The sequence below is a fragment of the Giraffa tippelskirchi genome, chromosome 8 (genome assembly GCF_054371585.1).
Source record: "Giraffa tippelskirchi isolate mGirTip1 chromosome 8, T2T-mGirTip1v1.2.pri, whole genome shotgun sequence".
Classification (NCBI taxonomy): domain Eukaryota; kingdom Metazoa; phylum Chordata; class Mammalia; order Artiodactyla; family Giraffidae; genus Giraffa; species Giraffa tippelskirchi.
In genome coordinates, this window is record NC_137282.1 from 84,962,460 (window position 1) to 85,941,472 (window position 979,013).

Below are 979,013 nucleotides of genomic sequence, written 5' to 3' on the forward strand. Positions count from 1 at the left end.
ACAATAAAATCACCAGAAGCTAAGAGCATGGAACTGATTATCTTTCAGCCTTCAGAAGGATCTAACCCTCCTGACATCTTGATCTTTGACTTCCAGACTCCAGAACTGTGAGAAATTAGGTCCCCATTAAGTCATTTGGTTTGTTGTACTTTGTTATGGCAGTCCTGGCAAACAAATAACACCTTATCTAACATCGGCTCTTTTCTTTTCTCTTTCTTACATGGTTCTCTACAGCCTTGAGGAATTTTTTAATCTTCAAGAGAACATCAGAGCTTGTTTTTACATGATACTCAAGCTTCTGGTGAAATGCTCTGGGGGACAGGCCACTTCTAAGGCCAGCCTGATGTCAGCTTTCCTAGGAAACTGGAGAAAAATGTACAGCTCTGGAAGTCAGACTAGGCAGCCTGGAAATGATTAGCTTGGATAAACTGAGTCAGAGAGGCAATAGCTTATCTCTTCTTTCTTATCTTTTTTTGGACTTAGATTTCTCTTTTGTTTGTGATGAAATAGTCACATCCAAATGGCTGAGACCCTGATTTGAGCCAAAAGAAAAGGACCAAGGAGGCAGCTCAATCTGTCCTTATTACCTGAGGGTCCTTGCAGCTCCATATTGCCCATGGAACTACCTCGAATTTATAGGTGAAGTTGGGAAGAACTGACATCTTAACAATATTGATATTCCAACAATAAATACCCTTCTATCTCTCCATGTATTTACATCTTTCGTTTCTTTCTTCAGAGTTCTGTAGCTTTCTACATGTAGATCCTGTACATATTTTGTTGAATTGGTAACAAAGTATTTTTTTGGTGCTTTTGTAAATAGTGTCATGCTTCTAATATCAAATTTCACTCCTTCATTGCTGGGATTCAGGATAGCAAAAATAGCTTTTATATCTCAACTTTTTGCCCTGGAAACTCATTATATTTGCTTATTAGCTCCAGGAAATTTTTTGTAGGTTCTTTGGAATTTTCTGCATAGGCAATCATGTCATCTGTGAACAAGGATAGTTTTGTCTCTTATTACAATTTGTATATGTTATATTTAATTTTATCATCTTATTGCACTAGCTATGACTTCCAGAATGGCATTAATAAGTGTGGTGAGAGAGGACACGTCTTGATCATGATGTTAGGGAGAGAGCGTCCAGTTTTTCACCATTAAGTATAATGATAGTTGTAGTCTTTTTTTAATACATTTTCATCAGGTTGATAAATTTTCCCTCTATTCCCACTTTTCTGAGAGTCTGTATTATTTATAGCTGTTAGATTTTGTCAATGGCTTTTTTTTGGCATCAATTTATACAATCATATAATTTTTCTTCCTTAGCCTAGTGATGTGATTTTTTTTTTTTTTTTGAATATTCAACCAGACTTGCATACCTGGTATAAGTCTCACTTGGTAAGACATACTATTCTTTTCATTCAGTTGGATTTAACCTGTTAATATTTTTGTTGACGATTTTGTATCTATATTCATAAAAAGCTATTAGTCTGTAGTTTCCTTTTTTGTAATGTTTTTACCTTGCTTTGGTATAAACACAATCCTGCTTTCATAGAATGAGTTAGGAAGCATTTACTCTGCTTTGATCTCCTGAAAGAGACTGCAGAGAGTTGCTGTAAGAACCATTACATTATAAAAGTGTGACAAAACTCAGCAGTGAGTCAATCTGAGTATGGTTCTTTCAGCTAGGTTGTTAATTATTGATCTAATATCTTCAGTAGATATAAGCCTATTCAGATTATCTGTATCTCCCTGTATGAACTTTGAGTGGATTGTATTTTGCAAGTAATTATTTCATTTTATCTAGAAATTTATAAGATTTGTCATAATATTCTCATTATCCTTTGAAAGTGATCAGTAGTAGTAGTCCATTTTAAAATTTCTGATATTAGTACTTTATGTCTTCTCTTGTTTTTCCTTAATTTGGCTAGAGATTTCTCAGTTTTATTGATCTTTTAACAGAATCAACGTGATTTCTAGGTGGCTCAGTGGTAAAGAACCTGCCTGCCAAAATAGGAAACACCGGCGATGCCAGTTTGATCCAGGGTCTGGAAGATTCCCTGAAGTAGGAAATGGAAACCCATTCCAATATTCTTGCCCGGACAACTCACTGGAGAGAGGGGCCTGGTGGGTTACAGTCCATGGGATTGCCAAGTGTCAGACTTGACCAAGCGTGGCATGGCAACAGAATCAACTTTTGATTTTGTTGACTTCATTATTATATCATCTTGTTTTCACTCTATTGATTTTTGTTCTAATTTTTACCACTTTCTTCTGCTTTCATTAGACTTATATTCATCCTTTGTCTCTTCTTTCACACAATGGACACTTTTGTTGTTGTTGTTCAGTTGCTCAGTTCAGTTAAGTTGCTCAGTTGTATCTGACTGTTTGGGACCCCATGGACTGCAACATGCCAGGCCTCCCTGTCCATCACCAACTCCCAGAGCCTACTCAAACTCATGTCCACCATATTGGTGATGCCATCCAATAATCTCATTCTCTGTCGTCCCCTTCTCCTCCAACCTTCAATCTTTCCCAGCATCAGGGTCTTTTCCAATGAGTTGGTTCTTCATATCAGGTGGCCAAAGTATTGGGGTTTCAGCCTCAAAATCAGTTCTGCCAATGAATGTTCAGAACTGATTTCCTTTAGGATTGATTGGTTGGATCTCCTTGCAGTCCAAGGGACTCTCAGGAGTCTTCTCCAACACCACAGTTCAAAAGCATCAATTCTTTGGCGCTCAACTTTCTTTATAGTCCAACTCTCACATCCATACATGATTACTAGAAAAAGCTTAGCTTTGACTAGATGGACCTTTGATGGCAAAGTAATGTCTCTGCTTTTTAATAAGCTGTCTAGGTTGGTCATAGTTTTTCTTCCAAGGAGCAAGTGTCTTTTAATTTCATGGCTGCAATCACCATCTGCAGTGATTCTGGAACCCCCAAAATAGTCTCTCACTGTTTCCATTGTTTCCTTATCTACTTCCCATGAAATGATGGCACTGGATGCCATGATCTTAGTTTTCAGAATGTTGAGCTTTAAGCCAACTTTTTCACTCTCCTTTTTCACTTTCATCAAGAAGCTCTTTAGTTCTTCTCCATTTTCTGTCATAAGGGTGGTATCATCTGCATATCTGAGGTTATTGATATTTTCCCAGCAATCTTGATTCCAGCTTGTGCTTCATCCAGCCAAGCATTTCTCATGATGTACTCTGCATATAAGTTAAATAAGCAGGGTGACAATATACAGACTTAACATACCCCTTTCCCATTTTTGAACCAGTCTGCTGTTCCACATCCAATTCTAACTGTTGCTTTTTGACCTGCATACAGATTTCTCAGAAGGTGGGTCAGGTTGTCTGGTATTCCCATCTCTTTAAGAATTTTCCACAGTTTATTGTGATCCACACAGTCAAAGGCTTTGGCATAGTCAATAAAGCAGAAGTAGATGTTTCTCTGGAACTCTCTTGCTTTTTCGATGATCCAACAGATGTTGGCAATTTGATCTCTGGTTCCTCTGCCTTTCCTAAATCCCGCTTGAACATCTGGAAGTTCATAGTTCACATATTGGTGAAGCCTGTCTTGGAGAATTTTGAGCATTATTTTTCTAGCGTGTAAGATGAGTGCAGTTGTGCGGTAGTTTGAACATTCTTTGGCATTGCCTTTCTTTGGGATTGGAATGAAAACTGACCTTTTCCAGTCCTGGGACCACTGCTGAGTTTTCCAGATTTGCTGGCATATTGAGTGCAGCACTTTCATAGCATTATCTTTTAGGATTTGAAATAGCTCAACTGGAATTCCATCACCTCCACTAGCTTTGTTCGTTGTGATGCTTCCTAAGGCCCACTTGACTTCACATTCCAGGATGTCTGGCTCTAGGTGAGTGATCACACCATCGTGGTTTTCTAGGTCATGAAGATATTTTTTGTATAGTTCTTCTGTGTATTCTTGCCACCTCTTCTTAATATCTTCTGCTTCTGTTAGGTCCATACCATTTCTGTATGAAAAGATATTTTCTTTTCTTTTTATAAACTTGGATATTCTTCATAGAGACATCTCTCATCATATATATAGTATCTAACTGTGTAATAAGTCAAATGGCCATATTATTTTGTCTACAATATGTCCCAGTTCCTTTATAACCTTAGCTTTTACTATTCCTTTTACTAAAACATCTATTAAATTATTTCTGTGAGCCAGAATTTTACATTAAGTCCCCCCACTTAATCCTCTCAGCAATTTTATAAAATTAGGGATTATCACGGTCCTTATTTTATACATAATAAGACAGGCTGAGATTTCTTAAGGAACAGAAGTGGACTCTGAGCCCAGGTCTATCTGGCCTCAGAGTTATCTCTCCTAACTATCACCATCATGTGACCTTTCAACCTAAATTCTCAGCCTGCCTGGTCTACTGAGTCTTCCACATTTCAATTCTCCTACTATTTGGTACCTATACAACTTACTTGACTGATAATAATTCTTTAGTTGTTTTCACCTAAATATTCATGAACCTTTCTCTTCCTCAGTATGGTATTAGTCTCATCAGGGGGTAAAAAGTGTCGTTCGTCATGCTCCACATACGGTGTTATGGAAAAATTGTGTGCAGTGTATACTCCTTAAATCATGAAAATATTATTTTTCAAATCTTGAAAGTTTTTTTCTAAACAAATGTGCCAATCATAATTCAATGGAACAAAATAGAAAGCCCAGAGATAAACCCACGGACCTATGGACACCTTATCTTCGACAAAGGAGGTAAGAATATACAATAGAGAAAAGACAATCTCTTTAACAAGTGGTGCTGGGAAAACTGGTCAACCACTTGTAAAAGAATGAAACTAGAACACTTCCTAACACCGTACACAAAAATAAACTCAAAATGGATTAAAGATCTAAACGTAAGACCAGAAACTATAAAACTCCTAGAGGAAAACATAGGCAAAACACTCTCTGACATAAATCACAGCAGGATCCTCCATGACCCACCTCCCAGAATATTGGAAATAAAACCAAAAATAAAAAAATGGGACCTAATTAAAATTAAAAGCTTTTGCACAACAAAGGAAACTATAAGGAAGGTGAAAAGACAGCCTTCAGAATGGGAGAAAATAATAGCAAACAAAGCAACGGACAAAGAATTAATCTCAAAAATATACAAGCAACTGCTGCAGCTCAATTCCAGAAAAATAAACGACCCAGTCAAAGAGTGGGCTAAAGAACTAAACAGACACTTCTCCAAAGAAGACATACAGATGGCTAACAAACACATGAAAAGATGCTCAACATCACTCATTATTAGAGAAATGCAAATCAAAACCACAATGAGGTATCATTTCACACCAGTCAGAATGGCTGCTATCCAAAAGTCTACAAGCAATAAATGCTGGAGAGGGTGTGGAGAAAAGGGAACCCTCTTACACTGTTGGTGGGAATGCAAACCAGTACAGCCACTATGGAGAACAGTGTGGAGATTCCTTAAAAAACTGGGAATACAACTGCCATATGACCCAGCAATCCCACTGCTGGGCATACACACCGAGGAAACCAGAATTGAAAGAGACGCGTGTACCCCAATGTTCATCGCAGCACTGTTTACAATAGCCAGGACATGGAAGCAACCTAGATGTCCATCAGCAGACGAATGGATAAGGAAGCTGTGGTACATATACACAATGGAATATTACTCAGCCATTAAAAAAAATACATTTGAATCGGTTCTATTGAGATGGATGAAACTGGAGCCCATTATACAGAGTGAAGTAAGCCAGAAAGAAAAACAACAATACAGTATACTAATGCATATATATGGAATTTGAAAGATGGTAACGATAACCCTATATGCGAGACAGAATAAGAGACACAGATGCATAGAACAATCTTATGGACTCTGAGGGAGAAGGCGAGGGTGGGACGTTCTGGGAGAATAGCATTGAAACATGTATATTATCATATGTGAAACAGAACACCATTCCATGTTCGATGCATGAGACAAATGCTCAGGGCTGGGGCAATGGGATGACCCAGAGGGATGGGATGGGGAGGGAGGTGGGTGGGGGGTCCAGGAAGGGGAACACATGTAAACCCATGGCTGATTCATGTCAATGTATGGCAAAAACTATTACAATATTGTAAAGTAATTAGCCCCCAACTAAAATAAATAAATTTATAAAAAAAAAACTGGAAAAAAATACTATAATAATTATACTTTATTAAAATGCATGTATATAATAATTTGGGCTTCCCTGGTGGCTCAGTGGTAAAGAACCCATCTGCCAATGCAGGAGACACACGTTCAATCCCTGGGTTAGGAAGATCCCCTGGAGAAGGAAATGTCAACCCACTCTAGTATTCTTGCCTGGAGAATCCCATGGACAGAGGAACCTGGCAGGCTATAGTCCCTGGAGTCACAAAAGAGTTGGACATGACCTAGCAACTAAACAGCAACAAATACAACAATTAACCAAAAGTAAAAGAAAATCTATGGCCACTAAAGTGTGTGTGTTTGCTAAGTCACTTCAGTTGTGTCCGACTCTTTGTGACCCTATGGGCTGTAGCCCACCAGGCTCCTCTGTCCACGGGATTCTTCAGGCAAGAATACTGGAGTAGATTGCCGTGCCCTCCTCCAGGAGATCTTCCCAACCCAGGGATCAAACCCAAGTCTCTTAGGCATTGGCAGACAATGCCCGCCCCTGCCCCTCCCACCACCGGCCACTAAGTGATAAAGGGAAGAGTGATGTTTGGGCTCATAATGTGTCACTAAAATCATTAAAATGACTGTGGTCTATTTTGTTCCTTGTTAACATATGTGAATACATTGGAGTTATACTCTTCATTTCTGAATTTGTGTTTTAACTGAAGTAATTTGTCAATTTTTAAACATACCCAAAGTTTCCACATTTCTCCAGGGCACACTGAATGATAATTTTAAAAGCAGGCATCAGAAATTAGCCTGTGACCAAAGCCACAGTCAATGTGGACAAAAATGTGCTACTACCATTACAGTAATAGACTGAATACCTTGACATCAACAAGATGCTTTCCTTACCGCAGTGTGTTCCACTATATTGTTTCATCATTATGAGTATTTGTTTAAAATCCACTTACAAAGCTGACTGCCAAGTACTGTATTGTCTAGAACCACTGCAAGAGATGTAGGTGCATGAAGTTCACACGTGGTTATTAGACCTTTAACTACTTTTTGCTTGCCAAGCACAGTTAATACACAAAAACAAAATAATAAAGATGATGAAAGTTAAAGTTCCCCATGGTTGCCTGCCCTTCTCCGCATCCACCTTTGATTTTCTTTCCAGAAAATTTACTGCCTCCTAAAAGATTCTTCTGTTCTTGGAATCAGTTCCAGTAAGGCTAGTTATGTGGTGGTCTAATTCCTTCTTGCTGTGCTCCAAGTTGGCTTTTGATGGTTATTTCAAATAAAATCATTTTTACTGCCTCTCTAACATGTCCATGTAGTAAAAGTCTCAGAATAATCTTGACGCCTCTTTTCGAGATGAGTGAATGCAGCTCTGGGGAAACTGCGGGCAAATTCGGGTGGTTATTGATATCATGCAGAAGAACTCATGACGAGCCTGTAATTCAGAAACAGCTACGCATGCAAGCATGTCTGCACACACAGTTACCAGCCCTGTGACCAGAGGCGCTGGCAAGAATGGGTGGCAGTCTGGCGACAGTGAAGGAGGGATTTGGGGAACATGGCCAGAGGGCTGCTGGCCTGTGGGGTCCCTGGAGTCCTCAACCACTTGCAACCACTGTGACGCAAATGTGCTGTCAAACTAAACTCAGGAACACAAAAGAATGGACGGAATGACAGACAAATGTAGGGAGGAAGGCACATTAAGGGAAAATGGAAAAGAACAAAGGAAATAAGAGATCAGTGTGGGGAAGACAGAATTTCTCAACATTATCAGCACTCCAGGCGTGCAAAACAAGATTCCCAAGAACCATTTGTCTTGACATTACAAAACAAGACAGCCAATCTCTTACTCACAGTGAGAATCATTTCATTTTTGTCATTCATTAGAGGTGCCAAGAAAACTATTGATTTGTTCTTATTGAACACAGATTAGCTTGTGGACTGAGACCTGTGACATGTTCTATGTACATTAAAAGCTGAGTTTAATTAGGCTCCTCAGGAAATTGATCCGTGAGGCAATGCAGAGCAGCTGTGTTGTGCAAATGGGTTTCTCACTTCTCATCCAGACCATTTGGATGACAACCGCTTTGAAAGCATTTGGAGGTAGAAATAATTACATGTTGCTTTTGTCCCTCAAGCCCAGAAAAATCTGCTTATTTCTAGATATGAGTACATCTGTGGTATTTTAAAAATCATTTAATTTTTGGTTATTTTCTGGGATAGTGAGACTTAGAAATTGATATGGAAGTAAACACAATCTTCACTATAATTTTTGAATTGTTTATAGACTTTTGGTGGCTATGAAACAGTTTAATTGGAATTGTTTGGACTTTCTTAAGGTAAGATTAAAAAAAAAAATTGAACTAGAAACCCAGGGACATAACTCTAACTCTGATCTTGGACAAGTCACTATCAACTAGAGATCTTAATGTGAGAAAAGCTAGTTTTCTTTCATTTCATATGCATATATATTATATATTTCTTAAATATATATGTATATATATATTGCAAAGTTTAGGGTATTTTCCCCAAATTTTTTAGGGTAAAAACAATCTTATGATACTTGCTTCATGTAGTAAAATTTAAAGTAAATAGCTACAATGGATATTTGTGGAACTCTTTTTGAAGGTTATCACCTTAGCGTAATGTACTTAACCTTTTCCTGCCACTGGTTTGCAAAATTTGCAAAATTATAGAGTAGGATAAAATAATTAACTCAAAATTAAATTAAAAACACAGTTAATTTTAAATTATTGATTTAAAATGTGATATTCTACAAATATTTTTACTGATAATCTTAATAATAATTTTGTTTCAGAAAAACTTTAATAAACATATAAAAATAATTTCAATGATCTGCTTTTACTTTCACTATAGTTTACACTTTCAATGAAACTATGTTCAAAGTTTGTATGTTCTACATATATTCACAGGGTATTTTTAACCCTCTAGATAGCCAGTGATGACAGAATAGAAATTCTATGAAATTTTATATTGTAACAATGTATAGTGATTCAAATTCTTCTAAATATCACTGGAACATCAATAGAATGACAGATGAACTAAAATGACTTCATATACTGTCTTTGATATTTCATTGACAGTGAAACCTTACACATATTTTTAATGTTATTGTTTTGAATGTGTATTAATGTCAGAGGATGGGGCATCTTTTATTAAATAGTTTGTGGCTTGATTTATAGCTTTTAAACATATAGATATATGGTACACAGGCCTTCATTTGTACCCTTGCCCCAAGTCGTGCAAATGTAGAGACAATCTAAGTTTGACAGCCTAGATATAGCACAAATCTTACCTTTGCCAGGTGTGTGGAAAGGGTTGTTTCTTTATGTTGCTTTCATTCAATGTAAGAATCCTGAAAAAAATGCTTTGTAATTTATTTTGAATAGAAATCAATTCATGCAATTTTCTAAAATTGTAAAATAAATTATTTAATAGTTGTTTTAAGTGCTTTTAAAATTTTATGTATTTATTTATTGGCTGGTTGGGTCTTCATTGCTGCACACAGGCTTCTCTAGTTGTGGCAGGCGGGGGCTACTATCTAGTTGCAATGCATGAGCTTCTCATTTTGGCGGCTTCCCTTGTTGCAGAGCACACCAGGCCCCAGGGCATTCAGGCCTCAGTAGTTGTAGCATGTGAGCTCAGTGGTTGTGGCTCACAGGCTCCAGAGCATGGTGTCAGTAGTTGTGGTGCACAGGCTTAGTTGCCCTGTGACATGTGGAATCTGCCCGGACCAGGGATCCAACTCATGACCTCTGCATTGGCAGGTGGATTCTTAATCACTGCACCACTTGGAAAGTTCCATGAAGTGCTTTTTTTTAAAATGTGAGAACTGATTTATAATTTCAGTGAATATCCTGGGAATTAAGTTTGGAATTATCTAGTTGGACAATAGAGAAAGCAAGAGAATTCCAGAAAAACATCTCCTTCTGCTTCATTGATTACACTAAAGCCTTTGACTGTGTGGAGCACAACAAACTGTACAAAATTCTGAAAGAGATGGGAATGCCAGACCACTGTACCTGCCTCCTGAGAAACCTGTATGCGTGTCAAGAAGCAACAGTTAGAAACTTACATGGAAAACTGACTGGTTCCAAATTGGGAAAGGAGTACGTCAAGGCTGTATATTGTCACCATGCTTATTTAACTTATATGCAGAGTACATCAGGTGAAATGCCAGGCTGGATGAATCACAAACTGTGATCAAGATTGCTGGGAGAAGTATCAACAACCTCAGATATGTAGATGATAGTAATCTAATGGCAGAAAGTGAAGAGGAACTAAAGAGCCTCTTGATGAGTGTAAAAGAGGAGAGTCAAAAAGCTGGCTTAAAACTCAGCATTCAAAAAATGAAGATCATGGCATCCAGTTCCACCACTTCATGGCAAATAGAAGGGGAAAAAGTCGAAGCAGGGACAGATTTTACTTTCTTGGGCTCCAAAATCACTGCGGATGGTGACTTCAGCCATGAAATTAAAAGACACTTGCTCCTTGAAGAAAAGCTATGACAAATCTAGACAGCATATTATAAAGCAGAGACATCATTTTGCGACAAGTTCCACCTAGTCAAAGCTATGATTTTTCTAGTAATCATGTATGGATGTGAGAATTGGATTATAAAGAAGGCTTAGCACTAATGAATTTATACTTTCAAATTGTGGTCTGGAGAAGACTCAAGAGTTCCATGAACTGCAAGGAGATACAACCAGTCAATCCTAAAGGAAAATAACCCTGAATATGCACTGGAAGGACTGATGCTGAAGCTGAAGCTCCAATACTTTGGCTACCTGATGCAAAAAACTGACTCATTGGAAAAGACCCTGATGATGGGAAAGATTGAAAGCAAAAGGGAAAGAGGGTGGGAGAGGATGAGATGGAGATAGGTTCACTGACTCAATGGTAAAGAATTTGAGCAAATTCCAGGAGATAGTGGAGAACCTAGAAGCCTGGCTTGCAGCAGTCCATGGAGTCGCTAAGAACAACAGTAATATACCACCAATAAAACAGAGATCATGAACAATCATTATTTAACTGATTATTCACTGTTTTTTTTTTTTGATTATACACTGTCTTTTTTTATGAGGGAGTTCCATGTGACATACTATTTCCATCTGAAGAATGAAGACATGGCTCTTCACAGTGGGCCTCACTGGTGAATCTATCTCATCAGTCATCATTTCTCCCTCTCACCAAACTGATGGTCTCCTTGACTCAGTGTCCATGATTCAAGATGTGAGTGTGTCTGATGCTTCCAGAGATGCTTGGTGGGGCTGCCATGTTTCAGTGGACTTCTTTGATATCTGACTCAATTGGAAACTCCCTCTTTTTTATACTAATCTCTTAGGGTATATTGAAATTTTCTATAGTTTTCTTTTCTCTTTTTTATATATACCCTAAACTTGTCTGTTTGTGAATTGTTCATCTTTACTTTCCTAGAAATCATAATCTGTAACCTTTTACCTACCCTCCAAACTTAAGCAGCCTCACCAGGCATGAAGCCAGGGCAAAGATCTATCAGTGATCTTTATTCTATTGAGATGTTACTCATCTCCAATATGCTGCAGGTTTCTTTGTTTTTTTTTTACTTATAAGAACTTTACTGAGATGTAATTCACATATTATAAAATTCACACATTTAAAGTGTACAGTTAAACAGTATATTATTAGTATGACCAAAGATATGTTACATCACATAATCAATGTGAGATTAAATCATAGTTTTATATAGGGATAACTGATGGAAAAAATCAGAAGCATACTTTCTATTTTACTTATAAATGTTTTGATATAACATCCCCCACCTCTGCAACACACTCACACACACACACCCTTTTTTAATTGGATTGGAGACGACAGCAAGAAGGAAATGGAAGCATGATATGTTATAGTCATGTATTGTTTTTATATGTTTGAGAAAATAACATTGTACTACATCTCATGTGACATAAAATATAAATCAGGTTGAGTATGGGTAGAATCCGTTGAGCAATTAAAAAATAGAAGAGATCTCCCGGGTGTTAAAGTATCCAGGTTTTAGTTGCAATGATCAACGGAAACTTTGTATCCCCAGCTCTGCACCACGTTTGTATCTTTAAGAACATACATACGTACACGCAGCATACACGCTGCCATTTCTATATAATATATTTTATTCATTCTCTTCCAGATGTCAAGTAGTATTTTTAGGGACTTTTATCCTACTCTAAATATTCATTAATCTTTCCAGAGAGTTTCAAAAACAGCATTCTTTAAACTAGGGTACATATATCCCAAGGGTATGTATATAAAGACTTTCCATGTGGTAAGAAGGCAGAAGTAATAATTTTAATGGGATTATTTTAATATAATCAATTACTGGATCTTCAAAATTTACTCCTAAATTTAATCTCCTAGAATATATCTCCCTGAGAACTCATCTGTGGTCCAAATATCCCCTTCAAAATCACTCTTCCCTCATTTCTACACAACAAAGGCACACCCTTCATCAATATTCAGTCTTACCTTACCCAGGAGCATGTATCAAAACTTTTATAGCATCAAATAAAGAGAGATAATTTGAAATAATGGTGAGAGTGGTGTGTAAAAATGAGTAACTATAATGAATAGGTAAGAAGTCCTTTTTTCAAGTCTGGTGGTTTGTAATTCTTTACTTTCAAGAGTGTTCGAGGAAAATTAATAAAAATGTGAGCCAATTCTTCATTAAAAACATTTTTGATGAAAGATTGCAAAGTGGTTTTTGGCACAAAACTTGGATTATATGTAAAGAATTGATTGATAGTGCACAAGGAAAACTCCTTTGTGTTTTTATTTACTTAGTATGTGAACACCATTTCCCAGCCCTTAAATCTATAAAAGCAAAAAATAGGAATAGAATTTATGGTGTCTAATCTAGCAAAGACTAATATTATTGATAAACATATTAACTCATTAGTGAATAAACCAACATAAATCAGAACAGATGCACTTCTAAAAATACTCTTTATGATTAGTATTGTGTTTCAAGTTTATATTTATATCATTTTGATCAATTATGAGCTAACAGTTGAAATGACTTTTTAATACAAAAAACTTTCTTTTTAACACTTAGAGATTTGTAGGTCACAAAGTTTAAAAAATTTAATTTCAGTATGTACATATTTTTCTTAAATAAATGTAGGAGTAATGAGTAAAAGATCTGTAACCACGAAATTATATGACATTAAGATAAAACACTACGTGGGAACTAGGATGAAAACTGAAGCTCAAGAAAAAAAAAAGAGATAAAGCTGAAGACTGTTGAAGACATTGTTTATGCTTTTGTAAATATAATAGTGAGTATTAAAAATAATAGTATTGAATCATCATGGTACTTAAACTACAGGAGATACACTAAGAGTATTACGGGGACTTTATTTTAAAAGTTAATATTCACAATATGCTGGAATTCGTGTCTTTCACAACTAATTAAACTTTCTCTGAAAAATTATTGATATCAACTTGCAAAAGTGTGTAGGATGTTGTTTTCAATATTCTTTTAGGAGTAAAAAGGCAAAAAAGCTTTGGAGACCCTAATCTATGGACTAAACCATCACATATCCTTCAGCCTCTTTTAAAAATAAGAAGTGAATGAGCCTGGGTAGCTAAACTACCCAGATATCCTCTAGACATCATGATTTTGTAAAATTATTAAAATTTTCTTTTATGTAGTAAAGATATCAGGTCATTTCCTTTAAATGAGATATTTCATATTTGATTGAAAATTAACTTTATTATTATTTTGGACTTACTGAGCAAAGTTGTGCTTTAAGATATATCTGTAGTACCCTTCACACTGAATTAATGGTGCTCTCTGTCTCCAGCAACAGCCATAAATTCTAGGTCATGTTTCTTTCGTGATGCTTCTCTGGTACTCCAGAACTCCAAATTCATCTTAGTCTTGTTGGGCAGAGTTCTATACTTCTACACTTTATATTCTACTAAAACTTATTATTTGATAAACATTGCATAGAAAAGGATATTCTAACTTGCTTAAGGGTCCTGGAAAGATGATATTAAAAGTAGTGATCATTATAACAATGTGAAAGTGTGTTAGTAGCTCAGTCATGCTCGACTCTTTGCAACCCTGTGGACTGTAGCCCACTAGGCTCCTCTGTCCATGGAATTCTCCAGGCAGGAATACTGGAGTGAGTTGTCATTTCCTTCTCCAGAGTATCTTCCTGAGCCAGGGATTGAACCCAAGTCTCCTGCACTCTGGGCAGATTCCTTACCATCTGAGCCACCTGGGAAGCCCAATTATAATAACAACCTCATAAACAACAGATAGAAAACTGCACCCAAGTCTACATGACAGCTAAGTAGCAGGGTAATTTGATACCAAAATCTAAACTGTTTGTTGTTTTTTTTTTTAGTTTTTATTGGATTTACTACAATATTGCTTTTTTTTTTAATGCTTTGGATTTTTGGCCAGAAAGCATGTGGGATGTTAGCTCCCTGAGCAGGGATTGAAACTGTAACCCTTGCACTGGAAGGTGAAGTCTTAACCACTGGACCACCAGGGAATTCCCCAAAACCTAAATTCTTAACTGTTATACTAAAGTAGTAGCTAAAATTATTACTAAGATCTGCATATAATAGTATACAAAACTGCCCTTTAAACTTTCTAATCTTTTAAAAACTAAATTTATTAATTCAAGTTTTAAGTGATTAGGTCATAAAATAGTATAATTAGGAAAAAATGGGCAAATCTCATCTATCCTTGATGGAGGATCACAGATCTCTCCATTGATGTGGTCCATTTGTCTTCAAAATGGTACTATTGGTTATATCACAGACCAGTGTGGCCAGAACTGGGCAAAGGATCATGTTCTAAAAAGCTTAGAGTTTAAATTCTACAAAATGACACTATATTATATGAGAAAGTCATCTTTATTAATAAACTATATTACTGGAAAGACAGAGAAATTAAATACTTTTTCCTGCTGAAAAGTGTCTTTTTTCCTCTTTGCAAGCCTAGTTCCCAAATCAATCTGAAGTCAGATTTTGCTGTTAACAGTAGTCTTAAATTTAAAATGTCATAGTATGTTTTTTTAAAGTTGATTTATGCCAGCACCAACCATGCCAAGGGAAAAAAAGAGATGGCAATCAAATTTTGCACTTAAAGTCCATCATGCCTTTTATTACAACCAGTCTAAAATAGTCATAGGAACTGCAAATACCACTTTATCCTCTGAAACTAATATGACAGAATCAAATAAAATGATTTTTGGTAGCTTTTCACCTCTAATGCTGCTGCTGCTAAGTCGCTTCAGTCGTGCCCGACTCTGTGCGACCTCTAATGAGACAGTATTTAATCAAGTTGTCCATCCATTGCATAACACGGAATGTTCTCCAGAAATATCCTTCTTAAAAATATCATTAATTAGTATTCTGAAATCATCACTATAGAAAAATAATTCTATAGGTATGACAACCATAAAACAATATGATTTAGGAAGAAGGTTTCAGGACTAGAATGAAATAAAAGAAAATCAGCCTACATAGGCCAAAATTGGAAGAAGAGAAAAACTAGAAGCTGACTAATTCAAGATAAGTGTCAGAAATAGAAAAATAAAAGTTATATTTTTTACTAAGATAAGACAAAAAACAATGGACAAATAGTTTTGAAATTGAATGCTTCTTTCCAGGGTCTTAAGAAATGGGTGAACATTGATGATTCTATACAAAATAGAAGACCAAAAAAACAACCTTTTGTGAAATTTTTGCTGAAAATATGTTTAACTCTAGTGCTGACTGTTCTTCATTGTTCAGTTCAGCACAGTTCACTCGCTCAGTTGTGTCTGACTCTTTGTGACCCCATGGACTGCAGCACGCCAGGCCTCCCTGTCCATCACCAACTCCCAGAGCCTATTCACTGATGTCCATCACGTCGGTGATGCCATCCAACCATCTCATCCTCTGTTGTCCCCTTCTCCTCCAGCCTTCAATCTTTCCCAGCATCAGGGTCTTTTCTAATGAATCAGCTCATTAGAATTTTTTGGCCAACCCAATACCTAGTCGGAGAGTTGCTCAGGAGCAGCAAATGAAAAGAGCTTGAGATAGCGGTGTGCCTGGCATCAGGTCAGGTACCAGAGGTGTATTGTTATTGTTCAGCCACCCAGTTGAGTCTGATTCTTTGAGACCCAATGGACTGCAACTCGCCAGGCCTCCCTGTTTCTCACCATCTCCCAGAGTTTGCCCAAGTTCATGTCCATTGCATCAGTGATGCCATCCAACCATCTCACCCTCTGACCATCATCTTTTCCTTCTCCTCTCAATCTTTCCAGCATCAGGAAAATTTCCAGTGAGTTGGCTGTTCACATCAGGTGACCAAAATACTAGAGCTTCAGCTTTAGCATCAATCCTTCCAATGAGTATTCAGGGTTGATTTCCTTTAAGATTGACTAGTTTCATCTCCTTGCTGTCCAAGGAACTTTCAGGAGTCTTCTCTAGCACCACAGTTCGAAGGCGTCAATTCTTTGTCACTCTGCCTTCTTTACAGAACAGCTGTCACAATCTTACATGTCCACTGGGAAGACCATAGCATTGACTATACAGACCTTTGTCGTCAATGTGACGTCTCTGCTTTTCAACACACTGTCTAGTTTTGTCATGGCTTTCCTGCCAAGAAGCAATCATCTTCTGATTTCATGGCTGCAGTCACTGTCCACAGTGATTTTAGAGCCCAAGAAGAGGAAATCTGTCACTGCTTCCACCTTTTCCCCTTCTATTTGCCATGAAGTAATGGGGCCAGATGCCATGATCTTAGTTTTTTGTTTGTTTGTTTGTTTTTTAATATTTAGTTGTAAGCCAAATTTTCACTCTCCTCCTTCACTCTCATCAAGAGATTCTTTAGAGGTATGCTGCTGCTGCTAAGTCGCTTCAGTCGTGTCTGACTCTGTGTGACCCCATAGACGGCAGCCCACCATGCTCTGCCATCCCTGGGATTCTCCAGGCAAGAACACTGGAGTGGGTTGCCATCTCCTTCTCCAATGCATGAAAGTGAAAAGTGAAAGTGAAGTTGCTCAGTCATGTCTGACTCTTCGTGACCCCATGGATTGCAGCCTACCAGGATCTTCCATCCATGGGATTTTCCAGGCAAGAGTACTGGAGTGGGTTGCCATTGCCTTCTCCGCTTTAGAGGTATAGAATTTGCCAAAAGGCCCACACTGGGCAGATAAACTATTAAAAGATGTCCTATTATATGGACTGATACAGGATTCCAGTCAGGAGCACCCCTAGGTTGTAAGACGTCCTAGGCAAATCATTTCTGTGGGCTCTGTCTTTATAAAGAATTTGATTAATTGGTATTACATTTTAATGATCCATGAAAGAAGATTTAGAGTAATGAGTAGATTTATTTAAGTGAAAGTCACTCAGTCATGTCTGACTCTTCGCGACCCCAAGGACTATACAGTCCATGAAATTCTCCAGGCCAGAATACTGGAGTGGAGAGCCTTTCCCTTCTCCAGAGGATCTTCCCAACCTGGGGATCGAACACAAGTCTCCTGCATTGCAAGCAGATTCTTTACCAGCTGAGCAACGAGGGAAGCCCAATGAGTAGATATGATGCACTTACTTGTTTATTGGGAGCAGTCATCCTGGCTGCAGAAGGGCAGGGATTACTATTCAGCCTTTCTGTTCCCAGCTCCTGGTACTCAGACCTTTACGAGAGGTACTTTCTACCAGTATGTTAATTCCATTGCCTGTTTCATTAGCCTGCTGCCTAATCATCAATTCAATCTCTAGCCCTTGGCAAGATTCTGTCCAATTACTGTGCAATTTTGTTAGACCAACTGGTGTACTTAAAATAGAGACTTCAGTAAGAAGACTATTGTAATAATCCAGGAAATGAATGATAGTGATGAGGTGTGTCAAATACTGCTGAGACATCAAAAAACTTGAGGTCTGATGAATGATCATTGGATCATCAGTCTTCCCTGGTTGTTCATCTGGATTAATGAGTGAACACCACCAGAAATAGAAAATTCCTTGCTAAAGTACTCATTCTGTATTTCCACAGCTCTGCATGTTGCATTGCTGCTTAAGGTAAGCAATGTCTAAAATTTAATATTTAATTCCCTAATAAGTCCATGCACTGATTTAATTTTTATCTTCTGAGAGCACCACAAAGAACATATCAACTTGGAAAACTTTCCTCCATTGAACCTGTTATTAATAGTAAAGGAAAGATTCAACTAAGAATTTGGTGCAAGTAAAACTTAAATTCTCATCCACATTCATAATTCCCTAAGAAACTGATCCATTGTATTTTTGCCAAGGAACACAGACTGAATTGGTGATTTAGGCATTGTGCATGCATGCTCAGTTGCTCAGCGTGTCCAACTCTTTGTGACCCCATGGATTATAGCCTGCCAGGCTCCTCTGTCCGTGGGATTCTCCAGCCAAAAGTATTGGAGAGGGTTGACATTTTCTTCTCCAGGGGCTCTTCTCAACCCAGGGAATGAACCTGTGTCTCCTGAGTCTCCTGCACTGGCCAGCAGATTCTTTACCACTGCGCCACCTGGGAAGCCCCAATTTAGGCATCAGAGCAAATTAGAGAATCCACCTGCAATGCAGGAGACGCAAAAGATATAGGTATGATCGCTGGATTGAGAACATCCTCTGGAGGAGGAAATGGCAACCCACTCCAGTATTCTTGCCAGAAAAAGATCGCATGAACAGAGGAGCCTGGCAGACTACAGTCCAAAGGGTCACAAAGAGTCAGACATGACTAAGCAACTAAGTATGCAATTAAATAAGCAAGGGAATTAGCAGGATAGTAAAAAGTGGCTCAAATAAGGATCCGGTTACCAGGGACTAGAAATGAGGGTGCTCTTATAATAGTTCCTGTCCCCCATCTATAACCAGGTTGATTGTTGACACTCAACCATGCACCTGGTTAGGCAAGTGTCACCTTCATGCTTTTTGCTTTGGGTCACAGTTGATTTCAGAATGTGGGTCAATTCAAACTCATAGATAGAGGTAAATGGGCACTTTTATCAGGACATTTCTGAACATTAGAATATGGTTAGAGACACTCTAACTGTGGAATGATTCCCGAGAATAGAAACTTAGAGCTAGGCCTTCCTTATGATAGCAGAAGTATATTCTACATATAAAACAGGGTCATTAAATGGTTTAGATGAACTAATATATGTGAATATTTTACTATTTAAAGTGGTATTATGATAGTTCAAAGAGAATTTTCTTTTATATCTGATATATATATGTACATATACATGTATATATGTACATGTATACATGTACCTATGTGTATATATATATATATATATATATGGCATTTCTAGATTCATTTGATATATTTCTGGTAAATGAGGTACAGAAATCAAAATATCAAAACTACAGACAGTATATTTTTCTCTTTATGTTTTATTTTCTTAAAAAATGCTTTAAGAAATTACTTGAGAATTTGGTTCAGGTTATAAATAAGAAGCATCCAGGGATAAGACCCATCTATGAGTCAGCATGAGTCAGTAATTCAGTAAGCCTGGGAACTGGAAATGAGTTGGAATGTAATAACTTTCTAGTGCTTAAATGTGAATAAAGCTGTTTGAACGCCTGGAATTGCAAATGTCTGTGGTTGTCTGTTTGAAGACGATTTTGTAACACAAAGAAATTCAGGGAAAGAACTTTCAGACAGGACAAAGAGTGGCTGCCCTGTCACATGAAGAGAAATTTTGACTTGAGTAACTCAAACATGATGAAGTAAGAAGTTCTATTGTGTGAAATCCAGAGCATCCATAACTAGTGAAAGCTTGGATTGCTGGAAATGAAATTTGAAACAAGCCATTTCAAGGATGATGCCAAAAAGCTAACATTATAAAACAACTAGAATTTTCAAGTTTTTTAACACTGTAAGATAAAGAGGGATCCCTATTTATTGAAGGAAGTAGCTAAATTTTATTTCATCTGTGTCTTCAGATCTATAGATGGTAGGTTCTGTGGTGATAATGGTAAGATCTCTAAGTAAGTGGCTTGTGAATTCCTGTTATAGGAAAGCAAACAAACAGCAAACAATTACTCACTGCCAACAACTGAGCTAATTAACTTAGAGATGGAAACAAGGATATTGAGAAGTTATACATTATAAGCAGTAATGACACTCTAAGTGATTAAAAAAACAGAATAGCATAGTCAGAGACCAATCATAATGGGCTATAGCATCATCTGGAAAGGATACTTCCTGCAGCCAACCAGTAGAGCCTTAGTATCTAGTGAAAGTCCCTCAGTCTTGTCTATACAGTCCATGGAATTCTCCAGGCCAGAATACTGGAGTGGGTAGCCATTCACTTCTCCAGGGGATCTTCCCAACCCAGGGATTGAATCCAGGTCTCCTGCATTGCAGGTGGATTCTTTACCAGCTGAGCCACAACGGAAGCCCCAAGTAGAGCCCTACTTGTAAGTAATTGATGAATATCAGTCCTGATTACAAGTAAATTCATCAAACAAGTTAATGATATGAGTGAGACCTTAGTTTCAACCTAGTTAACTGAGTAACTTTCCCTGTCACATATACAACTTTAGTTCATTTTTTTTTCATGTTGGAATTTGATCATTACTATCTAACCAACTATTTGGAAAAGAATACAAATTGCTGAGATTGTTGAGAAGCAATCTTAAAAATTTTCAAGCCATGCTGTTGTTCAGTCCCTAAGTCCTATCTGACTCTTTGTGATCCCATGGACTGCAGCATGCCAGCCTCCCCTGTCCTTCACTAACTCCTGGAGTTTGCTCAAATTCATGTCCATTGAGTTGGTGATGCTTCTCCTTTTGCCTTCAATCTTTCCCAGAGATAAGCAAATTAATTTCAGTAAGGGCTTCTCAGGCGGCTCAGTGGTGAAGAATCTGCCGGCCAAAGCAGGAGACATGGGTTCGATCCCTGGGTCAGGAAGATCCCCTGAACAAGGAAATGGCAAACCACTCCAGTATTCTTGCCTGGGATATTCCATGGAGAGGGGAGCCTGGTGGGCTCGAGTCCACGGGGTCGCCTGAGAGTGAGATATGACTTAACATCTAAACAACAACAAAGGGTAGATGATAATTGACTAGGTCAATTATTTCTCAAGAGCTTTGTAAGAGTATGATTGCCACTTATTTGATTTTAGTAAAAAAACAAAAAGTGGCTAAGTTTGTAGGATATATTAAGGAACCTCACCTAGTATATACGCTTTCCTATGACTTTGAGTAGTATTCTGTGGCTTGCACTTTGTGCTTGGTTAGAGTGATACAGTCAGCATTGCTGATTTCTTATTTATGGTGCTATAATTTTAAAAGCAGCAAATTGGAATTACTGATGTGGCAGCTGACATTTTACCACACTTCTAAATCATACGGTTGGCTGTAAATTAGAGTTAGATGATCCTGGATGCATTCCCGAGTGCCTTCAGACCTACTTGGGTGGTAGGCCAGTGCTAGGTTAACAAAAGCTTCACAATAAATAAACTATATACCTGAATACATAGTTGAAAGTAAATGCTATAGAGAAAAATTTATAAGTAGGAGACCTTTTTTAAACTATTATTTTCAATCAGATTTATCATATTAGATAACATGAAAGGCTTTTGATTTTCATACAATTCACATACAAATTATCCAAGATCTATTTCTTTAAACATTTTTTTCATTCTTATAGAGTATATAGAAATAAAATGGATTCAAAACAGGCAAAATTCTGTTTTGCAAGATGAAGAGTTCTGGAGATTGGTTGTGCAACCATGAGAATGTACTGACTACTGAAATGCCCATTTAAAAATGATTAAGATGGTAAATTCCTGTTATGCATATTTTACCAAAAAGTTTTAAAATGCTGGAAGAAAATGGGCCAAAGACAAGCAAAAAACTATGATATATGCTTGGGAACTCCTAACTCACTTCACTCATGAAAGGTCTAGCAAACTTCAAATATCTTTAGTCATGTAACTTCTTAATCAGCTGTCTTTGAAGCACCCCCAGTAACTTATTTCCTGTAGATTGGATATATGAGGGCAGAGGCTTTTGTTTATTTTGTTCAGGGCTATATCTCCATTGCCTGGAACAGTGTATGACATGGAGCACACAACAAATATGAGATCACATTTCTTATTTTCTATGTTAACTTATCTTCTAAGAGCTAAAGAAAAAAGTCAATCCATGAGGATAAATTTTTTATGACCCTCAATTCTAGAAGCAATGTATTCTAAAGCTCTGGTTTTGAATATAATATACAGTCCATTTCACAATATTGTTTATGCAACCTTATTTTACAATCCCACAACACTTTCTCCTGAACATACCTCACACGTTTTACTGCTCTCTGGAAATTTAGCAGATGTATTGAGCACAGAATTTTGGATTCCATCAAGATTGAGAATGCCTAAGTTATACCTTCCAGCTTTTCTTTTTAGCAAGAATCCTCATAATGTTTATAAACCAATGACTATCAGGAACCCTCAAGAGGGAAATTATAACATACTGTGCTTCCCAAACACTTTTAATCAAGAACACTGTGAGTGTGTGCATGTGTAAAGTAGCTGTTAAATATTTCCTGGAAAAAATGTTCTCCAGCCCAGCATTCATTCCAAAGAATAGGGTTTGGAAATTAATTCTCAAAGAGGGTTGATTCTGGTTTATTCTAAGTCAGTGGCACTATCTGTTGGGTGGAACCATATGAAGTTTCCACTTAGTTAATGTGGCCCAGGTGTCCTGTTGCATGAGCTAATCAGTTTTAATATTTACATAATCTCCAAGAAATCCATAAATCCCCTTTATTAATTTAGCCTCTGACACTGAGATATGTGTAAAGAAGTAGTGTTCTCAGTACCATTCATTTTCAGGCCACACTTAGCCTCTTAGCAGATTCTTCCTTTCTGCTACTTTGTATCAAAGCTCTCCACTATTCAGCTCTAAAGATCGATAGTTTGTTTTTCTAATATAAAGCAATTCATTTTATTTTTTCTTAACAGTTCTTTAGTTCATTTGCAGCATAATATTTTTGCAAGCACCTAACTCATCCAATAAGACAAGACAAAATAAAGTATATGAAATATCAATTATGTATACAATATGTTCTTTAAACTATTGTCATATTTTGCAGATGTAAGGTTTTAGTAACATTTTAAAATTAAAATTGTAAAGCAATTCACTTTAGTTTTTCCAACATGAGACAATGTTTTTCATTTCAGGAACAGGTAGAAAAGCATTTTATTTTTGGAGTCATGTTTTTGTGTTATATTTAAAATCCATCTCACAAAAATTTAGGTATATATATACATTCTTTTTTTCTAGTTGACATATATTCATAAACTGTTTAAATTGATGTTTTATTATGAGATATTACTGAAATATATGATGAACACAATTTATATGGAGCAACCAACCCCAAAGCAATTCTTTTTATAAATATAAGAATCCTTCCTGTCTTATTTTAAAACAATAAATATATTTGGTTATTTGCATAAACTAGGATGCAGCTGCAATTGTGATATTTTAGTTATGGTGGTGTTGGTAAAAAACATTATTGATAATTTGAAATCACCAAAGAGACTTTGTCTATTTATTCTCATCTAATATTTGCAATTTTTCTGCATGGTAGATATTTTTATAAAATGCAAAATGATACTGAGAATCAAAGACGTTAAGTCACTTGCTTATGTTTCTATAGTTAGTAAGATGAGCTAAAACTTAAATCTAAATTTACCACATCCAGTTTTGAGTCCTCTTTCATTAGATGACAAGTACTTGTGTTCTTGCTAAAAAATATGATATAATTCAAACAATTCAGCAAGTATTTGAATGATAAATTCTTAGGAAAGGAATTGATGAATCAAAAGACACATACATTAAGTATATTAGTGTACGTTATCAAAATCTTTCCAAAGGCTGAGCCAATTACATTTTTACACAGGAGTTTCTGTTTACTCATGCTGTAGACAAATGCATGTATTATTAATACTAAAAAATTAATACATTCTTTTTTCCAGTAGTTTTGATTTCTTAAGTATGAATTACTCTGAGGACTTTCTAATGTTCTTATAGATATGCATAGTTTTTTTTTTTTTTAATAAAATACTTTTATTTTACTCTTCTTTAGAAAAACTGTTAGTTTTTTCTTAGGTACCTAAATAAAATTATCCGTAATTTGCTGGCATGTAAATGAGTGTGGAACCAAATTTATCCTTATGACAGCACTCTTCTCACACTTGCATTCCAATATATTTCCTTTAGTGGTAGAAAAGGAGTGGCGTGCTGGCTAACATACTGGGAATTCAACACAACCCATGGTCTATTTTTTTCCATGCCTTACTCTGTCTGTCGCTTATTTGCTTTATTTCCCATCAGATTTTCTTTTATGTCAAAATATGGATATGCTCATGGGAGAGTGTCACACAGGCAAAACTCATCTGTTGTGAAAGTCATAGAAGAAAGTTAGAGAAATATTTATCTAGCATATCATCCCATTTCTAATGAGTAGAGTGGTGGAAGTAAATAGGTAGGAGGGGGAGTAAACCCATGTGCAGGGACAGGGGTGACTCACTAAGAGTCATGGGATTAATGAATGTCAAGGCCAAAGGCTAAGACCCTCTTAGAACCCTTACTTTTCTACTCCTATTCTCTTTCGATGCATAAATTCTACTGCCCTGGCATTCCATTTCTTCTTCAGATCCAAGCAAGGAAAAACAGCCTCCTAAGAAGCTCTGCAACATTCTTGATATGGTTTCCCATAAAACCCCCTTGACAATTAGCTAATATGAAGCATTCACATGAGTTTATTTGGGAATTGGCCGCTGCTGTGTTTTCACTGTTGTTGCTGCTGCTGAAATAGTTTGAGTCTGAAATCATTATGGCTGTGGTTACATTTCTTTGGCCAAAGGATATTGTGAAAGACTCCATCACCACAGAAACAGATGACTATTCCTCTGCTCATACTGGAAAAAAAGTGAATTGGTGACAGCAGCTCCAGCTACTTCATGGGAGGCCTCTAGCCATGACTCAGGCTCGTGAGTTGATGTCCCCAAATAAGATGATCCATTTCCTCTCCTGTCGCTCCACGTGGCTGCTTGCAGGATCCTTGTACACTGACCAGTTTCTTTGATTTGAAAAGTTATTTTTCCACCAACTATTTACCAGGTTTCTGTTAGCTTTTGTAAAGGAAAGATGGCCCTGTTATCCTGTCTGGAAAGAGAAGTGAAGTGAAGTTGCTCAGTCATGTTCGACTCTTTGCGACCCCGTGGACTGTAGCCTACCAGGCTCCTCCGTCCATGGGATTCTCCAGGCAAAAATACTGGAGTGAGTTGTCATTTACTTCTCCAGGGGATCTTCCCGACCCAGGGATCCAACCCGGGTCTCCCACATTGCAGGCAGACGCTTTAACCTCTGAGTCACCAGGGGCTACTCTCTTAAAGCTAATAATTCGTTTCTGACTTTTGAGTCATAATGTTTTCCTTTAATGTTTCAAAATAATAAATCTAAGTATAGGAAATTTGAAAAATACAAACAAAATCCAAAGAAATCACCTTCTATGCCAGCATCCCAATATTAAATCTGTCGACACTGTAGTGAGTAGTTTCTTTCCTATGAATTTATGTCTCATGGCCTTTTAAGGATTTGATTTAACTAAAGGAAAGCATACAAGAATACAATATCAATTAATTTTATATATTCAGATGATACAGTATTTTCATTTGATGAAACATTCATCTCTACAGTGTGAAAAACTCAGAAATACGTAATGTAGGAGTGTGGCTAACAGGCTGATTTCAGAAAGCATGTCATAAAACTGGCTTCTCAATTAACTTGGTGAATTTTTCTGTAAAAAAGAAATCACTAAGCACTTTAGCTTTACTTTGTCCATCTCCAAAATGGGGTTTCATGATCCCTAAATTATTTTTAAAATTTACACTTTTATGATTCTGCTCAAAGGCAGACATAGGGAAATCCTTCAACCCAGTTAAGTGTGTGAGAAACATCAGAACTAGTTATAAAGTCTTAATTTACCATCTCAGAAACAGGAACAGCATCAGACTGGTAGTTATTTTTAGTTACAGATGTATTTTGGTGTTTGGAGAAACCAAGAAAATGACTCCTCCTTTGTAAGAATTCTATGTGTTGCGTAGTTTAACAATTTCCTTTTAAATTTGATCACAGGCTTCTGGCATTTATCAAGATGGTATCTTTCTTTTTCTTGTAAATAATGGTCTCATTATTTTAATTAATGAACATGAGTTCCTTATGGAAATCCAAACAAATCCAAAAAAGTACAAAGCAGGCGTAATAATGTCTCCAAATCCCATCACCACAAAATAACTAGTATTAGCACTTGGTCAACATCATTACAAATACCATCTGGACATGTATATAGAGAAAACTATGAACAAAAAAGCTAACAAAAAGGTGGAAAGGAAGCATGATAAATTTCCATAGTATGTAATCCCAGCACTCTATATAGGATTACTTTTGTAGTATCATGATCATTCTATATGTACAATTTTAATACAATTTAAAGTTTAATCTTACTTGAAGCCAATCATGACTAAGCACACGCAACAGAATACAAAGGTTACAGTTAAAGGAATATATCCAGTATGGAGTCAGGTTTGTTTTTCTCTGCTACAATTTCATTTCCTTTTCTAGCTGTTTGTTTGTTTGTTTGTTTTTGTAGTTCACTGAATTTCATTAAGATGAATATTCTGAATTCTTTGTCAGGCAGTTCTCAGATATTCATTTCTTCAGGATCAGTTATTGAAGCTTTGTTAGTTTCCTTTGGTGGTGTCAGGTCTGCCTGATTCCTTAAGATTTTGCATTAGTTTCTGTGCATTTGCAGATGGGTCTTCTCCTCTCGCCTCTATCAGCAGTTGAGTGGAACTGCTGACTTGCTCCCTGCCCCAGTGGGCTGTAGGGTGTGCTCCACAGCTGCCTGGCGCCTCTAGCCAGGTCTCCTGATTTGATGGGGCTGGAGGCTATGCTCAGCATCTGGGTGGTACTGAGAACTTGCTTCTTTGTCCAGCTGGCTCTAGAATTGGCTCTGCACGCATGAGGGCCACTGGACAGGGATCCAAACTGAGCAGAACTACCTATCAAACTCCCTGTGTTTGCAAACACAGGGATACAAGTGTAAATTCTCTATTTACTGAAAATTTTCTCTTTTTAAGTGTCAATTCTAAGAAAATTTAGCAACAGAATTATACTGTTCAGAATCTTGGGTACTTTTCCTCAATAAACATTTCTCAAGCAGCATTAAGTCCTACCTGTTTATCCAGTGAATGTTTATTGAGATTTTTACAATTTCTATTTCACTTAGATCTTGGGAGGGTCCAATTCTGCAATCTGGCTTTACTCTGACATCTGTACTCAGAAAAGCAAATGAGCTAATTCTTCTTTTCTTTTTTCTTTCTTTATCCTTTCATTACCTTCCTCTGTCACTTTATTATGCTTTTTTAAAAATTAACTTCTTTGTAAATGTAATACATTAACATGATTAAAAAACTAACAAGCTTATTTAAAAAGATATGTCTTATTTCCATTCCCATTCTTTAAGTTTCCATGCACCTCCCATAAATCAAAGCTTCCATTACTCTCACACTATACTTCCCAAGGTTTCTTATGTATATAAAAATACAAATGAATATAGCATCTAATTTTTCCCATTTTACACAAAACATGCCATATTATATTCTTTCTTATGCATATATTTTTCCAGTGTTCTGGAGATTTTTTCAAATTAGAACATAGAAAACTCACTCATTTTTTACAGCAGCCTAAAATTCCTTTACACAGCACATCAAAACTTCATTTAAGCAGTTTACTATTGGTAGATATCTGGGTTAGTTTCAAATTTTGATGTTAGAAATAATGCTAAAATCTGCTACATGCAATTTAAAATTTTACGTTCCAAGGTTTTAAAAGCTTATGTTGTTGTTTAGTTGCTAAGTTGTATCTGACTCTTGGTCACCCCATGAACTGCAGCACACCGGGCTTCCCTGTCTTTCACTGTCTCCAGGGGTTTGCTCAAACTCATGTCCATTGAACTGATGATGCCATCCAACCATCTAATCCTCTGTCACCCCCTTCTCCTTCTGCCCTCAATCTTTCATAACAATAGGGTCTTTCCAATGAGTTGGCTCTTCCCATCAGATGGCCAAAGTATTGGAGCTTCAGCTTCAGCATCAATCCTTCTAATGAATATTCAAGGTTGATTTCCCTTAGGCTTGACTGGTTTGATCTTCTTGCTGTCCAACAGACTCTCAAGAGTCTTCTTCAGCACCACAGTTTGAAAGCATCTGTTCTATGCTGCACAGCCTTCTTTATCGTCCAACTCTCACATCCGTACATGATGACTGGAAAAACCATAGCTTTGACTAAATGGACTTTTGTCAGCTTTTTAATATGTTGTCTAGGTCTGCCATAGCTTTTCTTCCAAGGAGCAAGTGTCTTTCAATTTCAAGGCTGCAGTCACCATCCAGGGTGATTTTGGAGTCCAAGGAAACAAAGTCTCTCACTGTTTCCATTCTTTCCCCATCTATTTGTGTGAAGTGATGGGACCAGATGCCATGATTTTAGTTTTTTGAATGTTGAGTTTAAGCCAGCTTTTTCATTCTCCTCTTTCACTTTCATCAAGAGGCTCTTTAGTTCCTCTTCAATTTCTGCCAGCAGGATGGTGTCATCTGCATATCTGAGGTTATTGATATTTCTCCTGGAAATCTTGATTCCAGCTTGTGCTTCATCCAGTCTGGCATTTCACCTGATGTACTCTGCATATAAGTTAAATAAGCAGGGTGACAATATACGGCCTTGATGTACTTCTTTCCCAACTTTGCACCAGTCCATTGTTCCATGTCCTGTTCTGTTGCTTCTTGACCTGCATACATGTTTTGCAGGAGGCAGGTAAGGTGGTCTGGCATTCCTACGTTTTTCAGAATTTCCCACAGTTTGTTGTGATCCACACAATCAAAGGCTTTAGCGTAGTAAATGAAGCAGATGTTTTTCTGGAATTCTCTTTCTTTTTCTATGATCCAACAGATGTTGGCAATTTGATCTCTGGTTCCTCTGCCTTTTCTAAATCCAGCTCGTACATCCTTTTACAAGTTCTGGAAGTTCTGGGTTCACAAAGTTTTAAAAGTTTGTGTCCCTCATTAACTACATATGTTATTTCCCAGAGCTTCATCAACAGTCTGTTATGAGACTTCCGTATTTTTGCTCATATGATCAGTGAAAAGTAATACATCTATAAGTGAAAATGAAACTTGCTCAGTAGTGTGTGACTCTTTGCAAACCCATGGACTGTAGCCCACCAGGTTCCTCTGCCCATGGGATCTTTCAGGCCAAAATACTGGAGTGGGTTGCCATTTCCTTCTCCAGGAGATCTTCCTGATCCAGGGATTGAACATGGGTTTCCTCCGTTGCAGGCAGACTATTTACCATCTGAGCCACCAAGGAAGTCCAGATACATCTTTAGTATAGTTTTAATTAATAAACATCTTGTTTTGGGTGTATTTGTGAAACATCATGTTTTCATGTATGTTTGTAGGCCATTTATATTTTCTTTTTCTTTGTTTACTTACCTATTGGGTTCTTTGTATTATATTTCAATTTCAAAAAGCTCTTTATATATTATGGAGATTCCTATAGCACATTCTCAACTCACTGCTGAAATGTTCTATTACTGAGGCAGATCCATATCTACAGGGGGCATTAAGTTTAAGAACCACTGAGTTAGTCTTCATCCGTGTATCTCTACTATATGTGTATGTGAGCATGAGTTTAATGTACATACTAATATAACTACCATATGTGATGCTGATCTTTCCATCATGAGAATGCAAATATGAGCATAGTTTCTTTTTATCTCCTGTCATAACGTGACTCCTTCCTTGTCTCATTGTGGAGTTTTCTCCCTGTGCTACATGGTCCACTGTGGGAGTGCTGACTCCCATGTGCTAGATAATTACCTTGCCAAAGGGTATATATATTTACTACACGGTCCTGGTAGTACAAAAGCAAGTTCTTCCCAAAGTAATTTCACTCATTATCCTAAAAGGTAGAAATTGACCTCAATCTCATAAACAACATGATTTCTATTATTAAAAAATTATTTGTATTTACAAGGGGAAATATGATGCTCACACAAACACAAATATGAATGCACACACACATATGATAGCTAGAAATTGTATGTGCAGTTCTCTATTACCTATAATCTATTTTTACATTTATATATCCACTCAAAAAATGGAGATCATGGCATCCAGTCTCATCACTTGTGGTAAATAAGTGAGGAAACAATGGAAACAGTGACAGGCTTTATTTTCTTGGGCTTCAAAATCACTGCAGATGGGGACTGCAGCCATGAAATTAAAAGATGTTCATTCCTTGGAAGAAAAGTTATGACAAACCTAGACAGCATATTAAAAAGCAGAGACATTACTTTACTGACAAAGGTCCGTATAGTCAAAGCTATGGTTTCTCTAGTAGTCATGTACGGATGTGATAGTTGGACTATAAAGAAAGCTGAGTGTTGAAGAATTGATGCTTTTGAACTGTGGTGTTGGGGAAGACTCTTGAGAGTCCCTTGGACTGCAAGAAGATCAAACCAGTCAATCCTAAAGGAAATAAGTCCTGAATATTCATTGGAAGGACTGATGTTGAAGCAGAAGCTCCAATACTTTAGCCACAGGATAAGAAGTGCTGACTCTTTAGAAGAGACCCTGATGGTGGGAAAGATTGAAGACAGGAGGAGAAGGGGACGACAGAGGATGAGATGGTTGGATGGCATCTCTGACTCGAAGGACATGAGTTTGAGCAAGCTCCGTGAGTTGGTGATGAAAAGGGAAGCCTGGCATGCTGCAGTCCATGGGTCTTAAAGTGTCAGACACAACTGAGTGACTGAATTGAAAATGACAACAGAGTTAAATAGGAGCTAACAAAGGTTAAAGTAAAAAAAAAAAAAATCTACTTTTCCTCCTTACTTTGTTTTAAAATCATGAACTTATCCATGATACAGACTCACAGATATACAGAATAGATTCGTCATTGCCAAGGGGAAGGGGGATGCAAGAGGGATGGACTGGGAGTTTAGGATTAGCAGATGAAAACTATTATATACAGGCTGGAGAAACACAAGGTCCTACTGTATAGCAGAGAAAACTATATTCAATATCTGGTAACAAACCATAATGGAAAAGAATATGAAAAAAATATATAAATGGGGCTTCCCAGGTGGTTCAGTGGTAAAGAATCGGCATGCCAATGCAGGAGACATGGGTTCAATCACTGGGTCGGGAAGATCCCCCGGAAAAGGAAATAGCAACCCACTCCAGTATTATTGCCTGGGAAGTCCCATGGAAAGAGAAGCCTGGCAGGCTACAGTCCATGGGGCTACAAAAGAGTCACACGATTTAGTGACTAAACAAAAACAACAACATAACTGAATCATTTTCCTGTATAGCAGAAAATGAACACAAAATTGTAAATTAATTATACTTCAATAAAATAAATTTTTGAAAATATGCAGTAGGAGGAATCTTCTTTGGCTGGTACTCTGAACCCTAGAGCTGATGCTTTTATGTATATATAATATATACATAAACAGAAAAATTGGCATTTCTAAGTATTAAATAAACACTAGATTATTAAAGAAATAACCCTGAGAAATCTGGTTAACAATTTAGAAAAAAAAAAGGGGGGGGACCCTTACTTCACAACATGCTACAAAATAAAATTACAAATTGAGAAAGGAAATGTAATAAACCAAAAATAAATAAATAAAACCACTTAAAAGGACTGGGAGAAGTTATGTAAATATTTACCTTACTCAAGCCTGAGAAAGGTCATTCTCTGGGAAAAACAAAGTACAAAAAGACAGGTCATTAAATTTACTACATGAAAATTAATATATTCTACATTCCAAAAGGCCATAAAATTGATAACCTATCTGAGAAAATGTATTTGCAAAGAGATAGACAGATATCTTTCTGGAAAATAATTTTAAAAATAGCAATCTCAAGAAAAATTGCACTTTCAATCATGTTTAGAAAATGCCTAATGATACAGGAAAATGCTAATGATACATTATCAATTAAAACTGCATAGAGAACCGATTGACAGAAACACCTTATGAAATGTGCATGGTCATTAGCTTTGCGTGATGGGATTATACAAGCTTTTTATGTGTTCGTACTTTTCTGAATTGTCTCAATTTTCTTTTATACAAAAAATGTTACATTTTTAAAAATGCAAAAGTCTGGAAAAAATAAGCACAATTATTTATCTTCACTAAATCCATTTCAGAGAATGGTGTGGGGAGCTATTTGAATAATGTATGTGATCCGCTTTTGTAGAAAGATTATTGTTAGAAATGTTCATGTTTGGCCTATTGAAAATGTGATGGAGATGACTCATTTTATTTCAAAAAGGCTGTATTTGAAACACCCCCAAAAGTTATCCTTTTCATTATAGGGGATTGGAATGCAAAAGTAGGAAGTCAAGAAACACCTGGAGTAACAGGCAAATTTGGCCTTGGAGTACAGAATGAAGCAGGACAAAGGCTAATAGAGTGTTGCTAAGAGAACACACTGGTCATAGCAAACACCCTCTTCCAACAACACAAGAGAAGACTCTACACATGGACATCACCAGATGGTCAATATTGAAATCAGATTGATTATATTCTTTGCAGCCAAAGATGGAGAAGCTCTATACAATCAGCAAAAAGAAGACTGGGAGCTGACTGGCTCAGAACATGAACTCCTTATTGCCAAATTCAGACTTAAACTGAAGAAAGTAGGGAAAACAATTAGACCACCCAGGTATGACCTAAATCAAATCCCTTACTATTATACAGTGGAAGTGAGAAATAGATTCAACGGATTAGATCTGATAGACAGAGCGCCTGAAGAACTATGGACGGAGGTTCGTGACATTGTACAGGAGACAGGGATCAAGACCATCCCCAAGAAAAAGAAATGCAAAAAAGCAAAATGGTTGTCTGAGGAGACCTTACAAATAGCTGTGAAAAGAAGGGAAGTGAAAAGCCAATGAGAAAAAGAAAGATATACCCATTTGAGTCCAGAGTTCCAAAGAATAGCAAGGAGAGATAAGAAAGCCTTCCTCAGCGATCAGTGCAAAGAAATAGAGGAAAACAATAAAATGGGAAAGACTAGAGATCTCTTCAAGAAAATTAGAGATACCAACCGAACATTTTATGCAAAGATGAGCACAATAAAGGAAAGAAATGGTATGGACCTAACAGAAGCAGAAGATATTAAGAAGAGGTGGCAAGAATACACAGAAGAACTATAAAAAAACAGATTTTCAAGGCCCAGATAATCACGATGGTGGGTGTGATCACTCACCTAGAGCCAGACATCCTGGTATGTGAAGTCAAGTGGGCCTTAGGAAGCATCACTATGAACAAAGCTGGTGGAGGTTATGGAATTCCAGTTGAACTATTTCAAATTCTAAAAATGATGCTGTGAAAACTAAGATCATGGCATCTGATCCCATCACTTCATGGCAAATAGATGGGGTAACAGTGGAAACAGTGACAGACTTTATTTTGGGGGGCTCCAAAATCACTGCAGATGGTGACTGCAGCCATGAAATTCAAAGATGTTGATTCCTTGGAAGAAAAGTTATGACAAACCTAGACAGCATGTTAAAAAGTAGAGACATTACTTTGCAACAAAGGTTCATCTAGTCAAAGCTATGGTTCTTCCAGTAGTCTTGTATGGATATGAGAGTTGGACTGTAAAGAAATCTGAGCACTGAAGAATTGATGCTTTTGAACTGTGACGTTGGAGAAGACTCTTGAGAGTCCCTTGGACTGCAAGGAGATCCAACCAGTCCATCCTAAAAGAAATCAGTCTTAAGTATTCATTGGAAGGACTGATGTTAAAGCTGAAACTCCAATACTTTAGCCACCTGATGTGAAGAACTCACTCATTGGAAAAGACCCTGGTGCTGGGAAAGTTTGAAGGTGGGAGGAGAAGGGGACGACAGAGGATGAGATGGTTGAGTGGCATCACCAACTCGATGGATATGAGTCTGAGCAAGCTCCAGGAGTTGGTGATGGCCAGAGAGGCCTGGCATGCTGCAGTCCATGGGGTCACAAAGAGTCGGATGCGACTGAGCCACTGAACTCCACTGTATTTGATAAGTTTGCTTGCACGCTTAACACTGTATATCCTATTATCATTTTGTGAGTGTACAAAAATGTCTCAAGTGGGATGAACAACACAGTAGGTTACGATTGCCTAAAGTCCATCACTGGCTGTGTATCTTTGGGTGCATCATTTACCTTTCTGCCTTTTAGCTTATTTCCCAGGTGGAGCTAATGGTAAAGAACCCTCCTGCCAATGCAGGAGATGGAGTAGACATAGGTTCCATCCCTGGGTCAGGAAGATGCCCTGGAGGAGGGCATGTAAAACCAGTCCAGTATTCTTATTGCCTGGAGAATCCCATGGACAGAGGAGCCTAGCTGGCAACAGTCCATGGGGTTGCAAAGAGTCAGACATGACTGAAGCAGCTTAGCATGCATGCATTCTACACCTGAGGTTTAAGTTTTAAGCTTAAGTAACGTCTAGGCATGTCAGGGAGACTCTTGCTTGGAAATGCACGAATGCATGCTAAGTTGCTTCAGTTGTGTCCTACTCTTTGTGACCCCATGGACTGTAGCCCACCAGGCTCCTCTGTCCATGGAGATTCTCCAGGCAAGAATACTGGAGTGGGTTGCCACACCCTCCTCCAGGGGATCTTCCCAACCCAGGGATCGAACCTGTGTCTCCTCCGTCTCCCGCATTGTCAGGAGAGTTCTTTACCAGTAGTGCCACCTGGGAAGCCCTTGACTTGGGAAGCTAGCAGTCTATTTGCATGGAACAAAGGGAACCATTTAGGCCATAATATCCTAACGTTGGGCTTCCCAGGTGGCGCCAGGGGTAAAGAAACCACCTGCCAATGCAAGAGACAATAAGACACACAGGCTCAATCCCTTGTTGGAGGAGGGGAAGGTACAGCAACCCACTCCAGTATTCTTACCTGGAGAATCCCATGGACAGAGGAGCCTAGTGGGCTACAGTCCATGCTGTTGCAAAAAGTTGGATACGACTGACTTAGCATGCATGCACATCCTAATATTATTAGCAGGGAGTCACGTGGAGCAGGAGTGCCTTTTAATCAAGTTTTAACCATACACATAGACAGTGAGTCTAAAAGCACATAATTTCTCATATTTGAATTTGTTTCTGGCTTATTCCTATGATCTAAGAAAATAGCAATCAAGTAAAAACCATGAAAACAATTTTAGTAAAACCTCCATCAAGTAAGAGTATAAACTACCTTACTAAGGAACCCAATAGTTTACCCCATCACTTGAGGCTTCTGTGGAGCTCTATAAAATCAGGATGAGTGACGATGCCTGACAGGGGAGAACAGAGTGGCAGCGATGCCCAAAGACATGCATTGATTAGACTCCGTGGGTCCTCCCAGAAAAACTTTAAAAGGAAGGACTTTTGCATAAGGTTAGAAAAATGCACCATCCTTGGGGCAAAAAAAAGTAACAACGAGTCATAATTTTGAGGTACAAATGAGATAAAGTGGGAGACCTGTGGAAAATACAAACTCTTATACTGTGTATTTGCTCAGTTCAGACACAATGTGACCAACCAAAAAGAAGGAGAACAAAGCTCTATCTTTGGACTGGCCCTTCATTTTCTGTTTTCTCTCGCAGGGGCCATAACTCTTCACCTTTAATGCTCTGTGAGGGAGTGTCTCACATAAGTATTTGTGAAAAGATTAAAAAAAAAACAACAGGAAAGAATTTAAAAAATTAAAACAGGACCAAATTTAAAATCTGTGTTCAATTCATGATATTTCCATATGTGTAAACAAACTCATATTTAATTGATGTATATTGGGCTATATTAAACATATTATTCGGCAGCTTCATTTTTGCACTCAGTTCTATTCATTGACAATTTCCCGGAAGACATACCCCACTCAATGTAGAGGTTGCATAGTATCTTTCACTGCATGGAAAGATCATGTTTATTTAACCAGTCATGTACTGATGGAGATTCATCATTCTATAAGTTTTTATTGAGTATCTGCTATGTAATAGACAACTGTGCTGAACATCGTGGCTCTGCAGTGAGCAGGGTGGAGATTTTTTCTGTGTAAAGAGCATAGAGCCTGGTGCAGAGCTTTCAAACAGATGTGCAGGGACATGAAATGATGAGCCAGGAGATGCTGATCTGGTCTGCCCTTGCAGTAGTTGGGCAGTGCCCAAGAGAGCGGGGAAGAATTTGATTCTGTTGCCTCTCCCTGTTTGATGCTCCTCTGAGCAGGGCAGTGATTGATGAGGCAGTCTGTGGTCTTTGCAGGCTGAGAGCAGAATGAGTGACCTGAGCACGTGCTGTCCCATTGCATCATGGTGAAAATGTCAAGGAGGTGCTCTCAGCTGTCACCTGCTGAGTTCACCACGGTCACCCATTGTGACCCTGAGCTCGTGAGACCTGTAGAAGGAGTTTGTATTCCAGGTGCCCAGGAACATGCGGCAAGATGCAATCAAACGGAAGGGAGGCAATGTGAGTTAACCTGGCAATGGCAGCTCCAGGTACCATCCTTTATTTCTGGTTCCACATATCAGGAAATTCTGTCCATTTCCTCTTGATGAGACTTTTGAGTGTTGGGTGCAGGGAACTGCAGCACTACTGCTCTAACAATGCCTGCTCATTCTGTGAATTCGCACATCCTCAATATTTTGAAATGTTTGGTATGAAAACAGTCTAATTGTGTTAAAAATCCATTAGCATTCTTAAGCAAGAAATTTCCAAGTTTCACTTGTTGAGGGATTGAAAGGAAAATGTGTTTGACTTCTTAAATATAAATTCATCTCTCATTTTCTGCGCAAAGAATCACCTTCACAGGGATAAGTTTAAATTCAAATTTCTCACTTAAAAAAATTAGAAAGTATTTTATTTGGCTCAACAATTAATACCTTCCTTGTTTTGAATTATGCTTTTATTATTATAAATATGTGGTATAAAAGTAATAATATTTTCACCCAATCCCAGCCAGAAAGCAATTAATTACCCTTGATTTTACTCCAGTGTCCCATGCAAACATTATCAGTCTTTGTTTCATCTGTGCTGTGAAATGATACAGGCTAGGAAGCATTGGTTAATCACTACTTCTTAAACTAATTGTGGAGAAGGATAATTTTTCAAAGAATTTCCACTCTGCAATGCATTTTTACTTCTGTGACAAATTAAAATGAACATCAATATAAATCACAGAAACATCTTTTTTAATCCATCTCCCAGAATAATGGAAATGAAAGCAAAAATAAATGGGACCTACTTAAACTCAAAAACTTTAGTACAGCAAAGGAGACAATAAACAAAAGACAACTTACAGATTGCGAGAAAATATTTGCAAATTGTGTGGCAGATAAGGGATTAGTCTCCAAAATTTACAAACAGTTTATGACACTTAATAGCATTAAAATAAATAAAACCCGTTCAAAAATGGGCAGAAGACCTGAACAGACATTTCTCTAAAGAGAACATATAGATGGCCAATAAGCACATGAAAAGATGTTCAACATCGATAGCTATTAGAGAAATGGAAATCAAAACTACAAGGAGATAAAAGCTCACACTGGTCAGAATGGCTATTATTTTTTTTTTTTTTTTTTTTATTTTTATAAATTTATTTATTTTAGTTGGGGGCTAATTACTTTACAATATTGTAATAGTTTTTGCCATACATTGACATGAATCAGCTATGGGTTTACATGTGTTCCCCTTCCTGGACCCCCCACCCACCTCCCTCCCCATCCCATCCTTCTGGATCATCCCATTGCCCCGGCCCTGAGCCCTTGTCACATGCATCGAACATGGAATGGTGTTCTATTATAAAAAAACCCCACAAACAACAAATGATGGAGAGGGTATGGAGAGAAGGGAACCCTCCTTCCCTGTTGGTAGGAATGGAAATTGGTACAGCCACTATAGAGAAAGGTATGGAGATTCCTTAAAAAACTAAAAATAGAGCTACCATATGACCCTGCAATCCCACTCCTGGGCATATATCCAGAGAAAAACATAGCCTGAAAATACACATGCACCCCAATGTTCATTGCAGCACTATTTACAATAGCCAAGACATGGAAACAACCTAAATGTCCATTAACAGAGGAATGGATAAAGAAGATGTGGATATATATGTGTATATATATAAATATATATACACATATATAAAGGAATATTTCTCAGCCATTAAAAAGGATGAGATAATGCCATCTGCAGCAACATGGATGGATCTAGAGAGTGTCATACTGAGTAAGTCAGAGAAGGAGAAATATCATATGACATCCTTTATAGGTGGAATCCAAAAAGAAATGATACAAAGGAACTTACTTACAAAACAGAAAGACTCACAGACTTAGAAAATGAACTCATGGTTGCAAGGGGGAAGGGATAGTTAAGGACTTTGGGAAGGTCATGTACACACTGCTATATTTAAAATGGAAAATTGACAAAAATCTATTATATAGCACATGGAACTCTGCTCATGTTATGTGCCAGCCTGGATGGAAAGGGCATTTGGGGGAAAATGGATACATGTATATGTATGACTGAGTCCCTTCACTATTCACCTGAAACTATCACAACATTGTGAATTGGCTATACCTCAATACAAAATATTTTTGGTGTTAAAAATTAAATTAAAAATATAAAAAGGAAAAAAAATGAATGTCAAAAATAAATGACTAAAAAAGAAAAGGAACAAAGCCATGAAATACAAGCTTCTTTTTTAAAATCATTAAGTTCAACAGATACAACATTGTCTTGGCAAACTGCTACGAAAGTTTAACATGTGTTGGTCACTCAGCCATGTCTGACTCTTTGAGATTCTATGGGCTGTAGCCAGGCTCCTCTGTCCATGGAATTTTCCAGGCAAGAATACTGGGGTGGGTAGCCAGTCCCTTTTCCAGAGGATCTTCCTGGCTCAGGGATTGAACCTGGGTCTCCTGCATTGCAGGCAGATTCTTTACCATCTGAGTCAGCAGAGAAACCTTGTAAGTTTAATGCTTACTCTCAATTCCTTATCATATCAGACTCACTGAAAACCAAGTTGCATACTAACATTAGAAAGCAGACCATATTTTTTTCCTAAGTTTTTAAAAAATTTATTTTTAATTGGAGGATAATTGCTTTACAATCTTGTGTTCATTTCTGCTATAAATCAACATGAGTCAGCCATAGGTATACATGTGTCACCTCTCTCTCGAGCTTTCCTCCCACCTGCCATCCCACCCACTCCTCTAGGTTGTCACAGAGTACTTGGTTTGTGCTCTGTGAGTCATACAGCAAACTCCCACTGACTATTATTTTACGTCCAAGAGCTGCTTGGATTTCAGAGTAAGACAGAGTTTTAAGCTTGACTCTGCCACTTACTTAACCTCTTTGTCAGTTTTCTTATCTGTCACATGGGGTTGTCAGGCTAATGTATGTAGTAAGCACTCAGGAAAGATTAGCTATTGGTATTTGAGAAAAATTATAGGAGAGCACATGAGGTACAAATACTTTCCATTTGCCCTGGACTTTACAGGTATGCTATGGTTACTGTTTAGGAGTTGGTTAATTAACCAACTATTGCCATAATCTTTTGGCAACATGTCAAATCATGTATCAGATGGTCAGCTATACACTTAAAACTTACACACTGTTACATCTCAGCAGAGATATAAAATGTTACATCTCAATAGAGTTAAAAAAAAGCTTGTTAATCAGATGAATCCAGAGATGAAGCCACACCCTAGTAATTAAGGGGAAGAAGTATCTCACTGGAGGAAGAAATCATTTGGTGTCAGTAATCAGTAAGAGTGGTGTATCTTCAGATCAGAATCCAGAGCTGAAAGGACAGGTTCAAGGTTGACTGGTAAGGTTTATCCATTCACTTATCTCTTAAGTAGTTTTTGAGCCCTCTTCTGCTACGCATGGCATGAGAGTGTTTCTCTTTGACCATGGAGGTGAAAGTGGGACTGAGAGGAGACACCCTCCTGGGGGAGTTGACTTGAGACCTAAAGAGCAAAGAGCCCGTGACATGGTGCTTACAAGGCTCCAGGGCTGGAATTTGCTATCTGAGCCAAGGGTTGGCTGAAGTGGGATCAGAATTCCTGTGTTGGGTCAGCTGAACTATTTTTGTAATTTTTTTCACTTATATTTATATCCCAGTTGCCCTCCCTTGGTGTTTAACTAAGTCTTTTAAAAGTGCTGTGCAAAGGAAAATGAGGAACGCGTTTGTGGCCATCTAGCACACCCATAGTGGCTACTGCAGCCTGGACATTTGAGGTGACTCCCCTAGTGTAGTGGGTTTCAGTCATCCCCTGGAGGGCATTTTGGAAACGTATCTTTAGTGGAGACCATGATTAGGAACAATTGGTTTTTCTAGTACTCATGTACAAATGTGAAGCTTGGACCATAAGAAAGGCTAAGTGCGGAAGAACTGATGCTTTCAAATTGTGGTGCTGGAGAAGACTCTTGAGAGTCCCTTGGACTTCAAGGAGATCAAACCAGTCAATCCCAAAGGAAATCAACCCTGAATATTCATTGAAAGGACTGATGCTGAAGCTCTAATACTTTGAGCACCTGATGTGAAGAGCTGATTCATTGGAAAAGACCCTGATGCTGGAAAAGATTGAGGGCAGGATGAGAAGGGGACGACAGAGGATGAGATGATTGGATAGCAGCACCAACTCAATGGATATAAATTTGAGCAAATTCTGGAAGATAGTGAAGGATGGGGAAGCTTGGCGTGCTGCAGTCCATGGGGTCACAAAGAGTCGGACTCAACTGAGCAAATGAACAACAACAATGAAGAATTTGGAATAATGATAGTAAATGTGATCCAAAACCTCGAAAATAGAATGGAGAAAATGAAAGAATCAACTAATACATTTAACAAGGACCTAGAAGAAACAAAAAATAAACAGAGATGAACAACACAATTACTGAAATTGAAAGTGGACCATACTTCGAATAACTCTGATCTGTTAGCATTTGGTTCAAAATGTGGGCTATTACAAGTACTACTGTAATTTAAATTGTTAGGTGTACAATTTAGACAATTTTCTGATTATTTGCTTACCATAAATTCTTAGAATTGGAATAATAGTCTTTTAAAATTTTTTTCTTAGATTACATAGATCAATTTTTTAAACTGAAAGTGTGATATTTCTTGTTACTGTACATATGACTACAAGTCAGCATTTCTGTCATTAGTTTATGCAGAAGTGTATACATGAAAGTTAATAGAAGCTTTTTTTCCTCTTAATGACCAAGAACTGGGAAACCCTCAGATGGTCCTTCAGTGGGTACATTTAAATCAAGGATCATTGCTGTTGTTGTTCAGTGATTCAGTCGTGTCCAACTTTTTGTCACCCCATGGCCTGCAGCACACTAGGCTCCTCTGTCCTCCACCATCTCTCAGAGTTTGCTCAAAGTTTGCTCAGAGTTTGTCCATTGAGTTGATGATGCCATCTAACCATCTCATCCACTTCCCACCCCCCTTCTCTTCCTGCCCTCAATCTTTCCCAGCATCAGGATCTTTTCCAGTGAGTCAAGTCTTTGCATCAGGTTGCCAAAGCATTGGAGCTTCACCAACATTTCTTCCAAAGAATATTCAGGGTTGATTTCTTTAAGGAATATTATTCAAAAGTAAGAAAAAAAAAGAGCTACTGATACAGACAACAACTTGGAGGAGCCTCAAAAAAATTATGTTAAGTGTAAAAACCCAATTTCAAAAGAATACATACTTTTGATCCATTCATGAAACCACTTACATAATATTTATGAAGTGACATTCATATGGAAATATAGAAATTAGTGGTTGCTAGGGGTTAGGCAGGGGTGTTAGGGTGGCCTGAAAGTGGCTATAAAGGAGGAGGACAAAGGAATCTTGTGGCAATGATATAGTTAAGTATCTACATTGTATTGATGGTTACATAGAGCTGTACATATTATAAAACAGCAGAAAAATACAGGTACACACACTAACATATACAGAAGTACATTTATGACTGGTAATGTAAGAGTAAGGTTTTTGGATTGTATCTGTCAATTTCTGATGTTGATGTTGTATTATAGTTAGGCAAGACATTAACAATAGGGTAGACATTGAAAGCTATATATATATAATCATTTTTACAATTTACCATTCTATTTTAATGACTCATTAAAGCATTTGGAGAAACGCATCATATAATAACCTGAGAAGAGGTTGGGAGGATTTTTAAAACAGAAGAGAAAGAACTCAGCATTTACCAATATAAACTATATGTACATTGACATCTCAGTTTTATATCTTTATTTTACGGTAAAGAAAAATAAAAGAAAATAAATAGGGGCCTGGTTTCAGAAATTCCAGGCAGACTGGTGATTTGGCACCCAGCTAGTGAAAGTATCCAGCATTCTTTGGTATAAGGGCACTGTCCAAGTTCATGGCATTATTATGTCTATGACTCCAAAAGCCTTATTGGGTAAAGGCAAGAAGACTTTCTATAAACATCCTGTTTTACCCAAATGGTTTCCTAGAATTATAATGAAAAATGATAGTGAAATATTAAAAGGATAAGCACCAAGTAAGGAGATGCTTTTGAAATGATGCCTGGGAATATTTATCCTTTACTCACTAAGATTTGAAAGAATTCTCACAGCCCAACGGTGATAAAAGTATTGTTATGATGGAATCACCAGCCCACCAAATAGTTCCTCCTTTCTGGTATATTCTTCCTGGAGTTGGTTAAAAGTCTAGGACCTTCCCTGTCGGATGTGTATTGAGACTAATTAGAAAAGTGATTCCAAAGGATACTTGGGAGAAAAAAAGAAAAGGGATTGAAGGTGAGGGGAAAGGGAATGGTTCAAGTGAAAAAAACAAATAACAAGGAAACCCGTGCCCTCATGTGAGTTTGTCAGATAGAACATAACCCATGGCTACAATTTCTCATCCTGCATATTCTCAAAGACAGAAGACAGAGAATAGGAGGCAGGTCCTGCTATAAGAAAATCCATTTGGAAGATCTCCATTTCAGGCATCCTGAGTGTGCAACCCACCCGTAACATCAGGGATGGAATGGCATGTGTAGGTTGTAGGGCAGGAGATGGGGGATGGGGATCTATCAGTGTTTTCCTTGGATCCTGAATTAAGTCTAACAGTAGAATTTTTGCTAATTAACTTATATAATGACAATAGATATTTAGAGTCATAACTTTTACTAAATAGAGTTGATTTGTCATAATTTTAAATTAAACTCTTTGGAGGTATTATATTCTATTGGAATTAGGTATCACACTGATGGGCTTCCCAGGTGGTGGTAGTGATAAAGAACCCACCTGCCAAAGAAGGAGGCTTAAGAGAACCAGATTCAGTCCCTGTGTCAGTTAGATCCCCTGGAGGAGGGCATGGCAACCCACCCCAGTATTTCTGCCTGGAGAACCCCATGGACAGAGGAGCCTGGTGGGCTACAGTCCATAGGGTCTCACAGAGTCGGACACGACTGAAGTGACTTAGCACAGCATGGTATTACTCTGAAGTCAATTGTGATGTCAGAAATGCAAACCACTAGAATATAATTCAAAAACTGTAGCTAAAACAGTTTGCTGAGGAGAAAGTTGATACTCTGAAATATTTTTAACACACAAAAAAAGGCAGTAAGGAATAAGGAATATTAAAGACATGAGACAGAAACAAAGAGTAAACTGACAGGCATTAATCCAACTATGTTGATAAGTGAAGCACATGTAAATAAATACTCCAATATGACAAACCCACAACAAACATTATCATAAATGGTGAAAAATTGAAAGCATTTCCCCTAAAGTCAGGAACAAGACAGGGTGCCCACTCTCACCACTACTATTCAACATAGTTTTGGAAGTTTTGGCCACAGCAATCAGAGCAGAAAAAGAAATAAAAGGAATCCAGATTGGAAAAGAAAAAGTAAAACTCTCACTGTTTGCAGATGACATGATCCTTTGCATAGAAAACCCTAAAGACTCCACCAGAAAATTACTAGAGCTAATCAATGAATATAGTAAATTTGCAGGACATAAAATCAACACACAGAAATCCCTTGTACTCCTATACACTAACAATGAAATTAAGGAAACAATTCCATTCACCATTGCAACGAAAAGAATAAAATATGTAGGAATATACCTACCTAAAGAAACAAAAGACCTATATACAGAAAACTATAAAACACTGGTGAAAGAAATCAAAGAGGACACAAATAGATGGAGAAATATAACATGTTCATGGATTGGAAGAATCAATATAGTGAAAATGAGTATACTACCCAAAGCAATCTATAGATTCAATGCAATCCCTATCAAGCCACCAATGGTATTTTTCAGAGAACTACAACAAATAATTGCACAATTTGTATGGAAATACAAAAAATCTCGAATAGCCAAAGCAATCTTGAGAAAGAAGAATGGAACTGGAGGAATCAACCTGCCTGACTTCAGACTATACTACAAAGTCACAGTCATCAAGAGAGTATGGTACTGGCACAAAGACAGAAATATAGATCAATGGAACAAAATAGAAAGCCCAGAGATAAATCCACGCACCTATGGACACCTTATCTTTGACAAAGGAGGCAAGAATATACAGTGGAGAAAAGACAATCTCTTTAACAAGTCGTGCTGGGAAAACTGGTCAACCCCTTGTACAGGAATGAAACTAGAACACTTTCTAACACCATACACAAAAATAAACTCAAAATGGATTAAAGAGCTAAACGTAAGACCAGAAACTATAAAACTCCTAGAGGAAAACATAGGCAAAACACTCTCTGACATAAATCACAGCAGGATCCTCTATGACTCACCTCCCAGAATATTGGAAATAAAACCAAAAATAAACAAATGGGACCTAATTAAAATGAAAAGCTTCTGCACAACAAAGGAAACTATAAGCAAGGTGAAAAGACAGCCTTCAGAATGGGAGAAAATAATAGCAAACAAAGCAACGGACAAAGAATTAATCTCAAAAATATACAAGCAACTGCTGCAGCTGAATTCCAGAAAAATAAACGACCCAGTCAAAGAGTGGGCTAAAGAACTAAACAGACACTTCTCCAAAGAAGACATACAGATGGCTAACAAACACATGAAAAGATGCTCAACATCACTCATTATTAGAGAAATGCAAATCAAAACCACAATGAGGAACCATTTCACGTCAGTCAGAATGACTGCTATCCAAAAGTCTACAAGAAATAAATGCTGGAGAGGGTGTGGAGAAAAGGGAACCCTCTTACACTGTTGGTGGGAATGCAAACTAGTACAGCTACTATGGAGAACAGTGTGGAGATTCCTCAAAAAACTGGAAATAGAACTGCCATATGACCCAGCAATCCCACTGCTGGGCATACACACTGAGGAAACCAGAATTGAAAGAGACACATGTACCCCAATGTTCATCACAGCACTGTTTATAATAGCCAGGACATGGAAGCAACCTAGATGTCCATCAGCAGACGAATGGATAAGGAGGCTGTGGTACATATACACAGTGGAATATTACTCAGCCATTAAAAAGAATACATTCGAATCAGTTCTAATCAGGTGGGTGAAACTGGAGGCTATTATACAGAGTGAAGTAAGCCAGAAAGAAAAACACCAATACAGTATACTAACGCATATATATGGAATTTAGTAAGTTGGTAGAGATAACCTGTATGCAAGACAGCAAAAGAGACATAGATGTATAGAACAGTCTTTTGGACTCTTGGGAGAGGGCGAAGGTGGGATGATATGGGAGAATGGCACTGAAGCATGTAAATTATCATATGTGAAACAAATTGCCAGTCCAGGTTCAATGCATGATACAGGGTGCTTGGGGCTGGTGCACTGGGATGACCCAGAGGTATAGGATGGGGAGGGAGGTGGGTGAGGGGTTCTGGAAGGGGAACACATGTACACCCATGGCTGATTCATGTCAATGTATGGCAAAACCAATACAATATTGTAAAGTTAAAAAAAAAAGAGAGATGCAGTTACTGCTGTCTATGAGAGACATATTTAAGTTCAAAGATACAGACTGGCTGAAGCAAAAGGATGGAAAAACATATATCATGCAGCAATACCCATAAAAGAGCCAGAATAGGCACATTAATATCAGTCAAAATAGACTTTAAGACAAGAAATATTTCTAGATAAAAAGAGATCCATGTTTTAGTACTAAAAGGATCAAGTTACCAGGAAGACATAACAATTGTAACAGTTATAAAGGTATACATACAAAGTCCCAGCAGGGCTGAGAAGGCAATGTTTTGGGCTTCCCAGGTAGCACAGTAGTAAAGAATCCACGCGCCAATGCAGGAGATACAAGAGACTCAACTTCCACCCCTGAGTCTGGAAGATCCCCAGGAATGGGAAATGGCAACCCACTCCAGCATTCTTGCCTGGAAAATTCTCGTGGGGTTGGAAAATTCTCATGGGGTAGCAAAGAGTCTAACACGATTGAGCACACATACACACACAAACACACACACTTCAAAAGAGAGCCATGATATACATGAAGCAAAACCTGAACATTCGAAGAAGAAATGGACAAAAATGTATAGATTGAGATTTCAGTACTTCTATTTAATAATTAGCACAATGAAAAGCAAAGTTAGGCTATAGACCTGTGAACCCTAGAAACATATATAGAACACATCACGAAATGACTGAAGAATACACACTCCTGTTAAGAACATGTGAAGAGATCCTGCAGGGTAGACTATATGTTAATCCATAAGCAAAAGGAATGAAATCCTGCAAAATATGCCCTATGAAACCCAGAAATTAAATTACTAATAAAGAAAAGATATCTGACAGATTCCTAAATATATATACATTAAAACACAAAATTCTGAATAACTCATGACTCAAAGAAGATATAAAAAAAGTAAATTAAAAATATCTTAAAATGAACACTAAAAAGGTATGTAATGCTACTAATACAGTGTTTAGAGGAAAGTTTTAAACTATAACTGCTTATATCAGAAAGAAATATGTAAAATCAAAATCTAATCTTTCACTTCAAGAATTTAGAAAAAGTAGAGTAACTCAAACACATACTAAGAAGGGAAGGAAATAATAAAAAATAGAGCAGAAATTAATTACACAGAGGAAAATAGAGAAAAAATCAATTAACCAAAATCAAATATTTATAAAACTCAACATAATTGATATTCTAGCTAGACTGATTAATAAAAAAAAAGGTGAGAAGATATGAACTATCAAAATCAGGAATGAAAGGGGAATCTATCATATCCTACAGAAGGTATTATAAGAGCATAGTATAACTTTATGCCAACAAAATCAGTTCAGTTCAGTCGCTCAGCCATGTCTGACTCTTTGTGACCCCATGAATCACAGCACGCCAGGCCTCCCTGTCCATCACCAACTCCCTGAGTCCATCCAAACCCATGTGCATCGAGTCGATGATGCCATCCAGCCATCTCATCCTCTGTCATCCCCTTCTCCTCCTGCCCTCAATCTTCCCCAGCATCAGGGTCTTTTCAAATGAGTCAACTCTTCTCATGAGGTGGCCAAAGTATTGGAGTTTCAGCTTCACCATCAGTCCTTCCAATGAACACCCAGGACTGATCTCCGTTAGGATGGACTGGTTGGACCTCCTTGCAGTCCAGGGGACTCTCAAGAGTCTTCTCCAACACCACAGTTCAAAAGCATCAATTCTTCAGCACTCAGCTTTCTTCATAGTCCAACTCTCACATCCATACATGACCACTGGAAAAACCATAGCCTTGACTAGACAGACCTTTGTTGGCAAAGTAATGTCTCTCCTCTTCAATATGCTGTCTAGGTTGGTCATAACTTTCCTTCCAAGGAGTAAGTGTCTTTTAATTTCATGGCTGCAATCACCATCTGCAGTTATTTTGGAGCCCAGAAAAATAAAGTCTGACACTGTTTCCACTGTTTCCCCATCTATCTGCCATGAAGTGATGGGACCAGATGCCATGATCTTAGTTTTCTGAATGTTGAGCTTTAAGCCAACTTTTTCACTCTCCTCTTTCACTTTCATCAAGAGGCTCTTTAGTTCTTCTTCACTTTCTTTCATAAGGGTGGTGTCATCTGCATATCTGAGGTTGCTGATATTTCTCCTGGCAATCTTGATTCCAGCTTGTGCTTCATCCAGCCCAGCCTTTCTCATGATGTACTCTGCATATAAGTTAAATAAGCAGGGTGACAATATACAGCCTTGACATACTCCTTTTCCTATTTGGAACCAGTCTGTTGTTCCACGTCCAGTTCTAACTGTTGCTTCCTGACCTGCATACAGGTTTCTCAAGAGGCAGGTCAGGTGGTCTGGTATTCCCATCTCTTTCAGAATTTTCCACAGTTTATTGTGATCCACACAGTCAAAGGCTGACAACAAAATTGACAATTTAAATAAAATAGAAAATCTGTTGTCATGCACAGATATATAAACTTACTTTATTAATTGTGGATACTGCTACAAATTTTCCAAATGTCAGAATGATGCACGTCCTGCTATAGACAGTGATAACATGGTTTGTCATATTCCTCTTCAGTATTCTGTGTATTTTAAATACATAGCCAGAATCTCTGTTCAATGAATGTGTCTAAACCACCATTCTTATTAAGTCATGGTGTCACGTTCAGTAGGTTACATTGTCAACCACAAGTAGCTCTTTAACGTGGCTGATCCCAAATCCAGTTTGGCTGATGTTCCACTGGTGAAAAGGTTCTAGTTCTTGCTCCCTGTAAGTTGGGAAAGATCAGTCAATTCTATCTCCTTAACTTTTTCTTCTCCTTTTTCACCTCAAATTTAGAGGCAGGAATATGGAGTAAGAGGATCTGATATGCTTCACAAACCTGCTGAGATTCACCCTGAGTAAGAGCTGGTTCAAAGCCCATTATGTGGGCATAACGGGAGAATACATTATAATTTTCAGTGTCATAGAGTCTGCTCCAATGATGGCAGGTAACAGATTTGAAAGGTTTTTAGTAAATTTTCATAGGCTGCCCAAAGGAAAAGCCCTGGACTTAACACTAGATATATTAGGTTTAATCCTGCTGCTCATTAGCTGCCTATCTGAATAAGTTATGACACCTCTCTGAACTTCTTTTTTAAATATGTAAAATGAGAATTTTATGTAATTAGTAGTCTCTGAGATGGGGCTTCTCAGTGGTAAAGAATCCACTTGCCAATGCAGGAGATGCAGGAAATGTGGGTTCTATCCTTGAGTTGAGAAGATCCCCTGGAAATGGGAACCCACTTCAGTATTCTTGCTTGGAAAATCCCATGGACAGAGGAGTCTGGCGGGCTACAATCCATGGGGTCGCAAAGAGTCAGACATGACTGAGTGATGAGCACACACAACCTCTGAGATGCCTTCCAGATCCTACATTCCACAACTTTTATGACTTTAAGCTTGGCAGTGGTTCCGTACACTATTCCCTCCTCATACTAAGCACAACGGGATAATTCTGCGATGTATCAGGGACTTAGGAAGTCCAATACTCAGGGTTACTTATTTATTTAATTATTTGTAAAGAGATCAAATGTCCTATTCTTCATGTATTCCCACTTGTTTCTCAGTCTCTTTATATGTTTTATTTACAGCTCACTGGTGCTTTATCTTTGGGATCAAAGGTAGAACACAAGGAACAATGGAAAGAGAACAAAAAACATGTAGTTACTCAAGTCTGTTGCTGGCTTCAGCACAGTAGTAAAAACTTGATGTGCATCCCACCAGAGATAAACAGATCCCTCAATCACTGTCTCTATGCAAGAACAGATGGTCTTAGGAAACATGCCCATTGCTTTGAGTTAGGCTGGTCCTAGATAAGAAATGTATCCACATCTTTTCTTAACCAATCACAACATCCTGTCTCCGAACAGTATCAAAGACTGATACTCTTTTTTCTTACGATACATATGACCAACTTACAAGAAAACATTTATCTATATCACTGTGTAAAATCTATATTTACTTAGACTGTTTAGGCCAACATTTAGTAAATGGATCCTGAGTTGAAAAGCATAACAGTTTGTATGTCTTGGCAAAAAGCAAGTCCTACATTTTTCAAGAAATGAAGGTCAAAGGAGACAGGCAGAGATCACTAGAAAAACAAGTTGTAAAAACAGATTCACATAATACTTTCACCAGATTTTCCTTATACATGTTCCATTTCTTGTTTGAAGTCTTTGGAATGTAGTGCTATGTTTTCAGTAACTACAAAAGAATGATAATGCGTTTTCTCACATTGGGAATTATCTTTGGAACCGATAATATGCTGAGTTTGCTATGTCCTAAAAAACTAGGCATTATGATAAAATGATTGAAGACTTTTGTCTGGGAACTTTAGTCTGGTAGAATGTGTCCATGGAGGGAAAACTGCTTCTGCCTTCCAAGTAAGTCCAATTTTCTCAATATTCCAAGTCAGTAAGACTCTTCCTTTCAGGGAAGTAGTTGGATTCCGTGTGAGCATGTGGGGGCAACACTCTCAGAAGTCGAGGGGCCTTTGCAGCTGCCTCCACCAAACCAAGTGCTTCTCTCCTGAACCCTGAAGTCAGCCCTGGAGTACTTCCTGTTATTTTCTGCCTCCTTTATACAGATCTTGAATTGGGTGAAATCTTTGCTCAGAAATATGTAGCCTTGAATTTAAGTTGGTGATGCTCATCAGTAGATGAATGTGAATATCATTTGGCCATGTTTTACCTTAGCCAGACTGTTGAACTTCAGCTAAACTTAGAAACTCATAAAAAATGGCTCCAAACATTTCCATATGCATTCTGTAATTGTTTTTCCCTGGATCTGTTTAGGGGAAGTATTTTAACAGATGTCCTATCCATATGCAACTGTCCTGGCAATTAATTTTCATAACTCTTGGGTTAAGAACATGTGAAATGAAAATATGCCTGCAGGATGTATATGTGTTGTTGACATTCATATAGAAACAGCTAGAGGTATACCGTGGCAAACACATCTTGTTCATGGGAAGTTTGTTCTCCTCTGGAGCCCTTCTCAGATATTCTTTTCCCATTAAACTGCCATGAAATTCATCAAAATGTTAGACATGCTTTTCTTGGAGCAATTTAGTCTTCTTTCCAGAGTTTCCGACACTTTCTTTTTTCTATCTGAAAAGATAGACAAGTACATGTTTTCTTTTTTCTGTCCAGCAACTCTGCCCACTTCATTAAGCATTTTAAGTCTTATCCTTTATCTTCCCACACTCGTCCCAACAGTTGACCATGGATTGGAGATTTTGAAACCCTCAATTTATTATCTCCAGTGAAGCTCCACACTGATGGGCTTACTTCCTTTGATGTGCTATTTCCTCTCTTGGCAAGTACCCCTTCAGTGATTGTAGGGAAGTTATCTTTTCTTTACTTATTTATTTACCTAGTCACATGATTTATTCTTGAGGACAAAAGGTCACTCACCATGCACTCACTTAGTATTTATATTTGCACCTTGAGTGGAGGTTTATTTTTTAATTAGAAAAAATCGTGGTTTTATAACTCAAGCAAACACTGCCAATCCTACGAGGCTCAAGCTCTCTCACAGTGGCCTTTTCAATGCTTCAATCCCCTTCCTAGAGGGCTTTGAAGTGAATAAACCATCTCTCTGGAGCCAAAGCCACCACCCCTGGGCTGCCAAGGGTGGTTGGGGTTCCTGCGGTTCCTACCAGCTGCCTGAAACCGCCTTCGCCAAGATACCAAACCAGAAGTTGTCTTTTAGACTTCTATCAGCGTCCTGATAAAAATTTACAAGACAAAGAATAATGAGAAGACCAGAGTATTGTTGTATATGCTATCTGTTGGCTTCTTACAAATATAGGTTGGCTATAAACGAATTCATATTTAATTAATTGTATTTAATAGATTTGCATTGTTTGATTATAACTATTTTAATCTGTGTGTCCTGCTTATTCTGTTGGCGCATGTAGGAATACACGACTCTGCATCAGAGCGGGGCTGACAGTGAAGTCTGTTGTGTACATTGAGAGGATCCAGAAACACATTTTTTATCACCACATAAATGTGTCCATCCTCCTATTTAAACTGTTCCAGATCCCATATCCTCCCCTTGTTTACTCCTTCAACTAGTTTTCCTGCGAAGCGTCTAAGTTTTGTTGTTGTTTTCAATCAGCTTCTATCACTTTAAAACACCCCGAGGAAAGGAGAGACCTAAGAAGGAGGAGGAAAGCTCAGAGCAACAGTGTTTTCGGAGCTGGGAGCGGAAGGACTGAATCCCTGTGTTCATGGGACCACAGCCCGTGCAAGGTGATCGTTGAGAAGTCGTCTTTCACTTACTAACAAGGAGGTCATTTTAATAGAGTGACAATGGCAACATGGTTGTTATGGATTTAAGGAAAAAGAAAGAAAAACTGCAGGCAGGGAGCACAGATAAAAATCGTCTAAGAAATTCTGTAATGAGAAGAAGTGGAGAAACGGAGCAGTGAATTCAGGGGGAAAACCAGGCCGAGGTTTTTGGTTCTGATCTTCCCTTTAACATAAAATATTACTTTTTTTTTTTTTTAATCTGATTGTAAAGTAATGATTCAAGAGAAAGAGGGAAAGTCATGCGGCCACATCTGCAAGGAGGTAGGAGGGGACAGGCAGCAAGGGTGGGGCTTGGCCTTTACTGGAGCAGAGACCATTCATCCACATGAGTGATGGAGGGCAAGGTATGTGGTCACATTTATGCTTGAGTGCTAAGTCACTTGAGTCCTGTCTGACTCTTTGCGACTCTATGGACTGTAGCCTGCCAGGCTCCTCTGTCTATGGGATACTCTAGACAAGAGTACTGGAGTGGGTTGCCTTGCCCTCCTCCAGGGAATCTTCCCAATTCAAGGATCAAACCTGCATCTCTTACATCTCCTGCATTGGCAAGCAGGTATGCTTTACCACTAGTGCCACACACGTATGTAAATAGGTAGATTGTTGGTGCAAGAAGGATTTCAAAGGAATCTTCTGGTTGTTTCTATTTTTTTCCATAAAATAAGAAGCAATGATTTTAATTAATTTATGTAGAGCCTCTGCAGAGAATATAAAGCCCTTAATTCCATTCCAGTACAATTACTGAAGGAACATTTACCCAGACACGTTTCATGTATTTATGTATTTCATTTTCTGTTTACAAAACTTCTCATTCAACTCATTCCTTCCTCTTCTTTATAATTATAGCTTCAAGCTCAATCCTGTACTTCCAAAATAAGGAAAAACTTGCCAAATATACATGAAAGTGATGAGTCTGTGTGTGTGTGTAGGTATGTATGTCTACAATTTTCTTCTCAGTTGAGAAAAAAGACTTTTTCAAAAGATTCTGAGAAGTGTTGTAGCAAAAGGCACACACTTAATATGACTGAGGGTCGTATGTCTCTGGGGCCCTTTATCTGTTCCCCTGGCCCACCGCTGAGTTAAGCCTCAGAAGTAGTGAAGATTCAGAATAATCTGGCACTCTTAGCATCCTGTGTCAAAGCTTTCCACTCAAAGGTCTCCTCCGAAACCTCATCCAGAACAAGAATAACTGAGGAGTCTCCATCAGTGCGGGACAGAAGCAGGGGAATAATCTAGGTGATTATATGGGATTTGTTTCACTGTATTAAAGGAGCTATTCTCATCCTCCAGGGAGCACGCTGTAAGCTCATGAGGATGTGAATAAACTGAGTCCCATGACCCCCATGGTGATGTTGTGAATGCCCTCTACTCCCCCTCCTCTTCTCTTGTCTCCTCCCTCGCTGCTCCTTCCTGGAATGTCTTCCCTAAAAAACAGCCTGAGCCCAAAGGCTCAACTCGGGCTCTGTTTTGTCATCAATTAAATCGAAAGAAAACATTTAAAGCCATGCTGTGTGTGTGCTTAGTTGCTCAGTCGTGTCCAAATCTTTGTGACTCCATGGACCGTAGCCTGCCAGGCTCCTCTGTCCATAGGGATTCTCCAGGCAAGAATATTGGAATGAGTTGCCGTGCCCTCCTCCAGGGGAACTTCCCATCCTAGGTATCGAACTGGGGTCTCCTGCATTGCAGGCAGATTCTTTACCAACTGAGCTATTGGGGAAGCCCATTTAAAGCCACAGAAGAACCACAAAATAATAAAACAAATTTGAGCTAATATACTGTATTTGGAAGCAATATTTTATTCTGAAGCTTTTTGGTAGTCAAAGCTCAAAGAAGAAATGATGGGCAAATAATGACTATTGTCTTACAAAAAGAAGCATACTGATTGATTTGAAAAAAACTTATTTTTCTCTTTCAAAAAAATATAAAGAAGAAAAACCATATGGTTACCTCAATAGATGCAGAAAAAGCCTTTGACAAAATTCAGCATCCATTTATGATAAAAACCCTCCAAAAAGCAGGAATAGAAGGAACATATCTCAACATAATAAAAGCTATATATGACAAACCCACAGCAAACATTATCCTCAATGGTGAAAAATTGAAAGCATTTCCCCTAAAGTCAGAAACAAGGCAAGGATGCCCACTTTCACCACTACTATTCAACATAGTTTTGGAAGTTTTGGCCACAGCAATCAGAGCAGAAAAAGAAATAAAAGGAATCCAGATTGGAAAAGAAAAAGTAAAACTCTCACTGTTTGCAGATGACATGATCCTCTACATAGAAAACCCTAAAGACTCTACTAGAAAATTACTAGAGTTAATCAATGAATATAGTAAAGTTGCAGGATATAAAATTAACACACAGAAATCCCTTGCATTCCTATACTCCAATAATGAGAAAACAGAAAGAGAAATTAAGGAAACAATACCATTCACCATTGCAACAAAAAGAATAAAATACTTAGGAATATATCTACCTAAAGAAACAAAAGACATATATAGAAAACTATAAAACACTGATGAAAGAAATCAAAGAGGACACAAACAGATGGAGAAATATACCGTGTTCATGGATTGGAAGAATTAATATAGTGAAAATGAGGATACTACCCAAAGCAATCTATAGATTCAATGCAATCCCTATCAAGCTACCAATGGTATTTTTCACAGAACTAGAACAAATCATCTCACAATTTGTATGGAAATATAAGAAACCTCGAATAGCCAAAGCAATCTTGAGGAAGAAGAATGGAACTGGAGGAATCAACCTGCCTGACTTCAGGCTCTACTACAAAGCCACAGTCATCAAGACAGTATGGTACTGGCACAAAGATAGAAATATAGATCAATGGAACAAAATAGAAAGCCCAGAGATAAACCCACGCACATATGGACACCTTATCTTCGACAAAGGAGGCAAGAATATACAATGGAGAAAAGACAATCTCTTTAACAAGTAGTGCTGGGAAAACTGGTCAACCACTTGTAAAAGAATGAAACTAGAACACTTTCTAACACCATACACAAAAATAAACTCAAAATGGATTAAAGATCTAAATGTAAGACCAGAAACTATAAAACTCCTAGAGGAAAACATAGGCAAAACACTCTCCGACATAAATCACAGCAGGATCCTCCATGACCCACCTCCCAGAATATTGGAAATAAAACCAAAAATAAACAAATGGGACCTAATTAAAATTAAAAGCTTTTGCACAACAAAGGAAACTCTAAGCAAGGTGAAAAGACAGCCTTCAGAATGGGAGAAAATAATAGCAAACGAAGCAACAGACAAACAATTAATCTCAAAAATATACAAGCAACTTCTGCAGCTGAATTCCAGAAAAATAAATGACCCAGTCAAAAAATGGGCCAAAGAACTAAACAGACATTTCTCCAAAGAAGAAATACAGATGGCTAACAAACACATGAAAAGATGCTCAACATCACTCATTATTAGAGAAATGCAAATCAAAACCACAATGAGGTATCATTTCACACCAGTCAGAATGGCTGCTATCCAAAAGTCTACAAGCAATAAATGCTGGAGAGGGTGTGGAGAAAAGGGAACCCTCTTACACTGTTGGTGGGAATGCAAACTAGTACAGCCACTATGGAGAACAGTGTGGAGATTCCTTAAAAAACTGGGAATAGAACTGCCATATGACACAGCAATCCCACTGCTGGGCATATACACCGAGGAAACCAGAATTGAAAGAGACGCGTGTACACCAATGTTCATCGCAGCACTGTTTACAATAGCCAGGACATGGAAGCAACCTAGATGTCCATCAGCAGACGAATGGATAAGGAAGCTGTGGTACATATACACAGTGGAATATTACTCAGCCATTAAAAAAAATACATTTGAGTCGGTTCTACTGAGATGGATGAAACTGGAGCCCATTATACAGAGTGAAGTAAGCCAGAAAGAAAAATACCAATACAGTATACTAATGCATATATATGGAATTTGAAAGATGGTAACGATAACCCTATATGCGAGACAGAATAAGAGACACAGATGCATAGAACAATCTTATGGACTCTGAGGGAGAAGGTGAGGGTGGGACGTTCTGGGAGAATAGCATTGAAACATGTATATTATCATATGTGAAACAGAACACCATTCCATGTTCGATGCATGAGACAAGGGCTCAGGGCCGGGGCAATGGGATGACCCAGAGGGATGGGATGGGGAGGGAGGTGGGTGGGGGGTCCAGGAAGGGGAACACATGTAAACCCATGGCTGATTCATGTCAATGTATGGCAAAAACTATTACAATATTGTAAAGTAATTAGCCCCCAACTAAAATAAATAAATTTATAAAAACAAAAAAGAGAAAAAAAATAAAAAAAATAATAATAATAAAAAAAAAAAGAAAAGAAAAGTCAATCTTGGATAAGATATAGTAGAATCTTAAAATGAAACCTTGCAGTGTAGCAGCCATATTCTTCATGTATTGCCATCAGGAAAGCTGAAGTCTTAACTCAGTGATTGGGGCAGGGTAATGAAGCACATAGAATGCATCTCAAGTTGATCAATCTGCATATTTTAGGTCACCCCCAAATCAAAATTATGATGCTCTACCATGATACCGCTATCTAAAATCTTAATAGCTTTTAAAAACAGAATACAAAAACCTAATGAAATAATTTCTCCTGTTGTACAGACTCTAAAATAAGCTAATGATGCTTTGATTCACTTTGTAATCAAGCTGGCACATCCTCTCCCCTTGGGGAAGGGTACATACTTCTGATTTGTAAAGCTAAGAAAAGGCAAAACTATGTCACACCTGAAACAGCACTGTCTTTCCAGTTTAAATGAAGATGTTTGCTGAGATAAGAATCCCTGTTGTTTAGTCACTCAGTTATGTCCAACTCTCTGCAACCCCATGAACTGCAGCCTGCCAGGCTCCTCTATCCATGGGATTTCCCAGGCAAGAGTATTGGAGTGGGTTGTCATTTCCTTCTCCAAGAATCCCTAGATTAGTTCAAAAACATTGTCCTTGTCCTATTGTTTGGGGCCACCCTTACACAGCCAGAAGCGAGGAAGCTAATGCCTGTTTTCATGGATATGTTCAGTCTATAAACAGTAGTTTTGTGAACCATTACTAGCAGAAACTTCTAATAATGCAGCACTCTCAGTAGGTAGAGTGAGTTTTTTCCTGAGTAGTCTAAGATGTATACCAAATACGGGTTCAGAGGTTCCTGGATATGTTACCCCTTGTGTCAGCTGGAGTTCAACCAGAGAAACAGAACCAATAGGAGATATAGGTTTAGAAATTCACTGTGGGACTGACTGTGTATGTGCTCAGTCATGTCCTACTCTTTTGTGACCTCATGGACTGTAGTCTTTCAGGCTTTTCTTTCCATGGGATTTTCCATGCAAGAATACTGGAGGGCATTGCCATTTCCTTCTCCAGGGGATCTTTCCAACACAGGGATCAAACCCACATCTCTTGCATCTCCTGCATTGGTAGGTGACTTCTTTACCACTAGCACCACCTGGGACCGAACAGGCAAGTCCAAAGTTTGAAAGAAAGGCTGGAATATTCAGGCATTGAGCAAAGCTGCTGCCCACAGTGGAAATTCCTTCTTCAGGGAGGCCTCAGCTCCTCTCTTAAGGCTCCTGAGTGGATTGGATCAGGTCCACCAAGATTATCTAGGATAATCTCCTTTACTAAAGTCAACTGATCACACTTAAGTCATATGTACAGAATACTTTCATAGCAACACCTATATTTATGTTTGTTTGAATCACTGGGGATTGTAGCTTAGCCCACTTGACACATCACACTGACCATCACACCCCTAAAGAAAAATTGTAAACTTTTGTAGGCTTTAACAAAACAGAAGCAGTCTGGCAAAGCTTGTCTGGAGAAAAGTAAACAAGAAAAAAGAAATTTGTGAAAATCTCTCTTCTTGGCAGTATCTCTCTGTTGAAGTACTTTATAGTTAATACCGTCAGTTCTTCAAGTGCTGCTCTGATCCATCTTAAGTATTTGAATGCCTGTAATTGAAATGTCTCAAGGTTTCCAGGAATTAATGACTGAACCAGACATATTCCACAGAGAATCCCCAGTGACAACATTCTGATCTTCCAGGACATCTTTGATGAATTGACTAAGATCTTTTGAGCAGCTAACATCAGAAAGATCCAAAAAAAATCCCTATGGGAGTAATCCCAGTGATATTATCATGGTCCCAGAAGATGTTTGTACTAGTCATATTTCTAGAGCATGGACTAGACACACCTCTCATGCCATATGGTACCTGCACTAATAATATCAGGACACCTAAGACGAAGACTGGTAACTTAACATGTGACACTAGCCCTTGTAAATTCATTGTGGGTATGACAATTCTGAAGTGAAGAAAATATAAGGGTAATAAGAATTACAGACTGCCTGTGAGTAATGTGAGCCAAGAATACAGTCTACTGTCTTTTTACAAACTCGTAATTTACCTTTAGCTAGTCTTCCTGTTGGCCAGATGAAGGTACTTACAGATCCCCATGTTCAGCTACTTGGTCTTTTTATCATCTGCTCTGGAGAAGGAAATGGCAACCCAGTCCAGTATGCTTGCCTGGAAAATCCCATGGACAGAGGAACCTGGTAGGCTACAGTCTATGGGGTCGCAAAGAGTCGGACACGACTGAGTGACTTCAGTCTTCCTGTATTAGAAAATCTCCATTGGTAATTGCATGAAGTAGTTAACTATTATCATTTGGTTTCCCTCCATGTCATATTTTTGTGTGAATGATGAGGATTGTGCCTTTCAAAATTCTCATATTTCATCCCTGGCTTTTCTTATAGCTTTGTTTTTATTACAGATGTTAGCAGAATGAGAAACTGCCATCCATGCAGAATAAAAGAATATGTTGTGCCAATCAGCTTGGCTTATTATCAATCCCTATTCACAGCTGAGTTCTAAGTGGGATTTAAGGTTTTACTGATTTTCCATATACCTCCCTGCACTAGCATGTTAAATAAGTATAGTTATGAAGTTAAGGCAATAACAAAAATTCTAAATACAAAGTTGGAACAAACATTGTACTTTCAAATGTACTATTCCTTCAAAAAGGCATTACAGGCAACCAGCTAGACATTCCATGATCAAGTTGTTAATATATTTTTAGAAATTTACTTGTTTAAATTTTCCTCAGAGCCTGCATTAAGTACTTTTGCATATTTTTGAATAAATAACGTATACATGCATATAAATAAAGGATTGAAGTCAACCCTAAAGCATAGACAAATTATCAAGTGAATAATTTTTTCTTTGATCAATGAGTTATAAAGTTACAGTCATGTATGGGTATGCATCACTTAACTGAATCTGAAAATAATTTTCAAGAAGGATTTCCCCCAAACTATCTTGAAGTATAATCTATATATATTTTCTTGCAGGAGTACAATACTGATTTGGACAGATATTACTGGATATGTTTGCTTTAGATAGTGATTTCATACGGGTAACACTTTACTTAGGTGCATTAAAATTATTTACATCAATTTAAAATTGTTGCTGTTGTTCAGTTGCTAAGTTATGTCTGGCTCCTTGCAACCCCATGGACTGTAGCATGCCAGGCTCCTCTGTCTTCCATTATCTCCCAGAGCTTGCTCAGAGTTATGCCCATTGAGTCAGTGATGCTATCTAACCATCTCATCCTCTGTCACCTCCTTCTCCTTTTGCCTTTAATCTTTCCCAGCATCAGGGTCTTTTCCAATGAGTCAGCTCTTTGCATCAGGTGGCCAAAGTATTGGAGCTTCAGCTTCCACAATAGTCTCTTTCACTAACTGATATCAATTATTGGGTGATCACTGGCAGATAACAGAAATTTTGGGGTGAGTATTCAAAGGAACCTAGTTATTATTATGGATAGGTGGTAGAAGACAGACTTAAAAGATCCATAACAGAAAAAAGAGTAAAATTTAAAACTCTTCATTTTATTAGGTTGATGTAGAGTCAGATTACGCTTTAAAATTTCTAATTAGGAATTGGTTTTCTAAGATGCTCATCACTGCTAATTACTAGGGAAATGCAAAGCAAAACTACAGTGAGGTACAACCTCACTTCAGTCAGAATGACCACCCTTAAAAAGTCTACAAATAATCAAAGTTGGAGAGGGCGTAGAGGAAAGGGAACCGTCCCACACTGTTCATGGGAATGTAAATTTGAGCAGCCACATGGAAAGTAGTTTGGCGGTTCTTCAAAAAACTAAAAATAGAGTTGACATAAGATCCACCAATCCCACTCCTGGGCATACATCTAGACAGAACTATAATTCTAAAAGATACACGCACTCCTATATTTATAGAAGCACTATTCACAATAGTCAACACATGAAAACAATCTAAATGTCCATCGATGGATGGGTAAAGAAGATGTGGTATATTGTTGTTGTTTAGTTGCTAAGTTGTGTCTGATTCTTTGTGACCTCCTGGACTGTTACCCACCAGGCTCCTTGGTCCATGGAATTTCCCAGGTAAGAATACTGGAGTAGGTTGCCATTCCCTTCTCCAGGAAATCTTTTGACCCAGGGATCAAACGCACATCTCCTGCATTGGCAGGCGGATTTTTTTTACCACTGGATCACAGCATTGACATGGTGAAGGGGCTTGGATAACTCAGTGAAGCTAGGAGCCATGCCATGCAGTTCTACCCAAGATAGACAGGTCATAGTGAAGAGTTGTGACAAAATGTGATTCACCAGAGGGAGAAATGGCAAACCGCTCCAATATTCTTGCCAGGAAAACCCCATGAACAGTATGAAAAGGCAAAAAGATATGACACCAGAAGATGCACCTGTGGGTTGAAAGGTGTCCAGTATGCTACTGGGGAAGAGCAGAGGACAATTACTAAAAGCTCCAGAAAGCATGAATTTGTGGAAATGACAAAGTGGAAATGACACTCAGTGGTGGATGTGCCTGGTAGTGAAAGTAAAGTCTGAGGCCATAAAGAAAAACATTGCATAGGAACCTGGAATGTTAGGTCCATGAGTCAAGCTAAATTAGATGTTATCAAGCAGGAGATGGCAAGAGTAAATGTCGACATCTTAGCAATCAGTGAGCTGAAATAGATGGGAATGGGAGAATTTAACTCAGATGACCATTATATCTACTACTGTGGGCAAGAATCCCTTAGAAGAAATGGAGTAACCCTCATAGTCAACAAAAGAGTTCAAAAATGCAGTACTTGAGTGCAATCTCAAAAATGACAGAGTGATCTCAGTTTGTTTCCAAAGCAAACGACTCAACATCACAGTAATCCAAGTCTATGCCCCAATCACTGTTGCTGAAGAAGCTGAAGTCAAACGGTTTTATGAAGACCTACAAGATGTTTTAGCTGCTGCTAAGTGGCTTCAGTCATGTCTGACTCTGTGCGACCCCATAGACAGCAGCCCACCAGGCTCCGCCATCCCTGGGATTCTCCAGGCAAGAAGACTGGAGCGGGTTGCCATTTCCTTCTGCAATGCATGAAAGTGAAAAGTGAAAGTGAAGTCGCTCAGTCGTGTCCAACTCTTAGCGACCCCATGGACTGCAGCCTACCAGGCTATTCCGTCCAGGGGATTTTCCAGGCAAGAGTACTGGAGTGGGTTGCCATTGCCTTCTCCACAAGATGTTTTAGAGCTAATACTAAAAAAGATGTCTTTTTCATCATAGGGGACTGGAATGCAAAAGTAGAAAGTCAAGAGATACCTGGAATAACAGGCAAGTTTGGCCTTGGAGAACAAAATGAAGTAGGGCAGAGGCTAATAGAGTTATGTCAAAAGAGCACACTGCTCAGAACAAACACCCTCTTCCAACAACACAAGAGAAGACTTCACACATGGACTTCACCGGGTAGATAATACTGAAATCAGATTGATTATGTTCTTTGCAGCCTAAGATGAAGAACCTCTACACAGTCAGCAAAAACAAGGCCTGGAGCTGACTGTGGCTCAGATCATGAACTCCTTATTGCAAAATTCAGGCTTAAATTGAAGAAAACCTAGGGAAAACCATTAGGCCATTCAGATTTGACCTAAATAAAATCCCTCATGAAGTCAAGTGGGCCTTAGGAAGTATTACTATGAGCAAAGCTAGTGAAGGTGACAGAATCTCAGCTCAGCTATTTAAAATCCTAAAAGCTGACACTGTTAAAGTGCTGCACTCAATATGCCAGCAAATTTGGAAAACTCAGCAGTGGCCATAGGACTGGAAAAGTCAGATTTCATTTCAATCCCAAAGAAGGGCAATGCCAAATAATGTTCAAACTGTGTTACAATTGTGCTCACTTCACATGCTAGCAAGGTTATGCTCACGATCTTTCAAGCAAGCCTACAGCAGTACATGAACTGAGAAATTCCAGATGTAAAAACTGGGTTTTGAAGAGACAAGGGAACTAGAGTTCAAATTGCCAACATTTATTGGATCAAGGAGAAAGCAAGGGAATTTCAGAAAAATAGAAATTTCCACTTCATTGACTACACAACCTTTGACTGTGTGGATCACAACAAACTGTGGAAAATTCTTAGAGATGGGAGTAGCAGACCACCTTACCTGTCTCCTAAGAAACCTGTATGTGGGTCAAGAAGCGACAGTTTGAACTGGACATGAAGCAACTTACTGGTTTGATGTTATATTACTCAGCCATAAAAAAGAATGAAGTTGTACCATTTTCAGCAACGTGGATGGACCTAGAAACTATCATACGAAGTGAAGGAAGTCAGAAAAAGAAAGAAAAATAGCATATGATATCACTTATATGGAAAATTTGAAATACGACACAAATGAACATGTCTATGAAACAAACTATGAACTGTGGTATTGGAGAAGACTCTTGAGAGTCCCTTGGACTGCAAGGAGATCCAACAAGTCCATCCTAAATGAAATCAGTCCTCAATATTTTTTGGAAGGACTAATGATGAAGCTGAAACTCCAATACTTTGGCCACCTGATGCGAAGAACTGATTCATTTGAAAAGATCCTGATGCTGGGAAAGATTGAAGGCGGGAGGAGAAGGGGACGACAGAGGATGAGATGGTTGGATGGCATCACCAACTTGATGGACATGAGTTTGAGTAAGCTCCGGGAGTTTGTGATGGACAGGGAAGCCTGGTGTGCTGCAGTCCATGGGGTCACAAAGAGTTGGACATGACTGAGCAACTGAATTGAGCTGCACTGATGAAACAAACAGATTCACAGACATAGAGAACAGTCTTGTATTTGCCAAGTCGGAGGGGTTAGGGGGAGTGAAAGATTGAGAGTTTGGGATTAGCAGATACAAACTCTCAAATATAGGATAGATAAGCATCAAGGTCCTAATGTATAGCACAGGGAGCTATATTCAATACTCTGATAAATCATAAGGGAAAAATATGAAAAAGAATTATATATATATATAATGGCTTCCCTGATAGCTCAGTTGGTAAAGAATCCATCTGCAATGCAAGAGACCCCAGTTTGTTTCCTGGCTCAGGAAGGTCCACTGGAGAAGGGATAGGCTACATCCCATAAAATTATGTATATATAATTGAATCACTGTTGTACAGCAGAAACTAATACAACATTGTAAATCAACTATATCTCAATAAAATGTAAGAATTGAATTGGTTTTGCAAATTTCAATGTAATTTGTGGGCAATATTCTGATTTGTAGAAGATAATGCCAAAACTGAAGCCACTTTTCACTAATGTGTTGAAAAAATGAATGAATATTTCCACACTGAGAGAAGAACCTGGGTAACAAATAGAGATAATATGTAATGAGAGGCATCCTTTAGGATATCTAAGGTCCAGTATATACTCCAGTCTTGTTCCAGGGTGCCCTCCTGTATGGAAGCTGACAACGGACCCATTGCCAACAAGAAGTGAGAGAGGAAGGAAAGGGATCAAACTGAAGAATCAAGAGAGGAAGTGGGATGGAGTCCATGTGAGCCTATTTTATAATTTTTGGGACTGAGCCTACTGCCCATACTGACTTGTATTCTATTTTTCTGGTTTTCTTTATCTCCAGCCTCTATGAAGTTCCTCTGTGAAGGTCCCTATGAAGCATTCTTTTTTTTTCATTTTCTTTTTTTGACCACAATGTGTCTTTGTTGCTGCCCACAGGCTCTTAGTTCTGGTACATGGGCAGAACTTTCTAGTTGCAAGTGGGCAGGCTTCTGTTGGGGAATACCAGCTCTAGAGCATACAAACTCAGTAGTTGCACCTTGTAGGCCCTAGAGCTCCAGTTGTGGTGCTGGACCTAGTTGCCCCGTGGCCAGTGGGATCTTTAGTTCTCTGAGTGAACCCACATCCCCTGCATTGGAAGGCAGATTTTTAACCACTGGACCACTAGGGATGTTTCCTGAAGCATTCTTAAGAAACACTTAATCCACTTTACTTCCCTAAGGATGCTAATGAAGATTCAACCACACAAACAAGTAACTATAGCCACCCTTTCAAATCCTGTTTTGTAGATTTTGCTCTTCAAACTGCCTCTTGAGAGCCACAGTTTTCAAATAGGCAGATTAGGAACACCTTGACTCTTTGTGAATATTTTCCATTAGTTCATCAGTGGTATGCTAACCCTCTCTTTCTAGCTGGACAAAGATATTAGATTTCATAAGACAGTCTTATTTAAATAACTTTAAAAATCAAATTGTAAGTATTCACTACATACTGATCTAACCAAAAGAAGCTACAGATATTGAAACTGCATCAGAAAATACACTCATAAGATAGTTAGGAAAAGTACTGCTTCTATTTTTGGAAAGATACTCTTTGAGCTAATGTGAAAATGTTATTGTCTCAGGGATACTATTTTTATTTTAACAGAAATAATCATCATGCATTTACAACCATTAGTTATATAAATGGAGCAATTAAAGCACATACCAAAGCATCAAAGTTAAAATAATTAGTTATGATCACAGTCAGTGAGAATGTGCCAAAAATTTCAGCAAAAGTCACATACCTCATGACAGATAAGTTTGTTCAAATAAAAAGTGAATTCCTGGATATTGTAGAGACTTGAGTATCATTATTGGGAAATTGGGACCGACCTATAATACCTTTGCTTGTCTAAACATAACAAGAGAACAGCATTCCCAACTCAACTGTGCCAGAAACAAAGTGAGACAGAAAATAACACAATTTCCAGTACTGTTATTTTTAGCCTTGGTTTCAAGGCTATCTTTTTGAAATCTGTAGTCCTATGTAAGAGAAGACTATGTAGTGTTCATGGGTAATCAATTCAAAATCTCTTTGAAAGGTTCTAATTTGTTTCAAAGTCCCAGAAAGTCATTGTCAAACTCAAGGTTATAATCTAATTAAGAAATGATGAGATAGTCTCCTCTTGCATTAACAAAATATCACAGACTGGGTGGCTTAAACAACAGATTATTTTCTCACATTTTTGGAGGCTGGAATTCCAAGATCAAGGTGTTGGAAGCTCTGGTTTCTCTTGAGGTCATTCTCCATGGTCTGCAGATGACCACCTTCTTATGTGTCTTCACATGGTTTTGCTTTCTCTGTGCACTCACCTCGGTGTCCCTCTTTGGATAAGGTCATTGGTCATACCTTATTGGATTAGGTCCCACCCACATGACCTCATTTAACCTTAATTACTCTCTGAAGCCTGAGTCTCCAAATCTAGTTCTTTGGGGTTTACGGCTTCAACAGATGAATTTGGTGTGGGACACAATTTCATCCATAATACCCTTCAAATAAAATATTAAGAAATCTTCACTGACCTTCAAAATCAGGAAAGATGTAAAAACAAATTCCACTTCTCCATACTTTTTAATGTACTTCACAAATCCATCAGTTTCCTTTCAATTAAAGGAAGAAGGAAACATACCATCCTAAGAACGATGCATACAAATACTGGGTACTTTAAATATAGTGGTTATAGTTGCAATGATACAGGGGCAAGGCTGTTTTGAAGAACAGTCTAAATCCCCAGGAAAATTTTTCCTGTGTGTGGGAGGCCACTACTGTGCATAGCAGGTGCTGAGTTCTGGCTGTAACCACTGGATCTTCCTTTATGCTCAAGTGGACCTTCAATTGCCAGTATCTGTACACGTATTCCTGGGGGCTTTTTACAGGAACTGTGGAAAGTGACTATCCAAGCAGATAAGAAATTATGGGAAACTAACTGTCTGATTCCACCTCCTCAGCATTTCTCATGTGGGGTCTCTGGAACTGGAACAATTCTTAGATGTGTGTTTAGCAGCTTCCAGAGTTCCATATGGGATTAAGCCTCAGCTGTCCTCTGTCCTCTGTGGTAGATGGCTTAATACCGTACCCTTTATTGGCTGGCATCCCTTTCCTATATCTCGTTCCATTGTTCCTTGTATTCCATAGGTAAAGTTCTTGCACTTGGATCCTTGTAGAAATCTGCTTCTGGGGAAACCCAATACAAAATCTTATAGTCAATGTTTATTGAAGCATTGTTCGCAATAGCCAAGACATAGAAACAAGCCTGCCAAGGGATGAATGGATAAAGAATATGTGGTATATACAGTATATATACAATGGAGTGTTAGTTACCAATGAGAAAGAGGGAAATCCTGCCATTTGCAGCAACATGGATGGCACTACAGTTAGCGAGATAACACAGACAAGGAAGACAAATACTGTATGATATAACTTACGTGGAATCAAAAAAACCAGAATTCTAAGAAACAGAGAGTAGAATACTGATTATCAGGGGCTGGATGGGGTGGTGGAGAAATTGAGATGTTGTTAAAGGGTACAAACTGGCACGTAAAAGATGAATAAGTTCTGGAGATCTAATGCTCAGCATAGTAATTATGGTTAACAATACTGTGTTATATGCTTCAAAGTTTCCAAGAGATTAGATCTTGTATGTTCTCCCCACACAAAAATAAGTGATAGTTATGTGATATGACAAAAGTTGTTAGGAATATTGTTACCAAGCCCATGTCTGGTGGGGTATCAGTATCTATAAGATGGCTTACAAGATATGGCTCAGAATAGTAACTATCGCCCTTGAGAAGGAGTTAAAGGTCCTTGACTATGCTTAATGAGTACATTATTATCATCTGGCCTCCTTTGACTATTTTTCTTTGTTTCTGCATTTCTCATTTCTCTGATTAAACTTACGCTTTGACTAAAATTCTCCACACAGAAAAGACAGGCAGAGGACATGGAGGAGCAAGGACCATAGGGTCCTGCTCCATTTCAGTATCAGTGTGATACATATCAGATCAACACATTGTACACCTTAAGCTTATATAATGTTATACATCAATTATGTATCCTTAAAATATATATAATTAAATTTTTTAAAATGAAGAAAAAAGATCTTATGGTCAGCTGAGAGCTCAATAGTTCTCCAGCTGAACAGGTACACCTCTTACATAGGATATTCTTGCTTATGGATCTTCTCTTGTAGGCTTGGAGATCATTTCTTATTTTCTTGAAAATGATGGCATGTGAGCATAAGGTGAAAATTTTCTAATCAGAGTGGATAGAATTTCCATTTCTTCAGAGGTTCTGGATGAATTGATTATTTGCCAGATTTAGGTTTCCATGAATTGTTAAACTAGGAGGGCCAAAGACATTGCAGGAGAGTTGCCTGTGAAGATCAAGAAAACATAAAGGGGAGGATCCAAGGTAGGAACAGCTTTTAAAGAGAACTGAGTAAGAACATATAAGCCAGAGAGGGAGGATTTAAAAAGGTCATAAACAATAATATGCTGGAATGGGCTCATTCCAGCTGGCAAGAGCCAATTGTAAAATTATCAAGAATTTTAAAGTTGTTTGTTTTAAACAGCCAAAATAAAAATTATGTGAAGTGGTAATTAAATAGCATAATAAAAACAAAGCTATATGGAGAACAGTGTGGAGATTCCTTAAAAAACTGGGAATAGAACTGCCATATGACCCAGGAATCCCACTGCTGGGCATATACACCGAGGAAACCAGAATTGAAAGAGACGCATGTACCCCAATGTTCATCGCAGCACTGTTTACAATAGCCAGGACATGGAAGCAACCTAGATGTCCATCAGCAGACGAATGGATAAGGAAGCTGTGGTACATATACACAATGGAATATTACTCAGCCATTAAAAAAATACATTTAAATCGGTTCTACTGAGACAGATGAAACTGGAGCCCATTATACAGAGTGAAGTAAGCCAGAAAGAAAAACACCAATACAGTATACTAATGCATATATACGGAATTTGAAAGATGGTAACGATAACCCTATATGCGAGACAGAATAAGAGACACAGATGCATAGAACAATTTTATGGACTCTGAGGGAGAAGGTGAGGGTGGGACGTTCTGGGAGAATAGCATTGAAACATGTATATTATCATATGTGAAACAGAACACCGTTCCTTGTTCGATGCATGAGACAAGGGCTCAGGGCCGGGGCAATGGGATGACCCAGAGGGAGGGGATGGGGAGGGAGGTGGGTGGGGGGTCCAGGAAGGGGAACACATGTAAACCCATGGCTGATTCATGTCAATGTATGGCAAAAACTATTACAATATTGTAAAGTAATTAGCCCCCAACTAAAATAAATAAATTTATAAAAAAAAAACAACAAAAAAAAACAAAGCTAATAATCATTACTGCACTATTGTTTTACTGCGTTTTACTATTTTCCATGCTCTTGATGTTCTATGTGTATTGTATTTACATGGTGGAAATATTGATACTATGGTGTGTTTTACTGAATTTCACTGCATCCCTTTCAACTTTGCATTTCGTGATATCTTGTTGGTAGCCTGGACTAGGAAATGGTGAGATATTGTTATAAGTCAGCATTTTTTCCCCCTGGAGATCTGGTTACTAAACACTTACCAGAACCACTGAGGGACAAGGCAAAACATTTGTGATAATGGGGTATTCTGAATAGGGAAGAGGTAAATTTGAAAGAGAAAGCCCCTCATCTTTTAATCATTCTAGAAACTTTGCACTGTGGAGAAATTGAAGCTGTCATTATTAAAAAACACATCAAAACTTACCCACAATGTGTTTCATAAGACAATTCTAATCATAAACAGCAGAGCTTAGTAGTAAATACCATGAACTTAGGATGGAAACCTAGTTCTTCAATGTACCTAACCTTATACATATTATTTAATCTCTCTTGACCTCAATTTTCTCTTCTGTAATGAAGAATAATGTTTGTTTCTTGAAGACATTGGGAAGAATAAATAATTTAATTCCTGTAAAGTGCCTAGCAAAGTACCTGGCACATAGGAAATGCTCACTGTGATCACCTTCACCTGGAAGAAAGTGATACCTCTAAAAATCCACCTTTATAAGATTTATGACCTAGGAACTCTTTGTCTTTGGATGTAGAAGGCATGGGTGACAAAAGGAAGCTAAACAGTTAATACAGCCATAGAACTTTGTAAAGCACTCCCATTAACCCAGTTGTCTGGAAATAATCATTATTTCCCTTTAAGAAAGTGTATTCCTCTCTAGCCAATACCCTACCTATATTCCTACAGGTGTAAGAAGCCTACAGATATACTTTATTTTATTGTGTTTCACAGATATTGCATTTTTTATGAATTGAAGATTGGTGGAGATGCTGCATCAGAAGCAAGTCTATTGGTATCATTTTTCAACAGCATTTGGGTCTCTGTATCCTATTCTGGTAGTTCTCTCAATATTTCAAACTTTTTGCCTTTGTATTCCTCACCAGCAAAAGTTCTCCATAAATGTCTCCAGATAATCACCTACATTCCTTTTCTCCACTTGCTGACATCACATTATTCGTTACAGCACTCCAACCTGAGTTTTACTCACTCCCATTCACCAACCACTTCAATGAATCTGCTTCAGTCGAGATAACTAAATTGTTCTGGGACCCATTCAAAGCTGGTGAACTTGAACTTGGAAATGGAGTTTTGACAATGCAATTCATCTTTGTTGTCTCTGTATATCCATTTATGGCTTGTACCCGCAGATGAGATCAGTCTGTTCCAGTCCTTAGGCTCAGGTAAAGCCTAAGCTTTAGTCAGGCTTAGGCTTGCAGTTAAAGAATATTTCATGCTCGTGTAAGTATCATAAATGCTTGGTGTTTTTTTTTTGTTTTTTTTTAGTTCATCTAAGAAGCAGATACTGAGATGGGATTAAATGGGCAAACATGATATTACACAGGAAACGCCTGAGTAAGAGAAAAAGATCCCTCACGTGTCTCTCCTTCTCTAGCCACCTTGTGCTGCACAAAAATGCACGTACACTCCACGGGCACGTTTTCTTCAGTCCTTTAATTGCTCATGTCTCTCTATAATCTCCCACCCGCCTTGAAATTAACCAGATTGTGGGAAGAGTGGGAGAGATGACCTTAAGCATTCCCTCTGAGAAGCAGAATTCCCACCCGACTGTGACAATTTCTGAGCATTCTTATCCTGCCATGCAGCCTAGCACATGGCACAGGGCTTGGCATAAGGTGGGAGTCAGGGATTGCCGGAAGGATCTGGCAGTTGAGTTCCTATTCACCTCAAAACTGCAGTCACATAAGGATCACCAGAGACCATTGAGGAAGAGGCCTAGGGAATGAACTATGTGCCCAGCACAAAATCCTTCACAGCTTTGCGCCAGGAACTCAAGCCTCAGTTTGTGGGCTCATTTAGCTGGGCCAGTTCCAGGTGTGTTTCAGAAGCTGGACCGTTACAACAGTTGTGTGCAAATGTGTGTTTCTTCTTTCATTGGCTTTCATAGCTTGGAGTTCCCTTCATTTAGTAGAAGACACTTGGTTTATGTTCATTTTTTGGCAATTATCAAAAAGATGTTATAAACATTCACAAACAGGTTTTGTGTGGACCTGTTTTCATTTATTTTGGACAAATGCCTAGGAGTGGGACTAAAGGATCATACGGAGTAAGTGTATGTTTAAATTTTTGTTTTTTTAACAAGGATTTTCAAGTAAACAGTGTGGATTGGAAGCTGCTGTAAATACTACCCAAAATAATCTCAGTCCATGCTTTTTAAAAGATTGCAGACTAGTCTCCTTAATATTTTAAATGCAAAGAAACTTCAGTTCTTTTTGTGTGTGTGTGTGCACTTCCTTTTATTCTTTTTATCTGTTGAAGGCTCTCACCTCCTAACCCTCACCTCTGGCAACCACCAATCTGTTTTCTATATCTATGAACTTGGTATTTATTTTGTGTGGAATTTTTGCTTGTTTTGTTTTTAGATTTATCATATAAGAGAAATGATAGGAGTCTTTTTTCTGATTGACTTATTTCACTTAGCATAATACCTTCAAGGTCCATCTATGCAGCTGCAAATAACAAACTTTTATTCTTTTTTATAGCTTAATCATTTTCCACTGTATGTCAATTTCTTTATCCATTCATGCATCTCTTATTGTAGAAGAGAAATGATAGGAGTCTTTTTTCTGATTGACTCATTTCATTTAGCATAATGCCCTCAAGGTCCATCTATGTTGCTGAAAATAACAAATTTTATTCTTTTTTATAGGTTAATCAATTTCCACTGTGTGTGTGTGTGTGTGTGTGTGTGTATACCATAATTTCTTTATTCATTCATGCATCAATAGATTGTATCTGTATCTTGGCTATTGTAAATAGTGCTGCAATGAATGTGGGGTGCAGGGGCCTCCCATGTGGCACTAATGGTAAATAACCCACCTGCCAGTGCAAGAGATGTGAGTTCAATCCATGGATTGGAAAGATCTCTTGGAGGAGGAAATGGCAACCCACTCTAGAAATCTTGCCTGGAAAATTCCAAGAACAGAGGAGCCTGGTAGGCTACAGTCCATGGTGTCACAAAGAGTTGGACATGACTTAGTGACTAAACAAGGCAAACAGAATAGTTTTTTTAAAAAATAAATATCAGTTCCTTTAATTAACTCAAAATATTAAAATAATTGAAATACTAACCAATAATGTTTCCAGAATTTCCTTTTGGAGTGCCTGTAGACATTAATCTGAATGGAAGGTTGGAGGCAGAAACTTCTGGAAAGTCACCTGTCAGGTGCATGTGGTTGTTTCATATTGTTTTGTTTATTTGGGTTATCTTTGGATGGCTGAATGGCTAGAGAGAAAGTGTTAAAGCAACGCTAAGTTTTCAAGCCTCCCTTTGGCATTTCTGTTGGCGCTAAAGTTTGTTGCTTGGTGAAATTGACGGTAACTCACCGTTTTTATAGACCTCAGCTGGTAGTAAATAAGTGTACCAGCCAAAGGTCATGGCTATAGTTACGTGGCAGGCTTGCTGGGAGCCCAAGGTGGTGACAACTATTAAATCATCCGGTAGACAAAGATTCCAAGAGGGAAAATGAAAGGTCAGAAGCATTGCTTATTAAATTCCTGAAATCATGGCTTCCTGTCTCACTGTGTTCATAAGTCTCAATGACTATAGCTGATGGGCCTGAATTTTCTCAACAAATCTTTCTAGAAGGCATTCAGGAGAATGGCTGAGCAACTTCTGACTGTGGACTCTGACTATTTTTATAAGCAGACTGTGGGCTGCTGTAAATGAACTCATAAAGTAAGAAATTCTCCTGTGAAAGAAAAGCGAAGCCACTAAAGTATACAGTCAGAGCTTAACTCTGAAACGAGATTAAAAACTCATTTGAGTTTGAGAAAGTCAGACATTAGGATAAAATCTCAGTATCAGAACCAACTACCAGTCCTGCCCCAGGAAGAAAACAATTGTAATAATATAGAATCTGAATTTTATCACGTATCTACAAGGTTAGCTTTTAAATAAGCATTGCACAACAATAGAAAAAGGAAGTAATTCCATAGATTTATGCAATTTAAAGCCTTACACTAAGGGCATCACAGGGTAATTAAGCAGAACCTCTAGAGATTTTATGCCTAACATCTAGTTGCCTATAGCAACTAAAACACAACGCTGAATGGTACAGGGATTTTGCTCTGTTTTGCTGCCTGGGGGCAAACTGATCAACTCTGTTGTTGTTTAGTTGCTAAGTTGTGTCAGACTCTTTGCAACCCCATGGACTATAGCTCACCAGGATCCTCTGTCCATAGGATTCTCTAGGCAAGAATACTGGAGTTGGTGGCCATTTCCTTCTCCAGGGGATCTTCCTGACTCAGGGATCAAACCTGAGTCTCCTGCATTGGCAGCCAGATTCTTTATCACTGAGCCATCAGGAAAGTCCTACTCTGATGTTTACATAAATAGATTATAAAAGGTATTGGCCTTCTTCATCTTTTCCTCATTATTTCTGGTACAAAAAGTCTTCTTTATGATACTACTATGGTATTTTCAGTTTTCCCAAGCAGCATTTAAGAAATCCTCAGAATGAATTTGAGTATTAACTAAATGTGAGTCTGAAATTTGTCATTGTTATGTTTGCCAGACTGTCCGCCCTTATTTAACAGGCTAAGCAGATGTTTACTTTCTCCCTCACTGTTTTATAAATCTTCCCTGAAAGTGAGCTTAGTTGTAATGATGCATAATCCCAGGTGAAGGAGTATGGTCAGATGTATACAATGAGTGCCAAAGGAACACTTAAAATTCATTTTATGCATTTGTACTCCTATTTACATTAGTAATAGCCAGGCTCTCTGAGTAATTTTTCCTAACTTGAGAATATATGTTCTTTCTCTGCTTGTTGATAGTGTTACACTTGTTCTAATTTCCCATTTTCATTTATTACATCATATTTTTACAGAACACAATATACTTTTTGTTTTCTCTCCCACAACTAAATTTTTAATTTCTTCATTGTAGCCCCAAGATCTCACTTAGCTTTTAATCCAACGAAATAAGTTCCTAACCCCAACAAATACTCAACTGATTTTTGATTAGTAATTAAGTGAATTAACAAAATAATTAGATATTTTACTCAAATAAATTAAAATTTCAAGGTAATAACTTTTCAATGTTTCATTCAAAGCAATGTCTAATTATATTTTGGTCAGTTAACTTTTAATTAAGTTGAGACACTGAATCTTGTTAATCAATGATGACAGCTCACTGAGAGGAAAGTGTTTGATGTTGAGAGGAAAGGATTGCACTAGGGGGATATAGAATATCAGCTTTTGCATACTGTAGTGATGAGCAGTTAATGAAGAAAAGAGTTATTTTCAGGAGTAAAATCAGAAATGACTCATGTACTTGCCAATGTATATGAGTACATGTATTTTCTTTTTGCTGGGCCTGACACCAACATGATGCTCAAGGCATACTATCAACCTCACAGTTGCTACGTGTTGGTGTTACTGTTATTTTTTAGTAGTAGTAACAATGGATTAAAACCAGTTCAACTATAGCACTCCCACAGTATTGCTTGTGACCAGGGAAGATGGACATGGTATCTGAGATTAACAATATAGACTTTGCTTATAGATAGAGCAAATCTAAGTGTTCAAAAGAGCATTTAAGTAGTGACTTCACTATCATCTTGTTATAAAACCTAGACAATGGCTTTAACAATATATCAATTCTCTTCAAAAATAATGTCCAAAACACTATGGCTTTAGAAGAAAATAAGTAAATGAATGATAAATTTGAGTACATAAAAGTGGTACAGTTCTTTAAAATGCCATAAGAAACACCAAGGATGTGATCTACCAGGAAAGTATTTGAAATACACATATAGGCAATATGTATTTGAAAACATAGAGTTTTTTGTGAATTGTTTGAATTCACAGACTGCAAGGAGATCAAACCAGTCAATCCTAAAGGAAATCAGTCCTGAATATTCATTGAAAGGACTGATGCTGAAGCTGAAGCTCCAATACTTTGGCCATCTTATGTGAACAGCTGACTCACTGGAGAAGACCCTGATGCTGGAGAAGATTGAAGGCAGGAGGAGAAGGGGATGACAGAAGACTAGATGGTTGGATGGCATCACCGGCTCAGTGGACATGAGTTTGAGCAAGCTCCAGGAGATGGTGAAGGACAGGGAAGCCTGGCGTGCTGCAGTCCATGAAGTCGCAGAGTCGGACATGACTGAGTGACTGAACAACAGAGTTTTTTACATCAGTAAGAAAACAAACCTAGTGTAAGTATCATATAGAGAAAACTGCAATGAAAGTGAAAAATCATGGAAAGATATGAATAAAAAATCTCAAAAAATATACAAATGGACAAAAAAATGAATAATTGCTAAATTTTACTTAAAACTGATGGAATATAAAACAAACCAAAAAAGTGATTTTTTAAAAAAATCTATAAATATACCAGCAAAAATAATATGTTTGATATTGTTTCTTATAGAAAATACTGAGCAATAAGAGCACTCACACTTTGTTGGTAAGAGAGTAAATGGAGTCATATATTTGCTGTGTAATTTGATATTTCTGCATATGTGTGCTCAGTCATGTCTGACTCTTCGCAACCCTGTGGACTGTAGCTCACCAGACTCCTCTGCCCATGGAATTTTCCAAGCAAGAGTAGTGGAGTGGTTACCATTTCCTCCTCCAGGGGCTCTTCTCGATTCAGGGATGGAACCTGCATCTCTTGTGTCTCCTGCAGTGGCAGGTGGATTCTTTACCACTGGTATCAGCTGGAAAGTCTTTTAACAAAACCAAAAATCCACACAGATTTTGACATATTTTTAGTGATTCGTTCTGTAGTCATTCTTACAAAAGAACACCAAGATACATTATGTTATGTCAGCATTTTTAGTTATCAGAAAAAACCTGAAAATATCTTCATTTTTCACTAATTAACATAGTTAAGTCCTGATTTTTACCTGCTCCCTCCATAGTTTTCTGTGAGTTTACCATTTTTCACTCTCAAAAAAAATCTTGGTTTATGTGATAAACTTTATGGTCGCCTTTCCAATATGGAAATGGTTAAATAAATTATGAAGGACAATCAGCACACATGAATCTACTTTTTCATTTTATAGTTTTCCATACTATTTGAATTTCTGGTATATGTAAGTACTACTTGTATTCTTAAATATTTCTTGTAAAATATATGAAACTTACTTATTCTCTGAAATTAAATTAATGGGAATGATCTTTCATATATTCCTATATTAACTATTGGAAATCACTGGTTTCATGGTTACTGTCAATGGAGGTAATAATTCCTGCTGAACTCTAAGGTTCTAAACCTCTGATTCTGATGCCAACAGAATTCTAGTGAATTAAGCTTTAATTATTTTCTTGAGGAACTTTGATTATTATTCTTTGAATATCCAAATCTCCTAGGTTGTTTCTAATGTTCATTTCAGTTGCTCAGTTGCGTTCAACTCTTTGCGAACCCATGGATTGCAGCACACCAGGCTTCCCTGTCCATCACCAATTCCCAGAGTTTACTCAAACTCATGTCCATCAAGTCGGTGATGCTATCCAACCATCTCATCCTCTGCGGTCTCCATCTCCTCCTGCCTTCAATCTTTCCCAACATCAGGGTCTTTTCAAATGAGTCTCCTGGTTGGATCTCCTTGCAGTTCAAGGGACGCTCAAGAGTCTTCTCCAACACCACAGTTCAAAAGCATCAATTTTTTCGGCACTCTGCTTTCTTTATAGTCCAACTCTCACATCCATACATGACAAGTAGAAAAATCATAGCCTTGACTAGACGTATCTTTGTCAGCAAAGTAATGTCGCTTCTTTTTAGTATGTTGTTTAGGTTGGTCAAAGCTTTTCTTCCAAGGAGTAAACATCTTTCAACTCCATGGCTACAGTCACCATCTGCAGTCATTTTGGAGCCCCCAAAAATAAAGTCTCTCACTGTTTCCATTGTTTCCCCATCTATTTGGCATGAAGTGATGGGACCAGATGCCGTGATCTTAGTTTTCTGAATGCTGAGTTTTAAGCCAACTTTTTCACTCTCCTCTTTCACTTTCATCAACAGGCTCTTTAGATCTTCACTTTATGCCATAACAGGTGGTGTCATCTGCATATCTGAGGTTATTGATATTTCTGCTGGCAGTCTTGATTCCAGCTTATGCTTCATCCAATCCAGCATTTCACATGATGTACTCTGCATGTAAGTTAAAAAAGCAGGGTGACAATATACAGCCTTGACATACTCCTTTCCCAATTTGGAACCAGTCTGTCGTTTCATGTTCAGTCCTAACTGTTGCTTCTTGACCTGCATACAGATTTCTCAGGAGACAGGTATGGTGGTAATACCTTCCCATCTCTTTAAGAATTTTCCACTCTTTGCTATGATCCACACAGTCAAAGCCTTTGGTGTATTCAGTAAAGCAGAAATAGATGTTTTTCAGGAACTCTCTTGCTTTTTCGATGATCCAGAGGATGTTGGCAATTTGATCTATGGTTCTTCTGCTTTTTTTAAATCCCGCTTGAACATCTGGAAGTTCAAGGTTCAAGTACTGTTGAAGCCTGGCTTGGAGAATTTTAAGCATTACTTTGCTAGCATGTGAGATGAGTGCAATTGTGCAGTAGTTTGAACATTCTTTGGCATTGCCCTTCTTTGGGATTGGAATGAAAAACTGACCTTTTCCAGTCCTGTGGCCACTGCTGAGTTTTCCAGATTTGCTGGCATATTAAGTGTAGCACTTTCACAGCATCATCTTTCAGAATTTTAAATAGCTCAACCGGAATTCTATCACCTCTAATAGCTTTGTTCATAGGGATGCTTCCTAAGGCCCACTTGACTTCACATTCCAGAATGTCTGGCTCTAGGTGAGTGATCACATCATCGTGATTATCTGGGTTGTGAAGATTTTTTTTGTACAGTTTTTCTGTGTATTCTTGCCACCTCTTCTTAATATCTTCTGCTTCTGTTAGGTCCATACCACTTCTGTCCTTTATCGAGCCCATCTTTGCATGAAATGTTCCCTTGGTATCTCTAATTTTCTTGAAGAGATCTCTAGTCTTTCCCATTCTGTTTTTTTCCTCTATTTCCTTGCATTGATTAAATCATAAGCATTTCTTTGCATTGATTAAATCATAAGCATTCTCCTAACTAATGCAAAGTTATTATTTTTTCAATAATAAAGATGAGAACTCCCCTGAAACCACAAATGAAAACTCTTAAGATCACCATCAGCCTCTCAGTGAAAAAATCTAATCATTTACTATGGCTTCATGTCTTTTTAACATCTCTAGAGTATTTAATAATACTAGTTACCTTTTATTCTCTCTTCTGACTTGACTTTTACCCTTTTCTGGTTTAGCTTACTATAAAAATCTATCTTTTTGTCCTCTCATGATTCTAGAAGCTCTTTTTCTTCCTGGTCTTACTTTTCCCTTTTATACAGACATCTAAATGACTGATTTATCTCTTTCAAATTACCACTTTGGCATCAGATAAAACTTTCGGCACGTTAAATTGCCTTGGGAGATAAATCGTAGTTCCCAGGCTACTTTAAACCAAAAATGTAATTAGACATTTTTGGGTTGGAACACAGCATTGTTTTTGTTTGTTCATTTGTGTTTGTTTTTTAATTTACAAGTGATATAGTTACTATGCAAAGCACAGTCATTAGACCAATAACTTGAGCATCACCTAGAAGCTTATCAGATGTACAGAATCTCAAGACCCATCTCAGAATTTTGAGACAAAAAATGCATTTTTGAAATCCCAGATGATTCATATTCACATTAAAATTGAAAAGTACTGATGTAGATTACTAAGTTTAGCACTTGTCCTAACTTATCTCCTATACTCTGTCCTTATATTTCCATTCTCATTTGCTTGTGGAATATCTTCAATACATTCCAGTAAGGGTCTCAAACTCTCAACTTAAGCTCACAATTGAACTAACATTTCTTTGTCTTCTCAATCATGAGAAAACATTTTTCTTTGAGTCTTTATCCACTAACAGTATCTCTGTTCACTTTATACCTTATAAAATTTTGTCTTTAAAAAAATTTCCTTCACCACTGTCTCAATGTCCTTTTGTATTATCCTCTTCCATATGTCTCAAGCAGTATTCCTTTCCATTTGCGATGCCAATTCAGACATAATTACCTCTCAGCTGAACTTTCGAGATGGCTTCCCAACTGATCTTACTGCCTTCAAGAATCCCTTATTTCAATGTGTTGTGCATGGTTACATTGGATTAATTTTCCTAACACAGCAGGATCAGCTGCAAAGAGGTGAGACTAATGTTAAAGATCTCTAAAAGAAACTTTACATGAGAAACTCACTCATAAACTTCACTTTACTGGAAATAGAGCTCCCTTGCTGGCTCAGACAGTAAAGAATCTGCCTGCATTGTAAGAGACAGGGGTTCTATTCCTCGGTCAGGAAGATTCCCTGGAGAAGGGAATGGCTACCCACTCCAGTATGCTTGCCTGGAGAATTTCATGGACAGAGGAGCCTAGAGGGCTACAGTTCATGGGGTCACAAAGAGTCACACATACTGAGTGACTAATACACCGTGTACCATTTTAACAACCAGATTAAAGTCATTTTCACATTTTCTGATTTCTTTGGAGATGAAAATATTGGTGTTTATGAATTGTGGAAGAGTGCAGACTAGCAAAGCGTAAAACAGTGAAACCAAGAAAGTCACAATGCCCTTCAAGAGCTAATATAACAGTAATAAATTATTTTCATTTTTTTAAAAATTAATTTAGAAAGAGTCCTGTATGTTTGCCATTTGATTTAGTTCTTTCCATCATTTATAATTCAAATAAAAAAGAAATTAACATTTCTAATTACAGCTGAAAGTACTTCATGTATTTCCTCAGCAACATATTGTAATATAATTAGTTGTTCAGGTTATGTCATTTTAATAAATTTGAAATTTTTCTTCAACCAGTAATCATGCCATGCAAGAATAATTAAATTATATTTGAATTTGGATGTTAGTGATTATGCAGTTTTCTACTTATCTGAGCTTTTACCTTTTAAAAATAAAAGAATAAACTCAACTGCAAAAAGATGATATTTTACTTCTTTATAATGTTTAAGCTCAATTTAAAAATTGAAGCAAGGCAGTCTTAACAAAAAAGAGTCTTTACACTTTTTACATGGGAAATTTAAAAGGAGATTAATTTTTAAAGGTTTTGAAGGAAAGTGCTTGCAGAATTCCAGAAACTCAATTTGTAGGTATGTTTCCCTACACATGCTCAAGCATACAGATACTTACAACCATCAGTTCCCTGAGGGCTCAGTGGTAATGAATCCACCTGCCATGCAGGTGACACTGGTTCAATCCTTTGGTCAGGAAGATCCCCTGGAGAAGGAAATGGCAACCCTCTCCAGTATTCTTGCCTGGGAAATCTCATTGACAGAAAAGTCTGGCAGGCTATAGTCCATAACTATAGTCCACAGGCATCACAAAAGAGTCAGACATGACTGAGCAACTAAACAAAGAAGAAATTGTTTCTCTATTCCCTGATTAAGCTCAAAACACTCAGATTTACACATTCTTTACAGTTAACAGTTCTCTATCCCTACCTTCTTCCTGTACTATACATATTGAGATGACTCAGTTGCTCTTCCCCTCCAAGGCCACCATCTTCCATATCTTGTGTTTCAGAACTCTGACCAAGTGCTTGCAGTTTATCTGAGGAGAGTGGATGATGTGACATTTTTCAAATTTAATTGAAATCACTTTTCTTTGACATGTACTGCCTTGACAAAGATAGATTGAAAAGAAAACATTTCTTCCAACTATCAGCTTGATTGGAATTGCCACCTTTCCAAAGGGAAAATTCAGAGGCATTGTACCTCTCTCCTTGACATAAACATCTATTCATTCAGCATATCCTTTACTCTGCTGCTGCTGCTGCTTGGTCACTAAGTCATGTCCAACTCTTTCGACCCCATGGACTGTAGCCCATCAGGCTCTTCTGTCCATGGCATTCTCCAGGCAAGAATTCAGAGTGGGTTGTCATTTCCTTTTCCAGGGGATATTCCCAACCCAAGGATTGAGCCCAAGTCTCCTGGTTGGCAGGCATATAATTTACCACTGAGCCACCTGAGAAGCTCAGCCTTTACTTCCTAAGTGATATTTGATTGTGCCCCTTCTGTATACCCACTGTAACTACCTCAACGCAGGCCCTTAAATTCTCTTGTCTTGATTATTCCATTGGTTTTCTAATTGGGCACCATGTTTTCAGTTTTTATTCCCTATAAATGATATATTTTATCTTATAAAAACTCCAAATGAATTTTTCTCTGGTTAAACTGAAACCAAAACCATACTAAAACAAATGCAAACTTTCCAAAGTGTCATAATGCCTGGAAAATAAAACCTAAAGCTGTCATTTAGACTAAAGGCGTCTCACAATCAGCATTTTGTTCTTGCTGCTCCCAGGTTTAGAGTTTGAAACATAATAACATTTTGTAATTACTCACTGTATTTATGCTGCTAAGTCACTTCAGTCGTGTCCGACTCTGTGGGACCCCACAGACGGCAGCCCACCAGGCTCCCCCGTGCCTGGGATTCTCCAGGCAAGAACACTGGAGTGGGTTGCCATTTCCTTCTCCAATGCGTGAAAGTGAAGTCGCTCAGTCGTGTCCGACCCTTAGCGAACCCATGGACTGCAGCCTACCAGGCTCCTCTGTCCATAGGATTTTCCAGGCAAGAGTACTGCAGTGGGTTGCCATTTCCTTCTCCACACTGTATTTATAAATGAACTCAAAAGAGCTGGTGTTCTATAAACTCTCCCTTAATATTTCTTAACACTTCTACTTAATATTTCTGTTACGTACTTCTCTTTATCCACACTGCAAGTGTCTTCATTCCATATGAAGCCCTGTGACTTAGGTATCTTTTCTTATAGAATAGTTACTATAGAGTTTAAAAAGAATGATGTTCCAACATGGAAAGAACTAAGTAGAGATTATTAAATCATTAATAGTACAGTGTCCCTTGGTATCTGGGGGAGGGGGTATTCGTTCCAGGAACTATCATGGTTACTAAAATCTGCAGATGCTTTAGTCCCATGATGGGTCCTCCATATCTGTGGTTTCACATTCACAGATTCAACCTACTGCACATCGTATAAGTGCTGTTTTCATTTATTGAACAAAAAAAAATCCACTTATAAGTGGCCCTGCACAGTTCAAACTCATGTAGTTCAAGAGTTAACTGTATATTCTGTTGTATTCATAAGTATCAGCAGATAGATAGGTAGGTAAATAGATTGACAGACAGATGAATATTGAAAGGAGAAATGAAGTGAGAAAGAAGGAACAAGGAAAAAAACTGGGGTTACCATCTAATTCTTCCTACTTCCAAGTCGAGTGGATTGAATTGCTGGGCCCTGTTATGGAATCCTATGTTTATCTGTCATTTTGTCAAACATACCAGGAAAATGTGAAAATAGATTTGTGATGCTTTGCTAGAATAATCACTTCTAAAGTTAGAAAAAAATATCTGATGTAAGTGACAAATTTAGATAGCAAGTTCAGGGGAAGAAGCACTAGCTTCAAAGCTGGAAAACATAGATTTCAGTCACGTCTTTGATGCTTATTTATTCTAAGAACTTAACAAATTACTGCATCAGTTCAGTTCAGCTGCTCAGTCATGTCCAACTGTTTGTGACCCCATGGACTGCAGCATGCCAGGCTTCCCTGTTCATCACCAACTGCCAGAGCTTGCTCAAACTCATGTCCATCAAGGTGATGATGCCATCCAGCATCACCAATGAATATTCAGGACTGATTTCCTTTAGGATGGACTGGTTGGATCTCCTTGCAGTCCAAGGGACTCTCAAAAGTCTTCTCCTACACCACAGTTCAAAAGCATCAATTCTTCAGCCCTCAGCTTTCTTCATGGTCCAACTCTCACATCCATACATGACTACTGGAAAAACCATAGCTTTGACTAGGTAGACCTTTGTCAGCAAAGTAATGTCTCTGCTTTTCAATATGCTGTCTAGACTTGTCATAAAATTTCTTCCAAGGAGTAAACGTCTTTTAATTTCAAGGCTGCAGTCACCATCTGCAGTGATTTTGGAGCCCACAAGAAAATAAAGTCTGTCACTGTTTCCATTGTTTCCCCGTCTATTTGCCATGAAGTGATGGGACTAGATTCCATGACCTTTGTTTTTGAATGTTGAGTTTTAAGCCAGCTTTTTCACTCTCCTCTTTCGGTTTCATCAGAAGGCTCTTTAGTACCACTTCGTTTACTGCCATAAGGGCCGTGTCATCTGCATATCTGAGGTTATTGATATTTCTCCTGGCAATCTTGATTCCAGCTTGTGCTTCATCCAGCCCAGCATTTCACATGATGTACTCTGCATACAAGTTAAATAAGCAGGGTGACAATATACAGCCTTGTACTCCTTTCCCAATTTGGAACCAGTCTGTTTTTCCATGTCCGGTTCTAACTGTTGCTTCTTGACCTGCATACAGATTTCTCAGGAGGCAGGTAAGGTGCTCTGTTAATTACTATATACATTTTTATTATTTAGCTTTGTTAATAATAAGCTGCCATTTATGAGACTATTATTTGAGCTTCGATTGCTTACTAGATGAAATAAGGATATTAATACCTGCTCTATCTTTTGATGGGGGTTCCCAGGTGGCTCAGGGTTAAGAATCCGCCAGCCAATGCAGAAGGCGAAGGTTCGATCCCAGCGTCAGGAAGATCGCCTGGAGGAGAAAATGGCAGCCCATTCCAGTATTCTTGCTGGGAAAATCCCATGGACAGAGGAGCCTGGCAGGCTACGGTCCATAAGGTTGCAAAGAGTTGGACACACCTAAGTAGGCATGCTATCTTTTGATATTCCATAGTTTCATATCATGAAGATGAAATCAGATAAAGAAAACACTCTGAAAATTTTTAAATATTATGGAAATGTGTCTTTTCCCCCACTCATTTAGCTGTTTAATAGATAAATTTAAAAGCACTTATTTAATACATCAATGAATAGTATTCTACAGTGCTCAGAAGTTTCAGATGTATCTATGGCAATCTGGAAATTTACTTTTTATAATGCACTTCTGGGAATTTTATTGTAAGGAAATTAATTTTCAAGCATTTCCTTCTCGGCTTTTTCTCTAGGGGCAAGATATGATAAAGGTTATGTTGGTATATGTTGAAATTTAGCATTTAAAAAGTGGAATGTTTTAAATCCACATGAAATAAAAGTCAAAAGCTTTTTTTGTGTGAAATACTTTATTGCTAGGTTCTTACTTAGCACACAATACCTCTCTTCAGATTTAATGTTTTACTTTGATCATATTTATGCATTCGATTACATTTGCTTTATTCTGAATATCTTTGAAGAGTGTGTATAAAACTAAAACTTGTAAATTCTCCTTCACTTGGAAAATTTAACACATGGTGAAGAGTGGTGAACATTTTATCTTTCTAAGTGTGTTGAGCTATTTCAAATCCTAAAAGTTGATGCTGTGAAAGTGCTACACTCAATATGCCAGCAAATTTGGAAAACTCAGCAGTGGCCACAGGACTGGAAAAGGTCAGTTTTCATTCCAATCCCAAAGAAAGGCAATGCTAAAGAATGTTCAAACTACCGCACAATTACACTCATCTTACAGGCTAGTAAAGTAATGCTCAAAATTCTCCAAGCCAGGCTTCAACAGTACTTGAACCTTGAACCTCCAGATGTTCAAGCGGGATTTAAAAAAGGCAGAGGAGCCAGAGATCAAATTGCCAACATTCATTGGGTCATCGAAAAAGCAAGAGAGTTCCTGAAAAACATCTATTTCTCCTTTACTGAATACACCAAAGGCTTTGACTGTGTGGATCACAACAAACTGGAAAATTCTGAAGGAGAGTGGAATACCAGACCATCTGACCTGACTTGTAAGAAACCTGTATGCAGGTCAGGAAGCATACAGAACTGGACGTGGAACAACAGACAGGTTCCAAATAGGAAAAGGAGTATGTCGAGGCTCTATATTGTCACCCTGCTTATTTAACTTATATGCAGAGTATATCATGAGAAACGCTGGGCTAGATGAAGCACAAGCTAGAATCAAGATTGCCAGGCAAAATATCAATAACCTCAGATATGCAGATGACACCACCCTTATGGCAGAAAATGAAGAAGAACTAAAGAGCCTGTTGATGAAAGTGAAAGAGGAGAGTGAAAAAGTTGGCTTAAAGCTTAACATTCAGAAAACTAAGATCATGGCATCTGGTCCCATCACTTCATGGGAAATAGATGGGGAAACAGTGGAAACAGTGACAGACTTTATTTTTGGGGGCTCCAAAATCACTGCAGATGGTGACTGCAGTCATGAAATTAAAAGATGCTTGATCCTTGGAAGAAAAGCTATGACCAACATAGATAGCATATTGAAAAGTAGAGACATTACTTTGCCAACAAAGGTCCGTCTAGTCAAAGCTATGGTTTTTCCAGTAGTCATGTATGGATGTGAGAGTTGGACTATAAAGAAAGCTGAGTGCCAAAGAATTGATGCTTTTGAACTGTGGTGTTGGATAAAACTCTTGAGAGTCCCTTGGACTGCAAGGAGATCCAACCAGTCCATCGTAAAGGAGATCAGTCCTGAGTGTTCATTGGAAAGACTAAAGTTGAAATTGAAACTCCAATACTTTGGCCACCTGATGTGAAGAACTGACTCATTGGAAAAGACCCTGCTGCTGGGAAAGATTGAAGGTGGGAGAAGGGGACAACAGAGGATGAAATGGTTGGATGGCATTACTGACTCAATGGACAAGAGTTTGGGTAAACTCCAGGAGTTGGTGATGGACAGGGAGGCCTGGGGTGCTGCAGTCCATGGGATCGCAAAGAGTCAAACATGACTGAGCAACTGAACTGAACTGAACTGAAGTGTGTTCTAGCCCCTACTTGCTCTACTTTAATATGTATTTTCTCTCTCATAGTCATTGGATTATTGCATCCTGACCAATGCATATTTTATGAGAAATAATGGGCTAAATTACAGCTGGTAACTGAGTGCCCTTTTGGAATTCACTGATACGTATCTCCTTGATTTATTACACACAAATTGAAAACAAGTGGTTTTTCAGTTTCTCAGTTTTATGAACAATCCAAAGTGTACTGGTATTTCCTGTATGGTCCTAATAGCAGAACAGCAGTTATTATTCCCATTTCACAGATGGCTGTTCAGATAGTTTAAGTTGCTTGTCTTATTCTCACAATAGCAGAAGAAATCTTTAAAGGGAAATGAATCAGAATTCCCAAAGTTTTTTTTGGTAAACAATGCTGGTATTTACTAGCTGCTTGACCTTGAGTAAACCTCCTGTCCCTGTGGACCTCAGTTTTCATATCTTTAAAGCTAGAGGATTAGAAGATGATTGCTAAGGTGTATTCCGACTTTAAATTTTTATTAACTTAATTTAAGTGTAAACGCTAATTTATATATAGTAAATCAAATATGCTTGCATGGTTAAAAATGTTTTACTGAAAATTTTGGGTAAAGAATCACTCCATTTCATGGCAGTCAATATTTTTATAGCAGTTTAAAACGCTTCCTTCTTTCATTGCTTTTTTCTACTTGCCATTTAATAAATCATTTTCTAACAGTACAGACCATATATTGAGTAAGAGAATTTCAAATTAGAAGGTCATTTACTGCAGCCACTTTTATTTATTTATTTTTTCTACATGCTTCTGGCGGCATGTGACCAGGGCTCAAACTAGCACTCCTTATCATAGACCACTAGGGAAGCCCAATCAGCATTAAATTTTAAAATCAACTTTCATATTTATTTGTCACTTTTATTTCACATTTTATTACGAAAAATTTCAAAGATATAAGAAATTTGATTTAAACACAACCTAGAGTCTAAAATAACCATTTTGCTCTATTAGTCTTATCACATATCTATCCAACCATCATTCCTCTCTCCATCCATCAATCTATCTCATTTTTGACACATTTTAAAGTAAGTTACAGATATCTGTACTCTTCACCCCTGAACACTTAAGAATGCATATGTTAAATTAGAGTCAATATTAGTTTATAGGTTTTTTTAGTTTAAATTTACATACAGTAAATTGCCCAATCTTAAGCAAACAACATGATGAACTTTGGTAAATATATAAATATCTATGAAACCCCAAACTTTGTCAAGATAAAGAATAGTTCCATCTCCCTAATAAGTTTTCTTGTGCTTCTTCCCATTCAGTCCCTGTATTTCCCTCTAGAGGCAACTACTGTTTTGATTTTTTTTCCCATCAGAGTTTAATTTTAGCTATTATAGAATTTCATACAAATAGGATCATACACCATAAATAACATTTCTTTTCCTCATCAAAAATTTTCAGAATCGTCCATGCTGTGTTTATTCCATTCTATCACTGAATAGTATTCCATTGTCTGAATATATCATACATTCTTATGAGACAAAAGACCAATGATCTTGAGAAAGCTTCATAATATGAATAGTTTGGATATACTCTAAAGCCAAACCTGCAAAGCAGTAAATATCTCATTGTACAAATGGCACAGCAACTTTATGTATGGTTAGTAAGAAGAAGGAGGAGTAAAACACATTTTCTACAGACTAATTCTAATCTTATCCTAAAAAAATTTAAAAAATCAAATGCTAAGATTTTGCATATAATTAGGCTTCTGTTTGGAAGTCAATATGATTATCTCATAACTACAGCGATTATGGCAAAACCAGATCTATCGCTGGCTTGACTGATGAGAAATCATGGAGGGTCAGCCAAGGTTCTGAGCTGGATTCCCTTCCTGATGTTTCTGTTCCTCACAACATACTAAGTCATGAGGATATATAGAGTTGTCAATATTATATATCAGTTGAAAAATTTATCAGCTCTATAACCTTGGTAATAATAGTTTACTAAGGCAACTCTATAAAGAAAATAAAGGTTTCAGATTAACTTTAAGGGGAATTCTGAAGTTGGGATAAGTGAGCTAGTATTTATACCCTGACATAGACTAGTCATTAGGTGTGGTCACCCTGGCAAGGCAATATGTCCTTGAGTGGCTCTCTCTTCAGCTGAGTCAATCTTGGATAGACTGCCACTTGAAGGTTTTCTTTCAGCAGTGGGGGAATAAATCTTTCATTCTTAAAAGGGATACACAGGGTACATCAGAGTGGCCACCATGCTTTCCTGGAGGGTTCACAATTTACCTTTTTTTTCTCCCTCATATCACAGTTATCTACTTATTTATGTGCTCAGATGCTTAGTCGTGTCCGACTCTTTGTGACCACATAGACTGTAGCCCACTAGGCTCCTCTGTTCATGGGATTATCCCAACAAGTATACTGGTGTGGGGTGCCATTTCCTCCTCCAGGGGATCTTCCCAACCCAGGGATCGAACCCACATCTCTTGCATCTCCTGCAATGGCAAGGGGATTCTTTACCACTAGTGCCACTTGGGAAGCCCATCATCTTGCTCACTAGATGGAAGACACCTTGAAGATAGGATGGTGACTTTTTCAACTTTGATCTACCTGGTAATGTCAGCTACTCAACTTTATATTTGCTTTATTATGCTTCATGAATTCATGTCCTTTTTTCTTTCATAAAATTCCTATGCTAAACCAAGTATTTTTGCTTATGTAAAGTCAAACCTGCTTAATCATTGTTCCATGTGACCTTTTCTTTCTTCTCCTTTTGCTGTACATTTTACTTTGTCTTAAGGGTGCAATTATGCTGTTAAGTTCTTTTCCATCCTAATTACATAGCTCTAGCTTTGTTGGCTTCCCTGGTGTCTCAGCGGTAAAGATTCTGCCTGCAATGCAGGAGCTGCAGGAGACATGGGTATGATCCCTGGGTTGGGAAGATCCCCCTGGAGAAGGTTATTCAGAATTTCTCCCTTGTCTTCTATATTGCTACCAAATTTTCTGTACTGAGTATGTCACAAGAAACTTGTTTTGCTCTTCACCACATTATTCAAAAGGTTATACATAGCATAGAGTCTTCCAAATGGGACCTAGTTAATAAACATGTTGAATTTGAATGAATCTTATCAGAGGCAGTTTATAAGTTCTTAAATATTTAATTTTTAAGAGATGTTCAAAATTTCTGTTAACTCATTTTATTATGACCTTGTGTGTCTGTGTGTGTGTGTGTGTGTTGAGATGATGGGAAAGATAAAATCTAAATGATACAAGATCATTGGAATTTATCTTTACTTATGCCTTCATTCAGCATAAAACTTCGTGCATATCGGATTTTTAGATTTTTCTTCTCTTTATTGACTTCACGTATCAGAATGTCCAGTGCATTGGAGACTCTATCCAACACCGATGGTTAAAGTAATCAGGTCACTAGATGATCAGCTTTCTAGCAATGAAGAGTACAAACTGACCTCATACATACCTATAGTTCCCTCAGGACAATGTGCTCAAAATATGAGAACAATGGAAGGAAGGGTAAGCGTGTGCAATGTCAAGCTTATATTTATAAACATGAATCAATTCTAGTTGGATCAGAGCTAACTGCACATTTGCCTAAGACTTCAAGGAGAAGAAAGTTGAAAAGAAAACTCTGCATACAGACATGCCATAAGGAGTTGTAGCACCTTTTAGTTGTGTGAAAGTAGTAGACAGTGTTCCCATAAAAATTTCCTTTTCTGTTCATGCAGAGATGTTGCTTACTCTCCACTTTCAAACTGTATCCTTTTGCATTCATGTAGTCTTCTAGAGGTTATCAGTCATAGCTTGGTAAAATGACAGGTCCTTAGCAATTTGTTTGGTCTCCCTCTAGAAGCCAGCTAATATTTGATGGGATTATACTCTTAGTGAGCTGGAGGCTGACAATATTTCATTATGACATAACAGCAACATTTACAAAAATAAAGCTTAAGCAAGCTTGGGAAATGATTTCACCCCAGGGAAACTGAGAATATGTATTATTTTTCTGCATGGAATCAATAACCAAGAATATTTAATACTACACTATGACAGAATATCTATATGCATGAGCTCCTTAGTTAATAAACAACCTAATAATATTCTTCAAAGTTTATAAAGTTATGGAACTAAAGAGGGAGAAGTGAATCTAATTTGATTGCTGAAATGAATAAAGACGTAGAAATGGTTGGTGGCATCTGTTCTCTATTTAGCTGTTCAGTTTCCTATGCAAATGGTCATTTCTAACAGAGTTGTTATTGCTTTAATATCACATATTTAAAGAAGAAATTGAAGTAATACAGAAAAAAAAAAAAAAGATTAGAAATTTCTCCACTTAGAATTAATCAGGGTAGATATGGGTGTTGTTGTTGTTTAGTTGCTAGGTTGTGATGGACTCTTTGCCACCTCTGGACTGCAGGATGCTAGGCTTCCCTCTCCTTCACTATCTCCTGGAGTTTGTAAAACTCATGTCCATTGAGTCACTGATGCTATCCAACCATCAGATACTAAGTGTACCATATTCTAAACATCTATATACTTATGGAGAGAGAGAGACATAAGGCAGCACTTCTGTAAAAAATAAAATTACATCTTGCATGCTGTTTTTAGCAAAATGTTTAAAATTTGTTTTTGTATTATATTTAACAGAGAGAGAAAAGGAAACTGAACTTGAAATGAAGGAATGGTGAAGCTCCAATTCATGTTTTTTAATTGGAGATAGTAGTTATTAAAATATCCCTAAAATAAGAAAAAAAAATAAAAAATTTGAAACACTATTTTTATTTCTTTTGTCTGTTTGCTAAGTTTTGTAAATTAACATTATTATGTGACTATAGATCCCATGGTTATTTATTCTTAATTATGTATTCAAACGTTCAGCATTGGCATTTTAGCAAGATCATCTGTTATTAGTTAATTTATTTTTTATTTATCCCTGTTGTCCAGATTTGGTCATCAAGTAGTTTTTGTGTTTTTTTTTAATAAAAAAGGATCCTGGATGCTATATTTCCTCAATCCTTTCATGCTTGATAAAAACTGTGACTTTAATAAGTTTGAGATTTAATAAAGAATAATGTGACTAGTATAAATTTCTTGCTATACTTTCTATTTCTTAGACTTTTATAAATGTATATATTGCACTGTTGTCCTCTGGCATGGTATAATGGTCAAAAGATATTTAAGGCCACCCTGACATTCCTTTATATAAATAACTCAATTTTTCGTCAATGTACTTAGCATCAACATGTATTTATATCTTTTCTTATAACTATGTGTGCCGTATGACCTATTGATGCATTTCAGGAAAAATTTCAGCTATTATATCTTTGAACAGTTTTAAAAGACACCAGTTATACTTGTGTTGGATGGTCTTTGTCCTTTATTTTTATACTTTTCTGTCAGTTGCTTTCACTTGTTTCTATTTGCTACTTCTCTACATCTTTTCTCCCAAGCCAAGTAATTAAAATTGAGCTCTGCTAGTCCTTTAAAAGATATTTTTATTCAATTTATTGGTTTGTAATAACGACATTTTGTTCTTTTTTCTGTAATATTTCTTTTAATGTTACAAATAACAAATTTTTAATAATCTCATTTTTTAGTACTTTTTCCTAAAATTCGAGTGTTCACAGAATTCTCCTTTAATATGAAGCAGTCATGAAGGCTTTCTTATGGTGTTTAATTTCTTTATCTGTCTTTGTACACCTTTGGTGTAAAATGTTTTCATGTTTGCAGTAACAATTTTTCACTCATCCAGACATTCTATTCCCAGGTGGTGCTAGTAGTAAAGAATTTGCCTGCCAATGCAGGAGACTTAAGAAATGTCGGCTTGATCCCTGGGTCAGGAAGATCCTTTGGAAGAGGAGATGGCAACCCACTCCAATATTCTTGCCTGGGAAATCCCATGGACAGGGAGGAGCCTGCCAGGCGACAGTCTTTCATGTTGCAAAAAGTCGGCCACAAATGTCTCAGTCTGACACTGAGACATTTTATTTTTATTTAGCTGTGATGATCTCTCCTTTACTCTTTTACTCCCTTTTTAAGATCCTGAACATGGAATTAGTGGAATAAATATAGGTATGCATGCATGCTCAGTCGCTGGAATAAATGTTGCCTTCTAAACACTCCACTCAAGTCTGAAGGCACAGGATAGGGAGGAGATTATTTGGAAGTTTCTGCAGTTGGAGGATTGAACTTTATTTGTTCCTTTGAACAAGTAAAGGATCTTATTAAAATCCTCCAGTTATGTTCAGTATATATAATGTTATGGGTTGAATTATGTCTTTCAGGTGGAAGCCCTAACCCCTAGTGAATGTGACCTTATTTGGAAAAAGAGCATTTCCACATGATCAAGTTAAGATAACATTATTAGGGTGGACCCTAACCTAATCTGACTATATCTTTAAAAAAGAGAAATTTGAGCATGGTGACAGGCACAAACAAAGGGATAATGGCATGCAATGCTGAAGGCTGAGACTGGGGTAATACATCTATAAGTAAAGAAATATCAAAGATTTCCACAAAAACCACAAGAAACTAGGTGAGAAGTATGGAGCAGATTCCCCCTCACAACTCTCATAAGGAACCAAGTCTGCTAACATTTTGCCTTCAGAACTACGAGACATTTCTATTGTTTAAGGCAGCCAGTCTGTGGAACTTTGTTATGGCAATCCTAGGGAACTAATCCCACTCCAGTACTCTCTCCTGGAAAATTCCATGGATGGAGCCTGGTAGGCTGCAGTCCATGGGGTTGCAAAGAGTCGGACACGACTGAGTGACTTCACTTTCACTTTTCCTTTTATGCATTGGAGAAGGAAATGGCAACCCACTCCAGTGTTCTTGCCTGGAGAATCCCAGGGACGGGGGAGCCTGGTGGGCTGCAGTCTAAGGGGTTGCACAGAGTCAGACACAACTGAAGTGACTTAGCAGCAGCAGCAGCAGCAGCAGGGAACTAATACTTAGGAATGTTTCTTTTTCTTCTGGGTAAAAAGGAAATTCAGCTTTGACTCATTCTTCCAATTCAACCTAGAGGTCTGAATGTTCAGAAAAACATTATTTTTAAAAAACTGAAAAAAAAAAAGGTAAGAAAAATAATGCCTCTGTGGTTTTGTCATTGTTAATTCTTCTCAGATGGAGATAGGGAACTTCACCTGGAGCTTTCTCTTTGTATCGTATCTTATTCTTGAGTTTCAAAATAGTGAAAGTGAAAGTCACTCAGTCATGTCTGAGTGGGCTTTCGCCTGTCAGGTTTCTCTGTCCATGGGATTCTCCAGGCAAGAATACTGGAGCGGGCAAGCATTCATCTTCCTAACTGAGATATCGAATCTGGGTCTTCTGCATTGCAGGCAGATTCTTTAGTCTGAGTCTTAACTTTACTATTCTTTTATTCTCAACAGCTCATTAAATTTAGAGATAGAAACTTTTTCAATGTAGATTTTACCTATATCCTTTATCTGGAATCATGGTTTGATTTAGATTGCTCTTCAAAGAAAAAAGTTGTCCATGTGGTGCTGAATATAGTAAATCTTATGCCAAGGATCCTCTGAGCCCTGGAGTGGGTCCTTAGCATGGATGGGTCCTATGCAGATGGACTTTCTTAATTTCCCTGGTCTCTAGGTTAGTATTAATTAAAGGGCAGGATGAGTAGACAGAGCATTCAATACATTTTTCCTACCTGGTCTTTTGATGATGTGCTTTATTACTTGATCACACTATCACCCATCTGTTAGATCTATGAGCAATCTCTCATCTAGTTTAATAAAAGGAAACATTATAGAAAAACAGTCAAACATGTTACTTTAATTAGATAAATAATGGTATTTCTAGAATATTATATGCTTGTTTGGATATTAATAATTGAATTTTTAAATTCTCTTACATCTCCCTTGCCTACCAAAGTAATTGTGACCAATAATAACCGCTTGAAAAGTGAAAACAAAGTGCTAGTCACTCAGTCAAGTCTGACTCTTTTTGACCCATGACTATGTAGCCCACCAGGCTCCTCTGTCCATGGAATTCTCCAGGCAAGAATACTAGAGTAGACAGCCATTCCCTTCTCCAGGGGATCTTCCTGATCCAGGGATCGAATCCTTGTCTCCTACATTACAGGCAGATTCTTCACCATCTGAGCCACCAGGGAAGCCCATAACCATTTACCTCTATATAAAAATTATTTTCCTGAGTACTGTGAATGGTGATATTGTGAACATAAGGGTGCATGTACCTTTTTGAATTACAGTTTTTTCTAGGTGTATTCCCAGGAAGTGGATGGCTGGATCACACAGTAGTTCTATTTTTAGTTTCTGTGGAACATTTACACTATTTACCATAGTAGCGGCACCAACTTGCAATCCCACCAACTGTGTAGGAAGATTCCCTTTTCTCCACATCCTCTCCATTGTTGGTTATTTGTAGACTTTTTAATGAGGGCCACTGTGACCAGACTGAGGTTTTACCTCACTGTAGTTTTGATTTGCAGTTCTCTAATAATTAATTGCGTGCTTGCGCTCAATCGCTCAGTCGTGTCCAACTCTTTTGTGACCCCATGGACTGTAGCCCACCAGGCTCCTCTGTCCATGGAATTTCCCAGGCAAGAATACTGGAGCAGGTTGCCATTGCCTTATCCAGGGGATCTTCCTCATCCAGGGATCAAATCTGCATCTCCGGTGTCTCCTGCATTGGTAAATGGATTCTTTATCCCTAAGCCATCAATGATGCTGAGCATCTTTTCTTGTGCCTACTGACAATCTGTGTGTCTTCTTTGGAGAATGTCTATTAAGATCTTCTGCTCATTTTTTTGATTGAGTTGTATAGGCGCCCTTGCCTGTTGCATCATTTGCAAATGTTTTCTCCCATTTCATAGGTTGTGTTTTTTGTTTGTTTTTTATGGTTTCTCTGCACCAGAAAGATCCCCTGGAGAAGCAAATGGCAATCCACTCCAGTATTCTTGACTGGAGAATTTCATGGATAGAGGCTGCAGTCCATGGAGTTGTAAAGAGTCAGACACAACTGAGCGACTAACACTCTGTTGTGGAAAAGCCTGTAAGTTTGATTAGGTCCCATTTGTTTATTTGTGTTTTTATTTTTATTACCTTGGGAGACTGACCTAGAAAAACATTTGTACAATTTATGTTGGAGAATAGTTTGCCTATGCTCTCTTATAGGAGTTTTATGGTGCCAATCAACAGATGAGTGGATAAAGAAGATGTGGTACATATATACAATGGAATACTCAGTCATTAAAAAGAATGAAATAAAGCCATTTGCAACAACATGGATGCAACTAGAGACTGTTATACTAAGAGAAGTAAGTCAGAAAGAAAGGAAAAAATATCATGATATCAATTATATATGTAACTCTAAAATGTGGCACAAATAAACTTGTCTACAAAATAGCTACGGACTCAGATATAGACAACAGATTTGTGGCTGTCAAGGGGGAGTGAGGGAGGGAGAGGTATATACTGGGAGTTTGGAGTTACCATCTACAAACATTTAGAAAGGATAAACAAGGTCCTACTGTATAGCACAGGGAACTATATCCAATCTCCTGGGATAAACCATAATGGAAAAGAATAAAAAAATGTATATATGTGTATAACTGAGTCACCTTGCTGTACAGCAGAAATTATCACAATTTTGTAAATTAGCTGTATTTCAATGAAAAAGGAAAAAAGTTATTTTCCTGCATGAAATCCAAGCTAAAAGGGATCAAGCTAACTCTCACTTCACTTCTATCCAAATTTGGGAAAGGAGAGAAATTGATTATGACATTGGAATAGCATAAGAACTGAAATTCCCAAGCTTCTCACTTGATTTAGATTTAGTGCCTTGATTTAGATTTACAATGTAATATCTTTTCTGTTAACTGCCAGCATAATTAAGGATAATTATTTTTCTTAGCATTTCCCAATAATCAAAGAAGACTATCACTCAAACTTAGGAGAACTGCATTGTAGCAAACAAACAAAAGGTAGGCTTAATCATTGGTAAAATGTCTGTGCTATTTCATCATAATTAATACACAGCTAATTAACACCATCTGAATAAAGTAACATTCACTCACTACAGAATACTTTGTTAGGAGGTGATTTCTATCCCATTGTTAGGCACAGTTGTTGTTGTCTATAGCTTCCTTTTACATGTTGGTCTGTGGCAGACAATGATCCTTAGTGGCTAACATTGGTCCTGGCTGCATGTATATTGAATATGAAGGTGTAGCAATTTGGATGTGCACCCAGTAAATGAAACCCAACTGATACTGGATTAGGCAAACAGAACTTAATTTTTCTCCTTAATTACAGAATCTTTAATGAAGGCAGATTTCATTATATTGTTGGTGGGTTGAAGGATAGAGTGGTGGTGCCAACCAAGATGGTCTCTTTTATTAAAAAAGCAAAGGAGACGGAGAAACAAGTATTTGGCTAATTATATAAAGAGAAGCAGGAAGACAGGATTTGAGAATGCTTATTGAATCAACTATTCATCAGGAAATAATATGAAAATAACATGTTCTACATGCTCTTTGTTTTCCTTTTAGCATATTTCCCACATTTGTCAGTAAGTTCCTATTGAGTAATGAATGTTCATTTGTTTGATTAGATTTTTTGGATTTAAAGTATTCAAAGATCTGAAATCTTCTATTTAGAAAATAATTAAAACTGACTCACCAGTCAACTCACTTTAGATTCTTCTGATATTTCCATTTGTAAAATATTGCTGACTGTAAATTGGGGTTTTACTTGTTTCAGTCAAAATACACTTAGCAATCAAATGAAAAATATGATGGTCATAAATACTCAAATTTCTATACTGAGCCATTTCACTTACATGTTTGTGAGGTCAAAACAACAAAAAATCAGGATTAGTGAGCCAAATAAACAGAGAGTCTAAGAAATAATTCCAGAACTCTGAACTGATTTTAAAACTGAACAGTGCTCATGAGGATTTGCCTCCGGGGAGTCAAGTTATTGGGCTCTGTGGGTTAAAATAACAATGGAATTAAAGTTAATATTTATGTGAGCTTTGAACTGTTGGGGCCCCTTAGGTTAACTAGCTACAAAATATTAACGGGAAAAGTTGGTTCTATCACTGTTTCCCATAGCATGCGAATATATTAAATTTGCTAATAAATGTTTAGCAAAAATATTTCAAAATATCTGATTTACCTTGGAAAAAGCACAATGTGGGGGAAACATTTTCAAAAGTAATAAGAAAAACATAGAAACATTTTTGAACAATATCAAAAAAGCAATTAAATTACCTTGAAAGGCACAAGTGAGCCTCTTAAAATTTCAAGACCTCCTTGAGTACAATAGAGCATTCTCTTAACAGTAAATCAGAATCTATGGCTTATGGGTGGCTGGGATAGGAAAATACACAAAGTGCTGACTTCTTAACAGATTATTGGCCAGGGGATTTTTGCAGAAACTAATGCCTATGGTATTAATATGGTTTCAGTCAATAATGTGTTAAGATGTTTTTAGAAGCCTTAGAGCTTGGAAGTAAAGTGTTTGCTAAAAAGAACAGAATGAATGGCACAAACAGTTTGGGTGATTATGTATATATGTGTGTAAAAAAATAAAAATCTTTTTTTTCCAGTAAGTAGGAGCAGGAAGTAGAGGAAAGAATAGTCATATGAATGAAACAAAAAAGCAAAGACTTTTATAAAAGAAGGAAAACAACACATTCTCCAAGATAGGATATATTATTATGACCTAGACCTGCCCTTGCTACCCACCCCAACCTAATTCATTTTTCCCTTTAAGGTACACCAATCAAAGAAAACATAACAGGCTGATTTGTAAGTCTGAACAACTAGCTCCCTGCCGTTACCGTGTTTGCCACCCTACCAGTACCCTGTTTCCTTATCTACAAAGTTCCCTGGAGCACTCTTGAACTATGATTCTATTGAGGCTAAGTAGGGCATGGCAGAGAACTAAAGTTCTCTGGTCTATCAGCCTAGGTTTATCCTTTTCTATGAGTAAAACAGGCTGTGTTTTGCTATGATGACCTCAATAATTCATGTTCTGTTGTCTGTATCAAAATGGCAGCCTTTGCTGTTGATTACCATGTAAGGAAAGGTTTTAGTTATTTGTGAAACTATTAAGGTATGTTTAAATTGTAAAAAAGCCATGTGCTTTTGACCAGTAGCAAGCTGAACAAAGGGAAGAAGCATCAGAGTGCCAGCTGTTACAAGTTTCACATCTTGTGCTGACTCGGGGCAACATTGAGTAGCGTATAAAGATAGTGTTCAGCATCATATCACCTCTCTTCTCAGTATTTCCCTTAGCGATCCATCCTGTAGTCCTCAAGATATCACCTGGTTAAAGAACTCCATCTTCCCTGTACTTTGTTTGGGTTACTTGGCTCTTGTCTGACCAACCCAGCCCCAGTTTCTCATCCCAATAACCATCTCAAAAGGTATTTATTTCTGTAACAGTGGCTAGTGTTTGTAATGGTGATATGTTGAAGTGTGAATTTCTTGCACGACAAAGGTGCATATAGTCAAAGCTATGCTTTTTCCAGTAGTCACGTATGGATGTGAGAGTTGGACCATAAAGTAAAGCTGAGCACTGAAGAATTGATGCTTTTGAACTGTGGTGTTGAAGAAGACTCTTGAGAGTCTCTTGGACTGCAAAATCAAACCAGTCAATCCTAAAGGAAATCAGTCCTGAATATTCATTGGAAGGACTGATGCTGAAGTTGAAACTCCAATACTTTGGCCATCTGATGCAAAGAACTGACTCATTGGAAAACACTCTGATTCTGGGAAAGATTGAAGGCAAGAGGGGAAGGGAACAACAGAGGATGAGATGGTTGGATGGCATCACTGACTCAATGGACACGAGTTTGAGGAAGCTCCGGGGAGTTGGTGATGGAAAGGGAAGCCTGGAATGCTGCAGTCTGTGGGGTCGCAAAGAGGCAGACATGACTGAGGGACTGAATTGAACTGAACTGAATACTATTTTGGGTTACAGACCTTTTTGAGTACTCTTGGCATCTTGCCATTTGAGTAATTCTTGCTTTGTTTTAATAGATGTTTTAGTTTTGGCTTCCTTTTCCCTACAAAAGAGCTTGAGACAAAGATCTGTTTGTGGGAAGGAGAGGAATAAGCCAGAAAATGGAAGAAACAAGCAAAAAAGCCAGTACAAGAATGTGTTACCTAATTATCCATGGTAGGTGACTATGGCTTGATTCAATGTGACTTTAAGAACAAACATATGAAATATGCCTCAGAGCTATTCACCAGAGGACAAAGGAGAAAACATTTATCCGTCAGCCCCTGGTCCCATTGGTCAAGAATGGGCTCCTGGGCATTAACTCCCCAACCTTCCTTGTGTTCCTGGATGAGTATCCAGAATATCCCTGCAGCATATGAGAAGACCCATGGCAGAAGCAGAGCCCTGAAATGAGTCTGAGATGAGGATGAGTGTTGTCAGGATGTGCATAAGTGACACTTAAGCAAAGGTTCAGTGAACTTGTTTTGTAGCAGTGGCTGGAGGAAGAGGTGGGACTGATATAATCTAAAGAAGTACTTAAGAGGTTTCTGATACACTTGGGAAGGCCAGTTTTGATAATCCTAGCCTCCGGCATAGTCTTGTCTCAAGAGCCACAATGTGGGGCTGGGTAAAATACTTTCCCTAAGCGGGGGTGGTGTTAATCAAATAACAAAGTCAGACATCTTTTTTTCTCCCATTTGGCTTCACTGACAGGAGAGCCCTAGATGACGAATAGACCTCCTTGGCTATGAGTAATTCTCAGATGTAGGCATCTTCTGAAATGTCACCAACTTTTTAATAAAATGAATAGAGGTAAAAACATTACATGATCTCTAATAAAATCTAAAATTTTGAGAGGGATTACAGAGCAAAACATTCTGACTTTTTCATTTCTCATGATTTCCTTCCCCCCTCCAAAGGAAGGCATGTTCTAAGAAACATTAAGAAAAGATGCTTGGAAATAAAACCAAGGCATTATGTAAGTGAGCAGAGGATTCAGAAATCTAATTCTGTAGAGAACTATGTCTAAAAATCAGGAAGTTAGGATTTCTTAGGGCCCCCATGAAGCTATATAATTCCAGGTTTCCTGCCTCTGCAGCTTTGCATGGTTAACTCATCACTTTTCTTAATCCTTCCATGCCAACTCAGTTCCACATTGCTTTCAAGACTTAACTCAAGCCCTTTCTTCTACATTAACCTGCCACTGTATCTGTCAGTCTGTGTAAGCCTATAGTTTTCTCCAGCATTTTTAATAGCTAGTGTTTCCAAACTCTGCTTCACACACCGAGCAAAGAGAATATTTAACAACATTCTTCCGTTAGCCTCATTTCCGCTTCACTGATATTGAATTCATTGCCCAATTCTTCTTATCTCTGTTTCACTATCTGATTTATATTTATATGAAGCATTGTATAGTTTGGAAAATATCAGGCTGCCTTTGAAAAAGTGAGTGTGCATTTATTCAGCCACTCATTCAACCTATGTATTAAGCACTAACTCCAAGGCAGGCTCTTGTGCTGCGAAACGATATGGAGAAGACAAACAGGGCTCCTGCTTCAAAAATCTTAGGTGGTGCAAGGAATGGAGTAGAGGCAAAGCATGCAGTTTGGTTTTAAACATTCAAAATCGGAAAGCTGAATAATGTCCTAAAGTGCTGAAGTGGAGAGTGACAGAGGTGGACTTCAAACTCAGTGTTCAAGGAAGGGCTCTCTGGGAAGGTGATACTTAGGCTGATTCCTAAGTGATGGGGAGGATATAGCTCCAAGGAGGGCTTGGAAGGAGAGTATATTAGGACAAAGGGTAGCATAGGAAAAGCCCCAGAGCTGAGTGGGCATATGAAGGAGGACAGTGCCCAAGAGAAGGTTGGAGGGATGGGCAGTACTATCTCCTGCTGGACCTTGTGGCATGGTGAGGATCATGGCTTTTTTTAATATATGTAATGGCAATCCCTTGAAGGATCTTATGAAGAAGAATGGCATAATTGGATGTGCTTCAAAATGTTTAGTTTACCAAGTGGTGATCTGTTTGGGGAGGGCAAAGACAGAAATGCAGGAACCAGATGAAGGAGGTATTTCAGACAAAAGATGATTGGTGACCTCCACTAAGAAAGAAAATGACAGAATCAACATGTGTTTTAGAAAAGAAATTGTCAAGTATTGAAAAAGAGGAAGGAAAAATCCTTTTCTTATTAAGTACTGCCTTGGGTGTAATTAAATTTTTTTGTATGCTTATTTTTTCTCATCCATCAAATAAATGACTTTTCAGAATAAGGACAGTTTTTAAATAGGCACTCTATACTTTTCTTAAATTTCTGAGAACAAGACAGATACTCAATAAATACATTTTCCTTGTCCATTTTATATTAACTAAGCTACAAAATACTTTGTTGAAATCATATCAGATGCCAAAATAAAATATCTTGCGTGCTTTCAAGTCCTTCCAATGTTGTTTTTATTACTCTGTTACTTGGTGAATGGATGCTAAAAACCACAATGTTGACTTTTTGTGGGTGTTTCATAAAAATGGGAAATCTCTCTGTTGGGTTAGTATTGATACTGCCAAACTATTAAGTATGGTTTTCAACAGAACACAAACTTGGCACCTAAAACAGGGCATGGTGTGTCCTTGAAGTCGAAACAGATCAAAAGATTCTTAATCTGTGTAGACTCTGGATAACTTTCATAAAACAAAGTCAAAATCTACTCAAGATGGCTGCAAGCAGAGCCCTCTTGAAGCAGGAACACTTTCTCCAGTCATGTCCTAAAGGGAAATCTCATCTGCACACTTCCCTGGAACACACCTTCACTCTTAGTGACATCCCTTTTCTTCCCAGGTACCAACAATTATTCTCAAGTAAAAGTCCAATAAATTTATTCGCAGTTCTTGAAGGGTTTTATTTCCCAGAAATATTTGATGCCAAAATTATTTCCACAGATTAATTTTCAGATGTGAAAGAGCTAAAGGGACAGTGTTCTTCCTAAGGAAAGACCAAGGGCAAAGATGACTCTGCTGCTCTGACTTACATAAGTTTGGCAGTGTCTGAATCCAAAATTCCCTAAGTGGATCTGACTGAGGACAATTGGGGAGGTTCTTGGCAGCTCTCAGATCTAGGAAATTTCCCTCAAATTGAGAGATGCCCTTTTCTCTCTCTGGCTTCCCTCTACCTATAGCTTTCAAAGAATTCCAGAAAAACGACACCACCTTCAACTATGGAGCCCCTCAGCCCCCTCTCCTAAGACCTGGAAGATTTAGATGCAGATGGAGGTTTGTCTCTTTTGTGTTGGTAAGTTTTATCATTTATGCTGTCTAATGTTTGAAGAGACTGTCAAATATTTTGAAGGATCAGATGATAGCCGATATACACTTGAGATTTAAAAGCTCAATTGGGAATTAGAGTCCTCACATTTATTAATGGTCCCTCAAGAGCATTACTCTGTCTGCTGGATCCAGCTTGACCTGCATGATTCTCTCCTTATTGAGTAACATGCTGCTACTGTGTCTTGTGGTTCCCTGATTCTGGTCCTAACGTTGACTCTGACATAGTTTTCATGTTATACTCTTGATGCCATCTTTATGGAACAATAGTACAAGACTCTAGCGACAGCCCTTCATAAGTGAACACTGATCTTCTATCCTGAGCCTTTCCTATACCTTCTAATGCAGCAGTCCCCAACCTTTTTGGCACCAGGGATTGATTTCATTGAAGACAATTTTCCACAGGTGGTGGTGGTGGGATGGTTTTTGTTTCACCTGCCACTTGCATGCTGTGCAGCCCAGTTCCTAACAGGCTACAGATTAGTAGCAATCCATGGCCCAGGGGACTGGAGATCCCTGCTCTAATGTTTGAACCTTTGGTAGTCCTCTATTCTATGCTTCTATAATTTTAGTGACATGGTAATGACCTCTAAAATCTCTGTGCAAAACTCTAGCCAAATTCAGACTTAAATTGAATAAAGTAGGGAAAACCACTACTCCATTCAGATATAACCTAGATAAAATCCCTTATGAGTATACAGTAGAAGTGACAAATAGATTTAAGGGACTAGATCTTATAGATAGAGTGCCTGATGAACTATGGACAGAGGTTCATGACATTGTACAGGAGACAGGGATCAAGACCATTCCCATGGAAAAGAAACGCAAAAAAGCAAAATGGCCATCTGAGGAGGCCTTACAGATAGCTGGGAAGAGAAGAGAAGGAGAAAGCAAAGGAGAAAGGGAAAGATATTTTCATCTGAATGCAGAGTTCCAAAGAATAGCAAGGAGAGATAAGAAAGCCTTCCTCAGCGATCAATGCAAAGAAATAGAGGAAAACAACAGATTGGGAAAGACTAGAGATCTCTTCAAGAAAATTAGAGATACCAAGGGAAAATTTCATGCAAAGATGGACTCGATCAAGGACAGAAATGGTATGGACCTAACAGAAGCAGAAGATATTAAGAAGAGGTGGCAAGAATACACAGAAGAACTGTACAAAAAAGATCTTCATGACCCAGATAACCACGATGGTGTGATCATTCACCTAGAGCCAGACATCCTGGAATGTGAAGTCAAGTGGGCCTCAGAAAGCATCACTACAAACAAAGCTAGGGGAGGTGATGGAATTCCAGTTGAGCTATTTCAAATCCTCAAAGGTGATGCTGTGAAAGTGCTACACTCGATATGCCAGCAAATCTGGAAAACTCAGCAGTGGCCACAGGACTGGAAAAGGTCAGTTTTCGTTCCAATCCCAAAGAAAGGCAACACCAAAGAATGCTCAAACTACCGCACAATTGCACTCATCTCACATGCTAGTAAAGTAATGCTCAAAATTCTCCAAGCCAGGCTTCAGCAATACGTGAACCGTGAACTTCCAGATATTCAAGCTGGTTTTAGAAAAGGCAGAGGAACCAGAGATCAAATTGCCAATATCCGCTGGATCATTGAAAAAGCAAGAGAGTTCCAGAAAAACATCTATTTCTGCTTTATTGACTATGCCAAAGCCTTTGACTGTGTGGATCACAATAAACTGTGGAAAATTCTGAAAGAGATAGGAATACAAGACCACCGGACCTGCCTCTTGAGAAACCTGTATGCAGGTCAGGAAGCAACAGTTAGAACTGGACATGGAACAACAGACTGGTTCCAAATAGGAAAAGGAGTACGTCAAGGCTGTATATTGTCACCCTGCTTATTTAACTTCTATGCAGGGTACATCATGAGAAACGCTGGGCTGGAAGAAACACAAGCTGGAATCAAGATTGCTGGGAGAAATATCAATAACCTCAGATATGCAGATGACACCACCCTTATGGCAGAAACTGAAGAAGAACTAAAGAGCCTCTTGATGAAAGTGAAAGAGGAGAGTGAAAAGTTGGCTTAAAGCGCAACGTTCAGAAAACTAAGATCATGGCATCTGGTCCCATCACTTCATGGGAAATAGATGGGGAAACAGTGGAAACAGTTTCAGACTTTATTTTTCTGGGCTCCAAAATCACTGCTGATGGTGATTGCAGCCATGAAACTAAAAGACGCTTACTCCTTGGAAGGAAGGTTATGGCCAACCTAGACAGCATATTTAAGAGCAGAGACATTACTTTGCCAACAAAAGTCCTACTCAAGGCTATGGTTTTTCCAGTGCTCATGTATGGATGTGAGAGTTGGACAGTGTAGAAAGCTGAGCGCTGCAGATTGATGCTTTTGAACTGTGGTGTTGGAGAAGACTCTTGAGAGTCCCTTGGACTGCAAAGTGATCCAACCAGTCCATCCTAAAGGAGATCAGTCCTGGGTGTTCATTGGAAGGACTGATGTTGAAGCTGAAACTCCAATACTTTGGCCACCTCATGCAAAGAGTTGACTCACTGGAAAAGACTCTAATGCTGGGTAGGATAGGGGGCAGTAGGAGAAGGGGACGACAGAGGATGAGATGGTTGGATGGCATCACTGACTCGATGGACATGGGTTTGGGTAAACTCTGGGAGTTGGTGATGGACATGGAGGCCTGGCGTGCTGCAATTCATGGGGTCACAAAGAGTCAGACATGACTGAGCGACTGAAGTGAACTGAGGTCATATGAAATTTCTCTCTCTGATTAGAAATATTTCATCTCCATGTAGACCCATTCATACTAATTTTAAACTCAGTGATATGAGGCGAATATCCTTTTCTCTTATGAGAGCTTTTCAAAAATTTGAGTCAGTCAGTCTTAAACTATTTGTCTTCTCTACACTCAGTTCAGTACAGTCGCTCAGTCGTGTCCGACTCTTTGCGACCCCATGAATCGCAGCACGCCAGGCCTCTCTGTCCATCACCAACTCCAGGAGTCCACCCAAACCCATGTCCATCGAGTCGGTGATGCCATCCAACCATCTCATCCTCTGTCGTCCCCTTCTCCTCCCACCCCCAATCCTACCCAGCATTAGGGTCTTCTCCAATGAGTCAACCCTTCGCATGAGGTGGCCAAAGTATTGGAGTTTCAGCTTCAACATCAGACCTTCCAATGAACACCCAGGATTGATCTCTTTTAGGATGGATTGATTGGATCTCCTTGCAGTCCAAGGGACTCTCAAGAGTCTTCTCCAACACCACAGTTCAAAAGCATCAATTCTGCGGTGCTCAGCTTTCTTCACCATCCAACTCTCACATCCATACATGACCACTGGAAAAACCATAGCCTTGACTAGATGTACTTTTGTTGGCAAAGTAATGTCTCTGCTTCTAAATATGCTGTCTAGGTTGGCCATAACCTTCCTTCCAAGGAGTAAGCGTCTTTTAATTTCATGGCTGCAATCACCATCAGCAGAGATTTTGGAGCCCAAGAAAATAAAGTCTGACACTGTTTCCACTGTTTCCCCATCTATTTCCCATGAAGTGATGGGACCAGATGCCATGATCTTAGTTTTCTGAATGTTGAGCTTTAAGCCGACTTCTTCACTCTCCTCTTTCACCTTCATCAAGAGGCTCTTTAGTTCTTCAGTTTCTGCCATAAGGGTGGTGTCATCTGCATATCTGAGGTTATTGATATTTCTCCCGGCAATCTTGATTCCAGCTTGTGCTTCTTCCAGCCCAGCGTTTCTCATGATGTACCCTGCATAGAAGTTAAATAAGCAGGGTGACAATATACAGCCTTGACGTACTCCTTTTCCTATTTGGAACCAGTCTGTTGTTCCATGTCCAGTTCTAACTGTTGCTTCCTGACCTGCATACAGGTTTTCAAGAGACAGGTCAGATGGTCTGGCATTCCCATCTCTTTCAGAATTTTCCACAGTTTATTGTGATCCACACAGTCAAAGGCTTTGGCATAGTCAATAAAGCAGAAATAGACGTTTTTCTGGAACTCTCTTGCTTTTTCAATGATCCAGCGGATATTGGCAATTTGATCTCTGGTTCCTCTGCCTTTTCTAAAACCAGCTTGAATATCTGGAAGTTCATGGTTCACGTATTGCTGAAGCCTGGCTTGGAGAATTCTGAGCATTACTTTACTAGCATGTGAGATGAGTGCAACTGTGCGGTAGTTTGAGCATTCTTTGGCATTGCCTTTCTTTGGGATTGGAATGAAGACTGACCTCTTCCAGTCCTGTGGCCACTGCTGAGTTTTCCAGATTTGCTGGCATATCGAGTGTAGCACTTTCACAGCATCACCTTTGAGGATTTGAAATAGCTCAACTGGAATTCCATCACCTCCACTAGCTTTGTTCGTAGTGATGCTTTCTAAGGCCCACTTGACTTCACATTCTCTACACTAATTGGCCCTAATTATTTCAACCATTCCTGTTTGGAAAGGTTTTAAGACATTTTACTGTCCTGTGTGCTCTCTTAATCACTACAGATTTCCCAATGTTTCTTTCATTGGGTGAAGCATAACCTAGAACACCATAACTCAAATAAGGAACAGGGAAAAGACAAACCTTCCCCCTCCTTCATACTAGGTCCTTTCAAATCAAGGTGACAGTTTCTTGAACCTGATTACTTCTCAGATGTTGATATTTATTTGGCCACAACTCCAATTAAAAACTCTGCACAGTCTTCAAGATATTCTTGCCGTGTTCTTCTCATTCTCTCAAATTATTGTTATTTGTTCATGACTGTATAACTTTAATTTTATTTATCTTTATTTGATAAATATTCCTGTTTTATATTTACTTTTTTCTTACAAAAATTGTTTTGGAGTATCTGCTATATGATAGTCACTGTGGTACTCAGTGGTAATATAACTTTGAACTAGATACCATACCACACCACTTTTTGGAGTTTATAATCTAAGGCCAACAACAAATGACTGTGAGTGCTCTAACTAAAGGAGTAACTAAGGGTGCTATTGGATTATATAAGAGGCAGATCAGGGAGGTATTTCTGGAATAAGTGGCACCTGAGTTTAAAAGTTAGCAATATGAAGCCTGGAAGGAGAAACAGTTCAAGCAGAGAAATTTCTCATCAAATATCCAGACATGAAGGTGAGCATGGTGTTACTAAGACTGATAGATCAGTGGGTAGAGTTTATAGGTAGGCTAGGAGGAAGATATTACTAGGAGATGAATCTAGGAATATAGTTTAGTTCAGTTCAGTTGCTCAGTCATGTCCAACTCATTGTGACCCCATAGACTGCAGCACGCCAGACCTCCCTGTCCATCCCCAACTCCTGGAGCTTGTTCAAACTCATGTCCATCAAGTCGGGGATGCTATCCAACCATAGGTTCTAAATTCTGAACAACTTTGCTATAAAAGGGTTTGATGGAAGGAAGTGATATGACCATTCTCATATTTTAGAAAGATTACTTTGGCTACTGTGCTAAAAATGAACTCAAATCAATGGAATAAGATAGGAAATTATTGCAGCTATCTAGGCAGAAGATACCGGGGGCCTAAACTAGGGAACTGGCAGAGGGTAGGCTTAAAGGACATTAGAGATATAAGGACATAGGTTATCAGGGTGTATTTTATATATTGGATGACATTTGGCTGATAGAATTGATAGTTTTAGATACCTGTGTATTGATAGATTGACAGAGTACAGGTAAATTCAGGACTAACAGCAAGCTCTCTGGCTTGGAGAAGTGTGTTGTTTGTATTATCTATTGAAAGAAGAACCAGTTTAGAAATCAATAAGAACAAGGGATTAGTTAGGACATGTTGTATTTGGATTCCTATGGGTCATTCAAATGTGGATGTTCAATAAGCACATACATCTTTGGGTTTAGAGCGTAATTACCTAACCTGGGATATTAAAAAAAAAAAATCTGTGAGTCAGTTCAGTTCAGTTCAGATCAGTCACTGAGTCGTGTCCGACTCTTTGCAACTCCATGAATTGCAGCACGCCAGGCCTCCCTGTCCATCACCAGCTCCCAGAGCCTACTCACCAATGTCCATCACATTGGTGATGCCATCCAACTATCTCATCCTCTGTCATCCCCTTCTCCTCCAGCCTTCAATCTTTCTGGCCATCATGGTCTTTTCAAATGAGTCAGCTCTTCGCAGGAGGTGGCCAAAGTATTGGAGTTTCAGCTTCAACATCAGCCCGTCCAATGAACACCCAGGACTGATCTCCTTTAGGATGGACTGGTTGGATCTTCTTGCAGTCCAAGGGACTCTCAAGAGTCTTCTCCAATACCACACAGTTCAAAAGCATCAATTCTTTGGCCCTCCGCTTTCTTTATAGTCCAACTCTCACATCCATACATGTCCACTGGAAAACCATAGCCTTGACTAGACGGACCTTTGTTGGCAAAGTAATGTCTCTGCTTTTTAATATGCTGTCTAGGTTGGTCATAATTTTCCTTCCAAGGAGTAAGTGTCTTTTAATTTCATGGCTGCAATCACCATCTGCAGTGATTTTGGAGCCCAAAATAATAAAGTCTGACACTGTTTCCACTCTTTCCCCACTAATTTCCCATGAAGTGATGGGACCAGCTGCCATGATCTTAGTTTTCAGAATGTTGAGTTGTAAGCCAACTTTTTCACTCTCCTCTTTCACTTTCATCAAGAAGCTCTTTAGTTCTTAGTTTTCTGCCATAAGGGTGGTGTCATCTGCATATCTGAGGTTATTGATATTTCTCCCGGCAATCTTGATTCCAGCTTGTGTTTCTTCCAGTCCAGCATTTCTCATGATGTAATTTGCAAATAACTTAAATAAGCAGGGTGACAATATACAGCCTTGACGTACTTCTTTTCCTATTTGGAACCAGTCTGTTGTTCCATGTCCACTTCTAACTGTTGCTTCCTGACCTGCATACAGGTTTCTCAAGAGACAGGTCAGGTGGTTTTGTATTCCCATCTCTTTCAGAACTTTCCACAGTTTATTGTGATCCACACAGTATACATGCACAAATTGGAATACGAGACTGACTCATGAGGGAGAACTCATGTAGAATGAGAAAAAAGCAAGCTCTGGATGAAATGCAGATAAAGTCTACCACCATGAAAAGATGTGGGAAAGAATGGGAAACCCCAAAGGATGATGAAAAGCATGGTCATAGAGAAAGTGTTTAGAAAAAGAAAAGCAAAATGTGTTATCATGGAAGCCAAAGGAAGAGAGTGCTTCAAAAGAAGTCAAGACTGTCAAATGGGGCAGACCACTAGTGTCCATTACATTTAAAAAGAGGAATTTGTTAGACCTCGTGACGACAGTAGCTTCAGTGGAGTGGCGAGGAAATAAGCACTGGGTTAAAGAGTAGAGGGAGTGATGAAGAAGAATAATAGGGTAATATGATACAATGATATGATAGTGGTATTATAGGCAACAGGCTGCAAAAAGAAGGCGAGATATAGGATAGTAGCAAAAATAGGATTTGTTTCAGGGTAGAAAAGATGAGAGCAAATTTAAATGACAATGAGGGAAAGCCTCTAGTAGATAAGGAGTTAGAATTTAAAACAAGTTGCCTATGAAAGCAAGGATTTTCTTCTCTGAAGCTTCTGAAAATAGTGATGTAGATTTTGCTTAAATCATTCCAGTGACTACATTATCATCACTTCCATTTTTTTGGACAAGTTTTTTTGTTTTGTTTTGAGTTTTTTTTTTTTTAACTTTAAAATAGTTTTATTCTGGTTCAATGTTGCAGATATGTGGGACCAATAAATCTAGTGACCTAATGTACAGTCAAGGTGGTATTAATACTGGAAGTGTGCCAAAAGGTAGGTCAGGTACTCTCACCACCCACACATGAAAGGTAAGGTGAAGAGATGAATATGTCAAAAAAAAAGAAGAGATGAATATGTCAATCACTTTGACTGTAATGATCATTTCACTGTGTATACATACATCAAATCATCATGTTGTACACTTATATAAGTATAATTTTTAAAAATATTAAACGTGACAAAATACTCCTTTTAGGATCAAAATATTCCAGTGAATGGTTTTGTTTAAAAAAATAATGCTTATATTAGGAAACTGCATCTTTCCCTACTCATTTATTCCTTCCACCAATATTCACAAATGTTGACTAAACATTACAGACACTGGGCCAAGTGCTAGAAATTGAAGAATAAGGCATAATCCAAGCATTCACAGAGAGAAAAGCATATATTGAAAAGAAACATGAATAATATCTCTATTTGGTGCTCATTTAGCCTTCTGGTACCTCATTGAATGAAGTTAATTCACTTTAAAAATGGAAGTTCTTCAACATTTGAAGACATTTATTAATATTATGCTACCATTTGATTCCTCTGGCAATTATGCAAAAGTTTAAGATATTCAATGTGGAAACCAAACCTTTCATCATCTAAGTAGTGTTTTGTATAGTGAACTGTTAAAAATGTGAACAACAAAAATGGAAAGTAATACTCCTAGTCATAATGAAATATGAACAGACAGTTAATCTAGACACAATTGATCCTGTATCGTTAAAATGGCATTAGTTTTTTGGCAACTGATTCTTGATCTTGGCAAATAATGAGATTTTAGTCACCTATTTTTGGATTTAATGCACAATTTTGAAGCCAATACTCTCCAATTTTGTTTATACTCAGTTGATACTGACAGTGACGATACATGATTTCTCACCTATTTTTAATATATTTCATTTTAGTTTATATCATTGTTACAAACTATGTTAATCTCAAATATTTTCATTCTATTTTCAAATGCACTGCTAACCACTCCTTTCTTCAGAAAATTTAACTTATTTTGATATCAATTAAAGTGACCTATTAAGACATCAAATAACACAGAACTAAATATAAGTTTGAAAACTATTTAGCCTGATGTCAATAGATAATTTAACGTTCTTTAGGTTCTTTGGGCTTAATTATTCAGAAAGTAGTCTAAATGAACTTATCTAAAGTTGCATTTTTCACCAATTATACTAATGACTACTATGAGAAAGTTTTAAAATTTATCTGATAGAAATTCCAGAAATCTGAGTCTTAGAGGAAATATGTCAACCACAGGGAAAAAAATCCATCATTTTTTAGTCAAAGGTTAATTTAATGGTATAAGGAGGTCAGTGGGCCATAGAACTTCAATTACCTTAACCAAAGAAACCAAAACCAAAACTAAAGCAACAGAAACAAAAACATAAAATCCAACAACATAGCAAAACAAAATATAAACAATTTTCTCCAGGCATAGCAAGACTTGTCCTACGCAAACAGTGATTTTCCTGTCTTTGCTTTGTGGTTTTAAATGTCAGCCAACAACCTTCTTGGCTTCTTTGTCTGGTACCAATTCTCCTTGGCTATTTCTAAAACCTCATGGAGACTCTTTGCTTCTCCATACTACATATAATTAGGAGTTGTATAGCTAAAAATATTGTTTCTGATTACATTTTCAAAGTTCTAAGCCATGTCTATCTCTACATTTTAGTCTTATTTCTAATATAATAGATAATATTGTTTATCTAGGTATCTAATTTTGAATAACTATGGCAGAATTCTTTTAAAATCACATACTAGTTTTTATTAAGGAAGTAGATGTATTTAATATTGTAGAAAATATGAAAACAGTGAAAATGCAAAGATGAAAATAATGTAATTTTTAATAATTGTTAACATTTTGGTAAAACACTAATGACGTTTTAAATACAATTTACAAGGTGTGCTTACAAAATATTGGTAATATATTACAAATTTAATTTTTCCACTTAAAGTATATCTTGGATTTTTTTTATGGTTGCTTAAATTTTTTCCTACAGAATGATATTGAGGATAATAGAATTTAATCAAGTGGATATACTATATTTAATCCACATGCTTATCTATAGATTTTGCTTATCTTTTTACTAAACATTATCTTTCTCTAAACATTATGTAATAGATCTTTTTATGTATCTCTGATTATTCCACAAGACATCTTTCTAGACATAAAATAACTAGGTCAAAAAAATCTGTATTTGTAATGCTTTTGATACATGTTTCCAAACAGCTCTACAAAGCTACCATAAACTATAAGGCTTTTTTACAATATTATTGATATTTACTTTGCTTATTTTCTCATGTATCTATTCATCCCTCTATCTTTCCATTGAATCCATTTTATTTTTTAAGTATTTCAAAGTAACTTGCAGATATCAGCACACAGTCCCCTAAATAAATCAGCATACAGAATTAGTGTTCAATGTCTGTATACAGTTTTTTCTTTTAATATAAAAATGCACATATCATAGGATGTTTTTGGTGTGTTTTGACCAATACATATGCCTATGTAGAGAACATTAAAATGTTCTGCCCTCCTATGTTTTGATTGATCTTTTTTCACTTGTTCTTTTTCTCATCTCCACATGTGACAAGTCTGACCAAGTCTATCTCAAATTGGCTTTCACTTTTTCTACATTTCTTTCTCAAATTAGTGTTCATTTCTTCTGCACTTGCCAGACTTCTACAAAAGCATTCCAAATAACTTCTTTACTTCTGAACACGCTCCCCTTCAGTCCATTTTTCATATGGCAGGTTGAAAGATCTTTCACAACCATAAACTGAGTTTTATCACTCTCTTACTTTCTTACTGTGGTTTCCATTCCCCTCATGACCTATTCACAGCTTCCTCTCCACCTGCATCCTTAATCTAGCTCCCACTTGGTCCCTGCACTTTAGCCGCACTGGTCTAAAGTGCTTCCAGTACTTTCTCTTTTATGGACTTTTTACACCTGTTTATTTGCAGCCATGAAATTAAAAGACACTTAACTCCTTGGAAGGAAGGTTATGGCCAACCTAGATAGCATATTTAAAAGCAGAGACATTACTTTGCCAACAAAAGTCCGTCTAGTCAAGGCTATGGTTTTTCCAGTGGTCATGTATGGATGTGAGAGTTGGACGGTGAAGAAAGCTGAGCGCCGCAGAATTGATGCTTTTGAACTGTGGTGTTGGAGAAGACTCTTGAGAGTCCCTTGGACTGCAAGGAGATCCAATCAATCCATCCTAAAAGAGATCAATCCTGGGTGTTCATTGGAAGGTCTGATGTTGAAGCTGAAACTCCAATACTTTGGCCACCTCATGCGAAGGGTTGACTCATTGGAGAAGACCCTAATGCTGGGTAGGATTGGGGGCGGGAGGAGAAGGGGACGACAGAGGATGAGATGGTCGGATGGCATCACCAACTCGGTGAACATGGGTTTGGGTAGACTCCGGGAGTTGGTGATGGACAGGGAGGCCTGGCGTGCTGCAATTCATGGGGTCGCAAAGAGTCGGACACGACTGAGAGACTGAACTGAACTGAACTGATTATCTCCTCCTCCTAGAACACTGTAGCTCCCTTTCCTTGTTAAACTGACTGTTGTCTTTATCCATCTCTTTTCAATGATGTCATCCCTGACAAATTACTACATCCTCCCCACTCCTCCCCCTCCATCACTGATCCCTGTGTTCTGTCCTTCAAGCACTTATTGTCATGCACAATTAGAGAATGAACGTTCTTATTTCCTGTATTTTTCATTCACTAGGCTGTACACTCTACAAAAGGGAATGCAGGTTTGTGTACCACTTTCTCATACTCTTCTCACACCTTGTGGGTGCTTAATGCACTCACAGCAAATTGTGTAACAAATGAACAAACCAACAAATGCTGAAGTTTTGCCTTCTCAGCAAAGGACATGCTAAGGAAATCTCTAGTGAAGTTTCTTTCACATTTATACATATGTATATATATTTTCACACACACACATATATATATGTGTATATATATATATATATGAAAAATGAAAGTGTTAGCCACTCAGTCATGTCTGACTCTTTGCAACCCCATGGACTATAGCTGTCCATGGAATTCTCCAGGCAAGAATACTGAAGAGGGTTGCAATTTCCTTCTCCAGGGGATCTTCCCAACCCAGGGATTGAAGCCAGATCTCCCACACTGCAGGCAGATTCTTTACATCTGAGGAAGACAGTGCATTCTAAATATGACTGAAAATGTACAAATGCTTCATAAGATATATGATAAAGGAAAATAATAATCTAATTTGGAGCTTATGGAAGGAGTAGTCAGTCATGATTTACTCTTAGTAATGTGATTTTTTTCCCAATTACACTTTTAAGAATCTTTCTGAATTAGTCTGTTTTTTTCCTTGTATCTGAAATCTATAGCTTTAACAAACCCTAGCACACAAAACTAACACCCCAATATTACTTAATCAACACTTTACAAGTTAAAAGAAAGCAACAGGATACATGATTATGAAAAATTCATCATGAAACAGAAGCTGTTTATGGGGAAGGTGTTAAGCTTTCTTCCTGCTTCATATCAACAGGTCAAAAATCATACCACAGCTTGAGAATCTCATTAATTTTTTGTGACATGTGGATAAAAATATTAGTAATTACCCATGAAGTTGTAACTATTTTCACACAAAAAGTTCTTTCTGATAACCTTTCTTGTAAACTCTGACCATATGATTGTCAAAGTGAATGTGTTGAGATTTCAAACATGTCATTGTGAATTACATCCCCGTGCCTAATATTCAGGCTTCCCAGGTGGTGCTAGTGGTAAAGAACCTGCCTGCCAGTGCTGGAGACATAAAAGACACAGGTTCGATCCCTGGGTCGGGAAGATCCCCTGGAAGAGGGCATGGCAACCCACTCCAGTATTCTTGCTTGGAGAATCCCATGGACAGAGGATCCTGGTGGGCTACAGTCCAAAGGGCTGCAAAGAGTCAGACATAACTGAAGCGATTTAGCACACATGCATGCATATATAATATTCTGGCCACTGGAAAAGAAGGTGCAAGAAATGCTGAATTGCTGTGTGGCAGAGATCAGTAAAGAAGAAATATCCCTTTGCCTGTTCTATTATGCTACAAATAGAGGAAGAAACAGTGGGTTCTGATTTGTTTCCTTATATTTTATTCTCTAATGTGAACTTCAAAGTATTCTCATTTTCTAGCAACACAGCATGATGGCAGGGGAATGGATGCAAACCCAACATTTAACAGCTTTGTCATGATTCTATTTCTTGAGTTTCATTCAATTTGTGAAGAAATCCCATTTATCCTTCAGAGGAACTCACAATCAGTTTTAATGCCCTCACAGGATGATAAAATTAAGAAGATTTCAGATAAGAAAAACTCAGAATATAGTTCCAACTCCACTACTAAGACCTTTCTGACTTGGAAAATTATAGATTTGCTAAATCTCAGCTTTTCTCATTTATAACAGAGTAAAATTAGTACTTAACTCTCAGATGCGGGTTCTGAATATTAAAAGATATGATGTGTGTACACTGCTTTCCAATTTACCTAAATGTTAGTTACTTGAGTTTGGGTGAACTCTGGGAGTTGGTGATGGACAGGAAGGCCTGGTGTGCTGCAGTTTATGGGATCGCAAAGAGTCTGACATGACTGAGTGACTGAACTGACTGACAGTAGTTACTATTATTTTTGGTGATATTGTTTTTATCCCCGTTGCCTTGGACTCGGTGAGTTATAGAAACAAACTTTATATTCTTGCTAGAATCATAACAAACGTATAAAATTTCCTTCAATTAAAAAGAGAAAAGAGTAGTTTGTATTTTTATGAAATTATTTTGCTCCTTGGTTAGACAGAATATTAAATAGCCATATAATATAGTAGCAAGTAATGCCATCTTAAGTTGTTATATGGTGAACAGCAGAAGATTTAAAAAAATAGAAGTTTTGATTGGCTAAAGATACTGAGTTTTCTAAATCTTGCTCAGCATTATGATGTTCAGTACTAATTTGACAACTAAAGAAAATTCTTAAAAACAAAATTTTCAATGCTTCAGAGATCACTCAATCCAGTTGTCTCATTTTACAGATGAGAAAACTGGTGGGTTAAGAAGTACAGACAACTTGGTATAAAATACACAAACTACAAGGATATATTGTACACAACATGGAATACAGCCAATATTTCATAGTAACTATAAATGGATTATAACCTTTAAAAGTTTTGAATCATTATGTTAAACAACTGAAGCTTATATAAAACTGTAAGTGAACTATATCATAATGAAAAAAACCTGATTGTTTATTAACCAAATAGATAAAGTTACTTGAGGAAGTCATATACTTGGTTAGTCAGAAAGACAAGACTTCAACTTGATGTCTTTATCTCACAATTAAGCACTAGTAATCTTCACACCACTTGCTCTTTGGAATAAAAGCCACGACAAACCTAGACAACATATTAAAAGCAGAGACATCACTTTGCCATCAAAAGTCTGTAGAGTCAAAACTATGATTTTTCCAGTAGTCATGTATGGATGTGACAGTTGGGCCATGAAGAAGGTTGAGCAACAAAGAATTGATGTTTTCGAATTGTGGTGCTGGAGATGACTCTTAAGAGGCCCTTGGACAGCAAGGAGATCAAACCAGTCAATCCTAAAGGAAATCAACCCTGAGTATTCATTAGAAGGACTGATGCTGAAGCTCCAATACTTTGGCCACTCGATGAGAAGAGCCAACTCACTGGAAAAAACCCTGATAGGAAAGATTGAGCGCAAGAGGAGAATTGGGTAATAATGGATGAGATGGTAGATGGCATCACCAACTCAATGGACATGAGATTGGGCAAACTCCAGGAGATAATGAAGGACAGGGAAGCCTGGCGTGCTGCAGATCATGGGGTCACAAAGAGTTGGATATGATTAGTAACTGAAAAACAAAACCTTCAAGCCAACCACTGCTGTAGTCTTTCAATTTGGAAGCCATCTTTAAACTTTCTGCTATTTCTTATACATAACTGAGCACCAGCCCTGTTGGTTATATCTTTGAAATGTCTATCAGGTTGGTCTGTCCCTCTCTGTTCACACCTGAATTGCTACAAAAGCCTCCTTGCTGGCTTATTTTCTGTTGTTTCCTTCCACCTCAAATTTATACTAACTGTAGTTACCAATATCTCTATACCATAACTTCCACCATGTATCTCCAGTGTTCAAGAATTTCCAAAACCTTTATACCAGTTATCTTAACAAGCGTAAAGTTCTCTGCCCAAATTTGCATGTCTTTAGAACATGGTACTTCCCAGCCAGTCTTATTTCTGGCATTGTTCATACAGACAGAATTGTTGCATTCAGACATGTTGGTTTCCTTGCTGTTGTCTACATATGCCATCTACATTTTTGTTCCTGAGTCTATTTGCACCGTTACCATAAACTGTACCTCTACCCCCATCCCATTCAATTTATCTAAATCTTTCTCATCCTTCAAGTCTCAGCTACATTTTTTTCAACCGATGATATTTCTGACTGTAACACACAGGTTTCTTAATTCTCTGAATGATTATTTCTTGCATATTGACTGCATACATCTAAGTTCTTTGTCTTTCTATTATTCTATGATTAGTATTATGCCCATTAACAGTGAAAATGAAGGTTTGATATAGCCCATTTTCAAACAACTTTATGGTTAGATAGTAAAATCTAATTCAGAAAATGTTCAAGACCTTTCCCTCCTTCATATGTCCCAATTCAGAGAGAGAAATGGAGGCTTCCTCTAGATAACACATCTCTGGGTGTGAATTATTCAAACTGGGATTTGGTGTCATCTTCATGATCAATACTCGGTGGTCATTAACAACCATCTGCCTTTGAGATTCTCCATCTTTTCCCTTTTCTCTTTTCCCTTCATGGTTTTTGAGTAACTTGAATCTCTCTGTTTGACTTGAAGAGTGCCACTTCTCAGCCTCTGGGACAGTTGTGAATTAGTTACTTCCATCTTGCTTCTCCTGAGACAGGTCTGAGATTGGAGGTATGAAGGCACCTGGATTTTGTGCATAGAGAATATAAGAAAACTGGAAATAGAACTGCCATATGACCCAGCAATCCCACTGCTAGGCATACACACTGAGGAAACCAGACTTGAAAGAGACACGTGTACCCCAATGTTCATCGCAGCACTGTTTATAATAGCCAGGACATGGAAGCAGCCTAGATGCCCATCAGCAGATGAATGGATAAGGAAGCTGTGGTACATATACACAATGGAATATTACTCAGCCATTAAAAAAATACATTCGAATCAGTTCTAATGAGGTGGATGAAACTGGAACCCATTATACAGAGTGAAGCAAGACAGAAAGAAAAACACCAATGCAGTATACTAACACATATATATAGTATTTAGTCAATCGGTAAAGATAACCCTGTATGCGAGACATCAAAAGAGACACAGATAAATAGAACAGTATTATAGACTCTATGGGAGAGGGCGAGGGCGGGATGATATGGGAGAATGGCATGGAAGCATGTAAATTATCATGTGTGGGGCGAATCGCCAGTCCAGGTTTGATGTATGGTGCAGGGTGCTTGGGGCTGGTGCACTAGGACGGCTCGGAGGGATGGGGTTGGGGGGGTGGAGGGGAGGTTCTGGGGGGGAGGACATGTACACCTATGATGTATTCATGTCGATGTATGGAAGAACAAATATAATATTGTAAAGTTGAAAAATAGAAAATAAACTAATTAAAAAAAAGAGAGATTATAGACAGAGCAAAAAAAAAAAAAGAAAAACAAACCTTCATTCTACTACTCTTTATGTGTCTCCTGGCTCTTATTCTAAAATAGTATCTTTTCCTCCCTTTATCTGAAATACCACTGTCTCATATTCCCAAGTGTATGTCTCAACTCAGAGCAAGGGGATGAGCATGTGTCAGACTGAAAGAAGGAAAGGAAGAGAGGAGAAAAACCATCAGACTCCTCACATGCTATAGTGCTTTCTCTTTTCATCTTGACTGTAACCTCCTTGAATGCAAACACTTTCCTCTGAATTCTTTTGCCTAAGGTACTGCATTATGTGGTAGAATTTCAATGAACACTTTGTGACTGAAAACTGTTATCATGACTCTTTCTTAAAAAACGAACAATGATATATCATCCATAAGACATTGATTTTTTTCATCGAAAATTCATGATTAAACACGCACAGACACAAAGTCCACATAAAATAATAGATCATGCGAGCCCTGGCCCGAATAGTAGAAAGAAAAGTTTTAAGAACTCTTTCAGGGCTTAAAACGCCTTACCAATATTTCTTTTCTTTTTGTACTCTCACTTCCCACATTTATGGCTCTGATTTTATTGTGGATTAAGATAATGGAAAAAATCTTGAGCATTTCATTAAGTATTACATCTTGGAGAGAAAAACATTTCCACATATGCACAGAAACTATATAGTTCAAAAATAACATCTAGTTGTCACTACAATGGTCATGTTTATAGCCTGGCAAATACTATGGAACTAGTTAGAGCTGAGGTGGTGCCTGGAACATGCTAAATTAACTTAGCCCCTTTCTTAATTGAAATGTTGTCTCTGTTTATGGGTTGCAACCTCTTACTTGCTTTTGTGATTCAGATTCTCCAGTTGCTAAGAGATTTTTCTAAATGTTTCATTTATCCCTGAGTTAGAGCATTTTGCTGTGGATGCAAAGTACCCAGAGTATCTAGAATATCCATCTTTGACATTTTATTTAATTATATCTCTGGAACTAAGCAGCAATAAATTGAGATATATCCCACCTTAGAGCCAGTGCTAAGTTCAGGGGATCAGCATAAATGCAGCTTAGAAGATAGTCTAAACACAGTCCTGCCAACTGCTCATGGTCTGCCTTGTTCTTGCAAGTCTAAGCTGGGCTGCAATGATGACTTGATGGTCAGCAGCAGAGACACTCTGAGTAGAAAATGCTTGTGAATCTTAGTAATAATTTTAAAAACTTTCAAAGTACCACTGAGAGTTTAATATTCACTTCAGTTAATCCTCACAATAATCATTGAGGCAAGTGCTATTATTATGCCCACTTTACAGGTAAGGAAATGAGGCTTTGCCCAAAGTCATACAGCCATTAAGCACTGGTGATAGAACTTGATTTCTGAAGTGTCTGGCTCCAGAATTCCTGCTACTCATCCTTCTTCTCTGCTCTCTCCATCTGCATGGGAAGGGGATCTGGCTCATTGCTCCCAGTGTCTCTGCTTTTCCAGAAGAGGGGAAGGAGAGACACCTGGCATTGCCTGAGCTTGGCTGCGTTAGCTTTTGTTGTTGCTGTTGTTTAGGCACTGAGTCATGCCTGACTCTCTGCGGCCTCATGGGCTGTAGCCTGCCAGGCTCCTCTGTCCATGGGATTCTCCAGGCAAGAATGCTGGATTGGGTTGCCATTTCCTCCTCCAGGGGATCTTCTTTTTAACCCAGGCATCAAACCTGCGTCTCCTGCATTGACAGGTGAATTCTTCTTCACTGAGCCACCAGGGAAGCCCTTCACTGTGCATTGTTTTTTCTCTAAAAGGAAATATTTGAAGATAAAAGATATTTCCCTTTGTCATGTTGCATTCTGAACATAACTTTTAAAACATTAATCACCTTTATGAATACTTTCTTGGATAATGATCAGAATCCTTATTATTTTTATTGTTATTTTTAATAATATCACACTTCTGATTCCCCAAACTTGAGTTTAATCTTGTTTCTCACTATTAGTACTGCTAAGGGATCCTCATGTTGTAGTACAGTACAAACCTAAAATAATTTTTTTGTCTCTAAGTATGGAACCATCTGAATTTGAGAAAAACAAAAGGAAATAAACATCTTAAGAGGAATTTAAGTTTACCTAAGCCTTATTTTCCAAGGAACTTACATGTATATTATATCTAAGGTTTAATTAGATTTCATTAGTTTTTAGATTTGTTTTTCATTTTGTCACTAAATGTGAAAGAAAAGCTGAAGATGTAATTAATTTTCATTATCTCAGTGATATAATCCATAACTTGAGGGTTAATAGTTGACAATAAAAAAAGGAAACCAAATCTCATTACATACACAAATGAATAAAAGGAATGTTTTCATCACTGCAAAAAGGTGCATTAATTCAGAGGGAAAACCCTTAATTAAATTTCACTTTAATTTTTTCCAAATGTCCAAATCTGAGAAAACAGAATATTAGGCTTTGACCCTACTATGGCATACCCAGACGACCTCAACCTATACAGCTCTTTGTCACTTTTTATTTTTGTATACTCTTTGTGACTCTCCTTTACAAGTCCTAGCAAACTTCTTAGGATTAGCCAGAGAGCAGGGAACAGCCTTGAAGTGGTAGGTAAGTCTCTTATTTCATAAATTCTTGGCAAATAGATATGTATATTCGTATGGTGACCAGTTTCCATTAGGCTGAAATGGCAACCTCTGCAAGACTGAGATAGATGGAGTGGTTTGCTGAGATAGATGGAGTGATTTGAAGAGGTATGCTGATACTTTCTGGAAGTTTTTGACTTACTTCTGTCCAGAGAATACACGTTTATCATTTCTGTACTTTTCCCACACCCTATTTTATCCTGCCTCTCCCTTTCAACTGTCTGGCCTACCACATACCAGCTTCTCTGATAAAAGGACCTATGGAGAAGGTGAGACTTTCAGCTATGAGCTTGCATAACTACAGATTGCACTAAAGAGGTCTCCAAGGACAGTTGAGACTTCAATAAGGCACCATTACAGAAAATCAATCTACATCTACTGGCTGCTTCATTCTATTGTTGACCCTCACTGCCCGGCTGATTTCTTTCCTTATAAGAGCTCAGGTTCTGGCTCAGGCCTTAGTCATGGCTCTGGAATTCATGGTTAAAAACTGAGTTAAATGTTAGAGTTAGAAGAAATTCAATTCCTTTCAAAGTTCTACTGTAGTCTATATCTAAAACCTCCACTATTATGGTAAGATCTATGGTCGCAAACATTCAGAAAGCTAAGATCATGGCATCCGGTCCCATCACTTCATGGCAAATAGATGGGGAAACAATGGAAACAGTGAGAGACTATTTTTGGGGGCTCCAAAATCACTGCAGATGGTTACTGCAGTCATAAAATTAAAAGACACTTGCTTCTTAGACGAAAAGCTATGATCAACCCAGACAGCATATTAAAAAGCAGAGACATTACTTTGCCAACAAAGATCCACCTAGTCAAAGCTACGGTTTTTCCAGTAGTCAAGTGCAGATGTGACAGCCGGACAATAAAGAAAGCTGAGAGCCAAAGAATTGATGCTTTTGAACTGTGGTGTTGGAGAAGACTCTCGAGAGTCCCTTGAACTGCAAGGAGATCCAACCAGTCAATCCTAAAGGAAATCAGTCCTGAATATTCACTGGAAGGACTGATGCTGAAGCTGAAACTCCAATACTTTGGCCACCTGTTGTGAAGAACTGACACTAGAAAAGACTCTGATGCTGGGAAAGATTGAAGGCAGGAGGAGAAGGGGATGACAGAGAATGAGATGGTTGGATGGTATCACCAACTCAATGGACATGAGTTTGAGTAAGCTTTGGGAGTTGGTGATGGACAGGGAAGCCTGGCGTGCTGCAGTCCATGGGGTCGCAGAGTTGGACACGACTGAGCAACTGAACTGAACTGAACTGATAGTTGCAAATCACTAGGTCAGTTTCTAAAGGTAGAAAAATATGTTGTCTGCTTGCACTTTTTTTTTTCTTTTCTGGAACATCTTTCTTCATTGGTCATCAACCTTAAACATTTAGTTGGCCAAAACGTTCATTTGAGTTTTTGCATAAAATCCTATGGGAAACTTGAAGGAATATTTTGGCTAATTTAATACTTCATGTAACTTTAAGACCTAACTCAACCACATAATTATAAGGAACAAGATATGAAACCTCTGCAAATATCAAAATGTAGGCCAAATTTTATTTCAAAATAGCACTTTAGGACTGATTTTTAAATACTTTGTCATCTTGCCGAAACTATACATGAGGGAGGGATTTAAAAGTTTTATTTTTTTTATGGGACTTGATATTTTTCACTAAACCCTTTTCTATAGTGTAGCACTTATTTTCTAATTTATCATTTTTAATGTTGTACATATACCAACAGACTAAATAGGAGATGAGTGACTTTTATTTAAAGCTATTATTTTTCCAGCTGCCCTTCTTTAGTATGAGATTTATCATGTAGTGATATAATAGGTAAGTCTTACCTGCATGTACCACCCCAAAGCATAGTGTAGTAGATAAAAATTTATATAAAGTGTTTCTCTCCTCCAGGGTAAGTATGCTTGTGGCTAGTTCTATAATAAAACAATTTATTAATTACTGAAGATCAAGATATCATCCAAAGGAGTTAAGCTAAAGAAATTTCCTTTTTTAGACTTAATAGTTTATTTATAGAAATGAAAGTGCTTCACTAAAATTAATTATTGTGTTTTTGAGTGTGTGTGTGCATACAAAATTTTGCATATAATTTATATCTTCTATCTGTTAACCTGACAAAACAGTCACAACTAGAATTTGAGAGTTACATTTTATTTGGTGATCTTGTTTAGGACTTCAGGCCTGGGAAAGAGCATCTCAAGTAACTCTGAGAACTTTTTTGAGGAGGTTGGCAGGGGAGGAGTCAGGTTATACAGAAGTTTGCAGCAAGGGGCAGGTATACTGAACATCAAAAGATGATTGTTAATTAATTCAAGAAAACCAGATATCTCAAGGAATTTAGTGCTCTTCTATGTATGGGAGGATGCAAGTGTCTGGGCTCGCTGAAATTATTCCTTTTATATGCGTCTCAGCTATCAGGGGCCAGCATCCTGGTTCTTGATTATTCACACCCTTAGTTCCTTGCTCAGAGTGGCAGCCAGCAGCTGAGAATTCATGGCTTGCAGGCATTTTTCTCCCTTTTGGGTGCCCCTGGGGCTCAGAAGTTCACATGGAGGACCAAAATCACTGATTATAACATCCCTGTTTACTGATATGGCAGGAAATACTCCATTTCACATATCTCTTAGATGGCTAATTAAACACTTCTAAATATTTCCATTAAATATATAAATACAGAAATTTAATATTAAAATCCATTCATAAATACTTATATCAAATCCAATCTACTTGAATGTCTACTACTTTGAGCTAGCACAATATCCTTAGCACTAGAAATTTATCTATGAAGAAAATTACAGGACTTCTGCCCCATGGAAATTATATTTTGGTGGACAGAAAGTATCAATCAGAAATAAACATAATAAATATTTGAGTCAGTTCTAATGAGGTGGATGAAATTGGAGCCTATTATACAGAGTGAAATCAGAAAGAAAAACACCAATACAGTATATTAATGCATATATATGGAATTTAGAAAGATGGTAATGATGACCCTATATGTGAGACAGCAAAAGAGACACAGATATAAAGAACAGACTTTTAGACTCTGTGGGAGAAGGTGAGGGTGGGATGATTTGAGAGAACAGCATTGAAACACGTATGTTACCATATATGAATTAGATGACCTGTCCAAGTTCAATACATGGAACAGGGAAACAGGGCAGTCAAAGCCAGTGCCTGGGACAACCCAGAGGGATGAGATGGGGAGGGAGGTAGGAGGAGGGTTTGGGTCAGGGGGACACATGTACACCCGTGGCCGATTCATGTCAATGTATGGCAAAAACCATCAGAATATTGTAAAGTAATTAGCATCCAGTTCAAATAAATTAATTAAAAAAGAGAAACATAATAAATAGATTAAACAGTGTGTTAGAATATAATGTGTGCCATAAAGCTTGAGCAAGCTAATATACTATGAATGCTAAGGGAAAAGGATATGTTGTAATTGGAACAAGGTAGTCAAGGAATGCCTTACTGAGAAAAGGACATTTGTAAGAGACTTGAAGAAGGTAAGAGAATGAGCCATGTGGATACTGGCAGAACTTGGAGCCGTTGTGGTTGGGTTCCAGACCCCTGCAATAGAGTGACCATTACACTACAGTAAGTCACATAGTGCTTTTTGTTTCCCAGTGCACATAAAAGTTATGTTCATATTATACCGTAGTCTATTAAGTATGCAATAGCATTAAGTCTAAAATAAACAATGTACATACTCTAATTTTATAAAACATTATTACTAAAAATGCTATCACCTGAGTTTTCAGCAAGTCATAATCTTTCTGCAACAGTAACATCAAAGATCACTGATCACACATCATCATAACAAATGTAATAATAATGAAAAAAATGAAATATTTTCAGAATAACCAAAATGCGACCCAGAAACACAAAGTGAACAAATGCTGTCAGAAAAATGCTGCTGATAGACTCATGGTAGGGTTTCCACCTACCTTAATTTGTAAAAAAAAGTTAAAAAAAAAACACCACGGTTATTGCACTGCAAAGTGCAATAAAACAAAGCATAATAAAACAAGGTCTGCCCATACATGAAGGAAGATTGGTCTGGGCAGGCAAAGAGGAAAAAGCAAATGCAAAATCCTAACATTAGAGTGTTCCTAGGGTGTCCAAGGGACAAAAAGAAGGAAAGAGGGCTGGAGAGGAGTGAACAAAGTGGAAAGATAATTGGACAGATACAATTATCTAGGGTGACAGATAATTGGAGTTCAGCACATATGATGGTCCATAGGCCTTTATCATGTTGTTGGCTTTACTCTAAGTAAAATGGGGGGCCGCTGATAAGATCTGAGCAGCAGGATTCTATGATCTGACTTTTGTATTGAAGAAATCACTTTGCAGTGAGACTAGATCAGGTGGCAGGCAAGAGTAGAAAGCAGGGAGATCAGCTTGGTTAGGCTGGAATCCAAACAATGATGATGGCTCGGACAATGGTGGCAGCAATAAAGATGATCAGAAATGGGTTTAGATGGGCTTATGGATAGTTAATCAACGGGCAAGCTGAGTCTGTAGGTATGGATGGCAATTAGAGGGTGAATGAAATTTATCTGATTGTTTCAATTTACTCAAGTAAGAAGTAAGATCAGCTGAGTGAGAATCAGGGGTGAGGTCTCGGGAGTTTCTAGAGAAATGAGAAGACATGAAATAGTCATCAAACAGAATATGAGACTGAATGGGGAATGTGAAAATGATTTCCTGAGAAACTTAAGGGCCCACTGCGACTTTCATGCTCATAAACATGAAGTAAAACAAGCTCATCATGACTGTGTATTTCTCCACAAGATGAAGCTAAACAGGGGCTGGAAAAAAGGGAAGTGAGTTGGATTTAATCAGGCCTGTGGTTTGGCCATACATGTAAGGTAAAGGGAAAGAGTTATAAGCAAGAGACTAATCATGATTGACCATGGAACTTAAGCTTGCTAAAGAGAGCTAGAGAACACCAACTGGATGGAGAATGCTGAAAAAGTGATCATATCGATGGAGCATGTTGAGGGGTTGATAAGTTTGAGGGGATGAGTTGAAAATTTAGGAGGTGATCATGAGAGTGTGAGTGCATGAAACTGGAATTACGATGTGTTGCTCTTACTGGCAATGACTAGGCTTAGAATGGGGCCGCCCAGGTGGAGCTAGTGGTAAAGAACACGCCTGCCAATGTAGGAGACATAAGAGACCTGGGTTCGATCCCTGGGTCAGAAAGATCCCCTGGAGGAGGGCATGGTAACCCATTCCAGAATTCTTGGCTGGAGAATTCCGTGGACAGAAGAGACTGGCTGGCTACAGTCCACAGGGTCGCACAGAGTCAGACATCACTCAGTGACTAAAATAACAACAACAGTAAGACCCACAGAAACATTAAAGAAGGAATAGAGTGTTGATTCATTTTCCTATTAGGAAAGGAAGGAAACAGCTTGCTTAAATGGCTTTTGCAAAAGGTGAACTTTCTTTTTCAAGCAGAATTGTGATAACTTGAACTGAATTAGGAAGTGGAGTCTCAAAATAGCTATTTAGCATGCAGGAGACAGATGTTTCCTTTTTTTAATACATAAACTAAAATACTTGGGCATCAGGAGACATTTTTTCTCCTAGAGGAATTAGAATATTTCAGTTTTTACCAGTGAACTATTTCTATTTTAGCTTAGTTAAATTCTAAAATTCATCATTTTAGGATTAATCACAGTTAAGGCATAGCACTGTGAGTAAAAGTTTTTTTTTCACTTCTAGGTTATAAATTGTGTTTTAATACATCACTTGAGCCAGTACCTACATAGATACACACACACACACACACACACACACACACACACACACTCCTTCTACTTTCAAGAAAAACAAAAAAAAACTTCCTAAGTTTTAGTGCAGTAGTTGGGACTAAAGGGTAAATGAAGAATTAATAGCAAGAGAGAGAAATAGGAAGAGAAAAAAGAAATCAGATACAGTAGTAAGTGTAGTTTGCCCACAGATTTTATAGGTACAATGTTTCATCATTTTATTATTAGAAATCAGGTGAAAATAAAAGTCACTAAAGAAAAAGACAAGGTTGGAACTAGGGAGAATAAATATAGCACAACCTATTTTTCTTTTTAAATTCTAATTCTTTCACCATATTCTACCTTCCCACCAACACATGAGACCACCAAACATTCCCCTAATTAATCCGTTTCTTGGGAAAGCATTTGCAAATTATTAAAATAGAATTTCTCTTATATTTTAAAAATTTATTATTTCTAATAATATATATTTTCTCCAATATTGTACAATTCAATTGTATATTTTTTGATTTATGATCTAATTTACATATTATGTAAATAACTTATGTAAACAAATATTATTTAAATAAAACCAGTATAAGAACACTTTAAAAAATAGGAAAGTCCATATTAGGCAGCTAATAATTTTAATAGATACTTCAATGACTTCACTAGACTTGAGCAGCCAGAAATTTGGATGAAGAGGGATCATAGTGTTATATTTAATCCCTTGGATTGAAGAAGAAAAACATGTGCTCAACTAATTTACTATGTTATTCAAGTAATAAGTAATTATAGTGCTTACCAATAGCAGGCATTGTTTTAGAAACAATTAGATTAACTTAACTTTTATAATGACCCTATAAGATAAGGTCTAGTACGTTCACCTCATTTAAAAGAAAAAAATCCTGAGGCACCTAAGGGTTAAGAAACTTACTTAAGATCATGAAGATGGCATGTTGGACATCCTTACTCCAGAAGCTATGATCTTGATCAGTGTGCTATGCTTTCTTGAGATAAGTTTAAAATAGGGTTTCAAGTGTTTTGAAAAATCTTGAAATCTCTTACCTTTTTACAAAGAATTTTGTACAACTACATCTATAAATATTTGATGGAGATGAGATTAAGATTTTCTAGTACTAAGTCATAATCTGATCAGTTTTATAGAAAAATCTAAGACAATAATATGTATAATCTCTAGTAAGAAAGATCTCACTTCAAGCAAGGAAAAAATAATCAATCCAGTTTTGTATTCCACCATAGTAAATAGAAGCCTAAACTATTTTGCAAGTGCTGTTTTCTCAATTTTAACTTATTATTTAACTTATTTTAACTCAGAGAATGGGCAACTTTTAGACTGACCACACACATGCAAGTTTAGCAATTATATGCAGCAAGTCATTGACCAAAAGAGTTGTCATGCAAGAAATAGTTGAGAAATCAGGCTTGACCACATAAAGGCCCAGGGAAATATTCCAAAATCTCTGGCCAGAGGCAATCATTGAACATTTATAAGTTCTGCATGGGAAAGAATTGTAAGGTCTTAAGGAAACGCTTTTACTATAATCTGACTTATTGGAGTGGATGAATTGATATCAGATACACAATATAAAGTAGCATAAGAAGCATGAGAGGCATGAGAGTTTGAAGAGTTTGGAGAAGACTGATCCCTGTATAAGGTGAGAAAATGGTAGGAAGAAAAAGAGAAGGAAGGACAACTCTGTTGGAGCTACAAGATAAACATGAAAGTCTTGCAATTGAGGAGTCCAGGTTTCTGAATTTAAAGAAAGCAAAAATCTAATATTCTATGAGATAATACTTGGGAGAAAGATGAAAATTAAAAATAGAGTCACATTGTACCATACATTAATGAATATGTCATACAAAAGGGATGCATATAATCCACATGTCCAGAACCACCCCATGTATATGAATCTCTTCATTCATATGAGAAGAGTACAGAATTCCCAGTGAAGAAACATGGAGAACTAAGAAAGATCCTGATAGTGACAGAGGCTGTGGAGAGGAAGGTATGGAGAGAATGGAGAGATAACAGAGCCAGCCAAGAAGTGTACTGGGGTTGAGATGGTTAGGAGACCCACCCAGGTTCATGCGTTCTCTTCCACATAGTATAGAGTTGTCACTGGCAAGCAGTTGTCCATCCACGAACTGTGTTTCCCAGTCTTTTTTCTGTGACCATAGACTAGTGTATACCAATAAAAATCAAGTGGAAATTATGTGTATTACTCCTAGGCATTTCATAAAATCTCCTGGGCATTATATCCCTAGTTTTCCCATCAAGAAGCGCCAATGTAGAAGGAATCTGAGTCCCTGAATTACCACATAGAGAAGTTACTTGCCAATCAGACACGATCACATTGGACTATTTGCCAGTGAGGTATAAAATTCTCATATAATATGTTGAGACATTAAAAATTTGAGGGTTGTTTATTACAGAAGCTAGTATTACCCTGCCACACACACAGACACAAATCCACCAGGAATGAAAAAAATAGAATGTGAGTGTAAGCAAATTGTTAGTTAACTAAAACTTCTGTCTGCTACTGTCTACTTCTTGTCTATAGATTTATGATTGACACTTACCAAAAATAAGTGATTAAGGCTATAAAGGTTTTTAAGAGTTTCTGAACTTTTGAAAAGAAACAGAACAATGGCAAGGAATGATGAAAATGTCATTTTTATTTTTCACTAAATGTTAGTACTTTAACATAAAAGGAGAATGTAAGACATGAGGAACACATGGGTGGCCAATGAAAGACTGAAGCCCAAGGTCTTTCTTAAAACTTCAATCTCTGGAAGTAAGTCATTGGCCCAAAGGAAGTTTTAAAATAAATGCAAAGAGGAGAGAAGATGCTCAAATAAAATTCAGGAGCTAGTGACTATAGGGAAAATGTCATGACAGGAACAAACGGCTAACAGTAAAAGAGGTGCCTGGAATTTGCAACAAAAACGTTTTTAGGAAAAAACAAGTAAGCAAAGAAACAAAAAGAAATTAATACTAGTATGGTGTGTAGAATAAGTGTCTCCCAAAAGTGTCCATGTTCTAATCCCCAGAACCTGTGAATATGTTAATTATATAGAAAGAAAAATTAAAGTTGCTGATGGAATTAAAATTGCTATCAACTGACCTTAAAACAGATTATCCTGGAGTAGCCAGGGGGCCCAATATAATCAAGAGTCCTTTAAATGTATATAAAGGAGGCAGAGGAGTAGAGTCAAAGAGAGATGTGAAGATGCCACCCTGCTGGCTGCAAAGAATGCAGTTAAAGTGTTACTCACTCAGTTGTGTCCAACTTTTTGTGACACATGAACTGTAGCCCATCAGGCTCATCTGTCCATGGAATTTTCCAGGCAAGAATACTGGAATGGGTTGCTATTTCCTTTTCCAGGGTATCTTCCCATCCCAGGGATCAAACCCATGTCTCCTGCATTGCAGACAGATTCTTTACCATTTGAGCCATCAGGGAAGCCAAAGATAGTACAAGAGACTATATTTCTTGGTTCAGGAACCAAGAAATATAGGTGGTTGTAGAAGCTGGAAAAACAGGGATGGATGGATTCTCCTCTAAAGACTGCAGAAGGAATGCAGGCCTGATAAAACTTTGATTTTAGCCCAATGAGACCAATTTCAGACTTTTAATCTCTAGAACTAAAATATTATAACTTTGTACTGCTTTAAGCCACTAAATTTGTGGTAATTTATCACAACAGTGATAGGAAACTAATACAACTGATTTCTTCCATATCTTCATGCTAATAAACAGAGTATAAATAATAAACTGTGAATTTGAGATTAGGATACACTTTGCAAACCTGGAAAGATAAGACTGAAAAATGGGAATAAGTTGATGGAAGAGAATCCTAGACCTAAGAAGGAAACATGTCAAGAGAAAGTTATGCAATATTTCATGAAGTTATACACTTTTGTGGACAAAGACATTGAACATAAAGTGTTTTTGAAGAGCACTGAGAAAAGTTTCAAAGAAAAAAAAAAGTATGTGTTATCATCACTGATACTATACCTTTACCATGTCTTACTTTTGTTTAGATTTTAAGGAAGTGTGTCACTGTATTTTTTTCTCCTATGATCTTGTGAAATAGTCAGGAACTCAAATTAGGAAACCAGGGTTTTGAAAACCATCATCCAAGAGACAGAGATGGGACTAGAACGAATGTCTTTTGCCCAGTTCACTTTCCACAATATTAATTGCAGTGAGAAAAACAAAAACAGTATGTTCACAAAACTATAAAAACAACAAATACTAGTAATGAAGGATTTAAATCACCATTTCGTTGTTGTTCAGTCACATAGTCGTGTATGACTCTTTGTGAACCCATGGAATGCAGCATGACAGGCTTCCTATCCTTTGCTATCAACTGGAGTTTGCTCAAACTCATGTTCATTGAGTTGGTGATGATATCCAGCCATCTCATTCTGTCACTTTCTTCTCCTCCTGCGCTCAATCTTTCCCAGCATCAGGGTCTTTTCCAGTGAGTTGGCTCTTCTCATCACATGGCCAAAATTATTGGAGCTTCAGCATCAGTCCTTCCAATGAATATTCAGGGTTGATTTCCTTTAGGATTGACTGCTTTGATCTCCTTGCTGTCCAAGGGACTCTCGAGAGTCTTCTTCAACTCCAGTTTGAAAGCATGAATTCTTCAGTGCTGAGCTTTCTTTAAGGTCCAACTCTCACATCCATACATGACTACTGGAAAAACCATAACTGAAATGATAGACCTGTTGTTATTCCTTTGACCAGACTACCTCTGGAATATTGTAATCAAGTTTTTCAAGTATTCCTTGCTTTCTTAAACAAAAAAAGGACACAAAAAAGTCTCATTCAGATAACTAAACAAATCATGGCAAGAAACATGAAAAAAATTTAGTATTTCCTAAAAGAAGTTTTCTGCAAAAAGACATTGTTGTTTTTTCTCTCTTTAAACTAATTTGAAAGTCCTGTTGTGGGTCTAAAAATTACTTACAGAGAATTTGGAATAATTGCCTGACAAAATGTTCTGATATTGTCAAATATTACACATCTAAGTGTGTGTGTGGGTGCGTGCATGTGTGTGTGTGTGCGTGTGTGTGTGTGTAAGGAAAAAATCTAAAGGCATAAACCCAAATGCTAATTCCAGTGAAATTCCATAGAATTTCAGTGAAATTAATCATATCAAAACATATGCTTTATTTCCAAAGCCAATTCCATTCTGTTTGTAAGCTAATTAGGGTTAAAAAATGGTGAAAGGCTTTACAAAGCACAACCACAAACAGAAGCTTAAAAAGATGAGGATATTTTTCTTCATGCCAGTTTTATATGTAAAATGCACACCTTTACACAGATGTCAGCAGCCTCTCTACTGTGTCCACAGGAATTGACCTAGCAAGTCTTTTCTAACAGAAATAGTAAATGTATGGCTTAGGAAATTTCTTTTACACAGCTGTCCCACTGGTCCCAGTCGTATGTGAAAATCTTGAAGAATTTATGTCCTATATTTCTGCTGTTGCTGATATGAGTATTCCAACTACTAGCATTCTTGTGCATATTATTTTGGTGAATGTATGTATCATTTCTTTTGCATATATATCTAGGACTGGGACTGAGAAGGGAGACAGAATACTAAAAAATCCTCTATGATTTCAGGCCCTAGTGAAAGGGGGATTATCCACATGGGTTTTATGCTAGGGAGATACCCAGGTAGGGCTAATCTAATCACATCAGTTGCTTTAAAAGCAGAGTTTTCTCCAGGAGCAAAAGAGGAAGTCAGGGAGATTTGAAGCCTATGAAATACTTGCTGCATCACTGCTGGTTTGATGATACAGGTCTCCTCATACAAGGAGGACTGGAGCCACACTGTGTTGGACTTCTGATCTGCAGAACCATGAGCTGATAATGGTTGTATGTAAAGCGACAGTTTGTGGTAATTTGGTACACAGAAAGAAAAAACTAATATCTAGAGTTTGTATGCATTTCATAGATGCTGCCAACGGTTTTTCAAAGTATCACTTTTCAAAGTACACTTCTCACCAGAAGTGTATGAGGGCTCCAATTACTCCATAAAATTTACATGTTGTCCTTATTGTAGTCACAGAATATAAAGCATCTAGTAGAAACTTGCCTGTTTAATGTAAAAGTATCAATCATTAATGAGATAAAACTAAAAATAAAATGTAGCACTCAATTTCCCATGTAAAACAAAGAAAATTTTAATAAATTATAATATTCGCTTCTCAAATTGAGCCCAACACACACCAAATTTTTTGCTGTTGTTCAGTGACGAAGTTGTATCTGCTCTTTGCAACCCTATGGACTGCAGCATGCCAGGCCTCGTTGTCCTTCAGTATCTCCCAGAGTTTGCTCAAACTCATGTTCATTGAGCTTGTGATGCCATCCAGCCATCTCAGCCTGTCGCCCCCTTCTCCTACCCTCAGTCTCCTCCTTTTTCAGCTGATTATTCAAAGGAAATAGTAATGAGTATTTAGTATTATTTAATGTGACTAGTTAATGTTGAAATGATATCATTTGCCTTTTTCATAAATCAAATAGCTGTAATAATAGGAACATTTAAAAAATCCTATAGCTATTTCATTCAACTTGTTTCACTGGTCTTTGGTGAACTTACCCCTAAAGAGATATTGGATAATGTCTTTTAAATATCAAGGATATATTATGTATAACTTCCACAGGGACTCTGAAGAAAGATTTTAAATTTTTTCTAAATTTAATGTCATTTGGCAATTGATGATTTCATCTTTTCTGTTGATATTTTGCTGGTTAACTGTTCAAAATATCACTCTTGTAATCATTTTGACTATATACACTTGTATAGCTTTTTAGAGCTTACTCTAGGAATTAAAGAATTCGTACTTATTATTTACAGTCCAGTAATATTTGGAATTAATATATAATCACCTAGTTGGAATGCAGAAACTATAAATTCCCTTTAACTTCTGTCAGTTATTAACATAGTACATTTTTCCCCCTTTCTTTCTTTTTTTCTTTTTTTTTTTTTTTGAGACACAGAAAGTCTTTATTGCCCCAGGAAGCAAGTGCATTCATCCCACTTCACCAACTTTACGAGTCACAGAAACGCAGATTTCTGTAATACAGTGCAGCAACCAACCGACCCTGTTCAGTGAAAATACCTCTAACACAATGAAAACGATAAACTAGCTATAACATCCAATTCATATATATATAATTCAAATATAAATATGTTATATCCTTCAATGTATAGCAAGTTTAATACATTGGTGTTTACAAAATAAAAACTGTATATTATGCTTCAGCTGTCTAACATAGTACCTCTACAAACACTGAAAACTTCCATCTGAGAATGTTATATTTTAAACTCTCAACCATCAAACATACTTTTCAAAATTCAAGAGGAGAAAAATAGGTACTATATATACCCAGATACTTTCCCTTTGTGTTTCTCTGTCTTCGTTCCTGATGTTCCAAGTTTCCTTCTGCTATCATATCCCTTCTGTCTGAAGAACTTCCTTTAGCAATTTTTTTTTTAAAGCAGGTCTGCGGCCAACAACTACTCATAGTTTGCGTTCATCTGAGAATGTCTTTATTTCATCTTAAGTCCTGAGGGACATTTTCACTGATACAGAGTTCTGAGTCATCAGTTCTTTCCTTTCAACATTTTAAAGATGTCACGCCACATCCTTCTGATACAACACACAGAGGGAATGAGCCCAGGACTTCACAAACTTGGCAGAGTGACCATCCCAAGCTTTTCTGTTTTATTATCTCCCAGGCATGCTCCCATTCCTCAGGCTGCTCTTTCCAGACTTCAACCAGAAACTGCCCCCTTTCCACCCTGCTCAGGGTTATGCAGAGTAAGACAGAGGAAGAAGAAAAAAATAATCACAATATGTCTGGTGACACTGTCTCGGAGCCACACTTCAACTGAAGGAGAGGAAACATCCTCTTCCTTTAAGTTTTGGCTCCTACTGGTTTCTCACTTGCCAGTTGTACTTAGTGGAGGTTATTTTATGATTTAAACATTGCACTGTACATAGGAGGCATGTTGCCTTCTCCTTATTTGTCTGTTTACCATATACTTCAATATTTGAAATGTTATGTCTTGGAAACTCAAGTGGGCCTTAGGAAGCATTGCTATGAACAAAGCTAGTGGAGGTGATGGAATTTCAGTTGAGCTATTTCAAATCCTAAAAGATGATGCTGTTGCATTCAATATGCCAGCAAATTTGGAAAACTCAGCAGTGGCCATAGGACTGGAAAAGGTCAGTTTTCATTCCAATCCCAAAGAAGCGCAATGCCAAAAAATGTTCAAACTACCGCACAATTGCACTCATCTCACACGCTAGCAAGGTAATGCTCAAAATTCTCCAACTGAAGTTTCAACAGTATGTGAACTGAGAACTTCCAGATGTTCAAGCTGGATTTAGAAAAGGCAGAGGAATCAGAGATCAAATTCCCAACATCCACTGGATCATAAAAAAAGCAAGAGAATTCCAGAAAAACATCTACTTCTGCTTCATTGACTATGCTAAAGCCTTTGACTGTGGGGTCACAACAAACTGGAAAATTCTTAAACAGATGGGAATACCAGACCACCTTACCTGCCTCCTGAGAAATCTGTATGCAGGTCAAGAAGCAACAGTCAAAACTGGACAAGGAACAATGAACTGGTACAAAATTGAGAAAGGAGAATGTCAAGGCTATATATTGTCACCCTGCTTATTTAACTTATATGCAGAGTACATCATGCGAAATGCTGAGCTGGATGAAGCTCAAGCTGGAATCAAGATTGTTGGGGGAAATATAAATAACCTCAGGTATGCAGATAACACCACCCTTATGGCAGAAAGAAAAGAGGAACTAAAGAGCTAAAGAGCGTCTTGATGAAAGTCGAAGAGGAGAGTGAAAAAGCTGGCTTAAAACTCAACACTCAAAAACAAAGACCATGGAATCCAGTCCCATCACTTCATGGCAAATAGATGGGGAAAAAATTGAAACAATGACAGATTTTATTTTCTTTGGCTCCAAAATCACTGTGGATGGTGACTGCAGCCACGCAATTAAAAGATGCTTGCTCCTTGGAAGAAAAGCTGTGACAAACCTAGACAGTGTATTAAAAAGCAGAGACGTCACTTCCCTCACAAAGGTCTGTCTAGTCAAAGCTATGGTTTTCACAGTAGTCATGTATGGATCTGAGAGTTGGACCACAAAGAAGGATGAGAGCTGAAGAAGTGATGCTTTTGAACTGTGGTGCTGGAGAAGACTCATGAGAGTACCTTGGACTGCAAGGAAAACAAATCAGTCAATCCTAAAGAAAATCAACCCTGAATATTCATTGGAAGAACTGATGCTGAAGCTGAAGCTCCAATACTTCAGCCACCTGAAGGGAAGAGCCAACTCATTGGAAAAGGAAAAGACCCTGATGATGGGAAGGATTGAGGGCAGGAGCAGAAGGGGGTGACAGAGGATGGCACCATTGATTCAACGGGCATGAATTTGAGCAAAGTCTGGGAGATAGTGAAGGACAGGGAAACCTAGTGTGCTGTAGTCCACGGGGCTGCAAAGAGTCAGACATGACTGAGTGATTGAACAACAACAACGTCTTGGAAAAGTCATTGATATTTCTAGAACAATGTGATTTTTATGCCACATTTTCTCCTTCAAGGAAATAACTTTTTTTCTTCAAGGAATAATTAATACCAATAATATAAATGATAAATAATTTTAAAATCTCATATTACTACCATTTTCCCTAAATAATGGAGATAAGGAAGGGGAAAAAAAAATCCAGGAAATCTCCTCTCTCCCTACAGCTGTATCTGAGTGTTAAGAGTTTTCCCGCTTGTTCCTTGAACTAGAACTAGAAGGTTTCTCCTAGATTTGTCTTCTTCAGAGTACTCGTTTCTGGGTTTGAAATGTGCAGAGTTCTGGCCAGGGCATACCAGAGGAGGAAAACAATGACAAACTCACAGCTGTCTCAGGAGTACTCTGAATTCTGTTTTTCTTCCCCAACTGCCTTCTTATATTTATTTCTTAGAGCTCTCAAATAGCTGGTCACACATTCTGCCCAAGTTTTATAACTGAGTTCAACAGAAGATAAAGGAGTGTTTACTTCATCTTATCCAGAAACAATAATGTATAACTTGCATTTTAACTTAAGTATCTTTCCCTATATGAAATGTCTTCTGTCTTTAACTTTCAAGCAAGTAAATCTAACTTCTCCTTCATGTCTTCTGAATATGGTATCAGTGTATGTTTCTCATCACAATTTTTAAACATCTTCTTCATTTTCTACCAATTCATTCATGGATTAATATATATACACACACAGATACATATATATTCCACAAGATGTTACAGAAAAACCCAAACAAACTTTTTGCCAACCAAATACATATATATGTATTGTTATCTTTCTAGACTCTTTTATGTTAATGGTTTTACATAATTTTTTACAAAATATTTTATATTAATTTTTTTTCTTTGATACCATAAAGTAGTAAGTTGCAGCAATAGATTTTCTATTGTTTAAAATGCTTGTATTTTTTCAGATAGACCCTGTCCATGGTAAATTGTTCATTCACTATATCATCGCTTAATGATTTTTTGTGTGCTTAATTGTTACTTAAAATTTTTGTTTATTTATGAGTGAGTTTAGAGTATCCTTTTTGTTTATGCTGTTCTTATTCTGTTCTTGTATCAAAATTCTTCTAGACTGACAGAAAGGCTTGGAAAATTGATCATTTTTTTGTCTTTTAAGAATTCTGAACAGTTTAAACATTATGTACTTTTTATTCTTTTTTTTTTCCCTAACATAAAATGTGAAGTCTGGCATATAAAATATATTCAAGAAATATGTTTCCACTGATAAAAGGATGAGTAAGTGAATAATGAATTCATTTTTTAAAAATTATATTGGCAGGTATAGTCATTGAAAATGCAGCCATTCTACCAGGTTCATATAATCTATCAAGTACTATATTTGGAATTCAGTTCAGTTCAGTTCAGTCGCTCAGTCGTGTCCGACTCTCTGCGACCCCATGAATTGCAGCACGCCAGGCCTCTCTGTCCATCACCAACTCCCGGAGTCTACCCAAACCCATGTTCATCGAGTCGGTGATGCCATCCAACCATCTCATCCTCTGTCGTCCCCTTCTCCTCCCGCCCCCAATCCTACCCAGCATTAGGGTCTTTTCCAATGAGTCAACCCTTCGCATGAGGTGGCCAAAGTGTTGGAGTTTCAGCTTCCACATCAGACCTTCCAATGAACACCCAGGATTGATCTCTTTTAGGATGGATTGATTGGATCTCCTTGCAGTCCAAGAAACTGAATTAGATTCAGTGAAATAAAAGGCATTCTTAGCCTTCAGAGTTTCAGTATACTGTTAAAAAACCTAAACATATGTCCCTTCCCAAGTCCTTATGTGCTCCTATAGAACAATAAACTAATTAATTCAACAGACACATAACTAAATAAAAATATATTTGCAGATCACAAGTGTATTTCTTACATGTATTTTCCATAAATTTTATTTTTTATTAAATTTCATCTAACCATTGACTTTTATTATGTAAGTAGCACTGTGTTATTTTAAGAAAATAAACTTGGTCTCCAAATATGCTAATATAAATATTAGAATTAAAGACAACTCTCTTAATATAACAGTACTCCAGTATTCTTGCCTGGGAAATCTCATGTACAGAGTCTGAGCCTGGTGGGCTATAGTCTGTGGGGTTGCAAAGAGTCAGACACAACTTAGCAACTGAGTACACAATGTTTTATTAAAATATAAATTATATGTTTTAATTATCATCAAATATGAATATGTTTTTTTTTAATAAATTTATTTATTTTAGTTGGGGGCTAATTACTTTACAATATTGTAATAGTTTTTGCCATATATTGACATGAATCAGCCATGGGTCTAAATGTATTCCCCTTCCTGGACCCCCGACCCACCTCCCTCCCCATCCCCTCCCTCTGGGTCATCCCATTGCCCCGGCCCTGAGCCCTTGTCTCATGCATCGAACATGGAATGGTGCTCTGTCTCACATATGATAATATACATGTTTCAATGCTATTCTCCCAGAACGTCCCACCCTCACCTTCTCCCTCAGAGTCCATAAAATTGTTCTATGCATCTGTGTCTCTTATTCTGTCTCGCATATAGGGTTATCGTTACCATCTTTCAAATTCCATATATATGCATTAGTATACTGTATTGGTGTTTTTCTTTCTGGCTTACTTCACTCTGTATAATGGGCTCCAGTTTCATCCATCTCAGTAGAACCGATTCAGATGTATTTTTTTAATGGCTGAGTAATATTCCATTGTGTATATGTACCACTGCTTCCTTATCCATTCGTCTGCTGATGGACATCTAGGTTGCTTCCATGTCCTGGCTATTGTAAACAGTGCTAAGATGAACATTGGGGTACACGCATCTCTTTCAATTCTGGTTTCTTCAGTGTGTATGCCTAGCAGTGGGATTGCTGGGTCATATGGCAGTTCTATTCCCAGTTTTTTAAGGAATCTCCACACTGTTCTCCATAGTGGCTGTACTAGTTTGCATTCCCACCAACAGTGTAAGAGGGTTCCCTTTTCTCCACACCCTCTCCAGCATTTATTGCTTGTAGACTTTTGGATAGCAGCCATTCTGACTGGTGTGAAATGGTACCTCATTGTGGTTTTGATTTGCATTTCTCTAATAATGAGTCATGTTGAGCATCTTTTCATGTGTTTGTTAGCCATCTGTATGTCTTCTTTGGAGAAATGTCTGTTTAGTTCTTTGGCCCATTTTTTGATTGGGTCGTTTATTTTTCTGGAATTCAGCTGCAGGAGTTGCTTGTATATTTTTGAGATTAATTGTTTGTCTGTTGCTTCGCTTGCTATTATTTTCTCCCATTCTGAAGGCTGTCTTTTCACCTTGCTTATAGTTTCCTTTGTTGTGCAAAAGCTTTTAATTTTAATTAGGTCCCATTTGTTTATTTTTGCTTTTATTTCCAATATTCTGGGAGGTGGGTCATGGAGGATCCTGCTGTGATTTATGTCGGAGAGTGTTTGGCCTATGTTTTCCTCTAGGAGTTTTATAGTTTCTGGTCTTACATTTAGATCTTTAATCCATTTTGCGTTTATTTTTGTGTATGGTGTTAGGAAGATAGAAAACTATAAAACACTGATGAAAGAAATCAAAGAGGACACAAACAGATGGAGAAATATACCATGTTCATGGATTGGAAGAATTAATATAGTGAAAATGAGTATACTACCCACAGCAATCTATAGATTCAATGCAATCCCTATCAAGCTACCAATGGTATTTTTCACAGAACTAGAACAAATCATCTCACAATTTGTATGGAAATATAAGAAACCTCGAATAGCCAAAGCAATCTTGAGGAAGAAGAATGGAACTGGAGGAATCAACCTGCCTGACTTCAGGCTCTACTACAAAGCTACAGTCATCAAGACAGTATGGTACTGGCACAAAGATAGAAATATAGACCAATGGAACAAAATAGAAAGCCCAGAGATAAACCCACGCACCTATGGACACCTTATCTTCGACAAAGGAGGCAAGAATATACAATGGAGAAAAGACAATCTCTTTAACAAGAGGTGCTGGGAAAACTGGTCAACCACTTATAAAAAAAATATGAATATGTTTTAGCCTAATTTTTTTCTTTAGGCTTTTAAGTCATGTTACCAAGCAGAAAATAAATAAAAATGTCAAGAAAATAGTTTGAGAACTAGAAATTGATGAGTTTCTCATGTGAGGACAATTTTAAAGTTATGATTAAACAAAAAATACCAAGTAAAATCATTATAAGCATTCCTCAAAATTCATAGTGGTGCGCAGAAATCTAGGATAGTACAAAGATTACCACCCTGTGGTATACATGTGGCTTCCCAGGTGGTGCTAGTAAAGAACCCGCCAGCCAGTGCAGGAGACACAAGAGACAGGGGTTCGATCCCTGGGTCGGGAAGATCCCTGGAGAAGGAAGTGGCAACCCACTCCAGATTCTTCCTGCCTGGAGAATCCCATGGACAGAGGAGCCTGGAGGGCTACAGTACATGGGGTCGCAAAGAGTTGGACACAACTGAAGTGACTTAGCACACAGCACACTGTGTACATGCCTTGTGCAATTCCTTTACCTTGAGTATAGGCAGAAGATGTGAATATGGTGGACTGTCACATCCATGGTTAGGCTACTAAATCAGTTGCCTTGGAGTTATCATAAAGGAAGAGTATCTGGGTGGGGCCTGACCTAATCAGGTGAGGCCCTAAGTGGATCTGAGCCATTCCAGAAGTGGGATTCCAAGCATGAGAAGAAATAAAGGAAAGGCTACATAGCAAGAAGCAGCAGGAAGGCCCTGGAAAGGTGAGAATGGTCCCCAGTCAGCCTGGGAAATGGGAGAGCCATCCTAGAGTCACAAGGAACTCGTTCCGCCAACTCCTGATTGAACTGGGAAGAAGACATTGAAAGTTCAGAGGAGACCACAGCCCCGCTGGCACCTTGGGTTCAGACTGGTGAGACCTGAGCAGAAGACCCAGTTGTGCTGTGCTGGAACTTCTGACCTGTGAGATGACAAAGGGGTGTGGTTTTCACTTTATTATTTTAATTAAATTTTTTCTTTTGAGATAATTATAAATTCATGCTGTAAGAAACAATAAAAAAAACTATATGAAAAATTTCTGGGAGCTTAATAAAATCAATAGTATTTTTACAAAATCTAGCTTAATATTTTTCTCCTCTGTGTTCTTTTTATGTACCCACTTGATTTCCTCCTAAAAATAATGAATTTCTCAAGTGGAGAAGAATACAGCACTTTATTTATATCTGAACAAACAGAAATGAATTAAATAAATTGAGTCAGTGACACAGACATTAGCGTTAAACTATAAGGCCCTGTAATAGCTATCAAAAGTAACAAAAATGCATAAAAGCACTGTTCCTTTTCTAATCTTCAAATTTTCTTTTGAAAGAGAAATGCTCAGGTGTGGCAGAAGCATATTGCCTTAAAGCAGTTTTCAGCACAACTTTTTTTTAGAGCTATGTCTTAAAGAGAATGGTGTACAACTAAGTATAAAACAAGCTACGAAGATATATTGTATAGCACAGGGAATTTAGCCAATATTTTATCAGTTTAAATGGACTATAACCTATAAAATATTGAATCACTACATTGTACACCTGAAACTAACATAACATTATAAATTGATCATACTTCAAAAAAAAAAAATATGGTATGCCATCAATGCTGCTGAAATTAAATCAAACAAATCCTCTAATAATAACTGTTAATTCATTTGTTTTTGAAGTATGATCTTCTCAGGGTATATGCCCAGTAGTGGGATTGCTAGGTCATATCTATTATTGTTTTTTGTAAGGAACCTCCATGCTGTTTTCCACAGTGGCTGTATCAATTTACATTCCCACCAGCTGTGCAAGAGGGTTCCCTTTTCTTCATGCCCACCCCAGCATTTACTGTTTGTAGATTTTTTGATGATGACCATTCTGACTAGTCTGAGGTGATACCTTATTGTAGTTTCATCTGCTTTTTCTCTAATAATTAATCACGTTGCAGCATTATTTACAATAGCCAGGACTTGGAAGCAACCTGCTGCTGCTGCTGCTAAGTCGCTTCAGTTGTGTCCGACTCTGTGCGACCCCATAGATGGCAGCCCACCAGGCTCCCCCATCCCTGGGATTCTCCAGGCAAGAACACTGGAGTGGGTTGCCATTTCCTTCTCCAATGCATGAAAGTGAAAAGGGAAAGTGAAGTCGTTCAGTCGTGTCCGACTCTTCGCTACCGCATGGACTGCAGCCTACCAGGCTCCTCTGTCCATGGGATTTTCCAGGCAAGAGTACTGGAGTGGGGTGCCATTGCCTTCTCCGTGGAAGCAACCTAAATGTCTATTAATAGATGAATGGATAGAGAATATGTGGTATGTATATATAAGGCAATATTACTCACCATAAAAAAGAATGACATTGGGTCTTTTGTAGAGACATAGGTCTGTGGGCCTGTCATACAGAGTAAAGTAAGTCAGAAAGAGAAAAACAAATATCATATATGGACACATATGTATGGGAGCCAGAAAAATGATACAGATGAGCTTATTTGCAGGACAAGAATAGAGATGAAGACATAGGGAATGAACATGTGGACCCTGGGGACAGTGGAGGGATGAACTGGGAGATTGTGGTTGGCGTATGTGCACTGTCCATGCAAAAGAAACAGCTCTTGAGAAGCTGCTGCATAGTGCAGGGAGCTCAGCTGGGTGCTCTGTGATGACCTCGATGAATGGGATGGGGTGGAGGAGGGAGGTCCAACAGAAAGGGATTTATGTATACATATAGCTGATTCACTTCATTGTACAACAGAAACTGACAACACTGTAAAGCAACTATATTCATGGCAATGTATGGCAAAACTAATATAATATTGTAAACTAAAAAATAGATAAATAAATAAATTTAAAAAAGAAGAGAAAGAATCACACAGCTATCCAGCTGCCAAGGCCACACGGTCCTCAGGGAGAAATTAATACCAGAAACTTCAGAGAGGGAATGCTGGAAATGATCATTCATGAGCCTCCCTTGGGAGTAGCAGGTAGTAAATTGTCTCGCTAAAGAGACACTATTGCTTACAATACTCCTGCTTTCTCTGATTTAGGAGAATGAATCATCTTTGACATCTTAGACAAAGATACAGATTATAGATATTCCTTCTCCTCTCCATTGAAATAAATATTTCCCAGGAGGAAATGGGTAAGGTTAGAGGGCTGCTGTCTATGGTGTCGCACAGAGTTGGACACAACTGAAGCGACTTAGCAGCAGCAGCAGCAGAGATACAACTCTGGACGCAACTAAAGTTTAGAGATGATTCCTTTAAATCTGTTCTCATAGTTCTAGTAGATGATACCCCTCTTTCCCACCAAGGAGAATTACAGGAGTATCTGAAGTTGTTCAATCTCATACCACACAGCTGGTCCTGAGAGGTTCATTTTACACCTTCCTTTCTTTAGTGCTTCTTATGATATTTCTAGAAAAATTTAGCTGAAAGTGCTACTGAGCAACTTGGCAAAACTGTGCTTAATTTTAAATGTAATCCCAGGTATAGCATCTGCTAGAGATGATACTGGCTCTAACAAGAATACTATGACTGCTACATACTTGATTCTTAATTTGCACAGTGCCTTGTGATCATTCTTATATTTTCATCTTAAATTAAATTTATGAAAAAGCCATTTTGGAAAATGTAGCCTTTGACATAAGTAAAGATTTAATTAAATAAATATTAATAATTAAAATAATATATTTTTAAATTAAAAACCTTTCAATTAAATTCACACCTAGAGGATTCTTTAAACCTCTTACTGATAACTGAGGTCATAGTTATACCCATACATTTCTAGATGCTGCTCTAAAATATTGATTCTGCATGGCCTATGGGAAGCTGCAGGAGTGTTTTGTATGTGATTCTTGCTAGCATTTAAATCGAATTATTCTGCTTATTGTCTGATTGTTAAGTAACCTACTTTTACTCCTTAATATTCTTAAAGTTCTTACACATAAATGTTCTCCACTTTCTAACTGGTTACTTTTAATCTGCTAAGGGCTGGAAGAAGATATGATCAAACTTACTGAGTATATACAAGCTAAGAACAACTAGGTTCTGAGTGAAAACCTGGGGAGGTATCCAGGAACAAAATATGTGTGTTTAAGTACTTACTATTTGGCATCTAATTTGGCTACTTTTTTTTCTTGTTTATTCTTAGCAAACCAGCAATTTTATCTACCCAGATAAGAAAAGTCCCAGGAACTGTGAAGTATTACTGAATTGGATTATTCTATTTGTATTTGACTTTTCATGTATATTTTTCTAATTCACCTATTATATTTCAGTTCCTTACAGATAGAAAATTTCCTGGCATCTTTGACAGTTTATTCCTAATAGTTCAACTTCTAATAGACTCTGTAAGATCAGTGAATATGTGAAAAAAAAAAAAAAGATGAGTTCCATCTCTAGAAAATAAAGCTTTTCTTCAAGCATTCACAATGCAGAATGACTATTTAAATGTCATCAGTGATTAATCAGCAATGTGTTCATATGCAAACTCATCTGCGTTTCACTCTTGTCTCAAGGCAAAAGTGAAAATATCTTGCACCGATGGTGAGTCATCCTGACGTATCCCTCTTCCTTCTATTAGCAAACATGAGCTCACATACTCCACATACTCAACGCAGGAGCAGGTGCTGATTAATTCATCCTCTAAAGTTTCGGAAGAATAAAATCAGTTACTAATTTCATAAATTGGAGATAATAAATTGTAAATCAATTTTATAAGTCCTTTGCTAGCTGCCCACTTAAAATTTTACTTCAAGCCATTTTTAAGAGTTTCGTCACTCCACTAAAAGACTAATTTCAGATGTACTCTTCTTGAAATAATGAAGCTCCACAGCTCTAAAATTCAGTGTAAAATCTCTGAGTTGTCTCCTGTTTAAACCCAATTCATTTTTTTTCTTTTCCTTCTAAGACAAACCAGTTTTCTTAGGCCACATCTTTTTAGGCTGCACTTGCCTCCTACCCTAAATAGTCAGGAGCAGAGTAAGAAGTTCAGTTCACCTTGTGAGTTAGAGTGAAAGATAGAAATTTTTACATATGAAATCAAATCATAACTTACATGTTTTTCAAAGCAGGCATTATCTTTTGACCTGTTACTGTGAGTTTTCAGAAAAACAAGGTGGTAGCCAGAACTTATCACTTCTCTGCCTAGATGACACAGGCCCAAAAAACTGGCCCCAGATAGTTCTTCATTTTCATCATCTTGGGAATTCTAGAACTGGAAGTAAACCTCAAGACTGAAATTTTAGGATGGAGAAACCCATAAAATTTCAAATGACTGACAATTGAATTACCCTTAGGACACCTATACTTGAAGCTATATGGGTATACACAGGGACAATAAATATTAAGGTAATATGCTTACTCAGCATTGCTCTAAAAAGCTCTTTTGGGGACTCTCTTCACATTGAACTATGTTTACTACATGTGCAGATGTAGTACTGGACAAGCTAGAGGAATCAGAGAAACTCAAAAGCAAAGGACATATAGCCACCAGGGAAGAATAAAAAAGATTTGGGAGGTGGGAAAAGGACAGGCGGGGAAAATATAAAAAACATTCATCTGGTGTTTAGGGGAAGAAAGAAAGAAAAATAGTAAGAATAAGCAGATTGACAAGCCACTTTTATCCTGTGTGACATTTTTCTTTCAGAGTAAGATGGTAAGGGAGAGAATAGACATTCTGTTTTGTGTTTTAAATATAATCCTTATTTGCCTTTTCAAGAGACTCTACCCTCTACTCAAGGACTTTACTCAAATTGGTTGGGAAAGGCAGAATAGTGGGATATTCATAAACACAGAATCTGAGGCCAGACTGCGGGATATAAGCCCTGGCTTTTCTACCCTAAGTATTTAATCTTGAACAAGTAATTTAAGCTCTCTTCCTAGTTGGTTCATCTGTAAAATAAAAATAACAATTGCATTGACCCTATAGTATTTGGGAAATAATAGTATGTTTCATGAATTAATACATGAAACATATTTAGAACAGTCCTTGGCATATGTTAGGGAATCAAAACATATTAGTAATTTGCATTTATATATATTTATATATAGGAATCTGATACAATGTGATGTTAATAGTTACAGAGAATCAAGTCTTACCTATGTTACAAATAATTAATGTCAAAATTTATTTGGAGTATTTAGAAACTGCTGAAATAGTAATTTATTAAAATACTTTTTAAGAAAAAGACTACCCTAGAAGTACTTTCTAAAGCCAACCTTACAATTAAAATAACAAAAAAACAAAAAGATGGTTTAAATTCCAGTTATTCCCTTACCAACACTCATTTATTTACAAATACTATAACCATGGCCCCATCTGGTGAATTTGTGTATAAGATCTTCACAACCCAGATAATCACAATGGTGTGATCACTCACCTAGAGCCAGACATCCTGGAATGTGAAGTCAAGTGGGCCTTAGAAAGTACCACTACAAACAAAGCTAGTGGAGGTGATGGAATTCCAGTTGAGCTATTTCAAGTCCTGAAAGATGATGCTGTGAAAGTGCTGCACTCAATATGCCAGCAAATCTGGAAAACTCAGCAGTGGCCACAGGACTGGAAAAGGTCAGTTTTCATTCCAATCACAGAGAAAGGCAATGCCAAAGAATGCTCAAACTACTGCACAATTGCACTCATCTCACATGCTAGTAAAGTAATGCTCACAATTCTCCAAGCCAGGCTTCAGCAATACGTGAACCGTGAACTTCCAGATGTTCAAGCTGGTTTTAGAAAAGGCAGAGGAACCAGAGATCCAATTGCCAACATCTGCTGGATCATCGAAAAAGCAAGAGAGTTCCAGAAAAACATCTATTTCTGCTTTATGGACTATGCCAAAGCCTTTGACTGTGTGGATCACAATAAACTGTGGAAAATTCTGAAAGAGATGGGAATACCAGACCATCTGACCTTTCTCTTGAGAAACCTGTATGCAGATCAGGAAGCAACAGTTAGAACTGGACATGGAACAACTGACTTGTTCCAAATAGGAAAAGGAGTACGTCAAGGCTGTATATTGTCACCCTGCTTATTTAACTTATATGCAGAGTACATCGTGAGAAACGCTGGACTGGAAGAAACACAAGCTGGAATCAAGATTGCCTGGAGAAATATCAATAACCTCAGATATGCAGATGACACCACCCTTATGGCAGAAAATGAAGAAGAACTAAAGAGTCTCTTGATGAAAGTGAAAGAGGAGAGTGAGAAAGTTGGCTTAAAGCTCAATGTTCAGAAAACTAAGATCATGGCATCTGGTCCCATCACTTCATGGGAAATAGATGGGGAAACAGTGGAAACAGTGTCAGACTTTATTTTTTTGGGCTCCAAAATAACTGCTGATGGTGATTGCAGCCATGAAATTAAAAGACTCTTACTCCTTGGAAGGAAAGTTATGACCAACCTAGATAGCATATTTAAAGGCAGAGACATTACTTTGCCAAAAAAGGTCAGTCTAGTCAAGACTATGGTTTTTCCAGTAGTCATGTACGGATGTGAGAGTTGGACGGTGAAGAAAGCTGAGGGCTAAAGAATTGATGCTTTTGGACTGTGGTGTTGGAGAAGACTCTTGAGAGTCCCTTGGACTGCAAGGAGATCCAACCAGTGCATCCTAAAGGAGATCAGTCCTGATTGTTCATTGGAAGGACTGATGTTGAAGCTGAAACTCCAATACTTTGGCCACCTCATGCGAAGAGTTGACTCATCGGAATAGACCCTAATACTGGGAAGGATTAGGGGCAGGAGGAGAAGGGGATGACAGAGGATGAGATGGTTGGATGGCATCACCGACTCGATGGACATGGGTTTGGGTAAACTCCAGGGTTGGTGATGGACAGGGAGGCCTGGCGTGCTGCGATTCATGGGATCTCCAAGAGTCGGACACTACTGAGCGACTGAACTGAACTGAACTGTTGCCAATTCAGTTCTACCGACACATCAAAATGAAAGGCTCTGAGAACCACTGAGCTTCTCATTTCTTTGTGAGAAAATTGAGACCAAAGAGATTAAGAGAACCTTCTTCAAGTCTGGTAGGATGGGTGACAGAGTAACTGAGTGATAACCTAAAACTAGATATTTGTCTGAAAATTCTTGGTGATAAATTAATATTTGCAAATTTCGGAGAAATTTGCATGAAAATTACTCCTCACAACTGATCTAATTGCTTCCCTTATCCACATAAGAGTGGATGCACAACAAATGTGAATACACCCAAGGTTTTCAGGGACAATAATTTCCATCTAATAGAGGTCCATGTGAGAAGAGAAATGTCAACTCGAATATAATATATTAGAATTAGGAGGTTGAAATTTCTCTCTTTACATCATCTTTCCAGAAAGGATCAGAAATTAGAAGACTTAAAAGACGTAACCAGAATGTCTAACAGCTCTGTTTAGCTGTTATGTGGTGTCCAACTCTTTTGCGACCTCATGGACTGTAGTCCACGAGACTCCTCTGTTCATGGGATCTCCAAGCAAGAATACTGGAGTGGGTTGCTATTTCCTTCTCCAGGGGATCTTCCTGACCCAGGGATTGAATCCATGTCTTCTGCATTGGCAGGCAAATTCTTTACCACTGAGCCACCTGGCAAACCAGTTCTACGGCATGCTCAAATAAGAAAATTTTTCTTCATTGGGTCTTTTAGAGATGATGAACTCTTGAACTCTCAGTATTTGTTTTTGGCAGGAACTTTTAACTGATGCTCAGATCACCCTAGAGTGCAATGGAAAAGAGAAAAACCACAGAACTTTCTTTCTTCATAAGGCACATGACATATACTACAAGCTACTGCAGGGCAGTAGCTTAAGATTTGGGTAAGAATTGTACTCTCCTAAGCTTTTCCAATTTTAGTGAAGTTTAATGGCCTATTTGTACAATAATTTACAGCCCATAAAGTTCTAGTTAAAACCCATCCTTTAGTGCCTGGGAATTATGACTGCTTTTTAGCTATAATCTGCTGAAAGGGAAGAATGTAAAAGACATTGCTGCAGATTCATTGCAAGTGTAGCTATTTAGACCTGAAAGATATACAGAAAGAGAGTTCTTCAGATCTCAATTAAAAAACTGTTGGCCAAAAGCACTGAGGACATGTTCTCTGAGTGTTAGGTTGAATATTAGATTAAAATAGTTAATGCAATGAATTACCCTTAATTTTTTGTTATAGTTTTCTGAGAGTCTGTAATGAATGTGTCTAATTTCTTAAAATTATAACTATAACAGTAATAATCGCAGTTTTCCTATCCATGAGGAGAAACAGTCTTTGTGACTCCATTTGCAGGGTGGTGAGTTTGAATATTCCCTACTCTTGCATGACCAGCATGACTCAAGGTCCCTATTCCTATATTCTTCACCTAGCACTTCCTAGGCCAAGACCTAGGGTCATTTAGATTCTCCTGAAAGGATTAGCCCTTTAAATTGCTTATCCCTATAAAAAAGAGTCAGAATCTGCAGATTGAAAAGTGTCAGAATCAACAGACATGAAAACAAATGCAAAAACTGGCAAAGAAACGTTCTTTCTTTCTGCACTTGAAGACTGTGTTCTCTGTACATAAAGAAGAGGCGAGTATGGAATGGTACCACTAAATATATTTCGCTTTAGCATCTTGGAATTATGGAAGCCAATCCATTAAATTGTTGCTAAATTGGAGGCTTACTGGGCCCTTTTATTTTTATTAAACTATTTAATGTAGTAAGTATCTGTCTTAATAGGACTTCCCAGGTGGTGCTGTGGTAAAGAATCCACCTGCCAAGCAGGAGACACAAGAGACACAGGTTTGATCCCTGGGCTGGGAAGATCTCCTGGAGGATGAAATCGCAACCTGCTCCACTATTCTTGCCTGGAGAATCCCATGGACAGTGGAGCCTGGCGGGCTATAATCCATGGGGTAGCAAAGCGTCAGACATGACTGAGGAGGAAGGCAGAAGTCTTGATAAGACCAGCATTATAAAAATTATGTCAAAATTGCCATACTATGCATTACAGGCAAAATAGATCACATCTGTCTTTTTGACCTCAGTATCCCCAATGTTTAGCAGAGTATCTAGAACACAATCAAAACTCAGTGTATATACCTACTTCCTTATTGAAGAATGAAAGTTATAGCTGTCTTATTTATTTACAACATTCAAAATAGATAATTGGCATAGTATTTTATATTTTACAACATGCTTTTTACTTACTACATGCTCATTTTCTTTGCTTCATTGGAAAATGGTTATAGGCCATGCCTGTTCCCAGCAACCTCAACTGACTCAATGGCACAGTAAGAAATAGAATTTGGACATATAATTGTGGTTTAGCAAGAATTTTTTTTTACTGGAAATAGAGTGGAGCTGGGAGACCTGGGTTCAAACCTGTGTTGGGAAGATCCCCTGGAGAAGAGAAAGGCTACCCACCTCAGTATTCTGGCCTGGAGAATTCCATGGACTGTATAGTCCATGGGGTTGCAAAGAGTCGGATACAACTGAGTGACTTTCACTTTCACTTTGAATCCTGAGGTTCCATACCTCCATCATCCTCATCCATGTCCACCATCTTCAGTTTCAAAGAATGTAAATAAGCTACGTTCAGTTGGGAATCCTCTTAATTGATAGGTTTTCAGTCTCCTACCAAGCCCACCATATCCAACCTATGGACATGCTTTTGGGAAGGAGAAAGGGAGGTGACAGAAAGCCATGTCCACTCATTTGTAGCCTTGATCAGTTGTATCCTTTTGATTGTATGTTTCTGGTTTGGTTGTAAAGCAAAGAGGAACTGAGCTTGTATCCCAGTAATATTCCATCTAGTCCCCAAACCTAAATTAGCTTTTGTGGTCTGGCCTGGTTCAAATGCCCAGAATATTCCAATGTGGATGGTTTCTGTTTTGACTTAACTTAGAATGTTATTTCTTGATTTGATTTTCAGGACAAAACAAAAGTTTTACTTCATATATTTGATGCCAAAAAGGTCTTGAACTATCAGATATACACGGGGGGAAGGCAATGTTAAGACATATGGAGAAATCAACCATCTGCAAGTCAAGAAGAGAAGTCTAGAACAGATCCTCTCCTCATGACCCTTAGAAGAAAGCAGACCTACCAACACCTTGATCTTGGATTTCCAGCTTTCAGAACTGTGAGAAAAAAATATTCTGTTGTTTAAGTTACCCAATCTGGTGGAATGCTTTGTTATGGCAGCCCCAGCAAACTAACACTGCTTCATTTTATGATTCTTGTTCACGAGAATCTTATACTTATTTGTATGTCCATGGATATGAGATAAAAATGAGTAAAATTTAGGCTATTTAGCATTTAAATACACTTATAATGAAATAGCATATTTCAAATAGCAGTCTTATGATAGCCTAAGAGGATTATTTTTTCTGTTACCAATTAGAAGAGGATTTACAAAATGACCGTTTCTTATGTGCAAAAAGTACTAACACAATTTCTAGAGCATATAAATTCAATAAGTGTTAGTTCCTTTCTGCTCTGTTTCTCTACTACAGTATGCAGGTAGAACTGGAAAAAAAATCAAGTAGTTAATATAATTTATCTTGAAGCACTTGGTAATTTTTTCTTTCAGTAACCCTGTCCTTAATTTTGGTAAGCGCTTTCCAAATAACTAATACTGTTAGATTTAGTAATCAAACCATAGCTCTACCCACTGAGATGCTATCAACTCCAAGTCACATTATTCTTAACTTTTCACTTCTCTACCAAAAGTAACAGATCTTAGTGTCCATGTATTCAGAGCTGTGTTCTGCTATCTTATTTGATAAATATTCTACTCTATATACGATATGTTTGCTCCTGCATGTTTATTCTTCATTCTCCAGATAATTATAACTTAATGAAGATTGTAATTTCCATGTCATGCCAAAAACAATGACTTACTCTATAGTTATATCTAGAGTGGTAAAAAAAAGATATTTAAGATTTGCATTGAACTAATCTTTTGTTATTTATAAAATCGCATTCATATTCAGTTAACCTTGTTTTGAATATCCATTCTGCACAGGACATAGAATTTTAATATGTCATCATGTATGTATCACAGTCTCTATTTCACAAGGGAAGAAAAGATTTAAAGAGGTGTAGTAATCTGTTCTACACCATATAGTTGGTAAATAGTGAAATTGAAATTCAAACCTAAATTCTGTCCTAGGTTTTTTTTATTGTTATATTATTATGCTCTATTGTTTCCCATTTTGATGTCCCAATATGTTTATAAATATTAGTAGAAATCAGGCAAAAAAAAAAGAGAAAATATTGAAACCAAGTATTTGTTTTTCTTTCTACCTCCCTGTTCCATATTTGCATCCCCAGGGAGAAACACAAAAATTGTCTGGAAGCCTAAGAATGTTGTAAGAAATAGCAGGCATCAGAGTGGCTTTTGTAAACAAGAGGTCCTGTGTGCTCCCCTAGGATAAATGCTGTTTAAAACACACATTCATGCAATATCTGGAAAGTATTCTAAAAGCACAGACACCTATTCAAATCCCCGCAGTTAAACAATTTGCATAGATACTTCACATCTCAACACTATGCTTACTTGGAAGAATAGGCTATGTGTTCTGAAAAATAAAATAAAACTTGTCCATAGAATTTTCCTTGGGGCAAAACATTACTGATTTTTGCAGAAGTCATCCTGAAGGAAGTAAAAAATTATTGCAACTCAAGAGTAAAAGCATAATTGACAAGCATAAGCTTCTGGTTTTAGGGTGGGGAAACTATCTTACTATGTCTGAGCTGCATAAAAATCAAGTAAGCACAAGCTTAACCCTGCAGTTACTTGTTTTTGTAATTTCTAAAAAAATACCTCTAGGGAAAAAAATGACTATTCAGAAATTCTCTGAAAGAATTTTGATTTTTATAACTTAAAGTTTGAAACACAATTCTAAAGAGAAGGTTATATCCAAAAGGTAAAAAAGAGCATCTTTGTCATTCCCTTCCTTTAATGAACAGCCCAGTCAGCATAGTAGCAAATAAACTAAGAATACCACAGCATACATCAGGCAAGAAAAATACATTTAATTTTTAGTGCTAATTCTGTTACTAGTTACTAAATGATATCATTAAATTAAGAACAATGAGAGTGTTGTGACTGATTTGTTGAATTCTGCTAAGCATCTACAAGTTGGAGTTTCTACATCTGGTCACGTATCTGTGATCTTCAACATAGTCACTTGCATGTATTATATGCAAATGCTCTCATAATAGAAAATGTGATGACAATAATATTCCAAAATTATAACTGGATATTTTTCTATTATGTTCCATTAGTAGGAGTGTAACTGTGAAAACTCATGACCTTGGATGGTTAAGTTCAAATTGTTCTAGTTTTTCCTGGAAGGAGAAAACAGCTCTGCTTAAAGAAAATTGATTAAATGGTAAGAGAAAGAAATCCAATTTAAGAAACCAAAGGGATGTAGCTGAGAGAGAGAGAGAGAGAAAGGAGGAGTCTAGAGCATCAACTGAGTAACTCAGTCCTGTTCCCTGGATATTTCTCTGAGTAACTCAGTCCTGGTCCCTGGATATTTCTCTGAGTAACTCAGTCCTGGTCCCTGGATATTTCTCTGAGTAACTCAGTCCTGGTCCCTGGATATTTTTCTGATGAATCTACCTCTCACAGCATGAGAATATTTTCAGTGATATCCCTTGAAAAAGACAACAAATCATTATAGAAAGAGGACACACTTTGGGATTAAATTCTCATTGTGAAATACTAAGTTGTTTACTAGAAAAGTCATCTGATCCTCAATTACTTCATAATAAAATAGTGAGCATATCAAATATTCAGTTAAGTTGTTGAGAGTATTAACAATAATGCAAGAACAATGCTTGCCACATGGTAGATGAGTGGCAGTTAATATCATTGGCCTTTCTTTATGAAATCTCAGAAAATGTTAAGCACAAATTTATTTCAATTGAGAAATGAAAAATTTAAAGATGAGCATGAAAGTATGTATCTTCAGATGAAAAAAGGCATGGTTATTATTCGCAAGGATGTAAACATATTCTGGTAGCTCAGCTGGTAAAGAATCCGCCTGCAATGCAGGAGACCCTGGTTTGATTCCTGGGTTGGGAAGATCCCCTGGAGAAGAGAATGGCTATCCATTTCAGTATTCTGGCCTGGAGAATTCCATGGACAGAAGAGCCTGGCAGACTACAGTCCATGGGGTTGGAAAGAGTTGGACATGGCCAAGCAACTTTCACTTTCAAACATATTCTATGTAATATTCACAGTAACCTTATCCCATTCCTTATGTTAGCATCTAATCCTGTGTCTCTCCCCTGATATCTGTTGCTGATCTAAATTTCCCCATCCCCAGACATGAAAACTTTCTGGAAAAAAGAGGATTTAGTAAACAAAACAGAGTTGCTTTTTTTTTTTTTAATTAAGCCAAGCCCTGTGAATTAAACTGCTAAGAAAAACAGATCTTATGCTCCTCCACCCCCTTTCTTACCCGCTACTCTAGAAAGTGATAAATTATTTATTGGAAAATTCATTTCTTGGCTTGAATAGAGTGACCTCTACCCTCAGTGTGCATAAATTTAGATTGGGAACTAGATGTGAAATCTTGAATCCTCTGGTGAAATAATTCATCATGACACTTTGATAATTAAAAGGCTACCTCAGGTCACTGGGAGGAAAAAATAGGCAACATAATCCTTGTCTTCAGTTTTCAGTGTTACCACAGTCCTTTATCTGCCCCAAATGTAGGTAATTGATTTGAATTCAACTTCTTAGATGTGTAATTTAGAGCCATTCCTGGAATCTCATATGTAGTGAAAGGAGGGTGATAAATGGACATTTAAGAACAAAATAAAATTGAAAATAGGCTTTAACTGATTGTCTTGAACAGAGCTGAGAAATGCAATACACACTAAGACTTATAGAATAATGCTTTTTCCCTAAAGAAGCACTCTACTCCCCCAGGATATTTCCCCACAGAAGTCCTAGAGCTCACTTCACACATCACAAGATCCAACAGAAGGCGGGCACAATGAGGGCCTTTTCAGGTGTCCATATCTCTCCCTTGTTGTTTAGAAGCATTCCTCTAATTCCTTACTCTGGTGATCACACTCTCTCCCCCATAAATTCTACCATTCTGGTCGAAATCTTCAGTGGAAAATCAGGAAGAGTCCCGTTGGAATATATGAATACATAGTCTAGAACTATCCTTTCACATGGGGTTTTCATGCCTGTGCCATTGCCCTTGGAGTATATGAATAAGCACTACTTGCAGCTGTCAGTTTGCCAGCATGTCCCAGAGCGTGTGTGTTCAGCCACTGCTGGAAGATCCTATGGCTGCTTACTACTCCACCCTCATTTCATACACAGCATGAACACATTTCCAATTGCTTAGAAGAGACTGTTATCATCACTCATTACCACCCACTTGTTTGCTACTTAACCTGTAAGTTCATAGAAATTCTCCTAAAAGAAAACAACAAAAAAACACACACACGCTGCAAAATTATTCTCAGGTAAAAGTTTTCCATTGTCCATCTAGGAACTGAGTGTTTTCGTCAGCTCTTCTAAGGGTCCCACTGCCTCTGATTTTGAAAAACTCTTTCCTAAGAAGAAGGCTGTTGGGAAAGAATGCAAATTTACCTACTGATTTTAAAGCTTGGGGTTTATCTATTGCTCTTAACATCTCCTGTGCAAAGTCTGATTGTGACTACTTCAGTCCTTCCCAGGGTATGTCAGGAGTATGGTAGGCAGGATAATGATACCTCCTCACCCGTCATCCCACCAAATGGCCACATCCTAATCCTTGAACCCTCTGAACATGTCATCTTCCAAACAGGAGACTTTGTCGATGGGATTAAGTTAAGGACGTGGGGATGACGAGATATCCCCACGTCCTTGTGGCTGAGCCTTGTGAGTCCCATGTAATCATAAGGACCCTATAAGTAAAAGAGTGGGGGGGGGCAGGGAGGGAGGGTGGTCAGAGAAGCAGAAGTCTTGGAGTGACGTGATGAATGGATTTGCAGATGGAAGGGGCTTACAAGCCAAGGTGTGCAGCCAGCTTCTAGAAGATGGTATGGACAAGGAACTGATTCTCTCCTAAAACTTACAGAAGGAGTACAGCCTTACCTGTTTCTTATATGCTTCATCTTGCCTAATGCCTCATCCTAGTGCCTGGCAAAGATCCTGGCACTTGGTTAGAGTCTATAATCATCCGTAAATGAATAAATAAAGAAGTGACATCTCCACGCTTTGTCAAATTAGAGGCCCTGACACGCCTCTCTAGTATCTTCATTTTACAAGTTGCATATTTTAGGCCATTTATGAATGCAGAGCCCTGATATAGATGTCACACTACGTGCCTTCCATACTTACTATCTCCACTACCCGCAACCTAGCTTTATCCCTCATAACATCTACTTCACTGAGCACTGTGCCCTGCAGACAGCAACACACATATTTCACTATCAATGATGGTGTCAGTAACCGAGGTCTTGTGATAAGTAAGAAGACGGAGTGATTTTACCAACTGTCAGATGAAGACAGAGGAAATGGAGTGAACCAGTCAGGATCGAACCAGGAAAAGATAATCATTTCAAGTATTTAAAATAGAAGTAGCATTGGTTTAATAGATAGAGCTGAGACTTTAAGCAAGAGGAAAGGGCGGTAACTCTGAGATTAGAGAGAGCAGAAGCTGCTACCACCCACAAGCTGGGACAAAGGGACTAGATGGGGTTACTGGAATGAATAAGCTTGGCTCCACGGGAGAGAGCTAGGTGGACGTGCTGGGTGGGAGCTGGTGTCAGGGAGAGCACAGATATGGATGAGCATGTTGTTTGAGACAAAGGGAGAAAGGAAAATGCCTTGAGCTGTCCTATCACCTGCCAGTCTCCCAACAGTGCCTGTCACTAGCTGAACCCATCCAGAAGCTATCTGACACACAGAGAAGGAAGGTCAATCCTGACCCTTTGGAGCAGAGCAGGGGATGCAAAGGGGAGTAAGATAAGGAATGATCTGAGTACAACACACCAAGGAACAAAATGAAGAGGGAAGGGAATTCAACTTCTTCTTGTGTGAAAGTGTATGGTAAATATATAAAAGCTATTTGCCTCCTAACTGGTTTGCAATTTACTTTTAGTACAATGATTAAATAATCTTAATTACTACCAGCTATAACAGAGTCTGGAAAAACTGTAAAAAGTGAAACATAAAAACCTGAGCCCCAAGGCATACCTCTTAAACTGTTCCAAGCAATAAAAATAATGTTATTTTAAAATATCAAATGGAAACTCTTTTAGAACTCTCCATACTTCTAATTTGCATTCTGTGCTAGGACATATGTCTCCTAAGATAAACATGAAAGAAATGTAAACCATGAAAAGTAAAAAAAAAAAAAAGAAAGAAATGCAGCCAATGTCAACTGATAGATAGTATTTTCCAAGAGGTCTACTTAAAGTGTGGCTTGATTTTTCTGTTGAAGACAATATAAACTGTCATCCAGGCCATGAAGAGTTGGAAACAACACCTAGAGCTAAAAAGATAAGGAAAAACTTAAGTAATGCCATGGAATGCGTATATGAGAAAGAGACAAAGTACTTACCAATTGTCAGTTTTAAGCTAATGGGAAATTTCCTATAAGCCTAGAATAGTAGATTCCTGACATCAAGATATCCTAAGTATTGTTCCACAGTTACTATTTTTCTTCCCTACTTATTATCTGAGGAGAAAAAAAAAAAATTAACACATAATGATTCATAACCTAAATCTCAGAATGTTAACTCCAGTGCCAGCTAGACAAAGGATAAGTCATTTTGTTATGACTGATTAGCTACTTATCCATTGAAAACATTGAGTTTATGCTGGGTACACAATTTATGTTATCGTTGAAATGTTTATGACGGTTCATTTTTCAGATCTGAAAGAACATTTTTTAAAAGGCAATGTTAGTCAATAGGATAATGGCAAGTTTTTTGCTGTGAAAGCTATGTGGGTTTTTCTTTTTCAAATGTCTCCTGATAACTTCACCATCACTGATTTCCACATCTTGGAACCAACCACTTCAAGTGTCCTGCTTATCCCCTTTATTCTTCTTTTTTAAGATTTGTTTTGGGTGTGGACCATTTTAAAAGTCTTTATTGAATTTGTTACAATGTTGCTTCTGTTTTATGTTTTGTTTTATGTTATACTTTGGTTATCATGCCATGGCTGCGAGGCATATGGGATCCTAGTTTCACAGCCAGGGATCGAACCTGAACCACTTCCTTTGGAAGGCAAAGTCTTGATCACTGGACCACCATGGAAGTTCCTAGCCCTTTCATTCTTAAAGATGCAATTCTAACCTAGGGTCCTTGGTGAACTCATGACTTTTTGTCACCAAAAACAGACAATTTTTAAAACCATAGCGTAATCATTGTGGCACTTGCAACTACCTTCCCATCAATTCATACTTTGTCCATATTTTGTTCCTACGGGTTCCTAAACATTTGAACATATTTGTTCCTAAGTTAGTTATGAGCTCTTTGAAGGTACAATGTGGCTTATTTTATCTGACATAGAAACCAATGTATATTAAATTAACCTCTCCTAAGCCACAGGACTGGAAAAGGTCAGTTTTCATTTCAACCCCAAAGAAAAGCAATGCCAAAGAATGCTCAAACTACTGTGCAAATTCACTAATCTCACAGGTTAGAAAAGTAATGCTCAAAATTCTCTAAGCCAGGCTTTAGCAATATGTGAACTGTGAACTTCCAGATGTTCAAGCTGGATTTAGAAAAGGCAGAGGGATCAGAGATCAAATTGCCAACATCCTCTGGATCATCGAAAAAGCAAGAGAGTTTCAGAAAAACATCTATTTCTGCTTTATTGACTATGCCAAAGCCTTTGACTGTGTGGATCAGAATAAACTGTGGAAAATTCTGGAGGAGATGGGAATACCAGACCAAGACCTGCCTCTTGAGAAACCTGTATGCAGGTCAAGAAGCAACAGTTAGAACTGGATACGAAACAACAGACTGGTTACAAATAGGAAAAGAAGTACATCAAGGCTGTATATCATCACCCTGCTTACTTAACTTATATGCAGAGTACATCATGAGAAATGCTGGTCTGGATGAAGCACAAACTGTAATCAAGTTTGCTGGGAGAAATATCACTAACCTCAGATATGCAGATGACACCACCCTTATGGCAGAAAGTGAAGAAGAACTAAAGAGCCTCTTAATGAAAGTGAAAGAGGAGAGTGAAAAAGTTGGCTTAAAGCTCAACGTTCAGAAAACTAAGATCATAGCATCCAGTCTCATCACTTCATGGGAAATGGATGGGGAAACAGTGGAAACAGTAGCTGACTTTATATTTTTGGGCTCCAAAATCACTGCAGATGGTGATTGCAGCCATGAAATTAAAAGACGCTTACTCCTTGGAAGGGAAGTTATGACCAAACTAGACAGCTTATTAAAAAGCAGAGACATTACTTTGTCCATAAAGGTCCATCTAGTCAAGGCTATGGTTTTTCCAGTAGTCATGTATGGATGTGACAGTTGGACTTTAAAGAAAGCTGAGCACCGAAGAATTGATGCTTTTGAACTGTGGTGTTGGAGAAGACTCTTGAGAGTCCCTTGGACTGCGAGGAGATCCAACCAGTCCATCCTAAAGGAGATCAGTCCTGAATATTCACTGGAAGGACTGAGGTTGAAGCTGAAACTCCAATACTTTGGCCAACTCATACGAAGTGTTGACTCATTTGAAAAGACCCTGATGCTGGGAAGGATTAGGGGCAGGAGGAGAAGGGGACGACAGAGGATGAGATGGCTGGATGGCATTGCCAACTCGATGGACGAGTTTGGGTAAACTGCAGGAGCTGGTGATAGACAGGGAGGCCTGGTGTGCTACGATTCATGGGGTCTCAAAGAGTCGGACACGACTGAGCGACTGAACTGAACTGAAGTTAAAATACCATCTGGTGACTCAGATGGTAAAGAATCTGCCTGCAATGAGGGAAGACCAGGGTTTGATCTCTGGGTCAGGGAGATCCCCTAGAGAAGGGAATGGCAATCCCCTGCAGTATTCTTGCCTGGAAAATTCCATGGACAGAGGAGCCTGGAGGGCTACATTCCCTGGGATCATAAAGAGTTGGATACGAGTGAGGGATTAACACCTCATTTCACTGTCAAATTAAAATGAGGTTGTTAGGGTGGACCTTGATCCAACCTGATTAGTGCTGTTATAAGAGAAAATTTTGATATAAAAAGAGACACTAGGGATGCAAGAGCACAGACAAGGATCCAGGTGAAGAAAACAAAGAAAAGATGGCCATCTGTAAGTTGAGAGAAGCCTCAGTAGAAACCTGAACTGCCCACACATTGATCTTGATCTTCTAGAACTATGAGTACATAAATTTCTGTTGTTTAAGCACCTGTTCTATGGCATTTTGTTATGGCAGCCCTAGGAAGCTAATACTTACCTCTCACTGTAAGTTCCACAGTGGGTGTAGGCATGCAATCCTGTAAGAGCAAATAAAAGGAGACCATAACATAGTTTGCATTTCATTACAAAAGCTGTGGAAAAAACTTCTTCTACATTGTACTCTGTGTTATCTGGGCACTCCCTGAGGAGTATTACTGGATTTCAGTGGACATTTATCTCTATGGGTATGTGTACATATACAGAAAAATACTATAATTCAAACTGGTGATTTCCAAGATAATGAGCTAAAGCAAGCCAGGAGGCGGAAAGCCCAAATAACTATTAGGTTTGGCTAATGGCATTCAGAATCTGAATGTATGACCAGGACTGCGCAAATGGAAATTTAAAGAACAGATTTGTAATTGTAAGGTCTTACGTACAGTTATACCAAAAATACATGAAAAAATCATTGTAGAATTCTGTTGATTAGCTTTGCAACAAACAGGGCTACCTATTTAAACAGCTACCATGCTGTGCTTAGTCGCTCAATCATGTCTGACTGTTTGTGACCCCATGGGCTGTAGCCCACCAGGCTCCTCTGTCCAAGGGGATTCTCCAGGCAAGAATACTGGAGTGGGTTGCCATGCCCTTCTCCAGGGGAACAGCTATCATAGAAAAGTATTTTTCTGGCTGCTGCCTGATTTGCATCATAATGTCTTTAATACTTAACACTCAATTTACCCCCACTGACACAAGGGGGGCAGCCCTAATGGTGCAGAAGGAAAAGGAGGAATTCATTCAAGCTCAAGGTAGTCTTGCCTTAGCCCTAAGACTGAAGTTTAGAGAGACCCTAAGCCCACAGACAACTGTACCCTCATGAGACAGGGTCAGGGAGAGGATAGGCTTGATGCTATCCAGTAATGGGGCAAAAGCTTTAAAGTGAGTGTCCAGCACAATCAGAAAGAAAATCAAATGTACCATCAGCACTCTCAATCCTCCCACTGTCTGGCTCCCTGACTCGCTTAGACTTCTCCTCCGCAGGTTTTCATGGCCTCTTTGCTGCTAACTTTGCAGAACTCCTACAAATTCGCCCTATTCAATCCCCAGAGTGCTCAAAAATATGTTTGCTGAAAAGCACTTTTCTTTGCCAGAAAACACTTAATCTGATAAAAGCAGTGTGTAATTGTTGTTGCTGTTATTCAGTCACTAAGTCATGTCTGACTCTGAGACCCCATGGACTGCAGCAAGCCAGGCTTTCCTGTCCTTCACTATCTCCCAGAATTTGCTCAGACTCATGTCCATTGAGTCGGTGATGCCCTCCAACCATCTCATCCTCTGTCACTCCCTTTTCCTCCTGCCTCAATCTTTCTTAGCATCAGGGTCTTTTCCTATGAGTCAGCTCTTTGCATAAGAGAGCCAATTTCTTTGCATCAGGTGGCCAAAGAACTGGAGCTTCAGCTTTAGCATCAGTCTTTCCAATGAATATTCAGGGTTGATTTCCTTTAGGATCGAGTGGTTTGATCTTGCTGTGCAAGGGGCTCTTGAGAGCATTCTCCAATACCACAGTTCCAGAGCATCAATTCTTCAGCACTCAGACTTTTTTATGGTCCAACTTTCAAAACTGTACAGACTACTGGAAAAACCATACCTTTGACTATACAGACTTTTGTCAGCAAAGTGATGTCTCTGGTTTTTAATGCGCTGTCTAGGTTTGTCATAGCTTTTATCCCAAGGAGCAAGCATCTAATTTTATGGCTGCAGTCACTGTCTGCAGTGTTTTGGAGACCAAGAAAATAAAATCAGATGTATGAAGAGATAATTAATAAACAAGGTATTACTGAAGGCAATGCACAGAAATAAAAATGTGCTTAACTATTGAGAGTAGAGTTAAGATACATGAAAACCAGAGTGAGAAGTGCCCACATATGAATAAAAGGGGGTCTAGATTTTCACAAAAAGGAGTATATAAGAAGGCCATATTAAAAGGAACATTTATTTAGTGTTTTTCAAATTTTTTAAAAAATGTTTCCTCAGATAGAAAGTGAATGTCAAATGACAAGAATCATAAATAAAATAAATCTACATCTAAATACACTGCAGTAAAATTTCAAAAAATCAAAGAGAAGAAAAAAATACTAAAAGTTATCTCTCAAATAACATTTCCTAACAAAGAAATTTTATCTGTATGAAAAGGGCAATTATATTGACAGCAGACTTCTCCATAGCAAAAAATTGTTGAGAGGAAATAGCAGTCAACCTGGAATTCCATATGCAGTTCAGATTTCTCATGACAAAATCAAGACACTTCAGACATAGAGGGAATAACAGATTTTAATATCCACAGAACATCACTAAAAAGAATCAGCGGAGAAGTACTTCATTGAGAACAATGTTCACAAACAAATGTACAGAGCAAAAGGAAATGAAATTATCAGCTTTAAAAAATAGTTACTATGGACAGCAATATAGAGATATAGATTTTATAAAATTAGAATTAAAATTCTAGACGTGGAAGATGGCATGGAGGAGAGTTCAGATGGTAGTTGCTAAGTTCCATGTCTATGTCTGGCAGACAGAGGATAGGGATACCGAAAATTTTAGACCTAGAAATGTAACATTGAAAGCATAAAAAAACTTTTTTTTTGTATTATGTTAAACTGGATCATCGAAAAAGCAAGAAAGTTCCAGAAAAACATCTAATTTTGCTTTATTGACTATGCCAAGGCCTTTGACTGTGTGGATCACAACAAACTGTGGAAAATCCTTCAAGAGATGGGAATACCAGACCACCTGACCTGCCATCTAAGAAATCTGTATGCAGGTTAAGAAGCCACAGTTAGAACTGGACATGGAACAGACTGGCTCCAAATTGGGAAAGGAGTATGTCAAAGCTATATATTGTCACCCTGCTTACTTAACTTATATGCAGAGTACATAACGTGAAATGCTGGGTTGGATGAAGCACAAGCTGGAATCAAGATTGCTGGGAGAAATAATCATTAACCTCAGATATGCAGATGACACCACCCTTATGGCAGAAAGCGAAGAACGAACGAGCCTCTTGATGAAAGTGAGAGAGGAGAGTCAAAAAGTTGGCTTAAAACTCAACATTCAGAAAACTAAGATCATGGCATCTGGTCCCATCGCTTCATGGCAAATAGATAGGGAAACAATGGAAACAGTGAGAGACTTTATTTTGGGGGGCTTCAAAATCACTGTAGATGATGATTGTAGCCATGGAATTAAAAGATGGTTGCTCCTTGGAAGAAAAGCTATGATCAACCTAGACAACATATTAAAAAACAGAGACATTACTTTACTAACAAAGGTCTGCCTAGTCAAAGGTTTGGTTTTTCCAGTAGTCATGTATGGATGTGAGAGTTGGGCCATAAAGAAAGCTGAGTGCTAAAGCACTGATGCCTTTGAACTGTAGTGTTGGAGAAGACTCTTGAGAGTCCCTTGGATTGCAAGGAGATCCAACCAGTCCATCATAAGGGAAATCAGTCCTGAATATTCATCGGAAGGACTGATGCTGAAGTTGAAACTCCAATACTTTGGCCACTTGATGCAAAGAACTGACTCATTTGAAAATACCCTGATGCTGGGAAAGGTTGAAGGCAGAAAGAGAAGGGGGCGACAGAGGATGAGATGGTTGGATGGCATCACCAACGCAATGGACATGAGCTTGAGTAGGCTCCGGGAATTGATAATGGACAGGGAGGCCTGTCATGCTGTAGTCCATGGGGTCGCAAAGAGTTGGACACAACTAAGCGACTGAACTGAACTGAAACTATTTTTAAAGATTCTTCTAAATTCAATTTTTATGTATCTGTAAATAGACACACTTTAACATGCTTCATTTTAATTATAAATTTTTCACAAAAAGAAGCCAATGATGTAATTGAAAGTGATATTTTATTATATCAATAGTAGGGTGTCTCAGATGATAAAGAATCTGCCTACAATGTGGGAGACCTGGGTTCAATCCCTGGGTCAGGAAGATCCCCTGGAGAAGGGCACAGCTACCCACTCCACTATTCTTGCCTGGAGAATTCCATGGACAGAGGATTCCGATAGGTAAGTCCATGGGGTTGCAAAGAGTCAGGCAAAACTGAGTGACTTTCACTTTCAAAAGTTCCATAAGGACATGAACATTATTAGAAAAAGATACTTCTATCATCTACTCAGATAATATTCAAGAACAAATAGGCTTTGTATGTAGACAAAACTGTGTTCCCCCAAACCAAAACTGTGGCCCTCCAAACTTGGGTGACCACCGGCAGATGTCTTAATCTTTCTGATCCTTAGTTAACTTAGCTGTTATAAGGAGTAATAGCATTCACCCTGCAGATTTGTGGGGTGAAGATTTGACTTAAGGTTTGTAAAGAGCTTGGTACTTAGTAAGCATTCAAGAAAGGAAGCATGTCAATGCTATGTAGCAGCCTGGATGGGGGTGGAGTTTGGGAGAAAATGGATATATGTATATGTATGCTGAGTCCCTTTGTTGTTCACCTGAAATTGTCACAACATTATTAAGCAGCTATACTTCAACACAAAATAAAAAGTTTACAATTAAAAAAAAAAAAAGCAAGTTTTTTTTTTTTTTTAATTTATTTGGCTGCACTGCATATGGGATCTTCAATCTTTAATTGTGGCATGTGGGATCTTTAATTGTGGCATGTGAGATCCAGTTCCCTGACCAGGGATGAAACTCTTGTACCCCTATATTGGGAGCATGGAGGCTTAGCCTGAGGATGACCAGGGAAGTATCAAATACTAATTTTTTTAATTAACAACAGTTTAGTCAGTCAGTCAGTTCAGTTGCTCATTCATGTCTGACTCTTTGAGACCCCATGGACTGCAGCATGCCAGGCCTCCCTGTCCATCACCAACTCCCAGAGTTTACTAAAACTCACGTCCATTGAGTCAGTGATGCCATCCAACCATCTCATCCTCTGTTGCCTCCTTCTCCTTCGGCCTTTAATCTGTCCCAGCATCAGGGTCTTTTCAAATGAGTCAGTTTTTCTCATCAGGTGGCCAAAGTATTAGAGTTTCAGCTTCAGCATATGTCCTTCCAATGAACACCCAGGACTGATCTCCTATAGGATGGACTGGTTGGATCTCCAAGCTGTCCAAGGGACTCTCAAGAGTCTTCTCCAACACCACAGTTCAAAAGCATCAATTCTTCAGCGCTCAGCTTTCTTTATAGTTCAACTCTCATATCCACACATGACTACTGGAAAAACCATAGCTTAGGAATCAAACAACACTAGTGAATACACGGGACATGAGTGTAACCTCAACATTCATGTACATAGTAGACAGCAGAGAGGAAAAAATAAAAATTAAATGTAAAGTGAACCAACAATATAGAAATAACTTGTAATTTGTATCTCAAGTATAGAGTGAGCATATAATTTACAGAAAAAGTAATTAATGTAGAAAGAGTAAATATGCTCCAGAGTGAAATACTTTTTACTTTTGTTCTTTTTCTTAAGTCCTCAGCCCAGATGGACTGGCAAATGTGATTTCAGATCACTAGTTTTTTAAAAGTTAGATTGGGATGCATGGGAACTGAATCAGCAGAGCTGAAAACCTTAGAAATGGGTTTTTAAATGAAATTTTTGACAGACTTTTGCTTACAGTCATAAAAGCAGATGTCCTTGCAACTGGATCTCAGACATTTTTCTACCTCATAAATAATCTTTAGTTCCTGTCACAGTGACTTTTTTTTCTCAATTATTTCTTGCTGATATTTTTTGTCTCCCAAAGGATTATTGAGAGAATTTTAGCAAAGTCTCTGAAGCAGTATTTGGAAGGCAGGCATTTCTCACTAACTTCATTATGGACAAAAGATATAAATTAACTTGATAAAAATACTCTCTTGGGTAAAGATGAGTGTCAGTGGAAGGGTTAAAACAAGTTGAATCTATAATGAAGAGAAGAATTTTACAGTGCAGAGCTGTTAATATTTTAAGATAAACCATGTGTTCACTATTTGATGTTTGTATCAGAACTTTGAAATGTGTCTTTATCTCTATAATTTATTATGCTTTCAAAATTACTAGTTTTAGATTTCATGGTTTCAAAAGTAATTAATACCAGAGCTTTGCTTTTTCATTAATCTGATATATTTTGTATTTCAATGTGTCATGTAAATATAGAGAATCTTGTTGAGAATTCAACAGAATGAAAGTTAATTACAGGAAGCCTCAGATGACACAGATATTTCTATGAGAGCACTGAAACTCTTTTCTTCATAGAATACTCACAGAATAGTGTGGATGTTCTGGTCAGGAACATAGTAATAAGACTCCAATTACAACCAGATTTTTTTATGTTAGCAAAATATGGTTCATGATAAGACTGAAAACACTCAAATATTGAAAGTAATGTTTAGATGAAATGATACAGTGATTGGAGCTCAGGGAAGTAGAAATAGTTTCAGATGAAATACTAGCCACTTTAATGGTATGTAATAAGTACATAGGGTTCACTATACTATTTTACTTGTGTCTGTTTGAAGTGGTCTTTACTACCAAAGTTTTTAATAGGATGTTTAGAATGTTTTCAGATTATAATGTTTATAATAGAACATGTAAAAAAATACAAAGCAGTTCACAGAATGGTAAGTGCAATATAAACTTGATGTAGAAACTACAGGGAGGAAAGGATTAAAACAGTTCCAGATACAAATAATAACTGATTCGTGAATGTGAAATAATGTAATTTCTCTGTATCATTATTTTTAAATTTCAAAAAATTAATCTTAAGCACAATAGATAATTGGAAGCACTGAAAAAATTTAGTTTGTCTATTACTCATAAGAAAGAACTAGAAGAAAGTACTCACGTATTGATACAAAAGTCAATATTAAAAAAAAAAAAAACAAAGCAGAAACTTCCTTAATCAAGTTACTACCATACGGGAAAGTGTAAAAGACAATCTTTGTTCAAAAGAGAGCTGTGGGGATCTAGATTTAACCTTGTGGTTTAGCCTTTGAACCCTGAATTGAGTTCAGCCATTTTTAATCTCTGTGACTTTGGGAAATTTACTTAATCCAAGCTTTCATTTCCTCACAATTGTAAACATACAATAGTACAATTATGCAATTGTACAAACAATAATAGAACATACCTCACTGGACTCTTTGAAGAAGAAATGAGATAATCTGGCAAAGCACTTATTCCAGGGTCTCAAAAAAGGTTAGCTAACAGTCACAGCATGGCCCTGGAAGTGGCTCCTTAGTATTTCATTCATAGAATTTAATGTTTTTGATTTTATTAACACTTTCTTCTGATGTAAAGTTAATCAAGTTTAACTGTTGCTAGGGGCTTCCCAGATGGCACAGTGGTAAAGAATCTTCCTGCCAATGCAGGACACTCAGGTTCAGTCCGTGGGTCAGGAAGATCCCCTGGAGAAGGAAACGGCAACCCCCTCCAGTATTATTGCCTGGGAAATCCTATGGACCGAGGAGCCTGGTGGGCTAAGTTCCCCAGGGTCTCAAAGAGTCAGACATGACTGAGCACACACACACATGCAAGATTATTTAGTGCTTATGGCATCTGATGGGTGAAGAGAAATACTAACCATTGTTTCCAATGTAATTAACGATCAATCTGTTAAAGTTTGCAATGTAAAACGGGCTTGATGTAGAAAAATAATTTATTAATATACTTAGAACATTTTAGAAAGAATCTCTGGGGAAAAATTCTCATGTGGTTAATGTGATAGATTGAAGATGTTTGCAAATCCCTTGCCACTTCTTCCATTGAGATGTGGAGTCTGATCTCTTTCTCCTTGACTCTCAACTGGCCTTTGTGTCTTGATGACCAGTGATGCTCTGGATCTTTGAAGACTGGATGATATGAAGCCTTGACATTTCTGTCCAAGTCTCGGAATATTCACTCTTGGAACTCAGACACCTTGCAGTGAAAAACCTAAGCTATAAGGAGAGGCCACAAATATGTGCTCCAGTTTCAGTACCAACTCCAGTTGAGCTCTCAGCTACCACTACTTCTAGTCATGTGAATAAGCTTGCTTAGATGTCCAAACCAGTTGAGGTTTCAGAAGACTCTAACTTCTGCATCTGTTTGATGGTCATAAAAGAGATCCCATGGCAGAACTAACCAGCCTAAGACAACCCACAGAACTACAAGAGATAACAAGAAATTTTTGTTCTGCCACTAAACTTGGGGGTTGTTTTGTCATGCAAAAATAAAATACTTATTTAATTAAATTCCATTATATTTTTAAGGATAAAAGTAAAAGTGCTAAAACAAAGAGATGTGAAAATGCAATGACTAAAATTAAGACACGTGTGTATTTTTTTCTTATATAAAATTCCACAGATTCCAGCTAGCAGGGCTGCTCTACCACAAGGTCATTCAAGAATAGAAGTTCCTCCTAGGAACTTCAATGTTCTAGGCCTAGAATATTGCCCGTTGCTCTATAATAGAACTTGGGGCATTGCACATCTGTTTTCTCACTTGCATGGAGAAAGAGGAAGCCCATAGTAATCAACTTGTCTTTAAGCTGAACATAATCCATAAATTACCAACATAAATCTGTTCATATGCTTTGACTCAAATTTAATCCCATGGCCCCACTTAACTGCAAGGAAGACTGAAAGTGTATTTATTTTATAGCTGGATAACCATGTGCCAGGCTTTCCTGGTAGCTCAGCTGGTAAAGAATCTGCCTGCTATACAGGAGACCCCAGTTTGATTCCTGGGTTGGGAAGATCCCCTGGAGAAGGGATGGGTTACCCATTCCAATATTCTTGAGTTTTCTTGGTGGCTCAGATGGTAAAGAATCCACCCACAAAGTGGAGGACCTGAGTTTGATCCCTAGGTTGGGAAGATCCCCTGAAGGAGTGCATGGCAACCCAATCCAGATTCTCATCTGGAAAATCCCCATGAACAGAGCAGCCTGGTGGGCCTACAGTCCATGAGGTTGCAAAGACTTGGACAGGACTGAGTGACCAAGCACACCACAGCCATGTGCCAGCTTAAAATCTGAAGACTCTATTATTTAAAAGAAGAAAAAAAGATAGATAATGAAGAGGGCTAAAAGTTTCCACTATGTCCAAGAAAAAGCAGAAATTTAACACGACCAGTTCTCTTAAACATTTAAAAGAGCAGGCAAAACATATGCAAATATGAAAATCACAAAATGCACTACTGTATAAAACTATCAGTGCTGTGAGTTTTCTCTTCATTATTTCTACTCTTGTGTTAATAAATTCTCAGGCTATTTACAATAATAAATATTTCAATACTGTTCTGGATTATAACAATCTTACAAGATCTCTCCCAGTCCCCAATACGTATGCAATTATATTGTCTCAAACCAACTAAGGGAATGTGACTTGTGTTACCAATAGTCAATTCATAGTCACCACATAGGATCACAGTGATGCAAACCTGGGTGATTAATGATGAGTCTGAGTCCTGGTGCCTTTCTTTGAAATTATGTTTTTCAAGTCTCATTGGGCAAATGTTACAAAACCCACCCTCTCGCTCTTTCTTATATTGCCTCAATGCACTAACAACACAAGAAATATTTGTGTCTAATAGGATAGAAACATAAAACTGTGTTGACCCAAAGGCAACAGATTTCAGATATCAAAATGAGGTGGGAAACAGACAGCCATTCAGATTTTTCAAAAAGGATGGTCAAAGGAGGACAAGTGAGAGACCTTGCCCAGACCGAGAACATAAAAATTGTTCAGAGACTGAGGACAGGAAAGAGCTGTGAGCTGTATGAGGTGGAGTTCCTGAGAGACACAGCAAAGAGGGGGGCTTGAGTGTACTTCCTCTGTCACCACAAGGCAAGAAAGAAAGGTTTCAGTGGGATTTCTCAGAGAAGTTGCTGTCTGCTCTCTGAAGTTGGGGGGTGTTGCAGTTTACTGTTAAACCTACCAGAAAAGGTACAAGGGAGCAACTGGAGGTTAGAAGATCTAGAAGCAGAAGCAAAGGAAAACAGCAAAGGTGGCTGTGGTAGGCAGTCCTGACTCCCAAAGTCTTTAAGGCAAGGATGGATAACTACATCCCATAAAGCAGATATAAACAGTGACAGATTTACATTCTTGGGCTCCAAAATCACTGTAGACAGTGACTGCAGCCACAAAATTAAAAGATGCTTGCCTCTTGGAAGAAAAGCTATGAAAAACCTAGACATTGTATTACAAATCAGAGACATTACTTTGCCAACAAAGGTCCGTATAATCAAAGCTATGGTTTTTTGAGTGGTCATGTCTGGATGTGAGAGTTGAACCATAAAGAAGGCTGAGTGCTGAAGAATTGATGCTTTCGAACTGTGGTGCTGAAGAAGACCCTTGAGAGCCCCTTGGACAGAAAGGAGATCAAACTAGTCCATCCTAAAGGAAATCAACCCTGAATATTCTTTGGAAGGACTGATGCTGAAGCTGAAGCTCCAATACTTTGGCCACCTAATGCGAAGAACTGACTCATTGGAAGAGACCCTGATGCTGGGAAAGATTGAAGGCAGGAGGAGAAGGGGGCAACAGAGAATGAGATGGTTGGATAGAATCACCAACTCAACGGGCATGAGTTTGAGCAAATTCCGGGAGATGGTGAAAGTCAGGGAAGTCTGGCATGCTGCAGCCCATGGGGTGGCAGAAAGTCGGACATGACTGAGTGACTGAAAAACGAAATGAAGCAGATATGGAACCACACAGGTAAGGATAAACACATCTGGAGCCATTGTAAGTGCAGCCTAAGAGGGCACCTAGAGTGACAATGGGATCCCCAAGGAGGTAGTCTCTATTTACTGGGCCACCAGAGAAGAAGGGCTAAGGGTTGAGGGAATAGCTAGCTGGAACAAGATGGGTAACCAGCATCATGAACACAAAAATAGCTTAATGTTCTCAGCTCAGGCCTTGGGGGAACTTAGAAAAGCACCAATGAGGCAGAAAAAGAAAACACAACTTGCTTTAAATATCTGACATGTCTAGGAATTTTATAGCCATTTTATATAGTACCTGCAAATAATACCTTTGACAAACCCATTTATACAGCTAGAAATTCAATCTACATTTTATAAATTAAAGATAAAATTTTTTAAATTTATTTTGTCAATAAAAGATATAAAATAGCCATATATGTTAAAACTCTTCTCACTAAAAACAAGTTTTAGATTAAGAATATCCTAATATGGTCACTAGGGTTTCCCAGGTGGCTCAATCAGTAAATAATCCACATACAATGCAGGAGTCCTGGGTTCAATCCCTGGATCAGTAAGATCCCCTGGAGAAGAAAATGGCAACTCACTCTGGTATTCTTGCCTGGGAAATCCCATGGACAAAGGAGCCCGGCTGGCTATAATCCATGGGGTCACAAAGTGTCAGACACAACTTAGTGACTAAACCACCACCACCAATACGATCACTCTTCTTTTCCAGTACAGCAATCCTGCAACATTAAAATTTTAATTGTCAGATATTAATTTTTATCTTTTAGGCATCACTGATTTATGTCATAACCTTGATTTTCCATTTAACTATGATTATGATTGTATTTGAGGTGTTTGGTGATCACATATTGATCTAGGTTTAAGCTGACTGTATTACCTATTTGTAGTCTCTGAGATTTTTTGAAAGTACATTTGACTTATAGAAAAACCATGGTTTTCAAACCCACATTGACTTTTTCTTGCCCCAAGACAAGAAAAGCTTTGGAGTTACTCTCCAAAGACACTTAATGCCTATAAACGGAGAATAGTATTAGAGGTCAAATATTTGGACCAAATAATCCATGTGTACTTGTTCTCCACAAACACTAGTGATGGTCTGGATGATACTATTAGTGGACCATATGGGTTACAACACTGAAGAGAGATTGTCTAAAATCATGAATTAAAACTAACAGATGCAATTAATACTAGCATTATTATATCCTTTTCAATTTTTTTCCAACATACAAACTTCAAATTGATTTTCTTTAAAACATACTGATATTACGTCATGTTTAAGTCTAGCCCTCAAAATGCATTTCTCAGTTATAATCCATTTATGTTTCATTGATCATCATTATGTGATCATTTTATTGACACATTTATGTGGGATTGTTGTAACTGCGATATTGCAATCCAATTCTCAAAATTTGGAGCCTGACTTCTGATGTTATACCTGGTAGAGATTAAAGTCTTCCACCACAAGGAGCTTGGGCTTCCCAGATGGCTCAGCGGTAAAGAACCCATCTGCCAATGCAGGAGACTGGGTGCAATCCCTGATCCAACAAGATCCCCTGGAGGAGGAAATGGCAACCCACTCCAGAATTCTTGCCTAGATGACCCAATAGACAGAGTAGCCTGGATTCACAAAGAGTCAGACACGACTTAGCAACTGAAAAACAACATCAAGGAGCTTAAAATGAATGAGGGAAACAAGACCGCTATTTCAAAATAAATCATCCAGAAACAAAATGCTAAAAATATGTGGTGTGATGTAACGCAATAGAAGAGTTGGCTCTCCCTACTGCTGAGCACAAATGTATCACATTCCCAGCAGGCCCACAAACTCAATCTTTTTTTTTTTTTTGCTCCCAACTAGGAGCAGAGTCCTTTCAGCTGTGTTCTGAGAATCCTCTCTTCCAAGTTCTTTCTTTTCGCCGTTTAGCAGAACTTTATATATGTGATCAGAATTGTTGCCTAAAGTTCATCTATCTACTGCTCTTAGGATCTTCTGTTGGGAAAGCAGACAAGGAATTCGATAGACATAATGAAATAACAAGGAGAGTCACAAAATATTCTGGGTGCTGACAGGAGAGTCAGCCAAGACATTTACAGATTACTGGTTAAGGTTTCTTGCCAGAAGGTAGGACTCTGAAACTGCATCTACAGAACAAGTGGAGATTATCCCAGAGAACAGGGATAGAAGGTGTATTATAAGCAAGGGAAAGTATGGACAAAGATCTGAAGGAAGTAGTAGGGAAGAACAAGATGGATGGTCGCTTTGATAGGAAGAAGGAGTCTGGAGCGAGGGAAGCGGTAAGTCTGATAAATGGGAAGAGGAACATTTGAGAAGGACTCTGAGTAGGCCCTTCAGAAGCATCACTCTGGATATAGTGTGGAAACCCATTTGAAGAGTGACAAGATCCAAGGCAGGGAGATTAGAGTTAGAGAGCTGTTCTAAAATCAGAAAAAAATAGAGGCAAAACTAAGGTGGTGGTATGGGAACTGCAAAAAAGCAGAGCAGTTTGAGAGCTTATTAAGAAGCACAATGAACAGAATCTGATGGAATGATTAAGGGACAGAATTTAGGACAGCTTTCAGGTTGTTGTTTTGGCCAAGTGGGCATTTGTATTCTACCATTTACTAAAATAGAAAAACTCAGAGGAGGAACACATTGCGATTTAATATGGGTGTGCATACCACATCTGTGTGCAACAGATGATAGATCTAAGAGGAGGGTTCTGAGCTACAGATATGGACCAGGTAATCAGAAGCACAGAGCTTATGAGAGCAGAATTGCCAAAAGATAGTATACAGAGTGAGGAAATCAGAGGCATGAGGAAAGGAGAGAAGAGTCTAACACAAAATTCTGAGCAAAATTCTCATTTAAGGGAAGATCATACAGAAAATAAACTCCCAAATTTAACCAAGGAAGTCAAAGAAAAACCAGTACTATGAAGTAACTGGAGACTTCCTTGGCTCAAACCGCAAAGAATCTGCCTGCTAATGCAGGAGACTTGGGTTCCATCTCTGGCTCAGGAAAATCCCCTGGAGAAGGGCATGGAAACCCACTCCAGTATTCTTGCCTGGAGAATTCCATGGACAGAGGATCCTGGCTGGCTACAGTTCGTGGCATCACAAAGTCAGACACAACTGAAGTACTAACACACACACACACACAACTGGAGACAACAAAGGGAAAAAATGCCTTTCCTGAAGGAAGACATGACCAAAAATGTCTAATAGTTTTACAAATGAATTCCAGAAAGGCACTACCATAAATCAGGTGTCAAACTGGTTATCTTGTCAGAAGAGACCCTAGAAGTCTTTAAAGTCAGTACAGATGAGAGAAAGTGTGAAGGTGTGGATAAATATTCTAAATGTAACCTCATGCAATGTCTAGGAACAATTACCACATTTTTTGTTGTTGAGGGAGGTAAGGTTTTCAACAGAAGTGGCTTAAAATGCAACGATGTGTTTTGCAATCACTGGCAATTATACCGTTTGGCATGTTCGGTGGTTAGTGATGCAGTGCATCCCAAAGGAAGACGGAGTTAATTTTACTGGCAGGACTTTCCACAGTGTCTTAATCCATTTAATTGAGCAGGAATGAGGTTTCCTCAACCGTGTTTAAGGTTAACCACCATTTTAAACCCTTATAAATTCTCAAAAACCCACCAGCCCACATCGCTCCTGTAAATATGAAATTGAAATGAAAAGATTCCTTTTGAGTTAAAATTTTCCCTGTTTAAATACATTCTTTCCTAATTTCTGTGAAAATGACACATTTGAACCACATTGCTCACCTGTGTATAGATAGCGTTTTGGGTGGTGGCAGTTGATATCGATATTAAAAATGAATGAAATAAGGGCCTCAGATACAACAAGAACAGGGAAGTATCAAATGCATCCACCATATTTTTATACTACCTCATCTCCTGACTGATCTTCTCAGTAATAATATTTGCTATGTATGAATGATTATAACAGAATCAATTGCACATGCATATACATATATATGGATCCCCAGTGGCTCAGTGATAAAGAAATACCTGCCTGCAGTGTAGGAGATATGAGAAGTATGAGTTTGATCCCTGGGTTGGGAAGAACTCCTGGAGAAGGAAATGGCAATCTACTCCATTATTTTTCCCTGGAAAATCCCATAGACAGAGGAGCCTAGCAGTTTACAGTCCATAGGGTTGCAGAATTGAACATAACTGAGTGACTGAGCATGCATGCAGTGTGTATATATATATATTTAATGGTTAAATATATATATGTGTGTGTGTATGTATACATATATATATTCAGAGCTATACTTAGAAGTGGATATACTCATTTATCTTTCATTTTGATACCATTTTTTTGTACTTCATGATAGTTGATAATTTTCAAAGGATAGCTACAGTGATGCTTTCATTACTCTCAAGTTTAGGGAGTCCAAAAGGAGAATCAATTCAATAACTGTTCTTTGAAGTTGTTTAATTACATAGTATGATTCCTGCTTGGGGTTTCCCAAGTGGCAAAGCGGTTAAGAATCCGCCTGCCAACGTAGAAGAGTCAGGAGATGCAGGTTCAATCCCTGGGTCAGGAAGATCCCTTGGAGGAGGAAATGGCAACCCACTCCAGAATTCTTGCTTGAAAACTCCCAAGGAGAGAGGAGCCTGGCAGGCTACAGTCCACAGGGTCACAAAGAGTCAGACATGACTGAGTGACTGAGCACACGATTCCTGCTTATTAAAAGTATCACTTGGGATTCCTTTTGAGATTTGCATCAAGAAATAATTCAAAAGCTTACTGCTTTCCCTATGAAATCACATATTTCTTCCCAAATAGGAAAAAATGGTCCAGGTTCGATGCATGATACAGGGTGCTCGGGGCTGGTGCACCAGGATGACCCAGAGGGCTGGGATGGGGAGGGAGGTGGGAGGGGGGTTCAGGATGGGGAACACATGTACACCCATGGCAGATTCATGTCAATGTATGGCAAAACAAATACAATATCGTAAAGTAAAAAAATAAATTAATTTAAAAAAAAAAAAAAAAGCTTACTGCTTTCCCTATGAAATCACATATTTCTTCCCAAATAGGAAAAAATGGTAGTCATGAAACCGAATCTTCTAATATATACACATTAAAACACAGCTTTCTTAACAGCACAAGAGTATATCTATTCTGTGTGTGTTAGTCACTCAGTTGTGTCTGACTCTTTGTGACTCCATGATGGCAGCCCACTAGGCTCTTCTGTCCATGGAATTCTCCAGGCAAGAATACTAAAATTGGTTGCCATTCCTTTCTTCAGGGGGTCTTCCCAACCCAGGTATTGAACCTGGGTTTCCTGGATTGCAGGCAGATTCTTTACCTTCTGAGCCACCAGGGAAGTCTCTGTCTGTTCTGCCATTGATCAAATAAGGTTAAGGACTATAGCAAATAATGATGTCTAAAAAAAGTTTGAACAATGTCTATATTTAACCATTTCACTTAAAATCAATTATTTGCTATGCCAGGTAAACTTTTAACTTAAATTCTGAAATTTGACTCATTAAATTGTAGCATCCAAGTTTCAACTGCAAGCAAAAACTCTGCCTTTCAAGTGTCTCTAGTTATACCCCATATAGTACCAAAATACGAATTAGTTGAAATTCTTTTCTTAATCACAAATTTTTAGCTCATATGACCAAATATTTAATTTACTTAAATAATTTTTTAATGAGAACCACATGAGAGCTATAAAGATTACAAAATTCCTTCTTAGTTTTGAGTTCATGATTCTTCCCATGAACTAATCTTAGACCTCAAGTGCTCTCAGGCACTTATTATATAATGGGGTAGACATGTCTAATAACATTAAACATTCAGTCATAAAGGGTAATATTAAAGTTCCAGATCTGATATAACTGTCAGATTACAAAGGATAGTCAACAAATCTTCTGTAGATAAAAATGATTAATATTTTATTGACTATGTGCTATATTCATATGTTAAATAATTTAAACCTTACAAGTACCTAATTACAAAGTTAGTGTCATTTTCCCATTGTTCAATGAGGAAAGTTGAGTTCTAGAAGAGTGACTTGTCCAAGGCTGCTTGACTACTATGTACAGTGGGCTGCAAAACAAGGATGTGGTGTGTGTGTCTGTGTGTGTGTGTGTCTGTGTATATATATGTATATATGGTGTGAGAGCATTTAGCATATATGAGTGATGGGGAGACAATGACAAGTATATTAAATATCATAAAAATCTCATGCAGATGGCAATGTACATGTCTTCTTTCTATTCAATATTACCCTAATAATTCTATCTCATTTTGAAGCTTTTGGGTATATCTCTTTAACTCACATTAATTTCAAAATTTTACCCTAGAGGGATGAGTTAGAGATAGCTGTAGGACTTGCTGATTTAAAAGAAGAATCTGGGAACAGTCAAGTAAAAGTTAAAGTACAACTTTTAAGTCCAACTGAGCTTAACACTAATAATATTTTAAAAGACAGCATCAGGCACCTATCAAACACCATCACTGATTTCTGGGCTCCAAAATCTCTGCAGATGGTGATTGCAGCCATGAAATTAAAAGACGCTTACTCCTTGGAAGGAAAGTTATGACCAACCTAGACAGCATATTAAAAAGCAGAGACATTACTTTGCTAACAAAGGTCCGTCTAGTCAAGGCTATGGTTTTTCCAGTGGTCATGTATGGATGTGAGAAGCTGAGCAGCGAAGAATTGATGCTTTTGAATTGTGGTGTTGGAGAAGACTCTTGAGAGTCCCTTGGACTGTGAGGAGATCCAACCAGTCCATCCTAAAGGAGATCAGTCCTGGGTGTTCATTGGAAGAACTGATGTTGAAGCTGAGACTCCAATACTTTGGCCACCTGATGCGAAGAGCTGACTCATTGGAAAAGACCCTGATGCTGGGAAAGACTGGGGGCAGGAGGAGAAGGGGACAACAGAGGATGAGATGGTTGGATGGCATCACCGACTCAATGGACATGGGTTTGGGTGGACTCCGGAAGTTGGTGATAGACAGGCAGGCCTGGCGTACTGTGGTTCATGGGGTCGCAAAGAGTCGGACACGACTGACTGACTGAACTGAACTAAACTGGACTGTAGGATTCAGGACAAGTATAGTGAAACACAAAAAGGCCATATTGAAAAAATGAAAATGTTTACAACTCTTGACCAGGCGGGATTATAAAAATCAAACTACATTTTCACATTTACTATTGCAACCTTTAATGACATACCATCATTTCTTGAGACTGGGAAAATGTTAATGAAAAAAGGGAATTTTATTAATATAAAAATAGAAAATGAAATAACTTCTGAGTGAATTTCTGCCATGTTCCTGTAAGATCACTTCCTGTTTTCAGCCAATTTCCTCATTGGAGAAATCTTACATGCAAAGTCAAGTAGAAATATAGTTTAACATTCATGAAGTGATGCAAACCTTCTTGTATTATCACAAGAAGCTTATTTGGGAATGAAAATGATGCCTTGGAAAGTTGAAGACAGACTAAGTCATTATAGACTCGTACACGGGGCCACTATATTGCAAACCCCAGAAGTGCCATTTACTTTGTTTTCTCTGCTTGCACAGGAAATATCTATTATATACTAAGATCAGACAAGTTTCTTAACTTCTCTTTTAATTTGCTGTTATTTGAGTTGAATGGTAACTATCTTTTGGGGTTGTCTAAGATGTAGATGAAGTAACATATAAAGTAGTTATCGTAGTACTGATACAGAGAAGAGAAGGGTACCTCAAATCTTGCTCCTTTATTCTCCACTCATTCCTACAGGATGCTTGCATCCTCAGAGCAAATCTTAGTATTTTTGTCACCAGATGCCATGAAAATAGCTTGGAAGTTGGGGGTTGTTACAGTCACTAGAGTTCAGCCAGTCACTGGTCTATTTTGGGCTAAAATTAATAAGAAATTCTATTCACTCATAGTAGAGGAAGACAACAAAAGTTGTCTTTCCACTACAAAGATAATATGCTTTTAGGTAATCATCTCACTCCTACTTAAACAGCATATCTCCTCAAACATCCTTTATTTTCTTTACTTTATTGCATTAGAGTTCTGCTTTATCTTCAGGTAATTGTGTTAGACAAAGGAACACTGTCTAGATTGGAGTGCCTTTGTTACTTCTGACATAAATAAATATTGGACTGACTGGAATATGTGCTAATATCAGAATACCAAATACTTCCTTAAGCACCAACAAAACTATATTATGAAACTTAGTGGTTTTATGTGCATATTTTTCTACTGAAATTACATAATGAATAAGCACAGTTAGTAAAAGAAGCATTCTTAGGAATATTACCTGCCTTAGAAAAATACCTTTTGTGTCATATGAGTGAATAACTCTGAACATTTTACTACTGAAAGAATACAAGTTGATAATGGCAAATAACAGATGATTTTAGTCAGTTCAGTGGGGAGGAAAGTCATGTGTTCATTAAAATCATATTTACTAGTTCCGGGCTAGGTTTTTTTTTTCATTTTTTTAAAAACTTGTAAAAATTTACTTATTTTTAGAGGATAATTGCTTTATAATATTGTGTTGGTTTCTGCCACACAACAACATGAATCAGCCATAGGTATAAATCTGTCTCTTCCCTCTTGAATCTCTCTCTCACCTCCCACCCATCCCACCCATCTAGGTTGTCACAGAACACCCGTTTGAGCTCCCTGTGTCTTACAGCAAATACCCACTGCAATCTATTATATATATGGTAATGTATATGTTTCCATGATACTCTTTCAATTCATCCCACCCTCTCCTTTCCCCACTGTGTCCACAAGTGTGTCCTCTACATCTGTGTCTCTATTGCTGCTCTGTAAATAGGTTCATCAGTACCATCTTTCTAGATTCCATACATATGCTTTAGTATGTGATATTTGTTTTTCTCTGACTTTCTGCACTCTGTATAATAGTCTCTAGGTTCATCCACCTCATTAGAACTGACTCAAATGTGTTTCTTTTTATACCTAAGTAATATTCCACTGTAAATATATATATATACCACAAATTCTATATCAATTCATTTGTCAATGGACATCTTGGTTGCTCCCATGTCTTAGCTATTGTAAATAGTGCTGCAATGAACCTTGGGGTTCAAGGGTACATGTGTCTTTTTCAATTATGGTTTCATCAGGGTATATGTCCAGGATTGGACTTATTGAGTCATATGGTAGTTTTATTCCTGGTTTTTTTAAGAAGTTGCCATACTGTTTTCCATAGTGACTGTATCAATACTCATTTCCCACCAACAGTGCAAGAGGTTTCCCTTTCTCGACATACTCTCCAACATTTATTGTTTGTAGATTTTTTTGATGATAGCCATTCTGACTGGTGTGAGGTGATACTTCATGTAGTTTTGATTTGCATTTGTCTAATTGAGCAATGTTGAGTATCTTTTCATGTGTTCACTAGCCATCTGTATGTCTTCTTGGGCGAAAAGTCTGTTTGGTTCTGCTGTCCACTTTGTAATTGGACTGTTTCTTTTTCTGGTATGAGCTGAATGAGCTGCTTGTATAATTGGAGAATAATTCTTCATCAGTTGTTTCATATGCTATTATTTTCTCCCATTCTGAGGGTTTTCTTTTAACTTTGTTTATAGTTTCCTTCATCAGGCAAAAGCTTTTAGGTTTAATTAGGCCTAATTTGTTTATTTTTGCTTTTATTCCCATTACTCTAGGAGGTGGTCATAAAGGATCTTGCTCTGATTTATGTCAAAGAGTGTTCTGCCTATGTTTTCCTTTAAGAGTTTTACAGTTTCTGTGTTGCATTTAGGTCTTTAATCAATTTTGTGATTATTGTTTTGTATGGTGTTAAGAAGTGTTCTGATTTCATTCTTTTACAAGCAGCTGTCCAGTTTTCCCAGCACCATTTATTGAAGAGACTATCTTTTCTCCATTGTATATTCTTCCCTCATTTGTCAAAGGTAGGTGCCCATAGGGAGTTTATCTCTGGACTTTCAGTCTTGCTCCACTGGTGTACATTTCTGTTTTTGTGCCAGGACTGTACTGTTAATGACTGTAGCTTTGTAGTATAGTTTAAAATCAGGAACGTTGTTTCCTCCACCTACATTCTTCTTTCAGAAGGTTGTTTTGGCTATTCAGTGTCTTTTGTTTTTCCCTACAAATTGTGAATTTTTTTGATCCAGTTCTTTGAAAAATGCCACTGGTAGTTTGCTAGGGATTCCACTGAATCTGCAGATTGTTTTAGGTAGTATAGCCGTTTTTCATAATATTGATTTTTTCCAATCCAAGAACATGGACTACCTCTCCATTTGCATCATCTTTGATTCCTTTCATCATTGTCTTATAGTTTTCTGCATACAATTTTTTGTCTCTCTAGGTAAGTTTATTCCTGAGTATTTTATTCTTTTTGTTGCAATGATGAATGGGATTGTTTCCTTAATTTCTCTTTCTGATTTTTCATTGTTAGTGTATAAGAGTACAAGGTATTTCTGTGCATTGGGCTAGGTTTTTTACTTTCAATATATTGTTGCTTGCAATACAATATAAATATGGGGTCTCAGCTGAACAGAGGGCAAGGAACTGGGTTCATGGCATAGGCTAAATGGGAGGTCATAAGGACATTTGTATAGGATGAACCCTTTTATCCTTAATCAATAGGAAGCAGTCATTGTGAGTCAAGAGGAAATGCAAAGATTTTTCTCCAGTAAAGCCAATGACTAGGGGTATGTGTGTGTGTGTGTGTGTGTCTGTCTGTCTGTCTGTCTGCGCTCAGTCACTCAGCTATGTCCAACTCTTTGCGACCTCTTGGACTGTAGCCTGCCAGGCTCCTCTGTCCATGGGATTTTCTATAAAGAACACTGGAGTGGGCTGGCACTTCCTTCTCCAGAGGATCTTTGTGACCCAGGGATTGAACCCACTTCTCTTGTGTCTCTTGCATTGGCAGGTGGATTTCTTACCACTGTGCCAACTGAGAAAACCCAAGTAAACATCAGACAAACTCAAATTGACAGTTTTCAAAGTAATAGGATTGTAATCTTTGAAGATATCAGAGATTAAAGAAACATGAAAAGAAAACATAGCACCTGGTTCTGAACTGGAAACTTTGCTGTTAAGACAATACTGAAAGTGGCAAAACTGGAACTATGTCTAAGGTTTAAATGGTAGAAATGTATTGGCACTAACTTCCTAATGATGATGGTTGTACTATGATTATGTAGGAGTAGTTCTTTGTAAGAATTACACAGTGGAATATTTGGAAGTGATGGGACATCAGGTTGGCTATTTTCCTCAAATAGTTCAGGGAAAGAAGTTTTAGGGATTTCCCTGGTAATCTTGTGGTTAAGAATCTACTTGTCAATGCAGGGGACATGGGCTTGAACCCTGGTCTGTGAAGATCCCACATGCTGCAGGGCAACGAAGCCCACATGCCACAACTACTGAGCCTGCATTCTAGAGCCCACAAGCCACAAACTACAAAGCTTGCATGCTTTCTCCACACAAGAGAAGCCACCACAATGAGAAGCTCGTGCACCACAACTATAGAGCAGCCCCGCTCACCACAACCAAGAAAGTCCGAGCACATTAACAAAGACCCAGTGTACCCAAAAACAAATAAAACTTAAAAAAAATTAAAATTCTTAAAATGCATGTGTATCTCCTCTGTAACCTTGATATTGCTTCAAAATTAGCACTTATTTTTAAAGAGCAAAAATCTACTAACCTAATTTATAAAGTGAAGGTCTCAGAATATAGTGACATAGGTGTAGTACAACAGTAAATCAATTAGCATTTATCTATTACGTTTTCAAGTGGGTTTCAGCAGTTTACATGGTAAAATATGGCTACTACATAATCAAAATTAAGAAAGATTTATATAGGAATAGTGGATCACTGGCTACGTGTGAACTGGCATTAAATGTAATCAGCAGTCAAGAAGAAAGTGACCTGTGTGACCTGGAAAGGGCTCCAGGTGAGAATATAAATACAAGCAGGATTTCAGGGTGGAGAATAAGCTCAGGTTCAGCAAAGGATGGTCAGGACACCAATTTGACAAAGAGTAGTAGTTTGCAATGGAAAGTACTATAAGATAAAGCAAAGGCAAACACAACATGGATATCCCTGAAAGTGATATTAAGGTGAGATGGTGAAATAAGTAACTTACTAGTCCAAGCAAAAGGCTCACCTTAGCAGGTGAAATCAATTAGGACAAAAATCTATAATCATCTTCCTCCTGATGAGCTGGCAACTAAGGCAATGGTTTTCAAGTGTAATTATTTCTTTCCTTAAAGGCAATCCTATATAGAAGCCCAATGTATATAGCAGATAAAAGTAAAGCTGCTCTCACTGAATACAGAGTGGGGAGCCCAGAGCCTGACCTCTTGAACTGTCTTTGCCACTATAACCACTGATACTCTGCTGAGGAAGACCTAGGACTCAAGCATCTCAGATGGAAGATCACCACTAAAAAGCAGTCAGAAGAGGATCTCAGAGGTATTTACGCTCTGAAATGTGCATCTTCAAGTGGAAAGGTTCACAATAACTAGCATATATGCTATTTCTCTTTATCTTTAAGCACTAATGTATCAATCTGCATTCAAAACCACCCATTCTTACTTCTGCCTGAAATTTCTAGGCCTAATGGAGTTATTTTCATCAAGAAATATTAAAAACTTCTTTATTCATATAAGGATCATTTGGCACTTCTCTGTAGAAATATATATGGAGATAATACATTTAGCATTCATTTAAATACTTTTTAATCTAATCAAAATTTATCAAATTATTTTCTCAATCAGGCAGACACAGTTTGTGAAAATCTGATTATATAGTCATTACCTTCAGGGATCTTCTTGAAAATATATGAGATTGTGATCCTGGAAAAGAGACCTCTTAACTGATTTCAGATTTCAGCACCCCAGAGTAATTACAAATTATAGACTAAGGTTTCTTCAAATTCAATATAATTAAAATAATTTCAGAGTATTAAAATAATAGAACACTAGGAAAATATACTCAGAAGTAATATTTAACTATAATTTCCTTTGAGTAACATAATTTTCATTTTTAATAGGTATTGATAAAAACGTAATAGAGTTGTCAAATATAGACTATTATGTTTAGATTTTCACTTATTTGATAAGATCTTAAAGTTGAGCCAGAACTTTTAATTTATCTAAGCCATAACTGGGAAATGTAAAAATACCTGTAACTTCAGCTGGAGTTTTTAGTTGAAACAATGAAAATTAGTGCCAAATATTAGTATTCTTGAGTTATCTTGAAGTTTAAGTATGCCTCTGCTAATACTTCCAAAATGACCACGATTAATAATTATGGTGACCACTGTGTTTCTCGTCAATCCATGTTAGCTAGATTTTACAATTTCTTTGGAGTATAATTCTATTTCTTCCCTATTAGACCCAACACTTTCCTTGACAAATCATCCAGAGATTTAATCCTAGTTATGGACCTTGGTAGTCAAGAAAATGTATAAAGGCAGGTGCTGAAGAAGGAAAGCATTGTCATGTAAGGCACTTACCTCACTGGAGGTAAGCAAGAAAGGTCTTACCTTCCTAAAAGGTAAGGTGTGTGCGCTGCTGCTTCCATTTTGTCCAACTCTATGAACTGCAGCTTGCCAGGCTCCTCTGTCCATGGGATTCTCCAGGCAAGAATACTGGAGTGGATTGTCATTTCTTCTCCAGGGGATCTTCCCGACCCAGAGATGGAACCCACATCTCCTACACCTACTTACACTGGTAGGTGGTCCTTTCCCATTAGCATCACCTTGGAAACAAGGGGAGTGGGACACTTTTGCAGACCCAGAGCATTCAGGAACTGAAGGCATGGAAGGATTTTAAGTGCCTGTAGCCTAATATTCCCCATTGTAAATATCAGGATCATACTTTCTCCCTTATCAAAGCCAATACTGGTGAAGGATACTTTCCTCCACTGAGAAGAGTTTTGTCTCTTTTATAGTCAAGTGCCATGTCTGGTTTCCAGCTCTGTCTTCTCTCTGGCTTAAGAGATGGGAGCCTCTTTAAATACTGTTTAGTAGACTCTCTAGCTTTCATACTTTGTTTTAAATTCATAAAGAATAGATCTGAGCTGGATATTTTCTCTTCAACACACAAATGGTGTTTAGCAATAGCTACCCAATTCCAGTAATGCTTATAGTTATGGGTTTCCTCAACCCACTCCAGTATTCTTGCCTGGGAAATCCCATGAACAGAGGAGCCTAGCAGGGTACAGTCCATGGTGTTACAAAGAATCGGACATGACTGAAGTGACTAAGCATGCATAGTACTTAGACATGGATATTGATCATTTAATCTGTGTTTTTCCACCTGCATCTTATTTATGTTCACCATTGGTGAAAGACGTAGAAATCACAAAACCAAAGCTAGCCACAGAACATCAACCCTTCACCTACTGAGTGGATGGGCTCTCACTGCCATACAGCTAGTGAGTTATCTAATTCTATGGTGCCATCTTTAAAGTCTGTTTCCTGGCACCAATTTTAGCCTTATCTCTGTTACATTCTTCTGTAAGTAATTGATTGATTAAGGATTCTCAGGAGAAAGGGAGTAAGTAAAATAGTATAAAGTAGAAAACCATTCAAAATAACAAACAAAAACAAAACAAGCAAGAATGTGGTCTCAGCTAGAGATTAGCTTTAGTCTGATTCCATGGGGAGTTTGGAGTACAAGTTGCATCTTAAGAGTTGGTCCTACCATGTGCAAGGGAATCAACCTGGTCTGTTAGTCAGTTTTCAGCCTCTGGCTGCTGGGGGTTTGAGGGTAGTAAAGTGGTGCCACAACCTCCTATGTAATGTTGTATCTGATTCAGCGGAGGCCAACTGTCCTGGGAAGGACTAGCTGTGAGTTTTCAGCAACCAGTCCTTGTGACTACTGTGAGAAAGTTGCTCCAGACTGATGAAGGAGATCTGGGCCACTGCATCAATCAAACCAGGATACTCTTGAGGATAAAAGGGACACCCAGTGATAAGTATGCAAAGAAAAATCAAATGTAAAGGAAACCAAGACCATCCCAGGGAAACGAGAATGTATGCTCATACTACCCTCATCCCATTACTCCCTTGCTATATGGAACACGTACACAGAGACCAGGTTTCTCTGCATGACATGCAGCCTTCTCTACTGAGGTCTAGGAATGAAAGACCCCACATCTCCTCTATAAATCTCCCCTGCACCTCTGTGGGCTTGGGTTTGATATGAGGGTGGAGATGAGAGAAACCTGAGACTAATTTTCTTTCTTTTACACCTCCTTATTACAGCCCCTCAAAACCAAGGAGAGAACTGTTTTCTTTATCCTAAACTACTGAAAAATTTAATCAGAGACATAAGGATTATTCTTCCCTTAAACATAAAATAAATTCGAGCCCATAGTGCAAAATACATTTTGCCAATTGCATGATTGCAATGATATGTCTAAAACCAAATGATTTTGATTTTCAAAATCAAATTTTTGCAATGAATCGTCCAAAATCAAAATTTGAAAAAGTGCAATAAATCTTTTTAAAATGGTATTAGAAGTGCTAAGTTTACAAAAATGTTAAAAATCAAGAAAACTGAGAAGGAATATATTTTAAAAACACTATAGTCGAGAAACCGAAGGAGTTGAAAGAATTGTGAAATGTTAAAACATGTTTCAGAAGTTGCAGCTATGAGGTCATTTTTTAGGGTTTCCAATATATAATTTTAAGACATCTGCTTCTGGGAAAATTTTATGAGAAAACAAGACATAGTAAGAAGAAAATCGATTTTCCAAATCTATGAAAAACAGATCCTTGCAAAGAAAAAGAAAAAAAAAATGTCTAATACTGTTTTCTGGAAATATATTTAGAAAATAAGGAGAAGCATTTTTTGTTGAAAGGTAGTGATTCCAGCTTAGTGTGTGAAAGGTTAAGGCACAAGGGTACATATTTTGCAACTTGTCACCACAGTTTCAGGCTGTATAGCTAATTCTCAGAGTCCTCTCATTCTGGGCAATAAATTAATGGACAAATCCATGAAACTAGTGCTGTTTTGATTTTGAATGAATTATCTGATCAAATCATGATAATAAACAGTAGCTGTTTTTGTCTTGCTGGGCTGTTCTTTAGGTTTTTTTAGTTGAATTGGTATATACGGATATTGGAGCGTGGGTATAATATTTAGCAGATTCATTGAGATTTCATTTGGCAGACAATAAGCTGCATATGTACAATTTTTGACCTATAAGTACACTCATGAAAACATCACTGCAATCAAATTAATAAACATATTAAATCATCCCCCCAAATTTCCTCCTGCCTCTTTGAAATCACCCTCCCTGTCCCTCTCTGACCCTACTCTATGTCCCCAAAACCTCTCATCTTTTTTCTGTTACTACAGGTTAGTTTGCATTTTACAGAATTTTATATAAATGACAACAGACAATGTACTCTCACTTTTCATCTGGCTTCTTTCACTCCATATAATTATTTTAATATTCATCCAGTTGGAATATATGTCAACAATATGTTTCTCTTTATTGGTGGGTACTATTCCAATGTATGGGCTTCCCTGCCTGCGATGCAGGAGACCTTGTTTAGATCCCTGGGTCCTATCCCTGGGTCAGGAAGATCCCCTGGAGGAGGGCATGGCAACCCACTCCAGTATTCTTGCCTGGGAAATCCCACGGACAGGGGAGCCTGTCAGGCTACAGTCCATAGTGTTGTAGAGTCAGACATGACTGGAGCAACTTAGCAGGCACACAAGCATTCCATTGTATGGATATGCCACAATTTCTTTGTCCATTCAACTATGGATGAATATTTGGACTATTTCCATTTGGAGGGCTATTACAAACAAAATTGCTATGAATATTTATGTGCAAGTCATTGTGTGCACACATGCTTTCATTTCTCTTAGGGAAACACCTAGGAGTAGAATGACTGCTTCAGATGGTAGATGGGTGTTTACATTTTAAAGACATTGCCAAACTGGTTTCCAAAAAGATCGCATAGTTAACGTTATCACAAACAAATTAGGCAAATTTTCTTAGCTATAACAGGAAAACCATGATCTATAAAGTTTTAAAAAATAACAAATTGTATTTCATTGAAAGGTAAAACTGCTCCTCAAAAGACATTGCTCAGTGAATAAAAAGCTAGTCCACAGATTGAAAGAAGACATTTTTAAATTACATATCTTACAAACGGTTTATATACTGAATATGTAAAGAACTCTCAAAATTTAATAATAAAAAATAAACTACCCAATAAAACTGGTGAAATATTTAAACAGACCCTTTACCAAAGAAGATATGTGGAAAGTAAAGAGGCATGTGAAAAGACAGCCAATATTATTAGTTACTAGGGAAAGGAAAATTAAAACCACAGAGAGATACTACTACACATTAGTAGAATGGCTTAAATTAAAAAGACTGACCATATCAAGTTAACAAGAAAGAAGTAGAACATACACTGCTGGTAGAAAAAATATTTTAAATGTCTATTGAGTGGGTAATGTGTTAGGTTGTAAGAACTCTTGCTATACTCTGATGTGGAATAGTGTTATTCTCACTTTGTTAGCAATGCTTTCTCCCTAAGGAAGAGAAAGAGAACTGAGGTATTTCATGGAATACTTTTAGATGTTATTTTATTACAATATACGGTATTATCCATGCCTTCACTTCTGAGACAATTTATTCCTTCTTTTCACTGTGACTTTTGGCACTGCCTTCTTGAGTGACCAATCCCCAATTATCTTTAGTTTACTGTTTCTCCTTTTTTCATCTACTGAATATTGATGTCCCTTAGGGTACTGATCTAAACTTTGTTTCTCTCTTACTCCACAAGCTCCATCAGGCACCTCACATCATCCAGTCTCTATACGGCATGGCCTGTGCACTGATTATCTGTGAATGAACGTTCTTAATACTGAGATGTCTCTGGAGATTCAGCTCCACTAAAGTGTCCCACTAGCAACTAAAATATTACCAAGTTTGTGTTTAAATATTTATATGCCCTACCAGTATGCTTCCTCATTGTTCTCATGACAGTTACTACAGTTTCCATTCATTCAATTTCCTGAGACAAAAATCCAACTGTTATCTTTGACTTCTACCTCTTGCTAGTGCATTTGTGTTGCCAATGCTACTCCTTAAATATTTAAATATTACCTCTACTGTCTTCTTCTCTCCCTTTTCAGTGGCCTAACTTCAGACTCCCTCATTTTTTGCCTGGACCCTTCTGATGATCTGATCACCTTAATTCTAGTAAAGGGACCTGTAATCACTTTATACACTTGCCAGATCATTATTTCTAAAAATCAAATAACTTTTATCAGTCTACTGCTTCAAATATTTCAATGACTTATCCTAGTGTTTAGAATATAGTCACTTTAAAATGATAAACTCTTTATAAATGGTAAAAAAAAAAAAAATGAAATAAGTAAACTAACCTTAGGACCAGCTTTACCCCACATATTTTTTATTAACATCTTCCCTCATGCAATTTATTCTCAGTCTTACCAAATTTCTTCCTCAAACTTTCTATATTCTCTTTTTATTTCACAGCCTTCCCATAAGTTGTTCCAACTATTTGGAACATTTTCTTACTCTTTCATGACCCCCTTACCTGTGAACTTTTATATAAATTTTACTTATCTTTCTACATAATTATATTGCTGGTCAATACCAACAGGAAGCTTTTATAGATCTTACAATATTTGGCTAGGTTAGATGCCCATCCTTTTGTGCATTTGCATCACTTCAGACATAATATCTAAAAAATATAGTTATATTGAGCCATGTAAATCAGAAAGTACAGTGGGGACAAGGGCCATCTCTGCCTTTCCCACAACAATATCCTTTGCTTAGAACATAATATGCATTTAATTAATGTTATTTTCTCTAATGAATGAATACATTAATAAATGAATACAGAAATTAGAATCCCTGGGCTCACAGAAGGGAGGCTCACAGAAAAGTGGAAAGACAAAAAGAAGTTGAAGTGTAGGAGTGAACGCAAATAGAAACAAAGATGAGTAAGTGTTTGCTAGATGGGAAAAGGTCTGCCTAATCAACTCTCACAAATAAATATAAAAGCCTTTGCTACCCCTACTTCAAGGCAGTCCAATATAACTCTGTTCACATTTCAGGATGTACACTAAGCTTTAGGAGTAACAAATTAAATGCAATCAGGAAGCAAAAAATAGGTAAACAAATTCTAAATAATTGCTTCTAATGGCATTGGTACACACCATAGAAAGAATAGCATATGGCTGGAGATAAGAGAAAGAGGAAAGGTGTCTGACTGGAGTATGGCAATCCTAAGCCAACCAAAGCATAGCATGTGTATCTGAGCTAAAAGAAGTTCACCAACACTAAGTATATGTACCTTCTTGAAGACTGTATTTTAAAAAAGAATAAAAACACACAAGATACCATTTTCAGAGCTAAAGAAAAAACTTACTATTATCTTATTGAAATTTGACTCAGGATATAAAACTATTTGTTTCACAGATGGCCAGTGCAGGAGATGTAAGAGACGTGGGTTTGATACCTGGGTCAGGAAGATCCCCTGGAGGAGGAAATGGCAATCCACTCCAGTATTCTTGCCTGAGAACTCCCATGAACAGAGGAGCCTGGCGGGCTATAGTCCTTGGGGTCATAAAGAGTCAGACACGACTAAGAGACTGAGCCTGCGCACACATGCACATCAAACTACTCAGGGTATTATTGTCCTTTCCCAAATCTTTTTTTTTTTAATTTTACTCAATCTTTTTATTCCTATTGAACTTAGTTTTGCCAGTATTTTTGAAGATTTCAGTGGACCATGATAAGTTTTAGAGACAAACTTGTGACACTCAGTTTTATTAAACATTATTTTGTACATGAAATTATATATCTGGTATCTGAGTTTTATTGTTTATTGGGGATAATTTAAAACTGCATTACCTGTAGGGTAATTCATAATGGTATGAAGAATTCTACAGAGCTGTAAAACAGGAAATGGAGGATTGATGACATTTCCTGGGAAATGATCAAGAATGAGTGAATGATTTCAAAGATTATGTGGCAAAGGGGCAGACTCCAAGGGCATAACAGGAAAAAGACCTATCTATTAATACTAACCTTTGTTCAGTTGAATTGGTAAATACTGTTGAATTTCCTTCAGGGAAAGAGTAAGTCCTAGAAATGTTTACCTACAGATATTGGCAAAGCTAATCCAAAACTCTGCTCTTTTTTCTATACAGACACAGATTCCTGACTAGACTTGATTTCAGGCTGATACAAACATTTCTTAAAACACTTGTTTGTTCAATACATAACTATGAACATCATTATTTCTTCCAAATCTACTTTGCTCGTTGACATAATTTTCCTTTGATAGGGTAACCTAAACCCAACATATAGAGAAATTTTTCTTAGTATCCATATGTATTATCCATAATATATACATATATATATATCTGTATTATAATATATGTTATGTTGAGTTTGTCTATGAAAAAACCAACAGTGATTCAGTTGAATTAACAAGTCAATCAATTTTATAGAGATTTGTATATAAAGAATAGTCATCTGATTCAGTGTTTTATGTTTTGTTGGCATTGTAGAATATTGAGGGTGAAGGGAAGGAAAGGAAGATGAGGTCTCTGTGCAAATTAAATATTCAGCCTGGAGTCCATCACCAATAAAACCATTGAAACCATATTCATAAGCTAATGACAAGATATCCTTTTTTTTTTAAATAAATTTATTTATTTTAGTTGGGGGCTAATTACTTTACAATATTGTAGTGGTTTTTGCCATACATTGACATGAATCTGCCATGGGTTTACATGTGTTCCCCATCCTGAACCCCCTCCCACCTCCCTCCCCATCCCATCCCTCTGGGTCATCCCATTGCCCCAGCCCTGAGCATTTGTCTCATGCATCGAACATGGAATGGTGTTCTGTTTCACATATGATAATATACATGTTTCAATGCTATTCTCCCAGAACGTCCCACCCTCACCTTCTCCCTCAGAGTCCGTAAGACTGTTCTATGCATCTGTGTCTCTTATTCTGTCTCGCATATAGGGTTATCGTTACCCTCTTTCAAATTCCATATATATGCATTAGTATACTGTATTTATGTTTTTCTTTCTGGCTTACTTCACTCTGTATTATGGGCTCCAGTTTCATCCATCTCAATAGAACCGATTCAAATGTATTTTTTTTTAATGGCTGAGTAATATTCCATTGTGTATATGTACCACAGCTTCCTTATCCATTTGTCTGCAGAGTATATAAGATGAAACCTATTTCTAAGCACATTTCTGAGAATCTTAAAATACTAAGGACATGCAAATTCTAAAAATAGCAAAAGAGAAAGAAAAAATGAAAAACAGATATATTTGTCAATTTGTTATAAAATTAAAGCTGGAAAAGGGTAGAATAATATCTCTATGCTAGCAGAAAATAACTGATTAACTAGAACTACAGACTCTTTGAAATTATTTTTTAAGGAATAAGAATAAAATGAACTTTTCAACCAACAAAAAGTAGCCTTGAAGGAGAAGAGAACGAAAGCTAGAAGAAAGGACTAAGATACAAAAATAAAGGATGAGCAACATAATTTGTAAAATCATGGGAAATACAGAAAAACAACTTTTTTATAAAATAATGATAGTAATAAATAGTAATCATTAATCATGGATGATAAAATACAAGATTAAACTATAGTGTGCTCCCTTCTTAACATTTATGAAAGGAGTATTCTAGTAAGCTTATAATTAGTAGGAGGGGAGAAATGAGTTAAATTTAGACTTTGTAAACTATGCTAAATGTCTAGATAGTCAAGAAAACAATAATAATTTTATATCTTCACATCAACAGAAAGGGAAATCGAATTTTTAAAACTTAGTCTTTCTAAAAGAAGTCAGGAAAAGATAAAAAAGAAAACATGGGAAAAGTTGGAAAGAAGAAAATTACCAAATGTGATATAAAAATAAAACTGAATGAAAAATCACAATAACTATAAATGGACTGTATCTGCCAGTATCAGAAATTACTATATAGGAATAACACATAGATTATGAAAACTTAGTAGAATTGTTGCTCTGTAGGTATATATAACTGGCTCGGAAGAAGGACAAATAATATTAAGTGGACAAAAGAAGACTATTTAAAGAAGGTGATACATGAACTGAGTATCTGAGAATGTGTGGGAGTTTGCCAAGGACACAAAATGGACAAGAACATTCCAGAAATAAAATCGGCATTTGTGAAGAATCATTGTGGTGTATTTTTAACATTTTCCTTCAGTCAATGGAAAATGACAGAGTGGGAGAACAAAGGAAAAAAATATTAAAAGTTAGAATCCTTTAACCTTTATCAAAGATTTACCTGTTCTAGAAAATTTTCCCTGATAATCTTTTAAAATAAAAGATATTTTCATCATCTGAGTTAGTTCTATAGAACTTTAGATAAGTGATTATAAACATTGGCAGTAGCATTCATAATAAAGTTTGCATGCATGCATGCTCAGTTGTGTCTGACACTTCGCAACTCTATGGACTACGGCCCACCAGGCTCCTCTGTCCATGAGATTTCCCAGGCAAGAATACTGGAGTGGGTTGGATTTCCTTCTCCAAGGATTCTTCGCGACCCAGGGACTGGGTCTGTTTTTCCTGCATCTTCTGTGTTTCCTGCATCTCCTGCATTGGCAGGTGGATTCTTTACCACCGCACCACCTGGGAAGCCCCAAAGTTTGCAAAGGGTGAGGGAAATAAAGATATAACATTAAATGTTTCAAATGTGCAATACTCTTGAATTTTTGGTATTAAGAAGATCTTTACATTATGATTAAGGGGATAATGTGCAATAGATTTTTGTTTGCTTTTTGTTTGCTAGTTTTTATTTTTTCTTATTTTTTTAGAAAAACGAGGAGTTTGTAACAAAATCAAAACCCTTTTTCTCTTGTACTAAATTGCATTCTATTGTCCACAAAATCCAAAAGTCTGGAAACCACTAGATTAAATGACTCTCAAAACTGTTTTGTAAAGAACTATGCAGCTTGAAAAATAATGCTTTCCAAAGACTGCACATGAAATTTAAACACTTGGCTTTAAGTAGAACCAATATGAAAACTATATAAAGTATTTTTCTCCAATTTGATAAATATATTTCTTCAGTAATGCATATTTGTCTCTTGTTGTCAGAACATAAACTAAAAATTAGGGATGCAAACTTCATATCTGTTGTTCTCCTCCAGAGGGAAAATCTCTCATTTAATAATTTAGTTCCTACACACATATGTATGCTTTTAATATTTGCATATAAGCTAATCAAATAAAAGACCATAATGATCAGCTAGTTTCCTGAAATGGTTAAATTATTTAACATTATGTACTCACTGACTCTTGGCAAATACACCATGCTTGTCAAAGAATTAAATATGGTATCAGACAATGGAAACTTACCTTACTCTATTCAATATGGAGTTCATATTTCATTTCCAAAACCAAAGAGTTAAAAAGCAAAATTCAACTATGTCCATCCTGGCTTAAAACTCAGTATTCCAAAACCTAAGATCATGGCATCTCGTCCCATCACTTCACAGCAAATAGATAGGGAAAATATGGAAGGAGTAACAGATTTTATTTTCTTGGGCTCCAAAATCACTGCAGACAATGACAGCAGCCATGAAATTAAAAGACACTCGCTTCCTGGAAGAAAAGCTATGACAAACCTAGACAGCATATTAAAAAGCGGAGACAACGGCTTTGCTGACAAAGCTAGTTGCAGCTGTGCTTTTTCCAGTAGTCACGCACGGATGTGCAAGCTGGACCATAAAGAAGGCTGAGCACCAAACAACTGATGCTTTCGAACTGAGGTGCTAGAGAAGACTCTTGAGAGTCCCTTGGACAGTAAGAAGAACAAAACAGTTAATCCAAAAGGAAATCAACACTGAATATTTCATTGGAAGGACTGATGCTGAAGCTGAAGTTCCAATACTTTGGCCACCTGATGTGAAGAACAGGTTTATTGGAAAAGACCTTGATTCTGGGAAAGATTGAGGGTAGGAAGAGAAAAGTGGGAGACAGAGGATGAGATGGTTGGATGGCATCATTGACTCAATGGACATGAGTTTGAGCAGGAGATAGTGAAGGACAGGGAAGCCTGCTGTGCTGCAGTCCATGGGGTCACAGAGTCAGACTTGACTGAGTGACTGAACAACAGTAACAAATACCCATTGTATCTAAGTTATCTTACAGATTAAAGCACTGAAAGATTTAACAGAGCCATAATTTTCTGTATTTCCTACATCCTTCAAGAAAAGCATACTCTTACACAGTAGATCTCTCATACATTATGGCTAGAATACTTAAATAATAATATCTACTAGGCTTGCCATGATGAAATGAGAGTGTATATAATCAATGTCTCTTTCAGGAAAGAACCGTGAAGTGTTTGATCATGAGGAATGGGATGTAATACAGGTGTACATATGTAACTTTCATATACATCTTTCTATGAGGTCTATGACCTTTCTATGATCCCTAAACCTATTATCACCTATTATTTTCATTTTATTAGTAAATTCAAAAAACCAAAAGAACACAGATGAGCTAAAGATAAAACTTTGCCAACAATTTCATTTTCTTTTAAGAGGAAGCCAATTTTCATAGAATATTAATTCTCAAAGTGTGGTCAAACCCTTAGGGGTCTCCAAATCCTTACAGGGGTTCTCCTATCTTGATCAAGATGTTGTTTGCCTTTTTTGTACACACTCTCACACAAGTGTACGGTGCAGTTTTCCAGAAGCTATGTTAGGTACTATTCAGTTTTTAATGGCAATTATCAATGTCTTCTGTCTCTGTTCTCTCCTTTAAACACGGCATCAATGAGGCATCTATCTCATGCAGATAACTCGTGTGCAACTCAAATTCTACATGTCTAAGGCCAAACGTGTACTCATGTTCCCCTCCGTTCTTCACCCTCTGTTCTTCCCTTTGTTAATGGTTAATCAAACCAGAAATCCTAGTGTCTGCTCTACCGTTTTTCAAAAGCAAGCAATTGAACAAATCTATTAATTTGATTTTCAAAAAATGTCTACTCTTCATTTCCTCCTTCCTTTATATTCCCCTACTCTGCTCTACGTCTCATCTTAATAATCACTATTTGGCTATTGAAAGAGCCAGCTTCCCATCCTGCCACCTTCAAACATACCTCTCCATGTCACATCTGGGTTGCTCTATTTAAAATGCAAATCTAGCTGAATTACTCACAGTTTGCTTAAAACCTTTACTTGCAATGGAATAATTCCAAGATACTTAGCGTGGAATGTGACATGATTACTATCTTTTCAGTCATATTTCCTCTATTCCCTATCTCACGATTAGTGCTTTCAACATAAAAATGCCTGTAATATCCCCTCACCTTCACACTTTCTATATCTTTTTGCCTTTGGCCATGATATTCCCGCTTTCCAGAGTTTGTTCTTTACCTTTATTTATCTTCATCTTTATTAAGTACATTTTCGAGCACTTGATACCTACACCGTTATCTTACCTGGTGCACGCACTGCCCCTAAAGCTTATCAAGACTCTTCAGGACTGGACTTGTACCTGGATGGAAAACTGTATTCTTTATTTCAAGTGAATTTACAATTCTAAAATTTTAAACTGTGATTTCCCCTACTACTCATACCCACCCCAATCCTTTTAAATCTGGTTCCTCCTCTTTTTTCAATATTTATATAAGTCTTTGCCAACTCAGAAAGAAAATGAATTCAAAGAAAACATGTTTATCCGTTATCTGGATTCTGATAACTCATGTATCAGGTGCCAAACTTAGATAAGCATCTACATAAACAAGATCTCCTTCCTTCTTGAAACTTCCTTGCAACAGACTTGGCTGATATTCATTATTCTGCCAATTCCAAAAATTTCCCAGTCTTTCTTCCAAAACACTTTTATGTACAAGTAAAACTGGCTGAGTATACAGACTCACAGAAGTTTAGGTCTATAAGATAAATTCTATTTAAGTAACCTAAACTTTTTTATATACAGAAAAGTGAATAAGCCCAAAGATGTGCTGAAGGACACACTGCTCATGAGTTTATATGTTCCTGCCACACATGTGTGTGTGTGTATCACCATGGTGTGTGTGTGTGTGCTCAGTCATGTCCGACTCTTTGCGACCTCGTGGGCTGCAGCCCAACAAGCTCCTCTGTCCACGAAATTTTCTAGGCAAGAATACTGGAGTGGGTAGCCATTTCCTTCTCCAGGGGCTCTTCCTGACCCAGGGATTGAACCTGCATCTCTTGTATATCCTGCATTGGCAGGCAGATTCTTTACCACGGAGCTAACTGGGAAGCCCATGTATCACCATACTCTCATATAGATTTACATACACTATACTACATAGTGTGTGAATACATCCCTTTCCTATCCCGGGTTTTAAAAGGGTGGAAATAATGGCATTTCCTTATTCACCCCTTCCTTTAAAAAAAACCCAACAGTCTGATTTTGTTTTTACTCTAAGGAAAAGAAAAAGGTTGACTGACTGAGTGATTGACTTCCCTACCACAACTCTCCTAACTGGTGTTAAGGCATCTCCTTGACCCTAACCTTGTTTCTACTGGCACGAATCACAATCACTCACGTCAAAGGCAGCCATATCCAGGGACTTGTGGTCGGGATGGAGTCTAGTGTGCTGTTTTTCTCTAATGATTCTACTTGACATTGTTCTGGCTTTTCCCCTCCAGTGTGTGACTGGAAGTTTTAATAGATGAAACAGTGGCTGTGTAGGCACATTGGACAGATGGACAGTATTCAGTGTGATCTGTCATTTGTAGACCACTGTGAGTAACTAACCTTTGCTCTCTCCTTTCCAATCTTCAATAGATGTTTCACAATCAATGTTAACTTCTGTGATGGCTCTAAAGACAATAAAAGTTAGCACTTTCCTCAAGAGGGGGCGGGGCCAAAATGGATTCTCCTTCTTCATAATCTTTAATAGAAGGTGTCTGAGTTATATGTGATTTGCCTCTGTAATAAGTAAAAGGACCAACATCTTATCAACTGTCCCCTGTAAGAAACTAGGGTCAAGAAGCCTTGCCACAGCTTCCTTGAAAGGAAATCAGGGAGATTCAGAAAGAATGGATTCCAGGTATAGGTATCAGGTTACGGCTGCTTTGGGCTGAAACCTACGGTTTGAGTAACTAGTTCCTTTCATGCAACCTCCATACTGGTCCAATGCCCAGACCACTTCTGATTGAGCAAGTAGGCAAGTATCACTTTATGCTGTAATAGACTTATCTCAACCTGTTTCAGCTCCTCAGTCTGGTCTGCTCTTTGTCCACATGCAGTAAATAAATTATGGCAATGCATGTGAAGAAATAGAATTTTTTCCAATAGAAGTATTTCCAAACCGTATGTTCAAATTAAGTAGTACAAGTATTTAATGTAAATACAATAATAATTTTAAAATATCCAATATCCCTATAAAAAGTGGGTATTTAAACTTTATCATTATACTTTTTGTATTCAAATACTTCATTTTAATTTTATTTGTTTAGAAAGTTGCATTTCCATATAACACACTTTTAAATTAAAATTATGCTACACATCTTTCTGTGTGTTAGTCGTTCAGCCGTGTCTGACTCTTTGCAATCCATGGAATGTAGCCCACCAGGCTCCTGTGTCCATGGAATTTTCCAGGCAAGAATACTTGAGTAGGTTGCCATTCCCTTCCCCATGGGATCTTCCTGACCCAGGGATCAAACCCGGGTCTCCCTCACTGCAGGTACTTTCTTTACCACCTGAGCCACCAGGGAAATTCTTGTTTATGTATAGTCAACTATAATCAAGATCATGTGGTAAACTGAATTATATCTCGCAATTAAAACACTCTTGGTTCCTTTGATACTATAATTTAGGCTTAGAAGGATAAGTTAAATACCCACGATAGAATTAAACACTTACTTTACAGCAGGACAATTTTTTCAACTTTTTTTCCACAGACGAATCTTGAGTCGTATGCCTAGTGACCAGCAGAGGGCACTACATACACAGATGAGGATCTTGAAGCCCTCAGTGACCAGTCCTTTACACTCCCACTCCCTCCACAGGCACCTACAGCCCCACCACCACTGGAAGGGACAACTCAGACCCACTCAAGTGAAAAGAACGATATCTGCGCTTACGTGTTTGTTCCAGCACACCAAAGTTAACCTTTATCTGGAGAATAAACTACGTCCATATAATTGCCCCGATGTAAATATAGCTTTAAGCTGGAACTTCTTATATATTCAGGGAAAATAGGTGGGTTACTCCGTACTTTGCTTCTACTATCAACTGTAATTAAAAACTCAAATTGCATTTTGCTAAAACCATTTCTTCTTATTATACATAAACTCTCAAATACATAAAGTAAAATTTAATTGATAGTTCTGATACTATGTCACTTAAAATGTATCTTTTTATAACTCTTTTGCTTCTAGATAAACTTGGAAGGCTTTTTATAGCTGATGGCCAAGATGGCAAAGTAGAAGGACTTTGAGCTCACCTCTTCTCATGGGTCCATCAAAATTACAACATTTTACAGAGTAACTATGTAAGAAAAGACCTAAAGACGAGCAGAAAATATTTTCAATACCTAAAATATAAAGAAGGAACCGCAACAAGATTGGTAGGATGGGTGGAGTTGTAGTATGGAAAGAGTAACATGGAAACTTACATTACCATATGCAAAATAGATAGCCAACGGGAATGTATGGCTCAGGAAACTCTAACAGGGGCTCTGTATTATCCTAGAGGGGTGGGATGGGGAAGGAGATGGGAGGGAGGTTCAAAAGGGAGGGTATATATGTGTACTTGTGGCTGATTTATGCTGAGGTTTGACGGAAAACAAGAAAATTCTGTAAAGCCATTATCCTTCAATAAAAAATTAATTAATTAAAAAATAAATAAATCATAAAAAAAAGCTCAAACACAAACACCTAGAAGCTAAATAATATGCTACTAAAAGTCAAGGAGCATTGCAGAACTCAAAGAGGAAACAAAAGATACCTGAGACAAATGAAAATGAAAACACAATCTCAAATGTGTGGGACTTAGCAAAAGCAGTTCTAAGATAGCAGTTACAACAATATAAGCCTACCACAGGAAACAAATCTTAAATAAACCATCTAAGCTTCAACCTGACAGAATTAGAAAAAGAACAAACAAAATCCAAAGTTAGTAGAAGGAAAGAAATGATAAAAAGCAAAGCAGAAATAAATGAAATAGAGACTAATAAAACAATTAAAAATATCAAATAAATTAAGAGCTCATTCTTTGAAGAGATAAACAAAATTGATAAATCTTTTGCCAGATTCATCAAGGAAAAAAATACCTTTACTCAGAAAACAATTAGACACGATGAACAAAATTTAAGATGAAACAGATATACCATGCTCATGAATTGGAAGAATTAATGTTGTTGAAATGACCACACTTGCCAAAGAAATCTATAGGTTCAATGCAAGCCCTATCAAAATACCAATGGCATTTTTCACAGAACTAGAACAAATGATTCTAAGATTTGTATATGCATACTATAGACTCCAAATATCCAAAGCGATGTTGAAAAATAACAAAGCCAAAGGGATCATGCTCGCTGATTGCAAGCTATATTACAAGCTATATTAATCAAAACAGTGTGGTACTGGCATGAAAACAGGAAAACAGAAGAGAATGAGAGCCCAGAAATAAACCCATATTTATATGCTCAGTTAATCTACAACATGGAGAAGGAAATGGCAATACACTCCAGTATTCTTGCCTGGAAAATTCCATGGACAGAGGAGCCTGTTGGGCCACTGTCCATAGGGTCACAAAGGGTTGGATACAACTGAGTAACTAAGCACAATCTACAGCAAGGAGGCCAGAATATACAATGGTGAAAAGACAGCCTTTTCAAATGGTATTGAGAATACTGGACAGCTACATGCTACACGCAAAAGAATCAGACTGGAACACTTTCTCACATTATTTGCAAAAATAAACTCAAAATGGATGAAAGACTTAAAAGTAAGACATAACATCCCTAGAAGAAAATATAGGCATTATGCTTTTTTGACATTGGTCTTGGCACCTTTTTTTTCACTGTGTCTCCTTTGGCAGATGAAGCAAGAGCAAAAATAATCATATGGAACTGCATCACACCAAAAACTTTTGGACAGTGAGAGAGACTATCAACAGAACAAAAAGGCCACCTACTGAATGAAAAAAGATATTTACAAAGGATATGTCAATAAGGTGTTAATATGCAAAATTGCAAATAAATCATACAACTAAGCATCAGAAAAACAAACAATCCAATTAAAAAATGGGCAGAGGATCTGAATAGTTATTTCCAAGTAAGTCATGTGGATGGCCAACAGTTATATGAAAAGATGCTCAAAATCATTAATCTTCAGAGAAATGCAATTTAAAGCCACAATGAGATACCTGTTAGAACGGCCATCATTAAAAAGACTAAAAATAACAAATGTTGGTGAGGATGTAAAGAAAAGAGAACCACTGATAGGAATGTAAAATCATGTAGACACTATGCAAAACAGCATGGAGTGTTCTTTAAAAATTAAAGTAGAACTACAATACAATTTAGCAATGTCATATCTGGGTATGAAGAAAGCTAAAATACTAATTCAAAAAAGTTATTGCACCCCTATATTCACTGCAGTATCATTTGCAGTAGCTGAGATATGGAGGCTACTTAAGTGTTCTAAGTGATAGATGAATGGATAAAAAAGATTATATATATATATGTATATATATATTGAGTTGGCCAAAAAGTTTGTTCAGATTTTCCTGGGCAATATTATGGAAAAACTTGAATGAAATTATTGACTAACCACCTTTCTCTCTCTCTAACTATAGATAGGTATAGATATATCTCTCTCTATATAGATAGATAGATGGACAGATGAATGAGTGTGCATATGTTATGTGTGTGTGTGAGTGAGCCATGCCGTGCAGGTCCACCCAAGACTGACTGATGGGTAATATTGAAGACTGCTGACAAAGCGTGGCCCACTGGAGGAGAGAATGGGGACTCACTCCAGTATTCCTGCCTAGAGAATCTCATGGACAGTATGAAAGGCAAAAGATATGACACAGGAAGACAAACAACCCCAGGCTGGAAAGTGTCCCATATGCTATTGGGGAAGAGCAGAGAACAATCACTCATTGCTCTAGAAAGAATGAGGTGGCTTCCCCAGTGGGTCAGAGAGTAAAGAATCTGCCTGCTATGCAGGAGACCTGAGTTCAATTTCTTGGTTGGGAAGATCTCCTGGAGAAGGAAATGGCAACCCACTCCAGTATTCTTGCCTGGAAAATCCCGTGGACAGAGGAGCCTGGCGGGCTACAGTCCATGGGGTCGCAAAGAGTTGGACATGACTGAGCAACTAACACACACACACGCTAGAAAGAATGATGCAGCTGGGCAAAAGTGAAAATGATGCCCAGCTGTGGATGTGTCTAGTGGTGAAAGTAAAGTCTGATGCTGTAAAGAACAATATTGTAGAGTAATCTGGAATATTAGGCCCTGAATCAAGGTAAAGTGCATGTGGTCAAACAGGAGATGGCAATAGTGAACATCAATATTTTAGGAATCAGTGAACTAAAATGGGCAGGAAGGGGTGAATTTAATTTGGATGACCATTATATCTACTTACTGTGGGCAAGAATCCCTTAGAAGAAATCGAGTAGCCCTCATAATCAACAAAAAAGTCTGAAATGCAGTACTTAAGTGCAACTTCAAAAACGACAGAATGATCTCTGTTCATTTCCAAGACAAAACATTCAACATCACAGTAATCCAAGTGTATGCCCCAATCACTGATGCTGAAGAAACTGAAGTTGACTGGTTCTATGAAGACTTCCAAGACCTTCTAGAACTAACACCAAAAAAAAAAAGAAGATGAATCATATGGGATTGGAATGTAAAAGTAGGAAGTCAAGAGATACCTAGAGTAATAGGTAATTTGGCCTTGGAGTACAAAATGAAGCAGGGCAGAGGCTAACAGAGTTTTGTCAAGAGAACACACTGGTCACAACAAACAACTTTTTCCAATGACAAAAGAGATGACTCTACCCGTGGACAACACTTAGTTGCTCATGTGATTCCCTGATTTAGAATCTTTGCCTCCTAATACCTTTCATGAACAAGAAGTCAAGCCCAAAGGGTGAAGTTCATACTCATAAACAAGGCTACACAATACCTTAGGTTTTGGCCTCCACTTCAACTCTCCAGGTTCTCCAAACACTCATACCTTCCTTCCCCAACTTTTTCTACCCTCTTTCCCTTCATTTTAGCCAAATATGGGGGTCTTGGACAAAGGGAAGTGGTAGCAATTAGATAAAGATAATAAGACATGCACCTGCTTTCAAAGAACACCAATCTCACTGGAATGGTTAAAAATACACATATTCATATAATACAAGTGAAAACTAACAAATGAAAGAAATGATATGTCACTGGGGCATTGTATCAAAGTTTTTAAAGTGGAGCCTGATGAGTCTAAGAAATATTTTTATAGATATATTTTAGTCTGAGTCAGACTTAGGAGCAGATAGGGTAAAACAATAATGCAATTATTAGGAATTTCACCAAAGGGATGAGAATAATAATGATATTTTTTAAACAGTTAGGAAAAGGAAAGATAGCTATGTAGTATGTATACATGTTACACACATATATGTTTTATAATTTATATAATATTATAAATTTATAATTTATATGATAATTATATGATATTATAGATAGTGTAGAAAATAATAAATTACAGGAAAAGATTGGGGGGTGATAAAAGTTAGAATTATATGGAGAAAATTCAAAATTTTTCCTTTAGTTTTAAATAGCAAAAAACTTTTAAATTTGCAAGAGAAGGAGAGAGCAAAGCTAAGAGAAAAAAAGAGAAGAGGAAGAATGTTTCTCAAACTTATTGATTTGATTGTTATATATTGCTAGTATGGAGCTTATGGCTCATCTTCAAGAAGACGATACTTTTATCCTGATTTTTGGAGGGTTGTATTATTGATGAAACACAGCTTCAACTGGCATAGTATTAGATAAACTAATTATGAAATGGAGCAACTTTTCTTTGAGTAAATGAATATACCTACTGTTGGCAATTAGATTAAGTCATAATTGCATATTCTGGATGAGTCCAAATACATTCTCCTGCCATAGGTTATTATAAGATCACTGCAAATTTTAGCATCACATCAGTGGGCTCAGCAAAAGTTCAAATGATTTTGCTTTTGATACACAGACTGTGAGAGACAAAAAGAAGAGTGAAGCTCATTCAGTCAAATTTCTCAATTCACAGATGAAAAGCTGAGGCCAACCATGATTTGGAAATTTTCTTAGTGAGACATATTTTATTGTAATAGCTAAGGATAGAACATACAGTTCTTGAATTCTCATCAAGTGTTTACCTGTTTTCCTGTGTTTCCTATCTAAATACAATTAGAATTTCTAACAAAAAAACACAAATTTTTAGATCTAGCAATGTCTAAACTTAGTTTTCTGGAAATATTTAATTCAGTTCTACTTTATTTAAATGACTATGTGAGCAACCATGAAAGAAAGACTAGAGCGCTCTTCAAGAAAATTGGAGATACCAAGGGAATATCTCATGCAAAGATGGGCACAACAAAGGACAGAAATGGTATGGACCTAACAGAAGCACAGGAGTTTAAGAAGAGGTGGTAAGAATACACAGAATTATACAAAAAAGGTCTTAATGACCCGGATAACCAAGATGGTGTTGTCATTCACCTCATGCCAGACATCCTGGAGTGTGAAGTCAAGTGGGCCTTAGGAAGCATTACTACAAACAAGCTAGTGGAGGTGATGGAATTTCAGCTGAGCTATTTTAAATCCTAAAAAATGATGCGGTGAAAGTGCTGTGCTCAATATGTCAGCAAATTTGGAAAACTCGGCAATGGCCATAGCACTGGAAAACATCAGTTTTCATTCCAATTCCAGAAAAAGGCATTGTCAAAAAATGTTCAAACTACTGCACAATTGTACTCATTTCACATGCTAGCAAGGTAATGCTCAAAATCCTTCAAGCTAGGCTTCAATAGCATAGGAACCAAGAACTTCCAGATGTACAAGCTGGATTTAGAAAAGGCAGAGGAACCAGAGATCAAATTGCCAACTTCTGGTGGATCATAGAAAAAGCAAGGGAATTAAAAAAAAAAAAATCTAGTTCTGCTTCATTTACTCTGCTAAAGCCTTTGACTGTGTGAATCACAACAAACTGTGGAAAATTCTTTAATCCATGGGAATACCAGATCACCTTACCTGTCTCCAGAGAAACCTGTATGCAGATCAAGAAGCAACAGTTAGAACCAGACATGGAACAACAGACTGGTTCAAAACTGGGAAAGGAGTACATCAAAACCGTATATTGTCACCCTGCTTATCTAACTATCTCTGGGAGATAGTGAAAGACAAGGAAGCCTGGTGTGCTGTAGTCCATGGGGTCTCAAAGAGTCAGACAGGACTCAAAAACTGAACAACAACAACAAACAACCATGAATAAGTTAACTTTTCCTCTTCAAAACTAACTTATTTTGATACAGAAAAAATAATGCTAAGTGATGATTTAAGATTTACCATATTTCTAGTCCAAAATGAATCTCCATATAAAAATCTTTACATGTTTAGCAATGGCGGTTATATTTTAGAAAGTTAACATATTTTTAGAAGGGGTTATATTTTAAAACAGGATATGAATTATTCCCGAATTCAAATTGCTTCTTAAAAAGTTACTATAATTAAATTTATTGCAAAGATGTTTTTATACTGAGAAGAGACTGTTGCAAGGCAAAATGGAACCAGAGTTTATTTGTATTCAATTACAGGGCTTTAGTGAGAATATATAGACTTGGGATTGGGCCAGGAATAAGTACATAAAAGTTCAAGATAATAACTATCATGGACAAAAACAGTTTACTATTTGCAATATATTTTGAAAATATAGTTTGGTACAATATTATCTGGTTTTAAGTGATGATATTCAACTCAGGTATATAACAAAACTGTTTTATTATTTCCAAGAGGGCTTTCTATGGACTGAATTAACATTATTCCAAAAGGAAGGCGATCAAAAGACATGGAGGAAAACAACAAAATAATTATTTCCCACCATAACATTTACTTGTTTCTACTTGGGCCTGGGAAATATGTGAAGATCTCAGTCATGTCAACTATCTGGCTACAGTTATTTCCTATATCCTCCATGCCACTGATAGGTTGATATAAATATTTATTTCTATTTGTCCCCGATTTTAATCTAGCACAACCCAATTTGTGTTGAATGGGCTCCTAATTTGTCTCCCTGCTGCTCTCCTACTCCTACAATCCATTGTTCACAGTGAACCAGAATAATCTTTTAAAAACAACAACAAAAAAATTGAATACATATTTGTGTATACTCCACGACAAGTCAACCTCTATTCTAAATGTTCTCCAAATATGAAACTGACTTGATTCTCACAAAAATCCTATGAGGTTGATGCCAAAGACATCTATATTTTATAGTGAGGAAACTGAGACACAGAGAAGTGAAATAACTCACCCATAACACACAGCTGGGAAATAGCAGCAGTGGGATCCGCTCCCAGGCAGGCTGGCTCCAGAGGCCATGCCTTTTATACCAGCTCTATGCTACCACATTCCTAGTGAAAGTCCTCAATTGTTTCCTGTCAGGCTCAGAATGAATTCCTTACTGTGACCCCACATAGTCAGATCCCCACTGATCTTTTCAAGCTCCTTTATTCTGCATCCCCCTTGCCTACAGTGTTGTAATCACATAGGTCTTTCTTTTCCTGTGACAAGCCAAGTATCCAATATCAGGGTCTTTGCATGACTGTTTCCTCTATTATACTATCCATTCTCTTGATCGTTAAGTGGCTGGCTTCTTCTTGGTCTTCAGACCCCACCTTCAATGTGACCTCCTAACAGAGATCTTTATGACCACAAATTGAAGGAAGCCACCCCGTTTTATAAAATGTTCCTCACTGTAAAATGTAGATGTCAGTAGCATCAACCTTATCGGGTTGTTGTGAGAATCAAATGAGTCAGTATTTGTAGAGCAAAACAGAGGCTGGCTTGTATGGGGTTACACACAAGTATGTATTCAGTCGTTGCTCAGTCAGTAAGCTGTGACTGGGTCTGTGTGGAGCGCAGCCCGCCAGGCTGCTCTATCCTTCACTGTTACTGGAGTTTCCTCAAATTCATGTCCGTTGAGTCAGTGATGCTATCTAACCATCACATCCTCTGTCATCCCTTTCTCTTCCTGCCTTCATTCAGTCTTTCTCAGCATTGGAGTCTTTTCCAATGAGTTGGCTCTTCACATCAGGTAGCCAAAGTATTGGAGTTTCAGCTTCAGCATCAGTCCTTCCAATGAATATTCAGGGTTTACTTCCTTTAGGATTGATTGGTTTGATCTCCTTGCATTCCAAAGACTCTCAAGAGTCTTCTCCAGCACCACAACTCAAAAGCATCAGTTCTTCGGTGCTCAGCCTTCTTTATGGTCCAACTCGCATATCCTTACATGACTGTTGGAAAAATTATAGCTTTGACTACACACACTTTTGTTGGCAAAGTGATGTCTCTGCTTTTTAATATGCTGTCTAGGTTGTCTAAGATGTATTCAATTAGGGAAACATAAAGTCTGATTTTTGTTTTTAAACCTATTTTACGTTTCTCTCTATTGAGTACAGCTCTGATATTTTTCTTACTTAGAAAAATAGTCATTTGCTATTATTTTCCTTTCTTCCCATAAGAATGAGAACTTCATGAGAATGGTGACTTTTCATTCTGATTCACTGCTATCATCCTCAAAACACTGCTTTTCAGCCTTTTGACATTATAGGACAGTTAGAAATGATAAAATTTGCTTGCTACGTTTGAGTAAATTAGAGGTGATTTGGTATATCTCCATGAGGCCAAATTAAAAAATATTATATTTTATATAATTATGATAAGACCCACAGAATACAAATCCTAGGAATCACATTAAATATTCAGCATGTATAAAGTTTTCAAATAAAACCTTTATAAAAATTTTATATGGAATATGAGCTGGCTTTCATGAATATACTATCATATAGTAGGCTTTGTAACAGCAAAACTGATGACTTTTAGAGACAGTATCTTCAAATTCTTGACAGTATCAATGAAAAAATTTTTCACAAAAATAGGTGATAAAAATTTTCAACAGAAGAAATATATTTATAACAACTAGCATATCTTTATCATTTTCAATAACAGACATGGTGTTAGAGTCTTATTATAATGCAAATATTCAAACTTTTTCATATCTAGTATTTCATAATAACAAAGAAGCTCTGATTTGCAGAATGTATATTCTTCATCAGAAGAGGCAGCCTTCAACTAACCAGGCTGCTATTGCAAGAACACATCTGCCACAAGTGAGATTAAGTGTCTGCCATATGGGAGGACAATATTCAATAATGCCACTTGGTAGTCTATGCATTTGGAAGCTTCACCTGGTTTATTTCCCCTTAGGTGATGGGATGCAGGCTGAGCTGCACATTTAATCGATCGGTATCAGGAACACATATTCTTCCTCAGCTCAACAGGTCCCATGTTCATGATAAGTAGAGAAGAGCTCTTAGCTAATTGCCCACATAGTAGATATTCTCTTTGGTCAGACTCAGTCAGTTGGTGCAAATTTATGTGCACTGGAAGTGTCTTATGAAAACTGCATGAAAGGACCACAGGGTGCTCCTCTGAGGATCTCTTGATGAGGGCACTCAGGTAGTAAGTATTGGAGCCAGTGAGCTCTGACCTCTCAAAGAGCCAAGACAAGTAATACTTTGAGCCATAGCAATGTCGACTTACTTAGACCCTTGCTTCTCAAAACATGGCTTATACCAGCTTCATTGACATCACTTTAGAGTTTGTTAGAAATGCAGAATCTTCATCCCCACTCCATTGTATATTCAGTTCAGTTCAGTCGCTCAGTCGTGTCTGACTCTTTGTGACCCCATGAACTGCAGCATGCCAGGCCCCCCTGTCCATCACCAATTCCTGGAGTCCACCCAAACCCATGTCCATTGAGTTGGTGATGCCATCCAACCATCTCATCCTCTGTCATCCCCTTCTCCTCCTGCCCTCAATCTTTCCCAGCATCAGGGTCTTTTCAAATGAGTCAGCTCTTCGCATCATGTGGCCAAAGTATTGGAGTTTCAGCTTCAACACCAGTCCTTCCAATGAACACCCAGGACTGATCTCCTTTAGGATGGACTGGTTGGATCTCCTTGCAGTCCAAGGGACTCTCAAGAGTCTTCCCCAACACCACAGTTCAAAAGCATCAATTCTTCGGTGCTCAGCTTTCTTTATAGTCCAACTCTCACATCCATACATGACCACTGGAAAAACCATAGCCTTGACTAGACGGACCTTTGTTGGCAAAGTAATGTCTCTGCTTTTAAATATGCTGTCTAGGTTGGTCATAACTTTCCTTCCAAGAGTAAGCATCGCCACCCTCTTAATCCACCCTCCTACCTCCCTTTCCATCCCACCCCTCTAGTTTGTCACAGAGTACCAGTTTTGGATTCCCTACATCATACAGCAAATTCCCACTATCTACTTTACATATGGTAATGTATATGTTTCAATACAACTCTCTTAAGTCATCCCACCCTATCACTCCCACACTGTGACCACAAGTCCATTCTTTATGTCTGTATATCCTCTGCTGCTTTGCAAATAGGATTTATCAGTACCATCTTCTAGATTCCATGTGTGCTAATTCGCTTTAGTCATGTCAGACTCTTTGAGACCCTATGGAGTGTAGCCTACCAGATTCTTCTGTCCATGGGATTCTCCAGGCAGGAATACTGGAATGTGTTGCCATTTCCTTCTCCATCTAGATTCTATATATATATATGCATTAATATAAGGTATTTGTCGTTCTCTTTCTGACTTACTTCACTCTGTAAAATAGGCTCTAGTTTCTTCCACCTCATTAGAACTGACTCAAATGTGATCCTTTTTATAGCTGGGTAATATTCCATCACATATATATACCACCATTTTCATCCATTCATTTGTCAGTGGACATCTAGGTTGCTTCCATGTCCTAGCAATTGTAAATAATGTTGCAGTGAACATTGGGGTACATGTGTCTTTTTAAATTATGGTTTCCTGAGGGTATATTCCCAGTAGTGGGATTGTAGGTCATATGATAGTTTTATTCCTAGTTTTTTTAAGGAATCTTCATACTGTTCTCCATAGTGCCTATATCAATTTGCATTCCCACCAACAGTGCAAGAGGGTTCCCTTTTCTCCACACCCTCTCCAGCACTTACTTAATTGTTTATAGACTTGGTGATAATGGCCGTTCTGACCAGTGTGAGATGATACCTCTTTGTAATTTTGATTTGCATTTCTCTACTAATGAGCAATGTTGAACATCTTTTCATCTGTTGATTAGCCACTTTTATGTCTTCTTTGGAGAAATGTCTGTTTAGCTCTGCCTACTTTTTGATTGCCCTGTTTGTTTTTCTGATATTGAGCTGCATGATGCTTGTATATTTCAGAGATTAATCTTTTGTCGGTTGTTTCATTTGCTATTTTTTTCTCCCATTCTGAGGGTTGTCTTTTCACCTGACTTATAGTTTTGATCATTGTGAAAAATCTTTTAAGTTGAATTAGGTCCCATTTGTTTATTTTTGGTTTTATTTCCATTAATCTAGGAGGTTGGGTCATAGAATCTTGCTGTGATTTATGTCAAAGAGTGTTCTGCCTATGTTTTCCTCCAAGAGTTTTATAGTTTCTGGTCTTAAATTTAGGTCTTTAATCCATTTTGAGTTTATTTTTGTGTATGGAGCTAGGAAATATTCTAATTTCATTCCTTTACATGTAGCTACCCAATTTTCCCACACCACTTATTGAAGAAATGGTCATTACTTTTTGTCCAGTCATCTTTCTGAAAGCACTTATTTTCATAAAAGACATCAACCTGCCTCCTTCATTTTTTTGGTTGTGTTTCTGTATGTATGTATATATATATATGTGGGTGTGTGTTTTAAATGAATAAATACATATAAATATAATGTATTTGGTTGGCCAAAAAGTTCACTGTGGTTTTTCATAAGATGTTACGAAATTTTTTTGTCAACCCAGTATAAGCACATTTCAGACTGTCTCAAAGTATGATTAATAATTTTTTTCAAATCATGATTTAACTTGCTCAGTCACACAACTTACTCTCTAAAACATCCAGCTTTCCAGTTTTTCCTTTCTTACCTCCTCCCCATTTCCTAACTGTCCTTTGAAATGAATATTCCAGGAATTGAGACACCACGTATTTGCAACTCCAGGCTGTTCCAAACTCTTTCAGTATTTCTAAGGTCAATCAGAGTTAAGGGACATTATTAAGCTTTATCTTGCATGTCAGCATAAAAATCATCTTTGTTTTTTCTGTTTTTTCTTTCTCACTGATATCCCTGATTATACTTGCTAGTTATAACTGGGACTTTTCCAAAATGAATTATAAGTTGTAATTTCTAGCTAATTTTTTAAATTCTTCACTCCAAATATTTACTGAGTGTTCACTATAGGTATGACACTTATCTTGGTTGTTTAATTAGATAGACTATCATAGGTTATGCTGCAGAAACCAAGAATGCCCAAATCTTAGAAGCATATGAAAGGAACTATTTATTTCTCACTCAAGAGTACATATCCATCACAGTTCAAATGTAAGCTCTAACACTAACAATTCAAGGATCCAAGCTGATGGAGATTCTGTCTTCATATCTGTTTCCATGGTATCATGGCAGGGAATGGGAATGAGGTAAACCACACACTGGCTCTTAAAGTGTATGCCTAAAGTGACATATATCACTTATCTCACATTTCACTGCCCAAAGCAAGTCATAACGCTATACTTAACTTTAAAGGGATTTAAAAACTACAATCTGACCATGTGTGCAAAAGGAGAAGAACCATGGGTGAATAGTCCTGACACCACACACCTATCTTTGGAAAAACCAATGATACATAAGCACCAGCCTATTTTCAAAGACCCAAGAAACTAGTTGTATTGATAGAATAAGATACATACAGATTATGTAAACAGAGTTAAGTATCAGGAACAAGTATCAGGTTATCTTTCTATAAGACAGAGTGCAGTGCTGAAAAAAAACAAAAATGTGTTCAAGAATTTCAAAGATAGAAGAAATAAATGTGGATGAGTGAGTCAGGAAGTGTATAGACAAGGTAAGACCATGGATAAACTGTTGGATTCCAAGTGTGAATAGAAACAGCAAGGACATTCATGGCTGTAACCATATTGAATTAAGCCGGGGGCGGTGGGGAGGAGGGGGGAGCAGGCTACTGGAAAGTGGATATGAATTAACCTTAAAATGAATTTAAAATATGTTTCAATAGAAGCAGAAAGTTTCTTATATCTGATATAAGGTAAACTGGATAGGCCAAGTAGAAAAAAAGAGTTATTAAGAGCTTTGAATGCCAAAAGATTTGATGTTTGCACATCACTTTTTATGGTCTCCTTTGGAGTTGCTTACCTTTCTTCCTCTTTAGCATACTGATGATGGACCACCACATTACAGACTGATGGAGAAAATAAAGACCAGGGAAACATGTGGAGCATTATTAGAGAACAGGGTTACATCGACACGTGTCACTCTTCATGGAATGTAGGTACATTAAGAGAGAAATAGCCATGAAGCCAATCTGCCCCTGAGTACTTCCGGGTCACCAGAAACAATGCAAAGGCCAAAAAAGCAAAAGCTCTAGTTTCAAAGCAACATAGCTGGTAATGTTTCATCAGAGCTGCAAGAAACAGACTTCTTGCATCAAATGAAGGGCAAGAACAGGAAGGAAGTGGGAAAAGCAGAGATCTGGGCTTCTATAGCCCTCTTACTAGCAGTAGAATTTTGGATCTGTCATGTTTCTGGATATGCTTCCCCATTTGTGAAAATAATGGTATTGAATTTATAATCCTCAAGACTACAAGTTTAAATATTTTCTTTCTTGGTTCATCAATAAGTAAATATTAAGGACAAAACATAAGACATTGAATCAACAGAGATACTGTAAAAGACTGACATCTTTTTGACTGGGAAACATTTAGCAGATGAGAAAATATGTAAAATGATAACAATTTATGAAGCATAGTTAACAATGTCAAACGCTTACCAGTCGATTTTCAAAGAAGTATTAATGATAGTTTAGTGGCAATGATAGTTTAGTGGGTAGAACCTTATTGTGGGACTTAGAATAATCTGTTCCCCTTAGCACCACAATCTTGCCTTATGACTTATGCAAGCTGCCACAGGCAAACCACGCATCTCATATTAAACTGGATGGGAGTTAGCTTTTAATCAGCTGTCCAACAGAAAGATAACTTAAGTGTACATTTAAAGGAAAATTTGAATTTTCTCTTCTGCTATGTTATCTTTGCCAACTTCACTTTATTGTCACATATATCCTATGACTTTATCTTAAGCTCCTTGTTAGATTTTTGTATAACTCTTACACTTCCAGGGCTTCCCCAGTGGCTCAGTGGTAAAGAATCTGTCTGCAATGCAGGAGACAAGGGTTCGATCCCTGGGTTGGGAAGAAATCTTGGAGGAGGGCATGGCAACCCATTCCAGTATTCTTGCCTGGAGAATCCCATGGATGGAGGAGCCTGGTGGGCTATACTCCTTAGGGTCATGAAGAGTCGGACATGAGTAAACCCACTGAGCATGCTCACACTTCTGATAAATTCTGACTAGAGCATAGTGTTTTGTAAATTTTGGTGGAGAACAGGATACTAATGTCCATTTTGGAGACAAAAACAGACTCAACAAGATAAAAAATATGGGAGGCTTCCTCTCTCATTTAAAAATAAATTGAGTGATATTTCATTCGCCCTGCTGCTTTGATAAATATAAAGAGGAAGAATTTTACCAAGTGATAGATTAAAATCTGCCCAGAATAGATCAAAAAATTCCCTAGCAAGATGTACTGATTATAGATCGTCTGTCAGTTGTTGCTAATTCAAATTTTGGCCCTTTATTATCTCAGGGAAAACTGAAGTCTCCTTTGTGAAGGTCCTTATGTTATGTTATTCTTTATACCTGGAGTTCTAGGTAAGCCCAGATAGAAAAGTTTTGCTAAGGATTTTAATGCTACGCAAATCATTTGGTCAATGTATTTTTTGGCAGTAGAAATTCTGATCTTCAAAGTAAGGAAAGATATTCTTCCACTTGACTTTTCATAATTAGCCAAAGATGATTTTTAAAGCAATTTAGTTATGTCCTTTACTTAGCTTTGTTATCATCATGCTCTGAATATGATTCATCTTCCTGGGACTTGTATAAACAGATACAAAATTGGATCAGTTTACAGAATTGAATTAGTTTAATTCATCTTAATTAGGACTTTATAAGGAACCAGAAGACATCACAAAGCTCAACATTCTTGGATCCATTATTGGAAGCCGTGATGCATAAATCAGATGGATTTTGGAATCGTGTTCTGTATGGCACTCTGAGAGAGACCTTGCTTCTCTCTAGTCTGCTTGTCAACTTCCCCACTCCGTGCCCCAGTCACCAAGGACTTCCCAACAGAAAAGTCTTTTCCATTCTCTTTACCCATTCAGTCCCCATTCAATTCTCTCCTTCATTATTGCAGGAACATCCTAACTATTCTCTCTCTCCCTCAATTTGCTTCTCTCCCCACTCATACATCTTCCACCACCATCCCTCCCAGCTTGCTTGAGGTAATTCTCACTTCCTCTAAAATGTCTTTGTTGCTTCCCCTAGTCTGAATTATGTGTGAACTCCTGGGTATAACCCCTGGTGACCCTGTGCTATCTGCAGTTCTGGCTCTTTTCACATGGTACAGTAACCGTGAATGCCTCTGCTCCCCACCAGACTAGAAGCTCTTAGATCTCAAGGATGTTATCTTCCTTGAAGGCCTAGCACAATATTGGTACAAAACAGTCCCTAAATATGTTGGGTGCCTATGTGACTAAACTAGTTACTAATAAGTTAATCATCAAACAAGTAAGAGAAATAGAAATACAATAAATTAGTTATACAAGTTCCAAATCAATGAACTTTGATTTTTGTCTACTGCTTACCAAAGTTCCCAATAATTTAAGATGCAACTCGAAGTCATGGATGAATAACAGTAAATATACTATTATGAAGCTAAGCAATTAATCTCAGTTATTTTGTATAATAGTTGTCAACAGTACATTAATCAATACAAAAACTTTGCAATAGGCATTGCTTGGAATTTGTTTCAGCTGTGCAGAAGTTGGGAAATGGGAGCCATAAAGCTCCTGTACTCTATTATCAAACTATAAATCACTTCTGAGAATAGAAAAAAATCATATAAATTTCCTTCTTTTCTGCACCAAAATAGCAAGCTTCACACTGTTTGTTCTTTTAGTTAACCATGACATTTTGATTGATCTGACAATGCTGAAATAGATTACCCAGGAATTTGATACAACTTTCCTATGATGACCAGTCAGGTGAAATTTTTCTTCGGTTTTTCTCTTGGAAACAAAAGAAAAAAATCTTTTTCTTAAGTTGCAAATGCCTGATTCCAACTTCACCATTAGCAGATCTGTTTAATACACATGCATATTTACAAGGCATAATAAATCATGTTTGTTACCCTCAAGTTTGGTACCTCAAACGTACCATAATAATTATGTGTATGACCTTGCATGTGAAAAAGGATGACATCGCTTACTGATATCATCATTGCAATATGTAAAACACCTTTATATTTTCCTTATTTATGCTTGAATAGTACTCAGAATATATCTTAGCCCATTCAGGCTGCAATAACAGATCACCATAGACTGGGAGACTTATAAATAACATAAATTTATTTCTTGCAGTTGTGGAGTCTGGGAAGTCCAAAATCAAGATGCTGGCAGATCCCACATTTAGTGAGAAACCACTTTCTGGTTCATAGACGGCTATCTTCTAGCTGGGTCTTCACATGAAGAAGGGGCAAAATTGCTTTCTGGGGTCTGTTTCATAAGGGCACTGATCCCATTCATAAGCTCTCTGCCCTTATGATCAAATTACCTCCCCAAAGCCCCACTTCCCCAAACCATCACATTGCAGGATAAGAAGATTTCAACATACAAATTTTATGTTGATGTGTTCAATCCATAAAAGACTACTTTAGGAAAAAGGGTTTATACATAGTATGATTTATGTACAAGATGATTCCTTTCTCACCTATTTTGAGGGGTTTTGTTTGGCGGGTTTTTGTTTTGTTTCATTTTCTGATGTGTTAGATATTGGTGCAATGTATTGTTCAGCTCCATTTAAGACATTCTCATGGTTCCTCTTAGATTTTGTATTTTGTAGATGGATTAGCTTAATGACCAAATCAGCATCCCCTTATTCATCCCTAGGATATGTGCATCTACACTGAGTAACTCAACTTTATTCCTTGAAAGTCACATCAATATTACAGTGAAAAAATCAGAATATACCAAAAGATGCACACACCCCTACTATATTAAATGAATATTTGAGTCCTAGTGTATCTTTCTTGAAACTATTATTCCTGAACATAATGGCTGATTCAAATGATACTTCCTATGAATAACAAAGAAGGATTTTTGCAAAATCACATTATGATCAGTTCATTTTGAAAAAATGAGTAGCAGGCAGGCTTCCCATGTGTTTGTATGAGTTCAAGTTTTCTTTCATATTAAGGACAACCACCTGGGTCCTTAGTGATAAGTACCATAAATGTACAAATTCAGACAGTCAGTTACTCTGTGATGCCAAGGGAAACAAGATATCAACTCTCCAGTGTGATATTTCTACCCTGCTATTTGAGCATTAGGCTTGGAGTGGATCACTTCCGTGAGACAGTTCAGAAAAATACACCAGTAAAATGATTTTTAAACAAATTGAGTTATACTAAGTGATGGATTCAGTTCAGTTCAGTCACTCAATCGTGTCTGACGCTTTGTGACCCCATGGACTGCAGCACGCCAGGCTTCCCTGTCCATCACCAACTCCCAGAGCTTCCTCAAACTCATGTGCATTGAGTCAGTGATGCCATCCAACCATCTCATTTTCTGTCATCCCCTTCTCCTCCCACCTTCAATCTTTCCTAGCATCAGAGTCTTTTCCAATGAGTCAGTTCTTTGCATCAGGTGGGCAAAGTATTGGAGTTTCAACTTCAGCATCAGTTCTTCTAATGAATATTCAGGGCTGATTTCCTTTAGGGTGGACTGGTTTGATCTCCTTGCAGTCCAAGAGACTCTCAAGAGTCTTTTCCAACACCACAGTTCAAAAGCATCAATTCTTCGGCGCTCAGCTTTCTTTATAGTCCAACTCTAACATCCATACATGACTACTGGAAAAACCATAGCTTTCATGAGATGGGCCTTTGTTGGCAAAGTAATGTCTCTGCTTTTTAATATGCTGTCTAGGTTGGTCATAACTTTTCTTCCAAGGAGCAAGCATCTTTCAGTCACCATCTGCAGTGATTTTGGAGCCCAAAAAAATAAAATCTGTCACTGTTTCCATTGTGTCCCCATGTATTTGCCATGAAGTGATGGGACTGGATGCCATGACCTTAGTTTCCTGAATGCTGAGTTTTAAGCCAACTTTTTCACTCTCCTCTTTCACTTTCATCAAAGGCTCTTTAGTTCTTCTTCTCTTTCTGCCATAAGGGTGGTGTCATCTGCATGTCTGAGGTAATTGATATTTCTCCCGGCAATCTTAATCCCAGCTTGAGCTTCATCCAGCCTGGCATTTTTCACGATGTACTCTGCATATAAGTTAAATAAATAGAGTGACAATATACAGCCTTGATGTATTCCTTTTCCAACTTGGAATCAGTCTGTTTTTCCATGTCCAGTTCTAACTGTTGCTTCTTGATCTGCATACAGCTTTCTCAGGAGGCAGGTAAGGTGGTCTGGTATTCCCATTTCTTTTAGAATTTTTCACAGTTTGTTGTGATCCACACAGTCAAAGGCTTTGGCGTAGTCAGTAAAGCAGAAGTAGATGTTTTTCTGGAATTCTCTTGCTTTTTTGATGATCCAGCAGATGTTAGCAATTTGATCGCTGGTTCCTCTGCCTTTTCTAAAACCAGCTTGAACATCTGGAAGTTCATGGTTCACATAGTGCTGAAATCTGGCTTGGAGGATTTTGAGCATTACTTTGCTAGCATGTGAGATGAGTGCAATTGTGTGGTAGTCTGAACATTCTTTGGCATTTCCTTTCTTGGGACTGGAATGAAAACTGACTTTTCCAGTCCTGGGACCACTGCTGAGTTTTCCAGATTTGCTGACATATTGAGTGTAGCACTTTCACAGCATCATCTTTGAGGATTTGAAATAGCTCAACTGGAATTCCATCACCTCCACTAGCTTTGTTTGTGGTGATGCTTCTTAAGGCCCACTTGACTTCACATTCCAGGATGTCTGGCTCTAGGTGAGTGACCACACCATCGTGGTTATCTGGGTCATGAAGATCTTTTTTGTATTGTTCTTCTGTGTATTCTTGCCACCTCTTCTAAATATCTTCTGCTTATGCTAGGTCCATACAAGCTCTGCCCTTTATTGTGCCCATCTTTGTATAAATATTCCCTTGGTATCCCTAATTTTCTTGAAGAGATCTCCAGTTTTCCCATTCTGTTGTTTTCCTCTATTTCTTTTCATTGATCACTGAGAAAGGCTTTCTTATCTCTCCTTGCTATTCTTTGGAACTCTGCATTCAAATGGGTATATCTTTCCTTTTCTCCTTTGAGACCAAGAACATATTGATTCTATTTCCACATGTTATCACTCATTGCAACAGCTGCTTCATTACCATATACGTCTCACCTATGAGGACCCTAAGCCAATGGCGAATGAGTCTGCCAGTAATTTCCAATTCACCACTTACACATATACTTCACTTTACAGAGCAGAGTGTCATCTGAAAGCTGTGTTCTGGGAAATGTTAACAGATGTAACTCAACCAAAAAAGAAAAACTGTGTGTTTGTTGGATTAAAAAAAATAAATGTGAAGAAGCTCTTCAATATTTCGTGAATATGAAAAAGAACATATATAGAACATGTACTGTGACTCACACTTACTTGATCACAGATCATTGTCTTTGAGGAAAACTTAAATACATTTCAGATAACACTGGAATGGGAATGAATTAGAAAACACAGAAACACATGGAGCCATGAATTAAGAATAAGGAGCCATGTTTTTCTTCCTGCCTCTGAAACCAATTTATCAAGCTGTCACAAGCTGGGCTCTGATGTCTCTTTGTATTAACTTGAGATCTTAAAATTTTCTCACTTTTTTACCAGAAGGAAAAAGAAAACACTGAGTAAAGCTGTTCAGTTCGGTTCAGTCGCTCAGTCGCATCCGACTCTTTGCGATCCCATGAATCACAGCACGCTAGGCCTCCCTTTCTATCACCAGCTCCCGGAGTTTACCCAAACTCATGTCCATCAAGTTGGTGATGCCATCCAGCCATCTCATCCTCTGTCGTCCCCTTCTCCTCCTGCCCCCAATCCTTCCCAGCATCAGGGTCTTTTCAAATGAGTCAAATCTTTGCATGAGGTGGCCAAAGTACTGGAATTTCACCTTCAATATCAGTCCTTCCAATGAACACCCAGGACTGATCTCCTTTAGGATGGACTGGTTGGATCTCCTTGCAGTCCAAGGGACTCTCAAGAGTCTTCTCCAACATCACAGTTCAAAAGCATCATTCTTCAGTGCTCAGCTTTCTTCACAGTCCAACTCTCACATCCATACATGACCACTGGAAAAACCATAGCCTTGACTAGATGGACCTTTGTTGGCAAAGTAATGTCTCTGGTTTTAAATATGCTATCTAGGTTGGTCATAACCTTCCTTCTAAGGCGTAAGCATCTTTTAATTTCATGGCTGCAGTCACCATCTGCAGTGATTTTGGAGCCCCCAAAAATAAAGTCTGACACTGTTTCCACTGTTTCCCCATCTATTTCCCATGAAGTGATGGGACCGGATGCCATGATCTTAGTTTTCTGAATGTTGAGGTTTAAGCCAACTTTTTCACTCTCCTCTCTCACTTTCATCAAGAGGCTCTTTAGTTCTTTACTTTCTACCATAAGGGTGGTGTCATCCGCATATCTGAGGTTATTGATATTTCTCCCGGCAATCTTGATTCCAGCTTGTGCTTCATCCAGCCCAGCGTTTCTCATGATGTACTCTGCATAGAAGTTAAATAAGCAGGGTGACAATATACAGCCTTGATGTACTCTTTTTCCTATTTGGAACCAGTCTGTTGCTCCATGTCCAGTTCTAACTGTTGCTTCCTGACCTGTATACAGGTTTCTCAAGAGACAGGTCAGGTGGTCTGGTATTCCCATCTCTTTCTGAATTTTCCACAGTTTATTGTGATCCACACAGTCAAAGGCTTTGGTGTAGTCAATAAAGCAGAAATAGATGTTTTTTCTGGAACTCTCTTGCTTTTTCAAAGATCCAGCGGATGTTGGGAATTTGATCTCTGGCTCCTTTGCCTTTTCTAAAACCAGCTTTAACATCTGGAAGTTTATAATAATTAAGATGGGCAATATAATCATAGTTTGTTTTTTTTTTTAAGAGAATTCTTCTCTTTAGGAGAGTATCATGTTAAATCTGTATGTCTGTTCCAATTTTAGATTGCTGGTAATACACACAGAAGACCTTTCACTGGCGTGTTCCTCAGTTTCCCACATAATTTGAAGTGGGTTATGAAAAATCACTTAGTTCGGGAAAGATGGCATACACACAATTGTTAGTACCACTATTGCCTACAGTATTAGTCTGTTTTTCTGCTAAGAATAGTTAGTTGACCTGTTACAGTGAAGACAGTAAGTTGACAATAAATTAAAGCTAATGCTGTCCCAACTCCCTCTTTTATTTTGAAATACTGCTGCTATCAATAGACAAATTCCTTTGAATTAAAACTAATGTAGGGCTAAGAAGTGAAGGCAATGGCACCCCACTCCAGTACTCTTGCCTGGAAAATCCCATGGACAGAGGGGCCTGATAGGCTACAGTCCATGGGGTTGCTAAGAGTTGGACACAACTGAGCGACTTCACTTTCACTTTTCCCTTTCATGCACTGGAGAAGGAAATGGCAACCCACTCCAGTATTCTTGCCTGGAGAATCCCAGGGACGGCGGCCTAGTGGGCTGCTGTCTATGGGGTCACACAGAGTCGGACATGACTGAAGCGACTTAGCAGCAGCAGCAGCAAGAAGTGAAAATAAGATTTATCTAAGTCTTTGACAACCGCTACATTAATCTACATCATGCTTTGAAACTTGGTACATTGTGCTGTTATTGACCAATATATTAATCAGTAGGATGTGGGTGAAACTTAAACACAATGACTGCACCTGCTGAAGCTCCCAAAATGGTTACATTTTAACATGCAGGGAGTTAAATTTGTTTTATTTAAAATTAGTTTTGGTAACTACAGAGCCCTGCTCCTCAAATATCTATAAAAGTAAACTTCTGAATATATTATAAATTATAAGAGAGATGGCCATTAGTCAGCAATGTATTTTGAAAAATACATCACAAATTTGTAAGAAGTTGTCTCTATTTGTATTAGCCTTTCACAGCATACTACAAATGAGAATTAACAAGGTCACCTACATTTGAAAGAACACTAAGATTTTCCTGTTGATGGATTAGATATACTTGGCACATACTTCATATTTTATCATGTAACAATATACAAATTAAACACACAAACTATAACCAGTAAACATAACCTGAATAAAAAGCAAATGATGTAGAACTGATTAAAATGTTGGCAGATTTATTAATCCAATCAATTTTAGGTAAAGAAATAACCAAGGAGATTATTAATTACACTATTTTTACTTCTCTGACCATCCGACATAGATGAAATAATTTAGAAGGGCTTCAGAGACATTTATGATTCATTGGTTGCCAAATTTTATAGTTACTGTTCCATGTATGTAAACAATATCAGCAATCAGTCTCAAAAATGAAGGCTTCAGATCGATTTGTGTGCTCAATTTGAGAGATTTTAAATTTCTTACAAAAGGTCCTGTGGCAGAGACATTTATTTACTCTTCAACGAATATCCATGTGCTTTCCCACACTCTTATCCTTGAATGGTTAGGGAGTATGTGTGACAAGAAAAGTGTCATGGGTAATGTCATTCTAAAATATTCAAGAGGGACTTTCGGTTCAACCTCGATGACTCAGGTTGATATGTCAGGGCATCTGTCAGCTTGGATTTTGAGTGGTGGCATGTGGCAAAGAGATTAACCAACTTGCATTGTCTACATAATAGGAGCAAAAAAAATCTTTTACTGTAATAGGCCATTGAGATTGGAAGTTACATAGTTACTTCAGCCTACCTAGACCAGTATTCCTTTGTTGTACATTCTCTAAGCATATAAGGATACAAGGCAAGATGACCCCATTAACTTTTTTTTTTAATTTCACTTGTTATAGTGAGCAGTCAGTAGTTTTCAGGCTATATGCTAGGTGCTACTGATGTAAACATTTAATAAACAATCTCTAATGCCTGGAAGTTCATAAGCTAGTATAAATGGCAGAGACTAAAACAGACCCCATATTTTAAGATCAGTAGAAGTACACAGTGGATGTAAGTGAAGGAAAGGTATCTATCTAAACCGGACTAGAGAAAATCAGTAAAGATACCAGGTAGGGGTACTACTTGATTTGAGCCTTGAAGAAAGAGAAGGTGCTGGTCAAGTTAAGCATATGTGAAATAGAATAAGAAGCATGGTCTGAGATGAATGGATAAAGAGGATGTGGTGTATATCTATACAATAGAATGCTATTCAGCCATAAAAAAATGAATGAAATAATGTCATTTGCAGCAACATGGATGGACTAAGAGATTATCATACTAGAGACTAGAGATTATCATACTAGAGATTATCATACTAAGCGCAGTAAGAAAGCAAAAGACAAATACCATATGATATTACTTATATGTGGAATATAAAATATGACACAAATGAACCTATCCACAAAATAGAAACAAATTCATAAAAAGTGGACTTGTGGTTTGCCAATGGGGAGGGAAGTATAAAAGGTAAGGGAGTTTGGGATTAGAAGATGCAAAATATTATATATGGAATGGATAAACAATAATGTCTTACTCTGTGGTATACCACAGGGAACTATACTCAGTATGCTGTGAAAAACCATTCTGGAAAAGAACATATATGTGTATATAACTGAATCACTTCGCTGTACAGCAAAATCTAACACAACACTGCAAATCAACTATGCTTCAATAAAAAAAAAGAAGAAGAAGTGTGGTCTGTATTGGGAAACTAGGGTGAATTATGGGCAAGGGTTGGAGAACAGATAGATTTGAACCTCACTGTAAGAAGATAGTTTTTATTCTGAATGCAATGAATTAAGTCACAAGCATCAAACAAGTGATCTAGAAATAAAGTTCTAGTTGCTCTAGACAAGGAATTTTTCAGTTTTTCACAAAGAATGGGTCAAAATTAACTGGGAAGCTTCTTAAAAAATGAGCATGCCAACAGATTTCCAAATCACATTCAAAATAAACTGAATCACAGCCTAACTTGTACATGGAGCACAGAAATCCATGTTTTTAAAAAGCATACTACGTGTTATTTGTACATAGTAAAGTGTGAAAATTATTAGAACAGAAGGGAATTGAGACTAGAATCCTAGAATTCAACCAAGTATTAAGAAAAATGAGGGCCTACATGAAAGGAAGGTCAGCAAAAATGAGAGGAAGGCATTGTGTTCTGGGGGGTTAGGAGAGAATGTTTAGATGGATAAAAAGGGAATGTGAGCTAAGTTTTCTGATATGAAACCAGATGTTGGTATGCTGGAGAACAGTGAATAGGAATGTTTTGAAGGAGGAAGTTGAGAATGATTTGACTACGTTAGGTTTGAGCAAAGGTCATTTATCAGTGTTAGTCTTACTTCTGGAAAACATATCCTACAATATAATAAAAAGTCTAAAATGTACTCATTTCACATCAAACATTGTTCACATAAAATGACGTATTTAGCTTCTGGCTCTCAAAATAATTGAATATAATGGTATAAATGGTTTTTATATTGAAGTTCCTTTTTTGTACCTTGGTGACATCCTTTTTTTTTTTTTTTTTTCACCAATCTCAAACCTTCCCAAGATTAAGGCAGAGCTCTAAATTTCTAGCCTTATTCCTAATGGATAACAGTGTGTATTATACATTCAAGTGAAAATGTGTAAGTGAATAGAACAAATAGTGCAGAACAAGGATGGCAGGCAGGCTAGATATCCAAAGTTGACAGTTCTCAGTATGCAGACAATGAAAGGAGTCAGGAAAGGTTGAACTTGCCCCAAATGTGAGTGCTCTCATTTTTGTTGCTATCAAGTCTCTCTGCACAATAAAAAGTGCCCTAAATTTATGTAACATTAGATCTTTCTTTTTAATTGGTCAATAGTCTTACATAAATTTATCTACATTATTCTCACACTAGAATAAAGCTAATGTTTTTATATGGGAGTAACTAATAAACAGACTAAAAACTCAATATCTCATTACATTAATGTTTCTAATTCTGTAGAAAAATGGTTAACCACAATGTAAGTGCAGTTTTCCCTAATCATTCATACTTCTGTCTACCACTTATATATTCTTTGCAGGTACATTTTAATTCATGTCTATGCACAATTAATATCAGTAGTCATTTCTAATGGCTAATTAAGGCTTTATAAAGTAACAAAATGAAGGGAGCTTAAGTAAGTGACCTGTAAAAATTAACCAAGCACTTTTCATACCCTCAACCAGATTTGGAATAAATGAGATAATTCTTTAAATTATTTCTCTGCATTTTTCACAATAGCAAAGCTTAAATTGCTAATTCTGGGAGTATAATTTAATGAAGACTTTCTGCCTTCTAATTTAAATTTTAGCCTTGGAGAGAGAGCCTATGAACTCATATAACCACTATCAAGATAGCAAAATGTTTTTCATGATGTTTCTAATTTGATTTTAACAATCAATTAGACAGGTTAGAACCTGAGAGCAAAACAAAAGGTGGGAAAATGTCAAATGACAATTTACAACTCCTGCCTAACTGAGCCATTTTTAGCTATATATATATATATATATATAATTGAGAAAGCCTTTATCATTAGATGAATTCAAAATTAGTGGTTAAAACATTAAAACATTCAGTTGATTAGACAAATTGTATTGAATATGATACAATAGAAAGATACAAAGAATCTGTAAAAGAATTTTCTATGCCCAATCATACACAAAAATAAAAGCTGAAACCTGTACTGCTATTTTAAAAAGCATTTAAATACAAGTGGAAAATATGGTACAGAAAATAGACAGTGGGATTCAGCCCTATCTGGGTATAGCATTAAAAAGAAAATAACAGATAAATTAGTCTACATGTGTGATCAGTCCTGGTTGTTCATTGGAAGGACTGATATTGAAGCTGAAACTCCAATACTTTGGCCACCTCATGTGAAGAGTTGACTCATTGGAAAAGACCCTGATGCTGGGAAGGATTGGGGGCGGGAGGAGAAGGGGACGACAGAGGATGAGATGGTTGGATGGCATCACCGACTCGATGGACATGGGTTTGGGTAAACTCTGGGAGTTGGTGATGGACAGGGAGGCCTGGCGTGCTGCGATTCAAGAGGTCGCAAAGAGTCGGACACGACTGAGCGACTGAACTGAACTGAACTGATGTGAATTAGATGAAACAAGAGTATCTCTGATGTAGAAAGAATGGGCTAAAAAGAAAGAGGGTTCAATGAGAAAACAAAATGATTCTTTTCCAATATAAAAAAAAAATAACTCAGATTTAATGACTTTTCACAATTTGTTTTTTCTTTTTCTCAAGGAAAAAAAAGAAGATACACAGTTATGTTGGCTTTTACTCAATTGGCTTTTAGCCTACTTAGATTTCGGCCAGATTTATTCATTTAATCAATGCAATAATAAGTAACCACTAATTTTAGTAACAAACAGCATATTTTATTTAAAAAAAAAAAAAAGCTAAATAGCTAAAAAGAGGGGAAAACCTGTGTTGGTTTTTTCCATGGAAAAGAAATGATTTGTACTTATTTTGATCCAAAGAGAGAGGGAGTACAGTTCCTTCAGATTGTCAAGATAATTTCTCCTCAATTTAAATCAAAATCAAAATCAGAAAAGGATGTGGAAGGAGTGTTTTGTTTTCGTGACATGCCAGGATTTTTTAAAATGCTGGAACATTCAGATTATATGATAAAAAAGTTCACCTGTGGAGATCTTTCTTTTTCTGGGTTATAGTTAAGAATTTAGAAGTCCATTGGCCACAAAAGGTAAACTGCAATTCAAAAAGAGCACTATTGCCTTGGAAAGTAAAACGGGGCTCTATATCCTGTTGTTATCTTCAAGAAAACATATGCAACAAGATATGCATTCTGAGTACGGTCATCATTGGGGAGGTCATATACACTCTGCTATATTTAAAATGGATAACCAACAAAAACCTACTGTATACCACATGGAACTCTGCTCAATGTTATGTGCCAGCCTGGATGGGAGGGGTGTTGGGGGGTAGAATGGATACATGTATATGTATGGCTGAGTTCCTTCTCTGTTCACCTGAAACTATCAAGACACTGTTAATTAGCTATACCCCAATACAAAATGTTTTTGGTGTTAAAAAATATAAATAAATAAAATTTAAAAAAATTAACGCATAGGGTCTGATTTGAGAGAACATTTCCCTCCTTGAGTTTTGGTGAATGAATAAATTAAAGTGGCTCTGTCATGTCTGACTCTTTGCAACCCATTGTGTGTCCATGTAATTCTGGAGATGCAAGTATACTGGAGCGGGTTGCCATTCCCTTCTCCAGGGGATCTCCCCAACCAAGGTATCAAACCTGGGTCTCCTGCACTGCAGGCAGATTCTTTACCATCTGAACTACAGGGGATTTTGATGAGTTCTGATCAGTTCAGTTCAGTTCAGTCGCTCAGTCGTGTCCAACTCTGATTCGACCTAAATTTTCTGATGATTTTACATGTTTACTTTCAAAAACATTTCTTCTATCTTTTGATAAATCCAGAATATTCCAAACATATAGACAGGCAAGTTAGTTGATGCCAAATATTTCATTTCTCTGGCTTCAGCCGCATACTTTTCGTGCTCATTTGGTTACATGGTATTATTTTTCTTACTTCAGAAAGAATGCATGTGACCATGACCATAAAAGAAGTAACTTATCTAGAATATTCCCCTCCAGGTAATGCCTTCTAATAGAGCAGATACTTTTGTTCCTAACCTTAAAATATTAACACTCAAAGTGACTATCAGAATTTCTTCATTCTTTCACTGCTGACATACTCTTCAGGGATCCTTAGATTCCTTATCAATTTGTCCCAAATTTCATGTCCTGCCCTCAAAATAAAAAGTTAAATATTTTCTATCCTCTTTCTCTTCCTGTTTCAGGTACTTCCTGTATTTCCCAAACAAGTACTGAATCTTTTCATAAAACAACACTGCTTATGTTTCCCTTCAAGTGTGTGCTGCTTGATTTGCCTTTTCTTCTCATACTTTCCAAGTTCTGTATGTTTTTAAAGACCAAGTTCAAATATAATCACCTCTCTGCAACCTTCCTTGGTCATCCCCAGCAAGAATTAACTCACACTGGTAGCACAGAACTAAGAGTCTTGGGGGTAGGAGATGGGGCGGATGGAAGACGTGCAGTATTTTACTTTTTATGCTATTTAGCTCATGTCCAAAAATTTGAACTGTGATATCACAGTTTACTATGCTCAGAAACTAAAGTGACAGATCTTTCTTGTTGGCTTTTTAGTTTGGGTTTGCTCAAGTTTATAGGAACAATGTAACCATTATGGAAGGTTTTAATGGTCTCAGTGGCTGTTCCTCATTGATTTAAAGTATACAATAAGGTTCTTCTTATTTAACTGTACTTCTACTTCCTGACACGTCTTGCCACTGATCCCAGTTGTGCTATTTTTTATCCATTGGTCCTCACTACATGTCACTATTTTTACAGTTCTGACTTTTAGGGCTTAAGTGTTTACAAATACAATGTTTGGGAATTCAGAAGCATTTGTGTTCAGAAATCCCTCATCTTTAAAGATTCTCATGAACTTGAATAGAATTCCAGAACATCTTTACTAATCATCTCTTTGGAGATATGTTGTCATGCATGCTATTTTTAGATGGTTCTGTGAAAAGAGTCGAGAAGTAGGTTCCAGCTTCAGTAACTCCCATGCTTTTTATGCTTTCCCAAAACTTGCCCACGAATAGCATTTTGTCATGATTTCCCCTATTATCACTTACCCTGCAGAAATAGAAAGATATGTGAAATTTTTTAAGGTTAGAAAACAGTAGAGGAAATGAAAATCACACTCAAGGATTAGTTTTAGATCTTGCCCCTCCCTTTGTGTGTAAGACCCCTACTAGATATAGTAGGAAGGGGTTTGGTGCCTACAAACTTAAGTGGAATTAGATTTTAAAAATAATCTAGAGTAGAGAGCCCTAGAACGGATTATTCAAAAATAGGGACAATCATTTATTAATTTCATTCTTGACTGTCAGTGTCTCCTCAAGACATCATTGATTCTTATCTTGAAATAATGCATTTTTATGGTCAAATTTTGAAATCTGCTTTTCAATGCCCAATTCATTATAATGACCAGACTTTAGCTTCACAAAATGATATTATTAAGCCTAGAGATCTAGCTTAGGAAGAGTTTAAAAGCCTTCTAATCATTTTAATCACCATTATATTCAAAACTTCTGTTTCATGGAATTGAAAATAAGCATTCTGTGAAAGGTATTTCTTTGAATTTTTAAAAAATTCAACCTCATACTGTAAGAATTAACACCAACCTTACATCAAATATTTGGCTGCCATTTGTTTTGGGAGATACAGACATAGTGTATATGGCATCTTATTTCCTAGAAATTCATGATATTTGGAGTAAAGAGATACTAAGAAGGACACATCCACAAAGCACACTCCAGTTTCTAGTTTTTTTTTTACACCCAAATCCCTATTCTCACTTGCAGGCAGATGCCCTCACTTTTCAGACCCAGGCAAAGTGGTGCTGCAAGAGCCTCAGCCCAACTGGGACAGAAAATGTCAGTGACATTGTCTGAGCCTGGTTAAGGAAAAGGAAAACGCACCAAGTACTTCTGTTAGGAAGTTAGACATGAGCAACTGAGGAGTGACCTAGCGGGAAAAGGATGCAAGCTGATCTCTAAACCTCACCCCAGACACACTCACAATCTCCTGTGAGGCCCAGGAGAGGTCACAGATATGCTACAAAATAATCACAGAGATTCATCCAACTACTGCCCATGTGCCCTAGGCACACAGTGGATACAACTAACCACAGGGGCTTCTCCAACTGGGCACTTGTGCCCTTGATGCACAGCTGTGTCTTCAAGTGACCTTAGGCAGCCAGGAGCCCATTAAGGGCTCATAAATATTCTATACATACATACATCTGATTATAACAGACTACATTATGGGAAAGACATGCACAATAGAGCCTGTTGTTATGAAACTTGCAACTGTCAATCAAAACTGTTAGTACACGCCCACCTACATATGAATATGTAAAAGCCCTGTGTTTAAAACCCCCTTACCTCCTACCTCATCATCCCTGGGCCAGTGCCTCTCTTGTCTGGGTCCACTTCTCCCTTGAAGTGCTCTTTCTGTTTTTTCTGCTCTTTCTGATCTTTTTCAATAAACTTGTTTTTGCCACAGGTAAGACCTCAGATTCTTCTTTGCGGCCATACCAAGAGCCAAGGTCCACAAAGGAGAGTCCTCTTCGACCCTCTCCCTACCCGGTAACAGTTTCAAAACATGAATTTAACACAAGGAATTGGCTACATAGGTTTTGGAAGAGTAGGAACAAAAAGAAGGAGGTGGGATCAATTCATAAATTTTCCTTTGAATGTCATTAGAGATTTCATGGGTTTGATCTTCATGATTCGAAGTGTTTGCTAACTTTCCCACCAAATAATCATCAACAGTAACTCTTGGAGATGTCTTTCTAATAAATACTGTTCATAAATTCCAATAGAAGCTGCACGTAAAATTGGGCTAACCAATTCATATGAAAAGGGCGAAGAGTTGACTCATTGGAAAAGACCCCAATGTTGGGAAGGATTGGGGGCAGGAGGAGAAGGGGACGACAGAGGATGAGATGGTTGGATGGCAACACCGACTCGATGGACATGGGTTTGGGTAAACTCTGGGAGTTGGTGATGGACAGGGAGGCCTGGCGTGCTGCGATTCAAGAGGTCGCAAAGAGTCGGACACAACTGAGCGACTGAACTGAACTGAACTGAATATGAATTGAGTTTTCACAGGAGGCTGGTAAATGCCATCTGCAGATTCCTGTTCCACAAAAATACAAAGCAGAGTCCAGAGGGAAATGGGACCTGAGAATATCCAGATACTTGTCCAGCACAGGAGGCAATCTGCTACTCCACCCACAATGAGTTGTTTTTCTATTAATAGTATTAGAAGTAGCTGCCTGCACATCCTCCACACTTTTCCAACTGGTGCTTTTTGTTTCCTGGAGCACATAGCAATGGGTCCAGTGAACAATCTAACCCATTAAACTGACCTGATCTGGTTGGCCCACAGGGAAGAGAAAGACATTTGGGGACTTATCACTTCAATCCTATTGTCAACTTGTGTAATGGAAAGGAAAAGCAAAGGATAATACTAGGGAGTAAGCTTGTGCTATTGGACAGCTCTTTGAAATCTATTAATAGAACACTGCATCAGGGAACTAGTCATCTCGATGGAAGACAATCCAATCCCTGTTCTCTTGATCTCTGATTGATGTTCCTGCAATAACTGAACATCCACCTAGAGGACAGAAAACCAGAAAGTATAGGAGATCAAATCATGCAGTAGGGAAATGTTTACTTATCCTTGAGAATATTTAGCTCAGATTGGAAACCTAAATGGAGAAACTTGCTTAATTTATTTTTCTTAAACACAAAATGTGCTGGGCTGTGTACTAAGTTACTTCATTTATGTCTGACTCTTTGTGACCCCATGGACTGCAGCCCTCCAGGCTCCTCTGTCCAAGGGATTCTCCAGGCACGAATACTGAAGTGAGTTGCTGTGCCCTTCTCCAGGTATTGAACCTGTGTCTCTTACATCTCCTGCATTGGCAGGTGAGTTCTTTACCATCAGCACCACCTGGGAAACCCAAAATACAAAATAGCTACAAAGTAATATTTACAAATTATATAAGGGTATAAAGTAAAAACACAATAGACACCTGAATATTTTGTTTCACTCTCCCTCCCTTCTTCCACTGTTTTCAATTCTGCATTTATTTTCCTTTTTCTTATTGTTAGAATATTACCATGTATGTTTGTATCCCCAAATAAGGTACTTCTTTATTTTGCATATTTTAATATTCCTGTAAATGAATTATAATCTATATAATCTTGTAAAATAAACACATTTACTCTAAAATATGTTCTGTTACTAAATTTTAATCTTGCATGTAGCTACGTTTTATTCATATTCACTGCTGAGTAATATTTCTATTTCAATTTTAAATATAATGAGTCAAAATTTCATGCTTCATTTATTCTTTCAACTCTTTGTGGATTTTGTTTTTTGTTTCATTTTCTTTTAATATTCAGCCAGTTCTGCTACAAAATCTTTGTCATTAAATCTTAATGCAAATAAGCAGTTGTGAGTGTATCCTCAGATACAGAATTTCTGAATAACAAGAAATACTGCATGCATTTAATTTTGTTTAAGAATTAAAAACTGTTTTCCAAAGTGGATGAACACACTTAAAATCCTTCCAGCTGCTTCTCCTTCTCATTAATACTTAAATTTTTCCCACTTAAAAATTTTTTTTCCAATGTGGTTCAGTTATTTTCAGAACTGTAAAACATTTATCAGAATATTGGCCAGTATAGATTTATGACCAAATGACCTATTGAAAAATTAATGCTATGACTGACTGCATTAGTTTGCAACTGGAATATATGTCTTTCTGAAAGTGCTTTGGCATTCTGATAGAATCAATACATACAAAATAAAATTTACAATCTGTCTCAAAGAGAAATTTTTTTAAATTATAAATTATTGAAACAAATATTTTCATTCATTAAACATCTTCCAAGGCTGGATTTTTGTGCAAGGGTATTTTTACTTATAAAAGATGACAACATGGTGATGTTTAATTTGTTTTTAAAGGTTGATCTCAGATGTTGTGTACAGTTATCTGGTCAAGAAAGTAAACTGTCAAACAGAGTACATGCAAAGAATAGGTCACAAGCTCCACAGACGCTACCATCAGCTTTCAGTTTGCTAAGAGAAGCTGCATTTGTTGCTAGGTTTACGCCTTTTAGGATTATTAAAAAATCCATCAAACACACTAAAAGGGCCCATTTTATCTGTGGATTGACAGACAGAGTTCTGAATTATATGTTAAAGTACACTGAAATAAAATATTACTTTGATAAGCTAATTATGAGGTATACTTTTATACTAAGCTTCTTGAGGAATTATAATACCAAAAATACTCATAAGTACATTAGCATTTATGCTACTAGATAGAGGATGAACTAGTTATTCTTGTTCAAAAAATAATTCATAAATTTCTAAATCCACAGTTAGGGAATATGTTGAAAAATACAGATAGATATGGGCCCGAACATATCTGGGTATGAATCTGCGCTATTATTTTCAGAAATATAGAGAAACAAATGCAGATAAATTCTGTTCACTTTGTTTATGGTCTTATTTCCTTCAAGTATCACAGTATAATAACAAATAGAATAAAATTTCAAGTAAATCAAGGCATTAAATGTGAATCCTTCCTAATTTTTATTTAATTCTTTGTCAAGTTCAATTTAAGATCACAGAGCTTCTGTCACACTATGAGATAAACACTTTTTTCATTAACACTTTCAATACATTTAGAATATGAAGGAATAATCCTTTGGGGTGAGAATGTACACTAGTACAATTTTTATGGAGGGTATAAAGGCATTTTTTTCCTGAGTCACATCTTTTTTTTTTTTAACTTATTTATTTTTTAATTGAAGGATAATTGCTTTACAGAATTTTGTTGTTTTCTGTCAAACCTCAACATGAATCAGCCATAGGTATACATATGTCCCCTTCCTCTTGAACCTCCCTCCAATTTCCCTCCTCATCCCACCCCTCTAGGTTGACACAGAGTCTTTGTTTGAGTTCCCTGAGACAGCAAATTCCCGTTGGCTTTCTATTTTACATATGGTGATATAAGTTTTCATGTTACTCTCGCCATACATCTCACCCTCTCCTCAACTCAAGGCTAATATTTTTATTTTTATTTTATTATTATTATTATTTTAAATTAGTTTATTTATCTATTTTTTAACTTTACAATATTGTATTCGTTTTGCCATACATTGACATGAATCCGCCATGGGTGTACATGTTTTCCCCTTCCAGAACCCCCCTCCCACCTCCCTCCCCATCCCATCCCTCCGGGTCATCCCGGTGCACCAGCCCTGAGTGCCCTGTATCATGCATCAAACCTGAGTCACATCTTTATTTGGCAAAGTTCCTTCCTGATAATGCACCCACGTGAATGGAGAAACCACAGGACATCACCCAGCCTCCCAAAGCACCCTTTTCAGTAAACAAGGAACCAAAAATCCTCCTCCTCCTCTTCATCCACTGTCATTTCAAGTCATGATGCAGACAGCATGGATGACAGGTCAGTGTCAAGCCCCTCCAAAATGCTCCCTCCTCCCTAATCACAGAGCAGAGTGAGAACTTGACTCAGGGGCTGAGAACCTCATACTGATGTGTCACTGGGTTGTAGGGAGCTGGGTGGGAAGGAAGGACTGTCTTCAAAATTCAAAGCTTATTAAAAGTTTAACATTTATATAAGTGTACATAAGACTTAAATGTTTATATAAGACCCAGTCATTTCACTTCCAAATTGAAGCCGTGCTGGGAGGAATGGAAGTAGAAAAATACAAAAGCTTCTGAAGATGACTCATCCACGATGTTTTCTGTTAAGGGCTGCATAGAAATTAGCTTTAGGTGGAGACTGTGGGAGAACAAGAAAGAAGAAATTATTCACAGCTATTTGCCCATATGACTGATTTAGCAGAAAAGGAGAAAGTGACTGTGCAGAAGACACTGGGGTGACTGGGAGACAACGGCCAGAACGATGCCAATGAGCAGGTGAGAGGGGTTAAGATCAGCGGATTAACTGAGTTGACAATGAGTGGATTGTTCATCACATACATCTAAGTGCAGAAGCAGTATGCATGCAAGTGGAGACTAGATTTTGTGGAAGGAAGGGGAATAGTTTTCATCTGTGTGTCACAATAGGTTTATGACCAAATGACCTACTGAAAAATTCATGCTATGACTGACTGTCATTAGTTTGCAACTGGAATGTATGTCTTTATGAGAGTGCTTTGGCATTCTGATAGAGTCAATACATACAAAATAAAATTTAAAATGTGTCTCAAAGAGAAATTTTTAAAAATTATAAATTATTGAAACAAATATTTTCATTTATTAAACATCTTCCAAGACTGAATGAGAAGAAAAAAGATACTGAAGATTTAAGATAGACAAAAGGATAAAAATAATGATGTAGGTAGGTGAGAAAAATATACTTGCTGTAAGTTTCCCAGAAATTGCTGAATGGCCACCCAATATTTAAGGTCATGTGTTTAAAGAAGGGTCACTCAGCACACTAGTGAGATTATCTCCAGAAATGGCAGCTGCTCAGGTGAAGAGCTCAGGCATGGAACAGATGACTGTTGGATTGAACTAAGGTCAACATTTTGTTTTGATAGGTATCATAGAAGCAGGAGGGCAAGGGAGTAAAGATAATTTGAGAGGAGGAGAGTTGGGGCTGTCCCATGAAATCTAGTTTGGACAGTCAAGGGCATGAGGAGACAAGGTTCAGCTCAGTTCAGTTCAGTTGCTCAGTCGTGTATGACTCTTTATGATCCCATGGACTGCAACACGCCAGGCTTCCCTGTCCATCACCAACTCTCGGAGCTTACTCAAACTCATGTCCATTGAGTCAGTGATGCCATCCAACCATCTCATCCTCTGTTATCCCCTTCTCCTCCTGCCTTCAATCTTTCCCAGCATCAGGGTCTTTTCCAATGAGTCAGTTCTTCACATCAGGTGGCCAAGGTATTGGTGTTTCAGCTTCACCATCGGTCCTTTTCAAAATGGAAGTATCAGTGGACAGGAGATGCCTATGTGGTGGGAGAATCATTTCCAAAGTGGTTTCATAAGTGAACTCAGGGATGGAAACCACTCTTATTTATGCTAATGAAACAAGGGATATACAGCAAATTATTGAGTGACAAAAGATGGTAAACACACAGTGAATTGTGGACTGTTTTAAAAAAACTCCTTGCTAAGATGCAAAGAATTCAAAGTGACTTGATAGTAGAGTTGGTGAAGGAAGGTGTTTTCCAAAAGAGTGTTGCTCATATGGTTAACTAGGAAAAACTAAGACAAACTGTCTCCATTCAGGCAAATAGAGGAACAGGGAATATCTGATGTTGTGTATCAGTGTACATCTGCTGTGGTAGCTGGAAACATTTAGTTCTGAATTTAAGCAGTACTACATATATTTCTCTTACACTGAGTAACTCCAGAAATAAGAAGGTCAACATTCAGCATGGCTCATTTTTCATCTTGTTCTGAACTTGGCAAAACTTTGCAAAATTCAGAGCTCCTGTTGAATTCTCAAGGGCACTGGAGCCTTGGCTCAGATGCATGAGCAAAATGGGAAATGGCCCCTTTGTCCTTTGATCGCGTAAATTCAAACCAAATAAGGGCCAAGCTGGAACAAACTGGATGTGCAAACTTCCACAGAGAGACCGCAACATGCATAGAGCCACACCACTTCAGCATTTCCCCATTCCTCAAAAGTAGGAAGCCTGATGAATCAGTGGTGATTCTACTCAGTTCAAGACTTGTTCTTTCCATGCAACCATAATTACGTTCTAATTAAAAAGGAAAGTTTTGGGAGTTTAGCTTTTGGAGTAAAAGCCTTTAGGAATGGTGAGGTCTTTATAAAGTATTAAATCAAAAAGGCAAGACTTTTTTTTTGTAATGAATTCTTTTTCTTAATCTTTTTATTTTGTTTTTAATTAATTTACTTATTTTAATTGGAGGCTAATTACTTTACAGTATTGTAGTGGTTAATATGGAACTATTTATCTCAGGGTGATGACAGTTGAAACTCACCTATATTTATCTAAAGTTGTATGAAATCACATCTAAGTAATTATTCCTCCTTCTAATGGTCACTACCTCAACTTCCAACCATGTGTTTAATATGCTGTTAGCTTTCTATTCCTTGATTCTTATTTCACTACCACCACAATCTACCTCTCCTCATAGTTAAAATCTTTCAGTAGCTCTCATTGCTATAGAAAATAATACAAAATCTTTTTAGCCTGGTATTAAAGGATAACCCATTGACTCAAAATCTATAACAATATTTACAGTGTGTATGCAACTATGATGAATGAGATAGGTAAAGTCTCTGTGTTTACATTATAAGAGGAACGGGAAGAATGGAGGAGAACATTTCAATAACATTAAAGTCTTATTTGTTGTTGTTTAATCGCTAAGTCATGTCTGACTCTTTTGTGACCCCATGGACTGTATAGCCCACCAGGCTCCTCTGTCCATGGAATTTCCCAGGCAAGAATACTGGAAGAGATTGCCATTTCCTTCTCCAGGGGATCTTCCTGACCCAGGGATTGAACGTGCATCTCCTGCACTGGCAGGTGGATTCTTTACCACTTGTACCACCAGGAAAGCCCTAGAGTTCTATAGCACCATTAGAAAGGGGTAATTCATGTCATCTCATTTAATCTTTATAACAATCTCATAACAAAGAGGCAATCTTATCTCCATTTTATAGTTAAGAAAATTGACGCTCAAATTACATAACGTGCCAATTTTCACTCTACCAGCAAGAGATGTGGCCAGTGTGAATATATCGCAACTTGGCTTCACCGGCCTTAACCACTAAGTCTATTCCTTCCAGTACAAGTCTTCTAAGTCTGTTCCTTCCTGAATACTGATTGTATCCAGGTATGTGCAAAATTTCACCTTTACTATTTGCAACACCAAACACAAATGTGCCCAGAATAAAGAAATGTTAATGTTTTAAATGGCTTATTTTTGGATAACTGGATATAAAGAATCTCTGAGAAACATTATCTTTTTCTTTTTCTTGGTGATTTTCATATTCTTGAATAGATTGTGTATTCTTCAAGTGATTTTTCTTGCTTGTTTGTTTTGTTGATTCAGTGAGTGTTCTAAATCCTGGGAATCCTGAGAAACCAAGTACATTTTCCATTTTAAAATAAAAACCACAATATGTTAAACTTACTAAAATGGTAGAAATCTTATACTAAATATAACTTTTGAAATTCATAAATAATTCTGTCACTGTATTTGTTTATGACATTTATTCAAGAGTTAAATATCACATCAAAGTTGCAACTAACTTTAGATTTACAGAGATGAAAACTGTAGTCTACCAGAGAAATAACCAAATAAGAACTTGATATGGGTTGTTTAAAACTGGTTCAATTTTGAAAACTCCCAAGTTGGAAAATGATTCATAGCTCTATGCTTTGGAGAAAAAAAATAAATGCACATCGTCATTTTGTTATGCAGTAATGAAAACACAAGTGTAGATGCAGGGCATATTTTTAAATTTCTCCATCTTCTCTTCATAAAAACCATCTCAAAGTTCTCTAGCATTTCATTCTCAAAGCTATCTCTCCAATCTGACAGTTACAAACTATATTTGTAACTAAAATAATGATGCATAAGGACAGATTAATTAAGTCAGAAAACAAAATGTAAAAGCACCTTTCAATATCTTTATTTACCCATGAGCACACTTCTGGCCCACCCTATATCTTCACCAGTGTAACCTGCCACAAGTATTTCTGAGTCCTTTTGTTAGAGATGTTATTAAGATAACATGCAGATTAAAGAGGAGAAACGCACTCTTCTCTGGTTGGTAAGGAAAGAACTGTTTGGTTTGGTTAAGTTAGGTTTTCATTTAGATACATGAAATAGATTTTACCTTAAGATGGTAAGTTAAAAAAAGAGGCACATTAAGCAACTGGCAGAGACACCAGTACTTAGGCTAACCTGACAGTACTCTTTGTATTAAAATTTATTGTATTAAATCAAGATGATAATGAGGAAGAAATAAAGATGGTGAAGTAGGAAGATGCTGAACGCACCTCCTGCCATGAACAGTTCAAAAATACATCTATATATGGAGCAATTCTCACTGAAAGCAAACTGTAGTCTGGTAGAAAAACTCTTGGACAACCAAGGCTATAACAAAGATTCACACAGTCAGGTCAGAAGGGAAGGGAAGCAATTGGGTTAGGACCCATGCCCCCAGGAGGGACACAGAGCAGCACTGGGCTGGGAGATCCTCCCTGGGGAGCGAGCAGTTCCAACCAGCCTTGGGATTGGAAACGAGGAGGATGAGTCCCTTTAGCTGGTTTGCAAACCAGTGGGACCGACTGATAGCAGGGCTATAAGAAATCTAGACTCTTCTTGTGAAGAGTACATGCATGCTTGCTTACTCCAGAAACAAAGTGGAGGAAGCAAACAGAAACTGCTTATGACTCTGACTGATTTCTCATGAGAGCCTCAGCACATGCCCCCAGACCATGCCCACTGCCCACCCTGGCCCCAGCTCCAGCACTCTCCTCCTAGGGCAGAGGTGCTAATGCTGGAAGTAGCGAGGACACACACTAACAGATGATAGAACCAGCTTGGACTCAACCCTCAGGGCTTTTGCTCCAGCAACTTGGCACTTGAACACCTCTCCGCCTCCCCAGTAACGTGGTATTGGCCACTGAGCAGAGGAGAAACCTTGGCTGTGGCTTTAGTCCCTCCATATCCATTTCCATCTCCTAGCCACGTGATAGCTGAAAGCAGACCTGTGGGAAGACAGACTAGTGCTCACGTAAGATCCAGCTCTCCCGCCAAAGCCACTGGGCACGTGCAGACTGTAGAGGGGCACTGCCACACAAGGACACCCCTTCAAGACTAAGATAGGTAACTGTGTCACCCAACATCACAGAAGCAGAGAAAGTTAAGCAAAATGAGAAGGCAGAGGAATTCGTTTCAAACTAAAGAACAAAGGAAAAAGACAACTAATGAAACAGAGGTAAACGACTTACCAGGTAAAGAGTTCAAAACATGAATAATATTGGGTTGCCAAAAAGTTCTTTGAATTTTTCTGTCTCACTTTATGGAATAACCTGAATGAACTTCATACCAAATTCAATAAGAATGCTAGCTGAACCAGGGAAAAGAATAGATGAACACAGCAAGAATTTTAACAAGGAACTAGAAAATTCAAAAAAGAACCAGTCAGAACTGAAGAATACAATAATTTAAATGAAAGACATGCTAGAAGGTCTTAAGAGCAGATAAGGTGATATAGAAGAAAGCACAAGCGACCTGAAAGATAGAATAATGGAAATCATCCAATCAGAACAGCCCAAAGAAATACAAATTTAAAAATGAGAACAGTTCAAGGGACCTTGAGACATCAAGTGTACCAACATCAAAGTTATAGGGCTCCCAGAAGGAAAAGAGAGAGAGAGAGAGTCAACAAAATATTTGCTGAAATTACAGCTGAAAATGTCCCAAACCTAAAGAAGGAAACGTATATGCAAGTACAGGAGTCACAGACTCCCAAACAAAAAGACCCACACCAAGACATATCATAATTAAAATGGCCAAAGTTAAAGAGAGAATTCTAAAGGCAGCAAAAGAAAAACAAAAAACCATATCAAGGGAACTCTCATTAGGCCATTAGCCAATTTTTATGGAGAAACTTGGCCGACCAGAAGGGAGTGGCATTTTAATACATGAGCTGAACGGAATGAATCTGTAACAGAGGATACCCAGCAAGATTATCATTTAAAATTGAAAGAGAGATAAGAAACTTTTCAGGCAAGCAAAAGCTAAGAGTTCACCAAGACTAAACCTACCTTAAAGAAAAAGTGAAATAGAGAAAGGCCACAGCAAGAGGTCAGAATCTATAGGAAAAGAAAATTCCAGTAATAAATGCAAATGTACAGTGAAGATAATAACAACAATTGACATGGTAATTATAGTAATGACATGACAGGAATAAGACCACAGTTTCTTCTACTCATTCTCTGACTCTCTTCTATTCCTTGACTTCTTCTTCTTCATATACATATTCTACTTAGCACAGATTGTTAGGAAGACTTTCATAGACCATGTAACTCTGAGGCTTTTATTTCGAGATTCATAAACAGATGTAAAGAAAGATCTAGAGTCCTCTCTGAAATTGAATGGTATTTGTTCATATATAGGTATGTTCGTTTTTCTGGAAATGGAAGCCCGTTCTCTATGTTCCAATAATTAAGAACAAAATTCTAAAGCAACATATACTTATTCTATAAATGAGGCAAGTGAAGTCCAGAGAAATGGACTTCAGGTCCAGAAATGAGATTCAGGTCAGGTATTATACTGTGTTGATCTGAAAGCTTTTACCTACATCCTTAAACTTAGGTTAAGTATTTTAAAAAATGCGTTTTTGCCTCAAACATCACACTTGGTTTAAGTATATCTTATGTAAAAAGAATAATGAAATTGAATTTTAATGTAGAGTGAAGAGGTACTAATGTACCTGAGAGTGGATGGTGAAATAAGATGTTACTCAGATTTCTGAAACTGACACCTAATATTTTCTCAGAAGTTGCTTTAAGATATAATGTTTTCTTAAAGCTTTAGGAGATGATAGAAGAAAACAGAAAAATATTCTTGAAGGATGTTAAGGAACAGGCTGCGCTATTCTGTGCCCTGAGTTACCCAGCCCGGAAATGTGTGAGTCACCTTCTATCCTGTACTCTTCCTCACATGCCAGTTGGTTCCACCACTTGAATCTCTCTCTCCTGGGTTTGTCTTCCCTTTGTCTGTCACTACCTTAATGCATGGCATCCTTATTTTCACCTGGACTACAGAAACAACATCCTGATTGAGTCTGTTTTGTTTTGTTGCTTTAAATCTGCCCATGCTCCCCCATCTCTCCATTTGTTCACTCTTATATTGTCAAAGGTCTGCTTTTAAGACTGAACTCACATCCTTTTACATAGCTCTTTCCTGGACAGTCCATTCTCTTACCACATTTCCAAAACAATCCATCCTACAAGGCATTCAGACACCTACTGATGTTGATAAACTTGCCATACTTTTTCAGGTCTCTGCATCTTGTTTTATCCTATTTCTTTGCTAGAAATCATCACCCCAGTCCTCTCTCCCACAGAGACTCAGTTCAGGCATTTTCAAATTTAAGAAGTCTTTCTGGACACTTATCTCCTACTTTTGCCTCATGGTGCTGCTGATTCAGACTTAGGTGTCTCTTCTTCGAAATTCAATGACCTCTCCATCAGAGCATCACTTGTACAATGAAGACTCTGATTCTCACGCCGTGTCCCCAGGCACACTAAATTTCTTCATACAGTTATCATACGCTGCTTATCTTCATAACCCTGAAGCACAGAATTAAAACAGATGAACAAAATTGAAAAATGTTCAATTTAAATATGCATCAATTCTCTTTATATTTGCACCAAAGCCATAAAGCTAATTGTATATTTTATTCAGCTGGCCCCAATCAGTGTTTTTTGAAAGTTTAAGGGAACATAGTCTTTTAAATAATAGCCAGTGTTAATAGTTAGTATTTATAGTGTGCTTCCTATGGACCCAGGAACAATACCAACTATTTTACAAGCATTATGTCTTTTTAACCTTGAAACATAGCCCTACTTTATGGATATGAAGACTGAGGCCCAGGGTATTCAAATGAATTAATTTCTCAAGGTTACCCAATCACAAAATGCAAAATCAGAACTTAACCACACCTTAGTTGATGTCCTCAAATGCTATACCGCATATGGAATATCTAGTATACCATTTTATGAAGAAGACTTTAACTACAAATATCTGATCTCTTTCCCTATGCAGTAAAATTCCACTCTAAATGTCTATTCAATTCTTTTCACATATTAAAGACAAGCCCAGAGAATGCACCTATTTAGTTCAATGACGAGCTCATATATTATTTCACCTTGGCAACAATTTAAAATAAAAAGGTAACAATATAAATAACACATTTAAAATCATACATAACAATGGAAGCAAATAGATATGTATAGAGAATACCATGGCATCATAAGCTTTTCAGAGAACCATCAGAGTGATAAAATCTTTGGTATTATCTCAGTTTAATCCTTAAGATTTTTGGACTATATGTAGATTAGGAAAATGTAGGTACTCATTTTGCATATGGGAACAAACACTAAGGCCCAGAAAGGCTGAATGCCTTTGTAAGGGTGATTGCATAATTTGTAAGAGTGAAGTCTACAATTAATGTCTCCTGGATTACAGTCCACTATTACTTAGCTTTGAGAGAATAGGAAGATAAGCCCTCCTCAGCCTTTAAAATAACAGCCTTAAAAAAAAAAAGAGAAAAGAAAAGAAACAAGAAAACACTCTGCATCCCATCACCTTTGACTTGGAGAAACCAGGTCCATTCCTGTCAAACCACACCCCTCCAAAACCTGCCCCCAGCTCTCACTCCCCTCTCCCCACCCCAGAATCTCAGGAATTCATTCCTTGAATCACATGTGTGAAGCTTTGGAAAGTTAAATGGTTAGAACACCGAGTGTCCAGTGTGGCACATTAAAATTTTCAAGTTCAACCAGATGTATTTGAAATGTTTATAAATCCAGCTGGCATCTGGCATTTGTTAGGAAAGTAACTCAGCTTTTAAAATGCCTGCTAGCCCTGTGGCAAGTCAAGTTGCCCCCAATGAATGAGAAATGTAGCCGTTAGCTTCTCTCCAAGCTAGCCAGATGCCGCTTGCTGCTGCGTATCTACCAAAAGAATATTAACAAAGTGCTGACACTTCCATGATTTGCATTCGAATTCAGATCACAAAATAGAGCTGTGATACCAGAAAGCTGATTGATGACCCTTAAGTCAAAAACAGCTGTTTAGGTGGGTCCCCTGACATCTTGAGGAACTTTTTTTTTTCTGTATTATATCCCATGCTTGTATTTTTATGATGCACATAGGATCATAGGATCCTGTTTCAATGCCCCATGGAGAACTGACTTGTAGGTCACACTATATGGGCTCCAAAATAAATCTCTACGTGCTTGAATGTTAAAGCATAAGGCAAGAAACAAAATAGAGATGTAAATGAAAATTACATACGTTTTCTTCCTGCCACCATTGCTTTCTATGCTTTCAATTGTTTGGGATTGTTGTTCAGTTGCTAAGTCGTGTTGGATTCTTTGTGACTCCATGGACTGCAGCACACCAGGCTTCCTTGTCCTTCACCATCTCCTGGAGTTTGCTCAAATTCACCTCCATTGAGTCGGTTATGCCATTCAACCCTTTCATCCTCTGTCCCCCCTTCTCCTCCTGTCTTAAACTTTCCCAGCATCAGGGTCTTTTCCAATGAGTTGGCTCTTTGAGTCATGTGGCCAAAGTAATGGAGCTTCAGCTTAAGCATCAGTCCTTCCAATGAATATTTCCTTTAGGATTGTCTGCTTATTTATTTATTGAAAGATAATTGCTTTACAGAATTTTGTTGTTTTCTGTCAAACCTCAACATGAATCAGCCACAGGTATACATATGTCCCCTCCCTTTTGAACCCCCCTCCCATCTCCCTCCCCATCCCACCCCTCTAGGTTGATACAGAGCCCATGTTTGAGTTTCCTAAGCCATACAGCAAAATTCCTGTTGGCTAACTATTTTACATATGGTAGTATAAGTTTCCGTGGTACTCTTTCCATAGATCTCACCCTCTCCTCCCCTCTGACCATGTCCGTAAGTCTATTCTCTATGTTTGTTTCTCCATTGCCGCCCTGTAAATAAATCCTTCAGTACCATTTTTCTAGTTTGATCTCCTTGCAGTCCAAGGGACTCTCAAGAGTCTTCTCCAGCATCACAGTTCAAAAGCATCAATTCTTTGCTGCTCAGCCTTCTTTATGGTCCAACTCTCACATCTGTACATGACTACTGGAAAAACCATGGCTTTGACTAGACAGACCTTTGTCAGCAAAGGAATGTCTCTGCCTTTTAATATGCTGTCTAGGTTTGTCATCATTTTCCTTCCAAGGAGCAAGCGTCTTTTAATTTCACGGCTGCAGTCACTGTCCACAGTGACTTTGAAGCCCCCCCAAATAAAATATGTCACTGTTTCCACCTTTTTCCCCATCTGTTTGCCATTATTTGGGGGTACAAAATGAATATTCAAAAAAACTAGTCCAGATTGGCAGAGAACGTATGTGTGCTACAGTTTTTCCCAATAATGGGATCTCAGTACATTCGGTGTCTGCTTATTTTAAGATCTCAAACTCTTACCAAGGTGTTTTCAGAACTGGCAAGTATCTTCATATCTCTTACTATCCCCAGAAGACATGAACTCTCCAGCAGTTGGCAGCCGTAAATTTTCCTCAGAAGAAGCATGATTTGTTTTTGGGGTTGTACGTATGATGAAATAGTCAAGAATTTTTATAGCAGGGATAAGAAGCTAACAAAACACAAAGTCACTTTCTCATTTTCAATTATGTTTTTGACACAGCAGAAGCTTCCCAAGGGACAGAAGTTTAATCTTAATCTGACATGTTTTGACTAATAGCATGAAGTTTGGAGGAAAAACAAAGAAACGAATGTTGAAACTAAGGAAATTCTCTCTCTAGGATTGTATTTGATTTGCTCTCTTCTCTATAGAGATGTCTTAATTATGTGATATTTTGTAAATATCTTGTTCCCAAATTGGGTAAGATCAAGAAAATTTAAAATTAAGCAAAAATTTACATTCTCAGAGAATTTTTTTAAAGTCTTTGAAAATGAATATGCCCTCTTCCAAAGTACCCAGTATTTACTTAAAACAGTATTTTGTCTTATTCTAGTTATAAGTATGGTACACAGATGAGACTAGACATTAGCCTAGTGCAGAGACAATATAAATAGGTTGCATGAAAATGGCCTCTCTCATTCTTATGCAAAATCAGTAGGTTTTCCAAAAAGACTGCCTTTGTCTGGTAGTCGCAATTCTCTTAACTGCAACGTAGTAGGTAGGATCTGTTCTCATCCTTCCTCACCTGGCCACAGAAATTATTTTTGTACTATAAGATGATTGTCTATATTTAATTCAGCATTTTGTCATTTACCTGCGGCTCTTATGTTAAGTACATAAATTTTGAACCCCACAAACTACTATTAAATAACCACATACATACTGATTTGCTTCCCCCAAAAGGGAAACCCAAGGGAATGTTAGAGATTGTGACATTTAATGAATTATGGTTAAATCAAAATTTCCCTTCAAGTTCGCAGAGTATAAATGGTTCTTTTAAGCACAGAAGGGTCACTTCTTTCTCCAGTAGGCAGGGAAAGAGGAGAGGAGAGGGAGGAAGAAAGGGAAAAAAGCAGCAAAGGAAGACGCGATGGAGAAAAGGAAAGATCATATGTGAAGCCGCAAGGCCGGGAACTTACTAATTTACTTATCTTAACAAATCTCATTATTAGTATCTGTGCTTTAGAGATGAGGCAACTGAGCTTTTAAGAGGTTAAATAACCAGCTGAGCCAGAATTTTATTTCAAAGGCCATAAATGCTCTTGTGAGAACATAAGAGTCTGACCTTTCCTGAAATACCTGAAATCAAAAAAGTAACAATATTGCTTTGCCTTTTCATATTGGCAAAGAGTTCATGTAAAGAGCAGAAAAATTTTGGTATGAAAAATGGATATATATATATATTTTTTAGATCTCACATATAAATGATACCATATATTTGTCTTTGTTTAGTTTATTTCATTTAGTATGATAATCTCTGGGTCCATCATGTTGCTGCAAATGGCATTATTTCCTTTTTTATGGCTAGTGATATTCCACTATATAAATATACCATTGTATAAACATTCAATTGTATAAATATACATCTTCTTTATTCATTCATCTGTCAATGAACACTTAGGTTGCTTCCATGTCTTGGCTATTGTAAATAGTGATGCAATGCACATTGGGGTGCCTGTATCTTTTCAAATTACAGTTTTCTCCAGATATATGCCCAGAAGTGGGATTTCAGGATCATATGGTGGCTCTATTTTTAGCTTTTTAAGGAACCTCCATATTATTCACCGTAGTGGCTGTATCAATTTACACTTCCACCAGCAATATAAGAGGGCTCCCTTTTCTCCACAGTCTCTCCAGCATTTGTTGTTTGTAGACTTTTTGATGCTGGACATTCTGACCAGTGTGAGGTGATACCTCTGAACTTATATATAAAACAGAAATAGACCCACAGACACAGAAAGCAAACTTGGTTGTCAAAAGTGGAAAGGGCATGGGAGGGATAAATTAGGAGTTGGGGATTTACACATACATGATACTATGTATAAAATAACCAACAAGGACATACTGTATAGCACAGAAAACTATATTTAATATTTTGTAATAGCCTATAAGAGAAGAGAACCTGATAAAGAATAGACATATGTATATATAACTGAATCTCTTGGCTGAACAACTGAAACTAATACCACATTGCAAATCAACTATATTTCACAGGGAGCTCAGCTTGGTGCTCTGTGATGACCTAGAGGTGTGGGATGGAGGTTGGTGGGAGGGTGGTCCCCAAGGGAGGGGATATATGTATGCACATAGCTGATGCACTTCACTGTATAGAAGAAATTAACACAACTCTAGGAAAAAATGATACTTCAATTAAAAAAAATAGAAAAGGATAAAAAAGTTTTGATAAAAATGGGGGAAACTCTTCCTTTTTAGGATTTGCCCATGTGCCTCTCTAGGTCTTTTTTATATTGTTTGTCCTTATGCTTTCTTTGTTTAAACACCTTGGCTCAGAAATAAATCTCCTGTAATTTTTCTTATTGCTGACCGATTTTAATATTCAGTCCCCATATATTCTACCTTCTCTAGCACTCCAGGATTCTTTGTTATCTGAGTTTAATAGAGTAAAGCTTTGCTCCTTTTCTCTACAAAACTTTAATTCTCATCGTTCCATTTCTCTCCCCTCTCCATTTACCACCTGCCTGGACAAAAACAAAGGAAACCCCAAGGAAGATTTTTTTCCTACATATCTCATGGTATCATTTCTAAAACTGTTGACACACAATACATTTTAATCTATCAACCATGCCCTTTCCAAGTATACATAAGTGATTTTTAGTAGTAGTAACTTGTTTGGGTTCCCCTTACAAAAGCCAGACTTTGTTTATTCAGCAATATCTACCTATTATATGCTAGGTAGTATTTTAAGTACTGTAGATTTAACAGTAAAGGAACTGAGAGAGATCCTCCTCTATTAAACAAAGAGAACAACAACAAAAGCTCTAAATATTGCAACAAGTCATAGTAATGGAATCTCCTATAGTTTACCAAGATGACATGATTTTGCTATACTCATGAATCCTGAGGAATGAAAGTTTATGCCTACAACTGAAAAATCACATATGTCCCTTGCACTTCATTCCTCTTGTAGCTGCAAGTGAAAAACTAGAAGCAGAGAAAGACATATTTAACCACAGTAAAAATGATAGATCTTTCACTTACTTTTAACATAAACAGAGGCACTTGGTGTAGGGGATAGAATGCACAGTCTAGAGTGGAGAGTATTCAGAAGGCTTAGTAGGATGCTTCTGAAATATTACACTAAAACTGTCTACTTATGAGAGTTATTTGTTTGAACTTGGATGAACAATAAACCAAGAGTTTGCTTTCCTCATCTGTAAAAGGACAACTATGGAGCAGATTATAATAACTTAAAATTATAAATTGTTTCACTAATTACAGAGCATCTTCACATTCATTCAGTTCAGTTCAGTCGCTCAGTCGTGTCTGACTCTTTGAGACCCCATGGACTGCAGTGCGCCAGGCCTCCCTATCCATCACAAACTCCTGGAGTTTACACCAACTCATGTCCACTGAGTTGGTGATGCCAACCAACCATCTCATCCTCTGTCATCCCTTTCTCCTCCCACCTTCAATCTTTCCCAGCATCAGGGTCTTTTCAAATGAGTCAGTTCTTCACATCAAGTGGCCATTGGAGTTTCAGCTTTAACATCAGTCCTTCCAATGAATATTCAGGACTGATTTCCTTGAGGATGGACTGGTTGGATCTCCTTGTAGTCCAAGGGATTCTCAAGAGTCTTCTCCAACACCACAGATCAAAAGCATCAATTCTTTAGTGCTCAGCTTTCTTTATAGTCCAAATCTCACATCCGTGCATGACTACTGGAAAAACCATAGCCTTGACTAGACGGACCTTTGTGGGTAAAGTAATATCTCTGCTTTTTAATATGCTGTCTAGGTTCGTCATAACTTTTCTTCCAAGGAGTAAGCATGACATTCATTACCTGCTCGCATTCCCACAATAAAGTGTGATGTTAGAAAAACATTAACTGAATTTCCATTGTGTATATGTAGAAAATGAAACTCAGAAAATACACTAAAGGTCACATTGGTAGGAACTGGTGAAACCAGAACCCAAATCCAGATTTTCTGACTCCTCATTCACTATTTCACTTTTCACTACTAAATTATCTAGAAGCTACAAAACATGTGAATTTTTAGGGTTTACACCTTCAACATATTCTAGAAACATACTTTTTTTAAACTTAAAAATCAAGCAAAGATTTATCAAACAAAAGACTCTTAGATAATCATCCTAATTGTCACATTTTTTCACACTTGTATGAGGACCATCGAAGATTACAGTTGGAGGAACCTCAATCTAGAAAGACTTTGAGGAGTACTTCGGGGAGTAATTTATGTGAAGCGGTGAAGGGACGGGGAATGATGGAGGTCAAAAGGGACCTTTCCTACTCACAAACATTGCAGATAACACAGTGAAAGAAATGGAATTCATCAAATACATGTCAAAATTTGGACCTCATTCTATAAAAAATTTCCTAATGGCTTTGAAACCTAAACTATTGATGTAGTTTTCCCTTTTATAATAGAGCATTTAATTGCCCACTTGCAATCGCTAATTCTACTCCTGATAGCTCAGTTGGTAAAGAATCCACCTGCAATGCAGGATTCATTCCTGGGTCGGGAAGATCCCTGGAGAAGAGATAGGCTACCCACTCCAGTATTCTTGGGCTTCTCTGGTGGCTCAGATGGTAAAGAATCTACCTGCAATGTGGGAGACCCAGGTTCGAACCCTGGGTTGGGAATATCTCCTAGAAAAGGAATAGGCTACCCATGCCATATTTCTTGCCTGGAGAATTCCATGGACAGAGGTGCCTGAAGGGCTACAGTCCATGGGGGTCACAAAGAGTCAGACATGACTGAGTGATTTTCACCTCATTACACTACTGTTTTAGCAAGGTAGCAAGGTAGATATAGGAGTTAGAAGCTTTAGGGAAAATATTATCTAGGGCATTCCTTTGGGAATTCTACAGTTGTTTAGTTAGCTCTTTTTGCTGTCTGACAAGATCTTTCAAAACCAAGAAAGGAGCATCTCAAAATAGTAACAAATAGTAACTCTCTGTTGGTTAGCAGACTAAGCTTCCTTGGAGGTTAAGTTCTGGACTGAGTATCTCCTGCCTATACCATATATTCCTTTTACCAATAAGAAAAAAAAAAGTAATATTTCCAACTACCTGTCACTTGAACCACAGAAGTTTTCCTACTTTCAAAGGAAGTGATACCTATTTTAATAGGAAACTCTATGCATCACCAAAACTGGATCTCAGTTTATAGAGTTCTGGGCAAACTGGCTCACCTTGCAACACCCTACCATTCACCACTGCCACTGTTGATGGTCACACATTAATTCTTGGACTTGCATTCATGGGATATATAATCTCTTATTTTGGTGGCATCAAAGATTTCTTTTATTGTTTTATCATTTCTGTAAAACTGTAAGATTTTCACTCAAAATGAACATTGATCACTTACTCATTGGTCAGTCCAACTACATGGAGCAATTCTGGCTGCTATCCTCTTCATATTGATCCAAGCCCACATAGCCCATCTAAACAAATGACTGCTGTTCCATCACACTCAGAGAGTGTGGGATGGAATATTTTCTAAGGTCGGCAATGAGATTAAGTTTCAAAGTCTCCAGGTGAACTTCAAAGTTGAAGACCTTATAATCAGTATCTCTCTTTCAACCCTTGCCAGCCTCCAAACAATTCCGCCCTCTAAAACCCTATCACTCTCTTCAACTACATGCTTAGGCTTTCACAAAACATAAGGAAGTAGTATGATTTCCAACGTCTATTGCTTTCTGCCCTGAAATATTCCTGAGAATATTTATTTTGTTTATTTCAGAAAATAAAAACCAGAGGATGGAGAAAGAAATTAGAGACAACAGGACAAATACAACTGCATAACGTTATGCAATATCCTACCACACAAGCAAAGAGAAGACAATGAAATCAATCACCAATTATATTTTTTATTTTGATCACTTCCTCTTTACCCCATTAGTGAGGGAAGGGGTTCCTGCTCTAGGGTTATGAAAGGACTAAACGCACAACATCTGACATGAGAACGATGGGACAGACAGTAGTTCATATACTCAAAGCACAAGAGAAGACATAATGTTCCAAGCGGGATGACATGGAGGGTTACGCTCAGGAACTGAGTGAACAAGCAAGATCTGTGGGAGGCAAACTTTTTAGTAACAAAAGAATGGAGTAAACTCTGCTCATCAGGGAAAGATGTGATTGGCTTGTTTGAATAATTTGACACCCTGGCAGGGTGAGGCTTAATGCAATAGAACTGGTGTCTTACAAGGAGAGGAAGAGAAAATGGAGCACTCTCTCTCCCTCACCATCTCTTTTCCTTTCTCCTAGCTTTCCCCCCAAACATTTGCACAAAGGAAAGGCCATTGTGAGGATATAGTAGGAAGCTAACTATCTGCAAACCCTGAAGAGAGATAACTTATTTACGAAATAGAAACAGATTTACAGACTTAGAGAACATGAACTATGGATACCAGCGGGGAAAGGTGGGGAGGATCGATTGGGAATTTGGGATTGACATGTATACATTGTTACATTTAAAACAGATAACCAGCAAGGTCCAACAAGGAGATGCTGCTCATATTCCATAATAACCTAAATGGGAAAAGAATTTGAAAAAGCACAGATATATGTATATGCATAACTGAATCACTTTGCTGTACACCTAAAATTAATGCAACATTGTTAATCAACTGTACTCAAGATAAAATAATTTAAAAAAAAACTTTCCATTAGGTTTAGAAGAGGAGTCTGTTTATAAGGAGATATGACCATTGGAGACAAAGCTTTTATCTCTTTCAGATATAGTGCAATGTAGGAGAGACAACAAAGCTATTTGCTTCAATAAGAAGCCTCTTGGCTACACCATCACTTTGCCTAATCTACCCAGGAGGTACTATTTTTAAAGTATTACTCAGTCAAAAAAAAAACAAAAAAAAAAACAGTGGCTCCTCTTCCTGCTTCTATGTTATGTGAAGAAACAAGGCTCTGTCAGGAAGTTCAAACACTACCTTAAAAAGGGTCAAAACCATAGGCTTCTGTTATACCTTGGACATGATCCAAGGACATGTAGGACATGATCCACTAAAGCTTATCTAAGTGTGGTAACCATTTGGACTCAAAGTAGGGAGTCAGAAAGATTTATCAATTTTACCTAGTTATAAGTCTGAAGCTGATCAGTTCTATGAAGACCTAGAAGACCTCCTAGAAATAACACCAGAAAAAAGATATTCTATTCATCATTGGGGATTGGAAAGTGAAAGTAGGAAGACAAGAGATACTTGGAGTAACAGGCAAGTTTGGCCTTGGAGAACAAAATGAAGCAGGGCAAAGGCTAACTGAATTCTGCCAAGAGAATGCACTGGTCATAGCTAATACCCTTTTTCAACAACACAAGTGACGACTTTACACATGGACGTCACCAGATGGACAATACCGAAATCCAAAGGATTACAGTCTTTTCAGCCAAAGATGGAGAGGCTGTATGCTGTCAGTAAAAACAAGACCTGGAGCTGACTGTGGCTCAGATCATCAGCTTCTCATAGCCAAAGTCAGGCTTAAACTAAGAAAGCAGAAAAAACCACCAGGTCAGCCAGGTATGACTTACATCAAATCCCCTATGAACATGCAGTGGAAGTAACAAATAGATTCAAGAGATTAGATCTAGTAAACAGTGTGCCTGAAGAACTATGGATGTAGGTTCATAATATTGTAAAGGAGGTAACAAACAAAACCATCTCAAAGAAAAAGAAAAGCAAGAAGGCAAAGTGGTTATCTGAGGAGGCTTTACAAATAGCTAAAGAAAGAAGAGAAATGAAAAGCAAGGGAGAAAGGGAAAGGTACATCCAACTAAGTGCAGATTTCCAAAAAACAGCACAGAGAGACAAAAAGGCCTTCTTCAATGAACAGTGCATAAAACTAGAAGAAAACAACAGAAGGGGAAAGACTAGAGATCTCTTCATGAAAATTGGAAATATCAAGGGAATATTTTGCCCAAAGATAGGCACAACAAAGGACAGAAATGGTTGAGACCTAGTAAACACTGAAGAGATCAAGGAGAGATGGAAAGAATACATGGAAGAACCGTACAAAAAAGATCTTAATGAACCAGATTTCTACCATGGTGTGGTCAGTCACCCAGAGTCAGACTTTCTGGAGTATAAAGTCAAGTGGGCCTTAGGAAGCACTGCTTTTAATAAAGCTAGTGATGTGATGGAATTCCAGTAGAGCTATTCAAAACCCTAAAGAATGATGCCATCAAGGTGTTTCAGTCAATATGTCAGCAAATATGGAAGACCCAGTGGCCATAGGACTGGGAAAGGTCAATCCTCATCCCAATTCCCAAGAAAGATAGTACTAAAGAATGTTCTAACCATCGAACAATTGCATTAATCTCCCAAGCTAGTAAGGTCACGCTTAAAATCTTGCATGCCAGGCTTCAGCATTATGCAATCCAAGAACTTCCAGATGTCCAAGCCAGGCTTAGAAAAGGCAGAGGAACCAGAGATCAAATTGCCAACATTTGCTGGATCATAGAGAAAGCAAGGGAATTCCAGAAAGTCATCAAACTCTGTTTCATCAACTATGCTAAATCCTTTGATTGTGTGGCTCATAACAAACTGTAGAAAGCTCTCAAAGTGATGGGAATAACAGAACCTGACAAACCTTTATGCGTGTCAAGAAGCAACAGAACCCGTATAGAACGACTGACTGGTTCAAGATAGAAAAAAGAGTATGACAAGGCTGTCTGCTGTCACTGTTTGTTTAACCTATATGCTGAGCACATCATGAGAAATGTAGGGCTGGATGAGTTACGAGCTGGAAACAAGATAGGTGGGAGAAATATCAACAACCTCAGATATGCCGATGAAACCACTCTAATGGAAGTGAGTGAAGAGGAACTAAAGAGCCTCTTGATGAGGGTGAAGGAGGAGAGTGAAAGTGTCAGCTTAAAACTATTAAAAAAAAACTAAGATCATGGCATCTGGCCCCATTACTTCATGGCAAATAGAGGGGGAAAAGGTGGAAGTAGTGACAGATTTCCTCTTCTTGGGCTCTAAAATCACTGCAGATGGTGACTGCAGCCATGAAATTAGAATATGATTGCTTCTTGGCAGGAAAGCTATGACAAACCTAGATAGTGTGTTGAAAAGCAGAGACATTACTCTGCCAACAAAGGTCCATGTAGTCAAAGAAGGCTATGGTCTTCCTAGTGGTCACATAAGATTGTGAGAGCTAGATTGTAAAGAAGGCAGAGTGCCAAAGAATTGATGCCTTCAAACTGTGGTGCTGGAGAAGACTCCTGAAAGTCCTTTGGACAGCAAGGAGAGCAAACCAATCAATCTCAAGGGAAATCAACTCTGAATACCCATTGAAAAGACTGATGCTAAAGCTGAAACTCCAGTATTTTGGTCATCTGATGTGAACAGCTGACTCATTGGAAAAGTCCCTGATGATGGCAAAGGTTGAGGGCAGAAGAAGAAGAGTGTGTCAGAGGATAAATGGCTGAATGGCATCATCAGTGCAATGGACATGAACTTGGGAAAACTTTAGGAGATGGTGAGGGACAGGGAGGCCTGGCATGCTGCAGTCCATGGGGTTGCAAGGAGTTGGATATGACTGGGCACCTGAACTACAACAACAATGAATCCCTGGAGAAGAGAATGACTACCCACTCCAATATTCTTGCCTGGAGAATTCCATGGACAGAGGAGCCTGGCGGGCTACAGTCCATGGGGTCCCAAAGAGTTGGACAGGACTGAGAGACTAACACACATGAATTACAGGGATGTATGCCCTCATTGAAGACTAGAAATTCATTGCTACATCTTGACTAGAGAAGAGGTAAATATAAGGCATATCCTGGGCAGGATTTAGAATCAGGCAGACAACAAATATTTATTAAGTGCTTATTAGATTCTAGGTAACCCATGGGCAGTATTTATCCTTGGCGTCCTTCCGTTTTTTAAAAATGTTCTCATTCTCTATAATGTAACTTGAAATGCCCAGTGCTCCCTTGCTGACCCAAGGATCCCCTGAGTTTCCTATTATTTCACTTCTTTGATGATTATTTTAATTGTAACAAAGAATTTCATAAAATCAGCATATTGAAACATGACCCTCTTTAACAACAAACTGAGGGAAATGGATTTGCAAAAAAATTAATAAAGTAAAAGTCGAAAGAATTGATACATGTAAAACACAATTGGTTAAAAAATACTGAGTCTTAGTAGTCAAAATAAATAAAGTTTGTACACAAACCCATGTGTGTACACAAATACACATACACATACATACCATGTTAAAAGTCTAGACTATTTGAATAGATACAAAAATAAGTTAAAAAAAAAAAGGCAAAAATATGATGCTGGTATTTCATTTTTCACCATATTAGCAAAGTTTTATTTTCTTGCTTTTGTCTGTTTTATGGGAGTATTCAATGTAGAAATTATGATAAACATGAATCCTGACACATTGCTTGAGAATGTACATATTGACATAATTCTTCTGAGAAATAGAAGCCACAGTTGGCTTAAAACAAACGTAATTGTTGCAATAATAACATTTTGAGACTGTACTTTAGGTAATAATCAGAAATTTAAAGATTATATACAAAAAATATTTCAGATTACACTGATTAAAAAAAATAATAGCAAATTGAAATGAATAACATCATCCAAAAGTGAGGAAATGGCATGTGTAAGTAAGACTATTCTGCACATATTTTAATAACTATTAATTTAAAAGTTTATTAACAGATTAAAAACTGTACTTAAAATACTATCTCAACTCTTAAAATAATATCTCAAGATCTTGAATAGCCTAAAAAAATATACTTTAAAATCTTGGTATCAGTTGCCCTCTAGGGTTATGGGGATTTTTTCTGCTTCTTAATACTTTTTAAATCTCCCAAGTCGACAATTCCCTCCAAAAAAACTGTTCTTTTTACCAACTCCCATTTTTCTACTTGGCAGTACCTTCCTCCAAGGCAACAGACAATAATTTATAGTCAACATTGCCAGCACCACCTCTTATGGGCAATAAATTAACTGCCCAACTTAAATTTTTGGAAAACATTTGGTTGAAGCTTTTAGTGTCTCTTCTTTTCTCTTTTACATTTCACAACCTTTTCTTATAGACTAATGCAAAAACTTGCTAAATTATCTCAACACCCAGTTTTACTTTTTCTTTCAGCTAACTTCAAAATGACTTTCTTATTAGTACTCTTCAGTTATAGATACTGTCATTGTGGTTATTATAAAATTAAGAAATATACATACACATACATACACTTTATATATACATATATATATGTATATACATACACACACATATATATAAAGAGCTCTTAAAATATAAAAATATAAACAGAGATATAAGAAGATGGGCAAAGAATTTTATAAGAAATTTATAATTAAACAAATACACATATATACAGATATATCCATATATCCATACAGAGGTCCTGAAACGTTTATAAAGTTTTTCCTTATAAGTTCTACAAGAAATCCAGGTTACAGCAATATGTTATTTTTCCCACTCACTGACAAAACTGGAAGAAAAAATAACTAATAATAAAATAAGTTGTGATCATGAAATCAGTGTTTCCCCATCAGACTTGAGTAAATTCCTCTATTTAGATTGGGTCATCCGTGGCCTCACCTGGACTCAGGGAAGAGATCAGATGATCTTGGTAAAAGGGAAAATATAGAAAAAATTCAATTTTCTGAAATAATGGAGTTGTTTTTCATGGAAAAATTATGGTTGAAAAGAAAAGTTTGTTGACACTAAACAAAAATATGTAACATCTCAGCATTAACTTTTAGGTCTTTCTACTCAAGAATTAGTATTAAAGTTCACACAGTTTGGAAACAATAGAAATTGAAAACTCTAAGTTGGTGTCTTTAAAGACTGAATAAGTATTTCTTGATGAAAATTTTCTCCCAGTTTTAAGTATTTATGTGAGTATATGCTTATATTCGGAGATGATACAAAATACACTTTTTACACTGCTTTAAAAAAGTGCAAAACGTACTGTATAAGAGAAATCCATGCACATGAACATTGAGAGACAAAATAAAACAGCAACTCAATTGTAATAAAGGAAAACAATTTCAATGTTAATCAAAACATTAACATCGATTAATGTTAATCAATGATGGCTCAGATGGTAAAGACTCTGCCTGCAGTGTAGGAGACCTGGGTTCAACCCCTGAATTAGGAAGATCCCCTAGAGAAGAGAATGGCAACGCACTCCAGTATTCTTGCCTGGAGAATTCCATGGACAGGCACAACAGAGAGTATGTCAGGTGTTTCCCAAAGAACTTTATTTTCATTCTGGGCAAATAAAAATACTATATTTTTCTGTCTTTATGCCATTTAGGAAGGACATGTCATTAAGTTCCATCTAAAATGTGGGAAAAATTGTGTACCTTTGTTTCAGTAATGGTCCTGAAAGCTTCTATTTTGTTCTTGCAGTCATCTTCTCTTTCCCCCTCTCTTTGTCTCTCTCCCTCTTCTCTGTCTTTGACTTTCTATTTTCTTTCTCTGGCTCTCTCTCAAGCACATGCACATACATTTACAATGGTGCCTACTGTTCAGTGGTAGCAATGGAATAAGATAGGATGCCAAAGCATAAATTTTGATTTAATAAAAATTTTTTTTAAAAAATGGGTAGTGGATATGTGGGCATTTTTGTCTCTCTCATCTTATCTTATATACATTTTATTTAAAAAATATATTTACTTAGTATTTCATACTTTTAGAGAAGAATAATTGAAAAACCATCCAATTATTGCAAAATGGGAAAAAAAGAGTTTCCAGTTAGTAATTTCTCCAGAAGAATTTGGCAGTAAAAAAGATCACCAGGCAGACATTCTGAAGAACTCTACTATGAAGCCAATAGAAATTGCAACAGAGTTATTTTGGAAAAACAAAAACATATTAATCAAAAGTCAATTGAAATAATTAATTTTGTTTATAATTTGTCCCAAATTGAGGAATCTACAATCATCTGCTTAACTGAGATACAGTTCTCAAATGGAGAAATGTAAGCAGGAGTTCACTGAGTTTGAAGTTTCTTATAAAACTTATTTGTTAGAAGATGATTGGAGTATACTTTTCCTTAGAAGTTTTAAGAATAAAAGAATGATAAAATAGTAGCAGATAGAATAATAAAATGAGCCCTTAGAATCTCTAGATGAATTGTCTACATACTGGAATCACCTAGGCAGTTGTATAAAAAATTCCAATACTCAAGCTGTATCAAAGACAAATTAAATCAGAACACCTAGGGGTGGGACCTAGGCATTAGTGCTTTTAAAGATCACCAGATGATTCCACTGTTTGACACACATTAACTCCATCTATTCGCAGCTAAAGAGTCTGAGGTTGCAAGAAACGAACTGCACTGTGTGAGATCACATTTCTTACTTGTTCTCTGTCTCATTCAGAATTCTCACTTCGTTTTTTAAAGAATGTTGTTGCTTTCCCTATGTTTTAAACAGTTATTTATACCACTTCAGGTTCTCTTGGACTCACCTGTCTCTTATTCTGGCCACCTGGCATCATGCCAGAACAATCTGATGCTACCCCACCACAGATCATTGACCTTCTGCCTAAGGGCATGTTAATAACACAGTAGAAAACACCTTACAAAAGCTCTTGATGTTCAAATATATGCAGTCTTAAAATGCTGAAAAGTTATTATCCCATGGGATAAACCTATGACTACTGGGGAATGCAAACTGATGGATTTGCTTTCCATTTTTCTTCCCTTGAGATAATCTTGAGATGCATTTCAACTGTGACTTTGCTTTCCATTTTTATTCCCTTGAGATAATCTTGAGATGCATTTCAAATGTGACCTTAAGCAAATGTGGGAGTTCCAACAACTAGTCACCTGTGGCAGTGGTCAACTTCATAATGAACCTTTGCTCTGCTCTTCCTCCTTCCCTGGTGACCCAGCCTTCTCTTCATCTCCTTGAGTCTCACTCCTTAATAAAACATTAGGTCTTCAGGCTTTGGTTGAAGTTCTACTTTCTAAAGAATCTAAGTGAAAACATTACTTTTCTTCTGTTATCTAATCTTAATTTCATGGTCAATGCCCAATTTTCATGGTCTAGAGGCTTTAATGCTTTAATGGTCTCATCACTGTTATCATTAAAACATCAGTATCACCACATCATCAATCTATGCTCTTCATGTATTTGTTCTTCTCAAAAGTCTCAGAAGAGCCAGTGAGTGCAATGTATTTGGTGCTCTGACATCCTTCCATACTCCTTCTCTCAAGAAGGCAGAGAGAGTACCCAGAAAAAAATAGGAGATCACAGAGAAAAATGAAATAGGAGATCACAGAGAAAAATGAACTGATTAAAAGATGAAAAGAGACTGAGATGGAGAACAGGATGAAGAAAAACTTGGAATGAAAGAAAGAGCAGTTCTTTCACTATCCAAACTACTCTCAAAACATTTATTTTCCCCATGTTAGTTCTACTGTCATCAGTGTATCAAGTCATCATCTTTATCTCTCTTTCTAGTAACTATATTGACATACAAGGTACTTACTCATTCTATACCGGTCCAGCATTAATTAGATACATATGATATTCTAAAAACCCACAAAGTCACTATATTGATGAGATTAGAAATAAGTAATTATTAAATTTCTACCTGATTCTCAAGACAACAAGAGTCTGGAAACTATGATTAACTACATCTGACTGATAAGTGGATAAAAATGAGGCTTCTCTGGCAGTCTAGGGACTTCCCTGGTGGTCAAGTGGTTAAAACTTTGCCTTCCAACACAGGAGGTATGGTCGGAGAGCTAAGAGCCCACATACCTCACCACCAAAAAAAAAAAAAAGAATGCAACCAAACAACAGATGCAATATTGTGACAAACTCAATAAAGATTTTAAAAATGATCTTAATTAAAAAAAAATCTTTAAAAAGGGATAGAGTGGTCTTCTCTTCCAGAGTGTCATAACAATATCTGGGCACTATATCCTTACAGGCTCCTACTCCTGAATATATCCACACCTCCACCTGACTCACTGGTCATCATGAAACACACCATCTTTTTCACTGACTTTTTTCTAGAACTTGACAGAGCCTCTATTTTCTCAATCATCTGTCCCCAGATTCCTATTTTTTTTTTTTTTTCATTTTGACTGATTTAGAAAACCAGTCTGGTATTTATTTATTTATTTATTTATTTATTTATTTTTTATAAATTTATTTATTTTAGTTGGGGGCTAATTACTTTACAATATTGTAATAGTTTTTGCCATACATTGACATGAATCAGCCATGGGTTTACATGTGTTCCCCTTCCCGGACCCCCCACCCACCTCCCTCCCCATCCCATCCTTCTGGATCATCCCATTGCCCCGGCCCTGAGCCCTTGTCACATGCATCGAACATGGAATGGTGCTCTGTTTCACATATGACAATACACATGTCTCAATGCCATTCTCCCAGAACGTCCCACCCTCACCTTCTCCCTCAGAGTCCATAAAATTGTTCCATGCATCTGTGTCTCTTATTCTGTCTCGCTTCCTATTTCATGTATACAGCATATTAAAAGTAAGTCTTGAATTCCAAAAAAAAAAAGGACACATATATAAGTACTCCGAAGTGCAGAAATTAATTTCAAATAATGCAGATGCAAAACTGGCCCATAACCACAGGGAAATAATCAACTGCATTTATATGAATAAGATAATTTTTATTACGATCAGTTTTCTGCAATTTAAAAAACTTGTAAAATAAATAGCTCAAAGACTATAAAAGTCACAGATAACCAGAAAAATTAAATTACTCTCAAAAGACATCTGGTTTTTTTTTTTTTTTTTTGCTTTTGTTCATTTCTAAGTATTTCACAATTTTTCCCGTCAGGAGCTTGGACAAGGACAGTGATAGTAAGTAGAGAAAACTGTGCTAAATTATAGAGATGTTTTGAAATCTTAACTGATTGGACTTGATGGTGGATCAAGGGTGTGCATGTGTGGATTAGTACAGGTGTGGGTGTGCATGTGTGTGTGCTTGTGAGTGTGAAAGGGTGCACGTGAAGTTAGCAGATGAGATAAAGAGAGGAATCAAGGATGACTCCAGGTTTGTTCATTAAACTTTGTTCTTGTGGAATAGTCTCACTTGATGCGTGATCCCAGCTAAATTCCTTCACTGGAATAGGGCATATAGAGACCCAGCTAGAAGCTAAGATAATATTTATGGAAGAGAAACAGGAGAAAATAGGTAGATTCTCAAATAGGAGTAAAATGTGTTCATAAACAAGTTATACATTTAAGGCTAAAGCAGAAAGAGAAAGGCAGGGGGTGGGAGGGGTGGCGATGGGAACCTCTCGGAAGCACTAATACGTGAACATTTTCTAATCAGCCCTTATGTAGCTTCAACTAAGGGCTCTAAGTACAACATGGTTGGGATATGGGGACCTTTCATTCCACCTCAGTCATCAGTAGATCACACATACAAGTTTTGTCATCAATGGGTTCTGGGTATTTGAGAAATCCCTATTTGAATATGTACATGTTACTGAATTTGGCACAGGAGTACAGGATGGGGATGAATGAATAGCTATAAGAGAAGACAGAGGGGTGCAGTAGCTGATGAGATGAAATGGGGCGGTTGGTCTGAGGCAATCCCAAGTAAGGCACTTGGAGTGGACAAGTGGGCAAAGCTGAAAATATTAGAGACAGCAGACACAAGTTTGGTCTATTGAAAACATTGCTGAGAATCAGTGCTGGATTATTACAGCCCTCTTTAATAAGAGGAAATAAGAATCATGCCTGGTTTTTAAATTAAAAAAAATATTTTGCTAATAATATGATTTACAGAGCCAAGGAAAACAACCACAGAAAAGTGTTTCCAAATGCTAATAGTGATGGCCTCTGCTAGTGAAACTATTGGTAATATTTTATATTATGTTCTGTACTTTTCAAGAGCTCAATTATTTGTTTTTACAAGAAAATCAAATAATTACAAAATATGATTATGGATAACATGGCAAAATAATTCAAGAATATGTCTACTCGGTTTACTTTTGTGTCTCTTTACCAAGACTGAACATATAAACCAAATCCTTGGTTTGTCCTTGAAATAATGGTTAGTCCCCAAGCAGTCTTCCCAGGTTAAAATCTTATATTGTTCCTTGGTATAATGAAGATAAAGAGATGACAGAAAAATAATATTATGCATATTTTCACTCTCCTTGTAGTTTTCAATGAAGGGAGTTTAGCCAGTAGATATGACCTAATCCAGCATTTATGAAGACACAACACAACATGAGTTCAAGGAACTCATGACATCTTACTATAGAGAAATGCAGTGTATCTCCAAGATGTCTGTTCTAAGCAATTTAGTATACAGTAAGTCCTCTACATATGGACCTTCAAGTTGCCAACTTTCAAAGATGCGAACGTGCATTCACATGTTCAATCACGTAAGTTAGTTCATCTGTCTGGTGTACATTGTCACATGTGCATCCACTATAAGTACTTGTGCTTTTGTGTACTTTATTGTCCAGTACTCTATAGAGTGGGGCTTCCCTCTAGCTCAGCTGGTAAAAAATCCACTTGCAATGCAGGAGACCCCTGTTCAATTCTTGGGTCGGGAAGATCCCCTGGAGAAGAGATAAGCCACCTACTCCAGTATTCATGGGTTTCTCTTGTGGCTCAGATGGTAAAGAATCTGCCTGCAATGTGGGAGACCTGGGTTCAATGCCTGAGATGGGAAGATACCTTGGAGGAGGGCATGGCAACCCACTCCAGTGCTCTTGCTTGGAGAATCCCCACGGACAGAGGAGCCTGGTGGGGCTACAGTCCATAGGGTCGCAAAGAGTCAGACACGACTGAGCGGCTAGGCACAGCACAGCACTGTATAGAGTACGGTAGCACAGTATTTTTCTTTCAAGCCCAGGATGTCCAAAAGCAAATATAAAAGCAATGGTAATGTAGCCGGTACCTATACTTTCCAAGGTACTGTACTGTAAGATTAAAAATGTTTTCTTTATTATTTCATTTTTTTATGTATCACTTGTGCAAGAAGTATTATAAACCCATTACAGTACAGTGCTAGTTGCTCAGTCATGGCTGACTCTTTGTGACCTCATGGACTGTAGCCCGCCAGGCTCCTCTGTCTATGGAATTTTCTAGGAAAGAATTCTGGAGTGGGTAGCCATTTCCTACTCCAGGGAATCTTCCCAACCCAGGGACTGAACCTGGGTATCCTGAAATGAAGGCAAATTCTTTGCTGTCTGAGCCCCTTGATTGTGTTAGTTGGGTACTGAGGATAACATTGTTGGACTTACAGACAAATTGAACTTAAGAATGCACTCTTGGAACAGAACTTGTTCATATGTAGGGGACTTACTGTATAAGATCAGCTTCCACTGAGAGCTCCTTTCTTGGAGTCCTTAACTGAAAAAGAATATAATTCTGATAGTATCTTCATCCTCTTGGCCCTACCAGCCTTCTGGACTTAGCCCACCAGCAAGTAAGGCAATCTGTCTCTGGACAGGGTCTTCAGATTCCCAGGCTTCACATGACCTAACTTTTACACATTCTTGCAAGGACAAGATTGTGCCTCCCAATTTCTCACCACATACCCTGGCCCCAGAAACTTTCCAGGCAGGACAGAGAAGCCATCATTGTCCAGCTCATCTCTGCATCACAGCTTTTGCACACCCTACATTTTCCACACCCTCTCAACTCCATCCCCTTATTCATATTGACAAGCTGTTGCTGTGCTTAGTCCGTCAGTCCTGTCTGACTTTTTGTGACCCCATGGACTGTAGCCCGCAAGGCTCCTCTGTCCATGAAGATCCTCCCGGCAAGTATACTGGAGTGGGTTGCCATGCCCTCCTCCAGAGGATCTTCCCAACCCAGGGATCGAACCCAGGTCTCCCACATTTCTGGTGGACTCTTTACCATTGAGCCAGGGACAAGCTGTGCACTGATACCATTTAGTGACCTATTGTAAGAGATACCCCCAAATTCTCCATATTTGAATAAAACTTCATCTTCATGTTTTGAAAGCTTCCAAAACTTTGGACCAATCTGCTAGTAATTTAGAGACAAGAAACATGTGCTTATGACAAGAAGCAAATCTGTGGGTTCTTACAGAAGGCATTAAAGTTGTTTTCATCACACATTATCGAAACTCAAGCAGACTTGGAGACAACCCAACAAGATCACCTCCCATTGAAAATGAGGAAATACAAGCCCAGTTATGATGCCTCTATTAAAGGGCAGTCAGGTGTGAAAGCATGTGGTTTTTATTTTCTGTTTTCTTGCATCAGGGAGAGCCATGCTATAGAGAAGATCACAGCAAATCTGAAAAGTCTCACGAAGCCTAGTGTTCTGAACACTCCAATTCTGCTTATCAAGGATGCCTGAAAAGAGATGCTGGAGAGAACAGCAATGAGAAGAGAAAGAGAAGAAAAAGCAACTTGGCCGCTAAGATCAAAATCATCTTAGTTTGGATGTAGCCACCATAAACTAGGTGGAAAAAAAGGCATTTAATCAACATGAGAGCAATGTTTAAGGAATTAAGTGAGATCAGTCCTTCAAGAGCACAGGGGGTTGGTCTTTTTCCCTCTTGGTATCGGCTTTCTGGGATGGGGTAGCGAGACCCATAGAACTGTTTTCTCAGACTTGACAAGTCAGTCCGTCCTGAGTCCTGTGACACAGTCCTGGCTGTGTCAGTGAGGTCAGGTTGGACTCTTCGTGGGCCATCAGATCCTGAGTGCTGAATGAGGTGACAGCGAGAGGGCTGTTCAGCTGTGCTTCCCCAGAGCCAAAGAGCTGAATGAAATACACGTGGGCCTTCAGGGTTCCAAATCCTTCAAGGCTTGAAGTTTTTCTTTTAGGCCACAGTTCACACGGACTACTAAGTAAAAGCAGCCTGCAGAGCTGTCCTTTGCTGACATCTTGGCACTAATTTCTTCCAAATGTGCTTAACTAACTTTGGAGTCTAGACTGTGACATATTGGTACTCTCCAATCTGCTGCATCTCCTTTCAAGATGCCGAAAAGCACTTACAGAAAACAATAGTCATTTCTTGAATAGACGAGTGATAAGGTTCCAGGAATTTTCTGTTAACTGCTATTCTCTACAATGTTTATTTTTTTCACTAGTCCCCACCCACAGGCACTTTTTCCCCTATAAAATCTCTATATATTCTCTTATTCTTTCTTATTCACTCTCTACGCAACTCTTCCTGATTGTCATCACTGACTCTTACTTTCTTCATTCTGAGACCATGTATGTGAAAACACTCTGTAAAATCTAAGATTCTATAACAATGTCAGATATCAATGTTATTGTTATCATTCAACCTTTTCCAATTGTGAGTAGGTATGGGTGTGCAGTGTGGGTGAGTTTATGTGCCCATGAGAGCAAGGGTTAGCTCCCATGAATGGTTCTCCATCCTGAACATTACCCCTTCCTGCCCAGAGACAGCCTGAACCCACATAGACAGCAAGATATTTCTGCTGCTACTGCTGCTGCTAAGCCACTTCAGTCGTGTCCAACTCTGTGCAACCCCATAGACGGCAGCCCACCAGGCTCCGCCGTCCCTGGGATTCTCCAGGCAAGAACACTGGAGTGGGTTGCCATTTCCTTCTCCAGTGCATGAAAGGGAAAAGTGAAAGTGAAGTCGCTCAGTCATCCGACTCTTAGCGACCCCATGGACTGTCCAGGCTCTAACTCATGACAAATTCAGATGTGAGATTTTTTTGAAATCTGCAACAGCAGCTGGTCTGTCCCAGTTAAGCTAAGAAGCAGAGAAAATGTGTCGGGGCTCTCCCATCTTGCCTGTCTCCTAACATTTCTTTTTCTACACTCAAGTATCCCACTGTTCCCTTTGTTCTCCAACAAGTCCAAATTTTCCCTATTACTTAATGCCTCCAGCATCACTGGAGGTGTTAGGTTTCCAAATTACCCTCCTTTCAAACCCCAATTACCATGCCTTTAGGCTACAGAAGAAAATTGTTTTGTTAATCTAGTCCACAGGGGAGTGTGACAAAGAATAAGAAAATCCACATGGGAAATATTATGTTTAATAATTTGTTTAGTTATAGAAATAGAGATAGTTTTAAAAGATCACTAGAAAACACTTTGGAAAAGAAAACTTTCAAGAGATCCCTTTATTTTAGAGGAGGCTATCTGCTCTGACATGCATGAGGCAATCTTTAACCTGGACAATGAAAAACAGTGAAATGAAGTGATAGATATTCTTTAACAAAAAGCTGGAGTACTGGTCAAACACTGCATGGTGGCAGAGGTGATACAAGGCTGCTGTCAGAGCGGCTTGAAGGCATCCATTAAAGCTTGGAATCAATTACTTTTAATATTGATTAGACTATTTCTCCAGGCTATTTACCTACAGAAAACATTAATCTGGGCCCATTCAACTTTTCTTTTAAAGTTTGTTTATTTTTTCTAGAAGGAAGTCCAAATTGCCTTGTGGTCTATTTGAACATAAAAATATCTTCACTAAATGGACTAAAAAATTGCTAAAAGAAATTTAGTCTCTTGGGCATAAAATAGGAAGAGAATGAAGGAGACAGGCAAGAGACTGAGTGATAAGGACATAGGAAGAGAAAGACAGAAAGTCAGAGAAAGAAATGGGCCCAAAAGAAACAGCAACAGAGATACCCTAATGAGACAAATGCAAATGTGTTCAACACCTGCACAAAGAGAAGAGAAAGACAAGAGAGGATATACCTATATACTTGATGACACGATGCACAGAGGATGGATCATAAGCATTGTTTAAAAGGCACAAATGAAGAGACACTGCAGTGGCTTTATATTGTATCCACTTGGCTACGATGATTTCCTATCCCTTTATGTATCCACAGGTGGTGAGCCACAGACAAACTCAGGTTTGGAGGATGGAAGTAAAGCAGCAATGATTTTCCAGGTCATACAAATCATCCCTTATCCTCTGGCTCATCTTGTTGTGAAATGGGCTGAGTCTGAAACAACTACTTCTTCCATTGATTTCTCTGCTTTTCCAAAGTGTGTGTGTGTGTGTGTGTGTGTGCGCACGCACGCGCGCGCATGTGTAGCTCCAGGATGAAAAAGGGCCCCAGTTTCTCCAGGAAACCCAGGCCATGGAGGTGAAAGAATAAGAATAGATGCTTATGGCTTCAAGCTTCTCCCTGCTCACCTCCACTTTCCACACATCTCCCTCATCCTTGTGGACTTCCAGCTTTATGATCAGACACAAGACAACAGCCTCACTGTGCCTGCTCATCAACTCCCACAACTGTGGAAGGTCAAAGCCCTGCAATAAAACCCTTAATATAAATATGTGAATGAATGAATGAATATAGCTCCTAATGGTTCTGCTTTTCTGAATATATTTTGTCTAATGTGGACATATAAATCAACTTTATTGGGACCTAGACAGAGTTGAAATTTATATTCCCACATGGCTTAAGCCCATAGAAACTGCTACAGTCTGTCCAATGGAAATATGACTCTCATATGTAATTTTAAATTTCCTAGTAACTGCATTTAAGAAAAACAAATGAAATTAATTTTAACAATGCATTTTATTTAATTCAATATTGCCAAAATACTTTGACATCATCAATATAAAAATTATTTAGTGATATTTAGTTTTTTTCATATTAAGCATATCTTTTGAGACTTGGTGTGCATTTAAAATATCAGTACATCTCCATTAAGATTAGCCACATTTAAAGATCTCAGTAGCCACAAGTAGTCCAATACCATATTGGTCAGTGCAGTTCTAGGGAGTGTGTTGGGTGAAGGTGACAGGTTTGAATATGCTTACTACACTCAGGCAGCAAAAACATAAGGTAATCTCCACCCACCAGAGACTGTGAGGTCATACAGGCCAGGAAACCTTCAGGGAGAATTTTGGGATCTTCACTGAGGATGGCAGTTCCATGAGCAACCAAGATGAAACCCATTCTACTGCCTTGGAGTAGGGTATGCCTTAGGGAGTAGGCAAGACAGAGTATGTTTGGAGCTACATAGGGGTTTGTTAGCCCTTATGTAGGCTTAATAACCTCAGATATGTGGATGACACCACCCTTATGGCAGAAAGTGAAGAAGAACTAAAGAGCCTCTTGATGAAGGTGAAAGAGGAGAGTGAAAAAGTTGGCTTAAAGCTCAGCATTCAGAAAACTAAGATCATGGCATCTGGTCCCATCACTTCATGGGAAATAGATGGGGAAACAGTGGAAATAGTGTCAGACTTTATTTTTTTGGGCTCCAGAATCACTGCTGATGGTGACTGCAGCCATGAAATTCAAAGACGCTTACTCCTTGGAAGGAAGGTTATGGCCAACCTAGATAGCATGTTTAAAAGCAGAGACATTACTTTGCCAACAAAAGTCTGTCTAGTCAAGGCTATGGTTTTTCCAGTGGTCATGTATGGATGTGAGAGTTGGACAGTGAAGAAAGCTGAGCGCCAAAGAATTGATGCTTTTGAACTGTGGTGTTGGAGAAGACTCTTGAGTGTCCCTTGGACTGCAAGGAGTTCCAATCAATCCATCCTAAAAGAGATCAATCCTGGGTGTTCATTGGAAGGTCTAATGTTGAGGCTGAAACTCCAATACTTTGGCCACCTCATGCGAAGGGTTGACTCATTGGAAAAGACCCTAATGCTGGGTAGGATTGGGGGCGGGAGGAGAAGGGGACGACAGAGGATGAGATGGTTGGATGGCATCACTGACTCGATGGGCATGGGTTTGGGTAGACTCCGGGAGTTGGTGATGGACAGAGAGGCCTGGCATGCTGCAATTCATGGGGTCGCAAAGAGTCGGACAGGACTGAGCGACTGAACTGAACTGATGTAGGCTTATTGTAAAGCTGTCCTCAGGCCTGCTTTGTGATGTCTCAGACCACAGAACTCTATGGGGTGGTCAGAGGCTGACTAAGCTGAGCTCTTAGGGCTCTGCAGGAATAGATCTTCTTTCATGAACAATCTCAAATGAATACTTGGTGGAGAATTATATGGCTTTTACTGTGCATCTCTAGTACCACTAGAGGCTGCCGGGTCGGGGGTGGGGGTAGAGTGGGGAGAAGGGAGGAACAACACTGGTAGAAATCAGGCTGTGAGAACAAGTGAGGGTCCAAGGAGGTTCCAGTTGACCAAATCCAATATGGCAGGGGTTCCCAAACTCCAAGATGTAATGTCTGATGATTTAAGATAGAACTAATATAATAATAAAGTACACAAATGTAATGTGCTTGAATCATCCTGAAACCATCCCACCCTGTCCACAGAAGAATTGTCTTCCACGAAAGTGGTCCCTGGTGTCAAAAAGGTTGGGGACTGATGCAATATGGGACACAGCATATGTGCTTGGACCACACCAGGGCATGGTGTGAGGAGCATTCATGTAGAGGTGTGAGAAAGTATAAGTTCCTTCTGAGGATCTTATTCAAGTGGAAATCTAGATCTCAAGTTCATTTCACACATAACAACAGCCTGAATAGTACCTACAGATCAATGCTGATCCCCTGCCATTATGATACAGAACCTCATGGTGACTACAATCGCAACATGATATGCCGACTAGATGCTCAGCATGTGCCAGCCAGTGTTTCAAGTACTTAAACAAATATCTCATTATATTTTATAACTCTCCAAGATGAGTATTTTAGTTCTCATTTTAAAGATAAGGCAACTGACACTCCAGAGTATCTTGTCTGATGTCACTCTGGCTAGAAAGTGGAGCATGTCACTGACTTAGTTATAACCATATGACATAATAACAGTATTCTATCTGATGGCAGAGTTATATCTTAGAATAAACTTGATTACACCAGTAACCATGAGGATCAGAATCGTTGTCCCTTCCAGGATGAGTCACTTTAAAACTATTACTTCTATTAAACTACGAGACAGAAATAAGCATCTCTGTTCTTTCATCTTCTTTTCTGGGGCTTTTTTTTTTTTTTTGTACTTCAGCCTATCTCAGCCCTACATATGCAGAGAAAGCTGAAGCTGTCAAGTTAAGGCTATGCATGTAAACACTGCAGAAGATGGAGAGCTCCCCCCATCACCTTATCCCCATATTTCAACAACATAATTAAACCAATACTCTAGATCTCTTCCAATGAAGAGAGACCTCAAGGACTTGGAGCTGTCAGAATTTTCTGAGAATGTTTTATTATCTAATGTCAGCAGATGTGGCTCAAGAGGAGGGCTATGCCTGTTAGAAGTAAATTTCATAAATGCTATCACAGAGATAAGGGATATATAAACAAGTCTATTTGTATTCCATATTTTAAAATAAATACAATGAAATATACAGCAAGCTTTATGAACAATATACAAAATTATGTTAAGATACCAGATTTAATGCTAAAAGATATTTTGCTTCTTAATCCATAAATTTCCATAAATGTACAGAGAGAATATCATATTCATGACCTTACAGACATGTTAAGAGATTAAATGGTAAATCATCTGAACAGCTTTGGAAAAAAATCAATTCTGCATTCAAGATAATTGAGTGGGACCATGTAGTAGTCAACTAGTGCTAAAATAGTGCTAGGTAACACACAACTCTAAAGTTCCTACTAACCAACAACAAGAAGTATTCATTTATCACTTCTTGGTCTAAAGATAAACTGTGGATCATCCACTTCACTCCAATTAGCAGCCTGAGCTCATTTACTCTATATGCCTCCTCATTTTTTTTGAAAGGACAGACTAACTTGGAAATGTTCTCCTCAGGCCAATGCAAAAGTGAAAGGGAGAGAGCGGGAACATATGCTGCCTTTCATAGCCTTTACACTTCCACTAACACTCCATTGGTCAAACCAATTCCCATGGCCAAACCTAACATCAAGCAGAAAGGAAATCTATTCCAGCCATAGCAGGAAACACTTCCAAGTCACCTGACAAACCAATAATAACCCAATTTTTCACTGGCCAAGTGTAAGTTTATGTCTATCTGATTATAATACTCACCTTGCCCTGAGTCATGCTGCCCTGAAATATTATTATTTTTACATATGTGTCCTCAGTTAATCTTAACAATATTCTTATGAATCTATTTTAGAGATGAACAGTTCATTGAGGTTGAATAATTCAGCCAATGATGACCAGTTAAGCAACGACAGAAATGAAGTTCAAATCAGTCTCCTTGAATGAGTATTCTTTAAAATGTGAAGGAACTGAATGATTTTTGCAGCACTTTGCCATGTGTACCCAAAAGGCATTCACTGCATGAACTACTCAGAATGCCTTTACCAGCACTTACTGCGTGAGGGCACCACACACAGCACTAAGACTGCTTTAAGGCATTAGGATAAACAAATCAGTGAACACATAAGCTTTAACTTGAGCTCTGAGTACAGGTCAAGTAAATAACATCCTCAGTCAAACCAAATCCCTCATCTTGTGTGATGAACAGTGAGCTATTTTACAGTTTATAATAATTATTAGTCACACACAGCCGGCCTCCTTTTAGTCACTGGTGTTTGTTTTGCCTTTACTTTCATGGCCACTTTAAGACATATTCTTTCTCCAAGAATCAAGTATTCATTTCTTTATGCCCATAAGGATACACACATATAATGTCAGAAGAGTATACTTGTTACAAATATGTACAAGTTAGCTTGCCCTTTAAGCCACATTTTCTCTCTTTTGGTGATTTTGAATTCTAGATCTGACCTAGCAGATTCTATTTGATCATAATTTTGATTTAAAAAACCAGCCACAATCTCTGTTGTGTATATTTTAAAGAAATGATAAATGAATTTATACAATTCATGCAATGTAACTTGGATAAACAGAACTGAATATTTCCTGCAAATAGCTATCATAATCCCGGTGAAGGAAGAAAAGAGTAGAGACTTTGTTATGAATAAAAATGTTGGACAGATGAGACATTTTGGATAAGATAGATAAAGAAGCTGGGTTGAGACTTACTTGAATTAAGGGAAAAATATTAGAAATCAATGGACTGTAGCCCACCAGGTTCCTCTGTCCATAGGATTTCCCAGGCAAGAATACTGGAGTGGGTTACCATTTCCTTCTCCAGGGGATCGTCCCGACCCAGGGATCAATCCCAAGTCTCTTGCATATCTTGCATTGGCAGGAAAGTTCTTTACCAGCTGAGCCACCTGGGAAGCCTTAGAAATTAAAGAACGTATTTTTTTGACAAGCCTGAGATTGATCTGAACCATTTTTAATCATCTCCAAATGGAATACAAGGTAGAAAATTCCCATGTATTTTGTGAATGTAGAGCATCTCAAATCTCATTTTGTGTGTCTTATCAATAAAATGGATGCCACCAGTTGATATAACTCATTTTGTTTATCCCAAACTAGTTTTCCATTATTTGTTAAATTTTGTTTTAAAGGAATCCCTACAGTATGTTTCTCACTAAAAACAACTTACAGAGAATCCACTCTGTACCAGCTACTCTGCCAGGTCCACTCTATCATTAGAGTCACACAAATCTAGTCAATGGTTCCCATTTTAATAAAGTAACTGCCTTTGAGTGCTCATAAATTTCTATTGATATAACAATACACAGCTAAGAAAAATTGATTCTCTTATGTATAACTCAATATTTCAAGCTCCTAAGAGGTTAAGACTAAGAGTACAAATAATAACATCAGAAGGAAGAAACGTGTTAATTGTTCAGTCATGTCTGCCTCTTTGCGACCCCATGGACTATAGCCCGACAGGCTCCTCTGTCCATGGGATTCCCTAAGCAAGAATACTGGAGTGGGTTGCCACTTCCTTCCCCAGGGGATCTTCCTGACCCAAGGATCAAACCTGGGTCTCCCTCACTGCAGGCAGATTCTTTACTGTCTGAGCCACCAGAGAAGCCTCAATAACATCAGAAAGGTAACTTCAAATCAGACATTTCATATTCAGTTTTCTTTTGCCTGCCTGGCACATCTATCACATCTATCAAAATAACTTATATTAACTTCTTTAGAGAAATTTAATTTTAAATGCTACCTGCACTTGCAGGATTCTATTTGCTTGCTTTTTTCCCCTTCTTTCTCTTTCTTCCTTCTTTCTTCATTTATTTTGCGGGTAATTTATTTAGTTATTTGCTTCCCAGGTGGTGCTAGTGGTAAAGAACCCAGCTGCCAATGCAGGAGACATAAGAGACTCGGGTTCAGTCCCTGGGTCTGAAAGATCCTCTAGAGAAGGGAATGGCTACCCACTCCAGTACTCTTGCCTGGACAATCCCATGGACAGAGGAGCCTAGTGGGCTTCAGTCCGTGGGGTCACAAAGAGTCAGACAGGACTGAAGCATCTTTAGCATGCAGGCATTTAGTTATTTACTTATTTAATTGGGCTTCCCAGATGGCTCTAGTGGTAAAGAACCCACCTGCCACTTAGCATACACATGCACACTTAATTAGTTTTGTTATTATTGTTCAGTAGCTCAGTTGTGTCCGACTCTTTGCAACCCCATGGACTTACTTCCCTGTCCTTCACCATCTCCAGAAGCTTGCTCAAATTCATGTCCATTGAGTCAGTGATGCTATACAACCACCTCATCCTCTGTCATCCCCTTCTCTTCCTTAATTAGTTCATTTACACAATAAATATAATTTGTCTAGTTACTGACATCTTTGATTGACAACAAATAAATGTATATATTTTAACAGCAGTAGCTGCTTTATCAAAAATCCAAGTAACTTTATTTGCCTGTGAATATCATCCATTTGGTTATTTTCCTACTAAATAAGATTAAAGTATGATATTTTGCTACCTAAAGAAAATGGTCTGTAGAATGTTACCACTTAATAAGTCAGCAAAAATATATAGTTTTGCTAAAATTTGGTAAGTGAAAGCCAATTATTTGTGAGTGATAATACCCTCCAAATGAAACAAACATATTCCCCATTTCAGCATTACAGAGCTGTATGGATATGATACCTTTACAACAGAAGCTGATCCTAATTCTTGCTTTTTGTCAGCACCATTGGCCCTTAGCAACTGTTAAACAAATTCTAAGGACAATCTAACAAAAGATCTCTGTCATAGCAGGAAAGGAAAAAAAAAAAAAACTGGTTTCTGGGATGAGTCACTGAAAACATAGAGTTGAGAGGGAGGCTTTCATAAAGGCACTTCTTTCCCTTTCATTCTTTAGGTTGAGTTCTGTTGATAAGGAAGTTGACTCAAACAGCTTTTGGCTTTAAAAATCACCACAGACATGCTTACCTTGGGCAATGTGGCACCATCACTAAAAGGGAATATGTTAATAGAAAAAAAAAATAACTTAAAAGCTATACAGTTATGTGCCATTTGAGCAGCAGAGCCTAATTAGAGAGTTACTGTCAGCTTCAATTCCTCTCTTTTAAGAAGAGTATAGGAAAACTGAAGAGGGTTCAAAGAAGAGCCCCAGAAATGATCAAGGAAGGGCAATGAACTTAAGGATAAATCTTAAAAGGATTTGAGTTTATATTGAAAATGAAAGTCACTCAGTAGTGTCCGACTCTTTGTGACCCCATGGACTATAAAGTCCATGGAATTCTCCAGTCTGGAATACTGGAGTGGGTAGCCTTTCCCTTCTCCAGGGGATCTTCCCAACCCAGGGAACTCTCATTGCAGGCAGATTCTTTACCAGCTGAGCCACAAGGGAAGCCCAAGAATACTGGAGTTGGTAGCCTAGTCTAGAGAAAATTAAACACAAAATAATTTACAACTGCATTCAATAAGTAATGAAATATTCTATTTGTACTTTATCTCAAGATAGAACCAAAGAGATAGGGTACAATAAAAACAAAACAATTTAGACATGCAAAAGAACTCTTGGAGAATGAAAACGATTAATTTCAAATACAAGTATTTGCAGAATCCTCATCTGGTAAGTTAAAGAGGCAAAACTATCCCCTTTAGAGAAAATTTAAGTGGATGAAGACTTCACAGGGGACAGAGGTATATACAATTGAACGTGAGGCAACGTCTAGATCCAGAGCTCCAAATCCAAATATTTGGATTTGACATCTATTAAATGTATATATTTGGATTTATAACCAAAAATACAAACTTCACTGAATGCTTGTGAGAATGTCTCATCTGAACAACTTGGCATGAGGGGGTGACACTAAGTGAACCCTTGTGGTGGACGTCTCCCACTCCCCTCAGGGTTGATTAGAACCAAGGCTCTGCCAGAACACTGAGAGCTTCTAGGTTTGCTCCAGCTGTACCAGGAAACCTCCTTTGACTATGGCATCCAGCCCTCGTTGATTGTCATCCAAGCTTCTAAAAATCTTAGAAGTCTACAAATCAAAATGCACACCTGGAAACAATTCTTGCCAACTCCCGCCTGTTCTAACCCTTTCCTCTGTTGCCGAGGTACTTTTCCTGTTTTCCAAAAACTGGCTATAAAATTCATTCCTGGGTTCAGGATCCAATTATATATCTTTCAAGAATTATTACTATTCTGATCTCTAAAAACCAGATGCCTTCCTTATCTTTTTCTAACATGCGTTTTGGCTACTCTTCTGAGATTTTTCTGACCTTGCCTTCTGTGAGACTTGCCCTTCAATGTGATAACTGGATTGCTGGAATTGCTTGTCTCCTTAGTTTACTGTACATAGCTAGAGCCACTGACTAATATGTCATATGGGTCCTTTGCTTTCACGTCTATGGATATATTTATAAACCATAACATTCATAATTTTAAATCATTAAAATTGCTGAAAGCTTGCTAAGCCATATACAGAATTTTTTAGAGTAGAATTAGGAAACCAACCCTGAATATTCATTTGAAGGACTGATGCTGAAGCTGAAGCTCTAATACTTTGGCCACCTGATGTGAAGAGCTGACTCATTGGAAAAGACCCTGATGCTGGGAAAGATTGAGGGCAGGAGGAGAAGGGGATGACAGAGGATGAGATGGTTGGATGGCATCATCAACTCAATAGACATGAGTTTGAACAAACTCCAGGAGATGATGAAGGACAGGGAAGCCTGGTGTGCTAGAGTCCATGGGGTCGCAAAGAGTCAGCCACAACTTAGTAACTGAACAATAATAAAAACCTCATGTGAATGTCATGCTTCACAATTCCCAGTATGTTGAGAGAGGGGGAAATTACAAATAAAATATGGATTAGTTCTCAGATTGGCTTGCAACAAGGTGAAGTTTCAAACATCATCAGCCTTCTGGTTTCATAGACCCAGTCTAGGGTCTATGTTTTTGTGGTCAGCAGTTTTTCATCTGGATCAGTTTGCTTCCTATAAGAACAACTTCGGAACATGTCTCAGGCCTTTATCTATATCTTTTAGGGAACTAGGAGTTTGGTGATTACATCATGCAGTGGAATTGTAGTCTAAATTTTTACCAATTCCCTAACCCAACAGCTATTCTTTGTCTCTACATCTTCATATTTCCCAATCATTCACTCTTCAGTCAGCATTTTACTTCAAAAGACAAGGACACAGGAGCTTGTACATGGTTTTAATTATGGGTAGAATTTTTCCATTTTTCTCCTTTTTCCTTTTTACAACTTTAATGATTTTAATCATTCCATATATTTTCAAAATTTTCAGTTAAAACACAAAGCAAATTAAGAAAATATAATTAAGTAATTACCTAATTATTCTAAAATAAGTAAAACAAGCAGAATTCATTTATGAAATTAAAATTACTTTTTGTTAAGCTATCAATATTTGTGCATGTGTGCATGTAACTGTACACATATATTAGGGAAACCTCAACATAATATAATATCATTTGAAAGCTGATGCAAGATATTATCTATTTTATAACCATTTTTGATAAAGTGACGTAGAAACAAAAAGAATAATCAGACCTTCTTCAGCTGTGTTGAGGAGCCAGCAAGTTTAGAATTAAGTGAGGCCAAGTAAATTTATTTCTAGTTTGTCTCATATTTGCACAATCCAAAATTCCAATACAGAATTCTCTTGAAAAATGCAAAAATGTAACTAGTGTTTAGAATTCTGACCTCAAAGTATGTGTATGGCCTATTTTTAAAACCAAAGCATAGTCTCGATATGTGCTTCAGTGGTTGGAATTAATTTCCAAAGCACAAGCTACAAAGTGACAATAATTACCTCCATTTTGATTGTTGTTGATGATGTTCTATAGTGTTCCAGTGGGAACTGGCTATAATTGGTATTGTTTTTTAGAATAGAATTGTTTATCTAATATGTAATTTTGAAATTGACTATATTTCTGGCCCAAAAGAGATGTTTTTGCTATAGACTGTCAATAAGCATATATTTTGCTTCAAAAGACAAAGATCTAAGAATAAGATAGGAAAATATTACTGAAAAACGTCATTATACAAGAGAGTATAGAACTGGATGCTAAAATTGTTTCATAATTTATTTGTTAAGGTGCTTCAAAGAGTTAAATATTTATGAACTGGAAAAATCAGGTAAGGCTTCATGAAGAAGGACTTGTTCGATCCTGAAAAGATGACAATGGCTTTGTTATTGATGCTGGTGATGATGGTAATAGTAGTATTAATTGAGCACACAGTTATGCCAAGCATTGTGCTTTACATAATTATTTCATTTAGTCTTCATAGTACCTTATAAAGTAGAAATATGATTATCTTTATTTTACAGATGAGGAAACTGAGGTATAAAATAGTGTTACTTGCCAAGTGAGGATAGAATTCCAACTCTGCCAGCCTGTTTTCAGATTTTTATTCTGATTTCCTGTCCTGGTTAAATAATCAGAGAAGTTTGACAAGTACCATCCAAGATCATGGTCACGTGCAAGCTTGCCTAGATTTCTCTGAATTCCCTTTCCTGCTGGCCTCCGCTATTCTGTCTTCTTTTTGGGACCTGGCTAGTTGACCTTGGGCACTCTAATACTAAATTTGCGTTGAGTCATTAGTAAGACTGCCCAGAGCTTGAGAACTGCCAAAGAAAAATCCGACTGCACATTAGAATAACCTAGGTAGCTTGTTAAAATTACAGATTCACAGATCCCCATTTCTTGAAATCTGTACTTTAAAAAACAGTTCTCATATTAATCTAGGCTTGTAAAAGAGCATTTGAGATCAACAGTTTGTGGCTTATCCATGGATCAGTTGTCCCAAGACTTCACTGCCTCTGGTGACAAAATCTTTCTCAGGTCACTGCGTCTCTGAGGCTATTCTATTCTTCATTTAACAAACAAACATTTAATCAAAATTAACTGAGTCAGCCACTGTGTCAAGTTCTGAAATAAATAAGAAGGAAAAAAAAAGACAGTGTCTTCCTTTAAGAAGTTCGCCATTGACATAGAGAGATAAGCCAAATGCAGACTCTGCTAAGTAAGTTTCAGAATCAATTTTTGTATGGGGTTCAGTGAGAGCACATAAAAAGGGCATTATAATCTCCTGGCTTCTTACAATCTTGCTTTCTCTGCCTCTTCCTTTTGGTGGCCCTTCCCACACAGTCCACCGAAGATTTTACTCACGTCATTTCATTTAAAATCTCCACAACAACCCTAAGAAGACAGACATTAGTGATTTCAAAGATAAGGAAATTGGGACTCAGAGGGATTTGCCAAATTGTCTAAGGATATACACCTAAGCAACAGAAGGAGAATTCAAAACCACAGCTATGCATCCCCAAATCCGAAAGTACACTGTTCACATATTGCAAATTGCCAACAATTTTAAGGATGTTTATCTCAGAAAATGAATAGTACAGTCAATCCTTTGCACAAGGAAATAGCTAAGATTTTAAGCCCTTTGCCTAGTTCCAATAAGTAACACATCCAGTCCATTTGAACAGTTTACATCTTGCTTGGTGAACAATGAGTTATGTTACAGTGACTGTAACAACAATTCAAAACCGGAAGCAGCCCTCTTCATTCTGTGGGCTCCTATTTGCTTTGGCCCCTGATGGGAGTCAAGCCACAACTGAAGTTCCGTTCCCAGGGAGCCATTTTCTTTTCTCTCAGCAGAACCTGTGCCCATATTTTTTTCACAAGCTGCTATTTATAAAGCATTTTGTGGTAGCTCAAGAAAATAAGACTGTAGATTAAAAAGACTAGACTGAAATTATCTCATATTCAAACTAATCCTTCCTCTAGAAGGTAACATTTCATGAGGTACTACTGAATGTTACTAATCAATATTTAGGTTAGAGTTATGATGATCATTTTAATCTTTCATCAGGGGCTAGTTTGAAGGAAATTAGGAATTCAATGGACAAAATAGATGAACACATTTTAATAAAGCATGAGAGTGTAATTATACGCTTTATCAGGTGGTTGTGGTGGTGGTTTAGTCACTAAGTGGTGTCCAACCCTTACGACCACATGAACTGGACTGTAGTCCACCAGGCGCCTCTGTCTATGGGATTCTCCAGGCAAGAATACTGGAGTGGGTTGTCATTTCCTTTTCCAGGGGATCTTCCTGACCCAGGAATTGAACCCAGGTCTCCTGCATTACAGACAAATTCTTCACTAACTGAGTTACAAGGGAAGCCTGCTTTATCAGAGTACATTTAAAATAAACTACCACCTAGAACTATCATTTCATCAATAGGATTTGAGTGAAGTTTATAAAAAGAGGGAGATGATTTTGAGGATTTGAGGAATTTGGAATTCAAACATTTGCCCACTCAATGAGGAATAGAGGGTAGATGATTATAAGAGTTGAAATATAAGTAACATATCAGTAAACAAGGATGTCACAGTCATCAGCGATTCCAGCTTTCCAATGTAAGCTGGGGAGCCCTAAAGGAATTCAAAAGGAGACAAATACCTGTGATCTAACAGCTGTCAGACTGCAGCCACTTCCTATGGTAAGTGAACTCAGAATGTGAAAAACATAGGATACTGGCCCCAGATAGTTGAGATGCATATGAAAAGGATGATTTCAGTGAGTACAAATTCTTTTTATCTTCTCATACTAGAAAAGAGCTAAATTTCTTAACTTGGATTATCTGGTTTTCTTTAATTAACCATAATCTTTTGAGGGCTTCCCTGGTAGTTTAGTTGGCAAAGAATCCACCTGCAATGCAGGAGACCTTGGTTCAATTCCTGGGTCAGGAAGATCCACTGGAGAAGGGATAGGCTACCCACTTCAGTATTCTTGGGCTTCTCTGGTGGCTCACTGGTAAAGAATCTGTCTGAAATGCAGAACACTTGGGTTCTGTCCCTGGATTGGGAAGATGGAGACCTGGGTTCGATCCCTGGTTTGAGAAGATCCCCTGGAGACAGGAACGGCTACCCTCTCCAGTATTCTAGCCTGGTAAATTCTATGGACTGTATAGTCCATGGGGTCACAAAGAGTCAGACACGACTGAATGACTTTCACTTCAGTTTTAATGTTAAGACTACTTGCCCTTTGTGGAAAAAACTTCTATATAATTTGGTTTTTCTTCTTGCTGTCTCAGAGCAGTTCTCTCAGGGTTACTTGAGATGCTATCTGCCAGGCTTGACATCCTAAAAATTCCCACCAAATAAAACGTAACTTTCAACTTTTAGGTTGTGACTATTTTTTTAAGTTGACATCAGTGTTGAATTACACAGAAATAACGGATTTTGTGTGCATATATGTGCCTTTGAGTTCTCCACCTGTCACCTTTCATATTTGTTTCCTTATATTAATATTTTCCCTTCTTATCATATTTCTCTTAAAAATTCAGGAGTAAACATATACATTATTAGCATTTTGTAACCGAAACATGTAATAAGAAACAAATATAACATGTAAATAATTAGAAAATATTTAAATTTAAAAAATTTTTGCTACAATGTATGCCTTTTTTGAAGAAAAACTCGAGTCTCAACATTTTGAAGCATTTTGAAGTCTCACCCAATATTCCAAAAGACATTCTAAAATACTTTTAAAAATTCTAAAGGTACCTAAAATACTTTTACTTAGTTAGTTCTAACAAACTATTTCTCAGGATAAATGTAATGGGTCATATTAAGAGTTTTACTAATACAAATAGCAAACAATGAGGTTTTTTTTCATTTTTCTGGTAGATGAATTCTGTCTGACTTCACTACTAAGAAATTCGGCTTCAAATAGCTTTTGTTTTCCTTTGTTCCAGAAGCTTAGGCATGAATTTTCTCCACTAGCTGTATTCAATTTCTCCAATAGTTTTATTCACCTTATCTGCTGATAAAGTAATGAAATCCATTTCTTATCTTGAACAACCACACCAAAAATTTATTTCAAGGATTTTCAAAGAAAAACAATGACTTTTGGGTATGAAATATCGAGGTTAGAGCTGTTAGGGATTAAAATATTATCAAAATAGATTGAAAACCTCTTCTGAAGACCCTAAGGTTTGGGGTGGAAGTAAGCCAAAATCACGATAAACTATAAGATATAAAATAATTCACATAAAATGTCTGAAGTGCTATGGTAAGGTTTCTATCAGGTTGTAACGATAACCCTATATGCGAGACAAAATAAGAGACACAGATGCATAGACCAGTCTTATGGACTCTGAGGGAGAAGGTGAGGGTGGGACGTTCTGGGAGAATAGCATTGAAACATGTATATTATCATATGTGAAACAGAACACCATTCCAGGTTCGATGCATGAGACAAATGCTCAGGGCCGGGGCAATGGGATGACCCAGAGGGATGGGATGGGGCGGGAAGTAGGAGGGGGGTTCAGGATGGGGAACACATGTAAACCCATGGCTGATTCATGTCGATGTATGGCAAAAACCACTACAATATTGTAAAGTAATTAGCCCCCAACTAAAATAAATAAATTTATTTAAAAAAAAAAGAAATCAAGAAGGCTTCTTGGAGAAACTGGTATTTAACAAAAAATTATTTAATAGAAGGATAGGATTTAGAAGAACAGATTAGAGGTGGGGATTGTGGTTATGTAGGAAATAACATCAACAAACCATCAGAGGAAGAAAAAAAGTACATTTAGGGGAATCAAGGCATTCATTTCCTCCATGGTGTTCTGTACCTACTACAACTTGGTATTTGTCATAGTATGTGACGGTCTCTTTTTAATGTGTGTTTGTCCCCATGAAAATTTACATGTGTTGCTCAAAAAGAGAGACTTGATTTTATTATCTTTTATCTCTATAATCTAGCATAATTCTTTGTATACCAAAAGTTACTGGCTTTCATAATTTTTTTATTCATTTGAGAAATGTTCCTATAGCATTTGCTAATAAGAAGGGTATCAAAAAAAAATAAGTGGGCCACTCTTATCTCTGACATTTAGATTTCAGTTGGAAAGAGGTGTGTATAGCTTGGGATACTATGCAATCGAGATAAGAGAAGTAAAATTTGCTAAATGCTTTTCATTGCCAGCCTAGAAACAATCTTTTCACCCACCCTGCAAAGTAAGGTATAATTCTACAGATGAAGGAATCTTAAATATGTGAAACAACCTCTAATTCCCATAAAAATCTCACATCTAGGCAAGGGAATAGAAAATGGACTTTCTTTCTCTGTTCCTATGAACTTAAATTTCTGGTATTTGACTCCCTACCATAGATTTAGTCTGTTTTGGTTTCCATCTGCCCATCTATCCTGAATCTCTTGACCCTGATGTTCCCCACTCACTTGCTATTTCCACCTTCCAAATTCAACACAAATCTAAGAAATGTCATGCCCTTCATGACAGATGGTGTTGACACATCCCTTTCCAGACCACCTCCTTCTTGTGACTTCTTGTCTGAGTGCCACATGCTCCATTTTGCTCCTTTAGTAAAGTCAAACCTCAAACCCGTTATCTTGGTTTCTCTTATTCTACCCTGCACACGACCTACACATGACTCAGTGTCCATGTGGATAACTCAGCTTTCATTGTGACATTTATGATTCCTATCTTCTGAATCAGGCTCATCCAAGATTTCCTGACTTTAGCAGAGGAGCTCTCTCCTAGAATCCCTAGTCATTCCCAGTATCCTATAACAGATTATTCTGAAAATCTAATGCAAAATATACACATTCTTTGCATTGCATAATCTTCTAATATCTTCAACTTTCCCTCCCTCAAGCATTAAAGACTTCTTTTGGTTCAGAAATCACCAAAACCATCTCTGTTTGGCTATCCACTAGGTCACAGGTTTTGGCAAAGTAGTAATAACAAGAGAGGTTCCTCTTGGAATTGGAATAAAAAGGTGTGTGTGGTCAGTTAAAATAAACTCTTTGGATAATTTATATTCATAAGATCACCTAATCATCATGCTATACTGTTTAATGAGCTTGACTAAAAGACAATGGAGTGAGCACAGGGCTTAAAATCATGTAATGTTTTATAATTTGTTGAAAAGAGACAGAGACATTTACCTTGAAGTGTTTATATGAAGTGTATTAGTTTCCTAAAGTAGAAGGAAAGAAATTACCACAAACTAGTGACTTGAAAAGCTAAAATGTATTTTCTCACAGTCATGGAGACCAGAAGTCTAAAATCACAGTACTAACACGGTCAGTTCTTTTAAAGACTATGAGGGAGAAACCATCCTATGCCTCTGAGAAATGGAACATTTCCTTCCATGTCAGTAAACAAAGGATGTCATAGTCATCAGCAATTGCAGCCACTATGGATGGTGGAAATAAGTCCTGAGGGAACTCTGGAAGGAAATACCTACCATCTAGTAGCCATCAGACTGCAGCCACTCCCTACAGTGAGCCCCAAGGAAACTCCGGATGTGAAAACATGGGATAGTGGCCCCAGATAGCTGAGGTGCATATCAAAGGAATGATTCCAGTGAGCCCAGACTCTTGAATCTCCCCATATATACAAAAGCATTAAATTCCTTACCTTGACATATCTGATTTCTTTAATTAACAATAACATTTTGATGTCCCAACTACTTGACCTTTGTTACAAACTCCTATTTGTTACAAACTCTCTATATCCTAGCTCCTCCCCTTGACTTCTTGGAACAGTTTTTCAGAGCTATCTGAAATGCCATCTTCCTGGATGCAGTCCTCATTCCTGGCTGCAGTCCTCATTTTGCCCCAAATAAAACTTAACTTGCAACTTTCACATTGTGCACATTTTTTTTTTCAACACTTTCCTTCTAGCTTCTGGAGATTATTTGTTCACAATCCTTGCGGTACCTTGGCTTGTAGATGTCATCACTCCAATTTCTGACTCTGCTGCCACTAGCCATTCTTCTCTGTGCCTGTTTTCTCTTCATAAAGACACCAAATGTTGGATTAGGGTCCATCCTAATTCAGTATGATCTCGTTTTAACTAATTACATCTGCAAAGATGTTACTTCAAATAAGGTTATGTTCTGAGGTTCTGGGCCGACATGAATTTTAGGGGGACACTATTCAAGCTGATGTATGAGTAATAGTAGAAAGGATTGTAAAGCACCTAGCATAACGCCTGGCACATAATTATGGCTCAATAAAGAGTAATTATAGGCATTTTCAGTTCATTAAATTGGCTCATCAGTCTTGAGTGATGTTTGAGAGTGCTGAGCATGAAGCAGAAGCCCATAGCAACTTACCACAACCATGTCACTTTATCTTTTCCAGTGTTTCTTTTTTTCTCCCAAATCCAGACAATTTAAGCTCAGTGCAAAAGGCAAGTAAATTCAATCCTAAATCAATCAGTTTGCTCTAGTTTCTTGAAAGCCACATTAGTATGCCTGAAATATAAGCAGGGAATTAGCAAAGACCTCTAATGCTTTGAATTAAATTTTGTGCCAAAGTGCTCTGGGCATTACTAACAGATTGTCCATTGTTCATTAGTAAAGAGAGGGTCCATAAGTGCTTCAAATTAAGCCGTGGGGTTTTTATTTTTTGTTTTAATTGTATGTTTTTCTTTGCTAGTCTTTGTGGAGCCAATGGCAGCAACTTCTCTGTCCCTTTCATAATTTTTTTCTGGGTGCTAAAATTAAAACTGTGGCATTCTTAGATACAGGGATTTTAAGGAAAAAATACATTTTTCCACCAGAAGGTTAACTGTGATTATACCATGAATTAAGGCAGGCTGTGAGAAAATTGCACATTGTTTTACCATCCTATACAATCTTTTTGCTGAATTATTCTCTGATCCAATGCCTTTAATCCACTTTGAGGGGTATTAAAAAATAGGTTACCAAAACACACTTTTGCGTTTATTAAAAGAATGTTGTGGATAGCATTGTTTAACATATCACACCATAGTTGTGGTTTTTTTGTTTGTTTTGCTTTGCGAATGTAATTCAAAAATATTTCTCCAGATTCAATTTAGAGAATTGCTTTGTCCTTCTGGGTAAGTGTCCCCGTGTTCCCTGGTGGCTCAGACAGTAAAGAATTCACCTGCGCTGCAGGAGACCTCGGTTTGATCCCTGGGGTTGGGATAGTCCCCTGGAGAAGGAAATGGCACCCCACTCCAGTATTCTTGCCTGTAGAATTCCATGGACAGAGGAGCCTGATGGCTACAGCCCACGGGGTCACAAAGTGTCAGACACGACTGAGAGATTAACACTCTAGGTAAGTGTATTGTTCTTATTGAATAGATACTTTGAGATAGTTAACCAACCATGACTCTGTGTTTTCATGATCTGCCAGAAAATTTTAAGATGTATCTGTTCCCTATTACTAGAAAATGTCCTCTCAGCATATATTTTGTTTCTAATCACATCCTTGCTGTTATTGTTTAGTTGCTGAGTCATGTCTAACTCTTTTGTGACCCCCATGGACTGGAGCCCACCGGTCTCCTCTGTCTATGGGATTTCCCAGGCAAGAATACTGGAGTGAGTTGCCACTTCTTACTTTAGGGGATCTTCCTGACCCAGGGATTGAATCCACATCTCCTGCATTGGCAGGCAGATTCTTCACCACTGAATCACCAGGGAAGACCCAATCACACCTTTAGTTTCATCTTATTTTTCTCACCTTCATTCTTCCAGATTTGTTAGTCTACTTTTTAATTTCCTCCTTCCCCCATTTTGAAGTCTTATTTTTATGCATTTTGATAATTGCCTTGAATTATTCTACAACAAGGCAAACTAAAAGAAAAAATATTTAAATTAATGAAATTTAATTTACATATGTATTAGTTTCAAGAAAATCCAGTTGAGTTAGGCCTAGTTGAGTTTAAAATACCCATTATTTCCAGGATGGCCACCACAAGGAGAGTTTAACTATGTACTTTCCCAATATACTTGTGAGATTCTACTCAACGTGTAGTAAAAACATCACACAGTTCAAGAAAAAAATGAGACTGCAAATACAAATTATTACCATTAAAAAAGTTATTAGGATCTCATTTTGCAAGGCCTTGCAGGAATTTTCTAGGAAGAACAGACCTAGCATCTGTCCCCTGGAATTTAGTATGAATCATGGATACACCATATGCAAATCTAGAAATTTGGGATCCAAAATTATTCAAGCTATATTTATATCAGTCTAAGAACATGAAGGGTATATTCAGTCTGGTTGAAAGTAGCTGCTGCAAAACATTTTCATAAATGGGCTTGTCTTGAGGTAAACAAAAATGGTTTCCATGAGCTACTAGGATTTAAACAACTTCTGAATTAATTCAAATGACATAAGTGGAATATTTTAAGAATTATCTTACAAAACAGTTTTCTATTTGCCTATTAATTTTCTTCAGACATCAGTTCACTAAGAGAAAGTAATAACCTCTAAAAGGTAATGCAAAATCTGTAATAAGTATGCAGTTTTAATTTAAATATCTTAAATAAACATCCAAATTGTAAAAGCATTAGAATATTTCCAGTGCTGGTTTATTAGAAATGAAATTTCCCTGGCTAAAGTCCAGTGGGAGAGGAATTATTGCTCCATAATTCATCTTTTCCCCATTCTGAATGCCAAAGATCCTTCTCTCTTTTATAATAAAAATATAGTAATCAGCTCAAATGGTCAGCATATGTAATGCCACATAATTGCCATGACATGCCAAAAATGGAGGCATGTCTTTGGATTATTATTTTCCAGCTGCCAGGCCCATCACAACTTGACCACACAAGCTTTTGTACCATATTGCCATTCTGGCTGTTATGTGATTATAACTAATCATGGCAAAGCCAAGAGGCTTTGCTCACAGTCACCATCATTTTCTGAAGATGTTACAGCAGGACCAAGATAAAAAGAGATAATTTTGTGTAAAATTAACTATGACAGATATTATAATCAACTTCAAACTTAGAAATTCTGGAGAAAATCTGGTTACATGTTAAGACATAAGTGATTCTACAAAGAAGGCAATTAAACACTGAAACAGTGCAGATGCAATTTGGCTTACAAACATAATGAGTAAAATCCATTAAATCTCATTTCCATTAACTTTTATATGATTTTAGGGTCCAGCAGATCTATTTGAAAATGGTTACCTCCCACTTTCAAGAGATTTCAATTATTGAAATAACTCAATAATATTCTTGCAAAAATGAATTTGACATCCAAATATTCAATAATTCACACAACTATTAAAATAGCATTTGTCCTTAATTTGGAGAAATTGAATTTCCTGCTTGGATGAGAATTCCCACTTTAAAATATATTTTAACTGGTAAATATTTAAAATGTGATACCTTTGTTTCTATATAAGATGCTCTCTCCTCAAAGTAAATTAAAAATATCTCCTAAGCCATAAACTTCAAGTAGAGATGAAACTCAACCAGAATATTATACTGAGGAAAAAAGATTTAATTCAAATGTCCAATTACACTTCCATAAGATATAACTCTAAGCTAACGTTGCTTGCACTTGAAGCCTCTTGAAAGTTTTCATATTGGAAAATTGTAATTAAAATGTATTCTTGGTTGATTTGCTTTTATTTAATGAGAGATGCCTAGCACTAAAGCTAACAATTATATATTATATATGGACTTCCCCAGTGGCACATTGGTAAAGAACCCACCTGCAATTCAGGAGACCTGGGTTCAATCCCTGGGTCAGGAAGATCCCCTGGAGGAGGGCATGGCAATCCACTCCAGTATTCTTGCCTGGAGAATCCTGTGAACAGAGGAGTCTGGCAAGCTACAGTCCATGGGGTTGCAAAGAGTTGTACACAATTGAAGTAACTCAGCATGCATAGATGCATATATATATATATATATATATATATATATATATATTCTTTAAAAAGTAAACAGTAGCTATTGTAAGATTATCTAAGCATTTTTAATTTTTTTTTTCTAAAATGTACTGTTAGACTGCCCACTACACCACACTATTGAAATAGTTAACTGAGTATTGGATGATAATAATCATACATTCTTACTTGGTTGGTTTCAGATTTCAGTAGTCTATAAGCTTTTAACTCAATAAAAATTTTCTCTATTTATTTATTGCTGTGGATTGTTATTGACTTTCAAATGCTTCATGACAATTGTGATTAATTATGTTCCTTAAATAGAGAGTTTTCAAACTGGAACTTAAAGGAGCCAGAAGCTCAGGGCTTCCATGTGTTCTACAAATTCTTTCAGCAGCTTTTCATTAGTGACCCCTGGTTTTCATAACATAGAGAAAGATCTATTGCTTCAACATGTTGACTTTGTTTTTAAATACCTAGCATTATATTACCTGTTACTGCTATTTCATAGTTTAAAATACAGCCATAAATACAAAGAAATACTTATGAAAAAAGAATACACTGTTTTAAATACGTGAGGCTTCCCCAGTGGCTCAGCCGGGAAAGAATCCGCCTCTAATGCAGGAGACATAGGAGATGTGGGTTCAATCCCACGGTCAGGAAGATCCACTGGAGGAGAAAATGGCAACCTACTCCAGTATTCGTACCTGAAAAATCCCATGGACAGAGAATCCTGGTAGAATACAGTCCAAAGGGTCCGAAAGAGTCAGACACAATGAGTGACTAAGCACAGCACAGCACAAATACATATCTCCAAAGTTGGAGCATATATATTCCCATTCTATCTTTTTCATGTCCTCTAAATAATATTTAATCATTTGTAGGTACTCAAGAGGCATGTACTCCAAGGAATGTACTACAGGTTAGCCCTTTGCTTCCATCTGAAAGAGAAGGTATATATCAATTTAAAAGAGAGTAATCAGAAAATTGAGGTTTTCTTGTGCTTTTTTAAGGAAAATGCTATTGTTCAGTTCAGTTCAGTCGCTCAATCGTGTCCAACTTTTTGCGACCCCATGAATTGCAGCACGCCAGGCCTCTCTGTCCATCACCAACTCCCGGAGTCTACCCAAACCCAGGTCCATCGAGTCGGTGATGCCATCCAACCATCTCATCCTCTGTCATCCCCTTCTCCTCCCGCCCCCAATCTTACCCAGCATTAGGGTCTTTTCCAATAAGTCAGCCCTTCGCATGAGGTGGCCAAAGTATTGGAGTTTCAGCTTCAACATCAGACATTCCAATGAACACCCAGGATTGATCTCTTTCAGGATGGATTGATTGGATCTCCTTGCAGACCAAGGGACACTCAAGAGTCTTCTCCAACACCACAGTTCAAAAGCATCAATTCTGCGGCGCTCAGCTTTCTTCACCATCCAACTCTCACATCCATACATGACCACTGGAAAAACCATAGCCTTGACTAGATGGACCTTTGTTGGCAAAGTAATGTCTCTGCTTTTCAATACGCTATCTAGGTTGGCCATAACCTTCCTTCCAAGGAGTAAGCGTCTTTGAATTTCATGGCTGCAGTCACCATCAGCAGTGATTCTGGAGCCCCAAAAAAGAAAGTCTGACACTGTTTCCACTGTTTCCCCATCTATTGAGGAGGTCTAAAATAAAGTCTGTTTTAGTCAAAGATATTTAACCTTTAAAAGTCTTTCATCTGAGTCTATTGAATTCAAGTCAATTTTGCAAGCAATACATCATATTAACTATGTCTATTTTTTAAACTTAAAAAGTTATAGAACATGTTCTCCAGTGTAGAGAGATTCAATTCAGCTCAGCAAACATCTGTTCTCACTATGAACTAGGCATGATAGGCAGTGGTAAAATAAAGACATGGTAGAAAATGTTGTCTTCTAAGAATTTCCACATGTGGAAACACAAGACCGCACATCTCAGGAGGGTATCAATACTCTTTAGAAGTAGGCTTAGGAAAATCAGAAGTAGTCTAGAGATGAGAATAACTGCAAACAAAGAAATCAAGCTGAGACAGTATTGTTGAGTATCTTTGTTGAGTATCTGTATCCTAGGCACCAAGCTGGGAATATCAACATGGAGAAGACAAAGATTTTTGTTACCAAGAGGAACACAGGAAGGAGTCTGAGAACAGATGTGTACACAAAAAACTATGGAAACCCTGGGGAAAGTGCATCTCAGGACTGAAGGTGTGAAAGTTGGAGAGTTTGGGAATCCAACATATGAGAGGAGAGATCAGATCCTTCATTCTCCAGATGACAAATCTGAAATAATATCAATAAACCCAGCTTTCCCGCAATGAGCATTTAGAAAGACATGTAGAATGCAACTAATTCCTTTTAGATCTGACTTTCATTAAGCCTGTAACTTAAATTTCAATAAGTACCAGGTGACTTCATTTTATCTTAGGAAGTCAATGCTTATTTTTGTGGGCAAATTGATGCAGTATACACTGACACATTCTAGATTTGGGGATTATTTTCTGCATTTCAGTAAGGCCAGTATAAAAAATATCAAATATCTTTAGGTTTGATCAACTTCCAAGAAAAAAATTATAGTTAAGTCCATGATGAAAAGGTAGAAAAAGAATATTTTGAGATAAACCTTCAAATACACTAAAAATTTTTTAAACTTATTTATGATACATTCTAAATTAGTTCCCAAACTCATGCATCTTCATCAAAAAAGACAGATTTTGAAGCACACCTCAGACTTCTTTATTTGAATCTTCACAGGTAGACCTGGGAATTTATATGTTTTCCAAACTTTTTTAATGCTTCTGGGGTACAGCCAGGTTTGGAAGCTCCAATCCAAATAATGCTACCTGTTAGTGAAAAACTGCTTCAAGAAGAGATTATTTTTGTAATATCTATTTCTTAGTAAAGACATAGTGAGTGACAAAAGATGCTTCAGCTATAAAACAATATATGGAATGTGTAAATGAAAAAAAATATTTGCCCTCATTGGAACTTTAGATATAGTATTTGTTATTAAAGATATAATTAATATCTAACTAGGAGTTAATATACAGAATTTATAAAAAAAACTCATACAACTCAACAACAAAAACAAAACAAATCTGATTCCAACCACTATGGAAAAAATATGGAGGTTCTTCAAAAAAATTAAAATATAACTGTCATATGATTCAGTCATTCCATGTCTGGTTATTTACCTGAAGGAAACTATAGCATTAATATGAAAAAATATAGACAACTCTGTGCTCATTGCAGCGTTACTTACAATAGCCAAGATATTAAAGTGACCAAGTGTCCATAGAGAGGTGAATGGATAAAGAAAATGTGATTTGTGTGTATACCCAGACACACACACACGAACACACACTTACACACATATGCACAATGGAATATTACTAAGCCATTAAAAAGAATAAGATCTTGCCATTTGTAACATGATGACTGGGCCCAGAAGGTACCATGCTGAGTGAAATAAGTCAGGCAGAGAGGGACAAATACTGTATGATTTCATTTATATGTGGAATCTAAAAAAGCAAAAAAAAAAAACAGAATCAGACTCATAGATACAAAGAACAAACTGGTGGCTGCCAGGTGGAGGGTGTGGGGAGATGGGCAAAACAGGTGAAGGGCACTAAGAGGCAGAACTTTGAGTTATGTACACGTACACCCATGGCTGATTCATGTCAATGTATGGCAAAAACCACCACAATATTGTGAAGTAATTAGCCTCCAATTAAAAAAATTATTTTTAAAAAAAATAAAATAAAATAAATAAGTGGGGATATAATATAAAATAAAATAATATAATATAATATAAAATTTTATAATATAATATAAAGTAAAATAAATAAGTGGGGATATAATATACAGAATAGGAGACATAGTCAATAATTTTTAATAAGTTATGCTACAGATGGTAGCTAGATTATCATGATGATTATCTCATAATGTATACAAACGTTGACTCGCTATATTGTACACTTGAAACTAGTATAACATCGTAAGTTAATTTTACTTCAATTTTTCTAAAAGTTAAAAATCTATATAATTAGATACATATGAAATTGAAGAAATACTAGAAAACAATAGAAGGGAAAGAATTGATATAGAAGAAAGTTTAGGTTGTAAAAGATAGGAGTTAGGAGACAAAATGCACTTTCAATACTGGATGTTCATATTATATATGCTTCCCTGGTGGCTCAGAGGGTAAAAGCGTCTGCCTGCAATGTGGGAGACCTGAGTTCAATCCCTGGGTTGGGAAGATCCCCTGGAGAAGGAAACGGCAACCCACTCCAGTCCTCTTGCCTGGAAAATCCCATGGACGGAGAAGCCTGATAGGCTACAGTCCATGGGGTCGCAAAGAGTCGGTCACAACTGAGTGACTTCACTTTCACTTTCACTATATTATATGTATATATATTATATATATGTATATGTTATATACATATATATATTATATATATATATCTGCTATCCAAATTAAAAATGAAATCATACTTTAGAAAGTAATTTGCATTATTTTTATGTTAAGATATGGTATAATAATATTCTATTTTATTCTAATTCCCCCATCCTCCTTAACGTTGGATTAGTATTTCATTGTACTTGAGTACTGTAATTTTAAGTAATCACAGTAGTTAAATTCTTCCTCATATCTTGACCTCATGTAAATAGACACCACCATCTCAAGCCAGACCTAAGTTCCACACTCCTTACCCAATTTATATTTTAGTTACTACTAACAATAGTACAAGTTCACATTGTAAACATTGCATAGTACTAACTTATCATCTGCTTAAATTTTTCCAATGCTTCCCCATTATATGCAAGTTTCTTTTCCTAGTTAACAGAGCTCTACATAATCTGGACTTTTTTGTCATTGTTGTTAATGTTAGCCTTCTCTCTCACACTCTCCACTTCATACTGGCCTTTGCTTCTTACAAGTCACCAGTTTTGTTATTCCCTAAGAGCCTTTACTCTAAACACACTCTCTAATGGTAATCCCATGTCCCCATTTTTTGCCTGGCTTCTGTTTGTTAGTCAGATCTATTGCAAGATTCCAGCCCATCCGTATAGATATGCTGACACTCATTATCATATCATTTAGTTTAAATATCTGTAATGCACACATCACAACCTGATGTTTACATTGCCTAGTTATTTTTTTAGAAATTTATTTAGTATTAACTACCTATCAGTGCTCCCTCCCCCAAAAATGTGCAAATTCTATGAAAACAAACACCTATATGGTCATTGCTATAAGCCCAATGCTTACTTGCTACATAGCTACATAGCAGGTAATAAACAGATGTTTGTTGAACAAAAGGATGAATACACAAAAGGATAAATATTCTAGCCCCTCCTTCCTGACAACATGTCTTAAGCCAGCACATTTTACCTTCTACTGACCATATGAAATAGTGGTCTTTGCTTCACCAATCCCACTATCCTCCAGCGTGGCTTTTACAACTCCAAGTTCAGGTTGATCTTAGGAATCCTATCAGGCTACTTCAGGTCTCTTGTGTCCTTCTCTTCTTCAAAGAGTTCATGTTATAGAAAAATAATTCAATTCATCTCCAATGATAAGGACTCCAAATACCATGCTCTCACTCTAAGTAACTCACAAAGGAGGCAGCCTGAGACCCAGAAGGGAAGTTATAGCTTTGGCTCTGGAATGCTCTCCTCTGTCTGAGGCCCTACTTTAGATCATTGTAAAAGGAGAGGACTCAGTTATTGGGGATCCTACATGTTTCACCCTATAAGAGAAGACACCAAAGAGACACATATTCTATCATCTAGATAATCCAAGAGCTTAACCTAAATTAAGTCAAATCTAGAGGCAAAGACTATCTTCCATACTGATCAAGCTGCTCTGAATTCTTGGTGGATTCACATAACCAGGGAGCAATTCAATGGGAATTGTCATAGGAATAGAGTACCTATGGTAGGTCACCTGAATCAAGCCCTAGAAGTGATAGCATTTGAACAAGCCCTTCTAAGCAGGAGTAAGTTGAAGAGACAGCTATGATTCATGCTGTGATAAAGAGTTAATTCTTTTGGCAATAAATATGAAATTTATTGCAATTTCATTGGCTTATCAAGTATTGCACAACATTAATATAGATGACCTTTGAGTGAAGTCTTTCAGGAAACAAACTAGACTGAACTTAAATGCATCTACATTTCTTATTGTATTTAGATATGATGGTATTAATTTGTAAGTGACTATATCCATGTCAAAGAGAGTCTGTTTCGCATTGTCCTGTGGTCATTTATGTATAGGATAAATGACAAACTCTTGGACGGAAGTATAAAATTAATATTCAAAATCGATTCAAGAATCCAGGAGTCATGGCAGACTCCTGCATGAAAACCAAATTGAAATGTTTGCATGGGTGCTAAGTCGCTTAGTCGTGTCCAACTCTTTGCGACCTTGTGAACTGTAGTCTGCCAGGATCTTCCATCCATGGGATTGTCCAGACAAGAATACTGGATTGGGTTGCCATTCCCTTCTTCAGGGGATCTTCCAAACCCAGAGATCAAACTCACATCTCTTACGTCTCCTGCTTTGGCAGGTGGGTTCTTTACCACTGGTAAAGAACTGGGAAGACCTTAAAGTTATTAAATATTCATATCAATCCTTTCTCAAACTTAAATTTTATTATATTTTATAGCTTACAAAAGTGATTAACAATTTTCATGTTATGTTATTAACATTTAAGCCTCACTACACTCTATGAGTCTTAAGTGAAGATTTTTATGTACACTTTATAAAACATCAAAAATCTGACTAGGGGGTTGAACTGTGCAAGTTTAGGTTACACATTTCAGTTTACTATATACTTCCTAGGTGTCTCTGATGTGCCAGTCAGCCTACTAGATGCTATAGAACCAAAGATGAAAATGAATGGACTCCTGGTAAGATCTGACTCTTGATAAGATGTGATGGGGCTTCCCTGGTGGCTCAGATGGTAAAGAATCCATCTGCAATTCAGGAGGCCCAATTCAATCCCTGGGCCGGGAAGATCCCCTGGAGAAGGGAATGGCTACCCACTCCAGTATTCATGGGCTTCCCTGGTGGCTCAGACAGTAAAGAATCTGCCTGCAATGTGCAAGACCTGGGTTTGATCCCTGGGTTGGGAAGATCTCCTGGAGAAGGGAATGGCTACCCACTCTAGTATTCTTGCCTGGAGAATTCCATGGACAGAGGATTCTGAGGGGCTACAGAGCATGGGATTGCAAATGGTCAAACATGACTGAGGGACTAACAGATGGTTAAATAATTCAATTAAATATAAGAAGTGCTAATAAACAGGGTCCTACTGTATAGCACAGGGAACTCTGCACAGTGTTATGTGACAGACTGGATGAAAGAGGAGTTTGGGAGAGAATGGATACATGTATATGTATGGCTGAGTCCCTTTGCTATCCACTTGAAATTATCAAAACATTGTCAATTGGCTATAAATCCAATATGGATAAAAAGTTAAAAATAAAATAAAAAAAATTTAAAAATATATAATAAGTGCTGGAGTGGAGGTGTTCACAATTAACTGATCACATATCTCTGTATACAAGTCTTACGTCATTATGTAGGCACATGAACTATATTACGTGCTGCTTAGCCATGTGTTTGGGTTGAAAGTCTGATACATTCTGAAAAATAAATGGACTCATATGGAAGGAATATTTTTTTCCAAAGAAAGATCTCATATTAATAAGAGAAGATTAAAAGTTATTTCTGAGAAGGATTCTTAGAATCAGAAAGTCAAGGTAGGGTCACCAGCCATCCTGGTTTTCCCAGAACTGAGGGTTTTACCAGGACACTGGACTTCCAGTGCTAAAACTCAGAAAAATCCTCAATGGTTGGTCAACTTAAGTCAATATTAAGAAATCATAAAATGAGTTTCTTATCCCAAGAATCAATTTCAGTTAGGTACAACTTCATAGTTTAGATCCATTTGTTTCTGGTTTGGGTTGGCATATAAAACCAACAAAGAAGAGGAAGCCAAATGATAATTTATACTTGTAGAATATTTAAGGATTATAAAACTTGGTCTCAATCTTTAAAATTACCCATGTGCGTCTCATGACAATGATAAGAACAAATATCCTTAACTCCATTTTACAGATAAAAAAACAGACTCAAAGAGATAAGAAATTTGGCCAAGGACATAAAACTCATAAGCGCCAGGAAAAAACCTAGAACCCAAGACTGTGCAAGGATCCTAAATTATTTCAATGCCTGGCAGTGAAGTGAAGTGAAGTTGCTCAGTCAAGTCTGACTCTTTGCGACCCCATGGACTGTAGCCCACCAGGCTCCTCCCATGGGATTTTCCAGGCAAGAGTACTGGAGCAGGTTGCCATTTCCTTCTCCAGAGGATCTTCCCCACTCAGGGATTGAACCTGGGTCTCTCGCATTGTAGGCAGATGCTTTACTGTCTGAGCCACCAGGTTCAATTAGGTAATAGCCTAGATCACCCAGTCAAAAATATTATTCATGAGTATTTGTATATTTAGAGTTGTACTTAAAGTGCAATCAATCAACAGGAAAATGAGGAGTGACATAAACTCAAAGTCAAGTGGAAATTTATAAATACTGGGACACTCAAATCCTGGGGCAGTTTAACCAAAAGATGTGTGCATACCCAACTTCTCTGAAGTACTCAACTTTATAACTGTCTGGTTAACTTTATTGCTGTGTTGCAATGATGATAAATATCAACCCCAGATGGTGCTTTGGAAATCGCAAAGCACTACACAGATATTTTACCGTTATTTTTTAATTTATGCACAGCAAGTCAGGATCTAAGCACCTGGTACTTTATCGCTATTCTGGTTAGTTTTCCACCCTTGAATAGATGAGTCAGATATTGTTCCTGTTCTCAATGTCTCTGGGGTTAAAGTCACATTTGCCACTCATTTCAGTGCTAGGGTGACACAATGCACACTCATTTATTCTGCTTTGGTAGTTCTTCCACCTTCTTATCTGACTGCTAAAGCTCCTTTTGGGTGGACCAAACACACACACGTTTTTGTGGTATTTCCCATTATAAATATGACCATAAAAAACTTTCACATTATAAATTTTACCATACAAAAGTTCAGCTCATCCAATGAATTTTTAAGAATGATAAAAATAAAATACCTCAAACTGAATCTTTCACACATTCAAATTACTGTGCTTCCTGTTATAACTGAAGAGGCTTACAGTTAGAAAGGAAACCATTAACTGCTTATTTAAGAATTTCCTTATCTATTTGCATTCAATTTCAGATCCATTCATAAAATCAATTGCTCAAGATGAGAAAAATTATGGAAGACCATGTTTCTAAACAAGATAAGCCATTCTAATTTTTCTCCTCCTGCTAAGGGAGTGATTTTTCCTCTTATAAATATCTCATAAAAATATCTGTAATCATGAAGATCTGTATATTCCAAAAGTCAAATGGCAATTTTCACACTGAAAAATCAATATGATGTTTTGAAAGTTTCACATAACTGCCCAGAGAATGATGTAATTCAATGACATAACAGTATAGTATAATGACAAAACCTTGACATAACCTATTAGCAGTGTGTAATCATTCAGGAAGTGTGGCAAAGATGGCTAGCTGTCCACAAATAAATATTCCACCTTCTAGAATATCATAGGTGTTTCTCAGAGGTATCTTCCCAGGCAGTGAGTATATTCCCCAGTAACCCCTTGTAATTTCAAGGTACAGTCACATGACTAGTTCACACCAATAATTATAAGCAAAATGATGTGTGATATTTCTCAGCCTGAATCTTTAAAAGAGGCAGTTGTTCGCTCTTCACTCGGTTTCCCTCCACTGGTTGGAGCCTTGTGGATGGTGGAGCAACAAGATGGAATGATCCTGAGTCGTGAAACACTGTGTGGAAGGCCACCACCAAGCAGTAACATCCTCAATAGATTCTTCCAGGAATGATAAGCCACTGGCATTTTAAGTGGCATTTTTTTTTCAGTAGGAACCGTTACCCTAATTGAATATTTTAAGCAAATACATCTCACCACTAGCAACCATCTGTTGTTCTGTCCAGGAAAATATGATGTTTGAAAAAGCCAGATCAACATTCAAGTTCTTAATTATGTGTGGACCCAATAAGCCTCATCTACCCTTGATGTTTATGTTGCCCAGGTGGCGCTAGTCATAAAGACCCCGCCTGCCAATGTAGGAGACCTAAGAGACACAGGTTTGATCCCTGGGTTGGGAAGATCCCCTGGAGAAGGAAATGGCAGCCCACTTCAGTATTCTTGCCTGGGAAATCCCACGGACAGAGGAGCCTGGCAGGCTACAGTCTATGGGGTCGCAAAGAGTCAGACATTTTAACTGAAGCAACTTAGCACCCTTGATGTTTAACCACACTGCCTGCTGCAAGCTGTCATTCACATGGGCTGTCTTCTCAGGCTGGAAAACTTCTTACCTATCTTCTGACTCTGCTATTACTATTTGTCTCTCAGACTTCTGTTTGAATATTACTTCTTTAAAGAAGTCTTTTCTACTTCCCAATTTAGTCATTTCTCTTCTTTATGGCTACCACAGTGCCATGCATCTGTTCTTAGAAATTATGACCAATGTAATTTTACATTGACTTTCTGGAATTTTTTATTTATATCTGATTTCTTTATGAAACTATAAAGCTTTTGAATTTCAGAAATAATGGTCTTTTGTTTTTCTCATTCTTATGTCTACCATATCTTGCACAGATCCCAAGACAGTTAAATAGATTTAATGAACAAGTAGCTCAGTGTGGTATCATGACAGATGAAGACCAGAGAATGTAAAGAACTTGATGAAGGTACTTTTAAGGAATTCATACTTTTTGCTTTTCCTTCAAGTTAATTACCAGCTTCTTAATGTCTCAGTGGAGAAAACAATGAGTTGGTCACAGGTAAATTGACATTAAATAGAAGACAAACTGACTTATGGTCATAAATTTAATATTTTATTCCTGATAAAAGACCATATATCTAATCTTACTCATTAAAAGCTTCAATTTTTGTCCTTCTAAGAATCATAATCATGGGAGTAAAAAATATCATGGTAACTTTTGTTGATTCTATAACCTGTAAAATCTCCCCAGATGGCTGATCATCGTAACAAAACATGGAAAACTACAGCTTCACTAAGACCCTATTTTGGTCCATTGGTGGAATGGTTTTCCCTTAACTGTCTCCTCTGAGGAAGAAGCATGACTATTCTAGGGGTGAAATTGAGAAAAGAACTTGACCATATACAATTCAGCTTTTTCCTTTCTCTCTCTGGACTCTTTCTGCTAAGAAGCAAGATACATTGTGCACCTCGTGCTTCCAAAAAGTAAACACACCAGGGTCAGTGCCTCGGTCAGCGTTCCGGAAATGTTTTTGGCTTATCCTGTTTTTTCCTCTCTACTTACCTTAGGAAGTTGCATAGTTATAAGGCTGGAATTCTGGGTAAACACATGCCACTCCTTAGGCTCAGACATCTCCTACCTATCCACAAGTTTCCTATTTCATTCAGTTAATTGTCAGTATCGTTTGGATCTGAGCTGAATTATTTCTTCTTTAGAGTAACTTCCTAACACCCTCCTAAGTAAATTCAAGAGTCCTTCCTCCTCCCCCAATAAGGAGGCCTCAAGCAAAGGCACCTGGAGTTGACCTCTGCCTAAGGCCTCAGATAAAGAGACCCCAAAGGCAGGTGCCCACCAAATCCAAGAATGAACATATGTGAAACATATGACTGGCCAGGGGGGCTGAGTCCTTGACTGCAATGGCCTTCGGAGACCATAATGGGTTGGCTGTACACAGGTCTGCCCTGGAGAGGGCAGCTTTCTCTCATCTGGTCTCCCAGGTAAAGGCTTGGTAATTACCTATGATCAGGTCTGAAAATTACTCATTGGCTTTTGGACAGGAGTCAGATTTCTCAGTGTTTGCTTCCAAAAGGCTCACTGACACAGTGGTCAGCAGAAAGTGTAGTTCCTCACCATGTGGATCTTGCCATAGATTGGTTGTGTGTCCTCATGACATGGCAGTAGTTGTCTTCCCCCAAAATAAATGGTCTAAAAGAAAGAACAAGGAGGGAGTGACAGGGCCTTTTACGACTGAGTGTCAAAAGGCACAGTCATCACAGTTTCCTCTTTAGAAGCAAAGGGTTGAAGGAGAGAGGAATTAAATTCCACTTTTTGAAGGGAGAAATGTCAAAGAAACTATATGCTTGTTTTTAAACAACCACACTTAAGGAGATCATCTTAAGAACAAGATAAGAGGAATTCTGCTCCTGGTCACACATTAAAGTCACACAGCTCAGCTGCTACTTTGACCTGCATTTGTTCAACTCTGGTTCCAAACTTAGGATAGGGAAGAAGATTTAATTAAATACCAACCTTAAACCTCATAAGCCTAGTTTTAAATAGAGTTTTTAACACAGTTAACTGATTTCATTTAATCTGTAAATTTACACAATCTATCAATTCAATGGTAGAAACATGATCAAATTATTCATGTAACAGTTGACTGATTATTAATGCTTAAGATTATGGCAGATTTAGAAGACTGCTGTAACAGTCTTAAGTAGGATCATTTTCTCTTTTAATATGAAATATTTACCATAGTTAACAGCAATTCTAAAAAAAAGATAGAAAGGCTACAATCTAAACTATCAACCTCAGAAAACATAATGATCATCAACATCTTTTTAAACCACATTTCAGATGTCAATACTAAAAAGGGAAACATTAGAATTTACTCTTTTTACCGGAATGCTCCAAACAAATGAACTGATTTTAATTTATTTATCACTGAAGGAAAGATGGCAACAACCTTTGAGGATTTGGAGTTTTGTTTTACTTAATGTTAGGAAATTCTAGGAAACTGTCGCTCCCTCTCTACTTACATCTACTATTGCAGTATATTTACTTGAACAAAAATTCAGTTTATAAACTCTGCCGCGGAAATAAAAGCAACTTTACATTGGTGGTGGCATTACTTTTAACATGAGATTTTTTGAAAAACATTGTGCAACACATTATTACTTGAGATCCTCTTCCTGTATTATTAAGTAACTAATCCAAACAAAATACACCAAATCCCCTACAGATTTATGGGAAAATTACTGGCCAATGGACATCTCAACATTTTTATCTCAAATGCTGATTTTTTTTCTTTATTCCATGGTTCATTGTCCAAGAAATAATTTTTAACTGTTTCTTTTAGTTGAAGAAATATTAGAAATTGAAACCAGTTCCCAAGTAATAAACCCCATAGCTGTGGGTCTTCATGGTTTCTCCATGAAGATCATCTCTATGTGTTCCAACTCCAAGTTTCATAAAAAAAAAAAACAAAAAAAAACTGTGGTCCAACTTGTTCACTGTTGTCTTGCCAGGATCTTGCACCATGCCTGGCTGACTAGAGTAAATAGCTGTGGAAGAAATTAGGTAAAGCTATATTTTAGAACAAAATTATTGACCTACCATGAAAAAGGGGGGAAAAAGGTATTTTTATTATAAACTCCCCCTTGTAGGCAGGAGGAATTTTTTCAAGCTGAGCTTTGAGAAGAGGATACCTATGTCCTAACTGCTATGTGACTTTTAATTCCTTAAACTTTCAGGACTATTCTGATACTTGTTAAATTAGTGACTGCAGAGTTTTCTGAAAATGGAAAATCCCAGACACATATTGAATTTTTTAACTTTAAGGAAAACTTTTTATGTATTCAGACACTTGGTGAGTGCTGGAGGTGGGGGTGGGGGTTGGGATCAGTACTGAACAAGATAGATCCAGACCCTAAGGGTTTGCATTCTAGCAATGGATAGAGATACTAAACAATTAATTATATAATCATTAGCTTAATTATCGATGCAATGGCTGAACAGAGGACAGTGTATATATGTGAGAGGACCTGAGCTAGTATGGGGAGTCAGAGAGGACTTTCTTGACTAAATAATATTTAAGCTGGATTGTACAAGATAAGTAAGAATTCATGAGTAGGCAAGGGTTTCTTGAGAATAGAAGATGAGAGATAGTGAAGGGAGAGGGAAAAAAAGGTCCAAGGCAGAAAGAAGAGCAGTAGAGAAATATCTGAGTAGAAATGGAATATTGTGTATTCAGAATGACATAAGACCATGTAACTTGAATTCAGAAAGCCTATTGATGATTTACTATGACACTAATAAGGGGTAAAGCAATATGAGTACATTTACTTCCTTAAAAGATTATTTTGGCTCCTGTTCTAGGGCAAGATGGTATAGAATAATTTCTTCTGTGTTACTCTGTAAATAAAACAAAACACCCAGGAAAAAGTCCATTAGACTATGATGAAGGAACTCTAAAAGTAAGCTGAAAGAATGTCAACAGCGCTGGCTAGGGAGGAAGAACAGACCCTGAGGACACAAGGACTGGCTACGTGGTGAAATTTCCTAGGTTTTCTTTTTATCTCCCGTATGCTCCTAGACCGGACACAGGAGAGATCTAAAGCCCAGAACCACTGCAGGCATAAGCCAAACAAAAACAACCCAAAAGAAAAGCTAGTCCCTTCTGACCAAGGACCAGAGAAAGGAATGCACAACAGACACAGTGAAGAGTCATGGCCCTTGTGCCACCATTTGGACCTGGCACTGGTCTGATCCATTGGCACCAAGAGCAGGAAGCCCCAACACCCCATCCTCACTGCACACCCAGCTTCCAGGGGCAGTCCTGTCCTTGGCAGGAACAGCATCCACAGTGGCCTCTGTCTCCCTGCCCTCCACTCAGGATCAAAGGAGGGCCAGGCCCCATGGCTTCCGCTCTCCTATTCCCTTCCAGAAGCTGGCCCAGTGACACCAGATAGCCCAGGGAAGTATCATCTATACCCAGAGATGAAACCAGCAGGGATGAGTTGAGTGGCTTAAACAACAGACATTTGTTTCTCATAGTGCTGGAAGTTATAATTCCAAGATCAAGGGGCCAGCAGTGTTCTGTGAAGATGGGTATGGTTTAAAGGGGTAACAAGAGGGAATCATATGATGGTGCCACTTAGTATTTTGATTGTGGTGGTGGTTACATGAAGCTCACACCTGTGTTAAAATTGCATAGAGCAAAAAAAAAAAAAACAAACAAACAAAAATTGCATAGAGCTACACACACACAAGTATGTAAAAAACTGGTGACATTTGAATGAATTCTATGGATTATACCAATGTCAATGTCTTGTTTTTGATATTGTACTATAGTTGTGCAAGGTGCTATGGTTGAGGGAGGATAAGGGAAGGATACACAGGATTTCTTTGTACATGTCTCCGTAAACTCCTATGACTCTATTATCACTTCAAAACAAAAAGTCAAAAAAAAAAAAAAAAAACAAACCAAAACACAGTGCTTGGTTTTTATGAGAAATTTGGTCCAAAAAGGGCAAGAACAAGTAGGAAAAGATCTGGTAAAGAACCAGCTCAGCTGGTAAAGAATCTGCCTCCAGATCCTCTGGAGAAGGGAAAGGCTACCCACTCCAGTTTTCTGGCCTGGAGAATTCCAAGGATTGTACAGTCTTAAAACTCAACATTCAGAAAACTAAGATCATGGCATCTGGTCCCATCACTTCATGGCAAATAGATGGGGAATAAACAGAAACAGTGACAGACTTTCTTTTCTTGGGCTCCAAAATCACTGCAGATGGTGACTGCAGCCATGAAATTAAAAGATGCCTGCTCCTTGGAAGAAAAGCTATGACCAACCTAGACAGCATATTGAAAAGCAGAGACATTGCCAACAAAAGTATGTCTAGTCAAAGCTATGGTTTTTCCAGTAGTCATGTATGGATGAGAGAGTTGGACTATAAAGAAAGCTGAGCACCGAGAATTGATGCTTTTGACCTGTGGTATTGGAGAAGACTCTTGAGAGTCCCTTGGACAGCAAGGAGATCCAACCAGTCCATCCTAAAAGAAATGAGTCCTAAATATTCATTGGAAGGACTGATGTTGCAGCTGAAACTCCAATACTTTGGCCACCTGATGTGAAGAACTGACTCATTGGAAAAGACTCTGATGCTGAGAAAGACTGAAGGCAGGTAGAGAAGGGAATGACAGAGGATGAGATGGTTGGATGGCATCATCAACTGGATGGACATGAGTTTCAGCAAGCTCCAAGAGTTGGTGATGGACAGGGAAGCCTGGCATGCTGCAGTCCATGGAGCCACAAAGAGTCAGACATGACTGAGCGGCTGAAATGAACTGAACCGTACAGTCCATGGGGTCGCAAAGAGTCAGACATGACTGAGTGACTTTCACTTTCAATATAATATCAGTAAGATGTAGTAATGATTTAGATATGAAGGTTATGGAGAAAGAAAAACAGAGGTTTCTCATTTGTAAAGCTTATGGAAAACACTGAGACAAGAAATAATGAAGTAAAAACCCACTAAGAGTGGGTGAATATGACAAGTACTATTTGGGATATGTTCAGTTTGAAATACCTAGAAAGTATAGTGATACAAATGTTATTGGTCGAATATATGAGTCAAGGCTCAGAAATTAGGGTTAAAATATATAAGCTTGAGTTGTCAGTGGAGAGGTGACTATGGGTATGGCTATCCTGTATGTGTGTCTGCTCAGTCACTTCAGACATGTCTGACTCTTTGTGACCCCATGGACTGTAGTCTGCTGGGCTCCCTTTGTCCATGGGATTCTCCAGGCAAAACTACTGGAGTGGGTTGCCACACCCTCCTCCAGGGGAGATCCCCAACTTGGGGATTGAACCCACAACTCTTGCATAGCAGGCAGGTTTTTTTACCCTCTGAACCACCTGGAAGACCATAGCTTCCAGCCCTAGGAAGTCCATGGTTATCCTAGGAAAAGGAATGTATGAAGTGACAGGTGAAGATGGAGGACAGAACTTGAGGAAACTGCATTGTTTCAAGTTCAGAAAGTAAAGAAAAGAAGGATGAAATTGTAAAAGAACCAAGGAAAGAGAGGTCAGTAGATATCAGAATATATGAAGTTAAGTCAGATTGAATTCAGCAAATGTACAATCTTTGATGGTTGCAATATTGTTCAAATCAGGTAGAATTTGAGGAGGATTGAGAAGGTCTTCCCTGGTGGCTCAGATTATAAAGAATCTGCCTGCAAGTCAGGAGACATGGGTTCAATTCCTGGGTCTGGAAGAGCCCCTGGAGAAGCGAATGGCTACCCACTCCTGTATTCTTGTCCAAAGAATTCCATGGACAGAGGAGCCTGATGGGCTACAGTCCATGGGATCAAAAAGAGTTGGACATAACTGAGCAACTAACAATTTTACTTTCACTTTGGCGTCTCCCAGGTGGCACTAGTGGTAAAGAACCCTCCTGTCAATGCAATAGACATAAGACACACGGATTCAATCCCTGGGTTGGGAAGATCTCCTGGAGGAGGGCATGGCAACCCACTCCACTATTCTTGCCTGGAGACTCCCATGGACAGAGGAGCCTGGAAGGCTATAGTCCATGGGGTCACAAAGAGTCAGACACGACTGAAGCGACTTAGCACACATTCTAGGAGAAGATGGAAAATATATCCTCAGTTGGAAAGGAAGTGCCCATTCTCTTCTATTTTACTATGAGGTATTTAGAGAAGAGGCTCTTCATGACTCAAAGTGGTTGTCCTGTGTTTTATTACGCCCAGAAGAATGCTGCAACTAGACAGGGGAATGTCTGTGCTGCATCTCAAGGTTAGTTTGAACATTTTAAGTAGCACTGCACTGACTCTTTATTGTTTTCCAAGTGCTTCAATAGATTCCTGCTTAAGAAAAACAAAAGAAAACGGACCTTATTTGGCTATAACTCTTTTTATTTTTTTTTGAGAGTCCCAAGTATTCTTTGGACTTTATAAAAAAGATAAATACTTAAAAACTCATATATAGAAATATGCTCATAAATATATGTTAGCTCTGCAAAGAACTTAAAATATACCATAACATAACTAATATTAAAAATATTAATCAGCCTTCTCATTAAACTCTGTTATACAGACACCCCCATCACTATCATCATCATCATAGCTTACAAGTTTCTAGTATTTACTCTATTCTCATTTCCCAGGGGGCCTCCCAGGTCGCTCAGTGGATAAAGAATCTGCCTGGCAATGCAGGATATGCAGGAGACATGGGTTTAATCTCTGGGTTGGGAAGATAGCAACCCAATCCAGTATTATTGCCTGGGAAATCCCATGGCCAGAGGAGCCTGGCAGGCTACAGTCCACGTGGTCACAGGGTCGGACGTGAGAGTGCATACACATACACATTTTCCAGGGACTACTGTAAGTTATTTATAAAACATTTGATTCACTCATCAAGTGCCTTTTAGGTAGTGTAAATCTTTTCATTTCTACTTTACAGATGATGAAATGAAGACAGTAATTTGAAGTAACTTGCTTGAGCTCCCAGAACTGGTTAACTGGCACAATAAGAATCAGAATCCACATGCCTGAGTTGTTAACCATTATAAATACTGTCTTTCCAAACATAAGTAAAGCGTGTTTTACTTTACATTATTACAATTTTGAAGAAAAGATAATCACATGAAAGAAGTGTACAGAGATAGGGCACATCTCTAAGCTGCTGATACACACCTCTTTTTCAGAGAACATAAACATTACAATATGAAATTCAAGCACTGCAGGAATGAAACGTGGAAATAAAGCTCATGCAGGTATGGCTAAAAACAGAGATGTGTTGTAGAGTATATGGTCTGGAACTAGAGTTCTCATTTTCCACCTGGAAAAAGGGAGAGCCAAGGGCCAGGATGACAGCCAAGTCAGAATCAGGCTCAGCAGGGTGAGACCCTTTACAGATGTGTATGGACCACACAAAGACAACTGAGAACTTGCATAAACTGGTTTCTCTATCTCTCTCTCTTCCTTTTTAAGATAGCATTGCCCTTCATACCGGTGGAAAGTGGTCATCTCCATCTCAAGTGTAATAAATCAAGTCCATAGCTAAATGGCACCTTTAGAGTAAGCAAGCCTGAATTTGTTTACAGAGAGACATTCTACTTATTTAGAATCACATAAGCAGAATCTTTCCCTATCCTCACTGTGACCACCCAGGAAAAAAATCAATTTTGAGCTCTTGAGAAGGGTTTTCTTAAATTTTGCTATTTATTGCAGATAACATCTTTGAAATTTTTTTTAAAATTACTATAAATCTTATCTAACTTCTCTCATTACATATCATTACAGCAAATCATATTTTGACCTAAACAATCAATAACTAATGTTTTATGTGCTGTGCTGTGCTAAGCCACTTATGTTGTGTACAATGTTTCACAACCCTGTGAACGTAGCCCACAAGGCTTCTCTGTCTATGGAACTCTCCAGGCAAGAATACTGGAGTGGGTTGCCAGGCCCTCCTCCAGGGTGTCTTCCCAAAGCAGGGATAGAACCCACCTCTCTTATGTCTTCTGCATTGGCAGGCGGATTTTTTACCACTCACACCAACTTGCAAACAGAAAAACAGAAGCTGATTTAATTATTCATGACAGAGTATATTTAATACTGGAGATTGGTTACCCAAGTAATTAACTGAGGCCACCAAACATTCCTAGGCTATGGGTTCAATTCAAGAAGATAATGTTACGTGACTCCTAGAGCCAGAGTCACACTGTGGGATCTGGAACCCAGCGAACTTGATCAAAAGATGCTGGAGTCACCGAGCTAGATAGCAAAATACTGCACAGGAGAAATAGGAGGGAAAGGAGTATCCTGATTTTTTCCTTTGTTCACCTTCAAATATCTGTAGGTGCCTCCTCTTGGCCACTCGCAGTGAGAAGCTTGCTGTCATGTAAGCCAGGAAATTGCAGCTTGGAGGGGTCAGCTTTCCTGTGATACAGAAGAGAGCCAGAGAAGGAAGCAACTGAGGGCAAACAGACCCCAGGATAAGCCAAGTCATGGGAGTAAGCACTATATTCAGCCAACCATATTGTTTCACGTCATGATGAAAGTGAAAATGAAGTAGCTCAGTTGTGTCTGACACTTTGTGACCCTATGGACTGTAGCCCTGTAGCCCTCCATTCATGGGATTTTGCAGGCAAGAATACTGGAGTGGATTGCCATTTTCTTCTCCAGGGGATCTTTCCGACCCAGGGATCAAACTCAGGTCTTCCACATTGCAGGCAGACTCTACCCTCTGAGCCATGAGGGAATCCTCTCCATGTCATTATATATGTGATCAAAAATTAAGTCATAGAATTCAGAAGTATTGGGTTGGCCAAAAAGTTCCTTTGGGTTTCTCTGTAACATATGGAGAAACTGAACAAACTTTTTGGCAAAATCCTATACATGCTTGAGAAGATTAAAAAAAAGAAGAAAAAGCCAGATCAGTAGTTCATCCAGCAAGAGTTTTGAGTAACTTTAGTGATTCTAAGATTAGAACTTGGGAATACAACAAATAAGTAATAAACAGTAAACAACAAATAAGTAAGAATAAATAGTAAACAGCAAATAATAAAGAAGAAACTAGACAGAGAATTTTTCTATTTTGCAGGTAGTAAAGCCTTCATGGGGTGTTTATTTTGATACACTCTTATTTCAATCATAGGTTACCCTGGAGGTGATTTCAGACTCAACATTCAATGTATTGATCATTAGGTGCATGCTCAAAGATGCACTGCGTCTAAATTGCATCTGTGGCTTGCATTTACAAAGGCAGTGAGTAGGAGAGGAAGAAAGAGCACTGACAACTGACAGCATGGTCCTTTGGTGCCTTCTGTACGTTATTCAAAAGATAAAGCTAACAGCACTGCATTTCTCTTATTCTACTCTTTGCTGCACAACTGTATGACTTCTCTTTTTGGTCTGTCTTCAATGTTTATTATAATGATTCTACCCTTAGAATTATTTTTTGATACTCAGTGCATATTCTTTTGATGAATAAGTCATTTTGCTAAAATACAAACTTTGTGCTACATAATTTTTTACTTATCAATATATTTTGGATGCAGGAGACACAGGTTCACTTCCTGGGTCGGAAAGATCCTCTGGAGAAGGAAATGGCAACCTACTCCAGTATTCCCACCTGGAGAATCCCATGGACAGGGATACATGGCAGGAATATAATCCATGGGATTCCACGGCAGGCTACAGTCCACCGGGATCACAAGAGTTGGACATGACTTAGTGACTAAATCACCACCATATTTTGGATATCCTGTCATGACACTTTTAAACAGATAAAGATACAGACATGCATATATAACTATACAAAAGTACATATGTGTAAATACATGCCATAACGGTTTTTAATGACTGCATAGTTTTCCATCATATAGATGTGCTGTCATTTCATGAAATCACTTAACTTTTGGTTGTAATTTTTTGAAACTTCTGTAACAATGTAATAAGTATCTCTAATCTTGTATGTTTCCTCACTTAAGTTATTGCTAAGAATAAATTCCCAGAGCTGCAACTGCTAAGTCAAAGGGGTTTTATTAGTCAGTTTGGTCTATATTTTTTTTTCCTATAGTAATGAACAACCCAAAAGATGTCAGCAGCTTATAACAGTTGTTCTCGCAGACAGAGGAGAGCCTATACCTGGGATTTCTGGGGGAAAAGAGATCAGTAATTACAACTTGATTTGAAAAACTGTTCAGAAATCTTCCATATTAATATTACTCACAATTCACTATCCAGAGCCTGTGCCAGCATGAATTCAAAAGGACAGAAAAGCAAAATCCCCCTCCAGAGAAGAGCTCTACAGTAAAATTCTTTCGGGGTAGAGAAGCAAGTATTTTGAACAATAATATATCAGAATTGCCCATAACAATATCCACTGCTATGATAGCTACTATTATTGTAAAAAAGGGCATGGATAAATGTTGCCCTGGACTGAAAACAATGATTCTGAAAGAGAAAGAATATAAAATGTTTCAAACAATTCCTAGCAGGTAATTTAAAGCCATATTATGGAGAAGTAATATGGATGAAAGATCTTGTAGCTACAAGGATCTTGTACATGATTATCCTGTACAGGATAATCATGTACATTTCCACTTGGAAAAACAAATGCTCACCAAAATATGACCACCACATATTTTTAACCCTCACCATTGGATGACCACAAGCCATAGTCATTGGCTTCTTGTCCAGATTTGTTCAGAAGAGCTTTGATTGTGTGCAGTGAAATTGAACCATAAATGAGAGGCTTTGTAGCAAATAAACCAAACAACCTACTGATATGCTTGGATTTATAGCTTCAAGTCAGGCTTCACAGGTGGCTCAATGGTAAAGAGTCTGCCTGCAACATGGGAGACACAGGTTTGATCCTAGGTTCAAGAAGATCACCTGAAAAAGGAAATGGCAACCCACTCCAGCATTCTTGCCAGGGAAGTTTCATGGAGAGAGGAGCCTGGCAGGCTACAGCCCATTGGGTCGTAAGAATCAGATACAACTTAGCAACTATACAACAACATAACTCAAGTCATGTTTTTTTCTCTTGAAAATATATGGAGATAGTGTCAGAGTAAACTAGGTAAGACTGTTAAAATAACTGACAGTTGATAGCCACACCTAAATGAAAGTAGAAACATCTGACCAGTAGAAGATAATTAAATCTCCTAAGGTTTAGAGCTAACCACTCTGGGGAAAGAAAATTTCCTATTTACATTTCAAAGGCAAACACAGAGATGCACAGAGAAAGCAAGAGTGAAAATAGAGATGTGAGGGTTTTAGACATATGTTAACAACTTGGTTGTTAATTATTTATTGCCCCAGTTGTAGTTGACAATAGGAGGAAGCATAAGTTCTGATCAACAGGAGAGTGTGTATTTTCACATTAAAATAACCAAAAGGAAGGTTCTCTTCAAGTCTATGAAGCTTTATGCTGAGAAAGAAGTGCTTATCCAAGAACAGGTATGTGCATGACAGACTCAGGGACATCTTTTTGATTGATTGGCTGATTTTTGCTTATAAAGCATATCTGAACTTTCTACTCTGAGGACAGATTAACACACAGCTCCCAAATCATTCTCTAGGCAGCCGCTTCCAAGTATACTTCTTCCTACAGATTGGAGGTTACAGAAGCCTAATTTTTCAATTCTTATCTGCTATGGGTTCCAACTACAAAAGGACACACACAAGGATCTAAGTGAGGATTGTCTAAGTATCAATTGTCTAAAGCTGTGGCAGGAACCATGCTTTCTTACAATGCTAATGTGGAAAACAGAGTAGGAGTTCTATTTCCCACCCCAAATACAACTAACACCCCAGCTGCAGTCAAAGAAGCCTGAGACAGTCATGGGCCTTCTAAACAGAAGGATTAGATCGGGAAGGTATCTAAATATGCCAGTGTGGTTTCTGTTTGATAATTGGAAATAGTAGAAAAGAGCAGATGCTGCTCGAGAACAAGCTGGTGTGTGTGTGTGTGTGTGTGTGTGTGTGTGTGTGTGTGTGTGTTTGTGTGTGTGTACGTGTGACAGAGAGAGAAAGAGAGTCGGGGGAGAGAGGGGTAAGGAGTGAGAGAAAGAGAAGATAGAAATGAAATGGCAGATAATAAGAAAGGGAGGGAAAGTTTTCCATTTCTGATTGAATGATGATGGTAAAGAGGAAGGATTAGAAGTTTACCCAGTATGGTTCTTCATGAGATTGGAGAAAAAGTTTCCTTGGGGACAAAGGGGAAAAGTTTCAATATCCAGAACCACTTTATTCTTGAAGAGGGAAGATGTTGTTCTGGAAAAATATTCAGTGAGAACTTAGTAGTATCACTTGTGGAAGAGTTACTTATATCACAGTAGTATGTATTAATGGTACCAGATCATATTTTCATTTCTGTATCTAGAGCCAAAGAGAGCTGTTTTCACAAATGTAGGAAATTAGAATTCCAGCTAGCCCTCCCTTCCAGACCACATTAAGCAGGGTGTTAAAAGCTCTTCGAGAGAAGCAGAGACTGGAAAATCTGAAAATATAATTTGAAGAAGGGAGTACTAACTGAGTTATTTACTTCTTCCAATTACGATTAAAGTTTGTGAGGTAAAAGCAACACCCTGTATTCCTTGATGATTAACCACACTGCACAGATGTTAGTTCTTCGACATTTTTATTAAGATCCACAAACCATTGTTACCCTGAACATAACAACATTGGACAGAAACAGCTGAGAAAACAAAAAATCACCATCATAGCACCATCCAAATGGATGCTTCCAATATGCAAGCTGTCACTAGAGGCTGGAATGTGTTAGGCATGGTGGACTACCACTGAATGTGTCCCTCCTAAATGCATCCTTGGCCCAGGCTTGAGCAAAACCTTAGTGACAGTTAAAAGTCACTGGCTTCCCTGATGGCTCAGTGGTAAAGAATTCGCCCAAAATGCAGTAGATACAGGAGACACAGGTTCGAGCCTTGGTTCGGGAAGAAACCTTGGAGGAGGAAATGGCAACCCACTCCAATTCTTGCCTAAAAAGTTCCATGGACAGAGGAGTCTGGTGGGCTACAGTCCAAAGGGCTGCAAAGAGCCCAACATGACTGAGCACCCAAGCAACACCATTGAAACTTTTTTTTTTGGTTACTTACAATCTACTCTTAGTGTCATTATTGGTCCATTTGGAGTTATACTGGGAAAGTTCTTTGTACCAAATCCACCACCTTTTTTTTCATCATCTGATACTTGCTAAAACTATTAAACAATCAGTGCAATTTGACATGAATTTATTGAATGTTACTGAATACCTATTACGGTGTGTCAGTCTTTTGGTAATTAGAAAGAGCTATAAAGAATATTCTTGCAGAAGAGACCTCTCATGATGTCAGTTACTTAAAGAAAACGTGGCTATTATTTAGGCAGATTGATCAAGATTGTGAAAATGGGAATTGAAGAGACAGCTTCTTAGATGCCAAGTAATACCACTCTTACATGTTCTCACAGAAGTTGCAGAACAAGTTATTACCAAATATGCAGGAGTTTCCCTATCATTGGTAAATCTGTTGGGTACTTTGTTGTTGTTTAGTCACTAAGTCATATCTAACTCTCTTACTTTACAAAAGAATAATTTCTCACCATCGTCAATAATCAATTTTCACATATAAGTTAAACGGAGATTCAGAGAGGTGTTTATAATAGGATGTCATGCCTCTAACCTCTTGTTTGTCTTAGGGCAAACCCATGTAATCCAAGTCACAAGAGAACGTTCATATACCGTAACATCCAAAAGGCAAGCACCAGGAAAGACAAAGCCACACGGAAAAGTTTGAGTATACCTAGAAGACAATAATTGAACACCGCTTAGAAAAGGAGAATGCTCAGTTTTTAAAATTCCATTATAGGATATTCTGTCAAATAATCAATGTAGTATATGCAGTGTTTGATATTTGAGCTCTAGAATCAGAGCAGAATAACTTAAATCTAAGCTCTACCTCCTACTATGTGTATAGTCTTAAACTCGTATTTTCTTTAGGTTCACTTTTCTCTAAAATAAGAAGCAATATTAAACTAAAATAGTGGCAATATAGGTTAAAAGAGTGAATCCATAGCCTAGCTAAAGGAGTATAATAAAACTTAGGCATTGAATGAAATGATGACACAAATATCTTCTTGTCTAGATTACTGGCTGCTCAATGGAAGGAATCATACCTTACTTATTTTTGTGCGCCAGGGCCAAACATTATGTTTAAAGAGCACAGTTAATACTCTATGTTATTGCTGTTTGTTCACTAAGTCCTGTCTGACTCTTTGTGACCCCATGGACTATAGCACACCAGGCTTCCCGTCCTTCACTATCTCTCAGATAGTACAGATTTGCTCAAACTCACATTCATTGAGTCAGTGATGCTACCTAACCGTCTCAACCTCTGCCACCCTTTCTTTGCCTCTTGCTTTTTAATCTTTCCCAGCATCAGGGTCTTTACAAATGAGTCAGCTCTTTGCATCAGGTGGCCAAAGTATTGGAGCTTCAGCTTCAGCATCAGTCCTTCCAATGTATATTCAGTGTTGATTTCCTTTAAGATTGACTGGTTTGATCTCCTTGCAGTCCAAGGGACTCTCAAGAGTCTTCTTCAGCACCACAATACAAAAACATCAGTTCTTTGGGGCTCAGCCTTCTTTACGGTCCAACTCTCACATTCATACATGACTACTGGAAAAACCATAGTCTTGATTATATGGAACTTTGTCAGCAAAGTTATGTCTCTGCTTTTTAATATGCTATCTAGGTTTGTCATAGCTTTCCTTCCAAGGAGCAAGCGTCTTTTAATTTCATGGCTGCAGTCACTGTCAGCAGTGATTTTGGAGCTCAAGAAAATAAAATCTGTCACTTTTTTTTATGCTCTCTACATATTTTTTTTAAATGAATGAATGATATTTTAACACAATTATATTCAATATAAGTGACAAAATACTGTGAATTCAGTGAAAATGTAAATAAACCCAATTTTATTTCTTTCCATGTTATTTAACATCCTAGAATCAATCCAAGTTTTTACTTTTTATGAAATATGGTTAATTTGACCATACAGAAATTTGAAGTAAAATATAGTCATCCAAACTCTCTGGGTAGGACATCTGACCATAAGAGTGACTGTGGTAGGCTGAAAAAACAATGGCTTCTGATCTCTGAAAGCTATGAATATTATGTGACAAAAAAGTGAATGTTACCTTAAATGGTAAATGATGTGATTACATTAAAGTTCTTGAAATAAGAAACTTATTCTCAATTAAAGGTGGATCCTAAATGCCAGCACAATTATCCTTTTAAGAGAGACACAGTGTGCTGTGTGCTTGCTCAGTTGCATCTGACTCTGTGACCCTCTGTAGCCCACCAGGCTCCTCTGTCCATAGGATTCTACAAGAAAAATACTGGAGTGAGTTGCCATGCCCTCCTCCAGGGGATCTTCCCAACCCAGGGCTGGAACCCACATCTCCTGTATTGCAGGCAGGTTGTTCACCCACTGAGACACCTGGGAAGCCCAAGAAAGGCACAGAGTAGAGTTAAATGCAAACACAGGAGAGGCAACAAGGGGAGGAGGGACTGGGGTGATACAACCACAAACCAAGAAATGCAGAGCATCTCCCAGAAGCTAAAGGAAGCAGGACTGGGTTCTTTCCCAAGGACTCTGTAGAGAGTGTGGCCTGACAGCATCCTGATTTCAGACTCTTGGCTTTCAGAAGTGAGAAAACAGGTCTCTGTTGTTTTAGGCCACCTAGATTGTGGTAATTTGTTACCCCAGCCCTGGCAAACCAACACACACTCAAAGTTCCTGGGCTCATGTTTGAAAGTACTTCCTCTATATCTGATACATGGATGAAAGAGATTCTCTAGGACTCAAGTGTTCCTGAAACACTGGCTAAGAGAAGAGAAGTTCTGGATATAGAGACTGTTTATAATTTATCCCCATCCTGTTCAACTCTGGGGAAGTCAGAATGGAGACTTGTCCGTGGTGAACACACAGGGCTTGGGAATAATGGGAAGAAAAGAAACACAAATTTTTTAAGAATCTTAAAAATTCCCTTAGAACTCACCTGGGTATCCAGGTTAAGTTTCTTACCTCAGAGGCATGGATAAAAAAATCTGGAGCAGACTTTCTTAGGCACTGGTTCTTGTCACTTAACCAAATCACTGGTAGAGATTTTCTAAGTTACAAACTTAATGAATTAGACTATCTGGGAAATGGGACCTAGACCTTCATGGTTCCCGAGGTAGGAGTTGGGTAAAAGAACAGAAATTATTCCTTTGACTGCAGAAAACAATTATGTTTATATATCCTTAGTGATAGAAAGTCAACTCTAAAAGGGATTGCCCTAGAAAAATAGGATGGAAAAGAACAAACTGTGTCCCTGACATTTCAGTGACATACCATCTACCTTTACTTGAAAACCAAGTACAGGCTCAGGTACAGAATATTCCATTAGTCAACTCAAACAAAGCTGTGTCTCATTAACTTCCCATTTTAGTCTTCCGTTCTATAACTTTCTTTCTAACCAGACTATATGAGATGTAATGATCAATGGAGGAAAAAAAAAATAGAAAGGCTCTTACCTCATAACAAGAGCCTCTTAACTTTTACCAGACTGAATATAAACTTCACTTTCCTTTTATTCATGATTACAAATGTAGCTTACTAAATTCTTTGGTTCATTTACCATGTTCTATTTCAAATCAACAGATACATCATTGAGACATTTTTTGGGTTTTGTTGGTATTAAACAAACTGACAAATGTATCCTCACTGCTCATCTCTAATGATGAACTGGACAATTTAACAAGTATCTTGGGAAAATTCTCATTTACTAAGCATCTGCCTTGTACATAGCAATCTTGCACCAAAGCTTGGACTTTGAAATCAAACAGAACTGGGTTCAAATCTTGGCCCAACCATTGATACTATATGACTTTGAGCAAGTTGTTAAAATATCTAAGCCTTGTTTTCTCTTCCATAAAATAAGATTATTAAATTTCCTTTACTAAAGAAATTACAGGTACAAAGCGCCAAATGCATAGTAAGCACTCAGTCAAAGTTCTTTTTTTGTTATGAGTTAAATGAACAGAAATCTAGACACTCACCCAAGAGGTTAATGGTAAAAGCTGACAGTCACTGGAAGATAATCAGTTAGATTCAGAAAGTATCTATCCAGGCTAAGGGTTTCATTTTTCTTAGTGTCCAATACCAGCCTGTTACAAGAACTGAGGTCACAGGATTACCCAGAATGCAAGCTAGGTTAAGAATCAGACTCAAGAAAACATAGAATTAATATTTAGTTCTGTTGCTTTCTTGGACACCCAACAAAACTGTCTCAAAATGAGGCAGTGGCTTTTGAGCCTAACTATTTGAGACATACAAACCAATTTTGTTTATAGAATGAATCATCTTCTGGGACTAGTTGATCTTTTAATCTGTAAGCATGAATCATAAAGTCATTCGTAACAACAGTGAAATCAAGACAGGATTAAAATCAAGAAATTCTCTCATACACATATACAAATCTTCTCTCTTAATAACAGCAATCCTGAAAACCAATGCTCCTAACTTGAAAATATCCATTTCCTTATTGGAGAGGAACATATTGTTATCCATCAGGTAGTAACATGAATACCTCTTTCCCTTTCCCCCTAAATCTTTCCCTACCACTTCCCTTTCCCTGTAAATATTTTCTTGGCATGATCTTCCTTGAACTGAAATCTCCCCTTGTGTTAGTTAATGCAACAAAGTTAGAAAGTACACAGTTCAAACTCCAGATGCATGCTCTTCTCCAAACTATAAAAGGACAGAGATATGCTGGTGTAGAATTATGTATCGATACTACTGTGCCATGGAGAATTTAGTTCTACAGGTGAATGTACATTCTAATTTGCTGGAAATTGCAAAGATCAATGAAGAAGGCCAATAAGGAAAGTGAACCATGGACCTAGGGTTTTAAGAAAGAGTCCAGAGTTTTAGAGACAAACAAAAATCACAAGGAGAAGGCATTTTATAACATGAAACAGGAAAGACTCTAATTATATCTTTTATTAATATAGGTAACATAATAAGGATTGTTTGACAAAGCTACCTGGGAGGGTCCATATTAATTTTATATCTCTACAACATCTTTAGATTTAAAAAAAACAATTTGCTGTAGATGCATAGAAGTTAAGAAATCACAGCATCTCTTAGATTTTTATATATGGATAAGTATCAAATAAAAGATAAGCTATGTTATTCCATTACCTTCAACAGAGACAAATAAATCTGTTACAAGTAAATATGAGTACTTTTCATAATAAATAAGCAGACCAAAAGTCAATGTCTTTACATATTGGACTTCAATGCCATGGCTCCCACCCTTACCTCCTTGCCTCTCTGCCATCATCTCCTATCATTCTCCTCCTCACTCATTCTGCTCACTTCACTCCATGCATGTTGGCTTCCTGGTTGTTGCTCAAACATTCAGAAAACTCTACTACTTCCCAGTACTACAGAACTTCTGTTCCCTTCCCCTGGGCCACTTTCCCCCCAAATACCTGTGTGCTTTGCTTCTTTACTTCCCTTAGATCTTGACCCCAATATTTTCTTCCTGATGTCCTGATCACCCTACATAAAACAACAATGTACCTTGTCAATATTTCCCATCCCTTCTTCCCTGCTCGATTCATCCCATTGGCTTTTATTGTCTGTAAGTTCAATGACATCAGGGATTTTTTATCTGTTTGTTTACTAGTGCATCTCGGAGAAGGCAATGGCACACCACTCCAGTACTCTTGCCTGGGAAACCCCACGGACAGAGGAGCCTGGTAGGCTGCAGCCCATGGGGTCGAGAAGAGTCGGACACGACTGAGCGACTTCACTTTCACTTTTCACTTTCATGCACTGGAGGAGGAAATGGCAACCCACTCCAGTATTCTTGCCTGGAGAATCCCAGGGATGGAGGAGCCTGGTGGGCTGCCGTCTATGGGGTCACACAGAGTCGGACATGACTGACGCGACTTAGCAGCAGCAGCAGCAGCAGCAGTGTTGAAAATGATTTTGGCACATGTAAGTCATCAAAAATATCTGTTGGATAAAGCAGGTTGCCCAGTTGTGCTTCCAAGTTCAATTATATTCATAAAATATTTTAGCTACTCTTGTTCTAAACAACATGTGGGTACAGTGTTGAAACCCAAGGAGGCCTTCGAAGAATGCAGGACAGAGCACATGTCAGGCACTTGCAAACAGAGGGTGGGACTAAGGGCAAATTTCAGCAGTCAATGCTGTTGCAGCAGAGATGGGAGTTAGGTGGATCAGCCCAGAGCACGTGCAAGATGGCAGCCTGGGCACTGATGCTGCTGTTGCTGAGCACAGTATAACACATGTGCACTGGATTCCTGTAGGATACTGGGTGGTGGAAAGCAGGTTGAACTCGAGTTTTGGAGACATGGGCTCTTTCTCTGATAAGATGCAAGTTTGGGAGCCCATTGGTTAAACTTTCCAAGTCTTAGCTTCCTCTGTTAAACATCGAAATCAACCAGATGAGTGATTTTAAAACTTTTTTAGAGTAATGAAAATAAAAATCAAAAATAAACAAATTGGACCTAACTAAACATAAGAGCTTTTGCACAGTAAAGGAAATCATAAACAAAACGAAAAGACAGTCCTCAGAATACAAGAAAATATTTGCAGATCAAGCAGTGGATGAAGTCTTAATCTTCAAAATATACAAACGTTCATGTAGTTCAATATCAAAAAAAAAAAACACCCAATCAAAAAATGGGCAGAAGATAAAAATAGACATTTCTCCAAAAAAGATACACAAATGGCCAAGAGGCACATGAAAAAATGCTCAACATCACTAATTACTAGAGAAATGAAAGTCAAAACTACAATGAGGTATCACCTCACACAGGTCAGAATGGTTACCATCCAAAAATCTACAAATAATAAGTGCTAGAGAGGGTGTGGGAAAAAAGGAGCCCCTTTGCACTGTTGGTGGGAATATAAATCGATACAGCCAATCCAGAGAACACTATGGAGGTTCCTTAAAAAACTAAAACTAGAATTACCATATGATCCTGCAATCCCACTCCTGGGCACATACCCTTAGAAAACCATAGTGCAAAAAGACTCATGCACCCCAGTGTTCACTGTAGCATTATTTACAATAAACAGGACATGGAAGCAACCCAAATGTTCATCAGAGGAATGGATAAAGAGGTAGATGCAACTGAATATTAATCAGTCATAAAAAGGAATGAAATTGGGTCATTTGTAGAGATGTGAATGAACCTAGAGACTGTCATACAGAGTGAAATAAGTCAGAAAGAGAAAAACAAATATACATTAATGCATGTATGTGTAATCTAGAAAAATGGTACAGATGAACCTATTCAAAGGGCAGGAATAGAAACCTAGACTCAGAGAATGGTGTGGTGGGAAGAGGAGAGTGGGATGAATTGGGAGATTAGGTTTTACATAAATACAATACCATGTATAAAACAGATAGCTAGTGGGATTCTGCTTTATAGCACAAGGAGCTCAGCTCAGTGCTCTGTGATGACCTAGATGAGTGGGATGGGGGCAGGGAGGTACAAGACAGAGAGGATATATATATATATATACACACACACACACATACATACATACATACATATAGCTGATTCACTTTGCTTCACAGCAGAAACTAACACAACATTGTAAAGCAATCAAACTCCAAATTTAAAAAAGACTTTTTTTAAAAGGAAGGTAATTGGCATCCCTGCTCCCTGAGAAATATACAGAAGGTATTACACTGTTGAAAACAAAGAGAAGTGCAGCTGTTTAGGGGACTGTGGTCATCAGCAGTGACCTGATGCACTGACCTTCCCCCTTGCCTCCCTTTATCACAATGATTACTGAGCCACTTCCATGCAGCCCTGAAGAACACAGATCAGAGTCTGGAAACCCTGGCTTGGAAGTCACCACAGGCCATATCATTTCAATTGTCTTCTTCTAAAGAAAAGATAGTATTAATTGGATGGAAAAAGAATATAAAGAATTGATTACAAAAGCAAGTTTCGGCAAAGGTCAGAAATGTCCTTTTAAAGAGACACTTCAGTTCATTTCAGTTGTTCAGGTGTGTCCAACTCTTTGTGACCCCACGATTGCAGTACGCCAGGCCTCCCTGTCCATCACCAACTCCCAGAGTTTACTCAAACTCATATCCATTGAATCGGTGATGCCATCCAACGATCTCATCCTCTGTCATTGCCTTCTCCTCTCACCTTCAATCTTTCCCAGCATCAGGGTGTTTTTAAAAGAGTCAGTTCTTCGCATCAGGTGGCCAAAGTATTGGAGTTTCGGTTTCAACATCAGTCCTTCCAATGAACACTCAGGACTGATCTCCTTTAGAATGGACTGGTCAGATCTCCTTGCAGTCCAGGGGACTCTCAAGAGTTTTCTCCAACATCACAGTTCCAAAGCATCAATTCTTCAGTGCTCAGTTTTCTTGATAGTCCAACTCTCACATCCATACATGACTATTGGAAAAAACACAGCCTTGACTAGATGGACCTTTGTTGACAAAGTAATGTCTCTGCTTTTTAATATGCTGTCTAGGTTGGTCATAACTTTCCTTCCAAGGAGTAAGTGTCTTTTAATTTCATTGCTGCAATCACCATCTGCAGTGATTTTGGAGGCCAAAAAAATAAAGTGTGCCAATGTTTCCATTGTTTCCCCATCTATTTGACATGAAGTGATGGGACCAGATGGGACCAGATGGGACCAGATCTTAGTTTTCTGAATGTTGAGGTTTAAGCCAACTTTTTCACTCTCCTCTCTCACTTTCATCAAGAGGCTCTTTAGTTCTTCACTTTCTGTCATAAGGGTGGTGTCATCTACATATCTGAGGTTATTGATATTTCTCCCGGCAATCTTGATTCCAGCTTGTGCTTCATCCAGCCCAGCGTTTCTCATGATGTACTCTGCATAGAAGTTAAATAAGCAGGGTGACAATATACAGTCTTGAAGTACTCTTTTTCCTATTTGGAACCAGTTTGTTGTTCCATGTCCAGTTCTAACTGTTGCTTCCTGACCTGCATACAGATTTCTCAAGAGGCAGGTCAGGTAGTCTGATATTCCCATCTCTTTCAGAATTTTCCACAGTTTATTGTGATCCACACAGTTGAAGGCGTTGGCATAGTCAATAAAGCAGAAATAAATGTTTTACTGGAATTCTCTTGCTTTTTCAATGATCCAGCAGATGTTGGCAATTTAATCTCTGGTTCCTCTTCCTTTTCTAAAAACAGATTGAACATCTGGAAGTTCTCGGTTCATATATTCTTGAAGCCTGGCTTGGAGAATTTTGAGCATTACTTTACTAGCATGTGAGATGAGTGCAATTGTGCAGTAGTTTGAGCATTCTTTGGCATTGCCTTTCTTTGGGACTGGAATGAAAACTGACCTTTTCCAGTCCTGTGGCCACTGCTGAGTTTTCCAAATTTGCTGGCATATTGAGTGCAGCACTTTCACAGCATCATATTTTACGATTTGAAATAGCTCAACTGGGATTCCATCACCCCCACTAGCTTTGTTCATAGTGATGCTTCCTAAGGCCCACTTTACTTCACATTCCAAGGTGTCTGGCTCTAGGTGAGTGATCACACCATCATGATTATCTGGATCGTGAAGATCTTTTTTGTACAGTTCTTCTGTGTATTCTTGCCACCTCTTCTTAATATCTTCTGCTTCTGTTAGGTCCATACCATTTCTGCACTTTATTGAACCCATTTTTGCATGAAATGTTTCCTTGATATGTCTAATTTTCTTGAAGAGATCTCTAGTCTTTCCCATTCTGTTGTTTTCCTCTATTTCTTTGCATTGGTCACTGAGGAAGGCTTTCTTATCTCTCCTTACTCTTCTTTGGAACTCTGCATTCAAATGGGCATACCTTTCCTTTTCTCCTTTGCTTTTCACTTCTCTTCTTTTCACAGCTATTTGTAAGGCCTCCTCAGACAGCCATTTTGCTTTTTTTTGCATTTCTTTTTGTTGGGGATGGTCTTGATCCCTGTTTCCTGTACAGTGTCATGAACCTCTGTCCATAGTTCATCAGGCACTCTATCAGATCTAGTCCCTTAAATCTATTTCTCACTTCCACTGTATAATCATAAGGGATTTGATTTAGGTCATACCTGAATGGTCTAGAGGTTTTCCCTACTTTCTTCAATTTAAGCCTGAATTTGGTAATAAGGAGTTCATGATCTGAGCCACAGTCAGCTCCTGTTCTTGTTTTTGCTGACTGTTTAGAGCTTATCCATCTTTGGTTGCAAAGAATATAATCAATCTGACTTTGGTGTTGGCCATCTGGTGATGTCCATGTGTAGAGTCTTCTCTTGTGTTGTTGGAAGAGGGTGTTTGCTTTGACCAGTGCGTTCTCTTGGCAGAACTCTATTAGCCTGTGCCCTGCTTCATTCTGTACTCCAAGGCCAAATTTGCCTGTTACTCCAGGTGCTTCTTGACTTCCTACTTTTGCATTCCAGTCCCCTATATTGAAAAGGACATCTTTTTGGAGTGTTAGTTCTAAAAGGTCTTGTAGGTCTTCATAGAACTCTTCAAGTCCAGCTTCTTCAGCATTACTGGTCAAGACATAGACTTGGATTACCATGATATTGAATGGTTTGCCTTGGAAACGAACAGAGATCATTCTATTGTTTTTGAGATTGTATCCAATTACTTTATTTTGGACTCTTTTGTTGACTATAATGGCTACTCCATTTCTTCTGAGGGATTCTTGCCCACAGTAGTAGATATAATGGTCACCTGAGTTAAATTCACCCATTCCAGTCCATTTTAGTTTGTTGATTCCTAAAATGTCAATGTTCACTCTTGCCATCTCCTGTTTGATCACTTTAAATTTGCCTTGATTCATGGACCTAACATTCCTATGCAATATTGCTCTTTACAGTATCGTACCTTGCTTCCATCACCAGTCACAACTGGGTGTTGCTTTTGCTTTGGCTCCATCTCTTCATTCTTTCTGGAATTATTTCTCCACTGATCTCCAGTAGCATATTGGGCACCTACCAACCTGGGAAGTCATCTTTCAGTGTCCTATCTTTTTGCCATTTCATACTGTTCATGGGGTTCTCAAGGCAAGAATACTGAAGTGGTTTGCCATTCCCTTCTCCAGTGGACCACATTTTGTTAGAAATTTCCACAATGACCCATCATCTTGGGCGGCCCCACATGGCATGGCTTATAGTTTCATTGAGTTAGACAAGGCTCTGGTCCATGTGATTAGATTGTTTAGATTTCTGTGATTGTGGTTTTCAGTCTGTCCGCCTTCTGATGGAGAAGGATAAGAGGCTTGACAGCTAGCAAATTACAGCCTTAGTATCTTAGACTCAGAAATCTAATGCACAAGGGTTGGTGAAAGATGGCTCAATGAACTTGAATAGCAAAACTCTCTTTAAGGATGCCACCATTATCTGTTGGGAAAGTTTCTTAATATCTGCCAGATAATGTCTACCTTATAGAGCTGTTTTGAAAATCTAATTGAATGATTGAAGAGAGTTTAGAATAGGACCTGACATATAGTTAGTGTTCAATAAATTGTTGTTGGTGTTATTCCTTCTAAATCTATGCTGTGTCATTGTTGGTCATACCACAATAGCTGTTACTCTAACAGGGCATTGAAGAGGACAGAAAAAGTTACTTACTGCACTAAAAGTTTGGCTAAATTGTAGTTCCAAAATAAGGTAAGACTTTGACTAAGCTGGCAAATAAGACCAAGAGTCAAATAAGGATTTCCATTATCAATATGTAATTCTGCTAATGTCCCTTCTCAAAATACATTTTTATTAATATACAACACACAGATACCTGGATTATTTCCAGATTTATTAATATTAAATATATTTTGAAATACAGAGCAATAGGTTTCCATATGGCAGCTCACAAAATCCTCCCAAATTCACTCTCTAGGTAACACAGACCATAAAGCTAAGAATGTCATACAGAGAAATGTTTTGACTTGTTTAATCTAAGTCCAAAGCTTTGAAATCAAGCTATATGAAATCATTCTATATACATAATGCTACTTCAGTTCTCTCAAGTTATTTAAGTCAACAAACCTATCAGCATTTATTACACCATTTTAAATCACTTCTGATGATTTTAAAACAGAATAACTTTGTTGGCTAGGCAACCTGAAAACTACTTGAAGGTGAATGAATCCTCTGTCACATTCATTGTTGTAATCCTTCAAGACCCACTTTACAGACTGACTTGAAAGGTGAAGGGACTGGTGATTTCCAGGAAGAGTCTTTAAGTAGCCTTGTAATGCGGTGTTTGCTGTCATTTCCCATATGCTAAGTCCTTGGCTTTATGATTCAGAACTCGGATTCTGTCAGTATAATGGGAGAGGTTCATCTCTTAAACACTGTCTTAGATGAACTAGGCTCACAAGAGATGAATGTACACAAATAGGGTGCTTAAGTATCAATCCACAGTAAATATTGTAGCAATCATGGATCCAGATGGTTAACATGACCAGTATATTCTTTCCTTCCAGGCAAACTGGAAAATTACATAGAAAGCTAAATTATAATCATAGGGTTGCTTTGAATGCATGGAAATTAGTTGTGTGTTTTGAACATATAACATGTAAAAGTTACTCTATAAGGAGAGATTAAGTAGTTGTGTAAATTTCTCCAGTCTTTTGGTGATAGAACCTTAAAGAGAGTTCATATCTGTTTATCTTCAAACTATGTCCTATTTTAATAAATGTGACTCTATACTTGATGTCATGAGAGATAAAAAGAAAGTAAATTGCCCCCAGAGAGTTTATAATCTCACTGGGTGACAGCGAAAGTGCTAGTTGCTCAGTCATGTACAACTCTTTGTGATACCTTAGACTGTAGCCCGCCAGGCTCCTCTGTCCATAGAATTTTCCAGACAAAAATACTTGAGTGGGTTGCCACTTCCTTCTCCAGGGGATCTTCCCAACCCAGGGATTGAATCCCAGTCTCCTGCATTGCAGGAAGATTCTTTCACCATCTGAGCTACCAGGGAAGCCCAATCTCACCGGGTAATCAATGCTAATATTTTTATACTATCAGAAAAAATTATTAATATAAAATAATACATAATTAACATCCAAGGTTCAGATGGCAATGATGGTAAGAGAAAGTATAATGAAATCCAGAGGAGTCAAGGAAATGCTTCAAAAAGAAGTCAGAGCATATTTTGGTGAGAACCCTATAGGTAAAAATCCTGCCTAGAGATCTGTCAAAGCCCTTTACTTTCACTCATGTTGGAATTCACAGCCACTCATAAGAAGTTAGAGTAGGAATCAGTTTGGCAATGAAAATTCTTATAGTGTAAGTTTGTTTTTACAAAGGCTCATCTGTATATAGTAAACATTAGTAAAACTGCTATACTGGAATACTGTGGTCTTTCCCAAAATACATGGCATCATGATTAATGAGTGGCAATTAAATTTAGTTGTCTGTATTCTTGTTTTTCAATTACAAATCAAGCTGGGAAGCAAAAGGTATGTGTACGTTTTCATTATAGCAAAGTTATCATAAAGCAAGAGGTTTCAGGGGCTTCCCTGATGGCTCAGCAGGTAAAGAATCTGCCTGCAATGCAGGAGATGTGGGTTCAGTCCCTGGGTAAGGAAGGTCACCTGGAGGAGGAAATGGCAACCCACTCTAGTATTCATGCCTGGGACATCCCATGGACAGAGGAACCTGCCAGGCTACAATCCAAAGGGTCGCAAAGAGTTGGATATGACTGAGCACAAGCACAGACAGAAGACATTAGCAATCTAGGAGACTGTGCCTTCCAGAAGTCCTTTGGCAACACAATCAAAGATACATTTTTTAAGTCTCTATTGGAGTGGCAGAAGATGCCACTGGAAAAGGCTAAGTAGAGCCCAAATACCTTACAATGCATTGGACAGCATCCCCCCAACACAGAATTATTTGATATGAAATTTTCATCATACTGAAGTTGAGAAAAACAGACAGAAGTTAAAAAAAAAATCCAATTATATGTTACCAGAGCCCAACCCTCGCAAACATTGAAGGTCCCACTTCAGATTCTTCTAGTTCTCGCTATCAACCTACATCTGACTTGATTAAGATTTTTATTTTAGGGATCATGGGTTGAGTTAGGCAGGAAGAATTAAGTGTATATATGCAAAACAAAGGGGCTTCCCTGGAACCTCAGCTGGTAAAGAATCTGCCTGCAATGGAGGAGACCCTGGTTCGATTCCTGGGTCTGGAAGATCCCCTGAGAACGGATAGGCTACACCTCCAGTATTCCTGGGCTTCCCTTGTGACTCAGATGGTAAAGAATCCACCTACAATGCAGGAGACCTGGGTTCAGTCCCTGGGTTGGGAAGATCCCCTGGAGAAGGAAATGGCAACCCACTCCAGTATTCTTGCCTGGAGAATTCCATGGACAGAAGAGCCTGGCAGGCTACAATCCATGGGGTCACAAACAGCCGGATATGTCTGAGCGACCAAGCACAGCACAGCACGTGCAAAAAAAAATTTCCATCTTGGCCTGTAGGTCACTGAATGGGATTACAGTAAAGTTGTTGGGTATTTTCAAAGATGTCTGCATAGAATGTATTCTTCTCCTGCTATTCACATTCAATATGAAAATAAATGTAGAAGACTTAGATAGGCCAAAGATGTACACTGTTATGTTCATCAGGAAAAGGAAGAGGAAAACGTTTAGTGATTAAAATAATTTTGTAAGAGAAGGAAGAATGTCCAAATATGAATGCTAAAACACATGGATCTAAATAAAGATGTCTTGATGTTGGTATTGAATCTTCAGCTTTTCAACACTGCTGACACCTATGTTTTTCATTGACGCCTACTGAGATGGACAGAAAAAGTTTATAATTTTTAAGATGGGAAAAGATCAATCCAAGAAATCTAACTAGCATCTCCAAAGATACATTTTTTTTCCTAATCCCACATTAAGCCATGTATGAAGTTATTGAGTACAAAACTTCAAGATACAAGAAGATGCAATAAGAAAGTATGAAGAGGAATAAAACACAAGATGGATAAAGAAGTATTTGAATTCACAGGAATCAAAAAGAAATGTAATTATTAAATGGAAAGAAATGGCCATATTTTCTCCCAGGAAATAACAAAAAGAGAGCTATAGTGTTAGTGACAAAGAGATTAAAAACCAAAAAATCTGATTATTCCGTGACTGCTGACTATAAGAGTGTGAAATGAGATATAGGCTTCACATCTTCCAGAAACCCAAATCACAAGCACAGTTTCACCACTTTCTGGCACATTTATTTTTCGTTGCTCAGGAAAACCTCTCCGTAAGACATGAGACTTGCTAGAAGAGCTATTCAAGATTCAGTAGTTAATTGACCAAATGTTGTTGTTCAGTCGCTCAGTCCTCTCCAACTCTGCAACCCAATGGACTGCAGCATGCCAGGCTTCCTTGTCCTTCACCATCTCCTAGAACTTGCACAAACTCATGTCCATCAAGTCAGTGATGCCATCCAACCATCTCATCCTCTGTCATCCCCTTCTCCTCCTGCCTTCGATCTTTCCCAAATGTTAGGCACAGCTTAAAAGAGTATTTGATACCTATAAGTGGAAATTAAATTTGGAAACTCTCAAAAGACAAGCCCCATTTCAATCAGAATGATAATAATGAAGAACCCTTTAGGACTCATGCTATATGAAGTTTCTTGTTTTTAAATGAATCACATACTCTATAGGACTTTTATTCACTTATATAATTTGATGTGATTAGGAAACTACCCTTTACAAATAACCGGGAAACTAACTGTTCTGGTTATATGCCATCTTCCTTCAACATGAAAGTGGATCTCCTCTAACTTACTCCTAGGTCCAAAGTTCATTTCATTGTGTAATTAGTTTAAAGATGGCTTTCAAACATTTCTCAATTACTGTCAAGGATTTGAATGAGACCATCAAAGAGTCTACTTTATTCAACATCTTTCACATAAAAATGACAATGATTGGACTACTCTAATAGTAAAGGTTTATTCTAGGATTTAATGTTTACATAAAGTTTAGAAAACTAAAGAGTCACAAATACCATCAGTATTTTTGACAAGTGAAGAAAATCTAAGAAAGGGACTTCACTTTTTCCTTCTAACACCTAGAGAGCATTTTGTGGAAAGTTCTTTTCCACTGTGGACTAAGAATGCTGCCTGCCATATCAGCAAACAAAGGATGTTGTGGTGATAAGCTATCAAGTCCCAAGGATGGACCCTGAGGGTACTCAGGATGAGGAAGAACTGAATCCTGGCCCTAGATATTTATGGTATGTATCAAAGGAATGATTTCAATGAGCTCAAACTCTTGCATCCTCTCATACACAGAAAAGTGCTAAATCCATTAATTTGAGACATCTGATTTTCTTTAAATAACAGTAATTTTTTTATGTTCCCACTACCTAGTTTGTGTTGCAAAAACCTTTCTGTATACTGGCTCTTCCCTGACCTCTTCGATGCAATTCCTGAGAGATATCTGAGAGATATCCCAGGCTTGAGTCATCAGAAAGTCTGCTGAACAAAATATAATTCTCAGCTTTCAGGATGTGCATTATTATTATTATTATTATTATTTTTTTTTTGGTTAACACCATGTAATGAGAATTCAAAGCTCCCAATTTCAAAAGTATGTGAAACATGCATGATTTGGATAGAGCACTTACCACCCACTAAATGCATTTCACAGCACACATACCATGAAGTTCTTATTTGTTGCTCTTGTCATTCAGCTGCTAAGCCATGTCCAACTCTGTGACACCATGGACTGAAGCATGCCAGGCTTCCCTATCCTTCACTATCCCCTGGAAGTGAAGAAGTGAAGTCGCTCAGTCGTGTCCGACTCTTTGCAACCCCGTGGACTGTAGCCCACCAGGCTCCTCCGTCCATGGGATACTCCAGGCAAGAATACTGGAGTGGGTTGCCGTTTCCTTCTCCAGGGGATCCTCCTGACCCAGGGATCGAACTGAGGTCTCCCGCATTGCAGGCAGATGCTTTAATCTCTGAGCCACCAGGGAATCACTATCCCCTGGAGTTTGCTCAAACTCATGTCCATGGAGTCAGTGATGCCATCTAACAATCACATCTTCTGCGGCCCTCTTCTCCTTTTGCATTCAATCTTTCCCAGCATCTGGGTCTTTTCCAATGAGTGGTTCTTCACATCAGGTGGCTAAAGTAGTGGAGCTTCAGCTTAAGCATAAGTCCTTCCAATGAACATTCAGGGTTGATTTCCTTTAGGATTAACTGATTTGATCTCCTTGCAGTCCAAGGGACTCACAGGAGTCTTCTCCAGCACCACAATTTGAAAGCATCAGTTCCTCACTGTTCAGCCTTCTTTATGGTCCAACTCTCACATTCATTCATGACTACTGGAAAAAGCATAGCTTTGACTATAAAGACCTTGTTGGCAAAGTGATGTCTTTGCTTTTTAATATGCTGTCTAGGTTTGTCAGAGCTTTCTTTTCAAGGAGCAAGTGTCTTTTAATTTCATGGTCACAGTCACCATCTACAGTGATTTTGGAGCCCAAGAAAATAAAATTGTTCACTGCTTCTACTTTTTCCCCTTCTATCTGCCATGAAGTGATGGGTCCAGGGGGGCTTCCCTGGTGGCTCAGTGGTAAAGAATCCACCTGCAATTCAGCAGAGACGTGGGTTCATCCCTGAGTCAGGAAGATCCCCTGGACAACCCATTACAGTATTTTTGCCTGGAGAATCCCATGGACAGAGGAGCCTGTTGGACTACAGTCCATAGGGTCGCAAAGAGTTGGACATGACTGAACCGACTGAGCATTTCCGATGGGATCAGATGCCATGATCTTAGTTTTTTGAATGCTGAGTTTTAAGCCAGCCTTTTCACTATCCTCTTTCACCTTCATCAAGAGGTTCTCTAGTTCCCCTTCACTTCCTGCCATTAGAGTGGTATTTCCTGCATATCTGAGGCTGTTGATATTTCTCCCAGCAATCTTGATCCCAGCTTTTGATTCATCCAGCTTAGCATTTCATATGATGTACTCTGCATAGAAGTTATATAAACAGGGTGGCAGTATACAGCCTTGTTGTACTCCTTTCCCATATTAACTGATATCAGGTCTCAAAAAGTTCTCTCTCTCTGCAGTTCTAATAGTAGCAGAGGAATCTCTGACCAGGAGAAACTTACATGTGTCTATCATGCAAATAATTTTCATCAGAAATGTGGGTAATTTTTTGAACTTCAATTCTTTAAAATAATAAATTATATCACAGCTACTTTCCCTATTATGATTCATCTTGAATGGATGATCTTAGGGAAATATGCAGGAACGACAGTCCATCTCCATGCTCATCTCTTGGTTCTTCCAGTTCTCTAATTTTTTCTCTATATTTTTCTGTTCTTAATTTCTCCTTATATATTTGGTCAAATAAGTTCATAAGGGGTATCAGTTCAGGTAACCACTTTTAATTGTGGTTAACAAAAACTGGGTGGTCCTAGGAAATATGGAGTGGCTATGTGCTATCATTTGTTCATGCATGTTAAATCCATTTGGAAATCTAATTCATTTCAAAAGAATCAGTTTCAGAACTTTGGATAATCTCCTGATTTAAATATTTTGCTGTCATTTTGATAAATCAAAATGTAAGTAGTGCTCTCAATGGATGCACAATTAAGTAGAGGATGAACCAAGATATCAAATTACTGGAATGAAAAGTAAGAGGGTAATTAATACCCAAGAAATATTACCAACAAAAAAACAAGTGAATAATGTATATAGAATATTTAATATATGCTAGGCCCATGTATATATTACAAACAGTTGATTTTGAGATAGGAGGTAAGGGGACAAGGAACAACCTTTGACATAGCCAATGTGGATATGACAAAAACTGATTAAAACCAAACAGGCCCAAAATGGTAGAAGATTGGACTTACCATAAATCTGAGCCTCAGTATATACTCACTGTAATACACTAGCATGCTAAATGTCACTCACACAGGCACCATGACAATTCCAAGTGAAGCGAAGTGGAAGTTGCTCAGTCATGTCTGACTCTTTGTGAACCCATGGACTATACAGTCCATGGAATTCTCCAGGCCAGAATACTGGAGCGGCTAGCCTTTCCATTCTCCAGGGGATCTTCCCAGCCCAGGGATCTAATCCAGGTCTCCCACACTGCAGGTGGATTCTTTACCAGCTGAGCCACAAGAGAAGCCCAAGAATACTGGAGTGAGTAGCCTAGGCCTTCTCCAGCAGATCTTCCCAATCCAGGAATAGAACCAGGGTCTCCTGCATTGCAGGTGGATTCTTTATCAACAGACCTATCAGGGCAGACCATAAAAGTCCAAAAAGTGGGCAGTGGCCCAAATCCTGGAAATCCCCACCCCTTCTCCAAAATAATCCTCCCACTTCTTAGCCTATGAAATTAACCAACCCATAGAAACTAACTACCCCATACTTCAGGGCCACTCTTGCCTTTTGAGACAGACTATCTCAAAATCAAAAGTTATCCTGTCTACGAAATGTGTATCTCTCTAAATAAATCCACTTCTTACCTATAACTTTTATCTCTCACTGAATTCTTTCTGAGATGAGATATAAAGAACCTGAGCTTCAGTGAGTCTTCACAGTATGTGAGTGATTTTAATTAAAAGAAGCCCCATTCTGAGTTTTGACTGGTTTCAAATCCCATCTGAGGTGCGACTGGGTTTAAGATCAGGTAAGAAATTTCAATTTTATTTAAAATTCACATTAAAAGAAAATATTATCTACATTTTACAGATTTTTAAAGAATAAGGCTCAGAGAAGACATGTAATCTTTTCGTTTTCATGTAATTAGTCATGGGCAGAGTTAGGGTTTGAACTTAGATCTGCACAGCTTCTCCAAAGGATATTTTAGAGAGTGATGGGGACACAAATGGCAGAGGTAATGACCACAGAGACATCATCATTGAAATGGGATCTGATAGAAAGCATCAAGAAGTCATGCAAAAGGGTAACTGCAAGAGTGCCATCAGTAAGGCATGTTCTGAATCACTCTTATCTCAAACCATGATTAAAATCTTTTATTTTAATGGAAAAACCATGAGTTCATTTCACTTGTTGAGTAGCTCAATAGTAAAAGAGATGAGAAAGTTAAGTTCTGGCTAAATTGTACTTTAATTATCAGCCTAAGAAGTTGCTACTATTGTTTTTGGTGCAAGGGATATAATGGGAGAATGACAGACTCCTAGAGACATTTTTGGACAGTTACTATAAAGGAAGCACGGTAAAGGATATTCTGAAGGGAGGAGAGATGGGAGAAGGCAAAAAGAAGAGTTTACAATATTTACACCAAAAGAAGGTGAGAGTCTAAATTATGGTGATGGCAGGAAGATTGTAAATGAGAGCACAGATATAAGAAAAGGGAACCCACATGGAGTTATTTAGCTGGACCAGGCAATGGATTGAATGGAATGAGCAAAGGAGATAGAGGAAGCAAATACTACTCAAGATTTTTAATCATGTTTTGATTGAGATAAGGGTAATTCAGTGATGTGACATAAGGAAGTAAAAGAGGAGGATCTGGCTGGGGTAGGGAGTGGCAGGGCTAGAGATGATCTGTCAGGTTCCATAATATCATCCTGTCAATGAAACAACACTAGGCTGGCACAGTATTTTATTAGTATAAATAGACTAACCTTAGGTAGCTAATGTTGTCTGTATGCTTAGTCGCTCAGTTGTGCCTGACTCTTTGCAACCCCATTGACTGTAGCCCCCCAGGCTCTTCTTTCCATGGGGATTCTCCAGACAAGAATACTGGAGTGGATTGCCATGCCTTCCTCCAAAGGATCTTCCCACCCAGGGATTGAACCCTGGTCTCTCGCATTGCAGGTAGATTCTTTACTAGGCCTTCTAAAAACTGAAATTATTTTATAGTCAAAAATACCTACAGAGGCATATACTCCAAGCACATAAGTAATTTATAAGCAAAATTTTTTTTATTCAGGTTTAAAAGAAATAAAACTAGAAGACCACTGGGAAACTGCTATAAGCCTTTCTGGTCTCACTAATGCTGAAGATTGTTATTGAGTACTTCTCCTGCAGAACATGTCCTAATAAGTATATACCTCTCAGAGATAATGTCTAAGAATTTAACTTTTGAAGATGGATAAAGAGTAAAGAAGAAAAAGGCCAAGACACCTGAATATCATAAAAGGACAACTTAAATTACCTCAATTGTTGGGCACAATCAGTGTGGCTAGTGAGGAAAACCAGCAGCAGAGGAATATTGGTGAAATGTCCAAAGACAATTTCTCCCAATGACCCTGTGACTCAGCTATTCCCTGAGCTTTACCGCCAGCACCATAAATAGATTTTTATAAATGGAGATGCTTAGTTGTAATTATTTCTGTTTCTGGAAATAGAAGAATGCTACTAGCAGTGAAATTCCATGATGAGGAACAAGAGTAGGTGAGGAAAGATTAAAGAGAAATCCCATCAGGCCATGCCTGGGAAAGGAATTAAAATGACATGTTCATATTATTATCTGCACTGTGCATAGAAAAGAAAGGAAAGCTTATTTGAAATGGGAGATGCATTTTAAAATATATTTATGTTGTTTGAAGGAAATAACTTTGAAGCCCATGTAGCAAAAAATCACTCCAGAGGTTAAACACTAAATATCAATCTACAAATGAAAAAAAAAAACAAATTTTCAGTTGGATTTTGGGGGGTTTCCTTTCTTCTCATTAAATAGAATTTAACTGGAACATATAATAATGTCTGTAAATCTAAATCAAGCTCAGCCTTAGAAATATGTGGCACAAACTAAGGAGCTTTGTAAAAATTGTCCTCAAATGAAAGTCCTCTATTTGTTTACCATTGATACAGGAATTCCAAAATTACAGATGTCATCATTTATCTTCACAGAGTCTCTAAAAGATTTCCTTTTGAAATGGGAATTTTCCTGAAAGGTATTCATATTATTACCTTCCTATAAGTCATTCACATTACACAGAGAAAAAGATCCTAAGGAACAGCTAGCTACACAAAGGGAATGAAGTTTAATAAGGGAAAAGTTTACTGCTTGGGGACAATATTAATTGAAAGGAGGAAGAGTTGAGATTTAAACAAGACGGGGAAAATTCTAAAGACTCTGACAAGGACACAGGATTTCATGATCATTTCTTTCAAGTTAATCTCCCCTTGTTTCTTTGGGATTTTATATACTTGAGGAATGAGGTTCTAAAGCATAAATTTTCTCTAGTTCATCATGTACTACAATAAACCTGTAAATCCTGTTTGCGTTTGCTAAGATTCTTCACCTCAGGTAACTACTGGGGAAAAGGCAACACCTTGAGGAAGTGACAGAACGTAAGAGCTCTATTAGTTATATCGTTGCCTCATTATCATTGGAATATGACTGGGGCTGGGCCACACAGTATTTTAAGATTGAGAGTCAGTCTAGCCCAGACCTTCAACTGATCTAAATAAACCTCAAGCACCCATTTCTCAACTTTGTACAAATAACCCATCACCTTCGACACTTTCCATAATGATAGCTCATTGTCAACGGTAGAATCAAGAATTCCAGACCACCAACGGAACTTCACATTTAGACACTTCCTGCCATCTTCTACTTTGTATAAAATAAATGAGGAACAGAATCTACATTCTTGGAATTAAAATGACTGCAAACTTTTTTACACAAAATTGTTCTCATTCTTTTTTCTAGCTTGTAAAATGCATTTTAGAGGAATCTAAAGTTTCTTGGTCTGCTTTTCACTTCAAGTAAAAATTAGGGCACCCTGACTAGTACTGGCGATGTGGAATTTGGGAGTTGGACATAATTCCAGTGCTTTCTGGGCTTAGTTCACTATGGTCTTATAAAACAATTAAAAAGCATTCCTGCTATTTTAGGCCAGTAGGTCTGAAGCCTTCATCAAGCTCCCATCATTTGGCACAGGTCTGCTTTCTGTTCTCTGATCAACTCCTTTGAAAAGACAAGCCTGAACCATGGACACACACTACAGAAAAAATGGTCACCACTGCCAATCCTCACTGTCTTTTAGCTTTCCTTACTTTTCTATTTTGGGGGGACTTGAAGAGAACTAACTTTCACATGAAAAAAGATATAAATACATCTGGAAAGTTTATAAATTGGAAGTTTTGGTAATGAGAGTATCATTATCCATGTAATTTCTGGGCTTAGTTAAACAAAGATGGGATTGAAATAGAAGGTTCTGGAAGCTCCACAGTGTATGGGTGTCTGCCCCTCATTCCCATCTGCAATCTTTTCAACCAAACCCCCCTATTTCAGACCCCAGATTGAGAAATTTTTATAAGTTATAGGTTATTAGCTCCCTCCAATGACAGGCTATACACACACACACACAGTTTTTGGCATTGAACAAAAAGTCACATTAGGGTTTTCCAGAACAAAGATCAATGGAGGGAGGAGGAAAATAAAGATAGACAATAGTGGGGACTTCCCTGGCCGCCCAGAGATTAAGACTCTGCACTCCCACTGCAAGGGGTGTGGGTTTGATCCTTGGTCAGGAAACTAAGATACCCATATGCAGTACAGTGTTGCCAAAAAATAAAAGAATGAATGAATAAACAGACTGCTATTTTTTTTTTAAATAGATGATAGATAAAGAAGGGAAATTTCACAGGCAAAGTGAGACTATCTGAGTTTCACCTCTGTCCATCATAGCTTCTCTGTCAATAAAAGTTGTCTACATCTCCATGTAGTGGTATGCTGAATCAGTGGTATGCTGGATCTGCTTCCGACCTGCTTCCAAGTGACATGTATGTATGCACTTGTTCCTAATTTCTAGTTCTCTTATGTCACACTTGTAGTTTGGAATAATGCATGGTGGAAGTGTTCATAACATGGAAATCAACAAATGCTTCAAATCAGGCCATTTTATTTTTGGACATCCAAATTATCGGCACACTGCAAATTATGATTTATATCAGAGAAAAAGAAATGCAAAAGAAGTCCCATCCAAAACATATATAGAGCTCTTCCTGAAAAGAGGTCTGTGAATATTATTTTTCTAATTTCCAGCAATGTCTCAGTGTGCCTTATTTTCCAATTCCTTGATTAGAGCAGGATCACCACTACCTGAAATTTCATGAATCAGAAACTCTGGGTTGGAAAGTAACGTAAAAACCTCCAGGGGATTCTGATGCTTGATAAAGTTTGAGAACCTCAAGCTTGTACATTATATATGGAAAGACCTCTTAATCTAATGGTGTGTGTATGTGTGTGTGTGTGTGTGTGTGTGTGTGTGTGTGTGTGTGTGTGTCCACGTTGAGGGAATTTGCCTGCAATGCAGGAGACCTGGGTTCAATCCTTGGGCTACAAGCCGTGGGGTAGCAAAGAGTTGAACATGACTGAACGACTGAGCACACACACACAGAAGGGATATAAGCAGATATCAAGGTTTATCTGTGGTCTAAGAAATAAACACTATTGGGGGAAAGAGAAAAGATATAAGACAGGTCAAGAGTAGTTCAACTAACTTCCTTGAAAGGCAGAAGATGGAATCCAAAATATAGGTAATGAAATTCACCATGGACAAAAAACAAGGGCACACTTTTCACCAAGACATTAAGTCTTACCCTTTAAAGACTTGCCCCACTCTTAGCTCCATCCATCTTCTTAAGGACAGGATGCCTACACTGTCATCTTTTTAAAGTAAAATAGATTTTTTATAAGCAGATGAAAATCTATTCAGATCTATGAACAACTGGTCTGTTGAATGCTCAGATAACACAAAATGTTAGTTGGATTTGCAAGAAAACTAAACGAAAGTTTCTTGTCATAATCATTACTAAGCAAATTAATTTGATGAGTCATCTCTTTGATATATGAAGTGGAACAAAATATCTAATGGGCAAATATGAACGTCGAACCAGAGTTATCATTTACTGAATACTTAGTGTGATATAGGCATATCATATGTATTATTTTGTTTCTTCATAATATTTGTACAAGGCAGGTGTTATTAGTTATGTTTTCTAAATTGACTAAGTAAAGTTCAGAGAAATCTAAGTTAATAAATAGCCCATGATTGTGTCACAAATATCCCTTAGTGTAAGGAATGCTAAAGTTTACATATTCCACTTACTTGTTTTTATTGATATTATTGGCAGAATTGGAAATCCTTAGGAGATGCCTCAAAGTATTTCTATAATAAGTTTATAGAATAGAGACAATATAGGAAAACTCACATAAGTGAGACTTACATACAATAATTTTCCATGGAAATAATTATAAAAACCTTGATCATTCAGAGGATATTACAAAGAGTAACAGTTAATTATATTTGATGAAAATGGCTTCATATTCCCATTACTCAGGACCAAAAAGTTATATAAAAATTAATATCTTACCAGAATTTTTATAAACTTTTATTTTGAGGACCAGCATTTAGAAATGTAAAATTGGCAGAGATTTTCACGGGCTTTATTCCAAAATAAACCCCTTAATATATTATAGCACAAGTTAGACTTCTCAAAACCTCCTCAAGTAAAATATCTCCAGAAATCTCAAGTTTAATTGCTTGGCTTTGTTTTTTGCTTCCTACTGGGTTTTCATAAAATTATGAGGAAGAATTAATAACGATCACAAGACACAGTCACCTGAAACAGTGTGACATTAATTATAATAAACACATAGAATTACCCTTGCTTTTCCCACGGTGGCATATGGTTTACAGTGGAGAAATACCAGATTGACCAGATCACACATATTCTCTAGATCACAGCTCTGCCTACCATCCAGGAACCACATCTCCCCCTCCCTTTGAGAAAGTTGATATATTTTTTTTTAATTGAAGTATAGTTGATTTATAATGTTGTGTTAATTTCTGCTCTACAACAAAGTGATTCAGTTACACACACACGTATATATACACATTCCTTTTTAAAAATTCTTTTCCATTATGATTTATCATAGGATATTGAATACAGTTCTCTGAGATATACAGTAGGACCTCGTTCTCTATCCTTTCTACATATAAAATCTTTCAGCTGCTAATTACAACCTCCCACTCTGTCCCTCCTCCAACTCCCTCCCCCTCAGCAACCACCAGTCTGCTCTCTATGTAGGAAGCTGATTTTCTATACTTTAAACATACTTGGCTTTAAAGGAATTATATCCTAGTCTAGAGACTGTGACCTTGCCACTGTGAATACTCTCCATTCAATATACTAGAACTAGGTAGAACCACCCCATTGTATTAGTATTAAAAATGTATTATTTTTATCTAGGTAGACTTCAATGCATGAAAAGTAGACAGCTTTTTCATCTAATGTGATTTACCTTTTACAATATGAATTAAAAATCTAAATTATTACAAAATATTCACTCAGTCTTTCCCCTGTTACTGGTCTGCAGCCTCCAGCAGTTTTCCCTGGTTTGAGATGTTTCCTCTAATTAATCGGGCTTCCCAGGTGGCACAGTGGTAAAGAACTTGCTTGCCAGTGCAGGAGACCCAAGAGACGTGGGACTGATTCCTAGGTTGGGAGGATGCCCTGAAGATAGCATGGCAACCCACTCCAGTATTCTTGCCTGGAGAATCCCATGGGCAGAGGAGCCTGGTGAGCTACATTCCATAGGTTTGCAAAGAGTTGGACACGATTTAAGCAACTTAGCAGCAGCAGCAGCCTGATCAACTGTCTGTATGTGAGGAAAGGAGAATTTTGCTTAGGATTATTACATTTAATATTTATCACTGTATTTGATATTTCAATCTTATAATCTTCTGGCATAGTTTTCTAAGATGACATTATGTGCTAAGTTTTTCCTAAGCACTTCAAGGGGATATTGCAAAAGGAATATTCTTTTTTAATATAGTTTTCCCCCTCCATCTGAAAGGAGATTGTTCCTATGAAACCTGTCATAAGCCAAAATTATATAAACTGAAGAGTATCACCACTTTCTAAAAATTTTCATTAGGCTACTTCTCTTCTACAAAACAGCACCAGAGTTTTTTGGTAAAAGTAAAAATACTATGTGCCCCACCCGAGCATTCCCCTAAGGACTAGCCCTGCCCTAAACAGCTCCTCCAAAATAGCTCCTGCCCTGTTCACCTGGCAGACTGCCACAGCAGGCACTGGCAATCCTCCAAATTTGTTCTTGCCCACCTCACCAAGTGGGTCACCATGCCTGGTAGCAGTGCTCATCCAAAGTGGCTCTCACTCTGGGGGACCTGCCCTGCATACCAGCACACCAAAAACAGTAATGACCAGCCCTCACAGTCACACTAGGGGCCATTCCCAAACAGAAGCGTGCCCACATCAACCATAATCAAGCTGCCACAAGCCAGCTGGGCCAGGGGCCAACCCAACCTACCAGTGTGCCCACAGAAATTGCAGCCCAACTAAAATAGGCAAGAACACACAATCCACACAGGGAATACCCCTGGAGCACCTGCTTCTGGTGACCAGTGCAGTGTACCACTGGACCACACAGGAATCTTCTATATAAGGCCACTCTTTCTAGACTGAGAGACATAGCTGTTATATGTAATACACAAAAACAAACACAGAGGGTTAGGCAAAACGAAGAGACAAAATAATACCTTCCAAATGAAAGAACAAGATAAAGTATCAGAAAAAAACTAAATTAAATGGAGACAGCAATTTATCAGAAAAAAAGTTCACAGAATAATGCTCACTGAACTCAAGGGAAGAATGAATGAACTCAATAAGAAATGTAAAAAAGGGAGAAAAATTTTAAAGAAACCAATCAGAGCAGAAGAATACATAAAAAAAAAATGAAAAATACACTAAAGGGAATCACCAGTAGATTAGAAGATGCACAACAGATCAACAATCTGGAATACAGGGTAGTGGAAATCACCCAATCAGAACAGCAAAAAGAAAAAAAAGAACTTAAAAACTGAAAAACTGTAAGGGACATCTGTGACTGCATCAAGAATACTAACATTCATTAAATTCATATTACAGGGGTCCTAGAAGCAGATGAAAGAAAGAAAGGGACAGAAAACCTATTTAAAGAAAAAAATGCCTGAAAACTTCCCTGACCTGGCAAAGGAAATACACATCCAAGTGTAGAAAGCACCGAGTCCAAAACAAGGTAAACCCAAAGAGATCCACAACAAGACACACTGTAATTAAAATGACAAAAGCTAAAGATAAGAAAGGATCATAAAGCAACAAGAGAACAACCAGTTAATACTATCAGTATATTTATAGCAGAAACTTCACAGGCCAGAAGGGACTGCCACAATACTGTTCAAACTAATGAACAGTAATATTACAGCCCAGGGTGCCCACTTAGAAATGTTGAATCATTCAGAGCTGAAGGACAGATAAAGAATTTCACAGACAAGCAAAAGCTGAAGAAGCCCATTACCACTAAACTGGGCTTCCCAGATGGCACTAGTGGTAAGGAACCCACCTGCCAATGCAGGAGATGTAAAAGACATGGGTTTGATCCCTGGGTAGGGAAGATCCCCTGGAAGAGGGCATGGCAACCCTCTCCACTATCCTTGCTTGAGAATCCCAAGGAAAGAGGAGCTTGGCTGACTATGGTCCATAGCGTAGCACATATTCAGACATGACCGAAGCAACTTAACATGCATGCATGCACACCACTAAACTAACCTTACTAGAATGTTAAAGAGACTTGTTTAAAAGAGAAAGAAAAGCCTTAAACTAGAAATAAGAAAATTATAAATGAAAAAATATCTCACTGATGAAGGTAAACATAGAGCAAAGGTAGTAGATCCTCTAGATGAATTCACTAGTTTCATCTTTATCCTTCATACTATCTTTATACCTAAAATAAGTGTTGTGGTACACAAAATAAGATATAATATATGATGTCAAAACATAAAATATGGTGGTGGTGGGACAGTAAAAGCGTAGTATTAGAATGTGCTTGAAATTAAGTGACCATCAATTTAAAACAGACTAATTTATAAGTTGCTTCACACATTGTCTTACTCTGTGGCCCCATGGACTGTTGCCCGCCAGGCTCCTCTCACCATGGGATTCTACAGGCAAGAATAATTTCAGGGGATCTTCCCAACCCAGGAATCAAACCCCAAGTCTTTTACGTCTACGTGTATTGGCAAGCAGGTTCTCTCCACTAGAAGGAAATGGCAACCCACTCCGGTATATTTGCCTGGAGAATCCCGTGGACAGAGGAACCTGATGGGCAACAGCCCATGGGGTTGCAGAGTCGAACAGGACTGAAGCAACTTTGCAGCACCACCTGGGAAGCCCCTGTGCTCCATCGCCAAGTTTATAAGTAGCTCATTCTAGAAGAACCTCATGATGAACTACAAACCCAAACCTACAAAATACACAAAAAATAAAGAGAAATAACACAAACGTAACACTAAAAAAGTCATCAAATCACAAGGGAAGAGAAGAGGGATTCCACAAAGAGGAATTTCACACACAACAATTACCAAAACAAAACAAAACAATTAAGAAAACAGTTAACAAAATGGCAGTAAGCACATCATCATCAATAATTACTTTAAAGTTGAATGAACTAACTGTTCCAATCAAAAGACCCAGAATGGATTAAAAGAACACAAGACCCATATACTGCTGCATACAAGAGACTCACTTGAGATCTAAAGATATACACAGACTGTGTGAAAAGATGAAAATAGATATTTCATGTAATTAAAACCAAAACAAAGCTGGGGTAGCCATACTTATATAAGACAAACTTCAAAAAAGAGTGTAACAAAAAACAAAGAAGGTAATTACATAATGAAAAATGATCAATTCAACAAGAGGATACAACAAGTAGACATGGAATATGCTCCCAAAGGGATTACATGTTTGTCCACGAAACAAATATAAAACTAGATATAAATGATATAAAACTAGAAATCAACTACAAGAAGATAACTCAAAAAAACCCCAAAAACTAACCTAAACACATGAAGGTGAAACAATGTACTATTAAACAAAGGTAAATAAAGGAAAAAATACCCTGAGAGAAATGAAAATCGCAACACAATGTTCCAAGATGCAGCAAAAGCAGTTCTAAGAAGGCAATTTGTAACAATCCATGTCTGCCTCAGGAGAAAAGGAAATTCTGAAATAAACAATCTAACCTTTTACCAAAAGGAACTAGAAAAGAACAAATAAAGCTCAAAGTTAGTAGAAGAAATGAAATGATAAAGAACAGAAGAGAAGGAAATAAAATAGAGGCTATTTTTTAAGCATCAATGAAATGAAGAATTGGTTCTTTAAAAAATAAACAAAACTGATATACCTTTGGCCAGACTCAGCAAGTAAAAAGGAAAAGTAACAAATAAATAAAATCATAAACGAAAGAGGAGAAGTTACAACAGACAGCACAGAAATAGAAAGAAATTACTACAAACAGTTATACACCAAAAATTAAACAAACTGGAAGAAAAGGACAAAAAATGTAAAATTTTCTAATACTGAATCAGAAAGAAATAGAAAATCTGACCAGATAAATCATTATCAGTGATTTTGAATCAGTAATTTAAAAAACCTAACAAACAAAAGTCCAGAATCAGGTGGCTTCACAGGCAAATACCACAAAATATTTTTGAAAACAGTTAATCTTTCTCAAACTATTTCAAAAAATGGAAAAAGAAGAAGTGCTTCCAAATTCATTCTACAAATCCAGCATTATCTTGACATTAAAAAAAAAAGATAGACACCTGAGAAGAAATAAATAAATAAAAGAAATTACACGCCAATATCCATGATAAATACAGGTGCAAAAATCCTCAATAGAATATTAAACAAACTTAATCCAACAATGCATTAAAAGGGTCATACATCATGATAAATGGAGATTTATTCCAGGGATGTAAGAATGGTTCAGTATCTGCACATCAATCAATATGATACATCGCATTAACAAAACAAAGGATAAAAATCATAGGATCATCTTAACAAATGCAGAAAATGCTCTTGACAAAATTCAACATCCATTTGTAACAAAAATTCTCAACACACTGTGTTTAGAAGGTACATACTTTGACATAATAAAGGCCATATATGACAAATTCATAGCCAACCAAATACTCAACAGTGAAAAACTAAAAGTTTTTCCTCTGAGATCAGGAATAAGACAAAAATGCCCAATACCACCACTTTTATTCAAGATAGTATTGGGAGCTCTACACACAGTAATTAGACAAGAAAAGGGAAGAAAATTCAGCCAAGTTGAAGTAAAACTGTCACTATTTGCAGATGACATGATACTATATATAAAAACTCTTAAAAATTACCCAAAAACTATTAGAAATAATAAATGAATTCAGTAAAGTTGAAGGATACAAAACCAATATGCAGAAATTTGTGATGTTTCTATATCCAAAGAAGGACTTACCAGAAATAAAAATTAAGATAACAACCTCATTTACAGTTCCATCATAAAGAATAAAATATGAGTAAACCAACCTAGATAGCATATTAAAAAGCAGAGACATTACTTTGCCAACAAAGGTCCATCTAGTCAAGGCTATGGTTTTTCCAGTAGTCATGTATGGATGTGAAAGTTGGACTATAAAGAAAGCTGAGTGCCGAAGAATTGATGCTTTTGAACTGTGGTGTTGGAGAAGACTCTTGACAGTCCCTTGGACTGCAAGGAGATCCAACCAGTCCATCCTAAAGGAGATCAGTCCTGGGTGTTCATTGGAAGGACTGATGCTGAAGCTGAAACTCCAATACTTTGCCCACCTCATGCGAAGAGCTGACTCATTGGAAAATACCCTGATGCTGGGAAAGATTGAGGGCAGGAGAAGAAGGGGAAGACAGAGGATGAGATGGCTGGATGGCATCACTGACTCAATGGACACGGGTTTGGGTGGACTCCGGGAGTTGGTGATGGACAGGGAGGCCTGGCGTGTTGTGGTTCATGGGGTCACAAAGAGTCAGACACGACTGAGCGACTGAACTGAGAGCTGACTGAACAAAGAAGTGAAAGACCTGACTCTGAATACTATAAGACTTTGATGAAAGAAATTAAAAACTACACAAACAAATAGTAAGATATATCACATTATAGATCACAAGAATTAATACTGTTAAAATGTAGATACTACCAAAAAAAAAATCTGATTCAATGCACTCTTTATGAAAATATCAATGACATTTTTCACAGGAATGGGAATAATTATAAAATTTATATGGAATTTTTTATGGAAAATTTCTATGGAAAAATTTTACATGGAAAAAATTCCATGTAAAATTTATATGGAATTTTACCAAAAGATTCCAAATAGCCAAAGGAATCTTGAGAAAGAACATAGGTGAAGTTATCACTCTCCCTGATTTCAAATAATACTACAAAGCCAAAGTAACTAAAACAGTATGGTACTAGCACAAAACCAGACACATCAATCAGTGGAACAGAACAGAACTCTTATCTTGCAGGCCTAAAGAGCAGGGATTAGCTCGGTGTCCTAGTGTTCTGATTAGAACCACCCTCCTCTGTTCAGCCTGATACTCTTTCTACTGCACCCTATATGCTTTCCTTGATCTCCTTATTCTTCTCTGTTTCTGAGAGCCTAATTTTTCAAATAATAAACACAAGAGCTAGAAAGCTTAAAGCATCTCAGCAACTGAAAATGTTAAGCTACTCTTATCTCCAATGTGTTGACAATGTTATGGGCACTGAGAAGTTCAAGTTCCTGTCCAAGGTCACACAGATAGGAAGGTGTGCACAGCAAGGGTTTCAATGCATTGGTGTTCACCTGGCTCTAGACAGCAAGTGTTCAACACTGTATATGTGCAAGGTGTAACTGAATCCAACAAGTTCAGTTCAGTTCAGTTCAGTCGCTCAGTCATGTCCGACTCTGCAACCCCATGAATCGCAGCACGCCAGGCCTCTCTGTCCATCGCCAACTCCTGGATTTACCCAAACCCATGTCCATTGAATCAGTGATGCCATCCAACCATCTCATCCTCTGTCGTCCCCTTCTCCTCCTGCCCTCAATCCTTCCCAGCATCGGTATTTTCCAACGAGTCAACTCTTCGCATGAGGTGGCCAAAGTATTGGAGTTTCAGCTTCAGCATCAGTCCTTCCAATGAACACTCAGGACTGAGGGGCATAAACATGATGTATAGCTTTAAGAGCATAATTTTTAAATTGTATTTATTTATTTTAATTGGAGGCTAATTACAATATTGTAGTGGCTTTTGCCGTACATTGACATTAATCAGCCATGGAATGCTACATTATAGTATTTCACAGGGGAAATAGTATCATGCAATAAAAAACTGCAAATAATGTATTCTGTTATGACTTACAGACCTGGAGCTGTTAGCCTTTTATTAAGAGTACGTTACCACATTGCTTAGAGTCCCTCACTTTGTTTGAATCAAACAGGGACTGTGAAAGAATCCCTCATGTTTTGGAAAAGATGGGGAAAAGTACTGATTTTTTTTTTTCAATAAAAACTGTACTGAATCTAAGAAGCTGTGACTTTTATACTTCAGAACTAAATACATTTAAAGAGTAGACGAGAAAGTCTTAAAAATAGGGTTTGAAATAGAATGAAGAACAGCTTATACAAAAGGAAAACGTATCACAGAGGGATAAATGCATATTATTTTTTGCCTAATGATATAAGGTGGTATATAGTAAAGTATACTTCATTTTTTATCTTAAAGCCATAGTAATTTTTAATTTTAATAGTAATTATCTTAATCTCCAAATCCTTCTTAGGAACAAGATAAATAGAAATATTTTGTAGGTAAATGGAGAATGTGAGAATTGATTTTCGAAAGATCAAACTTGTATGTGTCATTAGAGACAGGAAATGTACTCAGAATATCCAACTAATCCAGGAAACCTGGGGATTCGAAGTATCTAGATCCCTTAATTCTTTATGATGACTTAAAATCAAAAGACAGGAGTGTTCTGTTGAGTGTGGGACCATTAATCATATTGCAGACAGAAGCCTTTTCCAACTGTTATTAAATTAGAATGACAGACTGACTAGTTTTGTGGTTATAGTTACAGTGCTATTTGTTTACTTGCTTTATTGTTGTTATGTTCAGTTGTTTATTTTTCAGTTTATATTATCTCCAGAGTATTCTCTTCTAAATTGAGAATCAGTCTCGACTCCAACATAGCTAAAAGACAAAGCCAAAGGAATAATATTATTACTATTTCATAAATCACTGAAGCATCATCACTGAAGTCTGTACCTCTTACTGACTCTGAGTGTCTATTTTTTCTTTATGCGTTATAACACGTTGAAGCTTGAGTGGCAATGAATTATTCCTGATCCTGGGATCGAACCCATATCTCTTATGTTTCCTGTATTGGCAGATGGGTTCTTTACCACTAGCACCACCGGGGAAGCCCTGCTCAAAAATACACCCAAAATACCAAAATGCTTATATGGCCAATTAATGATAAGGAAGGCAAGACTACACATTAAGAAAAACACAGTCTTTCAATAAATGGTTTTAGGAAAACTGAACAGCTACATACATAAGAATTAAACTGGACCATTTTCTCACAAAACACACAAAACGATAAAATGGATCAAAGACTTAAATATAAGACCTGAAACCATTATTGTTGTTTCTCAGAACCCATTGCATGCTAAAGATTTTGCATTCAAGTTGATGGTGATTTTGCAGTTTATTTACAGTACAAGTACAGCTGCTCAGCTATCCTGGAACTGAAAGACTCAAACTACATCTTCCAGAATCCTTTTTCACTTCTCTTCCTGCTAATGGGAAGATCCTGCTAATGGGAAGCACTGATAGGAGAAGAGAAGCTGCAAGGAAGAGAAAAGCTTCCAGTTTCTGATACCGATACAACAGCAACAGTTAGAGGTTGTTTAGCAGCAGTGGCGCTGGGTTATACAGACTCCTGGTCCCCCAGCACTGGTAACATTTCCTGTTATCCCACCAGTTCCGCCAGTGCATCAGCAGGAACAGCCCCAGGAGCTCCAGTCTAGGGGTTCCAGTTGTTTCTAGTACAGGGTATCATCCTTTCCTCCCTTTGGCTCCTCCTTTTCTCCCTTTTATTCCTCTAGCCTTTCCAGAACTTTGTTAGAAAATTCCTATACAAAGTTTCCTCATTTTTAAATATTTAGCTTCCCTTCTATTTCCTTTCCGCACTGATACTGTGTCCAAAATGCCTGTTTTTTTTTCCCCTCATTTGATGACCACAATTTATCTGCAGCCACCCCCCACACACACACATACACTTCTAATTATGTACCTTAAGCCCTCAACATCTGTATTCCTATTGCTACATTCATATCATGAATCCTGGGCAATTCATTGCCACTCAGGCTTCAAGGTGATATAATGTATAAAGAAAAAATAGGCAATCAGAGTCAGTAAGAGGTACTGACTTCAGTGATGATGCTTCAGTGATTTATGCAACAGTAATAATACTGTTCCTTTGGCTTTGCCTTTTAGCTATATTGGAGTCTAGACTGATTCTAAATTTAGAAGAGAATACTCTGGAGATATATAAATAAAAATTGCAAAATAAACAACTAAACATAACAACAACAATAAAGCAAGAAAACAAATAGCACTGTAACTATAACCACAACACTAGGCAATCTGTCATTCTAATTTAATAGTAGCTGAAAAAGTCTTCTATCTGCAATATGATTAACGGTGCCAGACTCAACAGAACACTGCTGTCTTTTGGCTTTTAAATCATCATAAAGAATTAAGGGACCTAATGCCTCAGACCCCTAGGTTTCCTGGATTAGTTGGATATTCTGAGTACATTTCCTGTCTCTAATGACACATACAAGTTTGATCGCTGGAAAATCAGTTCTCATGCTCTCCATTTACCTACAAAAAATTTCTATTTATCGTACTCCTAAGAAGGTTTTGGGGATGAAAAAGATTACTACTAAAGTTAAAAATTACTATGGCTTTAAGATCAAAAATGAAGTATACTTTAGTATATACCACATTATATCGTAAGGCAAAAAATAATAAACATTTATTCTGATATTTTTTCCTTCTGTATAAGCCGTTCTTCATTCTATTTCAAACCTCATTTTTAAGACTTGCTTGGCTACTCTTTAAACCTATTTAGTTCTGAAGTATAAAAGTCATAGCTCTTCTCAGATTCAGTACAGTTTTCATTTAGAAAAAAAAAAAATCAGAACTTTCTTGTCCAAAACATGAGGGATTCTTTCACAGTCCCAGTTTGATTCAAACAAAGTGAGGGACTCTAAACCATATGGTAACATATTCTTAATAAAAGGCTAACAACTCCAGGTTTGTAAGTCCTAACAGAATCCATTTGCAATTTTTTTTGTATTGCACGATGCCATTTCTCCTGTGAAATACTATAATGTAGTAGTTTGCATTTAAAATTTATGCTTTTAAAGGTATTCATCATGTTTATGCCCCTCTTCTTGCTGGATTTAATTACATTTTCACATTTACAGTATTGAACACTTGCTGTCTAGAGCCACGTGAACACAAATGCATTGAAACCCTAACTGTGCCCACCTTCCTATCTGTGTGACCTTGGGCAGGAACTTGAACTTCTCAGTGCCCGTAACATTGTCAACACATTGGAGATAAGAGTAGCTTAATAGTTTTAGTTTCTGAGATGCTTTAATTCTTCTAGCTTCTCTGTTTATTACTAATATTTTAAAAATGAATCTTTCATAAACAGAGAAGAACAGGGAAATCAAAAAAGCCTCTAGTACAGTAGAAAGGGCATCAGGCTGAACAGAGAAGTGTGGTTCTAATTTGACCACTAGGACACTGAGCTAAGCCCTGCTCTTTAGGTCTGCAAGATAAGAGTTGGATAAAATCATCACAAAGGATCCTTCCACATGTCAAATTCTTTGACTATGACTAATTTGAAATATAAAGACATATTTGCCTCTTAGCCATTAACAGTAACTAGGCTAATTATATTCTGACACAGATATCATTTCTGCCTCTTCTCTGATTTTTCAGCTTGAGTTCCACAGAATCAATTTTTGACCAGATTCCCTAGTGATTAATGCGTGATTTTCTCATCTCAATATTTTACCCTCATTTTTCATCTACTAAACCAAAACAGAATATTAATATTTACAGCATGCAATACCTGTGGTCAAATTACCCATCTCTCTAATGGATTTACTATAAGCACATGCATTTGTTTCCAGGAAAACATCCATTTCAAATCTTCAGAGCAGAGTATTTTTAAGGTGTGTTGTGTAATATTATGAATGAGATGGGAATACCAGACCACATTACCTGCCTCCTGAGAAACCTGTATGCAGGACAAGAAGCAACAGTTCTTACTGGACATGGAAGAATGGACTGGTTCAAAATTGAGAAAGGTGTATGTCAAGACTGTATATTGTTACCCTGCTTACTTAACTTCTATGCAGAGTACATCATGTGAAATACCAGGCTGGATGAAGCACAAGCTGGAATCAAGATTGTGGGAGAAATATCAACTACCTCACATAGGCAGATGATACTACTTTAATGGCAGAAAGTGAAGAAGAACAAAAGAGCCTCTTGATGCAAGTGAAAGAGGAGAGTGAAAAAGCTGGTTTAAAACTCAACATTCAAAAAACGAAGATCATGGTATCTGGTCTCATCCCTTCAAGGCAAATAGATGGAGAAAATGTGGAAACGGTGTCAGATTTCATTTTCTTTGGCTCCAAAATCACTGCGGACCATGACTTCAGCCATGAAATTAAGACACTTGATCCTTGGAAGAATAGTTATGACAAACCTAGACAGTGCATTAAAAAGAAGAGACATCACTTTGCTGACAAAGATTCATATACTCAAAGCTAGTGGTTTTCCACTTGCCATGTATGGATGTGAGAGTTGGACTATAAAGAAAGTGAAAGTGAAAGTCACTCAGTTCTGTCTGACTCTTTGCAACTATATAGTCCATGGAATTCTTCAGGCCAGAATACTGGAGTGGGTAGCCTTTCCCTTCTCCAGCAGATCTTCCCGATCCAGGAATCGAACCGGGGTCTCCTGTATTGCAGGCAGATTCTTTACCAACTAAGCTATCAGGGAAGCCCCCTATAAAGAAAGCTGAGTGCCAAAGAATTGATGCTTCCAAACTGTGGTGCTAGAGAAGATTTTTTTAGAGTCCCTTTAACTGCAAAGAGGTAAAACCAGTCAATCCTAAAGGAAATCAGTCCTGAATACTCCTTGGAAGGACTGATGCTGACTGACGTTCCAATACTTTGGCCACCTGATGCGAAGAGCTGACTCACTGGAAAAGACCTTGATGTTGGGAAGGACTGAAGGCAAGAGGAGAAAGGGGCGACAGAGGATGAGATGGTTAGGTAGCAACACTGACTCAATGGACACGAGCTTGAGAAAACTCTGGGAGATGGCGAAGGACAGGGAAGCCTGGTGTGCTGCAGTTCATGGGGTCTCAAAGAGTCGGACACGACTTAGCAACTGAACAACAAAGAGATCACTTATTACAGGGTTTCGCATATGGCTCTGACCTGAACTAGTGCCAATATTACTGATCCAAATAAAGACTTCCTCCTGTATAAGGAATAAAATGCAGAGAACCCTAAAACCATGTGAAGTTACCTTTCTAGGGAATCTTGACACCGTAATCATTTTAAACTCTACCAGTAAGTAAATGTGGGGACATTCTAAAACTAAAATAATGCTGGCTTTGACCTTACAGGTCAATTTAACTTAGTTTCCACCTTCCTATCCTTTAAAAGCTTGGAAAGCTCCTTTGTATCTTATTTAAGACAGAAGACTGGGACTTGAGACACTGCTAACTTTACTCTGCCAGGACCTGTGGATTCTACTGGTAACCCATTTAGGTTCTCTGAAATCAGCCACTAACCAGGTATTCAGGTCTATTTCCATGTGACATGCCTGCACATTCATGCTAATAGCACTGTGCCTGCACACATGACATCCAAATTATGCCATCCAGGTCTCAGTAGCCATGATCAAATGACTTAAACAGCACTGAAAAAGACTCGCTGCCTGGCTTGGTTCTCACTGATTTAATTTGATCAGGTATTTAATCAAAGTTAGAGATTAAGCTAACTGTTGTGACTCTGCAGACTTACAGCCTTGTGGTGGGTTTGCTGTTCTTTTGGTCTGAAATATCACTAGTGTAAATGAGATGCCTTGTCTTCACCATCAACCTCAGTCTCCACTAATCACTCCTTCCCTGGGTCTTCTCAGAGCCCCATAGACCTGTAGAGTTTATACTGCAAAGGATTTTAGTTTGCTTTTTGACAGGCCCCAAATAGGAAATGTGAGTGGGATAACCAGCTATGGCTACTCTCAAAACATGGCAGTGTCAGCTGATGCCTCAGGTGAAATGGACTAGGACCATTTGCTCGCCGGGCCCTAACTCCTGGACATGTAGGTTCACTTGACAGTGGTAGGTCTAGTCTCATTTCCTTCATATGATGTTACCTGTTTCATGAATCCTGATGTCTGTGTCATGGTTTTCACATTTAACCCATTAGACTCTGGTTCTGTTCTGTCTAATGTTTCAGCTTTCACATTATTCATGCAACAACTAGTTACAGGGTATATTTGTCGTGAGCCATAAATTCAGATTAGCAAAGAATGTGATCATCCTTATTTTTCTTTTCTATCTTATAAATACATTTATACCTGAGGGAAAAAAGGGTTTCCTTAGAACTTTCCAGCTAAACTTGGTGACTGAAGAGATTTTTCAGTCAATTTAGGTTTAAACTCAGTCAAAAAGTGTAATTTCCTCTCTGACCTCCCTTATCTCAAAACTCTGGGGCTTTTACTAATCTGGGGCTTTTACTAAACTGAAGCATTTATAGGAGAACTGTCTGCTTCTTAGTCTCTGCATATAGTGCTGCTTGCTGCTAAGTCGCGTCAGTCGTGTCCGACTCTGTGCGATCCCATAGATGGCAGCCCACCAGGCTCCCCGTCCCTGGGATTCTCCAGGCAACAACACTGGAGTGGGTTGCCATTTCCTTCTCCAATGCATGAAAGTGAAAAGTGAAAGTGAAGTTGCTCAGTCACGTCCAACTCTTCGCAAACCCATGGACTGTAGCCTACCAGGCTCCTCCGTCCATGGGATTTTCCAGGCAAGAGTACTCAAGTGGGGTGCCATTGCCTTCTCCGGCATATAGTGCTACTGAGATGTTAAATAAATAATTCTGTCATGGACTTTGCTTGATGACACGTCTAGCCCAGTGCTGTCCAATAGGAATATAATATCAGCCACAATTGTCATTTTTAATTTTCTAGGAGATATATTAGAAAAGGAAGTAAGTCTTTGAAATCTTGTGTATATTTTACATATGCAGCACACCTCAGTGCAAACTAGCCACACTTCAAAGCTGCTAGTGGCTAAAATACTGGACAGTACAGTTCTACAGTGAAGCTACTCATCCAAGTGGCATCTACTGGCACATTAATTTACAGTGTTTGCTGAGCCTGCCATTCAAGGACTGGGGAGAATGGGCCAGTCCCACAATTGAAGGGGTTGGGAGATCCCATCACAGACCAAGCAACGTGGGGTACTCACATTTTTAAACAAGGAGACAACATACCAGGGTCAGGATTCAGATTTTAAGGTAGTTACTATAGGACATTGTCTGTGGTTTTCAGGACCCCAACTATCAAGGCTATACTTCTAAGAAAAAAAAATCAATAGGAGATGCTAGGTAACTCCCTCTGCCAGTTCCTGTGGGAACTCTGAGGCTATCACCATGCCTTCTCCATCTTTGTTCTGCCTATAGCTTCTATTGTTGTGGCAAAGAGCAAATGCTTCGTCTCCTCCAGAACTAGAATCAGAGGTACTACACCCATCTCCTCTACTCTTTGGCGCCTACATTTAAAGGTTGATATTTGGCCTCCAGCCCCCTCTAGGAAACTCATGTGTAAGAAGAAAAGGGCACCTACTTTCCCTCAGGTTCTTTTCCTCCCCCTTCCAAGCTCAGATTTTCAGGTAGGGGGATGGAGAGAAGCGGAGAGGTAGAATATGTGGGCAACTTTACTGGATCACATATTCTTCTAATCTTTCCTTCCTTACAACTGGAACAATGCTTTTGTGCTTAAAAACTCAAGTCATTTAAAGTTTCTCTTCTGCATTCCTCTATGATTCTTCCCATGTGGTATTTCTAGTATCAGATCTCCAAAAGTCAAAAGTGTATGGCATGTATGTGTGGAGGGAATTCTAGGGGCAGAAGATATACCCATAGCTACTTCACACGCAATCCTGTCACACGTGTGTCATGGCGGCTTCTCTTCCCAGGCTCTGTTTCATCAAGATGAGTCCTTCGCCAAGACTCTGAGTGCCTCCACTACCACACGGCTTCCTGAGGTCTCCCAGTACACTGCAGGAGTGCAGTTCTGGGTCTTCTACCCGAGGTCTCTGTTGCAATCAGCTAGCAGTCTATGGCACAGTTCTTACTCCACAGGCTTAATTCTTCCAGTGAGAATGATGTACTGCGCTTGACACGTCTAGGCGTCTATGATGTTCACACTGTCTTCCTCCCTCAGTAGTACACTCCTCAGGGTCAGTAGTCGTCAGGTACTAAGACTCAAATGAGGCTCAACAGTGGGCCTGAAGCAACTCACTGAAGGAAAAGAGAGGGACACTAAAGAGAATGGATATTTTGAAGGGCACAGGAGATCAAGTACTACAGTAGCAGATGCTGAGATGTTTGAGACACGAGGATATTTACTGGGAATTAAGGCCTGTGAGAGAAAGGAAGAGGATGCAAGACTAGGCAGGGGAAAAAGTGAATTGTCATGCAGACCCTTCAAGCTTCAGTCAAGATATGTGGGGAGCTAGGAGCAAATGTTGCTCATCAGTTATCCCATTACCAGGCCAAAACGGTCAGAAGGTTCTGTCCCTACCTCACCGCACACAGGCTGACCTAGGAAGGACATGGCCTTAGAGGAAGCAGTTCCGCACGGCTGAGGCTGACCCTGAAGGAGATAAACGGCTGCTGGAGGAAGATACACACTCCTTGCAGCTGGGTTAGCAGGTCCTTTCTTTAAGGGGCATCTGGGAGGGGCATCTCCTTGCTTATGAGAATTCAAGCCACAGCTCTACCAATTTGGGGCAACTGTACCTTATGTAAGCAAGGTACCGTGATAAGGGATTGAGGTCTTGAGGGTCAGATAAATATTATAGAAAGACTCTCCTTAGAGTTTGGGATCCCTACCAAGATTGATATTTTTGAGAAGGGAAACTAACAAAACTAAGGGAGAGTAGCAGAGTGCTTGGCTGTGGAACTGGGCTTTGGGGTGTAGCTCTAGTTCTAGACAAAAACTGGAGAACAAGGGAAACTAGAACTTAAGAGTAGACACCAATGCAAGGCTCAGTCAAGTACAGCAAACCAATAGTACAGGCAGGAGAGTGAGGCAGTGAGTAGAGATGAAGACCCAGTGCTGGAAATGACTGAGGAGAAGAGTTAGTGGAGGACAGAGGTCTGGGGAGACACACTGTTACTAAAAGCAACAGTACTAAGGTAGGGCAAGTAATTCTTCCTATTACAACAAAAACCATCAAATTGGGTAAGTATTGGTACTTCAATATTGAAACATATAAAACTATTACTAAAACAAGTTTCATCAACTATTTAGCCAAGACTTCTATTTTTTCCAGCAATACCTCAATAAATAGATGAGCTCTCTCTCAATAAGTACTTAGTTGTGATTCATAAATATTTTCACATTTTGTGAATATTTAAATGGCACAAAGAATAGGTGCAAGCCCTGTTGCTTTAATTTAATATGATTCTAAGGACTCTGACTTAATTTGCAAAATATCAAAATTGGCTCTGCATCCGATCCATCAATTCAAGGCAAACAAATGGGAAAAAAGAAAATGGAAACAATGGCAGATCTTATTTTCTTGGGCTCCAAAATCACTGCGGATGGTGACTGTAGCCATGAAATTAAAAGATGTTTGCTCGGTAGAAGAAAAGCTATGACAAACCTAGGGAGTGTATTAAAAAGCAGAGACATCACTTTGCTGACAAAGGTCAGGATAGTAAAGCTATGGTTTTCCAGTAGTCATGTATGGATGTTGACAGCTAGACCTTAAGAGAAGGCTGAGTGCTGAAGAATTGATGCTTTTGAATTGTGATGCTGGATAAGACTCTTGAGAGTCCCTTGGACAGCAGGGAGATAAAACTAGTCAATCTTAAAGGAAATCAACCCTGACTATTCATTGGAAGGACTGATGCTGAAGCTCTAATACTTGGGCCACCTGATGTGAAGAGCCAACTCACTGGAAAAGACCCTGATGCTGGGAAAGATTGAGGGCAGGAGGAGAAGGGGGAGACAGAGGATTAGATGGTTGGAGGGCATCACCAACCCAATGGATATGAGTTTGAGCAAACTCCAGGAGATAGTGAAGGAAAGGGAAGCCTTGCATGCTTCCTTATGTCCATGGGGTCATAAAGAGTCAGACACAACTTAGTGACTGAACAACAGCAATGCTTTGTTCATCTGGCTTGGCCAGTCTTATGGGGGTAAAACAACATTCTGACAATTTGACTAAAATGCTTATTTCCACCCTCACATTGCTGGTGGAGTTGGCGGGGAAGACCACACTTTATTTTCAATCTTAGAGAAAATTAAACTGATATGAAACATTGAAAGCTAAAGCAATTTTTTTAAAGATAAATCAGTTGACGCCTGAAAAAAAAAAAGATTAACAAGATTGCTTCTACTGGTAGCATGCATTTTATGACTATGTGAGGGGGAAGATAGAATTTTTCTCTGACTAGAGTCCAAAATCACTGCAGATGGTGATTGCAGCCATGAAATTAAAAGACACTTACTCCTTGGAAGGAAAGTTATGACCAACCTAGACAGCATATTAAAAAGCAGAGACATTACTTTGCCAACAAAGGTCCATCTAGTCAAGGCTATGGTTTTACCAGTGGTCATGTATGGATGTGAGAGTTGGACTATAAAGAAAGCTGAGTGCAGAAGAATTGATGCTTTTGAACTGTGGTGTTGGAGAAGACTCTTGACAGTCCCTTGGACTACAAGGAGATCCAACCAGTCCATCCTAAAGGAGATCAGGCCTGGGTGTTCATTTGGAAGGACTGATGTTGAAGCTGAAACTCCAATACTTTGGCCACCTCATGCGAAGAGCTGACTCATTTGAAAACACCCTGATGCTGGGAAAGATTGAGGGCAGGAGAAGAAGGGGACAACAGAGGATGAGGTGGTTGGATGGCATCACAGACTCAATGGACATGGGTTTGGGTGGACTGCAGGAGTTGGTGATGGACAGGGAGGCCTGGCGTGCTGCGATTCATGGGGTCGCAAAGACTTGGGCACGACTGAGCGACTGGACTGAACAGAACTGAGAGTACTGAAGAGATCATAGATCTCATGGGATAACCAAATAGCTCCTGCTTTTTCACAGAAAAGACATTCATTTGACATTCCAGGTTGTCCACCAAGCTACTTATCATTCATTTCTTATGGAAAAGATGCTCGAGTTGGCTCTTTGAAAATATGAAATACCTTTTCTTTGCATCAAATGAATCTCAAGCACAATAGTGTTATAAAAAGCTACTAAAGCTAAAACCAGGAGTAAACATCACCAGATGCTTAGAAAATAAAGACACTAATATATTAGGGATTACATGATTTAAGAAATCTTGATTTTATCGATGGATAATGGATTCTTATGGCAATGACTACAGGAATAACTCATTATATTATGTTTCACTTTATTATGCTTTACAGATACTGCATTTTTATAAATTGATTGTTTGTGGCAACCCTGCATTGAGCAAATCTATCAGCACCATTTTTCTCCAACACTATTTGCTCACTTCATGTCTCCATGTCACATTTTAGTAATTTCTCTACATTTCAAACTTTTCCAATATTATTACATTTGCCATAGTGATCTGTGATCAGTGACATCTTTGATGTTACTATTGTAATTTGGGGAGGACTATGAACCTTGCCCATATAAGACAAACAAACATCAATAAATGTTGTATGTGTTCTGACTTCTCCACTGACCAGCTGTCCCCCCATCTCGCTCCCTCTCCTTGGGCTTCCCTATTCCTCGAGACTGAAGAATATAGAAATTAGGCCAATTAATAACCCTACAATATGCTCTATGTGTTCAAGTGAAAGAAAGAATTGCAAATTTCTCAATTTAAATCAAAAGCTAAAAACGTTTAAGCTTTACTGGGTACGGCATGTCAAAAGCTGAAATAGGCCAAAAGCTAGGAATGTTGCACCAAGCTGTTGGACAAGCTGTGAAAGCAAAGGAAAAGTTCTTGAAGAAAATTAAAAGTGCTAGTCCAGTGAACGCACAAATGATAAGAAAGGAAAGAGCCTTATTGCTGACTTGGAGGAAGCTATTTTTTAGTGGTCTGGATAGAAGATCAAACTAGCCACAACATGCCCTTAAGTCAACATCTAATTCAGAGCTCAGCCCTAACTCTCTTCAATTCTGTGAAGGCTGAGAGAGGTGAGTAACCTGCAGAAGAAAAGTTGGGAGCTAGCAAAGGTTGGTTCATGAGGTTGAAGGGAAAAAGAGGTCTCCAAAAGTGCAGGGTGAAGCAGCAAGTGCTGATGTAGACACTACAGAAAGTTATCCAGAAGGTCTAGCTAAGATAATGAATGAAAGTGGCTAGATTAAACAACAGATATCCATTGTAGATGAAACAGTCTTATATTGGAAGAATATGCCATCCACAACTTTCATAGCTATAAAAAAAACCAATGCCTGGCTTCAAAGCTTCAAGGGATAGGCTAATTCTCTTGTTAGGGATTGATGCAGCTGGTGACTTGAAGCTGAAGTCAATGCTTATCTACCAATCCAAAAACCCTAAGACCTTAAGAATTACACTAAATCTATCCTGCCTACACTCTATAAATGGAACAACAAGCCTGAATGACAGCATAGCTGTTGACAACGTGGTTTATTGAATATCTTAAGCCCATTGTTGAGACCTATTGCTCAGAAAAAAAAATCCCTTTCAAAATACAGCTCATTGACAATGTACTTGGCCACCCAAGAGCTCACTCTGATAGAGATGAGGACACAAGCTAATGTTGTTTTCATGACTCTTAATACAATATCCATTCTGCATCCCCAGATAAAGGAATAATTTGACTTTCATATCTTATTTAAGAAACACATTTTGTAAGGTTATAGCTGCCATAGATAGTTTTCCCTCTGATGGATCTGGGCAAAGTCAACTGAAAACTGATTCACCATTCTATATGCCATTAAGAACCTTTGTTATTCATAGTAAAAGGACAAAATAACAACATTAATAGGAGTTTAGAAGTTGATTCTAACCCTAATGGGTTACTCAGTGGAAAAAAGTAACTGCAGATGTACAAATAGTAAGAGAAACAGAAGTGGAGCCTGAAGATATGACTTAATTGCTGCAATTCCATGATAAAATTTTAACAGATGAGAAGCTGCTTCTTACAGTTGAGCAATGAAAGTACTTTCTTGAGGTGGAATCTAATCCTGGTAAAGATGCTATGAAGGTAGCTGAAATGGCAACAGAGGATTTAGAATATTATATAAAGTCAGTTGATATAGCAGCAACAGGATTTGAGAGGACTGACTCCAATTTTGAAAGTTGTTCTACTGTGATAAAATGCTACCACACACCATCATATGTTCAGAAAATGAAAAGTCAATCAATGTGAAAGACTTCATTGCTGTCAGTCACCTCAGCCTTCAGTAACTACCACCTTGATCAGTCAGCTGCCATCAACATCGAGACAAGATCCTTCACTGGTGAAAAAGATTACAATTCACTGAGATATCAGATGATAGTTAGCATTTTTTAACAACAAAATATTTTTTAAATTAAGGGGCTTTTCCAGGTGGTACAGTGGTAAAGAATCCGCCTGCCAATACAGGAGACACAAGAGATGCCATTTCGATCCCTGGTTCAGGAAGATCCTTTGGAGAAGGAAATGGCAACCCACCCCAGTATACTTGTCTGGGAAATCCCATGGACAAAGGAGCCTGTCAGGCTACAGTCCATGAGGTCACAAGGAGTTGGACATGACTGAGGACACACCCACACACATTCTTTTTTAAGACATAACGCTATTGCACACTTAATAGACTACAGTATGGTATAAATATAACTTTTATACATACTGGAAAGCAAAAATAATTCATGTGACTTGCTTTATTATGACAAATGCTTTATTGCAGTGGCCTAGAATGAAACACACACTATCTCTGAAGTATGCCTGTATGTTCAAGGTAATTACTTATTGATTTATAGATTTATTATGAGGTAAATTACTTAGTACTTATTAGTAAGATGTCTTTAGAGGTGATGAGATCAGATATAAACTTTATTTGCTCTTTCTAGTCTGCTTTTGTAAATATATGTGTATGTGTTGTGTGTATTTGTGTACAATTAAAGTTTTTTTGAAATTCTTCAAGCTGGAAATTTTTTGTAATTGATGCTTTCTCATATTTATAATACAATGACAAGTAACACTCTTGGCAATATCAGGAAGACTGGTAAGAGACCAAAGTACTGCCTGAATAATTAAAATTGCCATAAAAAAGAATGAGGTAATGCCATTTGTAGCAACATGGATGGACATGGAGATTACTATATGAAGTGAAGTAAGTCAGAGGAAGACAAATATCATGTGATATCACTCATATGTGAAATACAATTTTTTAAATGATACAAATGAACTTATTTACAAAACAGAAAAAAGTCTTACAGATACTTAAAACAAACTTAAGGTTACCAAAGGGGAAATATAGTAGGGAGAGCTAAGTCAGAAGCTTGGGATGAATACACACAGTGTGTATATAAGATAGATAATCAGCAAGGACCTACTGCATAGCACAGGCAACTCTACTCAATATTCTGTAGTAACCCATATGAGAAAAGAATCTAAAAAAGAAGAATATATATATACTTATGTATGTATGTATGTATGTATAACTGAATCACTTTGCTCTACACCTGAAACTAACACAACATTGTAAATCAAGTACATGTCGATAATATTTTAAATAATAATGATAATTAAAATTAACTCATGAACAGTAGATTTGTAGTGCTTTGAGTGTGTTCTTGTATAAAATGTTTAATTCCTTAAATCAGTTATACATAAATTAAATGTATATCTAAAATATGTGTTAAAATATCCCATCTCCTAATTCTCATATATGTACTTTCGTTAGAAAGTAGGATTGATAAGTCTCAGTTCACTTAATATTCTTAGTACATAAGAGAAATTTAGAAAAAATTTCCCACTTTATGTTAGACTTCCAGAAATCTAAAGTGAAAGTGAAAGTGAAGTCACTCAGTCGTGTCCGACTCTTCGCAACCCCATGGGCTGCATGCAGCCTACCAGGCTCCTCCATCCATGGGGTTTCCCAGGCAAGAGTACTGGAGTGGGGTGCCATTGCCTTCTCCATCTGGAAGAATACACAACTAAGGGGACCAATAAAAAAATATATATTTATACAACTGAGACTGAAATCCACACATTCAGATTTCAAAAACATATACCTTGATATAGGAAAAAAGGTCACTTGACATAAGCTGTAAACACAGATCTTGAGGAAAAATGAAATTTTGTATCAGTTCTTTTACTGTGTTAGAAGAAAAACAGATCTGAGCTGGTGAGTTTGTGGGTAAAGATGAAACATACAACTTCAGATAAAAAAGAACAGAATTAATATTTATTAGATGCAAAAAGAGCCAGGCAATGTGCTGGTTATTTTTGCCCCCTTGAGTACAATTAATGGACAACTGAATTCAGTTTGAAATTCAAAATTGTAGTGCTGTAGTCATCCTAGTATTTTACAATATAATCAATCAATAGTTCCATTCAACACTTAACTTTTAATAATAAATTCTCATTTCAATCATCAAATCTTATTTCCAGACTTCATTTCTACAGGTCACTATAAAATAATCAAAATAAACTCTTCTCTTTCCCAAATCTTGCCCTTATAACCTAGCCTCAGATTAAGACTTAAGGGACCTTAGAAGTTAATTTTCTCAACAAATTATCTTCATAGAATAACAACTTTACCTTTTGCTTATTCTTATTACAATATGGTAAAAAATAAAAACTTGGTCACTGGATGTCCCTGTAAACACACAAAAAATTCATTAAAAGTACCAATTCTTCTCTACCATCACTTGTAGGTGATCTATGGAAGGCTGAACAGAGTGTGCATTTGACTCAGGAAATGGAGACTAAGTATTTTAACACGATGTAATAGAGCTAAGTTTCATCATTTCATGACTAAAGCCCTTGAGTCACTAATACAGACTGTTGGACTATAGGAAAATCCTGAATTCCCCTTAAATGAGCTGACAAAATGAAAAATGTATTAGTTTGTTATATTGATGATCTATTTTTTCTTTCACTAAAGACTTCCCTTTTCAGTGAGTCATTTTTATAAATGATCAATCTGATATAGGGCTTCCCATGTGGCTCAGCTGGTAAAGAATCCACCTGCAATGCTGGAGACCTGGGTTCAGTCCCTGGGTTGGGAAGATCCCCTGGAGAAGGGAAAGGCTACCCACTCCAGTAGCCTGGCCTGGAGAATTCCACGGACTGTATAATCCATGGGGTCGCAAAGAGTTGGACACAACTGAGCGACTTTCACATCGCTTCACTTTAATCTGATAAAAACAAACATATATTATTTTTTGCAATTTTTCCCATATGCTATAAATGTATTCTGAAAAATATAGGAAAATAGTACACAGGTACATATAAAATGGATTTCCAACAAATGAGATAGCAAAGAGAACCAGAAATGAGATAAAAGGATCACAATAACGGTAAAGATGGGCTGGTCCTCAATTTTAGCATTCTCAAAATGTTAAATGAGAGAGAATAATTAAGACTTCTTATAACAGCATTTTCTATCACTGTGACTTTTCTTCATACTTCTGTGGTTTTTATTTAATATCCATTGGTCTGTACTAAAGAACATAAATTAACAAGCCAAGTGAATATAACCATTATTACATGTGTGAGATTTATAGAGTTTTAGTGAGTGAAAGTTTCTCAGTAGTGTCTGACTCCTTGTGACCTTGACCTTCACAGTCCGTGGAATTTTCCAGGCCATAATACTGGAGTGGGTAGCCTTTCCCTTCTCCAGGGGATCTTCCCAATCAAGGATCGAGCCCAGGTCTCCCACATTGCAGGCAGATTCTTTACCAGCTGAGCCACAAGTAGCTACTTAGAAATTTTCAATACTAAAGCCCCAAGATCAGTACTGAACCTGACCAAGCATCTTGTAGATGTAGTCTTCACCCAAAATAACAGAATGGAGTTCCATGTCATGGAGGGAAATTACTGCTAGTCACAAGTGTGACTGGGAGAAGAGAACTGGGATGACTCATTACAACCTATCAGCTCCCAGAGGAAAAGAACACTCAAATGCTTTTTAAAAATAGCTTATAGAAGAGAGATTACATTGTGGACTTTGGATGAGGTAGTTTTAAAGGCAGAAGCAGGAAGTGTGATAGTCAACTACTAACTGTTCCCCCTTCCCCACCTCAGTTGAGGTTTAATTCAAATAAAGGGAGAGGAAGGATGATTGTTAAGGACTATGCTAACTCAAAACATATGTAGGTTCCAGAATGCACTGCCTGTTGGTCAAAATATGGTTCTTGTCAGGTCACCATCTACTTGTTTATTCAATAAACTTTTATTGGGTTTCCTGTCGTGCCAATTACTGTGCCAAGTAATGGAAACACAAAGATGAATAAAACGAAGTTCTTATCCTTAAAGAACCTTTATTCAGTCAAGTTCAGTTCAGTTCAGTTCAGTTGCTCAGCTGTGTCCAACTCTTTGAGACCCCATGGACTGCAGCACACCAGGCCTCCCTGTCCATCACTAACTCCTGGAGTTTACCCAAACTCATATCCATTGAGTCGGTGACATCATCCAACCATCTCATCCTCTGTCTTCCCCTTTTTCTCCTGCCCTCAATCTTCCCCAGCATCAGGGTCTTTTCAAATGAGTCAGCTCTTCGCATCAGGTGGCCAAAGTATTGGAGTTTCAGCTTCAACATCAGTCCTTCCAATGAACACCCAGGCCTGATCTCCTTTAGGATGGGCTGATTGGATCTCCTTGCAGTCCAAGGGACTCTCAAGAGTCCTCTCCAACACCACAATTTGAAAGTATCAATTCTTCAGCATTCAGCTTTCTTTGTAGTCCAACTCTCACACCCATACATGACTACTGGAAAAACCATAGCTTTGACTAGATGGACCTTTGTTGGCAAAGTAATGTCTCTGCTTTTTAACATGCTGTCTAGGTTGGTCATAACTTTTCTTCCAAGAAGCAAACGTCTTTTAATTTCATGGCTATAGTCACCATCTGCAGTGATTTTGGAGTTCAAAAAAATAAAATCAGCCACAGTTTCCACTGTTTCCCCATCTATTTGCCATGAAGTGATGGGACCAGATGCCATGATCTTAGTTTTCTGAATGTTGAGCTTTAAGCTAACTTTTTCACTCTCCTCTTTCACTTTCATCAAGAGGCTCTTTAGTTTTTTGCTTTCTGCCATAAGGGTGGTGTCATCTGCATATCTGAGGTTACTAATATTCCTCCCACCAATCTTGATTCCAGCTTGTGCTTCATCCAGCCCAGTGTTTCTCATGATGTACTCTGCATAGAAGTTAATTAAATAAGCAGGGTGACAATATACAGCCTTGACGTACTCCTTTTCCTATTTGGATCCAGTCTGTTGTTCCATGTCCAGTTCTAACTGTTGCTTCTTGACTTACATACAGATTTCTCTAGAGGCAGGTCAGGTGGTCTGGTATTCCCATATCTTTAAGACTTTCCAGAGTTTGTTGTTGTCCACACAGTCAAAGGCTTTGGTATAGTCAGTAAAGCAGAAGTAGATGTTTTTCTGGAACTCTCTTGCTTTTTCGATGATCCAGTGGATGTTGGCAATTTGATCTCTGGTTCCTCTGCCTTTTCTAAAACCAGTTTGAACATCTGGAAGTTTACAGTTCACTACTGTGGAAGCCTGGCTTGGAGAATTGTGAGCATCACTTTACTAGCATGTGAGATGAGTGCAATTGTGCGGTAGTTTGAGCATTCTTTGGCATTGCCTTTCTTTGGGATTAGAATGAAAACTGACCTTTTCCAGTCCTGTGGCCAGTGCTGAGTTTTCCAAATTTGCTGGCATATTGAGTGCAGCACTTTTACAGCATCATGTTTTAGGTTTTGAAATAGCTCAACTGGAATTCGATCACCTCCACTAGCTTTGTTTGTAGCGATGCTTCCTAAGGCCCACTGGACTTCACATTCCAGGATGTCTGGCTCTAGGTGAGTCAATTCAAGTTAAAGGACCAGATTAAAAAATACAATGACAACACAGTGAAGTGAGTGCCATGATTCACTCAAACTGAGGGCAAAGTGAGAGGTCAAGGAAGCCTTCATTGAAGGGTAACCCAGAAACAAAACCTGGAGAACTAGAAAAAAGTACATATGAAGGAAATGCTCCACATGAATGAAGATGATGCTCAAAGAATGTAAAGAAAGCCTAGCACTGGGGAGACTCAGCTTAGATCACGTTGACTGGATTGTGGAGTTTATCATGAGCTATATTGTGAGAGCCCTTACTATAAGCCACGCTAGTTTAGAGGAAGGCTTTGAGGAGCAAGTGAAAGATGTCTAGCAGGAAATGTCATTCTATAGTAGTGGTGTCTGTGTGAGTTTGGGTGCTCAGTCGTGTCTGACTCTTTGCAACCCCATGGACTGTAGCCCACCAGGTTCCTCTGTCCATGGAATTTTCCAGACAAGAATACTGGAGTGGGTTGCCATGCCCTCCTTCTGGATCTTCTTGACCCAGTGATTCAGCCCATGTCTCTTGTTCCTCCTGCATTGACAGGCAGATTCTTTACCACTGTGCCACTTGGGGAGCCCATAGTCGAGTGGAGCTAGCTGTAAAGGAAAACATCTTAGGAGATATACCAAAAGTCTAGTCATGATAGGGGACAAAAGTCTTGGGTGTGAAGAATATTAATGATGTTGAGTTAAAATCATTCTGCACATGGGTATCCTGTATTGCTATCCTGGTTTCCAAAAGTGAAGCAGCTCTTACAATTTATGACCCCTTAAAGACTTCCTAAAAAGACTTTTTCCTGCTTGCTTGGTAGTGTTCCCAGAGCATGAGTAAGCCCTGAATGCAAGTGATACTTCTCTCTTAAACCTTAATGAGGCACAATTAATCTAAACACACAAATTATGTTTAATAACAGATTTATCTTCAGCAATGTGTAACACAAGTAAATATTTCATTAGTTACATTGTCCACATCAGGTTGTAGGGAATCATAAATACTTTCCTCAGAACTCCTCAGCATTCAAAATATTAATCAGCTTTGACAATATAGGATTTTTCCCTCTCACTTTTTTAATTGGAGTATAATTGATTTATAACATTGTGTTAGCTTCTGCTATACAACAAAGTAAATCAATTATATGTACACATATACCCCCTCCCTCATGGACCTCATTTCCCCTGCATCCTATCTCTGTAGGTCATCACAGAGCACTGAGCTGAGCTCCCTGTGCTATACAGCAGCTTCTTACTAGCTATCTATTTTACACATATTAGTGTACACATGTCAATCCTAATCTCCCAGTTTGTCCCACCGTCTCCTGTTCCCCTGCACTGTCACACATTCATTCTCTATGTTTGTGTCTCTGTTCCTGCACCTGTATCATTTTTCTAGATTCCACACACATGATTTAACATATGATATTTGTTTTTCTCTTTCTGATTTACTTCACTCTATGACAGACTCATCCATATCATGACAAATGACCCAATTTTGTTCCTTTTTATAGCTGAGTAATGCTCCATTACTCTTGCCTGGAAAATCCCATGGATGGAGGAGCCTGGTAGGCTGCAGTCCATGGGGTCGCGAAGAGTCGGACACGACTGAGCAGCTTCACTTTCACTTTTCACTTTCATGCACTGGAGAAGGAAATGGCAACCCACTCCAGTGTTCTTGCCTGGAGAATCCCAGGGACTGCAGAGCCTGGTGGGCTGCCGTCTATGGGGCCGCACAGAGTCGGACACGACTGAAGCGACTTAGCAGCAGCAGCAACGCTCCACTGTGTATGTGTACCACATCCTCTCTATCCATTCCTCTGTTGATGGACATTTAAATTATTTCCATGTCCTGGCTCTTGTAAATAGTTCTGCAGTGAACATCAGAGCACATATAACTTTTCTAATTATGGTTTTCTCTGAGTATATACCCAGTACTGGGATTGCTGGGTCACATGGTAGTTCTATTTTTACTTTTTTAAGGAACCTCCATAATGTTCTCCATAGTGGCTGTACCAATTTACATTCCCACCAACAGTGCAAGAGGGATCCCTTTTCTCCACATCCTCTTCAGTATTTATTGTTTGTAGATTTTGTGATGATGGCCATTCTGACTAGCATGTTTTTATTTGCATTTCTCTAATAATTAGTGATTTTGAGCATCTTTTCGTGTGTCTCTTGGCCATCTGTATATCTTCTTTGGAGAAATGTCTATTTAGGCATTCATTTTTTGATTGGGTTGTTTGTTGTTTTGATATTGAGCTGCATGAGCTGTTTGTATTAATTTTGAAATTAATCCCTTGTCAGTTGCTTTATTTGCAATTATTTTCTCCCATTCTGAGGGCTTTCTTTTTGTTTTGTTTATGGTTTCATTTGCTAGACAGAAGATTTTAAATTTAATTAGGTCCCATTTGTTTATTTTTGCTTTTACTTTAATAACTTTAGAACATGGCTCAAAAAAGATCTTGCTGTGATTTATGTCAAAGAGTGTTTTTCCTATGTTTTCATTTAAGAGTTTTATACCATCTTCTCTTACATTTAGATCTTTAATCCATTTTGAATTTATTTTTATGTATAGTGTTAGGTAGTAATCTGCTTTATCCTTTTATATGTAGCTGTCCAGTTTTACCAGCACAAATGATTAAAGAGACTGTCTTTTCTCCATTGTATATTCTTGCTTCCTTTGCCATATATTCCTTTGCCATATATTCCTTTACCACATCATAGGTGTGTGGGTCTATCTCTGGGTTTTGTATCCTGTTCCACTGATCTATATTTATGTTTTTGTGCCAGTATCATATTGTCTTGATTTCTGTGGCTTTGAGGTTGGGAAGCCTGATGCTTCCAGCTCCATTTTTCTTTCTCAAGATTGCTTTGGCTGTGTGTTTCCATACAAACTGTAATTTTTTTATTATAATTCTGTGAAAAATGCCATTAGTAGTTTTATAGGGATTGTGCTGAATCTGTAGATTACTTTGGAGAGCACAATCATTTTCAAAATATTGATTATTCCAGTCAAAGAACATGTTATATCTCTCCATCTGTTTGTGTCATCTTTGATTTCTTTCATCAGTATTTCATAGTTTCCTGAGTACAGGTCTTTTGCCTCCTTATGTAGGTTTATTCTAGGTTCCTTCTCATTTTTTAACTACTCACTTCTATATTCTAGATAAACAAACTTATCTTTAAATGTCTGCTTTATAATTATGTCCCATCTTAATTTTTCCTTTTTGGTAAAACCTTAATCTGACATTATCTCATCCTGACTCTCTCTTGGCTTTGCTCACCTATTCTTGCCTGTTATTGACACCCAAACCTCGCATCTGTCTGCTTCTCTCCAAGTCATCTCCTCAATCACCATTCATCTATAGGTACTCTAAATTGTGATATGTACATATCAAACCAATCAATCCTAAAGAAAAGCAACCCTGAATATTCCCTGGAAGGACTATTGCTGAAGCTGAAGCTCCAATATTTTGGCTACCTGATGTGAAGAGCCGAGTCAATGGAAAAGACCCTGATGCTGGGAAAGACTGAAGGCAAAAGGAGAAGGGGGAAACAGAGGATGAGATGGTTAGATAGCATCACTGACTCACTGGACATGAATTTGCACAAACTCCAGGAGATAGTGAAGGACAGGGGAGCCTGGCGTGCTGCAGTCCATGGTGTCACAAAGAGTCAGACACAACTTAGATCTGAACAATAACACGTGTGTGTAAAGCCAGCCTTTGAAAGCAATTAATGTCTACTCTAGCATCCTAGACCTGAGGCTCTTCATTTGTCGAGCACAGTCTGGGGCTCTTAAGTGACCCTGGTATTAAAGTCCTCACCCAAGACATTAAATATTCTATCCATAGAGAGAAACTGATATTAATATCATGTCTGATCATGGCCTGAAAGAGAAAAACCAGACTCAAAATAGTTACCACGTATGGAAAAAAGGTTTATCTCCATAGAATTCCCTACATTCAATTCTAACAATGCTGTCAATAAAGATTTAATCCTTGCCTGCCACCTGATCTTCTTTCTGTCATTACCCATACGCTCTTCATCGTTTGGCTTTGTACCTGGTTACTTTTAACTTTTATCTCATCATCACTCCCTTATAGCCTCTTGCTAGCAAAATTGCTTTTCCTGATTTTCTTTCCAATCTCATGTAAAGTCTCTCTCAGCTTAGTTAGCACTGAGTTCTTCTAGGCAAGCTTTCTGGTTAACCCTGCATACCTACTCATTCCATCATTCTGAGAATAGAACTGACTTCCTCCTCACAGCCTTGTGTTATTCCTTGGACACTTACACAACTTGGCAATTCAACAATTTTTATGTGTGTACATAAAGCAAAAATCACCATGAGCTGTCATGATTTTTCACCTCATAAGTGAGGAATAACCTCAAGCGTTGGTCATAGTGATTTACAGAGATTTTGTTTTGTTTTGCTTGAATTGCTTAGCTTTTGTGTTTTTTTAATCACAGCCTTCAAGGTCTTTGACTTCTGCTGTTTGTCAACTATGTAATTAATTCTAGTTTGTGTCAAGCTCTTAAACTAACGTTAGAAAAAGTATTTCCGTATACGTAATTCATTATTTTTCCTATAAATTAGAAGCTGCATAATGAAGGATGTTTCTCTCAATAATTTTACTCTACAAAAAAGGAAATTTTCTACTCAAATGCAATATTTTATCATCTTAATATTCCTGGAAGATAACTGTATGTCTCTTTCAAGCCAAAGGACAAAAGACACTAATGCCTGAGTTCAAGCAGATGAGCTGGCTATTTTTGTAGCAGATTGTGTCTTCAATGCAGTTACAGTTTTAGTCATGCTTACACATCACATATGGAATTAATTTCTACATCTAAACCTAATTTGGTTAGCACATGTGTCTTTATGTTATACAAGTCTCTTTTTTCCCCTAAGAAGGTGAACTCAACCAGATTATCATCTGGTGGCAACTGCGATGAAAAGCATAGGAGACTTAATCTGAAAGTAATTACTTTGGGGAAATTATATTTAAAATTAAGGAGAAATAGATTGCCCTTCTTTTTTTCCTCTAGTGCAATTTGGTAATTCCTCCATTTTCTCAATATAGCCACTAATCCCAACATTTTCTGTATAGAGGACAAATTACTAATTCTATATAATTATAAACTGTGTGCAACTCTAAAGAAATTATGTCTTTAAGAAGTCATTTTAATATTCTTCCTCTATTGTCCCAATCCTAGCACTTAGAAAGTAATTCCTTAAACCTCAGCTAACTCTGCCAGTTCCTGAATCACAAAAATGTGCTTATATACATTAGCCAAGTAAATGACACTAGGCAAAGTTTATCTTAAAATCATATATGTTGAAAAATGTATTCATCAAGATTATTTTAAGAATAACTATTTTACTTTAAAAGGGTCAGAATTTAGATTAAATATTACGTTTAATTAGCACCTTAAGTTATGACCTCTCTTAACTTACCATTAAATACTTATGACAAAACAGGGGTGAAAATGCAGTTATAATCAATTCTGAATACAGGAAAAGGATATAGACAGAAAAATACACAATAAATGGAGATGAATCCATTCATATACTACTCTCTATGCTGACAATCCCCAAATCTATAAAGGCATTTCTTCCCATGCTGCTGCTGCTGCTACGTCACTTCAGTCACGTCCGACTTCAGTCACGTCCGACTCTGCGACCACATAGACGACAGCCCACCAGGCTCCTCTGTCCCTGGGATTCTCCAGGCAAGAATAATGGAGTGGGTTGCCATTTCTTTCTCCAATGCATGCATGGATGCTAAGTCGCTTCAGTTGTGTCTGACTCTGTGTGACCCTATGGACAGCAGCCCACCAGGCTCCTCGATCACGGGATTCTCTAGGCAAGAATACTGGAGTGGGTTGCCATTTCTGAATAAGCAATTTCATTATCCAATGTCTTGTTGCTATAATATGAAAGTGAAAGTGTTAGTCACTCAGTAATGTCCAGCAACTTGGGGATACTGTAGACTGTAGCCCACCAGGCTCCTCTATCCATGAAATTCTCCAGGCAAGAATACTGGAATGGGTTGCCATTTCCTTCTTCAGGGGATCTTTCCAACTCAGGGACTGAACCCAGGTGTCCTGCATTGCAGGCAGATTCTTTACAGTCTGAGCCACCAGGGAAGCCCATTTTATTTATATATATATATGTATGTATATAATACCTATAATATAGATATACAATTGACTTTTGTACATTGGACTTGTATTTTGAAAGTTTGCTAAATTCACTTATTAGATCTAGTAGTTGTTTATAGATTATTTGAGATATTCTACATAAATGATTACATTATCCTTGAAGACAAGTTTATACTTCTTTCCAATTTGTATGTATTTTTTTGTGCAGTTAAACTGGTTAGGCCCACCAGTGTAATGTCAAGTAAAATTTATGAAAGGACAGTTTTGCCTCGCTCCCCATCTTAAGGAGAAAGCATTCAATATTTCAAAGTTAAGTTTGATGTTTAGCTATAGATTTATCATAGATGTCTCTTATTAAGAAAATTTCCTTCTGTTTCTAATTTGCAGAGTTTTCATTATGAATAAGTGTTGACTATCATGAGAAGTTTTTCCTTTATCTGTTGATATAATCAAAAAAATTTTTTTAGTCTACTGATATGGTAAATGATATTAATTGGTTTTTAACATTAAACAAAGCTTACATTCCTGAAATAAACTTTACTTGTTCAAATATTGAGTCAATCTTGCATCCCTGAGATAAACCTCACTTAGTCATGATACATTATGCTTTTTATGTATTGCTGAGTTTGAATTATTATTTGCTATTTTTTTAAACAATTTTATTTGTGTCTTCTTAGGTATGGTTCTGTAGTTGTCTTTTCTTGCAATATATTGATCTGGTTTTGCTATTGGGATAATCTATTCCTATAAAATAAATTATTCCCTCCTCCTATATATTTTGAAAGAGTTTATATAGGGTTGATATCATTTCATCCTTAAGTGTTTGACAGCTTTTACAAATATAGCTATATAGACCTAGACTAGTTTCTTCTGTAGAAATTTTCAATATGTAAATTCATTTTTTTAAAAAAGATATAGGCTTGTTTAGATTGTTTTTACACCAGGCTTGGTAATTTAAGTCAGTGAGTTTCCCCACTTTATCTAAGTCAGTTGTGTATTTGTGCGTTTATTGATGTAGAGTTTGTATTCATTTTCTACTACTGCAAAACAATTACCAAAACTTACCTACTCAAAACAACATATTTATTACCTCACAGATTCTGTAAGCAAGAGACCAGGCAGGACTTAAGTGAGTCTCACAAGGTCTCACAAGACTGCAATCTAGGTATTTGGAGAACTGTATCCCTTTCTGGAGTTTGAAGTCACATGATTATTGGCAAAATTCAATTCACAAATTCTTCATTTTCCTGCTTCCTTCCACCTGGGGAGGTCTCTCTCAGCGCTTGAGAGGCCACCAACAATTCCTTGCCACATGGCTCTCTAAAAGGCCCTGTTGAAACATGGCAGTTTACTTCTTCAAGAGCAGCAGAAGAATCTCTCACTCCAGTCTGATATGACATAGTTTTATATTAGGTAAAGAAATCATGAGAGTGACTATCCCACCATATCTATAATTCCTGTCCACACTTGAGGAGAGAATATTGTACAGTACAGATACACCTGGTGGCAATTTTGTAGTCCATCTTAGAATTCTGCCTATCATGAAGTTGTCACTAAATCTCCTTATTATCTTTTTAATTCCTGTAGAATCTGTAATTATTTCCCTTTTATTTCTGACATTAGTAATGTGTGCTTCTCCTTTTTCCCTTGATTGACAGAGCTACATTTTTATTTTTTATTCTCTTGGTTGAATCAATTTTTACAGATTTTTATTTATTGATTTTCTTTCATATTTTTCCTTCTTTCAATGTTTTCTGGGTTTCATTTGCCCTTTTTTTCCTAGCTCACTAAGATTAGCTTTGGTGATTTGTTTTAGATCTTTCCTCTTTCCTAATATAAGCATTTATAGCTGTTTCTTTACATCTAATCACTATTTTAGTCACACTTCATAAATCTTGATTTACAGTTTCCATTTTGATTAAGGTCAAAATATTAACTACTTTTATTGTGATTTCTTTTTTAACTCATAGGTGATTTACAAGTTTACTGTTTAATTTTCAAATAGTTCAGGATTTTTAAGATGAAACTCCATTATTACTTTCAAATGTATTCAATTTTGACCAAAGAACATACTCTGTAGAGTTATAGAATATTTTTAAATGTAATGATTTTAATTCTTTAAAATTACTTGAGACTTCTTTGTAGCCCAAAATGTGGTCGATCTTGATAACTGGTTATACACGCACTTGAAAAAAATGAGATTTCTGCTGTTATTGGGGAAAAGCTCTAACAATGTCAATTTAGATGTTCTATTACTTGATATGTACACCTTTATAATCATCATATCTTCTAAATGAATTGACTAATCTTGAACTGAATGAACTGACTATTTCTTGCAAACTACAAATAGGCAGATCATGTCTTTTTCACCAATTTGACATTTCTGAACTCTTTATTGAAGTATTTGGAGTATGTATATTTGATGTAATTACCATACTGATATCATACTGATAAATAGTTCGGGAAGGTCAAATTGGTGAAAAAGACATGATCTGCCTATTTGTAGTCTATAAGAAATAGTCATGATTAAGTTTGAATCTATCATCTTACATTTTGTTTTCTATTTTCCCATACTGTTATTGTTTCTTTTTCCTCTTCTTGTCTTTTGGTAGATTTAGTTTTTGCTTAATTTCTTTTTAACTAGGCATTTACTATGTATATCTTTTTATTTTACATTCTTAGTGGATGCTCTAAGGTAGTCTTGCCCAATATATAATGCAAGTCATGTATATAGCTTAAATTACCTAAAAACCACACTAATATTTAAAAAAATAAAGTGAAGTTAATGTTAGCAATATATTTTTGCTACAATACATCCAAAATATTACATATCAATATGTAATTCATATAATCAATAGTGAGACATACTAGCATCATATTTCTCCTACTGTGATGCACTGAAAAGATTACATCATTTAACATGGTTTTCTACTACAAAATGATAATCTAAAGTAAACCACAGGAAATATTCAAACAAAAATTGAGAGCTATTCACAAAACAACTTCCTTGTACTCCTCCAAAATTCCACTGTTTTTAAAAACAAAGGCTCAAGGTCTGTTCCAGGTCAGAGGAGACTAAGGAGATAACTAGATACAACGTGAGACCCTTGATTGGATCCGGGATTAGCAAAAATAAAATTGTTAAAAAAGACAGTGTAGGGATAATTGATGAAATTTGATAATATACTGTAGATTCGATAATAATATTGTATGAAAATTAAATCTAGTGAAATTTATAATTTTATTATTTTCATATATAAAATGTCCTCATTTTTAAGACATAAATACAGAACTATTTAGATGTTCCTGATATCTACAGTTTAAGAAATTCAACAATAATAACAATAAGAATACATACTATTTTATATAAATAAAAAGGTAAGAAAATAAACATGGCAAAATATTCAGTCAGTTCAGTTCAATTCAGTCACTCAGTTGTGTCCAACTCTTTGTGATCCCATGGACTGCAGTACGCCAGGCCTCCCTGTCCATCACTAACTCTCGTAGTTTACTCAAACTCATGTCCATTGAGTTGGTGATGCCATCCAGCCATCTCATTCTCTGTCATCCCCTTCTCCTCTTGCCTTCAATCTCTCCCAGCATCAGGGTCTTTTCCAAGGAGTCAGTTCTTCGCATCAAGTGGCCAAAGTATTGGAGTTTCAGCTTCAGCATCAGTCCTTCCAATAAATATTTAGGGTTGAGTTCCTTTAGGATTCACTGGTTTGATCTCTTTGCTGTCCAAAGGACTCTCAAGAAATTTTTCCAGCACCACAGTTTGAAAGTGTCAATTGTTCAGTGCTCAGCCTTCTTTATGGTCCAACTCTTACATCCATACACGACTACTGGAAAAAGCATAGCTTTGACTATACACATCTTTGTTGGCATAGTGATGTCTCTGCTTTTTAATACGCTGTCTAGGTTTGTCATAGTTATTCTTCCAAGGAGTAAGTGGCTGCAGTTACTGTCCACATTGATTTGGAAGCCCAAGATGAAATCTGACACTGTTTCCACATTTTTCTCTATTTGCCATGAAGTGGTAGGATCCGATGCCATGATCTTACTTTTTGAATACTGAGTTTTAAGCCAGCTTTTTCACTCTCCTCTTTCACCTTCATTAAGGGACTCTTTAGTTCCTCTTCACTTTCTGCCATTAAATATGTAATAAGCAATATAGTAAGTAACACACTACTGCTTTGGCCCAAGGTTGGATAAAGTATTCAATATGACAGTAGAGTGAAAAAACAAATGAAAACTTAAAAAATTATGACATTTTGATTCTATTTTGTTGACTTAGTATGAATAGAATGCTAGATTTCTAATTAAAAATAGATATTCAACAAGCAATAAAGGTTTACTGTATAGCACAGGGAACTATAGTCAGTATTTTGTAATAACCTATGAGAGAAAATAATTTCAAAAATAATATATGTGTATTTGTATAACTGAATTACCTTGCTTTGCATCTGAAACAGTGTAAGTCAATTATGCTTAAATAAAATATACATATTAAAAAACTAGTACAAATATTTATTTATGAAAAATTAATTTAAAAGTTCTTGAAAAAGATAATGGTGAATTGCAGTGAGAATATTTACAATGATCTTATAAATAAATATTGCTATGCAGGTAGATAAACAACTGGCAAAAAATAAACTGTGGCCACCAACTGACATGATACATAAAAAAAAAATCAGTTCTATGTATGTATGTTAGCAGTAAAACAACAAACCATCTAGAGGGAAACATAGGACATTTTCCTAACCCTTGAGTCAGCAGATTTGTTAAACTAGAAAAAATCATAAAATTCAGTTATTTCACTGCCAGGGTTTTATTCACAGTATTGCATATACTTGAGAAAGAAATGGAATAATCTATGCAAATATAAGTATAATGAAATAAATTATGGTAAGACTTTGATGAAGTATTAGGCAACTATTAGAAGCTGAAGTTGAACAGTTCTATGAAGACCTACAAAACGTTCTAGAACTGACACCAAAAAGAGATGTCCTTCTCATCAGAGGGGACTGGGATGCAAAAGTAGGAAATCAAGAGATGCCTGGAGTAACAGACAAGTTTGGCCTTGGTACAAAATGAAGAGAGCAAATGCCAATAGAGTTTTGCCAAGAGAATAAACTTGTCATAGCAAACACCCTCTTCCAAGAACACGAGACTCTACACATGGACATCACCAGATGGTCGACACTGAAATCAGATTGATTATATTCTTTGCAGCCAAAGAGGGAGAAGCTCTATACCGTCAGCAAAAGCAAGACCGGGAGCTGACTGTGGCTCGGATCATGAGCTCCTTATTGTCAAATTCAGACTTAAATTGAAGAAAGTAGGAAAAAAGATGGACCATTCAGGTATGACCTAAATCAAATCCCTTACAATTATAGTGGAAGTGACAAATAGATTCAAGGGATTAGATTTGATAGACAGAGTGCCTGATGAACTATGGATGGAGGTTCATAACATTGTACAGAAGGCAGTGACCAAAACCATCTCCAAGAAAAAGAAATGCAAAAAGGCAAAACGGTTGTCTGAGGAGGCCTTGCAAATAGCTGAGAAAAGAAGAGAAGCTAAATGCAAAGGAGAAAAGGAAAGATATACCCATCTGAATGCAGAGTTCCAAAGAATAGCAAGGAGAGATAAGAAAGCCTTAAGTGAATAATGCAAAGAAATAGAGGAAAACAATAGAATAGGAACGATTAGAGATCTCTTCAAGAAAATTAGAGATACCAATGGGACATTTCATACAAATAGGGCACAATAAAGGACAGAAATGGTATGGACCTGACAGAAGCAGAAGATATTGAGAAGTGGTGGCAAGAATACACAGAAGAACTATACAAAAAAGATCTTAATGACCCAGATAACCACGATGGTGTGAACACTCACCCACAGCCAGACATCCTAGAGTGGGAAGTCAAGTGGGCCATAGGAAGCATCACTATGAACAGAGCTAGTAGAGGTAATGGAAATTCAGCTGAGATATTTCAAATCCTATAAGATGATGCTGTTAAGAGTTCTGCATGCATTAGGCCAGCAAATCTGGAAAACAGCACTGGCCGCAGGACTGGAAAAGGTCAGTTTTCATTCCAGTCCCAAAGAAGGGCAACGCCAAAGAATGATCAAACTACCACACAATTGCACTCATTTCACATGCTAGAAAGGTCATTCTCAAAATTCTCCAAGCTAGGCTTCAATAGTACCTGAACCGAAAACTTCCAGTGTACAAACTGAATTTAGAAAAGTCAGAGATCAAATTGCCAATATTCATTGGATCATAGAAAAAGCAAGAGAATTCCAGAAAAAAAATATCTATTTCTGCTTCAGTGACTATGCTAAAGCCTTTGACTGTGTAAATCACAACAAACTGTGGAAAATTCTTAAAGAGATGGGAATACCAGACCACCTGACCTGCTGAGAAATCTGTATGCAGGTCAAGAAGCAACAGTTAGAACCAGACATAGAAAAACGGACTAGTTCCAAATTGGGAAAGGAGTACGTCAAGGCTGTATATTGTCACCCTGCTTATTTATATGCAGAGTACATCATGAGAAATGCTGGGCTGGATGAAGCACAAGCGGGAATCAAGATTGCTCGGAGAAATATCAATAACCTCAGATACAGAGATGACACCAATCTTTTGGCAGAAAGCGAAGAGGAACTAAAGAGCCTCTTGATGAAGGTAAAAGAGGAGAGTGAAAGAGTTGGCTTAAAATTCAACATTCATAAAACACTAAAACCACGGCATTCTGTCCCATCACTTCATGGCAAATAGACGGGGAAACAATGGAAACAGTTACAGACTTTACTTTCTTGGACTCCAAAATCATTGTGGCCTGTGACCGCAACCATTAAATCCAAAGATGCTTGCTCTTTGGAAGAAAAGCTAAGACCAACCTAGGCAGTGTATTAAAAGCAGAGATGCTGTTTTGCCAACAAAGGTCCATATAGTCAAAACTATGGTTTTTCCAGTAGTCATGTATGGCTGTTTGAGAGTTGGACCATAAAGGAGACTGAGCACTGAAGAATTGATGGTTTCAAACTGTGGAGTCCCCTGGACTGAAAGAAGATCAAATTAGTCAATCCTAAAGGAAATCAACTCTGAATATTTACTGGAAGGACTGATGCTGAACTGGAGCTCCAATACTCTGGCCACCTGATGCGAAGAGCTGACTTATCAGCTAAATCTTTCAAGGCTATAAATGTGTATAAGACATGATCTCTGCTTTTCAGTATATCTGTAATCCTCCCATAAAGAAGATAATTTCTTTTCCTCTTCTTCCTCCTCTTTCTCATGCTTAGTATTAAAGACGTATTGACTGCCTATAATCCAACTGCACTGTTTCAATTTTTTATGTCTGTGAACTCACTGAATCTTCACTATTCCCCCACTTTACAGATGAAAAAACTGCATTGTCCAGAGGTTAAAGAATTTGCCAAGGATTAACAGCCCATCAGACAGAATTTGAACCCAAGAAACAGGTCTTCAGGGCTTGAGCTTCTAGTCATTACATAAGTGTGTGCATTATATTTATATATAAAAATTAATATATACATACATATAATTCATATGTAATATAAATTATATATGTATATAAATCATATCTGTCTACATAAAATTAAAAGCATTCCAAATTTAAGTGCTCTCCTCTTGGCTACATCATTACATTATAAGCACAATAAGATAGAACTCTCAAGGTACCAAGGGCTTCTCTAGTGGCTCAGGCGGTAAAGAATCTGCCTGCAGTGTAGGAGACCTGGGTTCAATACCTGGGTTGGGAAGATCCCCTGGAGAAAGGAATGGCTACCCACTCCAGTATTCTTGCCTGGAGAATTATATGGACAGAAGAGTGTTGTGGACTACAGTACATGGGGGTCGCAAAAAGTCGGACACAACTGAGCGACTAACTCTTTCACACTTTCTCAAAGTACCAAAAGCAGAAATTATTAATAATAAAGGGAACCCTCACTAAAATGGAGTCAGGAGTCCAGAAGAGGAAGTTCTCACCAAGGTACCATTCTATGCCAATGCAGATCCCAACAAAAAGAGACAGACTGCACTCTGGCAGGAAATGATACCACTACAACTAGGAGAAAGATTTTCTCCCTGAGCTCCCTGGAAATAGATCACCCAGTGAGAGACTATCACAACTCAGCCAATGAAATGCCACTTTGAATTCCTAGTTTCCACCACTGAACTTTTTGTTTATACTAGCCCTTCCCAACTTCCTTTTCTCCTCTACAAATGAGCACTTCTTTTTTAGAAACTTATTATTCCTTTCCTTTACAGCAGCAATCCCCAACCTTTTTTGGTACTAGGCATTAGTTTCATGGAAGACAATTTTTCCACGGATAGGGGGATGATTTCAGGATGAATCAAGCACATTACATTTATTATGCTGCCATTGATCTGACAGAAGGCAGAGCTCAGGTGGCAATGTGAGCAATGGGGAGTGGCTGTAAATACATATGAAGCTCTGCTTGCTCACTCACTGTTCACCTCCTGCTGTGAGGCCCAGTTCCTAACAGGCCATGGGCCAGTAGCAGTCTGTGGTCCAGGGGTTGAGGACCCTTGATTTCTAGGACTTGTATGTAGTTCATCCATAGTTGTATGTATCGAACTTCAATTCTTCGCTGTGCCCAAATAAATCGTTTTTGCTGGTAAAATAACTGGCTGTTTTATTGTTTTAGGTTAACACTAGCCAAAAGGTTTCACATCCCATTTACTCCTCAGAAATACCCTAATACTCACACTGTTTTCATCTCTCAGCCTGAAGGTGATAACATCACTTTACAGACAGGTCCAGGGTCTCAGTGTAGCATTGCTCATTTCTGTGATGGTGGATCAAAAATAATTATGGAGACTGGAAATACTGATGATGGTCCCTGGGCACTTGTACAAGAGACAAAGGGCTTGATTCATCTTTAATCCCAACAAGGGAGAAAAGGGTACTTTCCTAGTTACAGAAGCTAGCCTGGGCCAAGAGGTTTAGGTTTAAAAATGAAATTTGAGCACAGACTCCCCTAAAGCTAATCTCAGAAGAAATTGCCCAGGGAAATTCCCAGCTCTTGCCCAAAGAAATTCCATCGGACTCTGAACAAAGGGAACAACTTCTCTCTAAGTAAATTAAAGAAGCAAGCATTCAAGGAGAATATTTGCATACATTATTCATCATCCCTCATTGTGGCCGACTTACTTACAGAGAAAAAGATGGTCACAATTTAATACATGTATTCAGGGTTTTTCCTGAGTTTCCCCAAGAATTTCTTATAATACCATACTATATGGTAAAAAAGAAAAGAAATAGGGAAAATAAAAGCTAAGCACATATGGCCCAGAGACAAAGAGATATCACCAGTAAGTAAGTCAAGTCTCCCTGGTTGAGAATAATACATGTGAGAAGTAGTGGGTAAGAAATTAGAACTAAGCAACTAAGAAGTTGGCTACCACAGGCTAAGGGAGAACTATAACAACATGACCTCTGGTAGGGGCTTCTCAGGTGGCACTGGTGGTAAAGAACTTGCTTGCCAATGCAGGAGATGTATGGGACGTGGGTTTGAAACCGTGGATCAGGAAGATCCCCTGGAGGAGGACATGGCAACCCACTCCAGTATTCTTACTTGGAGAACCTGTGGACAGAGGAGCTTGGTGGGCTACGGTCCACAGAGTGGCAAAGAGTCGGACATAACTGAAGCGACTTAGTATGTGCATGACTTCAGGTAGAGGTGAAGAAGAAGAGATACGATCCAAAGATAACAGTAATATGCAGTCAAATGACTAGACAAGTGATTGGTACATGAAGGGTCAGAGATAGCTGAAAATACAAAGATTTTGCCCAAGTATCTGACCTGAGTGTTTGGAAGAACTGATGATGCCATTAAGGAGAAGACGTAAATTCCTTTTTTTTGAGGGGAAAAAAACTGGACTTGTTAACTTTCAAATCCAGTAGGCATGTACACAAAAGTGATGAAAAGGTTAAAGCCAATAACTGTTATGCTGTTTTTGTAATTATTGAGTCTTCCAAGGGCTTACTTGATTTGACTCTCACAAATAACCCTCATTAGGCAACCAGGAAAGCTATACTTACTCTCAATGTACAAATTTCAAAATTCAGACATTGTGATAAGAAATTTTACACTGTGCATAGCAGACCTTCAACCTAAATAGCCCTGGTACATTTAGTACATTTATGCCATGAGCTACTATGTCACAGAGCCTGAATATATCATCAGTTGAGATATTATCCTTTCACAGATAATGTGAAAGGAGAATAGACCATTCAAAATAGAAAACCAATAACTTGATTCTCAGTACATTTGTCATAGACTATTTAATTTAAAAATAAAATACTGACTGTTTTCTCTTCAAATGGTCCTACCTTATTAATTCATTTGTAACCAACGTGTTTTTCAAAATTCTTAGTATACCACTGTATTAAATATGCCTTTTATTTTCTCATGCTTTCATATCTTGGGGTCTTGCTGACTCTGAACAGATTCCCCTTTCCAGGACTATTTAATTTCTGGAGATGGCAAACTACTTATCTGGAGCATGTCTTTCAGGTAAACCAAGCCAGAGTGCATATCCCAGCCACTTCCTTACTCAGGTTCTCACACTTAGCCACTATCTATCTTCCCAATTAGGCCAGGTACCAGACCACTAGGGACAGTCCTTGTGCTGTTCACTCAGAAATTATTCAAACTATCCAACCTAACCCTGTTTTCTTGCCTTATCTGTTCCTTCCTTCGGAAACCACAATAAAGGCTCTAACCAAATGCTTCCCCCCTACACATATGCCTCTCAGCAGATCCTGTTGCTCTCCTGTGTAGCTCTCAAAAGCATGGCATATCCCCTTCTCTCTGAGTCTGTGAGTTTAACAAACCATCTTTGTTAATGGTTGTCACTTCTGACCTGCTGGCCTTGCCTACCTAAATAATAATAAAATCTATATTTTAAAACAACCAGCCAGAAACTAGAAGCCAAACTAATTAAGAAAACACAAAGTGAACAGATTTTCATGTGATGGCTACTGAACTAATCTTGGATCAGCTCACCTGACATGCAGCAAAGCCAATCTCCTGACACAGAGCTTTGGTGAAGTAAAGTACAGTATTTATTTCAGGGCACCAAGCAAGGAAGACAGGCAGAAAGTGCTCAAAAGGCCCACACTTCCCAGTGACTTTCAGGCAAGATTTTCAAAGTTAACATTAGGCGTGAGGGGCACAGGTACATCTTATGTGGTTAATACATAGAAAAAGAGACCTAAGAGATTTTTGATCCCTGGGTCAGGAAGATTCCTGTGGAGAAGGAAATGGCACCCCAATCCAGTATTCTTGCCTGGAAAATTCTGTGGGCAGAGGAGCCTGCCTGGCTAAGGTCCATGGGGCCACAAAGAGTTGGACATGACTGAGCAACGGAGCACACAGACATGCACTTGTTAAAATTTTTAGTTTTTAAATTGCTTCCTAATACTAATTTTTTTTTACTTTTAAATAATTTTATCTTTGTACCTTGATATATGTATAATATAACAAAAGATAATTTCACCAGCAATAACCATTGTTCATATTTTAACACGTCTCTGTATTTCATAAGTTTTCGTGTAATAAAATAACATTACACATACCAATATATGGTAAGTTTTTTTAATATAATAATGTATCCCAATACAGAGAACCTTTGGAACATGGGCAAATCTTGCTTGCCATCTGTGTTTTTAGGTAAAGTTTAATGATAACAAAGCCATGCTCAGTCATTTATGCATTGTTTACAGCTATTTTTCTGCCACAGAAGTAGAATAGTTGCAGAAGAGACCACATAGCCTCTAAAGCTTAAAATATTTACTATCTGACCATTTATAAAAAAAGTTTGCCAACCCTGATATACTGCGTACATTTTGTCATGTTGTTTCTATTATAACGGTATTATTTTAAGTCCTACAGTAAGCAATTACAACTTATGTTATAATTTAATCTATTAGATAATTTTTGGATCACAATCTCAGCATCATGATTCTCAGAAATAAACTTTTAAAATTTGATTTTAGACCATGAAGATTTACAAAAGTCTGAAAGGCTAATTTTTAAATAATAGAATTTTTTAATATTGTTAAATTTAAAAATGGAATTAAAAAGCAAAATACTGATTCTGTGTATTAGGGCTTAAAATCCATTGCACTTTCAGAGAGTATAAAACAGTAACATAGCCGATATTGAGTATGAAGTTGGGAAGTCATTTCTACACATAGGCCTTCACAATCCCACGTTTTCCTAAGAACAAAGTTTTCTCTCCTTTTGATTGTTAACTATTTAAAGGAAGCTGATACAGCACCTTAAGAGTTCCCAAACTCCTCTATAAAGCCCCCTCACATTTTGGCCAATTTGACACAGTAGAACCAGAACATGTTTAAAAAGGAAGAACAGAAGGAGAAGGAGACTAGTACTCTATGTCCTAAGTAAATCTTTCTCAAAATACTCTAACAACTATGTTAAAAATCTAAATATGTGGCGTATAGGGGAGACTGTGCTGTTACTCAAGATCCAAGTTTATTCCAAATTAAACTCTCATCTCAGCTCTACAGAATGAAACAAGTATGTCAAAGGCAAAATACAAGGACGGGATGTACACCAAGAGGATGTCTATACTATGATAATGGTAATAAAATATTTAGGATTGTGCTTACTTTTTAAGTGAACTATAAATAATAAATATTGAGCTTGAATCTGCCATATTTGAATAAGCTGAGTTACTATGGAGATTCTAATTCATGCAAAATAACTGAAGGCCAATAAAAATCATTTTAATATAAAGTTTATCTATCGATCTATCTATATTAAACCACACTATGCTTAAACAAAGTACTGCATATGTGCCTGTCTCCTATATTAATATTTTGATGAGATTCCTTGGTTTTATAATTTCTTATAAACCCTATATATAATTTTTTCATGAAATTAATAGTGGAAGAATAATATGAGAAGGGTAAAGAAGGGAGGCAGTACTGTCATACATAGGTTGAGCAGGAAAGAGATGATCAAGGCCACTGACCAGACAAGGTGTGAGTGATTTTAAACTGTCACCTATGTCCTTAAAAGCAAGATTCAGGAATTATTTATAATCAGCAGGTTAATATAATCTTGAGAATGAGTGGGTCATTTGCTCACAATTTGTATAATTATCTACATTTTGAAAACCATAGCTTCCCAATATTGATAAATGCAAAAGTAAGAATTGATGCTTTTGAACTGTGGTGTTGGAGACTCTCAGGGTCCCTTGGACTGCAAGGAGATCAAACCAGTCAATCCTAAAGGAAATCAATCCTGAATGTTCCTTGAAAGGACTGATGCTGAAGCTGAAGCTCCAATACTTTGGCCGTCTGATGCAAACAGCCGACTCATTAGAAAGACCCTGATGCTGGGAAAGATTGAGGGCAGGAGGGGAAGGGGACTACAGAGGACGAAATGGTTGGATGGCATCACTGACTCAATGGACATGAGTTTGAGCAAGCTCCGGGAGATGGTGAAGGACAGGGAGGCCTGGTGTGCTGCAGTCCATGGGGTCGCAAAGAGTCGGACATGACTGAGCAACTGAACAACAATAAGTATTGTACGTACCTGTTAAATAAAATTAAATATAATCAATAAATGAATCAATATGAAAGAGGAGAACTAAAGCTTTCCTTTCTCTGCCTCTTCACATTTTTTCCTTAATCTATTTTTTTAACATCACTAATATTTAGGAGACAAGGTAAATTCAGGGCAAGAATGATTCTATCAAACCATGCTTTTGGTTTATCTTTTCAGACATACTTCTTTAATCCATCACAAGATGTGCTTCAAACTGACGCAGGAAGCATTACCAAAGAGGACAGCTGAGGTTAGACTGTTCATAAATAATTATAAACAAATGAATTGTTTACTTAGTCTGTAATGTTTGGGGACTCGATTACGTTCCAGTTTTCAAAGCCCTGCAACCCTCTAACCAGTTTGCCACCAGATTCTTTTCCCTGCGCAAATCACAGGTTCTTACTGCATCACTCATAACTCACCACCAAAGATTTCAGTCCTACATATGTTATGCTCCACTGATTTGCAGAAATGAACTTATCAGTAAATCATCATAATATCAGCCTCTTGTTGTGTGATAGTTCCCTGGAGAAATATACCCAGGGCTTAGTAAATGGATCTAGCCGTGTCACTATTTCAGAAAGTGTGACAGAAGCCATTTAACATACGCACTATACAGAGATAAGAGGCAAGTTTCTTCCCCTCTACATAACGTATTCCCTGGTATATAAAGAGGAACATTACTCTTTTTTTGTTAATTGGAGTATAATTGCTTTACAATATTGTTAGTTTCTGCTATACAACAAAGTGTATCGGCTATATGTATACATACATCCCCTCCTTCTTGGCTCTCCCTTTCACCACCATCCCCCATCCCACCCACCTAGGTCACCACAGAGCACCCAGCTGAGTTCCTTGCACTACATAGCAGGTTCCCACTAGCTATCTATTTTGCACATGGTAGCGTATATATGTCAATTCCAATCTCCCAATTCATCCTACCCTCTCATTCCCTTCTGTGTCCACACATCTGATCTCTGTGTCTCTGTCTCTATCTCTACCCCATAAGTAGGTTCATCAGTACCATTTTTTTAGATTCCATACTTATGTGTTAATATCCAATATTTGTTTTTCTCTTTCTGACTTATTTAACCCTGTATGACTTTGTTATTTAATGTCACTTAAATACTCACGTGACCTGAAAGAAACACAAATCCACTTTTTTCTCTAAAGAAGGGAGTGAGTAAGCTTCCAAGGTCATATTTGGAGATATTATGAGTAACAGTTGGGGCTTCCCTAGTGGCTCAGATGGTAAAGAATCTGCCTGCAATGTGAGAGACCAGGGTTCAATCCCTGGGTCAGGAAGATTCCCTGGAGAAGGGAATGGCAACCCCACTCCGATATCCTTGCCTGGAGAATTCCATGGACAGAGGAGCCTGGTGAGCTACTGTCCATGGAGTCACAAAGAATTGGACACAACTGAGCGACACTCATACATACACACACACACACACGGGTTACAGTTAATATTCAAGTTTTTTTTTTTTAATTACAAAAGAACTCCTATAGTTATCAGCATCTTGCCTCTAATACGTCATGACTTTACCTTATTCACAATTGTGTTCTTTTCACCCCAGATCTTACTATATTTATACTACTTTTAAAAATATGCTTTCTAGTTGAAAAATTTAAACATTACAGAAGTGAATAAAGGAAAAGAAGTTTTCCCATGTCTCCTCTGTGCCACGGCCATCCCTGCCACAATACCAGTCCTCACAGGAAATCACTCAACAGATTGGTGTTAAAATACCAAGATCTTTGAGACACACACACATAACATATATTTTGAAATATTTCAACAAATTTTTTATCATCCTGTTGTTTTTTTAAAAAAAATATTTACTTAACCATGTATCAAAGGTGGTGTCTATGGACTCACTTCATATTCCTTAACAGCAATATGTTCCTTTGTAAGGCTATTACTTCACTAGCTCCTCATAAATGATTTTTTTATTGTTTGCAATGTTTTAATTCTATAAATCTGTTGCAGTGAAATCTTAGCACATATGTTAGCAGAGTATTTATCAGCAATCATTTATAGTGTTTTTTATCTTTGCAGCACAAAAAAGTGTTCCACTTATCTTCATAGTGAGTGTTTGGATTCAGTACTATTATTATCTTGTGTTTGAAATTAGGGGGGAAAAGGAATTACAGAAATAGCAATTTTCTTCCATCACTATTGTGACAGAGTCAGAATTCAGACTTAGGCTGTCTGTCTCTAGAATCAAAATCCTTAACCACTATGCTTCACTGTTTGTAGATGCCTTTGATTTTGGTGGTTTCAAAATTTTAAATCTCTGCTTTTTTCTGCATGTGCTTAGACCCTTAATTACCAGTCCATTGTCAGGTTAAATTCTCCTCCTCAAGACCAAGTTTAGATGGGCAAGCCATTCTGCTGATCATATCCCTGTCCTTTGTTCTAAACCCACTCCTTGTTCTACAGCTCCAGAATTCCAAACCTGCTTAACCCACATCCTTCACTTGGAAACAAAAGAATTTTGTCATAGTCATAAGTATGAAGAACTGGGGTCAATTATGGGGAAAGCCATGAATATTTAGGACACTAAATAATATATTTACCACAGAATCATTGACCTGAATTTAAATATGTAGGTTTGTGACCTTGGAATTCAATTTCATCACCCATATAATGATGGGATTTACCTAAATTGCCCCTGAGATCTCTTTCAGTATGAAAATTCAGTGGTAAGTTCCCCATGTCAGACAGGACAATTTGCAGTTTGCAGGTTTCTGCTGAGCCTATGAGTCTGAAGCTCCTAAACATCTTAGCCATCCTAACTATCAAAACAAGAAATTCAAATAAGGATCAATTCTAATTTTTACTGATCTAGCTGAGCTGATGGAGCTCTGTAAATGCATCAGTCTTCTCCTTCCTCTACTTAAAAGAATGTTACTTGAGAATGTTTTCTTCCTAATGAAATAAGAAGAAAAGATCCCTGATATGGCATTTTCAGATTATTTGTAATGAGCTTCAGAGAAAAATGCATTTGGTACATCACTTGAAAGTGTTTTCATATTTGTGCAAGAGGGATTGGGCCCTTGGGCTAAGACCAGACATTGAGGTGGGAGCCACCCAGGTCTTCAGACTACAGAGTATGAAAATAAGGGAGCTGTGAAAGTTGCAGAGGAGAAGATCAACAGTTGAGAACTAACTAAATGGTCTGCAAGTGATCGCAATCCAAAAGAAACAGAGTTGGTGGCTCAAGGTCAGAGACCAAAGGCTGAGCAAGTGGGGTTGGCAGGTGATAGAAAACCATGACAAAGACATTTTGTGAAGGACTTCTATAGATTTTCCCAGCATTCAAGATGGTGTGTTGGTCAAACCAGACAGAAACTATTCTTAAGGTGAATTTTTAAGTGTTATGTGACAGATACAGTCTAAAAAAAAAAAAATCTAAGATGAAAAAAATATCTTATTTAGAAGTCATTTTTCTTATTCAAATCCCAACTTATTAGTCATGTGAGCTAAGAAAAATTGCTTAACTTCTATGAGCCTCCATTTCAAGTTTATGAAAGGAAGAGATTGGTTTCTGCCTCATAGACTTTTTGTAGGTATTAGTTGTGTAAAGGATTTGAAAACTTTAAATATAAAGCAAATATAGGAACAATTACTCTTATTATCAGCACCGGATTGCAAGTTCTCAAAGCAGAACTCCAACTGCTCATCTTTATTGCTGAGGTGCTTTCGTACTGTCCTTGGTTTTGCCTTTGCTCACCTTCTACAAGTAATATGTTACAGTTGGTCCGTAAGTGGCTACCAGAGAAAATGATACTCTATACTTCATTTGTTCCTTGATACTCTCAACAAGGGCTTCCCAGGTGCCAATGCAGGAGACCTAAGAGATGCGGGTTCGATCCCTGGATCGGGAAAATCCCCTGGAGAAGGAAATGGCAACTCACTGCAGTATTCTTGCCTGGAGAAACCCATGGACAGAGAAGCCTGGCAGGCTACAATCCATTGGGTCGCAAAGAGTTGGACATGACTGAAGCGACTTAGCACACACACACTCTCAGCCAGTGCTCTTCTAAATTTCAAGACCTGATCCTAGCTCCTTCAGTTTTCACAGTCCATTCACTGAATTATTGGAACATGATCCTTGTCTTTGAGCCTCCCTGATATTTTCGTTTTCATGGAATTTTTTTCCCAGGCTTGTCACAAATAATTATAGAACAAGGGGGAGGTGAATTCCTTTAAGTTGTGAAGAAAGAAAATCCAATGATTAGCAACTCAGAACTTTTTTTCTCAAGAATTGTGCACCCACTGAATTGTTACTGGCTCACAAATCAGCAGCATTCACAGAGATTAATTAGAATAAATTTGGGCTTTAGAAACAAAGGTTAAAAACAATTTATTTTTTTTTTCTTATGAGTAAAGAAGGACAGTCACCACAATAATAGACACATTAAAGCTGCATCTATCATATTTAATCTAAGACGAGTGGTCCCCTGTTGCCTTTCCTGAAATCAGTACTAGGCCAGTAGCATCAAAATTATCTTGGGAGCTTTGGGAAAAATGACTAAAGCCCTCAGCCTTGATGATGACGAACTGAATCATAATCTTTGGATATGAAACTCAGGAAACTAAGTAGTGTTTAAAGTTTCTTAGGTTATTCTGATATCAATCCAATTTGGAGTAGCAGTTTGAATAACAGATTTGATGATGGATAAATAGTTATGGCTTTGATTCCCTAATTCTAGGTATTATAATCTCTTCACATTAAGTAGTTCTCGAGGATTAATTTTTTTGACTGCCTAGGTCCATTTATATTGTATAATGTGTAGTTCATGGTACTTAATGCAGCATTCAACACACAAAGACTGAATTCTACCAAATTTTAACTAAATATATTTAAGAAGAAAACTCAGAGTTATGTAAGAAAAGAAAGGGAAAATGAGTGACACCACTCATGAGGCAAGTACGTTTTCCACTGTTATCTAAACAACTGAATTTCGGCAGCTACTTGAAAATTATCTGCTGTTCTTTTCCAGCGAAATAAAAAGTAACTAAAAAGGAAAATATCAAGATCCATGAAAAATCATGTACAATTTTGGCTGTCAGAGAGAATAAGACTCAGACAATGTGAAAAAGGATATGGCTTGTGAATAAAGTCATTCAAAAATACATCGGGGAAAAGTTAAATTCTTTAATCCACATAAAATTAAAATCAGGTCCAATATTAGCCACAGTGACTGCCATAAAGTAAATTGAGTTACATAATTTCATTTAAGAAATGGTACTTTGGGGACAAATTTTCTCAAAATGTTCCATTTCTCTTTCTGGTTCTGGCCATGAAAAAAAAAAAAAAAGAGTTATTCAGGCAAATAACTTCTAGTTTTAGGTAACTCAATTTCTCTTTCCCAATACTGAAACAATTCAATTAGATTTCATAAATTACTGAAGAACGGATAGAATCCAATATACCAAATTAGCTGAGAATATGAAACATACATTGCTTATACTCATTTAAAACACTGATTTGTTAAATATCTTATTCTCCCTATTATCTAATAGGCTAAGAAAGAAATACACATATCCAGGTCATTAGAAAAATTTCATTGATTTTCTTCTTGGAGAGATTTTAGCATCTCCCATTTCTCCAAGGTTAAACCCATTCTCTCTTTTCTTAATATATATTAGGTTTTGCAAAGTACTAATTTTATTCATGATGAGCACAAAATCTGAAATATGGTTGGTTTTATAATAAGTTAATTAACAGTTTAAGGATTTGAACAAGTAGAGCTCCAGGAAATTTTTTTTTTTTAGTTCAAATGTTATTCTAGAACCTCAGTTTCCAAGCATGAAAGCAGAAAGATTCCCCAGTATTCTACTGACAATGAATACTACTACTCACAAGACATATAACAGTCAACAGCTTCTCCTTATGAAGTATGTTTCTTAATCATCCATGGAAAGTCCTATTATAAGACTATTGCTAGACTCAGACAAGGAAGGGCTTCTCCGGGGGCTCAGTGGTTAAGAATCTGCCTGCCAATGCAGGAGATGCAAGAGATGCAGGTTCACAGAATTGAAAGAGACACGTGTACCCCAGTGTTCATCACAGCACTGTTTATAATAGCCAGGACATGGAAGCAGCCTAGATGCCCATCAGCAGACAAATGGATAAGGAAGCTGTGGTACATATACACAATTAAATATTACTCAGCCATTAAAAAGAATACATTCAAATCAGTTCTAATGAGGTGGATGAAACTGGAGCCTATTATACAGAGTGAAGTAAGCCAGAAAGAAAAACACCAATACAGTATACTAACACATATATATGGAATTTAGTAAATTGGTAAAGATAACCCTGTATCCGAGACAGCAAAAGAGACACAGATATATAGAACAGTATTATGGACTCTATGGGAGAGGGCAAGGGCGGGAGAATGGCACTGAAGCATGTAAATTATCATCTGTGAAATGAATTGCCAGCCCAGGTTCGATGTATGATACAGGGTGCTCGGGGCTGGTGCACCGGGATGACCCGGAGGGATGGGATGGGGAGGGAGGTGGGAGGAGGGTTCTGGAAGGGGAAAACTTGTATACCCATGGTGGATTCATGTCAATGTATGGCAAAACAAATACAATATTGTAAAGTTAAAAAATAGATAAACAAACTAATTTTAAAAAGATTAAAAAATTAAAAAAAAAAGAGATGCAGGTTCAATCCCTGGGTCTGGTAGATCCCCTGAAGAAATGGCAAATCCACCCCAGTTTTCTTGCCTGGAAAGTTCCATGGACAGAGGAGCCTGGCGTGCTACAGTTCATAGGGTTGCAAAGAGTTAGACATGATTGAGCAACTGAGCACACACAGGCTCAAAGGATTAAAATGGATCTATCCGTGAAGTAGGAGACAGAAGAGAATTGCTTTCTTTGTTTTCAGCAGTGGGGTAGATTGTGAAAATGATTGTAAATCTTTCCCTTTCTACATCTACTCTTGTTATGTGACACTGTAGCAGCTCCAATCAAAAGGTGGAATCTGTTTCTCATTCCTTGAGTCTGTGTTGACCAAGCAACCTCCTGTGTCAGATGAGATGTGAGCCAGTCCCCTGCAAACAGAGGCATCCAAAATGCTCTACGCTGGGCTTCCTTCTCTCTCGCTGATCCTGGAAACCCTGAAGCTGCCACCATGTGGACAAGCCTGGATAGTCTAATGGGTGATGAGAGACATGTCGTCCAGGTACCCTCATCCCCACTAGCTGTCATTCCAGGCAGCAGAGACAAGGCTAGACTATAAGGACATGCACTGTCATCTGCATGCAGAAGCATGAGTGGTCACAGATAAAGAATGGCCCCACTAGACCCAGTCCAAATTGCTGCTGCATAGACATGTGAGCTATAAATAATTGTTGTTTCAAGAGATCAAGTTTTGGAGCAGCAAAAATGTTTGTTAAGCAGCAACTGTTAAGTAGCAAAAACTAACTGACACAAGAAGATAAAATCGAATTTATTAATAAGAAAGGGCAGAGGAAAAAAATAAAGTTCTTCTCTTGCTTGATTACTCCAGGAAAGCCTTCAGAGTCTACCAAATGGAGAGGTTATCTTCGCACTAGGCTGTATATGGTTCTTTGGTTCTTTACAAAAGAAAAATGAAGGGAACTAAGATTTGATATATGTATTCTATGCATCAGAATGGCCATAGTTTTATATCCATTATCTCATTTAATCTTTGGAGCAACTTACGAGTTAACATTCAGTATACTATCTTAAAGATGAAAAAAATTACTACGTACAGTGATTGCCCCAAAGCGACATTCTTAGAAAGTGGCGTAACTGAAATTCTAAGACAGTTCTGCCCAACTACAATGCCTAGTAAATCAGGCCATAAGTGCAACCTCATGAGGAGCAATAAACATGAATTGTAAACTGGCAACTTAATGCCTGTCACAAATTCAGCACAGGTTTGACTTGGCATTGGTCTCTTTGGCCACGCCATTAACAGAATTAAGTTTTTGAAAGACAGACCTGGTTTCATTAATTTTACATGAAAGACTCTTTCACTACATAAGATACTTGGTCTCCCTTCTCTTGTACTCAATACTCTTGGAATTAAAACTCAAATGCAGTTCTCATAACACCTCAAGCAATCTTTAAAAAAAAAAACAAAACTAATGAACTATTTCATATAGCATAAATTAGAGAAAACATAATGAAAATTCATGTACAAATCATTGAGATTTATCAAATCATAACATTTCATATTTATTACAGTTTTTCTCTTTTATGTGTTTGTATGCTATGTGGTCAGTAAGTGCCCGATATACTAATGGAGATCAGTGGAGAAATAACTCCAGAAAGAATGATGGGATGGAGCCAAAGCAAAAACGATACCCAACTGTGGATGTGACTGGTGACAGACGCAAAGTCCGATGCTGTAAAGAGCAATATTGCATAGGAACCTGGAATGTTAGGTCCATGAATCAAGGCAAATTGGAAGTGGTCAAACAGGAGATGGCAAGAGTGAACGTCGACATTTTAGGAATCAGCAAACTAAGATGGACTGGAATGGGTGAATTTAGCTCAGATGACCATTATATCTACTACTGTGGGCAAGAATCCCTTAGAAGAAATGGAGTAGCCATCATGGTCAACAAAAGAGTCCGAAATGCAGTACTTGGATGCAATCTCAAAAATGATAGAATGATCTCTGTTCGTTTCCAAGGCAAACCATTCAATATCACGGTAATCCAAGTCTATGCCCCAACCAGTAATGCCGAAGAAGCTGAAGTTGAAAGATTCTATGAAGACCTACAAGACCTTTTAGAACTAACACCCAAAAAAGATGTCCTTTTCATTATAGGGGACTGGAATGCAAAAGTAGGAAGTCAAGAAACACTTGGCGTAACAGGCAAGTTTGGCTTTGGAGTACAGAATGAAGCAGGGCAAAGGCTAATAGAGTTTTGCCAAGAGAACGCACTGGTAATAGCAAACACCCTATTCCAACAACACAAGAGAAGACTCTATACGTGGACATCACCAGATGGTCAACACCGAAATCAGACTGATTATATTCTTTGCATGCCAAAGATGGAGAAGCTCTATACAGTCAGCAAAAACAAGACTGGGAGCAGACTGTGGCTCGGATCATGAACTGCTTATTGCCAAATTCAGACTTAAACTGAAGAAAGTAGGGAAAACCACTAGACCATTCAGGTATGACCTAGATCAAATCCCTTATGAGTATACCGTGGAAGTGACAAATAGATTTAAGGGTCTAGACCTGATAGACAGAGTACCTGATGAACTATGGACAGAGGTTCGTGACATTGTACAGGAGACAGGGATTAAGAAAATCCCCATGGAAAAGAAATGCAAAAAAGCAAAATGGCTGTCTGAGGAGGCCTTACAGATAGCTTGGAAGAGAAGAGAAGCGAAAAGCAAAGGAGAAAAGGAAAGATATTCCCATCTGAATGCAGAGTTCCAAAGAATAGCAAGGAGAGATAAGAAAGCCTTCCTCAACAATCAGTGCAAAGAAATAGAGGAAAACAACAGATTGGGAAAGACTAGAGATCTCTTCAAGAATATTAGAGATACCAAAGGAACATTTCATGCAAAGATGGGCTCAATAAAGGACAGAAATTGTATGGACCTAACAGAAGCAGAAGATATTAAGAAGAGGTGGCAAGAATACACAGAAGAACTGTACAAAAAAGATCTTCACGACCCAGATAATCACGATGGTGTGATCACTCACCTAGAGCCAGACATCCTGGAATGTGAAGTCAAGTGGGCCTTAGAAAGCATCACTACGAACAAAGCTAGTGGAGGTGATGGAATTCCAGTTGAGCTATTTCAAATCCTCAAAGGTGATGCTGTGAAAGTGCTACACTCGATATGCCAGCAAATCTGGAAAACTCAGCAGTGGCCACAGGACTGGAAGAGGTCAGTCTTCGTTCCAATCCCAAAGAAAGACAATGCCAGAGAATGCTCAAACTACCGCACAATTGCACTCATCTCACATGCTAGTAAAGTAATGCTCAAAATTCTCCAAGCCAGGCTTCAGCAATACGTGAACCGTGAACTTCCAGATGTTCAAGCTGGTTTTAGAAAAGGCAGAGGAACCAGAGATCAAATTGCCAATATCCGCTGGATCATCGAAAAAGCAAGAGAATTCCAGAAAAACATATATTTCTGCTTTATTGACTATGCCAAAGCCTTTGACTGTGTGGATCACAATAAACTGTGGAAAATTCTGAAAGAGATGGGAATACCAGACCATCTGACCTGTCTCTTGAGAAACCTGTGTGCAGGTCAGGAAGCAACAGTTAGAACTGGACATGGAACAACAGACTGGTTCCAAATAGGAAAAGGAATACGTCAAGGCTGTATATTGTCACCCTGCGTATTTAACTTATATGCAGAGCACAGCATGAGAAACGCTGGGCTGGAAGAAACACAAGCTGGAATCAAGATTGCCGGGAGAAATATCAATAACCTCAGATATGCGGATGACACCACCCTTATGGCAGAAAGTGAAGAAGAACTAAAGAGCCTCTTGATGAAGGTGAAAGGGGAGAGTGAAAAAGTTGGCTTAAAGCTCAACGTTCAGAAAACTGAGATCATGGCATCTGGTCCCATCACTTCATGGGAAATAGATGGAGAAACAGTGGAAACAGTGTCAGACTTTATTTTGGGGGGCTCCAAAATCACTGCTGATGGTGATTGCAGCCATGAAATTAAAAGACGCTTACTCCTTGGAAGAAAGGTTATGGCCAACCTAGACAGCATATTGAAAAGCAGAGAATTACTTTGCCAACAAAAGTCTGTCTAGTCAAGGCTATGGTTTTTCCAGTGGTCATGTATGGATGTGAGAGTTGGACGGTGAAGAAAGCTGAGCGCCGAAGAATTGATGCTTTTGAACTGTGGTGTTGGAAAAGACTCTTGAGAGTCCCTTGGACTGCAAGGAGATCCAATCAATCCATCCTAAAAGAGATCAATCCTGGGTGTTCATTGGAAGGTCTGATGTTGAAGCTGAAACTCCAATACTTTGGCCACCTCATGCGAAGGGTTGACTCATTGGAAAAGACCCTAATGCTGGGTAGGATTGGGGGCGGGAGGAGAAGGGGACGATAGAGGATGAGATGCTTGGATGGCATCACCGACTCGATGGACATGGGTTTGGGTAGACTCCAGGAGTTGGTGATGGACAGAGAGGCCTTGGGTGCTGCAATTCATGGGGTCGCAAAGAGTTGGACACGACTGAGCGACTGAACTGAATGCTATGTGGTGTCTCTTCTTTCTATGCTATGCTTTAGGTAAGCAATGGTTTCCATTCGCTTTCTCCTTGAAGATATCTGTCTTTCATCAGATTTCAGGCTAGTTGATTGCCCTTTGATTTTAGCTCTTAACTGGATTCAAAAAAGATGTCATTTTGTAGATTATCTGGCCTTTCCATGTCATAAAATGAGGAATTACGCTCTTTGCAGTTTTCTACATTGTAAGTGAACTCCATCTTAGTACTTTTACTGACATTTCCTATTTTTGCCTGCCCTCTTCAGATTAAAGAATAGAACACCGCAAATTTCCTATCTTCCAAAAACTTGAATAGAAAGTATCAAACTACTTTCCAAAGGTGGTTGCACTAGTTTACACTATCAGCAGCAGTGGATGAGTTCTCAGTGTTCATAATCCTTACCAATACTTAGTACTGTCAAACTTCTAATTTTTCGCAAACTTATATAAGTCTGTATATCAGTTTGATTTTAATTTACATTTCTCTCCTTACTTATGAGGTTCAGTATCTTTTCATTTGTTTACTGGCAATCTGTGTTTGGAAAAGACCATAATGCTGCAAAAGACTGAAGACAAAGGAGAAGAGGGCAGCAGTGGATGAGATGGTTAGACAGCATCATCAACACAATGGGCATGAATCTGAGGAAGCTCCAGGAGATAGTGATGGACAGAGAAGCCCAGTGTGCTGCATGCAGTCCATAGGGTCTCAAAGAGTCAGACAGAGCTTAGAGACTGAACAACAAAAATCCCTGTTTGTCTTTATGTGAACTTCCTATACAAGTCTCATTCTCATTTTACTTTTGGACAAATGGATTACCTCTTCTTTGGTACTGGTTGGCTTTTTCTTATTAAATTACAGAAATTCTTTATATATTCTCCTTATTTACCCTTTAGTTACATGTGTTGAAAATAATGTCCCCCCTACTGTGCCTTATTTTTTTATTTTTGCTTTTTATGATAACTTTGATGGAAATAAATTGCTAGATTTAATATAGTCAAATTTCCCAAAATTTACTTTACTATTAGTACTTTTTGTGTTTTAAGAAATCCTTACCTAACTAAAGTCATGATAATATTATCCTATACACATATTATGTTCTATCTTTCACATAAATCCTTCATCTACATAAAATTAATTTTTTTCCACAGCAGTCATGTTTTCTACTGATCAATGTGCACATACTATTTGCTACATCCTCTTTTTATTCATTTTACAAGAGTCCATTCAAACATTACCTCATGACAAATCTTTCCACTAAGTCATAGCTTATTGCTTCAGGCTTGTTTTCATAGGCAAAAGTCAGCTAACGAGGATTTTTTTCAGAACAAACTATGTTCTAGGCACTAAATTCTGGAGACAGAGAAAAACTTATAGCTACTACCTTTAGCATGTTAATAGCCCACTCATGGGTTCTTTCTTCCCTTCCTTTATTTCTTTCTTCCCCACCCCCTTCATTTTCTTTCTACCCTGGGTTCTTGGGCAGTCTGGTGACTATATGATTACCTTCTCAAAATATTATTTTTATCAATATAAAAATAAAGTAAACAATATAACAAAGGAACCTAATGTATTAGAAGAGTTATCAAAATGTCACAAATCAAGATACAGTAATATATGTGCTTCTAATGGTCACATTAAATACCAGGATCTAGGGGCAATTAGAGTAACTATTATAATTTTGTACTGCTGAGTTAAACAATATTTTGAGATATCTGCAACAGTAATAATATGATATAAAATATGTTATTTATTGGTGACAAAGTCACAAATACTGCTAATACTACAGAAGTTTGTTGCCTGCAATCATAACGGAAGGCAGTGCTAAATTTTCATTTAATTTTAGTACAATAGTAATGCCATTTTTTTCCATTCAGGGGTGTGACTCAGTTTTCCATAGCCTCAGGCTAAGGACCCGTGGTCTTCTGGAGCAATTTGAAACATTCATGATCATGGCCTGCAGTTAGATATGCCTTTGACATGACAAAAAATAAAAAGAGAGAGAAAAATTTTTTAATTCAATACTAATGCAATCAGTACTCCATTTTATTTCAGTCATTTTTAATATTCGGATTGTTGTTCAGTCACTAAGTCATGTCTGACTCTGTGATCCCATGGAGTGCAGCATGGCAGATTTCCCTGTCCTCCACTATCTCCTGGAGTTTATTCAAACTCATGCCCATTGAGTCAATAATGCTATCCAACCGTCTCATCCTCTGTCAACCCCTTCTCCTCCTGCCTTCAATCTTTCCTAGCATCGGGGTCTTTTCCAACGAATCAGCTCTTTGCATCAGGTGGCCAAAGTATTGGAGCTTCAGCATCAGTCCTTCCAATGAATACAAAGGGTTGATTTTCCTTAGGATTCCTTTAGGATTGACTGGTTTGATCTCCTTGCTGTCCAAGGAACTCCAGCACCACAACTCAAAAGAATCAATTCTTTGGCTCTCAGACTTCTTTATGGTCCAACTCTCACATCCATACATGACTACTGGAAAAAACATAGCTTTGGGTAAAAACTATTTACTCATAAAATATACGAAGTTTGAAAACACTAGTCCAGTAAAGATGATAGAGTTCAGACTCATGCTACTCTTTACAAAAACAGAAGCTTCTTATTCTATACACCAGGGTTATTTTTAACAAAACTCTTATAGAATTTTTTTCTTTGTATTTTAATTATGGGTTTTCAAGTCTGTTGCAATGAACCATAACAAGGTATTCATTAACTAATTTATTTTCATGATTCTTTGACCTAATGACCTGGTACAGATTGAGTCAAAGCTTATACTACAACATCCTCATCACATGTTATCAGACACACACAGAGTAGACACATTAGACAAGTTGTTAGCAGCCTAAGTGTAATTTGGCTCACTAAATGTGCATTAGTCACACATTTTCCATAATAACCTACCTCATGGAATAGAATCTCTGGCTATTCCCGGCTTGTTCCCTACTGTTAACCAACCTGAAAGAACACATACAGGAGTCTTAACGGAGGGCATTTGCATTCCCCCTGTGGTCCCTTATCCCACCAAAACCAAAGTCTTATTATCTGTCCCTTGTTGGGTTGTTGGTTCATTTATCACAGTGGGTTTGTGTAGGTACTAAGATGTCCAAATTTTAACTCATGAGCACTTTAAGAAAAGAGCTGCTCCAGAGACATGAAGATGAGCTGAGTCTTACAGTGCCCACAGCCTTTTGATTCTATTATCTCTTCCTCCTGTGCTCAGTGGTGGCCTCCTTCCTCCTTCAGAGCACATCCTTCTTCATCATTTCTCATCTCTCTCCCTCCCTCTAGCATGTCTTTATGAGTTTCTCATTAATGAAAGTAAATGAATCTCACAGGGTTGGATATATAACAGTTTTCATAATTGAAATCAGAGTCAAGCTTTGTGGGTTAAAATCTGGCACCATGATCACATTGTTATTGTGTACAATTATCTCCCCTGTATTCAACAAGAGGTTCTATGAGAACAATTACATTTTAAATGTACTAATATGGAAGAATATTTTAGACAAGTGAAAATTTAAATTTTCAAAAGAGATTTTTATTGTTCTGCCTTTTTCTTTCTCAGGAATGTATGTAAAAGGAAAATTTCTAAGTGATCCAAAGTTCTTTTAATTAGACTCTTGTATAGTTGTGTTAAAAATAATTCATTTACTTAACATATATTTATAAAGCACCTACTAAGTGCCAGAAACACTGAGGAACATCAGCGAACAATACTGAGAGTGCTCTTGTACTTGGAGAATATAGTAAATAAATATATATGCATTTCAAGATATATATTTAAAATTAAATATTCAGTTAGTAAGTGCTACAGAAAAATGTTTTAAAAATAAGAAATTATATATCCACCAACAGACATACCATATGAATGGGATTAAACTTTCTTGCTTCTAAAATAATTTGTATTGTTTTTCTTATTAACACATGTTCATTGTAGAAAACACAGAAATGTATTGAGAATAATGAAAATGCCATGGTTAATTTTTATTGCAAATTGCATCTTATGCTTTTAATATTCAGTTTAGCTCAGTCACTCAGTCATGTCCCACTCTTTGTGACCCCATGGACTGCAGCACACCAGGCTTCCCTGTGCATCACCAACTCCCAGAGCTTGCACACACTCATGTCCATTGAGTCAGTGATGCCATTCAACCATCTCATCTTCTGTCGTCCCCTTCTCCTCCTGCCTTCAATCTTTCCCAGCATCAGGGTCTTTCCCAATGAGTCAGTTCTTCACATTAGGTGGCAAAAGTATTGGAGCTTCAGCTTCAGCATCAGTCTTTCCAATGACTATTCAGGACTGATTGCCTTTAGGATTGACTGATTTGATCTCCTTGCAGTCCACTGGACTCTCAGGAGTCTTCTCCAACACCACAGTTCAAAGGCATCAATTCTTCAGTGCTCAGCTTTCTTTATGTAGTATCTCATATAAACTTCATAAATGCTCAACGAAATAAGCATAATTATGATCCCCATTTTATATATGAGATAATTGGAAGGCAAATGAATTAACTTCCCCAAAGTCAACATATATTGGGTGGCAGCTTTGGGGTACAACAAGGTCTGTCTGCTATCCATCTTCAAAGCTCATGCCATTAACATTATACTATCTGTTGCAGTCCAGAGAATTTCCGGCCCAAGAAAGATGTTTCTAGTGTAATCCACATATCCTCTGAACATGTCATGCTAAACTGGAAAAGGGACGTTGAAGATAACACTAAGGTTGCTAATTGGTGGAACTTTTAAAAAATCTCAAACTAATCCCTTTAAGATCTTAGAAGCAGAGAAACTTTTCTAACTGAATTCAGTCAGAGAAAAGCCATACAGAAAAAAGGAGAAGCGATGCAAAGCATGAGAAAGTTTTCACCCACTGTTGTGGACTTTGAAAATGAAGGGGGCTCTGAGCCATAAAATTCTGACAGGCTCCAGAAACTGGGAAGAACTACCTCTAGTGACAGTTAGCCAGAAAGTGGGAGTCTTTGATCTTAAAATCACATGCAGCGCAATTCTTTCAACAATGTAAAGGATCCTAAAAAAGCATTTCCTCCAGAGCCTTCAGGTAAGAGCCCAGGCTGGCACCTTGATTTTGGTCTGATGAAACCCAGAGCAATCAGCTGGGCCTACTGGACTTCTACGGAACTGTGAGATGGTAAATTTGTATAGTTTTAAGCTGCTTAATGTGTGGTAATCTGTTATACCAGGACTAAACAATGAATATAATATTCTTCCTCTCAATAAACACACAAAAAAATCTCTACTCCCACCACCCAGAGATAATCACTGTAAGCATTTGCATATATACCTTTTTATCTTTCTTTGTAGGTATCTAGACATATGGCATAAATTTTAGATTATGCTGAACATACTATTTTTAACATCCTTTCAAACCTAGAATTTCACTGTGACTACGTTCGCACGTTTTTAAAACATTACTCTGGAAGAATTTTAATGGCTAGCACTATGCCACTGAGGTGGCGCAGTGGTAAAGAATCTGCCTGCTCATGCAGGAGGCACAGGTTATGCAGGAATACTGGGTCGGGAAGATTTCCTGCAGTAGGAAATGGCAACCCACTCCAGTATTCTTGCTTGGAGAATTCCATGGAGAGAGGAGCCTGGAGGCCTACAGTCCATGGGCTCTCAAAGAGTCATACACTACTGAGTGATGGAGCGTGCACACACAATGCCACTGAATAGAAAGGCCATAGTTTAATGCCCCACATTTGAATATGTAAGTTGCTCTGAATACTTTGCTAATATTCACGAAAATTGGATATTTAATTAACCATCTTATCCCCTGAGATTCAGACTAGTTTTCCCGAAAACACTATTTGAATACCCTCAAAGAGCCAAGATTCCAAAAACAACCAGAAATCTTTAGTATTAAGATGGCATCTGCTTTTCAACACTATTTCTAAGCTTTGCAGCTTTTTTCTTCAGATGTGAGATTTATTGTTTCAAGTTCTTCAAAATGAATGTTCAGACCTTAAATCATTAATGACTAAAGGCAATGCCAAAGAAAGTTCAAATTACATACAACTGCACTTATGTCATATACTAGCAAGGTAATGCTCAACATTCTTCAAGCTAGGCTTCACTAGTATGTGAACTGAGAACTTCCAGATGTACAAGCTGGATTAGAAAAGGCAGAGGAACCGGAGATCAAATTGCCAACATCTGCTGGATCATAGGAAAAGCAAGAGAATTCCAGAAAAACATCTACTTTTGTTTTATTGACTACACTAAGGCCTTTTACTGTGTGGATCACAACAATCTGTGGAAAATTGTTAAAGAAATGGGAATATCGGACCCAGACTTTACCTGTGTCCTGAGAAACCTGTATGTAGGTCAAGAAGCAACAGTTAAAACCAGACAGGGAGTGCTCGCTTCGGCAGCACATATACTAAAATTGGAACGATACAGAGAAGATTAGCATGGCCCCTGCGCAAGGATGACACGCAAATTCGTGAAGCGTTCCATATTTTTAACAGAAAGAGAAATTAAGGAAACAATACCATTCACCATTGCATCAAAAAGAATAAAATACTTAGGAATATATCTACCTAAAGAAACAAAAGACTTATATATAGAAAACTATAAAACACTGATGAAAGAAATCAAAGAGGACACAAACAGATGGAGAAATATACCGTGTTCATGGATTGGAAGAATTAATATAGTGAAAATGAGTATACTACCCAAAGCAATCTATAGATTCAATGCAATCCCTATCAAGCTACCAATGGTATTTTTCACAGAACTAGAACAAATCATCTCACAATTTGTATGGAAATATAAGAAACCTCGAATAGCCAAAGCAATCTTGAGGAAGAAGAATGGAACTGGAGGAATCAACCTGCCTGACTTCAGGCTCTACTACAAAGCCACAGTCATCAAGACAGTATGGTACTGGCACAAAGATAGAAATATAGATCAATGGAACAAAATAGAAAGCCCAGAGATAAACCCACGCACCTATGGACACCTTATCTTCGACAAAGGAGGCAAGAATATTCAATGGAGAAAAGACAATCTCTTTAACAAGTGGTGCTGGGAAAACTGGTCAACCACTTGTAAAAGAATGAAACTAGAACATTTCCTAACACCGTACACAAAAATAAACTCAAAATGGATTAAAGATCTAAATGTAAGACCAGAAACAATAAAACTCCTAGAGGAAAACATAGGCAAAACACTCTCCGACATAAATCACAGCAGGATCCTCCATGACCCACCTCCTAGAATATTGGAAATAAAAGCAAAAATAAACAAATGGGACCTAATTAAAATTAAAAGCTTTTGCACAACAAAGGAAACTATAAACAAGGTGAAAAGACAGCCCTCAGAATGGGAGAAAATAATAGCAAATGAAGCAACAGACAAACAATTAATATCAAAAATATACAAGCAACTTCTGCAGCTGAATTCCCGAAAAATAAACGACCCAATCAAAAAATGGGCCAAAGAACTAAACAGACATTTCTCCAAAGAAGACATACAGATGGCTAACAAACACATGAAAAGATGCTCAACATCACTCATTATTAGAGAAATGCAAATCAAAACCACAATGAGGTATCATTTCACACCAGTCAGAATGGCTGCTATCCAAAAGTCTACAAGCAATAAATGCTGGAGAGGGTGTGGAGAAAAGGGAACCCTCTTACACTGTTGGTGGGAATGCAAACTAGTACAGCCACTATGGAGAACAGTGTGGAGATTCCTTAAAAAACTGGGAATAGAACTGCCATATGACCCAGCAATCCCACTGCTGGGCATATACACCGAGGAAACCAGAATTGAAAGAGACGCGTGTACCCCAATGTTCATCGCAGCACTGTTTACAATAGCCAGGACATGGAAGCAACCTAGATGTCCATCAGCAGACAAATGGATAAGGAAGCTGTGGTACATATACACAATGGAATATTACTCAGCCATTAAAAAAAATACATTTGAATCGGTTCTACTGAGATGGATGAAACTGGAGCCCATTATACAGAGTGAAGTAAGCCAGAAAGAAAAACAACAATACAGTATACTAATGCATATATATGGAATTTGAAAGATGGTAACGATAACCCTATATGCGAGACAGAATAAGAGACACTGATGCATGGAACAATTTTATGGACTCTGAGGGAGAAGGTGAGGGTGGGACGTTCTGGGAGAATAGCATTGAAACATGTATATTATCATATGTGAAACAGAACACCATTCCATGTTCGATGCATGAGACAAGGGCTCAGGGCCGGGGCAATGGGATGATCCAGAAGGATGGGATGGGGAGGGAGGTGGGTGGGGGGTCCAGGAGGGGGAACACATGTAAACCCATGGCTGATTCATGTCAATGTATGGCAAAAACTATTGCAATGTTGTGAAGTGATTGGCCCCCAACTAAAATAAATAAATTTATAAAAAATAAAATAAAAAAAAAAAAAAAAAAAAAACCAGACAGGGAACGATGGATTGGTTCAAAATTGGGAAAAAGAGTATGTAAAAGCCATATACTGTCACCCTGCTTATTTAACTTATATGCAGAGTACAACAAGCAAAACGCTGGACTGGATGAAGCACAAGCTGGAATCAAGATTGCCAGGGGAAATATCAACAACCTCAGATATGCAGATGATACCACTTTAATGGCAGAAAGTGAAGAACTAAAGAGCCTCTTGATGAAGGTGAAAGAAGAGAGTGAAAAAGCTGCCTTAAAACTCAACATTCAAAAAACAAAGATAATGGCATCTGGTCCCATCACTTTATGGCAAACAGTTGGGGAAAAAGTGAAAATAGTAATAGATTTCATTTTCTTGGGCTTCAAAATCACTGTGGAGGGTGATTGTAGCCATGAAGTTAAAAGACGCTCCTTGGAAGAAAAGCTATGACAAACCTATTAAAAAGTAGAGACATCACTTTGCCGACAAAGATACATCTAGTCAAAGCTATGGTTTTTCCAGTAGTCACGTATAGATGTGAGTGTGGGAGCATAAAAAAAGCTGAGTGCCGAAGAATTGATCCTTTCGAACTGTGGTGTTGGAAAAGACTTTGAGAGCCCCTTGAACAGCAAGGAGATCAAATCAGTCAATCCTAAATTAAATCAACCCTGACTATTTACTGGAAAGACCGATGCTGAAAATGAAGCTCCAATACTTTGGCCACCTGATTTGAAGAGCCAATTCACTGGAAAAGACTCTGATGCTGGGAAAGATTGAGGGCAGGAGGAGAAGGGGGCGACTGAGGATGAGATGGTTGGATGGCATCATTGATTTAGTGGACATGAGTTTGAACAAACTCAGAGAGAAAGTAAAGGACAGGAAAGCCTGGCATGCTGCAGGGGGTTACACAGAATTGAACATGACTTAGTGACTGAACAACAACAGAAAAAAAAAAAAATTATATGTGAACTTACATATAGAAGAAAGCTCAGTTTCCTTCTAAATTGTTTACCATTTAACATAATCCAGCTTTCTTAAACTGTTTCACACCATTGCAATAAATATTGTTCTACAAGTATAGTTATACGTATTACTGAGTGGTTCTTTAGGATAAAGGCCTTGATGTGGAATTACTGAATTCCAAATTATACACCCGTTTAAAGCTTTTTATTCTTCTTCAGAATATCCTAGCTTCTTTTTACAAATATCTTTAGATAAAATCAAATGCTCAAAGGTTTATTGAAGCAGTCTTTGCATTAAAAGCCAGAAAAACTATCTTTGACTCTCAGATCTGTAAACGGCTAAGTTCCTCTAACTGTTTGGCTTCACCTTTTTCCTCAAGTGCAAAATGAGAGTCTTCGTCATAATGATTTCAAAAGAAAGCTGAGGACTTTATGCTCTAAGCAGTGTGTAATAATAATGATCTGGGATTAAATGTATTTCTTAAAACAGTTGCCAGTCTCATGTTGAGTCCATTCAGGGAGAAGTAATAAATATGTCTCTACTGAAACCTCTTATCTTATTAAAGCATATTTCCTTCACAAACATTTACCATGCAGGAAAAAGAAGGGTTGGACCTATTAGAAAATTTTGTGCATTGCTCATTTCCCTAATTATTAATGAATATTGTTCTTCCACATCACAAATTCATTTCTGAACTCATAATTAAATGACTAATAAAGGTAAGGTTTTGTATCCAGTAAAGGAAATGCCAAATGATTTCCTATATTTGATGGCATTTGGGTTTATTAAAAGCACATGACCTCACTCTTCCTGATGCCGACATCAGGGTGCCCCAGAGAGAAGTTGGTGGGAAGAAAACTTGTCAGTTTTTGGTTAGGATTTTAATTATGACGCACCAAAATTCACCTTTTTGTAAAAGAAACCGTGAGAACAAAAGCCAGCTTATATCAACTGAAAGAGGAAGTTTCTAATTTGTTAAACAAAGAAATATTATGACTTGATACATAACACCTGGAGAAATCTCCTAAATATAAGCTAAACTTTAGTCTTTTCCCTGTTCCAGTGAATAGTTATCTGAGCTATTTCCACCATTAACAAAGACCTGGGAATTTCTGTTTCTTAGTAGATAATCCTCACTAGAATGTTCTCACAGATACAAAAAAAATAAATGATCGTACCATGTGCTAAACATGCTTTCAGGTTACTGAAATTCCAGGTGTCATAAAATCCTCATGATTGTTATTGTATTGGATGAATTCCAGTGAAAACAGCACATATGGTTTCATTCTGTAATACAACCAGAGTTTTGAAGAGAATATATCTGTTTTTACTATTTATTTATTCATTTTATTTTTGACTGTGCTCGGTCTTCTTTGACGGTTGTTGTAAGCAGGCTTCTCCTGGTTGAGCTGAGCAGGGGCTACTCTTCATTGCTGTGTAAGGGCTTCTCATTATGGTGGCTTCTCTGTTTCACAGGTTCTAGGGTATGCAGGCTTCAGCAGTTGCAGCACACAGGCTCAGTAGCTGTGGTGCATGGGCTTAGTTGGTCCACAGCATATGGAATCTTCCCAGAGCTGAGATCGAACCCATGTCCCCTGCATTGGCAGGCTGGAGAAAACAGCTCTTTAATGTGTGCAGATTTTGAGCTTACAGATCATGAGTAAGAAAAGCATGTTCAAAAATGATGGTTCTTTAGCTTTGGTCAGTATCAGAATCTCCTGGGGAACCTGGTAAAAATACAAAGGTCTGTGTGGATCACAACAAACTGTGGAATATTCTGAAAGCAATGGGAATACCAGACCACCTGACCTGCCTCTTGAGAATTCTGTATGCAGGTCAGGAAGCAACAGTTAGAACTGGACATGGAACAGACTGGTTCCGAATAGGGAAAGGAGTATGTCAAAGCTGTATATTATCACCCTGCTTATTTAACTTACATGCAGAGTACATCATGAGCAACCCTGGGCTGGATGAAGCACAAGCTGGAATCAAGATTGCCAGGAGAAATATCAATAAGCTCAGATATGCAGATGACACCACCCTTGTGGCAGAAAGTGAAGAACTAAAGAGCCTCTTGATGAAAGTGAAGGAGGAGAGTGAAAAAGTTGGCTTAAAACAACATTCAGAAAACGAAGATCATGGCATCTGGTCCCATCACTTCATGGGAAATAGGTGGGGAAACAGTGGAAACAGTGGCAGACTTTATTTTTGGGGGCTCCAAAATCACTGCAAGGGATGACTGTAGCCATGAAATTAAAAGATGCTTGCTTCTTGGAAGAAAAGTTATGACCAACCTAGACAGCATATTAAAAAGCAGAGATATTACTTTGCCAACAAAGGTCCATCTAGTCAAAGCTATGGTTTTTCCAGTAGTCATGTATGGATGTGAGAGTTGGACTATAAAGAAAGCTGAGTGCAGAAGAATTGATGCTTTTGAACTGTGGTGTTGGAGAAGACTCTTGAGAGTCCCTTGGACTGCAAGGAGATCCAACCGGTCCATCCTAAAGGAGATCAGTCCTGGGTGTTCATTGGAAGGTCTGCTGTTGAAGCTGAAACTCCAATACTTTGGCCACCTGATGCAAAGAACTGACTCATTGGTAAAGCCCCTGATGCTGGGAAAGATTAAAGGTTGGAGGGAAAGGGGATGACAGAGGATGAGATGGTTGGATGGCATTACCGACTCAATGGACATGAGTTTGAGTCAACTCTGGGAGTTGGTGATGGACAGGGAGGCCTGGCGTGCTGCAGACCATGGGGTCACAAAGAGTCAGACACCACTGAGTGACTGAACTGAACTGATCTGAAGCCTATTCTACCCCAGTAAGTCTAGAACTCTCTCTCCAGTTGATTCTGTTACTGATCAAAGTTAGAGAACCACTAATCTAGAACCTTGTTTTAAAGCTGCTGTTTCTTCTTAAGGTGCAAATGAAAAACCTGAGGACCCTACTAAAATGCAGGTTCTGACTCAGTTGTGAACTGGTGTTGGGGGTCAGCCAGGACCCAGGTAGCTAACACCTATGCTCGGTCCACAGACCGCATTCGAGCTATGAGGCCGAGTCTAGTGGCACAATTTCAACTCCTTTATATATGACATCTGCTTCAAGCCAATGTGAATAAAAATTTTCCACTTCCAGCAGCACTTGCCTAGGAGATATCAAAACTGATCGTTGTATTTTATCACAGCTGGCTCTAAACAACTGAAGTTTCCCTGAACTTTGAGTGACCCGGATGCCAGATCTTTACTGAACCTAATTGCAGACACTTTCTGGAAAAATGAAAAATGAGACTATTTTAACCAAGTGTACACACACTTACGGACTTACCCTGCCCTCTCATTTCTATGCTTAATGTAATTATGTACTCCTTTCCCTAGCATATAAAGACCCCTGATTTTCTCCTTCAGCAAATGACTCAGTGAATTGAATTTTTCACTGTTCTTTGTTCTCTTGCCTGGTAAGTTAATGGGTTAGACTTGGTTATTTTTTGTTGCTGGTTTTGCTCTGGAGGTCTTTGTTTTATTCTTTTATATTTGGATATAATTGCCTTACAATGCTGTTAGTTTCTGCTGTACAATGAAGTGAATCAGTTATATGTATGCATATATTCCCTCCCTCTTGGACTTCCCTCCCGCCCGACCCCCACAACCCCACCCATTTAGGTCATCACAGAGCACCCAGATGAGCTCCCTGTGCCATATAGCAATTTCCCACTAGCTATATATTTTATATGGTAGTGTATATATGTCAATTTTAGCCTCCCAGTTTGTTGCACTCTCCCCTTCTCCCCCACCTCCGTGTCCACACGTGTGTCCTCTACTCTGTGTCTCTTTCCCTGTGTTCAAATAGGTTCATCCGGACTGAAAAAGAATTGATTTATTCTTTGATGCTAAGTTTTTAAGACATTGTTATTCCATAACATCTTTGTTAAATCTACTATGCCTTTCTAAAATCATCTGCCTAGGGAATCCCTCCTTTCCCAAAAGGATTTTGCCGTGGTGTTATCACTTAGTGAAAACTTCCATCACCTCCCAGTTGGAGCAACGTGACTATTGCCCACTCCATGCCAGCACCAGACCTCATTCTCTGGTCCTCGTGTACACCTAGCACACGACCGACCATCTGTGAGTTTACATCTTATGTTCTGCACTGCAAAGTGAATACCTTAAAAGTAAGGGTCATTTTTTGTTGTAGTATTTTTGTTATTGTTTTTATGGTTGAATTGAATAGGTGGTGGTAAATAGGAATATTGCCTTCTTATTACTCAGTACATCAGAATTCACAAAGTACTTTTATGTATGTTATATAATATGACCTTAAAATATAAATAAGGAAGGTTTTGTGATGTAAATAAAGCAAGAACCTTCAGAATATGAATAACCTTGAAAGCACATGTAATTAAATGTCCAAAAAAAAGGATTTAAATTCACATTTTTCCTCTAGATGTACATTAATCCATTTTTAATCACAAGCAAAGAAAAAGAACTTTTCTTACCAATTTTTATTTTTAATTTCTTATCAATATAGAGTAAAATAAAATTCTGTGAAAAGATATAGGTCAAAAAGATTTGATGAGGCATAATATATCCCCAAACTACCACACACAGGGGAAGCAGACTGAGCTATAACAGAGGCAGGTATATGGAAGAAATGGGGATACTGACTACTTAGATATGTGTGAAAAGACTAAACCAGCAGGAGAGAAGAGATACCAAGGTCTGCAAAGAAGTCAAGGAGAATTTTAGCCTGAGTTCCTAGCAATAGTTTCTTTCGGCTCCATTCTACTTTCTATTATTCAATTCTACCTTGCAGCTATAGAATTTATTTGTTCATTAACTTTTATTTGCTTATATGTTTTAAAGCATTTAAGGCTGAGTTTTATTTAAAGCATTGCAGAAGACTATATGTGTTTAAAACATCCAATTATAGAATACCAAAAATGATAAGAAACAATACAGCAAAGTTTTTGGTTTGTTTTGCTTTTTTTTTTAAGTCAAGCTTATAGGAAACAGACTCTCTTGCGGACAAAAAAAAAATGCTTAAACTATAGTGGTGGGCAAGCTCAGAAAAGATGGGTTACCTAAGGAGTATGTGTCAATAATAAAAATCCAGTGCTCTGTTTCATAGAATTATTCAGGAAAAGTGGGGAAAAGGCCTTGGGCCCTTTAGGTAATCCAAAGGAAAAATTACCTGCTTCTGGAAGAAAAAAAAGATGTCAAAGAAACTTAACCCTCTGCCTCAGCTCCAGGTGAGGAAAAATCATCTTCCCTGAGAAATTAACTGCATTCTTGTGAATTGGCAGTTGAAAGCACACTACCTTCTTAGTCAATGTGTAACCCAAATTGGTAGGTGGGGCGCAGATAAATTAGGAGTTTGGGATTAACATATATACACTATTGTACATAAAATAGATAATCAGCAAGGACCTACTTATAGCACAGAGAACTACACTCAATATTGTAATAACCTATAAGGGAAAAGAATCTGAAAAAGAATATCTATGTATTTATAGATAAATATTCTTTTTCATATATATCTGAATCACTTTCTGTACACCGAAAACTAACACAACATTGTAAATTTAACTATATTTCAAAAAAAAGAAAAAAAATGTGTAAACAAAACAACTCCAAAGCAAGAAAGAAGCTTCACATAATTCTAAGCTTAATTAATATCTTAAGTATCTTACAAAGCAAAGTAGAATATATCAAACTAAAGCTGCCAAATTATGCTTCCCCCCAAAAAAAAGCCCTGAAGAGGAAGCACTAGCAGAAATGAAAACTAGATTTGAAAATTAAATTTGAAAGCACTTTAGGTATTATAATTATCAGAATCAAAGTACAAAATAAATATAAATACTACATATACCTAGGGAAACAAAACATCAAGTGAGAAACAAGAAAAGCAGATAACTAGGATTAAATTTACAGAAAGAGAGAACTGATGCGGTAAACTGATTATGAAATGAACTTAGTGCTTCATCCCTCCCTATAATTTACAACAACCTGTGCGATGTAACTTGAGATCCTCTCAGCAAATGGTGGAGTCTATTTCCCCAGTCTTACAGGCTGGGCTTGTGCAGAAGTAATGGTGTGCAGGCCTGACTTATCCATTAGTTTTGGTGGTCACAATGCTGAGAGTCCACAATACTTTTAGAGGCTCATAAAAGTGTTTAATCATAATTTCTTTTCAAACCAGAATAAAGAGAAATTGAGTAATGAATATATAGTAATTGTAATGAGTACAGTCTAGATTACATTCATCTTTATTCCAAGGCAGTTATAAAAGACAGTTTTTAATACTATTTTATGACATGAGATCCACAAAGGAAAAGATGCCAAGGGCTTCCAAAAATAATAATGAAACCTGATAATGTGCTCATGTTAGTCCAGGGCTGAATAGGCCTTGTGGGCTTCTGCTTGTTCTATTGTAACCCTGTCACCACGACACAAACATTCATTGTCTTGCCTACTGTAGAAGGAGAGATACCTGGAGCAGACTGACTCACCCCAGACGAGGCCCCAGACATTTTGGCTGAAACCAGCAAAATCAGCAAAGCCACAAAGCCAACCCACAGATGCTTGTAATATGTAAGTGAGCCCAATCAAGCCCAGAAGATCAGAAGCCCAGAAGACCTGCTGACCTGGTTCATGAGCAATAATACATGCTTGTTGTTCTAAGCCACTGAGTTTTGGGGTGGTTTGCTACGGAGCAGTAACAAATTGATACCAATAAATTGAAATAAAACTCCTGCATTGAAGCCAAAAGAGACAAAGTGAAACTTTCAAACTAAAAGCATGGAAGATAAGAAGGAAAAGTTTAAAATATGTCTGTTGGAGTTTCCCATGGCAGCAGTAGGAAGACTATATATGAAATGATGATGACTAAATATTTTGGAATTGGTAAAGGACTCGGACTATAGTTCCAGGAAGGACAATAAATTCTAAAAAGCAGAATAAAAGGAATCTATACTTAACACATCAAAGTGAAAAAGCAAAACAGCAAAAATAAAACATATGAAAGCAGGTAGATTAGAGGAGGCAATGTCACAAAGGTATGGAAGATAAATAATGCTTTCTATATTCACTGTATGGGCACAAATTCCATGCAAATCACGTATTCCATTTAATCTTCCTTCATCACCTAACACTGGGAGAGATTTTTATTCTCTTCTGGGTTTTCAGGACACTCCGTGGGAACCTCTTACGTAGTATGTATCTCATAATTCTTATTATCATTGTTATTCACGGATATGACCAAACATTTTTTTTTTTGAGCCAGACCTAATCAAGCAACTGGCCCGAACTTTTTATTTAATAAGGGAAATTACCTTCTTTAATTCAAAAGCATCCTGGAAAATAATAGTAATACATTTGGCCTTCAGTATTCAACCAACTGTAGATCAAAAATGATCTTTTAAAAAAGAAATCTAGAAAGTTCCAAAAAGCAAAACTGAATTTGCTGTGCGCTTCCACAACTATTTACATAACATTTGTATTGTATTTATAACTATTTGAAATGGCAACCCACTCCAGTATTCTTGCCTGGGAAATTCCAAGGACAGAGGAGTCTGGCAGGCTACAGTCCATGGGATCACAAAGAGTCAGACACAACTGAGTGACTGAGCAGGCATGCACACATATGATTTACATCATATTAGGTATTATAAAGGACTTCCCTGGTAGCTGAGATGGTAAAGAATCTGCCTGCAAATGCAGGAGACGGGTTCAGTCCCTTGGTCAAGAAGATCCCATGGAGAAGGGAATGGCAACTCACTCCAGTATTCTTGCTGGGAAATCCATGGACAGAGGAGCCTGGCAGGCTACAGTCCACAGGGTCACAAAGAGTCAGACACAACTGAGCCACTAATACTATACTATAGATATTATAAGTTATCTAGAAATGACTTAAGGTATGTGGGAAGGTGTGCATAGGCTATATGCAAATACAATCCACTTAGCATAAGGGACTTGAGCATTCAAGGATTTTGGTTTCCAGTGGATATCCTAGAACCAATCTGCAGCAGATACTGAGAAACAACTGCATTAATACACCACTACTTGCTTTTGGATAGTCAGTCTTAACAAAATATTGATATACTTTCTCATATTTTTTCACTTTTGTCTGGTCAAAAACCTTAAAAGATCTAATTGTCAGGAGCTCAATGTTTTATTTTTTCATGTCCGACTCTTTGGGACCCCATGAACAGCAGCACATCAGGCTTCTCTGCCCTTCATTATCTCCCTGAGTTTACAACTTAGCAACTGAGCAACGATGTTTTATTATACTTCTCAATGTCCACATTTAAAACATATTACAATTCTAGTTAACAGCAGTGCATCGACAGAAAATGCAAACAGTAGAGAACATCTCAAAGTGGAGTACATGTTAAAGATACTTTCAAAAGCCTTACTATATAAATTTTAGTATGTTTTTTAAAATTTTTTAATAAATTTTTTAAAATAAATAAATACATGTTTAATAGAACTGTACATTTCCCTATAATACAGACACATACTGTCTCTTCATCTTTCCAATACATTTATTTTCCAATTTTGGAATAGTAAATATTCACTTTCTACATTACTATGTACATGAAATGCTAGTCAGAGCTGTGTCATGTAGTAAAAAGTGATTACCTTCCTTTTCTTGCATATTTATTTTTCTCCATAAATTATATTTGTCTTAATTTTTTCTAGTTATTTTACTGTTTAGAGCAGTTTTAGACTCCCAGAAAAACTGAGTAGAATAATTATCCGAAGTTTTCGTAGAAGTTTGTATGTTTTTTTAATTCATATTCAAGGTCTTCCCGAAGTGCTTCAATACACTCTCAAAACATTTAAGTACATTATGCTTTCAATTTTGTCATTTGGAAGAAAGCTTCCTGGAACTTTTATGACTTCTCCTATCTTGATTGTCTTCTATGATGACTAAACAGTCCTCTGCATCAAGGATTACATGATTTTTAAGTCTTTGAAGCCCTTCCCACCAGCAAAGTGACTAGCATATTGTGAGCCTTCAGGAATTTATTAAACAATAACCCTACTACAAGAAGAAAGCAAGTGGGAAGAGTCTGCGTGATTGAGCTACTTGCTCTGGGATATTTGACTAAACAGACAGTCCACAATAGTTCAACAAGGGCACCAGTCTCTAGTAGTTCAACAAGGGCTCCTAAATCTGGAACTCTGGAGCTTTGCCTCACTGATCAATTCAGTCTATCAACTGACAAGGCCATTTATTTAGCTGACCTGTTATTTGGGTATCATATGGTACTGCCTGTCACATATTTGTCAGATTTGACCTTCTTGGTCTCCTAGTCTTTCATTTTACAGAAATAGATAATGAAAAACAAAATACATAAGTACCATTGCATCATCATGGTCTGCAGAGCACATTTCAATGTCCCTGAAGATAATCAATGCAGATAAATTGATCTCTGAAATCAAGAGAATCTCCTTTCTTTCAACTTAATTGAAACTATCCTACAAATCAAATGTACTAATAGGTGAGGAAGGCAATTATATAATTCTTTTATGAATTTCATGTTTATGTTTCTCCTCCTTGCTGTAGAAACTATTGTGTTTACAAGCAGTACAATAGAAAAAAGCAATGAGTAGATCAAATTTAAAAAGTAGAGGCCCAGCTCTAGAATCTATTCATTAGGCAATTGAATAATTTCTCTGTTTCTACATGATCATATAAAAAATAATAATAAGAATGAATATCCACTCTCAGTTTCAGTACTGCATTGACCATATGACAGAACAAAGAGTACAACATTTTATAAATCTTAAAGTACACTGAAAATACTTTACTTATATATTTTAGACAAAACCATGTGTTCAAGATTCATTAAATACATCAGAAAAGAATAAAAGGCCATAGATACAAAAATACTATAGGGTGACCATGAAGGATCATGGCTACTGAGCACGGGATCTAGAGAAAATCAACTATGGTTCAAATTCCAGCTTTACCACATACTAGTTGAGTGACAACAGATAATTCACAACTCCTTTCTTTTCTTGATATTTTTATCTGTAAAATAGGAATAATAATGGAATGTAAGTAAAGAAGTGTGTAAAGCATGTAACCCAATATCCAGCATATGGTCATTATATAGTATAGTTGAGATATTTTTTCATTTGTTATTATTAGTGTTGAACACTAACTGTAACTAGTCAGTTCAGTCGCTCAGTCATGTCTGACTCTTTGCAACCCCATGGACTGCAGCATGCCAGGCCTCCCTGTCCATCACCAACTCCCAGAGTTGACTCAAACTCATGTCCATTGAGTCGGTGATGCCATTCAACCATCTCATCCTCTGTTGTTCCCTTCTCCTGCCTTCAATCTTTCCCAGCATGAGGGTCTATACCAATGAGTCAGTTCTTTGCATCAGGTGGCCAAAGTATTGGAGTTTCAGCTTCAACATCTGTCCTTCCAATGAAAATTCAGAATTGATTTCCTTTAGAATGGACCAGTTGGATCTCCTTGCAGTCCAAGGGACTCTCAAGAGTCTTCTCCAACACCACAGTTCAAAAGCATCAATTCTTCGGTGCTCAGCTTTCTTTGTAGTCCAACTCTCACATCCATACATGACTACTGGAAAAACCATAGCCTTGACTAGACAGACCTTTGTTGGCAAAGTAATGTCTCTGTTTTTAATATGCTGTCTAGGTTGGTCATAACTTTTCTTCCAAGGAGCAAGCGTCTTTTAATTTCATGGCTACAGTCACCATCTGCAGTGATTTTGGAGCCCCCAAAAATAAAGTCTGACACTGTTTCCCCATCTATTTCCCATGAAGTGATGGGACCGGATGCCATGATCTTAGTTTTCTGAATGTTGAGCTTTAAGCCAACTTTTTCTCTCTCCTCTTTCACTTTCATCAAGAGGCTCTTTAGGTCTTCTTCACTTTCTGCCATAAGGGTGGTGTCATCTGCATATCTGAGCTCATTGATATTTCTCCTGGCAATCTTGATTCCAGCTTGTACTTCATCCAGCCCAGGGTTTCTCATGATGTACTCTGAATATAAGTTAAATAAGCAGGGTGACAATATACAGCCTTGACGTACACCTTTTCCTATTTGGAACCAGCCTGTTGTTCCATGTCCAGTTCTAACTGTTGCTTCCTGACCTGCATACCGATTTCTCAAGAGGCAGGTCAGGTGGTCTGGTATTCCCATCTCTAGAAGAATTTTACACAGTTTATTGTGATCCACACAAAGGCTTTGGCATAGTCAATAAAGCAGAAACATGTCTTTCTGGAACTCTCTTGCTTTTTCGATGATCCAACGGATGTTGGCAATTTGATCTCTAGTTCCCCTGCCTTTTCTAAATCCAGCTGGAACATCTGGAAGTTCACGGTTCACATATTATTGAAGCCTGGCTTGGAAATTTTTGAGCATTACTTTACTAGCGTGTGAGATGAGTGTTATTGTGCAGTAATTTGAGAATTCTTTGCCATTGCCTTTCTTTGGGACTGGAATGAAAACTGACCTTTTCCAGTCCTGTGGCCACTGCTGAGCTTTCCAAATTTGCTGGCATATTGAGTGTAGCACTTTCACAGCATCATCTTTTAGGATTTGAAATGGCTCAACTGGAATTCCATCACCTCCACTAGCTTTGTTTGTAGTGATGCTTCCTAAGGCCCACTTGACTTCACATTCCAGGATGTCTGGGTCTAGGTGAGTGATCACACCATTGTGATTATCTGGGTTGTGAAGATCTTTTTTGTATACCTTTTCTTAATATCTTCTGCTTCATAATTTTATTTACCTTAATTCTTCTGCCAAAATCTATATCATTCTGTAGGACTATTTTCTAGTTATAGGAAACATACAGTTATTTCATTAGAATAACTGATGACACATTATAACACCATAGAATTTGAAGCTAAAATAAAACTTTAGAGGAGATTTCATCTAACTTACTTTGCAGATAAGAAAATGGAGGTACAGAGAATGCACCCACTTGATTAAGATCACACTACTTGTAGTGGCAGGTTTTACAGTAAAATCCCGAGCCTTTGACATCTAAATACTAAAGATTGCTGCCTTCTGGATACCTTCAGTTATTTCCAAAGATATACCAAAAACATCATCTTCTAAGTCATAAGAATTACTAGTTGTATATTCTATTTTAACATCAGTGGGCTCTTTTTACACACTGCTCCTTTGTGTAACTTTGTCGTAAAATGTAAAAGAATGTTCAAACTACTATGTATTACATGTATGTATTATATATACATTTATGGGAAGTTAGAAACTCACACTTGGCTAGTTATTAGTTATCACTTACTGGAAGTAGAGCTGCCTGGAGAAAGTCAACAACTCATAGTATATTTTCAATTAGCTCCTGCAACTTTTCATTTTGAAGCTTTAGAATACTAGTTAAATCCACTACACTCATCTCAGTTTTCAATTATGATAATCCCCATTTGAAATGTGACTACAAAAATAGCTGGCTTTGTACTTACTCTACAACCTGTTGTATTCTTCAGTGTGATATTTTTAGTGCCAACCTTATACAAAATGGGGGCTTCCCAGGTGGCGTTAGTGGTAAAGAATTCACCTGCCAATGCAGGAGACCATAGAGACCCGGGTTCGATCCCTGAGTCAGGAAGATACCCGGAGGACAACATGGCAACCCACTTCCATATTCATAGCTGGAGAATCCCATGGACATAGGAGCCTGGCTGGCCACAATCCATAGGGTCGCAAAGAGCTGGACAAACTGAAGCAACTTAGCATGCACACATGTATACAAAAATAATAAAACTAAATAGAATAGAAAACAAAAAAGAGGCAATAAAAAAAAAAAAAAACAGAAACCTGTAGGTAACCTCAATAACTTTCCAGACTTTAGTAATTTCTATCTGGTGAAAAGAATCCATACAACTTCAAAACATTTCTGCGCAAATCCTGAGTTTCCCTGTGAGATGGGAGAATGACAGGTATACCCATCCTAAAATACAGTAAACCAGAACAATTTCCCCAGCACAGCCCTTAGGTGGCTTCATGCCAGCCACTGCTGCTAGGTAGATGAGCAAAAACTGAAGGAAGCAAGCAGTGAGGAAAGACACATTTAACAGCTCATCCTGATTTCATGGGAGTTCCTTGACATTGGTTTCGACCTAGTTTTATTAACATTTGGATACTACATAGTGAAGACTTGGAGGAGGAAAATCCAACAGGATTTGCACTGAGTATCTCCTCTTTGGTATATTTTTTAATATTTGAAATCCCACAGGAAAGTTCAGAAAAGTAAGACAGTTTATTGATAAGAAATCAAAGCAATGCCATAGTGAAGTGAAAGAGTTAGTTGTTCAGTCGAGTCCAACTCTTTGCAGCCCCGTGGACTGCACTCCTCCAGGCTCTTCTGTCCATGGGATTCTCCAGGCAAGAATACTTGAGTGGGTTGCAATTCCCTTCTCCAGGGGATCTTTCCAACCCAGGGATTGAACCCAGGTCTCCTGCATTGCGGGCAAATTCTTTACCATCTTAGTCACCAGAGAAGCCCTTCATTGATAAGAAATGAAAGCAACATCATAATTTTTCTAAGTGGTGTTTCATAAATTAATTATAATCTTTAATTGTGACTAAATTGTAAAATAATCCAGGGCAGGACCCACACCCCTTGCTATCTTCTTTCCTGATCCACTGTGTGACCTATGAGAAAGTGAAGTGAAAGTCTGTCGGTCGTGTCTGACTCTTTGTGACCCCATGGACTGCACAGTCCATGGACTTCTCCAGGCCAGAACACTAGAGTGGGTAGCTTTTCCCTTCTCCAGGGAATCTTCCCAACCCAGGGATCGAACCCAGGTCTCCTGCATCACAGGCGGATTTTTTTACCAGTTGAACCACAGTGGAAGCCCAAGAATACTGGAATGAGTAGCCTATCCCTTCTCCAGGGCATCTTCCCAACCCACGAATCAAACCAGGGTCTCCTGCATTGCAGGTAGATTCTTTACCAACTGAGCTACCAGGGAAGCCCTGTGACCTATGAGAGCCCCCAGTAAACTAGAACTGGAGCTCAGGCCTGTGCTGTTTCTGCTCTGCCTGGACTGCCTACTGGATGCAGGGATTTGTGTGTGTGTGTGTGCGCGCGCGCACGTGTGCTCTCCTAAGGTCCAGTGCACACTGCTCTCCATGTCATCAACATATTATTCTTTTGGTCATAAATTCCCTTTGAGTTCAGCTAAGGTAATGGAGTCAGCCTATTTAATACAGAGGCAGTCAGTGCTTTGCCTCTGTATTAAAAAAAGTCTATCTCTTTGTTTTCAATATGGGGTTGCTTTTTTTTTTAAACAGAAGTTAGTATACTTCCCAAAGGATAAGTTCATGCTTGTTGAAAGGAAACCAAAAATACAAAGGCCACATGTTATTTATTCATTATGTTTTGTAATTATAGGAAATTTTCAGTACATACAAAATTATAGGAAATTTTAAGCATATACAAAAGGTAGGAAGAATACTATGACCTGTTCCCATATGCCCATTACTCAGCTTCAACAATGAATTCAAGCAAATCTACATCTGTTATTAATTCAAAGCAATCTACATCCTTTACCTACTCATTCTCCTCATCGTGTTTTGAAGAAGATATTATTATGTATTTCAAACATTTCAATATTTTATCTTTAAAAGATAGGGATGCTTTTCAAAACATACATAATCATAATACCATTATAGATTTAAAATAATCAACAATAATTCCTTCATACTAGCCAGTATCCAGTCAGTGAGAACCTCTGCTTGCAGCTGTAACAGAGGAGCTTGTAACAAAACTGTTCAGTTTACCAAGGACTAGAAAAGACGGATGAGATACACCTCTGATGCTTGAAGTTGTTCGGGAGTTTTGGGGGCAGGTAGGACTTGAAGGGTCAGGACCCCTAGGAAGGAAGCTCACGGAGGGAAGCTTAACATTCTTCATGCCGCTACTTTTTTGACAGCATATGCCAGTTCTTCTGCTTCAAAAGTGAGAGTCTGAGAAGTTACGTAAAAGTAAGTAGAGACCCCTACTAAGAGGCAGACAAGGAAACAGAGATTGGCATCTGCTTGGACTGGGAAAAGAAAAGCTGGAACTTAGACCTGCTAAAACAACCAGGACTTGAGAAGCTAAGATTCTTGGGCAAAGGGAGAACGAGAAAAGCAGTCAGTTCAACAGTCTTTGCTGGTTTTCCCCTTGAGTCAGGGGCCACATCGTTACACATGCAGGGCAAGAATCCAAGAACCCAAGTGGATGCAGCAGGAAAGCCAAACAGCACTTTCAGCATTGTTACAATGCTAGGGAGACCCAAAAAATGGAGTTCTGCGTCTTACCAGACTTCATATCCTTGATTTGAACCCCAGAGGGTCACACCCTAGCTGGGGGAAAACAGAAGTAAACTGAGTGAGTAATACAGGGTGATCGGTTGATAATTAGTCAGATTAATAGGGTGTCTCCTTTCAAAAGGAAGAGTGGCAACTTTTCAAACACAATGTTGGACAATATGCCAAGAAACATGACCAAAACTAAAAATACTCACAGGTGTTTTAGATACTAGAATTACCAGAAACGGTTTTAAAAAAAATAACTGTGATTAGTATTACATTCACAAAAATATGCATCAAACTGGAAAATTTGAGAACTGGAAAATATGTTTCCTTAGAAAAAGAACTGTACATTCTACCAGAAATACTTCCATAAAGAGAGGCGTCAGCTCAGCACTAATTGGCTACCCTGAGGTACAGTTCACATAGAAAAGTCACGATAAACAACTTTGTTTCTTCATTTACAAGTTTTAAAAATAATAACTTGGTTCACCAGCATCTTTCAACAGTGGCCATTTATATTTGTAGTAGCATCATGAATTCATGGATTTAAAACATTTGATATATCTAGCTCATTTTATTTGTAACTCACTTTGGTGCTCCAATTAATGGAAGCCTATTCAAATTGACTCCAAAAAGGTTCAGGAGAACCTTTTTGCTATCATCTCAGTTCTCACTGATAACTTCCCAGGCCACAGATTTGAAGTCCAAATCATTTTCAAGGAAATAGAAGCATTATTAGAACATATACATGCGCATACACACATATGTTTGTATGTATGTATATATACATATGTATATATATATATATTAGAAATGTTATCCAGAATAGTCACAGTTCCTGACTGAAAATAAATGAAGAAAATCTAACATTAAAGAACAGATGAAATCCCTCTACTTACAATACATTTCCATCAACTACCTGCCTCCCCTGGTGGCGGTGGTTCAGTCACTAAGTTGTGTTCTACTCTTGGGACCCCATGGACTGTAGCCCTCGGGGCTCCTCCGTCCCTGGGATTTCCCAGGCAAGAACACTGCAGTGGGCTGCCATTTCCTTCTCCAGGGATCTTATTGACCCATGGATCGAACCCACGTTTCTTGCACTGGCAGGTGGATTTCTTACTGCTGAGCCACCAGAGAAGCCCGCCGTTTGCCCTAACTACCATATATTTTGTAACCCTATATATGGACCTACAAGAGAAGAAGGAGAAAAGATGCCAGTGTTATTTCTTCTTTGAGGACTGATAAAGAGGAAACTGTCTTAAGATACAGTGAGGCAACTATTTTTAAACTCTTGCATCATGCAGGCTGAGTTTGGTCTATGTAAAAGAAAAAAAAATGTGACTATAGGAAGGTAGGGAGAGTGGAGAAAAACAGAATTTCTGAAGAAGATTATAGCATCGCCTTTGAAAGCAAAAAACTATTTCTTGGGTGCATGTGATGGTGTGGAGACAAACCCTCTGAGAAAAAAAAAAAAAACCAAAACAGAAGAAGATAAACAGGACGATTTTTAGGCATGTGGTTCTTTCCAAACTTCTAATTTCATAGGATCATTTCACCAAAAATAAAATTGTCATAGTTTCTTATTGTTTGTCATGTTAAGGCTGGATAATTGGCATCCTATTGTTTGTACAGGACAAAATATTACAGGAAAAAACACCATGGGACTTGGGTGCCTCTGGGTTCTCGTGGGAACGAGAAGGTTCTTAGTGAGAGGGAGAAAATATTCAAACAGCATAACCACAAGCTCACTAATGGCCATTTTCTGCTTAAGTGTGGAAATTGAGGGTATTCTGCATGTTTCACTTATTTTTCAAACATTTGAAAATACATTTTTTTTTTCAAAAGTAAAGCAGGAAGACTGGAATATTTATTATAACTCTTGTCATTGTTTTTGCCTTGGTAAAAACATTTGCAGCATTCAGAGAAAAGTATAGTTAAAGCTATGTACTTTGTAATCTGTACTTATTTAGTTTTGTGTAATAGCCTTAGGTAAACCTTTCTCAATTATTTGTGGTTGTGAAAAATAATAATAATAGTAACATTAATGTAGTATAGTATTAGTTTCTTCCTGCTGCTCTAACAGATTGCCACAAACTTAGTGGTTTAAAACAACACAGATTTATTGTACAGTTCTGGAGGTCAAAGGTGTACAGTGGATCTCAGGAAACTCAAATCCAGGTTCAAATTCAGTCAGTAGGGCTGCACTCCTGAAGGCTCTAAGAAAGAATCCATTTCCTTTCCTTTTACAGCTTCTAGGTATTGCCTGCATTCACTGGCTCACAGCCCTGTATTACTGTAACCTCTGACCCTGGTCACATCTCTTTCCCTGGTTCTGATTCTCCAGCCTCCCTCTTTCACATTTAAAGACCCTGTGGTTACACTGGGCTCAATGGATAATTCAGGAAAATCTTTCCATCTGAAGATGCTTAGTTTAATCACATCTGCAATGTCCTCTTTGCCATGTAAGGTAATATATTTACAGGTTCCTGGGATGAGTACACAGACATCTCTTCTTTACATCCTTTTCCCTCTACCATACTACCGACTCAACGTAAAGTCTCCAAATAGGCATTAAAAGAGAACAGCTCATGTGGTCATGTTATTTGGGGAGACCAGAGCAGGTCTCTTGGCAGTTCAGGAGTCAGCTGCCTGAGCTTCCCTCAGGAAAGACTGGACTTGAGCCAAAGCCACTTCATGCTCTCCCTCAGGTCCATTTTTTTTTCTGACTTGTTTTCTGTGTCAAACCCATCAAAGCTGTAACCCCTCAAATACTATGAGTTGGGCCTGTGGTCTTCTTTGTCGTTTTCAACATTGCTATCCGTTTTGGTGTGAGTCCACATGTGTGTATGCATGTGTGTAAGTGTGTGTGACTTCATATATCTTTAGTTGAAAGTTGAGAGCACAGTCATGGGCTGCCACCAAGACAACTAGAAGTCTTCCCATCTCCTTTGAGTTTTAGTTTTATTTGCTGTCACTGTCATTACTGCCTTTTTTAATTTGATTTTCAGTTTTCTGAATATCATGTCCACTTTAGGTTTTATGTTCACTGTAACCAATTATGTCATGGAATCTAAGGCTAGCATTTCTTCAAGACATTATTTTGTTCATAGCAAACAAAATCAAAGATAAGCTTTTGAGCAGGCACAACACCTCAGACATCACTACTTGATGCAGGTTCTATTTACTAATGAGCTCTGTTGCACCTTCAAGGTCCTTCTCATCCCCTCCTTTTGGGGAGCCACCACCAACCAATGTAGACATGTGATATTAAGTTTGTGTGACATCATGGGTAGAATGATCTCATTTTGCTTGAGTGGTTTATTCAGTTAACAAGTACTTATTAAGCCTCTACTATGCACTAGGCACTGTGATCTTTCCTGGAGATAAACGGTAAAGAAAAGTATATTCTATGCCATCAAGAAGCACTCAGTTTATTGGTAGAGACAAAGGTACACACAAAGTGAAAGGTGCTAAACAGATGTAAGCCCAGGATGCCCAGGAGCACCTGGACCAAGCATCTATCATTATGCTGAGGGTCAGGAATGACCTCTTAAAGGACACAGAGACCTGATGGATAAATGGGAGTTAGTCAAGCAGAGAAGAGAGACAGAGACATCCAGGTATTCCTTAAGCCCTTCTTAGCATTTACCCCATTTACCTCATTGCTCTGCTTAACCACTTCTCTGGGAAATTCTTTCTCCCAAGAACTCCTGTGCCTCAGGTATTTCATGGAATTGTGGATGCCAGAAATGTTATTATCTCATGGTGAATCACTTCTCTTTGCTGGTGGTCCTGAAATTGTAAAGAAATGACATAAACTTGCTGCAGTTCTTACTTGGGAAAACCTCCAAAAAAGTCTCTTTACTCGTCTTTCTTTTTACAGAACTCTGCCCTCCATTGTCTCCTTAGGGGGGAGGAGTCCCTGAGCCAAGTTCCTCAGCCTCAGTGAACTTCTCTGAACTCCTTTACGTTGGTCTCGATGAGCCACCTCTACCCACCCATGTCTGCTTTCATTGGTAACTCCACAGCAAAGAGGTTTTGAGACTTCAAATCATAAAGACAACCTCTTATCGTACCCTCATTAAGTGTATATATTGATTTAGTGATCATATGGGAAAGATGTGCTCTGAGGATTTTTTTTTTTGATAGTTTTTTCATGGAAATGGCTCTGAGGAGAGTTTGGAAGAGTCAACAATGTACAAACATATGGAATAATGGCCAAGGAATATGGGCAAGGATCCACTGTCCTCAAACTTCTTTTTCTCTGTCTCAGCCTTGCTTTTGATTCCTTAATTCAATATCACTACTTTTGAGTTGCCCACATGAATGTTTATGGGGTGAATCATACTATATCTATAGTATAAGCTTAATAACATCAACCTCTACTGATATTCTAGCTTAGATGTCTCCCAGTTTTGTTTTTCTATTAGATTAGCTACAACTAGCAGAGAAGTGGTCTATGAAACTAGAACCTTGCACAGAAATTTTCAAGTAGGATATGTTTAAAAGGATTTGAACAAAAAATCACCATCAGAGCAAAACATTTCTCCAGTTATACTCTCCATTAAATATTAAGTATGCAATGGGAAAACAAGTTGAAAATATAAATATATAATAATTGAATTATTACAAGTTTAGAAGCCAAAGAGACACATAAACATGTTTCATATGTGAACTAAATATCTCCTCCCTCTCTACTTTCACTGGCAGGAAATATATTAGTATATGATTTTTCTGTTTAACCCTGAGAAGCAAAGGCCAAGTGACAGCTTTAAAAGTTGACCTTGAATAAGTTATCAGTTGCAGCACTTCTCTAAATCTTGGACTCAATTTACTCTGTTTAAGTGTAGCCTCTTTTATGTTTATCCTTAGATATTTTAACAAAGCGTCATAATGTTATTTTTTATAGTGTAAGCACACGGACAAACATACTACTTTTAACTCTTATTTAATCACCTGCTTTTAACTCTCATTTAATCATCTGGTTGGTGAGTCTAGGACAGTACAGCAAATTATTAGCCTAAAACTGCAAACCAGAGAGTTAAAAAAAAAAACAAAACAAAATAAAGAATTTTAAAAAGCAACCCTACAAGTCAGAGTCATAAAACAATTGCAAGCATCTCAAAATATACACTGAAATAATAAAATCTCAATGAACTGAACCTAAACTGCACACACGTACACTGCTAGATCTTTTAACTACTAGAAGTATTTTTAATATTTAACTTTTTACAAGGAAGGATATGAGAAAGGGAGAAAAACGTATTATATTCAGAGATAAATTAACATGGCAGTTTTCAGCATAAATCCCGGGGATGAGACCACATTCTGTCTAGCCTCCCAAGCTTCTGTACTATAATGCTCTGTGTTTAATCTGCAGGCTTCAAAGTGAGGAGAATGATTTAATGCATTTGAGAAAACATTTTGAATAACAGCTTTAAAGCAAAAAGGGGTTTTCCACGTTAGCCACAGCTGACCACAAAATACAAATTAACAGTTTGCCCCATTTCCTAGCCATTCTAGTTGAGGTTTTAATGTACACAGCTAATAAAGCATCTTTCATATTGTAGTTGGAGCATCCCAACCCATTCATGGACCACTGACTTAGAAACAGTCTTGTCTGCCATTGCTTCTGTGGCATGAAGTCTTGAAATGATCAGTTATCTCATAGGATGACTCACATCTCACTAGCTCAATGTGGTTTCACACAACCAAGAGAACACAGCGCCAGCACATGCTCAGTAATTCACAGCATAATCATTTCCCTGAAATCTTTACAAGGAGTGCCCCTCCATCTGGTGTAAAAATACATTATTCATTCAATACACATCCTATTTACTTATTCTCCCCTACACTTCCATTTATATTCAGACCATGTAATGTGGGTAATTATGACTTCTCTGGTTTTATACTTTGAGATTTTGCATGCATTTTATATCTTCCTTTTGAAAATTACATTTTATTAAATATTTGACCAGAGATCTAATTTTCCATTTCCTTTTCTCTCCCCTGAGTCTCTGTATCATGCACATATATAAGTCACAGGTGCACTTGGGAAGCTTAACTTTACTTCTGAGTCATGTTGCTGAGCAACTAAAATCTCCCTCCAACCCCAAGGGGCTCACTCCCCTACAGTTTCTCTTCTCTGTCTAAGAACACTAGAATAGAATGAGTAAACTGTGCTCACTGTATTTCCAATTATGTGGGTTTTTAGTGTTATCTGCTTCCAGGAACATTTATGACAACACTTGGATTCTAGGATCCACTCTAATACATACACTCTAGTAAAAACTGGAAGAGTCCTTAGGTGTTCACAAATACATGCATACTTCATATTTTATATATGTTTTATTTTAGTCTGATAGAACCAGTACTCAGGTTAGGAGATCAAGGTTTAAGTTGAAGATCTATGTAACCTTGGATTTGGAAACAACACAGACCTTCTGCTACTGCATCACCTAGTCTCTGAGACCAGAGGCAGTAGGAACAGTTTGAGAATACAACCCCAAAGAACCCCATGAAGCAAGTAAAATCCCCAAGTGCAACATCAAGAGGAAGAGGCTTATAGAACCAAGAAATGCCACAGAAGAGATCTTGTTTATTAATTTAATCAGGATATTTTATTACATCAAGAGATCTGAATATCTTATAGATCTGTCGATTTCTCTTCATTCCTACTGTTAGTTTCCTAATTCAGGCTACCACAAGGCTTTCCCAGATCACTCCAACCTCTCCTACGTGGTCTCCCTAACATCCAGGCCTGATTCCCTCTTCTCCACTATCCACTGAATAGCCTGATGTGTTCCTCTGATTAAAATGCTGAAGTGCCTCCTCACTGCCCTCAAGATAAAGCTGATCTCCTTAGTATGGAATACAAGAGCTTTCTCCCTTTGCTCGTGCTTGCTTGCTTTCCTAGCCTTACCTCTTGACCATCTCCTACTGCCTTGCCATCTAAAGTCCAGTCTGACTGAATGACATCTACACATTCCTACTTCCCAACTCTCTGCAAAAGCTCTGCTTTCTACTGTGGATACCATCTCACTCCCAACACCTCTGCTCTTACCTAGACAAATCTTACTCATTTTCCAGATTAGATGATGCTTCCTAAAAACTGAATTAAAGTGGCCCTTCATTGCCCACAACCAAGATAGCACCAGTACTGACACACAGGGCAGCTTTTCATCCTATGAGTCCTGAACAACTCACCAAACTCTGAAGTCCACAAGGAAGAAACCATATAACAGTTGAGTGTTGAGACCATGTGTTCAGACTCTAAAGCTACAACAAATATATTTTCCTTTTCCCTCTAAGGGAATCAAGGGATAAACTCATGTACTCATTCCATCACCTTTAGTGAGGAGTCCCAGTGCCACAGCTTTAAATGGCATTTTTCTCAATATATGAGATGACTTTGACATTAAACCCACAAACTCAGGATACAAGAAATGTAAAATCCTTTTCTTATGTTCACTTTGCACTCTGTAGTAGAAACTTAATCTTGTCAATTCTGGGTCATCTCATTCAAGTCAGTTCCATCTTTTCCTTGGAGTTGCATCCAAGTTGAAAGGAGAAGCACTGATTTTGCACAGAGGCAATGGAAATGGGGATGGAAATCTGATCCTCTGTCATCACCAGATATCCACTGGCTCCTTTGGTCATGGGTCTACATAGTCAGTAGCATCCTCCTCATTGCATCCCAAGGCCTCTCTGGATCTGATTCTATAATACATCAGTTACGTTGAAACTCTCTCAGGCATACTGAAAGCACATGGTTGTTCCCTGAACCAAAAGAGCACGGGAATATTCTATGAAGTTTCCTCAAGTTTGTATGCCTAAACATTCTGTAAAACTGTTTACTCAAGTGCTTCTATGAAACACTTCTATAAATGTTGATGAAAACTTCTACAAGTTTTAGCAGCCCTCTGACTTCATTTACTAAGAAGGATACAAATAGATTTTTTACAGATCATCCTGAATCTAGTGAGAATTTTGTTTTGTGTGTTTCCTATATGTTTTGCCCAACCCTGGATTCAACACCAGGCAGAAAGTTCATAGGGTGACTCAACTCTGTCTAGCTTATTCTCTGACTTAATTTTCTTCTTCCTCCTAGTCAGGAAAAACTTCTCTGCTCTGGATGCCAATCATTATATTCTTCTCTGTCATTTGTCTCATGTTTTGAAATCAGGGTGTTTTTTAAGCCATATTTCAAACTATTTATGTTCTATGCTTTCTGCATGTAATTTATTCCCTGAGGCATACATATAGAATGTCACAGTTTCCCAGGTATGAAGAAGAGTCACAAAACAAAAGGAGCTATGTTAAGGGGGTACCAATTAGTATCTTACAGCAGAAAGTGAAGAAGAACTAAAGAGCCTCTTGATGAAAGTAAAAGAGGAGAGTGAAAAAGTTGGCTTAAAGCTCAACATTCAGAAAACTAAGATCATGGCATCCGGTCCCATCACTTCATGGGAAATAGATGGGGAAACAGTGGCAGACTTTATTTTGGGGGGCTCCAAAATCACTGCTGATGGTGATTGCAGCCATAAAATTAAAAGACGCTTACTCCTTGGAAGGAAAGTTATGACCAACCTAGATAGCATGTTTAAAAGCAGAGACATTACTTTGCCAACAAAGGTCTGTCTAGTCAAGGCTATGGTTTTTTCAGTAGTCATGTATGGATGTGAGAGTTGGCCAGTGAAGAAAGCTTAGCACTGAAGAATTGATGCTTTTGAACTGTGGTGTTGAAGAAGACTCTTGAGAGTCCAATGACTCTGGACTGGTTGCAAGGAGTTCCAACCAGTCCATGCTGAAGGAGATCAGTCCTTGGTGTTCATTGGAAGGACTGATGTTGAAGCTGAAACTCCAATACTTTGGCCACCTCATGCGAAGAGTTGACTCATTGGAAAAGACCCTAATGCTGGGAAGGATTGGGGGCAGGAGGAGAAGGGGACGACAGAGGATGAGATGGCTGGATGGCATCACCGACTCGATGGACATGGGTTTGGGTATACTCCGGGAGTTGGTGATGGATAGGGAGGCCTGGCATTCTGCGATTCATGGGGTTGCAAACAGTCGGACACGACTGAGCGACTGAACTGAACTGAAATAATAGCTGAAGATATTATTCAACCTCATAAATCACTAGCTAAGAGCCTAAATTTCTAAAAGCAGAGTTTTCCAGTAAGTGCTGGCAGAATTCACTAGAATACCTCATGGGAATGTCCTGATTTCTCCCCACTCTTCCCTCCTAAATTAGAGTTCAATTTCACCTTTGTATTTCAGGGGAAGGTGTTCTGATGTAAATCAGCAGAACTGGAGGGAGGTAACACAAATATCAAGAAAGAATGAACTTGCTCATGAAGCCTCTTGTGTCTATGTAGGCCCTTTTTACGCTCAGTCATTGGCTTGTGACAGGACAGAAGCCAGGCATGCTTCCACAACAAACAGGAGAGAACAGAGAAAAGATTTCTGCACAATCTCCTTACAAATCCAAGAAGTGGGAAGTGAAAGAGGTAGAGGAGCATTGCCCCTCGAACGTTAAGGCATGATAACTGTTTTCATCAAAAAACTGAAAGAAGAAATAAATGAATAAGTGACTAAACTAATAAATAAAGGGACTTCCCTGATGGTTCAGTGGTTAAGAATTCACCAGCCAATGCAGGGGACGTGAGTTTGATCCTTGGCTGGGGAACTAAAATGCCACATGCCGCAGGGCAACTAAGCCCACACGTTGCAACTCCTGAGCCTGTGCAGCCCAACTGAAGCAAAGCTCACATGTCACAACAAAGATCCTTCAAGCAGCAACTAAAACTTGACACAGCCAAATAAATAAATGCATTTTTAAATTAATAAATAAATTAGTGAATGAATGAAAAAAGCATGAAAGCTAGGAAACTGTAAAAGGAAAGGAAAATGAAAAAAAAACTGGAATTTGGGGTTTGTAAGACATACAAACACATTTGGCTGGAAATTTCATTGCCTTTGATCAAGATTTATAAATTGTTAAACATATATCGCTCTAAGCATGTTTGAGTCCAACAAAATAATGCATTTGAAATGTCATAGGCTATAAAAGGGCCAGAAAAAGAATATTATTGCTATTTTCACTAGTGTTACCATATGTTAATTCTGTTGACTTCAAAAAAGAGAGAACTCCATCTCAACACATGAGTGTTTGTGGAGTGCCTGGTGTGGCTCATTTGCACACAGGTTACAGCATTTTCAAAATCCAGGAGAACATGGGAAAGAAGCCCATATGGGCAGTTGGTTTGTCAAGCAAGACATTCTCCAGATGAGCAAATAAGAATCCAGTCACCCAAAGGAGTGGAAATGCCACAGCTGAAATTTCCAAACCAGTCAGTGATGCTGAACATCCACAAATGGTTGTGTTACCAGGAATTCTTTCAGACATTTTCCTGTTTCATCTAAAGCAGCAGTCACAGATTAAGGCTGTGCCCAGCCCTTTATTCAGGGACACAAATACTTGTATTTGTTTTCATTCTTTTTGCTTGTTCTTTACTCTTTCCTTTTTGTAGCTTGTGTTGTGCTTAGTCATGTCTGACTCTTTGCAGCCCCTTGGACTGTATCCTGCCAGGCTCCTCTGTCCATGGAATTTTCCAGGCAAGAATACTGGAGCAGGTTACCATTTCCTACTCCAGGTGATCTTCCTGACCCAGGAATCGAACTTGCATTGCTTGCATCTCCTGCATTGGCAGGCAGATTCTTTACCACTGTGCCACCTCTTACTCTCATTTTAAAAAGGAATCTGAAATTTGTGGCCAAGGGCTCAAAATACAACAAAATAGAAATAAGTACATGAAGAAATCAGCACAATTCAAGCCTCATTGAGTATGATTGTTACAAGATTCACAACGTCCATAAGATAAAGAAAAAAGTTTTCAAGAGAAACGTTTCAAATAGAAACAGTATTGAGTCACTTGTCTTCATCAGTCTATGCACTATAGGACCACTGCAACAGAAACTTCCAGGTTCCCCTGCCACATATTAGAGACAAATTCCAGCCTAATCCAATTCTTATGGACAAAACTTCTTTGCAGATGTACCATTAAACACAAAGCACATTGACAGAGAATAATTCTCATCTTGCTAAGGAATCTCCTTGTTATATCACTAATTTGAAGCACCTGCTGCTTTAATAGAGGGTGGAGGGTTTTTTTGGTTTTTACTTTATTTCACTGAATGTTTTCTGCTTGTCTCATGATTTGTACCCCTATGATGAGTCTGTTTTCATGCTCTGACCCTACTTTTATGAGTGTTAATTGATGAAGTTTATTCTTGTTCTGTTTATTGTCTCCTATTCCTATCCTCTTGTATTATCCAAATGTCAACTCTTTCTTCATCTCATCTCTTCCCAGCTGCTCTCAATATCCTTACAGGGGCCTGAGGGCTGGGCTGGGCTGAAACTCTCCCAAATCAATGAGAAGGCAAAAGGCCAGTATAAACTAGGCTCCATGATCAGCCTGCTCATTTCAGAAAATTGGCCTTTCACTGCCTGGTGGATGAGGCTGTTCCTTATGTGGGTATCTCTAATATTCTTTGCTATGCACACTGAAATTCTTAGGTAGATGGAAACTTGTAAACACCTTAGATTCCCTCCTTGCCTCGAACTCTGCTACCCTAAGGGGAACTTCACCTTCCCCCCTTAAACAGGTGCTTTGCTTTGCTCCTGTGCTGGGTATGCTCAGTCACTCAGTCGGGTCCGACTCTTTGCGACCCCATGGACTGTAGCCCACCAGGCTCCCTTGTCCATGGACTTTTCCAGCCAAGAATACTGGAATGAGTTGCCATTTTCTCCTCTAGAGAATCATCCCAGCCCAGGGATTGAACCCTCATTGCTTGCATCCCCTGCACTAGCACATAGATTCTTTACCACTAGCACTATCTGCTTTGCTCCTGACTACTCTTGAAAAACTTCAAGGTATTTGTTTGCCCTTCTCACTCTAGTTTTCTATTGTTGTCATTACAATTTGCCACAAATGTAGCGCGTTAAAAGTGCATCCACTTAACTATCTCACAGATCTGTAGAATTCGAGCACAGTGGCCTCACCAGACTAAAAGCAACATGTCAACAGGGTGTTGTCCTTTACTGGGCCATCAGGGGAAGAATCTGCTTCCAAGCCCACAGAGGTTGTTGGTAGAACCCAGTTCTTTTCAACTGTAGGACTGAAGTGCTGTTTCCTTGCTGACTGTCAGCTGGGGGCTACCCTCAGCTCTTGGAGGCCTCTTTCTAATCTTCCCACATGGGGCCCTGCCTCTCAAAACAAGCAAGCGCACACCGAGTCCTTATGCTTGGAAGCTCTCTGATTTCCTTTTCTGTCGCATCTCTTTCCAACTCCATAAAGGAAAGTTCTGTGTTTTTAGGATTTATTTAAGATTAGCCTCACCTGAAAAAATTCAAAACAATTCTCTATTTTTAGGTCTGTAACTTTCATTAAATCTGCCAAGTCTCCTTTGCCATGTAAAGTAACATATCCACAGGTTCCAAGTGATTCAGGCATGAACGTCTTCTGTGGACCATTATTCAGCCTATCACACACTATCTCTCATCCTCAGTTAGAAGGCTCCATGCAATTCCCATTTGGAGTTTCTCAAAGTGTCTAAACTCCCAAAAGACCTCTATGAATTCCTGCTGTTCTCCTGGTCAAACCCAATCAAACTAGGTAATAAAACCATTAGCCAGTTCTCAAAGTGATGAGGCTTTACCTTGTTCCCCTGTGCTCCTGTGAGCAGTCCCACCATCTCCCAGAAACACATCTGCATCACTGCTTCATGAGGTATTTTAACGTATCTGCCCCCCTCCCCTCCTCCTTCTCCAACCTTCAAGCCAGCTCTTTTGACACTTGTTTTTAATAAAGAGGCTAGGAAAAGAACATACATCTTGAATTTGCCTAAGTGGCTATTATTTTCACAAAAATAAACACATTGTAGCTTATGACTTTCTACAGGACATTTTATTACAAACTCCGAATTGTGTTATTCAAGTCCCCTCTAACAGGAAAAGAGACAATAAACCTGAAGTCTAAGAGATCTTGGATTGTTTCTCCACTGTGTTTAGTCAGAAAAGTTACCAAGTATCTCAAGAAATGTTCTCCATTTAGCAAGGCCAAATGTAATTTAATATAGAGTGATGAGATCTAAATGGCCCAAATCTACGCAAACAATTTAACATCAGAACAGTTTATCAAATTTTATGAGATACTTATCAAGTATAAATCACGTGATTTTAGGTAATTATTACTGTGTGTGTGAATCAATCTGTAGATGGAGTTCAATTTAGATAAGACAAGCAACCACTCAGATGACCTCCCACAATAATTCCCACCACCTCACTTTCATGCTTTTTAATTTAGCTGGAATGACTGACTAGCTACTGATGAATAGAATATAGCACGCATATGGGGATTTCCAATAATTAGGTTATAAAAGACCACAGCTTCTTTGGCGGTCCCCAACCATTTTGGCACCAGGGACTGGCTTTGTGGAGGACAATTTTTCCACAGACTGGGATGGGAGAATGGTTTCGGGATGATTCAAGTGATTACATTTATTGTGCACTCTATTTCTATTATTATTACCTCAGCTTCATCTCAGATCATCAGCCATGAGATCCCAGAGGTTGGTGCTCTCTCTTTTTTTCTTTTGGACAGCTTCTCCTGTAAGAAGCAGTTGCTATTTCATGAATCATGTCTGTCAAGAGGTCTATGTGAGTGACTCTGAAATAAGATCTTCCCTCAACTGAACTCAGAAATGACTCTAGACTTGGCCAGCTGCTGACTGCAACCACATGAGAGGCCTTGGAGCAAGCAGCTACATAGACCATGTAAAGATTCCTGCTCCATGAGACTATGAAATAATGTTTTTATTTCAAGCTGCTAAGTTTTGGATAGCGATTTACACAGCATCTGATAACTAGTATAACAGATACACTTACAGCTCAAATCAATTCTCAAAACCAGCACTTTATGGAGAATTCCTAATAGACTTTGTATCCAAAGCACTCAAAACAGTTTGAATAAATGAAAAAAAGTAATGATCATATTTTCTTAGTTTAAAAAGATAAGATACACATTTGGAACTGATGAGTCAGTCTCTATACTAAAGCATTACTTACTTGACTTACTCATCCCTGATACTATAGTTTACTTTCATGAACTGCTGCTGCTGCTGCTGCTGCTTGCTGCTAAGTCACTTCAGTCGTGCCCGACTCTGTCCACCATCCCTGGGATTCTCCAGGCAAGAATACTGGAGTGGGTTGCAGTTTCCTTCTCCAGTGCATGAAAGGGAAAAGTGAAAGTGAAGTCGCTCACTCATCCGACTCTTAGCGACCCCATGGACTGTAGCCTACCAGGCTCCTCCGTCCATGGGATTTTCCAGGCAAGAGTATTGGAGTGGGGTTCCATTGCCTTCTCCGTTCATGAACTGCAGGATCTGCTTAAGTTTCTTAGAATCTGCTACAATAAATGAACAGAGGTGATTTAGAAGACCTAGAATTCACCTTAGCCCCACTCTGTGTATAGTTGTATATACTGTTTAATGCTACTACAGTTAGTAAGCCCATTCAGTTGTAATTCTTTTACCGAAACTAGAAATTGCTGATTTCTTCTCAATTAGGGAGTATCAAAACACCCAAGGTTTAAAAAGGGCTCTAACATAAAATATCACTCATAGCAATAAGGAATAAAAAAAACTAAAATCTGAATGAGAAATTATGACACATGATTAAAATGCTTTACCAGTTCCCTTAGAACTATAACAGAGCTTTGAATCAGTAAGAGGTATATTAAGAGTCACACAGATAAATGGACTGAAAGGATAAATAAAAAATTATGGAAACAGAAACTTGAAGACATAAGAAATATGAAAAATATTAAAAACCTCCTTAGTAATCAAAGAGATGCAAATTGCCCAATGATTAAGGGAGTACCCTAACAAGTTGGCAATGCTATAACGTTAGCAAAGATTATGATGAAATACTGGTGAAACTGCAGTGGCATGAGCTCTAATAGGTTTCTGGAGTTATTTCACACTGTTACATCAACTACCGTAAGACGTTCTGCCCCTTGTCTCCTGAAGGCCACTACCAGAAATCTTTCCTAATGATGCAATTTGAGATGCAAACATTTATGTAAAAATTTGTCACAATTAAAATTATGTAGGTAATGCAATGGAATTACTAATTTAAAAAAATGGAAGGAAGGAAAGACGAAGCTATCCAAATGTTTATTCGGGGAAGGACATAAGGAAATATGACAGAACCATAACATGGAGCATTATGCAGATATGAAAAGTGATGTTTTCAAAGACCATGTAATAGAGATAATAATAGCATATTTTTAAATATTGCTATTTTTAAAGAATATAATATTTAAGTTCTATATGATAGGAATAATAGCATGAAAAGTTATGCTCTATCTAATGTTAAGCAAAAATGACAGCATATAAAAATATTAAATGTCTTAATGCTGTATAAATAAAAGGCTTAAAGGTTATTATCTATGCTGATGGGATTTCAGAATTTCAGGAATGCTGATATAATTTATACCATGTTATCTCATAACCTGAAAAACAGTTTCCAATAAATGAATGTAGACATTTCTTTCTTCTTTTCTTTGATTCTGTCTCAGAAAGTTTTACTAAGAATGAGCTCTTGCTGAATTTCCTTAAGCTGTCATTTAGTTTGAGTCTTACACATCATTTTCTTTCTCTGAAATTAATATCAAGATCAGGACTTAACACTTAGATCATATCTGCATAGTTATAAAATTGGCATGCCACTTCCTTAAGTGCAGTTTTTCACTATGCTTATTTTTTAAGCCACAGGATTTCTGTATATTAAAATGCATAAAAGAATGGGGAAAATAAGTCATAAAATCAGTCCTTTAGTTTTCATAGGGAAAAGCACTGAACATGATTAAAAGAATCAGTTAAAAGCCAATTTACAAGTGGCCATATATGAAGCATTTCAGTAAAGTACGACTTTTTAAGAGGAAATAAAGGTATATGGATTATTTGCTGTTTGAAGTACACATATTTTATGCCTTTGTGGATGTTCCAGACTTTATGCTACCCTCATCATTTTTATCTCAGTAATAACTCTTGTTATTGACCAAGAAAAATGTATTTTTAAATTCAATTTTCAAGTTCCGTAGAAGTAAATAAAGTATTGAGCTACTGAACATAAAAGGCAGAAAAATGTTACAGACTATATTTTGCCATCCTCCTCAGAAGGCAAGAATCACATCAGTCTTATTTAATATGCTTACTTGTTGAAAAGCAAATGGAACACTAATGGAGAAAAAAGAGAGGCCATGTCAGAGTTTCTAAAACATGGCATGTTTATCAGTAAGTGGAAACATGGTCATCTATCTCTGTGGAAGTCACCAAAAATTTTAAAAGAAAAGAGATTATTATAATTGCTGGAAAGCAGCAACAATACCAAAATGCCAGAATAACAGTCTCAAAAACAGAAAGTAAGAAAAAGAGGAAGTGAGAGCATGAAAGAGAGAACTGTTATGTCTTTCAAAATGAAAGAGTGGAAACGTTTCATGCAAGTATAAAAGGTGCCACAAATGTGAGTTTCTACTGTTTTCCTTTCTGGCCTGATCTTCCTATGAATGGATAAAATCATGATGAAGCACATTAACTGACTTTTTCTTTGGTTTCCAAAGACAAGAGCCTAATAAGGCTTCAAATGCTATCAATGCGGAGAGAGGGTATATACAATGAGGGAGATTTTGCTCTTTAAAAAATGTGATGGATCTGGGGAAGAACAATGAACACTTGAGAATACTGAAAAATGAAAGAACTCAGGATATATTTTGAGATTCACAGCTCATTTTTTTAAACAAGTCATTCTAAGCATAGATCACACACACACACACACACACACACACACACACAGAAACCTAACTGCTAACCAGGGATTAACTGCCAACCTACTCAACTCACAGAAGAGGACTCGGGTACTGATTGTGAGGAGATCTCAAAAACGAAAAAGCAGGGTTGAGGAATCATGGAGAGAGAGAGATGGAAAGAAGAAAATCAAGATAAGGATGTGTTGTCAAGGCTACTGCTATAAGAAATGGGAGTCCTCTGTGGTTTTGTTTGGCTTTTGTTTGTGTTTCAGGTAGTTTTATCCTTTTTTTTTTGGTTTTGCTTTTTAGAAAATGTTCCAGGACGTTGAAGAAGTGAACACAATATTTCTCAGAAATGTCCATCTGTGGATTGGCTCCAGGGCATTTAGACGCTGATTTCTGTCTACTATTCTTGAAGAGTAGTTCCTAAGGACACTAACACCCTCTCATGTGCTCAGAGTGTGCTCCACAGCTTCAGAGAAGACTCTGGGCAGAAGAGTGGACTGGTCCCTGAGCTTAGATTGTCATCCTGCAGTGGTGACCCATACCTGCAGAGGTGAGTGAGGGCCTGGGTCTTAGACCACCAAAGCACCAGCTACATTGTGCTCACACTGTCTTATACATCCTCACTCCTGTGTCTTGCTGGACACTTCATGAACAGGTCAGGAAACAGTACATAAGACCTAACACAGAGCTCACTCCATGGGTGATGAACCAAACAAACTTTGATCTGGAGCAGCAGCAAACTGTTCTTTAAGAATGTATGTCAATCACAGAGGACCCAATAACCAGAACCAGTTTTACTGAGAACTAAGAAATGCAAGCACCTTATACAGTACTGCTGTTTTCAAAATCTAAGACTTCCCTATATTTGGGGGGAGACAACTGGGTAGTTAGTAAAAAAAAAAAAAAAACTAGACTAAAATTTCTTAAGGCAGAGATATTCTCATTCATCACTCATAGTACCTAACATCCTGCATTATAATACCATATATCAGAAACACTAACAATTAAACAAAGGATGATTTGAACAGCCTGGCTCATAAAAGTCAGTGATGATGCCTTAGCTACAGTTCATTTCTCCATCCTAGTACTTATCATATTATATTTTAAATATCTCATCTGTCTCTTTATCCCGCTAGATTGTGAGCTTACTAAAAGCATAATGTATTCATCTTTGTTTTCCTAACACATAACCAACTGCATCCTGCTTAATGACCTCTCAATAAATATCAAATTAATCAACTAATGTTTGTTCTTGGAGATGTCTTTATTTGGTAAGACTTTGCTCCCCAAATAAATACTCTTTTTATATCAATGCCCAAGTCACTTTACAAATCTTGTTATCTCACTAGTGTTTTTAATACAGAGAACAGTGTTTCAGCCTCCATCATGGTAAGTTTCAGTCAGTACCATATGGATGTCAAATGATATAAAAATTCTGTATGTTTCAATATGGTAAGCATTAGCCAAATACGGACATTTAAATTTTATTAGTTAATTAAAATTAAATATAATTAAAAATTCATTTCCTCGGTCACACATTTCAAGTGTTCAATAGCCACATGTTGACTAGTGACTACCCTACTAAACAGTGCTGCTGTAGAATAATTCTTCCATCATGGCAAAATGTTTTATCATATAGTACTACCACAGAATTTGGAAAAGAAAACTCCTAGCTCCTAACAGTGGACCATTAAACTCTGAGGTAGATCTGGGCATTGCTGCTTCCCACCATCCTTCCCATCAAAAAGATTTGTTCTGTCCACATGTGGGCCAGGGAGCCTGAACTGCTTATGGTCCCCCACCCTCCCAGAAATCTGACTCAGGGAGCAGAGAATGGGGCTAAGGCAAGGTCTGCTGCACTGGGACTGCACAGAAGCCAGTTTCTCCTCTTCACTCCATCTGAAGAACAGTGTCACTTCTGTTAAGTTCTCTTTCGTGCTTTCAGAAAATGGAAAGCTAAGTCCCTAGGTTAGTCCTTCCTACTTATACTCCATGACAGATAAAGAGAAGCTGATAAATTGCATTAGCTGAGAAGAACGTACATAATGTTATTAGCTCTGAACAGACTCCCTGATGCATTTTGTGGCTCTGAGATACTCTGGTAGTGTTCATTCCAGTGGTAAACACCATGCTATTGTCTGAACTTTGTGACTTTTGGAATTGCATTGACAAACCATAGGTCTTAAATGGGACAGTGCAATAATTTTCCTAGATCTCTTTGGGTATATATTGCCGTTTACATTGACTTTTGAGTAAAGATATTTAAATTCAAGTGACCTCTATTTTGGGGCTTCCCTGGTAGCTCAGCAATAAACAATCTGCCTGCCAATGCAGAAGCCACAAGTTCAATCCCTGGGTCAGGAAGATCCCTTGGAGGAGGAAATGACTTCTACCATAACCTTTAGAGTCATAAATCAACCACTTCAGTCTAGGAAATGTCAGGCTAACTTCCCTGTTGGCATTCTAATTCTGCAAAACTACATGGTGCTTATCTTACTAGAGTTTCCTTTAGTGGAGTAGATTGGCAATGATGATTGAGTTAGTACTTTTTCAAAGAAACATGTAGATAGCCCCCATCCCTTGCTAAAAGCAGAACCACTTTTTTTTTTAAATTACATTAGCCAAAAACTAAAAAACATCCAAACATTTCTGGTAAATCCCAAAACCCTGCTGTGATGAGTGAAATCCCATATGTAAATATAAATGAATCATCCTGCGGTTTAAACTCACGTGTTCCCAAACAACTTTGTGTTTATTTCAGCTTAACCAACATGACATTTAGATGCTATTATTAAGATAGTTAAAGACAGTATAAAATTGAAGAATGGGAACCTTACTGTTAGTAAAATAATTCTTTTGTTGAAAATCCCAATCACTCTTATTTCCTTGTGTTTTGTTTCACATGTATGTGTATTTTTTGGGGGGACTCTCATCCTAGTTCTTTCTATTCTCACAATTCCATATCTGTCAAGTACTCTGGAAAATTATTTAAAATCCAGATTTAGAAGCCTTTGTTGATTTACCAAGTTAAATTTTGATTAAACTCTTAGTTTGGCTAAGGCAAAGACGCTTGTTCCATGAATGAAAAGCTATGACCAACCTAGACAGCATATTAATAAGCAGAGACATTACTCTGCCAGCAAAGGTCCATCTAGTCAAGGCTATGGTTTTTCCAGTAGCCATGTGTGGATGTGAGAACTGGACTATAAAGAAAGCTGAGCGCCGAAGAATTGATGGTTTTGAACTGTGGTGTTGGAGAAGACTCTTGAGAGTCCCTTAGACTGCAAGGAGATCCAACCAGTCCATCCTAAAGGAAATCAGTCCTGGATATTCACTGGAAGGACTGATGCTAAAGCTGAATCTACAATACTTTGGCCAGCTGATGCGAAGAACTGACTCACTGGAGGAGACTCTGATGCTGGGAAAGATTGAGGCAGGAGAAGAAGGGGACAACAGAGGATGAGATGGTTGTATGGCATCACTGACTCAATGGATATGAGTTTGAATAAGCTTTCTGACTTCAAGATATGTTATAATTTTTACCTCAGATGAATAAAGGAGAAAACTGAGTGTCAACTACAAATTGGCACTTTCCAAGAGCATTGTCAACGACTGAACAACAAAGGCACTTGCCATCTGCCTCCCTGGAGACTGAACCCCATGCTGCTATAGCTGTTGACCTTCAACAACCCCTGAGGGAGTTCAGGTGGACTATGGCACTCTGTGCTCCAGGGAATCTGGTGGGACAGGTCTTAAGATAGTTGGATGTTTTTAGAAACAGATTTTATGATCTCTATCCTTGCATCTCCTCGTATCTAGAGAAGCACTAAATCCCTTCGTGGTGACATCAAATCCTCATAACTAACAAACAAACAAAAAACCTTTTGTAAAATAAGTGCTTAATGATACTGAACTCCCCCTTCGCCAAAAACGTATATGTTGACCTTCCCCCACTGCCGCTTTGGAGCGGTCTCTGAGAGCTATTTGAGATGCTGCCTCTCAGGCTGCAGTCCTCATTTTACCCCAAATAAAATTTAACTTGCAACTCTCAAGTTGTGCATCTTTTTTGGTCAACATAAGTTTGTGATTTCTAATTTAAGAAGATCATCAGGGGAAATGTTAAGAAACATGCTAAGCAAAAAAATAATTCACATGCACATTCATAAATTCCCTCACAGTTTCTCTCTTTAGAAAAACGGAGCAATGAAAATGTGATCTGAAGAACTGGTGCTTTTTAAAAAACAGATTGTGACAGAGAACCAGGCTGAGCTCCTTGTGCTATTAGAGGGGTGAAATGGGAGGAGGGGGTGGGAAGGAGGGATAGGAGGGAGGAGATATATGTATAGTTATCACTGATTCATGCTGTTGTACGGCAGAAACCAACACAACATTGTAAAGCAATTATCCTCCAATTAAAAATAATCTTCTTTTAAAAAAGCAGATTGTGAATGGTCAACTACAAGACTGAATGAATTACTCATCAAGATTTATGGCTGATACTCGAGAGGCCCCAGAATTGTATGGAGCATATAATGCTTTGGATTTTCCACCTTGAGAACATCAGTTCTTCTTTTATTTGTAATCTCCTGCTTGGATTGGAGTTATTCAGAATGAAATCCAACTCAGCTAAAAGAGGGTAGCTCAGTACCTTTCTTAGAATGAAGTTACTCTGAATTTCTTTTCTCTAGTCCTTCATGCGGGGCCCACAGTTAACGTAAACATGGGAGAAAGAAGGACCTAAGTGTTGGTAATATGATAAAGAAATCAATAGCACCCTAGGCTAATAACAAGCATCCTATCAACCAGAATGCAATATGGCCAGAACAATATGTCTGCCTCCTATAACAAAACACTGAAAAATCACAATTTCTTTCTGTTACTGTTGTGATAACAGGTGATGTTTCTGTAAGTTGTATCCCAGGGATAAAATTAAGCCATCAGACAAAAGTATGACTACAGATAATAAAATCCTCATTCAGTGACTGACTCTGAGTTCTTCAAATATGTCTCAATGGTCAGATCAGATTCTTTCCACTTTCACACGACATGAAATCCTCTTCCAGTGTAGAGAGCTCGTCTCAGCTGCAATAAAGTTAATTCCAATCGGAAAAATGACTGTGAAACTGCCTCTCCTTCAATACTCTGATTGTGAGTACTCTTTTCAACTTTTGACCATGAATATGAAAAATTATAGATTCTAGACCTAAATAGGTCACCAACTTCTTCTATTCTTCAAAAAAATTATTTAATCTTTCTGGACCTCAGATTTCTGATCTTTGAAGTGAGGATAATATTTTAAACTGCTTCTGGTTCTACCTTTTATTATCTTCTACTTACATTTAATCTGTATTATTAAACAGCATCTTTCTCTGCTTTAAGAAGACTAAAAACTCCCCCCAAAGAAGTAATGATTCGCAACTAAATTATATAAATTTTGAAGCACCTAAATGACCTGCCTCTTGAGAAACCTGTATGCAGGTCAGAAAGCAACAATTAGAACTGGACATGGAACAACAGGCTGGTTCCAAATAGGAAACGGAGTACGTCAAGGCTGTATATTGTCACCCTGCATATTTAACTTATATTCAGAGTACATCACGAGAAACGCTGGGCTGGAAGAAGCACAAGCCGGAATCAAGATTGCCGGGAGAAACATCAATAACCTCAGATATGCAGATAACACCACCCTTTTGGCAGAAAGTGAAGAAGAACTAAAGAGCCTCTTGATGAAAGTGAGAAAGGAGAGTGAAAAAGTTGGCTTAAAGCTCAACGTTCAGAAAACTAAGATCATGGCATCTGCTCCCAACACTTCATGGGAAATAGATGGGGAAACAGTGGAAACAATGTTAGACTTTATTTTGGGGGGCTCCAAAATCACTGCAGATGGTGATTGCAGCCATGAAATTAAAAAACGCTTACTCCTTGGAAGGAAAGCTATGACCAAACTAGATAGCATATTAAAAAGCAGACATTACTTTGCCAACAAAGGTCTGTCTAGTCAAGGCTGTGGTTTTTCCAGTAGTCATGTATGGATGTGAGAGTTGGACTATGAAGAAAGCTGAGCACCGAAGAATTGATGCTTTTGAACTGTGGTGTTGGAGAAGACTCTTGGAAGTCCCTTGGACTGCAAGGAGATCCAACCAGTCCATCCTAAAGGAGATCAGCCCTGGGTGTTCATTGGAAGGATTGATGCTGAAGCTGAAACTCCAATACTTTGGCCACCTCATGCAAAGAGTTGACTCATTGGAAAAGATCCTGATGCTGGGAAGGATTGGGGGCAGGAGGAGAAGGGGACAACAGAGTATGAGATGGTTGGATGGCATCACCGACTCAAAGGACATGAGTTTGGGTAAACTCCGGGAGTTGTTGATGGACAGGGAGGCCTGGCATGCTGCAGTTCATGGGTTTGCAGAGACTCAGACGCGACTGAGCGACTGAACTGAACTGAACTGAAATGAGTATCAGGCAGCATGTGAAAGTCCCATACAAGCATGATGATGGATCTCAGAGACCAATGACTTCACGATTGAGTTTCTTTTTAATCTGCCTCATCATGGCTGCTTCAGTTCCATTTCTCAGTTGTGTCTGCCTCTTTGCGACCCCATGGACTGCAGCATGCCAGGCTTCCCTGTCCATCACCAACTTGCGGAGCTTACTCAAACTCATTTCCATCCAGTCAGTGATGCCATGAAACCATCTCATCCTCTGTCGTCCCCTTCTCCTCCTGCCCTCAATTTTTCCCAGCATCAGGGTGTTTTCAAATGTGTCAACTCTTCACATCAAGTGGCCAAAGTATTGGAGTTTCAGCTTCAGCATCAGTCCTTCCAATGAATATTCAGGACTAAATTCCTCTAGGATGGACTGACTGGATCTCCTTGCAGTCCAAGGGACTCTCAAGAGTCTTCTCCAACACCACAGTTCAAAAGCATCAATTCTTCTGCGCTCAGCTTTCTTTATAGTCCAACTCTCATATCCATACATGACTACTAGATAAACCATAGCTTTTACTGGATGGGCCTTTGTTGGCAAAGTAATGTCCCTGCTTTTCAATATACTGTCTAGGTTGGTTATAGCTTTTCTTCCAAGGAGCAAGTGTCTTTTAATTTCATGGCTGCAGTCACCATCTGCAGTGATTTTAGAGCCCCCAAAATGAAAAATAAACAAATAAAGTTTGTCACTGTTTCCATTTTTTCCCCATCTATTTGCCATGAAGTGATGGGACTGGATGCCATGATCTTAGTTTTCTGAATGTTGAGTTTTAAGCCAACTTTTTCACTCTCTTCTTTCACTTTCATCAAGAGGCGCTTTAGTTCTTCACTTTCTGCCATAAGTGTGGTGTCATCTGCATGTCTGAGGTTGTCGATATTTCTCCTGGCAATCTTGATTTCAGCTTGAGCTTCCTCCAGCCTGGCATTTCGCATGATGTATTCTGCATATAAATTAAATAGGCAGGGTGACAATATACAGCCTTGATATACCCCTTTCCCGATTTGGAACCAGTCTGTTGTACCATGTCCAGTTCTAACTGTTTCTTCTTGAAATGTTGCTTCTGCATACAGATTTCTCAGGAGGCAGGTCAGGTGGCCTGGTATTCCCATCTCTAGAAGAATTTTCCATTTTTACTGTGATCCACACAGTCAAAGGCTCTGGTGTAGTCAATAAAGCAGAAGCAGATGTTTTTCTGGAACTCTCTTGCTTTTTCAATGATCCAGCAGATGTTGGCAATTTGATCTCCGGTTCCTCTGCCTTTACTAAATCCAGCTTGAACATCTGGAAGTTCACAGTTCACATACTGTTGAAGCCTGGCTTGGAGAATTTTGAGCATTACTGTGCTAGCATGTGAGATAAGTGCAATTGTGCAGTAGTTTGAACTTTCTCTGGCATTGCCTTTCTTTGGGATTGAAATGAAAACTGACCTTTTCCAGTCCTGTGGCCACTGCTGAGTTTTCTATATTTGCTGGCATATGGAGTGCAGCACTTTCACAGCGTCATCTTTGAGGATCTGAAATAGCTCAACTGGAATTCCATTACCTCCACTAGCTTTATTCATAGTGATGCTTTCTAAGGCCCACTTGACTTTGCATTCCAGGATGTCTGGCTCTAGGTGAGCGATCACACCATCATGGTTATCTGGGTCATGAAGATCTTTTTTGTACAGTTCTTCTGTGTATTCTTGCCACCTTTTCTTAATATCTTCTGCTTCTGTTAGGTCCATACCATTGTTGTCCTTTATCGAGCCCATCTTTGCATGACATGTTCCCTTGGTATCTCTAATTTTCTTGAAGAGATCTCTCGTCTTTCCCATTCTACTGTTTTCCTCTATTTCTTTGCATTGATCACTAAGGAAGGCTTTCTTTTCTCTCCTTGATATTCTTTGGAACTCTGCATTCAAATGGGTATATCTTTCCTTTTCTCCTTTGCCTTAACATCTATTCTTTTCTCAGCTATTAAGTTCTAATGGTTAAGAATCCATCTGCAATCCAGGAGACCTGAGTTCAATCCCTGGGTTGGGTAGAGCCCCTGGAAAAGGAAATAGCAACCCACTCCAGTATTATTACCTAGAAATTCCCACAGACAAAGGAGCCTGACGGAATATAGTCCATGGGTCACAAAGAGTTGGACACAACTGAGAGAATAATACTTTGACAAGAGAAAGCAAGTCAAAGAAACAATTTCCAACATGGAGTCAGAATTGGCTTCTTCTCTGCAACAAACCCAACCCACAACCTGAAATAAATCCATTCAATATACAGCCTAAAGCCAAGCTGCCTACCTGAATAAAGTCTAGATGAGTGAACTCCAGCTGACCCACAGATTCTCGAGGTGGTAGTTGCCTGCAAATCAAGAAGAGACACCTCCGGATGAAGCCTACCAGGCTGATACTTTGATTTTGTACTTCTCATTTCCAGAGCTGTGAGAAATAAATGTCTGTTGTTTAAGCACTCAAAAAAAAAAAAAAAAGAAAGAAAGAAAGAAAAGAAAAAACACTATAAGGCACCCTTTTTTTAAATTGGTTTGTTATGCAGCATTATTATGACAATATCTGATCAACAAAGTGTGGTTTTGACACAATATATGGGCCTCCAAAATTTGGCCAGCAACTATTCTTCTGTGCCTTTAGTACAAATGATAAAAACATAAGTTTCCCAAAGCTCTTGACAGAAGCAATATGTTTTAACTCAGAAAGATAACAGGAACAAAATTAAGGAAAAGTCAAACTAAAAATTACTTCAGTGACAATGAGATGCCGTGGGGGTCAGAAGACCAGGAGTACGCAGCCTGGTACTACTAGTAAAGATCTTGTAATTTTAGCAAGTCAATATTTTTTTTTCTGAAAACCATTCCTTAGCTTATTCCTTTGTAAAGTGAGGTTAAGCCTTGTCTTCTATCTCACACTTTTTACACAAATAAATTCTAAATGGTCTACACTAAATCTCAAATCATAAAATCACATGACTTCTAGACGAAAACATAGGAAAACTTCTTTGTGACTTTTGGTTATACAAACATTTTAAAAATAAGATAAAAGCACAATCTATTAAAAATTTAATAAATTAAGCTTTACCAAAAAATGTTTGCTCCACAAAAGGTAATATTAAGAGAATGAAAAGACAGATCACACACCAGGAAAAAATAATCTGCAAATCACATTTCTGACAAAGTCCTTAAATCCAGAATACTCAAAGAACGCTCAAGTTCAACAAGAAAACAATCAACCAAACAAGAGAGTAGGCAAAAGATCTACACAGGTATTGGAATGGCCCAATATACACTTGAGAAGATGCTCAGCATCATTAATCACTAGAAAATGCAAATTAATTGTAAATTAAAACCACAGTGAGACATATATGTATTAGAATGGCTAAAAAAATCACTTGACAATAACAAGTGATAATGAGGATAAGGAGCAACTGGAATTCTCATGCACCCCTTTAAGGAATGAAAAATGATACAGCCACTTGGGAAAACAGCAACTTATTATAAAGTTAAACATACACTTAGCACTGACTCAGCCAGCCCATTTCATAAAACCTTATCTTCACACAATATCTGTTCACAAATGTTTACAGCTGTTTCATTAAAATCATCAAAAATTAGAAACACTCAGATGTTCTTCAATCAGATGTACTTATGGTACATCCATAAAACAAAACACTATTTAGTAACAAAAAGGAGCAAATTACTGATTTACTAAATAAATGGGAGAATCTCAAATGTGTTTTGCAAAGTGGAAAAGCCAGTTATCCTGTGGGAACTGGTTTACATATCCTGTGATTTTATTTATGTGACATTCTGGGAAAGGCAAAACTACAAGGACACAGAAAAGATCAATGGCTACCAGGGTTTAGAGGATAGCCAAAATGTTAACTATAAAGAGGTGGCAAAAGGTAATTTTTGAAATGATGAAACTGTTCTATTCCACAACTATGGTGGTGGATACATGATTATATACAATTTTCAAAATCCATGAAACCATATACCACAAAGAGATAATTTTATTGCATATCAATTAACAATTAAAAAAGAATTTAAAAATTAAATAATTTTTAAGTTATGTTAGGTTAGATGACCTTTGATATCCCTTTCAAATGTAAATGTTAATGACATTTGCACACCATTTTCTTTAACTTTTCTCTTTTGTAAGCTGATACTTTTACCATAAGAGAAAAGCATCATTTCAGTCTACTATGTCTTCTTTGCACAGCCATAATGAAACATCTTCTGCAATACTCTGGAACACTGCTTCGAGTCTTACACTTTCTCTTTCTAAAGAGCAGGCTACAGAACAATCTGCCAATCCATGTTTAGGACAGTGTTTGAATCGAGCACATATGAATTTCAGTTAAAGAATGGCCCTGAATTGGGCATGTGACAAAGAACCTGTGTAGCCAGTGGCAGTCTGTCTGTCTTAAGAGTTCAAGTGTCTTCACAAGGACAGCCTCTTTCAGTTTAAGGGAAACTGGTAAAGCCTATTTCTTGCAGAGAGCATGGGCCTTAGGTATGACATTAAGACTTAAAGCAAAGGCTTTGTTTTTACCTCCTGATCTACACTCCTCTGGCAGCCGGCTTCAAAACTGGCCCCAATGATTCCTGACTCCTGGTATTTGTACTTTTGTTTAGTCCCTTTCTATATTGTACCAGGGTCAGTCTCTGTGACCTATAGCATTTGAGAGAAGTGATGGTATGAACTTCCAATATCAAGTTGTAAAAAACTGCAGCTTCTTATCTGTGTGTACACTCACTGCCCTTGGATCGCTCTCTCTAGGGGAAGTTTGTCTTAAGCAGTCCTATGGTGAGGCTCATGTACCAAGGAACTGAATGAAGCCTCCTAGCAACAACTACATGAGTAATATTGGTGGATCTTCCCCCAGTTGTGCCTTCATATGAAACCACAGTCCTACTGACAATAGAACTGCAACTTCTTGAGTAAGCTTAAGCCAGTATCACCCATTTAAGTGGTTTCCAGATTACTGACTCACAAAAATAACAAGATAATAATTTTTCATTGGGGGATATTTATTATGCAACAATACACGACTAATACAGTAATATATACCCACACACTCATACTTAAACAAGAGGTTCTGGGTTGTTGGCCTTGCCAAGCTCTTTCACCTCAGTGAACTCTTCTAAGAATTCATGCCACTTGGCAACTTTTAGCCATGGTTTTGTTTGATCAATTTTAGCTCTTTATCATTATTGAAGATATGGATATTCATTTTTTTAATTACTCAGTGTTCTGCATTGATGGAAGGATTTAATAGTTTGTGCATCTGCTTTTAATTTTTTTTGCATTTTTAACACATTTTAACATATCTATATCACCACATGTGGCAGATTAAAGATGGCCACAGGCTTTTTGAAACTTCTCCCTTCTAGACATGGTGTCTATTTCTCCTCTCCTATTACTTCTCATTTTTTTTTAATTGAGCATCAAATCAATCATTTCCTTAAGATGGACCAATTCTAACACAATTTAGTGAAACTAGTTCACTTACCTACATATATATATCTAAAGGATATAATAAATCTACTTTTTCTCAATCTAATAAAAAGCAAAACTTCACATATTTTGAATCAGAGGGGGAGATCTTGTATAAAGAAGTTAAAATAAAAGTCAATGAATAAGAAAAAAAGGCAATAAAATATACCAATGCTTACTCTATTACAATTAAAATTGGGTCACCTAGAACACTCAAATGTTTGAATTTCTACACCACATGGCACTGGAGTGTGTAAATGTTTTTATCAAAAAATTATCCTAATTAAAAAAAAAGGAATATAGAAGTTGAAGACTTCCTTAAATTCCAGTGTCTCTAACCAATTAGAGAACATTTGCCTAATTGGATCAAACAAGTCCTCAGCTACTACTAACACAAATGAATATATGAATTTAAGTCAATATTTTTATAAAAAGATATACAGTTAAAGCTAAGACAAAGGCTATTACAGAAAACTTTCTATTTCCATAAAAGCCGAAGTTAATGTTTTTTTTGGAATGCTATTTAGAGGGCACAGAGAAAAGACGTCATGTCTTCAGTTCAAAGTCTGCAAAGGAAAACAAGTTTCTGATCTGTCTCTTAGGACTGGTGATAGTGGGAATCAAGGGTCACCTGATAAACTAGTTAAGGCAGAAGAGTGAATTCAGTCTTGCTACTGTCTTAAGAACTGCATAACACAGTCCAGCTTTAGAAATAAAGTCTCAGGGTATCTTGCAACATGAATGTTTCCAGAGAACTGATCTTTATCATATTTCTACACAGGAATCAGGTTTTAACAGAGTTTTCTTAAAAGAGTTTTCTTCAGTCCCTCCAAAGAAATTAAAAATGAATCTGCCCTTGTGACACAAAAAGCATTCAAGACTCTGCCTCCAAGATTTTGAGACTCTACTCAACTTCCTACCTCCGGATAAAACCAGCTGGATGAATATTTGATCATGGGCCTCCGCATGTACAACATGCAGAACCAGGAACACATGTAGATTCCCTGCAGTCATTAGCCTCTTGATTTCCCAGAACATTTGGCTGAACTAGAGACCCATAAATGGTAAAGGGTGAGTCTGGGCTTCTAACCAATTTTCTGCTTCTCTGTCCACTGTTTTCCATCTGACTCTTTAAGCATTTACTTCCCTATTGATAACAGAAATATCCACCAGGACACTACCAGCCTGCGCTTGAGGTGCTTGTCTTCTTGAGGTGCCTGTCTCCGCATTTGGAGACAATAAGAGTATATTGTTAAGGTCCAGATCAAGGCAACCACATTGAAAGAGACCTCAAGCCTGAAAATCATTAAACTTCAGCTCCACTCCAGCCTTTTCCATTAGCCGAGGACAAGTTACTTGACTCCTGTGGGCTTCAACACAGTCACTGGGCTTCAACACAGTCATTCTGAAGACTTTGAAATAAATCACGCTTTTTACCTTTATGGACTTGGGGAGGTAGTATTGATGGGAGAGAAACTGCAAACACCTGGAAATACAGTAGAACTTTAATTTGCTCTTTTTTTGCTGAGACACTTTTATCAGATTTGTTTTTAATTGGAGGAAAATAGCTTTACAATGTGTTGGTTTCTGCCATGCAACAATACTCATCAGTCATAATTATACATGGTTTGTGACTTAAAATTGAAAACCACTGGACTAAATACTTTTATTCTATAAACATAAATTTAACATGCTCAAGGCATTGAGTCAGGCAAGGTGGAAAATACAAAATGAGTGGGACAAGTAACCAAATCATCAAAATCAAATGTACAACACAACAGTGCCACAGAGAAGAAAGACTGTCATTAAATATCTAAGGAAGTGAGAGATTACAGCTGTTTGGAGGCAGAAAAGTGGGAATTAGAGAAAATAATTCAGGTTTGTGCATATTAAGGGAGCAAAGCATTTCAAGTTGAGGGCATAACTAAAGCTAAACACAGCAGCCAAGAAAAAAAAAATCTGTGGTATGTGAGGCAGCAGCAGGCAATCAGATACATTTGGCTAGATCAGTTCCAAAAGCATCGGATCAAAGGTATAAAGCAGAAAGCCAAACAATGACAGAATCTAAAAAATAAAATGACACTTGCACATGAAAATGAAAATGGGATCCTGGCTAACACTTATACTAAGTCTACTGCAGTACTTGGCTTTCCCAGTGGGAATATGGGCTTAGCTTCTACTAATGGAGAACATCTCACACCTGAACATATCACACCTTAATATCTATTCTCCTTTGTACAAAAATGCAAATCATGATACTAACTAGATCATGGAAGGATACTTGTTTGCAATATGAGAGCTGAAAAAAGAAGGCAGAGCATTATTTTGTTTAACTCCAATTGGAAATGTGTACAATTTGGAATTTTTGTCCCTTTGTACATGGTGGTGAATGACTGAAACATCGCCCCATGTATTGGTTTGGGATTACAGATCAATTTAAGAGTGGATGAATTTACAACTGTGAAATACATGAATAATGAGGGCTGACTGTGATTATGTATGTATGTATGTGTATATATATTTTTACATATATACCTTTATTTCAATTTAACAGAGTTACTAAATTAAAACAGTTGTGTATTATAAATGATTGTTATTTGATTTTCTTCTAAATACCTTCATTACCATTGTGACACTGTTGTGTTATCCACCAACCTCCTAGACACAGAAATATTTTGTAAGCAGATAGAAACAGGTCTGTCTCTCAGGGACAGACTCTTTGTTAACCAGCTCAGGGCAGATGAGTAAATTTGATATACTCCTTTATGAACAAACACTGGAGAAGGAAATGGCAAACCACTCCAGTATTCTTGCCTGGAGAATCCCATGGATGGAGGAGCCTGGCAGGCTACAGTCCACGGGGTCGCAAAGAGTCGGACACGACTGAGCGACTTTCCTTTCCTTTATGAACAAACTAATAAGGGAACAAGGCATTATAATCCTCTAGCCAACACATTATTTTCCTATTAGCCATTCTAAATAGGAGACCAAAAAATACTGTGAAAGTGGTTTGGTAAGGATGGAACTAGAGAATGCTAGTTATTTGACTGTTTACATGTATCAAGCCAAAGAAGCCAGGCCTTAAGTGCGATGAAAAATTAATTACTGAAGACTCTTGAGAGTCCCTTAGACAGCAAGGAGATGCAACCAGTCCATCCTAAAGGAAAGCACTCCTGAATATTCTTTGGAAGGCCTGATACTAAAGCTGAAACTCCAATACTTTGGCCACCTGATGCAAAGAGCTGACTCATTGGAAAAGACCCTGATGCTGGGAAATTGAAGACGGGAGGAGAAGGGGACTACAGAAGATGAGATGGCTGGATGGAATCACTGACTCAACGGACATGAGTTTGAGTAAACTCTGGGAGTTGTTGATGGACAGGGAAGCCTGGCGTGCTGCAGTCCACGGAGCTGCAAAGAGTCGGACATGACTGGGCGACTGAACTGAACTGAACTGAAATTAATGTAAAAGAATATGCTTTGGGTAAAGTTACCGAAGCACTTGCTTGACTATGAGCCTGGATTTTTTAGTTAGCATAGAGTGAATAGTATTTTTCCAGCAATGTCTTAAGAAGGCTTGTTTTCAAGTGACACTCACATCTCCAGTTTTATAAACTGAACTTTTTCCTAGAGAACATCCACAGAGAAAAATAAAATCATTTTCCTGCTTTACTCAAGGGAGAAAATATTGTAACCCACATGCAGAAAAGTATAACTAAGTTCAGGCAGAGATGAATAGACAGAATTGGAGTCAAGATACTGGATTTAGGTACTGATTATTGTCCATTAGGTCCAGACTTCTACTTGGAGATAGGTACCATTCAGAGTGAGTCTCCATTACTTATCCTTCTCACCTAGATCCACTAGTCTTATCATGAAAGCACACCTCAATATATGCACATTTCTCTCTACTCCTTACTCTTGGTACTCCAGCCACATTGAATTCCTTTATTCCTTGAATGATACAAGCCCTCTCCTTCTCATCATTCCCTCTACTTGAAAAGAGCATCTTTTAACTCCTCAACGGATGACTGATCAGCCTTCATCAGGCCCCAACTTAAATTTCTCCCCTTCAGTGAGATGTCTCTTGTTTGTGTCCACCCAATCCTAGATGGCCTGTGCTAGGTCCTCTCTCTTCACTTTCTTCCTATATTTATACAGGCTATAGTAGTCTTGCTTACTTCCTTGTTCGCATGTTTGTGATCTAGCTCCATCCTCTGGCATACAAGCATCATGAAGATTAGATACATATTCCCGCATTCACCACTGTGATCCCCAACATATAAAAAAGTGTTTGCTTCAAATTAGATACTTGATGTTTGTTGAATATATAAATATAAATCTACCTAAGTCGCTTATTTTTCTTAACAATCATAGAAAATAAATGAGTGAAATCCTAGTTTTATAATTAATTACAAGATTTCAAACTGTTGGATGTTTTCTGTGGCTTTACAAGTTAAGGCCAGGCAAGTTCAGCACATAATCCTAATCATGACAGTAAGTCTGGGAAGTAGGTTGCTGAAAACCAACTCTCCAAAGTTATTTTTCTTGCTGACAAATTTTCAACAGATATAAAATCTTATTTGATTTCTAAACCTAGGTACAATAAAAATACGTTAAAAATAACTTGATATAATGAACTTTTTGTAAGTTAACTAAATCTTAGAAAAAGATTATGTTTCAGTGGAAGTTGAGTTTTAGTGCTAATTGTTTTTGAGGTTTTGTATCTACTGAGGTCTTGTACTTATTGCCTACTTCCTGTAATTCTCCTTATTGCTATGTTGCATTATTGTAAAGTTAAATTAATAAAAGGACATTCTAAGTTTGCCTCTGTGGCTTATCTATCTTTGCATGAAGATCAGATACCCCATGACCCACAACTAGGCTATCATTCATACTGAAAATGACATCATTTAAAAGACCCTCTCTTTATTCTGGATGAAAGGACCTTGATCAGGTACTCTTCACTATGGCATGCTCAATAAAACTGAAGGAAACTGATTCTTGAATTCACATTTCCCACTTAACAAGGGCCTCTGCACCGAACAGGTCAATTAAAAAAAAAATTGCTGACCCCCAAGCAACACCCACACCAGGATAAGAAGACAGCAGTTGTAGACAATTGATCCCAGAATTCAGACCAAGACTGTAAGAATTATTCTACTAATTCAATAGAACTATTTAACAAAAGCCTACCTCCCTATCAGAATAGAAAGTTTGGGTTTACTTGTAACCATACAGTTGCCCACAATGTTCAGGATGAGAAGAAAATTGTCCAGTGAAGTAGTTACAGAGTATAACTACTCAGGCATCACTGCTTGCTTTAAGTCTGCTGATAAAAGCACAAGTACAATGTTTGTGTGACAATTCAGTATGTCTCATAAATTGTATAGCCTATGAAATATTTCCACAGTAGCATACCTCATAGAGCTTATTCACTATGTCTGATTAGTTTTCCCCCAAAGTGGGTAACTAAGCATACACACACACACACGTGAGTTCTAGCACCAAGGGACATGAACCCTTGGTGACCACACTGACATTAAAAGGTATCATCAATGCTTTCTATTGAAAGACTGCCAAATAAAACAGGAAGTGATAGAAAAAATTTTCACATTTTGAGGTATGAGGAAATCATTCTGGATTATACACCATCTGACTTAAACTTTATGATAACCAAAATGACCTGTTCTGTGGCCTGTCAAAAAAGCATTGCACATATGCTTTAACCATTAAGAAAAAGAATGCATTTAAAAAATAAAAATAGAGTAACTGATTCAGGCATCCAAAATAGAGCTCGGTGGCCATTGTGGACATAGCTGCAGATACGTTTCTGTATTACTAAGAACTTGAGTTTTCTGAACTGTATCAGACTCAAGGACATACTCAGCCATTAAAAAAAAAAAATCGCTTCTAGCAGCTGTCAAATCTCACCTTATGGTCCTAAGGTCTCCTCTTCTAACAATCAAATTTTTTCTAACTTTAGGAGTAATAACAAATGAGATAGTTCAAGCCGTACCCTCCCCACAGAAGGCACTATATTCTTTTGGCCAGAATAGTACTAGACAATAAAATTGCTTTTTACTAGACTTCAGCAGAAAAAGGAGACATATAAGCTGTGACCAATCGCCCCATTATGTATGTATTAATACCACATCAGAAGTTAAAATCTACTTAGACAGAACTAGGCAGCTGGTTACCTGACCACAACTCTCCCCAGAAGTGCCAGATACACGCTTGTTTTCAGGACTTTCTCCTGAATTCCCCAGAGAATAAAATCTATTTTCCAAGGTTTATTAAAGCGCAGGTTATCATTGTTCTTCCTACTTCTAATTGGGCACCTGATTACAGAATGTCCTTTTAGTTGTTGCATCAAAACAGTGTACCAAGGGACTGAGATCTTAATCATGTAAAATTCAGATCCCAAACCTGGAACTCAGGAATATTTGTGACATGATGTACAGAATTTCCATGCAGCAAACTGAGACAGAACTATGCCCTGTTTCAGCAGGAAGCAGCCAGAGTGGTCATCACCTCTTCCCCCAAAGATCGGAGGAAAATTAACACATGATTGGGAAATGAAGCTGAGTGCCCTTAAAACTGATTCCCTGCTGAGTTTATGATTAACTCCTCTATACAAGACTTTATTCCCTTTCCTGTCACCTCTGACTTCAATCCTCTGCTAACTGAACACTACTCAACCAGAGTCAGAGGACTAAAATCACTGTAGCCAATAACATCATTAAAGGAAAAATTTAGGTGGTTTCTCCAGGGCAAGAACTCACAGACCGCCATGGAAAACCATAGAAATCCTGACTCCTGAAACTACAGTTAAGAAATGTCACGTGATGGCAATTAATCCCAGACTCTTTGTTCATTCCCTTTTGAAAACCATTAAAGACCAGGCTTGTCTCCCTTGCTTGGTACTCTGCAATAAACCCTCACTTTGCTGTCAAGAGTTTGGCTCTCCATGCCAGGGGCACACAGCATCTTTTGCTTGGTTACTTGTAGTCAGAATATTCAATGTTCCATGTCAAAAAGCCTCAAAGGAGATTTTTATAGGCATCCATAAATCCTCTCAAGATCATAATAATTTAGGTTGAACCACATGACATAGGACTTCCAAAGGTAAAATCAGTCAAATATTGCAATTTCATATAATACACTTTAATAGGATCTGAGAAGTGGATGGGATCTTAAAAGTTACATGGTGCCATGAAACTTCTACTGAAAGCTAAAGCTTATCAGGCAAAAATAGTTTGCCAGAGTCACTAGTCAGCTTGTGGATAGACTTTGCTCTGAGAATCAGAGCTTCTGATGTTTGTCCCACTGCTTTCTGCTCATGGGTCATGCTTTGAATTCCTGAAAACTTTTTAAAAGTAAAATATTTTTTAAAACAAATGTTGTATTTTGGACAAGCTATGCTACTGATTTATTCAATATGTTTAGCTTGGAGATGGTTGGATGACAGTTCACCTATTTTTGCTTCAGTTCTTAATTAATAGGATATTATTTCACAATAAAGTGAGATTGTCATGTTGCTCCAGCTGGGGCTCACAGGCCCCCTGGGAAATTTATTTTGGAACAGCTAATCTTTGCAATAGACTCATCATTCTTTAACTAAGATTCACTGTGCCCAGGCACATAAGAAGTAGTTTCTGCTAATTGGCTGATGATACAGACACACACGTGACTCACTTCAAAGTCATTCACAATACTTTTTTCAGTAGTGATGTCTGCAGAGTATTCAGTTCCTTAGGGCATTTACACAATGGCACCTCAAACTGATACTTTTTCAATAATTTCTTTTATAAAGTTCTTTCAACGGGTTGGAAATCACTATATAATTCATGAAGACAGTCCCTTTTACAAATGTTAATGGGAATCTGGTTGTGCCTATGAACTAAACTTATATTAGACTCCGGGCTTGAGTCACACCACAGATCATCAGACACTCACAGCAGGATTCTCTGCATCAGCCCTGTGTTCTTGTGGCTTCACACAAGAATGGAAGACTGCAATTGCTACAAAGAAAATAAAACACTTAGTAACCTCCCATGCTATTTGACTACATGTTTATGGCAGCGTATTAGAAAGAAAATCTCCCTGCTTATGTCTATTACTATATCCGCTGACCTACAGCTCTCTAATGCTCGGTGTTTTAACTATCTAACGTTTAATACCTACCATTCTTTATGATACTCGACTTCACGTAAAACCCTTGTTAGGAATGTTTTGAGATGGCAGAAAATATGTCTAGGGTAACAATAAACAAGCATTCCCAATAGATAGTCTTGGACCAACAATTCTGCAGCAAGTCATAACATTCACAGTAAAAATAGTTTATAATAATTGTAAAGTCCAGAAGAAACTTTCCCCCAAATCTGGAGGCAGACATTAAATTTGCTTGATGTGCAACAGTAATGTTATTGTTAGTAGTTCTAAGGTATGTTAGTAGTTCTAAGGCATGTGTGTGGTTAATCATTAAAAGTGAATTTAAGGAAATGGACTACACATCACCTTTCAGAGCTACTGTCTCTACCAAGCAACCAAGATATCTTTGCTATTGGTGCCGTGGTTCATTCTCTAAGTTGTATCCAATTCTTTGTTACCCCATGGACTGTAGCATACCAGGCTTCCCTGTCCTCCACTATCTCCCAGAGTTTTCTCAAACTCATGTTCATTGAGCTGGTGATGCCATCCAACCATCTCATCCTCTGTTGCCTGCTTCTCCTCCTGCCCTCAGCCAGATACGTTTACCCAGTAAAAAAACAGAAATATCTGTTTTTCTGTTTTTTTCTTGCCTTTCTTCTTGATCTATATCTCATATGTTTTATTTGCACTTGATGGATTGGCAGAATTCTGAAGTATAAGTTGCTGACACTGCAATTCCATTCAGTCTTCCTACTTTGTAAATTCAAGGACTCAGATGAAAGAATGGTGATGGTGATAGAGCAAAACTGCAGTAATCTGCTCATTAACATGCCTGTATTGCCTCTCCTCCCTGTTTCATTTCCTCAGATACTTACAAGTGCTTCTTAGGACTACCCCACAAATAAATTACGTATATTCAAATCCTTTTGTCAGGGTCCACTTCAGGATAAATCCAAATGAAGACACATTATGTATTAGATATGACATTTTGTCAGTTATATGTGTTGTAAATATTTTCTGCAATTCTCTACCTTGATTTTTCAATTTAATATCTCCTGATTTACAGCTCTTGTTTCTAATGTAGGCAGGTTTATCAATCTTATCCATTAAGGACAGTGCTTTGTATTTTACTTAAGTATTTTCCAACACAAATTCATGAAAATAGTATCTCATATTCTAGAATTTTGGTTTACTTTTCATGTTGAGATTTAAATTTATCCATCTGTAATTTATTTTTGTATATTGTACAGGGCTTCTCAGGTGGCGCCGTGGTAAAGAATCTGCCTGCCAATGCAAGAGATGCAAGAGACGTGAGTCTGATCCCTGAGTCAGGGAGATTCTATGGAGGAGGACATGGCAACCCACTCCAGTATTGTTGCCTGGAAAATTCCATGGACAGAGGAGTCTGGCGGGCTACAGTCTATGGGGTCACAAAAGAGTCAGACATGACTGAGCACACACGCACACATGTACAAGGTATGAGGTAAGAAACAGACTGATCTGCATTTTTTCCCTTATGAATATCCAATTTTTTCAGGATCAGTTGTTAAGGCTGATCCTTTATGCCTGTGCCATAAATCAAATGTCCTTGTACACTGGTCTGTTTCTAAGCTTTCTATTCTATTCCACTGGCTTACTTGTCTATATTTGCAAGACTCTTGTTTCCCCTTACTCCTTTGATGCAGCAATATTTGGAATTTCAACCCAATGTAAATGAACTCACCAGGGTTTACTCCCACTTAGCAAACCTATACCCCAATTTATCTCTTATTAACCTCACTGTCAAAACCGCTATTGAGGCTTATTACGTCTGCCCATCACAAAATCAGGAATCATTCACAGGAGAAAAATATCCTTATGTGCAAATCCTTTATTCTCCCTGGCCTGGTGATTCTCATATCTTGTTAACATTTCAGTTACTTTAAATGAACTTTTAAAGATATTTTGACTAGCTTTTCCCACTGTCCTCAGTAGACAGACTGTTCCAAATTACCTAGTATGCCATTAGCAGAATCAGAAATAGTTTTTATATTGGGACTTATGTTTAAATGTTTATTTCACATTCTCTCCACTTTATATAGGGGAATATTTTTCTCCAAGCATTTTATGTGATATTTTTAATGTTTCAATATATTTTACAAAAATCAGCACTTCTACTTTTCTTTCTACATCCCCTACTCTCCATCTACTTTGCATCCAACATATGTTTTTATCAATATGTGTTTTTTTATATCCTTGATGATTTCTGTTGCACACAACGACTGTAGATTTTTAATAAGTGGTACTTGATTTATCAAAAATTAAAATGCTCAGTTCTTAATGGATTTTTTTAACCCAATACATGGATTATATCATTACATTTATAAATCTGGTGATTTCAACAATTTTTAAAGAAAGCTATTGCCATTGCTGGCTTGAAACTCAGCATTCAAAAAACTAAGATCATAGGGTCTGATTCCATCAATTCATGGCAAATAGGTGGGAAATGATGGAAACAGAGACAGACTTTATTTTCTTGGGCTCCAAAATCACTGCAGATGGTGACTGCAGCCATAAAACTAAAAGACTCTTGCTCCTTGGAAGAAAAGTATGACCAACCTAGAGAGCATATTAAAAAGCAGAGGTGTTACTTTGCCAACAAAGGTCCATCTAGTCAAAGATATGGTTTTTCTAGTAGTCATGTATGGATGTGAGAGTTGGACTATAAAGAAAGCTAGTGCCAAAGAATCGATGCTTTTGAACTGTGGCGTTGGAGAAGACTCTTGAGAGTCCCTTGGACTGCAAGGAGATTCAAACGGTCAATCCTAAAGGAAATCAGTCCTGAATATTCACTGGAAGGACTGATGTTGAAGCTGAAGCTCCAATACTTTGCCACCTGATATGAAGAACTGACTCACTGGAAAAGACCCTGATGCTGGGAAAGATTGAAGGCAGGAGGAGAAGGGGACAACAGAGGATGAGATGGTTGGAGGGCATCACTGATTTGATGGACTCAAGTTTGAGCAGGCTCCGGGAGTTGGTGATAGACAGGGAAGCCTGGAGTGCTGCAGTCCATGGGGTTGCAAAGAGCCAGACACGACTGAGTGACTGAACTGAACTATTGCCATTGACTAATTAAATTCCCCTTGACAGTTTTAAATTAACTTAATATATTCAATTTTATTTTTAAGGACTATCAATGAGGAGTCATCAAACAATACCTTTCCAATTTAATTCTCTTAAAATATAAGTATGAATTGAAATAACTAATGAATAGAATATTTTCAAACTTACTTAAAAATATCAATAAAATAACTCAATTTATTTCATTATCTCCATCTTTAATGTTAAACCTTCCCAGGACTGGGACTTCCCTGGTAATCCAGTGGTAAATAATCCACATTCCAATGTAGGGGACATGGATTCAGTTCCTATTCAGGGAACTAGGATCCCACTGCCAAAGGACAACTGAGCCCACAGCACCACAACAAAGAGCCTGCTCTGCAATGAAGACCGAGTGCAGTCAAAATAAAATTTAAAACAATTAAAATCTTCCCAGGACTAAATTCATTAGCTACTCAAAAAAGTGATCTTGAGCAATTTGGCCTTAAATGTAAATGTAGAGAAAATTTCTTACTTGATTAAAAGTTTTTCACAAAAAGATTTCGGGGCCTTAAATACAGAACACACACATGTTGCTTGATTTTTCTCGAGATTATGAGGAACAAACAAGCCTTACTCTATAGACACTACATCAACAAAGGTTCTCAAACCATGGCCTCCAGATAGGGTTGTCTTCAGCCCAATTATCATGGGTTCAATTTACAACTTAACTAATTCAGATCTTATTTCAGTCTCTAATCTTCCTCTCAGGTATTCTTCAATGGATTCAGCTAATCTACTTCTTCTCTAATATCGTACTGAATTATTTTCAAATTATATCCACACAGTAAGGTCACAGTGTGTATAGTCAAATGACATCCAATTTAATTCTCCAAATCTTTCATGAAATTATTGGACTACCCGTTTGTTTGACTAAGCTACAGAAAGGACAAGTTATATTTCTACTTTTATATTGCCTATTGATAATGTCTACATTCTACTCTGTCGCCATATTTAAATCATCCATATTTGTTTCATAGGACTTTAAACATTGAAAAACAATGATATTCCCATTATCATGACTGTGTAAATATTTACTACAGAACCCAGCAAAAGGTTATCCTTTGGGATAACCTTTTACTCTCCTTGTGTGAAATGTCACAATCTTTTGCCATGTAAAGATATTCCTAACATACTAGGAAGCCAGGGCTCTTTCCTTAAACTGTATTAGATCTGTAAAACCATATGATTCTTTTCTTGAAATCTGAACCATTTATTTCTCATGGAGCTTTTGATTTTCACCTAGAAACTAACTGGCTTTTTCTCCCCTTTGTGAGATATGAAGCAGAATGCCGTCCAGCTCTTTAGTTCATTTTTCCATTGCTGGGATCCATTCCATTCCTCTTGTTGAGGACATTCTTCTTGGAGTTAATTGACTTCCTGTTCTAATTTAGAAGAATTTCTTTCTTTTTTATTAGTTTTATTTTGAGAAAAATGCATAAAAGTATAAATCATAATATTAACAAAAATAAATACTGTACACTCAGAATTAATAACTGCCTGTCACATGTGCCTTATCATTCTTTTAATAAGTAGATTAAAGCATTCTAGATAAAGATAAAACCTCATTTATTTTCATTTCCTAGTCTCCTTCTTCTGTCTATCCTCACATACCTACAGCCACTGTCATGAATTCGGTGTCTGTATTTTTCCAGGGTTCATACTTCCCATACATAGGCATAAGCATTAACAATATAGAATACTATCTGAAAGTTATGTGTAGCTATTATAATGAAGGGTCAAATGTTTTAGTTTTTAATTTTGTGTTTTCCACAATCTGTTGCAGACCATGTCTGATCCCATGGTCAGGTGTCTGATATGCAGCTTAAGCCACAAACAATTCATTAGTGAGTTCAACAACACTAAAGGAGTCTCTAACTTTGATGTTTAATGAGGCAAATCCACTGAATGCAAACTTAGACGTTGTGGCAATATTGAACAGCCATAAATTTTTTAAAGCATTTCTGATTTTTTTGTAATGAGCCATAAGGAACAGTTCACAAATCCACACTGATTCTCAGAACACACTTTGAGTAGCAGTGTCTAGACGATGCTGTCTTTACATTAAATGATTTAATACCAACTATACAATTTAACAATTTGATTTATTTCACTGACCACTATGTGTTTTACCAAGTGCATACTCTTTAATTTATAGTTTTTTTTAATATCTGACATAATAGTATCAAGTATTGATGTACATTTAATTTGTTTCCAGTATTTTGCTTTAACAAGCAATATTATTACTCATTAAATATCTGAATGTCTAATGTGCCAGGTTTTGATGGAGGTCCTGTCCTTTTTAGATAAGGAAGTAAAAAAGGTCATCTCTCTCCTGCTAAGTGGGAAGAAGTTCTAATTTAGGCTGTATAGTTATGGAAGACCTTATAGTAGAATCAATGTTTGTACTAACATTGATGAAAGTAAACCAGTCTTATAGATTCAGAAAAGTACAGGTAGAAAAACTGCTGATACAAGCTCCTTATTCACATTTCCTATTATAAGGAATTTTTCATATAAATGCCTTGAAATGAAATTTCTGGGTCATATGGAATGCATATATATTATTTCCAAGGTCCTCTTATACTCTAAGTGTTTTTTTCCCCCTGAAATTACATTCCTATCCTGAGATTCTAATTTTTCCGCATTTTACACATTAAAAATTTTTGTCAATAGGATATGAAATGTTACCTTGTATAAAGTTAAATATTACGGATTATTCTAGGGTTTGAGTACTCTCTTGTTTTTGTGAGTAAGGGGAAACTATTAAAGGTGTCTCTTCTATAAATTGCCTTTTTGTTTTCTTATCCGTTTTTAGTTGCACTATTAGTCTTTGTCTTATTATTTAGAAAAGTGAAAGTAAAAGTCACTCAGTTGTGTCCAGCTCTTTGCAACCCCATGGACTATACAGTCCATGGAATTCTCCTGGCCAGAATATTGGAGTGGGTAGCCATTCCCATCTGCAGGGGAATCTTCCCAACCCAGGGATCAAACCCAGGTCTCCTGCATGGTAGGAGGATTCTTTACCAGCTGAGTCAGGCATTTGTTTTTTCAAGTGCAGGTGATTGAGGCACAGTGCTATACAAAAAATTTACCAGTTTAAAGCATACAGTTGAAAGGGTTTTGAAAAATAGCAATTATTTAACCAATGCCACAATCAAGATACAAAATACTTCCCTTATCCCCAAAAGTTCGTGTGTCCATTTGCAGCCATCTTCTCACCGCTCTTCAGTCTCTGGCAAACACCCCCCTTCAGTCTCTATTCACTTCAAATAATAGGCTTTGATTATTTTCCCCTGGAGCCTAACAATCTTCCAAAAGAAGCCTTGTCACCATTTCCTCTTAATTCAAAAATGCCCTCTGGCAACAACTAGACCTACCTCTTCTGTCTTAGGTTTGAACCCATCCTGGATCCTCTTACCACCTGGCTTTCAGCTGGATTTGGCTGATGGAAAGTTAAAGCTCTTCCTGGGTGACCCTTTCTTTATGGCTCTGATTCTCACTAAGCTCCAGTAATACTTCATAATACTTAGCTAGCCAGTTGACAACTGTCTTAGCCTTCACTTCCTGCTTGCAAAAGATGTCAAAGAGAACCAGAGGAGAAAACTTAGGGCCTTCTTGGGTCCTTACTGAGCATCCTCACATCCCTATGCACGTACATGGCCTTATAGATTCCCAGGAATATGTTAATATGTTGTTGCTGTTGTTTAGTTGCTAAGTCGTGTCTAACTCTTTCGTGACCCTCTGGACTACAGCGCATCAGGCTCCTCTGTCCATAGGATTTCCCAGGCAAGAATACTGGAGAGGGTTGCCATTTCCTTCTCCAGGAGTTCTTCCTGACCCAGGGGTTGAACCCATGTCTCCTGCATTGGCAGGCAGATTCTTCACCACTGAGTCACCTGGGAAGCCCCAGGAATATGTTAGCATTTTTCAAAGCCCCTGTGGAAATTTGATTTCCCTAATTTTCCTCTGTAGTTTTATGGCTGGTATATTGTTGGCCCCAACAGTTATTCCCTGCATTAGGCAGCTATGCGATTAAGGCAACTGTTTCTGACAAACACCTCCAGAGAAGAGGCCTGTTTTGCACCGGTGATCTCTGACTGAGCTCAAATAATGACAGCCTTGCTGGTAGGATCTCCTGGTGAGCCACCAAACAGGACAAATAATGGCAAAACTCTGGAAAACGGTTGTTGAAGGAACTTTTACCCATTTATAACCCTTCCAATTGCTGTCAGGCTGCTGGTTTCACTGTGATTGCATAGAGATGATTTTCAAGGCTGCCACAGAGCTGGAGATTAGAAGATGGGATTACAATAAATTAAAATATCACAGAGCACTCTATTCTTACCAAGATTCAGCCACTTTTCTTGAATAATTGTACTCATATTGCCTCTTACTAATTTCCAGAGTTCTGAAAATTTTAATGCTGACAATTTTTGCTGGTTTTCTCATTGATTTTCTGAAGGAAAGTATTTTCGAAAGTCTTTAACCTGCCATTTTCACTAAATCCTATGAATCAACTTTAAAGCCCCCAATTATCCAAATAAATCAATTTAATAAGCACATTTCCCACCCAGACTGATAAAAGAGTGTTCCTTCCCTTCTAGATAGGAATTATTATTCTGATTGATTATGCAGCTGAAATCTCTAAATAATACCTAACTGTGCACCTGTCACGAGCTGCACAGTTTATAAAGATTGTGTTTGAAGTACAATCTCTTTGGAGTTACAAAAAATAAGGACATAAATGCCATTTTAAGTATTAACAGAAATTACCTATATAGTTCTTTCTTCAAGAGGAATAAAACCAAACTGATAGAATGATTTTCATTGACTTAAAAATTCAGTACACTGATTTCAACTGGCACTTTTAAATAATGAGACATCTGAAAATAAATCATTTGCTAAAAATATAAATATGACTTATCTCTGAGTTACCTTAAGTAAGTGTGATTTAATGCATCTTATTCACACAACACTTGTTGCTGTGAAATGTACCAGCACCTTCTCTTGTTTCCCTCCTGTCATGTTCTGAGACTTAAAGCCACTCTGTGAGTATCATGAAAAACAAAAATAACTGTTTGTTTTAATTTCTGTGTGCTTCAAACAAAACTTTTATGTAGTCACAACAACACTTGACATGTACTTATCTCTTGCAATGCACTTTCCATGGTCCCAATTCTTCAAACACACCCTCTCAAATGTGATATATTTCAGGAAAATACACTGTATTTTAGTACAATTTATGAATCATCTATGGTTTGAAAAAAATACATGTACAGTCATTTACAACCCCCCACATCTGCAGATGTCTTTCATACTTGTACCTTTTGAAAAAACTGTACCTGTACTTTTGAAAAATTTATGTACCAAATGCCATTTGGCTTAGTATGTGCATGCTCAGTCACATCTGACTCTTTGTCAACCCATGGACTGTAGCCCACCAGGTTTCTCTGTCCATGGAATTTTCCAGGCAAGAATTCTGTAGTGGGTTCCATTTCCTTCTACAGGGGATCTTCCTGACCCAGGGATTGAACTCATGTTTCTTGCATCTCTTGCATTGGCAAGTGGATTCTTTACCACTGCGCATTTGGGAGACACCATTTGGCTTAGTAGAGAAGATAAAAAAATTCAGGCTATTTGAAAAAAACAGAATTAAATTCCAATCCTCTTGTCCTTGCTCAGTGTATCTAATTTTTCTCTTCTATCTAGGTAAGTTTATGGAACTGAAAACATAGTTTCTCTGCAGAGGCCATGCTGGAAAGATGGATGATATAAGAATGGGTTGATGTAGTCAAACAATCAATAACCACAACAAGAATGCAATTAACACACAAGAGATGCATTTCCACATAACTTTTAAAACTGTATAATTGTTGGATAATTCTGGGGAATTATAGTTTACTGGAAAACAGACTGAGTTGGCACTTCTTACGGTCAAAGTACCAAAGATAGATCATATATAGAGAAACTGAAATCTCAAGAGGAATTTATCCTCACTAGTTGCTTTCATGACCTCACATACATATTATAGGCAGAAGGTGAATATTTGACATCATTTTTGTAAGGTGTAATAACTGCAACATAAAGAAAGGCTGCAGAATTTTGCCTCTGAATACAAGCCAATCTCTATAAAAATGTATTTAGAAATTCAGAAGCTAGAAAAGCAGTAAAACATTTACTCCAAGTAGAGGATAAAGCCTATAATCAGAGGCAATGCCAAGAGTCAAAAGAGAGAGGTAAGTAAACAAAATTAGCTCTAAAACAGCCATGATGTTGTTTAATAATCTGTTGTTATCACTGTCTGATTGAATAAACTGAGAACTTATAAACTCCAAAAATTAAAGAAAAATATTCTCATGCTGAGGGTATCTGGGTTCTAGAAATATTCTGTTCATCTTTGAATTTCCTTAATAAACTGGAGTTAAAGTTCTCTTCTCTAAGCCAGATGGTATCATGCAGTGGATTATCTAACAATTATAGAGAGAACCGGCAGCACATTAGAATTAAGGAGTATCTTTCATCTAATCTCCTTGCTTTGGCAAAAATTCCAAAACAATCAGAAAAGTCCCACTGCACATCCTGCTAAACAGATGAGTGACTAAGAATTAAATATGTATTTGGTGACAATAGTGAGATAACAGTCACAGTTGTCCATGCCTGCATCTTCAGTCTCTACGTCATGTCCAACTCTTTGCAACCCATGCATGGACTGTAGACTGCCAGGCTCCTCTGTACATGGGATTTCCCAGGCAAGAATACTGGAGTGGATTTCCATTTCCTTCTCCAAAGGATCTTCCCAACCCAGGGATAAAACCTATGCCTCCTGCATTGGCTGGTGGGTTCTTTACCCCTGAACCAGCAGGGGAAAAGTGGCAACTTGAATAAAGATTTTGATGATATAAATAAACCTAGACAGAAATATTATAGAATTAATACATATCTGTAAGTGAATCAGGTAAGTATGTTGGATTTAGGGGAAAGTGACAAGTTAACCCTTACATTTGGGACATATCTAAACATAAGGATAAAGGTTAGAAAATGGGTCTAGGCTAGAAAAACAATTCTGGGAGTCATCAGAATATAGCTACATGGTCACTGAAGTCATGGATGAGGGTAAGATTTCTTAAGAAAAGAGTGCAAAGTAAGAAAGGAAAAGGCCTACAAATGAGATTTGAGGAACTCCAATGATTAATAGCTAATAGAAAGTGACAATGCCCTTAATGAAGACTTGAGATGAAATGCCAAAGAGGTAGGTAGGAACACCAGGATATATTACCTCTGTAAGTAAAAAGAATTAATTTCAAAAAACAAGAAGTAGTCAGTGATGTTGGGCTTCCCAGGTGGTACAGTGGTAAAGAACCTGCCTGCCAATGCAGGAAACTCAGCTTCGATCCTTGGGTCTAGAAGATCCCCTGGAGCAGGGCATGGTAACCCACTCTGGTATTCTTGCCTGGAGAATCCCAAGGACAGAGGAGCCTGGTGGGCTATAGTCCATGGGGTCGCAAAGAGTTGGACATGACCGAAGTGACTTAGCACGCACACCCAGTCAACAATGTTGGATGGTTCTGAGGCATTTAAAAACAACTGAAAGTGTCTGTTACATTTAGTCACATGAAGGTGACTAGTAAACTTAGCAAGAGTTAGACTAGGATAGTTTAAGGAGTATGTGAATTGAGAGTTGAGGAAAGCTCTCAGAAAACTGCAGATATACCCAACTTTTGAGAGAGAGGTTGGGAAATGAAGGGGACGCAGGGATGATAGTTGGGAGAGTATGTGGGGTGAGATGGATAAAATGCATTTTTTTAAGTGGTAAATGGACCTGAGAATGGTTAATTGCTACCAGTAAGTATTAATATATGGTTGAGGGACAAAGTGCTAATACTCAAGAAAGTGCAGTAAAATAAATAGGTTAAGTTTCTTTGGAAGGTGACAGAGACAAACTGAAAGGAAAAACCTTAGACAGGAGATGGAAGAAAGAGAAAGCACTCAAATATAACCTCAGAGAAGAAAAAGGGCAGAGATGGATGGAAGTGTCTGTTGGTTTGGTAACAAGAAGCAAGAGATTTCTCAACTAAAAGTTTCTGTTTCACTGTGAAGAGAAAAAGAGTGGGTGGAAATGATGGGGTTCAAAACTGAGGAAAGTAAAGTTTCTCTCAGAGTCATGGTTTGGTTCATCCAGGTTACCATTTTGTCATATAGTTGCAAGGAAAAGATGGAAGCAAAGAGAATTAGGGTGCACAAAACAGCTATTGATATGTCATATTAAGTTTGGTAGAGTTACTGGTGCCAGAAAAACTCTCCCAATAAAGTATATAACATAGCTGTTTTCTAATGTAAATAAATAAGTAATTTAGATTTGTAAAGAAAAAAGGACTCTCTGTCTCATGGAAGAATGATGGGAAACAGGTTGACAATGATGTTTAAAGACCAGAAACTCTGGTTTCATTTCTGATACAGGCATCAAAAAGCTTTAATTCTTATTTACTAAAGGAACATCCTCACTGATCTCATTCAAAAAGATCTAATATATAACTAAGAACTTATCTCAGTGTCCATGCTTGAAACGCCAGACACGCATAAAGAAAAACATAGTGGCACTGGAAGCAACGACATACACTCTGGCCCTTCTCACATTACTTTCTATTTCAGAGCTTACTGATTTCAGGTTTCTAGGGTTAGGTTCATGAACACAGTTGCAAGATATGGCTCAGAGCAACTAATTTCATTTTATCTATTTTTACTTAAAGGGTTAGACCTACAGGAAATTATAGAAGTTGAGAAACCCTTTCACTTTTACTTATAAAAACTAAGGCTCAGAGAAGTTTTACCAATGTCATGAGGCTAATTCCTGGTATAAGAGATGTGATTGTGTATGAAAGTTGCTTCAAAATGTTCATGAACAATACGTAGATATAAAAGTGACATAAAAAGCACTAATCCAAGCCAGTTTAACCCTCCTCATTGCAGCCATATAAGATATTGTGCCTGACCCTATCAGGAGGCTTCCCTTTTGGATTATAATCTCTATTGGGGAAGGTTTCTTCTCCTGACATATTGACCCACCTCATACCAGCTTATACGAAGACAGAGACTACTTTGATCCCTCCTTGTTTCCACAATGTAGAATGTTGTAGGTGTTCAGTAATTATGGGATAAATTTATTCATGACTAAAATCTAAGTTTCATGACCCTCAGTGACAAACCTCTTAGTATTTATATGTTAGTTAAGACGTTTTGTAAACATGCATATATACTAAAAGAGGAAAATTAGTTTGTTCTCATAATGGCTAAAACAAAACAAATTTTAAAACTATGTACTCAATATTTTGTAATAACCTATAAGGGAAAAGAACCTGCAACAATAAATATAAATATATATGTATATATAGTCTGTTTCAGAATATATATATATATCCAAATTACTTTGCTGTATACCCAAAACTGACAAAACATTGTAAGTTAACCATATTGAAAAACATTGCTAATTGTATCTTTTTAAATCCCTCAAAAATTATAGATGACACAACAGAACTCCTTCTGAAAAGGCCTTATATTTTGAGATTCTGATCCTCAGAAAAGTGCATTTCCATTTGTTAAAAGCAAAAGAAAAAAAAATATGCTGACATTCTAGGCTGCTTTTGTATATAAATCCAGTATCCCTTATTTTCATCATAAAGTCCTAGAATTAAGATGAGCAACATTGATCACACCTGACCCATTAATAGTTTGCAAAGATAAGCCCAGATTGTCACAAATGCAGTGAGACAAGACTCCCTTTATATATCACGACATTCTCAATTGAGCTTTTCAAGGTAATCCCTGAAGTAGTGGTTTTCCACCTCTTTTATCTTGCTATACCTTATTCCTTGCTAGCCATCAAGTACTTGAACCATCAAGTACACCACAATATACTCTCCAACTCACATTCCAGTTTCTCAAGTAATTTCACTGCAAGCAGAAAACACACTGACCCCTGCTCACTCCCCACCTTGTCCCCTTTACCCACATCATTGGATGTGTGTCCTAGATCTTCAGATTAGCCAGAAACACTAGGGAGGCAAAGCCAAATCTTTACTGTTTGACATTCAGTTCTCCTCACCTGGGATACTGAGACACGAGTTTTGAAAAGGGTATAGAGCCTAGAGCACGTCTATGGGGTCACACAGAATCAGACACGACTGAAGCAACTTAGCAGCAGCAGCAGCTAGAGCACATGATTTGGGCATGATCCAAAAATCCCTTTTATGTAAGTAGCAATTCAACTTCCAAATCTACATTTATTCATGAGAAAATGTCACATATTCTGTTAGCCCAAAAGTTCGTTTGGATTTTTCAGAAAGATCGTGTGGAAAAAACCTGAATGAATTTTTTGGCCAACTCAATATCAGCATATGTAACACAGCAGAAACAAGATGAAGAGCCACAGTTATGAGGTAAATCTCAACTGCTTCCAAAATCTCTTAGAGTGGTTCCACTCAGAAAAAGTTGGCCCAATGGTAAAATGTTTCTCCCTCTTCGAAAATGTCAAATTGTAAGTGTATCACATAGTGTACCAACAACTGTCTGACTCCCCCAAGCAGTATAATTCTTTCAATTATACATATTCTTCAAAATATATGAAGTTTATGGTTAGTGAGATAAGAGTGGTCTCCCTTTCAAATTATAGTCCAGAATTTAACGTGCCCGGCAAATCTAGGAGATGAATATGGTGGGTGCCGATGAGATCTCCCTGGGCAGTGGAGGGGGAGTATATAGTCATCACTTGGCTTTGATGCCAAGCCAAGCAAATGCAGTAATCTAGTTCTCACACTAGAGTGCTTCCCTCATAGCCCAGTTGGTAAAGAATCTGCCTGCAATGCAGGAGACCCTGGTTTGATTCCTGGGTTGGGAAGATCCGCTTGGAAGGGATAAGCTAACCCACCCCAGTATTCTTGGGCTTCCCTCGTGGCTCAGTTGGTAAAGAATCTGCCTGCAATGTGCGAGACCTGGGTTCTATCCCTGGGTTGGGAAGATCCCCTGGAGAATGCAAAGGCTACCCACTCCAGTACTCTGGCCTGGAGAATTCCATGGACTGTATACTCCATGGGGTCGCCAAGAGTCAGACATGACTGAGCACCTCTTACTTCACTTCAGTGCCCACACTAGCTTCCTTGCTCTGATCCCTGAAAACCCACTGAGACTCAGAAGACTAAGGAGGTAAATTACAGTTTGGCACAACTTGATTATTTTTCTAGGCAGGAGGCCTGGTTTGGAATAAGAAATGACTTAAGGAATGTTCAGTGACCTAACAGAGAACTAAACTGTTGTCAGTGGATTAAATATGATTTTCACTTGAATGATGCTGTCTCCTGAGGCTAGTTCCATGCAAAGAGGAAATGTTGCCTCTGGAAGATTGTTCACATTACCTGATCTTCATTTGACTCCCAGGACCTTAGGATGTCTCTATAATGACAGACGCCTAAGAGCCAAGGTAGGATTGGGTAGTATTGGGGGCAGGAGGAGAAGGGGATGACAGAGGATGAGATGGTTGGATGGCATCACTGACTCGATGGACATGGGTTTGGGTAGACTCCGGGAGTTGGTGAGGGACAGAGAGGCCTGGCGTGCTGCAATTCATGGGGTCGCAAAGACTCAGACACGACTGAGTGACTGAACTGAATAGCCAAGGCCTGGGTATTAGTGGGGATGTGTAGGGAAAAAGCAGACGAAAATGTTCTCTGTGTGGAAAGAGCAAATGAAGGTTAATTTCCACTAGAAAACTAAAAGAAAAGTAGCTATCAATTCAAGTTTCTCAATAGCAAATTCCTCTGATGAATGGTGGCCTTGCTTTTCTGGTCTTTCATGAAAGCCTTAACACCCATAAATATCACCTTCTTTGTAATCCTTTCCCGAATCGATTTCCTTTCCCGAATACCATGAGGAGACAGCACCCTTTGCTCACGCGTGCCTGAGCAGTCATGTTTGGCTCTTTGTGACTCCATGGACCATAGCCCGCTAGGTTCCTCAGTCCATAGAATTTTCCAGACAAGAATATTGGAGCAGATTGCCATTTCCTACTCTAGGGGGTTTTCCCAAGCACAATCGAAACTGTATCTTCTGCGTGTCTCCAGCATTGCAAGAAGATTCTTGACCACTGAGCCACCGGGGAAATACCCTTTGCTCTGGACCCCCAAAATCAACACCCATCTCCCTAGCATTTATTCCATTATGATACATTTGTGTGATTCTCCACCTACGAATGTGCCTGAGTAGGCAATGGCTTTGCAAATTTGTAACATATTTCATAAAGAATGGGCAGTTGGTGTGGACAGTCTTGGTTTTAAAAGTGGAACATGAACTACATCACCAGAGCCAAATGAGAACCTTTTTGCTTAAGCTGTATCCTCATGGGACATATAAAAAGCAGTGCCTCTCTTTGATTTTTGGCTTACATTTTTCAGGTGGCAGCAGTTTTTTCATCAGACTGACATTAATCAAATGTGTCAATTGTCACCATGTAAATAAAATACAAGCTTTGAGCCAGTTACAGTGCATATAATAACCTCATCTCTTCAGAAGAACTACTCAAATCACAGTCAGTTCTTAAAGTGGTCACTTTTAAGACACTAGGTGCCAAATAATGGACTTGTTAAATAGCAAATGTCAAAAAAAGATTTTTATGTGACTAACAGGCATTCACTGAAGCAAAAAGCAAATATTTTGAATTCAGTGGAATGCTAATCCATTGGAAAGCTAATATAAATATGCTTATGCTAGCAAACACTAAATCTAGATGAAAAGCAGACATGTTTTTAAAAAGATTAACATCAAATAAAGATGCTTATACTATATAAAATGCTAAAATTTAGATAGATAACATTTTTTAAATGGTAAGCTATGCATATTTTCACATACAATATGTAAAATTTCATCTAATTTAAATTGATTCAAAATCTCAGTCTAATTTTTGGAACTACAATGTTTTGATAAATAACCATCAGACAGAACTGAATAAACTAAAACTAAAAAACTCAAATTAAAAAAGGAGAATTGGTTTTATTTCCAAGATCCGCAGAGATTCCTGATAGATGTTTAGATTGAACTCTACTAAGTGACAATTAAAGGAAACAATGGATGCAGAAAAAGCAATCCAGTGATTAAAGTAAAAGATGTGGAGTTAGATATAATTTAAAATTCTAGCTCACTTTTTGCTCTAAGATCTCAGACATGTTACTTAACCAGAAAGCCTCTACTTCCTGTATCTGTAAAACATGAGTAAAAACATCTGATTCACTGAATTGTCATAAGGATTACATTAGGTATCACTTGTAAAACCCTAACCCGGAAGTTGGTCCACAGCAAGTGCCAACTAAATGAGAGTTTCTATTATAACCTCAAATGCTTTGCATACAGACTTTTTGTGAACTCTTACTGGAAGATAGTCCCAGATGCTTGTAGTCGGTGGACTGTCACCCTAGAAAAATAATTTATTCTCATTTACTGCAGTTTTGCCCATTTCCTTTATCAAGATTAATTTAATTCATCATTTGCCAGCATACTAAAATTTTCCAAATTTTAGTTTCATCTGCACAGTTATTATCATTCTACCACTGAACAGTATTATAGTTTTTTATAAGTGAAGACACTTAATTCCATTCATTTCCTAAATTTCCTCTTTCAGAAAATTTCATGTCCTCTAAATATTTTAGGATTCCTAAAATAACTATTTACTATTATATTACTATAATTACTATTTACTATTATATACTAATATATTATCTATTATTATTAATTTATTCAAAGCTTTTCAAACAAAAGCTGCTTGAAGAAATAACTTCATTTTTTCCAGGATGATACTGGGTTATCTTGACCTTAGCTCAAAATCAAATGGAAATTTAGTTAGATCTTTTAGAGCCAGAAACAACTACTTCACTCAAGAATCCCAAATATCACTAGAGACCTATATCATCAATCTATGTCCTAGTAAGATATGCTTTGATCCCCCGTCAGCCTGCTTAATCTAATGTTGTAGAAAAGATATATTGTTCTCTGTCCTAGAAGACTATCCTTATTTTCTTACATATGATGAAGAAAAAAAATTGTCCAAGGCCTCAACGCCTGAGAAAAATACTATAAGAAACCATAGGTTCAGACGGTTTCTCTGATGTCTTTTACAATTTTTTTTGTATATGTATTGGTTTTCATGACTCCTCCCTCCATCTCACTCTTGGAAAAGCAGAGAGAATACCCCTCTCCATCATAAGATAGGTTTAACTTTCCATGTTGACCCTTATGAAAGTATTTTATTATCTAGTCTCAGACGTGCAATGTGCCTTGTGCTCAGTTGTGTCCGACTCTTTGCGACCCCATGGACTAGGTTTTAACCTGCCAGGCACCTCTATCTATGGGACTTCCCAGGCAAGAATACTGGAGTGGGTTGCCATTTCCTTCTCCAGGGATCTTCCCTACTCAAGGATCCAACCCACATCTCCTGTGTCTCCTGCATTGCAGGTGGATTCCTTACCCTCATAGTCAAACTCCCCTCCCCCCCCAAAAAAAATCACTTTAAATGGGAGTGGATATTTCTGACTCAGGAGGGGAAAAAAAGAATCAGATATTTTGATAAATGAGAACAAGAAACTATTGAGGATGAGATAAAAGAGCACTGCCCCCTGGACAGAGCACGAACTGTCTCTGTAGTCCAGATGGGTAGGGTGGGGTAGGGGAGGAGAGCAACCAGCTAAAGAACATTCTTGCCACTGCCTTGTGGGTTCCTCCTGATAAATGGAGCTCTTTCTGCAGCAGCTAATGCTCTTCATTTGTACTCTTCAGTCTGATTCTCAGCCCTCTTTACTTCATTTTATTTAATTAGGGTATAGTTGCTTTACAACGTTGTGTTAGCTTCTCCTATACAACAAAGTGAATCAGCCATATGTACATATATATCCCCTCCATCCTGAACCTCCCTCCCACACACCCCATCCCAATCCTTTAGGTCACCACAGAGCACCAAGCTGAGCTCCCTGCACTATGTAGCAGGTTCCCACCAGCTAAAGGGCTGGCAGTGAGTGAAAGTCATTGAAATTCCACTGGGGATCTAACCAGAAAGTGGCAGGAAAGCTACTGGATCTTAAACAAATCATTTCCCTTTCCTTGACATCACTTTTTTTCCACTTAGCATGTGAGGTTGGGGGGGGCGGAGAAGGAGACTTCTAAGGCACTTTTAGCTCTGGCATTTTATTTTTATGTATTTTTTAATCCTACAGGTGTTTTACTCTGAAGACTTTCTCAAACACACTGTCATTAGCAACTGTTATTTTAAGTTACATATGTGTACAGATACATGAAAAAATGCATACAGAGTTAAAATCTTTCTGTCAGCCAACTGTCTAACCACTGCTAAATGTAAAGTTGGCCTTCACATTTGATGAAATGAACCTTCCCCAGTTCAGACCGCTAGTTAACAGACTATGGTCATAGATGTTGGAATGTAGTCCAGGAGACTAACTTGGAGACTACTCCTGGACATTTGGCGGCTTCTATTTCATAAACTAGGGCTTCCCAGGTAGTGAAGTGGTAAAGAATCTGCCTGCCAATGCAAGAGATCCAAGAGACTTGGGCTTAATCCCTGGGTCAAGAAGATCTCCTGGAGTAGGAAATGGGAACCCACTCCAGTATTCTCGCCTGGAAAATTCCATGGACAGAGGAGTGGGCTATAGTCCATGGGGCTGCAAAGAGTTGGACATGACTGAGAGACGGAGCACAATAATTTTATAAATCACCATGTTCATATGGTGTTCTCAGAAAGATTCCCATTGTTACTTACTCTTCAGTATTTGATGCTAAACATCAAAAGAACCAAAACACAAAAATGTCAAGCCCAGGGAACAAAACTTTTAAGAGAAGCTATTTTTGTACCAGCTTAACTGTTCTCTGAATTTGAAGAGCAAGGGTGTGGGCCTGACATTGGGCCACTATGTTAAATAGGATTCATCCAGTTCTAATTACTGCTCCCTATTACAAGGCCCAAGGCATGTCAGGCTACTTTTGGCCCAAGTAAGTTATTGGCTGGACAGATTGTACTAAACAAAGAAATCTCCCCAATTACAAATTATTTTTTATAAAAGGAAAGAAAACAAGAACCCTACACTACCATTCTGAAATGTGTGTTACCATTATCCTGGGGTATAAAGGATCTGAGAGACGGCAAGAAGAGACTCCAGTTGTTTAAAATATTTCTCAGGTACATTTCTTCTGAACTTAGAATGCCAGGTGATTTGTCCTGTAGCAGTTACTTGTACACAGCTTTCTTTTTTTTTTTCTTTTGCAATCTCTTTCTTTCATTCTTTCAATGAAAAACAGCCCAGGAACAGTTTTATTAGTTTTGAGTATATAGGTAGCAATTTCTTGAGTGGCTGTTTTCACAACTTATTCCAAACAAGTTGTCTTTTTTAAACAATCTCGCTTCTTTTCTGTTTGTTAATAACCACATTAGGCTTTCTCTGCCATCTGTTTTGCTTACTGTCTTTTATTTGTTTTAGTTTCATGATTTGATTGTCTTAGTCTCACAACAGGGGAAAAAAGAATAACCGAAAATTCACAAACCTATCTGTATGAAGCTAGTGTGTGCAGTAACTGGTCCAGCAAGCCTCTCATATGCAAAGAAAGTAAAGTTAGACATTGAACAATAAGTGGCAATGACATTAGGTTCAAGAGAAGTTCAGGGAAAAGACGAAATCTCACACCATCTGATCTATTATGCAGACACAGTTAAAGTTGAGCATACAGGCTTGTCCAGGAGATTAGGCTTGTCCTGTCAAGTTAAGTAAGGAACGAGGACTTCAAAATATTAGTCCTGAACTTATGAGACCTGTGTGAAGCCCCTGCAATAGACTCACCAGAACTTATAAATTCATGCAATTCTACTCCACCTATCTAAATGAAGGTCTATTTTCCAAGCTTAAAATATGTTTTTCTCTTTCAAAGAGAGAGGGCTTTCAAATGTCAAAGTTTTGCGATCTCTTAAAATACTGGGAAATAGCAGGTAATGTTAATCTGAAGAGCCTCAAAGGCCATGGAACTAAAACAAAGGTGCACCGCATCCATTACAACCTCATACTAATGTACTTTACAACAGGGAGTGGGCAGGAAGGAAGCTATCTTTAATTTTTTCCCAAAGCCATGAGACTTCTTCAGCATGGGATACTGAAGACATCTCTCCGAAGATGAAACAAAGAGAAGCATGATCAGGACAAATTACAAGGGATTAAAAGACTGCCTGTCAGGAAATGATTGTCAGTCAGAAAGCATGAGTAGTTTGAAAGCTAACTGTCACACATAAGCTTGCCTACTAAGTTTCACAGCTGAGCACTCGATTGTAGTTGACTCTTTTTAAAGCATCATAACACTTACAGAAGTGGTTGTCACATTTACTTGGCCTACTAACCAAGTGTCAAGTTTGGTACTTGGGTTGCAAAGACATCGTTTAATCTCTCGAAAAATATAAAATGCATATTTTTTATCATATAATAGAAAACTAAAAAAAAGATCACATTCTCTAGAGCAGTGGTTCTCCAAGGGTGTTCTCTGGGTCAGCAGTAGCAGCTGAAAACTTATTAAAAATGAAAACTCTAACAGCATCACGAGCAGAAACCCTGAGGAAAAGGGCCCTGTGATCTCTGTTATAACAAACTCTTCAGCTAAGGTGTGAAGAACCACTGCTTCATGGTAGGTAGAAAACATCACTCTTAAAGGTTCAACTTTTAAGAGATCAAAGTTCTAAATCAATTCATAAAGAAGCTGCTATATAATTAGGCTGTCGCTGTGAAAGCCATAAACTCTGGGCGAAGGGCACAGCTTCAGCAGTGTGTACAGAACGATGGAACGATGGAAGGACTGGTCAAGACTGTATCATCCAGGAATCAAACAGGAGGGCTGAGGAGTGCTGTGAACAGGCAGGGAGGAGATAAAGGGAGGATGAGCTGGAGGCATCCAGAGAGCACAAAGGCAGGATGTAATGGGGTCCTTATAGGATGCTTACCTAATCAGCATTTCCAATTCATGAGAGAATATTTATTCCACTTATCCAAGAAGAAGATCAAAAAACAAACAAAAAAGACTACCCACTGCATCACAGCCATCAGGGGCAGGCGATGCACAGACTGATGACCTGCTTCAGACTCTGCTTTGTCTCAGATGTGCTGGGTTTGCATCTAGTCAGAGCCCATTCAGAATTCCACAGCCAATCTTTTCTTCAGACTGAGTTCTCAAACAAAATAGATGGGGAGGAGTGCCCCATAGTGGGGCAAAATTGACAAAGTCATCTCTCCCCTGAGTGGCACAGTCTGGAGGCAGAACCAAAAACTGGTCCAAGCAGCTCTGTTCAGGTCTCTCTCCCAACTATTGGCAGAGAGAGATCTGCTGGAAAACAACATGCTATCCCCTCTCAGCTTTGAATTCAGTGCTAAGGAAACACTCAAGTGTCCCTGCATTGCCCACTGTGCTGTGCTGTGCTTAGTCACGCAGTCATGTTTGACTCTTTTCCAACCCATGGACTGTAGCCTGCCAGGCTCCTCTGTCCATGGGATTCTCCAGGCAAGAATACTGCAGTGGGTAGCCATGCCCTCCTGCAGGGGATCTTCCCAACTCAGGGATCAAACCCAGGTCTCTTGCATTGCAGGCGAATTCTTTACCATCTGAGCCACCGGTTGCCCACCGTGCATTGTTAAATGTGAATCGAAATCCTTTTGATGTTACCTACACCTTCACAGAGGCCTGGGCTTCAGTATTCTAATGTGTGCTGTTGCCTCAGTCTTGTCTGACTCTTTGTGACCCTATGGACTGTAGCCTGCCAGACTAATCTGTCCATGGGATTCTCCAGGCAAGAATACTGGAGTGAATCGCCCTCCCCTCCTCCAGGGGATCTTGCTGACCCAGGGATCAAGCCCGTGTCTCCTATGTCTCCTGCAATGGCAAGACCTACTGTGTGACGGGCTTCTGGACTAACAGCTCCATACCACTCTACATCAGTTGTGATTGTGGACTAAAGGAGTCCTGCCTTCCTTCAATGTTTTCCAAAGTGTGGCTCAATGGCCATCTATCCAAGATTCTCCCAGGGTCTTGTTTAAGAATTAGGTTCCAAGGTCCCATTCCAGACCAATAAAATCAGGTAGAGCTCAGTGATCCAAATTTTTAACAAAATTACCAACTGATTGATGTGTCCACCGAACTTTAAAACATGGTTAATTTGGTTTAACAGTCGAATCGATTTTGCAGAAGTCTAGTGTTGGAGAAGACTCTTGAGAGTCCCTTGGACTGCAAGAAGATCAAATCTAGTCAATCCTAAAGGAAATAACCCTGAATATTCATTGAAAGGACTGATGCTGAAGCTGAAGCTCCAATACTTTGGCCACCTGATGCAAAGAGCAGACTCATTAGAAAAGACCTTGATGTTGGGAAAGACTGAGGGCAGGAGGAGAAGGGGATGACAGAGGATGAGATGGTTAGATAACATCACTGACTCAATGGACATGAGTTTGAGCAAGCTCCAGGAGATGGTGAAGGACAGGGAAGCCTAGTGTGCTGCAGTCCATGGGGTTGCAAAGAGTTGGACACAACTGAGCAATTGAACAACAATACATCAGAACCTTATGCAATAATTATCAGTATATGATTTGTCTTGACAATAACGTGACAATGAGAGGGAGAGACACACAGAGAGAGGCTGAGATAATTTGATGGAAGGCATAAATGGACAAATGCACTTAAGGATAGAGGAATTAAAAGGAGGCAAAAGGGAAAGTCAAAAGGAAGCTTTATGCAGCAGTGTCCTGTGGCTGGTGTAACAAATTATCACAAAGTTGGTGGCTTAAAACAACAGATATTTATTCTCGTACAGTTCTGGAAGCCAAAAGACAGAAACCAAGGAGTCAGCAGGGCCACACTCCCTCCAAAGGCTCTTAGAAAAACTCTTCCTTGCTTCTCAGAGTTTCTGATGGCTCTTAGCAATCACTGTTTTATGGCTGCATTGCCCCAGTCTCTGCCTTGTGGCCACACTGCCTCCTTCTTTTGTCTGCATGTCTTCTCACTGCCTCTTCTCTTCTAAGGATACTTGTGATTGTGCTTCGGGTTCACCAGAATAATCCAATATAAGCTCCTCCTGTTAAGATGCCAAGACCCTTTTCCCAAACAAGGTCATATACAAAAGTTCTGGGGATTAGGACATGAACATATCTTTTGTGGGGGATACTATTTCAGTCCACCATGCATGCTAAGTCACTTCGGTCACATTCGACTCTTTACAACCCTATGGACTGTAGCCCACCAGCTCCTCTGTCCACGGGATTCTCCAGGCAAGAATATTGGAGTGGGTTGCCATTTCCTTCCCCAAGGGTTCTTCCCAACTCAGGGATCGAACCCACATCTCTTATGTCTCCTGCATTGGCAGATGAGTTCTTTACCATTAGCGCCACCTGGGAAGCCCAGGCTCTGGAAACCATAGAAACAAAGAAAAAAGGAAGTGAAAAAGGAGTAAGGGGAGAAGACAGAAGCTTCCTCACCCTTATCCCAGAAGGCGGGGGTGTCTTGAAGTGTAGATGAGAATCTGGTGCCAAGAGAGACTGAAATTTAAGTTAATAGCAAAGGTATCTCCATGACCTGCCTCTTCACTGGTCTTTGTTCCACATGAAATGGAGGAACTCAATTAACTCCTCCTCTTGAGGTCAGTAATGATTTGGTTGAAAGGAAATTACAAGCTGAGAAGGCCAAGTACAACTAATCAGATGCAATGCTTTAGCCTAAGTAAGAAGTGTTCTGGAAATGCAATGTCCATTAGTAACAAAACATGTCAGTACCAACCATTTCCCTCATCCTTGGAGAAGGGATACCTAAAAATAAAAACTCCACCCCCTCATACTTGCCAAATCCTCTAGTCTTAGAAAACTTACTCCATGTTTTAAAATCATATAATCCAGGCAGCAAAATCTCATTGTGCACATCATATATCCTATTTGCAGTGAATCAGTAATACCTGGCATACATTATTTGTGTGTGTGTGTGTGTGTGTGTTAGTCGCTCAGTCATGTCCAACTCTTTGCAGCCCCATGGTCTGTCCTTGGGAGTCTCCAGGCAAGAATATCCCCAACTCAGGGATCGAACCTGGGTCTCCTGCATTGCAAGCAGATTCTTTACCATCTGCACTGTGGGTAAATTGCTTTAGGAGTACAGGAAGCTACAATCTAATTTATGTCTAAGATACAAGGAACTTTAGAAAGTACCACTTAAATATTCTGGTTCCAAATACCTTGCAATGCACAGGAAGTCACTATAGACATGTATGGAATGTCACATATTGTCATTTCACTGTCACATGTGACTCACCCATACTGAACAGTGCATGGCCTAAAATACAGTTCTTCAGAACTCTGCCACTTCAAATGAAATCACAGAACAGAATTTCCTATGTACTGGACTTGATGAATGTACATAACAGGAGAGAGAATAGGATCCTGGGATGCCCAAGGGATCCTGGCAAGATGGCAAAATGCCTTCCAGATCTTTCTGGACACTTTGAGGCCCTGGGCCCTTACCAGGAACTCTCTGTGCCTGAACACTGGACACTGGCAAAAACTGTTGCTGGCTCACCTCTTCCAGTGGCAAGAGGCAAGGAGAACACATTAGAATTAGCAAAACCTATCTTGGAAGTTAGTCGCTTGCTAACCTAGAATATTTCAGGAGAAATTTTCATTATTTCTCAAACGTGATGTGACCATCTAAGGACACAGTCCTACTGCTAATGATCAGAAACAAGTCTTTACTGAGAATGAGTGATGTCTCCTTCTCACATGTTGTTTTGCTTCATTCCCCAGCTCTAAAAGGGAGATGGTGACCCCAGTTTTACAGAGAATGAAACAGACTCACAGAGGTTAAAACAACCTGCCCAAACGCACAGTTAGGAGGGAGAGAGCCAAGCTTCACTTCCAGGCTATCTAACAGCAGATTGAGTCTCTTCTGTTTGACTCCCATTGAAGCCATTTCTTCCTCTGCCAAGATATCACTTAGAATCGTTCCTCATTTTCTAGTGCTGCTGGCACCATGGCTATACAAGATGCTTATCTATCTTGATTAATTTTCTTTCGGTTCCTTTGATGTGGATTCAAACTTTAAATCTGTGAAACCTAGAGTAAGCATCTTTGCTCCCTTCCTTGATTGGGTTTGTAGCACATACCGCTAGATCCTCATCTACTTTCTTCTACAAAAATGTAACCCTTCCAGGAAGTAAGTTAAACCATGTGGAAATTGATCATTGTACTTTTGAAATGAGTCATCTAAGCCCTACCTTACACAACTCTTAAGAGAAAGAGCCATTTTCTTCCAGCATCAGATAAAAAAAAAAAACTTAAAAAAAAAAAAAAATACCATAATGTGAGCTTGGCTGGAGCTGCCCCATGTATCAGCCTCTAAACTCTTCTTAGAATCCAAAACTCCGAGGCCCAAGTTATTACGTTCAGTAACTTCTGATGAAGATAAATAATTTTGCCAATTCTCCTAAATTGTGCCAAGTCGGCAACTGTTTATCCTCACCTTATATGGGCCACCTTTGATAAGTATTCAAATATCTAAAATTGATGCCTTCTTGGTTTTTTCACAGTACTAAACATCGAATAAGCATTAAAGCAAGACAATCTTTCCATGGGAACTTTCAACAAGTCTTATTTTGACATTAAAAAATAAAATCCATATAAACACAAGATGAAAACATAATCTCTTTGTGTTTTCTTCTGTTAAGATAGAAGGCTTCCTGAACACAAATCAAGCCAATCTAAAAGCCAACTAACTTGGTCCAGCTCAGACTGTGTTCATCGAGCCAGCCCATCTGTATGGAAGCTATTGTCTATTTGGCCTTTGTTTGCTTTGTATTAATGCCGCACACTTAGTGGGGTGGTTTTCATCTGTCTTCACGTAGCAGGGAGAACACTGACACAATCTCACTCTGTTGGCAGTGTTGCTGCCCAAATCCCAAATGTCCCCCCAAAGTTTTTACAAGACTTTCCCAGTCAGTGATGAATGCGGCAAGCCCAGGACAGGCAGGAGAAACTGGTAAGAATTTGGAGTCAGAATTAAGGGCTGGAAAAGAAGATCCTAGAAATAGATAAGAGATGAGGGTTAGGCAAGTAGTAGAGAAAACCAGACATGATGTAAGCATACCTAGATTCTGCTATTTAAGTGAAGAAATAGGAAGGCCTAATGATATTCTCATGGAAGGGCCGGTTGGCTGAGCCGAAGGGCTGGGTGACAGCCTCCAACCTGCAGCCCTGCTGTTCTTGCTAGGAGGAGCCTAGCAGCAGGTTTCCTCCACAGTCCTTCTCCCCACCTCTCTTTCTCATCCACTTCCCATCCATAATTCACAGTTATAAGAAGAGGCTCCATTCAGATAATACTTATTTCTCTTTTTACAGAACTAAACAAAGAGTGGTTGATTACTTAAGCATACTCTCTGGGGCTGCTTATTTTAACACACTCTCCAGGGAGGAGATTAGTTCTAGATGAGGGCAAGAAGGGTCATCCCTTTAACAATTCCCTTTGTGTTCCTTCCCTTAAGAGATTGCTCAGTGCCTCAACTAATGGATACTTACAGACTGGGAAAGAAAAAGGACTTACTATAAAACTAAGAATACAAATCAGACTATTCCCTACTCTATTTGCCTTACCCATCTCAATTTCTTCCTATTTTATATAAGGAGAGCAAGACATATTTCTGAATTTGAGAGATGATTGAAATTGAATTATATTCTTATCTCTTTTACATTTATCAGATAATTTCTCATAGCCATAGCCATATTAATATAATCATTTACCCTTGGACTCCAACCAAAAAAAAAGGTATCATAGATCCATAGATGATGCCAATAGTTCTGATCCAAAGTCTGGTTAAATAACCTGGTTTTCCATTTGAAGCTCTCTCAGCAAACTTGAAGAATCCTTTTTGATGAATGCTACCCAAAGTCCTAACTAGCATCTGAAATTTTCTCAATGTCACTTGCTATACCTAAATGACTATTGCTAGTTTTATTTAAACAAACTGAAAGTGCTCAGAACCATTAGGTAAAATAAAATAATTTACAGGGCTGTGCAATCACTGTTTGTTTTCGTTTTTAAATAATTTGAATTCTGTAGTTGATACACATGAAAAAACAAGAAATTAACAAATACACATCTTTTTAAAAAAATTCCTAAAAAATCTACTCAGTCAGTTGCTATATAATCAGAGAATGATAGGAAAAAAACAAACAAACAGAAACTTGAAAATTGGAAAATACCCTAAAAATTCTTACAAAAAATGAGTCAGCCTCACCCAGAATGAATCTCTCAAACTCTTCATCTTAGTATAACAGGCCTGGAGTCATATCAAAGGCACTGGTAACAATTTTTTTTTTTTTTATGAAACTAAAATTCATCAAGGGACCATTTGGCAATCCATGGGAACCATTTAAAAATAACACATACCATAAGAAATATTTATAGCCTTTGCTCTATTAATGATTTTAAACATATGTGGCAATAACCAAACACCAAACTCAAGTGTGGCAGCTCCACATGTGTTTCTATCAAACTCAGCTTTGTGAAGTAGACTCTGGATCATATATGACTTGAGCAGAAGAACAGAAACAGGTACAGAGTTATCTGCTTAAGTCAAATCTATGTAATAAAAATCAACAATTCATAGTGTTGTGGTAACTTCTGAACTTATTTGAGAATATGAATCTTCTCCTGGGGGGTAAAAAATGAGCCTTCATAAGCACTGTTGCACATGATTCTGAGGGCTATGAATTCCTGAAGTTAATTTATAAAATTCATGCTAAGAACCCCTGATGCTAATGCAAACTTCTAATGGAAAGAAACAGGTTAAGTAAGTATTTAGATAGTATTTCATAACAGCCTTTGTAAAGTGTGAAACCCATCAGCCCAGAACCAACTGAGGGCTTGGTGGCTCCTCTACTGAACTAGGATTCCAAGAGAGCTTCAGGAGGTCATGACTGAATGGGCCCTAAGACTGGGAGAGTGGCCTGGGTTGCTGGTGATGATAAAAGGAAGGGGATATTTTTCAGGTGCCCAGAAAACTGGATGACTTGGAAGCTGCGAGCAGGCACTGGACACTGTCCATTGAGCAGTGACAATAGGGTGATGGTCATTTTCTCTTCACCTCTCAACTTTCCCCAGGTCTCTTAGAAATAGGTGGCTTAGAAGCAAACTATTATATGTAGGGTAGATAAACAACAAGGTCCTACTGTATAGCACTGGGAACTATATTCAATATCCTGTGATAAACCATAATGGAAAAGAACATGAGAAAGCATATCCACGTGTATAATTGAATCACTTTGCTGTGCAGCAGAAATTAACACAACATTGTACATCAATTTATTTATATTTCAATAAAATAAAAAATAAATAAATAGGTGGCTTACAGTTGATTTCTTGGAACCTGGATAGATGTGGGGCTGGCTTTTTCCAGTTACCGATTTGAGAAAGAAGGCAGGAGTAAAACCCCAACAGTGAGAAAGAGAAGGTTTGTGACACCGGAATTTTCATTGTTAAGTACCTCTTCCATTAATATACTTGGAGTGGATTCTGTCCTCTGCGATAGGAAAGAAGAAATAAAAGAACCCAACATCATCTCTTCCACAGATAACCAGACCAGAAATTTCACAAAAGGAAGAAGCTACAACCAACAAGAGTATTTCTCAGAGTGGGTCTGGCCATAGCACATAATGGATGCGATGGCAATGTAACCTCTAGCAATGTGGCAGGCGTCAAGAAGGAACAGACACCCCTCTAACTTCTAGGACAGGGCGTGCACAAAGTAGGTGCTTTATAGACACAGCTGGAAGGAAGAGATGGAAGGAGGAAGTTAGGAGGAAAGGGAGGGGTGAAGAGAGTGAGAAATGTATGAAGTAATAAAGTAAAATACACAGGGAATGAGATCAGAGGGCGTATTTGTTCACTAGCGCCACCATAACAAAATAACACAGTCCAGGTGGTTTAAACAACAGAAATTTATTTCCTCACAATTCTGGTGGGCTTCCCTGGTGGCTCAGAGGGTAAAGAATCTGCCTGCACTGCAGAGGACCGAGGTTTGATCCCTGGGTTGGGAAGATCTTCTAGAGAAGGGAATGGCAACTCACTCCAGTATTCTTACCTGAAGAATCCCATGGTCAGAGGAGCCTGGCGGGCTACAGTCTATGGGGTGGAAAAGAGTCGGACACAACTGAGTAATTAACACTTTCACAGTTCTGGAGGATGGAAGTCCAAGATGAAGGTGTTATCAGGTTTAGGTTTTTCTGAGGCCTCTCTCTTCCACTTGTCTTCTCACTTTGTCCTCACATGGCCTTTTTTCTGTGAGTGTGCCCCCAACCCAGGGCCTCCCCATGTCCAAATTTCCTCTTCTCTTAAGGGTAGCAGTCCGACTGGATGAGGTCCCACACTAACTGCCTCATTTTAACTTAGTCATCTCTTTAGAGGCCCTATCTTCAAATACAGTCACAAGCTGAGGTACTCCGGGCTAGAACTCCAACATAAGACGTGGAGGAGACATAATTCAGCCCATAACAGAGGAAAGTATCTGTCTCTCTGCACTCTGGCTGCACCTCTCCTCCCCCTGAGACTCAGAATCTTGACTGGGAGAAGAGGTTTCCGGAGACGAGGCACAGAGAACCCAGGACCTCAGGTGACACAGCACTGATGCCGTGGAGGCTCTCCAGCTCTCCCTGCAGGGTCCCTACTGACTCATCAGACAGTCACAACCACAAGGAATGGCCACGGACAAACACAAAGAACAGAGGACCAACCTCACAAGTTGCCCAGGAATTTTTTTTTTTCCTAACACAAAAGGCCGTAGGTGGGAGGGTTAAACAGTTTACTGGTGACTTGAGAATCTCACTATCTCTGGGAGAGTCTTCATTCCCCAACCAGAGAAGGAATCAAAATGAGGCAACTCTCATCTCTATTCAAGGGTAAACTGAGGAAATTTGTCAAAACTGTGATCATGTAATTATCTAGACACACTGGGAAACAAACAAAGCTTCTCACACTGCTAGTTGGAGCTTGGCTGATGCCATTCTGAAGGTAATGGGAATTATCAGGCCTTTAAAAACTTCTGCTCTTCTCCTAGAGTTCTTATAGAATATCTGCTTTCATTATGCTTATCTAAATGAAGACATCTCAAAGGAAATCCCCTGTCTTGTGGATTTCAGGGCTTCCTCCTTGGGGTTGCACTCTGGCACAGTATGCAGTGGATCACAGTCATGAGCTGCAGTGATGACCCCACCACACTGATCGTACGTGCAAGTGTTGCTAGTCCCTTAACCTTTCTGAGCTTTCATTTCCACATCCATAATTGTGAGCAGTCAATAACCTCAGTAACCTCAGCCCTGGAGCTGCCACGCCTTTAAAGCAAGCAGTAAAAATCTCCCAAAATGAAGTCATATAGTATAGAATTCAGTAGTTCCCAAACACACCCACTTTTTCATAATTATTTACTCCCTCTGTGGAAATCTGTGACCCTTTGGTACGGTATTTATTTTAAAACTTGCTCACCTCATCTTGTGAGAGACTAATTGAGGTTATTACCATGACTAAAGGGTTACTTATATCTTAGAAGTTTCAGGCTAAAAACAGGAAATGTTGTTCTTGATAGTCAACCAGAGGCCGCTGTTCTGCTGCCTCTATTTCTTTCTCCGTTTCCCTTCAAACTTTGTAAAAACTTGTTTTACTAAGACAGTTATAAAGTGAAAGTGACGTCGCTCAGTCGTGTCCGGCTCTTTGCGACCCCATGGACTGTAGCCCACCAGGCTCCTCTGTCCGTGGGATTTTCCAGGCAAGAGTACTGGAGTGCGTTGCCATTTCCTTCTCCAAGGGATCGTCCCGACCCAGGGATCGAACTCATGTCTCCTGCATTGCAGGCAGACGCTTTACCGTCTGAGTCACCAGTGGTAACCGTAATAATAATTAACGCATTTCTGGAACTTTACTGGTCTTCGACCTCTTGCAATGCTATTCTTTTCTGGATGAAGTTTCACTGTCATGAAAAAGATTTTTAAAATAATCAATTTACTTTTTACATCAATATCCAAATTGTGAATTAAAGAAGGAAAATCATTCTATGTTACAGGAAAAAACATTTATAAAATTTCACATCCACTCATGATTTTAAAAAGAATTATAAAAAAAAAAAAGAATTATAAACTATGAGCAAACAAGAAAAAGATAATCTTATTAATCTGGCACAGAGGATTACAAAAGAACCTACAGCTAACATCATAATTAATGATGAAATACTTAAATGCTTTTCTTCTTAAATTGAGTTCATAATAATGCACTGGAGTCCATAATTAACATCAAAGATCAAAAATATAAATTAATAAAAGGCACAAATAATGGAAAGTAAGAAGTAAAATGATCAAAATCGTAAGATAGTATGGTAGAATATATAGAATATTTAGAAACAAACTAAAACTTAAAATTGCATAAAATTATTATGTACCGAGTAATATATCTAACAACATATTTGTAACAACATTTGGCTTAATACAAAGTATTCACTGTCAAATCAAACTCATACATATCATAACTTCTGTTCTTTAGTAAGCTTTGCTAATAATAGAAAGGGCTTCCCTGGTGACTCAAGTCAGTAAAGAATCTGACTGCAATGCAGCAGACCTGGGTTCGATCCCTGAGATGGGAAAATCCCCTGAAGCAGGGCATGGCAACCCACTCCAGTATTCTTGCCCAGAGAGTCCCCACCAGGCTCCAGTCCATGGGGTCGCAAAGAACAGGACAGCACTGAGTGACGAAGCACACACAATAATATCAAAGGGCTTCCCAGGCGGTGCTAATGGCAAAGAATCCACCTGCCAAAGTAGGAGATGCAAGAGACCCAGGTTTGATCCCTGGGTCAAGAGCCTACTGGCAATCAAGAGGCACCAGCAAAGCTGGAAAAGGCCTGAAGTATTCTATATGGCTCCCCAAGTCCTTCCTTCCTGTATCAAACAGGATTTTTAGGTCCTAAATAATAGATGAAATTTCTAATGAGATTTGTAGGTCACTTCATACAGTGGGAATATTTTACATGATGTTTCACCAAGTCATGAAACATCTCATTTTATAACCTGGGTAGTTTTATAGTTTCATTGACATTCTCCAAGGAGCCATGTCTTATAAATCCATAAACTGTAAGTTTGTTTACAAGTAACACTAAATCAGAGACATCCTGCTCTAATCATTCCATAAATAAGGACTCCTTTTCTAGCAATTGTCATTACTCTATTTGTCTGGAGGTCTAGTTACTATGTTCATAAGAATAGACCAAGTCAATAATCAGAGGGAAGTCTGCTTTAAATCCTTCCTTCCTAGATCTCTAATCAGAAAACTATAAAATAATGAGAGACATCAAATAAACAGAGAGATCCATTATTTTATGGATAGAATTAAACAAAACTCATCAATCATTTTAATTGAATTAATAGGTTTACTGTCATGTTAATAAAATTCCCAACAGATTTTTGTCTGCAAAACTTGACAAGCAGATCCTAAAATGTATATGGAAATACAATAACCAAAAATAGCCAAGTTATTCTTGAAGAATAGGGTAGGTGGTTTGCTCTACCATATGTCAAAGACTTCCCTGGTGGCTCAGATGGTAAAGTGTCTGCCTACAATGCGGGAGACCTGGGTTCGATCCCTGGGTTGGGAAGATCTCCTGGAGAAGGAAATAGCAACCCACTCCAGTATTCTTGCCTGGAAAATCCCATGAACAGAGGATCCTGGCAGGCTACAGTCCATGGGGTCACCAAGAGTCGGACACGACTGAGTGACTTCACTTTCACAGTTAGTAAGACTATGGGCTCTTGGCCAAAACTAGGTGCAGAATAGAACACAATATCTAAAAATAGCAGTTACATATTTGTCGATACTTGATTTATATTAAAGATGTTATGTAGAGTACTGGGGGAATGACCATCTTTTTAATAACTGCTGGGTAAATTTGATATCTATTGTTGTTGTTTATTCACTAAGTTGTGTCTGAGTATTTGCAACCCCACGGAGGTTAGGCTTCCCTGTTCTTCACCATCTCTAAGAGTTTGCTCAAACTCATGTCCATTGAGTTGGTGATGCCATCCAACCATCTCATCCTCTGACATCCCCTTCTTCTCCTGCCTTCAATCTTTCCCAGCATCAGGGTCTTTTCCAATGAATCAGCTCTTAATATCAGGTGGCCAAAGTATTGGAACTTCAGCTTCAGCATCAATCTTTCCAATGAATATTCAGGTTTGATTTCCTTTACGACTGACTGGTTTGGATACTCACTCACTTTGATGGAAGGGGTCAAAATTTCTATTTTTAATTACGACCCCGTACTCAAATCCCAAAAATTAGCTTCATGTGGAATAAATAGGAAAATTTGTAGATGTGAATAAAGTTTCAAACCATTATTATAAGAAAATATCTTTACAACTTTGGAATAGACAAATATTTCTGAAATAAGACACAGTTTTTAAAAGAAAATAACACAATTATACTAAATTTTAGAACTTCTCTTCCTGGAAAGTCAGCATAAAGAGACTAAAAATGCAAACTACAGAGTGAGAAGTGATGTGTTAATTCAATAACTGACAAACATCATGTATTCAGAATATATAAATATTTCAATATGAAAAACACAGTCCTTAAGAAAAATGAAGAAGAGATTTCAATGGGCCCTTCAAAAAAAAAAGAAATCCAAATGGGTAATAAATACATGAAAAGATGCTCAAAGAAAAGCAAATAATAATCACTTTCAATAAAAACCTTCCTAAATGGCTAAAAACAAAAAGACTATCAATGCCCAATTTTGGCAATGACATGGAGCAACAGGAATGGGCTCTTTCGGCAGGTGGAAGTGTATGTACATTGGCACAATTATTTTGAAAAACTGAAGTTTCAGCTATTAATTTAAAAATCATTAAAATAGAAAATAATATTTTGAAATAGCAGGAAACATAAGAGACACGGGTTCAGTTCCTCAGTCAGGAAGATCCATCCCCTGGAGGAGGAAATGGCAGATCACTTCAGTATGATTGTCTGGAGAATTCTGGGGACAGAAGAGTCTGGCAGGCTACAGTCCATGGGGTCACAAACAGTCAGACATGACTGAAGAGACTTAGCACCCATGCTGTTAACCACAGGGATAATTCCAAGACCCCCAATAGATGTCTGAAACCACAGACAGTACCAAATTCTATGTATACATATGCAGTGCTTTTTTCTACATCCTCAGACTGGTAGCGTATACAGTGAGGATAGGCTCGACAAAGGGATGATTCACACCCAGGAAGGATGCAGCAGGACTGAGAAAGATTTCATCATGCTACTCAGGATGGTGTGCAATTTAAAACTTATGAATTGTTTATTTTTGGAATTTTCCATTTAATATTTTTGGACCACAGTTGACTGCGTAACTGAAACCGCAGAAAACAAAACCAAGGATAAGGAGGGACTACTGTATTGTATCTTCAAGATGTTAGAAGAAGAGATGGGTCATTTGGTTTTGGTATTCAGTACGATGTGAAATATGAGAGTCATTGTATTGCAAATCATGTGGTTACATTTTAATGGTACATTCTGTGTATTAGACCAGAAAGCTGAGATCCTGCCTTTTTCACATATTTTGTTCAATTTCTATTTCTTGAGAACACTCAGAGCAAGCCTAATGTCTCTTTTACAACACAATCCTTCAGAAATTAGAAATGTCCCTGGAGTGTTCTTTGCCCTGAATGGCTCTTTCGCCTATTTTTGTTTCCTTCACCAATTTGATCACTACCCTATGAATGCATTCTGACTTGGTTCATGTCTCTTGAATTGCTGGGGTCCAGAATTAAACACAGTTTCCCCGGTGGCTCAACAGTAAGAATCCGCCTGCAATGCAGGAGCCATAGAAGACACAGGTTCAATCCCTGGGTCAGGAAGATGCCCTGGAGGAGGGCATGGCAACCGACTCCAGTATTCTTGCCTGGAGAATACCATGGACAGAGAAGCCTAGCGGGCTACAGTACATGAGGTCACAAAGAGTCAGACATGACCGAAGTGACTTAGCATGCACACACGCTGAATTAAACACTTCATTGTGTGTATGTTTTGACAAAGCAGATTCAAGCGATACAGAGACTTGTTTTTTATTGGATACTAGAGTCCCTTGGACTGCAAGGAGATCAAACCAGTCAATCCTAAAGGAAATAAGTCCTGAATATTCATCGGAAGGACTGATGTTGAAGCTGAAGCTCCAATACTTTGGCCACATGATGTGAAGAACTGACTCATTGGAAAAGACCCTGATGCTGGGAAAGACTGAAGGCAGGAGGAAAAGGGGACGACAGAGGATGAGATGGTTGAATGGCATCACCGACTCGATGGATATTAGTCTGAGCAAGCTCCGGGAGTTAGTGATGGACAGGGAGGCCTGGTGTGATGGACAGGGAGGCCTGGCATGCTGCAGTCCATGGGGTCACAGTCAGACATGACTGAGCAACTGAATTGAACTGATATTTCCCATTGACTTTCTGATGGTCACTTAAAACTTTTATACTTTTGAATATACACTGCTTCCTATGAACTAAAGCTTTTAAGTCTTTCCTATACATATTATTACAAAGCTACTCTCTCTAGTGCATTTTAAACCATTTGCAGTCATTTATATTTATCAAATCTTAAATGCATTTGTTAAACAGCACAACACTCCAATATTCCTTCAGTATTCTATTTTTGCCATAGAAAATATTCATCAACTGACAAAACAGCATAGTATGACCTCTGTTTGCTTGCAGATGAGGTGAGGGGAGGGGAGTTTGTTGTATGTGTGTATAGATATGGATATAAATAGATAGAGATAGGCATAGACAAAGACATTGATATATATTACTACAAAGATATATGGCAAGTTTTAACTAAAGTCATTCTGAGCTGGTAGGATTATGGGTGATTTATATTTTCTGATGTTTGATTTTGAACTTCTTTTGTAATGTGTATCTAGTAAGATCAAATACTCAAAATTAATGACACCTTGTATTCTTAAAGGGAGAGAAGGCAAGTCACACTGGGACAGGTTAGCCTCAGATAGGATTTGTGTTACAAATGCTTGAGATGAATCTTAAAAATAAATAGAAAGTTTATTTGCTCACTTGCCTGCTGTTTTCCACCTGTTATGCAGTCTGGTTCTGGGTGTTAGGGACCCCTACATTACAAGACTCTTGAGCAAGATGATTGGATCTGCATAGAACGTAAGGGAAATGAAGAGAGTAGATTTAAGCAGTATTTCCCAAACTAGAACACTAGTATTTACTAAAGAATACCCTTAAATATTCATTTAGTTCAGTTCAGTCGCTCAGTCATGTCCGACTCTTTGCGACCCCATAAATTGCAGCACGCCAGGCCTCCCTGTCCATCACCAACTCCCGGAGTTTACCCAAACCCATGCCCATCAAGTCAGTGATGCCATCCAACCATCTCATCCTCTGTCTTCCCCTTCTCCTCCTGCCCCCAATCCTTCTCAGCATTAGGGTCTTTTCCAATGAGTCAACTCTTCGCATGAGGTGGCCAAAGTATTGCAGTTTCAGCTTCATCATCAGTCTTTCCAATGAACACCCAGGACTGATTTCCTTTAGGATGGACTGGCTGGATCTCCTTGCAGTCCAAGGGACTCTCAAGAGTCTTTTCCAACACCACAGTTCAAAAGCATCAATTCTTCGGCGCTCAGCTTTCTTCACTGTCCAACTCTCACATCCATACATGACCAGTGGAAAAACCATAGCCTTAACTAGATGGACCTTTGTTGGCAAAGTAATGTCTCTGCTTTTCAATATGCTGTCTAGGTTGGTCATAACCTTCCTTCCAAGGAGTAAAGCGTCTTTTAATTTCATGGCTGCAATCAGCATCTGCAGTGATTTTGGGGCCCCAAAAATAAAGTCTGACACTGTTTCCACTGTTTCCCCATCTATTTGCCATGAAGTGATGGGATCAGATGCCATGATCTTAGTTTTCTGAATGTTGAGCTTTAAGCCAACTTTTTCACTCTCCTTTTTCACTTTCATCAAGAGGCTCTTTAGTTCTTCTTCACTTTCTGCCATAAGGGTGGTGTCATCTGCATATCTGAGGTTATTGATATTTCTCCCGGCAATCTTGATCCCAACTTGTGCTTCCTCCAGCCCAGCGTTTCTCATGATGTACTCTGCATATAAGTTAAATAAGCAGGGTGACAATATACAGCCTTGACGTACTCTTTTTCCTATTTGGAACCAGTCTCTTGTACCATGTCCAGTTGTAACTGTTGCTTCCTGACCCGCACACAGGTTTTTCAAGAGACAGGTCAGATGGTCTGGTATTCCCATCTCTTTCAGAATATTCATTAGTATCAATGTTCTCATTAATATTTATATAATTGGTGAACCAGAGGGATTATTTATCAAATAAACCTTAGAAATGCCATATTTTGCATTACACTTTTGAATATATGAAATACACACAAATATATTAAAGACCTGAGAGCCTTTCCATAAAGAAACATGTTAACTTTTCTTAATACATCATTTTCCAAACTGGTTTGATCTTGTGGAAAGCCTGTAAGCACGCTAGCATTCCATGCACTCGAATTGGAAAATACAGCATTAGAGAAATACTGAAAGGGAAAAGCAACAAAGCACGGTATTTGGTTACCTAAGGAGGGAGGGAGATGAGGAGAATTAAAAGATGTTGCTCTGTTTTCAGTCCCCTGACTAGGAAAATGGCACTATATGATCACCAGGTTTAAGAGATTCATTTTAGATGGAAATTATCATGCAAGCTTGCATTATTTAGGTGTCAGGTGTCAGCATACCAACGTTTGAAGATATTCATGTAGTAAGTCTACATACCTACAAAGACATGTCAAAATCAGCAGTAGAAATTCTAATAAGCTATTCACAGAACTTTGCTACTAATCAAAATGCATTGCCTCACAGTGTTCCAGCACAACTGCTAAAGAAGTCACAGTAAATGGTTCTCATAAGTACAGAAGCTGAATTATTTCCATGGGATATTCTTTTTCTAGACACCATAACTAAGGGACTTGGAGCCTCCTTCCCACTGGCATGTGAGATTCTGGGAAATACCTTTAATCTGTATTGCCATTTCTTTGAGTTTTCTGTTATTTAAGAGTTTTATTGCTGTGTCTGTGATAAGATAAACTCTAGAAAGTAAAACAAGATGTGAACGGCTAGGGGCTAAAATCACAGGGCCTGAAGCAAATTCTCAGAAAGAATATTAACATCTAATAACTGTCAGTGTATTTCCCACCTGGGAGAAGCCGGGGGATTTACCAGCTTCTGGCATGCCCAGTCAGACTGAGCTCTGAAAATGTGTAAGTCTACTTCCCTTTTAAAAGAAGAAAGTGACAAAGCAAGGACAGCTTGTTCTCATTCCAGGTATTTTGCTGACCTGATTTGTGAGCTGAAGCAATTCCAGGAATTCACCTTCCTCAATCCCACATCTGCAGAAGGGAAAGAACAGTAACAGCAATGTGTCTTGGCTGTCCACTCCGCAGAGTTGCCAAAAATTACCAGAGCACCATAAGTATGGCGGCTGGAAAAGGCTTTGGGGTTAGGAAAAGGTTTAAATCCCACAACTCCTTTACCAAATTAAAAAATATGAAAGAGAAAAAAAAAGAAGAATGAAATTCTGCCATTTGAAGCAACATGGATGGATTTGGAGGGCATTATGCTAAGTGAAGTAAGCCAGACAGAGAAAGGCAAAGTATGATATTACATGTGACACCTAAAAAACTAGTGAATCACAGATATAGAGAACAAACTATTGGTTACCAGTTGTTGTTGTTTAGTCAGTAAGTCATGTATGACTCTTATGCAACCCTGTGGACTGTAACCAGCCAGACTCCTCTGTCCATGGGATTTCCCAGGCAAGAATACGGGAGTGGGTAACGATTTCCTTCTTCAGGGGCTCTTCCTAACCTGGGGACTGAACCCATGCTTCCTGCATTGCAGGTAGATTCTTTACTGTGGAGCCACCAGGGAACATCTTGGTTACCAGTGGGAAGTATCTATCTTGAAAGTGAATGTCGCTCAGTTGAGTCCAACTCTTTGCGACCCCATGGACTATACAGTCCATGAAATTCTTTAGGCCAGAATACTGGAGTGGGTAGCCTTTCCCTTCTCCAGGGGATCTTCCCAATGCAGGGATTGAACCAAGGTCTCCCGCATTGGAGGCAGATTCTTTACCACCTGAGTCACAAGAACCACTAATCAAAGCATCCAAGCAGGAATGCAAGGTAGAACCTGATCACAGATCAATTTCCCACTTGTACCACCTGAAGCCACCTACTTCCCTAGTAACAAGTTGGAACAAAATTGAAGAAATTACTTCCATTCAAACATATTTATAGTCCCTTGCCCCTGAAGTGAGCTTGCAACTGGCTGCAGCCTGGCCAAGACACCCTCTCTCTGCGCTAGAGTAGGGGAATACCTACCTGTTTTAATAAAATACAGAGGCACCATCCTTCCCGCTTCTACACTACTTTACATCCTCCTAAAAAAAGTTGACTTTTCCAAACATATTTTTCTATGTACAGCATTGCCCAACTTGCAAATGGAAAATAATATTGGACAGTACATTTCAGCTAGTAGGGAAAAGGCAAATATTTATGTTTTAGGTTCAGTTTCCTGGAAAGTAGACTGAGACAAAGTTTTGCATGTGAAATGTTTATTTAAGAGTGCCCTTGGGATCAGTATTTGGGGAGGGAGGGAACGGAAGTAAAAATGGACAAAATAGAAAGTCAAACTATAGTGAAAGCCCAAACAACCCTTGGTCAATGCCATGCGGGAACTCTGGAGATAGAATGGACCTTCTGAGTTGTCCTGAATTTAACCAAGATCACCAGACTTTTACATTCCATTAGACATGGATCATTCTGGAAACAGTTATGATCTTGGGCAAGACAGCTGTCTATAACAAAAGAATCTCTGGAGTGGTTGACACTGTGACGTCTGTCTGCTGACAGCACTCCCAACAAATCCTTCATTACAGGGGATCAGGACTGTGCATGACAACATCCCCTACAAACTTGACAGTGCTTAAATTTGGTATGAGCTAGACTTAGCAGCAGCAGCAGCCCTTTTTAAGTTCATCAGGTCATGATATTATGGGATCACTGCCAGCTCTGGCCACTGTGTCCTCATGATAGAATTGACTGTGCTAAAGTTTCTGAGGGTTTCCCTGGTAGCTCGGTGGTAAAGAATCTGCCTGCCAATGCAAGAGACCAAGAGATGTGGGAGACGTGGGTTGGATCCCTGGATCAGGAATATCCCCTAGAGAAGGAAATGGCAACCCATTCCAGTATTCCTGCCTGGGAAATCCCATGGACAGAGGAGCTTGGCAAGCTACAGTCCATGGGATCACTAACGAGTAGGATACAACTTAGCAGCTAAACAACAACAAAATTTTCTGAAGTACCTATCTTGTGGATATTCCATGAAGTCTATTGAGTTGGAAACAACGTTCATGCATCTGAAAGCATATTATAATGCATCCTTCAGGGATCCTGGTGCTTCCTCGAAGAACAGTGAAGGAGTACATTGAATTTAAGCTGGACATATCGAACAGTTCTCCATAATCCCATGAGTAATGAGCAGCACAAAGGACTGGGCACCACCATTTATAAAAGTGGTTGTAAAAACAGCAGACTCAGCTCACAAATCTAAATCAATAAATGTTACTAATCTTGATCAAAATATACAATTAGTCAAAAATAATTCTCATAAACTAAATAAAGTTAATGCTATTTCGGCAGTTTGCTTTACTTCGTAAACTTTCAAGAGTCAGGATGATACTGTGCAGCTGTTCCATAGCGTTTATAAAGAACAAGGTCTCCTTAGCTATGTTCACATCCCAATTATGAAGAGACAAAGCACATGGTCACAAAAAGTATTAATCATATTATTTATGGGAACTCCTACTTAACCTTCTAACTTGAGACATTTAATAGTAAAGCCATTCTAGTCATCTGAAGTCAGAGTCTGGTTCTGCTCCGTTTGATGTTTAAGAAGGAATAATCCAAGACCAGTGTAGCAAGGTGAGAATGTTTCTGGGGTAAGAATTGGTACAAGTTCCTAATATACTTCCAACTGAGGGACCTTGGGCAATTCAACTTTATTTCCTTCATCTGTAAAGGGAGAGGGTTAAAATTTTAAGTACTCTCTCAGAGTCTTTCTGATCTAAAAGTCTATGATTCTCTTCATCTTTCAGATTAGCTAGTGGTTGAGTGCTCAGAAGCAGATTTAGATTCAGTAACACAAGAAAATAACTGTAATTATTATGTACATTGACTGATAGTAACCGTTACTCTGATTATCATTTCATGACACACACACAATGTATCAAATCATTATGCTGTACACCTGAAAATAATACAATGTTACATGTCAACTATACCTCAAATTTAAAAGATACAATAAGAGTAACTGAAAGATTTCCCTTTAGAGAGGTGAATTATAAAAGTTTCATATGTGAAACATTCAGGATATGATACCCACCCTCTGATCATTTATCAGGAGTAAAGACATTTGCTTTCATTACCAAAGATGGTTAATAAGATACTCTGAAGTTTAGAGACTGTCCTGTGAGTTGAATATCATAATTCTGCATAATGACTAGCTCTAGCTTTTTATCAAAATTATGAAAGAGATGGTTAATGAACCATCTTTTCTTTTTCCTATTACAATAGTCTCATTTCAAAGTGTTAATACTGCTGTAATATATCTCTCTTACAAATGATGTCCCAGAAAATGGAATCACCTAAGTCAACGTTATTCATGTACTTCATTTAAGAATATCTTTAATATACACTATGGAATATTACTCAGCCATTAAAAAAAAAATACATTCGAATCAGTTCTAATGAGATGGATGAAACTGGAGCCTATTATACAGAGTGAAGTAAGCCAGAAAGAAAAACACCAATACAGTATACTAACACATATATATGGTATTTAGTCCATCGGTAAAGATAACCCTGTATGTGAGACATCAAAAGAGACACAGATAAATAGAACAGTATCATGGACTCTATGGGAAAGGGCGAGGGTGGGATGATATGGGAGAATGGCACTGAAGCATGTAAATTATCATATGTGAAATGAATCGCTAGTCCAGGTTTGATGCATCATACAGGGTGCTCGGTGCTGGTGCACCGGGATGACCCAGAGGGATGGGATGGGGAGAGACGTGGGAGAGGGGTTCTGGAAGGGGAAAACATGTACACCCATGGTGGATTCATGTCAATGTATGGCAAAACAAATACAATACTATAAAGTTAAAAAATAGATAAATAAACTAATTTAAAGAAAAAAAACACTTTGAGATATCACTCCACACATTAAAAGAGTTATAAACAAAAATAAAATAAAAAACAAAATCAGACAATAACAAATGCTAGAAACATATGGAGAAAATGGATTCTTCATACTTTGCAGGTGGAAACATAAATTTTGGTGAAGCCACTTTGGACAACAGTTAGGCTTTTTTTCAAACAGTTATACATAGAGTTACTAGTGACTCAGCACTTTTATTGCTAGGTATTGATAAATACTCTAAGGAATTAAAACCTATTTTCACATAAAAGTTGGTGTACAAATATTTAAAGAAGAATTATTTCTAATAAATAAATAATTTACCTTTAAATAAAATTTTCAGAATAGACAGGTCTACAAAAACTGAAAGTAAATTAGTTATTGCCAGCGTCTGGGATAAATGAGAATGAGGAGTGACTGCTAATGGTAATGGGATTTCATCTTAGAGTGATAAAAATGTTCCGCAAACTTTTCAAATATGCTAAAAAACAGTGAATTCACCACTGTTACGGTATATAAATTATATATTAATAATAAAATTTAAAAAAAAGAATATCTTTAAGATGCCCTTTTTATTTTTAGTTTTCTAATGCCTCAGTTTCAGAGTTAGAGGTAGCAAATTTTAGTTTCCTCCTCTGTAAAATGGGGGTGATAATAGTATTGACTTCACCAGTGGTGGTTGTAAGAGTTAAATGAAATCACGAATGTACATTTGGTAAACTAGTACTGTGCACACAGTAGGGACACAATGAGTATTGTCACTGCTGTTGATATCATTCTTGAGGTCTGGACTACAAGAAACCATTGGGACTATAGCTTTCATATCATTCAGGATGGCTGAAGTGATGAGAGTAGTTGAGATTGCCTAGAGAGAGAATATAGCATGGAAAAAAAGCCAAAAAAGAAAATGCCAAAGATTCAGAAGGAAAAAAAAAAAAAAGCAATCTACAATGGGTTAATCAGAGAATGATAAAAAAGGCCAGGGAAGTTTGGCATGAAAGAGGACAAGAGATCTGCTTCTTTCCTATTCATAGATTACCTTAAAATAAATCTGTGCTTTGGCAACTGAACCTCAAAATGACTGGAGGCAACGTCACCATGAAAAAGTAAAAGTACTTATTGAGTTCTCTAGAAATTATGTACTTTGGCTTAACAACATTCTTACAATTTAGAATCCAGGAAGTCAATGTTCTTTCCTCATTATTATATCAGAGAATAGTTTCCTTGGTCCTTAGTTGATCTGAAAAAGACCATGATGAAACAACACATTGACGGAAGAGGGAAATGGCTTAAAGAATTTTCCAACAAACATTGCATAGCCCTCCATCAACCCCAGGGTATTTTGTGTACCAGGAATCTGCTGCAGGAAACTAAATGACTCTGAGTATATGCCATTCTTTATGGCTGAACTAACAGCAAAAAGGAGCAGCCTGCTGACAAGTTTCATATCCAATTCAATGCACTGTATTTTCATTCCTAACTACACTCCATTAGCTCTGACATTTCAAGAGTCGATGGAAAACCAGAAATTACACATTTCGTTTATGGTATTGTCTGCTTTTTCTTCAGGAAAATTAATGACTGTTCAAAAACTTTCATGAGAAATTCATCTTCAAGGGCTGCTCCTCTACCAAGTGACCACACCCTTTTGTAGCCACATACAGAGATGATCCGGCAATCAAGAATGAACACACACACACACACACACACACACACACACAATGGCTCCTCACAGTGCTTGCTTCCAGCTGGTAAACAAAATAATCAAGTCTCAATTTAATTAGATTTTAAAATGGCACTTGGGCTGTGTTATGGCATTTTCTAAAAATAAATAAGCACTCTTATAATTTTACAAATAGTGGATATGACAAGAGAAAAACTAGAGTGGTTCCAATTATCTTACCAGATTGAAAGTGCTGAATCAGAGTTCTAAAGTCGCCCAGCCGTCTATTCCCCATGAATAATTCAGAGGATTATGGCTGTATATTATTCTGATCCAACTATGGTTCAAAATTTAGAGTTGCTCGGCAGGACTTCTATGGACTGTTCTCTTGACTATTTCTGGAATTTGCATCTTTGAGTATACAAATTCCAGAAAGAATGTAAGCAGTGAAATAACAGATTTGCCTCCATTCATGAAAACTTCCAGTTTCATTAGAGAGAATACAACAAAAAATATAGTCTGTGTGAGCTAGGACAGAAAAATCATGCTCTGTTGATATTCATTGTACTAATTTAGAGAATTCATCATTAATAAGAATAGAGATACACATCATCAGTCTAACAATATTATAGCCAGTGAAAAAGAATCTCCTTTCTGAGCTGGCTTGTAATTCAGAGAGGTATTGTAAGAGCCACAGCTGCTTTAGACTACATCTTGAAGTCATAGTGACCAGAAATACTAACTTTGATTTGGAAGTTGCAAATATTTCTCTGGATTCTTATTACCTTGGTCAGAGGTAGTTTTACAGTCCCACATAAAATCCAGAAAAAGAATGGTGGGTAGGGAAAAATTATGAGTGTCATAATTATGAGAACAATCATGAGTGTCAAATACCATACGTAAGCAGTCAGCAAGCGTATCAATTACACCACGACCAATAGAGCTTAAAAACCATTATCATCATCCTCTGGATGGTAGACAGCAAAGTAGGAATTTATCTCCAGAGTTACAACAGTTCATTTGGGCATATCCAGTACACATAACTTTTCACTTAGGAAACATTCTGGGAAGCAGTAAGTGAATTCAGGGAGGACAGAAAATGGGGAGGGGGAGCAATATATTTTGAAATTTGCTTAACCTTTATACAGTCAACAAATGCGACAGCCTGCTATAGACAAGGTGCTGAAGGCAGTGCTTAGAGCATGGTCTCTGCCTTCCAAAAGACGAGAGTGTAGTTAAATTCATATAAATCTACATTTTACATGATCTCTTATTTCACTAGCAGCAAGCTGTTGTCCCTGTGCAGCTTCCTGGAACTATAATTTGAGGACCAATTTATTCCTTTTTAGTACATTTCTGTTCTCTCCCTTTGAATTCTCAGCAATAGTAATCTGGTCAGCAGGAAGGCCAGGACCAAATATTAATGAGATAATTATGATGTTTTCTTACACCAGGCAACCAGATACTTCTGGCAAGGACCAGGCAATATGGAAAACAAGAGGACATGGATAAAAGTACAAAATAATAAGGATAATAAGTCCAAAAGAGTAAGTCTAAAAGGATAAGCCCAAAAATGACTTGGGCTCCCTGATATTCTCATTGAAGAAGCAAAATCTAACAATAAACATCAAAAAGACTAGCATATACCAGTGAGGCGGAGAGAAAAGTGAGGAAAAGTACCTGTAGCAGAGGGACCTAGATTATGAAGCTTTTTTACACATCCTCGTGTAAATACATCTCCCAAAACTAAAGCATATTTTCTAAAATATTTTATTCTTACACATAGCAAAGTCTTTCTTTGCATGTAGGCAAGTTGCAAAATTTAAGTCATGCCACAGTTTAGATGGTACATAGAAAATTTAATTTCTCAATTTTTCTTTACATAATGCCTTTCTCTTGAGCCACATACACTGGCTGGCAGAAAAAGAGACAAAATGCCTGAGCTAATTTAATGCTTAACTAAATCCAATAATTTACATATCTTTCCCTAAAATAACAAGTGTATGCTGGTGAAAGAAGTGTGTGACTTTTTAAAAAATTAATTGATTAATTTTAATTGGATGCTAATTCCTTTACAGTATTGCGGTGGTTTTCACCATATATTGACATGAATCAGCCACGGGTGTACAGGTGTCCCGCCATCCTCAACCAAAAAAAAAAAAAGTGTGTAGCTTACACTTCTTTTGGGGTGAGTTCTCAGAGCTGTTCTGGTGCCCACTGGTACTCAACATGACACCACTTACCCTCTTTTAGTCAGCAGGCAGTGCTGAAGTCAGCACCTGGCTATTGAAGGTCTACTCTTTGCCTAGAGACATTGCTCCCACACAGCATGTGAAATTTCCTCTCATTCTGACTCAACTCTTAGCTTTACAGACCCAAATAGATCTCTTCCTTATTCCTCATGACCCTAAAACCTAGCAGGTCACCTCCTCCAACTTTGACTGTGGGATTGCCTCATCCCACCATCTTCACTCTGTGTGCTTCTTCAGTTCATCCTTCAACAAAAGTTTTCCTGACAACTCTCCATACTGTTAATCAAAAATATTTTCAAAAAAATACATAACAGAGCGGACAGTATCTGGCACTCTAGACGTCAGTATGACAGGAGTCCCTTCTCATAACGGTAAAAACAAAGCCAAACCTAAAGACAAAGTGAAACCTAAAAACTTAGTTTTGGTGCTTAATTTTGGTGATGGACGGGATCTCCAGTTTCCTTTCAAATGAACTAAAGTAATTCAGAAGAGAATTAAAACAAAGGCATAGGGTAGGGAAAGGATGAGATTTTAAAATAATTGCTTTTGCGACACCCCCCAAAAAAATGGAGTTGGGAAAGACAGGTTTGGGTGAGGCAGTGTCTCTGACTGTAACTCTCCCTCTGTGTTCTTCCTCTCGTTTGCCCAATGTCCTTAGTCCTGACTGGAAGTACTGCTCTAAAAGGTCGCAGGGCAGGAATACGTACAAGGCAGCATGCTTGTGCTTCATTCCCCACTCCCCCACAGACCAACTCACTGGCAGGCTGATCATCCCTACAGCCCGCTTCTTTTTCAAGTAGGAGACCAGATTCCTGACGTAGACTTGGCTCCACTGTGGGCATTGCCTCAGTTCCAGGCCCACTGGTGTCTCCTGATAACGAGGAGCACCACATGGCCCCTGGAATTCCCCTGCTTGATGCATTGCTTGACTTGGTCAAGCATGAGTTGATCCAGTTGAAGGCACTGGACAATCTTCAGCTAGGTTAACTTACTCGCAAGGTCATGATCTCTCAGGAGGTCCTAATAACCCTCTGATCTTCCTCTAGGATGTTCACAGATGTTGGGAAGCAGCAGCTTTTTTTAACACTAGAGGCCTGTTTCTACCCTATGGTGGTACCTAGCTCTCAACTCAGTGTCATGACATTCAGCAACTAAAGGCTTGGGGGAGTTTTCCAGACCCAGTGGCACTCCATCTCTTCACTTGGCTAGAATGGTCTCCATCACGCATACTGAGGTCTGCTCCAAAGGCCCAAGCTGGGGAAACTAACTTATCATGGGGAGCATAAGAGGAAATCACCTGAGCTCAATTTTAAAAGATAAAGATGAGTTTGGGGAAATTGGAGGCAAGGGAGAAAAGTGTACCAGGAAAAGATGGAGATACATACATAAGACATTTCCAAGGGAGCTGCAGATGGTCCAGTAGGAATAAATAACAGAAGTTTAGATGAGAATATCAAATTGTATCTAGGTTTGTGAGCAAAGCCTGGGCCATTTAGAGTGTTGACTGTCATGCTCCATATTTAAAACTTGGGGGAGGTATTGAAGGATTGCAAGCAGAGAACAAAACTGGCATTTCAGGAAGATCACTCTAGAAACATATGAAAACATAATTAATTGGATGTGACTTAAAAGACTGTTACAATAAATCCAGTTGATAAATAACAAAGTCATAAGCAAATACAGTAGCAAAGAGACAGAATGCTGAGACAAGATTTGAAAACCATTAAGGTGGCATAACAGAGGTGTTGGTACCTCCTGAAGAAGGGTCATGTGCAATTAGAGGGGAGAAAAATGGCTTGAGGGGGAAAATGCAAGAAGGTGAGAAGTTTTCAGAGAGAAGATTATGATTATTCCCAATTTGTTTTTAATTTATTAAATATGACCAGCACCTGATTAAAACCAGCCTCATTGAGACAGAACTTTCATAGAAAGGAAAGGAAGAAGAGATAAAACATGTTGAAAGGGAGTTAAAACAGGGTAATGTGTTTCAAGAGACACTTGAATCCTCAGTTTTACACTCCTGTTTATTATGAATATCCATCAAATCCTACTTATCTCCCAATCAGAACCTTACAATGTTTTTTAGTCCTCTACAGTTCAACTGGGCATTTTATTCATATAGATTAATATTAGAAGGGGACAGTACCCAAAGAAGCCACATAACAGCAAAGTGTCTTGAACATATCACTCAGTCTCCACCCCAAGTCTTCATAAATGTCTTAACAGAATTGATCTCTAAAGAGTTTGACTTTCAGCAAGAACCAATGTAAAAATGGAATCCATGTGAATTTTTAGTTTGAAAAATGTTATTTAGTGCATAATTGTGTCTTTTAATATATTTACAGACTTTATGTCCAGGATATGGGTTGAGATTATTCATAATTTTGTTCAACGCTTTCTGTATAAAAAGACCTCCTGATACATGCACCTCAGATCAAAGGGACAGGAAAACATTTCTTTTAATAAGCTAATAAATGGTGTATCCTATTTTCAGACAATGGTAACTACATCATCATCTGATTGCCCTCTTGCCTGAGCTACTGAGAATCTGAGTATAAAGTATTAGTCACTCAGTTGTGTCCAACTCTGTATGACCCCATGGACTGTAGCTCACCAGGCTCCTCTGTCCATGGGATTCTCCAGGCAAGAATATTGGAGTGGGTTGCCATTTCCTTCTCCAGGTCTGAGTATAAAATGTAAATATAAATACTACTATTCTCAACATGAGATTTGTTTTATTTTTTCTTCTCTTCTTCATGCCCCCATTCCCCAAATTTACTGTTTTAGATTTGACTTTGATTCACATTACTGGTCTCATCCACCAGTACCATGTTCTTATGATGAACCAGCTTTCACCCTTTTAAAAACTCCTGATCCTATTCTACTAGCAATCCTTGAATCCAGCTTATTAATGAGGGCTTTCTAGAGTTTTCAAGCTATATAAATATTTTGGTGTGATCCTTTTTTCCCTTCCAAAGCAACACCAAATCTCCAGCTGCTGGGAAACAGTGCTTTTCCCTATCATTGGAATCAATGAGTCAAGGCATATGTCTTTAATGGAGGTTTTGGCAAGGGTGATATTAGAGTTATTATTAGATAGAAGTAAACTGAATAGTTTGTTTTCTGTGCTGCACATACAAATCAATGATTTAAATCAAACACTGCAGTTTATAATGTGATAGAAATATTTACACAGGGAAAAAAGCACTAATCAAAGTACAGACAGCATTAGGATAATGTAAGTTTTGCAAATTCCAGAAGCCAACATATTTTACAGATCACAAGAAAAGAAAGAACAAAGAAAACCCAAAGAAAGTATATCAGTTCTGTTAGGAAACGGGCTTTACCCTCAAAGAGGTTCACATTGCATTTTCTGGTTGCCAGGGAGAGGAGACTCGCTTTAGTTATCCAAGTAATAGAGTAATGATGGTGATAGTGAGAAGGCGCAGTATGAATACAGCTACACAGAAATTCAAGAGAAGTCTAACAACTAGAGTGGGATCCACAGCAGAGCCAGACTTCAGAATCTCCACCTGCAGCCTGGACACCAGGTCTACAAAAGCAGTAAAAATACAATGAATGGTTTATTGGTATTACATCTTAATGCATGATGAAACAATATTATCTGTTTCCAGATTTTGTGGCTACCCTGAAGTAACATGTCACTGATATTTTTGTTTGCCCTTTTCTATCCCATCACTGATTTCTTGATTTTTTTTCCCACCTTCATACATTTTCTTATGTTTCTCCTTTAATAGTCTATTCTTAACTCCAGTTTGACCCTGACTTAAGATCTCACCCAGATAGTTTAATTCTCTCTATATGTCCTTTGATATGACTTCACTTCTCTCTGCATTTCCTAATTTGTTCCAAACAAGACAAAGTCAGATTGACCTATACATTTTTTTTTACACCAGACCTCAAAATAGGTCATTGGCCAGTCTCTGAATTTGGGAAGGGAAGACTGCAGTCACCTGGTACTCTAGACCTGCCTCATTAGCTATGAGCAAAGAAGTAAGGACCAAGGGCATGGCACCAAGGTTGGTGGACTGAATGTACAGCCCTATAATTCACTCACATGATGAGAAAGCAACAAGAGTTCCACCACCTTACTCCTTCCAAAAAAATTATTTTTTCATATTCAAAGTTTTAGGTAGATTTCCCTGGTACTTAACATGGATTTCCAGAATATACACATGTAACATAATCAAATAATAAATGAAATATAGTAATAATAGTAATATAGTAATAACATAGTAATAATCACTGACTCGAGGCATATGCCTCTAATGAGAATAAGCTGCTACCTTTAAAAAAAGTAACATATGCATTCCAAAGATAAATGCAAATGAATTTCTGATTCTTAGGTGTTGTTCTTTATCCTCATCACCCTCCCTCTGAATGCAACACTTTCCAGCTGCAACTGACCACCTTTATGGGCATTATTGCTCAAATCGTAATGCAGCCATTGCAACTAATTTCATCTACATGTCCTGCATCTTGAAAGTTTTAAGTACTTTTGAAACAAAATAGTTTTGTTTCAAAATACTAAAGAGATTAAAGCTATATGTACCTAAAAAATATAAATTAATAGAATGGATATAATTATAACTGAACTTAAAAATCATTAAAAGAAGGGACTATCTCTCTTGCTCATTTCTCTGCCCTAGACTGGTACAATTTCTGACATGTAATATGTGCTCAATATACTTTTCAAACTAATCAATCAATCAATAAATGAATACTATACCTACTTCCAAACAATGGAAAGAATGGAGATTACAGTCTAGAGAGGATTATTTTTTGAACAATATCAAAAAGTTTCTCTAGATTCCATAGAATCATTGAGTAGACAAAGTAGAAATGAAACAGTTTAGAAGCAGGTGTCCTAATTTAAAATGAGTTTTTAAAGAAAAGCAAAAATACAACGAAAACACTGCAGAGACTCTAACAGAAAAAAAAAGAAAACGTATTTCACTATACTTAGCCCAGATAGATAGATAAATCTATGTACACATTTATTCCTAAAAGTAGCTTCTGTTATCCAAAGCTTTATGTTTACTGTTTGGTGTTTTCAAATAAAGAGTCTCAGAAAAGGGACAGGATTCCTTGCCTCTTTCTGAGAAGATAAGATTCTTAAAAACAGCTGTGAAACTCCTCATAATCCAGGGCCCCTCCCCGCATCCTCAAACAAAAGTTGGACACCCTATGCCATCTTGCAGCTGAGTTTGTAGGAAACAGTCTTTGCTCTTGATTTCCTCTCTCATTTCACTTGACAACAGAGTCCTTGGATTTCCAAACTCATCTTCCTTCTCTCAACAGGAAGAACAGAAGGCAGAAACCCCACAGAATGTTATGTGTGACTCATTTTCAACTCTACGTGAATAATTTAGCACTTGATAAAGACAAAGGCATGATTTTGCTACTGATGAGGAATATTTACATTTGTTTTCCTCCCTTGTACAGTGAAGCACCCAAATGAGAGACTCATTGCTCTGTACAACGCTGCCACCTTCCTCCCAGGGCTGGCTGTCATTAATTAAAATCACAGAAAGGAGCTGATTCACTGAACTGAATCACTCTGATAATGGCCAAAGTTCTAGAAACACGCCCTGGGGCCCAAGAGCTGGATTTTTCTGCTTCTCTAATTTGGACAGCTCTGAAGCCAACTCAGTTGGTAAAGATAGCTGAAACTCTTAAGTCTCTTTAAACTAAAAAGCAACATGTGCATGCTCAGTCGCTTCAGTTGTGTCCGACTCTTTGCAACCCCATGGACTGTAGCCTGCCAGGCTCCTCTGTCCATGGGATTCTCCAGGCAAGAACACTGGAGTGGGTTGCCATGCCCTTCTCCAGGGGATCTTCCCCACCCAGGGATCGAACATGGGACTCCTGCGTCTTCTGCATGGCAGGCAGATTCTTTACCACTGAGCCACCAGCTGCTGCTGCTGCTGCTAAGTCGCACCAGTCGTGTCCGACTCTGTGCGACCCCATAGACAGCAGCCCACCAGGCTCCGCCGTCCCTGGGATTCTCCAGGCAAGAACACTGGAGTGGGTTGCCATTTCCTACTCCAATGCATGAAAGTGAAAAGTGAAAGTGAAGTCGCTCAGTCGTGTCCGACTCTTAGCGACCCCATGGACTGCAGCCTACCAGGCTTCTCCGTCCATGGGATTTTCCAGGCAAGAGTACTGGAGTGGGTTGCCATTGCCTTCTCCAGCAGTCCTTAAAAAGCAAGATACCTATTGAACTTACTTGAACCACGATTCTGAAGCTAACTGAGAAACAATAATGTAATAATAGCTCAGTGTTATGGAATTAATGTTTGCGTTCCACCATCGTTCCCCCAGAAAAATTCATATGTTGAAGTCCTAATCCCTTTGAGGGATAACTAGGTGGGTGTGGTCATGACAGTGGTGCCTTCATGATGGTACTGGGGCCCATATAAGGAGAGACGCTAGAGCTCTCTCACCCTCAGCGCTATGACAAAGAAGTCATGTGAGCACACAGAGAGACAGTGGCCATCTGCAAGCCAGGAAGAGGATTCACACCAAGAACTGACCCTTCTAAGCACCTTGATCCTCAACTTCCCAGCACCCAGATTTATGAGAAATCAACATTCGTGGTTTCAGCCACCCAGTCTATGGTATTTTGTTACTGCAGCCCAAGCTGACTAAGACATGCAGGTAAGACAATTACGATTAGATTAGCTACAAAACAGACCCAAATAGCATTCTAAACCTCTACCTAAAAATCTACTTGAGAAAGTCAGTTTCCTTCTGAAAGCACATTTCAGTCCTATGTATCCTTCTCGCCCCACCCTCAACTCTAAGAGCATAAGTTTCATTGCTAAAGGGAATGCTGTCTCCTTTCAAGTCAAATGACAAGGTCTGCCCCTATTAATTTAACCCTGAAGTGTGTTTGCCAGTTTCTATACATCTTCCACTCCTCCACCTCTTCATCCCCACAGCTGAATAAGCAAGAGACAGGAAACTCTTTATAAATGAAAAAGTGTATACAAACAGTATTACTAGCAATTTTTTAATTAATTAATTTTAATTAGAGGATAATTACTTTACAATATTGTGGTGGTTTTTGCCCTTCATCAACATGAACCAGCCATAGGTGTACATGTGTCCCCCCCATCCTGAACCCCCCCTCTTGCCTCCCTCCCCACCCCATCCCTCTGGGTTGTCCCAGAGCACTGGCTTTGAGTGCCCTGCTTCATGCATTGAACTTACACTGATCATCTATTTTGCATATGGTAATACACACATTTCGGGGTGCTATTCTCTCAAATCAACCCACCCTCGTTTTCTCCCAGAGTCCAAAAGTCTGTTCTTTACATCCATATCTCTTTTGCTGCCTTGCATATAGGGTCATCATTACCATCTTTCTAAATTCCACATATATGCATTAATACACTGTATTGGTGTTTCTTTTTCTGACTTACTGCACTCTGTATAATAGGCTCCAGTTTCATCCATCTCATTAGAACTGACTTTTTTTTATAGCTGAGTAATATTCCATTGTGTATATGTACCACAACTTTCTTATCCATTGGTTGGCCAATGGACATCTAGGTTGCTTCGATGTCTTAGCTATTGTAAATAGTGCTGCAGTGAACATTGGGGTACATGTGTCTTTTTCTCATATTAACAATTTTTAATAGTAGAATTGTGGATAACTTAGTTTTTAATTCATTGGATATTTTTCTTAATTTTTTACCTAACAACATTTCTATATGATTTTGTCAACATCAGGAGAAATCCCATGCTTTTAAATGAGTGGCCTTCAACCTCAAACAGACTTAAGAAAAATGTAAGAACTTCTACTTATAGATGGTGGACACACACTATGTCTCATCTCCCTCAGCCTTGATCATCTCGGGTTTATGAAAATTATAGAAAATCATCTTTTCCTTTTCAATTCATAACTACATTTAAAATTAAGAAAAGGAACCTCAGTGGACCAGAAACCATTGGGAATCTCTGGGAGATGGGTAAGCAAAAAGAAGCCATCAAGTCTAAGAAGTCAAGTCAAGCTAGTAGGAAAAATAATAAATATCACAGGAAAATGTTGTTGAAATTAAAATCCAAACCTTTAAATAAAATTAATAGTAGAAAAGACACAAGTTGAACCCATAAGACAGAAGACTGAATTGATAAATTTTCTGTAACATATCATAAAAGAACAAAAAATTGGAGAGTATGAAAGAAGAGTCAAGAAATATTAAAGATAAACTCAGAAAGTTTAACATCCACCTTCTAGGGACACCAAGAAGGAGAAACTAAAGAGATCTGTGGAGAGGGAACATTCAAAGGAAAAAAAAAAATGCGGCTCTGATTATTCTTCAACTTTTTTTTTTTTTAATAATGAGAGGACCATTTTTAGAATTCTTGTTTTATTTGCAATTCATTCACATAAAATTTATTCAGATTCATCAGTATGCCTGGTATAGTGCAAGGTAATAGAAACCTAAGTATAGTAATAAATCCTCTCTCCAGATGCATATATGCACAGATCACAATTTTCCACATTATTTTAGAGGTTAAGAGTTCACTGACCCATAATCTTAGTTATTTTTATTACAGTTCACCTGTTTTGACTGGAATGACTTGGCAAAAGCCACACTACTTTTCCCCTATTGAACTGCTGAATTGTTTGACAAAGAGTATCTTAGCAACTGACTGTTTGAAGGCATGAAATCATACAGAGACTCAATCTATAATAAAACTGGAATTGGTAAACTCAGTCTGAGGCTTATTTCACAACAGTTATGGAATAGTCAGCTTTCATGAGGTAAACTGGAGCTAGTTTTCAAATTTCAAATGAAGTACACTGAAGTCATTGAAAAATTATGAACTATGCTGAGTAATAAAAATCACTAGCTTCCTACTCAGGGTTAGTAGATTGTCTCATAGATCATCTTAGCCACAAAGAAAATCAGCAACCACAAAAAAAGGACAATCTCCTTACAGCCTGTTTAGGGAAGAGAAATTTGTTGTAAAGAATCTGCCTGCAAAGCAGGAGGTCCAGGTTCAATCCCTGAGTTGGAAGATCCTCTGCAGAAGGAAATGGCAACCCGCTCCAGTATTCTTGCCTAGAGAATTCCATGGACAGAGGAGCCTGGCAGGCTACAGTCTATGCGGTCACAAAAGTCAGACACAACTGAGTGACTAACACTTTCTTTTACTTTTTCAGGGAAATTTTTTAAAAACGAGTTTGTCTGAGAGAATCAGAGGTAAACAAAGTATCTGTTGAATTAATTTCTAGAAAATTAGAAGTATTTAGAATATCACAAACTCATTTAGGGATATTTGTTGAATTTTAAGTCAGATACCGATTGACAGAGAGACGGACTAAAGAAAATAGGAAAAAAAATATTGGAAAACAGAAGATAATAGAAATTATTTTGATAAGAACTAAAGATGGAAGACAAGTTTTATCAATAAGTAGAAAACAAACTTGAGGACAAAAAGACGATCAGTCAAAAGACTGGATCTGCAACTGATAGAAGGAAGTCACATGTTACACAATGGAATAAAGGCGTATGATATAAAAAATAAAAAGCTGACTCTTTTATGTAAGACATGAGTGCATATGTGAAGAATTTAAATAGCTGGGATGAAGTTGACATCTGGTTATGTTTCTATCTTACCCTGCCTTCTATACCCAGTGCTCATGAACATTTTACTGAAGGTATATTTTCACAGTGTACTTTAGTTGAATATGATACAATGATACACCAGTGAAAGGCATGGTGTTTCATCACCAGTCCCAAAGTACACCATGGAAGCAAAGGTTATAATCTCTTAATTTTAGTTATTAGAACAGGTGCTCTGAAGCAACACAAAGAGAGAAGTGCCAATGGAACACCATCAGATGTGTATTTTTAGTTAACAATTCAAATCTCTGCAAACTCTAGCAATTATTTTTATTCATTGTTTAGATTTCTATTTTATCAGGCCTCCCTGAGTGTCCGTGGTTTTTTCCGAGCTGCTGATAAATTTTCACAACTTGTCCTACGTGGTCTGACCAAAATACTGCAGAGAGGTGCTAAACTGGTTTAAATCTGTGTGAAAAGAGTTTACTCACAAAGCTGGCCACCAAAGGTCATGGTTTTTTAGGTACTTAAGATCTCATGATCAGGTCTTCAGAGTCTGCTGGAGTTTCGATTCGCTTTTTCTGTGTGTGGACAATGACTAACCATACCTTTGTGCTCATTCTTTGCATGGTTTCTTGGGTATATGCAATATTTGATGGCCATCTACCCTCTCTTACATTGCTCATTCAGCATAAGTTGCTGAGTGATTTTCTTGTAACATAAGAAACTTCAGCAGCTGTAAGTTAACTATCATGTTGTAGAAGTTGTCAGTTTTTTAAAACTGATAATGTTCAACATTGTTATATTTTGCTCTGAAATAAATGTTAATTGTTAAAATTGGATCTTTAAGGAAGTGAAAAAAAAAAGTGAATCTGATTTATTAGGAACAAACTTATGATGAAGAAAGTCCTTATCAGGAAAAGAATAATGGATCATAAAACCCGGTAACAACCTGGCAAGCTCTGAATGCTATTACAGACTTCTTGTTCCTGGGATCAACAGGAACAAGTTTTGCAACAAAAGGTTGGGGGCCTTTTCTAAGTAACAATAATACCAATTATAACTAATCAATCAAGTTTCTTACAAACCATGCGAAGGCCAAAACAAGCCCAGAATAAGCAGGAAGGGGATAGGGTGGCCAAGACGGCAAGGAGGAATAGTAGGAGGTGAAACAAAATGACCCCTTGCTGCCGTCCAGACACATCTCTTGCACAGTGTTGCAATGAATTCTGAGTTAATGGTTTGGGGGAGGACTGCCATGGGTAAAGTCGGGTCTTCAGGAAGAAAACCTGAAAGCCACACTATAGGCAGGAGACACAGTGTGGTCAGTGAGTCCTGTATATGCTGTCAAAAGACCTGGGTTCAAGTCTTATCTTTACAGGTTCTTGTTCGCAAAACCTTGAATACAGCACAACCTGGGTCACAGTTTCTCGTCTGAGTAGAATGGATCTTCATATGATTTTCATGAGGATCAGGTGATCTATACATTTAAGTTACCAAGTTTCTTTCATATGAAAATTTCTTATTTTGAATAACAAAACAGAAATTATTACTAATACATGTAGTAATGACTACTAGAACACACTTATAATAAGGGCAAAAGTTAAGAGCAAGAACCAAAGAGGCAGACAAAATGTAGAAGCCATATAGTACACAAGACGCATTTGGTGAAACCGTTAAAAGAGTTTAGACTTTGAACCCAGCCTGCCTAGATTCAATCCCTGACTCCGGGACTCAGCAGCTGTTTGACTGTGGCAAAGTCACTTACCCTCTCTGCCTTCAGTTTCCACAACTATAAAATGCAGATGATGGTACCGTCATAGGTTTGTTGTGAGGCTTCAGTGGTATCTATGTATTAGTGTTTAGCACAGTGTCAGGCACGTAGGCAATATTAAACAAGTGTTTGCTATTAATATAATGCTGAGCTGAAGCACTATGATGCTTAAATCCTTCTTCACTGGGAACTGAGCTGATCAAAAACTCTAGGATTAGGCTGTGTGACCCCAGGCATGTAGAATTACAGGAACCTTGAGCAAGCTCTTAAGAAGGTCACTACATAAACTACCAAAAAGCTACCCTCATTGACCAGGGTTGAAATTGCAATTCACAAGTGAGAACAGGACAGAAAAAAGTTCACTTTCCCATCATATCACTACTTTCTAGCTGGCTAATGGTTGCATGTTAAGAAAGGACTTGTTCAGGACACTAGTTGAGCCCTGGTCATTATCTGTATTGTATGGATCTTCATTTAATCACCTCCGCTAATCTTATTTTACTTAACTTCATGTTTGTAAAGGGCCCAGGTATGTATTTTCCCTTATATAATGTATACCAGTTGCATAAGACACTTGGCTTTCTTTTTCTTTTAGGATCTACTCTCTTAACAACTTTCAAATATGCAATGCAGTATTATTGACAATAGATCTTGGTTTTTTGTTTTGCTTTCACTGGTTTCCATTTACATGATAGATTTCTATAGTCTATTTTATAGCTATCTGTTCTTTATGATACCTAGGATCATGCAAAGCACCACAAAAGTAAACAAGAAAAAATGTGATCAATGGATAAATAAGATGAATAGATGAGTGGCTTGAAAAATAAAAACAGAGATTTTTCTTTCTTTCTTTTTTTCTTGGTGCTTTATAGCAAGAAAAGACAGGCTTAGAAATTGCCTAGCTAGAATTATAACAATCTCCTCAGTTTTAAAAATATATATGTTAAAAGTTAAAAAAAATCAGAAATAGGATATATTACCAGTGGAAAAATCAGAAATCGTATGTAGATAAATTCATTTTTTAAATATTTGCTTAGAAAAAGTTAGAATTTATCAAAACATAGAATAAACTTATTATTATTTTGTCCCTTTAGTAGAACAGGCAAATAATAATGTAGAAGAAGTAACAGTAGTGAAAAAATATAGATGGACTCAACAAAATATAAAATCTTTATCACATATAATAATTAAAATTATATATGCAGCAGCAGTAGCTTTGTTATTATTAAATGTGAGTATAACTCTAAAATGATAAAATGTTTTATGTGTGGTTTATAAAGTAGACTTATTGCTGAATGAAATATGTTGTTCAATGCATTTTGAGGAAAATAAAATGTAAGGTATCCTTTATAGAAATCTTTCCAAAGAAGCTGTTACACATTCAAAGATAAAATCGCTGAAGAATTCATGCTTTTGAACTGTGGTGTTGGAGAAGACTCTTGAAGAGTCCCTTGGACTGCAAGGAGATCCAACCAGTCCATCCTAAAGGAAATCAGTCCTGAATATTCGTTGGAAGGACCGATGCTGAAGCTGAAACTCCAATACTTTGGCCACCTGATGTGAAGAACTGATTCACTTGAAAAGACCCTGATGCTAGGAAAGACTGAAGGTGGGAGGAGAAGGGGACGACAGAGGATGAGATGGTTGGGTGGCATCACCGACTCAATAGACATGAGTTTGAGTAAACTCTGGGAGTTGGTGATGGACAGGGAGGCATGTCATGCTACAGTCCATGGGGTCACAAAGAGTTGGACACGACTGAGTGACTAAACTGAACTTAACTGAACTGAATCACTAGTGACAGAATACGGTATTTTTCATATAATTCACAAGAAAGTAAAAAGATCTTCAGTCAGAATTTTCTAATTTCTAACACAACCCAGAAATAATATATGTCAAAAATCACAAGTAAAGACAAAAAGGGTTCAGTTTTGGATTATGAATGGTATTGGTCATATAAAATTAATTTTATAAAGTAAAAATATCCAATGGGACTATTCATTTTGGTTGGCATTCTTAACAATAAATCTCCAGGTCTTAGCTTACTTTTGAAAAATAAGCTGGTTATTCAGACAAAATAAGACAGCATCCAGGAAAGCACATTATAAAAGAGCTATAAAGCAAAGCACAAGTGAAAGTTCTAAATGTAAGACATGGCACAGTCTTGCATGTATTAAATGTTTGATAAATATCTTAAGTTAACGATTGAGGCACTACAGGTTGTATTTTTCTCACCATGACAATGTTTTGGCTAAAGGTATATTTTCTATAATTTTCTAAGTATTTATTTGGCTGTGTCCAATCTTAGTTGTATCATGCAGGATCTTAGTTCCCTGACCAGGGATTGCACCCATGTTCCCTGCATTGCTAGGCAGATTCTCAACCAGTGGATCACCAGACAAGTTCCTGAAAGCATATTTTTGTGTGAATGTTTTCAGTGTAAATAGTATTACCCATTATGGAGAAGGCAATGGCACCCCACTCCAGTACTCTTTTGCCTGGAAAGTCCCATGGACAGAGGAGCCTGGCAGGCTTCAGTCCATGGGGTCGCTAAGAGTCAGACACGACTGAGCAACTTCACTTTCACTTTTCCCTTTCATGCACTGGAGAAGGAAATGGCAACCCACTCCAGTGTTCTTGCCTGGAGAATCCCAGGGACGGTGGAGCCTGGTGGGCTGCTGTCTGTGGGGTCGCACAGAGTCGGACACGACTGAAGCGACTTAGCAGCAGTATGAATTTATCTTATTCACCATTACTTAGTATTATTTCCAGTATTCAAATTCATTTTCAATAGATTCATCATAATTTCAAAATATTCATCATAATGGAAACTACTCAATGAAAAAACACAAGTTCTGGATACAAATCCAAGATAAGAGTCTACACTAGTATTGAGAAAGAGACACTGAAGGTATCAGTAGTCACAGAAAGAAGAACTCTGTGCATCTGCACATTCATCTTTCCACCACCTAACATAGATACTGTGAGGGGTAGGTATTGTAGAGTAACTGACTCAAAAACTTGTCAACTATTTAAGATGTGCCTATCAATAAGGCAAAAATAGGAAATTAAAATGATGTTCCTCAGACTCCCCTGCAGCTAAATTTCCAAATATGATTTACACCCTGATGTGACTGAGACACATTCTGTGGATAGCAGAATAAGATAGAGACCCCTCATCTGCTGCTTCAAGTACTTTTGCTGGCAAGCCTTGTGGCAGAGGTAGCTGGATTTCTGCTACAGCAGTAACAGAAGTTGTGCTGATTAATTGCTCCCTCATTTCATGGCTGTGAAGAGAGTGAATCCACTTTGTTGGCATGGATGACGGGGCTGTGATTTTCAGAGCCAATAATTGTGGTGGTGACTTCCTGATCCCTGGACTGCTGCTGAGGCTCTGTGTGCTGGCGACAACAGTTGGGCTGATTCCCAGGCTGAAGGAGAAGTCTCCTCGATGCCGGTCATGGTACAGGATGCAACCCCCTCGACAAGCCAGTTCTATGGTGTTTGTCAGAGACTCATTCCTGGAAGCTTGGCTCAGGGCCTGTATTCTAGCTCTTCTAATAAAATGGAAAGCACCCAGTTCCCTGTGTTAAACCTTTTTCTATTTAAGCAAACTCAGATAGATAGTTTCTGGTTTCTGCAACTGAAACTTGACGAATACAACAGTCATGATCCATGTATACGCAGACAGAATTGCTCTGATTTTATGCAGAATTACAGGCACGTTCCCTGAACATACCAAACTTAGATCTGTTTGGCAGAAATGCATTCTCTACCACGCCTGATTCAACTTCCTCCAGCCAATTCTGCACTTTTCTCTCTTTCCTCCCACAGCACACATGTACCTATCTTCACTATAATAATTATTATACTGAATACCATTTCTCTGTCTGGTTGTCTGCTTCCCAAATAGACTTTTAAAAGGCATGTTGTATTTAAATCTCTGTATGCCCTATGGCTGGCTTATTTAAGTAAGTCCTCAATAGTATTGGTGGAAAAAAAGAGGGGAAAAGAAGGATCTGAAATCAAAATAATTGAGTTGTGTTTACTATTTTTAAAATCCTCTCAGGATGAAAGCAACCTAAGTGATCATCAACAGATGAATGAATAAAGATGTGTGTGCATATATATATATATATGTATATAACACACACACACATATATATAATGTGTGTGTTATATACATATATATATATATAATGGACTATTACTCAGCCATAAAAAAGAATGAAATTTTGCCATTTGTGACAACACAGATGGATCTAGAGGGTATTAAGCTAAGTGAAATAAGTCAGACCAAGAAAGACAAATGCCAAATGATTTTATTTATATGTGAAATCTAAAAAGCAAAACAAATGAACAAGCAAAACAAAACAGAGACAGACTCATAGATATAAGAACAAACCAGTGGTCATCAGTGGGGAGGGAGGTGGAGGATGAGTGAAATAGGTAAGGGATATTAAGAAGCATAAACTTTCAGCTATAAAATAAATAAGTCACAGGATGTAATGTATGCAAAAATGTATGTAAAGCATAAGGAATACAGTCAGTAATACTGCAATAACTCTGTATGGTGACAGGTTATAACTAGACTTACCACGGTGATCATTTCATAATGCATAAAAACATTGAGTTACTATGCTTTACACCTGAAACTAATAGAACACTGTACATCAATAATAGTTCAATAAAAAAGCAAAAATAAAAAAATTGTCTCATAACAAATCATAGCCATCACATTTTAGTCTATCCACTGTCCAAAAAGTTATGGTAAATTTTCACCTTCTATTTTTTCTTCAATTAGTTTTCATAGACAAGCAGCCCAAAGAGACATCTCCCTGGGCTACTTGAAAATAGAATTCCAGTATTTCTTCTGATCATTTCTCAATGCTAACTTTTAGGAATCTTATTTATATTTCTATTATATCACATCACAAAATAAGTCTTCTGTACTGGACATAAAATTAACTTCTACATTTAATAGTGGCTTATTAAAGCCTACATTTTATTGAAGTCCATAAATTTTATAGATACAAGCAGATCAGAATTTGAGTAAGTTTGGGTGTATAGCTTATTACCTGATAGGCTTGAAAAAACCTTAAGTATAAGCTATATCTTTTAAAACCAGATGGAAATTTAAGAACAACAACAAAAAAAACAACAACCAAAATAAAAACTCACTGAATAGGCTTAATAAAATATGGCAATAAAAGAGGAACAAAATTAATAAAGATGCATCAATAAAGTTATCTGAACAACCAAGAATTAAAAAGATTTTTCTTTTAGTGAACAGACTCTCAAGGATATAAACCAAAAAAAGCTAACATTGGTGTCACCAGAGTTCCAGAAGGAAAAGGAGAATTTGGGGCAGAAGAATATTTGAAGAGATAATGAATGAAAAGTCCTCAAACTGGGTAAAAGACATAAACAAATACAAATACAAGGTAACATGTAAGCTAAATAAATGGAGAATAACTAATTAAATTATTGCACATTGATTTGATGAAGAGGAATAGAACCATCATGAAATAGTGTGCAATTATATATATAAATATGGAGTATACATTTTCATGTAAATATGAAATTTGTTTTATTAGAATAGTGAGAGGCATAGGTATTATTTGGGAGGCAATCTGTCTTCAGTTTTGTGCCTTTTTTTACAATAAAAAAAGAGAAAGAATATGCCAGTACATTGGTATTTATTTATTGAGGTATCACATAAAAGTATTCTGTTTCTCACACTACAGAGAAAAATTAAAACATCAGTTAATTACTACACTCAATAGTACATCTGTATGGATGGTATCATCTGCCTAATGACCCCAGACTGCGGTGAAGACAGCAACTTATAACAACCGGACATTATAGGGTTATGACAAAATACCCCGTAGAGTTCCCAAAATAGTTTCAAGAACTTTGACAGCTTTGCTGGAAAATATGTTTCCTTAAGAAGGATAGTCATGAAGCTAACCAATTCCAGATTACTGCTGTTTATTACAAAAATTAAACATCTGCTTTCTCTTTATCTATGGCTTTCTCTCTACTTTCATGGAAACGGGGGACAAATATGCTTAGACTTTGCCTGAATAGTTTAGAAGATGGGTAAGTGTTGATTATTATATTAATAACTAGAAACATTTCAATACATAAAATTGTTCAAGTTCCACACTGTATCCCTTTTCATTAACCATAGTCCCAAGATGCTTATATAATTAAAGGTAGTTTCAAGCCAAGTCCTCATGTTCTACAAGCTCATGGATCAGTTGTCCAAATTTCTTCCTCTTAATGTTTTATTCTCTGATTTGGAAAATCTGATTTATTGAGCCAACCTTTCATTAAATATTAAATTCTCTTCTGCCAACTCCCAGAGGGAAGGTACTTTTATTGAAGTACATCAATAGCAATACACAGATTTTTGAGACATTTGTGGGCAAGACGCATATATCTCATAGTTCACGGCACCAGTTTTTTATCTCATGAGCCAAATTTACATATCCTTCCAAATGCAGTCTAGAGATCCCCTCTAGAGGCTGACAGGAATAAAAAGGAAGACATGTTGTACAGCATACTTACACCTAAAAACTCAAAGCATGTTAAAACAGATCATATTTTTATAGCATGAGGTAGATGGCAATTTACTTTTAGTAGATCAGAAACTAACATACTACATCCAACGCTCAAAATTCAACCACAAGAAAAATACATTCCTATCAGAGCAAGTTGGTAACTCATCCATATATCTCGTATCCATATTTATTTATTTATGAATTCATCCATTCAACCACGGTTTAATGAGTGCCATGGTAAGTAACGTACCTTCCTAAGCAATGGAGATACACTGCTGAACCCAAAGAAGATGGTCCCTATCCTCATACAGGTGAATATGAACGTTATGCACTCACCTACATGATCATGTATATCAATACATGTCACAAAGAAAACTATGCAGAAGTCTGCTTGTGCTTGTGCTCAAGTCACTCAGTCATGTCCGACTTTTTGCGACCCTTGGACTGTAGCCCACCAGGCTCCTCTGTCCGTGGGATTTCCCAGACAAAGCTACTGGAGTGAGTAGCCATTTCCTCCTCTAAGGGATCTTCCTGACCCAGGGATTGAACTCACATCTCTTACGTCTCCTGCACTGGCAGGCAGATTCTTTATCACAGAGCCACCTGGGAAACACCCCCATGGAGAAGTCTACTTCTATGAAAAAGACTAACACTATGGACGATCAGTACCATACAACAGAGGGAGTTTTGAAGGACAAATAAACATGAGCAAAGCCAAACTGATAATGAGAAGATAGAGAAAAGGGAACAAAGGACAAAGGAGCAGCCTGTGCAAAGGACTTGAGACAGAGTAAACAGAAAGACGGTCAGGGTTGGAGAACAGAACATGAAACGAGGCTTATGAAAGGGCAGAGGAAGACTGAGTCATGCCTTACAGGTCATATCCGGATTTGGCTTTTATTCTAAGAGCCGTGCAAAAACACTGAAGTTTTGGGAGCAAAGGAAGGACATAAACAGGTTTATGAGTTACTGGGATTTTTTAATCACTGCAGCAATAGATGAAAAATGACTCAAAGGAATCACATAGAATAGGAACAGGAAATCAGTTAGCCTCTAACAGACCAAGAAAGAAATGATGGTGACTTGGACAAGGCAGTGGTTTTCAAATGAGGGCAATTTTACACCATGAGTACATGCTGAATTTCTGGAGACATTTTTGGTTGTTATAAGTAGTGATGGTGTTACCACTGGCATATAGTTGGTACTGGCCAGGGATACTGTTCAACACCCTACAGTGCACAGGACAGCCCCACACCGCAAAGAATTACCCAGTTCCCTAAAGTCAACAGTGCCAAAATTGAAAACCTTCAACTAGAGTGATAGCAACAGAAATGAAGAGAAATAGATACATATTTGACTTCCCAGGTAGCACTAGTAGTAAAGAACATACCTGTTAATGCAGGAGGCATAAGAGATGTGGGTTAAATCTTGGGTTGGGAAGATCCCCTGGAGGAAGAAATGGCACCTGACTCCAGTATTCTTGCCCGGAGAATCCCATGGACAGAGGTGCCTGGAAGGCTACAGTCCGTAGGATCACAGAGAGTTGGACATGACTGAAGCAACTTAACACACGCACAGATACATATTTAGAAGTTAAAAATGACAAGACTACAATGATTGAACACAGGATGAGTGTGAGAAAAGGAATGAAAAATGACAAGAATAAACCGTAGGTTTCTGACTTGTGCAGCTGAGTGAACAGTGTACCCTTCAAGTTTGGAGGACCCTTCAAGTTTGGAGGAAGATGATCAAGAATTTGGGTTTAGATGAATTGAGGTTGAGATGCTTTAAAGGCATCAAGTTAAATAAGCAGTCATACATACTGATTTGAATTTCAAAGCAACAAGCACAGAGTATGCTGACAAGTCAAATAAAAGAGGAGCCATGTCATTTGGCAAAATAGTTTGTTGGAAGCAAGGTCAAAAGACTAGTAAGTGTTAGGTGTGGCTAGGAGTTAAAAAAATGGAAACCATGAATACAACTCCCAGAAATTTGACTACGAAGTAAGGCAATGGCTAAAAGAAAGAAATACAATGCAAAAGAGTTCACTTTTATTTTTTTTAGGGTTTTCTGAACACAGAAAATTGGGGAAGTCTTGGGAATGTTTAAAAGGCTGATAAGTAAAGATTGAAAAGACAGTAGAGGACACAAGTAGAAGAAGGAATAACAAAATGACAAGATTTTTTTCTAAAATTCAAATTCTTCTTGACACCTGCATTTGAATGTCCAGAAACATTTCAAATGTCATATCATTAAAAACTGAGTTTTTCTTTCCCCTTGCAGTGATTTCCTTCTCAAAAGACATCACCATCCAGCCATTCAGACAACCCAGTAATAGAAGAGTCAGGCTTGACAGCACTCTCTCATTCACCTCTATTCTCAATCCACCCTAAAAATCTCTTGAATTATTTCATGTCTCTCCACAACCCCACCATATCCCAGTCAAGGCAATCACTCATGCATCTAGACTACCCAGTAGTTTCCTGTTATTTTGCCCTTTATGATCTGTTCTCCCACTCTGTAGCCACAAAATCCAATTTTGTCACCTCACAGCTTAAAACGCTTCAGTGACTTTTCATTTTTGAAGCTTTAGAGCCAAATCCTTAATATTGCCTACAAAGCCCTTTATCTGTTTTAAGTGTCAATTGACAGCAAGTTGTTCCTCACTCTTTCTGCTTTATCTTCACTAGCCTCCTTTCAATACTTGCTGTTCTTTCTACTGGGACCTCTCTTGATTCCTTACCCTTTGCTCATCCTTAAACTTGAAGCTCAAAAGCCATTTACTCAATGAAGTACCATCCAACATGACAAGTCACTCTAGCTCCAGAATCATAGTATCCTTTGTGGAACCTCCCTGAGAAGTGATTCTACGTGTATTCCTGTTTGTATCTGAGTGAACGCCTATCTGTCTCTCAAGCTCTTGGACAGCACAGATCCAGCGTGAAGAAAAATCAGGGGACAATCTCTGCCATGTGGATAGTGTCCAGAATGGTGCTTGACACACAGAAGGTACTCAATGACCACCTGTTAAATAAATAAATACATCTTTATAATTGCTCCATAAAATGAGGGTAGTTGGCTTTTTGCTGTTATTATTGTATCTCTGTTTCTCACTAACGATATATCTAATACCTAAGGATTTAAGTTGCACAAGGGTAACCGTCCTCACTGGTGGACTGGTATTTTGGATACCTCTCTCCTCAGGTTCTGAGCTAGTGCTTCTTTCACTCTGCTATAATGCTTCCATCCCCGGGTGCGAAGTGGTAAAGAATCCACTTCCCAATGCAAGAGATGTGGGGGACACAGGTTCGATCCCTGGGCCAGGAAGATCCCCTGGGGGAGGAAATGGCCACCCACTCCAATATTCTTGCCTGGAGAATCCTATGGAGAGAGGAGCCTGGTGGGCTGCAGTCCAAGGAGTCGCAGAGAGTCGGACATAACTGAGCATGCACGCATACACGCTTCCTAAATTCAGGAAATTTCCAATGGAATGTACAGACAAGTGACTCTTTAGGCTAATTCAAAATTTGAGTGGTGCCTCTCATGATTCCATGTGGATTTTGTCTCATATCAGCTGCTGCTGCTAACTCGCTTCAGTCGTGTCCGACTCTGTGCGACCCCATAGACGGCAGCCCACGAGGCTCCACCATCCCTGGGATTCTCCAGGCAAGAACACTGGAGTGGGTTGCCATTTCCTTCTCCAATGCACAAAAGTGAAAAGTGAAAGTGAAGTCGCTCGGTTCATATCAGCAAGTTATAACAAATTTCAAATGTTGCCAAAAGAGCTGAAATAGGTAATTCACATTAAAAATTAAAAAATAAAAAACCTACCCCTGAGAACTGTGGTTTTCCTGTCAGAGGTTTCCAATAGCACTTACAGTGAAACATTTCACTATAACTTGATCTTTCGTGCTCCCTTAAAATTCTAATTATCAAGAATGTAGTATCAATTTGTAAAAGATTCAGAACTAACTTATTTTGAGAATTAATGAGTAAAAGTTAGAGATTTTCTTTAATAAAACTGCTAATTCACATTTACCATGTCATACTCAGTTCACTACTTTAGTCTATCCTAAAGCAAACCAGTCCTGAATATTCATTGGAAGGACTGATGCTGAAGCTGAAACTCCAACACTTTGGCTACCTGATGCGAAGAACTGACTTGGAAAAGACCTTGATGCTTGGAAAGATTGAAGGCAGGAGGAGAAGGGGACAGCAGAGGATGAGATGGTTGAATACCTTCAAGGGTTGATGACAGACAGAGAAGCCTGGCAGGCTGCAGTCCATGGGGTCACAAAGAGTCAGACATGACTGAGCAACTGAACTGACTCAGTCCACTAAATTCTACATGTACCAAAGACAAATCAATCTTAGCCAGAAATTTCTAAGAAAGAAGTGCAGAATATGATTAAATTGAAATATATAAATAAACTATGTCATAGTTTATTAAACTATGTCATTTTTTCATTTTCAGCATCACAAAGCACTCAGAGTACACTGAAATGCCAAGTATTCTGAAACCATAAGATTTGGCATATTCATTATTACCATTTTTCAAAGGGTAAAGTGCTATAAAATACACTGAATATTGAAGTTATAATAAATTCCCTTCCTTCTAACATCAGCCCCACCAAAGTGCCAGGCCATGGCTCATTATAAACATATGACTTATGGCAGCCCAAGGGTCCCCTCTGTCTTTATTGTCTGTACCACATATTAAGCACATTAGCAGTTTCTACCTTGTCTTATTCATGACTCTATGTCATTTTGTTGAAATTTCCAACACTGTCTTAGAGTCAAGGGAACATGGGAACCTCATCACCAGGTACCTATTCAGTTGTGTAGGAACTCCAAATATATCATTTTATTTGATCCTCACAAAAGTCCATGAGATCAGTATCTCTATACTATGGAATGGTAGATTTAGGAATGATCCCTAATCAACAAGAGTGCAAATGTACTGATTTCTAGAAAACTGAGGATTTGGATACTTTTCCAGTGAGAGTGCAGAAAGCTCAAACCCTGAAGATATGACTGGTTTGGCTTCTTTCAGGTCAAATAAGATCAGTTCTTAATCAGTGTCATCTGATAAGAGCAGTTTGACCTTGTTTATCATCAGTTTTATATTGTTTCTAACAAAGTCTCACTTCTTGGGGGATTTAAGAAAGCCAGAAATATTAATATTATAATTTGTTTAGGAAATAAATTTTTATTTGGTGCAAGTCTCTGGTATCTATTTTTCACAATAAAATTATCAACATATGTCTATTTGCAAGGAAAAACATGTAGTAGCCACCTGACTTTCAAATGTTCTTTAGGAAGATGACTTTAAAACTTACCCTAAGCTGACAGACCAGCACAGGCCTGTCTATTGTTAACTTTTACATAATAAAATCCACCAAGATTATTAACCCAACCCTTGTAGGACATGTCTGTGATTTGAGACATGAACATGTTTTTAGCCCAGTTTAGCTCAGAAAATCATCAGTTCTATTTTGCAATGCAAATCCTCTAGTTACGTTTGTTTGTGTGTCTGTTGGCTTGTTTGACTTAATCTATGATTCATTTTATAATGATAACCTAAGTATGTGCCTTAGCTGAGGTTTATAGTGAATTAATAGATGAAATTCAAAGAGCGCCATAGTGTCTGGAATTAGGAAATGATTTGCTTTTGCTCTTCTTGAAAGAGAGGAAGTAGTTTTGTTTTAACATGCAAGTACCACGTTTTCTCAAAAAGAATAAGCTGAAACTGATCTTTAATCTAGAGAGGCTTCTGTGAATTTTTATGAAGTTGCATTGGGATTTAAGAAATATTGTATTTCCTGATTTAATAATACATATGATTGAGATGAGAAGGGCAGTATTTTAATATTACTCTGAATCAGAATCTAACACATAATTCTGAAGGAGGAAGGAAGGCTATGTTACTCAAATTTGTCATTACTATACTGTGTGGATTTAAAATTATTTGATTTTAAACTAGCTAACAGAAAGATGCACACTACATAGGCCCTAATTTTCAGTCTGACATCAATGATGCAATAATCATAGTCACTATCATTTATTGCTCTAGTCAAGGGCTGGGCATGTGATGGGCACAATTCATCATTATGCCACCTGGTCTTCACCACACTCCAAGAAGTGGGTATGATTATCACACATACTTTATAGATGAGGCACCTGCAGCTTAATGAGAGTCACAGAACTTGAGAAGGGTAGCAACACTAGAACTGCAAAGCAAGAAGCCCTGACAGGTCTGACTCCAGAGGTTATGTCCATTACAAGCTTGTCCATTCGTTTCATTTTTTCATTTTGTTTTCCTGTTATAGAGAGGTACACATTTAAAAGTACTTCTCAGAAAATCACCCTTTCTTTTAAGCCCTAAGTGTCCAGAGATGAAATAGTCAGTGACTACAAAATCCATTCAAATCTGTTTAAAACACACACACACACACACACACACACACACACACACACACACACACACACACACACACACACACACACACACCAAAGCATTTCTTCCTGCATATCCTCACAAATCAGATCAAATGCTGTATGAGACAAGTCATGCTACAGCAATAAGACTCTGGATTTAATTTGTACATTATCTGCCCATGTCTTTCAGAATGCTATGACATCTTAGGAAGTAAAGGAATAGATCATAGATCATAGGAGGTAATATAAATTGGCTATCGTCTGAGATACAGTCTTTTTATTAAGTTTTACTATACTCTTTAATTAAATAATATTTGGTAAAACATCTTTTTTATTGCCTGAAAATGTTACTAATAAAATGAAATGTAAAGTTCAAGGAGATAATTTTTGCAAAAAAAAATAATAATCCCAGTTTGGAGTTTTGTAAGATTAGCACCTAATTTCAAATCAATCCATCTTGAACGATGCTGAACAACAGGGAATAAACACATTGCCTAAAAGCCAAATCACCATATTCCACAATTCTATCTAGGACTTTCTAGCATGCAATTTATAGAAGAATTTAAATTATTTCTTTTTTCCATCCATGCCGCCACTTTTACACACAGTGAAACGGATCATTTTTTGCTTGTCTGTTTGGGTGATCCACACTAGACATAGGTCCACACCATGATAGAATACAGTGAAGGGAACACACTATTCTGCCTCAAGCACATAAAACTGAGGAAACTACCACCTTGTTCTATTTTTTTTAACATATAAAAAAGAAAGGAAATGTCCAGGTCCCAGTAAAGAGAGAAAGAAATCTCTCCTCCATGCCAGGGCAGCATTGTGAAGGAGGAGCAAAGGGTAGATATAAGCTGAGGCTGTGGTTTATCCCCAGGCAGGGCCTGACACAGGATGCGACAGGCACTGGCAGTGCCCCCTCATTCACATTTCTTGGGATTCTTTACCACCTCGTGCCCAGCTGCCCCGTGCACTCTCACTCCAACAGTCAGTACCCGTGTTTTGTTGGCAGGAAGTTGGCCTCGGGCTGCTGGAATCTCTCTGAGAGCTTAAGTAAGGCAGAAACTCCCCAGGAATTTACATCCCTCTGGGGGAAGACTTAAATAACAACTGGCATATTTAATGAATACTCTAGCTCCACCCCATCTGATGAGGAGGACTCTTAAGATGTAAACTTCAAATCTGCCCTTCAAACCTGAGAGCACTTTTGTTGCCTGGCTGGGACTCTGTTTGATACCATACCCTTGCCTGACAAAATTCCCTTTCCAGCCTTATTTTTCCAAACCCCTATCTTTTCCAGGAACACCTGCTAATAAATTACTTCACCATGGATCTTCACCTCAACACCACTCTGGGAAAGTTATTCTGAGACACAAGATTGAGTCCTTACAAAGTAGCAACTGAAACTGGCTACCCTGCCTATAGCCAGGAGCCTGGAAGAACATTCCCTCTCGGTGCAAAAAGCACCAGCAGCCTGGTCAACCCATAAGGAAGCTCTCTGAATGCAAGTAATTCTACCAGGAGAAAGTAAGATCCATGTCTCCAAAACACAAGCATGCAGAATCAGAATTTACATGATTAATGAAGTGCAAGAAGCCTCAAGCTAAGAAACGAACATAACTTCATGTGGAGCAGGTGAGATACAGATGGAAATGCCAGACTATTCTCCAACATTTCTGCCATGAACAAGACATACAGTTCCCACAGGAATGCTGGTGAGGAAGGTGTGTTGAATGATGAGAAAGGCTCACAGTCTAAAAAAAAAATACAACCACAGAGGAAAATAGTTTCACCTTGATAAAAAGTCTCACTTCAGCAATTGGAGGATTTCTATAATGTGAAAAAGTTAGAAAATCAGCATGTGTGAAACGATTAAAGAAAATAATAATATTATTATTTAATGTAATTATAAACCATGCTAAAAATCATTACAAAAAATAGCCTTAAGAAGAACATAATAAGCATCTATATAAAGGTTATGATGGCAGACTGAATTTGTTATTGTTGTTCAGTCATATCCAACTCTTTGCGACCCTATGGACAGCAGCATGCCAGGCTTTCCTGTTCTTCACTGTCTCCCGGAGTTTGCTCAGATTCATGTCCATTGAGTCGGTGATGCCATCCAACCATCTCATCCTCTGCCGCCCTCTTCTTTCGCCTTCAATCTTTCCCAGCATCAGGGTCTTTTCCAATGAGTCAGGTCTTTTCCAGTGAGTCAGCTCTTCAAATCAGGTGGCCAAAGTATCGGAGCTGCAGCTTCAGCAGATTGAATACATGCAAATAATTTTACTCACTCTTACCAAATACACGGAAAAAATATTTAATCCACAAAGATGAAGTGAGCAACAGGGGCGACAACAGTGACAGAATTCTAAAAGCTGGAAAGCAGGACCAGTGTAAATGACTTAGGAGATCCGAGAAAGATGAAAACAAAATTGGCAGTCAGAAAAACTAAGAATCAAGTCCATCCCACCACAGAATCCCAAAAGATTCTGGAACTCGCATACTCAGTAACTCTGGAACTATGAGTAAAGAGAAGTGATTCAATCAAGAGAGTGAAGAAGTGCTTCAATCGATAAACTGTGAAAAACTGTTTCAGAAGCAGTTTGATTTCTATTAAGACTGGATCCCCTCTCCTTTACCTTTCTAGTTCCCTCTTTGGAATCTCTGCCCCAGAAGTTTGCAGGTTTCTTCTCTGATAGGGTAGACGAAGTCTGTGTTGATAAGCATATACCAGTCAGAGTTGAGGGTTTGTATTCGATGCATACTACGAATACTTCATGCTGAATGGCTGGGCTTCCGGAACACAGTCAGACCTTTACCATCCTGTAGGATAACACAACAGGCTTCTCCTGAGTAACTAACTTATCCCTGAGGCAAAACCTAAAGATACTGATCTCCCTCCAGTGATATCCAAAGCCTCACACACATACTCAGATCTTCTAATCAGCTTTTACATCCCAGGCTCTGAACCACGACCAGTCAATCAATAGAGAAGAAAAAAGCCATGGGTGAAACAATCATTTTGGAAGAAACCAACACTATAAAGGGAGAAGAAAACTTTAGAAATGAATGAAAACAGATAAAACTCATTTTAAAAGTTTTTCCAGTAATCATGTATGGATGTGAGAGTTGGACAGTGAAGAAAGCTGAGTGCAGAAGAATTGATGCCTTTGAACTGTGGTGTTGGAGAAGACTCTTGAGAGTCCCTTGGACTGCAAGAAGATCCAACCAGTCCATCCTAAAGGAGAACAGTCCTGGGTGTTCATTGGAAGGACTGATGTTGAAGCTGAAACTCCAATACTTTGGCCACCTCATGCGAAGAGTTGACTCATTGGAAAAGACCCTAATGCTGGGAAGGGTTGGGGACAGGAGGTGAAGGGAACAACAGAGGATGAGATGGTTGGATGGCATCACCGACTCGATGGACACGGGTTTGGGTAAACTCCGGGAGTTGGTGATGGACAGGGAGGCCTGGTGTGCTGCGATTCATGGGGTCACAAAGAATCGGACATGACTGAGCAACTGAACTGAACTTAACTGAAATGCTAAAAATATTTGCCCACCCTCTTTCAGGGTCCAAAGTTGAGGGCACATGTGGGGAGTCAGGAAACAGGCTGTTTCTAAAGCTATGCCAAATTATGTGTATTTGACCAAGTTGCTTAAAGCTTGTTTACCTGTACTTCCTTCCCACGGTTCTAGATGTTACAGCTTTAAAAAACAGAGCATATAAATAGCACTGAACTAAAGCACAGGGACTAGTCTGCTTGTGAACAGGAAGTGAGGACCTTAAAAGAAAGAACAGGAATAAAACAGGTGTCCCTGTCTTCCTATTGCTGCCGGTGACCCCTTCTTTCAATTCTTCTTACTGAATTTTAGACAAAAGTGAAAGGAAGAGAAAAAACAGTATTTTAGTTTCATCACTGAACTTGAGTCATATGTGTACAGGAAAATCATCAAGAATCTTATGGTGTAAAGAACAATTTCAGCAGTTCTGTGGACAGTATCCACTATGACTGATGCAGTGGGCCTTGCTAGGATCAACTTGAGAACTGGTTCACTGTGAAAGAATTAGGACGATTGGACTTGAAGCATACTGGGCAAGGAGCATTCCTTTCACTTGTTCTCAGTAGATCTTTGCCATGTTGGTTGCAGAACCATCCTATTCTAAGTGAGATCTCCAATATCTGCTCCCTTCTCCCCACCTTCACCCTCTCGTAGTTCCTCTCCATGTTTAAACAGTGATGAGGGCTCAGCTGGAGTCTAGCTTCAGCCTGATCCCACAGCAAGTGCTGGAGCCTGAGTGGTTCAAAGTTATTCCACTTTTAGGTAAGGGGAGTGGGTTTAAGAATCCCTGTGTCACATGTACCCCAAAGTTCATTGCAGCACTATTTACAATAGCTAGGACATGGAAGCAACCTAGATGTCCATCAGCAGATGAATGGATAAGGAAGTTGTGATACATTCACATAGTGGAATATTACTCAGCTATAAAAAGGGAAGCATTTGAGTCAGTTCTAATGAGGTGGATGAACCTAGAGCCTTTTATACAGAATGAAGTAAGTCAGAAAGAGAAAGACAAATACTGTCTATTAGTGCATATATATGGAATCTAGAAGGATGGTACTGACGATCCTACATGCAGGGCAGAAAAGGAGACACAGACATAAGGAACAGACTTTTGGGCTCAGTAGGAGAAAGGAAGGGTGGAATGATTTGAGAGAACAGCACAGAAACACATACATTACCATATGTAAAAGAGATGACCAGTGCAAGTTTGATGCATGAAGCAGGGCACCCAAAGCTGATACTCTTTGACAACCTAGACAGATAGGATAAGGAGGGAGGTAGGAAGGGAGTTCAGGATGGGGGGGACATATATATACCGATGGTCAATTCATGGTGATGAATGGGTAAAAATACCACAATACTGTGAAGTAATTATCCTCCAATTACAGTAATTAAAAAAAAAAAAAAAGAATCCCTCTGTCAGTTCCTCACTCGCTGAGGACTACTCCTTAGGGGTGAGGCTATAACCTCCCATGACATGGTTCCTATTTGACTCAGGGCACTTCTCCAGAGAAGTAAGCAGCAGCAAACCGCAGCACTTAACAGACCCGGGGTGTTGGAGCAGGAAGTGCACCAGCTGGCAGTGGAATCTAGGTAGGGCACCTATACAGTTTCATATTTCTACAGCAAAGTCTGCCAGCAGGGTGACTGTGGCCCTGTGACGGCTGTATGATTCAAAGGAACAGTTAGGCTTTCCCACTCTCCTAAGACTTTTTTGGAAGCTGTCCTGGTTAGAGTTTGCCATTAAGTTCTCAATAGTCAATAACTCTTTATAGTTTGGAAAAATTACACATAGTCTAGAAAGAGTGAAAAAAGAAGAAGGAAGTTCCTAAAAAATATTCTTTCAGAACCCAATTCCACCATGGTATTTTGCTGCCTTATTTCAGGGACCAGTTTTTGAAACTCATTAAAAAACCAGAGCTAATTCAGACTTCCTATGTCTTGCAAAGGGTAGAATATTCTTTGTAAGGAAAATATATTTGCATCAGGGTGCACATGTACCAGTCAATTTAATTAAGCGCAGAAAGTTCTTTGTCATCTGGGCTTAACCATGTTGAACTGCCATAGAAATTCAATATAAAACAAGGTAATGTTTGGCACAAATACTAGAGCCATAAAATATGTCTCACAGTGCTGCAGCTTAGATGTAAGATAAATTTTAGGTAAGGTCTTAAAAAAAACTACAATAAACATATATGTGTCAAAGTGGCAAGGACCTCAGGTCCTTATAAAAACAATAATAATTCTTTGCATCAGTATAGATGGAAAATCTAGATTTAAAAACACTTTTTAAAGCAATTGGGGGGAAATGCAGTTTTGTTTTTGTCAGCAGATGCATCAATTTTTTCTAGTAAGATATTCAAGAAACTGGTGACGTGGGTTACCTGTGGCAGGGAAACCTTCTGGCTAAAAGAAGTGAGTGACACAAAAGCTTTTAGCCATTTTATGTTAAAAAAAAAAAAAAAAACCTTGAGCATCTGCAAATTTCAGCATTTGGTATTGGAAATCAATCCTCTGTGAATATAAAGGAATGACTGTATGTTTAAAAATAATTTTATATCAATACAGGTGGGTGAAAGGTGAAAGGGTTAGTTACTAAGTCATGTCTGACTCTCTGCGACCCCACAGACTGGACTCCTCTGTCCATGGGATTCTCCAGGCAAGAATACTGGAATGAGTTGCCATTTCCTTCTCCAAGGGATCTTCCCAACCCAGGGATTGAACCTAGGTCTCCTGCATTGCACACAGGTTCTTTACCATCTGCGCCATGCCCCAGGTACTCAAAAACTTACTCCTCTGTCCATGGAATTCTCCAGGCAAGAATAGTGGAATGGGTAACCATTTCCACCTCCAGTGTATCTTCCAGAGCCAGGAACTGAACCCAGGTCTCCTGCACTGCAGGCAGATTCTCTACCATCTGAGCCACCAGACAGGTAGAGATAAACTTTCATTGAGAAATGAGTATAATGAAATATGCTAACTATTTTGCTAAGGTATTTATGTATGTCCTTCTTAATTTTTACCACAAGATTTGGGGTAGGTGATGTTACTTTCCCATTGTATAGATTAAGGGCTATAATGAATAAGTAACTTCTCTGAGATCTCATAGATAGTAAGCTAGCAGTCTTAACTATAGTGCCTTCTGGCTAAAGACAAGTTAGAGGACATTGCCCAACTGAGTCCTTTTTTTAAAATCTTTGATAGACTCCAGTTAATATTTTTGTAATCATTCATTTCCCTTCAAATTAGCATTAGGAAAATTAGTGTCTGTGACTGTGGTCCTGCTGGGATGACTCTAAATCAGAGCTGGAAGATGTAGACTTCCAGGAGGTACTTTCCAGGTTAACTTTCCAAGCCAGAGGAGGCCTAACCTTGAGAAGATCACTTTCTCTCCAGCCTCATGTTTTACCTAAAAGCAGTTATTTGATCTGCGGACCTGAAAGCCACCTAACAAATGGACATTTAACTTTCCAATAGCCCACTGTGGCTGGTGATACATATGGTGCAAAACAATCATCACCTGATCCATTTCATCACATTATTGCACATTTTTCAGAAACTTGACTAGTTTGTGACCTTACTTTCCTAATTATATGGATATACTGTCAATGCTAACCTATGGAAATTAGACTTCCCAGCCAGCTCTGATGTGTGTCCTTCTTTGTTCTAATTATGATATTGGGAATTACTCCAGCAGATCCACCTGCTGCCTAAAACATTCTAGTCTCTTGCCTAGTCCATCCCAGGTGAAAAGGGTTAGGGTTAGCCCTACCTGTGCATTCAGACACAGGCCCTAGCCACCAACCTAATCCTGGAAGAAAACATATATAGTCTGTTTGTGTTGTTTCCTCATGAAATCAGTTAGAAAGACCAAAAAGGAAACCTTTGAAATAATTCAGGCAAAATATAATAGAACCTAAAGGAGGAGAAGAGGATGACAGAGGATGAGATGGTTAGATAGCATCACCGACTCGATGAACATGAGTGTGAGCAAGTTCCGGGAGTTGGTAACGGACAGGGAAGCCTGGTGTGCTGCAGTCCATGGGGTCGCAGAGTCGGACATGACTGAGTGACTGAACCTAACGTGGCCACAGAGATGGAGAGAGAAGGATATGAACTGTGGGTGTTTAGTGGATAAAACTTCTATTGGCCCTGAATAGTCATAAAATGTAAAGACCGAGGGAGAAAAAAAGAATCAAAATAGACTACCAGATTTCTTAGCTGAATAACTTAGTAGGCAATCAATGCCCTCTATGGAGATGGATGTCTTCTTCATCTTTCATTTGGTTTCACTTACGCTTGCTTGCTTTTGATTTTGGTGAGTTAGAAGGTGGTGAGAGGAAAATGATTGATTTCATGTCAGCTACGACAAGGCCTAAACAGCTTATTATTTCCAGTGCTTTTGTTTCTATGCAAGTATCTGTGGTTTATAAAGGGACAAAAAGGGATGCAAAGCACTCAGCGGACAGAAGTCCAGATTCCCACATGACACTACCAATCGGGGCTGACCCTTCAAACAAGGCATTTGCTCTTCCTGACATCCCATGCTCCACCCTAGTTTCAATTTGTATATCACCTGCTGGCTTCCCTAGGCAATCTATTGTCAATCTCCTGCCTTAGGCCAAAGGCCTTGAGTAGCTTTGAAACTCCTTTCCTACTCTAAATATTATCCCCCATCTCCAACCCAGAGTTGTAATAACTGCTCTTAAGGACCAACCAAAGTACATAGAGAAAAATATTTTCTTCTAAATTATAGGTCGGATATTATTCTACCTCATTCCACTGGATTCTGGGGAGGTACCAAAACTGTTCTGCACTACTATGGTAACACTAACCCCAAGCCCTCTCTCCACCATTAGCCACTACTATGCCTTTGCATGCTAAGTCGCATCAGTTGTGTCCGACTGTGTGACCCTATAGAATGTAGCCTGCCAAGCTCCTCTGTCCATGGGATTCTCCAGGCAAGAATACTGGAGTGGTTTGCCATGCCCTTCTCCAGAGAATCTTCCTGACCCAGGGATCAAACCTGCATCTCTTAGGTTTCCTGCATTGGCTGGCAGATTCTTTACCAATAGCACCACCTGGGAAGCCCCATGAGGCCTTTCAGTTCAGTTCAGTTCAGTCGCTCAGTCGTGTCCGACTCTTTGTGTCCCCATGGACTGCAGCACTCCAGGCTTCCCTGTCTATCACCAACTCCCGAAGCTTGCTCAAACTCATGTCCATCAAGTCGGTGATGTCATCCAACCATCTCACTCTCTGTCGTCCTCTTCTCCTCCTGCATTCAATCTTGCCCAGCATCAGGGTCTTTTCCAATGAGATAGTTCTTTGCATCAGGTAGCCAAAGTATTAGGCCTTTAGTTAACCCCAAAAGAGATGTGGCTGAGAAGGAAAGATGTAAAACAAGTACTGCCCAGGTGTTAAGTGCCCAGGGCCCTGGATTTAGACCAGCCCTTATTTTTATAAGACCTCTTTTACCACTCTTCCCTCAGTTTAGTTCAGTTCAGTTCAGTCGCTCAGTCGTGTCCAACTCTTTGCGACCCCATAAATTGCAGCACACCAGTCCTCTCTGTCCATCACCAACTCCCGGAGTCTACCCAAACCCATGTCCATCGAGTTGGTGATGCCATCCAACCATCTCATCCTCTGTCGTCCCCTTCTCCTCCTGCTCCCAATTCTACCCAGCATTAGGGTCTTTTCCAATGAGTCAACTGTTCGCATGAGGTGGCTGCCTTACACTAATTTCCTAATATAAACTTCAGGTTAGATTTTGTGAATCCATCCACCTACTTAAAAATGATTTTAAATTCAGGATATGTGCTTGCTGCCTACTATCTCTCAATGCCTTCCTGCCCCACTCAGAACACCAGACACTGATTCTACCATTTATCTCAGTGAGTCTAAAAATAAAGGTGGGATATGGGCTTTAGCAGAATTATATAGTTGAGACAGAAGTCCCAATGAAAATCTGTGTTATAGTTAGCCATTTTTACAGCTAGAAATGTCTCTCATGTCTTGGATGGGTTGGAATAGAAATCTATGTCCAACATCCACTTCTTTCCCAACTATAGCCCTAGAATACTGGTCTTCTATTCATTCTGACTTTGAGTGTGTTAGAAGAAATGTCAAATGAAGTCTAAAAATTTCTGCATGGAGCTCTGAACAACTAATTTTGCTACGGGCAAGTCTGCTTATTCACTCACTCAACATGAATTAAACATTCAAGAAGTGCCAGGTGATTAAGAGTGCAGAAATGAGTAATAGTTGATGACTGAGCAGGAAGAATGGGCAAAAAATTAATTATGCAATTCAATGTGGTAAGTACTTTAATAGAGCCATGATCAGTTTTATGCTATAATAGGAGACACAAATGAGGGGCACTGAACTTCTAGAATAGTGTTTCTGAAGCTTTATTGTGCTTCCAATGTACCAGGAATCCTGTTAAAATGAAGACTGGGTCAGTAAGTCTTGAGTGGGACGTAGAATCTGCATTTCTAACAAGCTCCCAAGTGACGCTGATGATGCTGGTCCATGGAACAGACTGTGAGAAGCAAAGTCCTCTAGGGCCTGAAAATACTTCAAAAAAGAGATGGTGCTTGAACTGACATTTTAAGGAATAACTAGGACTTACCCAATAGCGTAGCATAAAAGTGGTCCAGGCAAAGAAGCAGCATATTTTGAAAATTACAAAAGGCGTTTCTAGTGACTTGAAAATTAGCAAGAACAATATTAGAATTGAAAAACCTCACTGGTGAAATCAATAGCATTTAAGACATGTGGATTGGCTAAAATATTTTAGAGATACTCTCTACCTTTGTCTTAATAGTATGTAAGAATCCACTGGGGCCTTTACCCCAAGTTCCAAGGATAGCACCATATCCAGGTAGCAATTCTTGCCCTATGGACCTTACAGACCAAACTAAGATAGAGGTACTTGAAAATATTACATGATATATATCAATTATTTCTCAAACTTTAAAAGAGGAAAAAATAAATAAGGTAAAAAAATTAAAATATTAAAATTCTGACTGTAATTATAGAGAGCCAAGGAGGTTCTTATAGTATCCATCAAGGTAAAAGTTCCCTGAACAATCAGAAGAATAATCTGAGATTCTTATTAAAAAAAAAAAAACAAAACACACACATATCCCCAGATCCTCCTACTGGAAATTCCAGTTCTGTTTTCTGTGGGGAGGCCCAAAGATGTGATAAATACCCCTGTGCTGTGCTTAGTTGCTCAGTCGTGTCCAACTCTTTGCGACTCCATAGACCGTAGCCTTCCAGGCTCCTCTTTTCATGGGAATTCTCCAGGCAAGAATAGTGAAGTGGGTTGACATGCCCTCCTCCAAGGGATCTTCCCAACCCAGGGATCAAACCCAGGTCTCCCACATTGCAGGTGGATTCTTTACCATCTGAGCCACCAGGGAAGTCCGATAAATACCCCAAATATCAGCTTAGGAAATTAAATCCACACTATGCAATGGAATTGGGGACACAGGAGAGAATATGCACACTCTACCCCATCACCAATATTATCACATAGAAGAGCACATCTGTATCATTACCGTTACTGCAAATGACTCATGGCAAATATTTCCCAGTCATGTAGCTCTCTTCTCTTCTGCTTCTAACAGTTTGGGTAAAACACAAGACTGAGTCAATGTTACATGCTATACCACCTACAAACATATTTGAGATGCAAAAATTTGAGCCTGCCAATCAATTGTATTTTTCTTAATTACTATACGATTAGCAAATTACCCTCACTTAAAGAAAGTTCTTTAAACTTCATCCTCAAAAGTGAGCAAAAAGTGATAAGTCACTTAAAGACATAATCTGGTAACTATTTCTTTCTGAAGCTGTGCTATATTAGGCTTCTACAAGGTGTGGTCAGGGGAAGAACATTGTGCTGTGCTGAATCACTCAGTCAGTCTGACTCTTTGTGACCCCTGACATCTGGGGTCTGTAGCCTGTCAGGTACCTCTGTCCTTGGGATTCTCCAGGCAAGAATACTGGAGTGAGTTGCCATTCCCTTCTTTCAGGGGACCTTCCTGACCCAGGGATCAAACCCGGATCTCCTGCATTGCAGGAAGATTCTTTACCATCTGAGCCACCAGAGAAGTCCAAGAATACTTGATAGGGTAGCCTATCCCTTCTCCAGGGGATCTTCCTGACCCAAGGACCAAACCAGGGTCTCCTGCATTGCAAGCGGATTCTTTACCAGTTGAGCTACGAGGGAAGCCCGGAAAGAACATTATTTAATGACAATTAGGTATTCAGCTTTATGTTTGTTAAGTTTATGTAACATGTCCATGACTAAAACAGCATCTATGTACCTATTTATAACTACCATATAAAGACCTACAGTTGGAGAGCACAAGTACCCACACACATACATACACACACACACTGCATTCCTTCAGAAATTCTTTTACCTGGGAGTCACAACCAGCTGGGTGGGTCCACTTATGCCTCCCTCACAGAACCAGACTCATAAGCTCTGTAACCAGGTTAGATTCAGACCGAATTGCTTAGAGAATCCAATCAAATAAAACTGTCAGTTCAATTGTAAAATACTGCTTTAGTTAAAAGGTGGTAAAAGCCCGAATCTTATTACCCCTTGAGGTGCTGAAAACATCAGGCCAAAAATATCAATTGATTTAAGATGAATCTATCGATAGATTGTGAATGGAGAAATTAAGGACCCTTGAGAATCATCCTTTACCTTGAAGTCTGACTGAAGGATGAAGACTAGATGCCTGCAGGGTGACCCGGGGTGAATGTTATAAGCAGACTGGGCAGACTGTACATCTGAGCCAATCAGACGTGCTAAAAGTCTGCTGCCATTTGTTCTTATTCTCATTACCCAATATGATCAAAACTTTACAGGTTTAGCCCTATAAGCATTTCCCCAATTACTGATAACCAGAATAAAAAATACCTGTGTAACAAAATATACAGTCTAGAGAGCAACCATTTTATAGAAGCTTCAAACACATTAATCTCTTTTACCAAAGACACATCCTTCAAACACATATATGTAATATTGTCCACTTTGCTCTCAGCCTGATTATAGACTAATTTCACCACTAACAGATTTGGCTTTTTTCCCAAATCATTGCTTACAGACTATTTTGAAAACTGAAGAAAAAGTAATAGCAACTGTCTTATTAATAAAGGAAATATATTTTAAGTCTCTATGGTTGCCAGACACCAGATAGTTAAAAAGATATCAACAGATGTTTGACAGAAAACAATAAAATTCTGTAAAGCAATTATCCTTCAATTAATTTAAAAAAAAAAATAAGTTGCCAACAGATACAGAAGACAAATTCACAAAGCAGTTAAATTGCAAAGTACTTGCATGAAGCAATCAGGCCTATTTCCCTTCACAATGAAAACCGTGTACTGATGATTTCAAATAACAGGCAGCTAAGGAGTTTCCCTGGTGGTCGAGTTAAGAATCTGCCTTGCAATGCAGGGAACACTGGTTCAATCCCTGCTCCGGGAAGACCCCACATGCCACGGGGCAGCTGAGACTGCACCACAACTACTGAAGCCCATATGCCTACAGTCCGTGCTCCGCAACAAGAGAAACCACCGCTGTGAGAAGCCCCGGCACTGCAACTCGAGAGTAGCACCCGCTCGCGGCAACTAGAGAAAGCCCACACAGCAACAAAGACCCAGCGCAGGCAAAAATAAAATAAATAAAATATTTTTTTTAAAAAAAAGGCAGCTAAGACCTAAACCAGGAAGTCAGTTTATACTGTCCTGTTCTGAAAGGGCAGCAAGAGATGGACAAATGCTGCGCATCACAACTCTCCTGTTAAGAGTGTTTTCTTGGGAATGTTTGTGAGTGAAAAGTGAAAGTTACTTAGTCGTGTCCAACTCTTTGCGACTCCATGGACTGTAGCCCGCCAGGCTCCTCTGTCCACGGAATTCTCCAGGCCAGAATACTGGAGTGGGTTGCCGTTCCCTTCTCAGGGGATCTTCCCAACCCAGGGATTGAACCCAAGTTTCCTGCATTGCAGGTGGATTCTTTACCATCTGAGCCACCAGGGAAGCCAAATGTTTGTGCTGCTGCTGCTAAGTCACTTCAGTCATGTCTGACTCTGTGTGACCCCACAGAGCTGCTCCTAAATGCTGACAGTTACTCATGACCATACACTCTAAACTAGATTCCTGAGATCCCTGAGCTTCCAAAGAAAATTCAGAATCAAAATTCTGGTTCTTGCTTCATCCCCAGCCCTAACTGAACCAGTTATGTCACTATATATGTCCTGCCTCAGCTTCCTCATTTACTTAATGGGCAGAGTATCTGTGTTGAATCTTAGAGGATTACCATGGGGATGAATGAGGTCATGTATAAAGACAGCACAATCTCAAATAACATGCCTTTACCATAATTTTTGCTAAACACTATCAGCATCTAAGTTTTAGCCCTTGTTTCAATTTAGTCTTTATTCTCCTCTCCTAACACCCTTTGTAACTAGTGTGCTGACTTTCTGCTTTGTAATTTCACAAGATTCTTTTATTTTCATTCTCTATTCCTCTGCATAACCACCAGCCCTTGCTCCAGTATAGTACTGTACTCTTGAAGCTACACCATCACTGGCCAACAGGACATATGCTCACTGATTAGCCTACAGCATAGACTGGTCAGGAGATTGGCGTACTGACCCAAAGAACCAGAGCAAAGGTGTTTCCCCAGATGAGTGGCTAAATGGCTAAACAATGGGTGTCAGAGCAAATGCATTAGAGCAGAATTACTGATCTGATTGTTGGAGCTGTATCAGGCAACTTGTAACAGAAGCTTCATAAGCAAAGGTATTTCCAGTAAACTATGAAGTCTGGAGTCACGGCCTATTTCCAAAATTGCCAAGTTCATGGAGTGAATTGGAGCAAATCTCACCTACACTTTCTCATCTCTTGATACATGTTTCATAGATTATTTGTTTTCATCATAATTACAGACAAGCCTCACCTATGAGGCATTCACTTACGATGTGTCTGTGATTACATGGTACATATTTTTCCCCATCAGCCCCTTTTAGATTTAAGAGAAAAATAGTTCGAAATTGAAAACAAACAATAAATTACACACTTAAAATTATGCACTCTTCAACTATAAAACATCACAATACATCTTTAGGACAGTGAGATTAACAAAGAAGGGATGTCATTTCAGCCAGCTATCACTCCATACTCCCTAAGCAACCACTGCCCTACTATAATTACTTTGGTCAACGCCATTTAAAATCCATATACAAAACACAGAATATACATTTCACTCTTCCAGTCTTAATTTTTTCAAAAGGTTGGCATGAGGAAAAGGGAGGTGAGTGAGAAAAGAGGTAATGAAGTAGATTGCAAAGAATATTATGACATTGTTCATTTCTGCTTTTTTTATTATTATTTTCGCCCTCCTCTAAAAGTAACCACTGAATTACTTCATTTTTCTGTCTGTATACACATAAGCTGTTTGTGCACATGGAGATACACAGTTAAAGCCTATGGCTAGTTCACACAACACGAAATCTCAACAGAGGAGGGGAAAAGGTTTATAGTTTTTACCCGAAAGAAGTATGGAGAAACTATTTTTCATTATTAAAAGCATATTAAAAAATGAAACTGATCCAAGAGTGAAGAGAGTATTTTTTATGTAAAAACATACATATGTATATAAATACTAGCCAGGCACTGTAACATCAGTAAATCCCTTTGGAAACCAAATTTCCACTCTGCAATTGGGCCTCTGATGATTTAGAACTGAGTCAGTTCAAACATGATGCCTTTGGAATGCAAACTGGCAGCAGAGTATGAGGAAGCCCACGTGATCAGGGATACCTCAGAGGCACTTGCAGTCCTGAAGGACGTCCCAGGAACGCCTCCTACATGCTGTGTCACATCACAAACAGGTAGAGCATTTCCACTCCTCTAAAAGGAAGAGAATGTGGCCCCACCTTGCCAGGAAGAAGAATCTGACAAGCTTCCCAATAAGGCAATTCTCCTAACATGAGTTGCCCACACTACTTGGACACAGGCAGGAAGAACCATTTTACCTTCTAGGCAGCAGGAGTCATGCAATCAGCTTCCGAATCCCAGTATTCAACTCATCTCCAAACACATTCTTCTTCAAATTTCTAAAGCCAAAGAATATACCTAATCACTGTCCCTAGCCTTCTCTCCTTTTATAGGATTGTTAATCCCATAGATATTTAAATGCCTATGATGTGCAAAACATTGTATTTGGTCTTGGGTGGAGAATGAGTAGTAGGAAAAAAATGCCCCATATTGAGTCAAGTGGGAATATAAAGAAAAGAACTGAGAAAAGTTCTAAGAAGGAAGCAAACAGGCCACTATAATAGCGACTCACCACTGGACTTCCCTGAATTTACTGAGACAGAAGTTCCGGGGCTAGGGCTAGTTGATATTGATATTTGAACGAACCCTCAAAGTAATACTGATGCACACTAACCTCCAACACAGTAGCCACTGGCCACATTTTGAGGCTACTGAACACTCAATGCGGCTAGTCTGAATTGAAATATGCTGTAAGTGTACATCACACACCAGAATGCAAGGACTTAAAAAAGAATGTAAAACATCTTATTAATAATTCTTACACTGAATGCATGTTGAAATACTATTTTGAATGTATTGGATTAAATTAACTATTTAGGGTGGGGCCTGAGAATTTGTGTTTCTTTTTTTTTTTTTTATAAATTTATTTATTTAGTTGGGGGCTAATTACTTTACAATATTGTAATAGTTTTTGCCATACATTGACATGAATCAGCCATGGGTTTACATGTGTTCCCCTTCCTGGACCCCCCACCCACCTTCCTCCCCATCCCATCCCTCTGGGTCATCCCATTGCCCCGGCCCTGAGCCTTTGTCTCATGCATCAAACATAGAATGGTGTACTGTTTCACATATGATAATATACATGTTTCAATGCTATTCTCCCAGAACATCCCACCCTCACCTTCTCCCTCAGAGTCCATAAAATTGTTCTATGCATCTGTGTCTCTTATTCTGTCTCGCATATAGGGTTATCGTTACCATCTTTCAAATTCCATATATATGCATTAGTATACTGTATTGTTGTTTTTCTTTCTGGCTTACTTCACTCTGTATAATGGGCTCCAGTTTCATCCATCTCAGTAGAACCGATTCAAATGTATTTTTTTTAATGGTTGAGTAATATTCCATTGTGTATATGTACCACAGCTTCTTTATCCATTCGTCTGCTGATGGACATCTAGGTTGCTTCCATGTCCTGGCTATTGTAAACAGTGCTGCGATGAACACTGGGGTACACGCGTCTCTTTCAATTCTGGTTTCTTCGGTGTGTATGCCCAGCAGTGGGATTGCTGGATCACATGGCAGTTCTATTCCCAGTTTTTTAAGGAATCTCCACACTGTTCTCCATAGTGGCTGTACTAGTTTGCATTCCCACCAACAGTGTAAGAGGGTTCCCTTTTCTCCACACCCTCTCCAGCATTTATTGCTTGTAGACTTTTGGATAGCAGCTATTCTGACTGGTGTGAAATGATACCTCATTGTGGTTTTGATTTGCATTTCTCTAATAATGAGTGATGTTGAGCATCTTTTCATGTGTTTGTTAGCCATCTGTGTGTCTTCTTTGGAGAAATGTCTGTTTAGTTCTTTGGCCCATTTTTTGATTGGGTCGTTTATTTTTCTGGAATTCAGCTGCAGGAGTTGCTTGTATATTTTTGAGATTAATTGTTTGTCTGTTGCTTCGTTTGCTATTATTTTCTCCCATTCTGAAGGCTGTCTTTTCACCTTCCTTATAGTTTCCTTTGTTGTGCAAAAGCTTTTAATTTTAATTAGGTCCCATTTGTTTATTTTTGCTTTTATTTCCAATATTCTGGGAGGTGGGTCATGGAGGATCCTGCTGTGATTTATGTCGGAGAGTGTTTTGCCTATGTTTTCCTCTAGGAGTTGTATAGTTTCTGGTCTTACGTTTAGATCTTTAATCCATTTTGAGTTTATTTTTGTGTATGGTGTTAGGAAGTGTTCTAGTTTCATTCTTTTACAAGTGGTTGACCAGTTTTCCCAGCACCACTTGTTAAAGAGATTGTCTTTTCTCCATTGTATATTCTTGCCTCCTTTGTCGAAGATAAGGTGTCCATAGGTGTGTGGGTTTATCTCTGGGCTTTCTATTTTGTTCCATTGATCTATATTTCTTTTTTTTTTTTTTTATAAATTTATTTATTTTAGTTGGGGGCTAAGTACTTTACAATATTGTAATAGTTTTTGCCATACATTGATATGAATCAGCCATGGGTTTACATGTGTTCCCCTTCCTGGACCCCCCACCCACCTCCCTCCCCATCCCATCCTTCTGGATCATCCCATTGCCCCGGCCCTGAGCCCTTGTCACATGCATCGAACATGGAATGGTGCTCTGTTTCACATATGACAATACACATGTCTCAATGCCATTCTCCGAGAACGTCCCACCCTCCTCCCTCAGAGTCCATAAAATTGTTCCATGCATCTGTGTCTCTTATTCTGTCTCGCATATAGGGTTATCGTTACCATCTTTCAAATTCCATATATATGCATTAGTATACTGTATTGTTGTTTTTCTTTCTGGCTTACTTCACTCTGTATAATGGGCTCCAGTTTCATCCATCTCAGTAGAACCGATTCAAATGTATTTTTTTTAATGGCTGAGTAATATTCCATTGTGTATATGTACCACAGCTTCCTTATCCATTCATCTGCTGATGGACATCTAGGTTGCTTCCATGTCCTGGCTATTGTAAACAGTGCTGCGATGAACATTGGGGTACACGCGTCTCTTTCAATTCTGGTTTCCTCGGTGTATATGCCCAGCAGTGGGATTGCTGGGTCATATGGCAGTTCTATTCCCAGTTTTTTAAGGAATCTCCACACTGTGCTCCATAGTGGCTGTACTAGTTTGCATTCCCACCAACAGTGTAAGAGGGTTCCCTTTTCTCCACACCCTCTCCAGCATTTATTGCTTGTAGACTTTTGGATAGCAGCCATTCTGACTGGTGTGAAATGATACCTCATTGTGGTTTTGATTTGCATTTCTCTAATAATGAGTGATGTTGAGCATCTTTTCATGTGTTTGTTAGCCATCTGTATGTCTTCTTTGGAGAAATGTCTGTTTAGTTCTTTGGCCCATTTTTTGATTGGGTCGTTTATTTTTCGGGAATTCAGCTGCAGAAGTTGCTTGTATATTTTTGAGATTAATTGTTTGTCTGTTGCTTCATTTGCTATTATTTTCTCCCATTCTGAAGGCTGTCTTTTCACCTTGTTTATAGTTTCCTTTGTTGTGCAAAAGCTTTTAATTTTAATTAGGTCCCATTTGTTTATTTTTGCTTTTATTTCCAATATTCTGGGAGGTGGGTCATGGAGGATCCTGCTGTGATTTATGTCGGAGAGTGTTTTGCCTATGTTTTCCTCTAGGAGTTTTATTGTTTCTGGTCTTACGTTTAGATCTTTAATCCATTTTGAGTTTATTTTTGTGTACGGTGTTAGGAAGTGTTCTAGTTTCATTCTTTTACAAGTGGTTGACCAGTTTTCCCAGCACCACTTGTTAAAGAGATTGTCTTTTCTCCATTGTATATTCTTGCCTCCTTTGTCGAAGATAAGGTGTCCATATGTGCGTGGGTTTATCTCTGGGCTTTCTATTTTGTTCCATTGATCTATATTTCTATCTTTGTGCCAGTACCATACTGTCTTGATGACTGTGGCTTTGTAGTAGAGCCTGAAGTCAGGCAGGTTGATTCCTCCAGTTCCATTCTTCTTCCTCAAGATTGCTTTGGCTATTCGAGGTTTCTTATATTTCCATACAAATTGTGAGATGATTTGTTCTAGTTCTGTGAAAAATACCATTGGTAGCTTGATAGGGATTGCATTGAATCTGTAGATTGCTTTGGGTAGAATACTCATTTTCACTATATTAATTCTTCCAATCCATGAACACGGTATATTTCTCCATCTGTTTGTGTCCTCTTTGATTTCTTTCATCAGTGTTTTATAGTTTTCTATATATAAGTCTTTTGTTTCTTTAGGTAGATATATTCCTAAGTATTTTATTCTTTTTGTTGCAATGGTGAATGGTATTGTTTCCTTAATTTCTCTTTCTGTTTTCTCATTATTGGAGTATTGGAATGCAAGGGATTTCTGTGTGTTAATTTTATATCCTGCAACTTTACTATATTCATTGATTAACTCTAGTAATTTTCTAGTAGAGTCTTTAGGGTTTTCTATGTAGAGGATCATGTCATCTGCAAACAGTGAGAGTTTTACTTCTTCTTTTCCTATCTGTATTCCTTTTATTTCTTTTTCAGCTCTGATTGCTGTGGCCAAAACTTCCAAAACTATGTTGAATAGTAGTGGTGAAAGTGGGCATCCTTGCCTTGTTCCTGACTTTAGGGGAAATGCTTTCAATTTTTCACCTTTGAGGATAATGTTTGCTGTGGGTTTGTCATATATAGCTTTTATTATGTTGAGGTATGTTCCTTCTATTCCTGCTTTCTGGAGGGTTTTTATCATAAATGGATGCTGAATTTTGTCAAAGGCTTTTTCTGCGTCTATTGAGATAACCATATGGTTTTTTCTTTCAGTTTGTTAATGTGGTGTATTACATTGATTGATTTGCAGATGTTAAAAAAACCTTGCATTCCTGGGATAAAGCCCACTTGGTCATGATGTATGATCTTTTTAATATGATGTTGGATTCTGTTTGCTAGAATTTTATTAAGGATTTTTGCATCTATGTTCATCAGTGATATTGGCCTGTAGTTTTCCTTTTTTGTGACATCTTTGTCTGGTTTTGGAATTAGGGTGATGGTGGCCTCATAGAATGAGTTTGGAAGTTTACCATCTTCTGCAATTTTCTGGAAGAGTTTGAGTAGGATAGGTGTTAGCTCTTCTCTAAATTTTTGGTAGAATTCCGCTGTGAAGCCGTCTGGTCCTGGGCTTTTGTTTGCTGGAAGATTTCTGATTACAGTTTCGATTTCTGTGCTTGTGATGGGTCTGTTAAGATCTTCTATGTCTTCCTGGTTCAGTTTTGGAAAGTTATACTTTTCTAAGAATTTGTCCATTTCTTCCAAGTTGTCCATTTTATTGGCATATAGCTGTTGGTAGTAGTCTCTTATGATCCTTTGTATTTCTGTGGAGTCTGTTGTGATCTCTCCATTTTCATTTCTAATTTTGTTGATCTGATTCTTCTCCCTTTGTTTCTTGATGAGTCTGGCTAATGGCTTGTCAATTTTGTTTATCTTCTCGAAAAACCAGCTTTTAGTTTTCTTGATTTTTGCTATGGTCTCTTTTGTTTCTTTTGCATTTATTTCTGCCCTAATTTTTAAGATTTCTTTCCTTCTACTGACCCTGGGGTTCTTCATTTCTTCCTTCTCTAGTTGCTTTAGGTGTAGAGTTAGTTGATTTATTTGATTTTTTTCTTGTTTCTTGAGGTACGCCTGTATTGCTATGAATCTTCCCCTTAGCATTGCTTTTACAGTGTCCCATAGGTTTTGGGTTGTCGTGTTTTCATTTTCATTCGTTTCTATGCATAATTTGATTTCTTTTTTGATTTCTTCTGTGATTTGTTGGTTATTCAGAAGCGTGTTGTTTAGCCTCCATATGTTGGAATTTTTAATAGTTTTTTTCCTGTAATTGAGGTCTAATCTTACTGCATTGTGGTCAGAGAAGATGGCTGGGATGATTTCAGTTTTTTTGAATTTACCAAGGCTAGATTTATGGCCCAGGATGTGATCTATCCTGGAGAAAGTTCCGTGTGCACTTGAGAAAAAGGTAAAATTGATTGTTTTGGGGTGGAAAGTCCTGTAAATATCAATTAAATCTAATTTGTCTATTGTATCATTTAAAGTTTGTGTTTCCTTGTTAATTTTCTGTTTAGTTGATCTATCCATATGCGTGAGTGGAGTATTAAAGTCTCCCACTATTATTGTGTTATTGTTAATTTCCCCTTTCATACTTGTTAGTATTTGCCTTATATATTGTGGTGCTCCTATGTTGGGTGCATATATATTTATGATTGTTATGTCTTCTTCTTGGATTGATCCTTTGATCTTTATGTAGTGTCCTTCTTTGTCCCTTTTCACAGCCTTTATTTTAAAGTCTATTTTATCTGAAATGAGTATTGCGACTCCTGCTTTCTTTTGGTCTCCGTTTGCATGAAATACGTTTTTCCATCCCTTCACTTTCAGCCTGTGTGTGTCCCTAGTTTTGAGGTGGGTCTCTTGTAGACAGCATATATAGGGGTCTTGTTTTTGTATCCATTCAGCCAGCCTTTGTCTTTTGGTTGGGGCATTCAACCCGTTTACATTTAAGGTAATTATTGATAAGTATGATCCCATTGCCATTTACTTTGTTGTTTTGAGTTCGTGTTGAAACATCCTTTCTGTGTTTCCTGTTTAGAGAAGATCCTTTAGCATTTGTTGGAGAGCTGGTTTGGTGGTGCTGAATTCCCTCAGCTCTTGCTTGTCTGTAAAGCTTTTGAATTCTCCTTCATATCTGAATGAGATCCTTGCTGGGTACAGTAATCTGGGTTGTAGATTATTCTCTTTCATTACTTTAAGTATGTCCTGCCATCCCCTTCTAGCCTGAAGGGTTTCTATTGAAAGATCAGCTGTTATCCTTATGGGGATCCCCTTGTGTGTTATTTGTTGTTTTTCCCTTGCTGCTTTTAATATTTGTTCTTTGTGTTTGATCTTTGTTAATTTGATTAATATGTGTCTTGGGGTGTTTCGCCTTGGGTTTATCCTGTTTGGAACTCTCTGGGTTTCTTGGACTTCTGTGACTATTTCTTTCCTCAATTTAGGGAAATTCTCAACTATTATCTCCTCGAGTATTTTTTCATGGCCTTTCCTTTTATCTTCTTCTTCTGGGACTCCTATGATTCGAATGTTGGGGCGTTTCATATTGTCCCAGAGGTCCCGGAGGTTTTCCTCATTTCTTTTGATTCTTTTTTCTTTTTTCCTCTCTGCTTCGTTTATTTCCATCATTCTATCTTCTACCTCACTTATCCTATCTTCTGCCTCCGTTATTCTACTGTTGGTTCCCTCCAGAGTGTCTTTTATCTCCTTTATTTCATTATTCATTCTATATTGACTCCTTTTTATTTCTTCTAAGTCCTTGATAAACATTTCTTGCATCTTCTCAATCCTTGTCTCCAGGCTATTTATCTGTAACTCCATTTTGCTTTCAAGATTTTGGATCATTTTTATTATCATTATTCTAAATTCTTTTTCAGATAGATTCCCTGTCTCCTCCTCTTTTGTTTGGTTTGGTGGGCATTTCTCATTTTCCTTTACTTGCTGAGTATTTCTCTGCCTTTTCATCTTGTTTAGATTGCTGTGTTAGGCGTGGCCCTTCTGTATTCTGGTAGTATGAAGTTCCTCTTTATTGTGGAGGTTCCTCACTGTGGGTGGGGTTGGACAGGTGGCTTGTCAAGGCTTCCTGGTTGGGGGAGCTTGTGTCGGTGTTCTGGTGGGTGGAGCTGGATTTCTGCTCTCTGGAGTGCAATGGAGTGACCAGTATTAATTTTTGAGATGTCTATGGATTTGGTGTGCCTCTGGGCAGCTTGTATATTGATGCTCAGGGCTATGTTCCTGCGTTGCTGGAGAATTTGCGTGGTATGTCTTCCTCTGGAACTTATTGGCTCTTGGGTGGAGCTTGGTTTCAGTGTATATGTGGAGGCTATTGGATGGTCTCTTATTAATTAATGTTTCGCCTGGCTTTCAGTCTTATTCTTGCCATAGCCTCAAGACTTCTCCATCCATACAGCATCAATAATAAAACTTTTAGGTTAATGGTGAAAAGATTCTCCACAGTGAGGGATACCCAGAAAGGTTCACTGAGTTACATGGAGAGATGAGGTGAGGGGCGGGGTTGAGGTGACCAGGAGGGGAAGAGGGAAATTCAAATGTGGAGAGAGCAATCTAGCCAGTAAGCACTTCCCTCTGTGCTTTCCACAGTCTGGAACCCTCAGAGTGGTTCACAGAGATACCTCCTCCAGTTTCTGGTGACTGTTAGCCTCCCTTGACTTGTGCCCACATCACTGCAATCTCTGCTCTGTAGTCACATTGCCTTCTCTCAAATTTGTGTTTCTAACAAGTTTCTAGGTGATGCTGAAGCTGCTAGTCTGGTGACCACACTTAGAGAATTACCCATAAAGAGAAACCCTAATGCCTTTATTATTCAAGAACGCGGTTAGTGGACCAGCAGCAGACCTTGGAGCTTGTAAGGTATGCATAATTCCTGGTCCTGCCCTTGACCAATTAAACTGGAACCTGAATTTTAACAAGAATGTTATTAATATTATTAATAATATGGTATGAATATTATTGTATTAACAATATATTATTAAGAATGTTATTTATATTAACATTTAACAGGAATGTTATTAATATTAATTTCACTTTGTATTTATTTATTTTCATGTGGCTACTAAATTTTTTAATTTAGCTATAGCTGACTTACAATGTTATATTAGTTTCAGATGTACAACTTGGTGATTCAAAATTTTTATAGTTTATACTCCATTTAGGGCTTCCCTGGTGGTTCAGATGGTAAAGAATCTGCCTGCAATATAGGAGGACAGGTTTGATCCCTCGGTCAGGAAGATCCCCTGGAGAAGGGAATGGCAGCTCACTCCAGTATTCTTGCCTGGAGAATTCCATGGACATAGGAGTCTGGCAGGCTACACTCCATGGGTCACAAAGAGTCAAACACAACTGACCGACTATTAAAAATTATCATAAAATATTGGCTATGTTCCCTGAGCTGTACACTATATCCTTGTAGCTTATTTATTTCATACACAGTAGTTTGTACCTCTTAATCTCCTACCCCTATCTAGCACCTTCCCTCATCTCTCTCCCCAATAAGTAACCATTAGTTTGTTCTTTATATCTGTGAGTCTGTTTCTATTTATTATATTCATTCATTTTATTTTTTAGATTCCACATGTAAGTGATAATATATAGTATTTGTCTTTTTCTGTCTGACTTATTTCACTAAGCATAATCTCCTCCAGATCAATGTTGTCATTAATAGCAAAATTTCATTATTTTTCATGACTGGGTAATATTCCATGGTGTGTGTGTGTGTGTGTGTGTATAGTATATATATATAATATATATATGTGTGTGTGCCTATATATATGTGATATATATGTATCACATCTTTATCCATTTATCTGATGATGGACACTTAGGTTGCTTTCATATCTTGGCTATTGCAAATAATGCTGCTATGAACACTGGGGTGCATGTATCTTTTCAAATTAGTATTTTTGTTTCCTTTGGGTATGTACTCACAGTGGAATTGCTGGTCATATGGTAGTTCTATTTTTAGTTTTTTGAGGAAACTTCATACTGTTTTCCATAGTGACTGTATGAATTTATATTCCCACCAACAGTGTATAGGGTTTCCTTTCTCCATATCCTTACCAACATTTGTTATTTGCAATCTCTTTGATGACAGCCATACTGATGGCTGTGAGGTTTTATTTTGCTTATTTTCATGTGGCTACTAAAAACTTTTAAATGACACATGAGACGAGCATTATAATTTTACTGGCAGTTCTTCACTAAATGTTGAGAACTGTTCTGTGGAGCAACAGTTCATAACTAGGACAATGTTGCCTACCTGGGGACATCTGGCAATATCTGGAGATATTTTTGGTTGTCACAAATCAGACAGAGCAGGGGTTTGATGGATATCTCCTAGATAAAGGCCAGGGACCCTGCTAAACATCCCGTAATTCATAGAACAGTTCCCTACAACAAAGAATTATCCAGTTCAAAATGTCAATAGTGTTGAGGTTGAGAAAAATATGGTCTACCATAGTGATCCTGCATGTTAGAATCACTCAGGGTGAGTTAAAAATACAACTGCCTTTGCCCTTGGCCTATCCCTAGCCTAACTAAATTGGAATCTCTGATACAGAGGCCATGGCATGGTTGTTCATTTTGTTTTGCTTTTTAAAATCCCTCAGGGATTCCAATGCATAGCCAGAGTTGAGAACCTCTGTTCTAGAGGGAAGGACAGAAACCTCATTCATTTTTAAATGCTGTGGGCTGCTAGCACCCACTGCCCCTTAGCCCCAGACCTGAGAATCTACATTTCTATCAAGTTTCCAGGTGATGCTTAAGCTGCTGGTTCAGTGTCCTATGGAGCATCTGTGTACCATTCAACATGGCTGCCGTCTATAGGGTCGCACAGAGTCAGATACGACTGAAGCGACTTAGCAGCAGCAGCAGCAGCAGCAACATAGCACTAGGCATTTCTACTCTCCGGATGGCCCACCACACAGAGACAGCAGAGATCCCAGCAAACTAGGGCAGTCGCTTCCTGCATCAGAGAGGGCAACTCCCCCTTGACTGGAACCTAAGGCTCTATCAAAGCGACTTCTCCATTCTGCCGAGACAGAAGCAGCTCTTTGAGAGAGGGGAAGTGGGTAAAGATGTTAAATATTCACTTATATCCTTTCTGCCCTGCTTTGCAAGCAGGAAACAAAAATATCGGTGACTGGGTCATCTTAGCAAAACCTCTTTCATTTCACTCTTCAATTTCTGCCAGTACACAATTTAAATCACTTTAAATTTTTACAGATTATAAAATTTTAAATATTGAAACACCTTTCTTCCTAACATTTCTAAGAAAGCATAAGCCAGGGAAAACAAGCTTGAAACATTTAATGGTTCCCTACTCAATAATTAACTTTTGAAATGTGTGAAAGTTGCCCAATCATGTCCGACTCTGCAACCCCATGGACTGTAGCCTGCCAGGCTCCTCTGTCCATGGGATTCTCCAGGCAAGAATACTGGAGTGGGTTGCCATTTCCTTCTCCAGGGGATCTTCTCCACCCAAAATTTATATATATACAAATCTAAAATAGATTGTCCTACACACATACACATTTACCTGCTGGACACTTTGCCCACTTTCTATGCTCCAGTCACCCTGGCCTTGATCTTGATTTTTATCATCTCTCCTCATTCGCCATGGCACAGTCACAGTGACAGCAGTTCAGCTCCAAAATGTCCTTGAATTCTTATTTTCATTAGTGATGGCCTGTCTAGCAGGCCTCCTGCCTGTGCTTCCCACATGCCAGGCATGAAGACCCTTGTACCACTATCATCTGAGTGAGATAACATCTCACATCCTCTGGTCTTTGCTCAAATGACATCTTCTCTCTCTCATCTGGACCCCTCTTTCTCAACCCCTTTTCTCTCCTCTACTGCTTTTCTATAGCATACATTACATACAACCAGTACTACCTGATTTACTTAGTCATTTTATTGTTTATTGTTTGCCTCTCATTCAGGAGTATATGCTCCATGAAGGTAGAAATCCCTGTTGTGTTCATTGACAGGACTCAAATGCCTAAAATAATTGCCTGGTACATCGTAGGTACGCAAGAAACATTTGCTGACCAAATAGGTGTATTTTTTCAGGTGGTTCATTGGTAAAGAATCCACCTGCCAATGCAGAAGACTCAGGTTTAATCCCTGGGTCAGGAAGATACCTTGAATAAGGGAATGGCAACCCATTTCCATATTCTTGCTTGGAAAATTCATGGACAGAGGAGCCTGGTGGGCTATAATCCATGGGGTCGCAAAGAGGCGGACACAACTGAGCAACAGAGGACACACACAAATATTTCATGTTCCCTACAACTTTATTGCTTTCATTAAATTATTTACAAAATTCTGTTTGGGGCCTATATCTTTACTGCATTCCAAGCAAACAATGAGAAAACCTACTAGACAGGCCATCACCAAATAAAATAAGAATTCAAGGACCTTCTGGAGCTGAAACGCTGTCACTGTGACTGTGCCACAGTGAATGAGGAGAAATGATCAAAATCAAGATCAAAGACATCCACAGAGGCCTGGATATTAAGGGTCTCATGAAGCAGAGTAAAAGTTTGAATTGTGTTTTTAGGTCATTAGGAAGCCACAAAGGTTTTAGGCAAGGGGTTGGGTAAAGACTGAGTATCATAACAGGTGGTTGATAAGGGCCCCTAGATTGCTCCGAGAGCCTGGCACTGCCCTGTTTTTATTTAAGGCTCTATCTGTCCCTAATCATCTGATGATGCATAGTTTAGCAGGCGTGCCTGCTGGGTAGGGCTGTATTAGCTCTAAGTGAAGAGTCAACTCATCTTTAGGGAGCCCGATTTAACACCTAGATCCCCAAAATTCAATGTGTGGTCTGTAGATCAACAGCAGCAGCATCACCTAGGAGTTGGGAAGAAATACAGAATTCCAGGTCCCCCTCTGGACCAAAGAAACTGAAGTCTGCATTTTAACACAATCCCCAGGTGACTTTGATCCATGTTAAAGTTGAAGTACTTCTATCCTAAAAGAAATCAGTCCTGAATACTCATTGGAAGGACTGATGCTGAAGCTGAAGCTCCAATACTTTGGCCACCTGATGCGAAGAACTGACTCACTGGAAAAGATCCTGATACTAGAAAAGGTTGAAGGCAGGAGGAGAAGGAGAGAATAGAGGATGAAATGGTTGGATAGCATCATTGACTTTATGGACATGAGTTGGAGCAAGTTCCAGGAGTTGGTGATGGACAGGGAAACCAGACATGCTGCAGTCCATGGGGTCGCAAAGAGTAGGACACGACTGAGCAACTGAACTGAACTGAACTGTACTAAGTGACTGAGCACACACATTATTTATATTAACATGCAACAGGTTTCTTATTTTAAACAAATCAATATTTTTCATTTCTGTTTTAATTTCTAATATAGTATATGTCAACATATATAGTCCATGTAAACAACAGCTCTGAGTCCTCAGCAACTTTTAAGATTATAAAATGTCTGCAGATCAGAAAGTTTTGAGAACTGCTACATTAGAGCAAAGTAAAATGAAGACTGAAAAGCCTCTTGTGGGAAAGAGACTTTTCAAGTAGATTGCTGGGTAAGCAGGATGGAACATACTGATAAGAAAGAAAAAAAGAACCTGCTTATAATATAAATAAACCTAACCATGAGCAGGAATGGAAGTGTCTAAATTAGGTTCTCATTGTTCTCTTTATTGTGGTTATTTCCTCTATCATAAATAACCCAACTGCTAAACCCAAGTACATTCTCCACTGAGCACCCCGCTGTTCTCTCCTCCCAGAATGCTCTTCTAACAGTTACTCATATAACCAATTTCCTCACCCACCTCAGGTCCTGGATCAAAATTTATCATCCCCAAAATGCCCACCCTTACCACCCAAATCAAAAGTGCAACCCACCCCATGCCATTCACACACATTTCCGCCTCCCTTCAGCCAGCTTGATTTCTTTTTCACAGACTTAACCACCTACTAAAATACCATGTAACACATTTGTTTAGTACATCTGCTGATACTATCTTCTCCTTCTAGAATGCAAGCTGCAAAAAGGAAACTTTTTGTCTGTTTTGTAATCTATCCCCACCAACTCTTCTAGAACAGTGTCTGGTACCTGGTGCCTTACTGTAACTATTTGTTAAGTATCAGGAGAGTGAGTTTTGCATACAGAGGTGGTGGAACTTAGAGATCAAGATCAGCTGTTACAATGAAGCAAACTTTGGACTTGAATATTGGTTCAGACAATTACCAGGCTCAAGCTCTTCAGCAAATTATTACTAATAAATGCTCTAGCCCTCAATTTTCTCACAAGTAAAATTCTACCTCCCAGGATTATGGTGAGAATAAATAAGAAAATACCTGAAAACAGCATACTGCCCGGAACTTAGTAACTGAGCATTAATCACGCTGCTGTGGTTATTGCACCATTATTCACTACTTTATCTTTTATGCTCCCAGGAACCAGTGTCCAGGGTGTACTGATTGGATTAAAGGCAATGCAGAGCCTCAGGTTCACTTTTGCTACATAAAGAGTAGCTCAATTTTTCATCACTCAAGAAGATAATACTTTTCCAGACTCAGGGATATAAGTAAAATGGATTTGATTCATTGCATGTCCATGCTAGAAGCAACATGAGAGGTTATATAGTTCAACCTTTATTTTAACTTAACAGGTAAGTAAATGGAGGCCTGAGGTGAAAAAGTGTTCTAAAGATCACATAGCTTTTTAGTACACAATAGAACCTAAAATCCAGATTTCACATTCCCAGGCAATATTTTTTATACTCTAACTGGCATAGAAACTGTTTATTTGAGTATTTAATCCCAAAGTTTTTATCCTGTGCAAGATTAGCATAGAGACATAGAAGACAATATTATGTCTGCATGGACCCAGGATGCCTCTTGAGTGCTCAGCAGCCACTGACAAAACATGCCCATTATCTTTATAACTCATTACTAATGGTTTGCACAGGAATAAACACTGAACAAATAAATCCTACTTATACACTGATACTTTATCACGGGGGGCTTCCCTGATAAAAGAGAGGTTTCCTTGATTGCTCAGTTGGTAAAGAATCCTCCTGCGATGCAGGAGACCCAGTTTGATTCCTGGGCCAGGAAGATCCCCTGGAGAAGGGATAGGCTACCCACTCCAGTATTCTTGGGCTTCCCTTGTGGCTCTGCTGGTAAAGAATCTGCCTGCAATGCAGGAGACCCAGGTTGGATCCCTGGGTTGGGAAGATTCCTTGGAGAAGGGAAAGGCTACCCACTCCAGTATTCTGGCCTGGAGAATTCCATGGACTGTATAGTCCATGGGGTCACAAAGAGTGAGACACGACTGAGTGACTTTCATATACACTGAAAGAACACTAACTTCCTTCATAGAACCATGTAGAAAATCCTAATCAAGGAAAGATAAGTCACTGAAGTTATTGCTGCAGAGAATTTTTTTTCAACTTTAGTATGTTAATTTTAGATCTGTCAAGCTGTATCTATAAGCTGCACATTTATATTAAAATTCATTAATCAATTCAGTCAACTATTTTGCTTAACTGTTTCCCTGCATATTGCTCAAAAGTGTCAGAAACAGTAAAATCCATGAGCTTTAGTTCTATTCTTATGAGTAGCATTTCCTAAATATATATTCAAAATTGTCCCACACACTTACATACAAGTAACTATAAAGCTGGCTCTCCCATTTGCACAGACAAATGACCAAATGATATGCATGAAAAGAGAAGTTGTATAAAAATTCAAATATGTGAGACAGTCTAGTCTCTGATCAGGTCTCAAAAAAACAAAAAGGAAGCTAACAAGAGTTGCTATGGAAATATGTTTTAACCACAGAAAGTGCTTTAAAGATCCCTCCTATTTGCCAAACATAACCACTCAACTCTAGTGCACAATACAGACCCATGCAAATCAACATCATAAAACAATATATGGAATGCAGTGCCATGGTAGACCTCCAAGACAGAACAAAACACTGAAGAATAGGAAAGTTCCCTCTGGTAGTTGTCTATGAAGTGCTTTACCTGAAGAATCTAATCTTTAATCCATCTTGCACTCATTCATTTAACAAACATTTATTAAGCACATGCCAAGTAGGGTTTTGAGCCTCTGGAGTTCGAAGATGAATGACATTTTGATATATTATCCAGCTTAGAATTTGGGAAAGAAAGTCCAGACCAAATCTGTTTTGAAAGCAATAGGTAGATAAGGAAATGAAAATAAAAACTTCCAAGTTTAGCTGGGATAGATGTCACACAACCCTCTCTATTGGGCAAAGGCTAAATATATAATTATCCAGGGTTAACTGAAGGAGAAAAACAACCAGGAAATGTAAACACTGTTCTAACAGATTAAATCTAAGTTTCAAGGGTTGAATAGGAAATACAGGCAGTAATTTCATCATGGCTAAACAAGAAATACATGATCAAGAAAAGGCAAACCAATGGTAAGTACATAGAATGAGAAGGGATGAATGAATGGAGTTATGAGTCTAAAGAATATTCATCCACTGAGGAAAGCAGTCATGATATAGTCATAGATGACATCCTCCTACGTGGGCAGTAGGACATCTCAGTAATAAAGTACATTTATTCCCACCACATTTCTTACCCCAAAAGATAATACTCAGGGCCAACACAAAATACACAACAGATTAGGTGGTAGTTAGCAAAATACCAAATAATATGGGATAACAAAACATCTTGGATCATTTTAGTCTTCGGGAAATCAAGTGAATAAACACTGCCTATTCATTTAGTTCTGGAAAGTTAAGCAATGGGCAGTATTTGGCAAAGCAACTTACTTTTGCCAGCTGCAAATAAAGAATTCCGGAAGGGTTCTTTATCTTTTAGGGCCCCAAATTTCTATCTACCAGCTCTGAAATCATGGCAGTCAACCAGTTTCTCAAATAATCCCATGAAAACAATTCAGGCCTATCCATTCACATTTATTTGCTTGCACGTTTCCCCAGTTTTCCTGCCTAAGGAGATACATTGCGGTCTGGGGCATACACTCTATAAAGTGGGATAGCCTGGGTCAGAATCAAACACATCCCTGCTGGTTGTGTGATCTTACAAGAGTTAATATTCTCAGCTTCAATTTCCTCATCTGTACAAGGGAGACTATGGAAGGAAACTACCACTAGAGATTGCTGTGAGGCTTAAGAAGACTACCATATGGTGAGAGCTCAATAACCTTGGCCATGATTAGCAAATGATATTCTGAGCAAAGAAGAATGTGGGGTGGACTTCCCTGGTGGTACAGTGGATAGGAATCCCCCTGAAGGGGAACACGGGTTCAATCCCTAATCTGGGAAGATTCCTTATGGTGCAGAGTAACGGAGCCCAAGCACCACAATCACTGAGCCGTAGTCCTGCCACTACTGAAGCCTGTGCGCTTATAGAGCCTGTGCCCTAAAACAAGAGGAGCCCCTGAGATGAGAAGCCTGTGCAATGAAACTAGACAGTTGCCCCCGGCTCGTGGCAAGTAGGGAAAGACCACATGTAGCAATGAAGACCCAATGCAACCAAAAAAAAAAAAAAACACACATGGCACCAATGGCTATCACTGGCCTGAAGAGACAGAGTGCAATCAGTATGGCTTTTTAATGTTTTACTGTCCTTCTTACTAGGCTCCTGTTTAAATGAATTCAAATATAATTATATGTCACTATTTAGTTCACCTATGCTATATGGCGGCTTCCCAGGTGGCACTAGTGGTAAAGAACCCGTCTGCCAACGCAAGAGATGTAAGAGACACAGTTTTGATTCCTGGATTGGGAAGATCCCCTGGAGGAGGAAATGGCAACCCACTCCAGTATTCTTGCTGGGAGAATCCCATGGACAGATGGACAGAGGAGCCTGGTGGGCTACGTTCCATAAGGTCACAAAGAGTCAGACACGAGTGAAGCAACTTAGCATGCATGCTATATGGCCCTCTAGAGGTTTCATGAGGTCTTTCTGAACATCCTCTTTCACTCTTTCACCTGTGCTGATGCTCACATCTAGAAGGATTATGCCTCCATTCCCCTCATCAGTTAAGTTCTGAGTCAGTTAGTTCTCATTCTAGCAATCCTTTTGGTGTCCAAAGAAGGAAGATCCCACAATTGAGCCCTCATCTCCAACTTCATCCAGCAGGGGCATGGACAGTGTATGTCCCTAGGATAATGCCATGTGCAGTGTGGCTCAGGGGGCAAAGAGAAGCAAGAAGTGGGGAAAATGATTCTGAGAATGGTTTCAAGAACAGTGAAAGCTTCTAGACCAAAGAGCCTTGCTGGGCATGGCTGCCTTGGTTTCCTTGTCTCCTTACCAGTGCCAAGACAACAAACTATCCCTGAATCCACAGTGGAGAACTCTTAAAAGGCACCTTAATGAGTCCTTCATGCCTGCTCAGAATGCACAAGCTATGTTCAATGTACAACAATTGATTAGATCTTCAAATTATCAAGCCAAAGATAACTATCAAAGTAGAAACAAGCTGAGAAAAAAAAAAAAAAGGTCTTTTTAAGTGAAGGAAAAAACAGTAACAGGAAGTAGAGTCATCTTTTCTGACCTCTTGGGTACCTTTTACCCTGATCTTTAACCTACACAGGCTGGAGCCTCAATACACCATGATCTTGCAACCTTGGACCAGCAGGTTTGGATAAACATCCCCAGGACCACTGTTGGAGTTTGAATTATTACTGGTGCTTAGAATACAGAAATTAAAGCCATCAAGCTCTGGGTCCCTTTAAACCAAGACTACATACATCATCAAAATATGAAGTTTTTGTAGAATTGGTCCTAATGATCCCTACTCTGTGATGTTTTGAGGGGTCCTTCCTATATAGAGAGCTGAAGGACCACTTGATGTATGAATCCAGCTTGTTTTTTCCAACTTCCCGAGTTTATTCCCAGTGATGCTGGAAATTTATGGAAAGAATACCATGTCCAAAAGAGAACTGGCTTGAAGCAAAAACTTTACAAATGTGAATCTTAAAAAAAAAAAATTGGCTCTATTTTAAGAACTGTCAGAAGAATAATTAAAATAAAGCTCAGGTGTGGTTATCTGAATATCATATAACATACTTCAATATTAACAGTATATTGGCTCTTATAAAAAGATAAATGCCCAGTGATGAGGCAAAGAGTAGTTGACGTGAATGAGCTCTAAATGGAAAGAGACTAATTGATCTTCAGCTATTTCTCCCTGAAAAGAGAAGAACGTACTCCAAATATGTAGTTGTTCTTTCAATAACAGCACCATGCATATAATATCTGAGGGCTCATGTTATGTGTTGGTAAGATTACTATCTGTGTTTTGTCTGTGGATAACCAAAGACCAAGGGAAACATATAACTCCTTAGGTAAGATGACCAACTAATATCTAAAGCAAAGCTACTCTCTGGAGCAGCTGGAAATGCTTGTTAAAAAAATCTGTGAAAGAAGGTCAATCTCACTATTCTCATGACTCTCAAAACCTCCAGTGGGAAAAAAAAAAAAAAAACCCTACAGGGGGAAAAAAACCCTTCAGTGCATATCACCTGGGAACCCTATAAAAACTACATATTCCCAGGGTCCTACCCCCTTGAGCATGCCTGAGAAGACCTAGGAATTTCCATTTACAACAAGCATTCTAGGAATAATAGACATATAATTAAAGGGTTGGAAATAGGGCCTGCAGGTAAGGGCCAAAAATGTGAGTTATTTGGAAAAACAGAGATAGGATTTCATTTGTTTCAAGTACTGTATATATAGATTATAGATAATAAAGGAGCAATTTTCTATTTCCACTACACTGAACAACTTAGAATTGCGACAGGAGACATATAGCACAGTATAGACTGAAATATACCTGTTTCTAAAATGCCCTGATTAGCACCATTTCAGAGTCTCTTCTTCTGTCCTGTTGTTTGGACATGGCAATCCACTGGCAAGGATGTGCAAGCTTTCAGAACAGTCATAAGCAGGGAAGAGAAGACCAGGAAAAGCACTGCAGATCATAACCCCCCCCGCCCCAGGAACTCCAAAGGGAGAGAAAACTGGGACAGAGCCAGGGTGTTCCCAGATGCCCATAAACTCATCCACAACCAACAGCCACAGAAAGGGCCCAGAGCCATGGCTCTTCCAACACTTGCCCTCTGCTCAGGCTGATCCTCTTCTGTACCCAGGCCTGAATGTACATAAAGGTGTGATGTCAGCAACGTATGTTTTGGTTGCCACCCTGCTAACCTGCTTTCCTCAAGTCATGGGTTTTGGATTCATACTAACAGAAGCTCAGAGTCTAGTTTACTAGATTTGTGATCTTCTAACAAATTACTTAACCTCTGCAAGTCTCAGTTCCCTCAGCTGTAAGATGAGACTAATAAAATCAACCCACGGGGTGTCGTGAGGATTAAATGAGTTAAGAATGAGTTAAGATGTAAGGCCACATATACACTCAACAAATTATAACTTTTTGTCATTTCTTTTATTGCTTTAGCACTACTGAAGCCTTTGATACTATGATCACTCACATCATTATTCCAACGGATCCTAAAGTTCTTAGACTTCAGTGAAAGTTCAGGAATTACAGGCCAGGGAACACTGACTGCTTCAGCCCATTCCCACTTTTCTCTTTAGTATCTAGGAAATCTCTACAATCTTCCAACTTAACTGCGGTAAGTGAATTCATAGTTAAGGGTTATCCTCTTTGTCACTGGCTCAATCATATTCACCAATTTTATTAATATCACTTTCATTTTTATTTTAGGTTAGAGTATAGTTGATTAACAATGTTATGTTAGTTACAGGTGTACAGTAAAATGATTCAGTTATACATATTCATGTATCTTTTCTTTTTCAAATTCTTTTCCCATTTAGTTATTACAGAATGTTTAGCAGTTTCCTTTGCTACATAGTAGGTCCTTGTTGGTTATCTATTTTAAATAAAGTGTTACCCTCTTTGTTACCGACCTAATCATCTTCACCAATTTTATGAATATCTTTTTTTTTTTTTTGAGATCATTCAATATTTGTCTTTTAAAACAGTGTTCTCTATGTCTTAAACTGAAGCCATCATCCTAATGATGGAAATTTCAGGCACTGCAACAGATTTGAAGTCAGAATGCAGGGGTTAGAAAGATCGATCAGTTATTCTTCATTCACACCAGTTTGTAAGAGATCAACTAAGAATAAGCAGAATCAGATCTTCCCATATATCCAACTTTATTTAATGCTGGGATAATGTTGAGACTGGGCATAAAGTTTGGCTAGTGATAACATGTGATTATGAACTTCCAGTTTCAACACCCCTTTTAACCTTCCACCCATAACTACTTTCCAGAGAAACTGTATACTTCTCCCTGCCTGAAAAAGCCATGTCCCCATTCTCTCCTAGAGAAATCTCAAACATTCTTCAAAGATTAAGTCAGAAGTCCTCCTCTGTGAAACCTTCCCTATAACCTGAAGTTGAAGGTAATAACACATAGAACTAAAGAGCTGAAAGAAAGTGTCTCTGATTTTATGGCTTGGATATATTCCATGTTTTAAAGATGCAATTGAAGGGCTTTTAGTAGGAAAATACTGACTGATTTTAACTCTCAGCATTCTACCGGAATTATAATCTTTTTTTAATGCTTTGGTTGTTTTTTTCATCTGCACATATTTGTCTTAAGACCTGTTTTCACAGGAAACCAAGAAAAGCCATTTCATAATATTCATGCTTGTGAGGATGTAAGGAAATGACCACACTCATGTGTTGTGTGGTAAGAACACACATTTCACAGATCTTTTTAGGGTAATTAATAGGCTATCAACATTTTTTAAAGGCATATCCTGGGAACAAGGCATTCTTCTAGAACTCTATAGTAATCCACCTAGGAGCACAGAGAGAAATATGAGGATGTTCTCTGCAGAATACTATATAATAGACAAATGTTGAAAATATCTGTCAAAATGTCTGTAAAAAACAGAACAACTAAATTACAGTATAGGCATTTTATGAAACACTGTGAAGCTGTTTAAAAGGTCAATTTAAAAAGCATGAGTTTGATCTATATTTACTAGTAGGAAAGATATTGATGATATACAAGTGAGCAAAAAAATTAAAATAAAAAGGCATGAGTATTGTGTTCTGTATCTGTTATTTTCTGCTCTCTTTCCAGAAATACACATACACACACACCCCTCAAACTATTAGCATGGTTACCACTGGGGAGGCAGATGCCTTAGGGGTGGAAGTGGTAGCAAAGGTACAGAAGGGGCTACAAAGGGGAATGCCTTTCTTTTTTTAAAAAAAAAAAGTGCATATTGCTTTAAAAATTGAAAAAGAAAATAAATGTATTAAGATATTAACATCTGAAACATTCTTTACCATTTTAATTTTTCTTAAACTTCACAATTAGCACTGGCAGCAAGAAAAACTCAGGGGATGTTACCAGTACATTCTCCTTCTATCTCACATATATCAGTGTAAAAATGTGTTGGGACCAAATTTAAGGGTGGAAGTAACCTAAAATGCTATTAACAAGGGAAATTATCTGCTGACACTATTGTCTTATATATAACTGCTAGCTCTTTTAAGATGAGAAAATCCACATGAACAAAATATATTTCAAACACTCATTATAATTTTCATAAGCAAAATAAGGAAAACCACAATTACAAAGGCAAACAGGAAATTAAACCCAACAATAAATGTATACCTAAACCTCCTGTATATTTTTTCTTTCTTTATTCAGGAAATTAAATGATCCTGAATGACAGTGATCTGCAATCTCTCAAGTGTTTAAGAGCAAGTACAGCACTGACTTATGAGAAAACTACAGCAAACAATGCTACTGTCGAGAGGATTCACTAGTCTTGAAAAAAAATGCTACAAAAAACTATCCCCAAAAGGCAACCCATCATGAACCAGCATGTTCATGTTTTTGTCTCCAGAATTTGCTTTCCATAGAATTCTATGAGGGAGAGTGAGTTTCAGGGAGAATCTACTGGCTAGTTACAGTGAAGCCCAAAATGCAATGAGAACGACATGGGGTGGTGGTGAGACACATGGCCCCTGCTTGGCTGTGTGATTATAAGCAAAGAACACTGAGCCTTGACTATAAACTAGGAATAAATATATAAAATGACAAGGCTGCTCTGAGGATTAACAAAAAAAATGTGCAGCAAAGCACTTTGTCTAGATACTACTACTCAGGTATTGCTTTTTGTCATCATTCCATTTCTGTTCTTAAAAACTCCCATGTTGGGATGAAAAACAGTAAGATGATCAAAAAATGTAAAAGATTTCAGTAATACACCATTTTTGTAAAACTACTCCTAATGACCTATGCCTTGATCGATATGACTGGCAGATATCTATGGAAACTCAAGAGGAACAAATAGGGCAACATTGACAAGCAGCAGCAAATAATGTCTATTAAAACTACTTGGTTAATAATACGGGGTCCATTCATTTGGCTAATGTTTACTGAATATGAACTCTGTTTCACACACTGTGTTAAATGCTATGGACAGATAGTATTGTGTAAAACCGAGCTTCTAACTAACAACTCAGAATCCCTGCAGATGAAAGGTATTGAAAAAAAACTACATAATTCCAAGTATGCAGTAGTTTACTTAGGAGGGACCCCAGAAATCACTGTGAGGAAATGAGGAAGTGAGACAGGGAAGGGAGAAAAACTAATAAAGAGTACACTGACTAGCCAGTTACTTTCATAGTAGAGTAGTCAATTATCCCTGAGGACTGAGGAGTTCCCAGGACACAGGACTTTCTATGCTAAAACTGAGACAGTTTCAGGAAATCTGAGATGAGTTGATCACCCACCTCTGTCAACAACTGGGTCTCAATCATTGTGAAGGCCTTCTGAGGGACTGCATAGAACACAACTTAGAATTACCTCAGTGAAAGGCAAGAAAGTATTTATCCACCAGCCTTCAATGGTTGAGGATCACTCAAAGGCATTATTTTTCAGTTACTGCCCACCTGACACATGCAGCGAAAAGGCCTCTCCTGTGTCCAAAGAATGCCCTCTGAAATAAAGACACAGGAAGATGCTGGCATGTTTATGAAGTATCTGCAGGCAGACTCTAGGGTCAGCCAAGGGGACATGGACAAGGCATCAAGGCCATCTGATACATGATTATTCTTTTCCAATCTGATGGGCTAAAGAATGAGCTCAACGCTGTTTTCATCAAAATTCCCTAATTAGTGTGGAGTTTTGACCTAACTTCATATTTGCATCCCTTTTTGAGCATTTGAAGACAGTTTGAGGGTAGTTTATTTTCTCAGCCTCAGACAACTACTCCCAATAAAAAGTTTCACTGAATTTATCTAGAATATGTGTGTGCTGGGGTGGGGACAGAGGTGGGGAGCAGGGCAAACTCTTCCGTGGGAACTGAAGTTGAGAACTGACAGCTTAGTCATAGCATCCCCAGTGTCAGGATCCTTGTTACGCTTCCCTTTACCTTTCAAGGAGAATTGAGATCCTTCAGTTTTATAAAGCACATTTCTTAGGTTCCCACCGAGTTGATTAATGGTCATGACTCATACTTGTGTCTCTTCCAAGGTCACATACCCATTTCCTCCTCCCAGGTATATTTGCAGATCACCCCTAATTCCCTGAAGGCCTGAAACCTGTAAGCCTGGGTGAGCACCGCCTCCTTTCACTTCTGCTGTGACCATCGTGGTCCATTTCTATTGTCCCCAGGACTCAAAATTTTGAATTAGATTCTAGCTGACTACTAGGGAAATCAGGGCTGTTTAATGGAACTCTGAGAACAGTTATTACTGACACCAACACACTCAAATCTCTGGTGTAATTTAAAAGCCATGACACTGTTTAGCCTAAAAGCTATAGTTAGAGGGACTCACTATATCATAATAAGAACACAAGCTTTGCACATTCAGAAGATAAATAAATCATAAGTTCAAACTGTAGGTTCTGTCACTTTGTTAAACTCTCAAACATTTCCCCAACTACCCAAGGCCTGACCTTATTAATTTGATGTGGTTTTATGCATTCTATCTCACCACATTTCTTAGGACATATGTTATGGCCTTTTACCAAGCTTATCCTATGATTACAGACAGTATCTTAGAATGATGACCTTTTGATGGTTTCGTTACCAAGCAAGAAGCAATCTGTATAATTCCTGTCCCATAAACTAATTGCTTAAACTTTTCCTGTTAACTTTTCATTGCAAAACTTGTCCTTTGGTTTCAAGGAATAAACCAGCCCTCATTTTACAGAGAGAGCAGCTGAGATCCAAAGATGTTAAATGACTTACCTGAGGTCACTCAACTTGCAACCACAAGTCCTCTTCCTAGGTTACTTGCCTTTCATCCACATCACACATCATGCATGTCTTCTTGCTTATCTGGAAAGAAGAGAACATGTCAGGCAGTTTCTCTCCATCCATGTGCCTGGCTCAGACCTGAGTGCTTTAGGATCTTCCTCTGTCACCACCTCTGTAGACAAGAATGAATGTCAACAGCACCTACAGTCTCTTCCAGACATTTGGTGCTCACAGTGTCCTATGCAGACAGCTATTCACAGTTTCATAAATAATGTATCTGTCTGCACAACTCAGGTTCAAGGCCCCTGAGGACACACATCATAATTATATATTTCTTTTCAGTTTCCCATCATGCTTAAATACCTGCCACTATGCATATGGAGATGTTTCACAAATATTTAATGAGGATGATAATGATAACTTCATTGATAGAACCATTTTTTTAAATGACGTTGTAGGGACTAAAATTATATTAATATATATATGATCATATGTGCATGATTTATATGTATATATCATAAATAATATATATGCATTATACACACAGAGCTTTAATTTTTATTCTTGAGATTAAAATTAATTTTGGAAATTAAAATTAATTAGGTTTAGTATTGAAACACTAATAAGAGATATTGGCTTCCAAATACAGTGCTGTCTGTGCAGAAACCAGAATGGAATCCACACTAGTGCTCCACTACAATAAGGCAATGGAATTGTTCCTTGTTATTATTGTGTTTTTGTTTTTATGTTTGTTAGAGTAATTGCATTACAGAACTAAAGAGATAAATTTGCATTTACAGAGCTGACAATTTTAGTAGACTCCTGATGTGAGATGCTTTATTCAATTTACTTCCCCAGAGATGGCGAACTCCCTAAAGCTGAAGTCCTGTTCTCTAACCATTTAAGAAACTGACTGAAATCCAAAGGCAGCTTTGTTCCAGAGTTAAAGATCAAAGGACTCTTCCATGGGTTAGGGAACAACAGGGCCAGAGAAAAGCAACTCATATTTTTTAATCTTGCCACTGCTCTGGCAAGGTGGTAGGAATTTGTGATTCTGCCTGCATTTCTTCTGTAAGGTATATATGGAGACCTTTAAAGTTACTGGTGGAAAAAAAGTTAGGAAATAAGACTTACAGGAGAAAATGTAAAGAAAAGGCAAAAAGAACAGGAGGTTTTCACTAAACAAAGATCAGAGGTGGTTTTAACCTTCAGGTATTTAAAGGTAAGCCATGGTTTTACATTTTTACCAAAGTAAGGCAAGTATGAATTGCCACAGGGAAACTAAGAATTTTAGGCAAAGAACAAAGCAGAAGAAAGCATGTAAGGAGAAGAGAATGCATTGCTAAATTCACAAGGTACTTTGAATGCTCCAAATTGGGAATTTTGCAAAGCAAGGAGTCTGAGCTGCCACACCGTGGACTAGTGCAATGAGAATAGACGTTGGTATGTCTGGATTGAAGGCCAGAGACTTCTTTGCTTCTTCCACTAGCTCAGTTTTTTTTTTTATTTCCAAACTATGCATTACAATTCATTAATAGGCTATGAAATCAAGTTGTCACAGCCAAGACTTTTAAAAAATGGTACAGGACAGATTCTATCAGAGTGTACTGCAAGCTTTTTTTAAAAAAAGATATTATTGTTCTATGAAACTTTGATCTTTGATTTGGTTATGTGTATATGTACTGAGTCAAAATGTAAAATTTTAATATTTCTTACACGAGTCCCAATAAAATGTCTGAAACCACACACACACAAAAAGAAATTGGCATGTCTGGGTAGGCACAAAATTCTCAAAGTGACAATCTTAGCTTGGATCTGTGACCCAAATCTTCTACTGCCCTAAAGGAAGATTAATAATAAGAGCCCAGTGTTTCAGAGGCCATGGAGTGGGTGGTATCCGGGGAGAACAGCTCCTGGCAGGACACTGTGGGTAATGTACTCAGCATTTCTGAAGCCATCAAAGTGTCTGTCAATCAAAGTCTAAACATTTGGGGCTTTCCAGGCTTAAAATTGTCACTCTGAATGTAGTCAACAAAAATTAATGAATTTAGTGAACTCTGCCCAACTACAAAGCATACGACACCACAGGATACGGATACTAACACTGATGCCCATTCCATCAGATAACAATTCTGCCTGTTCAGAAGCAGAGCTAGAAAGAATGAGGACTAGGAACTATCACAGAAACCACTGATCTACATGGTTCTGTGGTGCTGGAGAAAATAAAGTGAGGAAACAGGCTTTCCTACCTGAATAGAATTGGTATGGTTTGGCACAATTCCATGTAAGAAAAAAGTATCAAGCTTTTCTGTATTCCTTATGTAAGGTGAAAGAAGAGAAGAAAGAAAGTGAAATGGATCAGTTGTGTCCACATGGACTGTAGCCTGGCAGGCTCCTCTGCCCATGGGATTTTCCAGGCAAGAATACTGGAATGAGTTGCCATTTACTTCTCCAGGAGATCTTTCCAACCTAGGGATCCAACCTGGGTCTCCCGTGCTGCAGGAAGACTCTTTACCATCTGAGCCCCCAGGGAAGCCCTTATGTGAGGTGGTATTAGAAAGAGACATGGTCTGGGGTATACTCTGCCTTTATCTATAAGGAAGGACACCAAGGTCAATATGAGGCTGTGCACGGATAATACTTTGGTGTTCTGCTTCAAATTCTTTTTGGAATTGGGTAGAATATAAGACATAATTAATTTTTTTAATAATACGGAATTTACAGGTTAAACATGGCACACTGACAAGGAAATACATTTAATTCTGTCTTCATAACTGAACCTGAAAAAGAGCAGTAACCATTCTATGTGTCCTTCCCCAGAACTGGACATCAAGTTCCTAAGGCCAAAAAGCTGTCACTGATATTAGATCCCAAAGAGAATCTGATAGGCTGGACTTAGACCAGCTAAACTGTGTTTACATTCTTAAATCAAGTTTATTCTGAGTCAATGCATAAGTTATCTCATGCATTGTATCATGAATATTCCCATATGGCTACTGGTCAGATCAGAAACAGCATTTCCATAAGCAAACAAAAAAAAACAAACTTTTTTTCACCTTTCTGTGACTCAAGGAAATGAAATCCTAAAATATGACAGTACATTGACAAAGGGTCAACTTTTGAACCTTGTACTTTGGATGTCCAGAAGTCACTGATTAGAATGCAAACATCCTTGTCATACCTATTATCTTAGACCTTATCAGCAGAAAAGAAAACTGCCTTTTATCTGTACACAGTCTTCTAATCAAGTCTTCGGTATAACTCACATACATTTTTATAATTTCCTTGCTGGAAAAAGTTAACTGAAAAAAATTATTTGAAAATAACTGAGGTCTATGTATAGAAGATTTGTTTAACCTCACACAACTGAATCATTATAATCATTGAATTTAAGAAGAACTGATGATCAAGCACATATAAAATACTAAATTTAACTAAACTAAACTAAATAATGAGTAACACCAGGATGTATTCTCTGAATGTAATGTTTAATGTTCCCAAATGTTTTAAGTGCTTGATATAATTTGTAAAAAAGAAGAGAAGTTTATTTTCAATGTTTTCTGAAGTTTATATTCTTGGCCACTGCAGCATTCTTGCCTGGATAATCCCACGGACAAAAGAGCCTGGTAGGCTATAGCCCATGGGGTCGCAAAGAGTTGGACATCACTGACTGAAGCGACTGAACACACACATTCTTGGGCCACCAATGGACAGCAAAGCTCTTGTGGGACTTGAGGCCTAAGCTGAGTACAGAGGTGGTAGTTTGGGGTGGTGGAAAACAGAGACCACAAGAAGCCAATCAAGAGCAATATTTGCCTCATAGCACTCAACCTAACTCAAAGACCTTGCAAGTTTAGTTTCCAAATAAAATGAACCATCAGAAATACAATCAGATTACCTGAGAAAGGCAGGTACCAAAGTCAGGATCCTGGAAAAAGCAGGACGGAGATAGTCATGAATAAAGGAAATCTGTCTCAGAAAGGATGAGGAGACAACAAGAGACAAAGTGACCAACAAAAATAAGGGGAAGTCACGGATTTGGATGGTGAGGCAGGGGATGTTGTCAGTGAGCGGGTTGCAACCGGCCACGTCTCTTCCATCCCTTGACCCGAGCTTGTCATTCATTGCTCAGCCAGCCTCCTTCTCCACTAGGTTTCAACAGTCTCAGTGACAACCTGGGTTTTTCTCTCCTTGGCACCTACATGGCCAGAATAAAGTACTGGGTTGGCCAGAAAGTTTGTTAGGGTAGTTTTCCACAAGATCTTACTGAGAGCCCAAATGAACTTTTTGGCCAACCCATACTTAATTCTTGTCTGTCATCTAGCATATGCTCAAAAAATATTAATTGGTTTCCTTCATCCTCTTAACCACAAAATAAGAACCCAGGATCAGATGTATGTTCCAACTAAGAATTAGAATGAATTTATACATATTAACATTTCAAAAATATTTTTGAACTGTGGAGAGGGTAGAGTTATACCTGAAAAGTTTCACAGATACCGTTGAGGGCTGGGCTCATTAAACTACCTTGTCAATGAATCCTGAAAAATCACAAGTTTGGATAAAACTCCCTTGTGGTGTTAACATGCTTCAAATTAGTCACCAAGCCACTGACGCTCCACAGAAGGAATTCACACTCCCCAGAGCCTTCTTCCCACATCCAAAGAACTTTAACTGTTCATCATCGAGGCAACTCGTGGTCACCGTTCCACTGGAAAGCTTCTTTTTAAATCTGTGCAGTGTGCTACTGTGTCAAACTGAAACACTGCATGTGCTAAAATAAGTCAGAGATGGCTGGCCAGATTGGGAAAAAAACATTGTGGGCAGGCAACGAGAGAAGAATTTGGCAAGAAAGGAAGTCAGAGGGGATTTCCAAAGTCTCCACACTGAAGGATAGTGATATGGATTTCAAATAACTCAACAGCAGGTTAGTGGGGAAAACCCACCGGTGGCAGAAACCAAATTATTTTTGAAAGAAAAAGAACTTAAAGACTATAGAAAACAAATATCAAGATATTTCCCTATAATTATCAATTCTGCTGTGAAGAAACAAAGGGGGAAAATCACTTCATGACAAACACCAAAACCCCTCTTCACTCCATGTCCTAACACAGATGTTTTTCAGGTTTCTGAAGAAGAGTTTCCAGTAGTTTCAATCTCTACAATACTATACAGCATTTTTCCAAGGTTTGTAGTATCTCTATTTATGCATGCATGCACGCTCAGTTGTTCAGTCATATCTGACACTTTGTGACCCTGTGGACTGTAGCCTGCCAGGGTGCTCTGGCCATGAGATTCTCCAGGCAAGAATACTGGGGTGGGTTGCCATTTCCTTCTCCAGGGGATCTTCCCAACCCAGGGATCGAATCAGAGTCTCCTGCATTGCAGGCAGATTTTTTTAATCACTGAACTATCAGGGAAGCCATCTCTATTCATAATATCTAATAATAGTAGTGCTGTGCTGTGCTACGCTTAGTCACTCAGTCATGTCCAACTCTTTGTGACCCCATGGACTGTAGCCCGCCAAGCTCCTCTGTCCATGGGGATTCGCCAGGCAAGAACACTGGAGTGGGTCACCATGCCCTCCTCCAGGGGATCTTCCCAACCAGGGTCTCCCGTAGCCAACATGTGGACTCTTCACAAAGATATGAATCGGTGTGATCCCAGACAAGACACAAAAAGTACAAACTCAAATGAACGCTCAAAGTTCTCCAAACACACTCGCGCACACACAACAACATAGATAGGAACTAAAAATTGGTTTCTTTGGTTTTGAGTCACGGCTTCAACATAAAGAATACCCACCCACCCACCCCCGCCCCGTATATCTGCACCATAAAGGAAAGGAAAAGATGAATATGAGATCCTGGTTTTATCACTAAGATAGATCCTTTCTTTGTGTGAAAACGTTGAGAGTTTCTCATTGCCCACAGAAAATTTGCTGCCAAGCCCACAACCCTATGTGGCTTTTTAAAGAACAAGGAAGTACCGTCGCCTGTCCCTACTCCTCAACCCCCCACTCAACAGGCCACATGCTCAGACTGCCCCACGTGGGCCACAGCACCTTCTGAGTACAAACAGTCCTGACCACCAGAGGAAACGTGCAGAAAGGCTTCCAGCCCCTAGCCATCGAGGGAGAAAACAAATACCCTCTCAGTGCACACAGAGAAAGCAATTTCTCTGACAAGGGTGTGGCCTAGGGCTGCAAGAAAAGGAAATACAGTTGCCAAACCAGACCCAGGGCAGCAGAAGGGCATGAAATTGTCCTTCAGCTGGTGAACCATGTAGGGCTAGCACCTTGCTGACCTCATAACTCATCAAAACACAGCAGATAAATTGTCCTAATAGATGGAGAAATACAACCCTTTGAAAGTCCTTCCACCTCCATAAAGTTTTGGTGTATTTAAATAATATTTATATTCTGTATGTTTATCACACCTGTTTTGTGTATTGTGAATACATGGATTTTCTCTCAAAATCTCTGTAACACAAGCCAAGAAAATCATTCAAAAGTTATTTCCATTGGAAAAAATTCTAAGATTGTTCTCTCTCCTGTACAGTCATATGTAGAAGGCATCCTTTTAGATGGTTACATCTCTCTGATTTTTCATCTTCAGTTTGGAAAATTAGCCTAAATGAATGCATCTTCAGAAAACTTGGCCTTATTTCTTTAAAGCAAATAAGTACAGCATGCAAGCAACATGCCCAAGAACAGAAGATGGCAGAGAGGAGGAAAACCAGGTCCTGAGCTGACATTATCTTGGCTTGTGTATTCTTTAGCTACCTATCCCCATCCAGGGAGAGGCAGTGCTGATTTTTCTTTCTGGTGAATGAAGAAAAGAAACTGGCGTATCTTCCAAACTGTATGACGTAAGATGTCATTAAGTATATGGGAATGTACTTTAGGGCTTCCTTCCCTGACAGCTGGGGTTCACAGTGACCCTGCAGACCTCCTAGCTCCTATCTGAGGTTTGTAGGAGGCAGACAGGCTGTTTTGGGGTTGAATCACTTTCTGAAGAAGGTACTCAGTGTACTTCAGCCAGGCTCTCAAAGCTCTGCCTGGTCTAGGTAGGTCTCCTCCTTATCTGGTGGACACCTCCAGAGCTCAGAGACCAGGAAAAACAGCTGGAAAAAGATCATATGTGAGGATGACTAGAAGGGAGCTATTGTAGTTAGTCAGAATTAATAAAAAGTTAAATATCAAACTAGAAGCAGTCCATGGCAGATAGAAGATGGCCAGAAATCCTTTGATATTCTTCTCTTTGAGAGATAGAGTCTCTTTGCTCTCCCCCTGAATCTGGGTTGGCTGGTAATTACTACCAGCTGAAGAGAGCGTGGCAGGAATGAAACTCTGGAACTCAACTCCAAGAGGATGGAAGTTTCTACCTTAGTCTCTATGAGTGCCGAGCAGTCTGACTACCCTGCTGGAGAGACCCTGAGACTACACACAGAGGGACAGGGCCCAGTTGAACCCCACTTCCCAGCCATCCCCACCAAGGCAATAGGCATGTGACCCAATAGAGCAGACTGGACACAAGTTGAATATCACTAACTCCGATGGCTGCCATGTGAAGCAGACGAATCACCCAGCTAAGGCTCACCTGAATCCCTAGCCACCAAAATGAAGCCATATAACGAAATGTTCTTATTTTAAATCAATAGGTTTTAAGGTCAGTTTGCATTCAACAGTAGATAACACATACACAGCCTCTGGGAAGAGTAATAATTCTGAAAACAAAACCTTCCATTACAGAAAACTTGATATATTCTAAATTTTAGCCACCAATTAAAAAGCAGCTTATAATCTGACTATGCTCCATAACATGCAAGGAAGAGAAAAGCTAGAGAGAAAAAATAGGTACGTCTTGCCCACTGGGGGCTCCCCTGGTGGCTCAAACAGTAAAGAATCTGCCTCCAATGCGGGAGACCTGGGTTCCATCTCTGGGTTGGGAAGATCCCCTGGAGAAGGGAACGGCTAGCCACTCCAGTATTCTGGCCTGGAGAATTCCATGGACAGAAGAACCTGACAGGCTGCAGTCCATAGAGTCGCAGAGTCGGACACAGTTGAGCAACCTTCACTTTCCTTTCCTTTCCTTGTCCATTGGCAGGGCTTCCCAAAATAGGTGTCAGGTAATAGGTATGTTTCTCAAAGTTGTAACTAAGCTGGATTATTGTACATCTTTGCAACAAATATCCATAGAGCAACTACCACGTCAGTCATTGTGTTAACCACCAAGGTCATAAAAATGATTAAAATATCTCTGCCCTAGAAAATCTTGCTCTCTGGTAGGCAATCTAATATGTAAATTTTTAAATTGGTTTAAATAAGGAGTTGGCAAACTTTTTCTGTAAAGACCCAGATAAGTAAATGCCTCAGGCTTTGCTGGCCAGCTTTGTCAAGAAGTTAGTGTCAAGAAGCTTTAGATAATATATAAACAAAAGAGAGCAACTGGGTTCCAATACAACTTTTATTGGGGGGGGGGCAGACACTAAAATCTGCTGCTGCTACTGCTACTGCTAAGTCACTTCAGTCCTGTCCGACTCTGTGAGGCCCCATAGACAGCAGCCCACCAGGCTCCGCCGTCCCTGGGATTCTCCAGGCAAGAACACTGAAGCGGGTTGCCATTTCCTTCTCCAATGCATGAAAGTGAAAAGTGAAAGGGAAGTCGCTCAGTTGTGTCCAACTCTCAGCGACCCCCTGGACTGCAGCCTACCAGGCTCCTCCGTCCATGGGATTTTCCAGGCAAGAGTACTGGAGTGGGTTGCCATTGAATGTCATATAATGTTCATGTGCCTTACATTATTCTTCTTCTTTCAATTTTTTTCAGCCGCTTGAAAATGTAAAAATAATTCTTAGCTCCCAAGCTGTACAAAATAGGCAGTGGGCTAGACCCGATGTTCAAGCCATAGATGGCCAACCTTTGTTTTTTAAATTTGATCAGAAGGGCCTAAAGCAGGTAGAATTTGCAAAATAAATACATGAAAGGTTAGCACTATCAGAAGCATTTACTGTTTTGGATTGCCATAGATACAAAGATCTCCTTTCTATTTCTGATTTCTCCCATGCATAAGGGCATAAACCATCTGGAAGAGCAGGCTCAGATGGTTTACCAGGGAGGAGCTCTGGGAAGCATCAAAACCCCAGAGGAGAGGAGACGCTGGCCAAGGAGGGCAGGAACCATAGAGACCAATGGGGGAGGGCACATCAGCACAGGCACCTGAGGCTGTGTTAGCGTCAAGCAAGAAGCACTCAAAGAGCCAAGAGGGATTTGGATAAAGTGCCATACGTATGAAAAAAATCTTCCCACTTTGCAAAACGCCCAGTGCCCTCACACAGAGTTCATCTTGGAATATACTTAAGACACCTAGAGCCAGACAAATTGGGAGCACAAAGGTAAATAAAGAAGAGAATTTAAGACATTCTTCTTACTGAATGATTATTTCTCAAGTTTTCTTCACCAGGTTGCCACCCACCTTTCCTTTATTTATTTATTTTTTATTTTAATTGGAGGCTAATTACTTTACAATATTGTGGTGGTTTTTGCCATACATTCACATGAATCAGCCATGGGTGTACATGTGTTCCCCATCCTGACCCTCCCTCCCACCTCCCTTCCCATCCTATCCCTCAGGGTCATCCCAGTGCACCGGCCCTGAGCACCCTGCCTCATGCATCGAACCTGGACTGGCGATCTGTTTCACATATGATAATATGCATGTTTCAATGTTATTCTCTCCAATCATCCCACCCTCGTCTTCTTCCACAGAGTCCCACCTTTCCTTTAAATGTTGTCATTCCATTTTATGCTGAAATAAGCTTGTTTTGGCCAGAGACTTGTAAAGGTTTGAGGCTTTGCCTATTTACAGTTTTGTTTTTGCTTTGTGTTTATGCAAAGAGCCTTAAAAGTCACTGGAAAAATTTAAAATTTACAGAGTAGCTCTTCACAGGAAAACTGTTGCTCATGCCACCCCATCTCCAGCTAGCCCACCCACTCTGTCCTCCAAGTATGATCACGTGAAAGAGCTATCTCTATTGAGAGACAGAAAGAAAGTCAAAGACACACACACTTCTACCCTTTGTAGTTGAGAATGATGTGTATCCTGGTGCATATCCTTCCTGCCTTCTTCCCATGCTTTCAGCGGCATGAAAGTATGTTCTCCCCCCAAGGGCAGCAGCTGTGACCTACATTTTCACATTCTGATGCTCTTTGCGGCTTCCTCTTCCCCTCATCGGGCCTAGGATGCCTTCGTTCAAAGCACGCTTTCCAATAGCTGGTGGCTTTATGTCAGGCAAGTCCCTGACTGTTTCCATCATTCTGTGTATGTAGACACCCAAACAAGAATGAGGTAAGCACATAAACCTAAGACAGGTCTGGTCTGTTTTGGAGAGAAAAAAATAAATGAAGTCTTAGAATGATATACAGGCAGCATTTTGCATGATTTATATAATAGCAGCTAGATGTCTAATGTAGGTTTCTTTTCAATCAGAAAGTCATATGATTCTTCTCCTGAGTCCAAATTAACCACTTCGATTTTGCTTAACTGATAAAAACAAAGGCCTCCAATAGTCAACAAAATCATTTTTTAAAGTAGACTCCAGAACACCTTCCTGACCTTGCAAATCATGCTTTATTTTTTCACTTAATGCTTTAGCTCTTACTGACAGCATGTAATAAAATTTTTAAAATGAGAATGTGGTAAAGTTTTGCTTTTATATTAGTGTTTTATGTTAGAGTAAGCCTAACTGTAACCTTATGGATATATAACTTGTTTAGATAAGAACAGCTTATGTAATCATTGTTTCCCCAAACACACAGACAGCACAAATTTGAGATCTAGAAGGAGGAAAATAAGGAAGGAAGGGAGGCAGGGAGGGAGGCTCAGTTTCAATCAAAAACATCATACGTGGCTCCATCTCTTTTAGTTGGGATTTCAACTCTATAAATGTTCCTCCCCACCCATCCCTCTCTGTCTGATCTGGTGAGAAGCTTGGCTTTTTCCCTTACTGAGAGAAAAACTCTTCATACCTTCTTTCCCTACAAACATCAGAAACAACTCCATGATGTCAATGCCTAGAAGGTACGTCCTCAGCCAACAAGGATCCTTCAGCCCTTCCAGATATGATACCACCACTTCCCTCTTTACTTTGCCAACAAGCTCACCATCCTTCTACCATCGCTGTTCTTCCAGTATCTGCAGCTGCCAAGATCAAGAGGAGGAAGCTTTCCTTTCAGGTCAAACAATAGCCTTGGATGATCAAGCACCACGTCTTGGAATATGCCTCTTTTCCCCATTCATCGGAGAAGGCAATGGCATCCCACTCCAGTACTCTTGCTTGGAAAATCCCATGGACGGAGGAGCCTGGTGGGCTACAGTCCATGGGGTCGCTAAGAGTCAGATATGACTGAGCGACTTCACTTTCATTTTTCCCTTTCATGCACTGGAGAAGGAAATGGCAACCCACTCCAGTATTCTTGCCTGGAGAATCCCAGGGACGGTGGAGCCTGATGGGCTGCTGTCCATGGGGTCGCACAGAGTCGGACACGACTGAAGCGACTTAGCAGCAGCAGCAGCAGCCCCATTCATCTCTCCCCAAAATATCTATGTTCATCTCCTACTCCCTGGAACCAAAGTTATCATCCTTACAGTAGTCATGTACAGATGCAAGGGTTGGACCATAAAGAAGGCTGAGCACTGAAGAATTGATGCTTTTGACCTGCAGTGCTGGAGAAGACTCTTGTGAGTCTGTCAGACAGCAACGAGATTAAACCAGTCAATTCCAAAGGAAATTAACCCTGAATACTCATTAGAAGGACTGATGGTGAAGCTGAAGCTCTAATACTTTGGCCACCTGATGCGAAGAGCCAACTCACTAGAAAAGACCCTGACGCTGGAAAAGATCAAAAGCAGAATGAGAAGGTGACAGAGGATGAGATGGTTGGGTGGCATCACCGATTCAATGGACATGAACTTGGGCAAACTCTGGGAGATGATGAGGGGCAGGAAGGCCTGGCATGCTGCAGTCCATGGGGTCGCAAAAAGTTGGACATGACTTGGTGACTAAACAATAACATCCACATAGCAAAGAGGTTTAAAGTTGCAGACACTTAAAGTTGCTAATAAACTGACCTTAGAAAGATTATCTTCCGTCATCTGAGTGGGTCCAGCACAAGCATGAAGCATTTTTAAAAGTGGAAGATGAAAACAGAAGAAATCAAAATGATACAATGTAAAAACAACTCATCGTTCCTGGCAAAGATGGAGTAAGAGGAACATAAACCAAGGAATACAGGCAGCTGTTAAAAGGAAACTGTAAGGAAGCAGTTTCTCTCCAAGAGCTTCCAAAAATGAAGACGGCTCTGCTGACACTTTAGCTTTAGTCCAGAGAGACCTGCATCTGACCTACAGCGCTGAACATTATAAATTTATTTTAGTTTTAAGCCACTGAGTTTGTGGTAATTGTTATAGCAGCAATAGCATACTAATACAGAACCCACTGGTGCAGTGCAGATCCATGCTGCTTGGGAAAACATCCTCCACTCCTAGATCCTCCCTCAGGCTGAGGCCCAGGGACATAGCTCATCCCACCTAGGCATGTGGACCTAGTCTTCCCATTGCCCCTTCCCTGAAGGCTGAAACTAGACCACAACAATGCGGTCTAAACTCTCTAGACTTTACTTCTAAAGTCCTCTTCACAATTCTAAGGGTGTTTATGCAAATTATTGCCTTTATTGGCCTATAGAACATCCCTTTGCATATGCAGAATCCACTCAGCTCTTCATTCATTCACTGAAGAAACATTTATTTTAGAGCCAAATGATCCTTAAAGACTCTAAAGGAAGTTAAACACTCAAAACAGGCTCCCCTGAAGTGTCTGTCTGCAATGAGTGAGACCTGGGTTTGATCCCTGGGTTGGGAAGATCCCTGGAGAAGGAAATGGCAACCACTCCAGTACTCTTGCCTGGGAAATTCCAGGGATGGAGGAGCCTGTTAGGATACAGCCCATGGGATCACAAAGAGTCAGACACGACTGAGCAACTTCACATCACTGACAACAATAGAGCTATTACTTCTGACGGGGAATGTTCCAGAAAATGACTACTTAAGTAAATGCCTTTGCCAGTACTTTCATTTTTCTCTCATATTGATCTGCTCTAGATGCCCATCAGCAGACAAATGGATAAGAAAGCTGTGGTACCTATACACAATGGAATATTACTCGGCCATTAAAAAGAATGCATTTGAATCAGATCTAATGAGGTGGATGAAACTGGAGCCTATTATACAGACTGAAGTAAGTCAGAAAGAAAAACACCAATACAGTATACTAACACATATATATGGAATTTAGAAAGATGGTAACGATGACCCTATATGCGAGACAGCAAAAGAGACACAGATGTAAAGAACAGTCTTTCGGACTGTGGGAGAAGGTGAGGGTGGGATGATTTGAGAGGGTAGCACTGAAACATGTATATTATCATATGTGAAGCAGATTGCCAATCCAGGTTCGATGCATGAGACAGGGTGCTCAGGGCTGGTGAACTGGGATGACCCTGGGGGATGGGATGGGGAGGGAAGTGGGAGAGGGGTTCTGCATGGGGAACACATGTGCACCCGTGGCTGATTCATGTCAATGTTTGGCAAAAACCACCACAATATTGTAAAGTAATTAGCATCCAATTAAAATAAATAAATCAATTTTTTTTTTAAAAAAAAGCTCTTTATATAAAAACCACTTCATACAAAAAGTCAAAACATAAATGAGATTCCCAGAGAACCAGTCCTTTACTGGTGGCCCACTGCAGTGGTGGAGACCCAGATCCTGCGTTAGACTGCTCAGCTTCTCATCCACCCTAGCTCTGCTTCTCACATGCTATGAAAGGACCAGATTACTGAACTTTTTCACTGCTTCAATTTCCCCAGGTGTAAAACTAGCAAAATAAAAACATCTCCTTTATGGTATAGTTGTAAGGTTAAATAAATGAATACACGTAAGAAGCTTAGCGTAGCATAATTACCACTCTCCACTGTCACTCTGTCACTCCTTCGGTTCTCTCATCATCATCATTCTGGATGTATCCTATTAATTTCCAGTCTCACCAAAGGCCAGGCTTTTTCCAAAACATGGTTTTCCAAAAAGAAACATGATGATGTACTTTTCTAGTGGCCATCCAAATGCAAAATCTATGCTACTGCGAGGCTCCTTTTGTATTGCTAAACTCTCATTCTCCCTAACGAAGGTTCAAAATAAGTTCCTTCAATGGTTTTAAAGCACAGGTTCCTGGAAATTAACTCCCTTAAGCTGTTTTATAAAATTTCTTAGAGTGGTTCTTCAAAGTGTGGAAGGAAGGCCATCAGCATCAAAAGTACCAGGGTGTTTGTTAAAATGTAAATTCCAAGGCCTCACTTGAGATTTAATGAATTCACATGGAGGGCCATAAATTTGAATATTAATGAACATGTTAGGTAGTATGTAATTCTTATGCATATGAAAGTTGAAGAAGCATTGCCTTAACACGTTTTTAATTTAGAACCTATACTTACTTCATCATGATCAATAACCTGGCAGGTTTTTTGGACTCCAAAATCACTGCCGATGGTGATTGCAGCCATGAAATTAAAAGACACTTACTCCTTGGAAGGAAGGTTATGACCAACCTAGATAGCATATTGAAAAGCAGAGACATTACTCTGCCAACAAAGGTCTGTCTAGTCAAGGCTATGGTTTTCCCAGTGGTCATGTATGGATGTGAGAGTTGGACAGTGAAAAAAGCTGAGCGCCGCAGAATTGATGCTTTTGGACTGTGGTGTTGGCGAAGACTCTTGAGAGTCCCTTGGACTGCAAGGAGATCCAACCAGTCCATCCTAAAGGAGATCAGTCCTGGGTGTTCATTGCAAGGACTGATGTTGAAGCTGAAACTCCAATACTTTGGCCACCTCATGCAAAGAGTTGACTCATTGGAAAAGACCCTAATGCTGGGAAGGATTGGGGGCAGGAGGAGAAGGGGACGACAGAGGATGAGATGGCTGGATGGCATCACCAACTCGATGGACATGGGTTTGGGTGGACTCCAGGAGTTAGTGATGGACAGGGAGGCCTGGCGTGCTGTGATTCATGGGGTCGCAAAGAGTCAGACACGACTGAGCGACTGAACTGAACTGAACCCAGCAGGTAAAGTCAACTTTGAAGAAAGGCCAGGCTTAGCTGACCTGTACATCATTTTCTTTTAAGATTTTTTTTAAATAAATCAAGAAAGAAAAATACAAAAGACTGATGTACTCAAAAAGGTGACTCATTAACAGAAAAGCATTGTTATTTCATAGCTCAGACACCACTGAGATGAATGAATCTTAAAATGCATTCTTAGCAACAGAATTACATGTGGTTTTCACAATAAACATTCCATTATCAGAATTTTGATTCTAATATTAGAATGTTTGAAATGTACTCATATATGATAATAATATTGAAAATGCTAGCTGTGGTTATTAATTTTCCTTCAACATGTAATATAATTAACTGGCAATCATCAGCTCTAAAAAGAACATTGCCTCAGCATGTTTATTGTGAAATAAAGGGTTATGTGTCAAAAATGTGCCAGGAATAGAAGGGCTGACATCATCTACAGCTTGGTGTAGGTTTTTCTTACATATCTCCAAAGAAGGAAAAGAAAAACCATGTCTTGGTAGGCAGTGCCAAATATTTCTTAATTTTTTTTCATTTTTATTGGATTTGTTTTGTTTTGTTTTGTTTTTATTGTGATAGATTAACGTTCAACCCCAAATATTTAAGGAAATTGGTTTTGGACACATATGTCCTCAATTGGCTGTCTCTCATTTTTCAGAGGATGAACAGCAGCCCGGTTGCATCAGAATCTTCTGCTTTCCTTGTTTCTAATGTGTATGTCCAGACTATACCTCTAGTCTCTGGGGTTAGGGCCTAGAAACTAGCACTTTTAAAAAGCTTCCCAGGTGATTCCTGCACACAATGACATTTTGAAAACCACTTTTTTGAGACTATATAATGGAACTTAAACTTAATGATGTATCTCTCTTCCTTATTTTTGAAGTTTAAAGTTATCTTACTGGTGAACTCAGTAAGTAGAAATTCGGCAAGTTCACTTATGACATATCCCATTGCACAAGAAATCAAGTCTAAGACTGTAATAAGAATCAATAAATATTTTCCAAACAAAAGAGTAAAGTTAATTATTATTACGTGAGGTAATAAAATGGAGACAATGAGCGATGATTTCTTTGACTTTACCGGTATCAGAAAGATGAGTCATTAAAGCCAGATCATCTCTATTAAACCTGTACTCAAAGGCCACAGTAACATTTAATAATCTTTAAACCCACTGAGAGTACTTAAACCCTCTATCCCAACAGATAGTTTTCATTTTTTCCATTTGTCAGGGGGAAATAAAAGCCTGTTTTATATTGACCAAAAATGTGAATAAAATGGAAACCAAACCAACAAAGTTTTGCAATCTGCTATTATTTTTGTTTTAACTTTCTAGAATTCTCTTGATGCAGGTAGTGTTACACCATCCCTCCAAGAATTAATATCCACCCAAATGAATTCTACTTCATGGAGAAGGTTATCTATGGTCAGGTGTTGCAGCTGGCCCCATCACTCATGAGCCCAGTTTACTGGCAATGTAGGTAGGAATCACCAGACTGATTACTCTTCCCATGATACGGTTTGTCCTAAGCTATTTGAGAAATGACTCCTGCCTCCAGTTTGCCTCCCCTAATGCCATCCCCTAGCTCCCAACAGATGGCTGGGACATCTACAGCACTTCTTACCCAACTCTACGGATTATCTCCTTGTATTAGTGGTTTTGCTTTTAAATTACAAATATTTTTTTAATTATAGGAAAGTTACAATAGAAAAAAATTTAGATGATTTTGACATTATATCATATGCTTATTATAACTGAATAAGAATGCAATTATTAATCTTCTTTTCACTTAATATATCATAGCTATCTATTATTATAGCTATGCTTATTTTAATAATTTTGTAATGTTTCTTCAAATGGGCAAAATTTGGTGTATCTAAACTACCTCTACTATTAGGAATTTAAGCTGTTTCCAACATTTTTCTATTATAAATCATGTTTTGATGAGTATTTGTTTTCTGTATTCCAAATTATTACTTTAGAACAGATGCCCAGTTCTAAGATTTATAAAGCAAAGGTATATTTTTATTGACTTTTGGAAAAGATTATGCCAGTTAACTGACCTCCAACAAGGATATTATTGGTTTACTTTTACAGTATCCTTGTCAAAACTGAATATGTTTCTTTATTTTTGCTAATTAAATAAGGAAAAAATCCCATTGCTAATACTATATTCTGTAGTACTTTTTTTTTCTTCAAGCATATGAATGGTAAAACTTTTTGAAAACTAGAACTAGGGAAGTTGCAAACAAACGGAATCTGAATGGAAGGACGAATGCACAAAAAAATTATAACCAGTCATTGAAGAAGGTTGTGAACATCAGAGACTATCTTCAGAAAGAGGAGGATTCTGACTGAGGAGGAAAAAAGGGAGTTCAGGATCTGGAGGAGGTCTAAGTGGCCAAGTGGGGATACTACGGGGCTGGAGTTTACAAAGGAAAGGAAGGGAGAGAACTAGATTTATTGAGCACCAACTATGTGCCAGCAACCATGCTAGATAATTTACAGACAGTTTATTATTTAATCCTTGCAACAGTGCTATTCTCTCCAGTGTACTGAATTAAATTGTTGTTTAGTTGCTAAGTCATGTCTGACTCTTTGCAACCCCATGGACTACAGCCCACCAAGTTCCTCTGTCCATGGGATTCTCCAGGCAAGAATATTGGAGGGGGTTGCCATTTACTTCTCCAGAGGATCTTCCCAATCCAGGGATCCAAGCAGGTTCTACTACATTGCAGGTGGATTCTTTACCATCTGAGCTGCCAGAGAAGCTCAAATAGTATTCCTCCAAAATATTACATCCACCCAGAACTTCAGAATGTGACTGTTTGGCAACAGTCTTCACAGATGTAATTAGTTAAGACGAAGGCATACTGGATCAGACTGAACCCTAAATACAATGACCAGTGTCCTTACAGAAAGATCCTATGAAGACACAGACACTAACATACTCTGGGGAAAAGAATATGTGATGACAGAGGCAGAAATTGGAAGAATACAGCCATATGCCACGCGCCCCCAAGGACTGCTGACAATCACCCCAAGATACTTTCAAAAGACAAGGAAGGATCCTTCCTTAGAAACTTCAGAGGGAGCAGGGCTTCACTGACGCCTTAATTCTGGACTTCTGGCCTCTAGAGCTGACTGTGAGAAAATAATTTTTGTTGATTTAACACGTTATATTTAAGGTAATTTGTTACATTGGCACAAAGAAACAAATATAAAGTAGGTATTTTATTCTGGTTTTATAGATAATGACATTCAAAGAGATTCAACATTCTTCAGGGATCTTTGGCAGAACCAGGTTTCAGACTAAAGCAGCCTGACTCCAAAACGTGTTCTTTCTTCCACATTTTATGGCTTCATAAGAACCTTTGGTTCTAGGCCCGATAATGCCACCCATTAGCTATGTGAAGTTAACTAAGAAGTTTATGTAATTTCAGGGGAAAGGTCAGGGGGAAGGAATAGTTAAGAGAGTTTGGGATGGACACAAAAACACTGCTATATTTAAAATGGATAACCAACATGGACCTACCGTATAGCACAGGGAATTCTGTTCAATGGTATGTGGCAGCCTGGATGGGAGGGGAGTTTGGAGAACGGATACATGTATATGTATAAAGTTCTGTTCACCTGAAACTATCACAACATTGTTAATTGGCTCTACCCCAATACAAAATAAAAAGTTTTTTTTTAAAAGGAGGCTCATATAATCTCTTTTGGTCTTAGTATCATATGTGGAAAACAGCTACTGACTTGGGTGATTTTTATACCACGGTACACGTCAGCTCCCCAGCTACAGCTCCAACCCTAGAGAGGGTGGGAGCCAACTAGAGAGGGAGGCTCGAGGATTAGAGGACTCTCTGAGCACCGCTTCACTAAAGGCACTTCCTGTGCCCTGCCTTCACCCCCACAACCCAGGCCCACAACAGCTCTATAGAAAGAGACCTGTGGAAAAGATGCTTTCAAAGAAGAAAAGGACACTTGAGAATCTTAACATGATGGAGCTTGAGTCATGGACCTGGTGTTATCAGAGAGCAAACTGTATCTTACTTGAAAAACGGCTTGAGAACAAAGTCACCACTCTCAGAGCACTCTGAAACCAACTATATTTTTCCCTGTTCCTGACTTCAGTGACAACCTTTGCCATACAACACCGTTCCTACATTTGGAGTCACAGTCCATTCCCATACTCTAGGAGTAATAAACATCTTGTATTAGACTTACTGCCTGACTCCAAACTATAACTAAAGACCATCCTGAATAATTTCAAATTCCCTGAAGCAGAGTATTTAGCATCTCTCTCTCTTTTCAATGAGAAATAAAATAGCAACCGTAATAGCATCAATGGCAATGAATGAGCACCACAGAGCCAGTATCTCAATCAACCCTCAGAACTCTAGATGTCATCATTCCTATCACTGTTCTTATTTTCTCTGGGAAGGTTCTGAACACCAAGAAGTTTGAGGCCATTTATTCACTTGTGCATTTATTAAATCAAGCACAAAGAATAGAAAGAACCAATAAGACATGGTCATGAAATAACGATTTTGATTAACTATATACACACACAAAGGGAAAAACCTGAAAGATGTGTTACAAAATGTTAAGGGCTATGATATTTGGATAAAGGGTGATTTTGATTTTCTATTTGTTCTTTTATTTTTCTACCATGAATATTGATTATATTTGTCATCATAAAAACATTTTTTAAATGACAAAATATCTGCCTTTCAGGGATTTGTAGTGAGAGAAGCAGGTTTATCAACAGCCTGCTTAGGACTTCTGCAGTGGTAAACCCTTGTGTACTACAACTAGAGAAAGCCTGCACGCAGCAACAAGGACTCAACACAGCCAAAAATAAGTAATTAATTAAAAAAAACAAAACAGGCTAAGTTTATGAGTGATGAGCACCGATTCCCACTTAAGGCTGCCAGATTACCAAATCCCATTTTGTTTTCCCTACTTTATACTGCCTCTGGCGTTATGTTCATTTGCCTGGAGTTTTGCTCATATTTATTTTGCTTCATTGAAATTAAGTTGCAGACTTGCCAGGGCAGTGCCAACAATGTAATCTGAAAGATCAGCCGTTGGAGGCCTCACCCAGGCTGCTGGGTGAGCAACCTCCTTCCCTTCTCCACCCACAGATCTTTGTACCAAAGCAAACACAGAGGTGGTGACTGTGAGCATTTCATCTGACATCCCAGCCCCCTAAAGAGGTGCTCTGGACACAATTAAATGCTTCTATTCATCTCACAAATTATATTTTGTCTGTCCTATCACTTAAATCTGAACTATACTACATGCTCTTAACAATAACTATGTCATCCACATACAAAGGCTGGTAAAATAAAGTTCAGAAAGAAACTCCACACTCTGTCTCCTTATCTACTTTCTTCATCTGCAAAATAAATACTTCAGTGAGGGTCTAAGATTTCGAAATTGTCCTTCTCAAAGACTACTCAGTCATAGGATTTGAGTCTTGATACATGTTCGCCAATGACTGATTTACTTTCCAGTCCTATAGCCAGAGTCTCATGGGAATAATTTAAATTATTTTAGTTTTCCTAACCTTATAAACATTTCTTGTCTCCGTTCTTATAATTAGGTTAGGGATCATGGCCAACATGGTCACATTCCTGACAATCGTAGTACTGAGCAGAGAATGAGTAATGGATAAACACTTGGACCAGTGGATTAATTTATTGTTGAAATTAGGCTTAGCGGATTTTTTCTAAAGTCTCAAAAAATATATAGAATAATTATTTCCCTATTATAAACCATACAATGATTAACTCTTAATCTTATTCAGCAGCAAAGTCTCTCAAATTCCCTGCTAATATGTTTCCTATGTCCCGTCTCCTCCTTTCACTTGATCCAGACAGAATTCTTAACTGCTTAGTGGAAAAAGCAACTGAAGCATAAACATGATGCTGAATCCATGCTGGGCCATTTTGTTTCGCTGTCCTCCCATAACCCTTCTTCCTTTATACAGTTCAGTGTCTGGATAAAATATTACTTGCCATTGAAAGTCTGGGTCAATTGGGGTCACTCTCTTCAAAAATAAGATGCAATGTGGGAGTCTAATCAGCACATATGATTTAGAACAAGTGTCACAGAGGGACTTGAGCTCATGTCTCACATCACAGCCTGGCTACCTCTGTACAGTGAGGACCAGCTCTTGTTTTTTTCCTTTCTTAATCACAGAACATAAAGAGAAAGAGATGAGAAACTGTGATAAATGGGGACAGGGGATGGGAAATAGAATGGGGTGGCAAGAGACAATCACTTGGTGGTTAGATTCAAGATTCAACTGAATTCGCCATGGAAATATCTCACCATGAAAATTAAACTATGGAAATATCTGCCTCATCCTGGAAGCTGCACTGGGCTTAGGTCTACATGCAGTGCTGAAAGCTGAAGTTAGCTGTTGAAGGTCTGAGAAACGGGTGTGTGTGTGTGTGTGTCTGTGCACATGTGCACACAGTTGCTCAGTCACATCAGACTCTTTGCAACTCCATGAACTGTAGCCCACCAGGCTCCTCTGTCCATGGGATCTTTTAGGCAAGAATACTGGAGTGGGTTGCCATTTCCTCCTCCAGGGGATCTTCACGACCCAAGGATCAAATCCATGTCTCCTGTATTGCAAGCAGATTCTTTACCACTGAGCCACTGGAGAAGCCAAAAGGTATGTGAGGATGCAGAAAATTCAAGATAAATGTAGTCCCACACACATTCTTCAAGTTCCCAAGTCTTTCTCAGCCACTGGCAAGTGTCACAGTGGCTGACATGCTGGCTGGCCACTGCCCCACAGGCATCCAGGCCACACACTGGTTCCGTCCCATGGTTGCTGAGGACAGTGACGATGAAGGTCCCTCCAGAGATGAGAACGCTCAGAGCATCATCTGAGTCATTCTGCTGCTTCCCATTCAGGCCTCAAGTGGTGCTCATCTCTAGGTGCCCCCCCTCATGGCCTAGGATCGCAGTCCTTCTGGGCTCCTACAGGAGCCAACCTCTCCTGCAGTCAATCATCCAGAAGAGCAAAAAAGAAAGAAAAATAAACAAGGGGTGGGAGGAAGGGAAGGGAAATATAAGAAAGAATGGAATACTGAATTCATTCACAAAATGGAGCTTTTCCCTGATCTACGCTAGGAGGATTATGAGATTCACAAAGGGTGAAGAGATTTGGGTTTTTTAATTTGACTTCAGAGAGGCAGCACACCACTGGGAATATCTAGCAGAAACCCAAGAAAAACCTTCCATCACTTTCAATGAGGGATGTTTTCAGAATTATTGTTTCTACTTTATATATTGAATTATTTGAAATGCTATGTGCCTTGGGTGAAAAAGAAAAATTGCAGCCTCTAGGAAAAAAAGATTTTATGCTACTGGTTAGGATCAAGGATGAATATAAGCTAGAATCTATTTTTAAGCAGCTATTTTAAGTCAAAGACATTTTCAAAAGCCAGCAGTACATTGAAGTACATATATATGGTTATAAAACAAACATTTTCATATTTTGCGGAGTAAGTGCATTTGGCAAATTGGGCACAAAATATTGTAGGATAATTCTGTTTTACCCGAGAGTTAGAGTTTTAAATTTCACAAATATAAGTTCACATTTTTAAAAATAGTCTTTTGTGAACTTTGTTGAAAATGACACTTAAAAAGACTGAGGTGATAGTATCTTAAAAAGTCCAAAAGAAGACTTTTTCAACATAACATAATCTCTTCTTGTTCCAACAGAATAACAAACCCATTGGCAGCCATGGCTTTTCCCCCAGTCCACCCTCAACCCGTTCATTTCATTTAGGGCTTTTCTCTGATTCAGCTCCTTTTCTTTGCCTCACACCTCCAAACTCATCCATCGCCACAAATGCCCTCTTTCCACCCTTAAACCATAAAACCTGCCCCAGACTTAGCATTCTCAACAACTATCAGTCCCCTTGAGTCCACCTCTTGTCTAGGATACCCTACATAATATAGATTAGATTTGTATGTTACATATAATATATAGCATGTACATATTTATACATTATGTATTATAAACATAAGTATATATTTATTTTCACATATAATTATATATGATATATAATGTCACTCCAGTAGTGGTTGCTACCACATTCTGAGACTCATAATTCTGTCCATTTAGGCTTCCAAGGCATGTAAAATATGCCTTCCTGTATTTATCATATATGAAATTTAAAAACATTCCATGGTTGGAATTTCTTTAGCAAAAACAATAATAACATTCACTGAGAACTTGTTACATAAGGAATAATTCCTATGCATTATCTCATTTAATGCTCACACAACCCCTTAAAGGAATACTATCATGCTGCCTCACTTGAAGTTATTCGGAAGTTTACTGCAGTTAAGCAGATAGTAAAGACAGAGATGAGCATCAGTCCGCCAACCTCTTAAGCCCCTCCTCCAACCCACTGAACAGTACCACCTCGGATATCCGATAGACAGTTGAAAACCCCACACATTCCTGACATTACCAAAAAGTCAGAACAGAGATATGTTGCAAGCAAATCAATTAAGAATAATTATCTCCTTGGCATTTCAATTACACCCTCTTTTTCCATCAGTTATAAACCGCTGGGTTAATATCCTACTTCATAACTGCCCTGACTGTTCCTTCTTCAAGCCCCATTCCAATGTAAATATTACAAACTTAAAATTCCGGAATCCTGGGGTTGTCCTTGCTTTAGGAAAAGGAACATGAGACCACTCAATCATCATTTTGAGGATAAAATGATTTTCTGCCAGAACTGATTGAGAGCCACCAAAACATACAAGAGATGACGCACCTGAGTCAGCCCCTGAAGCCATAAGTCAGGTGACTCACTTCCAGGTGCAAATCCTTACAAGGTTTCCCTGCCAGCCGAGATCAAAGTCCTCCAGGATCTCGCCCCGTCCCTCTCTCCTCGGTTTCCTCCCACCCACACTCCCTCCGTCTCCTGGGTTTTCATCAGGTTGTCTCCTGCACTTCATTCAGGTTTCCACCTACTTCTCCTCATGTCTCTCACCTAACCTGAAATTATATTTTATATTGTTCATATGTTTACTTGTTTGCTTTCTCTCCTGCAGCATACTCATGAGGTCTACCCTTCATCCTGTTTACTACAGTAACCCCAGCATGTACTAAATACCTGTTGACACAATAGATATCTACTGAATGAATGAATGAATGAATGAACTGAGCATTACAGACCTAGAAATACACAGAATACTTCTGGAAATGTATAGGATTCTTCTTAGCTGATCACCTAGAGGTAAAATTCACTAACGTTCTAATACCCTTGCCCATCTCCATACATCAAAGATCAGCCACTTTGTAATTAACACCTAAGGGTTGGAAGGTAGAAATCAAACATTTCCCTCTCACTCTTGTTTATTTGGCTCCTTCCACTTTCTGTTAAGTATCAGCATTTAGTCTCCCTTAAGCGGAAGGAGACAAAAGAAAATATACCACAATCGCATACATAATTTTACAGCTGAACACAAGGACTGTCTGTGATTCTGCAAGAGATAAAATGAAAACATCACTTGCATTAGAGAAATAATTATTACCAAGTCACCCATATCTGTCTTCAAATTCAGTCTAACTCCAGAAATAGTCACAGATGCAATCAATAGAACCATTCATGACCTGACTGGCAGGTAAAGGGAACATGGTTGTTTCAACACACCCAAACCCCAAACATGTTATAACAACCATTAATAACTACACACACCAAACCCTGCTTTTTATCTTCAAAGAAACTTGGATTGCCCACAAAAATTGACCTAGATTATAAATTGTGATAGTTGCAAAGATAAACATTTTTTCAAGTTTTTATGTCTTAGTTTCCAGTTTCCCAGACATCATGGGCTTTTTCCAGAAAACTTCATGCCTCTCTCTCAGCATGTCTCCTGGTGCAGACCAATTAAATGAGGAACACCAGGGTGATTTATCTGCCTCCCGGTGGCGATGGCCTTGACCCTCTTCATGTTGCTCACCATTGGCTCCAGTTGTGGCTCCCAAGAGAAGGAGGATGAGCCGAAAAAGCAGGCCACACACATGGCTTCAAAGTGAGCTAAACGCTGCCACTTCTTTGGATTCTCCTAAAGCAAAAATTTCTTGTCCCATTACCCTGAGCTATTCATCTTCCTTTCTGAGACAAAAGCCCAAAAGGCACTTGGGAAGTGACTTGTCTGATGATATCAACCAATCACTGAAGACAAAGCAGATTCAAAGGGGGAAAAATTATTTGTGTTTATTTAGTTTATGTCAGTGATACAGCTATCTCAAAGCTGCTCCAAGAGAGGAGCCAGTCACAAAGGAGTAACAAAAAAACATAGCCACTTAGAGTCACTGACGAGGCCCAGAGCATCGCCTTCTGGTGTGCCTCTCCATCCAGCTGGGAGGACTCGTTCCACTTTCGCTAAACTCTCTGCCCAAAGGACCACACACACTGCCTCGCCAAGGCAAAGGAGCAGGGAAATAACATAGGCTTCCCTCTTGCCCTTGACCCATGTGGCTAATCCAAAGGGACATAAAAATCCCTCACTGGAGATGTTCACCACATGGAGCAGGCCCCCACAGGGAGTGACTAAGAACTTTGGTCGTCTGTCCCCACATGCCCTTCGGGAAAGATCATCACATCAGCCAGGCAGAGGACGGCACAGCTGACCGACTACGCTTGCTCTTTCGCCCCTCAACCCTTCTTCCTTTGGTTGTCCATGGCAACCTGAGTTTTCTGAGAATTTCAAAGTGACTACAAGAAGCAGTGCTCTCTCAATCTGTTGAAGACATTTCAAATAAAGTGTTACAGTGAATTAGCCGGTTGAAAAAACTCTTTGGCGTGTATGGCAAATTGACCCATCATTTTGATCGTGCCCAGTTCTTAGATTCTTTCTGGTAGATAACGTTACTTGCTAAAAATGTTATGTCCCAGCTACTATTCCTCGACCTCTCCACCAGGTTAGAAAGAAATCAAGTCTTGTGCCTAATTCTGCCATTCTGTTGACTAATTTCATTAACAACCTAGAACAAAGGAGTTGATTCAAACTTCTCTGCTAACTCAAAGTCTTAGCTCTCTGTCCTCCTTGGTGTCAAACCATCACCTTCCATAACAGGTTTTTGTAGGGTGGACATAACATTCCAAAGACAAGGTTCTAGTACTCTGACATACCAACCAGAAATCCTTGTCAGTAACAGCTCAACATACGGTGGTTTAGAGACTAAGCCTTAAGCATTCATATAGAAGAGTCTATAGAATTCACTATCTCTTAGAATCAGCTTATGTAAAAGTGGAGAGTGTCTTTCAAAATATTTTAGCCACTCCATGTGTCTGCACGACCTTCAATTTTGTTAATGCAAGCCCGTGTCTAGTATCCATCATGCCGTGCTGTGCCGCACTTAGCCGCTCAGTCAAGTCCGACTCTTTGCGACCCCATGGATTGCAGCCCACCAGGCTCCTCTGACCATGGGGATTCTCCAGGCAGGAATACTGCAGTGGGTTGCCATGCCCTTCTCATCCATCATACTAACAAACCAAAAATTTCACCAAATAAAAAAATATTTGCTGAGGAGTGAGGTCAGAGTGACAGAGTACTATGTATATGTGTGTGCACCGTTGTGTGCGTGCATGCTGTGTGCGTGTCCGCTGCCCTGTGAGGTAAATATTTCCTTTTCATTTTTATTGTGGTTTGTTGGTTTCTTCCCTGTCTGGATTGAGTTTAACTTTCAATCTCCATTTCACCCTTGAATGGAAGAATCCTCCCTGAAAGAGGAAATAAGGCAAAATCTTTATGGTTAAATATCAAAAGACTCTAGTACTTAGAATTATAGATATTTCCACTTAAAACTGTTTCATCCTTTGAGTTTAAAAGGCAGAAAGGAAAAATTCGACAACTGTTTATGAGCATAGTATTAAGCTGATACTTAGTTCTGAGAGCATTGAAAAGGCATTGTTTGGAAATGCATACAGTATATGATCTGATTAATAAAATAATTAAGTGTATGGTGACTGTTTCCATAAATAGTTTTTTCTATAGAAGTTTTTGGATTGTGAACACATTCTTTGATCTCTCAAAACTGTGGCAAAGATAAATCTTTGCTTGGAATTTGAGAAGTTGTTTCTTACTAATGAAGGAATTTATTTGCTTTATTGTTCCTGAAGGCAAAACTGAACTCAGTGAGAAGAGATAAGCTGAGAGAATCTGTCTAACCATCAGAGCTGTCCAACAGCAGAATGTAATTTTTTTGAAGAAAATTATATTCAGATCACTACAGGTAAGTCGGTCTGAATTCTTTCTCTCTTTACCCTGTATTTCCAGATGCTTTATTTTCTTGCATTCTCCTTTTCTTCCATGCCTAATGACAGTCTTGCACCACCATCTCCAAATACAAATTCATAAACACAAGCGACTACACATCATCCTAAACACATATGCATCTTGATTTCTTCTGAGATGATTTTTTAAAAAAACCTTTGCTAACAAATTAAATGTATAGTATAAAAAGAGGAAGGAATAAAGCACAGGGACATAAGAAGAGAATCTACTTGTGAAATACACTTGGTCTGTAAGTTAAAGAAAGGCATTTTTCCAGCTCCAGTTGGGGCCTCAACACCTCTGAAATTCTATTTCTTAATACCTCTGAGATGATCATTTCTAACTGTGATATACTTCACCTACACAAACCCTGTTCTTACTTTTCCCCCCAAAGATTCTGTCTGAACTGACTACTCCACAGTTATCTTTTCTGTCTCTCTTGGAAATAATCATTCTTGGACTCCAGGACTACCCTGTCGTGCTTACTACCTGAAGCACATGTACCGGAGCAGGTTTGGGCTGATTATATCTTTTATGACACAGGCTCTTTTGCCTACTGCTGCAAGCTGGTGCTATGTAGCCTTGATGACACCCTGCCTCAAGTCTGTCTAACCACCACGTCTCTCCTTCTTTTGAAGCCATCTTCCCTTTGGGGATGCCCACTAAGTACCATTTTTCCATTAGAGCGTGTTCCCACTCTTAGCTTATTCAAAAGTTGGAGACAACTGACATATGTTGAACCCAGTTACTGAAGCCTTGCCTGACCTATAGTGGTAACTGTTAATTTCCTCAGATTCTCTTTTGGGGACTTAATCCTTGACAATTCTCAGGGAAATGGTTTACCAACTCTTTATGTCTCTTATATAAGAATACTTAATTACATATTAAGAGAAAGACACATAATTTTCCCCTAAAGGAAGAAAGAAATTTCATTACTTCACTGAAAGATGATTTCCAATGCAGCATAGTTAAACAATAAAAATCACAGCTTTTGTCTACCTAAGAGGCTTTTCACACAGGTAGAATAAAATCAATGCTAAAAAATCCAGTATGTGTATTTAAGACCAGTGACGCCCTGAGGAACATCTAGAACATGAGACCCCTGAGCTTGTGCAAATGGTTGTAGAGCAACTGGGAAATCAAATAAAGAGATTTTTCCTAAGGGGTCTGATTTACAAACCTGAGTTCCCATGATGCACAGTGGAAAGCACCCCTGGGAAAAGAGACATGAAAAGCGCCAATAAAACAACAAAGTGCCAATCAAGAACACAAGCAGCCCAATGGGACCTTCTCAAACTAAACTAGTTTTCAGAAAGAAAAGTTAGGACAGTTGTTGCTGTTGGGGAAAATGCTGGTCCTCCTTACTGCTGGAAGATTCAAAGAAAAGAGAGAAAACCCTGAGACTAATAATATTAAGAAAATTGGAGAACAAACAAAACATAAAACCCAAGAGAAGTTGGTTGGACGTACATATCAACCACAATGGCACCCAACCAGCAGTCTGAAGCAGCAAAGATTACTCAAAAAAAAAAAAAAAAGTCTAATGCCACATTTCATTCCCTCTTTATTCATCAGGGTTTTCATGAAACAGTATGTAGTACAAATGAAACTTCAGTCCCATGGGAGAAAACTTCCAGAACATTGAAGTATGTTTTCTAACTAATATTTTTGTATTGCTATGTTTCTTCTACTTTTTGAATTGATTCCTTTTAAATATAAATTCCCTTCTTTCTCCCCTCTAACATTTTATGAATGATATTCATGATACAATAAATTCAAATAATATTTAAAGATGTCTCTCCAGCGAATGTGGGGGTATTTACTGAGGGAGACACAAAAATATATTTGACAGTTCTTCATTCAAGCTATTTACACTCCAACATACAAAAACATTATAAAATAAACAGAAGTAATAAATCTAAATAAATTCAAAAAATATATATTTTATACAAAGTGCAATTTAAGAAATAAATACAATATACTAAAATAATGCAATATAAAACAAGTAAATATAACACAATAAACATAATTAATAAATGGGTACACCAACAAATCATATAATGTGCAGTAAATTCAAGTAATAAATACAAGATACAATACATTCAAGCAATTCAAGTAATTTATGCTCAAACATATGCAATGAAGGACAATGCAATGCCCACCATAAGCAATATAAAAAATAAGTTCCCCATTTCTCTCTTCCTTGATTCTAAATATAGACCAGAATATTTCTGGTCTTTGGTGACCTTATCTGTAACATGTGAAGGTAACACTGGTCTGCATTATCTCAGGTTTGTTTAACTAAATACTTTACAGTTCTACAAATATTTGATGTTTGAGGAGGAAGAGTGAGAGAGTGCAAACAGTGCTAATAGTCTACTCGATATCAGAGCTCCTTCTTACTTACTAAGAGAACCCCAATTTTATTTGGGATAGCAGTATGCATGTGCTAGAGATGGCCACGTGAGATCCAGGCAATGAGATGTAAACAGAAACTGATGAGTGGAGCTTTAAAGAAAGTCCTTTAAGACAGAGATTGGGCCAACATTCCCCCTGAGCCCTTTACACTTCATCCATTTGCCTGGAACATGTATGTGAATTTGAAGGTGCTGCAGCCAACTTGTAACCATGAGTTGGCAAGCAAAAGCAGAACAGAACTATCATCCTCCAGATTTATTTGTGTTTGTGTATATGTATGTGCGTGTGTGGAAAACACAAATAAATTTCTGTTGATCTAAGCCACTGCCAGATGTAACTCCTAACAGAAACTCAATTCAAAGTGATACAGAGAGTGAAGGAAGACAGAATCACACATGTATAATTAAAATTATATTTAAAATGAAACTTAGAATGAAACTTAGATATCGGGAATTGTCTTTGGAAACAGGGATTAGAAAAGAAAACATGAAAAGGAAAATTTCCTCTGGATCCAAAAACAAAACAAAAAAATATGCAAATATATAATGAAGCACTTGTCAAGCACTCTTACTTTTGAAACCTGAATAATAATTTTTTAATGTTTAATACCATCCCTCATTTCAATCACAAATTATGCCATCAAGTAGTGCCTGACTCTGAGACTTCAGTTATGCCAACAGCCACCATCTCCAGCAGATCATCCCCTTGGAATTAGAGCTGATTCTAATGGAACTTGAGCCCACTGTGGCTGGTCAGCAGGGGGTGGCCCCATGTGGGGGCAAAGTCTAGCAGGAGCACTAGGTTTAGCAGGAGATGCCTTTAACATTAAGACAGACTGATACCTAGGCCTCAAATTCTTAATTGCATTGATGTCCCTTCATAAAATCAGCAGAACAGTCAAAAACCTGACTTAAAAAAAAAAATTAAATAATGAAGGTTCCCTTAGTAAATCCTCTAAGCTTTATTCAGGTGTTGGGTGTAACTACAAGGAAAGCTTTCATCCTCATTTGTTCTCCCCTAGTGAAAATAAGAGTATCTTAGAGATATCAACATGTCTTATTTCACCCCTTCCCCCATACACGCACACATGCACACACATACACACACACATCCCTCCCCCAAATGGGAATTTGAGCATTTTGAAGAAATGCTTTTTTTTTTCATTTATCTTTTTACCTCTATTTCTTAAAGCTTTCCCTAGTGGCTCAGTAGCAAAGACTCTACCTGCAATGTAGGAGACGCAGGTTCAATCACTGGGTCAGGAAAATCCTCTGGAGGAGGGCATGGCGACCCACTCCAGTATTCTTGCCTGGAGAATCCCATGGACAGAGGAGTCTGGCGGGCTACAGTCCATGGGGTCGCAAAGAGTCAGACATGACCAAGCATGAGCATGAGCATTTAAGAGCGATTAGCTCAGTAAATGTTTGCGAAGTGTTTGAAAATAGTTGTGAAGACAATTGAGCCAAAGGTCCTGGATCCCAAATCTCAGTTCCACTTTGAGGAGCTGTGTGATCAAGCCAAGCTAGTTAACTTCCTGTGCCTCAGATTGCTGCTCTGCAAAATGGGGATATAATGGTTCCTGCTGCAGTGTTCTGAGAATTAAACATGTTTGGCAATCACTTAATATTTCTGTGTCTCAAAGTCTCCAGGTTGTTAGTGGATTAAATGATTGTCTACATCTGTTATACTTGGAACAATATTCAGCAAAGAACAGGTGCTCATCAAATGTCTGCTATGATTACCAAGACCAGTTATGGACAAATTAAAAAACTATTTGGGCTTCCCAGATGGCTCAGTGGTGAAGAATCCACCTGCCAATGCAGGACACTTGGGTTCAACCCCTGGATCAGGAAGATCCCCTGGAGGAGGAAATGGCCACCCACTCCAATATTTTTGCATGGAGAATCCCATGCACACAGGAGACTAGCAGGCTATAGTCCGTGGGGTTGCAAAGAGTCAGACACAATAGACACCTCAAAAAACTGAAAAATTATTGAGCTTGATACAACACTCCTTTTCTAGAATTATAAGAATTTATCCTTTAACAAGTAAGTACATATTGCATACAATATTGCTTATATATGTTTTCATAATTCATACTTAGAAACATAACTTGTTTCTAAGTTCCATATTGGATCTTCCTGGAGTGGCTACCTTTGAAAGATTTTCACCCTCCCATTTCTGGCTGAACACTATTTCAGTTTCTTTATTCCAAAGCACTACTGACCAAATTGTGTGCTGCAAACTTTTACTAAATTTTGGGTGATTGTGGACAGATATTACAACATAGTTCAAAACTGTATGTGTGTATATATATGACACAAAAACTTTAAACATGAGACTCACTGTTAAAAAACCCACTGGCCATTTCCTGCAATAAATAATTTTTCTCTGGCTTATTCCTCTCATCCACTCTGCACCTTCTCCTCAGTCTCTCTACCTTCCACAGACCATCCTCCTCACCTTTTCTAACTGCCAGTCTATTGTTCAGTAGCCAAGTCGTGTCCACCTCTTTGCAACCCCATGGACTGAAGCACGCCAGGCCTTCCTATCCCTCACCATCTACCAGAGTTTGTCCAAGTTTGTGTCTATTAAATCGGTGATGCCATCCAACCATCTCATCCACTGTTGCCCTTTTCTCCTTTTACCTTCAATCTTTCCCAGGATCAGGATCTTTTCCAATGAGTAGACTCTTCCCATCAGGTAGCCAAACTATTGGAGCTTCCACTTCACTATCAGTCCTTCCAATGAGTATTCAGGGTTCACTTCCCTTAGAAGTGACTGGTTTGATCTCCTTACAGTCCAAGGGACTCTCAAGAGTCTTCTCCAGCACCACAATTTGAAAGCATCAATTCTTCAGCGCTCTGACTTCTTTATGGTTCAACTCTCACAGGCATGACTACTTCCAATAGCTGCCAGTCTCTAATATCTTGATTTTGTTCCTTTCTTACCCATAATGTTTTAGTCCTCCACTGTCTGCTACTACTGCTAAATCACTTCAGTCATGTCCATCTCTGTGCAACCCCATGGACTGAAGCCTGCCAGGCTCCTCCGCCCATGGGATTTTCCAGGCAAAAGAGTACTGGAGTGGGGTGCCATTGCCTTCTCCCCTCAACTGTCTACCTTAGGCTAAATTTCAAGCTTGGGTTTGTACATTCAAAATTTTTAAAGTCATCTTCCTTCTACCCTTTTCAGTTCAAAGAACAGGGAGGTGCTTTGAAATTTCAAATTTGAAATTAATGAAGTTAAGATTTCCTACATACAAGTCTCTTTCACTAGAAGCTTCTGTACATCATGAGTTCTTTTTCCTCTTTCTGCCTCCTATACCTAAATAAGTAAGACCTACTTAGCACATCAGACCTTTATAACTACTCCCCAGGTAGCAGACACTCTTTCGTATTGGAGAAACAGAAAGAAAAATACACAACACCTTCTTCAAAAAGCTCAGAGTAGCTGAAGACATGGATGCTGACACACAACTAAAACACTGTGATCAATCCCACAAGAAAACTGTGTATAAGTATTAAAGAGGGCTTCCCTGGTGGCGCAGTGGTAAAGAATCTGTCTGCCAGTACAAGAGACACGGGTTTGATCCCTGGTCAGGAAAGATGCCACATGCCTGGAGGCAACTAAGCCCCTGTGCCACAGTTCCTGAGCCTGTGCTCTAGAGCCCAGGAGCCACAACTACTGAGGCCTGCACACTCTAGAGCCCATGCTCCCCAACAAGGAGAGGCCACTGCAATGAGAAGCCCACAAACCACAACCAGAGAACAGCCCTGCTCACCACAACTACAGAAAGGCCCAGGCAGAATCCAAGAGCCAGCATAGTCAAAAAAAAAAAACTTTTTTTTTAAGGTGTAGCTACCTTGGTCAGGTAACAACACTTCTTCACAAACACCTTCTGGCATATGACTGAATCTATACAATCCTTCTAACTCCTGCCGGATCATGCAAAGCGTCATAATATAAATATTGTTAAAAGTAGGAAGGGAACTTCCCTGATGGTTCAATGGCTAAGATGCTGCACTCCCAATGCTTGGGGCCTGGGTTTGATCCCTGGTTGAGGAACTAGATCCTACATGCCACAACTAAGACCCAGTGCAGCCAAATAAACAAATAAATAATTTTTTAAAGAGAATTTGTGTTTTTTTTAAAAAGTAGGAAGTAACATTTTCACTTCCGCTATGGGATTTCCTCCATGTTTCCCTAAAACAGTAACATCAGTGAGTCCTCTTTACACTCTTTCTTGTACCAAACCAGTGATGTATCCTCCACAACAGTCCACAGAGACAACCCAGGACCACAGGCTAACATCCACCAACTGGGCTGCTCCCACCCTGCTTTTATCACTTGCACAGTCAGCTTCACAAACACTGATTCAGCAGTCCTTGGTACCCTGGTGGGGAAAAGGCCATCACCCTCAGTATTTCTCAAGAGAATTGTCTGGTGGTTAGAATGCCACCATGAGTCACGGAGATGCTAATCCTAGCCCAGGCCCTGACTCATTCTGTGACCCTTGCCCTACACTCTCCACCCTTGGGTTTCCCAAGATACTGGGGTACACTCCTCTATTTACCTGTCACAAGTAAGGAGCTATATTTAGACATTGTGAATTAGCTCAAGTTGTAGGACCTTGAGTGGTAGAGACTACATGATACTATGAAACAGTGGTTCATAAAAGCTTTCAATTCTCAAACATCTACCAGAGAAATTTGTAAAAATGTTAAGTTTATAAACTAGGAAAACATTACCAAAGTATTCAAGAAGCAGTTCTGGCGGGTCACCTTTATTCCCTGCTTTTCAGGTATGTTTGTGCTGAAGCCCAGAAAGTAGAATAACCTGCCCAAGAATGTACAGTTCTGCAGTGTTCCACTCAGCATCTTACCACTGGAAACATACTGTGAGCCACAAATGTCAACCACAAGCATGATTTTAAAATTTTCTGATTCATGTCAATGTATGGCAAAACCACCACAATGTTGTAAAGTAATTAGCCTCCGATTAAAATAAATAAATTAATTTTAAAAAGTTTTCCAGTAAAGAAAGTAAAGAAAAAAACAAATGAAATTTTAAGGATAGATTTTATTTAACTTAAGGTATTCTAAATAATACTCTTTCAATATATGATTTTAAAACTTATTAACTAAGGACCACGTAACTGGTTTAAGCCTGTCAGAGCCCTATTCTGATCTTATTCCTCTACGACCCTTTTAAAAAAGAATTTCATCCTTTTAAATAACTCCTCTTCCCCCACTCCATTCTGAGCCTTCGTCACTCTGATTAAATTCCTTTGAAATTCACTTTGAAAAATTCATTTTCTGTTTATTTAGGATCCCTGAGTATGGCGGGGAGGGGGAGTATTAGAAGGGATTTTCTTATTATTTAGCTATTCTCTTTAATTTTTAAAATTTCTGCCTCTCTGAAAGCATTCCCAACAGAAACTAGCCATAGAACCAGCTTTGGTTTCTTCCATTATCAGCTGGTGATCTTGTGGGGAAAACACAGAATTGTTATTTTCATTCCTTCCAGAGGTTGATCTAACAATGTTAACATCAGGTTCATTCTCAACAATACTATGCCTTACAATGATGTCTACTTGGATTCTTAAACATAATAAGCATGTTTCTAAGTTTAGTGATTTCCAATGCTGAATATTTCAACTGAGGGGACTTATAAAAACCTAGATATCCACAGATAGTTAGGTGGTAAATGAATAAGACTTAGGGAACACATGCCTTTCTCTCTGCTCTGTAAGACAGATCACATTCCTGGAATTTTCATGTTCACCATGGACAGTTGCTAGGGCTGTAATGGCCCCAGTAAGCTATCCAATGTGCAACTGGGTTATATTTCAAATTTCCTTTGGTACTCATTTTTTTTGGGGGGGTGGGGGGGTCCACAAGCAGCAGAATGTAACTAAACTAGGCCCTAAGCAAAATTGTGAACTCTATAGGACTGGATTCCTTGCCAAGAAATTCATTTTCCCACATACAAAACCAATATCTAATCTATATTACAGATAAAATGTTGAAATCCAGCTGAAGGTCAAGTCCACAGCAGCAGGGTGTTAGTCGCTCAGTCATGTCTGACTCTTTGCAGCCCTGTGGATTGTAGCCCACCAGTTTCCTCTGTCCATAGAATTCTCCAGGCAAGAATACTGGAGTGGGTTGCCATTTGAAAAGGGTTATTTCAGGGAAGGCTTTCAAGAAGGCAGGCCAATGTGGGTCTCTGAGAAGAAACTGAAGCCATGCCCCATAGGGTTAAAAACTCATCTTGAAACCATGCCTCACAGGGTTAATGGAGACTGATGACTAACAGAAATGCCTGAGTTTGTCTTGCAGAATGGCTGGTAAGGGTACAGTTGTTAAATATCTTTCTGCTTGTAACCTGCCTTCACTGACCAAGCTTGCCTTAATTATATTTTGACTCCTCAACCACCCTTACAGATAACATCTCTGACTATGTGCCACTAAAGCAACAGGGGTCTTAAGTTGTGTTCCAAGAGCTTGGAGTCAGTTTCTGTTCTGTTTCAAGCCAGCTAAGATTATATGGGACCATTGACCCTAAAACTGGGCCTGTGCAAATGTCTGATGAATGACTGCTTGATGTCAGAGGGCCAAAAACTTGAATCATGCTAAGCACCTTCATTTTTGAACATTTATCCCATAAAGAAGCATGTAACAGATAAACCTGCACAGAACACCAATTACCTGTCCTTTTCCCTATCTCCAATCACCTCTCCCCATGCCTAAAACCACCCTGCTTCTTTATCCCATAAATATCTTCAGCCCCTTGCCTTCAGGAAGGTGGAGCTGAGATTTGTTCACTTGATTACTTCATGAATAAATCCCTTCTCTGCTACTTCAGTGTCTCAGTGTTTGATTTGCTGTACATCATCCAAACAAACCTAGTTTGGATAATGAAACCATTTCAATAGCTAACAAAATGTTTGTATGTGTGTGTTTGTGAAAGGAGGAGAATGTCTTAAAACTTCAATCAACTGAGACCTACCAACTATGCAAAATAGGGTATAGGAAGCCAGAAAAGAGGCTACTATGGGCTGTTGTTAATATAAAGACATACTAGATCGAGAACATCTGGATTCTCCTCATAGTTCTACCTTTAAGGGTTTAGATCATGCTGCTGATTTTCATTTGCAAAATTTAATCACCTTTTCAGTTCCTTTAATGTTATATAATGCAAATTTTATGAACAGAAGCATAGAGATGCCTTGGAAAAAGAAAAACTTATGAGCCAGAGTAGGGGAGATTGGCAAAAAATAAACTAGATGTTGTTAACACCCTCCCACGGCTTTCCAACCACACAACCTCCTTGGACAGAGCAAATTTTCTCTTCTGGCACCCAGCTAGGTCTTGGCAAAGTTTAGGGCAAAAAATACCCTGCCCCCTCAATTCACATCCAGCCACACTGGCTATCTCCAAGGAGATCTGGAAACATAAAGGTAACACAAGGAAGAGTGGGAGGCAGAGCTAGACAGGGAAGTCCACACTAACACAATAACCAAGCGTCTGTTACTACTGCCTCCTCCCACCCCATTCCGGGTACACTTCATGCCCAACCCTGCCTATTTACAGAATTTCTATGAAAGCACCAAACATGGGACATAAAAAACAAATTTGAGTTGTTTATAAAATTTAACTTCATAATTTTTAAATCTATAGTCTATATCGAAATATAAATAAAATAACCGCTAACCATTAAGGATGAAATCCACATTTTTGGTTATCAGCACCAGTTCTCCTTGGAAAGAGAAAGTCCACCTTAATCCTTGAGGTCCCAAAGGAGCAATACAAAGCAAGAGAACATCAAATAATACCTGTATGAGAAGCCCAAAACATCCTATCATTAAATTGTGCTTCTATTTGTTCACTATCATGATATGAATTTCCCTTCTCTGTGGTGCTGCTGACTTCATCCTAACATCTCTACTGTTTTGAAATACATTGTATGCCCAGTAATAGAAACTATGGAAAGGCTTCAAGGCAGCCGTGTTGTTTCATGAGATTTGTGGCCACAAAAGTTTAGCATTTAATCTGGCAGGAACTCAAAGTACAGGCTACCTCTAGTTTTTGAGCAAACTGTGTTCTAGAAGTATGTGGATTAGTGTTTTGAACCTCAATACAAATTGCAATAGAAACAGGGCTGTGAATGGTGGTTAAGTTCCTTGGCCAGCCTACTGTGCCCATGGTAGCTGGCACACTGTATGTTTATAATAAATGTGGTTGGAAAGAATATTATTTTTTAAATTCTGTACAATCATTCAGGCTTGTATATGCCCCTGCTTTCAATTACTCTTTAGAATACTGAAATAAACCTTCATCCATTCAGTCTTAGGATATTGTGTGTGTCAGTCGTTCAGTTTGTGACCCCAGGGACTCTAGCCCGCCAGGCTCCTCTGTCCATGGGGTTTTCCAGGCAAGGATACTAGAGTGGGTTGCCATTCCCTTCTCCAGGGCATCTTCCCAACCCAGGGATCAAACCAGGGTTTCCTGTATGGCAAGCAGATCTTTACCTTCTGAGCCACCAGGGAAGCCCCTCAGGGTATTAATTCAGTATAAACTATAATAAAGGACAGCTGCTAAGACTTTCATCTGATGTGGGACCAGGGTATGTATTTAATGGGGAAATGTTCAAAACTCTTCAGATGTAGGTCTAATAAATCAGTTAACCTGAGTGATTTATTTTGAGTTCAAGAACAAGATGCAATCATCAGTCACACGAGTGATTTCCCCAGAAATTTCCTTCAGAAGGCAGTATCAAAACGGGAGTTTCAGAAATTAGCAATTGTAGCACTCCCCTATATGCTGAGATTACTCTTAAGAAAAGGCAATGTTCACTTGAATTTAGAAATCTAGATATGCTTTTATGTTTTATTTATAGTCTCATCAATTATAAGACTATCTCAATAAGTTGTTTAAATATCTACCTTTTAAAGATATAATAAGATAATCATTCCAATGAATTCCATGACCTAGAATACTAACTTACCTAATCATATCTGTCACATTCAATCAAAAGAGGACAGATTCATCTCACACATTAACTCCCAATCTCTAACTACATAGGTCTCCTTCTTAAAAGAGGGAGGAAATAGCAAGAATTTTCAAAGATAATAGATGGCTTAGGAGTATTAGTGCCCAGTAAACACACTTATGGTACACATAGATCTTAAAAATTAAAGGGAAGGGATTAAAATACGCTGACTCATCCACAATAAAAAACTAAGTTTCCTTTTCTGTAGTTAGTTTATAACTACAAACGAAAAAAAATAAATAAACTTCTCTACCTCAAAACACAAAACATAGACACAGTTTTGTGATGCTTTGTTCTATACGTAAGAGGGAGGAAATGAATAAAATAATCAATATTTTCAAACTTTTAAAGATTTTATTTACAGACACTTTCTTCTTGGGTGATCATTAATCCAATATCAAAGAATTACTATTTTATTATTACTATTTTATTATCTCTTCCTTTGGATTTGAGTAAGAACAATGCTACCATTCACTTTATCACTTTTTTGTGATAAAGATGCTTCTTATATTTCAATTAACAATTATTCCTCTTCATATGCTTAAAACCCTAGGCAATAAGATACAACAAATTTGGGGTTATAAACTTTATCATGATGATTATATTTGCAAATGAGCCTTCAAAGTGAAGTTAAGAGTGGCCTAAATGAAAGAGTCCTCCAGCCAAAGATGTAGCAATACAGACAGAACTGAAAATCTTAATATTATCTAACTCCCTAACTCCCCAAAATGAACAGGCTTAGCTTGCCACTGCAGATTCAAAATTCAATGCCACAAAAAGAATAGTTGGAGACTTCAACATACCAGTTTCAATAATCGACAGAAAAAAACAGAGAAACAACATGGAAATCCAAGACTTAAATTAACACTGGAAACCAACTAGACATAATAGACACGTATAAAATACTCCACCAAACGAAGAGTGAAAGTGAAAGTGAAGGTCACTCGGTTGTGTCTGACTCTTTGCAACCCTATGGACTATACAGCCCTATGGACTATACAGTCCATGGAATTCTCCAGGCCAAAATACTGGAGTGGGTAGCCTTTTCCTTCTCCAGGGGATCTTCCCAACCCAGGGATCAAACCCAGGTATCCCACATTGCAGGTGGATTCTTTACCAGCTGAGCCACAAGGGAAACTGAAAAATACTGGAGTGGGTAGCCTATCCCTTCTCCAGAGGATCTTCCAGACCCAGGAATTGAACCAGGGTCTCCTGCATTGCAGGCGGATTCTTTACTGACTGAGCTATGAGGGAAGCACCAAACAAAGGCTGAATATATATTCTTCTCAATATATGTTCTCCAGAATAAAACATATGCTAGACCATAAAACAAACTTTGGCACATTTTAATGTACTGAAATCATCTATTCTCTCCAACCACAATAGAATAAACTTAGAAATAAGAAACAAAAAGAAATCTGGGAAACTCAAAAACATGTGGAAAATAAATAACATGCTCCTCAAAAACAAATGAGTGAAAGAAAAAAATCAAAAGAGAAATTTTAAAATATTTTGAGATAAACAAAAAAATGAAGATACAACATACCAAAATATGGGGTTCAATTTAAAAAGTGCTTAGAGGAAAACCTATAGTTGTAAATGCCCGCATTTTTTTAAAAAAAGAAAGATTTCAAATTAAAAGCAAACCTTCAACCTAAAGTCATCAAAAAAGAGTAAATTAAACCTAAAGCAAGATAAATTTATTTATCATGTAAATAAATAAAATGTACAATTAAAAATGGATAAAATCAAGAAAACAAAAAATGAATGAAAATCAACAAAACTGACAAATAGGTAATTAGATTTATACTCAAATTACTAGAAATAATACTGAAATTACTAGAATCGGAAATGGAAGAGGAGATATTACTAAGAACTTTACAGGAATAAAAAGGATTGCCAAGGATTGCCAATAAATTAGGTAATCTATAAAAAATGGACAAACTCATAGAAAAACCAAACTACAATACTGACTCAAGGAAAAAGATACAATCTGAATAGATTTGTGAGATTGAATCAGTAATCATAAAACTACCCACAAAGAAAAACCCAGGCCTAGATGGCTCAACCAATAAATTCCGCCAAGTATTTATCAAATAACTAACACCAATTCTTCACAACTCTTCAAAATTAGAAAAGGAGGGAACACTCCCCAGCTTTCTTTATGAGGATAGTATAGTGAATGACAAAACCAAGCAAAGAGATCATAAGAAAAGAAAACTACAGACTTATATCTCTTACAAATGTGGATGCCAAAATTCTCAGCAAAATAGCAAACCGAATCCAGCTACTAAGTGAGGTTTATCCCAGAAGTCTAAGATTAGATTAACATCTGAAATCAACTAATGTAATGAACTGATCACATATCAGTAGAATAAAAAACAAAAACCATAGGATCTTTTCAATAAAGCAGAAAAAGCATTTGACAAATCCAAGATCTTTTAATGATTTTTTAAAAATCCAACTAATAGAAGCAAACTTCTTCAACCTCATAAAGTATATCTATGGAAACCCCACAGCTAGCATCATCCTTAGTGATGAAGGACTGGATGCTTTTCCCCTACCATCAGGAACAAAGCAAGGACACTATCAAGAAAGTACAAATACAACGCATGGAGTGGGAGAAAGTTTTTGAAAATTACTTATAAGATTTGCATCTAGAATACATAAAGTACCCTTAGTAGTGCTGTAGTCACTCAAGTTGTGTCTGACTCTGTGATCCCATGTTCTGTAGCCTGCCAGGCTCCTCTCTCCATGGGATTCTTCAGGCAAGAATACTGGAGTGAGTTGCCATTCCCTTCTCCAGGGAAAGTACCCTTACAACTTAATAATGAAAGACAAATAACCCAATTTTAGAATGGGTAAAGGATCTGAACATACATTTTCTAAAAACTGGATATGAGTTGCTAATAAGCATATGAAAAATGTTCAACATTATTAATCATTGTGTTGTATGTGTTCAGCCCCTCAGTCCCGACTCTTTGAAACCCCATGGACTGCAGCGTGTCACACTTCCCTGTCCTTCACTATCTCCCAGAGTTTGCTGAAACTCATGTCCATTAAGTCAGTGATGCCATCCAACCATCTCATCCTCTGTTGCACTCTCTCCTTCTGCCTTCAATCTTTCCCAGCATCAGGGTCATATTAGTCATTGCATGTGTGCATGGTAAGTCGTTTCAGTTGTGTCCGACTCTTTGCAACCCTATGGACCATAACCCACCAGGCTCCTCTGTCCAAGGGATTCTCCAGGCAAGAATGCTGAAGTGGGTTGCCATGCCCTCCTCCAGGGGATCTTCCCAACAGAGGAAGATGGAACCAGGGTCTCCTGCATTGCAGGCAGATTCTTTGCCTTCTGAGCCACCAGGGAAGCCTGTCATTAGGGAAATGCAAATCAAAATCACAATGATCTATACTTTACATCTACTCAAGTGGCTAGAATCAAACAGTCTGACAAAAATAAGAATTGGCACAGATGTGGAGAAATTAGCCCCCCCATACTTGTATGAGAATATGGGAGGAAAACCATAGGCAGCCACTTTGTTATTCAAAGGCAGCTACTTTGGATAACAATTTGACAGCTTCTCAGATCTTTCCCAGGTGGCACTAGTGGTAAAGAACCCGCCTGCCAATGCAGGAGACACAAGAGATGTGAGTTCGATCCTTGGGTCAGGAAGATCCTCTGGAGTAGGAAATGGCACCCCACTCCAGTATTCTTCCCTGGAAAGTTCCATGGATGGAGGAGCCTGGAAGGCCACAGTCCATGGAGCCTCAGAAACTCAGACAGGACTGAGAGGCTGAGCACAAGCACAAACACACAAGCAAACAGTTCAATGGTTCAACTTAGTTACCATTTGACCCAGAATTCCACTCCAACGTATACAAGAGACATGAAAACACAGGTCCATACAAAAAATCTCACATAAATGTATAGGAGAGCATTACTCTTAAGAGCCCAAAAAATCCAAACGCCCATCAACTAATGAAAATACACTAAGCCCGTTACAAACGAACAGGTTCTGTTCCAAGAGCACATTCTGTTCCAAGTCCAACGTGTTTGAAAGTCAGACAAAGTTAGGCTAGGTACCCAACTAACACAATTGGCTGTGCAGTACTCTACTGTAATAGGTGCATAACACTCTTCACACAAATAATACCTTAAAATGTAGGAAACATTTTTATATAGAAAATATAAAGAAAACATTTTTAATCCTGTAGTGCAGTACGTTGAAAAGTACAGTAGCACAGTAGCACAGGGAGCACACAGGGGTGGCTTCGGGTGGACAGACAAGAGGAACTAACGACTGGAGGAGGGAAAGGGAATGCGAGATGGTAGACCCGAGGGTGATCGGCAATAGGAGGCGGAGCGCAAGCAGCCAGTTCACTCACACCGCGGGTAATGGCACAGGTTCCGGTTCTTTGCTCGATTCGATTCTATCTACCCTCTTGAAAAAACAATCCAGTGATGTCCGGGTAGTAGCTCTTTTTTTTTTTTTCTCATCACAGATAACACAGTTGTGCTGGGTTGCATTCGGAACGGCTGCTGCAACCTTTGTGTATCATTCTACGCTCAAGTCTTGAGCCTCAAAAACTAACAGTGCCTCCTCGAAGGACGAAAATCCCCTGGCCATTTCCTGCATTGTGAATCTTTTCTCAGCAGTATCAGCTACACCACCACTGCTTTTATGCTGGCTTCTGGACATCCTGGGCTTGAAATAAAGATACTGTACCAGTGTACTCTACACAGTACTGTACAGTAAAGTACATAAAGGCACCCCTTGTAGTGGATGCATGCATATGACAATGTACTGCAGACACATGAACATCCACGACTGTGCATGTGAATGCACATTTGTATGACTGAAAGTTCAAAACTTGAAGGTTCATATCTAGGGTACTTACTATGTAAACTGAATGTGGCATATCTGTACAATGGAATATCATTCATCCATAAAAGTAAAGTATACTACATGCTATCAGTATATCTTGAAAACATTCTGCTGCATAAAAGAAGCCAGTCACATAAAAATGCATAGTATATGATTCCACTTACATGAAATATCCAGAATAAGCATATCTACACAGAAAGCAGAGAACTGAGAGTAGATTGTAAGAAGGATAGGGAGGTATTAGCTAAAAAATACAGGGTTCCTTTCCCAGGTGATGAGATGTTTTAAAATTGATTATGGTGATGCTTGCACATGTCTGTGAGTAGTCTAAAAACCATAGAATTCTACATCTTAAGTTTGCAAATTGTATGGCATGTGAAATATAACTCAATAAAGCTTAAAAAATACCAATTCAATGCTCAACAAACATTAGAAATTTACCCAGTTCTCTGCTACCTCTGATGGTGAAGGAAATGGCAACCGACTCCAGTATTTTTGCCTGGGAAATCCCACAGACAGAGGAACCTGGAGGGTTATAGTCTGTGGGGTTGCAAAGAGTCGGACATGACTGAAGCAACTTAGCATACACACACTGCTACCTCTGAAAGCTTCCCTCTGCAACTCCCCCTCCTAGTCTCTCAATTCGGAGAAGGCAATGGCACCCCACTCCAGTACTCTTGCCTGGAAAATCCCATGGACGGAGGAGCCTGGTAGGCTACAGTCCATGGGATCGCTAAGAGTCGGACACGACTGAGTGACTTCACTTTCACTTTTCCCTTTCATGCACTGGAGAAGGAAATGGCAACCCTCTCCAGTGTTCTTGCCTGGAGAATCCCAGGGACGGCAGAGCCTGGTGGGCTGCCGTCTATGGGGTCGCACAGAGTCGGACACGACTGAAGCGACTTAGCAGCAGTCTCTCAATTCAGAATATGTGGGCAATTTGAGTTTGCATAAGCAGATTACATAGATTATAGTGAATTACAGATCTCACCATCTTTTCTATAAGCATGCTAACTTAATTCTGTATCTTGATTTCTAAAAGTCTTTAAGAGTTGTGTTTGGCTCACTAAAGGAGATTAAGCCATGTGCTGAACTGATGTGTTATAAATCAGGAGCCCTCAACCCCTGGGCCACAGACTGGAACTGGTCAGTGGCCTGTTAGAAACCAGGCTACAGAGAAAGAGGGGAGCAGTGTGTGAGCATTTGAGGCTTTACTTGTATATACAGCTGCCCCCATTACTAGCTGGGAAAAAATGGAAACAGTGACAGATGTTATTTTGGGGGGCTCCAAAATCACTGCAGACTGCAACTGCAGCCATGAAATTAAAAGATGCTTGCTCCTTGGAAGAAAAGCTATGACAAACCTAGACAGCATATTTAAAAGCAAAGACATCAGTTTGCTGATAAAGGTTCATATGGTAAAAGCTACGGCTTTTCCAGAAGTCATGTACAGATGTGAAAGTTGGACCATAAAGAAGGCTGAGTGCCAAAGATTTGATGCTTTCGAATTATCGTGCTGGTGAAGATTCCTGAGAGTCCCTTGGACTGCAAGGAGATCAAACCAGTTGATCCTAAAGAAAATCAACATGAATATTCATTGGAAGGACTGATGCTGAAGCTGAAACTCCAATACTTTGGTCACGTGATGCAAAGAGCAAACTCACTGGAAAAGACCCTGATGCTGGGAAAGATTGAAGGGGAGAAGGGGATGACAGAGGATGAGATGGTTAGATGACATCAGTGAATCGATGGACATGAGTTTGAACAAGCTCTGGGAGTTGGTGATTAACAGGGAAGCCTAGCGTGCTGCAGTCCATGCGGTAGCAAAAAGTAGGATACAACTGAGCGACTGAACTGAACTAAACCAAGGAGTGCTTGAATTATTCTGAACCCATCCCCCATTCTGTCCACAGAAAAATCTTCTTCCACAAAGCCAGCTTTTGGTAGCAGAAAGGTTGGCAACCACTGCTATAAATTAAAAGTGGAGTTCAAAGATAAATAATGAATTAATCACCAAGATTTTCCATAGTGATCTAAAGAAGAAAGAAAGGAAAGAAAATGACTGGAGGATAAAATCATTTGTGGGGCTTGCAAGGATCCTTAGCCATCTAATCCATCCTCTTCATTTTATACAAGAAAAAACTGAAGCCCAGGAGAATTCAGAGTCTGATTCAAGATCATGCATCCAACGATGACCAATCATCTCAGTCTGCCCAGGTATGGGACAGACAGGGGGAAAGGAACGGAATTCCCAGTGTTAAAACTGGGAAAGTCTTGTCAAACCGCAAGAAGTTGGTCACCTTATGTTGATAGTGGCAATTAATTAGAGTCTACAGCAGCTACTGACTCCTAACCCCATGGTTCTCCCTTCAAGATCATATTGTCTCAGAGACAGAGCTCTCTGCTTTGAGGAAACTTCTGAGCCTACTTTCCAGTGACTGCCCTCTGGATGAGAATTTTTCAAAATTCAAATTAGACTGTAAGTTAACTTTATTATATGAATATATATTTATATCTCAAGATCAAGTATTATTTTGCCCATAAATTAATCATTTACCAAGATACTTATATATGCGATATATATAATATAATATATAAGATACTATAAACTGAACATCATATCACTTTTCATTGTATCACATTAATTACAGCGAGATTTAAATTTTTGAATATCCAGAACTGATGTTTGCTATAACATGCTTCTGTGAAACACGTATGTGGTCTTCAGAGTCTTCATTATCACTGAGGTGAATCACACCAAAACACAAATATGTAAACAAAATCTATTTTGAGTGATTAATCCACCCCCTTTCCTAGATGCTGCTGTTATTTCATCACAGGCATAAAGATACTTGTATAGACTTCTTTCTTTTTGCCTACCTTAACCAACTGCTGCCCACATGTCCATCCTAGAAACAAATCTGACAGAAGAAAAATAAAATCCTTTATAGCCAAAGGCTACAGGTTTTGTAATCTGACGTCTAGGAACAGAGCTGAGAAGTATACGGAGTCAGTGCAGCGAATGAAATAGTATGTCAAAATTTTCATTTGTGCTCCATGATGGATAGAGGAGCAACAGCATTTGTTATATTCTCAAAGGGGTCATTGAACCCAAAGAAGAAATTTAGCCGTAAATCTTTCCCAGAACAATGTTATTTCATACTCTCTGCACAAGACACAAAAGCAGAATAAAATGGCTAAACCCAACTCAATAGGGAAGATTGATTAATCCTTGATTAGCACTCCAGAGAACACAGAAAAATGATGACATTCTCACAGAAAAGAAAAAAAGAAAAAAAGGATTGGGAACAAAGGTACTCAGAGGAAGAACAGAAGCAAAGCAGAAGCATAAAACCTTTTCAAATTCATATGGGAAAATAATAGAGTGAGGGGGAAAAGATCAAGATACTGTTGAGGAGTCTGTCTACCTGAAGCGACTGAAACAGTAGATGCCATCATGAGTTTAATTAGGTAAAATGTAAATGTCCCATGCACCATTACATTAAGGTCTAAGCTCAGTTTAGTTGCTCAGTCGTGTCCGACTCTTTGTGACCCCATGGACTGCAGCACGCCAGGCCTCCCTGTCCATCACTAACTCCCAGAGCTTACACAAACTCATGTCCATTGAGTCAGTGATGCCATCCAACTATCTCATCCTCAGTTGTACCCTTCTCCTCCTGCATTCAACCTTTTCCAGCATCAGGGTCTTTTCAAATGAGTCAGCTCTTCGCATCAGGTGGCCAAAGTACTAGAGTTTCAGCTTCAACATCAGTCCTTCCAAAGAATATTCAGGACTCATTTCCTTTAGGATGGACTGGTTGGATCTCCAAGCTGTCCAAGGGACTCTCAAGAGTCTTCTCCAACACCACAGTTCAAGAGCATCAATTCTTCAGCACTCAGCTTTCTTTATAGTCCAACTCTCACATCCATACATGCCTACTGGAAAAACCATAGCTTTGACTACATGGACCTTTGTTGGCAAAATAATGTCTCTGCTTTTTAATATGCTGTCTAGGTCAGTCATAGCTTTTCCTCTAAGGAGTAAGTGTCTTTTAATTTCATGGCTGCAATCACCATCTGCAGTGATTTGGGGGCCCAAAAAAATGAAGTCTGACACTGTTTCCCCATCTATTTGCCATGAAATGATGGGACCAGATGCCATGATCTTTATTTTCTGAATGTTGAGCTTTAAGCCAACTTTTTCACCCTCCTCTTTCACTTTCATCAGGAGGCTCTTTAGTTCTTCTTCACTTTCTGCCATAAGAGTGGTGTCATCTGCATATCTGAGGTTATTAATATTTCTCCAGGCAATCTTGATTCCAGCTTGTGCTTCATCCAGCCCAGCATTTCACATGATGTAGTCTGCATATAAGTTAAATAAGCATGATGACAATATACACCCTTGACATACTCCTTTTCCTATTTGGAACCAGTCCGTTGTTCCATGTCAAGTTCTAACTGTTGCTTCTTGACCTGCATACAGATTTCTCGGGAGGCAGGTCAGGTGGTCTGGTATTCCCATCTCTTTAAGAATTTTCCACAGTTTGTTGTGATCCACACACTCAAAGACTTTGGTATAGTCAATAAAACAAAAGTAGATGTTTTTCTGGAACTCTCTGGCTTTTCCAATGATCCAACGAATGTTGGCAATTTGATCTCTGGTTACTCTGCCTTTTCTAAATCCAGTTTTAACATCTGGAAGTTCATGACTCACGTATTGTTGAAACCTGGCTTGGAAAATTTTCAGCATTACTTTACTAGCATGTGGCTAGGCTAAGTCACTTCAGTCGTGTCTGACTCTGTGCGACCCCATAGACAGCAGCCCACCAGGCTCCTCTGTCCCTGGGATTCTCTAGGCAAGAATACTGGAGTGAGTTTCCATTTCCTTCTCCAATGCATGAAAGTGAAAGTGAAGTTGTTCAGTTGTGTCCAACTCTTTGAAACCCCATGGATTGTAGCCTACCAGGCTCCTCCGTCCATGGGGTTTTCCAGGCAAGAGTGAGATGAGTGCAATTGTGCAGTAGGTCGAGCATTCTTTGGCATTGCCTTTCTTTGGGACTGGAATGAAAACTGACCTTTTCCAGTCCTGTAGCCACTGCTGAGTTTTCCATATTTGCTGGCATATTGAGTGCAACACTTTCACAGCGTCATCTTTCAGGATTTGAAATAGCTCAACTGGAATTCCATCACCTCCACTAGCTTTGTTCATAGTGATGCTTCCTAAGGCCCACTTGACTTTGCATTCCAGGATGTCTGGCTCTAGGTGAGTGATCACACCATCATGATTATCTGGGTCACAAAGATATTTTTTGTACAGTTCTTCTGTGTATTCTTGCCACCTCTTCTTAATATCCTCTGCTTCTGTCAGGTCCATACCATTTCTGTCCTTTATTGAGCCCATCTTTGCATGAAATGTTCCCTTTGTATCTCTCATTTTTTTGAAGAGATCGCTAGTCTTTCCCATTCTATTGTTTTCCTCTATTTCTTTGCACTGATCACTAGGAAGGCTTTCTTATCTCTCTTTGCTATTCTTTGGAATTCTGCATTCAAATGGTATATCTTGCCTTTTCTCCTTTGCTTTTTGCTTCTCTTCTTTTCACAGCTATTTGTAAGGCCTCCTCAGACAGCCATTTTGCTTTTTTGTATTTCTTTTTCTTGGGGATGGTCTTGCTCCCTGTCTCCTGTACAATGTCATGGGCCTCCATCCATAGTTCATCAGGCACTCTGTCTATCAGATTTAATTTCTTGAATCTATTTCTCACTTCCACTGTATAATTGTTAGGGATGTGATTTAAGTCATACCTGAATGGTCAATGGTCTAGTGGTTTTCCCTGCTTTCTTCAATTTAAGTCTGAATTTGGCAATAAGGAGTTCATGATCTGAGCCACAGTCAACTCCCAGTCTTGTTTTTGCTGACTGTATACAGCTTCTCCATCTTTGGCTGCAAAGAATATAATCAATCTGATTTCGGTGTTGACCATCTGGTGATGTCCATGTGTAGCGTCTAAAGGGATGATAATACAACAAAGACCTGCTGTTATACGATAGAACTTGTTGCTGTTGTTGTTTAGTCACTAAGTCATGCCCAACTCTTTTGCGACCCCATGGACTGCAGCCCATCACACTTCTCTGTCCATGGAATTTTCCAGGCAAGAATACTGGAGTGGGTTGCCATTTCCTTCTCCAGGGGATCTTCCCCATTCAGACAGCTGGAAGCAAAGACATCACTTTGCTGACAAAGGTCCGTATAGTCAAAGTTATGGTTTTTCCACTAGTCATGTATGGATGGGAGAATTGGACCATAAAAAAGGCTGAGCACTGAAGAATAGATGCTTTTGAACTGTGGTGTTGGAGAAGACTCTTGAGAGTCCCTTGAACCACAAGGAGATCAAACTAGCCAATCCTAAATGAAATTAAACCTGAATATTTACTGGAAGGATTGATGATGAAGTTGAGGCTCCAATACTTTAGCCACCTGATGCGAAGAACTGACTCATTAAAAAATACCCTGATGTTGGAAAAGACTGAAGGCAAAAGGAGAAGGGGGTAGCAGAGGATGAGATGGTTAGATAGCATCCCTGATTCAATGGACATGAATTTGAGCAAATTCCAGGAGATAGTGGAGGACAGTGAAGCCTGGCGTGCTGCAGTCTAAGAGATCGCAAAGAGTCAAACATGACTCAGCAACTGAACAACGAAAAAATGTCCCAAAGCACAATGAGAAATTGTTAACACCTGACAGGTTTTCACTAACAAACCAGGGTAAGTGATTTCTCTTCATCATTTGAACATTTACCTCTCACTCTTGGAAAACACATTTTGATGTTGAGAAAAAGCAGCTTTCTTTTCCTGACAGTCCTGAGAAAGCAGTTAAAAAGTTTTAAATCTCATACGCAACTGTAAGCAGGCAATAAATTTTTCTTCCAAAACCAATCTTTGCATGATTGTGCCCAGAGGCAAGGGTAAAGCTGGAAGATAATCAACTTGTCCTTTACACTTTAATTTTCTTAGTGACTGGTATTAAAAAGAGTCAACCATATTTTCATCAAGTATCTCTTGTGTTCTCAAACTTAAAGCAGAGACTGAATATGTGAGTTACAACACAATAAATGTGTGGAATAATAATGATGAATACTAATCATAGTTAAGCAGGTGATATTGAAATGAAGGAAATGTTATAAATTTAACAGTAAAATGTGTCATTCTTGTAATAAAAGAAAGAAAAACATTGCTGCCCCATCAATAAGGAAATGTAGTTATGATATTTTTCTGAATATTTTACAAACCAGACAATTTTTGTTCCAAGGCCTTCTTTCTGCTCTATTTTTTCATTTTATGCTTGCCTTCATAAATCAGTAGTTTTAATTAAAGATTTTCAGCAGACATTTTCTAAAATATATTCATAGACTGTGCATCACCAGTGAGTGCATGAATACGTTTACTATACTTGCACAGTAAAATTATTTTGTGGCTTTCCACAATTCTTATATAAGAAAATATCAATATTTATTATAAACTTTGGCACTTCTAAAAAATGTTTATGCTCATTAGATGCAATGTTAGTGTAAATATAATTTTCTAGGGGGCAGAAATTTTGTCTTCTGAGTAATTTACACAAGGTTTAATTTCATGCATACTCAAGTACTTAACATTATTCAATGAGACAAAACACTATAATGATGCTAGCTCACTGTTACTTAAACATATCTCAGGCTCATACTTTTCCATGCTAGTGGATGAAAACTTTCAATGAGAACACTACCATAAAATCAAAATCTGAGGAAAAAGCACAATTCAAATTAATTTACCATTACCAGGATATTACTATTAATTAATATGTGCTGAATAGTATCTTAAGTACTATCAAGTTTACAAAGCAACATACTATATTTTATATGCTATCTAGGAGTGTGAAAGACGCTTGAAAATGCAGAAGAAACGACTGGGAAAAAAACATAAATTAGTAAAAGCCAAATGTGAGATGACAACAATAAATGCTAGAGAAATCACAGCAGAAAAACATTTCCTTGAAGAAAAGTTGAGGAAAGTTTCAGGAAAGAGGTCAAACCAGTGCTGACCTTTAAATATAAAAAAATGATTTTGAAATCTTAAAATATTACCGAGACAAGGAAGTAGAATTAGTAGATTTAGGCATGGACTTAGTTCATGGAGGAAGATGATAAAGAAATTGACTGGAAGAGATAGGCTTCACTCCAGCAAAAGAGTATGGATCAATAGGGTCCACGGGTAATACAGGACTACAAGGGGAACAACTGTTAGGAGTAAAAGATAAAACCTAATAAACAGCACTTGAAAAGAGGCTCTAATTCTCAGCACAGAAGGTGTCATAAAACAACCCTTTGTTTAATACCAAGAATATTTCACTGTGGAAATTCTACTTTATAGTAGATTATTAGTTCTTCAATCAAGAATAAGGCAAGACAGAAAGGGTGTCAAAATTACACTCAGAACTTTTTCATATAACTTGTACCTGTGTGTGGTGTCTAAAACAGCCCTTTAAACCCATGTGCCAGAATCTCTGGAGGGGAATGCAGTGCGTCTAACAGAAAACAGCTCTACATAGACTCTACTTCAGATGAGAACCACAGCAGAAGGGCTTTGAAAGACCACATAACGGCACCCTTAATCAACAACCCACTGCAGGACCAATATATTTTCTTACCCCAATACGCATGACATTTAGATGTACAGAGTAGCTCTCCCCACATCCTACTGTTCTCACCAAATACAAGGCATGGTTTAGTTTTCATTTGCTGTACCAAAACCAAACATCTTAACCAGAAGCAAGCAACTGAAATTGAGCAATGTGACACCATGGGAACATAATAATATCAGCTGTCATTTAAAAAGCAAAAAAAAAAAAAAAAAAAAACCTACCCAAAAAACAGTCAAGAGGTCAGAGACACCACAGTTTTATAGCCTATGTTAACCTTCCATGACATAGTTTTTTGCATCATCTCTTGGCATTACTATACCTCTTTAAAGATCTAGTAAATGGAAGGAAAATTCTCTCATTGAAAGGGTGTCAAATAGAAACATACAAAACAAATGAGCTCATCTTACTATTTATCTAGTAAATGAATATTTCATTTACTCTAAGGTTTAGTGGAGCATTTAGGGCTCTTGTCTTTGTCTTTTGTTTTTCTTTACAGAACTTAGAATTTTCTGGATTGAAATGCAGGGAAATACATAATTTCATAGCATGGCACATCCTATGGATACCCAGAAAATACCACATCTTGAATTGAGGACCACCAGCACAGATTGCCCATGGCCTTGCTAGTTATTAGGGACCAAAGAAACAAGACCCTCTACATAGTCCTTTCTTAGGGCATTTGAGAAGGCAGATTCAACTAGGAAAAGAAAATGGTGGAAAAGTTTTAAGCAAATACCTCACGTCCTTGCTTCTAGGATACATGCTTTCCGTATGAATATTTCTAAAATTGGGATCCCTTTTTCCATAGGCAAATATACTGGATATGGAAGCTTCTCCCTAACGATGCAATTGATGACATCTTAAAGTGTATATCATCTTAGAATCAAGAAAACTTTTTTTATAAATGAGAATATAAAGCAGAGAATTTTCATGTGGGTTTGTGAGGGCACAGAGTCAAGACTGGACAGTCCACAGTCAGGCTGATGAGTGAATTCTGTGGCTTTTTTCCCACCTCCAGCCTTCAACCACAAGCCCAGTTGATGTGACTACCATAAAGCATTTCTGACAATGCCTCCTCACAACCATTTTATGATGAGCTCTGCCTCACATATGGAGGATTATCCATGAGAGATATGAAGGGATGTGAGCAATGCCCAACACTGAAAAGCCAGAAGCATAATGCAGAGTTCTGACTTTATCCCAGAAGGAAGAATTACCTCTGCCACCCCCACCTCTCATTCATGTAGTCACTTATCAATCCATTTATGACAATGTAAACTTTTTTTTTCTCTTGTTTGTGTCATGAAAAGAAATATCAAGTCAACTCCTGGTATTATTTTGGGAACAGAATGCTGTTTTAGAGAGAAAAATGACCCGGAGAAAAAGTGTCAGGATACAAGGACCTGGATTTTCACTCTAGCTTCTTCACCTGAGTTTTATACAAATGATTTAACCTTGCCTTGACTTCTTTTGATGGTCCCTAGCTAAGAACATCCAACAGAGAAAAATAAAACACTGACTCACTTCCCAGGGATGTTTTAAGTAGAAATGAGTAATATTTTCAAAGGCTTTACATTGCTATTATTAAAGTTTGGAATTTCAAAATCAAAATGGCTTAATTTTCTTTAAGTTACTTGCTTCTATAAAGGCACAACGCTCTTGGGTTTAATAGAAAATTCATCAGAGAACAAAGCAGAATCTGCAATGGTGAGAGGGTTGGGGGAGCAGAAAAGAGCCTGTGGAAAAGGAAATAGCCACAGAAACCAAATCTGAAAGTTCATACGAATGATATACCACCACCTATGAGCTACTTTAAGCAACAAGCTTCCTTTCAAATACAAAGCTTCTTAGCCACTCTCCATAGTCAGTCCTGAATTTACATGATGGTAAAATTCACAGGGGCTTACCAGGTGGTGCTAGTGGCAAAGAATCCACGTGCCAAAGCAGGAGACGTAAGAGGCATGGGTTCAATCCCTGGGTTGGGAAGATCCCCTGGAGAAGGACACAGCAACCCTTTCCAGTATTCTTGCCTGGAGAATCCCATGGACAGAGGCGCCTGGCAGACAAGCCCACAGAGTCTCAAAGAGTCAGACACAACTGAAGTAACTTAGCACACAAGCACGCAATATTCACAGATCCAAAGCTTAGCAGCTGCCTAGATCTGAAAAACTGGGCTTTCATTTATAAGATTGTGCCAAGAACTGTTTTTGAGAAACAAAGCGAAGGGTAAACAGCTATAAATTAAAAAGGGCAAATAGTCGTCAATTGCCTTGTGACCACTTTAAAGCCATTAATATAAATATAGATTTTTCTCCTCGAGGAAAAATGTGAGAAGCAATCATGACTGGATAGTCTCCACGTGGGGAAAAAGCTCTAACTGTGTAAATTAACCAGTTATCAGTAGATCAAGAATCAGATTCAATCATGGAAACACTTCTGCAACTAGGAATGACTTTAACAAAATCAATCTTACTCAAGGTGAAGAGGAAAGTTTGAAAGTTCAAAGCACACATAAGGGCTCCTTCTTCTTAATTACTAACTTAATTACTAACCAACATAGTGGGAAACACTCTTTAATGGAATTAAAATGTTACACTAGAAACTATTTAATGCAAAAGAAGGCAGTAAAGGAGGAACAGAGAAACAGGAGCTATATAGAAAATAAATAGCAAAATAGCAAATGCAACTCCAACTATGTCAATAATATCATTAAATGTAAATGAATTAAGCAACTCAATCAAAGTCAGAGATTGTCAGACTGGATTAAAAACAAGCTCCAACTATTTGCTGTGCAGAAAACACACTGTAGATTCAAAGATAAAAAAATTCTGAAAGTAAAAGGACAGGGAAAGATACATGATGCAAAAAACAACCACAAGAAAGCTGGAGGAGCTACATTAACATCAGCCAAACTAGATGCTAAGACAAACGAAAAAGTTACTAGAGAATAAAGATTTTTTTTTTAAAAAATTAGTTTATTTATCTATTTTTTAACTTTATAATAATAAAATGGTCAATCTATCAGAAACACAATTATAAACATAAGCATTTAACAATAGAACCCCCAAAATATACAAAAACTTACAGAACTGAAGGGGGGAATAAATGACTCAACAGCATCTGTTATTTCTTTCCAGAAGGACAGAAAAATTAGAGAGAAGATCAAAAAAGAAATAGTATTGAACAATACTATGAAACAACTAAGACCTGACAGACATGTATAGAATGCTCTAACCAACAACTGTAGGGTATGCATTCTTCCCAAGTACACACAAAAATGTCTTTAGGATCCACTATATGCTGGATGGAGAGGGAAATGGCAACCCACTCCAGTACTCTTGCCTGATAAATCCCATGGATGGAGGCGCCTGGTAGGCTGCAGTACGTGGGGTCGCGAAGAGTCGGACACAACTGAGCAACTTCACTTTCACTTTTCACTTTCATGCATTGGAGAAGGAAATGGCAACCCACTCCAGTGTTCTTGCCTAGAGAATCCAGTGGACAGAGGAGCCTGGTGGGCTGCTGTCAACAGGGTTGCACAGAGTCGGACACGACTGAAGCAACTTAGCAGCAGCAACAGCAGCAGCATGTGCTAGATGATAAAACAAGCCTCAGTAAATTTTCTAAATAAAATCATACAAAGTGTGTCTACCAACTAGAATCATGGAAGGAAATAATCAATATAAATCAATAACAAAGGAATTTAGAACACTTGCATATATGTGCACATTAAATAACACCTTTCTAAATAATCAGTGGATCAAAGAAGAAAAAAGAGAAATTAAAACCTTTGAAATGAATGAAAATAAAAGCATAACATACTAAAACATGGCATGCAAATAAAGCAATGCTTAGAAGAATATTTACAGTTAGTAATGTCTATATTTTTTTTTAAAAATTTCAAATCAGTAACTTGCCTTTCATCTTAACATACTGGAAAAAGCAGATCACATAAAGGCAAAGCATGCAGAAGGCAGGAAGTGATAAGCATTACACTGGAAATTAATGAAATGGGGAAGAGAAAAGGGAAAAAGAAAAATCACGAGACCAAAACATGGTCTTTTGAAAGGACAATGTTAGCAAAACTTTGGGCTAACCGACCAGGAAAAAAAAAAAAAACATGAGAGAAGACTCAAATTGCTAAAATCAGGAATGAAATAGGAAATATCACCACTGATCTCAAAATATTCAAAAAGATTATAAGGGAATACTGTGAACTCATTATATAACTTTTAAAAATGGACAAATCATATAACTTTTAAAAATGGACAAACTCTTAGAAAGACACAAATTACTAAAACTGACTCAAGAAAAAATAGAAATTCTAAACAGACTTATATAATTAAGGAAGTTGCATTAATTACTTTAAAGCTTCCCACAAAGCAAAACTTAGACACAGATGGCTTCGGTGGTGAATTCTACTAAAGATTTTTTTAATTAATAACAATTTTTCACAAATTCTACTCCTCCAAAAAAAAGAGGAAGAAAATAGTTCCCAAGTAATTCTATGAGTTGTCATCTTGGTAACAAACCAGACAAAGACACTGCAAGAAAACTATTGACCAATATATTCTACTTATATAGTCTCAAAAAGTCTCAATAAAATAATATCAAACCAAACCCAGTAACATATAAAAAGGATGATACATGATCAAGAAGAATTTGTTTTAGGAATGCAAGGTTTGGTTTAACATTAAAAACTCAGTGTAATACTTCATATCAATTTGGAGAAAAAAGGACAAAAACCAAATGATCACATCAACAGAACCAGAAAAAACTAACACACTTTCCATGACAAAAACACTCAACAAACTAGGCATAGAAGGAACTTCCTCAATCTGATAAAAGGCATTTACTAAACAAACAAATAAAAAAACCCACAGCTAACATTATATTTAAAGATGAAAGACTGAATACCTTCCTCCTAAGATGAGAACTAAGAAAAGAATATCAACTCTTGCTGCTTCTACTCAGTGTGGTACTGGAAGTTCTAGCCAGAGCAATTAGGTAAGCAAGAGAAATAAAAGGCATATAGATCAGACAGGAAAAAGTGAATCAATCTCCATGTGTAGATGAGATGATCTTATACATGGAATACCCTAAGAATCCATTAAAAAACTGGTAAAAGTAATAAATGAGTTTATAATGTTATAGGGTACAAGAATAATATACAAAAATCAATGTGCTTCTATATAACAGCAATGAGCAATCAAAAATGAAATTAACAAAATAATAGTAATAAATAGAGTAAAATACTTAGCCATAAGTGTAAAACTTGTACTCTGAAAATTATTAAACATACATGAAGAAATTTAAAATATTTAAATAAATGCAAAGACGGCTATATTCATGGGTAAAAGACTAACTATCTTTAAGATGGCAATATTCCCCAATTGATGTACAGAATCAACACAATCTCTGCCAAAACCCCAGCTGAATTTTTGCAAAATTTGATGAGTGAATCTGAAAATTCATATAAAAATGCAAAGGACCCAGGACAGTCAAGACAAGCTTGAGAAAAAGAAGAACAAAATAGGTGGATTCACACATCTTGATTTCAAAGATTTTCACAAAGCTAATGTAAACAAGACAGTGTGGCACTGGCATAAGCTTAGACATATAGATCAATGGAATAAAATTAATAAAATTAAATTAATTAAGAATAAAATGAATCATTGAAATTAACACTTTAATAAAATTATTAAAAATAAATCCTCACATTTACAGTCAATTGATTTTCAAAAAGAACATAAAACAATTCAATGGGGAAAAGTCTTTTCAAGAAATAGTGCTGGGACAGCTGTATGTAACAGAATGAAGTTGAACCTCTTCCTTATACTATACACAAAACTTAACTTCCAATGTATATTATATGTAAATATAAAAGCTAAAGCTACAAAGATCCTAGAAGAGATAGGGTTAAATTTTAGAGACCTTGGGCAAAGCAAAGCTTAGTGCCTGAAGTATAAATGACTAGGAAAAAAAAAAGATAAATTAGGCTTCATCAAAATTAAAACCAGTTGTTTTAATTGGGCTTTGAAAGGGGCTTCTCAGGGGGTGCTAGTGGTAAAGAACCCGCCCGCCCACCAATGCAAGAGACATAAGAGACACAGGTTCAATCCCTGGGTAGGAAGATTTCCTGGAGGAAGGTACAGTAACTCATTCCAGTATTCCTGCCTGGAGAATCCCATGGACAGAGGAGCCTGACGAGATGCAGTCCTTAAGGTCGCACCAAGTCTGACAAGACTTATTAGTGCGTACGTGCTTTGAAGGATACCTTCAAAAGACAATCCACAGAATGGGAGAATATTTTTACAAATCATAAATATGATGAGACTTGTATCTAAAATATGTAAAGGACCCTTACTACTCAATAATAAAAACAGCACAATTTAAAAATGAACAAAAGAGTTGAATAGATATTTCTCTGAGGAGGCAATACAAATGGTAAATATGCACATGAAAAGATGCTTGGGCATCAGTCACTAGAAAAATGCAAAGCAAAATCACAATGACATACTACTTCATACACACTGTGAAAGCCACTCAGTTCAGTCAATCAGTTCAGTCGCTCAGTCATATCCTACTCTTCGCAACGCCATGGACTGCAGCACTCCAGGCCTCCCTGTCCATCACCAACTCCCAGAGTTTACCCAAACTCATGTCCATTGAGTCGGTGATGCCATCCAACCATCTCACCCTCTGTTGTCCCCTTCTCCTCCCACCTTCAATCTTTTCCAGCATCAGGGTCTTTTCCAATGAGTCAGCTCTTCGCATCAGGTGGCCAAAATACTTTAAAAAGCTGAGCTTTAGCTTCAGTATCAGTCCTTCCAATGAATATTCAGGACTGACTTCCTTTAGGATGGACTGGTTGGATCTCCTTGCAGTCCAAGGGACTCTCAAGAGCCTTCTCCAACACCACAGTTCAAAAGCATCAATTCACTGGCGCTCAGCTTTCTTTATAGTCCAACTCTCACATCCATAAATGACAATTGGAAAAACCGTAGCTTTGACTAGACGGACCTTTGTTGGCAAAATAATGTCTCTGCTTTTTAATATGCTATCTAGGTTGGTCATAGCTTTTCTTCCAAGGAGTAAATGTCTTTTAATTTCATGGCTGCAGTCACCATCTGCAGTGATTTTGGAGCCCCCAAAAATAAAGACTGTCACTGTTTCCACTGTTTCCCCATCTATTTGCCGTGAAATGATGGGACCAGATGCCATGATCTTAGTTTTCTGAATGTTGAGCTTTAAGCCAACTTTTTCACTCTCCTCTTTTCACTTTCATCAAGAAGCTCTTTAGTTCTTGCTTTCTGCCTTAAGGGTGGTGTCATCTGCATATCTGAGGTTATTGATATTTCTCCTGGCGATCTTGATTTCAGCTTGTGCTTCATCCAGTCCAGCATTTCTCATGATACTCATTATACTCTGCATATAAGTTAAATAAGCAGGGTGACAATATACAGTCTTGACATACTCCTCCTGATTTGGAACCAGTCTGTTCCATGTCCAGTTCAAACTGTTGGCTCCTGACCTGCATACAGATTTCTCAAGAAGCAGGTCAGGTGGTCTGGTATGCCCATCTCTCTGAGACTTTTCCACAGCTTGTTGTGATCCACCGAGTCAAAGGCTTTGGCATAGTCAAAGCAGAGATCAAATTGGCAAAATCTGTTGGATCATCGAAAGCTGCTCAGTTGTGTCCAACTTTTTGCAACCCCATGGACTGTAGCTTGCCAGGTTCCTCTGTCCACAGGACTCTCCAGGTAAGAATGCTGGAGTGGGTAGCCATTTCCTTAGGATAGGTATAATTAAAAAGACAGATAGTAACAAGTGCTGGCAAGAATTTGAAGAAATTGGAATCCTTACATATTATTAATTCTCGAGTATTTGAAAAACAGTGCAGCCACTCTGGAAAACTGTGTGACAGTTCCTCAAAATGTTGGAGTTATGATATGACCCAGGAATTCTACTTGTAGGCATATACTCTAGAACAATGAAAGCACGGTCCAAAAAAAAAAAAAACAACACAATCCACATAAAATCTTTTAGATGAAAGTTCATAGCAACATTATTTGTAACAGCCAAAAAGTAGAAATGACTCAAACAACCACGAACTTGTCAAGGGATAAACAAAATGTAATATATCCATACAATGTAATATTATTCAACATGAAAAAGTCACAATATACTGACATGCTATATAACACAGAGAAATCTTAAAAATACACTAAGAAGCTAGACACAAAAAGTCCAACTATTATATCATTTTATTCATCTGAAATGTCCAGAATAGGAAAATTCATAAAGACAGATAGTAGATTAGTGGTTGCCTTAGACTGGGAGGTCAGGGAGGAAATGGGATGTGATTGCTGACTGGTACATGATCTTTTTTGAGGGATGATGAAAGTATCCCAAAATGGATTGTGGTGACAGTTTCATAATTCTGTGAATATACCAAAAACCAGAGCTACACACTTTAAATGAGTAAATTACATGAGGTACAAATTATATCTCCATAAAGCTCTGTGTGTGTGAGAGAACTCATTTTTCACATCATATTCTAATTGTTGCACCAGTCTTTCAAATCCCTTCCTGCTCCACAATTAGATTTTACACTACCTCCTCTTTTCAAAATTGTATCCAACTGTATGAGTGATCCCTGGCTGTGTAACAAACTACCTCCAAATTTAGCATCTTAAAACAGCAAACATAATTATTTCACAGTTTGTGTGGGCCAGGACTCTAGCAGTGGCTTAGCTGCATCCTCTGGCTCAGCCTCTCGACATCTGCCAACACTGTAGCCATCTAGATTTGACTCAGAAAGAATTTGCTTCCGACTCACCCACATGGCTGTTGCAACACCTCAGTTCCTCGCTGGCTATTGACCGGAGACATCACATCAGCTCCCTGCCACAGAGGCCACCGGGGCCACAGGGCAGCTCATCACCTGTCAGCTGACTTCCTTCAGAGAAAGTGATGGTGCAACAGAGAGAACAGGTCGGAAGTCAGGCTCTTGGAAATGGAGCCCCACCACTTTTGCTGTACTCTATTCCTTAGAAGTGAGTCACCAGACACAAGCCACACGTAACGGAGGGCATTACACACGGGCATAAATACCAGAAATGGGAGTTAACAGGGCCATCTCAGTGGCTGCCTACCACAGCACCTTACCCCCTTCAATCCAGGCAGCACTATTTCCTCACCAACTCACAAGCATATTTCACTCATTCCTGCCCCCGTGCCTTTACTCTTAACTTACTTTACCCCTTTGTCTAACCCCTTTACCAATTCAAAGTCAGACCATAATTCAAGAGGGAGCTCATATTCCACGTGTTCCATGAAACTTTCCCTGATTACCCTTTATTACTCTCAACTCCTTCATGTTTTATAATTATACTACATAATTTGCCCCTTAATTATCTGCTGCCTGGCCTTATTATTCAAAGTATGTTTCTTCTGACAGCATATGCTTCACCTGAGAGTCTGAGACGTGCAGTATCTTGGGACTCTCTCCATCTCTACAGAATCAGAATCTGCATTTTAACAAGATTCCCAGTGATTTTCATGTGCATAAAAGTTTGGGAAACATCCCTGGGCTATACCATCCATCGCTTTACCTGTGTAGGTCTCATATCCCTGACTACGTTGTAAGTATTATACTTAGGAGACTATTAGCATTTCTTATATCTCTTCCACTCTTACACACACACACTTACACACACATACACACCACACACTTAAGCATATTAAACAGTCTAGTGCTGAACACATAGTAGAAGAACGTAAGTTAAACCTGCTGAAAAAGAAACACCACTGTGAACTGACTTGAGTTTTAAAAGAGTAGAACAATAGATGAATCAAAAGAGCCCAACTATAATCACCTCTGCTATTCATCAGTGTGACTTCAAGCAAGTCATTTAATTATTTTGCATTTCCATTTCTTTTTTTAAATATTTATTTATTTGGCTGTGCCAGGTCTTAGTTGCAGCACATGGGATCTTTTTTTTTCAGTTGTACCATGCAAATCCTTAGTTGTGGTACGTGGGATCTAGTTTGCTTACCAGGGATTGAACCCAGGCCCTCTGCATTGGGAGCATGGAGTCTTAGCCACTGAATCACCAGAGAAGCCCCTGCATTTCCATTTCTTTATCTGAAAAACTTTTCCTAGCATCAGGGTCTTTTCCAATGAGTCGGCTCTTTGCATCAAAAGTAGCGGAGCTTCAGCTTCAGCATCAATCTTTCCAATGAATATCCACAGTTGATTTCCTTTAGGATTGACTGGTTTGATGCTGGGAAAGACTCGAAGTAAAAGAAGAAGCAGGCAGCAGAGAATGAGATGTTTAGATGGCATCACTGATTCAATGTACATGAATCTGAGCAAACTCTGGGAGAAAGTGAAGGACAGGGAAGCCTACCATGCTGCAGTTCATAGAGTCACAAATAATCAGACACAACTTAGCAACTAAACACACACACATCTGAAAAATTAGGGGTTTCTCCAATTTTCAATCCATTTCAAAATACTTACTAATCCACAGTAAAATTAGAAAGAATATAATTTGATATTGCTCAAAGAGTAAGAAAGAATTTTGGAATCAAAAGAATCTAAATGTCATCAACAAGAACATCAGTAATTCCTGCACTGTCGATGTGGAAAAGGTTGCTTAGTCCAGGATCATTTAAGAAAAACCAGGTAACTGATGTCCTGTAGTTTATTCCTCTCATAACTTACATACCATGCCAAATGTTTACTCAATTGAAACATAAATTGTTAAAGCTTAAAATAAAGTTTTGGGTGGAGAACAAAAGGCTAGCTAGGAGGACAAATGAAATCTGCCCTATCTGACACTCTGGGAATGCCCCACACTACTTAACTCTACCCTAGGAAAAAAGACAAGCACTGAAAGGCAAGGACTTTGACTCCAAAATAAAATTATGAATTTCCACCTGGGCTCCAACATCTTCTACTATAAAAAGAGGAGTTGGATTTGTTATCCAAAGCAGCAGAACTAGTCTGAGTGGATAAGAGTGGACACCAAAATAAGTTGTTTTGTTCTTTTTGTAAGGCAGTCAATTGAATTTCTTCTCCTCCCTCTAAGGAAGCAAGGTCCAATCCCACCCACAGAGTTTAAAACTGGCATTTCCCCTAAGAACCTGGACTCTTACATCTTACCTTTTGATCTCTAAATCTCTTCAAGTTCAAGGGCTCAACCTGCTCTTCAGGAATAAAGGATTGCACTTCCCCTGTCACTGCAGCTGTGTCTTGTTCCCTCTGCTTTGCCCTTCTAGCCTCCCTCCTCCTGGAGAGGGGGACACTTCCCCAAGGGGATATGTTCACTGCACACATTTTTTTAAGGTTCTTTATTGCCAGAACAAGGGCAGGGTGTGGAAAATTGGCATCACTGTGATACAAAAACTGAACATCTGTGGGTGGGAGAGCGAAGAGCTGTGGTTTGAGCTGAGAGGCTGAGTTATGGGGCCACACATGCTCCCACACTTATTTGTTTAAAATGCATCACAGCCCTTCCTTCCTGCAGGACTGCTCCAAAAGGCAGAGTCCAGCTACCTACCTTCAAATTTATGAGAGGAATGATGATAATGATGATGATAATAACAGTAATAACACTGGTAATTGGTGCTGTCGGCTGCCCCTGAACAGAAACATATTTTTGGTTTCTGTCCTCAGGCTCCAAAGTGTTTCACATGATGCAAATTGGCTAAGTGTAGTCAGTATTTTGGCATTTTCATTTAATCTAACTGCCCACTCCCCCATCTTGGCACTGACTTGCACTTTGAAATGTATTGTTGTTCCTGTGAAAACTGGACAGCAAGAACTATTACCAGACTTTGAGATCATTCAGGGCACGCAGGTTCCAAGAGAATCATTATCCCAGAAGCACAAAGTCGAGAGTAAACAAGAGAGCTCAAAATCCACCTAAAGAGAGAACTCATGTACCCTTCTGGCAGCTAAGTTGTGCCTGCCACCAAACACTGCTTTGGTAACACTGTCCTGAAATTGCTGAATCTGCCAAGCTCAGGCACCTGGTCAGAAACAGCAGAGCCAACACAGAGCAAAAACGTGAGCGAGAATAACCGTGGATCAGGGATAGGGACCTGGGTTCTAGTCCCAGTTCCACCACTAACTCTGAGCTTGAGCCAGTGGTTTCTCCTCCCATGCATGCAGGTTTCTATCCGTGAAATGAGTTGAACACCATCGTATTTCTCAACTTGTCTATAAATATCTAGCAGGACACTTGTTAAAAATACAGGTTTCCATCCTGCTTCCCTGGAGATGCTGGTTCAGTAAGTCTTACAATGAGGTCTAGAAATCTGCATCTTAACAGATGACCCAGGAAAGCCTCCAGAAAGGCAAATGTATGAGACATTGGACCACACGATAACTAAAAGCTCTCCCAGGTCTGCAGAAACCAGTTAATTAATGGTCACTATTAAGCTTACACTCCCTACAAAGCCCAGCTAGATCCTGGAGATGATAAGAATAATAGCTGCCATTTATACAGGGCCAGCCACTATTCTAAATGCTTTGCATAGTGAACTATTTTCATCTTTGCAACAACCCTGAGAGGCAGGTACTATTATTATCTTTATTTAAAGATGCAGAAACAGATGCATGGAGATGAAGTGATTGGCTAAAGGTGACCTGGCCAATCAGGAAGTAGGGTTGGGATTCAAAGTCAGGCTATCCAGCTCCAGGGTCAGGCCCCCTGCAGATGATGCACAGTTCAGAATCTCCAGTCTTAGGCAGAAAGCAGTAAGAAAAGCCCTGTAGCAACTAATAAAGCAGTCTGACAATCATCTACTTCATCTGCATGAGTGTTTCAGGAGCCACCTATCGGAGAAACAGGGAGGCCAAGAAGGTAATGCTCTGGGCCCCACCTCTGCTTCAACCTGAGCAAACTGAGTTTTACCAGTTTGATTCACCAAATTCTATGTCAGATTTCATCTTGAGGGAAAAAAAGAGTTCTTATAATTAAAAATCATTCATCGAGGCCTCCTCCTTCAGACAGATGAGAAAAGCAACCTTAAAGGATTTAAGCAACCTTTCCAGAATCACACAAGAGGGCCCCATAAGTTACCTGAAAAGCCCGGGTTTCCTGACTTCTTTCTCAGAGTTAAAATCAACTTGTCAATATGACAGACTTGAACCATTAAAATTAATATGCATTAACAAATAGCCATCAGACAACTGAAGATATCAGGGCAGCAACATTTGAAGGTGGCATTCTCAGTGACACCAATTCAAAAGGAAGGTGACCCAGATCAATGGCTGCGTCCACCCTACAGGAACTGTGAGGTCATGATCTGTAATGGTCCCCTCTAGTAGCTAGAGCATCGTCAAAAATTAGGGAAAAAGTCCAACCAACCTGTGTTGAAGTGGAAAGATGACCAGAACTGGAGTTAGAGGATCTGCATATAAACTCGAGCTATGCCACTTCCTGCTTGGGTAATAACATGAGCGATCAGACAAGCCACTAAAATGAGGCTTTCACAAGACCCCTCATGTCAATAAGTCTACCACTACAAAGATGTGCAATAAAAGGAGTCTCCCAACTCACAGCTTGGTTTTACTTGCTGGAACTTATGAAACAAAAGGAATCTAATACAATTATTATACCATGATGTTGAGAGCACGGCTGACCACTTAAAGGAGGACTGCAGACCGGAGCCCTCAGGAAATTTTCCCGGACTCCCCCTTTCCTCGAACTTCTGTGGGCATGACGATAATCATAAAAAATAATGAAGTCTGCGTAGGTACTGATGAGCTCCCAAGCAGATGCTGTGATCATTATCACTGCGATTCTGTAAATAACTCAGTTTTACCATCCAGACACCACCCAAGGTCACCAGAGGTTTAAAATTAATGGACACCTCGGCATGGAAATCAGTCTTGCTGATACCACACCCTTGCTCTCTTCTGCCACTGGATAGCAGGCATTGAGGGAGTTGTATATCAGCCTAAGAGCAGACTGCAGAGGAAAGGTACTTCTATAGAAAACCAAAATAGTGCCATCAACAGAAAGAAGTTTCACTGCAAACCAGGCCAATATGTGTCTCCTCTCTGTGCCAGACTGAGAGTTCCCAGAAGGAACAACCGACCCATCTTCCCCCATCCTGAATTTTCATCATTCATTCTGTTGACAAATGGTTCAAGTGTTGACTTAGTCTATTCAGGCTGCTATAATTAATTACCATAGACTGGATAGCTTGAAAACAAGAGACGTTTATTTCTCACAGTTCTAGAGCCTGGAAGTCCAAGGTGAGAGTGCCGGTATGATCAGGATCTGCTGAGGGCCCTCATTTGGAGCTATAGACTGCTGATTTCTTAATGTATCTTCACGTGGCAGAATGAGTGTGACATAAAAACATTTTCAAGCAAATATAAAACTGAGTATTGTCCTCTAACCATTGCTGGTTAAGGGATATATTTCAAGAACAAGGAAAATCATACAGAAAGAAAATCTAAAATATAAGAAAAAACAGTGAGCAAAGAAAATGGTAAGTATATTAAAATTTTGAACACAGGCTGTATAAAACAGTACTACTAGTAATGGGGGAAAGATAGTAAAAATCAGGATTTAGCACTAAAATAATGGACAGTATAACATATAAACCAGGAGGTTGTGATTGGCAATTGGTGTTCAAGTTTTCTGAAGTCTGTATTTTTAAGAAGTATCTGCAGTTCAACTCTATATGTCAATAAGTGTATAAGAACTTTGCTTAATAAAATAAGCTCTCAGATGCAGTGAGTAAATCCTATAGACAAAATAAATACCACACACTGGATCTCACCAAAGAAGGAAAAGAAGATAGTTGATAAGAAGGAAGTGTAAAGTGAGGGGGTAAAAAAGGAAAACTCACTCTGAAAGTTCACTTAATAACAGAACCCTTAGAAAAGAACAGTTCAGGGCATCAGCAAGGTGAGAGAATAGAAAGTTCCCGGCTCACACCCCCCATGGAAATGATGATTTGGTAACCATCCAAGGACAAAAGTGCCTTTGTGGGAGATTTAGAATTCACGTAGGAGGTTGGAAAACTATGGTGGAGCCCATCACTGAGGAGGACTGTCTGGAGAAGGCAGGCACATGGCCCAAGGGCCAGCTTTCTGACTGTGGTCCTAAATACGGGTCCTCACCCCCTGGAATTTGGCTCCAGTGCTGCTATGCCATGGTCCAGGAACAGTCCTGCCCCCCTGGTAACAGCCAGTCATCTACAAACCAGCTGTGAACCCAGAAGTAGCCCCAAGCCTAAGTGAGCAGAAGGAAAGAAACAGTAAAGATTAGAGCAGAAATAAATAAAATAGAGAATAGAAAAACAATATAAAAAATTTAAAACCAAGAGTTGGAGTTTGAAACATAAGCAAAATTGACACACCTTTGGCTGCAGCCAGAAAAAGAGAGAATACTCAAATAAAATCAGAAATAAAAGAGAAGACATTACAACAGATGCCTCAGAAATAAAAATGATCAAAAGGTACTATTATGAAAAATTATATTCCAACAAAGTGGACAGCTGAAACAGACAAATTCCTAGAACCATACAACCTATGAAAACTGAATTAAAAAGAAACAGAAATCCTGACTAGATCAAAAGGAAAAAAGAGGATTGAATTAGCAATCAAAAACCTCCCAAAAGAGAAAAGCTTCAGATTAGAGCTTTATGGGTGAATTCTACAAGCATGCAAAGAAGAAGAATCAATACGTTCTTCTCAAACTTTTCCAAAAAAAAAAAAGGGGGGAACTACTTCCAAACTCATTTTATGAGGCTAGCATCATCCTTATACCAAAGTAAAGATAGCACAAGAAAAGAAAACTATAAGCCAATATCCCTAATGAAGACAGATGTAAAAATACTCAATAAAACACAAGCAAATTGAACTCAACAGCACATTAAAAGGACTATATCTCATGACCAAGTGGAATTTATTTCCAAGATACAAGGATAGTTAACCATAAGCAAATCACTCTACATCATACACTACATTAATAGAATGAAGGCTAGAAACCTCATGATCACCTCAAATAGATGCAGAAAAAGATTCTGACAAAATTCAAATCTAATCATTCAAAAACTTTCAAACAAGTGTATAAGGAACTTAACCTCAACACAAAAAAAGAGCACATATGAAAAGCCCACAGCTAACATCATAATTAATGAGGGAAAACAAAGCTTTTCCTCTCACATTTAGTATAAGGCATGGATACCCACTCTTTCCACTTTATTTAACATAGTAATAGAAGTCCTGGCCAGAGCAATTAGACAAGGAAAAGAAATAAAAAGCATCCAAACTGGAAAGGAAGAGTAAACTTTTCTGTTTGCAGATGACATGATATGTATAGAAAACTAAATATGCAACAGAAAAACTATTAGAGCTAATAAATAAATTCAGTAGTTTCAGTATAGAAAGTCAACATACAAAAAGTTAGTGATGTTCCTATATATAAAACTAAACTAACTGAAAAGAAAATTAATAAAAGTATCCCATTTACAACAGAAACAAAAGAAGAAAGTACATAGGAATAAACTTAGACAAAGACAAATGGGAAAACATCCCATGTTCACAGACTGGAACAACTAATACTGTTAAAACGGCTGTAATACCTAAAGTGGTCTACAGATTCAATGTAATCCCTATTAAAACCACAATGGCAATCTTCACAGAAATAGGAAAAACAATTCTAAAACTCATATGCAACCACAAAAGACCCTAAAGACGGTACAATCTGAAGCAAGAAGAACAAAGAGGGAGTCATCACATGTCCCAATTTTAAAACATATTACAAAGCTAAAATGATCCAAACACCGTGGCACTGATATTTAGACAGGCATAGAGACCAATGAAATAGAGAGCCCAGAAGTAAATGCATTTCACTTACAGTCAATCAATATTCTACAGTAGTACAGCATGAAAAACATACAACTGTATGCATGTATTTAGTGGTAATGTATGTAAACAATGTTCAATGCATAGTACTGGGAAAACTGGATACCCATTTGCAGAAGAATAAAATTGAACCCTTATCTCAATCTATATACAAAAATCAAGTCAAAATGGATTAAATACTTAAAATGTAAGACTTGAAACTGTAAAATTTCTAGAATAAAACACAGGAAATAACTTCCTGATATTGCTCTGGGTGATAATTTTTCGGCTATAACATCAAAAGAACAGGCAACAAAAACAAAAGTAGACAAGTGAGACTGAATCAAAACAAAAAGCTTCTGCACTGCAAAAAAAAAAAAAAAAAACCAACAGAAAGAAAGTGAAACATAAAAAAATGGGAGAAAATATTTGCAAACTATATGTCCCATAAGGGGTGAGTATCCAAAATATATACAGAATTTATACAACTCAATAAGAAAAAAATAATGCCATTAAAAAAGGGCTAAGGACCTGACTATTTCTCAAAAGAAAACATACAAATGGCCTACACAAAAGGTATATGAAAAGATGCTCAACATCACTAATCATGAGGGAAATAAAAATCAAAACCACAATGAGATATCACCTCACACCTCTTAGGATGGCTATTATCAAAAGACAAAACATAACAAGCAGTGTTGGTGAAGATGTGGAGAAATGGGAACACCTATACACCATTAGTGAGAAATACAAATTTGTACAGTCATTATGGAAAACACTATAGAAGTTTCTCAAAAAATTAAAAGTAGAACTACCATATAATCCAGCAGTTCCACTTCTGGGTATATACCCAAAGGAAATGAAATCAGTGTCTTGAAGAGATATTTTAAAGTGAATGTTTATTATGGTGTTATTCACAAATTTTATAATTCGGCCTTTAAAAGAAGGAAATCCTGCTATTTGCAACAACATGGATGAAACTAGAAGACATAAATAAAATAAGCCACAGAAAGACCATTACATGATCTCACTTATATTTAGAATCTAAAAGGTCATACTAACAGAGGCACAGAGTACAATGTTGATTGCCAGGGCCTGGGTGAACGGAGGTGATTGCCAGGGGAATGGAGATGTTGGTTAATGGTACAAAGTTTAGTTATGCAAGATCAATAGTTTCTGGAGATCTAACACGCAGCATGGTGACAAGAGTAAGAAACAAACAACAAAAAAAATGATAACTGTAAAATGATAGAGATGTTAGCTAGCTTGACTGTGGTAATCATTTTGTAATGTATATATATATCAAAACATCAAGTTGTACATCTTAAAAATATACAATTTCTATTTGTCAATTACACCCCACCTAATAAAGCTAGGAAAAAAAGAATAATTTACCCAGCTCCTCTAAAGTTAAGTTGTTATCTCCATCTTAGCCCAGAGAACTGACATCATAAACCTCCATGTCACTCGGATCACACCTACCCTTTCATAATCAGACATATGCATGTGGATGATGATGGTTGCTTACATGCTTTTCATCTCCCAAACTCTCATCAAAAATATGTGAATCTATCTGACTGAGTACTAGAAACCTCCTGGGATCTCAGGTTTCTCGAATTGGGGAGGAGGAGGTGGCAATTTCGTAGAAAAAGTGAGCTCTGACACCCAAACTGAGACATTGTGGCTCTTACTAACTATCAAGTGTTGTAAAAGTGGTTTTACCCACACAGATCCCTTTAAAAATAATAACAACTATATAAATCACCTATTCTCTTAACCAGAAATAAATTATCTAAGTTAACAAAAATATGTAGTTGAAATCAGTTTAGAGTTATATTCTGCACATTAAAATTATGTACCTAGGAGACATTATCAAAGTTCATAAAGGTGTCAACTTTGTATCGTATAGAGTATCTAGGTTAAGGTATGAGATCTGAGGTTGGACAGGCTGGATTTGAACATCAGCTTCTTTACTTGCTACCTGACCCTCAGCATGAAATTCGTCATCGATGAAACAGAGATAACACCATTGCTTACAGCTATTGTGAAAGTAACTGAGATAGGCCCATGCATTCAGAAAGGAGCTGGCAGCAAGGAAGTAATCACTCAGTGTTAGCTGTAAGTATTAACAATGTAAATGGAGACAGCATCCGTGTGACTAATCTGTACCAGGCATTAATTTAAATGTCACTAACATTGGACTTTGGAATGCACAGACACAAAATGTTGGCGCTCAGGGACACTTAAAGTTCACTCACTCCAGCTCTCATTGTCCGCATGAGGATTTGAGACCCCAAAGACTCAGGGATTTGTCCAAAGTCACAGAGCCAGTCTAGGGAACTCAAACCGGAACCTCAGCCTCTGGGAACCAGTCTGACACGATTTCTTCTAAATCAGATCTCATGTATTTTCTTTCATCTTCCCAGTAAGAAGATAATTTTCTTTCATTAAAATGGAAAGACTTTTCCTGAGTACACCCCAGCATGGGGTCTGGCCGAGGCAAAACCAACTTTGAGGACAAATGTGTTTGGCCTCCCGGTATATAGTTCACCACAGTGCGAAGCAAAAGAATTGAAAGAAGCCAACTATTACAGGCATATTTTGTTATCTTTTAGGACTACTTATTCAGCGTGTATTCAATTTCATGGACGAATAAGTCTATCTTTTCAGCAACTGAATTTTCTAAACACAAATAAATCTGGAAACTTGTACTGACAATGAGATGAAATATCTAAAATGCAGACATACTGTTCTTGAAAATTCAGGCCACAAAATTTTACCTACCAACCATCTGCCATTGCACCTTTTTTAATGCCCCCTCCCCATAATTTAGACATACTTCTGAAAAATAGGTCATATATTGGGGCTGACCTCATTCCTTTTGCATTAGGTATGGAGAAGCCCCATTTTTAAAATATTCTCTAAACTGACTGTCTTTTTTGTGCCATCACCAAATACCAATGAGTGGCCATGAAGTCATTCTGATGGCTGTCTGATGGAAAACCATGCTCACTGTGAACAAGTCTAAACTTAGCATATCATTCTTTTCAAACTGCTTCAAGGAGGTTTTTTTTTTTTTTTCTGAGCTGCTGTGGCTACTGTAGGTTGGATTCTGTAAAGAATTTTTCCATCCTGTCTGTAGGAGCTCCCAGAGTCTTCTCATTCATACCCAGAAGGTCCTCTTCTCACCCCAGCACCTAAGATGGCTTCATTCTGCTGAGATGCAAGGCAGGTTCAAAATTTCATAGCACAGCCTCTCAGCTGACGGGATGAAGGACTGGTATATCTGGAACTGAGACACATTACATCATCTCTGCCATGGCTCCAGGGGGCAGAGGTCACTTCAAAGGTGGCCTCTTTTCCTAGATAAACCCCTTCTAGTCATAGAACAGGTGACAGCTGAAATCACCTAGTCCAACCCGCTCATGAAGCAGAAAGGCGCACCAAGGTTCAGAAGGGTGGCATTACTCACCAGAGGTCAACCCGGATCTCCTGACTTCTGATTCAGGGCTCTGATGTGGCGTCACTAAGTCTACAGCATCCCTGACAACTCTCACTTCTGCTCTGACGTCTCCGCCAAGCTCCAGGGGATTCCCTGAATCTCCCTCTTCTCTACTCACCTTTCCCCAGACTCACTCTGACTTCATTTTATACGTTGTTGCTCAGTTGCTAACTCACGTCTGACTCTTTGCTATCCCTGTGGACTACAGCACAACCTATCCTTCACTATCTCCTCATGAGGAGAGGAGAGTTTGCTCAAACTCATGTCCATTGAGTCAGTGTTGACATCCAAACATTTAATTCTCTCTCGCCCCTTTCTTCTCCTGCCTTTAATCCTTCCCAGCAGCGGGGTCTTTTCCAATGAGTCCGCTCTTCACATCAGGTGGACGAAGTATTGGAGCTTCGGCTTCAGCACGAGTCCTTCCAATGATACATGTCTTCATTATAATCTTAAGTAGCCCCAAGTCTTAAGTACATTAAAAACTGCAGCCAAATGAAATGTTTCATATAAAACCACAGCACTGCTGTGGAGGATAATAATAGTGACCTGACCAACAGAGAAATGGAGAAGTGATCAAACCACACCATTATTTTTAACTTGCTTATAATTATGAAAAGATTTGTATAAGTGTAATTGAACATGTAGTCACATGCACCGTGATTCAAAACTCCCAGGAAATTCAGATGACATTAAAGCAACTAAATTCAAGAGAGCCGTTTTTTCTGCCACTGAGTTACATATCCTGGGAGTGTAAACAAATCAATCTAGGCCTCAGTTTTCTTGACTGTAAGATAAAGTATTTGAAATGGGTGAAGGTGGTCAAAAGGTACAATTTCTAGTTATAAAATAAATGCTCAGGATGTAATGTACAGCATGTTGGCTGTTAATAATACCGTATTGTATATTTTGGGCTTCCCAGATGACTCCGGGTAAAGAACTCGCCTGCCAATGCAGGAGACACAGGTTCAATCCCTGGGTCACAAAGATCCCCTGGATAAGGAAATGGCAATCCACTCCAGTATTGCCTGGGAAATCCCATGAACAGAGAAGCCTGGCAGGCTATTGTCGTAGGGTAGCAAAGAGTCAGCCACGACTTAGCAACTTAACAACAACATAGTGTATTTTAAAGCTGCTAAGAGAGTAGATTCCAAAAATTCTCACAGCAAAGAAATATTTGTAACTATGTGTGGTGATGGATGTTAACTGGACTGTAGCTGTTATTCTGCAATATAAACAAAAGGGAATCAGTATGCTATACAACTAAAATGAATATAAGATTATATATTGATTATGTCTCTATTTAAAAAAGAAAAAAGTGAAGCATTTAGACTGCCTGATTTCTAATTTCTCCTCTAGGACTAAATGCTATTGCGTGTTTCTAAACACTTAATATGAGAGATGATGCAGGGAGAGTTTGGGGGACTGAGAAAAGAATCTGAGATTGGAAAAGCAGAGGAGACAGTCTCCCTCCTTCTTTCAGACTTACAGTCTTCACCTTCATTATGAGCCAAGAGGCTTCAAGCTCTGGTCCCTTCAGACCTATCCTTGTCTCTTCCATCATTTCACTCATCGAAATATACAAGCTCAAGGGATGCTTTACACATAAATATTCATAAGGAGGTTAAATCTGTCAACCCTTTACGCTTAATATGAATCAGTTTAAGCACTTAACATATTCCTTCTCAACATCTAGTGGATCATTTGATGATGAATCCAATTATGAAAACTAGATACATTTTGGATATCAGAGAACACTATTGGGGAACAGGTACTTGTAGGAAGATGCACGGGCACTGGGCCACAAAAGGGCTACATCAAGTAGTAAGACAATTATCTAAGATGAAGGAAACAGAGTTTGGAAAATGCTACATAAACCCTAGTTTTAGGGACTTCCCTGGTGGTCCAGTGATTAAGAATCTGCCTTGCAATGCAGGGGACACAAGTTCAATCCCTGGTTGAGGAACTAAGATCCCACATGCTACAAGGCAAGTAAGCCTGAGTGCCACAACTCAAAAGCCTGAACGCCACAACTAGAGAAACCAGTGCACTGAAACTTCTGAACCTGCAACAAAGGAAGCCTGCCTGCCACACTGAAGGCCCACCACAGCAAAAAAAAAGAAAAAAACCCTGGGCTTTACTTAAGTTTTTCTGGGGCCGTAGTATGAGCTACCTTGGGCTTTGAGCATTTGCTCCGCCTGTTCTGGGTAAGTTCCCAGATGCACAGGTGGCAAAAGGGGGGATTCAGCATTGCCCCAAGGTCCCTCAGTTCCATTTCTCCCTGGGAGGCAGGGGTAGACGAGCCCTTGTCTGAGCTCAATCCGTGGGCCAGGAAGTCCCAGAGTCCAAGCAATTGACAATATCACAGCATGTGAAGAATCTCAGACATGACTTTGAGGACTATGAAATTACCAACTGTAAGGAAAAATGGAACACTACCACTCTGATATAATCAATCATCAAGCAACAGACTAATAATAATTTCACAGATTATCTGTAACAATATTTGTCTTTACCTTAAAAAGTCATTCAGCACAATCCCAAAACTATTTTTTGAAAATTCATATTCTATTAGTGCCTTCATGACTATAAGAAACAGAAACCCACTGGGCCTAGTTCATGCCATCAAAAAGGGAGAAGAGGGCCATAATTTGTGGGGTGAACTCAGGTCCTCATTATCCAATTACCCAGTCCTTTTCTCCAGCATTAAGGCAATGGACAATGAGGGGCCTTAGCCAGGGCACACTCTCCCCACTGCCCCAACCTCCTTTTCTGGAGAAGGCTGTCACACAACCCAGTTCTAACTGAGAGGATACAAAGGGAAAACTGCAGGGGAAGCTTCTGGGAAATTTTTCCTTTCCAGGCAGATAGGGGAATAAAGCTATGACTATCCCTCCCTCTTTGAATAAGGACTAGATATTTGGAGCTAGAGCATCCATCATGCAATTATGAGGGGACAAATAAGTGGGAAAGAGAATCACAGAGCTGCCACTCTGACATCACTGAGTCCCTGAATCTATACCAGCAGTCAACTCCCTCCTGACCACCTACTTTTAAGGCAAAGTATTTGAGTAGCCTCCATAACTCAGATTTCTCATTTTTCCTGTTGCTAAAATCATACCTAACTAGTTTGGGGAATTTCATGAAACCCAAGGGAATCTCCTCAATCTAAAGTTGAAGCAACCTCAGCCTAATCCCTTGGTACCAACTGCACCCAATGACCTAGCTGAACTTCCAGTCCAGCCTCCCTTGACCATGCTGATTTCACTCCTATTTCATGTATTTTGTCATATACTAATCATTTTCTCTCTTGCTTCTGAAAAATAAAAATGTATTTACCATTAAGATCTTTCTGAATTGCTTTTGTGGGGCTTTTTTTGAAACATCAGATTTCAATTTACTTTAATTAAATTCAATATAAGATACTATTTGTTTCTTTTTATGAAAAGTACCCAAAACTAATTGAATTGGATGTTCTTGATTACAGCAACATTTTAAGTGCAATGGACAAACACCACCTATCATAATTTACCTGTACACTTCTTTACCAGTGACATTAATCATATGTATTCATTAAGGAAGTTAATTAAAGTCATCAGCCTTACCATGCTGTCATTACTATGTGATAATTTTTTAAATGAAATAAGTTTATCCATGAAAAATGTTCTTGGAGGAAAAACCTTATCCACACATTCACCTACAGCCCAGAACAGAGAATACTAACTACACAGTTCAGTTCAGTTCAGTTGCTCAGTCATGTCCGACTCTTTGCGACCCCATGAACCACAGCACACCAGGCCTCCCTGTCCATCACCAACTCCCTAAGTCCACCCAAACCCATGTCCATCGAGTCGGCGATGCCATCCAGCCATCTCATCCTCTGTCGTCCCTTTCTCCTCCTGCCCTCAATCTTTCCCAGCATCAGGGTCTTTTCCAATGGGTCAGCTCTTTGCATCAGGTGGACAAAGTATTGGAGCTTCAGCTTCAACATCAGTCCTTCCAATGAACACCCAGGACTGATCTCCTATAGGATGGACTGGTTGGATCTCCTTGCAGTCCAATGGACTCTCAAGAGTCTTCTCCAAGACTGCAGTTCAAAAGCATCAAATACAATATTGTAAAGTTAAAAAATAGATAAATAAACTAATTTGAAATTTAAAAAAGCATCAATTCTTCAGCACTCAGCTTTCTTTCTAGTCCAAATCTCACATCCATACATGACCACTGGAAAAACCATAGCCTTGACTAGATGGACCTTTGTTGGCAAAGTAATGTCTCTGCTTTTTAATATGCTATCTATGTTGGTCATAACTTTCCTTCCAAGGAGTAAGCGTCTTTTAATTTCATGGCTGCAGTCACCATCTGCAGTGACTTTGGGAGTCAGGAAATAATGAACTCTTCAAGCAATTCCTTTGAACTTGATACATACCATCCCTTGTAGCTCAGCTGGTAAAGAATCCAACTGCAATGCAGGAGACCCTGGTTCGATTCCCGGGTCCAGAAGATCCACTGGAGAAGGGATAGGCTACCCAATCCAGTAATCTTGGGCTTCCCTGGTGGCTTAGCTGGTAAACCATCCACCCACAATGCGGGAGACATAGGTTCAATCTCTGAGTTGGGACGATCCCTTGCAGAAGGGAATGGCTACCTACTCCAGTGTTCTGGCCTGAATGTATATCCATGGGGTCACAAAGAGTCGGACACGACCGATTGAATGGTAACATTGGTAAATCACTGAACTCCAGGCTTCTATGTTCTAATCAATAATAGTCATGAACAAAATCTTTAAACCATTATATCTACTACTGTGGGCAAGGATCTCTTAGAAGAAATGGAGTAGCCATCATATAGTCAACGAAAGAGTCCAAAATGCAGTACCTGGAGGTGATCTCAAAAACAACAGAATGATCTCAGTTCGTTTCCAAGGCAAACCATTCAGTATCACAGTAATCCAAGTCTATGCCCCGACCAGTAATGCTGAAGAAGTTGAGGATGAATGGTTCTATGAAGACCTACAAGACCTTCTAGAACTAACACCCAAAAAAGATGTATTATTCATTATAGGGGGCTGGAATGCAAAAGTAGGAAGTCAAGAGATACTTGGAGTAACAGGCAAATTTGGCCTAAGAGTACAAAATGAAGCAGATCATTTTGCCTAACAGAGTTTTGCCAAGAAAACACACTGGTCATAGCAAATACCCTCTTGCAACAACACAAGAGAAGACTCTACACATGGACATCACCAGACAGTCAATACCAAAATCAGATTGATTATATTCTTTACAGCCAAAGATGGAGAAGCTCTATACAGTCAGCAAAAACAAGACCAGGAGCTAACTGTGGCTCAGACTATGAACTCCTTATTGCCAAATTCAGACTTAAATTGAAGAAAGTAGGGAAAACCACTAGACCATTCCAGTATGACATAATAGATTCAGGAAGTGACAAATAGATTCAAGGGATTAGATCTGATAGACAGAGTGCCTGAAGAAATATGGATGGAGGTTCATGACACTGTATGAGGCAGCGATCAAGACTATCCCCAAGAAAAAGAAGGGTAAAAAGGCAAAATGGTTGTCTGAGGAGGCCTTACAAATAGCTGAGAAAAGAAGAGAAGCTAAAGGCAAAGGAGAAAAGGAAAGATACACCATTTGAATGCAGAGTTCCAAAGAATAGCAAGGGGAGTTAAGAAAGCCTTCTTCAGTGATCAATGCAAAGAAATAGAGGAAAACAACAGATGGGAAAGACTAGAAATCTCTTCAAGAAAATGAGACACACCAAGGGAATGTTGCATGCAAAGATGGGCTCAATAAAGGATAGAAATGGCAAGGACCTAACAGAAGCAGAAGATATTAAGAAGAGGTGGCAAGAATACAAAGAAGAACTATACATAAAATAGCTTCACAACCCAGATAAGCATGATGGTGTGATCACTCACCTAGAGCCAGACATCCTGGAATATGAAGTCAAGTGGGCCTTGGGAAGCATCACTGCAAACAAAGCTAGTGGAGGTGATGGAATTCCAACTGAGCTATTTCAAATCCTAAAGATGATGCTGTGAAAGTGCTGCACTCAATATGCCAGCAAATTTAGAAAACTCAGCAGTGGCCACAGGACTGGAAAAGACCAGTTTTCACTCCAATCCCAAAGAAAGGCAATGCCAAAGAATGCTCAAACTACCGCACAATTGCACTCATTTCACACGCTAGTAAAGTAATGCTCAAAATTCTCCAAGCCGGGCTTCAACAATATGAGAACTGTGAACTTCCAGATGCTCAAGCTGGTTTTAGAAAAGGCAGAGGAACCAGAGATCAAATTGTCAACATCCACTGGATCATCGAAAAAGCAAGAGAGTTTCAAAAAAACATCTACTTCTGCTTTATTGACTATGCCAAACCCTTTGACTGTGTGGATCACAACAAACTATGGAAAATTCTTAAACAGAGGGGAATACCAGACCACCTGACCTGCCTCCTGAGAAATCTGTACGCAGAAGCAACATTTCAAGAAGCAACTATTAGAACTGGACATGGAACAACAGACTATTTCCAAATACGGAAAGGAGAACGTCAAGGCTGTATACTGTCACCCTGCTTATTTAACTTATATGCAGGGTACATCATGCGAAATGCCAGGCTGGATGAAGCACAAGCTGGAATCAAGATTGCCAGGAGAAATATCAACAACCTCAGATATGCAGATGGCACCACCCTTAAGGCAGAAAGCGAAGAACTAAAGAGCCTCTTGATGAAAGTGAAAGAGGAGAGTGAAAAAGTTGGCTTAAAACTCAACATTCAGAAAACTAAGATCATGGCATCCGGTCCTATCACTTCATGGCAAACAGATAGGGAAACAATGGAAACAGTGAGAGACTTTATTTTGGAGGGGCTCCAAAATCACTTCAGATGGTGATTGCAGCCATGAAATTAAAAGACGCTTGCTCCCTTGGAAGAAAAGCTATGACCAAACTAGACAGCATATTAAAAAGCAGAGACATGACATTACCAACAAAGGTCAATCTAGTCAAAGCTATGGTTGTTCCAGTAGTCATGTATGGATGTGAGACTTGGACTATAAAGAAAGCTGAGCACTGAAGAATTGATGCTTTTGAACTGTGGTGTTGGAGAAGACTCTTGAGAGTCCCTTGGACTGCAAGGAGATCCAACCAGTCCATCCTAAAGTAAATCAGTCCTGAATATTCATTGGAAGGACTGATGTTGCAGCTGAAACTCCAATACTTTGACCACCTGATGCAAAGAGCTGACTCACTGGAAAAGACCCTGATGCTGGGAAAGATTGAAGGCGGGAGGAGGAGGGGACAACAGAGGATGAGATGGTTGGATGGCATCACCGACTCCATGGACATGAGTTTGAGTAGGCTCCATGAGTTGGCGATGGACAGGGAAGCCTGGCGTGCTGCAGTCCATGGGGTTGCAGAGAGTAGGACATGACTGAGCAACTGAACTGAAATCTTTAAACCATATCTGACACATCTCTAAAATTCTAAGAGTCGAGGATCTTGCATCATATGGAATTCCCCAAGTTGTTTGTCTTAAACTCTCACAAAGACTAAAATTAGCTAAGGGTGGCAGTTGGAATGAGCAGACATCAAATGAGAGTACTTCCTAATTTAAAATGCACTCGAAAGAAGAAGTAAGGGCAGAAGCCTCTTCTAGCTGAAAAAAAACAAAACAGTGAACTTCAAACTCAATGTGCTTTTTTAGACATTTAATCACACAAAGGACCCTTCATGTACATTTTTAAATCACTCTCTTTACCCCTTGCTCAAAACAAGACATACAAATTAAAGGGAAAGGGAAAATCACCACTCTCCCTATGGGACACTGAAATTTGGCATTTTGGTTTTGCTGCTCTGTTAGAGGCAAGGATGAGAAGGAAGAAGGAATTTGTTTTTTAATGCTACATAAAGAGATTGAGGTTACTCAAGTGAGTGTGTATTCAATCTGAAAGCAGTCAAGCTGTTTCAGCTATATTGGAATGTTCCTTCAAAATGTTATCTCCATTTCTAATTGAGAAATTTCTGTGGGACAAAAGGAAAAGAAAAAATGTCACTTTATGCACTACTTAAGAATCCCTAAATGATATTAAGGGAAAATGCCCTAATAAATTACTATTTTGCTAGCAGAGATTTCAGAGATGATTAAAGGGAAGTGTGGAAAATGCAATCTCTCTTAAATTTTTGTTTCCCTTTTTAAAACACTAAATGTCATAGATTTTCTCCAAATTGTAATCTTGAATAAATACAATATTAAATTTTATATATGGTGTCCTGATTCTTAAAAATTACCATTTAAAAGCTAAATATGAAAAAAATACCTCAACTCACAAGCTCTTTATTTATTTTCACTTACATCACCAGATTATAGTTCATAAGAGCTTCTTCATGTGTTTAAAAACTGAGTTGGGGTTTTGGGTGTATTCAATGTCCTTGCAACCCTTTTATCTCAAGACAGGCAATTCGAATTATATGGCATAAATGAATCTTTGAAGCCATGACTCTTAAAGCAGCTTAGGTTTAAAGCTGTAACCTGAAATGTGCAGTCAGTTTTGAACTAAGCAAAATGTGACCCCCCAAGCCATTACCTGTTAGAATATTAGAGCCCAAAGACCCTAGTGATCATCAATTTCAACCTCTAAGCTGATTCTGAAATTCCTTTGTATTTCCCTTGCTGTAATTTGTTCCAACAAACAAGCTGCTCAGTTGTTTGCTGGAGCCACACTAGACAAACTGTACTGTGGTGAAATAACTCCAATCTAATGACTAAGCCCCGATGTGTTCCCAAGGGCTTCCAACATCCAAGCCCTGCTTCTGCCCTCACAGATACCAAGATGCTATCTCCTTTCATACATCTGCCCTGGGACTATAAAAACCACACTTCTGTTCCTGCCTTGGATTTCTGTTTTTCACATGAAATGTCACCTTTCCCTTCAACTCATATGACTTGACTTTAAGCCTCCTTTCATCCTCCTCTAACTCACGAGATTCCCAGTCACTTTTTAAATGATGTATACCTAGAGCTGACTACAATGATCCCAATATAATCAACCGATTCACATTCCCTAAAAGAAATGAAAAATACACTTATACTGTTGTGGTACTGATGTTGTTATTATTGTTCACCATGACAGGAACACATTCCTTAATGCAATATTTTTTCCAAAAAGGATATTCCTGCATCTGTAAAATGAAGGGGTTGTATGAGACCAATCAGTTCAGTTCAGTCGCTCAGTCCTGTCCGACTCTTTGCGACCCCATGAACCGCAGCACGCCAGGCCTCCCTGTCCATCACCAACTCCCTGAGTCCACCCAAACCCATGTCCAATAGGGGAGCTATTTTATCAATTGAAACCTCAGGCAAAGACCATTATGCTAAAAAACCAGGCCGGGAACTTCCTGGTTAAAAGAAAGAGTATGGAAAGCAATCTCCAAATGCAATGCAATCCCTATTAAAATTCCAATGGCATTTTCACGAAAATAGAAAGAACAATCCTAAAACTGGTATAGAATCACAAAAGATCTCAATAAGCAAAATAATCTTTGGAAAAATAAGAGCAAGAAGCATCACACTTCCTGACTTTAAATTATATTACAGAGCTATAGTAATCAAAGCAATATGGTTTTGGTATAAAAACATACACATAGATCAATGGAACTGAAGGCCCAGAAATTATCCCACATGTATATGGACAACTGGGCTTCCCAGGTGGTAAAGAATCTGTCTGCCAATGCAGGAGACATGAGATATGAGATATGGATTCAATCCCTGGGTTGGGAAGATATCCTGGAGAAGGAAATGGCAACCCACTCCAGTTTTCTTGTCTGCAGGAGGCTGGCAGGCCACAGTCCATAGGGTCACAAAGAGAAAGACATGACTGAAGCAACCTAGCACACACGCATATGGCTAATTACTCTAAGACAAAGGAGATAAGAACATACAATGGGGAAATAACCATCTCTTCAATACACGGCATTGAGAAAACTAGACAGCTATATGCAGAATAATTAAGCTGGATTACTTTCTCATATCATATATAAAAATAAACTCAAAATGGATTAAAGATTTTAATGTAAGATTCAAAACCATAAAACTATAAGAAAACATAGGGGGTATGCTCTTTGACACTGGTCTCAGCAGTATTTGTTTTGGATATGTCTTCTCAGACAATGGAAAAAAAAGCAAAACAAACAAATGGAACTACGTCAAACTAAAAAGCTTCTGCACAGCAAAGGAAACCATCGACAAAATGAAAGGGCAAACTACTGAATGGGAGAAATATTTGCAAATCATACATCCAGTAAAGTATTAATATCCAAAATATATTAAAAAAAACACTCACACATGTCAGGAACCAACAAAACCAAACAACTCAAACAAAATACGAGCAAAGGATCTAAATCAACATCTTTCCAAACAAGACATACGGATGTCCAACAGATACACAAAAAGATGCTCAACGTTACTAATCATCAGGGATATGCAAATTAAAACCATAATAAGATATCACCTCACATCTTTCAGAATGGCTATCATCAAAAAGACCATAAATAATAAAAATAACAAGTATTTACAAGGATGCTGAGAAATGAGAACTCTTGAGCACTGTTGGTAGTAATGTGCAGCCACTACGGAAAATAGAATGGAGGTCCCTCAAAAAATTAAAAGTAGAATTGCCATATGCCAGCAATTGTATTTCTGAGTACTGATGCAAAGAAAACAAAGAAACTAACTTCAAAAGATATATGCATCCACATGATCACTGCAGCATTCTTTACAATAACCAGTACATGGAAGCAAACTAAGTGGAGATATATATTTGTGAAACTAAGATCATGGCATCTGGTCCCATCACTTCATAGCAAACAGAAGGGGAAAAAGTGGAAGCAATGACAGATTTTATTTTCTTCAGCTACAAAATCACTGCAGATGGTGACTGCAGCCATGAAATTAAAACATGCTTGCTTCTTGGAAGGAAAGCTATGACAAGCCTAGACAGTGTATTAAAAAGCAGAGAGAACACTTTGCCAACAAAGGCGCGTAGAGTCAAATATGTGGTTTTTCCAGTAGTCATGTACAGAAGTGAGAGTTGGACCATAAAGAAGGCTGAGCACCAAAGAATTGATGCCTTCTAATTATGGTGCTAGAGAAGACTCTTGAGAGATCTTTGGACAGCAAGGAGATCAAACCAGTCTATCCTAAAAGAAATCAACCCTGAATGTTCATTGGAAGGACAGATGCTGAAGCTGAAGCTCCAATACTCTGACCACCTAATCAAAGGGTCAACTCATTAGAAAAGACCCTGATGCTGGGAAAGGTTAAAGGCAGAAGGAGAAGAGGGTGGCAGAGGATGAAATGGTTAGATAGCATCACTGACTCAATGAACGTGAATTTGAGTAAACTCCGAAAGACAGTGAAAGACAGGGAAGCCTGGTGTGCTGAAGTCCATGGAGTTGGACAAAACTTAGCAACTGAACAACAAATATATTTGTGACAATATGGATGAACCTGAGGGCATTATGCTAAATGAAATAATTCCAAGAAAGACAAATACCATAGGATCTCAGTTCAGTTCAGTCGCTCAGTCATGTCTGATTCTTTGTGACTCCATGGACTGTAGCATGACAGGCTTACCTGTCTTTCGCTATCTCCCAGAGTTTACTCAAATTTATGTCCATTGAGTCAGTGATGCTATCTAAACATCTCATCCTCTGCCGCCCTCTTCTCCTTTTGCCTTTAATCAGCACGCCAGGCTTCCCTGTCCATTGCCAACTCTCGGAACTTGCTCAAACTCATGTCCATCGAGTCCACGATGCCATCCAATCATCTCATCCTCTGTTGTCCCCTTCACCTCCTGCCTTCAATCCTTCCCCAAATCAGGGTCTTTTCCAATGAGTCAGTTCTTCGCATCAGGTGGCCAAAGTATTGGAGCTTCAGCTTCATCATCAGTCCTTCCAATGAATATTCAGGACTGATTTCCTTTAGGATTGACTGATTTGACAAGGCTGTGGTCCATGTGATCAGTTTCAGAATCTCACTATACATGAAATCTAAGAAAAAAAAATAAGCAAAACAAAAGTGAACCCTTCAATACAGAAACAGACTGGTTGTTACCAGAAGCAAGGGGTAGGGGTAGGAAAATGGTTGAAGAGGGTCAATAGGTACAAACTTCCAGGTATAAAATAAATAAGTCATGGAACTGTAATGTACAGCATAATGACTGCAGCTAAAAATACTATGCTGTATATTTAAAGGTTGTTAAGAAAGTAAATCTTGAAAGTTCTCATCACCAGAAAAAGAATGTTAACTATATGTGGTGATGGATGCCAACCAGACATTACGGTGACCACTTCCATGGAATTCTCCAGGCCAAAATACTGGAGTGAGGAGCCTTTCCCTTCTCCAGGGGATCTTCCCAACCCAGAGATCAAACCCAGGTCTCCCTCATTGCAGGTGGATTCCTTACCAGCTGAGTCACAAGTGAAGCCCAAGAACCCTGGAGTAGGTAGCCTATCCCTTCTCCAGTGGATCTTCCCAACCCAGGAATCAAACTGGGGTCTCCTGCATTGCAGGTGGATTCTTTACCAACTGAGCTTTGAGGGAAGCCCATAGTCTTGAAATATATATAAACATTCAATCATTATGGGATGTACACCTGAAACTAATATAATGTTGTTGTTGTCGTTGCTGTTGTTTAGTCACTAAGTCATGTCCAACTCTTTGCCACCCCATGGACTGTAGCTCGCCAGGCTGCTCTGTCCATGGGATTCTCCAGTCAAGAATACTGGAGTGGGTTGCCATTTCCCTCTCCAGGGGCTCTTCCCAAGCCAGGGATTCAACCTGTGTCTCCAACACTGGTAGGCAGATTCTTTACCACTGAGCCAGTAGGGAAACCCAATGTTATATATCATCAACATTTTTTAAACTTTTATACTGGAGTGAGTAGCCTTTCCCTTCTCCAGGGGATCTTCCCAACCTAGGGATCGAACCCAGGTCTCTCTCATTGCAGGCAGATTCTTTACCAGCTGAGCCACAAGAGAAGCCCTTTAAATTTAAAGTTTTTCTTAAAAGTAAGGTTATGGATAGGAAACGGAAGGTTATGGCGGAAGCTGGATGTCTGCTTACTTGAGTACCCGTGCACCACAGTTTCCACTTTTAGGCTTCTCAAATGTTCTAGGAAGCCTTAGATATTTGTTCTGAAAACCCAACCTCCCTCATGGTGCTCTAGAAAATGAAGAAAAACTTTGTAACTCACAGTGTTACTTGCCTCCAAGACAATTTACATCCCCCAGTCCTGGGTATTACACCAACACCTTACTGTTTGCTCATATTTTTTTAACAGTAAATTCAAGAAGCTTTTACTGTTGCTAGCATTTGCATTTTGAGTGCTTTGTGCAGTTTTCGCTTGGCAAATCATCTTCATGCAAGAGCCATATACATGAAAATCAATCTAACTCTATCTTCATTTAGTTTTTAAAAAAGCAAGACTTCTCATTAAAAATTAAGAGGGATAAAAAAGCAAAGAAATTTTAATAAGTAAAATAAATAGTCCCAAAATAAATCCACACACTTAAGGTCAATTCATTTACGACAAAGGAGGAAAGAATACACAATGAAGAAAAGACAACCTCTTCAATAAGTGGTGCTGGGAAAACTGGACAGCTACATAAACTGTAGCAATATTTTTTTTGGTCTATCTCCTAAAGTAAAAGAAATAAGACCAAAATTAAATAGGGCCTTATTAAACTGAAAAGCGCTGGCACAGCATAGGAAACTATCAACAAAACAAAAAGACAACTTATAAATGGGAGAAAACATGTGCAACAAGGGGTTAATATCCTAAACATATAAACACCTCATCCAACCCAATATCAAAAAAAACAAACAGCAGGATTTAAAAATGGGCAAAAAATCTGAATAGACATTTTTCCAAAAAAAGACATACAAATGGCTAACAGTTCAGTCAGTTCAGTTCAGGTACATGAAAAAATGCTCAACATCACTAATCATAAGAGAAATGCAAATCAAAATCACAATGAGAGGAATTCCTTGATGGTCCAGTGGTTAGGACTCAGCACTCTCACTGCTGAGGGCCTGGGTTCAATCCCTGGTCAGAGAACTAAAATCACACAAGTCTCACAGCATAGCATGGCTTGGCAAAAAAAAAAAAGAAATGAGATACTACCTCAACCCTGTTAGAATGGCTATCATCAAAAAGACCACAAGTAACAAATGCTGGTGAGGATACAGAAAAAAGGGACCCCTCCTAGGTTGTTGATGGGAATGTAAACTGGTGCAGCCACTATGGAAAACAGAATGGAGGTTTCTCAAAAAATTAAAACTAGAACTACCATATAATCCAGCAATTCCACTCCTGGGTTCATATCCAAAGAAAACAAATACATCGATTTGCAAAGATATATACACCCCAAATGTTCACAGCAGTATTATTTACAATAGCCAAGATATTAAGGCAACCTAAGAGTTCATCAATAGATGGATGGATTTTTTAAAAGTTCAATGTATGTGTGTGTGTGTATAGTTTGTGTATGTATGTGTATATATATGCAATGCAATATTAGTCATTAAAAGATGAAGTTCTGCCATTTGTAACAATATGGATGGTCCTAGAGAGTATTAAATTTAGTGAAATAAGTCAGATAGAGAAATATGTTCTGTTATGCCTTACATGTGGAATAAAAAATGAAACAAACAAATTTATATAACAAAAAAGAAACAGACTCACAGATGTAGAGAACAAACTAATGGTTACCACTGAGGAAAGGGAATGGGGAGGGGGCAAAATAGGGATGTGGGATTAAAATATACAAACTACCATCTGTAAAGTAAATAAGATATAAAGACATATTGTACAGCACAGAGAAATCCAGCCATTATTTAATAATAACTTTAAATAGATTATAATCTCTAAAAATACTGAATCACTATGTTGTACACCTAAAACTAACAATGTTGTAAATCAACTATACTTTATAAAAAATAATACGCTAAAAAAAGTAAAATAAGGGCTATAGTATATGTCTAAAGAATAAAGGACAAACAAAAAGAAGAAAATATAGGGGAAAGCAATGAAATGGAGCAAGAAGAAAAGACAGTCATAGATACAAAAACTCTTACACAGAAGTAAGAGAGGGAGAGAAGGAGAGGGTTGAGACAAAGGATGGTGGTACACTGCAAGGAGATGGAGAATCCAGTGGTAAAGCACAAATGGGATGTGATCTTTTTTCTCTACACACCCATCCAAGAGCAGAACCCAACACCCTGGGCACGACTTCCCAGAGGTCCATGGTAGTGAGAACCATTCCTTTCAACTGAGATCACTGCCCTTTCCACACTTGCAGGAAAGAAGTGTCCATCCCAACACTCAACCCTCTTCTTATCTGTTGACCCACGTACTAATAATGCTGACAAATTCTAGTTTATACTTTTCGGATTTCTGGGGTTTTGTGGGATATTCACTTTGTTAACATAATATACAAAAAAAGAGCCTCAATTTTTCAAAAAATAACAATTACAGCCATTAAAGATGAAATCTCTAGGGTCACAGCTCCAATCTCTCATTTTGCAAATGGAAAAACCAAGGCTGAGATGACTTTCCCAGGGTCTTATAGCCTGGCAAGGAGATAGCCATGAACTGGATTAGGGAGGGAGCAGAGTATGAGTGCCATGAACACGAAGGCAGATCATTTTCTGAAAAAAGACACCACTAAAACAGTCTGAGTCTTTGTCATTCAAGTTTTTTCCACCACACATCTGTACACTTGGCTCTGTCTTGTCACCACTTCCTGGTGTAGGGATTGTTTTCCTTTCAAGAATAAATAAACAGTACAAGCCAATAAACTCTAGAATGATAAATGCCCTCTTATCTCAATATTTTCTTCCCAGAAGATGGAATATTACAAACAAAGAAAATTCTTTTCACCAAAATAATAAATATTTATCATAAGACACAAACAGGACACTAAAGAAAGCCTAGTGGTAATTTTACTTTCTGTCAGTGCAACATTTTCTCCAAGTCCTTGGGGCTGTCAGCCCAGGGTAGACAGACAGAGAGTGAAGCTGGCTAACTGATCCTGAATACCAGTTTGGCCACATTCTGAGTCCAACTGCCCACTGAGACATGGTATTGTGGTATCAGTTCCACTTAAGCAAATTCCAAGCATTAGCTTGCCTGTCCCAAACCAAACCCTTTTCAGTCATGTCTAACTCTTTGAGACCATACGTACTGTATTCTGCCAGGCTCCTCTGTCCATGGGATTTTCCAGGCAAGACTACTGGAGTGGATTGCCATTTCCTCCTCCAGGGGATCTTCCCAACCAAGGGATTGAAACTGCATTGGCAGGCAGATTCTTTACCACTGAGCCACGTGGGAAGCCCATTCTAAACCCACCCACCAAGAGGCAAATGCAATCCCCACATTGTCCAAAAGTCCCAAGACTTCTGAGATATATCTTTGGAGATGTAGGAATACATGTGAAAATACACTGAAAACTCCCATGATTCTGACCTCAGAGCTGAAAGAATCCAAGTCAAAGACTCTTACTGCATTGATACACTGAATTGAAATAAACAGGTTATGAGCACTTATTGAGTATCTACTGTGTACAGGGCACTAGATCAGTGGTTGCCCAGGTGTGCCTGAGGGAGAGTAAAAAACAAGTACATTCTAACATAAAACTGTTTTCATTCCAATTTTGAGAAATTGTTAATTCAGATTACAACTGGCCTTTTTCTTGTTCCCACTCCTTGCCTGTTTTGCATACTGTTCTTACTAATGCCTCTTTAAGAAAGTACTATGGAAAATTTTAGGTTAAGCAAGACAATTCAAAAAATTTCTTTGCTAATATGAAACTCAAAGATGATACCTGAATATCAGTGAGTCTTACTACCAGAATCCCTTGTTACGCCTATTGATTTGGTTTTGCGGGGATAGGGGCAGGGAGCATGGTCATAAGTCATCCCAACTAGAGAACATTCCTATTGCAGCTTCTAAGCCATACTTTGGGTCTCAGTTTTTCTACTTAAAGCAGGGTGCTGAAGTTTCTTCCCCTCAATGATCCTTTCATTCTTTATGAGGAATATGTCTGCCAACCACATCAAAGTCTCCAGACATTAGTTGGAAGACCTGGTGCCTCTTCTTGCTTCAAACAGTCCTATAATAAATAGCTAATGTGCAGAGAAATGACTTTCGTAATCTAGGAGGCAGAGATGAGGGAACATGGGTTCAAGTGGGGTCCCCCATAGCGTAGGCACACATAGCTCTAGTACCCTCGGAAATTCAGTTACAATAGACTGACCTAGATGTGATCCTGCCAAAGGCAAGGAGCATACTAGGTGGCATTTGATGGATTCTTCTAGCCTTATAAATTTGATTATTGATTCTATGCCCCCAAGAGATCTGAATTAAAGAGAGCAGCATTATTGAATTTTGCAGAAAATACAGCCATAGGACTGATGCACTTAACTTCCTTTACTGGGCATTCTATTACAAAGAAAATGGATAACCATGCTTCAAGAAGCTGGAGGAAGTAGGGGGAAAAATTCAGCCAGCATCTTGTGTGTGTACACATGCACTCAGTCATGTCCAATTCTTTACGACCCCATGGACTGTAGCCCACAAGACTCCTCTGTCCATGGAATTTTCCAGGCAAGAATACTGGAGTGGGTTGCCATTTCCTACTCCAGGAAATCTTTCCAACCCAGGGACTGAACCCAAGTGTCTTGTGTTTCCTGCTTTGGCAGGTGGATTCTTTACCATTGAGGCACTAGGGAAGCCCCCAACATCTTCTACTAGAGGACAATATGAGAAATAATTTATGCTGACCCTTTCTGTGAAGTGCTAATATTTTACAGGTAAAATTTCCCAAGATTACTTCACACTCTAATATATATTAAGCTCCCATTCATGGACATCACAAGGTGCCAGGCACAGCAAGCAAGAAAAAGGATAACAGAAAGCAATTGGTCAGACTTTAAATGCCTACATTTGGCAAATGATGAGCTTTTATCAGTTGCTTAGAAATTCTCAAAGCGTCGCCTGTTGGTGTTATACAGAAATGCAGAGACCTGGTTCTCAGCTAATGTCAATGGCATGGAATCTCTGAGTGAAGGGCTTTTTTTCCAGGTCCCCTAGTGATTGTGAAGTACCCTGAAGTTTGAGACTGCTGCCACAGGAACCATCTCAAGTCTGTATCATTCAGGAGGTTCCAGTACAGGCCTCAGTGAGGGAATGACTCAATTATATGGGGCTAAAATTTACTAAGAGTCTCATCCTCCCATTTCCGTCTTATACTCAAGCTCACATTCCAACAGAATTCCTTTGGCTCTTAAGGTTGAGAGGAAATTGCTGATGTTCCTGAATTACCCTTAATAATAGCTCAGCCACACTTGAAGAGCTGAACACAGTAATGCTTGATTAATTTGAACTTGTTAAAAGAGAGATTGCACTAACTTGGGAGAAGTCAGAATCAGTAGTCCTTTTTACTAAAGATTTTTTTTTCCCCTCTGTGGAATAATAATGTATTCTAACTCAAAAACTGAAGACAAATTTTAGGTCTGGACTTTTGGCCTTTATGTGGGTTGAGATATACTTAAAATTTTCTCAACCACTTTATCTATCCCCTGGTCCATCATTACCAACTGCTGTGATTTTTCTTCCTCTGGATTAATAAGCATTTTGGTTCTGAATCCAAGTAACAAAGAGAAAGAAATAATCATTATTAAAACATACAATAGGACTTCCCTGGTGGTTGAGTGGTTGGGAATTCGGCCGCCAACGCAGGAGACATGGGTTCCATTCCTGGTCTGGGAAGATCCCACATGCCAAGGGGCAACAAAGCCCGTAAGCCACAACTACTGAAGCCTGTGAGCTCCAGAGCCTGTGCTCTGCAACAAGAGAACTGCAATGTGAAGCCCACACACCATGACTAGAGAGTAGCCCCTGCTCACAGCAACTAGAAGTCTGTGAGCAGCAAGGAAGACTCAGTGCAGTCAAAAATAAAATAAATGAACAATAAACATACAATCTGCCAGGCACTGATTTCCTCAGTTCTTTCTCACATCATTTATTTCTCATCATCATAACCCTGGGGGTAGATGTTATTACCCCTATCTTACAGCTAAGGCTAAGGAACTGCATAGCTACTAAGTGATAAAACCAGAGATGATGCCCTGTCTCAGTCCTTCGTGAAAGGAAAAGCAGGGAGCTGCCTTTATTATACTAGCATCTTCTTTCACTCCAAATCCACTTGAAGGGGGCTGCATGTTTGTTACCCTAGGGAATAAATAACGCCCTGTAGAAAAGGGGACTTGAAAGTCCATCTGACTCAGTTTGAATCAAGAAAGCATTTCTCTAACAAGATGTATAACCTTGAGCAAAGCCACTCACTCTCTCTGTGGCTCAGTTTATAAGAGATAAACATCTCCTATAAAACAAGGTACCATTTATTCCATTCTGATGAGGGGTAATCGAAATCAGATAGTAACAATGTGAAAACTTCTAACATCACAAGTAACAGTTTAAAATTAGCTCTTGTTCTTTCCTTCTTTGTTTCTTAAATATCAAAGTATTCTTCTAAAATATCACTGAGGCAGTTTATGAAAAGAATGAAGAATCAAAAAGAGTAAATCAGGGAGCAAAGAGTTTCCGGAGAGTGAAAGGAAAAGGAAATATCAGCAGAGGGAGTAAGAATATCTGTATAGAAGGAAACAACAGATGGACACCCAAACCAAACTTCTTCCATTTGACAAATGTGTGAAGATCATTCTAAGAGAAGCTCCATCATGTCTGATGAACACAGAAACCTCACTTAGCAGCATCATATCAAAAAGAACAAATTAAAGAATTCTACGTTCTCACATCCAATAAAAGTTTCTCCCTTTAAGAATGCTCATGCCCCCTTGAAATTTGAGTTTTATTATTGCTGAAACATGTTAAGAATTTTCTTCATAATACCACACATCATACTGGATGCTATGGCTGACAAAATAGTTGCAGCTTCATGAAGTTACCTGAGTAGTAAGTACCACATCATCACACCATCAGATGATAAACACACATCTCAACATCTCCTGTCTCGCCCACCACAACAAAACCCTTGCAAAGAAGTATTCCCAGCTTCCTGTTCTAAGCGAGACAGGCCCTCCTAAGGCCACCACAGCACCTCAGAACTAGAGAAAGAAGCTCTCAGAGTTCCTCTTTTTCCTGAGATGAGCACACTGATGGCTATTTCTCCCTTCCCTCGGCCATCATCCTGCTGAGAGGTGCAGCAGAGAACACTTGTCCAATGACACCACCTTGTCCTGCTTGGCCATCAGTTCTAATACATCACATCCCCTATTACCTGTTCACCAGAAACCTGAACTTCCACGTCATCCATCATCTCAAGCATTCTTTACACCTACTACTCGGATCCACTTTCCCAACTATCCTCTACCTCTAAAACTCTTCCCCCTATTGGTCATCAGCAAACACTTTTGTTATGGGTTGAATTACGCCCCTGCCCACCCAAATTGCTATGCATAAATCCTAATCCTCAGTACCTCTGAGTGTGACCTAATATAAAGATAGGGTCATTGCAACTCACAGATCAGGACAAAATGTTTTCAAATGATATGATCGACAAGGGTTTAATCTCCAAAATTTAATAACAGCTCATGCAGCTCAACATTAAAAAAAAAAAAATCAAAAAAAGGGGAGAAGACCTAAAGAGGTATTTCTCCAAAGAAGACATACAGATAGCCAAGAGGCACATGAAAAGATACTCATCAATGCCAGTTATTGGAGCAATGAAAATCAAAACTACAATGAGATTATCGCTTTACCCCAGTCAAAGTGGCTAAAATCCACAAACAATAAATGCTGGAGAGGGTGTGGAGAGAAGGAAGCCCTCCCACACCGTTGGTGGGAATGTAAATTGGGACAGCCACTATCGAGAACAGTATGGAGGTTTCTTAAAAAACTAAAAGCAGAGCTACCATATGATACAGCAATCCCACTCCTGGGCTTATATCTGGAGAAAAGTGTGGTCCAAAAGGACACATGCACCCCAATGTTCATGGCAGCACTGTTTACAATACCCAAGGCATGGAAGCAACCTGAATGTCCATCAACAGAGACATGGATAAGGGAGATGTGGTACATATATACAATGGAATATTACTCAGCCATTAAAAAGAATGAAATAATGCATTTGCAGCAACATGGGTGGACTTAGAGAGTGTCATACTGAGTGAATTAAGTCAGACAGAAAAGGATAAATATCATATAACATCCTTTATATGCAGAATCTAAAAAGAAATTATACAAATAAACTTATTTATAAAACAGAAACATACTCACAGACTTAAGAGAACAAGCATGGTTACCAGGGGGGAAGGATGGAGGGAGGAGGGAGTTAAGGAGTTTGGGACTGATATATACACACTGCTATATTTGAAATGGATAACCTACAAGGTCCTACTGTATACCACAGGGAACTCTGCTTAATGTTATGTGGCAGCCTGGATGGGAGGGGGGTTTGGGGAGAATGGATACATGTGTATGTATGGTTGAGTCCCTTTGCAGTCCACCTGAAACTATCACAACATTGTTAACCAGCTATAATCCATTATAAAATTAAAAGTTTTTAAAAAATAGGGTCATTATGCAATGATGAAAGACAGTGAAGATGACACAAACAAATTGAAAGATACATTGTGCTCACAGAGACTAGAAGAGTTAATGGTGTTAAAATGACCATACTACTCAGGGCAGATTCAGTTCAATCCTTATCAAAATTCCAATGGCATTTTTCATAGAACTATAATAAATAGCTCTAAAATTTGTATGGAAACACACAAAAAATATCTGAACAGTCAAAACAATCTTGAGAAAGAAGAACAAGGCTGAAAGCATATGTGCCCTGATTTTAAACTATAACACAAAGCTACAGTCACCAAAAGAGTTTGGTAGTGGCACAAAAACAGACCCATAAATCAATGGAACACAATAGAGAGTCCAGAAATAAAGCCACACTTACATGGACAGCTAATCTATGAACAAAAAGAGGCAAGGATATACAAAAGGACAGACTATTCAATTAATGGTATTGTGAAAACTAGACAGCTACTTGCAAAAGAATCAAACTAGACTACTTTCTCAGACCATAAACAAAAATAAATTCAAAATGGATTAAGGACTTAAGTATAAGACCTCAATCATAAAATTCCTGGAAGAAAACAGGCAGTAGCCTCTTTGATATTGGTCTTAACAATATTTTTTGTGAAAACAAACAGATGGGACCTAATTAAACTCAAAATCTTTTGCACAGGAAAGGAAATTATCAACAAATAAAAAGACTGATATATCTGACAAAGCATTGATATGAAAGGATACTAAGAACTCATACTTAACTTTAAAAAAAGTCCAATTTAAAAGTGGCAGAGAACTTGAATAGACGTTTTTCCAAAGAGGATGTGCAGATGGCAAATAGGCACATAAGGACTTCCCTGGCAGTCTAATAGTTAAGAATCTAACTGCCAATCCAGGGGACATGGGTTTGATCCCTGGTCCTGGAAGATTCCACATGCTGTGGGACAGCTAAGCCTGGACACAACTATTGAACCAACATCCTACAACTACTGAAGCCCACATGCCCTAGAGTCTGCAATTCTGAAGCAAGAGAAGCCACTGCAATGACAAGTGTGTGCACCACAATGAAGAAGAGCCCCTGCTCGGTGCAATTAGAGAAAGCCCATCCGCAGCAACAAAGACTCAACATAGCCAAAAGTGAAATTACATAAATAATTAAAAATAAAACAAATAGGAATACGAAAAGACGTTCAACATCACTAATCATCCAGGAAATGTAAATCAAAACCAAATGAGGTATCACCTTACATTTGTCAGACAAAGTATTGGCAAGGAAGTGGGGAAAAAGGAAGTCTCGTGCACTGTTGGTGGGAATGTAAACTGGCATAGCCACTAGGAAAACAGTATGGTGGTCCTTCAAAAAATTAAAAACAGAACTACCATACAATCCAGCAATACACATATATAGTTTATACAATAGAATCTTTATTGCTCAGCCATAAAAGAGAATAAAATCTTGCCCTTTACAACAAAGTGGATGAACCTAAAGAGTATCATGCTAAGTGAAATGTCAGACAGAGAAAGACAAATATCATGTAACTTCATTTATATGTGGAATCTAGAAAAACAAAACAAATGAACAAATACAATAAAACAGAGACAGTCATAGATACAGAGAACAAACAGGAGTTGCTGGGGGTGGGATGGAAGATGAGAGAAAGAGATGAGGGAGATTAAAAGGTATAAACTTGCAGTTACAAAATAAATGAGTCATGGGTATGAAATGTACAGTGTAGGGAATACAGTCAATAAGTACATAATACCTTTGTATGCTGACAGATGGTAACTAGACTTATTGTAGTGATCACCTTGAAATGTATAGAAATATCCAATCACTATGTTGTGCACCAGGAGCTAATGCAGTGCTCCAGGTCAATATTTCAAAATCACACAAACTCATAGAAAAAGAGATCTGAGTTGTGGCTACAAGGGGCAGCAGTTGGGTGAAAGGTAATTGGATGATCCCTGTAGCTCAGATGGTGAAGAATCTGCTTGCAATGCAGGAGACCCAGGTTCAATCCCTGGGTCAGGAAGATTCTCTAGAGAAGGGAATGGCAACCCACTCCAGTATTCTTGTCTGGAGAATCCCATGGACAGAAGACTCTGTCAGGCTACAGTCCCTGGGGTCACAAAGAGTCAGACACAACTGAGCAAGTAACATTACTACTACTAATCAAAAGGTACAAACTTCCAGTTATAACATTAATAAGTACCAGAAATATAATGTACAACATAAATATAATTAACTCTCCCATATATGTGAATATTGTTAAGAGTAAATCCTGAGTACTCATCATAAGGAAAAAGATAAACTTTTTATTTATTTAATCTTGTATCTATATGAGATGACAGGTGTTCACTAGACTTATTGTGATAATCAATTCATGATGAATGTAAGTAAAAATATTATGCTGTACACCTTAAACTTATGCAGTGCTATATTTCAATTATATCTCAGTAAAACTAGAAGAAACAAAATTTAAATTAAAAAATAAAATGCAAAAAATAGGATCATTGAAAATATGATTAGTTAAGCTAGAATTAAGTCATATGGGAGTTGGGAGACCTTCTATTAATAATTCAACATGACTAGTGTCCTCATAAAGAGGAAAAATTTAGAAACAGGCATACACTCAGGGAGAATGTCATGTTGGATTTATGCTGCCCGAGCAAAGAACTACCAGAAGCTAAGTGAGAGGCCTGGAACAGATTTCTCCCTGATGGCTACAACAGGAACATGGCCCTTTCAACATCTTGATTTCAGACTTCTGGCCTTCAAAACTATGAGAAAATAAATTTCTGTTGTTCTAAGTCACCCAGTTTGTGGTACTTTGCTATTCAGCTCCATCCAGCTCATTCAATTCTTCTCTGAACACCTCCTTCCCCTAGCTGTTTTGTGGTGACACAAGTCTCCTCCACAGCCCTCTTGAAGGAAGGACTTATTCTTCTCATACCCCTCCATTCCTCAAAGTCTGGAAGTGGAGTAGGTATCCATCTTGCTCCCATTGCTCCCTCTAAACGAGTCCTCTCTCTTTGCTCAAAAGCTCAGATCTTGTAAAGTTCAAGCCTAACACTCTCCGTACTTGTTACTGTCACCTACAAATCCTGGTCATTCTTCATCATTTATTGATTACATTTTATCACCTGCTACACAAGTTCCTTTCTTCCCCTGCTGCTGCTAAGTAACCTCAGTCGTGTCCGACTCTGCGCGACCCCATAGAAGGCAGCCCACCAGGCTCCCCCGTCCCTGGGATTCTCCAGGGAAGGACACTGGAGTGGGTTGCCATTTCCTTCTCCAATGCGTGAAAGTGAAAAGTGAAAGTGAAGTCGCTCAGTCATGTCCAATTCATAGCAACCCCGTGGACTGCAGCCTACCAGGCTCCTCCATCCATGGAATTTTCCAGGCAAGAGTACTGGAGTGGGGCGCCATGCCTTCTCCTTTCTTCCCCTACTCCTATCAAAAATAGTAATAATAATAATTACTGGCATCAACACTCTCGCGTCTCAGTTCCTTCACCTCCTCAAGTCCAAAGGGCCCAGACAGCATTCAATCTTGTCATCACCATTAACTGTGTCACCTTCAAAATAGCCTCAAGCTTCCCACTCTGAACACCATGTTCTATATTTTCAGTTCATTCACTCTGTACACCTTTTCCAGCAGCTCTTTGCTTCCATTTACCAAGGCTTCCAACCCACGATCATCCTACTTTCCCTCTCAATCACTCTTCTTAGAAGTCTTTCCCTCTCTTACTGTCTAGTTTGAATCCTAATAGTCCTTAATTAGAATGACTGACATGGAAACACCTTTCATTCTTTCTCTCTTTTCATTTTAGTACAATTATATGGCAAAAGCTCCAACTCTAACAAAACTCATCAATCTGCCTACTGCGGATCTCGGTCTGAGAAGCTGAATTTGCTAGAGTAAAATATACAAGTATGTTCTTTGATCTCCCTTTAAAGTTATGACTATGGAAATACATTTAGCAGCTACTATCCAACCCCATCAATTACCTACCATCCTCCCAGTCAGAACCTTTCATTCCTTGAAAAGTTGAACCCCTGGATTTTCATCACATTTCCTGTGATTTATTGGTGGTCCTATTATTAAAATAACAGACCCATTTAAAACTTTGGAACAGTATGATATGTCAGTTAGTTGACCTATTCATTACAATTGATCTTGCCTGCAACCTTACCTCAAGCACACACTTCAGGGTTTATACTCTAGATGTTTGTCATTACTAACATCATACAATCTCAGTTTCCAGCATTTTATTCTCTAATATTCAACTTCTATCTTTCCAGTTCATTTTTTCTTTCATATTCACTCCAAAACTCCCTTGGTCCTACTGGGTCATCAAATCCATTGATCCTACCACCTACCCTTCTCAAGCCTCTCCTTCACTTCTTACCAAATTTAGATCCAAGATCTATCATTTTAATCACTCTGGCATACATCCTTATCTAGCTTACTTCCTTAATACTTACCTGACAAAGTTTAAAACTGCTAAAACCTAACTCTATACCTACTGTACATCTGCAACCGAGCATTGGACTGTGGCTAGAGAAAACACAGAACCATGCTGATTGGGCTTTCAAGTACAACCTCAAGTTTCAAAAATAAGGTTGCCCAGCAACCTTCTACATTTCTGACTTTCCCATCCACAAACACCTCTTTTCACATCTTTATTTTCTCCCCAAACTTCCTCACCAGCTCCATCCTTACTCTTAGCTGAAATTCTTGCCTCTTATTTTCCTAATAGAATGATTCAGGAACTAATTTCCATGCCCTTCTTACACCAAGTTTACTAGCCTTTCTCCATCTGTACCCATACCCTCTGCTTTCCCTCCTGTCACATGGATGAACTCCTCCTACTAATCTAAAGCTAATACCTTCTTTAATTATCTTGATTCCAACACCTTATCCCTACTCAAAGACTACTTCTACAATTACTCTTTCTCCTGATCACAACATCAGTTTTCTCTTCACTATACAATTATGTTGTAATTTGTCCCATCTTAAAAATACCCATCTTGACCTCACAACTCCCTCCAGGACCTGGTCCATTTTTCTATTCTCATTTATTGAAAAAAAAAAGAAAAACTTAAATGTCTGTGATAGCTGTGTTCAGGTTTTCAATATCTCTAATCTGATGTTAACTCAGCATTCCACTCAGTTCAGTTCAGTCACTCAGTCGTGTCCGACTCTCTGCGACCCCATGAATTGCAGCACGCCAGGCCTCTCTGTCCATCACCAACTCCCGGAGTCCACCCAAACCCATGTTCATCGAGTCGGTGATGCCATCCAACCATCTCATCCTCTGTCGTCCCCTTCTCCTCCCACCCCCAATCCTACCCAGCATTAGGGTCTTTTCCAATGAGTCAACCCTTCGCATGAGATGGTCAACACCGAAATCAGATTGATTATATTCTTTGCAGCATTCCACTAAGCTCACTCAAATCACCAAATCAATTGTCAATGCTTGATGGTCCCCATCTTTTAACTCTCAGCAGCATCCAGCACAGCTAATCATGTCCTTCTTGAAACACCTTCTTTACCTTGGCTTCCAGGACAACACAATTTACACTTCACAGGCTGGTTCTTTCCATCTACTTCATAGAATCCTCCTTCTCTTGTTTAGGGCTTCCATGATAGCTCAGTCAGTAAAGAATCCACCTGCAATGCAGGAGACCTCGGTTTGATTCCTGAGTTGGGAAGATCTGCTGGAGAAGAGATAGGCTACCCACTCCAGTATTCTTGGGCTTCCCAGTGGCTCAGCTGGTAAAGAATCTGCCTGCAATGTGGGAGACCTGGGTTAAATCCCTGGGTTGGGAGGATCCCCTGGGGAAGAGAAAGGCTACCCACTCCAGTATTCTGGCCTGGAAAATTCCATGAACTTTTCTCTTTAACCACAATGTTGTGGGGTGACCAAACCTCAGGTCTAGATCTTCTCATCTCAGACTACACCTACTCCCCGGGTGCTTAGTCTAGTCCAATAGCTTCATATTGGGTCCGTATGATGATGACTCCCAAATCACAACCCCTGATCAAACTCTTGTGCCTATCTGATCACTCACAGCATACGTCTTAGTATTCCGGAAACCCAACTCATGCTTCCTACTCTACAGTTTCTAAAAATATCTCCTCCTCCAATCTCCCAGTAAATGAAAGACTGTCTCATTACTACACTATTTATCAAGTAAGAGTATTCTTTCATTTTTCCCTTTCTCAGACTCTCCACATTCAATCCATCAGAAAGGCTGGTTCACACTACAATTTCAGTACATCCATGTAGAATGAATGGATGGATGTATAAACGAGAAAGTGTGAGCAACTGTATTGTACCAGAAGTCAGTTCAGTTCAGTTCAGTTCACTCGCTCAGTCGTGTCTGACTCTTTGCAACCCCATGAACCACAGCATGCCAGGCCTCCCTGTCCATCACTAACTCCCTAAGTCTACCCAAACCCATGTCCATCGAGTCGATGAAGCCATCCAGCCATCTCATCCTCTGTCGTCCCCTTCTCCTCCTGCCCTCAAACTTTCCCAGCATCAGGGTCTTTTCCAATGATTCAGCTCTTCGTATCAGGTGGCCAAAGTATTGGAGTTTCAGCTTCAGCATCAGTCCTTCCAATGAACACCCAGGACTGATCTCCTTTAGGATGGACTTGCAGTCCAAGGGACTCTCAAGAGTCTTCTCCAACACCACAGTTCAAAAGCATCAATTCTTTGGCGCTCAGCTTTCTTTATAGTTCAACTCTCACATCCATACATGTGGATGGATCTCACATCACATCCATGTCATGTAAAGGCTACTGGAAAAACCATAGCCTTGACTAGATGGACCTTTGTTGACAAAGTAATGTCTCTGCTTTTCAATATGCTATCTAGGTTGGTCATAACTTTTCTTCAAAGGAGTGTCTTTTAATTTCATGGCTGCAGTCACCATCTAGAGTGATTTGGAGCCCAGAAAAATAAAGTCAGCCACCGTTTCCACTGTTTCCCCATCTATCTGCCATGAAATGATGGGACCAGATGCCATGATCTTAGTTTTCTGAACGTTGAGCTTTAAATCAACTTTTTCACTCTCCACTTTCACTTTCACCAAGAGGCTCTTTAGTTCTTCTTCACTTTCTGCCATAAAGGTAGTGTCATCTGCATATCTGACATTATTGATATTTCTCCCAGCAATCTTGATTCCAGCTTGTGCTTCTTACAGTCCAGCGTTCCTCATGATGTACTCTGCATATAAGTTAAACAAGCAGAGTGACAATATACAGCCTTGACGTACTCCTTTTCCTATTTGGAACCAGTCTGTTGTTCCATGTCTGGTTCAAACTGTTGCTTCCTGACCTGCATACAGGTTTCTCAAGAGGCAGGTCAGGTGGTCTGACATTTCCATCTCTTGAAAAATTTTCCACAGTTTATTGTGATCCACACAGTCAAAGGCTTTGGCATACAGTCCAAAGATACAACTGACAGCATGCATTTTTAACATAAATTTTTAAGAACTCATGAGGAACATATGAGGAAATGAAACTTGTAATAAAGATGCTGAGATTTACAGCAAGTCCTCACTTCTCAAATTTGATTACTTCCACTTAAATTCCTGGTAAGGTCTGCCTAGTCACTATTTTGGGAAATCTAATTTTCCTTATGTTAACTAGCTTAAATAAGTTCTGGCATGCTGCATTTTCACATCCTTGCCTCCAAAACATTATAAATCCCAAAACTTCCATAATCTATTGATTGCCAGAGACTGCTCAGGTGAAAACTTGGAGAACAAAACTAATTAACTTTCTAGATGAAAGGAGCAATAGCTTTGATGTACCAGAGCAGAAAGAAAATGAGTCCTATCAAATTATCTCTGGAAGCAACCTCTGAGGGTGGAATAATAAGGTATTTTCCTCAACTTCATGTTTTAATGAAACATTTTCAATCTGCTTCTCAACCCAAATTCAATTAAAAATGTAAACAATTAATATTTTTAGGAATGAAAAACATTCATTCACTTTTCTTTGCATATACAAAGAACATGAGTGCCTCTAAAAATGGCTTTGTTGTTGTTGTTCATAAGCTAAGTCGTGTCCAACTCTGGGACCCCCGGGCTGTAGCTGCCAGGCTCCTCTGTCCATGGGATTTGCCAGACAAGAATACTGAAGTGAGTTGAAAAATGCCTTGGGTCATTGCTTTTTACATAAAGGAACAAAAATATTGAGCCAGGGTTGATTCATGTAGCCCTTAGCATCTTAGTTTGCTGACCATCATCCACACTCTTTTTAAGCTCTTTTAAATTCAGAAAGGACTTACCATATTGTAAGTGTAGAAATCACACACGTTTCAAAACAATTTGTCTAAAGCCCAGGTTGTAAACCTATTTCTCACACTGACAAGTTAGTCACGAGACAATTCCTCTAGACTTGGCCTCCCACAGAGGTATCCCAGAGTCACAGGGGTACTACCCCTGGAAAATCACTTCATAACACATGAACTCGTAACAGGAAGTCTGTGGCATTATTTTAAAAACCCTCTCTCCTAGGTAATGAACCTAGTCATTTCTGTTTTTCCATCCTCAGTATAACAAAGCTAATGTACATGAAAAGATCAAGAAATTATGCTGAAAAAAGTGCAGAAGCAAGCATTTAGAGAGGAGAAGAAAGTTTCAATAAAAGATGGAAACTGTAGACCATCTGTGTCTGCTGAAGGTATGACTGAAAGTGTTTTTCAACCTTCAGGAAGAAATTGCTGAGACCAAACAGATGTTGAACAAAGCTATTAAGTAAAGCTATGGTGACCTTTTTGCTACAGTGAGACTTAATGGCTTAAAACTTGAGTTCTTACAGTTATTTATGAAAAAATTAATAAAAAAGTCTATGCAGCTGCTTCCTTCATAAATCTGGAAAAACTGCCACTTAAAGTCAAAGCCCTGTGCTCTATGACTACTAACGTAGCCTTGAATAAGTCACTTAACTTCTCTACCTTCAGTTTTCTCCCTAGGAAAATGAACAACAATAGCATCTGTCTTGTGGGGCTGATATAAAGATTGATAATGTTAATAGCCAACAGTGAGTAAGTGTTACTATATACCAGGCACTATCAAAGTACATCGGTAGTATGCTGCTGCTGCTGCTGCTGCTAAGTCACTTCAGTCGTGTCCGACTCTGTGTGACCCCATAAACGGTAGCCCACCAGGCTCCCTCGTCCCTGGGATTCTCCACACAAGAACACTGGAGTGGGTTGCCATTTCCTTCTCCAATGCATGAAAGTGAAAAGTGAAACTGAAGTCACTCAGTCGTGTCCGACTCTTAGCGACCCCATGGACTGCAGCCTACCAGGCTCCTCTGTCCATGGGATTTTCCAGGCAATAGTACTGGAGTAGGCTGCCATTGCCTTCTCATCAGTAGTATAAATTCACTTAATCCCTACAGCAACTATAGGAGGTAGATAACTACTATCATTATCCTTCTTTTGTCCAAGAGGAAACTGAGGCACAGAAATGTGCTTCAAGGACCAGAGCATCAGCATCATTTGGGAGCTTGTTGTTCAGTTGCTCAATCATGTCCGACTCTTTGTGACCCGATGGACTGCAGCACACCAGGCTTCCCTGTGCTTCACCAACTCCCAGAGCTTGTACAAATTCATGTTTATTGAGTTGGTGATGCCATCAAACCATCTCATTCCCTGTCACCCCCTTCTCCCCCTGCCTTCAATTTCTCCCAGCATCAGGGTCTTTTCTAATGAGCAGGTTCTTCACATCAGGTGGCCAAAGTATTGGAGCTTCAGCATCAGTCCTTCCAATGAATATTCAGGACTGATTTCCTTTAGGACTAACTGGTTTGATCTCCTTGCAGTCCAAGGGATTCTCAAGAGTCTTCTCCAGCACCACAGTTCAAAAGCATCAATTCTTCAGTGCTCATCCTTCTCTATGATCCAGCTCTCACATCCATACATGACTACTGGAAAAACCATAGCTTTGACTAGATGAAACTTTGTCAGCAAAGTAATGTCTTTGCTTTTTAATATGTGTCGATGTTTGTCATAGCTTTTCTTCCAAGGAGCAAGCATCTTTGAATTTCATGGCTGCAGTCACCATCTGCAGTGGTTTTGGAGCCCAAGAAAATAAAGTCTGTCACTGTTTCCACTGTTTCCCCATCTATTTGCCATGAAGTGATGGAACCAGGTGGTGTGATCTTAGTTTTTTTAATGTTGAGTTTTAAGCCAACTTTTTCACTCTCCTCTTTCACATTCATCAAGAGGCTCTTTAGTTCCTCTTTGTTTCTGCCATAAAGGTGGTGTCATCTGTATATCTGAGGTTATTGATATTTCTCCCGTAGCTTGTTAGCAATGCCCATGGCGTTTGTTGTTGTTGATATTCAGTCACTAAGTCACGTTCAAGACTTTTGCGACTCCATGGATAGCCCACCAGGCTCCTCTGTCCATGGGCTTTCCCAGGCAAAATACTGGATTGGGTTGCCATTTCATACTCCAGGGAATCTTCCCAGCCCAGGTTGAACCCACGTCACTTGTGTCCTGCATTGGTAGTTGCATTCTTTACCCCTAGAGCCACTTGGGAAGTGTGTGTGTGTGTGTGTGTGTGTGGGTGGGTTGTGGGTGTGTGGGAGATTGGATTTGGTTGAAGTTATTATTACTTAACACTTAGCACTGATAAGAATTCGACGCTCAGAATTCTAGAACTTCCATTCAAAATGGAATATAAAGAGCTAAGAATTCCTATCTCTTGGTTTATTTCTATGGAAATTGATACTGAGAGAGAGAAGGAGTAATTTGACCAAGGTCAACGAGTAAATTAGGGGCACAGCAAAGACCTGAGCTTGAGCTTCAAAGGTCTGCAATTATGCACACAGTACTGGCTTCTCTTTACTTGCTGCTACTGTACAGGTCAAAAAAAAAAAACAAAACCAACTGAGTAAGTTAGCAATTAGTAGATGCAAGTGGTTTCACATTACTGTTTAAAGTGTTCTGCCGCCCACAGAGGAAATTCTAATGTCTATGAATATAAAATATCTTCAAAATCTGTTTCTTCAGAAACCAACTGCTTACTGGCTCCATAGTAAATTGAGTATGTTTTCTCTTGGGTGTTCTCCTGGCATTTAGCCAGGGCACTGATGCAAAATTAGCATTGTGTAATATTGTAAACTCTGGGCAATAATGTAGCTAATCTTCCCTAACAAGCACTCTTTCTATCCAGCATTAATCTTTATCTTTCTATCCATTTTCATATGAAAAAATTTTTAGGAGTGACAACACTTTGATCTTTTCTAAGTTGCATCGTATTCTCCCCTACAAAAACAGGAGTCCCATCTCATAAATATTAACATTTGTCTTAGAATTAGTTCAGAAAAAGTTTGTTTTCTGCTTACTATCTCCACACTGATATTCCTTTTGCATCTGTAAGAACAGATAACTATGCTTGACTGTCCATCTCTTCTCTTACCACTACATTTCTCCAATATTTTCAACCATGCAAAATATATTCAGATTATTCTTTCAGGAAGTTACTTATTCTTTCTTCAAATTGCTCAAAATTCATTTCTTTCAAGGGGCTTCCCCAATGTCTCAGCAGGTAAAGAAACCGCCTGCAGGAGATGTAGTTGAGGGTTTGATCCCACGGGTTCGATCTGGGTCAGGAAGATCCCCTAGAGAAGGAAATGGCAACCCATTCCAGTATTCTTGCCTGGGAAATTCCATAACATGAATTGTCGAGGTAGACTAGAATTTCTTGAATATTAGGCATTTTATTAATCTTTACTCTGTAATCAGTAGTAAAGACATAACATGCATAATCCCTGGCTTCACTTCCTATACAATACTATTTGTACAGATACCAGCTATCCTTAGTCTTATTATTCAGTTTTCATTTGGCTGGTTTGCATGCATGTTCCCTGTTCCTGAGCCCTCCCCTCTTTGCATTCACTGCTCTCCTTGGTGATACAGGATTTGCTATGGATATCTGGCAAGAAGAAAGTTTTGTCTTCCTGTGGAAAGTGGGTGAATATTTATATCCACCCTTCCTAGACTGTATTTTCCCTAAAAGTGAATTTCCTTCAAGGATTTAAACAAGTAGAAAGCTTCATGTGTGTTCAATTGTATTAAAAATTAAAGAAAAAAACAGAAAACTATTCACCAAATTATTAATACATTGGACTTCTAAGGATATTTGGATTGTGGATGATATTAATCTATCTTTTTTTGCTTTTTCTGTATGTTTCCAGACTAATAAAATAGAAGATTAACAATAATTCTGAGAAGCCCAAAGTTGTTAGAATAGAACTTGGGTTCATATGGGCTCTAGACAGTAATTTCAAATATACTGGACAAACATCACTCCAAAATTCAAACAATTTTTTAAAAAATAATAAAAATGATTTAAAAAAAAGAAAATAGTCAACCCAATAACTTAAGAGTAATACACAATCACAAAACAGAGGAAATTAAATTTAGATAAACCTACATAGGTCTCTACTCACAGCACATTCCAATTTGACATCATGAAATAGAAATCACCAAAATCAAGAAGGTAGACAGGCCTTTGTTATTTCTCCCTAATTTGTTCCCAGACTCAAAGACCCAAAGAGTTACAACTGACGAACAAAGCAGAGGTTTCTTTCTACTTTCTCTATTTTACTCTGTGAAAGAAAGGAGTAACTATACCCTTTTACCCTCCTAATTACAAGGTATTCTACGCAGCTGCAAAAAAAGAAAAACAAAAACAATAAACTATTCAATTCAAAAAACAGAAATTATATGATTTGCATTATCTCACCACAAAGCATATTATAATAAATTTTTTATTAAAGTACAATTTGGAAATTAGAAGAGGAAAATTACTTTTAAATAACCCTTGGATAGAACAAAAAACCAAAATTACAACTACAGGCCATTTGGAAAACAACAAAAATAGCACTACCTATAAAAACTTGGAAAACACTGCTGCATAGTCAAAGAAAGTTACTTTAAAGCTTTTATTATTAATTTCTACAATGTAAAATAAATGGTCAAAGTACTTAACTCAAGGTAGAAAGAGTAAAACAGAACAAACGTCAAGAAAACCAACAACAATTAATAAAATACAAATCAATAAACAAATAGTAAAATAGAGGCAAAATAGAATTCATAAATAAACTCAAAAGCTAGCTATTTTAAAAGAACAATAAAAGAAAACAATTAAGACAAATAGAGTTTAAAAACAGAGAGAGAAAAAAAAAACACAGATACATTTTATGAAATTAGAAAAAAAGGTCAAGCTACAAAAAATGAAAGAAATTGGTTGTATTTGGAAAAAAATAAAAGACTGATAAGCATAGAATAAATTGGGAAATCTGTCAAAGAAATTAGTTCAAAAAATAATGAATGGCTTACATAGTCGATAGAAAAATGTTTCTATTCTTTCAAGTGACAGATAATCCCTTTGCTGTTAAATTGTTAAAAAGCATAGAAAAAAATTAAATACATCATAACTAATTTTACAATCTAAAATATTATAATCTTTATAGAGAAATATGACAAAGCAAAGAAACTACAAACACATATAACTTATAAAGATTACTGTAAGATTTATAAATAAAATAGAAGCAAATTTAAACTTTCAATGTAATGTAAACATTAAAAGAAAACCTACACACCATGGTCTTGGCCAGTTAGGAAATATTCCAAGAATCAACAGATGGTTCTTTAATAATAATAACTGATCACATCAATAAACCAAGGGAGTTAAAGTAACCATTGAAATAGATGCCGAACTAGCATGTGGAAATAATTAAATATTTACTCTTGATCATTTTTAAATATATTAATAAAGTAGAAAAAATGTTCTTGATTCAGCACCCAATGGTCAATATCATACCTACTGTCAAAACACAAGAGAATTGCCACTGACAAGTGTGCCTGAAGGGACAATTATTTATTACTGTTTTAAAAGTCTCACCAAAGCTAATAAGATAAAATAAATTATACATTTAAAAGAAGCAGAGACAGAATCACCATTATTATTTGCATGTGGTGTAATTCTTCACCTGTAAAACTCAACAGAATCAGTTTAAACATTATCAATGAGCAAATTATCTAAAAATCCATAGGTTAAAACATATTTTTAGTTACGGAAGAATTCTCTAAGATTGTACACTGTACTTCCTAAGGTTAAGGTTTCCTATACCAGATAACAGTAACAGAACATGTGATCTATTTTTCTCTATTCATGTAATAAATTTGCAGTTGGTGAGGCTGTGGTTGTAATCTTTTTTTTCTTATTTTTTCTGTTTTATTTTTTTCCAAACTTTCTTCCTGGTATAGGACTTTTTATTAATTTTTTATTAAAATATATTTGATTTATAATATTATATTAGTTTTTGGTGTACAAGATTCAGTTCAGTTCAGTTCAGTCGCTCAGTCATGTCCAACTCTTTGCGACCCCATGGATTGCAGCACACCAGGCCTGCCTGTCCATCACCAACTCCCAGAGTCCACCCAAACCCATGTCCATTGAGTCGGTGATGCCATCCAACCATCTCATCCTCTGTTGTCCCCTTCTCCTCCTGCCCTCAATCTTTCCCAGCATCAGGATCTTTTCCCATCAGTCAGTTCTTTGCATCAGGTGGCCAAAGTATTGGAGTTTCAACTTCAACATCAGTCCTTCCAATGAACACTCAGGACCAATCTCCCTTAGGATAGACTGGCTGTGATCTCCTTGCAATCCAAGGGACTCTCAAGAGTCTTCTCCAACACTACAGTTCAAAAGCATCAATTCTTCAGCACTCAGCTTTCTTTCTAGTCCAACTCTCACATCCATACATGACCACTGGAAAAACCGTAGCCTTGACTAGACGGACCTTTGTTGACAAAGTAATGTCTCTGCTTTTAAATATGCTATCTAGGTTGGTCATAACTTTCCTTTCAAGGAGTAAGCGTCTTTTAATTTCATGGCTGCAATCACCATCTGCAGTGATTTTGGAGCCCCCCAAAATGAAGTCTGACACTGTTTCCACTGTTTACCCATCTATTTCCCATGAAGTGATGGGACCGGATCCCATGATCATAGTTTTCTGAATGTTGAGCCTCAAGCCAACTTTTCACTCTCCTTTTTCACTTTTATCAAGAGGCTCTTTAGTTCTTCACTTTCTGCCATAAGGATGGTGTCATCTGCATATCTGAGGTTATTGATATTTCTCCCAGCAATCTTGATTCCAGCTTCTGCTTCCTCCAGCCCAGCATTTCTCATGACATACTCTGCATATACGTTAAATAAGCAGGGTGACAATATACAGCCTTGACGTACTTCTTTTCCTATTTGGAACCAGTCTGTTGTTCCATGTCCAGTTCTAAATGTTGCTTCCTGACCTGTATACAGGTTTCTCAAAAGACAGGTCGGGTGGTCTGGTATTCCCATCTCTTGAAGAATTTTCCACAGTTTATTGTGATCCACACAGTCAAAGGCTTTGGCATAGTCAATAAAGCAGAAATAGATGTTTTTCTGAAACTCTCTTGTTTTTTTGATGATCCAGTGGATGTTGGCAATTTGATCTCTGGTTCCTCTGCCTTTTCTAAATCTAGCTTGAACATCTGGAAGTTCACGGTTCACATATTGCTGAAGCCTGGCTTGGAGAATTTTGAGCATTACTTTACTAGTGTGTGCTGCTGCTGCTGCTAAGTCGCTTCAGTCGTGCGTGTGAGATGAGTGCAATTGTGCAATAGTTTGAGCATTCTTTGGCATTGCCTTTCTTTGGGATTGGAATGAAAACTGACCTTTTCCAGTCCTGTGGCCACTGCTGAGTTTTCCAAATTTGCTGACATATTGAGTGCAGCACTTTCATGGCAACATCTTTTAGGATTTGAAATAGCTCAACTGGAATTCCATCACCTCCACTAGCTTTATTCGTAGTGATGCTTCCCAAGGCCCACTTGACTTCACATTCCAGGATGTCTGGCTCTAGATGAGTGTGAGTGATCACACCATCGTGATTATCTGGGTCGTGAAGATCTTTTTTGCACAATTCTTCTGCATATTCTTGCCACCTCTTCTTAATATCTTCTGCTTCTGTTAGGTCCATGCCATCTCTGTCCTTTATTGAGACCATCTTTGCATGAAATGTTCCCTTGGTATCTCTAATTTTCTTGAAGAGATCTCTAGTCTTTCCCATTCTAAAACATAGTGATTCAATATTTTATATAGGTTGTACTTCATTTAAAGGTATTATAATATAGGCCTCCCTGGTGGCTCAGAGGGTAAAGTATCTGTCTGCAATGCAAGAGACCTGGGTTCAATCCCTGGGTTGGGAAGATTCCCTGGAGAAGGAAATGGCAACCCACTCCAGTACTTATTATAATATAATGGTTATATGTCTCTGTGTTGTACCATATATCCTTGTTGCTTTTTTTTTTCCGAAAGGCATTTTATTTTAAACATAGCAGTATGTACTTGTCAAAGCAATCTTGAGAAAGAAAAACAGAGCTGGAGGAATCAGGCTCCCCGACTTCAGACTGTACTATAAAGCCACAGTCATCAAAACAGCACAGTCCTGGCACATAAATGGAAGTATAGATCTCTGGAACAAGATATAAAGTCCAGAAATAAACCCATGTACCTATGGCCAATTAATCTATGACAAAGGAGGCATGACTCTAAAATGGAGGAAAGACAGTCTCTTCAATAAAAAATGCTGGGAAAACCGGATAGGTACATGTTTAAAAAAAAATGTAATTAGAACTTTCTTTAACACCATACACAAAAATAAACTCAAAATGAATTAAACCCCTAAATATAAGGCCAGATACTATAAAATTCTTAAAGGAAACTTAGGCAGAGCACTCTCAGATAAATCACAACAAGATTTTTTTTGATTCACAGCCTAGAGTAATGGAAATAAAAAGAAAAACAAACAAATGAGACCAAAAAAAACAACAAATGGGACCTGATTAAATTCAAAAGCTTTTGCACTGCAAAGGAAACCACAAACAAATGAAAAGACAACTCACAGAATGGGAGAAAATATTTGAAAATGATGCTACAGACAGGGATTAGTCTCCAAAATTTATAAACAGCTCATGCAGCTCAATATCAAAAAGACAAACATCCCAATCAAAAAATGGATGGAGGACCTAAAGAGACACTTCTCCAAAGAAGACATACAGATGGCCAAAGATGCTCAACATAGCTAATTATCAAAGAAATGCAAATCAATATTACAAAGAGATCACCTCACACCAGTTGGAATGGCCATCATCAAAAAATTTGCAAACAATAAATGCTGGAGAGGGTGTGAAAAGAAGGGAACCCTACACTGTTGATGGGAATGTAAATTGGTGCAGCCACTTTGGAGAACAGTATGAAGTTTCCTTTAAAAACTAAAAATAGAGTTGTCATACGATCATTTTTAAAACTTTCTTCACTTTAGTGCTCATTGGAGGAATTCAGGATCCACTGAATCTTCCCTGAGTTTTCTGAGAAAAATCAAAGTTTTCCTTGAGTCTTTTGAGAAAATCACATCTTAAATGGCATCATGTATTCAGCAGTCACCATGTATTTACTTGTTTTTTTCCCTCAACAGAATATGTTCCCCATCCCAGAGAACAGTGATGTACACTGAAGATACACATGAATTTGATCTTAACTGGCTATACAACACAGAAAAATACACACATGAAAATTCAAGGGGTATATAACATATAATAAAACCATATTCTGTGAGACCACAAAAAAAGGCAATTTTTACTCTTAGGCCCTTTGACATACACATTCAAGGATCTTTACACATAACCATAGACCCACAACTGTGGACTAAGAATAGTGTTGAAATGACTGAGTTAATATATCAGCTACTCCAGGGAAAAACAAAGGATGCCTTAGTGTTCAAAGTTATCACCATATTATTGTACATGGATAGTTACTTGCTAAAAAAACAAACAAGAACTGCCTGTCTGTTAGACAATCCCTTAGAAGCCATTTTGGCCTTGATTTGATGTGCTATTTTGTTGTTAACAGCCAGGTGGACTGACGCTCCTGCCCAATCAGCAAGCATACTGCTGTGGCCTAATACTAACGTGAAACTCCTTGACTTCCAACAGCACTACCTACCAGCCGCTTTAACCTTGACTGTAATACTGAAACACAGTTGAGCTGTTGAGACTGCCCTGAGCACCCTGTTCCACCAAGTTAGATTTGTGGCAGGATGCTGGAGCAGCGGCCACCTGGCAGGTAGAGAAAAGGCAAATACACAGACGGCAAGTGAAAGAACTGTTTTCATGCTATGGAGGCCCAATAAACAGGATTCAGAGATCAAGAATCAGCTGACTTTAAAACAGGCTCTGGCCTGAGCACAAGTCTAGGAGAAAGGTCACAATTTTGGTGAACTTTGCAAACAATGGCTTCAGATACGAATTACAGATTAAAATTCCAGTGCAATCTTCACATTCGTTCAGTGAGGAAGAAGAAATGTTTGATTTGACATTAATCATTTCAGCCTCAAACACAGATGGTAATCAATGAAATATTTATTAAGCTTCTAGTACTCTGTATTATGATCTATGTCAGGAGCTACAGAGAAACCCCAAAGAAGTATAGGATGTGATCCCTGACTTGAAAGCAATTATAATTTAGTTAAGAAGTCATATACTTCCATAATGCCTTCAAGTCATTCTACAAAACTCTTAATAAAATTATAAATAGTTATTAGACCAATTTTTGAAATAACTATTACTCTGAAAAGTGAAAGTCGCTCAGTCATGTCCAACTCCAGGCCAGAATACTGGAGTGAGTAGCCTTTCTCATCTCTAGGGAATCTTCCCAATCCAGGGATCAAACCCAGGTCTCGCAAACTCCAGGCAGATTCTTCACCAGCTAAGCCACAAGGAAAGCCCCAGAATAATGGAGTGGGTAGCCTATCCCTTCTCCAGCGGATCTTCCCAACCCAGGAATTGAACCAGGGTCTCCTACACTTCAGATGGAGTCTTTACCAACTGAGCTATCAGGGAAGCCCATCTATTACTCTATGATGCTCTAAGCTCCATCATTTCAAGGACAATTACCTCCTGATTAAATAAGCCAATGCTTATTTCCAATGCCTAGTGCATAGTATTTGCACAACAAATATATCTTGAAGAGATGGATATATGATGGACATGTTCAGTTCAGTCCCTCAGTCGTGTGCAACTCTTTGCAATCCCATGGACCATAGCACACCAGGCCTCCCTGTCCATCACCAACTCCCGGAGTTTACCCAGACTCATGTCCATCGAGTCAGTGATGCCATCCAACCATCTCATCCTCTGTTGTCCCCTTCTCCTCCTGCCTTCAATCTTTCCCAGCATCAGGGTCTTTTCCCATCAGTCAGTTCTTTGCATCAGGTGGCCAAAGTATTGGAGCTTCAGCTTCAACATCAGTCCTTCCAATGAACACTCAGGACCAATCTCCCTTAGGATAGACTGGCTGGGATCTCCTTGCGGTCCAAGGGACTCTCAAGAGTCTTCTCCAACACTACAGTTCAAAAGCATCAATTCTTCAGCACTCAGCTTTCTTTATAGTCCAACTCTCACATCCATACATGATTACTGGAAAAACTTTTTAAATGAGTTTTATCTGAATTGTGCTTAGTATAAATATGCACAAAGAAGGGACACAGCTCAAAGGGCTCTATGTGGAAAAAAGGTTATTACTATCTTTAACATCATCTATAAAGGTTAAGACAAAACCAAATACACTCCCATATAGGAGCTTAGGGCTTCCCTGGTGGCTCAGTGATAAAAAATCCACCTGCAAAGTAGGAGACACTGGTTCAATACACCAGTTGGATCCCTGGGTCTGGAAGATCCCTGGGAGAATAAACTGGCAACCCACTCCAGTATTCTTGCCTGGGAAATCCCATGGACGGAGGAGCCTAACAGGCTACAGTCCATGGGGTCCCAAGAGTCAGAACCAACTCAGCAACTAAACCACCACCACCACCATGCTGTGCTGTGTCACTCAGTTATGTCCAACTCTTTGCAACCCTATGGACAGAGGAGCCTGCAGGTTCCTCTGTCCATGGGATTCTCCAGGCAAGAATACTGGAGTGGGTTGCCATGCACTCCTCCAGGGGGTCTTCCCAACCCAGGGATCGAACCCAAGTCTCCCGCATTGCAGGCAAATTTTTTACCATCTGAGCCACCAGGGAAGCCCAAGAATACTGGAGTGGGTGCCTATTCCTTCTCCAGGGAATTTTCCCAACCCAAGAATCGAACCGGGGTCTCCTGCATTGCAGGCAGATTCTTTACCAGCTGAGCTACCAGGGAAGCCCATACATTAAAATTCTATTTAAAATGTCTACTTGGTTTGTTAATTAAAAGATAACACTGCAGCTCCAGAGCCCTACCAGTCAGGCCCTACTGCCCACCAACTGTCTCCTCTGGTCTGCTAAGCTTCCTTACACCATTTTGCTGAAAGTGGGAATATAGTCCCATTCTTGATTCCCCTACAACAGAGAAAACCAGGCTGTAAAATATAACAAATCTGTAGTGAATTTGGAGACAGCATGAGTATGAGGCAGAGAAACCTACACTGTTGGTAGAGATGACCACTTTGGAAGTCTGCTGAGCGCTTTCCTGGTGATGCCTAAGAGTTTGTAGGTACCTGCATAGGCTTCTCGTCCCATGTTCTGATATTTTTACAGATCCCTGAAATCTATTAAGAGATCATCCAAACACTGCCACCACGTTTAGGCATTAAATTGTTCAAAACCTGCCCGTCTTCTCCTGAGTCATGATCTGATCATTGACCTGAAGCATTAATCCTCTAGCTACATGCCTAAAAGATCACTGTTCTTTTTTTTTTTTTCTTCATTCAGTAAATATATTTTCATCATCCCTTTTCCTGATATCGCTGGTAGATAGTTCTATCCAATCGATAGTTCTCACGTTTGATTTGCCCTTTCTTCTCAGAATCATACCTACTCTGCATTCAGACATGAACTTTATTTTCTCACTTTTTTAAAAATTAGCATACCTTGATTTATCCTTGTATTTCCAGTGTAAATGCATATCCCTGCTTACGCGCATGCTCTATTATTCTCACTGCTTTTGTTCTTTTGGATCATGATGGAATTTATAATGTTCATAAAACTTGGCAAACTAGGGGGTCTTTGAATGAGGGTGCAAGTACCCCTGAGTCATACAAAAACGTTCCAAGGGTAAGCAAACATAGGTAACTTTAAAGCAATGTCTTTCCAGATCCTCAGCTTCATTCTGAGAGTATAATCTAAGTAGGGACATCTTGTTGGACCTTTTCTTTCATAACTATATACGTGAAAATCCATATTCATTTTTCACTTGAGCACCACGATTTCTGACAGCTTTCATCTATCACTTTCATGCATTTGCAGAAGGAAATGGCAACCCACTCCAGTGTTCTTGCCTGGAGAATCCCAGGGACGGGGGAGCCTAGTGGGCTGCCGTCTATGGGGTCGCACAGAGTCAGACACGACTGAAGCGACTTAGCAGAAGCAGCAGCAGCATCTATCCATCCCTTCTATGATTTCTTATTTGTTCCTATCACATACCCAGTAGATTTAATGAGAATACGCTATCATTAATACACCTTTTGGCATACCTGGTATTTTCCACTCTTTTGCCTGTTGAATTTCACTGAACCTTATCTCATTTCCATAATCACTAATACTCAGATGCAAATAAGTTAATTTCATCAGGAACGCAATTTCGTTATGAGCCCTTTTCCGAGGTTCCGGTTCAAGATGACGTCATAAGAGGATTCTGAACTCAACTCCATCCACAAACACAATGGAACCTAGAGCTACAAATGGAAGAACTGCCTGGGGAGGGGGGGAAGTAAAACCTGTCTAAGCAACTCCTATTATTCCACCAAGCAAGAGAAGGTTCACATCAAAGCTGTAGGAGAAGCAGGACACATCTCACCACAAACCCCACCCACGCAGCCCAGCGCCCCACAGTCAGGAGGGAACCCGAAACTGGAGCTTCTCTCTGAGGAGGGAAGGGGGTTTTTGAACCCCACATGGGGCAACTTCAACCTTTAGTTCATACACCTGAGGGACAATCCCCTGAAACACCCAGCTTAGAAAACCCACGGGACTTCTGCCTGACTCACCTGCACCCATAGGTTCTAGCTTCAAAGCCGCCAGCTGCTGAAGCAGCTGCTCCCGGACTTTGGGTGAGAGAAGCTCACTTGCTTGTCTTGGAGCTTCCTCCGAGGGGAATGATTTCCTCTGAGGGGAAATGATTTGACACTCATTTGAGGGCCTCTTCGGGAGCATCCAGAAACAGACTGGAGGGCGCCATGTTCGGCTCTCCGCCTTCCGCGCTTCGAGCGCCCGCATCTCCTGAGAAGCCAGGTCACGTGCATCTGCAGCTCCCGTTCTATGCCTGGAGCCCCGGCTTTTGCAACCACCGCCCAGGACGTGCCTCTAGATTGCCTGGTACTGGTGCTCAGCAGAGCTTCTACTAAGCAGTCCCGTAGACCTGTATACATCTGCGTGAGCCTTTTTCGAATCAAGTTTATGTTTACGTTTATAAATATGATGATATAACTACTAAAAATTTGCAAAATATGAACTTTATGTCATAATGATAATAACAAAATTAAATCTATTCGGCATAAAATGTTTATTACTTGCTGCTGCTGCTGCTAAGTCGCTTCAGTCGTGTCCGACTCTGTGCGACCCCATGGACTGCAGCCTACCAGGCTCCTCCATCCATGGGATCCTCCAGGCAAGGGTACTGGAGTGGCTTGCCATTGCCTTCTCCGATTTATTAGTTACAGACAGAGAAAACATGTTAATTTCAGATTTCAATTCATATACTTAATTTTTGGGAGGTATGTATAATCAATATAACACATCCAAGCATACAAGATTACATTAGATTAAAAATTTGTGGAGAGTTGAATAGAAATGAGTTCAAGAAGAAAAAGAATGATACGTATAAATTTTCTGATTATTAAAGTAATCTGGATTACATATTTGAACGAGGCAGTGTGGCTGTTGAATTGCTACTGTTTCAAGATGCCACTGGAAATTTTTTTTAATTATCTGACAATTTGTTGTAATGCTAATACTTATAATTGGCCAGAAATTACATTATTTTCAACAACTTAGGGTAAAATTATTTTAGCCATTAACCTAATGTGGAAGAAATACATAGATTTATCAGTATTACTTTAACTGATGGACAAACAAAAAGCTCAAGATCTGCTATGGTAGGCCATGGAGTACATTCTCCACCATGCATGTTGGTGCAAACTTAGCTGACATGATTTTGCTCTGAGGGTTTGGTTCATTTTTAAATTCCTCAGTTGGGGCCCTTCTGTGACTGACATTAGATTTCCCTGAAATCTAGTCCAGTTAGCTGTGCTGAGATAACGCATGGAGGAGTGAATCCTGTAGGTGTTGGTCCAAGGGAAGAAATATAAAACCAAATAAAGGAGAGTTTATGGAAAAGGGGAACCAGTTCCAACACAAAACCAGGATGCTTTCTTGATGCTTAAACATGATGGGTCCTTTGTAAATCAGATAGACATGCCAGAACTTCCTTAACACAGTAGTAAGAAAGTCGTCAGAAAAGTCAGGGAAGCTGGAATATTAGAGCAGATTTATTATGTAAGAACCCAATCCTCATCTATGTTCCCTGGGAGGACCCAGTGGATACCCCTTCGTTAGAGCAACAGAAAGCATGGGCAGGGCATGAGGAGGCTGTTTAAGAAATTCAGTGAGGGATGTCCTCTGAATTACACTATTTATAGTAGAAGGTGTTATCATACAGCTCTGCTCGCTAGTGCCAAAAGGTATGATTCCAGAATAGCAGGGATCAGGTGTTACCTTTTAATTTCTAAAAGCACAAGGTAATTACCAAGTCATAAGGTCAGAAGTACGTATCAGTCGTTTGTTGATCTAGATAGATAGAATGATAAAAATAATACATTCAGGATCAGATCCAGAAGGCACCAGTAAATTATATGAAAAGGCAGCACAGACTTGCACATCACATACATTTGTTGTTTTAACACCAATCCCTCAGTTTATTTATAAGGTCTCATGGGGGAAGGTAGGGCTGGCCCCTTTCAACCTACTTACTGACAGAGGAAGCAAAGCAGTCCTGGTGCACAGACAAGTCAGTGGAATATTGGTGCTTACAGAAATGCACTGCTCTTGTATCATAGGCTCACTCAGCAGTGGTCTTAATGGGCAGAGATGAAAGGAAATCTTTCCCAGTAGGCACAACAGCCAGCAATCTGTTTGGTTATTCATTTTGTGTGGAGTTCTTCCCTGGCAGTCCAGTGGTTAAGAGTCCACGATTCCATTTCGAGAGACACAGGTTCTATCCCTGGTTGGGGAACTGAGATTCCCACATGCTGCATGATGCAGCCAAAATAATTTTTTTTAATGAATTTTGTGTGTAAATAGAAGTGATCCAAAGTAAGATACACACTGATTCCTATGCAGGTGAATGGCTTAGATGATTGTTACTGGTCTGGAAGGAATTATATTGGAAGATTGGGGACAAAAAAAACTGAGAAGAGGTGTGTGGATGACCCCTGGAGATGGCCAAGACATGCATATTTTTTTGTTTCATGGTAATACCCATTGCCTTCACTGCCACCAGAGTAAGTCCTCTCAGTGGTAAACCTGACCTTGTCACTCCCTTGCTTAAAATTCTTCAGTGGCTCCTTACCTATCAAATGACACTAAGGTTCCTTATTCTCCAGGATAAGGCTTTCCAGGATCCAACCCTTGCTCATCTTTCTAATCTCACTCTCTGCTACTACTTGGCAATTCTTGCCTGACTCCTTTACCATCCCTCACCTCTTGTACTGGCCTTGAAGTCCTCCTGGCTAGAATGACCTCCTCCCTTTTGTACACTGCCCCTCACCTCACCCATCTACCTGAATAAATGTTATTTTCCCATCACACTTCAGATTGCTGCAGTCTTACTCCAGGAGGCCTCATCCAGCTTTCTCTTCCCAAATCATACCCCGTACTGCCCTACACTTATCTCCCTGTTGTACTAACCAGTTGCTATTTTAAGTATCAGTTCATCCACCAGTGTGCTTCTAAAGGCAAGAATCTTGTCATTTGTATCTCTTTATCCCCAGTGCATGGCTTGTTACCTGAATCACAATAGACAATATATTTTGGAGTAAATATATTTAAAAAGGAAAGAATATGTAAGATACTTTATTCAGTAAGTGTGTTCCTAAAAATTTAAACAGAATGGTTTTGGGAAAAGCCAGATCCTACATATTTGAATTTCTATGTTAGGGTAGACAGATCACTCCTGTAATCATGTCTGACTTCCTATCCATGCAATACTCAAACACCTGCTATCTAGTGATTAAACTGCTCTGACGCAAGTGTCGTCCTGGATTGAGGCCCGCCACTCGAAGGTGCCCTAGTTACTCGCAGCTCTCCGAGTCGGTGGTGAACAATTCTCACGCATGACCCATGGCACCATATATCCCAGCTTACTGGGTTCTAGTTTTCCATGTTTCTAGTGTTCAGCTTTCATTACTGCCTACCTTTTCATGTCTCTGCTTGATGGTCTAGTTCCTCCAAAGCCTATGTCTTCCACGCTTTACCTTCTGGAAACTAATCGTCTCTGAGCCCTGCTACCTTCCAGCTCTACCTGGGTTAATTGTGTGACCTTTGAATCTCTATGACTCACCTGCCCCATATCTTGGGCTTGGTTTGGACCAAAGTACATGTATGCTGTCTTTCCTGCCTGCTTCTTTGACATCCAGTTCTGAACCTTCCTGCAGATTCATTCCATTTTTGGCCTGGATTTCTTTGCCTGGATTTACAATCTTGATCTTCCCCTGGCCATTCTCCCTCTCTTAGTACCAGGATGGTACATCCCCAAATTATTAAGTTTGTGTGTAAATCCTTATTTTATTATATTGAGCTTGCTTAAAGTGAATTATAATTGTGATACAGAGCAGAACAGAGCTTAGGAAAGAATTCAAAGGTAATGACTCTCTTTGAGTGAATGCAACATTCAGAACTTCGTATGAGATGATTTTGAGGAGTAGTTGGCAAATTTAAGTCTGGACCACCTTTTAGAGACCACTGAGTGTGAGCAAGTTTTCTACATCAGGAACCTGAGAGTTTGCTTGGGGATGGCCAACAAACAAGCTCTTATGATATCATCAGAAAGTGTCCATTAACATGACAGCCGCTTCTTAGTTCATCAGACTCTTGTCTAGCTACCTGCCTTAAATTACTTCATTACCAACATGGACTTAGCCTCTCCAAATTTTATCAAACATTTTTGTTTCCCTCCAAATCTGTGGAATAATATTGATAGGAACAGGAAGCTGAAACTCTGTCCCAGATAAGACTTGAGTATTTATGTATTTATGTTAGTAATGTTTCCATTATGTTCATGATCAATTTGTTGGTGTTTCCCTAACTCATCTGCATCCTTCTTTCAAGTAATAAAAACAACTTTTCAGATGAGCAAGGCTTCCTTATTGTGCAGGATGATATTAGGTACATCATGGATGATTGAGACTGCCTCTGCTTTTATGGATACCTTGGAATTTGGCTACCTGCTCCAAGATCTCCTTCCTTGTTCTTTTTTTAATTCCCTTGAACACTATGCTTGGGATTAATATGGAAGTACATACTGTTTTCTCATCTCATCCCAGTTATTTATAAACCACCACAGAAAAGTGGTTAACCAGGTCATCTGTTGATCTTTGGCTATCTTTTTAAAGAAACATTTTCCCCTTCATTTCCTTGTTATTATTTAGTTGTTTTAAAGTCTACCAAGTCACTGAACTGTTTGATCTGCAGCTTTTCATGGAAGAGAATCATGTTTTGCTGAGTCAAGTGCAGCATGCTGCTTTCTGTATACTGAAAATGTGGTATTGATTTTTTAAAATCATATTTGATCTGGGGGTATATATTACTGCTGAATTACTATATCTTTTTGAATTGAATATTTCACAAATGGATTCAAGATGGTCCTTTATGGATTAAAATACTTCTGAACAGTACATTATCTATAACAACAAAATAAATCATTGGTATGTGAAGAAAATATTGATTATATCTTACTCTCCCCTTTAATTTGAACTTTACATCTAGTATTTCATTTTTAATGTAACAAGATGGCATTATATCCACATTGATTACAGCCTAGGAATGTTCTGAGTTAACATTTCAACAGAGTAAGTATTCTTTGTTTCAGTTAAAATTAAGCTGAAAACAAAAGCTAAAATGGCATTTTTTAAATAATTTGTTATCAACAGCTTATCAGTGACTTTTTCATGAACTTAGAACAATCTCATTAGAAAATTGTCTATCTCATGAGCTGCCGCAAATAGCTGAGAAACTAGATTTTAGGCTGGCTGCAACCAAAAAGAGGAATTTGAAAATATCCAAAAACATTTCTCAGCCTACGGAGAAACATGCTTATTTAACTCACATTCTCCCACTTAGACCATATTAGTGGACTCTTTTTCATATTGTGATTGCAGTCAAGGGTATTGGAAACAACATCACAGTTATCCTCAACACAGTCATCACCATACCACCTGTGGGCGTAACAAGGTTGAAACCAGGTATTTTCAAGGGGTTAATCCTAAAGAAAGAGGGTATAAGTGTCCAACATAGTTTCAAAATGAAAAGGAAAATCCTGGCCATGTATCAAGGATTAGGTTAGTTATCAGGTGTCTAATATAAAAATATTAAGGACCAAGTGAAGGGAACACAGCTGACACAAGATCCCGTTTCATGACTTTTGAGCTGTGTTTTTCATGTCTATTATCATCAACAATAACAGGATATAAAGGCTACTTTGGGGATAGATTAATATTTTAGGAGAACAAAAGAAAATGACACTGATGGTTTAAAAAATATTCCCAGGGAAGAAAAATGAGAAATAATAAAAAAGGATTGTACTTGGGGTTAAACCCCTATCAGATCCTATAAAGTGCTAGACAAGTTAGGTTAAGTTATATATTGATCAAAACATGCATTTGGAGTTGTTGACACTATCCATCCTGTATTACAGAGGAGCAATTGGGCTCAGCAAGTTTAAGCAATATGCCCAAGATCACTCGGCTGAAAGAAATGAGGCAGAATTGAATACCATGCTCACTTAATGCAAAGATCGTTTGTTCCAGTACAGATGTCAGTGGTTCTCAAACTTCAACTCATGTTCCTATCACCTAGGAATCTCTGAAAACGTATTTCTGCCTGGGCTCCACTCAGGGTCAGTTGAATATGAATCTCTAAAGGAGCCAAACATCAGCACTTTTCAGAAGTTCCCCATGTAATAACACATGTGTAGCCAAGATTGAAAACACTGTGCTAGTAGAAGGCCACTTAAAGACTGAAAATTAATAGGCAGTGAAAAGGCCACCTGTCCAGGAACAAAGTAAGCAATATTTATAAAGACCTTATTGACAGAGTTCCTGTAAGTGGCCAAAACAAATATTTTTGGGCAGAAGCATATCAGCAGATGATTCCTTTCAGCATGTTTACAGCTAATTCATAGCCCAAAAAGGAAGTTGAGAAACAATGATAAGAGGGTATAACTTCCTGATAAAAACTTACAACTGCATAGATATTTCCTGTAGGAAATGTCTAAGTTAATTGAAGGCATAAGAATTCACTTGAAAGGCCGCTGCAAGAAAATAAACAGAGCTTAAAACTTGCCCTTTCCCTTTGCAACAAGGCCCTTTTACTTTCAATGATTCAGTATCTAAAGCTTTAAGAAATGTGGAGAATACCATCAAGAGAGAGGTCAAGATGGAGTCCTAGAGAAAGCATATAGATCTTACTTCAAGACTGGAAATGGGAGACATCACTTAGAGAGGATAGAGATTAAAAAGGAAAGGTGCTTAGGACTGAACTTTAAGAACCTCAAGAGACACAGGATGGAGTGGCAAAAGGTAAGAGGAAACCAGGAGAATGTGGGGACTTGAAGCTAAAAGAGGTGAAGGCTTCTAGAATTGAGGAGTATCCATCTGATCAATCACTGCTGAGAAATCAGGGAAGATAAAGACAGAGGAGTGTCCATTGCATTTGGCAATATAGATGTCACCAGTGACTAGAGATATTTTTTGTTGACAGCTTTATTCAAAGTGTACAGTTATACTTCATTCATGCTCTGCCAAGACATTAAAATTCCTATTGTGTCTGATGGCCAAAAAAGTCAGAAATACATAAGTTTTACAACCTGCAATTTTAAAGTTCCTTTAGCAACAGCTAAACCTCCATTCTTTAGTGGGAGAGAAGCAAGAGTTAGAAAAGCTGAACTAGAAAAGAGAAAAACACATATTAAACCTTAAGTTTTTTTCTTCCACTTTTATTGAGATATAATTGACATACAGAACCGTATAAGGTTAATGTGAACAGCATGATTTGATTTATGTATTTCATGAAATTATCACAATAAGTTTAGTGAAAATCCATCATCTCATACAGATGGATTAAACAGAAAAATTAAACATATTTAAAAAGAAAAAATTAAATAGAAAAAAATTGTTTTCTTGTGATGAAAACTCTTAGGATTTACTCTCTTAATAACTTTGATATATAACATACAGCAACGTTGATTATATTTATCATGTTGTACATTGCACCCTTAGTAATTGTTAATATTTATCTTATAACTGAAAGTTTGTTCCTTTTGACTACCTTCATCCAACTCCCCCTCTCTCCACCTCTCACCTCTGGCAACCATAAGTCTGATCTCTTTCTATGAATTGGTTTTATTTAACCTTAAAATTCATCTTACCTATTTTGAAAAATAAGTCAGTTCTAAACTCCACTTACCTCTCTTGACTGATAAAAATTTACATAAAGTATGCTTTAAAATATTTTATTTCTTTACATCAAATGTCTGTAGATGACAAGATGCTTCTCAGAACACTGTGGTTGAAGGTATATTTAGAAAAGTGTGGCGTTTAAACATTTATTTTAAAAGTGAAGAGAGTCATACTGTATGATTTCAATTATATGACATTCTGGATAGTGAACAGTAAAAAGATCACTGGTTGCCATGGTTTTCAGAGGAAGATGGGGAGGAATGAGTAGGTGATAAACATGGGACTTGTCAGGCAGTGAAACAACTCTGTATGATACTGGACTAGTAGATACATGACATTATGCATTTATCAAAACTCACAGAACTTGATAGAACAAAAAGTAAACTTCAATGTATACAAAAAACTTTTTAATCATTTATTTATAAGATCTGAGCATTTCTAGAAGGAATGAAACCATGATAAACTGTGTTACAAATACATAAAAAATCTTCAATGAAGAGTAGTCGAGGAGGAAAGGTACCAACCTAAGTAAATTTAGAAACAATTAGAGCCTACAAGACTAAAGGCAAAAGGAAGTGCTTATAAGCACTGTACTTAAATTAATAAAGTTATATCCCATAGGAGAACAAAGTACAGTGATAAGGCTATTTTCCATTAGGTGCTGCTGCTCTCTATATGTACTATAACTGAACAATAAATAAATGGATACCAGATAGTGGGAGTGAGTTTTCCCAATGTTGCTGTGGGAAGTTATGGAAGAACAAGCAGAAGAGGCTGGGATGGCCCCTTTAGTAATTGCTTACAATTGGAGATATCAGTATGAACTCATGTTTAGCTCAATAATAGATATATGCAGTTATATATATAGAAATATTTACAGATGTTATAAAAAAAAAAATATATATATATACGCACATACATTGGTGGACCTTTAGGTTGGTTGCTTCTATGTACAGACTTGAAATTGTAGACAGAGAGATTTATGGTTTGGTTTGAATATGCACAACATGGAATACATTTTCTAATGTATTTTCCCTCTCAAATTCTTTTGAAACTAAAAGACTATATTCTCTCCTGGGTAGCAAATTACCTAGAACTAGCATCTTAGAGCAAGACTGAGCATTACAAGTTATCTAATTTCCTTTCCCATTTTGACTGTTGGGAAAAAATTTATCTCCATTATAAATCTCAGATATTCAGCTCAGTTCAGTCTCTCAGTTATGTCTGACTCTTTGTGACCCCGTGGACTGCATCACACCAGGCTTCCCTGTCCATCACCAACTCCCGGAGCTTGCTCAAACTCATGTCCATCGAGTCACTGATGCCATCAAACCATCTCATCCTCTGTCAACCCCTTCTCCTGCCTTAAATCTTTCCCAGGATCAGAGTCTTTTCCATATCAGTGTATGGAAATACAGTGTTGCAAATACCTTGAAATATTATTTTTGCTCATCACTACTAGAAATTATGTAGTCATCAAATCTGTGAATTAGATCTTGATTCAATGCAATAATAAAGCACATATCACAAGTTTTTGAAAATTTGGCAAATGTTTTTCAATATTGTCAGTTTTCTTTGAAGTTTCAAGTGTTTAATTCTATGCATTAAAAATGTTGTTCTGAAAAAATATATATTATTCTGCAAAGGACCCATAGACTTCACAAGACTGCCTGAAAGTTCATGGTACTAATAAGACTGAGAACCCCTACATAAAGTCATATAATTAGAAATATTTTAATATGTGATGACATACAAATTGGTTTTGTTTATTGCGTTCTGATTGAACTAAGACATAAATTCTACCAATTAATATTGCCCAAACTGGAAATTGCATAGTTCTAAAGCAATTTCTCATAATATATACTCCATGAAAGGATTTCTTTTGGGTAACTTTATCAGTCTTTCATACTTGCGTCATCAAAGAACCTCAGTTGTTCTCAGCCACTTCACCTGTTCTTAGATCCTTCACCTTAGGCAGAGCAGATCTGCATTGGGCTATAATTTCAGGAGAGATTTAATTCCTATCTTACTTCCTTTTCTACTAGACTCATGGGAATTACTGATGCCTGTAATTCCTTTAGGAACTTAGGGTTCAAAAATAGTCCCTTCAAATTTTTTTCATATCATAATTAGGGATAAGAATTAATACTCATGTGCTTTCTAGAGGGAGGACAATTACTAACCCTCGACAGAGGTAGAAATATCTAACAACAGGCCTTTTTCCAAAATGAAAGTTTTAACAGGAGAACTACACAATCTAAAAGAAGCATCAAGCAGGAGGAAGAAGAGAACAGCATGCAGAGGGAAGTCAGAAAGAGAAAACCAAATATCACATATTAACATGTATATGTGGAATCTAGAAAAATAGTACTGATGAACCTATTTGCATAGCAGGAATAGAGATGCAGACATAGAGAGCAGATGTGTGGACATGGAGCAAGGGGATACGCTGGGAGATTGGAATGGACGTATATGTGTAAAACAGCCAGTGGGAAGCTGCTGCATCGCTCAGGGAGTGCAGCTCAGTGCTCTGTGATGACCTAGATGGGTGGGATGGGGGAAGGTGGGAGGGAGGCCCCGGAGGGAGGGGATATATGTATACAGATAGCTGATTCACTTCATTGTATAGCAGAAACCAACACAACATTTTAAAACAAGTATACTCCAATAAAAAAAATTAAGAAAACAGAGCCCCAAATTCTCTCACACAATTTTGTCTAGAGTCAGCCATAAACTTCAGTAATTCATTTAATTCTAATAATTGTAATTTCCAGTTCCTCAGTTTTGCATTTATCAAACAGGAGTGATGATACGGTGCTTGCCATGTGTGTATTGACTGTGTGACAAGGACTCCCAGCCTCCTGGGTATCAAATGCTTTGCATCCATTCAAGCACATGTCACATGCCACGGTTGGTAATGGCAGAACCGTCTCTTCATTCTGACGATCTTGCCATGGCCTGTCCTTTCCTCCTCTCATACTATAGTTCTTCAATCTTTAGGCTTCCCACAACGCAGGAAGAAAGCAATTACATGTGTTTTTAGGCTGACGCATTTTCTGATGGTAACAATCAGTATTTAAGCTAATTAGGAAAATTCTTTTGATGTCTTTTATTTCTTTCACAATTAGTCTCCTGCTGTGTGTGTGTGTGTATGTGTGTGTGCTTTAAAAAATAAACTCCCAGCCAGTGGTGGGGAGGAGAGAGAATCATTTTACCATCTTTAATTTCTATCTGGTTTCAGGGAATTGTCCATCATCTGGATATTTCTCCCTTGAAGAGCCTATAAAATGGAAGATATTTAGGGAGAGATTGAGTTACTCTGAACTGATAATAGAATTCTGAATCCAGGTCCAAATGGTGGCCTGATATGAAAAAAGATCAAAAGTCCCATAATGCTCTCTTTTGTGTGGGTCAATTTCCTGTTTCCACCAAATCCATATGAAAATTCAAGTTGCATTTCCAGACTCTGTGGCACAGATGAATTCAAGTTGCATTTCCAGACTCAAGTTGCAAAATTCAAGTTGCATTTCCAGACTCTTTGGCACAGATGAATTCAGTAACTAACCAACATCAGAGAGTGAGACCCTAAGGGAGTGGACACAGGAACAGAAACGAGACATGAAGCACAGCTCGGAGCTTCTGCTGGAGAAGCGTGTGATTAGAGGTGCTCTTCAATTGAAGACAGAGAGCACAGGAGGGGGCCCAAAGTCTGCAAAGAGGCAAGTCCTCCAGAAGAAAATCTGCAGCTTGATGCTGTGGAAGGCAGAGTATGAGTCTCCAGCTGCCTGTTTTTTTCTAACAGTTCCCAGAGGCAATGATTGGGCCAATCAGTGCTGGCCTGGAAAAGGAGGGCAAGTGTGATCAGAGGCAAAATCCAAGGTCAAAATATTCACATGGTCTCCAGGGTAGCTCACGACTAGAATTCATTCATCCAGTGTTTAAGGCAAACCTACCAAGAATTCGAGAACAGGATGCTTGCCCTGAAGGTGCTCAGGATCCCGGGTGAGAAGGAAGTGCTTAGGCCACTCACAGACGCTGATACAGCTTGGTTAGTCTCTGTGGACGACATTCACAGAGCACTGCGGGTGGGCTCACCCAAAGAGCGCCCCTGAGGCCCCGGCAGGAAGCTCCCTTGACACTTAAAGATGACACCCACAGATGGCAATCACTATCTCATGTGTGCGGATGTGGCTGACAAAAAAAAAACAATAATCCTTCTTCACCACCTGTATGCAAAGACTGACACTGGGTTGACAGCTGTAGAAACGTCTCACTGCTCCGGATATTAGGGGCTTCCTCACATTCTGAGTTGGGCTCCTTTCTTTTGCTCAGACAAAAAAAAAAGTCAATTCTCTATCCAGCTAGTTGCAAGCCATCTTTACTTACCCCTGGAGAATGTCTAAAATCATTGACCAAGCTCCACCATTTAAAATTATAGGTCAAGTTCCCTTTAAAAAAAATTCTCACCCTCTCTTTTATGTAGGATCCTTTCTCAATTTTCAGCTTCTTGTTACACAACTTCCCCTCTCCCCACTCTACTTCCACACAAAATTACACACTACTCCAATATGACCATAATCCACCATACACACTACTCAAACATGAACACAACACACCATACTGCTGAAGCTGTGAAAATCACCCAGGTGTGCGATGTTCCATTCTGTTTCATAGCTCCAAGCCACAGAGCACATCACCTCCCTCAATAGAATACCTTGTTTCTCTTTTTCACTTGATGAAATTCTATTCATCCTTCAAAATCCAGTTGAACCACGCCTGCCACTGTGGCAGTGCCATCCCTAAAAGTCATTCTTCCTCTCTGTTGCCACCTTTAGCTCTTGTATCCATCATAACATTGAGATCTTTATGTGACTTCACCTTTGAAGAGTAATGGTTATTTTTGAGCATTTAGAATGGCTCCTGACAAATAAATCACTGATGAATTAAAAAGGAAATTAATTAAATTAATAAAGAACTCATAAATAATTACTTCTCTGATAACATTGTTTTTCAGCAAGCATTGATTTATTGCCGTCGTATCAGCAGTATTATGAGACATCTGAGTGACCTAAACTTGTCATTGTAAGTCATCATTGTAGCTCAGAGATGAAGCTAAAGGAAAGATTAAAAGGTTAGATGCAAATTTGTAACTTGAAGAAGCCTCAGAGTTCTCAAAAAAAAAAAAGAAAAAAATGGAGGTTCTCCTCTATAGACCTCCAATTTTTCCTGTGACTTAGATTTAACCATGGCCACACACTCTGTCTAGAAGCACAGCAAGGTCACTCTGACCTGATTCAGTTCCACATGAGCAGCTCAGAGCAACTCCCCACATCATTTCTAACCTGCACCAACCAGGACCAGAAGCAAGAGAGAAGCTCAAATCTTAATTGGTCCCTGACAAACAATACCCAATACTGCCTCAATCATTAAACGGTGGTATCCTAAGTGTTCACACATGGAAAAGATCTAGAAATCACATTTTAACTTACCCACAAAGTAGGAATCTTCTCTACAATGTCTGAGGAAGTGGTCACACATGCGTGTGTATGTGTGTGTGTTCAGTCGCTAAGTTGTATCCTACTCTTTGCGACCCCACAGACTGTGGCCAGCCAGGCTCCTCTGTCCATGCGATTTCCCGGGCAAGAATACTGAAGTGGGTTGTCATTTCCTTCTCCAGGGTATCTTCCTGGGATCCTCAGGGATCTCCAGCAATCAAACCCATGTCTCCTGCATTGGCAGGCTGATTCTTTACCACTGCGCCACCAGGGAAGTCCCTACCTCTTCTTCTCTGGACAAGAAGCCCCTTATCCTGTGAGATGCCTATGAACCTCTGTTGGGCAACTGCTGAGATTAATGAGCAAATATATTTAAGGCACATAGCATTAGTACATAGTAATTGCTCAATAAATATTGACATTATTGTCATTAACAGCTCCCAAATCCCCTTTATTTTACTGACAATTTCTTTTTTAAGATATAAAGCAATGTACAAGGGGCCAAAACAGTGTGTCTAGCATACCCCAGTTGGTATAAGAGAAAATAGACATAAGGATGTGATGTGTGTGCATGTGTATGTATGGTCATGTTTACAAAGCTTCCTGAAGAAATCCCCAGCTACTACTGCAGATGATATCCACGTAAAAACCCAAATGCTTGTGCCAAAGATGCATCCAGTCCTCTGATGACAGGAAATTTCTGGGTTCTGAGCCAAAGAGAACAAAAAACACTGCCCCCAAGCTTCTGCTGTATACTGTCACCTGGAGCTGGAAGCAATATTACTATATCCGGAGTCCCACAAAATCCACCACTCATCTAAGCCAGTCCAAGACACGGGGCAGGGAGCCACCTTCCCGACTTCTAAGCTTTCCAAAGATCAGCTGTGGACCACCTAGGTATTCCACCTAACCATCACCCAGTATCACATAACCTCAGTTAGGGAGAATGAATACACACAAAATATTCCCACTAGAATAAGTAACTGTTTCTGCATCTGCAGTAACAAATTCCCATGTGAGGAAAGAAATGATCTAAAGGGCACAATATCTACAGAGATGCAGCTCTAGCTAGCGTATAAACACCTTTCAACATTGTCACAGAGAACCACTCAGTGACTGAGAACTACAGCTCTTCAAACATATACTTTTCTAATTATGGGCTAAGTTCTGCAATTATAAAACCAACTACCCCATTCCTGTGGTTTCCTCAACAAAAGAACTATTTCTGTCAGAAGTATATTCAAGTCTCCAGTTCATGGAGATACACTTTGAATTGACAAGTCGGTTTTGCCCTCACTTCTATCATTCCCAGACAGATTTAGAAGGCCTGAACTCTAAGATATAAGAGCCAAGTTTCAGTAAGAACACAGATCCAAGGTATTTATCTTCTCCCCAGAAAGTTCTGCAAGAAGCTCACACACAAGGAATAGGATCTTAACTTGGCTACCCAGACACCTAAAATTCATTCATAAGTTCATTAAACAAACATTTAGAGTATCTTTTTTTGAGTGAACCATCTATCCTTCTCAACTGTTTTCCCTTGGATATGTTATCATTTATGGAGTACCTGAACTTGCAGTCATCAGGGGTAAGGGTGATAGGGGAGGGATAGTTAGGGAGTTTGGGATCAACATGTATACACTTTGCTGTATTTAAAATCGATAACCAACAATGGATTTACTGTATAGCACAGGGAACTAGGCTCAATATTCTATTATGGAATATTGATTTTCCAAATTTCTAATTTGGAACAGAATTTGAAAAAAAGAATATACACATGTGTATGGAACTGTACAACTTAATCACACTGGTGTACAGCTGAAACTAACGTGCCATTGTTAATCAGCTATATTTCAATAGAAAATAAAAAGCTTTTAAAAAAATGTATGGAGTTCTTATATGAAATGTGAAAAAACATGCATAGTTCCCACCAATTCCATTAAAATTCTGTTGTGCTTATTTTCCATTACCATGAAAATTTTTCTGAGTTTAAGATAGAAATCACTGCAAAGGTGCCATGTGTCTAGCACGTTAATGTCATGTGAGAGAAAAAGACTGTGCATCAGCATATGCTCGTATAGACATGAAATGCCTCTGGAAGGACATACAGTAGTTAGTGTAAGTGATGCCTGCAAAGACAGAAAGCAAGCAAGCCAGCCTGTGTGCATGCTCAGTTGTGTCCTATTCTGCACCCCATGAACTGGATGGGGTCCTCCCCAGGCTCCTCCGTCCATGGGATTCTTCAGGCTAGAACACTGGAGTGGGTTGCCATGCCTTCCTCCAGAGGATCTCGTCAACCCAGGGATCAAACCCCCGTCTCCTGCATTGCAGGCAGATTCTTTACCCACTGAGCCACCAGGAAAGCCCCTGAAGATGGAAACTACAGGGTTAAGTGACAGAGTAAAATCCCAGGAAACTAGAGGGTTAAGTGACAAGGTAAAATCCTAGGTGGTCAGGCAAAAATAAAAGTTAAATACTGTTTCTGATCTTGGAGCCTCAAGAAGCAAATGAAAAGCAAATACATGATTTTCGTTGTATGCTCTTCTACTTTTTTATTCCCAAATTATGTTCACACAGTGAACATTCAAAACATTGTAAGAAACATGTCACAACACTGGCATACTCTCCATAAACTTAGAATTAGCTTTTGAATAAAAAATTCTGTTGCAGCTTTTTCTTGACATAGAGATTCTCCTTCTACTTTCCATCAGTGACAAAGCCCTCAAGCCCTATCTCCTAGCCCACCAGAAAAACAGCAAAAGTGAAAGTTGCTCAGTCTTGTCTGACTCTTTGCGACACCATGGACTACACAATTCATGGAATTCTCCAGGCCAGAATACTCGAGTGGGTAGCCTTTCCCTTCTCCAGGGACTCTTCCCAACCCAGGGATCAAACCCAGGTCTCCCACACTGCAGGTGGATTCTTTACCAGCTAAGCCACAAGGGAAGCCCAAGAATACTGGAGCAGGCCAACTCAGGAATCGAACTGGGGCCTCCTGCATTGCAGACGGTTTTTTTTCCCACCAACTGAGCTATCAGGGAAGCCCTCAGAAAAAACAGCGAGCTCCTCACTTAAAGCAAATAAGTGAGTGTACTAATTTCCCATTGCCATGGTATCAAATCACCACAAATTTAGTGGCTTAAAACAACACAAATTTCTTATCTTATGGTAGTGTAGGTAAGAAGTCTGGCGTGGGTCTCATTGGGCTTAAAATCAAAATGTAGTAGGACCTACATAGAGGGGTGGGACGGAGAAGTGGAAGGGAGGCTCAAGAGGGAGGGGATATATGTGTACATATAGTTGATTCACTTTGTTGTACAGCAGAAACTAACACAACATTGTAAAGCAGTTATCCTCCAATTTAAATTTTTTTTTTAATGTAGTATGGCTGCTCTAGAGAAGAATCTATTTTTTGTCTTTTCCAGCTTCTAGAAGGTGCCCACAGTCCTAGGTATGTGGCCCTTTCATCCATCCAAACTTACCACGGCTGGTCAAGTCTTTCTCATATTTCATGATCCTAATGCTAACTCTTCTTTCACACATGTTTCCCCTTTTAAGAATCCCTGTGACTTCACTGAAAGTGAAAGTGAAGTCGCTCAGTCGTGTCCGACTCTTTGCGACCCCATGGACTGTAGCCTACCACACTCCTCCGTCCATGAGATTTTCCAGGCAAGAGTACTGGAGTGGGTTGCATTTCCTTCTAATCCAAGGTAATCTCCCAGTTTGGAGGTCAGCTGATTAAAAATCTTAATTCCCTCTGCAACCTCAATTCCTCTTTGCCATGTAACATATCTACAGGCTCCAGAAATTGGGGCATAGACATCTTTGGGTAGCCATTATTCTGCCTTCCATAGTAAATACATACATACATACATACATATACATATATATATATACACATAAAGTTTCTGAAGAGACATAGCCTCTTCCAAGGGATAGCTTTTATGTTATAAAGTCTAATATTCAAAATCCTTGTCTGAACTGGATGTTTTTGATTCCTTTGGCACTGTTGGCATCCATTCCAAGTTACAAGAAGGGTACGGTACTTAAGACAGTCTATTAATAAATGCTCTGCAACCTGACTTCCTAATTCAGAATCCTAGGTCCATTACTCACATTGTGTGACTTATGTCTGTTTCCCCATTTGTAGAATGAAGATAGTATTAATATCTATATCATAGGGTTATTATGAGGCTTAAATAAGTTACTACCATTTAGAACAGTGCCAACACATAATACTCAATACATGCTGCCTGGTTTAACTTGATCCATACCTGCATGACCAAGAGTGCTCAAAAGGAATCTCTCCCAGGACACCCAAACGGTCAACCCCAAAGTAAAATCCCACTTCTATCTAAGAGTCTTGAGAAAAAGAAAATTCGTTTAAATCCACCTTTGAATATCTAGTTTTTTCCTTCTGATTTGCCAGTCTGGAAAAATACCAGCCTGTCCAGAGCAATCCTAAGAACCTAGTAATCCTACTGGTTTTCTGCTATAGGTGATGAGAATGAAGACAGTCTTTGCCCTCAAGGAAACTGCCACACAATGGGAAGATGGTACAAACAGGAAACATAAGTAAACAAACTGAACAAGAAAACTGTTTTCTAGTGCCCCAGATAGATTGGCTCTAAGCAGGCAAAGGGAACAATTCCATTTTGGCCTATTGGCCACCACTGTCCTGAGTCTAAAAGTTCTGCTTAGCAATTCTCATTGCTGACACAAAGGAAGCTGGACGAAATAGTGTCATCTGAAGAATCTACTCTAGCTAGCACTGTAGTTGCATAATTGGATTGAGCCGCATTTCATTAATCTTCTGTTAAATCTTTCCACTAGTTTCTAGGGATTGTTTCTAGGAAGAGCTATAAAGAAAAGCTCATTTATTCCCCTAGATTTATTATGCTAAAGGATTATCCGGTGTACAAACTCAAAGACAATCACAGGACCACATGGTATCTTAGTTCAACAACTAAGCATTATTTAAAACATAAAAGATTACACTGGAAATCCTTTGGACTTTTACTATTAGAACTTGGTAATAGGCTATCCACATTCCCATGAAATTACTGCCAAATTAGAGTCACTAAATCTATCTCTACTTATGCTCCTTTCAAGTGTTTTGGCAGCCACTCTACCATATAATTTAAAGCACTTAGGAACTGACAACACCTGAATGTCAACACCAGAGAATAAGAGTTCAAACTTTATATTCTACACTTCATCATGATTGTCAAATGAAATTTAACTTTATATTATCAAATATGGCAATTTTTCTCCATGTAGTAAGCTGTATAATTAATGAGCTAAGGAGAAACTAAATACTGTCTGCCAAGTACGCTATTATAATCTGATTAAATCCAGCTCTCAGTCATTCCATAATTTTCATTACACCTGTGAAAATGTTCCAGGTTCATGGACTCCTATTTTAAGTAGTCTCTAAGCAGATGAAACTCACTTTAATCCAAATAATATAGCCAGATTATGAAGCAAAAAATTTAACATACTTGTGTATAGCTCCCGTTTAGAAATTTCAAAGTTATAAAGCATATTAATCAGTAAAGTCATATCTATTGAGATGTATGTTATATCAAATTATCAGTACTTTTAAGTTAAAAACATATTTTTTTCTCTTTGCTCAGAAATTGTTCAACACTCTTGGTCTAGTAAAAAAGAAAAGCAAAGATTTCTTTTTTAAAAAGTAGCCAAAGGATTTAGATATAAAGATTTGAAAAGTGTCTTAGAGATCACAAACCTTCATCCTTAATTAAACTAAGCCATGAATAAAAAAAAATTTTTAAAGAGAATAGCAAAGATTTATCAAAGAGACTGAGTCTAAACCAAATAAGATGCTGTCTAACCACAGCAAAAGACTTCATTATGACTAGCTTTTATTTGTGTCACTGTATTTGGTTAAAGAAATTTTCATGAGTTTTTTTTTTAATCTGAACTTATTCATTCATTCAAAAACTGTTAAGCACCATCCACTAAGTGTTCTAGGCACTGTTCTAGAAACTCAGGATACACAGCAAAGGGCCACCGCCCAAGAAATGCATCATCAGGATTCCAAATATTGGGCAAAGACTAAAAGTGAGTGCTCAAGAATAGCTGAAATGACTGCTGGAAAAGAAGTGCCATATTTCAGGAGTAGGGTCCCGAAACGTTTTAAAAGACTGTGAGGTTTCAAAGATCTGGTATTAAGAATAACCGGACATGAATAACAATTTGGAAGGTAAGACAAAGACACAAAACACTTAAGACAGGACCAAGAAGAAAACTGAGAGAAAGCAGTGAGCAAATATAAAAAAATAAGGACAGAATGACTGGGCACAAAGAAACCTAGACTAAAAACATCTAGTGGTGACCAGGAAGCCTCAGAGAAATAAATCTGACAACTCTGAGTGTATCAGTCTCATCTTTGTTTATAAAAAACGAAAAGAATGATGAATTTGGGATTGTTTCCCCTCATATTCCAATCAATAGAAACTTCCTTTTCGCAATGAGACTTTAAACAATTAGGGAAACATTTTGGTTTCCAGCTAATGGGTTTAATAGTGATTGCCATTTCAGGAAAAGCACTTCATCCAATTGTAGACATGCCAAAGGTGGAAGAGAGGGGAACAGAAGCATAAACTGTACTAAAGGCCCTCACAGCTGGCTTTGAGTCATTGGAAAAATAATGTTTTTCCTCTAATAATCCCTTAAAGATTGGGGTTTGCTTTCTTTGGGGATGAGAATGTGCTGGCCCAAGAACAACTGTTGTTTCAGCACTTGAGCACTGATGTTCTGTTTACTGTGCCAATGCCAGGCATTCCTGAGTAATACATGAGCATCCTTGAGAAAATACATTCATAGTAGAGGTGAAAATATTTAGATACCAGTTTTTTAGTTAACAGCATGTCCAAACCTCCCACATCTTCTCCTCTAGCTCATCTTCCCCAGGCCTCTATTTTCTTCTTCCCTGCTCTTCACCAGAGAGAAAGGACAGGTACTCTGGGGCACCAACCCTCTGACCACAGATATATCAAGCCCCATGAGTAATCTCTTAGTTTGGGGCCTGATTTTCCAAAGTTCCACCTCACATTTGCCTCCATGAGGGCTATATTATTTTAAATATATTGAAGCATGTTCTTACTTTATGTAGTCATTGATCTTTCAACTGCCCCACAAATGTCAATATATTAAAATTTACTACAAATACAGGTGTTAATGTGATATAGGAGGATGATAATTAAGCTAGGATCATTTTATCAATGAAAGATAATTGGTATGGAACTAATAGGGTACATTTATGTGTTAGGTGTTTTCTAAATTAATTTCTTATTTAGTTTATTCATGCAATATTCAAGTGTCTTCTCTACTGATTTTTTTAAATTAGATTACACCTTGCTGTGTGACTAGGTTGTCCTTATCATATAAGAGCTTCTTTAATGTAAAACTGAAAGTTCTGAAAAGCAAACTGTAATAAACAAATCCCTTATGGGATATTCTATTAATTTGGAATCGCTTTAGCTACAAGTAACAGAAAAACTTGACTAGCAGGCTTAAGCCACAAGAAAATTACTTAACAAAAAGACGAGAGAGGCCATCCAAAGACTGAATCAGTAACTTAATTATATCACCAAAGATGCAGACCCTTTCAAATTTCCTGCTCAGCCATCCTTGGTATATACTTAACATTTTCCCTTCAGGTCAAAAAATAGTTATCAAAGCTCCAAACACCCTGTCCTCACACAATAGTAGGACTTTGCCAACACACTGCTGCTGCTGCTAAGTCACTTCAGTCGTGTCCGACTCTGTGTGACCCCATAGATGGCAGCCCACCAGGCTCCCCCATCCCAGGGATTCTCCAGGCAAGAACACTGGAGTGGGTTGCCATTTCCTTCTCCAATGCATGAAAGGGAAAGTGAAGTCGCTCAGTCGTGTCCGACCCTTAGTGACCCCATGGACTGCAGCCTACCAGGCTCCTCCATCCATGGGATTTTCCAGGCAAGAGTACTGGAGTGGGGTGCCATTGCCTTCTCCGTTCCAACATACTACTTACCTTCATTTTCCAAAACAAGAACACATGCCCACCCAGACAAGTTACTAACAAGGAGCAACAAGACCGCCCTAATCTCTTTACACAAGAGATGACTTTCACCCAGGGGCTGAGTGCTTCGGCATTGAAGGTAAGTTACCAACAGAGTAGGCCATGTGTGTGACCCCTCTGAAGCCAGGATTCTGGTGGGCTACATTCCAGAGGGTAACAAAGAGTTGGACACAACTGAGCAACTGACCACCACCACCTCTAAAGCCAAGCATGTAACAGACAGCCTTCTATGTAACTAATTGGTGACACTATGAGTCTTGCAAACAGGAATCAAAGCTGAAGAGAAAAGCTGATTAACAGCTATTGCATTTGAATGTCCCTATGGCTTTATTCCCTTCATAAATCACAGCCTTGTCATGATGAAGAGGCTTGCTTAACTCAATGAAGCTATGAGCCATGCTGTGCAAGACAGACGGGTCATCGTGAAGAGTTCTGACAAAACATGGTCCACTGGAGAAGGAAATGGAAAATCACTCCAGTATTCTTGCCAGGAGAACCCCATGAACAGCATGAAAATTCAAAAAGATATGACACTGGAAGATGAGCCCCTCAGGTCAGAAGATGTCCATTATGTTACTGGGGAAGTGAAGTGAAAGTGAAAGTCGCTCAGTTGTGTCCAACTCTTTGCAATTCATGGACTATACAGTCCATGGAATTCTCCAGGCCAGAGTACTGGAGTGGGTAGCCCTTCCCTTCTCCAGGGGATCTTCCCAACCCAGGGATCAAACCCAGGTCTCCCGCATTGCAGGTAGATTCTTTACCAGCTGAGCCGCAAGGGAAGCCCCGAGGAAAAGCAGAGGGCAATTACTAATAGCTCCAGAAAGAAAGAAGCGGCTGGGCCAAACTAGAAACAATGCTCAGTTGTGGGTGTGTCTGGTGGTGAAAGTAAAGTCCAATGCTGTAAGGAACAATATTGCATAGGAACCTGGAACATTAGGCCCATTAATCAAGGTAAATTCGATGTGGTCAAGCAGGAGGTGGCAAGAGTGAACATCAACATTTTAGCGATCAGTGAACTAGAATGGACAGGAATGGATGAATTTAACTCAGATGACAATTATATCTACTACTGTGGGCAATAATCCCTTAGAAGGAATGGAGTAGACTTCATAGTCAATACAAGAGTCCAAAATGCAGAAATGCAGTACCTGGGTGCAATCTCAAAAATGACAGAATGATCTCTGTTCATTTCCAAGGCAAACCATTCAATATCACAGTAATTGAGACCATTTGACCTGACTCCTGAGAAACCTGTACGTGGGTCAAGAAGCAACAGTTAGAACTGGACATGGAACAGCTAACTGACTGGTTCAAAGTTGGGAAGAGAGTACAATGAGGCTGTATATTGTCACCCTGCTTATATAACATCTATGTAGACTACATCATGAGAAATCCTGGGCTGGATGAATCACAAGCTGAAATCAAGCTTGCTGGAAGAAATATCAACAACCTCAGATATGCAAATGATACCACTCTAATGGCAGAAAGTGAAGAGGAACTAAAGAACGTCTTGATGAGGGTGAGAGAAGAGAGTGAAAAAGCTGGCTTGAAACTCAACATTAAATAAAACTAAGATCATGGCATCTGATTCCATCATTTCATGGCAAATAGGAGGAAAAAAGTGGAAGCAATGACAGTTTTTATTTTCTTGGGCTCCAAAATTACTGTAGACAGTGACTGCAGCCACAAAATAAAAAGACGCTTACTCCTTGGAAGAAAAACTATGACAAACCTAGATAGTGTATTAAAAAGCAGAGACATCACTTTGCCAACAAAGGTCCATATTTTCCAGTAATCATGTATGGATGTGAGAGTTGGACAATAAAGAAGGCTGAGTGCCAAAGAATTGATGTTTTTGTAATTATGGTGCTAGAGAAGACTCTTGAGAGTCCCTTGGACTGCAAGGAGATCAAACCAGTCAATCCTAAAGGAAATCAGTCCTGAATATTCTTTGGAAGGGCTCATGCTGAAGCTGAAGCTCCAGTACTTTGGCTACCTGATGCAAAGAGCTGAGTCATTGGAAAAGACCCTGATGCTGGCGAAGAGAGAAGGCAAATAGAGAAGGGAGTGGCAGAGGACGAGATGGTTGGATGGCATCACTGACTCAATGGACATGAGTTTGAGCAAATTCCAGAAGATAGTGGAGTACAGAGTAGATTGGCCTGCTGCAGTCCACGTGGTCAGAGTTGGACATGATTTAGTGACTGAACAGCAACAACATGGATTTATTTCCAAGTCAACAGATCCTCTCTTGCATGGAGAAGCACCACCTCTGATGTCAATAATAAGAAATAAATACTACTGTCTACTATGTTCAGCTGGGATTTGGCAAGAATAAGTGGGAAGGTAAGAAGACAAAAAAAACAAGGATAACAGTTTCATTTTTGCCCTTGGGAAGTGCAAAAATCTATGATGTCTTAGGTCAAAAAATTTCGTTGAGAGCCCCAGACAGTGTTTTATTCTATCAGCTGCCAATCAGCCCCATTCAGCTCTCACCTGTAGCAAACTCAATGGCCAACGAGTTTCTGCCCTGTACTCTGTATCTCACAGTGAGTGTCCTGGGAAGTCTACAAGAGCTCTGATGCAAAGGTCAGAACACTGCTTCAACTTCAAGATCAAAGAGCTTAGACACAACATCCTCCATATCCTCACCACTGTCTAATCATCTTTGTAACATAATGTCGCTATTAAAATAGGGAGCAAGGAGTCAAAGGTCTGGATTAAACAATGGTTCCTACTAACTACGCACACATTGCAAACTAATTCAAAATCTGCTTTAGAGCATAAATCTGACAATCTGGTCAACTGAGAAAGAGCTTTCCAGATTTACAGTCAGAAATGTACCAAAGAGAAAGAAAAAATGCAAAACAAAAGAGAAAGAAATTAAAGCTATAATCAACTTAAGTGGAAACAATACTGTCTGTTCGTGATTGCTGTTCCCATCATCGATCAAATTAGCAAAAGTCCTGGACTGCTTGACACCAAACTAAAGGCTTCAAATGACCCTGGCCTAATGTTCAGCAGTGCTGCATAGTGCAAAAAGGACAGTAATTCACTGAGCTGGATAGCAGTGAGCCTTTAGGAACGTTGCTTAAACTTTATGAGTCTCAGTTGCCTTATCTACAAAATTATGAAAACAAAGTCTGTGCCACAGAGTTGGAATGGGACCAAGTCAAATAAAATAAAAGGTGTTCATTCATTACCATATTGATAAATCAGGGTAAGTTTTTCTTAGGAACATCTTAAATACATGGGGTACTAAATAAAATAAACGTATGGGGATTGAAGAGCCAAGGGAAAGGTCTTTATATGATATATTTTCGTGACAATTTATCTTTCCTCCAATGCAGTTGCTTTTATCAAGGTTGTCTGAGTATCCCATAAGACTTGCTAATTACAAATTTTGGACATGTCACATATTCAGAGAAACTGAAGATGAAATGACATAAAATCCCAATGCAAGTCGATAAGCCAAACGCGATTAGAAAAGTTTTGACATTTATGTTGTTGCTGTTTAGTCACTAAGTTGTAGCTGACTCTTTTGCAACCCTGTGGACTGTAGACCACCAGGCTCCTTTGTCCACAGGATTTCCAAGTCAAGAATACTACAGTGGGTTGCTATCCCCTTCTCCTGGGGATCTTCCTAAACCAGGGATCGAACCTGCAGCTCCTGCTTGGCAGGTGGATTCTTTGCCACTGAACCACCGGGTCTTCCCTTTGACATTTACACATAAATGTCAGCATAAACAGAGATTCAACATAAATCTCTGAAATTTAAGCAAATGCTTAGATGAAACAGGAATTTAAATATTAAACCAACTTGGCATTTCATACTTGTCAACCAGGGACATAATTGGTATATTGTGGGGCAAACTCTGAATTAATTCCTCTTTCCATTTTCTAGGTCTTTCTTTAAAGACGTTCTGCCTTTATCTCAGTTTCTGTCTTTGTAGCACACAACCACACACACACACAGAGGTCTGAGTTAGTAAGTGGGGCAATGATTTAGAGAGGTGGGGCCAAGAGGCTAGACGATGCTAACCAAAGCAATCCATCGATAGTTATCTCTCTGAGGTTAAGTTTCCTTCTGTATATGTGTATGTAGGACATTTGCTCTCAATTTCATACTTCATTTTTCTTTAAGTGCTGCCCTTGGTGTTTATTTTAGTCTGCAAGAGACAGGCAGGTAAGCAGGGAAAAAATTTTCCAAAGTAATCCTGCTAGTTCCTTGTAGCTATATGTTCAGCTCTCAGCTATAGGTTACCACTGCTGAACACTTTATTTGGTTTATTTCCCTGGTTGGTAATTTACCTACCATTTTCTTCCGGCCATTCTCCTCAAAACTGGCAGATTTTTCTCTGAGCTACTATCTCATTTTTATGATCTGCCAAGGTGATCCTTAACAGATATTTCAGAATCAAATTTTATTTTCTTTATGTTTAATGATAAGCCAGTTATGCTTCTACTTTGGTGACTTTTTTTCAATTCTCTGCTTTTTTCCTGATTAAAAGCATGATTTCTTTAATAAAATTTACTTTGTAATCTTAATTCTTAAACACTATGTGTACATATAGTACATGTTCCTCCCTCGTTAATGCTAAATTTGGTTTTTATAGGCATGCCCCCTTTAGATATAGACCCTTGTGAGTAGTTGTGTGCCAAAATCTACAATGCATAAGAGAGAAATAATTTGAGAGAATGTTATATATAGTTTCTTAAGATCCTAGAATTTTTATATTGAGAAGTTTACAAAGTTTAACAGTTTAACTGTTTCGCTGTTTTGCAGAATACTTCCCCTTTCCTTTTCTCCTGTCACACCCATCCAAATCTATATGTTAGGGTAAATGAGGAAATTCAATAGGTGCATTTACAGAGTATTTAAGACAATATAAATCATCCACAAAAGACAACTAACTGATCTTTTCCATGTTGGATCCTGAATTATAGCAGGTTCTGCTGTTCTAAATAGTCATACTCTTCAAGTGATATATTTCCAAGGGATTTCACACAAAAAATGAAGTGAAAAAACATTTTTTATTTCTTTTGGAGAAAATAAGGAAGTGGCATGGTTTGCCAGTAGACTGAATGTCTTTGGGCAAATTTTTCTAAGGACAGTAGGATTGTTTCATATTCTCCTAAAAGAAAAAAAAAAAAATTACAGAACCTTCACCTAAGACCCACTTTTGTTGAAGTCCTTGCCTTTGGTTCTATGAGGAAACTTTTCAATCCATTCCACAAACCCGCATCAAGCACCTGTTCTGTGTCAGGTCCTAAGCTAGGGATTGGGAAGAGTAAAAAATAGTCAAGTCTCTAACGAGCTGCTAGGCTGGAAGGAGAAACAAACATATGGACTAATAATTAAAATACTGTGTGCTGAGAAGCATAATAGAGCTTTCCACAAATTGTTTGGAGCAATACCAGTTATTCCAGTTGAAGGTCAGGGAAGGCATCCCAGGGGCAGTGGCACATTACAGAGAATAAAGAGCTCTGCAAAATCTGTGCAGGCAAGTCCTCCTTCTCCCTCCTGGTTTCGCCAGATTAATTTCAAAAAGAGCAGCCCAACAGTGTATCTTTTTAGGATGAATCATGAGAGCACTGGGCAACTGCCAGCCCTAGTAGCATCTCCGAGGAAAGCAATTAACTAGCAATTTTCCTTTATTATTTCACTCATCCACGTAATTAAATATTCTTAACATACTTATTTCATAGTATTTTATGAAGAATGATAACGCTATGTTACTGTATACTAATGATAATATAATTAGCCACCAGTTTCACATGCTTTGATGTATTCTTTCAAAAAATTATTCTAAAATACAAGTTTAATGTGAGGTTAAGATTGCACTAAGCCATTTCCTCTAAGATGCTACTGCTTGTCTTTATTTCACAGTGGGGAAATAACGTGAAAGGCTTGCCTTAAATTCTTCTGATTTTCGAGGAAACTGTAAAGGTTTATATGAGTATATTAAAAATCTCACTGATCCTTCAAAAGTCAATCCTAAGGGATTTTTGCCCCATTTTGCTTTAAAATATATGGTTATTATCATCGTGTTATCTTTGTCACACAATATGAATATGCACACATATAAAGCACATCCACACATATGTATAAACCTTTTGTACATATTAATATTTTATAAATATGAACACATATACTTATATAGTTCTAGGTATTATGTGTACGATAAAGAACGCTTTAACTTTGCCTCATATCTCATCTCTATGTTACAAATGTCAAAAGTTATTTTTCTTCAATCCCTTTCATAAAGTTTTTAATGTGTCAAGATAAAAATTCTATGAAATAATGCCATTTGCAACAACATGAATGGACTTATATATTATCATACTAAGTGAAGTAAGTTAGACAAAGGCAAATATATGATATCACTTATATGTGGAATCTAAAAAAGAATGATACAAATGAATTTATTTACAAAACAAAAATGGACTCACAGACAGAGAATGAATTTATGGTTACCAGGGGAGCAGGGAGGAAGGTGGGAGGGGAGGGATAGGTTGGGAGTTTGGGACTGACATGTACACACTTCTATGTTTAAAATGGATAACCAACAAGGACCTACTGAATAGCAGACGGAAACACGGTCAATATTCTATAATAATATAAGTGGGAAAAAATTTGAAAAAGAATAAACGCATGCATATGTATAACTGAATTACTTCGCTGTGCACCTAAAACTACACAATATTGTTAACCAACTATGCTACAATTAAAATAAAAATTTGTTTTTAAATATTTAATTCTAGATATGGTTTCCTCCAGAATTGTGCATTATGAGGCAGCACCTTGACTCTATTACTGCACTTCACATATGTGATCTTAAATTTACTTTTCAAAAAGTGAGCAAGAGTCCACTTATTTCACTTATTTTCACTGTCATTTTCTGTAGTTTTGAACTGTGTTGGAACCTAGTTCAGACTGGCTGAGGGAGGCCCACAACAACGCAAACTGTCCCCAGTTGATAATTACTCACACAGCCTGGCCCCGTCTAATATCTCACATGAGTGTCTCTTCTGAAAGTTACAGCCTACTGAGGTGAATTAAAACCAGTTCTTGATGTCCTCAATGTTTCAAGAGATGACAACATTTCACGTAATAGTATCTCCCTTGTTTGGGACTGACATGTACACACTACTATATTTAAAATAAAATGACTTTCCATGAAAAAGATAGTATCTCCCTTATATACAGAATTCTTATTTTCAATGCATTTTTATAACTAGCATCTTATTTATACCCACAAATGTTTACATGATAAGTGGTGAGAGAATTTAGGATAAATTAAGGAACCTCTTAAAAGTCAGGAGATGGGGAATTCCCTGCTGGTCCAGTGGTTAGGACTCCACACTTTCACTGTCTTGGATGTGGGCTTCGCCCCTGGTTGGGGAACTAAGATTCCACAAGTCTCGTGGTGCAGCCAAAAAAAAAAATGTCAAAGGATGAGTTTTAATAGTTGTATTAAAGGTTGTGTTATAATAATTGTTGACCCATAAGGCTGTTAGATTAGAAACGAAGCAAGACCAAGGATTTACTTTAGAGGAGAGTCCTTTGTGAAACTGAGACCACAGCCTCTGTGATTTCTTGTCACAGATTCCACTGCTTTCCACTGTGTCCTTTTCAAATATATATCTGGTGCACAAAATTACAGCTCCAGGCACTGAGCCAAAATTATGTGGTACTTTCTTGTTCCCAAATACTACAAGACAGTTAACTTCACACTTCCCTTAAGCTGGCTTTAAAGTAAGGTAAAGTGTTAGTCATTCAGTTGTGTCCAACTTTTTGCGACCCCATGGACTGTAGCCTGCCAGGCTCCTTCATCCATGGGATTTTGCAGGCAAGAATACTGGAGTGGGCTGCTATTTCCTTCTCCAGGGGATCTTCCTGACCCAGGGATTCAACCCAGGTCTCCTCCATTGCAGGCAGACTTTTTACCACCTGAGCTACCAGGGAAATCCCTCCCAAGCTGACTTTGGGGTTAAGCAAGCTGGCCAAGAAATTTCTCTTGGGTTCTTTCTTTTGTTTCGTACACAATTGTTACACTTTTTGTACTTTTTAAAAATTTTGTGGCCATGCTGTCCAGCTTGTGAGATCTTAGTTCCTCGAGTTGTGTGCATGCTCAGTCGTTTCAGTTGTGTCCGACTCTTTGCGACTCTGTAGACTGTGGCTCACCAGGCTCCTCAGTCCATGGGATTCTCCAGGCAAGAATACTGAAGTGGGTAGCTATTTCCTTCTCCAGGGCTTAGTTCCTCAACCAGGAATCACACCTGTCTCCTTGGCAGTGAAAGCGCAGAGTCCTAACCACTGGACCCCCAGGGAAGTCCCTGTGCAAAATTATAATTAAGGCCAATGCAGAACTATTTATCCAAAGAAGTCATCTGTGCAGTGGCTTAACAGAAGTTAGGCTGTGTCATTCTTTGAATACCTCATTACTCAGTGTTGCTGATCCTCCTGTGTCATTAACCATAAACCACCTGGGATTTTCCGCTCTGCTGTGTATCTCTGGTTGCCTCGCTAGAACAGAAGTACATGACACAATCAAGAGCCCATTTATTAATACCATGCAGGAGTGTAGTGCGTACACTCTACAGAACATTTTGTCTTAAGAGAAGAGGTTGGTTTTTTCAAAAGCCTAATCTACATGCTTCCGTGATTCTGAACAGTAGCAATGCAGCGTGAATATCGAGAGATAAGACACATGTGATTTCCGAGTGCTTTCTCTGTCTGTTCCTGACTGTGAATATACATGTGCTTTTTAAAGAAAAAAATGTTAAAAGGAAGATTACCAAACATGAAAGCTCTACCACCAATTTTGAACCAGAGTAGAGGCTGTGATTTCATTAAGATGGGTTTCCACGGAACAGAAAGTTATTAACATTTTAGCCCTTCTCTGCCTCTCATCATCCACCATCAGTCATCTGTCAACTCCTTCACAATATTCCTTATTTTCTTGATCCTATTTCCTCTTATTCAAGCCCTCGCTGTCAAAAGAAGCAGTAGAATAAATAGTTCTCAAGGCTTTCTCCTGTAGAACACTGTCCAAGAGACGCCCTCAGATTTCTGTTTAACTCACAGCTTAGTGGTTTTCTCTTAAGATTTTCAGGAGGTTAGACAATTAACAGATTGTCTTTTCTCGAAGGAATGTGTTTGCCCCAACATCTTTGTCAAAAATTTAACACATCTGCAGCTTGTATGTGATGGTATAATATAGTATAAGATGGTATTTATAGCACAAAATTATATTTTTTGTTGTTTTCAACTTAATATAACAGTGGTTCATAATATTGTGTGAAGACAATTAAGAGTTCTGATACATGAACCACTCTGGGCTTCTAAACCTTCTGCTTCCGGTTACTCCCAGAATCACCTTCCTAAAGCACCTCGATCTCTCTCCTCTATGAAAAAATGTAATTGGCTCCCCATTGCCTATGGAACAAAATCTGAGCAGAGCACTCAGGGTCCCTTGAGCCACACTAGAATGCAGTGCTTTTGCAAAAATAAACTTCCCTTCTGTACACCATAAGGCTTGATACACGTGTGTGTGTGTGTGTGTGTGTGTGTGTGTGTGTGTGTGTGTGTACAGTCGCATTATACTCAGAGAGAGACATACCATATTCACTTATAATATAGTCCTGGAATCTATGATTTTTTTCCCAAAAGAAGCTTATTTAACTACATGTTGTATTCTGATTCCTAGAATGTCGACGTTCACTCTTGCCATCTCCTGTTTGACCACTTCATGGACCTAACATTCCAGGTTCCTATGCAATATTGCTCTTTACAGCATTGAACCTTGCTTCTATCACCAATCATACCCACAGCTGGGTGTTGTTTTTGCTTTGGCTCCATCCCTTCATTCTTTCTGGAGTTATTTCTCCATTGATCTCCAGTATCATATTGGGCACCGACCGACCTGGGGAGTTCATCCTTCAGTCTCCTATCTTTTTGCCTTTTCATACTGTTCATGGAGTTCTCAAGGCAAGAATACTGAAGTGGTTTGCCATTCCCTTCTCCAGTGGACCACATTCTGTCTGACCTCTCAACCATGACCCATCTGTCTTGAGTGGCCCCACACAGCATGGCTTAGTTTCATTAAGTTAGACAAGGCTATGGTCCATGTGATCAGACTGGCTAGTTTTCTGTGATTGTGGTTTCAGTCTGTCTGCCCTCTGATGCCCTCTCTCAGTGCCTACCATCTTATTTGGGTTTCTCTTACCTTGGAAGTGGGGTATCTCTTCACAGCCACCACCCACCTTGGACGTGGGGTATCTCCTCTAAGAAAGGCAATGCCAAAGAATGCTCAAACTACTGCACAATTGCACTCATCTCACACACTAGCAAAGTAATGCTCAAAATTCTCCAAGCCAGGCTTCAGCAAAATGTGAACTGTGAACTTCCAGATGTTCAAGCTGGTTTTAGAAAAGGCAGAGGAATCAGAGATCAAATTGCCAACATCCAATGGATCATTGAAAATCCAAGAGAGTTCCAGAAAAACATCTATTTCTGCTTCATTGACTATGCCAAAGCCTTTGACTGTGTGGATCACAATAAACTGTGGAAAATCCTGAAAGAGATGGGAGTACCAGACCACCTGACCTGCCTCTTGAGAAACCTGTATGCAGGTCAGGAAGCAACATTTAGAACTGGACATGGAACAACAGACTGGTTCCAAATAGGAAAAGGAGTATATCAAGGCTGTATATTGTCACCCTGCTTATTTAACTTCTACTCAGAGTACATCATGAGAAACGCTGGGCTGGAGGAAGCAGAAGCTAGAATCAAGATTACTGGGGGAAATATCAATAACCTCAGATATGCAGATGACACCACCCTTATGGCAGAAAGTGAAGAACTAAAGAGCCTCTTGATGAAAGTGAAAGAGGAGAGTGAAGAAGTTGGCTTAAAGCTCAACATTCAGAAAATTAAGATCATGGCATCCAGTCCCATCACTTCGTGGCAAATAGATGGGGAAACAGTGGAAATAGTGGCTGACTTTATTTTTGGGGGCTCCAAAATCACTGCTGGTGGTGATTGCAGCCATGAAATTAAAAGACGCTTACCCCTTGGAAGGAAAGTTATGCCCAACCTAGACAGCATATTAAAAAGCAGAGACATTACTTTGTCAACAAAGGTCCATCTAGTCAAGGCTATGGTTTTTCCAGTAGTCATGTATGGATGTGAGAGTTGAACTATAAAGAAAGCTGAGCGCCAAAGAATTGATGCTTTTGAACTGTGGTGTTGGAGAAGACTCTTGAGAGTCCGTTGGACTGCGAGGAGATCCAACCAGTTCATCCTAAAGGAGATCAGTCCTGGGTGTTCATTGGAAGGACTGATGTTGAAGCTGAGACTCCAATACTTTGGCCACCTGATGGGAAGAGCTGACTCACTGCAAAAGACCCTGATGCTGGGAAAGATTAAGGGCAGGAGGAGAAGGGGGTGACAGAGGATGAGATGGTTGGATGGCATCACCGACTCAATCGACATGGGTTTGGGTGGACTCTGGAAGTTGGTGATGGACAGGGAGGCCTGGTGTGCTGCAGTTCATGGGGTTGCAAAGAGTAGGACACAACTGTGTGACTGAACTGAACTGAACTGTATTCTGAACCAAGAAACTTGTACAAAATCAATTACAGACATGCCCACAGTAATAGACTAGAAAATAAACCTGAAGGTATATATCCTTGGACTCTTAGATATAATAAAATTATCCTTCAAATCAAAAAGTAAATATGATCAAATACTGTAGATCACCAAAGGACTTGTACATATTTAGCACACAGGACTACTCTAGTCCCTAATACTTTGCCTAAAATTAATATGTAGGCTATGCGTGCATACTATGCGTGCATACTAAGTCACTTCAGTTGTGTCCAACTCTATATGACCATGCAGACTGTAGACCACCAGGCACCTCTGTTGATGGGATTCTCTGGGTAATAATACTGGAATGGGTCACCATGGCCTCCTCCAGGGTATCTTCCCAACCCAGGGATTGAACCCGGGTCTCTTATGTCTTCTGCAAGTGGGTTCTTCACTGCTAGCACCACCCATGAAACAAACACTAAATTGCTCATTAATAATGATAATGTTTATATCCTGAAAATGTATAATATTTAGTCGAGTTATTTGGACTGCTCAGATCTCTCCAAGAAAGTTTTCCAAAGAAAATTGGATGGATGTGTTTTCTAAAAATAAATTTTCTTGTTGTGAGGAAATATTCAAACTCATTCTAATTTCTTTAGAGATTTTTTTAGGCAAATATGTCAATATGGGGGCTACCCAGGTGATGCTCGTAGTAAAGAAGCTGTCTGCCAATGCAAGAGACAAGAGAAGAGTGTTTAATCTCTGGGTCAGGAAGATGCCCTGAAGGAGGGCATTGCAACCCACTCCACTATTCTTGCCTGGAGAATCCCATGGACAGAGGAGCCTGGCAGGCTACAGTCTATTGGATGACAAAGAGTCGGACATGACTGAAGTGACTTATCACGCTCACATATATCAATATGTTCATAGGTGTTATGTTGTTTCTCCACTGAAATGCATTGTTTTCTTCAAATAAGAACTGTTCAAACATTCTATCATTTCACTTTGTCTTTCTTAGTTTAATGGAAAGCTGGTTGTAAATTGGATATAGACCACCAAGAAAAAAATGGATTTTATTTAACATTTTATTGATACTACTTAGAGAGAGATCATCTCCTTTAGAAACCCATTTTTTAAAAGTTTTCATTAGTAAAGACCGTGTAACAATTATTTTAAATCATTTCATTTCTTATAAGGAATCTCACAGCAAATGCACCTAAGTGTCTACATTCAATTAAACCAAAGAGGCACAGGAACTAAGGATTTCATGAAATAAGAGCTGGGAAGAGATCAGAGCTGTAGGGATGAAAAGTGCTTCATCAGGGTTTTCCCCTTTGCCACAATCCGGTTTTACTACCAGGGCCCTTTGCTGAACCATCCTTTTCCTTTGAATCTCTTTAATACCAGTCAAAAGAACCCTAGATTGAGGGAGTAAACTTTACAACAACTTTAGAAAGCTATTTGGTAGTATTAATATCTAATAAAGCTGAATTTATGCATATCATATTGCCTAGCCACACCTAAGTATACAATGAATTCAAATACACATATATCTAGTCACCAAAGACATGTCCTAACACATTTGTAGACAAATTATTCAAATGGCCAGAAAAACAGAAATATCTAAATTCCATCAACAGTACAACTGATAAGTAAAATATATATATTTACACATTATTCACAAATGAGAATGAACAGGAACTATATGCAACATGAAGACTCTCATCAACATAATGTTGAATGAATGAAGCCTGATACAAAAGAGCACATAGCGCATAATGTCTCTAATATGACGAAAATATGATTGAAAGTATAAGAAACAGACAAAAGTAGTCTATTAATATGTTGTTAGAAATCCACATCATGGCTACCGTAGGTGGGAAGAGGAATTAGGGACTAAGAACAGAACATAAAGGGGTTTTAGTGGTGCTGGTTGTGTTTTGCTTTTGATCCAAGAGCTGGTTAGATAGGTACGTTCAGGATCTGAAAACGTAATGAATTTTATACTGATGCTATGTGTACTCTTTTGATATGTGTATATTTTACTTTGATCAAGTTTTTTTTAAAAGAAACCCAGGAAGTCAAATGTAACTTCCTGCTGCGAAAAAAGAAACATGACCATCTAAAAAATATGACCATCTAAAGAACATTCAATCCAGTTGGTTAAAGTTTTTGTTTTTGTCTTTTTTTTAGGTAAAGACTATCAGAAACCTGAAAATGAAAGTGAGTAAATATCTCACTTTATCTTACATACACCAAGTAGTTTGTTTAAGGATCACCTTGAACACAGTTCTGGTGAAAGACAGTATCTATGGTATACTACCCCAATTTTTAAAATCAGACCTAATTCCTATGAGTTAGGTAACTGATGGAGGATTAAACTTCATGGAGAATCTTAAAAGGTCAAGAAAATGACAGCTTTTCTTCCTCTGGAAATTTGCTGTGGCTTCATCACCGTGAAAATATGTTTCTCCGCCCTTACCATCATTTCCCCAAAACTGTTTTTCTTTAACAAATTGAACATGCAGAAAACACACTCTTACCAACTCTTCTGCCATTGTGACACTGATGTAAACTATACTTCCCAAGACCAAGACATGAACGTCTCGTAATGATAACAGCTGGACACTTGGAAGATGTTAGCAAACGACCATGCTGATATTTTAAATCTGGACTTTCTTTGGATGCCAAAAAGCATATTTCTGAGATCACATTATCTTCTCCAGGAGTCAAACATAGCTCAGAAAGTTCCATAGAGACAAGATACAGAACAAACCATAAACATTCAGAGGAGAGAATGTATTGACAGGTCTACTCACTGAAAAATTGCTTAGACCCGAGCAAAAACTCTAGCTTCCTTCTTTGTGGGAATAAATGCAAAATATCTCTTCTGACTGACTCCTTCTCCTTAAATACCCTTTTGCATTCTCTCCTAGAAGATCCAAAAACACAGGGCAGGCTGCTGTTACACAACATCATTTATAGTCCTTTGGAATATTTTTATTTCAGCAAACAATCTTTTTATCACCTACCAGAACACATGAGCCAAACTTGAGTATGAATATAAACATTATAAACATATGCCTAAATTATATCATACTCTTAACAACATACTCCTTTCAACCTCACAGATGCTGAGAGTGTTAAGATTTGGAAAGGATATTCAAATCATTTATATTAAGGTTTTGTTTGGCTATGTGGCATGTGGGAGCTTAGGGATTGAACCCACATGCCCTGGAGTGGAAGCCTGGGGCCCCAACCACTGGACCGCCAGGAAACTCCCTGTATTAAAGCTTTCATTGTGCAATCAGTTTAAGATACCTGGCTAAGGGCATGCAAATAAAAAAGCTTAAATTAAGACTAGAACCCTGTCTCAGCTTGCTAATCCCTAGTCTAACACTTTATGTGCTATATCAAGATGTTTTTTGAGTCACTAGAAATCAAATGACTGGATGACCATCTAGTTTTTTGGATTATGCATCGGTACTCAAGCAAAACCAAGAATTGTAAGCCACAAAGGGTGAAGTAAAACTTTCTATGAACTGGACATTCTTCAAGGAGGTACATGATCTTGAGGAGATACTCAAATCCACCAACTCGCACAGCTGTTATATCACATGATGAATACCAAAGAAGGAAATATAAAAAAAGAAAACAAAGCACACACATGCAAGTGCATACACACACGTGCTCTTCCTTTCCTTGCCTATTCCATCCTGACAGCCATTTATATTCTGACAAGAAAGGTCTAGAAAGAGATGAGCAACAGCCTCCCAGCTTTACCAGAGAGAAATAAAGGGATCAATTCCACTGCAGACAACTCTTTCAAGAATCTAAAAAGTCAGTAAGAAAAGAAAGGAATTTCCATTCATTCTTTTATTCACTCAACACATTTGTATTTCATGCCTGCCAGATCTAGGTATGGTACTAGTGAGTGAAGATACACAGATAAAATATCCTAGGCCCTGCTCTTGGGATGCTGGCAATTAACTGGGCAGCCAAGAGAAAGAACTTACAAGGGATAGAGTTTGGGTATATAGTGAAGAAGAGGGACGAGAAAGATAAGGAAAGAGTTAATGCCAAGACCTTTCTAGGAGTAACAAGCAAAAACATGAGAAACTCTATCATTTTCTTCCCTGAGGGATCTTCCCACATTCTTCCTATCTTGATGGTTCTCAAAGTGAAATCACTCAGTCGTGTCCAACTCTTTGTGACCCCATGGACTGTAGCCTACCAGGTTCCTCCATCCATGGGACTTTCAAGACAACAGTGCTGGAGTGGGTTGCTATTTCCTTCTCCAGGGGATCTTCCCAACCCAGGGATCGAACCCTGGTCTCCTGTGTTGTAGGCAGACGCTTTACCGTCTGAGCTACCAGGGAAGTCAAAGGGTGAATCCAAAAAATAGAAGCTTCAGCATTACCTGAGAACTTGTAAGAAACAGAAATTTTCGTTCTCTACACCAGAACTACTAAACCAGAGGTACTCTGTGTTGTAACAAGCCCCCAAATAATTTTGATGTGTGTGAAGTTTGAGAACTTTACTAGAACTTTACATTGTACTAGTTAAATCAAAGCCAAATTGGGTGAATGAAAGACTATATGCTCAAACAGTTAAGAACAAGTCTTGTCTGGTAATTTTCCATGTAAATGTACTAGTTTAAAAAATAATCTTTTGTCAGTAATGTACTAATCTATATTTTGAAATTTTTGGTTTTATTCACCTTTGGAGAAAGCAATGGCAATCCACTCAAGTATTATTGCCTAGAGAATCCCATGGACAGAGAAACCTGGCTGGCTACAGTCCATAGAGTCGCACAGAGTCGGACCCTACATGCTAAGACACGAAGTGACTTAGCATGTTTGGAAGCCTATATACCCTGTGTATGCTAAGATCTGCCACACAAATAAATGACTGATAAATCTGAAGTAAATGCTTTGCATTTTACCTGGAGTCTAGTATCTTGAACGGAGGTCAACATAGATGATACTTCAGAAAGCACAGGAGGGTTTTACGAAACAAACTACACAATACACTGATGGAACCACAGGGACTACAGCATTGAACATATCAGGCTATGTGATATCTGATGTTCAGGGTCCACTTATTTCTCTGCATCCCCTCTAGAATAAAGTTTTTCTGCTTCAGTTTCTCTGTAGTTTGCTACATGTCCACCCTTTGCCCCAACTCTGCTAGACCTTAGAGCTCTAGATCTAACGTGTTTAGCTACATTCTCAAAGTGTCTTGACATCTTGCCTCTTTGGTTCAAATTCTCAAGAGAAAGAATTTGATAGTCCCAATGTGGCTCAATAGTTCACTTAATTGTGACCTTGGGTATTAATAAGGCAGTCAGGGCACAACAGAGGGCTGCGTGGTCACAAAATCTAACACAGTAGGAATGATCTATTTGGCTCCAGAGAGTTCCATCTAACTTCAGGATCCTCTGAAGCAACAGTGCCTCCTTAATTTATGAATCCCCAATGAATGGTAGATAATTCATAGGAAAAACAATTGATTCTTGCAAAAGAATTTTGAAAGAGATAATTTGATTACATATCAAAACCTTATATATATAGCCTTCACCTCAGAAATTTAAATTCTAGGTTTTTATTCTAAGGAAAAAATTAAGATGTGTCCGATAAGAAATAAGCCCAGTGAATTCCCTGGTGGTCCAGTGGTTAAAACTCTGCACTTCCACTGCATGGGACACAGGTTCGATCTCTGGTCGGGGAACTAAGATCTCGCATGCCACATGATGGGGCCAACAACAACAAAATACAGAGAGGCGTTCAAACACATATATAAGTGTTCAACACTTAGCATGCAGTGACGTGCTGAGTCACTTCAGTTGTGTCCAACTCTTTGTGACCCCATGGACCATAGCCCACCAGGTTCCTCTGTCCATGGGATTCTCCAGGCAAGAATACTGGAGTGGGTTGCCATGCCCTCCTCCAGGGTATCTTCCGACCCAGAGATCAAACCTTCTCTCTCGTCTCCTGCTTTGGCAGGCTAGTTCTTTACCACTAGCGCCACCTGGGAAGCCCATAAATTCAAAAAATATAAAAGTTCAGTTTAGTCGCTCAGTCGTGTCCAACTCTTTGCGACCCCATGGACTGCAGCACGCCAGGCTTCTCTGTCCATCACCAACTCCTGGAGCTTGCTCAAACTCATGTCCATTGAGTCGGTGATGTCATCCAGCCATCTCATCTCATTCTCTGTCTTCCCTTTCTCTTCCTGCCTTGGATCTTTCCCAGCATCAAGGTATTTTCCAATGTCAGTTCTTCCCATCAGGTGGCCAAAGTATTGAAGCTTCAGCCTCAGCATCAGTCCTTCCAATGAATATTCAGGACTGATTTCCTTTAGGATTGACTGGTTTGATCTCTTTGCAGTCCAACGGACTCTCAAGAGTCTTCTCCATACTTTCAAAACAAAACAAACAATTTTTTAAAGTGAAAAAGAAATAAGCCCCCCCTAAAAAATGTTTGTCACAGCATTGTTTTTCATAGAAAAATTATAAAAGGAAACTACCTAAATATCTAGAAACAGGCTTTTTTTTAAATTAATGAAGGTCATTTTTACTATTTATTGCTTCTACCAAAAAAAAAAATCCATCATGATCTATCTTTGGTGAACTTTTTCTCCTTCATTAAAAAAAAAATCAGTAAGCTCTGACATTGTTTTAATACTAGCACAAGGAAATTGCAAGTGGATTGCCTCCCACAGTCTATTTTTCTTGTCTGGATTAGAGTCACCATGATGATCAAGCTGCAGCTGCTAGCTGATCTCTTCCAGCTGTGGATTTGACCTGCTCCTACCAGTTCCTAATTGAATTTACTTGCTTCCCCTCTTTTTTCCACTTCAGTTGAGGCCTCCCAATCATAAAGTCCAAGGCTGCTTCCTTGCCTCCATCCTCCAGTCCAACAGCAGAAAAGTCCATGTCTCTGGCCCTAAAGCTTAACTAGAATAAATTTTAGACATTCTCCTTAATAATTTAATATAATTTTCAGAATCCTGGCTAAACAGCTAGAGCCTTTGACTTGATTTAAAATACTTGAATTTCCATGTCCTCTATCTCAGTAGATAAGAGCAACATGAACTGGAATGCTACAAACATTCCAGGTGTATCTTTTCGTTAATATAAAGTCCACAAAAGACTACAGAATTATAGTGTTAGAGCACAAATAGCTGGGATTAATAGAATGATTTTCCCAACCTGGAATCTCTTCATCTGTCAGAATGCTGGTTAAGGGGACATGGAACTGCAGTTGTGTGATAATTTTTAGTCTATTGCTGAGAACACAACCTTGAAATTTTTTTACTATAAATTCAGGACTTCAGCTGGAGACATGCGTAACAGGCCCAGAGGTGTCTGTTAAGATCTGGCAATGAGGTCAATAAAGGTTAAAGCAACTTACATCATATTCAATGACTGCAATTTCTTAATAACCCCCAAAGTCACCACATTTGCCATTAGTCAGTGCCTACAACATGGACATCTGAGTGCAATGTGACTGGCTTGGCTGAGAATCTCAGAATTACAGTGAAAGCTAAACTCACTTCTAAAAGTGATATGAAAAGCATGAAGAATACTCTACCGCTCACTGGTATGGCAAATGGAAGGATCCTATTTTTGTGTTTTCTTAACCCACCATGTTGTCAACCTCAGACACTTGCTGTCCCTAAGTTTCTTCATTAGTAAAAGGAATAAACTTCAAAGGGGTCAATAAATTAAAGTTTAGAGCTGTTCTGGTTGAGGTGGACAAGATGGAAACAGAATTCTGTTATCCAGTCTCCCCTTTGACTCCCTCCATTTCTTCCCTGTTCCCAAGATGGCTGTAAGTAAACCTTGGCAGAACCTAAAACTCAGCAGAACCCACAGTGACGACCAATAGCCTATGTGATTTCTAAGGAACCCTCCCTAGTAAAACAGCATTCACTTTTATGTGACTATGATTTGTTCATAAAAGTAAACATTGATTACCCAACTTAATACACTGGCACTCATCACTAAGCAGGTGTTCCATGAGTGTTGAATGAATTGAAATTGTATTTGTTTAACTGATGATCCAGTGAAACTTTCAGAAAAGTTAAGAGTTCCAAGACTTGGCTTACTCATTTTTTAGCAAATAAAAGCATAATCAAATTATAAGCCAATTTAAAAAATAAGAGCACCTTTTATTTATTTTTGGCTCCTGTTGTTAATACTCACTTGGAGTTCCTTATATTTTATTATTCCTATAAGTCACAGAATTTATCTCGCTTTTCACCATATGCCATACAGAGTGATATCAGAGCATAAAGTGGCCTTTCTCTTTGGAGACACTCTGAGATGGTTCTAATCCTAGTTCTAACATTTACTACCTATGGAACTTCAGGCAAATTTTAACCTATACACTTTCTTCATCTAAAAAACAGGTATAGGAAAATAGGGAAGATGGAAAAGTTTTGAGAATTACATGAAATATCACAGTAACTGGCAGCTAGTAAGTGCTCCATAAATGACAATTGTGGTTATTGTTATTTTTTTTAATTGATTTAAAAAGGGGCAGATTATACAGCACGTCCTAGAAGACTATTTCTCTATTAAGGTGTTGTTAGGGAGAGATATTAAAGAGGTAAAAGAAAAATAGCTGCTTTACATCAGGAAGGGGAGTAATGTTGCATCATGTTGACCATGCCTGGTTAATGGCCTAGGGAGAGTTTAACTTGAGTTTTCCACCTCCCAAATAATCACGTGCCTTCTTGCCAGGCCAAATCTTTCCTATAATTTTTTTCTTTAGAATCTTTTGAAAATTTTATTTTGTTTTATTTTATTAGCTGTGCTGGGTCCTCGTTGCTGTATGGGCTTTTCCTCTAGTTGTGGTGAGTGGAGGGTGAGGGGCTATTTTTTGTCACAGTGCATGGGCTTCTCTTTGCGGTGGCTTCTCTTGTTGCTGGAGCACAGGCTCCAGGGTGCATGGGCTTCAATAGTTGTGGCTCCCAGGCTCCACCACACAGGCTCAACAGCTGTGGTGCAAGGGCCCAGCCATTCAGCAGCATGTGGGATTCCCCCTGGATCAAGGAACACATGTCTCCTGCATTGGCAGGCAGACTTTTTACCATGGAGCCACCAGGGAAGCCCCTCTTCAGGATCTTATTCTATCTTTGAAGGGGAAGTAAAATACTGATCTTAGAACCTTATAGTAAGAAAGCACCTCACAAATTATCTACTTCACCCATAGGAACTTCTCCATAAAGGCTTTAGCACGTAGCTTTTTTTAGCTGTGGTATCTCTCCAAAGGGTTATGTCTGAGACGTCTATTATTTTTGTCTTCCTAGTATTCTTCTGCTTCTGAGAACAATACAGAAGATCCAGAACTTCCCTTTACCCAAAACATAATGATATGGTAACCAAGTCAGCGGTCTCTTCCATAACCTTCCGCGTGACCACAGCTGATTGATGCGGGGTATGCTTCTCAACCCAGCTCATCAATTTTAGGATTTCAAGACATGAAGCACCAGGAGTTTTCAGTCTTTCTTTGGCAGCTGTAACTGTTAGATGGAAGGCTTATGAACTACCAACAGCTATGCTCTCTGCTTTCACTGGAAAGCAAGAGCAGTGATTTAAGAAAGCAGCGAAAAGGATAAGGTAGATGTGCAGAGAGGAGCAGAGGTTGGGGACAGGGAATTGTGACAGCATCTGAGGCCTTGTTCCTGAAGCAAAGCCATGTTGCTTGGGACCTGCCAGTGGTTTTTATAAATTTACTTTGGGCTTAATTGAGGTAGTTAGGTTACACTGTATCAAGCTACTAAAAGAAATAAAGCAGGAAGGAAGGAAAGAGAGAAGGAAAAAGGTGGAAGGAAGAAGGAAGGAAGAAATACAGGGTACTAATGTATGGATTAGGAGGCTAAGATCAGAAATATCCCTAGGAACGAATTTTTAAATGGAGATAATCACATTCCAGGGCAGACAAAAAGTAGTGAAACTTCCTGTACCAAATAAGTCACATGCCAGTGGCTGACTGCTCTGCCTTCTTTTAAGGAAGGTGACCAATGTATCAGTTCACCCCTAGAAAGTCCCAGTTTACTCACATTGTCCGAGAGTGCCTCTCAATTAGCTCCCTCTGTCAGAGCTGAAACTGCCCTGGTTTGAACAATCATGTCTGGGTCACTCCACTTCGGCCGGATCTGGGGTTGCCAGTGCCCGCTTCTGCCATTCCCTTCCCTCCAACTCTACTGCTTTCACTTCTGCTTCTGCCACTGTTTTCTTTCTCCACTGTCATGTGTTTGACAAAGTACTTATAAGTACAATGCCAAGAAATATGGACCATATGAGGAAGCTAAAAAAAAATCCATAAAATGGTTAAATAACAGTACCAAGTAGTAAATAATAGCAATAAGAATAAATGAGGTAGCACATGTAAAACGTATTAACAATTTTGGGGGGGTGAGGGGGGACACCGTAAGCTACCAATACAAAGCTAGTGGAGGTGATGGGATTCCAACTAAGCTATTTAAAATTCTAAAATAAGAAGATGCTGTTAAAGTGCTGCACTCAATACATCAGCAAATTTGGAAGACTCAGCAGTGGCCACAGGACTGGAAAAGATCAGTTTTCATTCCAATCCCAAAGAAGGGCAATGCCAAAGATTGTTCAAACTACCACACAATTGCATGCATTTTTGCATGCTAGTAAGGTTATGCTCAAAATCCTTCAAGCTAGGTTTCAGTAGTACGTGAACCGAAAACTTCCATATAGATAAGCTTTATTTAGAAAAGGCAGAGGAACCAGAGATCCAATTGCCAAACCTCGTTGGATCATAGAGGAAACAAGAAAGTTCCAGAAAAGCATCTACTTCTGCTTCACTGACTACACTAAAGCCTTTGACTGTGTGGATCAGAACACATTGTGGAAAATTCTTAAAGAGATGGGAATATCAGACCACCTTAGCTGTCTCCTGAAGAATCTGTATGCAGGTTAAAAAATAACAGAACTAGACATAGAACAACAGACTGATTCAAAATTGGGAAGAGAGTAAGACAAGGCTGTATATTGGCACCTTGCTTAGTTAACTTATATGCAGAATACATCATGTGAAATGCCAGGCTGGATGAATCACAGGCTGGAATCAAGATTGCCAAGAGAAATATCAACAGCCTTAGACATGCAGATGATACCACCCTTATGGCAGAAAGTGAAGAGGAAATTAAGAGTCTCTTGATGAAAGTGAAAGAGGAGAATGAAAAAGCTGGCTTAAAACTCAACATTCAAAAAACTAAGATCATGGGGTCCAGTCCTATCACTTCATGGTAAATAAAAGGGGAAAAGTGGAAGCAGTGACAGATTTATTTTCTTGGGATCCAAACTCAGTGTGGACAGTGACTGCAGTCATGAAATTAAGACACTTGCTCCTTGGAAGGAAAACTATGACAAACCTAGACAGTGTATTAAAAAAGCAAAGACATCACTTTGCAGACAAAGGTCCATATACTAAAAGCAATGGTTTTTCCAGTAGTCGTGTACAGATATGAGAGTTGGACCATAAAGAAGGCTGAGCACCAAAGAATTGATGCTTTCCAATTGTGGTGCTGGTGAAGGCTCCTGAGAGTCCCTTGGACAGCAAGGAGATCAAACCAGTCATGCTAAAAGAAATTAACCCTGAATATTCATTGGGAGGACTGATGCTGAGGCTGAAGCTCCAATACTTTGTCCACCTGATGAGAAGAGTTGACTCATTGCAAAAGACCCTTATGCTGGGAAAGATTGAAGGCAAAAGGCTAAGAGGGCAGCTGAAGATGAGCTGGTTAGATAGCATCACCGACTCAATGTACATGAGTTTGAGCAAGCTCCGGGAGTTGGTGATGGACAGGGAGGCCTGACATGCTGCAATCCATGGGGTCGCAAAGAGGTAGACAGGACTAAGCGACTGAACAACAACAACAGCATGGTCATTGTGCTGCTCAATACGATTACCTTGACCTTTCTAGGGCCATGCATAAGACAGTTACTGAAAAGGCATAAAACAGAACAAAAATTAGAATTTATCTCATTTTAACATTTAATTTGAAAAGAAATATTCCCTGATACCAGCAATCTGAAACAATTATTCTTTCTGGAACAATTGTTCTTTCTGGAGAGTGATTTGTCTGATAATCACAGTAGAATTATCTTCTTTCTGATTTTGGTGCTTCATCAAAGGACAGGCAAGGATGTTATTGTGGACAGAATGAAAAACAGAAATACTTTTACTTTGAATGTTGCTAAATAGCTTGGAGTTTTTTTTGTTAATGTTGATAAAAGGGTGATAAACAAAGGTACACAAATTGAAACTTGTAAAGTTTCTCTCTTAACATGGTCCTCAGGAAGACTACATTCTTTTCTTTTAAACAAGGACAATTACCAGAAAGGTAGAGAAAAAAGTACAGAAGACATGAGTGTATCATTAAGTCATGATGTATGCTAAGAAACAAAATCTTAGTCTCCTAGGGTGATAAAAATAACTATTTATTGATAATACTGTATTATATCTCACCAGATTCCCTCCCCTCCTCCCAGGTAGGCTCCTATTACACATATTAAGTCACATTAAGTCCTGAGTCATTTCAAAACCTAAGAGCAGGGGGTAGTTATTAATAATAAATTAAAACACCCAGCCTTTCTACACCAATTTTCCTCCCAGGAACACCAAGTAATCTCTATTATTTCACAACGTTCTTTGGAGGAAAATTCAGGTGGGTATTATTACTGCCATTATATGGTTAGAGGAATTACACAAGGAAAGCTGAATAAAAAATGTTGTGGCTAAACAGGGATTATAACCCCTGTGTCAGTAAAGGGAAAAGGAAGGATGCTGTGGGAAATATCACTGGTAAAATGGATCATTAAGTAGCTTATTGATATGCTATAGAATGGCTCATGTTACTCTTTTAACACAAGGAATAAAACATGGGACATCGCAATTTCAACCTTGTAAATGTAATTTATGCATATAGGTGTGTGTTACAAAAATCGTATCATACTGTACATATTATTTTATAACCTGTTCTTTGTGTGTAACACCATATTGTAAATAACTGACCTACATCTGAAGTAAAGTGAAGCACTCAGTCATACCCGACTCTTTGCGACCCCATGGACTGTAGCCTACCAGGCTCCTCAGTCCATGGCATTTTCCAGGTAAGAACATTGGAGTGGGTTGCCATTTCCTTCTTCAGGGGATCTTCCTGACCCAGGAATCAAACCTCGATCTCCCAAATTGTAGGCAGACGCTTTACCGTCTGAGTCACAAGGGAAGCCGTACATCTACAGTAGATGTAAATAGACATACATCTACATAAACAATTACAATGGCTGCAAAGTAGTCCATTTATAAATATATCTCAATTTTCTTATTTGGGGAAGTTTTTTTTCCCCAAAGCCAGGCATGAATATGCCTCTTTGAAAAACAAAGAAAGACATCCCTCACAAAAATTAATATAGGTTAAGCCCATCAACAGACGATTACCAGTGACTCCCGTGGAAATCTCTGTAAAAAAACATCTTCACATTCACGCACCAATAATTTAAGGAGCAGAATGAGTAACAGCCAGCAACTACAATAGTATGTGGTCAATCACTTTTACAAACTGAGGTAATATTTTCTAGAGTTTAAAGATGCACTTAGATGTATCAAAAATCATAAAAATGTAAATATCCTTTGCCCCAACAGTTTCCCTTCTAGAAATTTTTCCTTAGATTGTAATAGGGCAAGTTACAAAGATGTTTGTATGAGGATATTTATGGCAGTACGTTAATTAATAGAAAGGGTAAGCAATCTAGCTAAACATGAAAAAAACTGGATTTAAATAAATTAGGATGCAGGGACTTCCCTGGTGTTCCAGTGGCTAAGACTCCAAGCTCCCAATGCAGAGGGCCCAGGTTCAATCCCTGACCAGTGAACTACATCCCACATGCCACAACTGAAGATTTAGCAGGTCGCAATTAAATAAGCCAGCCTGCCACAATGAAGATCAAAGATCCCACAAACTGCAACAAGGCTCGGTACAGCCAAATAAATAAATAAATAAATTTTATGTAAAATAAGCAAATAAATTAGGATACATCAGGAGTGGATGCAGAAAACCTTAAAGACGATAGTGCGAATTATGGAAAAATACTCAAGATATGTTTAGACTGATTATGTATTTTTTTTAAACAGTTTACATCAACATGTGTGTCTGTATGTGCATTAGAAAGATAAAATTCAAAATTCTAGTAGTGCTCCTCTCTGGATTGTGAAATTACTGGAAACTTGTTTTCATGTTCACTGGATTTTCTGATTTATATATATATACACATATATATATAAAAGCACAGAATACTTACCCAAAGTAGAAATTAACATGATGTGGCACATGTTTTTATAAATACTAGATGTTCTACGAGCCCCTAACTCAGCCTGGAGCTTAGAGGAAGGTTGGGTATGGCCTCCCAGGTTAGTGTCACCCTGAAACTTTAAGGATACATGGCAGATAGTCAGTTAAAGACAAGCAATGATGAAAAGCCTTGGAGGAATGTGACAGCATGACCCAGTAAGTGTAGTTCACAGGCTGCAGGAAGGGTAATTAAAAAAAGAACTAAAAGTATCTGTTCAGTTTTGAAATAGAGGAACTCAATTTTGACCTAAGTCTGTAGTTTTGGTGAAAAGATGAAGGCAGAAGCCAGATGGTCTCAAGCTAGCAAAGGAATGGGAGGTGGGGAAGCATGGGGTGAAGGCGAACACTGGTTCAGGGAATTCTGACACCATGATGAAAGGGGTAGGGGGACAGCTAAGGGATATCCAGTTGTGAAAAGGTTTCATTTTCTAAGATGAGAGATCTAAAGGATTTTAACGAGAGAAAGAGCCAAAATAAAAGGACAGGATGATTTTTTTAAAAAAAGGAAAGGTAGGGTATGGGTGATAATTTGACATTTCTAGTTGGGGGTGGTGAAAGGGGGAATCCAGAGCAGGGTGGAAGGCTGAGGACTCTAGCAGTCAGGCCAGGTGATATCACAGGAACTCATCTCTTAGTTTCAAAGTGCAGACAGCTCACAGAATCATAACTGCATTTTCATAGAAGATAGGACCAGTGAGTAGCTGTGGCCAGAAAAATCCAGAAAATATCTAGTATAATCAGAAAAAGGTGGTGGAAACAAAACAGCACAGTATTATCTCACCTCTGTGTGACAACGAGAAACATCCAGTGAAATTTCCATAACCTCACCTAAAGAAAGACGTTAAGATACTTGGAGAAGTACAGAAGACAGGAACTACCAAGAGCCGGAGCAGCTGGGAAGCACGCGACAGGAGTGCAGAAAAAAACAAGATTTGCACTTTTCACCCAGAAAAAACAGAGCCTATCAAGGAACATTTCTCATTTTCTGGCTTCTAGTCTGAGTATCAAAAATCATTCTTAGTATCAAAAATGTTTGAGAACACACATTTAAATGGAATCATTTTTGATTGGGAAAAACACATTATGACAAGAAGCATTCACAAACTGAATCATTTTTTAAACTAACTTGCATTTTAATCATCTCAGCAACACCTACATATTTTTGACATGTGTGTATTTGATATGTGTGACATTTATACATTTATTCTACCAGAAACAGAGTTTGGGTACACATAGGAAACTGCAGCTCCCTTGAAATAATTCTGGTCTGCCACTCACCATTCCACACTTGTCCAGAAATCCTCAGACCACATCTGAGAACGACTATCCTCACTTATGGCATCCCACATGGCTCAGAACTAAAGAATCCTCCTGCCAATGCAGGAATGGCAAGAAACACAAGTTCAATTCCCTGGGTCAGGAAGATCCCTTGGAGTAGGAAATGGCAACCCACTCCTGGAAAATCAAATGAGAGGAACTTGACAGGCAACAATCGATAGGATCTCAAAGAGTCAGACGTGATTGAGCAACTGAGCATGCATGCCCTCATTTATAAAATCCTGAATTTGGTGAATATGTATTTTGTCACCTAACACCCAAAAGCTGAAATTTAATTTCCTTTTTTAAAAGTGAAACTTTGACAGCTGAAAGAATTATATTTAGAACACAGTAGTCTTTTGGAAGATTTGTAAGCATTATCTCAGAAACAGCATAAAATGAAAAACAGAAATTTTCCAGAATGTTTATATAAGTCACCAGATGATACTTCTGTAAGTTCTAAAGAAAATTGTTTTTCCAGAGGCCACAACCTTTCGGGTGACATGAGGGAGCGGTGCAGGTCTATGTCATGATACTTCTTGGTGCTGCTAAGCCAAATACACTAAGTCTTGTCACTGTTAATCCTCACATTTATGTCCTGATCAGGCTCAGTACAGAGGCACATGTGCACTCAAGATATGACTGATTCATGTCAATGTATGGCAAAAACCACTACACTATTGTAAAGTCATTAGCCTCCAATTAAAATAAATAAAATAAATTAAAATAAATAATTTTAATTAATAAATCATTAATTAAAATAAATAAAAGTATTTAAAAAGATATTCTTCAATAAAGAGAAAATGAATCCATGAAAACAAGAGATGGAGACTGGAAGAAAAGAAACCCAGTTCTAAGACTCAGTCATTTCACCATCCTACAAATGAAGTACAGAAATGACTTAATGGAGGGTTCTAAGAATCGATTTCATCTGGATTTCCAGAAAGATAGAAACTATAGAGTACAGTGAAACAGAGAATGGCTGAGTTCACTTTTTCATAACTGAAAAAATACATTTTGGAATTTGCATATACCCAATCCCACTCAATTTATTTTCTTGGGAAACTGGTCGGTTGACCCCTCTGCTGTTCCTTTCAGCAGATCTGTACCTGCTTTGTAATCTCCCTGTACGATCTGCACTTGAGTCTGCCGACCTCTCTACTGACCACAATCTCCCTAACTTACTCTAGAAGCCTCTGGACTAGCCACTCGAGAAGGAAGAGCAGAATGAACAAAGCAATTATAATCTTCACGAACAATCTGTATTCATGCTTTTGTCGTTAAATATTAAGAATGATAGATATTTCCGTCAGTCAATAGAATAAATAAAATTCTAAAATTTTAGTAAACTGAGGTGGGAAAATAAATTCACACAATCTTCCTTTGTGAAATGAAAAACAAGCTCTATGATGTTTTTTGTTTTGTTTTAAAGAGGATTCTACACAGCCCAGTTTCTATCTTTAACTCTATTAATTTTAATAGCTGTCTTGATTAAATTAATCACCCCCTCTGGCCCTCAGCTTCCTCTTTGAGACTATGTGCAGGTTGAGTCAGATGATCCTTCATGTTTCCATGACCTCGAAAATTTAAATGCCTCTCTGCCTACTGAGAGATTTTATCTGGTTCATATTGTTTATGTTAAGAAAGGATAGTGGTGGAATTTCTAATTGTGTTCGCCACCTTCTCATTCATTAACTGAGCCCATAAAATGTTCCTGAATTGCTTCTGGAACTAACAATTATTCTTCCACATTTTGAAACATAAAGTCAAGATTGGAATCACCATAGCTCAATCATTTTAGATCCATCTTTAGAGAAAAGTGAGTTCATTCATTATCACACAGTGCAGCGCTAAGAGGACATCAGAATTAGCAAGCACTGGGGTCACAGAGAAGAAACCTAGAACCAGCTTGCAAACATCTTAGAATAAAATAGGGACAAACTGTTAACTGAATATTTCAATTCACTATGATATCTACTAAGATGGAGCAAAGAATACACAGTTTGGTTATACATTACATTTTGAATATTTGATTATGTCTTCTTCCAGTAGATTCTAAGATCCATGAGGGCAGGAACCTAGATTTTTCTGGTCACTACTCCCCCAGAGTATAGTGTATGATTTGTATATATGTTTGGTATAAAATAATGAATGAATGACCAAAAAACATGGACTTAAAAGAAGTGAACTTTGGTCTACTAGGAAATAAGTACATTAAGGACAAGCTTAGAGGCCACATCCTGGAAATCTAGCTTGTTTCCTTGTCAGTTATATATTTTTTTTGTATTTCAGACATGAAGAACATGATTCATATATTTCCATTTATCTTGTTCATTCCAGAACACATTTTTAACATTATACAGCTATAAAATATTTATAAAAATAAAGAATTTTGTATGTGGAATTCAATGTCTAGAATCTTTGAATTAATGTAAATGAAAAATGAATACCTCAGAGGGTAACTACTGCCATTTTTGGTTTTGGTTCATTCACGTGGCAGTTGTCACATTATGTCAAATGCACCTTTACCACCACCAAAAAAGGACAAACACCAAATTAAAAAACACTTTAGATTTATTACTATCATTTTTTTTTTTATTTACTGCTGACTAAGAGTATGATTTCTGGAACCAGATCCATTTTCTCTACATGTGTGACCTTCAGCAAGTTACTTAACCACTTTTTGCCTGAGTTTCCTCATCTGAGAAATAAGAACAATAATACTACCCCATAGAGTTGTTATGAAAATTATGAGTTTAGTATGTGCAAACCTCTTAGAAGAATACCTGTCAACATGGTAAGCTCTAAGTGTTTGCTAAATATAAAAAATCAAAACGATACACTGTTAGCCTACTTCATTGGGTTAAGGCATTGTAAGCTGATGCATAATGAAGACAATTCTTCTGGAATTATGCTGAAATTTTCAAAGAGGAAGGCTGTGGATTCAGGACAACCCACATTAAAATAAATTGGTTGAATAGAGAGCTTGAAGAGGAGAAAAAAATTCTAGAACATGCTAAAATGAACTAAAACGGGTCACTTAATTGCTTCCATTTTTTCATTAGAAAATATTCGCCTCAGGGAAAATTGATGACTCAAAGTTAGAAAGAATACCAACAGTAACATTATTTCTGAAAAAGTGCATAAAGATTTTTAACGATATTAGGTTTGACAAAGTTTAGTGAAAAGGAACCAAAAACAAAAATCTATCCAATAAATGCATTTATAATTAGTACCTTAAAAGCATATATTAAGAGTTTCATGTGCTATATAAAAAAGACAAACAACAAAGATTTACTGTATAGCACAAGGAACTATTTTCAATATCTTATAATAAACAATAATGGAAAAGAATAGGAAAAAAAGATATAGGTATATACAACCAAATCACTTTGCTATAATATTGGAAAATAACACAAATCAAGTATACTTCAATTAAAAAAAAAAAATCTCTTACTCTACTGACAGTTAGTAGGTGGGCAAGAGCATATATTAAAGCTGCCGCTGCTGCTAAGTCACTCCAGTCGTGTCCGACTCTGTGCAACCCCATAGACGGCAGCCCATCAGGCTCCGCCATCCCTGGGATTCTCCAGGCAAGAACACTGGAGTGGGTTGCCATTTCCTTCTCCAGTGCATGAACGGGAAAAGTGAAAGTGAAGTCGCTCAGTCGTGTCCAACTCTTCGCGATCCCATGGACTGCATGATCCCTAAATTTGACCATGTATCACAATTTCTGGGGAGCTTTGTAAAAATTGACACCTTGGAGATTTTGATTCAAGAGGTCCGAGGTAGAGTTCAAGTTGGTTTATTTTTTTTCCCCAGTTCTCCCAAGTGATTCCAAGTACAGCCAGGTCAGGACGAATGGCTAGAACACTTGCTGCAGGGAAGTCTCTCGTGGTGGGTGGGCAGCTGACTTGTCTTTTCAGTCCCACCTCCTGCATCCTTGTTATCAAAAACGATGTCAAAAGCCATCAACTGCAGACAGGTTGAAGTCATAAGACATTGACACATGTTGCCTAACCAACCTGAGTCCAAGGTGAGCAGCAAAAAAAATGAACTATAAGTCTCATGATAAATGAACCTGCATTCAGCTTCAAAAGTCTAATGCCAAATTGCAATAAATGGTTTCACAGGTCTTCCACTGAAGTATTTCCAGACACACGGCCTACTAGGTGACACAGATGTCTACAAATGTCTACAAACACAGTCCCATTACCCTGTGCCTCAGACCAGGACCTTGTGTTCTGTGCTGGATTTATAAGAGGGAAGTTGACCAGGCTGATCCTTGGTAAGTGTGCACAAGTATGGCCAGATTAACTGGTAAAATAATGAAATACTTTAGTGTCAGGCTGCTTAGAGCCTCATTTCAGCCTCTGCCCCAGGACTTCACCCCCCTTTCCAGCAATCAAAGGGTTACTATTAGGGCCAGCCAGTGACTCCATTCTATGCTAAATGCATTGTTAATATTTTCAATTTGGAAATAAATAAGAAAAGCAACTCATTTAGCTTTTCTCAGGAGTGGGTGTGGGAAGGAGTGGGAATGCCTGGAAATTACATCAGAGGAAGAATCACTGAAGTTCAAGGGATCTTTAGCCTGGAAAGGAGAAGACTTGAGATGGAGTGGGTTCAGGAGGAATACCAGCAATGCCTTCAAATACATGATTGAGCCTCATGTGGGAAACCGCTTAGATTTATTCTGAGTAGCTCTAGTGTGGCGGAATTATGCACAATGATTGGAAGCTACAACAGACTGACGTCAGTTTCATATAAGGAAGAACTTTGGAATCCGGTGCCGCCCAACAGTGGAACTGGCTTTGGGCGAGTCGTGAGCTTCCGGAAGCAGCACAGGAAGAAGTACTGACTCTGAGAAGAGGGTGACAGCTGCAGGTGTTTCTGCTCTGGATGGTGAACTGCAGAGATCAGTGGTTACAAATCTAAGTGTTCATCTGAATCCTCAATGGAACTTTTTTTAAAAGATAAACTATATTTTTTGAGCAGTTTAAGTTCAAAGCAAATTGAGCAGAACATACAGAGAATATTCATCCATTCCTGCTCTCACAAACACACAACCTTCCCTACTGTCAACATCCTGAACAGTGGTACGTTTGTTACAGTTGATGAATCAACTACATTAAAGCATCATTGTCACCAAAAATCCATGTTCACATTAGAGTTTACTCTTAATATTGTACCTACTATGGGTTTTGGAAGATGTATGATGACATGTATCCATCATTATCAATGGAACATTTTAAATATCAGGCTTCTTAGTCTTTACTCCAAACCTACTAGATTAGTATCTCTTGGCTTTGGAGTTTGGGAATTAGCATATTTTAAAGCGCTTTGTGTGATGTCGACATGCAGTAATTTTGGAAATCTGCACTCAATGATCTGCAAGTTTTTTTCCAACGTTCAGATTTTATAATTCTATTAAATAAAAATCACAATAATTCTTTCAAAGGAGTGGGACTCTTGAAAACTGACCAGGGCTTGAAGGCAAATCTGTGGAGTATATACATTAATAGCATGTCAAGCACTACGCTAGACCCCTTTAATTCTTACAAGAACTCTACAAGGGCAGTATTAATATATATTCCCATTTAACAGAATACAAAATTGAGGCCCAAACAGGTTAAGTAACCTGCCTAAGATTACAGAGCAAGTAAAAGACAGAGTTGGGATTCAGTTGAGAGCTATTTCATCTGCCTTCTTTCTCTTATACTATTAGATCTCCAACAAACTCTCAATTACTTGAAATTAGCGAATGAAGACACATAATTTCAGATTATTAACAGTGAATTATTTTGTGTTTGTTGGTTCTTAAAAATACTATGTTCAGCACATGGGAACGATGTGTTGTTATATGACAACCAGAAAACAAGATTTTATGCAATAATCAAAGTTCCTTATATAAAGCCAGGGCTAACAGAAGCAATTCGTTTTCTCCACGAATTTGAAATGTTGGGCTATGTATACTATGATAACCTAAACAAAACATACTATGAATCATCTGAAAGGAGAGAGAAGGACCTGATCATCTCTGATCTGGGGTCCTATATGGAGAGGTGGCCAATTCTGTATTTTCACAACGGAAGACTGACCTATTTCCTCAGCCCCAGAAAAGAACAACTCATTTCCTAGAGCTGTACTCTGTCCTTTCCCATGGGACATGGAAATAGAATGTAATAGTTATTAAGATCACATACCTTTGAGTCAAACCTGGATTTAAATCTGGAATTGTCACTAACTAAATATGTAATCTTGTGGAAATGATCTAACACATCTAGATTAGTTTCCTATTTGTAAAATAGGACTGATGATATTTCAATATCTACCTCCCAGGTTACCATGAGGATTAGATGAGGTGCTGTGTGTGAAGTACTTACCAGTCTTCTGATACTCAGTAAGCACTCAAGACATATTCACATTTGTGCGTATATGCTAAATTGTTCAGTTGTGTCCTACTCTGGACTGTAGCCTGCCAGGCGCCCAGCCCATGGAATTTTCCAGGCAAGAATACAGAGCAGGTTGCCATTTCCTACTCCAGGGGATCTTCCCGACCCAGGGACCAAACCTGTGTCTCCTCTGTCTGCTACATTGGCAGGTGGACTCTCTACCACTGAGCCACCTGGGAAGCCCTAACGTTCATGTTGTTACTTGTTAATGGAAAAGCCAAGTCCAACATCATTTCTGTCTAGCTGGGATAGAAACCAATTATTGATACCTCCAAGGAGTGTGTGTATGTGTTGGGGCTGGTGGAAGAGGGCAGGGTTTAACCTTCCCTTGGGTCTTCAAGGATTTGTTCCCAACCAGATCCTAGAATGTAAAGCCATTAGGAGGAATGGAAGCAAGGTTAAGTACTGCAAATGAGAAGTTAAAAACTGAGACGGTAAGACAGAAATGGGACTATATTAGATCATGAATAAATACCCTTTCTCCTGACTAATGGATTAGGACAGGCTGAATGGACTAGTCAAAAAAATATATTCCATAACACATGACAAACACCAGTGCACACATCTTTGGTGGACACTGATTTTGAGCTTTGGAGGCCCTCGCTGAAGACTGGTGCTCCTTTCTCACTCAAAAGTATTTCCTCTTTTCTGACAATCAAAAATTACCTTCTATAAGATGAAAACTCTAATTAGAAAAGATGCGTGCACTCCAATGTTCATAGTAGCACTATTGACAATAGCCAAGACATGGAAACAACCTAAATATCCATTAGTGGATGAATGAATAAAGAAGATGTGGAATATATATATATAATGGACTATTACTCAGTCATAAAAAGAAATGAAACAGTGACATTTGCAGCAACATGGATAGGCCTGGAGATCATCATAATAACTGAAGTAGGTCACTCAGAGGAAGATAAATATCATATTCCACTCATGTGGAATATAAAAAAATGATACAAATGGACTTATTTACAAAACAGAAATAGACTCAGAGACATAGAAATCAATCTTATGGTTACCAAAAGGGAAGTGAGGGCAGGGGCAAATTAGGAGTTTGGGATTAGCAGATACATACTACTTTACATAAAATAGATTAACAACAAGGACCTACCCTATAACACAAGGAACTATATTCAATTATCTTGTAATAACCTGTAATGGAAAACAATCTGAAAAAGAATATATATATATATATACATAAATAAAACTTCCCTGGTGGCTCAGATGGTAGAGATTCCGTATACAATGCAGGAGACCCAGGTTTGATCCCTGGGTCAGGAAGATCCCCTGGAGGAGGAAATGGCAACCCACTCCAGTATTCTTGCCTCAGAAATCCCATGGACAGAGGAGCCTGGAGGGCTACAGTCCTTGGGGTTACAAAAAGTCAGACACGACTGAGTGACTTAACACCACATATATACATATATGTGTATAACTGAATTGCTTTGCTATAAACCTGAAACCCACACAACATTGTAAATCAACTATAGTTGAATTTTTTAAAAAATTAACAAAAGTTAACAAAAATCACCTTCTACAAATTAAATCACCATCAGTGTCCATTAAGAAAATAAGGCTAGTTTAGCAAAACAAAATGCCTCAGGTTTAGAAATAACACAACAATGTCTAAAGATCCACTATGATATCAAAAATTAAAGAGCCTGCTGGGTGGGTAAACAAACACATCCTGAGAAAGCCTATCTGTGTGAGAGATAAAATTACTAATTAGTTGGTGGTTTAGTCACTAAGTTGTGTCCAACTCTTGTGTCCCCACCCCCATGAACTGTAGCCCACAGCTCCTCTGTCCATGGGATCTCCCAAGCAAGAATACTTGAGTAGGTTGCCACTTCCTTCTCCAGTGGACCATGTTTTGTCAGAACTCTTCACTATGACCCATCAGAGACCCAGGCATCATGCATTGCAGGTGGTCTCTTGCATTGCAAGTGGATTCTTTACTGACTGTGTTGGTGGTTGCCAGCAAAATCACTGATTAATACCCAGCAAATAAGGAGTTCCTTCTTGGGTGATTATGCTATAAGTGGACCATCTGCTAACAACTCAAAAGGGAACCATTTCTGATTTATGGGAGCATACACAGCATAAGCTAATTTGTGAAGTCTGTTTGATGTGATAGAAGTAAATAATTCATTTAAATTCCTCTCATAGATTGTTTTATTAAAATATCTTTTTTTAACACCACTAAAATTTAAGGCAAACTAAAACCATATTGTTTACTTCTAAATAATTAGGAGGTAAATCTACAGTGAAAAGCAAGTACATGAATACTTTGCTGTCCTTGTCAGGATCCTTACTCATGGGAGGAAGGAAGAGAATTAGATTAGGTGGGGTCACTCAGGAAGTTTCCAGCAAAAAAAAATGTGCCTCTTTCTTGACTTTAGTGATGATTGTTACTGGTGTTTGTTTTTTTATATACTGATGTTTGTTCTTTACACAGGTGTTTATTTCATAATTCGTTAAACTAGTTTTTCATAGAAATATTAAGGTACTTGTCAAAGAAGTAGATATCTAACAGTAGTTGTTTCCAGTAGGGAGTCGTAGAATTGTGAGAGTCTGTTGCAGTGACTGTTATTTTCCTTAAAATACTTCAATATCATTATTGTGATATTATAGGTGCTGATTAGCTCAAATTTTAATTCTAAAGATTTTCAGCAACATGGTTTCAAGAATGCTTAGTCTAGGATTACATCAGAAAGAGCCACTCTCCAGGGCTGGCTACTCTAAGTACAACTATCCATGTCTCAATCAACAACTGATCCTTTGCCAATTAGAATGTTATGTCAAAAATGGGTTTTTATCAGTGAAACTAATGGCTATTTATCTTCATCATGAATGTAGAAATTTTCTCCTCACGGTGCCATTAAAGGTATTCAAAGAATGTAGATTGTTTTGAGTTGTTAAAAATCTACCCACACTTGCATGCACAAAAGAAGTAAATATCCTGTCCCCTTAGAGGATGGATAATCCCAAATATATCCTGTATCTAGTCATTGACTTGGTGGCATAAGACTGAGTAGAGGACAGAGAACCATGGCAATGTGGACACTGACAGCTGAAAGGAGGACTGCAGTCTCTTCATGGAGTCTACAGACAAAGTTACAGATGATTTTTGTGCCTGCTTATTATTGTTTGTTGAATACATATTTGAATATACAGCAGACCTTAGCCTAAGATATGTAACCATTATAATCTGGTAGTGAGGCTGTGGAAAGAAACCAGTGTCACCTCAAATATCTATTGTAGTGATTGACATCTACCAAGAAGGAAGAATGACTTCTTAATCACATCACTAACATGACTTAGGTTGGTTCAGAACAACAGGGTCTTTTGCTTTTTACTGACATTTTTCTGATATTATTAACATCTTAAAAATTGAGTTGAGTGCTATTTTGCAAAGATAAAAAGCAAACATTCAGTAAAAAAAAAAATGTTCAAGAGACATAAGCAGGCATTTCAAAGAATAAACCAAATATGGTCAATAAACATAAAAAGAGCTGTTCAACACTGTTAGTAATTAATCAAGTGATAATACCTTAAACCGCACAATTGCACTCATCTCACACACTAGTAAAGTAATGCTTAAAATTCTCCAAGCCAGGCTTCAGCAATACGTGAACCGTGAACTTCCAGATGTTCAAGCTGGTTTTAGAAAAGGCAGAGGAACCAGAGATCAAATTGCCAACATCCAATGGATCACCGAAAAAGCAAGAGAGTTCCAGAAAAACATCTATTTCTGCTTTGTTGACTATGCCAAAGCCTTTGACTGTGTGGATCACAATAAACTGTGGAAAATTCTGAAAGTGATGGGAATACTAGACCACCTGACCAGCCTCTTGAGAAATCTGTATGCAGGTCAGGAAGCAACCGTTAGAACTGGTTATGGAACAACAGACTGGTTCCAAACAGGAAAAAGAGTATGTCAAGGTTGTATATTGTCACCTTACTTATTTAACTTATATGCAGATACATCATGAGAAATGCTGGGCTGGAAGAAGCACAAGCTGGAATCAAGATTGGTGGGAGAAATATCAATAACCTCAGATATGCAGATGACACCACCCTTATGGCAGAAAGTGAAGAAGAACTAAAGAACCTCTTGATGAAAGTGAAAGAGGAGAGTGAAAAAGTTGGCTTGAGGCTCAACACTCAGAAAACTAAGATCATGGCATCCAGTCCCATCACTTCATGGCAAATAGATGGGGAAACAGTGGAAACAGTGGCTGACTTTATTTTTTGGGGCTCCAAAATCACTGCAGATGGTGATTGCAGCCATGAAATTAAAAGATGCTTACTCCTTGGAAGGAAAGTTATGACCAACCTAGACAGCATATTAAAAAGCAGAGACATTACTTTGTCAAGAAAGGTCTGTCTAGTCAAGGCTATGGTTTTTCCAGTAGTCATGTATGGATGTGAGAGTTGGACTGTGAAGAAAGCTGAGCACTGAAGAATTGATGCTTTTGAACTGTGGTGTTGGAGAAGACTTTTGAGAGTCCCTTGGACTGCAAGAAGACCCAACCAGTCCATCCTAAAGGAGATCAGTCCTGGGTGTTCATTGGAAGGACTGATGTTGAAGCTGAAACTCCAATACTTTGGCCACCTGATGCAAAGAGCTGACTCACTGGAAAAGACCCTGATGCTGGGAAAGATTGAGGGCAGGAGGAGAAGGGGATGACAGAGGATGAGATGTTTGGATGGCATCACCGACTCAATCGACATGGGTTTGGGTAGACTCTGGGAGTTGGTGATGGACAGGGAGGCCTGGCGTGCTGCAGTTCATGGGGGTCGCAAAGAGTCAGCCATGACTGAGCAGCTGAACTGAACTGAACTATCTTAAACCCATTTGGTTGAAAAATATGTGCATGTATTAAGTCTGACAAAGCCAAGTATTGGAGAGGATGTGGATCCATAGAATCTTTTGTTCATTGCTAGAGGGAGGGTGAATTGGCTCAATGACTTTGGAAAATAATTCATCATTATCTCATGAAAATGAATGTTCACATACCCTTTTTAACTCCTAGGTATATACCCAAGAGAAACTCTTGTGGCAGCACTTTAAAAGACACACTCAAGAGTGTCTATAGCAACACAAAAGCCAAAATCTATGAATAGCTCAAAAACCCATCAACAGAAAAAAAAAAAAAACATGTTATATTCATATGACAAAATAGTATCCGAAAATCAACATGAATTAACAACAATACCCAACAATATAGACAAATCTTAGCAATCTGGTGTTAAATACAATCTTATATGATTACACATATATCATGATACCTTATTTGGGAATAGATAGAGATGCAATTAAGCTATATTAAAATAAAAGAGAGAAACCAAGGGAAAAAGAAACACAGGATTAAGAATGATGCCTGCTCAGGAAAAGAAAAGTGAGGGGTGGTATGAGAGAGACAAAACAGATAATGTGATGTAAGTTACTATTAAGAACTTACTTTTATGATGGGTTCATGAATGATGACATTATTAATAGTGATAGATAGATAGACTGAAAGCAGGTCATACATGGACCAATGGTGAGATTATATCGTGAGACATGCATTGAGATTTACCTAATTCTGTGCATTTTGAAGACAAAATCAAAATAAAAGTGAGAAATGATTAAAAATAAAATGTAAATACCTATATATAGTGTGTAACACTATTGTGTCTAGATGAAAGCTGATTATATCTCATATCAAAATACTTGGTCAAGATTTGGTTGAGTTGAATTATTTTTCAATACAAGTTTGAGTTTTTGTTAGTGTTTGGTTTTGTTTTGCATTTTCTGTTCCAGCTGTCATATGCCAAGTAGAAATCTGATAGTTCCCTGGCTCTGCAGTTTTTTAAGTGAAGACGGTATCAAAAGAATTAGAAGACACATCTAATAAAAGACTATTGTCTAAAATATACAAAGAACTCACAAAACTCAGCAACTAAAAAGCAACCAAAGAGTTTAACAGACATCTCACCAAAGAAAACGTGCAGATAGAAAGTTAGCATATGAAAAGATGCTCCATATCATATAACATCAGTGAAATGCAAATTAAAACAACAGTGAGATACCACTATGCATTCTAGTAGTAGAATGGCCAAAATTCAGAACACTGATAAAACCAAATGTTGACAAGGATGTAGAGAGCAGGAACTCTCCTACGTTTCTGGTGGAAATGTAAAACGATACAGCCACTTTGGAAGACAATTTGGCAGTTTCTTATAAAACTAAATATACTCTTACCATACAATTCAACATTGTGTTCCTTGGTATTTATGCAAAGAAATTGAAAACATATCCACACAAAAACCTAGACACAGATATTTATAGCAGCTTTACTCTTAATTGTAAGAACATGGACACAACCAAGATGTCCTTCAGTAGATGAATGGATAAATAAACTTTTATATCCAGACAATGGAATATTACTTAGTACTAAAAAGAACTACTCTGTCAAGCCATGAAAAAGACAAAGAGGAAACTTAAATGCATATTACTAAGTTCAGTCAATCAGACAAACCTACCGGTATGATTTCAATAATATGACATTCTGGAAAAGGCAAAATTATTATGGCAATAAAAAGATCAGTGTGTTTGCCGGTGGAGGAGAGATGGGGAAAGATGAACAGACAGAGCACAGAAGATTTTTATGACTATAAAGACACTCTACATGATAGTGTAATAATGGTTGGATGTCATTATTCTTTTATTCAAATGCATAAGATATACAACACCAGGAGTGAACCTGAGGGCTTCCCTGGGGCTCAGTGGTAAGGAATCTACCTGCCAATTCGGGAAACACAGGCTTGATCCCTGATGCAAGGAGATGCCATATGACACAGAGCAGCTGGGCCTGTGCGCCACAACTATCAATCCTGTGTTCTAGAGCCTCGGAGCCACAACTACTGAAGCCCGTGTGCCCTAAAGCCTGTGCTCCGCAACAGAGAAGTCCATGAGAAGCAGCCCATGCACTGCAACAAAGAGCAGACCCTGCTCACTCAACTGGAGAAAAGTCTGCACGGCAACGGAGACCCAGCACAGCTAAAAATAATAAATAAATAAATGTTAATAAAACTATAAAAAAAGAGTGAGCCCTAAGGTAAATTAACGACTTTGGATGGTTATAAGGTGCCAATGTAGGTTCATGAATTGTAAAAAACACACCACTCTGGTGAAGCATGTTGACAATGGGGGAAGTTATGCATGTGGGGGGGCTGTGGGTTTATGGAAAAATCTTTGTACCTTCCTCTCGATTTTGTTATAAATTTAAAACTTCTCTAAAAAAACAAAGTCTTTAAACATGTGTATATATGTATACATACACATAATCTTGAAGGCAATGTTAATGTGTTATTGTAAAAATTTTGCTTAATTGAAACTGTACTATATGAAATAATGCTCTTCTCCTGAGAGTTTGCACTCTCCTGGGAATACAAAACAACCTACTTAATTCAAATTAAGTAAGACTAGTCAAAAACAACCCAATGAATAAATAAAAATTATGAATATACAGACACCCAGCCACCATCTGGAGAGATATTTAAATGCCAGGTGGAGATGTGTGAGACAAGCTGGTTGGTCCAGGTTTGTCATCCATGAATCAGCACCAACTATGCATGAGACTCTGTTCTAAATTCTGAACATAGAGCAGTAAACAGCAAGATGCCTGCCTTCGTGGAGCTTACATCATAGTCACATCGTGAGCAATGATACGAACAACACATGACACGCAAATAGGGGAAAAACAGAATAATCTTGGAAGCCTCTCTGAGAAATGGGTCATTTAAGAATGACATGTGGAACCAAGTCATATCTAGGGAGGAGCATTCCAGACGAGAAAATAGCAAGTACAAATTCCTGAGATGGAAGATTTCTTCAGGTATTGGAGGAACACTAATGTCAATGTAGGGTTGAGGGAGACTGGTAGATGATGGTCCTAGGGTGAACCTATGGAGCTCCCTGGAGACCTTGTTAAGCTGCATGGAGGGGAAGAAAGTCTAACTGAAGTGGTTTTGTGAGAGACTGGGAAGGGAGGAGGCTGAGATGGCTGTACTGCCAATTCTTATTTTTTCCAATTCTTTTTTTCTAATGTTTTGAAAATCTTCTGGCCACACTACTAGGAATCTTAGTAAGATCTTAGGGATCTTAGTTCCTGGACCAGGGATAAAACCTGCAACCCCCCTGCATTGGCAGTGTGGAATCTTCACCACTGGATGCCAGGCAAGTCCCAATACTACCAATTCTTTTGAAGACTTTATTCAAAAAATATATCCCAGAGGTGAAAGACAATACTCTGAATGCCAGAGGCCTAGATATGTTTCTTGTGACTTTGAAAGAAGATTGTGCTACATGCAACACACCTTACTGGAGAAGATGGGGGACAGAGATGCTGTCAAGAGCAGGAGCCCCTCAAGGATCTCTCTTTAGCCTCCTCCTCCCTTGGAAAACCTCCTCGACCCAAGTCTCTCCCCTCTCGTTTCCTCTTCTCTCCCGTCCTCCGCTCTCTTTTCCTGTCTCTCTCTTCATCTAGGCCCACTGACTACATGATTAATCACGTATCTTCTCACCACCTCTACCTTCCCCTACAAACCACCAGCCAGGAGCTAACAAGCTGTTCCAGGTCAGGAGCCCCTTATCCTCGGCCCTCCTGAGCCTGTAGTCCCAGAAGTAGCTTTCAGGCAAAATTGTTCCCTTTCCCCAACATGGCTAAGCCAGCCTGAGTTTGAGCGACAAATCTGTTCTCTTGTCCTATCCTGTTGCTATCATGGTGGGCAGGTTGGTGCTCTCTAAGAGGCTGTCACTAAGATCGGGTCTCTGGTAACAAGGGACAGACTCTGGGTGTAGAGGCCAAGTTGGGAGTGGGAGGAGTTACCCCTGCTCTCTGTCCCTCAGTGGAGAGTGTGGGAGGTCACAGTTATTCTATGTGTGCCTTCTGAGGTCCCTAAGTGAAGCACGTGGGAAAATACCCAGGGCAGGCCCTGATAGCATATTCCCATGGAACCTGGGCAAGTCTGCACGCTAAGTCACTTCAGTCATGTCTAACTCTTTGCGACCCTGTGGGGTGTGGCTGGCGCCTCTGTCCATGGGATTCTCCAGGCAAGAACACTGGAGTGGGTTACCAAGCCCTTCTCTAGGGGATCTTCTTGACCCAAGGATCAAACCCGCGTCTCTTAGGTCCTCTGCATTGGCAGATGGGTTCTTTACCACTAGCGCCACCTGGGAAGCACCTGAGAGGCCGACCTTAATAGATAGGCTTTGGCCCTTTGTCTAAATTGTTTTAAAGGCACTGACATTTCTGTGAGGTTCAGAGCCCTAAGATACTGCTGCTTCAGATGACCACCTGGTATTGACTGTATTAGAAGGTATCTGAAAACCTCCAGGAAGTAGACAGGAAAAGGGAGGGTGAATGGGGTGGGAGGAGAAGGCAGATTTATAGATACTGCAAACAACTGGGAACATTTCTAGCTGGAGGTGTCCTCTCTGATAGTGCTAAATGGGTTAAAAAGCCATCTCATCCCATCTGTTCAGTGGAACAAATGAGAAACCAAAGCTGTGAGTGAACAGGCATTGATTTAGCCCTGTGATGCTTTAATGAAGTTTAAATGAAAAATAACCCCCCAGCTGAGGCACACAGCAACAGCAGCCAACTTTCCCGGAATGTTAATCAAGAATACCACAAATCATCTGCATAGAATAGGACCAAAGTTTCTGTTTAAGCTTCATTGAAATAGAAATCTAAAATTTTTGCAAATATAACATGTGGGTCCAGGAAATTTGTCTTTTTAATTCATTAGTTACTATTTCAGCTAATTAGATAATAAGGGCACCAACTGAAGCAGGACTTAAAGTTGTGAGTTAGCTCCAAGTTCCAGAAATTTTTTACATTGAGAAGAAATATTTTGTGTATTTTGCCCCAAAATACTGAGACTTTTTAAACACCTCAGGATCACTTGAAATTATTCTGTATCTAAGGACTTCCCTTGTGGCTCAGCCGGTAAAGAATCTGCCTGTAATGTGGGAGACCTGGGTTCCATCCCTGGGTTGGGAAGATCCCCTGGAGAAGGGAAAGACTACCCACTCCAGTATTCTGGCCTGGAGAATTCCATGGACTGTATAGTCCATAGGGTCGCAAAGAATCAGAGATGACTGAGTGACTTTCACTTCATTTCACTTCAAGGAAAAACATACTTAAATGCATCAGCTTTTTTTATGCATCCTCTATATTCACAAATTCTCTCTAAATCTAAGAAAGAATATGTGTGTCAGTATACACATACTGATAAGAAAAAAAATTTGTCAGGTCCAAAAAAAAACCCAGCAAATTTTACAGAAAGGCACTCTATCCCACTAAGAAACTGCAAGCAGAAGGACTTCCCTGGTGGTCCAGTGGCCAAGTCTCAGTGTTCCCAAAGGGGGGGCCTTGGTATGATCCCTGCTCAGGGAACTAGACCCTGCATCCCGTGACATGGGTGTGACTAAGATCTTGCACAGCCAAAAAAATAAATATTTTTTAAAAAAGAAACTGCAGGCAAAAACAGCTCCTACTATGGACCTTGAGCTGGTCAACAGGAGACAAAAGAGGCCAGAAACTGGGAAGAAGCATAGCAACGCCATCAGCCAGGTCAGGGGCGGGAATGGAGGATGGAGGAAAGCCCTTACTTATCACTTTCACAGGGAAATCCCTTGCCAATAACTTTTCTCTTTTACAGTTTTCTTTCTCCAGTTAAAATGTATTGGCTTCACTTGACCCCAGCTCCCCTGGAAGCTTCCTTGAGAACATATTAAGGCATGTTGATATCTCAAAGCCTTCTCATAATGTTCAGAAAATGAGACCAAAGCTATGGAGACCAACTTGCAAGGACAATGACCACAAAATGAAACAGGAAATGTGTTTCAAAAAGCCCAGCAGGCTGGGCTTTGCTGGTCTCTGTTATGATAAACACACACTCTAGTAGGCTAACCCACACAGAAAACATACATTCTGCAAATCACAGGGGAGGCCAGTGAGCAACCCAGTCTCAGATCACTCTGTTAACACCTTCCCCCACTAGGAAGGTGAGAAAGAGGAACTATAGGAAGACAAAGGTGGAAATCAGCCAACTATCTTTTGGTAAACCTTGAGCTTCTGCAAAGATATGAGAAAGATAAACTCTAGGAGGAAAATTAAGCTTGTCTCTCTACTAACTGAGCAGCTCATGAAAAAGCTGCTTCTCATTTCCAGGGATGTTGAAACACTTCTTCCCAGAAGTCTTCTCTCTGACTAATAGGAAGAGAGTTGTAGCAAATCACTTCTGAGTTTCCTCCCTCAAGCAAAATTGCCAACTTGGTAAAATACATTTTCTGGATTTTCGGATCCCTCTTTGATGCTAAGCACTTGGTGGTTCCTGTGACTAATGTGATCATCTCCATTTCCTGGCCCTTACTGGGGTGTCAACAATCCCCTACTCTGAATATTTTCCCACCTTTTCCCTTCCATGTAAAACGTCTCAGTCCTATGTTCTCTTTCCCCAGATCCTGTCCTCAACCAAAGCCACAACAAATTAGTCATATAAGCAAATCAGCCAGCAGACGTGCTCTACTGATGTACTACAGATTAATATCTGTAATCTTGTTTAAAGGCTTGTTTTTGTCAAAAGATATTCTATTGGGCTGGGTGACCTTCAGAATTTCTCCCAACTCTAATGTTATAAAATTTTATGAGTAACTCCAATCACAAAAATTTTAAACCTTGGACCAAGCTGGTTGACAGGTTGACCTTTCAGATCTTTTGATTAGATCATTTGTGTTGTGGATACCTGTGGAAACATGTTGCATCTGCTAGCTGCCCATCAATTCAAAAGTTTAATAGCAATTTTAGAGGCTATTATTGATTGTCTTGCTGTATATCCTATGGAGAACTGAAAATGACCCAAATCCTTTGCTGTTCCTCTCATCAATAAACTTGCCTATTTTCCCTCTGACATGTAATCTGGGCTGGCTTTGTGATTTCTTTAATCAATGTGTATGTTTATTCAGTCAGTCGTGTCTGACTCTGTGATCCCATGAACTGTAGCCGCCAGAATCCTCTGTCCATGGAGTTCTCCAGGCAAGAACACTGGAGTGGGCTTTAATCTATGGGCTATGGTAAAACTGACACTTTCCCAGCTCTGACTGAGATATGAGATATGAATGCTTATTCTTTCACATCTTGGATCCTTAAGCTGCTACGTACAATAAAGAGGTCCAGCTACTCTGTTGTAGAGGCTAAGAGGAGAGAGAGGGGAAACAAAATGATTCCTGGGCAGCCCCTGTCTGTTCTAGGCATTTCAAGTGAGACGCCAGGTTAGTTAGTGTTAGTTGCTCAGTTGTGTCAAACTTTTTGCAACCCCATAGACTGTAGCCCACCAGGCTCCTCCATCCATGGAATTCTCCAGACAAGAATATTGGAGTGGGTTGCCATTCCCTTCTCCAGGGGATTGAACCCAGGTCTCCTGCATTGCAGGTAGATTCTTTACCATCTGAGCCACCAGAGAAGCCCAGACATGTGAGTAAATTCATTTTGGACTTCCAGCCCTAGAAATCCTCCAGATAATTGTATTTTCATGAATAACCCCACATAAGACAACCAGAGGAACCACCCACCTAAGCTCAGTCTGTAGATGTTTGCTAACATTTCAAGCCACTGAAGTTTCAGAGTGGTTTGTTACATTGCAGTAAATAACTGAAAGGCATCCCTGAAAACTGGTCTAATCCTTTCTTTGAATGAAGGAGGAATAGATAACAAATAAAAGAACTGTTTAATGAAATTCCTAAACTATTATCATAGTTATTCCACCCTCCAGCATACACCTACTCCTTGTATACTATGGCACATCCACAAGTTCATTTAACACTTTCTCAACTGTACACATTTATTTAATATCTGTTGCCATCCTTGCAATCATAAATTGTAATCTCCTGCTGGCCAGGAGTCAGGAATTCTTAATAGGTCTTTCATAAAGTCTTTTTAGCAATAAGAATTTCAGCAGACATCTTCAGCAATAATCAGTGGAGTTTCCTATAAATCTTACTATTTTTCCACACAGAGAAGTCCAGAAATGGAACCTCAGAGAGAAATTGCATTTTGAAAATTCAACATCACCCTTTTGGCTTGAAAGAGCATTGAAATCATAAACCCTTTTCAGTGTGGTCCTCCCAACAATCAAATGCATTACATTGTGCCCACAGGCTTATTCTATGGGAGCAATCTTTACTGGTTAGTTATGAGGTCAGATATTCTGAAGGAAAATTTTAAATATTTTTTAAAGATTTTTTTAATGTGGACTGTTTTTGAAGTCTTTATTAAATTTTTTTTTTCAATATTGTTTCTGTTTTATATTTTGGTTTTCTGGCAAAGAGGCATATGAGATACTAGTTCCCTGACCAGGGATTGAACCCACACCACCTGCATTGGAACGTGAAGTCTTAACCACGGAACCACCAGGGAGGTCCCATGAAGAGAAACTTTAAACTCCTCTGCCATGCATTCATGTGTGACAAATATCTGATACCTGTGTGGAGACTCTCAGGCCAGAGCCTGCGTTCTTGTCTTGCTGCCTTATGCCAAGGAGTCATCCTGAAAGAATCCATGGATAAAAGAGATCATTACAATGTGCTCAGTTCAAAGGCTTAGAGTTTGCAACCCTTCACCAGAATACCACTAGGCCCCTCATCATCTTTCAAAGGTCAAGGAAAATTGAAATGTTGATTTAATTTTTTTCATAAATCTTTCAAAGTTAAAATGGTATGAATTTCTTTGGAGTAAAGGATATTCAACTTTTATTCTACATACTTCTGAATTTGTTGGGATTGTTAGAAGTGAAGTGAAGTGAAATTCACTCAGTCGTGTCTGACTCTTTGCGACCCCATGGACTATACAGTCCATGGAATTCTCCAGGCCAGAATACTGGAGTGGGTAGCCTTTCCCTTCTCCAGGGGATGTTCCCAACCCAGGGATGGAGCCCAGGTCTCCCACACTGCAGGCGGATTCTTTACCAGCTGAGTCACAGGAGAAGCCCATTAGGGATTTTTAGAATATGTATTAATTTGGGAATTTAAAAAAAAAAATAAGTACAATCAGCAGGGAAATTCAATTGTGTCTAAAATAGTTATACCAATGTTTTTTTTCATTCTCTCTGCAACAGTCATAGCTCAAGTCTAGAAACTCTGAAGTGTGATGATGGGGATAGAAAAGCCCATTATGTATGTCAACAAAGGATTAATATTGTCATGCTTTATCTTACTGTAACCACAATTGATTTACACATGCATTGAGATGTTTTGTGTCCTTTCCTTTACACTGCATTAATCCTCACATCAAATACCAAACTCTTAAACTCTGAATAATGTAAAATGCCAGTGTCTGTCTGTAATGCAAACTGTCCCCCGCATAATGTGATCTACAAGTCAAAAATCAATCATGCTCCCTAAATCTCTTCTCAACCAGCCTGACTCAGCTTGAAATTCTTTCCAAAGCCATTTTTTGGGTTAAATTGTCGTCATGCCTACAGGAGACCTCTTCAAAATACAAATAGTGATTTTCTTAAAGGAGTAGCCAATTAACCTGCTAGAATCAACAGCTTTACCGGATTAAATCATTACGACGCAAGGCCCAGTTCCAAACAATGGTCACTGCCGATAGGTCTTAACTTCCTCACCTTTTATGCAACATACTATTAATTATAGTGATCGTGATTATCAATACAATTTACTAAACACTCATAATTAATTGGACTTGCCACACATTATTTCTAATACTGGTACAATTTTACAAAATACAATTTTCCCCATTTCAAGGATTAGGCAGCCGAAACCCATGAGGCTAGGTGATTTGTCCAAATTATCATAGCCCCTAAGAAACAAAGTCAGGATTCCAACCAGAGCTGTTTGAAACCAAGACCCACATTCTTTCTTCACTATGCTTACATTACTTTAGGCCTCTCTTACAATACAAGAGAGGGCTGCGCCTATGACAAAGTCATAGATTTGGCTTATTTGTGGGGAAAGTTCCTTTTTGTCTACCATATTCTTGCCCTCTGGAGACAGTGGCAGAAAGGTCATTGCAATCACTTACCAACCCAGTCTTTTTCCTACATGCGCCCCCTCCTTCAGCCCTGGCCCTTAGTCAAGCCTCTGGTCTATCTCATCCCTCTCTGGTTTCTTTGGTCTAGGTATAGCTTTAGGAGACTCACCAATGACTATCATAATATCCTGTTGAGTTCAAACAAAATAATTTTCTAAAAGCAAGGATAACTGCACTTCAAGGTGTTTAATAAATAATAAAAAGATAACTCAAACTCCATCCAAGGGGTGCTCTTCCTTCTCAAAAACCTTTATACCCATTAACTAATTGGTGCTCTAATGTAATAGTAAATGTCTTTTAACCCATGGACACAAAAATGTCTTAAGGCAAAGTAGTTCTGACTCTTGCCTGGCAGCAAAGGGGGTTCTGACTCTCATTTTGTGGGGAGTTGCTTTTTATTAAATGTGATGAGGACAGAGTAGAAAGTAAAGTGAGAACAAAGACCGGGAATTTATGGAAATCTCTCCATTTATTAGCCATGCTGCTCACAAGGCACTTGTTTTGATAATATGTTCCTTCAGTCATATATTTGCTATTTTAAAAGGTGGCTTCCATCAATGATATGATGTGGTAAATGATGTAAGGGAAAACTGAAATCTCAGTGAACTACTATATGAGTTAACCTCAGACTGGCTAAAAGACTAAGCTAAAAGTAAACATATGTGAGTTTGTTGCCAACCAGCCCTCTAAAACCTAAGGAAATGCTTCAGACAATATGATAATTCCCTGCTTCAGTGCTGGCTTCTGTATGAAATTGTTGTTAATTTAATCTACTGTTTTACTGTAATGTGTTCTAATAGTTAAATAACAAAACATTTTTCTATTAATTTCTCTATTATTTGAAGACTTTCTTTAAGGATTTTCAAGTGATCATTATTTGCATCAAAACAAATAAGGGGTATAACTTTGAAACTAACTCTGGAGAAATACATGAGACTCTTCTTGGGTTCCTAGAGCCAAGAGACACAGAAGTATAATCCAAACTAAATAGAGTGCTGTACAGAAATGTGACCACATACAACACTCAAGAAACCAGCTCTTGGAGCCAGTAAGAAAGAGATAAAATCCAGCCCACAAATCTCTTGACAGATGGATGGGCCTTTGAAAAATTGTAACAACTTGAACCAGCCTCCTTAAGTTTTATTTCAACCTCCTGAACAACATAAAAATCCAGATTGACCTTTAGTATGAAGCTTTGGTTCTCTTTTGGCTTAAGGAGGATGCTTTTAAGAGAAATTCTGGTAATTTTTCTTACGTTCTTATTCTTCCCTTAGCCAAGAGGAACTCATCCCTTATAAGCAATCCTTAGACAGTATAATAGACTGAATGTTTATATCCCCCCAAAAGCATATACTGAATGTCTAACTCTCCACATGACTGTATTTGGAGACAGGGCCTTTCTGGAAGTAATTAAGGAACTCATAATGGTATGAACTCATGAAGGTATGGCTTTGACCTGATAGAATCAATATCCTTATAAGAAAAAGATCAGAGAGTTCAGCTTATTCTCTCTGCGCTGTGCAGAGAAGGTGACAGTTTGACTTCACAGGAACCAAATCTGCTGGCCCCTCAATTTTGCACTTCCCAGCCTCCAAGACTGTGAGAAAACAAATTTCTGTTGGCTAAGCCCCAGTCTATAGTATTTTGTTATGACAGCCCTAGCAGGCTAATACAGACACCAAATTAAAAAGAAAGTATTCTGTTCGATATTCTACTGGATAAGAACCACATAACAAAAGAATATTTGCCATTTAAAATCCACAATGCAACTCACTTATTTAGTTTTTTCACATGAAAGAATCCAGTTAAAGATCCTGGAGAATCATTATATGGCAAAAAATTTTGACTTTAAAAATTGCTTTGCATGTTTATTTTAATAAAAGAATTTCTGGCATCAAAAAAGAATAAATTACCTAAGAATAAATTTAATCAAAAAAGGTGAATGACACCTGTACACCAAAAGTTATAAGACACTGATGAAATAAAAGGAAGCAGAGTTCAGTGATGACCTAAAGGAGTGGGATGTGAGGGTGGGAGGGAGGCTTGAAAGGGAGGGGATATATATATCCTTACCGCTGATTCACATTGTTGTACAGCAGAAACTAACACAACATTTAAAGCGTATCTTACAATTTAAAAAAAAATCCTATGTTAAACTATAATAGAAAAAAATTTTAAGGAATATGTGTATACGTATAACCAAATAATTTTGCCATATAGCACAAATTAACAACAATGTCCATCAATTATGCTTCAATAAAAATAAATAAGAAAAAATAAATGGAAGAAGACACAAATATTCTGTCATCGTGAATTAGAAAAATTAATATTGTTAACGTTTACATACTACTCATACTACTCTACAGATTTAATGAAATCCTTATCAAAATTCCAATGGCATTTTTCACAGAAATAGAACAAGCAATCCTAAAGTGTGTATGGAACCACAGCATATCCCAAATAGCCAATGCAATCTTGAGAAAAAGAATAAAGATGGAGGCATCACACTCCCTGATTTCAAACTATAGTTATACTAATCAAAGTTATAGTGATCAAAATACTATGGTACTAGCATAAAGAGGGAGAAGGCAATGGCACCCCACTCCAGTACTCTTGCCTGGAAAATCCCATGGACGGAGGAGCCTGTAGGCTGCAGTCCATGGGGTCGCGAAGAGTCGGATACAACTGAGCGGCTTCACTTTCACTTTTCACTTTCATGCACTGGAGAAGGAAATGGCAACCCACTCCAGTGATCTTGCCTGGAGAATTCCAGGGATGGGGGGGCCTGGTGGGCTGCCGTCTATGGGGTCGCACAGAGTCAGACACGACTGAAGCGACTTAGCAGCAGCAGCAGCATAAAGAGAGTCACATAGATCAAGAAAATAATAAAGAGGGTAGAAATAAGCCCAAGTGTGTGGTCAATTAATTTACAACAAAAAAAGCCAAGAACATACAGTAAGGAAAGGACAGTCTCTTTAATAAGTGGTATTTGGAAAACTGGACAACCACATGCAAAAGAATGAAACAAGACTTCTATCTTACATCATACACAAAAGTTAACTCAAAATGGATTAAACACTTGTACGTAAGAACTGAAACCATAAACTCCCAGAAGAAAACATAGGCAGTAATCTCCTGACATTGGTCTTGGCAATGATTTTTTAAATCTGACACCAAAAGAAAAGGCAACAAAAACAAAAAATGAACAAGTAAGACTACCTCAAACCAAAAAGCTACTTCACAGCAAAGGAAACCATCAACAAAATGAAAAGGCAGCCTACTGAATGGGAGAAAATATTTGTAAATCATATAGCTGATAAGGGGCAAGTATCCAAAAAAAAAAAATATATATATATATATATAAGGAACTCATACAACTCATTAGCAAAAAAAAAAAAAATTGATTTTAAAATGGGCAGAAGATCTGAATTGATATTTTTCCAAAGAAGATATGCAGATGGCCAACAGGTACACAAAAGGACGCTCTATATCATTAACCATCAGGGAAATTCAAATCAAAACTACAATGAGATATCACACTTGTTAGAATAACTAGTGTCAAAAAGACAAAAAATAACTAGTGTTGGCAAGGATGTGGAGAAAAGGGAAGCCTTGTGCACTGTCGGTGGGAAAACAGTATAAATGTTACTCAAAAGGTTAAAAATAGAACTATCATATAATCTAGCAATTCCCCTTCTGTGTATTTACTCAAAGAAAATAAAAACTAACTTGAAAATTCATGTGCACTCTCACGTTCACTGCAGCATTATTTACAATAGCCAAGATACAGAAATAACCTAAGTGCCCATCAATGAATGAATAATAGTCCACTTTAAATGAATAAAGAAAATGTAATATATGTATACAGTGGAACATTATTCAACCATAAAAAAGAAGGAAATCTTGCCATTTGCAACATGAGTGGATCTTGAGGGTATTATGTTAAGTGAAATAAGTCAAACAGAAAGTCAAGTACCATATGATGTCACTTACATGTGAAATGTAAAAACAAACAAACAAAAAAGCAAAACTGAATCCACATTTACAGACCAGATAGGTGGCTGCCAGAGGCAGGAGTGGGAGCAGACAAAATGGGTGAAGGGCATGAAAGGGTACAAACTTCCAGTTATATAATAAATAGGTCATGGATGTAATAACAGCACAGTGACTATATATATGTGCGTGTGTTCGTCATTCAATTGTGTCCGACTCTTGTGACCCCATGGACTATAGCCCACCAGGTTCCTCTGTCCGTGGAATTCTCCGGGCAAGAATACTGGAGTGGGTTGCCATTCCCTTCTCCAGGGGATCTTCCCGACCCAGGGGCTTGCACTGCAGGCAGATTCTTTACCATCTGAGCCACCAGGGAAGCCCCATAGTTAATAATGCTATATTGCATATCTGAAAGTTGCTAAGAGAGGGAGATTTTAAAAGTTCTTATCACACACAAAAAATGTATAACTATGTATAATGATAGATGTTAACTACACTTATTACAGTGATTATTTTGCAGTATACACAAATATTGAACCAGTTGTACACCTGAAACTAGTGTTATCTGTCAATTACATCTGTTTTAAAAGCTAATAAATATTAAAAATTGTAAATTATTATGTTTTATGCCTATAGTTTATATAACATTGTATCTCAACCATGCCTCAATAAAAAAGAAAAAAAAGTCAAAATTTTTTTATTTTAAATTAAGAAAAAAAAGAATTTACCATAGAACTAACTGATTGGCTCATCTGTATATTTACATTATTTGCCATTCATAGCTCAAAACCTAGAGGTATAGTAGGATCCCCTACAGAATTCTAATACATCAAGGATAGCACTAAGCAAATATCCCTTGACCTCCCCTTTATCATAGCCCCCATTCTAGGTACATTTGAGGTCACATGAGTAATTCCAGCCAAAAGGACTCTGGGTGGAAAATGCATGTGACTTCCAGGCCAAGGCAGCTGAGAGAGCCTGTGCACCTCTGCCATCTCTGTTTTCCCACCCACAACAACAGAGGCTGCATTTCCCTATTCCATAGCTGCAGGATGAAATGGGAAGTAAGCAAGAAACAAGCCCCTGAGATTTCAAGGTTTTATTTGTTGTGGCTGCTAGGATTAATTATCCTAATACATCTTGGAACCCTCATTTTGCAAAAGACTTTGTGACTTCAGTGCTATTTGAAACTTGAATGCAGACTTCAACCTACCTGCCAAATTACCATAGACCATGAGCAACTGAACATGGTAGATCAACAAGGTAGATCAAGCATCATGTCTCCATGGGAACCATTTACACTCCTTCTATGTTCCTTGGCCTGAGCTATGTGATGTGGAAAGACAAGAAGGAAAAAAGACACAGTTTAGATTCTCATAATGCTGGTAGTGTTGTTCCCAGTAAAGTTTTAGACTGCTGTCTCTCCTAACCAGGATGTTACTAATTGCTGGCGCTCTGTTGCTTTAAAAATTGCATAATTATGCCACACTCAGATTTTATATACACCTAGAATGATGATCATATGAACCAAGAGGATAAGAAATGAGGATTTAATTGATACCGTTGGTTTCTACTCCAATTAGAGCAATAAAATTCATAATTTGACTTACAGTAACTTTCCCCACCACATCCCTGCCAAAGTGCTTAGAGCCTGAAAGTGTAATTAAAAATAATCAAAGAAAATAATGCTAATTAAAACCATAAGCAGGAACTAGGGTGATAGTTAGATTAATGGACATCTTAGTAATCGTACATTTTCTTATCTTCTTTCAAAAGACCTAGGAACCTTCTGTGGTCACTCACCTTCTTTTTATCAGTGGGGAAACTGAGGGACATGGAAGCTCTCTGGATGGGAAACAAGGAAGACAGGCTAGACTGAAACCCATGTGGGCCGCTGAGTTATTTGTGGACCTGGGCTCGCTCTCTCTTCGCATGCTCTTCCCCTTTGCCATTTTCCATGCCATTCGCAGGTGTCACTTTCTAGCTCTCAGAAAACTAAAAGTTTAGGTTTGTTTTTGCCTCTTTTGCCTCCATGGCATCAACCTGAAGCCTTTGAGTTACTAGGAAAGCAGGCGCACTGCCTGGTCCTTCGTGACATTCCTCCACTTGCTTCTTCGGTATCTGCTTTTGAAAAGAAAAGAGAGAAAGAATGATTCACTTAATGGATCTTCCCCCTCTCTAAGACCCAGTGGAATCCTAATTACTAAAGCCTGTTGTAGCGTTTTGTCAAGCGTATGGACTGATTAGTTTATCCTCTTGAAAGAATTGAGAGGCCAACTCTCTCTACTGGAAACTCCCTTTATGCAGAATAACTTCTTTTAAGTTGTCAACTGAGTCTTCCAGCTTCCATAACAAGCACTTCAGTTGCTTCCTTCAACTGTCTCAGTACAGAAAAAAAAAAAAAACCTTCATTAAAGAATGTAAAGGAAGGACTTCCCTGGTGGTCCAGTGGTTAATACTCCATGCTTCCAATGTAGGGGATGTGGGTTTGATCCCTGGTCAGGGAACTAAGACGTCACATGCTGCGTGGTGCAGCCGAGAAAAAAAAAAAGAAGAATGTTAAGGAAAAAAAGAGGAACAAGAATAGTGAGCACTTACTACAAGGATCATACACAGATTTATTTTGTATTATACAAGTTTATTCATCTAACTCACAAAAAAATGATGCATTACAAATATAGGCATGACATTTGTCCAATTATGATAGTTAATAAAAGTTGTCATCATGTGACATTAACATTAAAACATTACTTTTTAAAAAAGTCTTCCTCTGAGAAGATTCAGTTCTTTGATCTTCTCTGTCAAGTCTCCTGATACTAAGAATCTTAAGTTGACTGTAAAGGCGTTTCTCTGTTTGCAGTTTTCTGAAACTTGCCAGAAGGAATCAACATGCACAGCAACATAAAGGAAGCTTATTTTGCTGGGTGTTTCCTCCATACAATCACTTCTATTCCTCCATTGTTCTGAAGTGAATTACATATGAGGTGGATTGGAAAGAACTGGGAACTGGGAATTGGAACACCTACAGGCTGAATCTGGCTTTGTGCATGTGTCAGCTGCGACACGTGAGGAAGTCACTGAACCTCTTCATGAAACACTTCCTCATCTACTAGAAAGTGAGCACATTTCCATATTGTCTGCTTTGATTAAAAAAGATATATTAGCTTTTTTCCTTTTTTTTAGAGGATACACACTGTTTAGGATACATCCATTTGAGAATATTTCCCATTTCTCTTACATATCCGCATTTCTATCACTCAGCGATCAATGATCAGTCACCTACTATATGTCGGACCCTGCCAGGTACTAGGGATACAATCATCTTCTACAAATCCATAATTGGGTGGAAGGAACAGTTATGAGCACAAGTAACTCTAAAGCAGTGTTATCATTGCTGTACTAGGGAGACAGTCCAAGTGCCACAGGAGAACAGACAAGGCAGAGCAGTCAGGAAAGACTTCAGAAAGGATGTGACATTTGATTAGTGGTTTGATAGATGAGTATTTCATATTTTTGCCTAATAACTTCTCTTTCCACCTACCGCTAATTTAGTGGGGTTTTGGTCTTCTTTCATGATACATTAAACACAAAGTGTTTCAGCTAATCTAACCATGACACTAAGCAAAATTTCCTGGTTTGTTGGGTTTTTTTTTGGCTGCTCTGGATCTTCATTGCTGCTCGAGGGCTTTCTCTAGGTGCAGTGAGTGGGGGCTACTCTCTAGCTGTGATGTGTGGGTTTCTCATTACAGTGGCTTCTCCTGTGGAGCAAAGGCTTTAGCAAGCAGGGGCTTCAGCAGCTGGGGCGCCCAGACTTAGTTGCTCCCAGCATGTGGAACCTTCCCAGACCAGGGACTGAACCCATGTCTCCTACATTGGCAGGTGGATTCTTACCCACTAGACCACAAGGGAAGTCTAAAATTTCCTTCTGACCGTACAACAGCAACTCAGTTGCCAAGATAAAGACTACATGTCATCTCTCTGTTGGTACGAGAAAAAAAATTTAAACATAAGGGAATATAGATGTGGCCTGAAAACATTGAGTCAATTGAAGCCATCCAAAAATCCCATGGTTCCCCCTCTTTCATAAGGAAAGAATTTTTAGAAGACTATGAATGCCCTGTGACTCTACAACTTCTTCTACGTTAGAGACCCAAACTTCTAGATAAGAAATTCTAGCCAAAGAATTAAGCTTCTATTTCTCTTAGGGATATTCTCAACCAATAAGAACATATGCAGACCCACATGCGCTGTGGGGGCTCAGGCATCTCTAGTAGCACATCCATAGCAGCACACTCTAACCAGGCTTTGTCACACACTCACAGCAATGCATTTGAATCAAGCCAGGTAACCAATTTTCTTCATATCAATAACTGCATGAGGGTAATATTGGTACAGAAAGATTCACAAGTTGGTGTGGCAATATGCCAAAGTGAATAGAATAAAACCTTAAAGATACGTGCAAAATGGGGCCCTCTAAATGGATCTTAGATAAAATTGCCCTTTTTATATTAAAAGTAAGTTCTCATATCAGACAAGAGTTCATTGAAAGGGGGAATATGGATGTGCTTTTGTCAGGGCTGTGTGTATGTGTGTGTGTGTGTGTGTGTGTGTGTGCTCAGTCATGTCCAACTCTTTGTGACTCTATGGACTATAGCCTGCCAGGTTCCTCTGTCCATGGGATTCTCAAAGCAAGAATACTGGAGTGGGGTACCATTTCCTTCTCCAGGGAATCTTCCCTATCCAAGGATTAAACCCAAGTGTCCTGCATCTCCTGCATTGGCAAGTGGATTATTTACCGGTAGTGCCAAATTCCAATCCTTTGCAAAGTAATTTATTCACCTTGAAAATGTTCATACTCTTAGACAAGCTTCTAGGACATAACCCTATTTACAGAAAAATCTTTATGCATGAAGATGTTCATCCTAGGATTGCTTATGGTATAAAAAACCCAGTTCAATCCAGAAGTTCAACAATAATAGAGAATTTATTAAAATTATTGTACATCTATATATTAGTATACAATAGATCCATTAAGTACAACTTAAACCCTGTATTTGAGTGAAATAAATTGACTGTCATTTACATTATCTCACTTTTTAATATTTTCCAAGTTTTTTCTAGTGATATTAGGAAATAAAATTTAGTGCTTTGAATTCAATGACTCAGAATGTCCCTCTTTAGGAATAGTGTAAGCGATTAATAGATCCACAGACAGCCAGACAGATCAATGACCAACATAAGCCAACCCAAAATCCAAAAAGATGTCAGTGATCTAGAAAGCTAAGAGAGGCCGGTGATATAAAGCAGAAAAGTTAGATTCCCAGAACTTATGAGTAATAAGAAGATAAATGCAGAGCGTGGGGGAGGAACGCTATTAGAAATGCATCTGATTTTCTGAATATTTTGTGCGATTGATGAATTCAGGCTGTCTCTGCTAATGAATCCTAATTTAACCTAAGCACTGATTAATTCAAAAAATCTTTATTGAAAGCTTGCTGTATGCTGTCAATGTGTTTGGGACACAAAGATAAATATGACATTGTCTCTGCCTTCAAGAGTCTTAGCAGAGTATGGTTCAGTGCTATGGCTGTTAGTATAGCTGGATTTAATGAATGCAGGTATCTTTCCCCGAAATTACATAAAGATAAGAAATTTTAAAATATTTCATTTGAACCGGTGGGAAGAAAGAAAGATTAAATTCCAAAACACTGAATGATGAAAGAGATTAATTTTTGGAGTTAGAATGTAAGTTAAAAGTTCAACAATTCATTTACTCTCGCACAGCTGCTAAAACCAAGATAGGCAAGAGGAAGGAGTCAGCCCACTAGAAGTGAGTCAGTTGGCTTTGACCAACTGTTGAGTGCCTATTGCAGCCTGAAGCAGTGTAAAGAAAGGCACTGCAAAACAGTGCACAAAAAATACAATGTTGACCTCTTCCGCAAGAAGCTTCCACACTGATTTGGGCAACAAAACACACAAAAGAAATAGTTGAAGAATTTTTGTGTTCTAAGAAAAAATTTAAATTGAATGGGCATGTATGTGGTCCAATCATTTCATGTGTATGTAGCCTAAAACAGTTATCAGGTATTATAATACTTGTTTAATTTAGTACAGGTTTAGTACCTGTACTTGTTTAGTACCTTGCTACCTTTACCCTAGCAAAGTAATGCTCAAAATTCTCCAAGCCAGGCTTCAACAATACGTGAACCATGAACTTCCAGATGTTCAAGCAGGATTTAGAAAAGGCAGAGGAACCAGAGATCAAATTGCCAACATCTGCTGGATCATCAAAAAAGCAAGAGAGTTCCAGAAAAACATCTATTTTTGCTTTATTGACTATGCCAAAGCCTTTGACTGCGTGGATCACAACAAACTGTGGAAAATTCTTCAAGAGATAGGAATACCAGACCACTTGACCTGCCTCCTGAGAAATCTGTATGCAGGTCAAGAAGCAACAGGTATAACTGGACATGAAACAACAGACTGGTTCCAAATCAGGAAAGGAGTATGTCAAGGCTGTATATTGTCACCCTGCTTACTTAACTTATATGCAGAGTACATCATGCAAAATGCCGGGCTGGATGAAGCACAAACTGGAATCAAGTTTGCCAAGAGAAATATCAATAACCTCAGATATGCAGATGACACCACCCTTATGGCAGAAAGTGAAGAAGAACTAAAGAGCCTCTTGATGAAAGTGAAAGAGGAGAGTGAAAAAGTTGGCTTAAAACTCAACATTCAGAAAACTAAGATCATAGCATCCAGTCCCATCACTTCATGGCAAATAGATGGGGAAACAATGGAAACAGTGAGAGACTTTATTTTGGGGGGCTCCAAAATCACTGCAGATGGTGACTGCAGTCATGAAATTAAAACACACTTGCTCCTTGGAAGAAAAGCTATGACCAACCGAGACATCATATTAAAAAGCAGAGACATTAGTTTGCTAACAAAGGCCTGTCTAGTCAAAGCTATGTTTTTTGCAGTAGTCATGTATGGATATGAGAGTTGGACTATAAAGAAAGCTGAGCTCTGAAGAATTGATGCTTTTGAACTGAAGTGTTGGAAAAGACTCTTGAGAGTCCCTTGGACTTCAAGGAGATCCAACCAGTCCATCCTAAAGGAAATGAGTCCTGAATATTCATTGGAAGGACTGATGCTGAGGCTGAACTCCAATACTTTGGCCACCAGATGCGAAGAACTTACTCACTGAAAAGACCCTGATGCTGGGAAAGATTGAAGGTGGGAGGAGAAGGGGACAACAGAGAGAATGAGATAGTTGGATGGCATCACCGATGCCATGGACATGAGTTGGAGTAAACTCCAGGAGTTGGTGATGGACAGGGAAGCCTGGCATTCTGCAGTCCATGGGGTCGCAAAGAGTCAGACATGACTGAGAGACTTAAATGATATTGATACTTGTACATTTACTTAAAAATTTTTGTTTTGTTTTGATTTTTGTCATGTAGAATATTGCCTTGGTATAATGTACTCTGTAGTTTTGTAACTTTTTTATTGGAAAATCTTTAAATAAAATGTTTAATACTCCTTTAAAAAAAAAACAAAATAAATATAAACACACACACACACACACACACAAAAGAACTAGATAAAGAAAACTTCTAAATTGCACTTGTCAATAAAAACAAATCAAAGAATAATACATGGAAGTGAAGAAGGCACCACACAGAACAGGAAGCCTAATCTAGTGAAGGAATCTTAGAACATTCCATTGAAAGAGGTATTTGAAGCTACATTCTATGCATTTCTGCATTGAAAAATGGTTCACTCAATGGAAGGGGAAGTAACATGCAGAATAAGGTCTGAAGGTGGAGTTTGGCTTGACTCTAGCCCAACAATGCTCAATTCTGATTGCACCTGGGAGTTTTTCTTCTTAATTGAAGCATAGTTGATAAAGAATCTTACATGTTATGAGTATACAATATAAAGATTCACAAACATAAAGGCTATATTCCATTTATAGTTACTGTTAAGTACTTGCTACATTCCCCATGTTGTACAATACATCCTTGTAGCTTATTTTATACGTAATAATTTGTACCTTTTTATCCCCTACCCCTACATTGCCCCTCCGTGCTTCCCCCTGGTAACCACCAGTTTGTTTTCTGTATCTGTGAGTTGGCTTTTTTTTTTTGTTATATTCACTAGTTTGTTGTATTTTTTAGATTCCACATATAAGTAATATCATATAGTACTTGAACCGAACAGACATTTTTCCGAAAAGGACATGCAGATGGCCAACAGGTACATGGAAGGATACTCAGCATTGCTAATCATCAGAGAAATGCAAATCAAAACCACCATGAGATATCACCTCACACCAGTCAGAATGTCTATCATCAAAAAGGCTGCAAATAAATGTTGATAAGGATGTAAATTAAAGGGAACCTTCATATGTGGTTGGTGGGAATTGCCAATTGGGGCAACCACTGTGGGAAAAAGTATGGAGTTTTTGCAAAAACTACCATATGACTTAGCAATGCCACTTCTAGGTATACATCCAAAAACAAAAATGTTAATTCAAACAGACACTTGCACTGCAATATTCATAGCAGCATTATTTACACTTGTCAAGACATGGAAGCAACTTAGGTGTCCATCAATATATGAATGGATAAAGATGTGGTATATAAAAACAGAAAGAAATTTTACATTTGCAGTAACATGAATGGACTTGGAGGGTGTTATGCCAAGTGAAATAAGTCAGGCACCTGGGAACTTTTTTTAAAATTAATTTATCTATTTTAATTGGAGGCTAATTATCGGGAAGCTTTTAAACACACCCACACCCAGAGGTTTTGTCCTCACTGATCTGGCTAGGGCCCAGATATTAGCATTCTTAAGAAAATTCCCCAAATGATTCTAATGTTCAGTCAGTCTTGAAAACTCCTGGATAAAGGGTATATGAAACTAAACAAAGGGAGACAAGGTACTTGAAATGGGAAACAGTAGACTGTGAACATCTTGAAAGCAGGGATCATGTGTTTATTCATTTCTGTGTGAACATAATGCTAAATTAATATTTTTGAATGAATGGTTGAATAAATGAATGAATACAATAATTTTTAAAATATCGTTATAGGCACTTCAGCTAATAAATAAGACGATACTATTGTTTAAGGGTGGTTACTTCAAGATGATAGCAGAAGGGAGCAGAAATAGGTAACAGCTAACATTCACTGGGTATTTCCAATGGGCCAAACAATTTACATGCAGTACGTCATCGCATACTCACAACCAGTCTATCACATAAATGATATTATCCCAAGTTAGAAATTGAGACCCATCGTCACTCAGTGGTGATCAGCAGCAAAGCTGTAATCTGGCTTTGCAAAAATGACATAGTAATTCCTCTTGGCAGATTCCTAAGTATATATGAGCAAACAGTACACAAACCAACACAGGCTCAAATTTCTCAATGAATTTCCATCTTCTAATCTATTCTAATGATGCAAATGGCATGTGACTTAATTAAGATATTTACCTAACTACAAGATTAGCCCTCTTAACAGTAATCAGACAGGTGGGTCAACATCTGGTGTTTCTGGAAAATCATTTCTATTGCCTTGTCTCAGGTAAGATTTTTATTGGCACTGTAATAGAAAAGAAAACATATCTTATTGCACTCTGTTTTAAAATAGGAAATATAATTGCTTTATAATAGAGGAGAAATTGTTCACCTCTGTTCACATTTAAGGAAATTTTTCTTTTCATCTTTTCAGAGCTTGTCTGAAAAGAAATGTCTCTTTTCCAGATGCCATGTATTATCTAGAGTAGCAGGATTATATGCAAATAGAAATAAGAAATCAATAAATTGAAGAAGGTTTCTCACATTCATGTGTTAAAGACTGTGACTGACCTTAAAAGGCAACTCTGGATGACTATAAGAGATCTAGCCACTCCAAAGAGTAAATTTGTTTATGAAGTAAAATTGAGGACCTTTTAGGTAATGTTACCTTCTACTCAAGGATAAATAGAAGACTTCAATTAAAAAAGGAACAATTTAGCCATCCATCCCAAGGGAGAAAATGAAAAACCACCTTATCAGCGTTAGCAATAGTGATATAAACATAAGCACATTAATTTCTCTGTGATTCTTTGGAAAACCAGAAACTGGATTTTTTGAGAATCCATGTGTTTGGGTATGCTGCTGCTAAGTCACTTCAGTCGTGTCCGACTCTGTGCGACCCCACAGACGGCAGCCCACCAGGCTCCCCCATCCTTGGGATTCTCCAGGCAAGAACACTGGAGTGGGTTGCCATTTCCTTCTCCAATGCATGAAAGTGAAAAGTGAAAGTGAAGTTGCTCAGTCGTGTCCGACTCGTGTTTGGGTATAACCAAAGCCAATTTACTTGAACAATAATTTTCAGTATATTGCCAGCTGGAAACAGCTAAGTTCTTCTGTCCTTAAAATACTTTAACTTTGCAATTTCAACCACAAAAATAATTTAACCTGTACCCATTTTTCCATTCTCCCTCCTTTTTATATTAATTATCACTTGAAAACTTTGAATTCCCTATTACAGCTTTCGACTCAAACTTAGCAATTGCTCTCTGAAATATTTATTTGTTCACTAATGAAATTAGCTCATGTTTTTTAAATATCAAGCTTTTATTGTCTTTCTGGTCTGTTCCTCCTCTCTTGGATCCATATATAACTCTATCCTATCAACATCATTTATTTTTAATTGGCATCAACGCTTCAACGTTCTAATTGGAAGCTTTGTGTTTGGCTCAGACCGTGCACTGGAGATACTCAATAAACCTCTTGTAACAGTCTCCAAATCGCTCTGAAAGTAAGAAAATAGCATTATCTAGAAATTTCCTTGAGCTGTCTTTAGTAGTAGCTTGATGCCTTCTTGCAGAAAAACTTACCCTCTGGATCTCCTGAATTACCTAGAAAGATACTCAGAGGGAGTGGAAGGATCTTTCTAATTTATTAGGTATGAGACTGGGACTTCTCCATAGACCAGTCTAGGCAGGCTGCTCTGAAAAAGATGAAGGCCTTCCTTGGGCAGGGTTGCCAAAGGAAAACAGTGAAGTCTTGACCACTGGGGAACATGGGCTATCACCTTATATGCGTGTGTGCGGGCTAAGTTGCTTCAGTCATGTCCGACTCTTTGCGACCCCATGGCCTGTAACCCACCAGGTTCCTTTTTCCATGGGATTCTCCAGGCAAGAATACTGGAGTGGGTTGCCATGCTTTCTTCCTTCAGCTTATATAGTAACTAAATTCCATTTCTTTCCATTTTCACTCTGTACACCTCTCACCACTATACACACTTCATCATCATTTCAAAAAGAAAGAAAAAGGGAAGTGAACATGGTAAAATAGTTCAAAAATTGCATAATCAAGGGCAGAACTCAAACCATAAAACAAATTGCTACAGTAAAACCACTGAATCCCATTTAGATAAAAACATCACAAAGAGAGGCAGAATCTTCTGCCTAAACTTGGTTCAACTAAAAGGAAAGTATTTGGGGAAGGTAAGCCCGGCCAGAAGGTGATTCCACATGAGGTCCCAGTGGTCATACATGCTTAACACCTAGAAGAGCTTCACGCAAAACTGTTGCCATCAGCAGCCTATATAATAGAGCTCTTTGCCCAGCATACAGCCCAGATTTTTCCTTTCTCCATCAGTTGCGTACATATGGTGGTCTTCTTCTCCTTTTCCCTTCCTTAAATTACTACTTTGCACAAAGACAAGATTTTTAGTCATCTTTCTTTCATGGCAACACAATGCTTTGCAATAAATGCTCGTGGGATTCAAAATTCTAAATGGAGGCTGTACTATTAACATAGGTCTTTTAATTGCAAATAAACCAATGGGAAGATCTATTTCTATACATGCAGACCAGTTCTACAGGACTACCACGCAGGAATTTCTTTCAGCAAATTGATCCATAAGATGTCATGTATTAAGCATGTTTTAAATATTGCATGCAGATGCTATATGCCAACAACTTGAATATTAGTCTCCAAAGTTGTTACTTTATTAGATGATATTAGATGATATCTTCTAATTATTTTACTAGATGATATTTAACTATTATAGCCTTTCCTTTTTATTTCAATACCAAAATAAAAAGTGGAGCAAAAGGAGATTGATTGTGCCTCTTCTGCACAACACAAAAAAATTACTAATTTAAATACATAAATACTAACACATTTCATGTTTCAAAACTCTAGTTATGGTTTCTATTTCAACACTGAATGACAACAAAGGCTATTCTTTAATTTTTTTGAATTTTATTGGAGCATAGTTGATTTACAATGTTGTGTTAGTTTCAGGTGAGGTGTGCAGCAAAGTGAATCAGTTATATATATATATATATATATATATATGTATATACATATCCGCTTTTTTTTTTCAAGATTCTATTCCCATATAGGCCATTACAGAGTATTGAGTAGAGTCCCCTGTGCTATACAGCAGGTTCTTATTAGTTATCTATTTAATATATAGTAGTGTGTATATCGGGCTTCCCTGGTGGCTCAGTAGAAAAGAATCCGAGTGCAATGCAGGAGCCACAGGAGACGTGGGTTCGATCCCTGGTTTGGGAACATCACCAATCCCTTGGAGAAGGGCATGGTAACCCACTCCAATATTCTTGCCTGGAGAATCCCATGGAGAGGGGAGCCTGGAGGGCTACAGTCCATAGGGTTGCAAAGAGTTGGACATGACTGAAGTGACTTTGCAGGTATACAATGTGTATATGTCAATCCTCTAATTTTTTTTAACCAAACCAGATCAAAAGAAAGCAACATAATTTCCGTAGGACTTTAGTCAATAATCTTCATGGCTACTAAATTTTCTCTAAATTCATCTCTCCACTCACAAAACAGAAATTAAAGAAGTTGGAAGAATTTTTTCAAGTCAAAATATCATACCTCCAGTTCTCTGGTCAGCTAGGTTAAGTACAAGAAGTAGAGGAAATATTGCCACATACAAACTTCCGTCCCCACCTCCCTTTGCATGTGAAAAAATTCTCTAAATAGAGTAGTAACAGTATAAACAATCTGAGGTCTCAACTTTGTTCAAAGCTTTACCCACATTCTCTCCATTTGACTTCTTCAAAAGGTTTATGAGATCAGTTCTGTTGCTCAAGTTTCTCCAGGTAACTTTTTTCTTCTTATAGGAAAAGGAAGACTTGTCCAAGGTCTTACATCACAATAGGAGAGAGGGGATTGGGACCCTTTACAATTTTGAGGAAAATGAAGCTGAAAAAATTAATTTACAAGGAACCATGGATGGTGAGAATAGGTTCCTTTCTCTTATTCCAGTTGAAGATATTGTTTCTTTTTCTCAAATCAAACAAAAGTAAATTCCCCATGAGATAGTAAAGCAACCCAAGTTTTCACTAACCAGCTAGCTGTGGCTTTGGGCAAGAGCCCCAACCTTATTGGGTTTCAGCTTCCTTATCCCTGAAACAGAAATGAGAAAGACTAGTCCCTTGAGGTGGTTGTGAAAACTAAGTGGGATAAAATATAAAAAGCCCTTAGTATGTATTAATCACTCAAGAAAGAAACTTCTACTAAACCCTCAGGGGAAAAGATAAAGCCCCTGCGCTCAGGAACTAGAGTTCAGCAGCCTTTAGTCTCGGAATAATTCCATTTCCACATTCAGAAGCTACTGGCCTCTGTCAATACCAGGAAGGGGTCCCTACAAACCCACTCTCTCCCACCTTGACTCACTCCCAAGGAACTCTTGCCTCTACCTGGCTCTTAGGAACAAGTTACCTGATCCCAAGAGGGCCTCCTCTTCACCCCATTCATGGCCATTGGGACATATGCAAATACAGTTTATTACACAAAAAAACATGCATCAAAAATTCAGTGTCAAAATAGCTTTCTATTCCAAGGTGTGGACCTCCTTACCCCAACCCTTCATAGCCCTGAGCTCATAACCACAGTTCAGTTCAGTTCAGTTCAGTTGCTCAGTTGTTTCTGACTCTTTGCCACCCCATGGACTGCAGCAAGCCAGGCTTTCCTATCCATTACCAACTCCTGGAGCTTGCTCTACCTCATGTCCATCGAGTCAGTGATGCCATCCAACCATCTCATCCTCTCTCATCCCTTTCTCCTCCTGTCTTCAATTTTTCCCAGCATCAGGGTCTTTTCCAATGAGTCAGTTTTTCGCATCAGGTGGTCAAAGTATTGGAGTTTCAGCTTCAGTATCAGTCCTTCCAATGAATATTTAGGACTGATTTCCTTTAGGATTGACTGGTTTGATCTCCAGAGTCTTCTCCAACACCACAGTTCAAAAGCAACAACATTTGGGTTATTTCCTGTTGCGGGCTACTATGAACATCTGCATGCAAGTCTTTGTGATGACATGTTTTCATTTCTCTTTGTTAAGTACCCAGAAATATAGTTTCTGAGACACCTGCTAAGTATGTGTTAAACTTTTTAAGAAAGCAACAAACTGTTTTCCAAAGTGGCTCTATATTTTTGCATTCCCACCAGCAATGCTCCAGTGGTGCTGTACCCACACCAACAACTGACTTGTCAATCTTTTAATTTTAGCTATTCTAGTAGGTAGGTAGTGGTTTCACACTGTGGTTTTAAATTGTATTTTCTTATGACTGATGGTAAGTGTAAGATGAAATTGGTATTTAATGTGCTAATAAGGAAGAATGCTGCAATTAAACAATGACACAACACTTTCTTATCACTTAGAAATTGTATTTTGTAAGTCTCCTTGAAAAGCTCTCTTAGACTTATTTAAGCATAGTCTTATTATTATAAATCCTTCACACATAAATAAAAGAAGGATATATAAGCAAAATTAATTGGTGAAGAAAACCCTAAAACTTCTTCAAATTTAGAGTCCAGCTCTTCTAAATGACCTTTTGGTTCTGTTATTGATGTTAGTGTTTTCCATATTACATTGACATTTGCGTCAACCATAGTACTGGAAAAGCAGCCTTTTATTTTGGAAGTCTGCACCATTGTGGCTTCTGAGATTTTTCTCCAAGTCACTAACAACATTCTGCAAATTTTGATGCTGACACTTACTTGATTTTACCAGACTGAATTCCTTATCAGAAAAGATTAATATTCCTTCTTCAAATGGCTTATAGATTAAAATGGCAAAAGGTTTCAGCTGTCCAATCATACTACCAGCAATGATAACCAAGACTGCACATGCCCAGGCAATGATAAATGAATGAGCTGCCCAAAGGTAGTAATTGTAAAATGTCATCAATGTAAGATAACATCCCAGCCTCAGAGATGTAAGAATATGTAAAAAGATGAATCTTTTAAACATGAAATACAGTTTCAAAAAAGCATACTTTTTAAAAAATTGTCTTCTTTATCTTAGATCTGTTTATTTCAATACAGAGAACACACTAATAAAAGCTGAACATCCATCATTCTTAACCTTCATCATGCAGTTTAGCAACTAATTAATCATAGTCTTAAAATACACTCAAAGTTTTTTTTTCTTTTTTTTTTCACTCAAAGTTTTGTAAGTTGGTTTTCTGTCCACAAGGAGGCCACAAGTCCCTCTTCTTCAGGAAATTTACCTTTGATTCCTCTCACATTGTTTACACTATTGATTCTCAAATTTTATGTAATGATCCATTAGAGAGTCATAAAATCATTTTAGTGGGTCATGACCAGCAGTTTTTAAACAAAATAGAGTAGAATAAAAACCATAAAAGTGTAATACATAGTAAAGGTAAGGGCCACTTCATAAACTTTTCAAATGGTTTGAAAATGTTTGTTTTGGTCAAATACATACTTGAGTACTGGTTGTGATAGCTAATGTATTTCTTAAAGCCTGCTGTAATCAAAAATGTTTGAAAAGCACTACCATAATAGCATGAAAAGCATACAGTAATACTGATTCATTGATTTTTTCAAACAGAAGTCAATTTTAAACTTTTTTCAATGGCCCATATTTTTGGTCCAATTCTTTAAAAGTTATTACCAGATTGGTGTATTTTTACCTTCTTTCAGTGAGGGTGATATTGGGGAAAAAAAACTTAAATTCTTGTCAGTTTATATGATTACAATATCACAATCTGACATACTTCTGTTTCCAAGGGGAAGAGTTTCAATTTCTGATTCACAAATGAGATTATCAGAGTTCAGTCATCTAGACTGGACCCAGATTTTTAAGTCCTGGGTGGTTAATTATTTAGCACCCTTTCTAAACTGAAATTCTTTAAACAATTATTTAACACTTATTTGAAAGAAACCTCTCTCCTCAATTCCTCAATCAGTAAGTCTGTCCCCAAATCTGCACACTCAAACCAATGACACAAAAACCTTGATCCATCTCTCCTGAAATCAGTTCCAGGACTATTCGCAGTTTTTCAAACACACCATTTGGGCTTCCCTGGTGGCTCAGACAGTAAAGAATTAGCTTGCAATTCAAGAGATGCAGGTTTGATCCCAGTGTCAGGTAGATCACCTGGAGAAGGGAATGGCTACCCACTCCAGTTTTCTTGCCTGGAGAATCCCATGAAGAGAGGAGCCTGATGAGCTACATACAGTCCATGAGGTCGCATAGAGTTGGACATGACTGAGCGACTAAGCACATAACTTTCACGCATATAACTTATCAAAATAGCTGTTATCTCCCCACCTCCTTCTTCCAACTAAATGTGATAGTACTATAGGAAGAATTCTGGTACATATAATTTCTTCCATCTGAGTTACTTTTTCAGTAATGCACTGATCAATTGGATTGCTCCAGAGCTGTCTGGCTAACTTACCTCTCACTGCCCTTAATCTAGCTCTGGCTTTAATAAGAAAGCCTCTACCCTGGAGCCAACATACATGAATGCCTATCCTGGCCATGTCACACGACAAGTGACTTCTGACATTTTATTGGCTTTTCTGTATCAGCTTATAGAGAAATCCAAATGAACTTTTTGGCCAACCCAATATTCAGACACATTGGGCTCCAATTTCTTCATCTACAGATGAAATGAGCTCTCTGACTTTATGTGGTCTGATATTCTTTCTATCTCCCTAATTCCATATCTTTGATGAGTAGTTTTCATATCTGCTCCAAAAGATGGGGGTTATAAGAAGAGGAAGTATGGACTCAAGACCAAGCCTTCCTTTTAGCCAAGAAAATTCTACTATAATCAGCTTTGTTTGTTCAACATATATAAGGCTTCATTTGAATGAATGATTCTGTGAACAAAATAAATAAATAAATATAGGAAATGTATCCAAATATTCTCTGAGTAGCCTCTATGTGCCTGACATTGTTCTAGGTCCTAGAGTTCTTCTTATAAATAAGACAGAGAAGGTCCTTGCCCTGGTGGATATTTGAGAGAGTATTTGTGTTATTTAACTTGTAAACTTGAAAGCACTACACAAAGTAATATGCTAACTTACACTGAATGAAGATAATTTTGAAAAAAACTTATTTTATCATTAAAATATTTCTATCAGACATAGGATTGTTATAGTCCATAAGAAAACATTGAAATCATTGAAAACATTTGTATAATCAACTGGAATGTAACAATATGGTATAAAGAGGACTGACTTTCTGTAAATTATATCTCACGAAATCAACTTAAAAACATTGTTACAGCATTTCCTTTCAGACAAGGAAGTGCTGATAGAGACTAAAACTATGAGGACAGAGCAAAATAAACAAGAATATACCAATATTATTTTTACTTTTAGTAACAGCTGTCTCTTTCACAGCTGCTTGAGGACAGGAGAGATATAACTACTATATATCTGTTTCTCTCAACAGCATCTACAATAGGACTTCGTTACTTATTAGCTTAATGAACGAAATTGCCAAGCACTTAACTTCGGGAGATAATACCCCACTGCCCCCACCACATAAAGCAGAGTGACTACCCCACTCTGTTTTACCCAGGACAGTCCCACTTTAAGCCTTCTTTAGGGTAATAGGACCCTTTTCCACCCTCAGAGAGTCAGGTTTTACTAGATAAATCATATGCTTGCCCTAATTATAAGTTTCAGTCACATCATCCTGCCTTTCAGCTGCTTTTTTAAAATTTATTTATTTTATTGACATATAGTTGATTTACTATGTTAATTTCTACTGTACAGCAAAGTGATTCAGTCATACATGTATATATGTATATTCTTTTTCATATTCTTTCATTATGATTTATCACAAAGTATTGAATATAGTTCCCTGTTCTATACACCAAGACCTTGTTGCTTATCCACTTACTATTGTTTTCAATACTTAAAATAACATGTGTATGTAAGAAACTCTAGACTATTTGGCTCCACTTCCCAGTTTTATTTTACCCTGTGAACAGTGTATACATTGAGAAATCCATTCCTGTTCCCCTGTCATTATGCTATTACAGACAATGACAATCCTCTGAGGGAAAGTTTATTTTGGGGAGACTGAGATATACCACAACCACACCTTGCCCTGTGAAGTCAAGGTAACCAAGAAACTTGTGTGAAAGGCAAGAAGTCTCAAGCTTCTACCAGAAAGACATGATCTGGAGGGAACCCTTCACCTCAGTCCTGGTGATCCAACATTTCTATGAGGCAGATATGGCCCACTGCCTGCTACATCCAGGGATTTAGGAAAATAATTAGATCACGTCTGTTAATTACTTTGAGTTCCATGGAAAACAGATGCCAGATAAATTCCTGGCTTTGTTCAAGGAATGCTGCAAAAACCAGACTGTAGGAAAATTTCTCACTAGTCATAACGTCAGGGAAATTATCCTAGACTTCAGGTTCCATGAAACACACATGATGATAATAACACAATAGCACCATCTGATTTTTAATCATCTGCTCTCTCACACCAACTCCATGAAAGTGGATAGCGAGACAATACCTCAGAGAAAATGGTGGCCCACAACATTACATCAGGGATGGGCCAGCCTGAGTAGCCAAGTTGTGAACACAGAATAAGTCTGATGAGAAGTAAAGTAAGAGAAGTACACATCATTTGTATTGATATTCCCTGGTGGCTCAGATGGTAAAGAATCTGCCTGCAATGCAGGAGACCCAGGTTCATTCCCTGGGTTGGGAATATCTCCTGAAGAAGGGAAAGGTAACCCACTCAAGTATTCTTGCCTGGAGAAGCCCATGGACAGAGGAGCCTGGAGGGCTACAGTCCATGGGGTCACAAAGAGTTGGACACAACTGATAACTAGCATTACTGCACTAAATAAAGTTCAGGCCAGGGCACTGAGCCATGTACTTCTGATTTCTAATCCTCCTTTTGATCTGGGCCTAGCAGTGACGTAAGCAGCCCAAATCATGTACTAGATGCCCTAAGAAGGAGGTCCCAGAAAGGTAGTACCACCTCTCTTCTTCCCAAGGCGAAGTTAATTCCTACCCAGTTTTAGAAGTCTAAAATTAGACTAAAGATTTCTGGAGGCATTCCTCTGACCCTAGGGAAAGTCTGAAGCTGGAGGCCCACTCAGGTACTCTTAAGAACTTTATAAATTTATGTCCTATCAGTGGGTTTACGTCTTCCTCTGTTCAGTTCGGTTGCTCAGTCATGTCCAACTCTTTGTGACCTCATGGACTGCAGCAAGCCAGGCTTCCCTGTCCATCACCAACCCCTGGAGCTTGTTCATACTCATGTGCATCAATTCAGTGTTGCCATCCAACCATCTCGTCCTCCATCATTCCCTTTTCCTTCCTTCAATCTTTCCCAGCATCAGGGTCTTTTCTAATGAGTCAGTTCTTCGCATCAGGTGGCCAAAGTATTGGAGTTTCAACTTCAGCATCTGTCCTTCCAGTGAATATTCACCCTGGGCCTATATAATATAGGATATATATCCTAAATTTAATTCTGGTAACAGGTTAAAATACTTAACTCCCTTTTCCTCTTCATTACTTCCTAGCTACCCCCACCTTCTTACCCAAAATCAATTAGTCACTTGTTGTTGTTCAGTCACTAGGTCATGTAAATCATGTCGGACCCTGTGACCCCACGGACTGCAGGCTGTCCTCCTCTAACTCCCAGAGTTTGCTCAGATCATGTCCATTGAGTCAGTGGTGCTATCTAACCATCTTATCCTCCGCCACCCCTTTCTCCTCCTGCTCTCAATATTTTCCCATCATCAGGGTCTTTTTCAATGAGACAACTCTTCTCATCAGGTAGCCAAAATATTGGAGCTTCAGCTTCAGCAGTAGTCTTTCCAATGAATATTATACAGGGTTGATTTCCTTTAGGATTGGCTGCTTTGATTTTCTTGTAATCATAGGGATTCTCAAGAGATATATCCAACTGAATGCAGAGTTCCAGAGAATAGCAAGAAGAGATAACAAGGCCTTCTTAAATGAACAATGCAAAAAAATAGAGGAAAACAATATGAGAAAACCTAGAGGTCTTTTCAAGAAAATTGGAGATATCAAGGGAACATCTCATGCAAGGATGGGCACAATGAGTCACTTAAGCTCTATTTTAATTTCCTCATTGGCAAAATTGCCAGGGCAATTTGGAATGGAGTAGGGACTACATTTAGGCAACAACAACACAAAGTATTAGAAGAGTCCCATATGTTTTCATGAAGCAAAGGCATGGCTATTATTATCTCCCTATCAATCATCCTGGCCAAGTGTAGGGACCACAGTGAAAGAAATCTAAGGCACCAACATCAAAGGCAAGCTAATTCTGTTGCTACAACAAAGGATGGTTATGGTGTAATCAGAGCCCTAGCTAGGTCTATAAAGCACTTCATATACCAACAGTAGTGACTGCAGTTCCTCCCTGGGTTCTTTTCTCTTTGTCTTCAAATTGAGTTTGGAGCCAAAGCGACTTGCCTTGGGCCCCAAACAACTTGCTTCCATCCACCCTGCCTATAGAGAGGGCCCAGAGCCAGAAGTGGGGACCCTAGGATCTAGCACACTCCCAACAATACTGTGTGACCTTGACATAGGCATTTAACCTCCTGGACCAATTTGCTTCACTTGTGCCATGAAGGGCTTGGGCTTCATGAACTTTAAGATCCTTTCATATTTAAATATCTTCAGTTCCCTAAGACTCCCCCACTATTTCATCCCCTCCTTTCAGTCTTCTTACAGTTGCGCTCATGTTCCCAAGCTCTTATATATGTAATCATCTGACAGAGGCAGAATAGCACAGAGGTTAAAAAGCACAGCTTTGACACTAATATATAAATAAAATAGATGACTAATAAGGACCCATTGTACAGCCCAGGAACTCTACTCAGTACTCTGTAATGACCTAGGTAGGAATAGAATCTAAAAAAAGACTGGAGATATATATATATATATGTTTCCCTTGTGGCTCAGCTGGTAAAGAATCCACCTGCAATGCAGAGAACTGGGTTCGATCCTTAGGTTAGGAAGATCTCCTGGAGAAGGGAAAGGCTACCCACTCCAGTATTCTGGCCTGGAGAATTCTGTGGACTGTAGTCCATGGGGTTGCAAAGAGTCAGACATGACTGAGTGACTTTCACTTCACTTCACTTCATGTATGTGTATAACTGATTCACTTTGCTGTACAGCAGAAAGTAACAAAAGAATTTTCTAAAATAACCTAAGTTTACCTCTTGGAAGACACAATTTTTTGTGTGTTAACCATTTTGACAGAAATCTAGTTGAACATTACCTTCTTACTTACCTTACTGAACAGAATAAATGGACTTAAATAATTTCTTAGAGGAATTCTGGGGTTTCAGTGCTTAGGATTCTGTGCTCTCACTGCCCAGAGTCTAGGTTCGATCCATGGTTAGGAAACTAAAATCCTACAAGGCATGAAGCATGACCAAAATAAGAAAGAATTTCTTGACCACTCAGAACCATCATTATAAACCAGCAGGAGAGCTATGTAGCATTATACAGATTCCTGAGAGGGTTTTTAAGGTTTCGAAACTTTTCCTCTTGTATATATTCAATGATCTCAGACATCAACACCTGGCATGAATAACTGAAAGGAAGTAAAATAAGTAAAGACCATTTAACTTGTACCTGAAACTTTCTGTACCTGTGACCAAGTGCCTATCACTTAATATGCGTATTCTATGTATTATGGATGAAAGCTTGAAGGTAACCCCCCTTTGATCCCCAATAGCAGGCTTACATTCAGTGACAGATACTTTTCTCACTGCTTAGAGCCTTTTTGTTTTATGAATCATTAACCCCAAAATGGCTAGAAGGCTGAAATACAGTCAATGTGTAGGAGGGACCCTCTTGCATAACAGTTACTTTGCATTAATTGTGTAAGTAATTCTGGTCTTTTGGTGGGAAAATTGTAATAGTCAGAGACCTGCAAGTGAATATTAGAGCTAGTATCTCCACCTCCACCCCAATCATAAGACATAATAATCTGAATAGCCTTAAATTAAAAAAAAGAATAATCTAAATAGCCTTTGTATTGTATTGGAGATCTGTTTGGAATTAGAGAGCTATGAGCTTAGGTCATTTCCGAAAAATTTGTCCCACAAAATGCATAACTAGATCCTCGAATGTATTTGGTGACCCTCATATGATAAAGGCTCACAATTCCCTAGTTATAACCTTATATAAGAACTCCTGGAGTCTTTCCAAAATATCCATACCATCCAAAATAAGACATGCCTTAGATTTAGGCCAAAGTAAGCATTCATATCTAACATGATGCTTGTATCATCAGCTACAAGCATAAAAGACTTATTTTCCCTATTTGATAATTTTCTGATTGTTGAATTTGTGGTATTTTAATGCATGTATTTTCTTCCTACTTGAAGCTCCTGTTCCTTCTCAAAGAAAAGTAAAAACTAAAACTATTTCTGAACCTACACTGCTGTTATGACATCTTAAGATCTGTAAATAAATCCTCATTTGTACACTCTGTTGGTGGCTTCTCTCTCTCTTTCTCTCTTAATTATTGGAAACTTGAAATGAAAATGAATCAGCAACAATGACTGCTGCACTTAAGGAAATGTATGATCTGCTTCATAATTTATGAATTAGCTCCTAAAGGAACTTAAGTGCTTAACTCCCAATTTGTGATGAAAATATGAGTAACGGCATGTCTCAATTTACATCTGATTCAACTTGCTCATTTTATCCAAATCTAATGTCTAGATGTAGTTCTCATTATATTTTCATTTCACCTGCAGTTTAATCCCTAAATGTGGAATTGCAATCAAATATTTGTGTTTACCCAAAATGCCTTCTTTCTAGTTCCGAGATAATCCATAGCATGGTGTCTTTGATATTCTCAGAACACACAACTGCTCTACCTGATGGAAAATAGCATTAGACATAGGAATTATTTTGCAAGATATTATGAGGGCGACAAGGAAAGGGAGAAGAGGGCAGTCACGTAGACAGGCATTTGTTAACCTGATGTATTAATAATCAACTAAGTATTGTCAAACTTTTTTAAAGGTCACTTTATTCATTTCTTTCTTAAAAAGAAAGAAAGAAAATGAAGTCGCTCAGTCGTGCCTGACTTTTTGTGACCCCATGGACTGTAGCCTGCCAGACTCCTCTGTCCACGGGATTTTCCAGGCAAGCATACTGGAATGGGTGCCATTTCCTTCTCCAGGGTGTCTTTCCAACCAAGGGATTAAACCCAGGTCTCCCGAATTACAGGTGGATTCTTTACCAGCTGAGCCACCAGGGAAACCCTATTTATTTCTTATCCCCACATCAAATCTAAGCTTTCCTGTACGGCTTTCCAAATTTGGCATTATCCTTGTTATCTAAGCTTCCCCGGCTTAGACGGTAAAGCGTCTGCCTGCAATGCAGGAGACCGGGGTTCAATCCCTGGGTCAGGAAGATTCCCTGGAGAAGGAAATAGCAACCCACTCCAGTACTCTTGCATGGAAAATTCCATGGATGCAGGAACCTGGTAGGCTACAGTCCATGGGGTTGCAAAGAGTTGGACACGACTGAGCGACTTCACTTTCACTTTTCACTCTCATGCATTGGAGAAGGAAATGGCAACCCACTCCAGTGTTCTTGCCTGGAGAATCCCAGAGATGGAAGAGTGACTTCACTTTTCTTTCTTTTTTATCTAATCATATCTTCCACTTCCCACCAATACAAAGCATCTACCCCCTTGGCTCCCACACAAGCTCTGCTCACACCCACCTCTTGAACTGTGTGATCTGACCATCTGGAACATATGTGCATAATTGCAAAGAATGTTATGTAGAAGCTGGTGAGCCTGGATTTTATTCCTTTCTTCCTAATAAACTGGGTGACCTTAGCTATGCTACTTAACCCCCCTGAGTGCTAGTTTGTTCATTTATAAAATGAGAGTGTTAGCTTGATATGGTCAGATTATATCACTCCTTAGATCATTCTCTACATCTATCTTACAACCAAAGTATGCTTTTGATTCTATAGTTCTTATCATCATTTGATATAATATTTGCTGTTGTTCAGTCAGTAAGTTGTGTTCAACTCTTTGCAACCCCTTGGACTGCAGCAAGCCAGGCTTCCCTGTCCTTTATTATCTCCTGGAGTTTGCTCAAACTCATGTCCATTGAGTCAGTGATGTTATCTAACTATCTCATCTTCTGCCACCCCCTTCTCCTCCTGCCTTCAATCTTTCCCAGCATCAGGGTCTTTTCCAATGGGTCAGTTCTTCGCATCAGGTGGCCAAAGTATTGGAATTTTCAGCTTCAGCCTCAGTCCTTCCAAAGTACATTCAGGGTTGATTTTCTTTAGGATTAACTGGTTTGATCTCCTCGCTGTCCAAGGGATATAATATGCATTTTACTTTTTTATTTTTTCTTACATACCTCTATTAGAATGAAATCTCTGTGTGGGCAAAGTTTGTTCCCATCTTGCCCACTGCTGTATTCCCAGCACTTAGAGAAGTTCAATACATCGTAACCACTAAATAAATCTTTGTTGATTGAGTTAGTGCATTAAAGAATCATACATATTATTCTTCCTTAAATACACTCTGCGAATAAGAGCTCCTCCATCAGATTCTGCTGACTACTCCAAACCCAAATCTCCCTTCCATCCACTTCTAACACAATTATAGTTAGGGCTATAGAGTTTGGCATTTAAGAATGCTCTGAATATTCCAGATATATCAGCATCAACTCTTTAAATAGAGAATATACATTTCTTAGAGCCAAGGGCTATGCCTAGTCTTTCATACATTTGCTAGGTATTTGATTGATTGAATTGATGGAAAGTGTCAGCCTTGGGTTAGGAAAATAACTCAGATTTTAGTTATCTGCACCTCTTATCTTCGAATCTCTAAATCTATTTTCTAGACAGAGCTCATGGAGGGGTGATTAAAGCACCCAAGATACATCTCTGCAAGCAGGAAAAGAGAAGAGCAGTCAACATTTTCCTGTGCCAGTCACTGCCCATGAAAGCATGTAATAGTCTCTGCAGGTAATAGAGAGACTAAAGGGGGCAGAGTTTTGTGGGGAGAATCAAAATAAAAATACCTGGAAGGATCTCTCAAAAAGGAGAAAAAAGTCCTAGAGGACTTGAATTCAAATTTTAGAGACTGAACAGAATTAGAATTTATAGAGGTAGAATATAAAATAGAATTCAGAGATTAAAAAAAGCATCTTAGACATTTGAGATGTCTATGTTTGTCTGAGAAAATTGAAGATAACCAAAGTGAAGGGGCTTGCATAAACGTACACACATTATTAGTGAAAGTACAATGCAACACTGCTCATCAAAATTTGATTTGATAAATTGAACATTTGATTTATAGCTATTACCTAAATGCTTTCTAGAGTATACCTGCAAAGATATACAGTATATTGGAACATCTTACTTCTAAGTACAGTGTAGTTTAAATAATTGAGTCTCCCTTTGATATTTCAGGGACATACATATTACTGAGCCTCAACTGTAACTGTAGTATATTAAAGATGTGAAAATTATAGGAGCAAGAACTTTCTAGGCTCTGACAATGGATTTGGGGATACTGGTTTTTATAACAAATTGTTTTCTTTGAATTTACTTTTTTCTCCTAAAATTCAAATGCTAAAAAAAAAAAAAAAAAAATCGAAAAACCACTAAATTAGAAGGCCAAATTAGATCATTTCTAGTTCTCATTTTATAATCACCAGACAGGGTTGTTGTTTTTTTTAATATTAATTAACCATATCATCGCAGAAACTCTGATTTTGCCTTTATGAAGAGGTGTTAGTAAGTAAATCCTTATTGACTATGCTTCTGTTTCCAATGCAGAATCATAGAATCTTGGATTTGGAAGAGAATTTAAAGAACACCTTGCCCTATCCCCAAGAAATAATGGAGATCCAAAGAGGCTGAGTGACAAACCCAAAGCTATACAACCAGTTAGTGGTAGGACCTCTTACAAAACCCTGGTGTTAACTTCAGGACTGTAACCAAAGGCATTCTAGTTGCTAGCGGATGCAACTTCCCACACACTCCAGTATCTCTCAGTTGCTATAAATCCAGAACCACACACATAACATCCCTGTGATTCCATAGACCTATTGTTGAGAATATTCTCCTTAATTGCTGGACATTGCCCCTTGGCCCTAGAATGGTTGCCAAGTGAGGGCTCCCGAAGTTGTGCCAAGTCCTCCATCCTTTCTGTTAAGGGACCCACAGCATGGAAGCCACACCTGAAAAAGCTGATTCTGTGCCCTAATCCAATTTCTGACTTGATTCCTTACTAAAGAATTCTGATCAATCCTGTCTGGATTTCACTTTAATCCACTCATATTTTCTGAGCATTCATAACATATAACACTCACTGTAAAAACCAAGAAAACCATGGTTTCTGAGTGAATGGATGCAGTTTTTGCTACGATGGTAAACTCTCTCAAATTTGGTCTGGAAAGTATACATTTAACATCCCAAGTTAAAACTGACTTTACTTGTAAAGTGCATTTATCAATGGAACAATTTTATTTTGTTTGTTTAATTGAGTAACATCACAAGTTTGGAAGACAAATAAATTAGTTGGGTTGGAGGTGGGGAAAGTGTCTACACCTATTTCAGGGAACTAATAGCAATATCTCAAAATGCAAACAGTTACAGCACTTAGAATGCCCCAAGCACTCTTCTAAGAGCTTTACTCTGTCAACTCATTTAATCTTCAGAAAAACTCTTAAGAGGTAGGTATTAATATTATCCCATTGTATAGAAGAGAAACTCAGCACAGATACAGTAAGTAATTTGCCCATTGTTACTCAGCTAGTAAGTGGCAAGGCCAGGATTATGAACCCAGCAATTCATGTTTCGCCACTGTATTATACCTAACACAGGAAACTTGAGAAAGGAAATTAAAACAACCTTTTAACCTCCATTTTCTAAGCATTTCAGGTTAAATTATTTAGGTATCTGAGATAATTATTTGGACAACTGACCCAAGAGCTAAAGACACTACCATACAAATCATCTGATCATTTTTATCATAATTCAGTTTACGTTTTCACAATTTTACAGAATATAGTCAAATGTATGAGAACATTTCTGTACTACTTAACCTTGATAAATAAAATATGTCACTAGCTGCCTACTATGTGCAGGGCTTTAGTGCAATAACCATGAATTAATCAGTTCTTCTCAAGATGCTTACTGTCTTCTTGGGGGAGACAGTATTTGAACATAGAAAAATGCAGTAACATGGGCAACACATGGTATGTGTCAAATTGGGAGGCTGACGGCAAGTGCAAAAAGAAAAAAAAAAATCCCTCTAGAAATAATTTGAACATTCAGCATTTTAAACACTAAAGAATATAAAAGCCTCCTGGACTAACTCAAAGTTAGAAAATTGTGAGGCCTTCTCTGGTGGTCCAGTGGTTAAGAATCTACCTGCCGTGCAGGGGACATGGGTTCAAGCCCTAGTCTGGGAGGATTCAACATGCCACAGAGTAACTGAGCCTGCGTGCCACAACTGCTGAGCCCACATATCCTAGAGCCTGTGCTCCACAACAAAAGAAACAACAGCAATGAGAAGCCCAAGCACTGCAACTAGAGAGGAGCCCCTGCTTACTGCAACTAGAGAAAGCCTGTTCGCAGCAACAAAGTACGGCCAATTTTTTTTTAATTAATTAATTTTTAAAAAAGAAAATTGTGAAAAGCTTTTTATTTTCTATTATAATTTGTGGTGCTATTGCTTTTCAAATGTTGGTATAATCAAATAAGCATTTTACTAAATATGAAGTGTGAAAGTGTTAGTCACTCAGTCATGTCCAACTCTTTGTGACCCCATGGACTGTGGCCCACCAGGTTCCTCTGTCCATGGAATTCTCCAGGCAAGAATACCAGAGTGGGTTGCCTTTTCCTTCACCAGGGGATTTTCCTGGATCTCTCGCATTGCAGGCAGATTCTTTACCAACTGAGCCACCAGGGAAGACTACTAAATATATACTCATTAATATAATTTAATTAGGATTTTGAAGGACATTGAATTGATACCAGGTGAATATTTTCTTTATTATTGAATAACATCTTTTATTAAAGCTTCAGTATGTTTAATGTTTATACCTTCTTTCCATGTCTGCTTTTCTTTAAAAAATGATAAAGCAACATAAGTCCCTTGCCTAGAATGGTAGCAAGTTTTCAAAACAGACCATACAAATATCAGAAATACCAGTAAGTTAATTTCCCTTCCCTGTAAATGAACAATTTCGTAATTGCTGTTCATTCACTAAATGTGTTGACTAACTTTGTGTACATCTCAATGTGATCTTCAGTTTTAATCTTCTTTATTTTGCACTATGGGTTAGCGATTATCCATTGTTATTCAAAAAACTACAATTAGTTTGAATTGTTATAGTCATTCTTATTCCCAACTCATTTTCACTGAAATCTGTAAGAATAACAAAAAGCTGGGAGAATCTATTGATTGTTACGGACTGAATTGTGTCCTGCCCCCTAAATTCGTACATTGAAGGCTGAACCTCAGAATGCAACTTTAAAGAGGTAGGTAAGACTCTTTAAAGAGGTAATTGGGTTAAAGTGAGGCCATTAAGGCATGCCCTAATCCCACGTGATTGGTATCCTTACAAGAAGAGGTTAGAACACACCAGGATGTGGGCCAACAGAGAAAAGACCATGTGAGGACAACGTGAGAAAGAAGGCAGCTGTCCACAAGCCAGGAAGGGGGCCCTCACCAGAATTGGCTGGCACCTACACCTCAGACTTCCAGCCTCCAGAACTATGAGAAAATAAATTTCCCTTGTTTAAGCCACTCAGTCTGTGGTATTTCGTTATGGCCACCCGAGCAAATTAATATACTCATTTTGAGAGGTTTACTTTCCTTTCCCACAAAGTCATTTTCTTAGAATCACTGACTCGAGAACCCTGGTTTGCACATATTACCTCATTTTCTACCTTCCTCCCCATGTCATGTTTCTTCTCTTTTTCTCTATTCAATCAAGTCTAATTCTGAAATATACACTCTAGCCCTGGTGAGAGGGTCATTTTTGAAATACATGCAAAAACTGACTTCTTGATTTTTAGCAAGGACAGTATATGGGGTCAGAGTATCTTTCCAAAATTAAAAACATTTTTAATTTTGAGAGCCACAAGTTCTTGCCATCATTTTTATTATGAATGTAATTTGCACCAATTTGATTTTTTTAAAAAATCAAACAATGTGAATATACATGAAGGTAAAAAAGGAAGCTGTCCCTAATCACTGATGATCCACCAAATCCTTCTCCAATGAAATAGTCACTGTTGATAATTTGGTGTGTAAAACTCCTGCTTTGAACGGAGGATTCTCCTTTAAACACATCTGTGGTACTTGTACAAGCTACCTTCTTATTTTGTGAGTACCACTCTAGCAAATGTCTGACTCCCTAGAAGACAAGAGACTGTCTTTGTTTCTGGGGCTGGAGAACCAGTCAGGGCCTCACCACCTGGATATTTGCCAACAAGAGCAGACCATGAACCTTTGCAGACAGGCTTCCGTAAAGTCCTAATAAAAGGAGCCCAGAATCGCTTAAACATTAGATGAGTAATTGTTCAGATTTATTTGTTCCTGACACAGTATACCAACCCTTGCAGTTGAAAATTAAATGATAATATACTTCCCCCTCGGTTCCACAAAGCAATAACCTGTTTCCCTGGTGGATAATCAGGGGCCAAAGGGTGGGTAATTTATCACAAAAGAGAAACGGGAGGATCGCCAAAAGTAACAAAGGGGCAGTGACAGTCTCGCTCCTACTATATGGCACCAGTTTAATTAAGGCAAAGCTAATAAACTTTCCCAGCCATTGTAAGGTCAAGTCCAGCCTTCTCATTCAAGCCAAGGCGGCCAGCCAGATCACAGAAAATAGTAAGTAATAGATATCATGTTAATCACCTATTTTTTTAATAGTCAAGAGCTATATTCCTGGGAATCAAAAGACTACTGCATTATAATCTGGTTGGGTTCTCTAAAGCTCTCTAATATTTCACATAATTATGCAAATTGATATAGGCCATATTCCCAGGAACTAAAAGAAAGACAGGTTTCAGGGAAAGATACAAAGTCATTAAGAAAATTAAGTTCTCTTTTCCTTAAAGTTAATTTAAGAGTTATTTTTTCTGAGAATTGCATATATATTGTGAGTGTGTGTAATTAAGTGTTTGAAATTTCTGTGCTCATTCTCACAATCATGTGATAGCTGAGCCTGTTTAACAAGTTGTTGGAGATGACCCTGAGGAAACAGAAAGTATTAATAAGTATATGAGAAGTTAATGCAAATTTTGCTGACTGCTGAATTTTGTTTGAAGATTCAAACGTATGTACATGGAAAGGGTGACTGTGGCCATACACACAAAATGAAACAGAATTCAAAGTCAATGCTTAGATAATTAATGGGAAAACATGGATAATGATATATATAAGGAAGAGATCACTTACACGCCTCGTGTGGGGTAGGGAGGACACACCCTTAAAGACTATAGCAATAACAGCTACTATTTATTAAGCGATCATTATACACCAGGCATTATTAACTGTTTAATCCCCACGACAGCCCTGTTAGGTAGATTCTATTATTGTCCCCATTTTACTGATGAGAATATCAAGGCCAGAAAGGCTGTGACTTGTCCCAGTCACACCATTAACAAGAATGGATTCAGGCGGTGAGCTGGCCATTTGATACCAAGTTTCAATGTATCTTCAGGTCTTGAAATCCCCAAGCTGAACAACATCTTAAAAGTATTCTCTTTCAGTCCTCTACCAAAAACTTGAACAGGAAGTCCCCCAGCCTCCTGCGAGACAGCTCTTCAGAAAGAGGAAGCTCACTGAGGAAAGCCCTGTAAGAGCAGCTCTCTTAGAAATTTCTTCCTTCTGGTTCGAGTTGTACTTATTTCCCCCTGCAACTTTCACTTATTCCTTCAGCGTCTGGTTTGAGCCCTACCCCTAGTAGAGTGAATCCCTTCACTCACATGACAGCTTTTTTTTTTTAATTTTTATTTTATATTGGTGTATAGTTAATTAACAATAATGTGTTAGTTACAGGTATATAGCAAAGAGATTCAGTATCCAGTTATAATGAATGCACATATCCATTCTTTTTCAAATTCTTTCCCCATTTAGGTTATTACAGAATATTGAACCAAATTCCCTGTGCTATACAGTAGGCCCTTGTTGGTTATCTATTTTAAATATTGTAGTGGGCACACGCACAAGACAGCTGTGGAACGTTTGTGGAAGACTCTCACATTACCCCTTGAGACGTCCCTTTATTATTTACTGGGCTTTGTCCATCTTCAACAAGTGACTTCTAAGGTGGCCATGCATACCTGCGGTAAAATGGAGATTAGCATGTAGGAGTTGTAGACCTAGAAAGGTGTAGATAACTTCCACCCACATGGCAATTGTGAAGACTCTACCACACGGCTTCATTTAAGTGCAAAGGAAATGTGTTCACTCAGGAAGAGGAAGAAACAGCCTGGTGAGCAGCCAGCCACTCTCTGGAGACCTTACCTTCTCTTTTCTGCCTCATGCACCACCCCTTTCCCTCAAGCAACTATATTTATATCCGTCTCCACTTCCTATTGTTCTAAAGCACGATAGGTCCTCGCTTTGCTTTATGTATGCTTCTTTGCTGTATCTAAGTTCCCTTCTTAGTTTTTTAGAATCCTATTTCTACTTCAAATCCTAGTTCAAATGTCTCTCCTACACTTCCTCATCTCTCATTCCCCTGATAACTAGTGTTATTTTCCAACTCTGCTGTCTTCTCACAAAACTTGAAATGCTTATGCATTGTAAAATTTTACATATCTATATGTGTATACATAAAAAATCCACTGCATTTACTCATGTTCAGTGCTCACTTTGGCAGCACATATATTATACTCATATTCATGTTCTTGTCATTATCTTCATTATTATTTTCTTATCTTTCGGTTGCGCCATGAGGCATATGGAATCTTAGTTCACCAACCATGGATCCAACCTGTGCCCCCCTGAAATGGAAGAACAGGGTCTTAACCATTATACTGCCAGAGTTCTTCTTCATTATACTTAAAAATCTCAATGTTCTTTTTTTTCCATCTCTACAGGCCTTTAATATGTTTTATTGGACCATCACAAAAACCTCCATACTGATCTCCCTTTCTGACCATCTTCCACCTTCCACACACGGTGCCTGGAGTAATTTACCCTTAATGACCATACCACCCTGAATGCGTAATTCATTGAAACACAAATCATGCTGTGGATGCCACCTCTTACTGGAAACCTTGTAAGACCCATGGCCTGCAGAGCTGATCTTAAAATTCAGGGATCCCTGAGTCCCTTCTCCAGAGGATCTCTCTTCTTCAGAGGGTTTCATGCTGCAAGTCTAGAGTAGCATCAAAAAGCTATGGTTTTAATAAGTGCCCAAATGAATGGAGTTCTGCTGAGTGTTATGTGGCAGTCTGGATGGGTAGGGAGTCTGGGGGAAAATGGATACATGTATGTGTATGGCTGAGTCCCTTTGCTGTCCGCCTGAAACTATCACAACACTGTTAATCAGCTATACCCTAATGCAAAAGAAAAAGTTTAAAGTTTGGGGAAAAAAAATGCCCAAATGATTTAGATGTAGGAGATTGATAGACCATATTTTGAGAAATAATGAGTTATAGGATAAATCCAAGATCTTTCTGTATCATGTGTTCTATTAATAATAAGTTATGTTCATGTCCCTATAGATATGCATTTTGAGTCCAGTGTACTTCTGCACATATTCTTCCTTATACTCAGATTGTTCCTCTCTGTGTGGTCTTCCTAATGGATTTCTAAATGCTGCTTAGACTTCATCCATCCTGGAGCCTTCCCAGTCCCTCCTTGCCCAAACAGAATTTATCTCTTCCTCTAGATAATTTTGTGCCTTATAAATACTTATGTTTCTACATGTAACACATTGGCAGAGACACAACCAGCCTGGACTGAGAGGGACAAAGAGAGTGAAAAATGAAAAGAGATCATTAGATGCCTCCCCCCAAACTTCTATGAGCAGAAGCAAGCTGCAAAAAACTACTCAGCTACAGACACATACTAAACTTTAACTAAATAAAACCAACAGTCACAGGTTGGAAATAAGAGCAGAGGGTGGAGCCAAGAGTCATGAAAAATTGTTTCCAGGCCTTGCTTCCTAATTGAGAACTTCAACCTGTGCTCAGCTGGGTTTCAGAACTGCCATGGATCAGGGACGTCTGTGCACAATGCATGTTCCCCTTTCTTAACAGGAAACTCTACAGTGGTTATGCCAGGCTCATCTCACCATTGCATGTTGGCTGCCAGAGGAGTAGATAACATGTCTCCTCTGTTTCTAGGTCTTCTGATAAATGGTATTAAAGAGGTATACTTAAAGGAGTCTCTCCACACTTGGATCTGATTTTGAAGCCAACGTCATGGATTTTAAACTGATAAAATAAGTGAATGAGACTCTTAGAGGGACTTTTAGGAAAGAGGAAGGGTTTAGCATATTTTGCATGTGAAGACACTATAAGTATTTTTTGGCCAGAGAAAGAACTGTGATAATTTCCAAATATGTCCACAAGTTCAATATGCCTCCCTTCCGAACATGGAGCTGTCTTCTCTCCCTTTAAGTGTGACCTGTGTTTGCTGACTTGCTTTTAATAAATAAGATGCAGTAAAAGTAACAGTATGTGATAGCCAAAATTAAGATATAGCTGGCCTTCTCCTTAATCTCCTTCTCCCTTGGATAATCCATCTAGGAGCTTCCCCAGTGGCTCAGTGATAAAGAATCCACCTGCAATGCAAGAAACACAGGAGATGCAAGCTCGATCCCTGGGTCGGGAAGATTCCCCGGGAGGAGGGAATGGCTACCCACTGCAGTATTCTCGCCTAGAGTATCCCATAGACAGAAGAGCCTGGTGGGCTACAGTCCATGGGGTTGCAAAGTGTTGGACACGACTTAGAGACTAAGTATGCACACCTCCTTAAACTCCTTCTCCCTTGGGTCATCTCTCTGGGAGAAGCCAGCTGCCACATGAAGATAACACTCAAACAGCCCTATGAAGCAGCCCATGTGGCACAGAAATATTAGTTAGTGAGTGCCCCCCACCCCGAAAAGATCCTCCCACCCCACCCAGGGCCTCAGAAGCATATGATCTTGGCTGACACCTTGATTACAACTCAGGAGAGTCTGAACCACAGCCACCCGACAAACCACCCCAAATTCTTGGTTCATTGAACCTATGAGATGAGACATGCGTGTTATTATAAGTTGATGTCTACGTTTTTGCATTAATTTGTTACACCACAGTAGATAACTAATACGCTGGGTCGTAACAAATCTTTTCTTTTATTCATTGGACCAGGTCTTCTGGTTGGCACTTGGATATAGTAATGAATAACATGAGTGTAATTTTTCTCTTAAGATAGACTAGTGGGAAAGGCAGATATTAACAAACACGTGAATCTTTATATACCGATTGCAATAAGTACTGAGAGAAAAGAGTATGCCATGAGGAGAAAACTGAGAGATACAATTTAGATTTAGAGGCTCTCCCTAAGCAAGTCTCTGGAGAAGGAAACGGCAGCCCACTCCACTATTCTTGCCTGGGAAATCCCATGGACAGAGAAGGCTGGCATGCTATAGTCCATGGGGTCACAAGAGTGGGACATGACTGAGTGACTAAACCACCACCATCTAAGCAAGTGGCATTAAAGCACAGATCTGAAAGAAAGGCAGGCTTTAACCAGCTGAAACTGTGGGAAGAAACTTCCAGGCAGAGCAAACAGTTTGCACTAAAGCTTGTTAGTGCCTTAGAGTTAGGGAAGGGCATGGGTGGGTCAAAGAACGGTGAAGGCGTGAGGGAAGCAGCCAATGTGACTCCAGTGTCATGAGCAAGAGGGAGTTGAGATTGAGTTGAGGTTGTAAAGGGAGGCCAGAAGTAGATCATGCAGAAACCTGTGGCAGTCTGAGGACTTTTTAGCTGAGGAAAGCCACTGAGGCGGAAGAATAACATGACTCAACGTATTTTATTAAAATGACTACTCTGAAATTCATATGCAGAATTGACTCGAAAGGGACATCAATAGAATGGAGAACTGTTAGGAGCCTGTGACTGTAGATGAGGAGGGGAAGAAAGTGGATCAGCTTAGGTAGTGGAGATGGAGAGAAAGAAATGGATTCAAGCAAAGCCAATGGGGTCAGAATCAATATGATTCTGTCATAATCAAATCAAGTCAAATCAAATATGACTTTCATCCATCAAATCCAGCAGAAATTCAAATTAATAAATTTAAAGCAAAAGTCAAATCCCACATAAATTTTTCTATGAGTTATTACCTAATATTTGACTGCTTAATATGGGCTTCTCAAGCAACCCAGTGGTAAAGAATCTCCCTGCCAAGGCAGGAGATGCAAGAGATGCAGTTTCGATCCCTGGGTCGGAAAGATCCCCTGGAAGAAGATATGGCAACCTGCTCCAGTATTCTTGCCTGGAAAATTCCATGGACAGAGGAGCCTGGTGGGGTACAGTCCGTGGGGTTGCAAAGAGTTGGATATTACTGAGCACACACACTTACTGCTTAATAACCATTTCACTTTTTCTAAATTGACTCTCCACAAACATATGACCTCTAGTGTTCCTCAGTGTCCAGAGAAAGAAAACAGAGGAACAATTTTCTGAACTTTTCTTTTGACTAAATGTGTGAATTATCAAGCTTTTTATAAAAAAAATCCCTTACATAACTACAGAGGCTTCCCCGGTAGCTCAGACGGCAAAGAATCTGCCTACAGTGCAGGAAACCTGGGGTCAGTTTCTGCGTTTGGAAGATCCCCTGGAGAGGGGAATGGCAACCCACTCCAGTATTCTTGCCTGAAGAATGTCATGGATAGAGGAGCCTGGCGGGCTACAGTCCATGGGGTCACAAAGAATCAGACACGACTGAGTGACTAACACTTCTCCACTTCCCTTACATAACTACAGCATCAAAGAGGTGAACTGAGGTGTAATAGAATACTATATGGGAGGGAGTCCGTTGTTGGTTTGTTTCCACTTTATTGCTACTTGTATAGTCATGTAAAAGTCTTAAGTTATAGTGTTTTTACCTGGCTACCACAATTATACTGATAATATGCCTATAAGATTGCCAAGGTAAATAAACTAAGGATGATCCTTTCAAAAGCTAGGCCTATTCTGTCAGGTCAGTTTTAAAGATGTTGCAATCAAGGGGTGTGTTTTGAGTGGGATGTTTCCTGTTGTGGTTACATAAACTGCACCACCCCTATGTTAAATACCACGTGTGGACATCTACACTAGGAGAGGCTAGAATGGAAAAAAGGACAAAACACACTTGACTGCATATCTTTAAAACTGAGGTCATGCAATGTAGAAGGATTTTCTTAGACGGTAACTACTCCATGCTGCCTTTCTTCAATTAGAGATGTTTATCCTCTGCTGCAGGGCTTCCCTGATGGCCCAATGGTAAAGAATCCACCTGCAAAGTAGGAGATGCAGGAGATGTGGGTTCAGTCCCTAGGTTGGGAAGATCCCCTGGAGAAGGACATCGCAATTCACTTCAGTATTCATGCTTGAGAAATCCCGTGAACAGAGGAGCCTGGAAGACTACAGTCCAAAGGGTCGCAAAGAGTTGGAAACGACTGAGTACAGCACAATCCTCTAGAACAACATTCTTCAAAGTGTGGTCCAGGGGCCATTTGCATGCATCAGCATCACCTAAAGTGCTCATGAAAATACAAGTGCTTATTTAGTGAGTTTTAGCTGAGTCCTTGGGAGGCTTCCCAAGTGGCTCAGCAGTAAGGAAACTGCCTGCCTATACAGAAGCTACGTGGGTTCCATCCCTGGGTCTAGAAAATTCCCTGGAGAAGGAAATGGCAACCCACTCCAGTGTTCTTGCCTAGGAAATCCCATGGACAAAGGAGCCTGGTGGGCTACAGCCCATGGGGTCGCAAAGAGCTGAACACAGCTGAGCATGAGCTAACCCCTTGGACCTGTGTCTTAAACAAGCATTGAGGGAAACCTGATTTATATACACTAGAATTTATGTACCTGTACTACAGGATACACTATCATGGCTTGACAAAAACGCTAAGCATATGTAAAGATATCTGGTTTAATAGCCAAATGGCATCAAACCATTTCAACAGAAAGAGAGATTTTCGGTCAGAAATATAAATCCACTTTTTACTTTGAGGACAGTAACAGTGTTAAGCACATTTAAATCTTTCAAAATCCTCCATTCTTCATAATTTGAAAACTTACTGTTGGCTGTCAAAACTAAATGGGTCAAAGCAACATCAATTTTCTTTCTTTAGAGGTTTTTGCATACAAAATGGTCTTCAAACCAAAAGTGAGCACAAGGACAGTTAATATTCTTTTTTATCTGCAGACAACGTTCTGTACTTTGATCTAGGTGTTAGTTACAAAGCTGTGTTCTCTTTATAAAAGCTCTTCAAGCTAACCACTTGATATGTGGACCCTTCTCTATACAAAGTTTTCTTCAAAAACTGTAATCGGTCTTTTAAAAAAATTAATCCAAATTATATGAAAATACTTTAACATGATATTCTTGTCTTTCAAGCTAATAACCCTTAGCCGTAAAACTAAAATGGTTGTTCTCATATACATGACTTTTGGAAATACAAATTGATGTAAGCCTCCTGGAAAGCATTTTGACAATCAATATTTGTCCAAAACTTTAAAACAAATCCATTGACCTAGTAATTCTACTTCTAGAATACATCCCAAGGAAGCAAATCTTCAACATAAGAAAAGCTCTATTCACAAATTCCAAAATATAAACCCAACAAAAAAATCACAATAGAGGAATTTTACCCAAATCTTAATATATATATATATATATGGGGGTAAGTATATACTGGTGATAAAAGTAAAAAGAAAAGCAAGTAAATAATTAATACAAAATTCTTTCTTAAATTTTATTGATGTATAGTTGATTTACAATATTGTGTTAATTTCTGCTATAGAGTAAAGTGACTCATTTATATATATATATATTTCATATTGTTTTCCATTATGGTTTATCACAGGATACTGAATATAGTTACCTGTGTTATATAGTAGGATCTTGGTGTTTATTCATCCTGTATATAGTAGTTTGCATCTGATACAAAATTTTTGATGCAGCTGGAAAAAGGCACAAGGGACTCCTAAGTGCCTATTAATATCCACGTTTGGTACATATACAGATAGTCCAATTATCATCATTATTTAACTTTCACATAGACTTTATACACTAATATACACAAATATATGGTATACTTTACAATATGCACATTTTTATAAAATTCATAACAAATCGTATTTACCTAAAGTTTACCAGCATGAAACATGTTCAGGTATAATGGTAAGTGGAAATCATCTCAAAACAAAAGAAAGGAAGAATGCGCCTAAACTGATATTTTTTTCATGTGATATAATGGCATACCTAGAACTTTCAAAACAGTCAACTGACAATGTTATAGAACCAAACTGGGGTCTGCTTGCCCGACACCCAGAAAAGCCAGGTTGTGGTGAAGGAAAGTGCAACATTTATTGCAGGGCATCAAGCAAGGGAGTGGAGAAGGAGATGGCAATTCACTCCAGTATTCTTGCCTGGAGAATCCCATGAAAAGAGGAGCCTGGAAGGCTACAGTCCATGGGATCGCGAGAGTCAGACATGACTTAGCAACTAAGCCACCACTGCCACCATCAAGCAAGGGAGTGGGAGACAGGTCTCACATTCACTCCAACTTGCTCTGTGTTAGGTGTTTTAAGGGGATGAAAATAGAGACTGGGATTAGCGTCATTTTGTGACATTTCTGACATTTCTTCATTGTAGTTTCAGGAATCAGTACGTCTATGGTTCTTGGTAAAGAACCTGCCTGCAATGCAGGAGACCTGGGTTCAATTCCTGGGTTGGGAAGATTCCCTGGAGAAGGAAATGGCAACCCACTCCAGCATCCAGCATTCTTGCCTAGAGAATCCCAAGGACAGAGGAGCCTGACAGGCTACTGTCCATGAGGTCGCAAAAGTTGCACATTACTTAGCGACTAAATCATCTCATCATGGCTTGGGGATGTGTTAGTTCATCTTGCTCTGGAGAAACAACCTTAATGTGTTCATTAATGATGATGCCTATACTTGCAATTTTAGTCACCTAACTCTGGTTGATTAGTGTTCTGTTAGCACAGAATTAGCAAGGAGATCAAACGAGTCAATCTAAAGGAAATCAACCCTGAATATTCATTGGAAGGACCGATGCTGAAGCTGAAGCTTCAATACTTTGGCCACCTGATGCGAAGAGTCAATTCACTGGAAAAAACCCTGTTGCTGGGAAAGATTGAAGGCAAGAGAATAAGAGGGTAGCAGAGGATAAGATGTCAGATAGCATCACCAACTCAGTGGACATGAACTTGACCAAACTCCAAGAGATAACGGAGGATATAGAAACCAAAAGTCGGACACAACTTAGTGACTGAACAATGACAGTTCAGTTCAGTTCAGTCGCTCAGTTGTGTCTGACTCTTTGCAACCCCATGAACCGCAGCACACCAGGCCTCCCTGTCCATCGCCAACTCCCGGAGTTCACCCAAACCCATGTCCATTGAGTCGGTGATGCCATCCAACCACCTCATCCTCTATCGTCCCCTTCTCCTCCTGCCCCCAATCCTTCCCAGCATCAGGGTCTTTTCCAATGCGTCAGCTCTTCGCATCAGGTGGCCAAAGTACTGGAGTTTCAGCTTCAACATCAGTCCTTCCAATGAACCCCCAGGAGTGATCTTTTTCAGGATAACAACAAGCACAAAATTGATGTGAGAGGGGACAACATTGTGCTAGACACCAGTGGTAGTAACAACAACTAACAATTTTTGAGGACTATGTACTGAGCACTGTACTAAACACTGTTTAGTATATTTACTCCCTTAATCCTGAGGGAGATTAGCATTATTATCCTGATTTTAGAGATTAAAAAAAATCCTAAAGAAAAGTTAAGTAACTATGTGAGGTCACACAGCTTATAAGTGACAGAGCCTGGCAGAGTTTGTTCATATAACCAATATATTATATTGCACTAACAATAAGCAGTTAGAAAATGTAATAGGTCACAGGATCTCATCCGTAAAACAATAAAGGATCATTAAAAACACAAACAAAAATCAAAACAAAATCCTAGCAATAAATCTAACCAAAAAGTCACATTTTAAAAAAGTTAAAACAAGACCAGACAGGAAGACTCAATAAATTAAATGGACCTCATTTTAAAATGTGATTCCAAAATAACAAAAAACTGGGAGGCGAGGGGCATTAAAAGAAAAATAGTGTTAAGCCTTATCTTAGTTCTCTAGCCAGTCATTTAGGGAACTCTCTGAAGCTTGAACTCCAAAGTTCTCTATTCACACAAAGGTAGCTCAAATCCATCAGTCTGGTTTGACTACTTTGAGAAAAAGGCACAAGGAGGTCTCAATAGCATGCCATAGAATGAAGCATTCTGCTCCACTGCCATCAAGGATCTGGGGCATCAGCATGACAGCCTGGTTAACATGCATTCACCAAGGTGTGGTCAGGGCAACATTTGGCCACCGTTTTCCTGGTAAAGATAGCAATGCAGGTTGTAATTTTCCAGCTAGACAGGGATAAAAGAACCCTCCCTGAGTCCCAGAGTGCATGAAAGAGGCTAGCAGATCAGATCACCACAATCTTCTGTCACAGCGGCACTGTTAAGAGGAAGTCAACCATAGATCTTCTCTAATCCAGCTCTCCCTACTTATAGATAAAGAAACTGAGGTCTAGAACAGACTTCTCCTCCCACATCACGAAATTATTTTAAACTAGAACCAGAGTGCTAACTCCCCTCTTTCCCCACGTTTCCTGATGACCAGTCTGAGTCTGCACATCCAATCTGTCTATGGATGAAAGCAGCATTTCCCAAACTTCAGACATTCACCTACCAGCTTCATGATTTTGCTACACTATATATTATCTTTACTATTATTTATTTTATATATTCTTTGAATATGTTCCTTTTTCATACATTAATTTATCTTCATTCTTAGCAACGATATCCACTCAGTCATGAATGAAATGTGCATTTTCCCTAACACATCGAAATAAATATGTATCTACTGGAATTACAACATTTGTCTCTGAACTATTCCTCAGAAGAGTAAAGCATCTTTTGCTGCATCTGGAGAGATCTCCCACATGTGTTCCAAGGAATTTTAATCTGTATCAGGTTCCTAGGTGTGGGTGAGGAAAGAGTGCATGATCAAATAAACTTAAGGGATGCTAACTAAAATGAAGTTAAAGAGCTTTGAGTTTTATTAATGGTTAGACACCTCAGAGCTTTTCATAAAATATAGAATGAAACTTTCCAAGGAGGGAATATGGTGCTATATTTCCAAAATTTATCTGACCATGAAATCTTTTTTCCTAGGTAGAATCAGTATTGAAAACATATTCTAAGCTGTATTAATTTTCAAAAGGCAACAGTATTTTTGAGCTCATGTTATAAAAAATAGACATTGCACATAATAATTTACCCTGTATCCCTATTGGAACATTTAGAACATTTTTATGGTCAGAAAAGAGTGGGTAGAAAATCTTATTTCCTCTTGTCATTTTTAAAAGTTTAGTCTCTTGGGTAAAGCTAACTTACCTTGCTGATAATGAAACCATGCAATAACATTGGGCATTCTAAAAATATGTTTATCACTTCTAATAAGTCATCCAAATCTCCTACATTATTGATTGTAGTCGATGACACACAGGCTTTTTATGAAGGTTTGTTTCAGTTGCATTGGGGACTTCTAGGTGGAACTGTAACAGTGACAGGTCCATAACATCACATAAGTCTGTGGGTGTGACCATGAGAAAATGTGTACCTGATTTACCACACAGGCATTTTCTTTCTCTCTCTGTCTCCTGGCCCTTCCTTCCTTTCCTCCTTCCTTTTTCTCTTCCCTACTCTCCTCCCTTTCAAATGCTTTGATAAAAAACTAAAAAGAATTTTTCATCTTTAGGCATTTTTAAGTATTTTTGTTATCATTGGGGAAAACATCCCATAGTTACTAAACTAATGTTATAAAGCCAAAGTTTACAAATATTTCTTTTCCTGCATTTTCAAATAAAATTAAAACTAAGATTCAAAGCAGAGAAAATGCTGTAATGCCCCTTCTTCAGTATTCCTGTCAATGAAATTAAACATTAGTAAGGAAGAATGCTGATGTGTTATGATAAGATATTCCTTCATCCAACCATGCACCAAGTCACACACTATCTTGAGTATATTATTCTTAAATACTTTTTTTCCCCCCAACAACCAAAGTCTCAATATATTCTTCCTCCACACCCCTTGGAGGTAATCAAGTTATCCAGTGAATCTTTATTCTATAGAATGTTTTCTATGCACTCATTCGAAAATATGTATTAGCTAGAAAATTGTGTGCTGAGATTCCTCACTGAATGCTGGAGGCCAGGAAAACATTCAGAAAAATGACTCAGCTCTTGTGAGTGTCCACATTAAATACTAATGCATTGTAACAGAATTGGCCTGAATAAAGTCAATTCTCTGAAATATTTAAGGCAGATACAAACAGACTAAAAATTGAGTTTCCTCCTCTCTCTGGTTCTAGAGTCAGTTCTGCACTGCACTCATAATAGAGAAACAGTGTTTCACTTTTTCAGTAAAGGAGATTAAAAAAAGAGTTCTAAGTGTATAAATACAATTTAAAATGTCTCCTATTTTATATGTCAGAATTATTAAAATACACAAGCACCAAGAACAAAAGATAAAGCAGAGATAATAAATAAATATTTGATCCTTTAGGGAAATATTCCCTGAAGGGCTCTGTTATTATAGCCATAGGTTTCAAATAACTCAATTGTCCAAATACTCATTTTTGCATATGTTTAAACATCATAAAGTTCACTAAAGTTAAGTTTTAATGATTGCAATTAATCTTTTTTTCTTCAATTATTTGCCCCCTACTTGGCTTCCAAAATTCCATTTAAGATACTAGAAGATTTAAATGGGTCGTAAATGGTTCATAAGAGTTGAAAACTTAAATGTCATGTTTGGACCCAAATACAATCTGTTCCTACCTCTTTAATTTGTGTCCTGCTGCTCCCTGAATAGGGCTTCCCTGATAGCTCAGTTGGTAAAGAATCTGCCTGTAATGCAGGAGGCCCTGGTTCAATTCCTGGGTCAGGAAGATCCTCTGGAGAAGGGATAGGCTACCAACTCCAGCATTCTTGGGCTTCCCTTGTGGCTCAGCTGGTGAAGAATCCACCTGCAATGTGGGGGAACTGGGTTCAGTCCCTGGGTTGGGAAGACCCCCTGGAGAAGGGAAAGGCTACCCATTCCAGTATTTGGACCTGGAGAATTCCACGGATTCTCCTTGAATTACAAATGCTGGTGTTTTGCAGAAAGGTATGTATGATACTGTTAGATACATTCTGGACATTCTTGAAGTACTTTTTTAAAGTAGGTGAATATGCTTTAAAAGCAGGACGCTCTGTCCTAGGTGAGACTTTTTTTCTAGTCACATATTTAATGATCATGATTTCTTATCTACTGTACCCCTTTCCTACTCTCTTGGCAAAAATTTTACCCTCCAAAGCAAAAAAATCCTGAAGAAGGATCTTCAGAGCCCTTCCATAATCACCTAGGCAAGGAGGACCTTACCAACATACCTTTCAAGTTTACAAAACCTCCTTGTATTAAGATCTCTTTGAATCAATTCTATACACAGCATATGCTAAATCAAGCACAGCAAATAACTTCTATCTCTTGCATCGGCACTAGTAGGTGGTGGTGAGCCCTTGAAGGAAGAATGAGCTGTGGATTAGCAACGTCTGTGATGAGAACTGAGAGACAAAAACAGTAGCTATGTATCTCCCACTCCCCCCATTTTTATCTCAGTTTATGCTAATCGTTCTTGTATATGCCCACTCCTACCCCATCTTCCAGAAAAGAGAGGCACCAAATGACTGTGGATTTTTTACCTGACTTCACATCCTGATAGAGGTGCAGAAGCAATAATGCTACCTCCTCCATAGGTTTACTATAGGCTTATCTAAAATAAACACAAAGGGTTTAGCCTAATCCCTGGCACATGGTTTATACTCATTGGATGCTTTTTTCATGTTATTGACTTCACTCTCGACTTTATCTGTGCATAGGATCAACTTAAGCAGGAAATTTGATTTTGGTTGTGTGCTTGTGAACAGAATAAGACAAATAAGGAAGTATATGATCATTTATGTGTCATAGAAGCTATTATATATACCCTTGGTGGTTGCAGAAATGGAAAACTACTCTGCATAAAATAGAAAATTAAAATAAGTGGCAATAAGTTCCAATCAGAAATACTGTGAAGAATTTTCTACTTTCTGCTTTTTGTATCTGCTTCCTGAGCACCCAAGTTTGGGTGGTAAGTGGCTAATCTAAATTTACTATTATTGTTCATAGAAGTTTTACCTTTGTCCTTTTGAAGTGTGGTGACCTCTTCTTTCGTGTTTTAAGGGGTGGAGGGAAGTGTTAAGGAGTGCTGTGCTTAGTCACTCAGTCATGTCCAACTCATGTCAGACTGTAGCCCGCCAGGCTCCTCAGTCCATGGGAATTCTCCAGGCAAGAATACTGGAGTGGGTTGCCATTTCCTTCTCCAGGGGATTTTCCCAACCCAGGGATCAAACCCAGGTCTCCCACATTACAGGCAGATTCTTTACAGTCTGAGCCACCAGGGAAGCCCAAGAACACTGGAGTGGGTAGCTTATGCCTTCTCGAGGGGAATCTTTCCGACTCAGGAATATCCTGCATTGCAGGTAGATTTTTTTACCAACTCAGCTACCAGGGAAGCCTGGTTTGCAGAACAGAGAGAGGTATAAAAAGGAATCTCCTGGGCTTCCCTTGAGGCTGAGTGGTAAAGAATTCGTCTACCAGTGTAGGAGACATGGGTTCCACCCCACATGCCACAGAGCAACTAAGCCCAGCATCACAACTACCGAGCCTGTGCTCTGGAGCCCAGAAGCCACAACTACTGAAGCCTGCATGCCCTTGAGCCTGTGCTCTGCAACAAGAGAAGCCACCACAATGAGAAGGCCTCTCACAGCAACTAGAGAGTAGCCTCCACTCTCTGCAACTAGAGAAAAGCCCACGTGGCAATGAAGACCCACCATAGCCAAAAGTAAATAAATTAAAAAAAAAAAAATTTAAAGGACGCTCCCAAGAGAGTCTTAATTTGAATTATAGGAAAGCTTTTATCATTATTATGGATGTCAATGAGAAAAGAGAAGTCAACATCTGCCCAAGTTTAAAATGCCACAATTAACAAGTTAGTACAGGGATTATAAGATCGATACCGGCTTTGCGAAAGAAATGATTTCCTCAAACTCCTGAAAAACGAACAAACAAACAAAAACCCAACAAAAGTGTGCCACTAACCTCTACAGAGCAATGTAGGGATCACCTGGACAGAACTGACCACTTTCTAATAAATAGAGCTTTTAAAAGCAACAGAGATCGCAACAGAGATCTCAGGTGTCTTTCTCTAAAAGTGAATGCTTGTGCAGATCTGTCAAACAGCACATCCAATTCTCCAATCCTCCTGCATAAATTGAATCTCAGAAAAATACAGGAAAAAAGTCAAATGCAAAAGCACATTCTGTCAAAATCCAAAGAGAATAAACTAACCTTTTAAAAACAGGAAAGGGAAGTCTTCAAAAAAAAAAAATAGAGGGTACTGAATGGTTTAAAAATGTATTTTTAAATCTTTCCTAAGACCAGTCCTTGGCAAGGGCTAGAAGATTCGATATGGTGTTCAAAGCTGACTGGTCTGTCATTTGGGCCAAAAAGAGAGAACTTTGGACTTCCTTTAACAGTCTAAGACTTATGGACACTTCATAAAATGGGCATTTCTAGTGCCACACCTTCAAGCCCAGGTGACTGTGTGGTGTGTAAGAACCCAAAGGAGTCTGTAAACAGGATCCCCAAAATTATACAAATCCAGGCAAAACCTCATCTGGAGGATGGCCTCTTCCTCAAGAGGGAAATATATTTTATTTCTATATTTGGTAGTATTTTTGTTAATGTTCGATTTGGAAAACAAAATTTTAAATGAGATGCAAGTCAGGAAAAGGAAAACAAAACTAAATAATACTTTTTCTTTTATGGTTTGTTTGGCTATTAACAAGTGTTTTGGGACTTCCCAGGTGGTCCAGTGGTTAAGATTCCATGCTTCCACTGCAGGCAGCTCAGCTTTCAGTCCTGGTCAGGAAACTAAAATCCTGCACACCTTACGATGCATCCAAAAAAAAGTTTTAATACATAGGTAGAATCCTAAAGTAAGAACTGACTGCTATCAAAGCTTAAATTGAACATACATAGTTTACAATGAATTACCCTTTAGTCAGTTTAGACTGTCAGCAGATCTTTTAAAGTCCCTTCAGCACTAATGGAATAGGATCAGAGATGAAGTCAAATCATTAACACAGCAAGACAGTTTTGAGAAGTGTATGTTGTTTTTCCAGTCACGAAAAATTCACAAAATTTTACTTCTCAACAATTGACACTTTTATACTAATTCACAATTTGAGAGGAAAAGAATTTGTATTCAATCCACAGTCCTCACATTCAATATCGTCAAAATGTACTTGCTTCTTCAACTGTCCATCAATAGATGAATAGATAAAAAAAAGGTGTGATATATATATTCAACATAGTTTTGGAAGTCCTAGCCACAGCAATCAGAGAAGAAAAAGAAAAGGAATCCAGATTGGCAAAAGAGAAGTAAAACTCTCACTGTTTGCAGACAACATGATACTATACATAGAAAACTCTAAAGATACTCTCAGAAAATTACTAGAGTTAATCAGTGAATTTAGTAAAGTCACAGAATATAAAGTCAATACACAGAAATCTTTTGCATTTCTTTACACTAACAATGAGAAATCAGAAAGAGAAGTTAAGGAGTTAATCTCATTCACAATTGCAACAAAAAGAATAAAACACCTAGAAATAAAACTACCTACAGAGACAAAAGAGTTGTATACATAAAACTATAAGACACTGATGATATAAATCAAGGATGATATAAACAGATGGAGAGATATATCATGTTCCTGGGTTGGAAGAATCAATTTTGTGAAAATGACTATAGTACCCAAAGCAATCTACTAATTCAATGCAATCTCTATCAAATTACCAATGGCATTTTCCCTAGAACAAAAACTTTTCCAACTTGTATGGAAACACAAAAGACCCCAAATGGCCAAAGCAATCTTGAGAAAGAAGAATGGAGCTGGAGGAATAAATGTTTCTGACTTCAGACTATACTACAAAGCTATAGTCATCAAGACAGTATGGTAGTGACACAAAAACAGAATATAGACCAGTGGAACAAGATAGAAAGCCCAGAGATAAACCCAAGCACCTATGGGCACCTAATCTTTGACAAAGGAGGCAAGAATATACAGTGGAGAAAAGACAGTCTTTTCAATAAGTGATGCTGGGAAACTAGATGGCTATGTGTAAAAGAATGAAATTAGAACACTTCCTAACACCATACATAAAGATATATTCAAAATGGATTAAAGACCTAAATATAGGCCCAGAAACCATAAAACTCTTAGAAGAACATGTAGGAAGAACACTCTGACAAAAATGACAGCAAGATCCTCTATGACCCATCTCCTAGAGTAATGAAAATAAGAAAGAAAAAAAAAAAAGAAAGAAATGGGATCTATCTAACTTAAAAGCTTTCACACAGCAAAAGAAGCCATAAACAAGATGAAAAGACAACCCTCAAAATGGAAGGAAATAATAGCAAATGAAGCAACTGATAAAGGATTCATCTTCAAAATACACAAGCAGCTCATGCAGCTCAATACCAAAAAATCAAACAACCCAATCAAAAAGTGAGCAGAAGACCTAAACAGACATTTCTCCACCTCCATACAGATGGCTAATAAACACATGAAAAAATACTCAACATTGCTTATTATTAGAGAAATGCAAATCAAAACTACAATAAGGTATCACCTTACATCATTCAGAATGGCCATCATCAAAAAATCTACAAACGATAAATGCTGGAGAGGATGTGGAGAAGTAGGAACCCTCTTGCACTGTTGGTGAAAATGTAAATTAGTAACAGCCACTATGGAGAACAATACGGAGATTCCTAAAAAATTAGGAATAAAACTACCATATTACCCAGCAATCCCACTACTAGGCATATACCCTAAGGAAATCATAATTGAAAAAGACACATGTACCCCAATATTCATTGCAGTACTATTTAAAATAGCCAGGACATGGAAGCAACCTGGATGTCCATCAACAGATGAATGGATAAAGGAGCTGTGGTACATATATACAATGGATTATTACTCAGCTACAAAAAAGAATGCATTTGAGTCAGTTCTAGCGAGTTGGATGAACCTAGAGCCTGTTATATAGAGTGAAGTAAGTCACAAAGAGAAAAACAAATATCATATATTAATGCATATATATGGAAAGTAGAAAAATGGTACTGATACTGATGAACCTATTTGCAGAGCAGGAATAGAGACACAGACATAGAGAACAGACTTGTGGTCATAGCACGGGGAAGGAAAAATTGGGATGAATTGAGAGAGTAGCGTTGAAGCATATATCTTACCACACGGCCAGTGGGAATTTGCTCTATGATGCAGACAGCTCAACCCAGTGCTATCTGACAACCTGGAGGGGTGGGGTGGGGTGGGAGATGGGAAGGAGGTTCAAGAGGGAGGGAACATACATATACCAATTCATGTTGATGTATGGCAGAAACTGGTACAACATTGTAAAGTCTCAATTAAAAATAAATAAATTAAGACATGCTAAAAAAAAAAAGAAAACAAATAAGCCACGGGCTATAATATACAGTAAAAGAAATATGGTCAATAATATTGTAATAACTCTGATGGAGACAGATGGTTACTAGATCTGTCGTCATTTTATAATGTACGCAAGTGTCAAATCATTGTTGTACACCTGATACTAACATAAAATTGTACGTCACTACATTTCAATTTAAAAAGATGTACTTGCTTTTCTTCTTACTGCAGAAACACCTTAGGCAAATTATATAGTTCTTTTAATATATAATCTATTATTTTACAGGAAAATACAAAACAATTTAGCATCAGAAAGTCATATTTTTAAAACTGCTATTTATACAATCAAATCTCATTTCTTGTTAAATTAAGTACTACAGCTGTTTTTTAAGTTTTCCTATAAAACAAACAGCCTTATCCATTGACTTTGACTTTCATACCTTTAGACCTTCCTAAATTACAGCAAAGTTTTAGCTATACTTTCAGTTTCCTTTGTGACCAATACTTATTAACATGAAATGCAGGGAGCTGCCCAGGCCTGATACTAACTTTGACTTGAATTTTAATAGTCGGAGAAGTTGGTATTATCATCAGCAAGCAATCCCGCTTCATTTCTCCTCTACCTCACCCTCCACAATGAAAAGCTTTGAACTTCTGTTGCAGGAGTTCACAGTCAAGTGGCAGATTTTCTCAGGTCATGGGTTCCTCTTTTCAAATTTCAATGATTTCCTTTACTTCAATGCACCTCAGTAGGGTTTATTCAGCTCCTAGTTTCCTCAGTCCTAAAGTAAATTAAGCCTGAATATTCACTGGAAGGACTGATGCTGGAGCTCCAATACTTTGGCCACCTGATGCAAAGAGCCAGCTCGTTGGAAAAGACGCTGATGCTGTGAAAGATTCAGGGCAGGAGGAGAAAGGGGCAACAGAAGATGAGCTGGTTGGATGGCATAATCGACACAATGGACATGATTTTGAGCAAACTCTGGGACTTAGTGAAGGACAGTGAAGCCTGGTGTGTTATAGTGCACGGGGTCGCAAAGAGTCAGACATGATTTAGCAACTGAACAACAACAGTTTCCTCAAGATCCATTTTCTGAATTCTCAGAAACCTTCTCTGCTCTAGCCATTGGCCTATAGAATGTGCAGTTATCTTTTCTGAAGCATCAAACAGAGTGCTTGAGAAGCTCTGAGCCAGAATATGCTTAAAGCTTCCCGTACTGCAAGTGGAGGATAACCAGTTGTTAAATAAAGAGCCATCTTGAAGAGATACAAACAATCTGCTTAGAAGATACCACCTCTTCAGAATGGCCATTCTTGCTCTCAAATCTAAATGAAGCATTGATGCCAGGTTGTAAATATCTAAGTGTATGTGCTTATTTGAATGTTTCCCTTTCTGGACAGTAAGCTTTTTCCCATTACACAAAGTTACATAAGGGCAGGAACTGTTTGTTTTGTTCAGAGGATGCACTCAGAGGTTATCCTAGTCTTTTACACAAGTACTTGTTGAATGAATGAATGAATGAATGAATGGCAGGCTGAAAGGAGGAAGAAATGTTTGTGACTGGGCAATTCAAGTACAATGAGTACACCAGGTTAAGCACCTCACTCACAGAAAAATGAAAGCATCATGTTTGTCCATATCGTGGGTCAACTGAGAGATCTATGTCTGAGGATGCATGCAGGGATGTGTTTATTAGTAGGTTGGGGGCAGCGACTTGTGTGTATGTCTCTTTAGGTTGGATGTGTATGCACATAAATATTGGGACTTCATAGCTATAGACAGTACCTGGAAGAACAGGCTGAGCCCTGTCCAAGAACAGCTTCTTTCCCCATCATATCTTTGCTCACAAAGATGCTTGGTTTTTTTTTTTTTTCTATCCATTTTTGACTGAAAATGCCCCCCTCCCAGTCTTCATCCCCTCTGCAAGTTCCCCACATTGGCTCCCTGTTTCCAGGGAGAATTGCATTCACTTCTTCCAAGTAAAAGTGCTTTGGTTCTTCTTATAAATATTTCAAAATAAAAAAAAAAGAAAAGGAAGCTTATTTTGGAAGAAAACCAGGTAAATTCTGTGTCTGGGTAAAATTTACTAATATCAGCTCAATTACAGCTAGACTGTGATTACAGTCAATATTAGGTATACTCTTGAGAAATTATCTAATAAGGTTAACATAAGTAGGCAATAGGAATCATTTCTTTGAAAGTAATTCTTTCATTCTCATGAAGGAAAGGAGATGGGATTGACTAAATTATCTTATTTGTTATTGTTATTGTTTAGTCGCTAAGTCATGTCCAACTCTTTTGTGACCCCGTGGACTATAGCGCTGCCAGGCTCCTCTGTCCATGGGATTTCCCAGGCAATAATACTGGAGTAGGTTGCCATTTCCTCCTCCAGGGGATCTTCCTGACCCAGGGATCGAACTTGCAACTCCTTCATTGATTGACAGGTGGTTTCTTTACCACTGAGCCACCAGGGAAGCCCAAAATTATCTGATAAATACCTTAATTCTCTTTCTGTGATTATATATACAACCAGTCTTTGGATATTTTGGGCAAGGCCCAGGCAAAACTAAGTTCTATCAAAGTAATATATACTCAACTTATTTTGATGCCCTCTAAAACATCAGGGAGGGTAAACGCTTTATGCATAAATTTGGGGAACATAACTGTATGTAGAAATAATAACTATTTTTAATATGTGCCAGACATTTTCTTCGTGTGGATTACTATATTAGTTAAACTTCAAAAGAATCAACTTAGTAAAAACTCCTTTTCAGTAAGGTTTAGGCAACTTAACTTACTATGACCTTAAATCCAGACTTTCTTTATCCCAAAGCCAATGATACTGAGGAAGAAAAAAAGAAGACTAAGAGTCATGTGGCTGTAGTTCCTGGACTAAGAAATATAGAGGTTAGAAGATAGAGGTTTGGGGATTGGACAGACCTAGATTTAAATCTTTGTTCTGCCATTTACCAATACCGTGATCTGTAATTTACTCAACCTCTCTGTGCTAGGTGCGGTGATTATTTGCAAGCAACAGAAACTGAGCATGATCAATTTAAGTAGGAAAATAATTTATTGGAAAGACAGTCAACACACAAGGAATCAACAGGAAGACAGGCAGAGCAAACTCAGCCAAGGTCACACCCAATCAAGATGGTCAGAAAGCCTCAACCAGCAGCCAGTGGGACCCTTCACATTGCCATACCCAAATGTTGTGTAGTCTTTTAAAAAATGACAATGTCTTCCTCCACATTCCTCAACCAAATATCAGTTAGCTCATCTGTAAACTGGGCCTATGGCTATGTAGTACCTTCTTCATAGGTTTCTTGTGTAGTTAGACGACATATGCTTAAATCATTCAGCACACTGTCTCACACAAGCTAAGCACTGGATAAATTTCAGCTGGCCTGACTAATTTTTGTGCCTTTGAGCAAGTCACATAGCTTTTCTATGCCCACAGTCTCATTACTGAAGATCGATGATTCCAATCATACTGTTTTTTCAGCACAGGGTAACTGCCCAAACAAGCAGTCCCTCAAGTCTCAGTGGATTCTTTCACTTCATTTTGTTGTCCAGTGAAGGTTACTGGGATTAGAATGAGGTCCTCACTCCATGCAGGTATACAGGGACCCAGTCACCTTCTACATAGTGGTTCTGCCATACACCAGGGCCTTTTATCCTGTTGGCAGAAAAGGGAAGATAGAGGGCACAGAGGATCAGGGTCCTTTAGGGACCGGGCCTGAAAGTTATACACATCACTTCCTCCTATTTCCACCGGCCAGAATACAGCCACATGAGCCTCAGATAGCCACAAGAAGTCTGGGAAATGCCATCCAGCCATATGTTCAGGAAAAAATGGAAAAAGGATTTGGTAAAGCATGGGTCTCCATCACATCTACCTAACATCTTCAGGGGGTTACTGAGAAGAGCACATGTGAATGCAATTGTGAAAGTTCCGTGGAAAGCAGGCAACAAGCTACAGAAAATGAGGGTGTTGATGACTAAACCAGGGAGTCTCTGTGTATTTTCTGAAGTGCTAAAATATACAGCAATTCGGGGGATGTGAGAAGAAACTGAAATATAGTCAGCATGTCCATCTTCCTGTAGAAGAGACACCTGGACTTATAAGACTCTATCTCTCTACCTGTACCTTCCAAAATGAGCAACACCCCTGGGGGGGAGGGGAGGATAGTTAGGGAGTTTCGGATTGACATGTACACACTGCTATATTTAAAGTGAATAACCAACAAGGATCTACTGAATAGCACATGGAACTCTGCTCAATGTTATATGGTAGCCTGGATGGGAGGGGTGTTTTGGGGGGAGAGTGGACACATATATATGTATGGCTGAGTCCCTTCACTGTTCACCTGAAACTATCACAACGTTGTTAGTTAATTGGCTATACCTCAATACAAAATGAGTTTCTTTTTAAAAATGATCAACATTAATTAAATAATCTCCTTTCTTTGTCCACTAGCCCAGTTCACAATGGGAGTGTAGTGGAAATATCTGTCTGGAGAAAGAAGAGGGGAAGAGTAAAAAGGTAGAAAGCTGTCACTTTGAGGAGTGAAACTGTCAGAGAAGGAAGCCTGAAGCAATCACTTGTGGCGACCAGCCTCCACAGTGATAGTTCAGTCCCACATGAAGACGCTGAGGAGTCAATCCCAGTACTGACATGTATAACAGCCCTAAGCACCAGAATCAGTACAAAGCTTATGCTTAGAACATGAAAATAATCAGGTGCACATTTAAAATGCACTGCTAAAAAGGGAAGGACCAAAGCCACAATCATGGACCTCTTTTCATGCCCAAGATCAGGTTAATATCATGCTTGTAATTTATTAAACCAATTGGGTGAGCATGTGCAAGGCAGATGTGGCCGTGGGCACTGGGTTATCTGCACCAGATAGACACCTTTTTCACCAATTTGAGTATCTGTATGGCCAGTCCTGAATGAGAGAGAGCAGGTTTTGTGTGGGCTTTGCTACGTGAATGTTAGCTCTTTAGAAATGCTCTAAGAGCTGGCCAGCTTAGGCTCAGTATGGGGTCCAGGTCAGATGTGATTCATCCTGCTGCCTTCCTCCCAGGAACTAGCCCCTTTGTTACCCATTCTTTTGACTCAAGGAAGATTCACCCTAGTCAAAGGGAATGTAGTTGGTAGCCTCCAAGTGGACTCTGCTTTCAAGAGTTCCCACCTTATGATGTTGACCTAAAAGAATAGTCCAGTAAGTAGCTAGCAGAGAGCAATCAAAAGGATCATTCAGGCCATTCTTGGACTAGTGCAAACCTTCAGAGAGGATTTGATGACAGAATTGAACCAGGGACTTACAGTGTAGCGTAGAGATTGAGGCAGAAATGGCAAGAGAGGATACAAATCAATGCTTAGAATAAAAATATTTTAATTAAAATACACAATGACAAAAATCGTCCACCTAATCGTGGTGATTCTTCATTTTCTTTTGCAAAGTACATTCCCAGGAGAGTGTGAGGGACGCTGAACAACAGTGTCCCAGTTTCTCCAATAAAGAAAATAAAATATTTGTTTTCCAAATCTTCAACTTCTACTTTTGAAGGCTAAACTTAAGTTTTAAGACTCATATACCAAGAGAGGGTAGAGGCAAACCTCATAACATTTTTTCAGTCTTACGTTCTGGATTCTTATTTATTTTTATTTTCGTAAAGCTACTTTGGAAAGTAAATGTAAATGACTAGTAAGAAAAACATCTCTATTAGTAACAAGTCCAGTTTATCAGCATTGTGCTAAAATCTCTAATCCTAATTCTCTCAACAGGGTGCCTCAACTTTTATATTTAATGTACTCTTCATCATGAAAAGTTAACAAGGACCAATTCAAACTGTTTTCCATTTTAGGACCCTCAAATGCAAAGAGAATTGGAAAAAAATTTTATTAGCAGAGGGTGATTATAAGTGGAACTTCCCACATCGCCTTTAAACTCTTACTAACAACCACCTGACAGGGTGACAGTGATGCAATGTGGTCACAAAAGAACGTGCCGTTTCCTTTTTTCAATGCTTTGTTTTCAATGCTGACACAATCCTAGAGCTTACTACTTAACAGGAAGCACAGACAACAGGAGTGGTTATAGTGGATTAGGGCTCAGGATCGCCATCGGTTCTTTTTACATCGGCTACCAAATGTGTGTTTCTTTCTGAACCCCTGATGTTCATGTGGAAACAATACAAACAATCGATTGATGTTACATCAATATATCCACATGGTGCCTTATACAATTATGTCCTGTAATTAGCTGAAAACTGGAATGCTTTGTTTCTCCTATTACTTATTTGTTATTGTGTCACTTGAGAATAACTGGAGCACCAGATAAATTCTTAGGTTTGTACATTCACAAAATAATAAAGGCATGAGTGCCTGCTTTAGCATATAAAAGGATCAAGTTATTTATCTATCCTGTGAGGAGATGCATTATGTTAAAATGCATGTATCCGACCTCCGGAAAGAGACTTTCCTAGGAACTGAAATTATGAAGGCTCACACAATCTCACTTTACGGTTTAAAAAAAAAGTGGTAAAGCGGTTATAATTATGCCATAAAGTTTTACAATCATTTTTTTTTTTTAGTTTTCAGTTCTGACTTTAGCAAGTAAAATATTAATAGAACAGTTCTGACTGTAGCAAGTAAAATAGAAAGAAGGGAATAACGAGAAAAAGCTAAATTGTAATTCAAAGATTAAAAGGTAGAGCAAATAGGCTTTTCCGAGAGTTGACCAGGCAGGTAGTGACTGGACAATTCCTTTACTTGAAAACAATCCCAGTCTCTGCATCAGCCTTTCCAAGGATTTATGGTTCAGATCAGTTCAGTTCAGTTCAGTTCAGTCGCTCAGTCGTGTCCAACTCTTTGAGACCCCATGAACCGCAGCACGCCAGGCCTCCCTGTCCATCACCAACTCCCGGAGTCCACCCAAACCCATGTCCATCGAGTCGGTGATGCCATCCAACCATCTCATCCTCTGTCGTCCCCAAGAAGGTGTCTAAATCCGACTGTTAACAGAGCCCAAACACGAAGCTCAGTCTAACCGTTCTCACGGGCCGTAGAAGTTCCCCCAAGGTCTCCGCGATTCGACAGGCAGCCCTCCGCAGTCACTGTCCGTCCCCTGGAGGGCCGCGCGCCCGCTCTCCGCAGCCGCAGGTCTCTGCCACTTGCGACGGGAGACGTTGCTGTCCCGGCTCCCCCCACCCTCCTTTTTTTTTTTTGCCTCGGCACTGCCAACGAACTCCTTTCGTGGTGAGAGGATGGATTCTTCGTTGTTCCCCGCCCAACCCTGCTGCCCACCCGCCCATCCAGCCACCACGACAGTCACGCGCACTCTTACTTCTGATCCGGGGCCACTCACGCACGCACCCTATTTCTCCTCCCCGGGCCGCGCGCGCGCACACACAAACACCTCGATAGCTCCCAGATAGAGCCCTAAGCCGCTGACCTCCCTTCCCAGCACCCAGATGTTGCAACTCGGCTGAAGAAGGTGAGAGAAATGGCCCACTTGGAGAGGGAGGCAGCGAGGAAGAAAAGATGCCCGTTTCAGAGCTATCCGCCCTGGATGCCGAGTGTAAAGTAGCTAAGAGGATGCACAGGAGAATACCGGGACTCCCCCGGGGTCCCCGCGGACCGCGGGCTCTCCGCACCACCTGCACGGAGTGAGGAGGCCAAGCCTCCACCATCCCAGCCCCCGGGTGGGCTGGAAAGCTGCAGGCAAGCAGCCGGCGGAGGGGCGGAGGGGCGGTGGGACCCGCGCCGCCCGGGGCCCCGCCCTCCTGCCCGCAGCGCTTCCTCGCCGCGCACAGGAGCGAGCGAGCGCCCCGCCCACTTCACATCTGGCCAATGGGCGCCCAGGCCGCGCGCTGTGTGGCCCCGCCCCCGCCAGGGAAACTTGAAGCTGCAGAAAAGTTTGTACAGAGGCTGGACTGGCAAGAGCGGAGCTGGGAACCCGGTAGCCGGAGAGGAAGATGAACCGCCCCAGGTCAGAGCCTCAGGCCGAGGGGACCTCAAGCCGCCCCCAGGGCGTCAGAAGCGCCCTCAGCTGTAGCCGCCAGCCCCGGTAGCCGCCCGCGCTGCCCTGGGCTGGGGAGGAGGGCGGCCCGAGTCGGGTACCCAGGCCCGGTGCCACCTGCGCGTGCCGCCGCACACCTGAGAGCTGTCCGCCCAGGGACGATTCCTACGGGCTCCGCAAAGCTTGGATCGTCTTTGAAGAAACGAAGGAAAAGACGAAGGAAAAAAAGCAATCCATGATCAGGCTTCACTGACCCATTTCGCTGCCCTTCTGTTTCTCCAAGTTTTTGAAAGCTGACCACTGACCCCAGTTCCGGAAAACTGGCAGCCACCGAGAGCAGGCTCTGAGAAGGCAGAGGCTTGGCAAGCTCCACACTGAGCAGGGCACGGCTGAGGGCAGGGTGAAGGCTTGTCCAGGACATCTGAGGCTTGACCCTGGGGGCTTACGTAACTGCAACCTCCGCGGCTTCCACAGGTGAGACAGGGTTGGGGGCACTGGGCAGAGAGCGATGCGGGCGCCCCTGGAGCATAGCCAGGAAAGGAAGAGTTCTCTCTTCAAATTATCTTTCATAACTTGTTTTCAGCGAGATTTTTATTGACTCAGAATCTGTCGGGAAAACGAGCAAGCCACTTTTCCCTTGAGATGGGTCTTGTTCATCTTGGCAGTGGAATGAGTTGGGTTGGGGAGAGGAGAGAAAGACAGTATCAACGTATAAATATTAATGCCCGTAGAGTGGTGCTGCCGGCGGGACTTATCCGGAGCCTGGAGATTTCGGTAGATTTTGGTAAGTGGCTACAGTCCACAATGTTGGATCGAGTTGCCCCCCCGATCTCATCAGCATATTGTTTCTTGGGAGCGGGTCTGACACCTTTTTGCTAGTGATAATTTCTGCTCATCGCTTCTTCGTCTCTCTCCTATTCTCCACAGACCCAGCCTCTTACTCCAAGGCAGTGTACCGTCGGCCACCACCATGACCGCCCCTGGGACCAATGCATCATCCTCCCAGGCCTCCAACCCACTGAACAGCCCAGTGACCATCCCAGCGGTGATGTTCATCTTCGGGGTGGTGGGCAACCTGGTGGCCATCGTGGTGCTCTGCAAGTCGCGCAAAGAGCAGAAGGAGACGACTTTCTACACACTGGTATGCGGGCTGGCGGTCACCGACCTGCTGGGCACGTTGCTGGTGAGCCCGGTGACCATCGCCACCTACCTGAAGGGCCAGTGGCCCGGGGGCCACGCGCTGTGCGAGTACAGCACCTTCATCCTGCTCTTCTTTGGCCTGTCGGGGCTCAGCATCATCTGTGCGATGAGTATCGAGCGCTACCTGGCCATCAACCACGCCTACTTCTACAGCCACTACGTGGACAAGCGGCTGGCGGGACTCACACTCTTCGCGGTCTACGCGTCCAACGTGCTCTTCTGCGCGCTGCCCAGCATGGGCCTGGGCAGCTCGCGGCTGCAGTACCCGGCCACCTGGTGTTTCATCGACTGGACCACCAACGTGACAGCGCACGCCGCCTTCTCCTACATGTATGCGGGCTTCAGTTCCTTCCTCATCCTCGCCACCGTGCTCTGCAACGTGCTCGTGTGCGGCGCGCTGCTCCGCATGCACCGCCAGTTCATGCGCCGCACCTCTCTGGGCACCGAGCAGCAGCACCACGCGGCCGCTGCCGCCGTCGCCTTGGCCCCGACCGCCTGCCGGGCTACCCCGGCCGCCTCCTCCCCCGCCCTGCCGCGCCTCAGCGACTTTCGCCGCCGCCGGAGCTTCCGCCGCATCGCAGGCGCCGAGATCCAGATGGTCATCTTACTCATCGCCACCTCCCTAGTGGTGCTCATCTGCTCCATCCCGCTTGTGGTGAGTGGCAGGGGCCAGAGCCCCACTCGGCCCTTTTCCTGCGTCCACCTCCCTCCTCCATCTCCCGCTCCCTGCTCTCCCTCTCCTCGGCCACCGGCCACCGGCCACCGGCCACCGATGCGTCTCCTCCAGGTCGGGGCTGGGATCCCCACGCTGGGCTTCTCAGAGCTGGCCCAGGCTCTTTTTAGGCCCCGTCGCTAGCAAGGTGCAGCAGGTGCTTTTCCCCTACTTCGCCGAGTTTCTTTCCCCGAAAGCCTGGTTTCCTCTCCCTCCCGGGACAGCCCCTGCCTCTCGCTGCCTGACAGTGCCCTTGAGCCTTCCGAGAACAGGCGCCACTCTCCGTCAGATGAAGAGAGGAAACCGCTGTAGTGTGACTGAGCCCCATCCTCAGGCGGAATCCGAACCGTCGGGGCCGGTGATTTCTTTGGTGTCCACTCCTTACAGTAGTAGGGTTTTTAGTGTTCTAATTTATGTCCGTTTTGTTTTTTTTTCTTTTGGTAGCTTATGTCGAATTTTAGAGCTAGAAGGGATATTGGGTGCATTTTGGTCTAACTCCTTCACTTTACACTGGGAATGACTTGCTTAAAATAATGCCGCAGAACTAGACTATCAAGGTAAATTCCTTGCTTCTTGCCATGCAGTGAGTCCCCCGGGAAAATATCTCGGTGCACACGTGGCCCTCCACGGGCAAGGCCCAGAGCATCATTCTTTCTAGGGGCCAGGAAAGTAAGGTGTTTCAGGGGACCTGTTGAGGGCAGGCTGATGCACCTGGGGTACTGAATTCACATTCTCAACTATGAGAGATAGAGTGCCTTCCTAGAGAGATGGGGCTTTAGAGATGGTCACCTTATTTATTGCCAAGCCAAAGCTTTGCAACTTGAGATGAACCTCAGACCAATCTTAACCCCAAAGCTGCTTCTGTAATATGACGTCATGTCTCCCTCCTAGAACACTTCTAATTTTGGCCTTCGAAATAGTGTGTGTGAGTTTGGGTTTTGGTACACTTTATTTTAAGGACACCATCTTCTTTAAAATTGCCTGTGGATTAACTTTTCAAATGTTTTAAAATGTTACAAGCAGGAAGTTTGAAAGTATGCCTAGTTCTCCTCTCTTTGCACTAGAAACCCATGGGCAGATGCACATCTAGAGTTTCTCATGGAAGCAACTAGTCCTGAGTTTTTCTATATCTCAGAACACCACATTCCTGGAAATTCTAAACTATCAACTTGAAAAAGTTGGTTTTGTTTTTTTTTTAATGCTGATTGGGAACATGAGAAAATAAATGTTATAGGCTATTATTCCTTCTTTTCCCTTACTAATACTGTTCAGAGATTTTAAGATAAAAATATAATATCTGATAACATTGATATTATATCTAATAAAATATTTTAATATAAAATATTATATAAAATTACAGATGGATAAAATTCCTTCCATCTGTAAATGGAACTCCAAGGCAGCGGAGAGCCAGTGTACAGTAGCTTCTTGCCAATTTGTATAAACAGAAGTAAATATAATTGGCCAGAAGGGCCTTTAAACTGTCCCAGGACCCAGGATAATTTACAGAGTTAATTGAGCCACATAAACATATTTTATTGTCTGTAATGGCACCTTTAGAATAGAGGGAGATTTTAGAAGAAACGATTCTGGCTGGGGCCTCCTTCTGTGGCCTCTGCGTTATGTTTTACAGAACAGTAAATGCCAGAGTGAGTGGTTGTTATTTACAGAACATCCACTTTAAGGAATTGAGGAATCAGAGCTAGAGGTTTAGCAACATGCACATAACTTTTAAACTGTGTTTTGGTTGGAGGCAAGCATGCGAAGCTGTTGATGACCGCACAGTCACAGATGAACTGTTCTCTTCAAAGCCTCTTATGGGCTGAAATGGTAGATCTGATGGCAAAGCCATTTATCACAAAGCCTTTGACATTATTTGAGAAACAAGAGGCAAGAAATTATAAGAGTTGTATTTGTGGTTTGCAGACTGACCACATTTAAACTAACAAGGATTGTCTACTCTTTGTAAAGTCAGTGTTGTGTAGCGATATTAAGTCTTTTTACCCTGCAAATTGAAAATGTCTCAGCTGAGAAGTAATCACATAGACATACCTTTGTAAGTAATAAGAAATCATACAAGTAATGGTAGCTTCAGAATAGATTTAATTGTAAATTAATGATAAGAATGATGTCATTATATTACTCACCCACCCACATTTTAGCAATGACTGAAAGAATTAAATGGGAAGCATCCACAACTGTAGCCTTCCTTGGATCACTTTTACAACTTTCTTGGGTTATTTTTTTTTGCTTGTTTTTTCACATTTCTCACATTCATGTTGTAATTTGAGTTGAAAATTTCTGAACTCTGACTTATAAAACAGTCAGATCTATCTTCAGTTTCAAGGAAACTAATGAAGAATCTCTTTTAACTTTATCAAATCAAGTTGGTTGCTAATCCTATTTGAGGCAAATCAAACCCTTCCAAACATTTAAAATGCTTTGGAAATAATGGAGCAAATATGGTTTATGTGCAATTTCACAAAAATCTTGACTTACAATACATAAGGAAAACAAGCATCTCTGTAAAGCGGCCACATTTTTGTCTTTCGGATACCAGAGAAAGAAAAACGACAGTGGCTCTTAGAAGGCAGTTGATATTGAATTTAGTATAAAAGTCAATTTTAATCTGTTCTCCAAAATATATATATATCTCACAAATAGAACTTGGAATGGAAATTTGAGAAAGGTTGGAAAAATTAATTGTGGTTATATAAGGAACTGTGCTGAAGTTGCAAAATTTTCTAAAGTGAGTCATAAGCAATGAAAAGAAAAGATGTAAATACAATCAACAGGGAACATTGCATGACAAGGTTTAGTGGGACAAGGTTAATGCCACTTTGTCTGTTCTGTTTATAAGCAGTCTCTGGTTTTTGAAATATAAGAGAAGCTAAAGAAATGAAAGAGTTTATGCTCAAAATAAATAAAAGGGGATGAATTCTTTAGAAATATGCAAGTGAGACAGCCTAAGGTCCTGGTGTTAAATGCCACAGCTGGATCAATGTCTGGTGCCTAATTTTGTTACTAATGTTAGACATTATTGTAATCCAGTCTTTGGCCTCAGGGTTCAACGGTTACACTACAGGATTTGAAAGGCATTTTCCCCCATGCACAGGCATGCTATGGCAGTATTTATTGCTTACTTGTTTCCTTTATTTTCTTTCTCCTCACTCTGAAGTAGCAAGCCTTCACCTCTATTAAGAGTAGAATGGCCAGTTTGATTCATCTTCTGCCTGGGAGGAGTGAAACTTAGGAAAATAGCTTCCTTTAAGTGTTTATTTGGTTCCTTACTATAAACTAGTTGTCTGTTTAAGCCTTCATCAGTATTTGATCGCCAAAGGTTTATTAGAGCAGAGGAAAACTGTGTAAATAGATACACTTTTGTTTACTGCAGGCAGACTGGAAGTGGAAACTAAAAGAAACTGATGGGGTTCCGGATGAGTTAAAAATCACATCTAGAGGTACATGAAGAATGACATAAAGCCAGGCACTATTTCAGCAGAACCTGAAGGATTTGATTATTTTCAAATAAATTTGGCTAAATTTTTAAAAAGTAGCAATTCCCAAAAGCAGAATTTTAGCCAGAACATAAAATTGCAGACCCAGGAGTAGTTCCTTGAAGACTGTGGAGTAGCACATAGAAGTAAGGTTGTTTTCTCTGCTTCTCCTCTGAGTCTTTAAAAAAGCTCTAGGAAGAAAGGAGGGCTGACCAATATTTTCACTGCCTCTGCACCTCAGATTCCTCAACTGCAGGTAATAACTTTATTTCATGCTACTTCCTGGGTGGCTGTGAGTGAGTCCTAGTCTAAGGCTGTTTTCACCATGCTTTGCTGACCTGTCAAGACTTGATTTTATGGAACGTCTGCTAACAAGATATCCTCCCCCAAGAGCTGAAGTGAGTTTTGAAGGTTCTTGTTAGAATGTTGAAAGTTAAGGGTTCAAAGAAACTAAACACTTCAGAAGTAAATTTTCAGTGTACACACTGACTTGTAGAGGTGAAGCAGTTGGTCTGCAGTTAAATGGCCGGTCAGTGATGCATAGGGAAGGAGAACTGAGCTCTCATTCCGCCACCCACCCAAGAACTCTCTCCACTCTCCTTTACTTAGAAATTTTTGTCGCTGAAAAAAAAAGGTGGGAAGAATTTCTAGTAACAGCTGTGTCAATTTTAGACTCTTCACGGGGCAGTTAGATAACTGATCACACACAGATCTTTCCTTTCATGTGCTCAGAACAGAACAAGGAGCACATACAAATCCAACGACAGGTTCTCGTCATTTATTGGAAAGCCTTTCTGTTTCGACAGTCAACTACCAAATCAGCCTAATCAAAATTTCAACATTCCTTTTCAATTAGACATTCCCTGCCAACAGGTTAATTCATTAAACAGGAAGTATGTGTTTTAGATACCATGCACGTCATTAACTATACCCCAAAGCGAACTCCAAGCTGTGGTTTTCATATTATTGATATATTCCACAGTAGCTAAGCTTCCACATATTTGTACTAAGCCCTTTCATAAATTTGCTCATAAATTATATGGAGCAGAGAGCCAGGATTTGAACAGCACTGGGCATTTATCTTTACAACATGTAGCCTATCTTATAGCTTTCCCGTCATCACATTTAATTTTGGGTTTATCATATTTTTTCCAAGTTATGTTCCTGAATCCCAATCTTTAGCCGTCCTCAACAAGTTTAGAATATTGTCGTGTATGCCAGTTCTAACAATAAGCCACAGATGCAAATCTGCAGCTACTGAAGAAATAGACTAATAAAATTGCAAGAGACTATACACCTTGTCTGTATGCAGCAAATTCTTTTAAGGTGTTCCCCCACCCACCTCCCACTCAGAGGTTCGGTTTTCTCAGCAGCACACTCTTCCAACACTGAAAACTGCCTGAACACGTTTCTTTGTGTAACATACAGAGCCTGTTGGACAAGAATTGCAGAAAAATGCTCTCCTCCCTTCCTGACGCTGGAGTCCTGCTGTGGATGGTCCCATCTTAATCTGGGGTCTACCCCTTTGGGGAAGCAAATCAAGTAAAGCCTTTAAAGTGAGGCAGAGATGGCTGTGGTTTTTTTGAAATCTAGTCAAGTGCATGGAGCTTTTGTTCACTTTTATCTTCTTTTTCTCTATTCAAGTCAGTCTCCATTGAGATCATGCTGCAAAGGAAAGCTCCGTCTTCATTTTTTTCAAATCATTTTACCAGCTTTTGAGAATGTTTTCTTCTAAATTTGGAATGTTGCTTTTCATACTCATCTTTGTTGCTACCCCCATGAGCTCTGCTTTCCTGAGAAGACATGAAATGACCAGGTTCACTAGCTTATATTAATTGTAAGCCCCCTCCCCGCCCCCACACACACCCCAGAACACTGGAATAAGGCTCCCTGCATGCACTTATACAGTAGTTTCAATTAGTTACTGCTGAGCATGAGGTGAGCCACAGAATAATTCTCTGCTTGCCTCTTGTCACCTTGATTATGAAAGTTCACTATTAATTTTCTTTACAACACTGACTTTTCTGAAGGGTCATAGGAATTAAAAAAAAATAAATGGTAACTCCTAGTTTATTCCCTTAAATAGCTACAAATTTCATTCCTTCTATAGCCATTTCAGGTATTAAAAAAATTTCCTCCTTTCAGTAGTAAATGTGTTTCCCTCGAGGAAACGGTGGGAGAAACAACTACCAATGAAGTATTTCAATGTTAAAATTTTAAGAAATGCAAACTTTAGACTTAAAATTCTGTTCTGAAAGAGGGTCTTAAAGTGGCTGGGCAAACCTCTTAGGGAGGGCTGTGGGACCAACTCCCAAGTAGAGCAACACTGCCACCTACTGGCTAAAAGTCTCAAATTCACCCAAATCCTGCCTTGGGTTTTTTCTAGAGGCTACATTCAGGGGAGGGCCCAATACTAAATCCAGTTTTAAATCCATCATTTCTTTTACTCTTAAGAACCTACTGTGTGATGTGAGTAAAATACAGACCTCATGCTTTGTATTTTACCATAATTCCATTGTCAGGAGATAATTCTTAAGCAGAAAGCTAGCTAGCCTGGTAAAACAGAAAAAGCAACATGCAAGTCATTTGGAGACCTGAGGCCCAGGCCAGAATCAGCCACCAACATGGTGGGGATCTAACTAAAGGTCTCAAAACTTCCTGGTCTCAGTAACACTTCCCTGAGAAAAGGTCTGTAGACCTGAGGGAATCTCTGTGTCCAGGCACAGCTGAGAACCGCAATGAAGAGTATGGTAGGAAGAAACCAAGATGCTTTGTTCCATTGGTTTTTGAAAGGACAGAAGGTCAGTCATCCTTTGTCTTGGAAAAATCATTTATACAAGCATAGTTTCTAAAAATATTTTAAGAGTTGTCATCATAGGAACTTCACTGCAGGGGGGTGTGTGTTCTGTCCCTAGCCAGGGAACTTAAGATCTCACATGCTGTGCGGTTTGGCCAAAAAAAAAAGAGTAGTCATCATATACTGCTGTTCATTCTAGTACACTTTTTATTTAGCTGTCTTCCAGAGATCAAGGGAATAATTTCCTCTTGGAGCCATTTCACCATTTTATTCTATGAGAGTTACAGGGCTGTATGTAATTGCTTATCCAAAATATTTAGGACCAAGTGTGTTTTAAATTCAGAATTTCTTTGCTTTTAGAAAAGTAATTTAGTAATCTACATATAATATGTAATATCCCCATCAGAAACTGGAATGGGACCTCTGGAGCAAAACATGGGAATATTCACATCAAGTGGAATAAATAAAATTATAAATAGCATCATGGTCTAGTCAGTTCAGGTTTTGCAACTGAAAACAAAACAAATGAATATCAAAACAACAGCAACTTCTTGATAAAGGATTATAGACCTGTAGTTGATTGAGGTCTAAATTCCAGTATAGGAAGAAGTAGAAATATACTTACACCCCACTGATCTAGTATCATTTAGAAATGTTTCATATAAGTTGACTTTTGCAGATTAATGAGATTTATTTACATGTTTTAGACTTCTTTTTATCCAGTTTGTTATAAATCTTTCTAAAATATCCCTGTTCTTTCTCGGTGATTCATATACCATAAATATTAATTATTTTACTGTATGACAAAGTGGCACTGTCATCAGCTCCTCTTAATGTTAGACCTATTTGCCCTTAGTTAAATGGCTCCAGCTATGCTTTTATAGTTCATTCTTCTTTTTATGGTTTTTAATGCATCTTTCTTGGCTGTGAGACTCACCTCTTACTTCTCCCTGACCTAAAATAATTACTAATGGCAAGTAATAATTATCAAATAATTATATTATCTTAAAAACAACTATTTTTATACGAATTATTGTGAGATTTTTATAAAATGATCCTGGTAGAATTAGAAGTAAGACTCAGATAGCATCATCATCCTTTAACAGTAAAATTTTGGGTTTTTTGGTGTCTGTCTTGTGTGTGTGTGTATTTATATACACATATATATTTATTTAGATATAATTGACATATAATATTGTATTTATTTCAAGTGCATAGCATAATGATTCGATATTTGTATATATTGCAAAATAATCACTATGATAAGTCTAATTAACATCCATCCCCACACATAGTTAGAAGATGTTTTTCTCATGATGAGAGCTTTTAAGATCTACTCTTTAGGAGTAAATATGGAAGTGTATGTTTTACAAGTGCTTTTTCGAAGTAGACTCACAGATATAGACAACAAACTAGTGGTTACCAGTGGGGAGAGAGAGGAGGGTACAATATAGAGGTAGGGAATTAAGAGGTAAAACTATTAGGTATTAAATAAGATACAAGGATATATTGTACAACACAGAGAATATAGCCAGTATTATATAATAACTATAAATGGAGTATTATCTTTAATAATAGTGAATCACTATACTGTACACCTGTCATTTACATAATATTATACTTTAATTTTAAAAAAGAGAAAATAAGAAGTGCCTTTTCCACTAAGGAATAAAATGATAGTTTTCCTCAAGTTTACAAATTTATACTGTCTTCATTGAGTCTGGTCTGTCCAGAGTGCTCCTGGCTGTTTATTCTAAAATGCTCCAGAGATACAAAGGAGGGGTGGATTCCAGTGGAGGCTTCAGAATGGACTCAGAGTGGCAGATGTTGAACAGAACTATAGTTCCCAAGCAGCAGGGAGCCATTGAAGGTTTAGCAGCCGAGTAGCATAATCAAATCTGCATTTGAGAAATAATCCTCTGGTGGCAGTTTGGAGGATGGTTTGGAGAGAACAGGAAGTGGAGATGGGAAAGCGAGTTTGGTGGTTGATGCAATAATCTAGGTGAGGAATGCAGTTAGAGGGAAAAAAAAAAACTAACTGGGAAACATTTTCTTTTCTTTCTTCTTTTATTATTATTTATTTATTGACACATAATTGTTTTATGGAAAAGGTTTTTGAAGTAAGAGTTGATAACACTTGATTATTATTATAACTAGGGAACAGCTTCATATCGAGAAAATAAAATCTATTCTCTGGCCATTCTAGGTAATAATAGATTCAAATATTGGTTTAAAATTTCCAAGTTTAAAAGTTTCTCAGTATTCTGTGAGAAAGCACAGAAATGAAGTTAATAAAATTCTTCTCCAGGAACCTTTATGCCTATGTTACCTGTACACACATTGCATTATTTTATCCATCTTTGACCTAGAGAAGATATTCATAAGGTAGTTACTGATATATTAAAGTTATACTAACTTGATAAATGGTAATCGGTGGTCCTCCTGGTTCTAATTGTATATGCTGCTCTTTTCTCGGCACTTTTTTTTTCTTTTAACTTAAAAAATTTTTTTGATCATGCTCCAGGGCATGTGGGATCTTAGTTTCCTTATCCAGGGACTGAACCCAGGCCCCCTCCATTTTAAGTACCAGTCTTAACCACTGAACCACCAGGGAGGTCCCCTCTTGGCACTTATTAACAGAAAAGAGGGCAGCTAATGCTACTAATGGCTCAGTCGGTAAAGAATCCGCCCGCAGTGTGGGAGACCTGGGTTCGATCCCTGGGCGGGAAGATCCCCTGGCGGAGGGCATGGCAACCCACTCCAGTATTCTTGTCTGGAGAATCCCATGGACAGAGGAGCCTGGCGGGCTACTGTCCATGGGGTCGCGATGAGTCAGACAGACTGAGCGACTAAGCACTCACAACAAGGTTACTAAATGAGACGCTGCATGCAAATATTTTCCCAGTTGATGAATGAATGCTAAACACTAAACGTGGGCATCTCCTTTTCGCAGGTGCGGGTGTTCGTCAACCAGTTATATCGGCCACACCTGGAGCCAGTCATCAGCAAAAACCCGGATTTGCAGGCCATCCGAATTGCTTCTGTGAACCCCATTCTGGACCCCTGGATATACATCCTCCTGCGGAAGACAGTGCTCAGCAAAGCCATAGAGAAGATCAAATGCCTCTTCTGCCGCATCGGCGGGTCGCGCAGGGAGCGTTCCGGGCCGCACTGCTCAGACAGCAGAAGGACGTCCTCCGCCGTGTCCGGCCACTCCCGCTCCTTCCTCTCCCGGGAGCTGAAGGAGATCAGCAGCACGTCGCAGACCCTCCTGTACACGCCAGAACTCAGTGAAAACGGCCTCGGGGGAGGCAGGAATCTACTGCCAGGTGTGCCCGGCGTGGGCCTGACCCAGATAGACAGCACGTCGCTTAGGACGCTGCGGATATCGGAGACCTCAGACTCCTCACAGGGGCAGGACTCGGAGAGCTTCCTACTGGTGGACGAGGTTGGCGGGAGCTGCAGGGCTGGGCCCGCCCCCAAGGGGAGCTCCCTGCAAGTCACGTTTCCTAGTGAAACGCTGAACTTATCAGAAAAATGTATATAGTAGTGAAGGGAAGACGTACAGCACTATTTCTGGAAGCTTCGAAGATCCCGTGCAATAGACACATCAGTGAGCTGTTTGGCCAGTGCTGAGAGGGCTCTTTTCATCCTATCACGCGCATTAGAGAACACTCGGGCTTCTGAGCACTTTGCAGACAGACGAGTTGCTTCTTCTGGGTCCTGAGGTCTGAAGCCTTGACTGCCACCTCGCTGTAACAACAGCGTTTCGGTGACAACTTGATGGCTGGGAAGATGCACCCTCAGTTTTTCTACTTGACAGGAGGACAGCATAAGTTTTGCTATTTTCATAAAATCAAGAGCTTTATATGTGGCACACAGCAGAAGTTCATGTACAGAAGGGCTCTATTCCAATAAACCATAAAGGACTGTCTTATGGATGATTTAAGGGTCTCACTAAAGCATGAAATGTGAATTTTATTGTTGTAAATATGATTTAAGGTATTTAAAGTATTTTCTTCTCTGTGAGAAGGTTTATTGTTAATACGAGGTATAATAAAATTGTGGTAATCCCTCTCCCCCTAGTATAACCAGCTGAAGTTGCAGATGTTAAGATATTTTTCATAACCAAGGTCAGCCCAAGGTGTTGAAAATTCAGTGAGTCAGATCTAAAAAATAAAGACAAATTTTTAAAAGATTTAGCACTATTAAAGGAATAAAGCAAAATGCTATTTAAGACATGGACATTACAAGCCAAAATAGTAAAGTTCTTTCCAAGCTATGTGTAATACATAGTGAAAAATGTTTAGTGATGCTGCATGTATCTATCCAGAAAACTGTGATTTCAGGAGACCCTAACATGCTGATAAATATTTTGTACTTTTGTCTTCACTAGCTGGTCCTTTTTAAAATGTAACAAAGCTTTTAAAAAGTGTTAGTAACCCATAATTGAAGTGTGTAATATAAAAAGTAAGCAGCTTGTTTTCCCCCTTGGAAATGTGCATAGTTTTACTTTCCTAAGGAATGATCTAGAATATTCTTTAAAATTTAAGAGAAAGGCAGATTGCACCATGAAGGGTTTTACGGGAGGTGTGGAAGGATTGATTAGCCTTTCACAGATGTCACAATAGAAGGGGCACAAAACCTGGGCATGTAAGGATCATCTTCTAAAAGTTTTGTGTAATGCCCAGTCATGCTGTACACATATCTGAAGCACCTTTCTCAAAGAAATATTGAGCATGTTTTGTTGCTTACAGTGTCTTCGTGAATTGCTTGGTTGTAATTAAATTGAGCCTAATAGTAATGTGGTTTTAAGAAGCAGTTGTGCCAACTGAAATTATTTTGGAGATTACAATAAATAAATACACTCAATTGGAGTTCCATATCATCAGTTTTGGAAACTTGTGTGATTTTTGTGTGTTTGTTTCAGGTCATCTTCCATCTTTTTAAATTGAAATAGTTTTTCTTTATTTTACAAATAATGTCCAATGTAAAGTTGCAAGAATAGTACAAATCCTTGGAGCCACTTAATGAAGAATGGCATTTAGAAACCAAGATCTGGGAGCAAAGTGTGCTCAAAATTACCAGTTTGTATGGATGGTAGTGGAGACAGTATTATGCTTAACTTGCTACCTGTAAAGAATCTAAATATTTATTATTAACTCATTAGCAGACTTGTGGCCTTTCCTACTTGTAAATTCTCTAGATCTCTGCTTTTCAAACTTTAGCATGCATCAGAGTCATCTGGAAAGCTTGTGAAAATACCAAGTTCCTGATTCAGTAGTTCTGCGGTGTATCCTAGGTGTAGTGATGCTGCCGATGAGAACATACTTTGAGCAGCAATAATCTCCAGAAGTGAGGTTACAAATTTTTTTTTGCAATTTTTAAAAGATATTTTTGAATGATACCAGAAAATCAAGACTGTCATTTTTCACAGACCTGATGGCTTAGTGATTTTCAGCTAGCTCAGAAAAGGAGATCTGTTAGACATGGGGAGAGGGAAGGAGAGGGATTAGACAGATGTATGGAGAGAGTAACATAGAAACTTACATTACCATGTAAAATAGACAGCCAATGGAAATTTGATGTATGTCTCAGGAAACTCAAACAGGGGCTCTGTATCAACCTAGAGGGGTGGAACGGGGAGGAGATGGGAGGGAGGTTCAAAAGGAAGTGGATATATGTATACCTATGGCTGATTCATGCTGAGGTTTGACAGAAAACAAAATTATGTAAAGCAATTATTCTTAAATTAAAAAATATATACATTAAAAAAAAATATCCTGTAATCAACCATAATGGAAAGAGAGAAAAAAAAAAAAAACTTCTAAAGTGTTCTATTTTACCATGCTAACCAAAGACTTTGGAAGATGGTCAGGGACATGGAGGCCTGGTGTGCTGCAGTCCATGGGGTTGCAAAGAGTCAGACACGACTGTGCAACTAAATAACAACCAAAGATTAAACACAATGTTTTCAGAGAGTAGTTTACTTGTTAAAGAGGCTTTTATTTTTCTTCCATGTATATGGACAATGAAACAATATTTCATTTCACTCAGTCGCTCAGTCGTGACTGACTCCATGGACTGTAGCATGCCAGTCTCCCCTGTCCATCACCAACTCCCGGAGTTTACTCAAACTCATGTCCGCTGAGTTGGTGATGTCATACAACCGTCTCATCCTCTGTCATCCCCTTCTCCTCCTGCCTTCAATCTTCCCCAAAATCAAGGTCTTTTCCAATGAGTCAGTTCTTCACATCAGGTCGCCAAAGGATTGGAGTTTCAGTTTCAGCATCAGTTCTTCCAATGAATATTCAGGACTGCTATCCTTCAGGATGGACTGGTTGGACCTCCTTGCAGTCCAAGGGACTCTCAAGAGTCTTCTCAAACATTACAGTTCAAAAACATCAATTCTTCGGCACTCAGATTTCTTTATGGTCCAACTCTCACATCCATACATGACTACTGGGAAAACCATAGCTTTGACTAGACAGACCTCTGTCGGCAAAGACAACATTTAGATTTATATATAAATGAATATATTCATCACCCATGTTCGTGAGAGGAAAAACAAAGTCTTATTCAGAAGTTAGCAACACTAGTCAAGGTACACCCTCACTCATCCTTTACTTCAGGTTCACCACCCAGAACGCTGAATCTAGCTGATTCTTTTTTTAATTGAAATAAATCTCACATATAATAAAATTTTCCTTGTAAAGTATCATAGCATTTTCACAGAGTGCAACCATCATTCCTAATTCCAGAATAAAAGAAACCACATACCCATTTGCAGTCACTCCCAACTCATCTTTCCCCCTAGACCAGGGCAACCACCACATCTCTATGGATTTGCCTATTCTGGACATAAGTGAAATCATACAATATGTGGCCTTTACTGTCTGCATAATATTTTCAAGTTTCACTCACATAACATGAATCAGTACTTTCTGATTTATAGCTGAATAATATTTCATTTGTGTGAATATACCACATTTTGTTTATCCATGCATCAGTTGATGGGCATTTGAGTTGACTCCCTAATTTGGCTGTTATTAATAATGCTGATAGCCACAGTTGTGTACAACTTTTGGGGGGGGGGATACTGCTTTATATCTGGGCGAGATATTTCTCTATATATCTGGGAGTGAAAGTGCTGAGTCACAAATTAACTACACAGTTCAAAAAAAAAAAAAAACCAAAAAACTACACAGTTCATTTTTTGAGGAACTGCCACATGTTTTCCCAAGTGACTGCAACATTTTATACTCCCACCAGCAATGTCAAGTTCTCCACATCCTCAATACTTGTTATTGTCTTCTAAATTATAGTCATCCTAATGGGTATGGCGAGCACAGAGGGTCCATCCTGATCAGGTCAGTGCCCCCGAAGGGCTTCCTTTCCCCATGACCCTGATCCATTCACTTCCTCACTCTCTTGGATTAATGAAGTATGGCTCAGTTGGGCCCTCCAGCATCACCCCTGTTCACGCTCAGAGTTTGTGATCCACATACTCTGTCAGATGCACTTGATGAGAGCAAATCCACCCATCTGAATGTCACTGCCCTGGGTGGCACAGAGGTAAAGAACCTGCTTGCCAATGTAGGAGATGGGCCTCTATCCCTGCATCAGGGAGAATCCCCTGGAGGGGGAAATGGCAACCCACTCCAGTATTCTTGCCTGGAAAATCCCATGGACAGAGGAGCCTAATGAGCTACAGTTTATGGGATCGCAAAAGAGTCAAACATGACGATGACTGAGCACACAATGGGTATGAAGCGGTGTCTCACTGAGGTTTTGATTTGCATTTGCCTAGTGACAAATAATGTTGAGAATCTTCATACGCATACTGGCCATTTGTAGATTTTCTCTGGAGAAATGGCCATTCAAATAAATTATCTATGCATTTTTAAATTGGTTTATATGTCTGTATTAGTTTGCTAGGGCTGCCATAACAAAATACCATGAACTGGCTGACTTCAACAACAGAAATTTATTTTCTCACAGTTCTGGAGGTTGAAGGTCCAAGATCAAGGCACTGGCAGATGTGGTTTCTCTCAAGGCCTCCCCCCTTGGCTTGCAATGGCTGCCTTTTTCCTGTCTTACCATATGGGCTTCTCTGTCCACATGCATCCCCGGTGTCTCTTAAGAGGACATGGTCACACTGGATTAAGACCCACTCTTATGACCTCATTCAACCTTAATTACCTTCTTAAAGGCCCACCTATAAATACAGTCACATCAGGAGTTAGGGCTTTACCATGTGAATTTCAGAGGATACAGTTCAGTCCAAAACAATGTCTATTTATTGTTGAGTCTGGCTTATTCTAAAAAGAACAGCCAAAGGAAGAAAAACTTCAGCATTGTTCACCATCTATTCTATGTTTATTTATAAGGTTTACCAACTATGCTATGCAAAGACAGTTTTTTGTGGTAAACTTGTTTCTGACCATTCAGAGCACCTAACTTTTTCTGTAGGTCAGTTCTCATTATCTAAATGGTCAGTATTAAATCCTATCTGGTTCCAATAGGATACAGTATATAGGAAGATAACTGTAACACCACTGGCTTCCCTGGTGGCTCAAACAGTGAAGAATCCACCTGCAGCACAGGAGACCCAGGTTCATTACCTGGGTCGGGAAGATCCCCTAGAGAAGGGAATGGCTACCTACTCTAGTATTCTTGCCTGGAGAATTCCATGGACTGAGGAACCTGGTAGGCTACAGTCCATGGGGTCACAAAGAGTCAAACACAACTGAACGATGACTAACACTTTCCCTTTTTTTTTTTACTTTCATAATCTTTTAAGACAACCTCATAATCTAACCAACCAGGTCAAGTCAGAAAAAAACTTTGATACTGATACAGCAATTCAAATGGTACTTTGACTAGAAAACCATGGAATGCAAGAATCATTTCCCAAACTACAGCCACTTCTCGCCACAAGTTCCTTATTGGAGCCATAGACACAGAGGGCCATGGAAAACTTAAGGCACAGTAGTATTCCCTGTGAACTATGTCTTTGGCCTTAGACTTAGTGCAGAATATCTGCACTACACAAAACAGTGATTTTTCCTAAAGTACTTGTCAGTTTCAAAATAAAACAAACCATGAACTTTTCTGTTTTCATAGTTCCCCCTTCCCACCACCCTCATTAACTTCCCTCATAACTCAGTTGGTAAAGAATCCTCCTGCAATGCAGGAGACCTGGGTTCAATTTCTGGGTAGGGAAAATCCCCTGGAGAAGGGATAGGCTACTCACTCCAGTATTCTTGGGCTTCCCTTGTGGCTCAGTTTGTAAAGAATCTGCCTGCAATGCAGGAGACCTCAGTTTGATCCCTGGGTTGGGAAGATCCCCTGGAGAAGGAAAAGGCTACCCACTCCAGTATTCTGGCCTGGGGAATTCCATGGATTGTATAGTCCATGGGGTCACAAAGAGTCAGACACGACTGAGTGATTTTCACTTTCACTTTCCCACTACCACTGAACTGAGTCTAGGATGCTGCAAGTATTATCTCATGATTGCTCTCCAGGTACACCAGAAATGGAATCAGAAAAAAAAAAAAAAGAGACTCAGAGCAAGAGAGAACATTTGACCATACTGTTTAACCTAGAGCTGCCCTGGGTCACACATGGGGCTTTAGCTCTAAGCTGGAAGGACTTTGGAAGAAAAGTCCTTGTATTCATATCAGTATCTCTACCATTCATTCATAACCTCGTATTTACCTTTTTAGGTCATCTACCCCATTCCACCACAGAAGAGGGCAGAGCACAGCAGACATACCTGTGTCCTAACAACTTTCAGCCACAGCAAGTCCCTACATCGAAATCTGAACAAATGGGTAAATATTTCTTTCTTGAGTTCAATACAAGGAGGAAGCAAAGAGAATTCCAAGAACAATGATGAAAGAGAACTCAAGGCAACAGATCCGCAGAGGAACACAGTAAAACTGTGTAAAAGGCCGGAGAGGGGGCTCTGGATGTCTCTATATTAAAACCAAGAAAGAAAGAAAATTAATGGATTGTTTTGTATTTGGAATATTGAGGGGAGTATTCTATTTCTATTAGTCAGAAGGGATGTTTGTAATATATACTACATCGAAAACTAAGAAATGAAAAAGCAAGGCAATTATTGACTCCATGAAAGACAAAGAGACGTACTCGAAAAGTAAAACAAAAATAATAGACCTGGTGAGATCCACTATGTGTAATAATTACATAGTCATATTAACAATGAATATAGATTGAGGCCAAAATTACAATCAACTGTATTGGAAATGGATGCAGGAGTAGTAAGTAAATATATTGAGGAAATGAAAAAGAGCCAAATCATATTCCTCTATAATAAAAAATCAATACTTAATGTTGAAAATTTTAAAAAATGAATTAAGCAATGAAATCACAATCATTGTAATTTCACTGTATATATACATATGTGTGTGTGTATGTATATATATATCCTTATATACCAAGCATATTCATAAAAATTTTACAGCCTGAAAATACAAAGTATGCTTTAGAAACTCTGATACAAAATTAGAACCATTGAAAAAAATGAACTTGGCACGACCTACTGAAGTTCAGGATTATATTCATCAATATGAACAATAACTGCAAGGATTGAAACATATCATATATATATCTCAATGCATGACTTCATAATGATACAAAAATAAAACAGAACACTTACTAGTTTCCTTTGGAGGATATTGGACAACCAACCTCTTTTTTGAATAGTGCTAAATAAAGGGGGAGAACAAAGCCTCCAATACATAAACTGCCTGTACTACATACATCATTGCTATGGTACAAAACAGTTGATGAGAAGTTTTCCTTCAAAGATGTTTTCTAGCACCAAAATTCTAACAATGAAACAATAAATCTAGGCAATGATAATCAATGTCTGCTGACATTACAAACAGATAGCCAGAAATATTTAACTTCCAGTCCAAGTATCCAAAACCACCCATAATATATTCTTATCAGAAAACTGATGTTAAAGCTGAAGCTCCAATAGCTTGGCCACCTGACACAAAGAGCTGACTCACTGGAAAAGACCCTAATGCTGGGAAAGATTGAAGGCAGGAGGAAAAGGGGACGACTACAGTGGACGAGATGGTTGTATGGCATCACTGACACAATGGATATGAGTTGGAGCAAGCTCTGGGGGAGATGGTGAAGGACAGGGAAGCCTGGTATGCTGCAGTCCATGGGGTCGTTGGACATGACTGAGTGACTGAACAACAACAACAAATCATTTTATAGGAAATGTAGGTCAAGAGGAACATTAATGACATTAGGTGGGATGCAAGAGATAGAACACAAAAAGTAGAAAATTCTAAAGACAGGCAACTCAGTTTAAAAAAAAAAATTGCAAAGAGAAAAAAATGAAAGGGAACCTATAGATTATACAAGACTAAGAAATATCAACAATGCAATGAATGGACTTTTTTGGGGATCCTAATTTAATCAAACCGTACTATCACTCAATGTGACACAACTGACAAAAGCCTATGTTGTAACTACTTTTGAAACTTAATTTGTCATTTTAAACCTTCCCAAAAAGGATATGTTAGGTCTAAGTGACAATATTTGTTAGTTCTAATAAATACTATTGAACAAGATACCAAATCTGTAGGAATTCTTTGAGAAAAGAATAGGTGGAAATACTTTTCAACCTCTATTTTTAAAGAGGTCAGCATTACTCTGACTCAAGAACTAAAAAAAAAAAATATATTACAAGAAAACTACAGACCAAAAAAACAACAAAAAGAAAACTACAGACCAATATTTTTCATGAACACAGTCATAAAAATCCTTATTCCAAACTGAATAAAAAAAAGATCTAAAAAGGATATTCCATCATAACTAAATAGGGTTTATCCCCAAAATGCAATTGATTTGACATTTGAAAAATACATGTAATTCATATTAAGAGAATAAAAAATGAAAATCATATGATCTTCAGATGGATGCAGGAAATACATTTATCAAATAGTTAGCAGACTAGAGAAAGAACTTCCTCAATCTAATAAAGGATGTATATAAAAACTACAAATACCACCATACTTAATGGTGCAAGACCAAAAGATTATAAATAAGGCAAGAATGTCCATTCTCATAGCTTCTATTTAACACTGTATTAGAGGTTCTAGCCAGCACCTAAGGTGAGAAATGGAAATAAAAAGCATTCAGTTTGAAAAGAAGGAAAACTGTCTTCATTCACAGCTTGATAGTATATATGAACCGCCTAAAGAATCTATAAAAAAGCTAATGCAACTAATAAATGAGTTGTCAATGTTGTAGGCTACAAGGTCAGTATACAAAAATAGATATATCTATGTAATAGTATCAAACTGGAAAATGAAATTTTAAACATACTTCTTATAGCATTAGAAAAATATGAAATACCTAGGGATAAACAACAAAAATATAGGCAAGACTCATTCACAGAAAACTAAAAATCACTACAAAGAAATTAAAGATCTAAAACAATGACAATTATGCTGTGACCATGGATTCAAAGATGTGACATGCTTAAGATGGCAAACAGACTCAATACAATTTCAATCAAAATTCCAGCAGACTTACATGCAGATGAAGACAAATGATTCTAAAATGTATATGGAAGAAATCAGAACAGCTCAAGAATTCTTTGGGGGAAAAAAGAACAAAGTTGGAAAAATCATGTTGATTTTTACTAACAGGGAAATTTCCTGGCAGTCCAGTGATTAGGACTCGACACTTTTTCACTACTGAGGGCCCAGGATCAATCCTTGATTGGGGAACTTTTGTACTAGAGGTTCTAGCCAGTGTAATAAAAAAAGTAATAGACATATATATCAGTGTAACAGAATACAGAACTCAGACCCTCAAATACATGGTGAAGGTATTTCAACTGGAAAGCGTAGTTGTCTTTTTTTAATGAATAGTACCTGAATAACTGAAAACCAAAAAAGGAACCTAGCCCTTCACCTCATACCTTACATAAAAATTAACTTGAATCGGACCTAAGTATAAATGCTAAAACTGTAAAACATCTACGAGAAAAGAGAAATCCTTTCTGATCTTGTAAGCACAGACTTTTCAGCAAACAAAAAATACAACCATAAGGGAAATATAATGGACTTCATCAAAATTAGAAACTTCCACTCTTCAATCCACCTTCCAATGTAGGACACACAGGTTCAATCCCTGTTCAGGGAACTAAGATCCCACATGTGGCGGGGCAACTAAGCCCACGCACCACAGCTACCAAGCACTTGCTCTCTGTAGCCCACACGCCACACCTAGAGAGAAGCCCTGGCACTGCCACAAAGAAGCCCTGGCACAGCCTGGCACTGCCCTGGCTCCACAGCGTGCAGCCCTGCACGCTGCAACTAACACTCAATGCAGTTATAAAGAAACAGATAACTTAAAAAAAATGAAAAACAAAAAAGCAAGCCTCACCATGGGGACAAAGTAGTCACAATACATATATCTCAAGATTTCTATCCAGAATATATAAAAACTTTTATAACTCAAAAATAAGATAACCCAAATAAAAAATGGACAAAATATTTTTAAAGGTATTTCCCAAAAGAAGATATACAAATGTCAAATAAGCATATAAAAGATGCTTAACATCATAAGGAAAATACATATTAAAACTACAATGCGATATCACTACACATCCACTAAAGTCACTAAAGTGAAAGTTGCTCAGTCGTGTCTGACTCTTTGTGACTCTATGGACTATGGAATTCTTCAGGCCAGGAAATTGGAGTGGGTAGCGGATTCCTTCTCCAGGGGATCTGCCTGACCCAGGAATCAAACGGGATCTCCTGTATTGCAGGTGGAATCTTTACCAGCTGAGCTACCAGAGAAGCCCTAAAGTCGCTAAAATGAAAACCAACAGCAACACCAAGCATTGACAAGGATATGGCACAACAGAAAATTAATACATTGCTGGTCAGAATGCAAAACAGTGCAAATACTTTAGAAGATTCAGTTTCCTCTAAAGCTACACATATACTTACCATAAAACTCAGCAATTCAATCCCCAGGTAAACATATATTCACACACAGACTTGTGACATACGCTACAGCAACTTTATTCACAGCAGATCAAAACTTAGATGTTCATCTACAACCTAGATGTCTGTCAACAGATATGAAGAGCAAATTGTGATATATCCATACAACAGAGTAGTGCTCAGCAACAAAAAGGAATACATTACACGATAGCATGGGTGAATCTCAACATGGATGGATTTCAAAAGTATTATGCTAAGTGAAGAAGATCAGAAAGAGTATATATTGTATGATCTATTTATTTGAAATTCTAGAAAAGTCAAATCAGTGTAGTCACAGAAACCAAATCAGTAGTTGAACAGTGTTTGTAGGGTGGAAGGGAAATGATTATAAATAAACTTTAGAGAACTTTCTGGGTGATGGAAATACTCTCCATCCTGATGGTAGTGTCAAAACTCTCCAAACTTAAACTTACTATAAGTGCATTTTATTATATGCAAAATTACATTCAAGAAAGTTGACAGGATGGGCAGAGATACTGTTTCATATCCTCTCCTTCAAATTAAATCTAGAATCAATATTGTGGTATAGCACAATGCTAAGTCAATAGACCTCTTAAATATGCCAAACAAATGTTTGCATATTGTCTTGTAATTAAACATTGCCCATTTTCAATAGAATTTCCATGATTTAAAAAAAAAAATCTAAAATTAGAAAGAAATTTGGTTTTTGTCTCATGCTTACATTGAAATATAATCTACACTAATTTTTGTTATGAGGGACTCATAAAGTAACACCCATTTTCCCTTCCTGACTTCTGAACCACTTGAGAGACAAAACGTCATGCAGAGATTTAAAAGTCAGATTTGTTGCTGAAAAAGTCTAGGTTAAAGGATATGATTTAGGCTTGTGCCAACAATAGCCACCTAGTATCAAACCCAGAATTAGACAGACCTGCTCACCAAGGCATGGGCAGTCCTGAACAACTACAGGTCTCCTCTTGCAGGAACAGGCAGTCTTCGCTGCAAAACATACATTTCTGGCAAGAGACCACAACACAGGCTGTCTGTAAGGATGACACATTCCAAAAAAAAAGGCAGAAAGAGGCTTGCATGTCCAGTTCTCTATCTTTAATTTCCTTTACTGGGGAGACGGCAGGGAGGAACAAGGGGAGAGACTGGAATTCCTTGGTTAATGGATGTCCAAAGCACTGTGGGAAAAAGGCCATCCCCTTCCCCATCCTCCTGCCTTCTCAACTGCCACCACGTCTCACCCTTTCTTCCACTCTGGCACACACAGCAAGTGAGGGTCACACCTGACACACATTAAGGCACAGTTCACGGTACCCTGGCTATAGGGCCACCCCCTCTTCCACTCAAGTAGGCAGATTTAATTGCACGTAGGTAAAGTGACATATTTCCTTTTACTTTAGTAATGAGTGAATCATTAACAAACTTGTGTATTTTTATTATTGGCTTAAGAAAAACATTATTTTCTCAATTCTAAAATGTCATCAATGACAAAACACAACATCAGTTTCATAATAATCTCTAAGGAAAAACACACTTAATATACCTATTGAAGATAATTATAGAACTACGGTTCTTGTGTCAACATCCAACTCATTTAGACACATGTATGTCATGAAATCAAAGTCCAAATCAATTTTAAAAGGCTTCTGACTCATGAAGTCTGAAATTAAAGAAATTATTAACAATTTCCTGCTGCTGAGAAAGGGAGGGAATCAAGCTTTTGATGTCATTACACAAAGCACAAATTTCAAACTGAAAAGGCTATACTGGTCAGTTATAATCATAAAAACACTAGCTTTCTGAGCCAAAGCTTTAATTTAAACTCTTCATTATAGTTTTGACATATAACATCAATTTATTTTTTTTAATTTATTTTAATCGGAGGCTAATTACTTTACAATATTGTAGTGGTTTTTGCAATACATTGACATGAATCAGCCATGGGTGTACATGTGTTCCCCATCCCGAACCCCCCTCCCACCTCCCTCCCCATCCCATCCCTCAGGGTGATCCCAGTGCACCAGCCCCGAGAACCCCGTATCATGCATCGAACCTGGACTGGAGATTCGTTTCACGTATGATAATATACATGTTTCAATGCTATTCTCTCAGATCATCCCACCCTCGCCTTCTCCTACAGAGTCTAAAAGACTGTTCTATACATCTGTGTCTCTTTTGCTGTCTTGCATATAGGGTTATCGTTACCATCTTTCTAAATTCCATATATATGCATTAGTATACTGTATTAGTGTTTTTCTTTGTGACTTACTTCACTCTCTATAACAGGCCCCAGTTTCATCCACCTCATTAGAACTGATTCAAACGTATTCTTTTTGATGGCTGAGTACTATTCCATTGTGTATATGTACCACAGCTTTCTTATCCATTCGTCTGATGATGGACATCTAGGTTGCTTCCATGTCCTGGCTATTATAAAGTGTTGCGATGAACACTGGGGTACACCTGTCTCTTTCAATTCTGGTTTCCTCAGTGTGTGTGCCCAGCAGTGGGATTGTTGGGTCATATGGCAGTTCTATTTACAGTTTTTTAAGGAATCTCCACACTGTTCTACATAGTGGCTGTACTAGTTTGCATTCCCACCAACAGTGTAAGAGGGTTCCCTTTTCTCCACACCCTCTCCAGCATTTATTGTTTGTAGACTTTTTGATAGCAGCCATTCTGAGTGGCATGAGATGGTACCTCATTGTGGTTTTGATTTGCATTTCTCTGATAATGAGTGAATAACATCCCTTTAAAAGCTAATTTCATACTGAAGTGTACCATAAAATACTGCACATAGGCTCCAATTAAAGTAGATCTTGGTTCAAGAGGGGGGGAACATATGTATACCTGTGGCTGATTCATGTTGATGTATGGCAGAAACTATCACAATATTTAAAACAATTATTATCCAATTTAAAAAAATTATAAAAAAAATTAAAAAAAAAAAGAATTACAAAAAATTAAAATAGATCCAGGTTTTGTGGTCTAAACCTTGCATGTGTTTATGTAGTATTTGTTAGCACATTTAAGATAAATACTTTATAATCTAAGAACCTGTTGTCTAGAGAATAATGCTTCTCAAATTATCAGACATGGTCTGGATGTGTATAGTGTTCTGACTAATGAGTATCTATGCCACACACATTTTCAAATAAGAATACTACAAATTATGTTTAATATAGTATTAGTGTTTAGTGTTGTTTCAGAAAGTATATTAAATATTTTTAATTATATCATTATCATGAACATCAATTATTTCCCTCAGATTGAAAGAATTTGCTATTACAGTTACCAAGCTTAGTATAGATCTATCAGTATTCATATTCTTATAAAATAATGTATGCATTTTTCCCTTCATACACAAAACAGTGCTAACTAAGCATTTTGGGGGGCCTGAAGAAATGAGATCCCTTTCTCCTCCATAATTCACTATTTCGTTCTCTCCTCCATCTTGCATCTAAACTATCTTATGTCTTATCTCTGTGTAAGAAAGAGTCTAACCTGGCCTAGTGATGTCAGTACAGAGGCAACAGTAGGTTCATAAACAGAATCCAGTAGCTACATGCACTCCCATCCTGGATCTTGTTTTTTTTGGGTTGAGATATAAACCTTATACCAACAGTAGTCCCCAACTGAAAGCCATCTGTCCTGTAGTATCAGAAGTAGTGACTTCTCACTTCCAAGTATGGAAAAAACTACAAAGAAGTTTTCCTCCTTTTTTAAAATCAGAAGAAAGTGAGGTTAAATAAAACCAATTCAAGTGCTTCATAGAAACAGCTAGCATTTACTGAGTACTTCATACACAAGACACCATACAAGGTGCCTTATATATTTTATTTTCACATAAGAAATAAATTAATCAATCTAATTTTTTCAAAAGCTAACACCACAAAGTAATAGGCAGACCTTTAAAAGCAAAAAAACCTATTTATTCACAAACTATACAATCAACATCCATTACTCAAAACAACATATGAAACAGTAAGTGCACATTTCTCTACATATCCATCTACCTGCCCTTGAAGAATATGCATTATTAAAATAAAATATAATTAACACTTTTTTTTGATCTTTCTAAAACAAACTTCTCTAACCGGAGCTAACTATCTGATATAACTTTGGGGGGGGGGGGGAAACAGTACTTTTCAAGGTAAATGCTGGCTTCTCCAACTCTGAAAAAAAGAAGTAAGCATTCCACTAAAAAAAATGTTTTTCAGTCATCTCAGACCATTACATAAACATGCAAGATAAAATTCCTTAAAAAATAAAAGTAACTTACTTCCTCTCTAACAAGGATAAAATACCAATACTAGCTTCCTGAGTTTCAGAAGTAACAGTACCCAGCAGTTCTATAAAACTGTACTAAAATAATAATTAACATTAGCAATGACAGTATTGATTTGTGGATGTGATGGTGACCTTTCAGTGAAATATATCCTTCAATATGTCTTTTCTACTCATGGGATTAAAGCGTAAATCACACTTCAGTTTCTATGTATGTTGCACCTAACATTATTCACTCCTTTACTTCAATAACATAGCTTCTTTTTCCCCTCAATTTTTAGAAAAGTATAATTGAGTCATTTAAAATTGTGATTGTTTCTCATTTTACTGAGCAGTTCCATAAAAGTTAACTGGAAAAGGAATTCTAAACCATCAGCTAGGAAATTACAGCAAGAAATAAGTTGTTTTTAATCTTTTAAAAGTAAGGAAAAGAAAATACTGCTTTTGACTGGGAAAACAATAGTGCAGTTTGTTATGATGTATCTATAAGAGCCACTGTTTTTTTAAAAAATGCACATCTTTAAAATGACTCACTTGGTGCTAAGGACTACTCTATCTACCTTAATAATTTAAAAAATAAACCACGATTCTGACATTTGTCAGTATCACACATCTAACAAATACTGAAAGTGGCAACTATCATTGTTATAATGATTATAAAGTTAAAATAAAAGCACAAATCAAAATTAAGAGAAACTTCAGAAAATGTTCAGCATATACATTTGCATGCATTTTTCAAACTTTCAAGATCCTACATATGACCAAATGACAACTCTGAATCAAAATGAGTATCAAAAAGATTCAAGCTTCGTGACAGACTTACTCTAATGAAACAAGAGAAAAAGAAGAGTGAATAGGAACAGCAGTGTATTTCTAGCAGGGAAAGAAGCCTACTTCCGTTATTACAAAACAAAAACCAACAAGTCAATATTTTAATAACACTGGGCATCAAGTTATTCACTATTTGAGAACTTACTTTTCAAGTTGTATCTTGAAAATGCATTCACTTATATATTTGGGTTAAATTAAGCTTCTTAATCAAAAAACCATGTACTCAGAATTTTAATCTTGAGCTGAAATCACACCTCATCAAAGCACAGTCCAAAAACTATACAATAATTCTTTCACTTAGTTTTATATGTTTCATCTGAAAAACTTATTTTACAAGCAGGAGTTTAACCCTGTTTCTCCAGACTAAATGCCCCCACGCCTAAAATTTAAGTGGTAATCAAAGATGGATTCAAATGACTCTTGTTAAGCTTCATCGGGCTTTGATAAAAACAGAGCCATCCGGTGGTGCAGCACCATCTTCCTTCTCGGTCACAGTCTCTACAGTCCCAGAAGCTGACACAATAACCATTGTTTTATTTGCTGCAACTGTCTTCTGTTTTTCAGCAATAGCTGCACAAACAGCAACAATCTCATCGCTTTCAAAGTCATAGTCAGGAATTGACTTGGGTGAGAAATGTGTTACTTCTGCTGGTACTTCACTCTTTTTAATCCTCTCTGCTACTTTCTGCTGCTCCTGGAGTGTTCTTGCCCAAGAAAGGTCTTCTTTCCATATCTCAGGGTTCATTGGATAGATGTGAAGGGCTACTTGAAAACTTCGAATTGCCTACAGGGGAAAAAAGGTCAGACTTCTTTGTTTGCTTAGTTTTAATAAAAGGAATGTATTTAATATAATCCACAATATGTCTCTCTCTCTCTTTTTCTCACTGTATTACAATGTAAAGATGGAAGTTAGAGTTGTGCTGGAAATGATGGCTATGGTTTAAAAAATGGTAAATGTACTGGAATGATGATTATGGTTAAAAAAAAAAAGTCAAAAAGTATAAAAGAAAGTAGCTGACAAAACTGTTGATAAGGACCAAAAAGTCCATTAAAATAGAGGTATTGATATTATGGCTCAAAACAAGTCAAAGGCATTGTCCAGCTTCTGGAGATCAGCAAATATGTAAATCTGGGGATTTCCTGGGCCAGCTCATGATCAGAAAGGCATCAGGAATGCATGTCTTTGAAGCCAAGAGTTTAGATCATAATAATGATAACATGTCTTAAGTGTCACAAGAGGGCAAAGAACATTATATATAATGATAGAAGAATCAATTCACCAGAAAAATATAATAATTATAAATATATACGTACCCAATATCAGAACATTTAAGTATACAAAGTAAACACTGACAGAACTGAAGGGAGAAATATATAGCAATAAAGTATTAGTAGGAGACTTCAATGTCCTACTTTCAATAATGGATAGAACATTCCAACATAAGATCAATAAGGAAACAGAAGACCTGAACAACACTACAGACCAAAGGGACCTAACAGACAAATATAGAAAGATTCATCCAACAGCAGCAGAATACACATTATTCTCAAGAACACACAGAACATCTTCCAGGACAGATCACATCTCAGGTCACAAAACAAGTCTTAAATTTAAGAAGACATACCAAATATCTTTTCTGAACTACAAGAGAGTAAAACTATAAATCAACAGAACTGGAAAAACTCACAAATACATGGAAATTAAGCAGCACACTCTTGAACAACCGGTGAGTCAAAGAAGAACTCAAAAGAGAAATTAAAATGTATCTTGCAATGAAAATGAAACTATAACATCCTGACACTATAGGATGGTATATTTGCAAAAGCAAAACTAAGTATAAATTTATAGTGATAAATGCCTAAGTTTAGAAAAGAAAAGATCTCAAGCAAAAACCTAACTTTACACCTCAAAGAAGTAGAAAATGAAAAACAAAGTAAGCCTGTGACCATTTTCTAACATACACACTCAGCTTCACATAAAAATCTAAATTTTACTCATAGATATATATCCAACTATTGATTTTTAACTTACTGCCTATTTAAGTTACCTACATATTTTCTTACATTTTTCTCCACATGGATATATTAAGAATTGTTAGATGTTAAAAATTTTAGCTTGTTTTCAATATATTTTTTACAGTATTCCCTTCATTACGACAATGAATAAAGTTATTTTTTCTATTCCAGTGTTTCAAAATAACAGTTTAAGTTTACCTAAAAATCAAAAATTTAGATTTTTTCCAAATAGAGTCCTAAAATCATACTAAATGGGGGGGGACCCACTTTTGATTCCTCCAATAATTTCCCAATATAAATAGAAAGACATTTATCAAGGGGAAAAAAGTAACAGTTGAACCACTGGCATTCTTATTTTGAAAACCTAAAATATTGAATAATTTTACTTTTATTGGCTGATTCAAAATAGCTCTGTTGTTTCATCTGCACTTTATTTTCTTATAGGACAACCTTTGCTATATGTCCTAGAGATTTTCTCCATTACCATAAACACTTATAAGTAAAACAGATAATGATTTGTAAGATTTTAATAAAAGAGAAATGGGTAAAAAATATTATAAGCTAGACTTTTGTTTGTTTTGCTGTTAACCTGTTAGAAACCTAATTCCTTGAATTTCTTTTTCCAACTATGATATGATTTAAGTCTTCAGACAAAAGAGAGAAAAGATGACTATGCCAAATGGCAAGGAAAAAAAACAATCTCTGGTTAAACTTGTTTCCATCGCTATAAATCTTCCTTCAGACTATCATTCTGAAATTATTTCAATCAATTCTTTTCTCATCAAAATTCTATATGATTTTTGGGAATTTGATAAATACCCTATTTGGTAATTAGAAATAATCATATATTTACAAGAGTACCAGAAAAATCTAAGTTATCCACAACTTACTAAAACCATTACTAGTAATGTTAAACTCAAGATTTACCAAGAATTTTAGAAGTAACTTCTTTGGGATTTTTTGTTTGTTTTGTTTTCAACTATAAAAGGCTAATAAAAGTATGAAAAATTTTAATTTACTTGATGACACAGAGGAAATCTGGCACCACTATATTAGATTTGCAAACACCTTTTAGGAAATCAGCTGTTAGGTATATATATAGTTCAGTCAAAACAAAAATGAAAAGAAGACAGTGCTCACAGCCAACTCTGACCTACTGAGCCTTTGCTACATACAAGGTATAGTCCAGATAAGGTGAGAAATTCATTAAGTACCAGCTTATAGTAAACTTACACAATGAATACTTCAATTTCATAAGCTTCTAGCCTTTTCCATTTCTCTCCTCACCAAGCTTAGCAACTTTTCACTCTAAGTATTTATCACCATTATTCTTCTGTATTCTACTTTCTTCCTTCAACACCATCTCTTAGTGGTTTTGTCTCCATAGTGCCACTGATATCACTTTATAATGAGGGTAAACTGAGTGATGCAATGAACTAATCTAAAAGTTATTTCATATTTAAATAAGGTTTACAAAATGCCAACATTTATTGTTAATTTTTTCTAATTCCCATGATGCCAAATACCTGAAAAATACTCTGATCCTGATATATTGTAATTGACGTTTGTAATGGAAAAAGATGTTCAGTAATAAGTGAGCAGTGTTTATGGGTAATACCTTTAAAAGGTTATCTGCTATTTACCTTTTGTGTAGATTTGATAAATGACTATTTACTTTTTGGTTCAACTGATCAAAAACATGTCAAAATAAAATGTCATCACTGTAATAATCTGACTTCCTTACCAAGACTATCTCTCCTAATCCAAGTTGAGCACGCCCCAAAGTCTGCCAAGATTCCCATGAATGTGGATTTCTCTGGACTGCCATTTCTGCAGCATGAACTGCTGGGAACATTTCATGAAGAGACATTAGGACCTATGGCCAAAAAAGAAGAAATCCATCAGTAACATTCATAAATTAGCACTAAAAACTAGTCCAAAAAAATGGACAAACATGTAAACAACTCTCCACTTTTAAAAATATATTTTTAGTCTGGAAAATACAACATTTTAGTGGTTTTAACCCCCTCCTCTGCTACTCAGGGTTAAAAGTTACATTCTTCCTATCCCTGAAATAATTATGAAAAATATATTCTCTTTGCAACTGTTGAACCCTACTGCACACATACATGCTAAGCTGCTTCAGTTGTGTCCAACTCTTTGCAACTCTATGGACTATAGCCCACCAGGCTTCTCTGTCTATGAAATTTTCCAGGCAAGAATACTGGAGAGGGTTGCCACTTCCTCCTCCAGCGGTTCTTTCCAACCCAGGGATCAAACCCATGTCTCTTACGTCTCCTGCACTGGCAGGCATGTTCTTTAACAATAGCACCATCTGGAAAGCCCCATCTAAACCAGATAGCCATATTCTGGCCATGATGGCTCACAGCTATTTGAACCCCAACTCCTCTTCTATTTACTCAACTTACAATGTGTTTTTTTAGGGAACCCCAGATCCTTCTGTCAAACTAGGTAAATTTAAATTTTGGTTCAACCACCCATCTTGTTCCAGGTGAACATCTTCCTGCTATAAAAATCATTTAAACAGGCCACCAGCCTGCCCACAATTAGGTTCTCCAAATCATACACACCAGAAAAACCAAGGTGTTCGAGAACCCTCTACTTCAATTTATGGGAAAGTGCTGGCTTTTATCTGTAAAATTTTGACCATCTGCATTTCACAAGATTTACGACACTACCATTATCAGGTTCCAAATAAAACGACTCACTTCATACAGCTTGCCACAAATCCTACCTTTAATATATACATATTTAAGATTAAAAATTAAAGGCTTATCCAAATGAAGGTCCTCATAGTATTTCATTCAGTGGAAAATAACTTATTTGGGGTTTTCCTGGATAAATTAAAATCAGATCTGAAAAAGGATGTGCCCTATGTTTTGGATCATCATCTGAAAGATATGCTAGGTGGGCAGATCAGGCTGAATTGCAACTATTCCATGCCAGAAGTATGTTAGTACTCTGTCTGAGATTTTTTAAGTCTCTTGAATAACCTAATGTAAGTACTCAGAGGTTTTCTTTATGAACTTTCCTACAAAGCATTAAAAATGTATTTGTAAGTACAAATGTTATTTTTACACTATTAATAAACTGAGTCTATTCTGACCTTTTGCTATGGACCAGGCCGTTCTTAGAGAAATAGTATCATCCAGGATCCAATTCATCCTCATTCTGAAAACACTGAGTTACTGTTAAGTCCACTACAATTAATTTCCAAGGAAAGCTAACATATTTCATATTTTAAGAGATCACCAGTAACTTTTTAAAAGATACCCATCACTCATATCTTAAGCATAGTTAGGCTGAAATAAAAATTAGCTTCAATATTAAGGTAAACAAATTTCTAATTTGATGCATGAGGAAGAGCCATAAATAATAAGGTGACATATGTCTTTCTCAAATAAACAAATTGTATTTAAAAAAAGAAAATGGGAGGCAAAGTTCTTTTGGTTCGTCACTGCTCACATCACAAACAGTGCAGTTTTCACAATGAAAGGGAAATTCTTCATAACCATTACCTGTGATTTCATCTCATACAGGGTAGCATCATTTGGGGTTAATTGTAGTGCTTCATCCCACTTCTGAATCGCCTCTCGGTATCTATAGTTGTTAAAGTTATATTAGTATTATATTTTCAGTAAGTCTTTGAGAATGAAAGACCAAATTTAAAAGTCAGAAAATAAGAAATAATTGTTTACCAAGAAATATCTCTATTCAAGAACTGATAATGATGATGTTACAAAAGCAGAAAAATTTAAGAGATGAAGAGAAAGGACAGCAAATGACAAAATATGTTTTTTTAAAAAAGTACAGCAAAAGCAAAATGTAAATTAAAAAAGACCGGAAATTTTCCCTGAAAATTTATTTTCTGGGCTAAGAAAGCACCACAGAATTTCTTTTTTTCTCCAACCTCAGTGTCTGCGTTGTCACGCATTTCAGATGGATTTCAAAGGACTTCTCTCAAGAATTTATAATTCAGTTGCAACCCCTGACCCTACTGCAGCAATTTAGCTGACAGAGATGACAATTTAAGACATTGCCAGGTCATTCTGTAAACATTCTTAAGTATTTAGTTTCTCTGTCTATAAGCTCCATTGAGTCCAAGGATCACGTTTTATTTATTACTATCAATACACGGTAAGTTTACAAAATATGGGTCATACGAATGAAAACAGTATGAAGACAGTGATTTCCACCATTGTCTTTTCACTGATGTTCTCCCAATCACGAGTCTCTTCTGAGTCAACATCTCCACCTAGATTCCCTATAGACACCTCAGACTCAATATGCTCCAAACTGATCTTCAGCACAGTTCAGTCGCTCAGTTGTGTTTGACTCTTTGCAAGCCCATGAATCGCAGCAAGCCAGGCCTCCCTGTCCATCACCAACTCCCAGAGTCCACCCAACCTCATGTCCATCGAGTCGGTGATGCCATCCAACCATCTCATCCTCTGTTGTCCCTTTCTCCTCCTGCCCTCAATCTTTCCCAGCATCAGGGTCTTTTCCAATGAGTCAGCTCTTCCCATCAGGTGGCCAAAGTATTGGAGTTTCAGCTTCAACATCAGTCCTTCCAATGAACACCCAGGACTGATCTCCTTTAGGATGGACTGGTTGGATCTCCTTGCAGTCCAAGGGACTCTCAAGAGTCTTCTCCAACACCACAGTTCAAAAGCATCGATTCTTTGGCACTCAGCTTTCTTTATAGTCCAGCTCTCACATCCATACATGACCACTGGAAAAACCATAGCCTTGACTAGACGGACCTTTGTTGGCAAAGTAATGTCTCTGCTTTTTAACATGCTGTCTAGGTTGGTCATAACCTTCCTTCCAAGGAGTAAGTGTCTTTTAATTTCATGGCTGCAGTCACCATCTGCAGTGATTTTGGAGCCCATAAAAACAAAGTCAGCCACTGTTTCCACTGTTTCCCCATTTCTTTACCATGAAGTGATGGGACCAGATGCCATGATCTTAGTTTTCTGAATGTTGAGCTTTAAGCCAACTTTTTCACTCTCCTCTTTCACTTTCATCAAGAGGCTCTTTAGTCCTTCTTCACTTTCTGCCATAAGGGTGGTGTCATCTGCATATCTGAGGTTATTGATATTTCTCCCAGCAATCTTGATTCCAGCTTGTGCTTCATCCAGCCTGGCATTTATAATGATGTACTCTGCATATAAGTTAAATAAGCAGGGTGACAATATACAGCCTTGACATATCCTTTTCCTATTTGGAACCAGTCTGTTGTTCCATGTCCAGTTCTAACTGTTGCTTCCTGACCTGCATACAGGTTTCTCAAGAGGCACATCAGATGGTCTGGTATGCCCATCTCTTCAAGAATTTTCCAGTTTATTGTGATTCACACAGTCAAAGGCTTTGGCATAGTCAATAAAGCAGAAATAGATGTTTTTCTGGAACTCTTAGCATACTCTATACTAAATCTGCAGAAGCACATGTATATACATATATCCTTATGGCTGATTTACACCGTTGTAAAGCAGAAACCAATATGATACTGTAAAACAATTATCCTCCAATTTTATAAATCTGCAGAAGTATAGCAGTACTTTCTTTTTTAAATAAAATTAAGGAAAGATTAAGTCCTACACATTATCCAAAGCAGTCATCCTCATAGCATTGTTCCCAAGCAGTTAACGCATGTATACTTTAATATTTCTAGGAGGACAAAGTTCAAATTACTAGAATATTCTTCATTATAACAAGCTGAAACTTTCCGTCAATGCTCCTCATCCTCTCTTCTAGAGCTAAACAGAAAATATATAATCCACCAGTTTTGATGATGGATGGTGGATGATCTAGGGAGGTTTTGGAGGAGAAAAAAATGCGCGTGCACACACGCACACACACACAAACACACACATATACTGGTCCCTACCTCAGATCAATGAGAAATTTCTGGAGTAGGGCCCAAGCATCTGTATTTTCAAAAGCTTCCCTTGGTTATACTAATAAACACCAGGGTTGTGAACCACTGATAGTCTCTCTCTTGGTATATTAAGCCCTATCACGTGCTGTCCTCCTGAATCACTTCTAGCTACCCTTCATTTCCTCCATGTATTCTTGTACGTAATTTCCTACCTACTACGCGAAGATGCAGGCCAACCGTAACAACCAAACATGTGGGCTGACCTGCACTGATTATTATTTAACCAGGGAGCAGAAAACTAAAGGCAGAATTAGGTAGAAAATACAAAGTTAGAGAACATTAAAAAAGTACATTCTCTGTCTGTTTTCACCATGCTATAGCATCCCTTTACTAGTAAATAATACAAATGACAATACCATTTCCAAGGTCTCATGCCAGTGTGGCAAATCTTAGACTACATCTGCCATACAGCCAACTCCATGGCTAGCAGCGGGGTGAGGGTGGACAGGGTGGCAGGGAACTTTAGCAAGTCTGCCTTAACTGCCATATGGCTTATATCAATGGCTACTATTACTTTGTAGCAGCAGGCTACATACAAGGATAAGCTAAAGATTCACCCCACAATGGCTGGCAGTCTTTGTTTCTAGGCAAACCACATCTGAATATGAAGAAACGATGATCAGAACTACTGTTAATATCTTCTACACTAACAGGGTCCCCTGCTGAGCTCTGAGACGACATCTATTTGAAGACTGTCTTTAACTTTGGGACAAAGACCACTCGATTTTAGGAACTACTAATGATTTGAAGATAGACCATTATTCACCTCATTTTTATATGTGCTACCACAATGCTCTGTTTTCCCCTGCCTCTGCCTACATATTTTCTCTATAAGGCATGTCACAGCCTTCTTGGACTTAACAACAAACACTACAAAGCACCTCTGCACTACACTTGGGGGCCTTTTAAAACTGCAAAACCACCAAGAAAAAGCAAAAAATGTGGAAAACATAACACTAAAGAGACCACAGAGAAGATGCTTGTTTTCACTGTGAGAGCTAAAACACAAAGGCAGAAGGAGTCTTTTGACTCAGCCAAGAACTCAGCTGGGAAAGCACCTGGAAACTGATTTTGGGCTTACAAATACATTTAAAATGAGTAAGTGAACTCACAAATACAGAATCCATGAATGAAGCCTGTATTTAAGAAGCAATGTTATAGCATTTTGTCAATGTCAAATAAAATGTCACTAAACACAAATGGTAACTACTTTTCACTAAAATTATGGTAGATTTCTATCATACAATTTTATGTGCTCATGTGGAAATACCAAAACAAATATAAAAGCTATTCCTATACAGCTCTGTGCTTCATGTGTTTAGTCATGTCTGACTGTTTGCAGCCCCATGGACTACAGCCCTCCAGGCTCCTCTGCCCACAGAATTTTCCAGTCAAGAATACTGGAGTAGGGTGCCATTTCCTTCTCCAGGGGATCTTCCCAACCCAGGGGTCAAACCCACATCTCTTGTGACTCTTGCATTGGCAGGCGGATTCTTTACCACTAGTGCTACCTGGGAAGTCCCTCCTATACAGACCATTTAGTAAATCAGTAGCTAATGTAAGATTTATTTCCATATTAAAAACTATATTATCAAGAACATTAAAGTTTTCACCTTAGTTTATATTTTGATCCTAATATTTATCATCATTGTTTTCCCAAAATGTTTCATGATAGAAGTAACTTTTCCAGCTTAGTTTATCAGAAGTAGCTTACCACTGTTAAGTATATAATTCTTGAAATTAGAGTTTGCTTCTTTGATTCTGGGGGAGCTTTCACAGAGAAATTATAAAGACGTTAAAAGTAGCTTTAGACAGATTTGACTGAAAATTGTGTGATTTCCAATGAAGGTAGATCAGGTTCCAAGTTTTAGATAATGCTCAATACACTAAATTAAGCCAAAACAAAAAAATTCCATAAATTATTTTGAGTTTTTCTGTCTAGAATTTAGAATAACATTCTGAAGAAATCAAGGAAAAAATAATGTGTCGTTCCATATAATGAGCACTCATAGTAAGGAACCTAATTTCCCGCAACTTCAGGAAGGCTCAGAAAGGAAAAAAAGGAGTAAAAACAATGGAAGAGAAAAAGTATACTTTCTAACTGCATATTCTCTCAAGATAGTCATACTGAAGGAGAGGGGATTTGGAACAGGAAGAAGTACTGAGATGATGCTCGGACTACAGTCTATTTATACTGTATAGAGATACAATATAAATATACTTTAAAAAGAAATGTTGAGGGACTTTCCTCGTGGTCCAGTGGTTAAGAATCCATCTGCCAAGGCAGGCAACACAGATTCGATCCCTGGTTCAGGAAGATCCCACAAGCTGCGGAGCAACTAAACTCATGCGCCACAACTACTGAGCCTGTGCTCTAGAGCCTAGTGCTCTGAAACAGGCTGCAATTTCTGAGTCCATGCACCCTGGAGTCTATGCTCTCCAAGGAGAGAAGCCCCCGCAATGCAAAGCACACCACAACTAAAGAATCGCCTCTACTCACTGCAACTAGAGAAAGCCCGCTTGCAGCAACAAAGACCTAGCGCGGTCAAAAATAAATAACATAAAGTAAAATTAAGTTAAAAATAAATTTTAAAAATTAAAAAAATAAATTAGAAACACTGGGTTGGCCAAAAAGTTCCTTCCGTTTTTTCCACAAAATCTCATGGGAAAATCCAAACAAACTTTTTGGCCAATCCAATACTAAACTGCTCTGAATTTTAGTCACCATTCCTTATTGAAACTATGTGGACAAGGATTAGGTCATAAAGCCTACTTTCAGTAATAATTTAAACTATCTACTTACACAAAAGAAGAAACAGGTCTTTAAAAGTTTCTAATTTATTATAGACAAGAACTAACAATTTACAATGAATCAATTCACTCTGGAAACAGGAAGGAGCTCTGAAATTACTTGGAGGTGCAAACACACTGAATAAAGATCATTTTCAAAGCAAACAAAAACAATAATGCCAACTTCTAATTAGTAAAGGACACTTCTTAGTTATTGTATTGAACACAGTTGCTCTATTCTACCCCTTGCCACACTAGACGATGAGAATTTTCTCAACAACTTCTAAAAAGTAATAATTTTAATATCAGATTCTTCCTTTAATATCAATTTTTTACTTCAGATGCAAAAATCACTTAAAATGTTTTACTATCTCTGTTACTCATCCATTTAGCTTACACATACATGTCACAAAATAAAATTCACTGGCAATTCCAGTATAATTTGGATCCAATAAAAACATTCACAAATAAATGGGCTGGACTATAGCAAGTTCCTATACTTAAATGATAAACATGATAAAATCACAATAAAGGCAAAACAATAAACAGTAGCTCTTCACCTGGATGAACTCAATCACTTGTCTTCTTGCTTTCTTGGAGAAGCCTTCTGCTGAATATTGGCTCACGGTTATCTCTGTAAAACTATTTGAGGGGGTGCTTCTCTGACGGCTCAGTAGTAAAGAATTCGCCTACCAATGCAGGAGACAAGAATTCGATCCCTGATCTGGAAGATCCCACATGCCTTGGAGCAACTAAGCCTGTGCGCCACAACTACCAAGGCTTTTCTCTATAGAGCCTGGGAGTCACAACTACTGAGGCCCGCCCATCCTACAGCCTGTGCTCCGCAGTAAGAGAAGCCACCTCAATGAGAAGTCCATGCACAGCAACTAGAGTAACCTCTGCTTGATGCAACTAGAGAAAAGCTCATCCAGCCAAAAATAAATAACTTTAAAAAAAAACTACTTGAAACTTTACATTTATTTCCATGTTTATTTAAACTAAAAGCTCTATGTAGACAGTGTAATAGGTATTTTGCTCACCAAAGTATATGCAGCTGTAGCAGCTAACACAGGATGAACTGGAACTCTATGGAAGGGGCCTGACCAGAAAATATCAGCCACTGCCTAATACAAAACTGTAAATGGCATAATTAGAAACGTAGTCTTAAGAGTCCTAATGACCAAAAAATAAAAGAGTCCTAATGAATTTCAGTGCTGTGTCCGACTCTTTGCAATCTCTTGGACTGTGGCCTGCCAGGCTCCTCTTTCCATGGAATTCTTCAGGCAAGAATACTGGAGTGGGTAGACATTCCTTTCTCCAGGGGATGGATACTCCTGACCCAAGGATGGAATCCAGGTCTCCTGCATTGCAGGCAGATTCTCTGTCATCTAAGCCACCAGGGAAGCCCATATTTGGAAAACCTAGCAATGAAAAGAAACCAAACTTTTGGGCTAAGGAAAATACATTATTTGGAAAATTAATCCCAGTGATTAATGAAGAATTTTCAGTTCATAAGATAAATGTAAAAATCCTAAATAAAGGATTAGCAATTAAATCCAGCAACTTAGTCAAGTATAAAATCCACAGGACCATATAGGATACACCTCAGAAAACCATTAAAAAGATTTCATGAGATGATGGAGGAAAAGATTACATGACACTCCACAATGCTTACTATAATTTAACATCCACTTTTTATTATTTATAGCTATTATCTATATGATTTTTAACAAAAAATATACACATCATTGAAAGAAGTTAGTTCCTTGGTGCTGCTGCTGCTGCTGCTAAGTCGCTTCAGTCGTGTCCAACTCTGTGTAATCCCATAGACAGCAGCCCACCAGGCTCCTCTGTCCCTGGGATTCTCCAGGCAAGAACACTGGAGTGGGCTGCCATTTCCTTCTCCTCCTTGGTGCTATTATACACTAAATATTAATCATACTGACGTTATCTCTAAAAGCATTAACTATGTCACCCCAAAACAGTGTCATATTATGAGTGATTATAAGCTTTTCTCTAACATTTCCAAATGTTATTACATACACAATATGAAAAACTTTGGAAGTATGCTATGGTTTATCATCTTTCTCTTGAAAGTTAAATTATTCCTTCTTACTAATTCTTATACTCATAATTTTCTAATTTATACTACAGTAGTAAATTCCACAGGATTTAACAGAAGCAAGTCAATCTCTCCCAGTCTTAGCCTATCTGTCCAATCTTTTTTCTCCTACTCGTCATCATCACACCTCTGCTTCCCTCAGCTGTGTCTTTTTTTTTTTACTTTTTGGCTATGCCATGTGGCATCTTCCCAGACCAGGGATCAAACCCACACCCCTGCAGCAGAAGTGCAAAGTCTTAACCACTGGACCACCAGAGAAGTCCTTCAGCTGCGTCTCTGCCTTGTCTCTACCCACATATCTGCCCTCAGTGCACAAATGTGCACGTTGAGGTTTCCGTTCCTCCCTCTCTTCACCTAGTCAAAGGCTCTCTCTCCTCTGAGACCAAGTAAAAATCCTCTTTTCTCGTGAAGACCATGAGTACCATTTAACTGAACACAAAGTCACGCTTTTAAGTACTTTATGTTTTACTAAACACTTTCCATACAATTACTTAACACACAATTATTTTCATAGAAAGTTAATTCACTTAGTGCTCACAAAAGTTCTATAAGACTGGCATTATTTGTTCCCATTTTACTGAGAACATTGACCAGACAGTAGTTGTAGAACTAGTCCAAACACACGTGACAAACCAGGACTTGAAGATAGCTCTTAGAACTACATGACCAATGCTTTCTCCAATTACCCCAATGTTGTTTTCATTTAATTTTTCTCTAATTCTTCCATGTATTTTTATCTTCTCTTTACTAGTGAATTCAGGGACGAAAGGGTGGGTTTGCTTATATTCTCTACAACACCCAGAACATGGCTGGGCACAGGGACGGTGCTACTATCACTGATTCTGCCTATCTCATTTGTCCTTTCCTTCTCCAAGAGAAGTCTTAAAAAGCAGCAGAGAGAAGCATGGAAGATGGGAAGAAGGGACAGGAGCTAGCATGTTTCCAATACATTAAAAAAAAAAGGAAAGAAGTAAAAAAAATTCTACCCTAAGACAAAAGTAGCAAACAACTTAATTCTTATTATGTTTCATCTCACCATTCCAGGTACAGAAATTACAAGAAATTCTCAAGACCAGGTGAATGCAAATATGGGTAGAAAGAATCAAGAGATTAGAAGTACAGGTATCTTAAGACTCTGGGATATCTGAGGTTTCAAGAGCTGTGTGGCTTTGGGGAAGGGTCTGGAGGCCAAGGTCAGCATAGTAATGGTCCATCCATTGAGTATTTCAGGCTTTGTGAGCCACAGTCTCTGACACAACTACTCAGTCTGCTGTAGCACAAAATCAGTCATAGGCAATACACAAAGAAACGTACCTGCTTGTGTCCCCATAAAACTTTATTTATAAAAGCAGACTTTGGTGTGCCAACCCCTACTCTAGTTGGCCTGTGCATGCCAAGTCACTTCAGTCTTGTCCGACTCTTTGCAACCCGATGGACTGCAGCCGGACAGGCTCCTCTGTCCACTGGATTCTCTCAGCAAGAATACCGGAGAGGGTTGCCATGTCTTCCCTCCAGGGGATCTTCCCAACCCAAGGAAAAAACCCACGTCTCATGTCTCCTGCATTGGCAGGCGGGTTCTTTACCATAAGCGCCACCTGGAAAGCCCCAACTTGGTCCAACCACTGCTAAACTTTGTCACATGTCCTTTTTACTTTCAGTCCTATTTTCTTCCTAACTCAACCAAGGGCAGTTATTACCCCATGGAGGGCATTTACGGAGGACTTTTTGGTTGTCACTAAGACTTGGGGACACCAGTGGCAAGAGGATCAAGGATTAGCAGCCTGCAAAGCAAAAGGCAACCATGCACAAGAGACTGTCCTGCCCAAAAATAAACCAAGAAGTTTAAGATGACACTGACCATCACTAGTTCTACTTTCTCCTTTCATTAGGCAGGCACACAAACATGCCCACACATACAAAAATGCACACATGCAAACACAGGCACACAGATTTGAGGCAAAAAGAAAAATGTCCTCTTCCCTAGCTGCATTGCTTTGATTTGGAAAACAGCCACTACTATTAGCAGAGGCACTGCCAAATGAAATGTGCACTGTTGCTAAAGGCATACATAGGTTTAAAGGAACAACTGAGCTGCTTTCCACTGGCTAAAGAGAACCAAGAACTGGTGGGCATTTACTTCACTACCATCAGCTTGTGGAATTCCCTCCCCTCCCTCATTTCTCATTTCTCCCCTTGCTTTTTCTCATTTGTCCCCTTCCTCTTCTCCTGGCCCATGAATAAAAGGTGGTACCACCAAGCTCCTTCATTTTTGGATCACAGGAAACTTGGCACCTAATAAATCAATGGTCATTCATAAGCTCTACAGCATATCTCTTAATTCAACTTTGGTTTGGAACAGATTGAACAGACATGGCCCTAATGCAGCTGCTGGATTGGAAGCATTAAAAGATAAAAACTTGGTTTAAAGTCACTATGGTTAATAAGTGTCCAAAGTCTGATTCAGCCAGTTTAAAGACAACCTTAACAGTGTGCCACTGAACTAGCACAAAGAAGGAAGCAGAGTGAATAGTTCCAGGGACTGCCCAAGGGCTGGGTAGATAATACCCCACACTGAGGTATAAGAACAGCTGGTGACCAAGCCAAGTAAATCAGCACACTTATTACCAGATAGAAATGTCACAGTGTTTAGCTACTTTGCTCCCAATTAGATTTGTAATTTGCTATAGCATCAAGTTTAATGAGCTATATAGTTACCAACTTATTCATTTAATAAGCATTTATTGAGCACCAGAGCAGAAAACTACTGGGCCAGGCAGTATTCTAGGTACTGAGGATGCAGCATTCAACAAAATATAGAAGGACCTACCATTCTTCTGGAGTTTACATTCTGGAATGTCTGTGTGTGGGAAGAAGGCACAAAAAGACAACACATATAAATTAAAACATGGTTAAGTACCATGATGACAGACACACAGAGGGATATGATAGGGTGAAAGCATGGCGAGGAAAGGTCTCTCTGGGAAGGCATCTGAGCTGAGAGCTGAGTGACAGAAAGCGGCCAGCCAATGGAAAATCTGGAGAAGCTCATTCCAGACAAAGGAAAAGGCCAAGCGAGGCTTAAACACCGTTTTTTTGTTTTTTGTTTTTTTTTTGAGGCAAAAGAAAACCAGCACGGCTATAGGAGGAGGAAGAAGGAAGGGGATTGACATGTAAGAGAGGTAGTTTGAAGCCATGATTATGAAACTAGTAGGCCATGGTTATGAGTGTAGATTTTCTTGTATGAGTGATGGGGAATCCACACAGTTTCCAAGCAATAGAGTCATGAACTGCTTTGCATTTTGAAGACATCAGTTGGGCCCAGTGGAGGAACATGAACTGTAAGGGTGTAAGAATGAGCACAGGGAAGCCTGTTAGGAGACTTCCAGAGTAATCTAGGTAAGATGACCATAAATTAGACTAGGACGACAGCAATGAAGACAGAAATGCGGATAAAAGTGATTCAGAATATATGAAAAAGTAAAATCATCTCAACTTGGATTGGATGTGGGGAGTGAAAAAAAGAAAGGAATCCAGGATGATATGTTAGCCTGATGATATGAAGGCTAAGCTTACAGGCTAACTCTGTGGGGGAGGGATCCAAGGAAAGAGTGAGGAAAAAAGAGAAAAGTGAGGCAGTTTGGGAGAATAAACACAAGGCATATGTTAAGCTGACAACAGCTTCAAAAACAAACACAGATGATTGTTAACCTTGGAGAACTTCTTCAGACACAGTGTGAAACCTCTTTGTACTGGAAACAGTCCAGTGGGGAATGGAGGAAAAGAATTTATTTGCAGCCTCCCTCCCATATCCTGCCTCCCGTTGATCAAAGTCGGTCCCACAAGGCTTTAACCCATTCACACTTCTAGGTATGTGACCCAGTCCCTCTAAAGCACCCATAGGTCCAACCTAGCCAGCATCAAGGTGTGATGGTCTTTTCATTATCAGCACCATACATGGCGGCTCTCTAGCCTGTGCTGACAGCAGCATCTGCCAGGAACTTATGGTAATAAGAATAGTTGTAATAATCTATTATGAAAAATAATCTGAAAAAAAAAAATATATATGTAACTGAATCACTTTGCTGTAAACCTAAAACTGACACAATACTGTAAATCAACTACACATCAATTAAAAAAAAACTATCAAAAAAAAAAAAGAATATCGTGAGCTTTCTCAAGGGCAGGGATCTGAGGGTGAGTAGGGCTGATTAGTTCTGGAATGGCACATCAACCAGCAGAGATGACTTCATGCTTCCAGTTTGTTTGTTGTAGTTACCAAGTCGTGTCCAACTCTGCGACCCCATGGATGATAGCCCACCAGGCTCCTCTGTCCACAGAATTTTTCAGGCACGAATACTGGAGTGGGTTTTCATCTTCTTCTCCACAGGACCTTCCCCACCCAGGGATCAAACCCACATCTCCTACACTGCAGGTGAGTTCTTTACCATCAAAAATTGTGAATCACTATATTGTACACCTATAACTTATATAATATTATACATCAACTATAGTTCAATTTTGAAAAGGGTAAAAAAGAGAGAGAGAAGAACAGAAGACATCAAAACAAAAGGAGGGGAGACTTCCCTGGTAGTCTAGTGGCTAAGACTCCATGCTCCCAACGCAGGGCACCTGGGTTCAATCCCTAGTCAGGGAACTAAGATCCCATATGCCATAACTAAGACCTGGCAAAGCCAAAAATTCATTAGATAGATTAAAAAAAAAACAACCATTTTTTAAAAACGAGGGTGGTTTTAGGAACAAGATTCCTAATAAGGCAAAATGGGATGAGATAGTACGCAAGAGGAGGGGTGGGCCTTTGATAAAAGCAGGGGCACTTCCTTACAACACAGTGAAAGTAAGTGGCTTGGATGCAGACACACTCAGACTGGAAGACGTGGGGTGAGAAAATAAAGGCATTCTACACTGACTGCATCTATTCTCTTCCACAGAATAAGAGGCAAGATCACTGTCATTAAATACATCCAGGCTGGTACTCAACAGAATGTGTTTCACACCGCCAGATCACCCTCAAGTTCACTTTGGTAGGTATGCTTTTCTAGACAAGGAACAAAATTCATGGCAAATTATAATTTATTACAGTTTTCCAAACATACACACTAATACAAGGAAAAATGAGACCACTTAGCTACACAATTAAATATCACCATCTAGTGGTTGAAACCTTAAAAGCCAGTGTATTAAAGTTTGAACCCATCCTGTGATTCTTAAAAAGGTTTGCATGTCCCGTGCACGCTTGTGTCCTGTGCAAGTGGGTGCGTGCTCAGTCTTGCCCGACTTCTGTAGCCCACCAGGCTCCTCTGTCCATGGAATTTTCCAGGCAAGAATAATACTGGAGTAGTAAAAAAAAAAACAAAGAATTCTAGAGTGGGTTGCCATTTCCTCCTCCAGGGGATCTTCCTGACCCAAGGATTGAATCCACATCTCCTGTATTGCAGGCAGATTCTTCACTGCTGAACCACCCTGGAAATCTACGGTATGTCCTAGTTAGCATTAATTCAAGAAAAAGATGCTTGAACAAAATAATTGATAAAAAAATTTAATACTTCATGAAATGTATCAATCACATATAAGATCTTACATTATCTAAAGTATATTCACTAGTGCTTATTAGGTGCTATGTGGCATGCTAAGTGTTTATACATGGACTTGCTCTTTAATCCCTCAATAGTTTATGAGATAAATGTCACCTTCATTTTACATATAAGGAAACTACAAATTGACACTTAAAAGATTAAGAATCTGCCCAAAATTTATACAGTAAAAATGATAAAGCCAGCATGTGAATGGAGTTAAAATGACTTCAAAATCCACACTCATAACTACTAGACTTACCATACTGTCTCTATAAGGCACCAGGGCTTCCCAGGTGGCACAGTGGTGAAGAATCTGCCTGCCAATGCAGGAGACGCAAGAGACGCAGGTTCAATTCCTGAGTTGGAAAGATCCCCTGGAGTAGGAAATGGCAGCCCACTCCAGTATTCTTGCCTGGAAAATTCCATGGACAGAGGGGTCGCAAAGAGTCGGACCCAACTGAGGGACTGAGCACACACAACCGTAAGGTACAAACATACTTAGGGCCTCGGCAGAAAAGTAAACCAGCTTTCTGTTACAAGGAATCAGGAATACTACAAGGTAGAACTTCAGAATGTAAAAGCTATTCTGTTGCAAACCATATTTTCCTAAGAGTAGTTAATAGTTTGTTACTAATGAAATAAACTGGACAGGGTCGAGTCTGTGATGCTCAAGACTGTGCCTCCTTTGGAGGAAGAGTGACATTAACAAACTTGGATCACACATACTCAATGTACTCAGACAATTCTCCAAGTGCTGCTGCTGCTGCTAAGTCACTTCAGTCGTGGCCGACTCTGTGCGATCCCACAGACGGAAGCCCACCAGGCTACCCCGTCCCTGGGATTCTCCAGGCAAGAACACTGGAGTGGGTTGCCATTTCCTTCTCCAATGTGTGAAAGTGAAAAGTGAAAGTGAAGTCGCTCAGTCATGCCCAACTCTTAGCAACCCCATGGACTGCAGCCTACCAGGCTCCACTGTCCATGGGATTTTCCAGGCAAGAGTACTGGAGTGGGGTGCCATTGCCTTCTCCGAGTGCTAAATAAAGCTAAATGAGAAAATCTGCAGGGTAAAAAAAAATATATCTCAAGGAGGCAAAACAATGTATCCCAGGAAATTGAAGGAGCTCCCTCCTTTCCATCAACCTTCCCTCCCTCCTTCTCTAGCAATGCCTCCAGAGGCACCCCTACTTCTCTACACTCTTAGGATTATTACTTATTCCAAGTTCAAAGCTGTTCCATATTTTGTTACTTACTCCTTACCATCATAGCTTATGGAGAAAGGAATTAGATTCAGAAAAGAACAATAATTCTCAAGTGTCATATTCTCAGGCAGGAGGAAGACAGGAAAACTCTATTCCCAAAGGTCCTTTGTGGTCAGAATATAAAATAAAATATGTTCTCAGAATGGTGTTCCAATATGGAGTTTAAAAATATATATTCCTATAGGTACAATGTAACATACGGTAGTTAATCCACAAAAACCTATTTAGCCACAATACAGCATAACACAGCAGCCTTACAAATATTCAGTAAATATTTACTGACTGGCCTTGTAAATGATACAAATTGTTCTAAAAGCTAAAGGTAGAGTACAAAAGTCTGTTTCGACAAAGTCCCTACATTCCTGGAGCTTACATTATAGAAGGCAAAGAAATATAAAGCACTAAATAAGTGAAAAATGTAACTTCAAAAAGGGAGAAATACTAAAAGAAAATTTAAAAAGCTGATGTGATTGTGGTTTTTCTTACTTTGTTTAAGTCATAAAATTACTTCTCACCATTGTTAACAAAATACAATGAAAAGGGTCTCATTGTTGCATACAAAGAGATCACAATCTAGTTTTTTCTCTTCAGGAGTGTTTACTGCAAACTTTTTTGTATTTCTTTGCTCCAGCAATACCAAGTTGGTAGAATTTTCCTAAACAGGTAAAACAATTTCATGCCTCTTTCTACTTCCCTGTTCTGTTCCCACTTTCTTGAAATACTTCCCACCACTACTGGTTTGGTAAATACTACTCCTTTGAAACCCAACTGAAGATTAGATTTATCTGTCAGAACTTCCTTGATATACACATGCAGAATTGGTGGCTCTGATTTCCTATAATTCTAAAATATTTTGTATGGACCTGTCTTACTGCACACACTACTCTACAATGTAATTATTTGTATTCTTGTACATCTTATCAAAAGCTGAGCTCCTTAAAGTTTATTAATATATCTTACCTCTCTTTGAATGTTTTTTTAAAAGAAGGATGAATGGATGAATGGCTACTAGATTTTAATGATGACATTACACATTTCTTAAAACTTAACACATTTTAAAGAAATTGGTACATCAATAAATGCCTAACACTGTTCCTACACCTTGGTACATCAACAAGTCTTACAGCACTTGAAATAACTGCCACCCTAACAACTAATTCACTTTCTGGTCTCTCACCATTGTAGAGATCAACTTAATGATTTTCTCTGAAACACAGATTTAGAAATATAAGTCATGCTGCTGCTGCTACTAGTCGCTTCAGTCGTGTCCGACTCTGTGCGACCCCATAGACGGCAGCCCACCAGGCTCCTTTGTCCCTGGGATTCTCCAGTTTTTCAATCTTTTTTAAGGTTTATTTGATTAGCATTCCTTTCACCTAATCACAAAATAGACTTTCAAAATTCTTTTTTTAAAAAAAAGCTGATGTGATGAAAAACAAGGAAGTACAGGGTACTGTGTAGTCAGGGAGTGGTTTGCTGAGAAGAGGACTTATAAACAGAGGTCTGAAGGAGAAGACCATAAACATCAGAACACAGGAACTAAGAAGTTTTCAGATAAGAGTCATAAGACAAAGCTGCATCAACAACTGTCTTCAAAAACACAAGGAAGGACACTGTGGCTTAAAATGTACCAAAAATGATAGTGGTTTAAGAAGAAGTTGATTGGGAAAACAAGGATTGAGTTCTATTCTTTTAATTTAACTTTACTATTCTTCCTTGTATTATTTCCTACTCCTCATATTACTTTCAATCATGTTGAATATTCTCTTAGATATTCTTAAACCATTATTTCTATTTATTTTTGGCTTAGAGTAGCCAGACGACTCATAGAACTACAGATTCCTTTAATTCTGTTTAGCGATCTTTCAAAGCTGTGTATGCAGTAATCCAAAAACAAATGCTAAAGAGCTAAAATACTTAATTATCTCACAGTGTTCTCCATTCAAAATAAAGCATCCAATCCAGCTGATTTCAGTGAAATGACTCAATGTTTTGTCATGCAAGAAAAAAAAAGCTATTTGTATATCCACAAAGTTGATATCTCTCATCTACCACAGGAAATTCAGAGGGAATCCCATGGCAATAACTGAATAGCTCTTCCCTTCTACACACTAGTGTGGTCTAGAGAAAAAGATAAAAACAACAAAATTAATGAACTTTTAACAGGCATTTACAGGAATTTCTAAAGATGTTTTATGGATGTTCTCAAAATGATTTCATAAATGTGGAAAATTTATAGTTGATTTTCTTCTAAGATAGAACGGCCAATCCTGTGAAGTCCTACAAGAGAAAAATCTTTGTGCCTAAACACTACAAATGAGAATTCACAATCTAACATTAGGACACGAAGCTGTTAGTTGTCGTTGACTGATCGTCTTCCCTTCACTTCCAATTTGAGGTGCTAACATATTACACTTTAAGCATTATTTCATATTTTACATTAAAGTTCAATAAGATTACTCCCAGAATCAAAATAACGTTCCTAGAAACAAAAAGGCTGGTTCCTCAACTTTGACTCAATTAAGACAAAAATGATAAACAAGGACTCTTTTATAATCATCCTCACCAATAGGGGAAAAAAAAAAGAAGAAAAAGAACAAAGGAAAGAATTTTTAAAAAGTGCTTCTTGTTTAGCACTACTACTTCTAATGTCTCAAAAGCTTCAGTACCAGAAAGGATATACCAGTCAATGGCACACAGGCCTGACTGTAGATCTCTGGATGATCTGAAGAGCGTTCCATCCTACCAAAGACCAAAGCCATCCTCTAAAAGAAAACTCTAAAAACATACCTTTTATTTTCAGCCAAAGTGGCTCCTTCATCCTTCAGCTGTTTGCTTTTCTCCGCACAGCCTTCAAGGAGACTTTCTCTCCTCCGTTTAACAGCATGAAGCCAGTTGCCTTCATCTTTCCCAACTGCATCCTTCTCATCAGCAGCTTCAGCTTCAAACTGCTGGGACGTGACCTTTGAGACCTTCTCACCAATCTTCCTTTTCCATCCAAAGGAAGCCATTCTGGAAAAATTACAAAGAGAAAGCTCTAAATTTCATACTTGGCCCTTTATAGAAGTATTCCAACGAACAGGTAAAGAAAGGATAGAAAGATAAGGCTGTCATCATTTTTTGGCCCCTAATTAAAATAGTGGATCTAGGCGATAATCATCTAAGGCTGATAACATCCTAAAATGAAAGTGTTAGTCACTCAATCGTGTCTGACTCTGTGACCCCATGGACTACAGCCTGCCAGTTTCCTCTGTCCATGGGATTCTCCAGGCAAGAATACTGGAGTGGGTTGCCATTTCCTTCTCCAGGGGATCTTCCTAACTCAGGAATTGAACCCAGGTCTCCTGCATTGCAGGCAGATTCTTTACTGCCTGAGCCACCAGAGAAGCCCAACACAGTAAAGAAAGACAAGTTCACAATATGTATCTCCTGATGGAAGTGACACAGCAGCCATGAAGTATTCCTGCCAAAATTAACACTAAATCACATCATACCTCTACCAGTTTACAAGAAATAAGGGATACAGAGGAGTATGCTAAATAACACGTCTGAGACAAGACAGCAAGGAACAGAAATTAAAGGAAAAATAAAACTGGTTTCTTCAAGAAAAAAGGAAAAGTTGGGAGGTATCCCCTAGATTAAGAGAGACTTAAGAAACACACAAACCAAACACAATGTGTAGATCCTGTTTAGCTACAGAATCAAACAAGCCAATGGGGAGGAAAACTTTATGAAATAATAGGGGGGATCAGAACAATGGCTTCATATTTGATGATATTAAGAAATTCCTGCTTTTTCAGGTATAATAGTATTATGTTGACAAAAAGAATGCTCATCTTTGGGGAATACATATTAAAATATTTTACATGAAATTACACGGTATCCAGGAATTTTTTCAAAGTAATCAGCAGGAGTGATGAGTGCAATATAAGATACACAGATTAAAAGATTGCTATGAGTTAATAAGTAATCAAGTTAGGTGATGAGTACATGGAGTCTTTGTACTTTCTTCTCTCTTTGCATATATGCTTGAAATTTTTCATCATAAAAAGTTTTTGAAAGATTCAAAATTGGTAAATGACTTAATTCACAGAACTATGTGGTTAATCAGAATAACAAATGTTAAACTGCTTTGTAAATCTGTAATAATACAAAATATAAGGGCTGAGTGAGCAAGCATAACTGATGGAACAAAGTTAGAGAAAACCCTGGAAGAATTCAACAAATATTTATTTCGAGAAGGGATTTACTGAGGGATCAAGAACTCTTGCTAGTTACATGGATGGGTTTATAGATACTGAGAAACCTTTGGAATTGTATATGAATGTTTATATGTTTGTGTGCACCCTGCACAAGAGTCTCTAAGCTTTCATTCCATTTGTAAAGGAGCCTACAACCCCAAAGAGAGTATCAACTGACTGATCAACTATTGGGATAAGGAAAAGCAATGGACCAGAGGTCTTCACACAACTATCAAAGAATGGGCATTGTGCGAGTACCCGAGGGAGAGAAATGAAATAATAAGTTCCAGCAGATACCAAGTTCTTCATCACTGATGCACACTGAAATAAAGTATAAGTAACCAATAGGATGAAAGAGACCAAAAAATACATGTGGGTGGCTATGAGGTCACTAACATGGAAGGACCCAAGATAACGGCAGATTTTGGAGCGGTAAGAAAATTGTGGGTCATGTGCCTAAGTTCTTAATGAAGTGTCAATAAACTACAGCAATCAAGAAATGTACTGGGTGGGACTTCCCTAGGGGTCCAGTGGTTGGGACTGCATACTTCCACTGCAGGGGACGTGGGATTCATCCCTAGTTGGGGAATTACGATCTCACCTGCTGAGAAGGGAGGCCAAAAAAAACCCCAAAACAAACCAAAAAAGAATGGATAGGCTGACAGGGGTAAACCACATGCTTTCCACAGGAACAGAGATTTTTAGAAAAGCCTGCAGGAGTAATGGATTATAAACTATACTAGGGGGACTTCCCTGGTGGTACAGTGGATAAGAATCTGCCTGCCAATGCAGGGGACACAGGTTCCATCCCTGGTCCGGGAAGATTCCACATGCTGTGGGGCAACTAAGCCGGTGAACCACAACTGCTGAGCCCTTGCACCCTGGAGCCTGTGCTCTGCAACAAGAGAAGCCACTGCAGTGAGAAGCCCGCTCATCACAACTACAGAAACCCTACGCATAGTAATGAAGACCCAGCGCAACCAAAAGTAAATAATTAAAAAAAAAAAAAAACTATACTAGGGAATGAGGACAAAGCCAAATCCTCTTCCCAGACCCATGATAATAGGGGAGAATGAGTTTCCTATGTTTGAAGATTACTGCAAATAACATAGGGAAAGAACAACAACACAAAAAGCCTGAAAACGTAAGTGTGTTTACTATAGAACGTAAGTCCAGAAGTACAGAAAGAGAACATGAGAATGGATCGTTAGAAAGGTCTCACAAGATATTAGAATAAGTCATGTTAAGAAGTCTTGCATTTACCACTGTCCCTAAAGGTGACAAGAATGAGGATGATTAAGTTTTCTGGCTTCAAGTTTCCAAATCGGCAATGTGAGGGATAAAATAGTGCGTTAGGCATTCAGTCGTGCCCGACTCTTTGAGACCCCGTGCACTGCAGCCCGCCAGGCTCCTCTGTCCATGGGGATTCTCCAGGCAAAATACTGGAGTGGGTTGCCATTCCCTTCTCCAGGGGATCTTCCCGCCCCTGGGATCGAACCCGGGTCTTCTGCATTGCAGGCAGATTCTTTACCACTGAGCCACCAGGGAAGCCAACATAGTGTGGGAACCCTAATTACACAGGCATTTTACCCTGCCACAAGCTAGAGAATGCTTCTCTTCACTGCGTCGGAAAATGAAGCAACGAAGGCGAGGAAACTGAAGAACACAAACAAGGAAGCAAAACAGCAGCCTTCTGCGTATACGGGTGTATTCGGAGGTGAAGGATTATTCCGCAAGAAACGATTTACCCGAACACGTTACCGCAAGAGAGAAACCAGTACTAGCGACTTCCCCTCATTTTGCGCGCGCGCGCACACACACACACACACACACACACACACACACACACCCTGCGAAGTTCACAAGGACACACACAAACTGCGAAGTTCACAAGGGCGCACACACACACACACACAAACTGCGAAGTTCACAAGGGCGCGCACACACACACACACTGCGAAGTTCACAAGGGCTGCCCAGGACGTCACCCGCGAGTTCAGAGTCCCGCCCCGGACACGGGCCCCGTCCCCGCGGGGTGCAAAGTCAGCTACCTTCCGCTCCTCCCGCCCAGGGCGCGAGCACCAGGGAGGGCCTGAACCCCAAAACTGCTGGTCCCTAGAGACCAACCTTTAGCGTCCTGGCTCTGCCACACCCGCGGTGGGCCTCAACTCCGACTTCTGAAGCTCCTTACTCCCGTCACCCCAAGACCCACCAGCCTCGTTTTGCCCCAACTTCCGCCGACTTCCACCCCTGACCGGTAGCCTGTGTTACCCGAAGACCACTCCCCGGGTCCCCTGTTTACATTCCGCTTGCCCTTTACCCACCGGAAACGGAAATTATCGTGCCCCATCTCCTTCCCGCTTGCCGTAGGTGCCGGGTCTTCCAAGAGAGGGGGTTGGCCGACCTAGGGCGTCCGAACCGTCCGGAGCGGCGAGCTGGGAAGAGGCGACTCTAAGTGCCTTTCATCCGCAAACCTTTCCCCGGGACTAGAAGTCCCAGAAGTCACTGCGGCCGCCCCCACCCCATTATTACCCTCCGAAGCGGGTAGTCCGGGCCGCCCGGACTGGGCGCGCCCTCTAGCGGCAGACGAGAGCATCGGCGCGCTGGCGCCCACAGCTCGGGAGCGAGGGAAACTGCGTCTGCGCAGGCTGCGTGCGCGTGGAGAGGACTTCGCTGGTGGTGTCGCGAGGCCCATCCAGTCAGCAGGTAGAGCGTGGAAAACGACTTCGGGGGAAATCCAGAGCATTGACACGCGGCCCTCCCTGAAGGAATTTACAACCTAGTTGAGATCAGCCAGGCGCTGAGGACAGAGGCAAACCCAACTGTAAAAGTATATGAGGGTGGGGAGAGGACCAGGGAGGGCCGTAGCTCAACTTGGGGGGGGTGAGGGGGTCGGCGGGGGAGGGCGGCCGAGGGGGCAAAAAAGTTGGATGCAGCGTCTCTAAAGAACAAAGAACTATGGCCCGAAAATAGCTGTTTTGAAAAATAAAGTGGGAACGTGTAACACAGGGAAGTGTTTAGGAAGTTGAAAAATTGAGATTGTTGATTTCTCAGTGTTGTGGTTTCGTTTTTGTAGACCAAGTGTTCTCAACCTCAAGGGTGTAACGTTTCCAACTGGATCATTCTTTGGGGAGGGGGGGTGACTCTCCTGTGCGCAGCAGGGTGTTCAGCAGTATCCCTGGGCAGTAGTAGATGCCATCAGCATCCACTACCACATCACCAGTGGTGACAACCAAAAATGTCTCCAGAAGTTGCTCAAAGTCCCTGGAAGAAAGATGGGTACCCCTCTCCTGCCTCATTGAGAACCACTGATGGGAAACAATGATTCTGCAAAGATGAGCTTCAGACCCCTGAGGGTCCTCAATATCCTTTCAGAGTCAGAAGTATTTGGGGGACTTCTTTATGGGTTAGAATCCGCCTTGAAATGCAGGGGACACAGGTTCCATACCTGATTGGGAAACTAAAAATCTCTCATGCCACAGAGTATCTAAGCCCACACGCCACAGAGTCTGCACTGCAACTACTGAAGCCTGCCTGCTCTGGAGTCCGAGCGTGACAATGACAGATACCGCGTGGTGAAATGAAGACCTTACTTGCTGCAACAGAGACCCAACGCAGCCAAATAAATTTAAAAACAAAACTATGTTTTCATACTATCATAACATCATTTACCTTTTTCATAATGTTGACATTTGCAGTAAGAATGGAAAAGCAATTGTGGCTAAAACCACTGGCACCTCAGCACAAATCAAGGTGGTAATACCAAGCTGTACTAGTAGTCATTGTATACGCTCCTCAGTACCCATTCATTGTAAGAAAAAGAAGATTCAGTCACTCAGTGTCCTTAAAGAAGCAATAAAAATCATTTTATTAACCCTGAGTATACGCATTTCTTTTTAATATTCTGTGTGACAAAAATGGGAGGTACAAAGTACTTTTGCTCTATATTGAAGTATGATGTCTCAAGATAAAAGCACTTGTGAGATTGCATTATAAACAAATACTTTTTTTGTGGACTACAACTTTTACTTAGAGGAACTGACACACCTGCTGATTATTCAGGCTTGGGTCTGACAAACATTTTGAAAATGAAGGAAAGTCACCTGCTACTTCAAGGAGAACAATTGACAGTGTTGCCAAAAATAAAATTAAAGAATTTAAGCAAGAGATGGCTGGAGTAACAGCCAACAGTTTTGGCCTTGGAGTACAAAATGAAGCACGGCAAAGGCTAACCATTTTTTCAAGAGAGCACAGTGGTCATAGCACACACCCTTTTCCAACAGCACAAGAGATGACTCTGTGTGGACATCACCAAATGGTTACTACCGAAACCAGATTGATTATATCCTTTGCAGTGGACAATGGAGAAGCTCTATACAGTCAGCAAAAAGACCTGGAGTGGACTGTGGCTCAGACCATGCGCTGGTTATTGCAAAATTTTATCATATCCATGGAGTCACAAAGAGTCGGACACAACTTAGCGACTAAACAACAACATGCCATTTTGGAATACTTGTATTTGCCATAATTTATCTTGCCAGCTTCCTGTTACTTCCGGACTTTTTTTTTTTTTTGGCCACACTGCAGGGCATGTGGGATCTTAGTTCTCAACCAGAGAATGCACCCACAATCTCTGCAGTGGAAGGACAGTCTTTTCCACTAGACTTCCCGACAAGGGAAGTCCCCAGATTTTTCTGATGAGATCAGTGGTGGTATCAAATGTGATTTTCTTTTTTATTATTGGATTAAATGTTTCCAACATTTAGAAGGACTGCGGAAGTGAACCAATTTTTTCAAAATAATCAGTATGCAATTGTGGTAGCCAACCACCAAGATAGCCGCCTATGAGCCCTATCCCTTGCACTCACACTCTTGTGTTGTTACTTCCCACATCATACCAGGGTTGTTCTCTGTTGCCTCAAGGATATAGCAGAAGTGATAGCATATCACTTATTATCATCACTTCTGGTATTAATAAAAAGATACCACTATGGTGGTGGCAGTGTTTCTTCATCTGGGTAGAGGTTTACATGGCCATGTTGATTGCAAACCTAAAACACTGAAAATTCATCCAGGGAAATATTTGCTTTGAGCACTTCTCTGCATGTTAGACCTCTGTAAAAATCTTTAAAATGTATGTATCTTGGGACTCAGAGCAGGATTTATGCCTTATGGTCTCATTCATAGTGCTTGGTTCATAGTAGCCATACAAGAAGATACAGTTTGCAGAGTGAATAAGTAAATGGTGCTTGAAGCTGTACACCTTTCTAGGAGTCGATATCAAACCTCTCAAATAACTTTATGTTGATCCACTCTACCCTGGTAAAGGCTACCCCCACCACTTCCCTACCTACTTTGCTCTATGGTCATAATGCACCTATTGATATATTTAGTAATTTCCCATGCTGCCTATATAGACAACATGATCATCTTCCAAGTTGTTAGAAATCCTCTAAATTTGTCATAGTTTACATTTATTGTCATTCACAATAAATAGAACAATCTTTTTACAATAGAACAGTTCAATAAATATTGATTTTTCAGGCAAGAGAATTTCTTGTACAATTTTGTTCAGTCAGGGTAAACATCTAGAGTAATTTATAAGTTCCCTAAAAGAACAACCCATGTGTTGTTCATAACACTCTTTAGTACTGTTTTCTGTTGTTCAATTATCAAGTTATTTTAAAGATTCAGAATGTCAACAATCTAACACAAGCCAACAATGCCATATGGGATATAAGATTTTTTACTGATTGAATTCTAACAGTAGTGGAATTCTAACCAAATCCAATGTTAGCAGCCAAAGGTAACTGCTCTTCTGTTATATATAACTTAATATTTTGTTCAGGTGTTTAATTTTTAGATGAAACAAAAACTCACTAATTTAGATGAAACAAAAATCATAACATTCAAGTGCCAAAATCTTTTCAAGTACTATATATTTAGGCACACTGTTTAAAAGGTACACAGATGGTTGGCCATAACAAGTAACTTTTTTTTTCCACATAGTTTTCTCAGAAGTTAAACACATTGTAAACCAATGAAAAATCATATTTTTTATTATCCATTTTCCAAGTCAAAGTATTTGAAATTGTATCCTTAAGTATACCCTGGTCAAGACAAACGTGAACAAGCCTCAAAAATCTTGTACCACAGACACTGATTTCTACCATACTACCAATTTATAGTTATGTTGTATGTAGACTTTGATTCATCTAGTTAAGAAAACTCACAATGAAAATAGGATTTCTGTTATGGATGGGGGACTCGGAAGGAGTTAAGGGGAAAAGACTTAAAGCACATTTTTTTCTTTCATTCCAAAGGTGCATGGAGTTCTTCATCCACCCATAGTCCACCAATCATTCAGTGTGAATAGTATCACCGAAAGGCCAAAAGGGGCGGGGGGGGGCAGGGTGAGAGGACAGGATTTTCTGTATAAAATGATTTAAAACTCTGAAAAACTACAAAGCCATCCAAAGAAAAAATATAATCAAAGTAAAAGCAACGGAGTTTATTTCAGTGAAATTACCTTAAATTAGATATATTAAGCTCCCCAGTCCCCCAACCTGGTAGAAAAGTTCCTCTCAGTGAGAAATCATTTATTTTAATGGCAGAAATTTTACATATCAGTAAAATCTGTTATTTAAAACTGTGTACAGTACATTTCTGGCAAAAGCCTTATACATCTTTCAGTTGTCAAGACAAAGTAAAAATATGGTTGCATAAAATCACAAAAAATATAAATTGCTGAAAAGATAATAAAAAAAGATTACAAATCATTTGCATTGACTCCCTTACATCTTCAATTAGTAAGAATTTGCAAACAACAGTAAATTTGTGGAAATTGTGATGAAACCTTGACATTCTCAACCAAAAGGTGTCATTTCAAATATCCCAGCTTAAAAAGAACCTACTTGCAATAGTCTGTGTATTTATCATACTATTTGTACAAGTGCAATATTTAAGTATCCAAAATAAAACTCAGTAACTTAAAGGAATCACAATAACTTAAAACGAAGCCGTTTACAAAATTAACAGTTTTTAGAAGGTCCTGTTTAATTGGTTCCTTTTTGTTCCCCACTCCCCACAACAGATCAGAGACATTACAACAATGTCTTAGCTCTATATACAAATCTGTAGCTTTAAAAATAGTCTTCTGTTCTTAACATTAGGAACATAATGCTGCACTTAGCCTACATGAAGTCAATATCTCCAAAACAGAGGGCTACATACAAGTTATAAATACAGTTTGAACTTATATTTAAATGGAACCCCTGTAATTTTATACAGCTTTCCAATTCTAAGTTGAATAGAATAAGCCCTGGACAGAAGGAAGCAAGGTTTTCTCTTGAATTCAGTGCATGTTTTGAGGGATGCTGGAGCTACATCCACAACTATACAAGCTATCATGACATCGGAGAGCATGATCATCAGGTTACATAGGTGCCAAAAACAATACTACAATACCAAGAGTCTTAAAAGGGGGCTGGGGGGAAGAGTTCTGTTGCAGTGGAAAGATAATACCAAAAGAAGTTTCTTGAAGTTAAAATAGAAGGCAATTTATGAATGACACAGTATTTTTTTATTAGCATACACATGATACAAATTTCATCTGAGGTGGCTAAATTTTTTCTTACACCTAGTATGTAATGCATTACACTAAGAGCAAGAAAAAGAAAATATAAATCTGGGCTCTTAGGATTAAGCAACTTTGGGCAGTTCCCATAATGCTACTTTAAGTAATGAAAATCCAAAGCAAATGTGACTAGTTAGAAGAACTGATTTGTTCCATATTTTATCAAAACAATAAGGTAATAGCTAAGAGACAGCCAAATGCAATGTGTAAACTTTAGTTGCAGCCTGGTTTGAAATAAATTTGTATGACAATGAGGAAAATCTAAATATGCATGATTAGATGGCATTAGAGAATGGTATTATGGTTTTTTTAGGAGAATGTCATTATTTTTTAGGAGATGCTTTAAGTTTTGAGGAGTGATGAGTCTATCTTCAATGTCCAAATTGTTCAGGGGAAAAAAGCATATATACACACATACATATACACACATATATATATAACTGTATCTACATACAGATATATAGATAAATATGGCAAAATGTTAACAAGTATTGAATCTAAGTGGTAGATAACACATGTGATCACCTTACAGCCTTTCAATTTTTCTTCTAAAAAATGGCCGTAATGAAATTTAAGAGAAAAAGTCCTGGCTAAGCAGTTAACAGTTTGTAAGACATGTCCTATGCACTGAATCAATTTAAAAGGTACATGATTGAATGACCAGACATTCCAGCATACATTTAATACTGACTGACATGATTAGGAGAGAGGACTCTGTGATATTGGCAAATGGCAAACCAACCAATGATTTATTTACAGTATATGCAACGCAGCTCTTGTGACAAAAAGAGCAATTTATATACAGAATATAGTGGGGCAAATTGTAGAATTAAAATTAGTGCCTGGAGTATCTGAATATATAAGTTCAATTTAACTGTGTCAGGTATCTTTAATGTGACTTACCATATACTATAGAATATTAAGGAGAGGATATGGAAGAATCATCCAGGCTGTCCCTAATGTTGAAAATACTTGCTAAATTAAGGAGCCCAGAAAATAAAATCACCTCTAAAGGTCTCTGGGGAGTCTAGTCAAATATTTATTTCTTTATTCCTTTTTTGGCCACACCACGTGGCATGAGGGATCTGAGTTCCCCCACCAGGGAACCTGCGCCCCCTACATTGGAAGCACAGTCTTAACCACTGGACTGCCAGGGAAGTCTCTAGGCAAATATTTATTGAATAAATCTTTGAAGCAAATATATAACACATCAACATGTAATTAACATATGAAGGCCTTTATGGTAAATTAATATTCTACAAAGCCCTGTATACACTAAATACAAAATAGCCAAAAAATCAAGTGAGCCTGAGAGACCTATAATTCATTGCGCATAGTATATTATTCTATATGCCTACTGGACAATGAACAAAATTGTCTTAATTCATTTTTGCACATTATGCTTTTAACTATTAATCATGTTTCAACCTCTGTGCAAACTGCATTCCAAAAGGCCAACCCTCAGTTATAATTACGTATAACTTGATTATACATGGAAGCATTTGGCTATGATTTATTATGCATGCTTATTGCTATCAAAGAAATAAGCAAAGTTTTAGGTTTACTGTGCAAGAATTTTAATTAGATTCGCGCACATCTCAAAAAATTCTATTGTGTGACTTCCAGGTCTTGGAGTTAATTCAACAGGAGAAGAGTCAAGTGAGGTTACAGATGAGGTAAGAGAAGCTTCTGAGGATTTTCCTTGAGCCTCAGCATCTGAATCATTCCTTTGGCAAGCTCGATAGTTGCTAACTGAGCCCGATCTCTGTGGAGTAGCAGTCCCTGATTTGGCTTCAGTAATTTCATCTGGGTAAAAAAAAAATTCAATTTATTCTAATCCATGACACCCTTCCCAAAATTTTAACAGTATTTAATTCGCTTCTTTAAGTGAGACTAGCTATCAAGAGCGTGTTGTTTTGAATACTCCCTGTAACAGAGGCAGTGAATCTGTGTTATGCCACTTGCCTCTTTTACACACAGCAATGTATTCCCCTGATGACTTATTAAGATTGGGTACATATTTGGCTACTCACCAGTCTTGCAATCCAGGATTAAGAGCTCAATGAACTAATAATGAAGCTTAATAAACATCATTCCCTAGCAACAAAAGTCAACCTTTCTATATTAAAATAATAAAATAAATGCACTTAAAATTTGAATCTTGGAAATCATCTCATCTAACTCCTTGCTTTATTGACAAGAAAACATAAACCCCTAACAGTTAAGTGACTTGCCATAGGTAACAAGTGAACAAAGAGGTAAATCTTGAATCTAAGTCTACTAACTCTCATCTCAGTACTCTTACTTTGTCTTCATATTTAAGATCTTATAAAAGAGCAACAATTCCAATGAACAAAATCAAGGAAAAACTAAAATTAGGAACACAACATAAAAACAGTAAATGGTCATTCAGTTGGTAAACCCAGGTATTAATAAACCTAAGGTTACAAATTTAATCCAAATAAAATGGAAAAAAAGTTAAACCCATTCTGTATCTCAAACTGCATTGTTAATACCATCTGGACATAAACAGACAAACAGGTTTGGCCAACATATCATAGCTTAAAGCTGTGTCTTTCTGATACTATGTAGGTACTATCTTTGAGTTTATATAGAAGACAAAGCCATGGGTAAATCTCATAAGTGGACAAAAGTGGCAGCATATCTTAATTGACTTGGCCAATGAAGAATAGCCATAAACACGTCTACTTAATTAAAGATTCTGTTTGTGAGAGAACATTTATATATACACAGCTGTGTGCATGCATGCTCAGTTACATCCAACTCTTTGCAACACCATGGACTGTAGCCTGGCAGGCTTCTCTGTCCATGGGATTTCCCAGGCAAGAATGCTGGAGTGGGTTGCCATTTCCTTCTCCAGGGGAATCTTCCCAACCCAGGGAAATAACCCTGCATTGGCAGGAGGATTCTTTACCTCTGAGCCACCAGGGAAGCACTGTACTCTAATACTTAAATGAATTTTATTAAATATCAGATATTTTTTAAGTTTAATGCTGTTGACTTTAACAGCAAAGTCAACATTTATTCTAAATCATTTCATCTCATCAAAATGAACTACAAGAAACAAAAATGTAATAGAAAATTTCACTTTAGGATAAAGCTGTATAAGGCTTTAAGGATTTTAGATGATAGTCTTAAAAGGACAATAAACTATTTCCAAGATTCTCAAATATTCACATCTAAAAGGTGCTTTTATGTTCTTTTGCTATTGAATTACGAGGTACAATTCAAGAAGCTTCAAAAGACTCAAAGATTTACTAAAATGCTAAATTAAGTAACAAGGTCTAACATGTTGTCTACGTTGTTCTGTGTGATGTACATACCATCAATACTTCGGAAATCCAATAAATATGTTCTACTATCCACTTGGTATAACTGCAGACTCATTTTAGAGTATGTACTTGTCACAGGATTCTTCCTCCGAACACGCAAATAATACGGGTTTACAACCTAGCACATGGTATGGACAAAAACAAAGTGAAAAGGAATTCTTCTATAAAACATGATAGACTACAGGTTTGTCAAATGTGCTAATAATCAGAATGCTCTTTCTTACCTTCCATTCATAATCCAGTTGTTTGATTGCTCTACAAACTTCTGCCATGATATCATTTGGCCGACTTTGACTTCTAATTCCCAAATGCCATTTTGCTTTCCTTACACCTTGATGTTTGGATTTCTGTGGATTTAATTCATCAAGGGTATGGCGTGCCCTGGGAGTTTCAGCAACCAAGAATGGTACTCTTTCAGGATGGGGCCGGGTCAAGTGGTGATCGTCGAGAAACGAATCTGGTGGGCTTGTTGCCAAGTAAAAATCTTTGGCCTCATTCATTATCCTCCTGTTATCTATTATGAGGTGGTAGGCAACTGCCAAAGGGTCCTGGTGATTTCTGTTATAAAGGCAGCTGAGAACCTCCTCTTCTGAGCATTCAAATTTTTCACATACTTCTTTTAAGGCTTCATCATCAATCATGGTTGAGCTATACGATGGATCCTCAGGAAAGAGATATTTTGGAAGGTCCTGTTTAAACCATTCATGTTCCCTGAGAGAAAACAGTAGGTGTCAGAAGGGTTTGGAGGAGAGATGAGACTGAAAGTAACTGTTTGGGGGAATTGATACTCATACAATATTATCATTTATATTTATATTCATACTGTGTTATCATTTTTTTAAAACAGATTTTTCTCTTCTGGCTCATATTTCATTGTATAATGGAAATGTTCCAGCCTTCCTCTGATTGTAAGAGGGAGAGAACACTACTGGAGCAACCAGGAAAAAGTGTCCACACTTTAAATGTTTGGAACAAATGGCAATGACATACTAATGGTAAAGTCCATCTTATTTCCAGCTCAGAAAAGAACAAAATTAGTCTGTGGCTTCCTCTTTGGATATAATGTTAAGTGAAAAAAATGCATAACAACAAAAATAGACAGCTTTCACTCATCGAATGCTTACTATGCGGTAGATTTTAGGCTGAACACTTCATATCTGTTATCTCACCTCATTTTCAAACAACTCCAATAAGATAATAATATCCCCTTATTTTAATGAAGGAACTGAGGACTTCCTAATTTTATATATAAAAGGATATTTTTTGACTTGAATTATATAAAAATATGCTAAAACTAAAAACATGGAGAGGAAACACCTCAAAGAACAAAGATTATCTTCTGGATAATGGAATTAAAGATCATTTAAATTCTCTAATGTTTTTGGTGTTTACTAAGCCTTTTCCAATTGTCACATATTTCATTTAAATTGGAAAAAAATATGTAAAACACAAAAACCACCTCTAACTAAGATATTCTGAAATATAAATTTTAAAGAAGGATCAGTCCTTCTCTAGCAGTAAAGTCATGACCTGCCATTCATTCTCTTTTTTAGTCTGCAGAATATGGAGTAAATGGAATTAACCTTTTTTTTTTTGAACTGGAATATAGTTGGTTTACGATGTTGTGTTACTTTCTTCTGTACAGCACAGTGAATCAGTTACACATATATCCACTCTTTCTTAGACTCTTTCCCCATACAGGTCATTACATAGTATTGAATAGGGTCCCCTGTGCTTATAAAGTAGGTCCTTATTGCTTATCTATTTTAGGAATCAAACTTTAAGTTCTATGTATGATCTTTCTTCTTCATTGCCCTAATACCTTCTTCTTTACTAGTCCCAGATACACATCTGATTTCTTTCATCCTTTTCCCTCCATCTCAGAGAAATGTTCTATATAGCCATTAGAAGACCAAAAGAGAAATTTCCATTAACGAAAAAAGGAAAGAAAAACAATGGTAGAAGAAACAAAAGTTTGCAGTATTATCTTCATCAGAAATGACCTGCTCAAATTTGAGATTTATCATCATCACTTTTGCCTATTTAAACTTTTAGGTTGAACCACATGAAACTGGCAATATTGGTGGACTTTTTTACTTACATAACAGTCATTTAATATGTAATTCAATCTATACTACTATAAAAACAAACATGTCATTGACTGAATTACAACTTTCTCATTCCTTGAGAGGAACAAAAGGAAAAAATACAGTAACTTGTAAGATGAGAACTCAAAAAGCAACATAAAAATTTACTATGAAAAAGTATGAGAATGTGTAAAAGTCAAAAATGAAGCATATTACAGAAAATCTTAAAGAATCACTACCAAATCTAATACCCTACTAAGGTCCTTTTTATTTTTCATTACCTCTTTTTTTAAATTTAAAAAGTAATATAATGTTCACTGTTACAATTTCAAAACAAATAAAGAAGCATAAGCAAAAAGTGAAAGCCTTTCCTCCTCCTAATTTTACTTCATAAGGTAGCCAGTTTAGTGTTTTTAAATATCAAGATAAAATAAGTTTGAGTCTATACACTATTTTTAATATAAAAACGGGATTACACTGTACATACTGTTCTGCAAATTTCTCTTTCATTTGATTTATATCACTGATACTGTTAGATCTGACAATCAGGTTGCTTTATCACCTGATATCTTTGATTGTGGCTCTCTTCATGGGATCCACCTGCAGCATATGTTTCAAAAGGCTAATCACAGAAGGGTTTAAATACTGAGGGGTATAAAAGATCCCATCACATATCTTCTTAAAAAGAGTTGGCACGTGATCATCATCAAACGGAAGGGTTCCACATAATAAAGCGTAGAGAATAACCCCACTGCTCCATATATCTACCTCTGGACCAGCATACAATCTGCAACAGGAAATACCAACTGGGTTAAACAATCATTAGTAACTTAAGAGTCAATGAATTAATCATACATTTTAAATATAGATACTTCATAAAGAATTATTAGTCAGAATATGGTTTCAATAAGTCACTGCTATGTACTATACATACAGATTCTACAGTTATTCTATCAGTATTATCTTGGAAAACAAAAATTAAGAATATTTTTTAAGTTACAGACTAGAGCTAAAATTCTCTCCTTACTACCTTACAATTGTCCTCATGATATCCAACTAATAGGGCCAAACTTTGAACAAACAGATCATTACTGAATTTAAAACCACTGTTTTTTGGTTACAGATTAAGTGATCTTTCCTCAACTGGGAATGTTCTGTAATAATGGACTATAAACCCACTCTCCCCAATAACCCAAGACCTTATACCAAGGAAAAAGAGGCCTGAAGCTGTGGAAGGAAGCCCAGCTAACTGATTTGCAGAGGACTTTAAACTCTTATTTGCATTGTACTGTAGCCTGCTGACTTAACTGTTGTTGTTATTTAGTGGCTAAGTCGTGTCCAACTCAATGGACTGTAGCCTGTCAGGCTCCTCTTGTCTATGGAATTCCCCAGGCAAGAATACTGGACTGGGTTACCATTTCCTACTCCAAGGGATCTTCCTGACCCAAAGATCGAACTCAGGTCTCCTGCATAGCAGGTGGATTCTTTACCACTGAGCCACCAGAGAGGCCCTACTGACATAACTATGCTATGCTATGCTATGCTAAGTCGCTTCAGTCGTGTCCGACTCTGTGCGACCCCATAGACAGCAGCTCACCAGGCTCTGCCGTCCCTAGGATTCTCCAGGCAAGAATACTGGAGTGGGTTGCCATTTCTTTCTCCAGTGCATGAAAGGGAAAAGTGAAAGTGAAGTCGCTCAGTCGTGTCCGACTCTTAGCGACCCCATGGACTGTAGCCTACCAGGCTCCTCCGTCCATGGGATTTTCCAGGCAAGAGTACTGGAGTGGGGTGCCATTGCCTTCTCCACTGACATAACTAGCTGCACACTAATTAGATAACCCATTCAAAGTCTGGCTTCAGGGAAAGGATTTCCTTAAATTGGTCAAATAAATTATTGAACTGACTAATAAATACTGTTTTGATAGTAAATGTTTCCATACATCTAGACCACACAGAAAGACCTTATCCAAACTGGGAAAATAGACTTCAGTAATGGCCCATTATATATATGCACAATTACATATCTTTTTGTTTAGTTAATTAACAATGCCCTCAGTATCCAGGTCCTGAATTGTCTTCTTCCCCAAATAATTTACACAACCCACATGAAATAATTTTAACATTTACCTGCTAATATAAAAAGATAATGATGAACCTTGGTAAATCTAAAATTAGGTATTTTTGCCTTACTCATATGCATGCCTTAACATAAACATAATTTCTCTGAGTAGGCTAGGCTAGCTAGCTTATGAAAATAGAAAGAAAATACTACAACATTTCTGCATTCTAAATCAGGATGTAAGACATTCAAACAAATAAGGTTTGAATGAAAAGTTATTAAAAGTTAATTATAAAAACTAGTAAACAAACTTTAGCTTCTCTGTTTTCTATTTCAGTAGTATAATGAAGAACAATTCCTCTTCAAAAAAGTAAATTTTACTGTCATCTAAACTATTCAAAAATCGGCCTTATACTAAGATCTTCATGTTCTCAATGCTGGTAGTTAGTATAAATAAACTGAGAGACTAGAATTCTTATTTCAGTCTCTAGAAGATTTAAAGAATGAAAATTAAAAATAAATGAAATCTTCAGTCCAATTCCCCAAAGTACCTTATCATAAAAGCTAAAGCTAATTTGAAAAATTAAAGCTACACATTACACTTTTAATTCTTCATCTAAGCAAATAGTAAACCATTTCTTACTACTAGATATTTCTGTATTATTCAGGTTTTAATGTCTCACTTTTAAAACTTGCTAGTTTTTAAGCTTTCAATTTCTTCCACCAGGGGAAAAATGAAAGTACTCTCATTTAACTAATATAATATTAACTTGCAAACCAATATCCTCCTCTATAAATGGAGTTCTTAATCCTTATTCACTTACAATGTTTTATTTTTATAATAGAACACTTTTTGGATGAGAAAAGAATAAGCTTTAAATTTCTTTCACTAGAATTGAGTATTATACTATAGACTAACGAAGTCTAGGAGAAAAATATGATTACAAATATACTGGGCAGGGAGGAGGTGTCAAACACTACCTTCCTGAAATTACTTCTGGTGCAGCATAGTTGGGTGAGCCACAACTTGTTCTTAAAAATTCACCATCTGACATCATGTTTGAAAGACCTGAAAATGCACAAAATTCACCGCTCAAGATTTCCCAAGGACAAAAATAAAAACAAAATTCCATTAAACAATAAAACTGAGTTTGCATTAAAGTGATAAATCATCATTTTGTTCTTTCTTTCAGCAGAATCCTACATCCTTTATTGTTTCCAAATATTTTGCCTTTATGCCATAAAACCTGTAATCTGTTTCAACAGTTAAGAGTTCGTGCAAGGTCAGGAGTTTAGTGAGTACATATTAAGGTATTAGTTATTTTGCTTATTAGAATAAACTGGGCAAGTTTAAGATTCACAGACTTAGAGAACAAACTTATGGTTGCCAGGTGGGGAAGAACAGGGGGTAGAGATAGGGAGTTTGAGATCAACATGTATGCTCTTGCTATATTTAAAATGGATAATCAACAGATCCTACTGTAGCACAGGGAACTCTGCTCAGTGTCATGGGGTAGCCTGGATGAGAAAAGAGTTTGGGGTAGAATGGATACATGTATATGTATCCCTGAGTCCCTTTGCTGTCCACTTGAAACTATCACAACACTGTCAATTGGCTATATTCTAATATAAAATAAAAAGCTTAAAAAAAAAACTGGGCATGTTTTATTAATAAAGAAATTACTAGGGAAAAAATGTGGACTGTAATTAAAACTCAAAGTTTCTATTAACCCTTGATCTGATTCTTAAAAATATATATATAGTTATTTTTAATATCCAAGTTCCTTCATAGTTCTACTACAAAAATAAAAAAACTAAGAAATTCGCTGGCAGTCCAGTGGTTAGGACTCAGTGCTTTCACTGCTATGGCTCAGGTTCAGTTCTTGGTCAGGGAACTAAGATCCCGCAAATCACAGGTGCAGCCAAAAGAAAAAGAGGAAAAGAAAACTCTGCTTCCTCAAAAATACAATGAATAAAAATAATGACAACTAAAGAAGTCAAATAATTTAGTCAGTTATTAAAAAAAATCTCAGTAGCTCAGAGCTGATGGGAAATATTTAGTGAACCTCTAAAATAGATCATATATACAAAACTGAAGAAAATAAAATTTATAAGCATCTCCTCTGATCTGAACTAAAACTAAGCAAAAGAGAGTTGCAGAGATTCATTTTTATCTTAGGTTTAGTAATGTCAATGGCAATTTATATAGGAAAACAAATTCATTCCATTTTCCTCAAGCTGAAATTATGCTTTTCTATCATTAAAAATACTTTACTTTCACTTTTCAAAAATAATTTTGTTCACATGGTTTGCCTTCTGGCTTTCAAAGTCTGAGTAACTTCACCCCAGTCTCTTTCCTTTTGCTCCATAGTTGATCAAAAGAACACATGGAAACAGGCTGCTAACTTCTCCTTCACAAATAATGGTCTCTTTTCAGATGATGTCGCTAATGCTGCCAATTTAAATTGTCTGCCTAATGCAATAAAAGTCAATTTTAAAGACATAAAGCTATGAAAAGAGAATTCCTTATTTTTACTCCTTTTTGTATGCTCCTAGACTAATAGTGAGGATATACTACTTGGGGATATTCAGTTGATTATATGCAAGTTACCTGAAGAAACCTACTGATGTTTGTTAAACATAATGAATATATGAAACTATAAAAATCTCCTTACCAAAATCAGCTATCTTTGCATTCATGTGTGCATCAAGCAGGACGTTTTCAGGTTTCAAATCTCTGTGGACCACCATATGCCTGTGACAGTAATCCACACCAGAAAGGATTTGTTGGAACAGTCGTCGACTTTCTTTTTCATCCAGCTATGAAAAAGTAGAGAGGCAACTTAAAGGTGTGTCCTTCAAAAGAATGTATTCTACCTATAATTCTCTAGCCTATACAACTGTGAAAATGCAAGAACCTTCCAAATGAACCTCACTCATGAGATGCTTTTCAAATGGGGAGGTGGTATAGGCAACACAAAATGGAAATGCTAGGAGGATCTTAGAACTCAAATCAGTAACTCAATTTTCTAATATTATCACTCTCATGACTATACTCTAATAGCTTGTTCTCATCTAAATATCATGTGCTATTTCAAATGATTTCAATTTTTCCTTGAAACTGGGCATGTTTTCTCCTATAAATTACAAATACTTACTCTTTGATTCCTTTAACAAATATTCATTGAATACTTTCAATGTGCCATTCACTGTTTTAGATACTCGTGATATAGCAATGATTAAAAAGAGGCCCTAATCTAGTTAAGGCAATAGACACATAAATAAAAAGAATACGAGTGTTCTGAAGAAAAACAAGCAGGACAAGAGCACAGAGAATTATGCTTGGGTGTGGAATACTGGTTTGAACCATATGAGAAAGCAACATTTAAGCAGTTAATGAATTAGCAAGCAACCATGTTATCCTATCTTCTGAAATAAAAGGTGTTTCGATTAAAAAAAAAAACCCTAATTCATTTGTTTTATAAAATATAATGAAAGTGAAGGTTGCTCAGTGTCCGACTCTTTGCGACGCCATGGACTATATACAGTCCATGGAATTCTCCAGGCCAGAATAGTGGAGTGCGTAGCTGTTCCCTTCTCTAGGACATCCTCCCAGCCCAAGGATCAAACCCAGGTCTCCTGCATTGCAGGAGGATTCTTTACCAGCTAAGCCACCAGGGAAGCCTTTATAAAATATAACAGCATTTATCTTTACTCTGCTTACTGAAAAAATTGTATCTTATGCTGTACTACATTTTAAAAAATGTTTTTTAAAAACTTCTCTTTCCATTTATCCATATTTTCTTATTTTATGATTTTTTTCCATAAGTGAAAACCACTGCTTGGATATGCCTGCTCCCAAGAAGTCATATTTAATAAATAAGCTATTAATCCTCTAGGCAAAGGACTCTAATATGCAATTCTTTAACACAGGTCACAAATTAGCATTCTAAAACCAGGTTCCTACACCTTAAATGGTAACAGATAATTCTTTTGAAAGCAAAACCAAAACTATCAAAGAGATAAAGAGATACCTTTCCTCAAGAGCTGGTAATAATGATTAGCAATCTAATTTACTTCTAGAAGAAATATAGGTTCATTTTCTAATACAACTTCATATATAAATATACTAAATGAAAAGAAAAATGTGTTCTAAATGTGAAAGAGAAGAAAATTAACTGAGTAAACAAAATACAAGAGGTAAAATAACTATTTAGGCTACAAAAATGAAAATTATATTCAATACTATATTAATAATAAATACAGTACAAAGGATCAAGGAGGGGAAGTCTATTAAGAAAGACTAGAAGTCAAAGCATATTTCCATTTAAACATGGAAGATGGAACATCACTAAGATGACAGCATATAAAGACAAAAGAGCAAGAGAAGAGACGGCAGTAATTGAGGGGAGTCACTAAGCGAGAGGGTAGATGAACAGTGATAAACACTTGGCTAACCACAGAAAGCTGAAACCTAAGCCTTGAGGGGTGGAACTCAATGATAAACTCATCTGCACACAGACTTCTTGAAGGGCTTAGATATTGGAAGTGCTGGGAATTTCTGATGGTAGAAGTGAGAAATGGATTGAAAATAGCTGATTGAAGAAAGAAGTTTTAAGCTCACCACCCTTACTGGGGAATAAGAGCCATGATTTACTCTTTAGTAAGGCTAAACCAGCCCTGTTCCTCAAGGACACTAGAGCAGGAATGAGGCACCACATGGAGAACATGGGGCTTAAATGAATGTCCGCATAGTAATCAGTGAGCCTTGTGGACCTTTTCCCATTTAGCTCGCAGAGCACTGGCAGCTAAGCTCACACCCTCAAGGAAACTGGAAGGTTTCTTCTGGAGCAACTATCTGAGCAAAGAAAAAATATTGTTTATTATTGACATTTGGTGTTCCCTAGTAAAACAGACAGGTCCTTACCCATTCAACCAATGGGAAGGTCCATCAGTTAATAAATTCCACCCTCCTGACCTTGGCATTTAGAATTTCACTCTCAAATATGAGTGGACAACCCACAATCACCAGATATCTAAGCAAGGGTCATGCACAAAAGACAAAGACTAATAAAGTGAACAGAAAAAAGCAGGGAGCACAGAAGGTACAGAAGCAATGAAGGAAAGAAAAGGAAAAAAATTTTAAAGAAATTGGCATCCTCAAACAGATATTTATTATCTCTGTGGAATAAAAAAATAGGCTATTTAAAGAAAGAAGACTTCAGAAAACAAGAAAGAAATAAAAAATGACAGCTGGAATTTTAATATGCAATGGGTAAAATTGAGCACAATTCCCATAATGTAAAGCAAAATGTCAGGACATGAAAAATGGAAAAGATAAGAAGCAAGACACCAATTCAACTTGTGTCTTTTCCCATTTTTTTAGGCAGAACATTGGTGCCAGGGATGGGGGCAGGGGGTTGGTGGAGGAAGCAGGGGGTGAAAAGACAAATGGAATACCTGAAATTGAAATGAATCATGTTAAGAAATGGTAAAATCAAAATTAACTTGGTTAATGATTTTGATGAAAGTGAACAGATATGTTATGCAGAACAAATGAATGAATGATATAAAGAACTTTAGATTGGGAGGGAAAACAATTGGCTTCTCAGTGTTTAATGAGGCTCCTCCAGAAGAGATTTTTGCATACCACATACTCTGGGTATGAGAAAAAGTACAGCAGGGGCAATGTTCTGTTTTTGTATCTGTAACTTAAGATACTGTTCAAAATGTCTTCTAAAGTTCCTTCCAACTCTAAATTCTTTTAAGTCTAATTCCTACCTCCTCCATGGAGCCTGTTCTTACTACTCCAGGTACATCAGATTTCTGAAACCAAAAAATGAACGCAATTTAAATGTGACTAGGGTTGACTAGCAAGGCCCAGATTTCTAAGTATTAAATAATATGTTTTCTAAGAATTAAATACATACTTTAAGATATATATTACAAGTATTTGTATGCCCCCGAAGCTAAGTCTGAAGATCATGAGTTCTAGGGTCTCAATCTAATCTTATCATTGATAAATCAAGTGACCTTGAGAAAAATAAATCCATAGTCTCAGTTTCCATATCTGTGTAAGTAGGCTAAGGATATAATCTTTAAGATCCTTCCTAGCTCTAACAAGTCTGTGATTCTAGGCAAATATGTGACTAAGGGGACTGGTTATTAAATAGACCTCTTAACAGAATTGCTTTCTAATATTCTGATGCTCGTAAGGGATAAGGGGAGTTACAAAATATATACAGGATTAAATCAGAACTGCTTACCCTTCCATTTTTACAGATATAATCAAATAGCTCTCCTCCTGAGACATATTCCATCACCATGAAAATATCAGATGGTGTACTGATGACCTGGTACCTGGTGAGAGAAAACATTATCTACCAGTATTAAAACATGTATATTCATTCATTCAATAAATATCTACTAAGCACCTATAATACACCAGGCACTGTGCTAGAAGCTGGGAAAACTGCAGTGAACAAAACAGATTCTCTGCTCTCATGGAGTTTATTTTCCAGGAGCCAGGAAACAGATACTAAATAAAAAAGCAATATCTGAGGTGGCGGAACATGCTATGAAGAGAAATAAAGCAAACTAAGGGAAATCTTGCATACAGGGTGTTCAAGGAAGGCCTCTCTGATAAAGTAACATGTAACAGAGACTAATGCAAATCAGGGAACAAACTATGCCATTACCAAGAAGGTGAACCAGGCAGAAGGAACAGCAAGTAGCAAGTGCAAAGGCCCACAGGGGGAAGCCTGCCTGGCATGTTGGAGCAATGGTAGGAAGGCTAACACTGAGTAAGCTGGGAGAGAGAAAACAGGATGTGGGGTCAAAGAGGCAACTGGGTACCAGAGGACACAGAACCTTACAAAGCCATGATGAGGCTGTGGCTTTTATTCTCTGGCAGAGAGACAGCTAATGAAGGTTTTAAGCAAAGCAGTCATGTGGCCTGGCCGATTAAAAGGATAACAACTTTGATTGATGGCAGCAATGTGAAGAAGTGACTGGGCAGTAGGGTAGAAGCAGGTGGCTATTACAGTAGTCCATGAAAGAAATGAAGGGGGCCCACACCAGGTTGATGACAATGAAGGAACTGGAATCAGATCCTAGATATATTTTTGCAGGAAGAGATGGAATGGAGGTTGGGAAGTCAGAGAAATAGTAAAGTTAAGGATCGTTCCTAAGTTTCTGCCCTGAGGAACAAGATTATCAACTGAGATGGTGAAAACTGTGGAAGACCAGGTGTGGGAGGGTAATAAAGAGTTCAGGTTTACCCATACCAAGTTTCACGTGCCCCGTGAACACCCAAATGGAGACGTAAAATAGGCAGCGGGCATGGGAGTCTGAAATCCAGGGAATGAGTTTCAAAGCAGGAGATGTATACTTAAGGGCTGTCAGCACAAAGATGGTATTTAAAACCATGGCACTTCAACAAATGAGAAGAGGTGAAAGTGAAACAAATTTTGAGTCAGTCAGTTCAATACAAAAGCCTAAATGGTTTTAACTTATAGTCTGCATAATAAAGCCGAGCAGTAAATAAGTTATCTGTAGACCCTACAACTGGCAACTGTAAAACAACAGTAGTACTACTGCCTTTTGAAATCTGGATTTCTAAAATTCTATTTATTATTTGTTTTATCAGATAGGACCAGTGTAGGGGAGTGGGGGAGACTTTCTACTGTATTGTCTCTAGTGAGGCTAATTGATGTCACGTGGAAATGTGGAGGTCAGAGTTTTGTTTTGCAAATCATTGTTGATTCTATAGCAATAGGGGGGCAATGAAAGTCATCTATCAAAAGGGCATCAGCTCAGAAAATAAGAAATGTAACAGCTGATAAACACAAGGGCAAAATGTGGACTCAAGCTTAAGTGACCATGAATGGGGTTAGATAAATACATGAACAGGAAGAACTTCTAAAACTCTCAGGAATAAACTGAAGAAATGTCACTCATCTTTCTCACTTGTCAGATTAAGTAGGTTAACACAAATGATGAAAAAATGATATGACTATATTTAATATAATCAGATCTTACAGTTTGATTATATGAGGATGCCTGAAAAGCTTGAGGTTCTGAATTTCTCTGCGGATTTTTCCTACTACATCAAGGCTTCGAATCTTCTGCCGATTCAGTATCTTCACAGCAACTTTATGCCCAGTCAATTCATGTTTGCCAACTGTAGGAGAAATAATTTTAATAAATTAGTGCCAGGTTTGGTTAATAACATATTTAGAACTATTCTAAGAGTAGAAATCTTAGCATTCTCCAAAAATACTTTACCAAGTCCAAGTTCCTTTCAGTTCTGCCTGATTTACCCCTGAGTGTTTAAGAGTGATTAAGTATGGGCATCCCTCGTGGCTCAGATGGTAAAGAATCTGCCCACAATGCAGGCGACTCAGGTTCAATCCCTGGATTGGGAAGATCCCCTGGAGAAGGGAATGGCTACCCACTCCTGTATTCTTGCCTGGAGAAGTCCATAGACAGAGGAGTTTGGCAGATTAGAGTCCATGGGGTCGCAAAGAGTCAGACATGTCTGAGTGACTAATACTTTCACTTTCAAGGGGGAAGACACATAAGAAACTACTAACTGTGGTTTCTTCCAGAAAGGAAAGTTGGAAGGCTAAGGCAGAGAGAAAGAAAGCAACTTCTTTATTGTTCTCTACCTTTTTATACTTTTAAATTCTCTTAATTTACTTTTCATTTTTTAATCTGTCATACATACAAATTGAGCTTTTCTCTTTTGGTGTGCAGGTCTATGGATTTTAACACATGTGGAAATTGGTGTCATCACTGTTATAATCAGATACGAACAGTCTCCTCATTCCAAAAACCTCCCTCATGTTAGACACTTTCTCTATAAGCCCTTGAACCTTTTAAATTTTGGTTCGTGAGCATGTAGTTTCTATTTTTAAAAATAAGAAAAAAATTTAAGTGACTACCTTTCAATTTTGAATGTTATAGCCAGATAATCAGTGGTTATAACAGAATTTAGATATTTTTTATAGTGGCAAAATCTTTTCTAAGGATCTAGTGGAGAATTTATATTCCAGCGAAATCAAGAAGTAAACCAAGATGGTATTCAGTAAAGAAGGAGTCTAATATAGGAGAAAAAGAAGATGACTCCCAGTAAGTTAATGAAGCAAAGTCCTAAGCAACAGCTATGTGGAAAGCTCTCTAGTTACTAAACTTTGACTTGAACAAGTTAAATTATTTCAACTTTGTATTCAAAACAACCATACTACATACCCCATAGGGTGACATGAAGTAGGGCTTGTAAAACACTTTCCATCATGCCCAGCACAGTAATTTCTTTATGAAGAAACGATGACTAAATAATAATTATTTAAATAATTATTTAAATTATTTAAGGTTAATAAATAATAATTTATTATTATAATGATAAGAATGATAAATAATTTAAGGTTATTTTCCATTGCTCCCAAATGTCTCCCCCGTTCCTAGCTAATCAGTCCTAAAGTTTCTGAATAATCCTATATAGACAATTTTATCTCAGCTTTTTGATTTGTCCCTTTTATACAGTTAGATTCAGTACCATGCCTTTGTCCAGGTTCACAATAAGTACTAAACAGTAGCTTCCCTGGTGGCTCAGACATCTGCCTGCAATGCAGGAGACCAGGGTTCAATCCCTGGGTACGATCAGGAAGATCCCCCAGAGAAGGGGATCCCTACCCACTCTAGTATTCTTGCCTGGAGAATTCCATGGACAAAGGATCCTGGCAGGCTACAATCCATGGGGTCACAGAGTCGGACACAATGGAGCAACTAACACTTTCACTTTTTTTTCAAATAGCTGTAATTTCTATGCACCTGGCTTCTATCCCCATATGCTTCAGTCTCACTAACCTGCTCCATCCTCCCCTCCCATCAACACCAGAGATTCCTAGCTTCCAAAGTTCAACCCATTTCCTGACTTTGGTTAATTTTCAACATGATATTGCCAGATGTATATACACATAGCACCAAGTCCTTGACAGGAGATTTCACTTACTACCCAAAAACTATAGAAACACTTATTCAGTCACAGAAGAGCATAGAGGTAAAAATAAGTTTATCTGACTTAATTTGAAATCAGATTTTTTAAATGATTACTATTTTTTAAAAATATAAATCTAGTTGATTTATAATACAGAACATAATTAAGGTATACAACTAACTAATTAATATTCATGACATACTCATTTTATACCCAAACATACTGCCTCTAACTCTCCCAAGCCTGGAAGACTAGCATTATTAGCAACACTTTACAAGTAACTGAGGTACAGGAAGATGAAATAACTTGCCCAAGTTGAAATAACTTGCCCAAAGTTACATAGCTAATGACTGACAAAACAGAAACAGGAACCCGTGTCTGTCTCAAAAACTTGTCCTTTTTCCAAAAATGGTAAGTGAAATGTGATTATTTTTTAAAAGATAATCTTCAAAAGAATATTACTTATATAATAATGCTAAATAAATATCCTTTTTAATAAAATGCAAATAGAAGTTGAACATGTAAGTGGAACCCTTGATTCACAGTCTTATAATTTTGAAAATAATAATAGATTGAATTCTCCAAACTAATAAGACTTACTCTAAAACTTCATTCATTTATTTAAGAAATAGTTATTGAGTACCTGCACCCACTATGTGCCGAGTACTTGCTACTATGCCCTTTCTCCTGTATGAGAAAATAAATCTACTCTAATAGGCTTCCCAGGTGGCTCAGAGGTAAAAAATCTGTCTGCCAATGCAGGAGACGCAAGTTCAATCCCTGGATCGGGAAGATCCCCTTAAGTAGAACACTGGCAACCCACTCCAGTATTCTTACCTGGAAAATTCCTTGGACAGAGGAGCCTGACAGGATACAGTCCATGAGGTCATGAAGGATTGGACACGACTGAGTGACTAAGAATCCATGCACACGTGATAAAAACCCACTTCTTATCAATTTCAATGTTTTATAACAAGATACCAAAAAAGACATTTTATTCATTCTATTAAATCTGTTTAAAAGTTACTCAAAAAACTACAACTGATCCTTGAACAACTCAGGTTTGAACTGCAAGAGTCCACTAATACTAGAATTTTTTTTAGCAGATAAACATTTAGCCCCCTTATCCCCAGAAGTAGAACCCGAGGGTATGGAGGGCCCACTGTACCATGTCACTTAATAAAAGGGACTTGAGCATCTGTGGATTTTGGTATCCTCAGGGGCTCCTAAAACAACCCCTCAAGTATTCTGAGGGGTGACTGCGTCATAAGACAGAAATGAAGAGCATAAAACTAAAAGCACACAGGGAATTCTCCAGCGATCCAGCTGTTAGGACTCAGGGCTTTCACTCCTGGGCCCGGGTTTGATCCCTGGTCGGGGAATTAAGATCCTGTAAGCAATGCACTGCAGCCAAATAGACAAATAAAAGCACATAAAATATAATACAAGTGTACTGGGTTGAAGAGTGTCCCCTCTTCTCCACAAATTCACATCTACCATCACCACAGAATGGGATCTTATTTGTAACCAGGGTTTTTGGGGGTATGGTTAGTTAAGGATCTCAGGATAAAATCATCCTAGATTTAGGGTGGGCTCTGTATCTATTGAGTGGTGTCCTTATAAGAAAAGAAGAGAACATAGGCATGCACACACAGAGGTGACCATGTGAGACAGGCAGAGACTGGAGTTTTGTTCCTACAAGCCAAGGAACACCAGGAGGCACCAGAGGCTGGAAGAGGAAGAAGCAGATTCTCCCCTAAAGCCTTCAGAGGGATTGCATCTCTACTAAACCCTCGCTTTCAGGAATTCTGGCCTCCAGAACTCCAAAATAATTTATTGTTTTAAGTCACCCAGCTTTGTGGCACTGTTACTGCAGCCCTAAGAAACTGACAGGTTTATGATGTGTGCTCTGTTGTGCTTAGTCGCTCAGTCATGTCTGACTCTTTGCAACCCCATGGACTGTAGCCCACCAGGCTCCTCTGTCCATGGGGATTCTCTAGGCAAGAACACTGGAGTGGGTTGCCATTTCCTCCTCTAGGGGATCTTCCCAACTCAGGGATCAAACCTGCATCCCCCAAGTCTCCTGCATTGCAGGCAGATTCTCTACCACTAAGCCACGTGGGAAGCCCTAGGTTTATGATATTCACCATCAAAATCAACAAGTTAACAAAAAGTAATCTTTTTTGAAAACAGATTTTTCTGAACTGCACTACATGTGTCCAAGCATTCTTAAATGGAACACATGATAACAGGGAACCACAGGGACATCCATGGGAGTTACTTCTCTGGACAGCACTTCTTGCTCCCAGGCTATTACGTTCCAGCTCCTAGGGTTTTCTGCTTTTTGAAGTTGTGCTCATCCTTCACGGTCTATCAGGAGTCAATTCATAGCCTCTTCTCCAATGTTCTAATTTCAGGAATTCTAATTTTCAATGGGCTAGAAAAATCACAAAACTAAAATTATTAGAATAAATTTTCTAAAGTATGCTTTACAAAACACTAGGACTGGAGACTCTTCATGGGAAAAGATTTCACAATCAAGTGGTCTCGGAAAGGATGTCTCCTCTCCCTTTTAGAAACTTATCATGCATATTAACACAGTAATACCGATAGAGCCCTACTGGAAAGAAACCCATCAAGTGTTTAACCTGGTATTTCCCAGTCTTAACAGGATACAAGTTTTTTCCTCCAAGGTTTGAAAACAGTGTCCCAACATTGAGAAAGAGAAGAGTGAAAAAGTTGGCTTAAAGCTCCACATTCAGAAAACTAAGATCATGGCATTTGGTCCCATCACTTGATGGCAAATAGATGGGAAAACAGTGGAAACAGTGGCAGACTTTATTTTGGAGGGCTCCAAAATCACTGCAGCCATGAAATAAAAAGACTCTTACTCCTTGGAAGGAAAGTTGTGACCAACCTAGATAGCATATTAAAAAGCAGAGACATTACTTTGCCAACAAAGGTCTGTCTAGTCAAGGCTATGGTTTTTCCAGTAGCCATGTATGGATGTGAGAGTTGGATTATAAAGAAAGCTGAGCGCCAAAGAATTGATGCTTTTGAACTGTGGTGTTGGAGAAGGCTCTTGAGAGTCCCTTGGACTGCAAGGAGATCCAACTAGTCCATCCTAAAGGAGATCAGTCCTAGGTGTTCACTGGAAGGACTGATGTTGAAGCTGAAACTCCAATACTTTGGCGACCTGATGCAAAGAACTCACTCATTGGAAAAGACCCTGATGCTGGGAAAGATTGAGGGCAGGAGAAGAGGACGACAGAGGATGAGATGGTTGGATGGTGTCACCAACTCAATGGACATGAGTTTGGGTAAACTCTGGGAGTTGATGATGGACAAGGAGGCCTGGCGTGCTGCAGTCCATGGGGTCGCCAATAATCGGACATGACTGAGCGACTGAACTGAACACTGAGGACTCCAAACATTTTCTTTTTAAGAGAAGGCAGTATCTCCTATTATTTTTTTCCCTTTTTCTTCCCAGCAAAATCTCGCTAATTTTCCAGCCATCATATGATAATGTTATGTTTTCCTTACTTATAGGAACAATGATATGTGCCTTGAACCCACTGCCAACATATTTCAGTATTAGAATTTCAGTAGCATAATACTTTTGAAAATATAGTTATTTTATTATAGCTTAGGAAGCACAAGCTCACATTTGAGCCTCACAATAAACCTATGATGCAGGTAATATGAGGCTCTGAGAGATTAACTCATTGAAGTAAAGTTATTAAGTGATCAAGGTGGAACAGGTCTTCTAGTTAGAATAACTCCAAGTCTGGGATCTATCCACTGTACACCACCATCAGTGTGCACTGTGAAGGGAAAGAAGCCTTGACAACAATATCAAAATCTGAACTGTTACCTCAAAACTAGGCTAAAGATTCTCCAGTGACTAAACTCAGTTGCAGCCAAATTAACTGCTGCTCCATAAGTCAATCAGTGCAATACATGGACTTTGTCAGGGATATGCACTTCTGAAACATTTCTCCTTTGGTCCAAAGCTCAAAACTTTACTCTTCAGATGTCACTGTTTTACAGTAATACCAAGATGTGGCTTTTGGGTGAAATGGAAGACAGGTATTTCTGCCATGGAAAACCTGAGTCACTCACAGCAAAGGTTACCATAATTTGCAATATCTCCCTTACAACAACAGCAACAGATGAGTCAACTAAACACTAGCTAACAACCTGTAACTACTTTCTAAAAGGAACTTTGTCTAACTGTAGAACTCTGTAATCCATGCTCTTCTAATCAGATATGTAATCCTGAAGTAAAGTAAGATCATACTTTGAAAAAGAGAATTTTAAACACTGATAAAGATTGCCACAAAGATAGAAATGTCTACTAAAGATACTCTAATCACCCAACCATTTCATTCTCAGTCTAAAATTGAAAAAAAAAAAAACCTCACTGCTAAAAGTATCAGGGAAATAAGCTAATTCTGGCTGGAGAGGGATGAATTTTAAAAGCTATAGGTGGAAATTTGCGAAAGGTACCTTTTCTTAACAAAACATTTCAGGCATACCAAAAGGCAAAGCAAATACCCATGTTCCACCCAAAAGCCACTTAAGCAATAAAACATTACAGATGCAACTGAAGCCCAGTCTGACTCCTCCCAGATTCCTTCCTCCTTTCCTTCTTCCTAGAGGTTACCACTATCTTGAATGTGGTTTGTCTTTCCCAGATATATGATGAACCCATAAATGATATGGTAACAATTTTTTCATATGTTTACTTTCACAAACTTAATTTTATATATTCTTTTGAGTTCACAATGCCTGCATGATTCAAAAATATAAAAAGATACACAGTGACATGTTCTCCTACAACCTAGTTCCCCTACCCTGAACATGTATAATGTTCAGTTTCTACTGTAACACAGTTTCATGTGTATCTTTAAAGAAACACTGTATACAGATGCACATAGTTACACTTAGATACTTTAATTTGCCCCTGCTCTTTATTCACAAATGGTAGGTATGCTATACACTTTATTATCCCTTTATTTTTTTTTCTCTTAAAAATACACCTTGGAAATTGTTCCCTATATTATATAGCCTTGCTTCCCCCCCCCCCTTAATGTTTGCAAGGTATATACCACTGTATGGGTAAACCATGGAGAAGGAAATGGCAACCCACTGTGGTACTCTTGCCTGGAAAATTCCATGGATGGAGGAGCCTGGTGGGCTACAATCCATGGGGTTGCAAAGAGTCAGACACGACTGAGCAACTTCACTTTCTTTCTTTCTATAGTTCCTCTTGGAGAAGGAAATGGCAACCCACTCCAGTGTTCTTGGCTGGAGAATCCCATGGACAGAGGGGCCTGGTGGGCTACGGTCTATGGGGTTGCAAAGAGTTGGACACGACTAAGCAACTAACACACACACACACACACACACACACACACACACACAGAGGTAAACCATAATTTAACTATTGTCCTACTTGCAAGGTTACTTCCAATCTTTTGTACTGACAAACAACATGGCAATGAATAATTCATTATTCCATATACCTATAGGATAAATTCCCAGAAGCTGAATTGCCAGGTTAACTTTATAAATACTGTCATACTCTATAGAGGTGGTACCAATTTGTACTCCTGTCAGCAATGTACGAGTGTTTTTTCATGTTTTTAAATTTTATATGAATAACATGACTGGACATATTCTTCAACTTCTGTTTTTGTGGCCTAACCTTATATACTTGAGATTTACCCATGCTGATATATATATAGCTCTAATTCATATCTAGACTTTTTTACTTAAAAGTTTTTAAATAGCTTATGTGATTCAGTCAAAGAGAACAGTCACCTATTTACCTAAACTTTCAGTTTCATGTATAAAATACTCAACTTAATAAACAGATTATATGTATAAAAACTCATTTGGCAAAGATTACCCACCCTACTGAAGAAGTATTTTCTCTTAGAAAATGAGCAAAAACTGCCACCTATATTTACTGCAATAATAACTCTATTCATCCATGCTTTTATAAACGTTCTTCCTGGGAGGAGAGAGTAGACCCACAAGGGAGTGGAGACCAACCCCTTGACAATCAAGGGGGCGGAAAAAAGGTATATTGGAAACAACAAGATAATTCAAGCATAATTCCAAACTAACCCTCCTCTAAAGTTTCCCCTCAACATGTTCCCATTAAATTACCAAAGGATTTTTTTAACCTTAACAAGAAACAAAATAATGCCAATGAATCTGCAGTCCTCCCCATCCCCTCAATCAGTTTCCTATAAGATAGAATATCATATTGGGAATGATATGATATCACATCTTCTACTAGACTCTCTTTCTATGTTAAATTTACCAGTGTGTATGACTAAAAAGCTCTACCTCCTCCAAACTGCCTCCTTTGAAATATGTGGCTAATCATATAATTTGCAAGAATTCCGGTCAAAGTCTTGGCTACCGTAAGTTAACATGTCATCACTATGGTGGCTATTTCTGCGTGCTCACAGAGCATCTAGGTCCCCCTTTCTCTCTTCCAAAAAAACTCGTTTCTGTGCAGGTATCTACACTATCCCCCCATACTATTCAAGTACTTCAGAAGATGCCCTCCCACCCATACATCGGAGAGGGGGTGCTCTTCCTTCAAGGGTAATGCCATCTGCCCTATAGATTCAGACCATAAACCATAGATCACAAATACATATAGGACCAATTTATAATCATTAACCGCTCCGAAAAAAATCAGTGATCCTTTCCAACAAGATGGGCTTTTTTAAAAAATAAAAAATAAAAAAGCCTAAGCCAATGAGCCCAGAATAACCCTGGCCAGAGGGACTGACTGAGTCAATAAGACTCACGAGGGTGATGCTGGGGCTTCCTCGCCCTGGACACAGAACCACAGAAAAGACGTTCTTGGCTAGGCTGTGTTGAATTTTCTATTATTTGGGGGGCAGGAAGCATTTCAACTGTTTAACAACTTTAAAAAGGCTGTGACTGAAGACTCTGACCATCAGTTAATGTATTTATGAACAAAGGAACCCGATCCATGAAACGTATGATCCTCTAACACTGGCCTTTCTATATTTGGAGAGATGGTTGACTCTGACAGTGTGCATGTGTTATTTCGAGAGAGGCAGGTGTGGAGGAGTGAAGGTTAAGGAATAGCAATCACTGGAGGGACTCATGTCACTGCCACATCACAGATCAAACCCAGGAAATGAGGAATATCCTCTGGCTTTCCTATCTACCAAATACCGTGCCAAAAGCCACCTAGCAAATAAGAACGTAAGACCTGATTCTACTTAGGTCTGAATTAGGAGAACAATGAGCATGCTAACTAATCCAAGCAGAACCCTGGGTGGAGTGAAGGCATCAAAGCTGTCATTACTATTTGGGGGGCAATAGTGAATATTTCAGTATTTATAAACTGAAAGCAGTCTGTAATGGCTAACAAGTAAAGAACAACATCGTCAAAAATAAGTAACTTCAAAAGCACAGAAACATCTTACTGGCCCCCAAAACAGACCCACCCTAATAGCTGTAATTACCCTATTCTGGCATTTGCTTCTTACTTTCTCACATTGTTGGCCTTGCTGATTTTCTTAAGAAGTTTAGGCAGTTGCTTCCCTGTGGGCTATACAGCAATTTTCCAGTTCTATGACTCAGAAAGAGCAAGAGAAGGAAGGGCTCTCCTCTTCCATCCCTAGATAAAATCAGAAAATGTTTATTTAGCTCTGATAGAGCAAGGCTCAGTTAGTTAATTCACTGTACAGACTTTCACAAACTATTTTCTCTTTCAAATATTTACCAAGAGCTTATTATATGCAAGTCACAGGCTATTCTTTATTCAAAGCCAATGCGTAATAATTTTTATCAGTTCCATACTTCCTTGCTTTACATTCCTAATATCCAAGTCAACTATTTCAAAGAAAAAATATTTATGCCTCATAAAATTTGCAATTAAACTCTTTGTGCCAGAATTGGTGACTTGAAGGGCAAGTTTGTTATTTCCAGAATACTGTACTGAAACACAAGAAAAAGTGATTCCACGTTCCTTTAAAAAAGAAAAAAAATTCAAATGATGAACATTAAACTATTCATTAAAATGTAAATATCTTGTGAAAATAAACGGAAGCGAATTGCATCAATGAATAAACACTATCCGGAGGAAAAATCTGCCTACCGGGTTTGGTAATTAAGAAACATTGAAGACACGGAGTGTGCATTCAGACCATAAACCACAGATCGCAAATACATATAGGACCAACTTATAATCATTAACCGCTCCGAAAAAAATCAGTGATCCTTTCCGACGAGATGGCCTTTTTTTTAATATATAAATTCTGTTAACTACCTCCAAAGCAACCTTACTTCGGGGGGGGGGGCGGGGGACACATTTCACACCTGTCAGCCAGCTAGGGCAGGTAAGCCAACAGTCTCCTAAAGAGGACGGAAATACGGACAGTGCCGAGGATGGCCAGGGAGGCGATGGGCTGGCCCAGATCCGAGGGACCACAGCCGCGTCGAATAGGAGGCCGCCTCTCACGGGTTCCCGGCCGAGACCCCAGCGCCCGCACCCAGCAAAGGGAGCACTCAGCGCTGCCCGCGACTGTCTGGCCTGGGAAAGTTAGCACCTCCGCATCCCCGCCCCTCGCACGGACGAGCCCCTCCGGCCGCCGCACCGTCACCATGGCGACCAGTCCCCACCTCGCCCCCACCCGCCGTGGGCAGGGGGCGGGGGGCTGCGCAGCAGTCCAGCGGCGGCCTCGGGTTCTGCTCGCGCCAGAGCAGGACAGGGGCTGCGGAGCCCGGGAGACGAGAACGCAGGGGGCGGGGGAGGATGAAGAGGTGCGAAAGGCGGAAATCTCCTGGATCCTGGGCGGGGGGCCGAGCCTTGCCCCGGGGGTCCTCACCCTTCACTTTGCCGAAGGTCCCGACCCCCAGCGTGTCCCCCAGGATGTAGTGACCGATCTTCACCCGCCCGTCGTGTTTCTGCTTCTCGGCTGTCGCCATCTTTCTCCAGGAACTGAGTCTGCGCATGGCGCCGCGGGAGGGGGCGGAGGGGGCGGGCAGGGCCGCGCCGGGGGCGGGCGGGGCGGGGGCGGGGACGCGGGAGGGGAGCCGTGCCGCCGAGCCGCCGCCCTGCACCGCCCGCCGGGTCCCAGCAGCCGGCCGTCGGGCGCAGACGCTCCCCCTGGCGGGACTGGCGGGGGTCGCTGGGAGAGCCACCGGTACCCCTCTCCTCGCTCTGCATCCGCGTGGCCAGGGGCGCCCGCCCACCTGCGCGCGGGAGGGGGTTTCCTGGATTGCCGAGGAGGGCCGGAGCCCCTCGGCTCCTTTCCTCTGGCGAAGTCTCCACAGACAGTAGGCTCCCCTAGTTATTACTCCGGACTCGTGGGAACCGCTCTCCCGACTCCAAGAGGGAAGATGGGCTTGCTTTGGTAAGGCAGATAATGTGGCGTGATACTAGTACAGCGTGAATTTAAATATGGCTGGAGACACCACCTTGCCAGTATTTTCTAACCTTTTCATTTTTCCGCTTCGGATGGGAATTTAGCTAGACGCCACTGGGAGTTGTCACTTGCATCTTTGATGAAGTTTCCTCTTTCTCCGCCCACGCTGCTCTTTTTGAGCCAGAAAGCTGCTATCGAGCGCCTCGACAGCTCCTGTAGCGCTGTCGGTCTCTCCTCCTGCTGAATACCCTCCTGAAATGTCCTCCCCACAACAAGCTCCGTTGCGAGGAGCGGGTTGGGGTAAAGGGTGAATGGGTGTGTGTTTGGGAAGCAGGACATTATCCAGACATTGGATGTACAGGAGTTAGTATTTTTAGATCATCAGTAAAATGTAGACTTTGAACTGAAAACAAGGCTTACAGTTGCATCAACCAAATCAATCGACAAATATTTATTGTACTTTCAGTGAGTAAAAGTCTATACAAATGGGTTCATGGCATATCACAGGGGGAGTAGAGAAAGTATGCTTATTTGCAGTAGGATTTTAAGTGTGTTACCCAATTATATTCCTGCATCATGGGCAAAATTAAATGGGCACACAAACCAGTTTATGTGATCTCAGTTTTGCAGTGTCATAGCATTTGGACAGGTATCAATGGGCAAAGAGTTGGCCTCTTCATGAAAATAATGTAAAAAAAAAAAAAGGAAAAAACTAAAAATGTTATTTTTCCTTCCTAATGAAAGTTACTCAACTGTTCTGGTTTTTATATACTTTATGAAATCAAGGTAATGTGCATTAAGCACAGCTTTGTTCAAGCAAGGTACTGCATAGGAGGCAAAAAAGCCTTTGAGCTTAGAATTACATCAAATAATCAGAAGACATTAACACTAATCTTGGATAAGTCAGTTCCTACTGTAGTATTGACTGCAGTATAGTTTGAAGAGCCAAAAAGTTAAGAAATCTTTCATTACTGACATACTGGGAGGCAAGCATAGGTTATTGTTGTAGTGTTTCCTTTCTTGTTTCTTCACCTTTATCTGTTTGAATTTTGAGTGTCTGCAGCTCTGGCTTTTGTGATCTCTACAAAATAGAAAGAGCTCTCTGGATTCTCTTAGGAAAAAACCAAAACAAAAAAAAGCCCCTTTAATCCACCCCCAATAAATTACTTTAAATTTGAGTCTTGTCTAGAAGTTAGCCTAGCAAGGTTTTGTGATTTCTTTTAATCTGAAAGGAAAAAAATTGCAAGGTACCCCAGTTCTGTACCAGGCCAGTTAAGCCATAGAGCATCCAGCAAGGGAGCAGTCTGAAGCTGCATTTTGCAAACCTGTTACCAGTGTCTTCATAAAACTATCAGTTCAATTTTTAGCAGAAACATCAGTTCATTTCTGCCATGCTGTTATTTTAGATTATAATTCTATTTAATAAAATGCCACTTAAAAGTATTGTTAGGTAAATAAAACTGATAATCGTAGATCAAAGAATTGAATAGGAACTTAGAACTCATCCACTCTCCCAGTCTTTTTAAGCAGCTTTTCTTGCTGTGTTTTTTTTTTTTCCCTTATCTGAGTTAAAAACCAAATTAAGTCAGCAGTTTCTAAGAAAGCAAATAATAAACTTCCTTTATTCCTTTGGTTTTTCTGTTTCCTTCAGTCCTTTTTAAAAGTTTTTGTCACATTTCCTTCCACCTAGACACTGGGTAGACACCAAATGAAAAGTCACGGTCCCTACCCTGGAGTAGCTCATAGTCTAGGAGGGCAGTTCTCTATATCCTCCCAACCTCACAATAAATAATATTCGCAAGCTCATCTTTCTTCCAGGGTGGAAGTGAAGATAAGGTAAACTGGGACTTACGCCCAGCTTCCAGACCCATCAGTTGCACCCCTATCTCAACAAAGTATATTGGAATATAAGTGGGCAGGAGTGACTTTGTAGAAGTAACCTACAATCCAGCCTAGTTTAAGAGGAGGGGGTAAGTAAATTGTTTTCAAACTTCAGTTCTTCCACTTCTATTAATGCAAATAAGTTACAACACATTTCAGCACTGATGAAAACGAACTGTGGTGGAGAATCTTGGGTCTCATGGGAAAACTCACTAGTTAGTTGTCAGATGCTTCCTCTTTAGTCCTTCAGATTCTAAGGGAGCTGTGTCTCCTCCTAGTCTTTTCTTCTTAAGGGCACAACAGTGTTCAGTTCAGTCACTCAGTCGTGTCTGACTCTTTGCCACCCCGTTGACTGCAGCATGCCAGGCTTCCCTGCCCATCACCAACTCCTGGAGCCTACTCACACTCATGTCCATCACGTTGGTGATGCCATCCAACCATCTCATCCTCTGTCGTGCCCTTCTTCTCCCACCTTCAATCTCTACCAGCATCAGGGTCTTTCCAAATGAGTTGGTTCTTGACATCAGGTGGCCAAAGTATTGGAGTTTCAGCTTCAGCATAAGTCCTTCCAATGAATATTCAGGACTCATTTCCTTTAGGATAGACTGGTTGGATCTCCTTGCAGTCTAAGGGACTCTCAAGAGTCTTCTCCAACACCACAGTTCAAAAGCATCAACTCTTCGACGCTTAGCTTTCTTTACAGTCAAACTCTCACATCCATACATGACTACTGGAAAAACCATAGCTTTGACTAGACAGACCTTTGTGGGTAGCGTCTCTGCTTTTTAATATGCTGTCTAAGTTGGTCATAGCTTTTTTTCCAAGGAGCAAGCGTCTTTTAATTTCATGGCTGCAGTCACCATCTGCAGTGATTTTGGAGCCTCCCAAAGTAAAGTCTCTCACTGTTTCCATTATTTCCCCATCAATTTGCTATGAAGTGATGGGACCAGACTCCATGATCTTAGTTTTCTGAATGTTGAGTTTTAAGCCAACTTTTTCATTTTCCTCTTTCACTTTCATCAAGAGGCTCTTTAGTTCTTCTTCACTTTCTGCCATAAAGGTGGTGTCATCTGCAAATCTGAGGTTACTGATATTTCCCCTGGCAATCTTGATTCCAGCTTGTGCTTCATCCAGCCTGGCATTTAGCATGATGTACTTTGGCCACCTCATGCGAAGAGTTGACTCATTGGAAAAGACCCTAATGCTGGGTAGGATTGGGGGCAGGAGGAGAAGGGGACGACAGAGGATGAGATGGCTGGATGGCATCACCGACTCGATGGACATGAGTTTGGGTAGACTCCGGGAGTTGGTGATGGACAGAGAGGCCTGGCATGCTGCAATTCATGGGGTAGCAAAGAGTCGGACACGACTGAGTGACTGAACTGAACTGAACTGACTCTGCATATAAGTTAAATAAGCAGGGTGACAATATGCAGCCTTGATGTACTCCTTTCCTGATTTGGCACCAGTCTGTTGTTCCATGTCCAGTTCTAACTGTTGCTTCTTGACCTGCATACAGATTTCTCAAGAGGCAAGTAAGATGGTCTGATTTTCCCCAGTTTGTTGCAGTCTAAGCCCTTGGCGTAGTCAGTATAGCAAAAGTAGATGTTTTTCTGGAACTCTTTTGCTTTTTCGATGATCCAGCGGATATTGGCAATTTGATCTCTGGTTCTTTTGCCTTTTCTAAAACCAGCTTGAACATCTGGAAGTTCATGGTTCACATACTGCTGAAGCCTGGCTTGGAGAATTTTGAGCATTACTTTGCTAGCATGTGAGATGAGTACAGTTGTGCGGTAGTTTGAACATTCTTTGGCATTGCTTTTCTTTGGAATTGGTATGAAAACTGACCTTTTCCAGTCCTGTGGCCAGTGCTGAGTTTTCCAAATTTGCTGGCATAGTGCGTGCAGCACTTCCACAGCATTATCTTTTAGGATTTGAAATAGCTCAATTGGAATTCCATCACCTCCACTAGCTTTGTTCGTAGTGATGCTTCCTAAAGCCCACTTGACTTCTCATTCCAGGATGTCTGGCTCTAGGTGAGTGATCACACCATCGTGGTTATCTGGATCATGAAGATCTTTTTTGTATAGTTCTTCTGTGTATTCTTTCCACCTCTTCTTAATACATTTTACACTATACTGTCAGGGAGATAGTACTCTTCCTTAGTGTCTATCTGTATACATGGTGGCCAGAACTAAAAACTTTAAGTACTGTGCTATTAATACAGCCTAATATTTCCTTAGTTGCAGTTACTTTGTAACTAATATATATTATTTGTTAAACAACAACTAGGTATTAGGCAGATTGACTCTGAGGACTCAGAAAACAAAGGAACCTACAATGTTGCTTTTAACATGGCCAAGCAGTGTGATAGGTGCTATAATTATATATATATATATATATACACACACACACACATATATGTGGTCCTAAAAGGGCTTTGTGAGGGGAGGGTATAACCTTAATCTGTGGAGGTTCACAGTCTTTTGAACTTGAATATATTTAGAGAAGTATTAAGAGGTGGTACTCTGTAAGTCCAGAAAAAAAAGGGTAGCATGGGGATGAGAGAACTTGGAGAAGGCAACCCTGGTGGGAGAAAGAGAATATGCAAAATCACAGAGGGAAGGAAGCCTTAGACTTTTTAGAGAAGAAAAATGTTTACAGGGGACAAAATCTGGATTGATAGAGGGAATGGCTAAAAGGAATGAGAAATAGGATAAAATCCTGAGGGACTGTGCTTCTCAATATCACCATTTTCTTACAGACAGTGGTGAGCCAAGGGAAGATGTGACAGATGCATTTTATTTATTTTTGGCTGCACAGCGTGCCATTCAGGATCTTAGTTCTCCTGCCGCCTGCAGTGGAAGTGCAGAGTCCCAACCACTGGACCACCTGGGAAGTCTCAAAGTAGATGCATTTGAGAAATAAATACATTCTTTACCAAAGGAATTGATAGTTTTGGGTGCCTTTGGGAAGGCAAACTGGGTAACTTGGAGTCAGGTTCAAAGTGCAAACTTTGCCCTATGTACTCTTTTATAACGTTTGGCTTTAAACCTCAAGCATGTATTAGAGTCGAAAAAAAATCAACTGTTAGAAAAAAACGTTTTTGACTCTGACATTTGTATGGAGGATAGATTGCAGAAGAGCAAGACAAAAGTGTGGTAAAACAAGAGACTTGCAATCATCTAGTGAAGAAATGATGACACAGGCACCATATATGTAAAGGAAAAACTCAAGGCCTATTTAGATATGAAATTAGCAAGGTACAGAGAGTTCACACTAACCTCCCAGGTTTCTGGAGAGGTTCATGGGAGGGTGGGGAATGGAGGTTCACCAGAAGTAATAAATTCTATCCATAACATCAAGGCATCTGAGAGACAGTCACAAAAGGTATCCAGAAATATACTGGTAATACAGGTCCACTAGCCCAAAGAAAGGTCAGTCTAGAGATACAGATTCGGTGTCTTCATCAAACAAATGGCAGAGTAGGGCAGGGAATTCGGGTGTGATCGCCCCAGGTTGTAGAGTTAAGGGACCCAAGGACAGGACACTTACTTAGAGAAAATGAATACTTAAGAAGATCCAGAAGCAATATGAGCCTATGAAATAGGAAAAAAATAGTCATAAAGTTAGACTTTCTCGAGGAAATTACAGTGATTAAAATTTGTTTGTGGATAATTGTCCCCCTGTTATCTAGGGTAGATGATTCCCAATTCCTGGTTTGAAATATTTTTAGGTTAAAATGTTTGCAACCCTCTCATGATGATGAATTTTAACCTTAAATCACCCGTGTTGAAATAGGCCCAGAGCTGTTTTCTAGAGAAAATCTCAGCACTGTTCACAAGGACCCCCTCGGTCTATCTGTAGGTAACTGTTTTTGCTTAGTCCTGGATGGGTTCCTTACTTTTACTAAGAAGATGTCAGCCCTGCCCACCGCTCAGCTGATTCAGAGTATCAGGCATGTGTATCTGTCCATGATCAGTAGCACAAAGAATAGTCATTCACCAAAACAATGTAACTCCAAACTCTTTGCTGCCCTGTTCTTATCAGTTAAGGGAAATAATGGCCTTGGATCATTGCATGAAGAGTAGGCTAATCACCTAAACTGTGCCCTTGGCTCAGGTGAGACTATCAGAGAGAGGAATCATTGGGCTGTTTCTGGTCACTGTTAAGATTTGTTTTTACTAAGTTTGGTAATAAAAGGAGTTGATGACATGTGGATGCCTTGCATAGGCTAATAATTGGGCTATTTGTAGTAGTAATTTGGTCTCCTTCAAAACAGTATTCTTGCAAAATTGATTCAGAATTTAAGTGGAAAGGCAGAGAAAGAGGACAGCTGGAGTGATGTCCCAGGAAACAAGGATCCTGTGGTTACCAGACCCTAACTTTTTAGACAGCAGTTCACAGACCAGCTAAGCATGCATTCTGTGGGGTGATGAGGATGTTTCATTTGCTTATAGCAGTATGGAGTCATGAATATTTATTTTTTAGACACCGAGTTATAATCCGATACACCTTCATTTCATTGCTCAGATTGTTCCAGCTTTGGTCATTGGGTGCCCTTTCAGTTGGCTCCTGTATCTCTTTGATATGCCTCCATCAATGTAGCTTTTATTACTTTTTTGTCACTTTCTGACACTACAAGCTGGTCAGTTTGTCCTGTTCTGGTCCTAGGATCAGTCATTTCTCGAAGGTGTCCTTGTTATTTTATTGGAGAGTGATATTAGAAACCAAAATTTGCTGTTTGGAGTATATTTGCTTCTAGAGTTTAGGTAAACTCCGGGAGTTGGTGATGGACAGGGAGGTCTGGCATGCTACAGTCCACAGGGTCGCAGAGTCGGACACAACTGAGTGACTGAACTGAACTGAGACCCTCTCAGCTGACAGAGCAAAGAAATATATGTGTGTATTCTAACTAATAAATATAACCATATCTCTATTTCTCTGTGTAGAATCACCCCTATCTATATTAAGCTAAACATAACTTCATACTGATCCATACAAACAATTCTAATTTGTTGCTGCATAGATTATTCTAGCCTTTCCCTTTGCTTATCTGTAAACTCCTGCTCCAATACTGAGAAACCTAGCTTTCATTTTCTAATATCCATTTACCTAATTGCTCAGTTTGAGTTTACATTTATGGAAGTATCAGAATTATTTGAAGGAGGAAAGAGGGCTGGACTCCATCCTAGGCCAGGCTGCGAACATTAGGCTACACACACGGTCACCCTCCCAATGGACTCTGAACTTTGTACCCAGTGTCTATAGAAATGGCATACCAATGGAAAACCAGACACGCCCCCCCCCCCCCCCCCCCCCCGATAAAACAGCCTTAGGACTTGGACTTGGACTCTCTGTTGCCTAAAAGAATATGCTAATTATCTCTGTAACAGAACAAAGTCATAAATTCTATTATGTTCATCAGGATATGACCACAGGCCTATTGATAAATGTCCACTATTTATCTAGTCTTATAACACATGAATGATGGAGTTATTGTGATTGTATTTACCCTTCCTTTGTTTATGTAAGTCTCAAGGAATTTGGGGTGGTAGGTTCAGACACGTACACATGAGGTATAAAAGATTTTCACAAATGCTGGTCGGGGTCCTTGGCTAAGAGAAGACTCTGCCTCAGGCCCGCCAGTGTAATAAACTGCACTCCACTACCTGCATTGTCCTTCTGAGTGAGTTTGTTTCCCAGAACGCGTGGCTACAGCATATTAACCGTACCCCTGTGGATAACAATTTTATCAATTTGCATCCAGTGCTTGTGTGCAGTTCCTTTTGTCTTTAGTTTTATAGGCTTCACTCATTTTCAAGTCTTAGCCCCTGGACCACCAGGGAAGTCCCTTCCAGATGGTAATTTTGAACTTTACCATTTCCTTAGATAATCATCTATTTCTTCCACCCTCTTCAGTGAGGTGGTTTCATATGTGTATAATACACATAGATTATGTTGTCACAATCTGCATTCCATCCTCAGGTCCCCCTATTAATTGCCTCCTATCCAGCCTGTTGGTGAGAGAGGAGTTCCCTCTCTAGGGCTATAGGAGTAGGCAAGCAACTCCTGACACAGGACAGACGATATCAACATCAGTCTGTGGTCACATACACTTGTAGCCATGGACACCACAATACCACTCAGGGCCACAGGGAAGTCACACTCAAGAAGAGAAGGAACAACCAGAGGCTATGGAAGGCAGATTTGTAGTACCAAGAGGGCACGGTGCCCCCAGTTCCTGTGAAGAATATGATTTAATTTGAATATTAAGAATATGGTTGAATAATTCCACAAGCTGGCAGGGAACTGAAACCCACTGCTCAGGGACTAGCACTGACTGTGCCTGGTCCCTTCAATAAGGAAAGCTAGAGATTTAGCTAAAGGAACTAATTTATGGAAAGACTGGGGAGAACATACAGTTAAGCCATTCTAGGCCCTCCCAGTTTTACCAGGTAATAAATAGGACTATTAAGGCAACAAATAATATTGAGCCTTAATATTAGGCCATATACTACAACTTCCCAAATAAATTTGCATACATTAAGATTCACTCTGGGACTTCCCTGGTGGTCCAGTGGTTAAGAATCTGCCTGCCAAGGCAGGAGACAGGTTCCATCCTTGAACTGGGAAGATCTCACCTGCTGCAGGGCAACTAAGCCCATGTGCCACAACTATTGAGCCCCTGCTCCAGAGCCCGGGAACTGCAACTCCTGAGCCTGTGTGCTGCAACTACTGAAGCCCGTGTGCCCTACAGCCTGTGCTCTGCAACAGGAGAAGCCACCATAAGCAGCAGCTCATGCATTGCAGTTACAGAGTGGCCCCCACTCTGCAACTAGAGAAAGCCTGTGCAGCAGCAAAGACCTAGCACAGCCAAAAAAGAAAAAGAATCTGCCTGCCAATGCAGGGGACACGGGTTCAATCCCTGCTCTGGAAAGATCCCATATGCAGCAGGACAACTAAGCCTGCGCACCTTAAAACCCATGCTCTGCAATGAGAGAACTGCCCCAGAATGAGAAGCCCATGCATCTCAATGAAGAGTAGCCCTGCTTTCTGCAACTGGAGAAAGTCGTGAGCAAGGAAGACCCAGCGTAGTCCATAAATATTTTTTTTAAAAAGGCTCACTCTGTGCTATAAATTTTTGAGGGTTTTAACAGTATCATGTATCCACTATTTTTTTTTGTATCCACTATTACCATATCACACAGATAGTTTCAGTACCCTAAAAATTGTCTTGTTGCTTCATTTAACCATTCTTTTTCTTGTCTCTATAATTTTGTCTTTTTCAGAATATCATATAATTGGACTCATATAGCAATGTAGTATTTTCAAACTGGCTCTTTCCCTTAGCAATTTCCACTAAGGTTCATCTGTATCTTTTTTTGTCACCCTTAAATGCTTTTGAAACAGGAAAATATAAACTATTTTAAAAATGTAAAGAATATTGGTCTCCATTTTAAAATATTTTCTTCAAATATTTTGAGATTTTTTAAATATTTATTTGGCTGCATCGAGGTCTTAGTTGTGGCACACGTGATCTTTCTTTGCAGCCCTTGGATTTCTCTCTAGTTGTGTCCCAGGGGCTTAGTTGCTCCAAGGCATGTGGGATCTTAGTTCCCAGACCAGGAATCAATCCTTCGTCCCCTGCATTGGAAGGCAGTTTCTTAACCACTGGACCACCAGGGAAGTCCCCAAATATTTTGAGATATTTTATACTTTCTAAAAGAATCTTAATATGGTAGAGATTTACTAAGTTACGTTAAATGTATTGAGGATATACTCTAAAGAACTGAGCTTTTATATAGCTTTGGTGGATTCTTTAATAACTAATGAATTACCTAAGAGTTAAAGACCTGATTATTTTTTAGTAAGAAATATTATTTCTTACATGTGATTATTATGTGAAATTACTAATTCTCATATTATTTATATCTTATTTCTCTTAGGTAAAATGAAATACAATTAAACTCAAGTACATCATGAAATATATAGTGTTTAATTTAAAAAATTAAGTTGATTTTATTTGGGATTGGGAGTTTTTTATATTAGGAATTTGTTCTAACTTGAGTAACCCCATGGACTGTAGTCGGCCTGGCTCTGCTTCTCCAGACAAGAATACTGGAGTAGGTAGCCATTCCCTTCTCCAGGGGATCTTCCTGAATCAGGGATCGAACCCAGGTCTCCACTGCAGGCAGATTCTTTACCGTCTGACCCATCAGAGAAGCCCTAACTCTAGTATTTTTTTTTTTAATTGAAATGCTTCTAGATTACTTGACTCTGAAATTTAAACATGGAGAATGCTCTAAGTGACTTATTGGATTATGTACATTATAGTTGACCTTTACAAAAGGCTTTCCAGAAGCTTTCCCTGGACCCCCTTCTGCTGCTGCTGCTAAGTCACTTCAGTCGTGTCCGACTCTGTGCGACCCCATAGATGGCAGCCCACCAGGCTCCCCGGTCCCTGGGATTCTCCAGGCAAGAACACTGGAGTGGGTTGCCATTTCCTTCTCCAGTGCATGAAAGTGAAAAGTGAAACTGAAGTCACTCAGTCGAGTCCGACTCTGTGCGACCCCATGGACTGCAGCCTCCCAGGCTCTTCCGTCCATGGGGTTTTCCAGGCAAGAGTACTGGAGTGGGGTGCCATTGCCTTCCCCGAACCCCCTTCAGGCAGCTTCAAAACATTGTTAGGCAAGGCACATCCTCAGGAATGACTTCTCCAGCATCATGCCTCTCTGGTGGCTTCCCAGCAAGTCCCAGAAACAAAACATTTCAACATCCAGTGAATTATGCTGCACCTTCTCCAACATCTGGCTCTCAACTCCGGCAGCGGGGGAGGCCTCTTCCTTGGGTGCTCTATCTCACTCTAGCGGAAGTGGCTGCTGCTTCTTTCCGCTCTTCCTAGAGAGTTCACTTCAGTTTTTCCTTACCAGTCCCTTATTACCTTAATCCCTTAATCTTTTCCTGTTCAGGTTTACTGTGTGACTTCTGTCTCATTGAACCATCACTGATATACCAGCTATTTTAATTGGATGCTTGTATTTTTATTCACTATGTGTTATTTCTGGTATTTACATATATAATTACCATGTTTTGAGCAATAACTGGGTTTTATTTTGCAAATACTAAATTTCTGTCTACGCTTGCATCTACAACTAAATTTTAGAAGTGATCTAAATGCCAAGTAACTGAAAAATACCAGAAGGCACAGTGTGATAAAATCTGCCTAGAGTTCACCTATGCAGGTTTGAAGAGCTGTCTCTGAAGAATATGAGATTTATTAAGAATTTAAAACTGTTCAAAAATTTTAAACTATTGAGGATTTTACTCCATAGTATATTCTCATAGGACTTTTTTGGGGGGGAGAGGAGCAATCAGAAAAGGGCAGATTTGCTCTAAGATGACCAGAAAATGGCTTGCTATTACCTTTAAAGAAAATTCAGTGCTAAAGTCATGTATGTGAATGGTATCTTAGATCTCTGTACTATATGATGTATGATTAGCACTGTTTCCACATCTAGGCTATAGATGAATTAGGTTTCTATTAATAAAGACAAATTTCTACAAAAGGAACCTTACATTGTACAATGTAATAATTAAAGCAGTGCATTCCAACACTCACTGTTGTCAGACTCCTTACCAAAGGAAAAAATATATATATCTACGATAAATCTCTGTGCCTTAGTTTGTTCCTCTCTAAAATAAGGAAATTTAATTACACCATCTCAAGCCTCTTCCAACTCTAAACGCAGAGCACCACGCTGTGCTCCCTCCTAGGAGTATGTTCCCAGAGGCTTCTCTCCAGAGTCATCCCTAATTGGACAGTACTTCCCTCTGAGGCTTCCTGCTTCCTGTCTCTCCTGCCCTGGGGAGCTACTTCTCTGAGGGCTGCTCCCCTGCAACACAGGGACCATGAACAGTTTCTGCTCTGTGCCCTTTCAACTCTGAGCTGGATGAACCATTTACTGACAAGCCTTCCCTCCTCCCATTTGCCCAAGATGGTGGTGTTTCTGAAACAGTACCATTTCTCACCTGGTGTCCATTTGCTTCCTCCTCGGTCACCTCTTCCACCTGCTCTAACGTAAAGGAGCTGGACCTGTCTCCAACACCTTGTTTATCAGTTAGAAAAAAAATTTTTTTTGGTCACACTGGGTGTCTTTGTTGCGGTGCATGGGCTTCTTATTATGGTAGCTTCTCGTAGAGCACAGGCTGTAGGGCTTACGGGCTTTTGTTGCTTGCAGCATGTGTAATCTTCCCAGACTAGGGATCAAACCCATGTCCTCTGCATTGGCAAGCGAATGCCTATTCGCTGCATCACCAGTAAAGTCCTCTGTTTTTTTTTTTTTTTTTTTAATATTTATTTATTTATTTGGCTGTGCCAGGTGTTAGTTGCAGCATGTGGGATCTTTAGTTGCAGCACATGGGATCTAGTTCCCCGAACAGGGATCAAACCTAGGCCCCCTGCATTGGGAGCCTGGAGTCTTAGCCACTGGACCACCACGGGAGTCCCCTCTTGTTTTTTCTAAAAAGATCTTTCCCCTGAAGGACTTGATTATCTCCACATGGTAACTCTATATAGAGTTCAGATCATTTTAAACATTTCTGAGGGCAAATCACACACCTTCTACATGTGCTAGATCTTTTACAGAACTATACAAATCTAACATTGTAAGATTAAGGCTGTGAATACCCTGGCAGTTCAATGGTTAGGGCTCTCAGTGGGCTGGAAAAGTATCAAATCAGATAAAGAAAAGATGCTTGCTCCTTGGAAGGAAAGCTACAACAAACCTAGACAGCATATTAAAAAGCAAACACATCAGTTTGCTGATAAAGGTCTGCATAGTCAAAAGCTATGGTTCTTCCAGTAGTATTGGATGCCTTCTTCCAGTATGGATGCCTCTTCCCTCGTAGCTCAGTCAGTAGAGAATCAGCCTGCAATGCAGGAGACTCAGGTTCAAACCCTTGGTTGGGAAGATCCCCCGGAGAAGGACTGGCAACCCACTCCAGTATTCTTGCCTGGAGAACCCCATGGACCAGAGGAGCCTAACAGGTTGTAGTCTACAGGGTTAAGAGTCGGACATGACTTAGCAACTGCACCACCACCATGTACGGAAGTGAGCTGGACCATAAAGGCGGCTGAGCGCTGAAGAACTGATGCTTTCGAACTGTGGTGCTGAAAAAGACTCCTGACAGTCCCTTGGACTGCAAGATCAAACCAGTCAATCCTAAAGGAAATCAACCCTGTATATTCATTGGCAGGACTGATGCTGAAGCTGGAATACTTTGGCCACCTTATGCTAAGAGCCAATTCACCAGAAAAGACCCTGATGATGGGCAAGATTGAGGGCATAAGTGGGTGACAGAGGATGAGATGATTGGATGACATCATCCACTCAATGGACATGAATTTGAGCAAACTGGGAGATGGTTAAGGACAGGGAAGCCTGGAGTGCTACAATCCATCGGGTCGCAGAGTTGTTCAGGACTTAGTGACTCAACAACAGACACACTCAGTGGGTAAAGAATCCACCTACAATGCAGGAGTCACAGGCAACTTAGGTTCGATCCCTGGGTTGGGAAGATGTCCTAGAGAAGGAAACGGCAACCTACTAAAGTATTCTAGCCTGGAGAATCCCATGGACACAGGAACCTGGAGGGCTACAGTCCAATGGGTTTCAAAGCATCAGACACAATGGAGTAACTAAGCATGGAGACAGACACACACACACACATGAAATGTATCCAAGAACCAGGTCACAGTTTTTTAAAATTGTAGTTGGAAGAGGAAATGGCAATCCACTCTGGTATTCTTGCCTGGAATATCCATGGACAGAAGAGTCTGGTGGGCTACAGTCCATGGGATCGCAGAGTCGAACACGACTGAGCAGCCAACACTAGAGCTGTTCTACAATGTTAATTTCTGCTGTAGAGCAAAGTGATTCAATTATACATATGTACCTTTTATATTCTTTTCCACTATGGTTTATTAGAGGATATTGAATACAGGTCCCCATCCTATACAGTAGGATCTTATTGTTTATCTGCTCTCCCTCTCTCCTGAGTGGCTCACATATTGTCACAGCTTTTAGAATTCTCAGCCACATCAGTCTAAGGGAAAAATTTTGTAAAGAAATTTGAGTTGTTAAGTATTCAATCCAACCTTCTCAGAATAGTTTTACTACTTTCTCGTTCTAAACCTAGGAAACTTCCAAGTTGTTGAGGCCAGGAATGTGGGAATTTTTCCTGTGGACCTGATTTGAGCCACTCAGGAGTGAGGGAGAGCATGGGATCCTGCCCGTGCGGCCCTCAGAAGTAGAGAAAAACCTCAGGAGAAAGAGGAAATGCCACTCCCCCCTCTTGTCTACTCTTTAACCGCACTGAGTGAAACTGCAGCTCACAAGCCCCTGATCTCAGGGAGAAAGCTGACATCAGAGGGATCATGCCCCTTCTCCAATGGCTTCAGCCCAGAAGAGGCCCAAGCTGAAAGATAAGGTTAAGTCAACTTTGAATTCTGACTGTAACATAGAACCAAAAATTTTATTTCTTGAGAAATAAAACTTTTCACAACTAATCATGACTGGAGGGTATTTTTTCTTATCTTTGAGTAATCTTAAAAAAAAAAAGAGCAAAGTCTTCATCCTGGGGCATCAGGGCATATCTCCATTGCCTAGAGATGAGCACACAAAAATAAAATCTCAATCCACATACCATGCCTGTGGTAATCTACAGACCACTCGTGTACATGAGAACCATTTTTTCATTGGTTATTTTGACAAGACATCCCTTTACCTTACCATAGACAGAAGTTTTTGCTCCAGATTTCATTCGTAGTTTCTCAGTTTGATAGTCTCTGACCTATGCTTCTCTTAAGATTATGAACTACCTTTCGTTTTGAGAAAAACATTTAACTCGACAAAGGTTAGGGTTGGGATCTTAGTTCCCTGACCAGCAACTGAACTGGGGCCCTTAGCAGTCCTAACCACTGGACCACCAGAGAATTTCCATATTTATCTTCACCACCTTTCTAATGGGACCTCTACCCTATCCTATCCTCCTTTCTGTATTTTTGTCTTCATAGTTCCTTAACACTACCTGAAATTACTTAATCTGTTCTAGATATGTCAACCCCAACACACTACACACACACAAGTGCAGGCTATCACATGCTCCACTGAAACCTCTACCAGAGGAGTGTCTTATTCTCCACTTGTATCTCCTGGGCCCAGAACTTCTGGCACACAGAGGTCACTAGATAGATTTGGTTCATATGGGGCACTGTTATCATCAATAGAAATAAAAGGGAACTACAGATTAACTAGGTAACTTTCCAAAAGTGCTTTTTAAACTAAACTCTTGATTTCTCATTTTAAACTAAACTCTTAATCACCCTTGAACCTCTGGCTTTATTCCTGATGCTCTATTGAAACGTTGATGGAATGTAAACACTAACCTCAACTTTCCAAACCCAGAAGTCATTAAATTTTTTTAATTTTAAAATCTTTTCCTCCTTGGCCTTAGTCCCACAGGACACCTAGTTTGTGGGACTCAATGCTATCCTAGTCCTGGGCTATTTCTGTAATGACTGGAGTCAACTTCAACCATGTTGGTCTTTGTTCCCACTCATCACATGTACGCTGATTGTCTAAGGACATCTCCCCAAACCTTTCCTTGAGCCTCTCTACACTGTCTTCTCTTTCTAGCATTTCTGTATTTTTCAAATGGTTTCAACCATTACTGAGTCAAGAAACTGAATTTTTAAAGAAAAGAGAGAAAAATAATCCTTTTCTCCCATCATTTTTACAGCTGCCACTAGCTTTGCTCAGTTCTTCCAAGATACTTCTAGTATCCCACAGGCATCAACAACACTTAACAATTTCTTCCTGTTGCTTCCATTTTATATTCCTCAGTGAATGCACCAACTCCTTGCCCCCTAGTCCAGAACATCCAAGAACCCTATCTCTGATATTTTCTCCAACTGACAAAACCACAGTAGCTGTAACTGAAAGGTCAAATACATACACAAAACATGATCCATTCCTGGGTCTTACTTCAGATACCCAATGGTCTTACTTCAGATCAGCTGGGGCTCCTGTAGAAGCAAGATGAGACCTGAAAGAGTTGGGAGCTAAGGAAAAAAGCAAGGGAGCAATTAACTAATCTTGGAATGCATTCTAGGGCACCTTTTAAAGGTAAGGTTGTGGAGGCAGTGATGATCATGAAAACTCCTTCCAGGTCAAATTAAAGTTGTTAACTTCTTAACAAAATGGGAAGGTACAAGTTAGGACAGCACAACTTGGCCACATTGCTATTTTATGCTAGTTCCTCCAACACTTGTGCTGTTTAATTAATGTTCTGTTCTCTCACCAGTCCAACAAAGTTCGTATTGTCTTCACTTCAAAAAACTGTCTGGCAGAAACACTAGAAAGCAAGGCAGAAAAATTCAGAGCCCTGAAAAGTCAATGATCACCTAGATGAGGATTAAAAAAAATTCTAGCCTACAAGTGAGTTTATACTTGGCCTTCCTTTACATTCTACTCAATCCACTGCATTTGCACATGGCCCTACAAACGTTCTTGTTGACTCATACCTATCTGTTCACTTAGCTGACCACCTTAAATTCATTCAACTCCTGTCCTTCATGTTCTCACCAGTAATCCAAAGCCTATCACACAGGACCCACAAAGACCCCAGAAGTAACATAGTTCTTACAGTAGCACAGATGTTACTTCTTAATGTTGTCTGCTTGAAAGAATCTTAGAATTCTGCTTGTAAAGGCCTGGTCCTCTTAAGCAGTATCACAACCCAGTTCAAACGTTAGTGTTCCAAAACAGCCACTTAACACGTAAACCTGATTTTTAGTTGTCGCATTCGCAAACCTATGTAAATCACTGATACAAGCCTATTAAAAAATACCTTAGCACACCAGATCTTTTTAAAAGCCAGAACATTTATTGCGCGACTGATCGTTGAAATCCTTAAGATGAACTGGACGCTGCAACAGCCGCTCGCTTGGGTTTAGGTGTTGTTCCTTCACGGAATCCATGCCTGCATTGTGTTAAAAACAAGAATGGCTACTTCAGCAATGTCGATATATACACTTCAATCTTTGTTAAAATATATTTTTACAAGCTTATCTCAGAGTTAAGTGAGGAAATCAATATTGAATTCATAAGTTCAGACATTTATTTTTTGAACATCACTGATAAGCTGTGGTATTCTATTTACTTCCCTCTGCTTCAAAATAGCCAAGGCAACATATTTGGTTGTAGTGATCAGTATTTCCCCACCACTTATGATTCCTAAGGTTTTGGGAAAATGGGTTCTTAAATTATGAATCAGAGACCTTACTTTCCTTTAGCTAAGGAAAAATGTGATTAATGATAGACATTTTCTCAACTGCTTAACTATGCTTTACATCTTAACTCACTTAACATCTACTTGAAATGTATCTTTTGAGGAACACACAGGTTAAAATTGGCTTCAATTCATGCTCGTAACTCAAACTAGCAGACCACTGAACCCTAAGCCCATACCACTATATATTGGCCTTAAGTGTAAAGGTCACTCCAGCACACAAATACATTCAAGTATGTTGTGTTTACAACCCCCCCCAAACTGTCTTGTGGTCTTTTAAAAAGCGAAGATCTTGAATTGAGTAAGAGGTCACAAATTCTGCTGAATATCCTATAGTGCACAGGACACCCCAGTCCCCAACAAAGAAATCACCTCAATTGAGGCCTTACACCCCTCAACTGCTACCACTAAAATGCAGTTTCTCTGTAAGACTATGTTGGGGCTGAAATTAAAACTCTAAGGCCTCTCTTTAAGTACAACAGTGTTCTACAGCAAGCAGACTTGCCCAAAGCCACAAAACTGAAGGCCTCAATTACATACTATCATCTTGATGAATTCTGGCAGGAAAATGAAATGTAGGTATGTGAATAAATGCCATCATTTTCTGGAGTCTACCTCAAACTACACTCTGGCCTATTCAGTGCGTACTACTGTTCACGGATTCCTAAGTTCCAGACTGATCTGAAGGTTATGCTGGCAGAAGAAAAAGGATCCTAGCAACACCTCATCCCACCAACCAGTGTAGTTGAGTCGACCATTATACAAGCTTATAGGCCCACCTATAATTAAAACATAAAAACTGTACCTGAATCTGCGGTATACAATTTTTAGGTGCCTCATTCGACCAGTCCCGGTGGTATTTCGTCTTTTAGCTTTAGCACTCCAATTATCTAAAAAAAAAAAAAAACAAAAAAAACCTCAGGTTAAGGTTCAAATTGTTGTGCCTACACACCCAGTACACATTGTCTGTCAATATAATTAAAAATGCCTGCCCAGGCTTTAAACTCACTTTATTGGTATATGTATACAGTCCATGCAATTCTCCAGGCCAGAATACTGGAGTGGGAGGCCTTTCTCTTCTCCAGGGAATCTTCCCAACCCAGGGATTGAACTCGGGTCTGCATTGCAGGCTCAGCATACCAGCTGAGCCACAAGGGAAGCCCATACATGGAAGAGGAGATGGCAACCCACTACAGTATTCTTGCCTGGGACAAGCATTGGACGGAGAAACCTACTAAGCTAAAGATTATGGGGTTGCAAGAGTGGGAAACAACTTAGCAACTAATCAACATAGGGGTAAAGCGGTGTACAATTTTGCGAGGAACCAAATAATGTTCAAAGTCATGCCCCACTGAAGTACAAATGAAACAAGAGCCTATTCTCAATCTCAAAGACATTTATAAACATTAACTTACACTTTCTCTTTCGCTTGGCAGGGTAGCCACACTTGCCACAGGTCGACTTCTGAAGGTGGTAGGCCTTAGAGCCACAGCGGCGGCACAGCGTGTGCGTCTTATTCCGACGCTTTCCAAACGATGACGTTCCCTTCGTCTGCAAGTTAAGGGGATAAAGGTTTAACTCTAGTCATTTCTATACACATGCTCAACATTTTCAGTTAAAGTAACTACTTATATAAATTAATGACAACCACAAGGGCTGACACTGTGCAAAATCAGTGACCACTATTAGAATTGCACGTCATCTAAAGCCCCTGCAAAGGCTGCCATGTTTTGAAACCTGCTATACTAAAAAGGTAAATGAAAAAAGTAACAGGCAAAAGACGAGGTAACGTGGTTTTCCTACCTACTTTAACTCCAAAATCTAACAGCTCCTGCCCAGGGACCGTCGCCAACTATTCTTTTGTTTACAGAGCCAAATACCCCCAAACCATGCTTCTCCCATCAGTTCTCACTGGCCGGCAGGGCTGTGCGGACTCCCCAAAGGTCAGACAGAAGAAAGGGGCCTGGAGTAGCTGCAGCTCCACGACAGCAGGCTCAGCATCCCCACATCAGCGTTATAAGCCATTCTCGTGCCTCTCGAAAGCTGCCTTCCTCGCCCACAGGCTCCTCTTATCCGAAAGCTTCCAGGGCCCCCACGGGTTACATGGGGCGCAGTTCAGGGGGTGAGGATGAAAGCCGATGACGAGAGCCCCTGGAACTACTCACCATCTTGCTTCTGCCGCCGAGACCAAAGAGGCCGGAAGAGAAACCACTTCCGCTATATTGCTCTCTGAAATTTCCGCCCAGGGAAGCACTTCCGGCGGGGCGCAGTGCACTCCTTTCAAGCGTCCGTCACTGCAGTGTAGGTGGGTTCGAGAGTAGGATCGCGGAGCCAGTTAGGGCCAATAGAGAGTTCAGCGGAGCGGAATTCACAGCTTTCTGGGGGAAGGGATTGGGCGTATACTCTCCGGACCCGCCTTTCCCTGCAGCAAATTTTTAGACCGGAACTCGACTCCCTACCCTCCTGTTATTTCCCTCCGGCCTTTACGAGTGTTCGGTCAGCGCTAAAGCCACTTTGCGGATTCCGGTTTCCTAGAGGACGGGAAGTGTGGGTAGAGAGGCTCCGCTGCCTGGGATGCAGGCGCTAGCTCAGCGCTCCCGCCATCTGTGTAGGGTTGGGGTTTCGACCGGTGTACTAAACCAGGTTCCTGTGTACTCCGGCCGGAAGCTTTTGGCTGACTGATCCTCACAGGCTCCGCGGTAAAGAATCTGCCTACCATTTCAGGAGGCGCGGGTTCCATCCCTGGGTGGTGAAGCTCTCCTGGAGAATGAAGTGGTAACCCGTCCCAGAAAATCCGAAGGACAGAGGAACCTGGTGGTCTAGTCCATTGGATCGCAAAGAGTCGGTTGCAACTAAGCTACCGAGCACAATCCTCACTTGCTAGGAAGACACAGCTGGGCTCAGAATATGAAGAGAAAGGCAGAAAATACTTTTTAAACTGTAATAATAGGCATATGGTTTGATCTCCCATTTTACTATGACAAGGAATCAGACGTGGAGCTTGTTAACAAGTTTCCTAAACTCTAACGTGAGGAAATACGCTTTGACAGCTTTGGGTAGGGCCTGGACATGTGTAGTCCAAAACACGTTTTAAGTTTTAATATTGGTGGTTCCCAGACCTTGTTGATACAAACACTTAATGCAATTGCAACCTTCCGAGGAAAGCCCCCACCCTTCCAAAAGGGTAAAATACCCAAACGTTTAAGAGTTAGTAGGGAAAAACAGACACGACTGAGAGACTTCACTTTCACTTTTCATTTGCATGCATTGGAGAAGGAAATGGCAGCCCACTCCAGTGTTCTTGCCTGGAGAATCCCAGGGACGGGGGAGCCTGGTGGGCTACCGTCTATGGGGTCGCACAGAGTCGGACACGACTGAAATGACGTAGCAGCAGCAGCAGCGGCAGGGAAAAACAATCCTAAACGCGTGCTGTCTAAAGGAAGCAATTAGTGACCTAACACTTGTGAAATATTGGCAAAAGTAATTAACTACTAGGCTTCCCTGATAGCTCAACTATCAGGGAACTATTCCCTTCTCCTCCCACCTTCAATCTTTCCCAACATCGGAGTCTTTTCAAATGAGTCAGTTCTTCGAATCAGGTGGCCAAAGTACTGAAGTTTCAACTTCAGCATCAGTCCTTCCAATGAATATTCAGGACTGATTTCCTTTAGGATGGACTGGTTGGATCTCCTCGCAGTCCAAGGGACTCTCAAGAGTCTTCTCCAACACCACAGTTCAAAAGCATCAATTCTTTGGTACTCAAGCTTTCTTTATAGTCCAACTCTCACATCTATACATGACTACTGGAAAAACCATAGCTTTGACTAGACAGACCTTTGTTGGCAAAGTAATGTCTCTGCTTTTTAATAATCTGTCTAGGTTGGTCATAGCTTTTCTTCCAAGGAGCAAGCGTCTTTTAATTTTATGGCTGCAGTCACCATCTGCAATGATTTTGGAGCCCCCCAAAATAAAGTCTCTCACTGTTTCCACTGTTTCCCCATCTATTTGCCATGAAGTGATGTGACTGAATGTCATGATCCTAGTTTTCTGAATGTTGAGTTTTAAGCCAACTTTTTCACTCTGCTCTTTAACTTTCATCAAGAGGCTTTTTAATTCTGCACTTTCTGCCGTAAGTGTGGTGTCATCTGCATATCTGAGGTTATTGATATTTCTCCCGCTGATCTTGATATCCAAGAAGCAAGTGTCTTCTAATTTCATGGCTGCAGTCACCATCTGCAGCGATTTTGGAGCCCAAGAAAATAAAGTCTCACTGTTTCCATTGATTCCATATGTATTCCTAAAATCTCTATGTGTCTGTATTTCCATTATTTTGAGCCTTTTAGGAGGATGCTATGCTATACATATCCTATAATATTTGGGGACTTAAAATTTCCCCTTAATGCTATTATGATTTATCTATACTGTGGGTCACTGAAATTCATTCTTTTTGAATGCTCTCTTTTACATTATGTGAAATACTACAGTTTACTCATCCAGTATTCTGTTGATATTTATATTGTTTTCAGGTTCTTGTGAGCTATAACTGAAAATAAAAACCAACCAGATAACTTTTTATAAAATTAAATTCTGTTGATAACAAAAAAGAATAAGTAAATAGAAATGTTTAAAGTAGAAAGTTTGAATACTGCTGTTATCATATCACCATGAGGCAGGAGACAGATAGGCCCAAGGCTACAACTTGCCTCCTGTTTACATATCTCTGGGCAGAAAAAAAGTGGGCTTCAGGCCAGACACTTGCAACTAGCCTCCTGTTTGCATTTCCTGAAACAGGACAGGTGGGCTCCAGGTTAGTTACTTTCAGCCATCCTTCTGTGTGCCCTCCAAAAATGGAAGTAACAACAGATACAGGGTAAGCAGTCAGGCTTTGTCTCCAGTGGACACCTTAAGACAACGGTCACGGCAGGGACAGAGAAGGGCTAAACCTTGCTTGAGCAAAGAATCAGGAAGTCATATATATCCCATCCTTGGGGCAAGTGAGGCATTTCATGTGGGCAGAAAGGCTCCTTGGGGGTCATAAAGGAGGGGATGCCACCCCATAATATGTGATGATAACATGTGATCCCATAGGCCTCTGGACTGGAAGCCATCTTGGAAACAAGTTGCACATGCATGTCTGAGAGGGTCTAGGGGTAGGTCAGGTGTGGAAAAAGAAGAAGAACAATTGGCCAAGGGTAAAAAAAAGACCTGGAAGAAATGTCCTATACAAATGACTTAACTGCCTCTTTACTGAGCTCCTCCTCACTGGTGGGGAGGCTCACAACCTTTCTCTCCAGGTGTATCTCTGCCTTGCTTCTGTCTTAGCAAACTGTTTCTCTGTGTGCCGCCCCATGTGATGTTGTGCTATGTATGTCTCTAATAATAAACTTTGTACCTACATTTATAGTTTTTGCCTGCATGAGAAATGCTTTTTCACTGGGGCAAAAGCCAGGGAAAAATAGCTTCTAGCCTCTAGTCCTTGCTGGTCTGGTGGCTAGGAATCCTGATTTTCATCCAGGCTACCCAGGTTCAGTTCAGGGGCAGGGAATTAAGATCTCATTTTATGCCACCACTCACTGCTACCTCTCTGAGATCAACCAGAGATACCAGAGGTACAATTGTGTTATCTCCTTCCTGGCTGTCTTAAATATAATGTATATCTATATATACAAATAGTATACACACACTATACATATTACCTTTTTGAACAAAAATGGGATCTATAACTTGCTATTTTCCTTAATAATATATCATTTTTATCACTACTTGGCAATATGTGTAGATTTACTTCATCCTTTTTAACTTCATTTTGGTAATCCATTGGAACTGAACAGAACTCAGCTTGCCCCATCCCATCCCAGGCACAAAGGCCCCTCCATATCTCCTGCTTCTTGTTTATAGGAAAGCTGAAGTCTCCCAGGCTTCCCTGAGTCACAAAAGAGCAAACTCAAGCCGTTAATGATTCGGACAACAGAGTCACAGACTCAGTGTCTGATGCACATTCCTGAGTTGTTTTACAGATACTATAACTGCCACCAGTGGGAAAAAGCCAACTGCCTGATGACCAGACTATAGCCATAACATAAACTGTTCCATCTTGAGCAATACTGAATCTATGGCCAGTACAATTCCAGAACTGGCCTTAAGAGAATGGGATTAACTCTATGGCTCATAACGAGGTAGAACTTTTTAGGCAGTCAGTGTAGAGTCAGAGCCTTGGTTCTTTTTTAAATTTCAATTTTAATTCTCTCACATAAGCATTTTGCTCTGTTAGCTCAAAGCTATATTTACTGTTCCAGTTTCTAGGCATCCAGAGGAATGCCTCCCTTGTCTGGAGGGTCATAAAACATTCAGGCCCAGGACAAGACAATCATTAACTGCTGTCCAGTTTATCAAGGAGAAAAACTGCAGGTGGACCATTAGCTCCTAAACATACATTTGGTCTCTAAGTAATGGTCTGGGGTCTTGAGAAAGGGTCAAGGGATGGTGTCACAATGTCTAGAGAAACTGAGGAACTGGAAACCAATAAAAAAAAAAGCCATAAAAATGGCAAATTGGACATCACAACATTTAAACTGATTGGTCAGAAATTACATGCTTCTTGCCTGGAGCCAACCGAAAACGAACAGATCAATTCTAATTAAGATATAAAAACTGCTGTTATTCCTGTCTTTGGGGTCTCTTCACCCCTTCTCAGTGTCTATGCTGAGGGCTTTGTGTCTCTGTCCTTTAAGATAAACTTGGCCTGCATGAGTGTTTGTGAGTTTGTGAATTCCATTCTTTGGCTCTGTGAACAGAACTTGCTTCCCCGTTTCAATAATAATCTATATCTTGGTGGACATCAAATAACTGTAGGATGAAGTAAATCTACACATATTGACAAGTAATGATATCCATGATATATTATTTTGGAAAACAACAAGTTATAGATCCCAGTTTTGTTTAAAATGTTAATATGTATAGTGTATGTATACAATATGTATATGTAGATATACATTGTATTTAAAAGAAAAATAATTGTAGCTTGTTCTGTCTGCATATATAAGTGGGCAACTAAAACTGTAAGCAAAGAGATGCTACAAACCCATCTGACATCTTCCACTCTAAGAATACGGCACCCTCTGTCAGTACGAAGAAGTTACAAAAGACAGCCTTTGGCCCATAATCCCATAGAAATAGAATTGATAGGGACAGAGTTAATCCCACTAGAGGACTGTATGTAAAGAAAAAAGTATGGGAGATCCCCGTAAGTTAATGATCACTTAAGAAAACAGGTCAGCTTAACCACAAACCCAAATGGATTGCTTAGCAACAAAACCATGCAGCAGAAGCATGGATTATGCCCTAAAACAATAAAACAATGCTGTCCTGCCCAGTGAAGGCATGTTCTCTACATACATGAAGAACAATAATTTATGAAAAGGTGACATTTCAAAGTTAAGACCCTCATTGTACTGAGAACCAAAATAATATTTCCATAGTGTCATGACAGTTCTGGTTTGACCATGTAGGGACAAGAAAACTGCCCAACCTGGAGGAGGAGTTGATGATAAGCATGATGTCTACTCAAAAATGAGGAATAAATTGGTATTTTCCCCCCTCCCCACTTTTCCTTTGATTATAAAACTATAGGACTTCCTTGTTGGTATAGTGGATAAGAATCCACCTACCAATGCAGGGGACATGGGTTCAATCCCTTGTCTGGAAAGATTCCACATGCCTCGGAGCAACTAAGCCCATATGCCACAGCTACTGAGTCCCCACTCTAGAGCCTGTGAGCTGCAACTACTTAAACCTGTGTGCTTAGAGCCTGTGCTCTGCAACAAGAGAAGCCACCACAATGAGAAGCCCATGCATACCAACTAGGGAGTTGCCCCTCATCCCCGCAACTAGAGAAAACCTGAATGCAGCAACAGAGACCCACAAATAAATAAATAAATAAAACTATAGCCCACTAAGTTCACAGAGCATGCCACCACTTGCTTTTCCACTTGTAAGACTCACAGGCATCCTTTCCTAATAAATCACTTGTTATCTATCACGTTGGTCCTCTCTGAATTCTTTCTCTGCTGGGACACAAAGGACTGCGTTACTGGAGCTCTTCGGAGCCCTCCAAAATGGCACCAGTTTCAGAATGATGTGCTGACAAGTGGAGATTTGTAAGCACCTTTTGGCAGGAAAGGGCTCTTTTTAGGAAAGAGCTCTCTGCAGGAGACCCCTTTTGCCTTGTCTCTAGCCTTAAACCGGGCACCCCATGCTCTGCATGTCTCTGGCCCTAGCATGCCTTTCAAATCTTGATCACTCCATACTTGGCCTAATCTATCGGTTCTTTCTATACGTCAAAGATGTTGAAATGAAGAATAAGTAATTAACAGATGAGCAGATCTCTTCCCTAGCTCCCTCTTTAGTATAATCTTGCAAATACACTGTGTGAATAAAATAGCATTTAAAGAAAAACCTAAGAGGTTGACTGGTCTGCCCACAAGTCTGCACACAAAGGGAGATGGCAACAACTCTGACCCCCTAGTTCAATGGTTAACTGAGATTGCTTCCCCTTTTCCTTATAAAAATATCGTGGCCAACCAGAATCCTCCAAGCTGTTTTGGGAGGACACTGAGTCCACCACCTCCCCAGATTGCTGGCATTCTGATTAAAATCAACTTTCCTTTCTATCAATATTTGTCTCTCCAACATTTGTCTCTCCAGTGCTTCCCTGGTGGCTCAGCTGGTAAAGAATCCTCCTTCAATGCTGGAGAGCTGGGTTCAATCCCTGGGTTGAGAAGATCCCCTGGAGAAGGGAACGGCTACCCACTCCAGTGTTCTGGCCTGGAAAATTCCATGGACTGTATAGTCCATGGAGTTGCAAAGAGTCGGACACGACTGAGCGACTTTCACTTACTGGTTTTTGAGTGATGAGCAGCCAGACCTTACTTGGTAACACCATTGTTGATGTATCAACATCTGTTCCATAAATCCCAATTTGTGGAAATTTGAGTTACTTTCATTTTTATACTATTATAAAAATGTGGAAGTGCAGATTCTTGCACATCCATCTTTGGGCATTTGTCTCATTATTTTTCAAGATAATTTCCTAGAAGTGAAATTGCTGCATTGAATGGTTTAATTTTTATTTTTATTTGTTACATTTATTTATTTATTGCTGCATATTGACAGATTTCTCTCCAAAAGGGTTGATCAATTCATGCTCTTGTTATTGCAGATAGAGTTCAGAGCAAGGAATCTGAAGTTCAAGAGGCGCTTCTCAGAGAAAGAGTTCTTGGAGGCTAAACCATATGAAACTGAGACAAGTCATCAAAAAAAAAAAAAAACAAACAGGTAAATAATCTATAGGGATCCAGGATCTGTGGGGGCTCATGGCTGGATTCCCCTCACTGTTTGGCTTGTTTCCATCTGCTCTCTCCAACACTAAGGGTCACTGACATGGTTAATCTTTGCCAAAAAACATTACTCTGCCTTTAAAAAAAAAAAAAAGCAAAACCGAACTTGTATTTCTGCGTTGAAACAGTTTCATAGTTCACTTCCTGGTCTGCAGAAAACAGGAACAATGGCTACAGGGAGTGTTCCCTCTGAGATGATAGAAAAAGAAAGAAAAAAGTTACTAGAAATCCTACAACAAGATCCTGACTGTATCTTAGATACGTTAACCTCTCGGAAGCTGATTTCTGAGGAAGAGTATGAAATTCTGGAGAATATTACAGATCCCCTGAAGAAAAGTCGGAAGCTGTTGATTTTGGTGCAGAAAAAGGGAGAAGTGAGCTGTCAGCTTTTTCTCAACTGTTTGTTTAATACTTTTTCCGAGTCAGCTACCATTTGCAACTTAAATCACGGTAGGTTAAATTTCTACACTTTTTGGGTCGAGAGGGAGGAGACAGTTTTCCTGAAAAAAAGGAAATGATTACCCTTTATTTTCATTTGTCATTCTCCTGGAGATAATTTTCAGTGAAATATGATAAAAGGAAAAGTGTCCAAGATTTAAAAAGCAGGGAATGATGTATGTTTTTGTTCTGGACTTTTTGTTCAAACACAATCCAAAACCAGCAGTTGTTTTCTTGCTGGTACAAACGTCTCGCTGTTCTGATAGTGACATCTGAAATACTCAGAGTTGGGAAGAGACTACTGTTAGTGATACATTGGGATTTCTTTATGAAGTAAGTGAATTCATAGGTATTAACAACCTCAAGACCAAAAGCTGCATCTTTCACTTGGTATGGCCATTTTGAAAATAGAGGGAAAATAATTTTTGACACACATATGTGGTGGATTAGCAATTTCATTTTCTCTGTAAGAAGAATGACAGCTGAATCCTCATTTTCTGGAGCAAATCAAATGCTAATTTTTCAATGTTCAATGATAATTAGTGGCAAATAGGGAGCACTTAGGGCTTCTCTGGTAGCTCAGCTGGTAAAGAATCCACCTGCAATGCAGGAGATCCCGGTTGATTCCTGGGTTGGAAAGATCCCCTGGAGAAGGGATAGGCTACCCACTCCAGTATTCTTGGGTTTTCCTGGTGACTCAGATGGTAAAGAATCTGCCTGCAATGCATGAAGACCTGGGTTCTATCCCTGGGTTGAAAAGACCCCCTGGAGGAGGGCTTGGCAACCCACTCCAGTATTCTTACCTGGAGAACCTCCATGGACAGAGGAGCCTGGTGGGCTACAGTCCATGGGGTTACAAAGAGTCAGACACGACTGAGCAACTAAGCACAGCACAGAGAGGCAGAGGCTAAGATAAAAATATTAATGCTAATGGTTTTTAATGTAGTACAGGACCCATATGCTTAGAGATATAGGTCTTAGTATTTCCAGGATTTATTCTAAATAAGAGCTATTCGCTTCTTCATTAGAAATTATTAGGATCAAATTTCGTTAGTAATGACCCTAGGAAGTCTGAGCTGTTGTTGAAAGTGTTAGTCACTCAGTCATTTCTGACTCTTTGCAACCCAATGGACTACAGGACGCCAGGCTCCTCTGTCCATGGGACTTTCCAGGCAAGAATACTGGAGTGGGTTGCTGTTTCCTTCTCTAAAGGAACCTCCTAACCCAGGGATCAAGCTCAAATCTCCTGCATTGCAGGCAGATTCTTTACCATTTGAGCTACCAGGGAAGCCCGGTTTGGGGTTACAGTAAACCCACAAGTAAACAAAGAATTCAAGTTTTCTACTTCACCCACTTACCCTTTGAGTTTGCTGTGAAAGACTCAAACTTTTGAGCTGGGCAGGAGTGTGATCTGATGTTTTCCAGTGGGAGAAAGAAAGTTCTGAGCTGACTTATTGCCATTTATGTAGGTATCCCTATCATCTAGTGAAACAGAGAGATGATGCTTTGAGGTCATGGAAACTCCCTAATATCCATTAATTTTGAGAGAGAAAATAAAAATCTCTCAAACTTTCTTATTCTTTCCAGAAGTTTTGAAACATGAGTACAGAGAGCCACCTCCACCGACAGGTACGAGTAAGGAAGATGTTTTCCTTCCTGGAGAGAAACAGCCTGAGAACCCTGAGGTCACCACGTCCTTCAGAGAAAAAGAATGCTTGGATTCAGAAACCTCTGAGTCTTTCACAGACAAGAAAACTAGTTATCAGGAAACTGCTTGGTCCTCAAAGGAAAATGAGAAGGAAGACAACACATCAAAATTCCCATCGCCACAGTCAGTTGAGATCACTGAGTATGAATTTCCAGCAACTATTGAGTATTTAAAGGATGGACAGAGATATGAGGAGCCAGATGATTCTTTATACTTAGGACAAGAGGACTATCTAGAATCTGTGGGGTACTCTGAAGATGCAAACATCACCTTGGAAGAGGAGGCTTACAGTGACCCAGAGGGCAGTATCTATGATGGCAGAGAGGACTCGGTGTACCTTGAAACCACGGAGTTCTCTGATGAAGAACAGAATTATGAGGATCCAGAAACTGGCATGTCATTGGAGGAGGAAGAGGAGAAAAGTATGGAAGGTATGGGAATGATGGTTGCAGTATCATAACAGGGAGGGGACTGAGGAAGGGCACCAGAGGGAAGCAGAAAAGCAGCTCCTCAGAAATTCCTTGAACCTCTCTAACTTGAAGTCTCTTCAGAGGTGGGTGTTGACAGGGAGGAAAACCCAGGACCTAGAAATAGTGGACAGTTTGTACGTGTGTGTGAAGTTCCTTCAGTCATGTCCAACTCTTTGCGACCCTATGGACTGTAGCCCGCCAGGCTCCTCTGTCCATGGGGATTCTCCAGGTAAGAATACTGGAGTGGGTTGCCATGCCCTTCTCCAAGTGGACAGTATAAGATAAAGTAAGTATAGACTATTAACTTTTATGCTTCTGCAGTCACCTCCATCACACATGTAACAAGTTGCTAACCACTAATTTTAGCTATTGCCTTCTATACCTCAGATTAAATCTTTTAAATCATTTTAGAACCTTTGTGGCCAAAAGAATATGGGGATTATGGACCTAACTATTGAAGCAGAAACAAGAGAGGAATTTGTGGTAAATGGAAAAGGTCCCAAAATAATGCTTGGCTTGAGCTATCCAAATATTGCCATTTCAATGAGAAAGATTATACCAGTACCTTGAATTTGAATATTTCTTAATGAAAATTCAAAATATGAGAAATGCTTAATTTGGAGAGATATTGTCTGGGAAAATAAACATCACCAAGTTCTGAATATAGAAGGAGAAGGTAACTACCAACTCACAGTCAGCCCAAATCCATAATCCAATTATGGGTCAGAAAAGAGTAATTTCTTCCTCTGCACACCTTGACTTGGTTACTAGGATGCTGTAACAGAGTGGTACCACAAACTTGGTAGCTTAAACAATCAGTTCAGTTCAGTCGTGTCTGACTCTTTACAACTCCATGGACTGCTTCCCATCAGACTTCCCTGTCCATCACCAGCTCCCAGAGCTTGCTCAAACTCATGTCCATCTAGTCAGTGCTGCCATCCAACCATCTCATCCTCTGTTGTCCCTTTCTCCTCCTGCCTTTAATCTTTCCCAGCATCAGGGCCTTTTTCAATGAGTCAGCTCTTCGCATCAGATGGCCAAAGTATTGGAGTTTCAGCTTCAGCATCAGTCCTTCCAATGAATATTCAGGACTGATTTTCTTTTGGATTGACTGGTTGGATTTCCTTGCAGTCCAAAGGACTCTCAAGAGTCTTCTCCAACACCACAATTCCAAAGCATCAGTTCCTCAGCTCTCAGCTTTCTTCACCATCCAACTCTCACATCCATACATGACTACTAGAAAAACCATAGCCTTAACTAAATGGACATTTGTTGGCAAAGTAATGTCTCTGCTTTTTAATATGCTGTCTAGGTTTGTCATTACTTTTCTTCCAAGGAGCAAGCATGTTTTAATTTCATGGCTGCAAGACAATAAACAATAGAAATATGTTGTCTCACAGTTTGCAGGCTGGAAGTCTGGAGGTGTATATAGGGTTGGTTCCTTCTGAAGGTTGTAGAAAGAATCTGTTCCTAGTTTCTGGTAGTTTGCTGGAAATCTTTAGAATTCTTTGGCTTATGGAAGCACTCTGCCCCCTACCCGCTACAATCTGCCTTTATCTTCACATGGTTGTCTTCCTGGGTTCAGGTCTCTATGTTCACATTTCCCCTTCTTCTTTTGTTTTTTGGCTGCACCATGCAGTTTGCAGGGTCTTACTAACAGTTCCCTGTGCTGCAGTCCATGGGGTTGCAGAGTTGGACATGACTGAGCAACTGAACTGAACTGACCAGGAATGGAACCCAAACCCCCTGCAGGAGAAGCTCAGAATCCCAACCACTGGAACAGCAAGGAATTCTCAAATTCTCCCATTTTATAAGGGTATCAGTCATAGTACCAAGGCTCACTGTAATGACCTCATCTTAACTAATTATACATCTACAATGACTCCATTTCTAAATACCATTACATTCTGAGGTACTGGGTCTTAGAATATCAACCTATAAATTTGAGGGGTACAAGATACCAAGGGAACATTTCATGCAAAGATGGGCTCAGTAAAGGACAGAAATGGTAGGGACCTACAGAAGCAGAAGCTATTAAGAAGAGGTGGCAAGAATACACAGAAGAATTGTACAAAAAAGTTCTTCATGACCCAGACAATCACGATGGTGTGATGACTCACCTAGAGCCAGACATCTTGGAATGTGAACTCAAGTGGGCCTTAGGAAGCATCACTACGAACAAAGCTAGTGGAGGTGATGGAATTCCAGTTGAGCTATTTCAAATCCTGAAAGATGATGCTGTGAAAGTGCTGCACTCAATATGCCAGCAAATATGGAAAACTCAGCAGTGGCCACAGGACTGGAAAAGGTCAGTTTTCAGGCAATGCCAAAGAATGCTCAAACTACCGCACAAATGCACTCATCTCACAAGCTAGTCAAGTAATGCTCAAAATTCTCCAAGCCAGGCTTCAGCAATACGTGAACCGTGAACTTCCAGATGTTCAAGCTGGTTTTAGAAAAGGCAGAGGAGCCAGAGATCAAATTGCCAACATCCAATGGATCATCAAAAAAGCAAGAGAGTACCAGAAAAACATCTATTTCTGCTTTATTGACTATGCCAAAGCCTTTGACTGTGTGGATCACAATAAACTGCGGAAAATCCTGAAAAAGATGGGAATACCGGACCACCTGACCTGCCTCTTGAGAAACCTGTATGCAGGTCAGGAAGCAACAGTTAGAACTGGACATGGAACAACAGACTGGTTCCAAATAGGAAAAGGAGTACATCAAGGCTGTATATTGTCACCCTGCTTATTTAACTTATATGCAGAGTACATCATGAGAAACGCTGGGCTGGAAGAAGCACAAGCTGGAATCAAGATTGCCGGGAGAAATATCAATAACCTCAGATATACACATGACACCACCCTTATGGCAGAAAGTGAAGAGGAACTAAAGAGCCTCTTGATGAAAGTGAAAGAGGAGAGTGAAAAAGTTGGCTTAAAGCTCAACATTCAGAAAACTAAGATCATGACATCCAGTCCCATCACTTCATGGCAAATAGCTGGAGAAACAGTGGAAACAGTGGCTGACTTTGTTTTTTTGGGCTTCAAAATCACTGCAGATGGTGACTGCAGCCATGAAATCAAAAGATGCTTACTCCTTGGAAGGAAAGTTATGACCAACCTAGATAGCATATTAAAAAGCAGAGACATTACTTTGCCAACAAAGGTCCATCTAGTCAAGGCTATGATTTTTCCAGTAGTCATGTATGGATGTGAGAGTTGGACTATAAAGAAAGCTGAGTGCCGAAGAATTGATGCTTTTGAACTGTGGTGTTGGAGAAGACTCTTGAGAGTCCCTTGGACTGCAAGGAAATCCAACCAGTCCATCCTAAGGGAGATCAGTCCTGGGTGTTCATTGGAAGGACTGATGTTGAAGCTGAAACTCCAATACTTTGGCCACCTCATGCGAAGAGTTGACTCATTGGAAAAGACCCTGATGCTGGGAAGGATTGGGGGCAGGAGGAGAAGGGGACGACAGAGGATGAGATGGCTGGATGGCATCATCGACTTGATGGACATGGGTTTGTGTGGACTCAGGGAGTTGGTGATGGACAGGGAGGCCTGGCGTGCTGTGGTTCATGAGGTCACAAAGTCAGACATGACTGAGCAACTGAACTGAACTAATTCAACCTATAACACAATTCTTCCCCACCCCCTATACCTCCCCAATTCATAATTGCTTTTAGACCTCATTCTTAATTTTTTAAATATATTACAGTAGTTGTATCGGGTTGAATTACTTTTTCATTGCATACCATCAGCATTATTCTGCAAAAGCCCCTCCCCCCTTTTTAAAAATCTATTTGACTTTTTTTCTCCTTTCCTTATTCACCTTCTTCCATAGGTAACATTCCGATATTATGTGTTTCTTGCATGATATTGTTTTGTTTTTTGTTTTGCATGTTTTTTCTGTATTATTTATTTGCCATAATAAATACAATAGGCACCTCAAAATTAGTTTCACTTAAAACAATAACAGTGTATAATTGTTTATGTGTCTATAGTTGGCAGACATTCTTCTGGTCTTCTCTGGGTTTACTTCTGTATCAGTGGTCAGCTAGCTAGTGGCTGATTTCTCATCTTCTAGCAAGCTGTGCATGCATGGTTGGTTGATTCAGTTGACTCTCTGCAACCCCATGGACTGTAGACCACCAGGTTTCTCTACCCATGGGATTCTCCAGGCAAGAATCTTGGAGTGGATTGCCATGCCCTCTAACAAGCTAGTCTGGGCTAACTCTCAGACTGTGTCAGGCATATTCTTATAGTGAGAGCAGAGGAGTCAGAGAGACAGAGACAGAGTCCTGAAGGCGTGTTGAGGCTTAGACTCAGAACTATCATGCCATCTGTATGATAGATTTCCTAGGGCCACCACAGTACAAAAAGGTGTCTTAGAACGATGGGAAATATATTGTTTTACAGATATGGAGGCCTGGAGACTGAAACCAAGGTGCTGGCAGGCTTTTACTGTCTCTGAAGACATTAGGGAAGGACCTGTTCCAGTTCTCTCTCCCAGCTTCCAGTAGCCTCTGGAATTCTTTGCCTTGAAGAACATCTTCCCTCTTGTGTTTTCAAGTCATTTCCTTTGTGCATGTGTCTGTTTTCAAATTTCTTCTTTTAGTTAGGACACTGATCAGATTGCATTAGGGCCCACCCTAATAACCTCATTTTAAGTTGATGACCTCTGTAATGACCTTATTCACAAATAAGGTCACATTCTGAAGTACTGGGAGGATTAGCATTTTTTGTAGGGGATGCAATTCAATCCATAACACTGTTTGACTTCTGCCACATTCTGTTGGCAAAAGCCAGTCACAAAGCTTTAAGGGTTGGGGAAGAATAGGCTGCATCTCTTGCAAAGTAATATCACAAAAAGTGTGCATATCAGAAAGCCATTGTGTGTTAGTCGCTCAGTCGTGTCCGACTCTTTGCAACCCCATGGACCGTAGCCTGCCAGGCTCCTCCGTCCATAGAATTCTCCAGGCAAGAATACTGGACTGGATTACCATGCCCTCCTCCTGGGGGTATTCCCGACCCAGGGATCAAACCTGGTTCTCCTGCTTTGCAGGCAGATTCTTTACCATCTGAGACACCAGGGAAATCCAGGAAAGCCATTACTTGGGGCTAGTTTTGCAACCAATCTAACACGTGTTGACAAAAAAGATGCACAACATGAGAGTTGCCAGTTAAGTTTTATTTGAGTCAAAATGAAGACTGCAGCCAGGGAGACAGCACTTCGGATAGCTCTGAGAAACTGCTCCAAAGGAGTAGTGGGGGAAGGTCAATATATGTGATTTTTGGTGAAGGAGGAGTTCACACAATCAAGCACTTATTTTACAAAAGGTTTTCCGCTAGCCACCAGGAGCTGATGTCACCATGAAGGGACTGAGTGCTTTTCTGGATATGAGAAAGTCTAAGGATTGGGATCATGAAATCAGTTCCTGAAAATATCTAACCATATAAAGGCCGGTTCCACCAGTTTTCCTGCAGCAACAAAGTGCCTCATTATCTACCCTGAACCCCCTTCAGGGCATGTTGAAGGTCAATAGCTGCAGCAGCACAGGACTCAATCTCCCAAGAGGCAGATAGAAAATGCCCTTGGCAAGCGCCAATTTGTATTTGACACAGCCTTAGGAAAACAGGTCAAGAAAAGTTTCAAAATAATGCAGTTATGACTGTACATAATTCTAATGGTTTCCAATCCACTCTAGTTGACTGGAGGATAAAAAAAAATTTTTTTAATAAAAATTTATGGCTATGCTCTGTCTCTTTCCTCTTCTATGCAGCTGGGAACTGGGGGGAAAAATCAAGTACATCTGATTGAAAGGAGAAGGATCGTCATGCTTTTTGTCATGTTAAATTTTAGGCCACTTTCTTCCCGCCCCTCCCCACCCCAATCACTGCATCTCAAATTGAAGTCTCAGGAAGACTTAAGACATTGCCTGTCTGCTCTGCAATGTATAGAGTCAATTCGTACATAGGTTATGTAATCAACTCTCTTCCTGGTAGGCTACAGTCCATGGGGTCGCAAAGAGTTGGACACGACTGAGCGACTTCGCTTTCACTTTCCCTTCTAGTTTATACTATTTGGGATCAGTCAATGATCAAACCCGGGTCTCTTCTGTCTCCTTCATGGGCAGGCGGATGCTTTACCACTAGTGCCACCAGGGAAAGTCCAGGAACCCATAAATTTGTCGTTTTCTCTGCTCTTTATTCTTGCTGAAGATTCAAGTTTTTATTTGATGTTATTCCCTGTTAACCTGAAGAATTTAATTTATTTTTTGTTTATTGAAACATGTCTTCATTTTGCCTTCATTCCAGAAGAATATTTTTCCCGTAAGGAATTTTAGACTGGTGCCTCCATCATTTCTGTCATTCAGCTTCCATTCTTTCTGATGCTAAGTCTTGTTATTTTTTCATTGTTCCCTCTTGTGTTGTGCTATTTTTCTTCTGGCTGATTTCAAGATGTTTTCCTTAAAATGTTTTCTGTGATTAACTCTGATGTGTCTAGGTGTGATTTTCTTTGTTTTCATCTTATGTAGGGTTTATGAATCTCTAAATTTGGAATTCCCTCCCCCCCCAAATTTGGAAAATTTTCAGCTGTTATTTATCCAAATATTTTTTGTCCCATTTGCTCCTCCTTCTCTTTTTGAGACTCCAAGTACATGTATGTTAGAGTTTCTGGCATTTTTCCCAAGGTCCCTGAGGCTCTGTTCATTTTTTTAAAAGTATTTTTTACCTTTATTCTTTAGATTAGATCATTTCTATTACTATATCTCTAAATACACTGAATTTTTCTTCTGTCATTTCCAGCCTTTTTTAAAGTCCATCTACTGATTTTTGAAAAAATTCAGATATTATGCTTTTTAGTTCAAGAATTTAAATTTTTAAATGCTTTCTTCTTTTTTTCTGATAATTTTTATTAAGTTATTCATTATGGGTTTATATTATTGTACATTCTTGAAAATAGTTAAGATAGCTGCTTTAAAATTCTTATGTTCTATGTCTAACATCTGGGTCATCTTGGAGTGGGTCTCCATTGATCAACTGTGGGACTCAAATTAAAAATTCTGTCTCGTTTCAGTGGGTGGCAGCTAAAATCTCCAATCATTTCTTTTTGCCTTACCTGGGCTATTCTCATGAATATTTAATTTACAAAAATGGTACTGGGTTCTAGAAATTATTGCTTCTTAATTTTTCATTCATCTCTGTGCTTGTTAGACATATCACTGTACTATTCCACAGTAGCCTGATATTACCTTGTCAACATTTGGCATCTGGCTTGGGCTATGTGGGTACCAATTTCTGTGCTGAAGAAACAGAGGATGGTTGTCCTAAGGAAAAGCGGGGGATAGACAGGGGAGAGGCAAGAGCAGAACTTATATGTTTTCTGCAATCCATCTTCTCACTTCCTCACTTCTCACTTCCTCCTCTGGGGATCCTTCATGCTGGCCTCAACTCCTCCCTCACCTTCTTACCCATCAGATACACCAGTTCAAGGAACTTTCAGACTGTTGAAGGATTTCTTAGAGTTCCTTTTGTTAATTTTCGAAACCTACACTTTCTCTCATGTCTACTGTTTCTTCTAGGCTATTTTAAGAAGGGACCCAAGAAACTTTTGCTAAGTTACTATCCATCAGGAGCAGAAAATGCTCTCTGATTTTCTTTCTCTACTTAGCACTGTCTCTGTATTCTCAATAAGTGGCTAGAAGATAAATTAGAAAATGACATCAGGAGAAATTATATACAACATGTAAATTCTGAGAAGACAAAATCTTCCATTTCTCCAAACTTTAGCAAGAGTTAACATTTAATAAATAAATCAGTATCTACCTAGAGAGATCCTCATACATGTGTATAAAGAAGCACTAATAGGCTTTTTCATTACTGCATATGAACATAGCCAAAAAATTTAAAAACCTGAATGATCATCATTAGACAATGGTTAAATAAATAGTGGTTCTTCCAAAGCATTAAGTACAATGGATTAATAAAATGAATTTAGTAGTTATCTATATGTACTTACTTGGAAGAATTTGCAAGGAATCCCACTGAGTGAAAAGAAGTTGAAAAATCATTTGGTATAATATCATTTATAGAATAAAATAGCATCCATTACACCAAACTGTGTACTTCTACATATGCAAGCATTTTTATGTACTTGTATTGAAAAAGGAAGAGAAGGAAACATATCATACCGTATTGACATATCTCGTAGAAGGAAAGTAGACTTGGCAGAGTGATGAAACGATACTTTCACTTTACTTGTTTCATCTTTTTAAAAAATTTATTTTAAGTTGGAGGATAATTGCTTTACCATATTGTGTTGGTTTCTACCATACATCTGCATGAATCAGCTATACATGTACATATGTCCCCTCCCTTTTGAACCACCCTCCCATCTCCCACCCCATTCCACCCCTCCTCCATCAACAGATTAATGAATAAAGAAGTTGTGGAACATATATACAATGGAATATTACTCAACCACAAAAAAAACAGATAGATGGTGTATCACCTTTTCTTTTTTCCAAAGAAAATATCAATTACTTAATTTTAAAAGTCAGTGAAGGAAGCTTAGATGCTGAGATGACATGCACTGACTATACCTTTTTTTCCTACAGAAAGAAAAAATGTATTTAAAGATGTCCTGTCCTGTTTGAACCTGGACACAAGCAGAAAGCTTCTGCCAGACTTCGTGAAACAATTCTCCTTGGACCGAGGATGTACGTGGGTGCCTGAGACTCCGAGTGACTTGGCCTGGAACTTCCTGATGAAAGTTCAAGCACTGGATGTGACAGCCAGAGATTCAGTCCTCAGGCCCAAGGTTCTGGGTGAAGAGAGCAAAGGGGAATTGCTGACCAGAGTAGAGAACTTGGAAATTAGAGAAACAGGAACCATTAATCCCTTGGATGTCCTTTGTGCCTCTTTGCTGTCTTCAGACAGCTCTCTGCAACGCGAAGTCATGTCAAACATGTATCGTTGCTGGTTTGCGCTTCCCCTGCTACTGCCAGATGCAGAAAACAACAGAAGCATTTTAATGCTAGGGGCCATGAAGGACATTGTGAAGGAACAGTCAACACAGTCTTCAGGAGGGCCTACAGGAGATACAGAAAAGTTTCTGACTCTCATGAAGATGCCTGTCATCTCATTTGTGCGTCTAGGATACTGTAGCTTTTCCAAGTCCAGAATCCTCAATGCCCTGCTCAGCCCTGCCCATCTGAAATCACACAAAATCTTTCTTCATCAGGACTTGCCTGTTCAGGTGCTTCCCCGGCAGATCTCAGATGGCCTGGTTGAGATAACATGGTGTTTTCCTGATAGCAGTGGTTTAAGTGAAAACCCTAGTTTCCCCCAGAAGCCTGTTGCTGTGGCCAACCTTCGTGGAGATCTGGAAAGTTTTTGGACACAGTTTGGTTTCTTGATGGAGGTTTCCTCAGCTGTGTTTTTTTTCACTGACTGCCTGGGTGAGAAGGAATGGGACTTGCTAATGTTTTTAGGAGAAGATGCCATTGAAAGATGCTACTTTGTCCTCAGTCCCCAGGCCAAGGAGAGTGAAGAGGCTCAGGCTTTCCAGAGGGTCCTGAAGTTGAAGCCATCACAGCTACTGTTTTGGGAAGAGGAGGAAGCAGGACAGAGAGGAAGGAACATGGAGGGTCTTCAAGCTGCCCTCCAAGAAGTAATGTCCTCTTCACTCAGATGTGTGTCTGTGGAAGACATGGCCCCCCTGGCCAGAGAGTTGGGGATACAGGTAGACCAAGACTTTGAGAACATTCAGGGGATTCAAGTTTCCCCTAGTGAAAACTTGTCTGGAACAGCTGAAGATGAGGGATCACAAAGACACAGTCAGCCAAAAAACTCATCTGAAAGCCCCGCTAAGATGTCTGAGACTAGTTGTCATATCAGCCAAAATCATCAGAATTTCCATCTCACCCCAGTATTCATGCCTCCTCTGAGAAACTTCCGTCCTTTACCAGCCAGAATTGGAGGTAACTTTAACCATGTTTCTTTGAAAGCCCCTTGGGCTATGGGGTCCCGCTTTTGGTTACAGCAAAGGCCTAAGAAGTTCCATCCTTTGCCCTTTCAAAATACAAGGGCACCTAGTCCAGGCAAACGTTTTGGAATTCAATATTTCCAGCCCCAGAGATTTTATTCAGGTGAAACCATTATGAGATTTTCAGGAACTCCTTGGAGACATCACATGGGTAGAACTTTTGGGAGACCACCAAGACCCATTTCTCAGCATATACCGGCCTGGCCTCAGAGATCACAGACAATGGGAACCCTTGCAAGGTCTAGGAAAGTGGACTCCCAGGGAGGTCACCCCCATTCCCTGGGTTCACGGCCAGCAGGAGCGGTTGGGAAGCCTGGGCAAGTCAGTGCCTGGGGAATAAGGCCAACACAGACAATTAAAACATTCATGAGAACGAAACCCCATATTGAAAATCCTCACCATCAAGCCTTTCAAGCATCAGGAGCCACACAAAAGCCAAGAAGGACTGACTCTCAGCAAGGAGCTAAGCTGAAGACACAAGGTGGGACTTCAAATCCATCTTTCCAAACGGGATTCCAGCCTATGCCCTACGGCACGTATTTGCCCAGCTCTCAGTTCAAATCTAATCAGCCCAAGTCACCCCAGGTCAAGCAATCCCAGCACAAACCCTCCCAACCTGTGCCCTTTCAACCCAAACCCACTCAAACCAAACCCACTCAGCACCAGGCCCCCCGAGCTGAAAGTTCTCCATCCAAACCCACTCAGCCCAAGCCATGCCAGCCCCAGTCCTCCCAATCTAAACCTTCTCAGCCCAGACTCACTCAACCCAAGTCATCTCATACTGGTCCTTCACAGGCTAAGGCATATTACCCAAAAGCAGGGCCCAAAAAGGGAGGGAAGCATTAAAATGTTTACTCTAGGGACCTATGAAATGTATCCTTTGCCCAGGCCTTTCCTATCATATATAGGGTAACCTGAAGGAGAGTGGCAGTGTTGGTAAAAATGTACTATCATTAGCATGACACAGGAAATAAGATATATACAGCGTAACTGGATATTATAAAAATATCTATGAGAATTATGTCCCTAAAGAAAAGGGAAAAATATGAAAAGAATAAAGAATAGAATCAAGCAGTAAATAAATAAATTGAATACAACCTTGAATATTTGATAATATTTAACTTGAACCCCTGGTAGCTTAGCTGGTAAAGAATTCAGACTCTGGTTCAATTCCTGGGTCGGGAAGAGCCCCTGGAGAAGGGATAGGCTACCTACTCCAGTATTCTTGGGCTTCCCTGGTGGCTCAGATTGTAAAGAATCTGCCTGCAATGCAGGAGACCTGTGTTCGATCCCTGGGTTAGGAAGACCTCCTGGAGGACGGCATGGCAACCCACTCCAGAATTCTTGCCTGGAGAATCCCCATGGACAGAGGAGCCTGGCAGACCACAGTCCATGGGGTTGCAAAGAGTCAGACATGACTAAGCAATTAAGCACGCACAACTTGAACCTAGAGGGTAGAGCTTATAAAACTATTTCACTTGGAGAAAAGTAAGGATGAAGCCTTTAATTTCAAGGTGACCATAAAATAGGGCACAAATAGCCTCAGTGTTGCGAGAAAAACTGTCCTAAATGTTGGCTGCTCTAGAGATGTTTTGGTCAAAAATTTTATGTTTGATATCAGTCACTAAGCAGATAACCCTGTTTGTTTGGAATTTTTAAATCAATTTGCTTGCAATGATAGCCCCAAATTGCTTGGATGATAAAGCTTATTTGCCCCTTACATATAGAAATAGTGAACGAACAACCAATAAAGTTAATTATTTTGCCTAAATTTTGGGAGTGATTGTGTATGTTTCATATTTTAAATATTTAATATTTGTCATAGTTAAGGTGATTTGACTAATTAGAGGATCTGATATATTAGCCTCATGACTCCGACTTAAAATGTAAAACTGAATTTTTAATTTTAGAGGTGTGATTTTATTAAATTGAAAAGCTTAAGATATGTTTACAAAGTTTGTAAAAAGCACTGAAATGTATAAGAGAACTTAAGAGTTGCAGAATTTTCAATTTTAATTTATTAGATTCATCATTGTCTAAACATTAGGTTAAGTTCTACTATTTAGAAGCATTAAGTAGAAGGAATATTAAACTTAAAATATTTAATTGCAATGCCATGGATTGACCTAGAGATTGTCATACCGACTGAAGTAAGTCAGGCACAAAAAGACAAATATATGATTCCTGTTATCTGTGAAATCTAAAAAAAGAGTACACATGAACTTAGTTACAAAGCAGTAAGAGTCACAGATATAGAAAACAAAGTTACAGTTATCAGGGGATGAGGAGGGAATAAATTGGGAAATTGGCATTGACATATACGTATTACTATGTATAAAATGAATAACTAACAAGAACCTGTTGTATAGTACAAGGAACTCTCCTCAATACTCTGTAGTAGCCTATATGGGAAAATAATCTAAAAAAAGAGTGAATAAATGTATATGTATAACTGATTCACTTTGCTGCATGCCTGAAACTAACACAGCACTGTGGATTAACTATATCCTAATTAAGAATAAAATCTAAATGAAGTTTAATTAAGTTTATGAGTGACACTAAATATTAATAAAAGGCCACATTAAAGGAAAATGTTAGAATTCAGTAGATTAATTTTAAATCTACTTAAATTTAAATCGAATATTTTTAAATCTACTCAATTAAACTTAGAAATAAAATAATGAGTTTTATCAGTTGAATTAAGAGCCCTGGTTTTTGAATTTGTAACTTTTATAAAATTAATGTTAGTTGTAAGTATTAAAATAGCCTCTTGTTGTCTTTTCTGGGGGAAAAAAACCCAAAACTGTCTTCAAAGACACCTACAAAGAAATCCTACTGACAAACAGATGAGAAATGATCTTTTAAAAGAAATAATCTATGAGAACATTCTCATACTGCAATAGGTATCCTTCTTTTGTTTGTGCATGTATTAAATAATCAACATGGAGTATTTAGAGTGTGTTCAACCTCTCTCAAGATTTCTGCAAAGGTGAAGAAAGAAATAGAGGACAGCACATATGAATTTTTGTCTTTTGGCAGGCAAAAAATCTTAACTAGTTCATAACTACAAAATGTTTGGTGTAAAAGTGAAGTTTCTCACTGAAAATAAATTTTTTGTTGTTTAAACATCTAAAATGAGCAGTAAAGTCCTGTTTTTAAAAACTTTTCTCCATATCCTTCTTCAAGATTAGTTCCTGTAGAATAGAACTTGTTGGGTTATTGTCACCAACAAACTGTATCTGTCTGGGGTTAATGATACATATAGGGTACATTCAAACTGGACAATCGGAGGAGAGCTTAATAAAGGGACTATTTATAAAGGGTTAGGCCAGATGTAAAAACAGCACAAAGGACTGGATCTAGTAAAAGCAAGGCACGTCATTACTCCAAGGTCTGAAGGGAAATGGGAGGGTGTGCTTTACCCATCAGAAGAGCTGTGTGGGAAGGGTCTTGGGTCTGGGTGGTTGCAGTGATCCATGGGGAGGTATCTGAGGTGATAAATATCTATTCCTACTTCTGATGTGCCAGGGTTCTCCCCCTTGGCGGCATAACCAGAAAACAGAACAAGGAGCTCACCTAGGCTATTCATGTAGGTCAGTCTTTTAGGGTCCAGAGCAGGGTGGAGGATGGATACAGAGGGGCAAATAGAAGGTACTCAAAAGACACCTTTTCCCATTCCATTCTTCCTTTTTTCCTCTCGTTTACTTTCTTCTCTTATATTTATTTATCAAGCACCTATTATGTGTGAGTCATTGGCCTCAGAGCTGAGAAGACATGAAAACAGAATGAGAATTCTACTATAGTTGTGAAATCCTATAAATCTGTGTTTCCTCCCTATCGTGAAACTGTAAGCTCATTATACATGGTTTTGAAAATTCAAAAACAGACAAAGAAGAAAGGAACATAAAAGTAACCTGTAACCTCATGACTCAGAATGACTAGTAGAATAGTCCTCTAACTCACTAATAATATTTTCGTGTACTTTTCCTATGTCTGTGTATTTACAGGCAGCATTCTATTTCGTTTTTGAGTGTGCACCAGGGTTGAGGTGGCAAAGTCAAACACAGTGTTAGGGGCAGGCAATATAAACAGCATGAAATACTTGTTTTCCTCTATTTCTTTGCATTGATCACTGAGGAAGGCTTTCTTATCTCTCCTTGCTATTCTTTGGAACTCTGCATTCAAATGGGTATATCTTTCCTTTTCTCCTTTGCCTTTAGCTTCTCTTCTTTTCTCAGCTATTTGTAAGACCTCCTCAAACAACCATTTTTCCTTTTTGCATTTCTTTTTCTTGGGGATGGTCTTGATCACAATGTTACTCCTGTGCAATGTTACGAACCTCCATCCGTAGTTCTGGCACTCTGTCTATCAGATCTAATCCCTTGAATCTATTTGTCATTCCCACTGTATAATTGTAAGGGATTTGATTTAGGTCATACCTGAGTGATCTAGTGGTTTTCCCTACTTTCTTCAATTTAAGTCTGAATTTGGCAATAAGGAGTTCATGATCTGAGCCACAGTCAGTTCCCAGTCTTGTTTTTGCTGACTGTATAGAGCTTCTCCATCTTTGGCTGTGAAGAATATAATCAGTCTGATTTCAGTATTGACTATCTGGTGATGTCCATGTGTAGAATCTTCTCTTGTGTTGTTGAAAGAGGGTGTTTCTATGACCAGTGTGTTCTCTCGGCAAAACTCTATTAGCCTTTTCCCTGTGCTTCATTCTGTACTCCAAGGCCAAGTTTGCCTATTACTCCAGGTATCTCTTGACTTTCTACTTTTGCATTCCAGTCTCCTATAATGGAAAGGATATCTTTTTTGGGTGTTAGTTCTAGAAGGTCTTGTAGGTCTTCATAGAACCGTTCAACTTCAGCTTCTTCAGCATTACTGGTCGGAACTTAGACTTGAATTACTGTAATATTGAATAGTTTGCCTTGGAAACAGAGATTATTATGTCATTTTTGAGATTGCATCCAAATACTGCATTTCAGACTCTTTTGTTGACCATGATGGCTACTCCATTTCTTCTAAGGAATTCTTTTATACGTGTACAGTGTTTATATGTGTACAATTTACTAAGTTAATAATGTTCAACTTGTAGGCGACCTTTTTTGTTGTTAGCAGACTGAAGAATCTACCCAATGATTTACCTCTTTTAACACCTGAAAATCCTTTCTTAAACACCTTAAGGCATTTTATATTCTGTACAAGAAAGCAAATAATGATTACTTTTAACATTTAAAAAGTGTGTTCTTTGTTGAGATTCTAGAAAGGAGTGTACGCCAATGTAATACAAAGACTGGGCACAGGGACAAAGGTGTCTCCTTAATTGTTATTAGCCTCATGAATCTAGGATTTACATTCATACATGGTGACCTCTTGCATTTTCTCATGTCTTGGAATTCTTTGTAGTCTCCTTTTGTGATTAAGGTATAGTACATTTTCCAATATTAACTGTTTAGGATCCATGTAAACAAAGCATGCATTTGGGAGGATAAACTGACTGCTAAGGTTTCAGGCATTTGATTTAACAGGTGGCTTTTGTAGTGCTAATTGGAGAAGGAAATGCAACCCACTCCAGTATCCTTGCCTGGAAAATCCCATGGACAGAGGAGGCTGGCGGGCTACAACCCATGGAGTCACAAAGAGTCCGACATGACCTAGTAACTGAGCATGACCAGTCCATCCTAAAGGAGATCAGTCCTGAATATTCATTGGAAGGACTGATGGTGAAGTTGAAACTCCAATACTTTGGCCACCTGATGTGAAGAACTGACTCACTGGAAAAGACCATGATGCTGGGAAAGATTGAAGGGAGGGGAAAGGGACGACAGAGGATGAGATATTTGGATAGCATCCCCGACTCAATGGACATGAGTTTGTGTAAACTCTGGGAGTTGGCAATGGACAGTGAGGCCTGGCGTGCTACAGTCCACAGGATCGCAAAGAGTCAGACATGACTTAGTGACTGAACTGAACTGATTGTATCTGGTTAAATCTAAAAGATATCCTTTTATTTTTCAAAATATACTTCTTTCTATATTCCATGGCTAAGACTTGAGTTTTTGCTCAAACCTCAATTCTTTATTCCTATTGTCCAATGTCAAAATATTCTGTCACTAATTGCAGACAACTTTAGTACAGATTAATGAACTATAATTTTTGGCTCAGTCCTGATCTGACACCCCTGCATCTCTAAGCTTTGTACACTAGATTGATTTCCCTGGAATGCAGAGGCAGAGAGAAGGGAGAATAGATGAGAATACTGGGATGAGCATATTCTCCAGAAGGGCCCCTGCTCTTTGTCCCCAATTCTCTGTAAACCCCCATTCCTACCCCTAGGCCTCACAGTGAGCAATAAAACCCAAAGAGAGATTTGAGTACTGCCTATCTTTAGTATCTATCCCACTTCCCATAACTGGATGGGTGAAGGGATGGTGCAAGATGAGAGGAAATTTTATTTTAAAAAGTGCATTAGTTAATATATCAAATATCATCCCATCAAAACAGCAACCTGGGTATTGGAGATAGAGTGACTGGACAGCTTGAGGAAGGACAGAATTTAAGGGTCAGGCAGAGGACCGATGATGAATCCCAAAGATGAGGACTGGATGGGGAAGAAGAGCCAAGAGAGGAACCTGAAAGTGCTGGGTGGGCTGTTTCAATAAGTCAGCAAAGACTGTCTAGTGCATTTTATCAAATTAGGGCCAATTTTCTTTTTTTTTTTTTGTAGACTAGACCTATTTTGGGGCTTTTAAGATAAGGAATGAGATGAAAGTTTCAGAAGCTAAGAGATAGAACTCTTAAAGGATTATTTTGGTTGCCTCTTTCTAAAAATTACTTTTTTAATGCTTAATTTTATTTTTTTTTAAAAATTTCATCCTGTTGCCTCTTTATTCTGCCCAAACCATATTCAAATTATTCAAGTACTAAGCACCAAGTTTCAGTCCTGGCCAGCATGGGAGTGTGCTGCTTGGGGATCCTGCTATGAAGAAGGTCAAGGGCCAGCAGCCCTCTGTGGGGACCCACTGTAGGGGTCCAAAAACCCCACTCTGGGCAGGCTGCTTGGAGCCAGGGACTCAGCATGGTAGGGGTTCAGAGCTGGGCCAGTCCTTCCCACGTGTGGGAGCCCCTGCAGGGCAGTTGGCCTGGCTGAGACTTTCTCGAGTTGCACTCTCCTCTGATGCTACCCTCCTCAGTCCCTCTCCCTTCTCTCTTTCCTTGCAGTGTGAGGCTCTCCCCGCCCCCTCCTGCTCCCTCCTCCCTTTCTGTGTCATAGATTTCTCATGGACTTGAATTTGATCTTAGCATCTGCTTCCTGGAGGACCTGAACTGACACAAGCTATGAAATATTTGTAAAAAATTATTTCCTTTTTTTTTTTTTTCAACGTTCAAGCTCTCTTGGACACCCCTACTTCCCCCCTCTCCTTTTGTGAGAGAGCAGACCCAGGGAAACTTCTCTACAATGCTTGAGAGTCTGCTTCAAAAGGGAGAAATGTTTTGACTCTTTTATCTCCTTTAGGACATTAGTGGACATTAATTTTGGATATGGAGAGATTTTTAAATTTTTATTTTTTTTTGAGAGATTTTTTTAAAACAAGAACTTTGCATGCGTATATGTTTCATCTGTTGCTAGGTGTCAATAAGCACTCTTCCCAGTTTGATGACAAAACAGAATCGTTCATAATTTACTATTATCCTTTGTAGTCAACAAGAAAGAAGAAAAAAAAATCATTAAAGATATGGTGCATGCTGGAATATTGCTTTAGTTTCCCAAGACCTCTTGCAACATTGGTCAAAGATCAGTAAGGTAAGAACTGAGACATGGCCCCTTGCATCGTGTGGTTATTGTTAGTACAGCTTTAGAAAGAAAAGGCACAGAAGCCAGGCTCGGGAGGGTCAGATGTGAATGGAAAGTGGGGAAGTGGACTCTTCAGGAAATTTGATTGAAAAGGAAAGTGCTATATCTACTAGGTCAAGAAAATGTTTTCTTCCTCTGTCTTTCTCCCCTCCCCCTTTTCTTCTCTTCTTCCTTTTTTTTCCTTCTCCTCCTCATTCTTCTTCTAATTCCCTTTTTTTTTTTTTTTTTTAAGTCCAAGGTAATATAATATTTGGGCTTCCCTGATGGCTCAGTGTTAAAAAAAAACCTGTCTGCCAAGGCAGGAGACATGGGTTTGATCCCTGGGTTGGGAAGATCCCCTGGAGAAGGAAGTGGCAGCCCACCCCAGTATTCTTGCCTGGGAAATCCCATGGACAGAGGAGCCTGGCAGGCTACAGTCCATGGGGTTGCAAAAGACTTAGTAACTAAAGCAGCAACGATGTAATATTTGGCAAAAACTTCAAACACTATAGAAATGTATGATGTAGAAAGTCCCTTGTAATTCCACCCCCTGGATAGTTAAGAGTTCTCAATATTGTCTGCACATTAGACTCACCAGGGGAGGTTTTAAAAAATTCTAACGCTCAGCCCATGTATGTGCGTGTGCTTAGTCGCTCAGTCAAGTCTGACTCTTTCTGATCCCGTGGACTACAGCCCGCCAGGCTCCTCTTTCCATGCATTGCAGGCGGATTCTTTACCGATTGAGCCACCAGGGAAGCCCAATGTTGAGTCCATATTCTGTGTCAAGGGTACCAAGATTTCTGGGAGTGGCACCAGATACTAGCATTCTTTACAGCTCTCTAGGTAACACACAGTCAAGGTTGAGAACCACTGCTACAAGTGTGGTCTGTGGACTAGTGGCATCAGCCTCAGCATTCAGGAGAACCTCAGCTCTGCAGCCTCTCTACCTACTGAATGCTAATCTACACGCTAGCAATATCCCTTTATATTTCACATGCACAATATTGTTTTTTTACATTTATAGTAAATGTAAAAAATATAGTTAATTTTTTAAAACTGAAGTATAGTTGATTTTACAATGTTGTGTTAGTTTCTGGCATACAGCCAAGTGATTCATATATATGTATATGTATATACATATATGTTCTTTTCCATTATAGGTTATTACAGAATATTGAGTATAGTTCCCTGTACTATAAGAAGGTCCCTGTTTATCTATTTTATATATAGCAGTGTGTGCATATGTTAATCCCAACCTGATTTATCCCTTCCTCCCCTTTCCCCTTTGGTAACCATAGGTTTGTTTTCTATGCCTGCATATCTATTTCTGTTCTATAAATACATCCATTTGTATTTCATATGCACAATAAAAACTGAGCAGCACTTTTTAGAGAAAAATCACTAAAGGAAGACTTTTTTTTTTTAAAGGTGGAATGAACTCATGCTTACAGACTGAGAGGAAGAATCTACACAAGGGAAAGAAGAGAAAGTACAAGACAAAATGTCGTAATTGGTAGGGCAATGCCCCAGAAGCAGAGAGATAGAACTGGCAGGCTGTGAGGGAACAATTACCTTTGAAAAGGGAGTTTGTCTTCTTGGGACGCTGGAAGGAAGAGGGAGTAGATGATAGATTCAGCAGTAGGTTTGAGTTGTGAGGAAAGCAGGAAGTTGTTGATGTGTTGGCTCCTGACGGCCTTTGTTTTCTGCTTTCCCCAGGGAAGTGAGAGGAGAGGGCATCTGTGAGAAACAAACGGGGCAAAGAGGGATAATGACTGTTGAAGCCCTACTATGTGCCACAAGGGGTTGTTGTGGTTTAGTCGCTAAGTGGTTTACATACCAAAGCATATCTAGTCTGCCCTGTAACAGTCCTGTTCTACAGAGGGGACATCACTACTCTGCTGGCTTCTCCTTTGTTCAGTCTCTATACATCTATCCTGAGGTTACCTCTCTATTTCTTCACTCCTTTGTTGACATCACTTAGTCCCCTGACAGTAGATACTATCTAACAACTCTGCCTGCACACCCCACTACCTTTCTAGTCCTGACCTGTATTGTGAACTACATCCAGTTGTTTATTCAGCATTTCTATAACATGCCTGATAGAAATCTCAAACTTAGAACTCTTTCCAAATTTGCAGCCCCCACAGTCCCATCCCCCAATTGTAATAATGCCAAAACCTAGAACTTGTGGTACTTTGTCTTCCCTCCACCCCAAATCACCTCTTCCCTCCCAAATCATCTCCACAGTATCCTGAGCCCATCCAGTTTTCTAAGATCTCCAATCCCACCAGTCCTATCTAAGCCACCATTACCTCTATGTGGACTACTGTAGTATCTTTCTCCCTGCCCTCTCTGCTTCCACTGCTGCTGCCCTGCAACCCAGTCTCTGCATTTCATCCAGAGTGATGCATGTGTGTATATACATGACAATTTAAAACATATGCACAAATAGAATAGCATCACCAATCCCCTTAACCTTATAGCAACTCCAAGAATTATCAATAACTTGTCAATTTTGCTTTATCTATCACTCTGCCTCAGTTTTTCTTTTTTAAATGAAGCATTTAAAAGCAAATTTAAGAAACGATATTATTTCAGGCAGTAGATATCTCTAACAGAGGAGGATTTTAAAAACTAAAGCCACAATGCTCATGATATTCTCAGGGCTGCACACACCTATACATTTTATCTTATTTAATCTTTATAATAGTCTTGTGGGGAGGGCATTACTAGATGATTTCACCTACAGATAAATGTTGATTTACAGTGTACTGGCCCAAAGGGCTGAAATTTGAAGCAAGAGTCCTCAACTTCCCTGTCCATCCACCACGACTGCTCTTTCCTAAGTGTGAGGGCTCCTCTACTCATTCCTTACTGCCTTACATCTCATGATCTTGCACCATTTTAAGAAAAAAGAAAATAAAAATGGGAACAATCTGCAGTTTCCGATATTACCCGCTTAAATTTTTCTCTAGAATTTAAGAAAAACATCAGTATACTGCCATCTTCTGGATCTTTTGAATGCTAACACATCTACGACAATACAGATACTTAAAACCGGGTCTGCCCAACTCTTTGTATTCTAGGGCTGACGTATTAAACTTTGTATAATTAAAATTATTTCTTTAGCTAATTGGAAACTTTTTAAAACAACTTAATACATAGTAAATATAGAAGCTAAAAAGTAGATGTAATAGAGGTAAGTTATTTTTGCTTGTAGAGGATGGAGGCAAATGTACACAGTTAAAATTGACAAGTTACTCAACCTCCACCTTTGGGCATTAATTTCAACCTTTTCTAATAACAGTTTTTAAAATTAACATTAATAAAGGTATTGGATAGAAAAGCAATTCCGTTGCTGGTGACAGTATAAATTATCACAGTCTTTCAGGAAGGCAATTTGATTGCGTATGTAAAAATGTCCATAACTTTAAAAAAATTTATTCATTTATTTTGACTTTGATTTTATTTATTTTTTAATTGAAGGATAATTGCTTTACAGAATTTTGTTGTTTTATGCCAAATATCAATATTAAATTTATTTAGTTTTAATTGAAAGATAATTGCTTTACAGTATTGTGTTGGTTTCTACCAAACATCAACATGAATCAGCCATAGGTTTATCCATGTCCCCTCCCACTTGAACATCTCTCCCACCTCCCTCTAGCTGTAACTTTTGAACCAGTAAATTTACTTTGGGAATTCATCCTACACATATTCTTGTTAATATATGCAAAGATGTATACCTCAGATGTGAAAAATCTTGTTTATAAAGTACTAAAAAAACTCATAATCTTTAAATGATTCTACTACACCTAGGCAATGTGGTTGTATGAAGGTGTTTAAAAATAGTGGGGTAGCAGGACTTTCCTGGTGGTTCAGTGATTAAGATTCCTCGTTTCCAATGCAGGGGATGTGAGTTTGATCCCTGATCAGGGAACTAAGTTCCCATGTGCTGAGTGGTGTGGCCAAAAAATAAAAACTGAATAATAAACAATGGTGTAGTTCTAAATATACCAGTTATAATAACTGACATTATAAGAGGTTTGTATAAAATATTTTGGCCTAGAACTGGAAGATTCAATGCAAATTAAGTACTCTTTCATATATTTTTTTGACTAACAGATGTTTATGTAGCAAACCAAACCAAAAATTACGTTTGGATTTCTGACCCTAGAACAGCGATACACTCACCTTTTAAAAAATGGAACATGAAGCAATAAAGTTCTCAATATTAGCTTCATAACCTAGGGTACAATAAATAAGATAAAGATAATTTGAGTGTAAATTATATTTTGTGGTTTCTACTCAAAAATTTAAAGTAACAGAAAGGAAAACTTAGTGCTCTGTGAAATCCATACCTTGAAGCTAAGTTTACAGGGTAATGTCTTTCTACTTATCTTTATTATTTAATAATAAAATATTGACTAAGCATAGTACTCATGACCGGGATTTATCAAGTCTTTTCTATGTGCTAAGTGTCCTAAATGTTAGCATGTGAGAAGTCAGTTTATTTTCTTCATGACTCTGGAAAGACAGTATACAGATAATATTTCTATTTAATGAAATCCAGAGTGAAGAGATTTAAGTGAGTCAAGTTAAGCACGTGGTCAAATCAGGAACTGAGTCCAGATACTCTCAACTGGGCTACAGTGGGCTCTGGGAAAACCTGATGAGTGGATGAAGAAGAGCGAAGCGGCTGCAGCTGTTTCACCAAGGACCACTTTGCCAGCAAAATGCCTCTGGTGCTGTGTGTACTTGTGTTCCTGCTAAGAAAACCCCTGCTTGCAGTTTTCCTTTAGGCAAGGTGAAGGGCTCAAGCATGGAGATATCTGTTGACACTTGCTGCGCTGTCCTTGCAGAAGGAACATATCTCCTGCTCTTTGAGAAGATAGAATATACAATCCCCTCTGCCTTTGTACATGGCATCAGCAGTAATCTGTCTGCTCACGTGCTGCAGCTTCCTTCACTTGATTGAACCACACTGCAGCCTTGAAGATGGCAGTGGTGATGCTGCAGTCAAGAAAGTCCTGGTTTGTTTGTTTTAAAATATGTATTCGTTTATTTGGCTGCACCGGGTCTTAGTTAACGGCATGTGGGATCTTAGATCTTCGTTAGGGCGTGCAGGATCTTTATTTGGGGCCTGTGAGGTCTAGTTCCCTGACTAGGGATCCAACCCAGGCCCCCTGCATTGGGAGCACGGAGTCTTTTTTTTTTTTTTTTTTTTTAATAAATTTATTTATTTTAGTTGGGGGCTAATTACTTTACAATATTGTAATAGTTTTTGCCATACATTGACATGAATCAGCCATGGGTTTACATGTGTTCCCCTTCCCGGACCCCCCACCCACCTCCCTCCCCATCCCATCCTTCTGGATCATCCCATTGCCCCGGCCCTGAGCCCTTGTCACATGCATCGAACATGGAATGGTGCTCTGTTTCACATATGACAATACACATGTCTCAATGCCATTCTCCCAGAACGTCCCACCCTCACCTTCTCCCTCAGAGTCCATAAAATTGTTCCATGCATCTGTGTCTCTTATTCTGTCTCGCATATAGGGTTATCGTTACCATCTTTCAAATTCCATATATATGCATTAGTATACTGTATTGTTGTTTTTCTTTCTGGCTTACTTCACTCTGTATAATGGGCTCCAGTTTCATCCATCTCAGTAGAACCGATTCAAATGTATTTTTTTTAATGGCTGAGTAATATTCCATTGTGTATATGTACCACAGCTTCCTTATCCATTCGTCTGCTGATGGACATCTAGGTTGCTTCCATGTCCTGGCTATTGTAAACAGTGCTGCGATGAACATTGGGGTACACGCGTCTCTTTCAATTCTGGTTTCCTCGGTGTATATGCCCAGCAGTGGGATTGCTGGGTCATATGGCAGTTCTATTCCCAGTTTTTTAAGGAATCTCCACACTGTTCTCCATAGTGGCTGTACTAGTTTGCATTCCCACCAACAGTGTAAGAGGGTTCCCTTTTCTCCACACCCTCTCCAGCATTTATTGCTTGTAGACTTTTGGATAGCAGCCATTCTGACTGGTGTGAAATGGTACCTCATTGAGGTTTTGATTTGCATTTCTCTAATAATGAGTGATGTTGAGCAGCTTTTCATGTGTTTGTTAGCCATCTGTATGTCTTCTTTGGAGAAATGTCTGTTTAGTTCTTTGGCCCATTTTTTGATTGGGTCGTTTATTTTTTGGGAATTCAGCTGCAGAAGTTGCTTGTATATTTTTGAGATTAATTGTTTGTCTGTTGCTTCATTTGCTATTATTTTCTCCCATTCTGAAGGCTGTCTTTTCACCTTGTTTATAGTTTCCTTTGTTGTGCAAAAGCTTTTAATTTTAATTAGGTCCCATTTGTTTATTTTTGCTTTTATTTCCAATATTCTGGGAGGTGGGTCATGGAGGATCCTGCTGTGATTTATGTCGGAGAGTGTTTTGCCTATGTTTTCCTCTAGGAGTTTTATTGTTTCTGGTCTTACGTTTAGATCTTTAATCCATTTTGAGTTTATTTTTGTGTACGGTGTTAGGAAGTGTTCTAGTTTCATTCTTTTACAAGTGGTTGACCAGTTTTCCCAGCACCACTTGTTAAAGAGATTGTCTTTTCTCCATTGTATATTCTTGCCTCCTTTGTCGAAGATAAGGTGTCCATATGTGCGTGGGTTTATCTCTGGGCTTTCTATTTTGTTCCATTGATCTATATTTCTATCTTTGTGCCAATACCATACTGTCTTGATGACTGTGGCTTTGTAGTAGAGCCTGAAGTCAGGCAGGTTGATTCCTCCAGTTCCATTCTTCTTCCTCAAGATTGCTTTGGCTATTCGAGGTTTCTTATATTTCCATACAAATTGTGAGATGATTTGTTCTAGTTCTGTGAAAAATACCATTGGTAGCTTGATAGGGATTGCATTGAATCTGTAGATTGCTTTGGGTAGAATACTCATTTTCACTATATTAATTCTTCCAATCCATGAACACGGTATATTTCTCCATCTGCTTGTGTCCTCTTTGATTTCTTTCATCAGTGTTTTATAGTTTTCTATATATAAGTCTTTTGTTTCTTTAGGTAGATATATTCCTAAGTATTTTATTCTTTTTGATGCAATGGTGAATGGTATTGTTTCCTTAATTTCTCTTTCTGTTTTCTCATTATTGGAGTATAGGAATGCAAGGGATTTCTGTGTGTTAATTTTATATCCTGCAACTTTACTATATTCATTGATCAACTCTAGTAATTTTCTAGTAGAGTCTTTAGGGTTTTCTATGTAGAGGATCATGTCATCTGCAAACAGTGAGAGTTTTACTTCTTCTTTTCCTATCTGTATTCCTTTTATTTCTTTTTCAGCTCTGATTGCTGTGGCCAAAACTTCCAAAACTATGTTGAATAGTAGTGGTGAAAGTGGGCATCCTTGCCTTGTTCCTGACTTTAGGGGAAATGCTTTCAATTTTTCACCATTGAGGATAATGTTTGCTGTGGGTTTGTCATATATAGCTTTTATTATGTTGAGATATGTTCCTTCTATTCCTGCTTTCTGGAGGGTTTTAATCATAAATGGATGCTGAATTTTGTCAAAGGCTTTTTCTGCATCTATTGAGATAACCATATGGTTTTTTTCTTTCAATTTGTTAATGTGGTGTATTACATTGATTGATTTGCGGATGTTAAAAAAACCTTGCATTCCTGGGATAAAGCCCACTTGGTCATGATGTATGATCTTTTTAATATGATGTTGGATTCTGTTTGCTAGAATTTTATTAAGGATTTTTGCATCTATGTTCATCAGTGATATTGGCCTGTAGTTTTCCTTTTTTGTGACATCTTTGTCTGGTTTTGGAATTAGGGTGATGGTGGCCTCATAGAATGAGTTTGGAAGTTTACCATCTTCTGCAATTTTCTGGAAGAGTTTGAGTAGGATAGGTGTTAGCTCTTCTCTAAATTTTTGGTAGAATTCCGCTGTGAAGCCGTCTGGTCCTGGGCTTTTGTTTGCTGGAAGATTTCTGATTACAGTTTCGATTTCCGTGCTTGTGATGGGTCTGTTAAGATCTTCTATTTCTTCCTGGTTCAGTTTTGGAAAGTTATACTTTTCTAAGAATTTGTCCATTTCTTCCAAGTTGTCCATTTTATTGGCATATAGCTGTTGGTAGTAGTCTCTTATGATCCTTTGTATTTCTGTGGAGTCTGTTGTGATCTCTCCATTTTCATTTCTAATTTTGTTGATCTGATTCTTCTCCCTTTGTTTCTTGATGAGTCTGGCTAATGGCTTATCAATTTTGTTTATCTTCTCGAAAAACCAGCTTTTAGTTTTGTTTATTTTTGCTATGGTCTCTTTTGTTTCTTTTGCATTTATTTCTGCCCTAATTTTTAAGATTTCTTTCCTTCTACTGACCCTGGGGTTTTTCATTTCTTCCTTCTCTAGTTGCTTTAGGTGTAGAGTTAGTTGATTTATTTGATTTTTTTCTTGTTTCTTGAGGTACGCCTGTATTGCTATGAACCTTCCCCTTAGTATTGCTTTTACAGTGTCCCATAGGTTTTGGGTTGTTGTGTTTTCATTTTCATTCGTTTCTATGCATAATTTTATTTCTTTTTTGATTTCTTCTGTGATTTGTTGGTTATTCAGAAGCGTGTTGTTTAGCCTCCATATGTTGGAACTTTTAATAGTTTTTTTCCTGTAATTGAGGTCTAATCTTACTGCATTGTGGTCAGAGAAGATGGCTGGGATGATTTCAATTTTTTTGAATTTACCAAGGCTAGATTTATGGCCCAGGATGTGATCTATCCTGGAGAAAGTTCCATGTGCACTTGAGAAAAAGGTAAAATTGATTGTTTTGGGGTGGAAACTCCTGTAAATATCAATTAAATCTAATTTGTCTATTGTATCATTTAAAGTTTGTGTTTCCTTGTTAATTTTCTGTTTAGTTGATCTATCCATATGCGTGAGTGGAGTATTAAAGTCTCCCACTATTATTGTGTTATTGTTAATTTCCCCTTTCATACTTGTTAGTATTTGCCTTATATATTGTGGTGCTCCTATGTTGGGTGCATATATATTTATGATTGTTACGTCTTCTTCTTGAATTGATCCTTTGATCTTTATGTAGTGTCCTTCTTTGTCCCTTTTCACATCCTTTATTTTAAAGTCTATTTTATCTGAAATGAGTATTGCGACTCCTGCTTTCTTTTGGTCTCCGTTTGCATGGAATATGTTTTTCCATCCTTTCACTTTCAGCCTGTGTGTGTCCCTAGTTTTGAGGTGGGTCTCTTGTAGACAGCATATATAGGGGTCTTGTTTTTGTATCCATTCAGCAACCCTTTGTCTTTTGGTTGGGGCATTCAACCCATTTACATTTAAGGTAATTATTGATAAGTATGATCCCGTTGCCATTTACTTTGTTGTTTTGAGTTCGTGTTGAAACATCCTTTCTGTGTTTCCTGTTTAGAGAAGATCCTTTAGCATTTGCTGGAGAGCTGGTTTGGTGGTGCTGAATTCCCTCAGCTCTTGCTTGTCTGTAAAGCTTTTGAATTCTCCTTCATATCTGAATGAGATCCTTGCTGGGTACAGTAATCTGGGTTGTAGATTATTCTCTTTCATTACTTTAAGTATGTCCTGCCATTCCCTTCTAGCCTGAAGGGTTTCTATTGAAAGATCAGCTGTTATCCTTATGGGGATCCCCTTGTGTGTTATTTGTTGTTTTTCCCTTGCTGCTTTTAATATTTGTTCTTTGTGTTTGATCTTTGTTAATTTGATTAATATGTGTCTTGGGGTGTTTCGCCTTGGGTTTATCCTGTTTGGAACTCTCTGGGTTTCTTGGACTTCTGTGACTATTTCTTTCCTCAATTTAGGGAAATTCTCAACTATTATCTCCTCGAGTATTTTTTCATGGCCTTTCCTTTTATCTTCTTCTTCTGGGACTCCTATGATTCGAATGTTGGGGCGTTTCATATTGTCCCAGAGGTCCCGGAGGTTTTCCTCATTTCTTTTGATTCTTTTTTCTTTTTTCCTCTCTGCTTCGTTTATTTCCATCATTCTATCTTCTACCTCACTTATCCTATCTTCTGCCTCCGTTATTCTACTGTTGGTTCCCTCCAGAGTGTCTTTTATCTCCTTTATTTCATTATTCATTCTATATTGATTCCTTTTTATTTCTTCTAAGTCCTTGATAAACATTTCTTGCATCTTCTCAATCTTTGTCTCCAGGCTATTTATCTGTAACTCCATTTTGCTTTCAAGATTTTGGATCATTTTTATTATCCTTATTCTAAATTCTTTTTCAGATAGAGTCCCTATCTCCTCCTCTTTTGTTTGGCTTTGTGGGCATTTCTCATTTTCCTTTACTTGCTGAGTATTTCTCTGCCTTTTCATCTTGTTTAGATTGCTGTGTTAGGCGTGGCCCTTCTGTATTCTGGTAGTATGAAGTTCCTCTTAGTTGTGGAGGTTCCTCACTGCGGTTGGGGTTGGACAGGTGGCTTGTCAAGGTTTCCTGGTTGGGGGAGCTTGTGTCGGTGTTCTGGTAGGTGGAGCTGGATTTCTGCTCTCTAGAGTGTAATGGAGTGACCAGTATTAATTTTTGAGATGTCTATGGATTTGGTGTGCCTCTGGGCAGCCTGTATATTGATGCTCAGGTCTATGTTCCTGCGTTGCTGGAGAATTTGCGTGGTATGTCTTGCTCTGGAACTTATTGTCTCTTGGGTGGAGCTTGGTTTCAGTGAATTTATGGAGGCTATTGGATGGTCTCTTATTAATTAATGTTTCCCCTGGTTTTCAGTCTTATTCTTGCAGTAGCCTCAAGACTTCTCCTTCCATACAGCCTCAATAATAAAACTTTTAGGTTAATGGTGAAAAGATTCTCCACAGTGAGGGATACCCAGAAAGGTTCACTGAGTTACATGGAGAGATGAGGTGGGGGGGGTGGGTTGAGGTGACCAGGAGGGGAAGAGGGGAATTCAAATGTGGAGAGAGCAATCTAGCCAGTAAGCACTTCCCTCTGTGCTTTCCACAGTTTGGAACCCTCAGAGTGATTCACAGAGATACATAGAGAGGGGGGAGGAAGGTAACAGAGGTGAGCATGAGTAGAAAGGGAGGAATTAAAAGGGGAGAGAGAGATCTGGGCAGTATCCTGTTCCTAAAGTGTTCTCCGGTACCCAGAACACCCTCAGAGATTCACAGAATTGGGTTGAGAAGAGAAGGAGGAGGGTGGGAGATAGAGGTTCCCTGGGGGAGAAGAAAGAGCATCAATAGGGGGAGAGAGTGATCAGGCCAGTGATCACACTCCTGAGTAAAAATGGGTCCTAAAGATTGGGTTCTTAAATGTACAAAGTTGATATCAAATATGTAAAACAAAGATTAAAAATCTAGAGTAGAGGTCAGACTCTTATAAAACTTACAATCTAAAAAAAAAAAAAAAAGAAAAAAGGAAACAGTGTAAAAAGAAAAAAAACAGTAAAACAGTAAAAAAAGAAACAGTAAAAAAATGTAGAACAGGAAAAAAACATTAAAAAAAAAGAAAACACAAAAGGTATAAGATATATGTATGTAGTTTGCTTCAAAAATAGGTTTTTTTTTTTTTTGCAAGTTAATAGTGGGTTATGAAAATGAAAGTTAAAGGTGTAATAGAGGACTTGAAGAAAAAGGAAAGAAGAGAAAAAAAATTTTTTTTTAATTAAAAAAAAATTAAAAAAAAAATAATAATAATAGTAAAAAATATATATATCCCGGACTTTCTCTGGAGCTGTTGTGAGCAGTGTGGGATCTGCTCAGTTTTAGATAGATCCTTATTCCTGCTTATACTTTTCAAGATCTATAGGTCCTTTTTAATGCAGTCGGTATTAACTACAGGGATCTTAATCTGTTGGCCTGTCCCTTCCAAAGCGCTTCCATCTGTTTATTTGGCTTCTGTTTGGAGATCTCTTCAGTATCTAATTTCCGCCCTGCAACAAAGCGGTGGAGGTGATCTCTTTAGGTTCGCTTGTTCAATCGTGCTGTGGGGAGGAAGGAACACTGCAATTCTGGCGTGTGTGTGGTAAGCTCGCAGTGTCTCGGCCGCACTGGGTTCGCCCCCGCTCACGGCGTGTGTGCTCTCCCCGTCTACCCTGCTCAGGCTTCAGGTTACTCGGCCGGGGAGCGGGCCCTGAGCTGCGTGCACTTCCCAGGTCTAAGCCGCTCAGGTTCAGGCTCCCGGTTACTCCACAAAGGCGCAGACTCGGTTTCGCCCGCGGCTTGTGCCGTTCCCGGTCGGAGCTGCCCAGGCGGCCAGGAGTTTGGCGAGGGCGCTGTCCCCTGTTGGGGCGGTGCGGCTTATCACCTCCCTGTTCCCCGCCTCGGTTTACGCGCGCGCCCGGCTCCGGTGTGCTTTGTGTCGGTTCTGGGGAGCTGGTCTCTGGCTGCGACCCTCCCGGCGGCTGTCGACCCGCCGGGATCTCAGGCAGTCTTTGCTTAGAAACTGGGAGCCTGTTTGCAGTTTGGTAGGGGGTGCCCTCTCTGGAGCCGAGTTTGCCCCTTTCCGGCTCTGGCGGGCCCCGCCTGCCCGCTGTGTCCGGCGGGGGATGGGGCGGTCCGCAGCCGGCTAGCTCTCCTCTGGTATCGCTCAGTCCTTTGTTCTGTGAGCGGGCCGGCAGTGCCTTAGAGTTGGGCTTTTCGCGGGATAGTTCTCTCTCTCTCTCGCTGTCCCACAGTTTAGGTTACTATCTCACGTTAGCTCCCTCAGATTGCCCTCGGGGCACTCGGGCCCGGTCCTTACCCTAGGCAATGCCGCCCGCTCCTCTCCGTTCAGCCCCCACTTGCTGGTGGCGGATGATGCGAGCGTCTGGGGTTCTTTGCTGGGAGTTGCTTTAGGCACGTAATCTGTGGATTTTATTTATTTTTTCCCTCCCAGTTACGTTGCCCTCCGAGAAAAAAAATCCTCCCCCACACCCGCCGGTGAGAGGGTTTCCTGGTGCTTGGAAATTCCTCCTCTTTTACGACTCCCTCCCCGGGACGGGTCTCCGTCCCTAACTCTTTTGTCTCTCTTTTTATCTTTTATAATTTCTCCTACCTCTTTTGAAGATAATGCGCAGTTTTTGTGAAAGCCTGACGTCCTCAGCCAGCCTTCAGAAGTAGTTTTGTGAAGTTTGGTCAGCGTTCAGATGTTCTTTCGATAAATTTGTGGAGGAGAGAGTGGTCTCCCCGTCCTATTCCTCCGCCATCTTCATGTCTCCCCGAGCACGGAGTCTTAATCTTTTTTTTTTTTTTGGCCACATCACACATCATGCATGATGTTACTTCACCAACCAGGGATTGAACCCATACCCCTTGCAGTGGAAGCTTGAAGTCTTAACCACTGGACTGCCAGGGAAGTTCCAATTTTTAATCTTTTTTATTCAGACATAATTGATGTAAGTTATTGTATAAATTTAAGGTGTAAAGCACAATTGTTTGACTTATACCCATTATGGAATGAATATCACAATAAATATAGTGAACACTCATCATCTCCTACAGATACAAAATAAAAGAATAATAAAAAACATCTTTTTCTTGTAACCAAAACTCTTAAAATTTACTCTTTTAACAACCTGCATATATAATATACAGCTGTGTTAATTATATTAATCACATTCTATATCACATCTCTAATACTTCTTTATCTTATAACTGGAAGTTTGTACCTTTTTACAACCTTCATCCAATTCCTCCTCCCCCCATCCCCTAACTCTGGTAACTACAAATTTGATCTCTTTTTCTATAAGTTTTCTTGTTGTTTGTTCTTGAAGTATAATTTACCTTTGTTAGTTCCCGGTGTACAGCATGTGATTTGATATTCTATACATTTCAAAAGCAGTTCCACGACAAGTTTAATTCCCACCTGTCCAACTGTCACTATATGAAGCTAGTGAATGACCTGTTTAATTATGGCATCAGGGTGGGTTGGAGGAGGAGCTAAGGCCATAGTGGGAGCTTTGAGACCCAGGATTGTTGGTATCACTGGCTCTATCCTGGCACAAACTGAAAGGCTAATATGCAGCTTCATTTCTTTTTCATATCTTTTTCTTTCCCTTCTTTTCTCTTGCCTTTCATATAGTCAGTATTCTTTTTAAGTAGGACTTTTAAATTGCCCAGATTAGGGGTGGATGATTTGGAGCAAAGAATAGATTGTTAAAGCCATAATTTCAGGTGTCATGAGAGATGAATATTGGGATTAAGGGTATGTGGAAAATATGCCTGAAAATTGACATGGGGGGATTTTTTTTGGTTGAAAGAGAAGTGAAAAACAAAAAGGCAGATGACAGAGGCTGGGGCACATGGAAAAGTCTAGGCAGTGACCTGATGTTGCCACTAATTCACAAAAAACACTGCTTTAATGCATTGAATCTATCTTTGAAGAATCAGGCTCAATAGCTCCTTTCAATACTTGGGAGCTTACATCATCAGTGGCATTTTTTTCCATTTATTTTTGAAAGACGCTCTCATATGGAATATGAAATGGTTTAGAAATTCAATTTTATTTATAGGCAGCATCGTATTTTCTATACTCTTGCTGAAGAAACTTGGGGTAAATGGAGGGTCGAGTTCATCATTTTTTTTTTTTAACCAAAAGTGCACATCACTCAGCAGAGTGCTTAGTTGTTATAAGAGTGAAGAAAAGTTCCTCCAGCATGAGGTGTGGGGAACTTATTGGATTAGAAAGGATAATAAGCTTTCTTCTTGAAATAGGCCTTATCAATCTACTTTATTGTACTTTATTGGGGTCATTCATCAGTAATGAATCAAACACTAGGCAAAACTTTTCCTTAGAGAGTTAGAAAATCTCTGGTTGGAGCTGAACCCTGGGATCTGGGGTTGTGTCTATGAATGTTATTTATTCTGCAAAATGCTCTGAGCACCTTCCATGGGCCCAAATGCAAAGCATTGCTGGGTCCTGAAAATGTACTTGTTTGGGGCCCATGTAAATATCTCTGCTGGAACAAGGGCCACATAATCACTCCACTATGCAACGCTTTATTGTAGAGGGAGTGGGGATGCGCTCTCACGGAGTGCAGGATTGTTTCTAAGTAGAATTTTTAAGAATAATGAAGGCTGGCTCCAGGCTCTAACTGCGAGTGAACAAGTTGGAGTTTGGTTAACAGTTGGTGAAGTTGGCTCGGTTAGAAGCTTGCAGAGCTCACCTGTGGTAACAAAGGATAACAAGACTGTTTGGGCATGGATGCTAGTAAGTGCGTGGATGCACAGTGGGAGTGTGTAGAAGTCCTTTCACATGGATTCTTTTTTTCAATGAAATAAGAAGGCCATTGATTAAGAACAAATGTGAGATAGTAGATATTGAAAGCATGAGGGGGAAAGTAAGGATGAAATAGTTATCCATAAGTCTTTCAGTGGAAGAATTCTTTGATTCTTTCAGTCTAAGTTATACTTATCAGTTTTCCCCATTGTACCTCATATCTACCTCTAGCATCCCAGTGATCAATATTAAATAGAAACCAGTAAAGAAAGAGTCAAGACAAGATGAACAAGAGACGAATGTCATAGGGGATAGACATGCAAAACAAACACTGGTTAAGCTCAGTGTTGATTCTATTAAGCTCTATGATGCTGAGAGAGCTCTGTTTCTGCCACTTAAAATCTTGTTAGCTTCAACTCACCAGTCTTTACATCCATCCCAGTGCCCCTGGTTTCAGGGCTGAGGGTTGAGACAGAGGCTCTGTTTTTGTCTAGAATGCCTGCCTGAGAGTATTCTGAATTAATTTATTGTGATAGGTATCCAGGGATTCTGGAGATCAAAAAGACTCAGTATGGGTCCAAAGTTATTTTCCTTCTCTTCAGGGCTTCTAGTAGAGAAATGTGAGGTAGAATTTCCAGGTACTGAATTAGGAGTATAAAGAAGCAATGTACTATAACCAGAGAGAAAGCAGAGTACATTGGTTCAGTGAGGGTGTGTGGAAGTTTCTCTCGTGGTTCAGTTGTCTCAGTGAGGTAAAAAAGAAAGTTATTACCAGACACTGAGTCTGTGGAAAAAAGTTTAGAAAAAGAAGTGTGAAATAGGGTGAATAGGACTAGGCAAAGTAGTGTGATTACCATTTAGCCCTGGAGGTTCATGGTCATCAACTTAAAGTAAGACCAATCACAGGGTACAGGAGGAAAATAGACAGAGTGAATTTAACAAGGGTTGTGATTTTGACATATATTTTAAGGATAATTGATGGGGTGGGATGGAATATTGGCAAGGGTAGTTTTGATTGTAGGAATCCAAGAATTCTTACAGTGAAAGACATGTGGATAACTGTTCCTTCCGTCCAATCATAAGAACATATATTTGTATTTCTTATATTTGCATAAAAGAAACATTGAAAGGACATCCCAAGCAAATAGAAATTGTTACTTATATAAATGCGTACTAATAGGAGGGTAAGGAGACAGAGATGGAGTCTTTCCAATCCTTCACAAACTTTTCCCAAAAATGGAAGAGGAGGGAACATGTTCCAGCTCTCTTTAGGAGGCCAGTATTACTCCGATATGAAAAGCAGAGAAAGATATAACAAGAAGAGAAAGCTACAGATCTGTATCCTTTATTAGCATAGACACAAGTTTCCTCAAGGAAATACTAGTATACTGATTCTACCAAATATAAAAAGGCTTATATACCATGGCCAAATGAGGGTTTCTTCAGGAATGCAAGTTTAGTTCAACATATGAACATCAATCAAGGTAATAGATCATACTAAATGAATAAAGGACAGATAACCCACAATCTTCTCAACAGATGCAGAAAAAGCTTTTGAAGATGTGGGAAATGAAAACTTTCATATGTTGTTGGTGGGAATGTAAAATGATGCAGCTGTTTTCAAAAACAATTTGGTAGTTTTCAAAATGTTAAACAAAGAGTTACCATATGACCCAGTAATTCTATGCTTAGGAGTAGTCTCAAAAGACTTAGAGACATGTGTCCATATAAAAACTTCTATAGGAGTGTTCACAGCAGTGTTATTTATAACAGCTTGAAAGTAAAACAACACATATGTCCATCAACTGATGAATGGATAGACAAAATACATCATAGCCATAGAATATAATTCATCCATAAAAAGGAATAAAGTACTGATATATATCATAACATGAGAAGTAAAGTAAAGTTGCTCAGTCGTGTCCGACTATTTACGACCCCATGGATTGTAGCCTACCAAGCTCCTCCCATGGAATTTTCCAGGCAAGAGTACTGGAGTGGGTTGCCATTTCCTTCTCCAGAGGATCTTCCCCACCCAGGGATCGAACCCGAATCTCTCGCATTGTAGGCAGATGCTTTACCATCTGAGCCACCAGGGAAGATATTAAAAACATTATGCTAAGTAAAAAAGTGAGACACAAAAGCCACATATTGTATGATTCTATTTATATAAAATGTCAGAAAAGCAAATCCATGGAGGCAGAAAATATATTAGTGGTTTCAGGAGCTAGAGGTTGTGGGAAATGGGAAATGAATGCTAATGGTTACAGGACTTCTAAAACAGTGGTGATGGTTTCACACACAAGTGAAAATTTTTTAAACCACTGAATTATACACTTTGAAAGGGTGAGTTGTAGCTCAGATGGTAAAGAATCTGCCTGCAATGCGGAGACTCGAGTTTGATCCTTGGGTCAGGAAGATCCCCTGGAGAAGGGAATGGCTACCCACTCCAGTACTTTTGCCTGGAGAATCCCATGGACAGAGGAGCCTGGCGGGCTGCAGCCCATGGGGTCACAAAGAGTCAGACATGACTAAGTGACTAACACTTTCAAGTAAGAATACCAGACAAGAATATGGAGCAAGAGAAACAGAGGGCTTAGCTATACACCAACAGTAGAAAAGAATGAAGGAATGTATAACTCAGAAGTACATTCTATAGAACTTGTTGACTAATTGGGTGTGGGAGACAGTGAGAAGGAAGAAAAAGTCTAGAATGATTCAGGGGTGCCTTATCACCTTGTATTACACTGATGTACTTATGTATTTCTCAAACTACTCTGGCACCCATTAAAATATGTGTTTCTCGAACTACTCTGGCCAAAAACACAGGGTCTATTCTGGGGAAGGAGAAGTAAGGGACACACTTTAGATAAAAATCAACTGTATGCCCATTTTCATAAGTCTGTTTTATACAGTTGAAAAGTGTTGCACAATTTCCCCAGTGAACTGAGAGGTTACTTCCTGTGTTTGCACAGTGTTGAAAGGTAACTTCTCAATTTGAGGTTTCCGCGCTTTAGTCTTGGGCTTCCCTGGTGGCGCAGATGGTAAAGAATCTGCCTGAAACGCAGGAGACCTGGGTTTGATCCATGGGTTGGGAAGATCCCCTGGAGGAGGGAATGGCTACCCACTCCAGCATTCTTGCCTGGAGAATCCCTTGTACAAAGCAGCAGGCTATAGTCCATGGGGTTGCAAAGAGTCAGACACAACTGAGTAACTAACACACGCACACACACATGCACTTAATAGGCTTGATGGGAGAAGCCACTAACCTTTACTGACTTTATGTTAAGCGCTAAACGTTCTGCCGAGTTCTTCCTGATGTTTGCACAAATGAGGTGCCCTCTTCATTTCACCCTGCATTGGGCCACATGTTTTGAAAAATTCTTTTGGACAATAAAAGCACTTATTAACATAATTGGTTTCACTTTTTGCCTCATCAAAGTTACAATAATGCAACTGTCAACTGGACTTTCTCATTGGGTGAGCTGTACCATCACTATCACAATGCTTGTTGCTTTACTTTCAATCTAAAGGAAAGGATCTCGATACTTGGTTAAACCTGTACATTCTTATTTTAAATCATATTAACTTAGACCTGTAAAATAGCGCTAGGTTCCCGAATGACTATTTTCACAGACCCATAAGAATCTAATGTCAGATAGCTGGTAATCTCCCTGGAAATTATTAATCAGGTTCCTCTTGAACTGAGTGTTTCTAAGTTGATTTGATTGTTCTCAGGAAGTTTGGCGCCCAAACTTGATATTATTGGAGAAATATCTTTGAATCAACTGTTTTGTTAAAATTGCTTTGGCTCACATTTGCTTATGCATATATTTAAGAAAAGAAAGTGTTAGTCCTGCAGTCATGTCCAATTCTTTGTGACCCCATCAACTGCAGTCCACCAGGCTCCTCTGTCCATGGAATTCTCCAGGCAAGAATTCTGGAGTAGGTTGCCATTTCCTTCTCCAGGGGATCTTCCCTACCAAGGGATCAAACCCAGGTCTCCTGTACTGAAGGCGGATTTTTTACTATCTGAGCCACCAGGAAAGCCCCACAGATATTTAAAAAAACTCACTTATTGCCCATTGCCTATGTGTGTTCAAGATGCTGCAGTGTGTATTTCATACATCCTGAATTTCATTGACCCTGTAAAGAAGTTTTCACTATCCTTTAAGTAAGAAAATTGAGGCTTAAGAGAATAAGACAGATAGCAAAGATAAAGCCTACATTTGAGACAAAATTTGTCTGATACTCTTTCTGGCGAGCCACATTTTCTCCCAAGAAGTAGGCCCATACCAGTAGAAGCTGAAAAAGGACCAGGAAGAGAGTGAAACTGATTTCTTTATGAATATGAGTAACTTATCATATATATGCGTGTGTGTGTGTGTGTGTGTGTGTGTGTGTGTGTGTAAGTGTATTTGTTTACTTGGCTGTGTTGGGTTTTAGTTGCAACCTGTAAACTCTTGGTTGTGGCTCTAGCTCCAAGAGCAAGGATTGAATATGGGGCCCCTGCATTGGGAACTCAGAGTCTTAGCCATTGGATCACCAGGAAAGTCCCTATATGTATATTTAAATACACACAATCATTGCCCTTCATACATGCGCTCCCTGTTAAAGAGCATACACTGGAAACACGGTCATGTAAATATCAAGGAAATATACCAGCAGTGCACTAAAGTGAAGATCTAGAAATCACAAGATCTGCCTTGGATCCAGATCGTCCTTTTGGCCCTGGTGCCCGTGAACCATTTCAGTAAGATTCCTGTTTCTATCATGGCTGTGTGTATCCCTACCACATACCCCAGTTCCTTCAAACAAATGAATGAACAAAGAAGCGTGGCACTGGTGGTAAAGAACTTGCCTACCAATGCAGGAGACTTAAGAGACAAGGCTTCAGTCCCTGGGTTAGAAAGATCCCCTTAATGAGGGCATGGCAACCCACTTCAGTATTCTTGCCTGAAGAATCCCACGGAGAAAGGACCTGGTGGGCTACAGTCCACGGGGTTGCAAAGAGTTGGACACAACTGAAGTGACTTAGCATGCACGCATGAATGAAAAAGTAATAGAAGCTAACAAAATCAAATTAAATAATTTAGAATTTCTTTTGTGAATAGGTAATGCATTCATCAACATATTAAAAATATATACTAATGTAAGGTATAAAGCCTTAGTCCCATCTCTTTTTCATTCTAACCTGTTTCCATCTTTTCACTTTGTGGATGAAAAACGTTGCCTGCCTTATCAGTAAAACAGGATTCTGCAGCTAGAAGCCAGCAGCCCCTGCAGTCACCCCCAACTGTGCACACTGAGGGATTCAGGATGGAGTAAAGCAGGATACTGGCTCTAGATAGCTAGGTGTATATCAAAGGAATGGTTTCAATGAGCCCAGACTCTTGAATCTTCCCATACACAGAACATACACAGCTAGATTCAATAACTTGAGATGTCTAGTTTTCTTTAACAGTAATCTTTTGATGTTCTAGCTACCTGGTTTGTGTTGCAGAACTCCTATACATCCTCCCCTACCTCTTTGGAGCAGTTCCTCAGAGCCATCTGAGAGGCTGCCTTCCAGGCTTAAGTCCTACAAAATCCTCTGAATAGAAGATAATCCTCAAATTTTAGGTTTTGTATTTTTTTTTCAGTTGACAACTTAGTCCCTGTTTCTATGCATCCCCAGTCAGATCATAATTTTTATTAGTTTCTTGTGTATCCTTTCAGAGTTTCTTCATGCAAATACAAACATGTATGCAAATATATTCTTTCTTTAAAGAAAATACATTCTTTTAAAATCAATTAGTATAAAATGTCTTTATTCTTCTGTTTTATTAACATATAATTGATATAAAGCACTGTATAAGTTTAGGGCATCCCAGGTGGTAAAGAATGCTCAGCGGTAAAGAATCTGCCTGCCAATGCAAGGAGACACAGATTCCATCTGTGGGTGGAGAAGATCCCCTGGAGGAGGAAATGGCAACCCACTCCAGTATTCTTGCCTGGAGAATGCCATGGACAGAGGAGCCTGGTGGGCTACAGTCCATGGGGTCGCAAAGAGTCGGACACGGCTGAGCGACTGAGCACACACACACTGTACAGGTTTAAGGAGTGTAGCACCGGGATTTGACTTACATGCGTCATGAAATGATTATCACAATAAATTTAGTGAACATCCCTCATCTCATATAGATAAAAAGTAAAGAAGTAGAAAATATATTTTTTTTCCTAGTGATGAGAACTCTTAGAATTTACTTTCTTAACAATTTTCATATATAGCAAGTAGCAGTGCTGATGATTGAAGGGGGTAACCACCCAAGGTGGATGAAAATCATCTGGGTACACAGACCAAACTGAAGTACAGTCCACTTCAGCAGTGGTGCAGAGCTCTGCTCCTAACTCTCCCTGGGCACTCAGTGAGCCTCACACACCCAGAGAACAGCATTGCCCTGGGGATGTGCAGAGACCCTCCTTCCCAATACATTCTTATTCTCCTTCCTCCTTTTAACCCCAAAGTAACTTATTGTTCTGCATCTTTCTTTTTCTTCTTGTGCATTTTGTAGATCTTTCCATATCATTGCATAGGAAACTTCATTAATAGCTGCAAAATATCTCATTTAATATGTATCAGTTCAGTTCATTCGCTCAGTCGTGTCTGACTCTTTGCGACCCCATGAATCGCAGCATGCCAGGCCTCCCTGTCCATCACCAACTCCCAGAGTTTACCCAAACCCATGTCCATCGAGTTGGTGATGCCATCCAACCATCTCATCCTCTGTCGTCCCCTTCTCCTCCTGCCCCCAATCCTACCCAGCATTAGGGTCTTTTCCAATGAGTCAACTCTTCGCATGAGGTGGCCAAAGTATTGGAGTTTCAGCTTCAATATCATTCCTTCCAATGAACACCCAGGACTGATCTCCTTTAGGATGGACTGGTTGGATCTCCTTGCAGTCCAAGGGACTCTCAAGAGTCTTCTCCAACACCACAGTTCAAAAGCATCAATTCTTTGGCACTCAGCTTTCTTCACCATCCAACTCTCACATCCATACATGACTACTGGAAAAACCATAGCCTTGACTAGACGGACCTTTGTTGGCAAAGTAATGTCTCTGCTTTCAAATATGTTATCTATGTTGGTCATAACCTTCCTTCCAAGGAGTAAGCGTCTTTTAATTTCATGGCTGCAATCACTATCAGCAGTGATTTTGGAGCCCCCAAAAATAAAGTCTGACACTGTTTCCACTGTTTCCCCATCTATTTCCCATGAAGTGATGGGACCAGATATCATGATCTTAGTTTTCTGAACATTGAGCTTTAAGCCAACTTTTTCACTCTCCTCTTTCACTTTCATCAAGAGGCTCTTTAGTTCTTCTTCACTTTCTGCCATAAGGGTGGTGTCATCTGCATATCTGAGGCTATTGATATTTCTCCTGGCAATCTTGATTCCAGCTTGTGCTTCCTCCAGCCCAGCGTTTCTCATGATGTACTCTGCATATAAGTTAAATAAGCAGGGTGACAATATACAGCCTTGACGTACTCCTTTTCCTATTTGGCACTAGTCTGTTGTTCCATGTCCAGTTCTAACTGTTGCTTCCTGACCTGCATACAGGTTTCTCAAGAGACAAGTCAGATGGTCTGGTATTCCCATCTCTTTCAGAATTTTCCACAGATTATTGTGATCCACACAGTCAAAGGCTTTGGCATAGTCAATAAAGCAGAAATAGATGTTTTTCTGGAACTCTCTTGCTTCGAGTTATTTAACAAATCCACTGCTGATGAATATTTGGCTTTTTCTAAACTTTTATATGCTAGCTTACGTTTATTTGGACTCAGTTTACTATATTCCAGATGCAGTGCTGATTGCTTTACTTGGATTCATTTAATATAGCAACTCTTTGAGTTAGACAATATTATTTCCACTTTTTGGATAAGGAAGCAAGAGGATCAAGGAGGTAAACAACTTGCTCAAGATTTGAACACAGACTGTCAGCCTTTAGAGCACATACTTGTACTAGTGAAACACAAATTAGTACCTTTTATTGCTTTCAGGAAAATTCCTACTTTTTAAGTCTCTAGTTATATGTTTATAACTGTTTTCCATTGGTTTCTAAGATTTTATTACAAACATTTGAAATTCAGGATTTTATTCCTTTTCACCACTCCATTCTTTTATTCTTTCTTAACCTATGGAGTATGTAATGATGAATGATATAAAATTATATCTTTTTAAAGACTGTTTAAAGACCGTTTAAAGGACTTCCCTGATGCTCCAGTGGTTAAGACTCCATGCTCCCAATGTTTGATCCCTGGTCAGGGAACTAGATCCCACATCCAGCAGGCCACAACTAAGACTCATTCTATCCAGATAAATGAATAAATATTAAGAAAATAAAGACAGTTTAAGGAAGTAATGCTTAAAATTATGGGATAGACTAACATTTTCTGAAAGTGATTGACTTGCACTTTAGGGCATAATATACTGAACTCTTGGTCTGAAAAAAAAAAATCACCTTTTTTACTTGGGCATCACAAGTTTAAAGTGAAGATCAAAAAATGACCTTGCCCTTTGATATTCACCCTTCCTCTGCAGGATTTTACACAGTAGAGCCACGGAAATCTTTTTCTTTTCTTTTTAAAAACTTTTTTGAAATTACTTTTATTGTTAAATGAAACGCACGTACAGAAAATCAACATATGACCTGATACATTTTATGAGTTGTTACCCTATAACCCCCATCCAGGCAAAAAAATTCAGTCATCCAGTAGCCACTCCTTGTGTCCATCTCAGTCATACCTGCCTCACCCACCAACGCAACCTCCAACTGATTTCATAACAATCTCACCTGCATTTCTCTATAGCTTTACCACTTAAAGGGCATCTCTGGACATTATCATTTAGTCTCATTCTTCCTGCACTGTACGATTCACAATCTGTTAAAGGTCCTGGGTGTTTTTTTTTTAATTAATTAATTTTTTATTGAAGGATAATTGCTTCACAGAATTTTGTTGTTTATCTGTCAAACCTCAACATGATTGAAACTCCCTCCCATCTCCCTTCTCATCCCACCTCTCTAGGTTGATACAGTTGCTGTACGGCTCAGGAAACGGTCTCTGGATCCTGGGTGTTTGACTTGTAGTTTCTCCTAGTCTGCATCTTGCTGTTTGCACACTGTGGTGCTGTTTTGCTTGCTTCTCTGTCCTCAGAGCTTTCTGCAAACTCGTTGAGAGGCTTGATCAGATTCAGGTTTGGTCCCTCCGGCAGGAACATAGATGGTGGTGGTACGTTCCTTCATTAGGAGGCACCTCATGCCTAATTTGTCTTTTGTGATATTAGCAGCTGTTGATTAGCTGTTGATCACAGAGATCTTTGCATTTCATATCATCTTTCTTAGCGCTGTTTGATTTAATTCGAATTTAAACTGAATGAAATGTTTTTTAGACTTGCAGTCTTCTGCCACGTACTGCAGAGAACTGAAAACCCCAGAAGTCAGAGAAACACAGGTCCTCTTCTAAGTTCAGCAAGCGCTGAAAACCATCATGACAAAATGTCTTATCACCTCCCGACTGTTATTTTGATCCTGGCCATTTGCAGCCATTGGGACCACCAGAGCAAAGATGTGTCCAGTGTTGTAGGGTCAGAACCTCTCTTCCAAAAGGGAGGTATGAAGCCCTGTTCATACTCTTAATCTACTTAAACCTTAACATCCTTATGAAGGACTTGATACCAACAGAGGATATTCATCTAATGACCTCACTTTTAGGAACAAATCACAGTATTTAGGTGTAATGATAAAGCATTTAACAGTAAATATTTTGCTGAAATCCTTCTTTAGCTAGGGCATTGCCTAGCAATCATTTTCCATTCTCAAAGTATTCACATAGTGACACTGTAATGGAAAAAAGAGATTTTATTAGGCTTTGTTAGATTTTATTAGGCTCCTATTAGGAGTACTTATTAGGCTTCACAAGCCCTTGACTTAGAGCCTAAGAAGATTCAGTTTCTCATTCCCTGTGAATGGTTTGACTCCGGAGCCTAACGTTATTGCTCGACTCCAGAGACTGGAGCATGCTTGCCACTAGGGGGTGCTGTTGCTTCTTTATGCCCACCTCTGGCAGTTTCCATTCTGACCTTATCAGGCTTAACAGAAAAAAGGGAGGCTTTATTATTCCCCAGTGAGTTTGTTCCCCAGAGTAAGTGGAATCTGTTGGAACAATTCAGAACAAAACAAAATGGCTAGTAAATGAAACACGCTTGTTAAAATGTTTTCCAGTATCTCTCTGAGATGGAGCAGAACTGCTTCTTGATATCATCGGTGGTCTAATATTAATAGTTTCATGAGGGTTTGGGGATAGTAACAAGTTTTAAAGTGCCACCGCAGAAACTGGGAGCTAGTGGGAAACAGAACACAGAACAGACACAGCTAACTCTTGTGTCTAGCAGGAGAAGGGGAGAGAAGTCTGCACGTGTGACTTGCAGACTCTTCCATAGTCTGGCAAAAATCTGCTTTCCCTTTTATCAATTCAGTGTTGGCCCAGATACAATTTTGCCAAAGCCTGTCACATTTACCAGCTTTGAGCATTGTTAGAAATACATGTTCTGTGGTCACATGAATTTGGGAAATTCTAGTTTTAAAAAGTTTTACTTGATGTCAGACTTTCAGAACACTTAATTGACATTGCCCTTTGCACGGCACTTTGTGAATCTAGGGCCGAGCATTTGCTAGGGGTAGACAGTAACAGTGGTTCTCAGTGGAGGGTCGTGGTTTTGCCTCCTGGGGACATCTGACATTGTCTGGAGACATTTTTGATTGTCATGATTGGGGAAGGGTGTTATGGCCATTGAATGGGAAGAGACCAGGTTAGCTGTTGTCTTCCAATGCACAAGGCAGATCCCTCACCTCCCTCCACCAACAAAGAATGATCAAGTTCCAAAGGTCAGCAATTCAGAGATTGAGAAGCCGTGCTCTATAATAGATCCGTGAGTGATAAGTTGCTTTAGTCGTGTCTGACTCTGTGTGACTCTATGGACTGCAGACCGCCAGGCTCCTCTGTCCACGGAATTCTCCAGGCAAGAATACCGGAGTGGGTTGCCATTCCCTACTCCAGGGGATCTTCCCCACCCAGGGATGGAACCCACGTCTCTTAACGTCTAACCTGCATTAGCAGGTGGTTTCTTTACCGCTAGCGCCACTTGGGAAGCCCAAAATATACACAGCTTGTTACATTCAGCTGCAAAATTATTTTTTCTGAATGTGTTTTGTAGCACTAGAGTGGAAAATGTGTGGGGAAGCTCTGCCTTCAGTTTATCCACAATGTTTACATTATGTTTTAATTGCTGAGCGGTGTGGTCTTCCCTTAACACTCCTTCTCTTTGACGTCCACTCCATATGGCACCTGTCTTCATTGACTGGCCTGGCCTTGAAACCGCCCTCAACTGGCTTGACAATGAATTGTTTGGTTTTCCTTCTCCTTCTGTGACCTCTCTCCCTCCGTTTTGGCTTTTCTCCTTCTTCCTGCTCCAGAATAGGGGCATTTCTTGTGGTTTTATTCTTCATTGTGATGAGTTTCCTATGACTTTAGTTATGTACCCTCTGCCAAGATACTTTTTTCCCAAAGACATCTACATTTCCAGTTCTTTGTTGCATACTTTCTCCAAAATAAAACAAAGTCCCTTTTCTAAAACCACTTTTTTTTTCTCTTCAATTGCCTATTTCCCTCCTTCATTAATTTGTTCTTAAATTCTTCCAATTTTCTCAGTCAATCAGACACGAGATTACTTTCAATTACTAAGCCCTGTGAAACCTCTGGTCCTTTGTCTTTCTCTTCTCAAAAGAGGTCTCAATTGCCCCTTGTCTGATTACTGAAATAAATTCCAAATCACACTTTCTGCTTCCCCTCCTTATCTTGTCCATGTAGCCTGCACACTACCAGTGTTTAAATCATCCTAAAATATCACTTTGATTCTTTCCTTAAAACTTTCAAAGGGTGAGTTCCCATTATCCTTTGAATAAAGTCCACACAACTTTTGCTGGTAATCAAATTTCCCACAGTGTGGCTTCCACCTATACTTGAAACTTTTGTTCCAATGGCTCTTCACTGAAATTCTAGAAAGAAGAAACACTGTTCATATGACAGCAAAGCTGTGGAAATGGGCGAGTGCAAAGCCCTTGATGAAAAGGAGTTTTTGTAAAGTTTTTAGATTTAATTTCTGCAGTACGGCCTTTGGAAGCTGAACAATACAAATTCTAAATTATTGCAGATGCATTTGTATATATGACTCATCCTCTGTACTGAGGATACGCTATGAAGATAAAGAAGGATGTTACTCAAGGCTTCCATCTGTCAAAGCCCTTAGCCTATCATATTATGCACCCTTTGTAAATATTTGTTGAATTTAGAATGAACAAATGAATGAATGCATGCATGAATGAATGGAAAAACTACTTGGCAGATGCTGTTGATATTCTGCAAATACCTGAAAATACTGAAAATACCTGAAACTTTCTACTGGAAGTCTTTTTTTTCCCCCCTGGCTATAGATGTGTATTCAACCTACCCCTAGTTCAAACTGGAAGTGTCAGAGATTCAATGAGTCCAGAAGCCACCCTTAACCATTGATGAACAGGGTGTTGGTATATACAGCCTAACCCCTTCTTTAGAATAACTGAAATGTGCTCTTCAGTGTCTCCCAGATTTCCTCATTGGGACTGAGCTATAATTGTCTCAGTATCTTGCATGCTGGGCTTCCCAGGTGGCACTAGTGATAAAGAACCTGCCTGCCAATGCGGGAGACAGGAGAGATGCGGATCCAATCCCTGGGTCGGGAAGATCCCCTGCATGGCAACCCACTCCAGTACACTTGCCTGGAGAATCTCATGGACAGAGGAACTTGGTGGCTGTGGTTCATAGGGTCACACAGAGTTGGACATGACTGAAGCAACTTAGCACACACATGCATCTTGCATGCTAAAACACCTTTCATTGACTTCCTTTCCTCCTCAGTCTCACTTTCTCATCCTTCAGCAGTGCTTTCTAGGATCACTTCATTTCATAAAACAACCCCCCAAAACACAGCAAAACCCCCAAACTGAAAAACCCCTCAAACCCCTTGCAATTTAATTGTTGTCTCAGAATGTGCTTCTGGGGAAGCTTAAACTAAGACAGCCCCTGAACTTGGAATTGCACACTGTGTGCTTAAGGAGAGTCCACAACATTTGGAATTCATGCAGTTGGAGCTGAATTTAAAAAAAAAAATCTTTCAGGAATCAGCATCACCTTCTCTGTGGCAAAAAGTTTTTCC

At 38.6% G+C, this 979,013-nt stretch overlaps 5 protein-coding genes, 2 long non-coding RNA genes and 4 other non-coding genes across 49 annotated transcripts; 6 read left to right on the forward strand and 5 right to left on the reverse strand.

Annotated features, from left to right (window-relative positions):
• Positions 1 to 238,732: 238,732 nt before the first annotated feature.
• On the reverse strand, positions 238,733 to 762,345 carry LOC145516377 (uncharacterized). 18 transcript variants are annotated; one of them, XR_014061332.1, is made up of 8 exons: positions 686,093 to 688,725; positions 569,380 to 569,469; positions 434,891 to 434,968; positions 424,954 to 425,087; positions 300,825 to 300,899; positions 288,652 to 288,746; positions 285,287 to 285,427; positions 284,588 to 284,962 (listed from the first exon to the last, which is right to left on the reverse strand). It is a non-coding gene; the product is annotated as an uncharacterized LOC145516377 (long non-coding RNA). The 18 variants fall into 18 exon arrangements; XR_014061349.1 differs by lacking the exons at positions 284,588 to 284,962; positions 285,287 to 285,427; positions 288,652 to 288,746; positions 434,891 to 434,968; positions 686,093 to 688,725 and adding exons at positions 630,781 to 630,900; positions 669,548 to 669,665; positions 685,580 to 685,699 and having other exon boundaries at positions 299,786 to 300,899; XR_014061343.1 differs by lacking the exons at positions 284,588 to 284,962; positions 285,287 to 285,427; positions 300,825 to 300,899; positions 434,891 to 434,968; positions 686,093 to 688,725 and adding exons at positions 242,045 to 242,845; positions 628,664 to 628,871.
• On the forward strand, positions 402,966 to 403,072 carry LOC145519217 (U6 spliceosomal RNA). Its single transcript, XR_014063635.1, has one exon. It is a non-coding gene; the product is annotated as a U6 spliceosomal RNA (small nuclear RNA).
• TRNAE-CUC (transfer RNA glutamic acid (anticodon CUC)) lies at positions 656,383 to 656,455 on the forward strand. Its single transcript has one exon. It is a non-coding gene; the product is annotated as a tRNA-Glu (tRNA).
• LOC145516379 (uncharacterized) lies at positions 685,767 to 698,761 on the forward strand. Its single transcript, XR_014061350.1, has 2 exons — positions 685,767 to 686,420; positions 697,017 to 698,761. It is a non-coding gene; the product is annotated as an uncharacterized LOC145516379 (long non-coding RNA).
• A 41,370-nt stretch (positions 762,346 to 803,715) lies between the features above and the next one.
• TRNAY-GUA (transfer RNA tyrosine (anticodon GUA)) lies at positions 803,716 to 803,788 on the forward strand. The gene has a single exon. It is a non-coding gene; the product is annotated as a tRNA-Tyr (tRNA).
• Positions 803,789 to 817,367: 13,579 nt separating this feature from the next.
• PTGER4 (prostaglandin E receptor 4) lies at positions 817,368 to 830,562 on the forward strand. The gene is made up of 3 exons (XM_081517535.1): positions 817,368 to 817,939; positions 818,393 to 819,320; positions 828,625 to 830,562. Exons 2-3 carry the CDS (start codon positions 818,436 to 818,438, stop codon positions 829,216 to 829,218), a joined length of 1,479 nt encoding a protein of 492 aa, XP_081373661.1. The 5' UTR covers positions 817,368 to 817,939; positions 818,393 to 818,435; the 3' UTR covers positions 829,219 to 830,562.
• Positions 830,563 to 843,477: 12,915 nt separating this feature from the next.
• On the reverse strand, positions 843,478 to 871,396 carry TTC33 (tetratricopeptide repeat domain 33). Of its 3 annotated transcripts, XM_081517537.1 has the most exons (6): positions 871,345 to 871,396; positions 871,137 to 871,247; positions 867,362 to 867,583; positions 850,384 to 850,465; positions 848,589 to 848,720; positions 843,478 to 845,612 (listed from the first exon to the last, which is right to left on the reverse strand). In XM_081517537.1, exons 2-6 carry the CDS (start codon positions 871,160 to 871,162, stop codon positions 845,259 to 845,261), a joined length of 816 nt encoding a protein of 271 aa, XP_081373663.1. In that variant the 5' UTR covers positions 871,163 to 871,247; positions 871,345 to 871,396; the 3' UTR covers positions 843,478 to 845,258. The 3 variants fall into 3 exon arrangements, with proteins under 3 accessions (XP_081373663.1, XP_081373662.1, XP_081373664.1); XM_081517536.1 differs by lacking the exon at positions 871,345 to 871,396 and having other exon boundaries at positions 871,137 to 871,282; XM_081517538.1 differs by lacking the exons at positions 871,137 to 871,247; positions 871,345 to 871,396 and adding an exon at positions 870,940 to 871,123.
• A 3,906-nt stretch (positions 871,397 to 875,302) lies between these two features.
• Positions 875,303 to 903,174, reverse strand: PRKAA1 (protein kinase AMP-activated catalytic subunit alpha 1). 18 transcript variants are annotated; one of them, XM_081517522.1, is made up of 11 exons: positions 902,836 to 902,943; positions 901,503 to 901,625; positions 891,988 to 892,129; positions 890,214 to 890,307; positions 889,729 to 889,773; positions 886,623 to 886,767; positions 884,929 to 885,016; positions 882,451 to 882,675; positions 880,026 to 880,512; positions 879,793 to 879,919; positions 875,303 to 878,254 (listed from the first exon to the last, which is right to left on the reverse strand). In XM_081517522.1, the coding sequence occupies exons 4-11, from the start codon at positions 890,271 to 890,273 to the stop codon at positions 878,010 to 878,012; spliced, it is 1,422 nt and encodes a 473-aa protein (XP_081373648.1). In that variant the 5' UTR covers positions 890,274 to 890,307; positions 891,988 to 892,129; positions 901,503 to 901,625; positions 902,836 to 902,943; the 3' UTR covers positions 875,303 to 878,009. The 18 variants fall into 18 exon arrangements, with proteins under 18 accessions (XP_081373648.1, XP_081373645.1, XP_081373649.1 ...); XM_081517519.1 differs by having other exon boundaries at positions 901,495 to 901,625; XM_081517523.1 differs by having other exon boundaries at positions 901,471 to 901,625.
• Positions 903,175 to 920,185: 17,011 nt separating this feature from the next.
• On the reverse strand, positions 920,186 to 922,805 carry RPL37 (ribosomal protein L37). The gene is made up of 4 exons (XM_081517539.1): positions 922,776 to 922,805; positions 922,026 to 922,161; positions 921,416 to 921,500; positions 920,186 to 920,301 (listed from the first exon to the last, which is right to left on the reverse strand). The coding sequence occupies exons 1-4, from the start codon at positions 922,776 to 922,778 to the stop codon at positions 920,232 to 920,234; spliced, it is 294 nt and encodes a 97-aa protein (XP_081373665.1). The 5' UTR covers positions 922,779 to 922,805; the 3' UTR covers positions 920,186 to 920,231.
• On the reverse strand, positions 920,384 to 920,465 carry LOC145519331 (small nucleolar RNA SNORD72). The gene has a single exon (XR_014063736.1). It is a non-coding gene; the product is annotated as a small nucleolar RNA SNORD72 (small nucleolar RNA).
• Positions 922,047 to 944,448, forward strand: CARD6 (caspase recruitment domain family member 6). Of its 3 annotated transcripts, XM_081517515.1 has the most exons (5): positions 922,047 to 922,363; positions 929,828 to 929,943; positions 930,264 to 930,455; positions 932,031 to 932,582; positions 941,248 to 944,448. In XM_081517515.1, exons 2-5 carry the CDS (start codon positions 929,901 to 929,903, stop codon positions 943,521 to 943,523), a joined length of 3,063 nt encoding a protein of 1,020 aa, XP_081373641.1. In that variant the 5' UTR covers positions 922,047 to 922,363; positions 929,828 to 929,900; the 3' UTR covers positions 943,524 to 944,448. The 3 variants fall into 3 exon arrangements, with proteins under 3 accessions (XP_081373641.1, XP_081373639.1, XP_081373640.1); XM_081517513.1 differs by lacking the exons at positions 922,047 to 922,363; positions 929,828 to 929,943 and having other exon boundaries at positions 930,157 to 930,455; XM_081517514.1 differs by lacking the exons at positions 922,047 to 922,363; positions 929,828 to 929,943 and having other exon boundaries at positions 930,157 to 930,455; positions 932,034 to 932,582.
• Positions 944,449 to 979,013: the final 34,565 nt, after the last annotated feature.

Bases quoted from the DNA above. Each gene is read 5' to 3' on its own strand.
- PTGER4 (XM_081517535.1), top strand. From the start codon at position 818,436: ATGACCGCCCCTGGGACCAATGCATCATCCTCCCAGGCCTCCAACCCA. The intron at 819,321-828,624 runs GTGAGTGGCAGG...TCCTTTTCGCAG, and splicing joins TCTGCTCCATCCCGCTTGTG to GTGCGGGTGTTCGTCAACCA.
- PRKAA1 (XM_081517516.1), bottom strand. From the start codon at position 902,962: ATGCGCAGACTCAGTTCCTGGAGAAAGATGGCGACAGCCGAGAAGCAG. The intron at 890,308-891,987 runs GTAAGATCTGAT...TTCTCTCACCAG, and splicing joins CATCCTCATATAATCAAACT to GTACCAGGTCATCAGTACAC. The intron at 882,676-884,928 runs GTAGTGTTTGAC...TTCCTGTTGCAG, and splicing joins CCAGAAGTAATTTCAGGAAG to ATTGTATGCTGGTCCAGAGG.
- RPL37 (XM_081517539.1), bottom strand. The intron at 921,501-922,025 runs GTAAGTTAATGT...TTTTTTTTTTAG, and splicing joins TGCCAAGCGAAAGAGAAAGT to ATAATTGGAGTGCTAAAGCT. The intron at 920,302-921,415 runs GTACAGTTTTTA...AACACAATGCAG, and splicing joins ATTGTATACCGCAGATTCAG to GCATGGATTCCGTGAAGGAA.
- TTC33 (XM_081517537.1), bottom strand. From the start codon at position 871,162: ATGGGGCACGATAATTTCCGTTTCCG. The intron at 867,584-871,136 runs GTGGGTAAAGGG...TAATTTTTCCAG, and splicing joins CACGATAATTTCCGTTTCCG to AATGGCTTCCTTTGGATGGA. The intron at 850,466-867,361 runs GTATGTTTTTAG...TAACAACTATAG, and splicing joins ACTTTGGCTGAAAATAAAAG to ATACCGAGAGGCGATTCAGA.
- CARD6 (XM_081517513.1), top strand. From the start codon at position 930,173: ATGGCTACAGGGAGTGTTCCCTCTGAGATGATAGAAAAAGAAAGAAAA. The intron at 930,456-932,030 runs GTAGGTTAAATT...TATTCTTTCCAG, and splicing joins CATTTGCAACTTAAATCACG to AAGTTTTGAAACATGAGTAC. The intron at 932,583-941,247 runs GTATGGGAATGA...TTTTTCCTACAG, and splicing joins AGAGGAGAAAAGTATGGAAG to AAAGAAAAAATGTATTTAAA.